This window comes from Antedon mediterranea, chromosome 2 (assembly GCF_964355755.1).
Source record: "Antedon mediterranea chromosome 2, ecAntMedi1.1, whole genome shotgun sequence".
In the NCBI taxonomy this organism is placed as follows: Eukaryota; Metazoa; Echinodermata; class Crinoidea; order Comatulida; family Antedonidae; genus Antedon; species Antedon mediterranea.
Window position 1 is genome coordinate 34740001 of NC_092671.1, and position 1081412 is coordinate 35821412.

General features: G+C 32.9%; 55 protein-coding genes, 2 long non-coding RNA genes, 3 other non-coding genes and 1 pseudogene across 82 annotated transcripts; 39 read left to right on the forward strand and 22 right to left on the reverse strand.

Annotated features, from left to right (window-relative positions):
- Positions 1 to 21493: 21493 nt before the first annotated feature.
- Positions 21494 to 25506, reverse strand: LOC140039856 (uncharacterized). The gene is made up of 2 exons (XM_072085435.1): positions 22813 to 25506; positions 21494 to 22253 (listed from the first exon to the last, which is right to left on the reverse strand). Exon 1 carries the CDS (start codon positions 25051 to 25053, stop codon positions 23671 to 23673), a length of 1383 nt encoding a protein of 460 aa, XP_071941536.1. The 5' UTR covers positions 25054 to 25506; the 3' UTR covers positions 21494 to 22253; positions 22813 to 23670.
- Positions 25507 to 31491: 5985 nt separating this feature from the next.
- On the reverse strand, positions 31492 to 261246 carry LOC140040870 (uncharacterized). Of its 2 annotated transcripts, none has more exons than XM_072087119.1 (3): positions 261236 to 261246; positions 35982 to 36090; positions 31492 to 32952 (listed from the first exon to the last, which is right to left on the reverse strand). In XM_072087119.1, exon 3 carries the CDS (start codon positions 32932 to 32934, stop codon positions 31525 to 31527), a length of 1410 nt encoding a protein of 469 aa, XP_071943220.1. In that variant the 5' UTR covers positions 32935 to 32952; positions 35982 to 36090; positions 261236 to 261246; the 3' UTR covers positions 31492 to 31524. The 2 variants fall into 2 exon arrangements, with proteins under 2 accessions (XP_071943220.1, XP_071943221.1); XM_072087120.1 differs by having other exon boundaries at positions 36056 to 36090; positions 261236 to 261245.
- LOC140039857 (uncharacterized) lies at positions 38453 to 39958 on the reverse strand. The gene is made up of 2 exons (XM_072085436.1): positions 39459 to 39958; positions 38453 to 39281 (listed from the first exon to the last, which is right to left on the reverse strand). Exons 1-2 carry the CDS (start codon positions 39884 to 39886, stop codon positions 39128 to 39130), a joined length of 582 nt encoding a protein of 193 aa, XP_071941537.1. The 5' UTR covers positions 39887 to 39958; the 3' UTR covers positions 38453 to 39127.
- On the reverse strand, positions 45603 to 97068 carry LOC140040868 (trafficking kinesin-binding protein 1-like). 4 transcript variants are annotated; one of them, XM_072087115.1, is made up of 16 exons: positions 96987 to 97068; positions 79551 to 79722; positions 74844 to 75065; positions 61916 to 61992; positions 60711 to 60827; positions 58778 to 58875; positions 57543 to 57718; positions 56877 to 57007; positions 56357 to 56431; positions 55765 to 55911; positions 53885 to 53964; positions 53213 to 53416; positions 52764 to 53068; positions 52390 to 52548; positions 51173 to 51275; positions 45603 to 50697 (listed from the first exon to the last, which is right to left on the reverse strand). In XM_072087115.1, exons 2-16 carry the CDS (start codon positions 79570 to 79572, stop codon positions 50022 to 50024), a joined length of 2592 nt encoding a protein of 863 aa, XP_071943216.1. In that variant the 5' UTR covers positions 79573 to 79722; positions 96987 to 97068; the 3' UTR covers positions 45603 to 50021. The 4 variants fall into 4 exon arrangements, with proteins under 4 accessions (XP_071943216.1, XP_071943215.1, XP_071943217.1 ...); XM_072087114.1 differs by having other exon boundaries at positions 52764 to 53083; XM_072087117.1 differs by lacking the exons at positions 79551 to 79722; positions 96987 to 97068 and adding an exon at positions 75721 to 75768 and having other exon boundaries at positions 45604 to 50697; positions 52764 to 53083.
- LOC140040869 (dnaJ homolog subfamily C member 13-like) lies at positions 97878 to 141592 on the forward strand. Its single transcript, XM_072087118.1, has 53 exons — positions 97878 to 97968; positions 98831 to 98961; positions 100652 to 100727; positions 101168 to 101314; positions 101814 to 101855; positions 102256 to 102402; positions 102859 to 102912; positions 103276 to 103418; positions 103762 to 103921; positions 104310 to 104401; positions 104722 to 104888; positions 105283 to 105362; positions 105823 to 105889; positions 106257 to 106362; positions 106453 to 106552; positions 107036 to 107143; positions 107572 to 107727; positions 108077 to 108133; positions 108309 to 108430; positions 108638 to 108713; positions 109325 to 109420; positions 109935 to 110039; positions 112796 to 112866; positions 113312 to 113357; positions 113768 to 113982; positions 114362 to 114521; positions 119295 to 119459; positions 119987 to 120091; positions 121765 to 121967; positions 122431 to 122515; positions 123179 to 123379; positions 123713 to 123867; positions 124264 to 124465; positions 124865 to 124980; positions 125642 to 125856; positions 126047 to 126231; positions 126686 to 126760; positions 127182 to 127298; positions 128238 to 128417; positions 130785 to 130952; positions 131058 to 131165; positions 131437 to 131553; positions 132517 to 132792; positions 133195 to 133369; positions 133600 to 133800; positions 134048 to 134129; positions 134653 to 134695; positions 134891 to 135064; positions 135492 to 135671; positions 136922 to 137062; positions 138058 to 138198; positions 140603 to 140702; positions 141301 to 141592. Exons 2-53 carry the CDS (start codon positions 98879 to 98881, stop codon positions 141393 to 141395), a joined length of 6681 nt encoding a protein of 2226 aa, XP_071943219.1. The 5' UTR covers positions 97878 to 97968; positions 98831 to 98878; the 3' UTR covers positions 141396 to 141592.
- LOC140039412 (uncharacterized) lies at positions 149214 to 166059 on the reverse strand. The gene is made up of 16 exons (XM_072085012.1): positions 164034 to 166059; positions 163545 to 163633; positions 160232 to 160394; positions 159103 to 159218; positions 158653 to 158760; positions 156797 to 156936; positions 155177 to 155372; positions 154524 to 154601; positions 154342 to 154428; positions 153640 to 153785; positions 153143 to 153257; positions 152785 to 152880; positions 152529 to 152684; positions 151032 to 151163; positions 150674 to 150766; positions 149214 to 150580 (listed from the first exon to the last, which is right to left on the reverse strand). The coding sequence occupies exons 1-16, from the start codon at positions 166057 to 166059 to the stop codon at positions 150452 to 150454; spliced, it is 3870 nt and encodes a 1289-aa protein (XP_071941113.1). The 3' UTR covers positions 149214 to 150451.
- Positions 151479 to 151596, reverse strand: LOC140041616 (5S ribosomal RNA; annotated as a pseudogene).
- LOC140039413 (uncharacterized) lies at positions 208008 to 209348 on the reverse strand. The gene has a single exon (XM_072085014.1). The coding sequence runs from the start codon at positions 209346 to 209348 to the stop codon at positions 208008 to 208010; it is 1341 nt and encodes a 446-aa protein (XP_071941115.1).
- LOC140039858 (uncharacterized) lies at positions 234316 to 235849 on the reverse strand. Its single transcript, XR_011842659.1, has 3 exons — positions 235778 to 235849; positions 235069 to 235143; positions 234316 to 234618 (listed from the first exon to the last, which is right to left on the reverse strand). It is a non-coding gene; the product is annotated as an uncharacterized lncRNA (long non-coding RNA).
- Positions 246738 to 273177, forward strand: LOC140040872 (rab-3A-interacting protein-like). 2 transcript variants are annotated; one of them, XM_072087121.1, is made up of 10 exons: positions 246738 to 246869; positions 262237 to 262446; positions 263003 to 263132; positions 266394 to 266480; positions 266574 to 266651; positions 267106 to 267369; positions 268074 to 268282; positions 269373 to 269472; positions 269964 to 270030; positions 270205 to 273177. In XM_072087121.1, exons 2-10 carry the CDS (start codon positions 262295 to 262297, stop codon positions 270270 to 270272), a joined length of 1155 nt encoding a protein of 384 aa, XP_071943222.1. In that variant the 5' UTR covers positions 246738 to 246869; positions 262237 to 262294; the 3' UTR covers positions 270273 to 273177. The 2 variants fall into 2 exon arrangements, with proteins under 2 accessions (XP_071943222.1, XP_071943223.1); XM_072087122.1 differs by lacking the exon at positions 246738 to 246869 and adding an exon at positions 259608 to 259844.
- A 2845-nt stretch (positions 273178 to 276022) lies between these two features.
- LOC140040873 (uncharacterized) lies at positions 276023 to 329144 on the forward strand. Of its 2 annotated transcripts, none has more exons than XM_072087123.1 (11): positions 276023 to 276238; positions 290364 to 290554; positions 298925 to 299052; positions 300394 to 300512; positions 307533 to 307575; positions 318792 to 318910; positions 321676 to 321742; positions 324160 to 324279; positions 326271 to 326359; positions 327313 to 327946; positions 328823 to 329144. In XM_072087123.1, exons 2-11 carry the CDS (start codon positions 290407 to 290409, stop codon positions 328919 to 328921), a joined length of 1566 nt encoding a protein of 521 aa, XP_071943224.1. In that variant the 5' UTR covers positions 276023 to 276238; positions 290364 to 290406; the 3' UTR covers positions 328922 to 329144. The 2 variants fall into 2 exon arrangements, with proteins under 2 accessions (XP_071943224.1, XP_071943225.1); XM_072087124.1 differs by lacking the exon at positions 276023 to 276238 and adding an exon at positions 279818 to 280138.
- An 11472-nt stretch (positions 329145 to 340616) lies between these two features.
- Positions 340617 to 403769, forward strand: LOC140040875 (apoptosis regulator R1-like). 4 transcript variants are annotated; one of them, XM_072087129.1, is made up of 4 exons: positions 340617 to 340900; positions 393519 to 393657; positions 396119 to 396426; positions 397940 to 403769. In XM_072087129.1, exons 2-4 carry the CDS (start codon positions 393519 to 393521, stop codon positions 398060 to 398062), a joined length of 570 nt encoding a protein of 189 aa, XP_071943230.1. In that variant the 5' UTR covers positions 340617 to 340900; the 3' UTR covers positions 398063 to 403769. The 4 variants fall into 4 exon arrangements, with proteins under 4 accessions (XP_071943230.1, XP_071943227.1, XP_071943228.1 ...); XM_072087126.1 differs by lacking the exon at positions 340617 to 340900 and adding an exon at positions 351718 to 352434; XM_072087127.1 differs by lacking the exon at positions 340617 to 340900 and adding an exon at positions 366787 to 368335.
- A 1122-nt stretch (positions 403770 to 404891) lies between these two features.
- LOC140040876 (USP6 N-terminal-like protein) lies at positions 404892 to 452124 on the forward strand. 3 transcript variants are annotated; one of them, XM_072087131.1, is made up of 14 exons: positions 404892 to 405246; positions 406646 to 406729; positions 411192 to 411262; positions 421894 to 421979; positions 423180 to 423222; positions 423780 to 423860; positions 424696 to 424803; positions 431902 to 432060; positions 436122 to 436242; positions 439421 to 439515; positions 440031 to 440196; positions 440783 to 440899; positions 441524 to 441660; positions 447031 to 452124. In XM_072087131.1, the coding sequence occupies exons 2-14, from the start codon at positions 406699 to 406701 to the stop codon at positions 447877 to 447879; spliced, it is 2064 nt and encodes a 687-aa protein (XP_071943232.1). In that variant the 5' UTR covers positions 404892 to 405246; positions 406646 to 406698; the 3' UTR covers positions 447880 to 452124. The 3 variants fall into 3 exon arrangements, with proteins under 3 accessions (XP_071943232.1, XP_071943231.1, XP_071943233.1); XM_072087130.1 differs by having other exon boundaries at positions 404892 to 405087; XM_072087132.1 differs by having other exon boundaries at positions 404892 to 405087; positions 447034 to 452124.
- A 60-nt stretch (positions 452125 to 452184) lies between these two features.
- LOC140040877 (uncharacterized) lies at positions 452185 to 454932 on the reverse strand. The gene is made up of 4 exons (XM_072087133.1): positions 454782 to 454932; positions 454232 to 454393; positions 453630 to 453728; positions 452185 to 453258 (listed from the first exon to the last, which is right to left on the reverse strand). Exons 1-4 carry the CDS (start codon positions 454846 to 454848, stop codon positions 453248 to 453250), a joined length of 339 nt encoding a protein of 112 aa, XP_071943234.1. The 5' UTR covers positions 454849 to 454932; the 3' UTR covers positions 452185 to 453247.
- A 4524-nt stretch (positions 454933 to 459456) lies between these two features.
- Positions 459457 to 468189, forward strand: LOC140040878 (cytosolic 5'-nucleotidase 3-like). Its single transcript, XM_072087134.1, has 8 exons — positions 459457 to 459665; positions 460160 to 460258; positions 460694 to 460763; positions 461762 to 461894; positions 462371 to 462460; positions 463530 to 463692; positions 464238 to 464438; positions 465175 to 468189. Exons 1-8 carry the CDS (start codon positions 459540 to 459542, stop codon positions 465271 to 465273), a joined length of 981 nt encoding a protein of 326 aa, XP_071943235.1. The 5' UTR covers positions 459457 to 459539; the 3' UTR covers positions 465274 to 468189.
- A 1994-nt stretch (positions 468190 to 470183) lies between these two features.
- LOC140039414 (serum paraoxonase/arylesterase 2-like) lies at positions 470184 to 473721 on the forward strand. The gene is made up of 5 exons (XM_072085015.1): positions 470184 to 470247; positions 470750 to 470805; positions 472113 to 472299; positions 472689 to 472812; positions 473520 to 473721. Exons 1-5 carry the CDS (start codon positions 470184 to 470186, stop codon positions 473719 to 473721), a joined length of 633 nt encoding a protein of 210 aa, XP_071941116.1.
- Positions 473722 to 473853: 132 nt separating this feature from the next.
- On the forward strand, positions 473854 to 475464 carry LOC140039859 (serum paraoxonase/arylesterase 2-like). The gene is made up of 3 exons (XM_072085438.1): positions 473854 to 473920; positions 474300 to 474431; positions 474925 to 475464. Exons 1-3 carry the CDS (start codon positions 473873 to 473875, stop codon positions 475096 to 475098), a joined length of 354 nt encoding a protein of 117 aa, XP_071941539.1. The 5' UTR covers positions 473854 to 473872; the 3' UTR covers positions 475099 to 475464.
- A 3136-nt stretch (positions 475465 to 478600) lies between these two features.
- On the forward strand, positions 478601 to 488942 carry LOC140039860 (serum paraoxonase/arylesterase 2-like). Its single transcript, XM_072085439.1, has 9 exons — positions 478601 to 478713; positions 480237 to 480307; positions 482745 to 482800; positions 483451 to 483637; positions 484691 to 484814; positions 486843 to 487040; positions 487149 to 487233; positions 488066 to 488197; positions 488672 to 488942. The coding sequence occupies exons 1-9, from the start codon at positions 478649 to 478651 to the stop codon at positions 488843 to 488845; spliced, it is 1092 nt and encodes a 363-aa protein (XP_071941540.1). The 5' UTR covers positions 478601 to 478648; the 3' UTR covers positions 488846 to 488942.
- Positions 488943 to 490966: 2024 nt separating this feature from the next.
- On the forward strand, positions 490967 to 503432 carry LOC140039415 (uncharacterized; the record flags this gene model as incomplete). The annotated part of the gene is made up of 17 exons (XM_072085016.1): positions 490967 to 491123; positions 491384 to 491439; positions 493178 to 493364; positions 493749 to 493872; positions 495131 to 495328; positions 495440 to 495521; positions 495886 to 496017; positions 496146 to 496277; positions 497414 to 497499; positions 498115 to 498185; positions 498447 to 498502; positions 499342 to 499525; positions 500036 to 500156; positions 500524 to 500724; positions 501541 to 501622; positions 501906 to 502037; positions 502571 to 503432. Coding segments are annotated over 17 exons (2169 nt in total), but the record flags the coding sequence as incomplete, so codon positions are not given.
- A 365-nt stretch (positions 503433 to 503797) lies between these two features.
- On the reverse strand, positions 503798 to 563107 carry LOC140040879 (protein kinase C-binding protein NELL2a-like). 2 transcript variants are annotated; one of them, XM_072087136.1, is made up of 20 exons: positions 563034 to 563107; positions 561233 to 561301; positions 560416 to 560585; positions 557331 to 557438; positions 550188 to 550310; positions 547489 to 547645; positions 522892 to 523162; positions 521195 to 521350; positions 518401 to 518529; positions 518165 to 518258; positions 514718 to 514803; positions 513926 to 514031; positions 512147 to 512401; positions 511418 to 511537; positions 509244 to 509339; positions 508653 to 508793; positions 508151 to 508338; positions 507472 to 507642; positions 506310 to 506534; positions 503798 to 505739 (listed from the first exon to the last, which is right to left on the reverse strand). In XM_072087136.1, exons 4-20 carry the CDS (start codon positions 557386 to 557388, stop codon positions 505695 to 505697), a joined length of 2421 nt encoding a protein of 806 aa, XP_071943237.1. In that variant the 5' UTR covers positions 557389 to 557438; positions 560416 to 560585; positions 561233 to 561301; positions 563034 to 563107; the 3' UTR covers positions 503798 to 505694. The 2 variants fall into 2 exon arrangements, with proteins under 2 accessions (XP_071943237.1, XP_071943236.1); XM_072087135.1 differs by lacking the exons at positions 560416 to 560585; positions 561233 to 561301; positions 563034 to 563107 and having other exon boundaries at positions 557331 to 557540.
- Positions 560048 to 570477, forward strand: LOC140039416 (uncharacterized). The gene is made up of 5 exons (XM_072085017.1): positions 560048 to 560062; positions 567410 to 567499; positions 568480 to 568594; positions 568697 to 569841; positions 570248 to 570477. The coding sequence occupies exons 1-4, from the start codon at positions 560048 to 560050 to the stop codon at positions 569485 to 569487; spliced, it is 1011 nt and encodes a 336-aa protein (XP_071941118.1). The 3' UTR covers positions 569488 to 569841; positions 570248 to 570477.
- Positions 570478 to 575720: 5243 nt separating this feature from the next.
- LOC140040881 (sialidase-2-like) lies at positions 575721 to 596839 on the reverse strand. 2 transcript variants are annotated; one of them, XM_072087138.1, is made up of 9 exons: positions 596767 to 596839; positions 593940 to 594254; positions 593748 to 593787; positions 585642 to 585812; positions 582045 to 582180; positions 579674 to 579854; positions 578826 to 578971; positions 577685 to 577879; positions 575721 to 576896 (listed from the first exon to the last, which is right to left on the reverse strand). In XM_072087138.1, the coding sequence occupies exons 2-9, from the start codon at positions 594127 to 594129 to the stop codon at positions 576330 to 576332; spliced, it is 1626 nt and encodes a 541-aa protein (XP_071943239.1). In that variant the 5' UTR covers positions 594130 to 594254; positions 596767 to 596839; the 3' UTR covers positions 575721 to 576329. The 2 variants fall into 2 exon arrangements, with proteins under 2 accessions (XP_071943239.1, XP_071943238.1); XM_072087137.1 differs by lacking the exon at positions 596767 to 596839 and adding an exon at positions 595327 to 595420.
- LOC140040882 (uncharacterized) lies at positions 596616 to 598320 on the forward strand. The gene is made up of 2 exons (XM_072087139.1): positions 596616 to 596653; positions 597239 to 598320. The coding sequence occupies exon 2, from the start codon at positions 597263 to 597265 to the stop codon at positions 597869 to 597871; it is 609 nt and encodes a 202-aa protein (XP_071943240.1). The 5' UTR covers positions 596616 to 596653; positions 597239 to 597262; the 3' UTR covers positions 597872 to 598320.
- Positions 598321 to 603554: 5234 nt separating this feature from the next.
- LOC140039862 (normal mucosa of esophagus-specific gene 1 protein-like) lies at positions 603555 to 607053 on the forward strand. Its single transcript, XM_072085440.1, has 4 exons — positions 603555 to 603628; positions 604635 to 604723; positions 605469 to 605529; positions 606466 to 607053. The coding sequence occupies exons 1-4, from the start codon at positions 603569 to 603571 to the stop codon at positions 606541 to 606543; spliced, it is 288 nt and encodes a 95-aa protein (XP_071941541.1). The 5' UTR covers positions 603555 to 603568; the 3' UTR covers positions 606544 to 607053.
- Positions 607054 to 608485: 1432 nt separating this feature from the next.
- Positions 608486 to 618824, reverse strand: LOC140040883 (fumarylacetoacetase-like). Its single transcript, XM_072087141.1, has 13 exons — positions 618628 to 618824; positions 614911 to 615021; positions 614439 to 614560; positions 613927 to 614067; positions 613270 to 613367; positions 612976 to 613025; positions 612578 to 612677; positions 611607 to 611737; positions 611004 to 611079; positions 610785 to 610831; positions 610315 to 610416; positions 609598 to 609715; positions 608486 to 609176 (listed from the first exon to the last, which is right to left on the reverse strand). The coding sequence occupies exons 1-13, from the start codon at positions 618706 to 618708 to the stop codon at positions 609097 to 609099; spliced, it is 1257 nt and encodes a 418-aa protein (XP_071943242.1). The 5' UTR covers positions 618709 to 618824; the 3' UTR covers positions 608486 to 609096.
- A 1102-nt stretch (positions 618825 to 619926) lies between these two features.
- On the reverse strand, positions 619927 to 652858 carry LOC140040885 (phosphatidylethanolamine N-methyltransferase-like). The gene is made up of 7 exons (XM_072087145.1): positions 652842 to 652858; positions 648157 to 648234; positions 647315 to 647422; positions 624221 to 624336; positions 623617 to 623765; positions 623051 to 623162; positions 619927 to 622278 (listed from the first exon to the last, which is right to left on the reverse strand). The coding sequence occupies exons 2-7, from the start codon at positions 648226 to 648228 to the stop codon at positions 622140 to 622142; spliced, it is 696 nt and encodes a 231-aa protein (XP_071943246.1). The 5' UTR covers positions 648229 to 648234; positions 652842 to 652858; the 3' UTR covers positions 619927 to 622139.
- A 121-nt stretch (positions 652859 to 652979) lies between these two features.
- LOC140040884 (MYCBP-associated protein-like) lies at positions 652980 to 673245 on the forward strand. Of its 3 annotated transcripts, XM_072087142.1 has the most exons (21): positions 652980 to 653030; positions 653890 to 653967; positions 658022 to 658182; positions 658266 to 658437; positions 658856 to 658962; positions 659140 to 659308; positions 659725 to 659844; positions 660291 to 660354; positions 660527 to 660609; positions 660717 to 660841; positions 660952 to 661073; positions 661344 to 661563; positions 661856 to 662119; positions 662452 to 662598; positions 663845 to 664080; positions 664176 to 664285; positions 665139 to 665171; positions 665775 to 665786; positions 669419 to 669507; positions 670854 to 671033; positions 672883 to 673245. In XM_072087142.1, the coding sequence occupies exons 2-21, from the start codon at positions 653913 to 653915 to the stop codon at positions 672979 to 672981; spliced, it is 2568 nt and encodes an 855-aa protein (XP_071943243.1). In that variant the 5' UTR covers positions 652980 to 653030; positions 653890 to 653912; the 3' UTR covers positions 672982 to 673245. The 3 variants fall into 3 exon arrangements, with proteins under 3 accessions (XP_071943243.1, XP_071943244.1, XP_071943245.1); XM_072087143.1 differs by lacking the exon at positions 665775 to 665786; XM_072087144.1 differs by lacking the exons at positions 652980 to 653030; positions 653890 to 653967; positions 658022 to 658182; positions 658266 to 658437 and adding exons at positions 658516 to 658530; positions 658648 to 658677.
- A 10197-nt stretch (positions 673246 to 683442) lies between these two features.
- Positions 683443 to 724126, reverse strand: LOC140040886 (uncharacterized). Its single transcript, XM_072087146.1, has 5 exons — positions 723375 to 724126; positions 716040 to 716096; positions 706759 to 707100; positions 689831 to 690124; positions 683443 to 685674 (listed from the first exon to the last, which is right to left on the reverse strand). The coding sequence occupies exons 1-5, from the start codon at positions 723585 to 723587 to the stop codon at positions 683530 to 683532; spliced, it is 3051 nt and encodes a 1016-aa protein (XP_071943247.1). The 5' UTR covers positions 723588 to 724126; the 3' UTR covers positions 683443 to 683529.
- Positions 724127 to 724925: 799 nt separating this feature from the next.
- On the reverse strand, positions 724926 to 757369 carry LOC140040887 (phosphatidylinositol 4-phosphate 5-kinase type-1 alpha-like). 2 transcript variants are annotated; one of them, XR_011842783.1, is made up of 17 exons: positions 757246 to 757369; positions 755859 to 755965; positions 755513 to 755547; positions 750636 to 750725; positions 748415 to 748545; positions 747456 to 747573; positions 743787 to 743939; positions 742329 to 742628; positions 741635 to 741712; positions 741233 to 741465; positions 739669 to 739752; positions 739341 to 739474; positions 736068 to 736247; positions 735358 to 735544; positions 734762 to 734834; positions 730943 to 732462; positions 724926 to 728379 (listed from the first exon to the last, which is right to left on the reverse strand). XR_011842783.1 is itself a non-coding variant. In XM_072087147.1 (16 exons), exons 2-16 carry the CDS (start codon positions 755899 to 755901, stop codon positions 728377 to 728379), a joined length of 1842 nt encoding a protein of 613 aa, XP_071943248.1. In that variant the 5' UTR covers positions 755902 to 755965; positions 757246 to 757369; the 3' UTR covers positions 724926 to 728376. The 2 variants fall into 2 exon arrangements, 1 of the variants encoding a protein (XP_071943248.1); XM_072087147.1 differs by lacking the exon at positions 730943 to 732462.
- A 740-nt stretch (positions 757370 to 758109) lies between these two features.
- On the forward strand, positions 758110 to 760739 carry LOC140039863 (uncharacterized). Its single transcript, XM_072085441.1, has 2 exons — positions 758110 to 758340; positions 759356 to 760739. The coding sequence occupies exons 1-2, from the start codon at positions 758247 to 758249 to the stop codon at positions 759652 to 759654; spliced, it is 393 nt and encodes a 130-aa protein (XP_071941542.1). The 5' UTR covers positions 758110 to 758246; the 3' UTR covers positions 759655 to 760739.
- A 173-nt stretch (positions 760740 to 760912) lies between these two features.
- On the forward strand, positions 760913 to 768795 carry LOC140040900 (uncharacterized). Of its 3 annotated transcripts, none has more exons than XM_072087168.1 (9): positions 760913 to 761283; positions 761817 to 762116; positions 763808 to 764035; positions 764749 to 764946; positions 765088 to 765246; positions 765420 to 766061; positions 766863 to 767117; positions 767475 to 767600; positions 768160 to 768795. In XM_072087168.1, exons 1-8 carry the CDS (start codon positions 761181 to 761183, stop codon positions 767567 to 767569), a joined length of 1980 nt encoding a protein of 659 aa, XP_071943269.1. In that variant the 5' UTR covers positions 760913 to 761180; the 3' UTR covers positions 767570 to 767600; positions 768160 to 768795. The 3 variants fall into 3 exon arrangements, with proteins under 3 accessions (XP_071943269.1, XP_071943271.1, XP_071943270.1); XM_072087170.1 differs by having other exon boundaries at positions 765420 to 765494; XM_072087169.1 differs by lacking the exon at positions 768160 to 768795 and having other exon boundaries at positions 766863 to 767151; positions 767475 to 767558.
- Positions 768796 to 769414: 619 nt separating this feature from the next.
- On the reverse strand, positions 769415 to 784306 carry LOC140040902 (glyoxylate/hydroxypyruvate reductase A-like). 2 transcript variants are annotated; one of them, XM_072087173.1, is made up of 11 exons: positions 784197 to 784306; positions 776362 to 776560; positions 775521 to 775652; positions 774929 to 775100; positions 774256 to 774332; positions 773762 to 773858; positions 772674 to 772794; positions 772242 to 772309; positions 771793 to 771877; positions 771131 to 771175; positions 769415 to 770716 (listed from the first exon to the last, which is right to left on the reverse strand). In XM_072087173.1, the coding sequence occupies exons 2-11, from the start codon at positions 776552 to 776554 to the stop codon at positions 770630 to 770632; spliced, it is 1077 nt and encodes a 358-aa protein (XP_071943274.1). In that variant the 5' UTR covers positions 776555 to 776560; positions 784197 to 784306; the 3' UTR covers positions 769415 to 770629. The 2 variants fall into 2 exon arrangements, with proteins under 2 accessions (XP_071943274.1, XP_071943273.1); XM_072087172.1 differs by lacking the exon at positions 784197 to 784306 and adding an exon at positions 776879 to 776973.
- On the forward strand, positions 777068 to 786516 carry LOC140040901 (sperm-associated antigen 16 protein-like). The gene is made up of 13 exons (XM_072087171.1): positions 777068 to 777128; positions 779432 to 779506; positions 779641 to 779708; positions 779888 to 780012; positions 780984 to 781347; positions 782611 to 782829; positions 783305 to 783438; positions 783858 to 784001; positions 784455 to 784555; positions 784685 to 784769; positions 785042 to 785168; positions 785261 to 785518; positions 785939 to 786516. The coding sequence occupies exons 1-13, from the start codon at positions 777077 to 777079 to the stop codon at positions 786047 to 786049; spliced, it is 1863 nt and encodes a 620-aa protein (XP_071943272.1). The 5' UTR covers positions 777068 to 777076; the 3' UTR covers positions 786050 to 786516.
- Positions 786517 to 787224: 708 nt separating this feature from the next.
- On the forward strand, positions 787225 to 795504 carry LOC140040888 (deoxyribonuclease-1-like). Of its 3 annotated transcripts, XM_072087150.1 has the most exons (11): positions 787248 to 787304; positions 789503 to 789662; positions 790164 to 790252; positions 790645 to 790728; positions 790857 to 790972; positions 791515 to 791627; positions 792062 to 792216; positions 792491 to 792587; positions 792918 to 792973; positions 793179 to 793239; positions 795338 to 795504. In XM_072087150.1, exons 2-10 carry the CDS (start codon positions 789507 to 789509, stop codon positions 793198 to 793200), a joined length of 888 nt encoding a protein of 295 aa, XP_071943251.1. In that variant the 5' UTR covers positions 787248 to 787304; positions 789503 to 789506; the 3' UTR covers positions 793201 to 793239; positions 795338 to 795504. The 3 variants fall into 3 exon arrangements, with proteins under 3 accessions (XP_071943250.1, XP_071943251.1, XP_071943249.1); XM_072087149.1 differs by lacking the exon at positions 795338 to 795504 and having other exon boundaries at positions 787225 to 787304; positions 789506 to 789662; positions 793179 to 794604; XM_072087148.1 differs by lacking the exon at positions 795338 to 795504 and having other exon boundaries at positions 793179 to 794604.
- Positions 795505 to 795523: 19 nt separating this feature from the next.
- On the reverse strand, positions 795524 to 799106 carry LOC140040890 (uncharacterized). Its single transcript, XM_072087151.1, has 4 exons — positions 798990 to 799106; positions 797831 to 798127; positions 797390 to 797679; positions 795524 to 796785 (listed from the first exon to the last, which is right to left on the reverse strand). Exons 2-4 carry the CDS (start codon positions 797919 to 797921, stop codon positions 796351 to 796353), a joined length of 816 nt encoding a protein of 271 aa, XP_071943252.1. The 5' UTR covers positions 797922 to 798127; positions 798990 to 799106; the 3' UTR covers positions 795524 to 796350.
- Positions 799107 to 801914: 2808 nt separating this feature from the next.
- Positions 801915 to 817694, reverse strand: LOC140039417 (uncharacterized). The gene is made up of 10 exons (XM_072085018.1): positions 817225 to 817694; positions 815851 to 815913; positions 809881 to 809992; positions 808194 to 808283; positions 807807 to 807907; positions 806862 to 807630; positions 806380 to 806465; positions 805171 to 805336; positions 804571 to 804668; positions 801915 to 803889 (listed from the first exon to the last, which is right to left on the reverse strand). The coding sequence occupies exons 1-10, from the start codon at positions 817604 to 817606 to the stop codon at positions 803354 to 803356; spliced, it is 2403 nt and encodes an 800-aa protein (XP_071941119.1). The 5' UTR covers positions 817607 to 817694; the 3' UTR covers positions 801915 to 803353.
- LOC140040891 (uncharacterized) lies at positions 816198 to 816985 on the reverse strand. Its single transcript, XR_011842784.1, has 3 exons — positions 816917 to 816985; positions 816623 to 816672; positions 816198 to 816295 (listed from the first exon to the last, which is right to left on the reverse strand). It is a non-coding gene; the product is annotated as an uncharacterized lncRNA (long non-coding RNA).
- Positions 817652 to 819612, reverse strand: LOC140039418 (uncharacterized). The gene is made up of 4 exons (XM_072085019.1): positions 819503 to 819612; positions 818874 to 818978; positions 818665 to 818765; positions 817652 to 817701 (listed from the first exon to the last, which is right to left on the reverse strand). The coding sequence occupies exons 1-4, from the start codon at positions 819607 to 819609 to the stop codon at positions 817652 to 817654; spliced, it is 363 nt and encodes a 120-aa protein (XP_071941120.1). The 5' UTR covers positions 819610 to 819612.
- A 4647-nt stretch (positions 819613 to 824259) lies between these two features.
- Positions 824260 to 829451, forward strand: LOC140039420 (acetylcholinesterase-like). The gene is made up of 8 exons (XM_072085020.1): positions 824260 to 824406; positions 825325 to 825484; positions 826466 to 826543; positions 827064 to 827206; positions 827485 to 827655; positions 827881 to 828506; positions 828609 to 828793; positions 829330 to 829451. The coding sequence occupies exons 1-8, from the start codon at positions 824347 to 824349 to the stop codon at positions 829449 to 829451; spliced, it is 1545 nt and encodes a 514-aa protein (XP_071941121.1). The 5' UTR covers positions 824260 to 824346.
- A 3271-nt stretch (positions 829452 to 832722) lies between these two features.
- On the reverse strand, positions 832723 to 837480 carry LOC140040892 (tubulin beta-4B chain-like). Its single transcript, XM_072087153.1, has 4 exons — positions 837356 to 837480; positions 834701 to 834809; positions 834331 to 834557; positions 832723 to 833921 (listed from the first exon to the last, which is right to left on the reverse strand). The coding sequence occupies exons 1-4, from the start codon at positions 837410 to 837412 to the stop codon at positions 832971 to 832973; spliced, it is 1344 nt and encodes a 447-aa protein (XP_071943254.1). The 5' UTR covers positions 837413 to 837480; the 3' UTR covers positions 832723 to 832970.
- Positions 837481 to 840956: 3476 nt separating this feature from the next.
- Positions 840957 to 843204, forward strand: LOC140039421 (uncharacterized). Its single transcript, XM_072085021.1, has 2 exons — positions 840957 to 841335; positions 842041 to 843204. The coding sequence occupies exons 1-2, from the start codon at positions 840957 to 840959 to the stop codon at positions 842583 to 842585; spliced, it is 924 nt and encodes a 307-aa protein (XP_071941122.1). The 3' UTR covers positions 842586 to 843204.
- Positions 843205 to 844867: 1663 nt separating this feature from the next.
- On the reverse strand, positions 844868 to 848881 carry LOC140039422 (uncharacterized). Its single transcript, XM_072085022.1, has 6 exons — positions 848824 to 848881; positions 847159 to 847255; positions 846472 to 846635; positions 845867 to 845896; positions 845444 to 845569; positions 844868 to 845097 (listed from the first exon to the last, which is right to left on the reverse strand). The coding sequence occupies exons 1-6, from the start codon at positions 848864 to 848866 to the stop codon at positions 844868 to 844870; spliced, it is 690 nt and encodes a 229-aa protein (XP_071941123.1). The 5' UTR covers positions 848867 to 848881.
- A 3006-nt stretch (positions 848882 to 851887) lies between these two features.
- Positions 851888 to 857496, forward strand: LOC140039864 (glycine amidinotransferase, mitochondrial-like). Its single transcript, XM_072085442.1, has 7 exons — positions 851888 to 852241; positions 853188 to 853376; positions 853768 to 853963; positions 854314 to 854504; positions 854925 to 855062; positions 855892 to 856120; positions 856418 to 857496. Exons 1-7 carry the CDS (start codon positions 852101 to 852103, stop codon positions 856642 to 856644), a joined length of 1311 nt encoding a protein of 436 aa, XP_071941543.1. The 5' UTR covers positions 851888 to 852100; the 3' UTR covers positions 856645 to 857496.
- A 46212-nt stretch (positions 857497 to 903708) lies between these two features.
- LOC140039865 (neuromedin-U receptor 2-like) lies at positions 903709 to 906255 on the forward strand. Its single transcript, XM_072085444.1, has one exon. The coding sequence runs from the start codon at positions 903718 to 903720 to the stop codon at positions 904846 to 904848; it is 1131 nt and encodes a 376-aa protein (XP_071941545.1). The 5' UTR covers positions 903709 to 903717; the 3' UTR covers positions 904849 to 906255.
- An 8566-nt stretch (positions 906256 to 914821) lies between these two features.
- Trnak-cuu (transfer RNA lysine (anticodon CUU)) lies at positions 914822 to 914894 on the forward strand. The gene has a single exon. It is a non-coding gene; the product is annotated as a tRNA-Lys (tRNA).
- A 78-nt stretch (positions 914895 to 914972) lies between these two features.
- On the forward strand, positions 914973 to 915045 carry Trnak-cuu (transfer RNA lysine (anticodon CUU)). Its single transcript has one exon. It is a non-coding gene; the product is annotated as a tRNA-Lys (tRNA).
- A 78-nt stretch (positions 915046 to 915123) lies between these two features.
- On the forward strand, positions 915124 to 915196 carry Trnak-cuu (transfer RNA lysine (anticodon CUU)). Its single transcript has one exon. It is a non-coding gene; the product is annotated as a tRNA-Lys (tRNA).
- Positions 915197 to 918706: 3510 nt separating this feature from the next.
- On the forward strand, positions 918707 to 995606 carry LOC140040903 (DNA annealing helicase and endonuclease ZRANB3-like). The gene is made up of 18 exons (XM_072087174.1): positions 918707 to 918718; positions 929607 to 929785; positions 940284 to 940515; positions 942244 to 942362; positions 970054 to 970126; positions 980262 to 980333; positions 982730 to 982864; positions 985353 to 985538; positions 986046 to 986117; positions 986627 to 986806; positions 990351 to 990506; positions 991242 to 992642; positions 993159 to 993289; positions 993381 to 993507; positions 993803 to 994213; positions 994331 to 994437; positions 994627 to 994732; positions 994981 to 995606. Exons 2-18 carry the CDS (start codon positions 929607 to 929609, stop codon positions 995161 to 995163), a joined length of 3870 nt encoding a protein of 1289 aa, XP_071943275.1. The 5' UTR covers positions 918707 to 918718; the 3' UTR covers positions 995164 to 995606.
- Positions 995607 to 999120: 3514 nt separating this feature from the next.
- Positions 999121 to 1002225, forward strand: LOC140039423 (1,25-dihydroxyvitamin D(3) 24-hydroxylase, mitochondrial-like). The gene is made up of 9 exons (XM_072085024.1): positions 999121 to 999428; positions 999555 to 999757; positions 999879 to 1000079; positions 1000396 to 1000562; positions 1000721 to 1000887; positions 1001194 to 1001272; positions 1001430 to 1001586; positions 1001705 to 1001748; positions 1002078 to 1002225. The coding sequence occupies exons 1-9, from the start codon at positions 999262 to 999264 to the stop codon at positions 1002183 to 1002185; spliced, it is 1293 nt and encodes a 430-aa protein (XP_071941125.1). The 5' UTR covers positions 999121 to 999261; the 3' UTR covers positions 1002186 to 1002225.
- Positions 1002226 to 1002854: 629 nt separating this feature from the next.
- Positions 1002855 to 1008552, forward strand: LOC140039866 (1,25-dihydroxyvitamin D(3) 24-hydroxylase, mitochondrial-like). Of its 2 annotated transcripts, XM_072085445.1 has the most exons (11): positions 1002855 to 1002971; positions 1003719 to 1003989; positions 1004686 to 1004885; positions 1005048 to 1005250; positions 1005403 to 1005603; positions 1005860 to 1006026; positions 1006262 to 1006428; positions 1007042 to 1007120; positions 1007302 to 1007458; positions 1007549 to 1007592; positions 1007846 to 1008552. In XM_072085445.1, exons 2-11 carry the CDS (start codon positions 1003723 to 1003725, stop codon positions 1007951 to 1007953), a joined length of 1593 nt encoding a protein of 530 aa, XP_071941546.1. In that variant the 5' UTR covers positions 1002855 to 1002971; positions 1003719 to 1003722; the 3' UTR covers positions 1007954 to 1008552. The 2 variants fall into 2 exon arrangements, with proteins under 2 accessions (XP_071941546.1, XP_071941547.1); XM_072085446.1 differs by lacking the exons at positions 1002855 to 1002971; positions 1003719 to 1003989 and adding an exon at positions 1004345 to 1004401 and having other exon boundaries at positions 1007846 to 1008551.
- A 351-nt stretch (positions 1008553 to 1008903) lies between these two features.
- LOC140039867 (1,25-dihydroxyvitamin D(3) 24-hydroxylase, mitochondrial-like) lies at positions 1008904 to 1013912 on the forward strand. Its single transcript, XM_072085447.1, has 11 exons — positions 1008904 to 1009036; positions 1009462 to 1009732; positions 1010129 to 1010328; positions 1010453 to 1010655; positions 1010799 to 1010999; positions 1011250 to 1011416; positions 1011644 to 1011810; positions 1012778 to 1012856; positions 1013041 to 1013197; positions 1013288 to 1013331; positions 1013588 to 1013912. Exons 2-11 carry the CDS (start codon positions 1009472 to 1009474, stop codon positions 1013693 to 1013695), a joined length of 1587 nt encoding a protein of 528 aa, XP_071941548.1. The 5' UTR covers positions 1008904 to 1009036; positions 1009462 to 1009471; the 3' UTR covers positions 1013696 to 1013912.
- Positions 1013913 to 1016913: 3001 nt separating this feature from the next.
- Positions 1016914 to 1025241, forward strand: LOC140040893 (E3 ubiquitin-protein ligase DCST1-like). The gene is made up of 16 exons (XM_072087154.1): positions 1016914 to 1017026; positions 1018471 to 1018593; positions 1018763 to 1018969; positions 1019127 to 1019266; positions 1019685 to 1019871; positions 1019972 to 1020115; positions 1020598 to 1020725; positions 1021395 to 1021549; positions 1021808 to 1021907; positions 1022105 to 1022200; positions 1022364 to 1022490; positions 1022895 to 1023011; positions 1023116 to 1023258; positions 1023792 to 1023905; positions 1024420 to 1024605; positions 1025062 to 1025241. The coding sequence occupies exons 1-16, from the start codon at positions 1016987 to 1016989 to the stop codon at positions 1025137 to 1025139; spliced, it is 2085 nt and encodes a 694-aa protein (XP_071943255.1). The 5' UTR covers positions 1016914 to 1016986; the 3' UTR covers positions 1025140 to 1025241.
- A 519-nt stretch (positions 1025242 to 1025760) lies between these two features.
- On the forward strand, positions 1025761 to 1026174 carry LOC140039424 (putative inactive carboxylesterase 4). The gene has a single exon (XM_072085025.1). The coding sequence runs from the start codon at positions 1025761 to 1025763 to the stop codon at positions 1026172 to 1026174; it is 414 nt and encodes a 137-aa protein (XP_071941126.1).
- Positions 1026175 to 1026396: 222 nt separating this feature from the next.
- On the forward strand, positions 1026397 to 1030197 carry LOC140040895 (cholinesterase 1-like). Its single transcript, XM_072087156.1, has 7 exons — positions 1026397 to 1026568; positions 1026909 to 1026986; positions 1027292 to 1027410; positions 1027864 to 1028034; positions 1028580 to 1029211; positions 1029368 to 1029531; positions 1029897 to 1030197. The coding sequence occupies exons 1-7, from the start codon at positions 1026427 to 1026429 to the stop codon at positions 1029944 to 1029946; spliced, it is 1356 nt and encodes a 451-aa protein (XP_071943257.1). The 5' UTR covers positions 1026397 to 1026426; the 3' UTR covers positions 1029947 to 1030197.
- Positions 1030198 to 1030747: 550 nt separating this feature from the next.
- On the forward strand, positions 1030748 to 1034941 carry LOC140040894 (acetylcholinesterase-like). Its single transcript, XM_072087155.1, has 8 exons — positions 1030748 to 1031147; positions 1031638 to 1031797; positions 1032121 to 1032198; positions 1032473 to 1032591; positions 1032818 to 1032985; positions 1033170 to 1033801; positions 1033969 to 1034150; positions 1034323 to 1034941. The coding sequence occupies exons 1-8, from the start codon at positions 1030770 to 1030772 to the stop codon at positions 1034409 to 1034411; spliced, it is 1806 nt and encodes a 601-aa protein (XP_071943256.1). The 5' UTR covers positions 1030748 to 1030769; the 3' UTR covers positions 1034412 to 1034941.
- A 464-nt stretch (positions 1034942 to 1035405) lies between these two features.
- Positions 1035406 to 1039615, forward strand: LOC140039868 (acetylcholinesterase-like). Its single transcript, XM_072085448.1, has 8 exons — positions 1035406 to 1035849; positions 1036761 to 1036920; positions 1037092 to 1037169; positions 1037393 to 1037511; positions 1037721 to 1037894; positions 1038036 to 1038673; positions 1038901 to 1039082; positions 1039216 to 1039615. The coding sequence occupies exons 1-8, from the start codon at positions 1035469 to 1035471 to the stop codon at positions 1039296 to 1039298; spliced, it is 1815 nt and encodes a 604-aa protein (XP_071941549.1). The 5' UTR covers positions 1035406 to 1035468; the 3' UTR covers positions 1039299 to 1039615.
- A 61-nt stretch (positions 1039616 to 1039676) lies between these two features.
- On the forward strand, positions 1039677 to 1043532 carry LOC140039869 (acetylcholinesterase-like). Its single transcript, XM_072085449.1, has 8 exons — positions 1039677 to 1040240; positions 1040560 to 1040719; positions 1040975 to 1041052; positions 1041200 to 1041318; positions 1041476 to 1041643; positions 1041944 to 1042581; positions 1042799 to 1042980; positions 1043158 to 1043532. Exons 1-8 carry the CDS (start codon positions 1039860 to 1039862, stop codon positions 1043241 to 1043243), a joined length of 1812 nt encoding a protein of 603 aa, XP_071941550.1. The 5' UTR covers positions 1039677 to 1039859; the 3' UTR covers positions 1043244 to 1043532.
- Positions 1043533 to 1050439: 6907 nt separating this feature from the next.
- Positions 1050440 to 1052599, forward strand: LOC140039870 (acetylcholinesterase-like). Its single transcript, XM_072085450.1, has 5 exons — positions 1050440 to 1050476; positions 1050634 to 1050801; positions 1051098 to 1051735; positions 1051962 to 1052143; positions 1052321 to 1052599. Exons 1-5 carry the CDS (start codon positions 1050441 to 1050443, stop codon positions 1052404 to 1052406), a joined length of 1110 nt encoding a protein of 369 aa, XP_071941551.1. The 5' UTR covers position 1050440; the 3' UTR covers positions 1052407 to 1052599.
- Positions 1052600 to 1059698: 7099 nt separating this feature from the next.
- On the forward strand, positions 1059699 to 1063314 carry LOC140039425 (acetylcholinesterase-like). Its single transcript, XM_072085026.1, has 9 exons — positions 1059699 to 1059732; positions 1059782 to 1060053; positions 1060372 to 1060531; positions 1060787 to 1060864; positions 1061012 to 1061130; positions 1061288 to 1061455; positions 1061752 to 1062389; positions 1062616 to 1062797; positions 1062975 to 1063314. The coding sequence occupies exons 1-9, from the start codon at positions 1059699 to 1059701 to the stop codon at positions 1063058 to 1063060; spliced, it is 1737 nt and encodes a 578-aa protein (XP_071941127.1). The 3' UTR covers positions 1063061 to 1063314.
- A 74-nt stretch (positions 1063315 to 1063388) lies between these two features.
- Positions 1063389 to 1074175, forward strand: LOC140039426 (uncharacterized). The gene is made up of 17 exons (XM_072085027.1): positions 1063389 to 1064012; positions 1064505 to 1064664; positions 1065065 to 1065142; positions 1065275 to 1065393; positions 1065637 to 1065804; positions 1066147 to 1066775; positions 1066992 to 1067173; positions 1067441 to 1067514; positions 1068465 to 1068851; positions 1069526 to 1069685; positions 1069864 to 1069941; positions 1070041 to 1070159; positions 1070460 to 1070627; positions 1070747 to 1071375; positions 1071571 to 1071752; positions 1071943 to 1073902; positions 1074070 to 1074175. The coding sequence occupies exons 1-16, from the start codon at positions 1063629 to 1063631 to the stop codon at positions 1072029 to 1072031; spliced, it is 3606 nt and encodes a 1201-aa protein (XP_071941128.1). The 5' UTR covers positions 1063389 to 1063628; the 3' UTR covers positions 1072032 to 1073902; positions 1074070 to 1074175.
- LOC140040896 (acetylcholinesterase-like) lies at positions 1073920 to 1080602 on the forward strand. Its single transcript, XM_072087157.1, has 8 exons — positions 1073920 to 1074386; positions 1076479 to 1076638; positions 1076842 to 1076919; positions 1077422 to 1077540; positions 1077777 to 1077944; positions 1078143 to 1078771; positions 1078906 to 1079087; positions 1079992 to 1080602. Exons 1-8 carry the CDS (start codon positions 1073952 to 1073954, stop codon positions 1080060 to 1080062), a joined length of 1842 nt encoding a protein of 613 aa, XP_071943258.1. The 5' UTR covers positions 1073920 to 1073951; the 3' UTR covers positions 1080063 to 1080602.
- Positions 1080603 to 1081412: the final 810 nt, after the last annotated feature.

Consider the following 1081412-nt stretch of genomic DNA (forward strand, 5'->3'; position numbering starts at 1 on the left):
AATACACACAAGAGGTGACAATATTTGGACTTTAAACCTTTTATTTTATTTATTTTATTTTATTTTATTCCTTTCGGCAATAAACATAAAATAATAATTACAAAAAAAACATAGATATATATATATATATATATGAAAAACAAGACACGAGGCCGAGGAAAGACAAAAGCATTAAACAAAACGCTGTCACCGGTAAGGTGTGTCTCTCCAACACATAACAAATAACAAGAATATATACTAATATAGTAGACATATCATTTCATTTAAAAATTTAAAAAGTTTCTCTCCGACATTTAAAATATAGCTTTAGAGATAATTTGAAATTAATAAAAGAACCATTAACAAAAATATCGCGAATCTCATTGGGTATGGAATTCCAAGTTCTAGTGACTCTGGTCGGGATGCAAAATTTTGACATATCATTACTGGAGCGAAGATGCTTGAAAGTGAGAGTATCATGACGATTATTAACTATGAGTAAATTATAAATAATAGATCTTTGATGATAAAGTAAAACATTGCAAACAAATAGAACAGTATAACAATCTCTAATAGCGATTGTGGATGGGATATCAAGAGTGTCTAGTCTCCCCTCATATGACTGTTCCTGACGACGTTGATGTAAAATCAACCGGGTGGCCCGTCTCTGGATTTGCTCAATCATTTGAATTTGACATATGCGATAAGGGTACCACACCTCGCAACAGTACTGTATATGAGGGAGGACTAGACACTGGTATAATTTTAAAATAACAGGTGTAGAACAACCACCAGCAATTGCTCTAACAAGACCCAGTGTTCTATTACACTTATTTACAACCTCATGGACTTGTTTAGACCATGACAAATCATCGGATATGTACACACCAAGAATTTTCAGATGTTTAACATGTGCAATAACCTGATTGTTAAGTACATAGTCATTAGAAGATGGAGCTCTTCTTCTATCGATAGACAAGATGTTACATTTAGTAGGGTTTAAAATAAGTTTGTTTAAAATTGACCATTCAGAGATTTTGTTAATGTCTCTCTGTAAGGAAATAAAATCACAATAAGAATAAACTGCTTTACTAATAAATGTATCGTCAGCATATTGGTACGGTTTATTTTTCAAGTGAAGATTTAAGTCATTCACGTAAATGTTGAACAATAATGGCCCCAAGACTGACCCCTGGGGGACACCTGACTTGACTAAACACCAGTCAGATTGGACACCATTAAAAATTACTCTTTGCTTACGACCAGATAAGAAAGAGTTAATCCATTTTAATAATACACCGCCAACACCATACGTTTTTGAAAGCTTATTCACCAGAATGTCATGCGAGATGGAATCAAATGCCCTACTGTAATCAAGAGCCACGACATCAATCCGTGGTGCCCCATTATCTAAAGCCTTAACCCAGGATGTTGTAGCCTCAGCCAAGACTGAGGAACAAGATTTTCCTGGAGTAAAACCATATTGGCCATCAAACATGTGTTTCACGTTTCGTGAATGGTAGAATATAACAATAAAGATACGGACTAAATAACTCGTGTTACTCGGTAGCCATATTTATTCAGATCAAGACATAGCGCCCTCAGTCGGGGCACGATACTGTGACATCCTTCCTTTTTTTAAATAAGTTACGGTGTGCGCTTTTATGAATTTTTTTTTTATATACTTATTTGTTATTTAGTATGATGAATATAATAAAATATAGTATATCAATTAGTATCAGTGTTACTGTTTAGACTTCTTATCTCTTGTGAGTGAATTATTATAAACACAGTATTATCATGAGTAACTTTAACACAACTTTAACTTTAACTTCTTTAACATAACGTTTAACTTTAACTTTTTTAACATAACGTTTAACTGCAACAATTTAAAAAATGGTTTGTAACATAGTTCCAGTCTGCTTTTATTGATTAATTAGTTATAGCAGCTAAGATATGAATTTGTTTTTATTTATGAGTTACATAATCTTTTAGATAGATAGGTTGTTTTTTTATTCTGGTTGATCTGCGTGGTTGAGTTGGTTCCGCCATTGGTCTGTGTGGCACTATGTAATTGCTTGAAGTTACTGTAGTTTACCGTGATCAGTTTCATTTTTTCTGCTGTCTCTCTGCTTAATAGTGGTTGTAAATCTTGTTTGACAATTTGAAAATCAACTGTATATGACTTGTTTGTGGCGTCATTTTTAAGCGTTAGCACACGTTTTCCTAATGGGATGACTTTGCTCTTGTTATACATTGTTAACTTTGTGTGTGATTGTTCAATTTTGGTACTACCTAGTTCAACATATTTTACTGGTATCACGTTTACAGTAGCTCCGCTGTCCACTTGGAATCGTATTTTACTTCCATCATTCATGGTCATTTCCGCATATATTGGTCCTGTTGAAACATTGTAAATTTTGTCTTCAGTTACACTCAATGTACTATCATCTGAATCTTGTGCTTCAACACCATATAGCTTGGGTTTCCGTTTGCATACAATAGCGAAATGGTTCATTAATTTGCATTTTTTGCACCGTTTACCCCAGGCAGGGCACATTTCTTTCTTTCTTGGGTGGCTGTTTCTACAATATTTGCATTTAGGCATGTTGCCAGACGGTGCTCTGTCACTAGTTTTATGTTTTCCTGATGACTGAGGGGTTTCATGTTTCTGCTTATGTCCACCTCTGTTCATCACTTTATGAACTTCTTCTTCCTCCAATGATTTACCAGAAATCACTTTCATTTGGTTGTATGTGTTTTCATAGCTGTGGCAGATGTCAATACATTTCTTTAAATCTATTTTTCTTTCTTGGAATAGTCGTTTTCTTACTCTTTCATCATGTACTCCCAGTACTAAACGATCTCGAATTAGACTATCTTTCATGCAATCACAGAAATTACAGGTTTTTCTGAGTATTTTCAAAGCATTTATATATGTGTCAATTGACTCGCCTTTTTCTTGTTTTCGGGAATTGAATTTATATCGTTCAAAAATGTCATTGGTTTCACCAAGAATAAACGTATCCAATTTTTGTATGATTTCCTCACACGTGTCAGATTCTAGTGGGTCACATCCATTATATATTTGGAGTGCATCAACACCCATGGTAGAGATCAGTAATGATTTCTTAAAATGAGGTGATCGTGATGGATGATCTAGGTTGCTAGCAATGGTATAATGTGTCCAAAGCTGCTTCCATAATTTCCAATTTTCCTGTTTACCATTTGTGTCTAGTTTTACCGGTTCTGGGGGTTTAACATTGAACATCTGGACAGGCATTTGTATCGTCGGCAGTCCGTTGCCGTTAGCTTCATCCTGCAGGCCATGTGCGTCATTTTGCACGCCCTCCTCGCCGTCTGCCATGCTGGCTAGGCTGGTCGTATCTATCTCGTGAGATTTAACAGTAAATATCTTACTTTACTTATCTGTGTTTCAGTGTGCAATTCAGACTAATCTGGCGCGGATCAGGTGCCGTTTTCGGCCACCTCGACTTATATGGACTATACCATTATTATGATAGGGGTGTGGTGTATTATGTTTTATGTAGAGAAGGGTGTCTATTGAATGGGAGGCAATACAATTGTTCTGTTATGTAACCTACAGTACAAACTACAAGTAACAATACAAAACATAAAAAACTAGCAATGCATGTACTTTTTATAAGGAATGTTATTATTAGGTACTGTGTTAGGGAATGGCAAGATTTTGAAACAATATTACTATATTAACTAAAGATATTTTAAATAAAACAAATTTTATAGACAAATTTAATGAAGAACCATCTACTAACTGTATAAAGCCATTTAGGAAAAATAAAAAGTTGATCATAATGAGTGGTTTTCAAAGGACCAATGCAAAACGAAATTCCATGCAAAACAACGTTAACGGAATATACTATGTATAAAGGAACTCCAAACCTTGAACAATATTTGTTAGATAAAACTAATTTTAAGAGTATCAATTTAAAATTTAAAGCAAGATCAAACTCTCTAGATCTTGAGGGTCGTAGACAATCCTGGTCAAATCATAACACAGGATTATGTAAGATGTGTAGTACCATGGAGGAAAAAATGGTAGTACTAACGAAAAAGAAACAGTAAACCATTTTTTATTTAAATGTCCTTCATTAAACTCTGTTAGACAATAATTAAGTATGTACTAACTGGGATAATTTGAATTGTGGATCTCAGGAATTAAAACACCACTTTATGCTAGACAATTTATTCACTGAAAATGAAACATTAGGAAAAATCTTTGATTTTTATTGTAAAAAATATTTAATGAAAGCATGGGTTACTAGATCTACAATGTTATCAGCATTACCTCTCTCAACTAATTGATTAATATAGTAAACAGACACCTCTATGAGGATGTATCTGTATGTTTTATTTATTTATTAGGCCTATCCTGTATTTTTGTTGTTCTGTTTTTATTTTTGTAGTTATATATATTGTACAATTTACATATTATGTATTTTCATACAGATCTAATTAATTAATTAGTTTACATTTTGTTTTAATGGTATGTATTGGTATTTAGAACTTTGTGGCTTATGTTATCTGTAATTTTGTCTGTAAATTGGATGCACCATTAACTGATAAATGTGTGACACCGATATAAAGGTGATTCCTATGAATAAATAAATAAACTAAACTAAACACTACAGTATAATCAAAATTAAAGCATATTAAATACTAGGCCTATGTTATTCCTATCTGGGTTTAAACACTTTAAATTTTAGTACAATCCGATTCGAAATTAGAAAATGTTAAATACTACAATACAATCGGAATTAAAACATCCTAAATACTACATTACAATCGATATTAAAATATCCTAAATCCTACATTACAATCGGTTAAATTACCTAAACTCTATAATGTTGTGAAATATGTAAAAGAATGTTGGCAAATGCATTCTAATTGGCCCAATCGTATAGGTAGATAAATCATATTTTTTATTTTCTTGAACTAAACATTAAAACAAAAGAAATAAGGATTGATTTTCGAAAACATAATTGGTCTGACAGTATACATTAATTAAAGTAAAGGAAGTAGAGATTGTTAACAATTATAAGTATTTGGTAGTAGTGTTTGACTAAAGCTTAAATGGGTGGACATGTTAATCGTAGTTAAATACAAGGCTGTACTGCTTGAGGAAACTCGGTTCTTTGGGGTAAAGCAGGATATTTGTACTATAGAATGTTTATGTTTTACCATGGAGAAATAAGTTAACTTATTTCTCCATGGTTTTACTAATCAGTGATGTTCTATTTGGGCATATTGTATATTGGGCTAGGAATATCAGTAAGGGAATGTAAGGAGGATAAAGACCGAATTGAGAAGGTACTGGGTAGAACGTGGAAAGTAATTGGTTTGTCTATGCAAATGCTTGACTCGTTCTACAGCGAACGGCTTGCCGATGTATTCCATGCTATATTGGAAGACACCAATCATCCTCTTCATGGCGACATTATCAGCTCCGTTTTGCATTCGCTATTATAACGTTTTGATGCAAACGTTGTTCAATTAGAACATGTATTTCTACACAGAAACGTGTTTAAAACGTTTAAAAAAAACCAAACCTAAAAACACGCAATGTCAAACGCTGTGTTTTCTGGGAACAAAATGGTACAGATTCATTGACAAAATTATAATGTTTATTTGTTTTACTGATTACCTAATAATCAGTATGTTATAGATCTTATTAAATGTACTAGTACTACTGTCATCTTTATCAAATGTACTACTGTGTTATCGTTGGGTAAATTATATTTTTTATTTGTAACTGGAATAAAAACTTTCTTTATATACTTTCTGTATCTATAAATCTGTAAAAATTATATAGAAATAAAGAGCCATAATATACTGCATTAACTTGAAAACTGAAATTAATTTTACAGCATGCAGGGCGTAGTTGTTTTCCCTTGGTTGCTGAAACATAATGCACTAACAAAAGAACAAAAGCAGCAGTATTTTGACACATTAACACACTCAATTAATAAATGGGACACCCCTATTTTCCCATCTTTTTATAATGGTATAGTCCATATACGTCGATGTGGCCGAAAACGGCACCTGATCCCGACCACTTACGAAGTAATTTTTTTTAAATAACAATACTTTTCAAAACATCAAAACAATACTGAACTCGCTGTCAACACACTGCGAAATGTTCGCCATCTTATATTTATCACTTAATTGCCAGAATGTATGCTTCATTTTCACCCCAAAAATGTAGAAACTATAGAGGGCAGTGTTATAAAATCCGATTACACATATATAACCTATGCCTATTTAATTTTGAAAGGCAAGAAATGTTTTCAGCTGGCGAAATAGAGGTTAAATTAATATCTCATTATTAGTATTATTATTCATATTATTAATAGTTCCTATCAATGTTTTATGTACGGACTTGTATCGTCGCCGTTTTGATATGTTCAGCTGGTTCTTTATAAAAAAAAACACCACTCTTTGCAGTTTTAAAATAAAAACAGAAAATAAAACATGCATTGATTTCTGGCAATTTTCTGATTCTAAAATGGCCACAGTTCGATCCAAGTATTCGCGGAAAAAGAGCTGTTTTGAAAGGCATTTTTTATTGTGATAAAGGTAATATAACGGTGGCTAAATCATGGGAACATGTTACATAATGGCCCAAAATTGTATGATGTGGGCGTGAGAAAAAAATTAAGCAAGAAATCGAAGAAACAACAGTGTGGTGCGAAACTGCAGTAGCGCCACTAATCTTTTCTTGCAATGAGCACCGCTGCCACCATGTTTCACGTTTCGTGAATGGTAGAATATAACAATAAAGATACGGACTAAATAACTCGTGTTACTCGGTAGCCATATTTATTCAGATCAAGACATAGCGCCTTCAGTCGGGGCACGATACTGTGACAACATGAGTCCAAATTCGTTCAGATGAAGACGGAGTTCATCGGTGACAATACTCTCGAGCACCTTTGAGAACAAAGATGTCAGTTCAATTGGTCTATAGTTGCATAGGTTCGTCTTGCTGAGCTTCTTATGGACTGGTGCGATGTTTGCACATTTCCATGTCGAAGGAAAGAAATGTAATCATAATGGAGATTTGAGAAATCATTTGAGAGTACACACGGGTGAAAGACCATATAAATGAGAACACTAGGAAGAAATTTAAAGAGAGTGGAAGTTTGAATAACTATATTATGTTTTATCCATGTTATCTGTTATATGCTGTATTGTAGGCCTACCGAGGGAGTGTATTATCAAGAAGTATTTTACTGAGAAATAAACCAATGTGATAATGTTTAGTCATCTTATAGAACTATTTTATTACTTTCAAATCCAGTTGTTAAAGATCCAGTTGAAAAAAAAAATGTTTATGTTGAATATGCCAAATGTTCCATAATACAGTTCACCTGAAGTCAAATTGGCTCCCAGAATCAATCTCATCTCCAGCATTTTTCCACACCTCGATCTCTCTTTGTTTTTCATCATAATGTTTACTACAGTGTTAGTACTAGTAGACGATTCTTGAGGGTGTTTTTCATCTGTCACTGGTAAATCTATAGGTACATGTATGTGACATTGTGGTTGTGGAACGCTTGTTGTAGAAGTGCCAGTAAGGTATACCCTTTTTGAACGATCTACTCATGGTAGTTCTTACTCTTACAAAAAGCCGTTTTGATTTAACCATTCTAGAGAAAAACAAGATTATTATTATTAAATGTCGGGAGAAAACCTAGTGGCATGCTGTTTGATTAATAATACTATGATATGATTGGTCATTTTAATACCAGGGCAATACACGTGCACGCAGTAACAACTCTGAAAATCTCGAAAACAAAAACAGGCCTCTCATCGGTGTTTTCCAGAAAATTGTATTCACACTAGGGCCTATAGGCCTATTAGTATATTATTAGTATTAAATATGTATATATGCCTAGGCCTAGTATTAACTTTTGGCAGGGTTTTTTTTTTTGTTGGGTACGAGTCATCTAACATTTGGGTACGAGTCAGCTAAAATAAAATTTGGGTAGCCTAGCCTACCTACGATTTGGCATGGTCGATGATGATGGGCCGGCCCACAGTGGGCCAGAATTGGTTCAAAGTGTGCCAAAAGTCTATACGCATAAATAAACACTAATAATACCTTAATTTTTAAAGGATCTAAGGAATTTTCAGACCCGTAGAATTTAATGGAAGTATTTTTAAATAGGTATGACGTAATACAAATTGTGTTTTCTGATTGGTTGAGGCGAATGTGCTTGTAATTCTTATGTCGATTGATATTACATTCATTATTGAAAGTGTAAGGGTTTCTATTACACCTAATAAATCCAACTGGAACATTTTCTTAATATATTAGACGTCATAAATTAATAATTTTTGATTAGATGACTTTAATTCTCATTGCAATATCATGTGTGATTAAATTGCATCGATGATTAAAACGTACTTAAATTATTTAAAGATCCACAGAGTTCAATGAAACCATCTTTTTAATGTACAGTATGATGTCATTACAAATACTGTTTTCTGATTGTGTGAATAATATTAATATTGAAAATATAGGTTTGTATTGCATGTTACAAATAAGGGTTTAAATGACTGAAATACATCACTTATGTTGTCGTTTGTTTTCATTGTATGTTTTCGTTGATAGACTCTTCGCTCACCATACCTATCAGTAATACAGAACTCGAAATAATTGATGAACCATGAACTAGGAGAACATGTACACTCACTGGCATTTTATACCATGGATAGAGTTGTATATAGGCCTATAACTCTGCTGTTTTTCGGCAGTAGTCCCTAAATTGTAAAGGGTCTAAACACGTACTAGATTTACATCCAACCCGCAAATTTCAGCGAAAGTCTCCTTTTCCTGGAGAGCTAGCTCTGCAAGCTATGTTGCCATTGTTTTCCTGAACCTTGTTTAAGTTCATCTACTTTCATTCCTATATCTTCTTTAAACCGATCGTGTATTTCTTTTCTTCATATAGAAGTGGGTGGCCGAGCGGTTAAGACAGTGGAACCGTAATCACGTAGCCATAACATCGGCAGGGGTTCGAGGCTCACTCACTCCATGGTTCTGGTGGTAGAACGAGTCTTCTCAGATAAGGACTATAAACCGTAGGTCCAGAGTACACAACTTGCTCGTGTGTACTTTATTTAAAGAACCTAGTACATCTTTCGAGATGAGTAGGGGTTTACCCCGGTGTATTAGTACATCACAGCCACTGATCACCAACTGGGTCCTCTTTGACTGAAGAGGTCACCCAGTATAAAGATAAAAAAAAAAAAAGGCAACGATGGCTTTTTCACTATCAGACGAAATACGCCACTTTTTTTACTGGCATTCTGTACCAATATGAATTAGCATTTCGAAGCACCTACTCCATTTTTGTAGTGGCGAGAGCCATAGCTGTAGGCTTCTTCACTTGACGATGGGAATTTATCCAAATCATTAAACTGTTTTGGAGTAGCTCCACATAACATCGCATTGAATACTTGGTTTCAGTCAAAGCATTCACGACCTTTTGGTCAACTATGGTGAATTGTAAATTGTAGTGTATTTAGATGTTGTCTTTTCTGTTTTCATCTCCAGCCAGTTCATAGTTAATTAATATCAAATAATATATTGAATTGCAGGTGTAAAGGTCGGCAAAATCACGAGGAAGTATCTTTATGTTCAACTACTTCTTCTTTAATTTCTTCTTTTTTTAACTGAACAATTCGAAGTGCAGTTTGGTCCAGCAAGCTCTTGCTGAATCTTCTTTAACCGTTATATTATTTGCGTAGCATCTATGCTTAGCTTCCCTCATGTTCCACAAACCTGTTTGGTATGACTGTTTTGTCATATCAGTTTCAACTAGCTAAAAGTGACAAAGCTTTTTCACTTGTAAACTTGATCTGTTCTGTTTTTTATCTCGGATATTAACTTTCTTATTTTAGCTGGTCTTAATGGTGTTAGCATTGCAAACTTCAGCACATATTTTAAATGTGAATTTTGCTTATAGACGCCTTGTGAAGCAGCATAGAGAAGTTCTTCTGGTTCTCTGACTAATAATAGCTGATGAAATGAACCTTGTGACGGCCATACTTGTACCATCTTCTTCGTAAATAATAAAGAAAATAGTTTGATAGTTTTAGTAGTATACTCCAAAAGTTCTTTTGGTATGTTCTCGTCATTCCTTACATTGTAATGTAAACGCAATTCACGTAAACATACATTGCAGGCTAGTTCAATGTTGGTAATTAAACCAGCCGAATGGACAGCTTTAAAGGTTGTATTTTGATATGGAGGCCATGTTACCTGTACCTACATTTATGAATGCTTATTCTCACACTGGTAGCATTCTCTTTTCCAATACAGACGCGTCGTGGAAAGGTTTTTTCTTCGTCAAGTTTGTGCGATGGCGGTACATCAATGTGTCAATGAAAATGCATTATACATTTATTTAAAACGGGACATTTAAACAGCTTCCTATATGCAATGTCGCAAATTTTCGCAGCCAAATTTGGTATTAACGTAAAGCTCAAGCTTTGCTCAAAATATTAATGTCAAAATTAGCGCGCGAATCGACGCGAATTCAAACTATTTTATTGGTTTTACTTTAAAAATATGATTTTTTGGTATTTTTGGGCTATATTTTGTGACTTTTAACCCTAAAATAAAGCAATAATCGAAAATGTTATTTTACTGCCTAATATTATTAATAACAGACAACAATTTCATGCAGTATCAAATCCATTGCTTTTTTCTAAAAAAAATAACAGCGAATTTATCAAAACTGTTGTTTTTGCTCATTTTAAGTGAAATGTTATGGTTTCTTCAAGTTTCCATGGTTACAAGACACTATTAAAATTTACAAAAAATAAAATCATTAGTGGATTTATATAATTTAAAATGTCTTCTTCCTAATCCAATATTAAAATGTTTGGAATGCCACATTTACCATTTTGGACTTTTGGCACACTTTGAATTGATTCTGGCCCACACTGTGCGGCCGGGTACGGGATGATATACATAGATAGCTAGGCAAGTAGGCCTAGTAGTAGGCCTGGCTAGTACTACTAGTACTAGCCTAGGCCTAGACCCTAGGCTACTACTACTAGTAGTAGTAGTACTACTAGCTATATACTACTACTAGGCCTAGATAGGCCCCTATATAGGCTAGCCTTAGGCCTAGATCCTCAGTCTAGCTTGCCCTACTCCCTAACCGGGTGCTGGCAGTAAAACACTTACAGTACTTTGTTGACTGCCTAGCTAAGCCTGTCTTTAGGGGTGTCACGAAACCTAAGACCACGAAAGCTAAGACCCCCTAAGACCTAAGATCACGAAAGCTAAGACCCAAGATATTACAAGTGTGACTCGTCAACACGGTTCTTTTAATTCAACTACTGTTTTTATTACTTCACCGAGCGTAACGTAGTTTGCATAATTTGCAAATAACAAACAAATATAATTAGCATATTAACAGAACATATGTGACATCTTTCCTTTTCTAACAAAATAAATTTCTAAAGTTTAATTTTTATCTTTTTTTTAAAAATTAATATCAAAAGTAAATTAGACACGATATATCACATTCTCATAAATAAATAATATTACTTTTCCTTAAACATAAATTGTTTCTTAGATCACATTCATATGTTTCAAATTGTTTCTTAGATCACATTCATATGTTTCAAATTGTTTCTTAGATCACATTCATATGTTTCATACATTATAGGATGGTTTGAAAATAAACATAAAATGAAGTTAATTATTGATACATTTATTTATAATCCAATCGATCCGGTGGACGACTAACACGATCACTTCTACGTAAGGGTGGTGCTTCCGGTACCTTCTGCAAAGTTGGTACGCCCTTCTGCAAAGTATCCGGTTGTTGAGTGTTTAATAAATGTTGTCGATTCCGTCTGTACGACGTTCCATCTTCGGTCATCACTACATATGAACGGGGTAGCTCATGTTCATTAGCCACAACAGCAGGTTCCCATTGCCGTCCTTTCAATATTCTCACGTTGTCCCCTTTTCTTAGTTTCGTCAATACACGTGTACCACGATCATAATATTTTGTCATAGACTGTTGACGTGACTGAAGAAAATCTCTAGCTCCGACAATAACTTGTGGTTGCAGCAATGTATGTGTGACTGGAAGTGTTGACCTTAACTTTCTGCTCATCAACAACTGAGCAGGAGAACAATTCAACCCTGCAATAGGTGAATCACGATAGTCTAGTAGAGCAAGATGAAAATCGCTTCCCTCATCAACGGACTTCCTCATGAGTTGCTTAATGGTTTGGACGAAACGTTCAACTTGCCCATTACTTCTGGCATATGTCGGACTGGACGTCACTAAATCAAACCCCCACTGGTTAGCAAACCGTTTGAACTCGTAGCTGGCGAACGGCATGTTATCAGTCATTAATATTTCAGGGATGCCATGTCTTGAGAATATAGATTTCAATTTTTTGATGATTTCTCCAGCCGTTTTGCTAGTGAGTGTCACTACTTCCGGGTATTTGGAAAAATAGTCAACTACAATAAGATGATCTCTGCCAGCGAATGTAAATATATCCGCGCCCAGCTTAGCCCATGGTCTCATAGGAACCTTATGTGGAATGATCGGCTCCCGTTGATTTCTACGCATGAACTTTACACAAACAGGGCACCTTGACACTACTGATTCTATATCGTTGGTCATACCTGGCCAATACAAAATAGACCTGGCCCTCGCCTTACACTTCTCCATCCCAAGGTGACTTTCATGAATTTTATTCAGCATATCTGCTCTCATTTGGCTAGGAACAATCAACTTCTCACCTAAAAACACAAGACCATCAATTTCATGTATCTCATCACGAAGATGCCAATACTGCCTAACTTGCTCCGGTGCACCCCATCTATGTTTAGGCCACCCGCTTTTGCATGTTAGAATTAGAGTTTGGAGTATCACATCTGCATGTGTAGCTCGTATTGCTTCTTCAATTTTTGCTTTACTCATGGGCAATATTTCGTCTAGACTATGCACCCTATATTTCAACTGTTCAAGGGGTTGGGCATCACGATCAACCTTATCAGGATATGCTCTGCTGAGAGCATCAGCTATGTACATGTACTTTCCAGGAACATACTTAACATCAAGCTCATACTTTATCAATTTGAGCAGCATTTGTTGTATTCTAGGACTAGCTTTATGGAGTGGTTTACGTGTGATTGTTTCGAGTGGTTTATGGTCAGTGTGAACTTCAACAGCTCGGCCATATACATATTGGTGGTATTTGTGTATAGAAAAGCAGATCGCCAACATCTCCTTCTCAATTTGTGAGTAATTAACTTCAGCTGATGTTAACGACCTAGAGGCAAACGCAACCGGATGACCCTCTTGAAGCAAACAGCTTCCGAGCCCTGTGGATGATGCATCACATTGGATAATGGTTGGCTTCTGTGGATCAAAGAAACTTAAGACTGGTTTGCTACTAATCAACGCCTTTAACTGCCTCAGGGATTCTGCTTGTTCTGGACCCCAAAACCATGCAACATCTTTCTTGAGCAATTCCCGGAGAGGTGCACTCACATTGGACATATTAGGTATGAATTGTGACAGATAATTAAGCATCCCCATTATACGTTGCAAGTCAGATTTACATTGTGGGTCAGGCATTTCTTTGATAACTCTAACCTTTTCTTCGTCTGGTTTCTGTCCATCGGCACTCACCACGTTTCCCATGAACACCAATTCAGACTGTTTATACTTAAGCTTGCTTCCATTGAATTTGGCATTGTTCGCTCTGGCCGTATCCATCACCCTCTGTACTGTTGCATTATGCTCTGCTTCACTACCTGTAGCTATAATCATATCATCAGATATTATGTGTACGTTAGGTATATGACCAAATATTTGCTGGTTTCGTTTCTGTAGCACCTCACTAGCACTGCAGATACCAAATGGCATTCTTAGAAAACTGTATCGTCCAAAAGGAGTATTGAATGTACATATATCTGCGCTAGCGTCAGTAAGAGGAACTTGCCAGTACGCATCTTTCTGGTCAAAGACAGTGAAAAGTGTTTTACCTGACAGCTGACTCACTACGTCCTTACCGGTCGGTATCATATGATGTTCACGTCTAATGGCTTTGTTCAAATCACGTGGATCCAAACACAACCTCAAGGATCCGTCTCGTTTCTCCACTATCACTAGGCTGTTGACCCAATCTGTTGGTTTGTCGGTCCGTTTAATCACGCCCCTCTTCTCCATATCGTCAAGTTTTTCTTTCAGCTTGGTATGCAGACTAAGTGGCACCCTGCGGGGTGGATGGACTACCGGAGAAACACCACTTTTCAACTTGATGTCATAAGGATCTTGATATTTACCTAAACCTGTAAATACATCACGATTCTCTCGAATCAAAGAATCTTTAGTTAGTGCATGTACATATTTATTATTTATCACATTATCACTACACATCATATTGTTACCACGTTTGATCAGACCAAGCTCCCTACAGGCTTTCAATCCAAGTATAGGTGGACCATCAACATTAGTAATAAAGAAGTCATAATCATTTTGGATGTTATCAACTTTTACATTTAGAGTAACTTTACCAATATGTTTTACAATTTCATCACTATAACTATATAGGTTAGTTTTAGAATGATATACTTTAATGTTCTTATGTCCTGGTAACTTTCTAAATGTTTCCAGTGGTATGCAGTTAACACCTGCTCCTGTGTCAAGCTTCATCTTTAACACATTACCTCCCACAAACACATCATAGAACCAAGCGTTCTTGTCATCGTTATCTCTTAGAGTGTCAATATAAAAGTACTCATTTTTATCTTTAACAGTTAAAGTGTCAATGTATAAGTCATTAGGATCACTTACACCTTCGGCAATAATATACTGTTCATCCATTGTATGTACAGCTCTTCCACGTCCACGACCGCGTCCTCGGGAAAAACGTTTGGTGCACACAGACTGAAAATGATTCAAACCCTTACACCCGTAGCATGTTTTACCATAAGCTGGACACTGACGAGGTAGATGTGAAGAACCGCACCTGCTACATTTAATTTTGGCTGCATCCGTAAACTGATGATTCTGTTGACCACTAACCCTTGGCGTCTGTTTATGTGATTTGGTTCTTCTCAATGCATGAACCTTCGGCTTATAATCACTTGCAACACCGGCCATTTCAAGCTCGCGTCTAGAACTCTCAAAAGTTCTCATTCGGTGTATCACAGTATCAAGTGTAGCGTTGCCATCATCGCCCATAACTTTCATTTTCATCACTGGATTTGTTACACTGAAGAAAAGCTTATCACGAATCGTACCGTCTTGATCCACAAATTTACAATTCACCGCCATTGTTCTTAAGTCATTCACAAACTCATCCAAACCCTGACCTTCGGGTCGTTCATATTGCCAATATTGCGCTCGTAACGCCATTATCGGGTCCCGTTTATTACAGTATTCATCATACTTTGACATTACTGTATCAAAATCATTATTGTCCTCTGCTGGGACATAATCTTCCTGACCCGGTTCGCCTACAAGATCAGTGAACGTAAAGTTGTTGTAAATATCTAAGCCACGCCCTTCCAGTGTAGTAATTAAAATTGCTACCTTTATTTCACCACTTTTACGTGCACTGCCAGTCGCTTTCAGAAAGAATGTAAATCTCTGTTTCCACCTTTTCCAAGCAGCAGACACACTAGGACCATCAAAATCGAAGGGTGGAGGCGGCTTAAATTTCAACGATTCCATTTTGAGTGAATTTCCACTATTCTGACACCATATTACAAGTGTGACTCGTCAACACGGTTCTTTTAATTCAACTACTGTTTTTATTACTTCACCGAGCGTAACGTAGTTTGCATAATTTGCAAATAACAAACAAATATAATTAGCATATTAACAGAACATATGTGACACAAGACCTAAGATTACAAATTCTAAGATATACTACAGCTTAAAAACAATACTTGTTTATCCATACATAATTTTAAACACAGTAGGTTTCATTTATTACCATAAATATAATTAAATACTACCGCAAAACATAGATAAACTCACATTATTTTCGCCCGTTGAGTAAATGTATATTTTTTTCTTTGGGTGTCACGAAAGCTCAGACCACGAAAGCTCAGACCCCCTAAGACCTAAGATCACGAAAGCTAAGACCCAACACCTAAGAATAAGATTACAAATATTTATCTTTCGCACCTGCCTTGTATTTTAACTCCTAACATTTATTCTGAATACCACACCTTAGAATTGGCACTTTCATGAAAAAGAATCACATAAAAAGTAACAAATACATTTTTAAATTGATGATTTTACAGACGTTTTTCTCGCACACAAAATGACTAGCCTACAGTACAGTAGGCCTACCACGTGGGCCATGTTCAATGTTTTTGTTTCTATGGAACGTCAAAAGAGCAAAAATTATATAGAGGGCTGAAAACTCTGTGGAGTCCATCTACAGTGTGGATGGAACAATGTAAAATTAAAATTGTAATGATAATAGTATAATCATGCAAGTACGAAGAAATAAATACTGGCAAATAAATTTTAATTTAAAAATCATGATAAGTTTTTTTGTTTCGTTTTCTTTCTGTTTTTATACTTGTACTATTATTGTTTCCATAGAAACAAAAACATTGAGCATGGGGAGCTCGAGGAGTTACATTACAGTATACAAAGAAACACATCTGTAAAATCATCAATTTAAAGGATTTATTTATTTGTTATTACTGTATGTGTTTCTCCTTCTGAAAGTACTTATAAGTCCTAATTTTAAAGTGTGGTGTTCAGGATAAAGTTAGTCAACAAATTTGGAGTCAAAATACAAGAAAGGCAGGTGCGTAAGAAAAACATCCTCTGAACCAACACAATGGAGTAAATATATACCAACAAACAACCCGTCAAGTTTGTTTGTTGTAAAGAAAAAATATACATTTACTCAACGGGCGAAAATAATGTGAGTTTATCTATGTTTTGCGGTAGTATTAAATTATATTTATGGTAATAAATGAAACCTTCTGTGTTTAAAATTATGTATGGATAAACAAGTATTGTTTTTAAGCTGTAGTATATCTTAGTATTTGTAATCTTAGGTGTTGGGTCTTAGCTTTCGTGATCTTAGGTCTTAGGGGGTCTGAGCTTTCGTGGTCTGAGCTTTCGTGACACCCTTTTTTCTTTACAACAAACAAACTTACTCCATTGTGTTGGTTCAGAGGATGTTTTTCTTACGCACCTGCCTTTCTTGTATTTTGACTCCAAATTTGTTAACTAACTTTATCCTGAATACCACACTTTAAATTAGGATTTATAAGTACTTTCAGACGGAGAAACACATAAAAACAAATAATTAAATCCTTTAAATTGATGATTTTACAGACATGTTTCTTTGTATACTGTAACTCCTCGAGCTCCGCCCATGCTCAATGTTTTTGTTTCTATGGAGCGCCAAAAGAGCAACAATAATAGTACAAGTATAAAAACAGAAAGAAAACGAAACAAATCATGATTTTTAAATTAAAATTTATTTGCCAGTATTTATTTCTTCGTACTTGCATGATTATACTATTATCATTACAATTTAAATTTTACATTGTTCCATCCACACTGTAGATGGACTCCACAGAGTTTTCAGCCCTCTATATAATTTTGCTCTTTTGACGTTCCATAAAAACAAAAACATTGAACATGGTAGGCCTACAACTGCTACTGTACTGTAGGCTAGTCATGCGAAATTCGCAAACAGTTTGTGTGCGAGAAAAACGTCTGTAAAATCATCAATTTAAAAATGTATTTGTTACTTTTTATGTGATTCTTTTTCATAAAAGTGCCAATTCTAAGGTGTGGATAAATGTTGGGAGTTAAAATACAAGGCAGGTGCGAAAGATAAATATTTGTAATCTTTGGTCTTGGGTCTTAGCTTTCGTGATCTTAGGTCTTAGGGGGTCTTAGCTTTCGTGGTCTTCGTGACACCCCTGTCTTTAGGGCGTATCCAGGGCCCTAAACGGTGGTGGTGTATGTAGTTGTAGGCTGAGCACGTGGGAAAATTTGGGATCATGCGCATGCTCAAATCACTATAAATATTTGAAAATATTATGACGTTTTGATAAATAAAAAATAATTTATAATGTACTTTAAAGAAATATATTCTATACTTGCTTAAAATTCAATATTTATAAAGTTTTTAAAAAACTATTTTAATAAACTCTTAAATACATTAGCGTAATCACGATGCCAAAACATCGTCTGGTTCAGGACAAGTAAGTACTTGATAACTTTCGTCACTGGTGTGATCAATGACGAATCAGTAATAACTGCGATATACATAGTAACGGTTACAGAATCGGGTGCAGGCAATGGGTTTTGGTTGCATTTAACCGGTTGTTTTTTTATTTTTATAAGTGAAACATTTTTTTTTCTGCATAAGTGATTAACTTTATTAAAACAAAAAACAAAATGGCCTAGGCCTATTCAAAATATGATTTTATTAATCTTTATTGTTCGTGTTTTTGGGACAATACATCTTTAAATTACTAATATAGGTCTATATTACAGATACTATTCATGATCTAATACAGTTACGTAGGTCTACTAATAATAGTTACTCGTTCTGAATTTTGGAGCTGTATCTAATCTTAGTTACGAAATGAGAGAACCGCCGTACTCTGATTATTGTACTAATTGCAATCTCACTTTGGGTTTTGATGTTGAACTTGTTTTTCGCTCCTCTATATCAATATAGCCAGTACCATATATAAAGGAATCTGTAGAGTAAAAGTATCAAAAACAGTTCCCACCAGCCGCGGACAAACGTATACTCACTACTCACTAATCAAACAATTGTTCTTCATTATAAACACCATTTGCCAAAAATATTTACCACCAGAGGAAGAATTGTTCTGACAATGATAAACTGAAAGCCAAAACGAAAACATTGTACAGTATATCGAACATACTGTCTACATACATCTCATAGACTCTTCTCAGACGTGCTGTGGCGTTTGACTCTACAGCTCACTATGTCGGTCGATTAGTCGGTCTGTTGGTCGGTAAACACTAACTTGAGCACGCGACTGCAGCCATTTTCAGCCGTAGTACACTAAGCTTCCGCGTGATAAAGTTTCATAATGCTTCCGTCTTCTTGAATATAACTGAATTGTTTGTTTGTTGTTTGTCTAATAACATACACAGGTTTATGGACTAATATCGGAATAATGCAATGTTTATAGTGTATTGTCATTTCAGTTAGACTTCTGCAACATTAGCACGGATACTCCCTCTCCAAATGCTGTCTAATAATTATTGAAATGCAATATTTGGTTAGCTTAGTTGTGTGATATAAGTCGTCAGCTTATAGTTTTTGAGTAAATGTTTGTTTTCTGATAACGGAATACAAGTGTTTCAAAGCAACTGTGACTTTAGACCAGATATTTGTATTGTCATCAATTAATGCTAAAGTACAAAAACGGTACGGGAATAACTCTTTCCGCATGCCGTTCCTTTGGTTCACTTGCGTAGACACAATTATACTACACCACCTCTCAGTATCTGCATTCTGCATTAATAGGACCTAAAATGGGACCTAAATCAGATCGAAGATTTTCAATAGTAACTTACAATGGAGTAATTCCGCCAACTCGAAAACGAATGTCTCTGATCGTCTGCCGAATTGTTTCAAATGTGCTTATATTGGTTATGTGCATCATTGGTGCTGTAATCCTGCTGGCAGGGTTCTTTTTAGACACTCTTTTCATCTACATCGGAGTTGGTATTTTGTTTGGTACGATTCTTTTCCGCGTTTTATTTGTCAAAAGAATAATATACTGCTCGGCCTACTGGAATATAGGATCTGAACTTGAGGAAACGGAAGACGGAATTGGTCACATTCCAACTCCTTCTCGCTCTAATTCACTACCTACGATTGGTTATGTCGATGGAAGGACATATCTGCCAGTGAATCCGAAAAATGTACATCTGGAGTTTTCTGAATCCGAGAAAAGAAAGTTAGAAGCTTTAAGCAAATATCCTCCAACGTATATTCCTAATGGTAGACCATTGGCCGATGACAAGTAAGTAGGCGCATACAACAATGTTACCAGAGTCATATAAATTATATAATATTTATTTAAATAATATGGCCTACGCATGTAATGGATTGTATCACCTTTTACGTTATACGACACAAATCATATCAGCAATGTGTGCCTCACCTTAACTCAAGTCAACAAGCGACGAACTTAGTAAGCCTAAGGACCCTGACGCCCTTGGTTCGTCGTAGTGGGCCCTCGTAAGTTTCACAGAAAGGTGTCCCACCCAAAGAAGGGGTTCATGGCCTACACTTATACTGCAACATAACATCATCATTCAACACCAGAAACAAACAATAGTAAAAGCAACAGTTTTAGACACTGTTTTTCCTATGGCTTGTCATCTATATAATGTTCATTTTTCAAGATATTTATAGTTAAGGTGTTACGTTTTTATATTGTGTTTTAAACTGTATTGTATCTATGTTTCAAAGCTCAGGAAAACAAATTTCATGTATGTTATATTATGTGACAATAAATTGAATCTTAAAACATTTCTTATACAGACAATAATGCGATTTTGTATAATTTCAGGACTGCAGGCGATGTGCCGAGTGAATGCACGTCGACACCACCACCTATTTACAATTATGTAATGAAGAACAAAACAGAAGACATTGATAAATGTTGATATACACGATGGACGTAATACGAAAACCTACATATGTTGCTAGAGAAGAGACAAGTTATGTCACTAGGGCCAACATTCAGACTGATGTCTCAGTTATTATTGGTGTGTTTAAAAACAGCCCTACGTGGGTGACGACACATACATAGAATAAAACAACGAATATGTTTATTTCAGTAGAACCCCTAAAGAGGACACATTCGGGACCCAACACAGTGTGCAAGGGGACACCAGCAAAAACCCTTGTCCCTTGAATAGGGGAAAAACAAACATATCAAGATAAAAAATAATTGATCTGGACGTATTGACAATTTAGCACCAATTCGTTTCACCAATGAAAACTGTCAAACCAAAGAGAGTATCATGATGGCCGTAATATTCTTGCTTGTGTTTGCAAAACATATATGCTTCATAACTCAAAAATGTATTGTCGAAGGAGAAGTATCCTATATAATATTTGAGTTTAGTCGAGTTTGCGAATTTTCTTTTTTTTTTCTTTTGATATGGATAAAATATTCCGAAATAAAAGAAATTTAATGTATTATCATAATTCTTGTGATATTCCTTTTTGTATTCAAAATGAAATATAAATTGAATATAATAAAAGGCGAATTTTGTTTGTTTTTTTGTTAAAAAAGGATTCTTTCCCCGCTTCAATCTGGTTCTTGATTCCATGAAGATGGCCTACCATGTTTAGTATTAAGTTTAGAGTTCGTACTGATGCTAAAGCAAATACTCAATAGGATCTACTGACCGTAAAAAGAGAAAACACAGGCATATTATCAATATCAATTCAATTTCAATTTCGCTTTTATTTCGGATTCACGTCCATAGTTACAACAACTGTACCGGTATTCCTATTGTTTCGCCTGGCGCGGCGCTGATGATGATTGTGATGGTGGCGGTGTTCATTATGAATATATGTTCCTGATTGGTCAGTGGTTGATTGTTTCTAATTTACGTTATGAATACACACACTCATGTGCACTTTTATTTAATTTATTAAAATCGTTCCACTCGGAACTATATTCTAATACAGTACTATAAAAATATGATATTACATCGATATATTTTGTATTGCAGTACTGTATTAGTAATATAAATATATAGCGTCTAAACTACTATTTATGACTCAAACTATGCCAACCTAGCCTCTTCTTTATATCTAGTCGACCAGTAGGGCCACAAATTTGTATAGGTAATCACCTCCGACATCTACAATAGACGCCACTGTCAAGATATTTTCATGTTAAAACGGTCAGGGTTTGCCTTGACTTACTTCACCAAATTAACTCAACTAGGCCTACTTACTATAGGATGAACATTTTTTAAAAAATCAACTGAATCTACTTATTGCCATTTATTTGCCTAAATCAAATATTAATTTGTTGGCTCTCTATCGAAGCTATGACGTCATTGTAAGATGGCGGAACTATGCATGTCTTCGTCTTCATTGAGGATTTTTCGATTACATCATCATAAGATGGCGGTATATTATTAATGCCTGAGGTAACGGACCTACACTGACGAGAACTGAAAGTTAAAAAAGTTCACATAAATTAAAATATATAAAGGTAGTACTGTACTGTAATTAAATAATACTTCTGTAATATCAAACATTTGACTGATGCATGAACATGAACACTGGACTGGAAAATCATTCTCAGAAACACTGATGTCGGAAAATAACTAAGACTAGCCATAAAGCCATCATTTGATTACGAATTTCCAACTGCAGAAGATATATTGTCCCCAAAAAACTTGAAAAATGACGATTAATAAAAATCAGACTTTGAATATGCCATTTTGTAGTTTCAACAAAGTTTTAAAAAAAAACCTGAAAAAATAATGTTTTCACTTATAATATGACAAAATAAACGGTTAAATTCAACCAAAAACCCATTGGCTGGCAGCCAATTTGACAATTTTTTGCTTTAAATAACATTTTTTTCAGGTATATTTTTTTTTTTCCCATCCAATTTTTGGTCAACGTGAATAACTATTATGTGACATTAAAATGGCATATTGAACAAACAAATTTAAACAAATTATTTTTCCAGGGGACAATACATCTTTAAAAGTGAATACGCACCTTTTGAAATTATATTGTTTATGGTAGAAAGACACAAGCCACAAACGTAATCTTTCACTGAACGATAAAGCTTGAGCATTCCTAGGAAGCTGTGCTATGAAATAGGAAACCTCTGCACCATGAATATAGGGTTTTGCTTCTAAAGGTACAATATGATTTCTTTGGTAGATTCTCAGAGAACCAGTATCTGAAGATATGTACAGTCTCTGCTGGGCTCGGTTTTGACAGTAAACAATCAGAACAAACATCACAAAAGTCATGATAAATAACGGACAGACAGCCCAAAAAGAACAAATGCCGATAAGTGAGGGTATGGTAATCGTAATCAAAACGATGATATAGACAAAGTAAAGCCAATGGAAGTTCCAATAGTCAGCTGTGAGTACCCGATCTGCAGTGTTGTCCTCTCTGCCAGCGAAATTGTCTTCTTCAGGTCTAATTCCAATCGGATTGCACTGGCAATGATGGTCCATTCTGGTTAAAATACTAGCATCCATGACCCAAAGTAACTCAAGCCTCAGTTTTCATGTTCTGTTTAATTCTGTATACACGCGATAAATGCAGGATGCTGTCTAAAAGCTGTTTTAATTGGAATAATACTTCTGACTAATCAATTTCCTGTACATTATCACCAAGTTCCTAATGGTATACATATCCTGTGTGTATTAAAAAGTTTTTATAAATCTTCCACCCTTTTAAATCTTCAACTTTTATTAAATTTCTTCCCACAATGTTCATATTCATATACAGCTTTCTCCTGTGTGTATTCTCAAATGACTTTTTAAATACGCGCTTTGTTTAAAATTTTTTCCACAATGTTCACATTCATACAGTATGATGTCTGACACGAATGAATTCTCAGATGTCTTTTAAATTCCTATAATCATTAAATTTCTTCCCACAATGTTCACATTCATATGGTGTCTCTCCTGTGTGTATTCTCAAATGTCTTTTAAAATTCCCATTACGGTTAAATTTCTTTCCACAATGTTCACATTCATATGGTGCCTCTCCTGTGTGTAGTCTCAAATGTATTTTCAAATTCCCACTTGCTTTAAATTTCTTTCCACAATGTTCACATTCATATGGTGTCTCTCCTGTGTGTATTCTTAAATGCCTTTTCAAATGCTCACTTCGTCGAAATTTCTTTCCACAATGTCCACATTCATATGGTGTCTCTCCTGTGTGTATTCTCAAATGTCTTTTAAAATTCCCATTACGGTTAAATTTCTTTCCACAATGTTCACATTCATATGGTGTCTCTCCTGTGTGTAGTCTCAAATGTATTTTTAATACTCCACTTTCTTTAAATGTCTTTTCACAATGTTTACATTCATATGGCGCCTCTCCTGTGTGTATTCTCAAATGTTTTTTCAAATGCCCACCTTGTTTAAATTTCTTCCCACAATGTTCACATTCATAAGGTGTTTCTCCTGTATGTATTCTCAAATGCATTTTGAAATAACTACTTTCTTTAAATTTCTTCCCACAATGTTCACATTCATATGGTGTTTCTCCTGTGTGTACTTTTAAATGTCTTTTCAAATGCCCACTTTGTTTAAATATCCTCTCACAATGTTCACATTCATATGGTGTCTCTCCTGTGTGTATTCTCAAATGTGTTTTCAAATTCCCACTTTCTTTAAATTTCTTTCCACAATGTTCACATTCATATGGTGTCTCTCCTGAGTGTATTCTCAAATGAGTTTTTAAATTCCAACTTTTTTTTAATGTTTTCCCACAATGTTCACATTCATATGGTGTCTCTCCTGTGTGTATTCTCAAATGAGTTTTTAAATTCCAACTTTTTTTTAATGTTTTCCCACAATGTTCACATTCATATGGTGTCTCTCCTGTGTGTATTCTCAAATGAGTTTTTAAATTCCCACTGTATTTGAATGTCTTCCCGCAATGTTCACATTGATATGACGGAGTCTTTTCTGTGTGTATTCTCAAATGTTTTTCCAAACGAGGATGTTCTTTAAATGTCTTTCCACAATGTTTACATTCATATGGTGTCTCTTCTTTGTGTATTATCAAATTCTTCCCACAATGTTCAGTTTCATTTATTATGTCTTCTTTGCCCACACTCACTAAATGCGTTTCAAAATTGTCTTCAGATAATATTGGCTCTTGGTATTCACATTTCAACTCTTCTGGCCATGTATGATGTATTCCTAAATGCACCTTCAAATCACTAAGCTCAAATTTATCTCCACAATGTTCACATTTATATTTCATGTTGGTTTTCGTTTAACTCTACAAATACAATATTTTGAAAATTTAAACTCTGTATTTACCATGGAGTTTACAGTATGTCTAGATTTAGTTTGTGTAAAAATCATGAAAGAACAAACCATTTTAATACCTCATCTATCCTATTAATATAGGCCTACATCACTTACATTATACCTACAGTTACACTGCTAAATTTCATTTATGAGGAATGTTCTGCACTGTTGTATTTAAATCAGGTAAAACTAACTAGGCCCCTATTTAGTTAATAATTTTCATGTGCTCAAAAATAAAAACACCTGGCTGCAAAACTTTAAATAAATGGTGTTATTCGGGTTTGTAGGCCTACTAGCTACCACTGTACTAACATTTCGGCCACCGGAATTATCTGCCAAGACAAATTTCCTTGTCCAAAAAAAAAAAATTCCGTTTGTGTGATTATTCGAGATACTTCTTGGAGTAACTCTATGAATAGCATAACCCTCACCCACCATCCCCCCACCCCTACACCCGTGTTTTAAGACTGGGTGAAGGAGTCAGCTCCTTCTAATTCTGTACATAAAATTTTAAAAATATACAATTATTCCTGGTTATTGGCGCGCCATATTTGGCAGCCGAAATTAACATAACATATTTTGTCCTTTGTTCAATAACCGGCGGTCGAAATACACTTTGACCAGTTACCTAGGCCTAACTAAAACTAAACTAGGCCTAGGCTATACTAGTAGGTCTAGAGGCCTAGTACTTAGTAAGTAGGGTAGTAGTAGTACTGTGTAGGTGTAAGTTAGTGGCGCTAGGCTAGTTCCCGGGGGACACTTCTGCATTGTATTTTGACTTCAAATTTGTCGTGAGTAGCACACCTTACAATTAGGCCTAATAAGTACTTTTATGAAGGAGTATCACATAAGAAACAAATAAATCCTTTTAATTGTGATTTTACAGACGTGTTTCTCGCACACACCGCGAATTTTAGGGCAAAGCTGTAAAACTGTAACAACACCTGAACAGCAAACAAAGATAGTGTGACAACAGTAATGTTTTCCATGCGGTGGGGCGCCCGCGTACGTCGGGATGTATATTGTTTTTTGTGACGGTCACACTCTAACCATGGCCTCCATGCTCTAACCTAAGCATGCACCACCGGTAGGGGGTTTTCAAGCTATTTGGATATTTATTGTTTGTTTTATGCAATTATTAGCCTGTGGAAATTTGTAATTCAATTTAACAACTTTTTTATTCTTTTCAGAAACCATTGGCATTGAAAAATCAAGAATAGAATACAGAAAACCGATCTTCCCGATAACTTGATAGTATCATAATTAGCTTTTTGGGATATCCTGGAATCTTTTAGAAATGTATTTATAAAATGTCAGTAATTAATGTTATCGCTTTGTATGTTTTTTTTATAATGATTAAGATACACACAAATATGCCTACAATTATTGGTTCAATTAGACCATTTATTATGAGAAAACATTTTTGTATAGTTTTTTTTACGGAAGGGATTAATTTTATTAAAATTACAAAATAACCTATTCATCAAAGTCTGATTTAATTAATCTTCATTTTTCATTTTGTATTTCATATTGTTAATATACTTGCCTGATGTTAATAGGTCGGTTAACAAGCTAAATATGACCCAATTGCTATCTTTCTATGCAACAAAACTATATACTGTATAGACCAAGACGTTTTTGTTTTTTTTCGGGTAGGCCTACGAACAACTTTGGTTGTATAGTATTATTAAAAAGATTAAACAGTAATGGCAATATTATTGAGTTTGGGTGTTAGATGATGTGCTAATAAGTGTGAAAAAGTAAACTTACAGTCAGGAATCTTCCAATGATCATTAAGCAGTAATGGTCATTCTAATAATTAAATTACCCACTATATATCACGTTTAATTTAATTGTTTTAAATTGTATAGACGATTTTTGTGCTACGGAAGCCATCTTGCAGAGATGACAAACAGTCGTGACCAGCCGAGCGTTAAAACCAAAAAATAACATAGCGTTTTCAAGGAATTTCAGGACATCATGTTAATATAATTAAAATTTGCAAAATTGTGAAAACACCACAGTGTATAAGCATTGGCACACTGCCCACGTCTGCACCACCGTTTTCCGCGGTGCAGTCGCGGTTCCAATGCAACCAATGATAAGTTTTTTCGACGGACTTTATTAAATGGTTTCTATTTTCTTTCTCATAACATGATTATACAATTACGACCCTCCATTCAAGAAGTACGATTCTTTAATTAACATGGTGTTCACTGAATGAAAACGCTGTTATTTTTGTTTTTTTTACGCTCTACTCATGGTCACGATTGCTGCTTCCGTAGCACAAAAATCGTCTATACAATTTTAAAAAAGAAAATCGTCTACCAGTATTCTATTATTTAAGGATAAGTCATAATGGACGGTTTAATTTAATTTAAAACATAGATTGTCGTCTCCTACTATATTAATGAAAAGTGGAGGCTTATTTTAATATAGGGAAACTCATACTAGAAAGAAAGTGTTTTTTCTTCTTTTTTTTAAACGTTTTCAATTCATTTTAATTCATATTATAAATGTGTATTGAGTGACGTGTGTGTATGACAATTGTCCCATAAGAAAAATATTAACAACAAAGTATTCTGTCGGCAAAATGTCTTGTCGGTCGATTTCATGTATGTAATATTATGTGACAATAAATTGAATCTTGAATCTTGAAACATTTCTTATACAAACAATAATAATGCGATTTTGTCGGCCAATTGTTTGTCGGTAAAATGTCCTGTCGGTCGATTGTCTGTCGGCTTGTTTTCTGTCGGCGGTTTTGGCAAAATTTCCTGTCGGCAAAATGTCTTATCGGCCAAATGTTATGTCGGCGAAATGTCCGGTCGGCGGTCAAAAAGACGGTCGCCGAATAGTCGGCCAGTCACCTTCATCTTATGAATAAGTATCTTATTATAATTTGAGTAAGGGAAAACAGTTATTGTTGTCGTACTCGTTACTCGGTACTCGTTGGACGGATGACGCCCTAAAAACATCACTGTTATACAAGCAGTTCCATGTAAAGAAGGAGTTCATGGCCTACACTTATACTGCAACATAACATCATCATTCAACACCAGAAACAAACAATAGTAAAAACAACAGTTTTAGACACTGTTTTTCCTATATGCTTGTCACCTATATAATGTACATTTTCAAGATAATCATTAAGGTGTTACGTTTTTATATTGTGTTTTAAACTGTATTGTATCTATGTTTCTAAGCTTAGTAAAACACATTTCATGTATGTAATATTATGCGACAATAAATTGAATCTTGAAACATTTCTTATACAGACAATAATGCGATTTTGTATAATTTCAGGACTGCAGGCGATGTGCCGAGTGAATGCACGTCGACACCACCACCTATTTGCAATTATGTAATGAAGAACAAAACAGAAGACATTGATAAATGTTGATACACGATGGACGTAATATGAAAACCTACATATGTTGCTAGAGAAGAGACAAGTTATGTCACTAGGGCCAACATTCAGACTGATGTCTCAGTTATTATTGGTGTGTTTAAAAACGGCCCTACATGCATAGAATAAAACAACACGTTTAGTTCATGCGAAGAAAAAGATAAACATTTTTCGAACGAATATGTTTATTTCAGTAGAACCCCTATAGAGGACACCGTCGGGGCCCAAATTGTGCAAGGGGAGGATGAACCGCAATAATTGATCTGGACGTATTGACAATTTAGCACCAATTCGTTTCACCAATGAAAACTGTCAAACCAAAGAGAGTATCATGATGGCCGTAATATTCTTGTTGCTTGTGTTTGCAAACATATATGCTTTATAACTCAAAAATGTATTGTCGATGGAGAAGTATCCTATATATATTTGAGTTTAGTCGAGTTTGCGAATTTTCTTTTTTCTGTTTTTAAGTTTTTTTACTGTTGACATGGATAAAATATTCCGAAATAAAAGAAATTAAATTTATATGATTGGAACATCATACTACACATAATAGTTAATAAGCCTATTTTCCACTAGGTAACTTTGTTATACGCATGCGTTTTCTTGTTTCCATCTTCCAAATCCCTCTCTACACATAACAGGCGTATGCTGACGCTTTCGATACGCGAACAATATTCACCGATTTTTAATAAATTAACCTGTGCAAATATAGGTCGAAAAAATGTTTTTGTTTTGATCTGCGACACCAGTAATATTCATTTTACAAGTATGTGACGTATGATATGCTCGGTATCACAGGCGAAGTTTTTTTTTGTTTCTTTCGCCGCTCGAATCTGGGTGGATACGCTTGAGAAGGGTTTTCATGGGCTATTATAGCCCATGAAAACCCTTCTCAAGCCTGGCTCTTGATTTCATGAAGATGGCCTACCATGCTTAGTACAGTAGAGTTCGTACAGATGCTAAAGCAAATACTTAATAGCATCTACTGACCGTAAAAAGAGAATAGATAGGCATATTATCAATATCAATTTAATTTCAATGTTGCTTTTATTTCGGATTCACGTTCATAGTTACAAAAACTGTAGGGGCCTATTCCTATTTTAATTGTTTCGTCCAGCGCTGATGTTCATTGTAATGGTGGCGGTGTTCATTATGAATAGATCTTCTGATTGGTCAGTAGTTAATTGTTTCTAATTTACGTTATAAATACACACACTCATGTGCACTTTTATTTAATTTAGTACAATCGTTCCACTCACAACTATAATCTAACATTATAAAAATATTATATTACTAAATCCACACATGTTTGCAGTACTGTAATAATATAATTATATCACATCTAAACGACTATGTTCTACAACTCAAACAATCAACCCAGCCTCTTCTTCATATCTAGTCGACAATTAGGTACAATAGATGCCCCGTCTAAAGTCAAGATATTTTCATTTTAAAACGGCCAGGGTTTGCCTTGACTTACTTTGCCAAAGACTTTTTAAAATACATAACTCAACTAGGCCTACTTACTATAAGATGAAAAATAAAATATGATCAAGTGCATCTACTCATTTATTTGCCTAAATCAAATATTAATTTGTTGGCTCTCTATCGAAGATATGACGTCATTGTAAGACGGCGGAACTATGCATGTCTTCGTCTTCATTGAGGATTTTTCGATTACATCATCATAAGATGGCGGTATATCATTTACGCCTGAGGTAACAGACCTACACTGACGAGAACTGAAAGTTAAAAAAGTTGACATAAATCAACATAGATAAAGGTACAATAGTACTGTACTGTAATTAATTCATATTAAACAATTTACTGACGTATGAATATGAACACTCCACTGGAAAATCATTCTCAGAAACACCTATGTTGGAAAATCACTGAGACTAGCCATAAAGCCATCATTTGATTACGAATTTCCAACTACAGAACTTAAAGATGTATTGTCCCCAAAAAACTTGAAAAGTAAAATCAGACTTTGAATATGCCATTTTGTAGTTTTAACAAAGGTAATCACTTCCGTAGAAAAAAAACTTGACAAAATATTGTTTTCACTTATATGACAAAATAAACGGTTAAATTAAACCAAAAACCCATTGGCTGGCAGCCAATTTGACTATTTTTGCTTTAAATTACAGTTTTTCTTACTTTTTTTCCCATTCAATTTTTGGTCAACGTGAATAACTATTATGTGACATTAAAATGGCATATTGAACAAACAAATTTAAACAAATTATTTTTTCAGGGGACAATACATCTTTAAAAGTGAATACGCACCTTTTGAAATTATATTGTTTATGGTAGAAAGACACAAGCCACAAACGTAATCTTTCACTGAACGATAAAGCTTGAGCATTCCTAGGAAGCTGTGCTATGAAATAGGATCCCTCTGCACCATGAATATAGGGTTTTGCTTCTAAAGGTACAATATGATTTCTTTGGTAGATTCTCAGAGAACCAGTATCTGAAGATATGTACTGTCTCTGCTGGGCTCGGTTTTGACGGTAAATAATCAGAACAAACATCACAAAAGTCATGATAAATAACGGACAGACAGCCCAAAAAGAACAAATACCGATAAGTGAGGGTATGGTAATCGTAATCAAAATGAGGATATAGAAAAAGTAAAGCCAATGAAAGTTCCAAGAGTCAGCTGTGACTACCCGATTGTCTTCTTTAGCTCCAATTCCAATCGGATTGCACTGGCAATGATGATCCATTCTGGTTAAAATACTAGCATCTGTGACCAAAAGTAACTCAAGCCTCAGTTTTCATGTTCTGTTTAGTTCTGTATACATGCGACAAACCCAGGATGCTGTCTAAAAAGCTGTTTTAATTGGAATAATACTTCTGACAAAATGACTAATCAATTTCCTGTACATTATCACTAAGTTCCTAATGGTATACATATCCTGTGTGTATTAAAATGTTTTTTTAAATCCCCTCCCCCCCCCCCACCCACCACTTTTATTAATGTTCTTTCCACAATGTTCATATTCATATATGGCTCTCTCCTGTGTGTATTCTCAAATGACTTTTTAAATACGCACTTTGTTTAAAATTTTTTCCACAATGTTCACATTCATATGATGTCTGACACAAATGAATTCTCAGATGTCTTTTAAAATTCCCATAATCGTTAAATTTCTTCCCACAATGTTCACATTCATATGGTGTCTCTCCTGTGTGTATTCTCAAATGTCTTTTAAAATTCCCATTATGGTTAAATTTCTTTCCACAATGTTCACATTCATATGGTGTCTCTCCTGTGTGTATTCTTAAATGTATTTTTAATACTCCACTTTCTTTGAATGTCTTTTCACAATGTTTACATTCATATGGTGCCTCTCCTGTGTGTATTCTCAAATGTTTTTTCAAATGCCCACCTTGTTTAAATTTCTTCCCACAATGTTCACATTCATAAGGTGTTTCTCCTGTATGTATTCTCAAATGCATTTTGAAATAACTACTTTCTTTAAATTTCTTTCCACAATGTTCACATTCATATGGTGTTTCTCCTGTGTGTATTCTCAAATGTCTTTTCAATTCCCCACTTTCTTTGAATTTCTTACCACAATGTTCACATTCATATGGTCTCTCTCCTGTGTGTACTTTCAAATGTCTTTTCAAATGCCCACTTTGTTTAAATATCCTCTCACAATGTTCACATTCATAAGGTGTTTCTCCTGTGTGTATTCTCAAATGCGTTTTCAAATTCCCATTTTCTTTAAATTTCTTACCACAATGTTCACATTTATATGGTGTCTCTCCTGTGTGTATTCTCAAATGACTTTTCAAATGCTCACTTTGTTGAAATTTCTTTCCACAATGTTCACATTCATATGGTGTCTCTCCTGTGTGTATTCTTAAATGCCTTTTCAATAACTCACTTCGTTGAAATGTCTTCCTACAATGTTCACATTTATATGGTGTCTCTCCTGTGTGTATTCTCAAATGAGTTTTTAAATTCCAACTTTTTTTAAATGTTTTCCCACAATGTTCACATTCATATGGTGTCTCTCCTGTGTGTATTCTCAAATGAGTTTTTAAATTCCCACTGTATTTGAATGTCTTCCCGCAATGTTCACATTGATATGACGGAGTCTTTTCTGTGTGTATTCTCAAATGTTTTTTCAAACGAGGATGTTCTTTAAATGTCTTTCCACAATGTTTACATTCATATGGTGTCTCTTCTTTGTGTATTATCAAATTCTTCCCACAATGTTCAGTTTCATTTATGTCTTTTTTGCCTACTCTCACTAATTGTGTTTCAAAATCGACTTCAGATAATATTGGCTCTTGGTATTCACATTTCAACTCTTCGGTCCATGTATGATGTATTCCTAAATGCACCTTCAAATCACTAAGCTCAAATTTATCTCCACAATGTTCACATTTATATTTCATGTTGGTTTTCGTTCAACCCTGCAAATACAAATACAATATTTTGAAAATTTAAACTCTGTATTTACCATTTATTAGGAATGTGTGCGCTGTTGTATTTAGGTGAGGTAAAACTAAGTAGGTCCCTATTTAGTTATTATATTTCATGTGCTCAAAAATAAAAACACTTGGCTGCCAAATATTAAATAAATGGTGTGTTAGTTATTCGGGATTTTACTACCACTGTACTAACATTTCGGCCGCCAGAATTATCTACCAAGATGGTTTCCTTGTCCGAAATGAACATGACATATTCTGTTCTTTGTTCCATAACCAGCGGCCGAAATGCACTGTGACCGGTTACCTAGCATAGGCCTAACTAAAACGCCATGGTTAGGATTCCGGCACCGGAATTCAACTGCCCACCATTAGGGAATCCGACACGCTATTGCGCATGCCCAGAGCGAAATAATTATACCTTGCACTAGTGCCACAGACCGCGCACCACACCACACCACGAGAATCGGAGAGTTATAGGGATTTACTGTAGCCTAGTTAGTCGTTGCGCAAGCGTGAGAGTGATGGATGAAACTTGGCATAGGCCATACATGAATTAATAATTAAAATACGCTACGCCACGCGTTAAAATAATTATTATGATAAATTGATAAGAATCACTATCTATCTAAGAATTGTAATGCTGTAATTTTATTAAACAGAGGAAATACAAAGTTCGGAACGGGAGAAAAACACAGGCCTGCCCAGTGTCATAACAGAAATGTACGAAAGTGAGTAGCGTTGCGACCCCGACTTCCCGAACAGTTTTGTTTTTTCACATCCGCGCGGCAGCTGCCGTCACGTCAACAAATCAACTTGTACATGTTATTACAGTATAATGCGTTATATGAAATCTTTTATTTTGTACTTGAAAAATCATAAAACTAGTCATGTAATTATAATTCATAATTACTAGAGGGTGAGCTCGCTTCGCTCGCTCCCCCTCTAGGAAGTGTAGACGATGGTTCTCGGAATGATAATGTTCTCCTTATACATTTTCTGTCGGTTACCATTATTGAAAATGCTTGACATTCGTAAAACTGAACTACTTTGTTTCACAGTGTTTTAGATGATTAATAACATTTTAAAGTATAGTTTTTATTGTTTGGTAGGGCCCTTTGGGGAGGCAGAGGTCATTTGAGGGAGGTGCTTATTCGAGGGATATATGTTAAATTTTTTAGTTCTAATAATATGGTAACATTTATAATCAAATGAAATCCTCTTATAGATATGAAAAGTGGTAAAAAAGAATAACAAATGCTTGGTAAATTGCAGATAACAGTGCGGTGAATTCTACTACAAATAGTATAATTGTGTTATTATAAATATGTGGATGGACGTTTATTAGATAGTTGGGTTGTGGGGGGGGGGGGGGGTTATTATTCAAAGTGATGTTTTATTGGAGAGGCGTTTATACAAATGAATACCATCCTAATAATTATTAATACATTATTCAATTTAATCATCTTTTGAAACTAACTGCCGTGACAGAGTGGGCCCAAGAAAGAAGACATTACGGCTTGCAACATGGGCAGACATCTCGGTCCTAACGGGACACAGGAAGATAGCCTACAGTTATTCCTGCAAGCTTACTCAATAAAACTCAGCTATCGGGATTTCACTCGAAAAATGTCTTATCAAATCTCCCTATGTAATTTTATAATACTATTCCCCACAATATATTCTGATTCTTTATGACGTATATTTAATTTGATCTTTATTAATTTGCAGTATAAATAATTCCTATTATTTAACTACTGTACCTTCACACACGTGTGGTATGTTTTAAAATAAAAAAAAAACTGAAATGGCTATGATTAATGGCCAATTTTTTTTTCGTCTTCCAAAGGGACACTGTATTGATTGATGGAAAGTGCCTGTTTCCAGTCACCTTTAGGGTCAAATCTATTATTTTAACTGCTCCCTTGTGTATAAAAGAGAGAAAATATTTGAAACTAAGGTGAACTTATCTTAAACCCGGAAATTACTTTGACCGGGAAGAATTTAAATTGAGAGGAAAATCCAATGTTGAAATCATAAATGTTGTTAAAAAACTCTTTATAATATCTTCCTAAGATATAAATATGGAACAATAGCGTCGGCGTGCACACTAATGTTATCAAATCTACGTTTCGCGGTACATCTCGGATAGATAAGGTAGGTATCCAAGGCGGAGATTTGTACCGAAGTTTTTGCATTGTGCTCGCCTATGTCAGAATTAACCATAATTTATATATAGATATGAAGTTTATATATGAATGAAACAACCACTTTTTTAATTAGGAAATAAATAGGCCTACTGGTCACATCTAGCTGGTAGGCCTAGTCATCTAGGCTAGGCCTAGTTTGCCGTGGCGCAGCTATTAAAATGATCCATCGCTGTTTAGTCTGTAGAGTAAAATAGAGTCGCCGATTACCTCACTCTGGGCAACATGCGCAATAGCGTGTTGGATTCCCTAACGGTGGGCAGTTGAGTTCCGGTGCCGGAATCCTAACCACGGCGTAACTAAAACCAGCCTAAGGCTAGACGCTAGGCCTAGTACGAGGCTAGTATTTTAGTACTAGGGCCTAGTTAGGCCTAACTAAGGCTAAGCCTAGCCTTGTGAACTAGGGCCTACTAGTACTAGCCTACTAGCTAGGCCTAGGCTAGAGGCCACATGGCGTTGACAACGATAATCAAAGATTCCATACAAATGACGATATTAAACTGGCGGCCGCTTCGACCATACTCCGGCCTAGGGTAGGCTATAGGGCGCCTAATAATAGTAGGCCTATAGCCTAGATTAGTAGTGGGTGGTGGCGCTAATCGTGGTAGCGTAAGTTAGTAGCCCTACTACTAGCTAGGCCTACAGGCTGGCCTACTATACTAGCCTAGGCCTAGTCCTAGCCTACTACTAGAGTAACAAGGCCTAGGCCTAGGCCTAGCTAACTAGGCTAGCTAGCTAGGCCTAGCCTAGTTCCCGGGGACACCTCTGCATTATATTTTTACTCCAAATTTGTCGTGAATACCACACCTTACAATTAGGCCTAATAAGTATCACATAAAAAAAAACAAATAAATCCCTTTAATTATTATGATTTTACAGACGTGTTTTTCGCCCACTGCGAATTTTAGGGCAAAGCTAAGCTGTAACAACCATGTTTCCATGCAGTGGGGCGCCCGCGTACGTCGGAATGTATAAAACTTTTTGTAACAGTCACACGTCTAAACCTAAGCCTTCACCACCGGTAGGGGTTTTTCATACTATTTAGATATTTCATTGTTCGTTATAGCCTGTGGAAATTTGTAATTCAACTTTTTCATTCTTTTCAGAAACCATTGGTATTGAAAAATCAAGAATGGAATACAGAAAACCGATCTTCTCGATAACTTGATAGTATCATAATTAGCTTTTTGTGATATCCCGGAAAATCTTTTGGAAATGTATTTATTAATGTTAGTAATTAATGTTATCCCTTTGTATGATTTTTGTTATATAATGATTAAGATACACAATATACATAGACAATAATAACAATAGGCCTACAATTATTGGTTGAATTTGACCATTTATTTTGTCATTTTATATAAGAAACAAGACATTATTTTTTAAAATTTTATTTACGGAATGGATTAACTTTATTAAAATTACAAAATAATCTATTCAAAGTCTGATTTAATTAATCTCCATTTTTCATGTTTTTTGGGGGACAATATATCTTTAAAATATTTATAATATTGAGCCTACTTGCTTGATGTTAATGGGTCGGTACAAGCTAAATATATTATATGACCCTACCTTTCTTTCTATGCAAAAAAACTATATACTGTATAGACCAAGACGTTTTTCCAGGTAGGCCTACGAACAACTTTGGTTGTATAATATTATTAACAGTAATGGCAATATAATATTTGAGTTTGGGTGTTAGATGATGTCCTAATAAGTGTGATAAAGTAAACTTGCAGTTAAGAATCTTCCAATGACCATTAAACAGCAATGATCATCCTAATAATTAAACTTACCCACTATAATATCTCGTTTAATTTAATCTTGAAGCCGTCTTGCTTCAAGAAATTGAAGGCATCTTGCAGAGATGACAAACAGTCGTGACGACGAGCGTTAAACACACAAATTAGGGAGTTTTCGCAACCTTACGAATACGAACGAAAACGGATAAGTCACACATTTGTGAAACGTTTGAGCTGATCCCCATTTCATATTCGTAAAGCGTATTTCGTGTTGACGAATATCACCAGTCATATTCGTGACTACAAAACGAGTATAATTTTTGATCTATTTATTTGCACATTTTGCATTTGAATCAGGAATGATTCATGATTATAATATAATTATACTTTTATTGAAAGTAATTTACTAAAGTAATTTACTAAAATGCCAGGTCAATTTTGATAAATAGCAGTTTTTAAAGTCCTCACTCGCTTTGATGTTACGCTAGGGCCTAGGCAGCCAAGCACCAAGCAACACGTACCTGCGCTTCGCTCAAATTTACCGCAGTCATATTTGGACGGGTCCCTCAATATTTCGTTGCCATGCGAAACAGATTTTTACTGGCTTACGAAAAACGAATACGTCGTGTGGGTGTGCGTGACGTATCCGTTTTCGTTATTCCTGCATAGCGTTTTCAGGGAATTTCAGGACATCATGTTAATATAATTACAATTTGCAAAATTGTTTTGATTGCCTAAAATTCATCGAAGAAAACACCACAGTGTATAAGCATTGGCACACTGCCCACGTCTGCACCACCGTTTTCCGCGCGGTGCAGTCCCAGTTCTAATGATAAGTTTTTTCGACGGACTTTATTAAACGGTGACAAAAATGTTTTTATTTTCTTTCTCATAACAACATTATCCAATACGACCCTCCGTTCAGGAAGTAGGCCTACGATCATTCTTTAATTAACATGGTGTCCCCTGAATGAAAACGCTATATGTTACTTTTTTTTACGATCTGCTCATGGTCACGATTGCAAGATGACTTCCCTAGCACAAAAACCGTCTATACAATTTAAAAAAAAGAAAATCATCTACCAGTATTCTGGATAAGTCATAATGGACGGTTTAATTTAATTTAAAACAGATTTTCGTCTCCTACTATAAAGTGGAGCCTTATTTTAATATAGGGAAACTCATACTAGAAATAAAGTGTTTCTATCTTTTAAAACGTTTTCAATTCATCTTAATTCATATTATAAATGTGTATTGAGTGACGTGTGTTTATGAAAATTGTCATAAGAAAAATATTAACAACAAAGTATTCTGTCGGCAAAATGTCTTGTCGGTCGATTGTCTGCCGATTATTAGTTTTGTCGGCCAATTGTTTGTCGGTAAAATGTCCTGTCGGTCGATTGTCTGTCGGCTTGTTTTCTGTCGGCGGTTGTTGGCAAAATGTCCTGTCGGCAAAATGGCTTATCGGCCAAATGTTATGTCGGCGAAATGTCCGGTCGGCGGTCAAAAGGACCGGGTCGCCGAATAGTCGGCCAGTCACCGTCATCTTAATATGAATAAGTATCTTATTATAATTTGAGTGAGGGAAAAACCTTATTGTTATTATAAAACTCGTTATTTGAACGGATGACGCCCTAAGAACATCACTGTATACAAGCAGTTCCATGTAAAGATTTTATAATAATATTGTAATGCTATACATAATTTAAAAAACAACAGTGTTTCATTAGTCATTTTCAAATGTTGGTCTGTTCTTGTATTTTTCTCCTTTAATCAAGAAAATGTGAAATTGTAAACGGTGCACACACACAAAATTGTATTTACTTAAAGTGTCACAAAATCGTGTCCCGGTCTGTACCAGATATATTGAGGGAATGATTGTTGGAGGAAAAAGTTGTGTTTTATCATACTTCCTTTCTATTTAAAAGTTATAAAATGTTTTTTAAACGAATTTACAGCACACAATACACAACATACCTTGAATTTTCGACACGTTACACATGTCTTCAGAGAAGAATCCTATATTTATATTTTTACCAGCACGTATGAACTTTCATTGTAAACAATTGATTATAGGCCTATTTTATTCCAATTATTGAAATTCGGTTTGTGTTATTCTAGTCGAGGAGGAGAGTTCAATGAGGGGGTACTCTTCATTGTGTCAAGTACGTCCCCACTCTGGAGGTTCATCAAATTTATTACCTGTCCTCATCAAACTAAAGATTCATTGGTTGGCTCCTCCATCGCAGCCATGACGTCATCGTAAGTCGGCGGAATACTGTCTGTGTCATCGTCATCGCGGATTTTACTAGATGTTACTTCCCCGTAAGAGGGCGGCAGATCGGTAATGCCAGAGGTAACACATCTGAAAGTAAAAATGAAACTTAGTCTAACTTCGTATAAACTTATATTTGTTTAGTATGTAAACCCATTATGCTAATTATAGCTTTTTAATATTGTGTGTTCGGTTAATTATTAATGACTATTATCAAGTAGTGTACATCTACACTACTAACACTCTTGACCATTTTGATCAACATACCTTCTTGAATTTAAGCGATCATAAAAACATTCACGACACGGACTCAATCTTTCACTGGACGAATAACTAGACCTACTAGGACGAGTTGCTACAAAATATGAAAAAGACATTCGTCCAATAGGTTCTTGTGGCCGATTGGGGGGCGGCGGCGCGACAGATACATGGCTGGTTTGTTGATCTCTGAGACTTGGTTCCTGACTGGCTCGCTTTTGACAGTAGGCGACCAGAATGAACATCACAAAAGCAATTATGTATGAAGGATAGACGAATAAAAAAGAACCAATACCGATAAGTGGTAGTATGGTAATCGTAATCAAAACGATGATATAGACAGAGTAAAACCAATGGTAATTCCAAGATTCGGTTGTGGCACCTGCAGCACTGTCTTCTTCACCTCTCATCATTCTGGTCGCAATACCAGTATCCATGACCAAAAGTAACCCTGAGCATCAGGATTTACAATCCATTAGTTGTTTGTATACAGGCCTAGGATGCTGTATGTAAACCTAAGGGCTGTATTAAAAGGAATGATACAATTCATCTGACTGATCAAAATGACTAATCAATTTCCTTTTCACATAATCACTAAGTCCCTGATGCTATACCCGCAATTTAATCTTACAACAGGTCTTAAACCGGGTGTGTTGCGACCGGGGTTTGATATTTTAGACCTGTTCTATGATGAGTAATTAGAAAATAAATTAAGCGCTCAGAAACTAGGCGAAATGCAGATACATTTTATAAGCATTTGTGACGTCACCAATATATCGATTTGTATCAAAATCAATAAGAATTTTCTGTTGGTATAATATTAAAGGGCAATAACTTGTCCCTATATTCAATAAATAGCTTTAATTGATTGACTTTAGTTGATTACGGGTTTGCTAATTGTATAAATTAATGGGTGTCATATTGGCTTATGATCAAAATATTATCTATTAATCAGATTGTTTTGTCAAAATCACCACATACCTCATAAGGAAGTGGAGCTGTAGCTTGGTGGTACGTGCTTGCCTTCCAATACCAATGGTCAGGGTTTAATCAGTGACCTAGTGCCAGTGTTGTAACTCACGACTCCACACTCTAAGCCTCAAATGAGACTACCAATCTGTAGTTTATACATCCTGTAATTTGGCGATTTACTCGCTGATATGTTATGATGCGTATGAAGAAGAAAATAATTAAAGATAAGTGGTCTATGTATTACACCAGTCATACTGGAGGTCCCTGATGATCAGTTTCTTTGGGCTATGTACTACTCCAGTCATATACTGGAGGTCCCTGATGATCAGTTTATTTGGGCTATGTACTACACCAGTCATACTGGAGGTCCCTGATGATCAGTTTATTTGGGCTATGTACTACACCAGTCATACTGGAGGTCCCTGATGATCAGTTTATTTCGGCTGGAAATAAATAAATATAATACATACACCTTTACTTTCAATAGGGAAAACACACAATTATACAATTTTGGAAAATTTAGAAGTGGATCTTCGAGTATCTAATGAAAGATTGCACGCAACACGAAACATAGAATTAGTAGGCCTAGAATATTTTTAAAGACGTAAAATTCTAGGTTTAGTATGCCTATTATACCAGTTCATGTTGGAAAGGACGTAGGTACCAAACAAATAAAAGTATATATGCATGTATACATTATCACCATTTATGATCGTTTACGGGACATTGCAAAATTAATAATTACACTGTAAACAGAAAAGGTGACAAGTCGACCGGAGAGAAAATGTCTTAATTGTCGAGAAATTGACTCTCATAGACACAAAGATGCAACACACAAACAGGATTAATGTTACTACTACAACATTATGAAATTGTACTATGTATAGTACATTTTGGTCTATTAATAACTTATTATTATTAGTATCATCACATTCTATTGAACTTGAAATGACAAACGTGTTTACAAGGACAAATCGTACAAGTGCGTAATAATCCCAACAGTGACTCGGTGACCCAGTGCCCGTTATTACTGATACGAACTTTGATCAAACTTTCTTTTGATGGCTCAATGTGGATCGAAGCGATTGCAGAGAGATAACAATTAGGCCTAGTATCACTTCGAATTTTCATCACGCAGTACACGGGAAGGGGTTTCATCATCTGCTTGTATGTAGTCATAGAAGGTCGGAAAGAAGGTGTTCTTGGGTAGTGGATGTTTTTAACTAAGCCACTGGGTTTCGCCTAACGTGCTTGCGTGTTTTAGTCATCGCATGCAAAGACCCGCTTTAGATGACTTATTATAGGATGCAACAGTCTTTCCTAACAGTAATTTTGAAAATCTATTATAACTAGGCCTCTACTTCTGGGAGAAGGATTGTATACAGAAAACCTGCAGCACACCATCGGGAATTACTAAATAGGTTGAAATGTCAGACGTTGACGACGACGTTCCAGAAAACAATTCTGATAGGACATTATCAAAAACGGAACGTTTCTACTCCGTCGGAATCTTCGTAATTTTTGTTTTATGCATTGTGGGTATTTGGCAACCTTATGTGCTGGTTGCCGGCGTTTCGCTGGGACTTATTTTAGTAGTTGTTCATTTAATCGTTCAAAAGTATTGTCGGAATACTGAAGACAAGAACATTGATTTGGAAGCAGCAGCAGCAGACGTGTGTGAACGGAGCTCTAAGGAAGACGTATGTGACGACCTCTTGTGTACAACTGAAAAAGATGAAGGAACTAGGCTGGCGCAGTCTTCGCGAAGGAAGTCAACTCTACCGTCTGTAACGGAAGTGGAGATTGCCAGTCATTTCTTTCACCAACTCGGTGCTATTACGGAAGAAGTTCCAGTGGAGGATTTAGAAGACGAGGGTCTGGGAAATGATGCATTTGAAGTGTAAGTCATTATTCAAGAAATAGTTTTCATTATAATGTTTTGTTATTCATTCAAGTCGAGTTTCTGCCTCGTATTAGTGCAGACAAAGCTTGAGTCCGGTATCTGTGTACCATCGTGCAGTGGAGCCTCCTCCATACCAGGGACACATCTCAGGGTACACTCTTTTTAAAGGGACACTTTCACATGAAACGAATAAGGCCAACATAATATTATGTTTTAACACTACGGCCAAACCCTATCCATGAGACACACGCCTTTATTTAGTATTAAGGTGAAGATGTCCCTTAATCTATTTTAAATGTGCAGGTGGTCATTGTTGATGAAGTTCCAATACTTTCCAATACATAAATAGGTGTAACTGAACTGATTCAAATGGACCATGTGTCCCTTGTTGAAGAGTTGTTATGTTGTTTATTTTCTTTGGTGTAACACAATAAGCTAACTAAGATAAGTTAATAGAAAGGGTGGAACCAACATAATCATTATTTAATTACGACAAGCCTTACTTAGTTTAACATGAAAGCTAATACTGTACATGATCCGGGTGTGCATGTAACCGTTAACCATTTCCAAAACTTCGTTATAATTGAATGCAAACTATTTTCTGTACGGTGATTCACCATTTACAAATAAAATAACAATTTCACTTAGTGCGGATAGCGCTTCATTATGACGCATGATAGCTGAATTATTAGGCCTAGGGACGAATGGTTAGCGTTCACAACAACATATTTATATAATGCCAATTCAAATTAAATATGATAAGTAGGTCTATCATCTTAGCGTTTATAGACATTCTGATTTTCTTCGTTTAATATTACAGACAACAAAGCACATAATCTGTAGCTTACCGAAATGACAAACGTGACAATATTAGTAAGCGCGTGCCGCGTGAGATAATGCACGTGTTTATGCAAATGTGTACACGGGTGATTTTTCTTCTATCGCCAAACAGTTGTGGAGCTTATTAAAGTGTACCGTGGTGAATGTGGTCGGTCAGAAACTTAAGCTCTGTCTACATTATCAAACTTTATGTGACAAAATATTATGGGACGTCACATCACCACTTATTTTGGCAAATTACTACCATATTTGGGAAAAACTTTTTTTTTGTTTGTACTTAATAAAAGTCAACGTACCTAGGCCTACATGTGGACATTGTATTCACTAGACAAACTTCCTCTCGACAACAAACACAACCGTGGAACCATGGGGAAATCTGCCCGTAGTGTTAAAACTTATTATTGGCTTTCACGACGTTTCATGTAACAAGTACTTCCTTTTAAAAACTCTCATTTTGTTTTGAATTTTAGTGATATAGAAGACGTTACATGTGGGACATCACCTCCGACATACTCAGATTGCCGATTCTTTTACTATCAATAGGAAGAAAGGAGGAGTGACGCCGGTACGGCACGTGGTAGATGGTATCAACAAATCTGGCGCAATACTTCTATGATGGCAATATCCCTGGCTGGGTCCTAGGGAAAATTCCGGTTTATTCAATGACGTCATATTTATGTTATAAATTCAAATTCAAAATTTTATTAACATTCACCTTAACATCAAGGTATGGTTAACAACAACATTTACAAAAATAAACAAAGAAATAAAAGAAAAAGCAATAATAAAAGCATTCAATGAGCATGTATGTTGCATAATGGTCGCTCAGTATCAGTTATAATACTGTAAAAGGTTATACCTGGTGTTTGTCTGGGGTGGGGTAAGGGGATTAATAATTAAGTACGCCAATATAGGCATGGGGAACCTGGAAGTCAAATAGGAATAATTGTACTTTAATAGCAGGGTACTGTACATCTTGTACACACAATATTCCACCTTACTGCATGAGTGTGAGAAACAACTTTTATCAGATTTAAACATGAAAACCAAAGTGGTCAAAAAGCAGGGCGTCTGCATTATGAAACAGAAGACCTGTGGTCGAGTCTCGATCCATTTGTGTTATTCAATCTCACATTGTGTCTTTTTTTTACCGTTTCGTATCTACTTTTTCTCCCTTTACAATTTATTTCATATAGGGTAAATCATGCACTATGGTTTGCATTAATGTTCTATTATGAACAAATGCTTGGCTAGAAAAGGACAAACTGTAAAATATATCAATCATGATAGACTCGCATAAGAATTAGGTATACTGTAGTGAGTAATGGTTAAACTTAAATTAAATTATACAAAAATACTCCAGTTAGAAGTTTTACGGGAATGGTAAAGGATGTGTTAATTGTCCGTCCATCAGCTGCAAATATGGAATATCACATCCGAATGTATATAATGTAATATAAACAATGTAGATATTATTAAATTAAAAATAATTTTCAACTGGTTGAAACCATGTGTCAGTGTGTATTCATTCGTCAGTGACTTTGCGAAGTTAGTTCAGACGTTAATAAATGCAGTATCTTTTGCTTCTTGCACGCAAGAGTCAACTTTTAATGATTCGGGACGCTGCGAAGTGCGATGTTGATGAAAGCGGAAGGCAACAGCTTTTGCACGCAAGTGTCAACTTGTATGCTTGGTTCCTATTAGGACGCAACGCAAGGAAGTAGACGCAACGCAAGTGACAACGCGACTGTTCGAATAATAAATCGCCTGTGATTGATAAAATCACTTACGTTGCCTTGCGTCCTACTAGTGGGAACCAACATTTAAGCTTGGTTCCCACTAGAACGTAACGCAAGGACGTAAACGCAACGCAAGCGTTTTAACCAATGGCAAGCGAAGTTATAGACAGTTAGCAATCACAAGCGAATAAGCCATTGCTTGTGATTCGTCAATTCACTTGCGTTGCGTTACGTCCTTGTGTTGCGTCGCTAGTGGGAACCATGCTTTAGTGTTGCAGGGGGACGCTGCGAATTGCGTTCAGACGTTGATGAAAGCGGTAGGCAACAGCTTTTGCACGCAAGTGTCAACTTTTAGTGTTGCAGGGGACGCTACGAAGCGTTCAGACGTTGAGCGCGCAAGCGTCAACTTTTAGTGTTGCAGGGGGACGCTGCGAAGTGCGTTCAGACATTGATAAAAGCGGTACAGCTTTTGTACGCGCATGTCAGTATTTCGTACACGCGCATCAACCTTTACAGATTTTGCCAGTGACACCGCGAAAAAGAAATACGGTGCACTCAGATGTTGTTCTGTACGCGCACCACTTTTTCGGTCTCGCATCACCGACTATTTGGATGTTGAAGTGTTTATCCTTACCTTTATAAACAGTGATTAATAATTACTAATAGATTATAACCCCTTTATTCCTGCTTCCATATCCTTTCACTTAATCTAATTATTTAGTACAGTAAAAACACGAGGCAACGAAAAAGGAGCGAAATTTAATTTAGGTTTTCCGGCATTTAATGACGTCTATATTAGCAGCGCCCTCTATACATGCATTCTATTTACAACAATTGATTATATTACAGATTTGTTTCGGAAATTATTAAAAATCACATAGTGATCACGAGTAATGTAAACCACATTAAAACCCATGGCTATAGGCCAAGCTTTGAAGAAAAAAAACCCACACAATTCGTAAGCAATTACATATAAATTCAAGCATATTCTCATGTAGGCTATGCATAAATTATTCTCTTACTTAAAATAAGACATGGCCTATTTTAAACAAACTAATAATTTTTCCGACAATACGTAGTGGATTAACTGGCAGTGTGACTTCTGGTGGTGACTGACCAATCAATCAGCATTTAGTAAAGCGCCAAATTCTCAATGACCTTTGCCATAGTGTAAAGTTAGATCGTGTGCAGGAATTAGACTAAACTATCACATTCCTCCATGGTTTTTAGACAGTTAAGCTCCCTTTACACTATCAAACTTTATTTGACAACAAAATGTTAAACACATCACAGCCATATATTTGGGCACATCACACCCCTTTTTTCAAACTAGTTTGATAGTGTAGACAGAGCTTAATAATGTAATAACTTTATTCTAGAAAAACTTACTAAAATATTCGTTTATCACTGAAAACATTTCAGTACGATAAATGCATTATTCTGACAGTTGTTTTTTTTCTTAAATTAAATTAACTAAAAGTTCAATAACACTTAAAAAGTAAACCACACAGGCCAAAGAGCACATCACGTTAAACGCATTCGAAATCTAATCACCAATTTACATAATATAAATAAAATAGGTTGGGAGTTGTAGATTTAGTTTTGCGTACTTTGTGTTATGGTTATATAGATATGAAGATCACTGATAAAGTTGTCATCATTGAATCGAACTTTACAGTCACATACATAATAGTAATAGGCCTATTATAGATGATAACAGTACTGTAGGCATATCTTATCTCATTTACGTTCTATTTCGGTTAGAAGCACCGCCAAATAACGATACATTAAACGCTTCTCAATAAGCGACCATTGTTTAGAGGTACAAAGTTAAACATTAGTTCGTTTCGTAGTTACATGTGTTCTAATGACAGGAACACCTATTAACGGGACGGGACGCCTTCGGGACCCAACAAATCAAAACATGCATTTCCCTTCGTTTGTTTCACGTGAATAAGGGTCTCCAATTAATATGGGTCTCCCATAAAAATAGTGGGCATCCCGTGAATAGGAGTCTCCCATGAATAGGGGTCTCCCATCAGTAGGTGTCTCCAATTAATACGAGTCTCCCATGAATAGGGGTATCCCATTAATACGAGTCTCCCATGAATTGGGGTATCCCGTGAATACGAGTCTCCCATGAATAGGGGTCTCTCATCAATAGGTGTCTCCAATTAATACAAGTCTCCCATGTATAGGGGTATCCAAAGAAGTGGTCTCTTGGAAGTACACAGTTGGTATAGAAAATTAAAAAAACAACCTGTTCGTTAGTTTGAGTAACACCTAATTTCTAAGTAAAACGGTTTTAAAATCTGACATTTAATTAGAGACATGGTGTTTATAAACGCCTTCACAATTAACAGTACTTCTTAACATAAATACAGTATTAAAACAACATGGTCATCTTTCAGATTGCACATGCAACATAAAAACGAGGGGTACGGTAACAGTTGCTGTCACCTGGCGCATAATTACAGCACATTACAGACGCACATATATATATTTTAAAATGGAAATTAAACAAAATATTGACGATAATTTTGGTAAATAATTTTCTTTAGACTAGAACATGTTTAGCACTACCTTAATTTATAATAAAACTTATCAACGATCTTTTAAACACACTGTTTACACGGCAAGTAAATAAAGTAAATACAGTATGGCGAGAAAGCGACATAAATGTAAAGCTCTGTATACACCATCAAACTTTATGTAACCAAAAAAAATATATGGACATGATGTCATATCACTACCATATTTGAGCACATCACTACCATATTTAAGCATATCACTACCATATAATTTGGGCAGATCACACATTTTGTGTCAAACTGGTTTGATAGTGTAGACAGAGCTTAACCGAACTACTTCGGAACAAAAACTTTGGCAGCTAAATGAAACGTTCCTGTGGAAATTGTATAGACATATGTATACTGTTTTTTTTGTCAACATTTTTTCTAGCGATATAATATATAGCTCAAAAATGAAATATAATATACTAATAAGGGTTGGCAGTAGTGTTAAATCAAATACTTTCCCCTCTTATTTGGAGTGTCCCAACGGAAGAGTTCTACTGTGAATTATATCAACATATTTATCAATAAATTATTTTTAGAATTTTGCAACACACAAAAACAAACAAAATATGAATAGAAATATTAAAATATAGTTAGCTTGCACACACACAACTATAGCGTTTACTGATAATTCAGTATAAAATGCAACAATCACTTTTAACCTCAGTACTTGAGTACTGTTAAAACAATGTTAAAATGACTCATATTGCACTTAATAAATGAGATGACTACCAAATATACTTTTATAATTATATCCCATATAAATATTAACTGACTTATGGTTTAAACTATTGCCTATATCACAATATGATTATAACACTTATTTCTTGATTATTGAAACCCTATTCATTTAGGTTTGCTGAACAACTTAGTACTTACAGTATATGCAAATGTAATGTATATTGTAATTTGGAGACGCAACTTTTGGAATTTATCATATCATAAATTATTGACTTTTAAGTAGAAAAACAACAAAATCTTCAAATCATAAAAAACAGCATGTTCTGTAATTAAAAGATTGATGTTTTATTGGTGAAAAAGGCGAGAATGGAAATGAAGGCCTATACAGTAGGTATACTCCTAATCAAGTACAACAGCTTAACCATAAGACAACATAAAGGCAATAGTTCAAACATAAGATATATAATCTCAATATTTGAGAATATTTCACTATTTAGGAATGATATTCGTCTTTTAATTTGAGGTAATCGAATCTCTAAATAAAATCTTTTAATTAAACAATGAAAACTTTTAAAAAGACCTAATCGAACCAAATAATGGTTTCCGATTTCATAGCAGAAAACCAAAACGCTAAAAATTGTTCATTGATGAAATCGGATTTACATTCGTAGGAACGCATTTATATAGCAAGTACTTAGATAGTATGGCACACACTTTTATCATTATTTCTCCAATGAAATGACTTTAAAAAAGTTCGCTATATTCCACACATGTATCTTGTAGCATATTTTACACAGTGATTCCTATGTACATCTAATAATGATGAAATGTATTATTTGTAACTCGTACTTACTTTTTTTAATACCTTATTCATTTGTTTTATTATTGAATGAAAGAAAGAAAATAAATGTTTACGTTGAGTTGAGTTGAGTTGAATCAAATATTCGAGGAAGACCAAAAGAAACAAATTATCTACCATATTAACACTTTCCAGATATAAATGGTAAAGTTATGAGGGCAGTTGGTGATTTTCATGGTTGATTGATCGCCTGTTAAAACGAGAGCCTAGCTATATTATAAGTAAACAAATAGCCCTTTTTACATAAGCACCACACATATGAACTGGTTTCTTTTTCTTCCTACGCATAAACGTATTTATTGATCTAAAACCTGTTGAACTATCTGATAGAAACACACTAGTTAGATAACAAGAGATAGAGAGATAGATAGACAAGGGAACCAAGAAGACAACGCAGCTGTCTTGGATAAATATTGTGAACTGATAAAACATAAGTGCCGTCCAAATATAGAAATGATGTTATGAAATTTATTTCTAACAAAGGACCTAATTAGGTCAATTAGAACAGCGTTTCTGAACCCGGAACTGCCGATCAAAGGGTGTATCATAACTTGATGGGTCTATTAGAAATTTTAGCTACCACAGACAAAACACAATTTTTGAATTGAATGTTTGATGGTGGTTATTGCTTTTGTGAACTCTTTAATTCAACTATTATGTTACTTTAGTTTATAACAATAATTTGGTAGGTTTTTTCCTATTGCTTGATAATGCAATTTCCAAGCAAACATATTCACCCCCTATCCCAAAAAAGGATAGGGCCAAGACTATGGTCTGCCTGATGACCTCTGGGTCAAGCAAATTTACCTGGCATTTTCAAACAAACATTTACTCCTCGAATCACTTTACACTTTGAAACTGGAAAGAATTACACAACACAAACTAAAAAATACACTATTAAATTTGATCTTATCTGCCGAAGAGAGATTAGCACAGGATTTAAATACTAGCATATTAACAGGAAAATTTCTTCAATTGCATAGGATATTGTGATATTCATCGTTATAAAGACGTTCCACTTCTTCTAAAAATTCCGGTTTTAGTATTATTAGTGAGAAGGGACAAACCTGGCTGCATTCCTGGTGAATTATCATATTCCGAGTCTGGATTTCCCGGTTCCGGTGGCTTGCTCTTCTGCGGACTTGCCTGTACACTCGTGGTCATCATCACGGATGACCTTGAACCGTAACTTGACATTGTTAATCCGGACAAATCTGACGGTCGTCCGGCAAACCCGCCAAAATTACGAATCTTCGACATGAACCCGAGTCCTGTAGAATTGTATGAAGGAGTGGTGGTGTAAGTTGACGTGGTTCCAGTTTTCGATGTTGATGACGATGCTCGTTTTGAGTATATTCCACTCTTTACTCGATGCACGCGTGGGCCAGGCCTTCCTGGTATGTGTATAGGTGATGGGTTTGGATTATCCGCCAGGAAATTTAACCCGGTTTCTTTCTTTGGAGTGGAAGGTGGCTTAATTTTCGATGATAGAGAATGCGATTTAATGTTCGGAGGGTTCGGTTTGAGCTCTACATTTGGATCACTGTTCCGATGTTCGACACTCGTACCGCGCTCCTGCAGAACCGATGCCAATCCAAGAGATGTGCTAAATGTGGAACTTGCTTTACTCAAACCTTTTCTTTTTGGTGTACTGATTGTAAAACTTGGTGACGCTTTACTAAAAATATGAAATAAAAAAATATATTATCGAACACTATAAAATATGTGTTAAATTGCTTTAAAAGTTTACCTTAATCAACACTTTTTGAATAAGGCAACATTATATTCCCTATTTCAATTTCAAATACAGGTTTTATTACTCCACTATTTTTTTATAGATGGTACTGTATCGTGGGAAATTAAAGTGATATTAAATTAAATGCGAAGATTTTGATGACATGCTATAACTTTGCACTTCAAATTTTGTTTTGTATCTACAACTCAAAAAAGTAAATAAATCATCGGGCCACTGATTAAGGGTTATGCAAATGATTTAGTGAACGCAATGTTTACCTAGACGAATAACATAATAGATGATGTACTTAGTATCTGCAGTATGACTGTAATTTCGCAAGAAATATTTGTTGAAAGAAATAAAATATCACTCAAATAAAGAGATGAACTTTATCAGAGGTATGATTTTAAAAGCTTACCTTGGAGTAACAGTTGTACTTTCTAGTAGATTAATATTGCTTGTTGTGTAAGTATAAGTGGGCTCAGAAAACGTATAGCATTTACTGGGAACTGTGGGTTTTGCTACAGTGAGAAAAAATGTAATATACTAATATAAACTAATAATGAAACATTTGTTAATACAGTAGAACACATATTAAGTGGATACTTTCAATTGTCGCCTGAATAGGGGTTACATCTAGTCTTAAAAAAACATATATTGCCTTAAATTACCAAGTAGCTGTCCCTTTTATAGGGGCGTGCCAATTGAGGGTTTCTGCTGTTTCTGGGCCTCTTCAGTCTGGATAAGTTGCTCATAATGCACACCAAGTAAAAGCACACCTATGGGCCTGTTCAGGCTGGTTAAGTTGCTCATAATGCACACCAAGTTTGTGATAATTGGGCTATGAAGCCAACGTTTCACTCAGGTAAATAAGTATAGCTTGAATGAGTCCAATGACAAGAAAATGGGGCACACAATTTTTTAAATGTTTGGTTTTGTATAGTCACAAAAAAGCACCTGTAAGGTTAAAGATGTGTTGTCCCTTGAAACACAAAAAAATGAAAAAAAAAAAAATATTCTAAATTTAAATTGGCCATACCAAAGTAATATTAAAGTTATTCACTTTAAGTCAAAAATTTGGGCCAAAAACAACAAGTTTACATAATTAACAGGTAAATTAATTAGATTACATTTCGTCTGGGAAATCGTCACAAGCGAAAGTAAACAAAGATTTCAAACCATGAGTATGCATTATGCATGATGCTAATTAGGATTGTTTACAACTCGTCACGGTTGAGAAGGTGTTTTCACACAGATCGCAAGGAAGTTTTATGATTATGCATACAGAGTAGCCAAACAAGCGCGTTGCATTATGAGATGTGTTTTGATTGAAAACTTTGACTGGAAGTCAAAGTTTTTTTTTGAACAAAAAAACATCTAATTTTTCACAAATTTTTGGTGAAAGTTAATAAATCTTATGATACTTCAAAATGACCCACTTTTTAAAAAAAAATTTTGTTGGGAATTAGTCAAAGGGACAATACATCTTTAATCTAAATTGTGAAAATGCTATCTTACTGAATGCAACTGAATCCAAATAAGGTATTGTTTTTGTAAGAAAGGAGATACATTGTAAAATACATATACTTAATGAAGTTATTGTAATTAATATATTTAATAATTGATTAAACTTACTGACAACTTGTCCATCATCCTCAACATCATCAAGAGCATAAACAAGTTTTTCTTGTTTGATTTCACGGAAACCTTTGACCACAACTCCAGGCCGCTGGTCAAGCATACTGGCCATGTGCGGCGTTGCTAACCGCTGCCACTGATATAGAGTTAACGATCCTAAAAATAAATAAAAGTTGAAAGTTTCAGTTCATAACTGTAAGGAATCTCCCGATACCAGTAATATAGAAAAAAAGAGATATTGTAGTGTATAGTTGATAGTGTTTTTGTATTCCTAAATAAAAAACTGTCAATTTTGGGATTTGAACCCACAATCACCAGATCATAGATGTAGACCATCAAAATTAATAACTAGTAGCATATTAACAACTAACCTTCCATTGGTTTAACGATTTGCAGTTTTTCTGGTCTTCTAAAACCAATACCCGAAAAGCTGGAAATATTTGAGAATCCATCGCCAGAGATGGCACTGTCTGGAGTTTGACAACGTGGAGTCAGCATTCCATCGCTCTCCATTTCGAAGTCAGAGTCACATACTGTTGTCTTGCGACGTTCATAAGCTGCATATTTTCGCTCTGCATCCATGTTCTGACGTCGAAGCGAGAGACGTTTTAAAGCTGTTTCAAGATCATTGGAGCCAGGGATGCCAGGTTTGGATACCTCACGTCGACTCTTCTCTCTAAAAACAGGTTGTCTAAATTTAATATTATAACCAAAAAATGAAAATCACTTATAAAACATAAAAACAACAAAATAGTCAAATATATATGGTATTACAATTAACACAAAATTAATATTAAAATATGTAAAATAATATACCCACCGAATCGGAGTAACTCCAGTAATGGATTCATTGTCACCCATGTAGTTTTCACTGACCTCTGACCCAGCGAGTGAAATAACTGAACTACTCGGAGAAGAGTGTGTACTAATGATCATAGGTGGTGTACCTAGGTCCAAGCCGGTCGTACTACCTGATCTACTCTTGACCGCTTTCACCGTCTTCATTACACTTTCATTATATTCTCTGAAAATACCAATTCATGTTTTACAATTTAAACTTCAAGTTTGGTATGCCTAAATCATATTTACACAAATTCCACAAAACAAAGAGTAACATAGTCACAAACAGGTATGTGCTTTAAATATAAATATGAATTGCATTTTTTTGATAGAACAAAGTTTTTTAAGATAAGGACAATAATAGGCATAAGTTTACGAATACTTGCCACTGTGAGAAAAAAATAAAAAAACAATGTTTTCACTTATTTTATAAAATGAAAAAATAATTGGCTAAATTCAACCAAAAATCCATTGGCTGGCAGCGAACTTGACTATTTTTTTGATTTAAATTACAGTTTTTCAGGTAAATGAATGTGTCAAATTTTTGGTCAAAGTGAATAGCATTAAAATGGCATATTCAACAAAAAATTGTTTAAGAATTATTTCAGGGGGACAATATATATTTAACTTTTAAAAAAATATTTTAACTTACTTCTTGCCACGTCCTATAAGACGAGGGTCCTGTCCTAACTGTTGTTCTACTGTATTGACAAGTTCAGCTGCTAATGAATCCTGTTGGAATAAAAAATTAATAAAAAATGATTAAAATAATAAAATTATTTTATTCACTTGGTAATACAAAATACAATGACGGCCCAGGATTAATTACAAGTGGGTTTGATTGTTCTGCTTTTATTCCGGTTTAAAAAAAAGTGTTTGTTCTTAGTTTCAAGGTTTGTATTTTTCATGGTTTTCACAAGCACCTTGAGCACTTACTTTGTGGATATGTGCGCTTTATAAATCTTATTATTTTATCTTTTATCAACCGAAAGCTGCAGTGAGATTCAATAGTTCCTTTTTCTTTTTATTTTTATACTAATTTAATTCTATTCTTCATCTATGAGACAAGCTCAATACTAATTTTTTACACTAATATTTCAATATTAGAAATCTTGAAATGAATCGAACACAGTGCTACCTTTCTATGGTTCATAAATATATATAAGAGAAAAAGAGGAGGCCTAGCCTCCCACACACTACACTAACATTATAAGAGAGAAATTATAAACACCATTAGAAATTGTAAAGAAGCAATTTTGATGAAGATGGAATCCTATTAATTGAACAAATGTATACATGGTGTGAGCAAAGTAAATGGTTTTTGGTTGTAATAGAATTGACTGTAGATGTAGTATCAAGAATAAAGGATGTGCCTAGAAATGCATCCATCTTTTATCATTGGAGCGATAAAAAAAGTCCATCTATGATCAAACTACCCATGGCCGTAGCCAGCATGATGCAGACAAGGCACTCGCCTCATATGCAATTTTCACTATTAATTATAACTATATTTAAAGCATCTTTGTCTCGTCTGTTTTTAGTGGGCTGCTCTACCTGGGAGTATATTAAGGCCTCTCCGAAGTTAATATAGGAGATCAGATATATTCATATTAATATGCCAAAAATCGATCCTAATATTCTGGTTGATCAATGTCAACATATTAATCACATAAAATTTCCATTATAATGGACGACTACTTAAAATTTACTTAGTAACAGCGAGACTCTGCTTGCTATGTATATTTGAACAACATGATTACTACTTCACTAATAATTTCAATGTGTCCATACATTACAAACTGTCACTCAACCAGCCAATCAGATTTAGCCTAATAACCTCATAGACATCACCCTACAAAAGCATAATCGTATACTGGTACTGTATATTTCTTTTAAAAGGGGGCGCTATAACTCAAAATGATATTACTTGAACATCCCGTAAAGAAAATGGAAGAGTCCAAGTAGAAACAACCTATCATAAGACATTAGCATTACGTTCTATACCAGGTAAGGAGAAACAACATATACATAGGTAATATTTACATATGCAATAAATTGAATGAAGGTCAAAGGATAATTATAATACACATTTAAAAGACCTCGGCAATCAAAGATTTTATGGCTGATTATGTTTTATTTCAGTTTAATTGAATTCAACATTAAACTTCAAACAGCATAGTTATAATAATAATAAGAGTGAGTAGTTTTTAATTATTAATAATTAATTAGTCCATAGTTAGAGATATACCGTTATTTTCTTAAAGCCCTGTCTACACTATCAACTAGTTTGACAAAAAAAGTGTGATGTACCCAAATATGGTAGTGATGTACCCAAATATGGTAGTGATATGACATCATCATGTCCATATATGGGCACATCACATTTTTTTGTCACAAGTTTGACAGTGCAGACAGAGCTTAATATGACCTTTTTAAACTAGACACCAGTAAGTGATGGTAAATTGGTCTAACTAGTAACCTAGTTTATAATGATTTTTAACCCTATAAAAATCTATAGATTATGACACTTACAGAAGGAATTGGAAAATACGGATTCATGATTCCGAAGTTTGGGACAGCACCTTGCGGTAAAGATCGTCGGTGGATTTCTCGCGCCTCTTCCTGCGCTTCCAGTAACATATGATGACATTCATCATATTTTTCCCTTAGCTCTGATAACTGAAATATAATAATACACAATGTCATTCTCTTACTTCTTTTCGCAAATTACTTAAACTCCATTTTATTTCGTCTATTGTATACTAAATAAATTGTCTCACAGCGAAAAAATAACAGATATTCTCGAAAGGGCCAATGCTAGGAAAAAATATGACCAACTATAGTGAGGTACGAAATTTGTACATCAATTAAGTTTGCGTTTGTTTAATATTCCGGAAAATCGTCATGGGTTTTGTTATGTTTATTTATATTGTTTTATCAGGTTTTCAAATTGACGAACTAAATGAAATGAATTGAAAAAAAAAGTTACAGAAAACACAACTGCTTTATATACTGAATATCTATGATTACAGATGTCCTCATAACCTATGACATGACCCTCGCTGACCTTATGCTTCATTTTTCTATGGATATATTTATCTTTATCTTAATAATATATTATTACCTCAATAGTAAGTTCGTTTTGAGCTTCTTTTGCTGCGTCTAAATGTTGGTGGAGTTCCTCATTCTCTGTCTTATACTGAGAAAAGAATAAAAAAAAGTTATCAATAATGATAAAGTATTTAACATATTCCACATTCATGGTTTTAATTAAGAGTTTGTTTGTTATTTTGCAGTACTTATACTTATTTTAAACGAACTAGACACAATTAAAATTGATAGAAGTAAAGAAAATTATACAGAGAGAAAGATTAGAGTCGAGTGGCAGGTCCAGAAAACCATGTACAAGACTCTCCATGGTTCTGGTGGTAGAACAAAGACTTCTCGGATAAGGACTTAAAACTGCACACATCTTTCAGAAGAGTAGGGGGATACCCTTGTGTACTGAACCCTCTCAGCCTCTGTCATAGACAAACCAAAGAGCGTCATTTAATGGCGCCTACATGTGTACACCTGTGCACAATTCAGCGCAGTTAGCCTGCAGACACAGGTTACTCCCACATATATTTACTATTTTATTTTACCTTCCTGTTTGTTTGCTGCAAATTCACAATCTGTGCTAGTAATGATGTGACCTCTTCTTGTTGTTTATAAAACTCTTCTAGTTTCTTACTTAGTTCTTCTTGTAATACTAAATTTCTAGTGTGTTCTTCACCTACAAAATCACAAAAGGAAAATCATGTCAAAATTATTGTACTGCAGTTACTGCAGTAACTATATTTTTTAAACTGCAAAATATATGATTTTAGTTTGTCAGTCAGTCACTGCAATACAGTGTGTGATTACTCAAAACGGTTGCTAAATAAATACATATGCAAATGTAAAAAGCAAACAAAATGTAGTTACTGCATATCTTTGGCATGGTCCCTATATATAATTTGTTTTTAAATAATTTCAGGGACTCAAGTAGGAAGATGGATTGATGCCCACTAAATACAAAAAAAGGTTTGGCATGATAAAGATATTTCATTCTGTATGTGTAGAGAGAGATAGACAAATATTCCTAAAATTAGGCTGTGAACAAATGTTGAAAAACCAGGTTCTGTCAATTGGAATTTAATTTATTATGGGGTTGAAGTCAAAATAGTACAGCAACATTATTTTGGCCAAATTTACTACAGTCTGCAACCACATAGGGCTTCTGCAAAAAAAACAAAAAACATTTAATACAAATAAAAATGAATATTAACCTAATTCATAAAAGCAATCTTGCATCAATTCCTTCTCCTTTTCTTCGATAGTATCTGCATATGATTTTAAATTGGAAGATTCTATCCTCAGTTCTAGATTCTGTTCTTCTAAATTGCGAACTTTTTTCTGCAGCGTATCAACATCTATGAACTGTGAGTGATACGATTTACGATCCCTGACGAAAAAAAAACCAGATTATATTTCAATTTAATTAATTTGCAACCAAGAAAAAACCGCTAATGATTGTTATTGATTACAATACAGATTTTTGAAAATTTAAATTAACATGAAAAGAAAACATTGCATATTTTAATTTTATTTTTCTAAATTTAAATTCATCAAAAAAAATGTTTCATATTAATATTCATTAAAATGATCCAAACTAGTCTAATACAATTTTTTCTTCACTAGTACATTTCCACAAAAAATCTGTATATAAAAATTATTTTATGACCAAGGCAACAACATTTGAAAAAGGGCCTACATTGTATTTTAGTTCATTTATTATTTTTATTTATTCCTTTCAGTGATGATACATAAAAAATTGAACACTAAGGAGGACAAGAGCTGTCAAAGACAACTATCGCCAAAAGCTGTGTCACTCCAACTACAGACAATAAAAAAATACGAGCAAAAAAGAATTATGAATTACAAAATATAAATAAAATGAACAAATAAATGAAAATCCATTGATTGGATAGTGAACGATTGGCCTTCATGTGAGGAAATTCAGATTAGGCCCTCTCCTACAAACCCACAGTAGGCGCAGTACATTCCCTGTCACAAATAGCACACCAGTAAGCCATTACTCTTTTTTAAAAGTTCTTTATCCTGAAATGTGTGTACACTGGACCAATGGCTTCACATCCCATCCAAAGCATCTTGCCAAAGGGTATAAGTACTTAATGTATGTGGGCAAGACACTCTATTCACCCAGGTGTACAAATGGGTACCTGGTAAGGTTATGACACAACTTTATGCTGATTATTAACTGCACCATGGGAGTATGTTTCCATACGTGTTTGATCCAAAAAATGACCGGAGTAATAATAAGTACAGCTCTTTAACTACATTAGGTGCTAAAACAGAATATTATTATTGTGCTAGTTTGATACCCTTGTCACTCTACTGTTTGTGGCTCTATTCTCTGCTACATTAAACTAACCACAAATAAGGGAGTGGGGGGGGGGGGACTATATTCAAGTACTATGGACTGAATAATGATAAGACTTACTCCTGTAATTCATCTTCACTCTCACTGTATGATATGTCATTGGTGTAAATCTGAAGTAACTGCTCTTTCAATTTCATCTCATGTCTAAGTTGTGTATTCTGAAAATCAAATAATATATAATAAACATATTTGATAATGATGATGTTAATAATATATTTTGCAAATTATTAAGTTATTAAATTTTTTAAAAAAAATATTTTAGATTGTTGAAGTTAAATTGCCTGTGTCTACAAATGTGCCCACGCTTGTTAGCTTTCACACTACTATGTTATTTTAATCTCAATTTTGTGCTTGCAAGTTATTAAAACATAAGGCAATATATCCACTGGCTATATCATTCTTTTATTTTTCTTTTATTTTTAGACAGTAGATCATACATTTGTGATGTTTGGTTTTCACACTACTGTAAGATTTTCGGTACACCATATATATAATTATTAATAGTAAAATGTTAGTAATTGTTATATAATAACCATTTTGTAGAATAAGAGGGTTTTAGCATATCATACCAAAACGTCAACATTTTGGAAATACACTGTATACAGCAAACTTGAATTTACCATGTAATTTTAACATAGTTCAATAAATTATTAGATTATTATTTTGAATTATCAAAAAAAAAAACGTTTTATATTTTATCATAAAAAAAAAATTTAATAACATATTTCACCACAAAACACCTAATCGGGGCAGATTCAAATTTACATAGTTCAAACATGGAGGTATATCAAGGTTCAAAAGAAAATACTTCTACTACTCTATATCCACATCAAATATATTGTGCACTTCAATCACCATGAAAATGGAATTGAATTTGCTCATTTAAAGGAATAAACAAAACATATACTATCACCACGGTTACTGCCATAGTAACCAATGGTAATTAGAATAAGCCAACAGCAATAAGAAAACCCAATCTATGTGGTGGTAAGGAAGGATGATGGTGCTGGTGAGAGTGAAGATGTGATAAAATGTGTTGAAGACATTTGTGATGGTGGTTGTAAATATGGGTGGTGGTAATGACAGTGGTATTGGTTTAAAATGGCATTTTTATGGTGATGGTAATGACAGTGGTATTGGTTACTTAAATGGTATTTTTGATGATGGTGATAAAGACGGTGGAATTTATGAAGTATTGGTGTTTGTGATAAATGTGGTGGTGGTATTGGTTAATAAAATGGTGTTGATGGTGATGTGGTAATGATGGTGGTATTGGTTAATAAAATGGTATTTGTGATGATGGTGATGTGGTAATGATGGTGGTATTGGTTAATTAAAATGGTGTTTGTGATGATGTCGTAATGATGGTGGTATTGGTTAATAAAAGGGGGTTTGTGATGATGGTGATGTGGTAATGATGGTGGTATTGGTTAATAAAATGGGGTTTGTGATGATGGTGATGATGGTGATGTGGTAATGATGGTGGTATTGGTTAATAAAATGGGGTTTGTGATGATGGTGATGATGGTAATTTGGTAATGATGGTGGTATTGGTTAATGAAATGGGGTTTGTGATGATGGTGATGTGGTAATGATGGTGGTATTAATTAATAAACTGGTATTTGTGATGATGGTGATGTGGTAATGATGGTGGTATTAATTAATAAACTGGTATTTGTGATGATGGTGATGTGGTAATGATGGTGGTATTGGTTAATAAAATGGGGTTTGTGATGATGTTAATGTGGTAATGATGGTGGTATTGGTTAATAAAATGGGGTTTGTGATGATTGTGGTGAAAAAACTATAGTGTTCATAGAGGTTAACAGAATGATAGGGATAAAGAATAGTGACGATAGTTATGATGATGTTGTATTAAAAAAGGCCATAAAGCAAGAATGAGCAGTTAAGTGGTAATTTCCATGTACTCAGCATAAAACTCAAATTTGTTCAACTATACATTAAGTATAGTTACTACTTATAACTTTCTCACCTGGTCCGTTGCTAGAGTTAGTTGCTCGTCGGTTAAGTTCAACTTATCTTCTAAACTTTTATTTTGAAGCAGTAAATTTTGTCCGATCTTTGCCGCCAATTCCAGATCCTTTTCTTTCTGTAATAAACATTGTAAAAAACGGTTAAACATTGTCTGTAAAGTTTGGTTTTGTAGAATGCATTCTATAAAGTAAGAAAGGATTTTTATTTTGAGAAAGCGGACTCTTAACAAGATTTTGAGACAGCTTAATGGTACTGGTTGGGTCAGGTCAGCTTTCCTACAAACCACCATCATCATTTCTACTTTTCGAATTATATCTCACTCTTCAAGGAGAAAGCGCTATTATCAGTTTATCCAGGTAAGCTACATAGGCACGAAATAGACTAGATAAATTTGAAAGGTCATTAGATTTTATGCACTTAAGCAATTTTATAAAATCTTAAAATAGCCATAGAACATTTTTGTTATGATACCTGCACAGACACACCTACAAAAATCAAATATAAATATTTAACCATTTTGTTTAACTATGTTATTGAACCTTGAATAATCCAAACAAGGCACTTAATGTAAATATATAAAAAAATGAAAAATGCAGATATCAGCAAAAATGGAACTGATAACCGGATGCAATGATAATAAAGTTTTCAATGATAGTTTTATCATCCTAATGCAAACAACATTCCAAAACATAAAACATTAATTTGCATTTTATATTAGATTACAATCTTATAAACACACACATTACATTTCATTGACGTAAATATAAATTATAAAAGAATGTATGTGATGATAAATCCAACAATTTAAATATGTATAATAACTTTTTTTTAAATGTAAGTTTTTTCTTTATCATTTAAGAATGCAACCATTGTTACAGTCCTTTTGTTATTCTTACAATCATTCACTGTATTTAACGTTTAATTTTTTTTTAAACCTGAATATTAGAAGATCTAATGGTATAAATATGTAAACTTATTTCTAGGTAAAATATTATATAGTGAACACACACTTTGTTAGTATTTTATATTTCTAAATCACACAACTAATACTGCCCATTGCAAAAACCAGCTTCAGTAGAGTGCTTGCCCAAGAAGTTGCTTGCCCAGGATGCAGAGCCCAGAACAGGGCTTTAAGCTAAACACAGTTATTTCATATTACAATAACATAAATCAAAAGAACAAAGGGTAACAAATGATTCTGACCTCATCCAGTAACTTGGTAACTGCATCAACATCGTTGTACGTCTTTTTCATCTGAACCATTCTCTCGGAACATAAGGCTGAAAAATAATAATAAAAAGTTCTATTTTACATAATAATTAAAATTGCTGGTTGATTCTCCAGTTTATTTTTATTCCAATTGGCATTAGATTTCCATAACAAGTATTATACGTATGAAACGCTATGTGCCCCAAAATGATATCATATGAGTTACTTTTAAGGTTTGGGTAAGCATGGAGCTATACATTTATAGCTCCATGGTGTAAGGTTTGTATAAAAACAAAATCACATGTGACAATGTATTTAGCCTGACACTACATTCACCAGGAGAATCAGATACTTTTAACTGTACTAAGGTACTTTTATCTATAAGTATAAGTACATGTTTCTTCAATTAAAAATAAGTCTCTTTTAAAAAATAAAACTCTATTTATAATGAAATATTTGTAAATTCATATTTTATGACATGACACGACATTTATAAAAGGTCAAACAATGTATTGTGTATAAAAATAACCAATAATTATTTAACCTAATTTTATTTATCTGTAATAATCTGTATAGAAAGCCCACATAAATATAAAAAGATAAAATAATCTCAAATGTTCAATGTTCAACTGTAAGCACCAAATATTAGCATAATTCAAGTGTAATGTTTTATTATTAAAAATGGCCTGATTTTAGCACTGTACGACCAAGGAAATCTAATAACAGGGCACTTAACTCGCCTTGCCAAAATAGGAACTTTTAACACTTAGCAGTCCTTTGATCTTATTTCTGGCTACAACAAATACCAACAGTACTGTGCTATGCATATTTCCGCGGCGTGCTGTCTGTTAAGGGGTGTGAAACTGATCATGTCGCAACCACATATAAACCCTTTGATCTCCAGAGCTCAGCATCCTGTTGTTAAATTGCCTTGGTATGATCAGTAATCATACGCATAATCGCATTATCACAATTTTTCACTACCAGATTCATTAAACAATAAGATGCATATAGAAAATGTTAAGAATGGAGTTTTGTAATTGCTATTTGGGGATACAGGTGCACAATTACATTAGGCTAGTTATGGCTAATTATAGCCCAGTGGATCCAGGGGGTGCAACTAGGGACATGTACTCCCCGTTTTTGACAGCTACAATTTTGACAGAATATTGATATTTATAAATAGCTGTCTCCCATTAAAAAAAATCATGGATCTGACCATGCATGAGAAAATGAGACATACTGTAGAAGTATTCATACAAATTAAAGAAGCTGCATGTGTCTCTTAACACATATCTATTTAAATGTTTACATGCAAATAATCTATAAAAAATTTCCATACACGTACAAGTCTGTCTAAACAGAAAAAAATTGTAATTTTAATGAAATAAAAATCGAAACAAAATGAGTCTAATTAAAATTATCATACTTTGGATAAGGTAAAATTACCCGCAGCTAAGTAGGCTTTATGGACCAATTATCGCTAACGTAGGTAAACAACTTACTCGGGTAAATTACTGAATGAGCCCTTAAAAGCAGACTATGTATAAATAAAATTACCTGACAATACCGGTAAATGAAAATCAAGCTCAAAGTTTTCGTTAGTTAAGATATTTTCCACATTAGTAAGAGCTTTACTGATTTCCTTCTCGACGTCGGAAATCGCTCGCAAAATATCCGCTGAAGTAAACATGACTCTTGTATCTATAACGCTGCTTATCTCAATCAAAATACAGTAAAAATCTGATGTATAATATGTGAGAATTATCTTAATAGCAAACAATACATTTATTCAATGATAAAATCAATCCAGGCTAGGCACGTATTATTGTTAAAGTTTTTCATGTTGACATGACATGTTCTGTAAAAATCTACGTCATTAAAACTATGGCAACCTCTTTTTTACGATATTGTATGAGATTTCAAATAATGTTCTTTAAAAATCTGTAAAGAAGAGAAATCCAACTGAATGACACATCTACAAACAAGCAATAGTAACGTATGACAAATAAGTGAAGAAATTGTAGAAGATTTTAGAAGCTAAATCTGCCTTTGTACTCCTATGTTCTTTAGAAATGGCAAATTTTTCTCAACATGTACATCTCAATGTCTAAGAGAAAATGCTTGTAGCTTTTATCAAATATGTGTAAGAAAACCAGTTATGTAACACAAAACCATCTGTCAAGATGAAGACAAACAAAAGAAGTTGAATGTTACATAAGACAAAGTCTTACGATGAGCAATGATTAAGAAAATCCAACCAGCTAAATGTATACAATTAACATCATTCCAAAAATAAAACCCTCATTAGAAAACTGAAGTTCAATCAGGACTTTTAAAGAATACTTGTTGATCAGAAGACCGAGTAATATACAACTTTTTCAGAATGTTCTCTTTTGTTAAAATCAGGAAGTGTTGCAATGAGACAAATGATTGTTTCAATCTTTTCCAATGAGTAATGTCATGTCCCAACAGCAAACAGATTAAACAATAATCCAAGTAAATAAGAACTTAATGTATTTGCCTTAAAATATAATTAACATTTCTTATTATTTGTCTACTGTAGACCTGTAAGACATGATATGTAGTCTTGGTTGGTCATGCGAATATATTTCGTTTTTTTAGTCTCTTTCTTCTTGTAAGTCACTCAGTATTGGATGATGTGGTAGAAGATCAAACCCCCTATAACAAACTGACAGTGTCTTCATTATGTCTAGAATTCTTCTGGTAGAAGACATTGCAGTCATTAATGATGTAGTTGATGTTATGAAGCTATCACCAGAAACCGCTTCTGACGTCTCTGCAGTATCTTTCGACTCTCATTGAAATCTGGAAATCTATGTACAGTACTTCACCAATTCAAATGCAACATAACTATTCCAAATAAACACTTTTTAGTCAATGAACAGCAAATACTTTTTTTAGTAATTTTAAAAAGTTAGATTAGTAAAATTAACATTCATCAGCGAGTTGTTTTAAACTCTAACAGAACATTTCCTTGGTGTACATTACAGAGTACACACACCAGGAAACATGTATACCTCAAACATCCGACAGACTATACCATTATATTAGTGAAAGGGATATTGTCTTGCACGTTTCCTGAGATCTCTCATTGAATTAATTAACATTTTCTGTACACTCATGCTATGTAACTTAAAACATACAGGTAATAATTTAAATACTCACTTTAAAAATTATTTCTAAAAAATTACTATTTAAAGACAGAAATAGAAATGTACCATAACAATTATAAATACCGTACATATGAAAACTTGAAATTATTATTAGCTAAATATTATCTATGTAAAAATGCAGTGCATTGTTTTTTATTTTACCTAAAAATTATTGTATCACATATTGTATGTGAAACAGTTTGTACTATGATTAGGAATATTTAAGCTCTACTAAATAAGGACAGTACAGTATCTGGTGGAATACAGTATACCATCAACTTTCCTAACCCGACAATCTTGGGCTTGCCCGAAATGGTTTTTCAGAGAGTCTGGTTTTCAAGCTGATGGCGATATATATTGACATTTACATATTGTGTTTACATTATTATATATACCGTATGTTTCGGTGTATAAGTCGCACTTTTGACACGCAAATTTGACCTCTAAATTAAGGGTGCGTCTTATACACCGAACATAAATGCCTCACCACACAGATTGTACATAATCGTCACCTCGTTGGCGCAGCTAGGCCTGGGTAGGCTAGGCCTAGGCTAGCTACAGTGTAATAATGTAACGGCAACCTGCTTCTGCCTTGTTTTCAAGGCATTTTAGCGTGATGTTATACTAAATATGATGAAAAGATTTGTTCATTATAGAGCTGTTTTAGGCGCTCCAATAAAATTTCATTTGTAAACGTTTACGATTGGAATGTATTTATTTATAGTTATACGCACGATCGCCGAACCCCTAGCGCAAGCCCTTGGCGGCCACATGGTGTACGGTATTCGACTAGGATATTCTCCAGTTGATTATAGCATGGACCTAGCGTATACACTTCTCGGATACATAGATACTAATCGAATATGATTGTCCGTGAAAACGCGCGCCCTCTCGAAATGATCGAGCGAGGCTAGCCCACACACGTGCGTGTTACACACACGGTCATGCACTCAATGTTGCGGGTGCGAAACTCATGAATAACAAGTTTGAAAGAACTTGTTGAGGCTGGGCGCGGCCGAGCCTAGTTAAGAAAAAACCTAAATAAAGGACGCCGTTGTAGATATAACAAAATATATTATTACAATAATATATTGATTACAATTTAATAAAAAATTGTTTTGATGAAATATAAGGTGCGTCTTATACATCGACGATATAAAAAATACCGATATTTTACTCTCAGTTAGGGGGTGCGTCTTATACACAGGTGCGACTTATACACCGAAATATACGGTATATATATACTGTTGACAAAAATATTAAAAAAAGATTTAGAGTTTCTGATCAGTCTCATTTTACAGATCCAAGGTGCTTCCATGTAACTTTGTGCCTTGCTACTTCCCGAATCATTACATTATTATTAGAGTATGGTTTTAAATGTCTTTTTCCTCTAAAAATACTAACTTTTTCAATAACATTAGGTTGCAAAATTATTGTTAATTCCACAACCACCTGCTGGAGCCTACAATAGGAAGTTTTCACAAAAACCTAATTTGCTATTAATCAATTCTGTTTGTCCAGTATAAACCAACATATGTTTAATAGTGAATACAGTTATTTGTAATCTGATATGTACTGATACAGTACATAAATAGTATAGTTCAATATAGCTTCAAATTGTATCAAAAGGCCTGTTGCCATTCACTTAAGAAAATAAATATTTGAAGGATTTTCCTTAAGTGGTATTCACTTAGAAGATGTGGTATTCAGAATAAATGCTGGGAGTTATAATACAAGGCAGGTGCGAAAGATAAATATTTGTAATCTTAGGTCTTGGGTCTTAGCTTTCGTGATCTTAGGTATCAATGGTGGATATGAAAATATATTTGAACACTACGGCCAACCCCTATTTAAGGGACACTTTTTAGGGTCCCACAGGTAAACTATACCTAAGGTACTGTATATCATATTTATTACAGTCAACTCTCCCAATACCGGACCCTCTAAACCAGACTTTCCTTGAGGTCCAAAATTAATTTTTACCATTAGAAACACATTCAAATTTTACCTTCCAGAAAATAAAAAGACATAGGCTATACCCAAAGGTATCGAATATTGAGAGAGTTGACTGTATATTGAAATTGATTAGGCCTAAATATTTCAATATCATGACATTGAACACCAAACTTTAATTATTGACTTTTAGATCACCATCACAACAATGGCATTGTGGGTGGAGATACGTGACCTCAATTACATTATTGATTAGAACAGCTCAAGTTGAAGCTTAGTTCACATGCGAAATAATGGAAAATAATCCTCTTTTTAAACCAATTGTGTGAACATACTTTTTGCATAATTTAACAGGATACAGCCACCACATGTGATACATGCTGTATGTGACACTCTATTATTATATTTCTTCATTGTGTCTTTTTGCCCAAATAATATAAAATTTAATAATAAAATTAGCATTAAAGTTTAAATAAAAACAAAATTTGCTTTTAGTAATGAGATCAGTATTTATAGTAGACAAAAATGAATAATTTATAATACAGTATTAGAAATAAATAAGTTTCCTTTTACAAATAAATTATTTATATAAATGATACTGGACAAATTGTTGAAAATACTAACACAATTTTTTAACAATTTAAATATAATTTTAAATACATACTTAAATGCAGAATATTCTCTTCTTCAGTATCCATAATAAGTGGTTTCATATTCCATCATTAATTATTAAAATACTCTTTTAGAATCAAACAATAGAACATTGAGTGAAAGACCACAAGAATTTCACCCCCTATATCTTTGAAAATAATGACAGACCAAAAGTCACAACTTTCATAATCTACATTGTTGATGTTGCCAAGCAAACAATATGCTTACATCCTGGAGGAATTTATGTGTCAATTTTTGTACCCCACTTGGTTTGGCAAGTGTGCCTGTAATCACGTAAGTAAATAATTATAATATCTCAGCTACAATATTGAACAATTTGGATAGGTCAATATACTTATGTCACAAGTGAAGATAGGATGGGCCACCCCTTTTTTTTTCATTTTCAATACAGTTTGATGTTTTGTATTTTTTAAATTATGTTTTGACTTTTAATTGTTATTCTTTGTAAACTCATAAGAATTTCAACTTATGTTGCATTTTGAGTATATATACCGAATAAAAAAAAATAATCTAAAATTACCCAGAATGATTTATTATTTGGGAATTTTATAGGGGTGGGGTTATGCACTAAAAGTCTATCTGACTGTAGATATTATTTTTTAAAGCTAAAACTTACTATTTATTTTGGCAATTATTATGTTTAATACAAACCGAAAGACCTACAACTTTAAACATATGGCCCTAAAAAATGATTAAATAATCCCAATCCCAATCTACACTTTTAAAGATGTATTGTCCCCCAAAACATGAAAAATGAAGATAAATTTAAATCAGACTTTGAATTTCTACATGTTATTTTGTAGTTTAAATCAAGTTAATTACTTTTGTAGAAAAAAAAATGTTTTTACTTTTATAAAATGACAAAATAAATGTTTACATTCGTTAAAAAATACATTGGCTGGCAGCCAATTTGACTATTTTTTGGCTTTAAATTACAGTTTTTTTCAGGTAAATACATTTTTTTAAATCCAATTTTTGGTCGAAGTGGATAACTTTATTGTGATATTAAATTGGCATTACAAAAAATTTGTAAGAATTATTTTTTCAGGGGGACAATGCATCTTTAAGTCAGAAGCTATTCTAAACTTAAGTACATTTGATTTTATAGAGTAAAACAACATAAGCACTGTAGTATAGTGTTTGCTGATTGGTAGACATACTTATCAATATTCATGTGATAAAATGTCAACAAGCGATAACATTCTAGTTTCTACTACGACATAAAATAAACAAAGACATCGTGTATGTTAATTGGTTCGTCTGGCGCCATCTCAATTCTCATCAGTAGCCAATGTATGTTTACGTGAACTTTTCTCTACCAGAAAATATAGTCCATCCTATGGTTTAGTTTACATACACAGATATATACCCGCTTATCTAACATAAAATTCTGAAACCTGTCCGAGTTAATGACACAGAGGTATAAAGAGAGTTAACAGATAAAATGAGCAATTGCGTCGGATGTAACTCAGATAAGATTCCTGATCATTTACCTCTGTTCTATGCGCGCTTAACTCTATTGCATGTGAACACAGTTTTAGTATTTATTCGTTTATCATGCTTATAAACTAAGTCTCAATTGAGGCTTAGGGAGTGGAGTTGAAAGAGTTACAACCCTGTCACTAGGTCAGGATTGAACCCTGTACCTTGGGATTGGAAGGCAAGCATGTTATTGTTAACCACCAAGCTACAGCTCCACTACAAATATTTTTATACTTAGACACTCAAATACTATAAATGCTTTATGTACGACCATTGTTTAATTGTGCTCAGGCAATTTTTTTGTTACTACGTAACTGTTGACCATGTATTGTTACATTAACTGGTGTTCATTTTGTATTTACTACATAATCACATTAACGGTTGTTACTACATTAGCTGGCGTTTTCTACATTAGTAGTTGCAACAGCATGAAATATGTTGTATGTTGCAAAACGATTAAATAAGTAAATAATTATTACAAATCAAAATCAAAACTTCTTTACTTTCGTTTTACTATTCAAAGTTCAATAATTTTGTACATTTGTTTACTTGGTTGTCTATCAATCCAATACCAAACTAAACTGTACTTACCTACTAGGTGTTCAAATTCCAACGGATCTGGCTCAATTGTAGACGTAGAGGATCCGTCGTCATCCTCATCATTGTCGTCAGTTTCATTTACGTCACAAATCATAAGTGACAGGCATTTTGCCATTTTAAAATGCATTTTCTGAACCATGTAATAATACTTATTTTGTGTTTTTGACACGCACTAGTTCCATGTATACTTTAATAATTTACAGTATTTGAAAAAAGGCTGTATTGGTGTTTGGCAAAAACTTCATTATAACACGCTATGTAGTGATCTACCGAGAAGCATGTTAGCACAACATGTGCATAGAAAATTATTATTAATTTTTGTTATGCAACAATTTATAAATATCAGCGTGGTTGAGTTTTCAAAGCTACATATTAGTCTTACAGTAATTACTCTTCTCGATCCAGGTACGCCAGTTTATAATAAAACATTACAAAAGCTATCATTATTAGTATTGATTTTTGCATTGTGGGTTGTTAAAAAAAAATGCATAAAGTCCGTTCATCAAGAATAGTTATTTTGAAGCTAAGTAATATAATTTGTCCACAGTGGGTAGGCTTATATAAGGGACAGAAACAGCTTGTTTGTGCTTCATCAATGCTGTTTGTAACGATTAAGAATAGTTGTTAAAGAACCACATAAGACTTTAATAATGGCAGTGTTTGTAATCTCTTTTAGTACTTCTACTACTACTCTACACTTTTTCTTCAGATATTGATGTTTTGGCTTCAGTTAATACAAAATCTTACTGTTTAAAACAAAATCTATCTTCTCTTCTGAATTAAAAGTTAAAACTCCTTTCTTTTCTTAGCTTTTAACGCTGGATAATAACTTGAAATCTTTAATAAAACTTGGATTTTTTTTTCCAAAATGATAATGATCATCCAACAAAAAAATCACAATTGGTAATTCTTCAAAAGTTAAAAACGTAAATATGTATCAAGCTTTAAAGTAAAATTTTTCCTAAGGCAAAACAACTTCTTTGTCGCAAAATGTTGATTTCTTCCAAATAAAATTCACTATTACACTGCAAGTTAATAATAATTCCACAATAAAGAGTATCTGATCCAACAGCCAACAAGATCCACAATGAAAGATAAGCAACCTATGTACTGTGTCCAGAAGTCGTCTGCTCAATTAGTGCTAGGCTATTAAACAGACACAAAAAATACCACCAGGGTAAGGTGGAAAGCCCCTTCCCAGTCTGCGACCAAGGCTAGTATGCATTGCTAGGTTGATAGCACAATTCTCTACATCCTTTTCTATTGGTTATTGATTGGTATGATCTATGGTATGTATTTAACAGGTCCATTGAAGCGTAAACAAAAATAACACGATGTTGGACCATTCCATTATTTGTCCAAACAAAAATTATGATGTATTTATCTTTCAGGTGGATTAATTTATAACAAACTCTGATTAAGGCGTTTGGCTATATAAATAAAAATACTTGATGAAAGGAATATCTGACATTATATTTTGTATATAGATCTTTTGAATTACTTATTCATTTATTAAACTATGAAAACAAGCTGGTAGGCAGAGTTATACACATTTGTTGTTAAACATTCCATTGAATTAATTTATATTAATTAATTAATGAACATTAAATAACAATTTAATTTAGCCTAATTAAAACAAAGCTTGATACTATAACTCAGTGCATGGTTTCTAATTAAAAACCTGTTCTATTCCATGGTAAATACTGTCTATGTCCTTTTGAGTATAGTGGGCTGGTAAAATACAGCACCTGTCCTTAGCAACAGGCAGCTTTGATAAACATAAAATTAAAATTTGTAATTGTTTATATCTAGTTATTTAAAGCCAAGATTTACTGTATACTACTTAAGTAACTCAGTGTAGGCCTACAGTATGTACATATCCCGGCCATTTCACGTTAAAATCTAAGTTTAAACATTAGGTCTCAATCCTTTGATTAACATGCTGTTTTTTATTTGTTTTTTTTTTTGACAGCAGGGATTGAGGATGGAATATTCATAGTACCCATAAAATACGGCACAAGTAAATTAAAAAGGTAATTATTATTATTAGTAAAGTATAATCAGACCATCAATGTCGTAGCAATACAAGTATACAGTAAATGAATCAACAGATTAATTACATATTTTTGATTGACATTTTCCTATTTAAAAAGCTTATTGAAATTGACTTTATGCTTTTGTTGGGTGCCCTACAGTAATTATGAAAATTAATTAACTTCATGAGACATTTGATTGGCAATTTAGTATTTTCTAAATTAAACATGGTATAATAGTCTTCAATCCTTTTAGCACATATTAAATTACCAATATACTTAAGTATCGTGACAAAAATGAAGACAGAAAATATAGAGTGAGTACGAAAAATTTCAGTTAAATTCTAAACCTGAATTATACATTAGTATAATTAATTCTTCATTTGACATCATTATTACCCAATCAAAATAGTGCAAAATCACTACTCACAATAACATTATTACTGTACAGTAGGCATAATGACCGTGTAATAGTCCAAGGTGGCTGGGTACAAAATTTGGCCAAAATTATTGGTGGTGGATAACAATGAATTACTAATTTAACTTTGAATCTCATTTATTCATTTAAACCATAATCGGTAAAAATGACTAAAACAGACTTTAAACAAATACTTCCAGAGTTTAATTTAAAACATTTGATTTAGAAAAATATTGATTTTCTGGAACTATGTTTACTACTACTGTATACAGATGATATCTACTTTAAGGATCCATGTAAGAAATGGAAAAATCAATACGATTTAAAATATAATAATAAAGGTGCCTTTTTTGACGTATAATTACATTATTGATCAAGGACAGTTTAATAAATAGCTGTATGCACTATTTATCATATTAATTATTATATTCTCATCTTTTAAATAGGAATTATAGAGGGCAGTATGTATGTGAAATCTAATGTGAGGTTTTATCTATACATATTGATTTTATTTTTTAAAGCTTCATGGTTAAAATAAAATTAGTGAGAAATTGAAAAATACTAGGCAGCAAACCATACCATATAATAATATACAAATAATGAATGTTTATGAGTGCAATGGTACAAATAATGGCACGAGGTGAATGATGAAAGGTTATATCAACGAGGCAAAGCCGAGTTGATATAACCTTTCATCATTCACCAAGTGCCATTATTTGTACCATTACACGAATACAAAACATTCATTATTTGTTTTATATAACATCTAAATAACAAACAAAAATGTTTCAAAAAGTACTATTTAACGATCGTTGAATAGTGCGTACTATTGCACGCCATGTGACCCACATTCGTCCAATCAAATGACAGGAATTTATATAGGTGTTATATAATACTGTATATTCTGTTCCACCTATTCACTTCAGAAACAGTAATGTTCTGAGACTGATGATGAGAATAGTTTGTCAAAACATGTCAAGGCATTTTAAGGCAGTTTGCCTATTTATCAAATGCCTCACAATCATGATTTTAACTCGAAAGTTTGGTGGAATCATACATGATTTATCTAAGAAACAGTTAATAAAAGTTGTTTTAAAAATGGACCAAGGGGAATTAAATAAAATCAAAAATAATAAGGAAGGCAGTAGGACCCAGAAAGATACTGTATCTTGAGACGGGACTGCCTGAGACAAAGGTACGGACGCATTCAACGTTGAAATTGAAAGAGCAACCAAAATCCAAGAAAACACTTATGATCAACGTATTCATAAACATGTGTTTAATTGAGTCATCATTTATATAAGATTAAAATGATATGACTCATATCAAAATAAAAAAAGTGATTAACTTTCAAAAGTAGGTGGATAGTTATTTCGAGGAAGTTATAAAATATGGCGGACTAAATTTGGGATTTGGTATAGTACGTACTGAATGAACCACATAACCTCATCTTCCTTCCTATCCCTTTTAAAGGTCAATATTTGACCTTTGAGCATCACACATTTCTAAACTTTGGAATCTCATTTAAATATGGGTATCTGCTTCAACAAGAAATATTACATTGTTTATATGGAAGTACAGTACTGTACAGTACTATAGAAACAGGCAAAGTTTAAAAAAGAAATATAATCAATTTACTTTCAAGTTTAATAAAAAAATAACACTATACAGTACAACCAAGTATACACTAGTCATATGTATTTAATACAACTACTTAATCTACTGTAGTATAAATTCCAACACAAGATTTTGGTGAATCAGTAGTTAATAAAATGATCTCAAGAAACTGAAATATTGAATTTGTGATATTACTTGATTAATAAGAAAATGTGATGCTTTAATTAGCCCGTACCTAGACATGTTAGAGTTCATCGACCTTGTACTTGACCACTAATTACTGTCAGTACTTCACTGAATAAGAAAATCTCAGAAGTGGTTGCACTTTATTTCATATTTAATTAATGCTTTTTTTTTTCAAATGTGTCTTTAATTTGGGGACAATAAAGGAGCGTAACAGTGCAAGTCTGAATTTTTTTTTTGCTTTGCCAATCTGGCAGTAGGTCTTTCATAAAGGCTGCAGTTCTGTACAATCCATCCAAATACATAGCTTGGATTGTGTACTGTATTGTAGGTTTCTGCTAATTTCTAGTCCCTGTTTGGTCAATGTTGCAGACTGTTCAATGGCACTTTGCCAAATGTGCATGTGGTTATTGTACAGTACAGGTATCTCTCATATGATCATAGGAGACAATACTGTACGTCTCATAGATGGCAATCAAAAAACAATACCTCATATAGGAATGAGTTAAAAATACCATGGAGGATCACAAAACATTTCCTAGATATATCCATGTGTAGTATATTAAGAAGTACACACAGGAACGGAAGACAGTCCTGTCTTTGGAGAAATGCGAATACAATCACTCACCTAACACACTCTAAAATGCCGTGCTTGAGGAGTGCAATTTACAGCACACCCCAAGATACCAACCTACAGCACACCTGAATGTATTGATTGAGAAATGCAATTTGTCACTGTATACAAACATGGCCTGGGAAGGTAAAAAAAAAAGGTACATTTTACTTACAAAAGTATTTTAACGTCTCTTCCATCATCATTGGCGACAATAAGTCATCTTCTAAGACGTCGGCATCTACGTTCATATCCATGTTTCCGCATGTCTGTAGCCAGTCCCCGTGGCCATACGTGTAGCTTGACGTTGTGTCAGCTCGTAAACGATACAATGGTATTTTCTCTTCCAGAAGGCTTATTATCTCTATCTCAGGTATATCGGAAGTATTGTGAAGATCTGAAACAAAAATATAATAGTATCATATTTAGTATTAATTCTGGTAAACTAAATACAGTATTGTTGTTGAATAAAGACATAATCATCTTTACAGCTAATATATTTTTAGGAACTTTTGAATAGATGTTGGTACAACCATAAACAAAGTGAAATACTATTACTGTAACTGTACCTACTGTATGTTCTATTGCCATTGGGGTAGTTTCAGTTAATGCCCCATGGCTTCAAAAACAATTATTTGAGTTTCCTGCTGCGTTACCTGCACCAGTACCATAAATTACCACACCACACTATTATAGCCAACAGCATCACTTCTTTGCGCACGGAAACTCCACACCTGCCCTCCTCCCCAACAACTCAAGACACACACAGAAAACAAATTAAAATAGTGTTGAAACTAGTCAAATTAGCCAATGTTTTGTCGATCCTCTATGGTTTTGCCACTGAGAACATTGACATTTGTAGGGTTTGGTTGGATCCAGGCTGTGACTTGAACTTCAACAAGTTCAGAGTTCATCCACAGTACTGATAGACCTACAGTACCTGCCCAGTTACAGTCATATTAAAGTGATTATGAATGAAACTAATCCTAAATAAATCTCAGAAGATAACGTTTAGAAACGAAACTTCTTACCTATTATAGTACTGTACTTACGATGAATGGGAAACCTGAAAATAGACTAGCTGAGAAAAAGGTGTCAACATCCATCCAAGCGATATTGAGAAAATGTTAAGATATGATGCAAGAGATTGTCTTATTTCATCATACTCGAGCTACATCAGTTCTAAACTGTTATAGCATGATGGTTGATTGATCTGGGTATCAACTATCAACTGACTACACTTCAAGCACTCGTCATTTTTAGCACCTAGCATGGATTTTTCTAAGATTTTGGAAAGGAGTAAAAATGGCAAATTGAAATACTGTACAGTCTCAGGATACTACTTTACTCAACAATCAATTGCTTTGTTATTGAATAAGCGACTTCGATAACTCTATATTTAAAAGGTCAACAACAAGGCTAGGAACGATAATGATGATGTAAAATTACATCATCATGCTAGCTTAGATGGAAACTTTTGTCACGATTGACCGTTTAAATATGGCGCCCTCTGCAGTTATCGAAGTCGCTTATCAGATATCTATTTTTACATTTATGTATTCTAAAAAAATCATTTTATTTAATATAATAATGAATATTTATAATTCTATTATATGAAAAATATTAAAAAATAAATATATTAAAAGGTACTGGTTACGATGCTTTATATTCATACAGTACATTTATTTTGTATGTTAAAATCAACAAACCAAATTTCATTTTAACCATGTTGTTTAAATGACAATAAATATTATCATATCGTATAAAATCATATATTTTCAAAAAGAGGTCATTTTATCCTCCCCGCCTTTGCAACTACAGTACGACTATGTAGTACTGTAAAGTTTATGAATACAGTATGCCAGAATTTATTTAAAAGATATTTGTTTTGCATAATAAAGCAAAGATTTTGTTTTACTATTAGGACACAGATAACGAAAGCCATCGAAATATATAGTTTAGCAACAAACTATAAATTTCCATCATAAATAAAAATATTTGTTCTCTAACATTTGGCGGCACTCCAGAATAAAACAGTTTTGTTATTAATATTATCAATAATTTGTGGACCTTGATTTTGTTTTCGATGTCTCTCTGTCATATAACAAAAGCAGATAACAAAGGCCTTTTTATAGCAAAAAAAAAAAAGATTAATGTCATTATAATTTGTACCATGTATAAAGGTCTCGAACACTCTGTAGTGCATGTATTTGCTTAAAAAAGTAATAGATAATTTTCCGATAAATGAATCAAACAAGACACAATTGTCATACAGATATATAGAACACCTATTAGCTACACCTGAACTTGATAATAATATATAATAAACAATATTGTTGAATTATATAGTACCAAATATTGTACTGTATGTACAGTATACAAACAAATAATGCAGTAGCTACGTCTACGTCTAGTCATAGATGCAATCCATGTGCTACTATATGTCTACGCATATTGAGTAGATCAGGCCAAAGGCCCTCTTTCTGAGCGCTCTTTCTCGGACCTCTGGCCCTCGTAACCTAAAAAAAAACCTTCCTTTAGGAAAATGGCGAGAAAAGACGAAGAAGATGGCAAAAAAAAAAATGATGTTGCGAGACCTAGGCACTACCCATTCATGTGTAAATGCAGCCAGTATGAAAAACGAATATAAAGAAAAACCAGCCAAGAAGTAATGGGGAGATGCCCTCTTCTATACTGTAGATAGAATAGTAGTCATTTCGGGTCCTACCGATGCCATAAAAATACATAAAATCATTGGCTTACAGTTAAAGGCGAAAGTTATGCTCAAATTAATTCATAATGTTATTTTTTTTCAGAATTTGATTTTAACATAATGTTTTTTTCTTAACATTTTTATGAATCTGTGAAAAATAGCCACTTACATAAAAAATCGGGCCTCATGCGCAAAACTCACGCATTAACGCATAAGAGTTGGCAGGTTCAAAGGATCTGTCCCATTTTTTGTGCATACATAAATTTATTGCATGTTAACTGCATTCATCACAGGTTGTGGCTATCAATCTATTTTTACTGTAGTAAGTAGGTACAGTACAAAGTAGCCTTCGCTATGTAGTTTTACATATAAATGGAAATTTATGGTGGCTCGAAACTGAAAATGTCACCTTCAGGAAAGGCCTCCAAAGTACCCTCTCTTTGCTGAATACACCTTTACCAACCAATGAAAACCATATTATGTACTTACATTTAATATTTTGTTTGTCAAAAAGCGCAACAACATTTTATTCAAACGATTCACATGCAGACAATAACAACCTATTAAAACTCAGTACATCCCACGATTCATATGAAATTGTTTTGCATAACAGATTAATATCATTAATTTATACAAAACAAACTGTATTCAAGGACACAGAAAGTTATTTATAAATTCATGTCAAAGGTGAGAATATATTTATGTGTTAATTGAAAGCAGATGTAATATACATAAAACAATTGGTACAAATTGTACTTAGATAGAATATTTCAATGTAAGTTTTCTTCACATAGCCAAGCATCTGTCTGTTCAAATAACCAATATTTTTATCATTCTCATCATGATCACCATGATCACCATGACGATCATCAACAGCTACCATCGTCAGAACCTCATCCTAATGCTGGCACAAAAAAAATCCAAACTATCTATTCTTTCCATCAAATTAGTATGCAAATTATATGCAGACAAGCAGATTTGACGGATCGAGCTAACCCCTTGATGAAGTTTCTATTACTGTAGCAGTGAAAGTGATGGTAAATAGGCCAAACTAGCCTACTTCATTATGATTTGTACTTCTTTTGTGAAAACAAAAAACACCTATAAAAATCCTGGCTACAGGCTTGTGTAGAAAGAAACCTTGCAATGTAAATAAATCTGTTATACACTCTACCTGAGACAATGGTTACTTTAACCGACCACTGCCTGCCCAGTAGAACTTACCATGATCTTGGTAAAAGTAACCACGCTGGCTAAAAGGTCCAATACAAACGCGCGCGTCAGGTAAACAAAATTACACAAACCAGTAGTGGTGTTAGTAGTCTATGAGTGCTAGCTTACCTGTATAAACCGACAATAGCCCGTGCTCTCCAGAGGGAGGGCTTAGATACGAAAGTGAAAAGTTCCTAGAATAGTTTTTAACATCAAGGTTAAATTTTTGAATTTACCTGTAATGGAACCTGTTTCCATAAACTCTATCTCTGGCAGCCATCTTTAAACACCTGTATGCCATTTAAGAAGCTGTGCTGTACTTTGTGACCTCTCAGCCTAGCTAAACATTAATTACCTCATTGAAGGTGTATCATTAATGAGAGAAATCATCTCAATCTCACTCCTTACTGTACCTGTAATGGCACATGCTTCCATAAAATCTTTCTAATCTCTGCTACCATGTACATAAAATGTCAATCACCTTAACTTTTTCATTTCATTTCATTTCACATTTATTCAATTAATGAAAACTTGACCTCATAATGTAGCTACTGTACATCTCTGTAACTTCAATCAATCTTAATCTATCAGTAAATCATTTCCACTCCTTACCTGTAATGGCACATGCTTCCAAACAACCTTTCTAAGCTCTACTGCCATCAATTCCATGTACATACAGTATTAACCACCTTAAGATGAAGCTACTGCAACCTCATAGCTACTGTACATCTCTGTAACTTCAATCAATCTTAATCTATCTAGTAAACCATTTCCACTCCTTACCAGTAATGGCACATGCTTCCAAACAACCTTTCTAAGCTCTACTGCCATCAATTCCATGTACAGTACATAATAACCACATTAAGATGAAGCTAACTGTAGTTTGTGCCCTCATAGCTACTGTACATAATCTGGATTTATCAATGATGAATCAAATTATCTCTGTGTACTCCTTACCTGTAATGGTACCTGCCTCCATCAAGCCATTATACCCTGTCTCTCTTTCCTCCTCTTCCTCATGATCATAGCTGAATACTTCCTCGTAAGCACCAACTGGAGATGGTGGATCACTGTTTGTTGCCAGCTTGTCGGGTTCACAGTGCCACGATACTCAAAGACATTGTACCTTCTGTTGAATTCATTAAAAAAAAAGAGAAAAAAAATATATAAAAATAATATAATATTAATAAAAAAAATTTAAAAACTGTATAATAAACTGAACTGAATGTGAACCTAAATAAAACTAGATTTAATTCGTCACTATGACGAATTATAGGTTATATGCATTGATTTAAATAAAGATAATTGATTTTTAAAAGATATATTGATTGATTGATTTTCTCAGAATCTTTAATTATTTATAATATATGATAGGACCTTGCTAACGCGAACACCATAGCCGGTATCACAATCCGATCAAAGATCCATATGCGTATAATGTCATAAACCACATTTGTTGTTACATAATAATAAAGACATAAGTTAATTTTTATCTAGATTTCATTAAAAATCATGTGTATAATCTATACACTAAGAAATAAATTTGAACAAACAATACGGATAATAAAAAAAAAAATCTTATTTCGTTTCCCAAGGTGAGACTCGATCTCGGTACCTTGAATGCCATAGACACGAGCACAGACCACCGAGCCGTACACAACTGACTAAAAGTTTTAGAAAAATTCCTCCGTGTATTTACTATGCAGTAACCACTTTGATGCAAATAGATTATTACATACCGAAATGAATTATAATTTTTTACTATGATGACATCTTTAAAATGTATACAAATGATGCACTGTCAAACTACATACTTTTAACTTTAATATATGAATTTTTGAAGTAAGAAAGTTAATGTTAAGTTTGTTATTTTGGCCTAAGAAAATGTCATAATTTGTTTGATTGTCGAAATTATGTTTTTTTAATTTAATATGCAATTAATGATGACTTAATCAACTTTTGTCCTCTTAATTTGATAATAAATCATACATATGATACATACACTTCAAGAAAATGAAATAAAAAATAGGTGTTCCCCTGCATTCTGACGATATATATTAATTTTAAAATTTAGCATATTTTCACCATTTTGTTAACTTATACGTGCGTAGCCAGTCACTTTTGACGTGCCCGTATAACGCAATTTCGAGTTGAAACCTGAATCAAATATGATGATATTATTAAAGAAAGATTGTAAAACAGAAATCAGGCAAAAAGAGTGCGCATTAACGTTTAACGCGCAGTGCGCGTGCAAAAATCTGCGCACTCATGGCAATTTTTTAAACGCTTAAAATTGCCTGAAACGTACAGTACTCTAATTTCATCGAAAATAAATTTTGACAATTTTGAACATTTTAAGCACGCGTACGCAAGCGTTATATGCGTTACGCACGTAATTTATTTGCCATATGATGAAATATGACCTGAAATTTATGAGTACCAAATTTTGTTTAATTGTGATTCATGCTTGTGAAGATATGATTACAAACGTGATTTCGTAAAATCGCGCGTAGACCGCGTAACTTTTGATTACGCATCGTGAAAATATAACCACATCGATTCCTGGCCATAAGGTATATACTCTGAAAACTTGACTTAGCTAGATGAAACTGATGCCAAGATAATGCACGGACAAAATAGTGCTAAGGAAAGAATAAATAAATAAATAAATAAATAAATAAAGATTTTGACAGAATCAAGAGGTTATATGCATATCATGCATATAACCTAATAACTGAATAAATAAAACTGAACTGAATGCAGAGAAAAAAAAATGAAAATAAGACCATAAGAAAAATCAAGAAGACTCAAAACCAAGAAACTACTAGTTACTACTTGATTTGCAGATGCTCTACCATTAGACCACTTTATGTTCATAGGTTTGTGGTTTAAATTGGTTTACTGTACAACCCTTCACCATCAATATGGATAATTTATCAGTTACTGATAGTGTTCGGTCACTTTGTACCCACTAAAACATAGATTTGAATATCTAAAAATAAATACAATTAAATTAATACATAGATTTAAATCTATGAAAAAAATAATAATTAGCGTAAATAAAGGTGATACATTTTAATATAGTTTCAAAACAATTTGTGTTTCATTATGTTATTTATCCTTTACTTTCTGATTATAATTACAGGCCTTGTCTTTTCAAAATTATAGGTTTGCTACAAATTGCAATACATTCAGGGGTGCTGTAGGTGTGCTGTTTGTACTTTGGTGTGTAGAAGTTTACCAAATTTAGGCGTGTTGTAAGGTGAGTGATCACTCTCACTCGCCTTAAAAGACAAGGCCTGTAATTATATTTAATATAAGGTTTGAAACAATGATGATTGAAAGAAACTATGATTAATATTCTAAATCCTTGCAAAAAAATGAAAAATCTGAATGATGAATGACTTTGAATCGGGTACAGTATTACTGTATGTCGTAAACATAGTACCTTTTAAAGATGTATTGTCCCCCAAAAACATACAAATTAAGAATAATAAATCCGACTTTTAATAGGCCATTTCCAGTTTAATAAAATTATTCACTTCTGAATGAAGAACATTTAATTTTAACCTAAAACCATTGTCTGACAGACAATTGAAGTATTTTTTAAACTTTAAATTACATTTTTTTTCCAGGTAAATAATGTTTTTTTGGATCCAGTTTTTGGTCAAAGTGAATAACTATTATATGAAATTAAAATGGCATATAAAAAAATATGAAAAAAAGTTTAGGGGGACAATAAATCTTTAAGTAAGAATATGTAAAAAAACATGAATACAATTTTAATGTGCTCTGATTCTCCATTGGTGGTGGATGACCTAATTAAAAATATCAGTATTATACTCTAAAATAAGGTAAACTTTGTTCAATTACGAGATTCTTTATTATTGCTGTATTTTTAATGTCTTTGTCTACAATTATGAAATAATAATATCATCGACAATGTATTGTTAGGAATCAGGAAGGGATAGCCTTCAACTTAACAAAGAATCATTAAAAACAATCGAAACTTTCAAGTACTGTAGTATGATATTCTATAAACAATTAATATAAATTGAATTCTACTTGGGATATCAGAAAGAAAACAATAATATTTTGGTGACTACTGTACATATAGTTTCTATATTATTATAAATGTATTATACAGTAGTTAAGATCATGGAACTGCTGACCCTTGAATTGAAGTGATAGTAATCTTAGTAGCAGTCCCTGATAAATTCAGCTCTGTATATTTTATATTATGGTTTGTTGGTGAAATAAATGAATTACAAAGTTTACTACTGTACATTGTTTTTATTTTGAAAAAAATGTTTAAATATCATTTTATATAGTAAAATCTTTTTATAAGATGACTTAAAACACCATGAATTAAAAGTTATTTTTATAAACTGTTGATATTTAATTTTTTAAATTTTATTTTCTTTCCTCCTCTCATCCAGCCCCAACTTTTTTTTTAACTTAAAGAATGGTTTAAATCTTATTTTGGTGACCTACCACACACTACTCATCTTCATAGATGACGTGCTCAGGATAAGACGTGTATAGCGAGCGCTCCTCATTTGACTACAATTTACACGGCGTGTATGCATCATGGCCACCAAACCCAAGACTCGCTCTCGCCCAGCCGATATTGAAAGTGCTTGTTCCAACCCTGTGGACTTTAACAATTTTGTACATGCTTCCCTAAAATCATTATTAGATGGGCAGGCAAAAATTAAAGAGGATTTGAACCAAGCTATTGGATTTAACTCGGACAGAATCGCAGCACTCGAAGAAAACGATATTATCAAGGCTAACAAGATTGGTCAACTCGAACAAACGGTTGATAAACTATCATCTACGGTTGCGAAGCTCGAACTAGAGGCCAACAAATCCGAACGCTTCAGCCGACGTAACAACGTTCGAATTGTGGGACTTAAAGAAGAATCAGGTGAGGATTGTGTTGTCTTGGCCAGGAACATTCTAATAGATAACTTTGAATTTAGTGAAATACCAACGATAGAGCGTGCACATCGAGTCGGTCCTGTACTGCCGGTGAGGCCCCGACACATCATAATTAAACTACTTAGTTATAACTCTAAAGTTCAAGTCATGAAACAGAAGAATATTGCCTTACAAGATAAACAGTTTTACGTGATAGATGATCTGACCTTAGTGGATTATAAAGAAAAGAAGAAATGGAAATTTCAAGTTAAAGCTTTATATGACAATGGAACTAAACTTAAATTCTCTGCTGGTAAATGGCGAACTTCTACGGGGACTCCCTATATATTCAAGTAACTTTTACGGTGTTTTGAGGAACTGGGATATGAATGGTTTCTTTTTCTCTGCCTTCTTTCATTTTGTAATGTCAGTATATTTAACCTGGCTTTGCTTGTTTAAATTCCAAGCATGTCCGCTACGTACCATTATGCAAATTATACCTTTGCATACCCGGTTGCATACCTAATGAATTATTCTCCGTTTTATACACGGGGAGTGCAACGCTTACGCTACCTATGTATTAGTAATACGGCAGCACTAAACAGAATTGTTTTATGTTTAATTATTGTTATATTTAGTTTTTTATTTTATTATATTATTGTTAACTTTTACCTAATGTTTAAATTATCTATGATACCTATAATTAATGTGCCAATCCAACCCTACAACTGATGTGAAATTTAACCCCTTTGTGGCATACGAGAACATGAATATTAACGAAAATGTTGATCCACATTCTCAAGTTTATGCTAGTTTAAATGAATCTAATTATTTTGATCCAGAAACATTCTCAGAGAATTTCTCTAAGCATAACAATGATAAAAATATTTTGTCTACTATCCATTTTAATACACGTAGTCTCTTGGGCAAGATGGATTCTTTAAAACGTTTTCTTCTTACACTTGAATTTGACTTTGATGTTATTGCTATTACTGAATCTTGGCTACAGTATGACAATAATCCCCTAACAGATATGCCGGGTTATAATATTTTTTCTAGAAATAGGAAATCTAAGGCGGGTGGTGGCGTAGCCCTGTACGTACGAAACAATGTATCAGTTACTGTCCGTAATGATTTAACAACAGATGAATCAATATGTGAATCGATATTTATTGAAATAGAACAGATACATGGGAAAAATATCATCGTGGGAACAATCTATCGTGCTCCGTCTTTGAATATCAATGCATTCAATGATATCCTAGATAACCTACTTCATACTCTTTCAACTGAAAATAAGCTGGTATATCTGTTGGGTGATTTCAATATAGATATTTTGCAATATACTTATGAAACCACAACTAACAATTTTGTAAACACTCTTTTTAGCAACTTTTATTTACCGCTAATACTTAGACCTACTAGGATAACATCAAATAGTGCTACTCTTATTGATAACATATTAACCAACCAGCCTGATTTACACCTCGCTAGTGGTCAGCTCTATTGCGATATTTCCGATCACCTACCTGTTTTTTCTATATCTACCTTAACATACAAAAATAATCAAGCAGTCAGTAGACCTCCAAATAAACCTTTTAGGAAAATTAATGAAAATAACATCGAACAATTTAAACGAGAGCTTAGCGTAATAACATGGAACGATGTGAACTTATTGCAAGAACCTAATCAAGCTTATAATACTTTTGAAACTAAATTAAAACTTTTATATAATAAACATTTTCCAATGACTACGCAAAGTAAAAAAAACACAAAATTAAAACCTTGGATGTCAAATGGTCTGTTGCAATCTACTAAATATAAACACAAGTTATATGCTAAATACCTAAATAATCCTACCAATCATAATAAAATAAAATACACTAAATTCCGTAATACCTTAAATTTACTTATTAAACGTGTTAAAACCGAATACTATCAAAAGAGATTCACTCAATGTCAACATGATATTAAAGGTACTTGGCGCGTAATTAACTCCTTGATTAAAAGGTCTCCGAATTTGAATACGAAAGTTGTTCTAACAGGCAATAATGGTGAATCCATTGAAGACCCGTCTCAAATCGCAAATGAATTCAATAAGTTTTTTGTCGAAATTGGACCAACTCTTTCAAAAAAATTGCCAACCGATCAATCTGATTTTAAAACGTATTTGCCCTTACCTACTTTAAACTCTTTATTTATGTGTCCAGTGTCTGATACAGAAATTATAGATATTGTCAAGTGTTTTAAAACTAATAAAGCGCAAGGACTTGATGAATTCAGTCCAAAAGTTATTAAACAATCAATTTCCCTTTTGGTTAAACCTCTATGTCACATATTTAATCTGTCTTTAACAAAAGGAGTTTTTCCAAATAAATTGAAATTGGCAAGAGTTACTCCCATCTTTAAAGCAGGAAAAAAGGACACTTTATCTAATTACCGACCGATCTCAGTCCTTTCGCTATTTTCTAAAATATTAGAAAGAATTATCTATAATAGAACCTATGCCTTTATGGAAAAAAATAATATTGTATTCAATAAGCAATTTGGATTTCGCAAACATTTTGATACCGCAATGGCCTTAATTGATTTGTCCAATGAAATAATAGATGCATTTGAAAATGATGAGTTTGCAATTGGTGTTTTTGTCGATCTATCGAAAGCATTCGATACCATTAACCATCCCATTCTTCTTTCAAAACTGTATCACTATGGTATTCGCGGTGTTCCTCTCAATTTATTTAAGAGCTATTTATCTAACCGCTACCAATGTACCAAGTTTTGTGATTCCCAATCTGACTATTTGCCTATTACCTGTGGAGTACCACAAGGTTCATTACTAGGTCCTCTTCTGTTTCTTTTATATGTGAATGATATTTACAATTCGTCAGTATCTTTATCTTACTTTTTATATGCAGATGACACAACACTAATCTGTAAAAATCGACACTTAGAGTCGTTATTTAACACTGTAAATACAAGTTTAATTAATGTATCCGAATGGTTTCTGGCAAACAGCCTTTCTGTAAATCTAAAAAAGTGCAGCTATGTTTTGTTTAGAAGTAGTACGATGCCGATTAAATTAGGTCCATTGCAAATTAAACTAAATGGTTCTGTTCTCCCCATGGTCAATCATGCAACATTTTTGGGTGTATCCATTGATAGTCGTCTGACATGGAAACCCCATGTTATTGAGACAGAAAACAAAATCTCAAAAAATATTGGTATAATTTGTAGACTGGCATCTTTTCTTCCACATCATATTCTCCGAACACTCTACTGCTCCCTTGTTTTGCCATATCTTTTATATTGCAATATCGTTTGGTGTAACACATTCCCATCTAATTTAAATAAACTTCAAATACTACAAAAGAAAATCATTCGAATAATTTCGAATGTTTCACCTAGAACTAGTACAGATCCTTTATTTCGTTCTCTCAAATTATTAAAATTAACAGATATTAATATTTTCCAACAATGTTTATTTATTTACAAAAGCCAAAATGCTCTTCTTCCATCTCATTTACGCGATATGTTTTCTCCCAATTATGAATTTCACGGCTATTCCACAAGAATCCTCAATAACCTTCATATTCCTAAACATAAAAAGACTTCTTTTCAACATAATATTAGATTTACTGGACCCAAGATATGGAACTCACTTCCTAACAAAATTACAACTTCTGCAAACAAACATAGCTTCGTCTTTAACACTAAACAATATCTAATACAAAAGGAAATTAATTAACTAGTTATATTCTAGGTATCAGTTTTTTATTGTTTTCATATTCCGTTATGGTAATTACTTTATTCCTATATACCATTTACTATTATTTACTAATTTGATTTTAGTTACTTTTTGTTTTGTTCAGGCACTTTCAACACAAGCTTTTGCTTTTTAGAAATTGTGCCTCCTTCATAATATTGTTTTATTCATGTTAAAGATGAGAAAAAAAAAAATTGTATTGTTTTAACTATCTTTCTTCTCGTCATGAATTTTGTGTATTATATTATTTATTTTGTATATTATGAAGGAAATAAATGTTATTATGAAATGAAAAATGAAATAGTATATTTCATTTCTTGTTCTTACTGTACTACTCATTAGAATGTATACAATGTGTACAGTATGATACACAAATAAAACAAACAACAAACTTTTAAATTAACATTTTCAGAAATGAGTAGGGTATAACCTGTAAAATTAAATGGAAGGTCAAAAGTATGATGTAATTATTGAACCTTGGATATGACAGTAATTACAATCTGACAATGAAGGAAAGAACTGGACACAGCCTAAAAACATAATATCTAAACTAGAAGTACTGTAGTAATACAGGAAATCCTAAATTAGCTGCAAGCAAAATAAACTTGACACATAATTAAAAAACAGAGTTGAATTTATATTTAAAGGTCATTAATTTATACATAGTTTTATAGCATGGAGGAAACATACAGACTTAATGGTTTAAAAGTCTCTACAATAGTTGTCTTTTATCTTAAAAACAAGAAAAAACCTGGACTATTTATTCTTTACTAAGGCTTACAGTACTTTAATATTACTAGATGGCACGCTCGCTTCGCTCGCGTACCATCTAGGTCGTGCCCACAGATGGTTCTCGAATACACAGTATTTCCAGCGAGAAAAAAATGGAGATTTCAAATGTACGTACCGCAAGACTATAATACATTGTCGTTTACAGAAACGAATAAATATACACAATGATTTATGTAGTCAACCAAAATTAGCACCCTGGGAATTACTTCCGAGAGAGAAACAAAATGAGTCAAATTTTTTTATTTGGACTCATTTAAACAAACCCAATTTGTGTTTTGTATGTAACATTAAGGGTTGAGGGATGGGGGAAGAGGATAGGTACAAAGAGGAAACATTTTAAAATATATTCTTATCCACTCAGTAACGAAATATTGTTTTTAACAATATGTTTTTTGTTTTTTAACAATGTTTTTTTTAACAATGTTTTTAATGTTTTATAGGCCTATAAATAATATACCACTAAATACAGTAAAACATTTACGATTTAATACGGTACTTTGTTAAAACTCTCACTGTCATAGTCGATTGAAATAGTAAAGTACATGTAACGATACACCACTACGACGTTTATATATTTTTAAATTATTAATTAATACAAACGTTGAGAAGCAACTGTCAGTAATAACGTTTATTTATTTGTATATTATATGTTTATAATCTAACAGTAGGGCCTACCCACACTCACAGTAATAAAGTTTATTTGTATATATTTTTATATTACATCTAACAGTACCAACACTCACAGTAAGAAATTTGCGATTCAAATTGCGATCAAAAGTGGTTAATACCTTAACAGTATTGTACAGCATTGCAATACTATTTATGTTTATTCTCCAAGGGGGCCCATAAATCTAAATCTATACCTCTATGGTTAAACCAAATAATTTGGAATGTTTATTTGTATATTATATGTTTATAATCTAACAGTAGGGCCTACCCACACTCACAGTAATAAAGTTTATTTGTATATATTTTTATATTACATCTAACAGTACCAACACTCACAGTAAGAAATTTGCGATTCAAATTGCGATCAAAAGTGGTTTTAACCATTAAAATACCTTAACAGTATTGTACAGCCAGGGAACTCCCTGGTACAGCATTGTAATACTATTTATGTTTATTCTCCAAGGGGGCCCATAAATCTAAATCTATACCTGTATGGTTAAACCAAATAATTTGGAATGTTCCATTCATCACAAATCAATACATTTGTATAATCGTATATTAAATCTATCAAAATAGTATTTTTTTAAGAAAATCGGCCTGTCTTCAACATTATGATGCTGTACTCGAACTGTTCAACCGGTTTTCAGCTATTAAAAACAATTATCGTAGGAGGAGATAGGAAAATGCGAAGCCTCCTCGCATTTTTGTGGCGGGTATTTTTCAAGATGGACATCCATTAGACAGTGTATACCACGATCGGAAAACACCCCTATTTGGGGCAAATCGTTGAACCTAAATTCGTTTTAATCGTCAATAACTAATTATCTAACTTAATTTAATTAGTAAACAGGGTTACATCAGGTGGTTAAAATCAGTACCGAAAGTACGAACCAACTTTATATACCATCGAGTAAAAATTCTAGAAGTAAGGCGCGATTTACCGAATTTTGCCCTTACGTAAATTTATATATAGATTATTATTATTCAAACTTGTTTTTCTCCAATTTCGTACACTTCGCAAGTGTGGTCACTTAAAAAAACACTTAATTTATGACAATTGAGAGCCTAAAAAGTAAAATGATCACAAAAACTATTCCATTTTTGGTGTTTTGACTAGATATACTGTAGGCAAGGATTGTTGTAATGTAAAATTGTAATAATAATATATAATTAGGTTATATGCATTATCATGCATATAACCTCTTGATTCTGTCAAAATCTTTATTTATTTATTTATTTATTTATTTATTTATTAGGTTATATGCATGATATGCATATAACCTCTTGATTCTGTCAAAATCTTTATTTATTTATTTATTTATATATTTATTCTTTCCTTAGCACTATTTTGTCCGTGAATTATCTTGGCATCAGTTTCATCTACTGTAGCTAAGTCAAGTTTTCAGAGTATATTCCTTATGGCCAGGAATCGATGTGGTTATATTTTCACGATGCGCAATCAAAAATTACGCGGTCTACGCGCGATTTTACGAAATCACGTTTGTAATCATATCTTCACAAGCATGAATCACAATTAAACAAAATTTGGTACTCATAAATTTCAGGTCATATTTCATCATATGGCAATACAATTTCGTGCGTAGCGCATATAACGCTTGCGTACGCGTGCTTAAAATGTTTAAAATTGTCAAAATTTATTTTCGATGAAATTAGAGTACGTTTCAGGCAATTTTAGGCGTTTAAAAAATTGCCATGAGTGCGCAGATTTTTGCACGCGCACTGCGCGTTAAACGTTAATGCGCACTCTTTTTGCCCGATTTCTGTTTTACAATCTTTCTTTAATAATATCATCATATTTGATTCAGGTTTCAACTCGAAATTGCGTTATACGAGCACGTCAAAAGTGACTGGCTACGCACGTATAAGTTAACAAAATGGTGAAAATATGCTAAATTTTAAAATTAATATATATCGTCAGAATGCAGGGGAACACCTATTTTTTATTTCATTTTCTTGAAGTGTATGTATCATATGTATGATTTATTATCAAATTAAGAGAACAAAAGTTGATTAAGTCATCATTAATTGCATATTAAATTAAAAAAAATTTATTATGACAATCAATCAAATTATAACATTTTCTTAGGCCGAAATAACAAACTTAACATTAACTTTCTTCCTTAAGAAGTTCATATATTAAAGTTAAAAGTATATAGTTTGACAGTGCATCATTTTTTTAAATTTTTAAAGATGTCATCATAGTAAAACATTATAATTCATTGCGGTATGTAATAATCTATCTGCACCAAAGTGGTTACTGCATAGTAAATACACGGAGGAATATTTCCATAACTTTAGTCAGTTGTGTATGGCTCGATGGTCTGTGCTCGTGTCTATGGCATTCAAGGTACCGAGATCGAGTCTCACCTTGGGAAACGAAATAAGATTTTTTTTTTATTATCTGTATTGTTTGTTCAAATTTATTTCTTAGTGTATAGATTATACACATGATTTATAATAAAATCTAGATAAAAAGTAACTTATGTCTTTATTAATATATGTAACAACAAATGTGGTTTATGACATTATACGCAGAGGGATCTTTGATCGGATTGTGATACCGGCTATTGTATTCGCGTTAGCAAGGTCCTATCATATATTATAAATAATTAAAGATTCTGAGAAAAACAATCAATCAATATATCTTTAAAAAATCAATTATCTTTATTTAAATCAATGCATATAACCTATAATTCGTCATAGTGACGAATTAAATCTAGTTTATTTATTCTTTCCTTAGCACTATTTTGTCCGTGAATTATCTTGATATCAGTTTCATCTATCTAAGTCAATTTTTCAGAGTATATTCCTTATGGCCAGGAATCGATGTGGTTATGTTTTCAGGGTGCGCAATCAAACATTACGCGGTCTACGCGCGATTTAACGAAATCACGTTTGTAATCATATCTTCACAAGCATGAATCACTTTTAAACAAAATTTGGTACTCATAAATTTCAGGTCATATTTCATCATATGGCAATACAATTACGTGCGTAGCGCATATAACGCATGCGTACGCGCGCTTAAAATGTTGAAAATTGTCAGAATTTATTTTCGATGAAATTAGAGTACGTTTCAGGCAATTTTAAGCGTTTAAAAAATTGCCACGAGTGCGCAGATTTTTGCACGTGCACTGCGCGTCAAACGTTAATGCGCACTGTTTTTGTCCGATTACTGTTGTATAACCTTTCTTTAATAATATCATCATATTTTATTCACTTTTCAACTCGAAACAGCGTTATACGAGCACGTCAAAAGTGACAGGCTACGCATGTGTAAGTTAACAAAATGGTGAAAATATGCTAAATTTTAAAATTAATATATATCGTTAGAATGCTCGGGAACACCTATTTTTTATTTAATTTTCTTGAAGTGTATGTATCATATGTATGATTTATTATGAAATTAGAAGAACAAAAGTTGATTAAGTCATCATTAATGGCATTTTCAATTTAACAAAATTAATTTCAACAATCAAACAAATTATAACATTTTCTTAGGCCAAAATAACAAACTTAACATTAACTTTCTTCCTTAAGAAGTTCATATATTAAAGTTAAAAGTATATAGTTTGACAGTGCATCATTTTTTTCAATTTTTAAAGATGTCATCATAGTAAAACATTATAATTCATTGCGGTATGTAATAATCTATCTGCACCAAAGTGGTTACTGCATAGTAAATACACGGAGGAATTTTTCTCCAACTTTTAGTCAGTTGTGTACGGCTCGGTGGTCTGTGCTCGTGTCAATGGCATTCAAGGTACCGAGTTCGAGTCTCACCTTGGGAAACGAAATAAGATTTTTTTTTTATTATCCGTATTGTTCAAATTTATTTCTTAGTGTATAGATTATACACATGATTTATAATGAAATCTAGATAATACTCTAGTAGCTAGATCAACTTTCGTATGCACTTTGAGGTCCAGAGAATTTGACTTCAGAAATTGGTTTAGGGTGGTCAAACAATCATTTTTGGCTTGGTTACACATTTTGAAAATGTGGCGAAAGGTCAAAAGGTCAGGGTCAAAGGTTATAAGATCAAACACCATTATGTCCTTAAATCTCAACAACCACTGGTCACAGCGAGGTAATTTTGGTCTCAAATTGATCAGAAGGTATACATTCATATTCAGTATAATGAAACATTTTAGTCGAAAATGACCGGAAATGCCATTTCTGACCTTTGACCAATAAACCAGGGCATATCTGTATCTCCGTAACTATTGGCCGTAGAGACTTGAATTTGGGCTCAAATTGTTCGAAATATACATTTAGTTATTTGTTACACATTTTGAACAATGTTACAAAAGGTCAAAAGGTCAAGGCCAGGGGTTATATGAATAAACACAAATAGGTATTTGTATCTCGGCAACCACAGGTCACAGCGAGTAAATTTTGGTCTCAAAATGTTCAGAAGGTATACATTCATATTCAGTCTAATGAAACATTTTAGTAAAAAATGACCGGAAATGACATTTCTGACCTTTGACATACATACCAGGGCATCTTCTTATCTCTGTAAGTACAGGTCGTATAAACTTAAATTTAGTATCAAATTGTTAGAAATACACATATTTACATTCATTCTAACAGAAAATTTGGATAAAAAATGATCAGAAATACTATTAATTACTAATCTTTTAAATGAAAAACATATCTACCCAACTTATCATTAGACAGTAATGTTATGCAATAATTGATGCTTAATGATTTCATTATACTGTAGGAATTAAAACAAATCCTTTACTGTTTGTAATAATTGTACTTTTGCTTATAATAATGCTAGAAAGTGTTGTTGACCCCCGAACGTTCAAACATTTTTGAGAATGCTAGAAGTAATTTACTGTAGTTACCCGAATAAAAGCCTCGGGCATTTATTTATTCAGGGAAGGCGTTTATTTTGTTGGGTGTAATAATGGTAACATGTATAATCAAATAAATACACCCCAGATATATATATAAATAAAGATATATATAATATAATAAGAATAATAACGGGATTAAACCTCATTCTATCCTGGTGGAAGTACAATCATGTAGGCCTAATAAAAGGTATCGGAGACCACAATAATAGACCAAGTCATTGTCATTATTACGTAACACTGTTGCATAATAGTTTTGAATGTCAACGACAAAACTTATACATATACACGTCTGTTCCCAGTGTAGATAATAAAACAATATATATTTCTGGAGATTTATTATCAATACCACTAGAAACTTTGACATGTTTTAGGTACTGAATGCATTGACAATAAAAGCATCAGAAGTTTATCATGATAAAATCATACTACAACACTGTACTACAGTACACAAGGGTGTTTTCAGGAAAGCTGGACATATTGTACAATAGTAATGAAACTATGTATTGGCATTTAAAACTATGCAAAAGATTGTTGTCGAATTGTAGTTACAAACAAATAGATGATAGAATGAAGATCCATTATGAGTGCAATCGTGTCAGGATAATGATGTGTCATTGTTTTATATCATTATACTGGCACCTGGAGGAGAAGATCCATTTAATGGAATCTATCACTTTTATTTTAAAAGACAGAAAGATTTCGTTAAAAAGCATAAAGAGGAAAACGAATCATGTAAAGTACCTTTTATCAGTTGAGAAACGAAATACAATTATTAAAATTAGAGTATTCCTTCAAATAAACGCCACCATTCCCTCCAATAGAACACCATGTGGAATAAACGCCCCGCCACATGCATTTACACAATAATTGTATCACGTCAACACATTTCATTAACTACCATAAATCTACAATTTACCAAGCATTTTGACATAATTTTATCACTTTTTTATATTAATTGTGCAGTATTTTTTTACATCTAGGTGGTATTTATTTGATTATACATGTTACCATATTATACCCCAAATAAAGATGCCTTCTTTCCCCCTAAAAACCATTTTGAACAATGAATGCCTGGGGCGTTTAATCGGATACATATGGCAAGTTACTTCTAGCATTCTGAAAAGAACTGTTGAGCTTAACGTTTCTATCAAAATGTCCTCGGGGACAGCAATAACTAGTATTTGAAATTAAAACAATTTAAAGTATCAGTTATTGCATAACATTACTGTCTAAGGATAAGTTGTGTAGATATGTTTTTTGTTTGAAACATTGGTAATAGTATTTCTGTTCATCTTTTAACCACATTTTCTATTACAATGAATGTAAATATATATATTTCGAACAATTTGATACCAAATTTAAGTTTCTACGACCTGTACTTACAGAGATATGAAGATGCCCTGGTATGTGGGTCAAAGGTCAGAAATGGCATTTCTGATCATTTTTGACTAAAATGCCCCATTAGATGGAATATAAATGCATGCCTTCTAAACATTTTGAGACCAAAATTGACTTGCTGCGACCAGTGGTTGCCGAGATACAAGTACCTTCTTTTATTTGTTCAAATAACCCATGACCTTGACCCTTTGACCTTTTGTAACATTTTTCAAAATGTGTAACAAATAACAAAACATATATTTCGAACAATTTAAAACCAAATTCAAGTGTCTACGACCAGTAGTTACGGAGATACATACATGCCCTAGGTTGTGGGTCAAAGGTCATAAATGGCATTTCCGGTCATTTTTTAATAAAATGTCCCATTAGACTGAATATAAATGTATACCTTCTGATTAATTTAAGACCAAAATTACCTCGTTGTGACCAGTGGTTGTTGAGATTTAAGGACATATTTATGTTTGGTCTTATGACTTTTCACCTTGACCTTTTGACCTTTCGCCACATTTTCAAAATGTGTAACCAAGCCAAATATGATTGTTTGACCACCCTAAACCAATTTCTGAAGTCAAATTCTCTGGACCTCAAAGTGCATACGAAAGTTGATCTAGCTACTAGAGTATAAAAAGTTACTTTATGTCTTTATTATTATGTAACAACAAATGCGGTTTATGACATTATACGCAGAGGGATCTTTGATCGGATTGTGATACCGGCTATGGTGTTAGCAAGGTCCTATCATATATTATAAATAATTAAAGATTCTGAGAAAATCAATCAATCAATATATCTTTTAAAAATCAATTATCTTTATTTAAATGAATGCATATAACCTATAATTCGTCATAGTGACGAATTAAATCTAGTTAATATTAGATTAATAATAATATTAATAAAGATAAAATTGTATGAAGATTAATGAATGACATATTTATACAGTTGATTCACTTTTCTGAATACAACCCTGTTATTAAATGGACATTTTCTTCGAACAAGGGGAAAGTAATAATATACTTTACAGTTTTAAAACTACAGCCAACCCCTATCCAGAGGATATTAAAGGGAAGTTGTCCCAGTAACTTGATGTATGCATGGAACTGATATTTATTGTACAGCCAATCTGCCATGAATTCAATATAAAAAGGATACATACTGTATTGTAACAACACATTTAGTGTATTTAATTTAACAATTATGTACTGTATTGGAAACAAAGAATAATAATGATAAAATGACTATATGGATCTATGAAGATTATAAACTAAAGTAATGGAAAATCATTAAAGCATAAGAAAGATTCTGAATACTGTAATTAGCCAGGATCAATAAGGCGTGCATCCTACTAGTAACTACGATTTTATCCATTCAATCTATTGTAAAAGAATCATTGTATGTCTAGGTAGACTAGAGTAGTAGACTTTTTAGTTAAAACTACTCATCTTTTAGGGTATCAAATAAATAAATGTATAACTTTGGATTAGCCTAGGCCCTAGCCTAACAGTGAGTTGGAATTTGTTGTCTTTTCTCCACCTAGGCTACACAGTTAGCTAGCCTAGGCTAGCTACCTAGCTAGCTACTGTAGGCCTACTAGGCATAGCCTTCTTTTTTTAGGTCTTGTGTGTTCAATTTGATTGAATATCACCAGAGATGGTATAGGCCGCTATGCCAAACTTATTAATATCAGGCCTAATACAACAACAATGTTTAGGCAATATTCTTCTAGCCTACTACTGAGCCTACATACCCAGGCTATATCTGACGAGAGTACTCACGCCGGGCGGACTACAAACGGGGTTTTACTCGGACACTTCTGCTTGTGAACGCCTTCTTCTCCGGCCTGCTGGCTAGCCTAGCTAGAAGTCTGGTTTGAGATTCTATGTTACTTGACGGCCTCTTCAAAAGGCATTAAATAATAAAGTCTACATAATTAATAAAGGTATCTAAAATTCCACCTACCAAAATAATTTGTTTATAGTATCAATTTACACACGTAATCAATCTCCAAAACTAGTAAATATTATTTGTGATCAAGATGAGACGATTTTCATTTTATATCAAAACGTATGAGGCGCCACTGCCGTATAATGGTTTTATAAAAGAGATATGTCTCATCTTATTGTGTGATACATGTGTAAGAAAAGAAATATACTTAGGCGCGCCTAAGTAAGAGTTTAATTTACTATAAGTATAAATGAATTAGAATTGAGAAATACTGTTTTACTGCACCAAACAAGTTTAACAATTAGGCCTATGTTCTGGGAAGTGATGTACTTTCCCTCGGCAATAATACTTTAATGTGTTTTGACAAATGTAACATATCTAGGCCTAACAAGATAATGGAAAATACGAAGTGATCTTACAAATACAACGCAGTTTTGTGTTGCATTATATAGTATAGTGTATTATAATATATCTTTTCAGTTATTTTTATTTAGGACTGCTGTTGTTATTTATTTTATTATTTTCAGTTTTTCACTATTACTATTTTTAATTATTTTTCAGTTATTTACTACTTAATTTGTGTAATTTGTTGTATTTTTGTTTCTGTGCACTGTATTGATGTTGAATCTGCTTGCTGTTTATATATTTATTTTAATAACGCACCGTTTATTATGAACGTGTGTCATCCATAGAGGTATAAAATCTATTTTAATACCTCCATGTGTCATCTCTGTAAAAAGGTGTAATTTCAATAAATATTATAATATAGCGTGCCATAGTATTCATTCGGCAGTCGAGAATTCACTGTGGCTGCCCACCATGTAGTAGATGTGGAAGCAGCAATACGTAACTACTTCAACTTCCGGGTTTTGTTAGCGCATGCTCTTTAATTTTTAGCCGTGTCCATGAAAAATGGCGACGAGCATAGTCACGAGATCAGGTTAAGATAATTCTACGAAATTTGTCTTTCCCGTTATTGATTAAGTTTAAAAGTTTGGTAAGACGAAGTCGAATAAATTAGTTAATATTTGCAATTATAAAATTTATATTATTTGTAGTGTTATTCTGATAATTGATTATTGTAAACAACTTGGCTAGGCCCTGCTTGAAAATCACCGGTCCATGCGCGAGAGAGGGAGGAAAGGTCATTCGATTAGGGTCGGCCGCCCTTCCTACTAATAATACTGTAAATTGGCCTCAAGTGGTTAGCCAGGCTTAGGTAGTAGGCCAGTAACGTTGTTCCTAAAATGTTATAAACTGGAGATATTATTAACCAAGGTTATTTGTTACTACAATATTCTTTTTAAAATAAACATTCATTAAATGATTTTAAATTTTAATAATTTTGAATTAAAAATATTTTTTCATCCATATAGGCCTAGCCTAGGCTAGGCCTATCTAATTTTTTTGTCTCGCACTTATATACACGATTTTACGTGCTACGTAAGCCACTTTGCAGAGATGGCAAACAGTGATATGACAAACCAAAGTGTTAAAAAACAAAAATAACATACCTAGGCCTAGCATTTACAGGGGGAATTCAGGACACAATGTTAATTTAAAGGGAGGGTCGTATGAGAAAATTTTTACTGTAAATTGTTCTTAAAAGATTGGCCTACATCACTGTATGATTGAATTTTATATCTAATTGTACTATGTAGCCTGTATGAGCCTAACTTCATATAAGTATCTAGTAGTAGTAGGTCGTTTGGTTGAAACAACCTTTGCAAATAAATTTGAGGCTCAGCTGAATGGGCTTGTGAGAAACTGGTAATATAACAATTTAAAAATTAAATTCTTGATATTTATAAATATACTGTACTTTACATTAGAACTTTGATTTAAATTTTATTTTTAAGAATATTAGAATATTTTTTGATGTTTGTGTGAAGAGATATTGGAACAAAATGTCAGAAAGTAAGACGATACCAAAGAAGGGAAATGTGGATGTAGCTAGCTACTTTACAACAAAACACTCCTGGAGGGGCAAGTAAGTACACTACAAATATTTATTATAAAAATAAACGAGTTGTAGTGGAGCTGTAGCTTGAAGTAACATGCTTGCCTTCCAATCCCAAGGTTCAGGGTTCAATCCTTACCAAGTGCCAGGGTTGTAACTCCACTCTCTAAGCCTCAAATGAGATTTAGTTTATAAGCACAATAAAGTATAAAATAGTTTATCCATCCTGTAATTAGTGAGTTTGTGCTCGCTGCTGGATGCGTATAAAATAAAAATAAGTAATCAAAACAAAAGTACTGAAGTAAGGTCATTTTGAATAATTTATTGTAGAGTGCAGCACCATTATCTAAAAATAATATACAAAAAATGAATGTTTATGAGTTAGATGGTGAGAATATTTCATGAGTTAAACAATTGACAGTTATAGCAATATAACAAAGTGTGTTATATAGTATAACTACATCTGAACAATTCCAATTTATTATAATTGATTTGTACCTTATAACGTTATTATTTTGTGTGTCTGTTCCTCCAACTTTGTTGTGTGTATTCCTCCAACTTTGTTGTGTGTATTCTTCCAACTTTATTGTGTGTATTCCTCCAACTTTGTTGTGTGTATTCCTCCAACTTTGTTGTGTGTATTCCTCCAACTTTGTTGTGTGTATTCCTCCAACTTTGTTGTGTGTATTCCTCCAACTTTGTTGTGTGTATTCCTCCAACTTTGTTGCGTGTATTCCTCCAACTTTGTTGCGTGTATTCCTCCAACTTTGTTGCGTGTATTCCTCCAACTTTGTTGTGTATATTCCTCCAACTTTATTGTGTGTATTCCTCCAACTTTATTGTGTGTATTCCTCCAACTTTGTTGTGTATATTCCTCCAACTTTGTTGTGTGTATTCCTCCAACTTTGTTGTGTGTATTCCTCCAACTTTGTTGTGTGTATTCCTCCAACTTTGTTGCGTGTATTCCTCCAACTTTATTGTGTGTATTCCTCCAACTTTGTTGTGTGTATTCCTCCAACTTTGTTGTGTGTATTCCTCCAACTTTGTTGCGTGTATTCCTCCAACTTTGTTGCGTGTATTCCTCCAACTTTGTTGCGTGTATTCCTCCAACTTTGTTGCGTGTATTCCTCCAACTTTGTTGTGTGTATTCCTCCAACTTTGTTGTGTGTATTCCTCCAACTTTGTTGTGTGTATTCCTCCAACTTTATTGTGTGTATTCCTCCAACTTTGTTGCGTGTATTCCTCCAACTTTGTTGTGTGTATTCCTCCAACTTTGTTGTGTGTATTCCTCCAACTTTGTTGTGTGTTTTGAGGATTTTACCTAATGTATGTCGTAAAAGTGAATTTTATATTTTTGAGTTTACAGCACTACTAAGATTATTGTTATTCTGTTATTATTATGTTTTAAGTGATTTCTGCAAATATGTTAAATCAATTATGTTTTTTCTAACTGAGTTCAGTCTTTCTAAATAAGTCTATGTTGGGGTTGAAACTAGCTACAGTATAGCAATCTGCGAAAGCTTGGTGTAGCAGAAGTTTTAAAGGCAGGCTAGTCATCAAGAGGCCATGATTTTTATTCGCATCAGAAAATTACTGAAGTGCTCTTAATGTTCTGAACGTTGAGCAGAATTAAGTCAGAGTTGACCAAAATATCTGACTTATTGTTGAGTATAAACAACTAATTTCTTCATAATAACCTGAGTTTTTGTTAAAAATTCAGATACAAAAGAATTTTTGCTGTTGGTACCAAGGGAGTGACCACATATAACCCTGGAACTTTAGAAAATACAAACCATGTAAGTACTCTAACTACTGCAATTGTGTTTTGTTGTAAAACCCTAATATACGATAGCATATTCTTATTCTTTATTGCAAATAACATAAAAAAAACAACAAACAACCACAAAGTAAGTGGCAGGAAACACCAAAGGGAACTAAACCCCTGTGGCTAAGAGCCAGTGTTACCCTTACCCAGTGTTAACCTGCAGAGGGATGCTTCAGGTGGGCGGAGGGGAAGGGCTGTAGTAAAATTAAGCTTAAAGTAATGCTTAGGCTTAACTTTGTCCTTGCCATTACAATACCCAACATCCCCAAACATCACAATGACATTAAGTTATTATTTATTCAGGCAAAAGATCAATTTTACAAAATATAATACAAGTTAACAAATACGACGCAAGGAGAAAATACATCATTCTTGTGTTTTAAACTATTCAAACAAATACATTTTTTTTAGTGGATGTATGAAGAATTTGTGAGTATTGGCCCGAATGTAAAAGCTCAAACTACCAATGAGTTCAGCATTGTTTTCCGACGTGGCAAGAAGAATGAATCAATGCGCTTTTCAACGGAACACCGAGCTGATCTCGTTACAGAAGCCATGGTACATATATACCGTATATGCTCAGGTTTAATCCCACCCCCTACTTTATGTCTGATTTCACAGGCATATCCATGGGTATAGTCCAAGTATGTATGGATGTAGGCCTCTCTTTAGCCAAATCAAATGACTTTTTACAAGAAATGCTTACCATTTTTTCATGAACCAGGGTTGCCCGGGTATAGTCCCACCCCCCAAAGTTGGCCTAATTTGATTTCTAGATGGGTGAAATTTTACCAGAGGATATACGGTACTTTATTTTTATAAGTTAATTTTTTAGTCCAGGAACTAAGCAAATGTTTGACCTACTAAAATTGACGTAATACGAGAACACGTTTTGACAATTTGCCAATGCTATTTATTATTGATGTTTTACTTCATGGTTCGTATTCCATATTTTTGTAAATCTCAAGCAATTTAGTTTTTAAAATTTTAAAATTTCTTTTCTTGTTTTATATCTCGTTTTCTTAATTACGCTCTCTGAACTTTTATTTACTTTCAGAGATTCAAGGAACAATTTTGTGGATACAAGTCCAAGTCAAAAGTTAGTTACTAACTGTTGTTTTAAGCATTGTTTTTTTTAATTTAATAAAATATCTCAGTAAATTATTAATTTAAGATTATGAATATTTATTATGTTTAAATTATGTTTATATTATGAACATTGTACATGGTGATAAATAAAAATAACAATTTCACCAAAAGCTTTCTTTCTCCAATTTAAAAAAAAAAATTACCAATGCATACTGTAGATCAGTGATGAAACAAATACTAACTCAAGCTTGTCATTGCTTTACTAACACAATACCAGTATGTATCAATATAAAATGTTTAAATTTTAGCCAAATGAGGCAGCCGTTATTGCATTACAATTTTAACTATTATTTCATGCATAATACTTTTAATTTATTAACTTTGTTTCCTTTTTAATTGTCTTTTTACAGCGTTTTAATTGTTACAAACATCACTGGAGTGAAAACCGTGTGCCTGTTATACTTGACATCAACGATTGCGGAATCGATCAAGTGAATGCTGCAACTAATAAAATTCTTACTACCTACTACTATAAAGATATTGAAGGCTTTACCCAAGTTAGTATCGACTCTTTACTTTTAATAGCTCGCTAAACTGTCACTGTAAAATAATTGCCAGTAGAAAATGTATTTGCCTTCCATTCCTAAAGCTCTTTCTATCAAACTTTATGTGACAAAAAAATGAGATATATATAGACATGATGATGTCATATAACTACCATATTTTGGCATACCACTACCATATTTAGGCACAGCACATTTTTTTTGTCAAACTAGTTTGATAGTGCAGACAGAGCTTAAGGTTAATTTCCAAAAACAAATCCTAACCTAGTTCCATGATTGTAGATTCTGACCTAGTGCCAGATGGGTAAAACTATTTATTAGACCCTCTACGCAAACAGCAATGCAGCGCCTACAATAATCGGCAAACTGAATAGTGTGCGAGGTTCAAATTCCACTGTATGTACATAGGACCAACTTGTATAACTGTTTAATTTCTTTCTTATTCTTTAGGTTAGTGGTTATCCTGGTGGATTTGCTATTATCTACGGTGGTTTTAGTCGACTGGTAAGTTTCTTTGAAAATTTCCATTCTATTATAACAAGAACGTTTAAAGATGTACAGATGTCCCGAAAAAACATGAAAAATGAAGATTATTAAAATCAGACTTTTAATAAACCATTTTGCAGCTTTAATACAGTTATTAACTTCTATAGAAAAAAAACCCCAACAAATAAATGAATAATTTTAACCAAAAACTCATTGTCTGACAGACAATTTATGTATTATTTGTTCTTTAAATTACATTTTTTTCTGGTAAATATTTTGTTTCCATTCAATTTTGGTCAAATTTTTATTTATTATTTTTCAGGGGGACAATATATCTTAAATGTATCTAGCTAGCATTTTTTTAACACATTTTCTTTACAGCATTTATTTGCATCAGACCAGAGGGATGACTTACTAAAGTATGCCATTGAATGCGCAGGTTGTTATATTGGCATCACGCTCCGCACACGGAAAGACCCAATCACCTTCGACCAGTTTGTGTTAAATAGATTTGGAAAATACAGGTAAAAGGACTATTTTAAATAAACAAATAGATGTGAGAAAAGGAATAGAAAATGTAATGATAAAATTAATATGACAAAGATATAATACCTGAAAAGGTTAGTCTATTACGTGTCTAGCTTACCTGGATAAACTGACATAGGCCTTATCCCCTTTAAAGGGAGAACATAACCCGAAAAGTAAAACATTTTTCTGAACTCCCCTCCAAGACAGTGGTATCGCTGATAAATCTTCGCTGGGATGCTAGAAACCATTTTCATAAAGTTTAATAGCATTTGCTTAACTTTTGTTTTTATGAAGAACAAATTGAATTTTATGTAATAAATGTTTAATTTTGCTTTTCAGTGATGACAACAGTATGACATCATTAGCAGAATTCAATGTTCAAAAATATTCGCAGCGCCATGTAGACCCTGTGAGGCGTGTTCTATGTCTGACAGAAACGTGCTTAGTAGAGCGAGACCCTGCTACATACAACACAGTATCCGCTAAGCCTTTGTGTGATGTAAGGTTTTTATTCCTTATTATAATAATTTTCTTCATTTAAAGTTTGAAATTAAGAAATGTTTTGAGTAGAATTTGTTCTTTTCTATCATTCATATATTCTTTCTGTATTCTTTCTCTCTGCTGTTGGATTTGACTTGAAATAAAAAAAAAAATTGTTAATAAAGTATCCTATAAAAATGAGCTATACTGTGGCATAGTGTTTTAGCATTTTCTTATCAGCCTGGCGTCCTGGGTTCAAGTCCTGACTCATACTCAGTACTAGGATATTTCTTATGTGCGATTGATAATTTGACACGCTGATGGATTTTTCATATCAAGAATGAGTGAACAAACATATTTCAGTCTGAAAGTTTATTTATATTATTTTTTCATTTTTTTATGTTTAGGTATTTGCATTAGTACGAAGTCAGGAAAGCCCTCAAATATTCTTCATAGAGTTTGTCAAAGGTTATCAGAGGAAATTCTCATCAACAGACAGGTATTATTACATAGATTTTGTTTTTATGACTTGCACTGCTATTTTGATTTAGGTCTAAGTTATCCCTAGGCAAGAGAATTTATTATGTCTTGGCTATGCCTAGACTAGACTAGAGGTTCTCTTTATGTGTTGGATATGCCTTTCTGATGCCTAGCCTTAAGACTTTCTGCTGTAAAGAATTATGTCTTTTCTAGGTTTAAATCGTGAGTACCATGTGGTCTCTCCCTATTTTTTAATAGGTTTTCTTTATCTTGATCCTTATTATTAACTCCTGTCCACAAAGGTAATCTTATTATTTTTATATATTTCTCATGTAACAGGGACAACTTAATAGCTAGTGTGCTAGATGGTGTGAGAGCAAGTGGCAATCGGGATGCTCATGTCAAGATGACGTTCTCAAATCGGGGTCTTCGTCACGCGCCATACTACGTACCAGTAGACGAGGAAGTGGAAGCCCATCATTTGAAGTTTCTCGCATCACCACCAAGTTCGTTTAATACAACTCTTTTTTTACCCTCCAATTAAAGACTCTTTGCCCACTGTTTTGGTATCTTTAGAATTGTTTTAACTTAGATGACCACTGTTGTAGCTAATTATGGACTTCAAAGGAGCAATATTTAAAGTGGAGTCATCATTAATTTTAGTGGTTTTGATTGGAGTTGTCTCATTGGAGTTGTCTCTCATTGGAGTGAGTCTCTCATTGGAGTGAGTCTTTCAAAAGACTGGTCTCTAAAATAAATACAATAACATTTTTTTACACATTTTTTAAAACCCCAATTTGCAATAAATTTACTTAGATATACAGGCTTTTCAAGCCATACTCCTCTGATACATTTTTATTTTTAAAACTTATTTTTTTATATGTATTTTGTTGATTTTAGGTATCAGCTTTGCAGATGCTGTTGTTCGTTTCAACAGCAATGTATCATATAGTGGTCTACTCCATGCTGTCACGCAAGATGTAAGAAATTTCACTTTTCTTTATTTATTTATTTATTTGACAATAAGCAAAGTGGTCTAAGGGTTTGCTTTGACAAAAAGCTGTGTCCGCAACCTCTGTAACATAAAACAGTAGTAGTAAAATCTTACAAAATAATGTTAATGCTACACAGTGTTTCTAATCAACACTGAATTTTAACTATGTTTGGATATTTTTTGATTCAGAAATTATAACTGTTTCTGAAAAATGACTTTCTAATATTTAAGATTTTAATACTAGATTGATGCACAATAAAGTCGATCTGTATTTTTGGGAAGTTTCGAGTTAGATTTGTTATCTGTATTATTTATATTCTAACCATACCACCAAATGTATTCAGTGAACTTTGTTAACCTGAAGCCTCTTTGATTTATTGATTAAGGCACTCGCCATGTTATTGAGAGGTCACAGATAATAAACATAGCACTTTTTTTGCCAATAGGGGTTTTTCACAGACAACAAGGAGAAGATGATTAATGTTGCATTGCTAGCATTGTTGGCAAAGGAAGGTAACAAATAATCTTGTTTATGTTCTGTATTGTTAAAAGAATAGCGTTCTTTTCCAAGCTGGTATCACAGTGCTTAGAAGGTGAATTTTGAAAACAGATTTAAACTGTCTCAAAAGGTGTTCGCTTATGTTACAAAACTTTCTACCAAAAGCCAAACCTTTTAGCGTGCTAAACACAAATATTTTCTTCATTCTAAATGCTAAGACCTCTTAATTATATTAATATTTAACTGTGTTTTATAAAAACAGTATTTTGTATAGAAATTGCATTCAAATGTTTCTGAAATGGAAGTCTTTTATACAAGTGGTGTCCTCACAGGGAAGTTCAACTTGATTTTTATATTATATATATATTGATTTGTTTATAGGTGATCAGAATACTATATCTGCTGTTGAGTTAGAGAGCCAATTTCAAGCTTTACGTCGGCTAGTAGCCTCTAAGGCTGGATTTGGTGCATTTACACAAATTCCAAAGTGAGTCTAAATCAAGTATTGATAGTTTTATTTATCATTCATATTTTAGATATAGTAAAGTTTTTTGAAATACATATAAATTCTTTTCAGATTTCGTGAAAAAGTAGGCATTAAAGTTGTAAAAGCGTTAAAACGGCAGGATGATGGCGTGACGCATGCAGCTATTGATATGTTATCAGCCCTTATGCAGGTACGTGCATGTATTGTATTTTTTGTGATGGTTGTCACTGTGCGGCTAATGCCACAGTACTGATTAGTGGAGTCTGTTAGGGCTGAAATAAGGGTGTTTGGTTCAGTTTCTTTCAAAACCACCAAATTTGGTATACAGGTTGCCCACCATCTACGAATTCAATTTTTGATGGTCGCCAAGAAAAATGATTCCTTGGGATCTCCCTAATTTGCATAATTTAAAATGGCGGACATTTTTGCTTAAACAGTCTATATCTCTGAAACAACTGGTCATAGAGAGTTGATTTTTAGCTCCAAATGTTCAGAACATAAACATTCCTATTTACTATGTAGATAGAAAATACTAATTTACATTCTCAACTTTATTTCTTTTTTTGGAATTCATCGTGTACAGCAAACCTCTACGTTATAATAATCGTATAAAATCATAAAACCTCTACCCTTTGTAGTGTACAACGTTATATTTCTTTATGTATATTTACAGCCTATGCATGATGATTATGATCTTCGCCAAGAGCAGTTAAACAAAACTTCACTTCTTTCATCTAAAAAGTTTCTAGAAAGCCTGCTAGACCTGTTCAGTACTCATGTGGTATGTACCAAACAAAGTATAACATTTTTTTTTAAAGATTTATTGTCCCCCTGACAAAATGATTGCTGAATATTTTTTCGTGAATAATTTATTAAAACTATAAAATTGTTTTCATCTTTGTTTTTCATGTTTTGATGACTATACACTATTGTACAAACTGTCATTAACAATGCTATTAGACTGTATAGTTATGTAATGGTATTTTAGCTTGGAAAATAACATGCTTGATTTCTTACCAATCTCATAAGGTCATGGGTTCAATCCTGACCTAGTACTATCTATCCAACAAGGATGTCTGCTTTAATTTTATTCTATCATGATTTTTTTTGCAATTAAATGTTGCCTATTTGTGTATTATAAATATGATAAAAAATGATATGGTTTTGAATTATTGTTACAAACATATGTGTTATATTATTTGTAAACAGGTTCGTGGCACTGGAGCCTTGGTTATCACGTCATTGCTCGACTTTTTAACCTTTGCTCTTTGTGCGCCATACAGCGAGACAACAGACGGGAACCTTTTTGATTCTCTGTTGGAACAAGTGGCAGGAAAGGGCAGAGTTCTTTACAAGCTGTTTCAGGTTTGTATAGCATTCTACACCCAAATTTGTGACCAAAAAATGTGATTTGCCCACATATGTCATATCACTGCTATATTTGTGCATATCACTACCATATTTAGGCACATCACACTTTTTTTGTCAAATTAGTTTGATAGTGTGAGCTCATTGTACTCGGCCTTGGCATTATGTGGTAGGGTGGCCAATTCCTTTCCTTTTTCTCCCTAGTATTTTCAACCAGGTACCAGGAGTTGTCAGGAAATTGAACCCGGGTCTCTCTGACAGTCAAGTGTCCTAACCACTCGGCTACCCAACTCCTTAATTTACTTGAAATGTGTAATTATGATATTATTTAACATTTCTATTACAGCATCCCTCTATGACAGTTGTGAAAGGAGCTGGGCTGGTAATGAAAGCCATCATCGAGGTAAGTTTCTTCATTTCAATAGAATAAATCTAAACTTAAAACTAATATTTTGGCTTGATTCAACTTGGGTCTAAACTAAACTTTTTGTAATGAAGTTAATTGCGTAATATAGGCCTTTTGAAGGGGAAATTATTAAAAAATTAATTGATTACGTAACAATTATCTTAATTATTAGGAGGGAGATGCTGAGATTGCTGCCAAGATGCAAGACCTTGCGTTAGCAGAGGGCGCACTTCCAAGACACCTTCATACGTCTATGTTCACAACGAGTTCAGATGGAAGAATGTTAACAAATAGGCAAGTACTGGTGCTGTGATTGTAAATTCTGTTATATGTTGTATTACAGAACTATTTTTATTTCTTCAAATTTTAATTCACAATCAACAGCACATTTACAGACTGGAATACATAAAACACAACACACACATCGACCACAAGAACCAAATATCATTATTTTGACTATATTTTTTATTAAAAATTGTTTAATTTGTTGTTATACTTTAGGCAATTAAGCCGGCATTTGGTTGCCCTCTGGGTTACAGGACATCCAACAGCGATGGCGCTTCTTAAACGAATTCTAGTAAGTCGATTCTTTGTTATCATAACCACAAAAATAGACGAAAGAGAAACTAGGCCAAGGCCTAAACCATTCTTTCAAACGGCAGGCTCTAATTTTAGATGTAGAGTAAATTATAACAATTATAGGCGGCACACACTAAAGCTCTCTCTACACTATCAAACTTTATGTGACAACAAATGTGATGTGCTCATATATGCACATGATGATGTCACATGACTATCACATTTGGTCATATCACTACCATATTTGGGCACATCATACTTTTTTTCACAGAGCTTAATGGTTGATTTTCGAACACAATTAGTCAACAGCCTAGCATTGTGTTATCAAACGCTCATTGTAACCAAAATAAACATGCATATAACGAATTGCACTTGCATATAACAAAATTGCACTAGCTTATAACAAAATTGAACTTGCATATAACAAAATTGAACTTGCATATAACAAAATTGCACTCGCTTATAACAAAAATATACTGTGGATATAATTGGTCATTGGAGCAGTTTATATGAATATCATGTGACCCACAATTCTCCAATCAAGCGACAAGGATCTACTCAGGCGTGTTATACTACAAATTAATTTACTTTATTTGGGTTTTTTTCCAGCCTACTGGTCTTCTTAGTTACCTAGACTGCAACGACAAGGTTCCAGATAAAGAGCGTGACCTTATCAATGTTAGAGATAATCTCAAAATGGCACAGGTATACGTATTACTCGGAACTACTATTTAAAATAAAAAAGGGGGAAACTATGTAGAGGAGATATTAAGAGAATTCAGAAGGTTAGGGTCTGATACCATAACTCTTTGGTCTGCAAAAGTAATCCCATTAGGCTTCTTTTCGAGAATATCAAAGGAACAAGGTGTTTTAATGCCACATACCTTGTGATGCAGATACAATATATGATCAAGTTTATATCGTACATTTCTTTTGCAGTTTAATTATTGTAAACTAGGTAATGTCTCAAAAATCCTATTGTAGTAGCAATTCACAAAATTTACATCATTCATTTCGAAAAGAAGCCCCTCTATTTAGTTTTCAAAAGTAATCTTGAAAAGAAGCCCATCTCTAAAAATGGCCCATCTTTAAAAGAAGCCCGCCCAAGAGTACTAAAAAAAGCCCATAAGCTTCATTTCAAGGTTTTACGGTATATAGAGTATTCCTAAGAAATTAATCTTTCAGTCAAATGTTAAAGTTGCAAAATGTTAATTTACAGGACCAGTCAAAGAAGCCAGGTGCTGCACGTCTACAGTGGCAGCAAGTAGAGAACATGTTGCTTCACTGGAAACAACGTGTAGGCCTAGAAAGAAAAAAGATGGACGTACGTATTACATAATTATTGTATAATTACATACTACGTAGTTTGGCTGTTTTGGCTTCATACATTTTACACTCTTAAGCTCTGTCTAAACTATCAAACTTTATGTAACAAAAAAATGTGATGTGCCCATATATGGACATGATGATGTCATATTACTACCATATTTTGGCATATTACCACCATATCAAACTAGCGTGATGGTGTAGACAGAGCTTTACTCTGAATATGAAAATGGCTTTACAATGACATTCGGTTTTTTTTAACGTGAGCCAATACTATTTGAATATAAACATTATTTCGGTGTGAACTAGGAATATCTTGATTCGAAGCAATAAGCATTGCTATTCTGCCATAAATTAATATCAAACTTGAATGCGTTCTTCTTTATGTTTTATTTATGTTAATAAATTGTTAGGGGGTTTTGCACTTTTGCCATGGTTACATAAAAGCATTTATTTTTTTCCTCAAAATAATATCTGGGCTGTTGTGGTATTTTATATTTAATAACAGAGGTGCATTGTGAAATTATAATATTGCATTATGGGAATAATTTGCATTTCAAATTTGTTATATTATACTGCATTGTGGTATTTATATTTATTTTAATATGTTTATATTATATAATTATATTTCGAAAACACCCCGAATGTTTTGCAATTTTTTAAATAATTTTTATCAGCTGTGATTAAACTCCAACAACATTAGCAACATTATTTAGACATCACCATAAACACTTTGGTGTCAATCAACGACTTATGAAAGTTGGAAAAGCTCTCGAAAAAATCTGTAGAAGCAGCAGTTGATATAAATTACTTTAAAAATATTTTTATTCTTTTATATACATGAAGAATATTAGCATTTTACTTCATTTTTTACGTTCATTAATTTTTTACAAATTTTATATCATTGATGTTTATTATTTTCTTAAATCTATTACGTCCACATATTTGTTTCCAACATTTTGCTACATCAACTCAAAATCACAATTCATATGGAAACAATTTCAAACAATTAAACTTCAGAATTGAACAGTAGAATGCATGCCATATTTTATTTACATTGTTTGTCATTGTTTTTCTTTCATTATGCAAATTTACCAGGAAAAGGAAGTAAGTATCTGCATGCAAAGACATTGTTTATTATATGTTGGTATATTAACTTGCACACACGCAATGTTGACCTGCTTTGCTGTCTATTTGTAATCAGTGGATTTGATGGTTACTGCACATGTACAGTCATACAATAAGTAGAAATAGTACAGTTAGTAACTTAATCTCTTGATTCAATTGAGACAGTGTAAATTTCTGCACATTTCGGAGAGTTGACCATTGGAGTAATATTTGGAGGCTTTGGATTTGCAACGACCAATGACCTTGATGATGAGTTTGGTCATTAGTCATCACAAATAAAAAACTCCCTAAATTAAATGCAGCCAGTTCCCATCTTGCTTATTACAAGTGTAGAACACATCTAGAGTCTTGATATAAAGTTTGCGATACACCACATATATCAGTTCTTAAAAGAACTGTTGAGTTTCTCTCGAGCGAGTCAAATGGCAGAGCGGTTTTAAGGCAGGGGCGCCGTTTACCGTACCTAAAGAGTCAACAACATCGGCAAGGGTTTGAAGACTGACTCGCTCCTAGTTCTGGTGGTGGAACAAGTCTTCTCGGATAAGAACTATAAACCGTACACAGTTATAACCTGTGTGCACTTTAAAGAACCCAGTTCATTATTCGAAAAGAGCAGGGGTTGCCCCGGTGAACTGGCTCTTAAAATAGCCCCTGTATCAGGGGGATTACCACCTATCTGATAGGACAGTGATTAATTTACTATTGGTAATGCTTGACCAAATTTAAATATGCTTTGATCGTCCTCAGGAGAATAGTGATCAAAACGTAGAGAAACTCAACAGTTCTTTTCAGAACTACTATATACGTGGTGTACCGCAAACTTTATATCAACATTTGATTTCGCCATGCAAACCTTCAAACAATACATTTAGAGTGTAAACACACTTTTTAAAATCGTGCTATTCTAGTATTATTTTTGTCATCTTTGTTCAGTGTATTGTTTTTTACATTTGTGATTTAAATACTCAACATGAAGCAAAATGTACTAAATGCATACATAAGAATATTCCTGTGAAGTAATTTAGAATAGGACAAAATTATAGTCAAAACCATGATATATACAAATTATATTGTGTTTCAAATAGGGTGCAGACGTAATTTGAAAATCTGCTTGACCACCTAAATTTGATTTTGGGTCATTTCAGGCCTTGTGGAACATTTAACAAATATCAAGTTTTAAACTTATTCAGCAAAAGTCATACACTTTGAATGAACCTTGAATGTCAACCTTTAATTTCCGCTACTTTACCTCTAGTTCAGAATTTCCCTTTTCTGGTTTTTTACTAAGTTAAAGATATAAAACAGCAGTGTATATCTTTTTATAAATAACTTTGTTATGGATTAAATGTTTTAACATATGGTATGCTACTAATATTAATCCATTCTCACTGCTAGGCTTATAATATATACCATGAGCTGTAGAGGCAGTCACATTGAATTTATAGTTACCTTGATCTTTAACATCCACTGCTAGGCTAATCATTTCTACTTCTGATGTACTCACTTGTAGATTGATACATCACCACCTCTCTGATCCACCTGCTGTAAAGCTAATACATACACAACAAGCTGAAGCACCCTACTGCTAGGCTAAATTTTTTATTACATGTTTTTATATATTTTTAGAAACCTATAGTACTAAGAAAGAGAAGGCAAAGAATCAAAAGTGAGGCAAATTGGCTGTACTTCTACTACATGTAAGTTCCTAGGACCCCGTTGGAAATAAGTTGGGTTTTTTTTTCGACTTTATGTGCTATCCTAGGTTTCTTGTGTCCTGTGCAATTACATGTTTCTATTTGTATTTTTAATCTTTGTCTTGTAATTTTATGTTGAAACCTGAATAAAATCAAATAATATAAATAATTGAATGAAACAACAATAAACAAAAACGGGAAAGAAGTACACAAATATTATATTTAAATATTAACATACATAAACAATGATGTACAAATAATAAATATTTATGAGTGGAATGGAGAGAATATTTTCATGAGTTGAAAAATGGACTGGTCTATTCAACTAGACATGAAGATGGATCCAAATAATACACACGGCATATGATCAACCTATCAAATGGCAAGGATACACTTAGTGTGTTTACACTTATAATAATATGAGGATTCTGTATGTTTATTTTTTCAGGTTTAACAAAGATCATGCAAAACCAAATCTTATATGGAATTTTAAAGTAAGTTGAATGTGTTGATGGAAGAAAAAAGAAAACAAAAATCAAGTAACTGAAAAGATGTGTAAAATATACTGTATAATTTAGCTAATAAAGTTAAAACTTCTTCCCCTTTTCGCTCATCCATATTAAGGGAATACCCTAGGGGACACTTTCCTGTGAAAATAACATGGCCCAATATATGTGTTAACACTACAGCTGACCACATTTAAGGGGACACTTGTTGGGTCACTGAATGTGTCCCCTTATGATCAGTTCTATTGAATTAGAATCTGCTCAAAAGAATGTAAATAAAAAAAGAAGTTACTATTTCTTCATTTTAATTAATTTATTTGACAAACAATAGAAATACATGTAAAAGTAAATAAGTAAACATTGTTATTACAATATATTTATACTTTCTCATCAATTAGACACGTGAAGAATTACGTGAGGCGTTAGAAAATGAAATAAGGGCTTTCAATGTGGATCGTGAACTTGGTGCCAGTCACGTCATATCATGGAATCATGTCGAGTTTGAAGTACGCTATGAATGCTTGGCGGAAGAAATCAAAATCGGTGATTATTACCTTCGACTTCTACTCGAGGAAGATGACAGTAATGAAGAGACTAGCGCCATCAAGAAATCGTACGTTAATTCAATTTTATATGATTAAAATATTTAATTTTTCATTTCTAATATCTGTACTATGTTCAGGGAAAAAAGGTAAAAGTTTTTTCTCCCTTTCACAAATCTCAGCAAGAAATTATACTAAAATGTACATGATCTACAAGCTTATCAACACAGATTAAATCGTAATATACCGCAAAACCTTGAAAAGAAGCCCATGGGCTTTTTTTAAAGTACTCATGAGTGGTCTTCTTTTCGAGATAGGCTTCTTTTTGAGGTTTTGTGACTGTGAAGTGATGCAAACGGAACAGATGCTCCTCAAATTGGCCACTGTTCCAATCTGCTTTGAAAAATAATTTGAGGTGAATAAATAATTGTTGAATCTTTTTTTCTACAGGTATGAGTTCTTTAACGACCTTTATCATCGGTTTCTATTAACGAGCAAAGTGAACATGAAGTGCATGTGTCTGCACGCCATGGCGATCGTGTACGGCAAATGTTACGATGAGATTGGCGCTTTCAATGATACCAAATACATATGTGGAATGTTGGAAAGGGTATGACAACAACAGATGTTTGTTTAATTATTTTTTAACTGGGTGGCCTCTTTGCCATTCGTACATAAGTTGGGGACGCTGTATGTGAAAGAAAGTCGAACTACTTCGTAAATAAAGCTAAGCCTAACCCTCTAAATAATCTCTATCTCACTATAAGGTAAAAATAAGTTGCTCATGGGATTCGAATCCCATACATCAAGTTCATAGTCTAATCCACTTGACTACACAGACGGCTCGACAGAACACGTTTCCATTAGTCATGTTTTTTTTCTACTAATTCATGAGGGGTCCCCAACTTATGTACAAAAAGAAATATCACAGGCTCTTTAGTGCAAAGACTCCACATAAGGCCCTGTAAATTGTCATTTAGGCTCTTTAGTGCAAAGACTCCACATAAGGCCCTGTTAATTGTCATTTAGGCTCTTTAGTGCAAAGACTCCACATAAGGCCCTGTTAATTGTCATTTAGGCTCTTTAGTGCAAAGACTCCACATAAGGCCCTGTTAATTGTCATTTAGGCTCTTTAGTGCAAAGACTCCACATAAGGCCCTGTTAATTGTCATTTAGGCTCTTTAGTGCAAAGACTCCACATAAGGCCCTGTTAATTGTCATTTAGGCTCTTTAGTGCAAAGACTCCACATAAGGCCGCAGATGGACGCATACATGTACTAACTAAGAATAATAAGAAGATTATCGTAACAAAATTTTCCGATCTCAACAAACTGCATTCCACCTAATTTACCGTGTGGTAGTACATTAAATGTGAAATTTTGAGATTTCTTGTTTTTGCCCTGAAACCAGAATTTTAACTATTGTATACATTATAGACTGCATTAACTGTTTGGTGTGTGTGCTTTATTGTGATTCTTTTTATTGTAAATTGTGTTTTTTTTTTATTATTGTATTGCTAACCTGCCGGTTTTTAGTCATTTATTTGAACGCCATTTTGCTTAACAGCTTTGGTGAATTGATTATATTTTGTTCTTTTTCCAATACTACTTTATGAGCACGACTCAATATGAAAATAAATCGAGTCCTACACATTCCATAGATTGCTTTGAAAGTGACGAGGCTGGTTTATGCAAATATTTCACTCCAACACAACTTAATGAGCTACAGGCGCAAATTGATAACAATGGTATCTTTACAACGTTACACATGAATGCACGTAGTCTTCCAAAACACTTCGACGAAATTAGCATTATGTTAGATACCATAGGTCGTGCGTTTGATGTACTTGGTTTCTCGGAAACCTGGATAAATAAGAACACGCCAATTGACTTATTAAATATCAATGGATACAATATGTACACTTGTAATAGAGAAGGTAGAGTCGGTGGTGGAGTTTGTCTATATTTAAAAGAACAAATCAACACCGTAACACGTGATGATTTTGTATTTAATGATAACTCCATTGATTCACTTTTTCTAGAAATAATAAACACAAACGGCAAAAATACTATTGTAGGTATGTTGTATCGACCACCAAATTCAAACGTCAACTCATTTAACTCTGATCTGGAAGAAATCTTACATAAACTTAATCGCGAAAACAAAAACTGCTATATCTTAGGAGATTTTAATCAAGACTTATTAAAATATGACATTCAAAAAACAACACAGGAATTCACAAACATTATTTACTCAACATCTTTTAATCCATTAATCAACTTACCCACCAGAATAACATCGTCTTCTGCTACTATTTTAGATAATATTATTACAAATGATGATAACATTTCGCATTGTGGAGTAATAGTCACTGACATTACCGATCATCTACCCATTTTCATGACAACACACTTGTCATTAAATACTAACACACAAGCTCCAATTACAAAACAAAAAGTAATTAATGATACAACATTAAATAACTTGCTTATTGCTATTTCTAATGAGGATTGGGGTGAACTATATTTATGCACAGATACCAATACATCATATAACCTATTTATTAATAAACTATCCAATCTCATAGATAGTAACATACCTACAAAAAGTAATAAGCCAAATGGTAATACAAAGAAAAAACCATGGATCACAACAGGAATTTTGATTTCAATAAAAAAGAAAAATAAACTTTATAAAAAATACCTTAAAAACCCAACACAATCATTAAAAAATATATATAAAAAGTACAAAAATAAATTAACTCATTTAATTAGAATTCGGAAAAACAATATTATTCCAAAAAACTGGATGCAGCTCGACACGATTCAAAGCAAACATGGAAAGTTTTAAATGAAGTTCTAAATAGAAAAAAATCGAGTGTTAAGCCAAATGAGGTAATTAACCATAGTAATAAAACTTTGGTATGTGATCCAAAAGGTATGTCTGACGCTTTTAATGACTTCTTCTCCAACATTGGAAATGAATTAGCAAACAAAATACCAAATGTAAACAATTCTGACTTTAAACAATATATGAAAGAGAGTCAATCCCAATCCATATTTTTCAATCCTACGAATGAAGAAGAGGTCATTGAAATAGTTAGTCAAATCAAAAATTCAAATTCAGAAGGTGTTGATAACTTAAGTAATTGCATTCTAAAACATATTATTGCTGCTGTGGCATCTCCTCTTGTACATATCTTTAACCTCTCTCTTGAGACAGGCATGGTCCCTGATAGTATGAAAGTAGCTAGAGTAGTTCCAATTTTTAAATCTGGCAATAAAAGTGACGTCAGTAATTATAGGCCGATCTCTATTCTGCCTACCGCTTCAAAAATTCTTGAAAAAATTGTTCAAATTAGAGTAAATAATTATATCACAAAGTTTAACATCCTTAATAATGCACAATATGGTTTCAGAAAAAACAGTTCTACTTTTATGGCCGTTATAGATCTGGTTGAACGAATAACCGATGCGCTTGATAAGAAAAAAAATACCATCGGAATATTTATTGATTTGTCAAAAGCGTTTGACACCATCAACCATGATATACTTCTTAAAAAATTGGAACACTATGGCATAAGAGGCACGGCCCTTAAATGGTTTAGAAACTATATTAGTGGAAGGAAACAATTTACGTCTATTGATAACACAAGTTCGTGTTTGATGGATATAAATTGCGGTGTACCACAGGGTTCAATTCTGGGGCCTCTACTTTTTATTTTGTACATTAACGATGTATTTAATTGCTCAAACTCGTTATCTTTTGTTTTATTTGCTGACGACACAAACATATCTGCATCTCACGAAAACTTGGATACGCTCATAGAACTAGTTAATGGTGAACTAAAAAATGTTTCGGATTGGTTCATGTGCAATAAACTATCAATCAACGTTAAAAAAACTAATTACATAATTTTCCGCAATCAGCGAAATCCAAGTAATTTAGAGAATGTAAATATTTATGTCAACAATAAAAGAATAGATAGAGTTAAATCGACTAAATTCCTTGGAGTACATATTGATGAATTTCTCACATATAAGAACCACATCAATGTTACAGCTAGGAAAATATCTCGATATGTAGGCATACTATATAAAGTAAGACATTTTTTACCAACCTATGCTCTCTGGACAATATACAAATCACTCATTGAACCAGTATTAAATTATTGCAACATAATATGGTGTAGCACATTTCCAAGTTATTTAGATGAGTTATTTAAACTCCAGAAAAGGGCATTACGAGCTATAACATGGTCAAAGTTTAATGATTCAATGACTGAATGTTTCTATAAATTTAAACTTCTTAAAATTGCTGATATCAATAAGTACCAAATTGGGCTTTTCATGTATAATGTTACTACTAATCAGGACGTGCGTTTTTCATCGCTCTTTATTAAAAATGGTTCTTACCATAATTATAATACAAGATCTAAAGACAAAATGAGACTCAGAAAACGTAATCGTACTTCTACTAGTTTTACTGTGTCATGTGTGGGACCCAAATTGTGGAATGACTTGAATTACGAACTACAAAGTACCAAATCAATATATATATTTAAATCATTGTTTAAAGAACATTTATTATCATTTTACAAATAATTTTAAAAATTATACTTGTTGCAGGATTTAGCTTTTTTATTATTTATGTTTTAGTTTTTTAGGCTAGTTAGGGACTTAGGGGGACACAACTAATCAAGCTCTTTTGAGTTTTTATGTGTTTCCTTTTCATCTTTTTTATGTTCTCATATATTGTTGTTGTATATTTTCATGATAGAGGATGAATAAAGAATATTTGAATTTGAAAGGCCCTGTTAATTGTCATTTAGGCTCTTTAGTGCAAAGACTCCACATAAGGCCCTGTTAATTGTCATTTAGGCTCTTTAGTGCAAAGACTCCACATAAGGCCCTGTTAATTGTCATTTAGGCTCTTTAGTGTAAAGACTCCACATAAGGCCCTGTAATTTGTCATTTAGGCTCTTTAGTGCAAAGACTCCACATAAGGCCCTGTAAATTGTCATTTAGGCTCTTTAGTGCAAAGACTCCACATAAGGCCCTGTTAATTGTCATTTAGTTGGTCATCATTTGTTTAGATTGATTGATTGATATAGTATATTAAAAATACAAGCACAAAATTTATTATTATTACAATGTAATATAATCCAACAGAGTTTGTTTGTTTGTTTTTATTTGGGTATTCAAATGACGGTAAAAGTTACTAGACTATTTAGTTTTCCTGATTATTGTTTTCCCCCTAAAAATAGTAAACATGCTTTAAATTTCTAGAGTAGCTTATGGTATCATAGACATTAAAGATTGTTCTCTTACAAATTGAAATAAAAAATGTATCCATGAATAATTGATTCATTGTTTTATTGCAGTGTACAGATCGTCAAGAAAGAGATCGTTTAATCTTCTTTTTGAACAAACTTATCTTAAGTCGACGGAACGTGAAAGAGCTCATCAATGCAAATGGCATCAAAGTGTTAGTAGACATCTTAACACTGGCACACCTTCATACATCAAGAGCAACAGTACCTACACAGGTTAGTTGTTCGGCACCCTATGTCTAACTAGTTTGTTACTGCTTTGAACATCAAGATGAAATAGTGGCATTCAATTTCGTTTCGTTTATTAAATATTTTTCACACATATAAAACATTGTTATATTGAACAAGTTCGATAAGAAGGAGAAAACATTTTATCTGTGGAAAAAACCCTAAATAAGGAAAACTTTATGCCTAGGCATTTGGCTTGCAGATGGAGCTTGTTTACCAATCCCACATCCCAGCTCTGTCAAAAATGTGATTTCATGGCTGAAAGAGTGCCACTACTTAAGCCTCATAGAAGATTTATTTTAGAAATCAATTTAGGCTCATTCTATCCACACCAGTCTACTACCCAGTGGTAATAGCTTCAGTTTGTCATTCTGTGTGAAATGAGACACAGGATATACTATACTACAATATGTAATAGTAATATTAGATTTACATGGATTTTTACTGTAATATTCATTATGGGGAATTATTACATTGTGTTATGTTATATTAAAATTATTTCATTGTCTTTGTAGACCAATGTGATCGAGGCCTCCCCAGACATGGAACTAACGCAAGAGAAGGAATGGTACTATGGAAACAAGGAGAGGGAACGACTGGGACCATACAGCTCAAAAGAGGTAAAGTTTGGTGTTAATTATTAAGTGTTATAATTTATTACATTTGGTACGCTCGCTTCGCTCGCGTACCATCTAGGTCATGGCCACAGATGGTTCTCGAATAGTAATTTCACCTTTAAAAAATTGGCGACTTCAAATGTACATGCAAGACAATAACACATGTCGTTTACAGGAACGAATAAATAGACACGGTGATTTATGTACTGAACTAAAATTAGCACCATGGGAATTACTTCCGAAAGAAAAACTTGTCACAAAATAAGACCAATTGTTTTGAAACAAACTGAATTTGTGTTTTGTATGCAACATGAGGGTTGAGGGATAAGGAAGAGGATGGGTGCAAAGACGAACAATTTTTAAATATATTCTTATCCATTTAGTAACGAAATTTATACCTCCATGACTAAACACAGTAAAACATTGCTATTTAATACTTTGTTGAAACTGTCACCATATAGTCGATTGAAATAGTACACTAATACGACGTTTATATTTTTTGTACAGTAATTAGATTATTAATTAATACGTTCAGAAGGAACTGTCAGTAATAAAGTAAACATCTCTATTCGGGGAATATCGTAAATTCGCTTTAATCGTCAATAAATAATTATCTAACTTAACTTAATTAGTAGGTCTAATGGTTTTGAATTGTTTCTAACCACCAAAGTTGTTCTGCGTTTAGGGCATGTGATCCTTCATACCGTACCGTAGGCCTATCCCCTAATGGCTTTACAATGCTACTCATGCCAGTGAGTGGGAGGGTGGTGATGTGGGTGGTGGTTTAACTGCAATAATAAAGATGATTGTACATAATAGACGGCGACTGGAAAGGCTAGCTCATTATCCGTTAAAAAAAATACCTATATCCAACCTCTGGAGCACAGATTGGATGAAATGGATCGAATTTCGTTTATGACTGTACAGTACTTGTCTTTACGACGCCCGAGGGAATAGACACTTGTGGAACAGAGATTGGAATGTTCCATTTATCGCAGATCAAAACAGTTGTATAAATGTATATTAAATCTATCAAAATAGTATTTTTTTAAAGAAAATCGGCCTGTCTTCAACATTATGATGCTATACTCGAGCTGTTCAACCGGTTTTCAGCTATTAAAAACAATTATCGTAGGAGGAGATAGGAAAATGCGAAGCAACCTCGTATTATTGTGTGCAGGTATTTTTTAAGAGGACATCCATTAGACAGTGTATACTACGGTCGGAAAACACCCCTATTTGGGGCAAATCGTTCAACCTAAATTCGTTTTAATTGTCAATAACTAATTATCTAACTCAATTTAATTAGTAAACATGGTTACATCTGGTGGTTTAAATCAGTACCGAGATTCTAACCAACTTTACATACCATCGAGTAAACATTCTAGAAATAACGCGCGATTTACCCAATTTTGCCCTTGCGTAAATTTATATATAGATATACAGTATGAAATATAAATGAAAATCAACAAAACATCCAAAAATCATATTCTAGTTGAATAAAGTCTGGTATATTATGTAAAGCTTATTTACAGAATATGACCGATTATATACCCATGGGGCTTGGCTATAAAATTTGGCAATTATTAGGGGGTGGGATTATTCATGAATTACATTAAGATGTTCTTTTGTCTGAATTTAGCCTAGTATTAGTATGATTTGATAATTCTTTGCAGCTCAAAGAATTGTGGGAACAAGGACAAGTTACACCAAAGACACGTTGTTGGGCACAGGGTCTGGATGGTTGGCGCCCTCTGCATGCCATTCCTCAGTTGAAGTGGACGCTGCTTGCTACTGGTCAGCAAGTGATGAATGAGAGCGACCTCGCTTGTCTGATATTGAATATGTTAATTAGGATTTGTGATTATTATCCCAGCAGGTATGTAGATTTTGACCTAATGAATATTCATGAATGTTTGTGTTTTTCTTATACTTAACAATCCCTTGGTTTAGGTTCAGGTAGTTGGAATTTTTATGACTCTACAATGCTGCTTTCAGAGATTTAGGTACAAATCCTGAGTAACAATATAATATTAGCACTTGAAAGCATGGTTATTGCTCATTCTCAAAATTTGCTTTAAAAAAAGATTCAAATATGTAATCGAAAAAACATGCAAAACAAAGCATGTATTTTCTTTATCCAATCACCAATTATAATAATTTTGGAGGCGTGTTAGGAAATAATTTCCCTTTAAAATCTTTTATTGCTGAATTACTACCAGGAAAATCACACTAATTAAGATATGTTTTCAAAATTATATTTGTATGAAGGATGATTTTAAACTAAACCATTCAATTGAAAGGTGTGCACTATAACACATGTCTTTCTTTTGTATTTATAGAGATGCTGATGATGCTATAATCAGACCTCTACCAAAGCCCAAAAGGTTGTTAACAGAGGCAACCTGTCTTCCTCATTTTGTGCAAGTAAGTACCATGACATACATCATTCATAGCAGAGATTCTAAAGTAAATTCTGAAATTGAAAGCATAGGCCCCTACATATAAGTCAAGTCAAGCTATAATACCTGTCAAGAATGATATTATTGTAGTTATGAATGTGGCTACTAATACTCTATACTAATACTATAATAGCTACCAAGATTTCCTTTTGTCTAATAAAAGCTAGCTAGTCCCAATTGAATCTTACCAAATCAAATTTATTCACCTTCCTTAGGAGAAAATTATGATAAAACTGTACATTTTAGAATATAGACATATTTTAATTCAAGATTTAAAATTAACACCGTCCATACCAAATAAAAATCAAAAGGGTTTTAACAAATTAAATAAAGTATCAAAATCATTGTAAAACAGGGCAGACTTAACACTATCACAGATACCATGATTGACACAACCCACAGATTTACACTCTTTTAAAACATTATGACGGTAAAAAGTTGTTTTGTATGTTATCAATTATATTTGTTCCTGTATACACTTATTTATTTTTCAATTCATTGTTTATTTCATACACTAATTCATTCAGTTGAACATACAACAATTATCCATTATTTTGATGTAAAAAATACAATTTTATAAATTCAATTGATTCAAGTTATATATTCTTGTTGTTTATTGTCATTATAGTTATTACTGACCTTTGACCCAATCCTGGTTGAGAAGGTGTCAGTGCTGTTAGGTGGTATGGTGAAGGATAACCCTCAGATGCCACGTATTTATCTGTGTGGCGTCTTCTTTTTTATCATGATGTACACCGGTTCCAATGTACTTCCACTCGCATGGTTCCTCAAGTACACTCATACGAGTCAGGCTTTCCGTTCAGAAGAGGTATGTCATTATTTTACCTTACTTAACCAGAGTGAGGTGTATTTTTTTCATATTTATTTATTTTATATAACATTAAATTAGTTGGCTTTTGCTTTGGACAACAGTAATGACTAAAGCTCTGTCTTCACTGTCAAGCTGACAAAAAAATGTGATGTGCCCATATATGGATACAATGATGTCATATCACTATCATGACATCAAGTTCACACAAGTGCTTAGCCCATCCAAGAAGTCTAATGTTCTACGACCAGAAGTATGGTCAAGGAGAGCCTTGAACCTGTGCATATTTTGTGGCTATGCATCTAACAATCTATACATTTTTGTCCCATATAGAACAAAGGTTCCGATATTATGCAGCGTAGTATTTTAGGTCACATCCTTCCGGAAGCCATGGTCCATTTTCTGGAAAACCACAGTGCAGAGAAGTTTGCAGAAACGTATCTAGGTGAATTTGATACCCCAGAAGCAATATGGAATAGTGAAATGAGGTACAGTAGAAATTATTACTTGGTACGGTTTTTGACATGTCGCACTGTAAATTTGATTTAAGAGAGCCTAGAGAAAGCCAGAGAATGTTAAAAAACAGATGCTAACTTAAACAGATCAAGGTTTGGACTTGGTCTGGACATGAAACTGAAAAATGTGTACAATTATACTCTCATCAATCAAAAAATCTGCAATTTCTTTTCTCGCTGTTTCACTTTATCATTGCCTGTGATATATCAATTTGAAACGATAACGATGTGGAAATCTGTGAGAATGAGAAAAAGTTACCCCAACTGAGATTCGAACCCGGAACCTTCTGCTTGATATGCAGATGTCCTAACCATTAGACCACTGGGGGCTTTCATTGTATTGTTCAAAATTTGATTTTTCATTTTTAGGAGGTTAATGATTGAAAAGATCGCTTCTCACATCGCAGACTTCACTCCACGTCTTCAAAGCAATACCCGTGCCTTGTATCAGTACTGTCCCATTCCAATCATAAACTATCCGCAACTAGAAAAAGAACTGTTTGTTAATATCTACTACCTGAGGCATCTATGTGATGAACAGAAGTTCCCTGATTGGCCAATCAAAGATCCAGTAAGTAAAATAGTCTTTACAAGGGGTAGAGAGTGTTTTTTCAAATGACAATTGTCTTCTCCTGGTTTAAAATCTGATTCGAAGGCTGCCTCCATGATGATCATGTCGAACCACATATAATACTTCATAGCGTGACCAGAAAGCGCTAGGCCCCCTAAAAATTCCATCGTAGGGAGTGTTTTTTTCAAATGACATTAACTTTTCCCGGTTGAAAATCTGATTTGAAGGCTGCCTTAGGTTATGTAGCATTGAACTGAAATTTAGTTGAAATTTATTTGTAGGAAAAATTCTCTTTTTTTAACTTCATGCTGCTTGCAAATAATACGATAACAACAGTATACATGTAACAAATAAAATAGGCAATGAAAACCAAATACAGTATTTTATTTTCCAATTTAGGTAAAGTTATTGAAAGACATTCTCGAAGAATGGAAGAAAGAAGTCGAGAAGAAACCACCGTCCATGTCCAGAGATGAAGCCTTCGAAACACTGAAAATTCCAAAAGCCAAACAAGGGTATGATGATGTCATTTGTCAGTATTACACCATTATCAGTACCACTACTGCCACCATCAGCAACATCACAACTATCTTTACCATCAGCTATCATCACTTCTACCATCCATACCAGCACCACTATTCACCACCACCATCTTCACAACCATTTCCAGTACCACCATATATATTTCTTTCCTTCATAACAATGATTACAGATAGCCCTATCGTTATCCCATCATCATTACCACTTCACAGCCCTCATCATCATCGTCAGCCGTTATCCATCCACTGCTGGATGAAGACCTCAGCATGCTCACCATCTGTATTTTGTCTTGCTGTACCAGTTGGTACTGCTCCAATACTGTTGGAGTTCATCTCTCCCAACGCGTTCTTTGTCTGCCTCTGCTTCACTTTCCCTCCACATTGTTAAGGCTACATTCCAGCTGTTATCCTCTGACACAAGACCTAATTCCCATGTCCACTTTTTTCTTTTCACAGCCCTAGCCAGTAATAAATATCGTATACCATTATAATTAGAATCATCACTATAACCCATTGTCTTGACTTTTATCATCATTAATAAAATATAGTAATACTATTGTATTACTATTAAATATTAATTATAATTCTATTTTTTCCATTTCTGTTTAAATTAAAAATGGTATTATTTAAATTTTAGAAATGATGAAGGCTTTATTCGCAAAGCATACTTCCGTCTAGCTCAGAAGTACCATCCAGACAAGAATCCTGAGGGAAGGGATATGTTTGAGAAGGTGAACAAAGCCTATGAGTATCTGTGTACAAAGAGTTCAAAGACTGTTGATGGGCCTGACCCAGAGAATGTGGTGCTACTTCTAAAAACACAAAGTATTTTGTTCAATAGATACAAAGAAGGTAAAAAGACATAATAATAATAATAATGGTTGTATAAAGGCCAGCGTCGTACGACGAAGCCTGAAGAGTTGTGTTGTCTGGAGAAAATTGAATTAATTCAATGTTCCCCCAACAACCTAAAAACTACGCCTAAGTGTAATTTCACTCTTCTCTGCTACATACACTGTATCTTATTCACATTGTCTTTCAGTTCTTGAACCTTACAAGTATGCTGGTTACCCCATGCTACTGAAGACCATCATGCTAGAGACAGATGACAAGTCTCTCTTCTCTAAACCAGTACCACTACTCGCTGAAGCTTGTGAACTTGCCTTCCACACAGTCAACTGCTCTGCATTGAATGCTGAAGAACTCAGGAGAGAGAATGGTATAGAGGTATGTTATCCATATTTTAAATCTTATATTACACACCTAAGTTAATCCTTGCCATTTGATTAGTTAATTATGTATCACGTTCATTATTTTGCACTAGTGAATGATGAACGGCGCTAATGAATGTTGAATGGCACTAAAAAACATTGAACAGTATTAATGAACATTGAACGGCACTGATGAACGTTCAACGTGTAAGAATGCTGCCACACCAGGTTGTTTACTGATCCACTTTCGAAAATCAACCTGTAGTCCACACCATCTACAACTGTTCTGTTGGTCTAGCTGCCTTTCAGAATGTCATAGCTTCCCAGCCTAGCCTTGGATGATGATTAACAAATTGAATACAATCTTTTAGTTGATTCTATCAAGGGTGTAAATATTTTTCGTTTATCATTAATTAACAATCATTGCCTGTATGATTTTAAATTGATTTGTTGTTGTTGTTTCTTTTCAGATTCTTCAAAAGGCATTTTCCCGTTGTGTTTCAATTCTTACTCAGTCCAGTAATTCAGATGATGTACAAGTTCAGGTAAGTATTCTGTCTGTTTAAATGTAGCTAAGAATACGAATAATTTCCAGGATTGACCTGGAATGTTTGGTCATGCCAGTTCAAAAGAAAGCAAAGATTCTCTTTCCCTGCCAATTTGCTAAAAAAATATGCAAAATATAAGAACTTTGTTTCTGATTTATGTAAACAAAAGGACAATATAACACGTTGCCGAACAATTTTGATGATCTTTTGACCTTTCTAGATAGGTTTATCTTTCTCTAAGATAACAAGTTTGTATGTGGAACAAGTAAGCCATTATTTAACTGCTACTGATTTTAGCATGCTAAAGTTTTTCGGTCATGTGAACATCATTCTGTGGTAAAAGTTTATAATATATACATCATTTTGACACAGTAATAGGTATGTATTGTACATTATAATGTACTCTTATTTTCTTTAGGTTTGCATCAATGTTATCAAATGTTACACAGTTGCTGCTCAATTTGAAGCATGTCGAGAAAAGATCACAGAGATTCCGACTATTATTAAGGATTTATCAAAGACGTTATACTTCCAGGTATGTACGATTTATTTTACTCTGGAAACATTTCAAACTGAAGAGAAACGTTCCAACGAACATAAACCATATACGACTTGCCGCCGACATTGTACTTTTTTCAACTAGTAATCTATGCTGAACAAACTAAAAAAAAATGCTCCCATTTTAACCGTGAATGAAAGCTCTGAGTCTAAAACCTGTTTTGGACAACTTTTTTTGCACATTTTATTTTTTTAATGTGTACACAGACGTCCCAAGTTGAAATAACAAAATTTGGGGTAAACAATAGAGGGTGTGCTATAATAATTTGTAATTATATAGATGGCGCTATATAAGCTAATATTAAGTATAATATTACAAAAAATCATCCTCATCTGGGATATCCAATACCAAATTGAAGGCCTACGTACCTATGTTCAGTAATAAAATAATGGATAATGCCAGACACCTTCAAGCATGGTATAGACTAGCCATCTAGGCCTACGATTATTTTGTTATAATAGAGTACACTTTTTCTTCACTAAATAAGTGTTTCACTGACGTTTGCATGTAAAAAATCTTTTTAAAGTAAGTCCTTCACTCACCTCGTGAGTGGACACCGCCCTCTACTCTACTGACAAATTGTTGCAGTTGACGCATATCAATACAACAATACACATTTGTACTTGGTTTGGCAGTTGATAGATGGCTGTTAATTTGTGAAACAAAATGCCTAAGAAATGCTTTTTTTTAAATACTGCCCGTCATTATAAACAGTGCCAGGATTGGAAAATGTTGGTTAATTTCAGGCCTTGGCATATATTGTCCAGATTTGCAGGGGAAAATAACCAATTTTCGAGGATCTGGGGATCTGCATTAAAAATCGGAACAAAATTGCAAATTTCAGGGACTGGTGTACAAATTTATTTATTTAAATTGTAATTAGTGTTACATAAATTAATATTCTCTGTTTTTCAGAAACTTTCAGCACTGTGTGCTGTTGCTGCTAACTGTGTTAGTGCCTTTTCTGTCAGCAAGTTCATGCAGGATAGTCTGATGCAAGCTGGTGTAATATGGCATCTCTTGCTCTTCTTGTTCCAGTATGATTTCACGTTAGAAGAATCGGGGGTTGAGAAAAGCGGGCAAACAAACCAACAGGTAATATTTAGATGTGTTTTTTAAGCTCTGTCTAGACTATCAAACTAAATGTGATGTGCCAAAATACGGACATGATGATGTCATATCACTACCATATTTGGGCACATCACACTTTTTTTGTCTAGTTTGATAGTGTAGACAGAGCTTTAATGTTGTGAGCGCAAGATTCAGTTGCATGCCAGCGTTTTTGAAAATGGTTGTTGCACATCAGTAGTTGTGACATCATTGAGTGGTTGTTGTTGTATGTTAACAGTGCCTTCCCTGACACAATATTAACATATTTAAAGAAACCGATGATGTGATCACCTGCTTCCATGGATAGTTGCAATTGTTTTAATCTAGAGTTTACACCGAACCCAGATTCCGGTGGCTGGATAAAAAAATTACAAAAACTGGTTTGGTTAGCTTTTGATTTGTGATGACCGACGACCAAACTACGTCATATTGTGCACAATGGAAATATATGTTTGTGTGTCCTTGCTCCCCGCCTCGACTCATGTTTGATGGTTTCTGGGTCCAGACGATGACCGACCACACATCAAATGACCTGACCTAGGTTGGTCATTGATTTTCGCAAAACGAACGCTCCTTAATAATTTTTTTAAGATGTAAGAGTTTTTTCTGGCCACCAGACCATATTTAGACTCGGTGTGAACATAGCTTATGCTGATTCTTTTCTAAAGCTTGTCTACACTAACAAACTAGTTTAAGAAAAATAAATGTGATTTTCCCAAATATAGTAGTAATATACCCAAATATGGTAGCTATATGAGCTGTCCATATATGGGCACATCACATATTTTTTGTCACATAAATTTGATAGTGTAGACAGAGCTTTAAGCTGCCTTTTTACGATAGTTCTGTTTTAATCAAGTCCCTTTGTTTGTTTTTTTCACATGGTTTATCCTCTGGACAGACAAATCTTCAGGTTTGATAGTCAAATTCATAGATTTTTGTGGTTGGTTACGGCATAAATTAACACAAAACTTTAGACAAATATTTAGTTTTTTCTTCCGCTGTATGTATTTTATTAGATGTAGTCTGGTATTAATTTTAATAATTGTAATAATAGCAATGTCTCAATATAAGGTGATGGTGATAATGCAATTAGTTTATCAGTTTTAATAATAGTTATATGTAGAAGTATAATTATTATAATACAAACTAAATAGTTTAACTTTCGAATGCTTTGTTGTCTTAAACATTTTTTATGTATCTTCTCCATTAACAAGCTAAGCATAATTTTGACCTGGTAGCTTTCGGGCATTTTATAGCAAAATTAGACTCTCAAAATTATTTTCTTATTTTCTTATGTGTTCATTTTTGCAATAGCTCCCTCAACAAATATATAAAAAGTTTAAAATATGAGTCATTGAATACTTGGAAAATCATGGAATTTTACCAATTTTGTAGCTTAAAAGGTCATGGAAAGTTTGACTTTCATTAAAAAGTAAAGGAAAGTACCGTACTGACGCGGGTATAAGCCCATACTCGGGTATAAGCCCACCCCCGACTTTTGACTAATTTTCATGAAAAATGAGGCACTCGGGTATAAGCCCACCCATTAATTCGAAGATCTACAGTGTGTGTCGTAATACATTATTTTGTATTTGGCGACGTCCATACACTGAATACACCTACCTTTGATCATAACCAAGCTAGGCTAACATACGCTAGGCCATATGAGGCCTAGCGGTCCTGTTTTGTTTACACTCCATCGCGGTCGACGATCGCTTCACACACGACGCTACAAGTCGCCAAAACGGAAAACCACTATTTGGTATCGGCTGCCATAAACAAGCTTATTAAATTTCTTTGGTACATTTCTATTTAACGAACATTGTATACTTGCTTTTCTGCTTGATAAATTCTTGTTCAATTGATGTTTAAAATAAGATATTCTACGATAAATTACACGAACTATAAGCTTAATTTTCCAACACTGTACACCTCGTGTATTTAGAGGCAACGTCGTACACGTGAGGGCGCTCGCTCGCATGGTGGACACAGTGTACATGTGCTGTTTTTGACGATCTGCATTTTTGGATCCTTGGGTATAAGCCCATCCCTGCCCCCCCCCCCCCCAAACTTGACGTGATTTCATGTTCAAGGGGGGTGGGCTTATACCCGCGTCAGTACGGTAATGGCAAACAAAATATAATACACTGAAAAATATCTGCTTTTTTATTGGACGCCTGCAGTTTAGGACAATTATTTTGCTTTACTGACTTTCTATTCCACTCTTGTAAATCTGTTTCAAACATCAGGGAATTTTGGCTAAAAAAATAAATGGGAAGTCATGGAAATTAATTAACATTAAAGTGTATGAACATCATGTTGATTTAACAAAATATTTTTATTTTGTAGGAAGTGGCAAATGATCTAGCCAGAAGGAGTCTAGTGTCGTTAGGAAGGCTTGCTGGGTTCACATCAGGGGAGGAAAAGACACCAGAAAATTTACCAATTCAGAAATGTCTGAACATACTTTTAACACCATACCTTGCAAGGCAGCTAGGAACAGAAAATCCAAATGAGGTACGAGTAAAGGTTACTTTAGTCTGGCAGCTGCTTATGTGTTTGTGACGGACTCTATAGTTATAATGGTATAACAACTGATCTTCTATTTTGTTCAATTTATAGGTTCTAAAGGTTTTAAACAGTAACACAGAAAATCCATATTTAATTTGGGACAACTCAACAAGGGCAGAATTATTAGAATATTCTCACAGACACCAGACATCAAAACAAGTAAGATGATATTACTGATATCTTAAAATTGGACAAATTTTTTTTAAATAAAGTTGTAGAAATTCATTTTTATTTAAAAGTTGGACAAATACATTTTTATGTGAAAGTTGGAAAATTCATTTTTTTTTAAGATGGATAAATTAATTTTTATGTAAAACTAAAAGTTGGAGAAATTCATTTTTATGTGAAAGTTGGAGAAATTCGTTTTTATGTGGAAGTTAGAGAAATTCATTTTTATTTGAAAGTTATAACAATTTTTTTTTAATTTTAGGGCATTCCTAAGGATGAAATGGCAGCAGACTTCACATTCAGCGCCCATTCTAAGGAGTTGGTAATTGGTGAAATATTTGTGCGCGTGTTCAATGAACAACCTTCATTCCCATTAGAGGTAAGGCGTTTGTTGTTGTCTTATTAAGACGCGTCCTGCTTAAGGCGGTATTCCAAGACGCTTCTAACAATAAGCTGATCTAATTAGCGAACCATTATGAATATTCATTAGCTTGAGTAGACGAGCCTGATCCCTGCTCACTATTGTTCAGAGTTCACTGCAACTTGAACACCAAACTAGTTTAAAACGCACCTAGCCAAAACTGAAATTCCAGTCGCTTCAAGTCATGATTTCGATTGTCTAAAGTCATCCAACCTTCCGGCGAGTGTAAGATGGAGAGTCACTCTTTCGTAGATACATAGTATATGCCTCAAAGAAGATCGAAGATTACCTAGTAGACACAACCATGTCCGACGAATGATGACAATTGTTTAAATTGTTATTTTAAGAGAAAACGCAAAGTAAAATTAGATAGGTCTAGGTCTTAGTTTGAACTAAGACTTCATTAAAGCTTGGTTCCCACTTAGATGCAAAGACATAAGTGTGCCACAAGTAATTTGACCAATCACGATGCAGTGGATCATCCAATCTGTCACTACTGATTGGTCAGTCACTTGCATTGCGCCTACATTGTTGTGTTGCATTCAAATTAGAACCAAGCTTAAAAGATGTAGTCAAAGTTTGCAGTTCGACTAAATAAAGTCGGACTTTGTTGAGTTTACGATTGCTTGTACAATACATCTATAATGTGACCAATCAGATTACAACTAAACAGGCATGGCGTGGCATGCATCTTACACTTTTTGATGGACATACATACACAGAAGATTATGTCTGATTTAAACATTTGCATTTTAACTAAAATGACATCATTTTTTTTTTTCAGTTTTACTTTCGAGCTATGGCTAAAGTTTGTTTAAGAATATGACCCTTTGTTACTGAAACTAAAATTGTTCATAAACAGATAAATTTCAAGAAAGAAAAAAATGTTTTCATTATATTAATTATGACTTTTTCCACCAGGATCCAAAAGCATTTACAGTCAGCCTTCTGGACTACCTAGGCTCCATGGCCCAGTACTTGCACTCACTCATGGCCCTTACCTCAAAGGATGTTGATACTAGCAAGAACAGTCAGCAAGCATCAAGGCTAACCAACTCAGAGATGGCGCTAGAGGGCCTTCGCAACGTCATCAGGAACAACCCTGGAACAGAAGCTAAATGTATAGGACATTTTAAATTGCTCTTTTCACTTTTAAGGATAACTGGTGCTGCTAAACTTCAACAATTAGCATTAGAGGTATTTTAATATTTTACTATTTATGATTTTAGTATAATAATCAGGTCATTGGAAGTTTCTTGGAATCAAAATAAAAGTTCTTTAAATTGTTTCCTTTTTATCAAATCTCTACATTAATTTTTGAACTCATGTATGATTCTATGCTGATGGCTTTTAACTGAGCATTTTTAATGCAATCTGGCTTAGGTACAAAAAACATAAAACTTAAACTTTGTTTAATGAGGGTGACTCATAACAGCTGAGGCTGACATGCATAAGGCCCTCAAATCAAATAAAAAATGGGACTGATACAAACATGAAAAACAAGAAAAAAAATGGAAAAAATTAAGTATGTATATCATTGAGAAAACCAATCACCTCAAAATTTATTTTACAACATGCGTTATTTTGATCATGTTATAGGTGATATGCAGTGTGACTAGTAGTAAGGATTGTGTGGACAACATCGCCGATTCAAATGTCATGGCATATCTCCTACTGGTTCTTCACTCGTTACCTACGGGGCGACTGACGGCATTAGAAACCATGTATGCCCTTATGTCAAATACGAAAATTGTCAAAGAGTCAATTAGTAAAGGTACGAACGATTTTTTAAATTAATATAAAATAAAAAGGGTCTATGGGAATATTTTTGTTTTGGGACAGTTTTCCTCTTCGAAGAGGAAACTATTGTTCAAACCAAATTAAATTAGGCTTCATAGATTGTGAATACAATAATTTATTTATTATTTATCATTAACTAAATTTGTATTAAATCTATTGTTTATTTTTTTTAATGATTTTGTTATTAAATATTTTTATTTATAGGTATTATCATCTATTTACTGGACATGTTCTGTAATTCAACGAATCCAACAGTTCGTGAGAAGACCGCGGAACTGCTTGCCAAGATTATGACGGACAAGCTGATGGGGCCTCGTATCAGAATACTGTTGTCAAAGTTCTTACCGCCTGTGTTTATGGACGCTATGAGAGACAGTCATGAGGCCAGTATACACATGTTTGAAGGTAATGGTACAGTATTAATAAAACAAGGATGCAAATGAATATAAACATTTCTTTTTCATCAAACCAATGGTAAAATACGAAATTAGATGGTAAAATACAAAATTAAATAGTAAATACCTCATTTCATTTCAAATAAACATTTATTTTCTTCCTTTAAAATCATATAAAATAAACAAAAATAAGTAACATATTAAGAGTACATTTTAAAAAGACTGAGAAATCAATTAAAAACTTTTTATTTTTTTAGGTGTTCATGAAAATCCTGAGTTAATCTGGAATGAAGAAGCACGAGAGAAAGTGTCGTCAGTTGTCAAAAAGATGAAAAATGAGTAAGAAATAAAAAATATCAATGGCCCATGCTCTTGTCATACTGTACTATCAATAATCATCAATGAATAATATAATCCCCATTTAATATAATGATAATTAAAACATTCCTTATTAAACAGCGCAGTGTACTGCTGGGTTTCCCATTGCACACTATTCAGGCCTACAATGTTGCACAACAATAAAAAAAAAACATAGTACCTTCAATCTTTGATGTGGCACTGAAAACGTACCGTGCGATAGGACCTTCAATCTTTGAAGTGAACATGGAACATATAACTGCAATAGGACCTTCAATCTTTAAAGTGGCATGGAAAACGTACCATGCGATAGTACCTTCAACCTTTGAAGTCGCACAGAAAACGTACCATGCAATAGTACTTTTAATCTTTAAAATAGGCACAGAAAACTATCCATGCAATAGTACCTTCAATCTTGCACGGAAATCAACCAAGCAAATGGATTCCATATATTATTTTGATGTGCAGAATTGAAAACCTTATTCTTTATTCTTTTATTTTATAGTCATTTTAATACTCAAAAAGACAACCCAGATGCTACGTGGAAGGTAAGTACTGGAATATATAAGTTATTTGTGTACATTTACACTTTAAGCTAGTTACTGTTGCGTGTGGGATCACGATAAAAGACAAGGTTTGTGATCAAAACACAATAATTCGTAGGTTCGCGATCAAACAATGCCCCATGATGATTGCGTCACCTGCTTTTAATCAGTCGTAATTAAATCATTACTATTTACTAGCTACCAGAAGAATTCGCCGTGGTATACACGGATGTGGAAGGAGAGCTGATGATTGCTGGCGTATTTATCCGTCTGTTCATCTCGCAACCAAGCTGGGTTCTTAGGAAACCACGAGAATTTATGGTAGAACTATTTGAAAAGTTTACAGAATTAATTACAAAGAACAATCCAGATGTGAGTTAATTGATTTTCATTGATATATAGTAGAACCCCTCTTATGGAACATCTCTTTGCAGAGGACATCCCATTAAGGGGACATATATTATACACTATGACGAGTGGCGTAACGCAGGGGCCTGAGGCTCCTAGCTTAGGAACCCCAAGTGGCCCTCAACTCTGGAAGCCTTGGGTGTTTTTAGCCTTTTTCGACATATTTTAATGCCTGGGCACTGCTTAGGGCCCCCATAAGATCCGGGGCCAGTAAGCGCTCATAGCCGTTCCACCACTGACTGACCAACCCTTAGTCATAGGATGCTATATTAAGGGTACACTCCTATTAAGGGAACACATTTGGGAAGTGTAAAAAACAAATGCAAGTTTGATTGTAATGAATTTGTTTTTCTTTTATATTTATTCAAGAAAATGTTTTATTGTTTTAAAGGGCCAAGTATTAGAGGCAGTAACAACAGCCATGGTAAACTTCTTCATTGCACAGCCTACCTACGCTGAGCAAGTACCACAGCTAGGCCACATTCCAACGATCTTTCATGCCATGGGATCACGTAATAGCGCCATTCCAAAGTCAAGTATGCTGGTGGTTCACAGACTAGTTGAAAGCGAGGCAAGTAATAGTTTAATTTTGCTCACATTACCATGAACAGTTTACTCGATATTCAGTATATCAATGGTTCAGATATGGAAAGCAATTGAGGATGATGATTGATTTACGAAAAAACGCTTCCTTGATAATTCTATCAGACTTTTTAGGAATTGTTCATCAGAGTAATTTTGTAGCTCTGTTGTATAATTTAGATATTGGGTTTTTTTTATATGTCTTAATAACATTTTTTTGCACTTGTATATCAAATGAATTTCCTTTTTGACAAAGAAAATGAACTATGTATCATATTACATACACAGATAAAGAAAAAAAATAAATTTCTGTTTACATGTAGCCTACATAATGATGAGGAACAATGTGAATTCATCTAATTGTTGTTTATCATCTGTAGTATGAATGGGCATTAAAAGTGCTAACAAAAAAGAAATTGCACAGTACAGTATTTTGTTATTGCTATGTATTTATTTTAGTTTACAAAAATGCAAATTGCTTTATAAAGCACACAAAATGTTAACAGAAATAGGATACAAATTGTATTATACAAATACACAATCAATATTTTTATAAACAAATTGCAAAATATTGTTTCAAGATTTGAATTTCGAAGAAATGTTAGTAAATTTAAGATTTGCGGTATAGCATGTAATTCCTAATATGGAAGTAAGCTCTCAACTTTGTAATATTTCCTTTTTAGGAGTTAAATCGTAAACCGCACCCTTATTGAAAAATAGTAATAATTGAACTGCCTTATAAATCAGGTCATTACAATTGTATGTCAATACACTCAAACTGAACTGGCTTTTATTCAAAACTGGAAACTTTCCCAAAACTAGAATTTTCTTTTTTGTGGGTCCTACAACTTAATAAAGACAAAAAAATGCTAAAACATTCAGAAACCCCAACTGAATTATGGACCCATAGTGTCTGGTTTTGGGAATGATGACTGTATTAATAATCAGAGACTTTGGCCCTTAATTAATGTATACTCTCAGCCAGTGTTCTTAAATGTTAAAACATAAAGAATCAATACTTAGTTAGTCTTAATTATTTTTAAACAATATAATAGTATCTATTTATTAAATAGCTTTAAAAGTAAACATAAATATACAAGTTACAGTACATAAGAAACAACAAACCATTGGCTAACTCTATATTTTACTCAATAAAATAGAATTGATGTTATTGTCTGTTTCTTAAATCTTGCATTTGTGACCAACAACTGATAAATTTATCACCTGTTATCAATTTAGGCGTGCGTGCGAAGCATGGCACAAAGTGACTGTATCGGTCCATTAATGGTGGGAATGAGAAAGAGGCCAGACCAAACTGGGGTAGCCTGTGAAGCCATGCATAAAATGTTCCAAAGAAATTACCCAGAACTTGTAGTACAAGTAAGTTGTATTATTTTGCTCATATTAGAATAACAATCAGGTAAATATGTATCCTGTGCTGTATCTACCCTGTTTTTAGGTCACCCAAATAAACACATTTATTTTCAAGACAATCATTAAAAAAAAATAAGATATAAGATAATATATTTTATCGTCTTTTTATTGCCATTATGTTACTTATTTTATTTAAATTCCTTTTTTTTTTTTTTAAATGTAAAATAACGAATGCAAATATGGTTTTAAAGACATAAAAATCAATCATTTTATGTACAGTATATACAGCAAATGTTTTTATTACAACTACTTTTAACGTTGTAACATATAAACGAGAGGGAAAAATATGCTTAAAAAATATATAGAGCATGATAATAAAAGTGGGACGAACCCACACAAGACAAAAAAAAATATACATTTGAATGTGAAAAATTGCATTTAAATTTTAAAATGTAGGCATGTTAAAAGTCATCAGTGTAAAATATGTGATAGGAAAAATTCAGATACAAACACTAGAAATTCATGTAGTCACTTAAAGATGTATTTCCCCCTTAAAAAATAATTCTTAAAATAATTTTTGTTGTTGAATTTGCATTTTAATGTCACATAATAGCTATCCATTTTGACCAAACATTGGATCGAAAAATTTTTATTTGCCTGAAAAAAACTGTAATTTAAAGCAAAAAAAATAGTCAAATTGGCTGCCAGCCAATGGAATTTAACAATTAATTTTATCATTTTATAAATGAAAACATTAATTTCTTTCTTTTTTTCTACGGAAGTGATTAACTTTATTAGAACTACAAAATAACCTATTCAAAGTCTGATTTAATTTTCATATTTTTTGGGGGACAATACATCTTTTGTACATGTACAGTATATTATATAAAAACTATTTAGTATACTAAACAGGAGATTCAAGTTTATTTACAGGTAAACATAAAAGGACATTTTTCACCAAATGAAAGATGGGTTTAAAAATGTAATGTTTTTCGGTTTAGGCCCTTGAACGTGACCTGATACCCTTCCTATTAACGTTACTTGAGAGTGGTATGCGAGAGCTACCAAACCCAGCAGGTATCAAAGCGCAGATTGTCAAGTCCATCAAGGCCATGCTGACTTGTTTGGAGAATGGTGAAAAAGTAGGCTTTAAATATACATTTTTACTTTTTGCAACTTTTTGATATAGGTTGTAAAGGCAGGCACAGACGAGCGGTAATGGTAAGCCTTAAATGGCAAGCGAAAATATAGAATCTATGTTATTTCTTATGACCATTTACACAAAACGCAGAGCGAATGGGCGGGTTGAACAGAAACCTGCTCAGGATAGATAAAGACAAGCACATTGTTTTCTGCTTACCGTTACTACTCGTCTGTGTGAATTGGTCTTTATGTTTTAAATCTTTACCTGTTTCTTGTTAAGTTTGATAGCATTAATATAAAAATGTTCATTTTTCTCTGGGTCATCTTTTTTCTTTTGACCATCTTTTTTGTCTCGATCATCTGTTTCCTCATGATCATCTCTTTCGTCTCTATCATCTTCTTTCACATTCATTGCCATGTAATCATACACATTTTGTGTGACCTTGTCTTCGTTGCCTATATTGTCATTAGGTCTCATGGCCATGTAATCATACACATTTTGTGTGACCGTGTCTTCGTTGCCTATAGTGTCATTAGGTCTCATGGCCATGTAATCATACACATTTTGTGTGACCGTGTCTTCGTTGCCTATAGGGTCATTAGGTCTTATGGCCATGTAATCATGCACATTTTGTGCAACCATTTCTTCGTTGCTTTTAGGGTCATCGGGCCCTGTGTTCATATCGATTGGTTGGTTGTTTATATCTGTTACTTCAGTGATTCGTGTCATCCTCATATCGTCTCTGTCAGACATCTGGTTAGAATTTCTCTTGTACAGTAATGAGATTATTAGGAGTAATAGTAAAATAAAAATAACTGTACCTAGAGAGAGGCCAACGACCAACAACCTAGTGGGTTCGCCGAGTGTTTTGGATTGCCCTTCTATTTTTAACCTTGATGGTTCTATTTCACATGTTTTTGTGACATTCTCATTCCAAATTACCCTACATTGAAATGTAGCATTTAAATCCTGTTGTTTAACAGTGAAATCAAAGTACAGCGTGTATTCTTTGAAATTATCCTCACCGCTATAATATACTTCAATCTGAACCTGTTGTTCATTTCTCCACCATTCAATGCTCATTTTTGGATAGCCTATCATAGATGTACAGGAAAATGCAACTTTCTGCCCGATTAAATATTTCTGAAAACTGGTAGCATCACAAATAGGATATTGCGCTGGTGGAGGATAATCAACTAACAGAACAATATTTCCGTAGGTGACTAAGTCACTATATGCACTACTGGTATGATAGGTATTACAAGTATAACAATTTCGATGAAGATATTGTCCAAGTCCTTCTTTAATCCATATTGTCAGTTCTGCTTCAGTGGAGTTGTTAACAGAGTAGGCCTGTGCTTCTTGGCTAAAGTCAGTTAGTTTGCCTTCCATATAAATTTCACCAATACCGTGACATTTATGCCATGAAATAGTGTGTTCTGAGGTTGTAGCTCCTGTACAGTTCAGGTCAATTATATCACCTTCAGGGACACGTACGTATACAGACTTGTACGGATTTTTTGGAGGATTAACTGTTTTTCTCGTTTGAGCTTCAGTCATTTGTAATGCAGTGAGTAAAATCATCAACACAATATTTACAATTTTGCCTCTTGCCATGACTGCAGGTTACCGTATGTTAATCTAAATTGAATTTGAAAAGCTTTTAATTACAGTATTATAAATATTTCTTTAAATGGAATAGTTTTTTTTTAAATATATTCTGCAAATATACTTCTGAAATACACCATTGGTTTGTAGAATTTTGTTGGTCTTTATTTCCTTCCTTACTCTGATGATAAATTGATTATTTTATCATAAGGAACACCTTTTTCTGAGTAATTTTCAACAAGACAAGGCCATATACATGGCTGCAGTCGCGTGCTCAAGTTAGTGTTTACCGACCGAACAACATAGAGAGCTGCGTTGCATGCGACTAAAAATACTGTAAACTTTGTAACAGTTTTTAATCAGTTCAGTTAATTAATATGTTTTCCTCTTAAATATACATATATGAATGTAATCATGTGTTACCCAGCTTTACCCATTGCTGCATACTAATATACGCCCGGTAAATCAAGTAAAATAAGTCTTAGTTTATGTATAGCATCGTGGGTTTGTCTTGTGAATGGAATTGCCACCATTAAGAAGGATAGTGAATGAATTCACTTGTGGTTATCCTTGGTAATTTGCCTGAAATGTGAATAAAAAAAAATAAATAAAAAAAAAATAAATAATGTTTTTATGATATGAATTACTACAAAATACATGTTATTAAGTAGTACATGTAAAGGTGTAAATAAAGAATATTCACTGTAAAGCAATATTAAATTTGGGTATCTTGTTTATTATTAATACTTGCAGTGTGATGAAAAATAAACTAAGTTTTGTGTTTTTTAATATAGATCCAGCAATTACTAGACAAATCAGATGTATGGGCAGCCTACAAGGACCAAAAACATGATCTCTTCATTTCAGAATCAGCTGTATCTGGTTATTTAACAGGTAACAAACTAAACTGATTTGGCATCTCTTGTACACCATACTCACCTAATGTATTCTATATTTTTTCTTTGATAAATTTATATGAGCTTTTTATGACTTTTTCCTTTAATACTTTTTATATTTTGTTGTTTATATTTGTATGGACGCACCATCCTTACACTCAGTAGAGCGGGGCCATTTAAACATTTTTAGTTCATAACTAAATTCATTTTGTTTTATTAAAATAACATTAACAGATTTCATATTTATTTTAGTAGTCTACCACAATTATTAATGTAAAGCATTATTTTTTTTGTATGAATTTATTTTATTTTGGATGTAAATTCCGTTTCTCTTTGGAATGCGTTGCCTATTGACATCCGTCAGGCAACTTCCTCCAGTGTCTTCAAATCTCTCCTCAAAACCCACCTTTTGAATTTTTATTTTCTAAATTGTTCTGTCTTTGTAAAGTGCATTGAGGCTTTCAGCATAATGCGCTATATCAAGTACCAATTATTATTATTATTTTTAATATTTAATTCACTTCTGGTTTGTGCTTGTACATGTTTCCTAAGTTGATAACGTTTTAAATTTCTCAATCTTCTTTTTTCACCACTAGGCCCTGGAGTTGCAGGCTACCTCACCCAAGGTCCGACCCAAGTATCAAGTAAACCACCACCAATGGACACAAGTCAAGATGAAATCCAAAGCTAAGTCCACCTGCAATATGCAAATTAGTATAATTTTTAGTTGTGTTTGAATGGAAACTTTGATAGTTATTTGGAAACTATTTATTGTAAACATAAATAGTAGGGTTTTGCAAATACTAAAATAGAAGAATCACATTTAGGAAAAATCAACTAAGATATTAAACTATTATTTATCTGTTTTTATTTGTGAAACATTTCTTCAGTGCTAAATACTTGTAATAATTAAAAAAAACATATTAGTTATTTCCTTTTCAGAAATCACATTGTGTAACGCAAACCTTGTTTGTTAATTCACCATGTAAACATTTAAAAAATAGTAAATTGTTATTTCTATACAACTTTAAATAGCAATTTTTAAACTAGTTTAAACCTGAACAAAACACAAATGGAATTGATAAAGGTTTCATATACCGTACATTCTTCTTAATTAAATAATGTTATACTTTTCATATAATATGTATTCAAAAGAAGAGATCTGAACGAGTATTGAATATTAATATAAAAAAATATTATAACTTTAGGTGAAAATATTCATCCAGTTTGTAGATTCAGTTATTGAATCTACAAACTATTAAGAAACCGAAGAAACATCTTGACTCGTCGGTGCTGTCTGAGTTTAATATATCTTGAAATAGTGTCCGGCGTAGTTTTTAGGTCATTGGGAGAACTTTAAACATGTTTAATTTTCACCTGATGAGACGAGTCCTCGGGCGGGCCTCATCATACGACGCTGTCTGAGTTGGTCTTTACTGATTTTACTGACATTCTTGACGATGTTGGTGAGTTGAGGCCTATCCGATTAAAGTGGTTGGCTTAACAGTAACTATTGAAATTTTATTCTTAACGATGTGCTTAATTATTTTACTGAAATTCTAATCTTAATTGGACGTTATCATTATAGGAATCGATAAATTGTTGCATCCTTTCAATAGATAGCTTTTCGTTCATGAACAATCTAGGAACTAGTTACTTCATGTTTGTGTACGTGTGCATGCAAGGACATTGGGATGTGGTTCTTCACTTCTTTGAAACAGTGGTTTATAGGTCAAGGAGACAACCAGCCACACATCACTGCATAGGTCGTAGGTCATTGCAATTTAATGCTCCTTATTCTCCAGTTTCCTGGTTTAATATTTGGAATTTCAATAAACGTACTATACACATATTTAATAAAATATTAACATTACTTTAAAATTATAAACTGGAAGAAAATTGAGTATCCAACATTTTGAAACTATGACCTAATAATTTATGTTTGCAAATGAGAAATGTAGTTATTATGTTCTATAGAAGCTAACATTCCATCGTGATTTAGTGGTAAAGTTTTTATTCAAATCTAGCATCAAAACTCATTGCAGATTTACATTAGTTACATTATGTAAATTAGTATGCTGATTTGTATGCAAATGTGTATCATAATTTCTATGCTATATATAGTATCACAACGCCCTTATATCTCGTCTGTATAGATTTTACTGATATAAATCATACTTATGCAAATTAGTATGTTAATGACTATACAAATCAGTTAACTAACCTGTAAATTATACTAATGAGACGATGTTTCAATGTTAAAATTAATAATCATGTGACCTAGTATAAACACAATTTTTTGTGGAAAATTTTAAGATAGATTTTATGTAAACAGTAAATTCTCTAATAAAAACACAACATAATTATGTACATTATTATTTTGTATATTCAAAGCAATTGAAATTATATTTTTGAGCACCTATAAACAATTATATGTTAATAATTATAATGGATGTGTATCTATATCTAGTCTATCATTTGTTAATTTATGTTTTATTGACTAAATAGTATATTGTTGTTATTATAATTATATCTGAGTTTTTTGTTGTTATTGATTCAGTAGCCTTCATTTTAGTGTTTTTATGGATTTATTTGTCAATTTTAAGCATAAGGATAAACTTTAAAATATATCCTATATGACCATAATACTAGTTCTTCAATTTTGCCAGGGAGTTTTAATTATTGGCTATTCAAAGTCAAACAGCAACATGTATTGTTGTGTATGTTTTTTATTTAGCCAATCAAAATTATAATAATAATAATAATTCATTAAAAAGATTCATTCGGTTGGTATTGGAAATAAATTATAATAGTTAATTATATCTCAACCGTAATAGTAGTAGCAAATAACGATTATTATTTGCTACTACTATTACGGTTGAGATATAATTAACTATTATAATTTATTAATAATAATAATAATAATCGGTTACTGCCCTAGATACAAAAATACACATACCAAATTATTTTTCTGTCCACCATATAGATAAAAATAATAGCATGTAACTAATTTTTCTTTCTAGGCAATTGAGCATGTTATGTTCTTTTTAAAAAATACTAAATTAACAGCTTATCATTAATAAAATGAATGTGAATCAAAAGTTTTAAGAAAACAATGTTTGTTTAAAGGTTCTTGTATTTTTGAGTAAAAAATAAATTAATAGACAACAGAAGGAATAATGTTTAACATTGTCAATAGTACCTTTCTATTGACTATGGTTTAGAATCAGTCGTGTGAGATAAGATAGTTGGAGGAAGAGGAGGTTGTACTATGGTTATAGCAATGTTTTCTAACAAAAGTGTTCCTAAAACTGAACAAACTATATCTGTTAAAATTAACTCAATGCCATAATCATCTCCGGTATTAAAAATCATCTGATATTTATTATGAAATCTCAATTTTTATTTCATTATTATATGCTGAATTTATTATTTTTCCTTTTTTGTTTACATATAAGTATATAGCAATTTATATAGTAGTGTAAATTGTAGTTTAAAATATATTGTGTTTATTATTGATATAGATAAATGTCACATAAGAATAACATATTTTATACAGATTCACAAATAATGGTATAGTCCTATTTTTAATGATGTTAAAAATGTTATGTTTGGTTTTTTGTTATATGGTATGACATTACTAAATGTCTTCCAATATTTGCTTGATAAATGGAAGTACTAGATAGATTATAAATTAGATAGATTACTCTTATTAATTGTATTGATAAAGAAGACAATATGACATGCTATATCATGTGTATATAATGTATAATTTTGAAAATTAAAATATAAAGAAAGCCATGTCACCATTAATTCATAATTTTTATGAATAAAACATATTGTATGCCAATTGATTGTATAAATATATGTTTGATTCATTGTTTTGATGATTTTTTTTTGCTCATTTTTTCTTTTATTTGTCCAAAATATTTGCCCTCGGAGCTTTTAACCACTTTTCTATGAATCTCAATACTGCACCTTTTCTATAGATGATCATTAAGCCCTGATCCTGTTCATCATCCCTTAAGCCCTGACCCTCTTTCTCATCCCATTAAGCCCTGAACCTCTTTCTTAATCCCTTTAAGCACTGATACTCTCTTTGTCATCCCCTTAAGCCCTGATCCTTATCCTCTGAAACCCTGATTATCATCCTCTTAAGCCCTGATCCTCTTCCACTGAAGCCCTTATCCTTATTCTCTTAAACCCTGATCATCATCCTCTTAAGCCCTGATCCTCTTCCACTGAAGCCCTGATCCTCTTCCTCCTAAGCCCTCATCCTTATCCTCTTAAACCCTGATCCTCATCCTCTTAAGCCCTAATCCTCTTCCACTGAAGCCCTGATCCTCATCCTCTTAAGCCCTGATCCTCTTCCACTGAAGCCCTGATCCTGATCTTCTTAAGCCCTGATCCCATCCTCTTAAACCCTGATCATCTTCCCTTTAAACCCTTATTATCCTACTCATCACCTGTTTTTTTTTTCTTTTATTTTAAAGACATAGGTTTGTCCAGCTCATACAAGACTATATATGAGATAAACTAATGAAGAGAGACTCGAAGCTGTGCCAATTATATTGGTATATGTTGTGTTGTCTGCCTTTAATAATAAGTACAAGACAATTGGGCTATATGATATTATTTGAAGCACAGGTCCTGCAACCAGAGTATTTTTTCTCCGGAATGAGAAGTTTCTTCGAGAAGTACTGCATAATTTCCATTTCTAATTTTCCATTTTGAATTTAACGATGGTAACAATTTAGTTCTAGTACATGCCTTAATAGTAGATTTAGGTTACTCAATTGGAGTCCTCTAAAAAAGATACCAAAACATTTTCATGTAAGCCTATTTTATTTGCAGATTATTCAAAAGCTATTTTCAGGGGTTTTTTTGCAGAATATTCATGAGGCATTTCCTCAGACTTCCAGGTCCGTGTAAGTAATAATATCTAAGTTTGTATGAAATAAACACACATCTCAATGATTAGCCTCCATTTCTTGTTTTTTACTGCAAAAATCTCCAAATGCAAAGATTCATCAGATTAATTATGGTATGATGCGAAAGAAGTATACAGTTTTTGTCATTGCGATCGAAGAAATGTCCTGACCATTGCATTGATCATAATATTATGTTGTTTAAACATTTGCACGTCGAAGAAATGCTAATAAGGTCATGGTTTGCGGTATAGCATGTAATTCCTAATAAGGAAATAAATTCTTAACTTCACCTTTTTAGGAATTAAATTGTATTTGGTTTTTACTATGACGCAATTCAAGGACGTAAAGTGCAATGCAAGTAATTTGACCAATCATAAGCAATGGATTATACAAACTTTGGTTTGTCATTGGTCAACATGCTTGCTTTGCACGTATGTGTAAGTCTGCATACGTTGTCTCTTAATAAATCATGTTTTTCAGATGATCTGTCAATACATTCAAGTAGTCCAAAACCAAACACGTTAATAGTTTGATTTTTCTGTTGAACTCCATTTTGCTCACTAACATGAAAAATCTGTATATGAGTGATAAAGGAAGATAAAATTTACACACAGTACGTATTTGCTACTTAATTGCTTTATGTTTATTTTGGTTTACGAAATGTCCATAGAAATGTCCATAGAAATAGCAGAACAAAGTATTTACAATATGCAATCAATATTTTTAGTGGTTAAACAAATTTATAACATTTTTTTTTCTTATATTTTTACTTTTTGTATAATATTGTGCTTATAGTTTAAATTAATTTCACCATTCCATAATTTAATTAGTATAAAACTATAATGAGATTGAAGCCATGATTCGTTAATATTCCTGATCACAATAAAATTACACTCTATTTTGTTTAAAAATAAATTTTTAATAAATAAAATAGATCATACAGTATATCATGTAGTTGAACAACCAGCTACTAGCATGCCTAGATAAAGTCTACAATTGCCAGTGGCCATCAGTGGTATCAATCAATAGAAAGAGCATACAAATTGTATTAAACAATAGGCAATCAATAATTTCATAATTACAGTATTTTATATACAAACAGTTTTAAATTTCGAGAGAAATGCTAATAAAAATGATTATGGTTTGCAGTGAAACATGTAATTCCTAATACGTCGTGAGGTGGTTTCCCGAATGATCGTAAAATCAAAACGGTACTGGTTATGACCAATTAGACAATTCTTGTCACCAACTAGTCATCCGTTCATAGAAGTACTGATGTAGTAGCCTACCTGTACGGTGACCATAGAATGTGACCCGAGACATGACTAACTACGACTTTTAGATGATAGAAAGTTGAGAAAAAATTTGTTACGAGTAGTTGTACGATATGAAGATGTTGATTACAATATGTTAAAGATGTAAAACATACTACACTAGGCGTATAAACAGTAATGTTTGTTTGTAAAAACAATTTTATGTTAAAAGATATAAGGAAGAAAAGCAAAGAGATTGTGGAGCGGCTGTACCTGAATATACAATACAAGTATTGTAAGGTTAAAAACTAGAAATTTAGCCGATCTTGTCAAAGGTCAAGCGCCTTCAGCCTGCCACGTTTCGATATTCGATATTGAACTTGACCTGACATGGTTCCACAATAATTTTATGTTAAAAGATATAAGGAAGAAAAGCAAAGAGATTGTGGAGCGGCTGTACCTGAATATACAATACAAGTATTGTAAGGTTAAAAACTAGAAATTTAGCTGATCTTGTCAAAGGTCAAGCGCCTTCAGCCTGCCACGTTTCGATATTCGATATTGAACTTGACCTGACGTGGTTCCACAATATCTTTATATGAAAAATTTGTAGAGTGGATAGAAAATTATTAAAAGGTTATTGTTAAACTGTTTTTAATATACGTTATTCGTTTTAATGTTAAACTATGTTTTTTTCATACCAAGCCTACCACACCCTTAAAAAATAGTGAATAATTCAGGTCTTTTGTCCAAAGACTCAAAAAGGTGTTCAGAACAAAACATTCTTTAAAAACCAGAATTCTTCTAATCCTACTTCTTTCTACAAAATGTCTAGAAAATTAAACTGAATTATGGGATATGTTCAAGATGTCAAATTGTGTCAAAGCTAATCAGAGACTTTTTTTGTCTACCATTCTTTTGTCTATTCTATGTGTGGTAGGGAAAAGAGGAAACAACATAATCATCTTAATTAATTAAAAAAAATATAATATTATTTAATTAAATCTAAGCTTTAAGCAAACATACATATACAAAATACACAAGATGATACACGATTTAGGCACTTTTTAAAGACTAACACACAGATATACCCACCTATAGTCATCATCGGTTAGATGGAGAGCAAAAGAAGAAGATATGTTTTTTCAGTTTCAAAAGGCAAATACATAGCCAAAAAATGTTGTTATTGTTTTTAAGCGTAGGCTAGGCTAGGCTAGGCTAGTCCTACTATAACAAAGTTCAGAATAAAAAAAAAACAATATTAATCACTATAAGCTTGGATGTTGTCAAATGATTCATGTGAAGTTAGGCTTCACTACTAAGTAGTAGTATATCATGCAAGCTTATTGTTTATTGAACACCGTACACATATTCTGTTCACATTATTTTAACAACCTCATACACATCTTCGATCATTTTTTTGTTGCCTTTAGCGGTTGGTTTGTTGTATATGTCTGTTACTTCAGTGATTACTGTCATCTTTTGATCATCTTTGTTTGTCATCTGGTTTGAAGGATTTCTCTTGTACAGTAATGAGATTATTAGGAGTAATAGTAGAATAATAATAACTGCACCTAGGGACAGTCCAATGACCAAGGTCCTTGTCGTTTCAATGCACGGGGTCTCTGATGTTGTAATTGTTGTCTCTGGTGTTGAGGTCATACTCTTCGGTGTTGTGGTCACTGTCTCTAATGTTGCGCTCCATGTCTTTGTTGATGCTGCTGTTGTAAAATATAATTGTTTATTAATATGTTTCAGCACTCTGCATTTTTTCCTATGCAACTTTTCTTTATAATACAACTTACATATGAGGTCAATTTCATCACCTTCACGGTGTTTAGTTGGCAGTTGACATGTTATGGTCCCATCCTTTGCTGCTGTTGTCAACTGTGATTTTTCAGTTTGTTCCTTTATTGTGCCGCATGTGTTGACATCCTCTTTCCAAGAAATATATTCAGATTGGTATGATCTCATTTCGTCATTATCCCAAATACATCTGAGATAAATGGTATGACCTTCATAAGTACATACAATAGGCCTAGTATTACCAGATTTATAATTCCATTCTTTTTCAGATATTGTTTGAGTCATTTTCAGTACATTTGCAATGAGTGAAGTTATCCACAAAATATTTACAACTTTGCCTCTCGCCATGACTGCAGGTTTGATTAATATTGAATGTAAATTTATAAATTCACTTCCTTAAAACGAGGTTGTAAACTAAACAAACAAAATGATACATTTCACAACCAATAGTTGCACTTTTTATTTTATAAACAAATAGTCCTTTCCTTCAATAAATGTATATAAAATGTTGGACATAAATTAAAACAAATGTATAACCAATTTAGTGTTAAGCATTGTCTTGGAATGTTAAAATATCATAAGGACGGATTTATTCTTTTATCACACACACCTTAATACCTATAATTATTAAATTATTGTATATACTGTACATATACAAATGATAATCAACTGGAATTTCCTAAAAAAAAGCATAAATAAAAGTGAATAATTTCATCCAACCATTTCTTCCAACAAGGTCTGTATACATTTTTAAATGTTTAAATTTAGTTTTAGCATGACCAAAGAAAAGTTGATCAATGGCTAGTTGCCATCCCTCAAATATGTTATATGAACATGTCAACCAGTACTATAATGATGTATTTAAAGCATGTGCTACTACTGCCTGTAAATCAGTCAATGGGTTAAAGGTGAAAGGCCAATGTACAACAATGAATACTATAGGCTAATGTGTACATGAATGTTGACCTCTGTCCTTTTTTTAAACTTACATTGAATGTAAATGTTCTGTTGGGTTTTCTTTCTAAAATCTTCAAGATTGAACAACTGAAATTGTTATCATGGAAGAAGTATAAAAAACAAAACGTCGGTCTTATCACTAAAGTTATGAACATATTTCGGAAAGACACATTTAATGGACGAATTTTTCACTTATTGCACAGATTATTTGTTTTAACCTGAAAGTTTAACATGAATGCTTTCTTAAAAAACACATTTAGATATAAATAGGTTTAGATAATCCAAGTCATCAAGGTATGCATATTAAGCTGCTGCTGTATTTATTTACATATTGAATATTTTATTCAAATTGTCAAAGACACACTGCCTCTTTTGGAAATGATGTAATAGGTAAAAGTTAATCAATATATGCTAACAAATGTAAGTAACTGGAAGGGCTATGCTACACCACCTCACACAGAATGGTATGATGAAACACACTGTTTATAGTTTAATACAGTTCTATGAATTATAATGGCTGAAAAAACTAATTCATGTTCTATGTCAATTGTGGGTGGAGCCTATATAATTCCAACCAACCTAATCATTTCCCTCATGCCAGGAAACAGGACAGTAGGATGATAGTCATAGTCAGAGTATGAATGTAAAATACCATTTTTCATTTGTTGTCAATAAATTATTACAACAACTATAATTCCTGTTCAATTAAATTTGTAGCTGGAGCCAAATTCTGACCAACCAATCATGTTCATAAATCCACTATTGCAAGTGTTTAATGCACACTTTTTCCTCCTTTTCTTTTATGACTTTAGTGTATGGTTTATCATGATATTTGCAAGGGCGTTGCGACGGCATCTCCAAAATCCAAGAGGAATGCTGTAATGTTTCACCAGCATCAACCAGCTATCACACTCTTCAGAATTTTCACACTAAAAAGGATTAAAATAAATACAGGTCATATAAAGTACGGGACATTTTCAGTACTCTAAAAACATGATTTAATTTATAGTACATAATTTTACCTTTAAGTCAATGGTGTCGCCCTCCATTTCTGTAATGGTAAATTCATCTGATGTGTCGGAGCTTACAATACATTTTTCTAGTTGAAGTGGATCCTGTAAAAACATGAAATAATATAAATTGTTAGAATCATTTCTTATTAGTTTAATTAGTATGCTTACAAAGAGATGTGAACCATACTTTTAGAACTTTCTAAATGGGTATACTAAGAAAGCCTTTGGGAACTAATTTCATATGTTTACTTCACTTTTGCTTTGTGAAAATATAACCTTCATCTTTCACCTCATGATGAATTATTTGGCCCATTGCATAAAACATTCATTATTTGTATATTATAGTTTGGCTAACTACTGTATTTACCCTAACAACAGCACATTTTCCAGCAGCTTTTTCTTTTATCAGAACCAATGCAGCTTTCTGACCTCCATCGGCGTGAGGAAACAGCATACCATTCTTGGGAAGGTTTGCTTCAATTTCAGACAAACGATCAACCTAAAAGAAAAGATTATATTCTAAAATGACCTTTTCATTTTGGAATAAAGAATGAATAAATAAAGCATGTGTATCTAGAAAAAAACAATTTTTATTTTATTCAATCGAAACCAACAGCGATAATTACCGCCACTAACAGGTTTGATACAAACAAAGCCAGGACTGTTTAAAGCACCTTGATTGGTCCTGACATTGATCAAGGGCTTCTCTCGTCCAGTGCCCACCCTGACCAGAGGTCTGAGGCAGATACTAGATGCAGGGGCTGCCATAAGAGTCAGCAGTACTGATTTCAAATGCCTAACGGGACCCCGGCTCCGTATACAGCACCCGCTATTCCCAGATGGTCTCCCATCCAAGCTCTAACCAGGCCCAACATTGCTTAACTTCGGTGATCTGACGAGAACCGGTGTTTCAACGTGGTAAAGCCGTAGAATTGAAGGAAGAATAAAGAAAGAATGGAGGAGAAGCAGCCTGATGCATATAAGGAAAAAAATACAATTGAGCCTGGTGCATACAAGAAATGGTGATTGAAGATGGATGCTTCCAACATTGACAATACAGGCAATGGACTGTCATATAGATGATGATTATGATGATACTATGTCAGTGACAATGGAAACATTAAGACTATCTTAAAGGTTGGGTTCACACTCGATCACTGATGATTAACTGTGATCTTATTGTCTCGGCAAATACAAGACATCGATAATTACAGTGAAATTATGTTTTTTATACTCTGATGTAATTAGATAGTCCATGAAATTCCGTGAAAAAATTGCAAGATGAGTCTCACCAACTTCTCCAGAGTGGTGAAAAGCATATTATGCCTGATCAATGTTTCTTGTGAATTTTCAATCAATCATAATATTTTTTTAGTCATAATAATGATAACCATAACGTGAAATTTCACTCTTCCCTGGTAAACTATCATAATGATAATTCTTTATTTTAGATGGAAAATGGACACACTTAATAATAATGATCCTCAAGTATACAGCCACTTATCTATCCACAAGAGGGAGTTTGTGATGCAGTACACCAGGATAACCCTCTACTTATCATGAAAGATGTTCTACTGTGCAAACTAAAGCCATTACACCTAGTGAGTACAACAATTCTAACCGCTCGAACATTTAAGTTGCTTCCAATCCAAGTTCTATTGATTCTTTCTTTAATATAATCAATTAAAAAATCAAGGGATACAATACTTCTCAATTGCATAGTTTTAAATTATAATCGATCTCCCAGTTTTTGTTCAACAAAATATTGTAAATGAATGTTTTAGTTTTATTTGAACTTGAAATCATATCTTTAATGCACTGTTGAAAAAATTACCATGTTCCAAAAAACATAAAATTACTATACCTTTCCAGTGCACACCAATACAGCATAGACAGGCACATGTCTTGGGGTACTGATCATTTTTTGCCATATCTGTTCCAGTCCTGGGCCTAGCATGAGCTGTGCCATGTGGACTAGATGTACCGTTTCCAGGTTCCAACATACACTTTCAACAGCCACCTATGAACAACAATTATTAAATATAAAATGTTTGTTTTTATTTTCCTTATATATTAGTCCATTCTTTTTATTCATTAATTCTTCATTTGATTATATTTACTTTTCTAATTTCAGCTTTGAGGTTACTTGGTATTGAGGTAGAGAATGAACCATTGCGTTTCACAGACAACTTTGTACCAGAGGTCCCCTGACTTTGCTGGAAAATAATTATAACATAAACGGTATTTTATTTTGATAGAATTTACAAACAAGTTTCAAAAGAATTTAACAATTTAATGCAACAAAAAAATGAAACATTATTTATCAGCATCTTTGTTTTAGTTATACTCAGATATTGGTTTTACAGAGTGTAAACCAATATACTGTAGTAACCACCAATTATTGCTGTATTACCAGTATCATATGGAAGTTCCATAATACAGTATCATATGTGTATCACATGTGGAGCTTGTACTTACCACATTAACTTCTTCTAAGAAGTCTTCTGTTCTTTTCTGAGCTTCTTGTAACCTCTCTTTATCCTCGTGCCATCCTGGTGTCGATTTGTATATACGGTTAAGAAGCAGTGGATATCTATGTAAACAAAAGTTGATGAATTTAAATGTACCAATTATAATTATCAGCATCATCATGACATCATCATCATAGTATCTTTGTCATTTTCATCACAATAATTGTCACAATTCTCATCGTTCTCATTGTTATAGCACACAGTACCATAAATGTTGCAGACGTGGGTCCAGTTGACAGAACTGACTGAAATAACTCCATTGGTATCATGGTTTCTTACAATGTAATAATGACTCACAAACAGTAAGCTTATTTGTTGCATCATCATTGATAAAATAACAACCAAAACTAATACAGGTGCAATAAATATTTAAAAATATAATCTGATAGAGGGCGCTAGCCAAAAAGTTAATTCATATGATGATGACGATGAGCTTCAGATTACCTCATACTTCTTTGTACAGGCACCATCAGGAATGACTTTAAATGTTGTCGACGAACTGCTCTGTTGTCATTTTGAGATACCTCCAAGAAAACACGCAATAATTGTTTCTCACTTTCAAGTGATTTCAAAAGGGCTGCACCGGTTGGCTTAACATTTTGAAATAAAATACAAATTTATTATGAATTTTATAGTATTATAAATAATATTATAATAAATAATAATATAATGGTATTATAATGTAAGAAAAACATTACTTTTATAATAGAAAGAGAAAAACACCTCATTTGCATATTAATTTATGACACCTGTTTTTCTCAACTACATACAGAACCTCTTATACAGTCATTGTTGTGTGTTGTTCTACCTATATGGTCAGGTCAGTGGTGGTGGTGTTGGTGGTGGTGTTAGATTGTGGAATAACAGACAATTTCTGACTTACGAGGAAGGTAGGATAACACTTTAAATTTACTTTTTCTCTTTAAAACGTAAATAATATATGGTAGTAGTACTGTATAATCATAGAGATATTATAGTTCACTATAATATCTCTATGGTATAATCTACACTAGAAAATAATGAGTAAAGTTGTTCCTAGGCATTCATTCCTCTGCAGGATCACACAGGTAGGTAGTAAGTTTGCCCTGTCTGTTTCATCGTCTTGGTAGGGCTAGGCCTAAGGTTTTGAAATCTAAGTCCACTTACTTGATTCACACAATATGCCTCAAATGCTGGAAACAGTATACGTATATTATCCAGAAATATTTTTCCAATGCTTATGTTTATGTAGTCCTAAAAATGGAAAATTATAACAGAAAATTAAAGATTGTTTTAATATTTAGGATTTTTTCGAAAGATAATGTGCTTAATTGCTTCTAGTTTCTTACATAATCGTCTTGATCAGCAGCATTGTCGGCGGAATCTTGCAAGCAATCTGAAAATGTTTCGCTCACTTCAATAAGCTCCTATAAAGACAATAAAATAGTTCAGTCACAAATGCTTCCAGTGCTTGCTTGAGTGTTCACCCTCTTCCAAAATCAAAAAGTTGATGTATATCATACAATCAAAGAATCAAGGGAGACTAAAATATGGCCATATTTTTTTCAAAATATTGTATAAAAATACTACTACAGCCATTTTCAGTGGTTCCTCTGATTTTTAGGTTGTGTTGGCATTGACTATCTTTTCTAGTTGTAAAATAACAACTCTTCGAACAATTGTAAGTGCCCTATCTTTAAATGCGTTCCCACCCAAACCCCTTCACCCTTTTCATCCTCATAACCATTTTAACTCCTCATAAAATCAAATCTATTCATAATATTTATAGATTTAATTGAAGAATGAATTTTTACTTGCGTGTACACACTGTAAGTTCCAGTATGTTCAAACTGAGCTAAGACTTTGATCAATTGTGAAAAAAAATTACTGTAACATTGGAAAATTGTTGAGGTGCAATTGGAGCATAATGGTTTCAGTAAAGGAAAATTTAAAATTAAAAATGGAAATCATTCATGATGCGTTAAGGTAAACAAAAAATTACCTGTAGATTAATGAAGACTGCCTTGAGTTGTTCTGGTGTAAGAAGACCAGCGTTTTCCATAGCAACGTAGAACTCTTTGTGCATGACCTTTATGTCTTCTAAATAATTTACCTCTGTTTGTATAAATTCCGTAATCGCTTCTTTTCTCGTTATTCGCTTTGTATTGCATTTTTTACATAAATAATCGCTACCATGTCTAAGAATAAATAGTAAGATATTAAATTAATAACACCAATATAGTAATTGGGCAATAAATAGATCCTCTGATAGAAATCTTTCAACTCTGTGTATCTGATTTTTTTAATTTAACATTCACTTAAAACATTTTAAGTTTCGTTCACACTACAGGAACGATCCAGAATGGAATAATAGTCAGTTGGCTAAACTAATCGTAAAGCCTGATCATGTGATTCTGCTTGGCCTACTGGGATTGATTATCAAAAACAGTTAATGTCAATTTGACCTATGATTTCAAATCATGATTTTGGTGGTTCTAGAATTGCTTGGTTTTTCTGTTAGTGAGAAATTCAAATTTATGGTATCCAGGATTGTTTGATTTTATTAAAATATTCAAACTGACCTGAACAGGAACAAAATAATATAAATGCATACTACTTCCTTGGGCCAATGCATAACCAATTTCGTTTGTGAACATAGCTGTATTTTATTATTTTAACATGAGTATTGCAACAAAAGGTTTATTTTCATAGTTTGAATAGATATGGATTTTTACAATACACATTTAATTAAAAATATGAGTTCATACTCGTAAAACTTCATTTTCAAGATGAAATCAATATTTTATACAGTATTTGACAAAATCATTACTTCATTACTATGGTAACATTAAACATAAAAACGACATATTTTTCTAACTTGAATATTAATAAATTGCTTAAAGGTTTATATTTAAGAAAACTATAAACAAATGCACACCATTTGTTAAAAGCTACTGCCGATTTTACTTTTTCCAAAACAAAAAAGCACCATTTTCCATTTCATAAAACATAACAAGTATAAATGTAGCTAAAGAGAGTAACCCAGCAGTAAGGCAGAGGCACTTCAAACCAAAGTCATAGCACTTGCAATCTTTCCATGCGACCATAGTTCTGGTGGTAGAACAAGTGTTCTTGGACATAAAAGAGAGGTCCAGTGTAGATACACTGTATGAATTGTACTGTATGCACTCAAGGAAAGAACCCAAAGTATTTCCATGAATTTACGTAACCCAGTTCCCTGGTTCAATTTCAGCCGCTGGTGATGTTACAGCAGTTATTGAGCCTGCTTTGTATATAAGGCTCACCTGTATCCAATCCCAGTAAGCTTCATTTGAGCTGCAATAGGGATTATTATACACCAAGAACGAAGTGGACATTCTTGACACATCACCACAAATAAAAATATATACATATATCTCATAACTATATTATACTAAACTTATCACACTATGTATAGCTTCATGTAAAGCTCTGTCTACACTATCAAACTAGTTTGATAAGAAAAAGTGATGTGCCCAAATATACGGTAGTGATGTGACATCATCATGTGCATATATATGGGCACATCACATTTATTGTAAAATAAAGTTTGATATTGTAGACAGATCTTAACACAACTTACTGTATTATTTGTTGTTTGTGCTCAAAATAATTACTGCAGTCATAGCAAGTTGTACTGGTTGTTGAATCGCAAGAGACGCGACGGCCATTTGTCTCGGAACCTACCCCACTGTCTACTCTTTCGATATCAGTACTACCAGGCTAGAAAAACATAAATAATTCATTGTTTGCTGATACAGTATAGAAAATATATATTTTTGACTTATTCTTATATTTGATTTGATTTTGATTTGATTTATTAGCATCTCATTAAAAAGACATACACAGTTTAAGAAACAGAGATTTCAAAAATGTTAAAAATACAAAAACAGAGATGCAGGATAGCCCATGAAAGTCTCAATGTGAGACTTATTTCCAATGGGGTCCGTAAAGTAATATTATCTTTTATTTTTGCTACAGTATATTGGAAAAGGATCAGCATTACAATTATTTATTTAGTTAGGTATCGTGTCTCATACACATAAATAGTATTCCTTTGTGATTCTGTTGCTTCATGTACTACAGTACAGTCAACTCTCCCAATACTGTACAGCTAAAAACCGGAAACTCTCCCAAAACCAAACTTTCCTAAGGTCCAAAAGGTTCTTTTTTTTAAAAATCAAATTGGGAACCATGCAGGCTTAGCCCAGCCCAAAGGGCTGTCTATTATTACTGTGAAATTATTGAGATAGTGTAACAACATTTTGATTTTCCTGTTTTGTTTTACTGTTTGAAACAAAAAGGGCATACATGCAATATGGCACACAGGCCGGTCTTTAACTTATATGCTAGTTTAATTTACTTTTCATTATGCCATACCCCTCCCCTACAATGCTATCATTCTATCAGGAAAGGGGTGAAGTAAATTTGGCAAAATTTGTATTGTTTTTTGTATCATTTTTTATTTTTGATAATAAAAAAGATCACTCTCAAGAAAAGGTGAGATAAAGTGTGGCATTATTTTGAGAATTGAATTATTTAATTTTTGATAATTATTTACAATATTTGTTAAGAATAATTGGACTTTCAATATATAAAAACATCTAATAGCAAAAGCAACTGCCTTAATAGTTGCTATAGCAACATAAATGCACAATTAATTATCTCTCAATTTATAGAAGCCAATTATTTTCTGGAACTAATTTTCAAACCTTTCTTTCCACACAAACAAAATTGAGTGACATGAGGATCAATAACATACTACTATGTTAATTGTAATGACATAGAAGGTATTAAAGCACATAATAATTTATTTCCTACTATCCTTCCTACAATTTTAAATTGTGCTGATAATACTAAATCGATTTTATGTAAAGCTACAATACCATATAATTTACATTATAATATTTACTTATTTTTTATTTAACCTTATTAAAGGGTGAACCATGCTGCCAATCATAAGGCCCCAAAATGTGTATACAACTAAATTCTTTTTGCAATGTGAGATAATATTTTTGGTTTTTTTCAGAGGATCTAAAATATATCGAAAATATTAAATTATACTTATTATTATATAATTATATTGTACTAAACAATTTTTAAGTTATCATCCTAAATTGTGTGTTTTCATTTACTGTACAGTAGTACATGTATATAACTAGAATATTCCTATTGATTTTCAGTAAAATCAATATCAAATATTATTGGTGATGTCACAAATCTTCATCTTCAATATGGGCCAAAATAATAAATAACACGTCATTTGGTGTTGATATTTTTATTTTGCCAAGTATTTCTCTCAGTTTCTAAGCACAGAATTTAATTTATTTGAAATGTTACAAAATTTATAAAATATGTTTTTTAGATGTCTATTCGTATGACTGTAAAAATATATTTATAACAAGAAAGTGTGCAAATTTAATTTTTCAGAACACCTACCAGCAATTTATCTGGTTCTTCTATATCATGAGCGCCCCCAACGCCACTGTCTGTACTCAGTGTACTTGCTCGGTGTCGAATCTTTCTACCTCTTCTTTTCACATCACCCTGAAATGAGCAAATCTTTTTTTCAATATTAATTTCAAATCAAATATTCTTCATTCAAAGACACATCAAAATTCAATATAAAAATTAAAATAGGCAATTAATAAGATGCAAGGAAACACATAAAACATAAGCTTTTACTGTAGGTTTCATAACAAGACAATTGTATTGTCTTCCCATTTAATTCAATAGACAAAAATACACCCTTCTCAACATAAAAACCAAACCACATAATAATGATATATTCCATACAAGTCGAGGTGGCCGAAAACGACACCTGATCCTGCCAATTATCTGATTTGCGAACGTTTATTGATATTGTTCCTACAATTATGTTAAACTCACTTGCTGAAATGTAGATTCATTTAAAGCCTCAAAGCTTGATGTAACATGCAAACTCGGGGTGACTCGACCGCTGCTCGGTAAGCTTTCTTCTGATACATCTGAGCGAGGTGATTTTCCTGAATTACAATAATGAAAAAATCATCAGTAGTAGAGGGCTCAACAAATATTTAATTAAATTTATAAAACTAATAGTTCAATCATAATAATGATATACTGTATATTATTTATTTATGTATTATTCAAGCCAATGTGTTTTGGCTTTAAAATAAATTTAGATTTTTATTATAGGCTGTCCGAACAAATACTGTATTCAATTGTTGTAGTCTCATAATAATGAGGCTTAGTTGAGGGACTGTTTTTTTCTTTGGGTGAGAAAAAAATCCTGAAACACTAACAGGATTTGAACCAAAGACCCTGGGATTGGTACGCAAGTCACAGTGCCACTACCAATGACGTAATGACAACAAGTCATTTAGTTTATTTGACCTCAATTAAGCTTAATGACCTTGTTATGATTAAAGTTGATGGCATCAGAGATAATTATCAAAAGCGTTTGAAAAATCAATACAGCCAATGGTGTATGAATATCAATTAAATGGGATGACCACAGAAAGTAATGAGAACAAGTTTATTGATGGGAACAAGTGGGAACAAGCATAAATTTAATATCCAAGGAAAATCCAATATTTTTGAGGGAGGACTAACCTAATTAAAACATTATCAAAAATTAGTTGTAATTTTATTTGGGGGAACGCTCACCCAAATCGCAATCCCCTGGGTTCCCCCTCTGAATATTTATTTTTTTGAATTGTATATTGAATCCAAAACTAAATTCGATTATATAGCCAATCTCTCCCTGTAGTTTATTTATATCCAAATTGCAGACTACCTACTTTCCCTTCCCTTTATTTCTGGCAATTTTTTTTGTATTGCTTTGTGACGCACACTCAATTTGTGAAATTGTTAACATCCTCAAATGCATTCCATGAGCAATTGGCTGCTTTGGTATGTTCATGGGAGTGACTTATACTGTAAAAGGTATGTTGAAATACAAGAAAATTAAGGTAATTGTCATACATCAAATGCAAACAAATTATGGCAAACATATAAAAAAATGTATGTGTCTTACCGTGAGAACTATTTCTTCTAACTTCCCTGTCACTTGCATGTCTTGTTGGCGGCTGAGTTTCCTCTTGCGTACTATCGTCAATGGATCGTCTCTGCCTCTGTTTCTTCTTCTTCACATCAGCTGCTTTGGAGTCGGAGCATGAACGTGCCAAGCCAGCCTCTTGCTACAGTATGAAAGCACAAAGATTATCTTTAACATGCCACATTTAAAAAAGGAATACAGTAACTTAGCTTTAAACTTTATGTGACAACAAAAATGTGATGTGCCCATATATAGAAACTTTTTTTGTTAAACTATAGTTTGCTTGAGTACAGTAGACAGAGCTTAAGGACAAATGTATGGTAGTCGGTTGTTAACCACACAAAATATTATTTCATCACAAATTATTGAAAGAAAAACATATTCCACATTTTGTAATAAAATATTAAATTATAAACTTTTGCATTTATTTTCTGATGATTTCTATTTCTTAAAAAAAAATTATATTTTCTTCATTTTCAGTAAGGTTCATTATATTGTTAGATACAGTAAAACTAGTGGTCACCAGTTTTAACAAAAGTAATATAAATGGATTAACATTATTAATTTAATTTGGTTTCAACCTACAAGCAACATTTTTTTATCGCTATTGTAAATCATTTCTTTCATTTGTACTGTAGCATCTGGCATGTGTATCAAAAAGATTACAAACTACATTTCGGAACACTAACGTTAATTCAATTTAAATGAAAAAATCAATAACTAAGCTAAGGAGAAATTTCCTATTAGTTCTTTTTACAATTCGACTTGTTTCTGGGTTTATTCAAGTAATGTTTTATGTTACCATGACAGTGGTTAACAAGAATTGATATTGCGTTTAATCTTATTAACTTATTACAAGAAAATTTATTTTATTGAACTGTGAAAGTGCAATGTGACTATGCAAGTCAATGTATAATACATAATACCGAAAAGTATATTTGTGTTTATCTCTCGACCAAGACAAAACATTGATCAAAAGTCCGATAAACCATCATTGGATGGAAATGTCATTTATCATAGAATGACAAATACTTTAACATAATAAACGTAGGACATTTCTAATATTAGGAGAAATCTAATTGCAGCAAAAATAATAAATAACATGGATTTAATACTTCCTTTACTTATGTTATCTGAAACCATGAATGAAAATACAGTAGTACAGAAGTTAGAACCCCAAATTTATAATTCTGCAAAGTATCATACATTACCATAGACAAACTACTGTAGGTGTAATCATTGCCTCTCGTAAACGAGACTCTCGTAAGCGACAATTGACAATTTATTTAGCTCAGTGGAATAATACTAATTTAAACTTATTTAGTGCATATTGATAGTATTATATTGTTATATTGTAAAATGCTTATGTCTTAATAATAATAATATAATATACTATTATGCACTAAATAAGTTCAAAATAATTTTCACTTACTAAACTAACATCTGTCACATCTACAAATAGCTCAATTAAAAAAGTAAAAAGCTTTAAATAGTATTTTGACTATCGCTCAATATTTAGATAAAAGGTATCTTTATTCATTATTATATATCGGTGTCAGTCGCCGACGTCGGTGTCATTTCATCGTAAAGGTGATACAAAGTGATGAGTATGGTCGGTGGGTGTTACAAAGTGAGTGCGGTGAAGTGAAACAATTGTACATGTCCTTAGAAACTAAGAAAGAAATAACGATTTTGGTCGCGCATCATTGATAATTAATTGTCCTAAAATACTTGCATCGTTACTTAAATCTATAAGGAATGATTGATCTACTTAGATACTGTAAGGTCCTTGTTATGAAATGTACTTTTTTAAAAACTGTTAAACTTGAACTTTGAATTATTTCCTTTAATCCTGATGAATAAAACATTCTGAAACTTTGTGTTACAGGTAGACTGTAAGTGTTGGGTTGTTTTAGAAATCTATACAAAATTGGCATTTTAAAAGTGAATAAATCTAAATAATTCAAAATGTAAGACAGGGGCGTCGGTTATGTTGGATGACCACACCTCTCCTATAAAAAGCTCGTAAAAATAGGCCTACGGTCTATATCCGTAATAGAAAAACCCAAAACGAACAAGTTCAAACTAGTTTGATAAATCTAGACATACTGTATGCATGAAAGTTGAACATTTTAGACATCCTCACATGTACAGCAGTGTATACGTTTATATAGAGCTTTGCACCAGAGGGTGTGTAAGCACTATTGAACCTAGTATTGTAGACATGACATAGTTTCTATTCCTTTTAAAATTATTTACATTTTGTGCAAGAATACAATTTCAATTCTCCTCTTTCTTGCCATCTACCAACTCTCCCACTTTATGTTTGCTAGAGATACACGTCTTATATAAATAGGACAAAAGCAGTATCATACTATCCATGTCAGCAAACTCTCCACAGTCACGTCTTTATTTCGCATTGCATTTACTGCCTTTATATGTACTTTCGTTATACTCTACAGCAATTAATACAAAAGTGGCAGATCAATATTTTGGGATTTTATATTTCACTATAATCAATATTAATTCTATTCATATAACCTTGAAATTGAAAAACAATTCCATTCTTATTTGATTTGTCAGGATTTCTAATAAGAATTCTAAACATTATAAATACTGTACATTAAAATAAAACTGTTTGTTTAAACAATTACATTAAATCCGTATTATTTCTAAATAAAAGGTATGATTGGTCTTACAGTTGATGAATTCTAAATAAGGACATATCCAAGAATAAGGGGGAAATGAGATTCTTCCACGGAGAGAAATGATACTTGTCAAGTGTGGATCTAATATTTTGTGGAGTGGGGAACTAACATTCAGTATACTATTAATGTTAGTATTATTAGTAGTCTGTCATTTCATTTCATTTCATTATTTATTTGGTCTAAGTATATACAAAACAAAAAAACTGAAATTGGGGAGACCAGGGTCAACCTAAGTGAACTTAATCACTGTAGCTGAGCCGGTTGACCCAACCCCAAAGTCAAAAATAGAAATACAAAAACTTAGTTCAAAATTTAATTTTAGCTGACAAATGGGGTGCACACACTGCTAGCACTATCCCTTGGTTCCGCCCCTACTTTTACACTATCCAACATTTAAAAGTAGTGGTGTATCTCTTTACTATTTATTCATAGCAACTTTGTGAATGGCAGAAATATTTATTTTAAATCAAAAAATGTTTAATTTCAGAAAAAAATGTATTGAAAAAGTACTTTTATTTTCTAATTTTCTGTAAATAAGTTTTAAATAATAGTAAATTGGAAATTATAAAAAAAAATGTACTGACCTCTTTATTTTGTTTTGTTCTTTTGTCACTCCCAGATCTTCGATGATGTCTCTCTGTTTTGGCAACTTCTCTCTCTACTTTGTTTTCGTCTGCAATTCAACCATTAAAATAAAATGTTACTATTAATTATGGAAGGTTTTTTGAAGTAAATGCTCAACAACAGGCATATTTAAACAACTTAATATTTACATTAAAATTATTTTAAGTGGTAAAGAACAAAATTTAATGTATAATATTGAAAGAAGAAGTGTTGGTTGCAATCAAGTTTTAAATTTTCAGTCAATTGTGGTCTGGAAAAAACTCATGGACAATATCAGATATGTGAATTGCTATGTTGAGAAGAAATCTGCAAATATTTGGAAGCTTTTGTAATCCCAAAAACAAAAATGTGTATTGCAACTAATAATGATGATACATACAGGTACGTAAAAATTATAAATAAAATTTAAAAAAGAAGTTTAAAGATTAGTGAATATAAAGGAATCTTACCTTGACTTGTTGCTCTTCTTAACGCTTTATTTTCCTCTGATTTTATCAAGTCATTTTGTTCTTTTTCTGTCGATTTTCTTCTCTCTCTTATTTCTTTTTCACTTCCTTTTGTTATTTTTCGTGTTAAAAATGGAGACTTAAATCGTTCTACTGGTTCACTCCTGCGCAGTCTTGTTCTTGAAGTTGACCGCTTTTCTTTAGGTTGTGAAATATCTCTAGAACTTTCTCTTGAATTTCTTTCATCTGTTTTTTCTTCTGACTTATCTTTATGCTCTTTTTCTGGTTTTGACAACACTCTTGAAGTCTTTAAACCTTCTTTACTTTTCCTTCGAGTTACCTTGGAGTCAACACCAATATTCTCACTGGATTTGCTACCAAATACTTTAGGAACTTCTTCATCCAATTCACTATTAGGTAAGTCTGAGTTAATGTTCTGATTTTTCTTTTTCTGTGTACTCTCTGACTTTCTGGGTGAGACTAGCTTAATTCTTAAGTCACTAAGTTTTTTCATTTGTTTGAACTCTTCAAAGGATGGAATGTGAGTCTTTGGCTTAGATTGCAACCCCAAACTATTACATCTACCTCTAGGAGTTTCTGAAAGATTCATAGATGGACTTTCATTGAATGTTGTCATCTGCTCAATTGGACAATTTTTATATGTATCTAAATTTGAAGGAACACTACCAGACTTTCTAAGTTCTTTACCAGATGATGGCTTGTCTCCACATAGTGGAGTTATTCCACCTTTTTTTTCTTTCCAAGCAACTGTCGGCTCACTACTTGGTTTTTTGTTTTCAATGTTATTGTTATCCGGTGTGGAAGGATAATTATCATTGTAATTGAGTGAATAAATAGGTTGTGAAATATCAGTAACAGATGCCTCTGAATTTTCAAACATACTTTGGAAAGAAAATGCTTTTAAAGGTGTTGGTGACATACTTCGGCTGCGACTTAAATTGGAACTTTCAGCAATAAGAGAGGCAACAGGTGATTTCTGTGTGTCAAAGTCTGTAGGACCTTCCCTAAGATCAAGACTATCATTATTCTTTAGATATTTCCTTAGCTTGGTTGTACTCTTCAGGGCTTCAGACCTGGGAGAGATTGTCTTAAAATTTCTTAAAGTATCCTTCTCAGACTTTGATCTGTATAAGTTTGATTTGCCATCCATTACAGATGAGTTCTTCTTCTCTTCTGTAGTGATGACAATCGCAGGAGAAGCTGCACATCCTGGTAAATTATCCCATTGTTTGTCAATAATTGAACTTGTTAAATCACAGTTGGATGATAAATAACTTGGTGTTGAAGATAAATAAGAAGAAACTGAAAAATCTACAGGATTGGAAAATGACCGTGTAATCAAAGATCGACTCTGGTCATGAACAGGGCTTGGGGTTGCAGATCGTAACCCGGTAAAAGTTTTTTGGGCTGTTGAATGTGTTGTCCATGATGGTGAGTATGGTCTGTTTGTATAACTTGCGCTATCAGACATCCATGCAGTTGTTGGTTTAGAAAAATTCAAGTTTTCAATACTAGATTTTGGTTTCGCACGCATGTTAGAAAATTCCTGGTTTATAGAATCATTACTGGCATTTAAAGGTGATCTGGAATCATCATGTCTTATTAAATCAGAAGAAATCGTGCCTTGTCGTAAATCTGGAGAAACTGTACATTGCCGTAAATCTGTTAAAGAATCTGAGGTTCTAGTCTTGTACAAATCATTGTAACTTACTGAACTTGATGTTAAATTTGATTGTAACGCTGTATCAGAATGCAAATTTACAGAGTATATTGACAATCCTCCAATGCCCGAACTACTTCCATTTTTTCTCCCAACTAATGGAGATTTTGACAGTGAATTTCTACGATATGAGTAACCTCCATGGGAATAATTCAGGAATGAAGGCCCAGGAGTGGATGTTGCTCCATAGCCAAGGCTAGAATAGCTGCCAGATAATGTAGACCCCTTCGAGGAGGCTTTGTCAGTTAAGCCTGATGTATCATGAATTGAGTATGGTAGGCCTGCCATGATTTTGTTCTTCATGAATGAATTTTACTGGCAGAGGTCTGTAGAAAACACAAGCATTTATCACACATCATCCAGATGTTTGTCATACCATCTTCTTCATTGTATTTGTTACATTGATTTCAAGTCTTTAATTGAAATTATATCCTTTAGTTAACTCTTTCATGATATGTTAGAACAATCTGAAAAGATAATTAGAAAAGATGTAATTAATCAAAAGACTTTTATCAGCAATTACATGTAGGCCTACTATAATTTAACTTTTTTTAAATTTTATATCAAAAATATTTGTCTGAGTACATGCTGGGCACACATGTTGTCATGTCACTAATACTGCAATAAAAGTTTGGATTTAGTGGATGTTTCTATACAAATTCATCAAAAAGAAAATTACTAAATAAAATAATGTTGAATTCCAACATAAAATAAATCAAGTCTAAATTGAAATATTTAAGAAATTGAGACAAAATTACTATAAACTAAAAGTCAAAAAATTATTTTATATTGTAAAGTTATAAGATCATATTGTAATCAAGATGTTTAAAAATAAATAATAGTGGATGCTTTGAAAATTAAATTAGTACGAAAATGGTTCCAAAAAGTGTAAATAATAGTAATATCTGAATTCAAAAGGAAGGAACCTTTTTGTAGAAAAAAAAGGTAATTATTTAGATTAATTACTTTGCACAGAAGATCCAGTATCACAAAAGTCTAAGACAAAACCACTAATAATAGAATCATTTACGATATTCCTTACACTGTAATGATTTTAACTTTAAGCAGGCTTTCAGTACAGTAGGTTCTTTCTTTCTAACTTACTGTACAAGCCTCATTATAAGGTAGGCCTACATGGAGTGGTAAAACATTGTTGATTCTGTTGTCTTACACTTTAGTGTTAGATAATCCGGTGAATTGTATGTTACAGTAAACTGTATTGTTCAAGCTTAACGACCTTTGTCATTAGCATCTATAACATGTTTATAGGTGTATATCTATAACATTTTCATTTCTTTTTTATTGCTCAGATATATATAAAAAATGCTTAACCCTATTAACTGTATTATACAGATAATTAACGTTTGATACTAACGGGTTACCAACGGATGGGAAACGATCTAATAAGTGAATCTGCGATTTGATTGTAAAATTGGTCTAAAAATTATTTTGAAAATATTTGATAGCTTCAGTAACTAAAATTGATAATGTAACATATTCACTTCACAACCAATGACTACCTCATTAAACAATAATCAGTGGGGTGTGCCAAAGTGGGTGTGACTAAAATGGCCTCAAATGTTGCTAGAAAACGTGTTGCTTCGTCGGGGAATGTAGCCCCCGCGCCGGAAAGATCCTAGCGCCACCGCTGATGTAGGCATATTCACACATTAATAATGTTACTGTAGAGTACATTGTCAAACAAATAGATTACTATTATTCTTACTATGATCAAAACATCCGTTACTAATGACATTAGTATCGGATGTTATGATCATAGTAAGAATAATATTAATATTGTTATCTTTCTATATCATTCATTATAGTAATAATTTGTTATAGTACACCTGTGTTGCGCATTGATACAGTACAAGGCGAGGTTAAAAACAGATGAGGCAAAGATGCTTTAAATATAATTATTATAAAATATGACAATCTGTGGTGGTGAAAATTGAAAATTTCAGATTTAGCCTCATGCTGACTACGGTCCTGCAGGTCATAGCATTCAGTTCTTGTTATTCAAACGAGATATTCAAAGTATACTTTTTTCTCCCTTTCCATGTGCTGGGATAGAGATACCGGTATTGTATTTGTTGCCTACAATATTTCATGAAAACCCACAATACACTTTACTTACCTTTGAATTTGTGTAAACCACTCAATTACTGTAATAGCCTACTGTAGAATTTTAGTATATGCACAAATTAAAACTTGTACCTACAGTAAATAACTCTCTATATTGTATTCAACTATTGTCTACAGGTACATATGTGTAGGTAGTTTTGTTACAAAATATAGCTTTTCTATTATAGAATTATGGAACAAAATGCCTTTTGTATCCACATTCCAATTAAATAGCAATCTTTTATGTTTTATCAATGACACATTCTTCAATTTTAGTTTATCTAAAAGGTTGTTGAACTAAATAATAAATGCTGTAGTAGTGCAATTGCTTTTGTGAACAAATGGTCACCATAGCAACCATACACAAAAGCAAGATATATCAGCGGATAAAGGGAAGAATCGCATTGTTGTTTCTGGTACATCATAGGGTATGAAACCTGTTCCAAAAGTGTAAAATTATAAATATCCCTACAAACAAGCCAATAAACATTTTGCAAACAAAACAACTTTATTTTTTTTAATATATTTTTCTAGGTTCTAGACCGAAATTAGTAAAAAGATTAATATTTTGGCACATATGGCGTTTCATACATGAGCTCATTTTCAGACACCGACCACTAGTGGACTAACATCAAAAGGACAATAAATACAGACTTAGCAAGTATAGAATAACATGCTCAGACCTCCAAAATGAGGTTCTGTACAGTATGTATTGTACAGTGTACTATACATACAGTAGGAAGATGATTGATTTGTGAATACGGCCACAAGATGCTAAATCAGAGAAAAGCTTTGAATCAAACACCTTTCAAATTAGGTGACAATCCTGTAATAATACTAGGTCATGTCATATTATGGAATTACTTTATAATGTTGATTTTTGCTGTTGGCTATTGGTGCGTTATTAAATCAAACCAGACAAGCACCTGCTCCCCCAGACACAAATTACTTTTAAATTGAAACATAGAAGAAATACAAATCTGTCTATGAATGTGTCAAATAACATTTAATTTAATATTAATAAGAACATTTTATATTTCCATATAAAATTTCATTAAAAATTACTTTTTTTTAAACTTTCTAACATTTATTTATTGTATACAATTTACCAATACTTTCATATTTTTGTATGTACATATACTGTACCTGTGCAGTAATTATCTTTGTACATCATCAAAATGCTGTATATAGGCAGTGGAAATGAATAAAAATCAAATATGTTAAAACTGCCTCAATAGAAATTAATCAAAATGACTGTATGTTTGAGGCATAGCCCATCATCAAGTGAAGAGAAGTGTAACAAAGGATAACATGTACCCGCCACAATTATTATTACATTTATATTTTTATTAAATATATACATAATTATATTATTATTATTATTATATTTTATTTGAATAATAACAAAATTATGTACCTGTTTTATTATTATCACTCTATATATTGTTTGAAGGTTTGCATGGCGAAATCAAATGATGATATAAAGTTTGTAGTACACCACGTAAAATGGCCAAACATATTGATCGAAACGTTGAGAAACTCAACAGTTCTTTTCAGAACTAATATAAATTGTGTACTGCAAACTTTATATCATTTTTATCGCTCTAGCCATGTCCATATCTGATATGAGAAAAGCTCTATTCTGTATTCAGCATACCGTATAGTACACGCCAATAGTTGATATTTAATACCTACGATATGTAACTTTTTAATTAAATTCTAGGCCTAGAAATGTTACAGGTCAGTTAAATGGGTAAAGTAAGATTGTTGAGAAAGTGTCTTGTGTCTAGTTAGTTATTCAGACGATTAATTTCTACCAAAGTGGTATCAGTATTTATGTTATCCCTGTTTCAGCATTGTATGTAGTACTGTACAAAATTAAATTTACAGACACAAAGATTTACCTCAAAATCATTTATTTTTAATAATTAAAAAATGTAATAATTAATTATAGACATTTTCAGTCTTTTTTTTACAGTAGTGCAAGATGTACAGTATTGTCCCCCTGAAAAAAATAATTGAATATGCCACATACTAATAGTTATTTAATTCAATTTTATTTTCATAAGATACATCACTGTGTAATAACATGAGAGTTTTTTAAAAGAATGCACTTATGCTGGAGAAACTTGAAAAGGGGCTTTAAGGCTAGTTCCACCAGAAAAAAATAATTCAAAAAGTATATATAATAAATGTTTCAAAAGTAGTCAATAAATAAATAAAAAATAATTATAATTCACTTTAACCAAAAATTGAATTGAAAAATAAATTATTTACCTGAAAAAAGGGTTGAGTTTTTGGTTGAATTTAAATTTATTTTGTCATTTTAGAAGTGAAAACATTATTTTTTTTTTTTTTTTTCTACTTTATTAAAACTACCAAATGGATTTGATTAAACTTCATTTTTCATGTTTTTGGGGTCAATACATCTTTAATGAGATATTAATCAAAAGACAGTATTCCATTTCTTTTTATTCTTATTTACCAGTCTTATATACCAGATTGTTATTCTACCATATAAATATTCAAAATGTGAAAATGTTGTGAATAGTATAGTACAGGCTCAGTACTTTAATTTCCAGGCTTTTCAAACATATTTTTAATGTTTTGCTGTAGGCAGAAGTTATTCTTGAGCAGACGTTATTCTTGCGCAGACATGTGGTAATAGTTCTAAACTATACAGTACTGTGTTTTATCAATCTACGATCACCAAGTTCCCAACTATTCTCAAATAAAAAGTTGAGAAAAATACACCTGATGGTAGAATGAGTCTTCTCAGATAAAGACTATAAACCGTACAGTAGGTACAGAGTGTAGACAAACTATACAATATGCTTATGTGTGCACTTAAAATAACCTACAGTATTACATCTTTCAAGATGAGTAGGGGTTACCCCGGTAGTACTCTGTACATGTAGTACACTCACAGCCACTGTTGTGGACAGAGGGTGAGAGCATTTGGATTGGCAACACTAAAGTACAGGTAACATGACATGTCACCGTGTAAAAAAAAAAAGTCGCAGCACCATGAGCAATGGCGTTATACAAATAAACATCATTCTAATTCTCAAATCATCTGCCTTTGGCTAAAAATCACCACAATGATAGCTTTTTAATCAAATTATTTTACATCATTTAAGTGAAACAGAAAATTGTACACAAAAATATATTAATCGGGTCATGTTAATAATTACTATATAAATATTATAATAGCTTTGGCTTTAGCTTATTTCCTGATCAGTTCTATATTTATTTTTAGAATGTCACATAAGTGTCATACTGTCTCCTATCACATTCATGTATTTTCTAAAGCATATTATTAAATGACACCTTAAGATCTATATATTCACCTGTTGAAAAACTGAATGACAATTTTTGTGTAAAAGGAAAGAAAAATCTATACAGTTGCCTTTCAGTAAAAACAGGCATTTTAATTTATAGTCTGCTTAAATTCATCTGAAATATTTTTGTTTTTAATCAAAATGAAAAATCTTTATGTTTTTATATACCTGTAGTCCTATGGCTTTAATGTTCAAAATTTTTGAAAAAGTGAAAATTGAGGGAATGTGAACATTCTTATTAAAATAATATGACCATCATCAAATGAATTTCTTTAGTATAGAAATTGGAAAAATCTAAGGCTCTTTAGGCCAAGAAAAAATTCTGGTTCATTTTTATTCTGAATAAACTGGATGTATCTAAAGTATGGCCTACTTTATGAAATACAAATAGGGCCTTTGTTTACAGGTTGCAGAAAAAACAAAAATTATATGTTTTCTTATAATTTTCAAATGTGTTCTTTGCTTTTAATTTTATAGTTATTAAAAATGTATTAATGTTATAAATTTTTCAGAATTTTTTATTATGAGAGATTGTTTACAATTCTAAACAAATGAATAGCAATTGAAACAGATTTGTAGACAAAATGATATCATACTCACCACTTTGTTGGTATAGTACTAAAAATCCATTTTAATATATATTCCAAAAATAAATTCTCCCAAAAAAATCAACAAGGAATTGAGGGAATGTAGTTTTTAGCTCTGTTACTGTGAAAAACAACCTGTATCATCATGCTAACAAGACCTGAATGAGATTCTTCACCACGCAAGGACGTGTACTATACATAACAATAGGTAATTGAATATTGATTCCCCAACCAATAAGGTTCATTCATTATACGCTTCACTGCACCTGGTCTAATGTCCATCTTTGAATACAATGCTAAGTTTCTTTAATACTTACTTTAGGGGATTAGTTAATTATTCATGGGTTTATCCGTTCATTTTCATTATCGTCCACGAATGACGTCAATTTTGATTGATTTTTTTTTTATTTGGAAGCATAAACAAAGGAGTAAATAAAATGAATTGCTTGTAGGAATGTGTTGTTTGTAATGTTTTTTTTTTTCAATTTACCGTGCTTCAAAATCTAATGAATTTTTTATACATAAATTGATTTCCTCCCTTTTGTCAGCAAAAGTTGCCTTGATTATTGGATTTTATAAAATAAAGAAAAGTTTTTTATATTTTTAACTATACATGTAATTTTGTTAGGCCTAAAGTTTACAAATCTACTATAGAGAAATTTTAACATTTCCCTATTATTTTAATAATTATTATTTTAAAATAAATTAGAAGTATATGTCATTATATCAGTATTCCATTGTAGCAATGGCATCTTCACTGAGAAGTATACAGCAATTTAAAAGAAATAATAATTTTACATATTTTGATTTTCAGAAAATGGATTGGATGAATGAAAATAAGAAGAAAAAATCCAAAAATGCAAGGACTGAACAGAAGATACAAAGATTTGTCAAATACAAAGTTTAAAAGGTAGTTTACTGCATTTCATCTAAGTAGAATCTTATATGCATACAAAATGCATTTTTTTTCGAACACGGAGAATGTATAAAACTATATTGCTATCTATGTAATTGTTGGTAAACAAGAAAAGTGTAAAGCTCATAAGCATAAATATAAAACAAGTAGAAACTACAAACATTTTAATGAAAATGAATTTAAAAGGGATATTGAAAAAATAAACTGGCAAGAAATTCAACATTATAATGATATTGATGACGCTACATATTTTTTCGAATCTAATTTTCTTAAAATTGCTAATGATTATGCCCCGCTAAAAAAGAAGAGGGTGCGAAACAAAACTAGTCCTTGGCTAACAGATGATCTAGTTAGGTCTATGCGTGAGCGTGATGTACTAAAAAAGAAAGCATCTAAAACTAATACACCTGAAATGTGGGCTCAATACAAACTAAGTAAAAATAAGGTAAATGCTGAAATAAAGAAATGTAAAAAAGAATATTTTTCTAAACAATTAGATACAAAAGATTCAAAGAAAATATGGGAAACTTTAAGATATATTGTCCCAGCAAAGAGTATAAACACTGAAATATCAAACTTAAAAACAAATGATAACAAACTAACAGCAGACTCTTCTAAAATAGCCAACAATTTAAACAAATATTTTTCTAAAATAGGACCTGACCTTGCAAAAAACATCCCACCAGAAATTCCTAGATTACTTATTGTAAATAATACTAATCAAAGTAGGGACCTACTTAAATTTAGTTTTGTTAATCAGGAATATATTTATAAACAATTAAACGCACTCGATGTTAGTAAAGCGACAGGCTTAGATGAGCTTCCAGCTAAAATGCTGAAGTTGGTTATTGATCAAATCGTTGGACCTCTCACTTATTTGGTAAATCTCTCACTCTCAACCAGTACTTTTCCAAAAAGATGGAAATGTGCCAAAATATGCCCAGTGTTTAAGGGGGGAGATAGGACTGAAGCTAGCAACTACAGACCCATATCAATTTTACCGATTCTTTCTAAAATTATCGAGAGGGTTGTATTTGATCAGGTCTATCAATTTATTAACTCAAAAAATATGATTTATGCTTACCAATCAGGATTTCGTCCTAATTTCTCTACTGTATCTTCATTATTAAACATTACAGAAGATTGGATAAATGATATTGATTGTGGGAAGTATATAGGTTTAGTCATGCTTGATCTGAAAAAAGCTTTCGACACGGTAGACCATACCATACTTATAGACAAGCTTAAATCATTTAACTTAGATGTCTCTATTATAAATTGGTTTAAAGACTATCTTTGTGATCGTACGCACTTAACACAAGTAAATGGTGTCCGATCAGATAAATGCTATAGTAATTGTGGAATCCCCCAAGGATCAATTTTGGGACCACTCTTATTTATACTTTATGTAAATGATCTACCAAAGCATGTAAATAGTGTACAGATTAGTATGTATGCAGATGATACAGCTCTTTACTTTGCATCTTCTGATATAAATGAAGTACTTGCAAAAATTAATGAAGATTTAAAAAAAATCAAATCATGGCTAGCAAGTAACAAGCTTAGTCTAAATGTAAATAAAACTCAGTGTATGTTTATAGGAACACAACAAAGGCTTGCAAAATTAGCAAACATTGATCTAAATTTAAACATAGACAATGTTCGGCTACAAAGAGTAAAAAGCTGTAAACATCTAGGTGTTGTTATTGATGAATATTTACTGTGGGATAAACAAATAGATAATGTTAAAAGTAAAGTATTGCCAGGCTTGTACTACTTAAAAAAATCTTCAAATCTCGTCCCAAAACATGTATCTTGCTTAATGTATAATAGTATTATCTCTCCACAGTTTAACTATTGTAATATTGTGTGGGGCAGATCAAATAAAAAAAATACTAATAAACTACAAATGCTACAAAACAGAGCAGCCAAAATTATTACAAAAACAAGGAAATACGACTCAAGTACACAAGCCCTGCAAAACTTAAACTGGATAAATCTTAATACTCAACTACATAATAATGAAGCCAAAATGTTATATAAAATATTCCATAATCAAGCACCACCATATCTAAACGAACTATTTACACCCAAACTAGACACATACAATACAAGATCAAAGGATGTATTAAAATTGAATAAACCCAAAACAGAATATAAAAAAAAAAGTTTTTCATATCATGGTGCTAGTTTATGGAATACTCTAAAAAAACCAATGCAAAATGCCACAAATTTGAATACTTTCAAAAAATTATTGGTGTGATTTTTTATTTATTTTGTACTCTTATCACAAATGTAATTAAGGTTTCTGTTCATATATTTTTGTTCTCTAATTTGTTATTTTTAAAATTTGTTATTTTTAAAATTTGTTATTTTTAAAAATTTGTTATTTTTAAATGTGTAATGTACTACTGTTAGTTGATCACGGCCTTGTAGAAGAACACCTTTATGGTGACACAAGCTTTTCCGTGTTAAAATAAAGTATTTATTATTATTATTATTATTATTATTATTATTATATTTTATAAACAATGTTTACCTTTTCAGGCGAATCCAAGGGCAATCCCTGCCCCACCCCCTAACAAAATGCAATTCAAAAGATAGAACACTTTAAGTTCAGCACTTTATTTTATTAAGCCTTTCTCCTTTCTATCCCCTCCCCTCACACTTTCCAGGATTTCAAAATCTTGGATCTGCCGCTGACCTTAATAGTGCATTACTAGTAAACACAGTAGCAGAGTTTCCAAAACGGTAGCGATTTAAAGAATTTTCTTATAATGCTGTCTATATGCGCTAAAGTGCCGCGAGTAATAAAGTTACCATATAGGCTACTAACCATGATTATGTATACATTACCTATAGGTCACCTTAAAGGTCAAGTGCTTTTCTCATTGTGTTTTAAACTGTTTCAATATGCTCTTTGAAGTAACCACATAAATGCTTTAAAACGTGTAAGCAATCGACAGTAGCAAAGCATATATAGGCCTACTGAGACTTATTGTTGGTTTGTTGAGCGGAGGTGAGCGGGAGGGGGAGGGTTAGGAATTGGTGATGTATGAAACACCAAAAATTTTTAATTGCCCATTAAAAGGTGCAATTACAATATTTTCATGAATCAAATGTGCACGTATATAAACCCATTTTGAAATATAGAAGTAGATATAAATAAAGTTAGTAGATAATACCTAGTTTGTAATACAAAATCAATCTCCCTGTTTGGTTTTGTACATGAATAAATTATGCTACTGTGTGAAACAGGCTTTAGGGCTTAGTTCTAAGACAAAGTCTAAGACAGTCTTTATATAAATTTGCTTCAGAGTTACTCTAAAGAATTCAGTATCCTATTGATTCACTCTTAAGTCTTGAACAGCATATTTACCATTAATCTGTTTGCCTATCTTTTGTGTAGTTGCACAATAAGGAGACCCTATAGTGACACCATAGATCCCTTTAGAAACCTTTAACAATACTTACACTATTTACACATCTTTCTTATATACCCTTCACATTTTCATTCACTGAGAATTATATATTGATATAAAATCATTTATCTGTACTACTATTACCATAAATAGGATACAATAGGCTAGCCTTTATTAGATTCTTGGCTCTTTAAAATAGATTCGAGTTTTTTTTAACTAACGATTCAAACAATAGCTGGTCTACGCTTTCAGGTCCAGCAGGCTTGGTTATTTGCACGAGTAGATCGTGACATGGCTTGTCCTGATTGAGCTAGAAAAACTTGGTATGTTAAGTAATGCTTTTCATGATCTTGTTGTATAAGCGTCTTACTCCAACCGAATCAAAGTTTGTTTAAGAAATGACTATTGATAATGTTTTAAGTCTATTTCATGCCTAGCTTACCTGGACAAACCAACAATAACCCGTGCTCTCCAGAGGGAGGGCTTAGATACGAAAAGTTAAAGGTTCCTGGAATACTCCTGTACCATAATGGAGATAAGTATGGAATTCCAAGCATTCAAATCCTCCCCTCTCCACCTTAAGGAGACAAATATTAAAGGATATCAACCCAAACCATTGGTCGAGGGTACATATAAACTTTACATTTTTTTGTAATGTATTCCTAGTTACGAATAGTAGTAAACTTATTATAAATATCATGCCCATCACAGGGAATTTCATAAAATATAACTCATCCACTTTAAAAAAAATAGCAACCCCAAACAGACCCTACAACATTTACCTATTCTGGATATTCCATTAACCACCAACACTAATATGTACCAACCTTGCTTTAAAATGATTCTGTCAGTGCCATTCAGATGTATTGTATATTTTCCTTGATGTTTATAACTATAGGAATTTGCGGTGAATTCCAATATAGGTCTACTCTCACATAATCCCAATTTGATCCAACAACTTATCTACAGTATTATATAAAAGCAGTAGCAAAATATACAGTGTAGGCCTACTAATAATAGCATTGTGTAGGTTATTCTATAAACTAGGTTTAATTCTGATTACATTTCGTTTAAACAGTAATCTATGCCGGTTACTTACAATGTACTTGAATATTTGAATAATCTCTCAAGTGGATTTCAGTTGAACTTTGAATGTACATAGAGGGACAATAAATACAAAAATTAGCTCATTCACTTTAGTTTCCCATTGATTTTATTATCATACTGATAGTGGTATAAGCCCACTCAAATTTGGTGAAGTTTACCGAGTGACCCATCAAGTGACCAAAATGTGGGTCTACATTAAATACAAGGCTTCAAAGCAAAATAACTTTGATGAGTTTTGTTACTGAAGCTTGCAATGCAATAAGTAATAGGCATATAAGAATGAAGTAATGATGAATTTATTTATTCTTTCAGTTTTATTCGGTTCACTCAAAAATACAAAGACAAACATAACATAGAAAAGATAACAATATTAATAGAACGAACCGAAGAATAACCCAAGAAAGTTTAAAAGAAAACAGTGATGCTTTGTTCTGTGGCTATATGTTACATGAAGTGAATTTTCTAAGATCCATCTCAGCATACAGTTAAAGGTCAGTGCGGGCAAACAATTTCTATTGATTATACATTCAAATAATTATCGATCTATAGTTTCCTCTATGTTTCATAATTTATTTGTGTTACACGAGCCTGTTGGAAATAAGCACCTTCTTATCAGTGGAGGCGGGGTGGGGGGGGGGGAGAGTTCAAATTACTCAGTAAAATTTCTATTCTTTTGTACACAAATGTTGTGAATAGAATTAATATTTAAAAAACTATGAAAAATAAACAGTGTGGTAAAAAATGTTGTCAGATGACTAAGGTAATAACTGGAATTTTACGTTTCTAGTATTTTTATTCAACTTCAGAGTTTTATTTTCATGCTATAGCAAAAATTATCCACTGTATATCCACCATATTTATTCACCTTCTAGGGAGTCATCGGACATGTTATTACATTGGGTTAAACTACCTAACTACTGAAAAAAAGTCTTCTATTATTCTAGCAGAATTTTTCCAAATTTTGTATTTGACCCTTTTTAAGGGAAATTGATGTTTTTTCGTCTTGATTTCTATTAAAAATATTTGATTTATGTACAATTAACCAGATATTATATTTAAAATTCATGCCAGTACCTAAGCTTTAAGGCCCCAATTTTATTTTATCAAAGTTTGAATAGTATTGTTCTATAGAGGGCTCACTTCATATATCCCCATTTCTAAACGTTTTGTCAGTTCTGTTGTTTAGGTTTGTAATGTAGCATAAGTTATGCTTTGATCTTTGTCTATTATGTCACATGAGGTGGAAGTTCTAAGGTCCAGCTCAGCATAGTTAAGGCCCTCTGCATTTAGCATGTCTTCGATATCTTGTGTAAAAGGTCTGTTCTCATATAGAACTTCATCATTGACCTGTGTATTAATATCACAATTATTGACATCTATTTGATTGGGTATGGATGAATAATAAACATCATCACAGGTGTCTCCACCTTCATCTACGTTAGTTGTCACTATAGTCCTTTGAACAACCTCATACAATTGTGTGTTATTGAAGAGTGTTTCTGAGGTTACAGATTTATTGCTGAATATGGTTCTGTGTAATTTTTGTCGATTAAGAAACACAACTATCAACAATATCACAGATATAGCAATGACGGCCACTCCTAGAATAACTCCGACTATTGGTCCAGATTTGCTATTATCAAGTTCAGTTATAGGCCCATTCATACTACTATTTATGTCCTGATCATTGTTAAGAAGTGTTGTTGGAAGAGTGTATATCTGTTGCCTTATGGTCAAAGTAGCTGATGAATTCCAAATCATTCCATCTTCTCTTACAAAACATGTGATAATAAATAGTTGATTTACAAGCAAAGTATTATTAAGTTGAAGATCAGTGATGTTCAAAATTGATATCATGGAAGTAAACATGTTTCCAGGAATGTATGGTGAGACCTGCCATTCATACGTAAGATTAGTTGTCTTAAGGTTTCTTGCAGAACACTGAAAATGAACATTAGTTGACTCTTGCACTGATAGTAATTTAGGTTTAATTTCCACATCAGGTGATAATACATTAAGTCTGATTGTACAGTTTCTTGTCTCTTCCAAAGCTTCACTGTCAAGATAGCATGTTAATTCAGTGTCATTTCTTTCAATTATAATTTCATTAGATTTTACCCATTTGTAATCGATGACATCACTGACTATACTCTCAGCAACATTGACACCAGATATTGTGATGGTAAGATTTGGAGATGTACTTCCATGATCTTCTGAAATACAGTGAAGTCTGATTGACTCACCAGTATATAATGGTGTATCAGAAATAATCCACTTAGCATTGTTTTTTAAAAAACAATAAGGAGAGGTTTCAGATGGTGGCTTGTGGACTGTTAGTTTAGCAGTAGCAGGGTTTGGCTGGAAAGCGAATGCATAATTTTCACTTCTATAACCAAATCGGCACTCGTATAATCCAGCATCAGAAAGCTGTACGTTTGAAAGTGTTAAATGGTAAGATAAACTGTTAAAAGATACAAAGTATTTGCTTGGAGATACTGATGAATACAACTGGTAAGCTCTGGTAAGATACCGAGTTTCGTTTTTCCAAAACAAAGTATAAACATTTGTATCATAAGTTGCTTTACAGTTAAAGACAACATCTGAGCCAATTCTTACTTGAGTGTCTTCTGGACCAGAAACTAAACTCTGGCTGTTAACATTAGAAATAATTGTAGAAATAATATAAGAATATACAACTATTTCAAATAGTCTGACAAACCTCATTTTTGATGATAGATCAATGATTGTGTTTCAGTTTCTATTCAACTTCACTGTGTGCTATGTTGTTTAGTATTTAAACTTGAATTATTTCCTGCCTCGAACAAAATGGAGGGAGGAGGATTTCCTACACCGTACTATTCAGGATGTGTATGGCCACTTGATACTATCTTTGGTATTGAGTATTATAGGCTGATTATAGAGCATGGAGGTGTAACATTTGAGTATAGTAGTACATGTATAGTGTAAAACAAAAGTACCATTTAAATTATTGGGAAATACTGCATATCTGCTCTTTCATACACATTGTATGCTGCAAATTTTTCCAAATTTAAACAAACGGCCAAAATTGGTTCAAAATCAGACTCGCATTTGAAGGCTTTTAGATAAACAGGCTTCATATATTTAGAATAACTCTGCAATGAAACCATTCTCAGATAATATAGTACAATGCTTTATCATTTTATTGTAACTGATTAATTTATAGTGTACAGAAAAAGTTTAAAGCTGCCAGATGAGTAATGTAAAATATTATACTAAAAATTATATGATAATATAACAACAATAAGCACTGTAAAAGAATGAACCAAATTCTACAAAAGGAAATATTATATAATAAATTGCATTTCAATGCTTTAGTAAAAAATATTTTATAATTTATGTACTTATATTTAATCTATTATTTTTAGTCAAGGTCTGAATGAGTACTGAACCCAGCCTTGTATGCAGTGGTCAGTCAATTCAGATAATATAGCTTGCATATTAATTTTAGATATAATTGTTTATAGATGATGCTATTTATTATTGTATAATTTAAATTAAGATGTTAATTTAAAGATATTCTAAGAAGCAGTGATCAAGCCAGCCTGTAAGCAAAGTTTCTGGTATATTTTGTTATATCATACTTGATTTATTAGAAGCATTTCTTAGGACATAGTAGGCCTATATGGACCTAAATTATATTTTAGGATCTTACTTTGTATGACAAAGGATTTTGTATTATTTTTTTTTTCAATTTTAAATTGAAAGAGTGGAATAATGTAAAATGTTCACATTATTTTTAGTTATTATTAGTTGATTTATTTGAATTTTTTGCAGAAAATCATCCTCTTTGAAAGGCCTAAATAGTAGAATATTAAATGAAAAAAGTTGCCGGTATTTTAAGTATTGTATTTAAAAAAGAAAACACAGAAAAAGTTTTCATAGTATTGTTCTATAGAGGGCTCACTTCAGGTCACCATTTCTAAACCTGAAATTAAGTTTTGTCCCAAAACATGCGTCGTTTTGTCAGTTCTGTTGTTTAGTTGTTCAATGTAGCATAAGTGACGCTTTGCTCTGTGTCTATTATTTCACCTGAAGTGAATTTTCTAAGATCCAACTCAGCATAGTTTAGTCCCTCTGCATTTAGCATGACCTCAGCATCTCGTGTAAAATTTTTGTTCTCATATAGAGCTTCATCATTGCCATGTGTATTGCTAAGAATATCACAATTGTTGACATCATTTTGATTCGGCACTGATACATTATCACATGGGTCTTCACCTTCATCTACGTTTGTTGTCATTCTATTTCTCTTTTTAACAACAACTGCATACAACTGTGTTTCATTAACCTGACGTATTTCCGATTTGTTAGATTTATTGCTAAATAAGATAATGCATACTTTTTTGCGATTAAGAACAACTATCAACAATATCACGACAGCTATAGCAACAGTGACTGTTCCTATAATCACTGCAACTATATATGATTCCGAATCGCTGTTTTCAAGTTTAGTTGTAGGCCCATCACTACTATTAAAGTCCTGATCATTGTAAATAAATGTCGTTGGTAGAATATCGATCTCTCGTGTTATGGTCAAAGTAGTAGATGAATTCCAAACCATTCCATTTTCTCTTACAAAACATGTAATGATAAATAATTGATTTTCAAGTAAAGTATTATTAAGCTTAAGGTCTATGATGTTAAAAATTGATGTCCTGGAAGTAAAGATGTCTCCAGGAACATATGGTGAGACCCGCCATTCATACTGGAGATTAGTTGTCTTAAAGTTTCTTGCAAAACACTGGAAATGAACATCATCCGCTTTTTGCACTAATAGTAATCTAGGTTTAATTTCCACATCAGGTAATAATACATTAAGTCTGATTGTACATGTTTTGATCTCTTCCAAAGCTTCACTATCAAGATAGCATGTTAATTCAGTGTCATTCCTTTCAATTATAATGTTATCAGATCTTACCTCTTTGTAGTCAATTATATCACTTACAATATTCTCAGCAACACTGACGTCAGATACCATGATTTTAAGATTTGGTGATGTACTTCTATGGTCTCTTGAATTACAATGAAATGTTATTGACTCCCCAATGTATAACTTTGTTTTTTCTGAAATCCAATTATAATTTCTCTTTAACCAACACTTAGGAGAGGTTTCAGATGGTTGCTGATATACTGTTAGTGTGGCAGTAGCAGGTTTTGGATAGAAAGAGTATACATTGTCATTATAAAAATACCCGCATTCATAGAGTCCAGCATCAGAAAGTTGTACGTTTGAAATCGTTAAACGGTAAAATGAATTGTCAAACGAAACTGAGTATTTGCTTGGAGTATACACCGTGTTGCCCCATGTAAGTAACCGAGTTCTGTAATACCAAAGCAATGTATATCCAGTTGCTTTACAACTGAAGACAACATCTGAGCCAATTCTTACTTGAGCGTCGTCTGGACCAGAAATTAAAGACAGGCTGTTGACAGTAGAAATTAAAATAATTATAATGTAAGCATATACTCTAAATAGTCTGACAAACTTCATTGTAGGTTTAGCACGAATAAATGGTTGCGTTTCAGTTTCTACTCAGCTTTACACTGAGCTATGTGTTTTATAATTTAAAATAAATTATTTCCTGATATACAACGCTTAGCAGCCAAAATGGAGGAAAGGGGAATTTCCTAAAACATACAATTCATGACAAACATCGTTCTTTCAGGATGGGTATGACTACTCGATACGATCTCTGGTATCGAGTATTTTAGGTTGATTATGAAATAAACAAAGTATCAGTTAAACAATAAGGAAATACAATGCCCTTCTTCCATACAATGTGTTTGTTATGCTGCATTTAATAAATCAAAATAGTTATTGTATATCAAATGTAAGGTGTGTCAGTATTCAATTGGACATAAACCACTTGCATTATTATTATAAGACTTTTCGATGGTTATTATACTTATATTTGAAAAAACTGTGCAACAAAATAATTTTCAGATGTAATATAACACAATGCTTTTAATACCTTTTAATTGCAACTGATTAATTTATGTTTACAGCAAAATTCTATAATATACATTAATTATTATTATAAAATATCTGTAAAATAAAAATCAATGATAATATAATCAATTAAAAGAATCTAGAGAAGAAAATATGGTATAAATTATCTTTCATATTTCCCATGTTTTTGACCTTTTTTAATTATCTGTTAATAACAGTAACTGACAGAGAGGCAATAAATATCCAGTATTATGCAATTCTTGGTAAATTCTGGAAAACATAATTATAGTTTGTATATTAATACGCCATACGATTACATGACCTATACTTTTCTTATAGTCTATATACTTCCTATTTACAATTAATCATAACATGATTTTTTTCAATTTTCTAAATTAGACCATTGTGGTAAATCAAAGCACATATTTCCTGTATTTTTTATTTTTTTTTTTTTTAAATTAATTAATTTTTTACATACAATTCAAGAAACATTTTCGATAGGCTCAGAAAGACTAGGTTTTATAAATACAACGGCTTCACAGTATTCAATATTCACCAATTATTATACTGTTGTAACTGATTAGTTTACTGTGTACAGCAAAAGACTAAAAATAAAAGCTGATTAATAATATAAAATATTGAGGTACATCTGATTAGTTTAATATAAAAACGATTAGCTACGGAAGTATAAACACAAAGAAGTTACATTTCATACTACTAATATTTTGTAAATATTTACAATCTATCTTATTCAATCATTAATTTATTGAATTTAATTATAAAAAAAACTAAACGTGTGGCAAAACCCAGCCTTGGCACAGCAACTTTATGAGACATTCTGATAATTAGTAAAATTCAGATAATGGTAGCTTGTTTATTAATCTTAGATATGATATATGTTTGTATAGGTAACACTATTTAGGCTACTATTGATCACCTAAATTATGCTGGGTTATTTTACTTATACTTTTTTATCATCATCTCTGGTTTTTTGTCGCGTGCAAACGCGACTCTACAGCTCACTATGTCGGTCGGTCGGTCGGTCAGTAAACACTAACTCAAATTTGCAGCCATGTGACGGTGACCATCACGTGAAATATCTTGTTCAGCAAAGTTTTTTTTCAGATCCAATGTTTAGCCATCGTGTGTGATACCTTGTAAACAGGTTCTCAGTTCTCATATTAAACTTCATCATCTTCATTGGATACAGATAAATAATAAATAGCATTATCACAAGAAACTCCACTTTTGTGTACATTAGTTGTCATTCTTATTCTCTTATTAACGAACGAGTCTAATTTATTGTCATTATCCTGGGTTTCTGATTTTATAAATTTATTGCTGAACAGGATTCGGCGTAATGTTTGCCGATTAATAATAACTATTAACAATATTGCAGTTATAGCAATGACGGCCCTTCCTATAACCACTCCCACTATTACTAGTTCAGATTTGTTGCTATCAAGTTTAGATAGTCCATCAATATTACTATTAGAGTCCTGATTATCGTCAAGAACTATCGGTGGTAGATTAATATGGATCTCTCGTGTTATGTTTAAAGTAGTGGATGAATTCCAAACCATTCCATCTTTTCTTACAAAACATGTAATGGTATATAGTTGACTATCGACTAAAGTATTACTAAGCTTAAGATCTATGATGTCAAAGCTTGACGTTGTGGAATTAACAATGTCTCCAGAAATATATGGTGAGACCTGCCATTCATACTGGAGATTGTTTGTCTTAAAGTTTTTTGCAGAACAATGGAAATGAACAGCATCTGTCTCTTGCACTGATAGTAATTTAGGTTTGATTTCCACATCAGGTGACAATACATTAAGTTTGATTGTACAATTTCTTGTCTCATCCAAAGCTTCACTGTCAAGATAGCATGTCAATTCGGTATCTTTCCTTTCAATAATAATTGTATCAGATTTTACCCATTTGAAATCAATGACATCACTTACAATATTATCAGAAACAATGACATCAGATACCGTGATGGTAAGATTTGGAGATGTATTTTTATGATCTACTGAGTCGCAATGAAATATGATTGACTCACCAATGTATAATGGTGTCTCGTAATAAATCCAATTAGCATTGCTTTTTAAAAAACACTGAGGAGAAGTTTGAGATGGTGGCTGGAGGAACGTTAGTTTAGCAGTCGCAGGATTTGGCTGGAAAGGTAGTGCATTTTTCCTATTATAACCAAACCGACACTCGTATAATCCAGCATCAGAAAACTGTACGTTTGAAATCGTTAAACGGTAAAATGAACTGTCAAAAGAAACAGAGTATTTGCTTCGAGACGTAGATCGAAACAACCGGTCACCCCTGGTAAGATACCGAGTTTCGTTTTTCCAATACAACGTGTAATTCATATAAGTCGCTTTACAGTTGAAGACAACGTCTGAGCCGATTCTTACTTGAGCATCTTTAGGGCCAGAAATTAAATTAAAAATAATTATTATGTAAGCATGTAGACAAATTTCAAATTGTCGGACAAACTTCATTGTAAATTAACTAAAGACAAATTATATGTTTCAATTGACTCAGCTTCACTGTAAATGTTATTTCACTGAAAAAACAAACCGATATGATTGAACTGTTCTAACTTAGAGGGATTCTGTATAATACCACCAATTCAATTCATCCTTTCAGAGTGTATATTTCAACTCGATACTATCAATGGTATCGGTTATAAAAGCCTAGTGTCATAAATATATCATTGAAATCAGGAAACAAGCATTATGTCGCCGTAGGTATTCAAGTGGTTATTTTCAGATTTAATGTTTTTTACTAACTATATACAACGCATACTTTTTAGCAGTATGGAAGTTCAGATGGAAAAGATACCGCATAGATATTGTATTAATTTTTTCTAATAATATCAAGAGAATTTGAATGTATAGTCACATTTTAATTTAACTGGAGTCGAGATTGATAACCGGAATGAATTGTCTTATGAAGTAGTCAATTTACGAAGTTTAACAAAAGATTGGAACAGTGAAGTGAAGGTATACCATTTGTTGACATAGATGCATAATTGACACATAACAAGTCCTATTTAGTAGGCCTACACCCTTCAAATCCAAGTTAATTAGTATGCATTTCATCAGGGGATGGGAACCTCTTACCCACTGCAGTTCTCCAGCAATATCCATCTTTGTCATTCCAAAACCTACGATAGAGGGTACTGTACTGTAAGTTTTTAGAAAAATAGTAGATCGTTATAAATGATTGAGGAGGAAGAACATTGTATTGTGGTTGTATTATTTTTCCGATTTGGTACAGTATCTGTATCAACAAACATAATTTAGACTGTTTTACTGATTCATATTCACCATCTTTCTTTGGAAATGATGAAACTAAAAATATACCAACATATGTTGCATTAATAACATCATCACAAATATAGATACTGTACACTACTACTACGGCTGTGTGTGTATATTTTACGTCGATCATCATTGGCTGCAAGTTATATGTATATACAGTTCCGCCAATCAAAACCTTATTCGTATTGATTGTTGCGATTCGTCAATTTTAACCAATAGAATTTCATGACGTTGACAATTGTTTCATCTTTCAACAACAAGTCGCCACCGCGCCAGCGCGCACACTATAATACACATTACATGCGCATCGCAAACGTCACATTCTGTAATTTGTGCGCGTAGTAAAGTAACTAGGCAGATTTAAATCTCTATAGTTACATATCAAAACAATTCCCGAGCCTAGTTTCGTTATAAATCATAATTCCAAATAATTCATTGAAAAAACCCTTATAAAAATACCTTTAATATTTCAATCATTCCTAAATAAGTAATTCAATAAAATGAACAATTTTATATTAAAAAAAAGGTTATAAAATCGGATATTTAAACAAAATATATTACTATGCATAACCATGATAGAGTAGGGTAGGATTTAGTATGTCTATCTTTAATTTACTTATTTTTGTTCTAGAAAATTAAAAAATATTAATAATTAGAATTCTTCCAGGCCTATCCATATTATGACTTCACATGGATGTGCATTGCCTTACTGTTCGATTTGAAATATCATCTTATTCTTACCTTTGTTATTTATTCGTGGAAATTTAGGCAGTCGTATTGTTGCACCACAAAATAAGAGAGGCATAATACGTTATTTTAAATAAATATAGTAAATACAATACTAATAATGTTTGATAAATTCAATCGAAATATTTTGGAAAGGAAAACTAAGTAAGGAGATGATGTCTCTTCACCGTGTTGTCGGAGCTAGCGCTTGTTGTATACTGATGTTTATTGGTTATGTACACAAACTTTATTCAGCGCAACAATTGTGACGTCATACGTGTCATTAGGACAATCAAATATGAATTATATATTTTGCGTCATTCACTCACAGGTCCTCTTTCTATAAGTTTTTTTTACTAAGAACATTTTAAAACTAATTAAATTGATTGCGATTTATTTCCCAATCATTATAATTATATTTGTATAATCCCCGAATAGGCCTATATAGTGTAACAAAAAAGAAATTTTAAAAAAAACTTACATAAAACTGTAAAAATCACAATATAAACAATATTTACAGTGTTTTAAACAAAGACATTGACTTGATTAAATAACGGCCAATTTTGTAATTAAAACGATAATATAAATTACTATAAATTGTTTTATGATTGTGATTTATTTGCGCGATTTAATTGATAATGAATTTCCTAAACATTTAATTTTGTGATTTCGCTGTTTTACGCTTTTCATTAGTAATTGCATTAATATTACATCTATACAGTAGCGGACAATCGCTGTAAAATGAACTACCAGCTACAATTATATAGAAATTGTAATAAAATAAGGACGTCAAAAATTAATTCCGATATTAAAATGCTATCAAAAGGAATAAATATAGATTACATTTATAATATGACCTTTCATAAGTTACAAATTAGTTTTTATTATGCAAAATAAGTTTGTTTCGGGTTTAACCAAATGATTTCGTCTGCTTTGATTTGTCATCTTAACAATAACTTCTGTGATTAGAAAAATCAGTGCAATTTATTTATATTTATTTTCTACTTATGTAATTGGCACATCTGTAGACCTATGATTTATATTGTTCTTATGTTATTTGCACACCTACATACTAAATACATCAAATATTGAAACACAATAACTTTGTTTCCTGGTCACTAGCTGCTTTCAAATTGTAATTGCTTTCCGTCTTGTCAAGTTGTTTAAAATTATTAAAATCTTGTAGTATACCTTATGAATCTGTGTATATCCGTTTAGTTTTAAAGTCGTCAAATCACCATCCTTTTATTTAATACGTTCATTGCGTTTTCAAGAAGTTTGCGTTTATCCTCCAACTTAAACGTCACTGAATTATTTCTGGTAATTTCCTTTTACATTTGACCTAGTGACGTTGAATATTGAAGTCTTTTAAATATTTACTGCATAGACTTTTAAGTCAAGGACCACCACTGTGTAGTATCGAAGTTCATCCCCGATTTGATACGGTTGAATCGACTTTCACAAAAAAAATAAAATCAAAATTGATTTTTTTCTCAATGTATATTTATTTATATAAGAGTACACGTTTTATTATAAGGAAGACCGGTTTTCTAAAGATTATTATTATTATGCATAGGCTTATCATTCTGTATTATAATTATTATCTGTATTATTAAAATATTGAACTTGCAGTAATAAAATCTAATATATCTAGTGGTAAATCGTACATTTTGTTATATGTCAACATGATTGGAGAAGGCTTTTCTGACAATTAATAGAGACTAATCCTCGTAATTATGTAATACGCGTTTCATTCATTACTCCAGCAGTAGATCTTCAAAGCCATTCGGACCACTATTTTGGTTGAGGAGCCCATGACCACAATCTAATCTGTCTAGTTTGTCTAGCTCGGCTGATCGTCATCTCGGCATTCTGTTTACCGTCTTCTTGCACCTTCAACAGATTTGCTGCAGCATCAACTAAAATACAAACAATAATATGTGTATGATGATATAAATACAATTCAAAATAACACTTAATGTAAATGTTTTAGAAATTACAGTGACATCGCTAAGAAGAATGTAAAGAATATTGTAAAGCTCTGTTTACACTATCAAATCATCAAAAAGTGTGAAGTTTCCAAATATGGTAGTGATATGCTTAATATGGGCACATCACATTTTTCACATAAAGTTTGATAGTATAGAGAGAGCTTAAATGATTTTGAATGTTTGCTTGAATAATTTAATTTGAAACTATTCCATGTGTGTGATTTTATTCATTTAGAGACGAATCCAAGTAATTACCGTTTTCGTTGCTGTTTCCTCCAGAGTTGAGTTGAGCCGGACCTGCATCTTCATTAGATGTTGTCTCATCATCCCCTATCAGTATTGTAAATATTGATTAGTTTCACACACAATATTGCTATGCTAACAGGGCATTATTGTAGTGAATTTCTTTCAAAATTGGTCTTGAGCTCTGTCTACACTATCAAACTTTATGTGACAAGAAAATGCGATGTGCCCATATATGGACATGATGATGTCATATCACTACCATATTTAAGTATATCATCACCATATTTGGGCACATCACACTTTTTTGTCAAACTAGTTTGATAGTGTAGATAGAGCTTTAATTATTATAGTTAATTGATGATTTGTACTTTTAGGATTACATCTTTTTTTCTTTGGTTGCTTAATTTAAAGGTTGAAAAAAGAATGATTTTTATAACTGATGTTAAAAATAACTATAACTATAATAATTCTTCTATAAATTGTATATTATATTTTTAAATTTAAATGTTGATAATAAATAGTATTTGTTTGTATAAACTTTTTAAAATTTTTATAATTGTAATATTTTTCTAATGTTTATTATGCAGTTTTTTTCTGTACTCCAAAGATGTAGACAAGTAAAAGTATAGGCTTATTTGAATTTCTATATAATATAAATAAATAATTGCGAAACTTTAATATGAAAAATAATCATAATAATTTAGTATATTTTTATAATCTCCTTTTTTCGTTTTTTTTTATATGCTCCCGTTCATATGTAATTAAGATTGTTTGCTTGCTTTCTTTTATTGTGTTCTTCTCTGTTTTATGTTTGTAAATCACAGGTTTGCCCGCTGGGATTGTTGTGATTTTGTTTTATACCGAATAAATAAAAAATAAAAATAAAAAAAATTTTAAGGTTTTTATAACCCAATTTGAAGTGTATTATAATCTGTTAAATGTGTAACAACGAACTGCAGTGCCATAAATAGGATTACCACTACACTATTACACTAGGGAATTTGTTATTAATTTTTCCCAGTTTTCTATCTCATGACAAAACAAATTGTTTCATAATGGTGTATCAACAATAATTAAAATTCAATTGATATTGTAAATACATTGCATTAAAGTATTACAAAAATGATTAGTACTATACAAAATTAATCTTACTTCCAGGTCTTGCTGCCGTTAACGCAATCAGGACAAGAAACATTGATAAAAAGAAAAACTTATTCATCTTCCACCCTTAAAAATTTAAAATAGAAAATAATTTAAAAAATTATAAATAGAAAGTAACACAAATTGCACTCTTCGTTAATTAGTGTTTTTTCTTTATAAATTAAAATACAATTAAACACAGTAATAATTAGTAAATAATCGTGAGAACTAAAAAAAAAAATTAAAAAAAAAATAATTTAAAAATACGTTATTCAATAAGGGCAAACTTCCTTTTACTATTATATTTAGAAAACTGTTTTTCAAATTAACTGTTGGTTGCAATTATAGAAATGAAAGAACAAACACCTTCGGGGGCCAAAAAGTGTCCCCTTAATGTCAACTAACCAGAAATCGATTGTCCTCCTAAAATAGGGGTTTGCGCAGAAAAAAAAATTGACAATTACAAATACAATAATTGACCTGGACTCAAGAAATTGAGAAGAAATAAAAATTTAGCAGCCAACGTTTCACCAATGAAAACTATGTCGTCCCATAGGACAATCAACAATTTGCTGTAGTGTAAAAATATATATTGCCTCTCGTATTACAATCAGAATGTTCAGATAGCAATTGCATTTTATAACACTTTTGTTAACATTTTATTATTGCATATTTGTCTATGTATTTTTCTAAATGTGTTAATGTTGGTTTTATTGTATCTTCCTAGTTGACAGGGGCTGGTCAAGCACATCACAAGATGACAGTTTTATTACTTTTGCTTTTCCGCTACTCCCCTGTTATACTTTATATTTTGTGTTATGTAGAAAGATTGAAAATAAAATAAATAAATAAATAAGGTGTCCCTTAATAGGGGTGTTCCAAAGAAGGAAAATGAAACTTTTTAAAACGAAGGTCAGACAATAAAAATGTCGTTATTAAAAGAAATAATAAATTAAATCTAAAATTAATTTCAATTAAAAAATTAAAAAAACATTACCTAATTACAACAATAGAAAACACAACCAAACGACTAACTTTAGCCTATAATCATTTTATCTTAATAATAACGTGAGATGAAATAACATAATCTATCGGAAATTTTGATTAAAGGATAAAAGTACAACAGTCAGAAAGACCAAGCTGTCGAAAAACACTCTAAAAACGTGAGATGAAATAACATAATCTATCGGAAATTTTGATTAAAGGATAAAAGTAAAACAGTCAGAAAGACCAAGCTGTCGAAAAACACTATCATATAAATATATAATATAAATGTTACCTTGATTATTGAAGAATATCTGCTTTGAAATAATACTTGCTTTCCGCCTTGTTAAGTTGCTTAGAATTGATAGTATCTTGTAGTATATCTTGTGGATCCCTGACTGATGTTTTCAGGGAAAGTTGCTTTTATAGACTTTAGCCCGTTGTTGTTTTAGCCATTATTTGCACCCTATCACCCAATACCTGCTTTCCGTCTTGTCAAGTTGTTTATAATAAATAATACCATGTCAATATGTGTACTTTATATCAGCTTAGTTTTAAAATCGTTGGGTGGTTGATGTTTTCTTGGAAAGTTACTTTTATACACGTCATCAACTCGCTGTTGTTTTTATCAGATTTAATATTTATAAGAAGCGAAGTCGACGACCTCACTTAATGCTTGCTTTCTGTCGTATATATATACAGTTGTTTTATAATAATGTAATAATAATAATGACGATGTATTCGCTGAAAGTTGCTTTTATACACGGATGCCTAAAATGTTGTTTTTACCGTTATTTGTTGAGATTGAATACTTGTAGTTTATAAAGTCGACGACCTTACCACCGACACTCTGTGCCTAGTCCAATACAAATTTCCAACATTTTTCCAGTTGCAGACTTCATCAAATTACAAACTAAAGTTTGCTAGTGTAGACCTACACTTCTGCAAACTTGTTTTCTGCGTAGCTCACTATTTCGGTCGGTTGGTCGGTCGGTAAACACTAACTCAAAATTAAACGTATCTAAAAAAAATATGCACAGGTCTACATGTTTTTCTAATTTTTTTGTTGTCGATTTGTTTTTCATTTATTGTCTGCCGACTGAGAATTAGCTTGCACGTTCGCCAGATTTGATTCAACTCATTTAATTACTCATTTAATTTTCTCAAAATAATTATCGTTTTCGTTAGAATTTGTGTTTCCTCCGGCGCCGAGTTGAGTGGGACCTGCATCTTCTTTAGAAGCTGTGCCGTCGCGCCCCTATAAATAGAAAAGTTGTTTATTTCAATCAAACAGCGATATTGACAATTGAATGGTTAATTATTTTGACTTCTGAAAGTATCGTTTAAATTTAGTTCGGAAATAATGAGAAAACGTATATAATTTTCTTCTTAATTTTCCTTCTTTTTCATTTTGGCAAACTACCAACGGTAGTATAAGCAAAATCATTTACTGTCCTCCTTAAAGGAGGAAGTCCGGTTCACAGACAAACATTATACACAAGATGCTTTACATAAACAAGTCTTTGCGAGTTAGATAAATACATTTTCATGCATGTCCTTAACATTATCGCATTATTATTATTACGATCTGATTTGATTTATTTCGATATGGTACCATACCGTACCATACATGAACAAAAATAAATAAAAGCAAAACAACGCAATTATTTTGTATGGTATCGTGGATAACCCCAAATGCGATTTACATCCTGAAGGGTCTCCTATATTAAAACACATTAGACAGTAGAATAATAATAACATAACGCCATCCAACAAAGTGTCTCCTTAACATAAGTGTCATATAGAAGCTAGTTGGAATATTACTCTCTATTAGTATAACAGTAAAGTTTCCTTATCATCTGGTCCCCCAAAGAGGTTCTGTTGTATTTATTCACACAATTATGAATCTTACTTTCTCGTCTTGCCGTCGTCACAGCTACAATAAGAACGAGGCATAAGAAAATGAATAACGTATGATGTCCTATAAACTAGAAAAACAATAATATTGCTATCTTTAGATAGTATTTGAAGAAGCTTCCTCCTCGTATAGGCCTATGTACACGCAAGTATTTCCACCCAATCACAAGTAACAATTTAGATGACCTATCGTTTGTGATTGGTAGATTTTCTGTACGTTACTTGATTTGTGTTTTCCATCACTCTCCAGGGGTATGACATTTTTATTTTTAACCTCCATTTATTTTTAACATCGGTTAGTTTCGTGATCATTATTAATGAATAATTAATATTTTCTATAATTAATTGAAGGCTTTCCTGTTTAAGGGTTTTGAAAGCGGCCTAGACACTAGACTAGACATAACTAAATAGAACTAAGCCTATACCCACAGCTTTCGCTATACCTATTTTAATAACGCAAGACCAGTAGGGGGTTCCCTCTGCTGACCATCCCCTTACCCCATGACCTATTATTATCAATGAACGTTCTGTTGGTGTATACTGCCGCATAATAAAATGTATTCGCAATATTGTTATTAAGTTCTGTCTACACATCAAACTTGATGTGACAAAAAATGATATTTAGGCATGTCACTACCATTTGGGCACATCACACTTTTTTTTCCAAACTAGTTTGGTAAACAGAGCTTCAGTAAAATATTTTAAATTATCAAATTAAAGTTCTCAAAACTGATAAAGCTAATAATAGACGAACTTGTGTGTCATCAAACAAAATACAACCTCAGTTAATCATGGCTAGTAAGAATTGGTGTACAGCACACACGACGAGATCAATTGATTTACAATATTAATATATAATATAAATGGTTTCTTTTGTGTCAACCCATTCGACGAATACCTCGTACGTATCTAATTTGTATCTTCAATCGTATCTTCATAAGTTGTGGCACGTTCCGCGCGTCATAAACATAATCGCTTACAATTTGATTAGACATGCAGTATTGGTTCCTTAGCAAGGAACACGTTCTCAAAAACTGGGTTGGCATTTATCAATATTTGCTTATATTTTTGCTTAAGCTATACTAAAACATTTAAGAATGATAATAACTTAGCTTATTTATCAAACCGTCTTAGTAACAAAATTGTCTTTATTTAAATTTTTTTTTTTATTTTACGTTGCGCGTGCGTAATATTAAACTCTAGAGGGCAGCAATTTATGTCTTAAGACGAAAAATCATTGTTTGAGCGTTCGCATTAGCTTTTTAGTCGCGTGGACGCGACTCTATAGTTCACTATGTCGATCGGTCGGTCGGTCTGTTGGTCGGTCTGTCTGTCGGTCCGGTATCACTATGCATTGTAGCACGAGACTTAATGGATGTTGGCCTTGTTTCTCTTAGCGGCGCTATAACAGTTTATCTCCACATTTTTAACAGCTCACTATGTCGGTCGGTTGGTCGGATGGTCGGTCGGTCGGTAAACACTAACTCAAATTTGAGCACGCGACTGCAGCCATGTATATGGCCTTTTTCACCCCAACAAGGTTACCATGCTTTTATTACATGAAATAGAGAAAGAGCACAAATTCGGAAATACTTACGAAAATCATTAGCTCTAAACTTAAATCAAATCAACATTTATTTATTTTCATCAATGACAGCGACCCTTTTGTTGCTAAGCAAGGTTGATAATTCCGACCCCTGGTGTCTTATTTATTATACAGCAAAATACAAAACATATTAATAAATCAGATATATAATAATATAAAAACAATTGGCAGATAAATTAAGAAAGAATTTATTTAAGAAAACATGTTTAAATTACATTTCAATGCTTTGGAAAACATATACAGTATTTTACAATCTGTCGATTTATTCGATCTATTTATATTATTAGTAGCTTGAGAGTGAACACTCTTCCCTGGCGTGACTAAAGGCGTAGTAAAACCCCAGCCTTGTATGCAGCTATAAGTGACGTAGGTGACATTTATAGACGACAAATCATCATTTTATGCAGTTGATAGTACAATCAGATAATACGGCTTGTTTCTTTTTTACTCTATTTACTTTTGTATGTGATCACTTGAATTATTTTAAATATAGTTTGTTTCACGAACTCCTCTTACGTATGTTTCCGAGCGGTTGAAAATACTTTAGGAACTCCCTTGTGACATAAAAGCATACACAAAAATCCACAAAGTTGTAAAATAACTCAAAAACAAAGCTTTAATTCCAATCAACTTCAACTTTCAACAATCCAGTAAGCACTTTTAAACAACAGCTTCACAATAACTTTTACAATATACGGTAATATCCAACCTCTAATATCCAACCTGTAATATCCAACAACCTTACATCCCTTTATATACAAGATGCTCCTATCCTTCTAGATCATTCTTTATACTTCTCATTATTACATGATTACAGTTTCTATTAATAGCACTTTTTAATTATACATGGTTTCTTAAATCAAAACACCTTATTCTAGAATGTTCGTATTAAGGAATGGTAATTTATTACAGTTTGTACCATATCTGTTTACTGTGCCATAGAATGACGGTGACCATATAAGCCTCTATAACCTACGTGAACTAGACATTTGAAGATGTAACTCAACATATTTATTTAGATTTTCCGTTTTGTCATCGTTTGACACCCTGTTAGGTCAGCTCTCATATTAAATTTCATCATTTATAATATCTTCTGCGTTGAAATCATTTTGATTTGGCATTGAAGAATAATAAACAGCATTATCACAAGGTCCTCTATCTTCGTCTACGTTAGTTATCATTCTTATTCTCTTATTAACTACCGAGTCTAATTTGTTGTCATTATCCCGTGTTTCTGATTTTATAGATTTATTTCTGAACACGATTCGGTGTAATGTTTGGCGATTTAGAATAACTATTAACAATACCACAGCGATAACAACGACGGCCCTTCCCTTTCTAAACCATAAGTAATATTTGATTGAATAAATTATAAAGCATAAGTACAACGGGGTACAATATGGCGTAAACTAAACAGAATTCCAGATTTCTTTTTTATCCTATTTTTAATAAAGTATATATGGCTATTCCATGTGATGTGTTTATCTAAACACCTAAAAACTGAATTTCATTGACTTCTTTAGGCCTAATAGTAACATTTTTGTAATAAATATTGTTATATTTATTAATAGTTTTATGTCGGTTACAAAAAATAATATAATTAGTTTTCTCCAAATCTCCAAGTTAATTTATTAGCGTCACATCAGTGATATTTTTTTTAAATGATGATTTACCAAAGACAAATCAATATTACTGCCTGCGAAATTGTGATATATGTTAGTATCATCGGCAAATAAACGAAATTAAACAAAACTGGAAGAATTTGGTAAGTCATTAATATAAATTAGAAAAAGAGTGGGTCCAAGAACCGAGCCTTGCGGAACACCGCATTGAATAGGTAACTGATCGGAGCTTTGACCGTTCAAAAAAACAAATTGGGATCTATTTTTTAAATAATCTGTAAACAAAAGTAACGGTTGCCCTCTAATGCCATAATAATATAATTTGGATAAAAAAAATTGGTGATTAATTGTATCGAAGGCCTATAGAGAAATCAATAAATATACTTAGTGAAGACTTATTATTATCAAATTGGTAAAGAAAATTATTAATTAGATTAATTAAGGATAATTTTGTACTATATTTTTTACGAAAACCGTACTGGTGTTTAAAGAACAAATTATATTTTTCAAAGAAGATAATAAGTCTGTTATTGATTATTCTTCAAACATTTTACTAAATAAAGGCGAGATGGAGATTGGACGATAATTACCGGGTTTATCTGTACTACCTTTCTTAAATAAAGGTATTACTTTTGCTACTTTCAAAGCAGTGGGGAAACGACTATGTGTAAATGATAAATTAATAATGTAGGATAGCGGCATTGCAATAACGTTTGCAGCTATAACAATCAATTTAGCCGGTAAATCATCATATCCAGCTGATTTTCGTCATAACATGTAGGGTTTAAATAAAAAGATTTTCTGAAGCATTTGTCAAAAAAATCAGAATAGATGGATGTGTAGATGCAATTTTCTCTGCAAGGTTGGGACCGATGTTGGTGAAATACTGATTAAAGGTATTTACAATTTGTTCGGGAGTATCATGAACTATTTCATTTCCATTATCGTGTTTAATTATTCATTTTTCAGGTAGGTTATGATTAGATTTGTTTTTCCCAAGAAGATTATTGATAGTTTGCCATGTTTTCGAGGAATTATTCTGGTTGTGTAAAAGTAAAGTAGTATAATTTCTTTTAGCTAGTCTAAGTACTTTTGTTAACGTATTTATATACTTCTTATATATGGTTACTTTACTAATTTCGTGTCCTGATTTAATCACCTTTGAATACAATTTATGGTTTTTATTAATTGATTTTTTAATTGATTTGGTAATCCATGGTTTATTTTTTGTTTTTGTTTTTGTAGATTTCTCTACATGAATATTACAATAATCACTAAATAGTGTATTGAATAACTCGTATGCTTCGTCAACCTCATTATAAGAGTAAATTGCATCTCACGAAATAATGTTAATGTTGTTAATGTCATCCTACGACGACTTAATTCATAGTGGGTGCCATGATAATTTGTCTCCACACATCTCTATCAAGCATGCTCTGCCTCAGTTCACTCAGGTCTAGTTTGGTTTCTTTTAACAGTATGTCGAGCCAAGTCAGTTGAGGTCTTCCCACTTTCCTTTTCTCTTCTGGTTCCCAAAGGAGAACTCTTGAGGCTGGCTCAGAGCTTCTCATAACATGACCGGCCAGACCCATGTGACGTCTTTGAATGATGGTCGTAAGACGGGGAAGGTTGCCATATAGTGTCTTGTTGGTGGCGTGTGAGGACCATGGGATATTTTGGACTTTCCTCAGCATGCGGGTGTATGCTCCATCCAATGATTTTGAGAGCGATGAAGTAAGACTCCATGTCTCACAGCCGTAAAGAAGAATGGCTTCAACTGTTGACTTAAAGAGGCGGATTTTAGTGGACTTGTTGTTGATACGAGATACCCATATTTTTGAAAGACTGTTCAGCGCACCCCATGCTTGACCAAGTCTTGCTTCGACATCATTGTTAGTGGATGAACAGTAGCTTCCGAGGTACTTGAAATCCTCTACATGTTCTATTGCTGATCCATCCAGTGTGAGAATTATAGAAGGTGATGAGGGGTTTAAATGTATGAATTGGGTCTTCTTGATGTTTAAGTATAAACCTATAGCTTGTGTGGCTTGTTGAATTCTGTGCAGTAGATTTTCGGCTGCCTGTATGGAATCTTCAAGAATGGAGATGTCATCGGCAAAGTCCAGGTCTGGTAGTACTTCAGCAGGATGTCTTCTACTACGCTTACGGTGGAGGGTAAGACCATCTGATGATGTAGTTGCTGATCGCATTGCATAGTCAAGGCAGACAATAAACAAGAATGGAGCAAGAGAGTCTCCTTGAAGTACGTCAGAGTCAATGTTGAAGCAATCAGTCTCACCATCTGGAGTCAGGACAACTGCTGATGTATTGATATACATTACTCTGATGGCTTCTACAATTTTATGAGGGATGCCGTATGCTAGGATGATCTTCATCATGATGTTGCGATTGATGGAATCGAAGGCTTTGCGAAAGTCAATAAAGATAATGACTGCCTCTTTGTGATGATTCTTAACCTCTTCAAAAAATTCTCCTCATTGCAAGAATGTGCGTAGTTGTTGATCGTGTCTGACGAAAGCCGTTCTGGTTGGGGCGTAAAACTTCATTAATCACAGGACGTATCCTATTTAAAATCAGGCGATTGTAGATTTTTGCAGCCGATTGTGATAATGAAATACCCCTGTAGTTATCTGGTTTTGAAAGATCACCTTTTTTCAGGATAGGAACGATCCCAGAAATTCCCAATTCTGATGGCCTGTTTCCTTCTAGAGTTTGATTGCAGAAAGAAGTGAGAGCTTTCTGGGTGCCTACTACTCACTGTAGGTGTACGTCATTACTGTGATTTGTGCGCGTAGTAAGTAACTAGGTATTTAAATCTCTATAGTAACAATTTCCTCCTCTAGGACGTTATAATAATTTCAAATAATTAATTGAGAAACTCCTTATAAAAATACCTTCTTTAATATTTCTAAATAAGTAATTAAATGAACAATTTCATTTGTTATAAAATCCGATATTTAAAAATATATGTCAAGGCATGTGGGTAGGGTTGGGCAGGCCTAGGCTATCTTTAATTTAATCATTTTTGTTTTAAAAACTACAAAATATTATTAATTAGAATTACTCCTACTTCTTTAATATAATTTTAAATTTTTTTTAATAATAAAATGTTTTATTATTCAATGCTATGTCCTGGCCTACATCCATAGTATGCCTTACTGTTCGATTTTAAATATCATTTTATTCTTACCTTTATTATTTATTCGTGGAAATTTTGTATTGTTGCACCACAAAATAAGAGAGGCATAATGCGTTATTTTATGATAAATATAGTAAATATAATACAATTTACAAATAATGTTTGATAAATTCAATCGAAATAGTTTGTAAAGAAACAAAGCACAGAAACAAGGAGATGATGTCTCTTCACCGTGTTGTCGGAGCTAGCGCTAGTTGTATACTGGAGTTTCTTAGTTGTGTACACAAACTCTATTCCGCGAAAAAAATTGTGACGTCATACGTGTCATTAGGACAATCAAAGATGAATTATATATTTTGCGTCATTCACTCACAGGTGTCCTCTTTCTAGAAGTTTATTAGAAGATAATTTTAAAACTAATTAAATTTATTGCAATTTATTTCCCGATCATTATACATATATTTGTATTATCCACAAATAGGCATATTATTTTAAATAAAACAAAGATCTTTGATTGAAACAAAAATAAAAGTTGTATTTCTTACAGTTCCCAAGGAAACAAATAATACGTAACATAACTTTGGTTTTTTGTTTTGGTGTGACTAGATGACGCTTTTTAGCAAGGAAGATTGATTACCAAATTTGTTCATCTGATGTGTTACAATGTGTTGCCATTTTACTGTAACCTATTCATTTATTGTGTAAACGAAATTCTGAAATATACCAGATTGATAATTAATGTAAATATTATACCATACCCATAGGATAAATATTATAATCTACAGAAGAAAACTTAAATTATATTTCTTAGTTAACTCATCATTCGCGATTAATTCAAGTTTATATTTCTAGTTTTCATAATAATTCGCCGTGAGAGGTAAGCTTTCTTATACATGTTGTAAACAAATCATCAGAGGTCGTAATTTTTTTTAAATTGTTCAAGATTATCTCTTTTTTAATTATAATTATATTATTTATTATAAATAATCTAATCGAAAGACCAAATATTAAATTTTTTTTTAATTCTTTCAACTACCTTGTGATGTGGTTATGCATGATGTAGAATTTTCTTAGAATCAGAGTATGGGATTTGTTTCAATTTCCTTTAAAATCTACCACACTTCCTCACAGTTTCCTCCTAAGTTTTTGAGTAAAGAAAAATGTCGGTAGTTATCATAACTTGTTAACTTCCTTATATGCATAGGTAACACAAACATTATATTTCAACAATTTTTCCAGTTTTTAATTATAAAGAAAAAGTTCGGCAAAATTATATTAATCAATTATTTAATTAATTCTATATTATCATATGGTATACATTATATGCATAATAACACATACATTTTTATAATATTCTGTCGTTACGCGTGAAATACATTCTAAATATTGTGTACAATTAATCATCTATATATAAATTTACGTAAGGGCAAAAATCGGTAAATCGTGCGTTATTTCTAGAATGTTTACTCGATGGTATATAAAGTTGGTTCGTACTTTCGGTACTAATTTTAACCACTATATTGATACATCAGATATATAATAATATAAAAACAATTAGTAGATAAATTAAGAAAGAATTTACTGAAGAAACCATGTTTAAATTACTTTTTATTTATTTTATAATCTGTCGACTTATTAATATATTATAGTAGCGTGACCAGGGAAGAGTGAACTAAAGGCGTGGTAAATCCCCAGCCGTGTATGCAGCTGTAATTGACGTAGGTAGCATTTATAGACGACAACTCATCTAGATATGCAGTTGATAGTAGGCCTACATTCAGATAATACGGCTTGTTTATCCTTGACTCTATTTACTATTGTACTTAAATTATTTTAATTATAGTTTGTATCATATCTGTTTACTGTGACATAGAATAACTCTCTAGCCTACGTGAACTAATTTGAAGATGTAGTTATTTAGATCCTCCGTTTTGTCATCGTTTAACACCTGTTAGGTCAGCTCTCATATTAAACTTCATCATTTATAATATCTTCTGCGTTGACATCATTTTGATTTGGCACTGAAAAATAATAAACAGCATTATCACAAGGTCCTCTATCTTCGTCTACGTTAGTTCTCTTATTAACTACCGAGTCTAATTTCTTGTCATTATCCTGTGTTTCTGATTTGATAAATTTATTGCTGAACACGATTCGGCCAGCCTTGTCCCAGCAACTTTATGATACAGAGACATTCTGATAATTAGTAAAATTCAGATAATAATAGCTTGTTTATTAATCTTAGATATATGTTTGTATAGGTAACACTATTTAATTGATCACTTAAATTATGATGGTTTACTTTACTTATTGTTTTTATATCATCATCTCTGGATTTTAGTCGCGTGCAAACGCGACTCTGCAGTTCACTATGTCGGTCGGTTGGTCGGTCGGTCGGTAAACACTAACAAATTTGCAGCCATGTGACGGTGACCATCACGTGAAATATCTAGTTCAGTTTTTTTAGATCCAATGTTTAGCCATCGTGTGTGATACCTTGTAAACAGGTTCTCAGTTCTCATATTGAACTTCATCATCTTTATTTGATACTGATAAATAATAAATAGCATTATCACAAGAAACTCCACCTTCGTGTTCGTTAGTTGTCATTCTTATTCTCTTATTATTTATTAACGAACGAGTCTAATTTGTTGTCATTATCCTGGGTTTCTGATTTTATAAATGTATTGCTGAATAGGATTCGGCGTAATGTTTGCCGATTAAGAATAACTATTAACAATATTGCAGTTATAGCAATGACGGCCCTTCCTATAACAACTCCCAGTAATACCAGTTCAGATTTGCTGTTATATTATAGTTTATATATATGCCCGTCAATACTACTATTAAAGTACTGATCATCGTTAAGAAGTGTCGTTGATAGATTAACATGGATCTCTCGTGTTATGTTTAAAGTTGACGATGAATTCCAAACCATTCCATCTTCTATTACAAAACATGTAAGATCTGTGATGTCAAAAATTGACGTTGTGGAATTAACAATGTCTCCAGGAATATATGGTGAGATCTGCCATTCATACTTGAGATTATTTGTCTTAAAGTTTCTTGCAGAACACTGGAACTGAACATCACCTGTCTCTTGCACTGATAGTAATTTAGGTTTAATTTCCACATCAGGTAATAATACATTAAGTCTGATTGTACAATTCTTTGTCTTTCAGCCTTCCATGTGTTTTTCAACTCAATACTAATGGTATCGGTTATAAAAGCCTAGTGTCATAAATATATCATTGAAATCAGGAAATAAGCATTATGTCGCCGTTCAGTAGTTCAAGTGGTTATTTTCAGTTTTACTTTTTTTTTCTAACCATACGACGCATCTTTTGTAGAGTAGAGTACGGAAGTTCAGATGGAAACGTACCGCATAGTATTGTAATAATTTTGTCTAATAATATCAAGAGAATTGGAAGGTATATTCACATTTTAATTTTCATTAGTAGATTTACCTCATCCGACTAAATACAGCAGGCCTACCTGAAGAAGAAAAAATATCCTACTAGCACCACCACCCGTAGACACAATTTAAGAATCTATAAAAAATCGAAGAAGAAGGGATTGAAGTCGAGATTGATAACCGGAATGAATTGCCTTATGAAGTAGTCAATTTACGAAGTTTAACAAAAGATTGGAACAGTGAAGTGAAGGTATTTTTTTACTAAGATGCATAATTGACGGTGGTAAACTAGTCCTATTTAGTAGGCCTACACACTTCAAATACAAGTTAATTAGTATGCATTTCATCAGGGGATGGGAACCTCTTACCCACTGCAGTTCTCCAGCAATATCCATCTTTCTTTCTTTTTTTCTTTAGAGGGTACTGGACTGTAAGTTTGTAGAAATATAGTAGATCGTTAGAAATGATTGATATGAAGAGCATTGTATTGTAGTTTTATTATTTTTTTATTATTAGGTAACAGTAGTAGTAGTAGTAGTTTCTTTTTGTATTTATGACTCCGCTTGAGTAAGACGTGCCAAACGAGAGCTCCGATATTACTTTTTCATAATGGCTACAACACGTTCCAAAAAGCCTGACAACGTAAGTTTTGAAGAATTTGTTAAAGAATCTCTTTCCAATATCATGAAATCGCAAAATAACCTTAAGAGTAAACTAGCTGAATCTATTAAATTCAACGAAGACCGAATTATTGCTCTTGAAAAGGCTCAGTCGCGTTACGAAGCTAGGCAGGCGGAATTCGTCGACGATTTGCATACAGCTCACAACACAATTGCGTCTATGCAGGCTGAGCTAAACAAGGCTGAACGCTTCTCCAGGAGAAATAACATTCGCATTGTGGGAATCGCTAAATCTGATAACGAAAACCCAATCAACATTGTAGAAGATTTCTTAGCCACTCATTTTAAAATTAAACCAACGATTGAGAGAGCCCATTTTGAATTTGAATTTTTTTTTTTTTGAATTTCTTTATTTAGTAATCAATGTTAAAAAACAATAAATACAATGCATAAAAAGTAGAAAAACAATTGCACAGAAACACAGGCCTTGATTACAAGGAATGCCAAGAAAAGTTAAAAACTTATTTCCACTTGGGTCCTAAAAACAAGGAACTGATAAAAAAACATACAAATTACATCAAAAGAAACTTTGAAAAAAATGGTATAAAAATATAAAAGTTTAAAAATAACAATTTATCTAACACTTATCAAAATTTAATCCTAATTTACAGTTTTAAGAAAGATTGATTATAAGAGATATATACAAAAATTTATTTATTACACTAAAGTAAAAAAATTACAATTAATTTTAACACTTATTTATTTATATTTATTCTTAATTTACAGATTACAGAAAATTATTGATTTATTGCATTATACTAAAACCTTTTTATAATTTATTGCACATGAGAATTAAATGTTGAGGAGATGCTTTTTTAGTGCCAATTTAAAATGTTCTAATGAAATATTACTTTTAACATATAATGGTATAGCGTTCCAGGCTTTTATTGAGTTGTAATAAAAAGGTTTTTTTCGCAGCCCTTAATTATTGGAATCCTATAATTTAAATTTGTGGCACTACGTGTCCTTCTAGAGTGGTAATCAACAATACAAACAAAGTTACTATTTAGATACATTGGAGCAGAATTATTAAAAATTGTATATACATTGCATAAACATTTGAACTTAACTCTTTCTGGGACGTTCAGATATCCGATTGATTTCAGCTCAGATTGACCAACATGAGATCTCGAATCTGATTGAGTAATAAATCTGAATATTTTGTTTTGAGTAGTCTGAAGCCTGTGTTTGTGTACCTGAGAAGAGTCATTATACCATGCTGGGGAAGCATAGTCAAAAAGAGGCTGAATTAGAGCTGAAGAGAGAAGTTTCCTACTACCAAAATCAAGATATTTGGATTGTCTGTACATAAATTTTAAACGGCTATTTGCGCTAGTTATTACTGAATTGGCAATCAGATTCCCAGAAGCCTGTTGGTCAATCTGGACACCTAAATACCTTACCGACTCTGTTGATTTTATATCACATTCAAGGGCATTGAGTTGGAATGAGACATTTTTTATCGACGTTTCGTTTCCAACAGAATGCATTCAGTTTTACCTGGATGAATTGTAAGTCGGTTATCAATAAGCCACTCATTACAAAGATTTAACGAAGCACTAAGTACAGCCGAAATAGTATTAGGGTTTCGGTCTGAATACAAGATGGCACCAGCCGCGTAACAAGGGGGTCTTGTCAGGGGGGGCAAAGAGGAGAAAATCCTTCCAGACACCAAGTACTTGAGCCACAGCCCCCCCATGGTGGGGGCTGTGGCGAAGCGAATTTTGGTAAATGACACCCCTAGATCGTCGGAAATGGTACTCTCGCACATAAAATTCATGATAAATGGCGCCTAACTAGTAGTAGTTGGCCTGGAAATAACACTCCCATTTATTGCACAGCAATCAGCAAAATGATCGTACATTTTCCACCGTTAAAAACTCAGGTGACATAACATTTGAACATGTGAAAACCCAATCTAACATTGGATCCGCACCTGGCAAAGGTAGTAATTTTTCCGGTTAGAAGACTGAAACAGGGCCGTAACCAGGTTTGACGGCGGGGTGGATCGTTAAATTGTTTAGTGGAACCATACCCTCGAATTTTTTTTTCTCTATAGGCCTATGTATGGCCGCAAATCGCATTTCCGGCTAAACTCTTTTGTTTATGAACTATATAATTTGGTGAAATTTCCAGCCCACGAATTTCAATTGCCGACCTTAAATTGTCAGAGGAAGGCATTCTCTTGCCGACCGAAACTAGGCTAGATCCCTCCTCCCTTTAAGCCTCCTAACAACAACAACATGGTACATTAAGGGATCGTATCATTGAGACTTTAACAGGCATATTCACCATCATGTGGTGTTTAGGTAACAAACCATGGAATTAAGGTGATCCCTGAATTCACTCAACCATTGCATCTTGCACTTGCGTGAGCTGCATGCTTTCTCTCTATACTATCAAGCAGCTGGCTGGGCACGTCACACGCACGCAGAGACCTGTGATGGGGAATACCCTTTTATGTCAAGCAAACAACTATGCTCTGTGCCACGATGTTCAGCAGTTATCAAATAGAATTTATCTTGTAAATTTAGTGTTAGGTTTTTATATTTTAGTTAAAATATACTTTATATTCTTATGTCGATTTATATTAATTAAATTTATTAAGGCTTGACTAGACCTGTAGTAAACAATCGTAGTGTTGTGTTAGTATGCCTGTGAAAGATTGAGTATTGGAGTGACAGCCAGCCACGAAAGTACGTTCATTTTGCTGATCGCTAGCGCGTTACATACGATTAGTAGGAGTGTATTTTTTTAAGGTGGCCTCACACGCACAGCACAGCGTCACAATTGTGTATGAGATGCCCGCGATGGCGGCTTAGATAAAAGACGCCAAAAACCACAGTCAACTGACCGCATGTTAATGTACTGATAAGCAGTGCGTCTTCCCACGAGTTGTCAGTCAGGATTTTGTGTATTTCATATCATCTTACTTGAATATCATACTGTACTGTGACTCATTTGAAGCCATATCATATATCGTATATTTTATTCTTATCTTATATTTTCTTTCTTCTATCCCTTCTTTGTATTTTATTTTATTTTTTTTACTTGTTACCCAGCCCGATCGAACGCTTCTCAACCCGGTAATATCCGCCAGGGGGGTATTCCGCCCCCCTGCCCCCCCGCCTGTTACGCCACTGGATGGCACAGTCATCTGCATATAGTAGCACTTTACATTTTGATTCAACTGATGAAACAACATCATTTATGTACACTAGGAACAGCAAAGGTCCCAATATGCTCCCTTGGGAGACGCCATGTGCAATAGCCATATTTGTTTGATTTACCTCCCTTAATTTCAACAAATTGTTTCCTATTAGATAAGTAAGAACGGAACCATTTAGTTGAATCGCATCCGATTCTTCTGAGTTTATCACAAAGAATGAAGTGATCGACCGAATCGAAGGCCTTTCGAATGTCCAGCAAAACCATACCTGTAAGAAACCCATTGGCCATTTTTGATTTCACATGATCCAATAAATGAGTAAGACAGGTTTCAGTGGAAAACCCTTCTCTGAAACCAGACTGAAAATCTGTTATCACATCATTATCTTCCAGGTGTCTGGCTAGCTGGACATACACAGCCTTTTCTAGAATCTTAGAGGTACAACTTAATAGGCTAACAGGGCGGTAGTTATTTGTGTCAGTACGATCGCCTTTTTTAAATATCGGCTTTACTTTTGCTATTTTAAATTGGTCTGGTACAATTTCAGTTTTAAGGGAAAGGTTTATTATATGGGTTAGGGGACCTTTTAAGAAAGTTGCTCCATCTTTTCGAAAACGAGCAGGGATGCTGTCTGGTCCTGTGGCTTTATTAGGATTTAGTGAACTTAAATACTTTTCAACAAATTCTTCACTCACAGGATCAAGCTTAAATTTGGTAATATTTTTCTTATCATAATGAGTTTTAAAGTAACTAGAACCGGGTAGATTGATTGCTTTGTTGAGGTAACTTATTTCTGAGATCCTGAGCAACGTGAGTAAAGAATCTGTTGAATTCGGTTGCAATACCTTTTATAGTACTATCTCCATTTTTTAACACTATCTTTGCATCACTTATGTTCTTATTACTATAACTTAGATGTTTTAAAGTTCTCCAGAGTTCCTTAGGTTTAGCTTTATTTTCTAATATTTTGTTTTTTATAAAATCTGCTTTAGTATTTTTAATACTAGTTTGAACTAAATTTCTAATTTTAACATAATCTTCATAAATATCTAAATGAGTTTTGTTGTTAGTGAACCTTTTTAGTAGCCTGTCTGGTTCACGCAGCAAACTAAGAATGTCTCCTGTCATCCATTCTTCAGTTCTTGATTTAATGCGGATACGCTTCATTGGAGCTATTTTATCTATTAGTGTTGTTATAAGGTACTGGTGAAAATTATTAAAAGCACTATTTACTTCGTTTGAGTTATACACGTTAGACCAGTCTATATTTTCAGATAATGTAAAATTAAGTAGTTCGGGTGTATAATTTTTTAAAGACCGAAACTCGGCATATTTATGTTCGTTTAATTTAGCATGAGACTTTTTTCTAATACAAAAGGTGATGAAGTGGTCACTAAGACCGTATTTGAGTATACCACTATGAGTAATTGTGTGCTTGTTGTTACACAATATGTGATCTATCAATGTTGATGATGTTGACGTAATTCTGGATGGTTCTTTAATTATTTGGTCCATGCCATGATTATTCAGCAACTCTTCATACTGTTTTGTCAGGGGATTCTTTCGATCGAGAATGTTGATATTAAAATCACCTAATATAATGGTCTCTTTTTCATTGCCTCCAATTAGGGTGTTGAAATCCTCGATGAAGCAATGCTGATTTGGTGGTCGATAGACACACCCTATTAGAATAGGTTTAGACTTAGGTAAAAGTATGTCAATCCATACCGATTCCAGATTGCTGATTGCTGTTACAGGCACTTCATTAAAAGCAAGGCTATCTTTTATATAAATTAAAGTTCCACCATGAGCATCTGATTTTCTGTCACATCTGACAGAGCTGTAACCATTCATTTTTATTTCGTCGTCTGTGATTGACGTATGCAGCCATGTCTCAGTGACACAAATAACGTCTGCCTTGGTATTGACTGTAATTAGTTTGAGCTCAGAAAGTTTGGGCAGAAGGAATCTAGCATTAAGATGAATCAAATGTAGCCCTTTGTTCTTGAAAACTGCTAGATCAACAATGTCATTGATATTTTCTGGTCTTGGTACGTTAATGTTGCCAGAGTCGACAATCTCCGTATCCATAATAATTATATGGAGAAATTTGAAGGATTAGGCAGCGTGGGCATATCCAATTTAGAGAACACTTTTGCTTTAGATCAATTCGTCCGCATTTCAAATGACAGTCCTTAAGACAATCAGTACATTGAACATAGCGATGATTTCTTGCCACAGGGCGTTCACAAACTGCACAAGGATTCTTGACAGGACCAGGATTTGTCTCGATGTCTCCTGCCGTAATTAATGTTCCATTAAATGTAGCGGTGTGATTGGTATAGTAAATACAGGGAGCTCCATATGATACCTATTTCGTAATTGGCTGGATTGGAAGTTGGCTAGGCCCACTTTGTTTACATCTGTGAGTGAGCCAAACCCCTGATAAGGGGCTTCTCGAAGGCTGCCAAAAGTTAGTAGCCACACCAAACCTAGGCCTAGCAAGATCATGTTTCCTTGGCTTTAAATTTGATATTTTGTACACAACTATGGGAGAGCAGGTACAAGCTGATTGACTTGCTGTGATGGACAGAGCTTTAAGCGTGGTTCCCACTAGCGACGCAACGCAAGGACGTAACGCAACGCAAGTGAATTGACCAATCACAAGCGATGGCTTATTCGCTTGTGATTGCTAACTGTCTATAACTTCGCTTGTCATTGGTTAAAACGCTTGCGTTGCGTTTACGTCCTTGCGTTACGTTCTAGTGGGAACCAAGCTTTAGATAAGAAATATGATTAAATGTTGACTTACAAATCGTGAAGAAGGACTGTCTAGACGGTCTAGGATTCCAAGGAAAGCCGCCCCATATACTCTTTAAAGTGCTATCATATGTTGACAAAGTAGAAATCCTCAAAAACCGACATAAACTCGCTAGTCCAGGTGCCTACATTATAGACGACCTAACCCGCACGGACAGGCAAGAGAAGAACAAGTGGAAGACCCAAGTTAAAGCCCTGTATGATCAAGGAATCAAGCTTAAGTTCAGAGCCGGGAAATGGCGTTCATCAACTGGTATCCCACATGCGTTTAAGTAGTAACCTGTTTGCACAATGATGAACTCTATCCAGCTTCATCTATCCAAGAAGAACTTTTTTTCCCTCGACTTTACATAATTATATTATTTTAAAATATGCAATGATATCGTTTTTCCGTTAGCTGTTCATTATTACTATATTACATCGTATTATTATATTGGGAGCTCCTGTTTTAATTTACTTCTGTAAATGCACTCTTATCATATCTTGTTTTTCTGTTTTGTTAATGTATTATTATTATTGTTATTATTTACTATATTGTTTTCTATTACCATTTACTTTATATTCAGTGATGCTTCTCAAATTGTTAAATCGTTGTCAAAATGATGTATGAGAATTATTTTTGTCATCTCCCATTCCATGATTTTACTATAGATTCTGATACTATTAACTATAGTGATATATCTAACATTATTATAAACCCCCTTGCTCATACTGAATATGATAAATTTGATGAACATTCCGAGCCTCTTGCCAACCAATTAAATTCTAGAAATTCGACACTCGAGGATTGTATATATTATGACACTAATCATTTTAATACCACTTTTAGAAATGTTTCAAATTCCCTAATTTCTCTCTTTCATGTTAACATTAGAAGCGTTACAAATAAAACTGATTCCCTTGAACTATTTTTAAATTCAATTAATTTAAAATTTTCTATTATTGGTCTCTCTGAGACGTGGTTGAATGACACGTCACCTACTCCCTTCTTGCATAATTATTCATTTATATTTAAAAATAGGCAGTCTGGTAAAGGTAGTGGCGTAGCTTTTTTTCGTAAAAAACGATTTTAATGTTAGAGTCCGTCTTGATCTATCGATTTCTCAACCATATGATTCCCTTTTTCTAGAAATAGTACATCAAAATAAAAGAAATACAATCGTTGGTGTAATTTACCGTCCTCCAGATGGTAATATTGATCATTTCTCCAAATCCTTCGATGAACTCTTAAATAAAATAAATTCTGAACATAAACCCTGTCATATCATGGGCGATATAAATATTGATATCATAAAATATCAAAATCATATTCAAACTAATAATTATATTGATATGTTACTTTTTCGCTCATTTTATTCAACAATTTCAAAACATACTCGAATCACACCGAATACCGCCACCTTGATTGACCATTTTTACACCAATATTATTGATACAAAAATACATTCTGGTGTATTTATTTTTTATATATCCGACCACCTTCCTATCTTTCATATAGTAGATGAAAAAGTATACCATACTGACACCGACAATGTACCATCTCGTATATTAGATATTGATGCTTTGTGTGGTGATTTGGTTGAGGAAAATTGGTCTGAGGTTTACGATTGATAAATTTCTTAACACATTCTATAAAATTCATAATAAACATATTAAAAATAAATATAATGTATCAAATAAAATGAAAGCAAAACAGTCTTGGATGACAGCTGGCTTAATTAAAAGTAGCAAAAAGAAACAAAAACTTTATAAAAATAAATTTATTCTCATGATATTCAACATAAAAGTATATACAAAAATTTTAAAAATATGTATACTAAACTCTGTCGAACCGCCAAAAGAATGCATTATATATCAACATTTCAAAATGTAAAATGTAACCTTAAAAAGACCTGGGCTATAATAAATTCTGTATTAAGACCAGAAAATCGAAACAACTTTCCATCCCTCATAAATAACGGTTTTGAAACAATTACATCAACTAAAGAAATATGCGATTCATTTAATAAGTACTTTTCAACAATTGATTCAAATTTAAATAATTCTATGCCTGACCCTCATATTGACCCAATCTCATATTTACCTAATCCAATTTCTCAATCCTTTTTTATAAATCCTGTTACAAAAGAAGAAATAATAATTATTGTCAACAATTTAAATCCTAATAAAGGATCTGGTGACGATAATATCACTTCACGTACGATCAAACGAATACTGCCGTACATAATTGACCACATTACCTTCTCTATAAATTGTTCATTCTCATCTGGTGTATTTCCATGTTTATTAAAAATAGCTAAAGTTTTTCCAATCTTTAAGAAAGGTGACAAGGACAAGTTAAAAATTACAGGCCTATCTCCCTTCTTAGTGCTTTTTCTAAGATCTTAGAAAAACTCATGCACCAGCGACTCTATGATTACCTTACTAAATTCAACATTCTTTATACTCACCAATATGGCTTCCGTCATAACCATTCCACATCCCATGCAATTCTGGATCTTGTTAAAAACATCACCTCATCTCTTGACAATAAACAATTTTTACTCTCCGTTTTTATAGACTTAATTATGGCATTAGAGGAATTGCATTAAACTGGTTTGAAAGTTATTTAGTAAACCGTAAACAGTATGTTGCGTTAGGCTCATTTAAATCATCAGTGGAGGCTGTAAATTGCGGAGTGCCTCAAGGGTCGGTTTTAGGACCACTACTATTTTTAATTTATGTAAATGATCTTTCTATCAAGTGACACTCTGAAAGTCATATCCTTTGCTCTGATGATACTACGATTTTGTATTCTCATTCTGATATCAATGTCTTATATAACACCGTCAACACTGAACTAAATAAAATTACTGACTGGTTCACCTCAAATAAGCTTATTGTTAATGTACAGAAAACTAATTACATTTTATTTCGTACTCATCAAAGACAAATTGATTTCTCTAATCTTAATATTTACATTAACAATAATATTATTGAACGTAACCCGAAGTACTATTCCTCGGAGTTTATTTACATGAATACTTGAGATGGACCAGCCATCAAGCGTATGTATCTAACAAGATATCTAAAGTAATTGGCATCCTTTGTAAATTGAGACACTTTTTTCCACAACATATCTTACTCTTTTTATATAACACCCTTATACAACCTCATCTTCTTTATTGCAACATTATTTGGGCAGCCAACTACCCATCAAATTTATAAAAACTTAATAAACAAATTAAACGTGCTGCCCACATTATTACTTTCTCTCACTATCTCGCCCCTTCCCAACATTTACTTAAAAAACTCAATATTTCTACATGATCTATTTACAACACAAATTGCTTCCTTTATTTTTCAATTCTTTAATACCAAACTCCCTGTGACAATGTCTAATCTATTAAGTCATCATACAAAATCACACAAGTACAATTTACGTATCGACAATAAATTTCAGCATCTTGATGTACCTCCTTTTAGACTGAAAATTTCCGAATATTTTATTTCTGTCTCAGGACCGCGAATATGGAATGATCTTGATGACAAACTAAAGCATTTTAAATCTCTTTATACTTTTCGGAAAAATTTTAAAAAAATATCTTATTTCTTTATACTAATTTTAATATTATTATGATTGTAGTACACTGAAAGTATCTATTTTTATTTCATCGTTTTTGTTTTTATTTATTATTTTATGTAGTAAATTGTATTAGTTTAAATGTATGTGTATTGTTTCTGGGGTCTTTCTCGAGACAAGAAACTTGTTTTCCTCTAGAGAAGACCCCAAATGATGGCTTATTACTAGGTTTCATTTATGTACACACCTATAATTATATCATACTGTATAATGCCATTGTTGAATAAATAAATGTTTTTTGAACTTTGAAGTATCTGTGTTGCAACAAGCATAATTTAGACTGTTGTACTGATTCATATTCACCATCTTTCTTTGGCAATGGTGAAACTAAAAATATACCAACATATGTTACATTAATAACATCATCAGACATATACACACTGTACACTACTATGGCTGTGTGTGTATTTTACGTCGATCATCATTGGCTGCAAGTTATGTGTCCCATATGGGTCCACCAATCAAAACCTTATGCTTATTGATTGTTGGGATTCGTCAATTTTAACCAATAGAATTTCATGACGTTAACAATTGTTTCATCTTTCAACAACAAGTCGTCACCGCCCCAGCGCGCACACTATAATACACATTACATCATGCGCATCGCACACGTCATTCTGTAATTTGTGCGCGTAGTAAAGTAACTAGGCAGATTTAATCTCTATAGTAACATATCAAAACAATTCCCTCCTCTAGTAGGAACCTAGTTACGTTATAATAATTCCAAATAATTCGTTGAAAAACCCCTTTTAAAAATACCTTTAATATTTCAATCACTTCTAAATAAGTAGTAAATCAATGAAATGAATAATTTCATATAAAATAAAGTTACAAAATCGGTTATTTAAACAAAATATTTGATTAGACAGAAAGTAGGGTAGGATTTATGCATATCTTTAGTTTACTTATTTTTGTTCTAAAAATATTATTAATCAGAATTATTCTTACTTTAATATTAAAAATGTTATTTTATTATTCAATGCTATGTCCAGACCATATTATGACTTCACTTGGAATCTACCAAGTGTATTGCCTTACTGTTCGATTTGAAATATCATCATAGTCTTACCTTTGTTATTTATTCGTGTTAACGACGTAGGCAGTCGTATTGTTGCACCACAAGAAGACAGGCATAATGCGTTATTTTATGACAGATATAGTAAATATAATCTATATATAAATTTACGTAAGGGCAAAATTCGGTAAATCGCGCCTTACTTCTAGAATTTTTACTCGATGGTATATAAAGTTGGTGGGTACTTTCGGTACTGATTTTAACCACCTGGATGTAACCCTGTTTACTAATTAAATTGAGTTATATAATTAGTTATTGACGATTAAAACGAATTTTAATTAGGTTCAACGATTTGCCCCAAATAGGGGTGTTTTCCGTTCGTGGTATACACTGTCTAATGGATGTCCAACTTGAAAAATACCCGCACACAATAATACGAGGACGCTTCGCATTTTCCTATCTCCTCCTACGATAATTGTTTTTAATAGCTGAAAACCGGTTGAACTGCTCGAGTACAGCACCATAATGTTGAAGACAGGCCGATTTTCTTAAAAAAATACTATTTTGATAGATTTAATTTACGTTTTTACAAATGTATTGATTTGCGATGAATGAAACATTCCAATCTTTCACTCTGCCAGTTTGGTTTAACACAAGTAGGTAAATTTATGAGCCCTTGGAGAATAAACTTGCAATACTTTGACAATACAGTACTGCAAATACCTATTAACCATTTTTGGTCGTCATTTGAATCGAACATTTCTTACTGTGAATACTGTTAGATGTAAAAAAATATATACAAATAAACTTTATTACTGTGATTATGGGTAGACTCTACTGTTAGATATATACACACGTAATATACAAATAAACTGACAGTTGCTTCTCAACGTTTGCATTAATTAATAATTACAAAAAATATAAACGTCGAAGTGGTGTATCGTTACATGTACTTTAATATTTCAATCGACTATGACAGTGACAGTTTTAACAAAGTATTAAATCGCAAATGTTTTACTATATTTAGTCACCGTTAGTGGTATATTATTTATAGGCCTATCAAAAATGAAAACAATATTTCGTTACTGACGTGGATAAAGAATATATTTAAAAAGGAGATGAGAGTATATTGAAAAGGAGATGAGGGTACCCAGACTTAGGCCTAAGAGGTTGAGAAAAAATCGCGAACGGGAATGACATACGCCGCCAATAGTTTGACTTTTCAATTCAATTCAAACATTTCATTCAAAATATTTCATTCAAAACATTTCGTTCAAAACATTTCGTTCAAAACATTTCATTCAAAACATTTCATTCAAAACAATAAATTCAAAGCATTCAATTCAAAACATTTCATTCATATATCGCGCCATTCAATTCATATCGATGCATTTCATTCACATACCGCGTCATAAAATTCATATCATCGAAATGTTGCGTAAACGGCGTTCCATACCTAATTGGGTTTCTTTAAATGAATAAACAATTTGGACTCATTTTGTGGTAAGTTTCTCTTTCGGAAGTAATTCCCAGGGTGCTAATTTTGTTTGACTACATAAATAATTGTGTCTGTAAACGACAATGTTATAGTCCTGCGGTACGTGCATTTGAAATCGCCAGATTTTTTACCCTGAAATTACTGTGTATTCGAGAACCATCTGTGGGCACGACCTAGATGGTACGCGAGCGAAGGGAGCGTACCATCTAGTACTAATAATGTTTGATAAATAATAATCGAAATATTTTGGAAAGAAACTAAGCACAGGACAACTAAGTAAGGAGATGATGTCTCTTCACCGTGTTGTCGGAGCTAACGCTTGTAGTATACTGATGTTTATTGGTTATGTACACAAACTTTATTCCGCGCAACAATTGTGACGTCATACGTGTCATTAGGACAATAAAAGATGAATTATATATTTTGCTTCATTCACTCACAGGTGTCCTCTTTCTAGAAGTTTTTTTTATTAAGAACATTTTAAAACTAATAAAATTGATTGCGATTTATTCCCGATCATTATAAAAATATTTGTATAATCCCCGAATAGACCTAAATATATATCTATTATAACAAAAAATAAATTAAAAAAAATTAACAATAAAACTGTAAAAATCACAATACAAACAATATTTACAGTGTTTTAAAAAAAGGACATTGACTTGATTAAATAACGGACAATGTTGTAATTAAAATGATAACATTAAATTACAATAAATTGTTTTATGATTGTGATTTATTTTCGCGATTTAATTGATAGGTAATTAATTAAATTCCTAAACATTTAATTTTGTGATTTCTCTGATTTACGCTCTTCATTAATAATTGCATTAATATTACATGTATCCAGTAGCGGACAATCGCTGTAAAAATAGTGACCAGCTACAATTATATAGAAATGTAACTGAAATAAAGACGTCAAAAATGGATTCCAATATTATAATGCTCTCTCTATCAAAAGAAATAAAATTACATTTATAATTATGACCTTTCATTTCAGGTTTAACCAAACGACTTCGTCTGCTTAGTCTTCTTAACAATAACATGTGATTAAGAAAATTGCTTTCCGTCTTATCAAGTTGTTTAGAATTATTAAAGCTCAGGTACAGGCATGAATTTAAATATAATATTTGGTTAATTGTACATAAATAAAATATTTGTAACAGAAATCAAGACGAAAAAATATGAATTTCCCTTAATATGGTCAAATACAAAATTTGGCAAAATTCTTCTATAAAAACCAAGAAGACTTTTTTTCAGTAGTTAGGTAGTTAACCTAATGTAATAACATGTCTGGTGACTCCAACAAGCTTGTGTAACATAAATAAAACTCCAACAATTATGAAACATAGGGGAAACTATAGATCGACAAATATTGGAATGTATGATCAATAGAAATTTTTTGCCCGCACCTGGCCTTTAATATCTTTTAGTATGCCTTATGGATCTGTGTATATCCGTTTAGTTTTAAAATCGTCAAATCGCCATCTTTTATGTAATACGTTCATTGCTTTTTGCGTTTATCCTCCAACTTAAACGTCACTAAATTATTTCTGGTCATTTTTTTTTAAATTTGACGTAGTGATGTTGAATAATACATTCTTTTAAATATTTACTGCATAGACTTTTAAATCGAGGACCACTGTGTAGTATCGAAGTTCAATACCGATTTGATACTGTTGAATCGACTTTCACAAAAACAAAAAGAAAATCAAAATTTATTTTTTCTAAATGTCTATTTATTACCTTTAGAGTACACGTTTTATTAATATAATATTATTATTATGCATAGGCCTATCATTCTAGGAGAATCTGTATTAATATATTAAACTTGAAATTAATCCGTATATTGTTTTGTATCTCATATGTCCAGTATGTAAATCGTCCATTTTTGCGTTTATTGTAAGGAAGCGAATAGTGATTTTTACTCGATGACATGCCGATCAATTTTACAACCCAGTATATTATGTTAATGAACAACATGATTGGAGACGGCGTTTCTAGCTATTTATGAGACTAATCCTCGTAATGGAATGATATAATACGCGTTTCATTACTACAGTGCATCTTAAATGCCTCCTTTTTTAATCGGTGATCTAATTTTTCTAGTCATCTCGGCATTCTGGTTACCGTCTTCTTGTACTTTCAACGGATTTGCTGCAGCAGCAACTAAAATAAAGACAATAATATGTGTATGATAATATTAATTCAAAATAACGCTTAAAGGTGTATTGTCCCCCAAAAACATGAACAATGAAGATTAATTAAATCAGACTTTGAATAAGTTATTTGGTAGTTTTAATAAAGTTAGTCACTTTAGTAGAATAAAAAAACCCAAATGACAAATAAATAAACCAAAAACTCATTACATTCTCTTGCAACCAATTTGACTATTTTTTGCTTTAAAGCTCAGGTACAGGCATGAATTTTAAATATAATATTTGGTTAATTGTACATAAATCAAATATTTGTAACAGAAATCAAGACGAAAAAACATGAATTTCCCTTAATATGGCCAAATACAAAATTTTGCAAAATTCTTCCATAAAAACCAGGAAGACCTTTTTTCAGTAGTTAGGTAGTTAACCTAATGTAATAACATGTCTTGTGACTCCCTAGAAGGTGAAAAAAGATGGTGGATATACGGTGGATAATTTTTGCTATAGCATGAAAATAAAAATTTGAAGTTGAATAAAAATTCCAGAAATGTAATATTCAAGTTATATTACCTATACTTAGTCATCTGAAAATTTTTTTTACCACACTGTTTATTTTTCGTAGCTTTTTAAAATGCCTCTCTATTTACAAAATTTGTGTACAAAAGAATAGAGATTTTACTGTGTAATTTGAACTATCCCCCCACTGATAAGAAAGTGCTTATTTTCAACAAGCTCGTGTAACAAAAATAAAATCCCAAAAATTATGAAACATAGGGGAAACTATAGATCGATAATTATTTGAATGTATGATCAATAGAAATGTTTTGCCCGCACCTGGCCTTTAAATCACATTTTTCCAGGTAACTCATTTTTTCGATCCAATTTTTTGTCAATGTGAATATTATGTGACATTAAAATGACATATTCAACAAAAAATGTTGTAAGAATTTTTTCAGGGCAACAATATATCCTTAATGTAAATGTTTTAGAAATTCCAGTGAGACATCGCTAAGAAGAATGTAAAGACTTTATTCATTTTAGGGACGAATCCAAATAATTACCGTTTTCATTGCTGTTTCCTCCAGAGTTGAGTTGAGCCGGATCTGCATCTTCGTTAGATGTTGTCTCATCATTCCCTATCAGTATTGTAAATATTGATTAGTTTCACACACAATATTGCTATGCTAACAGGGCATTGTTGTAATGAATTTCTTTCAAAATTGGTCTTAGGCTATGTCTATACTATCAAACTGTATGTGACAAGAAAATGCGATGTACCCAAATATGGATATGATGATGTCATATCACTACCATATTTGAGCATATCACTACCATATTTGGGCACATCACACTTTTTTGTCAAACTAGTTTGAAAGTGTAGACAGAGCTTTAATTATTATGGTTAATTGATGATTTGTACTTTTAGGTCTACGTCTACAACTTTTTTTATTTGGTTGCTTAATTTAAAGGTTGAAAAAATAATGATGTTTTATATGTGATGTTAAGGTTTTTATAACCCAACTTGTAGTGTATTATAATCGGTTAAATGTGTAACATCGAACTACAGTGCCATAAATAGGATTACCACTACACTATTACGCTAGGAAATTTGTCATTAATTTTTCCCATTTTGTTTTTATCTCATGACAGAACAACTTGTTTCATAATGGTGTATCAACAATAATTATAAATCAATTGATAATTTACATACATTGCATTAAAATATTACACAAATTATTATAATTAGGCCTATACAAAATTAATCTTACTTCCAGGTCTTGCTGCCGATAACGCAATCAGTACAAGAAGCATTGATAAAAAGAACAACTTATTCATCTTCAACCCTTAATAAACAAAAACAAATTGTAAAATATAAAACAATTACAAAAAATAAATAGAAAATAACTAAATAATATGTAAATAGAAAATAACTAAACAATTTGTTTATAGAAAATAACTCAAATTGCACTCTTCGTTAATTAGTTGTTTTTTTTTCTAAATTTACTTAAATACGATTATTTACTTATTTATCTTCCACCCTTAATAAAGAAAAAATAATTTGTAAAATAGAAAATAACTAAAACATAAATGCATATTTGTCTATTTATCGTCGATCGTTATCGTCCTAGTGTAAATAGGCCTTTAAACATGGTTCATTCATTCATTCATTCATAATGGTATATTTATTAAAATTATCTTCACAGAAAAACTGAATTTTGACAATTTTTTACATTAGTAAAAGGTACTTAAAATATTTAAAATGTTTTAAAAAAATAGCATAAAATAACATCAAAAATTGAGAACCACACAATAATGGTAATACACAGTAAATAAAAGTGAGAACTAAAAAACATAAATTAAATACATCATTCAATAAGGGCAAACTTCATTTTACTATTATATTAAAAAACTGTTTTTAAAATTTAGTGTTAGTTGCAATTATAAAAAAATGAAACCACAAACACATTCGAGGCCCAAAAAGTGTTTCCTTAATGTCCACTAACCAGAAATCTATTGACCTCTTAATATGGGTTTGCGGCAGAAAAAACAAAAACAAATATACCAAAATGAACAAATTGACCTGGACTCAAGAAATTGAGAAGAATGGAAAATTTAGCAGCCAACGTTTTATTAATGAAAACTATGTTGTTCCATTAATACGGGTTGCAGCAACAATTTGTGTTGGCTGTAGTGTAAAGCATAAAGTGCCTCTCGTATTATTTCTGTAAGGTGTCCCTTAATAGGGGTTGCATCAACAATTTGTGTTGGCTGTAGTGTAAAGCATAAAGTGCCTCTCGTATTATTTCTGTAAGGTGTCCCTTAATAGGGGTTGCATCAACAATTTGGTGTTGGCTGTAGTGTAAAGCATAAAGTGCCTCTCGTATTATTTCTGTAAGGTGTCCCTTAATAGGGGTTGCATCAACAATTTGGTGTTGGCTGTAGTGTAAAGCATAAATTGCCTCTCGTATTTCTGTAAGGTGTCCCTTAATAGGGGTTGCATCAACAATTTGGTGTTGGCTGTAGTGTAAAGCATAAATTGCCTCTCGTATTTCTGTAAGGTGTCCCTTAATAGGGGTTGCATCAACAATTTGGTGTTGGCTGTAGTGTAAAGCATAAATTGCCTCTCGTATTTCTGTAAGGTGTCCCATTAATAGGGGTTGCATCAACAATTTGGTGTTGGCTGTAGTGTAAAGCATAAACTGCCTCTCGTATTTCTGTAAGGTGTCCCTTAATAGGGGTGTTCCAAAGAAGTTTCAACGATAGAAAACACAACTAAACGACAATATTTAGCCTATAATCCTTTTATCTTAGTAATAACTTGAGATGAGATATCAAAAATCTATCGGGAAAAGCAATATCAAATGAAAATAACAGTCAGAAAGACCAAGCTGTCGAAAAACACTATCATATAAATATATAATATAAATATTACCTTGAATATTGATGATTTTCTGCTTTGAAATAATACTTGCTTTCCGCCTTGTTAAGATGCTTAGAATTGATAGTATCTTGTATAGTATACCTTGTGGATCTCTGGCTGATGTTTTCAGGGAAAGTTGCTTTTATAGACGAATGACTTTAGCCCGTTGTTGTTTTACCCATTATTTGCACACTGTAACCCAATACATGCTTTCCGTCTTGTCAAGTTGTTTATAATAAATAATACCATGTCAATGTGTATATATATCGGCTTAGTTTTAAAATCGTCAGGTGGTTGATGTTTTCTGGGAAAGTTACTTTGATACATGTCATTAACTCGCTGTTTTTTTTTTATCAGATTGAATATTTATAAGAAATGAAGTCGACGACCTCACCTAATACTTGCTTTCTGTATTATATATCAAAAATTGTTTATAATAATGTAATAATAATAATAATAATGATGTTTTCGCTGAAAGTTCTTTTCTACACGGATACCCGGATGTTCTACCGTTATTTGTTGAGTCGACGACCTCACCACGACCTAGTCCACATTATATAGCAAACTTAAGAAAAAACTAATTTCCAACATTTTTCCAGTTGAAAACTTCTGCAAACTGCAGAAAACTGGCTAGCAGAACTTAAGCCATGTCTGCACTTAGCACACTTTACCTTTCATTCACTTTAAATTCATGTCTGCAAAGTTTGCTAGTGCAGCTCACTTCTGCAAACTTGTTTTCTGCAATTTTTCAACTGATCTGCACTAGTAAAACTTGTTTTGACTAAAGCTCTGTCTACACTGTCAAACTAGTTTGATTAAAAATAAGTGTGATGTGCCCACATAAGGTAGTATACTGATATGCCCAAATATGGTAGTTATATGACATCATCATGCCCATATATGGGCATATCACATTATTTGTCATATAAAGTTTTATAATGTAAATAGGGCCTAAATCGGAGTTTGCTCAAGTTTGCAACAAATGTTTTTTGACAAACTAGTTTGCTGATGTGTGGTGAACACAGCCAATCAAATCACTTTTGTTGTAGGCATGTTAATCTGCAGATGGACAAGTCAGCCTCTAGTAAGAGAAGACAAGTAAAAGACAAGTTTTTCAAAGAAAGGTTTTCCAAAGCCAGTGCAGTCAAAGACAAACTTCGGCAGAAAACAGAAAACAAGTTCTCAGAAATCTACACTAGCACACTTTAGTTTACGGTGTATAAAGACTAGAAGAACTCTACTTATAGGCAGTTTATTCTCGTTTAAACCAAAATGGCTTCGATAGTGTTAACTCAAGTTTCACACAAAATAATAATTCAATTTATTTTACATTTATATTTATTTTACCAAGAATACTTGTTTTTATTACATCCGTTGATAACCTGTATTATTATTACTTTAAAAAATCGTTTTTCTTCTTAATCCCCTTCCCCCACCCCCTACGCATATTGAAATAGGCCTATTAAACTTAGACGCGATAAACCTGCAACAATTACCGGTTGATTGTGTAGATAAATTGCATCTAATATTTCCTAATTGGTAATTAGTCTACGTAGCATAAATATTATAAGATCAGGGAATAGTAAAATTACACTCTTCCTGGTTGGTGCTGCAATAAAATCGCTTGGAAATATTTTATTAAAATATATGAAATAATTAACACATGGTGGCATTGCATGGCAAAGAGTAGCTAGAGACAGAAGTAATGGTCAATTGGTGAAGAGGCCTTCGTCCTGCAGTGGAAAGAAATAGGTTAAGAAGAAGAAGAAAAAGAATAATTAATATCAATGAAACGTATCTAAGAAAAATATGCACAGGGTTGAGCGGGACCTGCATCATCGTCGTAGTCTTGCCTTCGTGTTCCTATCAGTAGAAAGGCTGTGTAATAATTATTTCAATCACATCAAACAGCGATATTGATAATTGAATGGTTAATTATTTTGACTTCTGAAAGTATCGCTTAAATTCAGTTCAGAAATAATAAGAAAAAGTATATACTTTCTTTTAATTTTTCCTCTTTTTTATATTGGCAAACTACCAATATGGTAGTATAAGTGGAATCATTCACTGTCCTCCTTAAAGGAGGAAGCCGGTTCACAACATATACACAAGATGCTTTACATAAACAAGTCTTTGAGGGTGAAATAAATACATTTTCATACATGTCCTTAACATTATCGCATAATTATTAACACGATTTAAATAACGTATGATGTCCTATAACATATTAATATTAAAACAATTATATTGCTATCTTTAGATAGTATTTGAAGATGCTTCCTCCTCGTATAGGCATACACACAAGTATTTCCACCCAATCACAAGTAACAGTTTAAATGACCCATCGATTGTACGTTACTACTTGTATTTGGTTTTTTCCATCACACTCCAGGGGTATGACATTTTGATTTCTAACCTCAATTTTTTTTAAACATCGATTAGTTTTGTAATCATTATTAATGAATAATTCATTGAAATTATATACAATATTTTCAATAAATAATTTAAAGTTTTCCTGGTGGTTTTTAATGCGGCCTAGACACTTTAGGGTACGTGTACCGACACCTTGACATTGGCCTAGACACTTTAGGAGACGTGTACCGACACTGACAATGGCCTAGACACTTAAGAGGTATCGAACCTTTGCCTTGCCTTTAAGGCGTCATCTAAACAATTCGCCCTGGCCTTTGATTACCCTTAGATTACCTAATAAACAAATCCTCAATTCTATGATGACATTAGTTTTTTACTTATTCAGAGTTTGCGAAGTCCCAATTAATCTTATATGTTCCATACCATGTACAGTTTATTGACTTAGTGAATAGAGAGAATACATCTTGCTAAATCTCTGAGCTATGAATCTCTGATAACTAGGTCCACTCCATAGACGTGACGGTGTTAATTTTAAAAATTATTTAAAAATTCCTTTTTTTTTTTTGGTTGATCTCGCCAACAATATACACGACTTGAAGTGCTTGGTAGTTTGTGTGTCATCAAACAAAATCCAACCTCAATTAATCATGGCTAGTAAGAATTGATGTATAGCACACACGACGAGATCAATAATATTTACAAAAGCCTTGCTTACGCGTGCGCATTAGCTTTTTTCTTTTAGCGATGTCGCGCCATGACGGCGCTATAACATTTTATCTCCGCATTTTCATTCCCAACTAGAGAGGGCGCATTCTGATTTCTATGCTTTTGTTACTTGAAATAGAGAAAGAGCACAAAAGTCGGAAATACATACGAAAATCTAATTCTAAAAGTAACTGCTGGTTAGACAAATGGGTCGTACCTATCCCAGAATATTAGTTTTGCTCCTCCAATAGGGCTTCTTACTGAAGATCGATATCAATATTTAGCGTCCTTGATACCGCAGAAACGCACTAGCGCGCTCGCGTTGTCAAAACAGATTTTTTTTTTCTATACTAAAGCAGAAATGAGATAAGACGAACTTGTTCATCTTAAAGCAGGGTGCTGTTCGTCTTAATATTTAATACAAAAATAAGCAAATCTTTTTTCTTAAATATATAATAAATTGGAATTAAGCAAAATTAAGGATTTAAGGCAAAGTTAAGACGATTTTTTCCTAAGCAAAACCGGCCCCTGGTAAGAATTTATATAAGAAAACATGATTAAGATACATAATTGCAATGCTTTGGAAAAAATGTTATTTATTAAATCTGTCGATAGTGGCGTGACCAGGGAAGTGTGAAACCTCTTCCCTGGCGTGACTAAAGGCGTGGTAAAACCCCAGCCTTGTATGCAGCTATAATTGACGTAGGTGACATTTCTAGAAAACTCATCCATCCTGATATGCAGTTGATAGTACATTCAGATAATACGGCTTATTCTTGAGTCTATTTACATTGTATGTGATCACACACATTATTTTAATTATAGATTTATCATATCTCTTTACTGTGACATAGAATGACTCTCTATCCTACGTGAACTAGACATTTGAAAATGTAACTCAACATAGTTTTTGAGATCCTCCGTTTTTTCACCATGTTAGGTCAGCTCTCATATTAAACTTCATCATTTTTAATGTCTTCTGCGTTGACATCATTTTGATTTAGCACTGAAGAATAATAATTAGCATTATCACAAGAAATTCCACCTTCGTCTACGTTAGATGTTATTCTTATTCTCTTATTAACTACCGAGTCTAATTTATTGTCATTATCCTGTGTTTCTGATTTGATAAATTTATTGCTGAACACGATTCGGCGTAATGTTTGCCGATTAATAATAACTATTAACAATATAACAGTTACAGCAACGACGGCCCTTCCTATAACCACTCCCACTATTACTAGTTCAGATGTTTTGTTATCAAGTTTAGATATAGGCCCATCAATACTACTATTAAAGTACTGATCATCGTTAAGAAGTGTCGTTGGTAGATTAACATGGATCTTTCGTGTTATGGTCAAAGTAGTGGATGAATTCCAAACCATTCCATCTTCTCTTACAAAACATGTAATGATAAATAGTTGATTTTCAAGCAAAGTGTTATTAATCTTAATGTTTGTGATATTCAAAATTGACATCGTGACATTAAAGATGTCTCCAGGAACATATGGTGAGATATGCCATTTATACTGGAGATTGTTTGTCTTAAAGTTTCTTGCAGAACACTGGAAATGAACAGCATCTGTCTCTTGCACTGATAGTAATTTAGGTTTAATTTCCACATCAGGTAATAATACATGAAGTCTGATTGTACAGTTTCTTGTCTCTTTCAAAGCTTCACTGTCAAGATAGCATGCTAATTCAGTGTCATTTTTTTCAATCACAATTTCATATGATTTTACCCCTTTGTAATCAATGACATCACGTACAATATTCCCAGCAACACTGACACCATTTTCTGTGATATTAAGATTTGGTGATGTACTTCCATGACCTTCTGAATAGCAATAGAATATGATTGACTCACCAATGTAAAAGTTCTCGGACAAAATCCGTGTATTATTTCTTGTTAATAAACACCGAGGAGAGGTTACAGATGGTGGCTGGTGTACTGTTAGTGTAGCAGTAGCAGGAGTTGGCTGGAAAGAAAATGCACTGTTTTTATTATAACCATACCGGCACTCGTATAATCCAGCATCAGAAGGCTGTACGTTTGTAATTGTTAAACGGTAAAATGAATTGCCAATCGAAACTGAGTATTTGCTTTTAGATACATATTGACACAACCGGTCACCTCGGGTAAGATACCGATTTTCGTTTTTCCAAAGCAATGTATAATAATACGCATTATAAGTTGCTTTACAGTTGAAGACAACATTTGAGCCGATTCGTACTTGAACGTCTTCTGGACCAGAAATTAAAGTCTGTTGGCTGTTGACAGTAGAAATTAAAATAATTATTATGTAAGCATATACTCCAAATAGTCTTACAAACTCCATTGTAGATTGAACAAAAATAAATGATATTGCGTTTCAGTTTCTGCTCAGATTCACACCGTGAACTGTACGTTTTACAATGTAATTTAAATTTGACATTATTTCCTTATCTCTAACACTTCCAACCAAAATGGAGGAAAAGAGGTTTTTTCTAGAACGTACCATTCAACATGATGTGATGTGTATGACTACTCGATACCGCGTATTTTAGGATGATAACGGAGTGATCAGTTAAACAATAAAGAAATACGTTATGTCGGCCCTTTCATACGAGTGTTTTTATTCTGCATTTAACAAATCTAAAATAGTTTTAATTTCATATAAAATTCAAGGTGTGTAAGTATTCAAAGGGGTAATAATCACTTGCATTTAAATACTTTTAGATGACTAAAATATCCTCATATATTTGAGTGACACTGTTCAAATAAGATTTTCTGTTGGAAGATATTACAATGCTCTACTATTTTATTACAACTTATTAATGTATTGTGTACAGCAAAATCCTGAATATACAATAATTGATAATATAAAATACTGATACACCAAAAATATATGATAATAATATAAGCAATTAGCAAAATTTAGAGAAGGAAACATGGTATCAATTATATTTCATATTTCCCATGTTTTTTGTTAAATTATCGACCTTTATTTATTTGTTAATAACAGTAACTGACAGAGAAGAAATAAATATCCAGTATTATGCAATTCCCGGTAAAATCAGGGAAACATATTTCAGTTTGTATGTCAATACGCCATACGGGTACTACATGACCTATCATTTTCTTATAGCGTCTATATGCTAATTTATTATTTTATTCACTATTAACCACAACTTATATTTTTTTGAACTCTATAGTTCACTATGTCGGTCGGTCGGTCTGTCGGTCTGTCGGTCCGGTATCACTATGCATTTTATCACGCGACTTATGGCTGTTGGCCTTGTTAAAGTTCATAATAAATAGGAATGAGACGGTAGTGGTCAATCAAAGCACTTTTTTTTAAATTAAAGAAGAAGATATATAAAATACCGAATATACTATATAAAAGTATATAAAAGAGCATTGTTTAGGTTTCGCTACACTAGGTTTTAATTCTGGTTCTGTTTGTACATAAAAGATTCCATTGCTTACAACATACTTGAATATTTGAATAATATTTTATGTGCGTTTTAGTTGAACTGTAGCCCACATATAAGGACATTACTTGATTCAATTTGTTTCTCAATCTTTGTATGATATCACTGGTTGTGGTATATAAGGCAACATAACGTTGGTCAAATTTACAGGGTGACCCAGTGATCAAAAGGCAGTGGATAACATGAAAATTTATAAATTTAGTTATAGGACCTACATGAACAGATTTATACGACGTTGTATAAGATGTTACTATAGGCTTTATCAGTTTTGCTCTGTGTCTATTATGTCAAACGAAGTGGATTATCTAAGATCCAGCTCAGCATAGTTTAGTCCCTCTGCATTTAGCATGTCCTCAACATCTCGTGTAAATGTTCTGTTTTCATATAGAACTTCATCATTGCTCTGTGTATTGTTAATAATATCACATTTATTGACATCATTTTGATTCGGTACTGATGAATAATAAACAGCATCACAAGGATCTTTAACATCATCTACGTTAGTTGTCATTCTATGTCTCATTTCCACAACAACTGCATATAATTGTTTGTCATTAACTTCTGTTTCTGAGTTTATAGTTTTATTTCCGAGTCTGCGTAATTTTTGACGATTAAGACAAATAATTATTAACAATATCATAGCTATTCCAACAGAGACTGTCCCTGTAATCACTGTAACTATGTATGATTCTGAATCTCTGTTGTTAAGAAGTAGTGTCGGTAGAATAATTTGGATCTCTTGTGTTATGTTCAACGTAGTAGATGAATTCCAAACCATTCCATCTTCTCTTACAAAGCATGTAATGATAAATAGTTGATGTACAAGTAAAGTATTATTTAGCATAAGGTTAGTGATGTTCAAAATTGACGTTGTGGAATTAAAAATGTCACTAGGAACATATGGTGAGACCTGCCATTCATACTGGAGATCGTTTGTCTTAAAATTTGTCACAAAACACTGGAAATGAACAGCATCTGTCTCTTGCACTGATAGTAATTTAGGTTTAATTTCCACATCAGGTAATAATACATTTAGTCTGAATGTACAGTTTCTTGTCTCTTTCAAAGCTTCACTGTCAAGATAGCATGTTAATTCAATGTCGTTTCTTATAATTGTAATTTCATCAGATTTTACCCATTTGTAATTAAATTCATCGTATTCAATATTCTCAGCAACATTGACATCAGATTCCGTGATAGTAAGATTTGGAGATGTACTTCCATGATCTTTTGAATCGCAATAAAATCTGATTGACTCACCAATGTATAATGGTGTATAAGGATTAATCCACTTATTGCTATATAAATAACAATGAGGAGAGGTTTCAGATGGTTGCTGATATACTGTTAGTGTGGCAGTAGCAGGTTTTGGCCAGAAAGAGTATGCATTGCCATTATAAACATACCCGCATTCGTATAATCCAGCATCAGAAAGCTGTACGTTTGAAATCGTTAAACGGTAAGATGTATTGTAAGTGGAAACAGAGTATTTGCTTGCAGATATAGATTGAAACAACCAGGCACATTGGGTAAGAAACCAAGTTTCGTTTTTCCAAAACAAGGTATAATAATTCGCATTAAAAGTTGCTTCGCAGTTGAAGACAACATCTGAGCCGATTCTTACTTGAGCGTCTTCTGGACCAGAAATTAAAGTCTGGATGTTCACAGTAGAAATTAAAATAATTATTATGTAAGCATATACTCTAAATAATCTGACCAACTTCATTGTAGTTCGAACAAATATAAATGACTGCGTTTCAGTTTCTACTCAGCTTGACTGTGACCTACTGTATGAGTTTAAGAATTTAAAATAAAATTATTTCCTGATATCCAACGCTTTTAGCAGCAAAAATAGAGGAAATGGGGAATTTCCTAAAACATACCATTCAATACAAACATCATTCTTTCAGGATGGGTATGACTACTCGATACGGTCACTGGTATCGAGTATTTTATTTTTCAGTTGAACAATAGGCCTAAGGAAATTTGTTTGTTATGCAGCATTTAAGAAATCAAAAATAGTTAATTGTATGATATCAAAATTAAGATGTGTCAGTATTCAATTGGACAAAAACTACTTGCATGATTATAGCCTTATATTTCTAAAAAAAACTTCAGATGTAATATAATCCAATACCTTTTTTATTGCGACTGATTAATTTTACAGTTTACAGCAATTAATTCTGAATATACAAACATAATTATTATTAAAATATCGATACAATACAATTAATTATAACATAAGCAATTAGCAGAAACAGAAGGAAAGATGGTAACAATTATATTTCACATTACCATGTTTTTGTTAAAATATTTGACCTCTTTTATCTGTGAATAACAGTAACTGAAATAAATATCCAGCATTATGCAATTCGTTGTAAATTCAGGTAAACATTATTATTACAGTTTGTATATCAATCCGCCATTTGGTTACATGACCTAATACTTTAATAGTCTATAGGCCTATACTAATTATTATTAATTAACTTAAATTCATAACAAATGATAAGTTTAGTAGTGGTCAATCAAAGCACAAATTTCCTGGTAATTTATAATTTGAATTGTTAGTATACAATTCAAGAAAAATTTGCGATAGACTAGGACTATGTTTTATACATTTATTATACTAAGGCTTCACGTTATTAAATATTTGTTACTTTTTATATTGTTGTAACTGATTAATTTACTGTGTTCAGCAAAACACTAACAATAAATCCTGATTAATAATATAAATATTGAGGTACATCCGATATAATAGTGTAATATAAAAATAATTAGCTATGGAAGTATGAACAAAGAAATTACATTTCATACTACTAATACTTCGGAGTGTGTATTTCAACTTGATACTAACATTAGTATCGGTTATAAAAGCCTAGTGTCATAAATGTATCATTGAAATCAGGAAACAAGCATTATGTCGCCGTTCAGTAGTTCAAGTGGTTATTTTCAGTTTTAATGTTTTTTTTTACAACGCATTCTTTTTAAAGTACAGTATGGATGTTCAGATGGAAAAGCACCGCATAGATATGGTAATAATTTTGTATAATAATATCAAGAGAATGGAAAGGTATATTCACATTTTAATTATCATTAGTAGATTTACCTCCTCCGACTAAATACAGTAGGCCAGAAGTTGTTTTTTTTAAATATCCTACTATCATCATCACCCGTAGCTACAATTTAAGAATCTATAAAAATTCGATGAAAAAGGGATTGGAGTCGAGATTGATTACGGTACCGGAATGAATTGCCTTATGAAGTAGTCAATTTACGAAGTTTAACAACAGATTGGAACAGTGAAGTGAAGGTATACCATTTTTTGACTTGCATAATTGACACATAAACAAGTCCTATTGAGTAGGCCTACACCGTTCAAATTCAAGTTAATTAATATGCATTTCATCAGGGATGAGAACCTCTTACCCACTGCAGTTCTCCAGCAATATCCATCTTTGTCATTCCAAAACCTACGATAGAGGGTACTGTACTGTAAGTTTGTAGAAAAATAGTAGATTGTTAGAAATGATTGAGGAGGAAGAGCATTGTATTGTGGTTGTATTATTTTCCCGATTTGGTACAGTATCTGTATCAACAAACATAATTTAGACTGTTGTACTGATTCATATTCACCATCTTTCTTTGTAAATGGTAAAACTAAAAATATACAAAAGTATGTTGCATTAATAACATCATCATAAATATACATACTGTACACTACTATGGCTGTGTGTATATTTTACGTCGATCATCATTGGCTGCAAGTGATATGTCCCATACGGTTCCGCCAATCAAAACCTTATGCTTATTGATTGTTGCGATTCGTCAATTTTAACCAATAGAATTTCATGACGTTGACAATTGTTTCATCTTTCAACAACAAGTCGTCACCGCGCCAGCGCGCACACTATAATACACATTACATTATGCGCGCATCGCACACGTCATTCTGTAATTTGTGCGCGTAGTAAAGTAACTAGGCAGATTTAAATCTCTATAGTTACATATCAAAACAATTCCCTCCTCTAGGAACCTAGTTACGTTAGAATAATTCCAAATAATTTGTTGAAAACCCCCTTTTAAAAATACCTTTAATATTTCAATCATTCCTAAATAAGTAGTAAATCAATGAAATGAACAATTTCATATAAAATAAAGTTACAAAATCGGTTATTTAAACAAAATATTTGATTAGACAGAAAGTAGGGTAGGATTTATGCATATCTTTAGTTTACTTATTTTTGTTCTAAAAATATTATTAATCAGAATTATTCTTACTTTAATATTAAAAATGTTATTTTATTATTCAATGCTATGTCCAGACCAACATCTATATTATGACTTCACTTGGAATCTACCAAGTGTATTGCCTTACTGTTCGATTTGAAATATCATCATAGTCTTACCTTTGTTATTTATTCGATCGTGTTAACGTAGGCAGTCGTATTGTTGCACCACAAGAAGACAGGCATAATGCGTTATTTTATGATAGATATAGTAAATATAATACTAATAATAATATTTGATAAATAATAATCGAAATATTTTGGAAAGAAACTAAGCACAGGACAACTAAGTAAGGAGATGATGTCTCTTCACCGTGTTGTCGGAGCTAACGCTTGTAGTATACTGATGTTTATTGGTTGTTGTGTACACAAACTTTATTCCGCGCAATAATTGTGACGTCATACGTGTCATTAGGACAATCAAATATGAATTATATATTTTGCGTCATTCACTCACAAGTGTCCTCTTTCTAGAAGTTTTTTTTAAAGAACATTTTAAAACTAATTAAATTGGTTGCGATTTATTTCCTATAAATATATTTGTATAATCCCCGAATAGGCCTAAATATATATCTAATGTAACTAAAAAGACATTTAAAAAAAAATCACAATACAAACAATATTTACAATGTTTTAAAAAAGACATTGACTTGATTAAATAACGGCCAATTTTATAATTAAAATGATAACATTAAATTACAATAAATTATTTTTATGATTGTGATTTATTTGTGCGATTTAATTGATAATGAATTTCCTAAACATATCATTTTGTGATTTCTCTGTTTTACGCTCATTATTAATAATTGCATTAATATTACATATATGCAGTAAAAAATACTGTAAAATTAATTACCAGCTAAAATTATATAGAAATTGTAAAATGAATTCAAATATTAAAAGCTCTCTCTATCAAAAGAAATAAAATTACATTTATAATAATATGACCTTTCAAAAGTTACATTTTTTTTTTTATTATGCAAAATAAGTTTGTTTCGGGTTTAACCAAACGACTCGTCTGCTTTGTCATCTTAACAATAACTTTTGTGATTATGAAAATAATCAATGTAATTTAGATTTTCAATTGGCACATCTTTAGAACTATTATTTATATTGTTCTCGTGTTATTTGCACTCCTACATACTAAATACATCAAATATAGAAACAAATTACATTTATTTACTGATCACTAGCTCATTGTACTTGCTTTCCGTCTTGTCAAGTTGTTTAGAATTATTAATATCTTGTAGTATACCTTGTGAATCTGTGAATCTCTGTTTAGTTTTAAAATCGTCAAATCACCATCCTTTTATGTAATACGCACAGGTGTAATACGTTCATTGAGTTTTCAAGAAGTTTGCGTTTATCCTCCAACTTAAACGTCACTGAATTATTTCTGGTAATTTCCTTTTACATTTGACCTAGTGACGTTGAATATTGAATTCTTTTAAATATTTACAACTGTGTAGTATCGAAGTTCAACCCCGATTTGATACTGTTGAATCGACTTTCACAAAAAAATAAAATCAAAATTCATTTTTTCTAAATGTATATTTATTTCACTAAGAGTACACGTTTTATTAATATAATATTAGTATTATGCATAGGCCTATCATTCTAGGAGAATCTGTATTAATATTTTGAACTTGAAATTAATATTAATTAATATTATTTTGTATCTGATATGTCCAGTATGTAAATCGTCCATTTTTGCGTTTATTGTAAGGAAGCGAATAGTGATTTTTACTCGACGACATGCCGATCAATTTTACAACCCAGTATATTATGTTAATGAACAACATGATTGGAGACGGCTTTTCTAGCTATTTATGAGACTAATCCTCGTAATGGAATGATTTAATACGCGTTTCATTACTACAGTGCATCTTAAATGCCTCCTTTTTTAATCGGTGATCTAATTTTTCTAGTCATCTCGGCATTCTGGTTACCGTCTTCTTGCACTTTCAACGGATTTGCTGCAGCAGCAACTAAAATAAAGACAATAATATGTGTATGATAATATTAATTCAAAATAACGCTTAAAGGTGTATTGTCCCCAAAAACATGAACAATGAAGATTAATTAAATCAGACTTTGAATAGGTTATTTGGTAGTTTTAATAAAGTTAGTCACTTTAGTAGAATAAAAAAACCCTAATGACAAATAAATAAACCAAAAACTCATTACATTCTCTTGCAACCAATTTGAATATTTTTTGCTCTAAATCACAGTTTTCCAGGTAACTCATTTTTTCGATCCAATTTTTTGTCAATGTGAATATTATGTGACATTAAAATGACATATTCAACAAAAAATGTTGTAAGAATTTTTTCAGGGCAACAATATATCCTTAATGTAAATGTTTTATAAATTCCAGTGACATCGCTAAGAAGAATGTAAAGACTTTATTCATTTTAGGGACGAATCCAAATAATTACCGTTTTCATTGCTGTTTCCTCCAGAGTTGAGTTGAGCCGGATCTGCATCTTCGTTAGATGTTGTCTCATCATCCCCTATCAGTATTGTAAATATTGATTAGTTTCACACACAATATTGCTATGCTAACAGGGCATTGTTGAAATGAATTTCCTTCAAAATTGGTCTTAGGCTATGTCTATACTATCAAACTGTATATGTGACAAGAAAATGCGATGTGCCCATATATGGACATGATGCTGTCATATCACTACCATATTTAAGCATATCACTACCATATTTGGGCACATCACACTTTTTTGTCAAACTAGTTTGAAAGTGTAGACAGAGCTTTAATTATTATGGTTAATTGATGATTTGTACTTTTAGGTCTACATCTACAACTTTTTTTATTTGGTTGCTTAATTTAAAGGTTTAAAAAATAATGATGTTTTATATGTGATGTTAAGGTTTTTATAACCCAACTTGTAGTGTATTATAATCGGTTAAATGTGTAACATCGAACTACAGTGCCATAAATAGATTACCACTACACTATTACACTAGGAAATTTGTTATAAATTTTTCTCCAGTTTTTTTTATCTCATGACAGAACAACTTGTTTCATAATGGTGTATCAACAATAATTATAAATCAATTGATAATTTACATACATTGCATTAAAATATTACAAAAATTATTATAATTAGGCCTATACAAAATTAATCTTACTTCCAGATCTTGCTGCCGATAACGCAATCAGTACAAGAAGCATTGATAAAAAGAACAACTTATTCATCTTCTCAACCCTTAATAAACAAAAACAAATTGTAAAATATAAAACAATTACAAAAAATAAATAGAAAATAACTAAATAATGTGTAAATAGAAAATAACTAAACAATTTGTTTATAGAAAATAACTCAAATTGCACTCTTCGTTAATTAGTGTTTTTTTTTTCTAAATTTACTTAAATACGATTATTTACTTATTTATCTTCCACCCTTAATAAAGAAAAAATATTTGTAAAATAGAAAATAACTAAAACATAAATACATATTTGTCTATTTATCGTCGATCGTTATCGTCCTAGTGTAAATAGGCCTTTAAACATGGTTCATTCATTCATTCATTCATTCATAATGGTATATTTATTAAAATTATCTTCACAGAAAAACTGAATTGTGACAATTTTTTACATTAGTAAAAGGTACTTAAAATATTTAAAATGTTTTAAAAAGATTGCATAAAATAACATCAAAAATTGAGAACCACACAATAATGGTAATACACAGTAAATAAAAGTGAGAACTAAAAAACATAAATTAAATACATCATTCAATAAGGGCAAACTTCATTTTACTATTATATTAAAAAACTGTTTTTAAAATTTACTGTTAGTTGCAATTATAAAAAAATGAAACCACAAACACATTCGAGGCCCAAAAAGTGTTTCCTTAATGTCCACTAACCAGAAATCTATTGACCTCTTAATATGGGTTTGCGGCAGAAAAAACAAAAACAAATCTACCAAAAAAATGAACAAATTGACCTGGACTCAAGAAATTGAGAAGAATGGAAAATTTTGCAGCCAACGTTTTATTAATGAAAACTATGTTGTCCCATTAATAGGGGTTGCATCAACAATTTGGTGTTGGCTGTAGTGTAAAGCATAAATTGCCTCTCGTATTTCTTTAAGGTGTCCCTTAATAGGGGTGTTCCAAAGAAGTGTCAACGATAGAAAACACAACTAAACGACAAAATGTGGCCTATAATCATTTTATCTTAAAACTAACTTGAGATGAGATATCAAAAATCTATCGGCAATTTTGATTATTTATCCAAATAATATAAGGGAAAGCTATATCAAATGAAAACAACAGTCAGAAAGACCAAGCTGTCGAAAAACACTATCATATAAATATATAATATAAATGTTACCTTGAATATTGATGATTTTCTGCTTTGAAATAAAACTTGCTTTCCGCCTTGTTAAGATGCTTAGAATTGATAGTATCTTGTAGTATACCTTGTGGATCTCTGACTGATGTTTTCAGGGAAAGTTGCTTTTATAGACGAATGACTTTAGCCCGTTGTTGTTTTACCCATTATTTGCACCCTGTCACCCAATACATGCTTTCCGTCTTGTCAAGTTGTTTATAACAAATAATACCATGTCAATGTGTACTTTATATCGGCTTACTTTTAAAATTGTCAGGTGGTTGATGTTTTCTGGGAAAGTTACTTTGATACATGTCATTAACTCGCTGTTGTTTTTTATCAGATTGAATATTTATAAGAAATGAAGTCGACGACCTCACCTAATACTTGCTTTCTGTATTATATATCAAAAGTTGTTTATAATAATGTAATAATAATAATAATAATAATAATGATGATGTTTTCGCTGAAAGTTCTTTTCTACACGGATACAAGGATGTTCTACCGTTATTTGTTGAGTCGACGACCTCACCACGACCTAGTCCACATTATATAGCAAACTTAAGAAAAAACTAATTTCCAACATTTTTCCAGTTGAAAACTTCTGCAAACTGCAGAAAACTGGCTAGCAGAACTTAAGCCATGTCTGCACTTAGCACACTTTACCTTTCATTCACTTTAAATTCATGTCTGCAAAGTTTGCTAGTGCAGCTCAATTCTGCAAACTTGTTTTCTGCAATTTTTCAACTGATCTGCACTAGTAAAACTTGTTTTGACTAAAGCTCTGTCTACACTGTCAAACTAGTTTGATTAAAAATAAGTGTGATGTGCCCACATATGGTAGTATACTGATATGCCCAAATATGGTAGTTATATGACATCATCATGCCCATATATGGGCATATCACATTAATTGTCATATAAAGTTTTATAATGTAAATAGGGCCTAAATCTGAGTTTGCTCAAGTTTGCAACAAAAGTTTTTTGACAAACTAGTTTGCTGATGTGTGGTGAACACAGCCAATCAAATCACTTTTGTTGTAGGCATGTTAATCTGCAGATGGACAAGTCAGCCTCTAGTAAGAGAAGACAAGTAAAAGACAAGTTTTTCAAAGAAAGGTTTTCAAAAGCCAGTGCAGTCAAAGACAAACTTCGGCAGACAACAGAAAACAAGTTCTCAAAAATCTACACTAGCACACTTTAGTTTACGGTGTATAAAGACTAGAAGAACTCTACTTATAGGCAGTTTATCCTTGTTTAAACCAAAATGGCTTCGATAGTGTTAACTCAAGTTTCACACAAAATAATAATTCCATTTATTTTACATTTATATTTATTTTACCAAGAATACTTGTTTTTATTACATCCGTTGATAACCTGTACTATTATTACTTTTAAAAAAATCGTTTTTCTTCTTAATCCCCTTCCCCCACCCCCTACGCATATTGAAATAGGCCTATTAAACTTAGACGCGATAAACCTACAACAATTACCGGTTGATTGTGTAGATAAATTGCATCTAATATTTCCTAATTGGTAATTAGTCTACGTAGCATAAATATTATAAGATCAGGGAATAGTAAAATTACACTCTTCCTGGTTGGTGCTGCAATAAAATCGCTTGAAAATATTTTATTAAAATATATGAAATAATTAACACATGGTGGCATTGCATGGCAAAGAGTAGCTAGAGATAGAAGTAATGGTCAATTGGTGAAGAGGCCTTCGTCCTGCAGTGGAAAGAAATAGGTTAAGAAGAAGAAGAAGAAGAAGAAGAAGAATAATAATAATAATAATTAATATCAATGAAACGTATCTAAGAAAAATATGCACAGGGTTGAGCGGGACCTGCATCATCGTCGTAGTCTTGCCTTCGTGTTCCTATCAGTAGAAAGGCTGTGTAATAATTATTTCAATCACATCAAACAGCGATATTGATAATTGAATGGTTAATTATTTTGACTTCTGAAAGTATCGCTTAAATTTAGTTCAGAAATAATAAGAAAAAGTATATACTTTTCTTTTACTTTTTCCTCTTTTTTATTTTGGCAAACTACCAATATGGTAGTATAAGTGGAATCATTCACTGTCCTCCTTAAAGGAGGAAGCCGGTTCACAACATATACACAAGATGCTTTACATAAACAAGTCTTTGAGGGTGAAATAAATACATTTTCATACATGTCCTTAACATTATCGCATAATTATTAACACGATTTGATTATATTTATTTCGATACGGTACCATACCGTACCATGAACAAAAAAGATAAACAACGCAATTATTGTGTATGGTACCGTGGATAACCCCAAATGCGATTTACATCCTGAAGGGTCTCCCATATTAAAACACATTAGACAGTAGAATAATAATAACTTAACGCGATCCAAAATAGTGTCTCCTTAACACGAGTTTCATAGGAGTTGTATACTTTATTAGTATAACAGTAACATTTTCTGATTATGCTGTATTTATTCATACATCATTATGAATCTTACTTTCTCGTCTTTCCGTCACAGCTACAATAAGAACGAGGCATAAGAAAAAAGAATAACGTATGATGTCCTATAACAGTGGAGCTGTGGGAGTGGAGCTGTGGCTTGGTGGTTATGATGCTTGGCTACCAATCTAAGGGTCCTGGGTTCAAGTCCTGTCATATGTCAGGGGTTTTTCTCATGACAATTTACAACTCCACTCCCAAAGACTCAATAATAAGTCTTTGTTTATGTAGAGCATCTTGTGTATATGTTTGTCTTGTGAAATTATTGAATAGTTTATCCATCCTGTAACGGGTTACTCGCTGTTGGATGAGTATGAAATAGAATAAAATAAAAAAATAAAAAAATAAAAATAAAATAACATATTAATATTAAAACAATTATATTGCTATCTTTAGATAGTATTTGAAGATGCTTCCTCCTAGTATAGGCCAATGTACACGCAAGTATTTCCACCCAATCACAAGTAACAGTTTAAATGACCCATCGATTGTACGTTACTTGTATTTGGTTTTTTCCATCACTCTCCAGGGGTATGACATTTTGATTTCTAACCTCAATTTTTGTTAAACATCGATTAGTTTTGTAATCATTATTAATGAATAATTCATTGAAATTATATACAATATTTTCAATAAATAATTTAAAGTTTTCCTGAGGGTTTTTAATGCGGCCTAGACACTTTAGGGTACGTGTACTGACACCTTGACATTGGCCTAGACACTTTAGGAGACGTGTACCGACACTGACAATGGCCTAGACAATTAAAAGGTATCGAACCTTTGCCTTGCCTTTAAAGCGTCATCCAAACAATTCGCCCTTTGATTATCCCTTAGATTACCTAATAAACAAATCCTCAATTATATGATGACATTAGTTTTTGACTTATTCAGAGTTTGCGAAGTCCCAATTAATCTTATATGTTCCATACCATGTACAGTTTATTGACTTATTGAATAGAGAGAATACATCTTGCTAAATCTCTGAGCTATGAATCTCTGATAACTAGTTCCACTCCATAGACGTGACGGTGTTAATTTTAAAAATTATTTAAAAATGTTTTGGTTGATCTCGCCAACAATATACACGACTTGAAGTGCTTGGTAGTTTGTGTGTCATCAAACAAAATCCAACCTCAATTAATCATGGCTAGTAAGAATTGATGTATAGCACACACGACAAGATCAATAATATTTACAAAAGCCTTGCTTACGCGTGCGCATTAGCTTTTTTCTTTTAGCGATGTCGCGCCATGACGGCGCTATAACATTTTATCTCCGCATTTTCATTCCCAACATTCTTATTTCTATGCTTTTGTTACTTGAAATAGAGAAAGAGCACAAAAGTCGGAAATACATACGAAAATCTAATTCTAAAAGTAACTGCTGGTTAGACAAATGGGTCGTACCTATCCCAGAATATTAGTTTTGCTCCTCCAATAGGGCTTCTTACTGAAGATCGATATCAATATTTAGCGTCCTTGATACCACAGAAACGCACTAGCGCGCTCGCGTTGTCAAGATTTTTTTTTCTATACTAAAGCAGAAATGAGATAAGACGAACTTGTTCATCTTAAAGCAGGGTGCTGTTCGTCTTAAAATTTAATACAAAAATAAGCAAATCTTTTTTCTTAAATATATAATGAATTGGAATTAAGCAAAATTAAGGATTTAAGGCAAAGTTAAGACGATTTTTTTCCTAAGCAAAACCGGCCCCTGGTAAGAATTTATATAAGAAAACATGATTAAGATACATAATTGCAATGCTTTGGAAAAAATGTTATTTATTAAATCTGTCGATAGTAGCGTGACCAGAGAAGTGTGAACCCTCTTCCCTGGCGTGACTAAAGGCGTGGTAAAACCCCAGCCTTGTATGCAGCTATAATTGACGTAGGTGACATTTCTAGACAACTCATCCATCCTGATATGCAGTTGATAGTACATTCATATAATACGGCTTATTCTTGAGTCTATTTACATTGTATGTGATCACACACATTATTTTAATTATAGATTTATCATATCTCTTTACTGTGACATAGAATGACTCTCTAGCCTACGTGAACTAGACATTTGAAAATGTAACTCAACATAGTTTTTGAGATCCTCCGTTTTTTTCACCATGTTAGGTCAGCTCTCATTAAACTTCGTCATTTTTAATGTCTTCTGCGTTGACATAATTTTGATTTAGCACTGAAGAATAATAAATAGCATTATCACAAGAAACTCCACCTTCGTCTACGTTAGATGTTATTCTTATTCTCTTATTAACTACAAGTCTAATTTATTGTCATTATCTTGTGTTTCTGATTTGATAAATTTATTGCTGAACACGATTCGGCGTAATGTTTGCCGATTAATAATAACTATTAACAATATAACAGTTACAGCAACGACGGCCCTTCCTATAACCACTCCCACTATTACTAGTTCAGATGTTTTGTTATCAAGTTTAGATATAGGCCCATCAATACTACTATTAAAGTACTGATCATCCTACTGCGTTGGAACACCGGTTCTCGTCAGATCACCGAAGTTATAAGCAACGTTGGGCCCGGTTGCGTTCTGGATGGGAGACCGTCTAGAAATCGCGGTGGGTGCTGTATATACTGGCGAGTGATGGTGTAATGGTAATATCGGACTAGCATGTGATAGGCATGGGTTCGAGTTTATCTGTACCATACTAATTGCATCCTTAGGCAAAATGCTTTACTCCCATTACCTCATCCTTCGGATGGGATGTAAAACCGTTGGTCTCGTGTACTTACTCTCCAATATGTGATATCTGTGTCATGTGACCTTTAAAGAACTTACACTATTCGGGCTGAACTTGATTAGTTTTAACTATTTTTTAGCCCTTCCCTTGATATAATTATTATTATTTGTATATTATTACAATGTTTATAATTTATATTTATGGGTAAATAAAGAAAGAAAGAAAGAAAAGAGTCTCCCGGTGGTGTGCTGATCTAGTAGGCGCTGCACTGCTGGCTGCCGTGGGTCCGTGGATGGCCCAATTTCCTTAGTTTCCAGTTAAGCTTGAGGACAAAATTGATATAAATACCTTTACCTCCTCCGACTAAATACAGTAGGTGGCCTGAAGTTTATTTAAAAAAAAATATCCTATTAGCACCACCACCCGTAGCCACAATTTAAGAATCTATAAAATTCGATGAAGAAGGGATTGAAGTCGAGATTGATAACCGGAATAAATTGCCTTATGCAGTAGTCAATTTACAAAGTTTAACAAAAGATTGGAAAAGTGAAGTGAAGGTATATCATTTTTTGACTAAGATGCATAATTGACGGTGGTAAACTAGTCATTTTTTTAGTAGGCTTACAAACTTCAAAATACACACTGCAGCAGTTCTCCAGCAATATCCATCTTTGTCATTCCAAAACCTACGATAGAGGGTACTGTACTGTAAGTTTGTAGAAAAATAGTAGATCGTTAGAAATTATTGAGGAGGAAGAACATTGTATTGTGGTTGTATTATTTTCCCGTTTTGGTACAGTATCTGTGTTGCAACAAACATTATTTAGACTTTTTGTACTGATTCATATTCACCATCTTTCTTTGGCAATGGTGAAACTAAAAATATACCAACATATGTTGCATTAATAACATCATCACAAATATACACACTGTACACTATGGCTGTGTGTGTATATTTTACGTCGATCATCATTGGCTACAAGTTATGTGTCCCATACGGTTCCGCCAATCAAAACCTTATGCTTATTGATTGTTACGATTCGTCAATTTTAACCAATAGAATTTCATGACGTTGACATTTGTTTCATCTTTCAACAACAAGTCGTCACGGCGCCAGCGCGCACACGTCACTATAATACACATTACATGCGCATCGCACACGTCATTCTGTAATTGTGCGCGTAGTAAAGTAACTAGGCAGATTTAAAGGGGGGTTCCGGGTTTAAAATGAATAGTAAAAAATGTAAAATATATTTGTTTGTCTCTTGAACGGTAAAAGTTTCAATTTATATAAGCGCCCAGTGAAGCAGAACGAAGGCTGTGAAATCAGGCCAGATTACAAGTGCAGCTACGGCAAAATCACACTGTGGTTACAAAATAGGAAATTCGTGAAATGGTCCATCTTCCGACGACTCGTTATCATAAACCATATCAATTACTTTTGGAAAATTATACTTATCTGATGTAATTTTAGTCGGTCTTCCCATTTATAAAGTCAATTTTTTATGAAAATTCATCAAAACAGTGAAAAATTAGATATGTTTGCACTTTACGTTTGCCGATTTTCGCACCGACTTAGGGAAAAATCAAAATCAATGAAGCGTAACGTATACTGTACATTCCTGCTGAGGATCGAGGAGACGACGATACACGTGCTCTCTCTGCTGCCCATGCCTGGCATCGTCACGTGATAAGCAGATACAACAATACCAAACTGGTCGGGTCGAGTATACCCCGTCTATAATCACAACATGAACGATGTACAGTATTTGATTGAAGGTCGACTTGACCTACCGGAATGGTATAGATAATATAGCTCGAATGAGAGAGTTGGAATATTTGTGTAGTGCAGCCTATAGTAAAAGGCCTGGTAGTATCAATTCGCATAGGGTCTACTACACTAGCTAGCTCAATTTTTAACTGGGCCGGATCGGCTAGGTCTCCTTCCTACTACCTGGTCTACTTGAGAGTAAACTAAGCCTATTTTATTTTAGGCCTACTTAGACGATCGGGACACCATACGTCGTGTGGACGGCGATCGGACCTTGTTTTGCTTCAATATTTACAGCCGATTTTGTAGAACGTTTTAGGTTTAGATTGTTTAGGAGTTTGGTTGATAGGATGGGTTTTGTTATTTATGGGCCAATCGTTTAGTAGTAGGCTAGCTAGGCCCATGGGCCCCATTGTTTTAACCTAGCCATCGTGGCATGGAATCCCTAGTCAGAATGGCTCTCGCCCATATTATTATTAGGCTAGGCCTAGAGTAGTATTGTACGTGAAGCCGATAATACGATCTGTACTATAGAGGTATAAAAATAGTATAATTTATGACTCCGTATCTGTACTAAATTTTGTATTTCATTAAATGTCAAATAAATATATGCTACTACTGTTATTATTACACTTTAGGCCTAGCTTAGAAAATCTACAAAAAATGTATTTCACAATGATCGGGTGGTCGTCGTTTGACAGGGGAGAGAGATGTAAATTAGTTGACAAACACAACGTACATGACGTCGCGAGTTTGGAATCCACTGGTGACGTGATTTTGTGAATATCTCATGAATATTAATGAGCTTCCCTAAGCTGCTGAAAAACAGACTTTCCATGAATTTACCCTAAAATGTATATGAAATTTAATTTTTTTAATTTCTCGTTATTACTTCTTCATTCTGACATGTCTATATTGTTATAATATTTTTTATTTAATAAATAAACGATATTTAAAAGCAATTTTAAACCCAGAATCCCCCTTTAAATCTCAATAGTAACATATCAAAACAATTCCCTCCTAGGAACCTAGTTACGTTATAATAATTCCAAATAATTTGTTGAAAAACCCCTTTTAAAAATACCTTTAATATTTCAATCATTCCTAAATAAGTAGTAAATCAATGAAATGAACAATTTCATATAAAATAAAGTTATAAAATCGGTTATTTAAACAAAATATTTGATTAGACAGAAAGTAGGGTAGGATTTATGCATATCTTTAGTTTACTTATTTTTGTTCTAAAAATATTATTAATCAGAATTTTTCTTACTTTAATATTAAAAATGTTATTTTATTATGCAATGCTATGTCCAGGCCTACATCTATATTATGACTTCACTTGGAATCTACCAAGTTTATTGCCTTACTGTTCGATTTGAAATATCATCTTATTCTTACCTTTGTTATGTATTCGTGGAAATTTAGGTAGTCGTTTTGTTGCACCACAAAATAAGAAGAGAGACATAATGCGTTATTTTATGATATATATAGTAAATATAGGCCTAATACTAATAATATTTGATAAATTCAATCGAAATATTTTGGAAAGAAACTAAGCACAGGACAACTAAGTAAGGAGATGATGTCTCTTCACCGTGTTGTCGGAGCTAACGCTTGTAGTATACTGATGTTTATTGGTTATGTACACAAACTTTATTCCGCGCAACAATTGTGACGTCATACGTGTCATTAGGACAATCAAATATGAATTACATATTTTGCGTCATTCACTCACAGGTATCCTCTTTCTAGAATATTTTTTTACAAAAAACAATTAAAATTAATTAAATTGATTGCGATTTATTTACCGATCATTTTAAATATATTTGTATAAACTATGATTAAATATCAGATAAACATATTATTTAAATGAAAGTATAAAGCAAAATTACAAATTAAGAAAAAGTATTTGTTTCTTGCAGTTTCCAAGGAAACAAGGAATACACAAATGCTCACATTGGTAACCTAAACAACACATGAAATTTAAAAAGAAAACCCGAAATTGAAAGACATTTTCTCAAAAATGATAACATGTTGTTGTGTATTTAGTTCTCTGTTTAGTATATTTTTTCATAATTGTCACATAACAGCTATTTACTTTTACCAAAAATTAGATCGAATAAAAAAAACCAGTTAGGCCTACCTGATAAAGTTGCATTATGGAAAAATAGTAAGTCAGTCTGGAAGAATTAGTTTCCCAACTTGTATGTTGATCTATGCATTTTTGTTAACAGTTTTGATCAAATTGGAAATAATTAAAACTCTAAGATCGGATTCGAAAAGTATGTGTAGTAAGCTTCTCTGTCTGTAGATGGATTAACAAAGTGGTTTTAAAAGGCAAAAACAAACAACAAACACTAGGCCTACACGAACAAAATAAAGGACAAACAAAATATCAAAAAACTTAAAATGAAATGTGTTTTTTAAGCAATTTATAAATAAATACTAGAACAAAACTGAAAACGGTTGAAGTTTTATTTCCTAAAAATAAAGTTTACCGTAAAAATACCGTATTCTAAAAGTTGTATTGAGTGCCCTCTACGCGATAAACAATGTAAACGTATAGAACTCCAGAATAAGTTAAATGTCCTTAGTACTATATACGGTAAATCAAATAAACAAAACTTTAGTTTAGTTATAACATGGATGATTTTTACCTCCATGGTTAATAATAATTCGTATTCTAAAAGTTGTGTTGTAGCGCCCTCTACACGATAAACATTTTACGGTTGAATCGCTCGCTCGAGCTAACTTGTTTTGTTGTTGTTTGATGTCAAAAGTACGTAAACACGGTTCTCTTGTCTAGTAGTATTTCTTTAATTTGCTTGCTGATAAACATTGTCATCTCATTTATTCGGTATCGTTGGCTAGCTTCCTTCATCGTAATCACGTGCAGGTAAGTTTATACATCTCTATTTTGGAATTATTATGGTTTAAGTTCCTGTACGGTACTTTTTCAGTTTCTTTGCTGGTGGTTGAATGTGACTTTTTGTTTACCTGGTACGATCCATCCAGGTATCACATTGCATCTGCCGTACGCTGATGAGACAGGAGATCCTGTGAGACTAGCTTTCGACGGTTTTACAACTACTATTATTATTAACTGTATTATTACCATAGCCTAGTTGTGGTTGGTTTAGTTCATGCTCCAGTGCTTTATGTACCTAAAGTTGATGAATGATCTGAGTACAATGACCACCCCGCAACCACCCTCCCCCTCTTCCTCTCCCCCTTCCTCTCCCTACTCCCTCTCCCTCCCCTCAACAAAGTCTATATTAGCTTGACTGGAAAGGGAAAACAGTAGTATAGCGATAATTATGTGTCATGACAAGGCCTGCAAAGTTCTCCAATCCTGAAATTTGATCATGCATACGTATGATTCTCGAAATCTATGTGTCAATTATATACTGTATATTATAACATAAATAATTGGTAAGTAAATAAGTTTATCAATACATCCCCTGAATTTAGGTGTCATAATTGGTGTCAAAACCAAACAAATTTGTTGAATGATATATTTATTCTTTACACATGCTACAGTAATATAAGAATTAAACAAAAAAAAGTGGTAAAAGTACTTTAGTATGACCTTAGATTAAACTTAAACCTTTCTTTTAAATTTGAAATAAATAAAATACCAATACAAGGTCAAGCAACTAATGTTTATATTTAATAGTTAGATTTTCTGGTCTGTGATTGAAAATTACATTGAAGTGACCAAGGAGCTTTAATAAGAATAATAATAATAGATAATAAGAGAAAAGAGTGGAAAACAAAAGGAAGAGAACAAAAAGACAAAAACACCAAGCTAGCACCCAAACCGGAGTATGGGGATACACCATCACTGCTGGGGATCAGCGTGCATGGAAGTGCAACCCTTAATCCAGTCTGAGCTTCCGTTTAAACTGGGCTCACAGATACTGTGTTATGTCATAGCTGTCCTGGTTTTGATATACACAATTCAGCATTTGTTGATTGATTTTATTTAATAAGAAATAATATAGTATACTGTACAAGTGCGATGGTACAAATATATTGATGATGTGAAAGATTTACTTTCGCGTCGTTAGGTCTTCTACCGTCAAAAATATAAATACAGTCAACTCTCCCAATACCGGACACCCTTGGGCGGGCATATATTTTCCGGTTTTTCGAAAGTCCGGTTTCCTGAAAACATATTTTTAAAGTCATCACGTTGTCACCGAATGCTGCCCGGTACGGTCTCCTAGCGTAGGGAAGGCCTAGGCTAGGCTATGATTGTGTCAATCTAGTTTTAATTAAATAAATACTGATAGGCCTAGGCCTACTTTATTAATATTAAGCTACAGTAATTCAATTTACCTTTTTTAAAAGTTACATTATTTACTGTACCAATAAAACATGTTACAATAGTAAATTATTGTTTCTCAATGTGTTTTTAACGGCAAAAAGGCCTACGTACGTACGTACGGTGAACATAATTTCGGTCTGTTTATTGTTTTTCGTGAGCTAGCTAGCAGCAGCAGCATGGGTGAAGGGCTTTGATTGATGCGCATGTGCAGAGGTGTCATAATCAAATAAAAACGCCCACACCTAGACCACATGTTTTTTAAGCTCCTTTATTTTGACGTAATTTGATAGCAATGATGAAAATTGATTAGGTAAACGAGCCAAGCAATAATGACACAATAATTAATTGGTAACATTTCAAAGTTTATTAACACTAGTTAAGTCAAGTTCATTCCGTTTACGTTTTGCCATAATGATTTCCAAATTTATAATGATGCACATTTTTAGTCCCGTTTTTAGTGAAACATTCCTTTTTAAAGTCCTATTGCAATTGTGAATTTAACAATAATTTAAACAAAACAAAGACACAGGAATGTAAATTTAACTTTATTAAAAAACAATTCATATGCTAAAAAACAGGGAGTTGTTAACAACTCCCTGCTAAAAACAATAGACATTAAGACATAGCGCTTCGATGTGAAAAAGCCCACCGCAGTTCGATACGCAACAAAGCAATTGCCGCCTCGTGGGTTAACAATGAACTGACCTGTCAATCACAGTGTAGTGCTCCATGGCAACATTATTTGATCGTACCGCGAAACGTCGCGCACTTCATGCATGGTGAGGGTATGGTTAAAAGCTTTTGTACATTGTGAATGTAGTGAATCCGAGTCAGCGACGACGATGTTACGTTGTTTTCGTAAATATTTGGAGTTTTTTAACCGTCAGTCCGGTTTTCAGACGCTAATTTTCGTGTTTTGTACTTCATAATTTGTCCGGATTCCGGAATTGGGTATTCCGGTTTTCATAATAAATTACAGTACATTTAGAATAGGGACAAATTGGGCCCTCCAAAAAAGTCCGGTTTTTCGTGAATTCCGGTTTTGGGAGAGTCCGGTATTGGGAGAGTTGACTGTACAGAAATAAATTGAGAGTGGAAATAGTGCACTTATTTGACCCACAATCATCCAATCAAATGACAGGAATCTATTTAGATGTTATATAATAATAATTAATTAATTAAATTTGTATAAATATGTACTGTAATATTCGATTTATCTATAGTCATCAATAAGAAATATTTTTGTAACAAATTCTAAACATCACAACTTAATTATGTATGCCGTAGTGGTAAGAATCAAAATTAAATTCTGAAGGTGTCACCTACTGTATTGAGGTTATATTTGATTGATTTTAACCTCCTAATCAATATCGAAATTAAATCATTGCTGCGACAACCGCGACGCTATAGATTGCGAAATATCTTATTTTGAAGTTGATAGTTGGTCAATATTGAGATGGGACCTTTGTGCTGCAAATTATGGAGAAATTTACAATGGAATGAAAATAACGGTAAAATTGTCAGAAAATGTACTATAATTGGTTGTGTTGCACACTAAATAGCTGTTACTTAAGGTTTTAGCTAAGTAAGTTAATTAAAAATAATTGATTCATTAGAAAATTAATAACTTTTTATTAATATTTGGTGGGGACTTTATTTCAAATTGTCCACAAAAGTATGGTGTGGAAACTTAACTATTACATTTTCCAATAGAAAGATCTTCTGTACAAGTAATATGTTTACATAATAGCCCAAATATGCTTATTGGCACAAAATTACTGTATATCATCATGACCATAACAAAAATAAAAGCTAACCCTTTTATTATAATTTAATATCAATTTCCTCTAAATATAGCAATATAATTAAGTGGGATTTTTGGTTTATATTCTTTTTTCATTGTATTTAAATTGGCTTTTTGATGACAGGTTGGTTAACAATTTGAAGTAAAGCTTCTGTTTTGATTTTATGCATGAACGATTTAAGAATTGTGGTTCGAGTATGGAGTGACTACTGTCGGTTGAAAGAGCATTGTATCGAATGTTGACTGTTTGTGAAATCCAAATAAAAAGTATTTACAGGGTCGTTAAATGTACTTCCCTTTTGAATTGTGTTCTACTTTTCATGTTTGAACTGTCAGAAGATCATCTGTATGTTCCTTTTCAGGGGAATTTTTTTTTTTTAAGTTCCTGATTTCCTCATGTGCATTTTATGCCTACAAAACTAACTTTGAAACCTCATTTCTTAAGCACTTTTTTTGGTTTTCAAACGATTTGGCCCATAAATAACAATTAATCACTAAAATAATCAACCTAACCACTTAATACTGTTGTGAACTAACCCTAATTAATCTTTTCCACCCAGCAAAATCTGTGCGCCCGGCTGTAATAACGAATAGCATACTATTAGCAGGAAAACCCAATGATTTCTGTTGAAATATGATAACAAACATTCCATTAAAAATAAATTTATAAGATGAGAAATAGATAATAATTTTCATATAAACACATTCTTAACTACCCAGTGACCTACTGAAAAATAATTTAAAAAATGATAAAGATGAGGAAATCTGTGAGAATGAGAAAAAGCCACCCCAACAGAGGTTAAAACATTTTATTTACTGGTTCACCCCACGTACTTGGCTACTCGCTGTACTAAGTATGAGTTTTCTTGCCTTGTGTTTGTTGCGTGAAATCAAACTGATTTGATTTACACGTAGCGATGTTTGCAGCACTGTTGCGTCATCGGTTCCCACTTGTTGATACGTCGCTGCGCTGCGTTCTAGTGGGAACCATGCTTAGTGATAAGACACCATCAACAGGGTTAAAAAACATAAATATAAATAATTTAAAACCAAACCAATGAAATTTAAAGTTAAAATATTGGTAATTTTAACGTGTAAAATTAATGAAAAAAATGGTTGATTAAATAGAGATGGTCTTTATGACAGTTAGCGTAGTATTATACTGGCATATTTCCGCTATCAAAGTGTGTCCTGATCAAATATTGCACCTTATCATACTGTATGGTGTTATCACTTGGTACCAATAGTTCCTGATCTTTTGGGTTCATAATAATAGTTGAGGTCAACAGTACAGTATATTTGATATATAATCTGGTTATACTTTTTATTAAAAACCTATGTGTCATTTGATTGGTTGATTTGTGTCATGTGATATGTATTATTTTCTCCATTTCAATAGTTGGAAGTATATTATTGCATGCTTCAGCTTTTTGTAAACATTGTGCATAATATGCGACCAAACTCCGACCTGTAGTGGGCATCGTTTGTTGGCAAATGCGAATGGGAAAAAAAAATCGTTCTTAAAAGTGTTGATATTTATGATTTTATTTAATCTAATTATTACTGCTTGATAAAGTAGAATAATGTTTGCGGATGAATTATAAAAATTATTAATTAAATTATTAATAATTAAGTCTCCATTAGTTCGGCATTCTTATGTTGTTTATTTAGTTCGGCGTTCTTATGTTGCTTTTTTTGCACTCACATAGAATAGGTTGTTTATTGTCAAACCAGTGAATAGTAAAATTACTCTTCTCTGGTCAAACTGCTTTCCTATGTTAGAATCTATAACAAAATTAAAAGTGTTTGTTATTTTTATCCAATGTTTGCCATTTTTTTATTTCAAGTCATCATTTTACAACCCGATATTTGATTTCAGGTACTGTAAATAGTTTGACAATAAATGACCTATGTCAGTACAGTAGGAGAAAACAACTAGATTTAAATTTTCTGAAAAATGTTCGTTCACAGAATTAAAAATTTGAACTTTTAAAACGATTAACATGATAGTAAAAGTTATTTTTTATTAAACATGTGATAAATGTCAGATGTTTTTTACTCATACAAACAATTCAATATAAAATCCTAGATCCATTGTGCGCTAATACCTTTATTATATGATCTTTGACGCATTTGTTTGTATATGGGTGTTTTTCAATGACCGTATTAGGAGTTTTGATATGATGTCAATCACCTACCTCTTGTCAAAATTTCCACATGAGAAAGTGCCTGTTCATAGGTAATTTCACACAAAAGTCAATCAGGTGTTGAAATGAGTCATGGTTGAATTATACCTAAATGTATTGTTGGTTTAGAAGAGGGATAACCCAATTCTGGTGGAAAAGTTCAACTAATTGTGCTTTGTACAATATAGTACCTAGTCATGTTAAAGTATATATAGAGGTGTATGGTAAAAAATTCATGGAGAAGCATTCAATCAATGAGATGTCTTCCTGAACATGACATTGGGAGAAAGAAGTTTAGTGGCGGACGAGAATTGGAGGACCAAATGGCCTAAAAAAATTACAAAATAAATAAATGACTGGAGTTAAATCCACTTTTTACGTTCCTTTTAATAGAGTAAATGTCTCGAAAAGGGGGTTTCAGACACGCTTGCCTTCTTTGTATAACTAGTATTTAAGTAAATTTTGATATTTTTTTGAATAGTTATTCTTCATTTCAGATTCATTGTGCGCAATGCATTTTGGTATTTATAGCGGGCTGCTATAATTATTAGAATCGACTTGTTTTTCACATTTTTAACCGTTTAAAGACGAAAAAATTTATCGGAATAGGACCATATAGTATTATTTTTACATTAAATATAGTTTGTGATCTTAAATTAGATCTAAAACAGGTAGGGAAGGGGTCTTTAACTTCAGCATATACCTATATATATATGCATAATATGCGAGTCTCACTTATGAGGGCCCTTTTGTTATGCATCGCATGTATGTGGTTTTTAAATATTCATAAAAATATTCCGAAAAAACTTTATTTTGAAATTTAACTTGCCTATTTTTAAGGAAAATAGCCTAGGACTGTACATTATTTAATTCATTTGAGCATAATTTATTAGCCTAGGCCTATGTTTATTTGTATTTTATGAATTTTATCTGTATTTTACAGGAAAGGCAACTCTATTCGTCGAAAAATTAAACATAGAGAGTGTGTTTCGCGATTATTTTGAGTTAAAATAAGATAGAGGGTTGGTTCTACAGTGTACAACTTTAATATAATGTCTCATGCGTTGGACACTGAAAAAGTTGGCAGGCAGAACTAAATTTTAAAATATTCAGACCCTTAGACCCCTATTATAAAATACTGGATCCTCCAATGGAGATCTTCACTGCTTGGACAGTATGTTTACAGGGCTAGCCCAATTCTGGTAGCAAAGTACAGTGTTATATTACCAGTCATATCTTTCAGATCGACATTATGGTCTTGAGGTCATTGGCCCTGTTTATTTACTGGGTACTAAGTTCAAACCTTGTATAACCCTAATAAAAGTTTCCTCTCTAAAATCTTTTTAGTTTTATGTTTAATTTTAACAATAAAAATAATAACCAAGCAATAGATATGTCATAAATCGAGAGAAGGCATGCTATGTAATATCAACCCTTTTAATAGAATTTAATATGTATTGATCTTTCCATTTGTGCTACTTTATTTAATTGAATAATAAAATTAGAAATGTTCCGATACAAGTGCTACTGAACTAAATTCATTGAATTTTAAAAATATACTTACTGACGCGAAGAATTTATTTCATTTTTTGCCACTTTTTTAAACATTTTTACACAGGCACATGTCTCGAACCCATGCCTCTCATACACTAGTCCTTGTCCCATCCCCATAACGCCAAACTAATAAATTGAAATATTGATTTCTTTGTTTAAAATATGAAATCTTTCATTGATCTCCAGTAAAAATTTGTTCTTTTATTACTTGTCTTAAAGTACATGTAGTCTAGGCTCTTGAATGTATTTCAACTTTTTGGCAAAAATATATTTTGACACATTCTTGAGCTTTTCAGACAAAAATCGATGATGGACTACTGTATAACTATTAAGACAATAGAATACAGACTTATTAGGGCAAGTCTACAGTATATGAAGCAGTGCATAAAATAAAACTATAAATATGAATTAGTCAGATGAATTATGTCTTTGAATGAGCATAAAAATTGACCTTCGACTTCTGCATCTGTCTATATAATTCAACACAAAGTTTGCTTTGGTTGCTTGCATGGTATTTGCATAGTACATTAGCTTTAAATAATGTTAAAGTTTTTGCCTCTGCCTATTTGAGATGGCCTAGAAGTTTACCTTCTAGGTTATTATGTTTTCACCCCTGTATATTTGTTTGTTTGTGACCAGCCTAGAGGTCACAGTTTTTATCCAAATCTTGCCAGATATGATCTATGATAATATTACAGTGAAAACATTCTGACCAAAATTACAATATAATTTTTAATAATATTTTTAATTAACAACAATTTTTATATTATTTGTTTCTTATATTATAATATATAGTTTCTGTTGAAAAAAAGGAAACTTTAAAATAGTTTTATAAAAGATTGCAAACAATTGGGAAAAAAAGTTATTTGATGATTATGATGAAGAAGACCTGAACCAATTGCGATTTTTAAAAACTTATTTTTTGGCAAGAAAATAACCGTTCTTCCAAAATACGGTATTTCAATAAAAGTAATTATTTATGAGATGCCTGAGGTCCGAGATAGATCGCACTAGATTGGATCACTGTCTCGAAAAGCGGACCTCTGGAAATAATACTTTCTTAAAATTTGGACCGGTGATGTGGAATGAACTCCTGTCTGTGATCCGGAAACAAACCACAGTTTTAAAATTTTAAAAAGCCCTCAAAACACATCTATTTCCTAAGAAGTAACTCATTGTTGGGTGTGCTGATGTAAAGCGCTTTGATCATTTTACACTAATTTGGAAAAGCGCTATATAAATAAAATAATAATAATAATAATTTAATTTGAAAAATAACAGTTTTATTGTAATAAAATGTATTAAATTATTAAGTTTGTTTGACAAAAACAGTTTTATATTTAGTATTCCATTTCAATAGTTTGAATAAATTAACTGTGTGGCATTTAGAAATGAGAAAGTTGGTTATTGTCGTTCCTATGATAATTTGAAATATAAGGAATGTTATGCTAATGTGTGATATTGTTGCATATTAAATGATCATAGTCCTAGCAGGAATTCCCCCAGGGGTGCCTATTAGTGGAGCGATTGGCAAGTGTATTACGCTACTGGAATGCTAATGGCTGGTAAATAGAAATGACAACATTCTATAGTCTATAGAGTTTTGATAGATTCTGTAACAATAAAAAGTGTACTATAAACATAATGTATGGACAAAATAGAACACTATGCTTTTTGTATTTTTGCCTTTAAAAATATCCTCCTGAAAAATAATTTTTGAATTCATTTCTTGTTTTTGTTTTTTGTTGACTATGCCATTTTAATGTCACATACTGTAGTTGTTCACTTTGACCAAAAAAATTGATTGAAAACAAAAATTTACCCATTCGTTTTTGGTTGCATTTAACCACTTATTTTTTCATTTTATAAGTGAAAATATTATTTTTTTCATTATTTTTTTCAACAGAAGTGATTAACTTTTTTAAAACTACAAAATAACGTATTCAAAGTGTGATTTTATTTTTCATGTTTTTGGAAGACAGTACATCTTTAAAATTAAATAAAAATGCTATATCTCTTGCTTTCATCTTGTGAATATTTTACAATAGTTTAATTCTCTTTTGTCCAAATTACAATTTATTTCCTTAATTTTCTTCTGGGCCTATCATTGACTCCATAAACAGTTTCCTTCCAGTCTCAATGGCCATCTGTAAAATCAAATAATATTGTAACCTCTTTGGAGGCTATCTTGTGAATATTTTATAGGATCAAAATAATTAACACACTTTTACTTTATTTTGTTTTTTTATTCATTTGTGTAATTACTGTATCTACTGTACAGTTTGTCGATTAAAATTGGTGGGAGATAGGGTAGGGGTTGATAGTTTTTTTTCTCATTATACTTTTCTGTATGTAAATTATTTAATTGTTATATTTTATATTGTTATTTGTGAAGGATGCACCTTTGTGCTTAGTGTGCCACCGATCTAAAGGTGTAATGCTAAATAAATAAACAAAAAATATATATATATATATAAAATTGATTTTTTTTGTCGCCTTTTGTCTTAATATCATAATAGACATTGACCAATGAACACATTCTCTCCACTTTAAATCTGTCAGTGGTCATTCTTGTGTAATTTCTATTCTGGAAAAAGGGATAAACATTTCAACTGTCAATGTCATAGACAAAAACATAGTAAATTAATGTCTGCAAATAAAATGAAAGAAAGAAATCAGAATGAAATTGAAACTGATGTACTGATAATGATATTACATTAAAAAAATTAAGATGGTGTTTATTTTTCATTAACTTTCAACTGTATTTGACAATGAGGATGTATCAATCTATGTTGCGCATGCATGCAGTCAATCAGGACTTCACCTATGACAAGATAACCTCAGTGAATTTCAAAACAGTATTAAATTATTATTCTATTACCAATTCTTATTAAGTTGTTCAAATATACTAAATTTATTATTTCAATCAAAATGTCAAAATTTAAATGTTGATTCTTCAACTTTTGCCTTGAAGCTGTAAATTTCTGTAATGAGAAGAAAATTGAAATGATAACAGTTTTGGCCTTGTGGAGAATGCTTGCTTTATTTTCAACAAGGTAATTTTTAATCTTGGATAGTATGAGGAAATTACTGGTAAATTGTCAATATCGAGGGTCTAATTGTTTCTAATGCAAAGAAAATCAAGTATAAGTGTGAATGAAATTGTTTTTTCAGTGGTAGTAGAAATAGGACCAATGCCAAGTAATACCATACAGTTATATAGTGATATACCGCGTATAGTGGTTTAAAAAAGCATTTCGCTAAAAATGCAGTAGAGATATTCACAAAACACATTTAATTTTAGCTTTAATAAGAAATGTTCATTTGGATTTTTTATTACCATGCATATAACGCTTGTGTTTACACTCGATCGCAACACAACGACGAGGTGGGATGTAAGTGAGTTAACCAATCACAAGCAGTGAAATAAAGTGGTTCGATGATCGCACGAAAAGAGAAAAAACTTCAAGCCACAGTCTTGTCAAAGACCTCTATGAAAAAGTGGTCAGGTTGAGACCTTATTAACCATACTGGTAGACACTACAGCCACAACAAGCTATCGTTCGACGGGTCCATGACGTCGTGATTGATTAAATAACCCTAACGTTAATGCATTGTTTTGAGTACATGGTATCATACCTACATTTTTTTTAAATTAGGTAAAATTCACAGCTGAAGTTTCACTCAAGTGATGTTGTTTACATACTGTAGATTGCACAATACCATTGTTTTGCAGATGTTTTACAAATTAAATGCAGTAGAAAAAATTTTAAATAATCCTTAAGTTTATGTTTACATTTTAACTGCAAACGGAAGAGATCTGGATTAAAGCCCTCGCACACAACCACAATTTATTTTTATTTTATTTATTCGACTTCTCACTAACACATTGTTTGTGAAGAATCGGGACCAACAGGTGGTAAACACCTCTAAAACGGTCCAGTCTCAATTGCACAGTGGCTGTGTGTGACAGTGGCTGTGTTTGTGTGGACTAGTACACCCGGCTAACCCCCTACTCGTCTCGAAAGATGTACTAGGTTCTTTAAAGTGCACATGAGCTATGTGTACACTGGACTCGTTCCACCACCAGAACCATGGAGCGAGTAAGCCTCGAACCCTTGCCGATGTTATGTCTATGTAATCTGTTCCACTGTCTTAACCGCTTGGCCACTCGCTTAATAATAATAAGTCTCCAGTCTATGCTGGATCTGCATGTCAGGAGACTTCCGCTGTGGTTTTCAGATGGTAACAGGTCTTTGACTTGTATCAGATCTCACCATGTTTGTCAAATTCCTTTCATTGTACCATATCATCATCATATCTATCAAAGTTAAATAGCCCAATAAAGCTTACCAAATAGACCACTGTGGTACAGTACAAGGCTTTGATAAAGCCTTTAACACTGATAAAACTCCTTGACCAATGAGATGACCATTGAGTTTGACCCCTAGAATGTCCAAGGTTATGAGATTTACATCACAAACTTGCAAGTTGCAGACCACAATTAGTCCAATTTCAACAACACAAGTTCAGTAAATAATGTGCCATGTACTGTAATTAAAGGTAATATAATATTCATATTATAGGTATTGTAAATATTTATTTTAAATGTGTTTGTCATTGTTGTTTATGTATGTAATTTCCTGTGGTTGAGTGAATGTTTATGGTTTTCTAATTTTCAACACCAAGGTTATATAAATCAGTAGTTGGTTTAAACTTGTGGTACTCCACTGTTGGCAATAGGATAGGTTACTTCTGTAAATCAGTATAACTGTACCATTCTGTATTAGCCTAGATTTGATAATGATATTAACAAATTTGTTTTAGAAAGTATTTCAGGTCATCAGCTGATAAGAATTGAAAAAAAAACATAAACACATTTATTTACAATTTTTAAAATGAACACAATTAATTTTTGACTAAATAAATTAGAGAATTTTTCAGACCATTTTAAGTATTTCATAAGTTCCCAAGTATGCTCACAATAAAGGAATGTAGACCCAATGAATGTTTGAAGGATTCTTTATCATGATTCTGGATCCTTTTTCACTTTTTACTCCTGGCAGAGATCGCAACTCCCGAATTCCTTGTTTGTTAATGTTTTGTTGAAAGGAATAAACTAGATAAAATGTATTGAAAAAATAAACAGCTAAATTATTGTGTTTAATTTATTTCTATTGAAATTTTTAAATAACCGTGCGAACAATTTGAATCTTTACAATTACTATTATAATGACCAGATAATAACAAATAATCTTCTTTCTTGTTCGAAAAGTGTTATTCAACATGTACTGTACAATGACACATTATGCTTTACAGGACAATCGTCTATTCTTTTGAACAGTAATATAGTTTATATTTTATAGTGTTTTGCCCTTTTTGCCCTCCATAGAAATGCAAAGATGGCAACTGTACACAGTAAATCTTATTCACAGTATTTAATTGGTTTGTAGTATAACTATGTACTGTAGTTGATAACTAACCTAAATAATCCTTACCATTTGATTGGTTTATTTTGTATCATGTGGTGTTGGTTATTTCGTCCTAAGCACAGGTTAATTGAATATTTAATAGTACTAATAAATGGCCAGCTTTTAAAAAAAAATTCCCCCATATTTTGATTCAGACATTTTAACAATTTTAAATGGATTCGATTTGATATATTTTTTTAATTTTCTTTTTTTTTCTTTTGGATGATTCAACAGGAATAAAACCATAAAATTTACATTTTTTTTATATAAAAAATATGGCTTATATAATTTTGTCAATTTTTTATATAGTAGGCCTACTTTTTACAAAGTTAATATTGCATCATATTTTTAAATTCTGGGAATTAAAAAACTGCTTTTTCTTGTTGCATATACCTTGACATTTGACCTTCGTTGGTATTACAATCTTAGGAAACTTGTTCACTTCCTTTCGTACATTGCAGCTGCGTTAGGAAGCTTGAAAGTCGCTATAGTTGTGGCCATTGATTGGTAGCTGTTGATAACTTCAGTAAGTATTTTAGTAGTTTTGTTTATACATTGATTATGATATACAAGACTCTTTATTAAAGGGACAACTTCTGGACTAAACACAAATGTTCCCCTAAATAGGGTGTCCCTTGATATAGGTATTGGATGTCTATTACGTATTATAATTTTTTTTAAACTGTTTTCAACTTATTGTATTAAATTGGTTTCGATTTTAATTTTTTTTTTTTAAGTTAATAAGAATAATGTAAATATTTTAGGGTATATTTAAGTACAATTGATCTTGGATATCTATGTCATTCCTAAGAAAAAAAGATAATTACTTTTGATTCCACGAATGATAGATTGCCATCTATAATACAAAGTTTTGAGTAAGGGCTGAATCTTATTGCTAAATATTATTATTATTTTTATTTTTACATAAACAAGTTAAAATGCTAACAAAATATAGTTACTTCAGTAACTACAGTATAATACTGTGGTATTAGAAAATGTTATTCAACTTAGTATAGTGTCTAATAACAAAACTAAACTTTTTATATTTATGTCTCAATTGTAAACCTGATTGTACAACAGAAAGTGAATTCTATTTATAGTAATTATATCACCAATGGTGTCTACTATTACTAATCGACAATCATACTTTTTCACTTAAGTCAATTAGACAGTTACTTAAGTTGTATTCACTTTGGAGTTTTTGCATTTTAAAATGGTGAATAATATGGCCATTGGTTGGATACATTTTCTATATTTTCCTGATACAAAACCTTTCACAAAATCACCATAGGATTTGAGATAGAAGTTCATTATCTGTTTTATGGGATGGTATTGGCTAAAATTATACCTAATAAAAAATATAGAACAGATTAACTAATTGAAAAAACTAGACACATTTATTGATATCAACATGTAAGACTATAAAGAGTGTAAAGTCTACCAACTGATAAAGCACCTAATTGTCAGTATAAATACATAACAATGTGTACATAAATCAATATAATCCATGGCATAGGCTTGACATTATAGTGTAGTATTTTCTAGGTTATACAGTATAACTAATTGTGTCAACCATTGTTTACTGTACCAGGATATATGTAGTATATTGGATTCTTCAACAAACCTAAAGTGAAGCTGTAACTGGCACTTACCTAAAACTAATGAAGGATCTAGTTGCAGGGCCGTAGCCACCAGTATAGTTAGTATGGTTTCAACCTGACCACTTTTTCACAGAGGCCTTTGACAACCCAGTGGCTTGAATAGCGATTTTTCCTATTTTGTGCAAAACCCTTTACTACTTTATTCCATGAGATGAGCATGTGAAAATGTGCATTTTTCTTGCGTTTTTAACTAAATTCAATTCAACTTTTATTTAATTTATGTCCACATATAAAAATGAAGAAATACAAAGTATTATGTAACAACCATAACAAAAAAATCATGTTTATGTTATTTACTTCCACTTTGTGTTGTACACACATGTGGTCAATAGCTTTAGCATTATTCTAGGAACTTTGGCATTTGACGTTTATCAATAAAACAGAAGTTAATGTTGTAAGCATTAAATGTAATACCGCATATCCTGAAATTGCACAACTTGCTGTGACAATCGTTGCCTTCAGCTATATATTGGACCAATGGAGACTTAATTGGTGTAATGTCAGGGTTATTTGTATACAAAATAGAAATTTATGTGAAACAATTACTTCAAAATGATTGTAATTTTCCTCTTTTTTTTTTGCCAATATGGAGTTTTCAATCATGTTTACTACATTTCAGAATAAAGATAAATAGCAGTTGCCAGAGTGAGATTAGTTACTGAGCTACTTACCTTGATAAACTGGCATATGACACATCAACAAGGAGCGATTGAAGCGTGTAATTGTAATCATTGCTGTTATTTTTCTTTGAGCAGCATGACATACATACAAACTTGTACTTGTTACTGCTTTGATAGTTTTCTCAGTTTTGAGTGTTAGCTCGTTATCAAAATGCAATTTAATACATTATGTAATGTGTTCTTTTCACTGATAGAATGAAAAGGATTAGCACACTCTATATCCACAATCAAACTGAACTTTTTATACTGAGCAACATAAGTTTCACCAAAAACAATAAAACATAAGGAGTGATGCAATGAAAGAAATTTAAGCACTAAGTTTCCTACATACCATTATTAATAGGAAGCTTTTGATTTGCGATTACCTAGGTCAATTCAATCAATGTGTCATTGCCTGGACCTAGAAACCATCAAACCTGTGTCGAGGTGGGGAGCGAGGACACATGCCCCTATATTCGCTCACAAAATGTACTTAACATCACATAGTTTGATTGTCATTCTTGGCTCCCCAATTGTAAAGTGAAAGCATTATAAATATTTAGCAACATTTTTATTATCTGTTTGTTATATTTTATAGGTGAATGAAGACATAGTTGCAGGTTTCAACCTTGCTGGTTGTCAAAAGTTTTATCACCATGGTGGACACGTCACCAGTTGTGCTTCAACTCCAGGCTTCATTTTCAAATAGTCATAGTGACTCGATTACAACGGTGAAAAACATTACAGATGAGTCATATGTAGATAAAAACTGTAACGACACAACGGAAGAACAAGAGAAGACAGAAAGGTATTATTATTATTAACATGAATAAAAGAAATATTCTTTAAATATGCATTGTACAGTTTCTCTAGCTGCCTAAAGCTTTGTCTACACTACTAAACTAGTTTGACAAAACATGTGTTGTACCCAAGTATGGTAGTGATATACCCAAATATGGTAGTGATATGACATCATCATGTCCATATATGGGCACATCACATTTTTTTGTCACATAAAGTTTGATAGTGTAGACAGGGCTTTGCATTGCTGTGTTTTAAACTGATTTGCTTTTCTGTAGATTGTCGCAATTGTCAACACTTTTATGTTAACACCATTGTGTGCTTCTGTATATTGTCGGTTCACACTTGAGAAACACAAAGTTATTTTTATCTACATCGTTGCGTTGCGTCCAAATGGGAATCGAATGTCTCAACCATAGCGCTTGGTGAAACTATTGTGATTGTATTGATAACCATATACAGTATACCTTTGAGTTGTAAGATAAGAAAAGTTTCATTTTTAATATTATAACAATTGTTTAGTGTTTACAAAATTATTATGAAATTCTACCATATGATTTCAGTGATCAAGATTATGAGAATTATGAAATGGAAAATCGCTTTCGACAAAGATTAGGTAGCGCCGCGTCGGTAATGGACGCCAAGAACCATGCTTTTGAACGTGTAAAAGAGGAACTCCGCAGTGCACAACAGGTAACGTATATGAATTAATGAAATCCGCATAAATTAGTGTATTATCAGACATTTTCTTATTATTGTATTATAATATTTAAATAAATATTTATTTATTTTATTTCTTTATTTCAATTCTTCATACCAACAGCGAGTCATCGCCACTTACAGACAGATTTAAGTTATTACTACTACTATTTTTACTAATTACAAAATATTTTTTAGTGAGAGATCAGTATATCAATTTTTAATGAACATATTCATATTTGGTTAACTGTAGATGGATTGAATGATGTTTTTTTATGATGTTGATATTTTTGTCATACAGTTAAACCATGGAGTTATAACTCCATGGTTAAACAATATATAGATTTTTTTTATGAAGGATATAACAAATATGACATGATGACCTAGCTACAATATGAGCATAAACCTAAAGCACAATTTATTGTTTTTACATTCTATTTTATTGTTCAAGTATTATTAGCTAAGTTTATTGAAGTTTTTTCCACGGGAAATATTTGGGGAATTTATGAAACTAAAACCAAATGATTCAATTGTTTACAAGTACAGTATACATAGACCAATTTATTAGTTTACTTTAGATATTAATAGACATATTAAATGCATAGATTTTAAAAATAAGATACTGACATTGATATTAATTAATTATTAAATCAAATGGAAGAAAACATTTTTTTCTGTTTTTTTACTGCTTTTTAGGTATACAGTAGAACGGCTTCTTTGGGACACCTCTATTCAGAGGACACAATTATTAAAAGGACACTTTCCTATGGACGTACAAACGACAATAACTGTTTGTTTTAACACAAGGCCAACCCCATTAAGGGTCCTAAAAGTGTCCCCTTAATAGGTGTTTTATTGTGATAAACTTTATCTTTAAGAAAAAATCATGACAACATAACATTTATATAATAATGAAATTGTTGCTACACAGATGTTAGTATAACCTTTCTGACCATCTTATCATAGTGTTTTAAATGATTGTGGAAACTATGTATGATACGGCTATTTCCGTTGTCATTTCCTGTATTACCCTTTACGTCCTGGAACGAAATGAATTACGAACATCTATCTGCAAACATGTTATACTTTAATACACCAATCTTTTAAAAGTTTGTTTACTAAAAATGCTTATCGCCCACACAATGGATTGATATAATAAAATAAATAAATACTTTATCCCAATCTCAATTCGGATCTAATCCCACTACCTACTTTATGTCTGATTTCACAAACAGGCATATCCCTGTGCATAGTCCCAGTATTGACTTTTGGTCTGGATGTAGGTTTTTCAGATGATTTTTACAAGAAACGTTTACCAATCATTGTTTTTCTGAAACATGGTTTCCCCAGGTTTAGTCTTGGTTTTGTGTGCTAGGGGGTTGGATTATACCAAAGGATATACGGTACATATCACACATACTGTATGACTTTTCCTTTGAGACACCCCCTTTAAGGGGACATTATCCTGTGAAACAAACAAGGGACAACATGTTCTAACACTAATAGCCAACATACCTTATGAACACTTTGTTGGGTTCTGTCCCCATAGAGGTTTCACTGTACTTAATATATTGCCTTTATTATAATATGCTCAACATAAACTGTTCACTTATTAAAATTGGTTCCTAACCTTGAAGTTTGTCTCCAAACTAGTTTTCAATAGTGTAATTTTATTCTTTTATTGTAAATGGTATGTGTGACATGTGTGCAGAGAAAAACAGCAACCTCCTTCTTTTGTGAATTTACAATAAAAATAACACAGAAATATAGACACAATTCTACTTAATTTAATACTTATATAAATTTGTATTTTTACCATATCTGTCGGGTCTTTTGCGTGATATTTAAAAATGTTTTTTTCTGATAAATATTTAATGTAATGCACACTTCATCTTTCCACTTAAGTAGGAGTTGCTGTAGCAGAAAGAAATAGCCAATGCTAATGGTATATGTATTATTTGTATCCTCCTGAGATCTGCATCATACATATTAATGATAAGACCATATGAACATATTCATATTGCGTTGACTCGGTTTTAAAACGTGGATATAATATTGAGCCTTTTGTGTTTGAGTCTTGATTTTAAATTTTAAATTTCTGTACTAAAAGTAATTTAAAGTGGGGAAATTTGTAATATCTATAACCCATTCATTTATTTATTAAATTTTGTTTAATCAGGGTGATTCAAAACATCCGGGGCTGACATGCATGAGGCCCTCAACACTTAAAAAACGGGAACGATATAAATACTATACTAGTGAACTAGATAAAATATCTTTGTCAACCTTCCAGATTTTGTCTTATTTTTCCATAATAGTGTTTTCTCTATGTGGTTGATTTTCTCTTTTTAAAAAAATATAATAACTTCATAAAGCAGAACACTATTAAAATTAATAATAGTTTGTCAAAAAGTAGTTCTTACAGAGATGTCATTTTTAGCTGTGCACTTTGAGTACTACTACTTCACTATTAAAAGTAAATAAAAGTAGCATTGTTTATTATCAACAAAGAGTGTTAATTTTAATTTTTCAGTCCTTGAATAGTTATCTATTTTAGCGATCAATATCAAAGTTTGATATAACAATCTTTAGAGCGCCATCAGCATTAAATACAACTCGTTGATCAAAATGTATTAATCTCTATAGATGTAATCTTACAACAAAAGGTGGTTGAACCAAAGAGTATAATATATATAGTGTACCTCACTGTTTATATTTATTACTGTTTATTTATCAGAAAAATTTAACGTCCATCGTAATTTTTATTGAAGTGTATACAATAGCATCTTTGTAAGTGTTACCTTAAAGAAGTACCCAATTCTAATATAATTTGATAGAATGAAATATTGAATAAATCAATATAGACTACTGAAATCTAGAGAGAGTGTGTAACCTACTCCCTAGACAACTGAGTACAGCACCTTAATTTCTGAATACCAGGTATTACCTGATATCTATTAAGAAAGTATCTTCACATATTATATTATATTATCAAGTATTTAATTTTCACTGTAAATCTTTATTAAACCCAAAATAAACCATAACCTATTTAACATTAAAAAATACAGCTAATCAAGTTCAGGCCCTAAACAATAGATAACACATACAATTATAATTAAATAAATAAGCTAAAACAACCAACTATAATTGACATTTGTCACAAGATGTATTCACTCACCAGCATTTGGGTTGAGAATCTTGATTTTACAATAATATTACACAACTATTTTTATGACACTATGCATTCTCTTACAGGCACTAGAGTTAAAGGATGAGGAAGTTGCTCTTATACGGGAAAAGATGGACCATGAAATTGAAGAGTTAACCGCCAGTTTGTTTGTGGTAGGGATTTCTTTAAAGTGCTGTAATATCGTATTTAAACTACTTGAGTTTAATCACGAATAGACTTTATTTTCTCGATATTTTATTCTGCAGGAAGCCCATGCTATGGTAAGAGAAGCCAATCTAAAGCAAGCTGAGGCAGAGAAGATTCTAAAGGAAGCCCAGGGAAAGGTAATAATGATGACATTCTAAAAAATCTGGTAGTTTATAAAACAATTCCAGTAAGCACCATTTGGGTGGGTATGGTAAATGGCACCCCTGCCTTAAATGCTCAGCCATTTGACTCGCTCGACAGAACTGGAGACTAAAATAATCATATTACCAGTTTTCTGACATGACAGTACAATAGAGACTTTAATTTTAACAGTATTTTGTATCAGCCTAGACCTGATAGAATCATGTCTTTGACATCTCTAGCCTTAGCTCCTCTGCTAAAATCGCATTACTCAGGCAAGTCATTTCTAACGGCACACTGCATATAGTCTTTCTTTAAAGGAACATTTAATTCAATATGGCATAGTAGCTTCATTTAAACATTTTTTAGAGGTTTAACTATTTTGTTTATATTGAAGGTGCATGCATTTATTTAACATTTTATTATCGATTTTTGGTAATCTCTTTACAGATTGATGTACTGCAAGCAGAGGTCACTGCCCTCAAAGCAATGGTCCTGACATCAACACCCAGTATGCCATTACCTCCGACACAATCACCGAAGAAATCTATAAGCATATTGAAACGACACAAGCCACAGAATCCAATCATCAGTCAACAGATGAGTATGTATAGTCACCATTGGAGGAATCCAGCATTGCTTGATACACCGCTGGAACGAAGTAACAGCAGTCCAGCAGCTATTAACAACTCAACAGTACAGGAGCTAAAAGAGGTGACAGGAATGCTTTGATATGATCATTATAGGTTATATCATGCCTACTTACCTGGATGAACCTGAAGAGAGAACATAACTCGAAAAGAATTGATATGAACACTTCAGACAAGACAGTGATATCATATTGGAACGTGTTAAATGATGGGCAAGGCTGCCCATGTGAGGGCACGGCTCACAGACTATACCACTGTCTTGGAGGGGTGTCACCGTGTTAATTCTTCCGTCTTTCTTCTTGGCTAAAAAAATATCTTTTCAGTGCAATATAAATAATAGTATAAATTAATACACAAAATTTGTACTTTATTTGGAAGATAATCTTCAGTTATCACTCAATATAAATTTTCATGAAACACTAGGAGTGGATCCAGGAGGCAGCACTATGGGGCGGGTTCTAAACTAATTTTTATCTGTATATTTGACAGAATATTAATATTATATGTTCCAGCCCAAATCCTGATATGATTATAATAATGTATTTATTAAATTTATGAACAAAAACTATATTTGTGGTACGAAATGGCAGCTTTTTTGGATGCCATCTTGATTAGATGATTACTGCAGTATATTTGCAAAGACATGTCTTTTAATTATTTTTAGTAGGCTACGTAGGCTAACAAAAAACTTCAAAAATGGAAGAAACAAACGCTAATAGCTAATTAATAATTAATAAATTAATTAATAATTGCTACCATTTTTTAAAGGCGGATCCAGTAACATTACATGAGTTTGAAACGTGGAAGAAATCACCGTCATTGTCCATGGAAAGTGCGTTCATGAAACGTATACAGCTTGAAGATGTGCAACCGTGTTTGACATTCCCGAACAACGCCCTCACTGAAATGGTCCAAAAATGCGTCCTAAACAACTCATTATGTATAGAACCAATTCATGGTTCACCAAACACAAAAAAGTAAGAAATTAAAAATTATTAGGAATAAAGTAAAACTCAGCATTTGGGACAACATTTTTCATGGGACAACTTTATTAAAGGGACACCCCTATAGGGGTACTTTCTTGTGAAATAGATGAGGGTCAATGTATAAACACTTCAGCCAACTCATCATATTCATTTATTCATTAGTGGAAAATTACTTCCATGTATTGTCTTTTGCATATAAAATATACATAGAAATTATGTTTGCTTTGAGATACAAACACAGATAAATCAAAAACTAACAAAACAAACAATTAAAAAGTGTCACAGCACTCTTGTACGGTTTACTGACAAGAATTCAGTGCCCGAATGGCAGCTGGATAAAAGCTGTTTGAAATCTATTTGTACGAGAGATGATGGACCGGTAATTCCTATGACACACTTTGTTATGTCTCTAAATAGGAGGTTTACTGTAGTATGTTGCCATGTCTATATAATGTATTCTTCGTCTTCAAGTTCCGCAATCAAAATATTGATTATTATGGAACTAGAAGGCCTACTTTAAGTAGTGGTTGTGTGTGACAGTGGCTGTGTGAACTATAGTACACCAGGGTAACCCCACTACTCATCTCAAAAGATGTACTGGGTTCTTTAAAGTGTACACCAGCCTGACTTTAAGAGTCGGGCTGTTTAGATCGAAGAGAACGCAAGAAGGATTACTGTGGACTACTTTACCAAATGATGAGTTTGTTCTCAACTTTAAATCCTTCTTGCGTTCTCTTCGATCTAACCTGCCCAACTCTTAACTTTTTTCTTATTTATTTTATTTATAGACTAATTTTATTTTATTGACAAATTTTTATGACATTTTTAAAATTTATATGAGGAGTAGCCGACTCATTTGAGTTACAGCAATGTATTTTGCTTAAGCTGCCCCTGCCCAGTATCTCTTTTTTTTTTATTATATACATATAGATTTATATTATTGATTTTATGCTGGTCAAATAAATAGACAAAGAAGCAAAAAGGAGAAATATTGTGTACACTGAACCTATGATTTATAGTCCTCATCTGTAAAGATCTACCACCATTCATCCATGTTACCCTTTTATTAATTTATTTACAGAATGTGTGCTTTGACCTCTGAGAATCGTGTTTGTAAATATCGTTTAAAGTTGGAAGATCCTGATAAATGGTGCGATGTTTCTACGTCAGCAAGAAATAGAGTGAGTAATTCTAATACACCTTTTTTTTCATTTAAAGTACTAATTTAACTTCAGTTTATGTTCTGTATAAACTATTCACTATACAGTATATACTATTTCATTGTATGTACTATTGCACTTTCATTACATACAGTACGATTTCAATATATGAACTATTTTGCTGTATAAACTATTCACTATACAGTATACTATTTCATTGTATGTACTATTGCACTTTCATTACATACAGTACAATTTCACTATATGAACTATTTTGCTGTATATACTATTCACTATACTGTACTGCACTATACAATTGTACTATTGCACTTTGGTTACATACAGTACTATTTCACTATGTATTATTTCATGTTATGTATTTCCTTATTGTACTATTTAACAATATTGTGTTCAACCAATCAATTACCAATGCTTTAGTTGAAAAATTAATATAAAAAATACAGAAGATACATAAGCTTTTTTTAAATACATATTTACATATTTTTTTTCAGATTACTGCCGTATGCAATTGTTTTACCTATTTACGTTACATACAACAAGGTCTTGTTAAAAGTGAAAGTAAGTTTTTTTAATTTGAAACCACATGGTTTATAATAGTAAGAACATTTTTTGGCATGATGTTGCATGATTTGTGACTTTGACTTTGAATATTTGAACCTAAGAAAACAACAACTTAGACGAATTTCGACTTTCAATAATCAATAATATTTATTATACTCTTATTTTTTACAGCAATTGACATGTACTGGGAAATAGTACGGCTCCGAAAGGAAATTGCGTTGGCGAAGTTGAGTTTATAAATTCAATGTCGGATGATTGAGATACAGAACAACAAGATGACTTAAATCCAGTATAAAGATGTTAAGAATGACTCTTTGATATGTATTTGTTTCTCTTGCCAAGAGGTCAAAGTTCACAGAGGGTGGGTGTTACTTGGTGATGTTATCAGGTCATTCTATCAAGCTACTATAAATGTGTCTTCCTCCATTTACAATCATTTTTAGTGTATGTTAAAAACGTTCATATATGGACATGATGATGTCATATCACTACCATATTAAGCTTATAGCTACCATATTTGGGCACCGTCATAACACTTTTTTTGTCAAACTAGACAGAGCTTTAGTGAATGTTCACTTTTATTATGGTCGTCTTTCAGGTATGTCAATTAGTCCCGAAAATAATTATAACAGATAGTTCATGATATTTAGCATTATTGGCATGAATTAGACTCTTGTCTGATATTATCTCAAATTCCTGGATCTGCTGCTGGTTCCAACATGGTAGCCTGGAGTTGGTTAGAGATCTGCCACTGCCACCCCTGCATTAAAGAAATCTGGTGAATTTCTAGACGTTGTTAAAGAAATTCGGAGAATTAAAAACAAATTTCAAGATTAACCTGATAACAATGCAAGATACAAGAAAAACCCAAGACAAACAATATTTGCTGCCCTCTACCTGTTGGATAGTTGTCTGGTGATTTTTAAATTATCTTTTTGTTTATAATTGTCGTGAAGTTAGCAAAATATGAATGCATTACACAACAATAACAATCAAAATCAATCAAATTTATTCATAAATTGGAGTATTTTGTAGGAAGTTCATAAAACCAGTTGTATTAGGAGAAAATTATGGTAAAATCAGGTGAAAATTACATTGAATTGGGTAAACTGGAGATTTATCTTAAAATCAGGTGACACCAGACAAAATCAAGTGAGTTGGCAGGTCTGTGGTTAGCATGGGTGGGTGTATATATTAATTATATTTCAATAATCAACAATCATATTTATCATGGAGTGAATATTTATTGTTTTAAATTAGATTGACTGGGTTTATACATAATGGCGATTGTATTTTGAAAATCATATTTATCTTGATATGCTTATGATATTTTTAAGCACATGGAATATGCTGCAGGCACCACAGAACTGAAACATTTAGTCAGACATTCATGAAAACCGAAAGCCACCCGATATTTATTTTATTTCACATCCAACAGCTAAAGGCCAATAACAGAATGCCTTATAAGACACAATATAAATATATATTTTTAAAAAAATAGAAGCAACGAGAATACAACAGAAAGAAAGGCAAAAAATGGTAACATTTAAAAACAGATATAATTTTTTTAATTAAGGGTAAATGAACGCTCGGTATTTAGAAAGGTCAACAAGCAAATGACAAATGATGTTTGAAAATTGAGTAAATGTAATCTAAGGCTTAAATAGAAAATATCAATAGAAGGATTATTATTAACTAAATTATTATATAAAAGGGGGGGGGGGGGGGGTAAGGGGAAATCTATGGACAACACCATCCTTAGTATAGTTAACTCTATTAAAGGGAACAACTAAAAAGGTCCTCATAGCGTGGGCCAGGTCTATGTATTTTAATAGGGAAAAGGGAACATAATTTAATAATAATATAAATAATACTAGAGGGTACTCCGAGAGTACAAACCTCCCCCTACTGTAAAATTCCCCTACATAAAATTCCCCCTGAATATTTTTTTTTTACATTTTTTTTTATTAGTTCTAAGTGTAAATATGTTAACTGCACACTACAAAGTTGTGGATGACAGTGTGGTGTAATGGTTATGTATCCAGCCTCTCACAGTTAAGATCTCTGGTTCAAGTTTTTATTATTTTTTTTTTATTTTTTTTTTTGTTGGTTTTTTGTGGACCTTGATCTTTGACCCTGACCCTTCAAAATGTAACCACAATTATATGATGTGTCATTGATCATTGTGGCTAAGTTTGGTGAGAATCGGATAAAAACTGTGGTCTCTAGGCAGTAAAATAGTTTTTTGTTAGTTGTGACCTTGACCTATGACCTTTTCCCCTCAAATTCGAACTCGTCCGAGCTTTTGGGGCATAGATCATTGTTGCCAAATTTGGTGAGAATCGGATAAAAACTGTGGCCTCCAGGCTGTTCACAGACACACACACAAACACACACACAAACATACAGGGGTGAAAACATAACCTCCTTGGCGGAGGTAATAATTTAAATATGTGCACGAAAATTAGTTTGATTTGCATAGAAAAGGTGTTTATGTCCTCATAAAATAAGCATGATTAATAACAAGTTATTTGGAGGCATTCCCGACCTTCAAGTTCCATTTCTGCTGATTGAAGTCTTTCTTTTGTATCTTGTATTTAGCGGTTCAAGCTTTGTCAACGACACTATCAAACTAATTTGACAAAAAAAAATGTGTGATGCCCAAATACGGTAGTGATGTCCATATTTGGCACATCACTTTTTTTTCACACAAAATTTGATAGTGTAGACAGAGCTTTATATATATATTCATTCAATTCCCTCACTTGCACTGATGAAGGGCTAGTGTTGCCCGAAAGCTCTGCTAACTTTTCTGGCTGTTTACTTTATCGTTTTGATTCGCTTTTTATTTTTGTATCTCCATTGAGATCCAGCCACTGATACCCACAGCATTGTCATTTTTTTCAGTAATTTACCTTTGGATTTATATATATTCATATATATATGTGGTATATTTATCTTGTATTTAGTATACCTGAAATGTATGGTAATTATCTTGTTCTAAATTACAAATGTATAGAAATTATCTTGTTTTTAAATTACATTTTACTCAGTACATCTATTAAAATTAGTATGAGAACATTGATTGTTCTTAGCCTGTATTCTACACCTGTCCTCCCATACCTTAATCATGGACCTATAAATTAGATATTTATTTATTTATAGGTCTATACCTTAATCGTCACTAGGCATAGTACTAATCAACATGTGACCCTTTGTTCATTGATGATTCACATTCTTCCATAGAGAGTTGGGGTGGGGTCTGGGGGTGGGGAAGGGTTTGGGAGGGATGGATACTTTTATATAGACCGTTAATGTATGAAATTATGTATGTAAATTTATAAATAAATGTTTACAAGATATATCTATGTTTATAAGAGTAACACTGTCAATTTATTAAAAAACACTGCTAATTATACAAGGCACCAACAACGACAAGAAGATTTTATTTTCTGTTTTTTGTGAAAATATTGTAGTGTGAGCATCCCGGGGTGAGCGTAAACAGAAATATAAAAAAACGGTTGTGAAAGGAATTATAACCATTTCATATTTCTGAAATCTGGATAGTTGTAGATGCTATCAGAACAGTGTGCATAGTATAGTGATCATAACTGTGAATTGTCAATGTTGGTGGCTTCCAATCAATTGTGCAGTGCTTTTGACTCTTTGGATTATCATCAGTATGTTTTATTAATCAAAGTAAAATTAATTTATAAATATTAAATGTTACCTCTATAATTGAATATCTGTGTATTTTATATTGTAAATAAAATACCTAAAGTACAGAATTCTGTTTTATTGTCTATTTTTCCATATGATGTGATAAAGCGTCAATAAAAGATTCACTGTAAATGTACGGTGAACCAGAAATAATGAAAAAATTGAAACTTAATTGATCATTACACCTACTCTTGGCTGTGTGAGATAAGTGCGATAATTTCCCAAATGATTGTAAAATCAAAGCGGTAGTCTACTGGGTGTGATCGACTAGTGGATCCGATCTTAAAACAAAGCTGTAGTCCGACTGGGTGTGATCAACTATTGGATCCGATCATAAAATCAAACCGGTAGTCATACTGGGTTTGATCGACTAGTGGATCCGATCTTAAAACAAAGCTGTAGTCCGACTGGGTGTTATCGACTAATAGATCCGATCATATAATCAAACCGGTAGTCATACTGGGTTTGATCGACTAGTGGATCCGATCATATAATCAAACCGGTAGTCATACTGGGTTTGATCGACTAGTGGATTCGATCTTAAAACAAAGCTGTAGTCATACAGTACTGGGTTTGATTGACTAGTGGACCCGATCATAAAATCAAACCGGTAGTCTACTGGTTTGATCGACTAGTGCATCCGATCATAAAATCAAAGTGCTAGTCATACTGGGTTTGATCGACTAGTGGATCCGATCATAAAATCAAACCGGTAGTCTACTGGCTGTGATCGACTAGTGGATCCGATCTTAAAACAAAGCTGTAGTCATACTGGGTTTGATCGACTAGTGGATCTGCTCATAAAATCAAAGTGGTAGTCATACTGGGTTTGATTGACTAGTGGATCTGATAACAAAATCAAACCAGTAGTCTACTGGGTTTGATCGACTAGTGGATCCGATCATAAAATCAAAGTGGTAGTCATACTGGGTGTGATCGACTAGTGGATCCGATCTTAAAAACAAAGCTGTAGTCCTACTGGGCTTGATCAACCAAAATCCGGAAAAAAAATAAATAAATAAATAAAATAAAATCAAACTGGTGATCGACTAGTGTTCATGGAACAGATTTAAAGTATGATAACATGATTGTAAATGTTCATCTGGTTTGTAATTTTTTTTAACAAACCAATGGTACAAATTACGAGATTATAGATGGTAAGAAAAGAAGGTATTTACCATCTAATCTCGTGATTCTTACCATTGGTTTGATAAAAATCATAACTTGCTTAGCAAAAAAATTAACTTTCTTTTAAGTCAATATATAATATAATAATATAAGTCAGTTTAAAAATAACCCATACAAATATTTGTACATATTTTTTAGTAGCCCAAATCTACATCCTTCTCATGAATTCCCTTTTCAAATTTAACCAATTTTAAGTCAGCAGTCCTGATTATTTTAACAGACTGACTATAATTATTTAGATTAAACAGCTGAACTTTATATTAATATTATATTTGTTATTCTTTTATATTTGTTGTAATGTTCGACTAATAAATCAAATTACAAATTAAGAATTAACAATAACAAAACATTTTGGAATACTATAATGTAGTGTTGCAATAAATCATATAAAGTAAAGAAGTAATGTTGATATTTGTTATATAAAAATTACAATTGTAGGTTGTTGACACATTGAACTTTATTAAAGTCACGTATGCCCACAGGAAACTCTATTATTATATAACTTATGTAACACAACCCAGTAGGAGTTTGAGCCAAATCTGTATAATTAAAGGTTATATTCAGCCATTCTACCAAAAACATTGTCCATATTGAAGGCAAAAAACAATACATAAAAAAAAAACACACAATAATATATTATTAGGATACCTCTAAAAAGTGCTTCCACTTCTTTGCTTAAAATATTTGGAGTGAAAAAAAGTTGTTGACTGTTTGACAAAAGTCAATTTTGTTCAGACCCATCATTCTAAATCGTTTTTAAAACAATGCAATACTGTACATAATTTGTCTATGATTACTTTCCGCTTTGCCCAGGTTGTTTACTTTTTCGTTTTTATTGAGCTGTCTAAAAATTGTTGTATCTCTAATTTTTATTTTTTATATTTGTATAAGGGTGTATTCACAATAAATATTATTTTTAACAATGTTTTCTGCTAAAAACCATAATATTGTATATATCGCCCTCTAATATTCATGCAGTCTGAGCATGCACACAAACAACAAGAGAGCATTACACAGCCAGCTGCATAATAATAACCAAAAAGTTGACAGCGAAAGCGAGGAGTTGTCGTCGTACGCGCGAGTAGTAGTTTTCTTTGGCTGCTGATGAAAAAAAACACTTTGTAGGATTGTCGTAGGCAAATATGGAGGAAATTATTACTGCAAATTGAAAATGAGCTCGATTGACTATCGTCTCTACCGTTTACGGGATATATTCACAGGATACTACCCTACAACGTTTTATTTTTCTTCTATGGTTAGCTAATTAGAAAACGTCAAGCGCATTTTGGAGCAAGCAGTAAGCTAAAGATTTGTTTTCTTTGTTGTTATCGTCGTTTTGTGGGCTGGGCCAAAGGTGTGCAGCAGGCAGCTGAGTGAGCTGAGAGAGAGACACAGCTGATTGTATGAATTGACATTTCGATGTCAAGGCCTAGCCTGGCTCAGTCTATCTAGGCTAGACTATTAGTAATTACTTACAGGCTTAGGCCTATATGCCTATTTACACCGAGTTTCTTTTAAATTAATTTATCGCTAACATTGATGAATTATTGTTGTTTTTTAATAGGTAATAAAAACATTTTTTTTCCTTTTCGTTCCTGTTTTAACTGAAGTTTCATCCAATCCTTCTACACAATCTGTCTATAAGGCCTTTAGATGAGTCTTAGAGCATAGCTAGCTAGGCCTACTCTATTCTAGACAGAGTCAAAGAGAGAGAGATAGGCCTAGGTAGGGGCCTAGTAGGCCTAATATAAGATTATATATAGCCTATAGGCCTAGCCTAGCTAGCTAGGCTTATTATACAAATTTTATAATCTGCCTGCAATACTTAATTGAACGTTCAATGTTCCGGCCTAGCATGCTTGCGTTGTCAACCAAGAATTTTTCTGTTGCAGAAATGAGATAAGACGAAATTTTTTATCTGAAGGCAGGAGAAAAAAAATACAGTTTTCCAGTTTGGAAAAAATAAAAAATACCCACAATGAAGCAAACACAAAATTCCTCTTATTATTATATTTTTTGACTTGCTAGCTTAACATCCTGCTCCCGATTGATTGTCCTAAAGGATACACATTTTATACATGACAATTTATATACGCAACAATATATATTGTACAGTATGTGACAATTAGTACTCATGCACTCATAACATTGGGTTTTTTTTATCCACGAATAAATCCTGTAAATGTGTATTGAAATGTACAGTACTTTGCCCTCTACTGAATACATTATACTATGAATTATTAATAATTTATCGCTCTTTTTACTGTTTTACAGTACAGTTAGTTAACCTTGAAAATTGAATTATCAATTTAAAAGTCCCTGTTCATTAATGTAAATGGTACAAATTAGCTTTTAACTATTAAATTTCTTATTGCTGCTCATATTGACAATACTATTGAGGGACAAAATCTGCTTGAAATAATTATTTTGCATTTTTAAAGGATGAAAAAGGCATAATCTAGATTACTAGGAAATACTATTATTATTAATAATAATTATTATAATAAATGTAATAATCGCTGTACAGAACAGTCTCATGATGATAATGATCAGATAATTTTATTTAAACACACCTAATGTATCGTGGTATTTGATTGGTTGATTTTGTAATTTTGAAATTATTGTTTGATGTGGTGGGCATAAATATTGCGTGGCCAGAGTCTCATCCTGAGTTTTGAATAAAGAATTGGACTACTGTATGTAAAAGCGACATGCAAAGATTCAGAAATACTGTAGATAAAGGCAGTGTTCTCCCCAGGATTCAAATCAAGCGTCACGCTTGGGGCCGCCCGCCCCCCCCCCCCACCCCCGAGGGGGAGGGGCATTCCGACACTAAGTACTTGAGTCACAGCCCCACCATGGTTGGGGCTGTGGCGAAGCGATTTTGGGTAATTTACACCCTAGATGGCCGGAAATGGTACTCTCGCACATAACATTTATGTTGAATGACACCTCTGGTTTGGCCGGAAATAACACTTATAGCGCGCTAGCAAACAACAAAACGGTCGTAGCCAACTTTTTCCGCCGGTAAACATACGCGAAGAAACATTTTTTGCGTTCATTACGAACGTCAGGGGGAAGCCCCAATGAAAAAATAGGCCTAATCTATTAGCCTACTCATCAGTAGGACAACTCTAGTTGGCCGGAAACGAAACTTTATAGCGCACTAGCAAACAGTAAAACCATCGTAGCATACTTTTTCCGCCAGTAAACATACGCGATAAAAAAATGTTTTTGCGTTCAATACGAACGTCAAGGGGAATTCCCCGATGAAATAAAACTAGGCCTACTCATGAGTAGGACAACTCTGTAGTTGGCCGGAAAGACACTTCATAGCGCGCTAGCAAACCGCACGATCGTAGCCTGCTTTTTCCGCCGGTAAACATACGCGATAAGAAACATTTTTTGCGTTCATTACGAACGTCAAGGGGAATTCCCCGATGAAATAAAAAATGCCTACTCATCAGTAGGACAACTCTGTAGTTGGCCGGAAAGGACACTTCATAGCGCGCTAGCAAACAGCCCGATTGAGCCTACTTAAACATACTGTACGCGATATATGAAAAAAAAAAATGCCTACTCATCAGTAGGCAACTGTAGTTAGCCGGAAACGACACCTCATAGCGCGTTAGCAAACATTAAAACGATCGTAGCCTACTTTTTTTTTCCGCCGGCGGGTAAGCATATGCGATAAAAAAACATTTTTTGCGTTCAAATACAAACATCGGCGGCAAGTCCCGATGAAATAAAACTATAGGCCTACTCATTAGTAAGACACCTCTAGTTGCCCGGAAATAAGACTTCATAGCGCACTAGGAAATAGGAAAACATTCGAAAGAGAGACATGGCAGTAACAAAACACGTGCTTACACTCTCGGCGGCGGCCGGTGAAAGCACCATGTGACATACAGTATCGCAGTACTGATATATCACAATACCATGTGACATCCCTTGTCACTCGACTTTCTCACGAAGTAGGGCCTAAAACATTCTACCCCCACCGACGTACAAATGTACCTTAAGTTAAGTGAAATAAGACTTTAGCGCACTAGCAAATAGGAAAACGATCGTAGCCTTCTTGAATGTATTATACGATCAAAGCAGCTAGCATTGAATTGCGCCTAGAAATCATTTGATGACGTGCGTATGTTACCGACGAAAGAGTAAATCCCACCGATAGAGTCGATTAATTCAGTGTGATATTGAAAATAATAATATCATCGATATTTATTTTTAATACACATAACATTTTTACAAGAAAAACAATACAATCAATCATTTACTTTATTTACAATATACAAGTTACTACATTTTAGACAACAGCCAAATACTAGAGATCGAAAGAGAGACATGGCAGTAACAAAACACGTGTTTACATCTCTCGGCGGCGGCCGGTGAAAGCGAGTCTCAGTTGTTTAACACTTTGTTACGCAGTCTTTTGTTTTTCGTCTAGTGGTCATGTCACGTGTCTCGTGTGCATTAGGCTCTTTATGCATGCCGCAGAGAAAGTACCGTACCTCCTGCCTGTTAATCTATTTTTAGATTGTTGTTATTTTTAAGCGTCACGGATAAGGTTTTAAGCGTCACGGTAGAGAACCCAAGCGTCACGGTACCGTGACGCTTCAAAGGCCTGGGGAGAACACTGAAAGGTTTCACTGTTCTGTGTAATATACAGTATTTTGCAATAGAAACTGACTTTTGTCCTTCATTCGAAACAACTTTATTATACGGTAAGCCCGAGGCTTTCTTTACAATGCCATTTAAAATTGTCACAAATTTGTAAACACAAACACATTTTGTTTATATTTTTTGTGTGCACATATTTTGATTTTTTGTTTGTAATCCTCTATTACTGCATTTCAAACTGAATACTATACTTTATGTTTTGCACCTGACTAGATTAAATAAATTGTGACATCAACTGGTAGCTTATACAGTGACATCTAATAAAGTTATAATTGTCAATAATGGCTTGCAATACAATAGTAAATCGTAATGGAATAATTATTGCTTAAGGTCATAGTTGATTCTAAAAATATCCCATTTGTAATGGTGGAAATCCAAATCCAAAACAAGTCTGTAAAACTACTATAAGGACGGTACTATACATTCTTTAGAATACAATTGTACACTGTACATGCATACAGTACAGTTAGCTGATTTTGGTAAACAGGGAATAATTTCAGTTTAAATACAGGTAACAATATTTATTACAGTTTTATTAATTATTATAAAGTTGTGAACATGTCTTGATGATCTTCCAAAGGTTCCAAGACAAAGATTCATTCATAGGCGAAGATAAAGTATACAGTATCAGGTATCTCTAACTAAAACTAACAGTCAATATTGCAGTTAGTAATGTGGACTGTTGAGAATTATATAATTGCCCGTCTTTAAAAAACCCAATAGTTTTGGACATTTTTTTGTCTCCAAACCTAAAATTACTCTACAGTTTGTTTACCTTATTAAATTTTTATTACACTACAGAGCCACTTCCTGGAGCTAAATTCTCTTCCTTTATTTAATAATACTAATAGCAATCATTTTCTAATTTTAAAACCAAGTTAAATTATATTTTGAAGATAAGCAATGATTTTTTGTGAATGTCTGCCTGCCAGTGCCATCTCTGAATTTTGATTTAAATATACTGTAAAGTAGTTAAAACTTTTATAAAAACAATTTAGGATACAGTAATGTAGTAATTTGATGTTCTGATATTAAACTGTCTGTATATTTGTGGGTATTGCTAAACTGCGCAAACTGCGCAAACTGCGCAAACAACAAAAAAAGCTGTGCAAACCTCCTTCAAAACAATTAATATTGATTAGAACACAACTAGAACTATATAGGGAGACAATTTATGAGAAAAAAAATTTGAAATTCCTTTAAGTTTGCCTTTTTTTGGGTGAAAAACTTCAATTTTTGGGAAAATTACTGATTTAACAGCGCAAAGAACAAAAAAAGCTGCGCAAACCTCCTTCAAAACAATTAATAGTGATAGAACACAACTAGAACTATATAGAGAGACAATTTATGGGAAAAAAAAATTTGAAATTCCTTTCAGTTTGCCTTTTTTTGGGTGAAAAACTTCAATTTTTGGGAAAATTACTGATTTCACAGCGCAAAGAACAAAAAAAGCTGCGCAAACCTCCTTCAAAACAATTAATATTGATTAGAACACAACTAGACCTAAATAGGGAGACAATTTATGAGAAAAAAAATTTGAAATTCCTTTAAGTTTGGCTTTTTTTGGGTTAAAAACTTCAATTTTTGGGAAAATTACTGATTTCACAGCGCAAACAACAAAAAAAGCTGCGCAAACCTCCTTCAAAACAATTAATATTGATAGAACACAACTAGAACTATATAGGGAGACAATTTATGGGAAAAAAAATTTGAAATTCCTTTAAGTTTGCCTTTTTTTGGGTGAAAAACTTAAATTTTTGGGAAAATTACTGATTTCACAGCGCAAAGAACAAAAAAAGCACCGCAAACCTCCTTTAAATCTATTAATATTGATTAAAACACAACTAGACCTATATAGGGAGACAATTTATGGGGAAAAAAATTTGAAATTCCTTTAAGTTTGCTCTTTTTTGGGTGAAAAACTTAAATTTTTTTTAGGGAAAATTACTGATTTCACAGCTCAAAAAAAAAAAGCTGCGCAAACCTTCTTTAAATCAATTAATATTGATTAAAACACAACTAGAACTATATAGGGAGACAATTTTATGGGGAAAAAATTTGAAATTTCTTTAAGTTTGCCCTTTTTTGGGTGAAAAACTTAAATTTTTGGGAAAATTACTGATTTCACAGCGCAAACAACAAAAAAAGCTGCGCAAACCTCCTTCAAAACAATTAATATTGATAGAACACAACTAGAACTATATAGGGAGACAATTTATGGGAAAAGAAATTTGAAATTCCTTTAAGTTTGCCTTTTTTTGGGTGAAAAACTTCAATTTTTGGGAAAATTACTGATTTCACAGCGCAAAGAACAAAAAAAGCAGCGCAAACCTCCTTTAAATCTCTTAATATTGATTAAAACACAACTAGACCTATATAGGGAGACAATTTATGGGGAAAAAAATTTGAAATTCCTTTAAGTTTGCTCTTTTTTGGGTGAAAAACTTTAATTTTTGGGAAAATTACTGATTTCACAGCTCAAAAAAAAAAAAGCTGCGCAAACCTCCTTCAAAACAATTAATATTGATAGAACACAACTAGAACTATATAGGGAGACAATTTATGGGAAAAGAAATTTGAAATTCCTTTAAGTTTGCCTTTTTTTGGGTGAAAAACTTCAATTTTTGGGAAAATTACTGATTTCACAGCGCAAAGAACAAAAAAAGCTGCGCAAACCTCCTTTAAATCTATTAATATTGATTAAAACACAACTAGACCTATATAGGGAGACAATTTATGGGGAAAAAAATTTGAAATTCCTTTAAGTTTGCTCTTTTTTGGGTGAAAAACTTTAATTTTTGGGAAAATTAGTGATTTCACAGCTCAAAAAAAAAAAAGCTGCGCAAACCTCCTTCAAAACAATTAATATTGATAGAACACAACTAGAACTATATAGGGAGACAATTTATGGGAAAAAAAATTGAAATTCCTTTAAGTTTGCCTTTTTTTTGGGTGAAAAACTTAAATTTTTGGGAAAATTACTGATTTCACAGCTCAAACAACAAAAAAAGCTGCGCAAACCTCCTTTAAATCAATTAATATTGATTAAAACACAACTAGAACTATATAGGGAGACAATTTATGAGAAAAAAAATTTAAAATTCCTTTAAGTTTGCCTTTTTTTGGGTGAAAAACTTCAATTTTTGGGAAAATTACTGATTTCACAGCGCAAACAACAAAAAAAGCTGCGCAAACCTCCTTTAAATCAATTAATATTTATTAGAACACAACTAGACCTATATAGGGAGACAATTTATGGGGAAAAAAATTTGAAATTCCTTTAAGTTTGCCTTTTTTTGGTTAAAAACTATTAATGTCCATCGTTATTATTCTAAGAAATGTGCCACCAATTACGAACGGAAAATTACTTACATTGATGACACAATAATTGGAAAATATGTAGCTGTTCACGAATACAGAGGAGTGTTAAACGTAACTGCACCACATAGGAACTCTAATACAATCAATCATATGTAAGGACAGACCCTGAAATTCTTAATAAAGTAAGGAATCAATGCCACGCAAACTGTGAAATCTGTGAAATCTGTAATTTAAATTTTTTAATTTAAAAAAAAAGGCAAACTTACAGCAATTTCAAATTGTTTTCCCATAAATTGTCTCCCTATATAGTTTAGTTGTTATCTAATCAATATTAATTGTTTTGAAGGAGGTTTGCGCAGCTTTTTTTTTTTGAGCTGTGAAATCAGTAATTTCCCCAAAAATTGAAGTTTTTCACCCAAAAAAAGGCAAATTTAAAGGAATTTCAAATTTGTTTTCCCATAAATTGTCTCCCTATATAGTTTAGTTGTTATCTAATCAATATTAATTGATTTAAAGGAGGTTTGCCCAGCTTTTTTTGTTGTTTGCGCTGTGAAATCAGTAATTTTCCCAAAAATTGAAGTTTTTCACTCAAAAAAGGCAAACTTAAAGGAATTTCAATTTTTTTCCCCATAAATTGTCTCCCTATATAGTTCTAGTTGTGTTCTATCAATATTAATTGTTTTGAAGGAGGTTTGCGCAACTTTTTTTTGTTGTTTGCGCTGTGAAATCAGTAATTTTCCCAAAAATTGAAGTTTTTCACCCAAAAAAAGGCAAACTTAAAGGAATTTTAAATTTTTTCCCCATAAATTGTCTCCCTATATAGGTCTAGTTGTGTTTTAATCAATATTATTAATTGATTTAAAGGAGGTTTGCGCAGCTTTTTTTGGAGGTTTGCGCTGTGAAATCAGTAATTTTCCCAAAAATTGAAGTTTTTCACCCAATAAAGGGCAAACTTAAAGGAATTTCAAATTTTTTTTCTCATAAATTGTCTCCCTATATAGTTCTAGTTGTGTTCTAATCAATAATAATTGTTTTGAAGGAGGTTTGCGCAGCATTTTTTGTTGTTTGCACTGTGAAATCAGTAATTTTCCCAAAAATTGAAGTTTTTAACCCAAAAAAAGGCAAACTTAAAGGAATTTCAAATTTTTTTTCTCATAAATTGTCTCCCTATATAGTTCTAGTTGGGTTCTAATCAATAATAATTGTTTTGAAGGAGGTTTGCGCAGCTTTTTTTGTTGTTTGCGCAGTGTTTGCGCAGTTTAGCAATACCCTATATTTGTTAGTTATTTGTGTAGAGGACATCTTTAAGTGTGCTCTGTATACTGCAGTAGTACCATACTTGTACCCTCTTGAAATAAAGTTGAATGAATAATTTGTAATTAAATATTAATACCTGTAGATAATTTAACAATGCTGCCATTTTAATTGTTTTTGATAAATAATTTTTTTCAAGTGTATAAAGTAGTAAATTCCTTAAATTATATTTAGTTCCGGGATCAGAAAGAAATTGTGTCAAGTGGCTTAAATAAAGATCTGTCTACACTATCAAACTAGTTTGACGAAAAATTATGTGCCCAAAATGGTAGTAATATAACCAAATATGATAGTTGACATGATATCATCATGTCCATATATGAGCATCACATTTTTTTGTCACAACAAAATTGATAGTGTAGACACAGCTTTAGTTTTTATTCCTTGTTCAACAAGTTGTTTTTATTTTCTCCTTATTGAAATTTTAAATAATCTAGTAATCTCTATCACAGTGCCTTTAAAGACGGTACAATAGTTTACCATTCCAGTTTTGTATAAAACTGTAAATTAAATTAAAATATGGAGCTAGTGTAAAATGTACTGAACAGCACTGTAGGCCAAAAAAAAGTCTCTCTCCCTAATAATCAAACATGGTTTCCACTATGACGCAATGTAACGCAACACAGTGGCGTATCAACGCAAAGTGCTGTATTGTGCATTCACAAGTCGGAAACGAAAATGCAAAAATCGCTATGGAAAATCCATTTGATTTTACGCAATGACGCAAGAACAACAGAAACATGACAGTGCATGGTGAAGAATGCTGGTAATTTGGTCTTGTTCAAGTACTGTACGTACTTAACAATTTGCTGACTCTTTCATTTTTCCTACTCATTCTCTATTCTCAGAGCATGTTTCTATACCAGTATTGTAGATGAAATTATAATGAAAAATACTGATACCATCATGTTTTATACTGTCTGCACTGCAATTACTGTATGCGTGATTATGACATATGTTCTAAAATTAGTATCCAGTTTCTAGGATGTACCTGTTTGTATGATCTTAGGTCGTGTTCGTACGGTGGTTAAAATAAGCGCTTAATTTCACCCATGCCTCGGGTTATAAATTGAGCGTTGTTCGTACTTGAAATATTTAACCGCTTAAATGCTTAATCGACGAATCACAAACCGGAAATTACGTTTTAAGGTCAGTTGTCTTTACAACCTACGACCCCATTTTCGCACGCTAGTTTCGTGTTGTATATTTTTTACTCGCGATCTTTCTTTACAATAACAATTACTTGCTACCTTTTACACTGCTTATCCTTGCGACAAACCTTATGCCTCTTAACGCCGATAATCCTGCCGAAATATGCCTTCTCCTGACGACCATTATTTTACTCATTGACGAAGAATTTGAGCCCAATGTTACACGACGGAAACACCACCGACCAGCGGCTCCCCGACCAGCTAGGCCTACTAAGCGGTCTACACCAACAAGGACAGCACCAGCTGACGATCGCTCTCGAAGCGTGTATGGAAGAGCTTCGTAGGAGAAATGACGGGCCTAGGCAGCGACACATTGCCTCTATCGGAGATTTATTATCCTCGAAGGCCGAGTATAATTGGATTATCGCTGAAATAACCTGCAAATTTGGTGAACATTTTACCTCGAATTTTTTGTAGCCTGAGGCAAAAGTTAATTGGATCACGCGAACGGAAATCGGGAATAAGCTGGTATTTTCAACCCCTACGAACAGGCCCATACAGTAGTTTTTACTACTACCATATTTAAGTAATACCACAAAAAGTAATTAAAAAATTATTTACTTTTATTTGAATTTAAATCCTTTAGTATTTATGAATAAATAATATGAGTAATGTTTAAATAATTTATACATTATTAATTAATAGCTATATTTATGCAAAGATTTATTGCTTATTGGTCCGTTGTATATTGTAATAATAATATACGAAAGTAATTTAAATACTGTAGTAAAATATTTATAATAAAATACAATAGCTACTGTAAACGATGATAAATAAAAGGGTACAGTTTAATAGCTCTGATGCAAATGGAAAAATTTGCTATTATATTGTTGACCTTTGACATTTTAACAAATTTTCCAGGTCAGTCTTTAAATTAGCAAGGTCAGTTACCTGCTGTTAATTTTATGAACTTTGCAAAACCACTCAAACGAAAGAAAGGCTTTCTAAAAAGGAATTGAAGTTACTGTATAGTGTTTAGGATCTTTTGTCTTATGGATAGATATGTAGTACTGATGGAAACTACAGTTATGTACATTTACAAAAAACAGGCCCTACTATAGGCCTACTATACATACAGTATTCACTGCAGCTCTGTCTACACTATCAAACTAGAGGAGAAAAAAAGTGTGCATGTGCCCAAATATGGTAGTGATATGACATCATGTCCATACAATATAGTATATGGGCACATCACATGTTTTTGTTATATAAAGTTTGATAGTGCAGACAGAGCTTAACGTTTTTCTAATGTTTTGATTGTTTTTGTTTTAGCATTGTACAGTACTGTATATTGGCTAACTCCACTCCACTTAACAAGCTTCTCAAATGTATTTACTGTATAAGCCCCAAATGTAAAGTTGCACTCTGTACACAATAACATTCATAACACTCTTTATTTCTCTCCATACTACAATCTTTTATTATAGCTGTCACAAGCACTTTACTATCAGTCTTATTTACTCACACACACAGAGGTGCAGGCTTATTGTACATACAGCCTTTATAGAACCTTGCCATTTGTCACTGATTTGACAAACAATTTTTGTCTTTATGCAATTTTTCGTTTAGTAATAGTACAGTATTTATTCCCCATGGTTACACAATAATGTCCATGGTTACACAGTGTATACAGCTGCTGTTGCTGAATTAATAGAATGAAAAATACCATATTAGGTAATAAAGTACAAAGAAAGATAGCCAAACAGTTAATGTCTGACACCTACAGTACAGTACAACAATAAAGCATTACTTATGGAGTGGAGTTATAGCCTGTCCTGGTGGTTTACTGTACAGTACAGTAGATGCTCAGCTGCTACTGATTTGGTTCAAATCCTGTCAGATGCCAAGGGGTTTTTCTCTTGACAGGACAACTCCACTCCCAATGACTTGTAATACCAATTTTTGTGGATTTTTACTTTATGTTGAACCAAAGAAACAAAAAGAAATAAATTACCTTATTTGGAACCAGATGAATTTATTCAATATTGTAATAATACCAATACTAATAGAATTTGTGTAGATTGTCTAATGCATTAGAAATTTTTTTTTTTGTTATTAAATAATAATAAGGGTTAGGGTTAGGTCAGTACCTATCTCGTTGAAAAGGTCTTCAACCAATGCATCATACCAACCCTTATCTACAGTTCTGAAACATGGACCATTACTATTGCGTCTTGGAAAAGGCTTGACAGAAAGGGCAATGGAAAGAATACTAATAGGTGTTACAAAGAAAGATAAAGTGTCAAATACAAATCTCAGATCTAAATCAGGAGTTCAGGACATAATAAGCATAGACTACCAACACCACTTTTGGTTTGTGTAAATGGAGGTGGGCAGGAAATCTGGCCAGGAGATATGACAACAGATGGACAGTCAGACTAACAAATTGGACTCCAAGAACCTACAGTACAATAGAGGCAGAGGGAGACAAAAGATAAGATGGTGGGATGAACTTACAACACATGGTGGCATTGCATGGCATTTAAGAATAGCTAGAGACATAAGTGAATGGTCAATTGGTAAAGAGTCCTTCGTCCTGCAATGGAAAGAAATAGGTTAAGAAAAAGAAGAAATAATAATAATAATTTATTTGGAAGCTATTTGTAAACCGCTTTATTAGCCACTAGCCTTAACGGCTATGTGGCTATCTGGCCTCTCCAGGAGACTTGCCTCCAAACTGCCATCAAATTTTTTTTAAATAAATAGAAAATAAAATAGCATTTTTATACTACCGAAGTAATTGCATTTAACGTCCAATCTAACATCTTCGTTTATTGTAATGATTGCCTATAGAGTCTTTTAATCACTAATATTTTATTTATTTTTATTTGTTTTTTTAAATTATTATTTATAATAAATATATTTCAGAATAAATATTAATTATTATTATTATTCATCATCATTTTAATTTTTAGAATCAATTATCTCCAAGGATAACAATTTTTATTCCATGCCTTAATTAAAAATAGTATTGTTGGTATCAATTTACAGTATTTGTCAAGACAATTGCACTGTATTCATTTAGACAGAAAATATGTCTGATTATCCAAGTATCTCGGTAAAGAATTGATTAAAATGTTACTGGGCGTTCAAATCAATATGGAAAATGATTTGATATATGCATGACATATTATGTAGTGATGATTTCATAAGAGTCAATTTGCAAATCAGTTTTTATGGTTCAATTATTATGCAAACTTTCGTTGCTCAATGTAGCGTAACGATAGGATTGGATTTTTCTCGACTTGCAGACAGCTACTGTATTCAGATAATTGTTAGCAACGTTTTTGGGGCTATATACCTATACAAGAATAGTTGAAATATGTCCTGATATATTTTTAGTACAGTAGTCATACAGTACATCACAGTACATTATGATCTTAAAAAACTGAATCAATTTTTACAGCTTACTACAGTACATGTCGGTCGGTTGGTCATTCGGACGGTAATCACTAAATTGAGCACGCTACTGCAGTCATGTATATGACCTTGTTAATGTCATCAAATTCTTCCTAAAGCTTGGTTCGCACTAGGAAATAACGCGACGTAGCAATTTAAAGCAATCACAAGCTAGGGATTATCTAAATTTGCACTTGCATTGCGCTTACGTCCTTGCGTCCTATAGTGGAAACCAAGTTTACCTGGGGCCAAATTAACACTTTGTCAACTTCTATTCTAGGTTTGATATTTTCATTCATTTGTATTTATTAGAAACTGTCCAAAAATAAGGAATTTATAATTTAAATTGGATACAAAAACAGGAACTGTTTGAGGGATCGAAATTAGAAATAAAAGAACTCCTGAACTGGAAAAAAAGACTTGTAAACGAAATATTAACAATAAAAAAACTGCTGATATCATACATCCGTCTGACTTGGCATAAAATTACTTCATAGTGCAATAGTTGAAAATATCATTAAAGTGGATAGAATGGTCGTAGTGTAGGGCTACACAATACTAGTACTATGCTATACTGTACAGTAACCAGAGTCTGCTCACATGTAAATAATTCTTGTTTACGCTAATATTAGTGGCTAACCCAATGTCAACAATCTGCTAATGTCAGTGCACGCCTTATTGTTTGAATAATGGTGCATGTACATATTTGATCAAGTCTCGCTGCAAGATTTCAAAATTCCCAATGTGTTGATTTAAAAATATAGTAAAAAATATAAAAAGTAGAATAGTTTGCTTTATTATGGTTCAAACCTACATTCACAATTTTATTAGTATTCAACTATTTCAAAATGTTGACAACATATTTGACCCTCCATAATGTAACACAGACCCCTGCCATATAAAAACCCCAATCAATATTTGTTTTACTGTATACCAACCACTCTATTAAAGATATCCCCTTCTCCTCCCCCTCCCTACTTCACGATGGTTATTATTTCAAATGTAGTTTAAAAGTTAAAACCTTCCATTCCATTTTGATCCTATGTTTATAGTTTTATACCCATGATTTGTGAATTATGTTTAAACCCGGATTTGATACTTGACATGTGATGGACAAGGAAATTATTGCTATTTTAATGTTATGCCATTGATTGGTTTGCTACTGTCTGAATCCAAATAGAGTGATGTAATATACTAAAGCTCAGTCTACCCTATCAAACTAGTTGGACAAAAAAAGTGTGATGTGCCCAAATATGGTAGTGATATGCCTAAATATGTAGTGATATGACATCATCATGTATGGGCACATCACTTTTTTTTGTCACATAAACTTTGATGCCGGTTTTTAAAAAAGGGTTTTGTGGAACAATTTTTAGCGTCAGCACGATCCTGTATTGTAAAACTGTTTCAAAGACGTTTTTAAGAGGATTTTTTAAATAGAAACAGGGCCTTGGTTAGAGATTAATTCTTTTTATTTCTTCTCTTTTGTAGACCTGTGCCTTCCATGTAATGTTTTAGTCATCGTCCGCACATCATGTCAGAAAAGTACCAAGAAGAACAGTTAAATTCTTTAATTCTGGAGTTATCTAAAGACAGCACCGACCAGTGCCTAACTAGTCTTCTTGATCCAAGAGGCAATTTCGCTTTTCTTTTACAAAACTGTCTTGTTCATTGGAAAGATGGTAAGTTTTTTACATTGCTCTGTCTACACTATCAAACTAATTTGACAAAGTGTGATGTGCCCAAATATGGTAGTGATATGACATCATAATTTTTTTGTCACATAAAGTTTGATAGTATTGACAGAGCTTAAGATTTATTGTCAGCAACTTGTTATACTGTAGCAATTCAACTACTGTTAAAATATCCTAAATTATACTGTATATTCTCCGTATCTTATTACTTCCGCAATATCCAATATACTATTAAAATGAAACTATATTTTTGTTTGTTTTTAAAAATAAATTTTTGTAATATAGGTTTATGAACAGTACTGTATCCAATATGCTATTAAAGTGAAAATATATTTTTGTTTGTCTTTAGAGAAACAATTCGGTTTATAATTAAACATTAAAGTGTGAAGGACTTTTTTTGTACAAATTCCATGCTTTAGTGCTTTGTACATTACTGACTGGCACAAAACAAGAAAATGGCTTCTAGTTGTCTCCACCAGCATACACTGATATTGATTTTTGCATTAAGCTTGGTTCCCACTAGGACGCAATGCAAGGACGTACAATAGACGTAATACAAGCGAGTTGACCAATGACAAGCGACAGGTTGTATAATTCATCGCTTGTGATTCGGCCAAATTCCTTATGTTCCCTTGTTGTGTCTCTTGTGGGAACCATGCATTATGTACTGTAAAAAACCATGTCAGAATTTTTCTACTGCAGTTAGTGCAGTAACTACATTTTGTTTACTCTAAATAAACTGTTTAATCCAATTATAATTTGATCCATTCATATTGCAGTGCCTGCATCATAAATGTCTGCATTCAATCAACAAACTAAAATCATATATTTATTGCAGTAAAAAATGTACTAAAAACTGCAGTACAATAATTTGCCATGGAAACATACCCCTGCATGTTGTAATGATCAAAATTAATTCATTAGTTCCATGAATGTCAACTCGTCCAAGTTAATGAACTCTAAATGACACTCTGAAGCACTGTGATATTGAATGGGATTTTCAAAGAATCTTTAAACACATTAAAATAGACTTTCGTTTCCAGCAACTACCCACATTGTGTATTTTACAGTGGTTCCCTCGAGTGTGATAACCTACTGGAGTGTTTAATGAACCCGGAATGTTTTTATGTGATTTTGAAGTTTAATGCTGATTAGTGACGAAAACATAATGCATAAAGGCGTATTCAACTGGCTTACTGAAAGATCTATAGTAACTGCTCAGATAAAAAAAATCCGCAGAGCTAACTGTAGAGATCTCCCCAAAACAGACCAGTCATTTTTTGGTCAAAGTGAACTTTAAGTGACATTAAAATGGTCTGCAGTACTGTACAATAAAACAAAACAAAACATTTTCTTCAGGGGAGCAATATCTTTAAATATAAAGGTTCCATTGTGTATGGCTTCACAGTAGTCAGTATATTTTTACAAATTTGTGTGTGAATCAACAATTGGATCTTTGAAATCAATAGGCTGATTTGTGTACAATGGGGATAGCCTTCAACAATACTTGAATATTTTGAGTTTTCAATACACTTTATACTGTTGCTATTGTTGTACTAATTGTTCTATTGATTATTCCTCTGGTTTTAAACAGGTTTATTCTTTATATTTATCTTTAAAGAAGATGTTTTTCTTCTTTATTATTAAGCTTATGCCTCGTACAATAGTTAAAATCGGTTATATTCAGCAACTACTGTACTGACGACAAATTATGGTCCGTACCATTCCCTACTGTACCTTTTCTAAATGATATTATAAAAATGTCAATTTTTAAGCACCATTCGGCAACGATCTCATGGCACTGTGGACTTGATTCTACTCATAATTACAGTATCTCTGTCATCCTGTTGTTTCTCATGGATCAACCCATCTGATCGTACTGTACAACGTTATTATTGAATAATTTATACAGAGGTGCCAAATTTCTATCATCAAAATTTATTAATTTTTATGGACTTTATCTTAAATCCGCTTTAAACTATATAAGAATATAAGTACTTGCGTAAACCAATAGCGTTGGATAGTTGACGTCACTTTTCTGATTTCTTGAAAATATGCATTAATTTCATCTTTCAATAAAAAGCAAATGGGCTTCTTCCTTTGACGTACATTGGAGTAACTCAGTAATATTCATTTATGATGAATACCGTAGTAGTGTGGGTGGAAATAATAATCTGAAACATATGATTTTTAAAATGGAAACTAAGAAATAAGACAAGAACTTTATGTAATGAATTTTGATTATATAACGTTTTCATTGTGTATCTTTAAACTCTGAGTATGTGTATAAAGTACTGGTATCATATCAATTCAATCCATCACGTTTTAGAGACTTTAATAAAATAAATGTGTTTTTTTCCTAAACTATGGTCCTACAGTATATCACTCGCATCGTATTCTGTAAGATCTTAATGTTATGTGTATAAAGTATAACTTTTCATTTACAGTTTTAGAGCCTTTAAATAATAGTATAAAACAAGCAAGTCACATGTAAAGTCACTCATAGACTGGATCTGAATATGTATGTTGTAAAGTATCATTTTATTCCATCATAATCATATGGTCTTAGAGCCTTTTAGTAATCACACTTTTTTGATTCATCATGCAGTTTTAGAGCATTTAGTTTACCAACAAAGGACCATCCACATGTACAGAAAGTCACTCAAACACAGGATCTGAAATGTATAAACTGTATCATCAGTTTATGCAGTTTGCGAGCCTACAGTATAAAAAAAAACTTGTTGAAATACACTACGTGCATAGTAAAACGTATAGATAGAGTAGTCCATCAATAATCAAGTGTGGATACTGTACGTAGTAGCAGTTCTGAATACAATTAAATGTCATGTTGTGAAAAGTGGAACAGCAGTGTTGATAAAACTGTTTGCTTAAATTCCTCTTATTTAATTCTTGGTTCTCTGTTGGACTTAACATACCATAGCAATTATTCCTTTGCATGGTTTATGTTTCTAAGACTCCTGTCTGTCAAATACAATACCCAAGGTCCTGTTTCTGCTGCATAAAAATAACTGGTTAAAAACGGTGTGAATTTCTTGGAAGCAGAATCAAAACAATTTTTAGTAACTGGTTAAATGGTAGTGCAAAAATAACGGTTAAAAACACCCGTTATTTAACCGGTTGTTGCTAGGCAACTTTTGTAGTAACTGGTTAAATGGTAGTGCAAAAATAACGGTTAAAAACACCCGTTATTTAACCGGTTGTTGCTGCAACACAAAAACGGTTACTTGTTTGACTGATGATCTTTAGTCAACTATACTGCGTTTGAATTAACCGCCAGGACCAATTGCATTTTTCGATGATTCTGACGATTTTTTGTCAACGACCACCCACAGATTTAAACTGTAATTTTGTAGAAAAAATTGAGCAGAAATGCAGTCAATATAAAAATTAACGGTTTATTTGGTGCTATGCATCAAAAACAGACCCCAAGACACAAAGTTCTGACTTCAATCTAGAGTTCAAATGCGAGTACAAAACTAGGTACAGTAACTAACAACATCTAAATTTGGAAGTTGAACAAGTGGTTAATATTATAAAAGCTTGATTGATAATAATTAAAGTAAATTGCTGTCGACGTGTGTGAATTAAACGCACCGTACAAAACATTTCAATGCTTTACACTACAGTAATTGAAATGTGTGAAAGATTGCTACTGATGGATTGGACATGGCAGTACTGTATTGAACAGGGAGAATATGTAGATAAAGTTGAAGGATTAGGTGTTCTATTTAACATGACTGAGGCGGCAAGTTATAAATAGACAAATGAATATTCAAATCAATATTCAATGAACACAAATTCAATACAAAACTTTTATTACATTATTCCGTTGCTTTTCTCTTTATTCAAGGGCTAAGTAGGGGGTGGGAGGAGGGTAAGTAGTGCTCCAATTTTAGCTGCGGCTTTAACTGTCAAACAGTTATACAGTTGGACGGCACACACTACCGGTTGGTTTTCGATCTGTGATATGTGATTTTAACCAATCAAATGAACAGTACGTGTGAACATGAACTGTGTCGTGAAGGAACGTACAGTATTTTTATATTGTAGTACAGTAACTGCAGATACTGTATAGCAACAACTTTAATATACAGTAACACAGACATACTAGCCTACTTTGCCCATTCTTTACTGAAGAAGATGATACTCTAAACATTAGATTTACTTACTTTATGTAATTGAAGTAGATTGGTTAATTTAAACTGATGCTACTCAAAAGTATAGGTGTTGAATTATAATCAGATGACCTTTGACATTATGTGTGGGCCGGCTTTACAACTACGTCAAATCATTTTAAATGTTGTGTTCTGACATTTAACCTGCTCAGAAATAGTATAGAAAACTGAAACCTTTATTGGATATTCTAAGAAATTTACGATAGAAACGGTTTACGATTGTTTTATAAACAAGGTTTTTATACATTTATATGTTGTAGCCATGTTTTTATTTTTCTGCTATACTAAACTAAGAATGGTTATTATTTAAATTGTTAGTAGAGTGTCTTTAATTAAAAAATAATAAATAGTTGATTACAATATAGGCCTAAAGCATGATTGAAATAATAAACAAATTATAGTTGTAGACGGGTATTGGTTGCAACCCTAAAAGCTGTATACAGTAGTAGTGACACATAAATAAAATGTATATCACATATTATTATGGAGGTTGTTTTTAAGGAATACTTGTAATATTTATTAACTGAAACCATAGTATAAGCTCTATCTATACTATCAAATGTTTGACAAAAAATGTGATGTGCCCATATATGGACATGATGATGTCATATCAACTACCATATTTGGGCCCATCACATTTTGCTGTCACATAAAGTTTGATAGTGTAAACAGCTTTTATTTTATACCAAGAAAAATGTGAAGCTCTGAAGGAGTTTTCACTAAAGCCTTTGTAATGTTAAATAAAGTAAATTAATAGCGGAATTTCTATGGTGCATACTATAGGCAGGCTTGTGCTGTGCATAAATTGAGGTAAAACGGGAAAGGGCAAAATTGTTAGGCTTGTTGGAAATGGAACTTCTTTATCTGGGTCTTAAAGGAGTTAGTGGTGCACTGTCAACTTTAAATTGGTAAGGAGTTGCATGTTGGAACTGCCACTGCAAAGGAGCTGCCACAGCAAAAGCTTTCTGGCTATAGGTAGACGTCCCACTGTGTCTTTGGAGTTACAGTATACTGTAAGCTGAAATTGACCACTGGTCCTGACCTATAAAAGATTTAGTTGGCACATGGTCAAATTGAAATTTGTAGGGAATTTCACAACGTTATAGCTGCCACAGCAAAGCTCTCCAGCTACTGTAGGTAGTCTTCGGAGTAATAAGCAGACATTGACTACCTGACCTAGCTGTCAAATTAAAGTTGTATTGGTTCATAATTCTTTGGAGCTGCCATAGCAAAAGCTCTCCAGCTACTTTAGGTAGATGCACTCTTTGCAGTCATAAGTTAACAGTGACCACCTGACCTAAGAGATCTAGCTGTCGAAAATTGACATTCAGAATTCTATAAACTGAGAGAGAGAAGTATAAGGCACTTAAAATGGAACTTAAAGAGAGATTAGATAGTGGAGAAGAAAACCTCGTAATTAGAAACTATAAAATAGTTCAACATAGTTTTCGGACCACTGACAGAGCCGAGTAGAAGAAATTTAAAACTACAGAAAAATTTAAGTTTAAATGTTTCAAGTACCACAAGAATTAGTAACATTACGTTCATGTATACTAACTGCGACTCAATTCTAAACAAGAGAGATGAATTTAAGTTAAGAATAAAAGACTCTGATCCAGATATAATTTTGCTAACTGAAATATAACTTTAGAGCTACCACAGCAAAAGCTCTCGAGCTACTGTAGATACTGTAGATGCATGGGTCTTTTTAGTTTACTAAATAGGGTGCGCTGCTCTACAGCTGGCTCCTAGCAGCCACTAACTAACATCTAGCCAGATGAAGATTTGTTGACAACAATTTAAAATCTATTACTGGTTAAACATAAAGAATTATTATACAGAAAAGCTCTCCAGCTAGGTAGATGCACTAGTCTTTGGAGTCATATGCTGACATTAATGACCTCCAGCACGTCCTGACCTAAGAGATTACAAAATTTAGTAAATGCTGTTAAATATACTCAAGCTTCGATACTGATAGCTAGCCAGTACTAAATATTGACTTTATTGTGTGATGCATGGCAAAACAAAACAAATTCACAGCTACAGTATACCTTCCATTGTTTTTCCTTTCAGTTTCTTTGCCTTTCCTTTTCATCATTTTTTCCCTGATTTGTATAGTTATGCATATTATTTTGTATTCAGTTCAAACATCGGTCAGTAAAGGTTATAATATAGTAGTGACCCTAAAGCCGGTGGTACAATCGCGCATATATTATGTGATAGAAATGTTTTGGATTGGCCATCAGAATTTGACTGATTACCTACCGTTCTAATGTGTGCATAACATGATTGAGCTATAGCAGTTTGTTCACCACTTGAATATCATTTTCATGAGTATGTATTTAAGTACTTGTTTATTTTTATTAGCTTAATAAAACCTAGATATTACTGATAATAGTCTGTTTTTGGTTTTGTTCTTGCCATCCTGGTGCAGATACTGTACATAAATATAGTGCATTACTGTGAGTAATTGACATGGAAAAATGATTGTGTTACAAATAAAAATTGCTCTGATTGAAGACTGATAGAAAAAAGTAAATGACTGGAAATGGAATGGATTGGAGTTTTTTAAACATGGTATTAATCATATTTTCATTTAAATAAAAAACTACAGTACTGTGGAAAAGCGTTCCCAAACACACTATCTATTGCTACTTTGGTCACATTAAGCGGCAAGATGGAATGGAGAAGAGAGTGTTGGAGGCTTATATTCCAGGAAAGAGAAGAAGAGGAAGACCAAGATGCCAATGGGAGAAGATTATAACAGATGTGTTTGCCTCTTAACCAAGCAAGTAGGATGACAGAAGTCAGGAGATGGTTTCAGAATACTGTTAGAGAAGCCACTCTCTGATCAGAGTTTGCTTTGACGACGACGACGTAGAAAACTTTACACTAACATTGTATATATTTATAATTATTAATTTCAATAATAGCAATAAAACTTCATCATATTAATTTATTAATAAAGGTTTATAGTCAAATGAGTACTAGTGCAGTGTTATAATATACTCAAGAAGGTCATTAAAAGTGAAGACCAGCATTAGAAATTATTATATTGTCTTGAGTTCAGAGATGCTGTCTATATTACTTCATTACATTCAAAAAAGTAATTAATATTATTGACAATTTAGATATTGATAGTTGAAAATGCCTTTGAGTTATTGTTTTAGTTTTGATATTGAATTTCATTAGGTTTATGTGTCAGAAGTTATATCAACAAAGCAGATAATATCAATGCTGTTATTAAATTATCCTCTTGAACGTGTTTTTACACTGGTTTAGCAAACAGTATTGTCACTTTGAAATTATTAAATGAAAGATCTGATTAGTCTTAATGGAGGGCGATAGAAAGCAATAGTAAACAATTCCCTGATTGCATTATGGTTGCTTCTTTGAAAATAACCCTTTTCAAGATACTGATATTTTTTTCAAGTAGCCTGATTTGATAAACACTTTAACACCAAAATAGAATTAACATGCTTCTAAAAAACCAATTTATAACTTGGTTTTTAATATTGAAGGAATACTTTAATTTGATTACAGTTATCCTCTTTCGTTGTACTGAGACATGGTGGGGTACATTTTTAGGTTTAAATAACAAAATTAACTTGTGGAGTTCTTTGTCTGTCAGTGTGCATGACACTCAGAGTATAAAATCGTCCAGAACATCGGGGTAACCATCCTAGCTACCGTCTCCTAAAGATTTGCTAGGTTTTTTCAGGGAGTTAAAAAAATAAATATATAAAATATTTTACAACTTACTTTACTGTACAACTCCTAGTTCAACCAAGCTATACAGTGTATGTACACTGGACGTGGACCTCCAGTCTTTAATTTACTACTGACTAGTAGAAGTTAGAACTATCAATCATGGCCAAGGAGTGGCTTGTACCTTCGCCTGAGTATGGTTGTGGTTTGAGGTGCCATGCCACTTTCTACCACTGGACCACTTGACAATTTAATACCAGGTTCAGTTTTAGACTATAAGCTGAGGTGTGTCAGAACCTTTTTCACATTCTATTCTGGGCCACAGTCAATTTTGACCTGTACCTGATTAAACCTGCATTGACAATTTTTCCTCCAGAGGTTTTAACAGATTGAAGATCTATTTTAATTCAAGGAAAACTTGTTATCAATTTGTTATTTTTTGTTTGAATTATAGGTTGGGAAGGTGCTTGCTTAGATAGCTTTTTAAAATACAGTCTATGTGATGCAATAGGAAGGATCAACAATGAATTGGAAGACAAGAAAGAAGAGAAAACACTATCAACAGATTTGACAGAAATAGAGGTAAGAACGAAAACGACAAATTTGAGGGAAAAAATAAGCACATCTCAAATGTCCTTTTACATTGCCTTTGATTGTATTGTGACCATTTGTATTTACCGTAGGCAGATTGAACCCCTCCTAAATTTTGCAAATTATAGTGCAAAGTTAGGACTAATTTCAGTCAATTTGACATTTTTAGGCCCTGCAACACTGCACATGGCATTGATATTTCTAATACTGTAGGGCCATTTCTATGTTTGGACGGATCCATTTTTTCCACACTTAATAAAAGTCACAATCTCTACAACCCCCTTAAAATATTTCATTTTTCCAAGTTGGGATTTTTGAAGATTATTAACTGCTAGAATAATAAATCAGAAATGTACTGTATCACATTTCACCCTCACTCACAGGTGTGAAAGGAATAGCATCGTAGGTTTAATCATATTAACCTCTTGAATTTGTGTAATTTTTTAGAAAACATTTTTGGCATACAGACTAGGTGATAAATTTTACACAAAAAAAACCCCCAATAATAATAGTTATAGAGTTACTTGTAAAACATGACGATAAAAGTGACTTTTAATGTCAAAAGTTATGTACAAAAATTATTTGCTTTGTCTGGTATTGTTTGAAGCCTAAACGTACTGTACTATTATAAGTCTGGAATAAAAGCAACAATAAGACAAAAAGGTGTCCGAACCAAGACTTTTTAGTAACATGGATTACACTCTCCCATTAGACCATATAACTTTCAATAAAAGCTAAAATATGTATTTCATATTGCTGTTTATATTTTTTTTCCAGATGAATCTTTGAACCAGTGGCGTAACATAGGGGGCTAAGGCCTCTGGTTTAGCACTCCTAGGTGGACCTTTTGATTGGTAGTTGCATTGTGCCTGCTCATGCTTGGGGGCTCCTTTGGCTCTGAGGCCCCTTAAGCTCTGGGCCCCTTTATGCGCTGAGTTCCTTAAGCTCTGGGGCCCCTTAAACTCTGGGCCCCTTAAACTCTGGGCCCCTTTAACTCTGGGCCTCTTAAGCTCTTGGTCCCCTTAGCTCTGGTCCCCTTAAGCTCTAGGCTCCTTAAGCTATGGGCTCCTTAAGCTTTGGGCAAGCTCTTGGGCCTCTTAAGCTCTTGGCCCCCTTAGCTCTGGTCCCCTTAAGCTCTAGGCTCCTTAAGGTCTAGGCTCCTTAAGCTATGGGCTCCTTAAGCTTTGGGCAAGCTCTTGGGCCCCTTAAGCTCTGGATTTTATCCAGTGAGCGCCTAGCCTCAGCTGTTAAGCCACTGCTATCAGCAATAGAGATTGTCTGTACAGTATCTACTGTATATTCTATGAGGTGTTTGTTGTTTTTTTTCTTCAGGTGAATCTATTAGCTCGTCTTGAACAAGTCATAGAGCTTGCTGTTTGTTGTCTAAGTAAGCAAGATCTAAATCCACACGTATTATCAGCTCTTAACCTGATCCTGGACCCAAAGACAAGGTAAGTAATATCCAATCAATGCCACTTCTGACCGGTTGCGCAAATAGCCTCAATACTTTAGAATTAATCACTTAACTCCCAAATCCTCAGTGCTACTGTAGTCTTCTAATTGCTCTTTTACCTCAGTTCAAGTCTCTGGGGCACAAGCTCAGTCACTACTCTTCCCTCACATATTTTGCTAGTATGATTGCTAACCATTACGCAAATGCTCTAGCCTATTAAATGGGAATGATTTGTATGCGTATTTGATTAAAGTAATATTCAAATTAGTGTTTCTGTATTATTATACAAAAGAAATAGCATATAATTGCTATACTATTTTATGATTGCTCTATAGGCATAATTGTGCATAAAATATTCAATCCAATTTCTACACAATATATAATATGAATATTATACACAAAAGATAATTTAATATAACATATGAATATTGACAATACACAGTACGTTCATAGGTCACATACAGGATGATAATTGTATAACTATGTACTATGGAGTAGCTTTGCGTCAGAGAATTAAGTAATTGATCAGATGTTTGCCATACACTGACATAATTAATAGTACTTGAATACTAAATATATTGAGAACAAAAATAAGTAATTCTCAAGTTGGACTCAAACTTACAACCTCCAAATAACTAGCCTATAGCATTTAAACCTCTAAAGTGCTTAGATTAAGCTGATGGCTAGGGGTTAGATTTGAGTTCAAAGAGGCAGCGGGATGTATAACTATACTCGGTGGAGTAGCTTTGCGTCCGTAAGCTAAGTAATTGGTCAGAACTGACCAAAAGTACCGTCCGTACCGTGATACAGAAACACGACAAATATTCATAATCATACATCTAACATGGAGAGTCAATGCAAATGTTACACACAAAAATAAATGATATGAATGCTCGATATTAACAGATCAATATTACATAACATCGACATTACATTAAGTTTGATATATTGACCTTGAAGTGACATGACTGTCACACTATACAAATAGTGAATATTAAAAATCCAACTTAATACATTCAAATTAATCAATAAAGATCAAATACATGCTAAAGGGATACTAATTATAAATTTTGACTTTTTTTCAATCTCAGTCTTTAAATCTTTAAAACTGTTGATACTTTATTACTGATAGTATCATCACTAATAATTATGTACAGTATGCGCCAAGTCTTAGATAGAGTGAGGCTATTTGCATGGTCGCCTGGATATGTAAATTAGTATTTTCTATGAGTTCAGTTGACCGTGCCTATAATCTATATTTAGGATGTCTTCTGATGGTGATGATAAGTTAGTTCAATTTAAAATGTGTTGGTTTCAAATGAAATAAATTGTGATAAATAAAATGTGAATATATTGCTTTAATAAAAAAAAAAATGGATATATTTACAGAGTTATCAACTTGCTATAAATAATTTTAATAGTCTTGATAAAAAAAAATTCTTGAGGAAATTTCAGTGTGTTTTTATATTTCAGTTTTTTATGCATGACATCAAATAGTCATTCTGCACATGTTTCTGAGCTTGCGCAGATTGAATGTCTAATTTGACAGTGTTGTTTGATTGGTGTGTCATGAAAACGAAAGGCCCTAACTATGTGTTGACGCGTACCCCGGAACCAGGCCTTTCCTCAGTATGGGTCGAGGATTTTTTTCATATTATTGTCTTTTTCATGGGGTTTTTCATAATAATTAAGGCCAAATCATAATTTTGTGTTTGTATGTGCAGTATCTCCATTTCCATATGTCCCTAATCGGACCGAATTTCCATAGTAATTATGGACGTTTCGTAGAACTATTTGAATGTATAAACTATGATCTTTCTACACATGCTGATATGCTACATGATATGAATGTTTTCAACCTGGCTAGCTGATAAACATTTCAAGTTGGTGAGTGAATAAGGATGGTGAATCACAGTGTAGAGAGAAACATATCCAATTGGTATTGATTAAAGAACAAGAACGAAAGAAAAAAAACGTAGAAGGCTAATGTTCTGGTTTATTAAAAGATCAAATTTAAACTGAGCAATTTCCTTTTGGTTATAAACATGGCAATTACAAATTATGTTGTTTAAATTAATAATTTATAAAACAAGTTCGTCAGACAATGGTTTTTAGTTTAAACAATTTTTTTTTGTCTTTTTAAAGTAAATTATATATTTTTTTTTTAACAGAAGTAAATAAACTTTATTAAAACTGCAAAATGGCCTATTTAAAGTCTTATTTTATTAATCTTATTTATTTTTCATGTTTTTGGGGGACAATACATCTTTAATAGAAATTTCTGTATGATTGCTTTTAATATAGATTATTGTCCTTTAGCCTCGGTCAATTTGTTCTGCCTGCTCTGTAAAACTATTGAATCTAGCTACAGTAAAGTCCAAAGCTGTTGAATAGTAAACTAAAGCTCTGTCTACACTATCATTATCAAACTAGTTTGACAAAAAAACAATGATACTGGCCAAATATGGTAGTGATATGACATCATCATGTCCATGGGCACATAACATTTTGTTGTGGCATGTTTGATAGTATAGAGAGCTTTACCTCATGAATATTAACCCAAGTGTGAACACTGGTGAAAAGTAGGCCTACCGATTGCCTTGGTTGAATTTCTGCTTATCTAGTCTTAATAAGACTTTTTATTATTATAAAATATATTATTTCATCACACACACACAAAATGACATCCGAGCCTAAAGCTCTGTTTACACTATCACAAAAATAAGTGCCCATACATGGACATGATGATGTCATATCAGTACTATGTGTAGGTGGGAACACACTTTTGATAATGTAGGCAGAGCTTTAGTTTAGTAATACTGCATATTGTTGCCTAGTATTATTTTTTGCTTTGAAGTGATTATGAAAGGATAGACTTGCTGATACAAATTGCTTGCTATATTTATAACCTAAAGCTCTGTGTCGAGAATATTTATGCACTGTCGAACATTAATAATAAATGTACAGTGAAAGTACATTGCTAAGCCTGGTTCGTTTAATACTGTACTTTGTTTATAATTCACATTACTGTAATTGTTGTTCTTGTATATGCACTAAATATCCTGTTCCTTATTCTTGCCGTTTGTCGTGATCAATTGTATATTGTTTGCTTGTCTTGTAAATCTACTACTAGTTACTTCATCATAGGTTATTGCTCTTCCTTTATGATTCCTGGCATATAACATAATCTACTACTCGTCTACATTGATTTTCTAAAGTATTCCTAGTATAAATAAATGCATGCGTCTATAAACATCCTCATTAGTGCCACTACTAATGGCTAATTTCAATGATTACTCCTGTGGTTTATTTACTCAAACGGAGCTTCGTCTTACTTACGATATTTGTCCAAATCTATCATTTACTTCTGTTTCTTGGCTGTGTAAATCGTTCATGAAATTTTAAACGATCATGAATTAAGTCCAAATAAAACAGAACTGTTTAGTTTAATATGATGCAGGGATTTGAAATTATTTTTGTTGAGGGTTTTAGTATTAGCTGCGAGAATGATGGTTCAAATATTCAGTTGCTATTTTATTACACGCCTCGGAATGCTTGACGACTGTGACTGAAATTTCGATGAATAAATAGTTTATGTGGGTTCAAAATTTGATGAGGAGGTTTATATTGTCCCCCTATAAAATAAATTTTTTTGTTGAATATGCATTAAAAATGTTTTCCCTGAAGTGAATAAATTTATTAAAACTGCAAAATGGCCTATTCAAAGTCTGATTCTATTAATCTTTATTTTTCATGTTTTTAAGGATAATACATTTTTAAATATGTTTTTATTAGCTTAGCATTCTTTTTCTTTTTTCTTTACATAGACTAGTGGAGCTATTAAACGTTCCTGCCTTCCAATCCCAATGTCTAGGGTTCAATACTTTTTTTCTTTATCTTGTCTGACAATTCCATTCTAAATATAAATAATGGTTCCTTTTCCAACTTCCTTAAACAGCCTTCTCCCATCTCTCCCCCGCCCCCCTCCTTTTTTTATTAAAGTATCTGCATCACCTGTGTTTTTAGAATACATAATAACCATGAAATTGATTTAAGGTAATTCAGTTAATAACATAATACAGTATCATAATCATAGAACATTATGGTGAATTCATTTGTCACTGACTCCTGTTTAACCTATAGTATTTCAAGGTCAATGAAGATTGTCATTTGGAACAAATTTGCCATGATAATCATTGCAGTATATTTGATTGTACAGTAGCAGGTAGTGGTATTTCATCATCATTAGAAAAAATGTAATTAATAACAATAATTACAAAATTGTCAAGTACATATACAGTAAAACCCCTATTCAGGAGATGCCCCTATTAAAGGGAACCCCTCTATCAAGGGGACACCCCTCATTAAAGATGACACACCTATTCAGGAGATGCCCCTATTAAGGGAACCCCTCTATCAAGGGGACACCCCTCATTAAAGATGACACACCTATTCAGGAGATGCCCCTATTAAAGGGAACCCCTCATTAAAGATGACACACCTATTCAGGAGATGCCCCTATTAAGGGAACCCCTCTATCAAGGGGACACCCCTCATTAAAGATGACACACCTATTCAGGAGATGCTTCTATTAAGGGAACCCCTCTATCAAGGGGACACCCCTCATTAAAGATGATACACCTATTCAGGAGATGCCCCTATTAAGGGAACCCCTCTATCAAGGGGACACCCCTCATTAAAGATGATACACCTATTCAGGAGATTCCCCTATTAAGGGAACCCCTCTATCAAGGGAACACCCCTCATCAAAGATGACACACCTATTCAGGAGATGCCCCTATTAAGGGAACCCCTCTATCAAGGGGACACCCCTCATTAAATGGATACCCCTATTGGTGCAATATACTGTATGTTTTAACTAACTACAGCCAACCCCTATTCAGAGCACAGTAGAATTTCTTCCTTGCAATATTCCTTTTCTATATTAGAAGGACACTTTCTTGTGAAGTGAACGAGACGCAATGTTATAACACTACAACCCTTATTCAGAGCACAGTAGAACTTCTACCTTGGGATATTCCTTTTCAGACGATACCTCTATTATTAATATGGAAACACTTTCTTGTGAAGTGAACGAGATGCAATAAATGGTATAAACACTACAAGAACAACCCTTATTCAGAGCACAGTCTAGAACTTCTACCTTGGGATATTCCTATTTACAGGACACCTCCATATAATTAGGGGTACACTTTCTTGTGAAGTGAATGAGGTGCAATGTATATTTTAACACTACAGCCAACCCCTACTCAGGAGACACCCCTCCCCTCCCCCCCCCCCCTTTTAAAAAAAAGGACCAGAATAGGATGTCTTATTTAAATACCCTCAAGTTTGTAGAGTACAAGCAACTAGTTCTTGATTTTTTCTTAATGAGGGTGGATCTATCCAGCAATTGCTGATCATTAGGGACCCTCAGAGGTTCACAAGACAAACATAGTGGGTTTGAGTTGTAATTTTGTCATTAGAAAAAATCCTGACATGTGATGGGACTTCAACCCAGCACCCTTAGAGTGGGTAGCCAAGCATCATAACCACTAAGCCACAACTCCTCTTATTGCGTCTTGATTGTACTATAATGTGCAACAGAATTTGATTGGATTTGATTTATTTCATTTTCAGAACAAATCTGTGAATTACCATTTACTACATATTGTGGATTTAGAAATACCAATGAAAAAATATACATAGAAAAAAATTTAATTTCTTTCTCAAGTAGAGCGTGCTCAGTCGAGCAAGAAATAGATTTATCGGTGTTTGTTCAATTTACTCACGTCATCCGATAGGGGATTGTTGCCACGGCAATTTAACATCCGTTACCAATCTTCTAAATTGTATACTTACCTTATAGACTAAACTGATAAACTTATTGATGCATGTAATTTGACCTCTCACTAGACGTTAATAGGTTTTTGACCTTCGTCTTTCCAAAAATCACAATCCAGCAATTATGATGGTAATGTGTAATACTGCAGTAGCACAACAATGATTCTAGTAATTAATTTTTAAGTTTACAAATTATTAATTTTGTTCATACTTTTATTAGTATTACCACTAGCCAGTGGGCATGCATGAGTTTTAGTACAGTACTTGCCGTGTATTAGTAAGCGAACTTTTGGCTACTTTAGTAAACAAACTACCAAAATGTTCGAATCGAAACAGGCCTTTTAGTAAACCAGAGATACACATTTTTTATTTAACCGTGTTAATTTTGTTCTTTCTAAACATAATCAAAGATTTCAAACTATGATTTTTTAAATGATCGTGGCAAATCGCTAACCTGATGCATTTGATTTACATCATGTCGAAATTCAATGATGCATTGTGTTCACATCGTGTCACGAAATCCATACCATTGAAATGTTGCGCTCTACTATTTTCATAGTGGATTATCTGTGCCGCATATTGCTGTCAAACAACTCTCCAAAGTACTTTATATTTTAGTACATGTAGATTACATCTGACCTATGCTGCAGACAAAACATTCGTAATACTCATTACAGCACATTTATCGTTGATGTAAACACATATTACATGTAATGACATTTCCAATTACTAAGGAAACATGAATTATTTCCCATGAAATGCTTTTACCAATTCATTGTAAACAAATAAATTAACACCACAGTATCATCAGATACTCATACTAAGAGCTAAATCATTTTATTTTGTGTTTTTCCACAAATAAAATGATTGTGTAAATTATTAATTAAATAAAAACATTTTGATATTGAAATTTTCATCATAATCAAACAAAAATTCATCTTTTTTTGTTTTTAAACTTTTGTGTCAAACTTTAAGAGAAATATAAATACTAAAAATAAATACAAAACTTCATAAAAAAAATGTTGTTTTAAAAATGATTATGAATGTTTTAGAAAATGGATTTAAAAAGGTATAACATGAAAATGTGCTATTGTATTAACTTTTGTATACTACAAGTTTTATGTATTGTGATATCAATTTTAAAGTACACTTTATTTTTTTATTTTATTTTCAGCATCCACAGTTTTTCCAAGGCTACCTCTTCTGGGTATAAAAAGGTAAGTACGAATCCTGACGGAGATAATAAATGTTCATCTTTTAATATGCGGTTACGAGATTATTGCGAGCCTTGCAAACGCATGAACCAGCGAGCCAACACAGTTGGCATATATTTTTTCATGAGATTTACAAAATAGTTTAGTTTAATCATGGAGGACTAAATTTAGTTCTAAACTATGGTTTAATTTAATATTTTTTCGGTTGAGAAAGACTTCGGGGAGTTAAAGATAGAGGTAGTACTTATTATTGCCCTCAAGCTTGACTGAAACCTGAGGAAATTCGGATTAGGCTCTCTACAAATTCATGCCAGCCAGCAGTGCAGTATCTACCAGAACACTGTGAGATGATCCTCTACTCTTTTTAGAATACTGTCAGACTAAATTAACATGCATTAACTTCGGTGATCAGACGAGTACCAGTTTTTCAGCTTATCATGGCATTATACTATGAGACTTAGATTATGTCAATGTGTATGTTTATACAAAATTTATCTACCGTGCATCATTTGCCAGTAACTGTAGGATAATGCTTGGTTCCCACTAGAGACGCAACACAACAATGTAACGCACCATAAGGGATTTGACCAATCACAAGCGATGGATTTATTCGACTGTCGCTTGTCATTGGTCAACTCGATTGCATTGCCGTTGCGTCCTAGTGGGAACCAAGCTTAAGTGATTAGTGAACTTTCCGCCATATTCTATACTATTAAGGATATAACAATTTTGAGGTTACTTAATAATAATGGTAAATCTCATTTCATTAATCCCTTTGGAATTAAAAAAAATTGTACATTTTGTAAGCTGATACCATTGAACGGTATTAAATCCGCTTAGGTAGTCAACTAGGGTAATGTATGCTTTTATGATGTGTAATTTTATGAAGTAATAATAATAATAAGCACATTATAATGGTCCCTTAATGGGATATTCTTTGAAAAATTCCCAATTGTGTCGTCTGGTACCAAAATGAAGTACAATGGGTTAGTTCCTTTATACAACAGTGCTAACATATATAGGAGTTTATAGTTATGTATCCTAAACCATTATCACTATTTATTATCGATATGTACTACAGTATGTCTGTGAACTGGCCTAGTTATGGATTTGGGTCGTAATAAATTTATCTGTCTATGATCCTTTGTAATATACTTTAAGTGCAATTCTATTTATCATGGTTACCTGGTGCTATAAAAGCATGTTTTTTTTAGCCATTTGATGCTTCAACTTTATTGATGGTACAAACAGTCTACCATGTATATATGTGATGATCGCAAATGCTGGAGAGCCACATTGATCAACCACTGAGCTGAGCTGTTAAGGCGGTGGAACCATAATTACGTAGCCATAACAACGGCAAGGGTTCGAGACTAGCTTGCTCCATGGTTTTGGTGGTAGAACAATCATTGATCAACCAATGCCTAGCGGTTAAGACAGTGGAACCATAATTATGTAGCCATAACATCGGCAAGGGTTCGAGACTCGCTCGCTCCATGGTTCTGGTGCAAGAACAAGTTTCCTCCTTTATCCTTCTCTGACTAGGAATTAACCTGCTAAACATATTGTTCCTTGTTTGTTTCACAGAAAAATGTCCCCTTTAACAGACTGTCCTTTATACTACAGTAATAGTGTAAATGTATAGTGTCTGTATAATACCATCGAAAGGGCGAGGCACAAAGGACATCATGGATGTGAATTGTGCTGGGCAGAGATGGGCACTATACTACCTTCAAAGTCTCCACCCAGCTAGCCTAAAGATTAGTTTAAAGCCTTCCACCCAGACTATATTTAACATAGCTCAGACTCAAGAAAACTCAGGGTATCTTTATTTCCTCATGTGCAACCCGTATTTTTGTTTAGCTCTATTAGCTGCCAGTGGCTTAACACAGGTTGAAAGGCCCCTGGTTTAGCACTCCTAAGGGGCCTCAAACTCTGGGGCCCCTGGGTTTAACGAGTGAGTGTTTATAGACGTTACGACACTGGTTACTGCCTTGAATGCTGTCGTCTTACAGTGTTTATGATTACATTATTTGATTGTTTACAATGCCCCAGTTAAGACTGGGTTACTAGCTATTGATCACCTCTTATTTATATTTATTTTAGAGTTTTATTGTAGCTTTGTGCTGTAATTCATTGCAAACAGTTTGACTGTTACAACTATCAGCTGAGATGTCAACGACTTGCTGTTTGTATCATGCAGATGTTTTTCCTCCAAAAGCATATGAACTATGAACTTATAATGTGATTAGGTTATTGACATTAAATATGTGTTATGAGAGAGACAAGTATTATGAATGAGTCTACTTTGTAGGCAGTAGCCAGACTATGGTAATCTCCTTATTATTGCCATTCCATCGAATATCGTTAATAATTTTAATCAAATAAAATTAAGTATTTCCAAGAAATTATCTATTTGAAATATGATATTATTAAAGCTTTTGTATTTTAAATTATAATTGTTGTATTAATATTTTGTTTTCTATTATAGCTGTTGATTTCCGTAGAACATTCTGCGCAAAGTGAATGACTATTAGACTCAATAGCTGCACAGAGAACAAAACACAGATAAACACAAATCTAAAATTAAATTTCACACAAATAGAAACCGCAGGTCCCACAGAGGTCTGGTTTTTCATTTCTTCTTGCAAACTTTTTAAGTTTATAAACCTGTTAAAGATCAGTTCTATGTTTTAAAAGGTTTGTTTTTCTTTAATATTGTGAGACTATTGTAAAAATATGGTATTAAATCCGTTCTTTCATTTTAGATAGAAAGTGCCCATAGTAGTAGGATTACATTACAAAAGGCCTCTTTGTTTTAATTTTAAACTTGACTTCTGTGTCGATTATCATACTAGTATTGTTTCCTTTATTTCCTGGTTCAGAATTGATTCTAATCCAAATTCGCATTTTGTGTACATGTCTCTCATCTACGAGGAAATAATTTTTCGTTTTAACTGCTGTATTGAAATTTTTTACTTATAAACCATAATTCTAGGTTCAAATCTACCACAAGTTTTCTTATTTATTGAATATATAGACTGGTCCCAAAACAAGAATCCTTTACATACATACTGTACATGTCATCGTCTTAACTGCTGTATTGACATTTTTTACTTAAATCATAATTATAGGGACGAATCCACCACAGGTTTTTTTATATTTTATTGAATTTGATATCATAGGCTGGTCCCTAAACAAGACTTCTTTACATACTGTACATCATCCACTGCTGTATTGACATTTGTTACTTAAGCCATAATTCTAAGTACGAATCCACCACAAGTTTTTTTACTTTTTTTTTTCTCTTTTGTGGCGTTAACCACTATTTTATTCATTTCATTCTCAAATGATCAATACAATGATTTTACACTTCATCCAAATATATATTCCCTCGTTATTCTGTTCTGTTATTTTCTTGTACTTTCTTTTATCTTTAGTACGATTTGATCGAAACGATTCGGTCAAATATATATATATATACTTTATACTTTTATATGTATTATCCACTTTTTTCATTATTTTCTTTTATTTTAACTATTCCTTTCTACAATAGGTCTATGTCTCTGTGCAAAACACACAAGTGCATATATTCGAGTACATGATTGCACACATGCATACATACATACCCACGACAAAGGTATATAAATAAATAAATATTTACAATATATAAAATGCAATACAATTATTATTCTTAATTCTTTTTTTTTTTTTTTTTTTTTACAATAAGAACATAAATAAAAATATAAAATTCAAATAATTATAGTAAGCTTAAAAAAAAAAATGAATACGATAGGCTGGTCCCTAAACAAGAGTCTATATGTATTACATTTTCTCTTGGTTGATATTTTGATTCTTATATAATTAATAATAGGCGATTGTAGGTAAATTGATGTAATAAATAATAGGTGCCATTCTTCCTGTAATTTAATTAGTTTGTACTCTATTTCTTGTCATCGTTTATTTTCTGATAAACTAATATTAATTATTAAGTGACTTCCATGGTTGTATTTGCCTGATGAATTATTCATGAATCAAGGTATATCACAATATACCTGTAATCTATTTATAAAAGGATATGGCAACTTTGCATTCAGGTAACATATGTCAAGTCTTGTTAAATGTTTTTGTTTATATTTTAATGTTGAGGAGATATTAAGAGGGTTATAGCCTAACCCTTAGAGCCCTAATGGGAAGATGTGCAGTTTTCTGCCTAAAGAGACCAGCAGCGGAAGTAATGGTATATAGGCCTTAAAGCTAGCCTAGCTTTCAGCTTTTTAGTGTATAATGTGTAAAACATTTAAATTTTTAAAAAAAATTAAAAAATGAATATGAAAATTTGGATCTGAAAGGCCACAAAACATCAACTGGAAACTGATTTGATTATTGAGAATGAATATATTATGTTAAACACAATAGCTAATCGGCGTCATTCATTCCCAAAATAAATTATCTTAAATTATGGAATCATTGTCCTAAAAAGTTCTGTATAATCTAGCTTTATTGTTTATCTTTTTGTATAGTTTCTTTGTTTCGATGTTCATTAGAACATGAAGGGTTTGAAATCTGAACAATAAGATCATTATCTATCAAAATAAATCATCTCCAAGAAATGGATGTAAAGCTCTGTCTACACTATCAAACTAGTTTGACAAAAAAAATGGTAGTTTAAATATTCATCAGTAGTGATATGACATCATCATGTAATTTTTGTGTTTGAACACAGAACAAACCGCAGTAAACCATAGGTTATTAAGCCCTGTCTACACTATCAAACTAGTTTGACAAAAAAAGTGTGATGTGCCCAAATATGGTAGTGATATTTCCAAATATGGTAGTGATATGACACCATCATGTCCATATATGGGCACATCACATTTTTTTGTCACATAAAGTTTTATAGTGTAGACAAGGCTTTAGGTTCTTTTAAAATAATATTTTATCATTTTTTCTTCATAAAAACAAATTGCATATTCAGATTTAACATCAGTTCAGTAGACCAAAAACTACAGTATATCGCATAAAAACGATAAATAAAAAAATAGTAATTATAGTTATTACTAATTTTTTCAGAAAGACAGAAATGTTTTACAATTTTTTTAAATAATTCATATTTTCTTCAGTGGATTGGCAGATTTCTTTGTAAATTTGTTTAACCTTGTACACATTTGGACCCACATAACAATACACTCCTGATGTCGTTTGGGTTCATTAGAGTATTTATTGAATATCATGTGACCAACAATCCTCCATCCAAATGACAAAGATAATACTTTAATAGGTGTAATATAACTTCAGAGCATTGGCAGATTTCTTTGTAAGTTTGCAAGAAACATTGTAAATTGTACAAAATGTGCACCCACATAACAAAAAATACACCCCTGATGTCGTTTGGGTTCATTAAAGTATTTATTGAACATCATGTGACCAACAATCCTCCAAGATAATACTTTAGGTGTAATATAACATGATATATTATCTTGTAATTTCAAGTCCATAATTACTTGTTGTAAATTGTCTGGTCTATTAATTACTATACATCTTTTGCAATGACATAAATATCAACCTCAGACAATATCTGCAGACATATCTTGGATGCGATGTAGGGCTCGATGAAATTACGATTCAAGTAACTGATGACCTCTATCTACATTAAGCGCAATGATGACAAATGTTATGACCATAGTGCGTGTGGTGTACAGACACCTCTAAGCTAGTTAACCTTTTACCGAGTTGCAAGATCACTATAGAGCTTAATATTTGATTAATTTTACAGACCAATTTACATGCAATTTTAAACAGACATCCTTTAGTATTATTCCATTGTAGGCAATTTATTGTCAAGAATTGCCAAGAGTGAATTTGATGAGTGTTCCCAATATACAGGAGACAATACTGTACATTAATAGTTACAAACACGCTAGCAACTCTAATAGGTAAATGGAGATGTGTTATTTAAAAAAAATCTGACAGGATTTTAACCTAGTACCCTGGATCAGTAACTTATCAAAATCTTTTCAATTTCTGACATCAGACAAGATTTGAACATTGGTCTCTGGAATCGGTAACCGACCATCAAAACCACATGCAATAGTACTACTTTTAGTAAAAATTAAATGATTAATATTAACTCCTTGCCTATTTGTTATAGGGTAATAATGGTAAGGAATATTGGACTAGAGGGGGAGACAAGATTTGAGACCCATCTATGCCATGTATTTTATATATATTGTACAGTTTTTATCAAATTAACTAATTGAATGCCAATAAAGTGAGTAATTTCTTAATAAAATTTGTACATTTTTGCTATATGAATATCGTAGTAAACACAGTAAAATGCTCATCACTCTGTAAAGCTGTCTACACTATCAAACTAGTTTGACAAAAAAGTGTGATGTGCCCAAATATGGTAGATATGCCCAAATATGGTAGTGATATGACATCATCATGTCCATATGGGCAAATCACATTTTGTTGTCACATAAAGTTTGATAGTGAAGACAGAGCTTAACACAGGCATGGTGGTGTATATGAGCAGGGACGTTAGTTCAGCTGGGTAGGTACATCCAATTGGCCAATTAATGCAGCCATAGTTGATGGTCCCTTTCCATGTTGGATCACTTTTCAGCTGTGTTGGAGTTGCCATTTAACAATCTAGATGTTTAAAAAAAAATTATTTTTAGTTTGATATGAAGGATTTACACAGTATTGCATAGTGACTGTAGCTGCCTTCTATCTACAAAAAAAATTCATTAAAAAAGTCCTAATTCAGCTTAAAGTTCATTCACAGATTAGAGTTCATACTGAATTAGTGCTTTGTGATCGCCATGGAAATAATTTGTTTCTGAATTCTCAAGTGTGTTTTTTCATATGAACAAGAATAATTATGTCAATTAGGCCAAATAAAAAAATATACTTGTTAAGCGTCACACCCTCATAAATTTTCAGGGGCGGGGGGACGGTTTTTTTTTTTTTTTTTTTACTTTTTATAGAGGTATATTTTTGCGCGGTGGACGTTTTGCCCCACTTTTTTAGGACGAAACGTCAAACTTTTAAAATGCGAAACAGAACAAAATTGACTATGTATGAAATATTATTGCTTATGACAAAATTGAGTTTTGTATTGTTTATATCCAGACGTAATTAAAACATTAAATTTAATTGCCACCAAGCGAAATTGTAGGCCCTAGGCTAACTAATCCGTCCAAGGTGCTACCCCAACCTCACTCATCGGCCATCCGCCGTCTCTCGCTCGACTAATCTATCCAGGAAATTCCCTATCGCGAGAAGCATGATTTGGTCTCAATAATACTAAATAGTGGGCTGATTTATAGTTTGAAAACAGCTTACGGCATTTCTTAAGTGAATTTTTATTCAACGTATTCATTCTTCTTTGATGAATCCTTTGCCAATTGCTGTGTAAATCAGTATTTAAAGTTGTGATGCAAAAAGTGTATGTAATTATTCCAGGCAGGTAAACCAGGCATAAGGAAACCCATCGCCCAACAGGACCTCGTGGTGTCAGTCGTGGTGTGCCGATCTCGAGCGCGAGATCATCGTAAACAAAATTGGTAGAGTCCATTATGTATGGGGTGTTTCCTATTTACGAACCTATAAAAAAACGCGCTTCGACCACTGTGTAGGCAAAATATTTATTTCGTTAAATCCCTAAATTGATAATCGCTTATTCTGTAATCACGTGACTGATGATGTAATCCTCAGCGACGTACTAAATGCACATGATTTAATGTGTTGGGGAAAAGGCTTGCTGTTTACTACATTACATGATTCACGGTGTTATTCGCGTTTCCTTTACGTAAATCGGCGGCGTGTAAATGAAACAATTGTTTTCACCAATTTGCCGTTGTCGACATAGAGCGATCGGCGGCTAGCGTTGTCTAAGCTAAAAAGTATGTATTTTTTCAAAAATTACACTAGCCTAACAAACATTTGCTAGTTTTGAAATTTTCAAATAGCAATTATGAAGAATCTACTAGCAAAATGCTAGTTTGCTAGCGTGAATTTCGAGCCCTACTCTGGAGCTGGGTCGGGCCGCTGAACTTTCCGTTGTATATCGGTAAAAAAAAAATAAAAATAAAAAGAGAGGCGGCTGGATAATCAGGAGCGGGCGGTGACGCTTAACAAGTATGTTTTTTTATTTGGCCTTACTATGAAACTGTCTTCGGAAAAATCTGAACCAATTTTTGATTTGTGTACAGATTAAAATTGATGGCTAAATAATTACCATTGCTCATTATGTGGAAGTATTATATATATGTTATGATGTAAGTCTACAGTAATTGAGTACTGCTGTGCTGTTTTAAAATCTTGCATTAATGTATTGCATAGTGAGATGACGCATGTGTATGATTTACTTGAATTTCCATGTCCTTCAGAGTAGACGTTAAGTGGTTCCTACAGTGTGTATAATAAGTCTAAATTACAAATGTGAACAGGAGAAAATGAATTATTGAGAATAAAAAATTAAGAAATTTATATCCCAGTGTAATAATTGTTTTAGTTCTTGGAATTAAAAATACAGACAGCAATGTAAATTTATGATTTGGATTGTTTTTACAATCTAGTTTGTCATGAGCATAGTTTTTGCTCTAATAGCCTACCATAGAAAGCCTCAATCAGAAGCCATGCATAATATTAAAACAAGAGTTGCTAATTAAACTAAAAGGTATCAACTTACCTAATATATTAGTTTCCTATTTAAAGATTATTTAGTTTACAAGTAAAGGTATAATTAGATAGTAGTTGAGCCAATTGACTGACCTGTGTAGAGGCTTCAAACCACAGCCATAATATCGTCACCCGTTTAAAGTTTTCCTTGGCCATGTTGTACTTCTAGTGGTAAAACAAGTTTTAATTGCCATACACAAGTCTTCATGAACCAGTGGACATATGGCACTCAGTGTATACAGTATTTCGTAAAGAGAGGCTTACTCGCTGCTCTAGACCACTCCCTGTCGTTAAGCACTGCACTGGGCAGTGGCATAAAGTAGAGACCTAAGGCCCCTAGTTTAGGAGGCCTTGGGCGTTTTATAGCCTTTTTTGACATATTTTAATGCTGGTTTTTTTAGCACTGCTCAGGAGCTCCCATAAGCTCCGGGGCCCCTGGGTTTAGGCAGTGAGCACTAATAGTCATTACAGTACACCACTGGCACCAGGCTAACATCCCACCATGTCCAATGAGGCAAAGAAGGAATTTATAATAATTAATAAACCTTTCAAACCTGGAAAGAAATTGCCCTTTTAAAAAGTGCTTGACTAATAATAGTTTACCCGTACAATTATGATCTGTCTACTTACTTATTACATCACATTGGCATAATTTAAGTTTTAAGGAGATTGTTGCTAAGCATTCAATTTTTATGTTTGTGAGTTTATTATTAACTGTTTAACGATTAACATAATCCAAGTCTTTGATTATAATATGGTCATTTTTTTCAGATGAGAAGTATGGATTGTATTTAATGTCCCTTTTAATTGAGGATGTTTTCTCTCAGTGTTGTAACTAAAGTAGGCTTAATGTTCTCAAAAACCCATTTCTAAATGTGGTTGTGTAAAGCTGTCAATCTTTTCTTTATAGTGTACAAATTGTTAAATTAAGTTCCCAAATTCAATGCGGGTCTGTTTCTACTACATAACACAAATTAACCGTTTATTTTAAAATGGATTAAAAATAAGAAGACCGCGTTTATGCTCAATTTGTGCTCCGAAATAACCGGTTAAATCAATGGGTGGTCGTTGACAAAAATCGTAACAATTACCCAAAATGCAATTTGTCTTGGCGGTTAATTCAAACGTTACTGCCGTATAGTTGACTCGGGGTCAGCATTTAAGTCAATTAAACAACCGTTATTTTGTGTTGCAGCTAAAAGTTGCCCAGCGATAACCTGTTAAATGGGGTTCTAACACCGAATTGAATGGGTGTTTTTAACCGGTTATTTTGCACTGCCTTTTAACTGGTTACCACAAATTTGTCCTGTTTCTGCTCCCAAGAAAATGGAGTTAATTTATTCACACCGATTTTAACCAGTTATTTATGCAGCAGAAACAGGCCCTACATTTCCATTCTAATTTTGTTTTCTAATAATTGTGAACTGTACTATTTATTAGTAACACTGCACTTTACTGTATGAGATGTTATAGGAAACTTATGCAACCATTGATTTTAATGTCAAACATATTTCTATGTCGTTATAACTTAGAGCCCGTTTGGACGGAACAAATTTACATGTGTAATGGTCGCCAATGGTCGCGTGTTGTGTAAATTTCGAGATAAACTTGCTGTTTAAAAAATCCATCTCATGAGGTGGATTTTTAAATTACACCTTAAACCGCAAGCTGATTAACCGCAAGATAAGGAGCAATTTGACCTTAATAGTGTAAAGAGATGCATGAAATATGACCTTTACACATGTAAATTGTTCATCACATGTAAAGTTACACATGTAACTGATTTTACGTCCGAACACAGCCTTTCATGGTACAAATAATACTATTATTTGTTATTCCTTATGATTATAAGTAATTTGACATTTTTTTGTATATGACAGAACACCATAACCATTAACCCATTTAATCAATAGTGATAATTAGTATGTCAATAATCTCACTCACTCGTTTTTTTACAGCCTTCGTTGAAGAAGCCGATCGTTTCTCGTCACAAAAGACATTTAATTTTCTTGCGATTATGCATTAAATAAAATTAAATAATATTATTGATATTTTTAATATTACAATTTTTGTAATACAGTACAATGTTTCATTTAAGCTTTGTCTACACTATCAAACTTTATGTGACAACAAAATGTGATGTGTCTCTATATGGACATGATGATGTCATCACTATTATCACACTGTTTTTGTCAAGCTAGTTTGATAGTGTAGACAGAGCTTTAGATATCCATATTCAGGGTACATCTCTGTTAAAGAGACATTTTCCAGTAAAATGAACCATATATGTTTTAATACTATAGTTTACTACACCTACTAAGACACTTTATATAAGTAAATGAGTAGGATCGTCTCCCGGTGTGCTGATCTGGTAGGCGCTGCACTGCTGGCTGCCGTGGGTCCGTGGAGGGCCTAATCCGAATTTCCTCAGTTTCCAGTTAAACTTGAGGACCAGTATAATACATTTAACATTTTAACATTTTTTTAAATTATTAATATTATTAATAATAATACATAATTCTGTCTTACAGTCTCCATTGGTGAAACAGCTACTGAGTCATTATTCCAACGCTGGAGGTTTTGTCTCGTTACAGGAGCGTCTGACCCGATGCAATGAGTTAAACCTGATACAGATCGCTTGTCTCCTTAGGTAAAGTATTACTTGTCAGTCACTTAAGCTCTGTCCACACTATCAAACTAGTTTGACAAAAAAGTGTGGATGTGCCCAAGTATGGTAGTGATATACCCAAATATGGTAGTGGTATGACATCATCATGTCCATATATGGGCACATTACATTTTTTTGTCATATAAAAGTTTATAGTGTAGATAGAGACGCAACACAAAACATAGACAAAACGCAAGCAAGTTGGCAAACGACAGTTCTAGTGTTCAAATGCTTGTGAATGGTCAACACTGTATGTTGTGTCTCTTAGTGGGATTCACGCATTAGAGACCATGTGAAATTATCCTACTGCAGATTACTGCAGTAACTAGATTTTGTTTTTTTCGATTACCACAAAATGATGTTTAGATTTTCAAACGCAAGTAATTACTATGCCTTTTAATATGTCCGGTTTGACAAAATTAAATGTATAAAATAAAATAATAATTAAAGATGTATTGTCCCCAAAAACATGAAAAATTAAGATTAACTAAATCAGACTTTGTATAGGTTATTTTGTAGTTTTAATAAAGTTAATCACTTCCGTAGAAAAATATGAAAAAAAATAATGTTTTCACTATAAAATAACATAATAAATGGTTAATTCAACCAAAAATCCATTGGCTGGCATCAAATTTTACCATTTTTTGCTTTAAATTACAGTTTTTGCTTGTAAATAAATTTTGTTTAAATCCAATTTTTGGTCAAAGTAGATAACTATTATGTGACATTAAAATGGCATATTCAACAACAACAATTTTTAAAATTATTTTTCAGGGAGACAATACATCTTTAATATGTCATATTTAATAGTGTATGTATACATGAAGAAAAATCACTATACTGAAAAACATAAACAACATAATTCATCACTCTTCTTCAACAACACACCTGGTCAATAATATTATTTCTGAAAATGATATGCTTCTGACAGAGATAATAACTTGTCATTGATAGAAGACCAATTGACACAGTTCAGTGACCTCTCTGATGGTAATCAGATACATATCAATATCTAAAATTTATATAACCTTTAATCCACATGCATATGTCATACATTTATGTATGGTATTATTAGTTGTATTTGAATTTATAGTTTAAAAAAGAGCCTATTTTTGCTGTGAAAAAATAATGTTAAATAACATGTCAATAGTAGTAATTAAATTCCATGAAATTCAGCACAATAATTATGGAAATGGAGATAAATACTACAGAAATAATACAAAATTATAATTTGGCCTTAAATTACAGGATGGAATATCCTGTCTAAACACAATAAATATGGACAAAGATCCACACCACTAAAGGCCTGTTTTTGTGGGATTTCCTCTGATCGTATGACATGTCAATGGCCGTTCATGCAACTTTCATCTGCAATGCAAAATAATAATGTTAATGATTGACTGCCATTGGTCTTAAAGTCAACTAACACATAAAAAGTTTAAATTTATCTCAGGTATAATGCCACCCCTCTTGTGCACGAAATGGATTTGGTAGGTTGGCCAACAATACCCGGGGATTTCCCTGTGAATGAACCGAACATTCTTATGCCGAAGTGATGTTTATTTCCGTATGATCCAATAGCATAAACTATATCTAAAGCTATATTCCGGTATAGAAATTATATTTTACTTGAGCATTAAAGGAAGGGACCAAGCTCTAGTGCTTACAGGCCTAGGCCATTGCTAATTGGCCTTCATGCTAGGCCTATTTTTATTCTATTATACTACATTAACAGTACCGTACTCCTAAAGTAGTTGACTAATTTAAGAACATACCATCTAATGATGGATTATCAATTAAACATCAAAATCTCATTATCATTCCTAATTACTCATTCAATGTCACTATGGATGATTAGTTTAATATTAGAATTCAATAGATTAGTACTCAACACAACAATGGTTGATTAATTAGCACTGATTATATGATGTGATTAAGATTAATAGAACAAGTCTAGTGTACTATTGAGGTATTGCATAGTACATTGTACACAATGTGTTTATTTTTTCTTTCAAAGTGAATAACTCTGTATATTTCAAAATTATTCTGGATAATTCTCATCCTCAATTATCATTCAATGTATAATTTCAAGGCAGTAGCGAGAGTTTAAAAACAGATGAGACAAAGATGCTTTAAATATAATTATTAATCTAAAATATGATGATCTGTGCTGGAGAATTGGGGTGGGTGGTGAAAATTGAAAATTTCAGACGAGACGAGCGCCTCATGCTGAGGACCCGAATTTTGTACCCTGACCATATAGGAAAATATTACTAAAAGGCCTACAAATTCTGTGCCACTACCCAAAGCAAAACTGGGTTCAAATCCTTTCTTAGTCAATACTCAGATTTTATCCATGTCTGAAAACACTGTAGGCAAACACTCATACTGTAGATTACAGTAGGTATTGGGATTTTACTTCAACAGTTCTACTAACTCAAATAAGACTACTGTATAAAATCTGAATACTGAGCTAAGCCTCACATGAGACAGATGGTAATAGGTTATTCTCATTCTGTAATTTCCGACTCAATTTATTTTGAAATATGTGATATTATACATGTTCGTGACAATTCTAAAATTGTATTTGTACCCAAATTTCACACTGCAAGAGCAGTAACAATACTGGTTAGATATTTTTTCTTTCTCTCTGTCTAGTCAAAATTTCTTTTATCTTTCTACCTCAATAGGTAATATTTATTCAATAGAATATTTATGCATTAATGCTTTTTATTTACTCTTTACAGGCCCTTTGGTAACTGTGCAGAAGCTTTGACCCCCGACATTGTGCAGTCGTATTTTGTTACGGTTCTAGTAAGTATCAGAAGTCGTAATTATTCCAAACGAATGGGAAATTCCGCTTTTGTAGATTTGTCATGGTTTTTATTATGCAAATTTGTGTATTTCCCCATGTCTGTCAACTGCAAACTTGTTCTAAATTAAATTCAACAGTGTACAGTACTCAACAATTCATTAATGGTTAGACATATCCAGCAATATTGCGTGTAATATCCTGGTGAGGATGGCCTATCAAGAGTTTTTTATACAGAAAATATGGAAAGGGGAGGGGGAAATGTTGATTGATAAATTAACTTTATTAAAAAAAAACAAATATAAAAATACGGAAACAAATGCGACATGGAGTGGAGTTGTGGCTTGGTGGTTATGATTCTTGGCTACCACTCCAAGGGTCCTGGTTTGAAGTCCCTTAAATATCAGGACTTTTTCTAAGGACAAAATTACAACTCCACTCCCAAAGACTTGTAATAAGACTTTGTTTATGTAGAGCATCTTGTGTATATGTTTCTCTTGTGAACCTCTGAGGGTCCCTAATGATCAGCAATTGCTGGATGGATCACCCTCATTAAATATGGTTTAAAAAAAACAACAAAAACCCCAAAAATCAGGATAAAATATGAAACGTTTTGTAGTTTCAACCATGCACATACAGTTAACCACAAAAAAAAGCATCTCGTACAAAATATTCAGTTTTAACAGATAAACGAAAGGAGTAGTAGTGCAACAAGTATTGTTAGCAATCACACAATAACAAATAGTAGATTTTATTACAGTACCTAATAAAGGAAACATTGTAAAGACTTAAGTAGGAGACATCCGATGCTGTAAAGTTTGTATTGCTATGAGGAAACTACTGTACACATTTGGCATGAGTCATCTTTTAGTAGTAGGGGCAAAACTAACCCAGTGTTCATAAAGCCCCCCTTGTTAAATGGTTGATAAACAACACTAAAATTCCCCCTAGAACACAATATATATTTCAATCAATTAATCCCTATGGTGACACTAGTGGGTAGGTTTAGGCATTTCCAACAAGTGGCACCCCAGCCTTTTTTGACATATTGTAATGCCCTTTTCCCCTTCCGGGCCTTGCTCAGGGGCTCCTTTAACCCCTGGGTTTAGCCAGTGTGCGTTCATAGTCGTTATGCCCTGCCAATAGTCCATAAAGCCAATATTGAAATGTGTTCTGTTGTTACCAATGCACTATTACAACACACAAGCAGATAACCTTTAGATATTTGTAGACAATTTTAACAGCAGTTTGGTGCTGGTATATAATGACCCTCTGACATTGTATTCTGTAGGTACATAGATAAAAGATAAGGCATGTTTACTGTACTTGAATAGGTCATGTTGACTGTCAATAGTATTGGTAGTAGGTGTTCATAGGTGTGGTTATGTTTATTAAGCTAATGAGGGCGCTGTCATGTTTTTGCAACATTAGATTTTCAAAGTTTACATTCCTATTGTCGCTTTTGTATACAAAGCTGTAGAAAAATTGTTGTAGACAAAATTATTGTCCCAAAAATTTTTTTTTCCTGAGCTTATTATAAAAAATACAATATAAATCCTCAACACAATTACTTCCTCATTTACATACAACCTGTCCTATTGAGATATAAGTAATCCAGGCATTGTTTTCTGTTCTGATGATGAGAATAGTTTCTCGAAACATGTCAAGGTAAGGCAGTTTGCCTATTAATACCAAATGCCTTACAATCTTGGTTTAAACTCAAAAGTTTAGTGGAATCATACATGATTTATTAAACAAAACACAATACAGTAAATATACATTGCACTTGAATTACCAGCCACTAAATTGTACTAAATCATGTTTATTGATTCAGATGTTTATTTTCAGACATTCTATAGCTGATTTTACAATTTATAACAAACATAAAATATAGGATCATTATTAAATGCATTAGATATGAAAAGCATTCGTTTATTTCAAAGCATGGTTTTTACATTGTATGGGAATAATTGCAGAGTAATTTATATTTCCGGTAAGGAGATATTTTTACAATAAGTTGTCTAAATTGTTTGATTGAGCGGTTAATGTTGTCTAGACATAATATTTTATACCTGAGTAATTATTGATTAATAAAATTATGTATTTCTTTACGCTAGAATGTTATACTTAATAAACATATTGTATATATATATCTGTGACAAAATGTTATATTTTCACTTCAATGACCTTTAATGACCTTCAATGACACACTAACTACGTGTTTTCGGTGTTTGACGACACCGGAGAAGGTACACCGAAAAACGTTTAGCTTCATTTTACCTCACATAAAGCACACCGTGCTGGTTGGATTTTCCTATTTACACCAGTCAATAAAAACTGCACAGGGTTACTTCACTGTTGCAGTGATAGTTAAAGAGTGTTTCAGTTTCATGTATGATTTTCGTTCTTTTTCTTTCAGGATGGATTATGTAAATATGTTGAAGAATTAGATAGTGATGTTTTACTACAGGAAGACACACAAATTCCCTGTATTTTACCAGATCTTGCCGGTCAAAAACTTATAGAAACATTACTTGACGTAAGTTACTTCATGGAGTTTTAAGTTAATTCATACAGTATACTACAGGTGGGTTTCCGGTTGCACAAAAAGCTAGCAATGCAATAGAACCATTGATTAGATCGTTACGTGGAATGGAACGATTAAAATTACCTACAGTGTGTTGTGTGATCTCTCAATCAAGAAGTAAATAAGCAGTATATTATATTATTATTGTAAACAGCAAATCAATGACTACCTAATGGTATGTTTTATGATACATGTTTTTATAAAGTTGCGGGGCAAAGGCCCCTGGTTTAGCACTCCTAAGTGGCCCTGCAATGCTAGGTAGTTGCATTGTACTGCTCTAGCGCCCCTTAAGCTGTGAGACCCCTGGGTTTAGCCATAACCGTTAGGGCCCCTTAAGCTGTGAGACCCCTGGGTTTAGCCATAACCGTTAGGGCCCCTTAAGCTGTGAGACCCCTGGGTTTAGCCATAACCGTTAGGGCCCCTTAAGCTGTGAGACCCCTGGGTTTAGCCATAACCGTTAGGGCCCCTTAAGCTGTGAGACCCCTGGGTTTAGCCATAGCCGTTAGGGCCCCTTAAGCTGTGAGACCCCTGGGTTTAGCCATAGCCGTTAGGGCCCCTTAAGCTGTGAGACCCCTGGGTTTAGCCATAGCCGTTAGGGCCCCTTAAGCTGTGAGACCCCTGGGTTTAGCCATAGCCGTTAGGGCCCCTTAAGCTGTGAGACCCCTGGGTTTAGCCATAGCCGTTAGGACCCCTTAAGCTGTGAGACCCCTGGGTTTAGCCATAGCCGTTAGGGCCCCTTAAGCTGTGAGACCCCTGGGTTTAGCCATAGCCGTTGGCCACTGAAAGTTGCTATGAATCATGGAGTTGGTGTATAGTCTGCTCCTAGCTTTCATCTAGAAAATGGCAAAAGTGTTAAATTGCCTTTTAGACTTCAACTACAAATTATACCCAAGTCATGACATTTCCTTTTCATAAATATTTCATATTTAAATGACGAGATAATTTTTGTTTAAATACAAAAGCAAGCTTGTAATGATGAATCTAATAAGCATAGTGGCCTCACAAACAAACAAAAAACCACCAGGAAATAGTAATTTTTCGTTTAGATTTCAATTTAGTTTATTTTTATTTATAAAAACTTTTAAAAATAACAGTAGAAGCCCAGTCATCCCTATTAAGAGGACACGCCTATTCAAAGTACACGCACCTATTCAGGGTACACACACCTACTCAGGGTACACACACCTACTCAGGGTACATGCACCTATTCAGGGTACACACACCTACTCAGGGTACACGCACCTACTCGGGGTACGCGCACCTACTCGGGGTACGCGCACCTACTCGGGGTACGCGCACCTACTCGGGGTACGCGCACATATTCAGGGTACACGCACCTATTCAGGGTACACGCACCTATTCAGGGTACACGCACCTATTCAGGGTACACGCACCTATTCAGGATACATGCACCTAATCAGGATACGTACACCTATTCAGAGGACACACACCTATTCAGGGTACACACACCTATTCACGGGAAATCCTGACACTTTCCTGTGAAATTATGGGGCAAGGGGTATGTTTTAACATTGAAGTAGACACTTTGTTTAGCCCATACGGTGTCCCCTTAATAGACGTATTATGTTTAATTTATATTTCTGGTGACATTGTATCTAGAAGTAGCTTAGCCGAACTGCTGATTGATTGATATAAAACATGGTGCTGTTGTACATATAATTATTTCTACTAATATATAACTCCGGAAACCAGTCGACACACCATTAATTAATTTATTAAAATATTTATGTTGCAAGTAAGTGTAGACATCATTGATATGTCACTCATTTTATGTTATAGTAATTGTGTCAAACACGATAATTGTCAATTGTAGTGACAACCAGAACTAGAGTGATAGATGACGGGGACATTAACGATGGCTTGTATATTAAACGAAGATGACTCAATTGCATTATATTAAAACTACTTTTATCTTGTCTTAGTCACTGAGTGCCATCATCGTTCAAGTAAAGTCGGAAGATGTGGATGCGTATATAAACGTACAGTGCTGGCAACATCGTATACGAACAAGGTATTATAATGAGGCGCAGAAAAAAAAACCCATACATAATTGTTGATCATGCTGCAATATATACCAACTCACTGATAAAATATGTGTTCCGTGAATCCTTACAATATTAATATCTGCATACAATTTTTAATCTATATTCATTATGAAATCGGATCATCATTATGTATTTATTACAAATATTATAAATATGAAACATTCATATGCCTCAAAAAGAATTAGGAAAAATACAGAAAAATAGTCTACAAATAATGGATGTTTGTGAGTGATATAATTTCAGTCAGGCTTTCGAAGAAAGTAAATATTCTCCCATTCAACAAATAAAAAACATTAATTTTTTTTTTATAACACACCTGACTAGATTTTTGATTGGAGGATTATGATCATATGATATATAATAAAATACTCCAATGAACATTATGTTTAACATATCAAGGATGCACTTTTGTTATATGCGAGTGAAATTTTGTTATATGCGAGTGAAATTTTGTTATATGCGAGTGAAATTTGTTACAATGGTACACCACAAGCCTATAGTGTGTGCATTCTATAATTATCCCTTTTAAAATGGTTTAGGTCTTGGCCGATAGCCTCTCTTTAAAAGGTATGTTATAAAACAAATAATGAATGTTTTATATTCGTGCAATGGAACAAATAATTTCATGAGGTGAAAGATTTGTATAGTAACACACTACTGTTGAATCAAAATCTAGGCAGGAGGCTAAGGGAATTAATCTACTGTATATGCGATTGTAATACTATTTTGTAAAGACCAAATAAAGTGCTCAAAAAAGAAATTTGTTAGCAATCCTATCCATTAATTTTCACAAAAATGATGTAGATGGGAAAAATATGTTAACCATTTATTGTTGTTTGTCATTGTGCATAGTATAGATGGGCCTAAACAGCTGGCACTCAATATGGAATTTACAACAATTTGATTTTTGTTTTTTTAGGCTAATGATGCTAGTTGATGGTTGCCAGGGTGCTTCTTCTTCCAAACCTCCAGGAATTGCTTTGGCTACAGGAGGAGGAGAATTAAATACAATGGACTTGAAACAACAACGGGAGCAGGCCTCCCTCAAATCTAGAAACGTGAACGTTCTGATAAACGTACAGAATGCAGGCATGGAATGTATAGAAGGACCGACCACCGGAAATGATAGTTGCAGTAGTGGAGAGAACTCGCCGGGTCTCGGGCCTAGTATTAGCGGTTATCAGTCTCAGAGTCAAACGACAACTGACATTCCCATTCCAATTGAAACACAAGCTAGGGCTACCAAAGTGAGAGGTGAAATGAGTGAAACGTCATCTCTCGTATCCACTGTACCGTCGGTACATGTCTCACAGTCTGGAAGTGAAAATGGGAATTATTGTCGGGTGTGTTTCGAAGCAGAAACATCACCGAAAAATCCACTGATTAACCCGTGCCGATGCACGGGTTCTGCTGGTAGTATCCATCGCCAGTGTCTCGTAAAATGGATTCATATCTCTGGGCATCGCCAATGCGAGGTCTGTAACGCACGATTTAACTACGTTCCAGTCGGGGAAAGGTTGAGAGGAGTTGTCGAGAACTTTCGGAGGAATAAGGTGAGGATGGAATTTGCGAAAGCTACCAGCATCATCGTCATTTCCGCCACCATCATCATTATTGTCCTCACCACATACTCATAGTCATCATCGGTATTGTCACCAACCAACATCATTATCATCACCATCATTATCACTGTCATCATAATCATCATCATAAAGCAGGTTGCATCAGTTTTTATTATTACAAAATTGTACTATATGCGACGTACATACTGAGAACACTTAATATTATTATTACACTTAAGTAATACTCAGGTGGGACTCGAACCCATGACCTCCAGATCACTAGCCTGGCATTCATACCTCTATACCACCGTACTTGCGCTAGAGGCCAGGGTTAGATTCTATTCATTTGTTTTATTATTGAATGAAAGAAAGAAAATAAATGTTTACGTTGAGTTGAGTTGAGTTGAACCCAATGAAGCAGCATTTACTACACCAACATGATGCATAAAGTACAATTACATTAGAGTTTGACAAACATCTGCTCATTAGCAAATCAGTGATCTCCATCTCTGCTACACACAACTTGAGAATTGTTCATAGACCCACAGTAGCAATGTATTTATATAGACAGATGATCATAACTTTATTTTGTTATTTTATTTGCTGCGTCACAAAAGTCACTTCTTGAATTATGTATGTAGTGGGATTTAATAAGTTAAACATCTGATTACATTTTAAGGATTACTTAAAGTCAACACTGTAGTTCGAGGAAACGGATTAGTACAGAGATTGTAAATTTATGATAACCTCTTTGTGAACTTCAGTAATAGCAAAAACATCATTAATTTTTCAAGTTCATTTATAATGTACAATCCGACCAAATGCTGTAATAGTGAATTAACTAGCTTTATGTTTTCATTTCTACAGCGATGGCGAAATGCTGCGTTTGCTGTACTCGTGGGACTCGTCATTCTTCTGTACCTTATCATTTTCGCCGTCTTTCCTGGTGGTATCATGAACGAATGACCAATAGCGATCAACCTGCACTATTTATTAGTAAAACTTTATCTTCTTCCAGACTTGTTATTACTCCTGTTTAAAATGCATTTACTTGCCGAATGTAAAAGAAAAAGTAACGGGTATTAGACAATGATTTTGAATGTATGAATTTAACTTCTGTTCACACTATGAAACTTCATTAAAGGGTTGTTCAAACGCATAATGTTCAGATACCCAAAAGACACACAAAAGCACTTTTACAGTAATAGTATAGTTTGATTAAGCCTGTGTTCACATTATGAAATTGTATTCAGGATTGTTCACACATAACAAAGGTCTTTACTTTTAAGATCGTTGATTTATTACTTATGTCTGTGTAAATGAATATGAGTTTATGAGTATTATTAGTACTGTACATGGTCTTTGTGAAACTGTCTTATGTTAATCTAATCCTATAGTGTTTGTACTAGTCTTATTTAATTCATACACATTTAAAATCAAGTAGCTTAGTTTAATGCCATCACAGTAATGTGTGAATATCCAAATAGAGATCATTTAATTTCAAGTGATGACCTATGACCTATGCGTTGATGGTAATCGTCTACCAACCACCAAATCTGTTTCAAGGAAAGGAATAGAGTGAGCATGCTATGCACGATGAATTAACAATTAAGTGGTCTCTAATTGTAAATCGAAAAAGCTCTCTAATAACAACCACTAATCAACAATATAACGTGACCATAATGATCACCATGTCACGTGAATCCGTTGTTTAGATTATTTTTTTTTTCTGTTCATAGTGTGAACAAAGTTTACATATGATTTTCACTTAGCGGCGATTCCTTGGTACGGATGCTATTGATGGATACAGTAGAAATAATACTGATAATGGCCGATGATGTACCGATTTGTTATTCGTCCTCTGCTGGCTAAATCTGGGTTCCCACTTAGACGTAAGACAACGATATAAACACAACGTATGTGAGTTGACCAATCACAAGCAACAGTCCATCCATTCACGATTGGTTACTTATGTTGTTGCGCTGCGTTCAAGTTGGAACCTAGCTTTAAATATATAGGGTTTAAGATTATATATCTGTTTATTGCAATGACAACAGTTAAGAATGAACCTTTCTACTTAATTATTTTATCATATTTTAGTAAAATATAATATATACTGCTATTAATAGCAAAAATAATGCACAAAGCAACAAACACATATATATATATATATATATATATAATTACACATTTTTGCTTCGCATGTATATATTTTTTCGAGCATAATATTTCCTACAACTCCCTCTCATTTATCGTTTTCACTTTGAATTTTTAACTGTATAGTAGTTAGCTTTTCACATATTTGTTTAATGGTAGCAGAAAGTAAAGTCCATTGATAGAACTTGGTGCTCAGTAAACACTAAGGTTATGTTGACCCAATGTCAATACTTGCTATTTACTAGTGCTCTGGATTTATGATTGAAGGAACCACTAAAATGCATATCTAGTAATTGTCCAAATTCTAAATTTAAGACCTTATTTGCTTACAATGATATCACTAGTCTATTAAGTGACTATAGACATTGTGGCCGATTAGTTCTAGTAGTTCTGCATACACCTGAAAGTCGAGTTAATTAATAATGTAAAATCTGTCTCATGTATATAGAATCATAGGCAAATTCTTTGATAGAGTGTCACATATTATATATTACATGTGATGCTTGTATAAGGCCATAGATACAATATATTATAGATGTCACATGTGTTAATATGTGACACAGTGTTTCAGAATTTGCCTACGGTACTGGACATACGGCAATATCAGGAGATTCATACTGCCATATCTGGAGATTTGTAATGTCTTGTAGATATGTAGAGAAGATAATCAGGTGGACAACATAGTTATTAAGGGCATGTGGCGCAGTGTGTTGACCTTGGACTACTGACTGTGAGGTCATGGGTTCGAATCTAAAACTCGTCACATTGCTTGTATTCTTAGGCAAGACACTTTACTTACATTTGCCTCTCTCCAGTCCAGGAAATTATTATTATCAGTAATACCATAAATGATTTACAACTGAAGCTCTTATGACAGACTGTTTTTTAGGCTGTGGCATTAGGATTACTATGTTTTTAAAGGGATTTAGATAGGCAATAAGACTTGACAAAGTAGTGTTTTCAACCATTAGTTATAGGATCAAGGAGTTGTTGTCATCTATCAGTACCTGTCACTGCTCAGTCACCAGATCCTATTTACATAGGTACTTTTTGATGGATAGTAAAAAAAGTATTTGTTCATTGACCCTTGATGTTCACTTTAAGGCTTTAGGGTTTATTATTCATTGTTTGTGAACATTTTATTATTAACCGCAAAATCAAATCGTAAATTTAAGATCCAATACAGTCGTTCATCTTTTTTATTTTACCAAAATCAAACTAAAGCTCTGTCTAAACTATCAAACTAGTTTGACAAGAAAGTGTGATGTGTGCAAATATGGTAGTGATATGCTTAAATATGGTAGTGATATGCTTAAATATGGTAATGATATGCTTAAATATGTTAATGATATGACATCATCATGTCCATATAAGCACATCACATTTTTTTGTCACAATGTTTGATAGTATAGACAGAGATTTACGATCTTCAAGATCCTATGACTTTAGTTTTTAGAAATCGCCAATAATGCACTAATCTTATCTTATGGTGACTCGGCTTAATATTCTTAAAATGCAACAATTTTTGTCACACATGGTATTTCATACATTATATACATACAAAACACATGCTGGTGGTACTTACAAAGAACTAGAGACAACAAGCAATATTGTGTTAGAACTAAGTTTTTGACAAGTTTTTAGTTACGAACAAAAATCAAAACAGCTGCTTTTGGAATATATTGAAAACATTACAGTAGATTGTAAAAGTTCTTCTGCTTTGTAATACTAAAGGTGTTTTGAATTTCCTTCTAACAAAATAATCCGTAACATGATTGGTTTGTTAAAAAGAAATCCTAAAAAAATTACAGTAGGTACAGGTTTTCTCCAAATATTTTAGAATTAAACAATTTCACAAAACTCTAAGAATTGATATTTCTGGTTGGCAAAAAAAAGTTAACGCTGGAAAGATAATTGTTTCTAATTTTCCCCACGGAAGGGTAGTAGAGTCATTACAACAATTTAGCCACTGTATTTTTGTTATTCAGATGGTTTTGCACAATACATGTATAAATATCATAATTAGTTTTGTGTATTTTCCCTCTTTAATTTACTCTTAATAACTTCTATATATCTGTATTGTAGATAACCATTAATTGTATTTATAAAAGATATTTTCATATAATAATAATATTCATTTAACATTATGTAATGTAGTAATATCCAGAATATGAAACTTTCAAATAGTATGTACAGACATTTAAACAAAAACAAAATAACCAATTACATTAAAAAATTGTTGTCGTTGCTAGTAAAACTGACTCACACCAGTATTAATGGCCAATGGCTGCGAACTACTTTTTGAATATTTTGGTATTGCATTAAATAATATTCCTAATACTAATTGTTCAAAAACAAATCACAAATACATCTGCATATTATTTGTTATTTTCCAATCTTTATGTTTTTTCTTTTTATTTGATATTTAAATTTTCCTTTCGTAGATGATCGTGTACACCATGTCAAATCCTTATATATTATGAATAAATGTATTTTATTCATTTAGTCTGTATAATCTCATCAGTCAATCTATGTACCATTTAAAATATACAGTAGTATGGAATACGGTATTAATTTGTTGGTTTTATAAAAATGATATATCGCCCTCTCTAGTGTATTAAACCAGATTTACTACTACTTTTACAGTTTGTGGTGCTCAGGATTTCCCCCTTCACAAGTTGGTACATAAGCAATGAAATAAAATACATTAGGTTAATAGTTGGTAAAGGCGGGGAGGTTACAGAAATAAGGTGGTTTGGTTTTTTGTTTGTCTTTTTATTTCAATGAAGGGACATTATCTTTTCTTTGGAAGGCAATTTTAGAAAAATGTTTTTAAAATCTTCCTGGTTCCGTTCAATATTATTAAATAATACTACTCAAGTAAAGAAATGCAGTAGAACACCTATTTTGCAATACCCTTATTGAGGGGACGCATCTATTAAAATATGAAAAAAAAAACAAAGGTAATATATATATGTTCTAACACTACGTCAGACACCACTATTAAGGAGACATTTTGGGCGAACGGTGTCCCTTTAATACTGTTCTACTTATATTTTGGTTAATGCACTGACCGATTCATTTTAAAATAGGACTGCTGTGTTTTAAGTAAACGTGATGTTTAAAGGTTGAGTCTATAAGATTATACATGAAATGGTTGTTGTAATACTCCTACCAACTAGACATTCTAGTAAATCGGTACATACATATTTTTTATTTCACCCTAAAATGAGTGCATACATAATAAAATCTTTATTTAATAATTACGGTAATTTTTAACTTACTAAAGAAAGTGTATTTTGTACTGATGTTGGTACTGTAGGCCTATATATGTCTGACCTGAGGTATAAACCCCCACCCTCTAATTTCAAGGAAATAGTTGTTGTATTTTGACCCATTCACGTATCTATATGTTCAGTCTCATAGGAAACTTCTTTGATACAGTGTCACATATGTATCACATAATGCGACATCTGTATCATAAAACATAACATAGGATCCACATGCGATACATACATGACACTGTATTAAACAATGTTCCTATGATACTGGACTACTGTATAATGCCATATGGGAAGATACAGCACAGAGAATCTGTATTTTACATCTTTGTTATGTGAAATAAGAAGACACGATACAGCTTGAAGATACCATAGTGCTTGAATATTTAAAATGTTAATTAAATTCTTAAACACTTAATACCATTTACTTTAAACATTGTATATAACCATTAAATGCATTTCAATGCCTATATTTACATTCAATTTAAACTGCTGTTTTTTACACATACCTTTTTGTAGTGTTTCTGTTTATAAATTATTTTGTATAGATAAATGTATATTGCCTGTTACCACTCTCTATCTAACCTTGTATAAATAACAGCAGAGGCTTAATAAATCATAATAGATATGCTATTGTATATAATTGTTTAAAAAAGGAAGAATTTTTATTCTTTCTTGTGTGATTTTCAAAATAGAGCAAAGTACAGCCACTCATTATTCAAAGATATTTTTTTCAAATAATATGTTGAAGAAAGTTTGTTTTGTTTTATTTCTCTTCAATGTATTCTACATGATGCAGGTATTATTTTTAATTTGGTATAATATGCAAAAAAGGGCAAATGTTTTGTATTTTGTTAATTAGTTTAAGTTACCTAATATAATATTTGCTTGATATTAATAGTTTATAATAATAACAATAGTTATGAAGATAGTAAATCCATAATTCCTCCTGTACTCTACCACTACTGCTTTCAATATCACTATTATTACTTTCTTTCTGCCAGTAAAGTTTCTGCCAGTAATGTTTCTGCCACTAACTAATGTTTCTAACACTAATGTTTCTGACAATACAGTTGCTTCTATTATTGTTGCAGTTATAACGTCTGCCGCTGTGGCTACTCTACTCCCTTTGCTACTTTGGGTATTGTCGCTTTTGTTGCTGATGCTACATGTGTCTTTTAACACTGAAGCTTTATTGCTACACTTTTGCTGATACAATATTGTCATCAGTATTATAATTGTTGCTGATACTATTGTCAACTGTGCTATATACTGTATGTATATGTATTTTGTCATTTTTAACTTTCAACTTTGTTGTTGCAACTTTTGCTGATGATACATTTGTTGTTTAACTTTGACCTCTGTTGATACTGTTATTATCACCTTTGTTATAACTGCTGCTAAATTGTCATTTAACTTTGACCTTTTGTTGCTACAACTGTTGATACTGTTATTGTCACCTTTGTTATAACTGCTGCTAAATTGTCATTTAACTTTGACCTTTTGTTGCTACAACTTTTGACACTGTTATTGTCACCTTTGTTATAACTGCTGCTAAATTGTCATTTAACGTTGACCTTTTGTTGCTACAACTCTTGACACTGTTATTGTCACCTTTGTTATAACTGCTGCTAAATTGTCATTTAACGTTGACCTTTTGTTGCTACAACTGTTGATACTGTTATTGTCACCTTTGTTATAACTGCTGCTAAATTGTCATTTAACTTTTCTTGCTTTTAACTATTACTGTCACCTTTACAAATGTCCTGCTGTTGTCACCTTTTGTACAACTGTTGCTGCTGTCTTTTTCACTTGAAACTTTGTTGCTACAACTGCTGCTGCTGTAACAATTTTTACTATTTTTTAAATATTTCTCTTGGCAAAAACTCTACCTTAGTTACAATTGTTGCTACTGTGACTATTTTCATTTCTGCTTCTATAATTCCTCTGGTACTAATATTGTCATTTCTATTTTTTGCAACACCTGTTTCTTCTACTATAATGTATAACCACTGATAACTAATTTGCATATACTGTACTTGTTTCATATTGCTTTGTGTTCTCTTCTTTGTATCTCCCCCTGTTTAAGTTTAATTGAATGCATATAGATACTGTATGTTTCAAACAAATTTATGAACAGAATGAGTAGTGGTGGTTTAATTTTGCAATGGTTTTGTAAATAAATAAAATGTGTGTATAATAGTCTTGTTCCAATACTAGTAAAGAGATAAACTTTAAAAAAAATATGAAAAAAATATTTGTATTATAACATACTGAAAAGCATAGTACAAAATGTATAACTGGGTAATTTGTTATTTTTCTGGTTGCATATGTGTTGTTTTACAATTACCTTTGTTATTCTTTATTATCGTTCTTTTTTCTATCAATTATTATGAAGTGCTACAATATTAGAATATTCTCCTGTTGTGATAGAACTAATAAAATGGAATATAATTCCATGCATAATTGTACAAAATCTAGTGTTTTGTTTTTGTTTAGGCCAAAGGTAAAAGTTTTTCAGGTGGCAGTGGTGAGCATCTTGCTTTGAGTATGGAACATGGATAATAACTGCTGTAATCAAAGCCATGGATTGCTGCTATTATGCATGTGAAGAAAAGTAGATGTCAGTTGGAAGGCACAACTATCAATGACTAAATGACTTAAAAAGTTTAATTGAGTTTCTACCAGAAATTACATCAATAATTAGAATAAGTTTACTGAGCAATGTAGAGGAAGTTTACTGAGCAATGTAGAGGAAGTTTACTGAGCAATGTAGAGGAAGTTTACTGAGCAATGTAGAGGAAGTTTACTGAGCAATGTAGAGGAAGTTTACTGAGCAAGTAGAAGAAGTTTACTGGGCAATGTAGAGGAAGTTTACTGAGCAATGTAGAGGAAGTTTACCGAGCAATGTAGATGAAGTTTACCGAGCAATGTATAGGAAGTTTACTGAGCAATGTAGAGGAAGTTTACTGAGCAATGTAGAGGAAGTTTACTGAGCAATGTAGAGGAAGTTTACTGAGCAAAGTAGAGGAAGTTTACTGAGCAATGTAGAGGAAGTTTACTGAAGTTTACTGAGCAATGTAGAGGAAGTTTACTGAGCAATGTAGAGGAAGTTTACTGGGCAATGTAGAGGAAGTTTACTGAGCAATGTACAGTAAGTTTACTGAGCAACGTAGAGGAAGTTTACTGGGCAATGTAGAGGAAGTTTACTGAGCAATGTAGAGGAAGTTTACTGAGCAATGTAGAGGAAGTTTACTGGGCAATATAGAGGAAGTTTACCGAGCAATGTAGATGAAGTTTACCGAGCAATGTATAGGAAGTTTACTGAGCAATGTAGAGGAAGTTTACTGAGCAATGTAGAGGAAGTTTACTGAGCAATGTAGAGGAAGTTTACTGAGCAATGTAGAGGAAGTTTACTGAGCAATGTAGAGGAAGTTTACTGAGCAAAGTAGAGGAGGTTTACTGAGCAGTGTAGAGGAAGTTTACTGGGCAATGTAGAGGAAGTTTACTGAGCAATGTAGAGGAAGTTTACTGAGCAATGTAGAGGAAGTTTACTGAGCAATGTAGAGGAAGTTTACTGGGCAATGTAGAGGAAGTTTACTGAGCAATGTATAGTAAGTTTACTGAGCAATGTAGAGGAAGTTTACTAGGCAATGTTGAGGGTTTACTAGGCAATGTAGATGAAGTTTACTGAGCAATGTAGAGGAAGTTTACTGAGCAACGTAGAGGAAGTTTACAGAGCAATGTAGAGGAAGTTTACTAAGCAATGTAGAGGAGGTTTACTGAGCAATGTAGAGGAAGTTTACTGAGCAATGTAGAGGAAGTTTACTGAGCAATGTAGAGGAAGTTTACTGAGCAACGTAGAGGAAGTTTACAGAGCAATGTAGAGGAAGTTTACTAAGCAATGTAGAGGAGGTTTACTGAGCAATGTAGAGGAAGTTTACTGAGCAATGTAGAGGAGGTTTACTGGGCAATGTAGAGGAAGTTTACTGAGCAATGTAGAGGAAGTTTACTGAGCAATGTAGAGGAAGTTTACTGGGCAATGTAGAGGAAGTTTACTGAACGATGTAGAGGAAGTTTACTGAGCAATGTAGAGGAAGTTTACTAAGCAATTTAGAGGTTTACTGAGCAATGTAGAGGAAGTTTACTAGGCAATGTTGAGGAAGTTTACTGGGCAATGTAGAGGAAGTGAGTTATAGTACTGTCCATTGGTGGTGACATGGAGATCAATTGGATATCCAACGATGACATCTGCTGAAGAAATATGCAGACATGTGCAGTACAAGAAGGTATGATTAGTTAATTAACAGAAATTCATTGCTATTGGAAACACCACCTATTGGTACCTTTCCCCAGATTTAGAAAACAATTTATCTTTTTTTGTGTAAGGCTAATAGACGTTTTTAGTCGCGTGGACGCGACTCTATAGTTCACTATGTCGGTCGGTCGGTCGGTCGGTCTGTCTGTCGGTCTGTCTGTCGGTCCGGTATCACTATGCATGTTATCGCTTTCTGACCTTATCTTGATATCAGTTTAATCTAGCTAAGTCAATTTTTCACAGTATATTCCTTATGGCCAGGAATCGATGTGGTTATGTTTTCACGGTGTGCACAATACAAAATTACGCGGTCTACGCACGATTTTACGAATTCACGTTTGTAATCATATCTTCACAACCATGAATCACAATTAAATAAAATTTGGTACTCATAAATTTCAGGGCATAAATCATCATATGGCAATACAATTACATGCGTACGCGCGCTTGAAATTTTCAAAATTTATTTTCGATGAAATAAGAGTACGTTTCAGGCAATTTTAAGCGTTTACAAAATTGCCATGAGTGCGAAGATTTTTGCGCGCGCACTGCGCGTTAAATGTTATTGCGCACTCTTTTTGCACGATTTCTGTTTTCTTGACTTACTTTTCAACTAGAAATTACGTTATACGAGCACGTCAAAAGTGACAGGCTACGCACGTGTAAATTAAAAAAATATAAATGTTTTTAAACATTTCAACATTTTTAAACATGTTCAGTAATTTCGATCAGTATAGTTCACTATGTCGGTCGGTCTGTCGGTCGGTCGGTCTGTCGGTCCGGTATCACTATGCATTGTAGCACGCGACTTAATGGCTGTTGGCCTTGTTTCGTTCTCTTCTACTTTGTTTCGTTACTTTCTTTCCTAACTCATTTCTGTTTGCAAACTAAAGACTGCTAGTTTTGACTAGAGGAACGAATTTTCGACAAGTTTATGAAAACTTTTCTTGCAATTCAAGAGTTCGCTTGACTTTGCAAACAAACCTTTGCTGTTTTAAAAAAAAAGTTTACTAGTCCGTGTATCGTCTGATGCAAGTTATTCAGCACTATGAGATTAACTAATACCAAACTTTATTTTAAACTCTCCCAGTTTGTGATACCTTTCGGCAATACTGTAGTTTAATTGGTCACATGACTACAAAGACGCATTGATTTGCTGAGTTCACAAACCTTCTGCAAACCTGTTTTTTGCAGTTTATCGACGTTTGTTCAACTGATCTATACTAGCGAACGTTTGCAACCAAAGTTAAGTTTTATTTACAAATAGATAGTGTGGATAGTCTAGTAGAACTGCTAGCAAACTTTACCAAACTTTTGTTTACAAACTCTTAGTTTGTCATTGTTTGGAGAAGTTTGTGATTCCATGTCTAGACTTAAACCTTGTGTACAAACTCTGAGTTTATTAAGAATGGTTTCCAAAGTTTGACAAACTGTATAGAAAACAAGTTTGCAGAAGTCTACACTTTAGCTAACAAACTCTAGAAAATTCTGTGTTTGTAAACTGAATGAATTTTTAAAATTACACTTAGGCCGAATAATATATGTAGGCCACTGACGTCATTCAGAATTTTTCAGAAACTCAGTGTGTTTCAGAATTCTTGAAAGAGATTTTATGTCCTTTTAATATCATATATCAACATATTTGTTTAATATTCTTCACCATACAAACCCTCTAACAATAATTATGCGCCTTTCTGAAAAAAAAAATTGGAAGAGTTTCATAGAAATCACGTTATGATTCATTTATTCGGGGGCACAACAACCAACTTTGTACAGATCAGGGATTCTTCTCTAAATGAATTGATAATTGTTTTATTATCAAACATCGCCGGAGTAACTGTTGTCTGAATAAGATTCACATTTTGACAAAACTACACATGACAGTTTTAGAACAATCGAGAGATTGACAGTGTTTCTATTTCTTTAAAAAAATGACATTCATTTATCTATAAATCAAGTAAATATGCTGCAGGCGTGATGATGGCCTACAAGATTATATAGCAATTCTGTAAAAAAATAGGAATTGTGTTTGATCATTATTTTGGAACGTATCCAAGCAATTTTATTAAGGGATTGGAAAAGAAATAAACGTACTCTTAGATCCTATGTCTGAGTTCTTTCTTTAAATGGTGAAGTTGAGTGTTTGATTGGCATCTTTTATTAGGCCTTTCTTTGTTTTATTCCTCACTCATTCTGCTATCTATCGTAGGCGCAGCCTACTAACCATATTTTGTATTGGTTTCTTCTTCTAAAAATTCTAAAATGGCTGCCTCTTCTTTCTCAGTTTGTACGTTTATATTATCATGTTCAGTATGTTGTTGTGTCTTCTTTAATTGTCCGTTTTATTTAAACCAAACTAAAGTTATTTTATTTTTTTAGACTGATACCGGCAAATCGTAATAATATATGATGTGATTCTGATTCTGTTCTATTATAAGTAGCCTGCCGCTTGTTTCAATCTTTCTTCTTCTGGCCGTCCCGCTGGTTCGGGCGCTTTTTTCAATCTTTCTTCTGTCAGACCGCCAGTGCATCCGGGCCTCTAACTATCCATTATTACTATTCAACTAGTTTTTTAAATATTTTTTCAGGTCACCTTCATCTTATTTTGGGTTTTGTCTCCTTTCTTTTTCCCTATTTCATATCTGGTTGCCAAATCGAGTCCTGCAAGTTTCAATAGTGTATTTTTAAAAGTTGACTGGGTATTGAGAAATTGGCTTCATAATAGGGTATATTTTTGTAATTTATAATGAAAGTTTGATTTTTAAAATATCTCAATCTAAAAAAAAAGTTGTGTTTTAACCGATTGAAATACAATTGTTTCCATTTTCAGTTTTAAATAAAGCGCTTTCATCAATAAAGTTACTATTGTTGTTGTTGCCCTCTATCGCTGGTTTCTTCGTGTGGATAGACTTCTTAATCCCAACGCTTGTATCAACAAGTTCGAAGGTGAAACTTATCGGCCGCGGCGGGGGAGAGAGAGTCTAGAGGATCGAAACGAGTGTGTGGCACCGGACCGGGGGAGAAGAAAAGACCACCGTGTAACGTACCTGGACGATCTGTGTGTGTAATGGGACGAAAGTCTTTAGCTAGAACACGTTTCAACCCGTTACTCTTCTAAAATGTAAAGGATATATAGGATATATAAATAGGATGATCCATACACAGAATTACAAATGAACGAATTCAAAGGTAAGTTTTCACATTTTCTTTTATAGCCTAGCCTACCTAGGCTAGGCCTAGGCCCTAGTAGGCCTAATAATATAATAATATATTAGACTAGGCCTAGGCCTAGGGGGAATCCGGCCTAGGCTAGGCCTAGGCCTATACCTATATTCAATCAATTATGATGGGAGGGAGGCCTAACTAAAACTAGCCTGGCATCTAGCTAGCCTACCTCAAATCTAGTCTCCTCTCTCTCTACTACTACTATACGTTATTAGCAGCTAGGCCTAGGCTTTATATGGGGCCTACACTCAGTAGGTATCTAAACTCTAGGTGCTATTAGCTATTTACCACCCTAGTAGTATAGGCCTAGCCTAGAATGAATGTGTTTAAAATTGTGTGCAGGCAGCAGTGTGCACCTATATAAAATACAGGGTGGTGGATGTGTTTACAACAATTTTCACAAGAATATTCTTGCAAAATTTCAAATTGCGTTGCGGAATTGGTTAAAACAAAATATAATAAAACAAAACGAGGCATATTCTATACAAGGAGAAACTACGTATTCACTTATCGGCACTCTTCGGCAACGTCAGCTAGCCTAGCTCAACATCCATGCGCGGCGGCGAAAGGATCGATGTATCTTATTTAAAGTTTTTGCGGTCTAATTTATCGTCTCTCTTAAAAACATAGGCCTAGCTAAATTGTGTTATTTTATATTTTACACTACATTTTAATATATATTTATTACTTGCATAGTTATCAATCCTAGTATACTTTATAAATTGTAATACAGTCGACTCCGCCAAAGTCGAATTCGCATAAGTCGAAAAATCGTGAAAGTCGAATTCTCAATCTCAATTCTTTCCTACAGTACATTACTGTGTCATTTTTATTTGTAAGTCGAATTTTTCTAAGTCAAAATTTGAAGGCTTTTTGCGGTCCGAATACACACATTCTTTAGTGATTTATATCGTATAAATCGAAGTAAAAAATCACACGGCAGCAACGCACTAAAAAAGCCGATACGTAATACGATAAACAAACGACAGAGGTGATAATGTGGGACCATATCGGTTCTCTCAAGCAGGTTGTATAGTATAGGCGGCGTCCTACAACTCGCGCTAGTATAAATACTGTATGAGTTGAGAACTTGAGCGGCGTTTTGTGGGTACCCATTTTGTGCTAGACAGATGGCCATAAACAATGGATACCGATTTCGAATAAGAACCGGAATGTATTTAATTATATGTTTTCGTATTGTTACGACTTAAACCATAAAGAAAATTCAGTTTATCATTGCCGATAAAAGAGGCTTAGGATTTATTATAGGCCTAGCTAAGCAAACTCAATTCAAGAAGCCTCATCGTGTGGGCCACGATCGCGAAAGGGCAGGGTCTACTAGGCCTAGCCATAGCGCGTGGCTAGTGATTAAGCCTACAGTAGGCCTAGCAGTTTTTTTTACAAATCTGTAAGTCAAAGTTCACATAACTCAAATTTTTATACCGGTCCTATTAGATTCGACTTAGGCGGAGTTGACTGTATCAAGCTTTGGTTTTATCAAATATAATACAGTACTAAAATACCTTGCACAGTTTAAAATTTGAGTATCCTTAATTCAAAATTGCGCAAGAAAATCATTGCGCAATTCCAAATTGAGCATAACAAATGTAATTTAAATAAAAGTTTTTGATTGTTCACTTCTTCATTTCATTATTCATGACATGACAATGTGTAGGCGGCGCTGTACTGTCTGTAGGTTGTTATTAATAATTAATTTAAATTAAAATTTAGAATCTTTAAATTAGTTGAAGTGAGTGGTGTACATACATTATTTGTCGTGAATGGGCAGTCGCATACATTCTTGGCACTGAATATTTAAGACAGGGCTTTAATACCAAAATGCATTTTAGACCAGGGCCTGTTCAGACTACATAGTTGTGGTTTTGCATTGCACTGAGTGTAAGGTCTGAACTAGGAAATGATTAATTAAAAAGATAAAAGATTAATCAAAGCTAATTAAAATGTGACCTTGGTCTGCCCTGACTCCTGCAGGTCTTGTCTTTTAAAAATTATAGGTGTTCTACAAATTGCACTCCTCAATACATTCAGGGATGCTGTACTGTAGGTGTGCTGTTTGTATTTTAGTGTGTAGAAGTTTACCAAATTTAAGCGTGTTGTAAATCGCACTCCTCAAAGGCAGTTTGGGAATGTGTTAGGTGAGTGATCGCACTCGCTCGCTCATCTTAAAAGACAATGCCTGCCTGCTAGGATACAAAATCATAGGTCTGGATAAAACAAAAATTGACTTTGAATAATATTTTAAAACATTTCCACAAAATAAGATTTATCATTTCCTTTTAAAATAATATCCCAATTTATTTGACACTATTCACTGGGTGGTCCCCTAGTTTAAAAGTGAAAGTTTAGAAATGGAATGTTAACTCTGAATACCTATGTTTAGCATTACAGTTCGTTAGACTTTCTGTCGTCATTTATATTATTAAAAAGTCCATCATCAATTATGTACAGTACTGTAATAATTCTGAATGCATTAATTTTATTAAAAGAAAACAGAAACCAAACTCAATATTTGCCATACATGCTGGAAAGGGGTGGGTGGAAAAATTTTGTTTTTCCCTGTATGTTACTGAAATTGTATTGTAAATAAAATTTAGGCATGTAAAATACAGTATGAAAATGAATACATCACAAAAATGTATTTGTTTTATGTTATCCAGTAAAAATCTATTTGGCATAGGAACAAAACATGAGGGCAATATACATATTATGACATTGATTTGGAAGAAGTACATGGCTTCTACAGGCTGGTGAAAACTATGTGTTTAAATCATATTGACCTCAATTTTTGAATTTAAATTTAATATCATATAGTCTTTATTCAATGCAAAAGGTGATAAAATAGATCAAACACTATATTCGTACTACGAATATGAATGCTGATTTTCGTCGATATTTGAATACGCTTTACAAATATGAAGTTGTTTTTTTTCTTCAAATATTGAATTTGATGAGACTTTTCTAAGAATGATTTCTTAATCCTAAGGAGATGATAGATGTATGGATAATGTAGCCATCTTCTTAAGATCTGGTGACTCACGAAGCGTTAAGTTCTTTAGGGTATCATGTGTGCCTCGGGGTTACCGATGGATTGCGTTCCCAGCTATATGATAATGTTGATGGAGTATGATGAATTGCTTTATTAAACTTTTTTTCGATGACGTATTTTGCTCAAAATTTTATTTTAACTGTATACTGGGAATATGTTATTGAATCCAATTTCAACAAGAAAGGTTTTATTTTTTACTTTAATTTGAAACAAAGAGACTTGCTATGACTCGTAACTTAAAAATTAAACGACCTGTACATTAAATGAGTCCGTGCTGCATGCACGATAAGGCTAATTTATTATGGATCATCAACATTAATTGTTGCCGAAGTGACTTAGAAATAACATTAGTGGAAAAAAATTACTGTTTAATTAGGAAAATAAGAGTTTTTTGTTGCTAAATTGCATGAATTTATTTCAAACTACTAGTACTAGTATCAAAAATTATAATTAAAAGTTATTAATTTTACGCTAGATTTACAGAGCAGGCTGTTGAAGTTTTGTCACAGTGTTGCATAATTTACTGTATTCAAATTTCCAGTCTTTCGTTACATAGTGTATCCTTTTTTTCTGATCCATCCATAATAATGCTAAACTTATGCCTTGTCTACACTTAGCAAAACACCGAGTTTGGCAAGAAAAGTTTGCAAAGTAGAGTGACTAGTCAATTAATTAGTTTATCTTGACTGTGGAGAGAATTGTAGCCAGTGTACAGTACTACAGTAGGTAATGCACTTTGCTATCAATAAAATAGCCGGCAACCAAATTAAGTCCAATGCGATCAAGGCTTTAGTTTGACAATTTGTACAAACCATTGTTGATATAGTATTACCGAATCCCATAAAGGCAACCTACACACTTCCCCATGATGATTGCATAATTGATGTAAAAATAAAGAGTTGTACAACAGGATGGCATGTATTTCAGTATCCTAACTCTTCCACTAGGAAAAGAATACTTCCTTTTAGAGCGATCACTTCAGATTACGAATATTATCGTTAGTTCCTTGGAGGATATTTCTAAATGTGGTTTTCGAAACGGGATAGTTGGAAGATTAGAAAATGCGGGAAAGTTTGCGATTACTACATTATACTGTGTAAGTGTATTAAATGACATCTCTACAGCAGTTCTTGTGGTCTAAATAATATCTATAATTAGACCCTCTGGCGAGCATCTTTGACAAGATTGATAAAGTGTTTATAGTGTAAAATAGAAGGTGAGAAAATATGGAGTTCTGTAATATCACAGTTGATTGATGTAGCCTACTGTACAGTACTGTACAACTGCCATGTCCTAATCTGTTCCCAAATTATTACCGTACAGCTTTTTCTTCCCACTGTATGTATTGGAACGAATCCAAGATTTTTAACACACTAGTGGGTGGGAACTACACATTATCAACCTTCAGGCGCTACAGATGAATTCTAAATTTAAGAGAAGTCCATGACAGTTACAAAATCCCGACGGGACTAGTTTAATTTGAAAGTGGAACATTTTCATGTGTAAACAGTTTTAATAATAATTAGTTATTTAAGGTGACTAATAATAATTATTTTCAAACAAACAATGAAAATAATCAACAGAAAGTTGTTTCTGTCTCTAGACATCTAGACAAACATAAAATTCTTGAACAATTTCATCTGGTTTCAAAATAATATTGTATTGTGACTATATTAGGTTACTCAAAATAGCTGAAACGTACAGTAGCAAGTGTAGTGAGTACTTGATAATTGGTATCAAACATTACATTTTGTATACAAAACATAAAATTGTTATTACTATGACGAAGGAATGAAGGTTTGTAATTCAATTTTATTAAAATGATTAATAATTATCATTCGCTATCTCTTTCTACAGTACTTCTCCAAAAGAAAGAGAATGGGCTTGCAGATGGCACCCTTGTCTTAAAAGAGTGTTCACTCACTGAGCAGTTTTTATTTAGAAAAAATATGATTTCCTAAAACATTTTTCTCTGATGGGAAAATGCAAATATTGGCTTAATAAATAAAGAGATGGCTCTTGAAAAACAACACAAATTCTTGTTTATGTATTATATTTTCAAAACAAGAATTAGCCAAAAATATTATGGTATAGATTTATAGAAACAAACTGGAAAGTAGAAAGGAGGGAATGATATTGACACTGCCTGTGTTGTTGTTTTGTTTGTATCCTCATGCACACTGCTTCTTTTGTGTACAATTTTAGAGTAAATAAAATTATACTGTAAATGTACTGTACTTGGAGGTGTACAGTATTAAAGGTGACAGTAAACATTCAGATTACAATGACAACTACATTCAATTCAAACTATCTTTAAAATGGTTTATTGCAATTGTCCTATGATTGGAGAACTGTGAACCAGGGAGTGGGTGCTAATACATGTAAAACCAGAAAGATAAAGAGGTGAAGCAATTGTCAAAAAAGAAAGTAAACAAACTTTTGCAATATTTGTTTTGTTGTGATAAGATAACTGACATTCTTTGAATATTTACCTCCTTACACAGGAAATGGACAATCAAATGTCAGAAAATAACATTAGATTACCTATAATTTATAGTCTACTTTAGATAATGATGAGAAAGATAAGTGTAGTAATGATTGCATGTGACCTATATTAAACATACCTGTTCCAGTTTGATACAACTGACTATATTTACAAGTGGACCAATGAAATGTCTTGAATCTTGAAGCACCTGTAACATTCTGCTGACATCTGACACTTCTTCTAAGTATGCAGTTCAATTTTTGCTGGAATATTGCTGAATGATTTACTAAGAATTGTCATAAAATCGTGAATTTATCTGAAATGTTAAAAAAAGACTGGTGTGTTTACCATGCGAATTTGCTAAGTAAACTTCTGTCTCCAAAGCCTGCTAAAATTAAATAGACCCATTAAAATCTTAAAAAATGATTTGTGACAGTGTTATCTATCTATTATTAATATCAAATTTGTACTGTATAGGGGGGATGTTTCCAAAACTTCAAGTCTATTATTAGTAAATGGATTCAATAAGACAATCTTTTAATAATGCTAATTGTATTGGTCAAGTTTTTGCTCATCTCTATGAAATTTGCTAAAAGTTCAATACAATTTGACAGTGAGCAAGTACTTGCACTACAGGTACAGTAGTACAGTACTTATTGCAGAATTCTAAATTCTCATGATAAAATACAATGATGTTGCAACTTTTTCACAAAGTGGTGTGTATTCACATTACATTTTTAAACAAATTTGTTTTGACAAAGTTTATTTGTACAAGTAATGACTAATCTTATACCCAATTGTCTTGTCAAGTCTTGTTCAAGAGAGGTCTGTGAACTTTTGTCACTGATATCTTCAAATAGTGGAAAATTGACAGGCGTAACTGATTAAACTGCCTCTTTTTGTATGTTAACTTGTCCTTGCTTGTTTCAGTATTAACCTGATGTGATAGGATTTCATTCAGGTTGAAAGTCAATTTGACAGAATTGTCTGGTTTGTGTAAAGAGTTTAATTGTTCTTTTCATATTCTTCGGAAACTATTGTTTTACTTTCATTCCACTTTTTTCTTTCTTCTACACTTTTTATCCATATTATTCTTCAATTTGTATTATTATTTCTTCTCCATTCCAACTTTTTTCTTTATTCTCAGTCAATTCTTCTCATTACAATAATGTGACCAACATTGTCCTATTCTGGAAACTGAGTTCAACTACATCTTCTTTTCTGTTTGTACTTGAAGACAAGCTTCAAAGGCAATATTTATTAACTTTAAATAAATCTTTGTTCTTTGTGTATTTAGTAGCTGTACCTCTGGAGAGTAAGGCTATCCTTCCTATTGTGTATGTGTTGAAATGAAATAAAAAAAAAAATTAAAAAAAATATCCTTCCTATCTTCAGTATATCCTGGTAGTAATAGAATACCAACACCACTGTTTGTTTGTGTACCTTTAAAATGTTGAGGATTTATCAAATAATGTAAAGAAAATCAATTTTAATATAGACTGGATGATAAACAACAACATGGAGTATGTTGCCTTCACATTTATAGTAAATGTTATATAAAACAAATGTGTTCTTGATTGTTTCAGATAAATTTGGTGCATTTTCCTGATTGCAAAGCCAATAATCAGCACTCACTGTACATCACAATAAATGAATTTAGTTTGATTTTTCTCTCTTACAATTCAAACATAAATAAAACTAATGATTACTGACAAGGAAAAAGTTCAACTCTCAAAATATGAAACCCAGATCTGGAAACTCTCATAAAAGCAGACAGCCAGACAAGTGGAACTCTATGTAATTGTGAATGTGGAAACCCAGATAACTGGAAACTCTCCTAAAATCAGACAGCCAGACAAGTGGAACTCTCTTAGTGAAAGTGGAAACCCAGATAACTAGAAACTCTCCTAAAAGCAGACAGTCAGACAAGTGGAACTCTCTTTAGTGAAAGTGGAAACCCAGATAACTGGAAACTCTCCTAAAATCAGACAGCCAGACAAGTGGAACTCTCTTAGTGAAAGTGGAAACCCAGATAACTAGAAACTCTCCTAAAAGCAGAGAAGTGGAAACCCATATAACTGTAAACTCTCATAAAAGCAGACAGCCAGACAAGTGGAACTCTCTTTTTAGTGAAAGTGGAAACCCAGATAACTAGAAACTCTCCTAAAAGCAGACAGCCAGACAAGTGGAACTCTCCTAATGAAAGTGGAAACCCAGATAACTAGAAACTCTCCTAAAAGCAGACAGCCAGACAAGTGAAACTCTCTTAATGAAAGTGGAAACCCAGATAACTAGAAACTCTCCTAAAAGCAGAGAGCCAGACAAGTGAAACTCTCTTAATGAAAGTGGAAACCCAGATAACTAGAAACTCTCCTAAAAGCAGAGAGCCAGACAAGTGAAACTCTCTTAATGAAAGTGGAAACCCAGATAACTAGAAACTCTCCTAAAAGCAGACAGCCAGACAAGTGAAACTCTCTTAATGAAAGTGGAAACCCAGATAACTAGAAACTCTCCTAAAAGCAGAGAGCCAGACAAGTGGAACTCTCTTAATGAAAGTGGAAACCCAGATAACTAGAAACTCTCCTAAAAGCAGAGAGCCAGACAAGTGAAACTCTCTTAATGAAAGTGGAAACCCAGATAACTGGAAACTCTCCCAAACTGGACATCAGAAAATTAACTCTAATACAATTTTGTAAAAATCCAGAAAATTGGAAACTTTCATAAAATGGTCAAATCCAGATAACTGTAACTTCTTATAAACTTCAACCAATTCAATAAACATTTTTAAAAGTTGATACCCTGAAAACTGGAAGCTTTCCCAAAGGTTGATATCCAGTTAACTGGAATCTCTCCAAATTTGATACCCAGAAAACTTGAAAATCTCCCAAAGATTAATATCCAGTAATTAACTAGAACCTCTCAAAAGTTGATATCCCAGTAACTGGAAACTCTTCCAAAGGTTGATGTCCAGTTTAACTGGAAACTCTTCCAAAGGTTGATGTCCAGTTTAACTGGAAACTTTCCCAAAAGTTGATATCAAGTGAACTGGAAAATCTCCCAAACAATACACCCAGAAAATTAAAAACTCTACCCGATGTGGATACCCAGAGAACAAAAACTCTCAAAAGTTGGTATCTAGTTAACTGGAAACTCTTCCAAAAGTTGATGTCCAGTTTAACTACTGGAAACTTTTTCAAAAGTTGATATCCAGTGAAGTGGAAACTCTCCCAAAAGTTAATATCCAGTGAACAGGGAAATCTCCCAAACAATACACCCAGACATTTTGGAAACTTGGTAAAACTTTGAACAAATCCAGAAAACAGAAAACTTTCCCCAATGTGGATACCCAGAGATCTGGGACACTCTCCCAAACTGGATTATCCACAAAATTGAAAACGTTCCTAAAACTTTGGAAACTCCCTCCCCTAAAAAACCTAATATATTCCAAAAGTGAAATTTCAATGCACATTCTTTGGGTGTTTTTTTAATTTTTTTACTAATGCTAGGGAAAACAAACATTTATTAACTAAAATATAAGATTGATATGTTTATAAAATATCAAGAAATTATTATGTGTTTCTAGATTGAAGTGTTTTGATTACATCATTGATTGAAGTTATATTTATAATGTTTGTTTTCTGGTGGACACAAGCTGAAAACTAATTGGCAAAATCTGGCATTCATGAAGTAAAGCCTGCAGAATTTGCGTAGGAACGAAGACTGCTTGCGTAGCTCAAGGCAATTAGACCCATTCACAGTAGGAGGATGTTTTCAATTAACGGTAATATTGATTGCTACTTTACAATGACAACTTGATTGTGGATAGTATCGTGCAGTATTCTTGCTTATTAATTATGGTTAACGAATGTGTTTATGCTTGATTAGTTTTCCTTAGATGTGGTTAAACTGCATTTCATACTGTGTGTATACTGTACACCCACCATTTGGATCAATTTCATAGATTGGTGTTCATTCAGATCATTTAAACTTGCATGAATCCAAAATTAGGAAGGTTTTTATACTCTATTGATTAGAAGTTGACTCTTAATATGAACTACAGTATACTGTACTTGTGTCAACTTAATAGACAAGATAAATTTTAAGAAAAACAATAGTTGATGATACAATAGCAAGCATATAACCTACTGTTAAAAGCATCACAGAAATTGCTTACTGCTGTTAAACTGGTTTGTGTATTTTGCCCAAAAAAAAATCTGGGCGGATTATCCAAAGCTTTTTCTTTTAGTTGGTTATAAATAATGTGTATGTCCTATCTGACATCCACATAATTGTTCATGATTTATATTTCTTAAGGTTTTTATTGTAAGTATAAATAGTATACATTAAACATGTTATCTGGTCATGTGATGTACTTTTCCATCATCCAGTGACAGTCTTCATCAGGTGCAAGATTGTCTGATATTCTCAACTATCTGTAAGATTTAATTTTAGTAACTCAATCTCTTTTTTTTTCTTGCGAAATATAGGCGCTACTAGTTCCGTTTTGTCACAGATTTATTATCTGTCAAAAACTGTTGCCAAATCTGCCATTTTTGAAAGCTAAATTCAGTATTTTCTAGAGTGCTGTAATTTCCAAACCTTCAAAAGGTTATACCCACTAGACGACTTTTAATGACGGACAAAGCTAAGATTGTCTGAACTGTGTATATTTCTAGGCCAACAGTTTTTAAGGTTTATAAAGCAAAATTAGATCTAAAAAGGTTATTTCTTTGGTGCTAATTTGTACAACCAATTAGTTGGTTAATTCTATAGCATAAACTGACATTAGCCCTCTCTCTCTCTCTCTCTCTCTCTCTCTCTCCAAAGAGAGGACACATACTAGAAGAAGACATTTGTCATTTATCTATTATTAAAACTTGTTTGGTTTTCTGCTGCAGTACTTAAAGTTTTTGTTCAATTGACGAGTGATCTAAAAATATTTTTATTCGTCAGACAAATGCCTTTAAAATTACTTTAAAATATGTTTCTTTTGTTCAGAGCTTAATTTTGGAATTTTCTTATTTCAAGTGTTTTGTGGCATTTTTTTGTTGAGACCAAAATCCATCTTTTTTTTTCATGGAATTGTAATCATTTATTAATAATGTAGTCTATTTTGTGCAAAGCTCTATAACTTCCCAATAACTATTCTTTTGAAAGGCATGTTTTGCAAAAACCTCAGAAGAACAGTTTTCCTCAAAAGCCTGTTTTAGTGGTTTGTTGGTAAACAAAGATCACGTTGCAACTTACTGTAATTCATTTTTTTTTAAATCATGGATTTCCCAGTTTCGTGGTCACTCACAAAGAATTTCCTGTTCACAGGTGCCTTCTATTAAACGATGCAAATGTTGGTCTTATAACGGTTTAGGAGGAGGACAGGGAATAATTTCGCCAGTGTAGCATAGCAAAAAGCTATACAAAACAACCTTTTTTCTACACATTTCTACAATTGTGTAGCAAAAACTACAATACAAAACTATGTTTCTTGACTAAAAAATCAGTTTGCTAAACAAAATTTTCAAATAAAATTTTTCCCTGGAGGAGATCATAAAGTAACATATTTTGGGTTAGTAATATTATTGAAATACGTATGTTCATAGCCTAAAAATCTCTATCCAAGGAGAATTTGACTTAACACAGTCACATGAGTGTGAAAGTTTTTCTTGTCCAGACTCTATCACCTGAATATTTGTTCTTGGATTTTGCATGATACAAATGGAGCTTCCTGAAATTCTTTCAAAACCACAAAGGTCAATGCAATTGGCCTTCACAAAGGAGGTGTGTCATCATACAGTAAAATGTACATTTTTGCTAAAGGCGAGTTTAGTCAGCTGTGAACTGTAGCTAGGTAGTGAAGTGTATTATAAACATGGAATTATTCAAACTAATATATTGGGTCTGACTTGGATTCTACATTACGTAATGACTGCGATTAAGTTTTGGAATTGGGTAAGATACAAATATACTATATTCTTTATATAGTTAGTAGACCTTTTTTATTGGTGCTGGTTAATTATATTAACTTAATATTATCATTGATTGCTTATTTTCAGAAAGATTTGATTGACAATTTTATCTAACGTGGGTGTACAGTATATTAGCCCACACTATGGTATAGATGTTGTGTATTTTGTGCCGAACTTATATCCACCCTTCACTAATTAGTATTATCAGTAGGGCTAGGTGGCCTACCTGATTTTATCATCCTTATTTAATTGGTTAAAAAAATCTAAAGATAGACTTGCGACTATGTCAGTTGGTTCGGCAAAATGTTTAACATTTAAAAAAAATGAGAAAACAAACATTACAGTACAGTACAACACAACATCTTTATTATAACTTTATTTTGTTAACTCATTAGTATTATTACAAACATTACATGATAATGACAGTGATTTGTTGGTTTTTGTGAAAAATGTTAAATGCTACTGTATACAGTATTTTCTTTCATCAATAATCTTAAATGTTTCTGGTGAACTTTATATAACCTACACTAATGTTTATACTACCTTAGTAACAAATTGCTCGGTATTTGACATTAAAAATAGTGCAAATTAATTGAGGGCGCTATTTTACATTAACAAGCTCTTAACTATTTCAAATGAGTTTATTTTGTTAATGTACAATCATTTGGTACTGTAGTCAAACTTGCTGAACTTGAACTTTAAAATCAATACTAAGCCACTTTTACACTGACAAAACATTTTTTTTAAAGTTTTTGGTGGAAACATTAAAGAAAACTTGTGTCGTAGGATATTATTATTAAATTATTAACTTTAATAACGGTTTAAGATGCTTGAATCAATTATTATTAGTAAGTACTATTTATTTAAAAAAAAAATGAAATGAGAATAATTTGTAAACCACATTCCAATTGAAATAGGTCTTTAGACTTTTTATATTACAATTAGAAGATGTGTTGTATTTTGGTGTGACATTGCCTATTACAATAACCTTTTAAAATTGGTTAAAATGGATGATGACGGTCTAAGACAGTATATAACTATATCAATTTAGAAATTATGATTGCTTTTTGGTTCTGAATATTCATAAGATTACATCATGAATAAAAGAGATACTTTCTTTTGGAATTTTCTTCATTGGCCTTGGACTCCATCCATATAAAACAAATGTGAATTTTGAAATAAAATTGTCTTTGTTTTCAAAATAGTTTAATATTTTGAGTATTTAAAAAATGTGGATGTTAGCATTCTTTTGGTGAACTGTCCTTAAAAATATGTTACAGTATATTTTTAGAAATTATTCAAAAATACCAGTTTTTATATTTTATACTGTATACTGTACCTTTTAAATACATTACTGTATAGGTTTGATGGCCAGTTCATTGAAATTTAAACTATAATAAGTGCTTTGGTAAGGATACTATGGTAAGGATACTTTTTTTTCTTCTAGGATTTTGTTCACAATTAATGTTAAATCTACAGAAAATGGATGAATGATTGGGTTTGTTTTATTTATCTACAATACAAAGATCAAAAGTTTTAATTAATGAGGTTTTAAAATTATGAGGTGGATTGTCTTTTTTTATTGAAATAATCCTTAACAAGAAACTTTAACAAGTACGGGATGAATAAATATAATTTCTGATGCATAAATGAGTGGCTTAGGGAGTGAGAGAAAAACATTTGCGAGTTACCCTGGCACTACCTTAAGTCAGGATTGAACCCTGAATTGGAAGTTGTGAATGTACAGGTGGATTACGTATGGCATCCGTGCCTTAGCGTTCGGCCATCGACTCGCTTTAACATGAAATTACATAAAGTTGTACACACAAAGTGGTTTTTCTTAGTGGTAACACAAAAACATTTGTTAATTCATGATAAAAATTACTACGTGCAAATTATAGTGTATTACAATTCATCGGGTGAATGCCCTAGCATTTGAAGGACATCACCTATTGTTAACACTTTTTATTATAATAATATGCACTCCATTGATTTTTTTTTCATCTGTCAAAATTTTGATTCATGACGATTCATTTAATTTCCATTGTTGGTATTATGACATCAGATTCAGCTCTATCAGCTGGCATGTTTTTAGAGCAATCCCAATAATATTCAAGTTCAAATCTTCAATTGGCACTTAAGTTTTTTTGCTTTGTCATTTTTAAAGAGAGTTTTCCAAACACAACATTTAAACATTAAATTTTTTTTTTCTCCGGTGAACTTTACATATTAATTGAGAGGGCGCTATTTTACATTAATTAAGCTTTTTTTTGCTTTGTCATTTAAAGGGAGTTTTCCAAACACAACATAACCTTAGGTTTGCCCATTCAGCATTTTTAATTAACAAACATAAACTGCTCCAAAAATAGCCCAACAACCCAACATAATACGTTTAGTATTAATTGGTCCAGGTAGTCACCCTAACTTCCTACAATACAAGCCCAGATGTAGGTTGTTTGCCTTGAAATTTGGACAAAATGACCATGGAAAATAATGCTTACAGTACCAAATACCAGTTTTTAATTAAATTGAGAATTTAAATGCACATTTTCTGTTCCTGGGTACAATTGTAAACTAAACATAATATTAAAATAATTATTATTATTTCAATTGTATGTTTCTGTATACAATATATTATAATTTATGTCGCTCACAGTAGATGCTTTCAACATGAAATTTACAGAGATTTCTCCTTGTTGTACAATCCTTAAATATCAAAGGTGTGTTTGTTAGGTTTGCAGGCAAGACAATTCTTATATTTATGGGCCATTTATCATCTTGTAGGCGATGGGATTTATGCGTTCTTCTCTCGTTAACGAGCTGTGGTCAACCACGTCGAAGGAAGTAAAGGATTACGGTTTCCAACAGGAGATCACTTTCTGGTCCACTAAAAGATGGACATTGTGCAATTAATAACTCAACACTTGTTCCGAAAGATTATTATCATCAGGCGCTAATTGTTATTATGAATTTTTTTTACGTAGATTGTTGATTTATGCCTTGAATTTTATGAAAACTAATTTGTTCTTGTGACTAAAAAAAAGATGTTTATATTTTTTAAATTATGACTTAAATTTTCTGAAAACCTATTTGTTCTTGTTGCTAAAAAAAGATGTTTACAGTATATTTATTAAATTATGACTTAAATTTTATGAAAACCTATTTCTTCCTGTGGCTAAAAAAGATGTTTAATATTTCTTAAATTATGGCTTAAATTTTATGAAAACCTATTTGTTCTTGTGGCTAAAAAAAGATGTTTATATTTATTTAAAATTATGACTTAAAGTTTAGGAAAACCTATTTGTCCTTGTGGCTAAAAAAAGATGTTCATATTTATTAAAAATTATGAATAACATAAGCATATCGAATAAACACTGCAATAATAATATAAATATCACAAAATAATATTATTACTTATTACTGTACTATTTTACCATTAATTTTGCTTTATGCTATAACCTCGTCCTCGGCTTGTTATATTATTGATGTGTTTGTGTTTGCGTTCAATGCTATGCTTCAGCGAGCAACACCATCATTGGAAAATCCAATTTAGCTTGAGTGTACACTTCCGATTCAAAACACTAGGGATTGGTATTCTTACTGTACATCCTAACCTTTGCAATCAATAGATTCGTCAATACCGTATGTAACCATAATAATAACATAAACATACCGTAAATAAAATAACATTAAATGACAATAAATTGTGTTTTGATGTTATATTTTCAAATGTTATTCTCATTATCTAACTTTATGTATCTTAATGTACTTGAAAAAAAAATGTTTGAATACAATTTAATTGAAAATTAAATTTGTTGTTGAAATTGTATGCATGAGTGGATTTCTATAGCACTCTCTATTTTTTGTTTTAGATTTTTTTCCCGTTGTACAGAGGGTCATTCCATCTCAGATCACCCAATGAGTTAAACCCTACCTCTTCCAATTTTGATGAAATTTGGTATATGGGTGATTCATAGCAATTAAAGTCAAAATTTCAAATTTTAACTTTATCGGACCAACGGTTTTCGAGATATCGCAATTTCAATTTTCGGTTTTTACGCAAAAAAGGGCGCGTCCGCCACGTTTCAAAGAGCTGTATCTCGGGAACTATAGGTTCAATTTTAAAAGCAAAGGTATTTTTGTAAAGGGGAGACCATAAGGAATCTAAATATACTAATTGTGTGTGTTTTATGTTAATTTTAAGTTTAATAAAACTTTGAAATATATTTTGACCTTGAAATTGACACCGTGGAACACGCCCGATTTGTTGGTGACTATCACGAAAAATGTAGCCCTACGTGTCAACTACAACATATAAAAAAATTGGAGGGGTTTTTTTCTTTGTTTCCATGAAATTACAATTTGAAGTTGACATACCTCTTCCTTTTAGTGTATTTTTTGGTGTTGTTATATACTTATACACAGTGTGAACACTAACTGTTAAGGTGTCTTATTGTTACGCTTTCTCATCAGGCCCACTTAAACACTACAGTAGATATATTTTGATATGAGAAATACTGGGTAACTCACATACTTTTCAAATCAATTTTGACACATAGTTTAGTGTCCTTACTATGTTATTTTAGTGTATTTTGGTGTCTGTCCATGCATTACTTCAATGTCAATTTGATGTATTCCAAAAATAATTTTATTTACAAACTAAATATTATTATAATGTTACAATTGTCTATGTCTGGCCTTTACTCCTTGTCATCTGGCCAATTCAAACAGTATTTAGAAATGTTGTGGCGTTCATTTTGGGAAATTACTGTAATTCCTAGTCGAAGAGGATTTTATAAACGGAGAGGCTATAATACAATGTACATTTGATTCAGGAATCCAACAACAGTCTTCTTTGGACGGCCAATAAAAGATTTTCGCTGGCCCATGAGGATGCATAAATTTAATTTGATAATCCCCAAACTCTTCTGAGACATCCACAACCAAATGGGACACCATCATAACTACAGCACACAAATTCTGAAGTCTAATAATGGTGGGTTGTGTATCAGCAACAATTTCATTTTCATCACTGAAAGATTCTTGAATCACTACCACATCCGGAGGGTTTATCTGGGTACTAAGTTTGTAGACCTGCATCTGTGCCAGATAAACGTGAACAAAGCGATGATATTGTAATGTACCCTTGATGGTCTGGGCGAGGTTGAATCTCGGCTTTATTTCTTTTTCCACAGTAGATACCTCATCTATTCCCACATGAAAAAAGTTGATGCCTGGAATGTCCATATGAGCGAGTCATATGGCCGAGCGGTTAAGGCAGGGGCGTCGTTTACCGTACCTAAAGAGCCAACAACAACATCGGCAAGGGTTCGAGGCCGACTCGCTCCTAGTTCTGGTGGTGGAACAAGTCTTCTCAGATAAGGACTATAAACCGTAGGTCCAGTGTACACAGTTATAACCTGTGTGTACTTTAAAGAACCCAGTTCATTATTCGAAAAAGAGTAGGGGGTTATCCCGGTGAACTGGTTCACACAATAGCCCCTGTATCAGGGGGATTACCACCTATCTGATAGGACAGTGATTAATTCACTATTGGTAATCCTTGGCCACATTGCCTAAAGACATAAATAAAAATAAAAAATTACACAGTAGTCGAACATACTGAGAGATGTGAGAATATGACATTCAGTCAAACGCTGTAAGCTTCTCTTAGTGACAAGCCTCTTAACTGTTCCACCTATGCCATCACATGCACTCTTGCCATGTGATGTAGCGAAAAAATTCCCCTCGGCGTCTAAACCAAAATCTTCCTGGTGGTGGCAAAGGTTAATAAAGTTATATTGTTTTTGTATTGGCCGCCACATCCATCTGTGAAATAATGAACTTTTTTCATGGTTGGTAGTTTTGATTTTAAATAGGGGATGACAACCTTTAAAAAGGCATCAGTAACTGATGTATGTTCTCTGCAATCACTTATTATGCATTAATATGCATAATAACATAGTAAGGACACTAAACTATGTGTCAAAATTGATTTGAAAAGTATGTGAGTTACCCAGTATTTCTCATATCAAAGTATATCTACTGTTTAAGTGGGCCTGATGAGAAAGCGTAACAATAAGACACCTTAACAGTTAGTGTTCACACTGTGTATAAGTATATAACAACACCAAAAATACACTAAAAGGAAGAGGTATGTCAACTTCAAATTGTAATTTCATGGAAACAAACAAAAAAACCCCTCCAATTTTTTTATATGTTGTAGTTGACAAGTAGGGCTACATTTTTCGTGATAGTCACCAACAAATCGGGCGTGTTCCACGGGGTCAATTTCAAGGTCAAAATATATGTCAAAGTTTTATTAAACTTAAAATTAACATAAAACACACACAATTAGTATATTTAGGTTCCTTATGGTCTCCCCTTTACAAAAATACCTTTGTTTTTAAAATCGAACCTATAGTTCCCGAGATACAGCTCTTTGAAACGTGGCGGCCGCTCCCTTTTTTGCGTAAAAACCGAAAATTGAAATTGCGATATCTCGAAAACCGTTGGTCCGATAAAGTTAAAATTTGAAATTTTGGCTTTAATTGCTATGAATCACCCATATACCAAATTTCATCAAAATTGGAAGAGGTAGGGTTTAAAATTCCATTTTTTTTGGGTGAACTGAGATGGAATGACCCCAGACCAAATTATTCAAGTGATTCTGTGTTTGAGCAACAACAACTAATTCTAAACGTTTTCTAAAAGTTTTTGTTTCTTGTGATTTTTGTTTATGAAATAATTATTAATTTAGTATGAATTATTCGTATGTAAGTATGTATGTAAAACTAATGAATAATATAGAGCCCTCTATAATTACCGTACTGACGCGGGTATAAGCCCACCCCCCTCAAACATGAAATCACGTCAAGTTTGGGGGGTGGGCTTCTACCCGAGAATTAAAAAATGCAGATCGTCAAAAACAGCACATGTACACTGTGTATTCCACCATGCGAGCGAGCGCCCTCACGTGTACGACGTTGCCTCTAAATACACGAGGTGTAGAGTGTCGGAAAATTAAGCTTATAGTTTGTGTAATTTATCGTAGAATATCTTATTTTAAACATCAATTGAACAAGAATTTATCAAGCAGAAAAGCAAGTATACAATGTTCGTTAAATAGAAATGTACCAAAGAAATTTAATAAGTTTGTTTATGGCGGCCGATACCAAATAGTGGTTTTTAGTTTTGGCAACTTGTAGCGTCGTGTGTGAAGCGATCTTCGACCGCGATGTAGTGTAAACAAAACAGGACCGCTAGGCCTCATATGGCCTAGCGTATATTAGCCTAGCTTGGTTATGATCAAAGGTAAGTGTATTCGGTGTATGGACATCGCCAAATACAAAATAATGTATTACGACACACACTGTAGATCTTCGAATTAATGGGTGGGCTTATACCCGAGTGCCTCATTTTTCAGGAAAATTAGTCAAAAGTCGGGGGTGGGCTTATACCCGAGTATGGGCTTATACCCACGTCAGTACGGTAGTAGAAATGTGGGTATGTGCTATGAGTCTTTAAATAAATTGACAATTTACATTATTCAACTTTATGATCCTCTACGGCAGGATGATTGCTTTAAAAGAACGACACATCAGAATAAATTTGTAAACAAAATATGAACACCGGTAAATGAAATTTTGCAATCTGAATCAATATAATAAATTAGTTATTCTTTCCATGGCGTGGGATGTTTAAACAGAGGCATTATTTTTTTAATAAATTTGAGTACATGCGACGGAACATGCGGTTTTATACATCAATTGTTTCATTTTTTGCGTAGGATGTATTGTTTAAAATTAATGAATTGAAGTTCCATAAAAAATATTTGTTTCATACTGCCTTTGTTGACACGAGTAAGTAGTCCGGGTTAAAGGTCGGTTGCAATTTGCATTTTATCAAATTTAAACATTTTTAATTAAGAGATCTTAAAAGAAAAATCACAACACCCTTTTAAGCTCTTGTTAAACACGTTTAGTGGTAGCCGTTGAAGATTATGAGATCTATGTTGTATTTTTATTTTTATTTTACCAGGGATGTGGGCACAACATTTAGTGAAAATTAGGGGGGTGGGTTTAATACTCAAATAGCTTTAAATCAGAGTGATGGCCATTATTCTATGGTAATTCCAATTTTTCACATTTTGAATTCCAACCTTTCAATCTTTCGTCTTAGGGGTTGTATCTGCTGCCACATAAATATCATAATATGGTATTTTTTAAATACCGTATATTTAATATATGGTATATTTTTGGCAGAAGAAATGGTGCTCATAAAAATATACTGTAGACAATACACTGTAGAACATATACTGGGATATTTTGCCCCACCAAATTTGTGGATAAAATATGGTATTAAAAATTTATACTGTAATGTATAACATACACCTACTGTACTGTAAATATACTTTATTTGTCAAAAATGTAATATACATTTTCGAAAATTGTTTTCCTTTAAATTAAATTTAAAATACATTTAAAATACGTACAAAATATTGCAAAAACATTTAAATTAACGAATTAAAATTGTGAATATCTTGAAAATTTCAGTTCACTTTCATTTTTAACACTACATTCCAACAGCAAGAAAAGCATTAAAATATTAAAGCACATATGAATGTCATTAGAGAGATCCAAAAAGACATGATGGTATTTTTTTTAAAGCATGCATAATGAAAGTGGATTAATTCTAACAGCATTCTGCACACTTAGACTTGCTTTGACGGAACGTTGATGCGCTTGACCTGTCTGCTTTATCTGCGCCCTCGTTCGCTCGAAGATAACATGCTTTGGGGAACGCATTAGAAATTCTCAAAGAATGGAATTGCATTTCGCATAAATCAAAGAATATCGTATTGTTTGTTTCTATTCCATTTACGATGACTTTATTGTCGTTTATAAATCTTTGATTGTTTTGATGGCTGTCATTTCATTTGTTTGTGAATATTATGTGAACATTTATTGATTTTCTTATAATTGGTTTAAGCCTTCAATTAGTTGAGAGAAGAAAAACTTCTCATTATAATAAATTGATAGGAATTTAATAAGTAAAAAAGTGTGTTCTAGTAGCACAAGTCTAAACTTTATTTTATTCCAAATCTCAACTACAGTACTACTGTAGCTCCCACACCAAGAGGCTACTTTACACAAGTATAATATCATGGATTTATTTTGGATGAGACCTTGCTACACATTATATGGTGCGGAATTACAACCTGGCCTAGGTCAAGTTCAATATTGAATATCGAAACGTGGCAGGCTATAGGCGCTTGACCTTTGACAAGATCGCCTAAAATTTATAATTTAAATCTACGATACTTAGTATTGTATATTCAGGAATAGCCGCTCCATAGTCTCTTTGCTTTTCTTCCTTATATCTTATTCTGATTAACTCAAAATTATTTTTACTAACAAACATTACTATTTGTATGCCTAGTGTGTAAACATTATTGACATAATTTCATAAACATCTTCATGTCGTACAACTACTCGTAACATTTTTTCTCAACTTTCTATCATCTAAAGTCGTAGTTAGTCATGCCTCGGGTCACATTCTATGGTCTCCGTACAGGTAGGCTACTACATCAGTACTTCTATGAATGGATGACTAGCCGGTGACAATAACGCTAGTTGGTCATACACAGTACCGTTTTTTATTTTACGATCATTCGGGAAACCACCTCACGACGATTACAACCTGACCTACACAATGAGATCCAGTTTATTTGTATTTTTATAATGGGTAACCTCTTCAATACATAAAAAAAAAATTCTCCCTGCCACGTGGCTCAGTACACAATTCACAATAAAATATAAAATGTACAAACAAAATACCAGCCCATTTCCCTCCAAACTAAAACAACTTTAGCATAAATCTTGAATGTCCTTATAGCCAATAATTTTCTTTAATCTTTACTAGCTAAGATTTAGTTGTTTGTATTCTTTACTGTAGACCCCATTTATGTGGCAGGAGTTGTGGATGGGTGGTTACATGATGCTTGGCTACCATTCAAAGATTCCTGGGTTCAAGTCCTATAATATGTCAGGATTTTTTCTAATAACAATTTACAACTCCACTCCCAAAGAATTGTATTAAGACTTTCTTTATGTAAAGCATCTTGTTGTATGTTTGTCTTGTGAACAGCATTGCCACCTTTTAAGAAGGATAGTGAATGAATGTGGGTGAGTGGCCGAGCGGTTAAGACAGTGGAACCGTAATCACGTAGCCATAACATCGGCAGAGGTTCGAGGCTCACTCATTCCATGGTTCTGGTGGTAGAACGAGTCTTCTCGGATAAGGACTATAAACCGTAGGTCCAGTGTACACAACTTGCTCGTGTGCACTTTAAAGAACCTAGTACATCTTTCAAGACGAGTAGGGGGTTACCCCGGTGTATTAGTACATCACAGCCACTGATCACCAACTGGGCCCTCTGGGAGACCAGTCTTTGACTGAAGAGGTTACCCAGTATAAATATATATTTCAATCAATCAATCAATCAATCAATTCACTTGGTTATCCTTGGCAATTTGCCTAAATATATAAAAACAAAAACATTTACACATGATTACCGAGGCAATCGATAAGTGTAAATACTCAGAACACAGAATTAGGCTCACTCTGGGATGGATACATATCTGAATGGTGCCAAGCATCTTATTCGGAGTTGACCTTTGATCTTCCCATTTCCCACATTATAATTATAGATATCCTTGTGTTGTAGTAAGGTCACGATCAATCTTTAATTGCTTTTCTCATATCATCATTGAACACTTCCTATTTCAAATTGTTTAGTTTAACAGATTAATATCAATTTGATAACATTCATTCCATAAGATGAATTACTGCTGACTGTCCTTGGAAAACACACTTCATATCAAACACGTGTTTGAAAAATAACTAACTATTAAATACACTAGAATCCTAATTAAGAGCGTCATCTTAATTAAGGCTACGTCCACTAAGAGGAGATCATGATCGTCTTCGAAAGTCATTTGTTCCAAATTCTTGCCATTTATATAACGCAACTATTAAAAGATAGATTGAATATGTAATTTGTATGTAATCTGTATATAAAATACTGGTAATATATATATATATATTTTTTTTATATATCTTATAATGTTACGATATATATTTTTTATATTCTTGTCTTTTTGATGTTTATTCGTATTTTTATAAGGTCTTGTATTTTTGTATTCTTGACTTTTTATATATTTTTAATTAATTGTTTGAGAGCTTGTTAACGAAACGAATTTCCTTTTTGTATTCTGTATCTTTGGGACGAAAAAGTGTCCCCTCAATAGCTGATGCCCCCTAAAGCATTTAGTGTTAACGATTGCATATTTCTCTTTGTTCATTTCACAGGAAGGTTTCCCATTAATAGGGGTGTCCCCTGGATAGGTTGTCCCAAAAAAGGAGTTCTATTTTGTTTGCACCTGTACCTATTCCACATCCCTGTGGTGTTATTACTGTGTAAACAGACAATATCCTATACAGTACACCCTATTTATAAATGGTACAGTCCAAACCCGTTCTACTGGATAGTATAAAAGTGTTGGATTGATACTTCAGTGTATTATTATTAGAATTTTATAATGGTTTCCTAAAAATGTTATTCTTAAAAATAGGTCCATTACTAAATTAAAGTCACATGAACGGGATATGAAACATGAAGTAGGTTTGTTTTTGTGACATAAACAGATAACGAATGAGCTTATTACATTAACGATGTTGATTTTATTACTCAAAGTGTAATAATAGGGGAATTCCCCAGTCAGTGTTAGTGAAATTTATTTTTTCTCGAGGTTGTGATTTCTAAAAATGATTATTTTTAAAAATGAAGGTGCAAGTTAACAGTTTTCCCCAATAACATAAATTATAAAACTTAAAATAATTGTTAAATGAATTTAGTTGTAACTAAAGCATTTGACGAATACATTTGTTTTACTGGAGATAATAAAAAAAAAACCAACTACAATAACGAAAGGTATGCTTTTTAAACAAATTAGTAGGCCTATATAATTGCTGTATGAGCTTAATTACCCGTTCTTAGGAAAGATTTTTTGGACAAACAGTATTTCAAAGGTGTAGATCTGTTGTTTTATCTTACTTAGGGTAAATTTTCAGGTGACTACCATTTGTAAAAAATAGGCAATTCTGAAGAAGAGTTTATAAAATTTTGGGAAACTCCAAAGCAAGCAAAGGAAATTAAGCATGCGGCACGTAGGCTTAGGAACTTTTCGGTTTAATATTTCTTAGGCTATAATCAACACCACTGTTTTGTGTATAGTGCAGTTTTCTTCTGAAGCAGGTTTTGCCAGCAAAGATTTTCTAGACTAAATCGGCTTAAACCGGATTAGAAATGAAAGAAAAATAAAAAAAACACTTTAATATCTACTGTACAGACGTAGTAGTGAGTGGTAGGTTAGGCCCAGGGAGTTGTAAAATATATTATTTATTTTACAACTCTCTGGCTAGACCTTACTCCATTAAAAACATAGACCAACAGCAATCGAAGGCTATACAGTATTTTGTAAATTTGATGGAAAATTTTCCGTTCTTGATTTCTATATTAGTAAAGCACTGTAGTAACCCTTAATTTCCATGACATACCACTTGACTATGCACCTTTTGAGTGCAAAAGTCATTCTGCGCATACTCTAGTGTTTCTACAGTATATGCATTATGAATATTTAGTTGAGAGCTGAGTAGTTAAATGGTGCGTTATGATGAGGAACATTGCCAGAGGTCCCAAGTTGAAAAAACGAAATTTTGGGTAAACAATAGAGTGCGTACTATATAATAATTAAAAATTATATAGAGGGTGCTATATAAGCTAATATTAAGTTATACAACAAATCATCATCTGGGATATCCAATACCAAATTTACTAGGCCTAGATTTACTAGGCCTGGATGGCTGTTAATTCGTGAAACAAAGCCCTAATAATGCCTTTGTTTTAACTGGGCGTCATTATAAACAGTGCCAGCAGTGTTTAATTGTGAAATAACATGTTTGTGTTTGTGAAAATATTGTCTAATTTCAGTTATTTTAGATTAAAATTCTCTAGACTAGGCCTAGCTACGCCTAAATCGTCCAGATTTTCGGTGGGAAATATCCAATTTTCGGGTAGGCGGGGATCTGCATGAAAAATCATGGAAAATCAGAAAAACCCACATATTTTGGGGAACTTGGGACCTCTGCATTGCAGGCCTAGAAATACATAATTATAACCGCTAAGTGTACAGTAGACAAGATACTACTACTGTTCCACAGTGGTACAGTAGTACCGCATCTATACAACTGCATCGTCTCAGCATTTATTAATCTTGAACTGCTTTGCTATTTTTTCTTAAAAACTTTGCTCAATTATCGTCTTGCATCATCCCTGGATCTGCAGTAACTATGAACGATGATTACAAAACGCTAAGTCATAATTATGCTGGTACGGTGTGCATGACAAACCGAACGAGGTCAAAATGAATGTCATTAAAACGTCAGTGTCATGCTCACAATATCAACAGTTTAAAGTGATTGTTTACAAAAATACTAATGACTAACAATAATAATAATATCCAGGGTAGTCTAGATGGAACAACACAATCCATTGTTTTCAATATTTAGCATTTCTCATTGGACATTGTGCTGGACAGTGAGCTGGACAGAAAATTTGTATTTTCTTATTTTATGTATTTAGGCACATGGATTACCAATAGTCAATTAATCACTGTCCTATTAAATAGGCAATTGGTAATCCCCCTGAAAATAGGCTATTTTGTGAGCCATTTCACCGGGGTAACCCCTCCTCGTCTCACGAATGAACTGGGTTCTGTAAAGTGCACACGTACAAACTGTGTACACTGGACCTAGGGTTTATATAGTCGCTATCCGAAAAGACTTGTTTAACCACCGGAACCAGGAGCCATTCGGCCTCCAACCCAAGCCGATATAAATGGAGCCTTTATGAATTAGGCCAGACTTAGGGTGTATCCAGTAGTAAAAGAGTTGACTGTGTATATTGTTTTAGATGAGAAACAGAATAAATTTGTAATGACATGGTTGTTGTCATTGAATAATAATTATAATAATAATATAATATTGAACAAGGTCTCTTTATTAAATGACTGAATCGTATTAATTATCCTAAAGAATAGAGTAACACACAATATGGTGTTTTGTTAATTTTTGTTGTTTTAATGAATAATTGTTAATCATGCTACTAATACTATAGTAAACATATTAGTAATCTACACTATAAAAACAATCCTTGATTAAATATTGTTGAATATTATAATTATTATTATTACTACTCAGTTGAACGACATTTTTACCTCGTTTTTTTCAGTTTCACTTCTTCCCCGTTCCCATTTTTCTAACAAACTTTTTTACCTTTTCGGCGTTCTGCTACCATTATCCAGTCAAAATGTTTGTCATAAAATTTCCATTAAAATAATATAAATTAATGGAGCTATCGTAGCTGTATTGCAGATTCCTTCCACCCCACCCAACTATCCCACCTTACTTCCAAACCCCCATCTTACTCCCCACCCCCCACTCTACTTCAACACTCCACCCTACTCCCAACATCCCACTCTACTTTTTTCCATAAAACCCTTCCTTTCACCTTGTACTGTAACTAGCCCACTGGCTGATGATTTTGTTTTAATGAATTTGTTTTAATTGTGATGACATTGATAATGAAATGAACCTATAGTACTTGGATTTTCTCCAAAATATACCATGACTCATTATCATAAGAAAAATCATCAACTTAGAAAGGACAATGTAATTATTGTTTACAAATTTAAATTATTATAATATACATAAAGATATTGATTTACTAATTTATTGACTTGTTACACCCAAGACTAGTCATGCAAGATTTTGTTCTGAAGAAATAGGTCCAGCAACCCAGCCAAAATTTGAGTTCGCTTTCCACTTTATCGATGATATAATTTGACTTAATATGAATTGAAACGGCATTTGTATTAAAACCTGAACATTGTGGGTATGTGTGCGAGAAAAAAGTTTTAAGTGCATATTGAAATACTGTTATATTCCAGTGCTGAGAAATCATCATTCCTGTGTCACCATCGTCAGTGTGATAGAAGAGGTGTTTGTTTTATGTTTCCAAATAAAATTCAATAATTAAATTTAAGTTCATTTAAGTATCTGTTTGACTTCTTGCATTCCAACTACTGTACATTAATCCTCCCTGGTTCTCAGCTGCTACTGAAATCACTTACCGTACATACCCCTTCCCCTATTGTAGTTATCCCTCACCCTCTAATTAATTATCCCCCCTCACCCTTTAATTAATTATCTCCCCCTCCTATAGTTATCCTATAGTCACCCCTCCTAATATAATTATCTTTTCCCATTTTAACACATTTTTGAGTAATATAATATTTAGTACAATTCAATTCAAATAGTTTTGAACTATAGACTCGCCATAATAACCAATATAAAATTAAACAAACCATCATTTATAAACCTTGGTTATGCTAATTAACCTAATGTACATATATTAAAACAATCAACACAACAAAAACAAACAAATGTATTACCTCATGATAGATGTACACCATGTGACTTATATTTGTAAACGTGTTAGAAATAATATTATTATTCAACATCCTATAAAATTTAACGAGAGTTTTGACAAACAGCAAAAGGCCTAAGTTTTCTCAGTTTATTTGGCCTCTTTTTCGTTTTTCTGATGGTAGTATAATAGTAGACTGTTAGTTATGATGGCCATTCAATACTCTATTTTCAAGAGTTGATATTGTCTAAGACCGAGCAACACGTCGCACAAGTCCTGGCAAAGTCTCTGATGTTAGCTTATTAATCCAAGTCGTCTTTACTACTTTCCGACAGTAAGTACCAGTGTAATCTTATTCGCTTTATTATGTTCCGAGTGAGATGGAACAGTTGATGGAGCTTGTCTAGTTTGATAAAATATTATGAAGTGATAGGCCTTTACTGTTATAAATAGCACAACAAGTTTTGGTACTGTTTTGTCTCCTTTACAAAGTTAAGGTATTAGTATATTTAATTTAACAATGAATAATTTAAAATTTTAATTGATATTTTAGAGCTTCATTACAACGTTTTCATTTTGTTTTTCTTCGTAAAAAAAAAAAAAATCGGGACCTCTTGAGAGATCACTATTATTATAATGTTCTGTTTTTAGTATTAATTTTTTGTAGTCTTGCATGCAACAAAATTTAAAACCTGTGTTCTGTTTTCTTCCTAATAATTAAACATCAAAATTGGTTTATAGTTGATAACTTCAATAGTTAATTATTTATTTGATAATTAATTAGTTTATAGATTTGGTTATACCTAGTGTACATTGTGTACTGTTCAATTCTACAAGCCATGATTTTTTATTCTATTTGAATTACCTATTGCCTTTGGAAATGATTGATCCTGGTAACATTTTCATTAACACATAAATTAGCCCAACCGCTGATTAATCTGAATTTGGAATATAGAAACCACAGTTTTGTATTGCGTTTTTTCTTACTATGCGGATAGACATATCAATGAGGTGGCGTTGTGTAGCATTTTGCTATGCTACACTGACGAAAAATTGTTGCCAGTGTTAAAAATATTAGTGTTAAATAATATGCTTCTTTTGCCTATTTGCCAAATAGATCATAAGAAAATTAAATTGTATACGCATTTCTTCAGAATTTGTGTTCCGCAAAAACTCTTTAAATCTGTAAATGGTTATTGAATAAAATGTCAAAATTATCGCAAATATGATGCACACAGGTGGTTAAAAAGTCACTAAAGTCGGTGACCTGAGGTCAAAGGGTGATTGTGATAAAGTACTACCAACCGTTATTTTGTGTTGCAGCTATTAAAGTTGCACACCGATAAACCGTTGAAGATAATACCGTAATAAAATAATCATTATTTTATGTTCCACATCAATAACTGGTACGTACTGGCATTGTAACATGAAATAGACATACTGTACGGTAGAAATGGAGAAAATGTATTCTGTTGTATTTAACAAGTTATTTGTTCGCATTCATAAACCGACACTTATCTGGTTATTTAGGTCAACAATGTCACTATAATATCAAATTGTTAATTAACATAGATAATTAGCAGTTTATTAAAAGCATCCGCTTTCTTGTTGAGTGACGAGTTGTTGATTTGTATGCTGCTGAACATAGCATAACATGGAGTATAGATTGTACCACCCACTCCTTACTACCCTCCAGGTTTTTAAGCAGTTGTCAACATGTTTAGTGGATTTATTATCATCTGTTCGTGAATACTGTTGGCTATTCTCCTTGCTCTTGAGTAATTTTTTATCAGCGATACAAATCATTCGCACGTGGGCGGATTATGTTGATGAGCACACGTATGTATTTTAAACATGTGCATACAGCTACATTGTTTATGGGTAATTGCTCACAAAGTTGTACTGTAGCAATACTAAAAAGCCTTTTTGTAAAATTTACTATTATGGTATATAGTGTGTAAAATGAACATTGATTGAATCAGAATTATTTTTTAAAACAATGTCTGAATTGTTTTCTTTTATAAATATAACGATTCGTCATTACTGTACATGGTTTTTCCACTATTTTTGTACTTTCGTCATTTGATGGCAGTGAGCCATGATCTGCTGCCAAGAGACACGACTTAAGTACGACGGTAATATCAAGTATGGGGGTCAAGTCTAGGTAGGGAGGGGTATGCAAGGTAGTGGAAATTGAGCTTAGAATCATTTTTATCGTATTATTCAATTTGATTATTTCAAGATTTCATTAAAATTGGATTATTATTTAATGAATTAATTTTATTTATAGTTTGTGGATACTGGAATCAATAAAAAAATACATAAAATATGTATATTATTCTTAATATGAGAGTATTATTAGGAATGAGTATGTTCTGTCTCCAGTTCTCAATATAGTACCGTAAATCTTCTAACCGTAACCCATACTCTAATACTAGTAACCCCCTTCTAATAGTAAGCTACCCTATAAGTCAACCTATAATAATAACCCACTACTCTAATAGTAATCCATATTAGACTCACAAAAACTATTGAAAAAATGACATCATGAAGACTGGCCCTATTTTTAAAATAAGGAGATGATGCATGTTGGTCTTTGCTGATTGAGTGTTTTAAAGTTTATAAAACAAATTTGTTTATTCGTACTGTTTATTATTTTGCTATGAGTTGCTGACCGGCAAAGTTGGGGTGGGTTACTATTTTCAGGTGCCTAATTAAAGATTAGTAATAGTAACCCCTTCTAATAGTGCTGTAACCCACCATAAAAAATCATTAAATAATAATAACCAGTCTTACAATTAGAAGATTTACGGTATTCTCGGTTTACTCAGTTGCCACAGAAAGTAACGCTAGTTGGATTTTCCACTTTTAATTCAATCAAATTATACGATCGGATCGTATATTTATTGGTTGATTAAATGTTTATAATGTCTGGGATTTTCCCTTTTTTTAAAAAAATATTACTAAAATTGTCAGAACTAAACTGAAAAACAGATTGTTGGAAAAGAATAGAAATATTTTTCTTGTGGTTTTAGTTGGCGTACATTATTACCATCTGATTGGATGAGCATAAATGAAAGTATAGAGTTTGGACATCAGCGAACGGGATATGATTCACATAAATGTTTTAGATTAAGGTAATTTCCAAAGTATGTGCAGGTTGTTGATATTGCAATCATTTTAAAAGAAAACTTCATCCGCCGTGTACAGTCTTTGATCCAATTAAGAAAGAGCTGTATTGCATATATAAACAAAGTAGACTAAAAATAAAAAGTTTTTTTCTGTTACTCATCATCAAGAATCATCTGCGATTATGGATGTTCACTTTAGTTTATTCCTTGTGGAAACGTCGTTTGTACGTATGTTTTTTGTATACATTAATTTAGGCAAACTACAGTTCCAAGGATAGGCATTTACTCTCAGTCTTGAGCTCTGTCCACACTATCAAACTAGTATGACAAAAGAAATATGGTACTTATTCCCAAACGTGGTAGTGATATTCCCAAACATGGTAGTGATATGACATCATTGTTTCCATATATGGACACATCACATTTTGTTGTCGCATAAAGTTTGATAGTGTAGGCTTTAAAGATGCCAATTATTATGCTCTAAATAAACAGTCTTAAACAATTAGTCTTTGGGTGTTGCTTGTTATCACGAGAAAACAATCCTGACATCTGACAGGATTTGAACCCACTATCCTGTTTATATTGATACCATAGTTGTGCCTATGTTTCTCTGTGTTTCTTATCTTTTATGTAGTTAACTACTCATTTGGGAAATTTTGAATTTGAAAAGCTTTAGGGCACAACGTTTTGCTTGCATTATAGTATGGAGTTGAGTAGTCGAGTGGTTAGTGCGCTTGACAGTCGCATACAGAGAGACTCCGGTTCAATTCCCAACAGTCCAGTCAGCTGTATTATGAGTACCGGGTTGAAAATACTAGGGAGTATTAGGTGGCGTGGAAAGGAACTGACCACCCTACCACATAATGCCGAAGATGTACAATGAGCTCCTAACGACAGCTCATTCTCCTACGTTCAAAATGAATACTTTACTTTTACCTATAGTATGATAAACATATTTTTTAGTACTTTACTAAATGTATATTTTTTGTTAATATAAGACAGACAACTAAAAGATAAGAGATGATAAATTAAAAATGCATAATACTGCAGATTTAATTGCAATTAACTAACTGTATGGATAGCACTTTGCTATTACTGAAAATGGGTATTTTAGTAGTCTAGTGTTGTAGATGAAGTTACGGCGCCAGATATGTCATAACTGGTGTTTTTTTAGAGAAGATACAGTACTTTATTTAGTTCAGTAAACGTCAAACGATTGCGTTCTATTAAACCTCAACCTCGGATTATGAAACTGGTGTAGGTCGCTCTTCCTAATATCCCACTCTTCCTAACATCCCACTCTTCCTAACATCCCACTCTTTCTAACATCCCACTCTTTCTAATATCCCAGTCTCCCTAATAGTAATATCCCAACAGAATTAATTTCCCACTCTTCTGAATTATACCACTTTCTCTAATAATATCTTAACCGAATATCCCACTCTTCCTAATATCCCACTCTTCCTAATATCCCACTCTTCCTAATATCCCACTCTTCCTATTATCCCACTCTTCCTAATATCCCACTCTTCCTAATATCCCACTCTCCCTAATATCCCACTCTCCCTAATATTCCACTCTCCCTAATATCCCACACTTCCTAATATCCCACACTCTTCCTAATATCCCCCACACTCTTCCTAATGTCCCACACTTCCTAATGTCCCACTCTTCCTAATGTCCCACTCTTCCTAATATCCCACTCTTCCTAATATCCCACTCTTCCTAATATCCCACTCTCCCTAATATTCCACTCTTCCTAATATCACACTCTTCCTAATATCACACTCTTCCTAATATCCCACTCTTCCTAATATCCCACTCTTCCTAATATCCCACTCTTCCTAATATTCCACTCTTCCTAATATTCCACTCTCCCTAATATCCCACTCTTCCTAATATCCCACTCTCCCTAATATCCCACTCTTCCTAATATCCCACTCTTCCTAATATCCCACACTCCCTAATATCCCACACTCTTCCTAATGTCCCACACTTCCTAATCACACTCTTCCTAATGTCCCACTCTTCTTAATATCCCAGTCTTCCTAATACCCCACTCTTCCTAATATCCCACTCTCCCTAATATCCCACACTTCCTAATATCCCACACTCTTCCTAATGTCCTACACTTCCTAATCACACTCTTCCTAATGTCCCACTCTTCTTAATATCCCAGTCTTCCTAATGTCCCACTCTTCTTAATATTCCAGTCTTCCTAATATCCCACTCTTCCTAATATCCCACTTCCTCTAATAATAATATCCTATTACAAAATATCTTATAAATCCCAACTCTTTTTTAATTAAACTGATTCTACATTATACAGCAATGAGTCTTTGAGCACGTAAACAAGATTAGAAGGATTATAGTGGATTGCGCAAGGATTTCAACAATATCCTTCAACATCCTTAATGCCGGCCGGTATTGCAGATTTTTGCAGTATGGCGTAATACAACTTTCACAATAAATTGATGTTGCCCTTCAGTGCAGAATCAGTTGAAAAACATATTTTTTTAAATTTTAGCTGATTTTGTGCTAATGACATAAATATCGACTCTTTAAAAAAACAAGTACAGTACTACAACTAAAAATGAAAGGCATGCCTTCTATTCTACAGTACTGTACATAAATGTTATTAGTTATCCGCACTAGGCGGATAACTCCTTGTAATTGTATGAAATCATCTTTTTTTTTTTGGTTATCCGCAACGAAGTTGCAGGATAACCTCTTGTGATTGTACGAAATCATCATCATCATCATCATCAACTTTTTATTCTTCTTCTTTCTTTCTGTATGATTTTTGTGTAACGCTTTTCTCTAAAATTCGCAAACATAACATTTCGGTAACTATGTTAACATTTTGACATTTATGTAACGTCGTCAAGCGAAGCTTTTCATGATGTTTACAATTGCGCAACGTGACGTACGCGCGATTTAACGATTTTCTCGTATCTAACATATGTCGAAAACCAAATAACATTTTAAAGTGAAACTTTGCAAAAGTTTAATTTATATCATGCGCTAACTTTCTGTTGAAAAAAAATTGCGTGTTTTACACAAAGTTACGCGCGCACGCGTATTTAAAATTTCAAAATGCGCAAAATTAATTTATAATCAACTTTCTACGCGTTTTATGTCGTTTTAAGCATGTCAAAAATTCCCACGCGTGCGCACATTTTTACGTGTGCGGTGCGCACGTAGCATTGAAAACGTATTTTTTTCGCGTGATTTATGTTTTTCCAGCCTTTTCTAGCAATTTTACCAAATTTTAAACAATTTCGACTTAAAGATACGTCATACGAGCACGTCGAATTGGGCAATTTGCGCGCGTTTTTTATGAAAAGGTTAAAAAATTCGTTTAAAATATGCCTTTTTTTAAACAGTCGTAATTTCTAAACTAGACGGTCAACTTTTTGTGGATGACATATTCTGGAAGTAGATGAGTTGTAGATATCGGATCAGGTATTAATATGGCTAACCGGACATTGTGACGTCATCGTATGGCCACGCGAATATAAAATTTAGGATTTTTGTATCTTTCGTCATAACTCATCACATTGAATAGAGCGCATCTCCACCTATTCGTTTTCTATTTTCACCCTGATTTTGATATTGTCTAGGTCAATCAACTATCTTTCGCATGAGTTAAAAATATTTTAATTTTTTTGACGTCATCATGCCTAAAAATTTAAATCACGTGTGGCATCAATTTCATCTTTACAGTAAATTTTAATCTGTTATAGCTCGTAAGAATAAAATGTGATAATCACGATTAAAACTTTTTCTGGAAGCTATTGGATTGTAGATACGAAATTATGTAAAAATGTTGCCAATCGGATGTTGTGACGTCATCATATGGCCAGTTAAATGAAAAAGGTCGTATTTTCATCTTTTGCGTCATAATTCATTACATTTAAAAGAGCGCGCATCAATATTTCACGTATTCAAATTTCTTCTACACGCTAATACGTTGTTGCTGAGATAATTTCCTTTCGGAATTGCTACCTTCGCGTTTTATTTTAAAACCGTCAACATGTTAAAAATTGCAATAAATAGCAGGTCCCGTAATTTCACCTATTCTACACTGTATGTCACTGTATGTGATATGGATACAGAATATACTGTGTATACTATATATGAATTTAAATAATAAAATTCAGCAATAACAACATATCATATTCTTCAGTTCAGATCATAATGCCAACGTGAACACTTCCTTTTGTCCTCAACCTATCCCCTTAATGTTAATGTTGCACCACTTGCGCGGCGGATAACCAAACTCGTCAAAGTGACGAGTTACATGTCTAGTCTTTATTTTTCTTTCTTTGTGTCAATTTTGTGTCTCACGTATCTCTAAAACGTGCTAACATAACATTTTATAATTTTGTCAACATGTGGGCATTTACGTGAAATTGTGCACCTCCTATTGTGAATGACGTTAGATTTGCGCAACGTGATTTACACGCGATTTAACGATTTTCTCGTATTTAACATAGGTCAAAAACCAAATAACATTTTAAATTGAAACTTTGCAAAAGTTTAATTTATATCATGCGCTAACTTTCTGTTGAAAAAAAATTGCGTGTTTTACACAAAGTTACGCGCGCACGCGCATTTAAAATTTTAAAATGCGCAAAATTAATTTTTAATCAACTTTCTACGCGTTTCTTGTCATTTTGAGCATGTCAAAAATTCCCACGCGTGCGCAAATTTGTACGCGCGCGGTGCGCATGTAGCGTTAAAAACATACTTTTTTCCCATGATTTATGTTTTTCCAGCCTTTTCTAGTAATGTTACTAACTTTTAAAAAAATTCGACTTAAAATTACGTCATACGAGCACGTCGAATTAGATAATTTGTGCGCGTTTTTGATCAAAAAGTTTAAAAAATCGTCAAAATTATGCCTTTTTTTAACCAGTCGTAATTTCTAAACTGCACGGTCAACTTTTTGTGGATGATATATTCTGGAAATTGATGAGTTATAGATATCGGATCAAACATTAATGTGGCTAACCAGACATTGTGACGTCATCGTATGGCCACGCGATTATAAAATTTAGGATTTTTGTGTCTTTCGTCATAGCTAATCACATTTAATAGAGCGCGTTTCCACTTATGCGTTTTCCATTTTCACCCCGATTTTGATGTTGTATAGGTCTATCAACTATCTTTCGCATGAGTTAAAAATATTTTAATTTTTATGACGTCATCATGCCTAAAAATTTAAATTACGTGTGGCGTTAATTTCATATTTACAGTAAATTTTAATCTGTTATAGCTCGTAAGAATAAAATGTGATAATCACGATTAAAACGTTTTCTGGAAGCTATTGGATTGTAGATACGAAATCATGTGAAAATTTTGCCAATCGGAGATTGTGACGTCATCATATGGCCAGTTGAATAAAAAAAGTCGTATTTTCATATTTTGCGTAATAGTTCATCACATTTAAAAGGGTGCGCATCTATATTTTACGTATTCAAATTTCTTCTACACGTTAACATGTTGTTCCTGAGATAATTTCATTCTGACATTGCTATCTAAGTGTTTCATTTTGATACCGTCGCCATGTTAAAAATTGGAATAAATGGCGGGTCCCGTAATTTCACCTATTCTACACTGTATGTAATATGTATACAGATTATACTGTTTGCATGTATTACTATATGACACAAAATTGACAGAATTCAGCACTAACAGCATATCATATTCTTCAGTTCTTGTCATAATGCCATAATCTTTATCTGTGTGCAATATTCCAACGTATGACGTGCACGTGGCGTTTGTCGTGGTGCGGATAACTAACTCGTCAAAGTGACGAGTTTCATGTCTAGTTTATTTCTTCACTTTGTATGGATTAAAAAAAATTATGAACCTTTGAATTAAATAGTTCAATTAATTCACATCCGTTATATAATAACATTCTCATTATGTGTAAATTACAATTTTTTTTATGGTGGGGATTTAAGGGCCTAATGTCATAAAATGACTAGTAGTAATCGTATTACTATTAACTATTATAATGCTACAGTACGTTGAAACCAGATGAAGTTGTGTTCACGATTAGTGTAAGTCGTTTTTGATTTAATAAAATACAGGATTTGTAAATATTTTGTGTTTTTGAGTAGAAACTTGGTTTCTCAAACACATCATTATTTTTCCTTCAACATTGTCTGTATTCTAAATTAATCATTAAAAATAAAATGTAATGTAACATTTACTTTATTTATAAATGTAATTGTTCTTTGATTACAGACAGTATAATTGTATTTTGTTTGTAATCTATTTTGAAGAGATCATGTCAACATTAGTCTACTGCAGTATTAATACAGTTACTACATTAGTCTACTGCAGTATTAATACAGTTACTACATTAGTCTACTGCAGTATTAATACAGTTACTACATTAGTCTACTGCAGTATTAATACAGTTACTACATTAGTCTACTGCAGTATTAATACAGTTACTACATTAGTCTACTGCAGTATTAATACAGTTACTACATTAGTCTACTGCAGTATTAATACAGTTACTACATTAGTCTACTGCAGTATTAATACAGTTACTACATTAGTCTACTGCAGTATTACTACAAGTTTGTTTCAATGTAGAAGTTTATGAGTGATTCACTGAAATAAACGGGTATTGCTAAACACCGCAAACCCCGCAAACCCCCGCAAACCTCCAAAAAAACATAGCAAATCCCATCGAACCAACATAAAAGTGATTGAATCATGTAGTGTACAACCCACTGGGTATATCCATGTAAAAAAAATATTACATTTTTACTGTAACTACTTATTTTTAGGGTCGTACACTACATTATTCAATCACTTTTATGTTGGTTCGGTGGGGTTTGCTATGGTTTTTTGGAGGTTTGCGGGGTTTAGCAATCATTTTTGACCCCAAAAATAAGTTGTTAACAGTCGAAATTTAAATTTTTTTTACATGGATATACCCAGTGGGTTGTACACTACATAATTCAATCACTTTTATGTTGGTTCGGTGGGGTTTGCTATGTTTTTTTGGAGGTTTGCGGGGGTTTGCGGTGTTTAGCAATACCCGAAATAAACAGTGTGTAGTTTACCCAAAAAATGTAAATAAAAAATTTAGTTACTGCAGTAACTGAGCTGTAGATTTATTTTAACATGGTCCTTAAATTAGATCAATTTAGAGACCATGTCATTTTAATGCTTTTTACTTTTTTTCATTTTTCCAATATGTAAATTACCTTTTCTTGATTATCTCGTTTGTTTCTCATCAACGTGTACAAATTTTCATTCATCTGATTCCCGTGACCATATTTGGTAAAAATAAGCCATCGTAGAATAATAAAAATGTACTTAATGTGATAATAGGAACATTAGTGAACAGCTAAGGTGAGGGGTCAGTCTTGAATCTATTATATGAATAGGAAAATCACCTTTCTGTATCTGTGGGCAATAGTGTGATCTTTGAATTACTGTACAGTGTTTAAGATTAGATATCCTGTGGAAGCCACACACATATGGTTGTCCCCTGAATAGTGACTGGTCTTTTAGTGATTTTTAAAAATATCCATATTCATCGTGCTTCTAAACTAAGTCTCATTTTAGGATTTTGGAATAGATTTGGCACTAGGTCAGGATTGAACCTTGGGATGAGAAGGCAAGCACATTAACCACCAAGCTATAGCTTCACACTATGTTATATTCCCCTTGTTCATAAACATAATTTATGGTTAAAAAAATTTACAAAATTATGTGCACATATGTGGCAAATGATAATTCCAGGCCAAAGACAGAACACATTTAAAAAAAAATCGTTTAGAAAAATGTTTTATGAGTAACTCATTATAAAATAAAATTATTAAAAATGTTTTGGTCTATTGGATGAAAGAGTCCATTATAAACTTAATTTCATATTACGACAGTTGGTTGTCTTTGTAGTCACACTCTAGTTATCACCATTTTTTCCATCATTTTTGCCAATCAAATCGTCCTGCCTTGAATTACCACTTAATAATGATATATAACTATTGTCTATTATGGTTTTTTGTTATTTTCTTTTATGATACCGAACAGAATGTTTTTAATAGAACAGTTTGACGGTTTACATATCCTATTTCTTCGAGCAATATTTTATCATTTTATATTAACCTGACCGAGATACGTTATATGAATATTTTTGATTTTTCTATTCATTTATTGCACGTAGAAAATTGTATCTTTTCTATGCATACAATCTTGTTAATAATTATGTTAATTTTTGTTTAAATTGATCTATTTTGTTTTTTGTTTTGTTTTTTTTTGTTTTGTTGTATTTTATTTGCTAAAAATATAAATTGCTATAAATGTCTATACGGCCATACAGCGTTGAAGTTGTTGGGTCGGTTGCATTCTGGAAGGAAGATCGTATAGAATCGAGGCGGGTGCTACATGTACCGGAGAGTAATGGTGTAATGATAAAATCTGACTAGGAAGTGATAGGCATTGGTTTGAACCTATCCTTACCATACTTACTGTACTGTATCCTTGAGTAAGATTCTTTACTCTCATTGCCTTGTTCTTCGGATGGGACGTAAAGCCGTTTGTCCCGTGTACATACTGTAGTGCACATTAAAGAACTCTCCTGGTGTGCTTATCTGGTAGGAGTGCCTAATTCAAATTTCCTCAGTCTCCAGTTAAAAGCTTGAAGACAAATATAAATACCTTATACAGTAAAACCTTTGTTTTACGTACCCTGATTTTTTGTTCCCTTAATATTACGTACGCTTAAATGACTGATGACGTCATCATTTTCTTACATTGAGGGCGCAATTTAACAACAACAAAGCACAAAGCCATGGCTGTATGAAGAACTCATGTGCATTCCCCCTATGTAGCAGCGACTGTTTTTATTGATAGAAAATACAAGAACATTGATATTTTATTTATAACACTTTATTTAAACATTGTTCAGCCTGAATATACTATACAGTAGTTAGGCCTCACATCTTGCTAGGCCTGCTAGCCTGGCCTAGATTAGTCTAGGAAAGGCCTACTGTAGCTAAGCTAGTGACCACCTGCATACTGTACAAAGTAGGCAAACACGGCAGCCTTTTTAGCTACATACGATCTATGTATTTGGGGGTCAATTTAAGGTCAACCTGGATTTACGAATCCCATGTTTTACGCACGCCTTTCGGTCCCGTACCGTACGTAAAAGGAAGGGTCTACTGTACCTTTATGTCACAAGAAAGTGTCCCTTAAATAGAGGTGTCCTAGAAGACAATTTCTACAGTACCATTCACATACCAACTGCTGCTATTCTTTCCTTTTTAATCCAACCTCAAGCTCTGTGATCTGAGGTGTAAATTACAGTTATCTGGAGGGTTCAAATCCTCTCTGAGATCAACCTGCAACTTTCTTGCAAATATTTGAAATCTACTACAGTAATTTAGTTTATAAACCAAAACCGACTCTATTATTTGAGTTGGTCAAAAGAACTTCTCGTTAAATATTATTTCGTAATCAATTATCATAGCTACAGTACTACAATACATTATTTTATTATATGTTTAGAAATAGTGTATTTCTTCACTGTTGTGTTTAATAAAGCGGTTATTTAAAATGAATTGGAATACATCTTTATTATGGGTCTATGGAGTACTGTATCCCAAAGCTTTCCATAGAATCAATATGACTCGATTAGTCCATGTAGTAATTTATTAAATGATAATGACATGTATTGTGTGTGCTATGCATTATATACTGTAATATACAATCATAAATTGTATTGTGTTCTTTTATTATCATTATTGTATTTTTGATGTTTGCAACAGCCTCATTTCCAACGTATTGTAAAGTTTACCAATGAGCTATAATTAGCAATATGCTTATTAGATGGAGTATTAATAGAACATACAATTAAGATACCATATTGTAATTATGATTATATTATAATAATGTTTGTTATGAATATTATAATTGGCCATCTGGCAAGTAGTCTAGTCTTGGTAATTCATAAATCAAAAATGAGGCATAATATGGATTACATGCTTTCTTTAAAATCTCATTCAATTTATGTAAGGGTCTGTTACTGCTGCATAAACCGTTTATTTCAAAAATATAATTTTTAGACCGATCGCATTTCTGCCCAATTGGCGTGACCCTTAGGGAGTTTGCATTAGTTGAATAGTGTAACATCTAAGCCGTGATGTAGCCATGAGAAATAAAGTGGTCCGGTTTTCGCAAGAAAATGAAACAAGACACTGGTTTGTCAAAGGCCAGTTTGAAACCTTACCAACCGTACTGGGAGCTACAGCCCTGTTAAGTCTGTGCAAGACTACGAGCAATGATTATTGGAATGTTCGGCACTACACATACTGTAATGCACTTTATCATTAAATATCAATTAGAAAAGACATTTTGGCAACCTTTTCTGTTTGGCACCCACCCTATTAGTGTTTATTATTATTAATATTATACATCATTTGCTTATTTTCCGCCTAGTATACCAACCTTGTCATTGTAAACCTTTTAACACCTAGCCTAAGCTGTAGCTTCACTTCTTTATTTTAATAGCACATTTGCAATTCATTTATCTTCATATTAAGTCGGTTATATATGTCCTATCGTTTCCGGTTTTGTTTGGTTATTACTCTAAATGTAGCATTGCATATATTTTGACAGATTAACTCTGAGGGCTCTTTACGTAAAGCGTGGGTTGAAACGATACTCTGCTAATGCACTATGTACAATTAATGCATTCATTTGGGTCAAACGATATTTCCTCTACGGTTTAATTTCATACAGAATATATCGCAAGACCGATATGGAAAATGTTGACATGTAATTTTCTCTGGTATTGATTGCTTAAGGTTGTTATACCTTCTTGTAGATGTTGTTGTTTATCGAGTAACACGTATTATCTAATAATAATTGTATCATAAATTTGAATATGATCTAATATTTTTTTTAATATCATTTTTTGCAAATAAAAATTGTCAGTACATATAAAAGGTTTTTCTGTTTTTAGTTTCATTGAACTACTATACAGTAAATACAATCATTATTTCTTTCCTCTTTTATTATTTTCGTATGTTAAAATTTGTTTGAAAATGTCTATAATTTTCAAGAATCTTTTTTAAACTATACCATCCTTTTTTTTTCAATAAAATTATATAAATCTTAACAGAAGGTCTCTTTACATTTTGCCAAGTATTTTGTTTAGTTATGAGCACAATTTATTAAAATATTGAGAATTTTCGACAAAACACTAGTTGTATCATTTCAGAAACTCGCAGAGTATTCTAGTATTAAAAATCTTTAATCATGCTGGTTGTTACTAAATGATAATTCTTAATCGAAGAATATTAAATATGAATATTATTATTAGATAAGATGATGATGAAGAGGAAATTGAGAAGTAATAGATGATAAAGAGGTTGGTACCAGCAAAGAGATTTCCTATTAAAGATTAAAGGATGTTGTATAAGGGCACTTGAGATTGGAAGAGACGATTTTACCTCTAAGTACAAAAGTAGAAGAAAGACGAGATAAGGAGGAGTATGTAGAATTTAATAAAGAATAAGAGAGATGGAATTATTACAAAAGAAACTGAATGTAGGAGGAAATTAAGATTCATACCAATGATATTAATATTCTAAAATGATACTTTAATTTTCTGATTGATAAAAAAAGATGTTTTTCAAATTGAAGAGCATGGTAGTTTTGGAGTGGAAATGTTCAATAAGGAGATGAAAAGAAAGGAGTATGTGCTGTAGTTTGATGAGATTGACTGGGCAGGGGGCATACTGTAGGTATGTGAATAGTGTAATACAATACAATATAGAACCCCTATTAAGGGGACACATTAGGACCTAAAAAAAGAGATATCACTTGAATATGTGTTGGCCATGATGTAAAACATTGGCCCTGTCTCATTTCACTAGCTAGGTCCTCTGAATAGGGGTGTCCCAAGGAGGGGTTCTACTAGTGTATGATGGATAACATGGCGGGAGGTGTGCTGTAGGTAAAAAGTGAAAAATAATTAACATTAAATAATATAAATTAATATAGTGTACAATGTATACATTTATTTCAAAATTGGATCAACATTTTGTAAAGTTGATTTCTATGGTAATTATGATGAACATACATTATACACATGTGCTTCATCGTGTGAAAACTTGTGATGGTTAACAAGAAGCAAAAATAATCTTCTCTGATAACTGAAATAAAATAAAAATACTCAAACAAATGTGATGGATGGACTATATACTGTAACAGGAAAGCCACTCCGAGAGTGCATACTTGTAGATCTTGTAATTACCTTTTCTTCAGTAATCATGCTAACAAACAAACAGACAAACTGATCGACTACATATACCTCATTGGCGGAGGTAAATAAACACGTCAGAGAACCAAAGGATATTACTGAAAAATATTTATAAAGTAAGAAAAAATAGAGATGATTATTATGTCGAGAAGGAAATCGCGTAGGAGGAGAAACAAGTATGAGGTTACCATAAATAAACCCCCAAATAATCAAGAAACAAAAGACGTGGGATGAACAGCGTGGGACAAACAAATTAAATCTCAGCAGAAATAATTTATTTAATGATACCACCTAAGATATTACGAATTGATATTACTTTAAATGATTATTTTGTACAGATACATCTCCAGGCGCTTGTTATTTAAATTAAAGAACAACAAGCTATAGACAAACATCAATAATATTGATGTACTAAAGCAATTTGATTCATTGTGTAATTTAAAACTGAAAATACTTCCTATTTCAGATTACAATGTGCTTTTGTCTGATTACATCCCAGTGGTTTATGAGAGGTATCTTTTTAACAATAATGTACACAAATGAATTAAGATTTTATATCCAAGAATCACAATAGATCATTGTTGTGATCCCCCCTGGATGTATTATTTTTTTTCTTCTATGAAATTATGATATTATAGGGGTCGTTATATATTAGCATGAACAGAGATCAAATACCTTGTGTCAACAAGTTTTGCCATGCCAAACAGTTGGTTGAGTGGTATAGGCTAGGCCCTGGGTTCGATGCTCATCAACATCATCTGTGTTTGTGGGAGAGGTGGAAGTCGGCCCCTGGGTACCCCTAAATTTAGTAAATTGTAATGCAAAAGATAGGACATCAAATTGAACTCAGCCCTTCATTTCACCATTTTTAGGCACTGGGCCCTCCTCCCCCACCTATTTCAAAACCCTGGATTTGCAGCTGTTTTTTAATAGTTGAGATAGATTATTTACAGGGTTAGATTTAAAGTTATATTTAGCTATGACTTCTGCCTCAACGTAATAGGAAAAAAAATAATGATGTGCGTTCTACGACGGCTATGTCGGAGTAAGTTTTAAGGTAACTTTAATATTTCTATTTTTAAATTCCTATTAAAATTAAATTTCTATTTCTATCTTTAGTTTCTAATTCATACCATGGAGATATACCTCCATGTTTATACTGATAAAATACTAATGTATGACCGATTATAATCTCATGGTATATAATCTCACCAATTTAGGTTAAATTTGGTCACAAGAATTCCATTGTTAATGCAATTTAAGTGTATATCTATTAATACCACCACATAGTTTTTGTCCGAATTTCACACCCATAGAATTGCTACAGCAGAAAACTGGTTCTGAATTTTATGACAACAACAAAGAGGAATATATTTCTTGTACTTTGAACTTTATTATGAGTGTTTTTACCAAAAGCAGATGTTGCAGAATAAACTACATTTCTTTTTTTTATTCCACCCTTCCCCTTTGAGACCTATTGCGTTTGTAAAACATGCGAGGATTTGTAACAGTCTTTACTGAAAATCTCTATTTAATCCAAGTACGCAAAATTAAAACATAAAAGATTATTGTCGGTAAACAACATCCGCTACAATTCGGTTGACATACATAATATGGAATATAATCATTCATCTTACAGGGCAGGTGATACGTTTCAGGCATTTTTACTACTTTAAACTTAAAAACTTAATCAAAATGTGCTTTAAAAACTATGTCAAAGGTCGGGCAATACCCAGCTGCTTTGGGAACTAGGTGTGCTTTGTTTATAAAAGTAGGTCTAAATTTTTAAACACTCTTGTTCATGATCGAGTATTATTATATAAATTCAAGGCTATTTTACTGTATACAGAGAAATAAAGTTTCTTTTTGTGGGATAACTTAACAATTTTCTAGGTCTAACCAATTATTATTATAAATTCAAGGATATTTTACTGTGTACTGAGAAATAAAGTTTCTTTTTGTTGTATAACTTAAAGTTTTTCTAGGCCGAACAAATTGTTGTCCTTGGCCTTCTTGTTGTAGTGGATAAATACAATAATGTATACCAACAACTTTGTAGATGTTAATGTACTTAGGTAACCTATCCTTGATATTACACTGTAGGTCTGGTTAATGAACTAGTGTAGTTTAAAATAGACATATTTTCCTTAAATGTGTAGTTCACATTTTAAAATAGCTTAAAATACTGTTGTACATGTCCTTCATGACAATAGGGTTTAATGAACTTGAATTTAGTTAAAACAGATACTGTATTGTATTTGTGCTCATTTTATAATAACAAAGTTTAATACTATAATAGTTTTGTGGTAAACAATTTTTACACACTAACATAAAATAGGATCGTTTAATGAACTTGAAATAAATGTTTTTTTATAGGTTTTTTTTTAGATTATCAATTGGGACATATGGTATTTTTGCTAATTATAAACTGATGAAAGTTCAATACTTTCAGTAACTATAAAAAAAAAGAATTTTAAATAGAACACACAAAAAAATTGATTGAAATTAATGTACACAAGAATACGATGTTTTTTCCTAATGCAGTCATAACTTGGATCACTGAATATGCATGGCCGCACATATTTTGGTTTTGAAAATGGTCAGAGTATAATTACTAATTATTATATGATACTATAGAAAAAAAAAAATAATAATAATAATACGAATTTGTAAAGCGCCAATTCCAGCAGTAAGTATGAGAGAGCTCAATTTGAAAGAAAAAGATGAGTTTTCAAGGCAGATTTAAAGGCGAGTAGAAGAACATGATCTGATAGAGGCGGGTAGGTCATTCCATAAGCGAGAGGCAGCAGAAGTAAAGGTGATTAGGCCATACGTTTTAGTGTTAAAAGTCGGAGATTTTTTGAAAACAATTTGGGACCTTTTCACACTATAATGCCTATTTTCAGCATGATGCAACAAATGTTGTGTCTGAACACTAAAGTGACAGCATGTTTTTTGACAGTTTTCAGGAAATCTTGTTGATTTCATGAATTTGTCGAATTATTTGGAAACCAGTTTTCACAAGTTCACTGCCGTAAAATAAAACAGGAATGTTGTCATAATCAATACGACAGCTTTAGGTGTCGCATGTCACATACATCCATTGTTTACCTTTTGTTTGTTGTGTTGTTTTCATTTTATGCTTGAATGATTTTACAAAACACTGGGTTGTAGTTACCTGGGAAGTGGTTGCTCATTGGTGATAAGAACCATAGCAGTTCTCAATCTACTGTTACCTAATACGTGCCTGTGTAAAAATTAAAAATAACAGGAATGTTTTCTTCAGTTTAGAAAAAAGGCAGACCCTGAAAGTACAAATTGTCACTAGCATAAGATACCACAAAACCACAGACCATAGCCCTAACAACCACAGACCATGACCTTCAAAACCACAAACCATAGCCCTCAAAACCACACATAACTAACCAACATACCACAGTTGTCAAAATTACATGTAAATTATATTAAACAGACAGATATCAAACCATACATAACCAGTGGCATTGAATTGGGTGTACATCAAAATGTCATTTACGTTTTGATTTTTGTGACTATTGAATTGCTATTCTTTTGAATGGAGCTTAAAATGGTAGTCTGTAGAAACTCTTCATAATGCCTGTTTCTATGTCCTCTTAAACCATAAATGAAATACTGAATATAATTATTATATATTACAAAAAAAACGAAGGAAATGCAGTGTATTTTCCGGTTGGCAAAAACAGCGTCTTTAAAATTTCAATGATATTCCATTGCCAAATACTGTATTAAGTTTATTAAACACAAGCACCATTTCTGGAGCCAAAAATATACCGTTTAAGAATACTGAATGTATATCTTTTTGGCATCAGAAACAGGTCCATATACTATATTGTGCTCTTTTTCGGAAGGTCTATGTATCTTGATCCTGAAGCTGTTTTGTGTGAGATAAGAATACATGAAGCACCTCCTTTCATTAGCCGTTCATTATCATATTTGCAACATGGCCCCCTGGTTTACTGCCCATTTCATCAACAGAAATATCTAGCTCGGAAAAAAATGGGAAAACCAAAATTCAAATCTTTGTAAAAATGTATTGTTCATATTGAACATACAGTAAATACTGTGGGAATCCAGTTACTTTTTTCTGAAACACAAACCTGTATCTTTTGTAGTAATAATAATGAACATTTATAGTTAACCTAAAAGTGATTCTATTAATACATCATAGCCAATTAACCCTTTACAAAAGTTATATCGTGTACATGTTTTCTGCAATTAAAACTGAAAAAAAAACTGGTACCACCATTAACAATTTTCTACATGAAAAAATTATTAGAACACAGATGTAATTAACGTTACCATAAACTGTAATTTTTGTCGATGAAATTTCATATTTTTTGGTTGAATTATTTTGCAGTTGTAGGCATCTGTCATACAGTGCTTTATATTTTTATTAACTCATGCATTCCACCGTAACAAGCAACGCCATTGTAAATTTCAACACTATTGATGCTTGCTGAACCTTTCAAACAATACTCTGCTTATAGTTCAATACAAGCTTCTATTATTTACAAACAGAAATTTGATGTGTTCTCAGTATATATTAATAATATAACTAGGTATCGAAAAACAATAGTTTCATGCATATTATTATAGCACAGTGTTTTAATTGTTGTGCCGTGACATAAGAAAGGCAACGTTGGTTGTTTTTTTTTTCACTCTGGGTACTGTACATGTTTAATGTTGGAACGGAGAGACAGTTTTAAAGGCTTCAAATTGAAACCCTCTCTAAAGGCCAATTTAGGGGTATTTTAATTGTTGTGCCGTGACATAAGAAAGTCGTTTGTTCACTCTGGGTATATGTTTAATGTCGGGAAGGAGAGACATATCCTACTAGACAGTTTAAAGGCTTCAAATTGAGACCCTCTCAAAAGGTCAATTTAGCAGTAACAGTAACGAAAAAGGGTGTAGCTTGTTCCAGAATCTGTATCTATCGGGTTTCTGCGCAACAGCCCATCCGCTCCGCGCTGTAAATGGTCATAAAAAATTAACATAGAATTCTATAATTTTGTTTTCCCCTTATTATTTAATGCTTACCGTTAAAGCTCTTCTGTCTAAATTGGTTTCGTTTCTTTTGTGTATAAGCCAGCACCAATATGGCAATGTTTCCATATTTATCCATTCATGTAGTATAGTTTATAGTTTCTATTTCCACTGTATATCATTTTTTTCTTTTCAGTCTTTGTAACGCTTTGTCTACTCTATCAAACAAATTTGATGTGCCCATATATGGACACGATGATGTCATATCACTGCAATATTTAGGCACATCACTGCCGTATTTGGGCATATCACACGTTTTTGTCAAACTAGTTTGATAGTATAGACAGAGCTTTACATCCTGCTTTTAAGGTTAATTAAATGTACCATACAAAGATTGATTGAATACAAAGTGAAACTTTAACCAGGTCATATTTATTTACATTTAAGCCTACAGTACTATTGGCAACTTAACAAGTCATGATAAATTAGGGTATTAGAAATTAGGTCACCTTAATGTGACCTTTAGCTATTGATTTCTGATACATTCATTCATACAGGTTTCTATATAGTATATTTCAATATAAAAAGATGGGTTGAAAAAATATATTAGAAAAATCAGCTGAACAGAAGAAATTTACTATGAACACTTGCGTACTATGTACATCACAGCCACTGATCATAACTGGGCCTTATGGGAGACCAGTCTTTGACTGAAGAGGTCACCCAATATAAATAAAATATTTCCATTCAATTATTGTTGTTCTTAACAAAACCTTTTTTTTGTATTTATATTAAATTGTTTAATGCTAAAATATGTTAAATGGTTGACAGTGACAGACTAAATCTGCAAAAAATGTGAAAGAACTCCTAAAGAGAATCCAATTCAATAGGTCAGGTGCTTAACCTTTTGCATTCTTCAAATTTTTTGTTTATTACCCTGTAGTCACATGTGTATGACAAGGACTTAGGATGTAGAATCTCTTATAATCTGTTCTATATTCATTGTCCCCTCTGGATAAAAGTTCACTTTAAAACTATTGTCTCACAAGTTACAGTTCATTAAAGATCATGAGAAAAAATCTTTGGGAAAGAAATGTGTTTATAATTTGCATATAAAACATCAACAGAATAATGATTTTAAAGTATAACATTTCTGTTTTGATTAGAGAATTGGATCTCTCAAGTCTTTTTAGCATATCTCCTCGATCGTTAGCTGCTTTCGGTCAAAGGGTCATTAGCGAAATTGTGTGAAGATAAGAAATTACTAATTAAGCAAAATGACTGTTAAAAGCAATACAGAAATTACTAAATACTTACACAGTGCAGGCGTTGATTTTATACACAATATACAGTAAAGGCGTGTGGCGCAGTGTGTTGGACTTTGAACTACTGATCGTGAGATTGAGGTTCGAATCCAACTCTCGCCGCATTGCTTGTATCCTAGGCAAGATACATTACTGACTTTACTTCTCTCCGCCCAGGTGTATAAATGGGAACCGGGGAATTTTGTATATATATGTTTTATATAATATTTTCGAAAATGCAATAAAAAAGATCATCAACTCAAACAGTGCTATGAAATATTGTAGGAGCTATCATATACAGTAAAGAGGGCGCTCTTTCACTTTTTTTTTCTGTTTGATTTTTTTTTAGACATTTGCTACACGAGCAATATGAACAAATTTTACAGTATTTCTTCTATCACTTCAATAGGTCATCAACCTTAACCTCCCTCCTTCCTAGAAATAGAACATTCAGAAAACACAATCTTCAATCATATTTTAAGAAATTAGCATTTTAAAAATTTATACCTATGATACTTGCATAATGTTTTGTCCAGTCTTCGGTTGCATTTTTCATGCATGCATTTTAAAATAATAAATGCCACATTTGTACCAAATTGTTTTCGGTCAACAACGCCCTCTATCTACAGTATTATTGAGAGTTACAGAGTGCAGTGTGTGACGTCACAAGCTGTATCGCATGGTGGCTATGTGACAGGAATCCCCTTTCTGTTGAGAACAAAATCTTAAAATTATGACCGCAGATGGTCGTACAATGGCTTAAATATCATAATTTTGATTGTGTGTAAGTAAGCCTTTTATTATATTTTAATGCAGAAAACCACACATATATACAGTATCAAAATTTAGTTATCGTTGTAATCTGAAAGAAAATGTGGAAAAACAGGAGCACAATATTAGGCCAGGAGAAGAGTCTAAATACGGGAGTCTCCCGGGTCAATAACAGGAGTGTTGGCATTTGTAGGATATCTATATTTCATTCCTCATTCCCTCATCCTCCTCGCAAAAACCTTCACCTTTGTTTCTCATTGCAAGATAGATGGCGATAAAATATTCACCCGCATTATCTAAAGTAGAATGAATCGCATCAGCTGTCGTGTATCTTTACTGACCTATATATATTATATTACTACACAATTTTGTATTCTTTTCCGAACAAAAAAAACTATATCAACGAACAGATTTATATCACTAATGTGACACCACTGATACAGTGTTGTTGTACAGGTTACTTCTTAGGGATTTTGTTCAAGTACCACACATTATTGAAAATTCTAATTTTGTAATATCAAAATATATATCAATAGAAATGATAGGAAAAAAATAACTATTTTGAAATTAGACACATTGCTTATCCCTTAATTCAATTCAAAATTCTTTTAATCATCCCACACGGGGCAATTTAAATAAAAAGGTCTGGATTAAAATGATCTAACAAAATATACAAAATATCACAATACACAGTTCTTCAATAATTGTTTTTAAATTAAAAATAATTAACATTTTCCGAAACACTACCTACTCTTTGATTTTTTGTGTTTCCCATAATATTTATTGTTTAAAACGTTGTTTTTGTTACGTGAATACCGTATTGATTATCAGCGATACGACATTAGACTTATGTACAGGTAGCGTGTATGGGAAGATATTTAATTACACATATTGGAAAGCCTTTACGACGTCAACCTGGGGGTAACAAAAATCTGCGCTTCATTTATTATTTGATATTGTTTTCATTATTCATATTTTTGTACGTAGAACTTGGAAGTATTGCTTTTGTACTTCTTGTTGAATACTGTAGGATTTTTTTTTGTAAAAGAACATTTCAATAATATTTATATGTGAATTCATAGGTATGTCAATTACTACCATTTCACAATATTTTTTGGCCTGAAAAAATTTATCCTTTAAACCTTTAATTCTACTAGCAGTTTTAGCAGAATACTACTCTTGGTTGATTCTTGGTTGATTCTAGGAATTAGCCAAAAATAGAGTATTATGTAATTTCTTTCTTTTCGTCCAACCACACAAATACTTTTTCTATCATTGTCATCGTCATCATAAAGTAAGTTATCATGTTGATGTTGCTAAATTATTATAGCTAAAGAGGTATGTTCATACTATATTTTTTTCTATCGGAGTTAAATACAGTCAATCAATTGGTTTAACTTGGGTTGAAACGTATGATATAATGTTTAAATTGGATGTACCTCTGAAACCTATCAGAGATACATCAAAGTTTTTTTTTAGAACAAGGATTATAATAGAGTTATTATTATGCTGTAAGTAACTCTGATATGATTCAGATTGGCTTAAAACTGTCCTATGCATGCTTAACTCTAGGTGTGTGAACATAGCCATATGCAAAAACTGTGTCAAGTTAAACTTGTCATCCAAATTTAGTTATCTGAGAACCATCATGGCATTTGTGAAGTAGTTTACCTTCTTGAATATGCAACGATCTGTCAATGTAACTTAAGAGACAAATCTATTTTGAATGCTCTGGAAATTCCACCAAAAAATCCATACATTAAAAATGCAATGTGCACATTGATCGATCATATTTTTTTAGTAAAATCAATAGTGATTTAATTCACAAGTGTAAATGTTTTATCATAAATTTGCTTTCTGTGTACATGAGACAACAAATTTGTATACTGTATTATTAATACTAAATAAATTTCCATAATACTACACATAATTAAGAAATGTAATATTTACGTAATAATAATACAAAATTAACTACTTTAATAATTTGCATTGTATATTTTATAGTATTGTATTTAAAATTTAAAATTGTCAATGTTATATACAAAAATAAGCCAAAGCTGAAAATATATTCATTCATAATACTAATAGATGATAATTCATAAATTTATACTATTCCGCAAAGTGCAGTGGAACCAATTTTTCATCAGGGAGTTAAGTTCATGTTGGTGCCAACCTCTGACATCACTGTATGATGAGTACTCAGTATTTTGATGAGAATACCTGTGAAAAAAAAGCAATGATGATGTACAATGATGATAATACAGTCAGTTCTCCAGAAACTGAATCCCCTTGGGCTGAGTGTCTGAGTTTTCTGAAAAAGTTTGATTTTTGGAACCTGGTTTCGGATAGGTGACTGCAGAAATAGTTCAGTACCATTAGATAGTCCTGTACCTTTTTATTCCAATATTGTTTAGGATTTCCATGGCGAATTAAAGGCCTCAACTTTACAGTACTTGCCTAGAGCATTCTCAAGAAGACTGTAAATGTTGAGGCCAGGAGGCATTCTCAACTTGACATCATTTTTTGAAATTTTTTTCGCAGCCCTTTTCAAACTAACATACTTTATTTCAATACATGAATGCATCCTTCATAGCTTGATTAAGAGCCAATCCTCACTCCCTTCTTTTTACAAATAAATTGTAATATAACAACTGTTTAGTTGTACTCACACGCATCAGATTTAAGAGGGCATAGAATGGAGTTAATCTAAAGTTTTAATACTACATGTATTAAAGTTAGCTCTGATAAAAATCTGATGGTTTTAAAGTAAATCTGATAGAACTTAATATTCTCTGATAGCTTTCAAAATGTAATGTTAGACAAGCAATAGAAATACCATCTCACGGAATTATTATCAGGGATATATTGCATTCCCTTTGAACACAGAACAAGATAAACCGCAAATGTCCACAATTCAAATTCAATAGAGAAAATTAGCTATAATTTAATTTTCTCAACTTATCGTTATTGTTTTTGTTGTTGCAGATGAACGATAGTCCAACCAATAGGTACGTAAGAGATTATGTTGCTCATCGGATACGTCAAGATGGTATTAGCCTTGCTCAGTTTGAAGATGTCAGCATAGAGGCGCCATGTGAAGTGACTGCATCTATTAGAAGAATTTGTAAGTAGGGGAGGTATCATATAAAAAAATAAAAGGGTTGGGGAGGGAAGTTAAATTCAATAGTTAGATCTTCAGCCAATACCAGGACTATAAACAAATTTTATTATATTATTTTATTTTCAGTCGTCTCAAATCTTCCTATTGGTTGTTATACTTATATTAATTATAATAAAGTGTCATAAAAATGACTAGTAGTTACCTTCCAAAAATTGTCATGACCTACGGTACCTAGGCCTACTAACTACTAGCCATTTTGTTGCTAGTCAGGTTTGTTCGAACCCTACAATCTCCCTCGGCTACAGACTTTGAGGGCACTCTGTATCGCCACTTTATCATGATATCTTTTTATAAAAGAGCCATTAGTCTGTAAATTTAACCAATATCCATGGATAAGTTTAAATAAATAATAATAAATTGAGTTGAAAATGTAGCTTACCGTATATTTCGGTGTATAAGTCGCACTTTTGACACGCAAATTTGACCTCTAAATTAAGGGTGCGTCTTATACACCGAACATAAATGCCTCACCACACAGATTGTACGTAACATAGGCTTAGGAGGCCTCTAGGCTATCGTCACCTCGTTTGCTAGGCCTAACGTAACGGCAATCTGCTTCTGCCTAGTTTTCAATGCATTTTAGCATGATGTTATACTAAATATGATGAAAAGATTTGTTCATTATGGCGCTCCGATAAAATTTCATTTGTAAACGTTTACGTACGATTGGATCGGAATAGTATTTATTTATACAGTAGTTATACGCACGATCACCGTACCCCCAGCGCAAGCCCTTACATGGTGTATTTATAGTTATACGCACGACCGCCGTACACATGGTGTACGGTATTCGACTAGTATTTTCTCCAGTTGATTATAGCATGGACCAGCGTATACACTTCTCGGATACATAGATACTATATCGAATACGATTGTTCGTGAAAACGTGCGCCCTCTCGAAATGATCGAGCGAGGCTAGCCCACACACGTACGTGTTACACACACGGTCATGCACTCGATGTTGCGGCGAAACTCATGAATAAAAAGTTAGAAAGAACTTGTTGAGGCTGGGCGCGGCCGAGCCTAGGTAAGAAAAAACCTAAATAAAGGACGCCGTTGTAGATATAACAAAATATATTATTACAATAATATTGATTACAATTTAAAAAAACATTGTTTTGATGAAAAATAAGGTGCGTCTTATACATCGACGATATAAAAAATACCGATATTTTACTCTCAGTTAGGGGGTGCGTCTTATACACAGGTGCGACTTATACACCGAAATATACGGTAATACTAATAGTATAGTTTTGCTCAACCATTCCAATGTCATTACCCAAGTAGGGCTTTTTCCACTATAACAGTATATATATTTATAGCAAGAGACTGTATCATGAGACAAATTGTGTTCAAGCAACTGCTCTTCCTCGTTTAATTTATTTCTTCAAGTTCCTAGACAATGTAAAAATGACATCAAAACAAAATGAATGTCATCTTCTTTGGTATCAAGTTTACAGAGTACACATGCTTTGATGGTTGGGAATTTCCATGTAGTCAGATGTTCATCTTGTGACATGTGACACAATATACTCTTTTAAGCTTTATTACAAGTATTATAAAATATTAATGTTTAGTAGCTGTCTGGGCGTTGAAATGAAATATCGAATCATAGTTTGTATCTATCCCACATGTCAACAAAAATCAGATGATGTTTAATTGCCTCTCCATATGTTTATTAAAATCAGCTGATGAATTGTGTAATACATTTATCTCTTTTTACATAAAAAATACAATGATTATATATAATTTATATTCCAGCTGTAAAATGTGTTCAATATGCTTTTACAGTATAATACAGTAGCTTGCACAGTTTACATACTATTGAGAAATTTGTATTAAATTATTAGCAATAACTACTAACTAGAAATTTTACTCTCATTGCCTCATCCTTCAAATAGGATGTAATGCCATGGTCACGTGTAGTCCTGTCCGTGTACATACAGTCCATAATAAAGAATTCGGTACATTTTTCGCAAAGAGAAGTGGTTCGTCTTCCTATGTGTAGGTTATGGTCCTGGAACTCTGGGAGAACAATATTGTACACTATGACCCCATGCAAGTGACCCCTTGATACTAGGGTGCTCTGTAGTGTTTAGCCTAGTTGTTTGTTGTGTCCCCTTAATAGAGGAGTCCCCTGAAGAGAGAGGTGTCCAAAAGGAGGGGCTACTGTACTAACTGTATAAATGAAAAATATAAATGCATAGGAGTATATTATAATGTATCTTATAATGCATCTTGGGTTTTAAAGATTTTAAACAGCAATTTATCATTAAACCTTTCGCAATTCAGTATATAACGATCCACTTTACACCTGCCGCACTGATGAAAAACAATTTGATTGAACTCGCAGATATTTTAAGGATTTCCGAATATTAATCTAGTTCATAATTATTTTCCACAGGTCATGAAATTGAAGAAAGCCAGAAGGAATTTTTCGGTGAATGTTGTCACCATTTGAACATAAGTCCAACAACCTTATATGCACAGTTTATGGACCTAGCTAGTGAACTATTTAAAAATCCAACAAATGGATTGAACGGCTTGGATATTTCGTGGGGTAGAATAGCCACGTTTTTAACTTTTTGCGGGACACTAGGGGCACATTGCGCCTCAAAAGAGCTTGAAAATCTTGTACCTAGCGTAATAGGCTGGACTGTGAGATATATAGAACAGCATTTAAGTGATTGGATGTCACAAAATAACGGATGGGTAAGTTCAAAGTTGAAACACATGATAAATATGTTAGGCTTGAAGTATGGCAAGCTGTTCGTAATTAAAGTTTTTACATTTAAATTTAATATCTTTTAACGATGCAATCAAATTATACATTAGTCAAACTCTACATTTCATCTTATATTTTTACATATATCTGTATTAATTTATAGTGACTTTCAATGTCAAATGCCAAAGTTATTAATGACATAAATATTTATTGAACATCAACAAATTGATAATTTATTTTTACACATTTTTAAAATAAAAATTTAAAATTAAATTCATAATAAAACATGATTTATATGATTGTTTGACATTTTGCACCAAATCAACACAATTTTAATTCAAATTTCACCCTTTCTTTCAACTTCAGTAGAATTTAATATTTATTCATTTATAAAATATTAAATAAAAAACACAATTGATGGTTGACTTTTACACAGTTCACACCTTTTGTGATAAAAATACTTGAGTAATGAATAATTAATAATTCATGTTACAATTGTTTTATTAATTAATAATAAAATTATAAATTGCTATTTATTTGAATTTATGTTACAATCGTTTAAAATATTTATGATAAAATTCAAAATGATTTAAAAGTACTATAAAATATATTTTATTTTACAGATGAAGGTTTTTGTTCTATAAATAAAATAGTAGTTTAGTATTCTTCTGCTCATTGACAAACAAGCACGAAAGCAAACTATTAACATACCCATCTCGTATTATACTCATAATTTCACAATGACATTCATAAAATAGATAGATAAATGTCCAGAGAGTAATAGTATCCCATTAACATAATGATTATTAAGAGAGGAATATTTAATTATTACCAAATACGGTAAATGAGTAGCATTCGACGTCAGAATCGAGATGCATGTTTTCCGAGCAATCTTATAAAATCTGAATGAAACTAAAAACACAACTAATTGTATGCCAGTAAAATTAAACTGCTTTTGTTTAATTCTTTGTTTAACAATTTCCTTATAGTAAATCATAAAATTATCACTTATTGTAAAAATAGACAGATTATAAAATTTCATTTATGGAAAGTTATATTGGAAGGTAGCCAAATCTCGATTGAGAATGTAGATCACAATTGAAATCACATTTAATGGATTTTGAAATTGTGGAGTGCAGTGTTACTCTTACTATGAGTCTATAATGATGGTAGACAACCCAACCCCCTCCCTCCTACACACACATACATAGTAGAGGAGCTGTAGCTTGGTGGTAAATGTGTTTGTCTGCAAATCCTAAGGTCCAGGGTTCAGTCCTGACCTAGTGCCAGGAACTCAAAACTCCACTCCCTAAACCTCAAATGAGACTATAAAATGATATTTTTTTATAGTATATCCATCCTGTAATTGGCTAGTTGGATGTGTATAACATGAACAACACATTTCACTACTCAATTTAATAATTTAAAAAAGGTGTAAATATTATTCCTAGACAAGGTATATTGTATTTGTTTTAATGTTGATTATTTCGTTTTTTCTAGGCTGGATTTGTAGAGTTTTTCCGTCCAAGGCAAGGCGGATCATCAGACCCAATCGTTGCACCAGGCACAGTAGCTATGGTCGCTGCAGGGCTAATGGGCCTAATTTACGTATTCAACAGATGAACATGAATATTCATGAAGATAGAATAGGTTAATTTATGGTCATTAGAATGAAATAGACGACTTACTGTGTGTCTGTCTGTCTGTCCCTCCTCCCCCCCCCCTCTCTCGTTCCTCACCGCCAAATGTTAACTATGTATTTACCAACACCACATGTCAAATATTTACTGTTAATAATTAATAGTTTTTAATTAAAATAAATTATTATATACAAATAGATTAAACTTGGTTGTCTTCCTTTTTCATTACTGCTCTAAACTGCCAGATGGAATGGGAGCTTTAAGAAATAAGAAATGCAGGAATATGATAAAGGTAATTTTTGTAACAAACATTTTTTGAGGAGATTAAAATGAAAGTATTGTAAGGATGTAATGTGAGTAAGAAAAATATATTATACTTATGTAAAGAATACCAGTTTTTACCGATCTAGTAGCGTGTAATTTATGATGTAGCGATATTTTGAATAACTACTGTACATTATTGTAAGACTTATATTACTGATAAACGGATTCATTATGTAAATTTATGCATATTATTAATCTTAATTATTCATAAATATGTACCATATCTACAGTATTTCCAATGTACAAACAAATTATTGCCTTTTCCTCTCTCTGTCTCAAAAATAAGTAATTTTCGTACATTTTAATAATATCAATGCAACTAATGCAATTATTTATGTATTACCGTAAGATAAGATTGAGTGTTTGATACAAAACACCTAAGGAGACTAACATTATAAAATGTTATAATTTATTAAATATATTCAATAAAAAAAATATTTCATTTACTGTACATCTTATAAATAATGATATTTTTCATCATCGATCATCATTTAAATTTCTTTGATAACATTTTACTCAACAGTTTTATATTCATTTTAATAAGTTTTATTGTTTGGGTTACTTGGGCTTACTTTAAACAAGTCATTACCGTATAATCTCAATGCTTTGAATTTATTAGACATGATTTAATGCTAGTTTTATTTTAGTTCCTCCACTGGGTCAAGAGAGGGCACCCTTATCATTTTTGTATTTCACACATTTGTTTTACTTGCATTATAACAATAATTTCAACATGGACATTTTCTTTACTAATACAACCTTTAATTTCCACAACTTTTATCTGTGGTTATACTATACATAAAATGACTCATTTCAACTGTATTAATAATCAATTATAATGCTGTAATAAATTCCTATCTTATCAGTAAACACGGTAATGATGCTGCTGTATATTGTAAATTTCCATTTATAGTTTTATAATTCAATATTACATCTAGTATCTATATAATCAATGGTTACTGTTTTATTGGGCAATAAACCCAGTTGCATGTTTTATTTAGGTGAATTAGCTGTAAATCTTGTCCATTGTAGCTGTAAGGTACAGAAGTGTGTCCAGCTATAGTTTGGCTATATTTAGCATGTGGACGATGTGATAAGAAGGTTGAACGAAGCTCTGATTATAATACTAATTCTAATAGCATACTCCCAAATAGAATGCATGCAACCTGGTCGCCCGACTCAAGTATTGAGTAAATGTATATTTAGCCAGGAAAAACCATTAACAGTACAAAAAGGCTTCCTGTATAGCAACTTTTACCATATTAAATCCTGTGTGAACAGCCCCTTAACTTTTCCAGGCTGGAAGTAGTTTCAAAGAATCCTGTATGGCCAGTAAAACCTTGCCAAAACATCCAGTGCGAACACTATCAACTTAATGAGTCACATATGCATGCTTTAAGCTTAAATTCTTACCGTGAGCAGGGTAAAACTTAACAAGAAAATCCATGTAAAATTTCCCTTCCTCGGGTCTTGGTTAGACTATTGAATAATTCCAGTGTGAATGTGAATTTAGACATTGTGGTAGAGGAATTTTTAGCTGGATTGGACCTTAGAAAAAAAAAGTTTATTAAGCATCCACTAAATGTTTCCAGCGTATATTTAAATTGCAATTTAACGTGAAGAGTTCGTCTACTACTTGGAATTGATTCGGTAGGATTTTGTCGTTGAAAAGTGTGTGATACCACAGTTGAATTTCATACCCACAAGTCCACAGGAAAATGCCTTTATTACGATTTCTTCAATATAAATTCGTACTACATATATTGTGTACTACTTTAGGTAGCCTTTATTTCTGTTTTTAATGGATAATATTAAAGTATTATTAATATTCAAATATTAAAATTCTGTTACATACTATAATTTTCTGCAGAATCGCTTTGTACTAAACTGTGTATAAGCATGATAAACGCAAAAAGATATCTAATTTAATTGTACTAATTTGATTTCGAAAAATTAGTAGATTTTAATGCTTACAGGTCACAGTTCACAAAATCGGCCGTATTATAATTAATTAAATATTACCAAAAAATCTAGTAGTACCTATTTCCGTTTTATATAAGCATTCATATGTTAAAATATTTTGAATATATTTGTACACTAAGCAAAAAAATAACACTAAAAATTCCTTGAAATTCTAAACAAATATATAGTGATTTCATTCATATTATTTTAAGTTTTAGGCGTAGGTAAATACAGTCATTGGCTGAAGGAGGTAGTCGACAACCAAATGTGTAAATCATTTTGTAATATCTTGTTTTTAAAATGTAATTTTTACCTGAAAACGGATATGAGAGAGAAACTCACCAAACATAATTAGACGGAGGGGTACAATACAAATAGGGGAGGAAAGGGACCAGGTAGTGTCCATCTCAATTCGCCAGTTATAATTTGTGTAAAATTCCTGTGGTTAAAAATTTAAAAATTATGTCCGGAAAACGGATTTATGAGAAACAAGCCAAACATAATTAAACGAGAGGCACAGTACAAATAGTGGAGGAAAAGGACCAGGGAGATTTTAATCCCAATTAGCAAGTTATAATTTGTGTCAAATTCCTTGAGGTTAAAATTAAATATATATTTTGTAACTTATTATTGCTCGCATGTTTCCATTAATATTCTTTTAAATTATTTGTTGTTTACCGATTTAAAGTAATTGTTATACTTATTATCTAAATATTACCTGTAAGATAATAGGTGGATTGAAAAATTGTTTATTAAATAAATATGTGTTGTTGTCTACTGTTATATAACAAACGGTATATATATTTTTGATTGAACATGTGTTAATAACAGACAACAGAATAGTTGTATGAAGTGTGATAAGAAATAAGAAGCAGAACAGAGCAACGTGGATGTTTATTTTAGATTTAAGTTTTGCTTATTGAAGTTTGATAAATAGTAATTAAATTCTATTGATAGTAAACAAAACTTTACATTGTATATTCTTATAGATTGTTATGATTTTATCATAAACTAGCAAAAATTGTTGAAGAAGTGTACAGTGCTTATTCAGTAGCTGTAAAGGCCTAAGAAAATTAGGCACATTTCAGGTTATACAGTAGAACTCCTATTAAGGGGACATTTTTCCATGAAACGAACAAATGGCAGTACTGTATATGTTTTAACACTATGGCCAACCCCTATTCAGGGGACACCCCTATTAAGGGAATACTTTTCTGTGAAATACACAAGGTGAATACATAGCCAACCCCTATTCAGGGGACACCCCTATTAAGGGAATACTTTTCTGTGAAATGAACAAGGTGAATATATAGCCAACCCCTATTCAGGGGACACCCCTATTAAGGGAATACTTTTCTGTGAAATGAACAAGGTGAATACATAGCCAACCTCTGTTCTGGGGACACCCCTATTAAGGGAATACTTTTCTGTGAAATACACAAGGTGAATACATAGCCAACCCCTATTCAGGGGACACCCCTATTAAGGGAATACTTTTCTGTGAAATGAACAAGGTGAATATATAGCCAACCCCTATTCAGGGGACACCCCTATTAAGGGAATACTTTTCTGTGAAATGAACAAGGTGAATATATAGCCAACCCCTATTCAGGGGACATCCCTATCAAGCAAGGTGACACTTTTTGTGTCCCTAGGTGTCCCCTTAATGGAGATTCTACTGTATGACCATAAAAGCACAACAAATATATCTTTATTATTATACTGATGTAGTGCTCAAATTGAGGTGGTCGTTTGGTACATTTAAAGTGTGACTTTACATTTAAGAACATTCTAACTGTAATAATATTTTATATCACATTGTTAATATTGTGGCTGCATATTGAAATTTATCATGATTTGTTCAGATACATATTTAATTTTTTAATAATTAATGTAGTACAAGTTTTCTTCAATTTGTTCAATATTTGAAATACTTTATTTATTTCTGAAAACAAATTAAATAGGCCTACAGTATAACCCCTCCTTTGGGACACCCTATTGTGAGAAATGCCTCTAATAAGGGGACACGCCTCTAATAAGGGACACGCCTCTAATAAGGAGACACATGCATATGAAATTAACAAGGATTAAAGTTTTAAAACTACGGCAAACCTCTATTAAGAGAACATCTATTAAGGAGGAACTTTCTCTTAAACTCTATGGCAAACCCTTTTACGACCCCACAAAGTGTCCCCCCTTAATGGGGTTCTACTGTATAGGATAAGTATGTTGAAGGTGTGGTTGATATAATTAAATGTACAGCGTGTTTAACAAAAGAGGGGGTGTGTTATATTTTTAGTAGACTATAGTTTTTAAATTGTTCACTATGTTTTTCATAGAAAGTGTTGTGTTTTGTTCAGTACAGTTGTTTATTTTTCTGCTTTGAGTTATAACAATTTTATTTGTAAATAGAAAACTGTATAGTATGTTAAGCCTGTATTGTATTTTTTTAAATGCAAATGTTAAAAACCATATGTGGAAAAAGATCAATATTGTAGTTATAGATTTGGAAAAATAAGATATTGGTAGTTGATGGTTGTACACTAACTATCAAATGTGGTTATAGCATTCAAAATATGTTATATATATATATATATATATGTATAATATCAATAGGAGGGATATGTTGTAATCAAATAAGAAAATTTGTTTAATTTATGTATGTACCCATTGTAAATTTTTCTTGGTTTTACAAAAATGCTAACAGCACCAACTGAATTGTTACTGGTATCCTATATTTACATTTGGCACCTAAACCTCACTTTTTTCGATAATTAATTTCGTTTGTCGTAGCTGTAGTTTTCACAAAATATTATATTTTTCAGATGGTTATACAAAATTATATTAAATAATTTTCATGGTAGTCAAAAGTATAAAAAATATATTAAATTCGACCTAATGTACCTAATTATTATAATATGATATCTGTTGTATATACATACTGTAGTGGAAATAGTAGGCATATGTATATGTATGTACACTGTATAAATTTTAATGTATATATTACAAGAACAATTAAAATAGAGCCACGTAAAATATGACTGGATGTTGCCATTGAGGGCAGTATTACAACGAAATAAAACATGTTGATTGAGACTTTAATGATTTTAACGGTCGATGTAAAGACCTTTGATTTAGTAATGTAATGATCACATCTCTACTCGATTATTGTTTAAAGTCTCAATCGGTTTGCGATGCTTCAAAGTAGCACAAAGTTGACGCGCACGTATAAAAGCTGTTCGTTTATTGTCGAGATGTGCGTCAAATATGTGTTGCTTTGGCGTTGGTGACGATCGTAGTTTATGTGTCCGAATTGCTAGTTGATAAATAGGATGTATTCTTTCAATTCGCTTGTGATTGTATGTGAATACAAAATGCTATTAAAACAAACAAGAAATTAAGAACATGGTTGTCGATGTTTCTATAACTTATGATAAAAGATGCACCATATACTCTTAAGGTCTGTCTACATTATATCAAACTTTATGTGACACAAAAAATCTGATGTGCCCATATATGGACATGATGATGTCATATCACTACCATATTTGGGTACATCACACTGTTTTTGTCAAACTAGTTTGATAGTGTAGACAGAACTATATACCTGCCAGCTGACTCATAATGTGTGAGTCTCGCGCATGAGGGCCGATTTGTTTAGGTCTCTCGCATACATGGCTATTTCTCACGTGTTACACTCTTCATGGAATAACCTAGTCTAGGTTATTTGTAAAATAAAAACATTTTGGCTCACATGGCATTTCATATGAATGATACGCAGAGAGAAAAATTGAAATGGAATACTAAAAACATAAAAAAGACTTGGTGCAAGTTTATGACTAAACTAGCCTAGGTTCTAGATGGAGATTGTTCTTAAAAAGAAAAAGAAACATTTTTGACGTACATGGCGTGTCATAACTAACTAAATGCTGCTGCTGGTGGTGCTAGAGACTTGTAGAAAAAGTCTAGGAATAACCCACAAAAACCATAGTGAAAACCTTGTTTGGGGCAAAATATGTGTAGATTTCTACATGGAAAAGATGATTTTATTTTTTCAAATAATATATATAACACATCCCATGTTACAAACAGATTTACTTCAGTAAAACAAAGGGATTTTGTCTACAAAGAAATCCTAGGCCTAATAATAGTTTTTCATAAATGTCCTCAGCAGTTTTTACTGGACATTCAGATGCCAGGTAAGTCTCCCATTCTTTGTATTTCTTCTTTTCAATTATGCAAGTTTTTCTAATTTGAATAGGGTAGCCAATTACTTTTGATAATTTATTAGCCACCTGTCTGTAATATAATATACCATTTAAATTGTTTTTACCTTTCCTTTATTTATTTTCATTTTTTAATTATCTGTCGCATAGTTGTTCTTGACTTAAAATAAAGTTACATGCCTTAAATTTGGTCTCCATGATTTTTGCACTTATATTTAATTGAGACCTTTATTTAAAACTTTTATTTGATAGAGCGCCACCACTGAAATTGTCACGTGACATGAAAACCAGGAAGATTTTGATTCCAAGATGGCAGCTTAGTACGTAGGCACAAGAAATGCTGCGAACTAAATTGGTTGTTTTCTACATTTTCTGAGGACTTTTGATAATACAAATCCTATTGATATACTACCTGTTTTTATACTGGATTTACAATGATGTGGGAGAAAGGTTGATTTTTGTTTGACTTGGAAATTAAAACAAAACATCCTCGATCGTACGTGCACTCTGGTTGTTTCTCTGTGTGCGGTCTGTTTATGTTTGTTGGAATAGGCCTTCTGCCCTGTCTGGTCTCTACCCTTTACAGGAAGTGATTATAGCCGATAGGCCTAGTTGGGGTAACACTAATTAATTGGAGGAAATATATTATTAAGAGGTAACATTTTGATAAACACATCGCTGAAATATATTGGAAGTTGTTATTGCTATTTTTATTTTTGTCAATGAAATTGGAAATTATGAATTGTTATCAAATGAAGAAATGTTATTTTTGTCCGCCAGAAAAATGGGCATGATACTTTTTAAATAAAAATGGCTAGCCTAGGCCTTATTTTACTTTCTGGTTTTGGTTAGTTAGACGAGCAGGCCCTATAATATTCATTCAAGAAGGGCTATTGTAGTCCTATATATCATGTGCTAGCCTAGCAAAAGACTAGCCTACTTGTTAATGTTTGTTTAATGCACTTGTCAATTGTATGACCCACTATACGACCCCCGGGAGAGGTGCGTCATTTACAAATAATTACTGACGCAGGGGTGCGTCAAAAAACCTAGATGGTACGTCACATCAATGAACAAGGTGTGTCAATGTCCGTCACTTTACCACCCACCATATCATAAACAACATGGTCACAGTGCGTCAAAATGGGTGCGTCATGGTCACCTAAAGGTAAGTCACCTTTTTGACGCACGGGTGCGTCATGGTATTCAAAAGTATGACGCACATCGGACAAATGACGCACCTCTCCCGGGGGTCGTATAGTGGGTCATACAATTGACAAGTGCATAACTGACTCAGACTGGAGTGAGGTTGTACCCACACAATCCCACAATACAACCCCTGGGAGAGGTGCGTCATTTATCCAATGTGCTAGCGTCGAACCTTATGTATACTATCTATATGATGCACCCCAGGCCCTGCATCAAAAAAATGACTGAATGAGATGAAAATGACGCACCAAATTTTTAATTAGTGACGGAACTTTTAGACAATGACAAAACATGACTGTCCTTTTGTGGTAAAGCGACCGACATTGACACACCACTGTTCGTTGAGTTGAGGTACCATGTAGGTTTTTTTAAAGAATCCTTGTGTCATTAATTTGTAAATGACGCACCTCTCCTGGTGGTTGTATTGTGTCTTAATAATATTAAATCAATCAACATTAAATACTAGGGATAATTCCTTGATAATAATAATTTGTCATACTGTACAGTACATTATTTTTCTTTGTTTTTCCCTTGCTGTCCTTCCTACCTTCATAGGTAATACTGTAGTGATACCAACACACAGTCTACATCCAAATTGCAGACGTTCCAACTTTCCCTCCTCCTGGAGCGTCCCGAATTTTCATACAATACAATCTTCTGATATTAACAAAATCTCCCAAAATTTTAGTTTTAGAAAAATTCATTAACAATTTGTAAACTAAAATTACACTGTACTTATATAGGCTAGTCAGTTGCTGCGCCCTCATACATACTGTAGGAAAATGGTATTTTTAATCATTTTATGCCGAAATTAAAATTTTAAATTCTTTTTTTTTTTAATACAGGTATTCTGACTGCTCCCAACAAGTGCTCTAATAGATGTCATTAAATACTATCAATGAGGAATCAAATATTATCAAACATGGATGGTGAGATATTGACTTGTACTATAATAGCTGTAGGCGGGTATAGAGGGCATGGCCTTGGCCTCTCCCCCCCCCCTCCCCCCCCCCCCCGTAGGAGGAGGGAAGTATGTAAATTTAGAAATTTACAATGCACAAAAAATCAGCACGCCATTATTTCAAAATCCTGAATCCGCCACTGAAAAAGAACATTCTGCTTCGGCATTAAATTAAATCAGCTTATAAAACAAGAAAGTACATGAAATAATCCTCTGAACAAAATCTGATTTTTTTCATAACACTCAAAAAACATTCTATCACTACGGGTAATACACAGTATTCACAGTAATGTAGACTGGGACATTTTCCATACTATTTTCTGTTTTTTTTTTCCCTGTTTTAGCCCTACTAAATAAGCTCTAAGTCATTCTAGGCCTACTCTACAGCAAGTCATTCTAGGCCTACTCTAAGTCATTCTAGGCATACTCTACAGTAAGTCATTCTAGGCCTACTCTAAGTCATTTTATGCCTACTCTACAGTAAGTCATTTCAGGCCTACTCTACAGTAAGTCATTTTAGGCCTACTCTAAGTCATTCTAGGCCTACTCTAAGTCATTCTAGGCCTACTCTAACTAAGTCATTCTATGCCTACTCTACAGTAAGTCATTCTAGGCCTACTCTACAGTTAGTCATTCTAGGCCTACTCTAAGTCTAAGTCATTCTATGCCTACAACAGTATACAGTACAAGCCTTGCTTCTGTAGGCATACTGTAATCATTCATTCTAGGCCTATTTTGTCTATACGTCTTGCTTCTATAAACATTCATGTTGGGCCTATTGTAATTACGGTATAATAGCATACTGGATTAGGCAGTTAATTAAGAATAGATTTTGTGTGGTATTATCAACTTCTAATTTAATTACAGTAAGTAAGTGCTCTCTACTTAATGTAGGAAATTACTTATCAGCTAGAACATGTTTATTTTAGAATCATTTCATGTGCATGTCTGTTGTGAGCATGGTTGACCTGTCTGTCGTCAGCAGGGTTGACCTGTCTGTTGTGAGCATGGTTGACCTGTCTGTCGTCAGCAGGGTTGACCTGTCTGTTGTAAGCATGGTTGACCTGTCTGTCATCAGCAGGGTTGACCTGCCTGTCGTCAGCAGGGTTAACATGTCTGTTGTGAGCATGGTTGACCTGTCTGTTGTCAGCAGGGTTGACCTGCCTGTCGTCAGCAGGGTTGACATGTTGTGAGCAGGGTTGACCTACCGGTCTTCAGCAGGGTTGACATGTTAGTTGTGAGCAGAGTTAACATGCCTGTCGTGAGCAGGGTTGGCATGTCTGTTGTGAGCAGGGTTAACATGTCTGTTGTGAGCAGGGTTGACATGTCTGTTGTGAGCAGAGTTTACCTGCCTGTTGTCAGCAGGGTTGAGCACAATCAGATTATTATCAAATCTAGAAATGAAAGTGTACTATAGTATAGTGTCAATATTAGATTCAAATTATTCACATAGTATAACAAATACTATATTATCATCACAGTAAAGTGTAGCAATATCAACAAGCCATGCAAATATTGTATTGTGTAGTGAGTACAGTATTATTATGGGTGTTGCTGCAGTGCTAGTGATGACACAGGCCTTGGCTATCTGTTTAACATACCAAACTATATTTGGAACATCTAAAGGTTAATATCATAGAGGTAAAATAAACTATGATAACAGTTTTACTCGCTGTGTACCTGTTATTGGTGAAGTTGAGTCAAAAAATGTAATATAGTTTATGCAATAAATAAATGCACAGTTATGTTTAACTTTATGTTTAAATTCAGTCAAAATGTTAACATAACAATCTGGGTAAAAACAACTTAATTTAAATCATTGGTTTAAAAAAAATTATTACTGTAAGTATTATTTAAAACACGTTGTGAGCGATTTGTACAGTAAAACCATTTTGCATGTTGCATTTTTTATTTTTTGGGCAGCTCATTGTGGTTCTGAAGGTAAAAATCACTGATGCAATACAGATTAGGATTGGTAAATCTGCCAGAATGAGAAGCGTAACAATTGTCTATTGCTTATCCATGGTATATTTCAGACACAAAAAACGATACTCTGTGAGTCTGAGCATACACTAACATCAACAATAGATGTTCATTGTAAACATTCATTAAAATGAATGCTGTTTATCATTTTGTTACCAAAACTCTATTATTGATTGACCATTGGGTCTGCTATTATAGCCTCGGAATGAAATTCCCAAGTCTTGTTAATTATAAATCACATTGATTTAAGAATCTATTCAACATGCAGTTTAATTATAAACATTATTTATGCTTTATTTCGCTTTATTCAACCATGGAGAAACCTAAGATTCAACCCATAGACATTTAGAACCGTGAAAGCCCTAAGGAGTATAGAAGAAGTCCATGAACCATTATTACTTCACACATGAAGAAGTCATGACCTAGAAATTGATCAAATTAGGGTTTAGTTTCACTACTAATGAAAATGAGATTGTAGTATTTGCCAGATGCTGTGCTTGTATGTTTTGATTTATTAGGTGATGCAGTACAGTAGTTTGGTATTGTTTCTGTTTAAAGTTTCTCTTCATCAATCTTTATCACTTTTTCACAGTTATTTATGGTCAGGGTTGTACAATAACACTTTCATGTACGGTATATTGAATGTTACTTCGCCTCATTGAAATATAACCTTTCATCATTCACCTCATGCCATTATTTGTACAATTCATAAACATTCATTATTTGTATGTACCGTAATATCTAGTAAATGTGATCTGTTTATCATTTTTTTCATAAATCATGTGTTTATTAGTATTTCACATTTACTAAACCTCAGCCCTGCTATAAGTTAGGTCATTTTATCAAAATTTATTCATTTGAGTTTTTCAATTTCAATCAATGAAATATATTTGTTTACAGGTTAGTTTTTCCTCAGTATATGTAAAATCGCTATCCAACATTTTTTATTTATACCGTATTTATTTGAAATGTGAAATTGTGTATTATATGCATGTGGCGGGCTTTAATTTATTTGAGGAAGGTGTTTATACAAACCGGGGCGTTTATTCAAATGAATACAGTATATCATGATGAGCAACCATCCACAGCTTACTGTACACTGTACAGTAGGTTTGTAATGGTCAGACAGGTCACAAATTTGTAAACTCCATCTGGTTCTGTTTGTGTACTTATGTTTATTACATGTGCATTGGTCCTTATTACGCAGCTGTTCTAATTAGTGCAAGTTGTAATTTATAATGAGGAAGTGTATCATCACATCCGAGCATGTTCTGTTTTTATGAATATGAATATCAAACTTATTTAAATATTTCACACAGAACTAAATGTTATAAAATTTTAAAAATATGAACAGTATATTTTATGTACTTTACCTAATAACTGATACAGTAAATAAGGTAAATTTTGAATTGGTTTTAAAATGGAATTCTGTAAGGCTAGAAGTAGAATTGAGTAAAAGGGGAATTTTAACTGTCCCAAGGAGCGAGTAATAAATCTGTTTTTTGTTTACTGTCCAGCAATACATCTATCAGTATCATACTGCAGATATTTTCTGATCAATTTTACGTTCCTATCACGGGTTTTACTAGCCACTCGTCCAGTGAGAAAGATGAAATAGAAGGAATATTCAACATCTTCTCTTTCATGCCTCCTACGTCCGCCATGCCTCCTACGTCCGCCATGCCTCCTACGTCCGCCATGCCTCCTTACGTCCGCCATGCCTCCTTACGTCCGCCATGCCTCCTTACGTCCGCCATGCCTCCTTACGTCCGCCATGCCTCCTTACGTCCGCCATGCCTCCTTACGTCCGCCCTTCCCCCTACGTCCGCCCTGCCCCCTACGTCCGCCCTGCCCCCTACGTCCGCCCTGCCCCCTACGTCTGCCCTGCTTTCTAGTCGTCTTGAAAAACAAGATTACAATAGAAATTCACAACTGTATGATACTAGAATAGACTGATTAAATAGAAAGATTTAAATTCAGAGAAATTTGAAAGTCACACAATCATCAAGCCTCTGCTAATTGGGTACTTCAAGGTATCAAGTTATTTTTGGATGTTAATTTTACTTCAGAAGGAGATTCATTTATAGTTAAACATTATTTGAAAATTGCTGATTTATTCTTATTATTATTGAGAGTATTCAAGTTTGATAGTCTTTTCAAGTCGAGAATATAGGTTTGCTTTCTTGAATTTTTTCCTAAAGCTTGGTTCCCATTTAGACATAATGCAATAACGTACTGTAAGCCCACCATAAAGTAATCTGACCAATCATGAGACTATGGATCACCCAAACTGTCACTTGTGTGCTGCATCTATGTTAAGAACACTATAAGAAGGAAAAATTAGGCAGTTTTCTTTTTATTATTTAAAGTTAATTTTGTTTTCATTTTCAAAATTAATGATATACAGTATATATAATAATGTTGTTCATGATATTTTATATTTTTAGATACTATGGACCAAGAATTAATTGAAAGGGCCAATAAGGAAAGAGAAGAGATTGTATCAAAATATGCAAAGGTGAGTAAAGTAAAGAAATACTGTATTTGATGACATTATCATCAGCAGTCATTGTCCCACAGTACAGTAGCCACAGAGTGTGGGTGTCAAAAGGTGTGATTAGGAGTGATGGTACAGTATAATGATAATATTGAACTAGCTTGTGATAGGCATGGGTTCAAGCCTATCTGACCATAATGATTAAATTCTTAGGCAAGATGCTTACTCTCACTGCCTCGTCCTTCAGATGGGACATAAAGCCGTTTGTGGTTAGTTTGGTAATCTACACTACAGAGAATGAATGTTCGTGTGTACGTAGCTTACTTTAGAAACATAAATATTGCGAAAGTAAGCTACTGTTACAATCCCAGTTTAGGTCATAAAGTACCTTTATTTTTTCATGTGCAACCCAGTATTAATTAAGTAATTAATACACTACAGTGTGTTGCATAATTCATGGAATTAAAACTATAGTAAGTGGTTGATTCTCATGTTATGTTGTGTTCACATGCACTAAAGTATAGCATAGAACGCAGTCAAGGTGATCCAAATCTTATTAGTTTTGTATCATTCCCTAATGTATTGTAACTCAGATCATGGAGAAGTTACTCCAAGCTCAGATAAACTGTGTTTTCAGAGACTGTACATCCAATTTAACTTTACAGTTAACTCTTGTTAGGTTTCAGAATGTAACGTCAGACAAGGTGTACAGTTATAGTAAATACATTCCCATTGCATAACACAGGTACCTACTTTATAATCGTGTAATGTTTGTGTTTGAACACAGAACAAACCACAGTAAAACTTAGGTTATAAAGCTCAGTCTACACTATCAAACTAGTTTGACAAAGATGTGCCCAAATACCAAATATGATAGTAATTAATATGCCCAATTATGGTAGGTAGTGATATGACATCATCATGTGCATACTGTATATGAGCACATCATATTTTCAGGCCTCGAATTTGGGGATTTTAGGGGCAAGGCCATTTGGCCTCCGGTTTTCGTTGATTTGAGGGGCACCAAGGCCAAATGGGAGGGCACCAAGGCCATTTGTTTTAAATCGAAGGGGCACCAAGGCCAAAATTAAAAAATATTTTAATAACTAGGCCAAAATTAAAAAATAGCTTGTTTCCGGTTGAGCGCCCGGGTGGAATTTTTTTCAAAAAAAAAAAAATTCTACCCGCAAACATTTTTGGGGGAATTTCCCCTATTCATCAGATTGCGTAGTAGTAGTAGGAGAGGACTGTCTACATCTTTTTGTATTTCATTATATATAAATATTACGTGTATTTACGATCCATATAAATAATAATTATTAAGGTACGATGTTTAGCGTTCACAGTTGTTTCGTTTAGTTTCAAACAATGCGATAAAAAAAAGGCATGTGAAGCCAGGCCCAACAGGTAAAGACCCTACACTAAGGCGCAGCGGACGGAGAACACAGGTTACAATTTAAACAATTTGTTTGTAGGCCTACAACTATTCATACACAGAGTGTTAACCACGGTAAAAATCAAGCCAATGACATTATGTTGTAGAATATAAATTATTGTTATTTTCCGAGTTTTGATTTCTGAAGCTTTTTTGTTAGTATAATCCATATTCATAAGAATTCAAAACACGGACGGACGCCGACCCCTCTCTCTCTGTTTAGGCTTCTGCACGTGTATTGTGGACTATACCATTTCCTTGAGTTCGGTAAAAACGCGTTTGTTAATTTAGTGTACGACGTCGTTAAACAAGATTTTTCGATGATCTGTCGGCTGGATTATTGAGGTGGGTGCGATAAAATATAAATATAATATACTTCCAACGATCTTCGGGTTGAGGTACCGGTTTAACTTTAGTACTAAAAGTTGACACCCCTAATTTTACACGTATAATGGAATGGACTACACCATGCAGGAACGCACATGGTATTTTCATATCAGAGGGTGCGTGTACGTCAAAAGGAATTGTTTTTCCAACGACCGATCCTCTTCGTGTGAAATTTCTTATCAGAGGGTGCGTGTGCGTCAAATGGAATTGTTTTCCCAATGTATTGAATCGCGTGTGCTTGATCGGTTCGGCGGCGGGAGGATAGGCTAGGCTAGGAGTGCGTGTAATTTTTTTTTCAACGAAGGCGGCTAGCTCGATTATTGAGGCGGGGGTGGTGCGACTTTAATACTTCCAGTGACCTCCGATCGAGGAACGTTTTTAGCTTTATTATTAAAAGTGTACACCACTGTATTTTAATGTACTATCTATACCATTATTTACCACGCACGGCGGCCGGGACGATATTGTTTTGGTTATATAAATATGTTCGATGTTTTCTCTAAGTAAATGCGTTTTTTAGGGAAATCCCCTTTACAACGAAGACAGGCGATAGTTTTGCGTCTCGTCCGATATTCTTGACATTATTTTCTATCTACTTCAGTGGTTTTTATTGTGGTAAAACTCGGGAAGGGCACTCACGGCCAACGCAAAAAAAAGGGCAGGCCAGTAGTGGCCGTGGGTGCTATTAATTTTCGAGGGCAGTGAGGCCAACTGGGAGGGCACCGACGGCACTGGCCGCGGTGGCCGCGGTAAAATTCGAGGCCTGTATTTTGTTACTAGTCGCATAAAGTTTGATAGTGTAGACTTTTCCAGTTACAAAATGACTTGTATAAAAATTAGCCATCAAAACTATGTGATTGATCTGGTAGATAGTCAAAATATAATCAGCTTTATTGTATAGACCTGCAGTTTCAACAATAGAGATCATCCAACCCAATGTATGGTTGAAGCAGCCTTTTGTTGTACCCTGTGGGTGATAACACACTCGGATGCATCTAGTAGAAACACACCCTAAGACAGGTACAATAAAGGTAAATTAGTAAAATAATTTGTTCACAAATTAAGTCCCATTCCCTACATTTTTTAGATCTAATTTCAGGTCACAAACTGCATTGTACAATTAATAAGCCTCCTAACGAAAAACTCGTTTTAATTTATTCAAGTGACGCGAAAAAAACATCATTGATAGCAAGTAACGCTACATCGCTGTCACTTATTATAGGCTGGCGGCGGCAAAGTCGTTGTGGTTTACATAAAACTTTAATATTTGAAGCCTAACTAAGCGGATGAAATTTGAGGTTTTAAGGAAAAATTATTTTTGCAAGTTTTGCGAATGATATAATTATTTTTTTCACAAATTGACAACCCCAATCGTAATTTGCAGAAATGCGAATGGGTAGCGTGAGCATCGCCTGTATGATGAGTTTAAAAATACCCATCAATTGTCATAATTTTACATTGGACCTACATTGGCTAGTCTTTATATTATAGTTTAATAATTGGAAAAATATACAGTAAAGCTAAATCATATTCATTAAATAGGGTGTGTACAGTATGGTATGTATATTGTTAAAACATAATATTAATTTTTTATATTAATAATGTGTTGGCACACTAATTAATATAAAAATAGATACTGTTGTTTATGACTGATTATTATACCTTTGAACTCATTATACTATAAAGTAAATAAATGCCATCCATAAACTATGTGGAAACACACTTGGCCTTACTTTACTTTATAATTTGTATACCGTATATTTCGGTGTATAAGTCGCACCTGTGTATAAGACGCACCCCCTAACTGAGAGTAAAATATCGGTATTTTTTATATCGTTGATGTATAAGACGCACCTTATATTTCATCAAAACAATTTTTTATTAAATTGTAATCAATATATTGTAATAATATATTTTGTTACATCTACAACGGCGTCCTTTATTTAGGTTTTTTTCTTACCTAGGCTCGGCCGCGCCCAGCCTCAACAAGTTCTTTCTAACTTGTTATTCATGAGTTTCGCACCCGTAACATCGAGTGCATGACCGTGTGTGTAACACGCACGTGTATGGGCTAGCCTCGCTCGATCATTTCGAGAGGGCGCACGTTTTCACGGACAATCGTATTCGATTAGTATCTATGTATCCGAGAAGTGTGTACGCTAGGTCCATGCTATAATCAACTGGAGAATATACTAGTCGAATACCGCACACCATGTGGCCGCCAAGAAGGGCTTGCGCTAGGGGTACGGCGGTCGGCGATCGTGCGTATAACTATTAATAAATACATTCCAATCGTATACGTTTACAAATGAAATTTTATCGGAGCGCCTAAAACAGCTCTATAATGAACAAATCTTTTCATCATATTTAGTATAACATCATGCTAAAATGCCTTGAAAACTAGGAAGAAACAGGTTGCCGTTACGTTATTACACTGTAGCTAGCCTAGGCCTAGCCGCGCCAACGAGGTGACGATTATGTACAATCATTCTGTGTGGTGAGGCATTTATGTTCGGTGTATAAGACGCACCCTTAATTTAGAGGTCAAATTTGCGTGTCAAAAGTGCGACTTATACACCAAAATATACGGTAATAAGTAGTACAATTTCACTAGCAGTCTTGCTACACTACAGACCTATAGGCTACTGTAAATAGGCTACTGTAGGCATATGAAAATTTATTGAGGAGAAGTATGCCAGAATCGTGTTTGATCACCTTAATCAAACATAAGAATATTTCAGTTAAGCTGCTTTCACATCACGCCCAGATTCAGTCCGGTGCCCCAAGAAACATATCAAAATGCCTGCTGCAATACTGACTGTGACATTTGTGGATATTGTTAATTTAAAATGAATGGAACTAAATGTTTAACTTTCGATAGATTAACAACGCAACTGATTTTAATTTTCAAATAGAAATACTAATGACCGAGCAATTCATTGTTTATTTGAATACTTTGACCACAAACGAACTTTTGTAATTTCTTTTTTTTTTTTTAATAACAATAAAGAGACAGAGATCTTCACTGTGGATAAAGATCATTAGTTTAGATTTAAAAAACTACAGAAATATTACACAAATATAGGACACTATTGTTTATTATGTCCCTACACAATTATGTATTATAGCCAAGCTTTCTATTCGGATATTACTAAACCGCATCATTTAATTTATGATATAATAAATGTTATGGTACAGTCATATCAAGGTCGTGACGTTTGACCTACTGTTGTATGTTTTCAGACTGTTCTTAATACTTTTTCTAAGGAAGGCTCTGATTGGCTACTTGCCCTAAAAATGCTTATGCATATTAATGACTGATATACAGTAAAGTTGGTGACTATTTTATTTAGAATGAATTGCTACAATAACAAGTATCGAAGTAAATTTGAAAATTGCGCATTACCATTACAATAGTTGTTGATTCTTTTACCAAGGTTAATATTAAGCTCTGTCTACACTATAAAAAAAAAGTGTGATGTGCCAAATATGGTAGTGATAGGCTCAAATATGGTAGTGATATGACATCATCATGTCCATATTATGGGCACATCACATTTTTTTGTCACATACTGTAAAGTTTGATCGTGTAGACAGAGCTTTTCTCACCATTGCCATCTGACCAAATAAATATTATATTCTAACTATCCAAGGAAAAAAATATATAATTTTAAATAAAACTTATCGAATGTTTTTCCAGTTTAAACCGAAAAAGCAATATTGTGTTCATGAGATTTTATTTAAAAGATAAACACGACACGCTGTGTGATATTTCACTTGTATCTAATGGCTTACGATAACAGATGAGTTTAAGCTATCTAAACGCAACAGCTTTACTACCATAATTCATGATACGATATATATATTGGTGTATGTGTTATTTACTGTAATTGGTTTAAAACATTGATATGAGAGGAAGTAAATTCAGTTAACCAAAACTTTGTTTTAATGACTTTCTACAGTATAGGATTGATATGCCTAATAATTAAGGGAATCAGACTAGAATGTGAGAGGCAATGGCTCGTCATTTGATTGAAAATTGAAATTAAATATTTTTTAAAAATCTGGGAAATTATTCTTAGTTGTGTGTACCGTAGTCAAAAATTTAGTTTTTCTTGATTTGTGAATCAATCAATTGCAATCAGTTGAAAATATTAACAATTATTTTATCCTGGCATTGGGTATTCCCTAACAATGCGCATCCCCTGTTAATTAATGGTCTACAGTATTCGTCTATTTATTTATTTATTTATTAATATTAATTAATTTATTTATTCAGTTATTCTTATTACGGTAGCTTATTTAATGTAGCTAGTTTTTAGTGGGCCTCCTATCACAAGCCCCTTGGGGTTTCTTGGAGGTCCCTTTCATCGTTAAAAATATGTTTTACTCCTTGCTTGTTTTTGTTTGTTTTATGAGATGAATAAAGAGATTTATATTATATTATATTATATTATTATATTATATTGAATATCTGTTGTACTGTTTTTCAATTGTTAAATAAAATTCTGATTATATCAATACAATACAATGCTTCCTGTAATTAGATTGAATATTTCCAATATCTGTGGTTAAATTTGCCTGTGGTTTATGACGTATGGCAATCCATCATTATCATCATTAATATAAATAGTGAATCTTTTTATTATTATACTGTGGTCTCTGTTATTGTTACGGTTTAACTAGGTATCCCAATGAAAAAATTCAGATTAATTTTTTTACATTTTCTTTCAGTTAACCATAAAGAACTTAATGTAATTAGCATTTTGCGATTTAAATGATTGAAATCCGATTACCCGTTCTAAAGTTATGGTTATTTAAAGTGGTAAAAAAATATACGATTTTTTGCCTAAAAATGGTGTTTTTTGCAGTTGAAATTGGAAGCATTTTTAAAAGGTTATAACTTTTACAATAATTAGTTAAAAGTTTTGAATTTTGTTAAACCTATAGATATCACAGAGTTGTACAACTCTATTTTTTTTGGAGCCTCAACGAAACCTATTTTTAAAATTATTGGTCCGCAAAGTGGTAGGAAAGCATTTAACGCCCATTTTTGCTGGAATTCCCTAAAAAATGAAAAAACTGCTATTTTTCAATGATCTGTAACTTTTGAACTACTGTACTAATTCATTTAATTTTTTTTGTACTTGTTAGAATGTAGTGTATATTTCATTAATAAATATATTTTAGATGTGTATATGAAAAAAAATAATTTTTTTAATGGTGAAATTTAAAATTATAAAAAGAAAAAATGAAAAAGTATGTTAAAAACGGTGTGTACTGTTTCCTTTCTTTTACACTAATTTTCGGTAAGTATAATTATTAGAATATTTTAATATACTTTATATTTATAATTTCAATCATAAATACTATTATATATAACTTTTGAATACGTAAAACAAGATTTTAGGCCCATATGATTATGACACCAAATCTAAGCCGGGCTGCTAAGTAAGATATGCTCTTTTAAGGCAAACGCACAATATGGGTCAAAATAAACTCATTTAAAATAATCAATGTTAATTAAAACAATTAATTGTTTACCTGAATAGTATATATAACATTATATAAATTGTTTTCTTTTCGTATTATTACGTTATTAAATTGAAATACGGAGCTAAAGTTTAGGCCAAGTCACGGCTTACTCGCGATCAGTAGTCGCTCCGTTAAAGTATTTCGGTCGCAGTTAATGACTTTCGGCCGCCGTATACAGAGTCAAATGTAACGTTGGTAAATTAGCTTAATAAATTTCCTCGGTACATTTTAACCTAACGCATTTGCATTGTATACTTGCATAATAAATCTTCCGCACATTACATCAATTTTAAGTTGTTAAATTAATGTGTAAAACCAGATATTCTACGACGGAAAAGGACATGTCAATCTCCGACATCGCTGCTGTCACAAATCTCGCGTCGAGCCGGTCGAACTCGAGCGAGGAAAACTAAACAACGTGTTCAAAATATGGAACGTACCATTCGCTGATAGGGTGCATTAATGTATTTAACGGAAAACGCCACAACAAACACGCGCGTATTTTAGAGTACAATATTTTACTCACTACAATATTCACCGGATTATAATGGTTGGATCTTTAAAATTTTGAACGGGATTTACGCCTCATGCACCATTTTAAAATGTAGTTCGCTCAATTACCATGCACAATACGTTTGTAAGCTATGTTTTATCGATTTCAATGTAGATTTAGCTATAATTTAATACCAAAATCCATAATATTTTTCCATAAACGGTGAATCAAAATTGGATTTTTGTCACAAAAATTGACTTTTCGTTACGAAAAACCTATTTATAGAAGACGATTTTCGTATCAAATTAAAGCTTATTTAAAGCCTGATAACATACAACAAAAATTAATCCGCTAGCTCCAATGGTAATCGTGCGATCATGTTTTGAAAACTGATGGGGATTTTCCGATGAGGTTTTCAACGCGCGGAAATCGGCTCGACGGGATTTAAGAACCGTTTTAAAATCGCATTTTCTCGGCAACTAATTCATTAATTTTAATTATAAACACACTTATACATAGATTAAAACAAGTACTTTCAAACAATATAAATTTTGTAAGTATTAATTAAGATTGAATACGATTTATTTAACATCAAAGTCATACTACTTTTTCGAATTTCGTCAATATTTCAAAAGTGATACCCCTCTGTGCGCTTTCATTGGGATACCTAGTTTAACAGTTGTCAATTTATAATTGATTGATCATGATTAAAGATAAAGATAATAATGAGATTCAGCCAAAAACTTGGGTAGGTACAGTAGTTTTTTGTTTTGTAAAAAGTTCTACAGTTTATTTGTGAATATGTCTGCGTTAAACACTACGTATACAAAGGATACACAATTATTTCATTCAAAAATAAGTTCAAAATGACAAAAAGTTTACAAACAATTTTGATATTTAAGACTGTTTTAACAAACACTTTATTTCATGTTATGTATACCGTAGTTTCATTTGTATTACAAGTGTTTAATTTTTTTGTATAAGGTTTTATTTTAACTGTTTGTATTGTATGGAGGGAGGGCAGAATTTTAACTATTTGTTATTTTTCATTGGTGACCGAATAGATATTATTTTTACAGTAGTACATACAGATAATATTATATACTACCATTGTCACTTTGGTTGGTTTAAACCTGACCTGTAAACCAGCGACATACAGTATAGTCACTTCATTGATTAATTGATAGATTTAATTAATTGATAGATAGTTTAATCTTTTTATCTATATCTATTTCTATATTATGAGATTGCCCATCAACAATATCATTTTATCTAAAAATGCAAGAAAATTATATTTTTGTTAGAGGTTTAACAATTTCCGCCATGAGCCCTTGCCGGCCACGTGATCGCCTCCCTTTTGGTTTGTTTCCTCACTACTTAAGTCATGTGGATGCATTTTTTTCGTGCAAGTATTTATAGTGTCACTGATACTGATAGAAATGCTACAAGCCTGAGCTATAATTATAATTCGACACCAAGTATGTACTGAAGAAGACTTTAGAAATAACCGATAAAAGTCAAGGAATTCCGAATTTGCCCAAGTGTATCCGACGCGCTCAAGAAAACGAGAAAGTAATAGTAATCTTGGGATCGTTAAACAAGTAATAAGAACGAAAGCTTTTTATTTCTAAAATCTTCTTCAATTTCTTCATGACATTATATGATCGTGAGATTTAAAACTAGGTTATGTGTAGCCCTAAGCGTGGGCAACTAAATCACACATTAATATCAGCCATTCAACCAACCGCACTACATCTGTTCATCTGTGTCTATTTCGATTTCCTTTTACGAAAATATTGTTAGTAAAAATGGTTAGTTAAGTTTTTAGTAGAAAACATATTTCAAAGTAAAGATCATATGGAATGTATTTTTCAGACTTGCGCTATGAATAATTTTTATGTTTATTATAATGTAGGCATTGATAGATTCCATTGTTCAAAACATTCTTAATTTCTATTCTACTACAGAATTCTACTATCTTCCTGGTTCATGGAGAGTGTGATACTTTTGAAATGCTTATTCCGCATTATCTTTATCGGTAGTTTCAACTCTAACTTTCTATGCTTATTTGCGTTGGATTATTGTTGAAAATTTTCGCAAAATTTATTAGATATAAACATAAATTTATAATACAACAACGCTAAAGCTACTTTAGGCTCTTGAGGAGCATTCTTTGATTCACCTCGGTTTTAACTTTTCCAATTTGTTTGCGATTAATCAGAACTTCTGGCCAATCACATGCCAAGTTACCGAGATATCTACAATGACTTCAAACTGTGTTACCGGTTCCAGGAAATTTTAAAGCATTTTCATAGAATCACTGATAGTATCGTAAAATTCAATGCCTCGATTATAATGGAAACTAGAAATAAATAGTTTAATGACAAAAAAGTTCACTTCACCCATCCTCTCAATTCTCTAATTGTCTCTAGCTTTATTGAATAGAGCAGTAGACTCCGGTTATCGTCAACACATACGAACCCTATAGAAGGGTTGTTTATCCCTCCTAGGATACTGTACAATCTTAATTTTTAGAGACTAATCTGTTTGATATATTTACTTAAATTGTTAAGTGTTCAAAATCATCATTATTGTATAACTGCAACTTTGTTCACATGGATGAAATAAAGTTTATCTGTATCTGTAAAATAAAAATTTGTTTGGTTTTGTTTATTTGGTTTCTCCACACATTGAATACAGAATAATTAATGATGAAATGCAAAGAAGCTATAAGCCTTAAGATTTGACCATCGATGAAAATAAACCTCCAAATAATTAGACATTAAACTTTTATCTTTGTAGGGCTACGATGAAGGTGCCGAAGATGATCAATGGGAGGATGCAGGCTTCATTATCTATAAAGTGACCGACAGATTTGGATTCCTTCAGTAAGTGGTGACTGTGTGACCATTAAAACCATGGGAAATAATGGTTCTATTCTAGTCGGCCGTCCGTGTGCGATTGAAATATGGTGTTAAAGATGATGTTTACCAAAATCATGCATGCTGAAGAAAACCATGGCCTTATTCATAAAAAAAATTTATCCTGAAAGATACAGTATTGTCCCCAAAAACATGAAAAATGAAGATAAATAAAAGCATTGGGAAATAATGGTTCTAGTGAGCCGTCCGTGTGCGTGCGTTTACCAAAATCACCCATCAAATTAATGCTAAAGAAAACTATATGGCCTTATTCATTCATAAAAAACAATTAATCCTTAAATTTAATTTTGATTGATGATGGTCAAATGGAAGAATCAAACTTTTTAGAAAAAATACTCGGTTTTCCCCAATTTGTATTAAGGATTCAGCCAAAAACAGACAATTAATGCAGCGTACGATGTTTGTACGTTACCGCTGTTTACCAGCTAGGCCTACAAATCTAAGCCTAGCTAGGCTAGGCCTAAAGACCATCCACGAGAGGACATTTGACGCGAGCTACTTCGGTAGTGCATTGTTTCTCTCGTTTTATCACAATTTAAACGTAAAAACTTATGACAAGAAATGACCTGGTTTAAAGTAACATGCATTATTTGTAATCAAAAATTGTAGGGATATTTGATTGTTTACTATCTATTAACATCCTAGTTCACAGCAGATACACATTAAAGTACAAACCACAGCTCAAGATGTGATTACACGCACTTTAATTTAATGAAGTACTTAGTCCTAGTAATTGCCTTGTGTGCCCTAGGCAATTACTTCCCAATATTAAATGAACATAAAGATTTGAAATGACCTAACGTAATACGGTTTTTTTTACCTTTTTAATTTTTCTTTTATATCTAAATCAATTGATAGCCAAAAAATAAAAATAATGTAAAAAACACAAGCAAATTTATTCGGCATGTCATCAAGTACAATCTTGCCAGGAGCAAGCAATAGGCATAGGCCTGAACAGTAGGCTAACGTTAACACAACAATAATTTTTTATAAACAAAGTTAGCAAATTAGTTTAGAACAATTTATGAATGTGTTTAGAATTTGGAGATTTCAAAAACGTGACATGTAATTTTGGATGTGTTGAAGATGTCCGTTGCTGCAAAAGAAATTTAAAATAAATGATGTTTTCTTTTCTTTCAACTACAGTAAAGATGTTATACCTCAAACTCTTTCAGAAGAAGAGAAAAAGGTGAGTTTGGAATATTTGCTATTTGAAAATCGAAACACAATTTGATTTTTTAAATACAGAAAACACGGATGTACAGTAGTTAATACATAAATGTTTAAGCTGTCAGGATCAGTTAAAATCTGCTTTTTAAAGCAATAAATAGAAGGAATTTTGAATGTTTACAATAATGGTATTGTCATTGTGTACAAAATTATTAGGAATTAAGATTTCTGAACAATATAGAATAGTAAACAATAATTATAATAATATGGATTTATATAGTGCACATACGTGTGGAGCTGTAGCTTGGTGGTTAACGTGCTTGCCTTCCAATCCCGAGGTCCCGGGTTCAATCCTGACCAAGTGCAGGGTTGTAACTCATGACTCTTTCAACTCCACTCCCTAAGCCTCAAATGAGACTTAGTTTATAAGCACGATAAATTATTAAATAGTTTATCTATCCTGTAATTGGCGAGTTACTCGCTGTTGGATGAGTATGAACAAAAAAATACCGCTCAAGAGTACTCGAGGCGCGTAGAATCAGCGTTTTTAATTGTTTATACTAAATTACTTTACAGGCGAAGTTAACGGAGATAGAAAGGAGAGATAAATGGATGAAAATGTTGAAGCAATGGAAGAAATATGCTCCAAGTGAAAAGGTAGATATCCATCCATCATACAATATATGACCTACAAACAATTGTATTGTATCTATGGTTACAGACATCCAATACCATTTGTTGCCATGGTAATGACCAAGTTTTAGTTTTTAATCATCTTTTATTGGCCATTAGGCCCTTTTTACATATTATCTAGTCTAATTTTGATATTGAAATAATTTTTTACACTGGCTAAAACAAACTGATATAATTTTTACTATGTGTATTTATTGCTACTGTTTATTGTTCAGAGGGGTTTTTAAGAGGGATCGGGGCGTTTTTATTTATTTATTTATTACCATCTTTACTGAGGGTAGCCTATCCCGTTCCTAATGGAACTGATCATTTAGGGCCCTCGATAAAACATACTATACAGTAAAACACATAAAATATTGAATATTCAAATGACATAATATAGGCCTAAAAATTTACAATGGTTATAAAATTCATATAGAAGTTAAAATCGTTGACAGATAAAATATATATATATACAATACGAACAATATTAGCTGGAAATTCGAGGTACATAGTAAAAATAATAAATACCTCCTAGATTTGAAAAAATACAACACAATTAATATCGAGAAGTGATAAAAATACAGTAAAAATTGTATAAAAATGCTTAAACTTTTATATTATAGTTTAACCTCCCTGAGTGGCCACCTCCCTCCGCACTTTCAAAAGCCTGTTTGGTCTTCCTATGTAATAAGTGTATTTGGTACCGCCCGTAAGCGGCCATTTTTCCCGGTCCCGAGGGTGGCCGCTTACGGGAGGTTTAACTGTATAGTTTTCCATTTTGGGGAAGCAATTACTATCAATGAAATTATATTTACAGTTGACAAGACGAGTATATAAGGGCATTCCAGATTCATTACGAGGAATTATTTGGATGAAGTTACTAGATATAAATAAAATCAAACAAGAACAGCCAAACATTTACGAGGTATGTTGACCATTGTAACATTTTTCATGTCTTAAGCCAGCTACGTAGGTAAATAAACTAGATTCTCTTAATTTAACGAACTTTAATGATATTAAATGTTGCCAACATTAGAAGAAAAAATAATGAAGTCTTCCAAAAAGTCGTGAGCCCTTCCTTCTTCCTATTGTTATAGACTTCTAATACTACTATTGGTTTGTGTAGTATTAGGAAAGTTTAGTGATACAACATGAAAATGTTCCATCATAGGAATTATTTAAGATTGGATAGTGTAGGATGTATAGATGTGTACTACACAATGTAGTCTAGATATACTAGGAGAATTTGTTTACAATATCCTTATGATTGACCTGAAGTTAATTAATCTAGGAGTAACAGTTGTTTGATTGTTAATTGTCAATGCTGATTGCTGACTACAAATCTTTAGGCTACAGTAAAAAGAGCTTTCTATTTGTACAGTATTAGTATTAAACGGTTTACATGTTGTCAACGAAGATTTATTCATAGAAGAGGAAATTCGAAATACTTTCAGTTTCCATGGATCGTGTCATAATATGATGTCACTTGCCTTTTCCAGTAGACAAATAGGCTATATTTTATTGCAAAAATAAAAACTATATTTCACCTTGATACATGTGTGCATCTCTGCCGTGAACGTCGTGGAAATTTAATCACTTTTTAATTTGTACTGAAGTTACTTGCCATTTCTAGTAGACAACAAGAGTCTATTAATATGTAGTCCAGTCACAGAAAGGAACGGAATAATAATGTGTTCGTTCTTATATAGCGTTTATTGCACAATGCTTCTAAATGCTTCACATTATTACCCCAGTCATTTTTTTAGATCATTTTCTATGACCAAACAATAACTGATAAGTTATAAGTGAGAGTGGAAATTTAGTATTCAAGGTTGTCCATGTTTTTTAGGATGACGAAATGTTAGAGATAGAATCTATAATTTCAGCAGTTGTGTTTTGACCTATACCAGGTATTGGATAGAGTTAAACGAAAGTAAACTGTCTTGCCTATTAGGATACATGCAATGCGACAAACTTTGGTTTCGAACCCATGATCTTACGATCAGTAGTCCAACGTCCAAACCCACTGCGCCACACGCCTAACACATAATAGGATTTTAATCAATACATTAAAAGTTATAAAACATTAGAGAAATTTAGTCTAGGATGGCGAGCCTTCTTTGTTTGTTATTTGGATATTAAGTTTTGCATTAATACAGTTAAGTATTCAAAATATAGGTTTAGATAATAATACTTACAACACCATTGCAGTTAATGAGAAGGTAAATCAATGTGAAATACCATTCACTTTCATAATACATTATTGATCATATTGATTAATGGTTGTTATTTTTTAGCGGTACTGTTTGATTCTGACTGACTGCTTTAAATAAACATGGATGTTCATTTCTCATTTTATCAACATTTTTGCTTTGATGTTTTTGAGTTTTGCGGCTAAACTTTGATGTGGTGTTCTTGCATACCTTATTATTTATTTGAAGTGAAATTAATAACAATTATTTTCTGGTTGTTAGTATATCATTTATTGACAAGAATTCATGAAATTCATCAATTTTCACTCAAATTAGTCTATATAACTTCAGTAATTACTGTATATTGTTGTTGTTCATCAGCTGAAAATGCCACATCAACATTCAATTCAATTTGCATGCTTTTAGGTGAACTGTCTGGTTTTGTACAGTTTGCCGGATTAGTCAAAACAACGCTAAACTAAAAAGTAGACTTATGGTTTTAGGAAAATAGGTATGTAATTGTAAATGCCACTGTTGGCTTTATAGACCTTACTTGCCAGAAAACCACAATACAATTATTATGTTCAATTTTATATTCGTTTTGACATAAAAACTGTCCAAGGACACAGTAATGACAACTTCTTCTAACTAAACATCCCGCAATGTTGGGTTTTCGTCGGAGTTTGTATTTACACACCTAAACGTGCTCTAAATCCACAATAATACCGAGTTGGGCTTAATAACTCTAGTAATTTATTTGTTTTCTATAGTGCTTTAAATGCCAAGGTTTCATAGACTATGATTTGATCAACCATACAGTAGCTTTTATTATTCAAATGCTTAGGTGTTTACTCTCAAGGTATTACCTTTCACTGTTATTACCTTTCACTGTTATTTAAAGGTAATATGTTTTTCATGCAGACGATTTCCTGTAAAAGAATTTGTTTTTATGTTGTGTAGATACATTACCTGAATAAATCCAGTAACTACAGTACTTAGAATATATTCAACATTTTGTCAAACTAGTTTGATAGTGTAAACAGAGCTTTAGGAACCATACCAAAACTAAATGGATTTAATTTTGGTATGGTTCCTAAAGCTCTGTCTACACTATCAAACTAGTTTGACAAAAAAAGTGTTATGTTCCCAAATATGGTAATGATATGCTCAAATATAGTAGTGATATGACATCATCGTCCATATTGAGGTATTGTACAAAACCGTTTCCTATTTTCAGACATCTGATCGATTATCAATTATTGCTAATCAAACGGTTCCCGGTTTAAAACATTTTTTCAACTTTTTAACTTCCCCAAAATATTTTAGCAACTGAAACCTCTATCAATAGTATCAAGGTTAGAAACAAGCGAAAACAATGTTTTGTCATTTGTTATTGGTGGTTTGGTTATAAATAAAACTATAGTCATTATGTATTATAGATAAGTGATTTGCGGCTTCATCGATTCAATGTAACAAACAAGATTTTTCGATTAATATTTTTTTGGTGAATCTACTGTAAATCGTCTTGTTTTGATGTTTGAAACCAACAGTTTGTTGTTTTGAGTTTTATCGAACCAGAAGTGTGTTTCCATTTCTATCGTTATGTCAACAAGGAAATGAAATTATATTCCTCCCTGGTTGTTGTCACAGTTTCTTTAGAATTTTTTTTATACAAAATAATTGTTAATGTTAATAAAAGTATTTGCTGATTCTGATATCCTATGGTTGGTATGTTAATTTATAGTGGCAAAGATTAAGGGAAGAATGTTGTATATGAATACAGTACTGTTGTGAATACAGTACTGTTGTGAATACAGTACTGTTGTGAATACAGTACTGTTGTGAATACAGTACTGTTGTGAATACAGTACTGTTGTGAATACAGTACTGTTGTGAATACAGTAGTTGATGACTCCGCCCAAAGTTTATGAATAGCATACATGCCAACATCTGAAGTTTAAAAAATGGAATATGGTGTTTTTTAAGGTCAACAGCACCCTCTATCTATTATCAAGAGGTAATGAGTGCAGTTTGTGACGTCACAAGCGATTTCACGTGGTGGCTATGTGAGGGCAATCCCCTTTTCGTTGAGGGAAAAATCAGAAATTGATGGCCGCAGATGGTCGTACATGACAAATTATCGTAATTTACTTGTGTGCAAGCTTTTTTGTTATATTTTAATGCAGAAAAACATACAGATACATCATTATTCAGTTATCTTCGTAATACGGGAGAAAATGTGGAAAAACGGGAGCACAACAATGGACCAGGAGACGAGTCTAAATATGGGAGTCTACCCTACACCAACCATTAACATATTGTGAACAATTGTTGAAACTAGGGAGAGGGAGGAGAGTAGTAGATGTGAACATTATTTTTGCTGAACTTCAAAACATTAAGACACATGCAGGAACATTCACCTCATACTGTACATTGCGTGTATAAGCAATTATTTCCGCTACGATGCCCTTGGCTGTCGAGGCTGTTCAAACTATTTTCAAAGTCTATATGCAAATAGTTTGCGATGACATAATTAAAATGACTTCCTATTACCTCTTATGATCGTATAAAAAAATCCCTTGTTTTTATGTTAAATCCGTCGGAATCTTTGTCAATAATCATCCAGCGTAATAATTCCGGAAAATTATTCTTAGAACATTTGTGATTTAAAGATGTTGTTGTAGACAATCTTCATTAGTAATGTGCAGATGTGTTTTGGCTTGAATGTTGTTAATACATTCTACTTAAATCCTATGCTTATGTATGGGTCAATGCTCTGCAGTGTAGAAAAGCTGATTCCTACTGAGCTACAGTAGTAATGTTGTGTACAATCTTTAGTAGATGTGTTTTGGTTTTAAAGCTCAGGTACAGGCATGAATTTTTAATATCTGGTTAATTGTACAAAAATAAAATATGTTTAACAGAAATCATGAAAAAAAAAACATGAATTTCTCCTAAAATGGGCAAATACAAAATTTGGCAAAATTCTGCTATAAAACCCAGAAACACTTTTCAGTAGCTAGGTAGTTTGACCTAATGTATTGTACTGTAATAACATGTCTTTTGACTCCCTAGAAAGTGAAAAAAGATGGTGGGATATATTTTTGCTATAGCATGAAAACTGTGTTGTTAAATAGTAAAATTCAAGTTATATTACGTATATTTAGTCATCTAATAACATTTTTTACCAATTTTTACCACATTTATATTATATAAATTATGAAACATAGAGGAAACTATAGATCGCTAATTATTGGAATGTATGATCAATAGAAATGTTTTGCCCGCACCTGGCCTTTAATGTGTTGGTAATAAATACGCTGCCAAGATCCTACTGTATGCTTATGCATGGGTCAATGTTCTGCAGTGTTAAAGCTATGCAATCATGTCCTACTGAGCCAGTCATGTATTAAAGTGCCAATGTTTGAAACATAGGGAAAAGCTATTAACAAATCTCATCGTTAGTTAGAGGGGATTTGTTTACAGCTCTATCAAACTTTATGTGACAAGAAAAATGTGATGTGCCCAAATTTGGACATGATGATGTCATACAACTACCGTATTTGTACATACAACTACCATATTATTTGTGTACATCACACTTTTTTTTTTCAAAAAACTTTTGGCAACAAAAATGACTGTTTGCAAAATGTATTTAAAGAGTTGACCTTAATTGGTATGCAAATTAGGGATATTTTATTTTTATAGGTGTTTGATGACACTGAATTAGTAATTTGCCAGAATATATTATATTATAACACTTTTTTAAACAAACATCCACAATATATTAGCAAGACAGCTAGACAACTGGCTATATACTGTATTTGTCTACAAACTGAAAAATATTCAAATTATCTAATTAACTGAACATCCCATATAAAGTAATTTCAGCGCAGTACACAGAATGTTAAAGTTGTTTGTATTTCCGTCCATACTTTCGGTTTCACACAATATAAAAATAAAGCACAAAGCAAACTGGAAACATTTTAAACTCTTTCAAAAATCCCATTCAGGAATACGTGCCCAATTAAATTTTTGCCCTCGGTATATATTTGTACACTTGGCTATTTGTGAAGATAAGATTGTTCAATGTTTGAGTAAGATTCAATACTTCAGTTGACATTTACTTTGACCTTTCACCTATATGTGAGAAAGATTATTTAGCTTTCATATTGATTTATTAACATTTAATATCATTGATCATTGAATATTAAATGAAATAAATTAATCATATTTACAATGTTAACACTTGCATAATAATAAATTGTAGACATCTTTATGGGAAATATGTTTCACAGTAAAATTTACTGTACAGCAATTTGATCTTGTTCTCACTTCATTTAATACATTATTTGTGTTTAAATTTAATACTGTTCGCACTGGACTTGAAAAGTGGTAAATTTATTACCATGGTAGCTTTACCTAATGTCATCAGATTTTCATGCTATTAGTTTTAACGTAATTTTACAAAAATTGAACTGTGATGTTAAGCTCTGTCTACACTATCAAACAAGTTTGACAAAAAAGTGTGATGTGCCCAAATATGGCAGTGATATGCCCAAATATGGTAGTGATATGACATCATCATATCTACTGTATATGGGCACATCACATTGTTTTGTCACATAAAATGTTATAGTGTATTAGTAGTGTGCTTTTTCATAAAAATGATTGACTCGCATGTGTTACATGATTTGGACATTCATTTTTTTAGTTGCATGGTTGTATGCGGTAAAAGTAACTATTTTACTTGTATTATTTAATCCTGTGGCAATTGTAGCCAGTGTTCGAATTGGACTTGGTCACTTTAGCCGCCGACTCGTTTAAATTTGACCAAATTAAGTCCAGTGTGATCGAGTTTGATAGTTGGAGTATGTATTTAATTTATGTATTGTAGTTTAATGGTGCGTAATAATAAATATGGATATTGTTTAAATAATTAAGATTTTAATTTATTATACTTAGTAGAGAATGATTCGTTTTTAGTGTTAAAGTTCACACATTATTTTCCTATAATGTCAACAACAGCATCTCCGTCATAGATTTTGTCAATTATTAAATTCAGGAAAAACAAATCGCATTATCATACATTATTCAAACTTTTTTCATAATTATTATAAAGTGATTACCGTGTCTACTGCGGATTCAAGGAATCATGTTGGTTGCCGATGTAATGAATTTTCAAGCCGATACCTCGGGGCGATATCTCAATCGCATTTAAATTCTCCTCAGATATCAATGCAAAATCCTATAGGAGCTGGCTATAGTCTACAAGAAACAATGGTAGAGAATAGAGAGGACTTAATAATCCTGGCTATTAAAGCTAGTGTAATTCTGTACATAGATGAATATTTATTTATGAACGAATGCTTTAATTATGTTATCGGATAAGATGAAGAACTTGCTTGACAGCCGACTAGGTTGATAATAAGATATTTTGATATTTACTGCTGAATGTGTTTTATCTTAATTATGCGTTTAGTCCGATACATTATATGACTGTGAATTGAAATATTAAATATTGGATTGCCTTGTATTCAGAAACTTTGAAGACGCATACAATAATAAAGGTTTATTCAAATTTCTGGTAAATAAAAAACAAATATTAAAAAGACCTTTTTTACATTGTGTTATGACCTCACATGAGCTTTGAACTTTGACATTAATAAAATAATGTGAACATACTGTAATTACTAATAGAAACTAATATTTCAAAATCAACAGTATTGTAATAATAGGATTTTCTTACATTTTATAGTTTTACAAAGAAAATATTAATTTCCATTGGACTAAATCTAAAATTATGTTTAATCCTTTTTTTTTTTTTTCAGAAAATGAAAACGTTTGCGTTGAGCTCATCAACAGATATACGACAAATTGATTTGGACGTCAATCGGACATTTCGCAATCATATTATGTTTAGGGAAAGATATGGTATAAAGCAACAAGCCTTGTTTAACATTTTATCAGCTTATTCTGTTTACAATTCCGTAAGTATTTTCCTCTATAAGTCCTTACTCTATTGACTTTAGGCCATAACAAAAACATTAACATAGGATACAGGCACTTTTTTTCAAAGTTATTATATGTAAGATGCCAAATAAAATATGCTACCTGGTGTACACCATTGGATGATAGTTTAAATAAAAATTTAATATACTACTACACAAAACGTCGTAATTGTAGAAAAACACAGAAGAATTGAATTGAATTGAATCCATTAAGAAAAATTCAATATTTTCTTGTGTACAGAATGACCGAAATCGTAATCGAAACTTCAATTGCGCAGGTACTGCACCTATGCCTACTACCACCTATGCTACACATCTTGTGTCCATTGAATGAGATAAATTCATATTTTTTATATTGATATTTCAAACCAAAAAAAACAACACTTGTTTGACCCACATGCAGGTGACCCAGTTAATTATAAACGAAAAAAATGCAGTCTAACTCTATTTTAGGATTTGTTTGAGAAATTACACTATGCCGTATCTGTCCGCCTTAAACGATCTTTGTCATCACGTACTGTATGTAGGTTGTTTTGATTCGTTTTGATACAACATTATCAATCAAAATTTACTATGTTTCCATTCATTTAAAATCATACATTAATTCATTATAAAAAGATTAATGTTAATTATGAATGGAACAAACTTAATACAATACATCATTTTTCTAATTTAAAGAGGTTAACGATTTCCCTTTAATAATTCCATTACAATTACATTGAACTAGATCACAAAACTGGTGGTGTTCTGAAATTTGATCTATATCGATTCACGTATGGAACGGATAATTGCATTGATTGGTCGATGCATTTGAATTAATTAGCCTTTACATTAATAGACTGTATGGATAGCTCCTTAATTTATAGTGTAGATTAGCATTCCAAATAGAAAATAATAATGTTTTATGACGTTGCGATATATCGTTGCGGATAATAGTATGCAAATAATGAATGTTTATCATTCCTTCATTCATTCATTCATCTTTTTTATTTCGGGAATATCATGGTGACATAATATTATATCCATAGCAAAAGAGAGAAAAAAAAAAATCTTAATCTAACAGCTCATAGAACAAAAACAAAGATATGTAAATATATAAAGTCAATGCAACAAAGCATGAGTGTAAAGGTACAAATAATGCAATGGAAAAAAAATCCTAGGCCTAGCACGATTTTTTTTCCATACATGAAAAAAAGTACTATTGAATGACCGTTCAATAGTGCGTACTATTGTAGCCATGTTACCCACAATCATCCAATCAAATGATAGGAATTTATTTAGGTGTTATATATTCATTGCCTTATAGTAACATTTGCTTGATCTTTGGGGTCACATATTATGAGGGAGGGTGTAGGGGTGTGCAGGACAAAGGTTTGAATGGGAGAGATTGGAAACCTAGGTTGTATTAATAGTATTTTTATTGTTTGTTATCTTTATCTTATTTGTTAATGATGGTTGTGGTAAGTCTGATAATTGAGTCGGTAACAATATTTTTGAAATATTTATATAAAGAAACAATGTTGTGATTATGACATTTAACTTCAATGTTAAGCCTGGTAATTAATTCAGTGCAAACATAGAGAAGAATACATTTTATTTTATATAAAATGATAACTTTAAAGGCTTGCCAAGGGAATAGATTTCAATTTAAATCTACTGGCATTAGCAGTGTTACTTTTTATTTATTGCACTGAATCCGTATAGCAAATTCCTCTAGCTTATGATGATAAATTGTTAATCTAATTCTCATGTAAAATAAAATTGACAGTAAATGGATTCAAATGTATGAGGTGTCGTTAAGAGGAAAAGCTAATGTTTAAATTTAAATTAAACATGATTTATTGATGTTGCGCCTTCCAAGTATTGCATGTTAAAAAATGGAGAAAAAAATGACATAAAATTAATACACAATACAGGTTTAATGCATTGTCCTCCCAAAATATTAAGAAATTGAAATTAATAAAATTAGTTCTTGAATCATTTTGCAGTTTTGATCAAATTATTCCACAATAAAAAATAATAATTTCACATTAGTTAAAAAAAAAATTTAACCAAAAACCTGACTGAAACACTTACAGAGAATATGCTCATATTGGCCCATATTGATGGTAACTCAACATTTTAATAAGCTTTTGTGAAGTCACCAATAGTGTATACTGATGGCAATAATAAACAAAATACTATAATGCACTGTCTCAAAAAACACATGTGCACAAAAGGTTTTTAAACTGTATGTTCATTCACATTGTATTCAGTCAATGACAGAATGGCATTCATATTGTGGTGTTAGGTCACTTTTCTTTTAAAAACAGATTATATTATGATGTTTACAACTGCATTAAACCATTTTTTAAAAACTACTGTATAAATAATGTTCTTGTAACCAATTTTTTTAATAGCGACACATTAATCAAATCTTTCCTCAACCTTTTTCCAAAGTAAATAAAATCTCTTAATTTAGCATACTGTATATATACACTGTCTCTCATAGTACATTATTACATAAGTTGGAACAGCATAAATCTCGTTAATAACATGATTAATTAATAGCTGGCTAGGAAACCATGGCATGATTGATAGAACATACAATTTAAGACTAATTCCGATTGAGCCAAATATATTCATGTCTCGTTTCGTTCCGTTCCGAACTATCAAAGCCTTAGGTAGTTTTCGCCGGATGTGTAATTTTTACATGTTATAAAAACGCTGTTTGTTTATTCAATGCTATGTGAACACGCATATTGTATTCCTTGTTGAACGGCTGTAGATTCCTTGAGAAAGTTTAATGCCCTTTAAGAGAGAGAATGCTCTGGAAAGATGTCATCTAAGGCGCATCATTAGGGGCTTAGACAGAAGAATTCAGGGCCTAAGGTTGGCTATTAAAGTTGTATTGAAATGATTGATATTTAGTCTGAAGGGTGTAATTAAATGTCTGCTTTTTGCATAACAATCTATTCTAATGTAACAAGTCCCTTAATGGATCATCATCATCAGTGACAATTCTATCTCTTTTAGATACAAAGTTATGCAGAATAGTTGATGTATAAGGGGTAGCTTGCTCGTTTGACAGCAATGTACTTTGTTTAAGCTGCCCCTTGCACAACATTCTGCATTTTTATGTTATGTTATTTGTTAATATGTTTGTGGAATAAAGAAACAAAACGAGAACTGAGAATGGCAATAAACTTTTAATGTTTTCTAATATTCAAGCAAAAATCAATTAATTTTGTTTGCACAAAGGTAAACATTATGATCTGCCAAAGTCTCCATAGTATATTACTTCCTTTGGATATTCTTGGTTGAAGAAAGTCTTTAGTTTGAAGAAGGGAAAGGTCTTTATTGAAGGGAGTTGTTAATTAGAGAGGTCTCTTTTATTGGGTTTATCTTAAGTTGGAAAATGGCTTTAATTCGATAGGATTTTTATTTAACTTTTCTATTATCAAAATGAAGTTTTAATGATTTTTTTTACATTTCTTACTCTATATCTGTAGAGAATTATTTTCGTTAAACCATTCATGAATACGTACGTGTGCGATGTTTCGACTTGTTTCTTACTTTGTAGTTTTTTTAATTGATATATATTGAAATTATGATAAGTTAATATGTCACTAATCTTCTACTAACAGACATAGTATCATTCTAAGCTGCTTTTAATACTCTGCTCAACGTTTCCTTTATTAGCCAGTATGTTCTGCTAATGTTTCCTTAATGTATATTTTATTAAGTTTATTAGGTTTGTCAATTATAGGAAGTTCGCACCAGAAACTACTTTTTTAGAGAGTCCATTTTGTAGATTATAGCTTACCTGGATAAAACAAAAATATCCCTATTCTTGCAGAGAGATTTAACTCTAAAATAAACCCTATCTATAAATGGTACAGTCCATATGAACCATGTTGTCAATGCATCTCACCGAATATATTATTAGTATTACTAGTGTAGTGCCGATCTAAACTACTTTTAATAACTTCTTACTGTACTACTTAACTGATAAATGTTTATAATTATATTTTATTATATTGTTTTGTTTTTCTTGATAGGAGGTTGGTTACTGCCAAGGTATGAGTCAAATAGCAGCACTACTACTTATGTACATGAACGAGGATGATGCATTCTGGGCCTTACATGTTTTACTTACAGATACAAAACATGCAATGCATGGTAAGATCATGGTTATGACATTCAAATGAATCATCAAGTCACATGGTACACACCAGCCATTTTGTGTCACTTTTTCAACATTAAACTATGTTAAATATGTGCAGTGTCCAGTGCATAATAATTTAAACATCATACTTTTTAATACTTGAATACTACATGTCCCAAAGGAGGGTTTCTGGTGTGGAGAAGAAACCCTCCTTTTTGTCACCCCTATTCTGAAGATGCCTCTACTAAGGCGACACTTGGGTTCTACATTGAAATAAATTAAATTTATACTCAATATCTTTTTTTTATGCAGTTGCTGCAGTAACTGCAGTAGAATCATTTTGACATGGTCCTCTTTTCAGTTGATGAACACTGTTCACTGTCTATCTATATTTAAATATTAGTTCCTAATAGGAAATCCTACATGACATCATTGTTATTTCTCAAACTTATTGGTTGGTTGATTAAATCACGCTTCAATTCAACTTTCGTAAACATTTTAACTTGACTTGATGAATGATGTACAATGAATGATGTACAAAGATTGATTGTCTTTACATAAACTTGTTGGCTTAAGTTTGAAATGAATGTTTATACAGTCAACTCTCCCAATACCGGACACCCTTGGGCGGGCATATATTTTCCGGTTTTTCGAAAGTCCGGTTTCCTGAAAACATATTTTTAAAGTCATCACGTTGTCACCGAATGCTGCCCGGTACGGTCTCCTAGCGTAGGCAAGGCCTAGGCTAGGCTATGATTGTGTCAATCTAGTTTTAATTAAATAATTACTGATAGGCCTAGGCCTACTTTATTAATATTAAGCTACAGTAATTCAATTTACCTTTTTTAAAAGTTACATTATTTACTGTACCAATAAAACATGTTACAATAGTAAATTATTGTTTCTCAATGTGTTTTTAACAGCAAAAAGGCCTACGTACGTACGTACGTACGGTGAACATAATTTCGGTCTGTTTATTGTTTTTCGTGAGCTAGCTAGCAGCAGCAGCATGGGTGAAGGGCTTTGATTGATGCGCATGTGCAGAGGTGTCATAATCAAATAAAAACGCCCACACCTAGACCACATGTTTTTTAAGCTCCTTTATTTTGACGTAATTTGATAGCAATGATGAAAATTGATTAGGTAAACGAGCCAAGCAATAATGACACAATAATTAATTGGTAACATTTCAAAGTTTATTAACACTAGTTGAGTCAAGTTCATTCCGTTTACGTTTTGCCATAATGATTTCCAAATTTATAATGATGCACATTTTTAGTCCCGTTTAGTGAAACATTTAAAGTCCTATTGCAATTGTGAATTTAACAATAATTTAAACAAAACAAAGACACAGGAATGTAAATTTAACTTTATTAAAAAACAATTCATATGCTAAAAAACAGGGAGTTGTTAACAACTCCCTGCTAAAAACAATAGAGACATAGCGCTTCGATGTGAAAAAGCCCACCGCAGTTCGATACGCAACAAAGCAATTGCCGCCTCGTGGGTTAACAATGAACTGACCTGTCAATCACAGTGTAGTGCTCCATGGCAACATTATTTGATCGTACCGCGAAACGTCGCGCACTTCATGCATGGTGAGGGTATGGTTAAAAGCTTTTGTACATTGTGAATGTAGTGAATCCGAGTCAGCGACGACGATGTTACGTTGTTTTCGTAAATATTTGGAGTTTTTTAACCGTCAGTCCGGTTTTCAGACGCTAATTTTCGTGTTTTGTACTTCATAATTTGTCCGGATTCCGGAATTGGGTATTCCGGTGTTCATAATAAATTACAGTACATTTAGAATAGGGACAAATTGGGCCTTCCAAAAAAGTCCGGTTTTTCATGAATTCCGGTTTTGGGAGAGTCCGGTATTGGGAGAGTTGACTGTATATAAAACACCTCATCATCTATTCTTGAATGTTATATTATAGTGCATGTTTGATATGGCATAGTGTAATTAGGTTTTATTGGCCCTTAAAGGAGGAAGGCCTGATTTGATTTTCCCGGTATGGATGTTATATCTTGGGGTGGGTCAAACTTGTGGGTCTTTATTATCCTGTATGTATGTTATAATATTGTGGAAATAAATTAAATTAAAATTATAAAAGAAAAATAAATGAGTAAGAAGAAATTAAATACATATTTTTTATTAAGTGAGGTGTAGGCCTGTAAAATGTATAGATGCCTCTAATGACCACTGCATCAGAATAAAATAGATGTGGGTCGTTAATTGGAAGAAACCATTCAATTGTGTTGTCCAAATTGTGGAAATAGACATACAAAATTATAACATGCATAATTTATTATTTTTTATGATCATATATATTGTCCCCTAAAGAATTTGTTTTTGTCAAATTTTTTGTTTGTTGAATATGCCATTTTAATGTCACATAATAGATATTCACTCTTACCAAAAACTGGATCTACCAGAAAAAAATGTAATTATTAAAATCAAAACAAAAAAACTTTTGTTTTTTACACAGCAGTGAATAACTTAATTAACTCAAAATGGCCTATTTAAAGTCTGATTTTATTAATCTTCATTTACCTCCGCCAAGGAGGTATATGTAATCGATCGCGTGTGTTTGTTTGTCTGTTTGTTTGTTTGTTAGCAGATACTTTTCAGACCTGCTAGTGTTAAAAAGATACAGAATTTTTCAAAAGCCGGCGAGCAGTCTTAAAGTAACAAGTAAACTCAAATAAAATTTTCTCGAACTACTTGTCCAAAAAATTTTTGTACAAGAGTCAAGAGTTATAATTTGTGATTTGTAATTTTAAAACATAATTTGATTTAATGTGCACGTTTTTTGATGCGAGTAGTTTACAAAACCTATTTCTTTTCAAATTCACTCGTTTGATTTTCGCGTTGCTGTTCTATTGTTCGTCAACTGAAGCTATTGTTAATTGAAAGGCTTGTTACATAACCATTACACCAAACTCGCATACACATGCTTGTAGTGAAATTAGTGTAAATCACAAACAGCATTACAGTAAGACACACACAAATATATATATTTTTTTTTTTTTACCGGAGAAATCTTATGTAGGAGAATTTTACAGTAGGCGGAGGTATGCACTCTGGGAGTGGCTTTCTAGTTTTTCATGTTTTTGGAGGACAATAGATCTTTAACATTTCATTTCATTTATTCATACTATATCTCAATGAAAATATTTTTTTATTTTCAGGATTTTTTGTACCTGGGTTTCCAAAGTTGGTACGCTTTCAAAGTCATCATGATCACATTCTAAAAAAATTAATGCCAAAAGTTAAAAAGAATTTGGTATGTATGTGTTATATTAATGTTTATGTATTAATTTAATTCAAATTATAAATTAAACGGCTCTATCCCCGACAACGTTGCCAGGCTAATGTCGGTATTGCCGTTGATTTGGAGATTTTAAATCGTCATATACTCAACGAATAACCGTTTCTACAGTAATAATTTTATCTAAAAAAAATTCTAAATATGTTTCTGCAAAAGCACAAGCATTTTTTAGAAAATACTCCATAGATTTTTAAAGTTCTAGCCAAAAAACTGCAAATTTTTGTGATTTTCAAATGGAGCTTACTCAAAAGGGCGAATTTATATTTTGTAACAATATAACTTCTAGTAACACCTAATAGCACCTAAAACATCATTCTAAAATAAAATGAAAATCCATTTCAGGTCCATTTTAAACAATATTTAGTTTAATATTAAGTTTAATCTGAGTTTATTTAGTTTTATAAGGTATTTATCGATGTACAGTATCAAGTGTTACACCTGTTGATCTTATTCCTTTTCTTTTCCCGCAGGATAAATTAGATATTTCACCGACATTATACAGTATGAAGTGGTTCTTCCAGTGTTTCCTGGATAGAGTACCATTCCCATTGACATTACGTCTATGGGATTGCTTCATGTTAGATGGAGACCGCGTACTAACTGCCATGTCATTCAACCTAATGAAGATGCATAAAAGTTTGTACTATTTCAGTATTGTACAAATAATGAATGTTTATAAGTTGGATAGTGAGAATATTTCATGAGTTGAAAGATTGACTGCTCTATTTAACAAGACTATAGCCAAGTTAGAGCAGTCAATTTTTCAACGAAAGTTTGTACTGTATATTCTGAAACTTAATCATTTTATTTATTAATATCGCATGTGTTATTATTTATTGGCCAAAACTTATACATATTTCCCTTTCTATAAACTCTTTCCAAATTTAAAAATAATTAAAAATATATTGTCCCCTTAAAATTTGTTTTTGAATATGCCATTTTAATGTAACAATAGTTATTCACTTTGACCAAAAACTGGATCTTAACAAAAAATTATTTACCTGAAAAAAAAAAGTAATATAACGCAAAACATACTTAAATTGTCTGTCAGAAAATTTCATTTGTGAAATATTATTTTTTATTTATTTATTTTTTAACTTATTAATTAAAACTGCAAAATGGCCTATTTAAAGTCTGATTTTATTAATCTTTATTTTTCATGTTTTTTGGGGACAATACATCTTTAATGATACTAAATATTTTTGTTAATATATTTTAATAGAGATGATGATGCGAAGAGAAATGGAAGATGTAGTGGGATATTTACAAGAAGATCTTTCTAGGAATTTTGGGTATCCAGATGATGATGTACTAGATGCTTTACAAGAAACAATAGCAGGTTTGCAATACTTTACAATAATGTTTTTTAGTAAAAAAATAGATTATATAATCACTATACAGTAGAACCTACTACTATGTAAAACATGGATTCGTAAACTCCAGGTTGACCTTAAGTTGACCTGTCGTCCGTGTTTGCCTACTAGCTGGGCCTAGACTACTATAATTTTTAGGCCAAGCTAGTCCTCGCCTCCAGTAAGCACAACTTCAGGCCTTGTCTTTTGAAAATGATAGGTGTGCTACAAATTGCATTCCTCAATACATTCAGGGGTGCTGTAGGTGTGCTGTTTGTATTTTGGTGTGTAGAAGTTTACCAAATTTAAGCGTGTTATAAATCGCACTCCTCAAGGGCATTTTAGGAGTGTGTTAGGCGAGTGATCGCACTCGCTTGCCTTAAAAGACAAGGCCTGCAACTTTCTCCAACCAGTATAGTGGCAACTCTAAGTGAGCAAACAATAGTTGTGTAGTGTAGCCAAACTCAAGAAAACAAACTATTTGCAGAAGCTTCACGTGCACCTTCTTGACAATCTAGTTTCCTGAGGTTTTGAACTCTGTGCAGATAAACAAGATGGTACTGTAGCTTCTAGTAACCGAAAATAATAATTTATTCTCTGCTTTCTTAAAGAGCTAAAACGAACAAAACTAATCAAGCCACCAGCTCCAAAGACAGCCGAAGGACCTAAGCTACCATTTGGCTTGGTACGAAAACCAACGTTCGAGCAAGTTACAGGGCGGCGGAGAGTGGAAGGGGACAGGAGGCAGGTAGCGTACCCGATTCCAGTTGTAAGCATGCTGTGTGGTGAAAGCATAGTAGATGATCGATTTATCATCCTTCCTTTTTTGCAAGACATTCCTTGAATTTTAACATTTTTCCTGCAATATAATCCTCCTAAGCATAATCATTCTCACATTTTGACACTCTTTTGCAGTAATTTGCACATTTGTTTTCAACTTTTATTCATTATATTTTTGTTGAAATTGTACTTTTAAAGTTGTTGTGTTATATTCTTTTTCCATCAATTTTCTCTTACTTTTTCTTATTATTTAATATTCTTTTCCATTAATTTTAACTCTAATTTGTAATCACTCTATTTTATCATTTATAACTTTCTGTTCTTTTATTCCTCTTTCTACAGTACCTCTCTCTATTTTTACAACGATATTTCCTTTCCTGTACATCTATATTTGTTTTTTTGTCAATTAATTTTACATCTTTCATTCTCAACATGGTTTGCATAATATATCACAATACTGTATTCTTTCATCTCTTCTCATCCATTCCCTCCTTTCATTCCATTATTTCCTCTCCATTCCTTCCTTCCCTCTCCATTCCTTCCTTCCTTGCCATTCCTTCCTTTCCATTCCCTATCATTCAATTCCTTTCTCATTCCATTCCTTATCTCTCATTCTATTCTTTCCTCTCATTCCATTCCTTCCTCTCATTCCATTCCTTCCTCTCAATCCATTCCTTCCTCTCATTCCATTCCTTCCTCTAATTCTATTCCTTCCTCTCATTCCATTCCTTCCTCTCATTCCATTACTTCCATTCCATTCCTTCCTCTCAATCCATTCCTTCCTCTCATTCCATTCCTTCCTCTAATTCTATTCTTTCCTCTCAATCCATTCCTTTCTCTCATTCCATTCCTTCCTCTCATTCCATTCCTTTCTCTCATTCCATTCCTTCCTCTCATTCCATTACTTCCATTCCATTCCTTCCTCTCAATCCATTCCTTCCTCTCATTCCATTACTTCCATTCCATTCCTTCCTCTCAGTCTATTCCTTCCTCTCAGTCTATTCCTTCCTCTCATTCCATTCCTTCCTCTCATTCCATTTCTTCCTCTCATTCCACTACTTCCATTCCATTCCTTCCTCTCATTCCATTCCTTCCTCTAATTCTATTCCTTCCTCTCAATCCATTCCTTTCTCTCATTCCATTCCTTCCTCTCATTCCATTCCTTCCTCTCATTCCATTCCTTTCTCTCATTCCATTCCTTCCTCTCATTCCATTACTTCCATTCCATTCCTTCCTCTCAATCCATTCCTTCCTCTCATTCCATTACTTCCATTCCTTCCTCTCAGTCTATTCCTTCCTCTCATTCCATTCCTTCCTCTCATTCCATTTCTTCCTCTCATTCCACTACTTCCATTCCATTCCTTCCTCTAATTCTATTCCTTCCTCTCAATCCATTCCTTCCTCTCATTCCATTCCTTCCTCTCATTCCATTCCTTCCTCTAATTCTATTCCTTCCTCTCAATCCATTCCTTCCTCTCATTCCATTCCTTCCTCTAATTCTATTCCTTTCTCTCAATCCATTCCTTCCTCTCATTCCATTCCTTCCTCTCAATCTATTCCTTCCTCTCATTCCATTACTTCCATTCCATTCCTTCCTCTCAATCTATTCCTTCCTCTCATTCTATTCCTTCCTCTCAGTCCATTCCTTCCTCTCATTCCATTCCTTCCTCTCATTCCATTACTTCCATTCTATTCCTTCCTCTCAATCCATTCCTTCCTCTCAATCCATTCCTTCCTCTCAATCCATTCCTTCCTCTCATTCCATTACTTCCATTCTATTCCTTCCTCTCAATCCATTCCTTCCTCTCATTCCATTCCTTCCTCTCATTCCATTACTTCCATTCCATTCCTTCCTCTCATTCCATTACTTCCATTCCATTCCTTCCTCTCATTCTATTCCTTCATCTCATTCCATTCCTTCCTCTCAATCCATTCCTTCCTCTCATTCCATTACTTCCTTTTCATTCCATTACTTCCATTCTATTCCTTCCTCTCAATCCATTCCTTCCTCTCATTCCATTCCTTCCTCTCATTCCATTCCTTCCTCTCATTCCATTACTTCCATTCCATTCCTTCCTCTCATTCCATTACTTCCATTCCATTCCTTCCTCTCATTCCATTCCTTCCTCTAATTCTATTCCTTCCTCTCATTCCATTCCTTCCTCTCATTCCATTCCTTCCTCTCATTCCATTCCTTCCTCTCAATCCATTCCTTCCTCTCATTCCATTCCTTCCTCTCATTCCATTCCTTCCTCTCATTCCATTACTTCCATTCCATTCCTTCCTCTCATTCCATTACTTCCATTCCATTCCTTCCTCTCATTCCATTCCTTCCTCTCATTCCATTCCTTCCTCTCATTCCATTCCTTCCTCTCATTCCATTCCTTCCTCTCATTCCATTCCTTCCTCTCATTCCATTCCTTCCTCTCATTCCATTCCTTCCTCTAATTCTATTCCTTCCTCTCAATCCATTCCTTCCTCTCATTCCATTCCTTCCTCTCATTCCATTCCTTCCTCTCAATCCATTCCTTCCTCTCAATCCATTCCTTCCTCTCAATCCATTCCTTCCTCTCATTCCATTCCTTCCTCTCAATCCATTCCTTCCTCTCATTCCATTCCTTCCTCTCATTCCATTCCTTCCTCTCATTCCATTCCTTCCTCTCAATCCATTCCTTCCTCTCATTCCATTCCTTCCTCTCAATCCATTCCTTTCTCTCATTCCATTCCTTCCTCTCATTCCATTCCTTCCTCTCATTCCATTCCTTCCTCTCATTCCATTACTTCCATTCCATTCCTTCCTCTCAATCCATTCCTTCCTCTCATTCCATTCCTTCCTCTCAATCCATTCCTTCCTCTCATTCCATTCCTTCCTCTCAATCCATTCCTTCCTCTCATTCCATTCCTTCCTCTCAATCCATTACTTCCATTCCATTCCTTCCTCTCAATCCATTCCTTCCTCTCATTCCATTCCTTCCTCTCATTCCATTCCTTCCTCTCATTCCATTACTTCCATTCCATTCCTTCCTCTCATTCCATTCCTTCCTCTCATTCCATTCCTTCCTCTCATTCCATTACTTCCATTCCATTCCTTCCTCTCATTCTATTCCTTCCTCTCATTCCATTCCTTCCTCTCAATCCATTCCTTTCTCTCATTCCATTCCTTCCTCTCATTCCATTCCTTCCTCTCATTCCATTCCTTCCTCTCATTCCATTCCTTCCTCTCAATCCATTCCTTCCTCTCATTCCATTCCTTCCTCTCATTCCATTCCTTCCTCTCATTCCATTCCTCTCTCTGGTCCATTCCTTCCTCTATTCATGGTATTTTGACTTAGTTGGTTCTATGTGTTTTTGGCTATAATGGAATTTGAATGCACTCTATAGAGTATAGTAGCTTCTTCCTCAATTGCACATATTTTAGAAATATTAGTTTTAATGGAATTTTTCTACTTGGGTACTATCACTATTTAACACTATTTTAATGAATTTCTACAACTAAAGTTTTTAATAAATGTAATCTTGGGTTTAACAATAGTTTTGCTTGTTTTAGTTTAGTGTGTGTATGTATTCTAGTAATAAAACTATCGTACATGTTAATGGTTTTGTTTACTAAACAACTTCTCCCAGCCAATTCAACCTATGCGAACATAAAATGGACAACAAACATAATATTCCTAGAATAAAAGTTAGAAAATAAATAAATTCTTTACTGATACTTTTTCATATTGTATTTCAAGATTGCATTCAAGATAACCACCACACTAAAAATTTAATTTATTTGTGTCAAACCCTATATTGGTCAATGGTCAAGCCATTCATTTGAGTCCAATTAGAGTGTGACCAATAATAATAAATCAAAATAATAATACAAAAATGTCTAATTATTTTCTTAATCACTTTAGAATCCTAATGTTTTGTTTAAACCTAGTTTTTCAGGGAGAATTTTATTAATTTACACCACTTATAAGGATAAATACAACAACATCCAAAAGGACCAAATCAAATAGCTCTGTCTCTGTCAAACTTTATGTGACAACAAAATTTGATGCCCGTATATGGACATGATGATGTCATATCACTAAGATGTTTGCGCACATCACATTTTTTGTCACATAAAGTTTGATAGTGTAGACAGAGCTTTACATTTCAGTCCCATGAACTTTTATCTCAAACTTTTTAAGGATGAAAAATATGAAAAATTTCTATTTAAATGAATGAATATATAAATTACAAAGCACTCAGGAAAGAAAAGGGGTGTGACTGAAGACAGGGGTGGGGTAATGGTTCAGAAGATACCTTTGCCACACCTTTATAATTCATTGTTGATGTGTGGTTCTTCTATATATTATTCTTGGTAGTTTGTACATCATCTTAGTTTTGGTATCTTTATCCCAACTACAACTTGGATCCCACGGATATTTCTCTCCCCATTTATTTACATCTTCTTAATTCTCACAACTTTCATCATAATAATATTTTAAAACATCAAAGTGTTTCCACAATCATCCGCTGCACTTTTAACCAGTAACTTGTAATTATAAAATGCTTGTAAAATGAGCTGTTAAACGGACTTCTTTTAAAAACTCCAAAATGAAAACAAACACAGCATGTTATTTATAACTGGCATTTTGGGTAGTTTTATGTGATTTTGTGTTTTATGAATTTACATTGCTTCTCATGTCCACAACTTTTATAAATCCTCAAATCATTCAAATATAATCCAAATTATCTGCTTTTGCATTGCAAATTAAAAAATTAGTCATTTTGATTTAGATGTTAAAAAAAAATATGTTTATTAATTATAGATTTGAGGAATAGATTAATGAAGGTTGTGGACATTGTATAATTAATTTCAACTTCATTTCATCTTTCACTAAAATATACTGTACTACCAAATTTGTTTTGAAACTTATGCACGAATTAGCTTTGCAACATTTGCTGCAGTAACTAATACGTTACTGCAGTATGTTATCTATTAAAATTTTACCTAAAAGAATTACTGATCAAGTAACAAACCTGTAATTACTGCAACAGGTATTATGATGCAGTAATAGAAACTGTGGTAGGAATTACTGCAATAATAACACATGTTGTAGATTTACTGCAGCAAAATTCTTTTGACACTTTGGAGAATTCATTCATTTCATAAATTTGAAGCAGCTATTTGCGCACACATTTTTAATTTTAGTAAATTACTGTATCCGTAATCATATACACTGAAAGTCAGTTCATTCACAGAGTCAAATGTATGTTGTCAATAACTTTTTATCAAACTCTTTTTTAACTTAGATATTTAAGAAATAATTTTAACGATTGTGTTCATTCATTATTTTCCCCTCAGAAGGTAGCTGGACGATCGTCAAACTCAAGTCAGGGTGAAGCTCAAGCTGCTGGCAGTGTTGCTTCAAATAGCAAACAACGTCCTACAAACCTACCATCAAACCCAAATAGAACTTATGTGATTGACGTAAATGCTCAATCAGAAGCTAAGTCACCAGGTCATAGGTCGCTGAGATCTGACCTTCACTCACCAGTAAGCGACCGACCTCTTAGTATGCCTCCGGTAAACGAGGTTGAATTTAAACGAACAATTGAAGAGCGACGAAGCTCTTTCTACGACAATGTAAACATGGATGATCCATTCGCAACCTCGATGGAAGAATCACTTGAAGCGTTACACGATACTAAATACCGCGGACGTGATAGAGCGAGTTTTGATACTTCCAGAGAAACGTCACTAAATGTATCGCGTGATGCTTCACCGAGTCGATTCAGTGATCAAGGGTATGAACCAGTGATGATAGCTGCGCCGGAATCTATTCCCGAGAGTCAGGAGATTTACATGATGTCGGAGCATGGCACGCGATTGAACGGATTTATGCAGAATCAAAACGGAGAAAGTCAGGAATCGTTTTCATCAATGGGAACTGTTGTTGAAGTTTCGAGTCCAAAACGAAAAACACCGCCACCTGTTAAGCCTAAACCAAAGACACCATCTCCGGTTATGAGCAAATTGCATGGGCCTGGAAAGGGCAGTGTCAGAGTAAGAACTCCGCCTCCTGTGAGTCCAAAACCAGCCCGAGCTAGAGGTAGCCCGCATGGTTTTCACTCATCTGTGAGTTCAATGAACTCTTCAACGAGTCCGGTACACAGTCCAGTTAACGGAGGCCCGATTACGACTTACGTTTAATTATACGGTGCGTTATGTGGACTGTGAGTGTACCTACCTATGAGTGTACAGTGTACAGTTTATAAACAATTATTATACATTTCTAAACAGCACAACTTGATATTTTGACAGTGATCACCTTTTTGTTAACATGAACCTCAGTCCCCGTAGGTATCTGGTTGTTTTGTTCTACTGTTCTGTGATGTTAATTTTTTTTTTATCTTTTCCCTGATCTTGTGATTATCGATGCATCAAAATGACTAACATCTACTTTATGGTATGAACAATTTCATTCTTGGAAAGTTACAGTTAATGATCGACTATCAATGCGTAGAAGATGTTAGGTGTTTGGACAGCAATAAGCAAATAGTTTATAGTATATTTTTTAGAAGGATTTAAAAATCATCAAAATGTCATCTCGGAAACACTGAAGTTTGTCGCAAACTTTTGATCATGGTAAAATTCTCCTGCGATCGTTTCACATCTTTTGTATTTGATTATTCAATTTTGTGTGTGTGGTTTCACATTTCGTACTTATGATGTTAAAGTATGGAAGGTATAATACATATTCCATTCAATGAAAACAAGATTGGAATTGAATTTAATATAAACAAAAACAACCAGTTGTTGAAGGACTTTATTTAGTAGAGACAAGTAGAGAACGTGCTGCAGATGGAATACCTTGAAAAATTGTGACATAAATAAAATACAAACGAACTAAATTGTAGTAGTCTGCGGTGTACTGCTGCCATTGTATTAGCTAAATACAAAGCATTGTAGTGGTAAACATTGTATCATTACAACAAGCTAAAAATAAAGTATGGTATTGGTAACAACGGTACCACCACAACAAGGTAAAAACAATGTATGGTATTGGTACACACATTGCAACCATGCTGCAATAAACTAAAAGTCAAGTATGGTATTGGTAACAACGGTACCACCACAACAAGGTAAAAACAATGTATGGTATTGGTACACACATTGCAACCATGCCGTAATAAACTAAAAGTCAAGTATGGTATTGGTAACAACGGTACCACCACAACAAGGTAAAAACAATGTATGGTATTGGTACACACATTGCAACCATGCTGCAATAAACTAAAAGTCAAGTATGGTATTGGTAACAACGGTACCACCACAACAAGGTAAAAACAATGTATGGTATTGGTACACACATTGCAACCATGCTGCAATAAACTAAAAGTCAAGTATGGTATTGCTAACAATGGTACCACCACAGCACGCTAAAAACCAATGTATGGTATTGGAACACATTCTACCACCCTTTACTGTAGGAAGCTGAAAACCATGGTATTGTTAACACACTGTACCATCACCACTGGTTAAAAACAATACATGGTATTGGTACACACTGTAACGCCACCACCACAACACGCTAAAAACAATGTATGGTATTGGTACACAATCTACCACTATTTACTGTATGAAGCTGAAAAGCATGGTATCTGTAACAAACTGTACCATCACCACTGGTGAAAAACAATACATGGTATTGGTACACACTGTACCACCACACACAGCATTATAGTATTGGTACATATTTGTACCATCACCACTAAAAACATGACACTACCTCTATTACAAGCTAAAACAAAGCATAGTATTTAGTACCATCACCACTGGTAAAAAACATGGCATGGTATTGGTACAGTACATATCTGTACCATCACATGAAACTTTGGTATTGTTTTAGTCAATTGAATCAAGATGACAGTTTTTAGAAATATATGAATTTTTAAATCATAAAATTGAAGGAAATGGGTTTTTTTTGTAAAGCCTTTTCATAATATTGAAATAAGCAAGTTTTATCATTTTGTACATTTGTATTTAAGATTGGTTTATTTACACTGTTTACTTCTTCACATCCATACTGTATATTTAATCTTCTTCTTCATATCCGTATTGCGGATGTTAAGAGATGACAATTTCAAAGCAATAGTATAGCTTTTATATGACTATAAATAAAATGTAAACGTTAATAATATGTTAATTATTGTTGACATTCTTAGTATAATTAATTAATTTTAATTGATTAAAATATATGGTACTTTAAAATTAAATCCTACCTTAATTATAATGATGTTTATAAATATTGTACTTTTTTTTATTCTGTTTTAAATGTAATATTTCTATGTGTTTATAATGTTTAAAATATACTAGTTATATGAATCCTGTATAGTGTATTATCCCACCATCTTTGAAACTGCTAATATATAATTTTGTTGTATTATGTTATTATATTGTTTTATTGATTATTTGATATATGTTATTGTATTGTTTCATTATTATCTGGTGATATATTAATTTATTGTAGTATTTTAACACTATTGTCATTGTTTCGAAAAAGATCAAATTTTACATTATAAATTTATTCAAACATATATTGTAATATTTTGGTTTCATTTTAAATTGTTTCTATGCAACTAAAATGGTTAATCACCCAACAAAACAACAATAATGTTCAATGTTCAAACAAAAAAAAAGATTTAAATGTTACTAAATGCAAAGTCGTGCATGGGTTCTGAAAATAGGGGAGGAATACAGAAAGCTGTTAGAGTAACTTCTACTTAGTAAAATAAATGCAGTATACTCTTGTGTAGCTTGGGATCATGTCAAACTTATGCAGTTACTGCAGTAGGTAGAATAATGTTGACATGCTCCCTTAGGCCCTTCCTTCCACCCATCATACATTCTAAAACTTGCAAGAATTCTATAACTGTATCAAAAGTAATATTCCCCTTATTTAACCCTGAAAAAAAAAATCTTGTCTTAAACCCAGTAGGCTAATGACAATTATTTTTGTTAAATTTTCTTTCTTGTACTGCTTAACGATCCTTAAGCATCAAAACAATTCTACATTGTATGAGTATATTATATTTTACACTTTTAAGAAAACGGTTTATTTACAAATAATTTAAAATAAATGTAGTACCAGTAGTAGGAAATTTGAAAATGGAGAATAAAATGACAAGACAGTTTTTTTGTATTATAAACGACTCTATATTTTAATTTTACGAAGGTTTTTTTTTTTGGCATGACTTATACCTAAACACTTTAGTATAGCAAACTGCTTATGCACCAGAATGTACTGCAATTTGACCAGAACAAAAGTAGTAGTTTTTAGATATATATGATTTATGGTTTTAAATTATAGTAAGTTATTAATTAAAATATGTCCATCTGTACTTCAATTTATTTAGGCAACAATTATATTTCTTTATTATTATGAAGTATTAATTGAAGTTTGGTATAAAGTTCATTATTTTATTAACTAACTGTAAGAACCTCAGTCCCCTCAGAGGTCTGGTTTAGTAATCCCACTGATATGTATGTTTTTGTTTATGAAATTATTTTTGTTAAATCCAATATAAAGGTTTTATGTGTATGACGACAGTTGTGAGAGAAGACATCTGTATTGTTAAAAATAAAAAACTGATAAATAAAATAAAACTGAATCAGCATTTATAGCACTTGCTACTATTCCAAAGTTTTGGTATGACTGATTAGTAAGGTTTTAATCTGTCAGGTTTTGGAGCTGCAGCTCATGAGTTGTAGAAGTTTGCATCAAATAATTATTAGGAAACTCTTTGGAACTATTATTAGCGATCTACCGCAGGCATCGGTTGAAATTGAGTTGTAATAACGACATTGTTCTCAGTTTACTGTGGCTTTCTGTTTTTGGCTTTATAATTTTTTGTGTGTGTATAATAATGTGTGGTCATAAAAAAATCGCTAATATTTTATATTTAAATATCTAAAGCCTTGGTTTCACTGGCTATCTGACTAACTCAAGTAATTTGACTTATCACATTGGCTTTTATAAATTGCTCTTTCAGTGGAAGAGTCGTCGCTTGTGATTGGTCAAATCACTTGCACTAGCCAATACATTGTGATAACCAACTTTTAATTGTCTGTTTTATGTAAATGTTATTTTTCATTTGTAGCATATAATTCTCATGGGATTCTTTTTTTTTTTAAAGTTATTATAATAATCCTGTCCATATAAATAAATTGTTTAAAAATATGTACAGTTACTACTATGTTGTAAATGTTTATTACGAAAAGCGGGGTAAAGGAAATATAAAGAAATAATATAAATATGTGTAGAATATAATAGTATGCAACTTGGTATAGGACTTATGGGATGAAATAGTATAATTTGACATAATTATTTACAATATTTGTTAAAGAATGTATGTTTTATTTAGACTGCAATTATTAAAACAAGAATGAATTTTACACTGAAATGTACGGTATGTTTTATTTATAATGTACATAAATGCTTTTTTTTTCTCATTGTCACAGATTTCCTCATCTTTATTGTTTCTATTCCGTCATGGCGGTATGAAAGTATACTGAAAAAAAATTATTTGTTTAAAAAAATATAATTTAAAGGAAAAAATAGTGAAATTGACCGCCAGTCAATGGATTTTTGGTTGAATTTAACAATTTATTTTGTCATTTTTTTTCTACAGAAGTTTATTAAAACTACAAATAACCTATTCAAAATCTGATTTAATTATTATTCATTTTTCATGTTTTTGGGGGCAATACATCTTTAATGGTTTTATGGGTGATGAATAATTGAATTATGATTTTTGGGGTAATCCTGATGTTTTTGAAGGAACCATCTTGCAGTTTCCAGCATCACAGATTGTAGGCCAGAAGGCAAACTAACAAGATGCGTACATTCTTTGTATTCAGTCATAAATAAGAAAGCTGCAATAATATTGTATCAGGTAATTTTATTTAGCAACTAAAAAATAATAAAGCTAAAACTAATTGTTCTTACATTATATACAGTACCTGTACCTAAACAAATATTGCATACTAATAAGCGGTATTTTTGGTATAAAAAATCTCATTAAAAAAATGCTTTATAATATACAAAATTATACCTTAAAATACTTTTGTATTGGTGGTTTAGCCCAAGCATATATGCTAATTATTTACATAGCTGGTTGTATAATATCAATCGTGCCTATAACTAAATATATATAAAAATATAACTAATTTGTAGGCATGCAATTTATCAAACATAAACAAAAATAGAAAAGAGATCCAACAATTGGTGGTAAAACTTGTGCCACGTTACTATGAAATAAATATAAAGGATCAAGTTAAAACCTTATATTGAATACGAAGTACTGTACTGATAAACATATATTAATATTGATTACTGTATTTATATTGCTATAGCTTTTATGTTGCCATTATTACGTTTCCAATTTTAAGTGATTTGACACTAAAACAAGCCAGTATCTGTCCGTTGGTCAAGTTAGGTCATCAGTGGGTGGGAAGCATAGTATCTTATATCCACAGACAATATGTTGCATGCATCAGCTCCAAGGGTCCTGGTTATCTATGGCTTGTCTGCAGAAAAAAAATTGGTTTTATGTTTTTAAACGGCATCGTATATTTTAATGCATATATATGATTTGATATATTTTCTGTTCATTTAAAAACTTAGTTGTGCAGATCAATATTTTTTTGTTTATTTAAAGGAAGGAAATGAATAATTGTTACGTTTGTCCTGTTGTGGTATTTAAGGTTATAATGAATAAGGATGAGGGTATCAGAGGTCATGAGGTCAACTACAGTATGCCTGTAATTTAAAATTTTCTATAGGTCTGGTGAACATCTTTGTGTTTTATCGGCAACTTTGTTATACTAGGCCGACTGTGCCAATAGAAAATAATCAACTACCATGTTAATAGCTACTTCCGATGAATAATATAACTTACTTCCGGGCATACAGTCACACGTTTCACATCCGTTGGTTTTCACTTTGCGGCCATACGGACAGAATTCACCGCACATTGGCAGAGGGCAAGCATAGTTTACTAGTATAAAGAACAATGGAATAATTAGTTGCTTAAACATCACTGATCACAAAGTAGAAGATTTTTTGGGTAACACAATGAATTGTCCTCCAAATTGATTCCTGGTAGTGATACTATGCCCAAATATATTAGTGATATGACATCATCATGTCCATACATAGGCACATCGCATTTTTTTGTCACAAGTTTGATAGTGTAGACAGAGCTTTAGCGCAGCATAACCCTCTTTTTATAGAAAGTACAGTACTATTTGCGATAAACCTTAATTCCAATGATTTTGTTATAGATTCAGATATTCTTTTTTAAACTATTTTCATACACATTTAAAAAGTGTATTCATATGTGCCTATATGGACATGATGATGTCATATCACTACCATATTTGGGCACATCACACTTTTCTTCAAACTAGTTTAAACAAATGTTAAAAATAATTGGATATAATAATTATGAAAAGGATCATAAAATAAAATGGAAAAGAATGTTAGGTCTTAAATTGTTACCTCTATATGTTGATGGCAAATCATTGCAATTACATGTAGGACAACCATTCTTGTCCAGAATCGCACCATAAGGACACACAAGATTAGAGCTGCACTTCACTTTATTGCATCCAAGTTTCCCTCCGAATTCAACATTGTCAATAACATCATTTTTAGATTTTCCTGTAAATAATTGTTAATTAGCAGATATAATATAATTCAATCAACACTAAAAAAGAAACAAATTGCACAACAATAAATATTATTATAAAAAAACGTTATTAAAATAATAATCTATAGGGCCTAGCCTAGGCTCATCATGATTGAGTACAGTAGGACTAGCTAGGTCGGCCATCTAGGCTAGAGCCTGTTTATTAGTAGCCTAACTAGTCTAGGCCTCTCCTACTAAAGAAGGCGCTAGCTAGGGTGGCCGACTGCGCCGGTACGCCTAGCTAGACTCTATAAATAGCCTAGATCTAAAGGCCTAGGGCCTAGGCCTAGCTAGTTTTCTGAACATACATGGTTTTTATGGAGTTTTTATCACAACAATTTGTAACAAATGTCATAATACCTTCAACTACACTACACATTAGTATACCAGCTACAATCAAGAGTAATTTAAGGTCAATAACTGCCATGATGAGAATAGAATAGCCTAAATGTTTTAATTAATTTTCAACAACAACGTTTGTGTTTTTGTAATAGCCGAATCTTAGCTCCTTGTGTACAGTATTTGGTTTTTTTCTTGTCTTCCTTCCGGTAAACAGTGCCACCTGTCGGTGGGTACAGAAAAATAACGTAAATGATATGACTGCTGCTGCAGTATTTCCTTTCACAGTTTTGATTTGAATATTGTAATATAGTGTTATGAGGTTTCTGACTTGTAATGAAGACTCTTGTTGATTTGTGTCTTCATTACAAGTCAGAAACCTCATAACACTATATTACATGGTGGAAGACCCGTTATAAGAAGAGACACTTTATAAGAAGACAACACGTTATATTACAAAGAAGACAACACAGGAAAAGAGTGAACAAATCAACAAGAAGAAAATAAACAGACTATAAAAACTTTTTAAAAAAATTTTTTTAATAGACAACCCAAGCAGATTTTTTTTTTCAAGTAAGCATTTTAACTGGAACGAGACAAGCAGAATTTTTTTCAAGTAAGCATTTAACTGGATCGAGACAAGCAGAATTCTTTAATTTCGTATAACCGTTTGATGAAGACAAAGAAGATAATCAAGGAAAACACAAGAAGACTCAAAACGCAAAACAGAAGCAAGCGGACAAGAACGGTTTCATTTGGACACTTTCAACTTCACGCCAGTTTTTTTTTTTCGAACGTTTTTTGAACATTTACTTTTTTATTTTGACCATTTGAACACTGATAAACACTTTTAGCAATTTTTTAATTCGTTGTTTGAACATTTGGACATTGTTGAACACTTTTAATTAGCATTTCTTTAATTCGTTTTTAATTGGATCCGAAGCATTTGGGGTAAGTCAGAACCGTTTTGATTTTTGAATTGTAACCCGGTGTGAAAGTTCATGGTATACACTAAAATTGTTTTTTAAATTGTTAAAATAATTGTTGAATAAACCCACCGATAATAATGAGAAAATTCACAACACCGTTAACGTACGGTAGTAAATGACGAAAACAATGTTTAATTTGTCGACGAACATGATAGGAAACTAGGCCAATCGCAACCTTTACACATCCAACTAAAGTAGAACCCCTTAACTTGCAACCAGCTTATATTGACTGTGTAGAGAATAACATGGGATTAGCAGCCCCATTCCAAATGAAAGAACAAATTAAGGAACAAACTAATTTAATCATGACAGCACCTAATGATTCAAATATGACATTAAACCGAGGTAGATTTAAAGCAGAACATTTCCAAGTTTTAGTTTCGTATTCTAAACCGACTTCAGCCAAAAAAACTGATAAAACAAAACACGAATCTAATGATCGCAAATTTTGGTGGAATATCGACAGATATAACGATACAGATAAATTGATTAAAGAGATTATTAATGATAAACAGATACCGATAAGTGGATCGCCAAAACGATTCATAAAACGTTTGTATATAATGCAACGAGTTACTGATTTAATTTTTTGCAAGAATCCTTTTTAAATTACGACATTTGCTAAATTAATGATAGCATAGTCTACGTATTTGATGAGATTTCTTTAGTAATGATGTGATTTCAGTTAAAAGAGAATTGAATTTATGATTAAGTATTGATTTTGTAACGAGTTTTTTTTTATAAAGATTAATTTTGAATTTTGATGATCGATATATTGAGATATTGAAAAGAACGACAATCATTTTGTAACACATATTTTCTTTAACCTTTGAGTCGTTAATCTCAAGCATTAATTAATTATATACAAGAACAGGAGATTTTCTTAGTACTTTTAATTGTATTTCTTACATTAAGTACAAAAGTCGAATTTTTCGACCGAATGAAATCGTAATTACCTGTGAATATAAATGCTTAAATCGATAAAGTTGTGACGATAACGATATATTGTGGATAAGTTTGTGTCAACGGGACACACACATCTGTTTCTTTAAAAGTTTTAAGTGATTAAGTTTGATATTTTGAAGGCGATGAGTCGTCGCACGATTTGATGTATGTTCAATGTAACATACTATTTTTAAGTTTTGTATTTTTATTTTTAACCGATTTATGTTTGATTTACGCGAATTTTATACCAAATTCATTTTTTATTTCAATTTTTTAAGAGAGAGAAGAGAGAGAGAGTGAAAGTGATAAGGTTACACTTAAGAGTCAATGGTTTTGGCTAACTCAATTTTTGCTTATATGTATAATAATGTTTTTTCTTTTATATAACTTTAATTTTGCATGCCACTATTATAACCATTTTATATTTTAAATAGATTAGAAAAAAAGGGAAACAGAGGGATGTAATATAATGATATACTTTTATAATTAAGAAATCAACCTTTGTATGAGTTTTCAACCAAGTTCACAAACTTGGCCCAGAAAGTCCAGAGGAGAGTTTGTCCAGATGTTTCAAAAGTACATTTAGTCCATTTAGTTCATAATTAAATCCCAAAAGTAAACAGTTTATTTGACTTCTCTAACCGTTCCCATCGTAAAACAATTAGATATTGACAGTTTTAAGCAGAGATTCGACAGGGCCAATTCATCATCGTAACCTCCCCAGATAAGATCAATCACTCCCACTTAAACATCCCTGGATCAACTTAGGACCAATCAGTAACCTCTAAAATTACGTAATTGACATATGCTAATGAACTGAGCCAATATACCCCCAAGTTTCAGAAGAGCCCAGACACACCTTACAGCCACTTTGCGGAACACACACCTCACAGCTACTTCTTCAGTAGAACATCCACACCTCACAGCCACTTCTCCAGAAGCAGACCTATACACCTCACATCTCACCGACAACATCACTGATCCTCTGTTCCTTAGTTATAGTATATTGTACTGAAGTATTATTGCATCAAGTATTATTGAATAAACAATATATGTGTTACGACAGTCAAGCGAGTAAGAGTCTTCATTACAAGTCAGAAACCTCATAACACTATATTAAAATATCACTGTCAAGTAATAATAGATTTCAGATTTTTTACTAAACCTAGGCCTAGCCTACCTAGGCTAAAGTATTTTTATTTAGAAATCCTATCAAAATGTGTCATTTTTTGTGCCACTTCTCCAGAAGCAGACCTACACACCTCACATCTCACCGACAGCATCACTGATCCTCTGTTCCTTAGTTATAGTATATTGTACTGAAGTATTATTGCATCAAGTATTATTGAATAAACAATATATGTGTTACGACAGTCAAGCGAGTAAGAGTCTTCATTACAAGTCAGAAACCTCATAACACTATATTAAAATATCACTGTCAAGTAATAATAGATTTCAGATTTTTTACTAAACCTAGGCCTAGCCTACCTAGGCTAAAGTATTTTTATTTAGAAATCCTATCAAAATGTGTAAATTATCTGTTAATTGTGTAACCCAGGTTTGTTTCCGCAACTTTATAATTATCTTAACGAATAAATATAGCGCAAACGTAACTCAAATACAAAAACATCAGAACATAAATTTAAATGGAACAAAACACGGTTTATTCGACCAAACTAGAATAAAATAAAAATAAAACAGAAGAGAACGGAAAGTAGGCCTATGACTTATCTAAAACGCCGATAATGTTATTAAAGATAAGGTAGCTACCGCTTCCAACGGCGACCTTGACGTCCGTCTTGCGTTTTTTCGCCTTAGGTAGATGAATACAGTTGATTTATATAGCAGTCTAAACAGATAATTTCGGTGTCCGAGAGAACCAGTGGTTCTTCGGTAGCCTATACAAAGAGCCTATACAAAGAGCCAATATTCAAAATAAAACGAACAGTCTTCAATATGTACAATACAGTCGATCAAATATAGTTTTTTTAGTGCAATATGCCAAACTAGCACAAACTTCCAATCAACGTAAACTTTAAAACTTAGTTCGGTAATGTAAACTTCCAATCAACGCGAACTCAAAACTTAGTTCGGTAATGTAATTATACTGTAGTACAGTAAAACGTAAGTTAGCTTTAAATAAAGTCATATATTTTAATATGTAACACTTGGAAATGACCAGCACTTCAGATGGCATAATCAGGAAAAAGAGAATGGAACATTGGAACATACCCTAATATTGGCCCAGTCACCTGACCAAGGCTAATCCCATTGGTCAATCCATGTTGCTGGGGAAAAAGCAAAGGGTAAACTGGCCCTTATTGGTCAGTGTCTATAGAAAAAACAGAAAGCTCTCATGCATTACCACATAGTTTATGACATAATGACATAAACAGCAAAGGAAGTTCTAACAAAAAGATAAAACAACTAATTAAAACTTGGGCTTAACAACAAAGAAAGGATTAAAAGATTATTCTACCACACTACAAAGTATAGCAAAAACTAATAAGGAAAACATGGTAAACCATGGCAGGGTTACAATTGTTTAGTTAAACCATGGATTAAAATTAATCCATGGTTAAACTGAACCTGAAATGGATTTTTGATTTTCAAGTATTTCACTCACAGGATTATTGAAACAATAAAAATACTCAGGACTTCAAACATTTCGTTTCAGAGAAAGTTCTAACATAACCAGTGGTCACTTATGAGCCACCGTAGTTATTTTCAAAGATAGTGTAGTAGGGCGCCGCCACGCTATCTTTTTTCATTAACTCCTTTGAGCCTTGGCTCCTCATCGATGTGGGATATTCGCACAAAACTGTACCATTTAACATAAAATATAATGATAATGCAGTCTTCCACATTTAAAATAGCCATAGGGGCGGGTGTAGTATTATCTGGTGCTGTTTTAGTAACGTATTACTTCCGTGGTAATCGCAAAACAAAACGTACAAGATTGATTGAAATGGTGAGTACTATCTAGGCACGTCATCGTACCGCGACCAGCAGGAATAGGATAGGAAATACCCGACCCGACGGGGCTGGGATAGGGTATCATTGCTAGGTAGACAGTAGGCCTAGGCCAACTACCGTTTGAAAATTAATTTAATACAGTTTTGTTTATAGTTATACACTGCAGATAAATTGGTGTGTGTTAGGCCTATTCCCCCAACCCCTTTTTTAAAAATGGTTTGTGCTGTGTTGTTAATGTTATATATATATATACTGCTGCTGTACAGTAATTTGTTTTGAGTGGATAGATAGGCTAGTTTAAAACAAACTTTTTTCAGCCACACTTTCAATTAAACATGTATTCACCATCTTTAATTTGTTAAGATTTGAACCTAAAAATGAGTTGAGTGAAATATTGAATTGAAATAAATATAACTTATAATATAGCCTAGGCCTACCTAACAATAAGTAAGATAAAAGTCTGCTAACAACACCGTCTTAATTCTATAGATTCCTGAAATTCAAAAAGCTCACATTCACATTAAAGACCCAGATAGGGTAGAGGAAATTGTGACGGCTCTCATCAAGGGTGGGCGTAACAAACTTCAGGTTGGTAAAAAACAGTTTTTTTTAAATTAAATTTTAAATCAAGTTGCATTTTGTGTAGATTTCTTTTTTTATTTGCAACTTGTTTAAGTTGATATCTTTCATATTTTAGTTTATTCTATTTATTTGTTTTTTGAAATTACAAGTACTAACTGTCTCTTTTATACGTATACTTTATTTGTCCCCGGAAGTACGAAATGTGATGGTGGGACAATATTCGTGTTACCAAAGTATTGTGTCGTGAGGTGGAATTACTAGATTATTCTCTGTCATTCATGTGGCAAAAAGAATTTTAACATTTGTTTTTTAAAATTCCATCATTCTCTTGAACCAACAATTTTTATTCATTAGAAAATGTATTTGTACTTTCAAACACTATTTTTGTTTTGCAGAATTTTAAATTCAACTGTTTATTTGTTAATACTGTATTTTTTGTAGGTCATATCCGACTTTGATAGAACAATAACCCGATATAAGTGCAATGGAATAATATTACCTACAACACATGGTGAGTCATTATCATCTTTAATTTAAAAACCTATCATGAAATTTAAAAACATTGGTAGACAAGGTTTTTGAGAAACGCATGCCTCAAAAATGTGAAAATTATAAGTATCATTTCAATCCATCGTGTGGGTTCAGAGCCTGATTGGAAACCATGCAGATATTGTTATGCACAGACAGGATCTAGATAAAAGTATAATTTTAATTGATCATTATGGTTTAAGAGCCGTCTTTATAATGTAAATGTAAAATGTTGAAAACCAAGTACATAGGGCATGTGTTCCAAATTAAAGGTACCATTTTTTTTTTGCCTACAGTAGGTATAATAGAACGTGTTTGCAGATTAATACCAAATTAAGGCAGTACTTAAAGAAACATTGACTTTTATCTTAAAATCCTTCTATTGTAAAAACCAATTGTTTTTTGTCTGCATTCAACTCTCACTATCACATTATGCCTATACAATACATTATTCCTTGTTCCGCTACAGTGAGCTATTCCTACCCTCACCTTATTGTAATGACAGCCTTAAGAATTTGACAATAGGCTTATCAAGTGGAGTTTGAAATATACAGGTTGTTTGTATATCTCTACTCTGTTGTATTTAAAAAAAAGTATCGGACTGATAATATTTAAATATAAATTAAATACAAATTAATTTTGAATTCAATATGGTATATTTGAATATTTAACAAATTTGTCTAAAAGACATATTTATCAAATACACAGTATGTTTATCTTTCTTGATACAGTACTGTAGTTAGACTTATATTTTATCATACTACTATATTTGTTTTTATACCTGCACACCAAACTCACAAATACTATCTTTTATTTTGACTAAACAATAGTACAATGATTGCGCACCATATTTACATAGTAACACAATTTACATACACCAACATGATAATCTTCCTATACATTTTAATGACAATTAGTGCATTATACCACTTATTAATGTCCTAAATATAATGACGTAATCCTCTTGTTTATGATTTGTAGCAATACTTGAAGGAAGTACAGTTTTATCAGATGAGACCAAGAAAAGGGCGCAAGATTTGCGAGACCATTACTACCCCTTAGAAATGTCATCAAAGTTATCAGATGATGAAAAATACTCCTTAATGACAGAGTGGTAAGGAAAAAAATGTTTTCGAATATTAAAATAAATTGTTTCGAAAAAAAATGTTTTAAAAAGGCCTTATGGTATCAGCTGGTATATACTGTACAGTACCACCATCTGTATGTAAAAAAAAACTAGATGTTATCATTGAGTGTGAACATAGAAAGCTGTTTATGTTCACAGCTCACTGAATTGAGGTCTAAAGCTTTGTCTACACTATCAAACTTTATGTGACAAAAAAAATGTGATGTGCCCATATATGGCATGATGATATCATATCCCTACCATATTTAAGCATATCACTACCATATTTGGCCACATCACACTTTTTTTCTCAAACTAGTTTGATAGTGTAGACATAGCGTTATACCACTTTCACATCGCCCAACAAAGCCCTTCCTTCCATACAGGTATGTCTGAACACTCACCCTCTTCCTTCCGTAATGCTTTTTTATTTTTAAAATAATGTGCATGGTTTTTATACCAAGGTGGTCACAGGCACATGAAATACTTATTGGCAGTGGAATAAACAAGAAAGATGTCACAGATATGGTTGTACAGTCAAATGTTATGTTAAGGTATGCAAATAAATATAATATACAATATTACTTTATTGGGTACACAATATTATAATTTGATTGTTTCAAGTCTGATTTGGATTGCTTCAAGTCCGATTTCTGATTTGGATTGTTTTGAGTCTGATTTGGATTGCTTCAAGTCTGATTTGGATTGCTTCAAGTCCGATTTGGATTGCTTCAAGTCTGATTTGGATTGCTTCAAGTCTGATTTGGATTGCTTCAAGTCTGATTTGGATTGCTTCAAGTCTGATTTGGATTGCTTCAAGTCTGATTTGGATTGCTTCAAGTCTGTTTTGGATTGCTTCAAGTCTGATTTGGATTGCTTCAAGTCTGATTTGATTTGGATTGCTTCAAGTCTGATTTGGATATTTTCAAGTCTGATTTGGATTGTTTCAAGTCTGATTTGGATTGTTTCAAGTCTGATTTGGATTGTTTCAAGTCTGATTTGGATTGCTTCAAGTCTGATTTGGATTGCTTCAAGTCTGATTTGGATTGCTTCAAGTCTGATTTGGATTGCTTCAAGTCTGTTTTTGATTGCTTCAAGTCTGATTTGGATTGCTTCAAGTCTGATTTGGATTGCTTCAAGTCTGATTAGGATTGCTTCAAGTCTGATTAGGATTGCTTCAAGTCTGATTTGGATTGCTTCAAGTCTGATTTGGATTGCTTCAAGTCTGATTTGATTTGGATTGCTTCAAGTCTGATTTGGATATTTTCAAGTCTGATTTGGATTGTTTCAAGTCTGATTTGGATTGTTTCAAGTCTGATTTGGATTGTTTCAAGTCTGATTTGGATTGCTTCAAGTCTGATTTGGATTGCTTCAAGTCTGATTTGGATTGCTTCAAGTCTGATTTGGATTGCTTTAAGTCTAATTTTCAATGCATCAAGTCTGATTTTCAATGCATCAAGTCTGATTTGGGTTGCCTCAAGTCTATTTTTCAATATATCAAGTCTAATTTTTATGGCATAGGGTTTTGCATACTTTACAATAAATTATGTTTTATCTTGTTTCACATCACAGCTCCAATTGTTTTTGTGTTTTTTTTTAATTTCAATTTTTTTAATTTATTAGGGAGGGTTGTGACCAGTTATTTGATCTGCTAGCAAGCAATAGTGTACCTTTACTGGTGTTTTCAGCTGGTATAGCAGACATTTTGCATGAAGTCATTAAAGAACGAGCTACAATGCATGACAACATGTCAATTATGTCTAACCAAATGGAATTCAATGCTGACGTAAGTAACATTTTTTTTATTTATATCCAGTATTTCATTTCATAAATTACATTGCTCGGTTACATTACAAATTAATAAAATAAAGTAGTAATAATAATAAGTACATTTCATTGCCAGCTTGCTTGTTTCTTGTTCCAATCCATGTGTCTTTAATTCCATTCAATGATCTTTCCTATAATATTTTCAACCACCACTATAGTACACCTCAGAACAAGCCTCTAGTTCAATTCAAATAAACGTTACTCTAAGCCCAGGGAGAGTTTAAGCTGTCTGTGGTAATGGTGAAATATCTCTACAGTAGTGGATAGTGATTGTAGCAAGCCTGTAATCAGGATTGTTACAACATAGGAAAAGTCTGAGTGTGGACTAGATGTGGTGTCTGCTGGCTAGGTATTAAGAATGGCCAGAAAATTACCATGGCCTATTATTCTACTGTAGCACTTTTGCAGGTCTCCAGGTCAATTCAGGAAAAGGGCTAGGTTTCTTCGAGGATATTAATTATTTAATTAACTTTATTTAATCTGTATTTTAATTTTTGTCGACAGGGAAGGTTAGTAGGTTTCAAGGGAAAATTGATACACACGTACAATAAAAGAGAGATGGCCAAAATTAATCAAGATTACTTTGATCGTAATAAAAACCGAACAAATGTTTTGTTGATGGGCGACACAATCGGTGACCTCCAGATGGCAGAGGGCCTCAATCCAGCTGATAATGTCCTTAAAATTGGCTTCCTGAATAGTCATGTAAGTTGATTTTCACTGATTTTCATAATAGTTAGTTTCATTTTATGAATATTAAGGGAACTCCATTCATAGTTTTAAAAACAGAATTAATGATAGTTGTAATAATAATAAATGAAAGCTTATATAGTGCTGGTACCCATGTGAAGCTCATGGCGCTTTATGCATTAACAAGGTGCGAGTACATCGGCGAATAGCGCCATCTTAAAAATTGGTCTTGAAACTGTTGAGACTAGTGGAGCTTTTAACTGGCTTAAATAAAACTACATTCAGGAATATACTTCCACAATCCAACATTCTTTATTATTGGTGCAAAGTAATATTTTTGGTTGTGATTGTTGAAGATTTTCTGGTTAAAGTTGTTTTCTTTGTATTTTACTGTTGATGCATGATGCACTGAAATGAAAGATATTAATGAATAGTTGTATACATTATAATGAATGGAGAGAATATTTTCATAAGTTGAATAATTAGCTGTTCTAAAAATTGGCTATTCATATAGATAGATCAGTCAGGCTTTGAATTTAAAAAAATGCAATGAATACAAATAAATATTTTCCATATTCAATGAATACAAAACATTGTATTAATATAAACACTCCTACTTTTTTACAAAGAAACTTTTATTCAATTAATCCGTCACTTTCAATCGAAACAGATCATGTCAAAGGCTAGGCAATTTAAAAAAAGGAAAAACAAAATTTTTTTATACTAAAAAAAAAACTGTTTTTTTTTTCAGTTTGAAAACCTTGAGGTGTACAAGAGTAAATATGACATTGTTATCATGGATGATAGTAGTATGGACGTAGCTAATGCAATTCTCAACAAAGTCATGTGATCAAAGTCATGTGACCAATAAATCATGAACAGTATTATAATACAGTCAACTCTCCCAATACCGGACACCTTTGAGCTGGCCAAATATGTCTGGTTTTCTGGAAAGTTTGGTAATGGGAATGTTTTTAATGGTCAAAATGAATTTGGGACTGTGTGGACTTCAAGAAAAGTGTGGCATTGGGAGAGTTTCTGGTTTTCAGAGAGTCTGGTATTGGGAGAGTTGACTGTATAATATGAATCCATCTACTTCCAAATATATTTCACCAAACCTAATCTATTATATCAATCATTTTATCAATTAAGTTTAATTAACCATATTTTTGGACCGTGGTATATCTTACTCCAAGTAATCAGTAGGTTTTTTTTTAAATAACGCACTTTTTAAAATTTATTTGCTACAATTTCATACCAGATTGCATGTGTTTTAATGTTATGATTTTTTATCAGTTTTTCTCATAATTTCATAGCATTATTAATAAATAAGTTTTTAAATTGATGTGTCAGTTATTCCACACCAGATTGCATGAGTTTATGAACATTTTTTTTAAAGCAATTTTTCTCAATTTTATAACATTAAAGAGTAGCTCCGGGCTTGAAATAAAATAATACAAAAGGTCCTTTTTTTCACAATGCTATCTTTGCAGAATAAAGATAGGTAGGGTTGTTATATATATAAATTATAATAATATCAATGGTGTTGGAAATTTTATAATAAACAGAAAAATAGAAATTATTATTATTATTATTATTTATTCAGGCAAAAGATACATTTTACAAATTATAATACAAATCAACAAATTAAACAAACACAACGCAAAAGAAAATATAAAATCATAGTCACTAGCTGCGAGGAAAGCACAAAAGCAGCCTAAGCCACTGTCACCAATTTGGTGTGTACCTCCAACCTCCAATTTTACTACTACAGATAATAAACAATAGAAATGTTATCCCCGGAGCTACCCTTTAAGGACAAACATTTATGTTATGTTTAATCATATGTTTTGCTATTTATAGCAGCTGGATATAGATAGGAGTGTTTGTGAAAGCAAGTTTAATGAGGAATTAAAAGCTTTATTACATTTAGTATGCAACGTTATATTGGCAAAAGTGGGCAATTGTATAAGGTTCATTTTTTTATGTACTATTAGATTAGTTATATTAATTGTACTGTACTGCGTAACATGCCCTTTTTGGTAGACAATTCAAAGTTAAAGCTGCTATAACCAGATTTGTGTTGCCTTCGGTACTGTAACTATTAAAAAGTTGTAAAAAATTATAATCTTTTTTTATAAATGGAGTTATGCTTGTAAACCTAAAGGCATATGCCATGTGGATGCTACTGCACTTTTGCACTATACGATTATCTTTTACAGTTAGGTTACGAGAATTGTACTTTACTCCATGGTTCAAGCAGCATTAATGCTGATCAGTTAGAGATATTCTCAGTAGGTGCGAAAATGCAGTAGCACGTTTTGGATTTCTGTATTTGTTACTATTTCATAGGCTAGGCAGTACCGAAATCAAGAGAAATCATCGACTGCAATTTGGGTTACAATCTGAGGCATGTCACGCAGTACCGTGATGCCAGAGTATACAGTAGTATTCTATCTAGATTTGTGTTGAAACCAAATTTTAATTTTCAATGTCAATAACAAATTATCTTGTTTTTTATCTTACTGTTTAAAGATGTATTGTCCCCCAAAAACATGAAAAATGAAGATTAATTAAATCAGACTTTGAATAGGTTATTTTGTAGTTTTAATAAAGTTAATCACTTCCATAGAAAAAAAAATTAAAAAAAATAAAGTTTTCACTTATAAAATGACATAATAAATGGTAAAATTCAACCAAAAATCCATTGGCTTGCTATAAAATTCCAGTTTTTCAGGTAAACAATTTTTGGTCAAAGTGGATAATTAATATGTGAAATTAAAATGGCCTATTCAACAAAAAAATTTTAAATAATTATTTTTTCAGGGGGACAATACATCTTTAATATTCAATGGCAATAACAATATCTTTGACAAATAATACATTAAATCTTTAACAAAATTGTGTTTCTGTGATACACACAGATAACAGCAAGTTATAGCTTTGATTGAAATTCTCTCAGTAATGTGTAAAGAAATTTGATTCCTAATTAAAATATGTATTTAAAAAATATTTTTTTATAAATGGTAAATATTGTTCATTTTGGGGGTGTGTTTTATTTATATATTTTGTTTGTAGTATGTATGATGTATTTAGTTTAACCACACAGCATTTACTGACATCTCTCAATTTAATAACTCTAACATTTAAATATTCCTTCAATTTCTTTTTTTTTTTAAGAACATCCATAACAAACACAGTAAAACCCCCTATTATAGGGGTCACCTATATGATCTTAGGACGTTTCCCCTTAATAGGGATGTCCCCTGAATAGAAGCTGGCTATGTTAAAAACATATAATTCCTCTTGTACACAAAAAGTTTCCCTTTAATAGGGGGGTCGCAAAGAAGAGGTTCTAATGTACCAATGATTTAATTTATTAAATTCTAAATCTGGAGGTGTTCTTTAAAATAACTTTGTATTATATTTTATTTCATATATTTTTGTGAGACATCAACATAATCTTATTATGTTTTACTGTTCTGGTCATACATTTATCATAAAGTATTTTGTTTAATACAAATAATGTATGATTTGCATTAATTGAATTTGTGATGCCAATATTTGGCTGTCGTTTATGACATGTCCATTAAATAAGCATGTGTCATTGTTTGTACATGAAACAAATATATGAATTGTATAGTTTAAATAAATAGAATATTGATGAGGGAAAACAAACAAATAATTATGTTTTGGAGGCTGTGTGTTGTAGTCCCGGTAGCTAGACGTTGAGGAATAACAATTTCGCGTCTGTGTAGCTTTATTTTCTCTCCTACCAGAGTTGGACAAAACATATAACACAGGCCATATACATGGCTGCAGTCGCTTGCGCAAATTTAAGTTAGTATTTACCGACCAACATAGTGAGCTGTAGAGTCGCGTGCAAATAATAATAAGCAACCACCATATTATATGTTATACCAGGTTAAGGCAGAAATCATAAATGTAGCATTTTTTCAGCTGTAGATATCGTGTATAATGCAATCAATTCTACATATATACCTTCCAAAATCTAACTGAAAGCAGCCCTCTAATTGTTTCAACTGCTCAACAAAAAACGAGAGAAAGATTTGTTAGTGGTTACAGTCAAGCACAGGGACTAAATCATGTTTTTATTAAATGTTTATTTTAAACATTTCTAATGTATAGTCCTTCCGTTTGTTTAAGCTCTCTATTTTCAAATTGATCATTGAATATGGATACCATGGTACAGTATTAGGATGATATAGGCATGGTAAAGTAATTGGAAAACCAGATGATATTAAAGCTGTTATGTCACACTCTACAGCAAAATCAGTTCCATGGCACTTAACATTTAACAAAGTACAATTACTGTTGGTATTTGTCGCAGCATATACGATAAAAGGAGTAGCTTGGAAAGGCGAGCACAGTGTGCCCTGTTAGAGTGCAAGCAAAAGAGGTGTGTGATTGACCAATGGTGTGTCGGCAGAAAGTGTACGAAAAGGAGAAGAAAAAACTGAAATTATTGGCTACTTTCATTAAATTTTGAATCATAATATGATTCAAACGTGCATACATATACAATATTGTATTACACACATTTCTATTTGTAGTAGAATTCATTGACATGATCTACAATATTAGTAACCATTTTGATTTTTACTGTTTTATCACTTCTTGATATAGATTGTGTTGTATTTTTTTTATATATCTAGTGGGTATTTATTTGATAATACATGTTACCATATTTTTTTCTAAAAAATAAACGCCTCCCCCAAATAAACGCCTCGATATTAAATACGGTTAGGTAAGTATTCAGTAGTGCAGTCTAGAAATCCATTGGACACCCAAAATTTAAATATTCATATTAGAAAATTAATATTTATATCCAGGGTTGTTTCAGCGTTACTGAAGCGTATCATCTTGGTTTGAAGCATGGATTAAAGAATATTCTTTAATCCATGGTTGAAGTTTGGTTGAGAAATTTTTTGCACGACGTGGCCGGCCTCCTGTGTCTTGAAAGAACTTTACTAAGAAACTGCAATTATGTGGAAGAAGTTACTTTTCATTGTTTTTTTAGCCATATTTGCACGACACATCTTTTTAATAGCGTAAGAACTCACTTTCTGTTACTCGTAAATGTTAAAACTACCTAGACTTTTAGACTAGCCTAGGCCTAGGCATCCAACTAGGGCTAGCCTAGGCCACCACTGCACTGTCTGCTTAGAGTGTATAGGCCCACCCAGCCATAACTGAACTGGTGGAAGGTAGCGCTTCTGCTCAAAGTCCATATCATCCGTCAGGCAGTATGGCCATATATCATTCAGTCAAAGACCAATGAAAACGGATGCTTTCCGTGGTAAATCAGAATTTAAAGATTTGTCCCCCTTAAAAAAAAAAATGTTTTAATATTTTGTGGAATATGCCATTTTAATGTCACATAGTGGTTTTTTACTTTGGCCAAATATTGGATCGAAAAAAAATTATTTACCTAAATAAATAAAAAAAAAGACAAAATAGCCAAATTGGCTGCCAGCCAATGGTTTTTTGGTTGCATTTAACCGTTTAATTATTTTGTCTTTTTATAAGTGAAATAACAATTCTTTTTTTTCTACAGAAGTGAATAACTTTATTAAAACTGAAAAATGGCCTATTCAAAATCTGATTTTGTTATTTATTAATCTTTATATTTCATGTTTGTGGGGGACAATACATCTTTAATGATTTTTACCAAAATACCAAATCACATTCTTAATAAAAATCTGACTTTTGCTTTTGAAATTCTTTTTTAGACAAATCATGGGTATATTTAAAACTATCCACAATCATAAACCAGGTCCTTGCAGAGTAGTACCAGGTATAGGTAAGTTCAATACTGCATCTCTCTTACAGGGTGTATCATAGAGACCTGGTTTAGGAATCCTAAATGGTCCTCCAACGCTGGAGGTCTCGGGCTTTTTCGACATATTATTCTATTGGCTGTTTTTTCCTTTGGGCACCTACTCAGAGACCCCATAAGCTCTGGGGCCCCTGGGTTTAGCCAGTGAGCGCTCATAGCTACTGCTCTCTTAAAAATTCTTCAGTTAATAATACCATGGAGGTTGGCTAGTTGAATCTCCTTCTTTTTTATACCTCCATGATAATACAGAACTATCAGGATACATTGTACCTACAGGGCGTAATCTAGTTGCCATCTGGGTGATGAGAAATTTGTAAATGCGAAACTACAGTATTGCATTACAAGGCTTATAATATTCTTTTGAAAAAAATGACACGTACGATGTCTGGAAATTGCATTATTGTTAACCATACAGCAAAACATCATTTACAATTATAAATTTTTGGTTTTTATTTTTACATTCTAGTTAATGGTTCTGAAGACATCTATGTGCTGCCAAATGGACTGGCATTCATCAGTTCGGTAATAACATTTTCTCAAATAAATCAAAATTATATTTTTAATATTATAATATAGATTAGAATGGCAAAATGATTGCATTATTACGCTTGAGGGCTATATACTTTCATGCCAGCAATCAAAACAATATGTACGCACTCATCTAACAGTGTCCCTTTGAATGATGCAGGCACGCGCGCATATCTGGGCTGTATCATGTTACATCCAGGGACCTTAATGCGTAGTTATTTTTCAGACGGTAGTATTAGAACTTTTACCAAGTGTACACATGCTTTTACTGTTGTGATTGTTGGAAATGTATTGTTTACAGTAATACCCGCTGTTAAACATTGTTTAAGCATACACGCATGTTTGCTCCGTTGGTTACATTTTGAGGGCTATACACTTCACTGGCATTACAGCTAACCATCTAAACAAAGGTACTGTACACACTAAGCAAAAAGATGTGAATTATGTTGATGATCTAGTTTACGAATTTTTCAGTTTTACGAATAACCCTTAATACCGTAGAGTACGTTAAATAGACGTTTCACTTTCAGGGGCGGACCACCCCCCTTTTGTAATATATATATATATATATTATGCACCCATTTACATACGATTTTATCAACGATTTTACAGGAAAAGGGGGCACAAATCAACATTAAAAATCGTTAAAATCTACAAATTTTTTTTAAGTTGAACCAAGTTCAACTTCAACGTTATGATCGGTTAAACTGACTGACCAATCAAATAGTTCATAAATTACGTCATCATTGTTTGTGAAAAAATATGTACGCGCTGACAATTCTTGATTGACCGGCCTTGGCTTTGCAAAATCTCGCGTCCATGTGTCCCAGCAACGTCGAAAGAACCAAGAAACCATTAACGATCGTAAAAAATGTGTAAAAATTCGCAATGGGAAAACAGGCTTTAGGCGCAAAAACAAAAACAGTTCCGTATAGGCTATTAAATATGGTCTATAAAACCCACTATATTCAGATAATTATATGACAAGAATCGACTGGCCAAAACGCCTCAGATGCTATCTCTGTACGTCTCCCTCTCCCTCTTGATCAAAATCCTAAATCCGCCCCTGCTTTATCAATATTGTTATGGTTATAATTGGAGTGTGTGCACTTCCACTTGACAGCTAAAATAAAATTATGAACTACTATTTGCTGTCTATTTTTGACAGACCTTTTAATATATATTGTTAGCCCTCCACCGTTAAATAATCCAACATCCGCCTCTTGTATCACAATGCAATAAATGCATAGGACTCTGCAATCACAAATTATTTCAATTTCAAGTAATAGTTTTTGTTATAGGGTATTTCACTGGACCATTATACAAAAGGGAATGATCCTAGAATACGCCAGTTTGAAGGAGGCATTTACCGATTTGATTTTAACAAACCAGACGAAGAAGCAAAGCTTATACCAATAGAGGGCGATGTTCTTAAAAATAATGGCTTAAGACCGCATGGCCTTGATGTATGGCAAGACGGAAAAACAGGTTTTTTGATGTTTGTTTTTCAATTTCACCACAAATATTTGCTATATGACTTCTCTAAGCCTGTTGGAGGAATTTATAAGGTTCAACCGCCTATTACAATTTATATACCAGCAACCACCCTCACACGAGCAGATGTATAAAGACTAAAGAAGACTTGATAGATGTTATACATTAAAATAAAATTTCATAGAAAATATTTATTAAAAAACTATCACACCTAGAAAAATTTAGTTTACCACCATGCTAAATTAGTTCACAAACATTACCAGCGTTATATGAATACCCCGTTATATACATCCCGACTTATGCACTGTGCCCTACCACATTACTTTTACAGGGAAAACTTATTCTTGTGATATATATTCTTTGGTTTTATTCATCTTTTTCAGGGAAGGTACGTCTGTTTGTTGTGAATCATTATCCACCTGTGGATGTAATAGAAGTGTTTGATTTTGATCAAGAAAGGATGGTTTTGAAACATTATAAAACCATTCAAGACAAGCTGTTTTACAGGTAAATTGTTGGCCCATCAGGGTGGCATTAAAAAGGGGCAATTGGTATACTATTGACTGCTTTAGCCATTTTGGTGGAGACCTAAAACCATAAAAATAGATCATCAAAAATACTTTGTTAACATTTTACCCATTTTGGCAAAAAAAATCTGGGAAAAAATTCCCATTTCCTCATGTTTTTTTTGTTAAATGCATTGTTTAATTAAAGATAAGCTGCAATTTTCGGCAACTAGTCTTTTTCCACCAGGACTGTACCTACATTTATATCTGTATGGATGGTAGACACTGTACAAAATGACTGGATGATGGAGACTAAAGAATCCTTAACTGAATTATGTAACAACAATAGCTGATGTATGTTTTTACTATTTTGAGTTAGTTATAGACCGATCCATTTGGCTAAAATAAAATTGGAATTGAGTCATTTTATTATGATGGACATAATGGACAAAAAAATCTTTTGAGCTTATCAAATTGTTTGAACGTTAGCATGGCGAAATCAAATGTTGAAATAAAGTTTGTGGTATATTAGTTCTGAAAAGAACAGTTGAGTTTCTCAATTTTTGATCAATGCTTTGATTGTCCTCATGATTGTCGCATAATAAACAAAATGTTGTCGAATCACATAAAAATAATATTTAATAATATCAATTTTAATATTTCATATTATATAGTGAAATGCAGCTTTACTTTGTTTTTTTTTAACAGCGTTAATGATGTAGCAGCTACCGGGCCTGATAGCTTTTATTTCACCAATGACGGGTACCACCATGGTATAAAGCGTGTATTTGAAGGCCTGTTGATGAGAGCATGGTCTAACATTGGATACTATGATGGTAAAGAAGCAAAGATCATTATGGACCGTGGCCATGAATTTAATGGAATCAACATGTCACCAGATAAAAAGTAATTTATTCAAAAATATAGTTGTCCCTACTATAATGCAAATGCAAAATTTTCCAAAATTGTTTTACTCAAAAGACGCTATGCTATTTATTTCGCATTTTCTTTTATTATATTATAGAATAGTGTATGTGAATGAAGTTTTTGCCGGTGGGGCAATGCATATATTGCAACGAGAGTCAGATAATTCTCTGTCTTTGATTGAAGTAAGCACATTGGTCATATGACCCTGCAGTGTAACTGGACTTAATTGCACATATGTGTGAACTGCACATATGTGTTGATGACAATATGTACTACTTTCATCTCCCCTAAGGATCTCTTTGTGTCAAGCAGCTAACAAACAATGATAATTCGTCTGTCCAAAAAAACAGCGGCTGACATAGGCCAGTACACTGTGGTAACCTCTACTACTACAAGGTGCGTTTTCCAGTGCACACAACCTACTTATTTGTTTTATGGTCAGATGTGCAGATTTTATGACCACGATTTACCCATGCCTTAATGCTCGGCCAAACATTTTATTTCAATATCTTTTGAATTTGGTCATATGTTTTATTTAAATTTGTAATATTTTTTTTTCAGAGTATGAAGTTTGACAGTCTTTGTGACAATGTGTTTGTTGATGACGGTGGTGACATTTGGCAAGGTTGTCAGCCAATTGGTCACATGTTTACTTCACATGCACAGAACTTGTCATTACCATCTCCGTCTGAGGTAAGTGACTTCCGACAACATTTGCAAACTCCTATCGAAAACTTATTTGGTTAGTTTAACAAGTGAAATTTGCTGGTGAATTATTTTTATATTTATTATTTATTTATACTGGGTATCTTCTCCCAGAGGCCCCCTGATAAGTGACGGTGTGCAACAGTGGCTGAGTTTACTAGTACACCGGGGTAACCCCCTACTCGTCTCGAAAAATGTACTAGGTTCTTTAAAGTGTACATGAGCTAGATGTGTACACTGGACCTACGGTTTATAGTCCTTATCCGAAAAGACTTGTTCTACCACCAGAACCATGGCTACGTAATTACGGTTCCACTGTCATAACCGCTCAGCCATTCACCCGATGTAGGTCCAATGTGAAAGTTCTAGTTGAGCACTACTATGAGTATGTATGCACTAGGCTAGGCCCTAAAAACTTGTAAAATAAACACTACGCTAGGCTTAACAACTTGTAAAATAATTACATTTGTTAATTTTTCAGGTAATAAATGTAAAGTTTTTAGACAAGAGCAGAAAACGTTACGAGATCAGTGAAGTGCTTAGCAACGATGGAAGCCTGGTGTCAGGATCGTCGGTGGCAGCATACTATAAAGGCGCTATGTTGATAGGCACAGTTTTAGACAAAATGGCGTATTGCAAAATTGTGGCATTTTAATCTTATCTTAACAAAAACACTTAGGCTTTCACAATACTACAGTACTATAGAATGGTTTTTCCTCACATTTAATCATATTTAAATTGTCAACAAATAATAATGTACTTAAAACAGATGCTTAAATGTCTTTACATTAAAAATTATTTGTACTGATATTAATTCTAAAAGACTTAAAAGTCTGTTAGCAGGATTACTCAAAAGTAATTACAAGATCTTTACCAAAATGAATGTACAGATAGATATGTGGTCAAGGACCATTCCATTAAATTTTGGGACCATTTCGTACCACGGTCCCAATTCTGGACCACTTTTTAGTATACTTTTTCAGACCTGCTAGTGTTAAAAGATAGGACAGAATTTTTCAAAAGCCGGCAAGCAGTCTTACAGTAACAAGTAAACTGAAATTGCATTTTCTCGAAAACTACTTGTCCAAAAAACTTCATTTTTGTACAAGAGGCAAGAGTTATAATTTGTGATTTGTAATTTTGAAACATAATTTGATTTAATTTGCACCTTTTTTGATGCGAGTAGTTTTAAAAACCTTTTTCTTTTCAAATTCACTCGTTTGATTTTCGCGTTTCTGTTCTATTGTTAGTCAACTGAAGCTATTGTTAATTGAAAGGATTGTTACATTACCATTACAACAAACTTGCATACACATGCTTGTAGTGAAATTAGCCTAAATCACAAACAGCATTAAGACACGCACACATATTATATATATAATTTTTTTTTACCGGAGAAATCTTATGTAGGAGAATTTTACAGTAGGCGGAGGTATCCAATCTCGGAGTGGCTTTCTAGTTGTAAATGTAAAACATAGTGTAAATTTTCTTTATTCAAATGATTATTGCAAAATTTGCTACTGTTAAACTGTTGTCTAGTAGCATATAAATTTATCTTAAATTTACATATTCAATGATATTTAAATTTGTAGACAAATTTACATATTCAACTTATAGTAGGTACAGTATTTCATGATGGTAATTTTGCTTTACCGCTGATGAAAATAAGTGGGGTTATTGTTGTTGAAAAGGTTCATTATTATAAACATTAAAAAGTTATGCCCAGAGCTACCCTTTACCGCCAATAATGTTTTCTTTTCGTTAACAAAACCTTATATTACATAGCCTATGTAAATACGTGAACGTGATTGGTTGAAACTACATCACAAGACTACCGCTGCGAGGATCGTAAATCGTATATATCCTCGAGTACGATGATATTGACTGACGAATTATTATTTATTCGACCTATACCTGATAATATTATTAACATTATTAATGTAGGCTTATTGATGAAAAATCTTCTGTTATTATTTAAACGACCTAGGCTAGTGATTATTTTATTGCCAAGGAATCTTTAATTAATAATTATCTGTATATTATTCTTCGCATTAGTAAGGTGTTTAGGCAGCTTGTTTACATACTAAACAAAAAGGAGGCCTAGCCTAGCTACCCGACTCAGCATATATTCTACTTGTTGTTGGCTATGTAATATATCGGTAAAATATAAGATTTGACAACCCCTTGGGAATGATCTTTTGTTCGAGGGAATATATTTCCCTTCGCGCTTTGGGAAATATATTCCATCGAACAAAATATCATTCCCTCTGGGATTTCAAATCTTATATTTAACCTCTAAGCAGTCAATATCTGTATAATAGTTACTAGTCGTTTTCACTCTATATGATAACATTTTATGGCTGGAGCTACCCTTTAACGTCCACGTTTTAGTTTCCTTTAATAATACAGTACTTTAGTTAATAATCGTTTCCACTCTATATGATGGTATTGAAGGTATATGGACTTAAATATAAATATGATTTAATTTTGAAAAATTAAAAGGTGAAGGACATTGTCAGGTTATATTATAATTTGTTTTCTACTCTGATCTGATAATGTTTTCATTAACAATTATTAAAAGTTGGAATAGGCGATACATTTATTATTCTGAAATACAGGAGACATGCCCTTTGGTGATAGTTGTCTTTGACAGATCTGGTCTCTCTTCAGTGCTCCTCTTTTATGTTTCCGCACTGAAATGAATAAATAAAATAGGTAGCATAAGTAACCTAGTTAGCAACAACTGCATTCATAGTTTTAATTTGAAAAAAAATTCTCTTAGTAATGTGTAAAGAAATTTGTTTCCTAATTAAAATACGTATATTAAAAATTTTTTTTATAAATGGTAAATATTGTTCATTTTGGGGGTGTGTTTTATTTATATATTTTGTTTTTAATATGTATGTTGTATTTAATTTTACTACACAGCATTTACTGACCTCTCATAACTCACAACTTTGATTAACATTTAAATATTCAGCATTTTTTAAGAACATCCATAACAAACACAGTAAAACCCCCTATTATAGGGGTCACCTATATGATCTTAGGACGTTTCCCCTTAATAGGGATGTCCCCTGAATAGAAGCTGGCCGCATATGTTAAAAACATATTATTCCTCTTGTACACAAAAAGTTTCCCTTTAATAGGGGGGTCGCAAAGAAGGGGTTCTAGTGTTACAATTGTACAAGTGATTTAATTTATTAAATTCTAAATCTGGAGGTGTGTGGGTAAAAAATTTCTATTGATCATACATTCCAATAATTATCGATCTATAGTTTCTCCTATCTTTCATAATTTTTGGGATTTTATTTGTGTTACAGGAGCTTGTTGAAAATAAGCACTTTCTTATCAGTGGGGGGAAAGTTCAACTTACACAGTAAAATCTCTATTCTTTTGTACACACATTTTTGTAAATAGAGAGGCATTTTAAAAAATAAACAGTGTGGTAAAAAATGTATCAGATGATTAAATATAGGCAATATAACTTGAATTTTATATTTCTGGTATTTTTTTTCAAATTCAGCAAAAATTATCCACCGTATATCCACCATCTTTTTTTAACTTCTAAGGAGTCACCAGACACGTGAAACTACCTAACCTAGTATCTTGGCAAGGGGAGCATAGTGCGTCCAGTTAGAGTGCAAGCAAACGGGGTGTGTGATTGACCGATGGTGTGTCGCCAGAAAGTGTACGAAAAGGAGAAGAAAAAACTGAAATTATTGGCTACTTTGATTAAATTTATTCGAATATTCGGCCCGCCATGTGCATTATATACAATATTGTATTACAACACATTTCTATTTGTAGTAGAATTCATTGACATGATCTACAATAAGTAACCTTTTGATTTTTACTGTGTTTTATCACTTCTTGATATCGATATTGTGTTGTATTTTTATTTTTTTATATCTATGGGGTATTTATTTGATAATACATGTTTACATCCAAAAAAATAAACGCCTCCCCCAAATAAACGCCTCCCTTAAATAAACCCCTCCTGAACAATACGAATAAAATAAATAAGTACGGAGTCTAAAAATCCATTGGACAGTTAAAACACCCTGAATATAAATATTCATATTATAAAATGAATATTTATATCCAGGGTTGTCTCAGCGTTAATGAAGCGTATCATCTTGCAGTTGCTTGTTGCACGACGTGTGTCTTGAAGTTGAGAGAACTACTAAGAAACAGCAATTATTATGTGGAAGAAGTTACTTTTCATTGGTTTTTTGGCCATATTTGCGCGACACATCTTCTTAATAGCGTAAGAAAACACATTCTGGTACTTTAGTAAACGTTAAAACTACCTAGACTTTAGACTAGGCATATATACTACTAGGCCATCACTATCTGGTTAGATTGTAAAGGCCCACCCAGCCATAGGCCTAGTAACTGAATTGGTGGAAGGTAGCGCTTCCGCTCAATCGAAGTCCATATCCGTCAGTGTGACCATATCATTCAGTCAAAGACATAACAGATGCTTAGCGTGGTAAATTAGAATTTGTAAACTTTATGCCAAGAGAGCTTGGAAAAAAAGATCAAAAATTAAACATGTTCAATCTTTATATTAGATTAAGATCTGTATACTATTACTGAACATCAGTTAATTTAAGTTTTAAATTGTTATTTTGTTGTAGACTTTAGTTAATGTTTATGCATTTTTGTTTTCACGCTGCTGCTCTAGCCCACTACGTCACACGAGATGACTCATTCATTAGATGAAATCAAGCAGCAGTATAGTACTACACTTTGACATTTTTGTTAAAATGGAAACTCGACTATAATTTATAGGTACCAAATCCAAAAAACGGCTGGGAAAAGAGTCTAATGACAAATCCCAAAGCATTTCTGGTATTTATGAGTCCCATGATATTACTATAATTCACTGTCAGATAATCATTGAATTATTATCAAAACAGTCCATTGAAGTTTTTTTTTTTTTTAACCATATTTAATGCTAATGCTGATCATTAGGGACCCTCAGAGGTTCACAAGACAAATAAATACACAAGATGCTCTACATAAACAAAGTCTTATTACAAGTCTTAGGGAGTGGAGTTGTAATTTGGTCCTGAAAATCCTGACATGTGACGGGACTTGAACCCAGGACCCTTGGAATGGTAGCCAAGCATCATAACCACCAAGCCACAACTCCACTCCTCCTCCACTTTTTGTTTGTAATAGGATACTTGAAGTATCTAGGCGTGATGAAGTGACCCCCAGACTTGACCTTAGCAATAACAATAAGCGAGCAGCGTTTTTTGTAAGAAATATTCTTGTTTACATAGTTGTTTAGTTAAGTTTGTGAATTTGTAATTTCTACTTACGAACGCACCAATTGTCATTGATTGAGTGCCACCGATTTAAAGGTGTAAGTTCAAATAAATATACTATACTATGACTTTTAAGTTTTACCAACTACCAAATCGCATCTTAAAGATATATTGTCCCCCTGAAATTTTTTTTTTTTAATACCTTGTTTTGAATACGCCATTTTTATCCACTTTGGCCAAAAACTGGATCGAAAAAAAAATGTATTTACCCAGCCAAAGTTTTTTGGGGTTTTTTTTGGATTCTTTTGTCTTTTTATAAGTTAAATAATTATTTTGTGAATTTTTTTTTACAGAAGTGAATTTATTAAAACTGAAAAATGGCCTATTCAAAATCTGATTTTATTAATCTTTATTTTGCATGTTTGTGGGGACAATACATCTTTAATGATTTTTACCAAATACCAAATCATATCTTAATAAAAATTTGACTTTTGCTTTTGAAATTCTTTTTTAGACAAATCATGGGTATATTTAAAACTATCCACAATCATAAACCAGGTCCATGCAGAGTAGTACCTGGTATAGGTAAGTTCAATACTGCATCTCTCTTACAGGGTGTATCATAAGCCCCGTCGAGGCTTTGACACCTTGCGCGGTAAAGTGTATCACTTTGGCGCCAATTCAATTAACAATAATAATGTCGAACTGGAGGGATAATGAGATAAGAGAGCTGCTTAAAATAAGGGGACAAGAAGAAATTTGTAGCATAATCTATAGGCCTAGGCCATAGCTCTTTGTTGGTGCCTGACCCTTCGTCATCTTGTAAATTGTACAGTTTTACAGATTGCCGATGAGGGCTAATTATTTGCTGTACCTGTATAATATATGCACAATATACTGTACATAGCATGTATTGCATAAATATGCTATAAAGGAAGATAATAATCTGTAACTTAAAATTCGCCGCCATATATCGCTAGACAAAAATAATAACAATAAAGGACGCCCTCAATAATTATTTTGTCACGAGACTTTTTATTGGCCAAATATGCCCGACTCCTTTCTCACAGAAAGCCGGTATATACCGTTTATATTTCGGGCACGATAGTCCGATGAGAATGGGTATATGCCGGTAACGATACCGGCACGACGCCAGCATAATACCGGTATATTGCAGGCACATCTGTGAGAAAGGGGCTATAGAGACCTGATTTAGGAACCCTAAGTGGCCCTCTCCAACGCTGGAGGTCTTGGACTTTCTCGAAATATTTTACTGTCTGTTTTTTATCCTCTGGGCACTGCTCAGGGACCCCCATAAGCTTTGGGGCCCCCATAAGCTCCAGGGCCCCTGTGTTTAGCCAGTGAGTGCTCATAGCCGTTACGCTACTGCTCGCTTATAAATTGTTCTGTTAGAATCAGTGGCGTATCCAGTAGGGGGGCCGAGGGGGCCCGGGCCCCCCCTGATTTCGTTTCCGTCGGCACATCATCGCGGCCGTCGGCAAACAAAGGTGCCGGGGAAAAAAATAAACTATTTATTCTGACAATAATTGAACTGTAAACATAATTTTTTTGAGTGTTTGTTTATTTACATATCATATCATCATTGATCCCTTCAGATCAACTATTTTTTATTTTCATTACATCTAACGAAACACGTTAAAAATGTGTAGCACGTACGTACGGCCGTACGCGGTAGATTGTTTACTCAAAAGTCTTTGACCTTACCCTAAAACCTTGTTTTTGCATGCAGTTGAGCCTCTCATGACCTGAGATTTGTATGTCTTTCCTACGCTAAGAGATTATATAGTTCCACATGCCATGTGCTTTTTTGTCTAAGATATATTTATTATAAGTGCCAAAAACCCGTTTTTTTTTCTCGATATGAGGCCTTTATTATTCAAAATTTTTAAAGAAAAAGCACATATACCATAAAAAATATCCATGTATTTCATTTTTGGAACAGAATATTCCGTGAGGCTCAACTACAAAATCACCATTTTGTGATATGATGTCATCGTAAGCCAATCAAAGCTGAGCTTTCTCGCGATTGGCATTGCTCACGGTTGAATGATTTAGGATTCTAGCTGATTTGATTGGTGGATGCGAATCACCCGCAGCGGAATGTTTTCTCTCGCGCGTGTACCATGAATCTCTCTGATCGTTACTACACAAAGTTAGAGCAATGAATTTGTCCGAATTCCGTTAAGTAAACAACTTTATATATTTTATAAGCATTTAATAACATGTTTTATTGATATTTCCAATGGTGATATATAAAATAAATTACTAAAAAACGTAATTATATGTAATTATTTTAACCAAAAATGGCGTAGTTAATAGAATTGTCGACTGAGGCCGCAAATTTTTTTACTTCTTTCGTGGCTAAAAACGATCATTTTTGGCGATGTTTTAGACCCTATATTTCGAAAACTACAAGTCAGATTTTCCTAATTCTTTCTTCATTGTAATATGAATACAACATACTAACAGATAATGTTGGTTTGGTTTTAATTTTGCATCGTTATCCCATATAAGACAAAGACAATATGACTATGTAATCCTAGAACATATATTGATCAGAGACGTCGTGTATGTACAGATAATGACACCAATTTTGTCGGCAAATTGGCAATTCCCGGCCCCCCCAACTTCAAAATCCTGGATACGCCACTGGTTAGAATACAAAGCTATCAGGATACAGTGTACCTACGGTACAGGTTGTAATCTAGTAGCCATCTGGGTGATGAGAAATTGTAAATGCGGAACTACAGTATTGCATTATAAGGCTTATAATATTCTTTTGAAAAAAAATGACACGTACGATGTCTGGAAATTGCATTATTGTTATTACATACAGCAAAACATAATTGAGGTTTTGCATGGAAAGCCTAGGTGGGTCTAGGCCTAAACCAGCACATCATATTGCATTTTTTGGGGTGTGGCTGTAATATTATGTACTATTGCATTTGAATTCAATAGACCCAATTTACAATTATTTTTGGTTTTTATTTTTACATTTTAGTTAATGGTTCCGAGGACATCTATGTGCTGCCAAATGGACTGGCGTTCATCAGTTCGGTAATAACATTTTCTCAAATCAATACAAATTATATGTTTAATAGAATGGTTTAATATTATAATATAGATTAGAATCCCAAAATCATTGCATTATTAAGCTCTGTCTACACTAACAAACAAACAAAATGTGACACGATGATGTCATATTATCACTACCATATTATTTAGGAACATCACACTTTATTTGTCAAACTAGTTTGATAATGTACCGTACTGGATCATTTTGCATTATCAACATTTTTACAGTAATGATTAGAGTGTGCGCGCTTTCCGTTTTGACATCTAATTTAAAATTATGAATTACTATTTGCTGTCTATTTTATGCCAGACTATTATTATTAATTGTTAGCCCTCCACCATTTAAAAAATCTAAGAATTGGCTCTAGTATCGCAATGCATAATTAGGCCAATTTACATAGAAAATCGGTAACGGTAAGCGGAAAACCGCGTACTGTAGCTTGTCCCACATAGAATCTGTATCTATCCTGAGCGGAAACCGCCCATCCGCTCCGCACTTTGTGTAAAACATCAAAAAGAATAACATAGATTCTATATTTTCATTACCGTTACCGCTTGGCTGGGTAATTTGGCCTTTAGACTGTAATCACAAATTGTCACAATTTCAGTATAGTTTTTGTCTATAATTATAGGGTATTTCAATGGAACATTATACAGAAGGGAATGATCCTAGAATACGCCAGTTTGAAGGAGGCATTTACCGATTTGATTTTAACAAACCAGACGAAGAAGCAAAGCTTATACCGATAGAGGGCGATGTTCTTAAAAATAATGGCTTAAGACCGCATGGCCTTGATGTATGGCAAGACGGAAAAACAGGTTTTTTTATGTTTGTTTTTCAATTTCACGGCAAGTATTTGCTATATGACTTCTTCAAGCCCATTGGAGGAATTTATAAGGTTCAATTTCACATTAAAAATAGAATTATGATAATATATTTTGCAATTATATCAAATTTCATAGAAAATATTAATTAACAAACTTACTTACTTTAGTTTACCGACATGTTATTAATAAGCATGTCAGATTTGAATCAATATTTATTTTTTCTACCAGAAACAATTAATAAACATACCTCCTTGACGGAGGTAAATAATAAGAAAATATTAATAAACTATCTTTAGTGAAAACACGGCGGTGCCTGGTAGTTGACCGTTTATTCGGCAATTTTTTACTAAATTAATTGTATAATAATAATAATAATAATAAACAATATTTATATAGCGCCTAATGGATCACTGACCCCTCTAGGTGCTTTACATTAGACCTTAACTAATGGTAATAGTTAAGTTAAGTGGCCGAGCGGTTAAGACAGTGGAACCGTAATCACGTAGCCATAACATCGGCAGGGGTTCGAGGCTCACTCACTCCATGGTTCTGGTGGTAGAACGAGTCTTCTCGGATAAGGACTATAAACCGTAGGTCCAGTGTACACAACTTGCTCGTATGCACTTTAAAGAACCTAGTACATCTTTCGAGACGAGTAGGGGGTTACCCCGGTGTATTAGTATATCACAGCCACTGATCACCAACTGGGCCCTCTGGGAGACCAGTCTTTGACTGAAGAGGTTACCCAGTATAAATATATATTTCAATCAATCAATCAATCCCCCGCCGGACACCATTCCGGTATTTCTTAGAAAAAATAAAACGAACAATTAAATATCCACATAGAATTTAACATGATGTTGGCATGTAGTTGATAATATTTTTTATTCTGAAAACACTACTAGTGATCCAGGCTTAGATTAGTGTGACCATCATAAAAAGTTATATACATCGCGGCGCGCCCTACCGCATTACTTTTACAGGGAAAACTGTGGAATACTCATTTTTGTGATATATATTCTTTGGTTTTATTCATCTTTTCAGAGAAGGTACGTCTGTTTGTTGTGAATCACTATGCACCTGTGGACGTAATAGAAGTCTTTGATTTCGATCAAGAAAGGATAGTTTTGAAGCATCATAAAACCATCAAAGACAAACTGTTTTACAGGTAAATTGTTGGCCCATGATGGTGGCAGGGATGTAGCCATAAAGTGGTCCGGTTTTTTGCAAGAAAAGGGAAAAATCGCTATTCAAGCCACTGGGTTGTCAAAGGCCTCTATGGAAAAGTGGTCAGGTTGAAGCCTTACAAACCATAGTGGCTACAGCCCTGGTTGGCATTCAGAAAAGAGCAATTGTGACACTATTGACTGGATTCACTAACCAATCAATTCAAGTCGCCATGGACTAGAACGTTTTTAGAATTCAAACAACTGCTGTAGGTGTAGACCTTAAACCAGAATTAGATCATCAAAAATACTTTGTTAAAGTTTTACCCATTAATTGCCAACACTTAGGGAAAATGGCCATTTGCTCATGGTTAATGCATTATATTTTTTGGTAGTGTATTGCATTGTTTAATTAAAGATAAGCTCTATTTTCCAACTAGTCTCTTCCAACCAGAACTGCATTTGTTATTTCTGTATGGATAGTAGACACTGTACAGAGGGAAGCCTCTGGATGACAGGATGATGAAGACTAACCAAGCCCTAACTGAATTAAAACAATAGTTGATTTATGTTACCATTTGATTTGAAATGATTTGAGTTTTGCTATAGACCAAAGACCAATCCATTTGGAAAAATTAGAATGTACTCAATTGTCGAAAAAAATGTTGGACTTTAGGCCAAATAAAAAAAAATACTTGTTAAGCGTCACACCCTCATAAATTTTCAGGGGCGGGGGGACGGTTTTTTTTTTTTTTCCTTTTTATGGAGGTATATTTTTGCGCGATGGACGTTTTGGCCCACTTTTTTTTAGGACGAAACGTCAAACTTTTAAAATGCGAAACAGAACAAAATTGACTATGTATGAAAATTGAGTTTTGTATTGTTTTATCCAGACGTAATTAAAACATTAAATTTAATTGCCACCGAGCGAAATTGTAGGCCCTAGGCTAATCTGTCCAAGCTGCCACCCCCGCCTCACTCATCGGCCATGGTCCGCCGTCTCTCGCTCGACTCATCTATCCAGGAAATTCCCTATCGCGAGAAGCATGATGTTGGTCTCAATAATACTAAATAGTGGGCTGATTTTGAAAACAGCTTACGGCATTTCTTAAGTGAATTTTTATTCAACGTATTCATTCTTCTTTGATGAATCCTTTGCCAATTGCTGTGTAAATCCGTATTTAAAGTTGTAATGCGAAAAGTGTGTGTAATTATTCCACAGGTAAACCAGGCATAAGAAAACCCATCGCCCAACAGGACCTCGTGGTGTGCCGATCTCGAGCGCGAGAACATCGTAAAAAAAATTGGTAGAGTCCATTATGTATGGGGTGTTTCCTATTTACGAACCTATAAAAAACGCGCTTCGACCACTGTGTAGGCAAAATATTTATTTCGTTAAATCCCTAAATTGATAATCGTGTATTCTGTAATCACGTGACTGATGATGTAATCCTCAGCGACGTACTAAATGCACGTGATTTAATGTGTTGGGGGAAAAAGCTTGCTGTTTACCACATTACATGATTCGCGGTGCTATTCGCGTTTCCTTGACGTAAATCGGCGGCGTGTAAATGAAACAATTGTTTTCACCAAATTGCCGTTGTCAACATAGAGCGATCGGTGGCTAGCTAGCGTGGCTAAGCTAAGAAGTACGTATTTTTCAAAAATTACACCAGCCTAGCAAACATTTGCTAGTTTTGAAATTTTCAACTAGCAATTATGAAGAATCTACTAGCAAAATGCTAGTTTGCTAGCGTGAATTCTGAGCCCTGCTCTGGAGCTGGGCCGGGCCGCTGAACTTTCCGTTGTATATGGGTTAAAAAAAATAAAAAATAAAAAGAGAGGCGGCTGGATAATCAGGAGCGGGCGCTGACGCTTAACAAGTATGTTTTTTTATTTGGCCTTATTGTAAAAAAAAAATTAAATGTTATCTAATGACATATGTAGTAATATTTATGAACAAAAATTTTAAGACTTGATATTATCATGATATTATGTAGTGAAAAATGGTTTTCTGTCTTTTTTAACAGTGTTAACGATGTAGCAGCTACTGGGCCCGATAGCTTTTACTTCACCAATGACGGGTACCACCATGGTATAAAGCGTGTATTTGAAGGCCTGTTGATGAGAGCATGGTCTAACATTGGATACTATGATGGTAAAGAAGCAAAGATTATTATGGACGGTGGCCATGGATTTAATGGAATCAACATGTCACCAGATAAAAAGTAATTTACTCAAAAATATAGTTGTCCCTACTATAACGCACTGTTTTCGCAATTGTACCCAAAAGATACTATGCTATTTATTTCGCATTTTCTTTTATTATATTATAGAATAGTGTATGTGAATGAAGTTTTGGCCGGTGGGGCAATGCATATATGGCAACGAGAATCGGATAATTCGCTGTCGTTGATTGAAGTAAGCACATTGGTCACATGACTTTGCAGTGTAACTTGAGTGAACTGCACATATGTGTGGCTGCACATATGTGTTGAAGACAAACTAGAGTTACTCTACTACTTTCATCTCCCCTAAGGGTCTCTTCGTGCCAAGCAGTTAATAAATAACGATAATTTGTCTGTCCACATGGGCTGCCAGAGCCAGTACACCGTGGTAACCCCTACTACTACAAGATGCATTTTCCAGTGCACACAACCTACAGTACTTAGACTTGTTTATGGTTAAAGAGAGCCGTGAACCACGGTTTACCCATGTCTTAATGCTCGGCCAAACATTTTATTTCAATCTGTTTTGTTGATCAAAGTTGTTTAGGTTTACCATAGTGCTTACAGTATTTTACAATATCTTGAGGGCCTAGCATTGTTCTTATTTTACATAAGTACAAAATTTGATAAATAATTGTATATAAGTACACAACTTAATTGTATATAAGTTCACAACTTATTTGTATATAAGTACACAACTTAATGGTACATAAGTACACAACTTAATTGTATATAAGTACACAACTTAATTGTATATAAGTACACAACTTAATGGTACATAAGTACACAACTTGATTGTATATAAGTACACAACTTGATTGTATATAAGTACACAACTTATTTGTATATAAGTACACAACTTAATGGTACATAAGTACACAACTTAATTGTATATAAGTACACAACTTAATTGTATATAAGTACACAACTTAATGGTACATAAGTACACAACTTAATGGTACATAAGTACACAACTTAATTGTATATAAGTACACAACTTTATTGTAAATTTTTTTTTTTTCCAGAGTATGAAGTTTGACAGTCTTTGTGACAATGTGTTTGTTGATGAGGCTGGTGATATCTGGCAAGGTTGTCATCCAATTGGTCACATGTTTCAGTCACATGCACAGAACTTGTCATTACCATCTCCGTCTCAGGTAAGTGACTTCCGACAACATTTGCAAATTCCTATTGGTTAGTATAACAAGTAAAATTTGCTGGAGTTGTTTTTATATTTATTATTATAAGAGTAGCCTCTTCAGTCAAAGACTGTTCTCCCAGAGGCCCCAGTTATGATAAGTGACTGTGTGCGACAGTGACCGAGTCACTGGGGTAACCCTCTACTCGTCTCGAAAGATGTACTAGGTTCTTTAAAAATGTGTACACTTGACCTATGGTTTATAGTCCTTATCCGAGAAGATTTTTTCTACCACCAGAACCATGGCTACGTAATTACGGTCCCACTGTCTTAACCGCTCAGCCATTTACTCGATGTAGGTTCAATGCGAAAGTTCGGGTTGCGCACTACTATGACTACTTATGCACTACGCTAGGCCCTAACAACTTGTAAAATAAACAATATGCTAGGCTTAACAACCTTTAAAATAATTATATTTTAATTCATTTTTCAGGTAATAAATGTAAAGTTTTTAGACAAGAGCAGAAAACGTTACGAGATCAGTGAAGTGCTTAGCAACGATGGAAGCCTAGTTTCAGGATCGTCGGTGGCAGCATACTATAAAGGCACTATGCTGATAGGCACAGTTTTAGACAAAATGGCGTATTGCAAAATTGTGGCATTTTAATCTTATCTTAACAAAAACACTTAGGCTTTCACAATACTACAGTACTATAGAATGGTTTTTCCTCACATTTAATCATATTTAAATTGTCAACAAATAATAATGTACTTAAAACAGATGCTTAAAGGTCTTTAAATTAAAAATTATTTGTACTGATTTAAGTCTTTTAGAATTAAGTATGTGTTTTTCTGACATTAAACGTCTTAAATGTTAAAGGACAACTTGACAGAGGACCATGTTTTAACAATGTATTATGGATGTAGATATGATTTCAGAACGATCGCAAGATTAAGGATATCGCTGCACGCGATTGCCGTACAGCCGTCGCCGTAAATTGCTGTGACGTCACATGAGTTTTCTGGCAAAGTCTTGCAAATCGACACAATTTCTAGTAAACACACTTTGTAAATAAATCGTGACAAATATAAATGTTGATTTTTTTATTGTTTCTTTTGCTTATCTGGACTCAGTAAGTAGATTTTGCGATGCACCTGTGACCTGTTCTTTAAAATAACTTTGTGTTATATTTTAGTCGTTATTTAAAATATTTTTTTGAGACATCAATGTAATCTTATGTTTTACTATTGGTCATACATTTATCATAAAGTATTTTTTTTAATACAAATTGTGTGTGATTGGAATTAATTGAATTTGTGATGCCAATATTTGGCTGTCGTTTATGACATATGTCCATAAAAAGCATGTGTCATTTGTTTGGGTAGTTAGTACATGAAACAAATATATGAATTGTATAGTTTAAATAAATAGATTATTGATGAGGGAAAACATATAAAAGATAATTATGTTTTGGAGGCTGTGTGTTGTAGTCGGGTAGCGAGACGTCGAGGAATAACAATTTCACGTCTGGGTAGTATTATTTTATCTCTTGCCAGTATGTCGAAGTCGGACAAAATGTAAAATAAGCAATTAACCACCATATTATATGTTATACCAGGTTAAGGCAGAAATCGTGAATGTAGCATTTTTTCAGCTGTAGATATTGTGCATAATGCAATTAATTATGACATGCATATAAACCTTCCAAGATATAACTGAACGTAGCCCTCTATATTTTTTCAAATAATCGCCCCGCCATGTTTCATATATACACAATATATTGTATTACAACACATTTCTATTTGTAGTAGAATTCATTGATTGACGTGATATGCAATCCATTTTGATTTTTACTGTTTTATCACTTCTTAATCTTGATATCGATATTGTGTTGTAATTTTATTTTTTTATATCTATGGGGTATTTTATTTGATAATACATGTTTATCCCTTAAATAAACCTCTCACGAACAATACGAATAAATTTAGGTCTAAAAATCCATTGGACAGTTAAACACCCTAAATCTAAATATTCATATTAAATAAATGAATATTTATAGATCCAGGGTTGTCTCAGCGTTACTGAAGCGTATCATCTTGGTTGAAGTTGCTTGAGAAGTTTGTTGCACGACGTGTGTCTTGAGAGAGAACTTTACTAAGAAACTGCAATGTGGAAGAAGTTACTTTTCATTGTTTTTTTAGCCATATTTGCGCGACACATCTTCTTAATAGCGTAAGAAAACACTTTATGTTACTTTAGTAAATGTTAAAACTACCTAAACTTAGACTAGGCCTATTTATACTACTAGGCCACACCACTGTCTGGTTAACGTGTAAATAAAGGCCCACCTAGCCTAGTAACTGAACTACTGGTGGAAGGTAGCTCAAAGTCCATATCCATCAGTGTGGCCATATATCATTCAGTCAAAGACCAATGAAAACAGATGCTTTACGTTGTAAATCCGAATTTAAGGATTTTTATTTTAATATAAATTTTCCTGCTGAAAAAATGTTTGTTGGACATACCATTTTAATTTCACATTTTAATGATCCAAAAACTGGATCGAAAAAAAATTATTTACCTGAACAAATTTAAAGACAAAATAGTCAAATTGGCTGCCAGCCAATGGGCAATGGTTTTTTAGTTGGATTTAACCGTTTCTTTTGTCTTTTTATAAGTGAAATAATTATTTTTGTTGATTTTTTTTTCTACAGAAGTGAATAACTTTATTAAAACTGAAAAATGGCTTATTCAAAATCTGATTTTATTAATCTTTATTTTTCATGTTTTGGGGGTGTTGGGGGACAAAACATCTTTGTGACCAAATCACATCTTAATAAAAATCTGAGTTTTGCTTTTGAAATTCTTTTTAGACAAATCTTGGGTGTATTTAAAACTATCCACAACCATAAACCTGGTCCTTGCAGAGTAGTACCTGGTATAGGTAAGTTCAATACTGCATCTTTCTTACAGGGTGTATCATAGAGACCTCATGGTTTAGGAACCGTAAGTGGCCCTCCAATGCTGAAGGTCTTGAGCTTTTCGGCATATTTTATTGTCTGTTTAGGTTTTGCATGGAAAGTCTAGGTGGGTCTAGCCCTAAACCAGCAGATTTGGGGGTGTGGCTGTTGACTGTTGTGTTAATATACTGTTGCATTTGACTTCAATTTACAATTATATTTGGGTTTTATTTTAACATTCCAGCTAATGGTTCTGAAGACATCTTTGTGCTGCCAAATGGACTGGCGTTCATCAGTTCGGTAATAACATTTTTCTCAAATCAATCAAAATTATATTTGTAATATTATAATATAGATTAGAATGCCAAAATGACTGCATTATTAAGCTCTGCTCACACTAACAAACTATGTGCAAAAAAATGTGATGTGCCCATATATGGACAAGATGATATTATACTACTACCATATTTGGCACACAACACTATTTTGTCAACTAGTTTGATAATGTACTGTAGAAAGAGTTTTATATTGCATGACCTCCGGATCATTTTGCATTACTGTAAAAAGTGTATTTTACGAACGTTCAGTTTATGAATCATCGATTTTACGAATGGGTTGTGGAATCAGTGACATCATTAACAAACAAATCAAATGTTTAAATATTTGATTTCTGACTGAGTTCAAATTGTTCCGTATCGGCGTACGGCCTAGAAAGAAAATAATCGGTTATGTTAACTACAGTAAATACGCTATATACCTCATAGCCAGACATATAAATACAGTACTGTAGGAACTACGGCATTTTTGACATACGCTTGAGGGCAATAGGTACGCACTCATCTAACGGTGTCCCTTTGAACGATTGTACAATGCGGGTACGCGCGCATATCTGGGCTGTATCATGTTACATCCAGGGACCTAAATGCGTAGTTATTTTTCAGACGGTAGTATAAGAATTGGAATTAGAACTTTTACCAAGTGCACACATGCTTCTACTGTTGTGATTGTTGGAAATTTATTGTTTACAGTAATATTTGCTGTTAAACATTGTTTAAGCATACACGATCTATACGATTAAAATAATTCACGTTTACTCCGTTGGTTCCATTTTGACCAAGACGTACGTCAGAGGGCTAATACACTTCACTGAATGCATTACAGCCAGCGATCTGAACAAAGGTACTGTTACCTGTACACACTAAGCAAAAAGATGTGAATATGTTGATGATCTAGTTTACGAATTTTTCAGTTTAAGAATAACCATTGATACCGTACGGTACGTTAAATAGACGTTTCACTGTATCAATATTGTTATGGATATGATTGGAGTGTGTTCGCTTCCACTTGACAGCTAAAATAAGATTATGAACTTTACTATTTGCTGTCAAATTGTGACAGACGTCCTTTTAATATTAATTGTTAGCCCTCCACCGTTTAAATAATCAAAGATCTGCATCTGGCATCGCAATGCAATAAATGCATAGGACTGTAATCACAAATTATTTAAAGATGTATTGTCCCTTGAAACACAAAAAATGAAGGTCAAAATATTCTAAATTTAAATTGGCCATATCAAAGAAATATTAAAGTTATTCACTTTAAGTCGAAAATTTGAGCCAAAAACAACAAGTTGACGTAATTAACAGGTAAATTAATTTGATTACATTTTGTCTAGAAAATCGTCGCGAGCAAAAGTAAACAAAGATTTCAAACCACGAGTATGCATTATGCATGATGCTAATTAGGATTTTTTACAACTTGTCACGGTTGAGAAGGTGTTTTCACACAGATCGCGAGGAAGTTTTATGATTATGCATACATAGTAGCCAAACAAGCGCGTTACATTATGAAATATGTTTTGATCGAAAACTTTGACTAATTTTTGGTGAAAAGATGATACTTCAAAATGACCCACTTTTTTCTAAATATTCATTTTTTTATTTTTTTGGAATTATAGTTAAAGGACAATACATCTTTAAATTTCAAGTAATAGTTTTTGTCTATAATTTCTGTCTATAATTTTTTTCTACAATTATAGGGTATTTCACTGGACCATTATACAGAATGGCATGATCCTAGAATACACCAGTTTGAAGGAGGCATTTACCGATTTGATTTTAACAAACCAGATGAAGAAGCAAAGCTTATACCGATAGAGGGCGATGTTCTTAAAAATAATGGCTTAAGACCGCATGGCCTTGATGTATGGCAAGATGGAAAAACAGGTTTGTTTCTGTTTGTTTTTCAATTTCACCACAAATATTTTCTATATGACTTCTTCAAGCCTGTTGGACTGCCTATTACAATTTATAGACCAACTCCCCTCACACGAGTAGATGTATAAGGACTAAAGAAGACTTGATTGATATTTTACATTAAATAAAATTTCATAGCAAATATTTAATAACAAACAATTACATCACACATAGAAAAAATTAGTTTACCTCCAAATTAGTTCACAAAGAAAGTTTAAAACAACAAAAATTAACCAAGCGTTACCAGCGTTTTATACATCCCGACTTTGTCCTACCAAATTACTGTTACAGTGAAAGCGTGCAATACTACTCATTCTTGTGATATATATTCTTTGGTTTTATTCATCCTTTCAGGGAAGGTACGTCTGTTCGTTGTGAATCACTATGCACCTGTGGACGTAATAGAAGTGTTTGATTTCAATCAAGAAAAAATGGTTTTGAAACATCATAAAACCATCAAAGACAAACTGTTTTACAGGTAAATTGTTGGCCCATCAGGGTGGCATTAAAAAAGGACAATTGATATACTATTGACTGGTTCACTTTAACTGATCAATTGAAGTTGCCGTGGACCATGGTTTTTTTTTTATTATTATTAAAACAACTACTTTAGCCATTTTGGTGAAGTATTAAAATTAGAACTTTGTTAAAATTTTACCCATTTTGGAAAAAAATCAGGGAAAAAATGTCCATTTGGTCATGTTTTTTTGTTAAATGCATTGTTTATTGCATTGTTTATGCTCCAATCTAGTCTCTTTTCACCAGAACAGTATCTACATTTATTTCTCTGTATGGAACAATATTTATTATTTTATATAGCCGAATGCTAGATCACAAAGAACAATGTTATAGCAGTTCAAAAAGTGATTCTCCATGGAGAGGGAACCAACAAGATGGCGGCTGCAAACGACCAATCATATATGCCCTACGCTGTACGCACTGCTACGCCTGTGTTGAGCCTATCTGCGTGAGAACGATGCGCAACGCAGCGTGTTAAGCGTATAAACACGAACGCATTCTATATGATCCTCATATACAAAAAATGCTAGATTACCAAGATATTATTCATTCCATTGCGATTAACACTATAATTAATTTTATAAAAACTTCACTGTGCTTTGACAAGAATATGTGTTGAATTTTATGTGTTCTTAATGTATTATATTAGATTATTATTTTTATATTAAATAATGTTTTTGAACACACTTACGGCCGCCATCTTGTTGGTTCCCCCTCCTGATTGAATCACTTTTCAGTCTGGAGTACACCCTCTAGCCTTCGGCTTTACCTCACTGGTATGGAAGGTAGATAGTGTACAAAATGACTGGATGATGAAGACTAAAGAAGCCTTAACTGAATTATGTGATTTATGATTTCACTATTTTGAGTTAGGTTATAGACCGATCCATTTGGTTAAAACAAAATTGGAATTGAGTCATTTTATTATGATGGACATAATGGACTAAAAAATGACTTTATCAAATTGTTTGAAGGGTTGCATGGCGAAATCAAATGTTGATATAAAGTTTGCCGTACAAATAGTATAATAATAGTATAATAGTTCTAAAAAGAACTGTTGAGTTTCTCAATTTCGATCAATATGCTTTGATTGTCCTCAGGTTTGTCGCATAATAAACAAAATGTTATCGAATGACATAGTAATATTTAATAACATCAATTTTAATATTTCATATTATATAGTGAAATGCAGCTTTTCTGTGTTTTTTTTTTAACAGCGTTAACGATGTAGCAGCCACCGGGCCCAATAGCTTTTATTTCACCAATGACGGGTATCACCATGGTATAAAGCGTGTATTTGAAGGCCTGTTGATGAGAGCCTGGTCTAACATTGGATACTATGATGGTAAAGAAGCAAAGATTATTATGGACGGTGGCAATAGATTTAATGGAATCAACATGTCGCCAGATAAAAAGTAATTTATTCAAAAATAGAGTTGTACCTACTATAATGAACTGTTTTCGTAAATGTTGTACCCAAAAGATGCTATGCTATTAATTTCGCATTTTCTTTTATTATTTTATAGAATAGTGTATGTGAATGAAGTTTTAGCCGGGACAATGAATATAATGCAACGAGAGTCAGATAATTCTTTGTCTTTGATTGAAGTAAGCACATTGGTCACGTGACTTTGCAGTGTAGCTGGACTGAATTGCACATATGTATTGACTGCTTTGATCTCCCCTAAGGATCTCTTCGTGCCAAACAGCTAATAAACAACGATAATTCGTCTGTCCACAGGGGCTGCCAGGGCCAGTACACCGTGGTAACCCCTACTACTACAAGATGCATTTTTCAGTGCACACAACCTACATTACTTAGACTTGTTTTATGGTTAAAGAGAGCCTTGAGCCTGTGCTGATTTTATGGCCATGGCTTACCCATGCTTTACTGGTTGGCCAAATATTTTATTTCAATATCTTTTGAATTTGGTCATATGTTTTATTTAAATTTGTAATATCTTTTTTTCAGAGTATGAAGTTTGACAGTCTTTGTGACAATGTGTTTGTTGATGAGGCTGGTGACATTTGGCAAGGTTGTCATCCAATTGGTCACATGTTTCCTTCACATACACAGAACTTGTCATTACCATCTCCGTCTCAGGTAAGTGACATCCGACAGCATTTGCAAATTCCTATCGAAAACCTATTTGAGTATAAAACGTAATAACTTGTAAAATATGCTAGGCCCTAACAACCTTTAAAATAACTATATATTTATTCATTTTTCAGGTAATAAATGTGAAGTTTTTAGACACGAGCAGAAAAGGTTACGAGATCAGTGAAGTGCTTAGCAACGATGGAAGCCTAGTTTCAGGATCGTCGGTGGCAGCATACTATAAAGGTGCTATGTTGATTGGCACAGTTTTAGACAAAATGGCGTATTGCAAAATTGTGGCATTTTAATCTTATCTTAACAAAAACACTTAGGCTTTCACAATACTACAGTACTATAAAATGGTTTTTCCTCACATTTAATCATATTTACATTGTCAACAAATAATAATGTACTTAACAGATGCTTAAATGTCTTTAAATTAAAAATTATTTGTACTAATCTAAGTCTTTTATAATAAAGTATGTGTTTTTCTGATATATAATGTCTTAAATGTTAATTGTAAATGTAAAACATAGTGTCGTTTTTCTTTTATTCAAATGATTATTGCAAAATTTGCTACTGTTAAAATGTTGTCTAGTAGCATATCAATTTCTCTTAAATTTACATATTCAATGGTATATATTGGGCTTATATGTATTTCATGATGATTTTACTGCTACACTTTAAACCTCCAATAATGGGTTTTTTTTCCCTTTAACAATATAGTAGTTTTAGTTACTAGTCGTTTCCACTCTATATGATAGAAGGTATATGGACTTAAATATAAGTATGATATAGAATAACAATTTTAAAACAATTATAAAGTGATCAGTACTAGTTTACTAAGGACAATTGTCAATTTATATTTGAATAAATAACTGATTTAATCTAAAAAAATAAAAGGCTGCAAAGGACATTGTCAGGTTATATTTTAATTTGTTTTCTTATCTGAGGATGTTTTGATTAACAATTAATAAAAAGGCGATAGATTTATTATTCTGAAATATACGAGAGACACGCCCTTTGGCGATAGTTGTCTTTGACAGCTCTTGTCTCTTAGTGCTCCCCTTTTTGTTTTTAATAATAATAATAAACAAATTAACCTTAAACCTAAATACTACTGAGTATTCTGCAATGAAAGAAAATAAATAAAATATACAGTAGTTTCATTTGGATCGATCTAATAAATTCCGACCCAAAAAACCAAAAGACACCCAACATCTCACATTGATTCCATTTTTCCACCTCTTTCCTTTTATTTGGACCACATTCATTATTGACATCGATAGCGTTTCATGCATGACGCGGTCGAAACGCATGAACAAACACTGTTTCTGTACTTTGTCCTTCACCACTAGCTACCTGGGAAGAGTCTACAGACAGATATATTTTTATAACCTAGGCCTATTTCAAAAGTACAATCATGCTAAAAGCAATTGTAGTTGTTGGTGGGATAGCTATCATTTTCCACCATATTATCACACTAGGGTAAGCGTTTGTGGATCGCCTTGTTTTGTTATGTAAAATGTGTTAAGCTAGCTAGCTTCACCTGTCCCATATCTTCCACTCACTCACAAGCAGTTCAGTCTTTTCGTAGGCCTAGATTTACTTAACTTCCGCCAACCATGGAGGTATTTATTTTATACCTCCATGCGCCAACTGTGCTCTGGGGTGCATATATGGTCCTCTAGGTTTGCTAATGAAATTAATAAAATGCAAAGAAATTAAGCTATTGAAATTTATAAATGTTTTATTATGGTTTTAATGTACATTTTCTGTCGCGTTGTACAAGCGGGGACTTCCCTTTGTTTGGGCTTTATAAAGCGGGAAATTCCCATTGTCTTTACATCAACAAGACGAAGGGAATTCCCCTTTTCGTGCGAGCTTATGCTTTTTCTTTAGTAGTAGGCCTAGACCATAACAACGTGTTGCAGTTAAACAATTGATAACAATCTTGGACTGCAGCCTACTATATTTTAATTAAGTTATATACTGTACTACTGTACAGAGTACTAACCTTTGGGAAAAAATTTACAACCTTACGAACTTTGGGTAGTACGTATTTAGTATTAGGCCTTAAATTTGTAACAATTTTTTTTTTAGTTTCATCATGGGCTATCACAAAAGCATTTACAACCACAGACCAGGATCATGTAGGGTGGTTCCTGGTATCGGTAAGTTTCATTCAATAATGGAAAAAGGAAGTACTAAATGTAGGCCTAGGCCATATAAAGGTCAGTTGCTACCCTATAGTAAATATTTTATAGCATTACTAATGTTGATTAGTCATAGTAAATAGTGTATGCCTACATTACATTCCTGCTGGTGGTAACATATATAATAAATAACAGACTTTGGGCCCATCGTCTAGGCCTAACTATTATTAATTAGTATTATACGGTACTAAATTACTTTTTATCATTTTTCCTTAACAGTAAATGGTTCAGAAGATATTTTTGTTTTACCAAATGGACTTGCACTTATTTCATCAGTGAGTTTTAATGATTTATTTTTCGTCTTGTACCATTTAATGAAAAAAAGTTACTTCTATATGATCCAGCAAGGCATAATCATAAGTGAATACGTTCTGGTGACGTAGCGGTGACGTTACGGTGACACGGTTAAAAGGAGCCATTGTGAAGTTTACCGCTTGGTGTTATCCAAGCGGGATGTGCGAGGGTCGGTTTTTTTACGTTTTAGAATGTTATCGTAAATGTGCGATAGTTCATATGCTCCTTCATCTCTATTCATGTAGCTTATCATCATTACCAGATTTAAAAAAAATTACATTTTTGTACATTAAATTTTTTGTTTTGGAGGGAAAGATATTTCTGTTGTTTTTTTTTTTATTTTTAAGCGCTTTGACTTGATCTTATCTCTCCAGCAATTTCTTTATGTTGAAATAAAAAATTTAACTAAAAAAAAAATGCATTTCATACAACAATTTATATAATATTATGTTAATGGCAAATCCTCTCAAACTTTAAATTGGGATGCTGATAAAGAGGGATACAATATACTCTCAGTACTAGCATAACACAAAGGCCTGAGGCGGCTGGTTTAGAAACCCTACATGGCCCTACAACGCTGGAGGCCTCAGGCATTTTTACCCTTTTTCGACATATTTTAATTCTTTTTTTTTCTCTTGTCACTGCTCAGGGACCCCCATAAGCTCCATGGCCCATGGGTTTAGCCAGTGAGCAGTGATAGCCGTTACACCACTGAACATAGCATTTCAGAACAAATGTAGTTAATTTATTTACAGATATTCTTATTTTGTTGCTTTTATATTTTTAAAGAAAATTTAATTAACTTTTTTTTTTTTCAAAGGGAATGGACCATTTCCATATTAACCCAAATACAGATTTAATCATGCATGGTTTCAAAGGTCAAATATACTCGTTTGATTTTAACCAACCAGACAACCCTGCCAAGGTCGTTCCTATCGAGGGAGGCATTGATAAAACCAAGTTTAGACCTCATGGTATAGATGTCTGGCATGATGAAAAAACTGGTAATTTGTTTATTTTAAAAGAAATGAATAACTCAATATATTTGTTTCTTTGTAACTCTTTGAAACTGTGACATTCTAGCTCAGGTATATGTATGAAATGCCATATATGCCAAAATGTGAAAGTGCTTTTTCAGCATAGCTGCTAAAATTATGCATTTAGCAGTAGTAAAAATATTCTATTAAATATTATTTGAAGTAGGGAAATAATATAATAATAACAGAAATTTATATAGCGCCAATTCAAAAATTTATCAAAGGCACTGTGTGAGAATGAAGCTAGCAAGGTTAATAAATATTCTAAACAGGTGTGTCAAGTGGAGTAGATTTGGTGAGTTTTGAATAAGAGGGGCTTGAAAGGAAAAAACACATTGACTTTTTTTTTTGGTTTTGTGTTGAATGATAACTGAAGTTTTGATGAAGTTAAGCATTGTAATTCTCAAACCACGGCCCCCCCTTGTCAACTCCACCCATGTAAATGCCTGAAATGTTTCATTTTTTTTATTTTTCAAGGCCTTGTGCAATTGTTTGCAGTAAACCATGGCATAGAGGACACTATAGAAGTCTTTGATTTGGACCAAGATAGACTTGTACTCAAACACAAACAAACATACAGGCATAAGTTAATGATAAGGTATGACCTTTGACCTTTTGAAGATATTTTTCAAAGATCAAAACAGCCTAAAGCTCTGTCTACACTATAAAACACATCACATTTTTTTTTTTTTAATTTGATGTGGCCATATATGAATGTGTTGATGTTTGGGCACATCACACTTTTTTTGCCAAACTAGTTTTATAGTGTAGACAGAGGTTTAAAAAACATGCCCATAAAAACTGCCAACAACTTTGATTGTTACAAAAGTGTTTACATCACATGGTCTGTTTTATTAGAGACTTAGACATTTTGGTTCGGAGGACAATTTTTATCAAAATGCTCATAGCATAATTGTATTGTATACTTACTTATAATTAAGTGTTATTTTGAATTTTATATATAGTATTAATGACATTGTGGCAACAAGCAAAAGTTCATTTTACTTTACGAATGATGCTCTAAATCGGGAAGGAATTAAAAGGAAAATAGAATCATTGTTGCTTTGTGCTTGGAGTACTGTGGTCTACTTTGATGGCAAAGATGCAAAGATAGTGCTTGATAAAGGCCTCATGTATAATGGCATCAATACCTCACCAGATAAAAAGTAAGATTTGTAGTTATTACCTAAATGCAGCACTCTATACAACAGTTTTTACTATATACATGCACCTTGTATTGTAATTGACGGCATGTGATTGCTGGTCTATAGTTATTGCCATGCCCTCGAACTATAGACTGGCTAAACTGTGCATGTCTGTTTCCTATATCTTCTTCAATACAATTGCATCCACATGCGCATCCAAGCCTGCCTTACTGTTAAGCTGGCTAAAGCTCTGTTTACACTATCAAATTTTATGTGAAAAAAACGATGATGTTGCTGACATATAAGGCCATCAACGGATGTGCTCCAGCCTACATATGTGACATCATTACTCCGTCAACAAACTCTACGCTTCGTTCATCCAGCAGACTTCTTCTTTAACCTGGACCCCGTTCCAGAACTCGGTTTTACGGTGATCGTGCTTTTGCTGTCGCAGCCCCAAAACTCTGGAACACTCTACCCCTCGAAATACGCTCATCAAAATCTGTAATCACATTTAAAACTAAACTCAAAACTCATCTCTTCAGAGAAGCATAATCACACGCTACTACTTGCACAGATCTTGGAAAACACAGCGCTTTGAAACCTTTGTCTCTTGCGCTTTATAAATGTTATTTATTATTATTTATTATGTCATCACTACCACATTTAGGAACTAGTTTGATAGTGTAGACAGAGCTTAAGACTAATTAAAAATTATTATTTTTATTTAAATAAATAAATTTAATCATTTTCTTGTATCTAATCAAATGTTATAATTTAATATAACTTTTTATAATTGATGATCTATTAAATTACATTTTTTTTTGGATTTTTTAGATTAATTTATGTAAATCAATTAATTTCAAATACAATGTTAGTATACAAAAGAGAAGCAAGTAACACACTGAGTTTTGTAAAGGTAAGTTTAAGCTGATACATGGGCAAATGTGGTGGGGACGGGGTTGAAGAAGTTTTGGTTTAATTTATAATGTTTATGTTCATAATTATTTTATTTATTCAGGCAAAAGAAACATTTACAAAATATGATACAAATTAACAAATTAAACAAGGAGAAAATATAAAATCCTAGTCACTATCTGCCAGGAAAGCACAAAAACAACCTAAGCTACTGTCACCAATTAGGTGTTATTGGTAACGTTTTTTTAGTTTCAAAGGTACATTAATATACTTTATATTTTCAGTCAATACATATGAAGAGCATGTGTGATAATATATTTGTAGATGAATCTGGTGATATTTGGCACGGTTGCCACCCCATAGGTCACAAATTCCATTCACATGCACAAGATTTTAGCCTTCCTACTCCTTCACAGGTAAGCTGAACATTTCCAAATTAAAAAATTAGGACATTATTTTACGATTGTTTACCATTTTTCTGTTTAGAAGAAATTTGCTTGAGTTTGTTGGCTTGTGTAGACTTCTGCAAACTTGTTTTTTGCAGTTTACCAACATTTTTCAACTGGTCCTCTGGTAAACTGGGCTATTCCTTCCTTCTCCCCTCCCCCTCTGAAAACAGAAGCTACATTTTGCATACTAAAATAATCATAATGCACTTGTCAATTGTATGACCCACTATAAGACCACTGGGAGAGGTGTGTTATTTGTCCGATGTGTGTCATACCTTATGAATACCATGAGGCACCTGTGCATCAATAATATGACTTACCTGTAGGTGACCACCCATTTTGACACACTGTGACCATGTTTATGATATGGTGGGTGGTAAGGGGACGACACACCATTGTCAATAATTATTTGTAAATGACGCACCTCTTGTGTGGTCATATAGTAGGTCATACAATTGACAAGTGCATAATTTACATATATATTTTTTTTTTTCCCTTAGGTGATTCATGTATCCACAAAATCAGGGCAAAAATATGCAATACGTGAGGTACTCAGTGATGACGGCGGTTTAGTGAAAGGATCATCTGTAGCGGCATATTACAAAGGAGCTATGTTGGTTGGCACGGTGATGGACAAAATGGCATACTGCCAAGTGCAAGCTTTTTGATTGGTTAATCTATTTTGGAATTGTTTTTAATACGTTAATGTACTTTGAAATTGTGTTTGTGGGGGCGGATCCAAAATATTTTAAATTCAGTATTTAAAGTCATGTATTCATTCTGAATGTAATTGAATGAGATATTAGGTCTAACGCTCTTTCTACACTTTTATTTATTTGACAAAATGTGATGTGCCCATGATGATGATGTCATATCACTATCATGTTTTGGCATATCACTACCACTAAAAAAAAGTAGTTTATAGTTTTATTTAGCTGTCAAAAGGAGGAAGTACGCACCCCTAGCGATATTGTTTGATCTGTTTTACTGATTGCATTAAGACTGTTGATGCTGTTATATTTTTATACTCTCTAATTTTGATTGAATTCATATTCTGTGCAATTTTTTTTCTGTACTGTATAAGGCAGACTTGCCTGCATGCCCCAAGTCTGTAGGTATTTCGAGGCTTTTCGATGTTTGTCTGAAATACAAGCATACATATGAAATGCCATATGTGCCAAAATATTTATCTTTTTTCTAATATAAGTCAAAACGCCATCTGGAACCCAGACTATGTTTACGGTTGTTTAAAGCATTTTATCATAGAAAAAGTTCACTACAAAATATTTATCAGAATGCCTCGCAAAATAATTCTGATTACTAAAAAATGAACAAGTAACGTATTAAAAAGATAATTATTAATTTTTTTTTAAATAGACTATTTTAATATCACATAAAAACTGGAGTTTTTTCCAAAAATGACCAAATTTCGACCCTTTTATTTTTCGACAAAACTGGTTACTCTATAAGATGATGGTAACGCAATATATAGCAATATTATCGTATAATAACTCGATATTTTGACCATTTAAAAAAAAATCAAAAACACTTTAAAAGGTGATGGTAACGTTATATATGTGCATATATAGCAATATTATCGCATGATAACTGATGTTTAAAAAGTCGATGTTTTGGTCATTTTGAAAAATTTTTTCCAAAAATGGCCAAATTTTGATCCTTATATATATATATATATATATATAGCAATATTGAATAGTACAGGAATTTTTTTTTAATTTTCAATTTCAAATTTCAACCCTTTTCTTTTTCAACAAAACTGGTTACAAACACTCTAAAAGATGATGGTATGCGCATATACAGGCCAAAAATCCCTGCACTATAGTACAGGGATTTTTTACAAAATAACCAAATTTCGAACCTTTTATTTTTCGCATAACTGGTTTCTATGGCACTACAAGATGATAATGCAGTATATAACCATATATAGCAATATTATTGCATAATAATTGAATTTCAAAAAATCCCTGGATTTTTTTCAAAAATGGCAAAATCATAGTAACCAGCAGTAATTAAAATAATTATTTCCACCTCTAGCCTGGACGTAGGTCAGCGATATAAACAATTGCCAGGCTAATTCTGTTGTTTAAACCAACGATTCCACTTTTTTTTTTAAAGATGAAATAGTATTTTTAATCAAATGCCACAAGATCCACATTTGACTAATCAAATGACAAGAATATATTTAGGTGTGTTATAATATTGTTTATTAAACCTTTCTACACAAAATTTTTTTCCACAAGTTTTTTTTCACGCCAGTTTTAGCAGCACATTCCTTTGTCTAATTCGGGTCTTAGAGTAAACAATACTTAATTTGTTAAACTTTTCTAAGACTTTTCTCACGAGTTCAAACATATGACTTATGGTATTTTCATATAAATACACTTAACATGACAAACGCACGAAAATTGTCACTCAGTGTATTATTCTATTTATATATATCTGTACATTTGATCTACGTAAATATTTAATTATTATTTAATATAGAAAAAATGTTTAAAAGCTCTGATTATGACTACATGGACTTAAAAAGAACTGGTAGAAAATAATAAATGCTCTTAAAACAGGAACGAAAGTATTTCCAATGATAAAGAAAACCTTTCATTCTTTTGATAGTCCTACCGGAATATTTTTATTCCAATACGGAGACAAAAAATATTAAGCAAAAAGGTTACAAGCCAAACCAATCCACCTGATTGTCAGTAAATAATCCACTGTACAATATGACAATATTCTATGATACATCTTACTATGGCACTTGTGAATACTGTCCATGCAGACCTTAAATTGCAGGGGAACAGTGCGGTGGTGTTTGAATAATCTTCGTTGTTTTTTATTTTATTGTCATTAACTGGTTGTCTTTGGTTAGCCTATTTCCTGTTCAGATTCAAGATAATTTTTAATAATTAACCAACACTCAAACTGCTCTAATCTTTACGAAATAGTGCTATATAAATGTCGCATATATATATATATATATATCCTGATGTGTTTATATTAAGTTAAATGTGGACAAAATGTGAGTTACATGTTGTTACACATATTTCTATTAATTTAAATGGAAAGTTAGGTTTAGTAAACGTTTCATAGAATTTGTATGCAATACCGAATTAATTGTAGAAAAGCAATTGGTCTTTTTATCACTTTCGTAACTATCAATTTTGGAATTTGGCACTGTCGTATAATGTTTACTATCATTTGTAGATGATTTTAATGCTCTAATGCTTCTTATCAATGCATCATTTATTATCTTTTATTATCAAAACTGGACTACATGGTTCTCTGCTAGAATTACATAATTACAAAATACTTATTTTAACATTTAACATACATGGTAAAGAAACATGAGATACAATAATAATCATATTACCTTAAAACAAATCTTTTAAAATTCACACCAAATATCATTTTGAAAGAACAAAACTGGTATTATAAATGTACATATTTATCTATTTGATTTACATTAGGGAAAAATACATTTCATTAGTAATTTCTTTTCCTGAGGATACTAAAAAATATAGGATCCTTCGATCTGAATGACGTATACAGCCGGCTGCAACTTCTCCATCATTGTTGACCCTTGCCTCATCATTCTCTGTATTTTTCTTATGGAGCACATGCACTACTGTACATACAGCACACGTTTCCATCCTAAAAAAAAAAATTAAACTTGTTAATTTAAATTCAAAGTTTGATGTTTCATGTTTTATATAGCATTTAAATCGCAAAACGTGTCCATCTATGGAGAGCTTCTCTCCAATGTGGCTGAAATAAACCAGAGACCTCAAACACGCCAATATCACTAAGATGCACATTAATTCTTTGGGGCACCGGGGAGCTGAGAGGCGAGAGAGTGTGATCATTGCGCACATATTCTAAAACGATAATTGTATACAAATTTTAAGAATTTGTTCATATAAAGTATTGTTTCTTTTGCCATTCTCGATATAGTTCTAATCTAAAAAATATATATAAATTTAAACTAAATATTTGTCTTGTATTTTTTTATATGTTTCTTCACAAAATAGTATCAATAATTATTAATCTGTTTAAAAATTGTAGATCAAGCCCGGCGGCCATCTTGTAGAGAACTTATCCATAAGATCCACCTTCATTGGCACACAGTGCACCCTCTAGCCTCGGCTTAATATCACCACTCTGGGGTCAATGGGGTCAATACATCTTTAAAAAACACAAAAATAAAAGAAGACACACACTAACCAGGCAGACACACTCTGAGCAGCGATCATTATCCATAAACCAGCGTTCTTTGTGTTCAAAAGTCTCAACTCCTTGTTGGCAGCTGGCCGTGCCATCGGTCTTGCTACTCAAAGACGAACACTCATCATGTTCTTGACATTGAGGGCAGCATTGTCCGAACGGTGTGTATGTATTCTCGCAGTTTATACGTGGGCAACTCTTAGCAGAGCATGTTATTGTGCTGTTCTGTAAATTAGAAATTTAAACTTTATGAAACACAGACAAGCGGTAATGGCAAAAAAATATAGAATCTATGTTATTTCTTAAGACCATTTACACAAAATACGGATGTGGATGGGCAGTTTTTCCGCTCAGGATAGATACAGATTCTAAGTGGGACAAGATAGGCCGTTTTCCACTTACCATTAGCGCTTGATCTGTATAAATTGGACCTAACAAGAAGAACCACTGTTTCAGATAAACTAAAACAGTAGTAGGGCATTAGGTAACTAAAAATAAAGAAATGAAACACATATCGAGAATTTAAAAAGGATAAAATTGATCGAAATGTGTATTTTATCTCTTTCATATTACGTAAAACACTAAACATTGAAAAAAATATTCCCCCATAAACTCATAAATACTTTGTAGATATGGACGTAAAATAAAAGTAGTTTTTTAATATTAAAAAAAAAATTGCACCATGCATGTTAATGTCATACTTGTCAAGGGAAATGAAAAGATGTTTTTAAGATGAATTTAATTAAAGAAATATTTGCCTCAGAGAAGATGAAAAGGTTAATTATATCTGATATTCAACAATAAAGTATAAATACTGAATGTCATACCCACACAAGCAAATTAATTTTTACACATTTTATAATTCTATTATTATTATGTATGACTATTTCTAAATTGTATTTATTTATTTTCAGTTACATTTGACAACGGGAAACTGTCATGACACTAATAGAATGGATGAAAAATAATTATGTTATATCTAAGAGAAATTTCCCATACTGAAGCTAGCTGATTATAGGTACTGCATCTATAATTTGTACAGTATCATAGGCAAATTCTGTGATACAGCATCACATATGTATCACATGTGATAGATATGTGAGTTTGCCTATGTGGACATAATGGTATAGAGATATATTAGATACTCTGTGAGTACACTTACCGAACATCTGCACTTCTGGCAGGCATACTGCCAGGTATCGTCATGTTCATAGATTATTCCAAGCTCCTGGTGGAGACATCTGCCGTTGGCGGCACACTCTGGACAGCAATTGAGGTCCACTTTATTGCTACTACAATCACATATGATCTTGGAACAACTGGTTACACCGTTCTAAAGAAAGAGACAATTAAAAATGTATTACAGTGAAAATACTGAAAAATATAATATATATATATATATATATATATATAACCGAGTAATGTAATTTATATTGTTGAAATGAAATACAGGAAATAAATAAAATTTGAAGAAAAAAAAATAAATAATTGTAGCAAAAAATTAAAAATAATTGTTTTTCTTTCATCATACTTTCTAAAAATATGAATATTTGTATACTTTATCAATTTATCTTTAAAGAAGAATTATTCCTTGTTAAATGTTCAATAATTTCTATAAACAAGTTACAGTGTATTATATTGCATGTGTAATGATAGCTTAAACAAGTTGGAAATTGTAGGTATTTAAAGCGCTGTCTACACATATGGTAGTGACATCATCATGTCCATATATGGGCACAGCCCATTTTTTTGTCACATAAAGTTTGATAGTGTAGACAGAACTTAGACATCACTGACGTCACTAATTTTATGGTGATGGACTGTATAAACAAATTACTTACATCGCAAAGACAGGAGTGACATGCGTCTGGAGTCCAACTGGCTTGATCTTTGAACTGTTGACCTCCGTAGTGACATTTGCGGCTGCACGAATCTGAGGTGGCGCACTGGCATGAATAGCTCCCTTGTTCATTGTCACAGGTCGTGTCAGATGGGCATGAGTGTACGTTATCCTTGCATTCGTTAATATCTTTAAATGGAGAGATCAAAGTTCATATTTGCGGTTTATTTTAATAAAAATATCCTGTAGTATAAATGGACAAACTCATTTTCAATGGATTCCTTTTGGTGACAAATAACACTGAATTGAATGGGTTTTTAACTGGTTATTTTGAGCTGCCTTTTAACCGGTTACCATAAATTTGTCTTGTTTCCGCTCCAAAAAAATTTAATCACACCGTTTTTATGCAGCAGAAACAGGACCTTACTTGATACTGGATGTGATTGGAAAAAAATGAAAACAATATTTTAAAAAAACCCCAAAAAACAGTTTTGACCCCTGACCTTCACATTGTTTCCCCTTGTTGTTGTCTGTCGATGGACTGGTGTAGCCCTGTTTGCAATGACAATAGTAGCTTCCAGGCAGGTTGACACAAAAAGACTTGCTAGTTCTACAGCCATGGTTTCCTTGGCATTCATCAATGTCTGAAGAAAATAACATACGTTTGATTAAATTAGCAATTCATATAGGCTTTTCCAACAACTATTTAGAGTTAATGAGAGTGGACATATAATTATAATAACAAAAGATGATAAATAAGAAGAGTTAGGTTTGGATATATTGATTAAATAATATAAATTATATTTTCCCCCTAAAAATACATTTTTTTAATATGGCATTTTAATGTCATAATAGTTATTCACCAAAATTTAAACCAAAAATACTGTTTCTCAGACATGGTTTTTGGTTAAAATTAAACATTTCTTTTGTATTTTTATAAGTGAAATAATTATTTGTTTTGTTTTTTTTTTTACAAAAGTTAAAAATGTTATTCAAACTGCAAAATATACTGAATTTAATAATATTTCAGAGTAAATGAATGTTATTTTCTTATTCTACTGCTATTGTTTTTCTAATAATAGCTGAACACATACCTGTCTGGCATTGATCGCCAGTGTAGCCATCAGGACAAGTACATACACCAGGTGAATTACATCTACCGCCGTTTAAACAACTTGGAGAGCACACAGCTGAAATGAGATCATCCTTTATTAGAGTGACTGACTACAGTAATTGGATGATCTAAAGCTCTGTGTACACTATCAAACTTTATGTGACAACAAATGTAATGTGCCCATATATGGACATGATGAGGTCATATCACTACCATATCACACTTGTTTTGTCAAACTAGTTTACTATAGACAGATGTTATTGTACTGACACCTCCATTTTTTTTAATTATTTAAATCATAAAATGTCAAGATTAAAATAATATTTATAGGAACAAAATGTGATGGTGAAAATATTAAAATATTGAATACTGAATACTGAAATGCTTTATTTGTCCATCAACATCATAAAATAACAACAGAAATTCTTCTTGAAGATTGACAATTATAGTACAAAAATAAATAGATATACAATATAATATATTATGTACACACACATAATTGCACAAAAAATATAAGTTATGATACACGGTGTAAAAATGACTAGGTATTAAAATTGAATAGGATTCAGGAGATTAAAATAGTTTAAAACAGCTTTAAAAGGATTAAAAACAGCTTTAAAAGGATTAAAAACAGCTTTAAAAGGATTAAAAACAGCTTTAAAAGGATTAAAAACAGCTTAAAAAGAATTAAAAACAGCTTTAAAAGGATCGAACCATTAGAATGTTCATAAAACCTTTACAATTTATAAATTGCTAAAATTTCAAATAGGCTAAAAATGTTAAAAACGTTTACAAATATTAAAAATATAAAAACATTTATAAATTGAAAAAATTTACGTTTTAAAAGTTTCATTGTTAACATAGTCTTGTATTACATAACATTTTATCGATGGTGGAATAGCATTTGCAACAAAGGCATATCTTGATCTGTTTGTCTTAGTTATTGGAACATGTATTCTACCATTGCGTTTGATAATAAAGTATTTGCTAAGGGGATGATCAACATCCTTAATTATTTTATGAGCTGCCTTCACTATCCAATCTATGAATATCATTATGGTGGTGTGCATATTGTTTGGAGTATATTATGATTTGTTTATGTATTTAAATATTTGATTCATAATTTATTTCCCATTGTGGGTATGTTACCTTCACTCCATGTATCTCATGAATAGGGGTGTCCCATGGGAGAGGTTCTACTAGTGTTAGCCTAGTAGTATGCAATCCTTTTCAAACCACATATTAATTGCTATGATCCTTATTTGTAATAATACTGTTCCTAAAGCGTATTTAAATCCATACATCACACTTAAGTGGCAAATCAAGATATCGGTAATCTTAGGCAAGCTTCTGATCTGTGTTATTCCATCTGCTCCTAACAGGGATTACACAACTGTTGGAATCCTGAAGTCGCGATTCAGACATGCACGACCTACATTTAGAATTATGTACTATTGTGTCTGCTGCCACCAATACTAGTACAATGATGACCAATATTACACACAATTTGTTTTCAGAGTAGAAATCACATTTTGGCAATGGTATATGTTTTCAAAAGGACCAACTTCTTTACTTTCTAACTTTAAATTAAAGTTGAAAATTTGTTGTGAAAACATAACTTATACTACATTCCATATAAACATGGAAAATACAATATCAATAATATTTGTTTACACAGTAGAACCCCTTTTAGGGGGACACTTTCAGGACTGAAAAACACGTGTTGCCTCAATAGAGGTGTTTCCTGAAAAAAGGTTGACTGAATTTTTAAAACATATATTTTCCCTCATTTGATTCACAGTAAAGTGTTCTCTTAAAAAAGTGGGTGTCTCCAAGGAGGGGTGACTCCAATGAGGGGTGTCTCCCAGGAGCGGTGACTCCAATGAGGGGTGTCTCCAAGGAGGGGTGTCTCCAAGGAAGGGTGTCTCCAAGGAGGGGTGTCTCCTAGGAGGGGTGTCTCCCAGGAGAGGTGTCTCCAAGGAGGGGTGTCTCCAAGGAGGCGTGTCTCAAAGAAGGGGATGTCTCCAAGAAGGGGATGTCTCCAAGGAGGGATGTCTCCAAGAAGGGGTGTCTCCAAGGAAGGAGGGGTGTCTCCAAGGAAACAGGGGTGTCTCCAAGGAAGGAGGGATGTCTCCAAGAAGGAGTGTTACTTACGTAAGCAGATGATGCCATCTCCTTCGTATCCGTTTTTGCATTCACATGTGTAGCTACCTACGGTGTTAGTGCACTTGCTGTTTCTACCACATGTGGTATCTATCTTACATTCATTTATCTCTGAAATACAAACATTGACAAATTAATGTTTGTTGGGAGAGAGACACAGGTCACAGAAGATACTGATAGCGATAGAAGATAGTTGACAAAATGGAAGCTCTAAAATTACGAACTCCCAGAAGACCTTAATGATGATCAAAACTGGAAATTTGAATCATTTAGTAATCTTTATACAATACACAGATATGTTATTAGGAAAAAGGCATATATATTAATTAATTTTTGCTGTTGAATAGGCCATTTTAATGTTCCATAATAGTTTTTCACTTTGACCAAAAATTGGATTTTAAAAAAAAACTGTTAATTAAAGCAAAACATAGTCAAATTGGCTGCCAGACAATGAGTTAAATTTAAAAGTGAAAAGTGATTTAATAAAACTGCAAAATGGCCTATTCAAAATCTGATTTAATAATCCTTGTTTTTCATGTTTTTGGGGACAATACATCTCTAATTGTATCAAGTCCATAACAAATTCTTATTTTATTTTATTATTTATTGAAAAAAAAAAACTGTCACATTATCTTTTAATTATTTTTGTCAAATTAAATGTAATGTGAGATTTTTTATGATTACAATCTTAACACCTGTATGCAAACTAACAACACCTACCTGAGCAACTAAACAAATCTTCTCTTTCAAATCCTGGTAAGCACTGGCAAACGTACGAGCCTACGGTATTGGCACAAGTGGTACCATCATGGCAATGGTTGCCGTATTCTCCTCCTACTGTCTTGCATTCATCAATCTCCATACATTCACCATCTTTTTCTTTAAATCCATCTTGACAGATGCATTCATGTCCAAAGTCCATGTTGTGACAAACCTTATCATTTGAACATGTAGCTGTTGCGCAATAATCATGACCTACACAACAAATTTACATATATGATTATGTACACCTGTATGCACATTCGTTCAAATAATATTCAAATTAGTCACAAATCTTATCATTTGAGCATGTAGCTGTTGCGTAGTAATCATGACCTACAACAAATTTACATATTTGATTATTTACACCTGTATGGACATATTTATTCAAATAATATTCAAATTAGCAAATCTTATCATTTGAGCATATAGCTGTTGCTCAGTAATATTTATTCATATTTGATTGTTTTACACCTATATGGACATATTTAAAAAATTAGCAAATCTCTCATATAAATCAGCATGTCTAAAATGCCAAACTGATGACATAAAACTAACCAGTTGATTAAAAATAAAAAATATACTAAATTTTGACCTGTACTGTTACAGAGTAGGACTAAGTAGATGTTTCATAAATTGTTAGCAACAGTGTCTAGCATGGACGGAAATGAGGGAAAAATTTATTTATATGAGAATTAAACAAAAAATAAGTAGATGGTGAATAAATTCACTACTTGTATTACTTTAGGTCCACATGGTCTTTGATGTTGACAGATATAAAGGCCTATAGTATAGTATAATACAATACAATGTTGATTGAATTTATATTTTGTGTTGTTTTTCAGCTTTTTTATTCAGAAATCGGAAGTCACTCAACACTTTACTTAGACTAAGCAGTTAAACAAACCTTTGGTTTTGTTTGAATGACTAGCCTGTAATTTATAAAGTTTTATAATTGAGGTGAGTTTATCGTTTTTATCTGGTTTTTATTCCATATAACATGGTTTTTATTAAAACTTATGAATTTCTACAAAGTAATAATCGTTATTTTTTGGGATTTAATGTGAGTCAGTGCATCTTTGAATTACAATCTTCAAATTTGTGCAAACTCCTAATGAATAATCAAGCATGCATTCAACTAAACAATCCATCAATCAATCTATCTGTACATTATACAGATAAACCTTATGTACACATATACTCCCTAGGGGCCCAACACCTCATATGCCCCCTTACGTATTATGCATATTGTATGTGGGAACATCACACCCATTTCTCATATTTGCATAGCCATTACAAACATAAAATCTAAGTCACCAAGGGATGATATTATTACAATTTAAACCCAACCAATTTATTTGAATTTTTATCTTACTTAATATATGTACCGGATCTCTTTCTACTTTTATGCTTTAATATTGTTATTTCTCATATTTATTTAGATGTTATCTTTGTCATTCAATTTTATATTTATCTAATGTACTTTTATGTTCATCTTATACTATGTAAAATTCAATCTCTGTTTGATCAGATTGCAATAAAGATTATTTGAATTTGAAATACAGACATCCATACTTTAAAAAATAAAATATATATTTCACTATAAAAGCTATAGAAGGCGGTATAAAATTATACATAAATAAAAAAATACATCAAAATGTAAAGGGAACTCTTGAAATATAATGATTATTTAGAAGTAACTAAAAGTTGTACATAAAAATGGTTAGAAAATAACAATACCTCGACAATATGTACAACAGTCGGAGTCTCTGTAGATAACATCCCCTTCATCACACGACACTTGCGGACAGGGTGTTTTGGTTGCAGCTGTCACCATGCTACCATCCTATAGAGTGAATGTCAGATTTGTTTATGTGTGTTACCGAGAAATAAAATAATTAGTTTCCATGCTACCAAGCATGCTCCAAAAGAAGAATTATATCCAGGTACCATGCTACTAGAGAAATATTATATCTAGGTACCATGCTACTAGAAGTATTATACCCAGGTACCATGCAACTAGAGAAGTATTATACCCAGGTACCATGCAACTAGAAGGATTATACCCAGGTACCATGCTACTAGTGAAGTATTATCAAAAGGTACCATGCTACTAAAGAGGTATTATCAAAAGGTACCATGCTACTATAGAAGGATTATACGCAGGTATCATGCTACTAGAAGGATTATACCCAGGTATCATGCTACTAGAAGGATTATACCCAGGTACCATGCTACTAAAGAAGTATTATATCCAGGTACCATGCTACCAGAGAGGTATTTTCAAAAGGTACCATGCTACTATAGAAGAATTATACCCAGGTACCATGCTACTAGAAGGATTATATCCACGTACCACCCATGCTACTACAGAAGAATTATTTCCAGGTACCATGCTACTAGAAGGATTATACCCACGTACCACCCATGCTACTACAGAAGAATTATGTCCAGGTACCACTCTACCAGTAAATGATTATATTCATGTACCACGCTACAAGTAAATTAAAAGTGAAAACAAAAATGCCTTACCAAACATTCCATTTCTATGCATCGTGATCCTTTACGAGCCATTCTTTCCAAGTGATCATACTGACTTCCACCATATATACAATAGTCTGCATTTGAAAAAAACATTAAAGACCATGTCAGTAATAATTTAATAGTAATTTATTTTATTGTTTACACTACAAAACTAGTTTGAAAAACAAGTGTGCCCAAATATGGTAGTGATATGCCCAAATATGGTAGGGACGTCATCATGTCCATATATGAGCACATCACATTTTTGTCACATAAAGTTTGATAGTGTAGACAGTGCTTTAAAGACTAAACAAAATGTAGTTAGTGTGTACTGTATTTTGACATTGTCCTAATTTTTTCCCCTTATATTAACAGACTTTACTAAGCTATTGCGCATCAGACGGCATGATGACCAGGGTTTATAATAGACATTACTACGTCAACCTCAGTCATGTACTGTTTGATAAATAAAATAATTATCAGGTTGATGGTAATTATTTGCATCAGTGATGCGTTCCCATAGGTTACTGCATGTTAATCCCGTAGCGTGAACTATTCTTAGAACTGGAGCAGTGAAAGAAAAATTGTTTTCACCTCAGGTTTTATAATTATAACTGACAATTATATAGTAATGTGTTAAGGGTATTGGGACTTGACTGGACAGTATTTCTTTGGATGTACGATTGTTGGGAACAAGAATGCTTGTTTAGCAAACCTATGTTTACAATTGGTCAGAAAATGTCCTCATGCAGATGGATTTCTTCATTAATTCAGTACATCTATGAATGGAAAACTTTAGGTGGCTGTAGGAACGCAGCAAACAAAATACAATACTGTGACAATCATTTGTGGAATATCCTTGTAAATTCTATACCGTTATTACTTTTAATACAGCACATTTCTGAATGGAAAACTTTAGGTGGCTGTAGCAATGCAGTAACCAAATACAATACTATGATGTCTACAGTATACAGTACCATTATTACTTTTATTGCTATTTTATGATATTGTTAGCTTCTTATTAACATAGATATTTATTAATATTTATTACTATAACTATTCGAATCTTTTATTATGTTTGAAAAAAACATTTTAAAATGTTTTAGGACAATGTCTTTGATAAGGCTGCCTGTTTTTACATATACAGTAAACCTATAAATCTATATGATTATTATTGTTATTGCAATTTTATGATATTGTTAGATTTTTTAGTAACATAAATATTTAGTAATATTTACTACAATAACTATTTGGATTCATTTATTATGTTTAAAAAAAACATTTTAAAATGTTTTTGATATGGCCGTCTGTTTTCACATCTAAAATGTTTTCCCAACATACGTGGTATATAATGTTTTCACATTAGTCTTTACTCTATGACTATTAAAGAAACAGTATGCTTCTTTATAGTAGTCAATAAAAACCAAAGTATTTATCATGTTTTTATTAGGATAGTTGGATATTGATACAACAAGCATTAATACATGTTTAATGACATGCCGCTGCGGCCTCTCATTACTATCTCCGAATGATACTGATAAATGAAACTGACAAAAAGCTCTTTTCAGATTTCTTTCCCTTTGATAGGATATTCTATTGTTCTATATTACACAAGTTGATTTGTTTGTGTAATTGAAAATGTAACTTGACAGTGATTTATGATTAAAGACACCTTCCCTACAATTTGTGACGTTTTGTATAATAATACATATATATTACTTTAAAAACATTAAACCAGGTCATTCCTTGTCTTAAATGTACGTTTTATGTACTTATTTTTCACATTTTTAACCGTTTAAAGACGAAAAAAGTTATTGCAATAGGACGATATATTTATATGATTAAAAATTATATATTCATTTTTTTAAAATTATGTTCCATTATTCTTTAATACTGCTAAAGCTGGGTTCCCATTTGGATGTAACACAATGTAGGCGCAAAGCAAGTTAGTTGACCAATCATAAGTGAGAATTCGGATTGTCCATTGCTTTATGATTGGTCAGTCCTTCTTGCATTGTATTCAAGTAGGAACGTTACTGTATGAGTGAAAATTCATAAAATAGAATTTGGAATGAAGTTGGAAGTTACATTGTTGTATTTTATTAGAAAATTAACATTGGGCTAGAAAATATAGCATTAAAAATGATATACATATTTATATAAATATGAGATGTTATTATAAGAGTATATCTAACATTACTTGGAAAATCTAACATTACTTGGAAATCAGCTGTAATCTTCTCATACTCTCAATTTTGTCTGTTGCCTATACTGACAATTAGAACTCACATCAAATGCATTATGCAGCTACTAAATAGGGTATGTGATTCCCCTGCATCATAACTCATGCTTTGTGACGGCCTTGAGAATAATGTCTCTACATCAAAACAAATGTTTTTAGGCCATCATTCATATCAGAAATGAAGTTGACTGATTGATACTATTTCAACATTTATGTTCCATGAAGAGTCCCATAAAGTGTGTTCACAATGTGTGCATAAAGTTGATCAAAATTAATTATACATTATTTGGTTGGGAAGGTGTCTTCTAGTGAGGGAAGGGGAGGTGTCTTCTAGTGAGGGAAGGGGAGGTGTCTTCTAGTGAGGGAAGGGGAGGTGTCTTCTAGTGAGGGAAGGGGAGGTGTCTTCTAGTGAGGGAAGGGGAGGTGTGTTCTAGTGAGGAAAGGGGAGGTGTCTTCTAGTGAAAGAAGGGGAGGTGTCTTCTAGTGAGGAAAGGGGAGGTGTCTTCTAGTGAAAGAAGGGGAGGTGTCTTCTAGTGAAAGAAGGGGAGGTTTCTTCTAGTGAGGGAAGTAGGGGGGGGGGGGGATGTGGAAAATGACCCCCATATTCTAATTATGCAACAATAGTATGATACCCTTGATAATATTATGAACATAGTAAGTATAGTATAAGTAGTATAAAGCCACTACTAAATATTATAATGATGATCAAATAACTATCGACCGAAACATCGAATCATATGGATTTCTTCTCGTTATTTGGAGTAAGTAATATACTATGTTATTTAAACATAATCAGTGCATTTCTTGGTTTTTACTCAAGGTGCACTTTCTTTTTTCCCCATTCATTTCATAAGCATCCAACAGCAAGTAACTCACCAATTACATGATGGATAAACTACTATATAATTTATTGTGCTTATAAATCTCATTTGATGCTTAGGGAGTGGAGTTGAAAACAGTTGTAGAAATATGTCAGGATTAAACCCTGGAACTACGTCAGGATTGAACCCTGACACTAGGTCAGGATTGAACCCTGGACCTTGGGATTGGAAGGCAAGCATGTTAATGATGAACCCTTCCATCTAAATCCACCATGACACCTACAGTATGGTACCTATGATACATCAACACAACCTACTCCAGGTATGTCTTCTACATTTACTATTGCAGAGAGAATCTAATTTTTGTATTAAAAAAAAACGGTTTACAAATACCTTTACATACGGGACAGCATTCACCTTCCTCTTTTACTGGGTTTTTACAGTTTGGAGCTGGACAAGTCATCGGACCACAGGATACTTTTCCTTCCTAAAATGGTAATGGTTATTATTTATAAATTCAATAAAAACAAATAAAACAATTGGTAGCTATAGAAATTAATTTAGAAGTAAACTCATCTAACAACCTCATCCCACTCTGCCCTGCCTGAGAGAGCAGATTGATAACTTACCGAACAAGTACAATTATCGCAGCGATCAATCCAAGTTTCACCGTGCTGGTATGTGATATCATTTACCGTACAGCTCTGCACACAGCCGCAGGTCTCAAGGGCAGAGATTCGTCGCTCAGCAACAGACAACTGTAAAAAAACAAACAAAAAATATACAATAAATAAAAAAAAGAAATATTAAAGTATTATTACCAAATAAACGTTTTGGCTATTTCAAAATTGTTAGCAACAAAAGACAAATTTTGTTGTGACGACAGAATGTGCTTTTGGGCCATATTCTTATAAAATTTGGGTCACACAGAGAGATCATCATAATGTTATTGATTAGATTGTGCCTGCCACTGTACTGGGTTTAAAATCATGAAAATAAACCAAATGTATATGAATATAATATTAAGTCAAATATTTAGAATACTTTTAATTTAAGAACAAAACTATCTCTTTTCCTTAAGCTCTGTCTACACTATCAAACTAGTTTGACAAAAAAAGTGTGATGTGCCCAAATATGTTCGTGATATTCCGAAATATGACAGTGTTTTGACATCATTATGTCCATATATAGGAACATCACATTTTTTTGTCACATGCAATTTGATAGTGTAGACAGAGCTTACTATTGTAGTAATACCATAAAATAATTTATTATTAAATGAATACATTATTTTATGAGGCGTTTTATTCTTTTGGAAGAGAGTTGAATTAGGCTATGTAATGCTATGTTAATTCATTTTTTTAGTGGCTTTTGGCTAAAGCAATATATTTTATAATCTATGACATGGTTTTTTAAATAGTTTAAAGGAATTATATAAAAAAAAAGTATGTTCACATCTTAAATTTTAGTAAAGCATAAAAAACGGAGGCCATGTTATATTGCTCTTTAAAAAAACTCATAAACTGGAGTAACATATGTTAAGCTGTTGTACATGTTGAATGCAATTCGCTTTCATATTTTCAAACTAGTACTGTACTCCCAAACTTGATGTGCGTCTTAAATTGCTTCTACAACCACTGAAACATTTGCCCGTTTCACTCTCTGGAGGTTTTATGCGATCTCGAGAACACGCAAATTCGTTTGAAAGCTATCAGCTATTGATGATGATAATTGATGATAGGAGAATTGTATCTGTATTGAAGATGGAAATAATTCCAGGGAGTAATTTGTAATGACTTTGAGTGCACTAGCTTGTTAGTATTATACAGGATACTATATTATAATGCTCAATATTTTGCAGTTATCAAACAAAGAAAGACAAAACAATTCAAAATAAATGATAATTCTGTGATAATATGAACTATCAAGACTTATACTTAATATAAAAGATAACAAATTAACAAATAAAGCTCTGTCTACACTATCAAACTTGATGTGACAAAAAAATATAATGATCTCATATCACTACCATATTTAAGCATATCAATACCATATTTGGGCACATGACTTTTTTGTTGGTCACATAAAGTTTGATAGTGTAGACAGAGCTTTAGCAATAAATAACAATAACAAAATTCTCAATACCATATTGTACAAGTCATTGTCAGTAAAAGTTAATTGAACAATTCCATCATTAAAAGACCTGGATTATACAGAACGCCTAAAACGACTAAATCTACCAACATTGGCCTTTAGAAGATTACGAGGAGATATGATTCAAGTTTTTAAAATGGTGACAGGCCTAAGTGGTAGTGGAATGCGTAACTTCTTCCCTATGAAAACATACGAGAGAAACCTAAGAAGACATGGATACACCATATATAAGCGACGACCTAAACTGGATATCCGCAAGTACAATTTTTCTTACAGAATTGTTAACCTATGGAATAGTCTACCAGAGGAAGCCGTTAACACCACCACAGTAAACGCCTTTAAAAATAAACTTGATAAATTCATTGAAAGAAAATACAACAAATTTACTTTTATGGGATAAAGTGTATTGCAGAAGAATTTAAATCAAGGAAACGAATGAAAAAAACAAAAACAAAAAAAAAACCATGCAGTGATGACTTGATGAAATTGGGAGGGCATGACATGTACCATACAGAAATGTATGGTCTACTTACGAGCCCGACAAGACAGGTGATTACAGGTGAACAATACCAGGAAGAAGGCTATTTGCATGAATAAACAGGTAAACAAGAAAAGGATGCAATTACATTATAATATTAATCTGACTCCTAATTCCCCCATCCCTATTTAAGAAAAATGTGGACACAATTCCATTGTTATTTCAAAGAGTACAATCCTACAACCAAATTTTGAAAAATCAAATGCTCTATCTACACTATCAAACTTTATGTGATAAAAAAGTGATGTGGCCCATATATGGACATGATGATGTCATATCACTAATATATTTGGGCACATCACTACCATATTTGGGCACATCATACTTTTTTGTCAAACTAGTTTGATAGTATAGACAGAGCTTTACATAGCCTCCTGGAATTATACTTGGTCATATACTGTACATAATAATAGTTAGCCCCAAGAAATGGAGAAATTATTTTATATAAGCACTGATTAGATTTAGACAAAAAGAAAAAGATAACAAAAACAAAACAATCAACGGAAGTTCCATATTTTGGTTTTATGTCTGTCATGAGATTCGAACCATCGACCTTACCTACCTACGGCAAGTTTCATACAGTTAAACCACATAAGGTTTTTTTATCTACATAGCTACATATCAAATCTTAATATATGTTTTAATAAATCTGCATCCAGCTGACATTATCCATAATTGTCTAAGCATAAGTAAAAAAAAATCAATGTGAACATCTTAATTAAGACGCCTACCTGATGCTGTAACTTCTGCACGACTTCTTCCAATTCAGTTACCATGCCAACCATCGACAGGTATTCGCCGCAGGTCGGGCAATTACGGTCAAGCTCTGGACATTGATGGAGAAATCCATGATTTGCAACAACAAGTTTCACTTCTTGCACAATTCCCTAAAATCATACATTAAAAAACGGATAGACTTAATAAAGATAGTGAATTTGATTAAAATGTTATATATTTATTCGTTCGTTCAGGAATCCAATCTTTAATTCATTTAATAATTCATTTATTTAATCTCCTATTCGATCAACTATTATCTTTAAAAATGTATACAGATTACAGCATTTATTTATTTGGAACAAATGGCCTTGGGCTAAGCGCAAGCAACAGGTACGTCTGGTCAAACTAATGTCTACAAGTAGCCTTGAAAAGTAATGTAAAGCTCTGTCTACACTATCAAACTAGTTTGACAAAAAAAGTGTGATGTGCCCAAATATGGTAGTGATATGCTTAAATATGGTAGAGATTTGACATCATCATGCCCATATATGGGCACATCACATTTTTTTGTCACATGTTTGATAGTGTAGACAGAGCTTTATATGTAGAAATATACAGAATATCTTTTAACTTGCGCATTCTGTATAGTTATATTTTTGCAGTGTTTTTATTTTTAAATTGTATAAATGTTAATAATATAAAATTTGATGTATAGGCCTATAGTATTGTAACTTTGAAAATCAGTGTATTTCTAATGAAATTGTATTTCATTTAAAATTAAAATAAAAATGGGGGCAGATGCAGGATTTTTTAAATACTGATGGATCACTAACTTATATAGTATTATTATTCTGTGAAATATAGAAATATATTAAAAATTAGTTCATAATTTCATTTTAGCTGTCAAAAAAAGGGGGAAATGAATGCCTCCCAAGCCCTCTAGATCCGCCCTTGTTTTATTCTTTATTATTATATCTGCATTCAACAAATTCTGTAGAACATTTCCTATTCAGGAAAACGTCTATTAAGGCGACGCTTTCATATGAAACACTGTGGCCAAACCTCTATTCACACAACATCACTATTAAGGCGACGCTTTGTTTTGGTCCCAATGGTGTCTTATTTCAATAAGGGTCCTTCTAACTAAAATATATTCAATCTTTCATTTTTATAATTTTTTTTTGGAAGAATTAACATCAAGTTTGTTCTGTGTTTTGTGGAAATATTCTTGCTTTTTGCATTGCAATTAATGACCATAAAGAATAAATAATATTTTATCATCTAAAACTAAAATATATTCGTTCTTTCATTTTTATAATTTTCTCTGGAAAAATTGACATCAAGTTTGTTCTGTGTTTTATATTTTGTGGAAAATTATGCAATACAAATTTGAGTAAAGCAATAGTCTTGCTTTTCACAATGCAATTAATCAGCATATAGAATAAATAATATTTTATCATTAAAATGCATTTCTTCCAATATGTGTCTTTTGTACATTATCAAACAATTAATTAACATATGATTGTTCTAGTTAAAGTATTTGTTTCAATATAAATTGCAAGTTTCAATTTTAATCTTGTATACATTTACATCATAAAGCTATACAGACAAGACAAAAAGAATTGAGAGAAAGAATTCTCATGCAACTACGAATAATCAGTAATAATCAAGGGATTTACTATCTAATAAACAAACACATCTATCAACTTACGGTAAATCGTAGTTTAGACGGTCCCCTTTGACCCAGCCAGATGTTCAGGTTTTTATTACGTATATCTGTATCTGGAATGAGAATGCGTCTTTCCGCGACCTTTACACAGTTTACGTACAGAGTGACGTGAGAACCGCTGACGCTAACTGCAACCTTGTGCCATTGGTTGATTGCGAACTCTTGGTCGAAGCCTTCGTTGTAAATCTTGTTCTGATGTGTGTAGAAAAACGTTACTTCATTTGTTTTTGTGCTTATCATGACCTCCAAGAATCTAAACAAATTAAAGTTTAAATTTACAACATTATAAATAATATATAACAATTAAATGTGTATATTTATAGTAAAACAAATGCATGTATAACAACAAACACATTGTATAAAGTTTAACACTTTTGTACAAGTACCGAAAATCATCACTTGCTCCACCCTTGATCCCATTCTTTGCTCCACCCCTGGTTCCATTTCTTGCTCCACCCCTGGTCCCATTCCTTGCACCATCCCAGGTCCCATCACTTGCTCCACCCCTGGCCCCATTCCTTGCACCACCCCAGGTCCCATCACTTGCTCCACCCCTGGTCCCATTCCTTGCACCACCCCAGGTCCCATCACTTGCTCCACCCCTGGTCCCATCACTTGCTTCACCCCTGGTCCTATCCATTGCTCCATCCCTCATTCCATGCAATATCTATCCATTTGCATACAGATTTTTAAATATTTCATCCATTTTATTAGGTATTTCTTGGCCCTACATACAACTCACACAATAGAAGAATCAACTCATCGCATCACAACAATCCTATAACCTCATCTTCTAAGACTAGTTGCTCAGGGCAACCTAATTATCTATTATTAAAATAAACATTTCAACCACCTCAATATCGATAAAAGTTTCAACTTGGAGCTTATAATCAGAGATAAATATTTATATTGCATAGAAATTCTAATTCTCGTACAAACATAAAGCGAAAAAGACATAAACATTCATAGCGGCTGAAAACGACATGACTTTCGGCTAGGAAGACACTCAACGAATCAATAGTTAAGTTGCACCTGTCAGATGGTATCTTTATAAGTATAATCACTTATCTTGTCAAGTGTTTGAGCTTGACACATGCTCATAATAAAGGGTATTTAGCTATAATACTGATGCAATAGATGAGCCTCCAATAAAAAAATATATATAATTGATGCTATTTTATTTATTTTTTCAAGATCCAACAGTGTATCACCAATATGGGATTGCCACATAATATAACATTTGATTTACATAAAAATATATTAGGAAAAAAAAGATTTATATATTATTTATGACATAAAAATGTCAATGTCGTAAGGATAACATATGAACAAATTCATTACATGATTGGGCAACCCGACATACGCTGGAGTAAACTCCAAACTTTTTACAACTTTTTGCATTTCTTTTGTTTTCCTCCACTAGTGTAGGTCGTTTAGTGTCAAACAAAAAACAAATTTGACAATTTAAAATTAAAAATGGCAGGCACCCGATACTCTAAAAATAAAAAACATATAAATTAAAAAATATTAAATAAAAATGTTTTTTTTAACAAGCAAAACCATTATTTTTTCTCCGATTTTCTTAGTCTTTTTTTCCATGACAAGATTAAATTTAAAAAAAAACAACAAAAAAACATCTGTTAATAACATGTATGTACTATAATATAGTCTTAGTGAATAACATTATCATTACAAAATGTCTTATGGTACTCAAAGATTATTTTCATCTTTATTTTAAATTATTTTTTGAGGGACAATACATTTTTCTAGTCTCAAAGGACCTATTAAGATGTAGAAATATGAAAAATAAAAATGAATAATTTAATAATATTAATTTTGATGTTTTAATATGAATTTTGAGACTACCTTTTTATATAACAAGTAATTAAAAATCAAATTATATCAGGTTTTGTAACACCTTGATATCCTTAGAGGCTTTAAACGTTGTAAGGTTGAAGGCGATGATAGCAAAACGCATACAGGCAATAAAGCCTGAATAAAGCCGCGAATCTGTACTGTATGGTTGAACAGAAACGACAAGTACATTGATTAGGTACTGTTCATTCTAACGACTCCGCAGAGAGTTGGTTAAATTGTCTAGATGCCCTTCTGACTAACTCAATTAATTTATAGATGACAAAAATGATGTTGCTTTAGCACTAGGGAAATTAAGACTGTAAAATAATGCTAAATGGCCTTTTCACTTGGTATAAAAATAATGTTTATTTTAGTATAAAATATGAATGGATTCAAAATTAGTATCGTCATTAAATAGGTTTACTGTTTATTATATAAATATGTCATATTTCAATTTAACTAAAGTCTTAATTATTTTTTGAGAATTAAGTGTTTAAAGTTCTTTATAACAATTCCATCCGAAGGACAACAACACAATGAGAGAAAATCTAAGAATAAGTAGTCAGGTCTCAAGCCCAAAGCCTCAAATGCGAGTCATATTCGCATGCTTTTACGATATATCACTGTCATCTCCATTAGATCAACGAAGGTAAATAACATAAATACCAATATTATAATAAGAAAACAAAAACAATCGTTCTTACAATAGTAAATAATTCAACTAATTTAAATTACTGTAATTATAGATAGAAAAGCAAAACAAAAGTTGAAGTGAAAGCAAAAACAATTTTGAAATCTAAAACTCTGTCTACACTATCAAACTTTATGTGAAAACAATATGATGTTCCAATATATGGACATAATGATATCATATCAATACCATATTTAGTCACATCACACTTTTTTGTCAAACTAGTTTGATAGTGTAGACAGAGCTTAACGTTTAAAAAATGTGTTAAAATACCAAGGTAGAAAACTGTAGAACTGTATAACATACAGTCAAACATTCAGTACAATATATTATATTAAAATATACTCAGAATTATGAATATATTACTTATCCCACTCAATTATTCACAATTATACTAGTTAATCTCAATTGCATTTAATGTGCTTATTCTGTTCATTAATAAACCATGAATGATTTATTTGATATTTAAACAAAGAGAGACAAGGCAATTGTCTTCAACATTAACAAAGAAAATTGGACATGTTCTTAAGCTTTCTTGCTTTTAAGCTTGGTTCCCACTAGAACGTAACGCAAGGACGTAAACGCAACGCAAGCGTTTTAACCAATGACAAGCGAAGTTATAGACAGTTAGCAATCATAAGCGAATAAGTGACCGCTTGTGATTGGTCAATTCACTTGCGTTGTGTTACGTCCTTGCGTTGCGTCGCTAGTGGGAACCACGCTTTAGAGAGACGATGTTCACATTTATATCTTTTTATAGGCCTTGTTGAGACAGGACATCGAAACAGAGTTTAAAATCATTTAAATTGTCAAAATGATAGATGAGGCATTATCTCCGATGAATGTCTTGCTCCAACTATGACTCAGCTCTTGCTCCAACTATGACTCGACCCTTGCTCTAACTAATACTCAGCCTTTCCTCCAACGAAGACTCAGCCCTTTCTCTAACTAAGACTCAATCTTTGCTCCAACTAAGACTCAGTCCTTGCTCCAACTAAGATTCAGTCCTTGTTCCAACTAATTCTCAGTCCTTGTTCCAACTAATTCTCAGTCCTTGCTCCAACTAAGACTCAGTCCTTGCTACAACTAAGACTAAGCACTTGCTCCAACTAAGACTCAGCACTTGCTCCAACCAAGACTCAGTCCTTGCTCCAACTAATACTCAGCCTTTGCTCTAACTAATACTCCTCAGCCTTGCTCCAACCAAGACTAGCCCTTGCTCCAACCAAGACTCAGTCCTTGCTCTAAGACTCAGTCCTTGCTATAAGACTAGCCCTTGATCCAACTAAGAATCAACCCTTGCTCTAACTAAGAATCAGCCCTTGCTCCAACTAAGACTCAGTCCTTGCTCTACCTAAGACCATGCCCTTGCTCCAACTAAGACTCAGCCCTTGCTCTAACTAAGACTAGCCCTTGATCAAACTAAGAATCAACCCTTGCTCCAACTAAGAATCAGCCCTTGCTCTAACTAAGACTCATTCCTTGCTCTAACTAAGACTCAGCCCTTGATCTAACTAAGACTCAGTCCTTGCCCCAACTAAGACTCAACTCTGAGGGCCTGTTGATGTGGATACCTACTATACTACAGAAGGCCTAGTTCTAACACATAGGCCTACAGAACAGTATAGAAATAAAGATGCGCAGTTATAACACGAATGCACTCCAGCTGTTCCATAAAGCCTTGTCTACATTATGAAACTTTATGTGACATCAACAAAATGTGATGTGCCCATATATGGACATGATGATGTCATATCACTATCATATTTAAGCATATCACTACCAAATTAAAACCTCAATCCTCAGGTGCTTGGCTCTGAATGTTGAGATACAGTATAATGTTTTAATAATTCGTTTTAATTTACATAGAGAAACGCAAACTCATCAATGATACTGAAATGAATATCATAATAAAATAAACATGAGAAACATAGTTATGATCATTATACTCATCTTTATTTTTAATTAGTAAACACGCTTTCTTAATTTACAATTATTATTACCATATCCATGGCAACATGATGCACTAAGTACGATACTGTATCCATTAAAGCTGACAAGTCTACAAATGACTTGATGAATCAATGAATAAAGGTTGAAAGGGTCATTTGAATTGAGAAGAACCTTTATAATGACTTTATGTTTGTGTTTTAACTAGTGTACTTAAAATGTTTCTACTAAGTGCGAATAATAATTTCCGATGCAATATCGAGTCATAGAAATTAGTACTTTGGGACACTCCTATTTAGGGACACTTTCCTGTGAAATTTACAAGGGGAAAAATATATGTTTATTTACAATATTTTTTTATTCTTTTCAGTGGAAAAAAAAACACTGGCGAGAGACAAGAGCCATCAACACTATGGCCAACCCCTGATCAGAGGACACCCCTAATGAAAGGACACTTTTTGGGTCCCGAAGGTTTAGTCTTAAAGATATATTGTCCCGCAGAAAAATATTGTTTAATGTTTTTTTTATGTTGAATACGAAAAACAAAACACAACATAACTATAGGCATGCCCTAACATGGAATCCCCAAGGAAAACGAAAAAGAGGACGCCCAAGGAACACATGGAAGAGGAACTGGATAAGGAGGTGAAGGATGCTGGATATAACTGGACAGAGGTGAAAGGAATTGTCCAGAACCGTGTAAGATGAAGACGTGTAGTTGATGGCCTATGCACTGCTAGGTGTAACAAGGCTTAAGTAAGTAAGTAATGAAATTTGAATGTCGCATAATAGTTATCCACTTTGACCAAAAATTGGATACAAACTAAATTTATTTACCTGAAAAAATGTAATTTAAAGCAAAAAAGGGTCAAATTGGCTGCCAGCCAATGGATTTTTGGTTGAATTTAACCATTTATTATGTTATTTTATAAGTGACAAATTTTTTTTTTCATAATGAATTAAATATAACTCTAAAAATGTATATTTTTCAAATCTTAAACAGCAAATAACAATTGCCAACAGGATAGATATCTATACATGCTTATAAACTATGTCTAATTTGTGGCTTAGGAAGTGGAGTACAAAGAATGATTAAAACCCTGGACTGTGCAAGACCAGCATGTTAAGTAATAAAATTCAATACAGATACAAATTGTTCCAGTTTTTTTTATCAATTTGAGCTCATCAACGTCGGCATATTTGTAAACAACTTGTTCATTAAACACTGATGACTTGAGTGTTGACCCAACACTAATGATGCAACTACTTAAAGACGTCTGGCGCTTCATTATGCCTTAAGTATCTTTAAGCCAAATATCTAGGTTTAGGTCATGTTTTAATGAAGACTAAAGTCAGTGATGATACACAACAAAATTGATACCGAATGATATTCTTGGAATACAAATTATTTTTATGATGAATAAATTCCTCAATAATTAAAAAAATGATTGTGAAGAATCTTGAAGTAAGGTCCATGATACATAATAATGATGTTGATAATATGATAATGGATATAAATGATATGCTATTCTGATATTGATTTTTGATCTGAATTGATTGACAAAAATGTTAAAGTAACCATAGTTATACATAATGATGATGTTGATAACTTGATGATAACATTGATAACAGATAATGATGTTCGTCTGATATTGATTTTTGATCTGAAATTGATTGTGAAGAATGTTGAAGTATGATGATAACATTGATAATGGATAATGATATGTTATTATTCTGATATTGATTTTTTATCTGAAATTGATTGAGAAAAATATTGAAGTAACCATAGTTATATATACATAATGATGATGTTGATAACTTGATGATAACATTGATAACAGATAATGATGTTATTCTGATATTGATTTTTGATCTGAAATAGATTGTGAAGAATGTTGAAATAAGCATAGTGATACATAATGATACTGTTGATAATTTTATGATAACATTAATAACGGATAATGATTATTCTGATATTGATTTTTTGTAATGATAACTTTATCATAGTAGTGGTAATGACATAATTGATGATGATGACATTTGTAATTATATAAATTGATGATAAAAGATGATATTGATAGCATAGATAATGATGATGATTGTTGAAGTAACGTCCATGATGATGATTTTGATAATGGATAATGACGTTATTCTAATATTGATTTTTGATCTGAAATTGATTGTGAAGAATGTTGAAGTAACCAGTAATACATAATGATGTTGATAATTTGATAACATTGATAATTGATTTTTTGTAATGATAATTTTATCATAGTAGTGGTAATGACATAATTGATGATGATGACAATTGTAATTATATAAATTGATGATAAAAGATGATATTGATAACATAGATAATGATGATGATTGTATTTATACTACAAAGTGATAATGATGATGATAATATTAATGGTAAGCCTATGTACTGTAATATTACAAAGCTTTTATCATGGACCTACAGTACAAATTAGGTCCATGCTTTTATCTTAAACAAATACTTGAGTTTCCAACATTTTCCACTATTTATTTAAAATCAGCATCTATATTGATTGATGAATATCCTTTCAGCAATAGACACACAGCAGTAGTGCCAAACATTTTAACTGTATACATCAAAATGATATTTCATTCAAACACATTGTTTTGTGCTTTGGTGAGTAAACAAGCCTGTGAATGAAATAAAATTAATATATATATATAGATATGATTAAATAAAATTCCCTCTCATTTTAAGCGTGTGAATGATAAAAAAACAATTACCAAAAAGGTACAGCAAAATCAGAATTTTTTTTCCAATCAAAATAAAAATAATAAAAATGAAATTATTTACTTAATACCATACATTTCAAGCATAATTGAAACAATGATGAAAAAAATACAAAAGAACGATTTTGGCTAGTGTAAAGATGATAACAGCGAGACGATAGTTACGAAAAGACAATTTTGTGTGCGATAAAATGCCTTGTCTTTAATAGCTGAATACATTTTTAATGAGCGTCAGCAGGTTCATCTTGATTACTATACCTGTCGTCAGAAGTTACCGTGCCGTCATTACTAAGTACATCATTGCAGCTAAAAAAACATACATAGTTAAATATATATTTGTTTAACACCACTATAAGAAATTCTTTAAGGTCACATTATTACATTGTTCACTTTGAGCAAAAACTGGAACGAAAAAAAAGTTTCCGTGAAAAAAATGTAATTTAAAACAAAATATACCTAAATTGTCAGTCAGACAATGGTTTTTGGTTAAAATAACTGTTTCTTTTGTTTTTTTATAAGTGAAATAATTTTTGTTAGTGATTATTTTTTTCTTCAGAAGTGAATAACTTAATACTAAAACTGCAAAATGGCTTATTCAAAATACGATTTTATTAATCTTTATTTTTCATGTTTTTGGGGGACAATACATATTTAACATATTGTAGGCCTACTGTACATACATATATTAGAAATAGTTTCTCTCATGTTTGTTAGGAGTTTGCTGTATTTTAGGGTGGGTTTGTCTAATCCCTAAAAACACCTCTGGCTATGGGAATTTACAGATTCTTGTCAGCACAACAGTTTCAATTTTTAAAATCAAAATGTTTGTTTGTGTTTTGTTTTTATATATAAAAAAATGTCCAAGGATAACTATAAGTGAATTCAGTCTTTAAAGGGTGGCAATAATTGCGGCAGGTTTTATATTTTTACACTAGTTTCTTCCATCTTAAACCACTGGATCTTTTCAATATTCAAAATGGTTAACATTGAGTTGAGCTCAATCTCTTTCCTATCGATATTTTATTTTTAAAGAATTTTGTTTTTGAATTACAGTTTTTCAAAAAAACATTAAAAATATATTTTCATATGATTTATAGCTTGAGGACAACGACAAGATGTTGGAGCCAAGAAAGTGCGGCCTGAAATCTACGTTAAATTAAATGCAATTTCTTAGGTTTCCATCCGATATTGATCGTTACTGTAAGCATACCCTGGATGACCTTAAATGACCTTTCCGTCTGTAGTGGTTCAGGTATATTATTGACTTTTTAGTTGTCATAAGATAATGAAAGACAAACAAAGATTTCTTCTCCTCTGGGATATTTTTATAATTAGAAAATATTTAGACAAATAATATTTGAAAGAGTATGTTGTGGTTTTCAACTATAGAAGTAAGAATATACAAGAAATATTTCTTGCAAAAAACGCTGCTCAACATTTTAAAATTAATAATTGTTCTTTCTTCAGATATATTAATTATTAAAAAGATGTCCTTTAATCGCAAAAATACATACAAATCAAAGATTTTTTAATTATGAATCACATGCCCATTTAAAAATGGTCAATTTTGAACATTAATGTGCTGTGTGTGTATGTGACCTCAACTCATGCAACTGAATACCCTCTAGAGACAACGTGACTTCACAGTGGTACAAGTGACAAAATTCTTCCCCAATCTGTTGATTCGCGTCAACCAATCAAAGGGCGAGAATCCAAAATCGTTCAACCGTGACCCCTCATAGACTCTCTTTTCCCAGACGTTTTTTGGGTCCAGCAGCTGGGATCTATAAATTATAGTCGAGTTTACAAATTCGCAAAACTGTCGGCCTTAGATACTATAACTGCTGCTTGTTTTAGCTTCTGAATGAGTAGTCCTCATGGGACGTAGCTGGCTAGATCAGCGGCGTGAAAAAATAAGTATATTTATAGCAGTACAGTGTAAATGCAAAGAATGAAATCATATATTCTTCCTCTCCTGAAATACACTTTCAATACAATGTACTAATTTCCAGAGTTTCAGTGGCATAGAATAATAACACAACTTATATAATAAATATTAAATAAAAAGAAACACAAAGAAATATAAAGTAAAATAAATAAAGTTAAATGATGATCAATTAAAAAAAAAAAAATTGAACTTTTACACTAAAAAAAGTGTTATTCAATAATCAAAATATATAGAAATCTACAAAATATTATTTTCCACACTATGCCGATTTTGTGATACCATGCCTCATATCATCAAACTCAACCGAGAATATTTTTTTTTTTCATAATATCATTCTTTTCACTATAATACATCAGATTAGGGCAAACAATCAAACAACTGATTTAGCTCTGTGACGCAAAACTACTCCATAGTAATTACAAATGATCAAATTAAAACCTTGGTCCCCAAGAAATTTATAAAAATGAGGACTCTTCAAACTATTTAGGTAATTAATTTCACCGCAGACTTATAGGATCCTGATTGGCATGCAGTAAACGGAAGGAAGTTAGTTCTCCTTGAAAATAAACTAGGCCGCAAATATCTTGTATCAAAATATTCAATCAATTAACCCAATTCCAATTGTAATGTACAACTATACCGAGTTAGATACAGGTATATTGTACATGCGGTTACTTTTATACCTAGTCTAATAATAAAACCTCAAAAAGAAGCCACTCTGCCCTACAGTATTTGGTTTGCAAACGTTATCTCGATTTCAAGATATCATAGGCTTCTTTTTAAGATGAGCTAATTCATTTTAAGATGGGCTCTTTTTGAGATGAACTATTTGAATATCAAAGGAACAAGGTGATTTAAAGAAAGCCCAGATAAATGTATTATATATATTATGATCATACATTCATTTTATAGTTTTGAAAATCCCACCCAAGAGTACTAAAAAATGAAGCCCATGGGCTTCTTTTCGAGATTTTACAGTATGTTTTGATCTGTTGCATGTTGTTAATTAAAGTGCCCTAAATAAATAAGATAAATTCTGAAATAATTGTGAAATTTAGATAAATCATAAAATCAGCAATACCATTGTGTATGTTGTCAAACAGAAAGAAATTTGATATTTAATAATCTGAGAGAATTTTTTTTTAAATTATTCAGTTCATTGTCACAGTGAATCCTTTCCTTCCTGTGTTTACTGTCATAGCTGTCTCTTCTGAAGGTCTAACTCGTTAAGGATACATAAAACGAACCGCTAAATACAATTAACACCAAGAATATAGTACACTGTCAATGTGAACTGAAATACTGTATGAATGAACTTACTAGGAGCAACAGCAGTTAAGTACATACTCACACTTACAAACATATGTCCTGTCAGTGAGAGGTTATGGGCTCAAATCTTAAAGTGTACCAAAGTTTTTTTTATAACAAAACTGTATAAATGTTATAATAATAAGAAAGTAAAATACTGTATGGCCAATTTACTCAGAAGATTGGAAATGGTAAAAAAAATATAGAATCTATGTTATTCCTTATGACCATTTACATACAACGTAAAGCGGACGGGCGGTTTCCGGTCAAGACACACACAGATTCTATGTAGGACAAGCTTCTTGGTTTTCCCGCTTACCATTACCGCTAGTCTTTGAGTTGTATAATACAGATGTACTCTTCAAATTTGTTTGAATTCTATAGTGTGACCTCATTTCCCTATAGTAGAATTCAACAAAATAAATTGTTTCCATGTCTGTCTTAAAAAATAATTCCAAGCTGTACGATATTTGCATAGTACGAATCCGTAGCTTGAATTTAATGAAGTGTATATAAGTAATCATAATGCTTCGCAAATAGATATGAACTTACAAGATAATGTGAATGCATTATTGTACAGAGACTTAATTGTATACAGTAGTTTTAACACCAAAATGCATAAGTTATAGATAATTTATCCACTATACTTGCGATATCATCCTCATATTTCTTCATCAAGTATTATATTATTAAATTTCAACCTAGTTTACAGTATGTGATAACACCTTCATTAGTAATTTTATTTCCTTAATGTGATGGCATTATCAGTGTCGCAAGCACAGGTGTCACAAGTGGATCACACGTAAAAAAACAAATAAATTTACTTAATAAAAGATAGAAAACTAAATTAATATTAATAAATATTTATTCTTAATTTAGGCATATTGTCCAGCCTAGCCATAAGTCACTTCAATCAAAAACAAAATCTTATTACACTTTAAGCCCTGTCTACACTATCAAACTTTATGTGACAAAAAAATGTGATGTGCCCATATATGGAAATGATGATGTCATATCACTATCATATTTAAGCATATCACTACCATATTTTGGCACATCACACTTTTTTTATCATACTAGTTTGAAAGTGTAGACAGAGCTTAAGTCTATGAATGAGTGGTAGTTTCTTTTTATCATGAGAAAACAATTATGGCATCTGATAGGATTTGAACCCAGGACCCTGTTATCGACCACCTTAACCGCTAAACTGTACAACTATACTTGCATAGTTCAGGAATTTTATATGATGAAAAACAGAGCATCGAGCTAAGCTCTCATAAACAAGCGTTCGTTAAAAAGAATGCATTTTAGTAGTCGCAATATAAATGCCATAATGCAGTTGAATGTGTGCTGCAAAAAAAAACAATCATTTTGGACAATCATCGTTAAATTTACATTTTAAAACGTCCAAGAAGGAATGTTAAATTTATTAACTATTTCACATAGAAATGTCAAGCAGAGCAGCTGCAACAAAACAGTCGTAAAAGATAAAAATATTTTTACTAGGAGAAAATACATTCCAAGTTTTAGAAACAAGTATTTTTTTTCTGTATTTATGGATTTAACTTTAAGCAATAATCTAAAAATATTAAAGAATATTATTTTATGATTTCTGTTTCAGCGATTGTTTAGTTAACGATTAATTGAGAATTATAAGTAGAAATTTGACCCCAGGATTGGAGCCAAGTCAATTTGTTTAAGATCATCCATTACTTCAAACAAATAGCGGAAGCATAACAAATTAATTCCCTTTCATTACCCTCGGATTTGCGAAGAAAATAATAAAAGCGGATCTTGGGATTGAAGAAATTTGACAGAATGGTTGGATGACAAGAAAATTGTCTCCACCCAATAAAAAATGCTGAAAACATGGATTTAAGATGAGATAACAGTTTATAGAAAAGATTACATAATGTAGTTAATTTTATTATGATAAATGATAATAATTTTTATGTTATGATATAATAATTCCTTTCATATTAAAAACAAAAATCTACATTTTTTAATAGTTTTAGTGATAACAATTTCATCCCCAACAAAAGGTTGTTTTACCAAAACAATATTTTCTTCTACACTGTGCTTATATATACACATTTTTATGCTTTCATTTTTGGTTAATTGTTTCCGTTCGAATATATAAATCATGTATTTATCTACTGAATTTATGTTTTTTTAAACAAAAAAAAATTATATATATTGTAGTATATGTGGTTGATAAAATTCTTCCATAAAAATAAAATATACTGGACTAAAAAATGTATTAAGCATTTTAATCTTACAAGGAATAAAATGTACAGCTTTCATATTGGGTTAATTACAGTAGGATCAGCCCAAATAAAAATGATGTAGGGCCAGTTAAATTTTGTTTTCTCTAATTTAAAAAAAGAAACCAAGTTTATATAAGATGTTGTTCTTGAATTTATAAATGTCAACGATCAAATTATGCTTGTATTTTATTTATCTTGGAAAAAAACAATATGAAAATTGCTAAAGATATATCAGATGAACAAATCTGAGATACAGTATTTAAGAAGAAAGAAGATACAGAAATCTAGTACATTTAGATAATAGTCAAAGTCAAATTGCCAACATTATCCGTAGCTTAAACTACAGCTTAGATGTTAATGTGCGCTTTAGCTGTATTGAGTATTGCTGAATATCATGACACAATTTCTTAGCATGAAAGATATAGGTTGAAAGACAATCTATTGTTCCATCATCTCATCTTGTTTTACAATTACAAAATACAATCACAAATACAATCGTTTTAGTGAATACTATGAAATTACGACTTTAAAGCAGGATTGTGTCCTGTTTTAGGAGAATAGGCCTACTTCTCATTGTAAACGTAGAAACATAAGTTAATATAAATATTGATATTGGGTTTATGTTTACATTGTTGTAAAAGAAGAAAGAGAGTTCAACAAAATAATACATTAAGTCACTAGATTAGAAACTAGGATATATAATATTTAAAAAAAAAGTAAAAATATGATTTTATTAAGTTAATATTATAAAAGTGTAAAACCATATTTTTTAAAAAGTTGCATTTTTTCTGCTGCTGTATATACTGTATGTTTGATAAATCCTGGTATTATAATATCATAATTTTTGTTATGTGATCCGACATGAATTTTCGAAAAGACTAAATAAATCTGAATCATATTATTAAGCTCTGTCTACACTATCAAAGTTTATGTGACAAAAAAATGTGATGTGTCCATATATGGACTCATATCACTACCATATTTGGGCATATCACTACCATATTTTGGCATATCAATACCATATTTTGGTATATCACATTTTTTTTGTCAAACTAGTCTGACAGCGTAGACAGTGCTTTAAATACAGATATTCTTATTCATAAAAAGATTATTTTTAGTAACAAGTACAGGTTTTGTACAGTGCACTAGTTCACATTTTTTTATATAAAAAGAAATTATGAATCAATCTATATTCTCAGGGTAACCGTACTGAAATATTACCATTAGCTGAATCGTTGATTAAAGTCATCCTTGCAGAATGTAATAGGCTTCTCAATGCTGTAGGCGTTATGTATTATATGAAAGATTTCTCGGAATTTAAATTTATTGGTTTGTCAAGTCTGCAATTTTAACTGTATAATATTGCTTCCTAATTAGTAGTACGATACTTTATGAATATTATGCTCCGTCTACATTATCAAACTAGATTGACAAAAAAAGTGTGATGTCCCCAAATATGGTAGTGATATGCTTAAATAGAATAGTGATATGACATCATCATGTCAATGGCCAAATCACATTTTTTTGTCACATAAAGTTTGATATATAGATAGAGCTTCAGGCCTTGTCAAACCAGGGAGTTGTAACAACTCCCTGGTCAAACTAGTTATGACAAAAAAATGTGACCAAATATGGTAGTGATGCCCAAATAGGATAGTGATATGAAACCATCATGTCCATATATGGGCACATCACATTTTTTTGTCACATAATGTTTGATAGTGTACACAGAGCTTTGCTGTACTAAGATAAAAGATGAAGAAAGCTTGGAATTTATATCAGTACTTTCTTTCAGTTGAGTACTAGTTATTTTCCAGAAATTCAAATTGCAGAATCCCTACAGTATGAAAAGATTCCTACAAGACCCAAAACATGTCCACTTAATAGGGGTGTCCTATCAATTAGTTGTGCTGTAGTGATATATTTCTCCTGTTGATTTCAGGAGTTTCCCCTCACCAGCTGGGATGTTCTTAATGATAAAATTATGAGAAAACGAGCAGAGACGACATGAATACGGGATGATCAAGGATAGATTGGTCAAATTGATGTGCAAGATAGGAGAAAATGGAGAAGATGATACATAGAATGAAAAAATGACAGTTGGTTAAACCTTTGAAGAGATATAGCACTTAATGCTGTGGGGTTAAATACCAGTGAAGTCGAATTGAGTGCTCCTCCACTAGCTGAACTGGCTGGCTGAAAATATTTGATAAACTATTTCTGTGTACTGTCTTATTAATGTTTGCATATCATAATGTGCTGACAATGTAAAGGGAATTCGTGGCCTGGCTATATAGTATAATTTGGACTTGTAGCTGTTTTTGTTTTATCTTGGCATCTAACATCCAAATTTCACCAATGAATGGAAGATGGACAACACTGTACATGCAAGGCAAGTCTTGTAAAACTGTAGGTTTTCAGTAGTGACACTTCTTGGCCATGAGATAAATCCTGGTACTGATAGGTCAGTTCATGATGTTATCGAAGAAATTGTCACGTACAACAACAGTGAATTAGTTCTCTAATGACATGATTGGCAACAAGCCAAAGAAATCTGTAAAAATCTAACGATTTCGTTTCGGAACAGTATACGAAGGGACGAATTTTAAATTGACCAACAGCAGCCCCAATAATGAATGGAACAGCATATTCTGGGTTTACAATACAATATGCAATCTTTTATTAAAAGTCTGTCTACACTATCTTTATGTGACAAAAATGTGATATGGAAATGATGATGTCATATTACTACCATATTTGGGCATATCACTAGCATATTTGGGCACATCACACTTTCATCATAAACTAGTTTGATAGTGTAGACAGAGCTTAAGTCTACTGTCCCAAGCAAAATGTGAAAGCTTGATATTGTAGTGTCAGAACTGTAAACTTTCCGTTTACCTATTTGGGCAATACAAAGCAGAAAATTGGTCTAAATCCATTTTGATTTTTAGCAAATTTAATGAATTATATACTTTTTAAAAATAATATATTCAATAAAATGTTCATAAATCATAGAATGACGATGGGAATAAACCAATTACTCTAGATACTAGAATGCCCAAAGAAAACATTGCCAGAAATATATCAATTCAAAATCTCCATGATTTTTATGAGTTTGAAATGTTCGGAAAAGATGCTCTAGCCGATAGTCATCTAAGTGAAATACAGGAAACCAGATCTATTAAAGTCAAAATTAACTAAATAGCAGACAAGCGTAAAGAATGATTTACTTAAGTAACTATATTAGAAATATTTATTAAACTTAGGTTAGATGTTTTCATGAGTACTAGAAAAACTCCTTCTGGACACCTCTATTTAGGGACGACTTCCCATGGAAATGATCAATATATAACATTAGCCAACCCATAATCTGTACAGTATTAAGGGACACTTTGTGTGGAAATGATCAATATATAACATTAGCCAACCCATAATCTGTACAGTATTAAAGGGACACTTTGTGTGGAAATGATCAATATATAACATTAGCCAACCCATAATCTGTACAGTATTAAAAAGGGACACTTTGTGTGGAAATGATCAATATATGACATTAGCCAACCCATAATCTGTACAGTATTAAATGGACACTTCCCATGGAAATGATCAATATATAACATTAGCCAACCAATAATCTGTACAGTATTAAAGGGACACTTTGTGTGGAAATGATCAATATATAACATTAGCCAACCCATAATCTGTACAGTATTAAATGGACACTTTGTGTGGAAATGATCAATATATAACATTAGCCAACCCATAATCTGTACAGTATTAAATGGACACTTCCCATGGAAATGATCAATATATAACATTAGCCAACCCATAATCTGTACAGTATTAAATGGACACTTTGTGTGGAAATGATCAATATATAACATTAGCCAACCCATAATCTGTACAGTATTAAGGGACACTTCCCATGGAAATGATCAATATATAACATTAGCCAAACCATAATCTGTAAAGTATTAAAAAGGGACACTTTGTGTGGAAATGATCAATATATAACATTAGCCAACCCATAATCTGTACAGTATTAAATGGACACTTTGTGTGGAAATGATCAATATATAACATTAGCCAACCCATAATCTGTACAGTATTAAAGGGACACTTCCCATGGAAATGATCAATATATAACATTAGCCAACCAATAATCTGTACAGTATTAAAGGGACACTTTGTGTGGAAATGATCAATATATAACATTAGCCAACCCATAATAGCTGTACAGTATTAAAGGGACACTTCCCATGGAAAAGATCAATATATAACATTAGCCAACCCATAATCTGTACAGTATTAAAGGGACACTTTGTGTGGAAATGATCAATATATAACATTAGCCAACCCATAATCTGTACAGTATTAAGGGACACTTTGTGTGGAAATGATCAATATATAACATTAGCCAACCCATAATCTGTACAGTATTAAGGGACACTTCCCATGGAAATGATCAATATATAACATTAGCCAACCCATAATCTGTACAGTATTAAGGGACACTTCCCATGGAAATGATCAATATATAACATTAGCCAACCCATAATCTGTACAGTATTAAAGGGACACTTTGTGTGGAAATGATCAATATATAACATTAGCCAACCCATAATCTGTACAGTATTAAAGGGACACTTTGTGTGGAAATGATCAATATATAACATTAGCCAACCCATAATCTGTACAGTATTAAGGGACACTTTGTGTGGAAATGATCAATATATAACATTAGCCAACCCATAATCTGTACAGTATTAAGGGAGACTTTGTGTGGAAATGATCAATATATAACATTAGCCAACCCATAATCTGTACAGTATTAAAGGGACACTTCCCATGGAAATGATCAATATATAACATTAGCCAACCCATAATCTGTACAGTATTAAAGGGACACTTTGTGTGGAAATGATCAATATATAACATTAGCCAACCCATAATCTGTACAGTATTAAGGGACACTTTGTGTGGAAATGATCAATATATAACATTAGCCAACCCATAATCTGTACAGTATTAAGGGACACTTCCCATGGAAATGATCAATATATAACATTAGCCAACCCATAATCTGTACAGTATTAAGGGACACTTCCCATGGAAATGATCAATATATAACATTAGCCAACCCATAATCTGTACAGTATTAAAGGGACACTTTGTGTGGAAATGATCAATATATAACATTAGCCAACCCATAATCTGTACAGTATTAAAGGGACACTTTGTGTGGAAATGATCAATATATAACATTAGCCAACCCATAATCTGTACAGTATTAAGGGACACTTTGTGTGGAAATGATCAATATATAACATTAGCCAACCCATAATCTGTACAGTATTAAGGGAGACTTTGTGTGGAAATGATCAATATATAACATTAGCCAACCCATAATCTGTACAGTATTAAGGGACACTTTGTGTGGAAATGATCAATATATAACATTAGCCAACCCATAATCTGTACAGTATTAAGGGACACTTTGTGTGGAAATGATCAATATATAACATTAGCCAACCCATAATCTGTACAGTATTAAGGGACACTTTGTGTGGAAATGATCAATATATAACATTAGCCAACCCATAATCTGTACAGTATTAAGGGACACTTTGTGTGGAAATGATCAATATATAACATTAGCCAACCCATAATCTGTACAGTATTAAGGGAGACTTTGTGTGGTCCTGAAGGTGTCCCTAAATAGGGGTTCTAATGTATTATACTGGGCACTACTGAAACAATAGAGAGGTTTCGCAACCTTACGAATACGATAACGAAAACAGATAAGTCACGCATTTGTGAAACTTTTGAGCTGATCCCCATTTCATATTCGTAAAGCGTATTCGTGTTGACGAATATCACCAGTCATATTCGTAACTACAAAGCGAGTATAGTTTTTGATCTATTTTGCACATTTTGCATTTGAATCAGGAATGATTCATGATTATAATATAATTATATACTTTTATTGAAAGTAATTTATAAATAATTTACTATTTGTCAGGTTAATTTTGATAAATAGCAGTTTTTAAAGTTCTCACTCGCTTTGATGTTACGCTAGGCCTAGGCAGCCAAGCACCAAGCAACACGTACCTGCGCTTCACTCAAATTTACCACGGTCATATTTTGGACGGCGCCCTCAACATTTTGTTGCCATGCGAAACCGATTTTTACAGACTTACGAAAAACGAATATGTGTGCGTGACGTATCCGTTTTCGTTATCGTATTCGTAAGATTGCGAAACCTCCCTAATAGTGGCTTTTATACTGTGATCCAAATACTGAAATGTTAAAGATATAATTTATTATATTAAAATGTGTTGTTGAATATGTCATCATGTCACATAATAGTTATTCACTTTGACCAAAAACTGGATATAAAAAATTATTTACCTGAAAAAAAAGTTATGTAAAGCAAAAGGTACTTAAGTTGCCATTTAGACAATGAGTTTTTGGTTAAAATTAACAGTTTATTTTATCTTTTTGTAAGTGAAATCATTACATTTCTTTCCTACACAAATAATACTTTATTAAAATTGCAAAATAGCCTATATAAAGTATGATTTTATTAATCTTCATTTTTCATGTTTTTGGGGACAATATATCTTTAAGTATAAAGGCTAGCCAGAGTACTATAGAGAAAATTATGCACTATTTCAAATACTGTAGTAGGGCCAAAATAAAAACACAGTTTATTTCCTATATTAGTTTCTGAGACGATACAGAATATTCTCAATTCCTTCCAAGCTCATTATCTTCTAGCGTTACAAAATTGGTAACCGAATCTACATGTAAATCAGTCAGAACATTACAGTGTGAATTCTGTAAATTCTTAACTACAGCAATTAGAATTTAAATGATTGATTTTTCAGCTATTTACTTACATACTCAAGATTTTTAAGTGATGGTGCAATTAGTTTCGTAAGTGCATCAATTAAACACTTGCTGAAACGAAAAGTACAACAAATAACACTATAGGCCTATATTTAATCAAATAAAATAAATTTGAATTCACTTTAAACTGGTAATTTGCGGTAACCTATGATTTCAATCAATTATTTCTATTATAATCCATATCAATTGGTGGGAGAATTAAATGAAGGAGATATGACTTTCTCTCTTCTAAACATACTTTTGAGATTTTCATTTTATACATCCGACAATTAATCACCATTTATGTTTCTGGACGGACTCATAGATCATCTGATGAATTTTTACTCTCTGTTCCACACATAGCTACTAACATTTTTGGTCATAGATTGTTTTCTTTTGCAGCACCCACACTCTGGAATTCACTCCCGCTCAAATTAAACACTGCTCTTCTCTTGCCTTATTTAAAAAATTCCTCAAAACTTTTTTTTTCAACCACTAACATGCATAGCGCCATTGATTTTGATATAATAATAATAATAATATTAAACAATGAAGATATAGCCCTAAAACATTTAATATTTTTAGCAAAATTATGTATACTAGATGGTACGCTCGCTTCGCTCGCGTACCATCTAGGTCGTGCCCACAGATGGTTCTCGAATACACAGTAATTTCAGCGTAACAAAACTGGCGATTTCAAATGTACGTACCGCAGGACTATAGGCGGGACTATAGGCCTATACATTGTCGTTTACAGAAACGAATAAATAGACACGATGATTTATGTAGTCAACTAAAATTAGCACCCTGGGAATTACTTCCGAAGGAGAAACTTATCACAAAATGAGTCCAAGTTTTTGATTTGGACTCATTTAAAGAAACCCAATTTGTGTTTTGTATAGTAACATTAGGGTTGAGGGATGGGAAAGCGGATAGGTACAAAGAGTAACAATTTTTAAATATATTCTTTATCCACTCAGTAACGAAATATTTTTTTCATGTTTTATAGGCCTATAAATAATATACCTCTAAATACAGTAAAACATTTGCGATTTAATACTTTTTTTATTTTATTTATTTATTTATTTCTTTTAAATATTCATTGTACACTAATTTTCCCCGTGTATGGCAAGAGATTCCTAATTATATTAGAGAACATTCTTTATTTAGTTTAGTTAAAACTGTCACTGTCATAATCGATTGAAATATTAAAGTACCATGTCACGATACACCACTACGATGTTTATATTTGGTAATTATTAATTAATACAAACGTTGAGAAAGAACAGTCAGTATAAAGTTTATTTGTATATAATAATGTGTTTATATATCTAACAGTAGAGCCTATCCACAATCTCGCAAGTTTATTCTCAAAGGGCCCATATATTTACCTACCGTATGTGTTAAACCAAGGGCTCATAAATTTACCTACAGTACTTGTGTTAAACCAAGCTCTGGCAGACTGAGAGATTGGGATGTTCCATTCATCGCAAATCAATAGATTTGTATAATCGTATATTAAATCTATCAAAATAGTATTTTTTAAAGAAAATCGGCCTGTCTTCAACATTATGATGGTGTACTCTAGCTGTTCAACCGGTTTTCAGCTATTAAAAACAATTATCGTAGGAGGAGATAGGAAAATGCGAAGCCTCCTCGCATTTTTGTGGCGGGTATTTTTCAAGATGGACATCCATTATACAGTGTATACCACGGTCGGAAAACACCCCTATTTGGGGCAAATCTTGGAACCTAAATTCGTTTTAACCGTCAATAACTTATTATCTAACTTAATTTAATTAGTAAACAGGGTTACATCAGGTGGTTAAAATCAGTACCGAATGTACGAACCAACTTTATATACCATCGAGTAAAAATTATAGAAGTAAGGCGCGATTTACCGAATTTTGCCCTTACGTAAATTTATATATAGATTTATGTCATTTATATTAAAACAAAAACAGCAACAGCAAAAAAACACCCCTAAAATGTATATACGTCATATATATATTTTTCGGACTGATTTAATTAATTTTTTCCAGGATAATAATGTTCTCTACAGTATATTATTCTGATGAACTAAAGTATAGCCTCCAATATTATTTTCTTGTTTTGCTTCCAAATTTCTTTAATTCATATACTGTACTGTACCTTGACATTTCTATGTAAATGCTCTTTTTTGTCTGGATATCTTTGAATTACGTCAACTTTACTTTTGTACAAAATGTTAATATGTTGATCCGTCTCATAAAAAATATTGAAAAGCATTTAGTAATCTTTGATTCATTCATTTCATATCGCGAAATATCTTTCTGGATTCATTTGAGGAAGATAAATGACTCATGAGATTTAATGTCTTTTATCGTTAGAGGAAAAGTAAATTATGAAAAATGAATTTCAAAGAAAACATGAAAGCATTTTATAAATTGATCGCTATTTTGTTATCTCCATATAAAGCTCATTATGTTGCTGTTAAAAAAGGAAAATTTACATGTTAAAAATTTGCATCATACATCCAGCCTAGAAGCACTTTAAACAAAATTTATCAAAATGTTTACAAAAAGCAACGCATACGCTTCGTTAAAATGTGAGAAGACAATGCAAGCATGGCGTACGTGACACAAATCAACCAATCAAATGGCAAGGATACAGTATGTGTGTGTTATCATACTGTCGACTAAAAGAATCATAAATATTTTTAGCTTTACAATGCTACCAAGAACGTTTTTCAATTCACAATATACAGTGGCAGATCCAGGGGAGGGGGGGGGCGTCTGCACGCCGCCCCCCCCCCCCTATAAATCTGGAGACAAAAAAATTATCCTACTATAAGGGAAAAAAAGTGAAAAAAGAGAAAAAAAGTGAAAAAAGGGAAAAAAAGAGTAAAGTACTCTTACTTTTGATTAAAACACACTTTTTATTAGAGGTTACCATTGTCTGTAAATTTCTAACATTTTGGTGCCTGGATGTAACATGATATTGGCGGGCACCAACGATTCATACAAAGGACACCGCCATACAACCGCGTAGGCACCTATTGTTTAGATCGCTGGCAGTCAGCAAGCATAAATAAAAGTGTATATACGTCAAAAATGTAACGCCGTGGTTACCTACACATCATCATCATAGAGGATAACAATCGATTTTTTTTTCCTAGGCCACCAACCCAACTATATCAATACCTATTTGCTTCTCGGCAACAAACTGTTATATCGTCCTGTAATTAGTGTGTTTATTGGAGGGAAAAAGTATGATCGTTTTGTTCATTGGTAGCATGCTACATATGAGACTATCTTTTCCTGAAAATTAGAGTTTTATCATGAATTTTATGTGCAAGAGTACCATTTCTGCCGGCCATCTGGGGCTTTATTTAACAAACTTCGCTTCGCCATAGGTCCTGTCGAAATAGGCCTATAGGGAAAATGTTACCCTTTAATAGGCTAGTACCTCAGTTTTCATATTTAAAATATCAATTTTTTAATACATTTATTTAACGTGAGAGTGCCATTTCCGACCATCTAAAGGTGTTACATTTTCAAAATCGCCTCAGCTCAGCCCCAATTCTGAGTTGGTGCAGACTCTCTATAGTTGCATGCCCCCTTTCACAAAATCCTCAATCCGCCCCTCATATACAAATGTTAACAGTAAAATAAAAATAAACCGCATACTATTTGAACGACGCTCGATACGATTATGCGATTATGTACTACAGAATATGAAGAATGAGCACCGATTCATAATCTGATATTAAACTGTTCTAAATATGAATTTTGTATTGAAACTGTACATGAGAAGGAATTACGATATTATATACTACAAGACTTAACAACTACTTTAGGTAAATCTCTACTTTCACAAACGGTCCAATATAACCAGAAATATCAACTTTTTTTTTCTATTATTCCACGCAATAATCTTTGATTTTGAAAGGTAATGTATAAAAGTAATACTTAATGTATATTCATGTATAGATTTACAATGAACAATCTCAAAAACCATAAGAAAATAAATCAGTATTTACTTCTATAATTTACCACTGTCGGCAATATGTCTTGTACTGTCTTCGAAGTTTGTCTTTACGACGACTTAAAAATTAAGCTTTTTAAAATGTCATAGATGCTACTGCTCTTACTTAAATGCCTAAATTTTCTTAGTATTGAAATATTGAGGCCATTTTAAATACTTCTTACAAACTTCAAAGAAAGTGAGGTAAGTTTACTGTATGTTGTGATTCTTTATTTCAAACTTTATACTATGACATTATTCTGATGTGTGTGTATTTGATTTCTAATAATTTTGATTGGTTCATTGTTCTTTTATATTTATTCCTTCTGATTGGTCAATTGATTGTAGACCTTATTAAAACTTGTTATAGTAATATTATCATTATTTTGATATCGTGAATTAAATTGATACTTGATACTAACAATTACATTTTTATTCCTCAAGATGAAATAAAATTAGCTTGGAACTACAATATTTTTTTCCTTTGAGCACGGCCTTACTGAAAAACAACTTTCAGTTGAGTTAAGTATCCGTGATTAAATAAAGCTTATTAAATATTATTATTAGGCCTATTATTATTATCATAATACATGTTCATACAAACTTTTCAGCTGGGAGAAAAAATGTGTTTTTCTAATATTTTATTTTTATTTTTATTTTATTCAATCAAAACCAACAGCGATAAATACCGCCACTAACAGGTTTGAAACATAAAACAATACAACATCAAAAACGGTTAATAATAACTATCTTTCCTTTTGTTTTTTCATTCTTGATTATATTTTATAACCGAGTATCTTTTTAATCTCACTTCTGTATATCATTAATCAATAAACAAAATAAAAAAAGAGGCTTCTGGCGGTACAGTAATATATGTCAATATTTTTACTTACTTCTTATTTCCAGCAGTGATGGAAAAGAGAGTTCCTTTACTCCTTGCTGTCTGTATGAAGCTGCCCATTATTGTATATTCCTTGGCTTCCATTAGAAGCTGCTGAGCTTTCTCAAAATCTGCAGTGCTAACATTTAACTCTCTCTTTCTGTCACCTTCTGCAAAATGATTCAAACATTTATTAAAGCGCGAAAAAGAACTTTCCCCATCACATTTTCGGAAAGAAAAAAATTACAAAATAATTTTAAAAACTCTTTTTTACCTTCTGCAAAATGATAGGAACGATTCAATCTTTAATTTAAGTGCAAAAAAGAACTTTCTCAATAACATTTTCGGAAAGAAAAAAAATGTTACAAAACGTCAAAATTCTTGAAAATGAGCAATCCAACTTGCAAGAAAGTACATTTTGCCCAATTTTTTTTCTAAAAATACCAAAATTAAGTTTGAAAAGTTTGTAGATCAAAGTTTACCATATCTTCATATTGTTAAATCTAAAACTAATCTTTAAAAAATTACCGTTCGTAGGAGAAAACACACCTAGATATGAAATTGTCAACAAGAAACACTGAAAAATCTACAAGTAAATTTAGTTTTCTAGGGTGAATTTTGAACCCTAAAATATATTGGCAAGACATTTATATTATTTATTTGTTATTTTCACCATAATTTCAAGAGAGTGACCCAACCAGTCTGAGCTGTTATAAATAGCTAGCATTTATGATGGGAGATTTGAGGAATGCGAGGACAGGTGTTTTTTAAAAGAAATTACTTTACTAATAAACATGTTTATTTAGTAAAATTTAAAATATAAAATAGATAGCATATAGTAAATACATAGATTATGAAAGAAGTGTATCCAATCATGCAACTCTTTCTAGATTATTTATTTAAGATTATAATAGGATCCCATCAGAAATAACCTGGAAAATCGTTTATAAATGTATTTGTAATATCAATTTTAATGTTATCTGTATTTTTAAAAATGATTTTCCTATTAAATTAAAATCAAATCAAACAAATATAATTATGCATTATAAAAATGTTTTTTTTATGTTTAAAGTGTTCACTGTCAATCATTTTAGAGTTATTTCTTACAGTACAACATTAATTATAAGATTACAATAAAATTACTTGCAAATAGACCATCCCCATGCTTCAGTTTGGTTTTTCATTTTGGACCTTTTTTTTGGTACTTTTTTAATTTTCTATTCTGTTCTTACAGGTTTCGCATTTAATAAAATGCTAAATTCAAGGTATCATTCATTATTATAAGTCATATAATAGATTTTTAGATGATACTAAGTTTTATAATCTATAATATTACAATATCAAATCTTCAAATATTCATAGTTATTTTATTAAGTTCTATAGCTGAGGAGTGACATATTCAAAGAATGTAATTATTTTTGAAAGGAAAAAAATAATTTTCTGCAATATCATCACGTCATTTTATGCAAACATTGATTCTTGTTTGAAACATATTTTTCTGAAAAATACTAGTCATTTTAACATTTCTAATTTCTTAGACTACCAATCAGTTGGCGAGTCGTTCAAAACATCTGCCAGAAAGTATGAGTAAAAAAACCAATGATAAATCACCTTACCTTAAACTTTTGGCTAAAACGACTATAAATTATTATTATTTAAGGATATATTTCAAAATAAATAGTTTGCTTTTGGCAAAATAACAGAGAACTTTAGATCATAAATAACATTTACGTAAAGAGGAATCATATTCCAATATATATTCAGCTAACTTGGATTAAAATTTCATCAAACTTAAAAGAAGTAATTTCATTTTTTCCTATTGATGCATTTTGTATGCAACTTTCAGAAGTCTGAATATTTCGAAATATGTCTCAGATCAAACCGCGACTGAAGAAATTGGTTCACAATAAAGGTAGATGATTTTAAGGAATAAGGTCAAGATTATTCTAATGCAATTACTGCAATAACTACACTTATATTATATATTATTTTATTTTGTTTCAAGGCAATCACTTCAATAAAACAATGTGTTAGTTGCCACAAAAATCTAAATAATTACATAATCATTCCATTAATGTAAATTACTTTATATTATTAGTTGTCAATATTTTTATTATATTGAATGTTCTCTACTGAACCACTTTGGAAATCAATGTTTTAGCACTGAAAGTGTCATTCAGTATAAAGACAGAATAAATAAATAGTAGTTTCGGTCACAATAAAGCCATTACCTATACAGTTTAGTATGGTTCACATTGAAATGCTTTTTAAAAGTAAAAAAATGTTGATGCAAAATTCAATGAAATTACCTTCATTTTCAAAAGGAGAGGTATGCTATGTAGTTTCACCAATGACATTTGTTTAAAAATTATTTATTAAGCTCTGTCTACACTATCAATTTTATCAAAATGTGATGTGCCCATATATTGACATGATGATGTCATATCACTACCATATTTGGGCACATCACACTTTGTTGTCAAACTAGTTTGATAGTGTAGAGAGAGCTTTAGGGTATCATTAGCTTGATAAGCAATCAAGTGAAAATGTTCCCTGCTTAGGATAATTAAAAACATTTTAGATATACCTGTAGTTCAAATCTTGTCTTATTTCTTATTTAATCACATTTTTAATGAGTAATAGTGCAATGAACACAGTACAGAGCATGCTTGAGCAAATAGCTTCTTATAATATTGGCTATTGATTACTTGCCTTCAAACAACAGTGCAGGTTCTTTGCTGTTTGTCCCAGGCACCTGAAGTGTATCTCTTAGATTCAATAGTACAGATTCAATCAAATCAACCTCAAGCCTTGAGTCAATACCAAAACCATATCCTGAAAATAGAGCAAAGAATTATTATAATAATCTCATTCATTCATAATTATGATTTGTTTATCCTTGCAATTACGTATCACATGTCATTTGGAATTAGCCCTATCTAACGAAAAAGTGATAGGCCCTATCCAATGGATAATCAATGCGCACAAATACACATTCAGCTTTCTGTAAACATTTTGAGAATACGCGTTTAAAGATGGAGCGCGTTTAAAGATGGAGCACGTTGCTTAGTTTCCCGGGCTATCATTCGTTACTGATTTACAATGGATAACTTTAATCAAATTATGTGTGTTATAAAACATGCAACGTTGTTTTCTGATCACGTTCGATAATAACTAAAACTATAACTGTTCTACTACGCGTTCAAAGTTTGAGCACTGCCTGTTTTAAAGGCCTAGCTTCCCGGCCTAGCATTTGTCAATGATTTACAATGATAACTTAAATTAAAGTATGTGTGTTACAAAACAAATAATGAATGTTTTGCATTCGTTGAATGGAGAATATTTCATTCATTCTAATGAAATATTCTCACCATCCAACTCATAAACTTCATTATTTAAATAATATTTAACAATAATTCATCGTTGAACACAGTCAAAGTCATTAACTTCTTATCGGCTTTAATACGGAAGATTGTAATGATATATCTACTGTATATGTATGCAATATACAGTACAAACTTCTTCTCATTAATTTAACAATATTCTGCAATCATAGCAACGATCCAGGTCTTTAATAATAAATACTTAGAAACCATCCAGGGACCACAAAACAAATTTTACAGCTATGAATTTGCAATTAACTTTGAGCAGAGTTAAAACATTTCCATAGCAACAGATGTGGGGATTATTAAGAAAAATGATATTACAAATGTAATTACGATTCCGAACAATTCACAATAGATACATTTAATTGCCAGAGAATCTCTAACATTTATTGTTCACATACATGAATAGTCTCTGTCTCTCTCTTTTATCACCAATTAAATATTAATTATGGCATTGTACATTATAATTATGTACAGTACTGTAGTTTTATTAGGATCATTACAGAATATTTTATCGTCCAACTATGCATTTTTTAAATGTCAAACAATCATTTTCATAAGCATATCAAATATAGTTTTCATTTTTTATAATTATTGATGATAATAGTTAAGACAGTTATTTGTTCTTATTTATGCCTATTAATATCATCATTATTATTAAAGTATTTCTTTATTGTTACCTAAATACTATTTTTTTAACTTGACAAGAAGATAATGCTCTAATGCGGATATAAGGAATCAGATAATGAGATACAGTAGTGTTATATACCATTTATTTAATTTTATTAATTTTTCAGCTGCTACAGTAAAATGCGGATATAAGGAATCAGACAAAAACAAAGATATACTGTAGTGGTATATCCCACTTTCATTTTCTATTTATTAAATTTTCTTATTTTCTGCAAACACACACAAACAGCAACACATAGTTTGATTGGGCCAAGGAGTAGCAAAAGAGACCTACAGCCTACTGTATGTTGCTGCCGATTAGGCATGCCAAGACTCAAAATGCAATCATATATAAATGATAATACAGTTCAACTCTACGCAAAAACTATAATAGGTTTAATATAATTTCCAAGCTGATTCTAAATTGGCATTCTTTTGAATCAACTTAGTTAGGAGCAGAAGACAAGCATTGCAATTATATTTCACAGACTGAGATCTAATTTGATTTGTCTCACTGCAAAATTTAAATTGGCAAATCTTTACAAATGAACCAACACGAAAAAAAAAACAATAGTATTTAAGTTAGAAATGGAAGAAGCATTCAAATTACACTAGACTATAGGTCTGATTCAATTTCCAAGCTGACATTCTTAAAGAAATTGGCAAATTACACAAATGAACAAGAACTACAGTACTAGTTCTAATTAAATTTCCAAGTTGAGTATTGCGAGTATTGTATACAATACAATGCAATTCGCTTTCACACAAATTAGGGAAATTGGGCGACTATCATTTTAAAGAACCTAGTACATCTTTTGAGACGAGTAGGGGGTTACCCCGGTGTATTAGTACATCACAGCCACTGATAACCAACTGGGCCCTCTGGGAGACCAGTCTTTGACTGAAGAGGTTACTCAGTATAAATATATATTTCAATCAATTTCAAAATACAGGTACTCGATTGAAAGCAGCAATAACGTAGAAGTAGTCACTGTTTTATGTGCTAAACAAAACAGGGGGATTACCACCTATCTGATAGGACAGTAATTAATTTACTATTGGAAATCTTTGGCCACAAGTGCCTAAAGACATAAAAATAAAAAAATAAATAATAAAATAAACCGTGAAAGACCATAGGTTTCCAATCCCCATTGTTGTTTTCTGCGTGTTCCAATTGGCAGAAATACATGTAGATAGCGTACCATCTTTTAGATGAGATGTTGAGTCGTCTGCAACATGGCTCATGTTCACCGCAGTACACTCTTCGAAAAGAGTAGAGGATTGTCTCCCAGTGTACTGTCCAATTCACATCTAAGGACTTTATAGTGGGTTATTTAAAAAAACAGCAAAAATGAATACACACAATATTGTAATACACTGTATGTATTGTAAAAGAAATTGCACTTTATTTCTCAAAAGTAGCACAGTACTATGTTTATGTAATCTTACAACTATAAATAGCATGTACTAGGCCTACTGTACTTTCCCTATGTCATTTGCACTTGTAAATTGAGCACAGACGAAAACATCGTTATTACTAACTCACTGAAAACTACACATAAATGACAGAGTAGATTAAAAGAATAAATTATTTCTAATTTGAATACCATAAATTTTTATGCATAAATTCTTGATAGAATTGCATAAAGATCTGTGCATATATACACCTCTTATAATTTTCCTCCTCCATTGGTAATTTTTTGTGCGGAAAAAATCCTACCTAGCTATTAAGATCAAATTAAAATAAAATTTTATAGCTGCCCTATGTACCGGTTAGCCAAATGTTTGTATGAGACGAGGGCCTCATTCTAGTCTATTTGACAGCAAAGTGAGCCTATGCAATTAATTATTTAATCTTACCCATACATTGGGTTAACAAACTATAGGGCAACATAAAATAAATGGAAAAAATAATTCTATGTTATCATAGGTGTATTTAATAAATATGATTACAAACTATCTATTTTAAAATAGATATAATACAGTGATGTACAGTAGCCACAAGAAATAAAGTGGTGCGGTTTTTCGTAAGAAAAGGGTTGAACAGTCTCTGTTCAAGCCACAGAGTTGTCAAAGGCCTCTGTGAAAAAGTGGACAGGTTGAAACCTTACTGGTGGCTACAGCCCTTTTAGACTTTATTGTACATTCACACGTTTCTCCATTTTGTTTGAAAAAAGAACAACCTGACAACAATCCTCTAGCATTTGGAATGCTGATAAATTCATACTGAATTTTACAACCAAGGAGTGACAATTAAATACCTAGGTACACAACACATCCGTTTAGAAAATTACTTTACAACGCCATTTTACAGTATACATTTGACAAATGTCGTGGGTACATACCCGTTAGTTAAATTACTTCACAACACTGTAAACCACTAATAATCAAATTATACATAATTATTTGAGTTGTCAATAGCAACCACAGGTTTTGCGTTATTCTGACCTTGGCGTGATCTTCAGGGGAAAGAAACTTAATCCAGTAACTGCTAAATGAGGATTGATTTTGGCGGGGTTACTTAGGGCAAGCTTTTTAACTGCGTCTTTCAATTAATGCATGTCAGTTTTAGTAGAGCGAGATGTGTGTGTTACTTTAGTATAATGTAAACACGAGATATTTTAATCTAATATCGGGTAGTAAAGTTAGGCTCACTGTACATTCAGAGATTTTAGCTGCTGATACTAGACTTTTTAATTGCGTATTTCAATTAATGTTTCTTAGTTTTAGTAGTATGAAATGTAAGGTATACTTGGGTTAAAAGTAAACTTTATCTAACATTAAATGTATTTCTTCAATTAGTAAATTATGAAATTAATTATTAAAGTGGTATTAAAATTTTCTTTTCTTATTTTCTGTTCTGCTCTATGTTTTGACAATACTACAACTACACTTTACTTTATATCATTTGATTTATGATAAAAGTTAAGGGATCCTTGATAATGACTATGTGTATTTATTTTTATTTTTTTATTCAACATTATTTATAGAGGGTGACCCTAAACAGAGTATGTCGACAACCAAAGGGCCCTCTTGATGAGTTATGATATAAGTGTCTGTGTGACAGTGGCTGTGTGTATACTAGTACACCGGGCGACCCCCTATTCGTCTCAAAAGATGTACTAGGTTCTTTAAAGTGCACATGACCTATGGTTTATAATCCTTATCCAAGAACTTAGAAGACTCGTTCTACCGCCAGAACCTTGGAGCGAGTGAGGCTTGAACCCTTACCGATGTTATGGCTAGGTATTATGGTTTCAATGTCTTAACCACTTGGCCACTCGCTGTTAAGATAAACACAAGAAACATATACTATACCGGCATTGTAGAATTTAGAATCTACTATTCAATTCTTTTATATTTTCTGTCTAGTCTGACAGGTACACTATGTACTATAAACTAGTATATTGTTTTATGATAATGGAAAAGGGATTTAGATCCTTGATAAATGACTAGTCTGTACATTCATCAATACCTACTAATAAAAGCCAACACTGAAGTCAATTAGAAGACTTTTATGATGAAATATGAGGAACATGCTTACGCTTTTAATTTTTAACACCCCCGTTGCTATATATCAGGTGGGAAGCTCTGTCTACACTATCAAAATAGTTTGATAAAACAAGTACAGTATGATGAGCCCAAGTATGGTGGTGATACTGTATGCCCAAATATAGTAGTGATATGACATCATTATGTTCATATAATGGGTGCATCACTGTTGACGAGGAGTGGAAAGATTGTATTAAAAAAAAAATTATATTCAAATACAATTTGGAAAGTACCCTAAAACAATCTTAATTTATTTATTGTGCGGTAAATGTCAAGTAATAAATCTATTTCAAATTTTGCGAAAAATACAGGCAGTGGTTTACCGCAAACAAACTTCTGTAAATATACTTTAGCTGTACTGTAGGTACTAAGCCTGAGTATCTTAACCCCGCATTGATAAGATGGGAAATATGAATAATCATTTATTGCTCATCATTGTCTGTGAATGTGCGATAAACAACAAAGAACATAGCTCATAACTAATCGGATGTTAAATATTTTCCTGTTGTTTGATAACCTTAAATGGATCATGTAGGTATATGGCTTACTTTACACACAGACATAGCGTACAAGGAAATGTACTTTTTAGTGTTACATAGTTAAAGGCCAAGTAGGCCTAGACAAGTATTCTTTCCTATACAACATCAAACAAAGATATTTTCCCACGATCACAAAAAGCCGGTCACCTCTTCTACAAGTTTTTGACCGTGCATTTAATGTCTCTATGAACAATCATAGTATAAAATATATAACAAATCACACACTCAACCTAGCTCTGTCTACACTATCAAACTCTATGTAACCAAAAAATGTTATGTGCCATTATGGACATGATGACGTCATGTCACTACTACCATGTTTGGGCACACTTTTTTGTCGAACTAGTTTGATAGTGTGGACCTAAGCTTTATATAAAAGAATTATTTATTTCATTTTACCACTTGTCTCATGGTATAAATTGATAAATTTATTCTTGTGCTTATGTGGTGCTTTCAATCCTACCGTACAAATCGAACAACACACCATTTCAATCGGATACGTCTAGGAACAATAAAAACAACTAATTTGGAAAGCACTCAGCAGATGAGACCATGAAAACAGAGCCTCAACCTCCACCAGGGTGAGACCAAGTCTCTCTTGATCAACATCAACCTTTTCCATGACATAATGACTTCAAATGTAGAGTTTAAAAATGTACAAACATGGAAAAGTATAAAATATACTGTTTACTAGGTGAATGTTTAAAACACAAAATGTCCACTCGTTCTTAACAAAACCATCGGTTCTGCATATATCTACTTTTTTTTATTTTACATTAAAATTTGTTTACTGTTCTGTATATACAGTACCTTCCAAATTATGCCTATGTATGCTTTTATTTCATTTTTCTGTATATGTTACAATTGTTCTTTTAAACCTTGTAACTGGACCATTTTGAGAAGCAGCAATCCAGTCAAAAGAAAGAATAAATAAATAAAATTGGTATGACAATGTAAATATTAATACGTTAAATTTGTTAATGTGTGACCTTCAAATCAATTTGTAAATTCTCAACAGTTAGTAAAAATCAAAATTCTGTCATTGTTTTCAGTATTAAAATTGTTTAATGAACTTGGATTAAATTCTACAATTTGATTGGTGCGAACATCTTTAAGTTCGTCATTTATGTAACCCTGTTTACAAATCTTTAAAGAATATGATTTCCTGTCGTTTGGACAACATAATGACTCAAAATATACTTATAAACTCAACAAAACGGAGTTAGTACAGCATAGGATCTGCCGACATACTTTAATTACTAGCTTGTATTCATCATCTTAAATAGTTTGAGCACCATCAACATTTGTTTTTTCTCAGTAATTGTTATTAATTTCAACAAGAATACAGTACATATTTTTGTATGAGCTATAATTTTTTTTTTTTTTTAATGCCTTTCTTTGTTTGCGAGTCGCAGCGTTTTGAAATACTGGGAAGAGTGGAGGATGGGGAGGCCTAAAATTGTAAAATGACTGAACTTTTTTTTATTTTTTACATTTTATTTTATAAAATATTCAGTCTGTATATGATTGAGGATGTTCTTGAACATAATTTTTTTTTAGACCGAACGTTCAGCCCTTTGTTACTTGATGTATCATAGAAAAATTTAAGAAAAAAAAAATCTGGTCACACTAATATTAGAAATTAATATAACTACTGTTAATTAAAAATTGAAAACATATTTTAAGAAATTAAATAATATTTAACTTACCTTCTTTGGTAAATAAAACCAACGGCAATATCGTCACAATCCACATTAAATCCATCATGCAAGATGCAAACAAAACACTCCCGTCTTAAATCTCTCCAATTATGTGATCTTATAAAAAAACAAAAGATAAAGGTATCGCTGAGGAAATGTTCTTACTGATACAAGATCTGTGGGAATATTAAGAATCCTATAGTGACCGGTTTAATTGCTTGTTCTTCACTTTGTACCACAGGATGTAAGGTTTCATAGGCTTTATGTAAAGAAGTAAAGTAACGCCCACAACATGGGCTATTCTCATTATAGTGAGAGGGGTGTTATATCTGCAAAATACTTTATTAATGTTAAATTAAATCAATTTTAAAGTATAAGCTCACAACATACAATTGACAAAATAGATAAACATATACAGTATTAAGAGCAATGGTTTTTTTAAGTGTTATATTAATTAATGATTATTTACTGTATAAAACATGTACAAAGTTATAACAAATAATTTATATTGTTACCATAATTTTATTTATTATTAAGTGTCAATTGTATGATTCTTTTATTCAATCTGCAAATGAAATAACACAAAAAAGTCAATCAATATAATTATGAATTAAATTATTGGTAGGCTTACATAATACAATGTCACATGATTTAAAACAAAACCAGTAAAAGATAAAATATTTCCATATACTAGTAATGTATCTACTGTATATATTGCATGTTGTATTTGGTCCCTAATTAGAGGAATCTTTGCTAAGGTTTTTATTTGTAAGGAGAAACCTGTAAGATTCAATACACAACACGTATGAATAAATTATTTTAAAAACAATTGGTGGCAGTCTGCATGTTTACCACACAGTGACATTACAACCGTCAAATATAAATTTAATGTACATATCTCGGTATCTTTATTCATTAAAAACAATGACATTTTAAAAATATAAAGGAAGGAACAGGTGCTGAATTGACGTATTCTTTACAAAAAAAAAGAATCACAAATTACACAAATAAAATATATCAAAAGTAAAATGTATATATAAATTAAACCGGGCGGTTTGGAATTTATTTCTATGCCTGTTGTGTTTATATATATATAAAAGTATCTCTCGAGATCCCGCTCAGTGAATAAATATACTGAATTATAGATGAGGGCGTATCAATTTGATCTCTGGTGCGCGTGCGTACAACTGAGGACTAGTTGTGTTCCAACCGTACCACGCCGAGAATGTTAAAGGGTCGTTGTCCGATCGAGTTAAAGAACAATACCATGAAAGCCTCAGTGGTCTAATGGTTAGGGCAACTGCATATCAAGCAGACGGTCCGAGTTCGAGTCTCGGTTGGGGCGACTTTTTCTCATTCTCACAGATTTCCTCATCTTTATCGTTTCAAAAATTAATTAAATAATTTTCAGTGTATCACCGGGCGGTTTGGAATTTATTTCTATGCCTGTTGTGTTTATATATCAATAAAAAAATAGAACACCAATTATATAGTTTGTAAACTATTATTTTCTAATAATTTCATTAAGTAGAGGACAGGACTATTTTTAAATCTTTCAGCTTTTATCACAGGGATTTCGTATTTACTTTTATTCCTTAAAGTTGCATTGATGAAACATTTTTTGATTTTGGTAGCCAGTGATTAAAACATTCATTTTTGTGCTTACTTTTTTTGCAAAACGTATGCACAGGTTGGTCCTGCGTTGAGACTGGCTCTCTAAATGTTTTTGGCAAGAATAACGCCCGTATTCTTAAACCGGACTTTAGTCATAGTTCGAAGTTCGACTTGGAAAAGTCGTAGTTCGAGCTATTACTTCAAATTCGATTCAAAAACGAAGTAGTCAAAGTTTGCAGTTCGACTTAATGAAGTCGAGCTTTTAGTCGAGTTGCACACGTCTGGGTAACAAAGGCTATACATTGGCCAATGACAAGAGAGTATTGCGGAAGCAGACGAAATTTTGCGCATTGATATCACTTTCCATTTCTTACAACACTTTTTACGCATCAGGACTATATACATGAAAAATAATTTTAATCGTTAATTATTAGAACAATATCAGTATTAATTTAACAGTGAAGTATATTTGATTAACAACAAATAAAATCTTAAAAATATATTTAGGAACCATGGCGGTACGGTAACTTTTATATTTTCTAGGCCCCCAACAAACTATGATCGCCACGAACCACGCACTTCATAGCGTGACAAGAAAGCGCTAGGCCCCCTAAACATTCCATCGCGTGGTGAATTGCCGCATCTCCCATTGTCGCTATGGCGTGACGTAGCTCAAGTCGGACTTGCGCGAAGAAAATAATGTAATTTGTATACAGTTGTAAATAAAGATGATTTTCATTATTATAATTTATACCAATGTATATTTAATTAAGCTAATATAAATATAGATATTTCATTCTTCAATATCTGGCCAATATAACAACTCAATGACTGTTACGTTTTTTATAAACATCGTTTAAAAACCATTTAGTCGACCATTTAGTCTGCCCTCTCCAGGACTAAAAAAATCGATCAAAATCCGTCTCGATTTAGTCGAGGTTGGCCTGATTTAGTCGGTGATTTAGTTGAAGTTCGGTTTATGAATTAAAATGACGTCATTTTTTTAGTTTTAGCTCGAACTACGACTAAAGTCCGGTTTAAGAATACGGGCGTAAATCTACAAATATGTTTTTGCTCCATTTCAAGTGAAACATCAATTTTTACTGAAAGATATGATACCATACAGGGTAAGTAGATTCTAAAGTAAGGCGAATATACTGTAGCCCAAGTCAACACTTAATAATTCTTTTTTGTTAAAACAAAATTCTTTTAATTTTCTTAGCATAAACATTGTTTTATTTGCTTTTTTTTTATCATTTGGTCAACGTGGTTATCTCATTTAATTTTGCACACTAGTACTCTACATTTGATAATGTATTTTTATTTGTCGATGGCGAAATGTGAACATTGTGGTACATATAATTATTTTGTTTCATTTTATGGATTGCGATAGGTAAACAAATATGGTAAAATATAAACAATTATTATACATTAACAAAACGTGTAGCTGAATAAACAAATAATAATGTTATTTATTTACCTCTAAAGGAAGTTGTCACAGGTCTAGAATATCACACTTTCCTTTACAGTCTTTCTAATTGTTCCTTAACTACTTCAGGATATGATAGAGTATTTGTAGGTACTGTACATCATCTCTTTTTATCCACAACCGAAGTGTTGGTTGAACCACAAATATAAAATCTAGTAGGCCTGAAAAAACCCTCCAAAATTAGTCATTGTCATGGTTGTGTCATACTTGTTCTGTCCTGAAAAGCGCACCATGTGGTTATATTTATATTTTATTTGTAAAATATAATCTATTCAAATTATCATATCAATTATCATTTTTTTTTTTTTTAAGAATAAAGAAATTTAGACTGTAGTTTTATAAATGTTTTCTTGGTATAATGGAGTTACATAATTCAAAACCAAAAGTTAAAAAGTGTAAAAACTTTGTTGGTGTGTGAATATAAAGAAGAGGAAAAAGGAATGGATAGGGGAACACATCATCTGAGCTTATGATGCTTGGCTACCAATCCAAGGATCCTGGGTTCTAAGACCTGTTATATGTCATGATTTTTTCTAATGAAAAATTACAACTCCACTCTCAAAGACTTGTAATAAGATTTTGTTTTTGTAGAGCATCTTGTGTATATTTTATGTATATGTATCTTGTGACTGGAATTGCCACCTTTAAGATGGATGTAAATGAATTCGCTTATGGATCCTTGGCGAACTTGCCTAAATATATCAGAACAAAAACAATCGGGGTTGCAATGCAGTAATTGATATCCATTCTTTTATAATGAAATTGAAATTATGAAACTAATAATAGTTCAACAAGTAGGCCTACTTACTAGTACTCGTCTTGAATAAAAGGCACAGTTCAAGAAAATATTTCTAGGCTAGACCGAGGCTTACACATCCTGTAAAATGTAATAAAGATATATAAAATCATAAATATAGTTAATAGGCTCACTACATAAACCACAGAGTTGAATGACCAAAACTCATTACGAAATGATGTTTTAATTTGATAATTCAAAGAAATAGGCCTACCTTTTACCATTTAAAAAAAAATTGAAATATAGTCTAGGCCTAGGCCTAGCGGATTAGGCCAACTTCGGCCACAGACAATTTCGGCCACAGACAATATTACTACCATATCTATGGAACGCCCATAGTGCCATTGATAGGGGAACAATGAGACACGACAATGTAATACAGGATTATCGATTTCATTGCGTTTTACTTTTGTTTTTACACAGGAAAACACGGACACAGACAAACTTGGCAATTAATTAAATAATTAATAATGAAAATAAAATACTAACACGTATTTTATAGCTAGGTGGCATGAGATAAGAAACGAAGAATTACGTAGATACCGATATTTCAGAGTACAAAAAATACAATACGGTTGAAATTAAAATGTATAGTTTTTACAAATAAAAGAAATGAATTGAATGAGGCCTAAGTGATACTAATTGTATGTACATTTTTCTATAAATATAAAACGAATTGAAGTACGTATTACTCATTTTGTTTGTACTGTATTTTGACATGTTAAAATATGTTAAATGCATATCGCCGCAAATTACTCGATTATTATTTTTATGTTGGGTCTGATATGTTCGTTTTATTTATGCACCTGTGTTCTTAAGACATGACCTGAGCTCCATGATAAAACATTTAATTACTCCTGTGTTGTATTAAAAACCAATCAAATGAAGACGACAAAGTTTTATTAAATTTATTTTTTTTTATCACTAATTTTCTTCTTGATTCTGCTTGTATTGATGTGTGAGTTCCTGATATTCCTCTTTGTTCCTTAGGTCACCTAAGCAATGGAAGGAAAAACGTTTTAATTAAATTTCTTTTTTTTTCTTAGCATTTCTATTTCTTTTTTCATAGCCAAACTATTAATACGTCTGTACTAAGAGAGTATTTAACTGTGTCACTGACAGTTGAATTTGTTTTTCACCAAGACTCCATGATATAACTAAACTGGAATGGAAACAACAAATCTAATAAATGCAAATTGTAGTGGAATAACGTTAAGAATGATAACACTGTAATGGTAGTAATCGTCATAAAAAATACTATCCAACAAAGCATGAGATGCGATAACTAATAGCAAAAACAATAGCACGGTCTAATATATGCGTGAATGGCGCGCCATAGAAATCTGTTGTGGCCGAAACTGTCTGTGGCCGAAACGGTCATATGCTGGCCTAGCTAGGCATAGAGATTAGAATGAAGGAAATGATTTTGCTTGAATTTGTTTTGTGTCAAATGGGATGGTTGCAAAAAAGAAGCCTTCTTGCCAAAAATAAGTATAGGCTATTTACAACCAAAAGTTGAAGATGTTTAGTTTTTTTTATTAATAAGGACCATGACTCTAGCTAGGCCTAGGCCTAGAGTATTGCCAAAATAAGTAAACAGACGATCGGGACTGGTCAACGCCTAAAGACTATGGACCTATAAATTAGTCCATGCTAGCTATTGCTGAGACAAGCGAAGCGCGAAATTCAAGTTGTCGTGGAATACACGCTTATTAATATTAGTAAGATATATGAGAGTACATTTTTCATTATATTGGAGAATAAGTTGTGGATTATTGTTTAAAAAAATAACTCAAAAATCCAGCTTACGTACGTGCTACCAAGTACTATGGCTAAGTAGATTTCCTTCCTTTCACCACCAACCAGCAGACGTGTGGGAGAGAGCTGAGAGAACTGTGTGAGCCACTCGTCGGCATGTGGTTCGTTATGACGTCATACGCGAGTAAAAAGGTTAAAGACCGAATTCAAAAACAAGATAGGGGAAATCCCCTAAATGGAAGATTCCATAGTGAGTTTCTTAATTTTCGCGCTCTTCGATAAAAATTGTTCCCCTCGTGACCTGCCGTCATAATTTAAACGCCTGTGATTGGTCAATACCCAACAAACGAGTCGTCCCGTCGGGTGAAAATTAAACATGTTTAATATGCTCACGACGACCTAAAACAACCCCCGACGCTATCTCACGATAGATTCAACTCAGACAGCACGGACGAGTCAAGTCCAGACAAGACACAATAGTAGGGGCCCGAGGCCGGCTTTATGGGTAAGTGTAAACACATTGCGGGCTAAAAAGAAAGCCGGCGTCGGGGCGACTTCGGGCCGGCTAAGAAATCGTCGATGAAGTGTAAATGGGGTCAAAGTAGAACTAGGAAGCCTCTATTGTTGTAAATCATCGCAATCATTATGTATAATTCAAATATTTAATGATAACTCTATACTGTAATTCAGTGGCGTAACAGGCGGGGGAAGAGGGCGGAATACCCCCTGGCAGATTTTACCGGGTTGAGAAGCGTTCGATCGGGCTGGGTAACAAGTCAAAAAAATAAAATAAAATACAAAGAAGGGATAGAAGAAAGAAAAAGAAAGAAAATATAAGATAAGAATAAAATATACGATATATGATATGGCTTCAAATGAGTCACAGTGCAGTACTGTATGATATTCAAGTAAGATGATATGAAATACACAAAATCCTGACTGACAACTCGTGGGAAGACGCACTGCTTATCAGTACATTAAAATGCGGTCAGTTGACTGTGGTTTTTGGCGTCTTTTATCTAAGCCGCCATCGCGGGCATCTCATACACAATTGTGACGCTGTGCTGTGCGTGTGAGGCCACCTTAAAAAAATACACTCCTACTAATCGTATGTAACGCGCTAGCGATCAGCAAAACGAACGTACTTTCGTGGCTGGCTGTCGCTCCAATACTCAATCTTTCACAGGCCCGTAACCAGGTGGGATCGGGGGATCGTACCCCCCGCTGAACAGCGAGTTCCGCTTGTCCTCCCACTTTTTTTTTGCTGGGCACTACAGGCCTAGTCAAGCCTTAATCTATATATAAATTTACGTAAGGGCAAAATTAGATAAATCGCGGTTTATTTCTGGAATTTTTACTCGATGGTATATAAAGTTGGTTCGTACTTTCGGTACTGATTTTAACCATCTGATGTAACCATGTTTACTAATTAAATTGAGTTAGATAATTAGTTATTGACAATTAAAACGAATTTAGGTTCAACGATTTGCCCCAAATAGGGGTGTTTCGTGGTCGTGGTATGCACTGTCTAATGGATGTCCAACTTGAAAAATACCCGCAGACAATAATGCGAGGATGCTTCGCATTTTCCTATCTCCTCCTACGATAATTGTTTTTAATAGCTGAAAACCGGTTGAACAGCTCGAGTACAGCATCATAATGTTGAAGACAGGCCGATTTTCTTTAAAAAATACTATTTTGATAGATTAAATATACGATTATACAAATGTATTGATTTGCGATGAATGGAACATCCCAATCTCTCAGTCTGCCAGAGACAAGTAGGTAAATTTATGAGCCCTTGGTTTAACACATAATAAATGGTAGGTAAATATATGGGTCCTTTGAGAATAAACTTGCAATACTTTGACAATACTGTAAATACCTATTAACTATTTTTGGTCCACATTTGAATCGAGCATTTCTTACTGTGAATGTTCGTACTGTTAGATGTAATATAAAATATATACAAATAAACTTTATTACTGAGATTGTGGATAGGCTCTACTGTTAGATATACAAATAAACTTTATACTGACAGTTCCTTCTCAACGTTTGTATTAATTAATAATTACCAAAAATATAAACGTCGTAGTGATGTATCGTGACATGTACTTTAATATTTCAATCGATTGTGACAGTTTTAACAAAGTATTAAATCGCAAATGTTTTACTGTATTTAGAGGTATATTATTTATAGGCCTATAAAACATGAAAAAAAATATATTTAAAAATTGTTCCTCTTTGTACCTATCCGCTTTCCCATCCCTCAACCCTAATGTTACATACAAAACACAAATTCAAAAATTTGGACTCATTTTGTGGTAAGTTTCTCCTTCGGAAGTAATTCCCAGGGTGCTAATTTTAGTTGACTACATCAATCATCGTGTCTATTTATTCGTTTCTGTAAACGACAATGTATTATAGTCCTGCGGTACGTACATTTGAAATCGCCAGTTTTGTTACGCTGAAATTATTGTGTATACGAGAACCATCTGTGGGCACGACCTAGATGGTACGCTCGCTTCGCTCGCGTACCATCTAGTAAATTTAATTAATATAAATCGACATAAGAATATAAAGTATATTTTAACTAAAATATAAAAACCTAACACTAAATTTACAAGATAAATTCTATTTGATAATTGCTGAACATCGTGGTCATCGTGGTTCTGGAGCTCGCCGTACACAGAGCATAGTTGTTTGCTGGACATAAAAGGGTATTCCCCTACACAGGTCGTGGCGTGCGTGTGACGTGCCCAGCCAGCTGCTTGATAGTATAGAGAGAAAGCATGCAGCTCACGCAAGTGCAAGATGCAATGGGTGAGTGAATTCAGGGATCATCTTAATTCCATGGTTTGTTACCTAAACACCGCATGATGGTGAATATGCCTGTTAAAGTCTCAATGATACGATCCCTTAATGTACCATGTTGTTGCTAGGAGGCTTAAAGCTCAGGTACAGGCATGAATTTTAAATATAATATTTGGTTAATTGTACATAAATCAAATATTTGTAACAGAAATCAAGACGAAAAAACATAAATTTTCCTTAATATGGTCAAATACAAAATTTTGCAAAATTCTTCCATAAAAACCAGGAAGACTTTTTTTCAGTAGTTAGGTAGTAAACCTAATGTAATAACATGTCTGGTGACTCCCTAGAAGGTGAAAAAAGATGGTGGATATACAGTGGATAATTTTTGCTATAGCATGAAAATAAAAATCTGAAGTTGAATAAAAATACCAGAAATGTAATATTCAAGTTATATTACCTATATTTAGTCATCTGACAACATTTTTTACCACACTGTTTATTTTTCATAGCTTTTTAAAATTCCTCTCTATTTACAAAATTTGTGTACAAAAGAATAGAGATTTTACTGTGTAATTTAAACTATCCCCCCACTGATAAGAAAGTGCTTATTTTCAACAAGCTTGTGTAACACAAATTAAATGCCAAAAATTATGAAACATATGGGAAACTATAGATCGATAATTATTGGAATGTATGATCAATAGAAATTTTTTTCCCGCACCTGGCCTTTAAAGGGAGGAGGGATCTAGCTAGTTTCGGTCGGCAAGAGAATGCCGTCCTCTGACAATTTAAGGTCGGCAATAAGGTCGGCAATTGAAATTCGTTGGCTGGAAATTACACCAAATTATATAGTTCATAAACAAAAGAGATTAGCCGGAAATGCGATTTGCGGCCATACATAGGCCTATAGAGAGAAAAAAAAAATTGAGGGTATGGTTCCACTAAACAACTTAACGATCCACCCCGCCGTCAAACCTGGTTACGGCCGGCCCTGTTTCAGTCTTCTAACCGGAAAAATTACTACCTTTGCCAGGTGCGGATCCAATGTTAGATTGGGTTTTCACGTGTTCAAATGTTATGTCACCTGTGTTTTTAACGGTGGAAAATGTACGATCATTTTGCTGATTGCTGTGCAATAAATGGGAGTGTTATTTCCAGGCCAACTACTACTAGTTGGAGGCGCCATTTATCATGAATTTTATGTGTGAGAGTACCATTTCCGACGATCTAGGGGTGTCATTTACCAAAATTCCCCGGGGGGGGGGGGTGCTGTGGCTCAAGTACTTGGTGTCTGGAAGGATCAGCCCCTCTTTCCCCCCCCCCCCTTCCCCCCTGACAAGACCCCTTGTTACGCGGCTGCTGTAATTTGGGGTTTGATTTTTAATCGTTTTAACAGTATTTTAACATTGGCCTATTAACCATATTTTAACATTGGCCTATTAACCATATTTTATCATTGGCCTATTAACCGTATTTTATCATAGGCCTATAGCTGTTTTGTAATTTGTAGTTGTATTGTTTTTAATGATGTCTTAATTATGCCAAGCAAAAACAAACTTCCATTTTAAGTGGACCAATAACCTTTCTTGAAATTATAAATTCTTTTATTTGCAGAAATCAAAACCAAAGTTATTGTATGGTGCTGAGGAAAGTTTGCAACATAAATATTGTTACAACTGTGGTAAAGAAGGCCACTTGGGTTATGTATGTTTTATATTTATCTACTTGTTTAATTTTTTTAAAGGCACTTTTATCTACTGGAAAACTACTGTATGTTTTTGAAACAGTGACATGCTTCTAGAGAGATATCTAGAGTAATTAACATAAAGTAAAGGAAAAATGATTTAACAAATGAAAATTACAAGAAAATTTCACTAAATTATGTACAAAGTATAAGTAACAAACGTCATTTAAGGATTTAATAACAAAGAACTAGTGAAGCGTAGCAATTGCAGTAATTATTTGGAAGAAGATACAAGTATGGTTGAACCAAGAAAATACATTAATTTTTTATCTATTGTCCCATTAATAAATTGTTTCCAAACATCAACACAAGGCACTATCTACTTTTTTATTTTTTCACTATCCTACTTGTTCTATGGACACTTGGGTTATGTTCCATAAATTAAAAAATAATACAATGCACTACTTGTCAAATGTTCTCTCGTAGACAGTCTTAAACCTAACCTAACTTAGCTAGGCATAGATTTGTAGGCCTAGCTGGTAATTTAGCTGGAGGCCTAGCCTGATGCATTCTGGTATTTATAGCGGGCCACTTAAATTAGATTCAACTGATTTTTCACATTTTTTACCACTTAAAGATGAACAAAATTATCGCAATAGGTCTATGGAGTATTTATTTTTATATAGAAGAATGTAGTTTGTGACCTTAAATTAGATCGAAAAATGTAGGTAAAATAGCATTAAATGAGAGTACATTTAAGACATATAAAGTTTGATGAAATGTTGTGTTTTGCTGCAAGATGATATCGTCAAAACAAATAACAAATCATTTAATTATGAATATTCTGATATCTTCAAAACAAATAACAAATCATTTAATTATGAATATTCTCTTATGTCTTTATAAATTAGTTATATTTCTATATTTTACATTGATTTGAAAATCTATTTCAACCCACCTCTTTTTTCAATACAGTAACAGAAATTTGAATTTCTTACAGGAATGTGAAGATGATAGAATAGACCGTTATGTAAAGGTGTACTATCCATTTGTTTGTAACTATAGCCACAGACGATTTTCATACATGAACTTCACAGAAGAGGACAGTGAGTCTAGTAAGCCAGGTTTAGTTTAAGCCGTTCACATTATTTAATTAAAAATTGTTAATTATATAATCTAGCTTACATGACTGACTGACTGGTTTTTTTTTTCAAAAGTGTCCTCAACCCCACAAATTGAATCTCTCTCGCCAGAAGGTGTTGATGTCGACAGAAAAAAGAAGACGAAAACAAAATTACTTAAAACTGTTAAAGAAACAAATGTACCTTTTAAAAATTCTGCAAAGAAAAAAAAGATAGATGACAAAATTCTGAAGATCATTGATGAAAACGAAAATGATTTAGTGACAACGACCAATTTACACATTACATCTTTGCGTGCTGGGAAGAAAAGAAAAATAGAATGTGAAAATGAGAAAGAATTTCATAAGAAAGACAATAAAAAGAAGAAAACAGAAATTGGTTTACAAGTAACCATTTCAAAATCAAAAAAGAAAAGAAATGTTCAATGTCAAGATAATGAGAAAATAAACGAAACAACGAATATCGAAACAAAACATGATAAAAAGAAGAAAAAGAAACGCAAAAAATTGAAGAACTCACAGGACGTTTCTAAAGATCTAGAAATTCAAGAAAGTAGTAGTAGTATAAAAGGAAATAGTAAAACACAAATAGTTGCTGACAATACACAAACAAAAACCAAACAGAAGGAAAAAAAGGATGATTCGAATATTATTGATGATGCCTCTGAAAATAAAAATGCCATGACTACAAATGTGGCATCTTGTGAAGATGAAGAAGTCATTATTCTTAAAACGGTAAAAAAAAAGAATAAAATCCTAAATGAAGATGATGTGATTGTTCTAAGTAGTGACCCAGAAGTGACCAAAGATGAAGTAATTGTCATCAGTAGTGAGGATGACACAAGACAGAAAAGCTGTTCAGTCTAGTAAAAAAAAAAAAAATCGTAATGTTATTTTATTATATGATCATGAAAACGGCACTGACAACAGATTTTAAGAAAATGACACAACAAGAACTCCTTTTGCTTTAGTTTGGGGGCTTCCTGAAACGGTTAAAAATACTGTTAAACCCCTCACGAATAAAATGAAACGGATGTTTGGAAGAAATATGAAAAAAAAATGACATTATGTTACAGGAGGGGAAAAGGAAGAAGAAAAGAAAAAATAGGCCAAAATCAGCTTACGATGGCAATCAATTTATATGTAATGAACCTGGGTCGGCTCCTGCAGCGCCTAGAAGAAGGCGAAAGAGGAAAATTGCATCAACATTCAGAAAGTTTGGTATGTTTTGTATGTGTTTTTGTCATTTTAGTTTGCTGTTAGGAAGATGATGTTGAAATGATACTGATACCAACCACAGGTATTAATTAATTCTCGTCCTGACAAACTGTAATTAAAAATTCATCTGCGCCAGAATAAATTGAGAGCTTTCGATTTGCAGTGACCTTATTTCATGTTCAGTTTTTGAGTTGTCGCTTGACCCAATTTTGTTGACTCTAAGTCCATGTGGATTCTGATAATTGCATGTTTATGCATTTGTACAGTCGTTTGTAAAAATCAAGTGACAAAATAATGTGTTGAAATGCATAATTCACAAATTAAGATCTCCCTAATATTTCAACAACAACTTATCCACAGTAATCATTTGAATCTATAACTTATTTGATTTAATTTTTCTTCTATGTAGGAAAGAGGCTTGGTGCGAAGTCTGAAACAGCTAGTGTGTCTTATAAAATGGAATGAATGTGACATGCAGTAAACTGAACTGAAAATTGATAACCCTCCCCCCAAACCCAGAATATCCTATTATTTCTATTTCTATTTTTTTTTATGATCCTAGGTTTCCAACCAATTGTACCTGTATTGAATGAACACATGCAATATAAAATTACCTAGTAAAAAAACAATACTATTATTTACAACAAACAAAAACATTAAATGTTCCATAACAAGCAAAGTTTATAATTTATAGTCAATGATGAGTTGAACAGCTTTGCTTGATTATTTTGTTTACTATAAATTGATTTATTAATAATACTTAAATGTTTGACTACACTAATAATTTGATAATAACTTACTATTACTGTATTGTTATGTCGATTTAAAAATAATCATACTTAATGTTTGACATACGTTTTTTTCCTAATGTCTGTACAACATTTGGTAATAAATATTTATAGCATACATTTAGACAACCAAACAATCCTTATCTATACTGATTATTATAGATAATCTATACAGATTATCGTTTTTGGAAAGCTCATCCCATTCCATTATTTTCATTTTTCAGTATTTATGTCTGAAAGCTGGAATGAAATATATTTCTGTTAAAGGTTGGTTCCCACTTGAATACCATGATTAGACTCAGTGGGTTTACCAACAAGCAACAGTTAGATGATTTGTCAGGTCCAAGTTGTGAGAACCAAGCTTAATACACATTATTGTTATTATTTCAGATTATGTCAATAAAACCAATTATATAACACAACAATGGTACAGAAAGGTGTACTACTCTTATTAGCCTAGTACTTGTTCACAAATTATTATTTATTAATCATGTTATCTATTGTTAAGAAATGAAATTAAACATATGTCAAAAGTACTGCTTGAGAAATGTGTTATAAAAAAAGGTAAAATGATAAATAAATAAATAATTAATGATGCATTATGTCTAAAATGAAGTAGGCCTACGTCCTTTATAATTTTTATTTTGGTAAAAATTAGTTTCATTTATCAATATGCAATTATGGAAGGTAGTAACTTTAGTTTAAAAACTTGATTTTGGCTAGTTTAGACCAATTGTCGAACCTTAGAAAACTAAATGTAAAAATCATGGAAAAAAAATGTTTTTCTTTAAATTGTTGTTGAATATGCCATTTTTATGTTCCATAAAATCTTCCAAAAATTGGATGGAAAAAAAAAATATTTACCTGAAAATAAGTCAAGGGATTGTTGGTTGAATTTAACAGTTTATTTTGTCTTTTAAAAGTTTTTTCTTTTTCTGCGGAAGTGATTAACTTATTAAAACTACAAAATAGCATATTCAAAATCTGATTTCATTAATCTTCAGTTTTTATATTGGGGAATCTTTAACTTTGTAATCTCTGTGAATCAAATAAAGTTTCCTACTGGGGATTTTTTTCGAACTTGTTTTCCGAAGTTTGTGAACTGTGTTTTTTGCGACCAGTGTAGACTAGACAACTTCTCTAAACGTTTGGTAGTGGACGTAGGCCTACTCTGGGCCGGGTTGAGTTTGGCAAGAAAAGTTTACTAGCGTGTATTTCCGAGGACTACCACTCTTTGTAAGGACGATAACGTAAATGTCATACTATTATTGGTGATATGTAGGATACATGTTTGCTTTGGTAAAGGATTATCTTTTTTGTAAGGGTACATTCTGTGGACAAGTGCATTATTGCGATTTTATGTTTTAAGCATAGCTGAGTGACGTCTAGCATTTCGGTTACCATTTCAAGGGACAAATCGGAAATTACTTTAAAATATAATACAATATGTATGAAATTAAATAATACTAAACTTAAACAATATTATTTTAATTTAAACTATATATTATACCAGGGAAGAGTGAAATTACAATGTAATTTACCACTTCCCTCATTCTCCGAAATCTTTATGAAATATTTATGTAGCTCGTAATTGGCTCTACTCCACCCTCAAGCGTTAATCCTAAATTGGTTCAAAATTTAAAAAAGAATACCACAAAGATTAAGGAATATTATGTGCATTGACAACGTAGTATGCGACAACTTATCGCATTCTATTGGCCTTCAAGCCATCATAAATCATAAATAAATTAAAATTAAAATACTGTACAAAACTTGGAAAATAATGTGAACTCGGCGAATCTTTGTAGTTTTGCTAGTGTATACGTCTTCACCCGTTTTCTGCAGTTAGCCGAATTTTGTAAACTGTTCTGCATCAGAAAACATTTCTTGACAAACTTATTATAATTTTTGTTCGAGTTTGCCAACAAACGTTTGCCAATTTAGACTGAGCAACTTCTTCAAACAGTGGCAAACAAACGTTTGGTAATTTGTGGAGAAATAAGTTTTCCATGGTAAAAAAGTAACTCGGACCAGTGATTTTGTTGAAGTAATGAGATATATGCATAGGCCTAAAAGTAAAATATAATATTCCTCCATTCATCTTCTTTCATACCCAAATGAATTTAAGATCAATGTCACTACTTTCCTGAATTTGGATATTTAAAGTTAGTCTATAATAATAATAATAGAAACGATGATTTTTAAACGAGCAAAAATAACAGCACTTTGACTTCAAACTAGGCCTAATTATAGCCTAATCTACACTACAATTTCTGTAGATCATAATGGCAGCACAATTTGCTTACCCATTTGCGGTCGTTATAAACGGACAAATTATTTTGTGGCTATACGTTTTGTCCGTATAATTCAATCAGGGAATGTTCTGATATTTAATTTGAATAACTGCCCCCAACCAATCATAAATTGTTTTCTCAGAGAGAAAAGATAGAAGATAGGAAGCAATGAAATGAGGAAGAGATGGTTCTTGAGCAAAAGTTTGAAGGAAGAGTAAAGCTCTGTCTACACTATCAAACTTCATGTGACAAAAAATGTGTTGTGCTAAAAGATGGTAGTGATCATAATTATATCTCCATCATGTCCATATATGGGCAAATCATATTTTGATTGTTTTTACATCAATATAATAATCATCCAACAATCTAACATTCGCATCGCATTTTCAATCTCCGACAAAAACAAATAAAAACTACATAAATAGATTTTATCAATTTATTCTTCTGATTTGTAAAAATATTAAATTTACATGGATAAAAAAAAATAAAGAGTACAAATGTAATATTTATTCCACATCATTGGAATATTTTCCCCAACCTATTACATCAACAACCTTTTCCTAAATTTATTAAATTAACTCGGCAACAATTTCAGTTTTTCTAAATCAGTTAATATCCTACATATAAAGAATGCTTATGAGTAAAATTGGGGGTTTATGAGACTGTTTTATTCATTGAGGCAAAGCTGAGTTGAATCATGGAGTAAAGGTTGAATAGTACAGTAATATTCCACTTACTAACAAATATAAAACATTCAGTATTTGTTTATAACAAATATGATAAGCAATATTTTATCCAATTAATCTAATGTCAAAGGTCATGCGATTAATAAAGCCACTGCAGAGTAGAGCAATTATCGACGACGCATATTACAGGTTGGTTTTGCAATTCACCAGCCCATCAAATTGCACATTCTCAAAAGCTGACCATACAATATTACATGAAATGGGTCAAAATAATGCATGACATGTGACACAAAATCAACCAATCAAATGACAAGAACACACATAATTGTGTTATACAAATATTGCAAGAAAAATGTTGACAATTATTGAAGTACTTTCTCGAGAAATAATTATATAATTATATATTCTAAATACATATATTTAAATCAATAAACTGTGTAGTATTTATTAATCTAGTATATTAATATACACATTATAACTATAGAGGCGGGATTATTTTAAGTAAATTTTCTTTTGGATGATCCAAAGTCGAATAAAATTCGTAAACTTACGTTTTTTTTACTCTAGCTTTCGCTGGTCAACGACGCAGCTTAATCATGAGTGAGTCTCTGTGACTTGGACTTGTTACCATTAGATCTCGTATATTACTTAAAATACTATACAGTGATCCAGATGAACCTTTTTACTAAAGAGGCGGGATTAGTGTGTACTTCAGTATACAAATTTTGCACAAATTAGGGGACAGGAAAGCACAGTATTGTGTGTCCTTATTTAAACCAGGGAGTTGACAACTCCCTGTTTAAACTATAGAGGCGGGATTAGTGTGTACTTGAGTGTGATTACTTTATACTCAGCCATTAAAGGTAATAGTGAGGATTGACAGAGTTCAAAATGGTGCTGTAGGTACAACAAACATATGTTCGTCATAATTGTGATAACAAAAATGACATGATAATTCTTATGAATTGATTAAAATAAAAATGTCAATGTCATTGTCACAGGAAATAATGATATCTATATAATGATTGATTAAATACAAATAGCCAAAAATACTGTAATACTGTAGTAATTCACTACATAAAAACGGCTAAAACAAATGATAAAAATAGCATGTACAATATTGAATAGAATATGCCACTCTTCCCGATGCCACCAAAGGAAGTGAGATTAGGAAAGCCTTAACCTCAGGAAATATTAATCCAAGGTTTAACACCAATACTTTAATATTAATCTACATTAATCTCCACTAATCTATCTTAATCTCCATTAATCTAATTACAGTAGGTTATGTACAAATTTAAAATTAAATGTCCTATATAAAAAGTCAAGTATATCCACATAGTACCATTATGAATAATTTTGCACAACTTAATTTCAAATATTGATATTACAATTATGTTAATATATGACATTAACAATCTACAGTAAACAAATAAAACAATAATAATTAAACAAATATTACTAAATTAGCTACTAAGTCTAAAATAAATTGTTCTGTTGCCGAAATTGAAAAACAGGGTCAATCGGTTTTGATATTTTTTTAGTCTTCTTAAACACTAATACCATTGGGCCAAAAAAATTAAGGGAAAATTCACTCTTGCAATGCATGCAAAAAAAATCAAATTTTTATCCTTTTTTACTTTATAACTTATATTTTAATTAGAAAATAATCATATAAAATATACTATGAATTACATTACTAATGAGATAATAATTATAGTTTATACATATAAACACTTATAAAAAATTAAATATTACTGTATATGTGTTATTACTCGTACATAGAAGTTTTTATTATCAAATCAATAAAAATATTATTATACCATTACCATAAATTAGTGTATATTAAATTGAATTAATGTATTTTTGCATTTTTAGTAAATATCGTAATACCATTTAATACATTTCATCAGAGCCAGAGAATTAAAAATGTGGTATTTAATTGGAGTTTTATATTTGTGCAATGAAACAATATTTTTTATTAAAATTTAAGATCCACCAATAAAAAAAAAATTCTTTAAATACGTTGAATCAAATTATACATTATGTAGCAATAACAATTAGTATTTTTAAATACTATTAAATATTGAAGTATTCAAATATTCAATGTCAAGGTGAAATAAATATATAATATAGTTCTATTAATTATAATTACTGAATTTATGATCTTTATAATTTCTTATATTATTATCAACAGAAGTTCCACTGAAAAATACCAGAAAATTTGTAAGTAAGTGTAACACATTTTGAGAATTCTAATATTTGAAAATTCTAAATTGAATTTTGTCTTTTTATTTGGAGTCACTCTCGTGATCTTATAATCTTCATCAGTGGTAACCTTCTTTTATATTTAATAAACAAAATCGAGTACAATTTTTTCATGCTGACTGTACAGTACACCCAGAAAAGATATAATGTGAATGCTTGTGACAAGAACAAAATTGACAAAAATTGGGTCCGACGACTTTGCAAAAAATGTTAAATCACCATATATGCGAATAGTGCCTCCAGTATTCGCCGAAAGTATTTTTTAACGGTTTATTTTCGTATTATTCTATTTCTGTAGAACCATTTTGCTACGAGGCCGCCTTTAAAAAATCACGATTTTATAAAATAAACCAAATACATTAATATAAAGATATCTTTACAACTTTAAGAAAGCAAAATGGAAAATAAAGATAGTTTAGAAATATTGAAAGACAAAACAGTACACTGGAAAAGGGTTATAGAGTGAGTGCATCTTCCTTTTCTAGATTGTTAAGGTTATCTACCTTTAACTGTTCAAAATCTCCCGGCTTATTTGCTAGTATTGCTTCAAAATCGTCCGGCCCCTTTGCTCCTATTGGTTCAAAATTGTTTGCTCCCTTCACTCTTATTGGTTCAAAATCTTCAGGCCGCTTTACTCTGATAAGTTCATAATCTTCCAGGCTGTCTGATTTTCTTATTGGTTCAAATTTTTGCGAAAATTCTTGACCTCGATAAAATGCATCCAAATTAAATGTTTTAAACAGAATACTTTCGTGAGGTTGCTCCAAACCGCCCTCAAACAGAATCGCAAAGTTTTGTGTCATTTTTCCAGTAAATGGATCGGTATCTTCAAAATATGTCAGATCTGAGTACGAACTCTTCAAATTGTATACCATCCATCCTGGACTCCACGTTTCACCGCCGTCGAGGCTTAATTTCACGGTCATGTAATCACGGAACTTTCTTGATGCCGGATTCGAGAATAATAACCAACGCTTCCTTGGATGGTTCGGATCCGGGCTCGGGAATGCTATAACACTTCCCTGGAATGCAAGGAAAAACGATGATTTTAATATCAATTTCTTTTTCATTTTTTTTATATTTATTAGGAGTAGATTCTTGTCATTTGATTGGAGGATTTTTAGGTAACATTGTGGGTCACTACTCCATTGAACTCTTACATTCAAAACTGAAATTGTGTTAATATATACGAGTGCAATGCAAATTTTGTACTGACCAAAAAATCTTACCTAACTACAGTAGAACATATGTTTTATGTACACTGACTTTTACGTTCCCTGGGTTTTATGTAAGTATGCATAAAATGACCGATGACGTCATCATTTTTAGTAATTTATTACTTAAATAGTGTTATTTTCTTACATTGAAGGCGCAATTTAACAAAAAAAAACCACAAAGCCAAGGCTGTGTGAGACAAGCCACACATGCATTCCCCTATAATTAAAATTACTGAAGTATGGGCATAAAATGTATCTCCAGCTAGGCCTCACATCTAGCTACGCCTAGCCTAGATTAGTCTAGGCTAAGCTAGCGACCACTGTGTGAGTAAAGTAGGTAAACACGACAGCCTTTTTAACTACGATGTACATATTTGGGGGTTAATTTAAGGTCCACCTGGATTTTACAAATCCTATGTTTTACATATGTCTTTTGGTCCCGTACCATATGTAAAACGAAGGTTCTACTGTAATTGTGAATGTGACAAAAAGGTATATATTTACAGTACTACCATTGTCCAAAATGGTCCTGGGATGTAGTATATAATACTTAGTTTTCTCATGTTTACTCCCTAAATTTGAGGCTCCTTTACCTGGCAACCTGCTGCCTTTGATGGTATTGTATAAAAATCATCAACAATTTTAAAGCCAGGTTCAATCAATTCTTGTTTAATCTTCGGGTAAGAAAATGTCAAGCCACCATCAACGCTGTAAGACTGTATTCGAGGCAATAATGCATTTAATGTTCTTGTATTTAACATGACTGTTCCATTATCTAGTTCAACAACCTGAAAAAAAACCAGAGTTTTATGAGCATAATAATATTCTATCTACAAATTGAATATAGCCTGTTAAAACATTAATATTTTCCGGTCATACCTGCCAGTTTCTATAGCTTTACTAGCGAGTGGCCAAGCGGTTAAGACAGAGGGACCGTAATTATGGAACCATAATATCGGCAATGGTTTGAGGCTCACTCGCTCCATGGTTCTGGTGAAGTCTTTCATTAAACTCAATGAACATTTAGGTATTTCCCTGAATTGTATTCACTTAGGAGATTTTTTTTCAGGGCAATCCCTATTTGTCTCAAAAAATGTTCTTTAAAGTGCATGCGAGCATTCTGTGTACACTGGATCTAAGGTTTTAAACTGGTTCTGGTGGTAGAACAAGTCTTTTGGCAAAGGATTATAAACCGTTTATAGTCCTTATCCGAGAAGACTCGTTCTACCACCAGAACTATGGAGCGAGTGACCCTAGAACCTTTGCTGATGTTATGGCTATGTATGGTTTCAATGTTTTATCCGCTCGGCCACTCACTCAGTCAATCAAAAATTATCCTTTTAAACCTTCTTATAAGTCTATTCCAATACCCTTTCACATCTGCAAAATGTAAAAACTTGTAACAAGTTGTAACCAGGTTTGATAAGTGTGAATAATTTTGCAGAAAGGTCACCTGTGAAATCTCGGGAGATTGATGAGAGGCCTGTTTTTTGTTTCAAGAAGTTTCTGAGTTCTTACTGTGTACGCGTGTATTGGCCTGGTATTAAACTGACCTAACATAGTTATAAAATAGCGCGCAACTATATTTTTCTTCCACTATTTCTCAGGCTTCATGTATGCGTGTATGAAAACGTGTAATAAATCGGGAGATCAAACTTAGTTAAAATTGGTTATAAGTTGTAAAAAATTATGCAGATGTGAAAAGGGTACTAGAGTCCAAAACATGGTACTTACTGTAGCTTCATTAGTGTGGATGGGATACCCAGACTTTGGTTCCTGTGAAAAGGGTATTTTACCCCCCGTCTGCCAATTATCTCCAAAGTCATCACTGTAGATAACATTTGCATAATTTGTGGTGTTTGAGAAATTGTCTAAATCAACTGAAATAAAAGCAACATTTAGTTATAGTACAGTCAAGTGTAAAACTTTTCCAATACCAGACTTTTCCTGATGTCCAAAATGTTCCAAATTCATTTTTACCATTAAAAACACATTCCCAATACCAGACTTTCAAGAAAACCAGAGACTTAGCCATCCCAAACGTGTCCGATATTGAGAGAGTTGACTGTATCAAATTTAGATGATAAAAAAAGAACTATAAATATGTAGTTCTGTAGTCCGAGGTTTATTAGGGAGTTTGATGTGTGGTGACCAAATTATGACCTAACTAGGTCACTGTCTGGATCTAGAAACCATTTAGGGTATGTTCAGATTCACAGAGTTATGCTTTTGTATCGCAAGCAATGTCATATTATAATTAGCATCGTAACACCAAAGTGTTCAGATTTGGCCGAACATCTGGTATGCAGTAAATTTGATTGATTAGAGGTCAAAATCGTTGATGTTGGAGGTGGTTCAGTTTCATTACACCGCGTACGATACAAAAGCATAACTCCGTAGGTCTGAACAAGTCCTTAAACTGTGTTGAGGTGGGGAGCTAGGAAGCACTTCCAACTTCCCCACATGCACACAATAAATTGACATGACCAAAATCAGCCTAAATTCAATTCAATGTGATCATTTAAATTTGTCTTGGGACAGCCAGCGTTAATGTATCCTATTTATGGACATCCTAAACCTACCTAAATGCATGCCAATGTGATCTTTCACAAAGTAGTTTCCTGGAACCATTAAACGGCCAGATTTAAGTTTAATGCCGTGGCCTGGTCCGGGAGCATACAGCGCAGGTAGAGGGCGTATTGCTGCTAACGTTGAATCTGTGATATCTTGCGGTGCTGTCCATGTCTCACCATTGTCAAAACTCTATAATCAAAATAATGTTAACTCAATTATTAGAAAATCAAATATTTTTATCTGCTCCTGTGTTTGTAGATGAAGATGAAGTTACTGTTTCTAATAAATTATACAATTCATCTGCATGAGAGAAACGGTCCCAATGATTATTTATTTTTATTTAACCATATTTAATGAGGGTGATCCATTCAGCTATTGCTGATCATTAGGGACCCTCAGAGGTTCACAAGACAAACATACAAACAAAACATATACAAGATGCTCTACTTAAACAAAGTCTTATTACAAGTCTTTGGGAGTGGAGTTGTAATTTGGTCCTTAGAAAAAATCCTGACATGTGACGGGACTCGAACCCAGGACCCTTGAAGTGGTAGCCAAGCATCATAACCACCAGGCCACAACTCGACTTCAAAAAAAGATCTATTTCAGGCCCGTAGCCAGGGGGGGTTTTATGGTTCGGGCGAACCCCCCCTTTACAGCAAACCCCCTTAACCAACTGCGAACCCCCATCCCCGACATGCCCAATACCTCACCCTCATCTCCAAAAATCCTCCAAATACGTGCCCCACAGTACAAAAAGTTGTTTGTAAATTGAAAAATTCGTAAACTTGTTCGTGAACCTTCTTCTCTGTATGAGCGTCAACTAGTGATACGTGTCTGTAAATTTCTAAAAGCTGCAAATGAATTGCCGATTTTAACCTGAAAAATAAATGTTTGGTCCCTGCATGTAACATGATATTGACGCGTCTCATAGCGAGCTCAGCTGGCGCACGAACGATTCGTACAAAGGACACCGCCAGACAACTGCGTACCTATAATTGTTTAGTAATAATCACTGGCAGTCAGGCAGCATGCATAAAGTATATAGCCTTCCGACGTACATCAGTATTTATGTGTGACTATGAAGTATAATGTATCATAGAGGATTATAGTGAATATTAATATTTTACACTATAATATCTATGGTATCAAGTACTGTAGTTCACATTATGGCATCCGATTATTTTTTTCTAGACCACCAGCCGATACGTACTAAAATGTATCAATATCACCTATTTACATATTTATATTCCTCAACAAATTGCTGTAAATAAATATTATAGATAGAGCTAGCAAATAGCATTTGCCTTCACCCAGTGTGATTTTTTCTGGGCTGCTCCTAGATATACGTTCGCATTGAACTTGAACGCAAAACAAAATACGGAGTAAATGATCAAACAATCGGCGGTTCCGCACAGAGCACGCGCATCTAACATACGGCAACAAATAGTTATCGTCATTTAATTTATCGACGTGTTTGAGGAGGAGGAAAAAAGTATGATCTTTTTGCTCATTGGTTATATAGCACGAGAGTGTCTTTTCCGGCCATCTAGGGGTGTCATTTAACAAAATTCGCTTCGCATCAGGGTGGGGGAGTGGGGGGGGGGGGGGGGGGGGGGGGGGTGGGTTTGACCCAAATATTTAGTGTCCGAACCCCCCCTTGACAGATCCTGGCTACGGCCCTGTATTTATAGCATTGTATTGTTGCTTGTAAATAGCTTTTAGTTTAGTTATTCATGTTCTGTGTTGCTTCTTGATCTCACCGCATATTGTGAGTGCCACTGAAAGGTGCATGGTTAACAAATAAATAAATAAATAAGCCAACATATTATAAATATAAAATATACATGTTCGTTCTGATACTATCAGATCTTCATCAGAGAATGACTGGTTATTTGTATAGCAACAGCGAGCTAGAGAAATGATAGCGAGATTTTGTTTTGGAATTTTAGGCTGTACATTAATTTTAATTGAAGGCAGATAAAGGAAAGCATACATGCCAACACTCCTGTTTTGGCCGGGAGACTCCTGTATTTTAGACTTATCTCTTGGCTTAATATTGTGCTCCCGTTGTTTTCTACCAGATTACAAAGATAACTGAATTTTGATACATATTTACGATTTTTAAGGGATTGTACGACCATCTGCAGTCATAATTTTCTCAATGGATGGGATTCCCCTCACATAGCCACTTATGCAATACCGCTTTCGATGTCACACACTGCACTCGTTACCCCATGATAATAGATAGAGTGAACTGTTCACCTAAAAAAACTCCAGTTTTGTTAACTTTAGATGTTGGGATGTATGGGAAAGCTTGGTGTAGGCATTCAAGAAACAATTATAACAGATTACAATATTCATATACATATAACTTACTCTAGTAACTAGTACTGCTTGTTGATATAGGCCATCTCTCATTAATTTCCATTGTGATATATGGGACGGGATTGCTATAAATACCATGAGCAACATATCTAGTTCTTTGTCTACAATCGGTACTGGGTTCATAGTTCTGTAAATATTTAAAAAAAATAAGGATATATCAATGATCAATATTTGTTTACACAACACACAATCAATATACTAGTAAGTAATATGATCAGTAATTGTTAACATATGATCAGTAATTATTAAAATATGATCAGTAATTGTTAACATATGATAAGTAATTCTTATTCTTATTCTTTTATGGCCAAATATAAAATACATGAAGAACACGACATACAAAAAAACTAGAACTAACTGAGTGAGCTGGCATGGGACACAAAAGCGAACCTAATCACTATGACTTAAAGCCTGTGTTCCCCACTCACCCAGTTTCACAAGCAATGAATATTGTTACCAAATGATTATTAATTGTTAATATATTATGATCATTAATTGTTAATAATAATATATGATCAGTAATTGTTAACATATGATAAGTAATTGTTAACATATGATAAGTAATTGTTAATATATGATCAGTAATTGTTAACATATAATCAGTAGTGTTAATATATGATCAGTATTGTTAACATTATGATCAGTAATTATTAACATATCATCAGTAATTGTTAACAAATGATCAGTTTGTCAACATATAATCAGTATTGTTAGTATATGATCAGTAATTGTTAGTATATGATCAGTAATTGTTAACAAATGATGAGTAATTGTTAACAACATATGATCAGTAATTGTTAACAACATATGATCAGTAATTGTTTATAAGCAAACAATTAATATTTGTTAATAATATAATAATGATCGATAATTCTTAATTAATAACAGTAACACACTGACAATTAATAATTGTTCAATAATATACTTAAGTTTCAAAAACATTTCAGTAAATTATGATTTATCATTACTGTAGTGTGTTTGATAAATGATATAAATGATATAAAGATCAGAATTGTATATGTATTATAAATACATCTGTTCAATGTTCATTCATACTTCAGACATAACATTGTTTGATCAGTCTACAATACTATGCAAATGCAGTATCAACTAAAGACAATTTGTATACAAACTAGATGTTTTGTTGATAAGGGCGTGTGGCGTAAGGGCGTGTGGCGCAGTGTGTTGGACGTTGGACTACCGATCGTCAGACCTAGGTTCGAATCCAACTCTCGCCGCATTGCTTGTATCCGTAGGCAAGATACTTTACTTACGTTCCCTCTCTCCACCCAGGTGTATAAATGGGTACCCAGTTAGATCTAGACACAACTTTGCGCTGGTTACCGGCTGCATTATGGGAGTATGTTTCCATACGTGTTTGATCCCAAAAAATACTGGGGTAATAATGCTTGTAAAGCGCCTTTGAGCAGGGCGCTATATAAATGTGGTATTATTATTATTATATTATTGATATATATTTATCTGAATTTGTTCTCATAAAACATTGAGTAGTAGTTTTAGTTTATTTAATGTAAATTAGAAATGTTTCTAAATTGTCTTCTTCAAAACTCATTTTTACAATCCTTTAAAGATACAGAATGTTGTCCCCATTTTTTTTTTCCACATTTTTTTTTTATTATGCCATTTTACGGTCATAGTTATTCACTTTGACCAAAAACTGGACCGAAAAAAAAAAATGATTTACCTAATAAAAAAGTAATTTAAAGATGTACTGTTTTTTTGACTAATTCCAACAAATTTTTTTTTTTATATTTAAAAAAAAAAGTGCGTCATTTTGAAGTATCATAATAGTTATTAACCTTCACCAAAAATAATTTAACCAAAATACAGACGTTTTTTTTTTTCAAAAAATTACTTTGACTTCCAGTCAAAGTTTTCGATAAAAACATATCTCATAATGCAACATGCTTATTTGGCTTCTCTGTATGCATAATCATAAAACCTCCTCGCGATCTGTGTGAAAACACCTTCTCAACCGAGACAAGTTGTAAACAATCCTAATTAGCATCATGCATAATGCATACTCATGATTTGAAATCTTTGTTTACTTTCGCTCATGACGATTTACCAGACGAAATTTAATCAAATTAATTTACCTGTTAATTACGTAAACTTGTTTTTGCCTCGAATTTTCGACCTAAAGTGAGTAACTTTAATATTACTTTGATATGGCCAATTTAAATTTAGAATACCTTTTTTTTCATTTTTTGTGTTTCAAGGGACAGAAGTGAATAACTTTAAAAAAACTGCAAAATGGCCTATTCAAAATCTGATTTTATTAATCTTTATTTTTCATGTTTTTGGTAGACAATACATCTTTAAGATTAAAGTTGCCAGTGTATTCACGTAGCTAGGTTACCGTAAACAGACTTAACAACAAACTTTAACTAAACCATGCTACTTATTCAAGCCTGTTTATTGACTTTGAAAATCTTATAACAATGTTTGAAAAAATCCACTTTAGAAATTGAGATATCAAATCATAAAATATACTGACCAAAGGTCTGTACGTGCTTAAGTATTGGATTTTGAGAGGCTGTGAGAGAGAGCATATGCTAAAAGCCATGGTGAGAGAATGCATGGTTTAATTGACTTTTAGAATTCAGATGTTGCATACCCAGAAGCTATGTTTGCTTTTTGGAGACGGACAATGTGGTCCGTCATGTGATATATTTACTCAATCATAAGTAGCAGTTTGCTTTGAAATAAAAAGTCAATATTAACTATAAAAAAATTACAGACTACTAGGCCTATATCATTGCGATGTAACCAGTACTGTGTAAAAGTACATTAGACACTGTATAGGACAGCACTAAATGTAAATGTGATAGTGATAATATAGGTATACGGCCATACTAAATGTAAATGTGATAGTGATAATATAGGTATACGGCCATACTGCGTTGAAACACCGGTTCTCATCAGATCACCGAAGTTGGGCCCGGTTGCGTTCTGGATGGGAGACCGTCTAGAAATAGCAGCGGGTGCTGTATACACAACAGAGAGTGATGGTGTAAATTATAATATCGAACCAGCTGCCATGGTTCTGTGGAGGGCCTAATCCAAATGTCCTCAGTTTCCAGTTAAGCTCAAGAACCAGAATAATACATTTAACATTTAGACACTATAGTAAAGTAATAAATGTATGAATTTTTACGGCTATCGTTTGCATGCTTTATAACTAATTTCACTTGCATACCTTTTTGGGTGCATATACCTAGGCCTAGCCTAGAAAGAAGCTGGGCCTACCATGGCAAGCACCACTGCTCGGCGACCAAATTCCCGCCTAGCCGAGCTAACCGAAAACAATCGTGTAGCAGAATTGACAATATATAGGCCTACAAATGGTGTGTGTTTTTTTGTTTTTTTTAAATGGGGCCGCAGTGCAGACAACCTAGTTCGTACTCGTAAATCGTGCAACGAGCTTTACCTAGTATAGAGCGATCAGTATTCTGCAATACGATTTATAAATAAAGAGCGCACACGTTACTTATTTCAGCGTGTCTGATTGGCTACATCCTTGAACCCATGTTATAATATACTGTAATATTGATAGATAAATGTTACCTCATGCCTGGCATTGACACCACAGTCTTTGCGTCGCTCCATTCCACTTTCCATCCTTTTCGTTTACCTCTGCGTAATATAATATCCATATTGCCAATGTCACGGTGGGTGTCTTTTCTTGCTTCACAAAATGCCAGAAAATAGTCATTATGATACACTAATGCAGGAATTCTGAAAACAAAACAAGTTTCAAATGTGATGAATAACAAATAAATATTTCTAATATTGTTAATACCATAAAATAATTTTATGGGGCATTTTCTTCTTTTGGAAGAGAGTTGAATTAGGCCATGTTAAGCTCTGTCTACACTATCAAACTAGTTTTACATAAAAAAGTGTGATGTGCCCAAATATGGTAGTGATATACCGTATATTTCGGTGTATAAGTCGCACTTTTGACACGCAAATTTGACCTCTAAATTAAGGGTGCGTCTTATACACCGAACATAAATGCCTCACCACACAGATTGTACATCCTAGCTAGGCCTAGTAGGCTATCGTCACCTCGTTTGCTAGGCCTGAGTAGGCTAGGCCTAGCTACAGTAACTAACGTAACCGCAACCTGCTTCTGCCTAGTTTTCAAGGCATTTTAGCATGATGTTATACTAAATATGATGAAAAGATTTGTTCATTATGGCGATAAAATTTCATTTGTAAACGTTTAGGTACGATTGGAATAGTATTTATTTATACAGTAGTTATACGCACGATCGCCGTACCCCCAGCGCAAGCCCTTCTCTTGGCGGCCACATGGTGTACGGTATTCGACTAGTATATTCTCCAGGTGATTATAGAATGGACCTAGCGTACACACTTCTCGGATACATAGATACTAATCGAATACGATTGTCCGTGAAAACGTGTGCCCTCTCGAAATGATCGAGCGAGGCTAGCCCACACTCGCAGCCCACACGTACGTGTTACACACACGGTCATGCACTCGATGTTGCGGCTGTTGAGGCTGGGCGCAGCCGAGCCTAGGACTAGGTAAGAAAAAACCTAAATAAAGGACGCCGTTGCAGATATAACAAAATATATTATTACAATAATATTGATTACACTTTAAAAAAACATTGTTTTGATGAAATATAAGGTGCGTCTTATACACCGACGATATAAAAAATACCGATATTTTACTCTCAGTTAGGGGTGCGTCTTATACACAACAGGTGCGACTTATACACCGAAATATACGGTAGTCAAAATATGGTAGTGATATGACATCAATATGTCCATATATGGGCACATCACATTTTTTTGTCGCATAACGTTTGATAGTGTAGACAGAGCTTAATACTATAGTAATACCATAAAATAATTTATTTTTAATAAATACATTATTTTACGGGGTGTTTTAATTCTTTTAGAAGTGAGTTGAATTAGGCTATGTAATGTTATGATAATTCATTTTTTTCATAGCAAAGATGAGCGAGACCTTAAATTCTAAGATCAAGTTAAAAAAAAAGGCAGTGATGCTCTGCCTCGAGTGAATGAATGAGTGGCCGAGTGGTTAAGAAAGGGGAACCGTAATTACATAGCTATAACATCAGCAAGGGTTCGAGGCTCACTCGCTCCATGGTTCTGGTGGTATAACAAGTCTTCTTGGATGAGGAATATAAACCGTAGGTCCAATGTACACATCTAGCTCATGTGCACTTTAAAGAACCTACAGTAGTACCTGTACATCTTTCGAGACGAGTAGAGGGTTACCCCGGTGTATTTAGAGTACACACAGCCACTGTCACTTACAGCCACTGATCATAACTGGGCCCTCTGGGAGAACAGTCTTTGACTGAAGAGGCTACCCACTATAAAGAAATAATTAATAATAAACAATAATTAAAATCTATAGGGGGAAATGCAAATACTCTTTTGATTTAAGATGGAAATAGTGAATAAAACTTAACTTAGAACAGTAGGTATGTTATAAAACAAATAATGTTTTGTATTAGTTATTACCTCCGCCAAGGAGGTTATGTTTTCACCCCTGTATGTTTGTGTGTGTGTTTGTGTGTGTGTCTGTGAACAGCCTGGAGGCCACAGTTTTTATCCGATTCTCACCAAATTTGGCCACAATGATCTATGCCTCAAAAGCTCGGACGAGTTCGAATTTGAGGGGAAAAGGTCATAGGTCAAGGTCACAACTAACAAAAAACTATTTTACTGCCTAGAAACCACAGTTTTTATCCGATTCTCACCAAACTTAGCCACAATGATCAATGACTCATCATATAATTGTGGTTACATTTTGAAGGGTCAGGGTCAAAGATCAAGGTCCACAAAAAACAAAAACAAAAAAGAAATAAAAAAATAATATTTTAAAAAAAACTTCAGTGGGACTTGAACCAGCGATCTCAACTGTGAGAGGCTGGATACATAACCATTACACCAAACCCTCATCCACAACTTTGTAGTGTGCAGTTAGCCTATTTACACTTAGACCTAATAAAAAAACAATTAAAAAAAATAAATATATTTTCCAGTGACATTTTATGTAGGGGAATTTTACAATAGTCGGAGGTTTGTACTCTCGGAGTACCCTCTAGTTTGTAATTGTGTATGGTCTGGGTTCCAGACGGAGTTTTTGCCTAATATTAGAAAAAAGATCAATATTTTGGCACATATGGTGTTTCATATGTATCCTACTTGAGCTTGTATTTCAGACAAACGTCGAAAAGCCTTGAAATAACTACGGACTTGGAACAAGTCTAGCTACAGTAGTATATAGACTAGATTCATTATTCACACAGACTTGTACAAATATTATATCATATTTGTAGACCATATATTCAAAGTTGCTTTATGGCTATAAAGCAATTCAGAATAAACTAATCATTTAATTTATTTAATCAATATTTTAAAGCACAACCATTATGTTGCCATATTGATAAGATGTATAATTCGTGCGGTTTCAACAACAGATGCAGACAACAAAAATAACAATTTGAAAGTATAATACAATAAAAAAAACATAAATTACATTGGATCACAATATTATAATGTTTAATATTTGTTTTAGGGACCATGTCAAAATTATTTTACTGCTGAGTTTACTGCAGTAACTACAATTTGTTTACAGCACTTTTTAACTGGTTTAGGTACTTATTCAAATAAACATCCCCCTTGAATATACACCCCCCCCCCCCTCCCTCCCAATAGAGCCTTTATTTATTTCTCTGCCACATGCACATATACAGTACACAATATTGTATTACAACTAATATAACACATTTCTATTTGTAGTAGAATTCATTGATTGACATGATCTAAAATTTACCAAGCATTTTGATACAATTTTCACTGTATTTTATCACTTCTCGATATTACTTGTGTTGTATTTTTTCATATCTAGGGGTATTTATTTGATTATGCATGTTGTTACCATATTATACCCCATCCCAAAAAAAGCCACCCCAAAATAAACATCTCCTTAATAACGCTCCTGAAAAATAAATGCCCCAGGAAATACGATAATAAATTATTTAGCAAGCCTATTCTGTATATTCATATTTTGTTGGGCGTGGCACAGCTAATCAGGAAGAAGATGTTGGCCTATTTTCCTAATCCTTGGCGCAATGAAGCTAATTGCTGTTTTCTGTACGTTGGTATAATGTGGTGTTATGATAAAATTCCCCTACATAAGATTTCTCCCGATTATACAGTGTGTGATTAGGCTAATTTCACTACAACTTGATGAATGTAAGTTTGGTGTAATGGTTTGGACCTATACATTTATAGGTCCATGGTTATATATCCAACCTTACACAGTTGAGGTCCCTGATTCATCATCTTTAGTATTTTTATTATTATTTTTTATTATTAATAATGTTACATATTTTAATTTTTCTACTATGAACCCAATTTTACGTTAGGATGTTACTCAGCATTGGTTCGCATGCTTTTGAAAATTGTATATCTTTTAACACTAGCAGGTCTGAAAATAATTATCAAAGATTGTCTGGATTGCCTCCAAAATTTAATGGAATGGTCCACGACCACATATCTATCTGTAATTTCAATTTAGTAAAGATCTGGCAATAAATTTTTGGGTAATCCTGCAAACAAACACCCACCCACACACGCGACATAACCTCTTGTCAGAGGTAATAAAATACACATTGTTTACTGTTGTTAATGATTCTACCACATTAAAATAAAACTTGAATTAAAACTATGTACTGTTATAGAGATGTTGATACGGTCCCTTATGTATAGACAATGAAAACTGCAACGGTTGAAATAATTTTAAAAAAAGGCTGTATTGTATTTTTAATGTAATCTTTTTCTCCCTGTTCTTTGTCATTTATTTTGTTGTCTAATGTTTTGTCATTGGCTAACAATAGGTTGTTGTAGTACTATACAAAAAAATGTTTATGAGTGCAGTGAATAGGATATTTCCATAAAGAATGAAACGAAGGATGGATTGGTCTATGCATTAGATATTAATATCTCTATGGTCGATTTTACAAAATATTCATCATTTGTTGTTATTGAGAATTCTCATTGTAATAATATGTTATGTAATTGTAATTAAAAAAATGTTGGATTATTTGATTAGTATTTTATTATTGAATTTTAAAATTAAATAAAATACTGATAATTGTGATAAACAAACATAGTTATAATACTGTAAGGCATTATGAATTATAAAATACTAAAAGAATGAAGTACCCACCCCTAGTTATTTTCTGATTGTTTATTATCTTTTTTTCTCTTCTCAACCCCACTCTAGAAACCTTCCCAGTACAAATTCTGGTCATTTTTATACATCATTATTCCACTGAACCTCAATTGAGGTGTATGATTGTGTGCAGTCTTTCATTTTTTAAATTGTATGTTTATGCAAGGCAATCTACCAACAGGAGGCTGAGCTCCGCAGATCAAAGTGTTTATCTGTGGCTGCAACAAGATCAGTTCCACTCCCATTTCAGACACCATGCACTGCAGAGAGTACATACAGTAGTACAGTACTGTGGGTATTTGTTGCAGCCAGACATAAGATAAAAAGACTGTTACAAGTTCCTATCTTGGCAAGTCAAGCTCAGTGTGCTGTTGTTAGATTGCCTTGGTTTATGTAAATCATGCGAATCATAAAAGTAAAAAAAAAAAATATTAAGCGTGGTTCCCACTAGCGACGCAACACAAGGACGTAACGCAACGCAAGTGAATTGACCAATCACAAGCGATGGCTTATTCGCTTGTGATTGCTAACTGTCTATAACTTCGCTTGTCATTGGTTAAAACGCTTGCTTTGCGTTTACGTCCTTGCGTTACCTTCTAGTGGGAACCAAGCTTTAAAGTCTATTATTTTTATTGACAAGATGGTCTAGATTTGATTACTAATCATAATTCTAATTTGTATGTAGGCCTACTGAAAGTAAACAAGATAAACGTCAGAGAACAAACTTGGTTTAGCCGTGGGTGGTAGGTATAGTTAAAAATCTTGTCTTATTGCACAATATTTACAGCCCAACAGCATCAAATTGACTTTTTAACAGGATCTACTGTACATATGGTGGGCGGAGGGGGCTGAATCCCATAGGCTAAATTTCCTGCACCCCAGTACAAGGTTCAATTTAAATGGTTTTATATTTCACCGATTAGTAGTACAGTACACAGTAGTGTAGTATAATTTGACCTCTTTGTGAACTATGACATGTTGACATTCAGGATGGCCGCCCTTACAGAGCACTGGTGTTAATGTGAGGCAATAAAAAGATATTTAATGGATTAACATTAAGGGAATATAATTTAATTAAAACCATTTTCTAATAATAATTTAAAATATAATATAAAAACTTAAGATAAAAATATTAAAGTTAGGCGTAGCAAATGAAGCCTTTTTATTTGGAGACTTTATGAAAATGAGCACAGTTGTAAATTAAAATGCATTCTTGTTGTAGCCAGAAAGACATCAATGGCGATATTTGTGAAAAATCTAATTCTGATCTAGATAATATTATGCAAGTCTGAATACAGATCAATGACATATGTGGCTTAAATCAAACACACAATGAAGTACAGTATTTCTAAATTGGCAAATTGCGCCAGCTGCATGTGAAGTTTAAAGGGGGATTCTGGGTTTAAAATTGCTTTTAAATATCGTTTATTTATTAAATAAAAAATATTATAACAATATAGACATGTCAGAATGAAGAAGTAATAACGAGAAATTAAAAAAATTAAATTTCATATACATTTTAGGGTAAATTCATGGAAAGTCTGTTTTTCAGCAGCTTAGGGAAGCTCATTAATATTCATGAGATATTCACAAAATCACGTCACCAGTGGATTCCAAACTCGCGACGTCATGTACGTTGTCTTTGTCAACTAATTTACATCTCTCTCCCCTGTCAAACGACGACCACCCGATCATTGTGAAATACATTTTTTGAGATTTTCTAAGCTAGGCCTAAAGTGTAATAATAACAATAGTAGCATATATTTATTTGACATTTAATGAAATACAAAATTTAGTACAGATTACGGAGTCATAAATTATACTATTTTTATACCTCTATAGTACAGATCGTATTATCGGCTTCACGTACAATACTACTCGAGGCCTAGCCTAATGGGCGAGAGCCATTTTGACTAGGGATTCCATGCCACGATGGCTACGTTAAAACAGTGGGGCCCATAGCCCTAGCTAGCCTACTACTAGACGATTGGCCCATAAATAACAAAACCCATCCTATCAACCAAACTCATAAACAATCTAAACCTAAAACGTTCTACAAAATCGGCTGTAAATATTGAAGCAAAACAAGGTCCAATCGCCGTCCACACGTATGGTGTCCCGATCGTCTAAAATAAAATAGGCTTAGTTTACTCTCCAAAAAAGCGGATACTCATGCATCAAGCAAGTAGACCAGGTAGTAGGAAGGAGACCTAGCCGATCCGGCCCAGTTAAAAATTGAGCTAGCTAGTGTAGTAGACCCTATGCGAATTGATACTACCAGGCCTTTTACTATAGGCTGCACTACACAAATATTCCAACTCTCTCATTCGAGCTATATTATCTATACCATTCCGGTAGGTCGAGTCGACCTTCAATCAAATACTGTATATCGTTCATGTTGTGATTATAGACGGGGTATACTCGACCCGACCAGTTTGGTATTGTTGTATCTGCTTATCACGTGACGATGCCAGGCATGGGCAGTAGAGAGAGCACGTGTATCGTCGTCTCGCTCGATCCGATCCTCAGCAGGAATGTACAGTATACGTTACGCTTCATTGATTTTGATTTTTCCCTAAGTCGGTGCGAAAATCGGCAAACGTAAAGTGCAAACATATCTAATTTTTCACTATTTTGATGAATTTTCATAAAAAATTGACTTTATAAATGGGAAGACCGACTACAATTACATCAGATAAGTATAATTTTACAAAAGTAATTGATATGGTTAATGATAACGAGTCGTCGGAAGACGGACCATTTCACGAATTTCCTATTTTGTAACCACAGTGTGATTTTGCCGTAGCTGCACTTGTAATCTGGCCTGATTTCACAGCCTTCGTTCTGCTTCACTGGGCGCTTATATAAATTGAAACTTTTACCGTTCAAGAGACAAACAAATATATTTTACATTTTTTACTATTCATTTTAAACCCGGAACTCCCCTTTAAAATAGACACAAGGAGCATGCAAATCAAACTAACAGTAATGGTACTGATATGAATCCTGGATATACATTAAGAACCCTGGATATACATTAAGAACCCTGGATATACATTAAGAGCCCTGGGTGTACATTATGGACCCTGGGTGTACATTATGGACCCTGGGTATACATTATGGACCCTGGATATACACTATGGACCCTGGATGTACACTATGGACCCTGGATGTACACTATGGACCCTGGATGTACACTATGGACCCTGGATATACACTATGGACCCTGGATATACACTATGGACCCTGGATATACACTATGGACCATGGATGTACACTATGGACCCTAGTTGACACTATGGACCCTGGAAATGGACACCATAGATCTTAGACTACTAGGAAGTACACTATAGACGCTGGATGTACATTACAGATAGTGGATCATTATGGACACTGGAAACTAAAAGTTTTTAATTTATATTTACCTTGATGTATTGTAGCCGTGTTGACCTCTACTAAATATTACTGAAAAATAAGAAGAAAGAGAAATAGCTTAATTTACGATGTCAAAGAATACCTAATTTTAACTGCATCCTGATTAATACATACATTCTTTCAATCTACTGTACAATCAAATTGTAATAATACTTTTATGCAGAAAAAAATTCATAGTTTACCTGTTGTTTCTGATTCGATAGGTCCAAATGAAGCATACTCTATCGTTTTTCTTCTTGTTATGTATTTTAATGATTTTTCATTGTTCAGCAACACTATAGAATTCCAATCCCATATTACCCACAATGTTAGACAGCACCCCATTACAAATAGCATTCCTGAATTGTATTTTCTTATAAACGGCATTATCATTGTTGTAATTAAAAAATAATACTATTAAAAATATTTTTCTTTGCAGATACTCTCATAGATGGTATGTGTCACAGGCATCCATTGCCATACAGTATAACATAACTGATGTTTACATTGCTTTAAAGCTGAAATATACAAACATTTTATTCTGTAAGAAGAGAGTGTGAATTTGGTTAGCAACTTTTTTAGTAAGGAAGAAAAATATTATATTTTGTTATTAAGTCAGACTTTAGTTATTTTCAGATATTCTTGACATATTCTTTCAGATTGAAAGTTGCTTTATGTTTGGTGTCAATACAAACAGTAATGAAATACCTACTGGCCTTGACCAACACTATACACTGTGAGAATAGCTCACATATTTTCAGCGTTTCGCCATTATATTTTAAACTCTTTATTTACCATACCTAGATGTTTGTTCTATTCAAGTTTAAAGGGCAGGAGGCCTGATTTTCTTAGTGTATAGCGAATATAGTGTTGCTTCGCTGGCGGAACTGTAACTAGGTAGTAGGCCTACAGCAAAGATTGTGCAAAAAAAAACCAGCTAGGCCTAATTGCAAAAAAAGCCAGTAGTATCTACTTCTACTAGCCCTACACTATAACTACTAATCTACTACTGTTACGTCGTCTATTGAATACTACACTTCTAATAATAATAGTAGCTAGGACCGCGCCTCCTAACTAAGCGTGGTGGTAACGACTAACTAGCTAGGCCTGGCCTAGCAGGCCCTCACCTACTACTAGTACTAGCTTGGCTAGTACTAAGTAGTATTAGCTAGGGCCAGGCCTAGGCTAGTACTAAGCAGAAGTACCACTGCCAGCCTACCTACACTGTACTACTAGCTAGGCCTACTCTAGACCTCGACATTCACATAAACAAAAGGAGAGGAGGCAACTATTACGAGCATTAAGCTCACAGCCTCTTTTAATCACTAAAGGTAAGACCAGCCTAGAACTTCTTTTTACAGAGGCCTACCCTAGGCCTAGTTCTAACTAACTAAGCAAGCCCAAGGCCTTGCCCTTGTTGCTACTGCGCGGTACCATCCACTACCGTACCATCATACTATTAGTAGGCCTAGGCCTATATAGCCATCATTTTAATTATAAGCAAGAAGGCCTATCTACAACATACTTACGTTTATGGGCTACCTATATAACATTAAAGAAGCCTATGACTGTACAATTCATTTTACTTACACCAATATCTTTACTCTGCTGTTATAGGCCTAGGAAGCCTAGGCTAGCTATGTTCTTTACTTTGCTTTAATAAAACATTTATTACACGTTTTGATTTTTCAGTTTGTTTGACGTGTGTAAAAAATTAATGAAGTATGACGCCCTCTATAATTTTATTTATTTATTTATTTTATTTTATTCAATTTTCAGGCACAAAAATACATGACAAAAAGACAGCGGTGCATAATAATACATTACACAAAAAAAAGATGAAGGAGAGAGGACCAAAACTTTTATCTATTGGTATATAATGCCTCTCTCCATTTGTAGTACATTTGAATCAATCAACAAATATTTATATATACAAATTAACATTCCGTTTTCGCTTTTCATGATTCTTGTAAGAAATCGGTAAGTCGAAATCCTTAAATATTCATAAAATGATGGAATATTGCTTTCCACAAACAAATTCCTCGCACAAATCTGGGTTGTCCCAACAACCTCCGGAAAGCATCATTATAACAAACTTTAAGTCGGTTGATATCTTTTTTTTAAATGATTAGACCATAAATGAGAACAGTACATGTTAATACAATATGATCTAAACAAAAAACATTTGATTGATTTGGAGCAGTATGAAAATTTCCGATAGAGATCTATATTGGCGTTTTATATCTGCCTCTTTTAAAAGAGTTAAAATATGGCCTAAGTAGGGCCTACGTAAAATTATTAACATACTCCAGCGCCTTATCACCCAATAGGCCTACTGTTTTAGGAGCCCCATAGATTACGAATAGTGGGACAAAAACAGCATAGGCCTACAGTTAGACTTTTTATTACATAATACTACCCCCGCCTCTCTCAATTGGAAAGGGGAGTTTTACTTTATGTATAAATCTATAAATAAAACGCAAAAATCATTATTGATATATTATATAATTATTTTGGCGTTTTCTGTTTTTGAAAGTTTTAATTATTGACTGGACCTCTACTGGGATACTGTACTAGCCTAGCCTTATTAGGAAGCTACAGTAGGCTACAAGAAAACTCTCCCATTTTAGTCCATTATATAAATTTAAATTAAGTCACCATTAGGCCTATATATAATGATGTGTTGGTGTTTTGGTATTATTTTTAAAATAACAAAAATAATTCATAAAGTTATTGATATGCTGATGATTTAGCGTTTTGGTTTTGACTTTCATTAGGCAAGCGTACTCATTGTTGACGATTTATCCAACGCTTTTTCATAAAAGGTAACGCGTTATAAAATCTTCTGTATGGTCACGTGTTTTTCGTCGAGAGGAGAGATTGTAAGCGGATACCACGCGGTTCGTACATTAGTACGGTATGTACTCCAAATTAAGACTATTGCCTTTTCATGTTCATTTAATTAATTAACTGATATTTGCGCACTTTGTAGATATTGAAACGCCGCTTTCTACGGGTAGGCATACCTACCGTGTCGTCGTCTGGCTGGTGGGCTGGGTCACGAACTCAAGGAAGAAGTAAATAAAAAGGACTCGTAAATCGTATCAGCAGTTCAATTTATGTGTATTTAAAGGCTAGGTGCGGGCAAAAAAAAGTTCAAGTATAATTTTTTACACGATTAAAAAAAGCACTGTCGGTGAGGCTGGGGGTTAAATTCACATCAATATCCTTTTTAACGTTGTGAAGACAGAGCGCTGGATTAAAAAAAAAAGATGTAAAAAAGCATATATGCCTGTAAAATGTGTAATGTACAGTAGTAGTAGGCCTACAGTAACTAACTAAAAAAAGTTTGATTTTATATTAGAATTGCCAATCCTGCATTTGACAATTGTAAGAGAGCACATGTTTTTTCGTAAACAACAACTCAATAGCTGCTTCAAAATAAATAATTAGAAAAATGTTTTGGTAGCCTATTTTATAGCATCACAAATCTCTTTTATAGTTACAGACAGGTTTCTATCTGAAGATGATTTCCATGTCAGTGTTTCTAAGTCGTGGTCGTTACAAGTGGAAAACGTTGCATACTACACTGATAAGAATGTCTTCTTCATCTCAGAAACAATCTTTATTGGAGAGATCAAATTTTAAGTATTTTCTACCAATACAAAGTCGTTGGGCGGACAATGATCAATATGGCCATGTTAACAATATCAAATACTATTCTTACTTTGATACAGTAATTAATCACTATCTTATCAAACACTGCAAACTTAATACAAATCTGAAGACAACAGATTTGATTGGTTTAATGGTTGAGACAGAATGTTCATTCCACCGTCCTCTCAGCTTTCCTGAAGTGGTCTTATCAGGACTGAGCGTCACTAAAATTGGCAACTCTAGTGTGCACTACAAGATTGGATTGTTCGCAGAAACAGACGATTCTCAAAGAATGCTTTCAGGGGGCAGTTTCAACGAGGAAGATTTTTCTAGTCATAAACGAGAGGCATGCGCAGTTGGAAAGTGTATCCACGTGTTTGTAAACCCAAAGAAAAACAATGAATCTGTGCCTATACCAAATGAAATGAGAATTCCATTAGAAAAATTGTTAATTGACAATTATGTTAGTAAATTATAGGATGGCCTAGATATTCGATAATTAAATAATGAATTTAGACTTTAAGCGCATAATGCATAAAGCCTCTATGCGCTTCACATAAAAATAAAAGTAGGCCTAATCCATGAAATAAATAACATAAACAAATTGTGTTCATTCTTTAAATGTTATTACTAGTGTTTTTTTTGTGTGTTTCGATATTTAGCTGCTATTATATTATTATAAACACTTACTTCAAAATGGATTACATTTACATAAAATAAACACACAACATGTGTAGGCCTATACACATTCTGCTTTTTTGGCGGCGGTCCATCTAAATTGGCCGCTACGATCCGTTCGTGAACTACAAATACAATACAAAAATCACAATGCAATAATAGCATAGGCGTTTAAATTTTTTATATATTCTGTATATTTTATATTCATTTTTAAATTGTATTTTACAGGGGTTGCGGACACAAATGTGTTATGGCGCTCTGTTGCTGTCGCAACCCCTGGACCGCTTGTTGTCGAATAAAGAAATGAAATGAAATGAAAAAGTCGATTCAGGAAAATGTGGTATCAGCAAATCAGGAGGTTTGTATTATAGAGACTCCATTTGTCTATTCCATTCTATTCAGGTTTTATATGGCGCCCTACAAAGAACAGAGCGCCTAACAATACTTAGTAATTATTTAAAAAGAAAAGTTTTAAGTTGACGTTTAAATAGAAGTGCCGAATTTGCTCCTCTCAAATCGACAAGTAGCGCGTTCCAAATCCGCGGAGCGGCGACAGAAAAAGCATTGTCACCATGCTTTCCGATTAGATCGTGGAACGAAAAGTCGAGTGGAATCATTAGAGGGAGCGAAGTCGACACTGTAATTAAATGAAAGCTGGTCACGGTTAAACTTAATTAAACAAAAACAATAACTTTTTTTTTTATATGAAGCCAATGGAGATAATAAACAAGCCAAAGTCTATTCATGTTTTTGACACTGGTGTCCCTAGAATGTACAGTACTGTAATTAACGATTTTAACCTGTGTGACCTTTTAAAGATAATTGTTAATGTTACTCACTTTTTGTCAATTTTTAGTCAGTTTATGTATTTGAATGTAGCTTTTAATCGGATTTACTGACAACCGACATTTCTTTGTTTTTTACGAAGACAAATAAAGTTTCTTGTATCTTGTAATTAAAAAAAAAATATTGGTTTACAAAATAATAGTTCAATCTTTTCAAGAAAAAAAGAATCAAGTGATTGACATGGGATCATCCCAAAAAAGGTATAGGCTGATTATCATGATAACAGAATAAAAACAATAATACAGTATATTTAAATTATTGTGTCAAGCTGATAATCCTTAGGCCTAATAACTCGGAATCTACACATACTTTTCATACAGTCTTTTATAAAACTAGCATAGGCCCAATACCGTCTTCGACGGATGGGAGCCCCGCTGATTAACAAATTAAACCGAGAAAACTTGTCAAACGCATGTAAAATACAAAAATGTCTGTAATTGGAATTGTTTTTAATCAATTGATACACAAAGGAAGAAATACAGTTAAACATAACATACGTCTGGAGGCTCTTATTATCAGTATGCAATGTACGCCGTCAGTAAAATGCATTTTAACAATACATTTTATATTATTCTATCTTACACAGTTTTCGCACGTACTTCGTAATCTGAAGTTCGAAGAACAAGTCCATGTGTTATTTACGAATTCGAAAGTTCAAACTTTCATATGCTGCAAACATGTAAAACGTTTTTGTTCATGTCATTTCAATAACTTACACCAATAATAATTAAATATGATAGAAATAGTTTTGCTTTATTTATGCAACACGGACATGCAGAGACACCACAGCGGAACGCAGTGAGTAGTTCAACGCGTCACATGGACATTTGACGCAATTGTTACTAAAAAATGTACACATCGCCTGCTCCCACTTCGGCTTATTATCTCTCTGACGTATCCGGTTAGTTCGTTTTGTGGTTAAGTTAAATATGAATTGCGCCCTCTATTTTTGTAATGTTTGGCAATGCAAAACAATAAATGCAGTAAGCATATGAGTAGCCTACTGTTATTATAACTGTGTGTCTGTCAGTCGATTGATTTTCTTGATTGCAACATAATTAATTCAATTGAAACCACAAGAACATGATTTAAAATGGACCTAAGTAAGACTTCTAAGAGTTGAAATAACGGCTCCCTAATCGACATTTTAAGTTTACCAGAGAAATGAAAAACATTACGGTATCACACGTTGAAGTTTTCTTGAATGTGATTGTGGAAAATTAAACTCCTTCAAGAGTGAACACACAGATTGACTTAAGAATTTCAAAATCATCAATGTACGAGGGATAGCCCAAAGAACGATCATGTATTGAATGTAATTTTTTCGTACCCGAATTTTCGTACAATTCGACCACTCGACGGAAGTCGTTAACTATGCAATTTCCGTACCGTAATTTTCGTACAATTCGACCACTCGACGGAAGCCGTTTACGACCCGGCGTTGCTTCCGTGACTCTATGTACAAAATAACCATCTCATATGCATACTTTACTAGATTAATAGGTCTAGGCGAATAGATGAAAATATGCGTATCTAGACAACAAATATTTCATGTTATTTATAATCGACGAACAACAGAGATATTGTATAAAACTTATTGATTGAGACCGGTGAATAAAACAATGTTTATAAACGTTAAATATGTTATTATAATCGATAAACCAACACGTTAAAAGTCCCAATCTAAAAAAAAAAATAAATCGGTAGGTGATCATAACTCACAATTGGGTTTAAACAGATCTGTAAACAACATACATAAATAATCTCCAACAACCAACTATGAGCGCTCATTGGCTAACCCAGGGCCCCGGAGCTTATGGAGACCCCTGTTCGGTGCCCAGAGTAAAAACAGGCACTAATGTTAAAAAAGGCTAAAAACACCCGAGGCCACTCGGCCACTTAGGGTTCCTAAACCAGGGTCCTCATGCCTCTGCGTAACTCCACTCTCCAACCACCCACAAACACAACTTCCATGATATTACATTGAGATAAACTAAGGAACAGTAGAAATACAATCAGTATCAGTATAAAATCAAAGTCCGCAATCATATTCACATCCAGGTAATGTTAAATTATCCAAACAATAAACAATGTCTGGTCAATAAGGTGTCGTACGTGAGGTTTTGCACGTAAGCCATTTCTAATCCAGCCTAATAACCAACTATTTAATATTTACCTGTTATAAATTAACATTAAGTTAGTACTGTTCTTTACAAAGAAACGCCTGTACAATACGTCTAATTTATAGGCGTTTGCATGTTCGATTAACATTTGAATTGATAACAACCGTTACATTATCGGTAAGTACAGTTTTTATATTATTTTATTTTATATAGAAATAGATTTTTTAAATTGAAATGTAAAATTGCCGGTAGGCCTACGACGAATGCCATTGTTGTTTAATGCCGTTTGTTATTGGCGATAATATTGATTATTTCCGTGTTGCCGTCAACAAGAAGGATAAGAAATATACAATCTAAACAAAATTGTCTGTTAAGATTTACTTATATGTGCTGTCTTTGGCGTTAAAAGTTGACTAAATATTTTCAACATTTTAATAATTGTATCATTATTTTTAAGCGGATTCAAAGGACCGGATCCATTACGTAATACTGTGTTTGATTATGTTTGAATAAGTGTCACGTTACTAATTGCTTTTTGCAATTAAAGTATCTTAATTATGTATATTCACTATATAGCTTATAGAGGTATAAAATGCTGATTGAGTACCGTATGCTAATAATCAAGACTAAATAGCACCTTTTTTTTTTATCTTTTGTGGTTCACCACAACCTTTATATATATATATATATATATATATATATATATATATATATATATATATATACAACTGAGGACTAGTGCTGTTCCGCCGTACCACGCCGAGAATATGTTAAAGAGTCGTTATCCATTCGAGTTCGAACAATACCATGAAAGCCCCAGTGGTCTAATGGTTAGGACATCTGCATATCAAGCAGGCGGTCCGAGTTCGAGTCTCGGTTGGGGCGACTTTTTCTCATTCTCACAGATTTCCTCATCTTTATCGTTTCAAATTAATTAATTAAATTTCAGTATATCACCGGGCGGTTTAGAATTAATGTTCTTTGCCTGTTGTGTTTATATATATATATATATATATATATATATATATATATTATTATTAATGTTTCATTACATAATGTTTAAAAAATTTTCTACCTTTTTTTTCATATTTTCTGTTTTTTCCTCATTGATATCATAATTTTAACCTTTAGTATCATAGCTTTAGTTAGTAAACATTAGCATTCATTTAGAATTTATGTTTTCTGAATTACTAAACATTAATACAAAGTATTTACTTCTTAACATTCTTTTTTTGTGTTAAATCCTCTATTTACAATAACCAATTGTAGGCCTATATTAATTAAAATACTTAACTAAATAAATCACATCTTAACGATATAAAGCCTGCAATCGAACATAGTGGAAAAAAAATGTAACCCCACTTTCGTATTGGTCTCCCAATAAACTGATCAACACCGATTTGGCAACATTATATAGGTGTTGATACAATCTACGGATAAAATATTTTAAATGAAGAATCAGAAAGTTAAAATGATCTCTTATTAATGCTATTCCTGTTTGATTAATATAAATTTTAAATTGAAATTGTTTATGGCATGCTGATCTATGTTATATATATATTTTTTTTGTCTGTATTTTATTGTTAACCGTTTTTGATGTTGTATTGTTTTATGTTTCAAATCTGTTAGTGGCGGTATTTATCGCTGTTGGTTTTGACTGAATAAAATAAATAAAAATAAATAAAATATTCTTATTAATCTTCTTAATCACTGTAAAGGAAATTGGTGCTCGACTTTTAAATATAATATACTGGGAGAAAGGGCATTTCGAATACCTTTAAACAATAACCCAGTAGGCCTATAGTTATAGTTAGAATATCTACACAAACTACACACAATGTATAATAAGTGATGTATTGTGTAGGTGTTTATAACCAGAACATTGTTGAGATACTTACCATACCGACGCAATGCAATGGAATACCAAGTTGGATTAGGCCTAATTAATCTATGGAAGAAATACACACCATCATGTCACAATCCAATATTTCGACAATATGTCATCATTAGGAATCATAGAATTTAAAGCCTATGTTAGAAAGAAATGTTGAACCCTGATTGCAAAATGGTGTGTGTTTCCAGTACCTGGAGAAAATGTATACATACTGTCTATACGTTCACACCTGTAGTTAACTAGGGTGATATTTTTACAGCTCTACAATTGATTTATCTTTGTTGTAAACTGTGTATCATCATATAGTGCACGTACGCGAGTTTTTGGCTCTTAAACATTAATGACTGAATTATGCTCGCAACACCCTAGTGACGTAACGGCTATGAGCGCTCAATGGCTAAACCCAGGCCCCGGAGCTTATGGGGGCCACTGAGCAGTGCCCAGAGGAGAAGGCATTACAATACCATAATTATGTCGAAAAGGCTAAAAACGCTAGAGGCCTCCAGCGTTGGAGGGCCACTTATTCCTAAACCAGGGGCCTACTTCATTTATTTGTGTTTATCTTATTTATTTTCTTAGACTAACTGTAGCCTATAAATAATACAACTGTACGCATACACTTAACTTATTGAAGATGGCACGAGGAATCGGCGGACGTGGCATATTTGCCAGGTTTAGCAGGGCTAATTATGAAGTACGTACGGGATTATGTTGTGAATATAAATAATACTAGAATGTGTAAAATGATTCGTTTTTAATGTAATGCAATAAGAAAAGTTACGTGTTTTGTTTACATGTTGTTTTGAGTACTATTGTCCATGGACAAACGAAAGAGCAGTTGGGTATGAATAAGACTGAGATCAAACGTTCCAAGTCTCTTGCCGACATGACATAGTGCGCGGACCGCCCAACACAATGTTATAAAAATCAGTAAAATACGAACAAAATGTAGACGATCGACGATGTTGACCGATGACGATTACGATGACGAAATGATGCCTAAGGATTATTAACTTACACATTGTAACGATGATACTTTTGATATTGATGATGTTGAAGACGGAGATGATTCCAATGACTAAAGCTCTCTCTACAATATCAAACTAGTTTGAAAAAAAAGGTGTGATGTGCCCAAATATGGTAGTGATATACACATGCACTGTGAAAATAGTGGTTAGATCTCAAACATATATATTTTTCCACACATTTAGCTTTTAAACACGTAGTTACGTGTTTAGCTACATGTTGTTTTCCTACACTCGTTTAGCAGTCAACATGTCACTATTATGTTCAGTCAACATGTTTAGGTACGTGTTTAGCGTTGCGTGCATACGATTTTACTGTGGCGGAAAAAAGCTCCACACATGACATTATTAAACACGTTTAAAACCTAAACGTGTCTTTATATTGCTCCATATGTTTAACAATCAACACGCCACCGATGTGTTGAATTGGATACTGAATGTTTAGAATGTATTTAGAACCTATACATGTTTATAAGATCTAAACACTATTTTTACAGTATGGTAGTGATATGACATCATCATGTCCATATATGGGCACATCACATTTGTTCGTCAAACTAGTTTGATGGTGTAGACAGAGCTTACGATGGTGAAAACGCCAAAGATTATATTATATCCGGTATTGGCGATCGACAATGAGTGGTAATAATAATAACAGTTCAATATTACTTATAGTTAATGCCGCTTGGTGTTATACTTGGATTTGCGTGCTCCATGGCAACAGCATTCGTCGGCTATGCTGCACTACAGAAGAAAGATGTGTCGTATGTATAAAACATTTTGTTATTTGTTATTTCTGCTCTTGTGGATGGAGATGGGTGGGTATACGGATTGAGGGTAAATTTCACTCTTTCCCGGTAAAAGCATGGAGGAAATTCCTCTAGGGTAAAAGCAACTCCATTCACAATAATTATTATTTATCAACTATAAATCCATTGATTACATCCTACTTAGTTTAAATACTCAAGTTCAGTAATACCGTAAGGCAATCCAACAGGATGATGAGCTCCGGATATCAAAGGGTTTTATCTGTGGCTGCGGCATGATCAGTTTTACGCCCCTTAAAGCTTGGTTCCCAATAGAACTTAACGTAAAAGCGTGGTTCCCACTAGCGACGCAACGCAAGGACGTAACGCAACGCAAGTGAATTGACCAATCACAAGCGATGGCTTATTTGCTTGTGATTGCTAACTGTCTATAACTTCGCTTGTAATTGGTTAAAACGCTTGCGTTGCGTTTACGTCCTTGCGTTACGTTCTAGTGGGAACCAAGCTTTACAGAGACACAGTAGGCCTACGTTACTGTTGGTATTTGTCGCAGCAGCCAAACATGAGTTCAAAAGACCTTAAGAGTTCCTCTCTTGGGAAGGCGAGCTCAGTGTCCTGTTGTTAGATTGCATTGGTAATATCAAGCAATATAAAAGTAAATCGTTGTATTACTTGCATATAAATGGAGATTCTATAATATATGAATTTCTCCACGTTTAACGTCTCCATTTTGATACTACAGATTTATAAAATGGAAGAACCCACATCCGTGGATAAAAGTGAATCCAGAGGAAACACAAAAGGTAAGACATTAAATGTCAATTTACACAGACGAGCGGTAATGGTAATACAAATATAGAGCATATGTCATTGAATGACCATTTACACACAACACGGAATCAAGTGGACGGACGGATACGGATTCTACGTGGGACAAGCTACACGATTTTCGCTACCGTTGCCGCTCGTAAATTGACATAAAGCTCTGTCTACACAATCAAACAAGTTTGACAAAAAAGTGTGATGTTCAAATATGATAGTGATACGCCCAAATATTAGTGATATGACATCATCATTTCCATATATGGGCACATCACATTTTTGTCACATAAAGTTTGATAGTGTAGACAAGGCTAACGTTTATTTATTACAAATCATTAAATAATCTTCGTCCACATAAAAATTTAAAATAAATCTTTAAAATTAGAATGGCGGTCACTTTAATTATTGTAGGGCTATACATTAAAATTAAAAATAATGACGCTTCAGTGTGGTATAATTTTAGACTGCTTTTGTGCTTTCCTGGAGGATATTACTCCATGAGGAAAGTGACTATATGATCGTGTTTAATTTGTTGATTTGTAATTATATTTTGTAAAAAAAAATCTTTTTCCTGAATAAATAATAACACGTATCCATATTTATTATTTTTTATAGCCTACTTATTTCTATATCATCGATTTATGTATTGTGCAACTGACAAAATGTATAAATAAAAAATTGCAATAAATTATAGTATTATGGTTGTCATACGTTAGATTAAACTTTCATATAAAATTAAAAATAGGTTTGACGTAACAATCTCGAACGCAGTAGTAAAGATCAATTTGTGCCGGCCGGTAAAATGTATAAAACCTGGTCACGCGTGATTCTCCTCTCTGATTAAACTAGAGATTCGTCATTTCTATAAAGAACTTCTTTTAATTAAAATGTTTTCTGTTGGAAATTTATCATTTCAGCTATTTAAAGGAGGACAGAAGTACGAGATGAATGCCGCTGTAGAACAACTAAAACGAGAAATCGGCAGTAGAAGATAAAGACGTGACGACAATCGGGCCATTTTGTTTCGCGTTTTACTCGATCTTCTTGCTAAAAGCCAATTAGAAAAAATAGCTTTTTAATGCGTTTTTGCTGTTTTCCTTAGGCCACCTCAGACAGCATCGTACGACAATGCCCGCCCAACGAGTCGTCTCGTCGGGAGAAAATTAAACATGTTTAAAGTTCTCCGACGACGTAAAACCATGGAGCTTTAAAATTAATTGTATAGCTGCATGGTAAAGGTATATCTCAAGATATTGGTATATCTCGTCGGGATTTAACTCCGACAGCTCCGACGAGTCAACACGTTTCGTCGGGCCTCGTCGTATGATGCTGTCTTAGTTTTATTCTCAGGTTGGCTCTGTATATAGACATTCCTCATACTTGAATTTTAAGATACCAACATTTGCTGTTTTGTTTGTAGAAATGATAAAATATATTATGATAAATTAAATATTGTATGATAGAAATTGTATGTATATAGAAATAGTCAATTATTATAGAGATAAGTCAATTATTATAGAGATATGTCAATATATATTTTGTGGTTAAAATAAATACGCTAAAATAACGAGGCAATATTGTGCGGTTTGAAATAAATGAATTAAAATGTTAAGCACAGTTTTGTCATACTTGAGGATTATTAATGAAGCTTATAAGGGTTAAGCGACTTGAGCACTTTGTGGATATGTGTGCTTTACATCTTATTACCTTATCTTAAAGATGTATTTCCCCACAAAAACATGAAAAATGAAGAATAATTAAATTAGACTTTGTTTAGGTTATGTTATAGTTTTAATCAAGTTAATCAAAAAATCATACCAAAAAAACGTTTTCTTATATAGAATGAAAAAATAAATGGGTCAAATTTAACCAAAAACATTGGCTGCCAGCCAATTTGACTATTTTTTACTTTAAATTACAGTTTTTTCAGGTAAATAATTCTTTTTTAATTATTATAACTATTATGTGATATTAAAATATATTTTTAAAAAAAAATTTTTTTTCAGGGGACAATACATCTTTAAGTGAGTACATCTCAATTCTTTACCTGACCATATTTGGAAACGCACGATAGATTTAAATACATACTCTCCGCGTTCGTCACACCAACAATCACACTCAAATATTATCAGATGTCACAATAACAAAACAAATGATTGTTAAACCAAATTATAACGGACACTAAACACAAACCCATTTTTTTCTTTGTAATAATTTATTCAGGAACATTTTAATCAACTTAGCTGATTGAGGTGAATAAAAACGAAATAAAATCTTTTTAAAGAGATAAATAAATAAACTTGATAGAACTTTTAGTTCAGAGATATTTAAATATTAAATATCATTTTGTGCAAAAGTAAATCATCACATTCTCATAATTAACACCATTAAATGATGAAGAAGTATTTAATAAATTTCAGAATATTATAAATGTAATGTCCAATACGGTACATAATTACAGAGGTCAATGCCGTGTTCTGCATTGCAGAAATGTCCAGCACACGTCAAAATGAGGCAGTGGGAGGGGCAAGAGGCAGGGGAGGGGACAGGGAAGAGCTTAGGAAGGATGTCAAATTAAATATTGCAATTGCATGCCATAGTACTAGTTTAAAATATACGACAAAGATTAGTTCTACAAACTAATCATACATATTAATTGACCACTATCTATTCATGTGTAACGAAGCGAAATGACAGCTATCATATTTTAGTAGCTTACCATTTCTGTGGAAAAGACCAAATAATACATTTATCATTCTCAAACATTACTGAATGGTTGAAATTGCTAGAGATTTCTGTGGTGATCACACTGTGTGGTTCTGTTATGTTAAAGATAGTTATTGTAATGTCTCTTCAATCTAATTCAGTCCGATATCTAAGTTTCAGTGGGAGTGATTTGTAACAATGACCACATTGTGTGTTTTTGCTGTTTGAGGGGAGTTATTGTAATGTCTATTCAATCTTGATTCAGTTCACTCTCAAGAGTTTCAGTGGGAGTGATTTGTAACAATGACCACATTGTGTGTTTTTGTTATGTTGAGAGGAGTTATTGTGTAATGTCTATTCAATCTTGATTCAGTTCACTCTCAAGAGTTTCAGTGGGAGTGATTTGTAACAATGACCACATTGTGTGTTTTTGCTGTTTGAGGGGAGTTATTGTAATGTCTATTCAATCTTGATTCAGTTCACTCTCAAGAGTTTCAGTGGGAGTGATTTGTAACAATGACCACATTGTGTGTTTTTGTTATGTTGAGAGGAGTTATTGTGTAATGTCTATTCAATCTTGATTCAGTTCACTCTCAAGAGTTTCAGTGGGAGTGATTTGTAACAATGACCACATTGTGTGTTTTTGCTGTTTGAGGGGAGTTATTGTAATGTCTTTTCATCCGATCTCCAAGTTTCAGTCCGATTTCCAAGTTTCAGTCTGATCTCTATGTTTCAGTGGGAGTGATCTGTAAAAACATCACTGTGTTTCTATGATGTTGAAATGAGTTGGTCTCGAGTTTTTCTATGAGAGTGAGTTGTATAATCATAAATAAATGTCCCCTCTATGGCAGTGGGTTAGCTGGCAAGATCTTTCCGGAGCATTCACCAAACCCTACTTTAAAACCGTCTCCTTGACAATACCCTATAGACAAAAAACAAACGTATACCAGCACTCAATTAGGGTAAAACACTTTTCATAGCACAGACAAGACAAGTTGACAACTTACTTCCCCAACTGGCATCAGCAGTGGCGTAACGCAGAGGCCCGATGCTCTTGCTTTAAGGAACCCTAAGTGGCCCTCCAATGCTAGAGGACTCTGCGGTTTTAGCATTTTTTGACATATTTTAATGCCTTTTCCCCTCTGGGCACTGCTCAGGGACCCCCATAAGCACCGGGGCCCTTGGGTTTAGCCAGTGAGCGCTCATAGCCGTTGCGCCACTGGGCATCAGATACAAATTTGTTACAGTAAAATAACTGAAGCCTGTTGCTAGTTTTAGTTTCCCTGTATTGTTTGAGTGTTGAAATTATGTTGTAAGGTTGTAAGAAAAATGACAATTTTAACCTGATAAAATGACTTCATCGTTATCCTTAAGGAATTTCCTTGTTACTCCATTTCCAAGATCCACTTCTCGTGTTCCTTTCCAAGACAGCTCCAGCATGCATCCAAGGGAAGTTGGATCCTACAGAAGTTGACATTTGAAAATAATGAAGATTGTCACTATAGAAAGTATTAACTATTTGTTCTTGCAACTTGAACAGCAGACAAAGTTTGTCAAGTATTTAAAAGTAAATCATCTGATCCCAGTTAACTCTGTATTTTGCTTCCTAATGGAAACTATACCACTTTTTTTGTAATACTGTATATTGACCAAAAGTTAGTCTAAAGGTCCATTTACACTAGAATGATAAATAGATAAGCAGGTATTATTTTACATAAAACAAAGGAAATTAGAAAGGTTTTCTTTCTAGAAGTCTAGGATAATTAATTATGCTGTCCTTGATAAAAATAATGTTTTCAAAATCCAATCAAATGACGTCATGATCAATAAAACAATAAAATCATATTGTAACAATAATATTCTTACTAATCACGACGTCATTTGATTAGACGTTTGAAAATATTGTTTTCATCAAAGGAAGCATAGATGGTTATAATATGTTTCTGGGATGAAAACTTTTTAAGATTTTATTTATTTTATGCAGGAAAAATGCATGCTTATCTATTTATAATTGATCGTTATCGCCATAGTGTAAATGGGCCATAAATCTTTGCTCTTACGGGTCCACTGATTGTTCCTGAGCCTAGTAGGTCACCAGGTTGAATGTTGCAGCCTGTGACGGAGTGATGGGCCAACTGCTGCTTCATAGTCCAGTACAGGTACTATCAAATGATGATATAGAAATGTTACAAAACAATAATATGAAAGGATATAATATAAATGTAATATAAGTGTTTTATGTTGACAAACATATGTAATGTTACAAACAAATCAGTCTTACGAGAGTCTTCTGGGATAAGGACTATAATCCATAGGTTCAGTGTACACATCTAGCTCATAGTACACCTAGTACATCTTTTGAGATGAGTAGGGGGTTACTCCGGTGTACTAGTACATCACGGCCACTGATCATAACTGGGCACTCTGGGAGACCAGTCTTTGACTGAAGAGGTCGCCAAGAATAAATAAATAATAATAAAAAAAAGATCTAGTTTCTGGGGCTGCAGTCAATTATTGAATAAATGATTACCTTAGCATTTGAATTTGAGACCACCTTGCCTTCGCTCATGCCATCACCTGAAAAACAAAATGTAGATATACTATTAGACAAGGGTTATTTATATAAAGATTAACTTGAGATGCCCCAAAACAGACATAGAACACCACATAAATTATAATTCTATCTGGCTAGATTCTTAGATTTACAGCCACATTGTTGTGGTATGGATAGAATAGAAAAAAGAATTACCTTTGAGTTTAACTGAAAGATTTATATCAAAATTGTAGTCATCTTCATGGTATAGATATGGAAGAGGTTTAGGATCCTGAAAAACAACATAAAAACGGTATAACAAGCACTGTAGTTTATAAACTAGAGTGTAATCTGTAAATCTAGACCTATAAGATCTGTCTACACTATAAAATTAGTTTTACAAAAAAGTGTGATGTACCCAATTATGGTAAGTGCTATTCCTAAATATGGTAGTGATATGACATCATCAGGGACACACAAACATTGCTTTAGATGTCCAAGATCAAGGTAAATCAAGATTAAATTAGCAAGAAGTCTTGAGGCCCCAAAATATGTTGTGAAAATGTGACCAGGGTAACTATGTCCATATTTGGGCACATCAAATTTGTTTGTCACATAAAGTTTGATAGTGTGGACAGAGCAAAAGTAGCAGATGATGGTGTTCTACTTAAGCTCTGTCTACAAATCAAACTTGTTTGACTAAAAAAGTGTGATGTGTCCAAATATCGTAGTGATATGGCCAAATATGGTAGTGATATGACATCATTAAATATGGCCACACCACATTCTCACATATCACTACCATATTTAAGCACTTACCTGTGTTTCATTAGCAACCGTGTATGGGGCAAGTGCTTCCATTGTTACGATCCATGGCGAGATGCTTGTGCCAAAGTTCTTTGCTAAGAAAGGTCCAAGGGGTACATACTCCCACTTCTGAATATCTCGGGCTGTAAAAAAATATCATGACAAACTACATTACAATTAATTAGTTGGGCAACACACTTACGCACATGCAAGTCATACACCATGTACATTTGTCTAGTGCAACTATGGTAGTTACCCAGATTCATATCATCTACTGAAGCTACAGTAGTCAACTTGCACTTTTTTTGGCCTGTAGTTTGGGTTATAGATCTTACACCTGCCCTTACAGATCAGTCAATCAAATAAAAGAATATTAATCCATTACTAAACACGCCATTTGAGCACTTATTATCTTACTCCTAGCCTTACAGATCAGTCAATCAAATAAAAGAATATTAATCCATTACTAAACACGCCATTTGAGCACTTATGATCTTACTCCTGCCCTTACAGATCAGTCAATCAAATAAAAGAATATTAATCCATTACTAAACACTCCATTTGAGCACTTATGATCTTACTCCTGCCCTTACAGATCAGTCAATCAAATAAAAGAATATTAATCTGTTACTAAAAACGCCATTTGAGCACTTATTATCTTACTCCTGCCCTTACAGATCAGTCAATCAAATAAAAGAATATTAATCTGTTACTAAAAACGCCATTTGAGCACTTATGATCTTACTCCTGCCCTTACAGATCAGTCAATCAAATAAAAGAATATTAATCTGTTACTAAAAACGCCATTTGAGCACTTATGATCTTACTCCTGCCCTTACAGATCAGTCAATCAAATAAAAGAATATTAATCCATTACTAAACACCCCATTTGAGCACTTATAATTTTACTCCTAGGCTTACAGATCAGTCAATTGGATAAAAGAATATTAAACTGTTACTCAACACTCCATTTGAGCACTTACCGCTCCAATCATTCATGACAACACAACCAAATATATGATCCTGTGCTTTATCAATGGCGATTGGCTCTCCTAACTTGTTTCCTGGTCCAGTGAAAAATGCCTACAAAAAAGGTATAGAAACCAAATGGACCAATGACAAATAAATACATCATGAAAACAACATCAACACTGCAGCACTTGGATACTACCTCTGCAATAAAGCTCTGTCTACACTCTCAAACTAGTTTGACAAAAAAAGTGTGATGTGCCCAAATATGGTAGTGATATGCTCAAATAAGTTACTGAAATGACATCATTGTGTCCATAGGCACATCACATTTTGTTGTCACATAAAGCTTGATAATGTAGACAGAGCTTAAGCAATATTCTGTGCAACTTAAACAATTATATCACTGTACCATTTCTAGCTCAAAATCCATCAACTTGCAGGCTCCCAAAACAGGAGGTTCTATTGGAAAAGGAATATAAAAACATATAATAAATGTTTGTTTGCATATTTTACAGGACAAGCAAGAACTATTACAGGAAGAGAACAAGAACATGCTTTCAAACTCTTGTTAGCAGTGCTGTTTTAGTCCTGTCATAGTCCGGTATTTGGCTTAGTACCCTTTTTAACCAAGCTCATCACTACTAACTTTACTGAAATATTGTTATTGACATTTTACTAAGCTAGCTAAAATCAATTTACTTACTGTCCTCTGGTTTCTGCTGTCCACAAGGCCTCTTTAATGGAGTGCCAGAAATGACAACAGATGATGCACGGCCATGGTAACCAACTGGAAGATGTCGCCTAATAAACAAATTTATACTTTGATTAAGCTCTGTCTACACTATCAAAAATATAAATATGGACATGACGATGTCATATCACTGCCATATTTGGGCATATCACTGCCATATTTGAGCATATCACTACCATATTTGGGCGTATCACTACCATATTTGGGCGTATCACTACCATATTTGGGCGTATCACTACCATATTTGGGCATATCACTACCATATTTGGGCATATCACCTAGTACCACTTGATTCAATATTAAATGTTTATTGTTATTATATCATCTTAACCAGTTGAGACAGAAAGATGGTCTTACATCGAAGGTTTAGATTTTCTATTTGACTTTTTTTATTTGACTATTTAGTTTTGATATTTGTTATGGACCTTCTTGTGGTCATTAAGCTATGTTTGTCTGCTAGATACAGTTCAATCTTTTTTCTTTCTATATACAACAATGTCTACATTGTTTCTATCAAAACTAGTGCAGTGTTAGATATTAACAAAATGCCGATTGTATCCTAGATTCTCCATGGACACTTCATATTGCCACAAATATGTTATATCTTACCAGTTAGGTTGGAGGGCGTTGTCCTTCCCTCTGAACATCGTCCCAACATTTGTAGCATGATATCGAGACGAATAGAAGTCGGTGTAGTCTCCAATTCTAGCTGGTAAATGCATTGTTGCTTTGTCCTGGTCGACAAAAGCTCTAAAAAAAAAGATTATTATTTTTACTACATCACTAAAAACATCTTTTAACCACCTCTGGTGATAAGATCCTTTTAAAAAATATGGACCCTCTGGAATGACCTACCAAGTAATATTTGTCAATCATCAATCATCTATTCTGTAAAAAAAAAATAAATTACATCCCTGAATCTAATTTCCTGAATAGCCTGGTAGTTGATTTGTGGAGGACCATGAATTATTTTTTGGGGTATTTAATTTATTATCTATATTTGGTACAACTTAACCGGGTTATACGAACTAAGCCTGTATCGGCCCACAGATTTATTTGTACTGTCTCGGAAGATATAAGTAAGATAAATAAAATACAAGCAATGAATGTAGTTTACTTACTGGGATCTTAGTGTGCTGTTGTCTCGCAGGGTTGGTTCATCAGCTGACAGCAGTTTGGTTAGCGTCACTCTTGCTTCTTGCCAGGCTGGCTTTCCCAATGCCATGAATGAATTCAATGTGGTCTATCAACACAAAATGAAACATCTTTAAAATGTATTAATTTACTCATCAGATCAAGACATAACTTTGCGCTGATTACTACTAGCTGCATTATTATTGTTTCCGTACCTGTTTGATCCAAAAAATGACCGGGGTAATAATGTGGAGCGCATTGAGAGCTTGCTAATATATGCTATATAAAAATGAACTATTATTAATATTATTAATATTATTATTACTATGTTACGATTATTTTAATTTGAATATTCTGCATTGCACAAGGTTTTAATGATTTAGGAACATTTAATGTACTAATACACATTTGAATATGAAATCTTAAAAAAAAACCAGTAAATTCCACATGAACACTTACCTCCGAGAAAACATGGTTGCACTCTGACATAATTGGTCCATTGAAAAGATCCTTGACGACACTCAGGTCAAGAATCTTGTTGCCGATAGCAACTCCAATACGATGTTGAGCCTAAGATAAGATACCAGAATTGGGAATAAGTAGAGTTAAGAATAGTAAGATGTAAATGAATGTAACAAGGTGAAGAACCTATACCACTTGTGACGTCACACACTGCACACCTTACCTCTTGATAATAGATAGAGGGTGCTGTTGACCTAATAAAACACCACCCTTCATTTGTTTAACTTCCGATGTTGGCATGTATATATGTATATGCCTAATAACGTACGGTGATCGTTCCTTTAGTGTCTGCGCTCCATCTATATGTGAAACACTCTTCCGATTCACATCACGAAATCAAAATCTACAAACTTGTTTAAAAGGCATCTGAAATCATATTTATTCCAACAAATTTACGAGTGCTAGCGGTTCTGGCGTTGCGCCTTACAACTTATCTTTTTTGGAAAGAATTTGGAGCGTTATAAATACGAATTGAATGTATGACCGCCATTACATGAATGTATGGTCGCCATGTGTTAGTTGGTTCTAGTAGTAGGCCTAGTGTCGATTGATATTACTTTCGTTTATTTATTAAAAGTGTTCATATCTTTGTGAAGTTGAATAGTTTTTATTACCGTGGTGGCAGCGCATTACCCACTACCGCGAAATCGCTTCAATAAACAGAAGACAGAGACTTTTCATACCTTTACAAATCACTGAACATTTTTTCTAGGCTACCGGACTCGATCCTGAAGTCTAGCTCGCATAGATAAATCGAACGCCCTCTCAGCCGACACGCGAGTAAAGCCTAGCCTTGTTACGTTACCGTCAGCGTCTACCGCTCACAACATGGCTACTGCGAGAGCCTCAAAACAATGGCAACTTACCAAAAATGAAACAGTTAACTCCTTTGAAAACTGGCGACAGAATTTATTATATATTTTTTCTCTTGATGCCAATCTTTCACCATTCCTTGCGGACGCATTCACTTGGAAAAAGAAAACTGCAGGAAACCCCACAAGGGGAATACTTGACGATAAGGACACTGTCTCAGCCACATCGAGAAAAACATAGCACCAAAAAAATGCTCAACTTGAATATATGTTAAGCCAAATCGCCAACTTTTGCCCAGTTTTATCCAGGAATTCTATTATAAAGCAATCGACATCTCTCTCTGATATTTGGCAAACAATTCGCCAGCATTTTGGTTTCCAGTCTTTAGGAGCGCACAACTTGGATCTCCCAACAAACATCACAACGCTACCAGCTAAAAAACCTCAGGCCGACTCCAAAGCATGTCTCGCAGCTATTTTCAACAAAGCACACTGGCCACAGTATAACAATTTTTCCAAACAAATGGCTCCTAACCAAGCTTTTAGTAAATCTTGCATTTTGTGCCAATCTTCTCAACGACCACACACTTCACACTCAGTAAGTCAGTGCAGATTTCTTCCAGCAGCTGATAGAAATAGTCTCGGCAATTCACATTTCCAGAGAAAAATTTCATTTAAAAATTTTGTTATTATTGCTATTATAACAAAACTGATTTTTGAGTCAAGAAACATAGTTTTCTATTGTATTTTTTGCTAAGCAATTTTAGAAATGTATATAGCAATAAGGTTGTTTTGTATAGCTTTTTGCTATGCTACACTGGCGAAAATATTCACTGCATTTCATACTCGCAGAGAACGACTATACTACACTCCCTGACGAAGAACTCTGTATCATAGAGTGACCTCACTCAAGGTCCACAACATGATCTGCCCACCGGCCTTATCGACAAACCAGCTTCAGCCGAGTCAATGTTATTCAAGCACCATCTCTACACTATTCCTATCATCATTTCCATGTGAAGGCGACACTTGACATTGATGCCACTACCAATTTCATTCAAGCATCACTTGATTGCCCAATTCTGTTTACCATTGGACTTTTATTTCTGTATTCCTGTTACCTGTCCACATTCTTTTATTTTGCTTTCATTGTGTTTTTTATTTTTTAACTTTTTGAAAGAAAGGTGGAAGGAAGAGGCGGTTGCGCCATCACACTCGCACGTCCTATCGATCGACATTGTGGTCGCCATGTGTTAGTTGGTTCTAGTAGTAGGCCTAGTGTCGATTTATTTTATTAAAAGTTTATTTATTAAAAGTGTTCATATATTTGTGAAGTTGATTAGTCTTTATTGCCGGACTATCTAATATTTAATTTTTTATTATAATTTATGCCCTACTTTTCCAGGTTCTCTGTACTACAAGTATACTAAATATTCAATCAATCTTGTTTGAACATAAGGACTGAACGCCTGTAGTTCATTAGCAATTTCATTGGACAATTAAACTGCCAGCATATTTCTTTTGTTTTCACAGTGAAACTATAATTTGGACGAAGATCCGATGATGGTAGAGAATGCAACATAGTTACTGTAATATAATACCAGCAAAAATTGTTGTAGATGTATCATATGTACGAATAGGTATAAATCAATGAAACATGCTGGGGCACATTGCTTATTGGGAAGGGTAGTCAGGCCATGGAGGAATCTTATTTTTACCTCCATGGTCAGACAGGATGATGGTATTGGTACAGTCAACCACTTCTGATCAAATCAGAGTCAAACATAATTTGCATATACCAAATAGTTAAAAACAATAGGATATTTTTCCAAACTACAGGACAGCAGTTTAATTTTACGTTATGTCTATAAAGATACGGTACCGTATCCATACTTTTAAAAACTAAAGGTACGGTAATTATAGAGGGCGCTATGTAATGTGGATGTTAATCAAATAGGTTATTGCATGGGTTTTCTGCAAGCCAGCTGTGTAGCCTAGTGGGCATGTGATGAGGCTTTGGCTTAAGGGGTTGGGGGTTCGATACTCTTCCTGACGTCTTTTTATTTTTTTTTTTAGTTTTTAATTTAAGAGAGATTATTTAGAGGATTAGGTTTTTAATATTTAGGAAGGAGTTTAATATTTAGGAAGGAGTTTTATATTTAGGAACGAGTTTTATATTTAGGAACGAGTTTTATATTTAGGTACGAGTTTTAGGAATGCAATTTTACCGTACTTTTAGCAAACGGAAGCGCCCTCTATAATTACCGTATCTTTAGTTTTTAAAAGCATTGATACGGTACCGTATCTTTAGCAACGGAGTTAATTTTATATTCTAATTAAAATATTACCGATTCTTATAATATCAGGGAACATTTTCGCCAGTGTAGCATAGCAAAAAGCTATACAAAACAATCTTATTGCTAAATTGTGTAGCAAAAAATACAATACAAAACTATGTTTCTCGACTTAATTAAAAATCAGTTTGATTAGCAATATTGGTAAACAAAATTGTTAAATGAAATTTTTCCCTGAATATGGTAGTAGGCCTATGACTTAAATTATAATTTGTTGGTATAGGCCTAGGCTAGGCCTACACTGAATGAATGAAATTGATATATTTATATTCCTAATTCTTTTTGTTCATAAAAACCAAATAAAAACAGGCACACCGGCACACCTCCAATATCGACCAATCAACGTGCTCCAAACGCCGCCTCCCACACCGTTTTAAACCGTACACACTCTCTCTTATTATAGTACTAGTAGTAGTAATGGTGTAGGCCCATCAGCAGGCCTAGCTATTACTGGCCTACACATCCAGACAAAGCATGATGATACTTACATTTTCTGCAGTAGAAAATACGCCGTATGGAAGATTTTGAATCGGGAAGTGGCAATCCTTGTCGTATACAATATATGACATATTTGGATGTCGATAAACTAAATTATTATTTTAAAATGATAGCAAATGGGTAGGCTAGAAATCTCTCAAACCCAGCTAAAAACCAACAAGATTCAAGAAACACGTTTTGTTGGAAAGAGCTGCTGCATGCTGAGGGAGTCTTTTTTTTTTTATTCCAGCGCCCTCTAGAGTTCATAAAGGATTTTGTTATTTTTCATTACCACCAAAAAGGAAAATTAATATACCAAGTGATCAAATGAAAAAAAACCCATTATGTTTTTAATCGTTTGTACTTATTTATTTGTTCTACAGTTCTATTAAAATTATATACAATCATATAATTCTTATCCCTACTATTCAAAAAGATTTTTATAAAATGGAATAAAATAATAGGACTGTATTCCATGCACCAATGGTACAAATTGTTATTTCTATACAATCATTGTAAATATAGTATTATTAAACTGTATTAAAAAAAAAATAGAAAATAACAAATCAAAAAGAAAAAAAATCAATTTGATATTTTAGAACCCTCACTCTGCTGGAAACATTTCCACCCAACCCCACATATTTCCTTAACCACACCCATGTAAAATTTAAATATAAATTATATATTTTATTAATAATTATTATGAAAGCACATGTAATTTGTAAAAATACACAATTCATAATTACTTTTTTACTCATTATCCTAAATATATCACTTATTGATCAATCAATCAATCAGTATGACATCATTATTAACTAACAACCTCAACATTTACAGTGAAATATCAGTAATGATAGAGATATAATAAATCATTATCAAATTAATACCAAAAAAATCACAGAAAGTAGTTATGCCTACTGTATAACCTTCAGAATTGTAGTTAAGTAATAAAAAAAAACAGAATTGAGTGTGTTAAAATTATGATTGTAAATCAAATAAAATAGGCATGTATACAAATCTAAAATGTTTTTTTTTAAATAAAATTAAAAGTGAAGAGTTCTAAACACCCACACATACAAGTTTTAAAAATAACAAACTAAAATTGCATAAAGTAAATTCAATACATCCAAAAACACAAGAAACAACTCTCTCTTTAAGCAAGAAATTGGAGGATACTTATATATCCGTATTTATTCGAATAAACGCACCGCCCTGAAAAATGCCTCCCTCGAATATATGCCACCCCCGCCCCATAGAACAAAATTTTGAATAAACGCCCCCCCCCCCACCCCCACCTCGAATAAACTCCTATTTATTTATGTCCTCAAATAAACGCCCTGCCATATGCATTATATACACAATATTATATACACATTTCTATTTGTAGTAGAATTCATTGATTGACATGATCTACAATTTACCAAGCATTTTCATACAATTTTTACTGTATTTTATCACTTCTCGATATTAATTGTGTTGTATTTTTTCATATCTAGGGGTATTTATTAGATAATACATGTTACCATTACACCAAAAAAACACCTCCCTGAATAAACGCTCCTCTAAAAACTCTCCTGAACAATAAACGCCTCGGGGTGTTTAATCGAATAAATACGGTTTATACTGCTCTAAATATAAATGGGTCAGCCTGTACCCACGTTTTACAATCATCAATATGGCAAATAGTACATCAAGAATGTGTGAAATAATATAGAGAACATTTCTCCTTCGCTACATGCTATCATATGCCTAAGCCCAATACCATACTAAAGCTCTGTCTACACTACCAAACTAGTTGACAAAAAAGTGGTAGTGATATGCTTAAATATTGTGATCATCATGTCTATATGGGCACATCATATTTTTTTGCCACATAAAGTTTGATAGTGTAGACATAGCTTTACATTGTCAATTCCATATTAAGTTTTCCTTTTCCCTAATATATTATAATAAAGTGTACAAATAAATTGCATCATCCCAAGAAGTATACACAAGGATGGTAAAATATTTTAAATAGCTTTTTAGCAACAAATATTTAATAAATTAACTTATTTTACAAGTTTTCCAAGACATCTACACAACTTGCTCAAAAGCATAGCCAGAGACCCTATTTGTTTGCAATTTTTTGTTATACCAATTTTTTAACTGTGGAGAAATGCATAGCATAGAGTTACACAATTACTTTTTATTTATTTCAATTATTCAAGTTAAGCTTGGTTCTCAATTGGGAAGATACAACGACATAACGCAAGTACGTAACGCTACATTAAGTGACCAATCACAAGTCGCTTGTCATTGGTCAACTCGCTTGCTTTGGGTCTACATCCTTGCGTTGCGTACTAGTGGGAACCAAGCTTAAGAACTCTAATCTCCACTAATGATATTATACTGTACTGTATATGTAAACAAAAATCATTGGACTAAACCCTGAGCTGAGCATATGAAATCTGGCTATTGGTCTCCTGAGCTAATTGTAGTCTGCTGCCCCCACATAGTAAATAAAAAAATAATTTAAATAGACGTATTATTAACAATGGTATTGGTCTCCAACTACAAACTTTGTTTGCACACAGAGAAATTAAGTCTAAACTAATTTCTTCATGGTTTAAACTGACAATTTGTCAAAATACTGTGCGTTTTTTTAAAAATAAATAGTCACTCATGCAAATATGGTGTATAGTACAAAAATTAATTATCTTGTTTTTTTTTTCTATATTAGCAAAGGTAGAAAAATTGACAATTGGACGATAAAGCACCAACAATGGCTGGGGAAACAACTATGATATCATTGGAATGATAAAAGCAACCCTATAGCAGTATAGGTTTGAAAAGAATTTTATGCAATTATTTCAAGAGAAGACGATGACAATATAAAGGCTGGTGCACACTGAATAATCACATGTGAAGCGGCACGTATCAAGCGCCAAAGCAAAGCGAGTCACGTGCAGCTTTGAAAAAGTTAGACCATCGCGAACAAAGTGTTGCGATCTGAATATGTTCCCATTCATTGGAAGCTCAGGGTCACGCATCATTTTCGCCAGACAGTTCCGGTTCGATCTGGTGATAGAGAGAGAAGCTAATAGCTATAGGCTAGTAGGCCTAGAGAAGCTGGGCCTAGGTATTTACAAATGTATCTCCAATACACTTTTTTTTAAATACACGCATCCACTGAAAAGTTGAAAATCAAACGATGCCTACAAGTTTGATTTGATACACTGAAATCGTCCGTCGCTGCAAAATCACGGTCCGCCGATTTTATGTTTGCCGCTTCGCATGTGAATTGTTCAATGAGCACCAGCCTTAACATAGCTGTGGTGTGATAAAGTATATTGATAACAATGAATTTGACAATGATGATGATCATTGTTGGTGCTAATCACAATGATGATAGCAGGGTTATAAGTAGCACGGATTGTGGTGAATGGTATTATATTAAATCTTATTAAATACTGTCAATGTTAAGTATTAAAATACTGTACTTTTATTTTAAGCATTAAAATTCAATTTAAACTTGTCTTTCTTTTCAAGAGTCCTTCTTTCTGCCATTTTGTAATCTTTTTTTCCGGTAAACTTCATCTGTAAATGGTCTTTCATATGTCAGTGCTATCTGGTAAGACGTCCACACTAATACAGTGAATACAAACCCTATGGGACTTGCATGCCTGTTGAGTTCAAGAAATCAAATTAGATATTTATTTCAGAGCTCAATTTAGTGCTATTTACTACTACTACTATAGCCAATTCATCCACTTTTGTTCTATTTTATTTCAACTTATTTATAGGGTGACTCTAAATAGCATATCCTGACAATCAAGGGGCCCTCTTGATGAGTGACAGTGTGTATACTAGCACACTGTCACCCCCTACTCGTCTCGATGTACTAGGTTCTTTAAAGTGCACATGAGCCAGATGTGTACACTGCACCTACAATTTATAGTCCTTATCCGAGAAGACTCGTTCTACCACCATGGAGCGAATGAGGCTCAAACCCTTGCCGATGTTAATATGGCAAGTTATTATGGTTCCAGTGTCTTAACTGCTTGGCCACTCACCGCTATTTGGGCTAGAGTTCCACAATCATTATCTGGATCTAGACAATATATATGTACTTTTGAAATATAACGCACTGTACATGCTAGTATGTATTGACTATAAGTTTAATTAAATGACAGGGGCTGGTCAAGCACATCACAAGATGACAGTTTTATACTTTTGCTTTTCCGCTACTACCCTGTTATACTTATATGTTTGTTTTTTTGCTATGTAGAAAGATTGAAAATAAATAATAATAAATAAATAAATGGAAAAGGTACGATTCAAAGTAAGATAAATTCATCCTTAAATTTCATTGTTGTGGTTGGGCTTTTAACTATGAGTCTCAGGAGCTTATCCCTGCACCCACACAAGTTCTCTATTTTGGACGATACTACTTACCAAATGGCTAGTCCAAGCCAGTTTAACGTTGATCCCAAATACATCGGATCATGTGGAATGTTAAATGGAAATTTTGTAACTTTTTTATCCAAAAGAATTCCAAAATAATCACCTGTAAGAAAATAACCATTTATGTCATTTATGATCAATTTAATTTATATGAAAGATGTGTTAATTCCAAGCCATATTCTATAATGAAAGATGAATCATACACCCAGTTTTGTAAAAGTCTCGCCGGTTTCTGATTGACTGTACCTACCATAGAAACCATATATGTAGATAAAGGAACTCCTTGGTCTTGGGAGCCTATTTCCTGTTTAAGTCAATAATGTTGATCGATAACACGCATAAAGCTCTGTTTACACTATCAAACTAGTTTAACAAAAAAAGTGTGATGCGTCCAAATATGGTAGTGATATGACATCATCATGTCTATATATGGGCACATCACATTTTTGTTACATAAAGTTTGATAGTGTAGACAGAGCTTTAGACTGCCTTTTATAACAACTTTTGTATTATTCAAGCTCTGCTTATAAAAAATGTGATCAACTATCGGTACCTACCAAAGAATGTCCCTGTAAATCCTAAAGTCCAAAAGCTCCAAATGACTAAAGTCATTCCAACAGCTAAGAGCACCGAGGCAGCCGTCTTTGACATGGGCATGGCTTCCAAAGTCTCCCATTTAGGCTGTGATTGTAGAGTCGTTTCATACCTGTGATGATAAACAAATGACCATGAGCCTATTGTACATGGATGTTATCAAACAAGAGATAGGTCGGTTTTAGAATTTTCATTTTGAATGCCAGTGCCTGTCTACACTATCAAACTAGTTGATTTGATGTGGTCAAATATGGTAGTGATATGCTCAAATATGGTAGTGATATGACATCATCATGTCCATATATGGGTACATCACATTTTGTTTGTCACATCATGGAGGTATAACCTCCATGGTCACATGAAGTTTGATATTGTAGACAAGGCTTAAGCTGTGTTGTCTGTGACATATTTACATAGGCGTACACAAATATACTATTATATACAGTGTTCAGCAATGGGTCTTCTGATAATAAAGCAAATAGTGCAATAATTCAGCATTGACAATGTTTGTGCATCTTTTTTTAACACTGAGAACACATTGACAATGTAAAAACTTTAAAAACTTACTGGATATCTCTAAGACATACTAAAAGCAGGATAGGGAGTGCTAGTGCTACACAACCTTTGAAGGGACTACCAAACAGAGTGCTTAACTTCTTGGTATAAAACTCCCATCGTGCAATCTGAAAGACAATAAAGTCAATGTAAATTTGACATGAGGCTCATTGAAGGTGACAGACATAGTTGCATCATTAGAAAAGCCAGAGGTTGAAATCTTGTCAAACATTTTTTTAAATTTTTATTTTTTAAAATTTTATTTTATTCAACCAACAGCGATGAAACCGCCACTAACCGGTTGAATCTAAACATAATAAATGTAAAATGTATTCAAATAAACAGCACAAACATAAACAAAGATCACAGCATTAAAGAAATTTAACAATTTTACCCTTAAATACAATCATAAAATAAATCAATATCCAAACAAGTAACAAGTAACCTATTAAATGTGTTAGGTAACCGCTGAAAAATACCAAATTGAACTCGGTTTTTATACTGCACGGTACATCCCGCGTTATCATCAGTATTATTCAGGAGACAGTCTACTGTAAAACAAACAAAAATCTCTATTTTCCCGCAAAATGTTTAACACTACAGACAATGCCTATGCAGAGGAGGACACTCCTATACAGAGGAGGACACCCACATTCAGAGGAGGACACCCACATTCAGAGGAGGACACCCACATTCAGAGGAGGACACTCCTATCCAGAAGAGGACACCCCATTCAGAGGACACACCTCATTAAGGCAACATTTTGTTGGGTACTAAAATGGTGTCCTATTAATAGGGGTTCTACTGTACTTAAAGACCACTAGTAAAACCAATGTTGTCAGAATAATATCAGGTATTAGTATTAGTAGAAAAACAATGCAATGCAAATTCAATAGTTAAAGTCATAGACTGACATTGGACATATTCTATGACTGTCAAACATTATAATAACTTTTCTATGTATCTTCAGACGGATTTTACTTTCGTTCTTGAAACATTTGCTTGAGCGTGGCCCGACAGATATTGCTCTAGATACTTAATATAAATCTATGTAAATTTAATTATATAAAATGTCTGAGAAGAAATACACATTTGTAATTTGAAATTAATTTTGGATTAGAGAGACGATACATTTGGGAAGTGTATATGGGGAGTTTTTAATTGAGGATAACATCTATTCAAGGTTAGTTTAACTTTAGTCGGACATAACTTCTCATGCCATTCAAAACAGAGATCAAGGAAATTCTTGCAAAAATTGTTCATTTGTTGGGTAATTGTCAGATACCGGAGGGCAAATGCAAGAACGTGTGCACATCATTTATTTTGTCTTTTAAGCATATTTTTTTTTATGCAAAACCGTATAAATAAATTGTATAAAATAATTTTGAATATTGCAGATTTCGAAACAAAGGGAATATAAAAGGCTGTAGCTTAAAGGTACGGTAAAGGTCCTATGTTCAATTCTGAACATAGGGTATTAGAAGCTCATTTTACTTAAGTTTTGGCATTATGTGGTAGGGTGTGGCCTGTTCCTTTCCACGCCGCTTTATTCTCCCTAGTATTTTCAACCAGGTACTCATTTACTGGAAGTGCTTGGAATTGAACCCAGGTCTCTCTGTATGACCGTCAAGTGTTCTAACTAATCGACTACACAACGCCAAATACAAATATTCCAAAAATGTCTTCTCAATGGCTATGTACATCATCATAGAGATTTTTATAACTGCTAATGCTCGATTCTGACTTCGCAAAGTAACAACGTAAGGCACGATAACAGATGGTAATTGGATGATCCATCATGTCATGATTGGTCATACTTGTGGTGTATCAACATCCTTGCGTTGCATCCAAGTGGGAACCTTAATATAGTGCACTCTCTAATGTGTGTAGTTGACTACTTGCATTCACTGTTAACATAGTCTGTCTTGTATGTATATAGACAAATCAAATGTTTGATTCAACATTGCTAAATCATGTACATATATTTGCACTGTTTAATAGCCCCCTAATACTAGGTCTAGTTTACCTATCCGATGGGACATGCTGACAAACACACTATTAATGTTAACATTGCCTGTCTATTGCAATTGCAGACGAATCAGATACTTAATCCAACATTGCTACATACAGTACTAGCAATGTTTATCAGTGCCCTTGTCTAGTTTATCTATCCGATGGGATTCTAACATGCAGTTTCAACTCACAGTAATAAGTATGAATGTTAACATCACTTGTCTTGTCACTGGCTGGTTAAAAAGACATCGTATGAAATATTTATTTATAAAGCATGAATTTGTACCGTTCCTAGACGAATCCTGTCTAGATACGTATCTCCAGGGAACTTAACAGTCAGAATACTAGCATTTGCCATGTAGCTGACAATTTTTTATGGGTTGTTAATAAAATGTTTACACACAGTATAATCCAATGATGATATTGAGGAAAATGCGACTTGTACTAATTTTAATAATAACGCTCATGGTGTAAAGCTTTGTCTACACTATAAAACTACAGTAGGATGTGGTAGTGATATGACATCATCATGTCCATATATGGGCATATCACATTGATAGTGTAACAGCCTCCATTATCCTGAGCTCTGATTCTGTAATGCTTGACATTAACACCTCCACCCAACCACACATTAGATAGCAAAATCATATGCCTTAGGAAATTACCTTGGGAAATCCAAAACTTTCTGAACCTAGGTCAACCCATGTCTACACCAGTGAGTTTGACATATAACTATTTGTCTATGTACTTGTATTCAGGAAGAGAGCCATTATTTTTTTACCACGGACAAATGATAGCATAATATTTATAGTATGTCAACTATGATATAAAAAAGTAGTTCATAATTTAATTTTAGCTGTCAAAGTGAGGAGCATGCACCCACCCTAGCGCTACCCCTGGATGCACCCTAGCGCTACCCCTGGATGCACCCTAGCGCTACCCCTTGATGCACCCTAGCTTGATGCACCCTAGCGCTACCCCTGGATGCACCCTAGCGCTACCCCTGGATTCACCCTAGCGCTATCCCTGGATGCACCCTAGCGCTACCCCTGGATGCACCCTAGCGCTATCCCTGGATGCACCCTAGCGCTACCCCTGGATGCACCCTAGCGCTACCCCTGGATTCACCCTAGCGCTACCCCTGGATGCACCCTAGCGCTACCCCTGGATGCACCCTAGCGCTATCCCTGGATGCACCCTAGCGCTACCCCTGGGATGCACCCTAGCGCTACCCCTGGATGCACCCTAGCGCTACCCCTGGATGCACCCTAGCGCTATCCCTGGATGCACCCTAGCGCCATCCCTGGATCCACCCTAGCGCTATCCCTGGATGCACCCTAGCGCTACCCTTGGATTCACCCTAGCGCTACCCCTGGATGCACCCTAGCGCTATCCCTGGATGCACCCTAGCGCCATCCCTGGATCCACCCTAGCGCTATCCCTGGATGCACCCTAGCGCTACCCTTGGATTCACCCTAGCGCTATCCCTGGATCCACCCTAGCGCTACCCCTGGATGCACCCTAGCGCTACCCCTGGATGCACCCTAGCGCTATCCCTGGATGCACCCTAGCGCCATCCCTGGATCCACCCTAGCGCTATCCCTGGATGCACCCTAGCGCTACCCTTGGATTCACCCTAGCGCTACCCCTGGATGCACCATAGCGCTACCCCTGGATGCACCCTAGCGCTACCCCTGTATGCACCCTAGCGCTATCCCTGGATGCACCCTAGCGCCATCCCTGGATCCACCCTAGCGCTATCCCTGGATGCACCCTAGCGCTACCTTTGGATTCACCCTAGCGCTACCTCTGGATCCACCCTAGCGCTACCCCTGGATGCACCCTAGCGCTACCCCTGGATGCACCCTAGCGCTATCCATGGATGCACCCTAGCGCCATCCCTGGATCCACCCTAGCGCTATCCCTGGATGCACCCTAGCGCTACCCTTGGATTCACCCTAGCGCTACCCCTGGATGCACCCTAGCGCTATCCCTGGATGCACCCTAGCGCCATCCCTGGATCCACCCTAGCGCTATCCCTGGATGCACCCTAGCGCTACCCTTGGATTAACCCTAGCGCTATCCCTGGATCCACCCCTGGTATGTGTTTCAGAGCAAACATAATTTCTATGTATCACACTAAAGTTGAATGATGGAAAGACAGAGTTTATTATCGTCGGGTCTAAATGTAACATCTCCAAAATCAACATCACACATATCAGAATCGGAAACTCTAACATCGCTCCATCATCGGTGGTCCGGAATCTGGGAATCATGCTGGATAGTAATCTCACTATGGAAGCACAAATAACAACTGTATCCAAAGCAGCATGCATATCGATTAGGAACCTTGGTCGTATTCGCGGTAATCTTAACAAGAAAACAGCTGAATTGATTGTACACTCATTTGTCACTTCTAAAATTGACATTGGTAATGCCTTGTTGTTTGGCATACCAAAATCTCAAATACAACGTTTGCAGCGCTTGCAAAATATGGCAGCTAGAATTGTAACTTATACAAAATCAAACGCTCACATAACTCCTGTCCTGATGGATTTGCATTGGTTGCCTGTTCAACAACGTATTAAGTACAAACTTGCGTTGTTTGTATTCAAGATCCTAAATGACAGTGCTCCTGCTTATTTATCTGACCTTGTGGATCGTTACGAATCATCCTGCAGAGGCCTACGATCATTGTCACAAAACCTTCTTCAAGAGCGTAGAGCGAAAAATCAGTGGGGTCAGAGATCTTTTTACGTTGCGGCCGCAAGTGTATGGAACAGCTTACCAGCAACAGTTAAATGCTCAACTAGTCTAAACAGTTTCAAGACCAACCTAAAGACGTCGCTATTCGCTGATGTTCTCGCACGTTGTTAATGCACAAAGCGCCATGAGCGCCACATGGGTGGAGGATACCGGCGCTATATAAGTTTTCATTTATTATTATATTATTCAATGATACTTTGAAGTTTGAATTGAAAAGAGTCATTTGCTCCACCTTGTGTAAATAATGGAAGTAACATCTTATGACACAATTATAAATAGTCAGACACTCGGGAAAGTCCAGACACTTGCGTGACAAAATCATGTGAACTTCAGATGATGATTCTGGCTTTGTTTTATTTATCACAAAACGGAACAATGTGAACTGAAAGATAAAGCTGAACGACTAAGTGCTAAGTGCACATTGTAATCCCAATTTCACAAGCAAATCTTTAAATTAAAATAATTCAATTTTTGTAAAATGGTTAAATTAATGATTTAAATTTTAAAGATGAAAACATAATTTTTTTGTTGAATATGCCATTTTAATGTCACATAATAGTTATTTACTTTAAAAAAATTTTTTTATCGAAAACAAATTTATTTACCTGAAAAACTGTAATTTAAAGCAAAACATAGTCAAATTGGCTGCCAGGTTGGTTGAACTTTATTTTGTCATTTATTTTGTCATTTATTAAGAGAAAACATTATTTTTTTTTACTGATGGAGACTTTATTAAAACTACAAAATAACCTATTCAAAGCCTGATTTAATTAATCTTCATTTTTCATGATTTTGGAGGATCGGGCATGAAATTATCATACCATCTACATTCACATTTGTTCAGCAATATATAGTATAATTACATTGAATGTTACATACAATATTGCAAGCAGGGATCTACAGAGCAAAAGTTCATGTAACCCTGAATGTTCATTGGTCATTCCAGATCACATGAACATTTAATAGCCTTAAGAGGGTTTTAAACATTAATCTATTGGCTAAAAGGAGTAACTGTAAAGCTATGTCTACACTATCAAACTAGTTTGACAAAAAAAGTGTTAAGTGCCAAAATATGGTAGTAATATGCCCAAATATGGTAGTGATATGCCCAAATATGGTAGTGATATGACACCAATATGTCCATATATGGGCAAATCACATGTTTTTGTCACATAAAGTTTTATAGTGTAAACTGAGCTTAAGTTGTTTTTAGTTATCACAGAGTCATTAATATTAATTGGACAAGCTTAATCAATAGAACTATTCAATTAACTGTCCATTGTTATACGAGTGGACTGTTTGACCATTCGGACATTACAGTTTGGCTAACTTACCACTGGGTTTTTAAACTATCACACTGTTTAAAGTAGAAAGTTTCTGTCACTTCCCAAACATGAAATCTTCTATCATTCGGAAAAAGAAAAGTTCTTAATCTTATACTAGTTGCTACTTAAAGACGACCACAACAAATTGTAAAATCACATTTTCATTCTTTTGTTGGTTGTTAATATACAAGTTTATTTAATTTAGTCCTTATATGACAAATATGATGGCATTACCTCCATTAGAGATTTTCTACTGTTTCAGTAGGGCAGTGTTTGGACGTTGGATTACTGATCGTGATTCGAATCCAACTCTCGCCGCATTGCTTGTATTCTTAGGCAAGATACTTTACTTACTTACTCTCTCCACCCAGGTGTATAAATGGGTACCTAGTTAGATCAAGACACAACTTTGTGCTGATTACTGGCTGCATTATGGGAGTATGTTTCCTTACATGTTGCAAAAAAAAATTATCGGGGTAATAATATGCAGCGCATTGAGAGCTTTCTAGTATACGCTATATAAGAATGAACTATTATTTTTAGTAGCCTTAATGGAAGTGGATTTTATAGAATGCAAAGTTGATTTTATGGATATTTAAAAAAAAAGAAAGCAAGTTTTCAATTAATGTGGAAACACATAATTCTATAAGGATTTGTACAAAAGACATCATTTCCTTTCAGTGTATTAAGACAATATTTAAGATTGTAATGCTCTCAATTAATTCATTACGTCTTCGGACGTCATAAAAATAATTCTTGAAAATTCTTTTTTTTCAAATATAAAGATATTATAATTTTATTAAACTATGAAATACTTCTTGAAAACCAAATTCCAGAATTATTTCTTTTTTTTTCAAATATAAAAATCTTATATTTATATTAAACTATGCTACACTATCCAAAATATAATCAAACTTTTTCTTTTAGTTTTATGAATTATGAAGCATACATTACTACTGTATTGAATGGAATGTATAGTTTTGGGGTTTTAATTGGACCAACATAGCAGATGGGACTACCTTGGTTCAGGAAAAAAAATGATTGGTAAGCATTTCTTGTAAAATCTCATCTAATCTGGTTAGAGAGGCCTACTGTACATCCAGACCAAAAGTCAATACTGGGACTATACCCGGGGACATGCCTGTTTGTGAAATCTGACATAAAGTAGGGGAGTGGGATTAGACCTGAAGTGGGATTAGACCTGAAGTGGGATTAGATCAGTAGAATAAAAATAGTATTGAAAATAAAGTACAGTACATGTTTAAGTGTTTAAATATTAAAAACCATAAAATTCATCATTGTCAATGCCATAGGTAAACTTCAGACTCTTAACTTTAAACCACATGACCAGACGTATTTGACATTTAAAATGTTGGCAATAGTCAACTGATTGGCAATTAAAATAATTTGTGACATCAAATGATTAGTGCATTTTCCTATGGATGGTCTGGTCAGATCATACTTTAATACACCCTCCCAATTCTTACTTAATTTTGTTTTCTTTTTCTTTCTTTTCTTACGATTAATTATAGCTCTTCATAAAAATTCACTTGAATGCAAAATTATTGGTGCTGATATTCATTCATCCATCAATCATAAACATAGTGTTAATAAACTATTATTTTAAAAATATTTAATGATTGTTACAGATGCATTTGTGTATGTGCACATCCAAAGAGAAGAACACGCATAAGTTGATCTGGGCCTCCATGGTTAAATGTGATTTATTTTTTGTGATTCTGATATTTTTTTTTACTCTTTAATTATTTTTAGGTCTAAAATTGTGAACAAGTTTTAAATAACTTGTAATTTTTGTATATATTGTTACTGTTTCATGTTTATCAACTTTTTAGGTTTTCATCTCTGTCAGTTGATTTAAAATAAAATAGAATAACAATAAAAGTGAGTTGTATTCTTTTGCTGGACAAATTTGGTGAATGCATGGGTAATTCAAAATGTCAAAAGGGCAGGATATTAAACAAGTCTTGTGGCCATAACTGGAACCGCCCAATATTGTCCAATAGAAACTTGATGCAGTGATCAGGGATTACCATTACAAAAGATTAAGCAATCTTCATTTTATAAGAGGTCCTCAAACGTATTGTCCAAGCCTTCCACCAAAAACAATGGGATTTTAGGTAAGGTCAACTCAAACCCTTTTCTCACAACATGCTTAACAGAGTGCCTATAACTAATTATAGGGATACGAGAAACAAGTCAAATTTGAGTACAAGAATTAGCTTTTAGCTAAATTTAAGTAGGAAAGATCATAGACTCTTGTATTTAGCTGTTTTCTTCAAAGAAGATAAAGTTGTATTGGCTGTACATAGGATTAAAATGATACAGACTATACTAAACATCATGTAAACATGATAATCTGTATTTAAATTTAATTTAAAATAAAGGATTAAAAAGAAGCCCCTAAAACCAAAATAAATAAAGATTCTTCCAACAAAACAGTACATAATACATAACAGTGTCTTAACATGTTACAAATGGAATAATCCTGTCATTAACCAAGGGGTTCGAATAAACCTCCTTTTTATGAAGCGCCTTTTTCAAACTAGACGCAGCAGATATTTTTCATTTTGTCTTGAGGCACATGTGGCCAAGGATTACCAATAGTAAATTAATCACTGTCCTATCAGATAGGTAATCACCCTGATACAGTAACCCCCTACTCGTCTTGAATGATGAACTGTGTTCTTTAAAGTGCACACAGGTTATAACTGTGTACACTGGACCTACGGTTTATAGTCCTTATCTGAGAAGACTTGTTCCACCACCAGAACTAGGAGCGAGTCAGCCTCGAACCCTTGCCGTTATAGTTGGCTCTTTAGGTACGGTAAATGGCTCCTGGACCATTTTGGAAAGCAGTACTGCGTTACTGAAAATGCAATCCAGTCAAAAGTAAGAATAAATAAATAAATAACGGCTCGGCCATTTGACTCACTCAGATTACTGTAGAATACTGTATACTGTATTGTATAGTGGCCTAACTAGTATAGATATGAGGATTTTTGTCAATACAGAAAAGTATCCTTTTTGTAGGGAAAAAAACTTGAACAATAAGATCCTACACAAAAATGTTGATATCATAGTATATTTTTGACATCTTTATTTCAACGTGACAATTAAATAGTGTGTCACAAACAAATTTACTCTTTCCAAAAAAATGTAGACTAGATCTGACAGACCCAGACATCTAAGAGCTAGACAAGTGATTACCAAGAAGTTGGCCAACACAAGTTGACGGCATGGATCAAATACAAATAGAACACAAGCAGAATCTAAATATAGACATGATGTAAACAATATAAACAAAGACACATGTTGAAGATAAAATTAGCCTGTTCACAATTTTAATCTCCAGAGAGATTTAATCATGTCTATACATGCAGTACAAAATTTACACTGAAAATTGAAAAATAGCAATGTAGTTGAGGGCGCATTTCATCTGTACTGTATTTTGCTGCCAAATTTTAAATCCAAAAAAAGGATTGGTCCATTAGACATCTGGGGTAATAAGCACAAAATAAATCAGTATGTAGTGTAATAGGAAGTACAGTATGTAAATAATAATAATAATAATAATAATGCCTGAGTGTCCTTGAATAAATCATGGAATTTCATGAGCTATCCCAATGAATGAATGAATACTATTATATATGAGACGAGATTCCCGACGGAATAACACTATTTAAGTAAATATTATGAGTAACCTTCTGTACAGAAGAGGAAGATGTATTATTATTCTTGGCCTAACAACCTTGTATGACAGAAGAATTCGAGGTGACCTGATTGAAGCATATAAAATTGTTAAAGGTTTCGAGGGTGTAGCCAAGGATGACTTTTTCCAAATGAGAAGTAACATTAGCAGAATTACTCGAGGGCATCACCTGAGATTTTTCAAGCCTACTTTCCATAAAGGATTGAACTGTAGAAGACATACCTTCTCGCAACGAGTAATAAACCATTGGAACAGTTTACCAGCCGACGTTGTCATTTCTGAGACCGCTAATACCTTCAAGAATCGCATCGACACAATGTAGTTGATATGGGGTTTAAAAAGGCACATCGCCTAAACTTTCCCATTATAACTAAACTAAACTAAACTAAACTATGAAAATTGTGCTTTGTTCTTTAATTCAACATTTTTGTTTAGATTTTAACCTTTTGGCTTATTTTATTTGTACCTTCATTAGGTCCAGCCAGCGATTTTTTTTTCGTACATAAGTTGGGGACCCCTTATTGGACAGATAGCCGAACTACTTTCTAAATATAACTAAACCTAACCATCTAAATAATCTCTCTCACTCCAAAGTAAAAAGAAGTTGCTCATGGGATTTGAACCTCATACATCGACATTCCATAGTCAACTTGACCAAACAGACGGCTCAATTCTTACCTCATGGATATGACTAATTAATTTTTTTTTTTGACGTTTCATGAGGGGTCCCCAACTTATGTATGAAAAGAAATATCGCGTTCAGCCACTGATACCCAAAACATTGTAATTTTTTAGCAAAATGGCCATAGTTTGTTAAGGCTGACATGGCTATTTGTTAAAAATGTATAAAAATCTCTTTAGACAGAAGGTGACAAGACACTAATTGAATATGACGTATTGAAAGTATATATCATATTTTCCGCTTTGCATGCTAAAAAACGGAAACACTCGAGAAAAGGTTAAACGACTGACCTCATTATCATAAACTTTTTCTCCGGACAAAATTATTTTTGAAATTTCCGGGAGTAAAAATAGTCTGGTAATTGATAGAAAGTGAAATTAAAGGAACTAAAATAAAGTTATATAATGATGGAAGTGTTTTTGTTATGTGACTTTATTCTAATTTGTAAAGAGGTCAAAATCATCTTTAAATTTTAAGCTGTTTTGGAAAGATGATTAATAAAAAGTAAATTAGTCAGGTCACCAGTAATTAATACTATCACTATTAATTAATAAACAAAGTTTAATAATAAATTAAATTTTGGCAAGAAAAAATTTTATTTTAAAATTTTGTTTAGCAATAATGCTAATCAAACTGATTTTGTTTAGCAATAAGGTTGTTTTTGTATAGCTTTTTGCTATGCTACACTGGTGAAATTATTCCCTGTTTTTGTACAAATGTTTTTTGCTCTTAAATACAGTACATTTTATATTTTTAGGCAAGTTAAAGTTTACATTATATTTTATAACCTTATCAATTTTTTTATATTTTTTTTTTTATTTTATTTTTAAAACCAGAAACAGCAGCAGAAACAAATCCGCCACTTACAGCTTGGTTTAACAGATACAATACAATTACAACAACTCAGAAACACTTAAATTACGACGAAACAGATAAAGGTTGGAATTAAAAATGTCAATATGGGGATGGGCCTGCACTAAACTATTATAATATAAACTTAATCTGCTGATGTAACCATTTTTGAGAACATTGACTCTACAAAAGGGAACACAAAGGATATTGTTGTTTCTTAAATTACGGGCGGGAACACGAATACCGAAATTTGTCCTTTAATTAGACTTTGAGGGAAAATAATTAATTATTCATAGTGAGAAATAACAAAATTACCTTGGGTCCAACTTTATTAGTACAATACATTTCTAGCTTTAATTTAACACAAAATTGATTTTCAGTATAATGATAGCAAAGGATTAGTATACAAGGACATGTAGATGAAGATGGGCTAAAGACACAAATCAATATTCAAGGTTGACAATAATATTAATAGTAAATGCTATCTTATCATGTTTAATGTTTGCATGAAGCTCTGTCTACACTATCAAACTTTATTTGAAAAAAAAAAATGTGATGTGCCCATATATGGAAATGATGATGTCATATCACTACCATATTTGGCACATCACACTTTTTTGTCAAACGATTTTGATAGTGTAGACAGAAACTTTGAAAACAACAAGTATACACTGACATATATCTGCCACTGTCTCTTGAAATCGGTATCAGTGTTACAGTGCAATGTTCTCGACAATGTTCTAATATGAAAAATACAATCAATCAGTCTTTTGGAATAAAGCAGTATTTTTTTGTAGTATTGTCAATGCAACATTAACAAATAATATATACAGTGATATAGCATCAATGGTAGTTAGCCTTTTGGAATAAAGCAGTATTTTTTTGTAGTATTGTTTATGAAACATATTTGACAATGTGCTAATTAAGGATGAAACATAATTATTATCAATGGCTGTTATTTTTACCATATTATTTTCTATTCTACATAGGTTCAGTTATAATATCAGTAGGCCTACCAAAATGTTGAGAAACTCAACAGTTCTTTCAGAACTAAATATATGTGGTATACCACAAATTTTACATTAACATATCAAGCAAAACAGCAAACTTTTAAAACTAGAAATCATTGTAAAATGCTCTACTAACAAGACGGACTAAAAAGTAAAGATTACTTTAAACCTTTCCCAGATATAAAGCTCTGTTCACACTTATCAAACTTTATATGAAAAAAAAAAATGATGTGCCTATGGATGTGATGTTATATCACTAGCGTATTTGGGTATATCACTACCATAATTGGGCACATTACAATTTTTTTTTCAAACTAGTTTGATAGTGTAGACAGATCTTAAGGCGAGTAGAGTAAAGCAGATTAACACAGTTAATGATGGACGTTACATTGGGTCAGTTAAATCAATACTTAAACATTACAAGTAAAACCAAGTAATCCTACTGTTTTTCGGATTGTTGGATCAAAATATTATTAGAGAACTGTCCATTGAACAAGCAGATTACAACGGATAATGATAAATGCTAGATAGTTAAACCTAATCAATATGTTACAGTTAGAGTTAGGTTGAGCGGGATATAGCATTGTAAAGTAGAGGTACAACAACAACAATAGGATTACCTCTCAAGAATTAGTAGGTTGAAGTTAATGAGAAGTAATCCATGTTTTGTACAGTGTCTTAAGTGGTCGCCATAATATGGTATTACCTTGGTTGTGAATTAAAGCTTTGTCCTTTTCCCTCCAAAACAAACGGAAGAGTAAGATAAAAAGTTGTTCTAGTTCTAGATGTTTTGTGGTTGTCTGGGTTTCATTTCTTAGTTTTACAATGTTACAAATAATTTAACTGTATTGTATCATGCTTGAAGTGAAACAAAATAAATATCAATATAAATTCTTCTTAAATTAAATAAGAGTAATTCTACATTTTTTTCCAAATTATCTGGATCATGATTTCATGTATTGAGTAATGCTTGTTATCAGAACAAAATGTCTGTGGCATAATTTGACACAAGACCCCTCACTGATCATCATACATTGATATATTTTGTTAATGTTTTTATAAAAATTGTTTGTTACTTATAGTAAAATATAAATACAGATTTTGATAGATGATCTGTTGGTAAATCTAAATCTATAAAAATCAAACAAAATATAAAAAAAGAGCGAGCAATGTGCTGTTGGAATGATAATGTTATTAATGTTATTATTAATCACCTAAGGGTGGTTCCATAGACATTCTCATTTACATTTTATCATCTTTAAGTGGTATGTTCACAATTTCTAAAGGAACACAGATGGGTGTTGTTCTTTTTATCAAGTATATTTTTTAGTATTTTAGTATCTTTTAAACTATGGTATTTAATTTCTTCACACCTCTTTTAAAAATAACCTTGTTTCTTTTCAATTCATTTTGTTCACACCTTATTGTCTTTCCTTTTGTCATATTCTAGGATGCATAATTTTACTAGAATATTGGTACTTTTAGTAAATTAGAACTATATATTAGTTTTATGCATACTTTTTAACATTGGCCATAATATGATTTTTAAATGTATCCATTATATATTTTTTGTATTCTATTTGAAATGTAAAATATTGAAATACTGTAGATATAAAAAGATCCTAAGATATTAAATTTAAACTGAAATGTGTGCTTTAATTTATTATTTAATAATAATAATAATAATAATAATAATAGTAATAATGCTAGCATAGTATTAAAAAGCTAATAAAATTGAATATATATAAATAAAAAAAAAAAAATGAAATTTTATTTTAAAGGTAATATGAATATGTAAAAAATGAAACTAATTTGGTAAGTTGCATTTTGTGGAAATATTTTTGTTCAATATATTTCATAAGATGAATGAAATTATTTCATAAAATGAATGAAATGCATGAAATATAATAATAAAATATAATATAATATAATATAATATAATAAAAAAAAATAAAAGTAATGATTTATCACAGTAGTACATACAATTTCTAACAGTGTCCTTAATTTTAAGAAATAACATGTAAAAATATTAAAATAAAATCCATTTAAAGCCCCCTTCCCTACGTTTTTTAGATCTAATTTAAGATCACAAACTATATTTAATGTAAAAATAATACTGTATGGTCCTATTGCGATACCTTTTTTCGTCTTTAAACGGTTAAAAATGTGAAAAATAAGTCGATTCTAATAATTATAGCGGCCCGCTATAATTCCCAAAATGCATTGTGCGCGGATTGATATTTTTGTTTTTCACCTGTAATTCACCCACTTTTCGCTCGATCGTGAGGCCAAAACAAATGGAAGACTCCTAACTTTTCAGCGAAAATACCGGGTTTTCCCCAATTTGTATCAACGGAGTCTGGCAAAAATAGAAAGACAATTAATGCAGCAACTACTGTATACAACGTCAGGCTAGGTATATAGCTAGCGTATGATGTTCGTACGTTACCGATGTTTACCAGCTAGGCCTACAAAACTAAGCCTAGCTAGGCTAGGCCTAAGACCGTCCACGAGAGGTCGATCGCCGCGAGCTACTTAGGTAGTGCATTGTTTCTCACTTTTTATCATAATTTACCATAAAACGTACATTTAAGACAAGGAATGACATGGTTTAATGTTTTTAAAGTGATATATATGTATTATTTTCCAAAAAACGTCCAAAATTGCAGGGAAGGGGTCTTTAAGTATTATATAAAGTACCTTGAGTGAATTTAAACATATCATATTACATATAATATTGCATTATTTAATATAATTTTATCATAAATGCCTATTATGCCAACATGAAAATAAAATATATTATATATATATTCTTTAAAAATCCATCAATTCAAATATATTGACCAAAAATAAGATGGAGCCATATTTAAAATGATTTAAAAGCATGGGAGGACCTAAGGTAAATATTACTTAGAGAAGTTGTGAATGGGTAAAAAGTTCACAAAAGGCATTCCATTGTACAGTGTAAAGAAAAGCCCCATGTCGGTTCACACTCAATTGTTTTCACAAATCCATTGTCATCAATTGTCAGCAGGGGAAACGAAAAGCTACCACCAGTAAAGACACAAGCCAATTTACAATAAGGTCCTTTTGTGTCACCTAGCCTTGTATCATTAAACACACCCCTAAATTATTCATAGGGGTGTAAATATAAAGGCTGTGGGACACTTGTAGAGTCATTCAGTTCCTGTCCTGGTGGCAAGAAGGTTCTAACTCCACAGTTGAGTTTTTTTGGTAGGAATTCTGAGAGGTGAATATCAGAGCTGAAGTTTTAACAGTGCATAGAGTAAGTACTTAGTGTTGTCTCAATTTACTTAGACTGTGTTTTTATGCTTGTACATCTTGTCAGATGTACTGTACCTTAAGTATGTATGTTGTATGTAATCTATATTGTAGTTGTTTGTACCACTCTCCAGTATTTCTTAAGGACACTAACTAATGTATACATTGATGAATGTTTGATTACAAAACTTTAGAACATTAATTGCATGTTGTTTTAGGGTCTTTCACAGACCATATTTAAAGGGTTCAGTACCTCTATATAAAATTAATAGTAATTCTAAAATAGGACATCTTAATACACACTAAGCATTAAATATACTAAATTAATTCAGATTCGGCTAGACTTGATTAAAGGTACAACTATCTAATTTTTCTTAAAAATTACTAAGTAGTTATACATTGATTGAAGTTTAAATACAAAACTTTAGAACAGTATATTGTCTGTTGTCTTTAGGGTCTTCCTCACACCATCTTTAAAAGGTACGGTACCTCCATATAAAATTGTTTTCTTAAAGTAGGATAGTTATATATTTCATTTTATTACATGCTAAGCATTGAATATATTAAATTAATTCAGATTCGGCTAGACTTGATTAAAAGTACAAATTAAATTTGTCTACCATTTCATTACATATAGCGAAAACACACTTAGACAAATTCAAACACATAAAACATCTATTTTAATTCTCAAATCATTTCTGTGTTGTCAAACATTAGGGAATAGATGATATTGATAAAACCATTCTACATAATTAATATTAATTCTCTGCTTGGCTTATATTACTCTATCTAAAAGGTAAATTTAGCACGGCTGAACTTGATCCAGCCAGACAGAGCAGGAAAGAACTCTCAAAAGTCCACTAGACGAAAAAAAAAACAAAACTCGCAATTTAGAAATAGCCCAAGATTTCATCCTAACAAGTCATTTCCGAGTACATTTTTATTTAAGTCTAGGTGACACGTTACTTTTTTTTTAACCAGACTAAAAAAATTGCAATATAAGTCTAGCTTTTTTCTTTAAAAAAATAATAATCTTACTCATATTTTGATTCAAGTTTGAGTCATTCTTTTGCAAAGTTTTTGGTAGTTATGAAAAAGTGATATGAATTGTAATGATTGGTTAGACATCTGGAACGCAAAGGTAGTCTCAGTTGATTTAAATTGACTAAGGAACATCCTCTTTGCCCAACCCATCCACTATTATAGGAATCATCTAATTATAACACATCTCAGACTTAACAATTATTTTATCACCTGATGACTGACAGTGACATGTACTTAATAGTTGGTTAAAACATTTATTAAATTCGTTAGGAAGTCTCAGTTCGCAAACACCGTTTCAAAGAATTGCCAACCTGCTCCTATTCTCTAGAGGTCTCAACTTCCCGAATCATCACTGGTCATTTTGCGTATGTAGCATGTAATCCCGGGGGAACAACACTTAATAATGTATGAATAAAAAAAACAAAAAGGACAAGATTGTCTAAGATAGTAGAGTGAATCACTGCACAGTAAGGACAGACAGATTTTAACCGCATTTAATTTGTCTTTTTTCCCTTTGACTCGCCCTCTAAACCCCGGGAGGAAACTTTGGATATTGCGCTTAATATCTGTTTTCTTATAGTTAAAGTGTTGAATTAAGCACTTGTGGCTATAAGAGCGGGTGACTTTAGACCACGGGACAAGACAATATAAATAGGCTACTACCGGGTGTCAAATGACAGAGGGGACGAACTTTGATAGCAAAGACACGACTGAGCGTATACTGCTTGTAATATCTGGAGGATTAGAGACAATATGAATTTTCTACTAAGTATATTTGGGTAAGTTAGTTGTATACACTGGCTGGCTTTGTGTTGGGTCTGTGTACGTATGTGGGATACTTGGTATATGGTGTGTACACTTTAGTTTTTAGTACTGTTTGTTCTATTGTATTGCATTAGAGGCACACAAGCAATGGTGGATGTGGCTAAGATATAGGCTATACAGTAGGTAAGTTGTACACTTTTGTAGCTTCCTAAGGTGTATGAGCTACAAATATTAAGATATAAGTACTTAATTAATTATTTATTGTACCTTTAACCTATGCCCTTATAACACATTATGTGTATATATGATGTATCATGTATTATGTGTGTTAGACTTAGCCCCTCTAACATCTATCTATACAAAACCATATAGATAGTAGTAGTTAATTAATTATATGTATATTTATTTATTGTACCTTTAACTTATGTCCACTATGTGTATATATGATGTATTATATGTGTTTAACCTTTAACCCCTATAATATCCATCTATAACAAACCATATGTAAGATTATATGTGATGACTTAATCAATAAACTTGATTTTATACAGGATATAGATTAAACACTAACTAGTGACTGTGGATTTAAAGAACTACGAAATGTAATTTTTCCGGTGATTCTTGGTTTTTGTAGAACAGCTCATGTAAAATCTATACCATGAGTTGTCCCACAAAGAACAAAAATCATTTAACAACAAATACTTGAGCAGTGGACAATACCTAAGGTGGAAATAACTTTTTCAGTTAGTGACTATATGGATTTAAAGAAATACTTATGTAATTTTTCCGGTGATTATTGGTTTTTGTAGAACAGCTCATGTAAAACACATAACGATGAGTTGTCCCACAAAGAACAAAAATCATTCCTTCGGAATAAAACGGATTTAACAACAAACCGGATACTCGAGCAATGGACAATAACTGAGATGGCTTCAACTTTTTAATATTAATAATGATTTTTGGTTTTTGTAGAACAGCTCATGTAAAATCCATAACCATGAGTTGTCCCACAAAGAACAAAAATCATTCCTTCAGAAATTGGATCAAGAACAACAAGACTATGCTTGCATTTAAACAGTGGATACTTAACCAAGATGACCTCAACATTTTAACAATGATTTTTGGTTTTTGTAGAACAGCTCATGTAAAATCCATGTCATGAGTTGTCCCACAAAGAACAAAAATCAATTGTTCAAGACAACATGATTCTGCTTTTCAAGACACAATTGATATCAAGATTTATTCAAACAAGATGGCATTAATATTTTAACAATGATTTTTGGTTTTTGTAGAACAGCTCATGTAAAATCCATGTCATGAGTTGTCCCACAAAGAACAAAAATCATTTCTGCAGAAAATGGATCAAGAACAAACAACAAGACTATGCTTGCATTTAAAATGGATTTAAAAACCAACAAGCTACTCGAGCAATGGACAATACTACCAATATACTGTAACACCAACTTGTTAACAATGATTTCTGGTTTTTGTAGAACAGCTCATGTAAAAAAAATAACGATGAGTTGTCCCACAAAGAACAAAAATCATTCATTTGGTATAAAAATGGATTTAAAAACCAACAAGCTACTCGAGCAATGGATAATAACCAACATAGCATTAACTTTTTAAAAATGATTTCTGGTTTTTGTAGAACAGCTCATGTAAAATCCATACCATGAGTTGTCCCACACAGAACAAAAATCATTCCTTCAGAGAAGAAGATGGAACTATTTTCAAAGACACTGGCAGTTAAATATTTACCAAGATTTATTCAACAAAGGTGGAATTAACTTTTTAACAATGCTTTCTGGTTTTTGTAGAACAGCTTATGTAAAATCCATGTCATGAGTTGTCCGACAAAGAACAAAAATCATTGTGAATTCATCAAGATTTTTGAAGAAGAAATGTAAAAGAATTATTGGTAAAGTGATATTCTCTCAAATGCAAAAACTAAAAGATTAAAATAATAACACTTGGTACAGTACTAATGAAAGCATATTATTCAATACTACTATTTAAAGATGTATTTGTCCTCCAAAAACATGAAAAATAAAGAATTAAAAAAATCAGATTTTAAATAGGCCAATTTGCAGTTTTAATAATGTTATTCACTTCTGTAGACCAAAAATATAACAAAAATAATTATCTCACTTATAAAAAGAAAAAAGAAAACCAATGTCTGACAGACAATTTAGGTATTTTTTGCTTTAAATTAGTTATTTTCAGGAAAATATTTTTTGAATAACTATTATGTGTCATTAAAATAATGTTTGTAGGGGAACAAAATATCTTATATATCTATAAATCATAAAAGCAATAAATAAAATGTTTTGTGTAATCTCTTTTATACATTAATGAGAAAACAATTCTTAAATATCCTTTAGTTAAACAAGTTTTAGTTCAACGAACAATTTCTATGACAACTCACAACAATAACCTTTCTTCTTGGTATGCATAACAAGACATGTGTATTTCAATGCTAAATTCTTAAAACCCCGCCAAGTTTTACCATCCAATGGTGACCTCAACACACAGGCATTGAGCACTGTGAATCATCACACCCTATTGTTGAAAGGTTACACAATGGGAACATGTTTGCCTCCTAGGTTTTAGTCTGCACAATAGACTTATAAAATAAAACCATTATAAAGGAATTGTTTGGATTAAGATATTGAATGCAAAAAAACTTGTTGCACAATCCAGCTATAATGAGCATCATTTATCATCACCTAGGTAACTGTACATTATTATGATTACATCATAGGGTTTGTTTCTGCTGCATTGCGCCGAATAAACCGTTTTTGTTTCTAAATAGATTTAAAATGTAATTTTTATAGTGACTGCATTTCGACTAAATTTTTACTCCAAAATAACCATTTAAATGAGTGGGTGGTCGTTGACAGAAATCGTTAGCATTACCCGAAATGCAATTGGTCCTGGCGGTTAATTCAAACGTTACTGCAGTGTAGGTGACTCGAGGTCAATCAAATAACAGTTATTTTGTGTTGTAGCTAAAAATTGCCCAGTAATAACTGATTAAATGGTTGTTCTAACTTCTAACAACAAACTGAATGTTATTTTTGCGCTGCCATTGAGTACCAGTTACCGGTACTCAAAAATTGTCCTGTTTCTGCTCCTAAGAAATTGGGGTTAATTTATTCAAACCGTTTTTTTTTATCCAGCAGAAACAGGACAATAGATAAAGTTCCAGCTGAGCTCTTACAAAACGAAGGTTAAAAACTCATTATTCCCAAAGACAAATGTTTAGGTTGTTTACTTGGACACTACTCAAAGGTTGACCAAGCTAGCTAACTGTGCGTTTATTAACTTAAGTTCAACTATTGAGGGCAGCAAACAGAAATTTATATAATTATGTACAGTCAACTATATTTTGGAATAGATAGGATGAGTGTACAGTAAAAGAATGAAATATTGTACTAAAATATATCAGCTGTCAATTGAATGTTCTTTAGCTACTTTTTGATGTTAAATACTTTTACTTTAAAACATTGCAGAACTCACGGTGGTCAATTAGACAATCACTGGCAGCCAATGTTCATGTATACACTGAGCAAATTATTTCACAATCTTTAAATCTTTGTCTACACTATCAACTTTATGTGACCAAAAAATGTGATGTGCCCATATATGGGCATGATTATGTCATATCAGTACCATATTTGGGCATATCACTACCATATTTGGGCACATCACACTTTTTTTTGTTAAACTAGTCTGATAGTGTGGCTTAGTGTGTGACGCTGGATTAAAGATTGTGATGTCGTGGTTCGAATCAAACTCTCCCGCACATGCTTGTATTCTTATTAGGCAAGACACTTTACTTACATTTGCCTCTCTCCACCCAGGTGTATTAAATGGGTATCCAGTTAGATCAAGACACAACTTTGCACTGATTACTAGCTGTCTTATGGGAGTATGTTTCCGTAAGTGTTTGATCCAAAAAATGATCGGGGTAATAATGCTTTTAAATAAATGTGGTATTATTATGTGGTATTATTAGTTATCCGCTTAGTAGCGGATAACTCCTTGTAACTGTATGAAATCATCTTTTTTTTTTTTTTCTGTATTATTCTTTCTTTCTGTCAATTTTGTGTCTCGCGTATCTCAAAAACTTAAACAAAACATTTTATAACTTTGTCAACATGTGGGCATTCACGTGAAATTGTGCACCTCCTATTGTGAATGACGTCAGAATTGCGCAACGTGATTTACGCGCGTTTTAACGAATTTCGCGTATTTAACATAGATCGAAAACCATATAGCAATTTAAATTGAAACTTAACAAAAGTTTAATTTATATCTTGCGCTAACTGACTGTGGAAAAAAATGGCATGTTTCACACGAAGTTACGCGCGCACGGGCGTTTAAAATTTCAAAATGCGAAAAATCAATTTCTAATCAACTTTCTACGCGTTTCATGTCATTTTGAGCATGTCAAAAATTCCTACGCGCGCGCATATTTTTACTCGCACGGTGCGCACGTGGCATTGAAAATAAATTTTTTTCGCGTGATTCATGTTTTTCCAGCCTTTTCTAGTAATTTTACCAACTTTTGAACAATTTTGACCTAAAATTACGTCGTACGGGCACATCCAATTGGATAATTTACGTGCGTTTTTGATGAAAAAGTTCAAAAATTTAATTCGTCAAAATTATGCCTTTTTTTAAACATTCATAGATTTTAAACTACGAGGTGAACTTTTTTTAAATTATATATTTTGGAAGTTGATGAGTTGTAGATATGGAATCATGCATTAATATGGGTAATCGGACATTATAACGTCATCGTATGGCCACGCGAATATAAAATATAGGATTTTTATATCTTTCGTCATAGCGCATCACATTTAATAGAGCGCATCTCCACTTATCCGTTTTTTATTTTCACCCCGATTTTGATATTGTCTAGGTGAATGAACTATCTTTCGCATGAGTTAAAAATATTTTAATTTTTATGACGTCATCATGTCTAAAAATGTAAATAACGTGGGTCAACTATTTTCATCTTTACAGTAACTTTCAATCTGTTATAGCTCGTCAGAATAAAATGTGATAATCATGATTAAAACGTTTTCTGGAAGCTATTGAATTGTAGATACGAATTCATGTAAACATTTTGCCAATCGGATGTTGTGACGTCATCATATGGCCAGTTGAATAAAAAAAAGGCGTATTTTCATATTTTGCGTAATAGTTCATCACATTTAAAAGGGCGCGCATCTATATTTTACGTATTCAAATTTCTTCTACACGTTAATATGTGGTTGCTGAGATAATTTCCTTCCAAAATTACTACTGTACCTTCGCGTTTCCTTTTGAAAATTAAAATAAAATACGGGTCCCGTAATTTCACCTATTTTACACTGTTTGTGACATGTATACAGATTATACTGTGTATACTATATGACAGAAAATATACAGCATTCAGCACTAACAACATATCATATTCTTCAGTTCAGGTCATAATGACATAATCTTTTTCGGTGTGCAATATTCCAACGTATGACGTGCACGTGGCGTTTGTCGTGCGGATAACTAACTCGTCAAAGTGACGAGTTTCATGTCTAGTTATTATAGTGTGTTTACTGAGCTTTAGAAACAAATCAATTGACTTACCACGTTCCAGAAGACAGGAGTTAAAAAGATACATATGATAGTAACGTAAATATTGACATCTTTAAGGTCAATGAACTGTGATGTTCCCATCAGGAATGAAACATCAACCTAATAATATATAAAAATGTACACAAAATATGAAAAACAATACAAATTTGACAAAAATATCATATTTTTCGTGGCTAATAGTAGTACCAGACCAATTGTAATCATGTTAAAGGGCCAACTGAGACAAGTTAATATTAGGTTGGTCCTCATTTTGTTGTTGAATTTAAACGTAAAACCTCCTTGCCTGTAGGGCACCTTTATTGAATGAGGTGTAAAATGAACATGGGGCAATAAATGTTGCAGTTCAGTTTCATTTCACACAACATTACATTATATATACATTTATACTTATAAATAAATAATAAAACATTGTGTATGGAGATTACAATAAGCCATAATGGCTTTCTGAACTTCCAGATAAAACAAACAACAAATATGGTGATATATAGGTATTTATTCATAAAAAGTACAAACAGGTGCATTGCAAAATCTACTTAATGAGTCCAGATAACCAAAAGAAACAATAAAAAAAATCAACATTTATATCTTTTACGATTTATTTACAAAGTGTGTTTACTAGAAATGTTTGCAATTTGCCAGACTTTGCCAGAAAACTCAATACGTAAATTTTGAGATGCACCTGTGACGTCACAGTAATTTACGGCAACGACGAGAGTGTGCGGCAATATCCTTAATTTCGCAGAGGTTCTGAAATCATATGTACATCAATAATACGTTGTTAAAATATGGTCCTCGGTCAAGTTGTCCTTTAAACGTGGAGGCCTGTATACTACCTTATCTAAATCCAGATTGCCAAATCCGTCACAGCAAGACAGAATTTTCTTCCTGTAATCAGTCTGTTGCATTGATAACTGAAATAAAATGAGAATTTAAAATTCTGCCAACCAGCTGGTCAAACAAATCGGTATTTAACTTTGTATATGAATACTGTGAGAAAATGTATTATTCATACTATTCTAGGTCATTTTAATTTCTTTGGTTACTAAAAATAGTTGATAAAATGTGCATATTTTGATTATTTTTATACAAAAAATGAATATTTTGTAGCGTAATTGTTATGTTTATTTATATAATATTAAATAATTTAAGTGTTTGGAAAAACTATTTGGTATCAAATGAAAGCCCACAAAATATTCTATCCATTACTAAATACTACCCAACTTGTATTAAAAATCTGTAATTATGATGCTAATTTTGTTAAAAATGTGCATATTTTATATTTTTTTTTACTAAAATGAGTATATTAAATACCGTACTGACGCGGGTATAAGCCCATCCCCCTTGAACATGAAATCACGTCAAGTTTGGGGGGTGGGCTTACACCCGAGGATCCAAAAATGCAGATCGTCAAAAACAGCACATTTACACTGTGTATTCCACCATGCGAGCGAGCGCCCTCACGTGTACGACGTTGCCTCTAAATACACGAGGTGTAGAGTGTCGGAAATCAATCTTATAGTTTGTGTAATTTATTGTAGAATATCTTATTTTAAACATCAATTGAACAAGAATTTATCAAGCAGAAAAGCAAGTATACAATGTTCGTTAAATAGAAATGTACCAAAGAAATTTAATAAGCTTGTTTATGGCAGCCGATACCAAATAGTGGTTTTCTGTTTTGGCGACTTGTAGCGTCGTGTGTGAAGCGATCTTCGACCGCGATGGAGTGTAAACAAAACAGGACCGCTAGGCCTCATATGGCCTAGAGTATATTAGCCTAGCTTGGTTATGATCAAAGATAGGTGTATTCGGTGCATGGACGTCGCCAAATACTGTACAAAATAATGTATTACGACACACACTGTAGATCTTCGAATTAATGGGTGGGCTTTTACCCGAGTGCCTCATTTTTCATGAAAATTAGTCAAAAGTCGGGGGTGGGCTTATACCCGAGTATGTGCTTATACCCGCGTCAGTACGGTAGTGTAAATTTATTCTGGTTTATTTATAATATTAACTAATTCAAGTGTTCTTTTGGTATCAAATTGTTCAAAATATACATATTTATATTCGGTCTAACACAACTTTTAGCGAAAAAAATGACCAGAAATGCTTTTACTGACTTTTTACCCAAAAATGACAAAAAATAATACACAATATGCTACCTATTTTCCATACAATTAACTTCATAATTAAAAATTCTCAATACAAGTTGGGTAGCATATTGTGTAACTGTATGCTTTCCTTTGATACCATACAGTTTGTTCATTTGGAATTTTAAAGAATAATTCAAAGGTCACTTGAATTATTTAATATTATAAATAAACCAAAATAAATTTACACTATTTAATATACTCATTTTAGTAAAAAAATAATAAAATTTTAAACAAAATTAGCATCATAATTACAGATTTTTAAAACGAGTTGGGTAGCAATGGATAGAATATTTTATGGGCTTTCATTTGATACCAAATAGTTTTTCCAAACACTTATATTATATAATAAACATAACAATTACGCTACAAAATATTCATTTTTTGTATAAAAATAATCGAAATATGCACATTTTCCATACAATTAGATTCATAATTAAAAATTCTCAACACAAGTTGGGTAGCATATTGTGTATGCTTTCATTTAATACCATACAGTTTGTCCATTGGCATTTTAAAGAATAATTTAACCTGAAAATGTGTTTTTGGGTCATTTTTGGGTCAAAGGTCTGTAAAAGCATTTCCGGTCATTTTTTCGCTAAAAGTTGTGTTAGACCGAATATAAATATGTATATTCTGAACAATTTGACACCAAAGGTAAATCTGTACGACAAGTGGTTGTCGAGATTAAGAACATTTTTAACCTTTGACCGCGATTTTGGGCATGTTCGTCCCGGATAGCAAATTTAGCACACATTTCATGTTGTTCGTTGGGGCCAAATTAACAGTTGAGATATTCTCTCCTAAAATAAATGCATACAAATCTGACCCAGGTCCTAGACTATAAATAACTAACGGTTTAGCTTTAGATTTTTGGCCCGCCCTTGTTTTTTTTAAAACAAATATTTTATGAAGAAATGCGCCTGACAATGACAAAGAAAAAAATCACTTCAAATCATGCACGGTTATCGTTACTGGTGTTTTCAAAGATCATTTGCTTGTAATAATAAGGTATTATTGTTAAAATGCATCATGTTATATTTTGTCCTTTTTGGAGTTTTATGAATTTGGTCGTTCCGTAACCGGCGGCCGAAATGCACTGTGACCAGGCCCTCTCCCCTGCTTTACCTTTATCTTACTAGCCTAGGCCAACCTAGAGCTCTATTTAGGCTAGCCTAGGCCTAACCAGCAGGTGGGAGGGGTAGGCTAGCCGATTTCGATCCAAGTCGGCCCTAAACCGTCTTGGCCAAAGTCAAGTCGGCCCCAAGTCAAGTCGGCCCCAAGTCAACTCGGCCTCAAGTCAACTCGGTCTCAAGTCAACTCGGCCAAAAAATAATCAGTCAACTCGGCCCCGTTAAAGTATGGAATGCAAAAGTTGCAAAGGAAGGGGATTGATAAAATAATTTATCTTCACATTTTTTTACCTATGAATAATTCTGACTTTTAATGAATATTAATATTTAGACAATAATACATTAGCAAAAAAAATAAGAAGGATTTCACCAACTTTCCTTTATTTACGTTTAATAAAATTTCAAATTGCACAAATTGTTCTGAAATTGCGCATACAAACAATTGATTAATAAGCTAGCATTCATACTATTGTTAATGATTACGATATAAACACATTGTAGGCCCAATAATGATGATGCACGTACGTAGGCACGTATGTTCGTTCGTGCGTCAAAATTCAATAAACATTTCCGATATGCGAGGACATTTATTAGGTGTAATAAGATTGTTTGGTTGGATTGTTTGGTTGAATCATTGAGGTATTAAATAATGTTAACTCCATGGTTGAATCACGCGTAGATTTCTTCAGTGTATGCATTTGATTAGGCGACAACATCTGTAACCAATTCGTAACTGCGCCTCCCTGCGCCTTTGGCAGCTATTTCGATATTACAACTGCTACGTGTTTTCGCTGACCGGGGATTCCCCTTTTTTTAAAACGCAAATCATGGACAAAAACGGTGTGTACGATCATTTTTCTATGGCCAAATAGTGGAACCATGGAGCTATAACAGCTTCATGGTGGAACGTAGGCCTACGTCTTCGATTTACTAAAATGTGGTACGGTACCTGCACGTGTTTTTGTAACACGCGAGTACTTCTATTCATATCGGCAATGTGCGTTCCATACTTAATTATGGCCGAGTTGACCGATTAGTTTTTGGCCGAGTTGACATGAGGACGAGTTGACGTGAGGCCGAGTTGACGTGGGGCCGACTTGACGTGAGGCCGAGACGGTTTGGGGCCGACTTGACCTGCACCCGGCTAGCCGGTTTACGATGAAATCGGTCGCGATAAAATCAACTTCCGGTATTTTGTATGGCGCGCCGCTAGAGCTATACGTTTGAAATCGGTCGCGCTATTTTGTATGGAGCGAGATGCATGCTAGCGGGATTTACATTTTCTTCGTTTATATAGTCTAGATTTAATTGATATTTTTTAGGAACCAGATTATTTATGTGGATATTTTTTATTTTGGTTAATAAATATTTATTATCAATCATTTTTTTTTTATTTCACAGGTCTCGGAGAAGGACTGTATCTTTTCAAAATGGCCATTTCTAAACACGTTTAAATATTTTATTAGGCATATAATAATTTACCTCTATTTTATTATGTACTGTAATTAATATATTATACTGTATAGGAAATATACGTCTGTGTCTTTTAATAATATTATGCAAACAATTACGTAAAAGAGAACAATTTACGTATATACGTCGGCGATACTATAGTTTTTAATTTGAATATCTTTTATTTGTTCATTTATAATAATCACTTAATGTGTCTCACATCCGTACGCCGTTCGTAAATCTAAATGTTTAAATATCAAGGTGCAAGATTACCTCTTTGAGAATCGTGCCCACCTTTTAATATCCATCCATTATTATTCTCACATCTAGGCCTATCATTGTACAGCATACTGCATAGTCCTACTGTATAGGCCCGGTGATTTATAACGGCATATTATTTTATTAGTATTCACTATTATCCTAAAACCATGCTCACGTAAGAGTGGCGGATACCCATGCAAAATAGCGCTACCGATATCATTAAACGTATAGCTCTAGCGGCGCGCCATACAAAATACCGGAAGTTGATTTCAAACGCGACCGATTTCAGACGCGACCGATTTCATCTGACACCGGCTAGCCTAGCCTAGGCCTAGCCTAACCAGCAGGGGAGGGGGGAATAGCCTAGCTAGAGTCTAGCTACTAATAATTAGTAATTATAGGTTATGTACCTAAATAATTAAATGCTATGTTTAATACATATTATACGTACAACTTCAACAAATACAATTCACTCTATTTTTATTAAAAAAACAATTGTTTTTGTTTTACAAAACATACCCTACATACACTTTCTTCTTTTCTGTCAGTGATGAAGCCCGCCCTCTCTTACTCTTGTTCTTCTCTTTCGTATACAGAATTGCCCACAGAACTGTTATTGATCCTGCGAAGAAGTGTATATATGCGCCGGTCAAAGGTTGAAAGTTGTTGCTACGCGAATGGAAACTTTAGATTTTTGTAAATAGAGAGGTAAACAAAGTTGGAAATGATAGTGTTTTGTCTAAATTATGTTCAGGTTGATTAACAAAAGCCATAGCTTACTTGTTCGTGTGTACAGTCATATGGTTTATTTATTAATCAGAATGTTATTAACGAATTTCTAGGCCTAAAAAGGGCCTCTCTAGGCCTAGGCCTACTACTAGCCTAGGCCCTAGGCCTACTAGCCTACTAGTACTAGCTAGGCCTAGGCTAGTAGGCCTAGTCCTAGTCAGGCCTCTAAAGTTTACAGTAAGAAGGAAGGGCCTACCTACCTAAGAGTCCAACCTAGCCTCTAGAGCCTCTAAGCCGGATTGCCCCTACCTATCCTCAGTCAGGTCTACCTAGCTAGGGCTAGGCTAGGCCTAGACTAGGCCTACTAGATAGAGTAGGCTACTACTAACTAGGCCTAGCTAGCTAGAGAGAGGCCTAACTAGGCTATTCGCTATGATGGCTAGGCCTATAGCCTAGTAGGGCCCCCTAGCCTAGTCTGAAGATAGGAGGAGGCTAGGCTGATCCTCACTTATCATGTTGTAAATTATTATTTTTTATGCCAACAATTTGTAGTCAGCTTAACGTTATTTTTGTGATCCTAAGACTTGGCGAATGGGTATCAACTATCCCTAATTCCCAATTGGTTGGTTAAAAAAACACATTTCGGAGTATCCATACCAAAATTAAATTTGATACGTCGCTGCGTTGCGTTGCGTTCTACTAAGAACCACGCTTTAGTACAACAATTGCTAGGCTGTCTTATTAATTACTCACAATTTCTTTCTTAATCTTAGTAATATCACAGAAATATTGTGTGTACTTAATTACACTCTCAGTTGTTTTGTATTTTTTTTTAAAGATTTGTAAGTAAATAGAAGAAAAATGACAAGCAAACTATCTTTCAAAGCATCAAAGAAGGATCGGCCACGTTCCACAGGTAAGGAATTGCAGGGAGGAACCAGAGAGGTATAGTAACATACATGCCAACAATACCAATTTGGCTTGGAGACTCCCGTATTTCAGACTCATCTTCCGGCCTAGGCTAATATTGTGCTCACGGTTTTCCACAATTTCTCCCACATTATAAAGATAAATGAATTTTTATGTATCTGTGTGGTTTTCTGCATTAAAATATAACAAAAAGGCTAACAGTTACACACAACCAAATTTATGATATTTAAGCCATTAAATTGTTACAACCATTTGCGGCCATAATTTTCTGATTTTGTTCTGAACAGAAAAGGGATTACCCTCAAATAACCACAATGCGATAATGCTTGTGACGTCACACACTGCGCTCCTTACTTCACAATAATAGATAGAGGGCACTGTTGACCTAAAAAAAACACCACCTCCCTTTTATTTTTAATTTCATGTTGGCATGTATGCAGTAATAGGTGCAGCCAGGTGCATTTAATAGGTTAAACAATTTGATCAAGTTTAGTAAAATTCAGAACCTAAATATCATGCCAACCTGTCATTGCAGTCATTCTTTTACAAACAGTTTTGCTTTTGATGTTATCACTGAAAAGATTCAAGGTTAAAGGTTAGACTGATTTCCATTATTACACTTAAAAAACATAAAGAAGGGCTTTGTAATACTGTCACTGTCAATTGACAAAAACTACTTTTGACAAATCAAAGAACTACAATATTTTATTTCAACATTGTTTTTATCACTATAATAACATATAACTTGCTAAATTCATAGACATTTTAATAAGCTTTTTTCACAACATCAAAACACTTTTAATTTGATGAGAATATGTATACAAAGGGCTAACAAAAAACGTGACCTTCTTGTTGCCCTATTTACACAATCCTTTACAATTTTACTTTTCAAATCATCTTCAACTGAAGTTTGTTTAGATGAGGTCAGCGCACCTAAAATAAAGAGACAATCAAACTTCCTAACAAAAGCATTCTGCTACAGGTGTTTGTTTGCAAAGCATCGCTAAATGTTTAGAAATGTCCTTATATTTTAAAAATTGTGGTAGTTGGTCAGTATTTTGTACAATATCTAACAATATGGATTCTACTGAAAGCAGTCTCTTAAGTTTTAGGACTAACAAAACCCGTCGCAGAAGTTCTTCAGTTAAGGGCCTTGGTAAGAAATTATTCTAATAGTTTGGAAGTATTTTTCTGTGGAATGTCTTTATTTCTAAAAAAAATGTAAAAATTGCTATTTTGTGTATTGAATTAAACTTGTTTCTTTTTTGTGTAATTTTCAGGAGACCCGGGCCACATTTTTTGACAAAGCCTAATATTCAATTAGGAATAAGTAACTTAAGATATTAGATGTATTTCAATGTCTTGGAAGAGGCTGTATGAGGCACGTTACTTAGTTTAAACTAAATACTGTTTTTATTGTTATGGTCTATTGACGTTAAACTTGTAATACACAGCTAAGCTAATACGGTAATTATTAGAGGGTTATCCATCATTTCTTAATGTAAAATCTGTCTTGAGTCCTATATAAAGGTCTCAGCCAAAGTCAATGTTAAAAGATCCTAATATCTAGTACTTTATTTAAAATATTTTCCTCAATGTTCTATATACAAATCTGCTTACAACTTATTCATAAATTCATAATATTAAGGTCGCACCCTCTTTTCACAGCAGAAGAATTCACCAAAGATACCATTAAAAATCTATTGTCCCCCTGAAAAAATTAATTTGTACAATCATTGTTTTTGTTGAATATCCCATTTTAATGTCACATAACATTTATCCATTTGAAGAAAATGTGAATCTAAAAAATATTATTTACCTGAAAAAACACTGTATTTTAAGGCAAATTATCCAAATTGGCTGCCAGCCAAGTTTTTGTTTGAATTTGACCATTTATTTGTCATTATATATGAGAAAACATTTTTTTTATGGAAGGGATTAACTTTATTAAAACTACAAAATAACCTATTCAAATTCTGATTTAATTAATAATTTTTCATGTTTTTTGGGAGACAATATACAGAAGGCAAACAATAAATACATTTTTAAATAATTTAGGTTAATTTTTATTAAAAATGTAGTTATAAATCAATTATTTAAATTAATTATACTTGTTATTAAAATGTTAAAAATGATATTTTATGTAAAGCCGCCCTCAATTTTTTATCACCATAACAAGTGGCTAAATCCAAATTTACATTGCAATAGAGTGGAACAGGTTGAATAAATACTTTCAGTATATTAATGTTGCTGTTTCTTAGTTACCACATTATCAGAAAACAGACTCGTACACAGTTTAGTTTAAAGGTAAACACAAATCAATGAATAACAACCGACATTAAATTGCGCTACTGTTGGCGTTGTTCAAACGTACGTTAAGTAGTTTGATACAGATAAAAACATGTTTTCATCTTCGTTAAAAGATATTACAGTACTTGCAACGTTACAAAATTGTCTGGTGCATAATTACCTTTCGTGATGATATTTATATATTGGTGATTTACAGCAGTTCTTTTGTTGCAAATTTTGAGAATTTGTTTTATGTACGACATGGACTTAAAGTATACAATAATAGATAGAACTCAGTCGAGATTGTCGACAACTCGCAGTAATAATAGTAGCAGTGCGTCAAGTGTAAAAACTAGAGTCCGATCAGGATCTACTAATACGTCAAAACATTCCAATCGTAAGTCAAGCCTATGAAAAGTTGTTTTATTTTATATTTTAGATTAAACTTTACCTAGTTCAACCGTCTTGTGTTTCTTTTTCAGAGTATTTATCTTAAATTTTTAGTATGTAAATTAGTTTTTCTGGTTACAATACAATATTTGTTAAAGTTTTAAATTGAAGTTTTGGGTATATAGTGTGATGCTTAACTACCTGTACCAGTCCTTGGTTCATTTTTAAGTCCTGCTCAAAGGCTTTCTCTAAAAAAAGAAATATAGAGAGTTTACTTTTTTGTTTGTTTTGTGAAGAAAAAAAACCATATAGTGATATAAATGATTAGTGATTACACTTGTTTGTAATAATTAAATTTTAAAAAGACATTCAGTACAGTATGTAAAACATTTCTTCTTTTAGTCATATGCTAAAACAATTTCCTTTTCAGATTCAATAAAATAAATGTCTACTTAATTCATTGTTGATGCAGTAATTGAAACCTATTTACTTCGAAGATTATTATTCTTTTAATAATTGAATTTTAACTAGAATAACAGTCTGTGAGCTCGATATGCAGCCGTAACCTCTTGAATACAATTTGATAAATGGCTTTACTCTAATCAGTCAATTATTTGTAGTTGAAGATCAAACAACACACACTCTTGAACGCTGATCGATCAATAGTCTCAGATTAAATTGAAAATAAGACGTAGATAAACATTTGGAAAAAAAGTAGTATCTCTGCCCTTTAACTCTCATCTTGTTTAAATATTAACATAAGTAGAATACAGTCTGTTCTTTTGAATTTCAAGTGGTCTAATGTTAGATAAATACAGTATATTAAAAATATAGTAGACTGTTGAATACTTCATTTAAACTATGGCATCAGTTATCAGCATTGAACAAAAAGTTTGTTTGGTGTGAACAGTGTTTAACTGGCTATAACTGGATATTGAATTTCTTCACGTTTTATGATTGGTGATTTTTTTAGTATTGTATGTATGCAGTCAGTTAATTCCGAATAAGACTTTTACAAAAGGTTGTAAATATTCGTCCCTACCAATGTTAAGGATGGTATTGGGACCATTGACTGTAAAGCAGTGTCTACACTATCAAAGTTCATGTGATGTGCCCATATATGGACACGATGATGTCATATCACTACCATATTTGGGTACATCATATATTTTTGATAGTCTCGACAGAGCTTTAGAGAGAAACAATGAAAGGTTTTCTTTTTATTTAGAGACTCATTTTTATACTCACTAAAACATGTATTTCTGCAGAAGCTGTGTTGATTTCACAGATTTCCTAAGTTTATCAAAACACTTGTTTAGGTTATTTGGTAATAAACTTATATATTCTTTAAATTGACACAGATAAGATGAGGCGGGGCAAACGAGATGGCACACCAGACAAGATGGTGAGTCCCAACAACTCTCAATCACAGACGGAAGAGGATCAATCTCTGCAAAGCAAGCAAGTCATCAATGGTGAAGACATCCAAGCTCTTGCCATTGACCTTTCACACTTACAAAAGGTAGTTGAACCGTCAATGTTTTCTGTCATCACGATCAAAGAAAAGAGAATTGAACTAAAACTAAAAGTGTTTTCTTTTTAAAGGTACGAGCACCTCGACCACCATCAGGTGATAAAGCCAAAACTGAGGTCACACGAAAGGTTATTGTGAAAAAGATAAAATCCAAGATGGAATTAGATGCTCTGAAAACAAAAACAATAACTGTAGCAAAGCCTGCACCGCCAGGTGTACCTCTAATGGTAGATGACTACTCAGGTAACCCTCTAACTTACTTTAAAAAAAAAACAAAAAAACCCTTTAACTTGCTGAAAACAAAAACAATAACTGTAGCAAAGCCTGCACCGCCAGGTGTACCTCTAATGGTAGAGGACTACTCAGGTAACCCTCTAACTTACTTTAAAAAAACAAACCTCTAACTTATTGAAAACAAAAACAATAACTGTACAGCAAAGCCTGCACCGCCAGGTGTACCTCTAATGGTAGATGACTACTCAGGTAACCCTCTAACTTACTTTAAAAAACAAACCTCTAATTTACTGAAAACAAAAACAATAACTGTAGCAAAGCCTGCACCACCAGGTGTACCTCTAAAGTTAAAAGAAAGATAAAAACACCACGTCAGTTTTTAAACGATGCCGATATTTGTGAATACTTATACTTATTATAATTCTAGGTTGCAGTGGGCTTCGATTTGATGTCAATGGTCAGATCATACCGCACAGCATTCTTGGAACTATAGACGACTTCAAATATGAAGCAATGATTCGAGGGCATATGACGGTAAAAGAGAATTATTTTGTTTTTTGTCACACCTAAAATAATGGGTTATATATGATTTGAACCCAAGAAATAGCGATAGAACTGGAAAGCATATGTATACATTAAGTGGCAATCTTTGTATCATTTGTTTTTTTTTTCAAAAAGTACCGGTGAATGGTAATATTGTTTTAATTTCAGTCGCCACATAATTTAGAACCACCAGACCGCCCTCAAACTCCTAAAGTTAAATTTGAAAAACCTGAGAAGGAGGTGACGCCAAGAGACGCTTTTCTGAACGAGAACAACGCCCTCAGAAATTGGCAGATGAAAATGTTGGAACGGAAAAAGACACAGGGATACATATCTAGTATGTTACATTTTTATATTTTAAGCCTTATAGATAATTATTAACTAATAATTATCTATAAGGCTTAAAATATAAAAATGTTGGATATCTATGCATAATTATATAAAACTTCAGTAGAGTATGGTATGGTTTATGTGACAAAAAATTATCTATAAGGCTTAAAATATAAAAATGTTGGATATCTATGCATAATTATATAAAACTTCAGTAGAGTATGGTATGGTTTATGTGACAAAAAAAAATGTGATGTGCCCATATATGGATATGATGTTGTCATATCACTACCATATTTGGGCACATCACACTTTTTTTGACAAATTTGATACTGTAGACAGAGCTTTTTAAATTTATATTTATCTATTTGATGAATACCGACAGAACAAACATGAATCTAACTATATTTCAACTTTTTCCAGAACTGCTTTTGAAGCCAGCAGACACATTAGTGATGAACCAAGCCAAGGATTACCGTGAAACACAAGAGGAACGATACCGACTTGATAGAGCTATTCCTGCAGTACAATATGGCAAAGGATGTAAGTGAACATCTATCTCTATTACATTCTAAGAAGGATTATTTCATTCTGGAAATTACCTCACATACATACATTGATTAAACTACTGTATAACATGAGTTGAATTGAAATATATATTTATACTGGGTAACCTCTTCAGTCAAAGACTGGTCTCCCAGAGGGTGATCAGTGGCTGTGATGTACTAGTACACCGGGGTAACCCCCTACTCGTCTCGAAAGATGTACTAGGTTCTTTAAAGTGCACACGAGCTAGATGTGTACACTGAACCTACGGTTTATAGTCCTTATCCGAGAAGACTCGTTCTACCACCAGAACCATGGAGTGAGTGAGCCTCGAACCCCTGCCGATGTTATGGCTACGTAATTACGGTTCCACTGTCTTAACCGCTCGGCCACTCACTCACTCTAAAACATGTTTTGTAATAGCCATTATATTAACTTTGCAGATCGAGTTGGAAGTGAATTCTGGAAACAACAGGAAAGAGTAGGAGATGAGCTCTCAGGAATACAGTAAGTAGAAATACATTAAATAAACAGTTAGTTAAACAACATGAAAACACCCCTGGTTTAATGGTAGAGCATCATGTCTCAGTTGTGGCAAAATCTTGTTAAATTTGAAGAAAAATACAAATATTTTTGTTTTACCTTTTTACCTAACTTTATAATTGTGCTTGATTTGCAGTATGACCTTAACTCAGACAGAGCGTGGGTATCCACCACCAGTAGAGCATATTGGACATCCGGATGTTATCAAACAAGAGATAGGTCAGTTTCAGAATTTTCATTTTAAATGCCAGTGCCTCCAAAAGATCCATTTGAATTTGAGATTTTTTAAAGTTCTAATCAAATTTTTATTTATTTTTCACACCAAGGTGTTCAACTTGAAGGCGTTCGCTCATCTACACCCGTTAACTACCCATGGAAGAAATCAAGTTACTTTAAAGATTGGAAGAATACACTAAGGGATGTTGATATTGATCTTGATGAGTTCAAACCGGTAGGTCACAGGTCAAAATAATTGTAGTGCTATAACATCTGATAAACAGTGACGGTGACAGAATTGGTGGTGATACATTGAATTAAAAGTTACTTACATTTATTTGATAGGATTTGGCAAATTTACAAGTAATTGGTCGGAATAACTCTATGTTGATGGCAGAAAACGAATATCGAGAATCACTTCAAGAGAGCTCCCTTCCAGAATATATACCTGAAAATGAGGAAAATATGTGAGTGTGTTGATTTTAAAACTCTGTCTAAACTATTAAACTTTATGTGGCAAAAAAATGTGATGTGCCCATATATGGTGATGTATACATGATGATGTCATATCACTACCATATTTAAGCATATCACTACCATATTTAAGCATATCACTACCATATTTGGGCACATCATACTTTTTTTTGTCAAACTAGTTCAATAGTGTAGACAGAGTTTTAGGATTTATATACATACATTTGACCACTAATCGTATGAAAAATTCTTTTTCTTACTAGTGACCCATTGGCCGGACAACCAGATATTGAACAACCATTTATCGGACCATCTCTACAGTTCAACGATTTCACAGCACGCTGGGGTGGTGACAGCCATAGCATGAAGGGAAAGCTTGCTAACTCAGCGAGGGTGACGTTTGAAGCATTTGCAGGTGTTCGCAATACCTCACACCTGTATCTTGTAAATGATGGTACTACCACGATCTATTATAATTGGAAGGTATTGTTTTTGTTTATTTTATGCTTAGAATATTTGCATTTAATAAGTAACAAATTCCGAGATTTAGGTCAAACATTATTTTACAACCTCTGTACCAAGTTCAGGCCTAGTTATTTACCCAGGTAAGTTGGTTTCATAGGCCAATTATCACTAACTTGGGTGGGTAGGATAAACAAAGTATGAACAGGCCCATAAGTTAAAGGTACTTATATCTCCCACAATTCCCTTTTACCATGATCATGTGATAGCATAGTACTAAAGAACAAGTAGACAAGTATTGTTTTCTTTCCAGAAAATTCCAAAAATAAATCCATTTGAGGGTTGTGCAACGCCAAAAACACAGCGGTTCTACTTCAACACAAGTAGTGGCGTGCTTCTGCCCGGAGACAGCCTCAAGTTTCCATTTGTCTTCAAGTCACCAAACTCTGGCATCTTTACTGAGAAATGGCATCTGGAGACCAAACCTGTAGTCTGCAATGGTGCTGATCTGGAAGTGGTACTCCGAGGAGTTGCTCTAAAGGAGGATAAAAACAAGAAAGCTAGAAATGAACTTGAGGTAAGTCTTTATAAGGTTTATATAAAGCTCTGTCTACACTATCAAACTTTATGTGACAAAAAGGTGTGATGTGCCTAAATATGGTAGTGATATGCTTATGGTAGTGATATGACATCATCATGTCAATATATGGGAACATCACATTTTTTTGTCAGATAAAGTTTAATAGTATAGACAGAGAAGAAGTTTTATAAGGCAGGGAAATTTTGAATGACATGGGGACCTGTATAAAATACTAGGGAATAGATAAACTTTGGCCCATAGCATTTCATTTCTAAATCGAATTACTTAATCTTGAAATCTACTTTTTAAATGTATTATTATTTAAACAGATGGAGCTACTACACAAGCAAGCCGTGGCAAATATTCGCATGATTGTTGACGAAATTATAGCAGGTGTTCGCACCCCTGACAGAGCACGGTCTCCGGTGGATGCTTACATTACTGATGAAGAAGTGTTTGAAAGACAAAACCCAGGGGTATGCACATGTGAATACACTTTATGTATTATGTTTAGTTTTGTATTTGTTTTGAATAGGCTAATATGAAAGGCATTCAACCATAGAAAGGAGACCAAAATAGGGAAATGAAATATGTGGAGACAGATGGTTAGAAAAACACTTCAGTTTTGGCCGGGAGACTCCAATACTTTAGACTTGTCTCCCACCAAATTCCAAATTTTCTCAAAGATAACTGAATTTTGATGTATATGTTTGGTTTTCTGCATTAAAATACAACAAAAAGGCTTACAAGACGCAAGCAAATTTACGATCTTTAAAGCTCAGGTACAGGCATAAATTTTTAATAACATTTTTGGTTAATTGTACATAAATCAAATATTTGTAACAGAAATCAAGACTAAAAAACATGAATTTCCCTTAATATGGTCAAATACAAAATTTGGCAAAATTCTTCCATAAAAACCAGGAAGACTTTATTTCAGTAGTTAGGTAGTTAACCTAATGTAATAACATATCTGGTGACTCCCTAGAAGGTGAAAAAAGATGGTGGATATACGGTGGATAATTTTTGCTGTAGCATGAAAATAAAAATCTGAAGTTTAATAAAAATACCAGAAATGTAATATTCAAGTTATATTACCTATATTTATTTTTTACCACACTGTTTAGTTTTCATAGCTTTTTAAAATGCCTCTCTATTTACAAAATTTGTGTACAAAAGAATAGAGATTTTACTGTGTAATTTAAACTATCCCCCCACTGATAAGAAAGTGCTTATTTTCAACAAGCTCGTGTAACACAAATTAAATCCCAAAAATTATGAAACATAGGGGAAACTATAGATCGATAATTATTGGAATGTATGATCAATAGAAATGTTGTGCCCGCACCTGGCCTAAAGCCATCTGCAGCCATAATTTGTTTGTTTGTTTTTCTCAATGGAAAGGGGATTTCCCCATTACTCTCAATAATAGATAAAGGCCGCTGTTGATCTGGAAAACACCACCTCTCAGTTTTTTAACTTCAGATGTTGCCATTAGAAAAGTAAATAACCAGACCTGGATTTTCATTGTACAAAGATAGTTCTGTTGTTAATTGTTATATTGACCTATATTCATTTTGTTAAGCTCTGCACAGTTTAATAAAAATATATTTACTTTGAACAACATATATATGATTACTCTTCCGATAAACCTTCCCATCATTTTATTTCCTTATAACCACTTGTATAAATGTTCAAATGAAAAAAATCTGTTTTTTGTAGATGCATTTCTCAAATGATGTCATCAACCAGTTAAAAGAAGTATACCTGGAGCAGTTTCCTGAGGAAGAAAAAGAGGGAGTGAGTTGGGATCTTTCAGTGTCCAATATGAAGAAGGAATTAATGGCTTTAGAAGATGAAGATCTCAGAGAAGAACTACTAAATAAGATGAACATGGCTGTTTCTTCTTTGTACTTTCCTCCCTTTACTCCAGCACAATCAAAGATGTACACAGTAGGGTGAGTGCTAATTATAGACTGTTGGTATAATTTGATAATAATACTAATTAGTTATTTATATTTAATGCATAACTATTATATAATCTTTTTTGCAGATATAATGTGCTCAGTGAGGTAATGGATAAAATGGTGACACATGCAATGATCCTTAGGAATATGTTAGGCATGCCAGAGAAAGAAGAAACCATGCCAGAGACAGACCAGAGTAAGTATTAATAATACTCCTTTGACAACACCTAGCAAAAATCTGGAATTTTACACACATCAGGGTGTCAACACAGCGTTTTGTTTGGTGTATGTAAACTCTGGTGTCTAACTATGCGATGTGAAAGGGTATAAAAGAAGTGCCAGAAATATCAATACTGTCAATTATAAAGTGAAAAATTATTATTAAACATTGAAGTGGAGTTGTGGCTTGGTGGTTATGATGCTTGGCTACCAAACCAAGGATCCGATTCAAGTACGGTCATAATCATAATGTCAGGATTTTTTCTAATGACAAATTACAGCTACGCACACCAAAAGACTTGTAATAAGACTTTGTTTATGTAAAGCATCTTGTGTATATATGTTTGTCTTGTGAATGGGATTTGCCACCTTTAAGAAGGATAGTGAATAAATTCGCTTATGGTTATCCTTGGCAATTTGCCTAAATATATAAAAACAAAACATTTACAGTAAAACCCCTTTTTTTGGATACCAAAAGTGTTCCCTTATCAGGTTCTACTGTAAAAGTGAGGAAGTGAGGTGTAATATACATATCTCTTTATTGTCAAAATGTAATATAATAATAAATAATATTAATTAAATTGCTCAACTTTTTGACAAAAAGACCAAATAAAAAGCTTTCGCTTGTCTGGTTTTTGCCTTGTAAGTGAAATATAAAGAAATGATTTAACAGACGATAGTTATTGAATGAACCACTTGTGAAAACCCTAGTTCCACCTCACTTTCCTTCTAACGTTTCATTGATACATTTTGATTATAATCCAATAATATCATTACAAGATAATTATGTGTGCCAAAACATACTAATTGATTATTCTCTCATGTTTCAGTTCTTGCAGCAAACGAGAATCTACGTGGCTTAGGTAAGTAAGATGAACCAACGTTATGTTATCATGTTCCTATCGTTACAAATACATTTGACACTTGATATCTAGCATGTCGGAACTATCGGTCGACAAATAGTCTAGCGCATTAAAGTGAGTGTTCAAAAAAGTCTCTAAAAACATTAATAATTTTAATTCATTTTGATAAATGGTATTGTATTCATTAAACATGTGTACGTTAATTTAGGGAATGCGTTCATTTGCATAAATTAAAATTAAAGAAAGTGGAAAGTCAGTGTTTAATAAATTATTGAATAATTGTTAGTTTGTTAGGGTGAATTTCGAGCCGCGACTTCTACAAGCAGATCAATAAAATGTATATACATTACATGCTATGGTGCTTCACTGCGCAAACTGACACGAGGTGTTACTTTCATTTTGATTATGTAGAAATAGCAAAAATGTTCGCATATGTTACTTTATATAGATTAAAGCACATGAACAATGTATGCAGTGCTGTGTGCTGTTTGCCAAGTCTCAAATAATGTTATGATGTTTATTTCATTTGCACATTTTATTTTCACAATTTTAAAAATCACCACTAAATCTACCAACAATGGCGCTACACATTGCTACTGACAGTGAAGGATAAGAGTAAGTTACTGATGAGGATACAAATGATTATTTTCTAGTTCATGCCTTGCAAACATGTACCTATCATTCTAACTACCTCATGAATCTTGCCATCATTAGTATAAATATACCAGTCGCTCTAATTAAAAACTTACATTTAGCATTTTTCAAGTCCAGTGCGAACAAGGCTTTAGTGACTTGTTCTAACTTAAGCTCTGTCTACACTATCAAACTAGTTTGACAAAAAAAGTGTGATGTGTCAAAATATGGAAATGATATGACATCATCATGTCCATATATGGACATGTAATAGCATTTTTTTGTCACAAAAAGTTTGATAGTGTAGACAAGGCTTTAGAGAAGCATTGTCGAAGAATCCAGTAGTAGTCAATTTTTTGCAAGCACAAATTACGATACTGTTCTTAAAAATGCATAATGATTAGCGCCAAAAGTGAGCTGGTTTTGGTTGGTATTTTCTTTTCTTTTTTTCAAATTTATTTCCACTTTTTCTCTCTTTATCATTCATAGTCATCTTCATAGATAAACAATTTATTTTGTTTGATGTGTTTTTTTACTTCCCAATTGAATCTTTAATTTCAAAATTACTAATTATAGAATATTGACATTCATATAGAAATTCCTAAATTAATTAAATCTTATTTTTAATATCTCGATTGCTGTGAAATTCATTTATTAATACCTTTTTCAATTAATTTTTATTCATGATTTTTTTTATTGCCATAGTGTGGAAATTTCAGTTTAATTTTGCAATGAGAGTTTTTCATTCCCTTATTTGCCAAATTTATCTTTTTTATTATAATGTACCTTATTTCATATGTCCTTTTATTTTGTCAAATTTGTGCTTTATTTTATCAAATTCCAAAACATTAATAATTTTATTTAACTTTTAAAAATTATATACAGTACCATATTTTCATATTATGTGACCTTATTTGCATATGTACCCTTATTTGCATATGTTACCTTATTTGCATATACTTTACCCTTATTTTACCATATTTATTAACATAATCATGTACCTTATTTGCATGTGTTTTACACAGTTTGCACTATACAGTTTATAATATCAGTTTGGGATTGTAAATTTATCACTATGATATCATTTCATTGCAAGCTACAAAATTCAGTTAGAACGTGATGTTAAAGTCATTTTATTTAATATTGATTTTTAGTTCCTGACCTATAATGGATTATCATTATTATTATTGCTATTTTCTAAGCATGATAACAATATAATTATTAACTCTGCATTGGAGTTTATTGTAAATTATATCAAGAAAGTACAATGACAGTACAGCATGGCAATTTTGTTTGATGATGACTTGCATGGCAATTTTGTTTGATGATGACTTGCATGGCAATTTTGTTTGATGATGACTTGTATGGCAATTTTGTTTGATGATGACTTGTATGGCAATTTTGTGGTCGAAATATGATGTGCCCATATATGAACATGAGGATGTCATATCACTGTCATTGGGCATATCACTACCATATTTTGGCACATCACACTTTTTTTGTCAAACTAGATAGATAGTGTAGACAGAGCTTTAGTTCATGTTCCTCCTTTTATAAATAACAATGAATCATGTATTAAATAATATTTAATAAAAATGGTAGTCTTATAGCGCCTAATACAAAGGTTAAAGTGCTTTACACAAAAAAAATGATCCATAAATATCATAAGATACCGGTAACCAAACAAAAAGAACTAAAGCAGAGAAACCATTTACACCGCTCCGTTCTCCAGCACTTTGAAGCTCCCATATGAGAGCTCGCCGGAACAGTATTCACAGGAGCTTGAGTGAAAAAGGCATCTGTCTATCCTATCCTACCAAAATAAGATGAAAAAAGATCAGCATTAATTATCAATAAACAGAAGATTACAAACAAATATACTCTTACATAAATATAACAAAATATATTTAATATATTGTTTAAGCTAAAAGTATAATGATTTATAATGCTCTGTTGATTGATTGCTTTTTGCTAGTAATATTGTTTCCTTTTTATTATTCATCAATTCTTATTTCTGTGAACGCTAAATTTAGTATCATAAATTGAACGACTGGAAAACATTTACATGCGAGTGCAGTAGAGAAAGTGTGAATCGCACGCTTTCAATTTGTTTACAGAGACAACTAAAAATTGCCTAATGACTTTCAGAAAGTGCATTCTTCTTATATTTCCATATAATGTGTTTTTTTATTGCTGAACAATAATCTTAATCAGATACACGACCCAAGAGGCTGATACAGATATTGAATTAAACAGCATTGTTGAAAATGACTAGGAGCTTGCTTGTGTTTTTTATATTACCAATTATTATGAATTGTTTGACAGACAATGTGGCTACTTATTTTTCATATAGGTTATGTCTTCTAAATTTTATTAAAACATGTAATGTCAATTGTTAAAGATGTATTGTCCCCCTGAAAAAATAATTATTGACAATTTATTGTTGAATATGCCATTTTAATGTCACATAATAGTTATCCACTTTGACCAAAAATTAAATCGAAAACAAATTTATTTACCTGAAAAAACTTTAATTCAAAGCAAGAAATAGTCAAATTGGCTGCCATTTTGGTCTTTATTTTGTCATTTTATAAGTGAAAACGTAATTTTTTTCGTTTTTTCTCCTCTGGAAGTGATTAAATTGATTAAAACTACAAAATAACCTATTCAAAGTCTGATTTAATTAATCTTTTTTTTGTTTTTGGGGGACAATACATCTTGAAATTACATGCAAAATAATTCTACAGTAATACACAACAATCTAAATGATGTAGAAGTGTGTTGTAATATATTCATTTTGTTAAATATTTAAATTAGTGACGTCCAAAATGTTGTTAGGTTTGCACTCAATTTGATATATTTAATTGAAGTATTGTTATTCTTATCTATATATATTTTTGCCGTAAGCTATATTTGCGTTAAAAAAATCATTAAAAAGATATCGGATACATAGTGAAAGCATGTTAGAAATCCCTCGTAGTAGATCATCTTCTTACGAATGTCGTTTCCACTTTAATTTACAGTCGTCTCTGCTTTGCCACATTAATGTTTAATTCCCAAATTGACTAAAACTCTTTCCATCGTGATTTCAAACATGAAAACAGGAAACCTTGTTTTGCATACTTGCTACAACTTGAGGAAAAAAAAACTGAATAAAATTCATTATTTATTTTAGAAAGTAATAACTTTTAATATTTCTTATAATTTCTATAAGTCTTCCATTAAAAGAAATAACATTGTACTTTTGATTATATTAAGTAGAATTAATATCATTTATAGTGTCCCCCTGAAATATATATTTTTTAAAAAATGGGTGTTCAATATGTCATTATAATGTCACATAATAGTTATTCACTTTGGATTAAACACAAATTATTACCTGTAAAATGTAAGTTAAAGCAAAAAATACCAACATTTTCTGTCAATCAGTTTTTGGTTAAAATTAACCATTCTATTTTTTAGGTGAAATTTTTTTTTCTAAAGTGAATAATACCCAAAATTATGTTCTAAAAGTCTAATTTTATTAGTCTTCATTTTTCATGTTTTTGGGGGACAATACATCTAAAGGTTTAACCATCACTTTTTTTTATGAAATTATAATTTATTTACTTTAGGAGAAAAGAAGAAAAAGAAAGACAACAAAGAGGAGGACAAAAAAGATGGAAAGAAAGACAATAAAAAGGGAAAAGGGAAAGAAAAAGAGGTAAAAAATATCATCAATTTACTTGTTAATCTGTCATTTTTACAGAATCCATTTCATAAAATAATACATTTCATAACCTTTAATAATATTAGTAATTTTGTTTTAATAACACTTTCATGGGCATTTAATTTTTGTGATTAACATTTTATTTGAAGATAGTACGGTTACCCCATTCAATGCTTAAGGCTAATTCAACTAGCACGAAATAGCCAATTATTACTAACCAATAAATCATTCAATCCAATTCCAAAACACTGGAAGTTTTTTTTCTATAAAAAACGAAATACAGATTATTGATCTCGTTGAGTTCCGACTGACTGCATTATGGGTAATGACATGCAGTCATCGCCCACAGAATACCCAATTATGTATAATGATTTTAATAGTCGCGACACAGACACGTTTTTGTGTTTAAGTGTAATTTTACTTGTCAACAGTTACCGGATCTTTGCACTGACTGCGCATTGTGAATTAATTTTAAAGTGTCTATTCCTAAAAGCCTATTATAACCTAATGACAAACATAGTAGAATGATAGAATGACCTCTGCTTTCCAATAAACCGCCGTCACATGAAGTTGGCATCTTCAGTTTAATAACATTAGCTCATACAGTACAAGTTGTGGTCTGTCCGACAAATCGTAACAAATTTCCACGTAAACATCAGGAATTTATTACAAGGGATAACTATGAATTAACGTACGAAAAACAAAGACAGAAAACACATCAGAAATCATAAAAATAACACATTTGTCAGCAAAAACTGTGCTAAAGTTGAAACACACCCTTATGCTTATTCTAAACCTAAACTAAGACTCAACCACCAAGACTTACAATAAATAAACCACTTGAGTAAATACACTATATTATCCACAGCCTCTGGAGCTAATTACTTTATTTTATATCTACACTTGCATTAGTTTTATTTGCAATATGTATTGGATAATGGTAATATTCTATTCTGAATTGTATAATGAATTAGAAAACCTCTTTGTTATATTGTAAATACGTTTTATAGTAAATGATTCTTCACACAATGCTTCAAATATTATTCAATATCACCATTTTCAATAAGAGCAATTTTTTTTTTTGTAGTAATTGTACTTAAACTCAACATGAATTTGAACCATAATATAGTACATTAGTAAATGATATGTCATGCAGCTGTTTATTTGTCTTTTTTTCTGTTTAGGGGTTGGTATAAGACAAGTTATTGTACTTCTCTTTCTGATCCCTGAAACAGCTCCTATTTATTGTTATTTATTGTAAATGTATGCTTGTTATTTTTTTTCTTGGACGGTTTTAAATAAATGTGAATGAAAATTAGTTATAATACTGCATTTCACAGGATAAAGAGCGACCCAAAAGTAAGAACAAAGCGAAATCAAGAATGGCCGCAAGCCCCACTCCAACAAGAGAGAAGAAAACAACAGTCATAAAAGCACCACCGTTACCAAAAGACATGAACCCAGTCAGCTGTGGAGACCCAGTACTAGATACAAAGTTTAGGTCTAAGCTTTATATACAGGTATGGACAGCTCAACCCGTTATACCCTGGCTCCTCAATTTAGTTATTTAATTTAATACATTTAATTTTGATTGAAACTTATAATGTACGTTTGAAAACAGAAATTGGAAACCGCTACATTTCATTTAAGAAGACCAAATTATTGATATTTCATATAAACAATTGCAATTCGATTCGGTCATAATATGGTTTATTATTAAAATCAAATTATGCATTGCCTCCAAGGCATTATTTTGATTTGATTTCCTATATGAATATTTTATCAACTGCAGTAAAAGCAAAATGCAAATAACAGATCCACAGAATAGTCTAGTGTATAATTAAGTACTGTATGTCAAGTTGACTAGATTTGGTAGATACACCAGAAAAACTCTCTGAAAATCTTCTTCTTTTCTTCTCCTTCTTCCTCTGAACGTATCTAACTAATATCACATAAACTTTCTTAATAACAAGCATTCAGTTATGGAATTCACTCCCCTATTTTGTTCAAAGCTCCTCTTCATTACAATTATTTAAACAGAGATCAAAAGGTTATTTTTGTGAAATTCTTAGATTAAGAGAAATTTAATTTGCTATTTGTTTGTGTATTATGTTTAAGTAATTGTGGTTTTCCTTGTTTATTCTGTTATATTTGTTTAGGACCACAATGGAAATAAGTTTGCCGTCTCGGTACTTTTTTGTGTATTTATCCTATTGATTTTATATCAGAATAAAGAAATAAAAGATTCTTGCCTTTCAAGCTCAAATGTAGTACAGGGAAACCCCTCCTTTGGGACACCCCTATTGAGGGGGGGGGGGGGCAGTTTCCTGTGAAATAAATGGGTGAAATACAATATTAAATACTATATATAAATCCAAAGGAAAATTACGGAAAAAATGACAATGCTATGGGTATCAGTGGCTGGATCTGAATGGAGATACAAAATAAAATAAGCACTGAAAAAATGACAATGCTATGGGTACCAGTGGCTGGATCTCAATGGAGATAACAAATAAAATACCTGAAAATATGACGATGCTGTGGGTATCAGTGGCTTGATCTCAATGGAGATACAAAATAAAATAATCACTGAAAGAAATTACAATGCTGTGGGTATCAGTGGCTGGATCTCAATGGAGATAACAAATAAAACAAGCAAAAAGCTGAATCAAAACGATAAAGTAAAACAGCCAGAAAATTAGCAAAGCTTTCAGGCCACTAGCCCTTCATCAGTACTATAATGTATATAAAGAAAAGGGTGTTCTTCTATGGCCGTGGTTAACATAATACAGTATTAAATTAAAACTATGGCAAACACCTATAGCTATTCAGGGGCTAATTAAGGTGTACACTTTCTTGTGTACACTGTGTTCTCCCATAATAGTGTTCTATTGTAGTTAGTTAAAGTTGTGATAGCCAGGAAGAATTGAAGATGATTTGGATGAGGATAATCCAGCTCCTTGTTCACACACAAGAATGTGTATTTTGAAATAATTGTCCCCAAAAACATGAAAATGAAGATTAATAAAATCAGACTTTAAATAGGCCATTTTGCAGTTTTAATAAAGTTATTCACATTTGTATAAGATTATTTCACATACAAAAAGACAAAAGAAACGTTTAATTTTAACAAAAAAAAAACCCCCATTTTCTGACATTTACTGTAAGTACTTTTTGCTTTAAATTACATTTTTTCCAGGTAAATAATTTTCGATACAGTTTTTGGTCAAAGTGCATAACTACTATGTGACATTAAAATGGCGTATTCATAAGAAAAAAAAATGTTTAGGGGCCAATATATCTTTATAAAGAACTCAATCCATTCATATACAGACATTAATTATGCATGTATTGTCATAATATATTCAGGTGTATGGTCTTCTTGGTGACATGATGGAGAATATGGTGGGGATGTTTGAGGACATCAAAATGGAGGAAGATCAGATTATTATGAATGCATTGTCATAGCAACCAGTTCAAGATGGATAAGTCACAGAGATTCTTCATGCAGAAATGACAGTGAGGCTAGAAAATGAAGAATGTCAGGGAAGAAATGATGGAGAATGTGGAACACAAATTTAGTTTAGGATTTAAAATTCCGTCCATTGTATATAATAAAAATAGTAAACAAAAGGTGTTTATGAGCCAAAAAAAGAAAAAAAAAGAGTGAATGCTGTTTGATGTAAGATAAACAAAAATATGAATTATTTATGGCCTTATTTTAAATTCAATAAATGTATTTACAATAAAAGCAATGTGTCTTTGTTATTAATAATAATATTAATTCTTATATAGCGCATATAAGCAAAATACCTCAATGCGCTGCACATTATTACCCCTGTCATTTTTTGGATCAAACACATGGAAACATACTCCCATAATGCAGCTAGTAATCAGCGCAAATTTGTGTCTTGTTTATAACTGGGTACCAATTTTATATACCTGGTTGGGGAGAGGCAAATGTAAGTAAAGTGCCTTGCTTAAGGATATAAGCAATGCGACGAGAGTTGGATTTGAACCTCATGATCAGAAATCCCATGTCCAACACACTGTACCACGGCCTCAATGATGTTATCTTTATTGCCCCAAAAATAGGCAAACATTTAAACTCTGCCAAATACTGACAATAAACAGTTTTATTTTCATGAAAAATTTACTAATAGTGTAGTAGGGAATTGTATAGCTATAACCTTTTCCTATCTGATGTCTTTTTAATGTCATCAAAGACATAAACTGATCGGCAATATTATCTTCTTAGATAATGAAATAAGCTCATTGATTATCTAAACAAATTCTTAGAAAAATCAATCAAAATTGTTCATCGAAACATGTTTTCTGTTTACAAAACATAAAATGAAACCTTTCCAATATTCTTTTTAATCAATGGCTATTAATGGCTATTCCTTGAAAATATTCAAACTTGTGTAATGGTAATAATTTTGACATTAAAATTTACAAAATGACGTTGAGTAATTTTACTTGGAAGCAAATATATCCGTAATGTAATCTCACACCAGCAATTGTCAGTATTTTGAATTTTAAATTTTGAATATTTCCACGAATTACTGTATGTTGGCATATTCTCTAATTTTATTAATAATCCTTTTCGTTTTATTTAGAAATATAATTACCGACAAACCATTAAGCATCATATCCGTGATATGAATACAAACGTGTTTATTCCTTAAAATGCAATTTTCTCAATTTTGTGTTTTTCAATTAATTTAAAGAACAAACACCCAAATGTATCATTGCAGCCTAACGTGAATTCGCAATTAAATTTCGAAGAAGCTTCATCAAATCTCTCATGACCTATAATATGCTAATTACAAATGCAAAGTATACGTACAGGCCTCGCAGCGATTAAAGTTTGCTAGTCCTTCATCATTAGATAGCAAATATGCGTAGTAGCTAGAATATATATAATAATTATTAGGTTGTAGAAATGACAACACACCCAGCAGCTGATTCTTGTACGGTACCACATCTAGCAATGTTAAACAACATAGGCCCATATCGTAGTATCTACCTCCTAATATTACCTTAACCACAACTCCCTGCCTTAACCTCTAATAAGCTCTGTCTACATTATCAAAGTGTGATGTGTCCAAAATTCCTTATTCATCTTTTGAAAGTTAGTCTCTAACATATGGTAGACTAGTCAAGTTATAAACCAAAATAAGTCTGAAATGGCGGCCATTTTGTTTTTCACATTTTAAGGGTGAAGATCTAAAAATTGAGCCGGGTAAACAGCAGATTTGAATTCAGCACCCCAAAATTACCCTAAAACACGTGTTTTTTTCGCTTTTAACACGAAATGCCTACAGCATCTTATTAAAGTGGAAATATGACTATCTGGACTAGTCTATGGCTGAAACTTCTGGTAGTGATTTTCCAGTGTTCTTGCAGGTTTGACTTATACCCCTTTCACACCAAAAGCAAAACTCTGGAGATCAATCCAAAGTTTTAGTGTGAAACTAAGGGCTATTAAATTGGTTCACTGACTTTGACATATGCTAGTGTATGCTTAAATATGGTAATGATGTGACATCATCATGTCCATATATGGACACATCACATTTTTTTGTCACATAAAGTTTGATAGTGTAGACCGAATTTAACAAGTGAAACCTATATGTTTTCTCATTGGGAGCTTGGCAATTAAGCTCTGTCTACACTATCAAACTTTATGTGACAAAAAAATGTGATTTGCCCATATATGGACATGATGATGTTATATACTCTCACTATGCTACAGCATCCCAAATGGGATAAAGATTGCTGTTGAAGATATTTGCATCTCACTCATTGCATTAAGTGCTACAAGAGTTTACAAATTCAACAAGAAGCTCTCTCTGAAACTAAATATAAATGTCAAGTCAAAAAGTAAAACTTACCATTCTAATGATGAACCTACTAATCTATCTCAACCAGCACTGTACACTTCTACTGTGGAACACTGAACAATACGTCTTGCTGTTCCATGACTATGGCTTCACTGACTTGTACAAACACACAGGGATGTTAAACAAAGGAAGCTACACCTGTATGAATATGCAAATGAGCTAAAGTTACAATCAGTAAAGAAAAAAAGTAAATAATTGAAAATACTGATAGTCAGTACTAAATAAATTAAATAATAAATTTATTTCCTTCTTTTAGGAAAAACAAAAAAATGTATGTGAAAATTAAAATATAATTTGACAGGCATCCCAGAAATTCCAAACCAATTAATTTATGAATGGCAATGAGAGATTAAGAAGATTAAAGAGATTAAAACATAAACATTTTCGCTTGATAAGCAGACATTGTGTATTTTACAGAAGATAATAACCTTATTAGTCAAAATTAGATGGTTTTAAATGTAAATTTGTTGAAACACATACAAAAATCAAATCTGCTAACCTGTGTGGGTGGAGCCATCACCACACATGCAAACAGTTCCCATGGCGATACACACTTTCAAAGACACCGATTGGCTGTGACCTGTAACCACATCAAAAATACATTGTGAATCAGCCCAACTGAATCACCCACAACTTATTAAATGTCGATTTTGAAGACATTTCCTTAATATGAGCTTTTTTTTTCGAAGGTGCCATTGAATCTTAAAAGAAAAATATAGTCTTGAAAAAATTGTTGACACGCACAACATTGCTAATATATTAAAGCATAATAACATATAACCAAGAGATTCACATTAATGTGTATTCAAATGTGCTCAAACGAGCCGCCAATAATGGCATGATTAGTTCCATCTTCTTACAATAATAACTTCCCCTAGTACACTCTTACAAATCAGAGATGATCCTGTTTGTGCATTTTCATTTTTCACGGGATCGTTTCAAGTTGCTATAACCAATTCATAATCTTCGCCATTCATTTGATGTTTCCCTAGTGGCAGAGATGCAATATTAGGAAACAACCATTCTTAAATGGGTGTACATAATTGGGTGTTTTAATAGTTATTTTGAGAACATTATTTTACCAGTTAAATTTACATTACTACATCTAGCAATGTTAAACATCCTAAACATATCTAACTTCAAATTATAACTTAACCTCAAGCATTATCAAACTAGTTTGTGAGTGTGATGTTTCACAAATATGGTAGTGATATGCTTAAATATGGTAGTGATATGACATCATGTCCATATATGAGCACATCACATTTTGTTGATGTCACATAAAGCTTGATAAAGCTTAAGCCTCATAATCTTTCACTATACTACAGTCCCACATTTGTTTCAACACACAATTGAGTGTTTGTAATAGTTAATTTAAGAACATAATTTTTTTAATCCATCTTGTTTCTGCAGCCAAGAAAATAGTGATACATTAATTGATTCAATCATGCATACATACCCAGTGTTCGACACAAAAAAAACAAGTCCTATTTGTGAAAATCCAGTCAGAGAAAATCGCTCAATTGAATCCACCTGTATCTCAGGTCTGCCAGACATTCTGACTAATGCAATACCTTTTTTTTGTATATATTTTGAGTTTATCACAAGTTTATTGTTACTAACAAGTTTTCATAATATCGTATCGTATCATATTCATTATCACTATGCGCGAGTACAACCAACGTTGCTATGCTGACAGTGTTAAACTTCTCACTGATTTTTTTTCGTATTATATTCATTATCACGGTGCACAAGTACAACCAAAATGGGTATAGTACCGCACAGTGGTAAACTTCTCACTGATTTTTTTTGTATCCTATTTATTATCACGGTGCACAAGTACAACCAAAATGGGTATAGTACCGCACAGTGGTAAACTTCTCACTGATTTTTTTCATATCCTATTCATTATCACGGTGCACAAGTACAACCAAAATGGGTATAGTACCGCACAGTGGTAAAATTCTCACTGATTTTTTTTCGTATCCTTATTAAAGACCCCTTCCCTGCAATTTTGGACGTTTTTTGGAAAATAATACATATATATCACAAAACATTAAACCATGTCATTCCTTGTCTTTAATGTATGTTTTATGGTAAATTATGATAAAAAGTGAGAAACAATGCACTACCTAAGTAGCTCGCGGCGATCGACCTCTCGTGGACGGTCTTAGGCCTAGCCTAGCTAGGCTTAGTTTTGTAGGCCTAGCTGGTAAACATCGGTAACGTACGAACATCGTAAGCGAGCTATATACCTAGCCTGACGTTGTATAGTTGCTGCATTAATTGTCTTTCTATTTTTGCCAGACTCCGTTGATACAAATTGGGGAACACCCGGTATTTTCGCTGAAAAGTTAGGAGTCTTCCATTTGTTTTGGCCTCACGATCGATCGAAAAGTGGGCGAATTACAGGTGAAAAACAAAAATATCAATCCGCGCGCAATGCATTTTGGGATTTATAGCGGGCCGCTATAATGATTATAATCGACTTATTTTTCACATTTTTAACCGTTTAAAGACGAAAAAAGTTATCGCAATAGGACCATATAGTATTATTTTTACATTAAATATAGTTTTTGATCTTAAATTAGATCTAAAAAACGTAGGGAATGGGGCTTTAATATCACTGTACGCAAAGTACAACCAAAATGGGTATAGTAGCGCCCAGTGGTAAACTTTTAATCATATCCTATTCATATATATTGTTCTATCCTTAATTGCACTTGGAAGATTTTGAAATAAAAAACATAAATACAGTAATGTGTATCAAAGGCACACGATCATTTATTATTCTTATTAATTACTGTTTTGTTACAATATAATTGTAGAAAAAGGCCAAGACCACTGTACTCAGCCTATATAATATTACAAGCTATACACAGAAGCATAATTACTAACAATAATGCTACAGTATTGATATTTTTTACAGCAGAAATAACATGGCAAATTGAATATGCTAAATACTATATTGCTATTTATATAGAAGTCACAGGATATGAATATCATCCAATAGTCACATTGATTCTTAATCATAGTTAATCATATCACTCCATGCCCGGAAAAATAAGAATACACAAATAAGGTCAATTTTAGGTCACCGGGTCAAACTAAGGTCATGATATACTTATTAATACACATTGCTTAACAATTTATACATTTTGTATTCTTTAATACAGAGTTGTGATTTTAATGCACCATTTAATCTATTGTAAAGCTTGGTTCCCACTAGAACGTAACGCAAGGACGTAAACGCAACGCAAGCGTTTTAACCAATGACAAGCAAAGTTATAGACAGTTAGCAATCACAAGCGAATAAGCCATTGCTTGTGATTGGTCAATTCACTTGCGTTGCGTTAAGTCCTTGCGTTGCGTCGCTAGTGGTAACCACGCTTAAAGTAACAGTAAACCATAATTATATAACCAATAATATACCTAAGCTTTCCGCATCCACTCAAAGTGTTTTTGAAAAACATAATAAACAAATTTGATGATTTACTCCTTAGCTACTCATACTATAATAAAACCCACCCTTTAACACCAAACATTCCCCACCCCCCCAACCCCAACCACCATGACATGGTACTACCATACTCGAGAAAATTATCTCTGCAATGAATTTGTGTAAACTTTTTCAAAATGGGGCTCTTAAACTTACTTTGGAATATTGTCTAACTTTTGGCAAGAATTATTTATATCTTAAAACCGATCTTCCACACATTATGCCATAACTATATAATTTTAATGCTCTTAATATACATATAAACGGACTAAATACTCACAGAAATACATTAGTCGTCCTCAAAGTTACAATAGGCAATGTACTTTATTTGAGAGACTTGCTCATATAATTGGGTTTAATTTTTTTAAACTAGATGCCACTGTACTAAAATACCAGCCACATTTCTTCAATGATACTTCAATGAAACCAGTTTAAATATGCACTCCCTCCAGATATATATAAATAATTTGAAAATATCCCTAAAATATAAAGAATTGACTCTGGTACAATATAAGTCTATCTTAACATGAAGTTGGGTCGAATTGTGGAGATGGGACTATATTTGAGGATTGAAAAATAGTGGGTTATGGGTTAAGCTTGGTTCCCACTAGGATGTAAGAACGCAACACAACATAAGTGAGTTGACCAATCACAAGCGGATTGGATTATTCATTTTGTCATTGGTCAACTCCCTTGCGTTGCGTTTACGTCATTGCGTTGCATCTTTTCCATGATCTTATAAATATTCCAAGATGGGCAGTATAGTTAAATACTTGTATTTTAAAAAAAGAGTGAGTGAAAAATACATGAGAATATACACAAATCTTCATTTTTTATGCTGTGCAACTTATATTACAGTATATATTATTCCAACATCATCATGTTTTAATAATACTATAATAACAATTATAATAATATATTATACAAATTGTAAAAAAATAACATGAACTGTGTACAGACAATAATTCAAGAAAACATAAAGCCACTTTATACAGAATTTTTAAAAAAGCATATTCCTTTACTAAACTAATTTTTCACAAATAAAAAAAATAAAAATGTTTAATTATTCATATAATTGTATGTATTCATAGCATGGTTATACCAATCACACCAGTAAATGACCACAGTGGCACAATACAATATTCTAACGAATTATGAGTGAATATGTAATTTATTCTTAATAATATTTATCATAAGTAAGTATATCATATAACATCTTTGTGAGCACCATACTGGAAGAGTCCATTGTAATTATAAAGCCTTGTCTACACTATCAAACTTTATGTGATGTGTCCATTTATGGACATGATGATGTCATATCACTACCATTTTTGGGCACTTCACACTTTTTTTGTCAAACTAGTTTGATGGTGTGGACAGAGCTTAAGAAGATTTATAAGAACTTTGGCAGACAGGACTGCCACAAAGCATGTCATCCTCCTTCAGGTGTCAAAGGTCAATGTTGCAACTAAATAAAAAACTCTAAAATGTTATTTAAAGCTCAATTACAAACAGAAAAATATATATACATTAACCTATTAGCCAAGTTAATTAAAATGGTCTAACTATTTTTCTTTATATTAATTATTATTGCTATTTTACTAAAAATAAAATGGTACAATAAAATAAAATAATAATATCAACATTAAGAAAATAAATTTAATATTTTCTATTTATTGAGTTAGTTGAGTATAGCATTTAAATTAAAGATACTATGGATATCTTGTGTGTAAACAGATACTATGGATATCTTGTGTGTAAACAGATACTATGGATATCTTGTGTGTAAACAGATACTATGGATATCTTGTGTGTAAACAGATACTATGGATATCTTGTGTGTAAACAGATACTATGGATATCTTGTGTGTAAACAGATACTATGGATATCTTGTGTGTAAACAGATACTATGGATATCTTGTGTGTAAACAGATACTATGGATATCTTGTGTGTAAACAGATACTATGGATATCTTGTGTGTAAACAGATACTATGGATATCTTGTGTGTAAACAGATACTATGGATATCTTGTGTGTAAACAGATACTATGGATATCTTGTGTGTAAACAGATACTATGGATATCTTGTGTGTAAACAGATACTATGGATATCTTGTGTGTAAACAGATACTATGGATATCTTGTGTGTAAACAGATACTATGGATATCTTGTGTGTAAACAGATACTATGGATATCTTGTGTGTAAACAGATACTATGGATATCTTGTGTGTAAACAGATACTATGGATATCTTGTGTGTAAACAGATACTATGGATATCTTGTGTGTAAACAGATACTATGGATATCTTGTGTGTAAACAGATACTATGGATATCTTGTGTGTAAACAGATACTATGGATATCTTGTGTGTAAACACTGAAATACTAATTCATTATGGTTTAGTGGACATTGTTATTTATTGTAATAATATATTTGATTATTGTATACTACCTCAAAAACCATTATAACCTTTGATTAGCCCAGTGCCTAGTACTAGCCCAGTGCCTAGGATTATCCCAGTGCCTAGTACTAGCCCAGTGCCTAGTACTAGCCCAGTGCCTAGTACTAGCCCAGTGCCTAGGATTAGCCCAGTGCCTAGTACTAGCCCAGTGCCTATGATTAGCCCAGTGCCTAGGATTAGCCCAGTGCTTAGCACTACCTAACCCAGTGCTTGGCACTACTAGCCCAGTACCTAGCACTACCTAACCAAGTGCTTAGCACTACTAGCCCAGTGCCTAGGATTAGCCCAGTGCCTAGTACTAGCCCAGTGCCTAGTACTAGCCCAGTGCCTAGTACTAACCCAGTGCTTAGCACTACTAGCCCAGTACCTAGCACTACCTAACCAAGTGCTTAGCACTACTAGCCCAGTGCCTAGGATCAGCCCAGTGCCTAGGATCAGCCCAGTGCCTAGGATCAGCCCAGTGCCTAGGATCAGCCCAGTGCCTAGGATCAGCCCAGTGCCTAGGATCAGCCCAGTGCCTAGGATCAGTCCAGTGCCTAGCACTACCTAACCCAGTGCTTAGCACTACCTAGCCCAGTGCTTAGCACTACTAGCCCAGTGCCTAGGATCAGCCCAGTGCCTAGGATCAACCCAGTGCCTAGCACTACCTAACCCTGCACATGCACTACCTAACCCAGTACCTAGCACTACTAGCCCAGTGCCTAGGATTAACCCAGTGTCTAGCACTAGCCCAGTGTCTAGCACTAGCCCAGTGCCGGCTAGTACTACCTAACCCAGTGCTTAGCCCAGAGTTGTACGCTGAACTAGCATTAAATCGAGTCATACAAACATAATCTAGGTTGTGACATGTATTGTATGAATTGTTTTAAATTGTTATTTATTGTACAGTAGTAATATAATTTATATTGTTATACTACTTCAAAAACCATTAAAACTTTTGACAAACCCAGTGCCTAGCCCGAAGTTGTACATTGGACTAGCATCAAATCGAGTCATACTTGAGCATAATCTAGGTTGTGACATGTATTATGTGAATTGTTTTAAAGAGCAAACTAAAAATACCATCAAATGATACAATGAATCATATGTACAGTATGCCATGAATCGTGCAAGCCGAATGTAAGCTTGACTAAACTTTTGATTCCTTGAAATATTCTAATTCTGATACTAACATACTTGCATTACGGCTTGGATAATTGCATATCCATTAGAGATTATCAAACAAAGCTTGGATAGAGCCGAAAACCAGGTCTACTCAACATGTCGTTGTATTACATTTTGATCGTACTTCACAAATCAAAAAGAGAGGAGATTGAATTTCATTTAAACTGTTAAAGATGTATTGTCCCCCTGAAAAAAATTATTAACATTTTTTGTTGTTGAATATGCACATTTTATGTTGCTAATAGTTACCAACTTTTGGATAACAAAATATTTATTTACCTGAAAAAACTGTAATTTAATGCAAAAAATAGTCAAATTGACTGCCAACCAATGAGTTTTTGGTTGAATTTAATGGTTTATTTTTTTAAACATTATTTTGTGGGTGTTTTTTTTCTATGGAAGTGATTAACTTAAATATTTAAAGTCTGATTTGTCATTTTTTTTGGGGCAATACATCTTTAAACTCGTGAAAATTTTAAAATGAACACAAAATAATGATAAATATTCTCTACACTAATTTTGTATAAAAATGAAAACATGATATGTATCAGTACAACACTTAAAGTGTCTTCTTAATAGGGTTGGTTGTAGTGTTAATATATTGCTGCTCCTCATTCATTTCACAGGAAAGTGTCCCCTTAATATGTGTATATACATAGCATATTTTCTTATATATTATCTTATCCATTGTATAGTATTGTATGTTTTTAACTGTTGTTATTTTTATTGTAATTTGAACCTTGGAAGGCAAATTTCATTTACTGTGTATTTGACAATAAATTTTAACTTGAACTTGTGTTCCAAAGGAGATGTCTTACTGTACTTCAATTGCTCAGATAATAATCCTAACATTTTCCAAAACAGTTCAAAATGGAAGAAAGAAGAAATTGGTCTTTTTATAGATGCATCACAACATACAATGTTTCAACCAAAACAAGAACATTACTGTAAAGTAGTTAGTTATCTATGATTAACTGTGTCCTTATAAAATAGTCTCACGCGCAACGTTTAAGCTTCTTGCAATGTCGTGATGGTTTGGTTCCTTTGAAATCAAGGGCGATTGTATACTGCATTGACTTGTTAATTTGTCTGGCGATTGTGATTCTACAATTGTATCATTATTATCCGTACGCAGACACAAATCTTTTTCTGCAGGTTTATGCCTACTTGGTGACTTGTTGCTAAATTCATTTGGCACACGTTTCCCTGACCCAGACACGCTATTATCCCCGATTATTTTATCCATGACCTTTGCGCTATGGAGCACTTCCGCCATATAGCGGTCATCGCGTCTCAGCATGCACTGTATATCTTGAAGTGCGGTTTTAACTGCGGGAGAGATTTCGCATCCAGATTGATACAGAAATCTACTTAGTAGCTTTTTCGCATCTTTATTCACGTCAACCAGCGATTTTGGATGATCTGCATCGCAAGGTTTCAAAACGGTTAAACGATCGCTTGTTTTGTTCGTCTCAACGTTAATTTCAACTTGTTGAACTAAACCGCTTTCTTTTATATTCCTTCCGTGTGTATTGTTATGATTTGTGTTCAGATTAGAAACACTCTGTCCAACATCAGATCTAAGTATCCATGGATTATAATCATTTGCCGTATAGTTTGGTTGCGAGAATCTACGACTCCTCGCTTGAAGAGGAACTTTCTTAATTTGATGGCGCATACCTTTATAATCCAGAGATTCTGAACGACGCCTTCTACGCATAGCTTTGCGGTCATTAGGACGTAAACGTACAGGATTCTCAACATTGCTTTCTACGTTCATTTCTTGAATTCCTATACTTTTAACACTACGTTTTCTTAAATACTGCAACTTATCTGAAGACTTTCGCTGACGTAGCTTAATTCGAACTGGAGATTGTACATTTTGTTCATTATTTTGTTCATGTGAGTTATTATCTGCTTCTTGTGAATGCACCTCGCTTTTAATTACGCCATTTGCTAATTTAGCTACTAAATATCTAGGATACACACGATCAGATTCCATATAATCATCATCGCTAGAGGTAGAACAAACTGCACGCGGTCGTAACCTGTGTAAACGCTTTGTACGTTGACTGTTAGTGCTAAGTTTACGATTTGTATGCGGTACAGAATTGCCAATTTTCTTTGGAGAGTTTCCTTTACCGGCAGATTCAACAGAAGCTCTTTTTGAAGATGCAGTAGCTACCTGAAGGTGTTCTTTGGCAGTAATGACTCCTGCACCAGATATTGCTGGTTTGGCATAGTTCAAAAGCTCTGGTTGACCAATAGACAAGTTGGTAGACTTTCTATGTGGAAATGATGGCGACGATTCAACTCCACTTGGTGGGCTTGAACCCAAACCTGGATCTATATCAGAAGATGTCAAATTAGATCCACGATTTCTTGATGATTGTCTCATTTTTGTCCTATCATCAAAATAACCACGTATATTTGGTGGAGAAACTTCTTGGCTTCTCCTTCGTGGTGGACTCCCACTTAAATTTTCTATAACAAATGATTCGAGTGATGTTTGAGTTGCGCTAGATCGTTTTAGAACTGGTGGCGTTCCTTGCGAAGTAATAGGTGATTGGGAATGATCGTTTGAAGACATAACAATTGCACTGAAAAATCCACGATCTACTATAGAATCGTCCAAAAGATTGTCTCTACCTTCAACGAGCTGAGGTGTTCTTACGTTATTTTCCAGCGTGGTAATTTGTAAATCATCATTTAATAAGTCATCGTCAAGATCATTGATATATTCATGAGTCTCACCAAGTTCAGGAGAAGCGCTAGAACTACTGTTGATGCGAACCCCGCTTCTAACGCGTCTGCGGTCCTCTCTCCGTCGCCTTCTTCGTGACCGAAAGTCATCCGGAGACGACCGGTCTAAAGAAGTGTATCTCTGTTCTATACGTCGTAACCGATCGTCAAGACTACTCATTGACATATTGCTAAACTGTTCATTTAGTGATGATGAGAACGATCCCATGATGTGGTGGCTGTCCCATCGTTGCGGTGGAAGTGGTGCATTTTCTTCACTGTCTTCTTGGCAATATGCCAAATAGGCTTCTTCCGCTGGTGATGGCGAGTGACTGGAGCTTGTGTCTGTGCTTCCCATTATGTCAATACTTTCTTGAATTATTGGCTGAAAATAAAAATTTTTATAGAATTACAAAAACAAATTTAAGGTTGTCAGTAGTAATAAGCAATAATATTTGTTGTAATTATTTTCAATGCTTCAACAAGATAGTAATATCCATTGAAAAAATGAAATGAAATAATATAGAGGAAATTTGTTCATCATAAATAAAAATAAGATAAACTCAAAATAAATTCTTTAAGTGTATACAGTAGAAATCCTATAGAAAGGTAAAATATAGTATAAAACAGTGTTTATCAGATCCTAATTATAGTGTATACATACAGAAAGTTGATAAACCCATATCACTATAATATCACTAGGTTTGGCAATCATCAAAACATTAGCATTTACCAAATGATCTTAGCTTCTAGCAATATCCTATTACTGTGTCTATAGGTTGCTAATGCATTCTGGGTAATATGCACTAGTAGACCATCCTTTCAGCAATATATTGTCAACAGTTTTTTTAATAGTTTGTTTAAAGGAAAAATAGGAATAAACCTGCTTTTTATTATTATAAAAAAGCGTCCTATATTTTCCAACAAATAAAATTAATGACATTTCTTTTTGAGTGAATTTAGAAATAAAAACTGCCAACTGGACAACATGGGCTTTTTCCTTTTCTTGTGCTTTTAAAAATGCTACTATACATTCTCTATAATTCTATGAAGGTACTTTAACCTGTATGATTTATTATTATTATTATTATTATTATTATTTATTGCCAAAAACCAGTTACAAACAAACAAAACACAGAAACTAAGGGAGTAGGCAGGAACCTAAAAGTGAACCTAATCACTATAACAAGAGTTCAGGTTCCGTACTCCCAAAGTAACAACAATGATATAAAATAAACTATATAAAAATATTTAAAAAACAAATAGACGAATCAACAGTGTCAATATAAAATAAACGGAAAAATTTAGAAGACAAACAAACACAAATGTGTTCAGTTTTACAAGGTTTTCTCCAATTAATGATGATTATGAAGAAAAAAAATATATACTAGATATCAACAGATATTGAGGGTAAACAAACGACATTCGGAAATAAAACTGGAAGAAAGTTGATGAGTCAATTCCCGCTGGATTGGGACTCGTAAACTGATCAACTGTTTCTGTCATCGTGCTACATATTAAGAAAGGTTAAGCTTAATTTCATAACAAACACATGAATGCCTGCTGAACAATTAGCGGGGAGGCCTTTGAGAAAATTGCTAGGCCAAGATGTGATAAATTACAAGGTATTTGTGCTTTATTTTACGGTTTCATTAGGGAATAATCCCATCTGACAGTCATAATTGAACAATTCCAGAGAGATGGACACAGTTTAAGTATTGTTCCTAGGGCCTAGAGGATCATGTTGAAAACATACCAAAACACAAGCGGCTTGTTAAACAGTTATGTCATTGTTTTTAAAACCTCCAGTAAGAAACATGTTGAAGTGATTCAAGGTTTCACCTTTTGTACTCTGGTGAAACATCTCTTACCCTCCATAAACATATTGGATTACATCAAGAACATTTATTTTTACATCATTTCTAAAGCTCTGTTCGATCCAAGTAGACCACTCTAAATTTTGAGTAACAGATTGACCAATTACACTTTTGTATAACCACTCTTTAAACTGTTTAATTAGCCTATCTACCAAAATATATTTGAAATAAAAAAAAAAATGAACATTAAACTAAAAGATGTATTGTCCCCCAAAACATGAAAAATAAAGATTAATAAAATCAGACTTTGTATAGGCCATTTTGAAGTTTTAATAAAGTTATTCAATTCTGTAAACAAAAAATAACAACATTATTTCATTTATAAAAAGACATTAAAAATGGTTAATTTTAACCAGAAACCATTGTAGTATAGTTTTTGCTATAATTAAATTACATTTTTGTCAGGTAAATATTTCTTTTCCACCCAGAATCTGATCAAAGTGAATAACTATTACTGTACGTGACATTAAAATGGCATCCAACAACAAATTTGAAAAAAAAAAAAAAAATGGAGGACAATATACATACCTCTTAGTGAAAGAAATTAATGTATAAATCATTAAAAAAATATTTACAGTAAAATGTACTTACATACACTGTTTAGTATTAATAGAATCCCTCTACTAAAAGTATTCACAGTAATTTTATTAGTAAGTACTTTGCTCGATAGTCTCGCACTGGACAATATTCAATAACAGTAGTATTTTATAGCAACTATTTTATATCCATAATGTATAAATCTACTGTGTATATAGACTTCTCACTATCCTAGATCCAAATAGAATTTGATTTTAAACTCTAACAAAAATCTTGGCTGCATATATTAATGTTAATAACATAGACTTGACATTCTCCTCCTTATGAATATTCTTATCATCCAACCTGTCGTTAAAGACACCAGAATTACTTGTAAAATGTTTAATGTTAACTCTTCAATTATATTGATTTATTGAATAGGACTTTTCATTGAAGTCAGTGACTTTTATAAAATACGAATTAAAAGAAGTTTGTGTATAAATTCAATACAAAATGTAATGAGAAAAACAGAGATCAACGAATTGGTACCATCATTGAACCATTTTCAAGATCAAGTAAAAACAAAATAATGATATTACACACCCAAGTGGGTGGACAGAAATGCAACTGAGGGCAAAAAAATTTTTAAAAGATGGAATTTATTTTTAGGAAACTACAATTTTTCACAATTCTTTTTTTATTAAACTGTAAAATTATTTTAAACGCATTGAATTTGTGCCAATAAATCAAACAATTAAAACAAATAGATTTTGTCGCATAGAAATGTACGTACTGTTATGATTATGAATTGAGCAAGCGTGACAAACATTACCTCGTAAAGTACGCCCTCAATTTGTTACTGTACGCGGTCTTAGCTAAGACTGTTTTATAGCAATGGACTAAAAGGGGTGGCGTTAGTAAGACCGTCTATCTGATAAAGCCAGCTTTAATCGGGAAGTTAAGATCATCAGTTAATTAAGACTGTGTTATAGCAATCCGCCCCTAAAGTGATCATACTCCTATCCTGCTATTTTTTTCAAATTTTACATTAGACTTATTAATTACTATAGACAAAATTATGATTCTGTTCAATTTATTAAAGTAAGTCTACCATACTATTGTGTGTCATGTCTACTATACAATACCAAAAATGACTCACACTAATGGAATACAACTTTAAGGAAGTTTTGAGCTAAAAACAACAGAAAAAGGTATAATAAAAATACCAACCTACCTTATTAAAATACCAAACTAAAATAGTTGAAACTAAAAAACCTATAGTTTTATTCTACCGAAACCCTACCTGTCTGCTTTTGGCAACCTCAGTTTTTGATTGGTGTGTTTCTAGTGGAATGTGTAGTTTTAATAGCCGACTTTTAAAGGCCTATGTTGACCCAATCAGAAAAGTCTCTTACCACCAGAGTGTAGGGTAGCCACAAATGTTGAAGTTCATACATAAACCTAGCCAAAGTATGGTATTTACTTACTATTCATATGGGTCTCCTTATCATCAATCTAATTAACCAATGGAAGGCTCACATAAAAGAAAATAAATATCTAGCTTTTAACAGAAACAAAGCCTATTATTTCAAATGTTTGTCTTTCCAAAAGAAACAATGTTTTCTGTAAACAAATTAAAACCGCAGACACTGTGTATTTATAACACCATACAGCTTTTGTGAACTTCCTCAGTTCACTAAACAATTGAGACTAGCTGGATAAAAGATTAATATAGGGATATCAACCTACCCCTTATGGAATAATGTGGGGTTATTAATTTGACAGTACAAATACTGTAATGAGTATCAATCTTATCCCTAAAGCTCTGTCTACACTATCAAACTTTTATGTGACAAAAAAATGTCATGTGTCCATATATGGACATGATGATGTCATATCACTACCATATTTGGGCATATCACTACCATATTTGGGCATATCACTACCATATTTGGGCATATCACTACCATATTTGGGCACATCACACTTTTTTTGTCGTTAAACTAGTTTGATAGTGTAGACAGAAGACAGAGCTTTACAGATAAATGTGGGAGAAATCAATGTTAATCTTATCCTCTAAGTAATTATACCATTTAGATCTTAAATTTAAAACCCATCAATCAAGTAAAAATTAAAATAAAAGTATACCTCTTCACTTGCATTGGAAGGCAAATCATGAGTTTCTCGTTGTCGTCCACGTGGCCAGTCTAGTGTTGAATACGGTGGCGGCATCACATTAGTTCCGACTGGGGCTGAGTTTATTGTCAAACCTTCTATGAATTCATTGCGTTCCATCACAACCGGGTCATTAGCGATGGCAGTGTACTCAGGCGGGGAATACGGCGGAGGAGGCACAGACGGTGGGGTGAAGATTGGATCCACGAAATCGTTGTAGTATGTATCCTGAGTAGTGTTGTTAGCTTGCGATCTCTGTAGAACCAACTGAAGAAAGAAAGGAAACACATGTTAGTATTATTATCTTTTTTTTTTCTTCTTGATACAACCTGTATTTTGTTAAGTTATATGAGCAAGTTAAAACATTAATGCCAACAGTAAATTCAAAATACATTATTAATGATCTATCAAATGTGAAGATAATACCACAGGACTTATTAATTCGCAATATTTAATCTTTTGTTAAAATAAGCATTGTGGTCTCTCTGTTGAAATAAGCATTTTGTCAATCCAGCTTAATAGACAATTCAAGTTCATAAACAAGCCATTGGTTTAACTTATACAACAATTCTATTCCACATGCTGTACATACTGCAATACACTATGATCTATACCACCTTCCTCCTACCATGTCAGTATACTATTAAATCTACTGGTATTTTTCCATACGTACTGTATGCTTCTGTACATGAATGATAGTCTGAACACATAATCAGATTCTAAATTTAACCATTTATAACAACAGTTTAATAATCAAATAGAAAAGCAGAGACCTTTTCTAGCTTTTCTCAATCCAGTGTAGACATAAACAAAGAAATGGCTACTTCATACAATTCTATTCCCTTCCATATATTTTACATCTATATTCCTGCCTTCCTCCTATACCTTGTCTGTATACTACTACTAATTATCTGCTGGAATTTTTACAGTACTAATTATCTGCTGGCATTTTCCATAAAGTATGCTTCATAATGGCATTAGATTCTAGATTTAACCATTTCAACAACAGTTAATTACATAGAAACCTTTAAACTTAAAACCACGGATATTCCACATACATACTCCAATTTCCTCCTACATTGTGTGTATACTACTAATTATCTGCTGGCATTGTCCATAAGTATGCTACATAATGGTCTGAACACACAATAATCAGATTCTAAATTTAACCATTTACACAATCAGTTAATCACATAGAACAAGCAGAGACCTTTAAACTTAAAACTATGGATAATTTAATACCCAACCCTGTTGGATTTACATGAAACGAAACTGAAATTGAAATCTCGAAAAATATATGGCTAGCATTTTTATTTCTTTAAGCAGGTCACAAAGAACTGGTTGTCTTTCAACTGACAAATTATAAATCTTTACATTCCTTTATCAATTACTCAAAACTGGATTATATTACCTGGAGAAATAACCTACAAAACGTTACCTTTTCACTGACTGACATTTATTGTGTATTGTGAAAATGGAAGAAAATGTAAAACCTGTAAAACTATTATCATTATTCGTTAATTCTTAAAATAATTTGAAAGGAAGCAACCTAATATAATAAATAACATATGAATACATTCATTATTAATAAAACAAACAAATTATAAAAAAAAATGAATACAGATAATTTTTATTATGATAATGTACGCCTACTGTTCTGTACTTGTATAAACGCAAGATTCACAGCACTTGTTTTATATTGTTAAATAACATTTTATCATACTTTATTATATTTTAATGTCATTTTTACATGTTGTAATGTCAACTTGTATTTTTAAATATTTATTAATTGTTATTTTTATGTTGTAAATTCAACAATGTATGTAAACATTATTATATGCATTGTGATTTTTTATTTACTATTAAAGGCCAGGTGCGGGCAAAACATTTCTATTGATCATACATTCCAATAATTATTGATCTATAGTTTCCCCTATGTTTCATAATTTTTGGGATTTTATTTGTGTTATTACACAAGCTTGTTGAAAATACATTTAGAATAGTTAAAATTACACAGTAAAATCTCTATTCTTTTGTACACACATTTTGTAAATAGAGAGGCATTTTAAAAAGCTATGAAAAATAAACTCTGTGGTAAAAAATGTTATCAGATGACTAAATATAGGTAATATAACTTGAATTTTACATTTCTGGTATTTTTATTCAACTTCAGATTTTTATTTTCATATGCTATAGCAAAAATTATCCACCGTATATCCACCATCTTTTTTCACCTTCTAGGGAGTCACCAGACATGTTATTAAATTAGGTTAAACTACCTAACTACTGAAAAAGTGTTCCTGGTTTTTATGGCAGAATTTTGCCAAATTTTCTATTTGACCATATTAAGGGAAATTCATGTTTTTTCGTCTTGATTTCTGTTGCAAATATTTGATTTATGTACAATTAATCAGATATTATATTTAAAATTCATGCCTGTACCTGAGCTTTAAACTTTGAGATCCTAAATTCAAGAAAATAATGGAAAAAAAGTGAGTAATATGTTAATATGTATTTGTAATAATTATTATGAACGAATAAATGTGGTAGATTATATAATTTTCATGTCATAACATCATTATTAAAAATGTTCAACTGGTTTTTGATATTCATGAACTGGTAATTATTATTTTTTTTTTAAACAGTAGGTTAGTTTTGCTAGTTGTTCTTCGAAAAAAAAAAACACCAAATTTATGTATTATCATATTGCAAGAAAATTAAATAATTTTTAAATGAACAGTAGGTTGTCTTTAATACATAAGATTATTTAATTCTTAAATTTCTCGCTTTGATCACTTTTATTTTTGTACCGTAAACTGGGTCTTAAGAATTTCACATGATGTTTACTTCATAAATTTTACAATCATTTTTCAAAATATTTTAATTGCTTAGTTCGGTTATTACTGCAGAGAAATTACATTTTTAAATGCGGTAGAGAAACAATTTTTTTTAAATTGAAGTCTATGAAACATCACACACAACATAATCGCCAATAGATAAAAAGTATAAAAACGTTTTGCTTGAAAAACCCATCAAAGGTGTTGAAAAAAGATGCGACTTATTTCTTGTTCACACTAAAATATTCAACGTTTTCAATTCTGTTTAACCTGATGAATGCTAATTATTTTTAACATTCTCAAAGTAAGAAAATGTTCAAATATTCTTCTACTATTGATGACAACAATTTTCATGTTTTACATGTGTGCACACTCGTTAAATGTGAAGCGTGTACAGTAAACTAAAAACGGTTAGTACATGTGTACAAAAGAGTTCAATATATTAAGCCTTGTCTACACTATCAAACCTTATTTGGCAAAATGTCCATATTATATGAACATGATGATGTCATATGCCATCACACACGTTGTCGCGGGTAATTGTTGTTTCGCAAGGCGCCACCTTGCGCACTGCAAGGTGTATTGTTTTGCTTTTGTTGATTCATGTTTAGACTTTATTGATATTCGTTTATCTATTAAAGTTAAATTGTTCACATCTACAGCACATAAAGCTGTTGTGTCTATATTGCTGGAGTGGTAGCGTATTAATACCCACGACCGCAAAATCTCTTCAATAAACAGAAGACAGAGACACTTCATACCTTTACCATATTTGTGCATATCATTACCATATTTGAGCATATCACTCCAATATTTTGTCAAACTAGTTTGACAGAGTGTAGACAGAGCTTTAAAAACTGTAATCAAATATCAACTGATGATGTGATGTGTGGCCGTCGGCGTGATGTGCGGCCGTCGGCGTGATGTGCGGCCGTCGGCGTGATGTGTGGCCGTCGGCGTCACTTTACTTGGCTTTTTTTCAGTCAGGTTTGCTGTTTCAATTTCTTATAATTAATATAACCGATACACTTGCCTCTGTTAATTCATTTTTGTTACCAATATCCTAAATTGTATTTTGAGTTCCTGATGTAATTAGGTCAGTGATATATACTGTATATAATTATAGTTGTCAAATAATTGATGTGACATGCTTCCTACGCACAGGCTTTTTAAAAATGAACTTCGAAATACAGTCATGATACGTGTTAAGTAATAAATTAATGCATTTCAGCTATACGTAGGTGTGAAAAAATCTACCTGATCCAAGCACGCGAGCCCAGACGCCATGTGTTAACCGACAGTTAATCAAGGAGGATGTTTGGTTTCGAGCACTTACATGGTTCAAGTGTTTAACGGCAAGCTACCTAAGATCCATTTTCATATTTGAGAATCTAGTTTAATTTGTTTAATGTGGTGTAATAAACCCTTGCAGGCTTAGAGTTCTATTTGAGAACCCAAACAACAGCTTGTCTGTAAACCTACTAAAAAATTGATCTCATTTGTACTTTGTTCACATCATACTATAATGCACAGTTTTAAAAACGTTGTGCTCTAAAGGATTTTACATGGAGTCATGATAGTACTGTATGCACAGTTCTCAAAAACTTTGTGTTCGATAGTGTTTAACTTAAAGCCTGGTTTCCATTAAAATCACTACAGCGTTTCCATTAAAATCACTACACGCGCAGATGTCGCCGACGCAATCGGGAAGGCTCCCCGATTCATCGCAGTCAAATCGGCAAAGTTCAACCATGTTCAACTTTGCCGATTTTGTCGGCGATGAATCGTATACGCGTACCAAAGAATATTTACCGCTCACGTACTAGATCCCCGATAAATTCTAGCGTTTCCATAGAATCGCTACGCTCTGTCGTGTAGCGATTTTATGGAAACCAGGCTTTACATAGACAAACGACGATTACACTCGGTGCTCTACTTTATGTAGCTTTGTAGGTAACATTTATTCCTTGCATCTCGGGAAATACTACACTAGTGTACTTTACAACCAGAAAGGTGAAACTACTGGACATACCTAGCTGGAAATTATGGATATGGTCAAAGTATTAAAACTGTTGTGAAATTTAACAGTACTTTTGTGAAATTACCACCGGCTGTTCTAGGCATGTAATCTACAGTACTTTTAACTGAGAGAAAAGAACAATTAATAATTAAAAGATGTTTTTATACGAAACAAGATTTTTTTAAACTTTTGTTAATAACTTTTTATCTTTAAAGTAACAATTGTACTGTAATTTTGCTTCAATTTAAATTAAACATTATTTATAACACTTCAACTTCATTATCAAATACAGTAATCAAACATTTATCAGAAGTAAGTCAGGTAAAAAGTCTCGTAAATCAGTACATTTGGAACAAATTTATTTCCTTTATAATTAACATAAAGAAAATTAAATACATGATTTGTAGTACAGATATATAGAAATTATACTCACAAACTAAACTATCCATTCATTCAAATTCGGAATAATGTACACAAATATGTATAGCTAAGCAATAAAAGCTTTGGTCCACTCCTTGCTGAGCCCAAATTAAAAATGTTCTGAATTTTATGTCTACCAAATTACTTAATATCACCCTAATCTGGAGCTAATAAATTACATGATATACTGACAGTCTTTAGTATTTGGTTGCTGGTCATAAAATTCAGACAATATGTATGTTATTATGTTATTAATTAGTTAGTGACCTTACATGTACATTACTGAGTTTAGACCTGTCAAATAGCTAGGCCCGCAGATGGTAGGCATGTGTGGGAATTTGGACCTCCACTGTACCTGTGACGAAGCCTTTACATGGAACCATGATGGTAAAGGTCTGGATCCTGGTGGGTCTAACAAATACCAAGCTACTAAACAGGAAGAATTCATGTACTGTATTCAATCAATTATAATTGACCGAGTGATGTGGTTTATTTTAAGATGTATTGATGCATTTTAATTTGCAATATTAAAATAGCTACTGGAATCTTGTTCAGAATGTGGTATAAATTTCCTTACTGAATAACTGTTAGTTGACAGAATTGTAGCGTAGTGCGTATTATGGTTAATGTTTTTATCTAATAATTAATACTGATCTCTGGGTTCAAATTTGTTCAGGATTTCTTATCATCCACTTTCGTTCACCTGCGTTAAGTTCTGTCTACACTATCAAACTTTCTATGACAACAAAATGTGATGTGCCCATATATGGACATGATGATGTCATATCACTACTATATTTGGGCATATCACTACCATATTTGGGCAAACTTTTTTTGTCAAACTAGTTTGATAATGTAGACAGGGCTTAAGACTTTTTGTTTTTGTTGTTTTTATCTTTATAAAATCTTCCCCCTGAACAAGGCATGGTAGAACAGTTCTTGATTGTATTGTATGGTACACGCAAAAGAAATCAAATTGATATATCCTCCTCTACTGAAAGTGTAAGCATACTGTAAATTCAGAAGAGGCACTAACTCTATGTTTACTATACACAAATTTTAACATAAAGACTATTTTCCAACAAAATAATCCTTTAAACCTAAAACCAAACGGAACACTCAAAATATAAACTCAACTCAACTGTGTCTACGGTTTTGAAATATGATAGAGTATTCAATTTCGCTGTATTGTTATGCTCTCAGTATGACATCACTTTCTCGCTCTGTTCTGTTTAGCTGTATCCCAACATAAGTAACCAATGATTGTAAAGTCAGGATACAGTATGTACTGTATCTTAGATATGTTCTATAATACAGTTCCTAGTGTAATACATTTATTTACCTAGAGGATGAGCTTGCTTCGCTCCTATCGCGGTACTGTACACATGGAACAGCTAGGGTGAGTAACTGACACTGAGTTGGTTACACGCATTTTACATTGTGTCTACTCTACCTATTCCAGAAGTAAGCATAACTTGTATAGATTACATGGATAGATATTATGTCAAAATCTAATTATGAATACACTTGCCCATCCAAGTGAACACAATTTAAGGAAAATACTTAAATAAATATGTGCAATTGGTGCTTACAATAAATGTCTGAAACAATTATTATTAATTTTTCAAACATTCTGTAAAATGGATTAAGGAAAATGAATTAAGGAAAATTGAATGACATTGTTGTTTTTTAACATGACTTTACAAATTAAATACATTACTGTATTTTTTATTTATTATATAAACACCAATAAAAAACAAATCGAATATAAAAAATATTAATTAGATACCGGTATGAAATTTCAAGGATAAAGAGGATGAAATTCAATAGATATTAAAAAACGTGATGAGAAAGTATTAAACCACATTTTCCATTGCTTCAATTATTTCCTTTATGTCATTTTAATTAGTTCATTAAGTATCTACTAATTGCTTTCTAAAACCAAACTCTGTAGTATATTTAACACTGCCCTCTATTGACAGGGGGCTTGATTTTAAATTATACCAAAACAACATTTCCATTCAAATGGTCCCGAACATACTAAAGTATTTCTGAGATGTTTTTGTCAAAATTGTTTGGTTTTAAAATTGTCTACAGTATGACACACATACAGTACAGTAGGCTCACATACAGTACAGTAGGCTCACATACAGTACAGTAGGCTCACATACAGTACAGTAGGCTCACATACAGTACAGTAGGCTCACATACAGTACAGTAGGCTCACATACAGTACACAAACATCTTATCCAAGGAACGTAGTGATACTATTATGAGGGAAAAAAAAGTGGTGGTCTATGAGTGCGGCTTACCTGGATAAACCAACATTAGCCTCTCTATTCGAAGAGAGGAATACATTACAAAAAGAACCTTACATTAAAATATCACCCCCCTGTCGGATAATGGCTTAGACAGAAACGGGAGTACAGTACCTCCACTCACACTTCTTAAAACCGATTGTAAGTTTGTATGACGGACACAGGGCTGTTGAGCCACTTATAGTGCTAAGGCTTAGAGATACGAGATGCCAGTGTATGGTTCATGGTCCCTTCCTCCCCCTAAAAATAATTGACATAATTAGCATTGCTTAGATGCATTTTAATGATGTTTTTATTGGGGAACCAAATACTGTAAATAATTAATTGGTGTAATAGGAAGATTAATGTAGTCTTCTGTCAAAAAGTGGTCAGGTTGAAACCTGATCAACCATACAGTACTATCTAATGGTCAAGGCCCTGGAGTAGGTCCACAGCTAAAAGGAAATGTACATAAGAAAGCTTTTAATTTTTGTGCCCTTTCTTAATAAGGTTAATGAGGTGAAAATATCTAGATCAGAATAAAATTAATGCATAGTTGTACGGGCCAAGGATGGATCAAACTTGTTCAAAAAAGAAGTTATGAGAATATATCCTCAAAAATAACTTTTCAGACAGACAAGGGCTGAAAACAAAAATGATATTACAAAACACCACTGTTGTACACGATTATGAAAATAGCATACATATACTATTGTGTGTATTTATTGATGGTTATCTACCTACTGTACTCCATAACAATGTGAAAAAAAATACAAGTTCATTAACTCTTATCATGGAGTCTGTTATAAATTAATCTACCAGGTAAGTTGAAGCTCCATTATCCGAGGAATAATTTCGCCAGTGTAGCATAGAAAAAAGCTATATATAACCACCTAATTGCTACACATTTTGAAAATTGTGTAGCAAAAAATACAATACAAAACTACAGTATGTTTCTCGACTCAAAAATCAGTTTGGTTAAGCTTTGGTTCCCACTAGAACGTAAAGCAAGGACGTGAACGCAACGGAAGCGTTTTAACCAATGACAAGCGAAGTTATAGACAGTTAGCAATCACAAGCGAATAAGCCATCGCTTGTGATTGGTCAATTCACTTGCGTTGCGTTACGTTATTGTGTTGCGTCGCTAGTGGGAACCACGCTTTAGCAATATTGCTAAACCAAATTTTAAAAAGAAATGAAATTTAGATCCTCCTTTTCTGGTTTCGGTGCTTAAATCATTATTGTATTTGTACAGTATCATACTACTGTTCTAATGAATTATTTCAACTTTAATATTTTGTACTGTACTGTAATTTCAAAGCACACTTTTGCATCATAATCACTCATGCAAACAAAACATCTAATTGAAATTCATGGACTGACCTGGATGCATTGCAAATGTCATGGACTGACCTGGATGCAAATGTCATGGGTTGACAATGACAATTCATCTCAGAATTTATAACTTCCACAATGTACCCTCAATTTTCATTCATGACCTCATTACAGTTTACATGGGTCATTAAAGCTTGTCATTTAAAAATTTGAAACTGCTTTTAAAAAATTATTATTTATTATTAAAGTACAAACTACCATTATTTTTATGAGGAAATTACATTAAATTTGCTTGTACAATACAAGAATATATGTTAATGTACACATTTTTAAAAAGAAATGAGAAAAAATACAAATAGGGACTTTTAGCTGTATTGCCTATAGCATGCCATACACAGTGGTATAGCCACAAGAAATAAAGTGTTGCTGTTTTCACAAGAAAAGGGTTAAACAATCTCTGTTCAAGCCACATGGGTTGTCAAAGGCCTCTCTGTGAAAAAGGTGGTCAGGTTGAAACCATGGACCTACAGTATAAATTAGGTCCATGCTGAAACCTTATCAACTGTACTGGTGGCTACGGCCCTGCTACAGTAGAGGTGAGATAATATTTGTTTTAATTTTTTTTACCTTTAGTAGATTTTGCAAAATGCAGCTTTTTTAAAGGGAATATTATATAAAAATATTTTTTAGGACTCCAAATACTTGTTCATAGCAAAAATTATCCCATTTTTTTACTAAAACTAAAAAAAAAAAAAAAATGTTTTAAATGAATATTAAATAAATAAAATTATTCAAATTCAATGCACAAATTTTATCCTTTTGCATAACAACATGGCAGTTCTATAAAAGACGTTCATAAATTATTTTTAAATCACATCACTCTTAAATGGATATCAGAGGTCACAACGTAATGTGTTTCTATCACCTTATCGTTATTATATGATATCTTCAACTTTTATGCTAAAATAAATGGCAAGAAGGGCATTACTGACAGTATTTCCTGGCAATTGTTTGAGAATCTATTGCCACTTTGTTTATAATATTTCATATCAAGGACATAATACAGATATTTCTTGATATTAATATCTTCATATTATCTTTTTATGGGCTTCAGATTTCTTTCATCAAATAAAAAAAAATTTGCAGCTGGAAAAATTTTATATACAATCAATTTTTCCAAAACCATCAATATTCTCAAATTTTCTTTCACTATACTACATACTTAGTATTAAAGATATATTGTCCCTGTTTTAAAGTTAATTTTTAAATTGTTTTGGATTTAAATATGCCATTTTAATTCCACATAATAGTTATTCACTTTGACCAAAAACTTGACCGAAAAAAAAAAAAAAATTTTAAGCAAAATACTGTATACCTATAAAAATTGTCTGTTAGACAATGGTTTTTGGTTAAAATTAACCGTTTCTTTTGTTTTTTTATATTGTGGAATAACTATTTTATTTTTTCTACATCTTTTGTTAACTAATACTAGCCTCGTTTTCGATGTTACTATCATTTCCGATCTTACTTTAGTTTTACATACAAACTGTCCATCTTTTAAATTTAAAAGATTCAATATAATGCAAATAGATAAACAAGTGTCTACTGAGATACGAGTAAAAATCCCGTAAAAATATAACACAATACACTTACCAAGGTCAATTTCAATGCTAAAAACACAACAACAATACTAAAGTTTGCGTTCATAGGCCACTTGACGATACATCTTGGAACATGGATACGTATACTCAATAGATCCGTACACACATCGCTCCTGCGGTATGGTCTCTATTACAGCTGGTTAGAAGACTGAACACATAGGCCCCTAGACTGATCCCATTATCTAAAGTCCACATTTTACCGTCCATTCAGAAAAACCAGCTAATCATGCACTTCAGGCTAGCTTTTAAAACGAGTCACTTTTGATGAGTCTTTGTTCTTAGTTGCAGGTATTGACTGGGGATAAAGACAATAGCCAGATCCAGGGAACAATAGCTAGATCCAGGGAACAATAACTACATAAACAGTGATGTCAGCTTTTGTTCCGTCAGCAGGCATATTAATCATCAATATGAATTAATAAACAATTTTATAATGATCCCTTTAATATTTAATGGATCAACCTGATTATTACCGCGGTTCAAATGAATTAAACTATAATAATGAGTTTGTAGTTAGTACTTCTATGAAATATAATTATAATATCATAAACATAATAACTCATAAGGTAAAAACATTTTACTATCAATCATAAACCTATTCACTAAATTCCCTTTTTTCATTCATTATTTCATTTTTAGTAATAATAGTTATTTAATAATGTATTCATACTGGCTAAATAATGCAAGCTCTGTGGCTAACTCAACTTCTAATAAATAATTTAAACAATAATTACGATATTATTATTAATATTATTATTAGGTTAATTAAAATGATTTATTTTTATTTATACTTAATCTGTGTTAATCTTCTCATAGAGCTCTAATGATCCTCTTCAACGTCCAATTAGAATTTAAAGTATTGTACTACAGTAGTAGTAACAGCTTAAATTTTAATTTGAAAGGAAGCTGAAAAAAGGTAAGCAAAGGAAAGGCATTTCATCCCTTGACCGATATCAATGCTGAAGGCCCATTTACACTAGGACGATGACGGTCGACAATAAAAAGATAAATATGCATTTTTCATATAAAACAAAAGAAATCTAACAAGTTTGATGAAAATCACACATCCAATCAAAATGACGTCATGATAAGTAATACTTTTAATAGCAATAATTTTATGACAATACAATAATGATTTCATTTGATCCGGTTTTAAAAAATATTATTTTTATCAACGACAGCATAAATGATTATCCTATAGTTCTAGAATGAAAACCTTTCAAATTTGTTTTGTTTTATGTAAAACAAATGCATGCTTATCTATTTATTGTCGATTGTTATCGTCCTAGTGTAAATGGGCCTTTAGGCTTTCTACCTCTCATTTTTAGTTGTGTGCAAACGCGACTCTACAGCTCACTATGTCGGTCGGTTGGTCGGTAAACACTAACTCAAATTTAAGCCTGTGACTGCAGCCATGTATGGACTTGTTGTAGTCATAAGATGTTTACTATTTTAATTATTGATAGCTGCAACAAGTGATGAAAATTGTGTTTTCATGTCTCATTGTGTAATGAATTATGTTTATAATTGAATTCAGGTGCAAATGATATGCACATGTTTTAAGTCTTTTTCTTGCATTAATAAATTATAGTAGATGTTTGTTTAGTAATTTAGGTAATATTGACTTCCTCATTTATTCAATTGAAATGCACTAGTTAGTAGTAAAATATGAATAGAAAAATTGTATGTGTCCTCAACTTGCTAATTCTAGATTGATCCCTCAAGTTACTAAAAAATCTATATAATCATTCACATCAAGTTGGTAATAATCCTTCTCAATAATATCTTGTCAAATAAATCATCTACGGGAAAGGCTGCAAATCCTAACATTACTAAACATAGCCTACAACCACTGTGATGATGTATTCAAAGGCAGCTGTAGCAAAGAGGATATAAATTCAGAAACACTGAGGATATTATAATACATCATGCTGACTCAGTGTTAGTATTTATCACCTTACAGTTATTATACATTAGCCCGCGAATACAAACATTTTGATTAAATTGCAATCGTATAATAACAGCAAAAAATATGGAATATTTTATATTACAAATCAGAGACAATATTACTGAGATACTACGGCAACTGTAGTTATTTACAATCTCATGACACAAGTAATTTCTTAAAAAATTATGAAAATAATAACCCTGCCATGAAAGCTGAAAAACATGGATTTTGATGAAATTGCAATCGTATAATAACAGCGAAAAATATGGAATATTTTATATTACAAATCAGAGACAATATTACTGAGATACTACGGCAACTGTAGTTATTTACAATCTACAACTTACAAAATACAAGTCATTTCTTAAAAAATTATGAAAATAATAACCCTGCCATGAAAGCTGAAAAACATGGATTTTGATGAAATTGCAATCGTATAATAACAGTGACAAATATGGAATATTTTATATTACAAATCAGAGAAAATATTACTGAAATACTACGGCAACTGTAGTTTATTTACAATCTACAACTTACAAGTCATTTCTTGAAAAATTATGAAAATAATAACCCTGCCATGAAAGCTTAAATCAGTATTCAAGTCATTGCTATTTAAACATACTTTAGATACATAGTATTATAAAGCTTGACAATTCATTGGCTTTTGTATGTGGATGCAATTATGTTAATTTTAAAGTTACTGTAATAATTACCACATTAGATGTAAACAAATTAATTAGCTAATTTAATTTATACATTGTGATACGTTTGTTCCATGGCATGGCACACAAAATGATATACTGTATAAATATAATACAATTCCTTCTAAAACTAAATTTTCTACATTTCTTAGTTTTTAATCTTTCTCAGTTTACTTTAATATTTTGTTTTTCACAAGGTTTTATATTTTAAGATCTCAACTTTTTAAGTGGTTTGTCATGACAGAGCATAATACTGTACTGTAAAAATGTTTTTAATTTGTTTTTATGTCTAATTTGTTTTAATATATTTTTATTCAATGTAAACTTGTTGCACATCTCATAGAGATGTCTTTGATTTAAAAGAGATACAATAAAGTGAAGTTCAGTTCACTATGGCACGGAAACTATGCATTTAAATAGAATCTGTTTTTTTCTACATTAATAATAAACAACACAAAGGCATGAAACTGCCCCAGGTGGACAAGGTACATTAATAACATCATATTTAAGAATTAGCCAATAACTCCATCCTACATATAACGCACATTTCATAACACCTCCTTCAACCCCTCTTGAGTATCCAATAATCGGAAAGCACACAGGTGTTGTACCTAGCACACCTGTGGCCTATATATGGGACGTTCCACAACCTCCTTAATCAACAAAGATCCCGCAATTTAAGCAGCAATTTAAGCAGCGTGAATCCAGACTTTAGATCGGTGGATTAAGGTGAAATTCACCAACAAATAAATTAACCAACCAGATCGTTGGTTATATTTTTGATGGATTTCAAAGAATTATAGAGAATTACCTACAGTACATGTGATATCCTTCCTACAGTATGATTGACAAGAGTGGTTACAGTATATTAATGGTTTGCAAATCAGGGAAAGTAAACATGAAAAATATATGCAAACATTTTTAAAACTTAGAAGAACCAAAAAATATTGAAATGTATAGAAATTACAGTAGAATATTCATCATATTAATCATTTGTTCTGTTGATGAAAAGGGATAGATTGAACATACTGTAGTCGTAATATCATAAAATATATTATTATTTTTTTCTCCTTGATAAAAATTAAAAATAAAAATCATTTGAATGTAGATGAATTTTTCGAGAATAAAATATACCATAAACAAATATGTACGGTACTGTATTTAGTCAAATCTAAATTTTTTAACCACTCTATTTTTGAAAAATTGTAAACTTGGAAAGCATACAAATTAAAAAAAAAATATTATCTAAAGCTCTGTCTACACTATCAAAGTGGTTGGACAAAAAAATGTGTGATGTACCCAAATATGGTAGTAATACCAACATATATGATAGTGATATGACATCATCATGTCCATATATGGGCACATCACATTTTTTTGTCACATAAAGTTTCATAGTATTACAGAGCTTAATATTATGAACTATTTTGTTACAGAAGATTTTGTGATCCTGTGACATTTGATGAGTCAAGCAGCTTGCCTGCTGGTATGGGGTTGTTGGATCTGTGGACACTGCATAAATCACCACAAAGCATACACAGGTAAGATTAGAAGGATCTATTACAATTTGCCTACACCTCTTCATCTCAATTACACAAGTCCATACAAACGCAATCATCTTTCGTCATCACTGACAGATATTGCTATGCATCACTGGTTTCATCAGTAATGACATTTACGATGGTTTTCTTTTTATCGCTGTGTGTTTTTTTTTCATCCACCCTTCTACGAATACGTGAGTGGATGAATAATTAGTAATAAGTGTGTTTAAAAAATAGTTATTAATCCTATTATTAGCAATATCATTAATCATCTTTGTATGCTACAGTACTACTGTACACAAAATGTACAAATATTGCAATACGGCAACTGATAATTATCATAAAGTAAAACAGATCTGACTAAAATATGAGTAAAATATTATTAAGTATTACAAGAAATTATAAATCTGAAAACTCATTAAAACTAATTAAATATAAATTAAATGCATGCTTGTTTGTTTATAGATTAGTAGAATGAGAACATCAAATACAAAGTCCAGTCCAGTGTGTTGTTGAACAAAACACAAATATGAATTAAATCATGTTTGTTTAATAATAATATTTAATTTGTTGCTACTAATTATACAGTAGTGAGATTATTGAAGACATATTTAACAAATAATAATTTGTGTACAGATACACTACAGTATTTGTACATACGGAATTACTGTATATTGAAAAGACAAGACAACCATTTTGTGATAACAGAAAGTGTACAGTAGCTGATAAATATTATGTACTGTCAACATTATTGTCAAACAAAGCAAACAGCAGAAACCCTCTTAAACACTATTTTGCTGATAACACTGTTGGTATATTTGTCAAAGGCTTAGTGTTACTGTGCGAAGCTTTACTCTAGGCATCCTCCCAGCCAGCTTTCACTTTTTACAGTTTAGCTGTACTTTACTTTATCCACTCTTATTACAGTATGATTCTTCAAGTTTACATAGTTTTCAACTACAAACCAAGCCTGAAATCATATTTTCTCCAATTCAACAGTCAATTAAATTTGTTGCTATTATGCTAAGTATCAATTCCAAAAAAACTAACCTGCTAGCTACTATTCCTCATGGACTCAGCAATTCAACCGACCAAATAACTAAATAGCAGTACAATCTGTATAATAAATCTGCACGAGTATCGCATAGCACAGCGTGCTAAATGAACAGCAACCGCTCAATAATGACGTGACCAAGACAAATCCTGATCAATAATCGGCTAGTAGATGCGGTTCCGAACTGACCTTAAAAATATCCAACAGACATCTACCGCGTAATAACTAACACAGACCGATGTAAATGCGCATGTGGGGCTATGAGGTGTTTGTGGAATAACCATTCATACTGTATATTCCTAAATTTACATATTCCATATTTTGTGAAGTGATCCTGAATGTACAGATAGTTAATTAACGAGATGATAGCATAAGTCCTCTGGAGTGTTACTAATGTGTGAAAAGGAGAAGGAAAATGAACGTATAGATTGGTATAACTACAGCGATTCCGTGGGCACGTATTCAGGCTTTAATTCCCAGAGGTAATTCGTTTAGGTATCGCATTTCTGCTGCGGTTAAACATGCCAGTGGCTGGATGTCAGAGGTCAATAATTCACAAGTTAGTTGCATCATTATGATGCAGCATTATAATATAATATGCCTGAATCAATATCCAACCAAAGGTTTTAAACCATGTGGTAAGTCTGTTAATTGAAATTACACAAACACAGTTTGTTAATGTTAGGGTATGTTCAGATTCAGGTATCGCAAGCTATGTCATATTATAATTAGCAATAGCATCGTAACAGAAAAGTGTTTAGATTTGGTTAACTAATGCTTTTGTTGAAAACTGAAGTGCCACCATTGTGGGTAAACATCTGGTACGCAGGAGTAAATTTAATTGGTTAGTCAAAATCGTATCGTAACTGTCATTCACTAATCTTGTACCTCGAGCTGTCGTAACGAACGAAAGATCAGTGTCGTAAGAGGTAGCTTCCACTAATCTTTTGCTGGTTCAGATCTATGGAGTTGTATGCAGCGTACGATACAAAAGCATAACTCTGTAAGTCTGAACAGGCCCTAATTGTATTTCTCTAAATGTCACGCATATTTGTTTATCTTCACCCAATAATTTAAGCTTACTTACCCTTCGTGAGGTATGTTTCCGAACAAAATATATACAGCCAATCACAGTGGCAATGAACGACACAATACACGCCGTGATGTTTGCGCCACACATCATATACATAAGATATTTAAGCAGTTGCCGTATTGCCGAACAGTCACTTATCCCCTCGAATACGACGGAATTATTTTCGTCCCCGCAAGAATGACTATCCTGGCAACAAAGGCACGAATTGCTAATGAGTTCATTTTCCTGCGCACATCTCTTGAATGTGTTAAGAAGAGCACCGCTATCGCCAGACAAGACTGCACCAACTAGATGAAGAATCACGCAGATTGCAGAAAGGAATGTGAAAAATGTTACCTGTGAAAGAGAAATGGGAGAAATTTAAATTAGAGATTAAAGTATCATGTATTGCACTTGAAATACCAATCAAGATGATTCAGGAAGTACGAATGATAACAGAAATAAAATCTACTATTTGTCAATTGCCATTTAAAAAATTGTTTACTTTAGCCTTTCTTAATGGCAATTCACTTCACAACTTTTTTTGCCATACAGTATGGTATCAGTCCTTCCTCCAAGCTTCTTAACCTTCAAGGCGAGAGACTAATTACGCTTCTCAAGTGGTCACATGGAAAATATTTTTTAAACCTCCAGAATTAATAAAGCCTTGTCTACACTATCAAACTTTATGTGACAAAAATATGGACATGGTGATGTCATATCATTATCATATTTGGGCATATCACTACCATATTTTGGCATCACACTTGTTTTTTCACAAAAGTTTGATAGTGTAGACAGAGCTCAAAGCTTGGTTTCCACTAGGACGCAATGCAAGGACGTAACGCAATGCAAATTGATTTGATCTTAAACGATGGATTATTCAAACATTTGCGTGTGATTGGTCAACTCCCTTGTGTTGCATCTACATCCTTGCTTTATGTCCTAATGGGAACCAAGCTTAAGGTGCTAATTTGACAGAATAATAAGACAGAAATCCTCTACCGCTTGTTCCTTACGTATCAATATTAAAAATTAACACTTGAGCTAGGGGAAACATACAAATTTGATTTTAAAAATCTTTAATATGGCCACGGGAATTTACTGACATTTTTGCCAATTTTTCATACTGGAGTCACATTGGGTAACTTCAAAATTAGATTTCTATGTAAAATCTGACAATCAACTCAGAGATAATGGAATAAAACCGGATGTGAAATACCTGGAACATAGTTACTTTGGAAGTATTGATGCAAGACTTGCAGTAATCAGGCAGGGTTAGATGACTTTTTACTGAGTCAGCATGTTAAACCATCCATTTTATTTGATAACTACACACTCATACCACATGACTCATTCACCTTTATTTTTTCATCATTTATCACTCATCAGTCGCATCTTCAATCGCAGACAACTGACTGTCTTTGGTTGATGTTCTCATTTTTAAAATACAAGTTACACTAGCAACTTAAGGTAAATTGTAAACAGTTTGAGAAGATTTGTAGTGACAGAGGTCAAATGTCAATATCCACTACTCAATGCTGAAGAAAGTCTTTTGACTTTAGTACAGTAAAGATAGAACATTTTATTATTGGTAATTTACTAGCTCATAGAATAGAAGTGCTGTTATAGAGTATCAACATTCAACTTAAAAAATGATTCTTAAATCAAACAACAGTGAGTCATACAGTACCGGACAGAATTATTGCAGATTTTGAACGCATTCAACGCATTGTTAAAGTGTTGACAACGCGTTGAAACTGCGTTGTCCGTTGGCGTTGAAAGTGTTGAGTTCGTTGAACTGTTTATTCAACCAACACAATGTGTTGCGTTGAGTTTGCGTTGAAATAACGAACAATTGGATTCGTATGGTATTTACAGATTGCCAGAGTGTATTAGTAGTAGTAGTATAAAATACAGTATTACAAATATTTAAGAAAACAAAAATAATGTGTATTTTTCCGCGGAAACCTAGCTTAATATATTACACTAGGCTAGGCCTACTACTAACGAGTAGGCCCCGTGTGTATATGAGCCGCGTCTGCCATCGCAGTTAAAAGTAGTGGTCATGTCCTCAATTACTGTGTGCCTATATTAACTGGAGTATTAAATACCAAAGTTAAGGCGGCGGTGAATCTTGGAGGCTAGGTCACATCGTAATTAATTATTTCCAAACTAAAAACTTCGCAGTACTGTACTACATTTTTCTCGATTATTTATAAAAACAACGTAGCCTACACCCGCCGCCATGGAAGGCAACAATACACCACCAACATAACGATCCAGCATGGTCGTCGGACGTCGTCCTTTTCACGCATGCTTTTCGTGACGTGAGGGACGAACTGATCGAAAGGTGAAGAGTTCATTCATTATGAAATATTACGCGTAATAATTAAAAGGGAAAAAATCGTTTAGTTTTATTATTATCCATAAATATATCATTATCATGTATTATATTATAAATTAATTATTGTGATGCCTAACGTAACCCATGCAGAGAAAAGCGTTAAATATAATAACCAAGAAATAGGAATGACCAATTTGATGACAATAGGCAATGTTAGGCGTTTTCTTTAAAATCAAAACCTGTGCCATACCATATTATTCACGCCAAGGTGTAACCCACAAATATTTGAATAACCAAACAATTCAGAATAAAGAACCACTTTATTCTGATGCAAGACAATATATTATTACAGGCGAGGTTTAGGCGTTTTCTCTTTAACATACTATTACTATTGTTTCTTAATATAATTATATTGGCCTCCTCCTGAAACTGTATGAATGGGATGGGAGTTGCGAGAATATGCAAGAGAACAGCCAACATTTTAATCATTTTACAGTGTGATGCTTTTCAAAACGCGCAACGTTTTCAACGCGTTCAACGCTATGGGATTCAATTGTTTAACGTCGTCAATGAACGGTCAACGGGTTCAACACATTCAACACGCTCTATTGTTAACGTATTCAAAACGCTTGTTGTACGATTTATAAAGATTTAAATTGGTTCATGGATGGGTGTCGGACACGTCAAATTTTTTAGTTCTTTCAAATTACATTACAACAAACAATGGGACAATTATAAAATAAAAACCAAAATAGAGAAACAATATTTTAACTTTATCTCTTGAATCTCGAACAGCTAAAAAATGTAGGCCTAAATAAAATTAATTACTTCGTCGTCATTAACGATCGTTAAATACGTCATAACACACGTGGTGTTTTTCTTGAGGAAACCAGGGTGGCGGCCTCGTGTGTTGATGTCAGTAATTTCCACGTTGTTTGATTTTACGACGTGAGATCGTGTTTTCCCCCGGAAGGCCTACAGTACAGTGTTAACTGTTAGACTTGGCATCGACCTTATTATTCGATGTTTTCCTTCACTAAACACTGGGAAATATCACTGTGTGTTTTATTTGGTAACTGTCCGTTCAATACTTAAAAATATATCTAAGCTTCAAATATATTTTATTTATATTAAAATATCTGGTAGTGACTGCCGATGGGTATTTTGCCTGTTGTTGTTACTGATCGTTCAGGCGTGCAATCGGCCAGTCTAGTGCTGCAGCAGCTAGCGTTGAAATAACTAATTGTTTACTTGACATGCTGATAACGTTGACGTTGAATAAACAACTAAACGTTGAAAGCCGTTCAACGCAACGCAAACACAACGCAACGACAACGTGTTGAATGCGTTGGGATTTTTGCAATAATTCTGTCCTGTACTGTACTACTACTTAAAAACAACTGCTGAACCTTTTAAAATACAGTATAGCTACAGTACATGGCGTAATAGTACAGGCATTAGGCTACAGTAGCATGTTAGGCTCTGTCTACATTATTAAACTAGAAAGCCACTCCGAGAGTGCATACCTCCGCCTACTGTAAAATTCTCGTACATAAGATTTCTCCGGTGAAAAAAAAAATATATATTTGTCTGTGTCTTAATGCTGTTTGTGATTTAGGCTAATTTCACTACAAGCATGTGTATGCGAGTTGGTGTAATGGTTATGTAACAAGCCTTTCAATTAACAATAGCTTCAGTTGACTAACATTGGAACAGCAACGCGAAAATCAAACGAGTGAATTTGAAAAGAAAAAGGTTTTTTAAACTACTCGCATCAAAAAACGTGGATTGGTAAAGATCGTGTAATTACTTTTTGAGTAATCCTGCTAACAAACAAACAAACAAACAAACAAACAGACAGACGCGATCGATTACATATATCTCCTTGGCGGAGGTAAACTAGTTTGACAAAAAAAGTATGCCAAGCCTAAATATGGTAGTGATATGTCCAAATATGGTAGTGACATGACATCATCATGTCCATGGGCACATCACTTTTTTTGTCACATAAAGTTTGATAGTGTAGACAGAACTTTAGATTCATTGGTTTGAGAGCTGTATGTGCCATATTGATTGTACCCTAATCTCTGTCTACACTATCAAACTAGTTTGATAAAAAAAGTGTGATGTCCAAATATGGTAGTTATATGATATCATGTCCATTATGGGCACATCACATTTTGCTGTCACATAAAGTTTTATAATAATAAATAACTTTATTGAACATACGCCTTTAATAGTGTCGACAGAGGTTAGGCAAAATAAAACTTTTATTGCATCCTTTGAATGGGACATAAAGTCGTTGTTCCCATATACAATGCACTATGGGTACCGAGGGACTGTAAAGGGCCTAATATGAATTTTCTCAACTGAGGACAGACAATATTGTAGATTTACATTTGAAGAAGAAGGTTGCCTAAAAATGAAATCCGAACATTGAAATCACGAAAAACTATGTTCACACTACAGTACAAATGACCTGAAATACTTATTAAATTTGATCGCATCAAATGAACCCCCAATAATTAATGACACTGTGTAATTTTAAACAATAATATATAAATCAGTCAAAAGAAACTGGCAGGTTTTGTACAGTATTTTCAATATCACCCTGTATTGATCACTGGTAATAAACTAAATTCAATCATGGACATTATGTTTCTGTGTTATTAAGTTAAATATGGCCTAGAATTGATTTCACTCCGATTCAATGGTATAGTAAATTGAATTTAATATATTATGTTTGAACATCAACAGACATCAATATTTGCCTCTCAAATTGGATACGTCAGATTTAGCATCTAGCTTTAGCCTCAAGCTAAAACATTTAGTTTGTAGAATTGAAAGAAAGAGTAACATTAACATAGCAACATTTACAGTGGGATGTACTACTGTACAGTCTATAAGAAGCTAGGGTGGATTAAAACGTACATGAGAACTTAATGAGTATTACTGTAGTTACCTCCACTACAGAGAAGTTAAACATTTAGTTTAAACAGGTAGAAAGAATCAAAAGAAAGAGTAACATAGCAACATGTACAGTGGGACTAACTGTACTGTAGGGTGGATTAAAAACGTACATGAGAACACAATGAGTATTAACTGTTAGTTACCGCTACTACAGAGAAGTTATACAGCACCTCTGCCTAGGATAATACGTTTTCATCCCTGTCTGTTTATTGGTTTATCAATTTGGGCTGAACATTAATTTAAAACAATCTTCTATACATTGAAATAAAATATTATAATACATTTTAAATATTTGTTTAGAAATATACATTTTTAGTACAAATGTTAAAACATTTTAAGTCTAGTATTACTGTAAAGTCACCTCCCCTAATTATTAATTTAAAATACACCTCTGTAAAATAATAATAAATTTGGACTTTTAAGCGCATAATGCATATTAAGCCTCTATGCTCTTCACATAAAAATAATACATGAAATAAATAAAATAAAAAGAGCTGTATGCAAGTAAATATTTCTTGAAAAATTTTATCATGAAATGCCAATAAACATATTTAAATCCAGAAATAACAAATAAAATGTTTACAGTTTTTTGTAGCAACATTTTAATACAAATAACTCCATGTACAACAATTTACCTCTGTAATGTGTAAAGTTATTATTGTCAGAAAGGAAGATACTAGTTTCATTTTCAAATTCATATACAAAATTAATTTCCCTTGCAATTTACAAAAGAAGGAAAATCTTTAATAACATTCAACAGTCGCTGCGTATTGATTTGTAAAAATCAAATGAAAGTCTTCATAAGATTTCAAACTGAACGAACAACGAACAATAAAAATTGATTATACTAGGCTCAGAGAATTAGTTAATAGCGATGAACTAAAATTTCTATGAAGGTACAACGCACGGATTGCCAGTGGCGTTCATTTCATAGATTAAGCATCTAGTAGCAAATTTAAGCATTTCATTGGCAATATAACCTTTGATATTTTAACTTTCTTCTGAAAAACAAAAATCAACTAAAGTTATTACTATCATGCCTGAATTACTTTACAAGATTCTTGAAAGAAAACATTTGAAATTCAATTATTCATTTAAAGCTTTGTCCACATTATAGTATATCAAACTAGTTTTATAAAAAAAAGTGTGATATGCCTATTGGTAGTGATATGCCTAAATATGGTAGTGATATGCCTAAATATGGTAGTGATATGCCTAAATATGGTAGTGATTGCTTAAACATGGTAGTGATATGCCTAAATATGGTAGTGATATGACATCATTATGTCCATATACTGTATGGGCACATCACATTTTTTGTAACAAAATTTGATAGTGTACACAGGGCTTTACAGCAATTGTGGCTATTTCGCAATATTATTATAAGGTGAGTACATGTATTTTTCCATATTTCATGAGCTATTTAAACCAATCTTGTACTAACTACTATAGTGAGGAAAACACAAGTCTCATCATATTGTACTGGTATTCAATAACATTAGCATCAACAGTATGTGATCATGTACTGTAGGTGAATTTAGAGTGATTTCTAAGACCCCATTTAAATGCATTCCAGGAAGTTTTATAAACACTTTGGAACATTATGTGTACACCCGGAGTCCTAAGCATCTATATTTTGGAGAAGACGGGAAGGGTCATATAAGCTATATTTAGCTTTCTAACCGACCCATAACATCAAGCAAGCAAGTATCAAGCAAGTAAAACACATTATCGTCTACTTTACACTGAATTGTAAACGTTATGTCAAATTATTATCAATTTTTATATTTAATACTAGTCATAGGAATACATGGTAAAGAAGTTACAGATCCAATCATGGCTTTTCTCTCAATATTATCATTTATCAAATCTATTTACGATAATTGCCAATTTGGATGTTTCAACCTTCCCAATTATATACTGTGAAGATGGCAATCTGTTGACAAGAAAACAGTACAGTACAGTACAGTACACACACAAAACAAAAACCTTCAGAAAAGTCTTCAGAACAAGTGTCTTGTTTCACTGTGTGAAAGTGTCTCGTCAGGATTTGGACCAAGAAACATGGGATTGGTATAACCATGGAACTATATTATTTAGTACCATGGGTAAACTGATAGCGGGCTATAATACCATACAGCAATATGTTGTTTGAAGGTTTGCATGGCGAAATCAAATGTTGATATAAAGTTTGCGGTACAACACGTATAATAGTTCTGAAAAGAACTGTTGAGTTCCTCAATGTTTGATTTTTCCCAGGAGTGATAATTTTTTATCAAATATCAACTGTGCCATAGTGAGCAAGGCTTTATATATTTATTTAGAATTAATTAAGTATTGAAAGAAAAAAAGTATCTGAATAAACTGAAAACCACAAGCCTTTAATCTTGTTCTAACTGAATTTCAATACAGGATAATTTATAGAAATATTCCCTCTTAGCCTTAGAGGATATGTACTGTAGGTTATTTAAGGTCAACCTCCAAATTATGGGGAGTTAAATATGAATAAGAAAGTAGTAATTTTATTGAATCTCATACTGTAACTTATTTCCAATTCCTTCTAAATTTAGAATTCCAATTTAGTATCACCACTGGGCCTAGATCAATAATCTTAGCTTTACAAGGCCAAGATATTTTATGTATAAGTAATTTAATTCATTCATTCATGTTAACATGAATTTATTAAAAAGGCTTGGACGAAGCGTTCAGAATTTAAAGTTTAAGCCAAAAGATAATTCATACTCATCTGCTGAAAATAATTAGAGCAATGAACACCTGAATACAAATTACACAAACCAACCATTTGTGGAGAGGGATGTTCAATGAACATTTCTACTTGAGTTATATCTCGCTCTTCGAGGTGAAAGGGCTAGTGTCAGTTTATCCAGGTAGGCTAGGTTTGAAAAAGACTACAGTATTCAAATTTAAACTCTGTCTACACTATCAAACTTTATGTGATAAAAAATGTGATGTGTTCATATATGAACAATAACATGATGATGTCATATCACTGCCATATTTGAGCATCACTACCATATTTGAGCATCACTACCATATTTGGACATATCACACTATTTTTGTCAAACTATAGTAGTTTGATAAGTGTAGACAGAGCTTTAGTATTTCTATTCAGATGAAGCAGAATGTGGTTAATAGAAAGAGGAAATTGTAATCGAATAGTTTAAGCTTTTAAATGCTTAAACAAGGAAATTAAGATCAAGTACAAAGATACGGCACTTTAGAATTTCTAAAATTATTGAGGTTGTACACCTTCCAGTATTATACCGAATTATCAATCAATTTGCAGTGTTCTGTACTTCTAGATTCACTGAAGTGTTTTAAGCTCTTTAGGTAAAATGGGATACAACTGATACCAATTGATAAATTACAGTCATAAGACTAATTAACGAGAAGGCTAATAAGATTAATTAACGAAGGAAGTTTGAAACGAAAGCATCGTAAACTGATCAGTGATAATACAAAAGCATGTACAGGAATTTTTTAGTATTTTACTTTCTCGGTGATAGTTGAAAACTCTTAGATGAAAAAGAAAAGAAATTAACATATTAATTAAGCTTAACACAAAATTTTAATTTGCACTTTGGATGAGTTAGGTTGTCCTCACAAACATACAGTAATGAGCACATACAGTATGTTAAAATATGAACGCAAATTCATGCCATCTTAAAGGGTCTTTCACACATGTTCCGGTCCAGCGTTGGCAAATCAAATCAAATGTCAATGTTTCGTTTTCACAACACTCTACGTGGCTATGCAGGCTCAATCTATATGCATGTAGCTGCGTAAAAACGTAACATTGACGTTCAATTTGCTTTTTCACGCCAGAAAATGTGTGAATGAAAGACCATTAGGAACTGAAGTACTGTACATGTTTACAGTAATGAGTACATTTACTATCATACAGTATACAATATGTACAGAATACACTATTACACAGTGTACTGACCCTGATACTTACAGCTAAAGAAGACGGCTGTTTCCATGCTATAAGGCCTACACCACCAGTCAGTAAAACCTGAAAGAAAATATTCCAGTTTGTTATAAATTTCTGTTACAAAAAAAAGTAGTTCCACATTTGAGGCTGTGAGCCTAAAAAAAAGAAATAGCAATCTTTACTAAAGCCTGGTTTCCATAAAATCGCTACACCGTTTCCATTGAAATCGCTACACGCGCAGATGTCGCCGACGCGCATCGGGGAGGTCTCCCCGATTCATCGCAGACAAATCGGCAAAGTTAAATTCAACTTTGCCGGCGATGAGTCGTATACGCGTGTACCAAAGAATATGTAGCGCTCGCGTACTAGATCCCCGATAAATTCTAGCGTTTCCATAGAATCGCTACGCTCTGTCGGCGACACGGTGTAGCGATTTTATGGAAACCAGGCTTAAGACATCAGGAATGGAAATTTCAATGCTGCACACATGGACTTTCTGAGTTGAGTTAATCACAGTAATGGTGAAGCTCTGTGTACACTATCAAACTAGTTTGACAACAAAACTGTGATGTGCTCAAATATGGTAGTGATATGCCCAAATATGGTAGTGATATGACATCATCATGTCCATATAGGGGCACATTACAGTTTGTTGTCACATATAGTTTGATAGTGTAGGCAGAGCTTAAGAAAAGCATAAAACATTCCCATGTATGTGACTCTGTAGGCTTCACAGAGTACATTCACACTGGCTTGGTACTGTGCAAGTTTTACCAATAAAACTTATTGTGTAGCTTGGTATAGGCCTCCATCCAGTTACATTACTGGGATGTTCGCACAGGAGTTAAACTACAGTATACTGTACTACCAGCAACTCCCCGGTACTACTGTGATATTCTGTTTGTAAAGTCTTACAAGATACTTTACAGTACCAAAAACAGTTCAATGCAATTTCTGGGACATTTCTGTACATGTTTTAATCCTTACAATGTTAAATAAAAATGTATAATTCTAATTGAAATTGTTATTATTGACCAATACAGCACTTTCAATTGGTTTGTAAATTCAAATGATTATGAAAACCATTTACTAGAACCTCTTTAAATAGTTTCAATTCACAGGTGTGAATATCCATCCATATCTTGCATGATTTATATGAAATCATAGATATTGATATTATAATGAGCATGAAATTAAAAATAGAAATATTAATATCATACTGGATGTTTGGTGTACAGCACAGTACATGATAATTGGAAGAAATTAACGCCATTTTAATAATACTGTATATTTCTCTGTACAAAGCAAAGGTTCTTCATCATGTGATAATGATATTCACTATCTATTCTTATGAAGGATAAATTTAATTCAATCAATCATAACTATAATGCACTGTTATTTAAAAATGTTCCCTAAAGCATGGCTTAAAAAAAAACTGTAGGCTGGATTAATCAACAGTTAAATTTATAGTAAAATACATTAATTATTAAATTATCTGAAAATCTTTTTTTTTTATCAATGAATACTGTAAGGAGGCAATGGTGACCACTGTTGAAACCCATTATGATCTACAGAAGTTACTTTACAACAAAATAGTTGGTCTCAGATGGTCTCAGCATGGAAAAATATATTTTTTTACATTTTTTAAATTTATTTATTTTTTATTTAACCTTATTTATAGACAGTGACCATAAACAACATATGCTGTCAATCATGATGGTTATGATAAGTTTCTGTGTGTGACAGTGGATGTGTGTATACTACTACTACTACTACTACAGTACTACTACTGTAGTATGCTGAGGTATTCCCAGTACTCATTTTGAAAGATGTACTTTACTAAAGTGCACATGACCCAGATGTGTATACAGTTGTCCTTATCCGAGAAGACTTGTTCTATTTATTTACTTCAATAATTTGTAATAATCTGCAATATGCCTAGTCTTTCCTCAACACAATACATTAAGTTTTAGTTTAAGTCATGTGTGCTCTGTTATATTTTTGTTGTGATGATGTTCAGTATAACTCTATATTATTTTATAATTGTTACATGTATGTAGTGTATCAAAACGACACATTTCCAATTGAATGTTTTGTGTGTATGTAATTAGACAATAAAAGTTTTTTGAATTTTGAATAACCATGGAGCGAGTGAGGCTCGAACCATTACCGATGTTATGGCTAGGTATTACGGTTCCACTGTCTTAACCGCTTGGCCACTAACTTGCTACATGGTCTAGCAATGTACTGTTGTTACTGACCATTTTTCTTCGCTGGTGTACTGTGACTAGCCCTTTTCTTTTGAGGTGAGCAAGTGCGAACACACTCCTAAACTGCCTTTGAGGAGTGTGATTTACCTGTACAACACAATTAAATTTGGTAAAATTCTAGTCTACTGTACACACAAAAATACAAACAGCACACCTACAGTACAGCACTTCTGAATGTATTGAAGTGTGCAATTTTAAAAAGACAACGCCTGTGTAACTAGTCTTTGTGCTCTAGTATACTATAATTGTCACAAAAAACTCAACTAATCAATGTTAATTAATATGATTACCTGAAAACCAGAAAAGTGTAAATAGACCCCAGGGAATAATTAGACCATACATCCTTCAGGTTAAGAGCAAGGCTAAGCCTAGAAAAGTAATTTGGTTCAATAATAGATATAATATGTTATAATCTGCAAACTGCCTAATTTGATTCAGCTTCCTTTTATGTTAGCTTAATCAGGCTTGCCTTTTGTAATTAGATACAGTATACAGTAATGATAGGATGTGAAACATTGGTATGGTTTGAAAATTAGATACCTGAGTTCAAGTATAAAGTGTCTTTATTACTGTCTACAGTCTTAATTATCTACGGCATTTGCCATCTTTATGAGACGTTTTATTGCTGGAACATGGTTTAATTGCTGGTATGATAAATAGAACTTAACAACTAGCCATTAAAATATATTGGCGGCCATTTTTATGAGCTTGTTAAAAAATGTCAAATTATTTTTGATATAATTGATACTGTATACGTCTATCTACCTTTACTGTATACACATTTTGACTTTACTTTTTTACTTAAAAAATACTAAATTTAACCTTATTTATAAAGGGTGACCCTAAACAGCATATGCTGACAATCAAGGGGCCCCTCATGATGAGTTATGATAAGTGTCTGTAGAGTGACAGTGGCTGTGGTTAACCCCTACTCGTCTTGGTCTTGAACGATGTACAGTACTACTGTAGGTTCTGGAGAGTGATGGTGTAATGGTAATATCGGACTAGCATGTGATAGGCATGGGTTCGAGGTTATCTGTACCATACTAATTGCATCCTTAGGCAAGATACTGTACTTTACTCTCATTGCCTAATCTGGTAGGCGCTGCACTGCTGGCTGCCGTGGGTCCGTGGAGGGCCTAATCCTAATTTCCTCACTGAGGACAAATATTAATACAAATACAAATACAAAGTGCACATGAGCCAGATGTGTACACTGGACCTATGGTTTATAGTCCTTATCCGAAAAGACTTGTTCTACCACCAGAACCATAGCGAGTGAGCTTCGAACACATTGCTGATGTTATGGCTACGTATTACGGTTCCGCTGTTGATTAAACTCAACAATACACAATATTGTTTTGACTATATTAATGTCTGTTCACATGCTTTGCTGAAAATTGGTTACAGTAGACCATGGAAATGTTCATGTTTACTATATAAATGTCTGTTCACATGCTTTGCTGAAAATTGTTTAGACCAAGAAATGTTCATGTTGTGAATATTAATGTCTATTCACATGCTTTACTGAAAGTTGTTTAGACCAAGAAATGTTCATGTGAATATTAATGTCTATTCACATGCTTTACTGAAAGTTGTTAATGTTAGACCACCAAGAAATAATGTTCATGTTTTGGTCTATATATAAAGCAACATACTTTTATCAGATACAGTAAACCAAAGTTCATTGTGTATGTGCAAAAAGGATTAATGTATACAACACACATATCCGGGTACTTAACATAAAAGCTACTTTTAAAAGATTTTAAAGTAATTTCATTGTCATGTTGTCAATGATAAAGATTTACAAACAATACACTGTATTTAGATAAGTCATATATATTATTGAAAACAAATCCCTTTTACTAGATAAATTCACCTCAAGATTCATTCAAGAAGGTGCAATATGTTTTGAACTAAATATACAGCCAACCATACGTGTAGTACAGTCAACACCCGAATACCGAAAACCTTTGGGCTGACCAAACATGTTTGGTTTTCCTGAATGTCTGATATTCAGAATGAGTTTTTAATGTTAAAAATGAAATTGGGACCAGACAAGAAAAGTCTGGTTTTTGGGGAGTTTCTAGTTTTTAGAGAGTCTGGTTGGGAGAGTTGACTGTCATACTAACAGTATCAATACTATAGGTGACAGTTGGGTCACAAATGTTGAAGTAATTTAACAATTAATGTTTTTGGAGCCTGTTAATTAGATAGTAGTACTGTACTTTATTTAAAAATTATGTGGCACAAAAACAGTACCGGTATTTTAACATGCTTTCTTCTTCGTTAAAAGAAACAGACTTTTCATAATAATATTGATGGTCTGACATTATTATATTGGACCAGTATCTACTGTAAATATTCAATTTTGTTGCTTATTTAACCTCGCTACGGCTGTAACAGAAAACCTGATCATGAACCTATTGATTCATGCTGTGTTATTCTACTACCAGTACCAATACTTAATTATATAATTGCATTTATTTTACAATGAAGTTACTTAGTACAGTAAACATGTTAATCAAATGTTATGTCAAAACTGTATTGCTTACAAAATAATTTAAATATTTCCTTCAAAACACTTTGTAAAATATTGATAGTATTCTTATTTTTTTTAATCAATTTTAAACAGAAAAGATTATTTAGTATTTTTACTGTTATTTTTTATTTTCTATGAAAGACAAGAGAAATAAATGTTACTTTGATTGATTGATTGATTGATTGAGTGAGTATGAGGCTTACAGTACTGTTGTGTTAGGTAGTGGTACTGTTATATGTCAGAAAAACATGATTTTTTATATGATTTGAACCAATGACCCTAGGATTGGCAAGGGAACACCAAGCTGCAATGTCATTGAAGCCAATATCCTGTTTATTTGTAATAGCCCACAGTATTCTCCCAAAAATAGAACACCAAAAATGTTAGAAATAGTAATACTGTACAAGTTCTGCGACCTAGATAAACCAATATTGGTCTAACTATCTTAAATAAGAGGGCTACAAATAAGGCATACAGTAGTACTGTACAGTATTGGTATTAATCATACTTTACTTAGCAAACTCAATCAGGAAGATGGCAACCAGGGTTAACCCAATTCCCCAGTGAAGGCCCAACAGCAACTATCTGTCCAGAGGGTGGCCTCTAGAAATAATTATGCATTTTGAGATAACATTTTGAATTATTAAAGCATAAGATAAATACTTTCTCAAAAAGGAAGGAGGCAATTTTGTAGGAAATCGGAAATGTCCTTATTACTTATATGAAAGACTTCCATTGTTGAGCTTATCATTATCCCCACCTGTTATGCAGATCAGGAAGTTCTTGTTCAACTGCTAATAATAATTCACATGTTTTACCATTGTGATACAGACTTTAATCATTGCTTTATTACGGTAATGTACTATTTTGAGTCCAATGCAAAAATCTTACAAATTAGTACAAAGAACAATGGTGAAATTATTTCATTTTTGTTGGCCGATAACAAACAAAAGTTTAATGAACGCATTTTGTGAGCAATTTCCATCAAATTTGTAGACATTTTAGTTTTTACTAACACTATCATTTTTTCATACAATTTTTTTTTCTTTTTGAAAATTGATGTTAATCCTAGAGAAGATTTGTTATTTACAATGTTAGGTAGCTAAAACAAGCATTTTCTATAAAATTTGTAGACATTTAAATATCAATACGACAATTTATTCATACAATATGATTTTTTCTTTTTGTAAATCTGATGTTAATCCTAGAATTAAGAGGATTTGTAATTTACAATGTTCTGATTATAAATCAAGTGAAAGTCCCATAAATAATTCAAAACAAATGCTTTAGGATTTGAAAGGTAGGCCTAGAATTAAATCAAATGTAAGCCTCTCCACAGGTGTACCATGCCTCACAACATGAATAAAACTGTTTTACAATGAATGATGGATGATTCATAGTTTTTTAGTACAGAAATAAAAATAAATCAAAAATATTGATAGTATTCTTATTTTTTTTTATCAATTTTAAACAGAAAAGATTATTTAGTATTTTTGTACATCAGTCGACTACAGTAGAGTATGCAATATAGTTACAAACTTTACTAATTTAAAATTGTATTATTTTTAATAAAATGGTAAGTAAGAGGATGGGGATTACAGCCTGTTTACACTACAGTAAACCTTTTACTCATCAAGATGATTGGAGTGTCTAGTACAAGGGATCGACAGCTAAAACCAAAAGTGAAATCGAAAGCAAGACATGTTCTCTATAAAGAACTACGAATAGTTGGAAGTCTTTGCCAAAAATATGATTGAAGCTCAAATTTTAAAACAATTTAAAAACTGTACTAAAAAGCACTGGTCTAACCACCCGTTAAAATACAGCCAATATTAATCAAATCAACGATGTTCTGGTCAAGAGGGAAAGAGAAGCATTAATGCTTTAAGTCTTAAAATCCAGAGAGATCCTGGTAGATAGAAAGATGATAGTGAATAAAAACAATCAATATGATAAAGCATCTTACATCGTCGCGCCATATAAAATAATGTGTTTGATTTTTGGTAACAGATTTCTTGTTCGACGGGTTAATAATAATAATGCACTTGTCAATTGTATGACCTACTATACGACCCCCGGGAGAGGTGCGTCATGGGTGCGTCATTTACAAATAATTACTGACGCAGGGGTGCGTCAAAAAACCTAGATGGTACTGTACGTCATATCAATGAACAAGGTGTGTCAATGTCCGTCACTTTACCACCCACCATATCCATAAACAACATGGTCACAGTGCGTCAAAATGGGTGCGTCATGGTCACCTAAAGGTAAGTCACCTTTTTGACGCACGGGTGCGTCATGGTATTCAAAAGTATGACGCACATCGGACAAATGACGCACCTCTCCCGGGGGTCGTAGTATAGTGGGTCATACAATTGACAAGTGCATAAGTATAGTATGAATATTTAGGCTAAACAGTAAATAGCAATAATTATAATCATGATTATCAACACAATGTAATAAATAATTATATAAAAATGTAATATAGCTAATATAAATAATATTAATAATTTAATATTTATTTATTTATTTATTTTTTAAACTTACCGAAAATCCTGCCCAATATGGGCAAGCATTTCTAATTCGGTTAGAAGTTGACATTGCAAAAGCTGTGAAGCTTATTGCAATGATTATTAACCCGAGTAAAATCTGACTAATTCCAAATCCAAGTGTAGCCCGTCTTGGGCTAGGACGTGATATCACCCTACGAAGCACTACACGGTCCGCTTCTGAAATTATTCCTGTCCGCTCGTTATCCATGTTCAACAGTGGTACACTCGTTCGTCTTAGGCCTACACACTTCTGATTTCTCTGGCTTTTAAATCAATTCATTTTGTTGACTTCTTTACACAGACACACTACAACAGTCAACCATAATAGCATGGTATACATCATAAATGTACCATGATGCTGTAATTCTCTATTTAGTTCAAGTTATATTAGCAAATGTAAGACGCCAAAGTTTTCTAGAGTTAATCCGGTAACGACTTGAATGTAGTGCCCGACCCACAGTAACTGACACTCAACCGCAGCATTGGTGGCCGGCGGAGGAGGAGGAAGAAAGGATAGCAGCCATCATAATGTAATGGGCTTGGAAAATTGAATTTAGAATAAATGCAAACCGTTTGAATTTCAGTGCCAAATTCTACATGAATTCCTCAAAATATGCTGATAATATTGCTGAGATACTTATATCATGATCCATTACATTCCAAGAATACTTTCATGACTTTTTCTTCTAAACACAGACCAAACAAACGTCGAAGAATAAACATTTAAGTTCAATCACAGTTCGTGCTTGAAAACTTTGGCAGACTCCTCGATCTCCTATATTTCCAGTTTATAGAGAGGGCGACAAATATACAATTCTGATAATCAGGTGATAGCGACAGGGTTTTCTTATCAATGCAAAATCAATTTTAAACCATTGTACGATTTAAAAGCCTTTAAGACACAGATTTGTTTATAATAAAAATTAGTTTGGTCGAGCTAGTTTTTTTCAGTTGCTTTATTTACCTCTGAGTTTTTCATTTTCATAGTACAGTATGTTACACTCAGTCATCAGAACTATGTTATTCACATGAACTCATTTCATTACCATAAAAAAAGGGATTTACACCAATTTCCTTAATTGATTATCCCCATTCAACCACACCCAAATGGATTTAAAATGCCACTGTCTGTTTTAAAAACACTGGTTCTTCAGTAGGCGACCAATCGGATTGTACCTTAATGTTACAAAATCTCTGCATTTTGTTTTTTAGTTTAAATTATTGCGATAAATGTACATATCACTGGAGGTATCCATAACAGAGACTACTCTTTCAAGTCACCCCTTCTCATAATACCAAAATTGTGAGAACAATTTAATAAAATACAGTAGAGCCCCTAATAAGGGGACAAATTTGATACTCAAGTGTCACTGGTTTTAATAGGGTTTAGGTGCAGTGCTATTTCCTCTCAGTTTATTTCTTAGGAAAGTGTTCCCTGAATAGGGATGTCCCAAAAGAGGTCTACTGTATTTTTTAAAACCATACAACCATTGTAGATACAAGCGGGTGGGTTTCTCTACCATACATAATTTAACAGTATTAATTAAAAAAGACTTATTATATTATTGTTTAAACGGAAAAATCAGGGTTTAACACAAAGAGAACTCTAATTAAAGGAAGACTGGTTTGTTACAATTCTAATATCCATTTCAAGTGTTCATTTTCCTTAATCAGATTGAATTATTTATTTATTTATTTTATCCAAATCTTGTAATATTTGGCCTATTTTGACCTCATAGGCCTTCCATACATCCTTGCAGGAATACCCTGTCTCACTCGCTACAATTTTTATTTAAATAAACAGATGAATTTATACATAATGCTTAGGACATCACAATTGAAATTATTAAACACAAATATGATTACAGTAATACATAGGTGAACATTAAATCTAAAAGCACCAAAGTATCTAAATATTAATTTTTTAAATACAATATTCAAAGTAAATATGCGCGAATATTATATGGATTGTATTCGTGATTGTCAACTTGAAGTGACAACCTCTAGTGGTGGTCATCCTTACTATGGCTACATCTAGACAATGACCACCTCTAGAGTTGGTCAACTTTTGCAAGTGGTCTTATTATAATGACCACACATAGTAAATAACCTTTAGTCACTATTATACCCCTATTTAACGGTCAAAATGTCCACTCACATTCAGTGACCCCTCAAATTTCTAATAACTACTTTACTGACAACCCCTATTTAATGGTCATTTTATTAAGTGTCCACTCACATTCAGTGACCACCCCTGAATTTCTAATACCTACTTTACCATGAGTGACCATCTAATGTCCATAAGAATATTCAGAATTTGTTTGCTTAAAAATTGTATGTTTGTATAGCTAACTACAAAACCATGACCAATTAATCATGCGGTTAAAGTACTGTATATTAATAGTTCTAATATCTACTATTCAGCCAATGGTATCACATCAGGCAGATTGACATCAGGCCGGATCCAAGGGTGGGGCGCAGCAGCCCCCCCCCCCCCCTAAATTTCGCAAATTGTAATGCAAAAGGTAGGACATCAAATTAATCTCAGCCCTTCATTTCACCATTTTTAGGCCCTGGGTCCTCCCTCCCTACTTTAGAATCCTGGATCCACCACTGTCACATCTTGATCCCAGTTCCACACATTTCTATCTTCAAACACAATACGCTATTTATGCCTTGCTGTTGACAAAATCTAGTACTTCTGAGCAATGTGTATAACTTATTAATTTTGGCTTTACATTTACTGAGAGGTTAGCTACTGGATACCTCTGTAGATTACATCAGGGAAAAGAAAATTTCACTACATTTTACTTTTTTAAACCTTCTAGTTGGGTGCTTTACCAAAGAACTTATAACACAAGAATCTCCTGCTCGTCCAAAGCGCGTAACAATTTTGAAAGGCATTGTGGAATAGAATAGAACTAATGGGTGGCGCCATTGTGAGCCATGGAGTATCAAATTAGAAAGTCAAAATCATAGAGGGGATCTGCTAATACTCTAAGGGGGTAGAGTAATTGACTGAGGAGTAGGGCGCCCACATCAAATTAGAAAGTCAAAATGAATAGAGGGGATCTGCTAATACTCTAGGGGGATAGAGTAATTGACTTCCTAGTTTGGAGGGGGCGCTGCTCCATGCTGTGAAATGGCGTCACCCAGTTTGACCTTTTAACCCTGTACTTCCGATACTGTGTTTTGAATGTGAACAGGAGATTCTTGCGTTATAAGTTCTTTGGCTTTACCTACATTGTAGGGTCAACTAATTGTAACTTTTCAATAAACTGCTATGATACTGCAATTAAAATGCCCATGTTTCTATCTGTATACACTGTTACCCTTTTCAATGGTGTATGGATGAATATAATTTACATAGTGTAGAATATAGCAAAATATAAATGTTAGATTGTCAAATTTGCATTCCGTCATCTTGTTCAGTACACAGAATCAAGAAACAAAACATAAAAAAAATAAAAATCTGTAAATTAATATCTGTTTTTATTGCACCTCATCATGCAGTAAGTATTGTAAAATGTACATTATTAACAGCACTTATTAGACAAAATGTTTTCAAAAAAACTGTCTCCTAGTACAATCAAACACGACCATCATTCTACACTGTGTGTACCCACATTCAGCTAATAAATTAACATATTAAATTGTAATAGTTATGGAGTATAATTACTATTCTTCAACTAAAAAATAGATAACTTATATATTATGCAAAGATATTAAACATTTTTTACACCAATATTTATATATATATACTGTATATAACAAAAATTAATGGTAATGACGTATATCTTACTTGGCTCAAAATCCGATATCAGGTTTGGGAAATCTGACGAGACAGTAATGGATGTAATATGGGACATTTTAGAAAATTTGAAGAAGAAAATCGGGAACATTGTTTCTTAAAAAAAAATGGTCTCCAATTACCAGATTGGAATTTGGAACAGAAGCCGGGAAAAGTTTTTAAAAGGCCTTCACAAATTCTAATCAACCATTTCATATTATATTATACAACACATAAATAAATTCCTGTCATTTGATTGGACAATTTGGTGAATGATGAAAGGTTATATTTCCTTTAACCTTTCATTCTTCACCTCATGGAATTATTTGTACCATTCCACTCATAAACATTCATTATTTGTACCATTCCACTCATAAACATTCATTATTTGTACCATTCCACTCATAAACATTCATTATTTGTATAATATAAGATGCTAATAGATAGGCATATCATTATAAATGTGTTTTTTTACTTTTACTATACCCCCCTACCCCAACAGAATTTAAATAATTTAGTAGAAAACTAAATGCCTGATAAGAAATGTAATTCTTTATCTTGCTTGTTTGAATATCCCCATTTAGGTTTGCTCAACAGACTCCTGTGGCTAAGGTCACCTATCACACTAAAGTGAGATCCTTTAGTATTTCACTTAAGTCAATAAATATATAAGAATTACATTTAAGTGGCATTCATTTGGATATGACAATTGTTAGTATGTTTCCCTTCTACGTAATTGGTGAATATGGTCACTGAGATTTTCTAAGTCCAAATTTGTCCATTTACATGTGGCCTAAACAATCTGAACTGTATTGAATCAGTATCATCATTGGTACAATGAAACCCTAAAGCTCTGTCTACACTATGAAACTTTATGTGCTGTGCTCATAGTAGTGGCCAAATATGGTAGTGATTTGACATCATCATGTCCATATATGGGCACATCAAAATTTTATCACATAAAGTTTGATAGTGTAGACAGAGCTTTAGGCTCTAATCCACTAGTAAACTAGTACCTCTATTGATTTACTGTAAATCATTAAAACTATAATTCACAGGACACCTGTGAATTAGCATATGCATAATATATAGACACCTGCCAATATCATGTTTCTTGATTAAAAGTTGTTCTGTAACTTCTCATGTTTAACAACAATACGGCACACAAGTAAGAAAGTGATATGAAATAACAGAGGTGAAAGGATTATCACTGCAAAATATAAAACAGAAAATGATTTAGTGTGCAATAAAGAGAGTGAAATGCTACAAACAACTACAAAAACAAATTGCAAGAGAAATGATTGTGTGCTTAAAGGCCAATTTACACAGACTAGCGGTAACGGTAAGCGGGTAACTATGTAGAATCTGTATCTATCCTGAGCGGAAACGGGTATTGCTAAACACCGCAAACCTCCAAAAAACATAGCAAACCCCACGGAACCAACAAAAGTGATTGAATCATGTAGTGTACAACCCACTGGGTATATTCATGTAAAAAAAATATTAAATTTTTACTGTTAACTACTTATTTTTGGGGTAAAACATCATTTTTTGGTCCAAAATGATTGCTAATTTTTAACCAAAAAATGATGTTTTATCCCCAAAATAAGTAGTTAACAGTAAAAATTTAATATATTATATATTTTATATTTTATGTACACTACATGATTCAATCACTTTTATGTTGGTTCGGTGGGGTTTGCTATGGTTTTTTGGAGGTTTGTGGGGTTTAGCAATCATTTTTGACCAAAAAATGATGTTTTACCCCAAAAATAAGTAGTTAACAGTAAAAATGTAATATTTTTTTTACATTGATATACCGAGTGGGTCGTACACTACATAATTCAATCACTTTTATGTTGGTTCGGTGGGGTTTGCTATGTTTTTTGGAGGTTTGCAGGGGTTTGCAGGATTTAATAATACCCAGCGGAAACTGCCTGTATGCTCTATGTTGTGTGTAAATGGTCATAAAGCTTGGTTTCCACTACGACGCAACGCAAGAACGTAGACGCAACGCAAGCGAGTTGACCAATCACACGCGACTGTTCAAATAATCCATCGCTTGAGATTGGTCAAATCACCTTGCGTTGCATCTTAATGGGAACCAAGCTTTAGGAATAACATAGATTTATTTTTATTATCATTACCGCTCATCTGTGTAAATTGGCCTTAATGCTCTACATAAATCTGAAAGATAAGCATTTTATACTACACAATAGATACCATGCTACAGTACATAGAATCTAACACACAAACTTCTAACACAAGCTGTGATACTGAAAACATGGGCCTGATGTATTATATCATAGGCCTACATTAATAAACAAATTGCAGATATACAGTGAATAGTGCTATGCAGTACTTCCAAGCTGTCCAGTTATATTTTCATATTAGAATATTTTGAGTGGCGCATAATGCCTCCTAAAAATATCACCATCGGGCTAAATGATGCAATAATATGTTTGATAGATTTGAAAATTAATTTGACGAAGAATGTACTATTAAGTTGGATGAATGACAAGGTTTAACTATTATATGCAATATGGGTTATTGCCACCAGCATACCTATAAATATTATTTGCATAATTATGAATTTGAATATGGTTAAGTGTTTATCGTCTTCATAATTCTGACCACATGTTGTTATAAAAGGCATAGAAACACAAAATATAAAAAACAAAATAAACTTAAAACACAAAACAAAAAATATTTTCTTTGAAACATAAATAACTATGGGACGTTGGTATATTCTCCACTTTAATTAAAACTACACACAACAGAGTGAAGAGATACAGTATACACTTGATAGAGTGGGACTATCAAACAGAAATGTGATAGAGTGGGACTATCAAACAGAAAAGTGATAGAGTGGTTCTATCAAACAGAAAACTAGTTACAATTAAACAAAAAGAAACAAATGACAGGAAAACACAAATGTAAATGATAATTAAAAATATAGGTCTGCTTTCAATGAAATCAAAAAATAAAACAAACAATTAATGATGAATTATCAAGAGTCGTTAATTGCAAGTATGATTTTTAGTTTCAATATTCCTGGCTGAAAATAAAAGCAAAAAGAAGTAAAAAAAATATTAAAAGCTCGGATTACCAGCAATGTTGTTAGCTGTGCCTTGCAATTAGCAAAAATCTATATTATTGTATAAACACATAGTGATGGAATGTGACTATCTATCAAATGAAGGCACGGATTTAGGCAGCCCCTCCCACTCCAACCCCCGGCCTAAAATTTAACCGCCATGTCTTTTTGAAATAAAAAAAAACAAACAAGGGTCAAATTGGCTGCCACCCAATGGATTTTTGGTTGAATTTAACGATTTATAATGTTATTTTATAAGGGAAAACTTTTTTTTTTTTCATTTTTCTTTCTACAGAAGTGATTAACTTGATTAAAACTACAAAATAACCTACTGAAAGTGTTCATGTTTTTGGGGGACAATACATCTTAAAATATAAACAATTTTATAAAAATTAGCTCATTCATGTAACATACATCGTACAATCATATATATTACAATCTTTTACAATAATAATGTTAGTAAAAATTATATTAACTAGAAATTAGAAGTGAAGTGTTGCGAGCAGATCTTTATTTGGACATACCAGGTTGTTACAAGTCTCTGGACATACATATGCCTCATCTCACCTGGTTGTGTAACACCAACCACGGTATGATTATGTTAGTAGCACATCCAGTTAATAATTACATAAAATAAATGATATGTTATCACAGTGCAAAATGAAAGAAATCTTACCTTCAAATAAGGTTTCAATGTTAGTGTAATTAAACAGAAAAAAATAACAAAACAATTAGACAGTATAACAGTGACATAATGCATAGATAAAATACACATTGTTTACATTGTATAAAGCTCTGTTCACACTATCAAAAAAGTGTGATATGACCAAATATGGTAGTGATATGCACAAATATGGTAGTGATATGCACAAATATGGTAGTGATATGACATCATGATGTCCATATGGGCATATCAAATGTTGTTGTCGCATAAAGTTTGATAGTGTAGACAGAGCTTAAGACATGCATTCAGAACAAAGATGTTTAGACAAAGAAACAAAGCACAATTTATATTTTTAAGGGCTATCATATTTTATTTATATCATGGAGGTATAAAATAAATTATTTTATACCTCCATGTTTATATCAACCTAAAATATTGCAAATTTTAGTGCAGTATTAAAGTGTTTAAACATTCTATGATACAGTGTCACATATGTATCACATGTGATGCCTGTATCATAATGTAGGCCTTAAGCCTTACCTAAAAGTAAAAGGTGTCACATGTGATAGGGTGTGTCACTGTATTACAGAATTTTCCTATGACACTGGACACATACTGTAATACCATATGTAGCGATACAGTACAGAGAATTGGGTGCAGTATATAAATAGTATTATTGTAAAATAATATTGATAATTTATTGCTAAGTCTAACAAAAAGAGTAGTGTGTGTGAATTTTAAAATAATTAACATAGTTTCTTTCAATTTTTAATTATTCATAAATACGACATTTATATTGGTGGTCCGTTAATATCAAGGTGTTAAGTTAGTAACATCATTCATTAAAACCACATGTTGAATTCATTTTGCACATTTACAATAAACTTCGAAATTTGGTGGAAGAAAATATATAATTGGATTGAATAAATTAATAAAATTGCTTTTATTGTTATTTACTGATGATATTAACAGTATTTTAGGTATAAAATTACTAAAACATAATTTGATATTTTTTTGTATTGTTTAATAAATGAAAAAATAATCGTTGGGTAATTCTGGTTGCGCGATACTACAGTAGTCGTAAAAAAAGTATTCTGTTTCGGTCCCATTAAACACCACACAACACTATATATAATAGTATCCAACATGTCCCCTAGGGCACTAAAGGGAAATATCTAGAGGGTGGGGTATTAAGGAGTATGTTTTGATTGTGATTATTTAGGGGTTGTGTACTAAACTTGATTAGCATCTAGGGTTAGACGCGTGTGCTACTATTATATATAGCGTTGTGTGGCATGTGTTGGACCTTCTGTTTATCTCCAACAGAATATAAATATAAAATATTTGAACATAACTTAAACAATATAGAAGGATATATATAAACTATTTATGATTAATGTATTTATTAACTATGGATGTTTTATGTATAGATAGATTTATAATTTAGTATCGTAAGTTTGTTGATTAAGTTGCAAACTGATTGAATATGATCCTGAGTTTTGGTCTAAGTCCGCACGGTGGTGTACTTCATTCTAGAGAGGGTAAAGCAAAGAAAAAGGGTACATGGTAACTATGACAACATGCAAACAAAAACAATACATTAGATGATTATTCAAACAAACAAAAAATTAAGAAAAAAACTTCGAAAACACACGTTATAAAAATACAAGCTAGAAAAAATGTTAAGCAAAGTTGCACAACTGCAAGCATAAAAACATAATGAAAATTGGATGAAATAAAACAGTGATAACTATCGATATATAAAATTAAAACACTCTGTAATGGAATATTTTGGCCACCATGATATTTGGACACAACACTGTAAACAAATGTTATTCTGTTAACAAATTCAATGCAGAAAATCAAAACGATAGGTGCAATATAGGTAGAGTGTAAAAAATATCACATGTGACAAAACATGTGAATTTGGGAAATTACAACATGCAACAGCAAACCATTCAACAAATTAATATTGCTTAATTATAGTTTGGGAAAAAAATTATGAATAAAAATATGAATTGTTTCAGCGATGGTATAATATAATTAAAAAGTCATAGCAGGGACATCATTTTCATAGTAGTGCCGTAGTAGAGTGAACTGTATTGTAATTCAGTATGCTTGGTAAGGAAGGGAGAGGGAGGAGGGGTTGGGAGTGAAGGGGTTGGGAGTGGAGGGGTAGGTAGTGGAGGGGTGGGGAGAAGAGGGGTGGGGAGAGATTTATTAGGAAGGTTTATGGACGTTTACGGAATTCTACAAATCTCAGAGTTTAAATTGTTGTCACACTTCATGTTAGTTACAGTATGTCTGTAATACCAAATAATAACTAGATATGATAAATACATTAACTAATTACTTACAATATCTAAATAATTAGTAAAAAACATTTACATCTAAATATTAATATATCAGTTTTTATATAATACAATTTATAAACAATTATATTGCTAACAATAACAACAATAACGTCTTAATTATATGGATTTTAAAGGTATTATGATGCAGTCTGCAAACTAAATTAGTTGGTAATATTGTGGTATTGAAGAGAATGTCTATGTATATATACTGTCTACAGCCTATGCACATGTTGATATAAATTAATAAAATGTATCTGTAACTAGGATATAGTGGACAGACAACTCTATCGAAACCAGAAAGTTGTCCAAACCTGCTTCCCCTCAATAGTTCCTTACTATCCAAAATTACTTCTAAAAACTAAACTTTTCTGGAATCTGATTTACTAAGGCGTCGTGTTTCCACAGCCAAATAATTAACCAATAATTAACCGATAAAATTAACCGATAAACTGCCTGTGGAAACTGGACACTTGATGAAAAAATTACCGATAATTATCTCATTCAAATCGGATAATTATCAGATAATTGACATCAATTTTAACCTTTGACCTGAAGGACAAATCGTTGAGTTGTGATTGGGCACCTGGTTGTTAGGTAATGACTGATCATGCACACTTTATTGTTAACAAAAATTAACTGATAATTTTATTTTGGCTGCGGAAACACGGCCTAAGTTCATTGTATCATTAATTAGTAAGTGTCTAGGTAAATAAATTAATGAATATATTATGTAATATAATTAATGAATACATGTTGCAATGTAATTAGGCAATGTCTATCTGATGGCGTAACTTTTAATTTAGGTGGAAAACACGAAATATGAATATTACAAAATACAGCATGGACCTTCAATTTATAGGTCCATGAATAAAGTATTGCACAGAAGAGGTAAGCAACTCTGAAAAGCTGAACTATTGCTAAAAGCATGATTGCTTGAAAACTGGTGGGAACTTAATCATTAAACATGGGGTTAGTAAACCCATTATTATTACAAATACTCCTTCATCTAAAGGTCAACTCAGACAGCGTCGTACGGCAAGGCTTTACAAAATATATGCGTTGAATCACGACGAGACGAGTCATTTTAAGTTAACGTTGGGCGTAGTTTTTAGGTCGTCGCGAGAACTGTAAACATGTTTAATTTTCTCGTGACGAGACGACTCGTCAGGCAGTCCTCATCGTACAACGCTGTCTGAGTTGGCCATTATGCAACATTGTAACACTTTTCTCACATACCCAACGAAAATTGAATTGCATTTATGATTTACAAAAACAAATTAGCAATTTTCATCAATTTGAAATGCTTCGTTCCATCAAAACTCATTAAAATTGTTTTCATTCACGAATTAAACATAAAACCAAACTTTGTCACTTGTCTTTTATGTTCTCACACTTTTAAAGATTGGATACATTGGTCTTGTTTCTACACCTCACTGATTTTGTATTTTGTTCTATCTATGAGGACCTTTTTACCTACCGATGTGGTTGCTGCAATGGTGTTGGAACTCTGAGATTGTGATTGCTCAACCTCTTCTTGAGAAAGTTGTTTACTAAAAAAAAGTGAAAAACAACAAAAATAAGGGTTTGTCTACTTCATGTATATGTAAATTTCATCACAGTCATAACTGTACAACTCTGTTTTACACTGTTGAAAAAAAAAGTGTGATGGTAAATATGGTAGTGATATGTCCAAATATGGTAGTGATATGATATCATCATATCCATATATGGGCAGGCACATATTTTTTGTCACATAATGTTGATAGCGTAGACATGAAAAATGAAGATTACTAAAATCAGACTTTAAGTAGGCCATTTTGCAGTTTTAATAAAGTTATGTAGAAAAAAAAACCACAAAAATACTTATTCACTTATAAAAAGGCCAAAGAAACGATTAAATTTAACCAAAAACAATTGAAGTATTTTTGCTTTAAATTACTTTTTTTGCAGGTAAAAAAAAAATCTGTTTTTGGTCAAAGTGAATAATTGACTTTATTGACAATTGACATTAAAATTTCTTATTCAAAAAATAAAAATTTTTTTTTTTCTGGAAACAGTACGTGTTATACTTACTTAGACGTATCAGCTGTGGTCTCATTACTGGTTTGTTCAGGCTCTACTTCTTTAAACCGAATCTCTTCACTGTCCACTATTTCTTTACTCTCTTGCTTTACTTCTACAGTGGAGTCATCGTCTATTACGTCTTCAAACATTGGAGGTCTGTTTGGTACTAGGTCTGGTTGAGTTTTCGGTCGTGCTCCTATTAAAAAAAAAAAAAAATGAGAATCAATTTTTGTTTATTCATTAATTATCAAAAATATACTGGAATTGTCAATTTATAGATTTACAATAATGTAAATGGGGAATAACCTGCGACTTGCAGCCTACTGGGCTGAATTGCGCACAGGTGTGGACGACAGATAGCACAATTTTGTACTCTCTTAAGAGTCCCTTGATGTCAAATGCTGCCACAAATGGCGGCCATTCCCTGTAACGTATAATAATTTGACAGAGCCAGGTGGTCGAAACAGGTAATAATTTAATAATAATAATTGTATTTTGCATCTAGCGCCTAACCAAAATAAAAGCACTACAATCACAATGCTCAAACTAGGTAGAAAATATGTCATTTCATATGCTATGCAAAAGAGATGGGTTTTCAGCAATTGTTTGATTGATTGATTGATTGTGTGAAGAGCATTCCATAAGAATACAGGTAAAACAAAGGTAGGTTGTTTATGTATATTGGGCTACTATTACCTAACCATGAAGAATATGCTTACCTGTCGGAATTGTGGGGTCTGAAAGACCTACAGCTGATTTGTACGACAGTGGCCTTTCTTGATTGGTTGTCTGCGGGTCCATTATTTCTGAGGGCGCTGTTTTTGAGCGAGGTCGATTTATTGAAGATGAACTGTGAAAGCTAGTCTGTCCTTTCCTCTTCGATGGTGAATGTTTTAATGCTGTAGAAAATATATTTATAAAATCATTCAATAAATGAAATATAAAAGCTAAAAGATATGAATTCTTAGAATTAAAATATTAAAACAGAAAATTTGCAATGTGAAGGATAAATTGTAAAGTGAGTAAAGCTCGGTCTACACTATCAAACTAGTTTGACAAAAAAAGTGTGATGTGCCCAAATATGGTAGTGATATGCCCAAACAATATAGTAGTGATATGACATCATTATGTCCATATATAGACATCACATTTTTTTGTCACATAAAGTTTGATAGTGTTAGACATAGCTTTATGGAATAAATAGGAGAGACCCAGATTTAAAAAGGCTTAGCTACAGGATTTATAATTCCAATGCAAACACTATTTAAAACAATTGAATTGCAGATTAAAAAACACTTTTCAAGGTTATAATAATAATAATTTAAAGTAAAATTAAATGAATGAATTAAAAATCTACTGTGTCTATGGAGAGTGGTACACACCACTTGATAAGTGCAAAGGCATAAATATTTACAATAAGAAATCCATTTTGTGTCTGGCATGCATTTAATAGCAATACACTTCTCAGTGGTTTTTATGCATGCAAGTATTTAAAATTAACTAAATTTCTTTGTAAAACTTGGACATGCATACGTATATCAAGTGCCAGGCAGTAGTTTGACTAGTGTTCAGTACCTGGATAGGAACAAATAGACAATTAAAATTAAAAAGGTGCAGGAGGATTTATCTATTTAAACAGTTGATCATAAGTTTCTATTTAAACAGTTGACTATAATAAGAAGGTCTCTAAATTGCAAAATAGTGATCAATTTAATGTGAATTTGGCCAAACACAACAATAACAGAAATAAAATTACCATCCATCACAACTGATACAATAGCTTCAGCTGTGAGGGCAGCACAGCATGATCAAACAAACATACACACAAAGCATGATGCATGTTTACGAAAAATAAAGTGATTTTGCACAAAAAAGAGAAACAAAAACAATCCACAGATTATTTCCAAAATAACAAAAATAAGCCATTCAATATACAGTACAGCACTTATTACGTATAGGCATAGGTCCATGGTATAGGTAAGTTGGTCATCTCATTCTTCCCCTTAAAGGCCAATTTATACAGACGAGCGGTGAGCTGAAAAGCGCGTAGCTTGTCCAACGTAGGGTCTGTATCTATCCTCAGCGGAAAATTTCACTCCACTCCGCGTTGTATGTATGTGAATCTTATGAATTTGGGCAAAGTTTATTACTTTCGTGTGAACCCTTTGACGCCATGATTCGCGAGAGAATATAACATTATTAGCATTAGTTCGAATAAACTTATGATTGAATTATTTTTATGTAGACTGTTTGTATAGTACAGCTCTTGTAAGTAAGATCATTATTTCCATAATTATACCGTACTCCGGGTTGTTGACATTTATAAATTATGTTGTGATTAGCTAGCCCATAAACATACATAGTACGTCGCAGCCTGTGTTCAGGCGCGTGTAAGGGTGATTCGAGGGCTAGGTGTTCTTGCCCGTATTGCGACGTTGTCCTAGGCGTATGTCATTTCGCTAGCCCGTTGGCTAGGCTTTGTTTTATGGATGAATCTATGTTATTCCTTATGACCATTTACATACAATGCAGAGTGAACAGGCGGTTTCCGCTTAGGATAATACAGAATCTATATGGAATGAGCCACCTAGTTTTCCGCTTGCTGTTACCGCTTGTCTGTGTTAATTGGTCCTTATGCTCATAAATCAGTAACAACCAGAATTTTACAAAAAATGCAAAATAATAAATTAACCACAAACACACGTCATCTATGTCATTTCCTACTACTGTACATACAATTTAACCTCTGTTTAATTGAGTAAAATTAATACTGAGTTTTATATTGCTAAATCTAAACAGTGACAACATTTAGTCTTCAACTACAAAATCTTTTTTAATCTGCTATTAAAGATGTGTAAAGAAAAAAAAAAAAAAATAATCATCATTTTTTTCCCTTGAATATGTCATTTTAATGTCACATAATAGTTATTCACTTTGAAAAAAAATTGAATCGAAAAAAAAAAATGAATTTACCTGAAAAAACTGTAATTTAAAGCACAAAATAGTCATATGGGTTTTTGGTTGAATTTGACAATCTATTGCGTCATTTTATATGAAAAGACATCAATTTTTTTTAGTTTTTTTTCTGCGCAAGTGATTAACTTTATTAAAACTACAAAATAAGCTATTCAAAGTCTGATTTAATTAATCTTAATTTTTCATGTTTTTGGAGGACAATACATCTTTAATATAACTTGGGTTATTATTTATATATCATACTGGACAGTAGAAACAGGCCCATACATACACTCTCTATCTTGCCTACAGATTAAAGGATACAATGACTATAGAAAAAACAAGCCTATTTCCTGTCTGTCATTTCTAATCTGCATATTCATTGATCAAACGCTTAAATAATCGACGATACATTGTTTTACCATAAATAATGAAAGCTGATCAATAAGTTTGGCATTTCCAATCCTAAAATCTATTCGGCAAAGCTTATTGAAGTCTGAAGCCAAATACTTTGCATACAACACATGACTACATTAAACTTTATTCATTCTTGTTCTCCCTTCATCCATCATTGAATTGTACCACCATTTATTAGGCCAAACAATTTTTTTAAAATTGTTTTGGCCATGTTTTGGGTAAATCGGTAGGTTGGTAGGAAAAGTTCCCCCCCCCCCCCACCAGACCAAAAATGTGTTTCCGGCAAAAAAATAAACAATGTACACAAATGATGCAAAAAGACCATATTCAAAAACATTTTTAATGTTTTCTTTTCCTAGCACCCTAGGCTCACACTAGCTATAAATATTGTTTCGGCAAAAGTTTAAAAAAAGTTTATTAAAGAGACATAGGCCTGGGCTGCTAGCCTAGGCCTAGCTAAACCATTTTTATAGCCAAGATAGAAATAAAAACTATTTCTGTGTTATGCTATATTACACGAGTTTACATATTATTTTAGATGAAAAATACTGAGTTTTATATGTTTTATCATAGTCATTTTTATTTCTCTAATGGTATTTAAACAAAAAATTGACACAAACCTGGCATTTTCTTAAAAACTCTATCAAACAAAAATTCTTGAAATCGTTTTGCATAAAAACTTGGTCGATGTACCGACACGGTGTCACCGTCATGCACCATTGCTTTCCACGTATGCTCTAACTTCTTCTTTAATCTATGAAATAATTTTTTTTTTAATACAAATTTCATTAAATTTACGATAAGGAAAAAACTAATACAGATGTAAAGTCAAGGCACTACAAAATATACTGAATTTTAATACTAAAATAAAGTTCAACATTGAACTCTTTGGTTAAATATAATTGAACTTTGAACTCTAACCCTTTACATATGACCTTTCACACTTACTTGTAACATTGCAGAATGTCTATAATTCCTAAAAATATTAATAATCGGTCACCCTTCATATTCTTTGCTGGAATTCCACCCAAGCTACAAAATTTGAAGTATAAAAATAAACTTGTTATAGATTATACAATTACCAGTAACATTTTACGAATAATTACATATTTATTTTTATTTTTTATTTTTTATTTTTTATTTATTCGACTTCTCACTAACTCAGTTAGTGAAGGATCTGGACCAATAGGTGGTAAACACCTCTAAAACGGTCCAGTCCCAATTTGCACAGTGGCTGTGTGTGACAGTGGCTGTGTTTGTGTGGACTAGTACACCGGGGTAACCCCCTACTCGTCTCGAAAGATGTACTAGGTTCTTTAAAGTGCGCATGAGCTATGTGTACACTGGACCTACGGTTTATAGTCCTTATCCGAGAAGACTCGTTCTACCACCAGAACCATGGAGCGAGTGAGCCTCGAACCCTTGCCGATGTTGTGGCTACGTACATTAATTCAAAATGTCTTTTTATTACTGAGCCACTTCCTTTATTAATTCTCTCCCCGTTAAATGCAATGTATCTTATTCTTATTCTAAAACCAAGTTTAATAAAGTTATATCTCAAAGATAAACAATAAAATAAGCAACATTTGGTACCAATGTCCTTTTATATGAACTTTAAAGTTTTATATTTTAATGAAATTTAATGAGTTTTAACATTTTTCTAATTTATTGTACATGTATAAATTTTAACTTTTTACAAATTTGTTTGAGAATTTTAACTTTTATGAATCCTCTTGTTTCTTTATATTTAAATGTTGTATTTTTTTGTATTGCTTTTAAGAGGGCCCCTTCCAAGTTGAATAAATAATTAAATACAATTCATGATCAGTGACACTACAAAGTGATACTAATGTGACTGCACACACATGTGAAATACTGTAGATTGTTGGTGATGTCACAAAGGTTTAGTCCTAATGCACTAGTTAAATTCAAGACTCTAGATTTACACTACAGGCATGAAGGTACAAAATATCTTAATGGCAAAAGTATTTGTTTTATGAAACTCTTAATTATGTTCACAAAACACTGTTTTTATCTAACACCGTTAGAGTCACTTGGTGTCACCACCAACAATTTGAAAAAACAATTGAAAATGTGTTTAAATGCAATATATATGTTATTATTTATTTATACTGGGTGTCCTCTTCAGTCAAAGACTGGTCTCCTAGAGGGCCTAGTTATGATCAATGGTTGTGAGTGACAGTGACTGTGTTTGTACTAGTACACCAGGGTAACCTCCTACTCATCTCGAAAGATGTACTAGGTTCTTTAAAGTGCACATGAGCTAGATGTGTACATTGGACCTACGATTTATGGTCCTTATCTAAGAAGACTTGTTCTACCACATGAACCATGGAGTGAGCCTCAAACCCTTGCCGATGTTATGGCTATGTAAATACGGTTCCACTGTGTAAACCGCTTGCCCACTCACTCACCATGTATATAAAAAAGGAAGGTTAAGAAAAAGAATTTATCCTCATAAAGTATTCAGAATTTTTAAATCTCAACTTACGATTCTTCCTCTTCCGCTTGATGACCGACTGGTCCCTCTGCTTGGATAGCTTCCCTCGTTGTTGAGAACGCAGCTACCCTTGGTTTGTTATTCATCGACCGTGTCCTTTGCAAACCTGACGTGTTCTTAGGTTCCGGCGGTAGGTCGTTCACTGCTGTTAATTCAGAGTTTCTTCTTGTAGACTGAGGCGATTTCTTGCTGGCCGATGTAGTACTAGTTTCTGATGCTTCAACCTTCAAAAACAAGTAAATATATAATTGTAATATTATAGATCCAAAGGCAAATTACATGGATGTGGCTGGATCTCAATGGAGATACAAAATAAAATAAGCTAAATCAAACAATAAAGTAAAACAGCCATAAAAATTAGCAGAGCTTTCGGGCAACATGTTATAAACCTACCTTTTCTTTTTCTGCTTGATCTAAATTATGTATTGCTAACAACAAACTATAGTCCATAATTTTGAAACTTTCCAGTACCTAAAGAGAAAAAAATTATTTAATTGAAAAACATGGTAAAGAAAAATATTTGTACTTTTAACAAGGACGGAATATCTGAATGTGTGAAAAACTAGGAGCTATGCTGGGCCATGTTAAGATTTTAAATAGTGCACAATTGATATTTGTTGTCTTTCTATGCAGTCTGTGGGAACTGTCTCATAACCTTTGACCTCTGGGGCCAAGCAACCAATAGACGCAAGTCCAAAGGATTAGAATAATCCATGACACATGACTGTTAATACACATTTCTTTAAAACAGTTGTTCTAGTATTATTATAAAAAAAATATACATTCAAAACAATTCTGAGGCAAAAAACCCAGTGGATTATTCGTAAGCATACAACATTTTGTTACTGCATTACAGTATGTTCTAATGCCACCAGACAACAGTATACATTATACATGTGTGTGTACTGGTATATGAATCTTAAATTCATTAATGCATATGTTTATAATCCATAGTGACTGAAATGCATAATGTTTATAATTTTCTGAATTTCAGATGCATTAATACTGTACTAAAAATAAGTTTTAAAACACTTAAGTGAAAATGTTTGTAAGACCTGTTTATCGCTAACCCAAATTGAACACGTACCCGACAATCTCGAACCATTGTTTTATGCAATGCATTGTACGTAGAACTGTCTAGTAATAAACCATCAGGGTTCTCAACAACAAAATCCAAGTCCTTTAGTGTTGGTCTCTTTTTCGCCCTCTCCTGTTTCGAGGCTTTCCTCTTGTACGTTGACCCTTTAAGGTCATATGTCTCGTGCATTTTCAATTGAGATGGTAATAAGTTATTCATGACGACCAAGCGGATATTCTTTCCTCCGCACTGGTAACAGTAAAGTCCATAAAATTTCGGCAATAACGTTCGAGGGTTTTGATAAATATTCTGTGAGAACAAGAAATAACATGTTTTGTTTGTTATGTTTTTATAATAATATTATAACAAAATACATTAATATTTACATAGTGTAATCAACCAAATTTCAGCAATTGTGTGGGCAGTCAAAAACCATGACACAACAAATTATGTTATTGTTATAGCACCAGTGTTTAAAATATACATGACATATTCTAAAGATCTGTCTACACTATCAGACTTTCTGTGAAAATGTGATGTGCCCATACAGTATATGAATATGATGATGTCATATCACTACCAAATTTACCGAATTTGGGCACATCATATTTGTTTTTGTAAAACTGGTTTGATAGTGTAAACTGAGCTTAAGTTTGAAATATATCATGATGCCTTTAATAAAGTTTTCAATATTTTTGTTTACTTCCTAGACTATGGGATCAAATATCAATAGAAATACACAGTTCACCAATAATTTCAATTTATTTTATCATTTATTATTATTATTGAAAAGAAAATCTAGATCAGCCACTGGAACTCACACAGACTCACTGGAAAACGGATGAAATTCTCTCCAATGTCGTTTCCATAGTCAATCTTGACTGAAGGATGCCTGATGATGATTAATACTCAGGCAAAAGATACGTATTAAGGTCTGACAAAATACTTCACAATATGTATACAGTGGTTACATTGTATTATACTGTGTCTAATGTATTCTTGTATTGTATTGTATCGTTTCTTTAAAATGCAAAATTTATTAAGAATTCACTTCCTACTGGTTATTATACACTGGTGGCGTGACCAAATTAATAATAAATATTATTATTATTTTAATATTTCATTTACTGTACAGTTTTTCGATCGTAAACAAACTATATGGAGAGGAGTTGTGGCTTGGTGGTTATGACTGTTGGTGGTGATTATGATGCTTGGCCACCAATCCAAGGGTCTTAGGTTCAAGTCCTGTCATATGTTAGATTTTTTCTAATTGACATTTACAACTCCACTCCCAAAGACTTGTAATAAGACTTTGTTTATGTAGAGCATCTTGTGTATATATATGTTTGTCTTGTGAACAGGATTGCCACCTTTAAAAAGGATAGTGAATGAATTCGCTTATGGTTATCCTTGGCAATTTGCCTAAATATATAAAAACATACATACAATTAAAAAAATAACACGTACCATGTAATAGCCTGGAAGCAATTTCTGTAAGAATTCAACTTCTTTATGTTGAATAGTCTTAATAATGAACTCGTCATCATTTGATAGATAAAATAGACTACCACTCGCACCTGGATTGCTTAACTCCCTTAAACCTTGGTTGCACATTGAAAGCTAGAGAATCAAAAGTAAGGTTAGTTACATAACATACAATGTAAACTGCTTAATTCCCCAAAGCTCTGTCAACACTTTATCAAACTAGTTTGACAATAAAAGTGTAATGTACTGTACCCAAATATGGTAGTGATATGACATCATCATGTCCATATATGGACACATCACATTTTGTTTAATAGTGTGGACAGAGCTTTAAATTGTTGTGGTAAATAAAAAAGCCTACCACATGAAAAATATTAATATTGATCAAAAACACACAAAATCTGCAACTGTTTGTTGGTTGGTGTATAAAATACAAAAATTCTTTGCTTGAGAGTGTACGTGTATGGTTAAAAATATGGGTAGCCAAAGGTGTCTGAAATAGTAGAGCTACCGAGGAATGACGTCATTTATTGGCAAAAAGTAAATACTCCCAAGTCTAAATTTCACAATAATCTCAATTTAGTTTCATACATAAAATGTACCAAAAGTTGTTATTTATTTAACCTAAAGAGGACAAGTATCAAGCCTGATAATATCTAATATCTTGAGTCTAGTCATTCATAGAGAAAAGCACTAATATCCTATAAAGACAATATCTACTGTACTGTGGCTTTGTTGATAATGAGATTAGTGTTCCCTTTGGCTTGATATCAAAATGACCATGGAAAAAGTATTGCTATTATGGTCATATTATTAAGATATTAAATCAAAAATTCTTTTTTTCTAAAGGTAAGAATATATTAATATTTGAAGCACATTGAAGCTAGGAGATTAGATTATTATTAATAGCTCCCCTGGAACAAATCCTAGCGTAAAAATTCATTGGTTCTTCTGAAAAAAGTTTATTCCTGAGACAATATATCACATAAAACAAAATGGCACTGTAGCTTAAAAAAAACAAAAAAAACATGTTTATTATCATGTTTGACATGAGTAAAGATTTATTTTTATGATTGATGTCACATGATAAAGCTTACAAGTACAACAACAGAATGTTAAAGGATTGTATTTGTCTTATAAATCACGATAAAATGGTATATTAAAATCCTGCAAAGGTAAATCTGAAAAACAAACAATGTGGGCATTCTAAAACTGATTAAAATTTAAACAAAAGCATAACATTAACAGCCACATGGAAATGCCAACCATTAGTAAACTTTGTTTCTTTTTAATGAGAATGAAGGAATAAATTAATGAAATGGCGGTTTTCTTTGTAACATTAAAAATGTGTTTAAATCAAATCTGAGAAAAACAATAATTATTCAACTGTACAGTACAACAACCCTTCTTTTGGGACACACCTATTAAAGGGAAACAACTATTATGGGGACAGACCTATTAAGGAGACACACCTATTTTAAGGGAACACACCTATTAAGGAGACACTCCTATTAGGGGGACAAACTTATTAAGGGGACAGACCTACTAAGGGAACATACTGTACATATTAAGGAGACACACCTATTAAGGGGACACACCTATTAAGGAGACACCCCTATGAAGACATCTCTATTAAGGGAACATACCTATTAAGGAGACACCCCCATTAGGGGGAAAAACTTATTAAGGGGACATACCTATTATGGGGACAGACCTATTAAAGGAACACACTGTACCTATTAAGGAGAAACACATAGGGGACACACCTATTAAGGGGACAGACCTATTAAGGAGACATCCCTATTAAGGGAACATACCTATTAAGGGAACATACCTATTAAGGAGACACCCCCATTAGGGGGACAAACGTATTAAGGGGACATACCTATTAAGGGGACAGACCTACAGTATTATGGGGACCTATTAAGGGAACATACCTATTAAAGGGACAAACCTTTAAAGAGGACACACCTATTAAGGAGACACTCTTAAGGGGACACACCTATTAAGGGAACACACCTATTAAGGAGACACACCTATTAAGGAGACACACCTATTAAGGAGACATCCCTATTAAGGGAACATACCGATTAAGGGAACATACCTATTAAGGAGACACCCCCATTAGGGGGACAAACGTATTAAGGAGACACACCTATTAAGGAGACACACCTATTAAGGAGACATCCCTATTAAGGGAACATACCGATTAAGGGAACATACCTATTAAGGAGACACCCCCATTAGGGGGACACACCTATTAAGGAGACACACCTATTAAGGAGACATCCCTATTAAGGGAACATACCGATTAAGGGAACATACCTATTAAGGAGACACCCCCATTAGGGGGACAAACGTATTAAGGGGACATACCTATTAAGGGGACAGACCTACAGTATTATGGGGACCTATTAAGGGAACATACCTATTAAAGGGACAAACCTTTAAAGAGGACACACCTATTAAGGAGACACTCTTAAGGGGACACACCTATTAAGGGTACACACCTATTAAGGGTACACACCAATTAAGGAGACACAACCATTAAGGAGACACAACCATTAAGGGGACACGCCTACTAAGGGAAACATCTATTAAGAGGACACACCTATATAGAATACACACCTACAGGGAAATATTGTCACTACACTACAGTCAACCTCTATTAAAGCATTTCCTCCATGATTAAAGGGACTCTTTGTTGGGTCCAGAAGGCATCCCCTTTAATATAGGTGTCTACTGTGTTTGTCTGGCATGACTACTTCTAGAACTTCTGTTCTAATTTGTATTACTTCAGTTGAATGTTCTTTTTATCATGTTCTTATACAAAAAAATAAAGTGTAGTAGTATGATTAGAAAGAAGAAGACTAGACTGATTGTAATGTATCAACATGCACTGTGACAAGGTCACAACTAATGCATTCGAACTGATTGAATTATCATTCACTTCATCTTAAAGTCACTTGAAATGCATTTACAGTAAATTCATTAATACATGGATGTTTTATTAAACATAATAGTGTACGCTTAAATGTTCATGGAATATTAAAGATGCACTGCTTATGATAAATTAATTTCGTTTTTTTCTGTTAATTAGCAACAATATTCTTTTTCAATTTTTAATATGATAACTTAAAGATATATTGTCCCCCTAAAAATATTTTTTTTTTCAATTTTTGTGAATATGCCATTTTAATGTCATGTAATAGTTGTTAACTTTGACAAAAACCTGGATCAAAAAAAAAATGATTTACCTGAAAAAATGTAATTTAAAGCAAAAATACTTTAATTGTCTGTCAGACAATGGTTTTTGCTTAAAATTAACCGTTTCGATTGTCTTTTTACAGAAGTGAATAACTTTATTAAAACTGCAAAATAGACAATTTAAAGTCTGATTAAAATTGTTCATGTTTTTTTGCGGAAAATACATCTTTAATGTTATAATCAAAATAAAATTAATTTAAATTTTGTTTTGTCATGTTTTACAGATGATAGCGACTGTATAAAATTAATCAATTCTTGTCCACTAGACAGTACGTTTTATATTAGATTATATTTTAGATTAAGTGAAAAAAACTAAGTGCTTTTGCAAATTAAAATAAATTTCCAAAAAATGATGGAATTGAATAAAAATTAAAAAATACTCACTAGAAAGTCGTCTGGTTGAATACCAAATAATTCTCTGAAATGGCGAAATGCGATTGGTGCATACGCCTTAAAACGAAAGTCATTATAACGATGTGCTGCCGTCATGTTACTTCCTTCTCTGTTAACAAAAAAAATGTTTTGTTAATGTTATTAAAAAAACCAGAAAAACTGAAACAGTGACACAATATAAACCACAGATTAGAGAGATGGCTATGAAGATGATGGTAATAAATAATAATAATAATAATGTTCCAATTTAATATCAAGAAAAATGCAGGGTGCCTCAAAGCGCTAAACAATAAACAACCAAAAATCAAACAGAACAAAATTAATGATGAAAGTGCAAATTAAAAAGGTGGGATTTGAGGAGTTGTTTGAATATGTGAAGAGTAAAGATGTGATGGTTTAATAATAATGATGATGTTTTAGTTATTTTAATATAAAGATGTGATGGTTTAATAATAATAATGATGTTTCAAAGTAATAATAATGATGATGTTTTAGTTATTTTAATATAAAGATGTGATGGTTTAATAATAATGATGATGTTTTAGTTATTACATTAGAATTCCATTCTTTTTGTTCTTCTTTCTTCAGCTTATTTTGTGTTCTGATGACATTTATTTATTAACATTAACAATTTAAATAGCAAATAGCTCAAGAGGAAACCATGGGGCAATGGCCCATCACAGAAGTGGGTACTTCTTGAAGACATAGTTATGTTTTGTTAAAAAACTAACTGGACTAAAATCTAAAATAAAAAATAGAGGGCGCTATAGAAAATTAACTCATGCATGTAATTTCTATTAAGAATTGTAATGCGCAATAAAAAAAAAAACCAACCCTAGATTTGATCACAATTTGGATAGATGTGACTTGGGCAACAACATTTTTTAAGCCTGATTATAATGCTGATTGAAAACAATTAATAATGATGATGCTAATTAATTAAAACTCACCGTGGGAAAAATACGCTTTCTACAACCGTGAAATCCTGAAGGAGTACATCCCGTTCAGGTTTTGCAGACAGACCGCCTACAGAATGCCCTAATCCAAGTTGAATTGCAGACATCAGAGCCGAAGATGTTGTCTTGAATTAAAACCAAAAACATAACACATTATCCAATGCATACTGACAATTTGATATTATAATCCTTTATTGCCTTTTAATACAATCATTTTAAAATAGTCGTCAAGAGTAGATGATTTCAATAAATAATGTGAGATTTAGACACACTATGACAACATCTGCATTCTTATACTGTATTCAGAAATATTTGCATAAGTTAACGGCATTTCACTTGTAATTTCTTTTGACGAGAATCAAAGCAATTGTTTTGCATTGACACAAATAAAAATGAGGACATGGGAGTTTTCTTAGAGTCTGTGAAGATTATGCAGATTCTATAATCTACATAGTATTCACACATAATCAATTGAATAACATTATTTCTTTCCTACATACAATTTGCAGGCACTGAAATAAAGTTATACTGTTATACATGTTATTTTATTATAATATTCTCACTTGCACTGATGAAGGGCTAGTATTGCCCGAAAGCTCCGCTATTTTTTCTCTGCCTGTTTTACTTTATTGTTTTGACTAGCTTTTTGCTTATTTTATTTTGTATCCATTAAGGAGATCCAGCCATTGATACCCACAGCATTGTCATTTTTTCAGTAATTTGCCTTTGGATTTATATAATATTCTAGAAATTAACATTACAAATATGAAACTAATAATAATAAAACATTGTTAGAGTATAAATGACTTATTTATAAATATTTAATTTTGTAAATTCAAAGGAAATTATACTGCTATTATAAATGCTAAATGAGGATTTAAGCTAAAACAGAAGAATATTCAAGTTTTGTGAATTTGGAGTAATTTCCATGCAACATTATTCATGTTAAAAATAAAAGCTGAAGCACTGCTCATTTTCTGAAACGGAATGACCGGTCTGAGAGTCAAAGTTTATCTTTAAACTGTGGTCATTCCTAATTGGCTTCTCAGACTATTTATTGTTGTAATTTATTTTATTGTTAAAATAGAAATGTTACAAGAATAATTCTGTTTTCTTTGAAATTGTCTTTTCTTATTTACAGTATATACGTCAGTCAATCTTACTGACATAAATTGTAAATGTTTGGGGTTGTTTTAAAAACTCAAATTTTAACCTGTATTTCATATATTCTAGGATTTTTTTTATTATATATGCATTTTCAGCCCAAATTATTCCTTAAAGTTTAAAAGGAGAGTCATTTTTAAAATTGACAATACTTCACTGGAGGACTCGCAAATGGAATCGTCAAACTATTAATGTACCATAAAATATATTTATTAATTTATTCCCAACAGATGTTCAGTCAGTTCAACAGGTTGAAAAAGTGCCAACAATATATAGAATGCTAATTCAACAAATCGCAAATTAAATTAAAAATTCACAGCATTGAATTACTCCATATGATACTATATGTACTATAATTCCATACATGCTCAATTACCACATGTCTTAGGGCTATGTACATACTGTTCATGTCATTAAATACGCAAAAATGTATAAACAAGCCAGAGAAAGAATTAGGACTTCAGTTTATTGAATTCACTGGACGTTTTTATATGGTATTTTACAGGCCCTACCACATATAGTAAAACCCCTATTGAGGGGACAAACTAGTTGCATAATATCTATGAGTGCTTACTGGCTAAACCCCCAGGGGCCCCAGAGCATGAGCAGTCTAGGCCAATTAGGAATGCTAAACCAAGGGCCTTTTCCCTGTCCGTTACACTGGGCCCAGGCAACAAACTTTTATAGGGATGTCTCATAAATAGGCGTTGGCATACAGTAGTACTAGTGTCAAAACATACAGTAATTACCTTTATTCATTTCACAGGAAAAAGCCTGTTTAATAGGGATGTCCCCTGAATGGAGATGTCCCTACCCTACTGTACATTATAATTACATAACATCTAATACTACATATTTGATTCAAATACTTGAATATAGTCACATTAATCGATTTTTGATATTATGGACATTAATAATATACGAACAAATACTCGAATATAGTCCCACCAATAGGTTTTAGATACCATGGACCTTAATAAAATACAAACAAATGATTGAATATAGTCCCACCAATCGATTTTTAATACCAAGGACCATAAACTTAACATACCTTTTTGTATGTAACTTCTCCCATCTCGTCCACCCGTCTGTGACCAATCTTCTTCTCCTTTTGAGTGCCATCTCTGGTTATGCCAGCACTCTACATAAAAAAACACAATTATAGATCATTAATAATCTAAATATTGCTAATACTATTAGTACTTGCAAGTGAAACCCACTAAAAATGTAAATATTGTATGAAGACTATTAAAGCCTTGTCTACACTATCAAACTTCATGCAACAAAAACATATGGACATGATGATGTCAGATCACTACCATATTTGACCATATCACAACCATATTTGGGCACTTTTTTTGTCAAACTAGTTTGATAGTGTAGACAGAGTTTTATTCCACCAAGGTATGCATCTAAAGGTATAACGGATAGTTATTGTTTATTGGCTGTACTGTACGTATAAATAATCACTATTCTACATCTATTATTATTATCATTATTAAATAACCACTGTAAATAATCATTGTACATATTTTATAATTAATAATTGTTTTTTTGTAAATGATGGTTAGTCCTGTACGGTACACGTTATTATGGTTATCATTATTATGACTAAAACATTCTTATGATTTATGACCACTTTCCTTCTAATCTTAACCACACATAACTCACCCGAACTATAATGCAGGAATATATTTCTAAATACAATTCTACTATTGTGTATGTTTTTCTGTCCCAGAGACTTTTAAAGTTTCCAAGCATAGGAGTTGGCCGCTTTCAGATTTGAACTGTATTATGAAAGCCTCAGTGGTCTAATGGTAAGTCTACATACCAAGCAGAAGATACCTGGTTCCATTTCCAAGAAAGCATATCAGAATTTGTAAAATTCCAGGGTAATTCAGGGAAAAACCCATTTCAAATAAAAAAAAAATCTTTCAGGTTTCACAAATTTTCTTTCGCTTTTAAGTATGGCTAGTACACAGTACAAATTAATCATTCGACCAATACAGGAAATATACTGACTAAATAAACATAACATCCTATTGCGCCAACCAACATTTTTTGATTCGTCATATGCTCACTTTGTATGTTTAAAACAATAATAATATCCTGGATTTATATAGCGCCTAATGTTGTGAAACCTTTAAGCACTGAATATTATTACCCGAGTAATTTGTGTTTGTTTTTGGGATCAAACACGTACAGTATGGAAACATACTCCCATAATAATGCAGCTAGTAATCAGCGCAAAGTTGTGTCTTGATCTAACCGGTACCCATTTATACACCTGGGTGGAGAGAGGCAAACATAAGTAAAGTATCTTGCCTAAGGATACAAGCAATGCAGCGAGACTTGGGTTCGAACCTTGATTTCACGATCAGTAGTCGGACGTCCCACACACTGCGCCACACGCCCTCACAATGACGTATAGTTACTATACTTTTCTATGCCACAAGTTTTTCATATTATTTATATCTAATATTAACTAAGTAATAGGCTCTGATCTTTTAACAAATATTCTTTGTAATGTAAAGTACTTTTCTGTGAACATTATTCATTATTTCTTTTTATTTGTTTATTAAAAAAATGTTTGTTTGTTTATAGGGTCTTGTAACATATTTGTGTATATTGATCTGTGAAATTTTTATTGTGTTATGTAAATCCCAAGCAATTCAGTTTCTTTTCTGTGATTTGTGGATATATTAAAATAAATAATAATAAACTATTTTAAATTATTTATATCTTATTAACTGATAGGCTCTGATCTTTTTTGCACATTTTCTCTGTAATTGTACTGTACTTCTTACTGTGTTATCTGTATTATTTTTAGTTATTTATAAAAAAATGTTTGTTTGTTTATAGGGTCATCTTCTGAAAAACTATTGTACTTCTTGACATGACCCTGACTATATATATAAACTGTACTGTAAACATACTTAATCAGTCAAAATATATGTTGATTTAAACAATAAACATATCAACAAATTTAGTGTCATTAGTGTACTGTCAGTTCAGTGTGTGCATATTGTATATTTTTATTTATTTATTTTTATTTTATATATTTAGGCAAATTGCCAAGGATAACCATAAGCAAATTCAATCACTATCCTTCTTAAAGGTGGCAATCCGTTCACGAGACAAACATATACACACAATGCTCTACATAAACAAAGTCTTTATTACAAGTCTTTGGGAGTGGAGTTGTAAATTGTCATTAGAAAAAATCCTGACATATGACAGGACTTGAACCCAGGACCCTTGGATTGGCAGCCAAGCATCATAACCACCAGGCCACAACTCCACTCCATATGTTGGAAAGATAAACCCTGATAGGCCTTGGTTTTCCTAAAATATGTGTGTATAAAACTCTGTCTACACTATCAAACTAGTTCATTCTTTCATGAGTGGAAAATTTCTATTTTATTGACAAAAAATATGTGATGTGTCCAAATATGGTAGTGATATGCCCAAATACAGTAGTAATATGACATCATCATGTCCATATATGGCCTCATCATTTTTTTTGTGCCCAACATATAGTTTGATATACAGAGCGTTACATTTTTGTCCTTTGCTTCACCACAAAACACTGCAAGCCTCAACAAAATGTTATCAAATTAATATTTTGTCAATGTTTTATTTACATTACAGTATATAATATTATAAAGTACCATAGAGCAGTATTTATCATTTTTTATGTAATTCTCATTATGTGAAACAAATTATGAGAGCTTATGAGGCAATTATAATCAAAATGTAATAAAAGTTGATGCAAGAGTATGTGTGTGTGCCAATTATGTAATGTTTCATACTACACACTGTATAAAAACAACATGGTATACTTTACTATTATTGATGTAATGATAAGGAACTATTCACATTTTAATTTCATAAGTTTCAGGACAATTTTGTTTATACAATACAACATAAAACATATCCTTAAAATTCAATCTAAAGCTCTGTCTACATTATCCAACTAGGTAAAAAAAAAGTGTGATGTGCCCAAATATGGTAGTGATGTGCCCAAAATTGGTAGCGATATGACATCATTGTGTCCATATTTTTTTGTAACATAAAGTTTGATAGTGTAGACAGAGCTTAAAACTAAATACCGGAATGTCCTTATCGTCCAAATCATGATAGAATATCATTCATTGTATTCTGTGTTTTAATTTTGCTTTTCTTTTATTATTTCTATATAACTAAAAAATATTCTTATAACCAGTGTTACTAATAATAGTAGTATTATATTATTAAGTGATTTATTTTCAAATAATCCCCATCAAAATGACTACAATCAATTTAAAATCAAACTTAAATTTAAAACTAGACTGTTCTTAGGGACATTCTCAAATAAAAAAAAAACATTTAAGAGGGGAAAATGGAGATTTTTTTTACAGAGGCCTCTTCTTGGCGTTTGACTTGAATCATGTGCTAAGGTGCGGATTTAGGCGAGGGCTCAACAGGCTTTAGGCCCCCCCCCCCCCTAAAATGTAACAACCATGTCTCTTTAAAATAAAATAATGACTGTATAATGAATAATGATTTTTTCAGCAACCCAACGGGTCGTTTTTATCATTTATGAAATATTTGGCCCTCCACCCCCTAATCTATAATGCTGGATTCCCCCTTGGTACTAACCGGCCAGTTATGACAAATCAAAATAAATAAATTTCTGTGGGAAACATGTGACTTTTTGAAAGGTAGTTCAGTTATTCCATATGCTACATTTAACATTTTAACGTCTATGTTTTTGTTTCAATTTCAATGGAATAGGTCATCATTAACAAAGCAGCCAGCAAATAATGGATTACATTCTTAAGTGTTGCCATGAAATGACACTATCATCAGTTGAATTAACCATCAGTAGTTACATTCTACCCTTAAACATTATTGAAAACCTGGTATTATAAACAACGTATCCATCAACATGTCATCATACGTTGTTTCTCACACAGCATTGTCAAACAATGTTCATCATTGCACATTGTTTAAAGTAGCTCTGTCCATACTATCAAATTAGTTTGACAAAAAAGTGTGATGTGCCCAAATATGGTAGTGATAAGACATCATCATGTCTATATATAGGCACATCACATTTTTTTGTCGCATAAAGTTTGATAGTGTAGAATAATGAATAAGGAATCCTTTGTTGCAAATAGCATTAATATGTACAATTCTAACATTCGTCGATAAATATTTGTTGTAATTTATTATTTTAAATTTTAATCGTTTAACAATATTTTACAGAGCCTATGGCGCTTTTAATAGTTTAAATAGTATTTTAACTTTTTAATAGTATTTTAACATTGGCATTTGCAATTTGATGTATTTTTGTTTTGTTGTTTCATTGTCTTAATTATTCCAAGCAAAAAAATTGAATCTTGAATGATTCAACTTTCAAAATTGTCAAACTATCTAGTCTTTTAAATGTATATGAGTGGTACATGAGTGAATACAAACATGAGGAGGGTTGATGTATGAATAACTGTTTATGTTTTTACAGTCAATTAAAATTTATATAATCTAATCAATATTTCAATGTTTTTAAATACTTGCATATTTTTCAATGTTATTTTTGTCTGTACTTTATTGTTTTTACAAATAATATACCGTAAAACCTCGAAAAGAAGCCCATGGGCTTAAACCTCGAAAAGAAGCCCATCTCGAAAAGAAGCCCCCTCTACAGTTTGCAAAAGTACTCTCAAAAAGAAGTCCATCTCGAAATGAAGCCCCCTGGCACTAAAAAAAGAACCTTTTCGAGGTTTTACGGTATTAACTCTTATATTGTACTCATTTTATTTGTATTTTGTTTTATTATACTGTACAGTATCTTTTACACTCCCTCCCTCAACAGAAGCTTTTGAAAAAACACACAGTAGTGAACGTTACAAAACATTGTACTTTACATAAATACAAAATACTTACCTCAGACGACAATGATTTACTCTTCAATTTTGCAACTGATCATAAAAAGAAAAAGTTAGACACAATAAACCCAAACAAATCATCATATAAATATTAATACAGAATGGGAATGAAAATTGGCTATAGAACATATTATATAATTTCTTATAATTTCATACATTTAGTCTCAAAATGTGCTTTCTACAGTAGCTATGCTAGTTAACAACACAACCATGAACTGGTAAAGATTTGATTGATAACAATTGGTTCCCATATTTTATTTTAGGCCCTACATCCAAATTTTATTTTAGGCCCTACGTCCCAATTTTATTTTAGGCTCTACCTCCCAATTTTATTTTAGGCCTACCTCCTGCTGCTGATGATTGATTTCCAGTGGTTGCCGTGGCCATCGTGAACTATATTAATATCGTGGTCTACTCTGCAGTCAGCTGGCACAAAATATACCTGTCTAGACTAAAGAAAACGCGAAAATAATAGACCTAGACAAACAGTTATTTTAATATATACAGTGATTATTTACAGTAATGCTATAAACTAATAAATATAGAATAGTGACTATTAATACTATAACTAGTAGGATTAGGCCAAGTTGAGCCGCCGCCAGAAAAACGTTATTTTCTATGAAACGCCAAATGCTAACTTTCGCCGGTGCTCGTTTTTTATTTAATAGAAGTTCTATTTTTATTAGGGATAACAAAGTTTATATATCACACTTTTTAGTATAGTATTAAATATTACAATTTAAAGAAATAACAATAGGTGATCATTTTATTCTAAATGATCACCTAATAATATGAAAATCTGACTTGTACTTGTAGATTCCAAAATATAAGACCTAAAACATCACCGAAAATGATCGTTTTTAGCCAAAAATGACGTAAACATGTTGCCCCCTCAGGTTAAATAATTACATAAAATCACCGTTTTTTAGTTTTAGGAAAATATTTTGTGTATTAAAATTGTAAAATTCAATAAAATATGATATTAAAAGATAGTAAATAAAAGATATTAATTATTTAACATCATTTTAAGAATATCAATACTCTATTAGTCTTTGTGTAGGCCTACGCGTCCACACGAGAAAAAATATAGAGTGCATGGCATTTTTACCTTGAAAGATTAAAAACAATTAAATTATTAAATATGACTACTTTCCTTTGCTGTGTTGTTGTTGTTATTGTTATGGTGGTTCAAACCAACATTGTAGTATGTAAATTACTGTATATATATTCTTTATATTCATGAAAAAATAAGACCATGAACTTATGTACAAGTACTACTACTAGGACACCACTCTATCACTACGCGAAATGTCGTAAAAGACGCACTGGGCGTTTCATAGAAATTACCGGCGGCTCAACCGGTCAATGCCCTCTAGTTAGGTTAGGCCCTACCTACTATACAGGGTTAGTAAAAAAATAACACTGTAATAATTATTGAACAAAAAATTGAAGTTGAAAAATAAAATGATTCATTAGAGGTCTACAATAAATCAACTTAAAAGATAAATACATATACTAGTGTAAGTATCAAAAGTAGTATACTAGCCTCTAGTAGGCCTAGCTAGGGTCGCGGCTAAGGACAATGCACCGGCACTGCGGCCGACAATGTTGAGAAGACGCTGTCAGCACCCGGCTTAAAAACACAATCAGCCTTCTTGGCGGCTAGGCCTACGAATTATCCACAAATTTGTAACACAGTGTTTACAATCAATTAACTAAACCCATTCTTACCAGTTAAACGCAATGAAGTTGTCAAATGTAAGTTTACAAACAAGTAAATATCAAAGTAATATCATAAAAATGACATTTTTATTATAAAATAATGGGTGTTTCTCTTCTTTTTCGTCAATCACTTTTGATCCGGAACTTATTCTTATGGAAAAAATAATCATAAACATGTATATGTTGCGCCCTCTATAGTTTATAGACAGCAACATTAAACAAGATCCATGCGAAAGCCGCGGTTCATACTAATCTACGCCCGGTTGGTTTTTAGGATATAAAATATATCAAGTATATTCTAAAATTATATCTTATAATGTTATTGCTATAATTAATTGTTTTAATTGTTACATTTTGAATGTCAAAATACTGATTAGATTTATCCGAAACTGAAGACCGCCCTCTGTGATAAGTGATTTTTTACTCTGGTGTAAAAGTATACGAAAACGCCAGCAGACACACGAGAAAGATTTCTTTTTCGTTTCAAATGTCAGTATAATGCAAAATAGTGCATCAGGTTGATTAACGTTCAACAAGGAAAATGTTTAGAAGTAAATGTCTTTGATAAACGTACCGACAGGTATCATTATTCAGGGCCAATTGTGCCAAAACTTCCAACTCTTTGCCGAAATGTTAATTTGAGTGAAAGGTGTATTAATTGAAATGATTAATCAAATAATATGTCATACCCTCTCAATTAATAACACTAATAATACCTATATTCATATTTGAGTAGTACTTATCTTTATTTGATGATAGGTTTACACAATAATGTTTCTCGTTAAATTTGAATTCCGTGGTTTCGCTTTCCAACAAAAAAAAAAACACAACTTTCAATTTTGTTTGTTAAAGTCTATTTCCTGTTAACAGACTAAATGTTTTTGAAAGTAAAATTTCAACCATAAAAATCAATAAACGTAATTATCGACAATGTTGCTAAAATTATTTAGTAATCACTGAAAGATTATTATAATAGGCTACTAACATCCTTCTAAAACAATCATCTTGAAATGTATAAACCGTGGTGTTGCTGTTTTGGAAAAGAAAGCAAGAACACATCCTCCTCCCGCCGTCAGAACGAAGACAACACGGGTGCCGCAGATGGTGAGTTTGTGCTATAGAAAATGGCCTCATTAGCAAGAAAGTTTAGACTAGGCCTAAGCATTTTCCGGCAATAATTAACGCTTACAGTATCTATATAAACATAGGCCTAGGATATATTATCAACAGGTTGTTTATCGTTTCTAACAGTGAACTTGAAGTCCATGAAAGGCCTATATAAAGCCGTTCGATGTGAGAGTGTTTAAAAACAAAAAACTCTGAATCAGAACAAATGTATATATTTAGGTATGCTGAATAATGAAACCGTAATAACAAAGTTTAAACAAACTGTTAGGCTATAGCCTACTCGAGTTTTTCGTCATTAGGATACACAGTTTTTTCAATTTTTGATAGGATACCAGTGCCAATTTGGTAAATATCATTGTTAATATCAATAAAATGATTAATTGTATTCATATGAGCAGGGAAGAGTGAAATTAATGTAGTTTCACTCTTCCCTGGTATAAGGTAGTTCAGCCTTCTCGCCGTGATCGTCTTGAGGAAAACTCTGACCTTTGCCCTTCAGACTAAATAATGCAGAGAGATGGACCAGAGACATTGTTTGAGGATTACATTACTGTGAAACAGGGATTAGTTTTTTAAAACATGATTAAGGTTATTCATACAAAAAATATGGTGACGTTCATCTTCTTGACGTAATCGTCTTGGGGAAAACTTTGACCTTTGCCCTTCAGACTATATAATGCAGAGAGATGGACCAGATACTATGTTGAGGAGTTACATTACTGTGACACAGGGATTAGTTTTTTAATACATGATTAAGGTTATTCATATAAATATGATGGCGGTATGAAGTTCAGCTTCCTCTCCGTGATCGTCTTGGGGAAAACTTTGACCTTTGCCCTTTAGACTAAATAATGCAGAGAGATGTACCAGACCATGGAGTTATAATTTGTAACTCCATGACCAGACGGATTTCATTACTGTGACACAGGGATGGTAGTTTGTTTAAAACGACACATTTATCAAGTTATTTTCCTTATTTTTGACTCTATAGATGCAACTGACCAGAGTGATTATGCTTCAACGATTTACGAGAATCCTAATCAACGCCGATCTCAGCATCGTCGAGTGGTAAGCGAGCACGACTACGAAGTGCCAAAACATGTGTTAAGTAACCAGGAAAGCAAAGGAAAGAAAACCGAGAATGTGTATGATACGCCCAAACCATTTCTTAGAAGGCTTACATCAAGTATGAGAAAAAAACGTGGAAACAAACAAGTAAATACATACGAGTTCATCGATTGTCAGAATAACGTAGAAAACGAATATCAGACAGTCGATGAATTAATGTGAGAATTACTAATAACATTTCTCACTTTATTATCAAACATAGAAAACAGTATGATGGCATTAATTTTAGTCAGTCAAGTCTGTACTTAATTTTAATTTTTAAAATGTAGTATTTAATAGAAAATTATGATTTATTCATGAAACGAAGAATCGTTATTCAACATTGTAAAATAATTATATTTTCTAAAGCTCTGTCTACACTATCAAACTTTATGTGACAACAAATGTGCCCAATGGACATGATGACATATCACATTTTTTGTCATATAAAGTTTGATAATGTAGACAGAGCTTTAGAGTTGCAAATATGTGTTAGGCCCTTTTGCCCGTGTTTGCAAACACATGCTCCATAACGCCAAAATGTATTGTAGCCGGAGAAGCATTCTTTATGCTTAAGTTTATAGTTTTTTCTTTTTCTGTTTATAAGTTTATAAATATGGATGATATTTCCGAAATAAAAAGAAATTGAATTGAATTATTCAAGGAATTCAAACAACATATTATGCTTTAATATTCTGCCATTTGGGACGCAGTTGACACCCTGACGATAAAATAAAGGTATTTTAGAATTGTCATTTATTCTTTATTGGTTATTTTTCACTATATATTAAGTCAAAAAATGTGAGAGACCAGGGCCAAGCAAAGTTAGCTGAGGGCATTGCTAACTAATATATGATCTAAGCTGTCACGTGGATGTTTTTTGTAGAAGCTGTGATTATGAATGTGTGTGGAGTTACAGCACTGGGAATCGGGTGTATGAACCGATTCTCAATACTGTATCTATTTCCGAAGGATCAAAAGAAAGAAAAGAAAGACAAAAGAAACGTTTTTATTTTAACCAAAAACCATTGTCTGAAAGAAAATTTAAATATGTTTTGCTTTAAATTACATTTTTTCAGGTAAATGATTTTTCTTTGCTCCAGTTTTTGGTCAAAGTTAATAACTAGTATGTGACATTAAAATAGCATATTAAAAAAATAGTTTTGGGGACGGGAAAATATATCTTTGAGGCGTTTAAAACATGTTGTTTGAGATGATTTTTTATTGACTATTTATAATATGTTCTGTGTTGGTTAAATAGCCTATAAAATGAATGATAATAAATAAAAAAACTGTTTACACGAAAAGGAAATGTTTACCACTCAGATTAATTAAATCAACTGAAAGTGCAACCATATACACAACTCTATAGATTTCTGTCCCGATTGGCACTCTACAGACAGGCAGCCATTCAATACATTGATGGACCTATGATTCTCATAGTTTTACTTTCTGTGTGAAACACAGTTAGTTAGCAATATATAAGACTAAATAACTTCCTTATTAGAATATTTAATGTAACGTATTACTAAAAACAATTGATAACAAAATAAAGATATTTATAACTGGATTACCACAAGACTAGAATGTATTCCGACCTATACTAGAAGAATCGTTGCCATATTTATCATATAGGGGCCTAGGCCTATTATGAAGAAACTCACTAACAGGAGTAGCCATCAAACAACCAACTAGCCGGCCTAAGTACGATGGGTAAGAATAAGCAAGGCTGTTATTGTGTCTGTCTTTGGGGAGGTAAAGAAGACCAAGCTCATAATACTAACTACATGAATTCTGAAGTTTCCATGATTGGTAAGTTATTGTTAACCGAAAGATATCTTTAGGGTAGGCCTACATACTTAATATTTTAAATCCAGGAGTATGTATTGAGGAGTACGACGTGCTAATTGCACGCCTAGTCCTATTAGTATTATGAGGGAACAAGATGTACAATCAGAAGTAGACAGGCCCATCAAAATAGCTTGACAAAAATGTGCTGTGCCCAAATATGGTATTGGTATGTCCAAATATGGTAGTGATACGACATCATCATGTCAATATATGGGCACATCACATATTTTGTCACAAAAAGTTTGTAGACAGAGCTTTAGAATAAAACTCCGTTGTCATCGTTTTTGAAGAAGAGGATATTTTATAGTGTGCCGTGAGGAGCTTTTTCAATGAAATTAAGTTTTTTAAGTAAACGCGATACTGCGTGATGTTTAATGTCACTAGATATGATACCGCTAGTATACAGATGATGTTCTAAGTTGCCCTGTCGTTACGAGCAGAATTATTAGGTTAGTAGTTAGTTTTGTAAAATCACTATCAACTTTTTTTTAAAGATCCCAGTACCTTACTAACTGGTAATGACAAGCCATACTCTACGCGAATTTACACAGCAGTCGACGACAATCGGAAACCAACCCGTTCCGATCATCACTGGTACGAACCGTCCCACTTTCAGCCGAGTCCGAGTCGAGTCATAGATGACGAGCAGGAAGGCGATAAGTATGACAAGCTGAATAGAAGGCCGACGAAACACGATGAGAAAAAGAAGGCAAAACATTCAACACAAGACATTGATGATAAAAATATATACGACATTCCTGCACCTCTATTTAAAAAGAAAAACCAAAGCAAAGGTATATATTTTTGCATTATATGTCCAACAAGTTATAATACAGTAGTAACTTTTATACATTATTCGGACATATGAACAATAGTAGCCGAGGAAGAGGAACTTTTTCTTATAAGGGTTCGAACAAAACATCTTTTTTCCTAAAGTGGTCTTTTCAAATTTGACTAGCAGTGAAATTGTTAGTAAATAGGCCCAACTATAGTCTGGCTCATGACGATATTTTACCCTTTTAAAAGACTAAATAGAATAGAGAAACCCTTTCTAAAGCTAAAGCTATGTCCACACTATCAAACTAGTTTGACAACAAAGTGTAAAGCGCCCAAATATGGTAGTTATATGCCCAAATATGGTAGTGATATGACATCATCATGTCCATATATGGGCACGTCACATTTTTTGTCACATAAAGTTTGATAGTGTAGACCATGTGTAGACAGAGCATTAGATGGGGGATTGACACACCCTGCACGTTACGTTAGGACAAACTGAATTAATCACTTCACTAATTATTAGACTAGATGAATAAACATAAAAACTTATATTACTATTGTGCATAGCTCTAAACAAACGCAATGGCATTACAAATCCAATTTTCAAAACTGTCACGCGATGATCTCAGTTGAACATTTTTGTTTCTATTGAAGTTTCAATTAATCAAAATTCCCATTCGTATCAAGTTATCATAAATCTCGACCATATATTGTGATAAAACATGAACATTATTTATGTAGGCCTATCGTATTCATTTTCTTTACTTTATTTCATTTATTTAAGGCCTGTTTATACTACGACGATAAATTTATAAACTTAAATTTTTCTTACATGCAACAGAAGAAATTCTAAAAGTTTGTATTCTTAAACATAGAATAACCATTTATTCTTTCTTTGATAACAATAACATATTTGTAATCCAATCAAATCACGTCATGATCATTAATAAGAATAAAATCGTTGTATCGTTACGATATTATTTAACTTACTAATCATGACGTCATTTGATTGGACGTGTGAAAATATTATTTTCATCAAATGCAGCATAGATGGTTATCTTATAGTTATGGTGAAAACTTTTTATTTTGTTTTATGTAGAAAAATTGCATATTTACCAATTTATCGTCGATCGTTATCGTTCTAGTGTAAATGGGCCTTCACTGACGTCACGTCCTCTCACTCAATAGTTAAAGCTTATATAGATATTTCATTGCAAATAAAAATGTGAAAAATACATCAATCACAGAAAAAACAATTGAAAATGATTATAAATAGATATTTGTTTTCAGCTGTGAAACAAAGATCAATGAGCTATTATTTATAACTCAAGATAAAAAGATGCAAATAAAAGTAAATATAATTAAATTTTAAACCTTGGAATTTTAGCAGGAAATATACAAAATAAAGTTTACCCTAATTCTCATTTTTGTTTTGACAAAATATAACTTTTTTTTAAATGAGAGTAAAGATGGAAATGTTAATGCCATTTAAATATATAAACATTTTTTTAATCGAAATATTATTTTTAAAAGTGATTAATAACATATTCAAAGTCTCATTTAATTAATCTTCATTTTTCATGTTTTTGGGGAACAATAAATCTTTAAACTATGTTTAAAAAAAATCCATTTTTAAGCGCATAGGCCTATAGTTTTCATGGGCCTTTACAATAAACTTGTTACTGTTGTTTTCTAATGTTATCAGCTATGAAAAGGAACCAATATAGCCGTGATCCACTAACACGGACTGTAGAAAATAATTCCGACCAAAATGACGAAACTAACAGTTCAAACGCCAAAGAAGAAAGAATAGAACCATCACCAATACAGAGTGCCTCACCGAAACGATACATAGATGATGATAATATATACGACGTACCAAAATCTATATTTAAGAAGTTAACATTAAGAAGAAATAAGCCTGATCGAAAAGGTAAACTGAGATAACGAAATAAAATTCTCCCAATCAATTTCGGACAATCAAATTTTGGACAATTAAGCGAATGTACCAAATCATAAATGAATTAAATTTGTTATGGTAAAGTGTATTTTTCTCTACAATATCAATTGCGTAATCCAGCTTTATTTCTATATCAAGGAGAAGGGTAAATATTACTAAAAATGGTTTTGTTAATCGTCTTCCAAAGTTATACCACTCGCTGTGTAAAGTTGATGGTTCTGTTGATATTTTTTTTATTTGCTTGCTTGTTTCCGTCATAATGTTTTGTCTAATGTCACTAATATCTAAATGTTGTTTTGTTATCTGTAAATTTGTGCATGTACAGTTATTCAATGGTGACGTACCGTATGGTCACTGTGGGTTGATGATGAAATAGAATAAATAAATTTAAAAAAATAAGTTATTGGGACGTGAAAAATATATTGTACTTCCGATCCAATTGACAAAATATAGCCTCCTATTGCTCTTAGCAAAGTTTTTGAAGTCTGAGCATGGCCTACCACCACTAAAAAAGTGTTTTTTCATGTATAATTTTCGTACACCATTTTAAATGCCAGTTGAAGCCAGTTTAAACTGGCACATCTTGCTGGCAAAAGCTGTTTCAGAGAAACTCTGTAGGCCTACATATCTAAATGCAGACTTACTTAATGTAGTATCTGTGAACTTTTTTCTTTGTTTTTTTGTAGACGATAATTCAACGAACTCACGTGTCATTGAACGAAAACGAAAAGGAGAACATACAAAAAACAAGTGCACAAAAACCGATGACGTCAAAACTAATGACACTGTAGTTTCGGGAAGAAGACAGGTGGAATATGAAACCATGTATGACGGTTCATTTTTTAAGAGACTTACTCTTGGTAGGAAAAAAACTAACCAAAAAGGTAATATTTATAGAATTTAAAAAAATTTAAAAAGGTATATTAAAATTGAAATCAGTTTTCTATTGACCTAGAACAGGTTCAAATATATACAGTATTATCGATAACTTCGTCCCTCCGTAAATTTGTTGTTTCTTAATATAGATAGAATGTCAAAGGTCACGTCTGATGATGATACCAGAGAAAATTCACAAAATACTAAGACGGGCGTGTCTAACAAACACCAACGAGAAATTGATGACGAAAATATTTATGATGTACCAACTTCTATCTTTAAAAAGCTAACGTTGAGAAGACAAAAACGTGAGGAAAAATGTATTTAACTTTATAATGTGTCGTGATTTACTTTCTCATAATATCAAGCCTTAAAAAATGATGAAGAAAATACAAAATATTGTTTGAATTATAACAAAAACCATAAATAAGTTATTAATTTTACATCTATATGTAGCTTACCATATTATTTCTCAATGTAGATAAAAAAGATGAACGGGAAAAGTCGCACAATTCTAAGACGGACATTTCTAACGAACAACAACGACAAAACGATGGTAGGAAAGAGTCACACAATTCTAAGACGGGAATGTCTAATGAACATCAACGACAGAACGACGACGGAGAAGAGTCACACAATTATACGACGGGAATGTCTAATGAACATCAACGACAGAACGACGACAGCGAAGAGTCACACAATTCTAGGACGGGAATTTCTAATGAACATCAGCGGCAGAACGACGACAGCGAAGAGTCACACAATTCTAAGACGGGAATGTCTAATGAACATCAACGACAGAACGACGACAGCGAAGAGTCACACAATTCGAAGACGGGAATGTCTAATGAACATCAACGACAGAACGACGACAAAAAAGAGTCACACAATTCTACGACGGGAATATCTAATGAACATCAACGACAGAACGACGACAGCGAAGAGTCACGCAATTCTAAGACGGGAATGTCTAATGAACATCAACGACAGAACGACGACAGCGAAGAGTCACACAATTCTAGGACGGGCGTGTCTAACAAATACCAACGAAAGAAATATTACGAAAATATATATGATGTTCAAAGTTCTATATTTAAAAAGTTGACACTGAGAAGACAAAAACGTGAGGAAAGTGTAAAACTTATAAAACCATTATTCATAAGATCATCTCTAATATCTATAGTAAAGTATAACTGGGAAATGGGTTTAAAGATCCTAATAGCAGAAGATTTGTTTTAATTGAGTTTTCATTTCAAAATGTAATTGTCCATTCTTCTTCAAGATATTTCTTTCGTGGTATTTTAGTGTATCCGTTACTATGTTATAGTCTCAGTGGCAGGATTTCACACAGTCACAGAATGTACCAACAGTAAATATGGTTTTGTCCAGATACAGTTTTATTTAAATATTCAATATATTACAGTCTGTCCTGGCTATATTACATACCTTTTCTTCTCTCTATTATAAACGTGTTATTATCTACCAAGCTCTCTTTTTCTTCTCACCAGTACATCCATATTTAAGGAACGGTCCTAATTAATATTCATGTAGGCCTACTGGGAGGGGACTATTTAGTAAAGGAAACATTTCTTGATGATGAGGAAACAGTAATTGATTAAGGATGTGGGGTATAGGAGAGGGAACAAAGAGTACCTAGGGATAGGAAGAAACCATTAGGAATGTTAATAGATGGAGTAGGGAGAAATAGTGTAAAAGGGTTGTTGACCTGATGGTCAGAGTGTTACATAATTGATTTTCATTTTAAAATGTAATTGTCCAATCTTCTTCAAGATATTTCTTCTCTCTAAAACAATATATAACTCCAAAATGGAACCCTTAGTATGACTATTGTAATTGATTTTCATTTAAAAATGTCCAATCATTTTCAACATATTTCTTCACTCTCTGTCTACTCACCCCATAGGTGAATCCAAGATTACTACTGACGCTGCGGACGTGACAAAGACAGGTCAAGATTTGAAACACAGCACTGAATCTATCAACGTACATATCGAGTCGTGTGAACACAACGTTGAACAAGAAAGATATAATAAAAATGAAGATAAACAGAATGTAAAGAGAAAGAGTTGGTTCAAAAAACAAAAACAGATTGAAGCCGAAAGTTTATATGATGTTCCAAGTTCTATATTTAAAAAGTTGACGCTGAGAAGACAAAAACGTGAGGAAAAGTGCAAAATAAAACTTCATAGATGGTTAGATTAGAGTTTTTAAAAAATAAAATGTATTTTTCATTTCGAAATGAAATGGTCAAACTGACTTCCGAGTGTTATGGTTAAGAGCATACGTTAATTGATGTTATTGGAATAAGACAACTAACATAATTAAACATATTATTCTTTTTTCTTTTTAAATAAAGTTTTCATTTTGAAATGGAATAGTCAAATCTACTTCCGAGTGTTAGCGTAAAAAAAGTAGAGTAAAAATAATCACATGTAATTTAGATAAGATGGTTAAGTGCATACTTTAATTGAAGTGATTGGACCAAAACAATTCTTTCTCTCTCTTTCTACCCTAGGTAAATCAAAGATTCCGATTGACGATGTGGAGGATGTGACACAGAAAGATTTGAAACAAAGTAGTAAATCTATCAACGTGCATATCGAACCATAATGATCAACAAGAAAGAAGACACATGAAAAGGGTAGACTTCTAGGCCTATATTATTATTAGTATTAAGCTCTGTCTACACTATCAAACTTTCTTTATGTGAACAAAATGTGATGTGCCCATATAATGGACATGATGATCCTATATTTCGGCATTTAATCGTAAAAAAATCGTATACTCGATCTCTAACAAAACATTTCAATCTTCTATCAACTAAAGCCGAAGTATAGTCATGTCCCGGAAGACTTTCTTCATCAGTGCTTCTATGAACATGTCTTTTGGGAGCAGGAACGCTAGTAGACCAAACCCAGTACCGTTTTGATTCTGATCATTCGGGAAATTTCCTCATGACGTCCGAGACGATCACGAATATATTCCTCATTTTTGCTATTTTTATTTCACATATACAATTGTTGTAGTATAGTTATTTTATTTTGGTGAAACCAGGCTTAACGCTCTCTTGAGCTTATCTGGTCTTTTACAGGCTTTGGATCTTTTAATTAAAACTTTATAATTAATCTTTAATAACTGAATGAATGAAAACAGTCTTTTAAAGTATATTGACACATAATTTGTTGTTTTTCTTATTACAGGTGACGGAAAGGATCAACCATGTTGACTGCAAAGTAGAGAAGAGGTGAAAGTAGATTATAGAAAAACTTAAATAAATAATGCCAACGAAAACAACCGAAAAAATACCAGTCTTTACGAAGAATCCGTTTTCGTAGAGGCGGAATAAAACAAAAACAAAAAGGGGGTAGGAAAAGCGTTAATATTGTCACCAGACCACGGACATAAAGACAGCTACGACTAACTTACAATTATAATTATTGCGAGAATATGACAATGGAGATGCCACTGTTCACTTCTTTATATTTCTGAGAAAAATAGAACTTAACTTGCTTGATTAAATGGATAAAATGAAGGACAATTTTAAAGTGAAAATAGTAGATCTATAATAACATTATCTTTGCATTGTTTGAAGGTTGCCAAAGCGAAATTAATATGTTGATATAAAGTTTGTGGTACAGTACACCACGTGTGTATGCACGTGGTGTACCGCAAACTTGATATCAAAATATATATTACCTTTCTGTCTACACTATCAAACTTTATGTGACAAAACATAAGTGATGGACCCAAATATGGTAGTGATATGACGCCATCGTGTCTAATTTATGGGCACATCACTTTTTTGGTCGAATAAATAAGATAGTATAGACAGAGATTTAGGTAAAAAAAGTTACAGGTAAAGGTTAGAACAAGTATTGTAGTAATATAGTTTTAAGCATCCATACCGGGACGTAAGTCAAATAAGCCCCAGCGATTTAAGTTCAGAGCGTCATTTACATAATCATTATTGATCATTATGATGTAATGTATATACAATTTTGCTACCATATTTTTAATATTTTTATAAAATTGTTTATAAACAAACTTGATGGTGTTTATTTTCTGCATATGTTTAAATTATTAAAAAATACTCATGGAGAAATTCATGTTCTGCCAATAAAGAATGCCTTTTTTTCTTTCGAAGTCTACATAGTTATCCTGAACAAGAGTAGTTGATTACACATACATACATACTGACGGACTTATATAATACAGATGAAAAACAACGGACTCGGCCGACATGCTTCATTTTAGGTGTTGTGCTCAACAACAATTAATCTCTGTCTACACTATCAAACTAGTTTGACAAACAAAGTGATGTGCCCAAATATGGAACTGATATGCTCAAATATGGAAGTAATATGACATCATCATGTTCATATATGGGCACATCACATTTTTGATAGTGTAGACAGAGCTTTACTTAAGGCGCCAATGTTATCTCGTTTTTTCAGTAAAAACAATTTGGCAATGATGTAAAGAATTAAACACCTTTTATTGAATTCCGAAGTTTTTAATATATAGATTTACATGCTAATATAGCAATCCAAACCAACTTTAAATTAATAAATAAATAAGAAACACCAAGATCATACTCAGAAAATGGTGGAATATATAATTATATAAAAGTTTAAGTAGCCCAATACCATAAAAATCCCAACTCTTTACAGAGATTAAATTAGCTTTCAATCTAGTATTTGATTGAAGTCAATATAATAACCATGATTCTGTTTAATGATATGAATGCATTTCCAATAAAAAAATAATTTATACAATATAGTCTTGAAATAATTTCATTTGGATACTAATATTACAGAAGATAAATTTTTTGTTGTTGATCCAATAGATTGAAAGTACTACAAAGTACAACAACGTTTCTCAAACAATCAGTTTTCTTGATCTTGGTTACAGTCTGGTCAATATATGTCAATGTAGCAGAAGAAAAACACAGCGCCCTCAAAGACACTGAGGTGATGCATTGACCAGACTGTGAACCAAGATCAACAGTCTACTTTAGAAAGTAAACATAATGTTTGAGAAACGTTGTTGTTAGTACCGTTTTAAGTACTTTTAATCTATTGGATCAACAAAAAAGAAAACCGTCTCTTCTTTTATACAATAGGAACTTTACGAAACACGACAGGAAGCCAGAAGACGGTGCTCATGAATAATTTATGCATAAGAGCTTTAACAAACTGCCCGGAGCTTAGTGTGAAATTCCGTCGTCTTAACTTTTTGAGGACGCCCGTTTACGGAGAACAACTAGAAATAATGTACATACAGTATAACCTTAAATACACAGTTCAAATTACACTTAAACGTGGAAATTTCAAAACTCTAAGTAATATTTGTTTAACGAAATAATATTTTTATTCATTTAAAATGGCTGTGTTAAAAGCAATACATTCTGCGCGGTGTTTGAATGTGAGGCTCCTAGCTAGAAAGGCTAGGCCTATGCTGTATCACCAGAGCCAAGCGATTCAAAAGGGCCACGCGGCATGAGAGGGATCGGAGAGAGATACTGGCGCCGGTCGTCGTCTTTGCGCAAGGGTTCGTAACTAATAAAACGACTATGTTGACTGTATATGATTTTACGCTCTAGCGAACACAGGATATTCCTCGTCCTCCCCTAACCGTCGTGTTTCGTAAAGTCTCTTATATAGGCCCACACTAGTATCCTGCTTCAATGTTCACGATATACTTCAGATCCTCCCCATTGACATAGCGCCAGTAACTCTCAATAAAACATGCGGCAACCTAAAATAATAAAACATTTTATATTTAATTTTTTTTATTTCTTTAGTATACTACTCCTTGTATATGGTTTCATTATTATTTCACAATTTAATATGTGCGATATTTTGTTCATAATTTATCACTATCCTAAGTCAGGTTTGGTAAAACTTCATGATTTCAGTGTTCAGCAAAAATTGGATCGAAAAAACAATTATTTACATGAAAAAACTGTAATTTACGCATAAAAAAAGTCAAATTGATTAAATTAGTCTTTGGTTGAATTTAACCGTTTGTTTTTTGAAAAAACTATTTTGTTAAACTTGTAAAAGTGATACTCTGTAAAAGCATTCACGGCAAAATATGCCACAATGCAATACATGATTAAATTTATGAAAATAAAGTTAAAGTAAGAAAGTTTAAAAGAGTTATACTTACATCCTTGCCAAATGACAAACCAGCTTCGTGCGGTGATATTGTTATCTAAAACAACGTTCAACCGAAAGATAATATTATTACATTTTAAAACAGGTTAAAGATGTATTGTCTCCCTAAATCATGAAAAATAAAGATCTATAAAATCAGACTTTTAATATGTCATTTTTCAGTTTCAATAAAGTTATTCACTTCAATAGAAAAAAAAATGAAAAAAATAATGATTTCACTCATAAAAAGACAAAATAAACAGTTAAATTTAACCAATTACAAACGTTCAATTTGACTATTTATTTGCTTTAAATGACAGTTTTTGGTCGAAATGAATAACTATTATTTAACATTAAGATGACATATTAAAACAAAATATTGTAAGCAATTATTTTTTCAGGGGGACAATATACCTTTAAAATTCTATTTCAATTTACTAATAAATTCCATTTTTCTATTTAATTTTGACCATTGTTTCACTGTGTCCAAAGACGGCATTTAACAGCAAATGTCTAAAAAACTGTTATATAATAGGGATGTGTTTAAAATTCTTTTAAATTGAATTTACAGTCATTTTCCATTCCATAACCTTTCCATCGCAACCAACATTATAATTAGAAATACATTTAATATAATAGTAAATTTCAAAATTGATGTTCAAAATAATAACGTACCTCTTTCATGTTCCACAGTAGGCTTTCTTTAGGTAAAGGTTCAACAGGAAACACATCCAAAATAGCGTGTGAAATCCACTTTTCTCTTTAAAAAAAATGGAGCAAAGCAGTTTTTATTTTTGAAAGATGCTAGTACTGTATATGTGGAATCATGAATACAATAATTTTAATCACTAATATGATAACAATTATCAAAAATGTAATGTAAAATTAATGCACAAGGAGTCACAATGCAATAAAATGTATTATACAGATTACAGAGATATAATACGAAACAAAAGAACACTTTAGGATTGGGGAAACAGTCAAAAGAATTACAAATTCAGCGTTAAGGACAAAATTATATGACAAGAAAAAATGTTTTAAAAAATTCATTGAAGAAAGGGAAAACAGTCACAATCATTGAGCAACAATTCTAAATTTAAAATAAATTTGAAAAAAATTAATACTTTATGGCTTTGATGATACTATCTTCTGTCATTACGTCACCTCTTCCAATGTTGATAAAAATTGGTTTCTACAAATGCAAAATAAATTGACTGAATATAGTATAAAAATAAAAAACTTATATTAATTAATTAATATTAATCTACTATGACATATTATATTATTATTTTCTTATATTTGTATATTACATTTTTTATAGTTTTATTCGGTTTCAACAAAAGATTACAAGACAATATGAATACAAAAAATTTACAAGCAAATACATAAATAAAAAAACCAAGGATAGCCCATAAAGTCAGAAGAAAAATCAACTTAATTCCAATGGGGACTTTACAAACTGCACAATACATTTTTTACACTATATTTTTATATCTGTTTTTGTTATGCGAGACATTTCCAGTTTATTTGGACAATAAAAGCTTTTTTAAAAGTACCTTTTCTTTTGCACCTGCCAAGACATCACCTGATAAAAAGCCTATAGTTTCAGAAGTACTTGGTAAAACATTGCATATTACGTCACAATTTGATAAAAGAACAGGCAAATCAGAAGCTAAACTGAAAAACACCCAAATATCAGGTAGTTAATTTTTATCACCTAATTTATGTTAACTGGTTGGCACGTTTGTGGTTCAGATTTTGAAATAGGTCAGGAGAATGTAGAGGATCAACTTAGTGTGTCAGGAATTGGATTAAGGCAAGCATATACCATGGAGGTAAAAAAATTTGATCTCTATGCACATGCAAGTCTATTATACTATTATAAAAAGGAGTATCTGGACTAACTACAATATGATACGATATCATTTATTGTCACAAATGAAATTAGGTTGGTTGGTTCGCATTTTGATTTACAAAAAGTACAATTATACAATACAAAAAAAAAAGAAAGCATGTAACCAATGAATCTAAAGAGACCTTACAAACTTGCTATTAAATACATGAATTGAATTATAAACAAATGATTGTCGGCAGCGTTTAGTGTTTTGATTCAAAGTGATCAGTCTACCAATTTGACTGAGCTTAAAGAATTTATTTAGAGGGTGATCGGGATGCTGACAAATTTTATTTCAGACTGCTACTGTATATGAAAAATACAAATATACATAAACAAGTCTATGAAAAGCAGCCAGTATTTTGTTTAAACCCTGCCTGCTAGAAACAATTTCCACTTATCTACTCACAATAATCTACACAATAGTAAGTAATACCATGTTAATACAGTAATAATAAAACTATAAATACATATTTAAATTTTATGGGAACTTACAAAAGCACAAGTACTGAACAATAAAACATATGAAATTATACAGTACAATCCTTATGAAGGGAATACTTTCTGGACTCAACAAAGTATCTCCTTAATAGTGTTAACAAATACATTGCCCCTCAAAGAAGGAAAGTGTGAATAGGGGTGTCCCAAAGGACTGTATTCTATAAAACCCTAGAAATTGGAAGGCATAAAAAATCTTGTTATTCTACTACATGTTGTTAATTAATAAATATTAATATCATAAACACATACCAATAATGGTCAACATGATTTGACCTCTGTTCTACTGCTAAATTTCGTCTAACCAGTCCCCACACAGTCATTCCAAATGCTTTGCACTTTTTTGCAACTAAAAAAGAAACAGTATAAAAGTATAATTTTTCTACCGTCCTCAGTGTAAAGACAATTAGGCTTGTTCTACTTGGATGTTTTTGAGCAGATAATCAGCATATTAAGCTCCTTAAACTCCTTGCTGTTTATATATTTATTCAACTTCATTTTACAAGGGTAGCTCTAACAGCTGTACCACAGTAGTGCAGCTGACTTGAAGATGCCCTCTTTATATGCGATCAGTGGAAGTATCTCATTGCAAGGTGTTTGCGAGTGGACAGTTGAATGAGCCATTTCTTTAACTCTACTCTACAATTTGAAAAAGACATTGAGAAATTGAACATTTTAAATTCTCAATATTGATTCAAATGGCAACAGCAGTTTAATTAATTTAAACAAACAAGACAAGTACTAACTTTCACAACCAATGTCTCCGACTCCAAGGATTCCAATAGTAAGCTCCGACAAAAGACGATATGTGCCCTTAGTACGCCTGAAATGGATTTAGCAATTCGTAAGCAACAAGTTTTTAGTTCATCAAAACATTTATTTCTTTTATCACCCAATTCTCTGTACTCTACATATGGTATTTCCTTATATCCTCTAGTATTAGTCCATACCCGGGGAAACCTTGGTTCAGTAAAAAATTATTGGTAAGCATTTCTTGTAAAAACTCATCTGAATTGGCTAGAGAGTGGCTTACATCCAGACCAAATAAATACTAGGACTATACCCCAGGTTTTGCCTGTTTGTGTAATAAGAAATGAAAGAGTGGGTTGGATTAGACCCGAAGTGGGATTATACTTGAGGATATGGTATATGTCCTTTATAAGCACATTCTGTATACAGTGTCACATATGTATCATGTTAATGCTCAAGGTAAAGAATATGGTCTATGATACAGGCATCACATGTGACAAATGTTACACTGGCTATGATACTGCACAAATTAGAGAATGTATAGAATCAGCTATTTTTTATTCTACGTCTGGTTTTGATTTTGAAAGTCCTTTTAGTCACACTGGTATGATTATTACACTCATATCTATCTTTACCATAAAATGGGTGTGTCCCCGAAAAATTATTTACCATATTCCGGCCACTTGAGCTTCATAACGATCATACATTTGTCGTTCGTGTGCCAATAATCTTCCAATGACAAATTCGGCAAGTGGGGCTTCTAATGCTCGTCCAAATTTGACAAGGGTAAACGACGGAAGTGGGTCTGAGGGATTAATTTTTTTTAAGAAACTGTCTTGACCTACAAAAGAAATATTACTGAATTACTTCAAAGTGAACACAGTTTTTTTGTGTAAAATTTTGTTAAAGGGAGGTGTAAACCAGTACAAAACATTAAAATCCAGAAATACATCATCCACATTTTTGACAGCTGCTTTCTTCTGAAGATGAGATGTCACGGAACGGAATGAAAGGAACTAGTTGCATGAGAGCGTGCTTATATCGACTTTCGAGCAACTGAACGGAACTTAAAGCAACTGAAAGTAACTAAGCTTATGTCGACATTTTGTTGTTGCAGCATTTCAGTTGCGTTCAGTTGCTTAGAGCGCTTATGTCAACAAAGTTGAGTTAAGTTCCATGTTCCAAAACAAGCACACCTTAAGGAACCCTACGAAAGTATTGTGACATAATAAGACAAACACATTTTCGTATGCCGACATACCTGCCCAAGTCGATTGAACAAGTTTAGTATTTTTTGTCAGATTCTTATAATAATGTGGTAGAAGATTTGGATCTGTAATCACAATTTCACTTTCTTTTAACCGTTGCATAGCAGCATCTGAAATTTCAGGATCTAGCAATAAAAAAAGGAAATATTTCAATTTAATTTTAAAACACAAGTATAACAAAATTTAGCATATTATCATAAATCTCTGTCTACACTATCAAACTAGTTTGACAAAAAAAGTGTGATGTGCCAAAATATGGTAATGATATGACATCATCATGTCCATATTTGTGCACATCACATTTTTTGTCACTTCTCACAGGGGATTTTTTTTCTTTGAACCTTTTTTTTTGGTATACGTCATTCTTCAACATTTAGACAGTTTAATCTGTTCTGTACTCTTTATTATCTAATCTCTGTGAGACCTTAAAGATGTATTGTCCCCCAAAACATGAAAACTGAAGATTAGTTCAATCAGACTTTGAATAGGTTATTTTGTAGTTGAAGTTACTAAAGTTAATCACTTCTGTTGAAAAAAGAAGCGAAAAAATAATGTTTTCACTTATAAAATAACATAATAAACGGTTAAATTCAACCAAAAATCCATTGACTTGCAGCCAATTTGACCATTTTTAAAATTTAAATTATTATTATTAGATTTTTGAAGTAAATAATTTTTTTAAGATCCAATTTTTGGTCAAAGTGGATAACTATTTAGTGACATCAAAATGGCATATTTAAAAAAAAATTGTTAAAATTAATTTTTCAAGGGGTCAATACAGCCTTAATAATATTCAGATTTTATTATTACCTGTATATACAATACTGTACTAACCATATTTATCTGTAACCGTAATTGAGTGAAGTGGTATTGTTGCATCTAGTTTGTGAATGTGATCATGAATACCTGGGTATTCGCTGAAGATGGTTACTTTAGGCAACTGCTTCTTCGCAGACATTTTTCTAAAAATTATGTGACGTTTTATCAAACTAATCGAAGGCCTCGCTGATTTTAGCACTGAATACATAAAATCCTAAAAAAAGAAATCAACATTAATTATTTTATTGAAGTTGTTTTTTGGATAGAATCTGTGGGGATAGGTCCGAACTTAACTAATAATTCTTGTAATCCTGTATACTTCTGGCCTGCTAGGCCTAGGTTAAGTTAATATTGGTATTACAAGAAACTAGGCTAGAGTAATACTAGGCTAGATACTTAATAATAATAGGCCTTGCTAGCTAGCCGGTCAGCCCAGCTACTACAATTTAAAAGGTTACATCATGGTTCTAGGCCACCTACTAGCTACTGACTGACTGAGGCTTTGCATATTTATAGTCTAGTAATAACCAACCTTCTATCCACTACGTATACATATATTATTTATTAATAATTAATCGTAAAAAGTAAGCAAACAACAACACATGGATGAACTTAATTCTGAATTTGCTGAAGCGTGAAGTCGGAAATCGTGAATATTTATATAGTTCATGGGTCAATTCTGCGTACCGTAGCAACGTCGTGTATCCAAGCAAGACATCACACTAAAAATATGGCGGTCGCCATTGAACGAGTTGGAGAAGAGGGTGCCTATTATTTAGAACGTATCCTTTACCATTTTTAACAAATATGTATTTAAATGTTTATTAAAATGTGCTTTTTATGCAACCTATAAAAGAAAGCTTATTTTCATTTAAGGAAAGATAGGCCAAGCCCTAGCCTAGCTACTAGCTAGGCCTCCAGTCAGCAGCGAGAAGTCCATCCCAGCAGAATGATGTCCTCTCACTCAGCTCAGCAGCAGTCAGTCAGCCAGACAGACAGAGCGGGATCCAGTCAAGTCGCCCCATCGCAAAGTCGCCCCATACAAAGTCGCCCCTTACACAGTCGCCCCATCGCAAAGTCGCCCCAAAACAAAGTCGCCCCGGCACAGTCGCCCCATCGCAAAGTCGCCCCATTACAAAGTCGCCCCATCGCAAAGTCGCCCCATCGCAAAGTCGCCCCAACGCAAAGTCGCCCCATTGCAAAGTCGCCCCAAAACGTTAAAAAATAGTTTACAAGTGCGTAAAATGTTGCAATGATACACAAAATAACACAGAACGTGTAGGCATAGGGGAAGCCCCGCCATGTAGTCTCAGGTCACACGATCGGCACGCACCCCCATCAGAGAGGAAGCCCCCGACTAATCACTCCGCGGTCGCACTCCGCGGTCGCACTAACGTGCTAGCTCACCATGAGAGGGAAGCCCCCGTAATTACTCCGCCGTTGCCGTTGTCGCGCTCTACAACGCACCATCTGAAGATGGGGAAACCCCGCCGGAGTTTTTATCGGTTTTAATCATATTGGGTGCGTTTGATATCATTTTGCATTTATTGACAAGTTATGTGTCTTAATTTTATAATGACTTTTCAAAATGAAGAAAAAAAAGGGGATTTCATCGCCGATGTGATTGTTTTACATGCAGGTATTAGTAAAATTAAAACGCGACATTTTGACCATGGAAAAACCATCGTACAGTATCGTGTGCGTGTTTTTTAAAAAGGGGAATCCCCGACGGTCAGCAGAAAGACGTAGCAGCTGTGAGGAAACAGATACCAGAAGGCGCAGCTCCGATTGGATTCAGAGAATGTTTCAGATGGCGAGTCGCCTTTTATTCAACAGCACAATGATCATTTTACTGAAGAAATTCTTTTCAATCCTTTTGGTTATAGAACATTCTAATTATAATGCCTAATAAATATCCTCTCATATCGGGTGTTTATTTAATTTTAAATTAAACAAGACAGTGAAGAGGCACGGAATAATACGTACACGGACGTACGACAAATACACACACGCACGTTATCATTTACGACATATAGTGGTGATATGATGCAATTTTATAATGGATATAATGATGGGATTGCCTTTCCAGGAGTCTTACAATCAATGTTCACTGTAATACTATGTATATAATAGTAAACTGAATGTTTATAAATAAATTGTTTTACGTAATTTGTTGCATATAAAATAAAAGACACAGACGTAGCCTACGTTTCCTATAAAATATTTCACATTTAAATAAGTACGTATGTACTGTTAAATGACATTATGCTGGATAATACTATATCTTAAACTATGTTTACAAATTGTCATTTTTTAAGCCACACATCTTTCTCATAATACTGACCTGTAAAATAAAATAAAAAATCAATTATTAATATAGGCCTAATAATAATAATAAATATTCATCGACCAAAGTAAAAATAATCTAGATCGTATAACATCATTTTATCGCGACCGATTTCGAACGCGACTGATATCATCGTAAAACTCCGGCGGGGTTTCCCCATCTTCAGATGGTGCGTTGTAGAGTGCGACAAAGGCAACGGCGGAGTAATTACGGGGGTTTCCCTCTCATGGTAAGCTAGCACGTTAGTGCGACCGCGGAGTGCGACCGCGGAGTGATTAGTCGGGGCTTCCTCTCTGATATGGGGGTGCGTGCCGATCGTGTGACCACCTTGAGACTACATGGCGGGGCTTCCCCTTTTATGCCTACACGTTCTGTGTTATTTTGTGTATCATTGCAACATTTTACGCACTTGTAAACTATTTTTTAACGTTTTGGGGCGACTTTGCGATAGGGCGACTTTGTGATGGGGCGACTTTGCGATGGAGCGACTTTGCGTTGGGGCGACTTTGCGATGGGGCGACTTTGCGATAGGGCGACTATGTCGGGGCGACTTTGTTTTGGGGCGACTTTGCGATGGGGCGACTGTGTAAGGGGCGACTTTGTATGGGGCGACTTTGCGATGGGGCGACTTGACTAGCATCCCTAGACAATACTTTAGCTTATAGGCTACTACCTTTCTAGGCCTTGGCCTAGTCTATTTATTTTTCAATCTTTATTTTAAACCTTAATTAACTGTAGGTGTTAACATTACTGAAGATTCTGAGAATGACTTTAATTATGAAGACGTTCCGATTGAGGATGAATATGAATCTGGTAAGAAAAACTGTATTCAATCAGGTTTTTTAAATAAATGATCGTACACATTACCATACATAAAAATAGGTCTAGGAGGCCAGGCCTAGATTGCATAAATTAATTTAAATCATTCATTGAAAACATTTTTTCAGAGCCAGATGAAGATCTGAATGCAGCAGTTAGAACAATCCAAGAAGCAGAAGAGGATGACCTGGCTGCAGTATGTTAAAAATGAAAAAGTATTAGGCCTAGGGCCTACATCTAAATCAAATATTTCTGTATCATCAATGCTTTTTTCAAACTTGGCAGCAATAGATTAAACTCTCAAGCTCACTGCTTTAATGATTTGAATACTGTACTTACAGTAGTTTAACCTACTTCTATGTTTTTACATTGAAGGTAAAATCACAGGGAATCACAGGTCCTCCTGTTACTAGACGACCTGAAGTGGTTGATGACTTTATCAGGAACTTCCTGGTAACAATGGGGATGAATCGGACGTTGGACTGTTTCCAAACAGAGTGGTATATTATTTTAAAATAAAAATCTAAATGTTCGGTTGAAATTTCATACGTACTGGTATAAAAATAAGTGTTTTAAACAAGCTTACAACACAAATTCAACATACCTTTAATTTTAACATGTATCACATGTTTTCATCAGAAGAATTATATGATGTTAAAAGGATTGGTGATGTTCTTTGACGTCATCAGGGGATACATACATGTCGAAAATTTAAGGTATGTTGAATTTGTGCTGTAAGCTTGTTTAAAACACTTACTATAATCTAAATGTTGGTAGTAAAAATGATCATCACTGGCAAGTAGTAGAGTGAGTGAGTGGCCGAGCGGTTAAGACAGTGGAACACGTAGCCATAACATTGGCAAGGGTTCGAGGCTCACTCGCTCCATGTTTCTGGTGGTAGAACGAGTGTTCTCGGATAAGGACTATAAACCGTAGGTCCAGTGTACACATAGCTCATGCGCACTTTAAAGAACCTAGTACATCTTTCGAGACGAGTAGGGGTTACCCCGGTGTACTAGTCCACACAAACACAGCCACTGTCACACACAGCCACTGTGCAAATTGGGACTGGACCGTTTTAGAGGTGTTTACCACCTGTTGGTCCAGATCCTTCACTAACTGAGTTAGTGAGAAGTTGAATAAATAAATAAAATAGATAGTGTATAACATACTTTAATACACAATTTGTGATGTAGATCAAGGTAATGATTGTCTGTAACTCTACATTTACATATTTTTTCCTATTAAAAGATCCTCCAATATAAAGTGACTTAGGCATACGGGAGTCACGACTTAAAGTTCAGTGAACTTACTGTGACTTCCATCCACCCACATTTAATATATGTTATGTTATGTAAATGTAAATGATATATATATATATATATAAGTGAGTGGAAAAAATAAATAAACGAAACGAAATAAACGAAGCTGTTTTTAAAAAGTTTGTCACCTTATTGTTATTCAACTGTAGGTATGAACTACAGCAGCGTGGACTCTTGAAAGCTGAAGATATCCAGACAGTTCCAGATGTTTACACCCAAAACCGAAATCTTGATGATCGTGTAAACCTTCTCTGCAGAGATGTCGACAAGTTCAAGAATGCAGCGAACAAGGCCAAAGAATCTTTTGTCAAGCTGAAAAAAGAGCGCGATTTTCATCGAATGCACCACAAACGTGTCGTACAAGAAAAAAACAAGTTGATTTCGGATATCAAGAAGTTAAAAAAACATTACAGTTCATATGAGCCTACCTTGCGGCAGTTAAAGGAGAAATACGAGGCTGCTATGAAAGAGAAGATGCTTAGTAAATTAGAGCGGGACCGTGCCGTCGGAGAGGTTTGTAATCAATGTTTATTTCTGCCTTTTTGATTGCAAACACCTGCATGGAGTGGAGTTGTGGCTTGGTGGTTATGATGCTTGACTACCACTTCAAGGGTCCTAGGTTCAAGTCCCCTCACATGTCAGGATTTTTACAAATTTTGATTACAACTCCACTGCCAAAGACTTGTACAGTAATAAGACTTTGTTTATGTAGAGCATCTTGTGTATATGTTTGTCTTGTGAACCTCTGAGGGTCCCTAATGATCAGCAATTGCTGGATGGATCACCCTCATTAAACATGGTCCAAAAAACAAAAAATCAAGCAACAAAATGTATCACCTGCTTATGTCAACAAACTGATTGGTTGGGATTGTGATCCCGTATCCCATAATATGCTTGATCATCTCCTTTGAATTGAATTGAAATATATATTTATACTGGGTAACCTCTTCAGTCAAAGACTGGTCTCCCAGAGGGCCCAGTTGGTGATCAGTGGCTGTGATGTACTAATACACCGGGGTAACCCCCTACTCGTCTCGAAAGATGTACTAGGTTCTTTAAAGTGCACACGAGCTAGATGTGTACACTGGACCTACGGTTTATAGTCCTTATCCGAGAAGACTCGTTCTACCACCAGAACCATGGAGTGAGTGAGCCTCGAACCCATGCCGATGTTATGGCTACGTAATGACGGTTCCACCGTCATTACGTTCCACCACTACTAAACAACCTCAAAAACCTAAAATAACATGTTTTTACTTTTATAGTTGAATAAATTTAATTATTGTTCAGTTAGATGTTGCAAATCAACTTAAAGATGTATTGTCCATTGAAACACAAAAAAATGAAGGTCAAAATATTCTAATTTTAAATTGGCCATATCAAAGTAATATTAAAGTTATTCACTTTAAGTCGAAAATTCGAGCCAAAAACAACAAGTTTACGTAATTAACATGTAAATTAGTTTGATTACATTTCGTCTGGACAAAGATTTCAAACTACGAGTATGCATTATGCATATGCTAATTAGGATTGTTTACAACTTGTCATGGTTGAGAAGGTGTTTTCACACAGATCACAAGAAAGTTTTATGGTTATGCATACAAGGGACAATACATCTTTTAATCTATAAAAATGTCTGTCTTACAGTATATGACCATGTGTACAGTATATAGTAATTTCTCATAGGCATATTTATCAGTTGTTATTGTATATGCACATAAACACTCAAAAATCAATATCAGTAATTAGTTGTTTAACATAATTGTTATTACACAGGTGGTTGGTCTACAATCAACACTTCGTAATTTCCAGGGCGATGAATCTGACATGGCACTACATGAGTCAACGATGAAGGAACAGCGACGATTGATGTTTGCATCTGGCGTTGGACCTACGCAATCCAAAGTGAAGGAGGCTAATGATATGTTTAGGAACTCTGCAGCAATGACAAAGAGTATGGACGTTGTAAACCAAGAATTACCGCGGTATCCAAACGTACGTCGTGTTTACATCTATGATATTACTTTATACTATAATGCACAGTTTAAAAATACTTTGTGCCCTAACGACTTTCAAACTCCATGTTATATTGATTCATTAAGGCCATGTTTCTGCAGCAAATACATAATTATCAGTTTTTAACCAAACAACCAACTGCCCAATCACAATGCAACAACTTGTCCTTCAGGTCAAAGGTTAAAAATTATCGCATTTATCCGATAATTATCTAATTTGAATGAGATAATTTTTGGTTAATTTTTCTCGAGTGGCATTAGATAAACCCTGTTTCGATAAGCAGTTTATCTGTTAATTATGGGGTAATTTTTATCAGTTAATTATCGATTTTTAGTGTGGAAACACAGCCTAAGCAACCTATTTACAATGGTTTACCAAACGTATTTAGTACCTTTTCATGGTTTGTAGTAATTGCATCTTCACATTTTTGTCATTGTTTATCTGTATTTTTCAGGATTCGGAGTTTCCTCTTGATACACGCACAAACCCAGCATTATCAAATGTCAAAGGCCCATCACCACACTTGACAAGATCAGGTGGCTTTAGGCTAACACACACAATACAAGCACACTCATTGGCTGTTAGTGGGTAAGCTAATTTACATATTACAGGAAACCAAGTCTAATGGTTCTGGTCTTAAAGATATATTGTCCCCCTAAACAATTTTATTTTTTCAAATTTTTTGTTGAATGTGCCATTTTAATCTCACATAATAGTTATTCACTTTAACGAAAAACTGGGTTGAAAAAATTATTTACTGGAAAAAAATGTAATTTAAAGTAAAAAAATACTTAAATTGTCTGTCAGGTTTTTGGTTAAACTTAAACGTTTCTTTTGTCTTTTTATAAGTGAAATAATATATATATATTTTTTTTAAGGGAATTATTTAAATTCATTGAAACTGCAAAATGACATATTTCAAGTTTGATTTTATTAATCTATATTTTTCATGTTTTTGGGGTACAATACATCTTTAAGTATATTAAACTTTATATTATTTGTTGTAGAATTGCATTACACAGTCGGAAGAAGATTCTAGCAACGGTTAGTGATGACCACTCTTGGAAAATGTGGTCCATACCAAGTGGTGACATTGTGATGACTGGTGAGGGACATAAAGACTGGATAGCAGACTGTGATTTTCACCCTAAGTAAGTCAGTGTGTTAAGTAATCATAGTTAATTCTTACCTGCGTTTCATACTGCTATTAAGTTTCTGTAGTTGGCATTTACACATAATGTTTGATGGAATAAGTTCTGTTGTAGTGCCAACTAGCTTGCATATCTAGTCTTAAATAGATGGATTATAAAAATATAGATCAACATTAAAGATTAAACATGGATTACCAACAAATTTGATTGATCCCATCTTCAGCTTGGTGGTTAACATGCAATCCCAAGTTCCAGTGTTCAATCCTGACCTAGTTCCAGGGTTGTAACTCATTTCAAATGAGACTTAGTTTATAAGCACGATCAATTATAAAATAGTTTATCCATCCTGTAATTGGTGAGTAACTCGCTGTTGGATGCATAAAAAAAAAACAACAAAAAAACTATTTTTATATACATAATATGTTACATGATAATGTTACATTCTATTTCCAGTGGTCATCAGTTAGCCACAGCAAGTGGTGATGTTACGGTCAAGATTTGGGATTTCTCTAAAGCCGAGTGCGTTCAAACATTTACACAGCACCAACATGCAGGTAATTACAATATAAAGTATAAATGTGGTTACAAATACAGTAGGTTGTTCAGAAACAATTGTTAAATTGAGAAATATGAAAGATGGCTAAAATGTATCATAAAATTCAATGATTTTGTTTTTCTTTCAGTGTGGGGTGTTTCATGGCATACATGTGGAGACTTTCTTGCTAGCTGCTCAATGGATGGAACGTCTAAAATCTGGGACCTAAACAGGTTTGATTGTTTTCTACTGTTATTGCATAGAAAGAGACAATTACAAATCTTTCAATATACACTATACAGCTAGTAAATGTATTAAAGTTAAGCTTTATGTGACAAAAAAAATGTGATGTGCCTATATATGGACATGATGATGTCATATCACTACCATATTTGGGCATATCACTACCATATTTGGGCACATCACACTTTTGTTGTCAAACTAGTTTGATAGTGTAAACAGAGCTTTAGACTTTAAACTTTAAATAAACTTGTAATTTATTTAGCTTAAGATGTCGAAATACATTACGTGGACATGCAGATTCAGTAAATAGTATAGAGTTCCTACCATACTCAAACACACTTGTGACATCATCTGCAGACAAGACACTATCATTATGGGATGCAAGGACAGTAAGTAAAAATAAAACACTACAGTTTATCAAACACACATTACTACACTTCCAATAATAATTTCTAACATTAATTTCTGTGTTATTTTTTAGGGACTTTGTGGTCAAACATTCTACGGTCATGTTCATTCCGTGAACCATGTGACCTTTAACCTTAGAGGTGACACCCTTGCATCATGCGATTCATACGGTTGGATTAAGCTGTGGGATGTGCGGACCTGTTCCCCAATGGCGAGTATTGACGTAGGGCCTCATCCAGCTAACAAAGTGGCGTTTGATCCTTCTGGAACTGTTTTAGCTATCGCTAGCAGTGAAGGTGCGGTTAAGATGTTTGAAATTGCATCCGGTCAGGTAAGAATAAGATTGTTAGTATTGTTGTATTATTTATGACAGATACAAATTTTATTTCTTAACTATACAACTTGATAACGTAAAATTTTAAATTTAATTATACATACAGTAAAACCTCCATTAAGGGGACAACTCTAACAAAGTGTTTCTTTAATAGGAGTTGGCCTTAATGTCTGTCTACACTATCAAACTTTATGTGACAACAAAATGTGATGTGCCCATATATGGACATGATGATGTCATATCACTACCATATTTGGGTACTTCACAATTTTTTTTTCAAACTAGTTTGACAGTGTTATAGACAGAGCTTTACTGGTAAAATATATGTCCCTTGAATCCCCTTAAGGGAGGGTTCTGCTGTGTTTGCCTCAAGCAATTACAATTACAAATTGTTAAAATGCAAATCCTTTCTTTTAGGTGTCTAACCTCACTGGACATGAAGATGCAGTCCAAGCTGTGATGTTTGATCGCAATGGAGAGTTCTTAGTGTCTGGAGGCAGTGACTCAACCATCAGAATCTGGTCCTAAACAAGCTCTTTCAATAAATAAATTATTAAAATATTAATCTAAATATAAATAATAATAATAATAATTCCTTCCAGACGTTTTGTTGTTTTAAATAATGAACCTAGCTAGTTGTACATAAAATGTTTAATGTATATTTAATGATTAATTTACTATGATTTTGTAAATGACATTAACTTGTTTACAATTATCAATAATTACATGTTTTGCTTTTAAATATTCTCAATGACATTTATTTACTATGTGCCTTTAAAAGTGAAATATTTATTTGCTAGTGAGCGAAAAACACAAACTATGGACCTATTAAGATCTTCTTTAATGATATAAATTGTATATAAATGATAATAATAATATTGATCGCATTATACATTGCATTCTTTATATCCAATACAACTGGAGCACTGAAGTAAATAGGTCCTGTATTATGTACCACCTTATCAATATATGTTTTCCTTTTGCTTTAAATAAAAATGGACATAAGCACATTGTATCTGTAGTGTTTTTTTTCATACAACATAGCTGTATCTTTAATAAAACTTTAGAACCTACATTTAAATAAATTTCAATGGTCTTTCTGGCAGGTTAAATGAAGCATATGACGGTGCTACTTCTATGTGTAAATACATATTACGTGAATTTTGCACGTGTCTTGCACAGTGGCGTAACGCAGAGGCCTGACGCCTCTGGTTTAGGAACTGAGGAGACCCTTCCAACGCTGGAGGCCTCTGGCGTTTTATACTTTTCGGCATATTTTAATTCCTGTTTTTTCCTCTGGGCACTGCTCATCCCCCATAAGCTCCGGGGCCCCTGGGTTTAGCCAGCAGTGAGCGCTCATAGCCGTTACGCCACTGGTCTTGTACACCCGCGGCGCACAAGCATTTGGTGCGACACTTATTCAACTGCAGAGCTCAATTAACTTATCTGTTAGGCCTATATACTCTATGAGTTCTTCTCAGGCGCGTTAACGGTCTTAAATTGACCATCTTTATAATTTAAAGTATGGACGATTGAAGATATAACTCATTGACATTTACTTGTTAGACACGCCTACCCGTCTTCGACCATCAACTTATAAGTCGGCTTGGCAGGCATGGAATGTCATATCACAAATCCCATTGGATGGAGATATTACGTAGCATTTATGATTGACAGGTCGAGTACATTCCGTAGACGCTATACTGTATAAACTCACATTAATAGTAGTCTGCTGTCCAACAACATTCGATTCCAGGTAATAGACGACTCAATCGACACAAACGTAAGTAAGCCCAAAGATAGTGTAGTAGACATAAGTACAACATGAAATTGATAGGCGTATACGTATGTATTTTGCTTAGCACGGTATCAATTATCTATTTATGTATCATGTAATCTATCATGCCCTGTCAATATATTGGTTGTTTAAGACCAATAACACAGTAGAATCATAATCGTAATTTTAAGTAGTTATGGAGTCATACAAATTATTTTTGTATACAGGTAAAAACATTTTTTCCCCCCACAAACTATCACGTATGATTCAACACTCTTTGCGATGAAAGGGAGAGAGCATTTTTAATTATATTCAATATATATTCTGTATACCAATAAACACAATTAGAATTGTAATTTTTAGCAGACAATTATGGTAAAATACACCAATTATTTTTGTATACAGGTCAAAATAAAAAAAAAAACTTCACAAACTATTACAAATGATTCAAAATTCTTTGCGATGGAAGGAAGGCAGAAATTCTCTAATTACCTTCTTAATTTGGTTTTAGTTGTTTTATTGTCTAATATAGTTTTACAAATAATAACTATTCATTTGATTCTAGGATGTAGAGCCCTTATAATCATCAATAAAAAGTATATTTAATTTTACAATAGAAGTGTTACGCAAAGAGTTAAACGTAGTATTTGTGAATTGCCCTTGTTATAATATTTGGTATTAAGCTATATTATAATGTAATTGTATAGTATGTGTAGTTCAAATTACCAATATAATAATGGTCCGAAAATGATTTGTATTAAATTAATAATGCATACAGAACTACGAGGGAGGTAAAACAACCGTTGCAGATAATAACAACTGATCTCTTAGTTGAATTGATAATTGAGGCATATCATACACGTCTTTGATGACAATGATTGTCAAAGCAGATGGTTAAAGATGATGTTTAAAGAAGCAATATTTTTTTAATAATTGGGGTGGTATTAAGTTCATGCTTTGGTTGTCTTTAATGTCAAACAGTCATAATAAATAGAACCAGTCAAAACAAGCAGGTGGAACCTGACATTATTGATATCATAATACTGCGCATGCGTAGGTAGATTATGTGAAATATTTTTAGGCATTAGCTTGTTACAAAAACATACAAAAACGAAAGCGATGCCTTTTGATTCAGGATTCCAATTATTACCCAAACGCATCAATTGTAATCAAAGCTAATTTAAATGCGACCATTTCTGATACAAATACGGATATTTGTCAAATTCATTTCAATGTTTTTCAGCCCCTTTTCTTTACACACGTATATGCATAATATCAAACTTTCAACCAATCAGCATCAAGGGTTGATCCTCCGGAAGGTTCGAGTGACTGAAATGGAAAGTTAATTTATTATTTCAAACAAAAAAAGAGTGTTTTGTAGTTAGAACGTCTATTTCTTCTCTTTATTGTAAACTACTATTATTATAGGCCTAATAGGAGGAAGATTCTATAATGTAATCTCTTCGTAGGGCCCTCGTAGGGGTACTGCGCAAATGGCATGTGAATATTAAACGACATCACTTGAAGAAATATTGTCAAGCGGGGAGCGCCTTATCGTTCGTACAATAAATGAACGTTATTGAAAAAGAGCTGTTTACAAATTAATCAAACATTTAAATTACTCTGTAACAGATATCAAATAACAATAATTATTATATGAAGAAATCACACTGACAATGTGATGGTGTACAGCAGGATCGACAGATGTGATGACACCCGTAGATAGCTAACGTTTAAGTTGTGATTTTAGTTTACCTGTAATGGAAATAAGTGTCCATCCACTCAGCTGACAGTCAACACTAGAAATAGACATGGTATAAATAACAATGAGTGGAAGGCAGAAAGTTCGGTGAATAGGCATACCTATTAAGACAATCAACATATGGACCAAATATCGCAAGGTGATCATCAGGAGTCGCCATGCTATTTTTAGCCAATAAGATTGTTTAATCCATTGATAACCATTCATCGTATTGGTATAAAGTTTGAGTTTCTCGACGTTTCGATCGGAATAGGACTTTCTGCATTCTCATTCCTGAGGACGATCAAAGCATATTGATCGAAACGTCGAGAAACTCAACAGTTCTTTTCAGAACTAATAGGCCTATACGTGGTGTACCGCATAGGTCTACGTTATATCAACATTTGATTTCACCATGCAAACCTTCAAACAATACATTCATCGTATGTTTACATTCTTATAGAAGTATGACGTCATTAAAGTTGGTTATGGTTGTCTTGTGTTTGGCGGGAGTTTTGAATGCTGGGTTTGCGTTAGACGGTCTTGACATTGCTGCCTTCAACGTTCAAACATTCGGAAAAGGTACAATGAGGAAGCCAGATGTAGTAGATGTACTGGTAAAGGTAAGTTAGATTTATTTACTTATGTGAGATATAAATAACGACTATCTATTCGCTAATTGCGGGATGCGAAACGAAGTTTTGACCAATTACAAGTTCAGATTATCCATGGCTTGGTGACAGGTCGAATTACTTGGCGTTGCGTCCTAAGTGGGAACCAAGCTAATTCGTGGTGGGAGTTTTCATTACAATTTTTGAGATTTGTCCTTTTTTTTAGGTAATGATAGCAATTATAGTACCATCTGTTTCATTTGCTTTGAGCTGTTTTCTTCGTATCGCTATATGCACATGTGGAAACCACCGCCCGACCTTTTTTTAAAGCTTGGTTCCCACTTGGATACAACGCAATGACGTAGACGCAACGCAAGCGAGTTTACCAATGACAAGCGACAGTTCAAATAGTCTATCGTTTGTGATTGGTCAAATATATTATGCGTCCCACACTGAACTACAATTAGTGTACTAAACTTGCTAAAAGTAACTGCACTATTATTCCTTTTTTAGATCATCAACCGGTATGACGTCATTTTGTTACAAGAAATCAGAGACCTATCAGGACAAGCAATTGAACAATTACTTGAGGAAGTTAATGAGTAAGAATCGATTAATAGATACACACACACAGGGACGAACTAATTGTATTACCGCTAAATATATAATATAACCCACATAATATGTGCACTGGCTTATTATTATAGTTTGCCAATAAAATAGGCCTACTTGCTTTGTTTGTTTTTTTAGAATGATAGCGCCTAAATTTTTCAAATTATTATTTTGAATTTTTCGGCGTAAATTGGTATATACTTACAAACCATGCCTATTAAAATTCAATAAAATCGGTTTATTAATAACTTCACAAATAAAAGAAAGAAAAATTTGTATTTTTTTAACATTGGCCGAAATATCAACTTGCGCCCTCTGTGGCAATATTTTGCCAAGTACTTCACTCAGTTTCTGAGCCCTTTCATTACTATGTTTTTCATAGAGATGCTGACGATCCATATGACTACATTATTAGCTCACGAGTTGGTCACACAACATCAAAGGAGCAGTATGCGTTTCTGTACAGGTAACTTATTCTTTAATTATTCAAATGTATTCAATAAAGCTTCAAGAAATTAAGAGAAAAGAAAGAAAAATAATACACTCAATATATATATATATATAAAAATACTACCTCCTATTTTGTTTTTGCAGGTCAGATGAGGTTGAAGTAATAGACAGTTACGAGTATGACGATGGAGATGAATCGATTGGAGTTGACTTATTCGAAAGGGAACCATTTATTGTTCGTTTCCACTGCGATGAGACACGTAAGTAAATCAATTAAAGATGTCCCAAAAACATGAAAAATGAAGATTAATAAAATCAGATTTTGACTAGGCTATTCTGTAGGTTTAAAAAAAACAGTAATCAATTCTTATAAAAAGACAAACAAATGGTTAAATTCAATCAAAAACACATTGGCTGGCAGCCAATTTGACTATTTTTTTTTAAAACTACAGTTTCTTTCAAGCAAAATAAACCAATTTTTGGTCAAAGTGGATAAAATGGCATATTAAAAAAATAAAATTGGAACAATTATTTTTTCAGGGGGACAATATATCTTTAAAAGTAAATTTTCAATTATTTACTTGTAAGCATTGTTAATAAAATATTAATTAGTCCTATTTTTTAAAATTAGTATTTCTCCATAAAAATATATTTGACTTTAATGTCATCTATTTTGGAAGTGTTCAAGATACATTTATATATTATGAAATGATATTATGATCTACGCACACCCAAAAATCAGAATATTAAAGAAATTTTAGATTTCTCCAAACAATAAGTGGTAATGTTTATTTTCCAATAGTTGTAAAGGATTTCGTCATTGTCGGTATTCATACGAAACCAGCCAACGCTGTCAATGAAATCGATCGTCTTGTCGATGTTTACGACGATATCGTAGACCGATGGGAAATTGACGTGAGTAGTACCAATACTTTACAATTTATTATTATTTAATTGTTAGCTAATTTGTTCAAGAGATTAAATTTATTTTCCAAATTGCAAAAATTATTTGATGAAATAAATTGTTAAAATAAAGCAAAAATGGAGGGAAAACCCCAAAAGAGCAAAGCTCGTTTTTATGGCTACCGTTTACATATAAAACGGACAATGACATTAAAAACATGACAACGACAGGACTATGCATAAACAAATCAGACAATTTCTTACACAAGGCAAATATAGGCTAACTTATTGGTAAAATAAGAAGGTAACGCACATTATAGATGTTTGTATAGGCCTATATATGATAAAACACAGAATTGTAACTTAAGTTCGAAACATTTAGCTAATGACCAATAATTATATTTTAATACATTAATTATATTACTGCATTTATTATATGAATATAGGAGGTTTTGTTTGCTGGCGACATGAACGCCGATTGTAATTACGTACCAGCAAGTAGCTGGCCTACAATTCGTCTTCGTAGTGACGACAGGTTTGAATGGCTGATAGACGACGGCGTAGATACGACAACGGGTAGCACAGATTGTGCGTATGACAGGTATGGTGAATATACTAGGCCTAAAGCTCTGTCCACACTATCACTATGTGACAACAAAATGTGCCCATATATGGACATGATAATGTCATATCACTACATATTTGGTCATATCACTACCATATTTTGGCACATCACACTTTTTTTGTCAAACTAGTTTTATAGTGTGGACAGAGCTTAATGTAGGGCGTTGATAGAGGCACTATGAATATCGTTCCATGATTATTGGAGTGAGTATGTATGTATATGTATGAGTAATTGTTTATACCTTCTTCAGATTTGTAACGGCCGGTGACGAACTCGACAATGGCATTCGAGAAGGTAGCGTTAAAGTGTTTGATTATGACGAGGCCTATAATCTGAGCGATGATCTGGTATGTATACCACAACATAGGCCCTATTCTCAATTATAGGCTACTCCGTTGTTAGTAGCCTACTAATGTCACGGAGTCGGCAAAGCGTCCCCCAGGTTTAAGATTGATTCACAGAATGCAACGCAAGCGAATTGACCAATCACAAGGAACGGTTCAAATAATCCATCGCTTGGATTGGTTAATTCGCTTACGTTACGGCTTACGTCTTTCCGTTGCGTTCTATTGGGCGAGAACCAAGCTTTACGCGAAAATTAGTCCAATTTCAAATGTCTACCGTACTTCAACATAACGCCTTCATAATATTTTGTTTAAATGTTTTGTTTTAAATAGATGGATGATGTCAGCGACCATTTTCCAATTGAGTTGGAGCTTCTTCCTGATCCAAAGTAGGAATACTATATATAACTCACTCTCACAACAATAACAACATTTATTTATGGAACATTTTGTCTAATTAAGTATTATTTCAATTCCCATCTAATGCATGCATGCACAATATTGGTATATGAATCAAATACCAATATAACCTTTCTACCCAATCTCACTCCTTTTCTCTGTCTTTAAGCTTTTTTCTTTCTTTCCTTTGTTTAGATATCCTAATGACGAGTTATAAAACAGAAGCAAAGCAATTCCCAGAGAGTCCAGATCCACAGTAGGTTTTTATTTCATACCAGCCATAGTGTAAACGACACACCATCTTTCATCATTTAAGTGTGTACATCTGTATTTATCTACAGTATTTATATTTTCTTAAGCTCTGTGTACACTATCAAACTAGTTTGATGTGCCCAAATATGGTAGTGATATTCCCAAATATGGTAATGATATGACATCATCATGTTCATATATGGGCACATGGGTCTCAAGACAAACTGTACTTTGCATCACTACTACAGGTATAAAGAATTAATTAAATCAAAGGCTACTATAAAAAGGCTATTTCCCTGTTCTGTATTCCCTTTATTAGGCCTATAGAATATGTAGATAGGCCTACCTATTGGGGAGGATACAATGTGTTGATTTATACAGCTTTAATTCCACGAATTAAACATGCAACCCTAACAAAATTGAAAAAACATAGTTTTAAAACTTACGAATTAGTTAGCCATTGTATAGCCTAAGTTCAGGACATACCTTTTGGGTACTGGGTAACGTACAGCTTCTGATCTTCACATGGTGTTTGTGTATCTTCTACATCTATTTACGACGCTTGTACAAAACAAATTCGATTAAGAATAAAGGTACTACGATTTTAATACACGCCATTTGTCATAGTTCCAACAAAATTACAACGCTTTTTGAGATAATCGTACAGACCTACTCAGTGTAACCTCACACCATTATTCAATAGTGCGCATCCCCCGCGCACTAAGAGAGTTTATTCAAATATAATTATTTTTTTTATACTGCTTATTTTTCATTTCGTTGTAGTATTAAATTATAAATAAAAAATAACCGCTCTAGGCTAAAATAAATATTTGTTTATATTTTCCATACATATCGTTTCTTTATTGTTTTAGTAAAATATCTTTTAAAAAGAAAAATGTTAATTAGGCTACGTTATTATGTAAAGTACTTCAACATTTCTGAAATAAATTAGTTAGGACGAGGACATAACAATTCCAACACGGTTGTCTCATTAACGTTAAATATGTAGCTAAAGCGTGGTTCCCACTAGCGACGCAACGCAAGGACGTAAAGCAACGCAAGTGAATTGACCAATCACAAGCGATGGCTTATTCGCTTGTGATTGCAAACTGTCTATAACTTCGCTTGTCATTGGTTAAAACGCTTGCGTTGCGTTTACGTCCTTGCGTTACGTTCTAGTGGGAACCAAGCTTTATACTGCAGCTTAAACTGCGATTATTTTGGGAGAGATTTTGAATTTTCCATTTTTAAAAAAATTTATAATTAGAGGTTTGCAATATTATTATACCTTCACTTGAAGGTGAGTTTGAGATATGTTTGCACATTGTTTTTTTTATAATGCATTACAACAAATAAACTTTTATTTAGATTTACGTCTATGTTGTGTGTTTCTTCAGGAGTTGCCGTAAGTAATGTACGAAGAAAACTCTAAAACCTTATCTACACTATCAAACTTCATGTGACAAAAAATGTGATGTGCTCATATATTGACATGATGATGTCATATCACTACCGTATTTTTTAAATGTGATGTGCCCATATATGGACATGATGATGTCATATCACTACCGTATTTTTACTCAGGGTACCCGAGTCTAGGACTCTCTCATCTTCTCCTCTTCCATCCGACACTATTACGGTAAAAAGTGCGATTTATAAAGTACTACTCCTCCCTTAGTCGTTGTAGTATTGAGCTGGGATTTGGCATGAAAATACTACAGGGCCGGGACATGTCCTCGGATTTTTTATTTTCAAACAGGATGCAGCCATATGACGTCTCGAAGATGGTACCGTATAAACTATTTGGTAGCGAGGTTATTGATGTGCATGTGACGTCACATCCCGTCTTATGACGTCATTACAGCTTCTTTCTGTACCCCGAGTATCGCACATTCGTGCTTGTTTTGGGAATAACACTACCATATTTGGGCACATCACACTTTTTTGTCAAACTAGTTTGATAGTGTAGACTTGTTTGGTTGTTGTCAACTCCCGCCCTAATTTCACCCAAACTGTTTTATTGCAATACTTATAAAATGATGTCAATAATTGCAACATGCAATAACACTGAATATACTGTATGCATTTCGTTTACAATTTAGGTTGATTTGTTCACGTTATTAATACAATGACCATTTGACGTTTGCTACGTATGGCGCCTCATACAAGTATACGTTTTGCAGCGTATGGCGCCCCATACATTAAGGCTTTTTAATACCTCTTTTCATGAGTCAGTGTTATGCTGGTAAGTAAAATAACGCTATATAGTATAAAAAACAAGTGACAACTTTAATTACAGTCTATGTACATTTATTTTTTCTCTTTATATTCATAAGACAAATCTGTACACAATTACCAGACAATGGGATACTTCATCTAATCTAAATATAATATAAGGGGGGGGGGGGGGGGTGTACTATTAAAAAATACATTGATATGTATATACGAAAATTACCTTTGTATGACCAGCAGGTAATATGTTTTTGTTTATATATTTTACATTAAATGTGATTTAGATGGCTATTTACAAGCAGCATAGGAACAGTATAAATATAAAAATGCAATGACAGTTAATATAGATTTTTTCTAATTTTTACTTTAAATGTTGGTTTACTAAACAAAAAAACCCGTATATAAATAGTATACAAATACGGTACATCACCATTAACCAAAAACGTTTCCATCAAATTGGCATAATTGAGTCACATGTACAGTATTCAAACAAATATTAACTATCATTTTTATTTACATTAGATATTTATAAAGTTGAACTTTGAAACCAAATTGATTTGATAATTTGATTATATTGAGTATTTTTAAAACTAGTAACAATAAAAAAGGTAAAATATATACCAAGATTTCATTTAAAAAACTACATATAGGTTTGTTGATAAAAAACAACACCAATTGTATCACGATGTAATATAGATTTTGAACATATTAGTGTTACAAGTACTTGAATCTACACTTATTACCAAATGGCTTATGCATATTGTTAATACATTACCATAATATCAGATATCCACGAACATAAACTTTTATAAGCGTCTATATACAGCTTAAGATTAAGAAACCTTTACAAGGTTGGTTTAAATAATAAAATAAAAAAAAACATTTACTTTTTAGCAAAACTTTCAACGAGCCTGGCACGCATGTCCGCCGCAAGCTGGCTCATCTCTTCAATTTTCTTTCGTAGTCTCTCATTCTCGGTCACCAAAAATTCAGCTTTCTTTTCCATGTCTTTCTCTTTGTGCTTGCGATTCTGCCGGCTTCGTTTAGACGCTACGTTGTTTTTGTCGCGTCTCTTGCGGTATTTAAAGTAGTTGCTATCGTCCTCATCCTCTTCATCTGAATTTGATGATGTCGATGAAAGAGGCCGTTTACGGCTAACTTTCTGTTGTTGCGTAGTCGAGGGGATGCTGATATCTGGTACAATAGAGGAGCTGGCCTCGGTACCAGAATCAATATTCGTTGTTATTGGTAAATCGTTTTCTATCTCTTCTGCGGTTTCGTTTGATACAGTCTGTGCAAAAGTTGGACTAACCTCCTCCTGTGAAGTATAATAAATTAAACAATTAGTTTTTAAAGTGGATTAAAACAAATAATTAATAAAACATCTTATAAAAAAACAAAAAAAAACATATATATATATAAAAAAAGATATACCATTCATGTTAATTTCATCTTTAGAAAGTAAGTTCCTTCTAAAGAACTTCTATTTATATCCATTAATAATTCATTTATTCCCATTACATACTATTGTGCAATATTACTTGACCTTTGACCAGGGTTGCATCACCCACACCTTTTGTTTGTATACAGAACTATCAGTGTATTCAATTTACATAGTACTGTATTTGCAATGATTGTGCAATAATTCTATGCCAGAATAAGCAACCAATTGGAAAGCACTATAACAATTACATCATTTCCTAAGCCACTTATTGGTTAAATAGGTTGATATAAATGCATGAACATGAATACAGTGGAATATTAATATCCTTATATGGAAATATAGATCCTTATATGGAAATACAAACTTCTAATCCAGGGTAACAGACAGAAAATCCAGGTAAATTACTATATTTCTTTTTTTGATTAATAGGAAAATTGTTAAAACTCTTAGATAGGTCATTATTTAAAAAAAAACTTACATTAGTGAGTGAATTGAGCAGGTTTGATAGGTCCATATAGGAGTCAAAGAAATGTTCCACACCATTGATAGGCTCTGCTGGGCTAAGCTCAACCTCGCTGACATACGCGGACGAGTTCTCAAGGTTTTCGTCCACTTTGTTTGGGAGATCAAAGGCAAAATCTGCTGGGTTTAGCTCAAGCAGGCCCTCAAGTTCTGGAAACAGTTCATTGATGTCCTCACTAGTTGCAGGAGGGTAGTCCGACTCTGCCAGACTGTCAGCTAGGCCGCAGGTAGACAGGTCGGGATCATCTGTTAATGGTTATAACAAACACTGATTTAGACATACATATTAAAGAACAAGTATTCATGTACCAGTTACAAATTTGTGTTTTTAAAGTGTATTATAAACATGACAGTTAAATTTATAATGTAGAATCTTGGAAATGAGTAGGAATCTTACCTGGGTTAAATACTACACTGTGTGGCAGAACAGATCGTTCCGCACAATCCGTTGCCTTCACCCAATCCGCGACGTCTATTGAGGAGATCATTTCCTCCAGGCGCCGGGAGAGGGCTAGGCTTTCGATCTGTGATTGCCCCACAGCATTGTTCGATAATAGCTTCTGACATTGCTTTACTGAAATACATTTTGACGTAATAGAAATAGTTTCAGTACTCTCAACCTCCGTGGTAAATGTAAGTTGCTGTTGTTGGCGAGAAACAACCGACACTTTGTTGTTCTCTGCGGGCTATAGGCCTGTAAAATAAAAAAGGTTAAGAATATTAAGTCTCATCCTCTGACAATGGTTTTATTAACTGTTATACCTACACTCAGTAGCCTACAGTACCTAACATACTACAGTAGGAACGGGATATGACCGGTTGGGCCGCCGACAAGTTGATTCGCCGGTGATTTCTATGAAACGCCCAATAGTGCATGCGTCTTTTACGACATTTCGCGTAGTGATTAGGATGGTGTCCTAGGCCTATAGTTCATACATACAACTGCCGACTGAGGGGCAACATGTTTACGTAATTTTTTGCTAAAAACGATCACTTTCGGTGATGTTTTATATTTTGGAATCTACAAGCCAGATTTTCATAATTATTTCTTTAATTATAATATTTAATAATATATATACTAAAAACCATGATATATAAACTTTTGAATGTACATCGTTAGCCCTAATATAAATAGAACGAGCACCGGCGAAAGTTAACATTTGGCGTTCCATAGAAAATAACGTTTTTCTGGCGGCGGCTCAACTTGTCGGCGGCTCAACTTGGCCTAATCCAATACGAACACCCTTCATAATATCTGAATTTATATTAAAATTGAAGCTCAACCTACTAAACTCTCAGATCAGACGCGAACTAAAATTTCGGCGAGTTCATATACATTATTTAAGCTCATTGAGTGGTAAAATTGGCTCTTCCCTAAATGCTAGGCCACCGCCTACTTTACCGGTACCAATTGGAACAGTCGCCGGCCGCGCGGGTGGTAAGACTGTACTTATTAATATTAGCAAGTTCAGCATCGAGATCGGGCGGGATGAAGAATCACAAAATAATTGATGGAAAATACGCCAACCTAATAGTGCATTAAAATGGTAACTTACTTTTCAAACACAGCCGACTATTGTCTGCCGTGTTTTTCGCAAATGTAGCGGTATCCACCTTTCGATCCAGTTCGATCTTACTCCGTTCCCGTTGCTGTTCGTGTTTGCAATGGCGAACGACTGCAAATCTTGCACTATATTGTGCAATTTGAGCTATTTTTAGCTCGACGTAATGCATAGCAACCAATCATATCTCGTTTGAAAAAGTGATGTAATATTGCACCAATCAGGTTCAGACTTGAGGGTTTAGAAAGCGTAAAAATTGTTTACTCCAGTGAGCATGGATAACAAGTTATACGGTAATTGTAGTGTTTATATATTTAAAATTAACAATTGACTGGTTTAGAAAATTGATTATGTCAGCAATTGATTTGACCCTCTAAATATTACAGAAACTGAGGCCTATCAAATTTCTATTTTTAAGTAGGCCTACTTCAGTAATGTTCAGAAAAGATTACTTAGGGATTTCTACTATTTAGACCTACACTTGTTTATAGGCCTACTAACCGTGATTATCTTTTGCTTGTATATGGCCTACATTAATTTGTTATGTTCAATTTATACTATCTATTAGTTAATATATATCTGACAGTAGAGTGTGGAAAGACAGCCAATTGTACACATTAAACAAAATTACAAATATCAAACGGTTGTAGGCTATTATAAGCAAATTCAGAGATTACAGGTAATAGGTATAGCCATTGTATTTATTATAGGCTAATCTATTTGTTTAATGTCGCATAATATGCAGTGAAGATGAACTGTCACCGAAAGGCCATAACTATATTAAATGATATGGACGTATTATCAGGGAAAAGTGCCTTGGTATTATCAAGCCCATAGCCTGTGCCATTTAAATAGCTTACTGTTATTAGGCCCTATGGGCTCGATTATGCCCCATTTCTTACGGCGTCTCTGAATGCCAAAACTCTGTTCATTTCGGTGGCTTACTGCCTGTATATTATACGTCACGTTTACGCGGTGCATTAGCTTCCTATTATATTAATCAGATGAATCACCAATTTCCTTTTATACATGCCTTGACAAGCTATAAAGTTAGTATGTCACTAAACTGTCGTGGTAAAATATTACTGCATGGAATAGTTGAGCGACTTTTTCAGATCAAATAATAGGCCTATTGCAGTACCGACTGCTCCCCAGTTTTAAGTTAAAAAGCTATATCAGTCAAATAATAAGACTGTATCATTATTGTAACATTATACTATATATTTTGGCACCTTTGGCCTTGCATAGCACTCACTTGAATGGATGTGAAGCTTTGTGAAATTCATCCAGTTTGCCAGTTTTGACTTAATTATACACATATAACACGTAGTCCTATTGGTATATAAGTACTCTAGGCGTTGTTTTCTGTTCTTCTTCTGATGAGAATAGTTTCTCGAATCATGCCTCGCTATAGTTATTTTAACACGTAGTACATGGTAGAACCAATGTAATAATAATATATTTCATTGGACCGTGGTAGAACAACACAAAACAAAACTTAGAATTCGGGTAATATAGTATTATTTAATTTCATTTTCATATCAGACAAGGAATATTATTCTTCCCCAAGATTATACCTTATGACCGGTAGTGGTTCTTTGAAGATGACCAATTGAGTTTACCGGTGACAATGACATGCGGTCTGCTGTTGTTGATGATGAGAGAATTTCCACTATGGGCTCAACGAAACCGAAATATATGCTTAATACATAATATGGGGTTGAAATGCAATCGCTCATAAACTGTTCATCCCTACCACTAAAATAGGCCTATTTGACGTTTGAAATATTAATATAAAAAAACACAAATTGCAGTACATACTGAAAAGGAATTTGATTATTGGGGTAATTTATGTTTAAAAAAACAATATAATCCACATTTAGAGACCCACCCAAGTTGTATTTACATATGCTCTAAAGCCCTGTCTACACTGTCAAACTAGTTGGACAAAAAGTGTGATGTGCCCAAAAATGGCAGTGATATGCTCAAATATGGTAGTGATATGACATCATCATGTCCATATATGGGCACATCACATTGTTTTGTCGCATAAAGTTTGATAGTGTAGACAGAGCTTTAGGTTATTTAAACGTGTCCTTGAAGCCATGCACCATTGACATTAACGGTTGTCAACCGTACCATTACAGGTAAGTACAGATAGGTGGTATTAAATGAATAAGTTCCGGTTATTCTATATACTTTGCCTTAAGCTCTGTCTACACTATTAAACTTTATGTGACAAAAAATGTGATGTGCCCATATGGACATGATGATGTCATGCCACTACCATATTTGGGAATATCACTACCATATTTGGGCAATCACAGTGAATCTGAATCATGACGTCCAAGATTTCTTCGTGCATAAATGACTTTTAGATTTTCACGTCGACTGCTACCCTATTACGTCATTTTTATGATATGCGCATGAGTTTGAGTTATCTGACATGAGTACCAGTGGACATATGACGTCATAACACTGCAACAGTTTACCCAAAATCATGACCGAGAATCTCGCGATGATTTTTCTAAGAATTCAGTGAATTTCAGTCAAATTATATTTCCAAACTGTGAATTATTGGTTTTTATTGGTTATTTTTAAATAAAGCCTTTAATGATACATGTTATGGCCTGGCTCGTCACTAGGACGCCAGCCTTTCTTCAGAAAATTACGGATCTAGGCTAGGCCTATATTCACCAGCACGTCAAAACGTAATTGTCCAGTCGACTACGACCCATGTGGACGTGACCGTCGTGTGCACATTCACCAATTTAAATATCCCTATTATCAGCATGACACAGTCCTAGGTAGGCCTACTCGTCGTCGACAGAATCATCGCATCCGATTATCGGTACCAATATCTCCATATATGGCATTATTTTAAACAAACAACTCTAATTAACTATTAACAAAAAAGTGTAAAATAAGTGCAAAGCTTTATTTAAACAGTGAAAAGTGTTTGTATAGAACTTTCTATTCGTATGTTAACAGACAGAAGTCCAGCTTACTGTTAATGTTATTACATATTGTAATCCCAAACATTTCGTTTGTGTCTTTCTTACGTAAGTTTTAAAAGTGAAAGTTAATTTTCTTTTAAAACGCTGGCCTGTATCACTTTGAGTTTTATATTAATAGTCATAATGTAATTTACATAAACGTTAAATGAGTTTTGTTTGATTCAAATATACACATTTTCAATTAGTTGCCATCTGTTTTAAGCGTATGTCTTTATAACTGTTAAATGTTAAATGACAGGTTAATTCTAGTGCTACAAATCTATAGTCACGTTTTATTTTCTTAAGTACAATATTCCTTTACGAGCGCCACCAGCCGCGGACGTTCTGACTTCGTTAGTAATCCACACACACGTATATATAGATGTGGCACGTCATGTGTGACAAATATCCATTTTAACGAATATTTGAACGAATTATTGTCTAGAACATGGACTAATTCAACTTAAATTAAAGCATTCACTGGAAGCATCTATGAATGCAGTTTTTTTTCTTTACACCAAAACTGTCTATTAGGGGATAAACATAATACGGTATTCTATAAATATGATAGCTTAGCATTAGAGCATTAAAAAATGACAATGTAGGCCTAACAGTATTATTATGCAATAGGGATAATACAGTTAAACTACACTGCATCAATACACTACTATAGCAGTACATAGAAAAAGAATCAATGAAATAACTGTTTACGTACTATGCTACCAACTAACTATACGCAAGTACACAGCATGTTATTATGGTTAGAAGCTGGCCAAAAAGAACATTTCTACAAATAGCATTATTTATAGGCCTATTATTGATTTAGATAGCGTAATACCAGATACCGTATAAATTATCTGATGAAATTGTATTTTAAGCAGTCTAATAAAAAACGAGGCTCAGCATAGTCGTTTACAATATATTACATTATATAGCTTAGACCCATGTATTGTTAACAACCTGTAAACACAAAGGCTACTGGCCACATTTTCAAAAATTGCACTAACAATAACATCGATTATACAATCTATCTATGATACGCAATCGGAATAATATCTTCTTTTACTAATGCAAGTATAAAGAGAACAATGAGAGAAAGGATAATTTTTATTTGATTGTACTATTTGTTTATATTTTAATTGTTAATTGTGTAGATTTTCATTTTATATTCAGATGGAAAAATTGGTAAAATGGAAGATTCACGTTTACAAAATATGCGATGGTCAACACGAAAAAAAAAAACCCCGGAAATAAAATATGTTGGTCAAAATAATCTTATTGTTTTCCGAGTAGGACTAACTACCGGTAATGAAAAAACAAAATGCTTTTATAAGGTTATTATATAGGTAAGTGAATTTCACTTCACTTAAATATTCCATCGAAGTTTCTAGTTGGACGACAAAGTGACGCAGAACGCGATGTTCTGGTCATGTCTTCATAGAAGCTATCTGTTGTGGAGACGACGCTAGCCGAGCGGGAGAACGGTCTGATACTGCCTTCGTAAGTTGAGGCACGGCTGTTCTGTCGTTGTAGAAACCCAACATCTGTTGGACAAGATGGATTGACTCCTGACCTTAGCGAACCTTCTCTCGACAGGCCGTTCACTTCGAAAGGAGGACTGACGTCTGCAGAAGGGGAATAAGGTGGTAGCGAACCTTCTCTCGACAGGCCGTTCACTTCGAACGGAGGACTGACGTCTGCAGAAGGGGAATAAGGTGGTCCTTGTTCGTTCTCAACAACATTCGGAAGACGACCGCATGCTCTACTGAAGGCATCGCCGACAGTACTGTAGGTAACTTCTTCTTGTACAGGTTGTTGATTGGTTGGTCGAATGTTGTCCTCATACGCATCGACACGATCACTTGTTTTGAACCGAGTATGGAGTAAATACGGGTTAGCTGAAAAAAGACGTATTTTGAAAATGATGACAAAAATGAATTGATTACCGGAATATAAAAAGGACACAAGTCCATTATTTAGCCAAATTGAGTTAAACATAGAAAATGTTCACTTATTCATTCATTCATTGATTCATTCATTTTCTGATACAAAAAAACAAAAAGAGAAATAATCCAGAAAATTAACAATAAAGCATAGGGCTACCTTGTGTATGAATCATGGACCCAAGTCCACTCACTAAGTACTATTAACACGTGATAGAATACTGGTATTATACTAGAAGGGCCCCAATACCATGCCAGGGACTACGGGCTTTCTTACACACAATAGATAACGCCCTCTGTTGACGAATATGTAGGTTTCACTGTACAACACAATACATGAATTTGTCTATTGTCTTAAACGCGTTCCCATAATGCAACAGAAGCGCGTATAATCATGTACTATATCATTTTACATTTAGATATGAATACATAAGTTGTTATATAATCAAGAATACCAACAATAAATAATTCAATAAATCATGATGTTTTTAAATATTTTCACAAAACACTATTGTGTGAGCTTGGGCCCATTGTTCTGGATAACTAAGTTGAAATACACCCAGAAAAATGGTCAAACATTGCTATCATGAGGCTTTTTTCTCTCTTAAAATGTTACGTCGTTATAACGTATTTTACCTTGTGTCTTGGGGGAGGGTGGAAGAGGAAGAGGAAGAGTTACGGACGACATTCGATGAACTCTTTTCTTGTTAACCTTATTTTCATTGGAAAATGTCCTGAAAGACCAGATAATGCTTAGTTAGATAGATTAGATAGAAATTGACTTATCAAGCAATATTACTAATATTAGTACTTAGGCCTAAGCTATTATGGGCTGTTTAGATATAAGGGAATGGCAACCATCGATTTGTTGATTTTCCAGAAGAAAATAATTGAAATGATCTTGAAATAACTGCTAAATAAAGTTGAAAACAATGTTTAAGTAATCGTAGACGAACTAAAGCTAAACATACAATGTGTGGTCATTTATTAGGTAGGTGGGTATTAGGTTTTATGTAGTAGGCCTACAACAAATTTTGTTATTGTGGCTAGAAGCTGGCCAAATAGAACACCTCTAGAAACTATTAGTGTAGGCCTATTATTGATTTTGATAACTCAAGAAACGTAATAGAAGATAGGCCCTACCGTATATAGACGAACTACAACTAAGCCTACAACTATGTTTGTTATATATACATCATCATTGTCGGTAGGCCTATAGAACCGAATAGATCTTACCATCGTCTTAGTTCACGTGCTTGGTTCTTTAAGCTGCAAATGAGAGCAATCACGACAAAAACAGACAGAGTGCCACAAACTACGATTAAAGCAATCGACACCGTTGTCAATTCCTCTCCTTCTGTAGTTGGTGAGTGTGATTTACCCGATCTTGGAGTTTCAGGGCCTTTGTACAAACAACAAACACAATCAATGGAAGTAAGGCCAACAATTATGCCTAACATAAGCATAGGGTCTAAGTAGAAATAAATAAGGTCTAATAAGCTAATTGTTATTTTTTTAAAAATAAAATAAATTATAAATAAACACCGGCGCAATGTATAATTTAAACTTCTATTACAAATAAACTAAAAAAACATAAAATAGAAAGGGTTATATCAATCACTTTGCATAATAGTCTTTCTTTCTACCTATTATTTTCTACGCAAATCATTTTTTTTTCAATAATATCACGTCGTTATGGTTTATTAAAGTAACCTCATCAACAGCCTATTTTAAGCAAATGATAAACAGAAAATAAAGAATAATAAAACTAACAGAAGCTATCGTGTAAAACATAAATTAAAGCAGATTTTAAAAAGAAAATACGAAAGCGATTATAAATGGCTGGCTTTGTCAGTCGAATTTGAAATTGCTTATTTATTTTAAAAACTGAATTAAGCAAAAGCATTGATTTATATAAAATTAATTTTAACCTAACCGAATTTATTTATTGGCAATTTTATGAGCACGTTACATCCAATGAGCGTTTTTTAAGTTAGCAGTGTTTTTTCCAATTCCTGATTAAACAAGCTAATTCAATCTTTGTGCGGCGAGAGTTGGTTCGAATCCAACTCTCACCGCATTGCTTGTATCCTTAGGAAAGACACTTTACTTACATTTGCCTGTCTCCACTCAGGTGTATAAAATGGGTACCCAGTTAGATCAAGACACAACTTTGCGCTGATTAATTATGTTTCCATACTTGTTTGATCAAAAAATGACCGAGGTAATACTGAACAGCACATTGAGAGCTTGCTTATAATATGCGCAAGTATGAACTATTATTATTATTATTATTTTTATTATTTTACGATTTTTATGCTTTATATATGCATCTACTCATTCTTTCTTTCATTTTCTTTTTTTTTCTAGCAGTGACTAGTTAAATAAATAAAAACTAGTAAGTTTTTTTTAAATGCACATTTTCGGAAAAAAAGTCTTAATTACCGTCCGGTACTTCTTTGCTGACCACCAGTGTGGTCTTTATACTCTGTGTAACAGATTGAACCTGAGTATTTCCGAGTTTCAATTTACTAAAAGAATTCAGAACACATCAGTTAGGCCTATTTATGAACATTACCTTTTCCATTTATTTGGCCATCTCCTCGAATATGAAATTATATACTTCAGATTAATTCTGAAATGATCGAGTCTGAGTCTTTGTTGGTGATCATCTTAACTTTGCCGGACAAACACGCAGGGCCGTAGCCAGCATGAGGCAGATAAGGCGCTCGTCTGAGGCAGTTCAATTTTCACCATCAACCCCAATTTCCCAGAACCGATCGTCATATTTTATATTAATAATTATATTTAAAGCATCTTTGCCTCGTCTGTTTTTAACCTCTTGCTACGGCCTTGACACGGCAAATAATTATTGTTCAGCATTATAGCATGGCATTTTAAGACTACAAAATAAAACCTATAATTACCAAATTGAGGCATCTTCGTCCCATACATGTCTTGACGAACACTTGCAAGTTCCATCTTCATTGCAACCGTATGCTTGGCATTTCTCTGCACACCCTGGTGGTTGATCATCCGCTTCAGATTCCTCACAGTGTTTACCACCCCAACCAGCATTACAGTAACACTCACCAGTCTCTGGATGACATGTACCACCATTAATGCATAGACACGTGTGTACGCAGTCTGGCCCCCAATTTATACACCGTTTTTCACAGTACTTTCCTTCGTATCCAGGCTGGCAAGCACATCGACTATATTCAACAGTGGCTTCACACGTCGCATTGTTTCGGCAACAATTTGGAAACCAGCCGCATTGTACGTCTACACCATCAGCACATGTCTCAGAACAGTCAATGTCACCATAGCCAACATCACACTGACATTCACCTGTAAGAGGATGGCAACTATCCACGCAATCACTGCAATGAAGATCACAGTCTTTACCGTACGTTCTACGAGTACACTCCTCACCACATGTTACTCCTTTCCAGCCTGGAGCGCAGTCACATTCGCCAGTGACCGGGTCACATGTACCACCATTACTACAACTCGGACATTTGTGTTGGCAATCTTGACCGTATACGCCTACTGGACATGGTTCACTACAGTACTCACCAGTCCAACCGCTAGAGCAAATGCATTTTATGTTACCATTAATGCTACGGCAGCTACCTCCATTCTGACAGCATTTGTGATCGCATACTTGTAAAAGGCTTGTCTCTTTTTCACAATCTGTGTAAAGGTAAAGTTCTAAGTAAGAAATGCATGTTAACGAAATGCAACGAAGGATGTGTGTGTGTCTTTTATTAGGCCTACAATCGAATACAAGATTGTTTACTGATAACTGCAAACATCGTGTTAAGTAAAAGTTTTCAACACTCGAATAAATTAAAGATAAATATGCTTACCGTTTTCACAACTATTTCCAGTTTCATGAAATCCGGGACGACAATACAACTCAGTTTCTATGTATTGGTTGCAAACCTTCTCAGATTGTGTAGTTGTTCCACTGAATTAAATGACAAAATACTATTACAAGAATCGTAAAATTACGTGTGCAAACATGGAATTGATTTCACACAGTAGGTTGACTAACAATGTTAAGTTTAAAAAAAAATACGAATAGAATATCTTTGCTATGTTTGGTACATTATTACGTAACAACCACTAAATAGGCCGAATTGATGTTATTTTGTCTTTAACTGGGTCAAGTAAAGATGATCTTCGTTCGATTTAAAAAAAAAATCTCTTTCGTTTTTTAATAGTACATCTTATCAAATGGTCAATACTCTTACGTTAATATTCTGCATTGGATATCTTCACAGTATTCAAGTTCGTATTCTTTAACTTCAACAATTATAGTAGAAATTCCCCACTTTGTAACACTAAACGAAAGAGTTGTATTTTGAATATAAATTGTGAATAACACATTATAAGATTAGTATATAGGCTAATAATAATAATATTTATTTGGAACAACACTTATCAGTCGTAGATGGTGCGTCCATACCAATTACAAAATTTAATACAAAAACAATGGAAAATAAAAACTGAAATTAAAATAAAACATATTTGAGATAATGACATAACATTTGACTCGACGCTATTACAAAACTTATTTTAATGTAAATAAAGTGAAATATAGTGTTTGTATAGACGCCTCAAGAAACTAAATAAAGGTTCTTTCGAATTAAAATTACTGTATGTCCTTATCATTATTTGTTTTCCATAATTGAAAGAGTTTAGATTTCACACTTTCTTATTCTCGTAGGCTACTACCGTACAGTAACGAAGAAGCCATATTGAAATATCGAATCTCAGCACCGTCACGTGATTGTATTTCATCCATTTACAAAGCATAACAGTTTCCTTGAAATTCAGTTTATTTTTCGTTTGAATGATTGATATGTTACTTTCGATTAAAGTTGTTTTTGTTTTCCTTCTCGAATATTTTCAGACAGTTTATATTTTAAAAATGCAAATGCTTCAAAGGACAAAATGATTTTCAATTTCAATTAATTGGCTTCACTAATTTGTTTTAAGTTTTCTTTTTTGTACTTTAAAGGTGGGAGCCAATAATCACATTTCTAACATTGTATCACCTTGTCAACTAATGTAAATGAAGGGAAGATAAATGCACAAAGTAAAATTTACCAATATAACCTGATTTAACAAAAATTGAATACTTTGTCCTGTTTAGGGTTAAAACACGTGTTTATAGCTACATGTTGTTTTCCTCCACTCGTTTAGCAGTCAACATGTCACTATTATGTTCAATTTCTCCACATGTTTAGCAGTCAACATATTTAGGTACGTGTTTAGCGTTGCGTGCATACGATTTTACTGTGGCGGATAAAAAGCTCCACACATGGCAAATTAAACACGTTTAGAATCTAAACGTGTCTTTATATTGCTCCACAACAATCATCACGTCACTGATGTGTTGAGTTGACTACAGACTACATGTTTAGAATGTGTTTAGAACCTATGTTTCATATATAAACATGTTTAAGGCTAAATGTGTCGAAAAGTGGGTACAAATACATGTTTTTTAAGATCTAAGCACTATTACAGTGTAAAGATGTAGCTAAACCTTACTAACGAAGAGTAAGAGTTAACTTTCTTTCTGGATTGTTTGATTTAACCATAAACTAGTTTGGTTAATTATTCTGATCCCGGCAACATGCTATATTTCGAGGAAATGGATGGATACCATAATTCTACAAAAGTGTAGTATTATGCATTTGTTTAAGTGATATTTTAAATAGATTTTTCAGAGCCCCAATAGAAACTTTCCTAGGCTATTCCTTGCTTTCAGAGTTTCCAATTTTCCTTCTTAAAGAGTTTTTGTTTATTATCTTAATAATATAAATTAAACACAAAAAGGCAATAATTTTATGGGTAATGGGTAAATAATTTATAATCCAATCAATCTAATTTTCGAAAAAAAACCCCATTTATGATTAGTATATTACAACTTACTTTCTAGACAACACGTTCTTGGCTCCCAGCTCAAGACTACTACTGGAATTCACCAGAAAAAGACACAATAAGCCTAGCACAAAGTGAGACGCGAAATGCAACATTTCGAATTCTTATTTCGACCAGGTCGCATCCGACATTTCCGACATCGCAACGCTTTCTAATAAACTCACACAATTACAATTTTCATTGAGTAAGTGTTTCTGTTTCGAATTTACTTCCTTCTTTCGATGGCAAATAAATAACCTATCACCTCAAAGGTGATTAAAGTTATATTGTCTTGTGTCCAAGTTTCATAAAGTATGAAAATTCGTCTTATTTTAGAGCATTATAAAAATACATCTGGAGCTGCAACATTTTGAAAAATAATATTAATAGTACATTTTTGTAAAATATTCTTACATATATATTCGTCATTCATGTTGTTGAACAATATCGATCGACGATAAATATATAAGCATGCATATTTTTTTTCAATAAAATAAAAGAAATTAGAAAGGTTTTCGTTCTAGAACTATAGGATAATCATTTATGCTGTCTTTGAAAAAAATAATATTTTAAAAATTCCAATCATATGACGTCATGATGAATAAAAACAATAAAATCGTTGTACTGTCACGATATTATAATCATGACGTCATTTGATTGGACGTGTGAAAATATCATTTTCATCAAAGGAAGGGTAGATGGTTATTCTATAGTTCTAGAATGAAAGTTTTTTGTTTTGTTTTATGTATGAAAAATTCCTTTGTCTATTTATCGTCGATCGTTATCGTTATCCTCCTAGTGTAAATGGACCTTTATACCATGGGTAACTACATTCTCATTCTAACCGCCAATATCAATTCAGCCAATGAAAGTAGGCCTATACCTAACTGTTATACTTTCCCCCTCACAGATATTTGACGATGAAATAAAAATGCGTTAAACAATAAGTAGTTCTCTGAAATCCTCTCTATAATAATTATAAACATTAGTCAACAGTTGTCTTAAAATACTACAGAAACCAAAAGTATCTGTCATTCAAGTTAATTTCAGTTTTTTTTAACTATCGAACTAATTACGATCGAATCCAACGCTTATTGTTTCGCAAAATAAACTATGCCTAAATTAAAAATATAATGCAAATACAAGTATTTTACACGTTCAAATTTAGCTATAAATGATAATTCACATTTTAACTGTAAATCAATATATTCTCAAAGTACTTTGTTCTACTAAAAAAGTAATACAACCTCGTTAATAACGGAAAGATAATTGTACAAACTTAGATGGTTCTCGAATACATAGTAATTTCAGCGTAAAAAAACTGGCGATTTCAAATGTACGTACGGCAGGACTATAAAACATTGTCGCTTACAGAAACAAATAAATAGACACAATGAAATATGTAATCAACCAAAATTAGCACCTAGAAACTTGTCACAAAATGAGTCGAAATTTGTTATTTGGACTCATTTAAACAAACCCAATTTTGTTAAATTATTCTTTATATATCTTTATTATCCAATCAGTAACGAAATATTTTTTTTATAGGCCTATAAATAATATAGGCCTACTACTAAATAGAGTAAAACATTTCCGATTTAATACTTTATTAAAACTGTCACTGTCTCATGGTCGATTGAAATAGTAAAGTACATTTAAAGACCACTAATACGTTTATATTTTTGTAATTATTAATTAATACAAACGTTGAGAAACAACTGACAGTAATAAAGTATTATATTATTATGTGTTTATAATCTAAAAGTAGGGGCTACCCACACTCACAGTGATAACGTTTATTAGTATATTTGTTTATATTATATCTAACAGTACCAACACACTTTTGATTCAAATGGCGATCAAAAGTGGTTAATACCTATTTGCAGTATTGTATAGCATTACAATACAATTTTTGTTTATTCTCCAAGGGTCTATAAATTTACCTACTTGTGTTAAACCATGGAGGTATGCAATACTGTACTCGAGCTGTTCAACCGGTTTTCAGCCATTAAAAACAGTTATCGTAGGAGGAGATAGGAAAATGCGAAGCATCATCGTATTATTGTATGCGGGTATTTTTCACGATGGACATGTATTAGACAGTGTATACCACGATCGGAAAACACCCCTATTTGGGGCAAATCGTTGAACCTGAATTCATTTTAATTGTCAATAACTAATTATCTGACTCAATTTAATTAGTAAACAGGGTTACATCAGGTGGTTAAAATCAGTACCGAAAGTACGAACCAACTTTATATACCATCGAGTAAACATTCTAGAAGTAACGCGCGATTTACCGAATTTTGCCCTTACGTAAATTTATATATAGACTAGATGGTACTCTCGCTTCGCTCGCGTACCATCTAGGTCGTGCCCACATATGGTTCTCGAATACATAGTAATTTCAGCGTAAAAAAACTGGCGATTTCAAAATGTAGGCCTACGTACCGCATGACTATAAAACATTTATTTATGTATTTATGTAGTCAACCAAAATTAGCACCGTGCGAATTACTTCCAAAAGAGAAACTTCTCACAAAATGAGTCCAAATGTTTGATTTGGACTCATTTAAACAAACCCAATTTGTGTTTTGTATCTAACATTATTGAGGGTTGGGTTTTTTTTAATAGGCCTATAAATAATATAACACTAAATAGAGTAAAACATTTCCGATTTAATAACTGTTAAAATTGTCACTGTCATAGTCGATTGAAGTAGTAAAAGTACATGTAACGATACACCACCACGACGTTTATATTTTTTTGTAATTATTAATTAATACAAACGTTGAGAAGCAACTGTCAGTAATAAAGTATTATATTATTATGTGTTTATAATCTAAAAGTAGGGGCTACCCACACTCACAGTAATAAAGTTTATTTGTATATTTGTTTATATTATAATAAACAGTAGGCCTACCAACACACACAATAAGAAATTTGCGATTCAAATGGCTATCAAAAGTGGTTAATACCTATTTAGAGTATTGTATAGCTTTACAATACTATTTACTTCCAAAAGAGAAACTTCTCACAAAATTAGTCCAAATGTTTGATTTTGACTCATTTAAACAAACCCAATTTGTGTTTTGTATCTAACATTATTGAGGGTTGGTTTTTTTTTTAATAGGCCTATAAATAATATAACACTAAATAGAGTAAAACATTTCCGATTTAATAACTGTTAAAATTGTCACTGTCATAGTCGATTGAAGTAGTAAAAGTACATGTAACGATACACCACCACGACGTTTATATTTTTTTGTAATTATTAATTAATACAAACATTGAGAAGCAACTGTCAGTAATAAAGTATTATATTATTATGTGTTTATAATCTAAAAGTAGGGGCTACCCACATTCACAGTAATAAAGTTTATTTGTATATTTGTTTATATTATAATAAACAGTAGGCCTACCAACACACACAATAAGAAATTTGCGATTCAAATGGCTATCAAAAGTGGTTAATACCTATTTACAGTATTGTATAGCTTTACAATACTATTTATGTTTATTCTCAAAGGGCCCATAAATTGACCTACTTGTGTTAAATCATGGAGGTATGCAAGCATGGTTAAACCAAATAATTTGGAATGTTCCATTCATCGCAAATCAATACATTTGTATAAAATTATATTAAATCTATCAAAATAGTATTTTTTTAAGAAAATCGGCCTGTCTTCAACATTATGATACTGTACTCGAGCTGTTCAACCGGTTTTCAGCTATTAAAAACAATTATCGTAGGAGGAGATAGGAAAATGCGAAGTATCCTCGTATTATTGTGTACAGGTATATTTCATGAGGACATCCATTAGACAGTGTATACCACGATCGGGAAACACCCTATTTGGGGCAAATGGTTGAACCTAAATTCGTTTTAATTGTCATTAACTAATTATCTAACTAAATTTAATTAGTAAACAAGGTTACATCAGGTGGTTAAAATCAGTACCGAGATTCTAACCAACTTATTATACCATCGAGTAAACATTCTAGAAATAACGCGCGATTTACCGAATTTTGCCCTTACGTAAATTTATATATACATGCAATGCGTTTGGTTATCATTCGATCATCTGTGAAATCGAGCGCCAGCTTGTCCGATGAAGATTACTCTTCGTACCCCACAAAAGGAACAATCCTTTCTACAGACTTAGCTGGTACAGTTCGTTCATGTTTTCGAAGATTGGCCGATGGTCATCAGAAGCTATAAAGATAGCAATTATATTTTTATTAAATCCATTTTACAAGATAATATTAGGGAAGAGTGAATTCCCCGATAACATGTATCATTTTTTAAGTTTGTTTCTTTATTTCCATTTACACCAAAAAACATAAACAAAAATAAATATTCATAAATAAATAAATAAATATTCATTACAAAAATGAAAGAATGAAAATATATAATAATCAGAAACACCTCATGTAACTGAATTTATTTATTTATTCAAATTGCTTCGAAGAACTGAATTTATTTATTTATTCAAATTGCTTTGAAGAACTGAATTTATTTATTTATTCAAATTGCTTCGAAGAATGGAGAATAGGATAATAAATCCGTATCTAGTCATTGTCATCTGGGGGTCATGATTAATAGTGAACTTACTTGGGATGATCATGTAAACTTAATTATTTCTCGTTCAAATCGAATGTTGGGTTTTATTACTAGTATTGCAGGAGGATCATCCCCTTCAGCTATTTTCTCACTCTATAAAGCTCTCATTGTCCCCATCCTTGAATATGGTGTCCCAGCGTGGTTGCCTCGAACCAAAAAACTTACAGAACGTATCGAGGCAGTCCAGCGAAGGGCTACTAGGCTTGTCCTTAAACAAACAAGAGGTGAAATGGAATACGAGGAACGTCTCACTAAGCTAAATTGGCCTACACTATCTAATCGAAGAAATTATCTTCTGTTATCCTTTGTTTGTAAATCACTTATTGGAACGGTTGATTGTAGTAGTGTTCGTCAATCTTTAGTTGTTAATGGCCGTCACCTTGATACACTTAAGTTCATTCATCACTATGCTCGAACCAATTGTCTTCATCATTCCGCTATTAATATATTCCCTAGGTTGTGGGAAGAATTACCGGAAATGATTAAAAATTCTTTAATTTTAGACAGTTTTCAAATATTTTTAAATTCACTTAAATCACATGTTTTATATTGACTTTGTTGAATCGACTATTATGTATTTTATCCGTTTATTTTATATTGACACTGTTGATTCGTCTATATGTTTTTTAAATATTTTTATATAGTTTATTTTATATCATTGTTGTTACTTTGGGAGTACGGAACCTGAACTCTTGTTATAGTGATTAGGTTCACTTTTAGGTTCCTGCCTACTCCCTTAGTTTCTGTGTTTTGTTTGTTTGTAACTGGTTTTTTTGGCAATAAATAATAATAATAATAATAATAAACACAATGAAATATATAGCCCTACAATGGCACAATGGCAAAACATATGGAAAAATATATACAATGGCAAAATAAATGTAATATATATTACACTTTTATAAGTACATACCTCTACTATTTTTACTTTTTTACTTATATATTTTATATGAAAGGAAAGCAATGGCCATGATAATGATTAAAGCAGCAGACGACACACACACAGTAGCAACTGAATTCGATGAAAGTAGCGGCTGTGTTGATGAGTTTGTTGTTGTTGGTGCCTTTATAACCGGGGGTGTAGTGACAGTTGTTAGCGGTCGTTGGTATAACTCAGGCTTCAGATCTACATAGAATGAGAACATCCACATTTGGTGTAAAGTCAGATCTCAAGGATATCAACATGAAATCTCTCTTCAATCATAATTCATTGACGGAAATGTATTAATATACTATTCAAGTTCGGATATAATAAGGACAACAAATTATTCATAAATTTCATTTAGGATATAATAATTAATAATAGGCCTATCAAGTGTTCCATAATTATAATTTGAAATTGTTATTTTGGAAGTTACCTGTTGTATTTACTGTTGTGGTGATCAGATCATGTATAGTACTTTCTTTTGTTGTTGTCGGTACTGAAAGAATACAGATATTAACATTATTGTTAATTTAAATAAATAAACCTTGATTACAAAAAGTGATGTGCCCATATATGGACATGATGATGTCATATTACTACCATATTTGGGCATATCACTACCATATTTGGGCACATCACACTTTTTTTGTCAAACTAGTTTGATAGTGTAAACGGCATGGTATAAAGACCATAAATAAATAATTATTCACAATAGTATATGGTATTGATTAGTTATCAATGATAAATTAATTATTTAAATCGTTTATTAATCAATACAAATGTGTTTACAAAAAATTATATTTTCTTACCGAAATCATATGTTTTATCTAATATTGTGGTGATTAGATCATATACTGTAGTTTCTTTTGTTGTTGGTACTGTGGATATAAGTATATGTATTTGTCAGATGATTTTACTATAAAAACGACTTCTTCGAAACCAAAAGATACCATCGAAGTCTGGACCCCAATGGAATTAAGTATTTTACTTTTGGGATATTCATCTAACTCTAGTCTTACTGCTTTTATAATTTTTAAAATATTTATAGCCTATTGTAGGTTTTTGTCTTAATAAATAAAATCAATCAATCACAGTATTGTATTGACTCATCATGCTTTATAAATCATTTTAAATCATATAAGTTTGATAATTTGATTTTACTTTAACAACTAAAATGTTATGAATTATTATTAAACATGCCTTACATTCTTTAATGCTTACGGTTGAAAACTGAATAATTTCAGGTTCCAGCATACTACATATAAAAAAACAAAATACACGATACGATTAATTTGAAATTGATAATTTTCCTAATATGGTTTGTTAAATATGCGCTCGTTTGGTTAATAAAACAGGAAGATATCAAATATATAATTGCCATCATGACAACAGTGATCAAATGAACGCCTGGCTAGAGTTGTAGAGGTAGTGGGGTTGAGAATACAATTACGTAACAATTGGGCAACATCAGAATAATCAGATTAATTCATTTTAATTACCAAAATGAGGCAATGTCGTCCCATACATGTCTTGACGAACACTTGCAAGTTCCATCTTCATTGCAACCGTATGCTTGGCATTTCTCTGCACAGCCTGGCGGTTGATCATTCCGTACAGATTCCTCACAGTGTTTACCACCCCAACCAGCAACACAGTAACACTCACCAGTCTCTGGATGACATGTACCACCATTAATGCATAGACACGTGTGTACGCAGTCTGGCCCCCAATTTACACACCGTTTTTCACAGTACTTTCCTTCGTATCCAGGCTGGCAAGCACATCGACTATAATCAACAGTGTTTTCATTCTCTTTTCATTTTCATGTTTCGGCAACAATTTGGAAACCAGCCGCACTGTACGTCTGTACCATCAGCACATATCTCAGAACAGTCACGGTCACCGTAGCCAACATCACACTGACATTCACCTGTAAGAGGATGGCAACTATCCGCGCAATCACTGCAATGAAGATCACAGTCTTTACCGTACGTTCTACGAGTACACTCCTCAGCACATGTTACTCCTTTCCAGCCTGGAGCGCAGTCACATTCGCCAGTGACCGGGTCACATGTACCACCATTACTACAACTCGGACATTTGTGTTGGCAATCTTGACCGTAGACGCCTACTGGACATGGTTCACTACAGTACTCACCAGTCCAACCGTCAGAGCAAATGCATTCCATGTCACCATTGTTACGACAGCTACCTCCATTCTGACAACAAAGAGTTCAAAGTTCACGACTGCATGTTTCGATAAGTCCTTTCTCTTTTTCACAATCTGTAAACAGTTTAAATAGTTTAAAGAAATAATAACACGCAAGGAGCAAATATTGAATGTGATGTGAAAATGATTTTCAACAAATGTTTGTTTAGAACAGCAGTAAGTTTTTTGTTTTTGTTTTATTTTTTGTGGTTAATTAATAATTAATGATTTCAAATAATATCTAATTTTTTCAATTCAATTCAACTTTTACTTTAGACAATTGTCCATATGGTATAATGCATTACAAAAAAAAAAAGATGAAGGAGAGAGGACCAACACTTTTATTTATTGGTATATAATGCCTCTCTCCATTTGTAGTACATGTTTGAATCCATCAACACATATTTATATATACAAATTAAAATTCTGTTTTCGCTTTTCATTATTCTTGTAAGAAATGTTGGTGTTGTAAAATCACTATAATATACAATGTACAAATAGTGTTTAGATCTTTTGTATTTGTACCAACTTTTCCACACATTTAGTCTTAAACATATTTAGATATGAACATGTTTAAATACATTCTAAAAATGTAGTGTGTATCTATTTTGTGCCCCTTTTCTCATACATTTAGCTTTTAAACACGTAGTTACATGTTTAGCGTGTTTAAAACCTAAACGTGTTTATAGCTACATGTTGTTTTCCTCCACTCGTTTATCAGTCAACATGTCACTATTATGTTCAGTCAACATGTTTAGGTACGTGTTTACCGTTGCATGTGCAGGCTAAATGTGTGGAAAAAGTGAGTACAAAATACATGTTTAAGATCTAAACAATATTTAACACGTTATTATGATTATGATTATTATGATTGATTAAAGTTCACAGAAACAAAACCAAATAATAATTATTATTCTCTATATTTTAGACCTGGTTCAAATTTGCAACTTACCATGCATATAAAATACTATACAGTATCGCCATTTATAGCATTACATTAATATTCATATACATTACTATTATTATTAAGGTACTTACCGTTTTCACAACTTTCTTCAGATTCATAAAATCCAGGGTGGCAATACAACTCAGTTTCTATGTATTGATTGCAAACATCCCGAGTTTGTGTAGTTATTCCACTGAATTTATATAATATAGTATGTTAGTACGTGACTTGAATTATTGTTTACGATTTGTCGATAACAACATGCTAATGGTTAGTAGTATAGACAACACATTATATTTACGTTATTATTCTGCATTGGATAATACCACTTCTGTAACCACCACAGTACTCAAGGTGGTATTCTTCAACCTCAACCAGTATAGTGGAAATCCTCCACTTTGTAACACTAAGAAAAACGAGAAAAAGTTACATTATATAAGTGTAAAGGTAATAAGATAAGAGGATAAATTAATGCACATAAGTCTGGACAATAGCTGTAGAAATTGTTTGAGAATCACAACCCGACCACTTTAAGGCAATTATTTTAGTGTGTTAATTGTAGGTGGATATGTTTTAATCTATTTACACAGATAAGCAGTAATAATAACGGTAATAATAATTAAGAATCTATTATTACTACTTATTATTTAGTACTTATAACAGTTTACACAAAACCTGAAGAGGACAGGCGGTTTACGCTCAGGTTAGATGCAGATTCTACGTGGGACAAGCTACGCTTACCGTACTGTAAATTGGCCTTAACTCTCGTCTCTTAATATTCAACTACATTCAGTAAAATAAGGCTAACTTGGAATAATCAATGGATATTACTGACATTTAACGACAATTAGATTCTCCTTGATTCTTTTACCTAGTATATACTATTTTATTTACTAAAATAGTAATTAAAAATATTATTACACAACTTACTTTCTGGACAACACGTTCTTGGCTCCTAACTTAAGGCTACTGCCTACATTCACCAGTAATAAACAGATGAAGCTTAGCAGCACCAAGGATGACATAAAATGTGGCATCTCGGTCTCTTATTTCGGCAGGAGGCAATGTCAGAATGCTTTAGGCTTATATTTACATTACTTTTCAATGATACTTACTTCCGTATTTTCTACCGGAACTACAGGAACACGTATCGATAGTCGATGGTAAAATAAAAATAACAAATAGACCTAATGTATGCATGTGTGATAAATTAAAAAAGAAGACAGGCAAAATAAAAAACATTACTGATTTGGGTTGAAAGATCGTGCCGCTATTTTCATTAAGATATAATAAGAAGTATAATATACAGTTTAAAGCTATACGGGTTGTGATATATTATATTATTTGTAGTATGTAGGTGCGTCTTTTCATTGTGTGACGTAACTAGTAATTGACGAAATAACCGCTCTTAGAGAAACTACACTTCGACAGAAATAAAGATAAATTATCAGTAAACTTGACAGTTTGTTTATCAAGTTCTATTTATCCGTAAAAATGTAATAAGGTGCTACACTACTGTTTTTTAACTGTAACTGCGAGTAAACTTTTTAGAATAAGAGATACAGGAAATTCGTTGCTCACGTGTTGAATCGGATGTACCGGAAGGAGATACAATGTAATGAAAACAAATTAACAGATTCAGCATGAACTTTTGAAGTTGCTACAATTTCCACCTATAATAAGCCCATACATCATATACAACTAGACAACACATAGTAGGCCTACACTCAAACTAAAATATGATGAAAATAAATGTATAAGGGCAAAACATAGACTGAAAAAACAATGTCAAACATATAGATAGTAAATGGCCAACATAGTAAGAATAGTATTTTAAAAATGTTAAGGTTTAGAAATAGTGGAATTAAACAAATGTAATACAAGGCCAAAACATACAATTTAGCATATAATATGGAAACTATGTTAAACTTAAAATGAATCGTGAAGGTAAATAAGTTTATATATGTGTGCATGTTTGTGCCTTTTAACTACTTTATTGAATTGTACAATTTTATATTTTTACAGAAATGTATATATAGTATATATGTATTAGTGTAATGTACATAATATATAATGAATAAATGTTGGTGACCCCACGAAAAAGAATAAATACCCAATACAGTTTTGATGAAGTTGTTTGTTTTGTGTCACGCGCACGTTTGAAATGAAGTTATGTCCAAAACCACCCAACAAACATTGGAACTGACCATTTTTGCTCTAACACTGTCATTCTTTACCATGGGCATTGGGAATTTTAGTTTGTTTATACAATTTTCGGGAGCTCATTTTACTTTAGCTGAAAATCTTGGAACCAGGAAAACTAAAAATGTTGTTTTTTGAAAATGGATATTATTATTTTTTAGTAAAATTAATGCCAGAGGCCTTTTCTCATTGAAAAATTAAATAAAATGAAATGATGTCCCCTCGCTGACATTTTTATCTTTGTGCACAAGGGGCAGACAAGGGCTATCACGTGAGGCCTCTCAGATAACCTACCACTTAAGTGCGACACTTAAGTGCATTGTAATTAATTACACAACACCTTGCTAACGCCAATCATAAATATAGAAATAGAACTAAAAATATAAAAACAGATTAGATTAAAAACCAACATTCATAATTTTATCTTATTTGAAGTGTCTGACTGATAAATAATTAGGCGTCAACTAATAACCTATAGGAACCACTCAAGATGTTCACCCATTTTATTCACGCTGAATGGGTCACTACTCTCTATAAACAGTACACATTATGCCCCTGTTGAGTAAGCATACATCGTTATCTTTGTTGATTGTAGGCACTATCACAATAGTATAATTTAGGCGTCAAGCCATCATTTTCTTATCTCTCAACGATTACCCATTTCAATATTTCAGTTAAATTTTATTTCCACAATATAAAAACATACATACAGGATAATAAATACAATGAAGTAATCATGTGGGGGGAGAGTCATATAAGTCAGAAAGACACAAGTTTAACCCACCCTAAGATATAACAATACATACAAATACAAAAAATAAAATATATATACATAAAGTAATAACAAATAAAAGAAAACAAAGCTACAATTTCTAACTAAACCATATTATCCGATCTTTCATCTTGAATGATTGAAAATTGGACTAAATTGAACAAAATAATGCCATGATTAAATCCTGATACTCTTGTAATAACTTCATTATGTCTAAAGATGTACTTTACATTCTCAACCCCAGATGTTGCAGTTGGTTAAAAATACTTATAGTTTTACCGCGTTTTCCTGTCTGTTTAATAAAAAGATAACTATTTTTGGCACATATGGCATTCCATACGTATACTACTTGGGTACGTGTGAGCTGGTAAACTTTTCAGAGAAACATCGAGAAGCAAACTGGTGGACTAACAATAAAAGAAACAATAACAACAGACTTGGAGGGAGGGGGCAGGTCTAGTTTAATACGTATATATATTTAGACTTGCCCCAAGTCTGTATTTATTGTCTTTTTTTTTTATTTATTTGTTTTTATTTCGACCGCGATTTTTGTCTGAAAATACAGACTTGTGAAACACGTATAGAAATCGATTTGCAGACCGCAAACCTCCGATAAGAATGACGTAGGTTATCATACCGTATTTGGCTATATGGGGCGGGCGGTATGTAAATATGTATTTTGAATCAACCAATGATCATTTTGTTTCAAAATGAAAAAGATCGAGTACGTACAGTGCTGAATGTACTATCGAGACTGAACAACTGTTGATGAAATATAAAATCGTGTTGCCAAGTTGTTTTGTTTATTAATTGTTTAGTCCTCCTGCGTAGGGCTACTCAACTCGTACGTATGACCTGCCAAATAAAACGCCAATAAATAAGGTACATACCACCACCGACCGGCACACAACAGGGCTACACCACCACAAACACAGAACAGGACAGGGTCTGGGTGGGAATTATAAAATCAAATTATCTCCGCATAATATGATCCATTCAATGTTTGATTTGGCGGAGAAGCTAGCCTATCATATCAAGACGAGTTTTCATGTTCTTGGGAAAAATCCCATCAAATGTTTACCAGACTACTAGGCATATAAAATCATTTATAGCCTTCAGAAACTTTCATCAATGTATACCCAAGTACACATTGTCTAAACGTAGCATAGCGCATGCGTATCATCTTAGATGTTGAGTCTTTGAAATTCTGAAATATGAATATTAAAACTGCCTGCGAGTGAGTAGCCAATGGCATGCGGCTGAAACTAGTCAACTGGATAATTTATGCACCAAGAATTCTTGGTGTCAAACCACGTGACTTATGCGTGTTTCCCCAGACGGAGTATCCAAAGTCAAGTAATAAATGTATGAAACGCCATGTGTGCAAAAATATTTATATTTTACTAATATTAAGACAAAACTCCGTCTGGAGCCCAGACTAATATATATTATGCGCTGTGTCATAAATGAGAATTATAATATTTCTCATTTATGATACAGCGCAACGGCGTAGCCCTACAGTACGCTCAACACATGCACTTTGAAATGTATTTTGACGACAGAAATAATCATCTTAGTATCTGTATCAAATATACATAATGCAGTACCTATCAGTGCAATTGTTAAACTTGACTCTCATTATTTTACATACATCGTACGTTTTGCTTAGTATCAATTTGTGCATGGCTGTATCACTTAATTTATTTGAACACATTTCAAGTACTATTATCAAGTTGATAACAACTGAATCTACAAAGTTGTTATCTTATTCTGGGAGCTATTTTGAGTTCTGCTAAATTAACTGTCGTTTAATATCATTGCAAACGTAGTTTTTGGTTATAATATTAAAATAACATCAAATCTAGAAATTTAATCAATAAAAAACGTGAATCATACAAAAAAACATGCTAAAATGAAATAAAAACAACCAACAAACTAATTTTGATCGTTTTATTTTGAATATGCTACACACAATATTGTAAATCATGGAAGAGGTCTTATTAATACACACTATTTTAAACAACTAATTTTCCACGCATACAAAAATATAGTGGTGGATTCAAATTGTACCATGCTATAAATTTACCGTTCTCCCACGGCATTCAAATTATAATCTTAACAAAAATATATATAATTAATTAATTGTGAGCATTGCTTTTTATAATAGATAGAAATTACGCTTACAATGTAAATTGACAATAGTTTATTTTGTAATATAAAAAGAGAGGATAAAGTAGAGGTAAAAATGATGCCAATGAAAGTATTGCTTCTACTTTTGCGCACTATACCGGTATATTATTTAACTGTATCGTTTTTTGGGGCTTCTTGTATCTAGTATCAATATGTACACAACAGAGGCGGAGTATACTAAGTGGTAACGTGACATTATCACTGCACAGTAAGTGGTTAAATCGATATTGTATTAAACAAAAAGTCACTGCTTCATCAGATGGGATCTCTAACCGAACTATCAACTGGTAAAGAAGACTGAATCTTATACACCAACATGAATACTGTATTAGGAGTCACGCTGCTACTCACCTATGTACAACTAACTGCATCTCAAAGACCAATAGTTAAAGTTAAATTTGGCGATATACATGGCGTAACAGAAGATTATGAAGATGCAGACCTCGGGGTCAAGACAAAGTTGGACATTTTTAGAGGTATTCCATTTGCTCAACCACCGGTTGGAGAGAATCGATTCAAGAAACCTGTACCTTTGACTGAGAAATGGAAAACGCCGATAGATGCGAGTGTATTTAATAATGCCTGTCCACAAACATCAACAGATTTTGATATGCCGAGTAACAGAAGTGAAGACTGTTTATATCTTAACATTTGGGCACCATCCAACAGGGTTAGTATAAAGATAACTTAATTAAACCAGTCATCGTCATACCTTGGGGAAATAAGTTGGGATTCCTAACCTATTTATCAATGTTTTTTGAGTTTGATGGGTGTCTTTCGAAAGGTTAATTAAGAGACAAAAGAATCGATAGATAGATAAGCCTCAGTTTGCCTATAAAGAAAATAGAAGTATTGATAATGCGGTACCTAACTCGTACTCAAAGAGTTAGTAAACATTTGGAGCATCTTTTTATCTTATATTCGGGCTAATTTAGTGTTTAAAAGATAATATCAATCTTCTTCGTCCATTTAGGAGAAAACTTCATAATTGAAGGCTACGGTACTGCTCCACTGGCTTTAGCTGTTGCATAAAAAGTTTAATAATAGTTTTAAAATTCCCAATCAAATAATTCCCCCAGCACAATAATTAGTCTAACATGTATATGTACAATCCCTTTCGCCTAGTCTCCGAGAGATACCATCAGCATCTATCGCTTATTCTTATACTTTTCAAACAGTCTTTTAGCTTCAATGCTCCAACTTTTTTTAATTCTCTTCCTTTAGATACCCGACTTGTTTCATTTTACTCTTCCTTAAAATTTCTGCTCAAGAACCATCTTCTTGTTTAGTTGCTTCCTTTTCCCTATCGTTTCTTCTGAGAGGACCAATTTAATTTAATTTATCTAATTTTTGATTCTAAATTGTTTGTGCTTTATTTTATCTTTATCATTATATTTATTTTATTATATATATATTTTATTTATTTACCCTCGTAAAATACTGTTAAAATAAATAAATAAATAAATTCTTCTCCATTATGCTGTCCTATTTGTATTTGGTACTAACACAAATGCCCCTGGATGGGTGTCTTGTTTGGAAGCTGGAAATGTATATTTACATGTCAGGCTATTTTAATACTTTCTTTCAGACAGAGCTACTTCCTGTAATGCTGTGGATTCATGGAGGTGGGTTCATATCGGGGTATGGGTCAAATTATCACTACAATGGCAGACCACTTGTCAGTTACAACAACATTATTATGGTTTCAACTAATTATCGACTCGGTGCATTCGGCTTCTTAGCAACGGGTGAGTGTTTTATATAATTCATTCTAACATTACAAATTATGTTTGTTTAACACTAAAAGGGTTTATGGCCTTGGTCTACAATCTATGTATACAGATTAATTGAACGATTATCATCACTAAACAGCGGTAATTGTTAGGTTTTATCATTATGATATAAAGGTAAATAAATTATCAATGTTTGCTTTGAACAATAAGGCACCAGCGAATCAGAGATAATGTGGAACAAAATAAGAACAACATTCTGTATGGGATAAATGGGGTAAATCGAATTAATCTAAGATTTTCTTAATCCAAACGTTCAAACAGAAGAAAATGGAGGAAAACAAAACCTGTATATTATAGTAATAATAAACACGCACTTCTTCCGTAGAAAAAAAACCCGAAAAAATAATGTTTTCACTTTATAAAATGACAAAATAATAGTAATAAAATTCAACAAAAAACCCATTGGCTGGCAGTCAATTTGACTATTTTTTGCTTTTAAATTACAGTTTTTTAGGTAAATAGATCCAATTTTTTGGTCAAAGTGGATAACCATTAGGTGACATTAAAATGGCACATTCAACAAAACAATTTATCAGAATTATTTGTTCAGGTGGACATTACATCTTTAAGCGGCAGCTAAGATTGTTAACAATACATGCGTTCCATGCAAATGAATCAGCAAACACAGTAAAATCATTTCCAAGAACAATTTTATTTAAATGGTCAGATGTTTTTCCCTCTACTCTGACGTACTTTACTAAATGTTCATGCCAACTTTCAAAGCTCTGTCTACACTATCAAACTAGTTTGACAAAAAAAATGTGAGGTGCCCAAATAAGGAAGTGATATCCAAATATGGTAGTGATATGGCATCATCATGTTTATATATGGGCACATCACATTTTTTTGTCACATAAAGTTTGATAGTGTAGACAGAGCTTAACGCAAAGGTATTAAATAAAAATTAAACATGTTTTAATTTGTTTCTACATAAAGGCGATCCAGAGTTGCCGGGGAATTATGGGCTCTTCGATCAAGCCGAAGCTATGAAGTTCGTTTATGAAAACATTGCAGGTAAAAAACTGAATTTTACTGTTTTGTTTATCCTTAGATATCTACGCCATACACTAAGCACATACGATATATCACTGTTTTTCTTATCTGAAGTCTACATAATGTTTGTCTATATTAAGTGAAAATATTCCAAAGAAAACGAAAACACGTTCTCTGAAGTAACTTTGAAGCTTTATACCATATTACCCGGCCCTCAAATAACCACAACGCGTTTGTGGATCTTGAACATGTTACACTAAAATACGAGTTTAAAAGTTTCTTAAACAGAAAATACAGATTCTTCTCAACACTTATTGTAGATCTTTAACATTTAACATTGTTTCTATAAAGTTTGCGGTACACCACGTATATTAGATTTGAAAAGAACTGCTGAGTTTCTCGACGTTTCGATCAATATGCTTTAGACGATCAAAGCATATTGATCGAAACGTCCAAAAACTCGACAGTTCTCTTCATAACTAATATACGTGGTGTACCGCAAACTTTATATCAACATTTTGATTTCGCCACGCAATCTTTCTAACAACATTGTTTCTGTTTGCAGAATTTGGTGGCAATCCTCAAAACATCACACTATTTGGTGAAAGTGCCGGAGGTGCAAGTGTTGGCCATCATCTCATTTCACCATTTAGTCAAGATTATTACACACAAGCAATTCTACAGGTTTGTTTTTGATTATTACTCTCGTTAAGCACAATGTAGTGAATAAAATGTAATTGATTCAAGTGAAAACATTTTGCCAATGTTTTACCTATAATTGTTTGTTTTTGTTATAGCTATTAGTTAGCTATAGTTTCATATTGATACAGACGATAGGCCTATACAAGTTAGCACGAATACAATACAAACACGAACAAAGTAATTAGTATTTCCAGACGAAATTGTAATTTTCAATACCGATGTTGAAATAAAATAATGTATGCTTTTTTTTACGTCTATAGAGTGGAAATTCTATGTGTCCATGGGGCCTGGAAAAAGACATTGAAAAGGCGAAGCGAGACGCGTACCAGGTGGCGTTTTTTACCGGTTGCAGAGAAGCAGACAACAGTGCTGAGCTAGCGGACTGTCTACGAAATGTCGATCAAAAGAACCTTACACTTGCTCAGAATACGGTAAGCTTATGGATTTAGATATACTCGCGCATTTGTCCCAACAAGTGGTTAGAGTGGTGGAAGGTGATTCAATGAAACTGGAAAAGTTTATCTGCATTGAGCGCAGCATACATGGGCTAAGGTTCTGGTAAGTCTTATAGTTCCTCATTTACGCAGTCTCCCAGGAAACAACTAGCCTACGACTCTGTCATCAGTACTTATCACATTCGTTTCTTACTTGTTTAGGTGATTGGTCTTACCACAAACGTCATACCATTTGTTCCAATATTAGACTATTCATTTATACCTGATGATCCAAGAAAACTTCTAAAAAACGGCAATTTCAAACAGTGTAATGTTATGCTTGGTACTTGCAAAGACGAAGGAACTTTATTAACTGTACGAGCATTTCCGCTTGAAGTACCACGTGATAATCCTGTTGTTCGAAAGCAGCGCTTTCACAATGCATTAGTAGATGGATACATCTATGCATCAGATGATCCTGCTGTCATCGAAGCTGTTGAGCAACAGTACACAGACTGGTCGGAGGCAGACGATCCTAATGCTAACTACTTTTATCATTTTATTGATATGGACACAGACGAAGCTTTCTTATGCCCGACAGATTACACGGCACGAGCGCATGCGCGATACGGCCACGATGTTTGGATGTACCAACTAAGATACCTGCCATCCAATAGTGTGTGGTGGGATTTACCGACATGGAAAGGTGTTGCGCATGCGGAAGAACTACAATACGTGTTTGGATACCCGTTCATTCCAGAGGTGAACCATACATACGGCAACGGGCAAGAAGAAATTGACCTTTCAAAAGCCATGATGAAAAGTTGGGGAAACTTTGCTAAGACGGGGTAAGTCATTTTGAACTTTCCTATGCTATCTAGCTGTTGATGCACTCTACAATAATTTATCTTACATTGAAAGGTGGAAATATCATATAACTCATATTTCAGCAATCCAAATAAAGAAAACATGAACGATATCACGACCACGTCCGATAATGAGCCATGGATGCCATACACCGTTCCAGGGCTAAGCTTCAGAATATTCAACTCTACTTTGACGAATGACAATGCGCTGAGGGCGGAGTACTGTTCGTTTTGGAATAACTACATTCCTAGGTTAATGACATATACATGTATGTATACAAATTTATATAAAATGTCTGCAATTACAGTGTTGGTGAGGCTGCCGTAGTTGCTATACTATATTAAGTATAATATTATACTAGGGTATAGTTCAAATAAAGAGACAGAACACAAATTCGCATTATATGTGCAATATTATTCAGTGGTCTTCATATTTATGATAATTTTATTGCTGTGGAATATCAGGCAGTGTAGAGGGCGCCAGTGGCCCTAACATGTTTTGTACATACTCGAGCCCCTAACTTTGTACTAAGTTGCTTGTAACGGTTTAAGAAATATTTTGTTAATCATTTCTTTATTTAAATGTACACTTTTTAAATCATCGTGTCGATGATTAATATACACAACCTACAATACAACCTAAAATGTACAAAATGCATTATTTAAGACATACAACTACTCATAAAAGACAAACAAAATCTTTACAACAAGTAACCATGTTGTTTTCTTATGAAAACGGCAACTGTACTTGTATTAGTACTGTGTACTCAACTTGCTATATTTATGAATACCTTTTCTCTTTAAGCCGATATTGACGACCTACAGAAGCAATGGAGAGACGATTATGAAGAATGGAGGGATACGTCTATGCCCGACTGGTCATCAGCCTTTCAGGATTACAAGCAAAATGCAGATACGTGCAACTAATAATACTAATGCAATAACATATTATTATATTATAACAAACTTTGCAATATGAATTACACAATAAATTGTTTGTATAATAATGCATAAAAGTGCATGGTAGGTTTGTCATTTCATTTCATTTATTCCACATTTATTTAGTAATCAATTACAGTACATCATAATTACAGTACAACTGAAAACAGGGATCCTGCATAAAAAAGCTGTAGCTTCGTTTTTTTGTAGGACCCTTTTACATAAGAACAAGTATATATAACTTAAATAAAACAAAGGTGTTGTTAATCAGCATATAGTGATAACAAGTTTTTGACCTGTTTTTTTATACATTTATTTTGTTTCTTTAAAATAACCGGTTTATTACTACCATTACAAGTGAATTCTTTCCACAATTTTGGTCCATATAATGTGTATAAACTGTTGACTGCAAGTTAGTCTTGTGAAGGGAATTTCGAATTCAGTTTCTGTTCTGAGGTTATGAGTAGACCTAATACTGTCACAGTAATTTCATAGGTCGATGCCTATCATGGGCCTATACTTCATAGGTCCATGTATATCTTAGGCATATAATTGATAGGTCCATGCTTTTAGACGTACGAATTCTCTAATAGACTTCAATTTTTACCGAAACTCCAACTGTATATATACCTTATTGTAACATAATGCATATTCAAATGAGTAGTTTTGTTTCAGTAGGCCTAAGTCATCTTTTTTTTAAATGATTTAAAAGTAAAAATTGTAATTGTTTGTACATGGTTAATAAATATTAAATATTTTGAACAGAAATCCATCATTTCTTCTTTTTTGTTTTTTTCTTTTTGGCCGATTTCGCCGGTCTTCCTGACTTTCTTGACGCCTTTGTTGATTTTGTTGATTTCCCGGATTTTGATCGACTTTTGATGGATGATGAGTTTCCCTTCTTTACTGCTGGTTGTTTAGGTTTTTCGATGTATTCTACTCTTTCGCCAACACATTTTAACTGAAAAAGCACAGCCATTACAGGTTAACCTTCTGTTGAATTTCCCCCAATTACCGTATTGGATTTTAGTTTTAATGCATGTAATGCATGTCGCATGATAGATTTTTTTATGTTAGTTCATCAGTCGGCGTTTCATTATACATATGAAACGCCATATATGCCAAAATATTTATCTTTTTACTAAATATTATGTAAAAAACTCCGTTTGGAACCCAGACTAGACGCATGGGTTCAATGGAGTATTTATTGAATATCATGTGACCCCCAATTATACAGTACTTTATCAACTTTAAAATCATCGTTTTGTTGATACTAACCTGATTACAGACCCTACATCGATTGACTTCCCACATACAACCACTGAAGTCGCCTCTGAAACATGCTCGGCAAAACCTGGTACCACACCACTTACACTTGTACGTCTGTTAATACAAAATATCCTTTAATTTTCTGTATGGTTATGATTCTAGAATGTGTAAGATTAATTTTAATCTATTAAATTTATTGTCGTAATTTTCTATATGATACTTAGTTTATATCGATAAACTTTCTAAAGGTATACCAATTACAACAATGTTCGTTTTGGTCTATATTAAGTGACGCCTTTCCGAGTATTTTAAATTTGTGTTATAATAAATTAATTAATTCACTCAATCAACACGTTTATCGGTAATGATTCTATGGTATATTCTTGTGTGCCCACGATTGTTTATGAAACACAACGATACTGGTAATCTACAGCCAATTATAAAAGGAATAACAAAGAAACGATTGTCAGGTAAATAGTTAATTGGGGTTATCTTCCAATCGATACAAAACATTTAGAAATGACAAGGTAATGTACCGCAATATGCATGACGTACTCATCCCTGGACGCACTGTCACCCATGCAAATGCAAAAATCAAAGTATATTTATTATTCAATTTTAGTTATCGCAATATGACCGATAACTGAGCTCTGTCTACACTATCAAATTGTATGTGACAAAAATGTGATGTACACATTATATGGACATGATGATATCATATTACTACCGTATTTAAGCACATCACACTGTTTTTGTCAAATATAGTTTGATAGTGTAGACAGATCTTTACAGTGTCTATTATTCAATCTTCTTAGGAGTTAATCTTATATGTTTAAGGCGAACTAGTATGTCATTTCTTTAAAATACAATACTATACTAATACTACTATATGACTATACTATACGACAGTTGTAGTATAAAGGTATGTTACTAAGCCTAATATATACATAAACATTACACAAGACAAGTACGCCTACCTAATTACGTCTTGGTTGTAATTCTGCAGTTTCTATCGGACCTATACTCTCTCAATGACTATAACTCCTACATAGGGTCTACAATTTTTGCCGTAACGTAAAATAGCAACGATACGCAAAAAGTTATACATATTAGGCCTAATACTCACCGTATCCACCGTGGGACATCCCCAGCGGCACATTTCTTGTATTGTTGATATTCTCTCCAGAAAACATCGCAGGGCCTAAGCCCCCACTTCGTATACCAAAGCCTTGTTGCTATGTGTGTCGATGGACGCTCGCGAGTTATACTATTTGAACAATCAATCAATTCTATTGAAGGGCATAATATACCCACCTGAACCAAGGAGAATAACTAAACAATTGTATTGTTATATTGTTGTGTTTACTTTACTAACGTGCGGTAGGTACTTGCTTGTTGTATCAATTATTTGTTCGTATTCTTAGGTTTAGGCCACTGAAGAATCAATTGCGATTGAGAAATCTTTCGAAGATGCATATGAATTTAAATTAATTCAGCATTAATGACTAAGATGATTAAAGCAACTTGCCTACTTAAATTAAAACAAAACTATCATACTCATCTAACAGCGGGCAACTCGTCAATTACAGTATAGTTAAACTATTTAATAGTTTATCGTGCTTAACGATGTCTCATTTGACACTGATTATAGGTAGGGTCAGGATTTGAACCTGGACCCTGGGATTGAATGATCCATATAGCCCCACTACACCCAGCTAGAACTCCATTACTTACACCGAGAACGCTCGAGTGTACTGTTCACGTCCTATGAAAGTCCTCTGTATTTATGACAGTTAGTTTGTGCTTTTCCTTTATTATATCTAGAGTACCAACACACTAATAGAAACACTCCTGTCCAAATGTCTTCTTGAACCGGCACCATTTTGTGATGTCTTCATTATCGTCATTAAAATATTCAAAATAATTAACTGTAACGCTTGGTTAATTATTCATAATAATAACAAAGCAAGACATGAATATTTATGTGGCGACTTTATTTTTTCTTGTATACAGTACATATTCAGTTGTTTTGGATTTGTACAGATAGTTTTGTTATCAAACTAAATTAGTTTTCGTTCTTAATTTTGTAATAAAGTTAAAATACCAAATGTGTGTGGAACTTTTATTTGTTTCATTGTCCTCGAATTTATCTATAGCTTCTTGTAGGTTAGTGTTTGAATGAAATGAAATGTAGATTTGTTGCAGACGATAAAAAGCAGTTTAAATAGCTGTATTTGTCTATGCTTCTTCTTCCTCTTCTTCTTCTTCATCATCAAACTCTCCCTCATCATCAGCAGTGGCATCTTGGTATTGTTGGTATTCAGACACAAGATCGTTCATGTTGCTTTCTGCTTCTGTGAATTCCATCTCATCCATGCCTTCACCAGTGTACCAATGCAAGAAAGCCTTTCGCCTGAACATAGCAGTGAACTGCTCGGAGATTCTCTTGAACAACTCTTGAATCGATGTGCTGTTACCGATGAAAGTAGAAGACATTTTGAGGCCTCTTGGTGGGATGTCACAGACGGCGGTCTTTACATTGTTGGGGATCCATTCGACGAAGTAGCTGCTGTTTTTGTTTTGTACGTTCAACATTTGCTCGTCAACTTCCTTCATGGACATGCGTCCTCGGAAAATGGCAGCTACTGTGAGGTATCGACCATGTCGTGGATCACATGCAGCCATCATGTTCTTGGCATCAAACATCTGTTGAGTAAGCTCTGGTACGGTTAGTGCACGGTATTGTTTGCTTCCACGGCTAGTCAATGGAGCAAAGCCAGGCATGAAGAAATGCAGACGTGGGAATGGAACCATATTAACTGCCAACTTTCGAAGATCAGCGTTGAGTTGACCAGGGAATCGAAGACATGTGGTGACACCACTCATTGTCACAGACACCAAGTGGTTAAGATCACCGTAGGTAGGTGTTGTCAATTTCAGTGTTCTGAAGCAGATGTCATACAGAGCCTCGTTGTCAATGCAGTATGTTTCATCTGTGTTCTCAACAAGTTGATGGACGGATAGAGTGGCGTTGTACGGTTCTACGACGGTATCTGATACCTTTGGTGATGGAACAACGCTGAATGTGTTCATGATTCTGTCAGGGTACTCCTCGCGGATCTTGCTTATCAAGAGGGTACCCATGCCAGAGCCGGTTCCTCCTCCAAGGGAATGTGTCAATTGGAATCCCTAAAAATGTATAAAGCAAATTAAAATGAATCCTTTGTTTTTTTTTTTGTCTTGTGTGAGTTCTTCTCACGTTTATTTAAATTCTCATTGATGAATATATTCAGTATTAACCATATATTTTCTCATTTAAAATTTTAGATACGATGTTAATTAAAATGTAGAAATGAAAAATGGCGGTAAAATACATGATTAAAATTTTCTTGTTAAACTATCTTATTTGTGTTCTTATTTGTGTTCGAGTAGAGAGGCTATAAACTCAGGGGAGGAAAATGTAGTATCCTCCCTTTTCACCAAGATAAAAAAGAATGAATCCTTTGTTAATATAACCTGTTACATTATTATAATTGGCAGATTGGCAGAGTACAAACTATGTCGTGTACGTTATTACAAAATATAGTTAATTTATTACCTGTAAACAGTCGCATCCTTCAGCCTCCTTGCGCACAACGTCAAGTACTGCATCTACTAATTCTGCGCCTTCAGTGTAATGACCTTTGGCCCAGTTGTTTCCAGCTCCACTCTGTCCGAAGACAAAGTTATCTGGTCTGAAGATTTGACCAAACGGTCCGGACCTTACAGAATCCATTGTACCTGGCTCAAGGTCGACAAGAACACCCCTGGGTACATATTTTCCTCCTACCAAAATCAAAATAATTGTAGTTATTAATTAACTCATGAGTATAATTAATATCTATATATAATTATCTATCTTTCACATAAGGAGTCCCCAACCCATGTACCAAAAAAAAAAAAAAAAATTCGCCACACGGCTTACTTACCAGCAGCTTCGTTGTAATATACATTGATGCGTTCCAGTTGGAGATCGGAATCGCCATGGTAGGTACCCGTTGGATCAACACCATGCTCCTCGGAAATTACTTCCCAAAACTAAAGGACAAAATACAAACAATATTATTAGTTTGCCTGCAAGCAGCAGACCTATAAAGCGTCTTTCACACGGTCCGTAAATGTTCTGTTTTTTCGCGCGGCTACAGGTGTGAAGGACCCTTAACACCGGTACCGAAACAGATATCTTTATAGCTTAAGAGACAAACGTATAAACGTGAGGCAGATATAAAACGCCTATATATATCTAAATGTATTAGAAGTAATGTTTTATGTAGGAAATTTTCATACTGCTCCAAATCAATCAAATGTTTTTAGTTCAGATCATATTATATTAACATGTACTGTTCTCCTTGATGGTCTAATCATTTTTAAAAAGATATCAATCGACAGTTTGTTATAATGATGCTTTCCGGAGGTTGTTGGGACAACCAAGATTTGTTAGTGCGAAGAATTTGTTTGTGGAAAACAATATTCCATCATTTTATGAATATTTGAGGATTTCGACTTACCGATTTCTTAAAAAAATAAGAATGTTAATTTGTATATATAAATATTTGTTGATGGATTCAAAACATGTACTACAAATGGAGAGAGGCATTATATACCAATAGATAAAAGTTTTGGTCCTCTCTCCTTCATCTTTTTTTGTGTAATGTATTATGCCATATGGACAGTTGTCTGAAATAAAAGTTGAATTGAATTGAATTGAATTGTATACTATGTCATTTTTGTAAGGGAGATAAATACTAGTTTAAGTAAGTGTTGTAGTACACCATGTGATTCCATAAAATGAAATAAAGTTAAAAATAACATATAGCATAACACAACGCTGATACATTTTCTTTTTTAGAAACACACAGGATATCTAATAGCTATTACGAGACAAAAGTAGGCTTATAATAATTATGCCATATTTTTTAAGGGAGATAAATACTAGTTCAAGTAAGTTTTGCAGTACACCATGTGTTTCCAATAAGTGAAAGTTAAGAATAACTAACCTAAGAACCTAAATGCCAAGATTTTCCCCTTGTTGAGAAACACAATGTATGGTGCACCACAAACTTTTCTTACTAAATATCCATGTATATAAAACCTCAATTTTTCATTTTGACAAGTTTATTAGACATAAAACTATTATATCGTGATACATGAGCCACATGATTTTTGTATTTGATTTTCCCCACACTTAGACCTTGGTTTTGCAACTGTTTGCCAATGAACCACTATGAGGAAACGACAGCTTCCTTCTCTAAATTATTTAATCTTTTACGCTTATTTGTAGACTTTGGGACATTTGAAATCTCACATAAAACAAAGACAACCGATACGTCTAACGACATTTTTGTTTTTACATTACTGTATAAGCAGAGAAGAGTTAATTAATTTTACTCTTCCCTGATAGAGTAATAACAGTTTTGTTGAACAAGCTTAAACAATCTAATATAGTATTAACATTTTTTTTTCAATTATTGGAAAATAGTAATAAATTATACGGACTTTTGTTGTTGAGAGTAGCCTACACAGAGTACATTTTGTTGGTATGCTAACAACATTTGGATGATAGTCATTGAATAGTTTCAATTTAATTATTAACAATTTTTTTGTTTAGAATGCTGGTAGTATATGATCACTACCCGTGGAGCTATAAAAATAGTCATTATCTACAGCTCCAACTGTGCACTTTTCTAGAAGAAGACACAGGCATTAATACTTGCATTTCAACCCAACGATAATAATATATATATAATATATTTTGTATTCAGGCATTTTTATGTGTTGAAAAATAAAGTTTTATAATGTATAATTCCCACAGCAGGCTGTATGAATTATATAATATTATAATCTCAATTTTTTACGATGGTACGGGTTAGTAAATTATCTATCAAAAGAATATGATTTAGGATATGAAATGTATTCTACTTAATACATTTTAAGTAGCTAATGCATTTCTTGCTAACCTCACTGTAGGACCAAATCCCATATTGATCCACAAACGACATGTCTGGCTCATTTACCAGTTGGCTTTGCTTTCGCTCAGCAGTGTCATAAGTTGCTCCCTTTAATCGTTTTCCAGCTTGAGCGATCGATTATGATTTAACCAGATTATCAGACATGTGAAATATACGATTTATTGATTTTCGGGAGAACTAACAATTTGACCCGTCAATAGAGCGTGCAAACGGCAATGATAGCACAGTGTTCTATGTATCAATTGATGCTTTAGGCCTACTTATCCGCATTTGCTTACGTGTAAAATAATTGTAAAAGAAAATCAGATTATATGTTAGAAACATTTTGTAATTTAATTTAACACTCATGTTATTCTTTAGTTTTAGGTTAAATTTGTTAAAACCTTAAACGACATAGGTAAATAATAAAACTTATTATTGATTGACTGATTATCTATCTTTGATTATTATGTTATAGGCCTATCGTATTGTGAATATATCTGTTTGTTAAATATAATAGACTACCTAATTTTTTAATGTAAGATTCAAACTATTAGGTTTAAACGCCTACCAGTAAATTAATACGACTTAATCCTCATTCCATTACTTAAGATATCATTTATAAATTAGACCTACCTTGGATCCAATTTGGTTTCCACATTGTCCAGCTTGAAGATGTACAATTTCTCTCATGTTGTTTGTTTGAATTGAAGAGACTTACAGGATGATTGAGGTTTTACCGTCCGGTCTGGTGTTTCGCAGTAATGAAGCGCTACTTTGCATTCGGTTTTTATATACCGCCCAATTTCTAAATATGTAAATGTGATTTATATGACGCGCCGACTATGTCAAAATATGATTTTTTTTTATTGAAATCAATTAGTATGGGGTTATTAATCTATAACAATTATTCCGACTGATTAACAGGTCCTAAGTAAATTAAGTAAAATTTTAGAAGATAAGAAACATCCATTACATTATGAGATTTTATAAGAACAAGTCAGGCCGGTTACGGGCTCCTAGAGCTGATACGGCAAGAAACCGACTGTCTTTTGTACCAACTTCAACTCATATTTTTAACTCAAAGATTTTTAGATCATAATAGCGCACATGCAATATATATTTTAAAGTTTTTACTGTTGATGGATGTTTTAATTAATGTTTTTAAATTGTAAATTTGTTCTATGTATGATGTAACTATGAATGTTTTACCATATTTTTCTGTCGAGGAAAACAATTTTTCCATGTACAATTTAGTATATGGAACGAATAAAAATTTGATTTGATTTGATTTGATATGATATAGAACGAAAATTACTAAATAAAAAATCACACAAAGCAAAATATATAGAACGAAACTCTCTAAAAAAACCCAGTAGGCCTACAAGATAGTTTCGACTCGCTGCAGAGACGGTTAATTGAAGTAAACACTAGAAAACCATTTAAAAAGTGATTGCGTAGGCCTACTTTTAATAATAAATCAGTACATTTGCAGGGACATTACAGCACAGACGTACTAGGAAAGTTAAACAAATGACGTGTGTCAATAGGTAAAACTTTATTATTAAACTTGTTCGTTCGCTAAATTATCAGCTGTGATTTTGACAGAACGTACAATTCTGCGTACCATACCCAAATTGTTAATTGAATGATTTCTACAAATTGATCGTACGAACCTCACATTTAATCAGCCGTGATACCATACAATCTGACGTAGGTCAAATCTAGGTTGATACTATCATTTTCGATGTAACAGCTTGGGATACATACCTAAAAAATACAACAAAATGAAAAGCAGGGGTAATTATCCATAAAGAGAAAGACAAGTGGAACTAACTATAGCAAGGTGGAATATGGCGGTTAGCATCTGTTAGGAAAGAGAGGAGTCTGATTGGTTCTCATCAGGCTAGATAAGATAATAAGATGTTTACGTGACCAAATAATATATACAACAATAATTAGGAACAGAGAGATATAATTATGTTATAATAATAATAATAATAGTACGAATTTATAATGCGCCAATTCCAGCAGTAATTAGTGATCAAAGGCGCGGTGTATGAGAGAACTCAATCTGATGAAAAAGATGAGTTTTCAAGGCAGATTTAAAGGCGATAGTAGACGAACATGATCTAATAGAGGCGGGTAGGTCATTCCATAAGCGAGAGGCAACAGAAGTGAAGGTGCTTAAGCCATATGTTTTAGATTTTCTGTTGTGTGAAATAATAAAAACAAAAGTTCAACTCATAGCGTGTATACAATTGTTAGGCCTATATGAATGAAATGACATAGGCCTAACTTAATTCTTTCCATAGAAATACAATATAAAAGACAAAGAACAAGAAAAAAAACAAGGCACAAAACCAGGCAGAGACAGGATACATTAAAAACAAACTTAATGACTATCTGGTAGGTGTCCGATTGCACTGATTGGATAAAAACATTTAGAATACAATTTGTATAAACATTAAAAATGCATAAATGCAAAATAAAATTAAAATATATTGCAATACCATTAAAAATCATCAATAAATAGCACTCAATACATTGCTCTCAAACTCAATAACAGACTCAATATGGGGCATTACCACCTATCTGATAGGACAGTGATTAATTTACTATTGGTAATCCTTGACCACTAAAGGCCTAAATACATAAAATAAAAAATATCATCAAAATATGTAAAAATTCCAAGGCTGTGTTGATAATAATAATAATACCAGAAATTTAGATTATTATCAATTGCTTGCCGACATTTTTTTTTAGCTCATTTTCAATTTTTAGGCCTATGTATGGATCTTATACCCATCCACAAACCCCTAATGAAGTCCTGAGATTTCCTCATTTCGGCTTGGATACTACACCATACGACCGTTATAATATTAAAACGATATTAATATTAATCATTTACTACTTTATGTAGGTGCTTATTTGGCAATGAATCCACACATACACATAGTAGGATTTTAAACCCGAACGATTCTTTTGTCTTTTCTTTGTTCTCAATTTAGCAATTTCATACTTATAATCTTCCTAACAAAAGTTTATTGGACAACACTCTGACGGAACAAATGCAGCATTGTAACGATAAAGTTGTAACAAAATATAATGTGCGTGCATAGTTCCCAGTATATAGGCTTAACAGGAGATTCACTATTATGATGTAGTTATCATCGTCATGATGTTTTTCAACCATTTTTAAAGAACCATAATTAAATTGATAAAAAATTAAACCAGTAGAGTTATACATAAACACAGTTTTATAATTTACAGAGGTCGCTTTTAAATTGAATTTCCTTTCTTTTTTCACCATAACATCCAAGTTCAAGAATATTGCATCCGAATACATTTAGGAATCTAGACGAATCAAAAACATTATAAATTTAGCCATGACGTAATCCGGAAATGACGTACTGCTATTCAAGTTTACAATAATTATTGTAAACAAGAGCAAAGAACAAACTGCGACAGATCACGAGTATTTTAAAGTACCGATAATCGTTTTATATCCTTGCTAAATAAATATAATCTACCGTCACACGATTTATTTATTTTGCATTATAAAAAAAGAAATTGTTAATGCGCGCCGCTAAACTTTTACCTTATGTTCAATGAAATAAAAAAAAGGTTACTTTAAATAAGAACGTAAAAGACATAATATTGTAATGTTGTTCATGTAAAATTGATTCACTATACTTACCTGTTTTAATATCCAACAGGATAAAAAAGAGTGTTATAACTAAATCACGAGTTATTTAATGCAAACAGTAAAGTAAAAAATTATGCTTTAATTCTATTTAATTGTTTGTAACTACTGTGGAGTAGCTTTGCGTCAGGGTGCCTGGATGTGTCGAGTAATTGGTCAGATGTTTGCCCTACTAGTAACGTAATTTTTACTTTATACTAAGTACAGAGAGGTATGAACTAGGCTAGTGATCTGTAGGTCATGGGTTCGAGTCCCACCCAATTCTTAATTCTCAATGTACTTATATTAGTGTTTTTATCTGTAATATAAACGATACTGTACACAATGTGTAGGATCCGGCTCACCCTCTTTTTTATTTGAAAAATAGCCTATTTTGCGAGGGCGGACCTATACCTCTGTTTCCTTCTCCCATTTCTCCACATTACTAGTTAGCATGTGACTGGAGTGTATTTACTTTCATTCCGGTACTATACAAACAAAACAAAGGTTGATATGTAGTAAGTACATGTAAATGTGTCATATGCAGTCGCAATGTCGGCAGAGAAACAAATCGAAGCTAATGCATCGGCACATAATGGTTTTCAAACCAGCTCTGACTACAATCCATCGATAACTGTTACAGTAGAGAGATCACCATACAGGACCAAGTCATTACTCGACGCCTATATTTTACTTATACCACTAGGCTTCTTTGGTGCCCACCATTTCTACCTGAGACGACCGGGATGGGGTGTGCTGTATCTGTTTACGTTTGGCCTACTTGGTCTAGGATGGTTGCTAGATATTTTCCGAATGCCAAATCTGGTACAAAACGCAAACAATAAAGACATCTACGGTGAAACATCGACTCAGAAGTTTGACTTGTTAGACACTTGGGTCATTGGATTTTGTCCGATAACCGGTTTACTTGGTAAGTTAAACTATAGAAAATATACAGTACTTATAACTGTATTTTTGTTTATTGAACCACTAAAGCTGTCAAAGTAACAAAAAAAAGTGATATGCCCATATAATAATATTATATGAAAATGTTGATGTCATATCACTATCGTATTTGGGCATATCACTACCATAGTTGAGCATATTACACTTTTTTTTTGTCAAATTAGTTTGATAGTATAGACAGAGCTTAATAAGAGAACATGACAATTATTCGTTCCCACTAAGATTAGTATTGGTAGCTTTATTCATACACACGGTCATAATATTACGTTCATGTATATTCGTTAAAAAAATGTTCGTACATCCACTTTACCATCCACATATCTATTCTTCCATAAATTCCAAACAATCCGATCTTCATGCATACGTCTATCATTCCATTCGTTTTAAGCACTATTCCTAAAGTCCATTTCTATTCATCCACATAATCTATTCACGCAAGTGGCGTAACGGATAAACCCAGGGGCCCCGAGCAGTGTCCAGATGTGTCGGAAAGGGTTAAAAACGCTCGATGCCTCTAATATTGGAGGGCCACTTAGGGACCTCAGGTCTCTACATTACGCCACTGATTCACGCATACATCATCACATCCCTCCAACCACGAATCTTTCGCATCTACAAATGAATATAAACCAAGTTTTTATGTTTACAAACACATTTTTCTATTTAACAGGTTTCCATCATTACCGTCTTGGACGGATTGGATGGGGTCTTCTGTACACATTTACACTAGGACTGTTTGGTCTCGGCTGGTTATTCGACAATTTCCGAATGCCGCTACTTGTAAAACGGGCAAACATAGAAGCGTTGGAAAACAATCCAAGTGAGGGTAAATATAAGGATCAGTGTGAAAGACAAGAGCCATTCAAAGGCTATTACCTAGATGATGTGTACGTTCTTGCGTTTAATCCGTTAGGTATCCTAGGCCTTCATCATTTCTACTTGAAACGATGTGGATGGGGAACGCTGTACCTGCTTACCGTCGGTGTATTTGGCATCGGGTGGCTAGTAGATCTGGTAAGAATGAAAAGGTTGGTTGAGCGGAAGAATTCCGAAATCTGTCATCACAATCAAGGAGCTTACTATCATCATTCCAGTACACCACATTATGGAGCAACAAATCTGCCGCAATCTCAATACCATTCAGAGAACACTGGTTTCCAACCTGAATACCAACCAGGACCACATGACTACCAGCCTGGCGTACCTAATCATTAACAGTGTCCACCACCTAACTACCAGTATGGAATACCAAACCAACAACAACATGGTCCGCCAGGGATGCCTCACTACCAGCCTGGTATACCAAACCAACAACATGTTCCGCCAGGTATGCCTAACTGCCAGCCTGGCGTACCAAGTCACCAGTCACCAGTAAACCATCCACCACCATCAAGTAAAGATGACATCCAACTACCCCTAAGTGTAGGCGAGTATCCTGACCCTACAAATACAGGTTTTCCTAGAGCGAATCCTCCTCCGTATACTCAGTAATACTGTACATTGAGTGTAGGCCTATGTTTATGTCGTGCTGGCGTACAGAAAGAAGTATGTTTTTGTATTCCTTGTTGCATACCCACAATCATGAAATAAGACGAATTAAAAATAGTGGATATATTTTTGTTTTCAAATGGCCTGAGCTATAATTTACAATATAATTGGTACCAAAGAACAATGAGAATGTCACTCTTGCCCGACGGTACTATGTCGGAGACTATAGATTATCTTAATCGACACCTACATCTTATAGTATACTGTAGTCTGTCATTTTTAGTCGCGTGGAAGCGACTCTATAGTTCACTATGTCGGTCGGTTGGTCGGTCTGTCTGTCTGTCTGTCGGTCTGTCTGTCGGTCTGTCTGTCTGTCGGTCTGTCGGTCCGGTATCACTATGCGTTTTATCGCTTTCTGACCTTATCTTGATATCAGTTTAATCTAGCTAAGTCAATTTTTCACAGAATATTCCTTATGGCCAGGAATCGATGTGGTTATGTTTTCACGGTGCGCAATAAAAAATTACGCGGTCTGCGCACGATTTAACGAAATCACGTTTGTAATCATATCTTCACAACCATGAATCACAATTAAATAAAATTGGTACTCATAAATTTCAGGGCATAAATCATCATATGGCAATACAATTACGTGCGTAGCGCATGTAACGCATGCGTACGCGCGCTTAAAATTTTCAAAATTTATTTTCGATGAAGAGAGTACGTTTCAGGCAATTTTAGCGTTTACAAAATTGCTATGAGTGCGCATATTTTTGCGTGCGCACTGCGCGTTAAATGTTATTGCGAACTCTTTTTGCCCGATTTCTGTTTTCTTGACTTACTTTTCAACTCGAAATTACGTTATACGAGCACGTCAAAAGTGACAGGCTACGCACGTGTAAATTTAAAAAATATAAATGTTTTTAAACATTTCAACATTTTTAAACATGTTCAGTAATTTCGGTCAGTATAGTTCACTATGTCGGTCGGTCGGTCTGTCTGTCGGTCTGTCGGTCTGTCTGTTGGTCCGGTATCACTATGCATTGTAGCACGCGACTTAATGGCTGTTGGCCTTGTTATTGTATATCTGGAATTATGGGTGTTTAGTTCTAGACTAATATTGTCCCCCTCCCCCCTGATTTTTATGTAAGAAAAATAAATACGGTATACAAAATGACACAACAAATGTTTGATTATTCAAAATTGCTCATTGAATTAGCAGGCCAGTTTATTGTAATTTACTGTTTTCAAAAACGAAAAATAATAAATGTGTATTTACAGAAATAACGTATTTTTCTAATAAGCATACATAATTTATATATAAATATGTGTTTAATAATATGCCAATAATTTGGTTTATAACCATAATAAAAACTTGATATCAACTTTGTCCAAGTACTCTCACTTGCACTGATGGAGGGCTAGTATTGCCCGAAAGGTCTGCAATCTTCATTGAGATCCTGCCACTGATACACACGCCATTGTCATTATTTTCAATAACTTGCCTTTGGATTCATAACAAAAACTTAATATTATTGTAATTACTTGGCTTGCGTTTTATTAGACTAAATAGAATAATTTACAAAACAAGGTATAATCAATGAGTGTTTGATACAAGATGATTATTAAATTTTAACTCTATAAGAGTTCTAAATTGTGGTATGAATTGATTTGTTGTATAAAATTTAAACATATATAATGTCAAGTAAAATAGTTTAAATAATTCAATTTCGAAAGGTTGCATTCTATCAGTCCACATTTCAGTCCCATACCCAGTGGCGTAACGGCTATGAGCTCACTGGCTAAACCCAGGGGCCCCGGAGCTTATGGGAGCCCGATGTCGAAAAAGGCTAAACACGCCTCGCTGAGGCCTCCAGCGTTGAAGGGCCACTTAGGTTCCTAAACCAAAGGGTTTTAGGCCTCTACGTTACGCCACTGCCCATACCAAGATGAAGTGTAAATTATCTTATGATGGTGGTTTATCCAGTTAATTTCCCATCATTCATGTTTCACGATGTTTTACAACATGGCGAGCTTTTAGTAGGCTCTTCTTCATCTTGTTCCATTATGGCTTCTTTCGCGCGCTTTTCCAACGCCATACGAAGATTGGCGGGAATTGCGGGAATATCTGCAGAACGTCGTCGTTCATCGTACGGTTTTGTGGTAAGACCACAATGTGGTGATGTCTGACTGAGGGAGATTAATGTCATTGCCATCCTTAAGAATGCTTCTTGTATTCCTAAAAAGCAAAAAATGTCAAATATAAATAATAATATAATGATTAATGTGGTCCGTTGGCCAATATTAAATGTAGTCTTGTAATTAAAGAAGTTACGATTGGGCGTATTGGACCTACATATTGTTTCCGCCTCTGTGTTCCTTACTGAAAACATTATGCGAATGAATTACTCTAATTGGGAACTACTATTATTAATTCCCGTTGTATGCTCATTATTATTAATTATTAATAATTTAAAATGGCTTTTAAAACCTGGAGAAAAGGGACATTAAGATTTAGTTTTGCTATCTATTTTCTGCTAAAATAAACACTTGTATGTATGGAATATACAATATTATAAACCTACCTTCAGTTGTCATTGCCGATGTTTCAAAGAACAGCGCCCCTATCGACGCTGCATAATTCAACGCTTCCTGTTTTGGAACTTTTCGAGCATCTTTTAGATCAGATTTGTTACCAAGAACACACATAACTAAAGTTAAAAAAAAACAAAGTTTAGTAATGACAATGTTGATATCTTAGTCAGGTTCTTTCGATCGCGATTTGGTAATTATTCTAAAAACAAAGAAAACTTCTTCAGCTAGTTCTGACCCAAACTGGTGGCGCTCGTAAAGGAATACACACAAAACAAAATACAATAAGTTTTACTAAGAGACTTGCAGTAGACTCATCCTACAGTCGTCACGTGTTTGATTTAATAATCTAACTATTCTACACAGGATTAATCTAAACCAAAATGACAACTTTATAGATGAAACGTCTTATTTACCTATGTCACTGTCAACATTCATTTTCAGTTCTGAAAAAAAAAGTATCAATAATTAGTTTGTTTGTTTGTTTCTTTATATCCATTCACAAAAAAAAACAAAAAAACATTAACATACATAAATATTCATTACAAAAATGAAAGATATTCAAAACCTTATTTTAATATCTAATATATTAAGTACAATCCATCGTAGGATTAGTAAACTTTTATTAATATATACACGAGATAAACTGTTTTACCCGATATTGTTAATATTATGACGGGTTGCGCCACATGACTACTACACGCTCTCAATATTGAATATTGGACCAACACTTTTAGACTAGAGTCAAAGTCCAATTAGCTATCGTTAGAGACTACAGTACAAAGATCACACAATTTTTAAGTGTTGTCTGTGTTTTTAGCCACTGGTTTCATAACTAGGGACGGAAAAGGGGTGTTAACAGAATATATAATATACAGTCACAACACCGTGACAGTTTGAACTGTGTTCATTTATGCATGAGATAGTCTAAAAATGACCTCTCACTAGAGGGGGTTGTCTATTCATATTTCAAGTTCAAATCTCGTATAACTAGAAGTATTTAGTAACTTATATTTCTTACCTTCTACCCATGATTTAACGTTTTCAAACGAAGGGTATGACGTCACGTCATAGACAAGAAAAGCTGCATTTGTCTTTCTATAATACATAGGTGCCATAGAGCGAAACCTCTCTTGGCCCGCCGTGTCCCAAAGTTGTAGTCTTACACGATGGTTGTCAACAGTCCTACAAATGTAAACAATATATGGTGCTTCATAAATATCATACATTCAACTATTCAAATTGATCAACGATTAGGTTAACCCAAACGATTACTTTAATTTAATTTAGAGCACAAAGCCATAAATTCTTTTAACAGCAACATACTAATGAAAAATGATATTTCTATTTCATTGTCGAGACATTTACAGCCCGTTGCAGTAAATTCTAAATAAATAATGAGTTTAAAACACAAGAGTATGATGTTTTACTCATCGGTGATGTTATTTATTTGAGGATATTGTATGTTGGGTTAAGAATATTAGTAAGGGTTTGCCGATGTGTTCCATGTTATATCGGAAGACACCGATCATCCTCTCCATGGCAACATTATCGGATCCGTTATCGTTAGTGGTAGGATGAGGACGGTAAATGCGCAGACGCCCACCGTTACAAGTACTGTACAATTAAAACAATTAAATGACGAGGATTTGATGGTCTCAAAATAGCTGATGATATCAACAAATAACATTAATGATAGTTTACTTACATTTTAAAAGTGAAATACGAAGCACCGATAGTTGGGGCGACGGCTTTGCTGAATAACTTCCCAACATATCGAACAATAATACTAGTTTTGCCAACTCCTGAAAATTTCAAGAAATATGTACTTTTAATCCTTTGTCTTGCGTGGGTTCGTCCCTCCCACTTTTATTATGATACTCTGTTTTAAATATATGTAGGCCTATATATAATGTGTACATTTATATATTTTTTTAAATTATATTTTTTTCTCTCATTTATATGTTACAGTAGTTACAGTAAATTAACATTTGCTTATACCAAAGAACTTATAACACAAGAATCTCCTGTTCTTCAATTTACATTCAAAACACAGTATCGGAAGTACAGGGTTAAAAGGTCAAACTGGGCGACGCATTTCACAGCATGGAGCAGCGCCCCCTCCAAACTAGGAAGTCAATTACTCTATCCCCCTAGAGTATTAGCAGATCCCCTCTATGATTTTGACTTTCTAATTTTATGCGGGCGCCCTACTCCTCAGTCAATTACTCTATCCCCCCTAGAGCATTAGCAGATCCCCTCTATGATTTTGACTTTCTAATTTGATGCGGGCGCCCTACTCCATGGCTCACAATGGCGCCACCCATAGCTCTATTCTATCCCACAATGCCTTTCGAAATTGTTACGCGCTTCGGACGAACAGGAGATTCTTGTGTTATAAGTTCTTTGTTGTATATACATAAAATGATTGATTGTAAGCACTTTTATGTTTACAAGAATAGAATATTAATGCTATTCATAGATGACGTCATTTTTACTAGATGACGTTATTTTTACATTAATTTATTCAAATATACTGAAAACAATATTGTTATAAGAATAGAAATGTTATAGCTAATGGTTTATTTCAACCATCAATAGTGCAATGTCTAACGTAAGGTCAATGATGGTGATAATGATGCCAGTTAACGATTATTCGAATTGTGCACAAGTTATCATTATTATTGATAATAAGCTCTATAAATAGTACTTTATATTTGGTTACGTTCTATTCTTAGTCTTAGTCAATATAACCTGTGATACCGACTAGATATTCTTATACAAGCTATTTATCAAATATAAATATAATCCTTAGAGAATATATTATATTATTCTTAAAAAAAACTCTTCAATGGGCCTACCATTAAAACCATATTGGCATTCATTTTAATCAGATACTGACTACAATCAAGAATTCGCCGACTGGCTCAGGCTCTGACGATGAGAGAAATGACTTACCGACTGATTTATTAACAACTGACAGACCAGCCGATATGAAAAATAGACAATGTAAATTATAGTGGAAGAAAGGCTATAGTACCACAGTTTACATTTGTCTCTGGTAGTTTACCAACGAGAATCGATTGAACTGTACTAAGAACTGACTGTCATAAAGCTCTGTCTACACTATCAAACTAGTTTAACAAAAAAAGTATGATGTGTCCAAATATGGTAGTGATATGCCTAAATATGGTAGTGATAATATGACATCATCATGTCCATATTCACAGTTTTTATCACATAAAGTGTGATAGTGTAGACAGAGCTTAAGAGATACTGTATCTAGGAAGTTGTAAGTGCACATATTCTTATTTAACATAAGACCCTACTATAGCATGGACAAAAAAAATTAAACAAATTAAAATACTCTTACCTTGTTGGCCTAGAATAACAACTTTGGCTTCCAATAACTTCATTATAGTTTTTTATCCAGAAATATGTGCGTCCAGGATCTACTTGAGAACTTCAACAAAACCGCCTGGTACGGTGGCGTGATACCGTTGTCTCCATTAGCTGGCGCCTAATTATAAAAGTAGACTGGACAGGGCTACAAACGTACTATCATATAACACGAATGATGATCAAAAACATTAATTACAAAAATTCAATTAACACATTCAAAATTTATGTGCGTCCTACGCTGAACATTCGTCGGTGATTGTTAGGCCTACTCAAATGGTATAGTTGTATAAGTTTATGATACTGCACCAGTAATGGCAAGATATTGATAAGAGTTAGGATTTGCTATGAGGTAACGGAACTGATAAAGTTTTATTTATTTAGACCGATTACAATAAACACTATAAGTATCCCTGATTATTTCAGTAGGTCTACGTTTTATGCTCACTGGGTGACGGTTCATAGGTCACTAATTGGTGGTAGTGAACTCTCATAATCATCAATACAATAATATTGTATTGAAGATTATGATAGTTATCACGTGATCGATTCATGGTTGGTTGTAAGGAAGCTTCTTTTTTAGACCTCCAGCGGATGTGAAATATATTCCATCAATTTGGCGAATAAGACAACATTTTTGTCACCATTTGGTTTCACAATCCCGTTTGGCAAAAAAAAAAAAAAAAAAATGCCGACCTCGATTTTTCTGGCGTGGCCAACACAATAAATATTGGTTTGACCTAAATGTGGAAATATGATATATTTATTGACAAATTGAGAACCAAATTAAATTAGATGCCGACCCTAATTTCATCAGTTTAGAGTCGGGCGTGGCCAACACAATACATTTTGTTTTGACCTAAATGTGGAAATATGATATATTTATTGACCAAATTAAATTCGATTTTAATGAAGTTATTTGTTTTATGCATCACATGCAGGGTTAATATTAATGTCAAGAGGTTCGTTCGTTCCCACTGCCTATGGTTTCCTCAAATTTTTAATAAATGAATAAATATCTGTATGTATTAATATTATCATTAGTTACATTCCGCTGTCTGGTTGAATGTGCATTAGTAGTCTGGGTTCCAGACGGAGTTTTGACTTAATATTAGTAAAAAGATAAATATTTTGGCACAGATGGCGTTTCATAATGTATACTACTTTTCAGACAAAAATCGAAAAAAAGAAAGAAAAGAAAGACAATAAATACAGACTTTGGGCAAGTCTAATGCATTAGGTATGATCTGACCACAATTCACAGAGCTTTGATAGATAGACATGCAATCTGAAAGAGTCATGGAAGGGGAGAGTCTTAGCACTGGAAAAGTGATGAGGAGAGAGATGTGTGGTGGGAGATAGATTGATTAGTAGACGGATAGCTTTATTCTGGTCTTTTTTAAGTTTAGCGGTAGAAGAAGGTTTAGAACCCCAGACAGAGCAGCAGTAGTCAAGTCTAGAAAGGAAAGAATTACCTATAATAGGCCTACTTATTGATCATGTGATACTATTAGGAGATAGATGGATAACAACAACAACCTTTTATGATAGTTTCAGTGTGAAGGGATTTCAACATTCATCAGTTTCTAAATATACATATATGAAAACGTTCTAATGTAAAATTCTAATAATAAAGTACTTTAAATTTCTGTTTTTAAATATTGTACGCGGTCCTCAAAGGGTATTTCATGTGAAATAACAGTTGATAACAGTTTTAATTGTTAATGGGCCTAATTTTGTATTCAATGAATAATAAGACATATGTAGGTCAGGCTCTCTATCGTTATCGCACACTGACTAAATATTAATTAAAACAATAGTATAATTATTTTTAAATTTATGATATAACAACTAGGACACGTGATATTATGATTACCGGATGGTTTATTATTGAGGACGCTTAGCATATTAGCATATCGAAATAAAGTGGAGTTGGCAGTGTCATACAATCTTGTGCGGCACCAAGAAACAGAAAGGCTAACGAATTGGAAAATCAGGTGAGTGTTTAGACGGTGGTTTTAGAAAATGTATCGGTGGCATCGCAGTTGTAAAATGGGTGAGATAAGCATCGTTTGTACAAATGAATTAAGGCCCATTATACTAGGACGATAACGATCGACGGTAAATAGAAACATGCATTTTCTTAAGCTCTGTCTACACTATCAAACTTTATGTGTCAAAAAAGTTTGATGTACCCATATATGGTAGTGCTATGCTTAAATATGGTAGTGATATGACATCATCATGTCCATATATGGGCACATCACATTTTTTTGACACATAAAGTTTGATAGTGTAGACAGAGCTTTACATAAAGCAAAGGAAATTAGCGAAATGTTTGTTCTAGAACTATAGGATAACCATTTATGCTGTCTTTGATAAAAAAAAATTAATAATTTTCATCAAAGGCAGCATAAAGGCAGCATAGATCATAGTTCTAGAATGAAAACTTGTTAAAATTATTTTGCTTTAGATATGAAAAATACATATTTACCTTTTAATCGTCGATTGTTATCGCGCTAGTGTAAACGGGCCTTAATGCACAGATGCGTGTAATAGGAAACATTTGTATAACGAACAAACGTACAAACTCTCTTTCTCTCTATAGATTAAATAATTCACAAATTATTCATTTTCGTTATATTTTATGCTAATAGAATACGGTGTCAATTTGTGAAATTATTTGTTCTGGTTTATAAACAATAGAATATTTGAAAAATAATTAGCATTGGAATAAACAAATATTATGCAAATTTAAGGATTAAAAAAAAAGAGTCATTTAATAATATTTCATAATAAAAATATTTTAAATTTTCAGTCAAAATGATGAGAAGGAATATTAAGGCGTTTTTGAGCACATTTACCAAGGTAAAAGGAGACGTGATATGAGCCTTGTTTTAAGTTTCTTTATTATCATCATTCTAACTTTCAACCAATCAGCAGAAAGTCGGTTTCTGTGGTAATGTAATACGAAGTGTGTGTTTACGCGCGCGACGTACTATAACTAAACTGCAGTTGATGCGTGCGCATCATGGCACGCGCCTAAAAATTATACACACATTGTGTGATTTTAATGTAGCCAGCCCTCTTGTCTAGGCTAGGCTAAATAATATTAATTAGTAGGCCTGAAATTCTACACAATATATACCAGCCTAGGCTAGCCGAATTAAAGCAGCCTAGAATTAGACGTTATAGGCTCATTTGACACATGTTTATAGTATAGTGTTAGTGTTAGCCAATAAATTAAAGCAATGCAAGCTATCAGAGCTTTTCGTGGTGGATGCAGAGGTCGAGAACCCGCCAGAGTACTCATGAAAAGTGCCACCCTCAGTAAGCCTAGGGCTAGGCCTAGGCATAATTGTTCCAGGCCTGGATACGTTTTACTTCACAGGGTTAGTTATTTTATATGTGACCTATCTATAGAGTGAACATTGATAAAGTTACATGAATATCTGTGAATTAGGCCTATTATAATATTATGGTCTTTGATCATCATTTTTTTGGGATTATCATTGACAAGATTGTTCCACACCCATCTACTAGCCTACCTATATAGTAATTATCTAGGCCTAGGCATATCTTTTTTTAAACCTTCTTAAATCTTAAAGATGTATTTTCCCCTGAAAAAATAATTCTTAAAAACATTTTTGTTGAATGTTCCATATTTTCCCCTGAAAAAATAATTCTTTAAAACATTTTTGTTGAATTTTCCATTTTAATGCAACATAGTTATCCACTTTGACCAAAAACTTGATCGAAAAAAAAATGTAATTACCTGAAAAAATGTAATTTAAAGCAAAAAATAGTCAAATTGGCTGCCAGCCAATGGATTTTTGGTTGAATTTAACCATTTATTTTGTATTTTTATAAGTAAAAACATTATTTTGTTTTCGCTTTTTTAACTATGGAAGTGATTAACTTTATTAAACTACAAAATAACATATTCAAAGTCTGATTTATTAATCTTCATTTTTCATGTTTTTGGGGGACAATACATCAATACATATATTACGTTACATTGTTGTTTTTTTGCTTTCGAAGGAAATACATTTTTATTTTGATTTGATTTGATCTAGTTAGTAGACTACTGAACTGTACTTCTAGGTAGCTACAAACCAGTCTTTTAGTACTAGGCCTAGCTAGTAGGCCTAGCTAGTAGACCTAGCTAGTAGGCCTACATTAGCTAGTAGGCCTAGCTAGTAGGCCTACTATAGAGTATGTCTACCAAGTAGTAAATTACACGTGTTATTATGTATTGTATTCGTGTATAGCCTAATGTACGCCAAGGCTTTACTTCTTTACCTGTTCGATTAAAAAAAAACATGTACACTTTTTTAGAATCTAAGTTCTAGATATAATCATGACGTTAAAGTTCCTATGGAAGGTAACACCAATCATGAGACACAAGAATTGCACCAATCCACCAGAAGCCCAGTCAGATCTTTCAACGAATGGGACACATTGGAAGAAGTGATTGTAGGCCGAGTTGACAACGCTACTATTCCTCAGTTTTCGATTGAAGTAAAGGTACGATATAAATAGATATAAAAAGAGGAACGTCACTAATATTAAAGATGTATTGTCCCCTGAAAATAATAATTCTTAAACATTTTTGGTTGAATATGCCGCTTTAATGTCCTATTGAATAGTTATCCACTTTGACCAAAAATTGGATTGGAAAGCCAAAAAAAATAGTCAAATTGGATGCCAGCCAATGGGCTTTTACTTAGTTGAATTTAACAACATTTTTGTTTGGTTTTTTTTTTCTACGGAAGTTAATCTGATTAAATAAATCTTAATTTTTCAGGTTTTTGGGGGACAATACATCTTTAATTAGAAAGAGTTACAGTTTTACTCTTTTTTTTTACTTTTTGCAAACGAATAATAACCACAGTGAAAACGATGTATTTAATTACAGGCAAACACAGCTGATAAACAATGGCCGTTTTTCAAAGCAAAAGGTGGGCAACAATTTCCGTCTGCGCATTTACAGAAGGCATATGACGAAGTAGAGGAGTTCTGTCGTGTTCTGCAGCACGAGGGTGTAGTTGTACGTCGTCCTGAAGTCATCGACTTCAGCAAAGAGTACGAAACCCCAGACTTCAAGTCCAAAGGTTCCTTTGTCATTATTTATTTTTATTTAATATTTCACCCAGAGGCTCCTTAGTCTCAAGAAGCCTCTGCAACATATAACTATGTTATACATTTGAGCTTAGCAACAGAAGGTGGAAATATATAACAACAAAAATCTAAATAGCAAATCTTATTAACAACAATTAAATAAAATGATAATTTGTTTATTTGAATTAATCCAAAAATAAAAATATTACATAAAGTTGATTGTTTAAGAGTAGAGTCTTGATCAAGTAGGCCTAAATATTTAAACTTGATTGTAACATTATTTTTCATCGTATGTTTTTAAAGACAATTGTAAAGCTAGGGCAATGCTTTCTTAATTATTCAGGTCTGTACGCAGCCATGCCAAGAGATATCCTATTGGTAGTCGGTGATGAGATAATCGAGAGTCCAATGGCTTGGAGATCTCGATTCTTTGAATACCGTGCGTATCGTCCTCTAATAAAAGAGTACTTCAGGAACGGTGCGAAATGGACCACTGCTCCTAAACCGTTGATGAGCGACCAACTCTATGATCAAGTAAAGCTCTGTCTACACTGTCGAACTAGTTTGACAAAAAAAGTGTGATGTCCCTAAATATGGTAGTGATATGCCCAGATATGATAGTGATATAACATCATCATGTCCATATATGGGCACATAAAATTTTTTGTCACAGTTTGATAGAGTAGACATACTTTAATCATTTGTTTTATTAATACGTAGAACTGCTAGATTGAAATTAGCACATTCATTATATAATTAAGAAAATAACATTAAGTTAAGTTAATCTCCCTTCGATATATAGGCCTACTATCTGATTACTTTTTGCAACTACTATACCAGCGTTAGAGGGCCACTTAGGAGTGCTAAACCAGTACCTTTGCCCTGTGCGTTACGCCACTGTCCCGAAGGCTCGCCCTCCCATGTTCTACTTATATGTGTGACTATATTTTGCAGGACTACCCAGTAGAATCGACCGAGCACAGGCACCAGTTAGCAGCAATGGGAAGATTTGTTACGACAGAGTTTGAACCGTGCTTTGACGCAGCGGATTTCATGAGAGCTGGAAAAGACATCTTCGCTCAGAGAAGTCAGGTAAACAGAATACAGTAGCGTAACGCAGGGGCAAAACCTAAGTGGCCTCCAAGATCCAACGCTGGAAACCTCGGGCGTTTTTAGCCTTTTCGGTATAATTATCCTCTGGGCACTGCTCTGGGTGTCCCATAATATCTGGGGCCCATGGGTTTAGCCAGTGAGCGCTCATAGCCGTTACGTCACTGACAGAATACATATGTCTTATGTTTTCAATTTAAATTAATTTCAAATTGTATATAATTAATTACCATATTTGATTCATTAATTGCATACAGTATGTTATCTTATGTTTCTGGAATTTTGTTAACCTACATATTAATCTGAAATAAACAACAATTTTTTTTGGATTGAAATAAATTGCGGAAGTCCACGTAGAAAAATGATGGTAGTTAAACGAATTGTAGTGTTTTATTACTAGACCTAATTATAGTAGGCCTATAGGGACTTTTTTTTCTCAAAAGATATGTTAAAGTAACGTGCCAAATTATGAAATAGTACAAAGTTGTTATTTTGGCTATTTTCTGTAAAAATCCCTATACTTTTATACAGGTAGTTATTATGTAACCTGCAGAATTAATTTTCCATGCGCAGCACTTGTTATTATTGTTCTTTTTTATGTTTAGTATTTCAGTAGCCGTTTCGAATTTTGTCTGTATTTTCAGCTCATGTATTATACGTATGAAACGCTATGTGTTCCAAAATAGTAAGTCAAAATGCCGTTTCTAACCTATGTGTGCTCACTGGTGTGTAAACATACCATTATATCACGCTCAAACAAAAAATCGCTTCAATTGTTTAAACAAAAATATTCATTAAGATTTTCTCATAGGTAACAAACTTGATGGGAATCGAATGGTTACAGCGCCATCTGGGAGACGAGTACAAAATCCATACATTGTCTTTTGATGATCCTAATCCAATGCATATTGACGCAACGTTCAATATGATTGGACCAGGTTTAGTGCTTTCTAACCCGGATCGTCCATGTCACCAGATTGAATCCTTCAAAAAAGCTGGCTGGACTATCGTTAAGCCTCCGAAACCCGTTATACCTGACCGTAAGTTTTGTAATTCTTGTTATATAATCCTATCAATACGGCTTTAAACTATGTATATTATGAAAAAATAATGCCTACTTTCATTTTAAAATCCACACATTCGAAACCAAATCAACTTAAAGATGTATTGTTTTGTGAAGTGAAGTGAATATTTATTATGTGACATTAAAATGGCATATTCAACAAACAAATAATTTTTTCAGTGGACAATACATCTTTAATGGTTCCCATTCAACAACCAATCACACAAAATATCGAAATATTATATATCAATAAATTAGATATTTATTATTTCAGATCATCCTCTTTGGATGTCATCGAAGTGGTTGTCTATGAACGTGTTGATGTTAGATCCTAAACGCGTGGTAGTAGACCAAAACGAAGTACCGACGCAAAAAATGTTTGAACGTCTGGGAATTGAGTGTATCAAAGTTAACTTGCGCTTCGCCAACTCGCTAGGGGGCGGTTTCCATTGTTGGACAACAGACGTTCGGCGTGCGGGTGATTTGCAGTCATACTTTTAAAATTGCTAATGAAATAAATAAATTCTTGCAATAACTTGATTTTATGAATTTAAATTAATATGGTTTTTAATTAAGTATCTCAATGATACATTTTGAAATAGACTTACAATGTTAATTAAACGTTTTCTTTTCTTACTAGTATTTGATAAGTGATTTTAACACTTGTAAAACAGACATTTTTTTCATTAAAACTGAGAGTACCGTATAAGAAGACATACATTACTGTATGGTATTGATTGAGAGATAGGCCTATTCCTTTATTGCATTTCTGGACTTATTAGTGGCGTGGTTGGCGTGATTAGCAGTATGTGTATTCCACAGGTATAATTTGACATTTTACTCAAACTTTGAAGGAATAGTTTATTAATGTCAGATGAGCTGGTTATGTACCACCAATCAAATACACATAGGCCTAATGAAGGCGCACAAATATCCCCGGTGTATGATATGCAAAATTTACATTTCTTGCAATGACATTCTTGATTCTGTTGATTTCATCATCCGACTAGAGAACGTAACTAATGGATGTAATTCATAATATTGAGCATTGGTGACAATTATGATGACTAGACTGATATGTTGGTAAAAGGTAATTTATAATTTAGGCATACTTAAGAGCAGTGGCATAACGCAGAGACCTCCCGTGGCAAGTTGCCTAACGCTACAGGCCTGCAGTGCAGGTTTTCAACCTTTTCGACATATATAGGCCTAGATTCAGTGCCCCTGGTTCAGCCAGTGAGCGCTCATAGCCGTTACGCCACTGCTTCAGAGCAGTCCAGGGAGGCACAATTTCCTCTTAAACCCACTGACGTATCATAAAACCCACATCTTTTCTTATTTACCCCAAAAGTTATTCACTAATTAAATACTAAAGAAAGAAGATTAGTTTGTTTTGGTTTTATTTTTAAGGACACGCACAATGATTTTATAACCCATAAAACTTTGCACAAGACGATTTCTTAACATAGATAAGAAGCAAATCATATCGCTCATTCAATAGGTGAATCAATTAATATTTAATAAACCTAAAACTGATGTAATTTTTGCGTACAGCTAGGAATACAATAATTGCTACTGAGTCTAACGATTGCCGAGATCAAATTCTAATTCTAAATGCAATCACTCATTGTTTTCCTAGCAATCACTTTATTAATCAAAGTCCACTTTTGTTTATTGGGGCTGTGGTATTATTTCCATTCTCCAAATGTACATATGTGTGTACATGGTGGCACGTATAGTTTGTACAATCTTGTAATCAATACTTGTATTAGGATGTAGTGAGTCAATTGCAATTGATTTGAAACACTTATAATGCATCTGAAATCGATTCTATCAGGTTAATTAGCAAGATATTTCTACTGAACGTTGCAGAAATGTATTTTATTTATTTTTTAAAATTTTTATTCAACTTCTCACTAACATTGTTAGTAAAGGATCGAGACCAACAGATCTAAAAACATTGCAGTCCCAATTGCACAGTGTGTTTGTGTGGACAAGTACACCGGGGTAAAACCTCTTACTCGTTTTGAAAGATTTACATAGGTTTTTTAAAGTGCACATGAGCTATGTGTACACTGGACCTACGGTTTATAGTCCTTCTAGACTCGTTCTACCACCAGAACCATGAAGCGAGTGAGCCTCGAACCCTTGCCGATGGCTACGTAATTACGGTTCCACTGTCTTAACCGCTTGGCCACTCACACACTCGTTTGATTATATTATTTTTACTAAATTTATGTTTCATAAATTTATTAGTTTAATAACTTGACCTTTGTGTTAGATGATACATATAAGCCCAAGAGTTCACGTTTATTTAATAAAGCTTTAGCCATAGTATTAATTTCATTGAAAACATCTACATATCATCAAGGGGTCACGTACCATTTGGGTAATCTGGTAATACAATACTTGTATTACGCTAATACGAGTCTGTTACAATTTACTATAATCACGTGTCTTGATTAACAGTTGTGGATCTAAAAGAAGTATGAGCCATCTTGAAACGCGTTTTGATATGGGAACGTGCACATCTAGAATGGGATTGGGGGATAGTTGTGTAGACACGCGTCCAAACAATGTTTTTTCTATATATATTTAGGAAAATTGATAACCACAAGCGAATTCATTCACTATCCTTCTTGAAGGTGCCAATCCTGTTCACAAGACAAACGTATACACAACAAAGTCTTTGGGAGTGGAGTTATAACTTGTCATTAGAAAAAATCCTGACAGGACTTGAACCAAGGGCCCTTGGGTGCCTTGGGTTGGTAGCCAAGCATCATAACCACCAAGCAAGAACTTCTTTTGTTGTTGTGAAAAAAACAAACAAATTCCCATGATAATTAATGTATGCACCATATTCAGCCAATCACAAAGCGGATATTACTTTCTATCTGCATAGTGATGAGCAGAAGGCGAAGTGAATATTGACTTGGCAATTCCATGTGAAATCATAACACGTATAATAACAACTAGCCAAAGGTCATTATACCGAGGCTTTGAAGCTTTGAAAATTGAATTATCTTGTTGTAACTCAACCCACTGGCTATTCAACGAGTAACTGACTTCAACCCAGGGGTTTAATTTACTTTATCGATTCAATTTATTATCGTGTTTATGAAGATTGACAAAGATAATTACGGCTGGTGTAACATACGGGAACTGCATTAGCAATTATTATCCAGTAATGTTATCGAACGAAAGCACATTAATGAAAATACACATACCTTTGTGTAGGCCTTGTCCAGTATGACAATTACAAGAATGTTTTACCTGATAATTAACAAGAGATGTTTTTGAAGAAACAAAATTACCCACGTTCTAAATTTATTCATCCCTTAATCTGCAGTCATTTTAATTTATTATGGCGTGCTTTAATAACATTTTAATCGATACCGTATTAATATTAGCTCCACGTATTACTCTTCTTTTTGAAAGGCTTAATGATCCGTCATATACCTATATGTTTGTTTATTTTTGTATTTATTTTATTTAACAACAACAATTCTTTATACAAGATTACATTACACAATCAGCAGTAACAAGAAAACCTGTTATATTGCACCGGTGTATATTGTTGATATGTGCTTTAGTGGAATCTCAATTTACACACGATATGCCAGCCAATGGTGATTATCAAGTATGGCCTTTAAGGTATGACTATTATAGAAACCCTTATATGTTAAATTCAATGTTACATCAATACCACTACCGTACAATTGATAGAGTGCATTGACACACCACCTCCACTATCAAATTTGTTCAGTTTGCATCTACTAATCTTTTTAACATTTTTTCCTTAAATGTAATTGTTTGGAGATTAAGCTCACTTAGCTTTTCATTTTATGCTTTATAGGCTAATTGTATTTTATCCATATTTTCTTTTTCTTTAATAAATTAAATTATAAGCTTATAATACTTTGACAATATAGTATTATTTAGGAAGTCCATGAAAGGGGACATGTGGTTTCTATTCCATAAAATTAATTGAATTATAAGCTTGATACTACTTTAAACAAATATTATTATATATAGGAAGTCCATAAAAGGGGAATGTGGTTTCTATTCCATAATATAAGGTTTCTATTTCATGTAGGCCTACATGAAATATGTTAAGTTACTGGTATTGCCAAACCCATTCACTAACACTGCTACTGGAAAAAAGTAAAAAGAGAAAGAAGAGGGCCAATATATGGTTTATCGCAAATAGCGATACATTATGGGAAGGAATTGGGAGCAATAAGCGCCACCGCCAGTATATATTTTTTATTATACTTACTTATACATATTCATCATTTTTCTCAAACGGAAAGTACTGTTCTTTAATAGCGATTAATGGCGATAATGCCCTCTCATGAGATTTGAACAGCATTTTGGTTACCCAATTTGACAATTAAGGATCACCTATCAATTTAATTTGTCATCATACACCTGCAAAATATCCAATGGCAAATCCGGTGCTTTGTAAATCTTTTAACTGTTTAGTTGATCAGTTCCAAGCTATACTTCCCCTGTAAAAATATAACCGCGCTCTACTTGTGATCTTACTCAATAAGGATGATATAAGTTGAGGAAATTACTTTCAATTTATAGCATTTTACACTTAGCGACCTAATTACATTCATTAGTGGCCGTACGCACAATTGTACGATGAAACGGCCCCCAGTGAGCTGCCTATACATTATGGAAGAGACGAAACAGTTAAAGATATATTTTCCCCCTGAAAAAATAATTCCTAAAACATTTTTTTGTTGAATATGCCATTTTAATTAAATTTTTCTTGTTATTTATCTATTCATATTTTATTTATTTATTGACTACTTTTGAAACATTTATTATATATACTTTTTGAATTATTTTTTCTGGTGGAACTAGCCTTTAAGCTCTCTGGGCTTATTTATGTTTCTCCAGCATAAGTGTATTCTAATTAAAACTGTCATGTTATTTTACAATGATGTATCTTATGAAAATAAAATTGAATTGAATTGACTGTCACATAATAGTTAGGCCTATCCACTTTGACAAAAATTGGATAGAAAAAAAAATGATGTACCTGAAAAAACTTTATTTTAAAGCAAAAAATAGTAAAATTAACTGCCAGCAAATATGTTTTTGGTTGAATTTAACCATTTATTTTGTCATTTTATAAGTGAAAACATAATTATTTTTTCGTTTTTTCCTCTGAAAGTGATTAACTTTATTAAAACTACTAAATAACTATTTCAAAGTCTGATTTATTTAATCTTTATTTTTCATGTCTTTAAATTGATACAATTGTCCTTTTATTTAATTAATGTTTATCTCACTGTACTGTACCTACTACAGTGTATGTATGACGGGGAATTAAAAACAGTAACAATTGCTTTTTTGTTAATAATAGCAGTATTTACACAGTCCCATCTTATTTTATTTGATCGCCAAATATCCATAAATAAAGCAGCAAAAACAATTATGATTTGATGACTTTAAAGTGTATCGACCTTTACATAAGTACTGTTTCTAAACACGATATTAAATTTAGCTAATTTAATTCAATAACAACGCCGTCTTCGAGAATCGAGATGTTCCGTAATATCCGCCCAAAACAACAACATTATTTAGTAAATCAATAAACAGTGAGCTGTTTTAAATAGGTTATGATATCGAGCACGCTAATATAATACAATCTGTCAATTAAGTCATGTTGACGTGCGCGAATACTTTATTAAGTCCAGATCCACTGAACGTGAAATGCTGCCATCTCACTATTAAAATTACTGCAGTACTCGGTGGTGGTATCTGACGTCACGGAGTATCTCTCTTGCTACTAAAATGCTGCAGTGGAGAACAGATCAGGTCATGTTGAGTACAGGATGGAGAAAGAACATTCTTCATCCTAATAAAAACATCCCAAAACACACCATATTTAACTGCTGGTGTCAACTGTTCACCACCCAATTTTTGCAGCTGTCACTAGGCAGAGCCTAACAGACTATTGCAAGTCTACTAGATACATGTCTGACTGTGAGCACGTACATTTATTTAAGGCAAGCCAAGAGTGGTGGTTTCCATTATATTGGATAATAAAAAGGAATCTGTATCTGTATTAAATGGAGGCTTTTGTTTTGATGTTACATTTTTATTCAAATGAAATTTATTTATTTGTTTTATTATTTGCTGGCCTATATATACTGGTGAATAAATGTGATAATAATAATAATAATAAATACTTTATTTTAACACGGAAAAGCTTGTGTCACCATAAAGGTGTTCTTCTACAAGGCCGTGATCAACTAACAGTAATACATTACAAATTTAACAATAACAAATTTTAAAAATAACAAATTAGAGAAAAAAAATATATGAACAGAAACCTTAATTACATTTATGCTAAAAATACAAAATAAATAATAAATTACACCAATAAAATCGTGGAAATAATGTCACTTAATAATAATACAAACAATACTGTAATTGTGAGAGTTTTATCTTTAAAATATTATAATGATACTGCAGTTTGTCGACACTGCTTGCTGCCGAGTATAACTTAAATGGCCTAATTAAAAATACGATCATGGTTCCGGGGTGTTCACCGCAATTTGCTGATTAATTGACACTTCTCTGGTTGTCATTAAGCTCTTCTGTGACAATGATGTCAATTATTATCTGTGTTTATGATAGATAGACTCATCATAAAACATTCGTGCCATTCGTAGCAACCGATCTATCTATATAAAATTCAGGTAGTTGTCTCCAGAAATTGACAACACAGAAATTTGTAACTAATTGGTGACATCAATTTGAAAAAGTCAGCTCTGCTTGGCAACATGGATGTGAAACTGTGCCAGTTAATTGGAGTCAATATTGACTAATGGTTCATTAATAGCTTATTAGTGTTTAATTATTAATCCTGTTGGTAAATACCTGAGCTTATTGCTTGAAGATAGATAGATAGATCCTTGTTCATTTCCGCAGTGTAAATACTGCTTGCATAAAGTAGGCTTAAAAGGCTCAGGATAGTAAACACTTTAACACTTTGTCTGCTAAACAGAGGTTTAAAATGTTAATAGAAAACTTTAAAAGGATAGTGCTCAATTAAATTATATTTATTTAGTAGTTGATTTTGGATAATGATAATATTCATGGCAGAAATGGTCAAAATTCAAAATATTATCAAGTTTTTTGTACCATGGGGCTTCTTAAAAAAAGTTCCATTTATTTATAGTGTACCAAACAAACTTGAATCATGGAGGAAATAAACTAAACTAAACTAAACTAAACAGAAACACCTTACGTTTGCACAAAAAAAAGTCCATTGCATTTGTTGTTTTGTAACTATTCAAATAACAAAAAAAAAATCGTTGAAATAATGAATTATTTGAAATAATAATGTTCGGTATTCCTAGGGGCCCTTTAGCCGTTCGCATTGTTTGCATGTCATGTCGTGCTAAAATATTTACTGTCGTACGCATCAGGCCTATGCATTACTCGCTCTATATGTTATTAATATTATTGAATATTGAAATGTCAATGTTACTGAATATCTTTGCTTACATGAACACCTGTTCTACAGACGACTAATGATTTATGAGTGGATTTATTTCCCGCCAATTAATTTATTATTATAATCCCATGGGATTAAAAGTAATTTTCACCCAACTTCATTTCGCTAATTATAAAGTTTATTGTAAACTATAAAACAAACCTATTAGCATTTAGTTATGAAAACAACAATTCTGTTATGTTTCTATTTGTGACACTAAGTAGGCTGCAGTAGTAGTTGTTATACATCAAGAGTGAAAATATCTTATAAACTTCAAGAAAGAGGGATGCAGACGAGTAGTTTCAATAAGCAAATCTGGTGATGGATCGTCAAAATTAAAGTTAAAATTTAGAATGATAGTCGCCGACGTATAACAGCCGGTAGTCTAGGTTCCGGAGTTTTGACTTAATATTAGTTAAAAGATAAATATTTTGGCACATATAGCGTTTAATAAGTGTATTACTTGAGCCTTGAAATAACTACAGATATGGGAAAACCAATACCAACCGGTTGATAAGCGATTTTTGTTTAGTCAGTCTTCAGAGCCGACCACAGCTCACCAAATGAATCATAAGCCTCCCCACTCCATTACCGTATGTGTGCCGTCTGAACTCCAAAAGAATGTTCGTACGTACACATATGCGAGAGTAAAGCTCTGTCTACACATCAAACTAGTTTGACAAAAAAGTGTGATTTTTTGTCACATAAAGTTTGATAGTGTAGACAGAGCTTTTAAACAGACACAGCGTTTCCTCTCAGTACAAGTCATACGAATACAGTAGTTTGGGGATTCAAGATCCAAACTAGCTGCTTCCATTTTAATCTGCCCCTTTTTATTTAAAGTTGTCTACAATCTATTCTACCGTGACGTATACACTTTATATCTCATTATAGTTGTTATATAGTTTACATTGTAATCGATACGCTTGAATATAAGAATATTGTAATGTTATTTCTGGTTATTGTCTATGATGATTTTTTTCAATACAACAGCTGCCTGTTAAACTATTAATTGCATCATAGAACTATCAATTTAAATATACTTATAGAACCTAACCATCAATATTAAACTCGATGTGTGATGCAGCCTATACTTGCTTCTTCTAATCTTCTTAGCTATTTCACCATGATGTAGAGTATCAAGTAGGTGCACGATTTATATAGTAAAATATTTGTTATAGGTTAAATAACTTAGGAGGAATAGACATAAACCCATTTACGAACATGTGTGCAAACATCTGGACAAACACGTGGTTTTTAATGGTCTTTTGTAATGCTAATTCAGTTATAAATATTTTGATGTATCAATCAGAAATGACATTATTCTGCAAAATGTGCATAAATCAGGCATTCATATTTTTTCTAAGCTCAACGTGACCTACATTTTGATTAGTTATTTTTAACTACCTGGTAATTTTAGAAAAGATACATAAAAAATAAAAATAAATGTGTATAGCATTGTAAAAACGTAGATCTCGATCACACCAGCAGTGAAGTCAACTGATACTAACTATCCATCAATGAAGGCCATCTGTCTTTGGAAAAAGACGGCTACAAGAACAGTAACAATAGCATCTTCTAACTTCAAACCTAATAATTACACAACAACATTTGCTAGGAAACCTATATATTTTAACAAAAGGTTGCACATCACTATAGGTATTGAAAGTCATAAAAACAAAGAGATATAATATTAGCTGAATAATTGAAGCATGTTGTTTTTTTAATGTCTATGTATATTTTACGTTTAATTATTTGTTATATAATCTTGTTGTTTTCTTTCAAATTGTTTAAACTCTAAATCTTGAGGTATATGAGTGTCCTTTCCAAAAAATTCTAATAAAATGTAAGTACTTCACTCTCTTGCAATTTAAAAACACTTTTACATGAAATTTAATCTTTAATACACACTGTATACATTGTCATTAAAAGTACTATAGTGTGATTGATTAAATGCTATTTTTTTGTGCCATAGATTAAACAAAAAAATGTTCAACTTCGTCGCTGATAGAAAACTATGCAACGACATGGATGATTGAACACAGTGAACGTACTGATATCAAGACGCCGATTCCCACTGAGATATTCGACTTGCACCTGAATGCTTCTAAAAACAAACGTTGCAAAGATCCTGTGTACACATTTTCATAACAATATGTTTATTTTCTATTCGCGTGGTAAAGTTAGTGTTACAGTATTTCATAAGTGTAACGCTCTGACCTGAATATTTCTGTTGGCAACAGTTCTACCATGATTCAATTCAATTTAATCTTTTATTTTGGAATCTCTGGTCCAAAAAAAATAAACCAGGGAAGAGTTAATTAACTCAGGAAGAGTTAATTAACTCTTCCCCGAATAAACATACTGGGAGAAGGAACGCTAGTAGACCAAACCGAGTACCGTTTTGATTTCGATCATTCGGGAAATTTCCCCTCATGGAACAAACTTAAACAAACGAAAAAACATATGAGTGATTGAGTTATACAATATAACGTGCTATCATCTCGATACTATTCCATCTGACTTAACTCCATTATAATATTTGTGATAATTCAATAAAATTGTCAATGTCATATTTCTGGTATCACTCCATTAAGGTCAATTTACATGGATAAGACGTACGCAGTTCTGACGGCCGGTTTGGCGGAAGTAGTTACAGGTTGTACGTGGACAAGCTCGGCGATTTTTTCCGCTTAACTTTACCGCCGTCTATGTAAAGTGGCCTTTATATTAGTTTTTCGTAAAACATGAACTCTATAGCTTCATATTCATCTAATCTAATGCACCATGTGATATAATATAACATTTCAGAAAACAAAACACACATTACAAATTGCCTCTTTTTCATGAAATGCCAAAAACGTCCTCTCCAACACCTGCTTGATGCCCGGATGTACTTTTTCTTAACGGTAAAACTCAACCGTCAACGAACATAAATTGAAACAGTTAACTCGTTAGTGGCGGTGTTTCTAAAGGTACAAAATTAAATAATATACACTTTACAATTTAAAATTACCAAAGGTTCAACTGAGTGTATGGCACCGCGGGTGTACTTTTGCTATGATTGCTTTACGTTTATATATTAAAATGGAATGTTGTGAACTCAATTATTTAATAACATTCATGATATCATGTAAATAGGCACTAAAGAGTATTTTGTGTAGGCGACAAACACTTAATATGCATTCCATAAAAATAAAATTTTTATTACAAGCCGTTTACAAAGACGATATGTCGTCTATTTAAATCGTAACTTGCATGTGACCTATACTTTGTCATGACCTGTTGTTACTGTTATACTGAGTTACTCATATTATAAGACGTGGAAATGAGAATCTATGTAAACAACTTGCGTTTCACAGCATTAAGAATACAAACCTGGGAAAGAAAGTAAAGTTAATTCTTGATCAAGTAGTCAACGAAAGTCTTGTATCTAGATCTCAACTGATCAGAAACAAATATATGATTGTTTAATATAGAATCTAATCACCTGCACAGTGGGGCGTAACGTAGATACCTTAGACCCCTGGTTTAGGAACCCTAAGTGGCCATTTTGGGCTATTTTTAGCCTTTATCCCCCCATAAGCTCCGGGGCCTCTGGGTTTAACTAGCACCTGCAACCGTAGTGAAACTATTTTCCGACAGTAACAACGGTTTGTGCTGCTACATATTTGATTGTAAACAAACCGAAAACCCATTTAAGTAATCAGCGAGTTGTTGGCAGCCAGGACAAGACAGTGAATCTTTCTTGTATCAAAATGCATGTTTTTCATTTCGTCAGCATTAACAGTTTTGTTCAAGTGAGTTTTCCATCATTATTTCATCAGGTGTGATCGCCTAAATATTTGTAATCCATAAGAAAGTAGTATTCAAGAAAACAACACCAAACAATATAGGCTACCATTGCGTCCATGTTGATAAGGTGAGCATGGCGGTTAGTTTAAACCCATTCGTGCAGAGCGTGCAATCAGTGCTCCAACAAAACTCTATGCAGGTCTATGATCTAAACGTAGTGTAAAATGCTCAAACATTAGGCATGTGTCCTTGAAATTAAATATTCTGTCTAAAGCCCTGTCTACACTATCAAACTTTATGTGACAAAAAATGTGATGTGCCCATACATGATGATGTCATATCACTAAATCATATATTGGGCATATCACTACTATATTTGGGCATATCACTACCATATTTGGACACATCACACTTTTTTTTATCACATAACGTTTGATAGTGTAGGCATGAGCTTTAAGTATATGCTTTCACGTTTTTTTCTTCTTACGTATGAGTTTTGGGATCCCTTTGACCCGGAGGGAGAGTACCCGTCAGGGTCCCTACCAAGGGTTACAAGTCTCAGGTTTTTAGTTTTTTAAAATTAATTAGTATTCCATGACCTTCTCATCAAAATTAATGCCTCTCATTGTTGTGCTATGTCAAAATAATGTCAATGCAAACAAGTAACAAATAAATACTTTTAAACCAAAAAACACTGTTTTATGTGTATAGAATTTCCAAAAAGAAAACAATTGAATTTTATAAAGACTCTTACCGGTATATCATATTGTATGATTGTATTATGATTTGCGAAACAAGAGTAATATAATTATAATAATCAACAATAAAAAGTGCAACAGTCGAGAGATTGATCGCTTTATTCGTCTTAATTAAATGTTATTCATTAGAACAACAAATGATACATCTTTCTATAATCTACTTCAAATGAAATTGACGAACTACGGTAAATGATGAATTTCCGATCTGCGGAGTCGAATAGTCTTCCAATACGTCGCCGATGGCGGTAGTCGCGAGGTATATAGCAACTGTTCTTCTAATGTAGGTCATCTTAAGCGAACAATAATAATGCTATTGTTTAATCATACAGGTGAGAATGTTAATAACTGTTTCTTACATGTGGATATGTAGGCTACGCATCAAAGGTCTTTAGAACATTCAGCGTTCATTGTACTGTTACTATCAATTCATGATAATGTATTTATCCAGCAGCCGATATCTTGTTCTACTATGTGTTCTAAGAACATGCACTTTTAATTGTTTTATGGGTCACGATCTTTTCATTTGTTTAATTGTTCAATTGTTTATTTTTCACAATAAATCAACATTTCGAAAAGGCGATGATGATGACGATGGTTTAATTTGTTTTTTCGTGGAAGCTTTTATCGGTTTCCATGAAAAACATTTCATTTTCTATTATTATATTTTAATGATTATTATATATATACATGACATTCTAGTTTGTTTTCCGTTGAAGCTTTTACCGGTTTTCAAAATATCTTTTCTTTTATTAAATAATTTAATGATATACATGACACAAATTTTAAAGACGTCTTAAAAGACGTCATTAAATAACAACTTACAAAATACAAATACGAAGAAAATAATAATTAAAATTCCACTTTCTTCTTTGCTAATGCTACAAAATATAATAAATATAAAGGTTGGTTCCCACTAGGATGAAACGCAAGAATGTAAGCGAGTAAGTGACCAATCACGACGCAGTGGATCGTCAGAACTGTCGCTTGTGATTGGTCAACTTAGTTGCGTTGCGCGTACGCCCACGGTAATTATGGGATTTCGGTAATTAATAATAAGATTTATATAGCGCACATATCCACCAAAGTGCTCAAGGCGCTTGTGAAAACCATGAAACATATTAACCTTAAATCTAAATAATTAATTGTTTGTTTTTTTCGGGCCGAAACATCCAAGCTTAAGCTTTACTAAACTGGGACTGAGATGTTTTAATTTTATCCAGAACAAGAAGTATAGCATTATTTTGCTATACTGCCCTCTCCTTTCCTGTTTTTGATAGTTTTTCATAGTTACACAATGTTGGTCAGTGCGTTGGTTGTAAAGGCAATGACCAAACTCAATCCAAAACCCGTAATCAAGTTAATGTAGGCCTAACACGAGAAATGATTAAATAATCAAATTCAATTAGTAATAGTGCACCTATACATAATATGATATGTGTACTAATTAACCAGCTGGGCGCCAAGAGTTCACAAAGTTCACCTAGAAACTATACTTAGATCACCATCATTATATTAATCATTGGTACCATTATTTCATCATCATCATTATCACTTCTGCAATCATCATTATCACTTCTGTAATCATTATCACTTCCGTTATCACTATTTTCACAACACCATTTCCATTTCATCATCGTCATAACTTTCATCATATCACTATTTACACAATCGCCATTTCCATTATAACTTTCATCATCATCATCATTATCGTCGTCGTCGTCGTCGTCATCATCATCACCATCATCATCATCATCATCGTCATGATCACTTTCATCATCCAATATATTTAATAGGGTGCTTGTTACTTGTTTGGATATTGATTAATTTTTACGATGGCTTAAATGTATTTAAGAGTACATTTGTTAATTCTCTCTAACATTGGTTTATGTTTGTATTTCAAATGTGAATATATAGTATATATTATGCTATTTGATTATAGATTCAATTCAGTTCAAATTTATTTCCTTTGTTTTGTTCTGATAAAATTATACCAATAACAATATTAATGGCGTTAACATAGGAATATATAACGAGTACAGCCCCTATAACATAATAATAATTACAATGTTGATTCAACTTGTTATTGAAGGTTTTCATCGTTGTCAACTGAATAAAATAAATAAATCAATTATTTTCGTTCTCATCATCATCATCGTCGTCGTCGTCATGATCATCGTCATGATCGTCGTCGTCATCGTCGTCGTCATCATTACCATCATCATTATCATCATCATTATCGTTATCATCGCTATCATCGTCGTCATCGTCATCATCGTCATCATCATCAACGTCATCATCCTCGTCAGCGTCTTCATCATTCATCATCTTGTAAGAAGCAATAAATACTAAATGCAGCTATTTCGGGCATTCGATGAATCTTGTTGATGCTAAGTTTTACTTAATTCTAAGTCGATTTGACAGTATCACTGTACTTTATCAACCAATTTATAGCGGCATTACCATTAAGTGATTTATAAATGATCGATTTAGGCTATTCCTCGCTTATCCGAATAGCTCATCTTTGTTATAATGTTTATGCTAAGCTGTGCCATAAATTGTTTTTGAATTTTCAACGTACACAAGTGTTTATGAATCAGAAAATAGAATCTACAAAACCTTTTAGTTTCAAAAGCAAATTAACTAAAGCAATTGTTTAAGCTCGTTTGTTTGTGTTCCCGCACATTTTAAGATTACAGACTACAATTTTTGGAATCGTAAAACATCTTACGAGAAAGTAGCATTTGATTGACGTTCGGTTTGTAGAAGACAGCTGAAAAGACAGCTAATGTAATAATCAAGCGAATGTCAGACGATTGTTGAAAATGCGTTGTTTCCTTTCTTAATCCAGAAATATGTCGCCCGAAAAGAACGGGTGTTTGGCCATCGATCGATGGAGTTTTGCCGGGATATTTGCTTGAAAAGATCACATAACAGATCGTTTGTTTATTCTATAGCAAAAATCGCTGCGTCCGCAACAAATCAATATGGCAGAAATAGTATTAGTTTAAACAATTTCTATTTGCATCATAGTCTGTTGACCGATGAACTTATGTGTGGAAGTTTACAGGCATTATTTATTATTTCTGGAAAAAAATAATATTACGACACAGCGCATGTTCAAACTGAGATGGATTTCAATCCACCGCGCGTATTTGGATATTTTTAATTCAAATAAAAATGAAATGATTTTATGGAGTTTTCATTTTCGGGTGAGTGTTTTATTATATAGGATAATTACGTCATATTAATTCATTGTGGAAATGAGTGGACATTTGAAGGTATATTAAATAAATTGTGCTTTCGGACAACGAATCAAAACCAAAAATTGTGTCACTCACTCCTGCTCCTTTCTCCGACTTTGTATGGCACGCCAAGCTGTCGTTTATTCGGATATAAATATATCTTAGTTTAAAACTAAGATATCTCTATTTAAATAGATATCTCTATTATCAAGGCCAACAGCCATAAGTCGCGTGCTAAAACGCATAGTGATACCGGACCGACAGACAGACCGACAGACCGACAGACTGACCGACCGACATAGTGAACTATAGAGTCGCGTCCACGCGACTAAAAACTAAGATATCTCTATTTAAAACTATCTCTATTGCTTGAATAGTGACGATATCCTGATCCTAGTGACGCAAATCGAAAACTCCTTATTGAAAACCTGATACTTATTCAATAAAGAATATTTAAACATATACTATACTAATACCAACTTAACTTAATTCTGACACAATGAGCACACAAACGTCATATGACTGAGAATGTTGGAGAACAATTTATAATTAGTTTTGTTAGGCAGGCGTCGGGTAGGCTACGTATCAAAATTCAATTGAACATTAGACGAAAACTGAATAATAGAATAATTCGATACATTCATAAAGTTCATATTTTAACTTGATTCCACATGGCATAGCCACAGATGAATCGATTTCTTTTTATTTTGACGTTGTGACCGAAAAATAATTAGTAATTTGCGTCGGTGTAATCAAAGCTAATTACGTAATTATAAGGAGAATTCGATCATACCGCCAATAAAACTCATCGTACTAGAGAAATCACTAACAAAATGAACACAGTAATCAGACCGATATGCAATTTTTACCATGGTTTATATCAACCTTTGAACTATTTTGATTTGAAATATATAGTTAGTATCTTAAGTAATTTGGTGTGTGTTTTGTAAAAGGTGGAACATATGTAATGGTTCTGCATCATTCATTTCATTTCATTTCATTTCTTTATTCGACAACATCGTCGTCATCATCGTCATCATTATCATCATAATAATCATCATCGTCATCATCATTATTATCATCATCATCGTCGTCGCCATCGTCATCGTCGTCGCCATCGTCATCGTCGTCATCATCATCGCCCTCATCATCATCATCATCAGCATCATCGTCGTCGTCATCATCGTCGTCATCGTTGTCGTCATCGTTGTCGTCATCGTTGTCATCATCGTCATCGTCGTCATCATCGTCATCGTCGTCATCATCGTCATCATCATCATCATCATCACTATCTTGTCACAGTCTTTGGTTTCATCTTCATCATTTTCAACCTCACTATAGTCTTATTTATCACCATTGTTTTATTTTTGTTTTTGCGTCCTCGTCGTTCCTCTTCATCATGACAATCCGGATCACCGTGACCATAAAGAAAGGCCTAAATATTGTTGTCATTTCCACCGTCTTATATTAATTCTACGTATACAAGAACTTCATTTTAATCCAATCCAAAATCACAATTAAAAAAGGATCGACAGTTGTTCAAAATAAAGTATAAATCTTGTGACCTTTACTCTTTGCATTACACGTCATTAGTTGACCTTTACCATTTTGTGTACACGTTTTTGTTCAGAAATTGCTGTTTTAGTGTTGCTTGAGGTTCTGACGTAATCGAATTTCGTAATTGTTTAACGGCTTTCAGAAGTTCTAACTACAGTTCCGCCCTCAACACAATAGAACTGTTAATAGGATTACATCTAGATATTTTTGAAACACATTGGCTCTAACTGTAGCAAGAATTCGACCATTTTCGGAGATAATGAAATTTGTTTGATAAGCATTAAGTTCATTTTAGGCTATTCTGTGTTTGAAGGCGAGCTTCAAGCGGTCAATAATAAATGATAAAATGGATAAATGCACGTTTCGTCGTGTGTCGTGTTGATTTATACATACGTCACCGTTAAGATGCTCAAATTAAGAGTACAATTTATGTGTATAAAACCATGTTAATGCTGTACTGTGTAAACAATTTGGTCCAAGTTATTAATATATATATATTTATGCTATATAAATTTATAATGTATGTAGGCCTATTACCGATTATATTCATCAAAACATTATTGTTAATAGCTTTATTGTTTTAAATTTATAATATGCTTTTTTCCTTCCGCAACATATTTTTCTTAATTTATACAATTCTTTTATTCTTCCTCATTTGCAATATTGTAAAATTATCTAGGCCGCCGACTTTACCACTAATATAGAAATTCGTAAGTTTCTTTTGATTCTGTTTCTGATCCCTGAAAAAGTGAAACTTGTTGTAAATATGTGCTTGTTTTTTTTTCTTTTTTTCTTAAACTTTTTCAAATAAATGTTAATGAAATCTGAAATCTTATAATTGGAAATGGAGGATGTAGGCCTATTGTATTGTTATTGTTGTTGTTGTTATTGTTGTTGTCGTCATTGTTGTTGTCGTCATTGTTGTTGTCGTCATTGTTGTTGTCGTCATTGTTGTTGTCGTCATTGTTGTTGTCGTCATTGTTGTTGTCGTCATTGTTGTTGTCGTCATTGTTGTTGTCGTCATTGTTGTTGTCGTCATTGTTGTTGTCGTCATTGTTGTTGTCGTCATTGTTGTTGTCGTCATTGTTGTTGTCGTCATTGTTGTTGTCGTCATTGTTGTTGTCGTCATTGTTGTTGTCGTCATTGTTGTTGTCGTCATTGTTGTTGTCGTCATTGTTGTTGTCGTCATTGTTGTTGTCGTCATTGTTGTTGTCGTCATTGTTGTTGTCGTCATTGTTGTTGTCGTCATTGTTGTTGTCGTCATTGTTGTTGTCGTCATTGTTGTTGTCGTCATCGTTGCTGTTGTTATTGTTATTATGTGTATCACTACATACGTCACGTGTGCATCTTGTATGTTTATCAACACGTCACTGGTGTGTTGAGTCGAGTACAGACTACATGTTGTACACATGGCAAATTAAACACGTTTAAAACCTAAACGTGTCTCTACATTGCTCAACATGTTTAACATTCAACACGTCACTGATGTGTTGAGTTGAGTACAGACTACATGTTCTACACATTGCAAATTAAACACGTTTAAAACCTAAACGTGTCTCTACATTGCTCCACATGTTTAACATTCAACACGTCACTGATGTGTTGAGTAGGATACAGACTAGGCCTACATGTTCCACACATGGCAAATTAAACACGTTTAAACCTAAACGTGTCTTTATATTGCTCCACATGTTTAACATTACATGTTTAACATATCACTATACATACTACATACAGCACGTGTGCATCTTCTATGTTTAGATATCACTCTTCTCATGTTACGTCTAATTGCCAATATACCCTCCCTTGGTACATCTTACATAGTTGACTTGGAGCGATAATGATCGTACGAAATATAGGCCACGGGATTGAAATAGACAAGAACCGGCGTTAACAAACGCCGCTAGTGCCAGGCGACGAAAGTAATAAGCATTCCCTTCACACCATTGATATGTTTTAAAAAAAGGAACTGTCGCCTGATGAAATGTAAATGAACGAAACATTCTATCAGTAACACTTGCACTTATCCATGGTTTAAAACGGACTAAAAGCTATCTCAGTTTACAGTGAGAAATGGTGGGTGGAGAGGTATCACTGTAAAAATAGTGTTTAGATCTTAAACATGTATTTTGTACCCATTTTTTCCATACATTTATCCGTAAAAATGTTAGGATATGAATATGTTTAGGTTCTAAATACATTATAAACATGTAGTCTGTATCAACACATCAGTGACGTGTTGATGGTTAAAAAGCATATGTACGCAACGCTAAACACGTACCTAAACATGTTTACTGAACATAATAGTGACATGTTGACTGCTAAACGAGTGGAGGAAAACAACATGTAGCTATAAACACGTTTAGGTTTTAAACATGCTAAACATGTAAGGAAAGAGATGAATGCGGAGAGAATGACTGAATATAGGCCTACTTCTGGAGGCGACCTGCAAAATTGGCGGTCAAGAGCCAAATCCCCAAGCAACTCTCTTTTTTTACAGATATTAATTTATACTTCAATGTAGAACTACCGCATACGATTGGTTTATTGCATTACTTTAAATTATATTTTTTATTATATTATGATGACTGCTTATACGTTTTTGTATTTCATATGGAAAGTCTGGAAATAATAATGTTTCACAAGATTATTGATCTGAAAAAAAATCAGTCATTCCGTGTCCATCAATAAAGCATAATACTGTAATACATGCTTTGATTAGCGATGTGGTATTTAATTTATAGTTAAATCGAAAATATCAATCAATCTTCTTCCCATTAATCACAACATTAATGAAACCAGGGAAGAGTGATAGTAATTTCACTCTTTTCTGATAAAACCACGTTTTGATTTTTGCGTCGATACGACTGAGTATAGCGTGCAGGGGATACGGATTTGAGTTCTTTAAATTAGTTAAAATATTTACAGAAGAATATAGCTATCTTTTATATACCATCAATGCTTGCTAATGGTTAAACGCCCTGTAAAAACAGCGTGGGGCTCCACACAATGGCAAATTAAACACGTTTAAAACCTATATGTGTCTTTATATTGCTCCACATGTTTAACAATCACCACGTCACTGATGTGTTGAGTTGGATACAGACTACATGTTTAGAATGTGTCTAGACACGTGTGTGGAAAAAGTGGGTACAAAATAGGCCTACATTTAAGATCTACACACTATGTTTACAGTGTAATTAAATAAACAATGATGAACGAATATGAAATTGTTATAAAATAATTTATTAAATGTTGACTGTGCCGTTGATATAGCGCCACTATCGAAAGTATCGCTGCAAATTGCTTGAAACAGTGACATTATAGTTTCACAATTACAGACCGTACAATTTAGCAGGGGTCCAATCTTGTACGCTGTTATTGTCACTTGGTTAGGCATAGACCAATGACAGCCCGTCTATAGATGACGTCAATATTAATGTAACGTTAACAAAATGCGGTACGAGGTTTGCGAATGCAATAAGCAAAAAGCATTCGTTACTATCCGTTGGGAGACAGCGGATGCACTCGCGAAAAGCAGATTCTTCGCCACAGAGAATATTAGATCATTTTTTGCAATCATATCGTGTTTACTTCCAGGGTAGCAACACTTTTTATATACTTCTTCTTTTAGGATCGTGATATATTTGCCATCTGTACCTGTTTCATCCAAGTATCAAGTAACAGGTGGGTTACCGTTTAATTTTATAATATTTTAACTTTTTTATAAACGATACGATAATCTGTAGTATATTTTTAGTTGTTATTTCTGTTAGGTTACAATAAGTCTACAGAAAACATACATGATGATAATATAATATCTTAAGTTCAATGAGGTCGGATTTAATATAAACTATAATAAACTACATATTAATTTTACTTTGTTATTGTCACGATAATTTTATTTATCAAAGTATCCTCTTTCGGGATTTGCATCATAACATGTGATTTTTCTAGCGATACATGTATCTATGTTGCAATGGATATGATTATGTACACGGCCGTAATTTTGTGATATAATACAATTTTAGTGTTCTTCGTTTATCACATAAGGGCATTTATTCTCTCGGGGATTTCTGAATTAGAAGCTGTTACATTTTATTTTCGTGAAACGTAAAGTTTTCCGATAATAAAGTATAAACTTTCTTGATTTTTCTTCGTTTAATCGAAAGAAACCAGCAGGATTTTTAGTTAAGAACACGCAAAGACACGACGGCCGCACTGGAGATATAATGGCACGTTCGTTGTATTCGCGCGCTGGTGGAAACACTGATGAAAACTGCTAGGTTTTTTTTCGCGCGCGCTGAAATACTGATAAAAATGTCACGGCTTTATTACACGTGCGCTGAAAACTGCATGGTTTTTTATACGCGTGCTCTGAAATACTGATAAATGACACTGATTTTTAAATCATTTTCAAAAAGATACAAAATAAGTTTATCAAATCAATATAGTATCAACATTTATTTATTTTTAATTTATGTATATATATTTTTTTCTTTTTCGTATTCGTATTTAATGTTATATCTTGGGCTGGGTCAAACTTAAAGTCTGACTTAAATGACACCCCCCTCCCCACATGATTACTTCATTGTATGTATTATCCTGTATGTTAATATATTGTGGAAATGAATTAAATTGAAAACACACAGTACCAACACTATTTGTTCCATAACTAGACCTATATTATATACTGCATTCTTAGCGGCCTAATTGCCCATGAACCACATTTGACAGTATCGGAATTTATATATTACCACACTCATTAAAAATAGAAAATGTATTAGGAATATCATATAATTTGATCATCTAATATCATTATGCTTTTTATTAGATATTAATGCATTTATCCAGGTGTTATGTTCCCCTGTTTGTAATAAATAATTATGATAGTAGAGCAGAGCCGTCGCACATATCGGCATGTCTGGATATGTATATAGGAGAAAATCGGATAGCGCAGCTTATATAGTCTGGCCATCTTGCGCTTATAATGGAGCAATTATTAGCAGTACGAGAATTCGCTTACTCTACGGTACTGTTTTATAGCTTGCAATATTAAACTATATTACATTAATTCACATCTTCTTGTAACGAAATTGATGCGTGAGTTTTATTTGAACGTGTCCTTTGTCGGTACTCGAGTCTTGGTAATTCAAAAAGTAGTAAACAAACGTAGAATCTAATATAATACGTCTCAGATAACAGAAACTGCTTCATTTTTAACCAATCTATGTAATCTGTGATTCATCTATCTACTTTAATTTGATCGTCGCAATTAGTGGTTAGTGGTTCACTAGATTTAATACTAAGATTTAAATTGCCTTAAAATTAAACTAAACTATTAAAGACACGTTTATGTACGGTCGCTACAATAAATTGAACCACCAGTACAGGTTTGGAATTTGAAATTTATTTTATTAGGCCAGAATTACGTGATTACTTTGTATTTGCTTGGTTCCCACTAAAACGCAACGCAATGACGTAACGCAAAGCAAAGTGATTTGACCAATCTCAAGCGATGGATTATTCGAACAGTCGCGTGTCGTTGGTCAACTCGCTTGCGTTGCGTCTACGTCCCTTGCGTTGCGTTCTAGTGAAAACCAAGCTTTATACATTTCTCTAGATTTCTAGCTAGGAAGGTTAAAGGTTACATTCTCTTGTTACAACTCCAAACTCTGGAGATTTACCACTACAGCATTATTTATTATTATTATGGAAACATAATATACACATTATTTCATATAAAATGAAAACTGCGTATGTTTTTCAAAATTATACCATATTAATATTTATCACATTATGTTACATACCAGTTATGATACCAGCATATTTTACTCATAAACTATTTTATCCCATTGTGACTGTACTTGTACCAAATGTGACAGTTTAAACCAAGGAGGAAATAAAATGAAGCCAAAGTGCAGTTAATTCTCATAAAAAGAAGAAAACAACTTTTAAAAAACGTTCAAATGAATTTTGTTTTTAACGTAAAAAACCCGTAAAATAATAACGTTGCATATGTTCATTGTTTTTTTTTTAATTACCACACAAGGAACGAACACAACAATGTATACAGTCAATTCTGGATTGTGATTGGATAATAGTTTGTGATTTATGGTTGATGAAGGGAGTTGATTGGTCAATTATGTGTGGTTGACAACTACGAAGCAAGTGATTGGTCAACTTAATTTCGTTGTTGTTTTAATACTGATTCAGCTGGCACACAATAATATAATGAGCGATATCATAATCATACTCTGAACATTTTCAGCGTAAACAAATATCCAGGTTAAAAAAATGTTTTTATCGTTTTCCCCAACGTTCCATTTCCGCGTATTATGTAATGCAGAGATAACATGTGCTTTAAATTTAGTATAGCTCTATTTTTTGTACTGATGTATTTATTTTTTAACTACTTTGAACTGTGTTACTTTAAAGAATAATGTAAATAAGTGAGTGGCAAAATGTGGAAAGTCATCTGATATTTCTCAGTAATAAAACGTTAATAGCATAAGATTCTATCTTTAGTATCTTTTGATGGCTTAATAGAATTAAATAGTTTGATATCTTCACATTGTATGTGCTTTTTGATTGGTTGTTATGCAACAACACGGTTACTTCGTATTTGTTACGGGGCGCCGTTTGGAACATTTCTCATGTTGTCAAGATAATGGCATTCTGTAGTGACAAATGACATGACAAAATAACACTCTGTCGACAACATCTTTAAATCAATCAGAAATCAATCAATCAGAAAAACAATATTCACTTTTGCACCAAACTACAGACTATTATTATTTATTATTGTTGTTGTGGTGTAATTAGTTTTTGTCTTCTACTGGGTGACCTTTTCAGTAAAAAAAAATGTCCCAGAGTGTCCATAACTGTTTAATGGGCAATAATATTAAGTTATCCTTTGGAAAATATCTTTACAAGATACAAGAAAAACTGAATTATTTTTCTTCGTAAAAAACAAAGAAATGTCGGTTGTTAGCAAATCCGATTAAAAAGATACATATACATAAACGGGCTAAAAATATGACAAAAAATGTAAAATTATATACAGTAACCCTAGGTTACGGTGTAATTGTATATTTTTACTTATCCCAATGAAATGTTAACAAAACGTACATGCAATCGAATGTGATGTGTTACGAAACAACTCCATTGTAATATATATGTACACCGAGTATAAAATTGGAATTAATTTGTTAAACATCCGCTACAATACCTTCTAAAACGTTGCAATGAAATGTAACGCATTACCAATCAGTATAAATTAATAGATTATTTTAGAGACATTTTACAACGCCAAGAAACCTGCTGTAAATACTGTTCCGACAGTGCTGTAAATCACGTAAGATTATGAACTACACACGACGCAAAACATAAAAGTAAATGAATGGCACGCAACAGTATTTAAGCACTCGTGTCAAACCGAATGTTCATGCGAATAGTCGTTAAAACATACTATAATGCCTCGTTTTCTGCTCCAAAGGCGTAAATTCGTAAAACTGGTTTTCTAGGACGATAAATAATATACTGTTTTTTTCTACAGAAAACAACATGAAGTAAATCAATTTTCATTCTAAAGCTGTAAATTAATTGGATTATTTGATTGATAAATAATATTTGCCTAAGTCCAATAAAATTATGTCATGGTCGATAAGAACATTAACATAATTAGTTGTTTTCTGTATAAAATGTATACTTTCCGTTCATTATCGTTCGTTAAATATGCCTACATCACAGATCCAGAAACCAAAATACTTTCCATTAAAAATACATATCAATATTTATTGTTATAGTCATTAGTAATAACATAACATAATGCACTTATCAATTTATCGTACATTCTACATAGGCCTAAGTGACTACTGAAAGTACGTACATAGAGCTCTGTCTACACTATCAAACTAGTTTGACAACAAACAAAAGTGTGATGTTTCCAAATATAGTAGTGATATGCTCAAATATGGTAGTGATATGACATCATGTCCATAAGTGGGCACATCACATTTTTGTTAACATGTGATAGTGTAGACAGAGCTTTAGGCCTACTACCATGGCAAAGCTTTTTCAAATTTACTAAAACCACACTGCATTTATTTGTCAGTCATATTCTTCCCACTGTATGCTTTGTTCCACACTTTAAATACGTTTAACCAAGCCTGACGACCACACAGCTGCTGAATATTTACAACAACAATTTCATTACTATCAATATTCATTAGAGAACTGATTACTAATTCCATTATCGATTAGTTTCCATCTACCTGAACACTGTGAATACCTGTTGTCTAAAAAACATCAAGACATTAGCGATTGTTATTGTTATTTTAAAGCATCGTGCATCCCGATTAAAATCGACGTTATCGGTGTACCTTTGGAGTCCTCTGTTTTCACTCTGAACACCAGAGGCTTTAAAAAGAACATTTTGAAAACAATACAATCTGCACATGTACTAATTCGATTTCCAAACAATAGTTCAAAACAATACAATAATTACATAACGTGTCAATCTGCTTTTTGCTTGATAACTGAATATATATGAACAAAATTAAAAGTATCTTTATGTCACCGATCCTTTATATTTTATCTTAATTTTGTTGCGTCATAGTTCTGCACTGAGCTATGAAGAAATGAAATGTCATGTGACACTGTATACATTCAGCAATATTCTTATGCTACTATAAATCTCTGTCTACACTTTCAAACTTTATGTGACAAAAAAATGTGATATGCCCATATATGGACATGATGATGTCATATCACTACCATATATAGCCATATCACTACCATATTTGGGCATATCACACTTTTTTGGTCAAACTAGTTTGATAGTGTAGATAGAGTTTAAAGCTCTGTATACACTATCAAACTAGTTTGACCAAAAAAAGTGTGATGCGCCCAAACATGGTAGTGATCTGTCAAACTAGTTTGATAGTGTTTGACAAAGCTTTATGATAACATTTTCCTAATATACACTAGGATCCGCTTATTTCACCGATTGGAATCCCGATTTAATACTTGCACCAACAGGATTGTAATTGTAGTTTTGCGTCAGGGAGTTGACGCAAAAGTAGGGCAAAACATGTAATTACTCAACTCCCTGACGCAAAACTACAATTACAATCCTGTTGGTGCAGTACCCGCTGCTTACTTGGGCTCGAATCTAACCACTAGCCATCAGCGCAAGCTCGGTGGTCTAGAGGTATGAACGCCAGGCTAGTGATCTGGAGGTCGTGGGTTTGAGTCCCACCCGAGAACTACTTGCGAAGTATTCTCCGCAAGTATTCTCAAATGTACTTATTATAAAGTACAAATTACGTCAGAGTAGGGCAAAACATCTAATTAATATAATGGTTATCATTCTTATAACCGTGGAAAAGTGAAATTGCACATTAATTTCATTCTCAATTATGATTGATTGAATAAAGTTCACAAAACGGAAACGCTATAAGACATAGTTTTGAAAGTACGAACTCACGGTACATTCATGTTTGCCGTTTATTGAAGACGGAGAAGTTAAATTTTCAATTAACAAATCGGCGCCGTCGTAGGTGAATGCACTGTATACCTTTAGAGATAACATAGCCTATAACATATGACATGATTAAAACTAATTAATATCTGCCACACAATATACGGCTGGAATGGCACTTTTACAAGTATACTTTTAACATATTACACTAATCACATTCATTAACGTAACGGCTGCTGCTATGAACATTGTCAATTTTAAAATTTATATCATAATTATTCCATCTTTTAGAAGTTATTGAACAACGTCATGACGCTTTTAAACGAGAAATCTGGGAATTGAAAAGTAATATCACAAAATGATAGGTGATGGATGTCAAGGATTTTGTCATAATAATCTTTGATTTTTAAAAATGCCATGATTACAATTTCTAAAAATATATATAACCCTCCATGGCGGTCATTTTACTATCCAACATTTTCACGGGTTTAATGTACAGCTTCTAATTCATACAAACTGTTATAGTAATATCCAGTGATATTTTAATGTGTTAATTCAGGTTATATACAATTCGCACATAAAATACAGCTTTGATGTTGATGTACAGTGATGAACAATACGTCCCCCGAAGAGAACGTGTTCAACGTAGCACTTAAATTAATTAATATCAGCACCCTATGTTTTTTAAGTATGTTGATATTGGAAATCAAAGTGTACATATTTCCACATGGCCGTAATTAATGAGTGCATCTTGCATTTGAAAATCAATAATTTCTAAGCGAGGTTGATGGTTAAAAGGTAAAACAAATGTCACGGGTAGTATGTAAAACGTGGAACTATATCATTTTTTGACGTACTTTGCAAAATTCATACCGTTCCGATTCATGATTTATTGTGATTTTCCTGAAATTAGAAATGTAAACATAACTGAGTTAGGGACGACCTTAATATTAACAGTATTGATTTGCTCCAAGTATTATGTTGCCAATATATAATTGCTGCCTTTTAAACCCACTGCAGGGTTACTCCGTAACTGGCTATTTTGTGCCGTTCTCATCCAGCATACCAATTGCTTGGGGCAACTTCATCATGCCATCTCACACCGTTTCTTTTATCCATACAATGATATCTTGTTCTTCTGTAATCCGTCAGCCGTGCCCAATATCATTTCTTTAATGTTAACACTTTTATTGTATCAGCAAAATTCTTCTTGCTTTCAGAAAGTCCTTGGGACCCCACGACATTTCGAAAGGATAGGACATAAGCACTATATTTTACAATTTTTAGTCCCTCACGCTCCTGGATCGGCCACTTCCAAACATACAGTACGTTATGTTCCTTTATCTGCACTAATTACCATGGCCAATTAAGTAGGGGGTGTCCGATGGAAAGGATTCTGCTGTAATTTTCTTTTCAAATTTGTCTTTCTTTTTCATATTTATATGGTGTTTTATTGATTGTGTAATATCACAATCATTGATTGAACGAGTTGTGCTGTACCGTACTCGTGGATAAATACAGATTTTATATATGTTTCCCCTTGTCACCACACAATAGAATTTCACTTTTCCTTATGCAATTTGCTTAACCAAAACCATCACTTTGAACATTATAGTGATTATATTTGTTATACTTTACACCATAAGTAGGCCTCTTTATTTTACCCGTTGTGTTCGAAGGATAAATTGATATAATAATGAACTTTCGACACGGTTTAAAATAAGTAATGACTTTAAGCGGTTATTGAGTAATGTTCATATTTCATTACCGTTTAATATCAATGGTCTGTTGTTTGTATTGATTATAATGGTTTAAGCTTTCAGCGTGAAGTCAGTTACACCTGCTACTCATCATCACTGTGCCCAGAAATAAAAATTCGTTCATTTTTATTCCGTTATTGTATATATACGATGTAAACTGGATGTATTTCGGTAATGAATAATTTGTGTTAATTGACATTATTAATGATGTATACCTTTTAAGGGTTTAAATAAAAATATGTTAATAGGATCTGTGCCCAGAAAATAAAAATTCGTTCATTTTTATTCCTTTATTGTATACGATGTCACCTGGATGTATTTCGGTAATGAATAATTTGTGTTAATTGACATTATTAATGATGTATACCTTTTAAGGGTTTAAATAAAAATATGTTAATAGGATCTGTGCCCAGAAATAAAAATTCGTTCATTTTTATTCCTTTATTGTATTGATGTCACCTGGATGTATTTCGGTAATGAATAATTTGTGTTAATTGGCATAATTAATCATGTATACCTTTTTAAAAGTGTTTAAATGAAAATATGTTAATATGATTGTGTTGTTAATTATTCAGTGTATTGCACATACATATCGATTTTTCCCTGACATTCAGTGTCATCTGTGGAACAGTATATTAAGTTGCAGTGTATTTCATTATTGAATTATGTGCGCATAAAAGAGAGCTATTTCTATTTATGTGACAGAAAGATATAGACATGATGTTGTCATATCACTACCATATTTGGACATAAACTACCATATTTCGGCACATAGCACATTTTTTTGTCAAACTAGTTTGATAGTGTAGACAGAGCTTTATAGTGTGCATCGTAACCGGTTAAATATTACATTATACATTACAGTATGGACATACCTATTCAGAGGACAACTATTTTAGGAGATACTTTCCCGTGAAGCGAACGAGGGAAAGTATAGCCTACATGTTTTATATTATCGGTCAATCTCTATAGGAAACATCGCTATTGCATAATGTACACTTTGTTGGGTCACGAAACTGCCCCTTTATGTAGATTATAGGTCAATTTACACCGACAGTGATAAAAATATGGAATCTTGGTTATTATATTATTCTTTATGACGATTTACGGTTTCCGGGCCTTTCACACCTGCTCCGGCACGGTTCCGGTCCGGCGACGGCAAATCCAATCGAACGTCAATGTTTCGTTTTTACGCGGCTACGCGCATATCGATTGGTGCTTGGCCGCGTGATGGAGCGTCGTGAAAACGAAACATTGGCGTTCGATTCGCCGGACCGGAAGCGTGCCGGAACAGGTGTGAAAGACCCTTAATACGTGAGATAAGCTACGCCGCTTACCGTTACCGCTCGTCTGTATAAATTAGCCTTAAGATTCACAGAAAAAAGACAATGTGTAATTATCTCATTGGACAAAAACAATATTATATTATCCGTTAAAGGGTTTTAGTTTTTCCTGTAAAGACCAGAGCTTTTAGAAGATAATGTGTGTTATTTTTTTTACTAAATCATTTAATGACGCTCCATCAATAAGTAGGCCTAATTCCGAAGCGTGTCTGTATGCCATGTATAGTTTATTATAATAGTCAATCGATCTCTTTCGAGTGGACATTTGTTTGAAATTCTGTTTATTCACTGCTTATATTTCAAACGCAAAATATCACGAGACCTATATTATGTGATGTCCTTTTGTAAAAAGTGTTAGTAAAATTAATGCCTCTCGGATATTGTGTACGATAAAACGCACACTTGTTCGTTTTACCGCATCAAAAAGTCGTGCGTGTGACGTACAGTAAAGTTTCAAACGAATTTACAAATGGATGATGTGCGGTATTGGTATTGTCAATCGAAAACAAATGAGCACAAAACGTTCCACTGACCATTCAATTACATAATGTATGTGTTAGCACAACTTAATATAGTTATCATTCTTATCAAAATGTTTAACAAATTGCTAATGATTAAAAATACCAATTTGCAAAGATACAATTCGTCATCATTAATGTTTGCTCTTGGCATATTTCCATTACATTTTCAAGGGTAATCATTTGCACGTGAACTGTGTCAATAATGTTGACCTGTTTTTAGTCGCGTGGAAGCGACTCTATAGTTCACTATGTCGGTCGGTCGGTCTGTCGGTCTGTCGGTCCGGTATCACTATGCGTTTTATCGCTTTCTGACCTTATCTTGATATCAGTTTAATCTAGCTAAGTCAATTTTTCACAGTATATTCCTTATGGCCAGGAATCGATGTGGTTATGTTTTCACGGTGCGCATTAAAAAATTACGCGGTCTACGCACGATTTAACGAAATCACGTTTGTAATCATATCTTCACAACCGTGAATCACAATGAAATAAAATTTGATACTCATAAATTTCAGGGCATAAATCATCATATGGCAATACAATTACGTGCGTAGCGCATGTAACGCATGCGTACGCGCGCTTAAAATTTTCAAAATTTATTTTCGACGAAGTAAGAGTACGTTTCAGGCAATTTTAAGCGTTTACAAAATTGCCATGAGTGCGCAGATTTTTGCGCGCGCACTGCGCGTTAAATGTTGTTGCGCACTCTTTTTGCCCGATTTCTGTTTTCTTGACTTACTTTTCAACTCGAAATTACGTTATACGAGCACGTCAAAAGTGACAGGCTACGCACGTGTAAATTAAAAAAATATAACTGTTTTTAAACATTTCAACATTTTTAAACATTTTCAGTAATTTCGGTCAGTTGGTAGGTTGGTCGGTCGGTCGGTAAACACTAAGCACGCGACTGCAGCCATCTATATGGCCTTGTTCTTTCTGTTTGTGATCCACGTTACGCCCTCTATGTCGTAAACATTTACGCGCTACTACGGCAAGCAGTCGATTGTTTTGCGCTCAATTTAAATGTATGTTTAAACACGTGTTACGTCTGCTTAAACTTCAAGTGTAGGGAAAGTAGTATGTTTCTAAACGTTAAAAAAAACCAGTAATTATTCTGCTGTAATATTCTTTCTTCGCCTTAACCTTGAGTGTTATTATCTATTTCAATTGAATTGATCATTATTTCTTCCTCTCTTGATCTTCTGACTCTGACACGTGACATACATAATATTGTGTTTGTAGATGTTATCATAGAGGGACTATTGCTTTTTTTTCATAAACATAACTCGTGCTGTAAAAAAACTCAACTAATTTGAAAAAAAAACCAAATAAGGCTTAGGTTTTTTAAGGTTTAGGCTAATGTTTTCCAGTCCCTTACTTTTTTTGTCGTTTACATACGTGCGTATTCATCAAACTCGTGTGAATACTAATTTTTGTAAGTGGCTCTTACCGGTACAGTATGTACGTTATGCTCTAGGCACTGCCACTATGTACATGTTTTGTAGTTGTGAGTAGTTTCATTATTTGTCTTCATCAAATTTGTTTCGGCATCAATCTTTTCTTATTTTTTTTGACGTAGTAAGTTATTTATTCTTATTGAAAATGTATTATCAAGGAAAGAATTGTGTGGGCCTAAGTATAGAATAATCACGTAACCGTTATTATACTTTGTTTTACAGTACGTCTAAAGGATTTGTTTTTTAATTTAAAAAAATGTATATAATATACCATGATACACCAGCCCATGTTTAACTAATCCCAGCTTTACAAGGAGGAGCCAATTCACTACAAGCTATGCTTTCATTTAGGCTCATCCTAATTTAAATTACAGGAATTAGCAAAAATTAAATAAAATGAAATTTATGAACTATTTATTTATTTTATTTTATTTTATTTATTTCCTTTATTGCATCAAGTAAACAGTGATGAAGTTGACATAAATATAATAGTAAATATATAAAGAAAAACATAGTATAACACAGACCAAACAAGTTACTAAAAATATCACAAATCAGCCATCATAGTACATCCAGTAACACAAACCAAAAGGGGTTCACAATTTGCTTATCATAACTCAGTTACTGATCATTCACCAATCATTGAAAACTCCGTGGAAAGTAATGAAGTTTTTTGTGCGTTGTGTCCTGACTTTGGGGAGGGTGAACGATCTAACTATGTTGCGGTTCTCATATAGGCTCTGTCTTCGAATATTATTGTTTATATGTTGACTAATGAATACATTATTAATGTTATTATTAGAAAATTAAAATAACTTATAATTCTATTTTTGTTAATTGTGTTTATTTGAGAAGATAATGAGTGGAGCCTAGTTACCAAATCGACGTATTTGGAATTCGATATGATTTTTCTAGCCAGTAATCTGGAAAAGAGCATTTGCGTCTGAAGAAATCAAATAAAAAGCAATTACTAACCTAGTAATCTTGTTCTTAATCCAGAAAGGTCAGTTCTTGTTAACATCACTAAGAGGAGACCGAAATACAAACAAATCTCTAATCCGATTTCAGAAGATATAATCATATCAGTGAACACACACATATATTGACACACTAACCTGCTTTATTGTTACATAGAAATTATTTAAAATATATATTTGTTTTTCGTTTCGTTTTTAGTTTACATGCAATATCCGGACATTTAATGACGTCACAATCAAAACTATAAATATCTTTCCTGACGAAGTCTCCCTGACAGGTAGATGGATATTTTGAATACAAACACAAGTAAGGGATTTATAATTAGTTATCATTACATAAATGTTAAAAAAAGTCGTGCGTAACAACTCATTTTGATGGGCTTGATATAAAGGTATCGTATCGTGTGTGTTAACTTTTAAATAATTTGTTTTAAAGAAAATCACTGATATTGTCAATAAACTGTGATTTCTTAAAAATATTTTGTACCCACTTTTCCACACATTTAGCCTTAAACATGTTTAGACATGAACATGTTTTTAAATACATTTTAAACATGTAGTCTGTATCCAACTCAACACATCAGTGACGTGTTGATTGTTGACATGTGGAGCAATATAAAGAAACGTTTAGGTTTTAAACGTGTTTAATTTGTCATGTGCGGAGCTCATGTGTGGAGCTTTTTTCCACCATAGTAAAAGCGTATGCACGCAACGCTAAACACGTACCAAAACATGTTGACTGAACATAACAGTAACATGTTGACTGCTAAGGAAAACAACATGTAGCCATGAACACGTTTAGGGTTGAAACACGCTAAACATGTAACTACGTGTTTAAAAGCTTAATGTGTGGAAAAAGTGGGTACAAAATGTTTGTTTAAGATCTAATACTATATTTACAATGAGTGTACGGGACTGTTGAAAAAAAACTACCGTAAATAACTATACTTAACACAGTAGGTCTAAATCATGATCTTTCTAATTGATGTAAAGTATTCATAATGTAATTATCACGTAACAATTTAAAACATTAATTAAAATCACTAACTGTGACAAATGTCTTGCCTCCAGATGATCATGAACTTGTCAAAATGCGTTGAAAATTGCTATTAATGTCAATAATTATTAATGCTAAAAAGAATGCATTTCGTCTCGAGGGAGACATTTTAAACTTTGTGTATAATTGTTGGCGAAATTAACTCGTTAGGGTGAATATCACAAGTCCTCGTAATGCGTAAAAGAAATCATTATTGAGCAATTTTTCTCCTTTTAATTTCATTTCAATTAACCATTTACGGTTTCAGTGTAAATCACTGTTTGTGCGTTTGAATAGCATTCATTTGCAATTTCAATCTTACGGCAATTACGTGAATTTAGCATAATCTAATCGGTTCAAGATATTTTATTTACAGTTTGGGAATCACATGTATTCGACTTGACCCTTGACTTGACCCTTGACTTGACCCTTCCTTTAAAGATGTATTGTCGCCCTAAACAGAAAAGATGAAGGTTAATTAAAGCAGAGTAGTTTTAATAAAGTTGATCACTTCTGTATAAAAAAAACGATAAAATAATGTTTTTATTTATAAAATGACAAAATAAATCAAAAAAACAAAAATCCATTGGCTGGCAGCCAATTTGACTACTTTTTTGCTTTAAATTTTTTCAGGTACATAATTTGTTTTCGATCTAATTTTGGGTCAAAGTGGATAACCATTATGTGACATTAAAATGGTATATAAAAAAAATAATTAAATAATTAGTTTTTCAGTGTGCATACATCTATAATGTGAATTGTAACATAATATATTTAGAATTCAGTTTTTTAATCCAGTGCAAACAGTTTGCTATTTATACTAAATCCACATTAATTACGCGGAGCTTAAACACACTTGGATACCGTATACCTGTTCAGTTATAAGTTCGGTTTAAAGTTCACCAGCTTGCCGGATCAATCAACGCCCTATCAAATTATATTGTGTCAATTATTATGTTTCAATGTGTTTTAACATTTTACGCGGACTTATCTCTCTTAGCACATTTGTTATAAATCTACTTGGACTGACTGAGAGAGAATAAATATAATTAAGTCTCATTCAATCATCGATACACTTATAGGCAATTCATTAATCTTTATTCTTTCGTCAGTTTGCAATTTAGAAGATGATTATCAATGGATTGTCAATTTTTAACCGACAGTAATAACTCTCGGCCGTCCAGATTCTGATAAAGAAAAATCGGTGTATTAAATCTTGTTGATACCAATTTCAATTCCTAGATAAAGTGCAATAAAGCAAATAAGTTAAAAAAACATTGTGATTGTGAATCGTTCTAAATTAAATCAATTCACACATGCTCCACAACTTCCTTTTACAAGAATCAGTACTATAGTTTCTTCTTCCACCAAGCTGAGGCTAACATGTTCTGATTTCTGTTCAACAGGACTGACTTAAAGAGCATTTACTTGATAGAACTCGATAGCTAGGCCTACTAATTGAGACTCGATAGCTAGGCCTACTAATTGAGACTCGATAGCTAGGCCTACTAATTGAGACTCTACGCTAAGTTTTCCTAGAATTATGCTCTGATTATATTATTTAGTCTATGTTGCACTCAAAATAAAAAAAACCACTTTTAAATATTGACTATTAGTATTTTCAAGTACTACTTACTGAAGCACGAGCAGTCTGACCCTGGTTCTCCATTTTATTATTATTAAATTGTGGAGTGTTTTCAAGAACTTTAATTAAATTACCTGAATCTGTAAATAAATTAAACTTACAAGAACACAATCTTTATGATTAGCTAAAATAACTATTCCATATTCCACAATTTTTTCATTTTTTTGTATAATTATAATGTTTTAGCACCGAGATCAGGAGGCCTGGAAGTGAACACGACTATATAGAAACTATAAGAAATGTCTGTGTATAAACTCAGCTAATTTTTTATTTAAGATACTGTAATGTTTTTTTGGTCAGAATTTTTCAAACCGTTCACACCGCATTATATTTTATTTTCTCCAGTATTGTAACTAAGTTCAATGTTGGTGGCGCTATTGCCAAACTCTTCCGTTCTTATACAGTTATTGTTTCTGGTAAATTATATTTTACGAATGAATGTATTTTTTGTTTTATATTATGTGCACTTTGATAATAATAATAATAATAATAATATAGGTAGGCCCATAGTTTGTTTTTACTGCGTGACGTACGTGGATTTAATATAATTATTATAATAGAATAATCCAATATCTACCGGGGCAGAACTCCACTAACGAATATTCTCAGCACAGACAGAGCGTTTAATCCCAAAAGTGATATATCAACTTATATGACAAAACGTTGTTTTGCTAGTATTGGGAATCTAAATCGATAGCCTTAACATTAATGTAAGTGGAGTAAATCATTATTCTGTCGTAGCTAAATCATCAGTAACATTTCTATGGCAACTAATCTACGCTGGCTTACACCTAGAATCAAATTATTAATCATTTAATGTTAGGTGTTAATGCTATGTTTTCCATAATTCTATTCTCATCATGAGATTGTATAGGATGATGGTGTATAATTATAGCAATATGGTACCAATCGTCCAACATAAGGAAGAGTGTGGTTACCCTGGTTAAAACACGTTTTCTTTTTAATTTCAGGGCTCAATAAGTACTTTTTTGTTTTATAACCACATCATAATTTTTACTTTTTAGTTGGTCATAATATACGTCTAATTCCTTGCTTTTTAGTTGGTCATACGTCTAATTGCTTGCTTTTTTAGTTGGTCATACGTCTAATTCCTTGCTTTTTTAGTTGGTCATACGTCTAATTCCTTGCTTTTTAGTTGGTCATACATCTAATTGCTTGCTTTTTTAGTTGGTCATACATCTAATTGCTTGCTTTTTTAGTTGGTCATACATCTAATTGCTTGCTTTTTTAGTTGGTCATACGTCTAATTGCTTGCTTTTTTAGTTGGTCATACATCTAATTGCTTGCTTTTTTAGTTGGTCATACATCTAATTGCTTGCTTTTTTAGTTGGTCATACGTCTAATTGCTTGCTTTTTTAGTTGGTCATACGTCTAATTCCTTGCTTTTTTAGTTGGTCATACGTCTAATTCCTTGCTTTTTAGTTGGTCATACATCTAATTGCTTGCTTTTTTAGTTGGTCATACATCTAATTGCTTGCTTTTTTAGTTGGTCATACATCTAATTGCTTGCTTTTTTAGTTGGTCATACATCTAATTGCTTGCTTTTTTAGTTGGTCATACATATAATTGCTTGCTTTTTTAGTTGGTCATACATCTAATTGCTTGCTTTTTTAGTTGGTCATACGTCTAATTGCTTGCTTTTTTAGTTGGTCATACATCTAATTGCTTGCTTTTTTAGTTGGTCATACATCTAATTGCTTGCTTTCTTAGTTGGTCATACATCTAATTGCTTGCTTTTTTAGTTGGTCATACGTCTAATTGCTTGCTTTTTTAGTTGGTCATACGTCTAATTGCTTGCTTTTTTAGTTGGTCATACATCTAATTGCTTGCTTTTTTAGTTGGTCATACGTCTAATTGCTTGCTTTTTTAGTTGGTCATACGTCTAATTGCTTGCTTTTTTAGTTGGTCATACATCTAATTGCTTGCTTTTTAGTTTGCCATAAGTCTACTTAATTCCCTGCATAATTTTCTTTTTCGAAATCTTGACATCCTGACAAAATGTCCCACAAACATTAGTTGTGTAATATAATAGGTACAGTACGCTGTAATATTCTTAAGGTTAGAAACTGCTATTAGTGTCAGTACAATTTAGATTTTACAGAAATGGTTTAAACTATAATAATCAAAAGCCTAATTGTTTGAGCACCTATTGTTATTAGTACTATATTAGTATGATTCAGTTAATTACATTTACTCAACCGATATGGAAATGTCTCATTTCTCTAATATCGATTCGAATTCTCCTCTTGAATAAACGCCAGCATCAACGACGCAAGGGGTATGGTAGTTAGTCTTGCATTATTACCCCTATATACAGTTGATACCTGGTACACTTCTTATATCGTAATACTCTACGGAAATTAGGCTATATTATTATTATTCATGACCTAGCTGTTATAACTTTCTAGAACCGAAGGCCATACGGGTTCCACATTCTGTATGTTAAATCGTACGTGTTTAGAATATTTATTTTTATCATGAGCAATTCTTTCTACGGTTTTCAAAATTCTTGTTCCTCCCCTGAGCGTGGAATACTTATGCCAAATGTGTCGGATTGCTTTATTGTGAGTGGGCTATGATAATCTCTGAATGTCTTATGGCTGTTGATGGTATGGTGCAGTACAGACGTCCGTCATATTTGGGATGTCGAAGTTTTAAGCTCTGTCTAGGCCTACACTATCAAAGTAGTTTGCCAAAAAAAGTGTGATCACATTTTTTTTGTCACATAAAGTTTGATAGTGTAGACAAAGCTTAAGTTTAGACGATCCTTCCAATTATGAGACGCTTAGTTTGATAAGCTTCTTATCAAGTTTTTAGAAGATATACTTGAATAACATTGACAAGACAAAACAAAAGAGAAAATCAGGATAAACCTTTAAAGAAGATCAAATAACATTTATTCAATAAGCTTGTTTTCATTATCATCATCTTCGTCTAAAATTAGCATAGACGTATCTAAATTCTGCATACGCAAATCGAAACCTTAAAAATACTTTTTACATCAGCAATAATTAAAGTGTTTTGGTAGTCAACGTCAGTGAATCAGAAATAGCTCGTAATTTTCACGCGTATCTTAATCACGTGATCACTAATTGTCGCATGGAGTTTAAATATAAGCGTATAATGCACATTACCAGTCTTAATAATATAAAACTCCCAGTACATTAAACAATTGTGCAGTCTGAGGTAAGCCTAATAGTGTCTTTCGACTCGCAATTAGTTTTTTCCAGGCAGAAAATATTTTATATACGTAACAACAGCAATACATGGAATTGGATGGATTAAAGGACCATGCGCATTATATAAATGGAACTTAACGGAGAACTTACTGTCCGTTTAATGAGGTGAACTGTCTTTGAATTCACGTTTGATAAACATTGAATCCACTGACATACAAAAAGAAATAATAGATTTATGTTGATGAAGCAAATTTATCAGCAGCCTATGTAAAGAAGGCTAAATTGTTTTCAAAATATTATTATGTTTAGAAGATTTAGTGGAGGTTATTTGACAATCACCTTTCTTGCCTAATGGTTGTTTTCTTACTAGGCTAGGAGGCACCAGATCCCTGAAAAGATCAAGACTTAACCGATTCTAACTGGGGTACTTACACACTGTTCCTCAGTTAGCGGTGATGGTGTATCCCCATACTCCGGGGTTGGGTGGGTGCTAGCTTAATGTTTTTTTGTCTTTTTGTTCTCTTACTTTTTTTTCCACTCGTTCTCTTTATTGTCGAGCGCATAGAGACATCGTTTATTTGCGCTAAATAAATCTATCTATTATTATAACAATAATTAACAATTTAGAAACCTGAACATATAATTATTATTTTTAAATTAGTAAATACAGCCATTGATAACTAGGTTTCTTAATTTAGCATAGTGCACAGGTATCTCATAACGATTTCTTCTTACCAGTTTTTTTTGCATGGCTGGCGTTTCATAGATATTCTAGTCAGCCGCTTCTGTGCTAAGGTTTGAACTTCACTAATTTATCCCACGTCTTATTATAGCATCTCACATTACACCACCCACCCCCATTTTTCATTTCTTTACATTCCATCCTGTCACTTGATCAAGATAAAGTTGTTTTCACTTTTCTTGTATTTTTCCGCGGGACGTGTTTGCAGGACTTTCTAAAATTAAAAGCATCACCATTTTCGTTTTGATGTTGTTGAGTTACTGTAGGCCTAGCTAGCAAACATGGAATTACATTATAACGATGTCTATTTATAAACAAAACCCAGAGAGATTAGACACAATCATTGCGATGTACCACACTGATGATCTTCTAACTAGCCGCCAAAACGAGGTGACGATGATTGGCCAGAAGTTCGATGAACCAGGTCAACCGTGACGATTCTTGATTGGTGGAACGCTGCTTCACTCTTGCCTGACGATATACAGCGGTTATAATAATAATAAGCTCTGTGGCTACATATGAAATTATGGGAACTATTAGCATTATGAATTTAATATATCTTTGGGATTATTGTGGTATTTCGTTTTATTCACGTCTTTATGTCTGTCTGTTCTAAATCGTTCAAATATTTGTACGCTCTTCTTTTATCTGATATCTCAATATAATTTCCAATTTCTTTGAACTTAATTAGCGATTTTACTGTTTTTATTTATGTATTTACTATATTTATGAAAATGGCCCAGCAGAGAAGTGGGAACATTTTAATAATAAATAAATAAAGTGTAAACAATTCTTTTTATTAAACCAATTACAAGAGATTAGATTGGTAAATACCTTCTTTTCTTGACGGTTTCGTTGTTCCTTTCACGTACAACTTCTTCAGAAGAATGACTACCTGTAACTTTGTGGTATTATAATATAATAATTATAATATAATATTTAAAACAAAATATCACCATGGTATCATATTACACGTTGAAAGTGCAAGCAAACCACTTGTTTAAATTTTCTTTTGCGGAATTTTTGTTGCCTTTTTACTAAAGTGTAACCGTGACATTTATGTTGTTATAGAGATATTCATATAATAATGCCATTAAATATTCCATTAAATATTGATTTGATTTTTATCTATAACGTCTATACGCATTTAGATTATCAACATGCATATTTTTATTGGAATGCATTGTAGCGGTTCCCCATTTATTACCTAATATCCCCCAACAATAATATCATACGTACCCTGATGATAATCATAAAGCATTAATAAGTTAATTCGGTGAAATCGGTGGGACAGCGTCCTTGCTATAAAAATACGTTTCATTGCCTACGGTATCGGAAATTCTGAACATACCTGGGAAATTGGATATATAAGCACTGAGGCAATATTCCCCGTTCTGTCTCATTAATCTCAGGTAGATCATCGCATTATGTTTACTTTTACATAATTGAGTAAAAAGCAGACAAGAAAGCATATTAGTCATTAGTTATATTATCAAGTCTTTGAAGATTGAGAGATATGTATTTTTAGATCTGATATTGACTGCCAATTTTTATTGTGGTTTTATGGGCAAAGATTCAGTAATATAATTTTAAAATAATGTGTGTTTTTAGAATATATAGATATAGTGTCAGCCGTAGTGACTCATTTTTAGTTCACTATGTCGGTTGGTCGGTCTGTCGGTCTGTCTGTCGGTCCGGTATCACTATGCGTTTTAACACGCGACTTATGGCTGTTGGCCTTGCTATCGTGTTATTCTCGCTTTAGTTCCTAAGAAAATATTAGTACAGTACTTAGTTTTCTGATTTACTGCAAATAAAATTGATTCGACATTTACATATTATTTACTTTTACTCAATTTAAAATGATGTTATTCTTTATCTAGAATAACATTTATCTCGTCTTATGTAAATATTTTGTATGAAAATATTAAGCTTTTCTAGTTTTTGAAGAAGCAAGGGAATAATAATGTATCTTGGTACAAGGGTAATCTCCTTTGGATTTCTGAAGGAAACATTACGCAGTTTGTTTTGCTGCGTGATGCTCCAATCTGCGGCTCTTAAGTATTTCAACCTCTTGAGTCAATGTCTCTCGAAATATATGCTAGGATGCTTAAATGTAATCTGTTAAATCATGTACCATCCTCAGAACATACTTAAATATTTGATTATAAGATAATTTCTTGTCAATTAAATGTAATTCAAAAAACAAATCTTGAAAGCTCTTTCGTAATTTTGAACCTTGCAATAAGGTTTATTGCAAATAGCTTGATTTCGCGAGGAACTTCATTACACAATGCATGATGGGAAGGGTTTGGCAGCAAACGTAACGACGCGTAAGTACAAACAACAAATCACGTACGTGCGCGTCGTGACATTTGCTCCCAAACCCTTCCTATCATGCGTCGCGCACGCTATTTGCAATAAACCTTATAAAGCACTGTTGAGTTTATTTGAATATTTGAAAGTTTTCCTGTGTTTATATTATATATGCCTAAAGTAATCGAATAACATGCAGTAATACTGAATGAGGTAAAGTATATCTAAACAATATTCGTAAAATGTTATATGTTAAATGTATTTCGTGTACGTTGTAACATCCGTAGTAGGCCTACTAAAGCGTGGTTCCCACTAGCGACGCAACGCAAGGACGTAACGCAACGCAAGTGAATTGACCAATCACAAGCGATGGCTTATTCGCTTGTGATTGCTAACTGTCTATAACTTCGCTTATCATTGGTTAAAACGCTTGCGTTGCGTTTACGTCCTTGCGTTATACGTTCTAGTGGGAACCAAGCTTAATGTGTTACCGAACACACCACCATCCATTGCAATTGTAAATGTTTCTAATTTAGTTTACAAAATTGTAAGATTTGAATTGAATTGATGCGCGTTACCATTTGATATTCTAATTAAGATATCTTTTAAAATACTTTATATAAACATGTTCTATCGGGTTTATTTTCAATCATGGATGTACAACTTACATAATAAATAATAATTTAGATAGATTAGATAGATAAACTAAATGAAACGAGAGTGCAATTTCAGATATTGTACTTTATTATGTATTTATATATTATAAGTCTCATTCAAATGCAATGAATTGATCCGCAACATGGTACCCTGAGAATAAATAAAATTAAATTATACAGATCCTTACGTGTAACCATACATTTGACAAGAAAATAGTGTATTGCTCTTTATGCGTCTAAACTCGCAAGCAATTTAAGTAACGTCGTGTGTTCTATTAAAAATTTAATAGCATGCGTACGCCATAAAAATACGCAATTTAGTTGAAATAGTCCTACTTTATTTTATATGTTTTCATCGATTTGTCACTGCGATTAGCTATAATTAACAATATAAGGTCATGTTATATACCATGATAAACTACTCATTATCCTCTGCTCTCAACCTTTTTTTTACAAGGATGCAATATATAAGGAAGAAGATCATGCGCTGAAGCAGATGTAATTGGAAATATAAAGTAGGCTTTTACATATCTTAACAATCTTGTAGGATGATTTTAATAACGTCTTCATAAATTGAAACATTTATGTTAACCTTGATACCTAGCCTATACTTATATTAAATAATTGCAGCCTTTTAAATGATTAAGGTATGCATTACATTACGTTTTGTATGATATTATCGATATAAATGCGTTGTTATCGTAAGAAATCCTTGTTCTTTAAGTCGCGGGATAGTTCCGTTAGGCCTATATTAGTTGTCTGATATTTTAGATTATCGCCGCCAAAAAATCGAGCAATTATCGAAATGTTGGTAAAAGAAGAATCCCTGGAAATGTTCAAAGCCTAGCAACTAGAGCAGAAAGCATTATGTCTTTCAACACAGTACTTGGAATTTTTAACAATACCATGAAAGTCCCAGTGCTCTAATGGTTAAGACATCTGCATTTTAAGCAGTTCATATTTTTTATTTTATTGTATTTAGCTAGGCTACCCATGGTTGAGCACTTTCTCTAGTTGAGCTGGCTTTCTACTTAGTACAATATAAAGATTCAAATAAATAATACCACGAATATTATAAGAAGTTTAATAACTTTTGATGATGAATAAGAAAGTAATAAACTGCTGATATCTGTCTTGGCTGATAGAAAAAATATATAATGTCTGTAGCTCCATGGTCTGAATTATGTGATCGTTCTTATATATAAAACAAGGCCATTTAGATGGCTGCAGTCGCGTGCTCATTAGTGTTTACCGACCGACCGACCAACCTACCAACTGACCGAAATTACTGAACATGTTTAAAAATGTTGAAATGTTTAAAAACATTTATATTTTTTTAATTTACACGTGCGTAGCCTGTCACTTTTGACGTGCTCATATAACGTAATTTCGAGTTGAAAAGTAAGTCAAGAAAACATAAATCGGGCAAAGAGAGTGCGCAATAACATTTAACGCGCAGTGCGCGCACAAAAATCTGCGCACTCATGGCAATTTTGTAAACGCTTAAATTGCCTGAAACGTACTCTTATTTCATCGAAAATAAATTTTGAAAATTTTAAGCGCGCGTACGCATGCGTTACATGCGCTACGCACGTAATTGTATTGCCATATGATGATTTATGCCCTGAAATTTATGAGTACCAAATTTTATTTAATTGTGATTCATGGTTGTGAAGATATGATTACAAACGTGATTTCGTTAAATCGTGCGTAGACCGCATAATTTGTTATTGCGCACCGTGAAAACATAACCACATCGATTCCTGGCCATAAGGAATATACTGTGAAAAATAGACTTAGCTAGATTAAACTTATATCAAGATAAGGTCAGAAAGCGATAAACGCATAGTGATACCGGACCGACAGACAGACCGACAGACCGACAGACCGACCGACATAGTGAACTATAGAGTCGCGTCCACGCGACTAAAAATACAAGTGTTTATTGTCATCACTTTCGTGATATTTTTATAAACAGCTGATGACATAAACATCATTCATCAAATGAAATGTAAATTGTCGTGCTCATATAGTTTAATCGATATATTTTGATTATCAAAGTCATAAAACAGTATAATTCCAAAGCTGATAGATATCAAGATTGTGCAACACAGATTTGCATACTACTGCAGTTGTTGCTCTTTCTCGGAACGAAAGATACCGATCGACAAAGGAGAACTAATAACTGTACGCATCATCATATACTGACTGCAGCTGTTAATAATGATAACGTACTGGATGAACTTTTTGACACATCCACGAACTCAAAATACCAATCTTAGGCCTAAAAAAAAATATATTATATAGACTGTAAAAATGTTGCATTTAAAATGATAATTCTCAATATGAATGTGGCGAGGGCTAAATTCCAAGTTCAACAACGGTTTTTCGATAAGTTGTTATCTTATCATGTGCCATTGTGGAAACGTTGAAATCTGATTTTTCTAAAGAGAATAAATGGCGTTATTAGCAAAAAAGTAAATTTTTATTTTTTCTTTAGGAACATGTGGCCAAGGATCACCAATGGTAAATTAATCACTATCTTATCAGATAGTGGTATCAATCATCAAATTATACACCCACATAAAGCACCAATATGTATAATTAAAATAAATGAATCTACTGGTACTTACGGTACTTATTTCTATAACCAACTCGTCTTGGTGACGATTTCAAGTCTAGTGTACTTTCTATGTAAAATGAATATTAATTGTATGTTATTAATCGTTATATCACAGTGCACACACTGTTCATTATGGTAGTGATGCATATGATGTACACTGTAAAAATAATGTTTAGATCTAAAACATCTATTTTGTGCACACTTTTTCCACAAATTTAGCTTTTAAACACGTACTTACATGTTTAGTCTGTTTAAAACCTAAACGTGTTTATAGCTATATGTTGTTTTCCTCCACTCGTTTAGCAGCATGGCACTATTATGTCCAGTCAACATGTTTAGGTACGTGTTTAGCGTTGCGTGCACATGGCTTTACTGTGGCGGAAAAAAGCTCCACACATGAGCTTCACACATGACAAATTAAACACGTTTAAAAGCTAACCGTGTATTTATATTGATCCACATGTTAAACAATCAAAACATTTGTTTAGCTTGTTGAACCTGATGTGTTGATTGCTAAACATGTGGAGCAATATAAAGACACGTTTAGGTTTTAAACGTGTTTAATTTGCCATGTGTGGAGCTCATATGTGGATCTTTTTTTCGCCACAGTAAAAACGTATGCACACAACGCTAAACACGTACCTAAACATGTTGACTGCTAAACATGTAGAATTGAACATAATAGTGACACGTTGACTGCTAAACCACTGGAGGAAAGTAACGCGATAGCTATAAACACGTTTAGGTTTTAAACACGCTAAACATGTAACTACGTATTTAAAAGCTAAATTTGTGGAAAAAGTGGGCACAAAATATTTGAGATATTTAAAAGCTCCACACTGTTTTACAGTGAAGTTTACCTTGTTGAAGCGGGAAACGAAGAATTGCCAGTTGTTGACGATTACCTACACGACTCAACATAACAACAGCTTTTATTTGATATATGATATCTTAATTCCAATTTTTAAAACCGATTTGACGGCATCGAACAATTTGTGAATACTTTCAAACGGACAATAGACAATTTGACGTATTAAAGTAAGCGGATATTGTAACAAAAACACTTGGGTTGTTTTGTTGTTGCCTAGAAATATAATAGCGTAGCTTAAGATAATGCTTTCATGGGCTAGGTATAATATAATCTCACATTATTACTTTAAACAATTAAATTATACTAAAAGCAAGTCATCTGATATTTTCATTAATTCACACAAAGGCAACGAAAACGATTTTTTTAACGTCATTTGTCTTCCTTAATGAATAACAAAATCATGAAATGACGACACAATCATTTTGGCCAGTTTCATAGGAAAATTCGGTAATACAACTTCTCCTGTGTATTTCACTGATTGGGTTCCAGACGGAGTTTTTGCTTAATATTAGTTAAAAGAGAAATATTTTGGCACATATGGCGTTGCATAGGTGAGCAAGTCTATGATAAATGCTACCAAATTGTCCTATGATAATTGAGAAATCTAGTTACAGTACCAAACGGGAGAACTAGTGGTAACATATTACTATAGTCAGATCATGCTGATCAAAATGACCTAATGCTCATGCTCAGGTTTCCGAGGCCTAACTGAATAAGGAGGTATACAATAATCGCCTCCAAACTCTCTTGTAACGCTCTGCGCCAACACGGTAGTACCATGGGCTCATAAAGGGTCCATGGTACAGTAGTACCTAGTCTTGGTTCAGATTTTATTAATAATAAATATTTTTTTTTCATATGTATACTAAAAAACTTCGACTCAGGTGGACTAACATAAAAAAGACAATAAATACAGACTTGGGGCAAGTCTAAGTAGTACCAAGACTATAATGATAGCACTGGTAGTAGTACTATTAAATGTTTTGAATCAATCAATGCTTACAAATAACTATTTAAATTAGTATTATAACACGGATGCTGTTGTGTATCGGGATGAATTGCACCGGTCTTAAAAAACTGAAATATTTATAAACAATTGCCGCATTGATATGTGATACGACATTAATGACGTCATGATAGGTTATTGTTTATCAAAAATGTTTATTATTTCAATCCTATTGACATTTGATAATACTTGCTTCTATAATATCAATTAGGACGGTGTACGATGATGTCATACCCTGCACTGATTACATTTATAATTATATTTTAAGTGGAAAGGGCAATGATCATAAGAAAATAAACAATTTCAATTCAACATCATTTGCAGGGAAAACATTTCTTCATAAATCAACAAATATTATGTAAACCATAAGAAAATGTTCTTTTTAACTTCGGATATTTTCAAATTTCTGTTCTCGGAAAACAAAATGTCCAAATGTTTCAAATATAAGTAAGAATCTGTTTAGAGAAAGAAAAACGTATGTGACCTTCAAAACTGAGTGTTGCCTTAAAGATTACGTTTATTTAAAAGAAATCAGCAAATAGGATGATTGATTATGGCAATTCGGATAACTATTTCAATAATAATTCCTTATGTTTTGTAATTTTGTTTGTAATATTCTTCAATATTAGGCCTACTTGTACTTCTTCTTGAAACTAGTGAGGAAAAGTATTGAGTATTGAGTACAAAGCCCTGTCTGCACTATCAAAAAGTGTGATGTGCACAAATATGATAGTTATGCGACATCATCATGTCCATATATGGGCACATATTTTTGTCACATAATTTTTGATAGTGTAGACAGAGCTTTAAATGTGTTTATTATGAAAGGATCTTAATTAATAGACACAGTTTGCTTTAAAAAAAAAACTGTTTCACTATTTTAATCTCTTCTAAATTTGTCTTACGGATGATATTTTGAAAACAATTTTCCGATAAGTGAGTTATAAAACAGAAACAATGGACTACCTTAAATTCATTATATTGTTCTCTTATTTTTTCAGGATGATAAGGGTTTTGGAGCAGAACTAATTTTTCTTCGGAAACAGAACGAAAATTTACGAAGATGGGTACAGATCAAGAAATCAAAGAAGGAGGCGTACCCTTCTACGTCTACGGTACGACTGACACGGTTATCATCACAGTGTTTATGCCGCTGGTTTTTGCAATCGGTGTTGTCGGTAATTTTGCTGTCTGCACCGTTTTCATCCGTATAAAGAGCATGCGCACTGTCACCAATCACTACCTTGTAAATCTGGCTCTTGCTGATCTATTTTTCCTTCTGTTTGCTGCTCCCCAAATATGGGTTTCATATGCTTCAGGCATAATACGTCATGATTTCTCAAACGTAGGGGAGTCGTTTTGTAAGGTTTCGATATTTTTTTCCGATGCAAGTATTTTAGTATCGGCGTGTACAATTGTCCTCGTCACGATTGAGAGATACTTTGCTATCTGCATGCCACATAGGTTCAAGACGATCAGCACGCGGCCACGTGCCGTCGCTACATGTATCTGTATCTGGATCATTGTTGGAATTTACAAAACGCCGGCGCTTTACTTTTCAACGCTTATTCACCAAGATTTGATATGGCCTAATAATACACAATATACAGAATATCCAAAACAACGGGAAACGTGTTCTTATTGCCATTCTAATAAGCCCAATTCCACTACGTGTGAACGATACTTTAAATCTCTCGCAGTAGACAATTTATTGGTGCTTTCTGTTATACCAATTATAAGTGTCCTTTACATTTTAATAAATGTTCAGTTACACAAGTTAGCCAATACCAAAATGGGATCGTCATCCCACCGAATGAAGACACAGGTTGTGCGGATGCTTATTGTTACTATCTCCGTATTTTTCATCTGCATTTCTCCATTTCGAATCATGAATCTGTTTGAAACGTTCAACCAGGATCTCATTTACAATAAGTTAGAAGTGGCCTCTTTCATGCTTTGGGCCAACATTGGAAGAGTTCTTCAATATTTAAACTCTGCCATTAATCCTGTTATATACAATTTAATGTCGGCTCGTTACCGTCAAGCTTTTAAGGACTGTTTTTTATGTCGAGTTAATGGGCAAGGCATGCTATCGGAAGTCTCCGGTAGAAACAGAAATAAATACAAAGTGGTCAATACAAACGCAAGCATTTTGACGAAAAATGAGAACGGAGCCAGCACTATCGGAGAATAAAGATTGACCTGCAAAAAAGGCCTATTACCACCACTTATCGAGTCATTGTTGATATCATAAAGAACGTGGAGTAAGTACGCTTCCGCATCAATTTCACGATATAGACATGAAAATACTGTATATCATCTTGTCGTCGAGTGAAAATGCTTAAAAGCCATGTAAACGATTATACTTTATTTACAGGCAACTTAATCATATCAACAATTCGCCGACAACAAATGATCGTATCTTCCGTTTATTGTCATACAATGTTTGAAACTGTTTAATTGTCGGATTAAGTGGTAACCTCATTCACCTACTTTCTATGAAACAAACACCAATTATGTCATACAGACACGTGATCTATGTGAAACAACCGATATTATTTAAACATTGAACTTTACATCTACGTTTCCTTGAACATATTACGAGACATTAACTAAAGCAAACAAAATCTATTCAGCAAGAAGCGATGTAATATTATAGAGGGCGGTATTTAAATGATTAACATCAGCATGTTTTAGTGTATATCTCGAGCGTAATTGTACACTCGTCAGATTTGCAATTAGAATAACATTCTCGTAAACAAAATGTATGACTGCAACTGTCGTAGCAACATAATTAAAGAGGAATCCTACTAATTTACAGATATGCTTTACACGGTATAGTTTTAGTGATCTGTGGTCTATTGGGCCAAACTTCAAGGTAAACACGGTTTCTTTTAAAGAAGACTTCGAATAAAATGTACATATGTTTAATTTAAATGATTAAAACAGATGTTAGTAACATTGCTTCTTCTACCCTGAAGAATATAAATGTAATAACTAAAATTTCACACGTCAACTACTAGGAGGATTCGCATTCACGTGGGAATAACCACCTATATGTAAATTACCAAGACCTTGGAATAACGGCTAAGTCGGTAAAATGCCGCGAAACCGATCCAGGTTTGTACAAATTGTAAATGGTGTACAAATTCTGTCAATTAAAGCTTTTAGGCCTATTATTAGTTTAGCTTCTTACATGTATTGCATTAATCGTCTGTTTGTTGACGCGCGCGTGCTGCGTCAAAATCACATTTTTCATATCATGGAAATAAAGGCCAGTAGCATAATAAATTAGAAAATGTTTCACGTCGTTGAGAGGTAGATGTTTTTTTAAATGGCTATTGATGGATATTAGTAAAGATAACAAAGATTTACAAACATGGAGTCTATTGTAAATCATCTAATTATTATCGACTGTCTAAATTTGATACATTGGCGTTTACTGTATAGGCATATGGATTAATAATAATGTTATTAACGAAAAATATCAGATAAATAATTCAACCATACCATTTTCCACCTGATCTTAATCATAATACGTTTACCTGGTATCAGTATCACCCGGCCGACATTCCACTTGGAATTCAACCTCACTCATACAAAAAGGATTATCTTAGTGTTAATTTTAATTATAATTTAATAATTAGTACCATTAATCATCGTCATTATTACTAGTTGTTCTTCTAAATACTAATATTAGCAATTAAGATATTGATATAAAAATCCATTACAATAACATCAATATAATGCTTCCCATGACCACGTCGTCACTATTATAAAGTGATGACCATCATCATCATCATCATCATTATCATCATCATCATCATCATTATCAACATCATCATTTAATAGACAGTTCTTCAAACAATATTTTACCACAAACAACATCATCGTCATCATAAGGTTTATCGCAAATAGCGTGCGCGACGCATGGTGGGAAGGATTTGGGAGCAAACGTCACGACGCGTAGGCCTACGTACAAACAACAAATCATGTACGTACACGTTGTGACGTTTGCTCCCAAACCCTTCCCATCATGCATTGTAAAAAACCATCACTATCAATCAAAAAGTATCACTAAATAATTACCATCCCACATTAAAATCAATAACCAACTTATCAACATTAGTATTCACATAAAATCATCACACAGTTGGGTAAATATCCTAATCACACTCTGCATATAGACAGTATTCAGTCTTCGTCATTATTAACCTAATCACTCAATTTACCAATAACCATTCATCATACAAATATCAATAATAGCAACATTACCTCAGATTAACATCACCAATCGATGCAATATTAATTAAATATAGCATTCATAATTAACATTCAATATTAATATTCACTCGCATGATCAGTATCATCATCATTATTAGCTCTTTATCAACAATAGTAATTTCACTTACAATAATAATTTAACATAAAACAATCACAATCTTCAATATCATCATCATCATCACCATCAGCAACATCATCATCATCATCATCATCATAATCATCATCATTATCGTCATTATCATCCTTATCATCCTCAGAATCATCATTATCATCATCATCTTCAGAATCATCATTATAGTCATTATCGTCATTATCATTATCATCATTATCGTCATTATCGTCATTATCATCCTTATCATCCTCATCATCATCATTATCATCATCATCATCATCATCATCATCATCATCATCCTCAGCATCACCATTATCATCATCATCGTTATCGTAATCATCATCATCATCATCATCATCATTATCGTCATTATCATCATCATTGTGATCATAATTATTATCATCATCATTGATATAAACCATCAGCAATCAATAAAAGCAGTTTTTTAATGTTTACAATTTAATGATAATAATATTCACCACCATGAACAGTTTAACGTCGTTATAATCATCATCATCTTCATCATAATCATCATCATCATCATCAATAAGAGAAACTTATCATTATCATTGTCGTCACTATCATCATTAATCACAATGGTAACAATATCCACCCTCATCATATCGTCATCTAAAACCAACCTTATCAATTACAACCACATAGCCATGGCCATTATTACAATAATCACAATCTGCATAATTAGTTTTCACCAGTACTACATACATAATCATTGTAAAGAACTTATACCAATGGTACTAATACAGGATTAACATCATCAAAACTATCATTAATACAAAGTCATTAATGATCGATCATAATTTGTATTTTCATCATCATTTTCATAACTATTTACAGTCGTTATAGTAATATTACTATCATAATCACCATAATCGTCAAAATCATAAATATTTATCGTTATAACTATTGCCAATAACCATATCATCATAATTATGATAACAATAAATAAACAATGCATAATTATCATCATTACCATTATCATCACAAAATGAAATTATACAAAAAATATTCTTATTTTAAAAGCGATTTATCAACATACACCATTAGGATCTATTCATCGTGACGTAATCATATCCACCATCATTATGTAATTACAATAATTATAATCAAATGCTTATTCAATAATAATCATAATAATATTCATCATTATCTTGCCAATAACTATTACAATATCAAAAATACCAATATTAAATTATCATCATTATTGCCGAAGTAATCGGCGTCATCACAACCATTATCATCTTCGTCATCATCATCACCATCCTCATAACCGTCATCATCATTATTATCATCATCATCATCATCATTACCGATGCCATTGTCTTCATCTTGTAACATCATTTTCGTCATCATTAGCAGCCAATATCTTTCTTTTATTTCGGTAAAGTTTACACAAAGACAACAAAGAAGAAGTATATGCCAACTGCTTCCATCGAGATCAAATAGATATCTGGCAGACACAAATTAACAATTTTTTTAGGATGTTCAATTCAATTCAATTCAATAAACTTTATTGTCAAACTCATGAATGGCTTGAAACTTTGGCTGAAAGTACACACATTAAAATTGTTGAGAACAGATAGCCACATTAAATGATTAAATATTAATTCGCAATTACAAATACTATCAATGTCATAATCATAACAAATATTATTGTCGTTATCATTATAGCCAATATCAATTTCAAAACCAACATCATTTTAGCTAATGTCATTGTTGTAATCATCTTATAGCCAGCAATGTCATCACCACCATCAGCATCATCAAAAATTTATTTTCATCACCAATATCGACATCGTCACAATCATAATCAATATTATTTTATTCGTCATTAATATCATAATCATCATTTTCAAACACCATTCGTCACTCTGAAGTAAGTGCTCGTGAAATGAGAACTGAAACAGTCAGTAACTAATTTTGGTTTGTCAAAATAGAATTTTAAAATAATAAAACGACATTGTATATCATTTAATTATACCAGGGAAGAGTGACATTACATTGATTACACTAACAACAACAATGGGTCACAAATAGATCTTCTAACATCAATATAATCAATCATTGATAATGCCAATGTCATACCCATCACATTCCTCATTGATCAACGCCATTGTAATTATCAGTATTTCTTGTACATGTTATTGTAGTATTAAAAATCATCATTATTATAATCTTATTATCATCAATCATAATATTTAAGGAGAAATAAACAATATCAGAAGCGACATTATATTGAGTTATTGCTTTTAGGAATCGTTTAAACTCGCAGTCGTATCATCAAAGCTTTCTGTTGTTTTTGTCGATTCTGTTTAAATAGTTCATATATGAAAATGAACTTGTTTAATCTTCTCTTGCGTGTCGTGTCGCGATATCATTCAGTGGTCAGTCAACCGAGGGATTACTATTTAATACTGTAACGATTATGATTGTTTTTATGTTTCAGTGCTCGGTTGATTTTAGCGTACTCTAGAGTGAACGTCACACGCCTAAAGTATGCTAAATCCAGAGAAGTTCACTCTTCCCTGGCTAAACCCACGCTTAAAGACGACGCAACGTAACGCAACGCTACGACGTATTGACGCAAAGTGGAACCAATAAGGCAACAGTGCTGCAAACATCGCACGTTTGATATCACGCAGGCGGGAGCAAACACACTTATTGGAAGGGTATTTTCTTACGTTGCGTAAGTTGCGTTACGTTGCGTCGCTAGTGGGGACAAAGCTTAACACAAAATAGTATACACTCAGTGATACCAGGGAAGAATGTAATTTCTCTTCCTTAGTAAAACTATATCAAACAAAAACAAATCTTAATACAATTGTATAGCTTATACTATATTATGTGTTTAACATTTTAGTCTGTACATATAAGCCACTATTGATTAAGCATATAGAAATATTAATATAGGCCTACTTTAATTCAATCTAATGCTGATTAAATGTAATCTATGAAGGACAGTTCGAAAGGTTAATTATTCGGTATAGATTGACATTTTAGTTTTCAATTACAGATAATAGCTTAAGTATTATAGTTAAGATATATTTTGCATACCAAAATTGTAATATAATATAATATCGATATGTAAATATTATTTAAAAAACAGACTTTTAGCAAGGCATTCATGTTCATACTAATATGATACTTTTGTTGACAATAGTTGATTGATGTTTTGTAATTTATTGTACATAAAGTATTACCAACATTTAAACATCCAATGCTTTAATGTATTAAATATGTTAGAGATATTATTAGACGAAACTGTTTATTTTTTATCTTGAATATTGTTTATTGGCGAAATGAGTATAAACCGTGAAAAACGGCTGGCATGGTTAGATTATTCTTATATACATAATCATATGTGACAGAGCCTGGTATTATTATTATCTAGGCCTACTCTCGGAGACATCGATACACCATCCCCATAACGGTTAGACTTGCTCCAAGTCTAGGCCCCATAGTTAGATTATTATTGTCTTTTTTATGATAGTTGACGGGAAGAGTAAAGGTCCACCATTCGGCCTTTTGATTTTTGTCTCGAACCCAAAATATTATCCGTATGAAACGCCATATGTGCCAAAATATTTATCTTTTTACCATTGAATTAAGTCGAAATGCAGACTGGAACCTAGGCTACCTGAAGGTATACGTCTTGCTCAATATTGTTCGCTCATTGGTTTGTTTATCCGTTTAAGTCTGATTTCCTGTCGACGTTATTTGACGCTATCGTCGTTGATCGTTAAAAGTTCAACGACGATCGTTTGAAAACGATCAAGTTGAAATGATAACGATAGCGAGTACCTTTTCCTGTAAATCGTTATCATTTCAATGTTTACGTAGAAGATCGCCGATTATTGTTAACGATAGCGTCGACTAACGTCGACAGGAAAACAGGCTTTAGTTACTTCGTCATATTCCGTTCGTTCCTTTGTTCATTCATTTTTACTCATTCATGAAATCATAATTATTAATTCTTTTCAATCAAAATTTATTATTTGATTCATTAGTTAGCTAATTTATCATTCATAGATTGATTCTTGACTGTTGTCTTACATTTATAAGTGATTACTGCGTTGGTAGCGCACACACACGTTCGTTTAAATCAATCATATTGTCGTCACACAGCGTGACATTATGGTGGTAGTAGGGCTATTAAAAAAAGAAAGATTGGCAATGTGATACAATATTTGCGACACAATGTATCCGCTCTGTTAACTACAGATTCCGCCGCTTGATTACCTTCAGGTAGGTTATGATCAGTCAATGTATGACATTTACACACTTGGAATGTAATGCATCTTTAAGCGCTACTGCGGGTACTTTTCACTTTGACCACTGCCAAACGCTACCCGACCAGGTTAAACAATTAACGTATTAGCAACGTGCGCTATTCTAACAATTTAAATTGGCATTCTTTACTTCATATCATGAAGCATTTTGAATTGACAAACATATCAAATGGTGAGTTAAATTGTAACCTCTCCTATAAAACTAGGTTATAAATAAATTAACGTGTAAAAATGCATTTTAAATCACAATTATTATTAGTTTATTGTTTTGTGTATGCATCATTAATTCCAAAAATAACTGTGCCATGTGCACTTTAACGTATAATAAGATGTTTAAAGATATATTGTCCCCCTAAAAATATATTTTTTCAATTTTGTTAATATGCCATTTTAATGTCATAATAGTTATTCACTTTGACCAAAAACTGGATCGAAAAAAATTTACCTGTTAAAAATGTAATTGAAAGCAAAAACATACTTAAATTGTCTGTCAGACAGTGGTTATTGGTTAAAATTAAAGGTTGCTTTTCTCTTTTTAAAAGTGAAAAAAAATTTTTTTTTTACAGAAGTGAATTACTTGATAAAAACTGCAAAATGGCCTATTATAGTCTTATTGTATTAATCATTTCATGTTTTTGGGGAGGAACAATACATCTTTAATTGAAAAATATCTGAAAAATGTTGAAAAAGTTATTGGTGGATATAGGCCTATTTAAAAAAACATATTTATACAAACTGACTGATTATTTTAAAAATATGACGTCATAAAATATTTTTTCATTGAGTTTTAACATCATTAATTTCTGAGATTGATATATGTTCTTAATTTGTTTGTAAACATATGGAATAACAATGAAGGATTGAGCCGATGTGATTTTCAGGTTAAACATGTGTATTGTATTGTAATAGTTTTGTAGGCTTTATAAGTATTAATTTTAAATAAAGGCACCCATAAGCGACCTTGTTGGCTGGACCCAATGGTGGTCATTTATATACTGACTGACCTATTAGTATTATCATAATACTGTATTTTGTTACAGGTTAAGAACGAGTCTATCGTTAGGTACAATATAATTGGTCTTTGGGTAAAACCGAAGGTGTAAATACATCATATAGAAGTGTTGTACAAACAATTAAAACAAAAAAGCTGTAAAGAAAAAACACGTCACATTGTCTTATTTTTCTTTTCTGGATCTAGCAGTTCGAAAAAAAAAACCAGTCCAAACCTGTCCCATTCTGCAAACCGGACATTCAAATATTCAAACAAATTTGAAAAGGAATGAAGTAGGCCTATTTTGAAAAAAAAACTAACAATTAGCAGAGCATGGCAACACTAACAACCAATCCAAATCTCAACCTAAGTTTTCCTTTCTCTGTGTCGGGTATGTCACATTCTTCATTTACAGTACTGGTATTGGTACTGGTTCAAATAACCGTCTCAAAGAGACATCTGGTAGCCATTGACTTGAAGTTGGCATTTGGATGTGTTACTTTTAAATGTAGGCCTACAGTATGAGAGTGACTACTACCAAATTACACAGTCACAAAACAACTTATAAAACAGTTCATATATACAGTTAAAACATTGCTGGGAATTATAAATTTCTGTTGAAACAGTCTCTAATGAAGTTGCATCTAGTAAGTTGACTTTGTTGTACAACTCTATCAAGTACTGATGGTATCTTCCGACCTCTTCGTTTACTTTGTGTTGTGTGAAAAGTAAGAATTTTTGTAGGATCTTCATTTTCTTTTTAGTAGCCTACTCAGCAAAAATTTTCCATTTACATTTTCATTTTACTCATATTAGTCCACAGACTATTTTATTTTACTTTACAATTGGAATTAATGGATGTATAAACTGTAATAGCCTTTAATTTTGTGTCATTATTGTTGTGTCTTTCACACCGGTGGTGGCTTTTTATTATCCTATTAATGTTTTATTATACTGTATAATATCTTACAGTAAACAATGTACGGTGGCCTCTAAGTGTCACGGTAACTTTTGCAATTTTCTAAAAAAAGCCACGGCAATTTACAAAAAAAGCCACGGTAATTTGAAAAAACCCACTTGGCTTTAAAAAAAAATGCCGTGACACTTACATGGAGGCCACCGTATAAATGTGATTTTTGTTGTCATTCTTTTCTTATTTATTTTTCTTTATTTTTAATTATTCAATTTTCTGCCATATACAATACAAAGAAGACAAAACAATTATAAAAGGGGGCAAGGAAAGACCAAACATGTGCTAAACACCTATGCTAGTTGGTCAACCCAGAACATACAGAGCACAGAGAGAAAGAGATAAATAATATTACGTTCTACAATTAAAGCATCTACAAGAAAGCGACCAACTACACACATTTTCAATATCAAAATTATTTAAAAAGTAAATATTGAGATAATTTAATAATTTGGTTTTAATAGAACTAACAGAAATATCATAAGTTCATACCAGAAATTGTTGTATCTGATACTCACGTCCTCCAAGATTTTACGGAGTCCGCTCACGGCAAAACAATTTCTCGTATACGTACATTGAAGAATTACAGTCGTATGAACATAAAATGCGGGAAACTTGTTGGATACTTGATAAACGAACGATATTAAATCAAACCTTTTACGGTGACATTTGAAAATGTCAGCAGTTGATTACCTAAGCTCTTAAGATCGTTAAAGTTAAAGCACATGTAATCACTAAAATGTATTTAACAGACCGTTAAAACTTTCACTGCTGTAATGTTCCTATTTCCTACGTCGATGCATTTTTGTTTGTTTGATTCACTGTTTAACCATGGAGGTATAAAAATAGATCGTCTGGTTTGTATTGTATGACGCTATTATAGTATAGGCCTAACAGGTATAAAAAGACTTTGGTCTTTGAATTGAATACCTGAGTTCTTCTGTCTACACTAGTTTGACAAATGTGTGATGTGACTAAATATGGTAGATGTAATATGTTTTTTGGTTGTATATTTCTTATGGATACACCTTCCATTTGGTCGAGTGCCACTGTTGTAAAAGTGTAATCTCCAAATAAATTATTATTATTATGCTCAAATATAGTAGTGATATGACATCATGTCTGTATATGGGCACATCACATTCACATAAAGTTTGGTAGTGTAGACAGAGCTTTACAGTTATTAATCAAATAAACAAACTTTATATCGAATTATTACGGAACCGGTGCATGGAGACAGCAAGCGCCATGGCTCAGTTCCTCGTTAGAGCCTTTTTTTGAAGGGCGTGGGTTCAGGAGAACAATAAAAAAAAAACGCCAGCTCGGAGAGAAGATAGCACCACCAGTAGAGATATGGCTTATGCCTGTGTATGGTATCATGATGAATACTACTATATCTCATCTGCTACGCCCATACGATCCTCTAGAACAACTAGGACTAGATTTCGGATAATGATATAAGAGCGACAAAAATAGGAGTATATTCATTATAATATATGTAAAGCCCGGTTAGCTCAGTCGGTAGAGCATGAGACTCTTAATCTCAGGGTCGTGGGTTCGAGCCCCACATTAGGCGCATTTTCTTTTATAAATTTAGTCTATAATTTCTTTATATTCGACAAAATTTACGCCGAACCCAGGAGCCTTTAACAAAGCCCGGTTAGCTCAGTCGGTAGAGCATGAGACTCTTAATCTCAGGGTCGTGGGTTCGAGCCCCACATTGGGCGAACTTTTTTTTATAAATTTAGTCTATAATTTCTTTATATTCGACAAAATTTACGCCGAACCCAGCAGCCTTCAACAAAGCCCGGTTAGCTCAGTCGGTAGAGCATGAGACTCTTAATCTCAGGGTCGTGGGTTCGAGCCCCACCTTGGGCGAACTTTTTTAAACAATAAATTTAGTCTATAATTTCTTTATATTCGACACAAGTTACGCCGAACATAGGATCGTTCACAAATCTTTTTGGACACGTTGATGATGTATGTCTTTATTTCTATTTCATGTAGACCTGCTGCATATAAATTCAACAGAATCTACGTAAGAAATTGTGACAAATATGTAGCCCGTATAATCACACATTGAAGGAAAAACTTTTTTTTAATGTTCATAATTCTCTAAGGCCGTGTTTCCGAAGCCAAAAATTAAACGATAAAACTTCCTGGGGAAACGGGGTTTTACCGTTTTCGCTCGAGAAAAATTAAACATTCAAATCAGATAATTATCGGTAATTTTTTGGCTGCGGAAACACAGCCTATTTTAAGTCAATACCACACATATCTCATTTAAATGTAATGGTTAATACAGCCACGTGAGCATAGACGATTTTGTTGTCAGTGGTGTAGTTTTGCACAACTTAATTTTATTGTTAATAATACACAAAAGTGTGTCAATTTGTAGCTTGATTAAATGGTACGCACACATTTTGAAAGTCACTGGGACCTGACTTGTTTGCCAAGGGTCTTAATATAGGTTATCTGAGTAAACAAACACATATCGAATAACCGTCAATGAAAGACAAAATATATGTACGACGGTACCATATTACATTCGAGTTTTCTCAATGTTCAATGGTCTCGTTTGAAAGTGGCTGTGTCCCTTGGGACTGGGGGAAACTAAAAATAAATTGTACGAAAACAGAAAACTGTCAAAAAATGTATTTACATGAAGCTCTGTCTACACTGTCAAATTAGTTTGACAAAAAAAGTGTGATGTGCCCAAATATGTTAGTGACATGCTTAAATATGGTAGTGATATGACATCATGTCCTGGACACACCAAGTTTTTTTGTCCCATAAAATGTGATAGTGTAGACAGGGCTTTACTCTTTAAATTATTAATCGACGACTGAATATAGACCGTGAAACACTGTTGAATAATAATTCGTCCGGTCCTGCCCGTTAAATTTAGATATTTATTGCCTTTAATTATAAAATGTATAATTCATGTTTAGCGTATTGCATAATAAAGGAATTAGTTTCTATGGCGCAAGCTATATACTTCGTTTTACGGGCAAATGGAAGCATATCATGTGTTTTGACGAATTACATTGAACGTCGACTCGTTGGATGGATATGAACAATATTTTGGTTGAATTACGACATAAAGTAAAAGTAAATCTCTTCAGATTTAATAAAAGAAGCTTAGTAAGAAGCAGAGTATTTTTATTCAACGTGTTGATGTTTTCACTATTAAATTAAATGTCGTTTTTGACGTCTTGGCCTATATATCACAGATTATTATAATTAAATGTATTGTTTACATAAGCTTTCATTGTCTCCTTAATTATCTCTTGTAAATCCATATTACAATACTTTACTTACTATAGACGTACATTTACGTTATGTTTTCGACCAGTACGTAAGTTAGCTATCCCCTTTGACTTATACATTACATAATTAGGTCATTCAAACGTTATTAGAAATAGAAATTTCATGTTGGAAAACGGTATATCATTTAGCATATAAAATTCCAGTATTAAAAAGAATTTGAATTTGTTTAATCCAGATTTTTTCTTTTTTGCATTCGTATTTAATGTTATATTTTGGGCTGGGTCAAACTTAAAGTCTTTCTGACTTATATGACTCTCCCCCACATGATTACTTCATTGAATTTATTATCCCATAGGTTGTTATTATATTGAGGAAATAAATTAAATTAAATTTGAAATTTACACACCATTAGGCCTAGACTATTTAATATATTTTGTTTTATATCCGTCTGAATCTTTTTATGAGAATATTAACATTTGTTTTGGAAGTTAATCAAAATATGGAGTTATACAACAAGGACAATGTACAACATGGCAACAGAAAGAAAGATATTGACAAGATCGATTCAATTTCTGTTTCATATTATATGATACGGACTTCTAAAATGTGAAATGGCGAATTAGAAGGAAACTGTAGACTTTCCCCAAGTCTGTAGTTATTCCGAGGCTTTTTACGAGCTCAAGTAGTTTAAGTATGAAACGCCATATGTGCCAAAATATTTGTCTTTTTACTAATAATTATTGTCAAAACTCCGTCTAAAACTTAAAGAAATTGTAATGTTTAAATGCCATAAGCACCAGAATGCACATGTTCATCGCTATTATCAAAATAGTGGGACAATGTTACAATTTAGATATAATTATATAGGCCAAATTTACAATTTTATTACCGTGCTGATCCGTGATTTCGAAAACACCGTAATTCACAAATAATCAAGGGTTTAGGTTTTCACTCTCAGGAAATTGAATGTTACAATATTGGTAATAAGGTTTTCATACTTCTAAGTCAATATAAATAAATGTCTTATACATTTCCAGAAATTGTAGACCTATTTAAAGACGTGTATAAGTTTCATTGGAATTCTGCCTGCGAGGTTTTGTCGTTTGATGAAAATAGTTTGAAATTCAAGAACTTGTGTCACCGCCTAAGAGAAACTGTATACAAGCGTACACTCTGACTTTGTTGTATGTTGTATGTATTTGGCATTGAATAACTACCGGTGACGTTTGCTTAAAGGCATATTGTGTGGATTTTTAAACGCTATAAATAATTATATTTAAGACGAGACGGCTAAGGTTTTATGCATAGTATTCTAAGCCTAATAGCAGCATAAAATAGATGAGACAAAAATCTTAACATAATTTTCAACTTTGTTGCAACGCATCTAGTTTTTTATGCTATACAGTACTTTACAATTTGATGATTTGTTTGTAAATATCTTAGGCTAAGCAAACGAACAGTTTCGTTGGGCTTCGTTTGATTTAATATACACAGTAAATATTAAAAAATTATTGAAAATTGGTATTCATCATCTAATAATGACGTCATGGTTTTCAAGATAGAGGGTGTAGTTTAGTTCACAATGGTGGCGGCAACATCGAGTGGCCTAGAACAACTACCAAAGCAATTATATGATAAATTATTCGATTTTCAAAAAGAAGGTGTATTATTCGCCTTAAAAAATAATGGACGGTAGGTATAGATTGATGATATATATTTTAGAATATATTTTACGATATGTTTTTTCAAGGAACATTTGTTTTCACTGATGTAAGCTAGGCCTAGATATGTAGGCTATTCTCTTGAATTTGACAACAAACGTAGCCTGGAGGGAGACGTCATTCCGCTGTTGATAATGTAATATAATGGGTACCTTGGAATACTAATTTTCTTCATATCCTATTCGCGGAGAGAACAATTGATATGAGTTGATTATATAGTTTGAAGTGCAAGTCATGAGTCATTTTTTATTATTTAGCATCATTCAAGTAATAAAATTAAATAAAGGGAATTTAATTAATTAAATTGTCTTAAATGGAAAATGGTTGACAGCAATTTGACAGTTTGTTTATACACTGTGTTGTTCCTTTTCTGTATGTTGTATCTTTCAGGTGTCTTATTGGAGATGAGGTAAATATACAGCTTATGTTCATACAATAATTAAGCAATTAAACATTTCAAAAGCATTTACTCCATGTTCAAACCAACACTAAATCAAACACTTAAAAATGTTGTCACTTCCGAACTGTGCTAAGTGAATAATATACATGCACATTTTATAACTCATTAAAATATATTTACATAAATAGCATACCTTAACTAACCTTAGTTACTATCTTTGAGTGAGTGAGTGGCCGAGCGTAGCCATAACATCGGCAGGGGTTCGAGGCTCACTCACTCCATGGTTCTGGTGGTAGAACGAGTCTTCTCGGATAAGGACTATAAACCGTAGGTCCAGTGTACACATCTAGCTCGTGTGCACTTTAAAGAACCTAGTACATCTTTCGAGACGAGTAGGGGGTTACCCCGGTGTATTAGTGCATCACAGCCACTGATCACCAACTGGGCCCTCTGGGAGACCAGTCTTTGACTGAAGAGGTTACCCAGTATAAATATAAATTTCAATCAATCAATCAATCTAGGCTCCGTTGTCAACATCAGAGATGAGCGTTCACTTGAAAGTACAGTAGTAAGACTCTGCAACCTCATATGTTGACATAAATTTTAATCCATTCTAATCAGACTAGGCCTAGATATGATTGCATACTACAATATTCTAATAAAAATGATTTTATCAAACATGTATAAAACCAGTAATAGTTTGCTTGATAGGTTTTTTTTCCATAAATTTGTCAGGCCTAATAATATATTTTTTTGAGGTGAGCGTGTAAGCTTATTAGATTATGTTGCAGTTGTGATAAAATTTGGCCTATACATTTCAGTTGCTTGCAAGAAGGATTGTTGTAATTATGTATGTGGTTTAAATGTGTTTGTTATTCGATATCCAGTCTTGATAATACATGATTGTTTGGTGTCCTAGCAAAGAATTTAGACTTGAAAAAACATCTTTAATTATCTAAACATTAAATCTCATGGACAGGTACTGTAATTTGAGTATGCAGTAAGTACAATGTTAAGTCAGTATATTAACCAGTACGACAGTGGATTGAATACAATACTTTATATGGATCAGTGTTTCCCTTATATGGGGATCGGTTTTTCCTTTATATGGATCAATATTTCCCTTATATGGATCTATATTTCCCTTATATGATAATTGTTTTTCTTATATGGATCGGTAATTACTATGGATCAGTGTTTTTCTTATATGGATCAGTGTTTCCTTTATATGGATCGGTGTTTCCCTTATATGGATCCGTGTTCCCTTATATGGATCCGTGTTCCCTTATATGGATCCGTGTTTCCTTATATGGATCAGTATTTCCCTTATATGGATCAGTATTTCCTTTATATGGATCGGTGTTTCACTTATATGGATCCGTGTTCCCTTATATGGATTGGTGTTTCCCTTTATGTTTTTTATATGGATCAGTGTTTCCTTTATTTGGACCAGTTTTTTCTTTATATGTATCAGTGTTTTCCTTATATGGATCAGTGTTTCCCTTATATGGATTGGTGATTACCTTATGGATTAGTGTTTTCCTTATATGGATCAGTGTTTCCTTTATTTGGATCAGTTTTTTCTTTATATGTATCAGTGTTTTCCTTATATGGATCAGTGTTTCCCTTATATGGATTGGTGATTACCTTATGGATTAGTGTTTTCCTTATATGGATCAGTGTTTCCTTTGTATGGATCAGTGTTTCCCTTGTATGGGTCAGTGTTTCCTTTGTATGGATCAGTGTTTCCTTTGTATGGATCAGTGTTTCCTTTGTATGGATCAGTGTTTCCTTTGTATGGATCAGTGTTTCCTTTGTATGGATCAGTGTTTCCTTTGTATGGATCAGTGTTTCCTTTGTATGGATCAGTTTTTCCTTTGTATGGATCAGTATTTCCTTTATATGGATCAGTTATTGGGTTTACTCATTGTTACCTGTAAAACAAAAATATGATATTAAATGACTTTGAATTGAACAGGTATCAATTTCAAAATAAATGGAATAAATGGATATTTGAAAACTGCCAGTGAAAAAAATGTTCATTTTCTAGTTCAATCTTGTAATGCGAGAACTTTATTCTTTTTGTTATAAATAAATGTATCATTTTCACAGTATTTGGTTTCATTTATTCTATCTTTAATACTATCTTATTATTTGTAAAGTGCATTTAAATTTTGAGATATTTTATTAATATTTAAGTGACACTTTTACACTAAAAATGAAGATTTGTAATATTTGTGGATATTAAAAAAAAAACTGTATTAACAAAATATGCAGTAGATAAATAAATATTAATGCTAGAATAAAAATCGTTTTAAAATATCAAATTTCATAACCAAGAAGATAAGTGTATACATTTCAGAGAAATAATCAGTTGCTACTGTAATTCATAAATATTAAGAATAAATATTGTAAAAAGGAGCAAAATTATCATTACATACGTACTGTACAGTAAAATTTAGCACCCATATAACTAAAATTAACTATAAAGCAGTTTTTTAAAAATTGTTTATTATATGCTGTTTTTTAATCTGGTTTACTTGTATTGTACGTGATTGGATGTTAGTATTTCCGTAAGACTATTATGCATTGGTATTAATGTTTAGATGCTGTTTTACCAATCTTGTTGAAGGCATGGTTCTGAATTGATTTATTAAAAGGCATGGACAAAAAAAAATTTATCACTTATCGCATAAAGGTGCTCAGAATTTGTTAATAGGATGATAAAAATACAATTCCGCACACGATCAAGCAGCTTTAGAGAAAAAGTCTTTTAAAGTATCCATTTAGACAAGTGCTGGAATTTAGCGATAAAGACGAGAATGATAGTGTCATTGGCAATTAAATTTGACATTTCTTGACATGCTTGTTAAAAGAAACACTTCATGATTTAGTTGCTTATTCATCACTGACATATCATTCGTTTGATTAATTTGATTTCTGCAATTTTTTGACTGAAATATGTTACTCTATCAGCCAACTGTGAAACACGAAGATGGTGTGAAAGATGTTGATAATTGGTAAAAATGGAGAGTAATTGTTGAAGGCGTAAGTGGCTGTAAAACTACTATTAAGACCAAATAGTGACTGAATGTTGTGGTATAATGATAATTTCAAGTGTTAGTTGTGTCATTGTTTTTCAGATATACAATAAGTCACGTCATACGTATGTGCTATATATCGTTAGTGAAACCATGAAACAAATAAAGTGAAATAAGATATCCCTCAAAATGTACGCTGGTTTAAAATGGAAAAGCGGTAAGTTTGAAAACCGCAAGGGAGCATTGCATTAATACAATTTTGTGTTAAAATTATTATAGAAATATAAAATTTATTGTCATGAACTAAATAATGCATGACATAAATGTTATTGTCATTTATTTTATTGATAAATTTGCAAATGATGCTAGCCCAGGTGTGGCATGTGAAGTCAATTGATTGCGTGGCGAAAATGTTACGGTAATTCATTGGCGGAATAAGATAAAAATAGAGCTGGTCTAGGATCGTATTACATTTTTAGCAAAATGTAATTTTCATACTCATATGTTTTCTGTTTTTTGCTCAGATGGTGGAAAATGATAAAATAGAAATATCTGGCCTATATGATTGAATCAGTTTTAGCAAAATTACTGTAGTTACTGTATGATAGTATAAAGTTTACAGTATACATATTTTTATATGTTAAAATACGTTTTCTACAGTATCTACAGTATCTTTTTTTTCAAAATATGATAAACAAATGTTACCTCTTGGCTCTTGATCAGTTTGTTTTTACAAATATTTTTGGCATTTTTTTAGTCTTTGGAAGATTAATTTTGTAGTTTGAATTGTTTTTTTTTATCTTTTTGTTCCGAAACGTCGATCTTCTTGTTTTTTGTCATTAAATTTTATTGTAAAGTTATATAGTAAGCGTCTATTAATTCGTTTTTTGTTGTTTTGCATTTAACATCTTCGAAATTTGTATGCTGTTGTTGTGAGTTGTGATATCTTCAGTGTGAACATACCGTTGTATATTACTGTAAGTTGCCTCGGGCACGCAATCTTTAAAGTATAATTATTTTCAAAGCTTTAAAAGCATTACCAATAGATAGCCCTAATGTGTGACTTGAAATTTGATGCTGTCAAAAAAACGAACGAGCCAACTCATTCATCTTTCCATGCCAACTTTAGATATAAACTGAATAATGAATTTATGACAATTATTGTATTATAAAATGTTGCATTCATTTTGTAAAGCTTTTTTACTTTCCAATCTGATAGATAAAAATGATGCGTTGGTGTTTATGAGAGAATTGTACAATGACAAGCAAAAATAACATTTACATGAGGGGGTGTTGAAAAGAATTTTATGTTAGATATTTATGTTTTTTCAAAGCATCTTATTGGACATCTACTGAACGATTATATTTGATGGCCCCCTAGAGTCTTGTTTTTTTTTGGATGCAGCTTTTAGACAGTATGGCTAATGGTCAGTGAACTTGGCTGAATACTGCTTCGTCGCCAAAAGTCCACTTAAAAATATCAATTGGTCAATACCAATTTCTAAAGCTTAGAAGTTCATGGCTAGGTATAAAATTAGTTTATTAGCAGGAAAAATGTGTACTTGCCTTTCAAAACACCTATTTTCAATCAGTCACAGTCTATTTTATGCTTATAGCTTACCTGGATAAACCGGCAATAGCCCTTTCTACTTGAAGAGTGAGATTATTATTATTTTTATATCAAAATTATTATATCAAAATTATTATATCAAAATTTATAAAGTGTCAATTCAAAGACCGAGGTACAAAATCAATGCATGTTAGTGGTCGAACAAATAAGTTTTGAGCAATTTTTTAAATAAGGCAACAGAAGAGCAGTGTTTAATTCGTGCGGGGAGGGAATTCCAGAGTGTGGGTGCTGCAAAAGAAAACGATCTACGACCAAAGCTTTTAGTAGCTATGTGTGGAACAGATATTAAAAAATCATCAGATGATCCAAGAGTCCGTCCAGGAACATAAATGGTGATAACTCGAAAAGTAATGATGATGGTGGTTTGTGGAGAGGCTCCCACCTGTGGCATAGTTCATGGACTATACCATTTTGTGAAGAAGGGTGTTCAATAAAAATTTCTACTTTTCGAGTTATATCTCTGTCATCGAGGAGAAAGGGCTGTTGTCGGTTTATCCAGGTAAGCTAGCACTCATAAACTACCAACACCAATGTTGGTTTGTGTAGTTTAGTGCTTTCCACTTGCATCCTTTTTGTTTTCATACACATCACATGACTACGCAGCTATTCAGTCTAATTCTGCACATGTTATGTCTTTCTGAGTATGTGTAGAATGAGCTTTTTACTTAAAAGCTATTTAATCAAGAACGGGCATCATGAAATCATGAAAACAAAGGTCATTAATAATATGGCTTCTTATTAATACCTCTGAAATGATCTAGTAAAATATCTCAAAATGCAATTTTAAACTTGCATTGAATCATTTGAATTGTGAAACTTAACTGTAACTCTATAATTGATATGCATACCGTTGTTTCACAAACATCAATTGTGAAACATAGCTTCATGAATATCAATTATTTATTTAATAGACAATATTACAATTGAAAATGACTCATTTTGTTCATCAATGCTGCTGTAAGATGATAGCCAAGTTGAGCAAACATTTAAAATTCCAATGATTACAAAGCTTTCATTGTTTTTTTAATACCTTAGGCACATTTTCTTTTAGCCATTTTATTTATTTAAAGCACATAAAAATACATAGTTCATTGGTTGAAATTTATAAATAAAACAAAGTTTTGAACATTCTCTCATAAAATAGTAACTGTATTAAGGTTGATAATGAAAGTTATGCATGTTTTTCAGCCTGGTCCAAACTAAATTGTTTTTTATTGATTTTTAAAAATATATTTCATTTCATTTTTATTTCACTAAAAACTTAAATAAAGTGGAGGAGCCTAAATGAAAGCCTAGCTTTTGTAGTGAACAGGCTCCTCAAGTCAAAAATACAAAATATTATAAATAACAATTAGGAACTCCAAAACAACAAAAGACTTCATAATATTGGTCAAGCTATGCTTCAATTAAGCATATAGACCATTTTAAAGCATAAGCATTTATGTTACAATTATTACTTAAGCTTTGTCTACACTATCAAACTAGTTTGACAAAAAAAGTTTGAGGTGCCCAAATATGGTAGTGATATGGCCAAATATAGTGGTGATATGAGTGAGTGGCCGAGCGGTTAAGACAGTGGAACCGTAATTACGTAGCCATAAAATCGGCAAGGGTTCGAGGCTCACTCACTCCATCGTGGTAGAACGAGTCTTCTCGGATAAGGACTATAAACCGTAGGTCCAGTGTACACAACTAGCTTGTGTGCACTTTAAAGAACCTAGTACATCTTTCGAGACGAGTAGTGGGTTACCGCGGTGTATTAGTACATCACAGCCACTGATCACCAACTGGGCCCTCTGGGAGATCAGTCTTTGACTGAAGAGGTCACCCAGTATAAAAATGAACAAACAAACAAACAAACATATGACATCATCATGTCCATATATGAGCACATCACATTTTTTTGTCACATAAAGTTTGATAGTGTAGACAGATTGAGTACTATAACTATCACAAAGAATGGTACATTAATATGTTGAAATCTACTACAGTTTGTGTACTGTGATCATTTCTTTCAAATCAAATCAAATAATCTTTATTCATCAAACATAAAACATTGTGAAATACAAAAATATAAGAATACATTATAAAAAGATGAAAAAGAAACACATAAAAACTCAAAAGAGCTTGATAAGTTGTGTCCCCCTACGTCCCTAACTAGCTTGATAAGTTGTGTCCCCCTACGTCCCTAACTAGCTTGATAAGTTGTGTCCCCCTACGTCCCTAACAAGCTTGATAAGTTGTGTCCCCCTACGTCCCTAACTAGCTTGATAAGTTGTGTCCCCCTACGTCCCTAACTAGCCTAAAAACTAATACTTAAATAATAACAAAAGCTATTAAAATCCTGCAACAAGTATCTATATAAATTTACGTAAGGGCAAAATTCGGTAAATCGCGCCTTACTTCTAGAATGTTTACTCGATGGTATATAAAGTTGGTTCGTACTTTCGATACTGATTTTAACCACCTGATGTAACCCTGTTTACTAATTAAATGGAGTTCGATAATTAGTTATTGACGATTAAAACGAATTTAGGTTCAACGATTTGCCCCAAATAGGGGTGTTTTCCGATCGTGGTATACACTGTCCAATGCATGTCTATCTTGAAAAATATCCGCATACAATAAAACGAGGATGCTTCGCATTTTCCTATCTCCTCCTACGATAATTGTTTTTAATGGATGAAAACCGGTTGAACAGCTCGAGTACAGCATCATAATGTTGAAGACAGACCTATTTTCTTAAAAACATACTATTTTGATATATTTAATATACATTTATACAAATGTATTGATTTCCGATGAATGGAACATTCCAATAATAACTCTTTGCTTTAACACAAGTACCACCAGCTGTAGGTAATTTATTGGCCCTTGGGGAATTAACCTAAAACCTATATATAGATAAATATTGCAATACTTGGACATTACTGTAAATACGTATTAACATTTGTGGTCGCCATTGAATTTACTGTGAGTGTGGGTACTGTTAGATGTATAACACAATCATGTACAAATAAACGTATTACTGTGAGTGTAGGCCCTACTGTTATATAGAACGTACAATATACAAATAAACTGTAGTACTGACAGTTGCTTCTCAACGTTTGTATTAATTAATAATTACAAAGAATATAAACGTTGTAGTGGTACGTGTATCGTTACATGTACATGCTATTTCAATGGACTATAACAGTGACAGTTTTAACAAAGTATTAAATCGCAAATGTGTTACTGTATCAAGTGGTATATTATTTATAGGCCTATCAAAGTGAAAAACATATTTCGTTACTGAGTAGATAAAGAATATATTAAAACATTGTTCTTCTTTGTACCCATATCCTCTTCCCCATCCCTCAAAACTAATGTTACACACAAAACACAAATTGGGTTTGTTTAAATGAGTCCAAATAACAAATTTGGACTCATTTTGTGACAAGTTTCTCTTTCGGAAGTAATTCCCAGTGTGCTAATTTCAGTTTAATACATAAATCATTGTGTCTATTTATTCGTTTCTGTAAACAATAATAACTATTATCGTCCTGCAGTACGTACATTAAAAAAAGCATTTTTTTACGCTGAAATTACTGTGTATTCGAGAACCATCTGTGGTACTTTGTAGTTCGTAATTCAAGTCATATAATTAAGAAAGAAAAAACTGTATGACATAAGTAAATTGCGTTTCTCTGCATTAATTGTTAATGTTTAAAGCGATTATTAATAATCTTCTTCATTCTAGTTAATGATCCTTGAATAATATCTATAATATTACCGATATTAAACCACTGATTTAATGTCAATACTTAGTACATTGCTGTACCAAATGGCGGCATCGGATTTACTTGCGGCAACATCGCTAAGCGTGCTTGAAATTTCGTTATTAAGTCGACTAATATTTTCTGATGATATACACAATTTTACTAGATTAATATCTGTATTAAATTCAAATATTTAATATGCGAAGGCTAATTTGTATGTACAGTCACAAATGAGTATTATTTTGGAATGCTAATAATGTTATATCTTTCCTCATTCGTAATTATTTCACCTTTGAGGTAGTAGTCATGTTGTCCGAATGTAGTTTCATGACCATGGCCTCGTTTTTATTCATCTAGCGTTTTGAAATAAATGAACATGCCGCGACAATCATCATGTTAGTGAGCCCGTAAAGGGCTATACTAATTTATCTTCTAAACCGAAATTAGGCTGCTTGGTAATAACTAAATGTTGCTATATATTGCAAAGATGTCTTGAAGTATAACATTCAGTGCTGCTGTATGAAAATAAATCATGTTCTGATGATAGTAGTTTCAGAGTCAAAATTTTTCAAAATGAGAATTTCTTTTTTCTTTCCAAAAGGCCCCACACATACATACTATGGAAATTTGTATTTAGAAAACAAAATATTTCACAAAACCATTTACGAGAAATCGTTTTCAAAATGCAAATTTCAATAGTATTTTTAAATTAAAAAATTTGAGGCCTTTTGGAAAGAAAAATCTTGTTTTGGGAGTGTTCTAGTTATTCTGTAGAGAATTCCATTCCCTACAATTTGTGACGTTTAAAAAAAATATGCATATTACTTTAAAAACCTTAAACCGTTTTATGGTAAATTAAGATAAAAAGAGAGAAACAATGCACTACCTACAGTAAGTAGCTCATGGTGAATGTCCTCTCGTGGACGGTCTTTTGGTCTATTGTAGGCTAGCTGGTAAAAATTTGTAACATACGAACATTGTATTAGCTATAGGCCCAGCCTGTCGTAGAGTTGCTGCATTAATTGTGTTTTTGCTGGACTTCATTAATACAAATTGGGGGAAGCCTGTTATTTTCCCTGAAGTCTTCCATTTGTTTTGGCCTCACAATCGATCAAAAAAACAAAATATCAATCCCTTCCCAATGCATGTTGGCATTTATAGCACGCCACTTAAATTATTAGAATCAACTTATTTTCCACATTTTTAAATATGGATAGGATCATATACAGTAGTATTTGTTATTACATTAAATGTAGTTTGTTACCTTAAATTAAATCTAAAAAACGTAGGGAATGGGTCTTTATAAACGATTTGTTTTAATTATTTTATATTCTAAACCTACTTCTTGAGATGTACTGTGGATGTATTGTCTTTAAAATTTAGTAAATCTTCAAAAACTAAATTTATTTCCATTATATAATTAGTTTAAGACATCTGATACTTAATACTACACATAAAAGGTTTTGCATGTCTAATGGAACTTCTTGCTGATGGCCTAGCATTTGATAACAGTATCGAGTTTGAAAGATTTGCGAAATGAATTTGTTTTCCAAAAGCAATTTAATTTGAAAAACTCCCATGGCGTTTGGTTCACAAAAGAGATAACATCAAAATCTTGAGCAGATTCACAAACTATGTGACAAATCTTTTAGCACATCTAAATGTCACAAGTACAGTATAAAGTTTACAAACAAAAATACTGTAAAGTTTGTCACTATCAAACTTTATGTGACAAAAAAAAATGTTATGTGCCCATATATAGACATGATGATATACAAATATGGTAGTTCTATGCCCAAATATGGTAGTTATATGACATCATCATGTCCATATTTGGGCATATCACACTTTTTTTTATCAAACTAGTTTGATAGTATAGACAAAGCTTTAGAAAGGTCAGTATCTTAACAAGATCCAATAATTCTGACGTAAAAAGGGTAGATGTCTGAACAGAGACTAAACAATAGAGGCTGAAGGTAGTGTTAAAACATTTCCCCTTCGTGATTTCCCAAAACAGTGTCCTTTTAATTCAGGTGTGAATAGGGGTCAGTGTCCTTCACAGGTTTTCTACTGTATGTTTTAGGCTTCTGTTTATCTCAAAATCCAAAGATGTATTGTTCCCCAAAAACATAACAAATGAAGATTAATTAAATCAGACTTTGAATAGGTTATTTTGTAGTTTTAATATAGATAATTACTTCCATGGAAAAAAAAAGAAAATAAATAAAGTTTTCACATTTTACTTAAATTACAAAATAAATGGTTAAATTCAACAAAAACAATTTGACATATTTTTCTTTAAATTACAGATTTTTCAGGTAAATATATTTTTTTTCGATCCAATTTTTGGTCAAAGTGAATAACTACTGTATTATGTGAAATTAAAATAACATATTCAACAACAAACAATTTAAGCAAACATTTTCAGGGGGACAATATATATTTAATTTTTTTATTTTATTTTGCAGATGGGGCTTGGTAAAACATTACAAGCTTTGTCAGTTGCATACTGCTACAAGGAAGAATGGCCACTTCTGATAATTGTACCATCGTCACTGCGTTATCCATGGATTGAGGAACTTGAAAAATGGTTTCCAAACATACAACCTGGAGATGTACATCTGGTTAACAGTGGCACAGATGTTGGGTATGTAAATGACAGCCTTGGTTTGTTCTTGATGTTATGTTTGATTGTATATTATTATTTTTGTATAAATCCAAAGGCAAACTAGAAAGCCACTCCGAGAGTGCATACCTCCGCCTACTGTACAATTCTCCTACATAAGATTTCTCCGGTTAAAAAAAAAAAATAAATTTGTGTGTGTCTTAATGCTGTTTGTGATTGAGGCTAATTTCACTACAAGCATGTGTATGCGATTTTGGTGTAATGGTTTGTAACAAGCCTTTCAAATAGCTTCAGTTGACTAACAATAGAACAGCAACGCGAAAATCAAACGAGTGAATTTGAAAAGAAATAGGTTTTTTAAACTACTAGCATAAAAAAACGTGCACATTAAATCAAATTATGTTTTAAAATTACAAATCACAAATTATAACTCTTGCCTCTTGTACAAAGAGTGGAGTAGTAGTTCTCGAGAAAATGCAATTTCAGTTTACTTGTTACTTTAAGACTGCTCGCCGGCTTTTGAAAAATTCTGTCCTATCTTTTAACACTGGCAGGTCTGAAACGTATACTAAAAAGTGGTCCAGAATTGGGACCATGGTCACAAATGGTCCCAAAATTTAATGGAATGGTCCTTGACCACATATCTATCTGTATATTCATTTTGGTAAAGATCTTGTAATTACTTTTTGAGTAATCCTGCTAACAAACAAACAAACAAACACACGCTACCGATTACATACCTCCTTGGCGGAGGTAAATTACTGAAAAAATGACAATGCTGTGGGTATCAGTGGCTGGATCTCAATGGAGATACAAAAAAAAGCGAAAAGCTAAATCAAAACGATAAAGTAAAACAGCCAGAAAAATTAGCAGAGCTTTCGGGCAACACTAGCCCTTCATGCAAGTGAAGGAATTATTATAATAATAATAATACATGTTTAATATGAAAATGATTTTCCACATCCTAAATTTAATTTCGAATAGATGACACTTCATGATATTTTAGGTATTGATAACCTAAGGGCAGAATCCAATTTGTTACAAATAGGAACTGGATGTCAAAATTCTATATTTTTTCTAATAAAAAAATTGTGTTTTTATTTTATTGCAGTTGAAATAGAATCAGAATTATCATGAATAGATTCTGTAGGAATACTATATGTAAAGTAAAATGCACAGTAGTATAGGTCAATAACTCTTCTAATGTCTCTAACCCCCGTTGTACAATGACTCAAGGCTGGATACATTAATTGTTATACCTCTGCCATTTTAAATGCGTGTGTTATATGATATTAGACAATTTTGTCTGTTTAAATTTCTCAAATCACCACCGGAATTAAGCCTACAAATGTCAAATGTTCTAGGGGTGTACTTTTGCATGTATCGATGTAGACATATATTGCCACTAAGGGAAAACAAAATGGCTTTAAATTCTAACAATATCTTAATATCTCATGGTCTGCCAAATGTGATCAATGTGAATAAATTGGAAATGGATATTTTTATATTGTAGAAATGCATTTTGCTAAATGGATGTATAGTGACATTTAAGGTTTTTCACAAAATTGCAATTTTGTTAAATTTGAAACACTTATGGAACAGTTAGCATTATAATTATCATCATTCATCATTGCTGTATATGGAATTACTGACAGTGTTTTGACATTGATATGTGGTAATAGAACATCATTCAAAATTATCTTGTTGCCATGGTCTACATTTTAGGGGTTTAAAACAAAATCTATTTAAATTGTTTCTTTATTTCATTTATTCATATTACCATAAAACTTTATTTTATTTTTCCTTATATTCATAATTAAAAGAAGTATAATATTTAATTCCTTATTCACCTTTATATTAAAATATCCAAAAAGTTTTTCCAAACCAATTTTTGTACAGTAGTTTCTATCTGTATATAATTCTTTATCTTTCTTCGTTAAACCATTCATGAATACAGTATGTACGTGTGCGACGTTTCGACTTGGTAGTTTGTTAAGTCAGGTTAACTTTTGCTAAAAATAAAACCAGTTTCTCATTTGATTGGTGTAATGTTGTCCTTCACCTGAGTGTAGTCAAATTTTCACACCAATCATCTACCTTCTGAGGTGAGGTAAAATTATTTTGCAAGATCCTATGTTCTGTTGGGTAGCCGAGTATTTAATCAATTAATTTGGAAGTGTACAACTTAAAAAGGAGTTGGGTAACCGAGTGGTTAGGACACTTGGTTGTCATACAGAGAGACCTGGGTTCAACTTCCAGTCTACTCAGCTGTATATGAGTACTTGGTTGAAAATACTAGGGAGAAAAGGGTGGCGTGGAAAGGAACTGACCACCCTAACACATAATGTGGAGGCTTAGTACAGTGATCTCCTAATAGCTCATTTCCCTACGTTCAAAATGAACACAGGAATCAATTTTACCTTTTACCTATGTTTAGACGACAAACGACAATAGGTCTTTTTGTAGAAAATCAAGAGATTCCATGATTTCCTGAATTTGAATTTGAGGAATTAAATTGTAATTGATTCTTATACAAAATGCTTGAAAATCAATAATATTGACATAATTGACAGTAATAAATATCTTGAATGAATTGTGAATGTTTGCATTATATTATCTTAATTGTGTGTGCATTATGTTGTTTCAGTCATAATTTAGTTAAGAGCAGAAATTATATCCATTGTACACAAATAATAATATTGACATTTGACAGTAATAAATATCCTGAATGAATTGTGAAAGTAATTTCATTTATATATTAAATATTATCTTTATTGTGTGTGCATTATGTTGTTGCAGTCATAATTTAGTTAAGAGCAGAAATTACATTCATTGTACACAAGATTCATACAAACTGCAGAGCCTCAATGACATATAACCTTTTATCATTCACCTAATACTCTTCACACCATGTAATTGAACAATACTTTAGTGGAAAGAGGGAATTGGTATTCCGCTATAGATGGAAAAATAAATAAAAAAAATGTTTTATTATTATTAGTATTTATATTGCTTTCAATAGCATGGCACATACTTAATTACTTTACAAGGTCATAACTGTATGGATTTATCCGCAATTTTAAATAATTTCCTTTTATTAAGTACTTTGACTTTAATTAAATTGACTTTGACTGATGACATGAGTTAAAAACATAGACTACTGAAATTACTAAAAATATACTTGATATTGAACTTTGAATGTTTCATTTTATTATTTATATACAGTAAACTTGTATGTAAAATGTAGGAATATGTGTTCACTCGTCCTTCAGATGGGATGTAAAGTCGTTGTTCCTATGTACATATTGCTGATTTGGTAGGCGTTGCACTGCTTGCTGCCGTGGGTCCGTGGAGGGCCTAATCCGAATTTCCTCAGTTTCCAGTTAAGCTTAAGGACCAGTATAAAAACATTTAACATACTGTATTCACAGTTATTCAAGTGCGATTGGTGAATATGACTTCTAAATTCTTGACAACACCCCTCTAACTAACATACAGAACTCGGGGCATCAACTCAGTAATCATGGATGATTGTAAATGGGGTTAAACAACTGATTAGTGTCACTGAATGGAAGAATTCTTCCCTCTGTACTGATCAACTTTAGGAATAAGAAAAAGGACAAATAAGCTTGCAATCATTGTAGGACATATTGATAAAAAATACCACCCCAACACACTAGTGCAGTTCAATTTTAGAATGCAACATTGTCAGTGTACAGCAAGTGTAAAAGTTTATTTACACTATCACACTAACAAAAAGTTTGATATGTCCAAATAATGTGTGATGCCCAAATATGTGTACAGCCACATCAAAACCAGGCGCTTGTCGCTAGATAGGGATTTGTGTAAAATGCATTTGAATGTGTGAAACTCATATTTTGACCATTTTGTTTTTTTACCATTATCTGATAGGAAATTTACCGTAGATTTCAAAAATATATATCTTATTAACTAATTCAAATGGAAAGGTGGTAAAAATTACATAAATCTGAGCCTCTATCCTCGTGTTTCGATTGAAAGAACGTGGTAATTCGTTATAAAAAAGCAGTTATTTTCGTCATTCCTACTCCGTAATTTTGTAGATAACCCCTGAAAGCTTGGTATCATTCGATAGGTATTTTGTTCATGAATCTAAAAATAAATGAGTGATGTCACAGATTGTACGATATAGACCAATAAAAACCGATTTTATAGAACCCTTTAGTGTAAACAAAAACGGCCTTGTTGCTACGAACACGCTGAAAGAAGCGATGTGATTGGTTTAATTTTGTCACATGACCCATCCAGCATGGAAAATTCCAGGTCAACAAAATCTTATCGCTAGTACACGCTTGTCGAGAAAAATATATTTTTTATAGTTCATCTAAGTACTGTACACATTAATACTAAAGTGACGTGTACTGACTCAGACTTGATAACAATAAGTTATAACATACTAAAGTAAAGGGCCTAGCTAAGTTATTTATCGTAAGAGTTGATATTAGCAATGTAACTCTCAATCCACTGGCACTAGGCCTAGCTAGGTACAGTAGGCTAGACCTGGCTCTACTAGGCCTAGTACTATAAGCCTAGACTAGGCGGAGATCCGCCTAGGCCTACTACTACGCTGGGCTACTAGCCTAGATAGGCTGCATGGCATAGTAGGCCTAGCTAGCTAGTAATAATAATAGTAATAACAACAACAAGGGGTGTCACGAAACCTCAGACCACGAAAGCTCAGACCCCCTAAGACCTAAGATCACGAAAGCTAAGACCCAACACCTAAGATTACAAATACTAAGATATACTACAGCTTAAAAACAATACTTGTTTATCCATACATAATTTTAAACACAGTAGGTTTCATTTATTACCATAAATATAATTTAATACTACCGCAAAACATAGATAAACTCACATTATTTTCGCCCGTTGAGTAAATGTATATTTTTTCTTTACAACAAACAAACTTGACGGGTTGTTTGTTGGTATATATTTACTCCATTGTGTTGGTTCAGAGGATGTTTTTCTTACGCACCTGCCTTTCTTGTATTTTGACTCCAAATTTGTTGACTAACTTTATCCTGAACACCACACTTTAAAATTAGGACTTATAAGTACTTTCAGAAGGAGAAACACATAATAACAAATAAATAAAACCTTTAAATTGATGATTTTACAGATGTGTTTCTTTGTACTGTATACTGTAATGACAATGTAACTCCTCGAGCTCCCCATGCTCAATGTTTTTGTTTCTATGGAGCGCCAAAAGAGCAACAATAATAGTACAAGTATAAAAACAGAAAGAAAACGAAACAAAAAAACTTATCATGATTTTTGAATTAAAATTTATTTGCCAGTATTTATTTCTTCGTACTTGCATGATTATACTATTATCATTACAATTTTAATTTTACATTGTTCCATCCACACTGTAGATGGACTCCACAGAGTTTTCAGCCCTCTATATAATTTTCGCTCTTTTGACGTTCCATAGAAACAAAAACATTGAACATGGCCCATGGGGTATGGGGTAGGCCTACTGTACTGTAGGCTAGTCATTTTGTGTGCGAGAAAAACGTCTGTAAAATCATCAATTTAAAAATGTATTTGTTACTTTTTATGTGATTCTTTTTCATGAAAGTGCCAATTCTAAGGTGTGGTATTCAGAATAAATGTTGGGAGTTAAAATACAAGGCAGGTGCGAAAGATAAATATTTGTAATCTTAGGTGTTGGGTCTTAGCTTTCGTGATCTTAGGTCTTAGGGGGTCTGAGCTTTCGTGGTCTGAGCTTTCGTGACACCCCAACAACAAGGCCTAGCCCAATTAAAATAAGATAGAGTTTTCTCTCTATAGTATAATAAGCCTCCTGGAAGGCTTTACTTACTAGGCCTAGGCCTACTGCTGGGCTATTTTATTTATTTCAATTTGGTTAAATTTCATTTGCTTAAAAATTGCCAATGATGGGTTGGGTGTGTGGGGAGTGTGTGCAAAACATAAACCGTAAAAACCAGAAAACCAGTACAACTACAATACAAATCCCTCACAAATAAAATACTGGTACCTTGGCTAAATTTCATGTTATTCATCATGCTTAAAAACATTGTTCAAGCTAACAGGTGTGTCTATCTGTCATGATCAGGCCAGGTGCTGGTTCAACAATAGACGTATTACATAACTTTAACAACATTAAAATCCAGTACAATACAAATCCCTCACAAATAAAATACTGGTACCTTGGCTAAATTTCACGTTATTCATCATGCTTAAAAACATTGTTCAAGCTAACGGGTGTGGCTATCTGTTATGGTGCTGGTTCAACAATAGAATACATAACATTGTTTGAAGGTTTGCATGGCGAAATCAAATGTTGATATAAAGTTTGCGGTACACCACGTATATTAAGTCTGAAAAGAACTGTTGAGTTTCTCTTACATACATAACATTAACACTAAAAACCAGTACAATACAAATCACTCACAAATAAAATACTGGTAATTGAATTTTGCCGACCAGAAACGAGGGACATTGTGTGCCCTGCGCCATTTTGAACAAAAAGCAGATAAAATAAAGTAAAAAGAGAAATAAAATTGAATAAAGTTCATTAATAAAATGTTTGCTGTTTTTTTAAAATTTGTTTAGAACTAATAATAAGCTAAGGCAATCTTCCTGAATACCTACTAGTAGGCCTACTGTATTATTCTTACACTACACTATTATAAATGAATTTGACAGATTTTACGTAAATTAGTGGTACTTTGTAATCGTCATAATTAACTATGATAACCACCTCGGATTTTGATGAAATTTTCATGAATATCAGAAAACACTATATTGAATAAGTGTGCCAAATTTCAGAATGATTGTTTATCTAGAAGGTAGTGTTGCTAAGGTGTTAATTGTTCAATCTGTAACAGCATGGGGCAACTTCCTGTCTGATTTGTCATTAAACTTTGACTGTTAATTACTCAGTAATTACAAATAAATTGTAGTATAAATGCTATATACATTTATTGCCATAACTCTGGGAATATTTGCTTGATTTAAATGATCCAAACACCATTTTGAAGGATATATTGTGAGGAATACCATTATAGTATCAACTAAAAAAATATATATTTCACCAAGTGCCTGGTTTTGATGTGGCTGTACACATATGGTAGTAAATATGCTCAATTATGGTAGTGTCCATATATGGGCACATCACATTTTTTTGTAACATAAAGTTTTAATTCATCGTCTCACAACTTGTAAATAGAACTATAGCCTAGTTCAACTTGGTGTTTCTATAATGAATAAATCGCGTAAAATGTTATATTCCATAGCAATCTACTGTATGAGCTGCATCTCCCGATTAATTTTAGCTTTTTAGTTATAGATGAATTAGTTTTTTTCGTGATATGCAATATGTACATTACTATGAAATTGAGGAAAAGGAAGGTTAATAGGAATACCCATATTTCCATGATTGAAATTTCAAGTCATGTGCATTAATTTGATTTCAATTGCTAATTAAATTTACATAAGTAATTTTGAATAAGAAATAAATGAATTTAATAAATAAATTAATCAATACGGTGAAAAAACGCTTTGATTAATGTTTTATATGTAAATTGAAAATTGTTTTAATGAGAAATCAAAATGGTAGGAATCATGTCTACACTATCAAAATGAAAATGTGCCCATATATGGATATGATGATGTCATATCACTACCATATTTGGGTATATCACTACAATATTTGGACACATCACACTTTTTTTGTAAAAACAGTTTGATAGTTTAGACAGAGCTTTTAAACAGCAAAGTGATAGTCTTTCTACATGGTGGCTCGCTTTTTGAGCTATGATTGTATCTTGCCTTGCCTTCTGTAATATTATTAAACTATAGAGGGCAGTACTATGAATTTTAAAATGTTAGATGCATTTTTCCTTTAAACAAAATTTCTGTTTTATTTTTTTGACTTATCTCGAATAGTTAGGCCTTTTCACTTGCAACCTGATGTTTTCCAAAATGTCATTTTTTTCATGCCATCAACAATAAGACATTCCATTGAGCATCCCTATTGGATAATGGTATCTTCTGCAAACTGTGCTAGCCATTCCACTTTCCAGCATCATCATTTCTTTGTAACTCCATTGCAGCAGTCATAGACTACCAACGTCATAGACTTCCAGTGCGGGTGTTAGTGTCATAGGCAGGATGCAGAAGACAAAACAAATTAATATACATTTTTAAGAAAAATTTATTGCTGAGATGACATGCAACTGGTTTATTGTTATTTGCTTGTTTTACTTGCACAAAAGTGTACTAGAGATTACCAATGTAAGATTCAAGGTTCAAGAAATTTTATTGGTCCACTTCAAAATTGAAATTCGTTTTGCTTGGCATAATTAAGACAATAAAACAACAGAGAAAAATACTTCAAATTGCAAAAGGCAATGTTAAAATAATGTTAAAAATACTGTTAAAATGATTAAAATTTAATTTCTAGACATCGTTATGATACTACTAGAGACAATACAATTATCATGCTTCAGTTAATTACTAACCATATAATTATAGAGGGCACTATTGTACACAATTTTAGTTTAGACAACTTGGCAGCATGCCATATTGTACCGGTCATTAGAATGGCAGTTAAAAAGTAAAAGTGAGTGGCCGAGCGGTTAAGACAGTGGAACCGTAATTATGTAGCCATAACATCGGCAGGGGTTCGAGGCTCACTCACTCTATGGTTCTGGTGGTAGAACGAGTCTTCTCGGATAAGGACTATAAACTAACCGTAGGTCCAGTGTACACATCTAGCTTGTGTGCACTTTAAATAATCTAGTACATCTTTCGAGACGAGTAGGGGGTTATAACTGGGCCCTCTGGGAGACCAGTCTTTGACTGAAGAGGTTACCCAGTATAAATATATATTTCAATTCAATCAATCAATTATTATGTTTCTAGTGAATACAAATTCAACAATGTATTGTGCTCCAAAAACTTGGAAAATAAATAAAATTAATCGCTTATAAAAAGAAAAAATAACCAGTTAAATTCAACCAAAAACCTATTGACTTCAAGTCAATTTGACTATTTTTTGCTTAAATTACATTTTTTTCAGGTAAATAATTTTTTTTCCAATCCAATTTTTGGTCACTATTATGTGAAATTAAAATGGCATGTATTCAACAAAAATATAAAAAAACATAAATTTTTCAGGGTGACAATATTTCTTTAACAATTTAAATAAATACTTTGTTGGTTTTTTTGTGTCTACTATAGACCTATGTATACTTATAGTTTTGTTACTTTTTTAATATGAAGTTTTTTTACAGTTTTGTGTATATCAAAATATATAAATGTTTTCATTAACACTTCTATCTATTTAAACAAACCAAAAAAAAAAAAAACCAATTGCTGCAACCCAACCTAAAAATAAAGAGAAAACAAATTATCAACAATACTGTGTTATTTGAAATAATAATCATTTGCGTTTATATATATTTACAATAGAAATTAAACCTACCCTACTTTTAGTAATTGCACAAATATTAAACAAATTGATGGACTCCAAATCAATCATCGTCCCCTTAAGCTACGATTATCCGCTATGAGAGCCAGCTTTATACAAAACCGTTGACAATATGAGTTAGACCCAAAAGATTTGAGTAAATTGTTCAGGGAAATCCATGTATAGTAATTAAACTTTGCCATTATATGATAAAACCTTTCAATTTTTAGAAATTTTAAAAATAATTTTTTTCTTTATTGTCCTATTTTTATACAGTACCGTACATTCTTTAAAGCATAATGGATTAACATAAGGCAACTTTGGGAAATCCATGTATAGTAATTAAACTTTGCCATTATATGATAAAACCTTTCAATTTTTAGAAATTTTAAAAATAATTTTTTTCTTTATTGTCCTATTTTTATACAGTACCGTACATTCTTTAAAGCATAATGGATTAACATAAGGCAACTTATTTCAAAAGAACAATTTCCTCCTCTCATCGTCCACTTTCATTTAAATCCCAATAATCCACACCTTTTTCCAAAATGTCTGATCCATATGAACTTACTGGATTTCTAAAAAGTTTAATCTCAGAGCAATTTCAGTAAAACCTGAGGAATAATTGTAATTGTTCTTACAGACGTAAGACAATCCTCCTAATTTCAGGGAGATCAGAGAAATTAATGCTTGGGTAAAATCTTGGTGGTACCTTGTTTGACTAGATTCCTCCATAACTTCTTATCTGCCATTGTGACAGCCAGTTCATCTTTCTGCATACCAGTATCCGTCTCTAGTACATCAATGTATGTGAGTGCTGGTCTTCCTTGTTTTGCAAGCCCATGTTTTGACTGCCACATCAGAACATCTGCAATCATCTTTATTGCGAAGACAGTGTCCAGCAAGTCTCCTTCTTGTTATTTTTGGTGTGGCCAAAGAGCCATATGTAATACTTCATTATACTGATTTTAAAGTTATGTTATACTTTAAAATAAGAAACACATTTATAAAGTTTATTTTATTCTTTATAAAATATAGAGCAATATCGACTTGTAAAGTTTGTTTGATTGGTTATGGCTTGATGCGAAATGACAGTAAAACCCTTCTGGAGACGCTTCACAAACAACAATTCCAGGTGATCGTGGTTGATGAGTCACACTATTTGAAAAACCTGAAAGCAGCTCGAACCAAAGTTCTTCTGCCATTGCTGAAGAAAGCCAAAAGGCTGTTGCTTTTAACAGGTACTCCAGCATTGGCAAGACCAGCCGAGGTGTGTGTATTCTCAATCCTTTAAAAGTCAATTGGCAACTTTTCCAATACCAGACAGGTTATCAAAATGTCTGGTTTTCAGAAAGAATGTCTGCGATTTCAATTAATCTTTTTGTCATTATTCTGGTTTTGGGAAAGTTTTCATTTTTTAGTGAAGTTTATAGTTTTTAGTAAAGTTTGTTTTTTAGACATCAGTATTCTTATTAGACAAAGGCATGCTGCTAAAAATTAAAGTTAACTTTTTGGAAAAAGTGAATCAATTTATTTAGCAGAAAAACTTCAAAATACTTGAATTTCAATAATTTATGATTATGGACAAAAAATTGATACCGTAGTCAAAAGTTCTTGAAAAAATTGTATGATACACAGATGAGCGGTAACAGTAAGCGAAATATCATGTAGCTTGTCCAACGTAGAGTCTGTATCTATCCTCAGCGGAAACCGCTCATCCGCTCACCATTTTGTGTAAATGGTCATAAGGAGTAAACATAGATTCTATATTACTGTTGTTACTGCTCGTCTGTGTAAATTGGCCTTACGTCTTAGTGAAAAAACAAATTTCAAAAATAGAATAAAAAAGTAGTTACTGTTCATTGGTATTTATAAGGCAATGACACTTACTGTACTCAGATTAATTTAAACCTAGAACTGAATTTAATTTATTTCCTTTTTAAATTAAAAAGTGTATTCCATCAAAACGAATGTTCAAATTGTGTTATGAAATTGATGGAAATGAATTTATATATTTATACTAGTTTTTATAAAAGGAAATTACAGAATATTTCTTTTAAAATTGATATGAAATGAAAAAGAATTGCTTTTTTGAATTCCATCTCTTGTGGACAGATTAAAAGATGATATAATGTAAATTTGATCTCAAAGAAAATAAGATTCGTTCTCTGTTTTGTAGATTATCATCTTCAAATTGTCTTTGTATATTATAAAAGGAACTTATGTGATTAACATTCATGAATATAGTTTAATTAATTTGAAATATTTAACCCACAAGTCATTTGATTACTCTCTTGATTCTCATCATTGCTCTATGTAACTCTCCCCTGTTTCTTTCTTTAGAATTTCCAATTATTTTATCTCCTTTTTTGTCTAGAGGGAAGGGAGTAATGTTAGGTTGCGATTTATAAAGTTGATTAAAATACTATACACTGCTGCCTATAACGACATTTACTGATTCTGTTGCACAAAATAGGCTAGCATTTATTATGGAAAAAAAATTCAATTATTTGAAAAAATATCAAATATCTTAATATAGCTTGAGTTAAAATTTATAATATTTGATAATAAAAAACAGAAACAAAATGTTAATTTTCATAAAAAAAGTAATTATTTTTATGTGAAAGTTGGACACATTTAAAAAAACATTTAATCAATAATTTAAAACATTACAGTAACCAAATTTAAATGTCTTTTTTGTTGGAACGTCTAATTGGTAATATAAGGTTTTGTCTCTTTTGTCACCCTTGGAACAAAAGCTATTTGCTATTATTGTTTTTTGCTAAAATTACTAAAAAAGAATAGGCCTATATTATAAACAAAAATAAAAAGTTCACTTTTACGTAATATACAGTATGTATTGAGTACGTGAGTTTTAATCTTACTGAATTGTAGATTTACATAAAAATTAAGAAATTCTTTAGACAGGTAGAAAATTGAGTTCTTACTGTTAAAAAATAAAACTATATCTAATTATAATTTTTTTTGTATTTAATAGTTGTTTCCACAGTTGGATTGCTTACAACCTGGTTTGTTTGGCACCTGGACAACCTTTACCAAGCGATTTTGCGGCGCAGGCTGGCGATATTTTGGACGTAACAAAACTTGGGATACAAGGTAATAAAGTTTTTAGTAAGTTATCTTACAAAATAAAATATAAAATTGTTATTCAAGGTATATTTACTCAATCAAAGAAATCATACAACAGGGAATAATTTCGCCAGTGTAGCATAGCAAAAAGCTATACAAAACAACCTTATTGCTACACATTTCTACAATTGTGTACAGTGTAGCAAAAAATACAATACAAAACTATGTTTCTCGAATAAAAAATTTTAAAATGAAATTTTTCCCTGTACAGGCAGCCAAAGGCTGAAATGAGTATAATTTTACAGATATAAAAACTTTAAAATTAATGTACATTTAGTAATCAAATATTAAAAACATCTTGAAAAAACATAACAAACAAGAAAAGGACAACTAGAAAATTTGTGTAAAATTCACATTCAATGCCTGATAATTAAAGATTTATCATGTATAATGTATTATTAGCATTCATCACCTTTTTATAACCATATATGGTAAGATTGTATGTAAGCAAACCTATTGGTACACGCTTGACAGAGTCCATTTTGCCGTTTGCTACTATCAATGTACAAGAAATGATAGTCAACAAAGCCATATACATGATTGCAGTCACATGCTCAAATTTGAGTTAGTGTTCCGACCGACCAACCAGCTGACCAACCGTCCGACCGTCCGACATAGTGAGCTGTAGAGTCGCGTTGCATGATGAGTAAATATTATAGCATTCAAGAACTTGTTCCATATGCTAGCAAAGAATTTAAAATGTAACTTTATAATAATTATGCAGCTAATTAAAATTTTGCTCGCTATAATTATTGTTTATGCCTTGTGTGTTTGCAATAAGTTTACTCCTGATGATGTAATTTATTGTAAACTCTTTTTCATCTTAGCCAAAGGACTATGTTGTTAATATCTATATTTCCTTTTTCTTGGAATATTTAGTTTGATTTACCAGCACCTAGCATTTTGTGAATCTGTTTTCTGGTCATTATTAAATGTAATTCACACGGATAATGATGATGAACAAATTTGCCCTGTGTTTATTAGTGAGAAATAACAGTCAAATACGTACGAATCTCTCATCTATCTTCTTTTAGCACCTTCCTACCTTGAGGTGTAGTGTGCCTAGATATTTCTTTTTTAATTTCCTTTCAAAAGTAGTACAGTACTTGAATAGGGTGGTTCACCTTACTTGCAAGCTGCAATTGAATGTGAAAGTTCAATAATGTACAACAAAAAGGATTGTGAAATTGCAACTGTTTTTTTACCATTTAGGCTGTGACAAGAGTGATAATGATTGATGAAAGAAAAACAATTTCTTTATTGATTTTTTTTGTAATGAAGATATTAAAATTGATTAGAAAGTTTAGGTCTTTTCACAAGAAAAACTTCTGTTACATGCATTCATTCATTCATCTTTTATTTCGAAAAAAAAAAAAAAAAAATTTGCATTATAATGAGTAATATATATTGATATTCCTTAAGCCAAAATACCCTTTAAATATTTCCATATTTTGCTGTTCAGCTATGCTTTTGGGTAAAATTTGTGCATACAGCTGTAATTGATTGATAATATTTGTCAAAATGCATTGTATTTTGAATCGATATGTAAGTAAACTTACTTTTAATGAGTCAAATGTCATGCATTACATTCATCATATAAATGTTTTCTGACATACCACATTATTATAAAGTAAAACGAATGAAGCTTTGTTTTCTTAATTTGCAACTATATTACTTTACAGCACATGTTGAATGAAAAAACATTTCTTAAAGATGTATTGTCCCTTGAAACACAAAAAAATGAAAGTCAGAATATTCTAAATCTAAATTGACCATATTATCAAAGTGATAATAAAGTTATTCACTTTAAGTCGAAAATTCGAGCCAAAAACAAGTTTACGTAATTAACAGGTAAATTAATTTGATTACATTTTGTTAGGAAAATCGTCGCGAGCGAAAATAAACAAAAGATTTCAAACCAGGAGTATGCATTGTGCATTATGCTAATTACGATTGTTTACAACTCGTCACGGTTGAGAAGGTGTTTTCACACAGATCACAAGGAAGTTTTATGATTATGCATACAGAGTAGCCAAACAAGCCCGTTGTATTATGAGATAAGTTTTGATTGAAAACTGGAAGTCAAAGTTATTTTTTGAACAAAAAAACGTCTGTATTTCAGTTAAATAATTTTTTTTTTGACTAATTTTTGTTGAAAGTTAGTAACTATTATGATACTTCAAAATGACCCAATTTTTTTTGAAATATTTTATTTTTTATTTTTTTGGAATTGATCAAAGGGAGAATACATCTTTAACATTATACTCATCAAAATCATGTTCTCCCGTTTTGCCGCAGAAATTGATGCTGTTTTTTTTTCAAGAGAAATAAATGTTTTAATGTAGTCACATTGCAATAAATATTGGCATTAGTTTATACAACTAAACCACTCAACGAAGACAAAACATTTAATATAGTACAGTATTTGTTTTACTGAAAGTTAGACTTAGGCCTAGACAAACTATAAAGTTGGGTGCGTTTTTAGTATTAATATTGACCGTACCTACAAAATGTATTATAATATATATCAGGTGTTTTTCTGAATTTTAAATAGGCAGCACATTTTCACAGAACACTCTATAGATCAATTACTATTACTATTGTATTACTACTTTATTTTACTACTATTTTTTTCCCTCAAACTTCTTTACAAAACGCTGAATTGATTAGTGTAACTATTAGATATCATTTTTCCGTTCATTAGAACTAATACCAAATGGAATGTGATATGTAATTAACCAATCAAATGGCAAGGATACACACAGGTGTGTAATTATATCAGTGAATTTCAATTCTCTTTTTAAAACTATTTTTATATATGGGAAAAGGTATACATTGAATACAAAGTGAATTACCGAAGACATTTATGCATTTATTTGGAGGTGGGAAATCCCCCATTTAATAGCTGAATTTGTATGACATTTTGTATGAGAGCCTTCACAATCAAGAGATCTTTCATTTTTTTATTGCTAATGCTAAAACTATAATCTTTTTATCTCAAGTACAGCAGCGTGTGATACTACAGTACCGGTAGTATCAATGATTTATTCAGCATTGTCTAAGCATTATGTCCCAAAATATTGATACAAGTATATTAATGTTGTCTTCTTCTGCTTCATTATTTAAAATACAAACAATGTTTGTATATAAAATATTCAATAGATATTTTTTTGTTATCCTTTTTCTTTTATTAATACAAAAAAATATAACATTATTTTGATATATGACATTGACAGTATTTTATGAAATATTAACTTTATAGTTTGTTATCTCAAAACAAAGACTGTTGTTAGAGATAATACCTATGTTTAGAATATTTTTGTTGTTATTCTTCAATAATTAGTCAATTCACGTTCACCGTGTATGATATTGAGTAATTGTTTTAATGATGTACTATATGAGGTTCCCCCAAAAGGCATTTGTTACGAAAAAAGTGTCGATACTTGAAAGTAGCAACAATTCCAAATATTACAACAGAAAAACACGTTGTACAAGCTCTCTTGAAGAGTTTACTCTCTCATGTCTTGAAAAGAAATGATGGTGGTTTGTGGGGGAGGCTCCTACCTGAGGGCATAGTTCATGGACTATACTATTGGTGAAGAGGGGTGTTCAATGAAAATTTCTATATTTCTAGTTATATCTCGCTCTTTAAACAGACAGGGCTGTTGGTTTATCCAGGTAAGCTAGAGCTCACAGACTACCAACATCACTGTTGGTTTGTGTAATATTATATAATCTTTAGTTACACTACAGTATATAAATCTAAATTTCCAGCTAACTTTTAAAAGAGAATATGAACGAAAGAGATTTTACATTTAAGAATATTATAGAAAATTGAAGATAGTTTTCACATCTTTTTTGAATGGAATTTCCAACATGATATATGTTATAAAAAGTCAAAAATATAATCTGCAACAGATTTGTCTGACCTTACCATTACCTCGCATGGCAAATGTGACATTTTAATAACATTTTTAGAAAATGTTATTATAAGCTATCATTTTATGATCATCTGTTGTAATATTTTAAAATTATTTCAAACATTTTTTTTTAGTCTTGCCTCAAATTATTGCATAGAATGTATATTGGGATTTGACCATTATGTATCTATAATGCCGATCATTCATACGGTACATATTGCTGAAGAAAGGAAATGTTTCAGAGATGATGATATGTCTGTCCGCCACTGTGATGAGTAGAATAGTAGTATACTATCTATAATTTAAGATCTAAAACAAGAATAATGAAGATTAATGAAATCAGATTTGAATAAGCCATTTTTTAGTTTTAAGTTAATCATTTTAACAGAAAAAAAGCGAAAAAAATGTTTTCACTTATAAAAAGACAACCAATTTTGACTTTTTTGTTTTAAATTAAAATTAGGATTTGACTGTTACTGTATGTGTCCATAATGCTGATCATACATACTGTACATATTGCTGAAAGGAAATGTTTCAAAAATACTATATTATGATACTGTATTATAGGTCTGCCACTGTGATGAGTAGGATATTATGATTAATGAAATCAGATTGTAAATAGGCCATTTTTTAGTTTTAAGTTAATCACTTCCACGGAAAAAAAAAACACTTATAAAAAGACAACCAATTTTGACCCTTTTGCTTTAAATTACTGTCTTTTCATGTAAATACCGAAAAATTTCATCAAAAAATATTCTTAGTGCTATAAATCAAATTAATTTTTTTAAATTGAGAAAAATAGTTAGCAATCATTTTCCCCTTATTTTGTAATCGATCCAATTATTAGTCAAAAGTGAATAACTATTTAATGGAACATAAAAATGCCATATTCAACAAAAATACATATTTGAAAAAAATAATTTTTTAGGCAGACAATATATTTTTAAAGTGATTTATATCCAGTTATAAGGATGATTTGTATGTTGAATATTCTTGTTTTTGTGTTTTAAAAGTTCATTTGAAGTTTGTTAAAATTTTTCACAGCTTTTTTTGTTTCTGTGAAGGTTACTGTACATACAAACATTGATTTTTATGATTCATGTAGTCAGTTTATAGTGTGAAGAACCTCATATCATTTTGTTTAAATTTTCCCTTAAGATATACGGTACAAAAAAAAAAGCATTACAGGCTTATATAGATTTATTTGATATGATGTTTTCATAGTAAACAACATGCATTCAATAATGTCTTTTAGCTACACGTGATAGTAGCTCTGACCAGGTGTAATTTTATTGATGTAAAAGTTTAATCATTTTGACACAAAAGTTGTGCCATAGGCCAACTTGGCTTGGTAGAAATAATAATGGTAAACTAATGAAGCTAGTATATTGGTTGGATTATTCGTATTATGAGAAATACATTATAATCAATACTTGAATACAACATCTGATAAAGTTCTAATTCTTTTTACAGTATTCCGATTTTTTTCCTGTTTTTTTACCGATTACCAATTAATTAACCTATCCTATGTTTTTGTTTATATATTCAATCTCACTTCTTCCTACGTTATAATTAAACATTATTAATTAAATGTAATTCATGAACGTTATTTATTCTCTATTTTAGATAAATATCCATAGAGAGAGAGAGCACATACTATAGCACATACTACAAATAAATGTATTCTGAGAAGTATCAGACTAAATATATAATATAAAGTGTTTTTTTTTTTATATAATTTGCAGTACACCACGTATGTTAATTCTGAAAGTCTTGATAGTTGTGGATATACTGCAAACTTATAAACATTTGATTTCACCATGCAAACCTTCAAACAATTATATTTAAAGTGTGTTTTTGTTTCTATACAGCCTATAACTATATATTTACTAATATAATTGGGATAACATTAATAATATCATGGAGGCATTGAAGGCCTTACTTTTACATGAACTACAATGTGATTTTAGTGATTCAACTGAATCGTGAACTACAATTTATTTGTTTTAGCCTAGATATTCAACTAATCAATAAAGGCCTTTACTTTACGTGAAATAAAATTTGTTTCACTAATTGAACTAATTATTTATGCTATTTATTAATCATTTTATCAAATTTAGGTGCGATTCAATGTTACTGTAGGAGGCTAATTGAACTAATTATTTATTCTATTTATTAATCTTTTAATCAAATTTAGGTGCAAAACATCACAAAATAAACATGCATTACTCATCAGTCATATGCATACTGTAGGTGTCACCCGGGCTTCAATTTCCAGAGGCGTTGGTCACGTTTTCGATAACCATTTGGGTACACCCACTAGAGGGTGCGCGAGCGAAGCGAGTGAACCCTCTAGTAATCTATAATTGATAGATTAATAATTTTAGATTTAATGTTATACAATCATTGCAGGTATAGATTAGTGTAGGTCACCAATTCATATCAGATCTTGCTTTTAATGCATTAATTTATATTTACAGTAATCAATTATCTATAATTGATAGATTAAAAATTTTAAATTCAATGTTATACAATAATTGCAGGTGTATAAGATTAGTGTAGGTCACCAACTAATATAGATTTCATATCAAATCTTGCTTTAAATACATTAAATTATATTCAAAGGAATCAATAATACATAATTGATAGATTAATAATTTTAGATTTAATGTTATATAATAATTGCAGGTGTATAGATTAGTGTAGGTCACCAAAATATAGATTTCATATCTGTCATCACATTATGGTAATTAATAGCTTATTAATCATCATTGATCTTCAAAATTCAATTACTCAAAGTATTACTGGGTATCCTTGAATTCTTCAACTCCATATTCATAATAATGCTATATTTCCGTTAGGATCATACACAGTAAGAGGATTTCCCCAATTCTACCCAGAAGCACTGAGACGTTAACAGCAGCCATCCATCTACCGTATCTTTTTCTTCCATGCGGCGTGAGATTTAGGTCGGTCAATAAACCAAGGCAAACAAGAAATCCATTCACTATTTTAAAGTCCATTCTTTTGTATTTGTGATTATGAAAAATCATTTATGTAGAATTACTGTATAGTGGAAGGTATTTAATCTGTGGATATAAAAGTTACCTTGACTAACTCTAGGTTAAAAATTGAATTTGATGGATAGCGTAGAAACGTAAATATGGTGGCATGGTGCATTATTGATGCTACAGTATTTATATGATTAAAACTTTGTTGTTGCTGGTATGAATAGTTAGGCAAAATATTAGATGCCTGTGTACTGAACTTTTCCTGTAGTTTTGTAGTTTTAATACACTGAGGAAAAGGACTAGTGTTATCTGAAAGCTTAGTAATTTTGTTTTCTAGTTCTTTTATCGTTTTTGTTTGAGCTTTTTGTTCATATTTTTGGTTTTTATTTCCATTGAGATCTACCCATAGTATTATTATTTTTTCAATAGTTTTCCTTTGGATTTATATATATATATATATATATATATATAAACACAACAGGCATAGAAATAAATTCCAAACCGCCCGGTGATACACTGAAAATTATTTAATTAATTTTTGAAACGATAAAGATGAGGAAATCTGTGAGAATGAGAAAAAGTCGCCCCAACCGAGACTCAAACTCGGACCGTCTGCTTGATATGCAGTTGCCCAACCATTAGACCACTGGGGCTTTCATGGTATTGTTCTTTAACTCGATCGGATAACGACCTTTTAACATTCTCGGCGTGGTACGGTTGGAACACAACTAGTCCTCAGTTGTACGCACGCGCACCAGAGATCAAATTGATACGTCCTCATCTATAATTCAGTATATTTATTCACTAAGCGGGATCTCGAGAGATACTTTTATATATATATAAACACAACAGGCATAGAAATAAATTCCAAACCGCCTGTTGATACACTGAAAATTATTTAATTAATTTTTGAAACGATAAAGATGAGGAAATCTGTGAGAATGAGAAAAAGTCGCCCCAACCGAGACTCAAACTCGAACCGTCTGCTTGATATGCAGTTGCCCTAACCATTAGACCACTGGGGCTTTCATGGTATTGTTCTTTAACTCGATCGGATAACGACCCTTTAACATTCTCGGCGTGGTACGGTTGGAACACAACTAGTCCTCAGTTGTACGCACGCGCACCAGAGATCAAATTGATACGCCTTCATCTATAATTCAGTATATTTATTCACTAAGCGGGATCTCGAGAGATACTTTTATATATATATAAACACAACAGGCATAGAAGTAAATTCCAAACCACCCGGTGATACACTGAAAATTATTTATTATATATATATATATATAAATATATTATGAATTGAATAAAAAAATATCATTAGTTTAATTATGATATTTTTGTTATAAAACTCATTTTTCACAGTACTGTAAACCATAGTTTAAACTCAAAATGAGATGCATTGTTCCATTTATATATTCATTATATTATTATAGATTTAATGCATTAATTTACAATTCTTTAAATTGAAGCAAAAAAAATTACCATAGATTTAAATTACAATTTTGTATCCTGCAGTGTTTTTTTTTACAATTTTGAATTTTCAGTTTTCTTTTTATATAGGAGAAATATTGTTGGTTTATCTAAATATGTTTAAATTAGTATACAGTTACTTTTCACTAATTGTTTGAACTTTAAGAACAGTTTGTGTAATGTAAACTAAAAGACTGAATGTAATGGCATCTTATGCAGAAAACTAGAGTTCCCAATCAACGGCTTAGCCAGTGTGCTGTCCAGCCATCTTTTGGACGGCCAAACATGAGTTAGGACGGTCGATTTTAGAAAGGTGACTTGGAAGGCCTAGGCCTAGGAGAGCCTAAGTTATCATCTAAGCTTGTTTAATTAGGATAAAAACTCACTTCAATAACTCATTGCCAATAAATGTTTTAAACCATTATATTGTAAAATCCCAATCTTTGTTGACTGCTTCTTTCACTCTCCTATTTATGTCATAAACTATTCTACATATTTATGTAAATTTGAATTAAACGTTTGCCATTTCTTTTTAACAGTTTCTCTCTTTCAATTTCAATATTACGCTGTATAATAAGTTTCTCGTCAATAAATCTTTGAACTAGTTATTTGGTCATTATTGACGGTGTGCTATGATGTATACAGTAATGTACGCTTTCTATGTTTGCTTTTAAAAGCTATGTTAATTCTTAGGAGATTTGCAGTAAAGCCCATTCCCAACACTAATGTTTCTGCTCATAATAAAAGAAACTACAATTAGAATTTCTTTTTTATTAAAACTCGGTCATTCACTAGTAGTAACTGTGAAGTTTGAAGTTAGTATTTTGAACTAGATTTAAATCTGGTAAAGATTCTAAATATCTTGTGTGTGTGTATGTGATATATTTCATGCGTTTTATATACTTAACTTTCATATTAATAATTCGCAGTAAACTGTACATTTGATGAATATTGTCATTGCGTTTTATGCAAATTATCGCATATGATGATTATTATTCTTCTGTTTCTTTTTGTGATACCCTCAAGCACTTTTATAAAAAAAATTAATTTGGATTTTAAAAAGCAGTACTGTACGTGCATGTGATTCTGTCATTTCCAAAATATTCATATACGCTAGAAATTAATTATGCCATTATAAGGATAAAACTATAGTCATTTTTTAATATATATATTTTTATTAAACAAAATATAAATCTACATTATCAGTTAGATATAGTTTTACATTTGAGTATAGTATCTAAAATATGCTTACTTAATATATTTTATTATATTTATTTTAATATGATTTTTTTCATATTATATGATATTTACTAACAAACAAAATGCCAGTAATATTTGTCAATTTGTTCAATACAGTATTACCAAATTTTATTTTAAAAATAAATAAATAAAAGTGTAACTGACCATATTCATAATTTACTTAAACTTGGTTTCCAATGCAACCCACTGTGCCTACCGTAAATAATGTGACAAGTTTCATTGGGTCAGCACTATGGCTTTGTGGTTGATGTAGTTCCTTAAATCTCTGGATCCCTGAATCAAATTCTGACAGCCAATTCATATTCATTACCACTACATACCATTACCTAACCCTCATAAAAGGCTTAGGATGCCCATCCTGTAATTGGCAAGTCATGTAATTTGTTGTATGTTAGATAGTGTGGCAATAAAAACAAGACTTTACTTTCTAATCGTAAATTTCACAAATTAGCTCGGCACGCTGGTGTAGCTAATTACTTCACGCATATCAAGGCCCTTCTCAAAGTACGCAAGAATCCTTGTACACCAAATGTAATAAACCTAGTATAAATGACCGAAATCTAATTTTACTGCTCCAAGTGCCCTTTTACATCTCAGTTGCCATGACAATGATCTTCGATTACGCTACTGTTATTTATTATCAATTACATCCAAGTACTTTGGTATCTGGCATTGCCAGTATCTCTGAGTAAACTTGAGCCTTTTAAAGATCGTTTGATTTCTTCCACGAATGCGCAATTTACAACCGTGCCAAGTGTGTCATTTTAGGACCTAGAACTTGTTTTATTAAAAAATGCAATTCCATTGATTATCTTTAACAGGATAATGTCAAGCAAGTATAGCTTGCACATTCAGTGAACCGCATTTATGATGTTTTAAAGCTTGTTTTAAGTTTCTAAATAAAGTACATTCAACCAGGTGCAGTTCATGTATACTTTTTATGACCCTGATCATACTGGTACTATAATTATAGTATTCTGTTGTACTTGTAATAATAATGTAGAAACAGTAACCTACAATGTTTCACACAAGGAGTGGAGTGGTCAAAAGCCCATTTGGAACATATTGACATCAACATTAAATCATATCAACCCATTTTTAGTATTAATTATGAACATATTCTAATGTGTCAATGATTATTAAGAAACTTGACAAGTATGGCTTTAAGCAAAGGTACTGTATATTACTAGGAATTAAATGATTTGTGTTGATCTAAAAACTAGTTATGTCATGTTATTCATTGTATGAATGCAGACAAATTTAAACATCCCATGTCTGAACCTTTTTCCTGATTTACAGTTTTGCCAGATTCATGGTTCAAGGTGCTTTTGGTTTGTGATGACCAATCTAGAATGAAAAGCTCTCTATTTATGTGATACACCTTTCAAAGTAGTATAAACTGGTTAACTACAAATAGGTAAATACAAAGAAAAAGTATTGAAAATTGAATTTTTTTATACTTTCTCTTCAGAATATGCAAAATATGAGCTTCATTGTTCCAACAAAAAAGATATATATACTTGGCACAAGCCATGAACATCATTTTTTTTAAAGCTTTCTTTCACAGAAGTAATGTTGGATAGTAAATTGACTTTTCTATTAAATATACTCCTAAGGCTTTTTCTATGAAATTGCAAGTTCATTTTGCCTGCTGTAGTAATGTTTTTAAATGCCACAGAGTATTGTAATATGTTATACTTGTTTTAAGAAGGTTCAGTGTTCATTTTTCAAATGGATTTATTCAATTCTTAGAGTATGTAAATGTTTATTATTGATATTCTGTGACTCCTTGTTTTTGAGACCCAGACTCCTTGTTTTTGAGATCCAGACTCCTTGTTTGTGAGATCCAGAGTCCATGTTTGTGAGATCCAGACTCATTGTTTCTGAGATCCAGACTCATTGTATGTGACATCCAGACTCATTGTTTGTGAGATCATGACTCCTTGTTTGTGATATCCTGACTCCTTATTTGTGAAATCCAGACTCCTTATTTGTGAGATCCAGACTCCTTATTTGGGAGATCCAGACTCCTTGTTTGGGAGATCCAGACACATCAAATGGCACCACTTTACATAAAATACTATTATAATCATTTCTGTATGTTTATCACATTGCAAATCACATGTATTTATAAAATGAGAATATATTATACAAGTCAAAGCCTTTATACTTTGAACTACTCCAAGGCTAGATTAAAAATCTTACAATTTAAAGCTTATTTTGTTTAGCTCGATGCATTTTTCTTGACAAGTGTCCATTTTGCATGTTTTTCAGAATGTCATTCCTTCAGCTAATCCCTGCCTTATTATCTTGATGTTAAAAAAGCAATTTGTTTATATACTTACAGTATATATGGAGAAACATTTTCATAGTTCATGACTTATAGGTCAAATTGTAATGGTCATCTAAAGGAAGGGTTATGTCAACATGAAACCCAACTCAACTGGTCAACTTGGAAGTTCCAAGCAATCTGAACACAACTCAAAGTAACCCACTGCAAGTGAAAGATATGAGTTCAGTTGAGTTGCTTTCAATTGAACATAACTTTAAATCACAATGCTAATGTGGTATGAGTAACCTCAACTAGGCTTGAACAGTTTTATGTTGACCAAAGCACTTGCTAACACTATTTCTTCTATCTAGGTACAATCAGTTTAATGTTGACATGACCGCTTGCACAATTGATCTTTTCAGTTCTCTTTAGTTCTGTTCAGTTGGTCAAATAGTTGACATGAATGCTCTTACTTTCAAATAAGTTGAGTTCCATTTTGACCTTAAGCATACCTTAATATTCAAGTTGGAAAATATGGTTCTGGTTACTTCTTTGAAAAGGCACATAGCAAATCCAGAAGGTGCTTGCTTTCTGCGCTCAAATAAAAATCACAACTACTGATGTGCAATCCTTAGAAAAGTGTACTAACATGGAACAAATTCTTTTCTGTAGTTTAAAAACATGTATAGTACTAAAAAGTTATTGAGAAAGTTTGTGAAGCACGTGTTTGGCGCAAGTTATTAGAGTAGGGATTTTATGGTATGCACTAGACGTAAACATTTTGACTGTCAAGATATCCACATCACTTGCATGTTTCTATATAAATTGTAACTAGGTCTATGTCGTGAACTTTCATTAAAATTTGTACGTTTTTACATCTGAATATCGTCCATATTTTCTCAAATGAAAATTATTTGCCACTAGCAGGATTTTTATGTGGATTACTATTTCTGTCATTTTGGCTACTATAGATTTTCCACAAACATAAAATTTAATTTTTCTTGGTAAAACAGAATGTATCAGAGTTATCTGAAAATTATTGTTTTTCTATGTTGACTTCAGTAGCACAACACTACATTTTAAAGTTTAACTTTATATTTTCAACAACAAAAAACAGATTAGTTTTTATGATTAGGTTTAAAATCGAAACTCTTCAGTTGGATGCTACTGTAGCAATTTTAAAGGTGCAATCCAATACATTTTGCAAAATCATTATAAACATTGTTAATCCTTTCAGTATTACAGCAATATTAATTTAACTATAAGTTCTGTCTACACTATCAAACTAGTTTGACAAAAAAAGTGTGGTAGTGATATGGCCAAATATGGTAGTGTGATGAAATCATCATGTCCATGGGCACATTTTTTGTAACATAAAGTTTGATAGTGTGGACAGAGCTTTAAATAAGAAAATTAGATTTGTCTTGCACAGAAAAAAAGTAAGAACCATGTTTTTTTCGTTCTCATAGAATAGCACTTTTTCCAATATGTGTTTTTCTCTATTAAAATGTTTATGTCATTTGAAATTTATCATGGTTTATCATTTTAAGTTCATGTATCTAAAACGGTTTTTAATGGTTTGCGTGGCTTTACATATAATCTCTGACATTTGCCAAATGTGGCAATTATATCCAACCCTAACATATGATGATCTGTAAAGGTATGAAATGCTTAAATCTCTTATACAGCTCCTGTCTTTTATTGAACTTTTTATTAACTTTCATCTGAACAAAGGCTATTAATTCTGTATCATATAAAAGGACACAAAATCAGGATGAAGAAATAAGGATTTTAAATAATCTTTCATAATCTTTCTATATATCTCCTTTATCTTCTTTATAATTTTGGCAATACTAATGTAGAATCTTCAACAATCCATGGCTTACTAACTGTATGACAAAGAACAAAGAACATTAATGAATTTCATATGGCATAATAGCGATGAAATTATTATAAAGAAATGGAGATTTTACTAAGTATCATCTGTAATATCTTTTTCTCTTTATAATAAAGCCATACCTGTAGATCTATAATAATTTAAGACATTTAAAAAATCTTTTAATTGACATTAAAAAAGAAACAGAAACCTTTTAGAACGTGAGCAGTAGATTATGTCGTAGCTAACAAGTCTTACACTAATCTGTGGTGTAACGCCCAAAGCGCGCACATGCTGGAGTAACGCTACTACTGTAGCTTATAATCAGAATTGAAGAATGTAGACTTGCATATAAAAAATAAAAATGATATTCGTCATGTCATGCATTATTATACATCCCATTGTTTGATCACATTTGTAGTACAGATACTCTATGTTTAGTGAACTATAAATATATTTGCTATTTCCATAACCAACAGGTATTGAAGCCCTTGGCCCAAATGCTTCCCTCTTGCATAGCTTTTAATAAATGAATAATTTAATAAACCAACGTATATATTAGAACAAAAACCATTGTGTTTTGTTGAAATATTTTCACTTCTGTGTATTGTGGAAAAGGATCGAAACGTCACAAGTACGTATTTTATCCTTTTTTGTTTTTTTTGTTCTGACAATAAACTTCCACTAATTGTGATGACGTGATATTTCAAACCCCATAATGTTTTATTTAGTAACAAGAATTGAATTGTAAGTTGGGGGAATAAACTTTATGAAATGATATTGTCAGATGCAGATATTTATTGTTACCTTAGCTTGAATTAATTACAATATGAGTCAAATAATGTCATATAAATGATAACGAGAGACATGTGCATCTTTAAATCAAAATGGAATAATTGAATAATGTATTGAATATAGTTACAGAATACAATTTATCATAGAATATTATTTTAATACCACACATTTACTGTATGAATTGGTGATTTATGCAATTATAAGGAATCTGCTATACTTATCTCAATGTGAGCAATGATGGTAATTAAAGAAAGTTCTTGAATAGATTGTTATTATAAGTTCAACTCATCTTCTGTGCTCTGTAACATATCCCATCTAATCAAAATATGTATCAAATGTTTCCCTTCTAAATCGTTTTTCATTTCAATGCTATGTCGTTTCTTTTCTACAATATCTTGTAATCAACTGTAGGTATATTCAAAACAGCATTTATGAAACATTATGGTTAAGGTTTATGTTTTTGCCATTTAGGAGTTGGATGAATCAACTTATTTTATTAGTCATGTATTATATTAATAATTGAAAACAGAATCAAATGATATGTTTGAAAATTAAAGGTGTATTTTAAAAATATTTGATATGCTTGAGTTTAGATAAAATAAACCTAAGAAGCTAAGCATGATGTTCACATCTATATTGTGTTTGTGATCATATTCAAGGCGTGAACTTCATTTGAACTGCAACAAACTGCTGTCGATTATCTGTCTTAGCAATGGTATGGGGGAAAAGGATACGAGAATATATATGAAGAAAAAATAGTTAAAGGAAGCATTTATAATGGTAATTAATCATGGAAGATTATATAGAAGCTTCGTAGAGTGAGTTTTGGGTGGAGCTATTAGCTCACATCCATGTATCAATTCTTTTGAAACATCAGAAATAATGAACATCTCATCTTTTATTTCTATATTAGGCCATCGGTATACAATTATACAAGATGCCTTTCAAACTCCCTTCAATTCACATGAAAGATATTCCATCATTTTATATCACTATAATATAAATGTATTCAATTATTAATGTTATCAAATGCAGCATATCAAATGTGTTAACAAAAAGCCAAGCAATTAAGTTAATGAAAGAGAGGATTACGAAGAAATCTGCAAAAGCAATTTGTATAATAGATAGTTTTGCTTCTGTAATATAACGTTTTGTTGTAACTTCAAATTTCAGAATCTTTTCTTTTGTCAACGATTTTGTTTAATTCTGAATGAAAATAAATTGTGAAAAATAACTTTACAGTCAACCCTCTTCTAAATTATTTCGCACTTTAGCACATCCAAAAGATTTTGGTCAGCAAATCTGTGTTACAGCTGTGTAATAATTTATCATTCCTTTTTATACAGTAACATAGTATCTATATGAACATTCTGGAATATAAGGGTATTGTTAGAATTAAGAAAATGTCAATGTATAATATTATAATTGTAAAGAGGGAGAAGCATTTTTGATTGAAGCATATATTTTGAAGAAGTTTGTTTGATTTTGGATTGTAAAAGTTATTGTGAAGCTGTTGTTTAAGATGTATACTGGACTGTTGCAAGTTATTGTGAAGCTGTTGTTTAAGGTGTATACTGGACTGTTGAAAGTTATTGTGAAGCTGTGGTTTAAGGTGTATACTGGACTGTTGCAAGTTATTGTGAAGCTGTTGTTTAAGGTGTATACTGGACTGTTGAAAGTTATTGTGAAGCTGTTGTTTAAGGTGTATACTGGACTGTTGAAAGTTATTGTGAAGCTGTTGTTTAAGGTGTATACTGGACTGTTGAAAGTTATTGTGAAGCTGTTGTTTAAGGTGTATACTGGATTGTTGAAAGTTATTGTGAAGCTGTTGTTTAAGGTGTATACTGGACTGTTGAAAGTTATTGTGAAGCTGTTGTTTAAGGTGTATACTGGACTGTTGAAAGTTATTGTGAAGCTGTTGTTTAAGGTGTATACTGGACTGTTGAAAGTTATTGTGAAGCTGTTGTTTAAGGTGTATACTGGACTGTTGAAAGTTATTGTGAAGCTGTGGTTTAAGGTGTATACTGGACTGTTGAAAGTTATTGTGAAGCTGTTGTTTAAGGTGTATACTGGACTGTTGAAAGTTGAAGTTAAAGCATTGTTTTTGAGTTATTTTACAACTTTGTGGATCTTGCCGTGGCGTTATGTTGTGCAGTGGGGTATTGTTGTACAGTTTTTCAGCATTTTTAGGCCAAACTATATGAGGCCTATTCAAATGTAAGTGTAAATGGGGTCATTGTATCATTTTTATAGTAATTCATTTATTTAAACATTTTTATTAGAATATATTTTACTATTGATTGATTTATTGTATAAGTTCTCAACTGTACTGTAGTAAAAAATAGTATTAAATACTATTATGGAAACACACATTTAAAAGGTAACATAAAATAATCAAATCGGAAATATATCGTAAAATATGATTTAAACAATAAATATGTGTAATACTTTAATGTAAAAAAAAAATATAATACTATATTTTTTTTAAATATATAAAATTGCAATAAACCTAAACTGCAAAATGTAAGAATAAAAAAATACATTAGTTTTAGTGATTTTAAAAATAGTAGACCAAAAAAGGATTAAAAATAGTATTAAATGGAAATACAAATTTAATGGTAAAATAAAACATGAAATCGGAAAATTATCGTAAAATATAACTTAAACAATAAATATGTGCAATCATTTAATATATATAAAAAACATATAAAACTAATGCTATATTTTAAAAAAATATATAAAACTTCAATAAACTGTAAAATGCAAGAATAATAAAATTCATTAGTATTAGTGATTTTAAAAATAGGAATATAGTCAAAGCATTATCTGTCCTCATTTTATATCTGACAAGATTTTTGGCTTACCATGAAGAAGAAAAACATTTGAAGGGGTGAATATAAAATGGCCATGTAAGTGTAACCAGCGAATGTAAATACAACTAGAAAGCCACTCCGAGAGTGCATACCTCCGCCTACTGTAAAATTCTCCTACATAAGATTTCTCCGGTAAAAAATAATATATATATATATTTGTGTGTGTCTTAATGCTGTTTGCGATTTACGCTAATTTCACTACAAGCATGTATGCGAGTTTGGTGTAATGGTTATGTAACAAGCCTTTCAATTAACAATGTTCTTAAATAACAATAGAACAGCAACGCGAAAATCAAACGAGTGAATTTTAAAAGAAATAGGTTTTTTAAACTACTCGCATCAAAAAACGTGCACATTAAATCAAATTATGTTTTAAAATTACAAATCACAAATTATAACTCTTGCCTAATGAAGTTTTTTGGACAAGTAGTTCTTGAGAAAATGCAATTTCAGACTGCTCGCCAGCTTTTGAAAAATTCTGTCCTATCTTTTAATACTAGGTCTGAAAAGTATATTCAAAAAGTTGTCCAGAATTGGGACCATGGAATGGAATGGTCCTTGACCACATATCTATCTGTATATTCATTTTGATAAAGATCTTGTAATTACTTTTTGAGTAATCCTGCTAACAAACAAACAAACAAACACACGCTACCGATTACATATACCTCCTTGGCGGAGGTAAATAACTGTCCCCACCATTTTTCCCACAAAAAAGAGATTACTGTTATAATAATAATAATAATAATAATAAGCTTTATTTAATCACGGATACTTAACTCAACTAAAAGTTGTTTTTCAGTAAGACCGTGCTCAAAGGAAAACACCAACAATAATAAATGTAAAAAGCAGATATCAAATCAAATAATTAAACAATTACAGAAGCAAAAAACAAAAGCAGATAATAAAACAATTATAATGAAATAAAATGAAACAAGGATACACTTACTAACTATAAAATTAAATAATACACTACATTTAAATAAAGCTACATGAAATTAGCAGTTAACAGTTTCTTAAAAAGAGAGACAGCGTTCACATTTTTAATATCTTCATGTAGCTCATTCCAAACCTTGGCACCTCTATATGATAAGCTACGTTTTTTGTAGTTTGTTTTTGGTTTTGGTACTATTAAATTTGGCTTAGTTCTAATATTATAGTAATTGTTTTTGATATTGAACTTATTTAATAAATATGGAGGTGCAAGGTTGTTCATAATCTTAAACATAACAATAGCTTCATTTATATATAATCTTTCATCTAAGTTCATCCAATTTAGACTTTGTAGAGCTTGAGTACTAGAGTCGGTTTGAGATTTGTTTGTAATAACTTTTGCTGCGCGATTTTGAAGAACTTGTAGTGTTTTACTTTGAGTTATATTTGAACGTCCCCAAACAACATGGCAATACTCAAGATGAGGAGCCATAAGTGATTTGTATAGTTTGCAGTGAATTTCTTTTGGGAATATATTATTAGTCTTTTTTAAGTAGTACAAACTCTGCAAAGCCTTAGATTTTACATTATCGATTTGTGAGCACCAACAAAGATTATTATCTAATATCACACCAAGGTGTTTACATTTATTTACACGAGAGATTGGTTCTCCATCTATGTTAATGTTGACTTGTAAGTCAGATAGTTTACTTAACCTCTGTCTCGTTCCAATTAACATAAATTCAGTTTTTTTAACATTTAGGCTAAGTTTGTTGCATATGAGCCATCTTTTAAGACAAAATAAGTCAGAATTTATTGTTTCAGTAAGGTTATTAATATTATTGGAAGTGTAGTATATGGCAGTGTCATCAGCATACATAGAAACAGAGCATTTATTTACAGCATTAGGCAAGTCATTAACATAAAGGAGAAACATTAATGGTCCTAGGATGGACCCCTGAGGAATTCCACATACTGTGACTTTCATCAGAAAAATCACCATTTACATTGGTTATATGTACACGATTATGCAGGTAGTTTTCAAACCACTGAATAACATTTGAATGAAAATTGAAAGATCTTAGTTTATTGATAAGAATACTGTGATTTACTGTATCAAAAGCCCTTTTCAAGTCTATCATTACTAACCCAATATAATTTCCAGTGTCAATATATGGCTTCTAGCCAGGTCTCTGTGATATTAAGCAATGCAGTCGTAGTTGAGTAGCCTGGTCTAAACCCAGACTGATTTTCATATAGCATTTTGTTTAGATTTAGGAAATCATAAACTTGTTCAAATACAACTTTTTCAAGAACTTTAGATAATATTGGGAGAATTGAAATTGGCCTATAGTTATTACATTCATTTTTATTTCCACCTTTATGAAGAGGGCAGATCTTGGCCCTTTTCCATTGTTTTGGAAAAGTTACATTTTTTAAAGATAAATTAATTATATATGTTATTGGGTAAACAATTTCATCGATAGCGATTTTTAGAAGATTAGCTGGTATTTCATCAGTTCCAGTTGCTTTTTTTGATGAAAGTGAGTTAAGAAGTTTATGTATGTCTTGTTTATTAACATATTTAAAAGTTAATTTGTCGTTAGTATTATTTACATCATTAGTAAAGTTAGAGAGTTGATTAGTAGATTGAATACTTTGAGCTAATGTTTGACCCCCATTGGCAAAATACTTATTTAATACATTTGCAATATCTTTAGAATTAGTTACTTCATCATTTTCTTCATCATTTGTGGTTTTAATACTTGTTATATTCATGCTTTTAGTTTTGCCAGGAATAATTAATTTAATATTTTCCCATATCTTTTTCTGATCTTTAGTATTGAGTTGTTCAGAAAAATAGTTCTTCTTACTTTTTCGAAGTTCATAATTTACTTGATTTCTTAATTTTCTAAATTCGAGCCAAAGCTGAGGCCTATTTTTCTTATTTATTCGTCTTTTTAATGCATCTCGTTTTCTGATGAGAAGTATTACATTTTTAGTTAGCCACGGACTGTTTTTTTGGCGAACTCTTTTACATTTAATGGGTGCATTTTTATTTGCAATATTAAGAAAGGTTTTTTGAAAGAAATCAACAGCATCATCAACATCAGTATAATTCTTAATTTCAGCCCAATTTGTATTAAGTAAGTCAGTTTTAAATTTATTTTCATCAAAATGTTTATGTTCCTATTTGTTAACTAAGAGTTTTCCTGTAAAATCTTAAAAACTGTGTATAAATTATACAAAATACCAATATGAATAAATTAACCAGTTCATAATGATATTGTAATGCGTAGGTATAATAATATATATGGTAATTAGTGATAAAAGTGTTCTTGAACACTAGTCATCGTTTTGTGCATCTTAGACGTGGCCTGTGTTTAATAAGATTGATTTCTCTCTAAATGTTTGCCATCCATTGATAAGTGATAAATGTGTTTTAAATATTGTGTTATTTTCTTCTTAACAGTAATAATGAAAATGATAAAAAAGCTTCTTCAAACTATGAATGTGATTTATATATATAAATATATATACAAAAGCTTTTTAGATTGGTTAGTGCTTATTTTTCTAATTAACTGCTACCCTAATACTGTGTATTTGAACTTTACCTCTACATAAACAAAGATGTAAATCAACGATTCCTCCTGTAGTATAATCATGTTGATGTTTACAGGTACTGGTTACACTTTAAATTATGTTTCTGTTGATTTGTAGTTTGGTATTCCCTTTGAAATAGGCTTTTAACATGCATACTGTATAAATTATTCTTAGAGTTGATGTAAAGTTTACAGTTTGGAATTCCTGCCGATTATTATTATTATTTTTTTTTTTTTTTAATTAACCATATTTAATGAAGGTGATCCATCCAGCTATTGCTGATCATTAGGGACCCTCAGAGGTTCACAAGACAAACATATACACAAGATGCTCTACATAAACAAAGTCTTATTACAAGTCTTTGGGAGTGGAGAATTTGGTCCTTAGAAAAAATCCTGACATGTGACAGGACTTTAACCCAGGACCCTTGGGTACAAAAAATATTAGCAATGCATGATAAATTTTTATACATTTATTACCAATTTTAGAAACCAAATGATTGATTTTTAAAAAAAATTCATTTATTGGTCCAAAAGGAAATTCGTTTCGTTGACAAATAATTAATTATAAATATATAAAAAGTCATGAATACAAAAATACAAGATTTTATCAAAATACGAATAAACATTACATTTATAAACGTTTTAGTTTTCTTAAGAAATATAGCCTTTGATTTGCTTTTTTGAACACAGTATTTATTTGAGTATTAAATTTGAGACCTTTTGTCAATAGTAGTTCCTAAGTATTTTTGTTTGTCTACTTGATCTATTTCTACACCGTTAATAATTCAAGAAAAATTTGTGTTTAATACGCAGGGGGTTATTAAGGACAGTTTGGAATTTATTCAATCATAGGTTTTAATAATTAATTACAGTATAACTTTGTGATGGCTTTGTCTTACAGTATATATTGATCATGTTTGATTTTTTTGTTAATGACATTTTACTAACAAATGTACTCTGTTCTTAGTTTCTATTTTTATTATTTATATTTTTTTTACTTTGTAGTTTAAAAAAAAACCTATTATCAATTGGGTGATCTCTACAATAACTGAAAATAACAGTTTTATTAAGTACCTCTGTTGAATATAGAATTTAAGATATTTACCGGTATTCTTTGTTATGGATCTTTGTATTACAATCAGGAAATATCCAGACCATTCTCAATCAACTTGTTACAAAACACCTGATATTGAACTGATGGTTAATGATTTTACAATTCTTGGTTATAGACTGAATGTTTGTTAGAGGGCTCTGTTTGTTAGAGGGCTCTGTTTGTAAATGCAATGTGACACTGATTTAATATTTTAAAATTCAACCGATATGGAATATACAATATACAAAAATTGAATCATCTTTAGGTCACAATTATGTTTCATATGCAGCAGGTTTTAAAGTTACGCTTCAATTCAAATCTAATGTAATGGTTACTGGGAAACGTGTCAATCGTGATAAAAAATGGAAAATTGGAGATGAATTAATAACTGAGGTAAACAATTATAAATATCTAGGTGTAATAATTTGTGCAAATCAAAAAGAGCAAGTCACTACCAACATGTTATACAAAAAGGAAATCGTTTAATCGCATATATTAAAAGTATAATAGGAAATCTTGATGATTTCAATAGGGTCTATTTCGGGAATATCCTATGGAAAACAATTGCACTTCCCTCAATTAACTATGCATGTGGTGTATGGCACTGTAATTCAAAAAGCGATATTTACAATTTAGAAAAATTACAGCTACAAATGGCCAGATTCCTGCTAAAAACCCTTAAGGAACGAAGAACCGAATTATGTATTAAGTTTGGTACTTCTTTACTTAATTCTGAATTTAAAGAATGGTTACCACCTCTAAGAAAGAGAAGAAACCCATAAGTACAATTTAAGGAATAGGAAACACCATACGATCCCGATTGACTATTTCATATGAGGTGAAATATGTATTGTTCTAAAGTATACTGTTATCCAATTAATCCACTGCTTCCACAATGTCACTATTTCTAAAAAAAGGTTTGTTTTCAAGTTTTAATTTTTGAATGGAAACATAAAAGCTAGAAACATTTTGGAAAATAAGCAATTTTTAGTGTTGACGCTACCTATGTATTAGTAATACGGCAGCACTAAACAGAATTGTTTTATGTTTAATTATTGTTATATTTAGTTTTTTATTTTATTATATTATTGTTAACTTTTACCTAATGTTTAAATTATCTATGATACCTATAATTAATGTGCCAATCCAACCCTACAACTGATGTGAAATTTAACCCTTTTGTGGCATACGAGAACATGAATATTAACAAAAATGTTGATCCACACTCTCAATTTTATGTTAGTTTAAATGAATCTAATTATTTTGATCCAAAAACATTCTCAGAGAATTTCTCTAAGCATAACAATAATAACAATATTTTGTCTACTATCCATTTTAATACACGTAGTCTCTTGGGCAAGATGGATTCTTTAAAACGTTTTCTTCTTACTCTTGAATTTTACTTTGATGTTATTGCTATTACTGAATCTTGGCTACGTATGACAATAATCCCCTAACAGATATGCCGGGTTATAATATTTTTTCTAGAAATAGGAAATCTAAGGCGGGTGGTGGCGTAGCCCTGTACGTACGAAACAATGTATCAGTTACTGTCCGTAATGATTTAACAACAGATGAATCAATATTTATTGAAATAGAACAGATACATGGGAAAAATATCATCGTGGGAACAATCTATCGTGCTCCGTCTTTGAATATCAATGCATTCAATGATATCCTAGATAACCTACTTCATACTCTTTCAACTGAAAATAAGCTGGTATATCTGTTGGGTGATTTCAATATAGATATTTTGCAATATACTTATGAAACCACAACTAACAATTTTGTAAACACTCTTTTTAGCAACTTTTATTTACCGCTAATACTTAGACCTACTAGGATAACATCAAATAGTGCTACTCTTATTGATAACATATTAACCAACCAGCCTGATTTACACCTCGCTAGTGGTCAGCTCTATTGCGATATTTCCGATCACCTACCTGTTTTTTCTATATCTACCTTAACATACAAAAATACTCAAGCAGTCAGTAGACCTCCAAATAAACCTTTTAGGAAAATTAATGAAAATAACATCGAACAATTTAAACGAGAGCTTAGCGTAATAACATGGAACGATGTGAACTTATTGCAAGAACCTAATCAAGCTTATAATACTTTTGAAACTAAATTAAAACTTTTATATAATAAACATTTTCCAATGACTACGCAAAGTAATAAAAACACAAAATTAAAACCTTGGATGTCAAATGGTTTGTTGCAATCTACTAAATATAAACACAAGTTATATGCTAAATACCTAAATAATCCTACCAATCATAATAAAATAAAATACACTAAATTCCGTAATACCTTAAATTCACTTATTAGACGTGTTAAAACCGAATACTATCAAAACAGATTTACTCAATGTCAACATGATATTAAAGGTACATGGCGCGTAATTAACTCCTTGATTAAAAGGTCTCCGAATTTGAATACGAAAGTTGTTCTAACAGGCAATAATGGTGAATCCATTGAAGACCCGTCTCAAATCGCAAATGAATTCAATAAGTTTTTTGTCGAAATTGGACCAACTCTTTCAAAAAAATTGCCAACCGATCAATCTGATTTTAAAACGTATTTGCCCTTACCTACTTTAAACTCTTTATTTATGTGTCCAGTGTCTGATACAGAAATTATAGATATTGTCAAGTGTTTTAAAACTAATAAAGCGCAAGGACTTGATGAATTCAGTCCAAAAGTTATTAAACAATCAATTTCCCTTTTGGTTAAACCTCTATGTCACATATTTAATCTGTCTTTAACAAAAGGAGTTTTTCCAAATAAATTGAAATTGGCAAGAGTTACTCCCATCTTTAAAGCAGGAAAAAAGGACACTTTATCTAATTACCGACCGATCTCAGTCCTTTCACTATTTTCTAAAATATTAGAAAGAATTATCTATAATAGAACCTATGCCTTTATGAAAAAAAATAATATTCTATTCAATAAGCAATTTGGATTTCGCAAACATTTTGATACCGCAATGGCCTTAATTGATTTGTCCAATGAAATAATAGATGCATTTGAAAATGATGAGTTTGCAATTGGTGTTTTTGTCGATCTATCGAAAGCATTCGATACCATTAACCATCCCATTCTTCTTTCAAAACTGTATCACTATGGTATTCGCGGTGTTCCTCTCAATTTATTTAAGAGCTATTTATCCAACCGCTACCAATGTACCAAGTTTTGTGATTCCCAATCTGACTATTTGCCTATTACCTGTGGAGTACCACAAGGTTCATTACTAGGTCCTCTTCTGTTTCTTTTATATGTGAATGATATTTACAATTCGTCAGTATCTTTATCTTACTTTTTATATGCAGATGACACAACACTAATCTGTAAAAATCGACACTTAGAGTCGTTATTTAACACTGTAAATTCAAGTTTAATTAATGTATCCGAATGGTTTCTGGCAAACAGCCTTTCTGTAAATCTAAAAAAGTGCAGCTATGTTTTGTTTAGAAGTAGTACGATGCCGATTAAATTAGGTCCATTGCAAATTAAACTAAATGGTTCTGTTCTCCCCATGGTCAATCATGCTAAATTTTTGGGTGTATCCATTGATAGTCGTCTGACATGGAAACCCCATGTTATTGAGACAGAAAACAAAATCTCAAAAAATATTGGTATAATTTGTAGACTGGCATCTTTTCTTCCACATCATATTCTCCGAACACTCTACTGCTCCCTTGTTTTGCCATATCTTTTATATTGCAATATCGTTTGGTGTAACACATTCCCATCTAATTTAAATAAACTTCAAATACTACAAAAGAAAATTATTTGAATAATTTCGAATGTTTCACCTAGAACTAGTACAGATCCTTTATTTCGTTCTCTCAAATTATTAAAATTAACAGATATTAATATTTTCCAACAATGTTTATTTATTTACAAAAGCCAAAATGCTCTTCTTCCATCTCATTTACGCGATATGTTTTCTCCCAATTATGAATTTCACGGCTATTCCACAAGAATCCTCAATAACCTTCATATTCCTAAACACAAAAAGACTTCTTTTCAACATAATATTAGATTTACTGGACCCAAGATATGGAACTCACTTCCTAACAAAATTACAACTTCTGCAAACAAACATAGCTTCGTCTTTAACACTAAACAATATCTAATACAAAAGTAAATTAATTAACTAGTTATATTCTAGGTATCAGTTTTTATTGTTTTCATATTCCGTTATGGTAATTACTTTATTCCTATATACCATTTACTATTATTTACTAATTTGATTTTAGTTACTTTTTGTTTTGTTCAGGCACTTTCAACACAAGCTTTTGCTTTTTAGAAATTGTGCCTCCTTCATAATATTGTTTTATTCATTTTAAAGATGAGAAAAAAAAAAAAAAAAAAAATTGTATTGTTTTAACTATCTTTCTTCTCGTCATGAATTTTGTATTATATTATTCATTTTGTATATTATGAAGAAAATAAATGTTACTATGAAATGAAATGAAATGAAATATAATCCTACATTTACTTAATGTCACTATTTATAAAAAAAAAATTTGTCAAGCTCGAAATTTTGAATCGAAGCAGTAGGTAGAAAACATTTTTAAAATAAGAATTTTTTTTAGTGCTGTGGACCAATACAATTACAAAATGTAAAGTTGTAGATATTGTATTCAAATACAGAGATGTCCTATCAAATATGGTGACATAAAGTGCTTTCAATGAATAATGTTAAAATGTTCTACCAATCAAGTTTTATGTGCATTTTTTTTTGGAAATAAATGTTTACAAAAGTAGTTGTACTAAAGAGGGCGACATTCATTTGAAAAATAACCTTTTCCAGATTATCATTATTGAATTCATAACAACATGTTTTCAAACATACTTTGTTTTCAACCAGTTTTATGTTGGATTTCAAACATTGTAACTTAATTTAAGTAAGTTACATTCCAGGATCAGTTTTAAGTTTAATTTGAAATGTTGAGCCAATTCTAGAAACATGAACTAATTGTGTAAAATAAAATATTTAACTGGTTCACAATTTTTATTTTTATGTTAGGCCTTACTAATAAAAACCGTCCGTTTATAATAGCTTGCTGATAGACTTTGAAGTTTACAACATTTAACTACTAGTTTTATAGCTTTTACAAAATAGAATCTGTCATCTATAAATAAAGCAGTTTCAGAAAGTTATGTAGCCTACAGCTTTCCAACGACAAGAACTCATGCTTTACAGAGTTCTCAACTTGCTAAAATTAATTTCACCAGTAGTCTTGTTAAAACATTTCCGTAGTAAATAACAGAACTTTTTACGCATCACGTCACATGATGCTGAGAATGTGCAGAATAATTTTCTAACTTGACAGTGTATTGGAGGAGGATGAATGAAGCAGAAGATGGGATAATTATTTTCAAAAAATTAACTACAATACAATTATTAGGTACCATATCCAGCTACGAAAAGTTAAATATTTTAAAAAAGCAAAAATTAAATGATAATATTCATTTCATTTATAATCTTAGTAAATCTATAATTTAAATTTTTTTTTTTTTTTTTTTAGTGGAGCATCCAACCTAGAAGAACTTCATAACAAACTCAAGTCAACCGTTTTGATCCGAAGAGAGAAAAAAAATGTAAGTTTTTCCTTGTGTGTATGTTTTGATGTTCTCAATAGAGTATCTTCTCAGAAGTCTCAATAAATGTCACAATATGGAACCTGATTTTGTTACCATGTTGTGCATAAAACTGATTGAATTCAGATATTTTGTTGGTCAGCATTATTAACATAGTTTTAAGTAATAATTTTCATTCTGTCTTGAAGGTATTATATAAAGATATATGATACGCTGTCAACAAAAAATCAATAAATCTATCATGACAAATTATTATGTCATAGCCATTCACCAGTCAATATGTATTATAGTTTATTAAATACATTTGTTTTTCATATTACCAATATCAAACAATTTTAAAGATTGAAATCTGCTACCCAATACTATACTAGGATGACTATTAAAACTGAAAATTTATCTCTTCAATATTCTTTGACGATACGATGTAGCACGATGTGTCATATTATATTTGCTAACACGTGTCGCTATCACGTGTCTATATAATAAGGCCACCGCTAAGTCATTCAGATTCTCGATATCTTGACAAGAGCTAATAAATGATTTAGTATCAAGTCCAGTCTCAATCACTATGACACATTAACATGTCACAAAGGTGTTAATCTCAGCTTCTTCTAAGCAAATTCTTTAATTAAGCAAACACATATTCATGCTACCAGGGTGTATAAGTGTATTAGGATATAATTTACTACATGTAGAGTATTAACACTTTGTTCTCCAGTGACATAAATCGAAAGATGATGTGTGCTTGGCATTACAAAATTAATTGATACGTTGACACCATTTTTGTGTCGCACAAAATCTTGGGTAGAGTTTATAGCTTGGCATAAAGATACAAGTTCCAGTAATGCGGTTTCATGTGTGAAAAGAGGTGTGATGTGTTTTAATGATAATACACACCAAAAAATAGTCTCTCTCTTTAATTAAAAATTTTTCTTCCAATTTTTACAGACCAGTTTTATGTTACACTTTATTCAAAACAATTCTCCTACCGTTGAATTTCCGTCGCACAAAGCGATTGAAATGTGAATATCAATTAACGTGAATAAATCTGCCTGGTTGAAAACTGACTTAAATGGGTTATGCGTTTATAAACCCTGCGATGGAAGATTGCACAAATGAACATTATTTTGTTGTCGTTTCTTTGTGTATCATTTCCCAGTTTCTAAGTGAATTTGCTAGTTTATGTAAAACTATGTTCTATAAATACATTGTCCGTAGGGAAATATAGAAGTACCTATTGTAATACCTATCCATTAAGTATTCCTATATATAGAAATTACCGTCATAATAACAAATCTGAAGATAGCTTGCAACCAATCAATCCCTTTTGTAAACTAGAAATATTGTGCCTTTTAAGACTGATTTCAGATTTTCAAAATTAGATTAATGTACTATTCAACATTCATGTACTATGTAGATGTAGGGCAACCCTTTTAATATAAAAGTCAATGCATGCATTTTCTCCCCAGTAAAGTGGATATCAAGAGCAATTTTTTATTAATATTTTGTGATAATCTAGGCCATTTTTGCATTTAACACTAAAGTCAATGAGGTTAAGTATGTAGGATAGTATTAATATACAGTGTATTAAATATATTTTGCAAATGTTAGACTTTTCTATACTGTAGCTGCAGGCTTGATATTATAGAAACATTAAAACACAAATGTATTAAATTACCGGTTGCACAGTAATTTCATATGTATCGCATTGACTTCTAATGTCTAGTTTATTGTACAGTTACATTTTCTGAATGTTATTTGGAACAAGGTAGCATATTCCATATTTGCAATACTGTATGTAAACATTCATTCATATTTTCAGTTCTTCTCTGTTTTTATGAAAAGGAAGAATCAATCTCCTGAAAAAAAAAAATCAAATTTTATTTCTACTTGTGTATTTGTGTCTATGATGATTTGTTGGTAGTTGGCTATAACAAAAAGTGGCAAAGTTAGATAACAGGCTATTTCTGTTGTCAAATGACTTTAGCGAACTAATTGCCTGATGGATATTTAACATTAGGTTAGACATTTAAAATTGCCTGATGGATATTTAACATTAGGTTAGACATTCCAAAGGTTAATTATAAGCAAGTTGTACAATGTGCCATCGGCCTACTAAGTAAATGTTGTTAATGCCGTACTTGATTGTCTATTTACTGTTTTTTAAAGTACCTATTACATCATTTACTTACATTATACTACATGTTATAGCATGACTACATGTTTACACATACCCTTGTTCTGTAGGTCAATATTTCTATACTCTACTGTGTCATAGGTCATAGGTCATATGCACTCATCCTTTTCTTTTTTTTTTCAAATGCATGCCCTTTCTGCATGAGATTTCTGATGAATTCATGATCTTAAGATCTGTCTACACTATTTGACAAAAACATGTGATATGCCCAAATATGGACATTATGTCATACCACTACCATATTTGGGCATATCACTACCATATTTGGGCACATCACTACCATATTTGGGCATATAACTACCATTTTGGGCACATCACACTTTTTTTGTCAAACTAGTTTCATCGTGTAGACAGAGCTTTAAGCAAGATCTTCCAACCCTGTAATATCCAGTTGTTTCTTTTTAGCATTTCTAGTGCGAATTCCTAGTAGGGCAGATTGGATCGGCAGTTCTAGTAATTATTATTAAAATGTCTTTAGTTTTACAATAACCAAATAAACCTTTGTTTGAACTTCAACTATAAATTTCTGATTTATGAGTTTTATAATTAAATCATATATTTGCCATTGCAACATGCCCTGTTAAAATTAATATTTCTGATGATAGTTATGCCTAATACTAATAGTATATATTACTATATATCATACAAAAACAAGCATGTATTACAGAAATGCTACTGGCGACTATGGCAATGGTACATTAAATACAAAATACTCCACACGTGACTAGATCGTAAATTGATGCTATGTATCAATATCTGTCGTTAAAATAGCCTTTCACCTACTATGTAGTACAATGTATGCACCATCAGGTTTTATATCATGCTACACTCGTTAAAGTTTGCACACCATTACCTTTACTATTTTTCTTTTTGACACGATGAAGTAGAAGACCTCGAAATGTTTGAATGTGATGCTTTTAAATGTAAAACTATGTCAAACAAAAATATGTTAATTAATACCTTTTTTTTTCTTTTTTTTCATAATTTGAACAAACAAAATGAATAGTGTTTTCTTTTTGCTGATTTGTTTTATTCTATTCAGTCAAACCACACCATTGGTTTTTGTTGCATGCAACGCGACTCTACAGCTCACTATGTCGGTCGGTCGTTGGTCTAACTTGAGCACACGACTGCAGCCATGTATATATGGTGTACATCAAAATCTTTAGTACAGATAGGCCTATAGATAAAATCATGAGAGTGGTTTTTATTTGTCTAGTAAATCTTGCATAGTATGTGAGTTCATTCTAATATTGCACATGATCTCTTTAACCTTATCTATAAAAAATGTAACCTTTATTTATACAAAAATGTAACCTTAATTTATGCTTGAAAACAAATACCTTACCCCCTTACATATTTAAATGTACCTTCTGAATAATATAATGTTATGAATATGTTACTGATACTTTGGAGGCATATTGATGCTGTAGTGATTTTGATTGTTTTATGTAATTGGTACCAGCTTTCATTTTGTTTATCTGTTTAATAGAACACGTCTCTTTTGGATTGTGAAATAATAAGAAATATAAATTTTGTTTCAGTACAACTTTTCAGAATTTTAAATTATCATCTGCACCAGAATGATCTACAAACATTTAAAACATTTTTAAATGTCCTAGATATTCTTGACATAAAACACATAAACATCACATTCAAGTCAAGAGCACATTCTTCTTTTAAATTCGTGAAAAATGAGTGCGCAACATTTAGATATGTTTTGATCAATTCCTTATAATTTTTTCTCACGTTTAGTGTGATGCGTTTTATGGCTTTAATAGTGTGTAACGAGCTTAATGACATTTTGATAGAAACGTCCATGGTCATAAGTTCAACATTTTATTTCTTTTACGATTACTCAGCTATGGTTTCAATATTTCAATTAAATTTATACAAATTAATCTTTTCATTGATTTTATTTTCCAATTAATAATTAGAAGATGGAATAAATATTTTCATTTTAAAATGTAAAAATAAAAAAATACTATTTATATTGATCATTAATTTGTTTGGTTTTGCTAAAAGGATTGATGATGTAATGATTTAATACATTATACAGTACATGATAAAACTTGTCAGGCGTTGAATGCAAATTTTACAAACATTGTAGTTTTTATAATGGTTTTTCTAGATGTTACATGTATTTTTAAGTTTTTATATCTGTAAAATTATACTCATTTCAGCATTTGGCTGCCTGTATGATTTATTTGATTAAATAAATATACCTTGAATAAAAAACAATGAACAGTACCACCAAAAATAAGAAGATTATGTAAAGGCAAAATAAAAAGAACAAGTTTTGCCAATTCAATTGATGTTCAGTTCTTACCCAATGTGGACTGACATAGTACTACTTAAAGGAGATGAGCTTTATTGGACTCATCTAGTCCAAACATAACTTTAAATATGAAATATCATATCTGAAAAAAACTATTGATACATTTTAAAAAAATGTTTCCTTTTTTAGCATTCTAAAGTTTCTAAATTGGTCTTCTTGTTAAAAGTAGACAAATTTAACTATTACAAATGAGATTCTTTTCAAAAGACGTAATTGAGATGGAGCGTATGGTCCCCTGAAGTGTCATTGTTAGAAATCTGTTTTCTACGACCACTTTACGATTAGCCGGCTGTAAACACTTGTAAGCCAGTGAAAATTTATAGCTTTTACGTTTTGCCTTTATTCCGATGCTAAAATGTTTACACTATTTGCGAAAGAGCATGCATTTGTTAAGAATTCTCTTTGAAAACAAATTAAGATAAAAAGAAACCTGTACTGAAATTAGTTGTGGCTTAACTTCACAACTGATTTTCTCATTTTAGCTTTCTGGTATTTAACCTTTCATCTGATAAGCAAAATATAAATACTTCTTACAAATTACACAGTATTCAATTAATCCAGAAATTGGATTTTGTTTTTTCTGATTCTGTACTTTAGTTTTTTAGTAATACTTGTATTGTTCATTTCTAAATGAACAATTAAAATTGTCCAATATCTATTTTTATTTTTAAAACGTACCAACTTTTGGAATGTATTAATTCCTTGTCAGGCTGCCACCAAACACTTGTCTGTCTGCCACCAAACACTTGTCTGCGTGCCACCAAACACTTTTCTGTCTGCCACCAAACACTGTCTGTCTGCCACCAAACACTCATTCATCTGTCTATAAAAGGGACTGATCAGTAAACCTCCTACTCTTCCGAAAGATGCACTGGGTTCATGAGCTTATTTTTATTTATGACTCTTTTTGTTGTTTCATTTCCATGGATACACAAAGCTCACTACATCAAGGCATTTGTAGTTCATACAAACTGCATTGTTTACTGTGGAAGGCTAGACATAGTGTAAATTACGTTTTAGTACACTTCACACTACTATAGTAGTATGTGCGAGATTGGTCAAATGTTTGCAGTATTTCATTACTTATAAATTGTATACAAACCTGTATTTAGCACACCCACAATGATATTTTTAAATGTTTAATGTTCATTAATACATAAAATGATACCCAAAGGAAATACGAAAATATTCACCGTAAAACTGTGAATCCCGAGATAGTTGTTAGTGATTTCTCCTAAATATAGATTTTAAACTTAATAGCATTCTGAGGCGCTAAAAAGATATCGAGAGTTTTTATAGCGATGTAACATGACCTTATTTTTTTGCATAATAATAAGTGAATTATGGTAAATCCGCTGAGATCACCTCTTAAAAAATGAAATTGCGAATACACTTTTGTATTGATATATAGATTTACATTTTCTGATGATATGCTTTCATCTTAACGCAGTGTAAATAAGATAACATTTAGAGTGTCTTGTTGTGCTATCAGGAGAATTGTTTAAGATGATACATTAATTAGCACTCTCATAACTTTACCTTCATCATAGATGTTTTATGAGGTTATTTATTTATTACTTTGTCTTGTGGATGATTTACCTATACAGGTATCACTTAGGTATGATTTAATATGTCCTGAGGGAAAATTGTCACAAATTTGATTTATGATCGACATGAAACATTTGAAATGCCGGCCGCGTTTACTGTTTTTCTTTTAATTAACAATTGTCGGTAAATTTAAGCAACCATTGTGTTGTTTTTTTATTCATTGCAAGTATAGCATGTTTTTTCAAACACAAACCTACTTTTTAACAGGGACATAGTTCATTCAAGTTTTTTTAGTAATATATTATTATTATTATTTTGTCTTGAAAAAAATACTTTTTTAATCATTAAAATAATTCTAATAATTAGATAGTAAAATGACAACTAACAATGTGAATATATGGCATTTAATCAATCGCCACTCTCTAATGTCACACATATTGATACATCAATTATTCTTTAAACTGTTAAACTCGGATTCTTTGCGAAATATAAAATACCAAGAAATACCTTATATAATGAACAAGATCTTTTCACTATTGGTCTTACAAAAATAGTAAAACAAATGTTGTAGAAAAAATCATTCAAATATAAGAAAACCATGAATACAGGAGGATGATATTGGAAACAAAATGTGAAAAACTAATTTACAAAGATTACTGATATATTTTTTTTTGTTTTTGGGCAGAATGAAAAAAGGGGGAAAGCAATATGATTAAAGAAATGACATATGAAGATGTTTAGCTAAAAGACAATATTACTGATTATTTGTAATGTATTTAATTATGGTATGAAATAATAATAGTGGTGGTTCATGCCACAAAAGAGAAACAAAAAAGAGTATTTCAAGAAGTAACCATTGTTAATTTAGACCTGCTTCTGCTGGCTAGAGAATATAACTATTTTATTTTCACAAATTAACGGGTTCATGTCTCTGCAGCAGAAACTCATTAATTATAAATAATTGAGCTACTACTTAATGACCAGTAAATTTATGTTTGGTCATTACAAGTTTAGATGGACTTGCCACTATTTGTAAACTTTGTTACTATCTGTTTATGACTTGTTTAATTTCAGTGTCAGTCTCAGTATTCATTTCTTAATCAGTGATGTACAACACTTAAAGGGTTTACTTTCGGGTTGAGACTTTTATTCTTAGTTACATTATATAATCAATTGTGACTTGGTGCCACAAGACATAATAGTAATGGTAAATAATAGGAAAAAGTAACATAACTTTTGTTTAATTCAAAACTATTTCTCTTTACAAGCGGTACCATGATGACTTATAATTGTTAAGCCGGCAAAATGTGTAATATATCCAATACCCAAATAGTATGCATTCGATTAACTTTTTAATTTAAATTATTTTTAGATAAAGACAATTAATAGTAAATACAGTTTGCCAAAATTTAAGTATACATTTATGAAATTTCTTCAATTTTGGTGAAATTTCCATTAATTAATTCTATACCACTTTAATGGATTATTTTATTTACTACTTGAGTGTGGTATCATCATATCAATATACTGTATGGTTGCAAATTCTTATTTTATATTTTGTTACACTATCTTATATTCTAAACAATAGAAATAATTCAAGCACTACCTGAATTTCCCTTTAAACATTCAATCATGTTCTAGTCACTCAGCTCTTGTCAAATGACCAGCCAGCGTGGTCATTAACCTATAGCTATATTCCTTTCAGCGTACGAATAAAACACACCATAAGAAGCTCATAAATGTATTTACATTCTAATACAACTCATTTATTCAGTTGTGCCATTATTTAACAGAACTTATACATAATTAACAGAACTTAATGATATAGCTAGGGAAGCTTTCTTGTTGTGGAAATTTAATGGGAAACCTAGACATGGTCCTTTATTTGATACCATGAAAGTTGCTAGATCTCGTTTTAAACTGGCTCTTCGGAACTGCAGACAGAATGAAGAGCAACTTCGAGCTGATAAGATTGCGAACTCTTATATTAATAACGATTTTAACAGTTTTTGGAATAACGTAAAGCGTATGAACAACTCATCTTCTGGTTCATCTAACATTATTAATGATGTTAGAGGGGATAATAATATATGTAAAACATGGGCTGATCATTATGAGAAGCTTTTCAATTGTGTTAACAATGATACTCATAGAATTTATGTTGAAAGACATCTTAATGAAATTAATGTATCTGCTTTTGATGATAAAATTTGTACTGATAGTAATATATTGTATAGTATAAATAAGCTCAATAGTGGTAAATCCCCTGGGTTTGACGGGCTTAGTGCAGAGCATTTGAAGTATGCTTCAAAACATGTTATTACTTTACTTAGTTTATGTTTTAATGCTATGTGTATCCACGGCCATGTCACTGATGAAATGGTACGAGTTGTACTGGTGCCTATAATTAAGAGTAAATCTGGTGACATTACGAGTATGGATAATTATAGGCCTACTGTATAGCTCTTGCTTCTGTTGTATCTAAGATATTTGAAACATTGTTAATCAATTATTGTGGAGATACCCTTAAGTCAGGGGATCACCAGTTTGCTTTTAAAAGTCAACACTCCACGGATACTTGTATCTTTGTTTTTAAGCAGATAGTGGATTACTATAATAGGAATTGGAGCCCCGTATTTACTTGTTTTCTTGACGCGAGTAAAGCGTTCGACCGAGTCAATCACTGGTCACTGTACAGGCAATTAATTATGAGAGAAACAAACATTATTGCTATTAGACTTCTAAAATCTTGGTATGAGAATCAACGATTTTTTGTTAGATGGGGTAACTCTATGTCTTCAGGTTTTAAAGTTACCAATGGCGTTAGACAGGGTGGTGTTATGTCTCCTCTGTTATATAATGTTTACATTGACAATTTAAACAGTATGCTTAGTGATTGTAATTTTGGTTGTGAGCTCAATAATACAAAGTTCAACAACTTAAGTTATGCAGATGACATGGTGTTACTTGCGCCCTCTTTAGATGCCCTCCAAAAGATGGTTAACATATGTGAGGATTTTGCTAATGACTTTGATGTATTATATAATTCAAAAAAATCATGTGTTTTTGCCCTAGGAAAAGAAAACTGAATGGTAATTATGTTACTGTTCTATGTGGTAAAGAACTAAATTACGTTCAATCCACTACCTACCTTGGTTGTGTTATCAGCAATGATACTAGGGACGAACTGGATATTAAAAGGCAATATCGATCAGTATGTATTAGAGGTAACTCTCTTTGTAGAAAATTTAGTAAATGCTCAACAGATGTTAAGATTACTTTGTTTAAGTCATACTGTATTAGTATGTATTGTGCGGCCTTATGGTGCGATTTTAATATAAAAACTATAAAGTCATTACAGGTCTGTTATAATAACGCACTTAGAAAGATTTTAAGACGCTCAAGGAGCTGTAGTGCTAGTGCTATGTTTGTTGATAACCATGTTCCCTCCTTCTATGAGTACATTCGGAAATCAATTTTTTGTTTCAAAACAAAAATTGAAAAAAGCTGTAATACTTTAATTACATGTGTTTTTTCTCGTATTCTAAAAGATTCAAAGTTGCATAGAAAATGGACAGAACTTTTGTATATTTAATCTCATGTATACTTTTACGTGTGTTAACTAGTATCAGTATAGCCATATAATGTGTTGTTTTTGTAAACTTTATGTGTTTCATATGGACAGTTTGTCTGAAATAAAGTTGAATTGAATTGAATTGAGTACATATAGTGTCCCCTATCAAGCAATACTTAGTGAAAATTTAGTGTTCAAATTATGATTAATTTGGTGTTTTTGATCCACCACAAATTCATACACATGACCAATACCTTTTCACTACCAAATTTGAGGTCCAATTTAAAAAAAAGAAGAACATTTAATAATTGTAAGTTTAAATATACTGTATAATTGGGAGCCACTTGACCTTGTAATTCTACATATTCTACCATTTTTTTGTTTCACCAACAGGTGATAATGTTACATTTAGTTACAAATTGTATACAATTTTTTAAATAATTAGTATAATTTTTAAAACATTTTCTCTCTCTCTTAGGTTCTGCATCAACTACCACCGAAGCAAAGACAAAAAGTTCCATTTGATCTTGCAGACTCTGATCAGAGACAGGTACATGGATAACTTATATCAATGACATTTTAATTAACATTTCATAATCTTACTTATACTATAAATCATCATCGAGCAGACGCATACAAGATGGAGTCCACAATTCAACACCACAAGTTTTTTTCTCAATAGCAGACACCTGCAAATCCACGCTATGATATTGGTTGGATTTTCAGCCTTTGTTTTATTGTGAATAATTGTTCAGTTAAAGCTATTAATCATGTATTGGTACTAAAATCCCAATGCATTATAAATCTTATATGAATGTGGTCTATTATTTATATGCATATATCCTCTATGCTTTATGAAAATACTATATATAATATATAATATATAATAATAAGGAATTTGGTAATTAAAAAAAAGGAATAGAAAAAAATGCAGCTCTAGCTTGTGAGTAGGAAAGCAAGGAATACAAATAATGAATGAAATGTTTTTATGAGTTGAAAGTGAACAACGAAACAGTCAGGATTTCCAGATTTTATTCAATGAATCCACTGCTTCCATCTTGCATAAAACTGTTGAAAAAGTGGTTTTTGAATTTTAGCCACTGATGATCAGAGCAATTATAAATCAATCTACAATTTGGTATTCGAATGTGCATCATTCACTAGCCAAGAGCGATAACAATTTTACTGCAAGTTTACTGCAGTAGTAAGTGGGTGAGTGGCCGAGCAGCCATAACCATAATTATGTAGCTATAATATCGGCAGGGGTTCGAAGCTCACTCACTCCATGGTTCTGGTGGTAGAACGAGTCTTCTCGGATAAGGACTATAAAGTGTACAGTAGGTCCAGTGTTAAAGAACCTAGTAAATCTTTTGAGACGAGTAGGGGGTTACCCTGGTGTATTAGTACATCACAGCCACTGATCACTAACTGGGCTCTCTGGGAGACCAGTCTTTGACTGAAGAGGTCACCCAGTATAAAAAAAAATAAACTAAACTAATGCCAACAAAATGGGAGAAAAACAATGCACAGCAGCACATGGTGAGCACAAAGACAAAAAGTTCCATTTGATCTTGGCAGAAAAAAATAATGCACAGCACATGATACAAAATCAACCAATCAAATGACAAGAATACACTTACAGTAGGTGCGAATAAAACAATATATGTTTCTGTTTGTCCTCATCTGTGGTCGCTTGGTTGAATACCGCAAGTATGTCGACACAAATTAGTGTGAACTGAAGAGGGCAGTATAATATATAATAAATTACCAGTATCAACAACAACACCAACATCAAAGACTATGTTTAATAAAGTGGGTCACATCGATACAAGATACCACACCGACAAACATTTTCCAAGATTATTTGGGTCGAGATTTCAATAAAGAATTGTCTGATCCAGTCTTAACAAATAATTGCTGTTCTCCGTACTGGTTTCAAATTATCATATCTTAAGATTTAAATAGCTGCCTTCTGATATTTAATGTAACATGTAATTTAAACATGTAATTCAAAATAATGTTATTTTAATTTAAGATAGAAAATAATTTATATGTTGACCCTTCCCACTTATATTCCAACTTTCCTGGACTTTCTGCATTTTCACTCGACCTGAGGACGATCAAAGCATATTGAACGAAACGTCGAGAAACTCAACAGTTCTTTTCAGAACTAATATACGTGGTGTACCGCAAACTTTATATCAACAACTTATATTCTATTATATATATTTTCATTATTATTTAACTTTATTATTTTTGGATAATTCTATGTTTATATAAGGAATATTTGTTAAGCCTGGTTTCCATAAAATTGCTACACGGTGTCGCCGACAGAGCGTAGTGATTCTATGGAAACGCTAGAATTTATCGGGGATCTAGTACGCGAACGCTAAATATTCTTTGGTACATGCATATACGATTCATCGCTGACAAAATCGGCAAAGTTGAACATGGTTGAACTTTGCCGATTTGTCTGCGATGAATCGGGGAGACCTCCCCGATGCGCGTCGCAACATCTGCGCGTGTAGCGATTTCAATGGAAACGGTGTAGCGATTTTATGGAAACCAGGCTTTAGAAACACACATAAATGCTCACAGGACTAAAAGCATTCATAAGTCATCTAAACTTCTATCGTGTCCTACCCTAACATAGCATTTATGTTCACTTTATTTTTCATCATATCCCCCCAGAAGTCCGTCAGTATTTTCTCTCTTTTTGTGTCTCTGACTATAAACACATAGTGTATACCACAAACATGTTGTTCCACATCGTTCAAACAACATTGTGTCATTATTTTTACTTATTTTCTCATAAATTTGACTAAAGGTTATTTTCAAAGTTTAATTCCAAATATTACTTTAAGTCTCCAGCACTCTAAACCACAATGCTTTTCAGATATGAATTGTCAAGACAACGATGTACTAAATCTCCAACTCATTTTGTAGGATTTGGAAAAGCATTGGAAGGATCTGCATTCGTTGATTAACGATGACGTCGCAGATGATCGCACACGGTCAAACACCACTTTCGAGATCAGAAAGTTGATTTCTCAGCTGTACATACAAACAGGACGGACTAAGGTAATGGGGATATGGTTTACTTCTATATTAACAGCTTTATCTAATGCACAATGTCATAAATTAAATTAATCAAGAAATGTAATTGCAACTATGTCAATGCCTCGTTAGCGATACACACTGTATTAACTCTGACGAAATTCCAATAAGAATTGATGGTTGTCTCATCAACTTTTTCAAACACAGTTTGAAGTTTGTTAATTTCTATGAATTAATACATATATATTGTCTGTCTTTGTATTGTGGTGTTCATTGTAAGTTTTTTTAATGTATTTTATGAATGTTTTTAATCTATTGCTCAAAAAACAGGATCATATGTAAAACAGGTGCAATATACCTGATATTTTTATTCTGTATATAATATGTTCTAAATAAAAAATAAAAATAAAATAAAATAAAATTAAAATAAAACAAAAATAAAAGAATAGACGTTGTAGCTAGAATGTGTAACATTTAAGAAATTTTTTATGAAATTGAAAACAATTTAAAAATACTACAAAAATGAATGAGAAATTATGATTAATGTTATTATTTTTGGCTATTGAAATTTTGGAAGAATTAATTTTTGAAAAAGGTTGCAAATTACCTGAGTGTAAGACAATTTAATGGTGCTTATTACCATTTAGTTTTAGTTTATGAACGTAAGAGGAACAAAGGTTAAAAACATGACGTGAGATATGAAGGTGTTAGAATCATAAAAACATTATAGATGTACTTTAAAAAATAACAAGGATTTATAGTGGATTATACACTATGCATAGTGTCCATGTATAATGTGTGATTGAGAGAGTACACAAACACCAGGATTTGAAATGCATTTAAAAAGACTAACGCCTTTACAAAATGTGACAAGTTGATCGTTAAATCGCTCTAGGTGCAGGCTTTTTTAAATGATTTACTAGTTTTTGGAATTAGCCAAAGTGAATAGTTCCTTTTTAATGTACTTAAATGTGTATCAGGAAAGCAGATAATGCTATCAAGGGGACCTTTTAAACTTGTATAATAGTGTAAATTTTGTATATATGTATATAATAAGTCCTGATAACATTAAACTCTGGCAGATCCATGACTTTCCTTGAAAAATACCCTAATCTATCAATCAAAGAGAATTATATATTTGAGAAAAAAAAAATGTTTATGTGTTAAGTTTAGAAAAGTCTTTTAACTTATTGATTTAACTTTTTATTTTTCAAGCGGCTGAACTTGACTAGTTGTGACTATTTGTTTAGCCCTTCCTATGATTTAATATGTTTTTATTTATGTTTACAATATTTATACTTTATTTTTGGGTAAATAAAAGCAAAAAAAGAAAGAATAATATATCAATTTAAAACTGATTTTTTCTTCTTTTTTTTTTCATTTAAAATGTTTTACATTATATATTACACTTAATATAGTTATTTATATTTATTTGTTGTATTCATGGAAGCTGATGGCACATTTGGGTTTGGTAACTGGAAAATTGAAACACATTTTGTTGCTTTAGTACTTTTATATCAGAGAGAGTGGTTTTTAGCTGTTTTGATCCACGATTGTATTGTTTTTACAATGGCGTCTGAAGTATTGGTTCATGAATGAGTGTCTAGTTGTTGTAAGCGAGTAGTACTGTATCTTCTACTAGATCCCTGTTTCTATAAATAAAACAACAATCATGCTTCTCAACCAAACTACTGCTTCGAGATATTTGAATATTATATTCCTTTTTAATTTTCCCAGAAAGATATATCTGTTATCTGGTTTCCTAGAGCAGAGATTAAACTTGTCTGATTCAGACATTCTATCAATGTCTTTACTAATCTTAATTAATCAAATGTACTATACAAAAAAATCCCAATAGTTTTTCATATGAATTTGTATTTTCTCATTAATTTATTTGTTTGCCATTCAACACCCTAGCAAATGAATGACACTTTATCATAATAAACTGTAGATATATTTTAGAAAAGAAACATAACAATGTGATACATATGATACTAAATTTTAAACTAATATTTTGAGAGTTAAACCAAATATGTTTTACATATTTCTATATACCCAACTATATTGTAAGCTGTATGTGGTAATTCTACTGTGTGTATATTATTTATTCTACAATGACATTTTTTTCTGTGAGAAATTCAAGAAGATTAAGTCTGGGGCTTTTATGGATAAATTCGACTCTCTCTTGTTTTGTTAGACCAGCATAATATAGTTGGCCAAGGTGTAAATATAAAAACATGAATTCAACAGAACTCAAATACATTAATATTAAAGATGAGTGTTTCAATGATTAATGTAACACTGAAAAGTCTGTATATATTTTTTTTATATTAAATTGTTATTTGGAAATAAAAATTTAATTCAAAATATTATTTTGAATTTTATTTTTATTCCCAGATTATGTAATGTCTTAATGTAGTAATATATTTAGATTCTATATTATTGAAGCTGGGCTTAATTAATATTTAAAATTCAGTTTCTTAAAAAAGAAATTACTGATTGAATTTTCCAGATTGGAGCTGTGTGTGATTACATTTCGATGATGCTTGATAATCCAGGTCTAAAGTTTCTTGTCTTTGCTCACCACAAAGATGTCCTCACAGCTATCTGTCAGACAATAATGAAACATAATCGAGAGAAAAAGGAAGATGTTCAGTATATCCGCATCGATGGAGATGTCCCCAGTTTAGACAGAATGGTAAAGTTAAATCAGATGAAAGGTTGGGTTTTGTACGACGATAATGAAAATGCAGAAATAAATGAACCGAGTAATGCGTTGTCATAGATAAACTTCACTCATGACCTCAATTAGATAACCCCAAAAAAATGAGTTCTCAGTTATGATTCAAATAAACATTTTGAATCTTAATATTAATAATAATAATATTCGTTCTTATATGGTATTGCACAATTGCTTCTAAGAGCTTCGGATTATTACCCCGGTTATTATTTAATACTCCCATAGTGCAGCTAGTAATCAGCACAAAGTTGTGTCTTGATCTAACCGGGTACCTATTTATACGCCTGGGTGGAGAGAGGCAAACATAAGTAAAGTATCTTGCTTAAGAATGTAAGAAATGCAGCAAGAGTTGGATTCGGACTCAACATTCACAGCCACACGCCCTAATAAATAAATTAATAATGTTAATAATTTTATATATAAATGTAATTTGATTTTTTAAATTGAAGTTCCTTTTTTTCTCAGCACCTGGTAAAGAAATTCCAACAAGAAGAACAAACACGGGTTGCTGTACTAAGCATACAGGCAGCAGGAGTGGTAGGATGCTACACTTTATTAACTATTAAAAGTGGTTTTTCTATTTTTAATTTGTGAGTGTAGTATGATATAAACTAGTAAGAGTCCAAGCAGTAAAGTGATCTTTATTTTTAAATCTTAACTTAATCATAGTCCAATTTTTAACATTATTTAACCTTATTTAACCTTTTACTGTTTTTACATATCTTTAAAATTGTATTTTTTTAATTTTTTATTTTTTTGTATTTATTTTTATGGTGTTTTTTATTCTTGGAATAAAAATTTCTATTACTATGTATTTGACAATAAATTTGAACTTGAACTGCCATCGTAACGGCAAGTATTCGAGGCTTACTTGCTCCATGATTCTGGCGGTAGAACCAATCTGTGTAGGTACTGTAGGTCCAGTGTTCAAACAAAATGATCATAATAATGCACTTTAAAGAACCTGTACATCTTTCGAATCGTTAAATAGGTGGTTTACCTTGTTTTGGAGTCATTCATTTACATGTACAATTTTTTTTTACCAGGGCCTAACATTCACTGCAGCTACTGACGTAGTGTTTGCTGAACTCCACTGGACGCCTGGTGTACTTGAGCAGTGTGAGGACCGAGCTCATCGTATTGGTCAGGTCAATTCAATTCATGTTCACTATCTTATTGCTAAAGGTTCTATTGACGAGTGGATGTGGGCTGCATTGTCCAGAAAGGTATACATACAATAGTCTGTAGTTGCTAAAATTTCACAAAATGTATGGAATTTGTATAGCTTTGATTGTACATTTATTTTCTTATTTATTCCACTTCTTACTAAAATGTACATTAGTGAAGGATGGGACCAACAGATGGTATACACCTCTTAAACAGCAAGTCCCAATTGCACAGTGGCTGTATGTGGGGACTAGTACACCGGGGGAACCCCCTTCTTTTCTCAAAAGATGTACAAGGTTCTTTAAAGGGCACATGAGCTAGATGTGTACACTGGACCTACGGTTTATAGTCCTTATCCAAGAAGACTCGTTCTACCACCAGAATTATGGACCAAATGATCCTCGAACCCTTACAGATGTTATGGCTACGTAATTACGGTTCTACTGTCTTAACTGCTCGGCCACTTACTCGCTCACGAGTTTAAATAAATTTTGCGTTTGAATGAATTTATGGTAGCTTCCTGTTCCTTCTACAACTACAGTACATTCAATTCTCAAATGAAAGTAGTAAGGGATTGATAAAAATACTGATTAAATTTTGCATGTTGGGATCATTTAGATTTGTCAGTGTGGCAGGAGGTAGCCTAATATAATGTGAAGACACTCTATATCCGTACAAATACATAATCTTATGTAATCTCTTAAAGGTAGTTAGAAAATATAATGTAGGACAACACAAATGTATATACTCTCCTGAATAAAATTGAAAGGAGGACTATATCATCAATTTGTTCTATATTTGCATCTGATAAATTGTCGTCGTTTCTTCTCATTTCGGTTGTCAGTTTCATGAAGAACGCCAATTGAGATGACTGGAAAAAGATTTACAATTACCTTTAACCTCTTCCCCCTTCGGCTATTCCATGAAAACACTTTGCCAATGAAAATGATTGTTCATTAATCATTTCCAATTGCTTGATAATCAATCACTTTTTTTTTGTATTCTATTACTGACTTTTCATTACATAGTATGCATTGATAGTGGCACAGTAACCTAGTGATTTATGCTTTCCTTATTATTCGGTGTCTTTGGTTCAATCCAGAGCAGGATAATTTCTTATTCTCATCAATTTCATTAATAATATCAATAAACATTTATTATATTTATTTCATAATACACAGGCATTTTAAATTCATCAATAAAAAAGATAAAAGAAGATAAAAAGAAAATGCTTCTAGTTTAAAAGCAAATAAATAATAACAATTAATATTATAAATTTTTTAATTTGTTGTAAATCAAGTTTAAAAATACCATAACTAATATAATAATAATGTCAGATTAGGAATATTAATCTTTATGCAAAACTGGTGACTAAAAATGAAGCATGGAACATTTTCATCATTTTTAAGGTTTTTAAATGATCGAAGATTAAAACATTATTATCAATTGTCTTTGTGATCTTGTTGTCTTTTCTGTTCGTGGTGTGCGGTAATTCAAATTCAGGTTTTTACCTGTCGTAAACGTGTTCCATATACCTGTTCCATATTTCAATTGATAACTTCTGTAGTAATGATTCAAAGGTTTCAAATGTTGCAGAATTACCTTCTCAGGGTAGTATGGGGCCAATTCCATTACAGTTTCTCGAATTGGAAATCCAATATATCTCTTTAAACATTTTCCAACACATAACATAGAATTTACTGAAAGTTGTTTTTGTACACACTGTTCCTAATGAAGTTTCATGTTACATGTGTCACATCTTAAAATGAATACATTATATAAATGTGATCAATATTTAAATAATATTATTTGACAGCATTTTTACAGATTATCAAAATATTTAAAGTTGTATAAATATTTAAAACCATTTGTGTATTTTACTATGAGGTTAATTTCCAGTCACATATAGTACTGCAGACACATATCTTAGACATTAACTGAATGTATAGACTTTATTGTTATAGTGGGTAATTACGTTCTAGAGCTTAATTTCATATTTTGTTTTAATAGATAGATTGCCTGAGTCGACAACTAAACTTTCAAATGGTTCAGATATGCTTTATGTTATGTTGATTTTACTTTTGTGATGGTGCTGTATATTTTTCCATTGTACAATGGGCTAATAATGCCAAATCTAAAATGATAATAAAATCAATATTGAATATCGAAACATGGCAGGCTATCGGCGCTTGACCTTTGACAAGATCGCCTAAAATTAATAAATTAAACTTAATACGATACTTATTATTATATATTCAGGAATAGCCGCTCCATAATCTCCTTGCTTTTCTTCTTTATATCTATATTTTATACTTTTAAATTTTTAATTTATACTAACAAATATATTTTTATAATCATAACAATAAATATTTTATAAAATATATATAAAATATTATTTATCGCATAATATACAGTCTAGGATAATTATTTGATATACAAAATCATTACATCCAACTACTATCTTCATTTCCTATATGTGGAACATCATTTGGATAATAGAACAAATCACATATCTACACATAATCAAACATCGTATACTCTATCTCTAACAATATTTCAATCTTCTATCGACTAAAGCTGAAGTATAGTCGTTATCTCGGGACCGTTCTATGGTCACCACCAGGTAGGCTTACTTCATCAAGGCTTCTATGAATGGATGTACTGGTTGGGAGCAGAAAAGCTAGTAGACCATACCCGGTACCGTTTTGATTACGATCAATCGGGAAATTACCTCTTGACTTTAACAAGGGCATATATAAAGAAATAAAATACAAGATTGACAAAATTACCACAACTTTTAATAATTTGTTATACATAATCATGGTAGATAATAACTTAACTATTTTCCCCAAACACCTCTGTGTGTAGAAATCCATCTTGGTCTGTAATGGCTGTATGTAATTTCTATCCCTAGAATGATAGGAATATTAAAAGATTAATTGTGTATCTATGTTTTTGCTATTCTTTTGGTCAATTATTGATTCTCGTTCTACAAATGTGCAGTACCATCATTTTAGGGTTAAACTTATATTATTTAATCTTATTTGATTAGGTATTTGATTATTTAGTAATTTTTACACTTTTCATAATAATTTGTTGTAGAATTAAACAGATGGGAATATTCTCGCTTCTCAGTTATTCCTAAAATTCCCAATAAATCATATGGGACAATGACTCATCTTTTATACCATTGTGTTAGTCTAGGTTATTAAAAAATCAATTATTGCGCCGTCGTATCCTTAATCCTTACTTCTGTTCTGTGAATCTTTGTATAATGGATGCCGCTTTGATTCTGATTCCCACAATAAAGGTCATTGTCTGCTATGATCTATTTTATTAATTATTATCAAAAGTCAACTTTGCTGTTTTTATTTAATTTGTCTACTAATCAATCATTGGTTTGTACTGACTTTTCATTGCATAGATAGTGGCACTCTAACCTAGTAATTTATTCATTCCTTTTAAAGTCATGGGTTCAATCCAGAGCAGCACAATCCCTTATTTCTCAATCTCATTTATTTTGTGATTTATTTTTAGTAATTATATTTAATTTGTCCACTCTATAGAATCAGTAACTTTTTTTATTATACATTATTATTATAGGTAAATGTAGTTTCAAGTGCTCTGAATGGAAAGCTTCAACATCTTAAAGCAAGTGTTTGCGACAAAGACGAGATTGAATTTTTGAATTTTGCTACAGTGTGGGTTCCAAGCAAGGATGAGGAAGATAATGACGATGATGAGTGCTACTTTTCTAAAGTAACTATTAAATTTCAAATACTACATTGGTTGTGTTTTTGCTCTTTTGCCATTTGTCTATATATTTGGTAGTAGCTGCAAACACCATGTTCTGTGTGGTCTGTGCTTTAATTGGTTCCACACAATTTGAAGTTTCACTTTTAGAAGTAGCTAGTTAAATTAATTCCACTATGGTTATATCTAAATTAATCACTGCTAACATGTTACTTTAATTAAATCAATATCCCTGCTTTAATCCATTCTTACTAATAACATTTTCTGACAACATTAAAGATTAAGTAACATTACTTAATAAATACTTACAAACATCTTTGATTATACTTTCTATCTGATCACAAAGTCGAATTAGCAAGATTAACCTGATCTTTGCCAAAAAATCTGTTTTGTGTCACTAATTAACTTTCCCACACATTTACCAGAACTTCGACAAAATGTGATAAGGACAAAGAAAATGTTAATTTATGGATTTCAATTATGTGTTTGGGATTATGATGGATTCACACTAACACATTAACTTATCTGCTAGATTATTTTATATTACTATTTACAACAGCTTTGATAAGCCAGAGATATTTCCAATTAGAATAGATTATAAATATATGTTGAAGTTGTTGTGACGTTCCACTTTATGCACAAAAACAAATTCATACAATACTATGATAGACTTGTTGTTGCTTAAACATTCGTAAAGTTATTTATGTTTTTTAAAATCATTGACAAATACTATTTTTTTAGGAAGAAAAAAAAACTCAAGATATTAGATCATTTTTTACTCCAGGAGAAACAAAAAAGAAAAATATAGGAGTCAAGTCTGTGTCGGATATAGCGACAACCAAACCTGATCCGAAATTTGCCAAACAACCATTAGTAAATGCTGAATTGATGGAAATTGGTAAAACCTTAGAAAATTCTGATTCCGAGGATACATTCATTGCTAGTTCATCAAAATCAGTTTCTTCAAGCCAATATGAACCTGTTAATAAACGAAAGTGTACAAACAATTTACAGGAATCTGATAGTGTTACACAGCTAGACAAATTTAATAATACTTCTAAAAAAACCTCTGTTGACAAATGCCAAACATCTGGTACAGTGTCATCATGGAGCTGCTCTCTGTGTACATTTCGTAATCATAAAGATCTTCCTTTTTGTGAGATGTGTAACACTGCTAAACCAGTTCCAAAGAAACAAACTCCGAAAATGCGAATTAAAAAACTTTCAAAAAGACTCAGCTTTGGCAATATCGACTTTGGTGATGATGATCTTGAAGATTTTTATGTACCACCAAAAATAAAAAATTCTCTTTCAACAACAAAGAGATCACGTGGGATAAAAAGAAAAGTGAAGAGTTTTGCTAATTCAATGGAAGTGGTAGATAATTCAGTTGTTACCCCGTATGCAAATCATGTAACAACTTTTGAAGGTGAACAATTGCCTCAAAATAAAGATCTTGTATGTATTGATCGTAATAGCACCACCACTTCCACACTGAAGTGCTTTTCTGGTGAGAGTAATCATCAGACTGGTGATCATCTCAATACAGATTCACCTGATAGTGAACCAACTGAAACAGACACAAGTATCCTAGAAGATATTGCAGCTGCTGAGTCTTGGATTACATCACAGACTTCAACCAAATTATCGCAGGAATTGTGGACATGTGATTGCGGCTTCGCCTCTCAATCTGATGAATGTGATTCTTGTTGGAATCCAAAACCATCAAAGAAAATTTCAGAAAATAATTTTGATTCCAAGACAGAGAACAATGAGAAGCAATTATTTGAGAGTTCAACATTTTTAAGTTCTGTTAAATCTTATATTTCTTCACAGTCTACAAGTAAATTATTGCAGGAATCGTGGAACCCTAAACCATTAAAAACAATTCCAGGGAATTATCCTGATTCAAAGACGAATAACCATGAGAAACAACAATCTTCAAACACCGACTATAAAATTAAAAATGTACCAAATTCTATAAACAGTGAAAGGTCATTTATCGCTCCATCTAAGAAAGAAACTTGTGAGATTAAGTCATTGCCTGAGGTAAAAGATGAACTAGATGAGTCCAATACAGCTCATCGCCTCTTTAAGTACCGTGTCAGTCCACATACTAACAGAATTTATTTATATAATGAGGTTTGTATAGGTTTCTTATACATTGCTGTCTCAAATACTATGTGAGATTATAGTTGCTGATGATTTGAATACCTAAAACTTACTACAATTGGTGTTTTCTGTACAAAAATATTTGATTTTCACTTTACATCAAATTGTACTCCTTCAAATAAATACAATCCATAACAAATATATTAATATTATTCCATGCTGATTATATTTTATTTATGTTTACCTTGAGATTCACTTTAATCAAACATAAGTAAGTTCTTTGCAGTTGCCTAATATATTATTTTTTTGTTTGCCCCGAAAAGAATTCATTTACAAATTGAAATTGAAAGCATAAGTTGAATCTTCAATAAAGGTTGAATACATTTTGATAATGAATTAAAACTGTATTTGCTAACACATTAGCAACTGAACACACATGAAAATGAAATTAAAAAAGTCCCCACCAATATGATTTAGCTATGGATAATTTTCCTTTGTGTAATCAAATAATTTCCAGAAATAAAGAAAGAAATATTTCTTCTGTAGGATGGTGAGTTTTTGCAAACTAGTTTCTTCTCAATTGATGTTCATATCAAGAACTTAGAATTATTGCCCGAAGTTCTTCAACATCCATCCAGTTTCAAAATAGTGCAAAGATTTGTCAGGCAATGGAACAGGTACATACAATATCGTTTCATGTCTTTGTTTTGTCAAGCAAACCAGATTATGAAATGTCCATGTGTTAATCTTAAATCTTTTTTTTATCAGGTTGACATTACCTCAAAAGAAACAAGTCTCCAAACTTGGTCAAATATTTATCAATCCTGAACAGATATTCCTTGATATAAAAAAGAAAAGAAAACAAAATCCTAGTACAAAACGTTTTATTACCAAAGTAAGTATGAGTCATTGATTGAATAGGTAATTTTACAACCCTTCCACATTCTTTCAACAGATTCATACCTACCCCACCTCTTTGGCCTTGTGGCACATAAGGCTGCAGTGACAATTTCCAGTTGGGTCTGTTGACAGTGATTTGTTTTGCTTTGTTCCGTCACTACCAGGATTCATTAGTAGTGCCATACATCTGGAGTTTACTGTTATAAAACCCCATTGATTTTGAAATAATGCTTCTTTTAGAAATGTTATTGTAAAAAAAAAAGCAATTCTCAATAATTATTTCTTGACAGGATGACCTAGCAAATTCTGCACTCACAAAGGCTAATGAAATCGGAGGTAGCCTAAGAATCATATCGAAGCCTTTCAACTTATCTAAAAGAAAAAATATAGCAACAACAATATCAGTAGATTCTTCCATAGCTAGTACATCATTACAAGAATCATCTTCTAGCTTAAGATCGCCAACTGAAGATTGCATGAAATCGCCACCAAAAAGTTTCATATCACCAGCAAAAAGTTCCAAGTCACCAGTTACTTCAGGAAGCAGTCCTAACAGAGGATTGTACCTTCAAGCTGTTGATTCGAAAGGCTGTGCTCTTTGTATATTTTGCAATCAACTATGTCAGGTGACCAAAGAAAGTAGCCATTCAGCAGCCTGGGATAGACGATATTGCTCAGAGAAGTGCAAGGATGAGCATAAGGTAATTTGAAAAAGATGTTTGCTGCGTTATTATTAGACCCCAAATTACATGACCACCCCAGATGGCATTATACTTGTCAAGTCATGAGGTACATTTGTCTTTCTTTTCTTGTTTTAGATGCAAGGGAAGAGTAGTTCATACATTCGACAACAATTGTTTCAGTTGGAACATGGAATTTGCCAGATTTGTGGACTAGATACCCATCAGTTGTTCGTACAAATAAGGTTATTATAAACTTTGTTGAGTATTGTGTGAAATATTTTGTAAAGAAAAACCATAATTTCTTAATTTCTCCATTCAAGAAAATCTTTTTTTCATTGTGCTCCCTCACTGACTCCACTCACTGACTCCACTAGTTAAATTAAAATAAAATATTACACATTATCATTGGTAGAAATAATAATTTTTTCCAGAAATTTACCAAAAAGTAAACGTAAGGAATTTTTAGAAGTTAGTAAGTATTCCAGTTTATCAGTTGCTGAATTAAATAAGATAATCAAGTCTCCTTCTGAAGGACAGGTAAGTGATTTTAATAATATATTTTATTTTGTACTATACATTTATAGATAAATAAATGTTCATTTATATGCTCTACCTTATATATCGAGCACTTCTGTTTGGATTTGGATCAAGTTTCTTCTGCATTCAAAGTTCATTTTAAAATCAGACTTTTAGCAGGAATGACATTTTGTTCAAACCAAGAGATGTCTAGTTTTGGTACAGCTGACATTTAATACAACACTACACATGCGTTTCTTTACTTTTAGTTTTGGCATGCTGATCACATTATTGCGGTTGCCGATGGTGGCGGTCTTTGCTCATTGGACAACTTTAGAACTTTGTGTGTCATGTGTCACCTGTCTGTGACAGCCAATCAGATCCGAGATCGTTCAACAGCTAGAAAAACTTCAGGAATGAGAGATATATCAAGCTTTTTTAAACCAATATAAATAATGTAGTAGTAATGCTATGATAAATAATCAACCTGCATATCAATATTTACAGTATATTAATATTAAATAATTAATCGATATTTTATAATAAAAACAGTACACATCAAGGCTATTTATTAACAGCCTTGTTCACACAAGAGTAAACTCTTCCCTGTTCACACTGTGTTTTTAGGTGGCCATGGCCATAAAACATCATTCGTGAGGTTCAAACGCGAGTGTAACGACACCCAAAACAGCATTCACTACCGTTATTATCAGCTGGTTGTTTTATAGTGATTGTTTAAATTAGGAGATCTTGTAGGCCTACTGTGACAATATAAGAAAATATTGTAAAGCATGATTTTAAACAAGTTTGTAGTTTGAATGTAAAAACTGTAAAGCTTGTAAAATTGCTGTCACCAGCAATTTTAAATATTTCTTTCATTTTCTAACATTTTTATACGAACATACTGTACATAAGTACTGAATTATATATAAATTTCAATGCGATGTTTTACATTTCATTTATTAGAAGATATGTATGTTGTTTTGTCATGTTCCAGTTGTGTTTTTAATAAAAGTAAAGGCCTATGCCTACTGACGTTATTGTGAGTAATCCTGAGCATATTGTGTATGCAATAAATATAATTTTTAGCTCAGTTCTTTTTAAATGAAAACCTGCACGGGTGATCCTCTCTAAAGATGGTCAATCAAATAAAAATCAACTTCTCTACGTGATGTAGTCGTAAAAGGAAAAAATACAGATACATAGGTACTGTATTTATAAATTGTAATTTTGTAAAGATTTGAAATAGGCTACAAACGCCGATTTCCAAGTATGGAAAAATTCGATGCTTGAAAACATACACTCACAACTTTAACCTTTGTGCTGACGGATTTTTTGTGTACTGTGAACATGATCAGAAAACGTATTATGAATCTGCAGGCCTGTATCGTTCCGTAAATCAGTTTTTAGACGAGGTATACAAATAGGCCTAATTAATGTTCCTGCATACTATGGGCATGGTATAGTAGGCAGTTGCTTGATCAGACCAAATTGTTTCTCGATCCTCTCCAATTTGCCTATCAGAGTAATAGAAGTGTTGAAGATGCTGTGCTCTTCCACTTACATAATATTTACCAACATTTAGATGTGCCTAAATCATATGTAAGATGTTTGTATATAGATTTTTCTAGTGCTTTTAATACCGTTGAACCTGGTTCATTAGTACGCAAACTTAAAGAAATGAACGTAAACGACACATTGACTTCATGGATATATAATTTCTTAACAAAAAGGTTCCAGTATGTTAAACTAAACGGTATTTTATCTGATAAAAGAACTGTTAGCATTGGCACGCCACAAGGGTCTGTTATCTCCCCAATGTTGTTTTCACTGTTCACCAGCAGTTTCAGAGCCAATTCAAATGAATGTTGTATAGTAAAATATGCAGATGACACAGTCATCACTGGATACATTACTGGCAATGATGAAACAAGCTATAGACAACTAGGATGTGATTTTTATCACTGGTGCTGCAATAACAACCTGAAACTAAACATAAAGAAAACAAAAGAAATGCAAATTGATTTTAGGAAAATTAAAGAACCCTTAGAACCTCTTATTATAAATGAAAATGAGATTGAAGTAGTAAATGAGTACAAATATCTGGGTTATATAATTGACAATAAGCTAAATTGGATAAATAATGTAAATAAAGCCACATGCAAAGCCAACCAAAGGATGTTTATTTTAAGAAAAATGAAGTACCTACAAATTGACAAAACTATACTTAAATTGTTTTATAACTCTGTAATTCTCAGTGTAATACTTTTTTGTAATGTTTGTTTTTATGGTAATACAATGCAAAAAGATAAAATTAAACTTAATCGAATAGGAAATAGAGCAATTAGACTAGTAGGAGAGCACTTACCTGATGTTGAATCCTTGTATAAAGAAAATGTGTTAAAAAAAGTAAAAAGTATCATTGATGATGAAACACATCCTCTTCACAAACAATTTGCTCTCATGAATTCTGGCATAAGACTACGTGCACTTAATACCAAAACAAAACGGTTTAGGTGCTCGTTTGTACCTAATGCTATACACTTATATAACTTCAGAGTACAAAGGTAAAATGTAACCGATAATTTTTATCTAATTTTAACAATTTTTAGCCTCTTAACTTTTTGTGTGTGTTTTTGTAAATTGTATTTTATATTTTTGTATTTTGCCAGTTTTCAAATCACATTTCTGTTTTTTAAATGGACAATAAAGTATATATGACTATGACTAGTAAATATATTTAGTTACAATAGTGAGGCCTACAAAACAGATTTTTCGTTTGATATCTCAACTCTTTTAAAGCTCAATATAGAAACATTCATTATATTTTGTCTTCCAACGTTTTACCTGGTAACTTGTCTACTTGTTACACTAAAATGGCATATAGGCCTACTGTAGTTGGTTTAATTACACCTACAATATATGCCTAATCTAGAAAATGTATTTCATAATTTCCCATAAAAGATGATATTTTTTTTGTAACTTCGTGTGACCAAATATAGGCCTACATATGTATGTATATATTTTTATATTAATTACCATAATAATAAAACAACAGATCAATCAAATAGTGTATTAAATTTACGTTTATGAATATTTATAGATGTTGTAGGTCAGTCAATATTGTCGTGTTTGATTAATCTAGATAATTGTCTGAACGAAGCTAAGGACGCTAAAATAAATTGTAAGTTATCAGACCTATTTTTATTTTAACATTAACATGTTTATAGTAGCCTAGTGGCTAGCTCTGTAGTCTAATATGTACGGTTCATAGCCAGGTAGAAGGGTTGAAAATTGGTTAAATCCAAAACATTATTCTGATTTGCATTCATTTACCTAATCGAGAATCGCGTCTATTTTGTATGTGTCCTTTGTTATGGTTTTCCCACGATATTCCATTTTCTTTTTCAGAACGATGTCGACACTACGATATACCATTCTCACACGGTGCAATATAACCAGAACTAACAACACTAGTGCAATATTAATCAGACGGGCTATCAACTTAGGAAATGGGCCATACTACGCACCCGCGATCGCAAATAGGACGACAGCAAAACAAGAAGAAAACGTCAAGCCATTTGATGCAATTCCAACAAGAAATTCCAATACTTGGCAACTGATAGTTGATTTGATTAAGCTTAAACGAAAAGGATGGTTTACAAGACCAGATCTAATTGTAATTGATATTTTTTAATTAATGTCTATTATTTTTAATAGACTTGAGATATATTGCCCCTGACAAGAATATTGTTTACATTTTTTTGTTGAATATGCCATTTTAATGTCACATAATATTTATTCACTTTGACCACAAATTTGATTACAAAAAAATAATTTACCCGAAAAACTGTAATTTAAAGGAAAACATTAGTCAACAACATGTTTTTGTCATTTTGTAAGTGAAAAAATTATTTTTCCAGGGGTTTTTTCCTATTTTTTCCTAGTGATTAACTTTGTTAATACTAAAATATGGCCTAATCAAAGTCTGATTTTATTAATCTTAAATTTAAAATTGTTTTGGGACAATACATCGTTAATAAGAACTTACATAAGCCACAAAACACGATAACGATAATCCAGTCGCAAAAACTTGGGAATTTATTGGAACCACTGTTTAGTTAGTCAATTTATTATTTTTCTTATTCATCACCAGTGTTTGCTCTAAATGTAAACATCTGAATTTAGTAAAGATTAAATGGTTTACCACAATCAAGTATTGGCCCATGGTAGCGCACTCTATGCTATTCAGTATGATTTGATTTTAATATGCCACTTTTCAATATGTTTTACTCCTCCTTTCTCCAACCCTCTTGCTGAGTGCGGTTCGGGGTGCGGTTCGAACTTTCAGTCGGCAGCGTTGGGACTGTCCTACAACAGTAATATGTAATCAAGGACTATGACTATGAGTGTAATTGATTCTCTTTAGCTATAATTACTCTTGAAATTGACTGTGGATGGGTATCTTTGTGAAAACATTATCTTAATACTTAGGCCTATTTCATTTTGCTTTATAGAGTCAAGACAATGCCAAGAGATACGGGCCAATTATGCGCAATTATCTTGGTGTGGGAAATAATTACAGTGTACAGATATCAGATCCGAATTTAGTAGAGAAGGTGCTCAGGACGGAAGGTAAATACCCAGAACGAATAATAATTCTGCCATGGAAAGACTATCGAGTGACAAGAAATATTCCATTAGGACTGTTTCTCCAGTAAGTTTTAACCATAACATAGCTCTTCTTATCTTCTTCTTATCATTCTTTATGCTATATATTATATTATTTTTTTTTTAGATAATAATGATGAAAATGAAAAATTAATTATCCCTTTTTTAATAGAGATGGAAAAGAATGGCATAAGAGTCGTCAAGCAATCGGTAAGCATATTCTTAAACCTGCAGAAATGTCTCAATACATCCCAGCCATGGTGGAGATTACTAAGGATACGATTTCTCGCCTAAGGAGAAACAAGATAGCAGAAGGAGATCAGAAAGATATTGTCCCTGACTTGGAAGAGGATCTTTTTAAATGGTCTCTGGAAGGTAAGCAATTTGGACTGATATGATTACATTTGTACTGATATGATTACATTTGTACACATTATATTGACCATCTAACATCTTATTCAATAATTTACGATATATTTATACTCTATTTGTCTAGGAGCCGTGAAGGTTTTATTAGATAAACGTCTAGGTCTACTGTCCGAGAAGGTAGACAAGCAGTCACAGAAGTTTATAGACGCCATTCAAGACGTGTTTATAACCACACTCGATCTGTTCATCTTTACCAATTTGCATAAACGTTTAAACACAAAGTCATGGAAGCGACATGTTGATGGCTGGAATACAACTATCTCAGTTAGTAAGTAGGCCCATGTTTACTGGAGTAAACACACCATTTCTGTGCCACCATAACAAATACCTGTGCACAAAAATGAGATTCCTGGCAGTGCTATTCCAACGACCAGGACATGGCATGTTCAATACTGAGTATGTTATGCTCTCAACTGTAGCCTTTGATTCCTCCCTTCACAGTATGTACAGTACCTCTTTTCAGATATCTTTTGAGATAATACTGGTTTAATATCATCTTGTGGAAATATGTTTTTAGGGTCAGTTTCTACACAGAGTTTTAATCTTTTGAAATAATCATAACAGTTTTGTTTTACACATTCCAGCCAAAAACATGATCGAAGATCGTGTAAATGAAATGATGTCAGCAAAAGAGAAAGGAGAACAATTAGAAACGAATACGTTCTTGGGGGCTTTGATCTCTGGTAGCGATTTAACACGTGCTGAAATTTTCGGTAATCTTTCGGAGCTGATAGGAGCGGCAATTGACACGGTAAAGAATTCCTTACTATTGAATAAATGAAATGAATTCGGAGCTTCCAATATTTCGCAATGACCAAGTCCAACCTATGGGAGTTGTACAACACTTACGTTACAGAAAATATTTAGTTAACTTCCACATGACGTCCATTAGACATGTTCTCTTTATAGACGTCGTACACTCTTGTGTGGGTATTATATTTCTTAGCTCATAATCCTGAAAGTCAACAAAAACTACGAGATGAGATACTTGAAGTATTGCCAGAAAGTAAGAAGATTACTAAAGAAGACTTGGCGAAGTTAGTTTATATGAAAATGGTTATAAAGGAATCTATGAGGTATAAGTAATTCCCAAAGTCACCGTCATAGAAAACTGGTTATAGAAAATAGATTTAAATAGTAATACTAACTAATGTAATACTAACGTAATTTATAGTATATTGGCTCTATATATACTGATGGTTCTGTTTGTTGCTTATGGTCAATTTTTTTCCTTTGTGGGCCAATTCCTCTTTACGTTTTGTACATGTATTTCCAAGCATAGCTATGTTATTCTATTTGTTAGTTTGACAAGATCGTATGATAATTTTAGTATAATATAATAATACATATTATGTATTGATCATTTTTGTCGTGTTCAACAGAATGGTACCAGTTATCAGTGGTATAACCAGAAAACTTGATAGTGACATTGTACTCGGTGGCTATCTTGTTCCAGCAAAGGTAGATTCCTTTCAACATTTTACTAATTATGTTTGTAAACCTTCTATTTTCTGCCAGTTTAATGAACTATTATGTAGGCCTACTAATTCAATTATGCTACGAATCAATATTTTCTTAAGATATAATGAATTGGTTTTGTGCTCCATCTTTCTTCTAGACTACAATTGTAATTCAATTTTTTCCAATGGTAAAAGATCCGAAGACGTTTGAAGAACCGTTAAAGTTTCGCCCAGAACGGTGGGATCGATCAGCGGGAAATAAATCCCATCCATTTGCCTCGATTCCTTTTGGATTCGGCACAAGAATGTGCGTAGGTAAGTAACCCAACGTATTCCAAGAAGCATACATATAATAAAAGTAAAATACACGAAGGAGGAAGAGTAGGTCTATTTATTAATTAAACCAAAGTTTTTAAGATGGTTATTATTTCAGGAAGAAGATTCGCAGAACAAGAAATGCATTTATTGCTTTCGGAGGTAAGTAACATGTACACAAGGTCATGTTAAAATACCTTTAGAACAAAGATGACCATGATGTCCATTTTGATTTATTTTAATAATTGATAACAGTACATTCTGGTGTAACTACTTTTTTTAAACTTTTCTTTATTCCTGAATTTGATCACATCAAGGTACTTATCTTCAACATGAATCTATATAGCCTAATATTGTCATTAATGCCTATTATTTGATCTTTACAAGTTTCTGTGTAATAACATACTTTTATATATTACTATATTATTTAAACTGTCGTTTCTAAATAAAAGTCTTACTTCAATTTGACAAATTATTTTCCAAAAATGCAGATCATTCGACAGTTTGATGTTGTACCGACCAAAAAGGTTGAAATGAAAAGCAAACTCATGATTGTTCCAGCTGAACCAATCGATCTGAAGTTTGTAGACAGGACATAAAGAAGAAATCTACTTGATCAAAAAGAAATAGAAAATTGTCAATGTTGTTTTCAGCTTTAACAGTTTGTTTCGTGTGTAAACATAATGTTCACGAAACCACCTACTTTCAATAACAGTAACTAGCACATATTATATATTTGATTTTGTTGGAATTTCAGTCTTAGTTGATTTTTAAAATGATGATTTTTCGTCATCTCATATTTTGCTTTGGAAGGTTAAAATTATTTGTTTTCTAAGTTTTTTGACAAAACTGATATCCATTATCATTATACATTTACATACTTATATGTATTAACTAAGTAAGTATTTCCAACGTGGTACTAAATACTTTGTATACAGATACATAAAAACCCAACAAAATAAATACTTTACTACAGATAGGATTCTAAGATGATTTTAAAGCCATATTCTACGTTCCATTTAGTTTTTTTTAATGAATTAATGGAAACTGAAAATGAAAGGTATAATTAACAATAATTAATTCAGAGTAATCTAATATGATTCAGTTGACTTTTGTTGATAATCTTTACGTTGAATTGAAAAAATAGATTGAACATAACATCCAGGCCAATTACAAAGCATGGAATACAAACTTTTTACTAGAACTTTAACCTTTATACAGGTCGCTAGTTCTATTGTCTATTAGTTACTTATTAAACAGGCAGTATGGCGGATTTGTTTACTGAACTTATATATAAAATCGGCCTTAGTATATATAATAAAACCTTAATAAGCGTAGGCTTAGTACGTTGTTCCTGTCTGTAAATCAGTTCAACTTAAGTCGAGGTTAGTATCGATGCTAGTCATTCAAATATTCAATACATTAATTGTGATTTTTATATTACAAACCTTTTGTAGGCTCAGTAAGGTAAGAATGTTTTTCTTATTCGTTTTCCAACGTTCTAGCAGCGCAGTTGTGGTGTAGGCCTACTATTTGGTATAGAACTATAGCCGTTGTGTACTGTTTGGTAGGCCTATTTATGTGCTTCTCAGGCAGCTTCCAACATTCGTACAAGAATCTATACTATATAATATGTTTAGTTTCCTAAAAATAAAAAAAAAAAAAACAAAGATCTGCCTAGACTATATCAAACTTTATATAATGTGCCCATATATGGACACGATGATGTCATGTCACTACCATATTTGGGTATATATCACACATTTGTTGTCAAGCTAGTTTGATAAGTATAGACAGAGTTGGCCAACCTTGCCCCATCCAACCTATTTAAAATCAAAACATTTAGTAGGCCTACTTGTTCGGTATTCTCTATCGATTTTGTTTTGTTTTGGAAACCCATACTTTACTGACTAAGTGACCGATTTCAAAATTAATGACCGTACGAAGTATTAGGCATATGCCTTATGTTAGTCTCTGTTAACTACCCCTCCAGTCTGAAGGGTTGTCTTAATTGACAATTTGCATAGACAGAATGTAAATCCCGCCTCTCTCCTCTCCCCTTCCTCTCCCCATTTACCATTTACTGTCTGACATACGCTTCGTTTATTATTCTATTCCGTTCTTTTCCAAAGAAAAATGTCAATGTTTCGATTCACCAATATTCTGACACGATGCAATACAACACGAACTAGCAACACGAGTGCAATATTGATCCGACGATCTATAAACTTAGGAAATGAGCCATACAACGCACCCGCGATCGCAACTAAGGCGACAGCAGAACAAGAAGAAACAGTAAAGCCATTTGATGCAATTCCAACAAGAAATTCAAATATTTGGCAACTGATAGTTGATTTGATTAAACTCAGACGAAAAGGTTGGTTTACAAGACCAGACCTGATGGTAAATATTTTAATTAATTTCTAACGTTACAGTTGACAATAACTTAAGAATATGCATAAGCCATGGAACAGGATAAGTAGGCCTATAATCTAGTCGAAGAAACGGTTGCAGGAACTTACGGACTTGGATGAACCGCTGATTTCGTTTTTTCATCATCATTCTCTAAACATCCATGACAACTGATTTGACGGCATGTTGTCGTGGGAAACAATTGGTTTTTCTTCAACCAATGATAGACAGAGAAGCCTAATAATGCCTCATTATCCTTACAGTTGGATGTGATTCTAGACCATTTTCAAGCCTTACTCCACCTTTTGCTGGATGTAGTTCGTCACCTCAGCAAAGTTAGAGTGTATGAGGAATCACAGCATATGTGTTTTAGATTCACTTTAAATAGAATAATACATTGACGGTATAACTATTTCTTGAGAACATTTCATTTCATTTCATTTCTTTATTCGACAACAAGCGGTCCAGGGATTGCGACAGCAACAGAGCACCATAACACATTTGTGTCCGCAATCCCTGTAACATACAACTTAATACAAGTTAAAAATGAATATAAAGTATACAGAATATATAAAAAAATTAATTAATTTGTATTACTGTGTTACACCATTTAAAATACTCCTATACAATTAAAATAAATTTAGCGTTGATCAACATATTTTCATACTAGTATTTCAATTTGTTTAGAGTCAGGAAAACGCCGATAAATATGGACCAATTTTGCGGAATTATCTTGGTGCAGGAAATAACTACATTGTAGAAATATCAGATCCGAATTTAGTAGAAAAGGTGCTCCGGGCGGAAGGTAAATACCCAGAGCGAATGGCAATTATACCATGGAAAGACTACCGAGTGACAAGAAATATTCCATTAGGACTGTTCCTCCAGTAAGTAATAAAATAGATATAATGATATTTCTTTTTTTCTTTAAAGTTTTCTTTATATTTGTTATAAACGTTTTCTTTACCTTTTAGAAAATGAAGTATATTCTAACATTGACGTAAACCTATCAAACAATAGTGATGACAATTAATACACTTTTTTTATAGCGATGGAAAAGAATGGCATAGAAATCGTCAAGCAATCGGCAAACATATTCTTAAACCTGCAGGAATGTCTCAATACATCCCAGCCATGGTGGATATTACTAACGACACGATTTCCCGCCTAAGGAGAAACAAGAAAGCAGAAGGAGACCGGAATGATATTGTTCCAGACCTGGAAGAGGATCTATTTAAATGGTCACTGGAAGGTAAGCAATTTGGACTGATGTTATGACGTATTACCATTTGTACACTTCTTTTTGGAGAATGAAGAGTGTAAAAGACCACGTAAAATTATATATTTACAAGTAGGTTATCGATGTTCAATAACTCATGATTTATTTTTACTGTATTTGTCTAGGTGCCGTGAAGGTTTTATTAGATAAACGTCTAGGTCTACTGTCCGAGAAGGTTGACAAGCAGTCTCAGAGGTTTATAGACGCCATCCAAGACGTGTTTATAACTACACTAGATCTGTTCATCTTTACTAATGTGCATAAGCGTTTAAATACAAAGCCATGGAAGCGACATGTTGAAGGATGGGATACAAGTATCGCAGTTAGTAAGTAGGCCTACTAGATAGGAGCAAACACCTTTAATTTCGGTGACACTAAAACAACTACCTTTACGTACACACAAACATGATGTTGGTTCCTCGTTCTACATTTGGCAAATCCATAACTAATTTCATTAATAGGCATGCTGTCACGTCTCCGAGGATATCTTCTTGTGGAATAAGTCCGTCTGGTTTTTTTTTACTGGCAGTTTCTTTGTAACTAGAATTTTAATATTGTGAAATCATTTTTGGCACCTTTTAGCCAAGAACTTGATCGAAGATCATGTGAATGAGATGATGTCGGCGAAAGAGAAAGGAGAACAGTTAGAAACGAATACGTTCTTGGGGGCTTTGATTTCTGGTAGTGATTTAACACGTGCTGAAATTTTCGGTAATCTTTCGGAGCTGATAGGAGCGGCAATTGACACGGTGATAATTATTTCTTTAATATTAATTAGTTAACGAATGAATTATTTAAATTATTCCACAGTGACCAAGTTCACTTATAGGACGTATATGCAAATTATAATTAAAGCCATATGGTTGGTTAAATTGTAAAAAAAAAGCAGATCCGAAAACATTATTGGCAATTAGTCTCTTTATTTATTTACCAATACGTTTATATTTTAGATATTTTTTTAATGTTAATGTTCTCTCTTTATAGACGTCGTACACCCTTGTGTGGGTATTATATTTCTTAGCTCATAATCCTGAATGTCAACAAAAACTACGAGATGAGATACTTGAAGTATTGCCAGAAAGTAAGAAGATTACTAAAGAAGACTTGGCGAAGTTGGTTTATACGAAAATGGTTATAAAGGAATCTATGAGGTGCGTGTAGCCTACGTAACTTTGACAGAATCGTGAAATTGGAATATTTAGACATCAACCAAAAAAAAAACAAACAGTTTATTCTATCGAGAAAATGTGTGTTTTTATGTATCCATTCGAAGACGAAGTTGTAAAAAAAATAAATTGAAAATTGTATCTTTGGAATATTTTTCCAAGTAAAGTTGATGGGAATGTTGTTGGCTATGATATATAAAAGTTATCTTACAAACCAATGGATTATAAGATAGTACAACGTTTTCCGTTGCAAAGTCACTTAACAATCTCTGACTGGTTTCGAAGTGATGATGCTTTTACTTTATTTTGTAAAGATGTCTTATACAGACGGGTCTGTCACAAGTTTAATTTGTTTTACCGTTTTGCCTTTAGAGCTATTGACCAACTCAGACAACATCATACGACGAGGCCCGACAAACGTTTTGACTCGTCGGTGGTGCTGTCTGAGGTGAATCCCGAAGAAGAGACGAGGCGTCTCGAGCGTAGTTTTTAGGTCGTCGAGACGCTGTCTGAGTTAGCCTTAACTAAACACGATTACTTTTTTTGAAGCGAAGGTTTGTTTGTATGACAATATTTACATTTTTGTCGTGTTCAACAGAATGGTACCAGTTATCAGTGGTATAACCAGAAAGCTTGATAGTGATATTGTACTCGATGGCTATCTTGTTCCAGCGAAGGTAAAACATTACTGCCAATTTAACGGTTATAAACCTTACTGTTTTCCTTCAGTCGATAAATAGTTTGATGAACTCTTATAGTACTGTAATTTATAGTATATAGTCATTTTGGCGAGAAAATAGTACTGCAGGTCTTGTCATCAAGACGTTAAATTGATTTTATTCTCTTCCTTTCTTTTAGACTACAATTGCAATTCAATTTTTTCCCATGGTAAAAAATGCAAAGACGTTTGAAGAACCGTTGAAGTTTCGGCCAGAACGTTGGGATCGAACAGAGGGAAATACATCCCACCCATTTGCCTCGATTCCATTTGGATTCGGTACAAGAATGTGCGTTGGTAAGTACCGTATTCCAGAAAACATACTCCCAGAAAGGAAAGACACGTAAAAGAAAGAGTTTTATAATTAAGTTATTTTTAATTATTTAGGAAGAAGATTTGCAGAGCAAGAAATGCATTTATTGCTTTCAGAGGTAGGTAATTTTGTTCTTTTTTCACGATATTAATTAACAATGCGATTTATTTTTTTAAAAACCTTTCTCGCTATAGGCCTATCTATTTTCATTTATTTTAATTTCCTTTTTATAAACGTGATAAGATTTAGTTTTTTTATCAACATTCAAATAATAATTGTACATTCTTAAAAAGAGGCATTGTCGTTTCTGAAATTGATATACTATAAAATGAAAATTACTGTTAGATATACATTATTTCTTTAAAATGCAGATCATTCGACAGTTTGATGTTGTACCGACCAAAACGGTTGAAATGAAAAGCAAGCTTATGATTGTTCCAGCTGAACCAATCGATCTAAAGTTTGTTGACAGGACATAAAGAAGAAATCTACTTGATCAAAAAGAAATAGAAAATTGTCAATGTTCAGCTTTAAAAGTTTGTTTCGTGTTTAGAGATTAAACATAATGTTCACGAAACTATCTACTTAACAGTAACTATAAGCACATATTTTATATTTGATTTTTTGGAATTTCAGTTTTAGTTGATTAGTTTAATGATTATTTGAAGTAATAGATGTCGTCATCTCAGACTTTGCTTTGGAAGGTTAAAATGATTTGTTTTCAAAGTTTGACAAAACTGATATCCACCATTATCATATACATTTACACACTGATATGTATTAAATAAGTAAGTAAGTATTTTCAACGTGTGTGTGTTTATTTCCGTAGCTTCCGTATACATAAAAATCCCAAAAAGTAAATACCTACTACAGAACTACGATGATTTTAAAATGATATTCTACGTTTGATTTAGTATAAAAAGATGTTTCCGTCTTTGATTTTTTTTTTTATGAATGGAAACTGAAATGAAAGGTATAATGAATAGTAATTAATTCAGAGTCATCTATAATTCAGTTCACTTTTGATGATACTCTTCTTCACGTTGTATTGATAAAATAGATTTAATAAAAATAACATTCAGGCCAATTACAAAGCTTGGAATACAAACCTTTTACTAGAACTTTAACCTTTATACAGGTCGCTAGTTCTATTGTCTGTTAGCGACGCTTTAAACAGGCAGTATGGCGGATTTCTTTACCTGATACTTATACTGTAATATAAAATCGGCCTTAGTATAATAAAGGCTTAATACGCGTAGACTTATTCCTGTGTTGTTCCTGTGCCTGTAAATCAGTTCTAGGTTAGTATCGAAGCTAGCAATTGAAATATTCAATACATTAATTGTAATGTTTATATTACAAATCTTTTGTAGGCTCAGTAAGGTAAGAATGTTTTTTGTTTTTTTCGTTTTCTAACGTTTTGACAGTGGTGGCGGTGGTGTAGGCCTGTTTGATATAGAAGACTACCGTTGTGTAGGCAAGGTATATTTGCTGATCCTGCAGCTTCCAACAACATCCGTACAAGAATCTTTACTATGCTTAGATACAACAACAAAAAACGAGTAAAGCTCTGCCTAGTCTATCAAACTTTATATGATGTGCCCATATATGGACACGATGATGTCATGTCACTACCATATTTGGGCACATCACAGTTTGTTTCCAAGCTATTTTGTAGTTTTAGACAGATAAAGAGTATGCCAACTTTGCCCCATCCAACCTATTTAAAATCAAAACATTTAGTAGGCCTACTTGTTATGTAGTGTATATCGCTACATTAGGCCTAGATAGGCCCTATAATTGTTGGAAACCCATATAATTTACTGTCTAAGTGACTGATTAAAAAATTATAACCGTTTAAAAGTATCAGGCATATATGCCCTACGTTATAAAGTCTTCCCTCTAGCCTGAATGGGAATCCCTCTGCTCCTCTCCCAATTTACTGTTATACGCTTCGTTTATTATTCTACTCCGTTCTTTTCCACAGAAGAATATCAATGTTTCGATTCACCAATATTCTCACACGGTGCAATATAACAAGAACTAGCAACACGAATTCAATATTGATCCGACGATCTATCAACTTAGAAAATGGGCCATACTACGCACCCGCTATCGCAACTAAGACGACGGCAGAACAAGAAGAAACAGTAAAGCCATTTGATGCAATTCCAACAAGAAATTCAAATATTTGGCAACTAATAGTTGATTTGATAAAACTCAGACGAAAAGATTGGTTTACAAGACCAGACCTGATGGTAATATTTTAATTAATTTCTAATGTTACAGTTGACAATAACTTAAGAATATGCATAAGCCATGGAACAAGATAAGTAGGCCTATAATCTAGTGAACCACAATCATTATTCTCTAAACATCCATGCTAACTGATTTGACGGCATGGGAAACAACTGGTTTTTCTACAGCCAAAGATAGATAGAGAGGCCTAATATGCCTTATTATCCTTATCCAGTTGGATGGCCTTACTCCCCCTTTTGCTAGGTGAAGTTCGAAATTACAGTCCTCAGCAAAGTTATAGTGTATGAGGGAATCACAGCATATGTGTTCTAGATTCACTTTAAATAGAATAATACATTGACTGTATAACTATTTATTGAGAACATATTTTCATACAAGTATTTCAATTTGTTTAGAGTCAGGAAAACGCCGATAAATATGGACCAATTTTGCGGAATTATCTTGGTGCAGGAAATAGCTACATTGTAGAAATATCGGATCCGAATTTAGTAGAAAAGGTGCTCCGGGCGGAAGGTAAATACCCAGAGCGAATGACACTTATACCATGGAAAGACTACCGAGTGACAAGAAATATTCCATTAGGACTGTTTCTCCAGTAAGTTGTAATAAAATAGATATAATGATATCTCTTCTTTTATTTTTGTTAAATGTTTTCTTTACTTTTACCATTTAGAAAATGAAGTATATTCTAACATTAACGTAACACTTTTTTTTTATAGCGATGGGAAAGAATGGCATAGAAATCGCCAAGCAATTGGTAAGCATATTCTTAAACCTGCAGAAATGTCTCAATACATCCCAGCCATGGTGGAGATTACTAACGATACGATTTCCCGCCTAAGGAGAAACAAGATAGGAGAAGGAGACCGGAATGATATTGTCCCAGACCTGGAAGAGGATCTATTTAAATGGTCCATGGAAGGTAAGAAATTTGGATAGATGTTATAACGTATTACACGTCTTTTTGGATCATGAAGAGTGTAAAAGACCACGTAAAATTATATGGGTTTACAAGTAGGTTATCGATTCAATAACTCACGATTTATTTTTACTGTATTTGTCTAGGAGCCGTGAAAGTTTTATTAGATAAACGTCTAGGTCTACTGTCCGAGAAGTTAGACAAGCAGTCACAGAAGTTTATAGACGCCATTCAAGACGTGTTTATAACTACACTAGATTTGTTCATCTTTACTAATGTGCATAAACGTTTAAATACAAAGCCATGGAAACGACATGTTGAAGGCTGGGATACAACTATCGCAGTTAGTAAGTAGGCCTAGATAGGAGCAAACACCTTTAATTTCGGTGACATTGAAACAACTACCTTTACGTACACGCATGATGGTGGTTCCTCGTTCTACATTTCGCCAATCCATAACTAATTTTATTAATAGGCATGCTGTCACGTCTCCGAGGATATCTTCTTGTGAAATAAGTCCGTCTATTGTTTTTTTTACCGGCAGTTTCTTTGTAACTAGAGTTTTAATATTGTGAAATCATTTTTGACACCTTTTAGCTAAGGACTTGATCGAACATCATGTGAATGAGATGATGTCGGCAAAAGAGAAAGGAGAACATTTAGAAACGAATACGTTCTTGGGTGCTTTGATCTCTGGTAGTGATTTAACACGTGCTGAAATTTTCGGTAATCTTTCGGAGCTAATAGGAGCGGCAATTGACACGGTGATAATTATATCTTTAATATTTAATTAGTTAACGAATTAATTAAATACATTATTCCACAGTGACGTATATGCATATTATAATTATAGCCATTATTTTGGTTGGTTAAATTGAAAATAACTACGCAGATCCGAAAACATGTATTGGCAATCAGTCTCTTTATTGTTAAGTTACCAATACGTTTATATATTAGATATTTTTTTTAAATGTTAATGTTCTCCTTATAGACGTCGTACACCCTTGTGTGGGTTTTATATTTCTTAGCTCATAATCCTGAATGTCAACAAAAACTACGAGATGAGATACTTGAAGTATTGCCTGTAAGTAAAAAGATTACTAAAGAAGACTTGGCGAAGTTGGTTTATACGAAAATGGTTATAAAGGAATCTATGAGGTACGTGTAGCCTATATGATAGAATCGTGAAATTGGAATATTTATACATCAACCAAAAAAAAACCGAGTATATTCTATCGAGAAAATGTGTGTTTTTATGTATCCATTTGTAACATGATGGGACCAATCCCTATTAGTCACACAGGCTATTCACCCCTTACTCTCCCCGATGCCTACTTAACTTGAAACACTACATTCCTAAGGTGGGTCTTCGAAGGAAAGTCAATCAGGATGTGGTACCATTTAATTAGTCATAATTCCTGTCTCCTTAATAATAAATATATGTTTTGTATTAATGACGGGTATTGATTCTTGAGACTATAACATCAGTCAGAATCACTACATTTTTACATTGTTTTATAATCATACTTTTGATTGAATAAATATAATATTTTATACATTGAATAATTTTGTGCCATCGTTACTGTCTTGGTCCTCGACACGACTACCGTTACACCATTCGAGGACGAAGTTGTAAAGAAATACATTGAAAATTGTATCTTTGGAATATTTTTTCCAAGTAAAGTTGATGGAAATGTTGTTGGCTATGATATAATATAAAAGTTATCTTACAAACCAATGGATTATAAGAACGTTTCCCGTTGCAAAGTCACTTAACAATCTCTGACTGGTTTCGAAGTGATGATGATTTTATTTTATTTTGTTAAGATGTCTTATACAGACGGATCTGTCACAAGTTTAATTTGTTTTACTGTTTTTGCCTTTAGAGCTATTGACCAACTCGGGCAGCATCTTACGACGAGGCCTGACAAAATCTTGACTCGTCGGTGGTGCTGTCGGAGGTTAGTCCCGACAAGACGAGGCGTCTCGAGCGTAGTTTTTAGGTCGTCGGGAGAACTTTAAACATGTTTTATTTTCTCCCAACGCTGTCTGTCTTAACTAAACACGATTACCCTCTTTTAAACGTTTGTATGACAATATTTAATATTTTTTTTGTATTAAACAGATTGGTACCAGTTGCTAGTTCTATAACCAGAAAGCTTGATAGTGATATTGTACTCGGTGGCTATCTTGTTCCAGCAAAGGTAAAACATTACTGCCAATGTAACGTTTGTAAAAACCTTACTGTTTTCCGTCATTCAATGAATAGTTTGATGAGTTTTGTAGTACTGTAATGTATAGTACGTAGTGCAATTTTGGCGCGAAAATAGTACTGCATGTCTTGTCATCAAGACGTTAAATTGATTTTATTCTCTTTCTTTCTTTTAGACTACAATTGTAATTCAATTTTTTCCCATGGTAAAAAATCCAAAGACGTTTGAAGAACCGTTGAAGTTTCGGCCAGAACGTTGGGATCGAACAGAGGGAAATACATCACACCCATTTGCCTCGATTCCATTTGGATTCGGTACAAGAATGTGCGTTGGTAAGTACCGTATTCCAGAAAACATACTCCCAGAAAGGAAAGACACGTAAAAGAAAGAGTTTTATAATTAAGTTATTTTTAATTATTTAGGAAGAAGATTTGCAGAGCAAGAAATGCATTTATTGCTTTCAGAGGTAGGTCACTTTTTTCTTTTTCACGGTATTTATTAAAAGGTTTCTCGTTATTTAGGCCTATCTATTTTCTTTTTTGGGAGCAACCACTTTATTTTTAATTTTCTCTTTATAAACGTGATAAGATTTAAGTTTTTTCATCAACATTTAAATAACAATATTACGTTCTTAAACAGAGGTATTGTCGTTTCTGAAATTAATTCATAGGCCTATAAAATCGAAATCTACTAAAGTTATACTTTATTTTCCAAAAATGCAGATCATTCGACAGTTTGATGTTGTACCGACCAAAAAGGTTGAAATGAAAAGCAAACTCATAATTGTTCCAGCAGAACCTGTCGATCTGAAGTTTGTAGACAGGACATAAAAAAAAATTACTTGACCAACTTGTGAGATTTCTAAAAAAAACTATAACAGTGACGTAGCAGATGATAATAACATTTGTAACAAATTGTTTATTATCATTCATTTTTCATGTAATATTTAAATTTTAAAAATGATTATGTACCAAATTATTCTTTAAATTACAGACTAGACCAAGTCTAGTAATTGCTTACGTAAAACGTAAATGTGATAATATGATGTGATGTTTGTCTAATAAATTAAAACATTAATTAATTACTTGGGTAATACTTGGTTTATTGAAGCAAATTCTACATTATAGAACACATTTTATACCAAAGATTCTATATAGAATATAGGTCTTTACTTTTTTAATGCCGCCGCACAGTGGGCCAGAATTGGTTCAAAGTGTGCCAAAAGTCTATACGCATGAATAAATACTGATACTGATTACGTTAATTTTTAAAGGATCTAAGGGGTTTTCAGACCCGTTTAATGGAAGTATTATTACCTTAAATAGGTATGACGTAATACAAATGGTGTTTTCTGATTGGTTAAGGCGATTGTGCTTGTAATTCTTAAGTCAATTAATATTACATTCACTATTGAAAGTGTAAGGGTTTCTATTACCCGGGGAAGGGTGAAAGTAAAATTTCCCTCTTCCTTGCTACCCCCAATAAATCTTCTAAATTTTCTTAATAATTATCAGACGTCATAAAATACTAATTTTTGATTTTATGACTTTAATTCTCATTGCAATATCATGTGTGATTAATTTGCATCCATGATTGAAACGTACTCAAATTATTTAAAGATCCACAAAGTTCAATGAAACCATCTTTTTAATGTTCAGTATTATGTCATTTTGAAATACTATTAATAATAATAATATTGAAAATAGGTTTTTATTGCATGTTACAAATAAGGGTTTAATTGACTGAAATATATCACTTATGTTGTCGACTCGTGATATTTTCCTTGCATTTTTTCGTCGACGGACTCTATTGTCTTTGTTCCTTGCTTCTTGAGCCTCTTTGCGCATCATAGACCTACCTATCGGTAATACAGAACTCGAAATGATTGATGAACTAGAAGAACATTTTATAGTTATACCATGGATAAAGTTGTATATAATAATAACTCTGCTGTTTTTCGGCAGTAGTCTCAAATTGTAAATCTCAGCGAACGTCTCCTTTTCCTGGAAAGCTCTGCAAACTGTGTTGCCATCGTTTTCCTAAACCTTGTTTAGGTTAATCTACTTTCAGTCTTATTTCTTCTTTAAACCGTTCGTGTATTTTTTTCTTCATATCGGCAACGATAGCTTTTTCACTATCAGACGAAATACGCCATTTTTTTACTGGCATTCTGTACCCAATATGAATATTCAATTCAAAGCACCTACTCCTTTTGTGTAGTGGCGAGAGCCCATAGCTGTAGGCTTCTTCGCTTGACGATAGGAGTTTATCCAAATCATTAAACTGTTTTTGGAGTAGCTCCACATATATAACATCGCATTGATGACTTGGTTTCAGTCAAAGCATTCACGACCTTTTTGTCAATCATGGTGAATTGTAAAATTGTAGTGTATTTAGATGTTGTCTTTTTTGTTTTCATCTGCAGCCAGTTCATAGTTAATATCAAATCATATTTTCGTTGGTTGCAGCTTCTTTATCTCATCTTGAACATATTCATTCTCTACCTGTAAGAGTTGAGTCGTTTCTTTCTTGAATTGCAGGTGTATAGGTCGGCAAAATCGCGAGGAAGTATCTTTCTAAATTTTCAACTACTTCTGTAATTTCTTCTTTTCTTTCCTGAACAATTCGAAGTGCAGTTTGGTCCAGCAAGCTTTGAAGGGGTACTCTTGCCGAATCTTCTTTAACCGTTATATTGTTTGGGTAGCATTTATGCTTAGCTTCACTCACGTTGTTATATGGTGGGTAAATATCTGCATGTTTGCCTTTTGCAGCCAACCTGTTTGGTATGACTGTTTTGTCATATCAGTTTCAACTAAAAGTGACAAAGCTTCTTAAACTTGATCGGTTCTGGTTTTTTTTGGATACTAACTTTCTTATTTTAGCTGGTCTTGATTGTGTAAGCAATGCAAACTTCAGCACATATTTTAAATGTGAATTTTGGTTATAGACTTGTGATGCAGCATAGGGAAGTTCTTCTGGTTCTCCGACTACTAATAGCTGATGAAATGAACTTTGTGATGGCCATACTTGTACCATCTTCTTCGTAAACAATAAAGAAATGCTTTGATAGTTTTAGTAGACTTAAGTTCTTTTGGTATGTTCTCGTCATTCCTTACATTTTAATGTAAACGCAATTCACGTAAACATACATCGCAGGCTAGTTGAGGGTTGGTAAATAACCAGCCGAATGGAGAGCTTCAAAGTTGTATTTTGATATGGAGGCCATGTTACCTGTACCTACACTTGCTTTTCCAATACAGACGCGTCGTGGAAAGGTTTTCTCTTCGTCAAGTTCGTGCGATTGCGGTACATCAATGTGTCAATGAATGCATTATACATTTATTTTAAAACGGCACGCATAGGGACATTTAAATCGCTTTCTATATGCAATGTCGCAAATTGTCGCAGCCAAATTTGGTATTAACGTAAAGCTCAAGCATCACTCGAAATATTAATGTCAAAATTAGCGTGGGAATCGACGCGAATCCAAACTATTTTAGTGGTTTTACTTTTAAAATACGATTTTTCGGTATTTTTTGGCTATATTTGGTGAATTTTAACCCCAAAATAAAGCAATAATGAAAATTTTATTTTTACTTCCTAATATGATTAATAACAGACAACAATTTCATGCAGTATCAAATTCTTTGCTGTTTTCTAGAAAAAATAAATGTGAATTTAACTGTTCTTTTTGCTCATTTTAAATGAAATGTCATGGTTTCTTCCAGTTTCCATGGTTACAAGACACTATTAAAATTTACAAAATATAAAATTATTAGTGGATTTATATATTTTAAGATGTCTTCTTCCTAACCCAATATTAAAAAAATTGGATTGCCACATTTACCAATTTGGACTTTTGGCACACTTTGAATTGATTCTGGCCCACTGTCTGTGCGCCGGTGACCCGCGCCGTGTGTTTATTTTATTGCGCGTTAGATGAAGTTTGACGCGTGTGTTGAAAGATTCGAATCGCGCTCTTTCTAAAGAACGTTACGATTTTTGTGTCATTAATAATTAATGTGTACTGTATTTAATTATAATTATTAATAGGCCTAAACCTATTATGGCCTCAACATGTTAAATTTGACTTAGCTAAGTCGTAGAAATTCTATTTTAAAATGAAATGTTTGACAAAATTTTGCGATTTGTACAAAGCAGGTAAGTTGAACAAAAACAACTTTTTACCTTTTAAGTTAAGAGGATGTCGTGGAGACAGCCTAGGCTAGGCTAGAAGCCTAGGCCTAGGGCCTAACTAATAAGGTTTATCGCAAATAGCGTGTGCGATGTATGGTGGGATGGATTTGGTTGTACGTACGCGTCGTGACGTTTGCTTCCAAACCCTTCCCATCATGCATTGTGCAAGCTATTTGCGATAAGCCTTATTAGCCCTGGCTAGAAAATGATGAAATAAAATAAAATTAATAAATAAAGGCCTAGGATGTAGCAGGCCCGTAGCCAGGGGGGGTTTTTATGGTTCGGGCGAACCCCCCCCCCCCCCTTTACAGCGAACCCCCCTTAACCGACTGCGAACCCCCATCCCCGACATGCCCAATACCTCACCCTCATCTCCGAAAATCGTCCAAATACGTGCCCCACAGTACAAAAAGTTGTTCGTAAATTGAAAAATTCGTAAACTCGTTCGAAATAACTCATACAGTACCTTCTTCCCTGTATGAGCGTACTTCGAGCGATACGTGTCTGTAAATTTCTAAGATTTGCAAATGAATTGCCGATTTTAACCTGAAAAATAAATGTTTGGTCCCTGCATGTAACATGATATTGACGCGTCTCACAGCGAGCTGGGGCACGAACGATTCGTACAAAGGACACCGCCAGACAACTGCGTACCAATTGTTTAGATCACTGGCAGTCAGACAGCATGCATAAAGTATATAGCCTTCCGACATACATCAGTATTTATGTGTGGCTATGAAGTGTAATGTATCATAGAGGATTATAGTGAATATTAATATTTTACACTATAATATCTATGGTATCATGTACTGTAGTTCACATTATGGCATCCGATTATTTTTTTTCTAGACCACCAGCCGATACGTACTCAAATGTATCAATATCACCTATTTACATTGGCATAATTAATTTCCTCAACAAATTGCTGTAAATAAATATTCAGATAGAGCTATAATAAGAATTGCATTTGCCTTCACCCAGTGTGCTTTTTTCGGGGCTTCTCCTAGACGTACGTTCGCATTGAACTTGAACGCAAAACAAAATATCGAGTAAATGATCAAACAATCGGCGGCTCCGCACAGAGCACGCGCATCTAACATACGGCAATAAATGTTATCGTTTAAATAGTCCACGAGTCCAAGTACGATCGTTTTGCTCATTGGTAGCATGCTGCATGAGAGTGTCTTTTCCGGCCATCTAGGGGTGTCATTTAACAAAATTCGCTTCGCCTCAGGCCCCACCCCAGGGGGGGGGGGGGGGGGGCGGGGGGTTGACCCAAATACTTAGTGTCCGAACCCCCCCTTGACAAATCCTGGCTACGGCCCTGTGTAGGCTAGGCTAGTTATATACTAGGCCTATAGGACCGTTTGGATTTTTAAAAATATATTTTTCATTTCTTTATTTTTAGCGGTCAAACGTTGTATGCAAGGTTGGTGTCCGTGCATTTATCGATTTTTTCGGAGCAAAGATAATGAATACCAAATTATTAAGGGCTTATTTGGCCTCATCCTTGGTGCTGGTGTTGGAGCAGGTTCGTTTAAATTATTATTTTTTTTATTATTATCATTCTAGCTTAGGCCTAATGAATAAATAAAAATAAAATGCAGCAAAGTGACATTAGGCCTACATAATAAATTCATAGGAAATAATAATTATATAAAATTATTTATAATCTAAATAATGCTTTCCTATTTCTAAAGCTCTTCACTTCGTAGTTCTGGTTAAGATCGAACATATACCGAAGGCTTACCAGTACCACGTAGCCGGAGCGGTGATGGCAGTGTTTGGCCTTGCATGTTCCTTGTCTGTTTCAGCAAGATGTATACTTGTTTTAATTTTCCCGAACTTTTTCGGGAAGAACGGTAGAAATACTGTGACTACATTTGCGATTATGTATCTCATGACAGGTGTGTTACTGTTAGAATTTTTTTTATTAATCTTTCTGTTATGCAGAATGTTTGTAATGCATCTATGTATGCCTACTGTATGAGTCTCAAACTACAACAGTTTTTCCATTCACTCGTAAACATTTCTCTCTAAATTATGGAATCGCCTATACCCTAGGTCCAGCATCAAACATCATAGCCAATGCAGAAGAGTCTGCTCGCGCCATATCGTGTACGGCTGCTTTAAGTTTTAACCACAGTAAAACTGCATTTGAATTGATGCACAAGCCGCTTGTTGCTGCATTTAGAGATATGCAGGTGAGAATAAGGCGTGTGATTCCCACTAGAACGCAACGCAACGTGTCGACGCAAAGTGCTATTTTGCATAATCACAAGTGGGAACCGATGACGCAACAATGCTGCAAACATAGCAGGTTTGATTTCACGCAGGCGGGGGCATACACAACTGTGGAAAGGGCACTTTCTTACGTTACGTAGGTTGCGTTATGTTGCGTTGCTAGTGGGAACAAAGAATTATGAAATATAAAATATGAATTCTTCCGTTTTTCATAAACACACAGTTCAATGCACAAACGGTCGTTGATAATCTAAAATATATGATGATATATTGTTGTTATGTAATTATAATTAAAAAGCGCCAAACTGGACACCTAGGAACTACTTACAAGTTGTGTCCGCCCAATAACAGATATTTGACTTGAATTTTCATTTACAGAAAAATACAAAAGAAGTAAAGCAGGTTACCTCTGGTCTGAGAGCAAATTTTAAAGTAATGAGTAAAGATTTAAAACCCCCAAATTTGCCACCTCCTCCCCCTCCGGACGAACCAGTCAAATCATCCTCACCAAGAGCTAGTAAAATTCAAATTGATTTTTCGAAGCGAATGAGTAGCAAATGTGATGGTAAGTGTGATTGAACTTGATTAGACATTTTAAACACCATCACTCGTAATTGAAGGTAGACCTACTTGTTTACCCTATCAACTCTTTACCTTTATTTCAGAGGTTTTTGAGGGCGCTGTTGAACGCTGCAAAGATATGTTCAGAAACACGGAAAGAAAATGCTATGACAAACTAAAATTTCCAGGCGTTAAACACGTGCTATGTCTTCCATTAAAATTGAATTTTGTTTGTAGCATAATCAGAGGTAAGCAGAGGAGTTGAAACCCAACACGGTGTCCTCTTAAAGGTCTGTCTACACTATCAAACTGTATGTGACACAAATATGTGATGTGCCCATATATATATATGGACATGATGATGTCATATCGCTACCATATTTGGATATATCACTACCATATTTGGGCACGTATCAACCCTTTTTTTGTCAAACTAGATTGATAGTGTAGACAGAGCTATACAAAGCGTCCCTTAAATAAGAATTGGCCGTGTGTTGAAAAATACTCGTTCTTTTTACGGGAAAGCGTCTCCTTAATAGAGAGGTGTACCTTGAATAGGGGGTATACCAGAGGAGAGGTTCTGAATTTTCTTCTTTTTTTCTGTTTTTACGTTTGTTGATATGGATGAAATTAAAGAAATTGAAATTGAATGTAATAATTATATGTGTATCAATTACCACTACCTTTCCATAGTGGTGTGAAAGTTGTTCACAAATATTTTCTTTCTAAGCGTACAAGTCAAGTACATGTAGAAGTTTCAATCCGAACATAGATCCGCAGTTAGGAAACACGTATGTTAAGATGGAGAGATTAGTTGATTCTTTTGACAGTAAATATCACATCGAAACTCAGTGGCAGGTAATAGTTTGTTTTGATTTTTTACGTTTTTCCAATAATAATGATTGTAAGCAAAATGATAATGTTGATATTTGGTCTGATCATGGAGGTATAATGGTCTTATAAAAAGAACGTAGAGAAAAGACATAGAACATTCGGTAAAATGCAATACTGTATTGAAGGATGAGACGGAGATACTGCAGAAAAAATAGAGAAGAGTGAATATTTCAAGAACTAGTAGAAGAGTTACAAAAACTACGGTGAAGCAAATTGATGTGGAGAGTTTTTTGCTCGAGTGAGTGGCCGAGCGGTTTAGACAATGGGACCGTATTTACGTAGGGTTCGAGGCTCACTCGTTTTATGGTTCTGGTGGTAGAACAAATCTTCTCGGATAAGGACTATAAACCGTTAGGTCCAGTGTACACATCTAGTTCATGTGCACTTTAAAGGACCTAGTACATCTTTCGAGACGAGTAGGGGGTTACCCGGCGTATTTAGTACACATCCACTGATAATATCTGGGCCCTCTTGGAGACCAGTATAAATAAAATATTTCGGCTTCTTGATATCGACCAGGATTATCTTAAAAGTTCGGTACGATGAGAGGTAGATGGATCATTTTTTACTATCTATTTGATATAGTGAATTACAACATCCAAATGTACTAACTCAAACAGATCCTCTTTTCAGATGATTACATTTCCGTTAGACATGGATAAAAATTCGGCAAAAAATATCCAGAAAGCTGTGCTCGAGGAATTCAACAGGAAAAAAATGATTTTCATCACTTTCTTTTTCATCGCACAGGTCATGTTATCATTTACTTTCGTATTAGTTTTTGTGTCGTAAGTAATAACTAAATTTATTTTTGTATAACGATGTTGCTATCAATGTAGGCCCTTCTGCACATATGTATTATTACGTATTGTATTAATTTTTACTAGAAGCACAACTAGACATAACTATAGACTGATTAACATAATGTTTTAAGCGAATATAGCTAATCTCTATTGATGACTGACGTTACCTTATTCCAGTATATGTTACTGTTGTGTTTTCTATTTTCTAATATATTTTTACTGTTCCTGGTAACGGTACCACAGAGCATTTAAGTACAATAAACTGTTCTTGTCAGACTTCACATTTGACAACAACTACCTTACTTCATACTTTAGACGGATAGATGAAAGGCGAAGAAAAAAGGTACACAAAAACAATATATACATAATACGCACTTTCTTCACATAATTAATAATTGGAGACTATATTTCATTCCATTCCATAATTTTATGACGTTTAACCTGGTTCTTTTTGGACAATTTCCCTGCATTTAAATTCTTGTCGATTAGGCCTATTTAGTAAATAAAAAATGGTTTACGCTGCACACCTTTTTTTTAAAGAAAAAGAGAACACTATTACCGCTCATGAAAGCAGAGAAGAAAGAATACATAGAACCGTTCCACTTCAAAATGAGGAAAGAAGAAAAATCTAAATGTGTGAGTGTAAATACTAAATATGTGTGAGTGTAAAGTCATGGATGATGACTTCAGTGACAATGATAATACTAATAATGACTTAAGCGGTAATTGTGATTTATTATTAGCCATCATAATTTTATATATCGAGATTTATAAAGGACTTCTTTTTTTAAATTAAAAGATAAAAACTGTACTTCGACTTGGTGCTCAAGTTCTGGCAACCATTGCCATCGTTTGCTTCGACAGTCTTCTTTATGAAATGCTGGATATTATTCGAAGACATAGTAGACTTGAAGTCAAATTGAAAGGTAATACGCATGTCATAAATATGTTTTGTAATAATGTTTCTCTAAGACAACTGCCTCATTTCGGTTTTATCCATAATGACATTTGAGGCTGCCCAGCATAAAATGCACACTTTTCTATCTCTGATAGTAGCGAATGAAATCGTATGTACTGATGGAAATTGAAGAGTATGCCTCACACTTGCTTCAATTGTGGGTTTGCATGCAAAGAATATATAGTTTAAAAAAATGACCAGGGTAATAATGTGCTATGTAAAACGCATTTGAGCATTACTCATGAAAAGGGCGCTTGGTAATATTATATTATTATTAATATCGTATGTCAACCTATCAAATATTAATGTATGTAAAGGTGCTTTATGATGTCAGTTTAGACAATTAATATGCTTACAATTTTTGATTTTCAGGTCATCATCAAGTTAGTTTGAAAGTTCTTGGCAATGGTTTAGTGGCAAATTTATTTAAAAATCTGATTGGAAGCTTTGATCAGTCTCAAAGTGTAGACACTATTTCCAGCAATAGTAGTAAGTTTCGTTTATTATGCATCTGTATTTTTTTCTTAAATGTTTACAAACTCGTTAGCCAATCATACTGCACAAAATATATCACTTGATACTTTTTTTTACAGATTGTTTGCCAATTCCTACAAAGACACCAAAAAACATTATTCATAATATATTCCTGATTTGGCTGTGTGTGTTTTTGTTGGTTTACTTCGAGGCGTTTAGTCTGAGGTTGAGACGTACAATATGTGCATTTTTTCATCGGAAGGTAAACCGTAATATTAGTTTATTTGTGTTTGTTCCATCCCTCTGTGGTGTGGTAATATCAAGTCTTGATATTGTATCCACTAGAAATTTTAATCAAACTAATTGCAAGAAAAGGTTTTTTTGATATGCAATGTTCTTTGGGCCCTACTGAACACATTTATCAACGTTAGGACTTATTTTCACTTTGATAAAAAAACTGTGTCCAAACATGAATGGAAATGCTATTTCTAACATTATTGACTTTGATTTATGATATCTCAGCAACCACTAATCGGAGAGATACAAGTTAAGGCTCAAATTGTTCAGAAACTACATATTTATATCCAGTCTAATGGCATGTTTTACAAAAAATGGCGGATTTAAAGGTCTAAAGATGACATTTCATCAACAAATTTTCTTGCAATTTGTGTCCAAAAAATATTCAGTTTTATCAGTACGTACAGTATGCATATAAATTCATCTGTTGCTAGCGTAGTTTTGATGCTGTGTTGTCAATGCCTAACATGTAATGTTTTGCTTTGTCTTTTTGACTAGCGAGAGAAAAAACGTGTTTTGTTTATGTACAACGATTTATTAAAGAAAAGAAAGGGGTTTTTAAAGTTCATGCGTAAACGAGTTAAGAGACAAGCAAAAGAAGATAAATTATCGGTATGTTGCTCATATTCGTTGTGAAATGAATTCAACTGTCTCTATTTGATTGTATATTTAAAAAATATAAATTTTGTAACTACATAGTTTCATTGTTTGTTGTTTGAACTGGCTAAAATAATTATGATAAACAATTAATGTGTGACCTACTGACCTAATGTACACATAAAACCTTAAGTAAGGGTGTGTGGCGCAGTGTGTTGGACGCTGGATTACCGATCGTGAGGTCGTGATTCGAATCCAGCTTTCGTCGCATTGGTTGTATCCTTAGGCAAGGCAATTTACTTACATTTGCCTATCCCCACCCACGTGTATAAAATGGGTACCCGGTTTGATCATTATGGGAGTAGGCCTATGTTTCCATGTGTTTGATCCAAAACATGACCATGGTAATAATGTGCTATGTAAAATGCCTTTGAGCATTACTCATGAAAAGGGCGCTTGGTATTATTATATTATTATTAATATCGTATGTCAACCTATCAAATATTAATATACCGTAATGTATATACAGAGGGAAACTGGTATTCTAACAATCCTTCGTCGGCGTTTCAAGTGGATCGGAGTTTGTTTAAAGAAGTTAAACCTTGGCCGTCAATCATGCCTGATATGTGGTGAACTGGAGAGAAAGGGATTCTACCACTGCACTGGCAAAGATTGCTATTTCTCTTATTGCAAAGACTGCTGGAGAGACGTCAATGTAATCATTTTGTTATTTCTTTATTCACTTATGATTTAAATTGTAAACAAATCATAAACACGTGTCTGTAGGCCTACTTCTATGTAATTAAATTGTTCGTACAAGTTTGTATCTTTACCCGCTTGGACATTGTAAGACCACACCAGGGAGTTGTTACACATTGGACTAAAAGTATTCGGTATTAGGCTCGGTTCGTTTCTGTTCCGAAAGTTTTAATGAAGGAAATCTTACATTAAAGTTGTTATTCTCATTCAGTTATTAACTACATTATTTTAAAATGTATTTGATTGATTGATTAAAATACATAATTTTTATTACACCAGTTTTATTACATCACTCAATTTGGTTAAGGACGACTTCTTTTTAAATTATGCATTAAGGAATAAAAATTGGATCCATACTCTTCGACTTCTCCCATTAATAATTATATTACTTTTAATAATTTTTCCTTCACAGAAACGTTGTTATGCATGCTATACTGGAAAAGAATCTGACAGTGAGAGCTCTTTGACGGATATGGACGACTTCTTTTGAAATTATGCATTAAGGAATAACTGAGCCCATACTCTCTTCAATTTAACTTGTACAGAGGCTTCTCTTGAAAAGAACGCGGGTTATGTAGATCTCAAGAATACAGTGGGAGGGGGGGGGGTGGGGCTAGGTAGGGGAAGGGATTTTGGGTTGCTGATAATGTGGTCATTGGGCGATCATCTACGTCCATACCAAACCGATTCCATTATGGGTTTCTGGCTATATTACGTTATTTATTAAATGTTATATTTAAATTAATTGTCTTCACATTCTTCAAATATAAATTCATTTATTCAGGGCCAGGCCTATTGCCTGACTTTATTAACTTTAAGGAAATAGAGTCATTGAAAGACATTTTAGGTACTGGTAAAATGAACTTTACTAGTGTTCATTAGCCATGCAAACCGTTCTACAAATAAGTTAAGATAAACTGTGTATGACAATTTTTTGTTGAAAGAGAAGTTATTGCGACACTAATCGCAACAATTGGTTATGTGCCTACAACGCTCATCTGGGGCAGATCAACGAACACGATACTCTATCATTATGTCAACTTTCCGATGAATTAGGCCTGGACTTACTATTTACATGACTGAATTTTACATTTGAACAGCGTTGTCGACTATGGCGGCCGTGCTTGTAATCTTAGCTCTTTTACTACAGCCCGTATGCGGGTATTCCGAAGCTTCAGGACCATATCCAACAATCCAATCTAAATTCGGTACGGTCATAGGAAAATCTTTTATATTCGATGGGGGTGAGCATTTGCCAATTATAAAGACTGTGAATGGTTATTTAAGTATACCGTATGCTGAACCCCCAGTAGGACCGCTGCGGTTTATGTCCCCTGTCGCGAAGTCATGGACGGTAAAAGATGGCGGTAATTATAATGCAACCGTCAACAGGGCTGCTTGTCCACAACTGAAAACTCAACATTTTAATTTTCCTGAAGAGATAACTGAAGATTGTCTTCATCTAGATGTGTACACACCTAATCCTACGGTATTGCAATTTATTCTTTTAATTATAGTTAAATAACTCAGTTATTTATACAGTTTATATATTTATATTGACATTACTGTATTATAGTTAGGCATGTTCAGTTACGTGTATATGGACACAGCTACGCCGACAATTAATGATCATCATCTGTTATGCAAGTGTTGCATGCTCTATTTTTGGGGGGAGCAGGTGGCCTATGATAATTCAAGGAAATCTTCTTTCATAATCGTTTACCTATACATTAATAAAGTGTTGCCTTTGAATTTGCAGCCGAAGGCAGCTCCTGTTATGGTGTACATACATGGTGGAGGTTTTGTAATGGGTACTGGCACCACACAGCTCTCATCGCCAGTTCCAATTGTTGCGCTTGGTGACGTCATAGTTGTGATTATCAATTACCGCACAAATGTGTTTGGATTCTTTTCAACTGGTAAGTAAACATCACTGCATACAATATTCTTCAATTTGTCTATGTGGGCTTAAATCTTATCTGAATGTATTAGCAGTACCAGAACCAACACCGCCAGCAGTGGCACCAGTAGTAGCTGATCAATATTAGGCCTAGGCCTCTTAGCTGCACCGTCACCCCAGCAGCACCAGTGGTAGCAGTAGTAGTACCTTCTACAGCACCACAAGCAGTAGCAGAACCGATAGAAGCAGCACCAGTGTCAGAAGCAACAGAACAACCAGCAAAAATATACTTTTTAGTAAATTGTAATGATGTCTACTGTCTGTCTGTATAACCGCATTCGTTTTATTTAAAAATTTAGGAGATGATGTCGTCAAAGGAAATGCAGGTTTAAAAGATCAAGTAATGGCTTTAAAGTGGGTTCAAGAAAACATAGAAAGTATGTACGCCATTAAATGATTCTGCATTATTTACCTGTATTAATGTATGAGAATACTATATGATTTAGTTACGTAAAGCTCTTTCTACACTAACAAACTTTAGGTGACAACAAATGTGATGTGCCTATAGGGACATGATGATGTCATATCACTACCATATTTGGGCATATAACTACCATAAATAATCAAACTTTGTTGTCACATAGACAGAGCTTTAGATGCGATGGTGTTGCTGATTGGTTAATGTATTCTGTTTAAGCCATTCAAGACAAAGACACAGTTTCTTCATTTCATGCCCTTTTAGGTTTTGGAGGTGACCCAAACAGAGTAACACTATTCGGTGAGAGTGCTGGAGGAATTTCAACGACGTACCACTTGGTATCCCCAATGAGCCGAGGCCTTATCCGTAATGTGATTCTGCAGGTACAGTTTAAACTGGCAGCAGAGATATTGACATTGTGCAATTACAAATCTCATGACTGAGCATACGTTTGAATTAATGCACTTCTCCAGAAAAGAATAGTAAAAAAAAAAGGAGAAGAAAGAAAAATGAGACGGAAAAACTTATTCGTTCCCTTTTCGAGTTACGCAATAATGCGTCAACACAGCAGCAGAGATATTTACATTGTGCATTTACAAATCTCATGACTGACCATAAGTTTGAATAATAATACTTCTTTTTGGTACTTTTTTTTAATATTGAAGAAACACTTTTTCAATCTTTCTACGAGTATCGGAAAAAATAAGATTTTTTTACCAAATGAAGTTGTAATTTAACTGTTTCAATCAGCTCTTGTACTGCACAACTATGTAAAACGAAGCCAAATGAAATTATTTGAACATATATAAAATGTATTGTTTATATATTTAATTAAGAGTGGTAGTCTTCTTGGTGGTATGCAACGTGGGCCAGAGACTCAAGATTCACAAATGAAGAGAGCGTTTGCTTTAGGAAGAATTGTTGGATGTGAACAGACGAAAACAAATGAACTTGTTGAATGTCTCCAAGCAGTTGACTTTGAAATATTATTAGCGAACTATACCCAAGTACGTATAATAATCATGACTTTGTTTTGTTCCACTTTTAGAATTGTATGTATCGTCCTCTCTCTCTTCTAATTTAAGTTTTCTGACAGCCGTCTACAGAACAATTAATTTGTCACGCTTTTAAAACATTAGTATGAGGAGCTTTTGATTTACGACGACCTATGACCTGCAAAAATTGATTTAATGACTCGAGTTAACATGACGTAATCAGTTCCAAATTGAACGCTTTTTATTATTAAAAAAAGGCAATTTGACAAGACGATCGTCAATAAGAACATTTATGGGTTTCTTCCTTGTGTTAATATTCCATACATTGCTATTCGGTTCCAAAAGATTTTCCATTAGTTGGAGGAACTTAAGTACTACTGCACGCGCTCCTAGAGTGATGTGCTGTTTTTTTTAAATAGACAATCGCCGAAACAGGAGAGCATCCAATGACAAATCTATTTTTGCCAAATAGTGATGGAGAATTTCTTACATATTTATTTTTATCTCATTTAATGTTTATTTATGTTCTTATGCTGTTCTGGTTCTTTTTTGAATAGACAATCGCCGAAACAGGAGAGCACCCAATGACAAATCCATTTTCGCCAAATAGTGATGGAGAATTTCTTACAGATAGTGCCGAGAGACTATTTGAAAACCCTTCCAACATCGCACAGGTTAGTGCAATGATTGGAGAACTTGCAGACGAAGGAAACGTTGTGTTTTCCATGGTATATCCTACATACATCGAAGAAGAACCTATTGTAAACCAAACGGATTACGATATGATACTGGATATGATGATGATAAACCAGGTACCAACAGAATTAGCAAGGCAGACGCTAAAGCTAATCTATTTGACGGATCAGCAGATTTCGGATCCCACTTTAGATCGCAAGGATGGTATTAATCACTTACTTGGTGATCTGTGGTTCGTATGCCCAGATATTAAGACATCAAAGTACATGGTTTCTGAAGGGAACGACGTCTATGCTTATCACTGGACGCATGTTCCTTCAACGTCTTTGTGGGGTGCAACGTGGTTTGGGGCAACACACGCAGAAGATCTTACGTTCGTTTTTGGCTCACACTTCAATGAGCACATGTCACAGTTGTATAATCGATTTACAAAAGATGAAATAAAATTAACCAAGGATGTAATAACGTATTGGACTAACTTCGCTAAATACGGGTTTGTATCTTTTTTCACAGATAATTACTAACTGTCCTGTTCCGTATTGTATATGTTTCATTAACACGTGCTTTACTCAATCGTTGTCATTTTGTAAAACAACCATAATTCACCACCATTTTTAAAGGGTAAGTGTATTGGTCACTTTTATTTCAGAAATCCAAACTCTGCCAATGACTGTTTACCAGATTGGCCCAAATTCACTGTATCTGAACAAGCCTACAAGGAAATAAAAATAGGCTTTGCTAACGGTAGATTGTTGAATCCTCTAGCCTGTGAATATATCAATGGAATTGTACCCAGAATAGTTGCTATGGAACGTAAGTTTTTTTCAATGTTTTAAACAAATTGTATTTATTTATTTATTTATTTATTTTATGTCTTTAGGCAATGTGGCCAAGGATTACCAATAATGAATTAATCACCGTCCTATCAGATAGGTGGTAATCCCCCTGATACAGGGGCTATTGTGTGAACCAGTTCCCCGGGGTAACCCCCTACTCTTTTTCGAATAATGAACTGTGTTCTTTAAAGTGCACACAGGTTATAACTGTGTACACTGGACCTACGGTTTATAGTCCTTATCCGAGAAGACTTGTTCCACCACCAGAACTAGGAGCGAGTCATGTTGTACAACATAATTTCAGTTTATTACCAGTAATTCTCATAATATTCTTGTTTGCAGAAAGACAAGATGCGCAATGTGATAATACGAATTCGTGTGATGGCATATAGGCAAATCCTATTAAAGTAATTAATGCAGAACAAATACAATTATCAATTATGGTAGGAATTAAGGTAAAATAAATTTGAAAACTGAAATATATAGATTTGTTGTTTGTATATCCTTTTTCTTAAAAGAAATATTTATTTTACACCATTGTGTATACATTTTGTTTTTAAAATCAGTTTAATTTAAAAAAATAAAATAATAATACAGTAATATAATTTTATAAATGCAATGATGTTTATGTATCGTTAGTGTATAAGGCCTTAGTAAATGCTGTAGTACAACATATTTGTTTCAGTAATATAAATAAATCAACATACACTTCAATGTTTGATTAATTTCTATTTGACCTTTGTAAAGTTAACCGATGTTTGATTGTTGTTTATCTGATATAAATCAGTACAGTAATAGTAGTAATATACACACAAGAGACACGAGTTAGTTATTCATTAAAAACATTCAAAAGGAACATTTTAGGTTACTTCGGTTTTTATTTGGGATAATCTTAGATATATCCATGCCTATCGTTTACTTTTTTTCCCACGGGTGTGCCGAGTTCAACAATTTAACACAGAAAGGGGGTAAACATGACCAATGAAATTGTAATTATAAGTTAATGGCACACGACGGGAAACAGATGGCTTAGCATATCCGCTAGCCTTGAGCGCATTTGTAAAAAACTTGCTGTCTTTATACAATATTATATACTGCAGTATGTCAAAGTAATAAGGATTAACAAGCGGAATTCGGTATGCATTTGGTTTTGTTCCCAGAAACCAGGTGCGCAATATTGGTGCATGTTTACATAATCACTAGTACGTCACTGTTATGGCGGATAGAGGCATGTTTGTATTATATTGTCTCATTATTGTCTGTGTGTCCCGGTGTATAGCAGACACGCCTCAGCCAGTAGTTGAATCTAAATTTGGTAAAGTGTTTGGTAAATATGTTACTCTCGACGTGAACGACGAATATTTCCCGGAATCGAAAACTGTAGATGTATACCAAAGTATCCCTTACGCCGAAGCACCGGTTGGTTCACTTCGCTTCAAGCCTCCGGTTGCAAAAAAATGGGATAAGGATGCCTTATTCTATGCTACTGGTCCACAGACGGCTTGTGTTCAAGAGAAAGATCAATTCTTACCAGTTTTGGAAGAACAGAGCGAAGATTGTCTTCATCTAGATGTGTATACACCAAACCCCAAGGTAAGACATAACACATATACAGTAAATAGATGAGTTGATTATGTTTTACCTGAATTAGTCCTATATATAGGGGAAACAATGTTGCAGGTTGTTTGGAATCATATTGATACATGATTAATTGAATTCATTCATATACCAGATGTTGAATTGCGGTACCTGGACGTGTATATCTACAGCTAACACGAATGTGTAACTTCAATATCAAAAGACGATTATTTAAATTATGAGTAAAGATTCAGCTGGCCTACAGATGGAACTGTAATTACAGTAGAACCGCTTCTTTGGGTCATAAGAAATTATGTGGACAATTTTTGTTTGGTTCCGGAAGGTGTCCCCTAATAAAGGTTCTACTCTAATGGAACTACAATTTGTTGTTTGTTTTCTCATCTGCAAAGCCGAGAGCAAACATTATTAGTCCTATATAATATGATAATTATTATCTTGTATTAATGTGAAATATTATTTATTTTATCACATTAACATAATGAAGCCGGAAAATGCTCCTGTGATGGTCTTCATACATGGTGGTGGATTTGCATTTGGCATCGGGACTTCAAGAAACATGTCACAAGTACCGATGGTAGCTCTCGGGAACGTCGTCGCCGTCAACATCAATTACCGCCTAAACGTCTTTGGCTTTTTATCCACAGGTTTGTGTTATTTATTACTTAGCAAGTCATTGCAAACTAATAAACATAATTATTAGAAAACAACAGTAAACATAATAACTAGTGTTGCTTCCCGCGTGTCTGGTGTGCGCGCGCGTGTCCGGTGTGCACGCACGTGTCCGGTGTGCGCGCGCGTGTGTTTTTTTTTCTATTTTGAGGAGTAACTTTTATCTCTGTAATTACAACATTACAGCAGTGTACTCTTTCTCTTCACACATTTTAAGATATTAAAATTACATTACACGAAAAAAAAAAATAGCGTAGTTGTAAATTGGTAAATATTTTTCTTTTGTTTTCTTTGATAGGCGACGATGTGGTGCCCGGAAACATGGGATTGAAGGATCAAACACTAGCCCTCAAATGGGTTCGTGATAATATAGCAGGTGGGGAGGAGATTTAGAAAGCCTTTAGGTTGTAAAACAACAACAGTAACACCAAATATAAAGACTGTAATCGGTTTTTTACTTTTTACAATATTGAAATATTTTGTTTCAGCAACTCGGCTAATCAGTTCCCTGGCTAATCCACTCTGCTAATCCACTATCCACTCTGCTAATTCACTCTGCTAATTCACAACATTTTTTTGATCATGAGTGTCATGACGTTAGTGTTTTATTTTGTTTTGAAGTACTAACTGTATTTCGTAATTTATTTTAGAATTCGGAGGTGACCCAGATATGGTTACGATATATGGTGAAAGTGCTGGTTCAATTTCAGTAGCAAACCATGTTGTATCGCCTATGAGTAAAGGCTTATTTCATCGTGCCATAATGCAGGTACGAAATTAAATGTTGCTTTTTGGAAAATAAGAATTCAATTTGTTTATTAGCTTGAAAAAACGTACTACTCAAAATGCATGTAATTTGACCAATCACAGGCATTGATAGTCTGGGTTGCGTCCTAGTATGAAACAAGCTTTAGTATTTAGTTTTAGTATAATTATTATTATTAGTTTTCATTGGAATGCAGTTTTCACTAATATATATATATCGGTTATACTAGAGTGGAACGGTTATGGAAAGTTTAAAATCAGAATCGAAGACAGTACAGAGATCAAGAGCTTTTGCGCTTGGCAGAACGTTAGGATGTGACCAGTCGGATACTAATGAACTCGTGCAGTGTCTTCAGGCCGTTGATAGTCAAACACTTGTAGCAAATTGTTCACTAAATGTAAGTTTTGGCTACGTAAGCTACATAAGTTGTGAGGGTGTTTACCCCTACTGTACCAATTAACACTATAAGATTATTAGTATACATTATCTGTTGTTGGGAAGCAATTCTTTACATGTGATGCTAGATCCAGAATTCAGTCAACTGAGTATATAACCATGTTTTTATCTTTTCTTTTTAATAGACGGCAATTGAAAATGGAGAGAATCCTTATACACTTAAATTTGTCCCTAATACTGATGGAGAATTTCTGTCAGATTATCCAAATAAGCTTTATGATGACCGAAACGCAATAAATGACGTTGACATCATGTTGGGAACTCTTTCCGATGAAGGATCCATTTTCGTAAAACTATCTATTGTAGGAGAAGTAGTAATCAATCGCACTTTTTATGACAATTCTTTCGGTAGACTGCAGTCGACGGAATGTATGACAGAGTTAGAAAGATATCTTTTGAAATTTGTGTATCTTTCCGATGAACAGATAGCTAATCCAGATTCAGACCATTACTATAGTCTTAGTCAACTGGTAGGTGACGTAATGTTTGTCTGCCCAACGGAAAAGACCGCGCGACAATTGGTCACAGTGGGAAAGGAGAATGTCTATCTTTACAAAATGACCCATTTACCTTCACGTTCCTTCTGGTCGATGTCAGGAATGGAAGATCTAGGTACTGCACATTGTGAAGATTTACCGTTTGTATTCGGTATGCATTACAATGAAGAAAACTATTTGTTTTATAAAAAATTACCTGCTGAAGAAGTCCGCCTTACTAATGCAATGATGACGTATTGGTCGAATTTTGCCAAAACAGGGTACGTTAATATTACCTGGTTATATAACTGTTAGGCAATAAGGAAAATGTGTAATGATGTCACTATCTGCCATTACTTAGGCCTAGTTTCATTACATTTTTTACAAAACAGACGCATTTTTTTTTATTATTGCCTTGCCGTAATATTTACAATTTATTTTTAAATAGTGATCCTAATAACTCTGGTGGTGACAGTAACTTAGTTTTGGCTTATCCAAAGTGGCCAAAATTTACACTTGCTGAGCATAGTTACAAGGATATTTCAACAACCATGCAAAACAGTAATGTATTGAACTTCAAACAGTGTACATTTATTAATGATATTTTGCCAGAGATGAGAAAAATACAAGGTAAAATTGATTATTGTATTTTCATTAAAGTTGATCGAAATATGCACTATATAAATCTGCTTAAAGGGTCTTTAACACATGTTCCGCTCCGTCAGATCAAAGTGCTATCCACAATATTTTCTTCAGTAATCGGCCTTTTGATTAATATAGGCCTATATATCTTGTTTTCTAGAAAAACCGGAGATGTTTGAGAAAGAAGAAAGGCACGAGAAGTCTAAATATACTTGCGAATCGGGCTCTTGTGATGAAGAAAAGCCATGAATAAGTAAAGATTATGGATTTTCACCGCGTACATGGTGTGTGTGTGTGTGTGTGAAACATGATCTAAATTCAAAGTTAAATTAGTTGAATAATGCTTTTTCAGTAATAATACCTTTTTCAAATCAAATTCTGCAGTTATTCCCATTGTTGTTTTAACAATAAACGTTAAAAGTTACTGTTGTCTCGTCTCTAACAAGTAAACGTTTTAAACTCTTAGTTTGTTTGGAAAAGTTCGTTTTACATACCACACGAGTCTATACTGAATTTACAAACAGTATAAAACTGATTTTACAGAGATATTTCTTTTCTAATTTCCTTTTTTCCATTTCTTATTTTCCTTTTTTTCAATGTATTCTTTTCTCCATTTTTATTTTGTCTTTTCTTTTGTTTTTTTTTTTTCCTTTTTAAAATGAATTTTTGTCTTATTTCCTCTTTTCTTTCTTTTTTCTACTCTTTTACCTTCCTTTTTTCTATATTAAATAAGTCAATAATTAATGTATTTCCAGTGATTGGAAAATAAAGACATTTTATATTATACTGTATTGTGTACAATTATCTATTTCGTTGCAACTGCGTTGTCGGATACAATGCTGTTCTCAACCAGTTGGTCTGAAATTGTACCAAAACGCGATTTGAAGGAACACGAACTTAAAGTTAAAGTCGTTCAGATAGGACATAAAAAAAATATATGTCAATATATAAAATATATAACAATAAGAAAAGCTACTAATGTGCAATGCGGTTTAACTAAATTGCCGTTTTAAATGCGCCATCAAAGAATCAAATTTAAAGACCAAAATAATATTGTTATGATTACATTAAAAAATGTATTTACTATTTTATGCGGTTATTTAATACAGTTGCTATAGCCAGAATTTGGCAAGTTTGTAAAAATATAACTCGGTGACTTACTACCTACATATAAGTTGGTATGCGCAAGTCATGTCTGATAATAATTATTAAGCGGACTTGTGCATGAGGGTTATACGGTCGGTATTGTTGCACGGTCGGTATTGTTGCTTAGATAAACACTTATAGTCATAGATTAGTTTGAGTAATGGCGGATAGAAGTAAACGTGTGTTGTATTGTCTGCTTCTTGTCTGCGTGTCCCGATGTATAGCAGACAATAAGCCCCAGCCGGTAGTTGAAGCTAAATTTGGTAAAGTGTTTGGTAAATCAGTTACCCTCGATGTCAACGACGATTATTTCCCGGAAGCGAAAACTGTAGATGTATACCAAAGTATCCCTTACGCCGAAGCACCGGTTGGTTCACTTCGCTTCAAGCCTCCGGTAGCAAAAACGTGGGATAAGGATGCATTGTTTAATGCTACTGGTCCACAGACGGCTTGTGTTCAAGACTTCACTCCACTTCTACCAATTCTGGAAGAACAGAGCGAAGATTGCCTTCATTTAGATGTGTATACACCAAACCCCAAGGTAGGCCTAAGACAAGTTGATGATTCATTCGATATCGATACCAGGGTTATAAGATTATAGTTCATAGGCAAAGAACACATTATGGTGTCACTAAATGAAGCAATGCAACATGACGAAAAGGTGGATATACCGACGAATCCATACACTGACGTACATAATTCCTTCATTCACATTTCGGTCGTGCTTTGTTTCGGTACCTGGACGTATCTATATACACATGGATAAGCTTATCAACCATGACGTCACGATTATTTACTTTACAATATTGACAGTGGTTACTGTGGTTGATGAATGCCTTTATATAGTTGATCGAATTGGTTATCATAAACTCAGAGATAACACTATTATGCTCATAAGATTATTAATATACGGTAATGTAAATGGTAGTTTCCACATTGAAAAAAAAGACATGGATTTATGTAACCATGTTAACTCAATCCAAACCCTATTTCAAGTAACATTGTATATCTTGCATTTCACATTATATTCAAATTTATTGAGCAATATATATTTACATTGTTATATACAATATTGCAGAGATATTTTTATTTTCTGTAGTTTTAAGACCTTTTTAAAAAAAATATCACAGAAAATCATAAACTAAAAATCAATATTTCATTACATTGATATATTATTATGCTTGACAAGTTATTTAATGATCTTGCCTCGTGGACCTTTTTTTTAATTTTATATTTGTATGGGCTACCTCTCACAAGCTTTGCTCTCTTGTTTTGGATGTTGCCCATCTTCGTTAATGTAATTTATTATTATGAACTTAGAAGAGAAATCTCAATTTACATTTTACTTTTATATCAGAATTGTTTATAACAAACATGGTAGGTATATTTACTTAATAACATTCTGTAGGCCTACTATAATTAGTCGACAGTTTTATATATTACTTATTTTAGCCGGAAAATGTTCCTGTGATGGTGTTCATACACGGTGGAGGGTTCGTAATGGGCATCAGAACAACCAGCAACATGTCTCAAGTACCGATGGTAGCTCTCGGGAACGTCGTCGCTGTCAACATCAATTACCGCCTAAACGTCTTTGGCTTTTTCTTCACAGGCATGTATAGTTGAGGCCTATTAGCTCTCTATCAACGATCATGGTAACCATAAGTCTAAACGATCAATATTACTGCATAAAAAAATAGCTTTCTTTCAAAGTGGTAAACAAAATGCTAGCCATAAGTAACAGTGAGTTTGATATCTAAGCTATTTTTTAAATCTAAAACAGGTGACGATGTTGTGTCCGGAAACATGGGGTTGAAAGACCAAACATTAGCCCTCCAATGGATTCATGACAATATAGCTGGTGAGACAAATGTATTGTATTTTTGTTCTGTTACAAATTTGTATTATGAATTTCACTTGATTAGAGTAGTTTACCGTCAAAGTTTTTATCACAGGCGTGTGTCAATTTACTCCGTTATAAAACAAAGAAAAATCGTTTTTGTCAATGACGGCCACGTGTCTCTAGTAAGAGACGGCTTATTGTTTTAAATACATGTTATAAATATTGGTTGATTTAATTTCAGAATTCGGAGGTAACCCAGATATGGTTACGATCTATGGTGAAAGTGCTGGTTCAATTTCAGTAACAAACCATGTCGTATCGCCTATGAGTAAAGGATTATTTCATCGTGCTATTATGCAGGTTTGTGTGCAAGACAAACATTGTACTTGGTGAATTGATCCTATTGCAGCTCAAAACAAAGCTATACTGGGATAATTGAATTAATACAAAGTAGCATACACTTTCATAAGCAAATCTGTAAAACTGTAATTGGTCTTTAGATTGACCACAAACAACCTTTGTTGAACATTCATCAAATTAAAATTGTTGAATATATTTGATATTCTTAGAGTGGAACGGTTGTGCAAAGTTTACAAATGGGACCAGATTCAAAGCCGATAGAAAGATCAAGAGCTTTTGCATTTGGTCGAACTTTGGGATGTGACCAGACAAACACCAACGAACTCGTGGAATGTCTTCAAGCCATAGATAGTCAAACTCTTTTAGCGAATTATTCTGTAAATGTGAGTACAGCGTTAACATAATAATGCAATCGATTTGATTGATCATGACATCTTCAACTAAGGTGAACATTGTTTTCAATCTTATATATTCGTAGTATAAATAATAATATGTCAAAATCTTGTTATATTATATATTACCAGACAGCTGTAGAGAATGAAGAGGATCCTTTAACGCTTACATTTGTTCCGAACTCTGATGGAGAATTTCTGCCAGATGATCCGAATAAGCTTTATGATGACCCGAACGCAATAAATGACGTTGACATCATGTTGGGAACTCTTTCCGATGAGGGAACATTTATGGTAAAAATGGTAATGGTTGGAGAAGTAGTAACCAATCGTACATTTTATGACGACTATGTAACTGGAATGAGTGCCATGATATTTCAGGCTGAGTCAGAGTTGGAAAAAGATCTTTTAAAGTATGTGTATCTTTCTGATGAACTACTAGCTAATCGAGATTCAGATCATTACTATAGTCTTAGTCAAATGGTAGGTGACTTCATATTTGTCTGTCCAACAGAAAAGACCGCGAACCAGTTGGTTAGAGCGGGAAAAGAGAATGTCTATCTTTACAAAATGACACATGTGCCTTCTCGATCAATCTGGGGATTGTCTGGTATAAACGATGTTGGAGCTGCACATGGCGAGGACATGTCGTTTGTATTTGGTATGCATTACAATGAAGGAAACGGTTGGTTATACGGAAAATTACCTGCTGAAGAAGTCCGCCTTACTAATGCAATGATGACTTACTGGTCAAATTTTGCCAAGACAGGGTACGTTATTATTGTCCGGTTATTCATGCTTTAATATTAAATGAAAAGGGTTTTCATTTTTTGCCAATTTTTTAAAATTACAAATTAAGATAGGCCTACAAGTCTTTAAGTTTCGTCTCTGCTTAAATGTATTATTTATAGTGTATTAACTTATACTTATAACTCTTGTATATATCTTTGGCTGTCTTTATGTTACAGTGTTTTTAACTATTCTCATTTTTTATCAGAGACCCTAATAACTCTGGTGGTGGGAGTAACTTAGTTTTGGCTTATCCAAAGTGGCCAAAATTTACACTTGCTGAGCATAATTACAAAGATATTTCAACAACCATGCAAAACAGTAATGTATTGAACTTCAAGCGGTGTACATTTATTAATGATATTATACCAAAGGCGAGGGAAGTGCAAGGTTAGAATTTAAATTAATTTCATAATTTCTATTTAAGGGTTCTTTTTGTTTTGTTATGCATGGTATGAAATGCTATATCAACATACTGTACTATTCATTTTGATTCTGAGAATATTTTTATCTCAAACTTTAGATACATTGAAGAGGTTTGAGAAAGAAGAACATGAGAAAATATACTCTTGTCAATCTGGCTCTTGTGAAGAGAAAAAGCCATAAATAAAGTCAAATGTTATAGAGTTTATATTACTCCTGCAGCGATGTTCTTTGTGTAGAATGAATAGTTCATAATTATTTCAAAGTATTTTTCAAATATATATATATTTATATATATATTAAGTGGAATAAAAAAAAACCTGAAAATCGGTGTAGGGCAGTAATAATAGGTCCAGTATGTGTAAGCTATAGATTTTGGCCTTGTTCCCACCACCACAGTGTTACTTGTGCTAACTAAATTAGGCGTATTGGGTACGTAAACAATTGAGTGTAATGAAAATATTAAAAATGTAAACAAAATATGTTTAATTGTTAATGAATTAATTGCGTCTTTGTGTTATGTTTTTGTGCATACTTTTAAAAATCTACCACATACAATACCTAACGCGTACATGTTTAGTATGTCAGCTTTTCACTCTATAGGTACTAATTTTGTTCAGCATTCGGACTGTGATTGTCCGATGATTGGAATGTGCAAGTCATTTATTCATATATGTCCAGTGTCTTATCTGATACTTTAGATATGTAGACCTACACAATGTTAATAACGCCATTCAGTTTGAAATGGCGGGTAGAAGCACAACACTACTATGTCTACTTATCGTCTGCACGTCGGGGTGTGTAGCAAACAAGGAAAACCTCCAGCCTGTAATTGAAGCTAAATTTGGTAAAGTGTTTGGTAAATCCGTTACTCTCGACGTGAACGACGATTATTTCCCAGAAGTGAAAACTGTAGATGTATACCAAAGTATCCCTTACGCCGAATCACCGGTTGGTTCACTTCGCTTCAAGCCTCCGGTAGCAAAAACGTGGGATAAGGATGCCTTGTTTAATGCTACTGGTCCACAGAATTCATGTGTTCAAGAAATATTTCCAGCTTTACCAATTTTGGAAGAACAGAGCGAAGACTGTCTTCATCTTGATATATATACACCACACCCCAAGGTAGCCCATGTTTTATTAGTGAATTAGGCCTACATCAATATTTACATTATATGAGTGTTAGTTAAAGTTCAAGTTAGTTAGTTTAATCTTTAACAATATACTTAAATAGAATCCAAGAGTTTTTACACTGAACAGTTTGCGGAAGCAGTACTTCAACCTGGTAAATAATAAATACCGTACATAACATGTCGCTTTACCTGACCGTCTTCACAGGAAAATCACAGTTGTATTTGTCCATTTTACTTTGTGAAAATGTAAATTGATATTATGTTTACTTATATAATATATAAACATATATTTATTTATTCATTATATTTAGCCGGTAAAGGCTGCTGTGATGGTCTTCATTCATGGTGGTGGGTTTTCATTCGGCATCGGAACAACCAGCAACATGTCACAAGTACCGATGGTTGCTCTCGGGAACGTCGTCGCCGTCAACATCAACTATCGTCTGAGTGTCTTTGGCTTTTTATCCACAGGTTTTGTAATCTATCTAAAAATATTAAACTTTTTTACTAATTTTTAACAAGTTGATAAAACTATGATTGATAAATAACCGTAACACTTCAAAGTGTTTTTACATCTTCAACCATTTTTATTCAATATTCATTCATGCGGCAATATCGTATTGTCATAGACAGACATAATATATAAATATTTTGTAATAAAATAAACATATTTACTAAATCTTTGGAAGACAAATGAATAAATAGTATTGTTTATTCATTTGATAGGTGACGATGTAGTGTCGGGGAACATGGGGTTGAAGGATCAAACACTAGCCCTCCAATGGATTCGTAACAATATAGCCGGTGAGACGAAGTTCAATCTTAGATAACAGTTTACTAGCTTTTTCTTTTGCTGTTTCACATTTGGATTTTGTGTCTCAATTGAACTGACTCTCTGTTCACCCAACACCAAATAACAGTATAATATTATATTTCGTGATTTATTTTCAGAATTCGGAGGTGACCCAGATAGAGTTACGATCTATGGTGAAAGTGCTGGTTCAATTTCAGTAGCAGACCATGTAGTATCGCCTATGAGTAAAGGATTATTTCATCGTGCCATTATGCAGGTACGAAATTAAATTTGTTTATGTTTTAGGTATAGTTTGGAACTCAACGCAGTGACTTGCACTGCGCGTCCACGTCCTAGTGCGCATTAAGCTTTTATTATCAAATTTTAATTAAAATAATAGTTTAAATCATGAATGTATCGGTTATATATACTAGAGTGGAACGGTTGTGGAAAGTTTAAAATCAGAATCGAAGAGAGTACAGAGATCAAGAGCGTTTGCGTTTGGCAGAACGTTAGGATGTGACCAGTCAGATACTAATGAACTCGTACAATGTCTTCAGGCTATTGATAGTCAAACACTTGTAGCAAATTGTTCAGTAAATGTGAGTTGTTAAGACATTATTATATTAGATGTATTATTCTTTATTATTAAAACGTAGCAACTGTTTTTAAAACAGACTGAAGTTTAATAGAGTATAATTATAGTTATTAACACTATAAAAACTCTTTTACTGCACCATTATTTCAATACTCTTTGTTCATGATGTAAGTCTTATAAGCTAAGGCTTACATTATTATTGCTTGGTGGGAGTCATTTTTTTACCTCATCATTAGCGAACATCTTAAATGCATTCGACCAATGGAATATAGTTGATTGTTATTAATCCTATTCTTTTTAATAGACGGCGGTAGAAAATGGAGAGAATCCTTATTCGTTTATGTTTCTTCCTAACGCTGATGGAGAATTTCTGCCAGATGATCCGAATAAACTTTATGATGACCCGAACGCAATAAATGACGTTGACATCATGTTGGGAACTCTTTCTGATGAAGGATCTGTTTTCGTAAAACAGAGTATGGTAGGAGAGGTAGTAACCAATCGTACATTCTATGACGAGTATGTAACTGGAATGAGTGCCATGATATTTCAGGCTGAGTTTGAGTTGGAAAAAGATCTTTTGAAGTTTGTGTATCTTTCTGATGAACAACTAGCTAATCCAGATTCAGATCATTACTATAGTCTTAGTCAAATGGCGGGTGACGTAATGTTCGTCTGTCCAACAGAAAAGACCGTGAGACTATTGGTCACAGCTGGAAAAGAGAATGTATATCTTTACAAAATGACACACGAACCTTCTCGATCATTCTGGGGAATGTCTGGTATAAATGATGCTGGAGCTACACATGGTGAGGACTTGGTGTTTGTGTTCGGTATGCATTACAATGAAGGAAACGGTTGGTTTTACGGAAATTTACTTGCTGAAGAAATTCGCCTTACTAATGCAATGATGACTTACTGGTCAAATTTTGCCAAGACAGGGTACGATATTATTGTCTGGTTATTCATGCTTTAATATTAAATGAGAAGGGTTTTCATTTTTTGCTTATATTTTTTAATTACAAATTAAGATAAGTCTTTAAGTTTCGTCTCTGCTTAAATGTCTTATTTATAGTGTATTAACTTATAACTCTTGTATATATCTTTGGCTGTCTTTATGTTACAGTGTTTTAATAACTTTTCCTATTTTTTTTATCAGAGACCCTAATAACTCTGATGATGATAGTAACTTGGTTTTGGCTTATCCAAAATGGCCAAAATTTACACTTGCTGAGCATAGTTACAAGGATATTTCAACAAACATGCAAAACAGTAATGTATTGAATCTCAAGATGTGTACATTTATTAATGATATTCTACCAAAGGCAAGGAAAGTGCAAGGTTAGAATTTAATTTAATTTATTGAATAATTTTTATTAAAATTTTCGGAATCGTACTTTTAAAATTAAGTATGTTATGTATCGTATTTAAATTTTATACCAACAATAACATACTGTAAGTTAACATACCGGTAGTACATAATATGGTTTATTTTGATTCTGCTATATCATATTTTAGATAAACTGAAGACATTTGAGAAAGAAGAACACGAGAAGACAAAATATTCGTGTACATCTGGCTCCTGTGAAGAGAAAAGGCCATAAATGAATTCTATCATCTAAAGTCTACAGATATTTTACTCCTGCAACAAAGCTCTTTGTTCGAAATTCAGTTAATTTTTCAAATTCACTTACGATTTTGCACATTATATTTTTGAGAGGAGTAGAGAAAATAGGTATAGTGTGTGCCAGATATCAGATTTTGGCCACACCACGGTATTACTACTAGCTAGACTAGGCGTCTAAGATGAGTTTGAATTGAAATTTTTGGATATTAAAAAAAAAAGAAATGGGTTTACGCAACTAAATCCTGGATTATATAATGTTTTCTTACTTCTACAGTACTTTGTATGATTTTGACGCGTTTGTACATACTCAAATTCTATCATATACAAAACGCACCTAACGAGTAAATGTTTAGTAGGTCAACCTTTCACTGCACTCTTTTAACTAATTTCGTTCAGCATTTCATCCGGATCCAGGTGACACTGTGACTATGATTATATCCGCTGTCGGGATGTGCAAGTCATAAGTACTTCTTCATATCTATTATTATATACAGTGTCTTATCTGATATTTTTACTTAGATATGTACACAATAACTCCACTAAGTTCGAAATGGCGGGTAAAGGCACTGCATTACTATGTCTACTTATCATCTGCACGTTACGGTGCGTTGCAGACACAGAAAACTCCCAGCCGGTAGTTGACGCTAAATTTGGTAAAGTGTTTGGTAAATCAGTTACTCTCGACGTCAATGACGATTGCTGTAGATGTATACCAAAGTATCCTTTACGCCGAATCACCGGTTGGTTCACTTCGCTTCAAGCCTCCGGTAGCAAAAACGTGGGATAAGGATGCCTTGTTTAATGCTACTGGTCATCAGACTGCATGTGTTCAAGAACTATTTCCAGCTTTACCAATTTTGGAAGAACAGAGCGAAGACTGTCTTCATCTTGACATGTATACACCACACCCCAAGGTAAGAGAACGCATGTTTTATACGTAAATTAGGCGTATAGTGACGACCCACAAACCTCGTCATTTTTATTTTCAATAATACTGTTTGATTTGGGCCAGAATGAAAACAATAGAGGTCGTATTTACTTTAATCGGCTCACAACAACTCACCCCTAAAATATCAGCACGAGTTTTAATATTTTGAGCCCTTAAAATGTCTATTCTACTGCCAACATGAGACGTGTCATTTGCTATTTTTCCAGGTGCCATTGTTATTTACTCTTTTTGAATCATAGTGTTATCCTGTAAGCCTACATTATAACAAATGCAGTATAGCTACACAGTTTGTATTGACACTGAACAGTTTGACCTGACCTTTGCCGCTTTGCCTGACCGTCTTCTTACTTGTACAAGAAAATCACAGTTATTTTTCTCCATTTTACTTTGTGACAATGTAAATAGATATTATGTTTACTTATATAATATATATTCTTTATTTATTCATTGTATTTAGCCAGAAAAAGCCCCTGTGATGGTCTTCATACATGGTGGTGGGTTTGCATTTGGCATCGGGACATCCAGCAACATGTCACAAGTACCGATGGTAGCTCTCGGGAACGTCGTCGCCATCAACATGAACTATCGTCTAAACGTCTTTGGCTTTATATCCACAGGTTTTGTAATATAATAAAACATTATATAAAATATGTTTTACTTAGCAATTTATAATAAGCTGATGACAATATTATAAGAAGATAAGCGTAATGCTTTATAGTGTATTTATATCTTCTACCTCAAAGTTCACAACATATACATACACCTCTCCTCCACCCCCACCCCCAATCATCCCTTCTCCCCCACCCCCTCTCTTTCTCTAAGTTGTGATAACATCCACCACTTTTATTCAGTATTCATATCATATTTCTCTTCTTTTTCTTTTTTTAAATTGTTTATAGTAAAAACAAGGCCAACAGCCATTAAGTCGCGTGCTACAATGCATAATGATACCGGACCAACAGACAGACCGACAGACAGACCGACAGACAGACCGACCGACATAGTGAACTATAGTCGCGTCCACGCGACTAAAAAGGCATAATTTTGACGAATTTTTAAACTTTTTCATCAAAAACGTGCGCAAATTATCCAATTCGACGTGCTCGTATGACGTAATTTTAAGTCGAAATTGTTTAAAAGATGGTAAAATTATTAGAAAAGGCTGCAAAAACATAAATCACGCGAAAAAAGTATGTATTTAACGATACGTGCGCACCACGCGCGTAAAAATTTGCGCGCGTATGGGAATTTTTGACATGCTCAAAATGACAAGAAACGCGTAGAAAGTTGATTAAAAATGAATTTTGCGCATTTTAAAATTTTAAATGCGCGTGCGCGCGTAACTTTGTGGCTTTGTGACTCATGGCAATTTTGTAAACGCTTAAAATTGCCTGAAACGTACTCTTATTTCATCGAAAATAAATTTTGAAAATTTTAAGCGCGCGTACGCATGCGTTACATGCGCTACGCACGTAATTGTATTGCCATATGATGATTTATGCCCTGAAATTTATGAGTACCAAATTTTATTTAATTGTGATTCATGGTTGTGAAGATATGATTACAAACGTGATTTCGTTAAATCGTACGTAGACCGCGTAATTGTTTATTGCGCACCGTGAAAACATAACCACATCGATTCCTGGCCATAAGGAATATACTGTGAAAAATTGACTTAGCTAGATTAAACTGATATCAAGATAAGGTCAGAAAGCGATAAAACGCATAGTGATACCGGACCGACAGACCGACATAGTGAACTATAGAGTCGCTTCCACGCGACTAAAAATAACGTACTCGTAAATTTGCTGTTATAAATTCTTTTGAAAGGCATACATAAATAATATTATTGTTTATTCATTTGATAGAGACCGGGCGCCCGGAAGATTTATTCATGTGAAAAGATACAAAAGGTTTGATGATGTAGTTAGGTGCGTATTAGGGTGAGATGCAATATTCGACATTGGTGCCGGGTCACAGCCTGTACATAGGGCCTGTGGGGATCATAACATAGGGGGGTAGAAATGCATTTATTCATGTGAAGCGATACAAGGATAAACTTTTTTGGATATCATTCGCAGTGGGCTACTAATGATAACATCACCAATGACAGCAACTTTATCCTGTACGGGGCGCCAAACAGCAACATTTTAGGGCCACGCCCAAATGGGTTTATTCATGTGAAGCGATACAAGGTTGAATCTTTTTGTAATGGCAGCAGTACATATTGAGGATGACAAAAACACCAATGACAGCAACTTTATCCTGTACATAAGCTCAGACAGCAGCCCTAAAGGTCCGCAGTTTCCCCCTATTAGTATTCGGCTATATACTCGGCGCGTATGTCGTCTTATGGCGTTCAGCTGAGTTAGAAATACGTGATACGGACTCGGACTGACAATAAATACACAGTAGAATGATAAAAATATAAATAAAGAGAGCAGTTGTTTGCTGTACCAAATCATCAAACATCAAACTCTTAGGAACTCGCCCAAAATGGGTTTATCCATGAAGTATGAATCGGTTTTTTTTTAAATGTTGTTTTTTTCACGTTATCCGGTACACAGCAGCTCAAATGCCCGAGGCTCCATTCGTGATCAACAATGTCGATAATACAAACACATTCACGATAACGAGTGACTTTTATTTTATAATTGAAATATATCTTTATTTTTGAATAATAAATAACACCAACAAAAACACTTTAATTCCTAAAATAATATTGTAATTATTGTTACATTACCGGCCGTATTATATAATAATAAATAGAGTATTCAAATTAATAACTTACCTTACATCTTGTTGCACTATAGTTTACTTTTGAAGACATAATTATGCTGTTGAGTCAATTTCATTTGACAGAACGCTGTAATGAATACTATGTGGTATAGTGTACTGTATTAAAAAGGTACAGTATTAAAAGTTTAAACTGATTTCAGGTTTGAGGTGTTTCAAATGTGGGAGAACTCGACATTGAGGTCAGTTTATGTTCCATTGGCCAATGGCAATGGTCATTTTACTATGGTCATCATATTGGAATGTGCCTTAACAGTTAATGCTCGGCTAGGGAATACTGTACTTGCCTTTGAAAGTTGACCTCGGATTGTTTCATTGTCAAAGATTCCCAATGATTATTATAGTACATGCCTACTATATAAAACATTATGAATGCATTGATTTTAGTACTTAGTTGGTTTTAATTCATATTGGTCGATAGGTATTGTATTGTTTAATACTGTTTCGTGCCACCCAATCTTCAATACTTTTCATTCCCATACTTTAGTAATTTTATCTGTCTGTAATATTGAAATGTATATCTTAAATCTTTTCAGTACTGTTACACCGTCTTTATGGAAATGTTTACATATAGTAGGTTCATGTACGTTTTATACGTTTTTACGTTTTGTGGGTAACAAATAATTTATCAGGGCGATTCTTATCCCATATGTGGCAACTGCATGCCCATATATTTTACAGATGAACCCCATGTATGTTGTGGGTGTACCAAAATGCATTTGTAATGGGAATACCCATATGTATTTGCCCATGCTTTTCGCTTACGAATCCCATATGGATCACAAATGGGCAACCCATATGTATTTGCCCATATATTGTACAGATGGGCCCCATGTAAGTTGTATATGGGCATACCCATATGTATCAGCCCAGGTTTATGGCATATGGGCCCCGTGTATTTTTTGTGTGGGCAAACCCATATGTATTTGCCCATGCTTTTAGCTTATGAATCCCATATGGGTCACAAATGGGCAACCCATATGTACCTGCCCATCTATTGTATAGGTGGGCCCCATGTACGTTGTATATGGGCATACCCATATGCATCAGCCCATGTTTATGGCATGTGGGCCCCATGTATTGTGTGTGTGGGAAAACCCATATGTATTTGTCCATGCTTTTAGCTTACGATACCCATATGGGTAAAAAATGGGAAACCCATATTTACCAGCCCATAAATTGTATATATGGGCCCCATGTACATTGTAAATGGGCATACCCATATGTATCAGCCCATGTTTATGGCATGTGGGCCCCATGTATTTTTTGTATGGGAAAACTCATATGTATTTGCCCATGCTTTTAACTTACAAATCCCATATGGGTCACAAATGGGAAACCCATATGTATCTGCCCATATATTATACAGATGGGCCCCATGTACATTGTATATGAGCATACCCATATGTAACAACCCAGGTTTATGTCATATGGGCCCCATGTATATTGGGTGTGGGCAAACCCATATGCATTTTCCCAGCTGTTTGGTTTATGAATCCCATATGGGTTAAAAATGGGCAAGCCCATGTATCTGCCCATATATTTTACAGATGGGCCCCATGTGGGTAAAATGTGGGCAGGTTATATGTGTGTTTTCCCACCTGGGCCCCATATGGGTTGAATATTCCATAGCCCACATAAACTTGCCCAGGTAATTTATATATGGGCCCATATGGGCTTGCTACCTGGGTTGGGTACGTAAACAATTGAGTGTAATGAAAATATTAAAAATGTAAACAAAATATGTTTAATTGTTAATGAATTAATTGCGTCTTTGTGTTATGTTTTTGTGCATACTTTTAAAAATCTACCACATACAATACCTAACGCGTACATGTTTAGTATGTCATCTTTTCACTCTATAGGTACTAATTTTGTTCAGCATTCGGACTGTGATTGTCCGATGATTGGAATGTGCAAGTCATTTATTCATATATGTCCAGTGTCTTATCTGATACTTTAGATATGTAGACCTACACAATGTTAATAACGCCATTCAGTTTGAAATGGCGGATAGAAGCACAACACTACTATGTCTACTTATCGTCTGCACGTCGGGGTGTGTAGCAAACAAGGAAAACCTCCAGCCTGTAATTGAAGCTAAATTTGGTAAAGTGTTTGGTAAATCCGTTACTCTCGACGTGAACGACGATTATTTCCCAGAAGTGAAAACTGTAGATGTATACCAAAGTATCCCTTACGCCGAATCACCGGTTGGTTCACTTCGCTTCAAGCCTCCGGTAGCAAAAACGTGGGATAAGGATACATTGTTTAATGCTACTGGTCCTCAGACTGCATGTGTTCAAGAAATATTTCCAGCTTTACCAATTTTGGAAGAACAGAGCGAAGACTGTCTTCATCTTGATATATATACACCACACCCCAAGGTAGCCCATGTTTTATTAGTGAATTAGGCCTACATCAATATTTACATTATATGAGTGTTAGTTAAAGTTCAAGTTAGTTAGTTTAATCTTTAACAATATACTTAAATAGAATCCAAGAGTTTTTACACTGAACAGTTTGCGGAAGCAGTACTTCAACCTGGTAAATAATAAATACCGTACATAACATGTCGCTTTACCTGACCGTCTTCACAGGAAAATCACAGTTGTATTTGTCCATTTTACTTTGTGAAAATGTAAATTGATATTATTTTTACTTATATAATATATAAAAAAATATTTATTTATTCATTATATTTAGCCGGTAAAGGCTGCTGTGATGGTCTTCATTCATGGTGGTGGGTTTTCATTCGGCATCGGAACAACCAGCAACATGTCACAAGTACCGATGGTTGCTCTCGGGAACGTCGTCGCCGTCAACATCAACTATCGTCTGAGTGTCTTTGGCTTTTTATCCACAGGTTTTGTAATCTATCTAAAAATATCAAACTTTTTTACTAATTTTTAACAAGTTGATAAAACTATGATTGATAAATAACCGTAACACTTCAAAGTGTTTTTACATCTTCAACCATTTTTATTCAATATTCATTCATGCGGCAATATCGTATTGTCATAGACAGACATAATATATAAATATTTTGTAATAAAATAAACATATTTATTAAATCTTTGGAAGACAAATGAATAAATAGTATTGTTTATTCATTTGATAGGTGACGATGTAGTGTCGGGGAACATGGGGTTGAAGGATCAAACACTAGCCCTCCAATGGATTCGTAACAATATAGCCGGTGAGAAGAAGTTCAATCTTAGATAACAGTTTACTAGCTTTTTCTTTTGCTGTTTCACATTTGGATTTTGTGTCTCAATTGAACTGACTCTCTGTTCACCCAACACCAAATAACAGTATAATATTATATTTCGTGATTTATTTTCAGAATTCGGAGGTGACCCAGATAGAGTTACGATCTATGGTGAAAGTGCTGGTTCAATTTCAGTAGCAGACCATGTTGTATCGCCTATGAGTAAAGGATTATTTCATCGTGCCATTATGCAGGTACGAAATTAAATTTGTTTATGTTTTAGGTATAGTTTGGAACTCAACGCAGTGACTTGCACTGCGCGTCCACGTCCTAGTGCGCATTAAGCTTTTATTATCAAATTTTAATAAAAATAATAGTTTAAATCATGAATGTATCGGTTATATATACTAGAGTGGAACGGTTGTGGAAAGTTTAAAATCAGAATCGAAGAGAGTACAGAGATCAAGAGCGTTTGCGTTTGGCAGAACGTTAGGATGTGACCAGTCAGATACTAATGAACTCGTACAATGTCTTCAGGCTATTGATAGTCAAACACTTGTAGCAAATTGTTCAGTAAATGTGAGTTGTTAAGACATTATTATATTAGATGTATTATTCTTTATTATTAAAACGTAGCAACTGTTTTTAAAACAGACTGAAGTTTAATAGAGTATATAGTTATTAACACTATAAAAACTCTTTTACTGCACCATTATTTCAATACTCTTTGTTCATGATGTAAGCCTTATAAGCTAAGGCTTACATTATTATTGCTTGGTGGGAGTCATTTTTTTACCTCATCATTAGCGAACATCTTAAATGCATTCGACCAATGGAATATAGTTGATTGTTATTAATCCTATTCTTTTTAATAGACGGCGGTAGAAAATGGAGAGAATCCTTATTCGTTTATGTTTCTTCCTAACACTGATGGAGAATTTCTGCCAGATGATCCGAATAAACTTTATGATGACCCGAACGCAATAAATGACGTTGACATCATGTTGGGAACTCTTTCTGATGAAGGATCTGTTTTCGTAAAACAGAGTATGGTAGGAGAGGTAGTAACCAATCGTACATTCTATGACGAGTATGTAACTGGAATGGGTGCCATGATATTTCAGGCTGAGTTTGAGTTGGAAAAAGATCTTTTGAAGTTTGTGTATCTTTCTGATGAACAACTAGCTAATCCAGATTCAGATCATTACTATAGTCTTAGTCAAATGGCGGGTGACGTAATGTTCGTCTGTCCAACAGAAAAGACCGTGAGACTATTGGTCACAGCTGGAAAAGAGAATGTATATCTTTACAAAATGACACACGAACCTTCTCGATCAATCTGGGGAATGTCTGGTATAAATGATGCTGGAGCTACACATGGTGAGGACTTGGTGTTTGTGTTCGGTATGCATTACAATGAAGGAAACGGTTGGTTTTACGGAAATTTACTTGCTGAAGAAATTCGCCTTACTATTGCAATGATGACTTACTGGTCAAATTTTGCCAAGACAGGGTACGATATTATTGTCTGGTTATTCATGCTTTAATATTAAATGAGAAGGGTTTTCATTTTTTGCTTATATTTTTTAATTACAAATTAAGATAGGCCTACAAGTCTTTAAGTTTCGTCTCTGCTTAAATGTCTTATTTATAGTGTATTAACTTATAACTCTTGTATATATCTTTGGCTGTCTTTATGTTACAGTGTTTTTATAACTTTTCCTATTTTTTTTTATCAGAGACCCTAATAACTCTGATGGTGATAGTAACTTGGTTTTGGCTTATCCAAAATGGCCAAAATTTACACTTGCTGAGCATAGTTACAAGGATATTTCAACAAACATGCAAAACAGTAATGTATTGAATCTCAAGATGTGTACATTTATTAATGATATTCTACCAAAGGCAAGGAAAGTGCAAGGTTAGAATTTAATTTAATTTATTGAATAATTTTTATTAAAATTTTCGGAATCGTACTTTTAAAATTAAGTATGTTATGTATCGTATTTAAATTTTATACCAACAATAACATACTGTAAGTTAACATACCGGTAGTACATAATATGGTTTATTTTGATTCTGCTATATCATATTTTAGATAAACTGAAGACATTTGAGAAAGAAGAACACGAGAAGACAAAATATTCGTGTACATCTGGCTCCTGTGAAGAGAAAAGGCCATAAATGAATTCTATCATCCAAAGTCTACAGATATTTTACTCCTGCAACAAAGCTCTTTGTTCGAAATTCAGTTAATTTTTCAAATTCACTTACGATTTTGCACATTATATTTTTGAGAGGAGTAGAGAAAATAGGTATAGTCTGTGCCAGATATCAGATTTTGGCCACACCACGGTATTACTAATAGCTAGACTAGGCGTCTAAGATGAGTTTGAATTGAAATTTTTGGATATTAAAATAAAAAGAAATGGGTTTACGCAACTAAATCAGGATTATATAATGTTTTCTTACTTCTACAGTACTTTGTATGCTTTTGACGCGTTTGTACATACTCAAATTCTATCATATACAAAACGCACCTAACGAGTAAATGTTTAGTAGGTCAACCTTTCACTGCACTCTTTTAACTAATTTCGTTCAGCATTTCATCCGGATCCAGGTGACACTGTGACTATGATTATATCCGCTGTCGAGATGTGCAAGTCATAAGTACTTCTTCATATCTATTATTATATACAGTGTCTTATCTGATATTTTTACTTAGATATGTACACAATAACTCCACTAAGTTCGAAATGGCGGGTAAAGGCACTGCATTACTATGTCTACTTATCATCTGCACGTTACGGTGCGTTGCAGACACAGAAAACTCCCAGCCGGTAGTTGACGCTAAATTTGGTAAAGTGTTTGGTAAATCAGTTACTCTCGACGTCAATGACGATTGCTGTAGATGTATACCAAAGTATCCCTTACGCCGAATCACCGGTTGGTTCACTTCGCTTCAAGCCTCCGGTAGCAAAAACGTGGGATAAGGATGCCTTGTTTTATGCTACTGGTCATCAGACTGCATGTGTTCAAGAACTATTTCCAGCTTTACCAATTTTGGAAGAACAGAGCGAAGACTGTCTTCATCTTGACATGTATACACCACACCCCAAGGTAAGAGAACGCATGTTTTATACGTAAATTAGGCGTATAGTGACGACCCACAAACCTCGTCATTTTTATTTTCAATAATACTGTTTGATTTGGGCCAGAATGAAAACAATAGAGGTCGTATTTACTTTAATCGGCTCACAACAACTCACCCCTAAAATATCAGCACGAGTTTTAATATTTTGAGCCCTTAAAATGTCTATTCTACTGCCAACATGAGACGTGTCATTTGCTATTTTTCCAGGTGCCATTGTTATTTACTCTTTTTGAATCATAGTGTTATCCTGTAAGCCTACATTATAACAAATGCAGTATAGCTACACAGTTTGTATTGACACTGAACAGTTTGACCTGACCTTTGCCGCTTTGCCTGACCGTCTTCTTACTTGTACAAGAAAATCACAGTTATTTTTCTCCATTTTACTTTGTGACAATGTAAATAGATATTATGTTTACTTATATAATATATATTTTTTATTTATTCATTGTATTTAGCCAGAAAAAGCCCCTGTGATGGTCTTCATACATGGTGGTGGGTTTCAAATTCAAATATTCTTTATTCATCCTCTATCATGAAAATATACAACAACAATATATGAGAACATAAAAAAGATGAAAAGGAAACACATAAAAACTCAAAAGAGCTTGATTAGTTGTGTCCCCCTATGTCCCTAACTAGCCTAAAAAACTAAAACCTAAATAATAAAAAAGCTAAATCCTGCAACAAGTATAATTTTTAAAATTATTTGTAAAATGATAATAAATGTTCTTTAAACAATGATTTAAATATATATATTGATTTGGTACTTTGTAGTTCGTAATTCAAGTCATTCCACAATTTGGGTCCCACACATGACACAGTAAAACTAGTAGAAGTACGATTACGTTTTCTGAGTCTCATTTTGTCTTTAGATCTTGTATTATAATTATGGTAAGAACCATTTTTAATAAAGAGCGATGAAAAACGCACGTCCTGATTAGTAGTAACATTATACATGAAAAGCCCAATTTGGTACTTATTGATATCCGCAATTTTAAGAAGTTTAAATTTATAGAAACATTCAGTCATTGAATCATTAAACTTTGACCATGTTATAGCTCGTAATGCCCTTTTCTGGAGTTTAAATAACTCATCTAAATAACTTGGAAATGTGCTACACCATATTATGTTGCAATAATTTAATACTGGTTCAATGAGTGATTTGTATATTGTCCAGAGAGCATAGGTTGGTAAAAAATGTCTTACTTTATATAGTATGCCTACATATCGAGATATTTTCCTAGCTGTAACATTGATGTGGTTCTTATATGTGAGAAATTCATCAATATGTACTCCAAGGAATTTAGTCGATTTAACTCTATCTATTCTTTTATTGTTGACATAAATATTTACATTCTCTAAATTACTTGGATTTCGCTGATTGCGGAAAATTATGTAATTAGTTTTTTTAACGTTGATTGATAGTTTATTGCACATGAACCAATCCGAAACATTTTTTAGTTCACCATTAACTAGTTCTATGAGCGTATCCAAGTTTTCGTGAGATGCAGATATGTTTGTGTCGTCAGCAAATAAAACAAAAGATAACGAGTTTGAGCAATTAAATACATCGTTAATGTACAAAATAAAAAGTAGAGGCCCCAGAATTGAACCCTGTGGTACACCGCAATTTATATCCATCAAACACGAACTTGTGTTATCAATAGACGTAAATTGTTTCCTTCCACTAATATAGTTTCTAAACCATTTAAGGGCCGTGCCTCTTATGCCATAGTGTTCCAATTTTTTAAGAAGTATATCATGGTTGATGGTGTCAAACGCTTTTGACAAATCAATAAATATTCCGATGGTATTTTTTTTCTTATCAAGCGCATCGGTTATTCGTTCAACCAGATCTATAACGGCCATAAAAGTAGAACTGTTTTTTCTGAAACCATATTGTGCATTATTAAGGATGTTAAACTTTGTGATATAATTATTTACTCTAATTTGAACAATTTTTTCAAGAATTTTTGAAGCGGTTTGCATTTGGCATCGGGACATCCAGCAACATGTCACAAGTACCGATGGTAGCTCTCGGGAACGTCGTCGCCATCAACATGAACTATCGTCTAAACGTCTTTGGCTTTATATCCACAGGTTTTGTAATATAATAAAACATTATATAAAATATGTTTTACTTAGCAATTTATAATAAGCTGATGACAATATTATAAGAAGATAAGCGTAATGCTTTATAGTGTATTTATATCTTCTACCTCAAAGTTCACAACATATACATACACCTCTCCTCCACCCCCACCCCCAATCATCCCTTCTCCCCCACCCCCTCTCTTTCTCTAAGTTGTGATAACATCCACCACTTTTATTCAGTATTCATATCATATTTCTCTTCTTTTTCTTTTTTTAAATTGTTTATAGTAAAAACAAGGCCAACAGCCATTAAGTCGCGTGCTACAATGCATAATGATACCGGACCAACAGACAGACCGACAGACAGACCGACAGACAGACCGACCGACATAGTGAACTATAGTCGCGTCCACGCGACTAAAAAGGCATAATTTTGACGAATTTTTTAACTTTTTCATCATAAACGTGCGCAAATTATCCAATTCGACGTGCTCGTATGACGTAATTTTAAGTCGAAATTGTTTAAAAGATGGTAAAATTATTAGAAAAGGCTGCAAAAACATAAATCACGCGAAAAAAGTATGTATTTAACGATACGTGCGCACCACGCGCGTAAAAATTTGCGCGCGTATGGGAATTTTTGACATGCTCAAAATGACAAGAAACGCGTAGAAAGTTGATTAAAAATGAATTTTGCGCATTTTAAAATTTTAAATGCGCGTGCGCGCGTAACTTTGTGGCTTTGTGACTCATGGCAATTTTGTAAACGCTTAAAATTGCCTGAAACGTACTCTTATTTCATCGAAAATAAATTTTGAAAATTTTAAGCGCGCGTACGCATGCGTTACATGCGCTACGCACGTAATTGTATTGCCATATGATGATTTATGCCCTGAAATTTATGAGTACCAAATTTTATTTAATTGTGATTCATGGTTGTGAAGATATGATTACAAACGTGATTTCGTTAAATCGTACGTAGACCGCGTAATTGTTTATTGCGCACCGTGAAAACATCACCACATCGATTCCTGGCCATAAGGAATATACTGTGAAAAATTGACTTAGCTAGATTAAACTGATATCAAGATAAGGTCAGAAAGCGATAAAACGCATAGTGATACCGGACCGACAGACAGACCGACAGACCGACATAGTGAACTATAGAGTCGCTTCCACGCGACTAAAAATAACGTACTCGTAAATTTGCTGTTATAAATTCTTTTGAAAGGCATACATAAATAATATTATTGTTTATTCATTTGATAGAGACCGGGCGCCCGGAAGATTTATTCATGTGAAAAGGTTTGATGATGTAGTTAGGTGCGTATTAGGGTGAGATGCAATATTCGACATTGCTGCCGGGTCACAGCCTGTACATAGGGCCTGTGGGGATCATAACATAGGGGGGTAAAAATGCATTTATTCATGTGAAGCGATACAAGGATAAACTTTTTTGGATATCATTCGCAGTGGGCTACTAATGATAACATCACCAATGACAGCAACTTTATCCTGTACGGGGCGCCAAACAGCAACATTTTAGGGCCACGCCCAAATGGGTTTATTCATGTGAAGCGATACAAGGTTGAATCTTTTTGTAATGGCAGCAGTACATATTGAGGATGACAAAAACACCAATGACAGCAACTTTATCCTGTACATAAGCTCAGACAGCAGCCCTAAAGGTCCGCAGTTTCCCCCTATTAGTATTCGGCTATATACTCGGCGCGTATGTCGTCTTATGGCGTTCAGCTGAGTTAGAAATACGTGATACGGACTCGGACTGACAATAAATACACAGTAGAATGATAAAAATATAAATAAAGAGAGCAGTTGTTTGCTGTACCAAATCATCAAACATCAAACTCTTAGGAACTCGCCCAAAATGGGTTTATCCATGAAGTATGAATCGGGTTTTTTTTTAATGTTGTTTTTTTCACGTTATCCGGTACACAGCAGCTCAAATGCCCGAGGCTCCATTCGTGATCAACAATGTCGATAATACAAACACATTCACGATAACGAGTGACTTTTATTTTATAATTGAAATATATCTTTATTTTTGAATAATAAATAACACCAACAAAAACACTTTAATTCCTAAAATAATATTGTAATTATTGTTACATTACCGGCCGTATTATATAATAATAAATAGAGTATTCAAATTAATAACTTACCTTACATCTTGTTGCACTATAGTTTACTTTTGAAGACATAATTATGCTGTTGAGTCAATTTCATTTGACAGAACGCTGTAATGAATACTATGTGGTATAGTGTACTGTATTAAAAAGGTACAGTATTAAAAGTTTAAACTGATTTCAGGTTTGAGGTGTTTCAAATGTGGGAGAACTCGACATTGAGGTCAGTTTATGTTCCATTGGCCAATGGCAATGGTCATTTTACTATGGTCATCATATTGGAATGTGCCTTAACAGTTAATGCTCGGCTAGGGAATACTGTACTTGCCTTTGAAAGTTGACCTCGCATTGTTTCATTGTCAAAGATTCCCAATGATTATTATAGTACATGCCTACTATATAAAACATTATGAATGCATTGATTTTAGTACTTAGTTTGTTTTAATTCATATTGGTCGATAGGTATTGTATTGTTTAATACTGTTTCGTGCCACCCAATCTTCAATACTTTTCATTCCCATACTTTAGTAATTTTATCTGTCTGTAATATTGAAATGTATATCTTAAATCTTTTCAGTACTGTTACACCGTCTTTATGGAAATGTTTACATATAGTAGGTTCATGTACGTTTTATACGTTTTTACGTTTTGTGGGTAACAAATAATTTATCAGGGCGATTCTTATCCCATATGTGGCAACTGCATGCCCATATATTTTACAGATGAACCCCATGTATGTTGTGGGTGTACCAAAATGCATTTGTAATGGGAATACCCATATGTATTTGCCCATGCTTTTCGCTTACGAATCCCATATGGATCACAAATGGGCAACCCATATGTATTTGCCCATATATTGTACAGATGGGCCCCATGTAAGTTGTATATGGGCATACCCATATGTATCAGCCCAGGTTTATGGCATATGGGCCCCGTGTATTTTTTGTGTGGGCAAACCCATATGTATTTGCCCATGCTTTTAGCTTATGAATCCCATATGGGTCACAAATGGGCAACCCATATGTACCTGCCCATCTATTGTATAGGTGGGCCCCATGTACGTTGTATATGGGCATACCAATATGCATCAGCCCATGTTTATGGCATGTGGGCCCCATGTATTGTGGGTGTGGGAAAACCCATATGTATTTGTCCATGCTTTTAGCTTACGATACCCATATGGGTAAAAAATGGGAAACCCATATTTACCAGCCCATAAATTGTATATATGGGCCCCATGTACATTGTAAATGGGCATACCCATATGTATCAGCCCATGTTTATGGCATGTGGGCCCCATGTATTTTTTGTATGGGAAAACTCATAAGTATTTTCCCATGCTTTTAACTTACAAATCCCATATGGGTCACAAATGGGAAACCCATATGTATCTGCCCATATATTATACAGATGGGCCCCATGTACATTGTATATGAGCATACCTACCCATATGTAACAACCCAGGTTTATGTCATATGAGCCCCATGTATATTGGGTGTGGGCAAACCCATATGCATTTTCCCAGCTGTTTGGTTTATGAATCCCATATGGGTTAAAAATGGGCAAGCCCATGTATCTGCCCATATATTTTACAGATGGGCCCCATGTGGGTAAAATGTGGGCAGGTTATATGTGTGTTTTCCCACCTGGGCCCCATATGGGTTGAATATTCCATAGCCCACATAAACTTGCCCAGGTAATTTATATATGGGCCCCATATGGGCTTGCTACCTGGGTTGGGTACGTAAACAATTGAGTGTAATGAAAATATTAAAAATGTAAACAAAATATGTTTAATTGTTAATGAATTAATTGCGTCTTTGTGTTATGTTTTTGTGCATACTTTTAAAAATCTACCACATACAATACCTAACGCGTACATGTTTAGTATGTCAGCTTTTCACTCTATAGGTACTAATTTTGTTCAGCATTCGGACTGTGATTGTCCGATGATTGGAATGTGCAAGTCATTTATTCATATATGTCCAGTGTCTTATCTGATACTTTAGATATGTAGACCTACACAATGTTAATAACGCCATTCAGTTTGAAATGGCGGGTAGAAGCACAACACTACTATGTCTACTTATCGTCTGCACGTCGGGGTGTGTGGCAAACAAGGAAAACCTCCAGCCTGTAATTGAAGCTAAATTTGGTAAAGTGTTTGGTAAATCCGTTACTCTCGACGTGAACGACGATTATTTCCCAGAAGTGAAAACTGTAGATGTATACCAAAGTATCCCTTACGCCGAATCACCGGTTGGTGCACTTCGCTTCAAGCCTCCGGTAGCAAAAACGTGGGATAAGGATGCCTTGTTTAATGCTACTGGTCCACAGAATTCATGTGTTCAAGAAATATTTCCAGCTTTACCAATTTTGGAAGAACAGAGCGAAGACTGTCTTCATCTTGATATATATACACCACACCCCAAGGTAGCCCATGTTTTATTAGTGAATTAGGCCTACATCAATATTTACATTATATGAGTGTTAGTTAAAGTTCAATTTGTTAGTTTAATCTTTAACAATATACTTAAATAGAATCCAAGAATTTTTACACTGAACAGTTTGCGGAAGCAGTACTTCAACCTGGTAAATAATAAATACCGTACATAACATGTCGCTTTACCTGACCGTCTTCACAGGAAAATCACAGTTGTATTTGTCCATTTTACTTTGTGAAAATGTAAATTGATATTATGTTTACTTATATAATATATAAAAAAATATTTATTTATTCATTATATTTAGCCGGTAAAGGCTGCTGTGATGGTCTTCATTCATGGTGGTGGGTTTTCATTCGGCATCGGAACAACCAGCAACATGTCACAAGTACCGATGGTTGCTCTCGGGAACGTCGTCGCCGTCAACATCAACTATCGTCTGAGTGTCTTTGGCTTTTTATCCACAGGTTTTGTAATCTATCTAAAAATATTAAACTTTTTTACTAATTTTTAACAAGTTGATAAAACTATGATTGATAAAAAACCGTAACACTTCAAAGTGTTTTTACATCTTCAACCATTTTTATTCAATATTCATTCATGCGGCAATATCGTATTGTCATAGACAGACATAATATATAAATATTTTGTAATAAAATAAACATATTTATTAAATCTTTGGAAGACAAATGAATAAATAGTATTGTTTATTCATTTGATAGGTGACGATGTAGTGTCGGGAAACATGGGGTTGAAGGATCAAACACTAGCCCTCCAATGGATTCGTAACAATATAGCCGGTGAGAAGAAGTTCAATCTTAGATAACAGTTTACTAGCTTTTTCTTTTGCTGTTTCACATTTGGATTTTGTTTCTCAATTGAACTGACTCTCTGTTCACCCAACACCAAATAACAGTATAATATTATATTTCGTGATTTATTTTCAGAATTCGGAGGTGACCCAGATAGAGTTACGATCTATGGTGAAAGTGCTGGTTCAATTTCAGTAGCAGACCATGTAGTATCGCCTATGAGTAAAGGATTATTTCATCGTGCCATTATGCAGGTACGAAATTAAATTTGTTTATGTTTTAGGTATAGTTTGGAACTCAACGCAGTGACTTGCACTGCGCGTCCACGTCCTAGTGCGCATTAAGCTTTTATTATCAAATTTTAATAAAAATAATAGTTTAAATCATGAATGTATCGGTTATATATACTAGAGTGGAACGGTTGTGGAAAGTTTAAAATCAGAATCGAAGAGAGTACAGAGATCAAGAGCGTTTGCGTTTGGCAGAACGTTAGGATGTGACCAGTCAGATACTAATGAACTCGTACAATGTCTTCAGGCTATTGATAGTCAAACACTTGTAGCAAATTGTTCAGTAAATGTGAGTTGTTAAGACATTATTATATTAGATGTATTATTCTTTATTATTAAAACGTAGCAACTGTTTTTAAAACAGACTGAAGTTTAATAGAGTATATAGTTATTAACACTATAAAAACTCTTTTACTGCACCATTATTTCAATACTCTTTGTTCATGATGTAAGCCTTATAAGCTAAGGCTTACATTATTATTGCTTGGTGGGAGTCATTTTTTTACCTCATCATTAGCGAACATCTTAAATGCATTCGACCAATGGAATATAGTTGATTGTTATTAATCCTATTCTTTTTAATAGACGGCGGTAGAAAATGGAGAGAATCCTTATTCGTTTATGTTTCTTCCTAACGCTGATGGAGAATTTCTGCCAGATGATCCGAATAAACTTTATGATGACCCGAACGCAATAAATGACGTTGACATCATTTTGGGAACTCTTTCTGATGAAGGATCTGTTTTTGTAAAACAGAGTATGGTAGGAGAGGTAGTAACCAATCGTACATTCTATGACGAGTATGTAACTGGAATGAGTGCCATGATATTTCAGGCTGAGTTTGAGTTGGAAAAAGATCTTTTGAAGTTTGTGTATCTTTCTGATGAACAACTAGCTAATCCAGATTCAGATCATTACTATAGTCTTAGTCAAATGGCGGGTGACGTAATGTTCGTCTGTCCAACAGAAAAGACCGTGAGACTATTGGTCACAGCTGGAAAAGAGAATGTATATCTTTACAAAATGACACACGAACCTTCTCGATCATTCTGGGGAATGTCTGGTATAAATGATGCTGGAGCTACACATGGTGAGGACTTGGTGTTTGTGTTCGGTATGCATTACAATGAAGGAAACGGTTGGTTTTACGGAAATTTACTTGCTGAAGAAATTCGCCTTACTAATGCAATGATGACTTACTGGTCAAATTTTGCCAAGACAGGGTACGATATTATTGTCTGGTTATTCATGCTTTAATATTAAATGAGAAGGGTTTTCATTTTTTGCTTATATTTTGTAATTACAAATTAAGATAGGCCTACAAGTCTTTAAGTTTCGTCTCTGCTTAAATGTCTTATTTATAGTGTATTAACTTATAACTCTTGTATATATCTTTGGCTGTCTTTATGTTACAGTGTTTTTATAACTTTTCCTATTTTTTTTTATCAGAGACCCTAATAACTCTGATGGTGATAGTAACTTGGTTTTGGCTTATCCAAAATGGCCAAAATTTACACTTGCTGAGCATAGTTACAAGGATATTTCAACAAACATGCAAAACAGTAATGTATTGAATCTCAAGATGTGTACATTTATTAATGATATTCTACCAAAGGCAAGGAAAGTGCAAGGTTAGAATTTAATTTAATTTATTGAATAATTTTTATTAAAATTTTCGGAATCGTACTTTTAAAATTAAGTATGTTATGTATCGTATTTAAATTTTATACCAACAATAACATACTGTAAGTTAACATACCGGTAGTACATAATATGGTTTATTTTGATTCTGCTATATCATATTTTAGATAAACTGAAGACATTTGAGAAAGAAGAACACGAGAAGACAAAATATTCGTGTACATCTGGCTCCTGTGAAGAGAAAAGGCCATAAATGAATTCTATCATCCAAAGTCTACAGATATTTTACTCCTGCAACAAAGCTTTTTGTTCGAAATTCAGTTAATTTTTCAAATTCACTTACGATTTTGCACATTATATTTTTGAGAGGAGTAGAGAAAATAGGTATAGTGTGTGCCAGATATCAGATTTTGGCCACACCACGGTATTACTACTAGCTAGACTAGGCGTCTAAGATGAGTTTGAATTGAAATTTTTGGATATTAAAATAAAAAGAAATGGGTTTACGCAACTAAATCAGGATTATATAATGTTTTCTTACTTCTACAGTACTTTGTATGCTTTTGACGCGTTTGTACATACTCAAATTCTATCATATACAAAACGCACCTAACGAGTAAATGTTTAGTAGGTCAACCTTTCACTGCACTCTTTTAACTAATTTCGTTCAGCATTTCATCCGGATCCAGGTGACACTGTGACTATGATTATATCCGCTGTCGGGATGTGCAAGTCATAAGTACTTCTTCATATCTAAATATACAGTGTCTTATCTGATATTTTTACTTAGATATGTATACAATAACTCCACTCAGTTCGAAATGGCGGGTAAAGGCACTGCATTACTACTATGTCTACTTATCATCTGCACGTTGCGGTGTGTTGCAGACACAGAAAACTCCCAGCCGGTAGTTGACGCTAAATTTGGTAAAGTGTTTGGTAAATCAGTTACTCTCGACGTCAATGACGATTTTTTCACGAAAGCGAAAACTGTAGATGTATACCAAAGTATCCCTTACGCCGAAGCACCGGTTGGTGCACTTCGCTTCAAGCCTCCAGTAGCAAAAACGTGGGATAAGGATGCCTTGTTTAATGCTACTGGTCCTCAGACTGCATGTGTTCAAGAACTATTTCCAGCTTTACCAATTTTGGAAGAACAGAGCGAAGACTGTCTTCATCTTGACATATATACACCACACCCCAAGGTAAGAGAACGCATGTTTTATACGTAAATTAGGCCTATAGTGGCGACCCACATACCTCGTCATTTTTATTTGCAATAATACTGTTTGTTTGGGCCAGAATGAAAACAATAGATGTCGTATTTACTTTAATCGGCTCACAACAACTCACCTCTAAATATCAGCACGAGTTTTAATATTTTGAGACCTTAAAATGTCTATTCTACTGCCAATATGAGACGTGTCATTTGCTATTTTTCCAGGTGCCATTGTTATTTAAACTTTTTGAATCATAGTGTTATCCTGTAAGCCTACATTATAACAAATGCAGTATAGCTACAGTTACAGTTTGTATTGACAATGAACAGTTTGACCTGACCTTTGCCGCTTTGCCTGACCGTCTTCTTACTTGTACAAGAAAATTACAGTTATTTTTCTCCATTTTACTTTGTGACAATGTAAATAGATATTATGTTTACTTATATAATATATATTTTATTTATTCATTGTATTTAGCCAGAAAAAGCCCCTGTGATGGTCTTCATACATGGTGGTGGGTTTGCATTTGGCATCGGGACATCCAGCAACATGTCACAAGTACCGATGGTAGCTCTCGGGAACGTCGTCGCCATCAACATCAACTATCGTCTAAACGTGTTTGGCTTTATATCCACAGGTTTTGTAATATAATAAAACATTATATAAAATATGTTTTACTTAGCAATTTATAATAAGCTGATGAAAATATTATAAGAAGATAAGCGTAATGCTTTATAGTGTATTTATATCTTCTACCTCAAAGTTCACAACATATACATACACCTCTCCCCCCCCCAATCATCCCCCCCCCCAATCATCCCTTCTCCCCCCCCCAATCATCCCTTCTCCCCCACCCCCTCTCTTTCTCTAACTTGTGATAACATCCACCACTTTTATTCAGTATTCATATCATATTTCTCTTCTTTTTCTTGTTTTAAATTGTTTATAGTAAAAAAAATAACGTACTCGTAAATTTGCTGTTATAAATTCTTTCGAAAGGCATACATAAATAATATTATTGTTTATTCATTTGATAGGTGATGATGCAGTGTCGGGGAACATGGGATTGAAGGATCAAACACTAGCGCTCCAGTGGATTCATAACAATATAGCTGGTGAGAAGAAATTAAATCTTAGATTATGACTTTAATATGATCTAATAGCGACCAAGCTTTCTATTAATAGTGTTTTGCGCTTCTTACTCACAAATAACAGTAAAATATTTTATTTCGTGATTTTATTTTCAGAATTCGGAGGTGACCCAGGTGTGGTTACAATCTATGGTGAAAGTGCTGGTTCAATTTCAGGAGCAAACCATGTCGTATCGCCTATGAGTAAAGGATTATTTCACCGTGCTATTATGCAGGTTTTAAATGTTTTTGTTTTAGCTATAGCTAGGGTCTCACTGGAACTCAACAAACGGCAAACGCAGCAATCTTCTCAACAATCCACAAGCGACAGTTGGGATTTAGGTCCAAAAACAACTTGCACTGCGCGCGCGTACGTCCTAGTTCGAATCATTTCACTCTTCCCGGTTGAAATTCAGTTTTTATTAAATATTTCATTTTAAAATACAATTTTTAAATCATGAATATATCGGTTACACTAGAGTGGAACGGTTATGGAAAGTTTAAAATCAGAATCGAAGACAGTACAAAGATCAAGAGCTTTTGCGTTTGGCAGAACGTTAGGATGTGACCAGTTGGATACTAATGAACTCGTACAATGTCTTCAGGCTATTGATAGTCAAACACTTGTAGCAAATTGTTCAATCAATGTGAGTATTCCGTAAAGTTAACCCTACATTATATTTATTAGGTTATATGCATTATTATTATTTATTATTAAAACGCGGTAAAAAAAAACAGACTAAAGTTCAATAGAGTAACATTACAAAAAATCTTTTACTGTACCTTTAACTTAATAATTAACGGAATTTATAATATTGTTATTATTCTTTGTACTTTGTTATATCATTAATGTAAAGAGAGTTATATCTCCCTATTTACATAGTAGCACATAATAATACTCATTTTTAATTAAATGCTTTACTTCAGTAATAAAGACTTTGTAAGTGTAATAAATGAAATACAAAATTATTATAATTTGCTTTTAATAGACGGCGGTTGAAAATGGAGAGAATCCTTATACGCTTATGTTTGTTCCTAATACTGATGGAGAATTTCTGCCAGATGATCCGAATAAGCTTTATGATGACCCGAACGCAATAAATGACGTTGACATCATGTTGGGAACTCTTTCTGATGAAGGATCTGGTTTCGTAAAACAGCAAATGTTAGGAGAGGTCGTAGCCAATCGTACATTTTATGACAATTTTTTAGTTGGATTGGAGTGGATGGGATCGACAGAGTTAGAAAAAGATCTTTTAAAGTATGTGTATCTTTCCGATGAACTATTAGCTAATCCAGATTCAGACCATTACTACATTCTAAGTCAAATGTTAGGTGACATAATGTTTGTCTGTCCAACGGAAAAGACCGCGCGACAATTGGTTACCACGGGAAATGAGAATGTATATCTATACCAAATGACACATGTACCTTCACGATCCTTCTGGTCGATGTCTGGATTGGAAGATCTAGGTGCTGCACATTGTGAAGATTTACCGTTTGTATTCGGTATGCATTACAACGAAGAAAACACTTGGTATTTCGGAAAATTACCTCCTGATGAAGTCCGCCTTACTAATGCAATGATGACTTACTGGTCAAATTTTGCCAAAACAGGGTACGTATTGCCTGGTCATTCATTGTTATAATGTTAAATGGACAACTGTAAATGGGTATTTGATTTAAGGTGAAGTATTATAACGTATACTTCAATGTTATCACTGACGAATGAGGTTTCAAATTCTTTTAAAATTATTTTAGCTGCTCTTTAAAGTTAGTTAAATTAGTTATATATGTCTACTGTGTAATAACTCTTCTTATTTTTTAACATCAGTGATCCTAATAACTCTGGTGGTGACAGTAACTTAGTTTTGGCTTATCCAAAGTGGCCAAAATTTACACTTGCTGAGCATAGTTACAAGAATATTTCAACAACTATGCAAAACAGTAATGTACTGAATTTCAAGCGGTGTACATTTATTAATGATATTCTACCAAAGGCGAGGGAAGTGCAAGGTTAGAATTGACATTATTTTAGATATTTTTAATCGCATTGTATCTATCGTATGAAAATTCTATATAAACGTAGGCTAACACAAGAATCATTCACCAATAGGTTACAGTAGTATTAATTTTAATATTTTTATTAATTGTTAATAATATGTAGGCCTATATTTTTATCTTCTATTTTAGATAAGCTGAAGAAATGTGAGAAGGAAGAACACGAGAAGACGATACAATCGAACTCTTATGATGAAAGAAAGCCATAAAAATCGTTTATAGAGTGTATGTTCTTACTTACAAATTCGATAATAACTAAAATTATAATTATTAAAATACCTCTTGGTCTTTATAAGGTAAACTTGACTTGATAATCCTTTAGTTTATCTTTCGCGTTCGTTTTGTTTGTTTGAAGAGATCTGAAGAAAATGCCTACAGAAAAGTTCTTTAAACAGGTCTTTTTTAGTTGAGAAAAAAAAGAAAAGGAGACATTGTAAAACGGTCCACTTCCCCGGATGAAGCAGTGGTATTATATCGCATGAGCCGAGATATTAGTTAAGATAAGTAAATGCACATTTACAAGTAACTATGAGAACGAGTCTTAATAGCAAGAAATACTAACCATTATTTAACAAATCTTACCATCAGTCAGAACTATCAAAATAAATCCTAGATACCGACCAAATTTCTCTTCATATCTAAAAGTTTCTACGACTTTTCTCCACTATTTCTTTTCAACATCAGTTGATTTTATTTTTTTTCGCCGTTTCGTCTGGATTCGGTTAATACAAAAAAAACTATTTAGGCCAGAATTTAAAAATATTTCTTTCAGAAATTGGAGATTGAAAAATCTATAATTATATCGAATTGTTAATCCCGATGTTATTTCAAATTATTCATCCTTGGGCCTATTTCGAAGTTAAAATTCGAAAATATTCGAATTATTAATTTGAAATGTGACTAATAATGTAATTTTTTAAACATAAACCGGCAAACATTAATATTGTTTTTCTCATGTAATCATTCAATAACATAATACTTGATGGAAACAGCTTTTATTATGCATACAAAATTGTACTTACAACGACTCGAGGTGACCTGACATGCCAGTTCAGATCAACTTTAAATAAAGCGTTTTCCAGATGACCCGTAGAGTTGTTAAGGTCAAAACACTTTCTTAGGTATATGGCAATCCCAATATAATATGATAATAATCAGTTTGCAAAGTCATATTTGATATGCATGGGCGCTGCTATGTACACAGTGTCTCTATTGACGTGGTTGTGTACAAACTTCATTCAGCTAGTTCGAAATGGCGGGTAGAGGCACTGCACTACTATATCTACTTCTCGTCTGCACGTCGGGGTGTGTAGCAGACAAGGAAAACTCCCAGCCGGTAGTTGACGCTAAATTTGGTAAAGTGTTTGGTAAATCAGTTACCCTCGATGTCAACGACGATTATTTCCCGGAAGCGAAAACTGTAGATGTATACCAAAGTATCCCTTACGCCGAAGCACCGGTTGGTTCACTTCGCTTCAAGCCTCCGGTAGCAAAAACGTGGGATAAGGATGCCTTGTTTAATGCTACTGGTCCACAGATGGCCTGTGTTCAAGAGCTCACGCCATTTCTACCAATTCTGGAAGAACAAAGCGAAGACTGCCTTCATCTTGATGTATATACGCCAAACCCCAAGGTAAGTGATTATATACTTTAAGGTAGACCTATTATGTTTTGTTTAAATTTAAATTTTGATTTTAAATAATTTGTGGCTTTGTCAATATGTTGACGTAACGCCTAATTGCCATTTTCATTTTAAATTAATATACTGCTGGATGTTAATTGAATACTTATTTAAGAAGGATTATTTTCAATTATGGAGGTTGTTGTAGGCCTACTTACTGGCATTTCCGTATAAGAGATATAGAGAAACACTCCAAACTGTTTACTGTTGTATTTATTTCCTGATCAAAGTTTGCAGGTAGATGCCATTGTTAGTTAAATCTTTTTTATTTAATATACGCATGGGTTATCATGTATCTACATTAAGTCATCATATATCTACATTGAGTCACGTAACCAATATAACAAAAAAAATTGTGTTTGACCCGAAACGATTTCTGAAAGGCTGCTTTTGTCAAACACGAAATACTTCCTTTAAAAAAATAGCTACGTCACAGTTCCTCATGAAAATTACACACGAAGTTATTCTTATTTCAAAATGATAATACGGGCATCTTAGTAGGCCTACGAGGGGCAGACCCAACCCAAGTACATTGAAAAGGGGTTCGTTAATAATAAACTTAGTGGTTTTATATAGGTTGACTTATTTATTTATTCTTTACTTTTCTTCCTTCTTTACATATTTAGCCGGAAAAGGCTCCTGTGATGGTTTTCATTCATGGTGGTGGATTTATATTGGGCGTCGGAACAACCAGCAACATGTCACAAGTACCGATGGTAGCTCTCGGGAACGTCGTCGCCGTCAACATCAACTACCGCCTAAACGTCTTTGGCTTTTTCTTCACAGGTTTTGTACAATCGATTTTTAAAAATGAATCAATTTTTATTTAGAAATATTTCACAATATACTTACATTCAATATGCTAAGTTTACGCTTTAAAAAAATAACGTACACGTAAATTTGCTATTAATTTTTTTTGGAAGGCATAAATAAATAATATTGGTGTTTATTCCTATTTTAATAGGTGATGATGTTGTGCCAGGGAACATGGGGCTAAAAGATCAAACACTAGCCCTCCAATGGGTTCGTGATAATATTGCCGGTGAGGAGATGACTATAATATTCTTATCATTTAAGCTACGAAACAACAGTAGCAAAATAAGAATGGTTATTTCCAACTTATTATTTTGTTTAATTTTAGAATTTGGAGGTGACCCAGATATGGTTACGATTTATGGTGAAAGTGCTGGTTCAATTTCAGTAGCAAACCATGTCGTATCGCCTATGAGTAAAGGATTATTTCATCGTGCTGTTATGCAGGTTTGAAATGAAATAATGTGATCTTTTTTTTATCGGAAATTCACTGTTGTATTTGCATCCAACTTTTATAATTAGAACTTGCTTACTGTATCAAAACTTTGTTCTCACTAGGACAAAGTGCAACGACTTACGTACATGTAATTTGACCAATCACAGGCGACAGTTCGAAGTATCCGTAGTTTGTGATTGGTCTAATTACTGTGCGTGCGTACTCGCGTTACGTCCAAGCTAGTAATATCATTATTGTTAGTTTTTAATTATGAATGCAATTCAGAATAATAAATGTGTCGATTATACTAGAGTGGAACGGTTATGGCAAGTTTAAAATCAGAATTGAAGACAGTACAGAGATCAAGAGCTTTTGCGTTTGGCAGAACGTTAGGATGTGATCAGTCGGATACTAATGAACTCGTACAATGTCTTCAGGCCGTTGATAGTCAAGCACTTGTAGCAAATTGTTCACTAAATGTAAGTTTATATGATATTTCATTTACTAACTCCAATAATTTAAAATCATCATCACAGTTCTTTTCTGTTTGACATGAATAATAAATGCAATACAAATTCTTATAATTTTCTTTTAATAGACGGCAATTGAAAATGGAGAGGATCCTTATACGCTTATGTTTGTTCCTAACGCTGATGGAGAATTTCTGCCAGATGATCCGAATAAGCTTTATGATGACCCGAACGCAATAAATGACGTTGACATCATGTTGGGAACTCTTTCCGATGAAGGATCTGTTTTCGTAAATCCTTTAGTTGTAGGAAACGTAGCCAATCGCACATTTTACGACAACTATTTTGTTGAAATGGCGTGGATGGGATTGAAGTATGACTTGGAAAAAGATCTTTTGAAGTATGTGTACCTTTCCGATGAACTACTAGCTAATCCAGATTCAGATCATTACTATAGTCTTTATCAAATGGTAGGTGACTTCATATTTGTCTGCCCGACAGAAAAGACCGTGAGACAATTGGCTACCGCGGGAAAGAAGAATGTATATCTATACAAAATGACCCATGTGCCTTCGAGATCCTTCTGGTCGATGTTAGGAATGGAAGATATTGGAGCTGCACATGGTGAAGATATACCGTTTGTATTCGGTATGCATTACAATAAAGAAAACGGTTGGTTTTACGGAAAATTACCTGCTGATGAAGTCCGCCTTACGAATGCAATGATGACGTATTGGTCGAATTTTGCCAAAACAGGGTACGTTAATATTACCTTTACTCGCTATAAAACGAGAAAATAAGGAAAATCCGTAATTATTTCGTTTTCTGCCATTATTTTTCCTACATGTTTACAAGCATTATATTATTATATTGCCGTTTTCTTATTGTTCTTTTTATCTTTCGTGTTTTCTTATTGTTCTAAACCGTACTGTAATTTTTTATTTTCAAACAGTGATCCTAATAACTCTGGTGGTGACAGTAACTTAGTTTTGGCTTATCCAAAGTGGCCAAAATTTACACTTGCTGAGCATAGTTACAAGGATATTTCAACAAACATGCAAAATAGTAATGTGTTGAATTTCAAGCGGTGTACATTTATTAATGATATTCTACCAAAGACGAGAGAAGTGCAAGGTAAATGTTTTTATTGATAATTTAGGCTATGTAATTAGTTTGTGTAAAGCTTGCACTTAATTATTTCTGACTGTTTTACTGTTTTCTCTATCTCTATCTCTATTGAGGTTCAGCTACTGAATACCCACATTGTCATCTTTTTAGTCATCTCCCTCGTGATTAATATAGGCCTATATATCTTTGTTTCTAGATAAACTGGAGATGTTTGAGAAAGAAGAAAAGCACGAGAAGTCTAAATATTCGTGCGCATCAGGCTCTTGTGATGAAGAAAAGCCATGAATGAAAGTATTGTGCAAGTGTAATTGATGAATAATTTGTGTGTGTCAACATAATTATAATGAGAATTTGAAATTTACATCAAGTGTAAAACATATGACGTACATTTCACGTTCGCTTTGCTGATTAATAAGTTTGTTCAATGATGAAATAACAAGCTTACCATATCAGAAAAAAATTATCACTCTTCCCTGAACAGGAAACAAGTTCACTTTGGTCTGTGTGTAAGCCAGTGGCCTTAAAACATAAACATTTCATAGTGTGCCAAACAAAATGTTCGTTTCTTGACAGCATATACAATAACATTTGCTATTAACTTAATCGTATTTGGGTTTCTAGACTTAAATAATAAAACAAAGTAGAACATATTTTAAATATAATTTATTTCTTGATTATGTAATGGACAGTTAAAAACAAAAGAATATTAACACTTGATTAATTATAAATTAAATATTAACGAGTTATTGTAGTTAAGACAAATAAACACAGATTCAAGTAACTATAAAACGAGTCTTAAAATAATGTTTAACACGTTAGTTTGATAGTTAGCACTATCAACAACTTAAATCAATGAATTTTAATCATTTAATAAATCCTATACCGACTCCAACACTTTTTCCAATAACTAGGCCTATAGGTTTTAGTATTTGTTCACATGATCAATATTGATTGTATTTTCGTTTCGTCCCGGACGCGATTTTTTTTTCGTACATAAGTTGGGGACCCCCCTCATGAAACGTCACAAAATAAACATGAATAATTCATCAGTTAAATTTTCTTGTTCCGTGTGCACCCAAGCGTATAGCAACAAGAAGTGATTACACAAGTGCGGTACGATTCTAGGCCTATCCTCCGCTGTTGTTGCGGCGTGCGATTTCATAGAAGAATAGCGGCGTTTTGTGTGGATTGTCGAAATAATCAGCCTTTAGTTTATGGTGTTTTTAATATAATTTTTTACTAAAGAATTACGTGTTAAAACTATAGTTTCTATTAATACTATTAGGCCTAATTATTAGTCTCTAAACCCATGTCTATTCTAGTAGTAGCTGTGTGGGTGTGCATGACGTGTGTGTGTTAGGTATGACCAAAGATAGTTACACTATCTTTGGTATGACACAATCCGAGTAATAAGTCAGCAAAATTAAACAATAAACATTACACAAAAATACATTTTTTATTCTCGTGGGTCAAATCTTCCCATCTCATGTGTTCATATACGCGCATTTTTAAAGTTCCTTTGAGTACATGCATATTGTTTGATAATAAAATAGCAGAATTAAAAAAATACAGTACACAAATTATACACATTCTTTATTCTTGTGGGTCTAAGCTTTCTTTGGGCTATGTCCAATGAATTACTACTTAGTTTAATGTCTTGCCGTACTTGCCTAGCTGTCGATTAGCCTCGACTCGACACATTTTGTGTGAAGAAGAGTGCGCGAAGGCAATCACGTGAATTGACTTCGAATCCTAGGCCTACTGTAGAAAGTATCGTATCGCAGTTGTGTAATCACTTCTTGTTGCTATACGCTTGGGTGCACACGGAACAACAAATTTAACTGATGAATTATTCATGTTTATTTTGTGACGTTTCATGAAGGGGTCCCCAACTTATGTACGAAAAAAAAAATCGCGTCCCGGACCAGAAGAAAAATAGTAAAAATAGTGATCGAATTGTCAACTCGAAACGTTGACTTAGTAATGCTTAGTTTCTTTATTAAACCGGCAAGCTTTGTTATAATTTTTCTCATGTAATCATTCAATAACAATGGAAACAGCCTTTGTTGCGTGTGAATTTGACCTGAACAGACTGACGTGTTCCGGGTGAACCTGTTCCTGGTGAACAATCAACAGTTCAGCTTTGAGACGCTCACGTAAGTATGATTAGATATATTAATTCAATTTGCAAAAGTCATATTTGATATGTACACAGTGTCTTTTATCGGCGTGACTGTATACATAATAATTCAGTTCAAAATGGCGGGTAGAAGCACAGCACTACTATGTCTACTTATCGTCTGTATATCTGGGTGTGTAACAGGCACAGAAAATTCTCAGCCGGTAGTTGACGCTAAATTTGGTAAAGTGTATGGTAAATCAGTTACCCTCGATGTCAACGACGATTATTTCCCGGAAGCGAAAACTGTAGATGTATACCAAAGTATACCTTACGCCGAATCACCGGTTGGTTCACTTCGCTTCAAGCCTCCGGTAGCAAAAACATGGGATAATGATGCCTTGTTTAATGCTACTGGTCCACGGGTGGCCTGTGTTCAAGAGCTCACGCCATTTTTTCCAGTTTTGGAAGAACAAAACGAAGACTGCCTTCATCTAGATGTATATACGCCAAACCCCAAGGTAAGAGATTATATACTTTAAAGGCTGGTTTCCTGTCGACGTAAGAACATCACTTTTGTTGCGACTACGTCGATTTGTCGTAAGAAATGCGGATTTTACAGGAAACCGATTACGATCGAAAATTTATAAAATCGACGTAACGTAAGAAAAATGGTAACGACAAACGATTTTACAGGAAACCGATGACCTAACAATTGTTGCGTTACGACGTTTTCTTCCGATTTTACAGGAAACCGGGATTTTTTATCTTACGCTTGAATGAACGCCCTTGCGTCACGTTTCTTACGTCTCTTACGAAAGTTGACTTGAAGTCAACTTTCGCAAGAGACGTAAGCGCAATCGTAACAAGCAACCAATGAGCGACAAGAGTTATGACGTAATGTGTATGACCTTACAGTGAAATATAGCCGGACAATAACATTTGTATGTATTTATCGTACTACTACAATTTTAGCCCACTTTACGATGTTGTACAATGTACATACTTTACAAATGCACAGTAGTTTCAATATAATATTGTTCTAATCAGGGAGTTTACAACTCATATCAAAATATAATACTCTTATTTATGGACGTGCAATAAACAATCCGCATTGAAACCGACATTCTTATGTTCTATTTGTCGGTAGAAACGTCGCGATAATGAACATTTGCAACAAGATAAGATATAGAAAGCCCTTGTAAGCAATATAATATTATTATGTAACTTTAAAAAAAAATGTTTGCTTGATTTTGTATAATTTATATTGTTTTGTCAAATTTATTCTTATTATAGGTAAATAATGGGTATCTTACTGCGTTAGTACTATCTCATGCTCGATTAGAGTACGGTATGCCTGGGCCCATAGGTAGGTCTAATAATAATAGGAATCCCGAAATGATTTGCCATTTTTTAATTTTGAAAACTATTTAAGGCTAGGCCTACTAAGGCCAGAATAATTAATTCATATTTTGGTTCATACAATAGTGCATAGGCCTAGCCTACTAGCCTGGCTCCTAGGCTAGTTTGATTATATTTTGGTCAAATCCATTCCTATTAGTACAGTATTAATTAAGTATTATTACTAATACTAGGGCCTAGCCTATCTACTAAAAATAATATGTTGGTGTGCTGCACTGACACTGAGTAGCTACAGGTACAATAACAACATTCAACATTTCGCGCGAAAAATGATCAAACCCGCTCTAAAAAGAAACACCAATCATAGATGTTGTTTCAAATACGTCATAAATCTGACCGACGAAAGAAAAAAATTTCAACTTTCGTAACAACACTAAAATCGACGTAAGCATACGACGTGTGTTTCACAGCCAAAATTTCAACTTTCGGGAGCAGCATAACTACAGATGTTTCTCTGCGGCCTGACACGATCTTGACTAACGTCAACGACGTCAATTTTTTCTCAACTTTCGTAAGAGACGTAAGAAACGTATGAAACGCAAGAGTCGTTGCAAAATTCGACTTCTTACGTCGACAGGAAACCAGCCTTAAGGTAGACCTATTATGTTTTGTTTAAATTTAAATTTTGATTTTAAATAATGTGTGTGTTTGTCAACTGTTGACGTAACACCTGGGTGGGTGACCTATATTTGTATTTATAATGTCAGGTTATAATGTCTGGGTATGTCAATCTACTGTACACAAATTATCATTTTATTTCTAATTAATATACTGGTGGATTTTGATTGACTATGAATTTCAACATGATTATTTTCAATCATGCAGGTTGTCGTACGTACGTTACCGGTAGGCCTGCATTCCACATTTCAGAACCTATAAAATAGGCCTACACATTATTTGGGTCACATTTCCAAATCTGAGAGATACAAAAATACTCTATTTCTACTGTTGCATTTCTTCTGTATGTCTGCGAATCAAAGTTTTCAGACATAGGCCTACCATTAAATCTGTTTTAATAACTATAGGGTTATCATGTCGTCTACATTGATTCACACAACAATTAATATAACTAAAAAGTTCATATAGACCCGAAACGATTTGTGAACGCTGCTTTTTCAAATACGTTAACTGAAATATTAAACTTGGTAAATGAATATTGGTATAGACTAATTTATTACTTTACATATTTAGCCGGAAAAGGCTCCTGTGATGGTGTTCATACATGGTGGCGGGCTCGCAATAGGCATCGGGACATCTAGCAACATGTCACAAGTACCAATGGTAGCTCTCGGGAACGTCGTCGCCATCAACATCAATTACCGCCTAAACGTCTTTGGCTTTTTCTTCACAGGTTTTGTACAATAGATTTTTAAAAGTGTTTTTTTCATCCACAATATTATTCAGTAATAATTTACAATGTACTTACTACATTCATTATTTCTCTCGTTTTTTAATTTAAAACAATTTTTAGACTTAAAAAACAAAACGATGGACTCGTAAATTTGCTATTAATTTTTGTTGTTATATTATTGGTGTTTGTTCTCATTTTGATAGGTGACGATGTTGTGCCAGGGAACATGGGGTTAAAGGATCAAACACTAGCCCTCCAATGGGTTCGTGATAATATTGCCGGTGAGGAGATGACTATAATCTTCTTATCATTTAAGCTACAAAGCAACTACAAAACAGTAGCAAAACAAGAATGGTTATTTCCAACTTATATAACATTTTTTTTAATTAACCTATGAAACAACTACATAAAATTTAAATGTAGAAAAAAAACAGCAGCAAAAGAAGAATCGATGGTTGTTTACAATATAATAATTCAAATAATAAAATTATCACATTTTAAAATTTACTTTATTCTTCACACATGTAAACATTGTCTATGCATCTTTTGGTTTACCGAATCTGGCACTTTCTTTTAGCTGGATGGTTTGTACGTTTATTTTGTGCCGGCCTCAATTAAAATTCAGTTACTCAAACCCACAATGTTTTTGTTTTATCATAACTTACTCCCTACGCAAATGCATTTTAAGCAAATCGTTGGCATTTAATATTTAGTGGAAAAAAATATGGTATTTTTCGCTAAACTAATACAAGCATTCCAATTTATTTCTTGATTTTATTTTAGAATTCGGAGGTGACCCAGATATGGTTACGATATATGGTGAAAGTGCTGGTTCATTTTCAGTAGCAACCCATATTGTATCGCCTATGAGTAAAGGCTTATTTCATCGTGGTATTATGCAGGTTTGGAATGGAATATGTTTTAGTTTTGTTTTAGTCATAGCTTACGGTCTTACTGGAACTTAACGAAATGACGGAAAACGCAGCAATCTTTGAAAAATCAAAAGCGACAGTTGGGATTCGCTTGTGATTGGTCCAATCTTGCACTGCGCGTACGTCTTAGTGCGAATTAAGCTTTTATTATCAATTTTTAATTAAAATATAATTTTAATCATGAATGTATCGGTTATATATACTAGAGTGGAACGGTTATGGAAAGTTTAAAATCAGAATCAAAGGCAGTACAGAGATCAAGAGCGTTTGCGTTTGGCAGATCGTTAGGATGTGACCAGTCGAATACTGATAAACTCGTGCAATGTCTTCAGGCCGTTGATAGTCAAACACTTGTAGCAAATTGTTCAATCAATGTGAGTTATTATGACAGTTAAGTTAATGAATTTAATAACGTAGATAGGTTATGTTGTAAAGGTGGTAATTTTCTAACTATATAACTATAACTATACGTAATTAGAAACACTGGAATCTTTACCGTATTTTAACAAACTCAAACAATTTTAAGATGATTAGTAAATGAAATACAAATTATTATAATTTGCTTTTAATAGACGGCAGTTGAAAATGGAGAGAATCCTTCTACGCTTATGTTTGTTCCTAACGCTGATGGAGAATTTCTGCCAGATGATCCGAATAAGCTTTATGATGACCGGAATGCAATAAATGACGTTGACATCATGTTGGGAACTCTTTCTGATGAGGGATCCATTTTCGTAAAACATTCAATTGTAGGAGGCGTAGCCAATCGCACATTTTACGACAATTATTTTGTTGAAATGGCGTGGATGGGATTGAAGTACGACTTGGAGAAAAATCTTTTGAAGTATGTGTACGTTTCCGATGAACTACTAGCTAATCCAGATTCAGACTATTACTATAGTATTTATCAAATGGTAGGTGACTTGATATTTGTCTGCCCGACAGAAAAGACTGCGAGACAATTGGTTACCGCGGGAAAAGAGAATGTATATCTATACAAAATGACCCATGTGCCTTCGCGATCCTTCTGGTCGTTGTTGGGAATGGAAGATGTGGGAGCTGCACATGGTGATGACTTACCCTTTGTATTTGGTATGCATTACAATGAAGAAAACAGTTGGTTTTACGGAAAATTACCTGCTGAAGAAGTCCGCCTTACTAATGCAATGATGACGTATTGGTCGAATTTTGCCAAAACAGGGTATACGTTAATTTTACTTTGTTATAATAACTTTAAATTAAGGAACATCTCTAATGATGTCGCTATTTGCCATTATTTCCCCAACATGTTTACAAAACAATATATTATATTATTATATTTCCATTTTTAAATAGAGATCCTAATAACTCTGGTGGTGACAGTAACTTAGTTTTGGCTTATCCAAAGTGGCCAAAATTTACACTTGCTGAGCATAGTTACAAGGATATTTCAACGACCATGCAAAACAGTAATGCGTTGAATTTCAAGCGGTGTGCATTTATTAATGATATTCTACCAAAGGCGAGGAAATTGGAAGGTAAATGTATCTATATATAAATTTACGTAAGGGCAAAAATCGGTAAATCGCGCGTTATTTCTAGAATGTTTACTCGATGGTATATAAAGTTGGTTCGTACTTTCGGGGCAAAAATCGGTAAATCGTGCGTTATTTCTAGAATGTTTACTCGATGGTATATAAAGTTGGTTCGTACTTTCGGTACTCATTTTAACCACCTGATGTAACCCTGTTTACTAATTAAATTGAGTTCGATAATTAGTTATTGACGATTAAAACGAATTTAGGTTCAACGATTTTCCCCAAATAGGGGTGTTTTCCGATCGTGGTATACACTGTCTAATGGATGTCAATTTGAAAAATACCCGCACACAATAATACGAGGACACTTCGCATTTTCCTATCTCCTCCTACGATAATTGTTTTTAATAGCTGAAAACCGGTTGAACAGTTCGAGTACAGCATCATAATGTTGAAGACAGGCCGATTTTCTTTAAAAAATGCTATTTTGATACATGTAATATACGTTTTTACAAATGTATTGATTTGTGATGAATGGAACATTCCAAATTATTTGGTTTAACCATATATAGGTATAGATTTAGATTTATGGGCCCCCTTGGTGAATAAACATAAATAGTATTGCAATGCTGTACAATACTGTTACGTACATTTGAAATCTCCATTTTTTTCTCGCTGGAAAATACTGTGTATTCGAGAACCATCTGTGGGCACGACCTAGATGGTACGCGAGCGAAGCGAGCGTGCCATCTAGTATTACTAATTGTACTTAGTTTTTTTTTTTTTTTTTTTAGCTCGGCACTTTTCTTAATGTATTGATTTCCAGGTTGTGCTACCCACATTTTTATATTTTTTTTCAGTAGTCTGCTTTTTGATTAATATAGGCCTATATATTGTTTTCTAGAAAAACTTGAGATGTTTGAGAAATCAAAATATTCGTGCGAATCAGTCTCCTGTGATGAAGAAAACCCATGAATGAAAAGTATTGTGCAAGTTTTGATTCAACCTGTTACTGGCGGTTTCATCGCTGTTGGTTGTAAAATGAATGAAATAAAAAACTAAAAAGTGAATAATTTGTGTGTGAAACATAATTATGATGAGAACTTGAAATTTAGGCCTACATCGTGTGTGTGAAACACATGACGTACATTTCACGTTCGCTTTGTTTGTTTGTTGATTAATTAATGTATTCTCAATATAAATTGTTTTGGCAAAAAAAGAGAGATCGACGTTTCAGTACCATCATATAACCATTTTCAAGATCAAGTGAATACAAAGCAATAATAATTATGTGCACTAAGCACCAAAGTTGGTGAAAGGAAATGCTACTGAGGGCTAATTAAGTAATTACCTCCTCTTAATGAGTTAGATAAACAATTTAGCTTTAATGGAATCCGATTGTTTATTGAGTGTAGGTTTTAATGTATTCAATGAATGAAAGACAAACATCAATTTTTACAGTGTAATTTTTGACTAATTTGTGTGTGAAACCAGGGAAGAGTTAAATTTAACTCTTTCCTGGTGAAACATAATGATGTGAACTTGAAATTTACATCTTATGAAACATAAGACCGGTACATTTCAAGTTCGCTTCGTTCGTAATAACAATAAGTATACCACTTTTTTCACTCTTCCCATAGATCATAAACTGATAAGATACAAGCGAATATTAAAACTGTTGTTTAATTAATTAAATATTAAACAAAAACGTTGTTGTATGGAAATTCCATGAAGGATCACCAACGAAATACCGCAATATCGCGGAATTTTAATTATCCGAACAATTGACTCCGGTACCGGACCTTGCTATCTTGGTCACACAACACCCACATCCTCCATCTCACATCCGATCCTCGTCTCCTCTGCCATCTGTCGTCTCTCACCGGTTGTCTCCAAACTAGTGTCTCCCATACAGCAGTCCCGCATTATCCGCTTTCCACCCTCCATCTCCCATACTCCATCCCACCCAATGTTTTCGTGATATACATTAATTTGTATCGGGGTGATTGAATTAAAAATTGAATTATAGTTATTGATTACATTAGAAGGGATACTTTTGAATTTACCGTTTGCAATTAACAAAGATTCATAATTGCCAATATAATCGATGATATTAATGACGAAATAATTGCCCACAGAGAATACATTACCTGAGGTAAAAATACTAGGACGCAACGTGCCGTAAGAACACAACTTAGCTTGCGTGTTGGGGGAACCGATGACGTAAGCACGGTGCCAATAGAGACTATTCAAAACTGCATGATTTCAACTTCTCCAAAAGAGGGGTAATGCGAAACTGATAGAAGAGTATTGCGTCGGTTACGT

Bases quoted from the DNA above. Each gene is read 5' to 3' on its own strand.
- LOC140039856 (XM_072085435.1), bottom strand. From the start codon at position 25,053: ATGAAATATAAATGTGAACATTGTGGAGATAAATTTGAGCTTAGTGAT.
- LOC140040870 (XM_072087119.1), bottom strand. From the start codon at position 32,934: ATGAAATATAAATGTGAACATTGTGGAGATAAATTTGAGCTTAGTGAT.
- LOC140039857 (XM_072085436.1), bottom strand. From the start codon at position 39,886: ATGGATACTGGTATTGCGACCAGAATGATGAGAGGTGAAGAAGACAGT. The intron at 39,282-39,458 runs GTATGTTGATCA...TTTTACTTTCAG, and splicing joins GATCGCTTAAATTCAAGAAG to ATGTGTTACCTCTGGCATTA.
- LOC140040868 (XM_072087114.1), bottom strand. From the start codon at position 79,572: ATGGAGGCAGGTACCATTACAG. The intron at 57,008-57,542 runs GTTAATATTCAT...GTGATTTTGTAG, and splicing joins AGATTGCTTTTATGAATTAG to GTGAAGAACACACTAGAAAT. The intron at 52,549-52,763 runs GTTAGTTGTTAA...ATTTATTTTTAG, and splicing joins AATCGTTAAACCAATGGAAG to GATCGTTAACTCTATATCAG.
- LOC140040869 (XM_072087118.1), top strand. From the start codon at position 98,879: ATGTCAGAAAGTAAGACGATACCAAAGAAGGGAAATGTGGATGTAGCT. The intron at 98,962-100,651 runs GTAAGTACACTA...TTAAAAATTCAG, and splicing joins AAACACTCCTGGAGGGGCAA to ATACAAAAGAATTTTTGCTG. The intron at 110,040-112,795 runs GTACGTATTACA...ATATATTTTTAG, and splicing joins TAGAAAGAAAAAAGATGGAC to AAACCTATAGTACTAAGAAA.
- LOC140039412 (XM_072085012.1), bottom strand. From the start codon at position 166,059: ATGGCAGGCCTACCATACTCAATTCATGATACATCAGGCTTAACTGAC. The intron at 153,786-154,341 runs GTAAGTGGACTT...CAAAATGTTAAG, and splicing joins AGGCATATTGTGTGAATCAA to CCAACCGGTGCAGCCCTTTT. The intron at 153,258-153,639 runs GTAATCTGAAGC...TTGTTTACATAG, and splicing joins CCTGTACAAAGAAGTATGAG to ATATCCACTGCTTCTTAACC.
- LOC140039413 (XM_072085014.1), bottom strand. From the start codon at position 209,348: ATGGATACGGAGATTGTCGACTCTGGCAACATTAACGTACCAAGACCA.
- LOC140040872 (XM_072087121.1), top strand. From the start codon at position 262,295: ATGGTGGACACGTCACCAGTTGTGCTTCAACTCCAGGCTTCATTTTCA. The intron at 266,652-267,105 runs GTAATAATGATG...ATCTCTTTACAG, and splicing joins TAAAGGAAGCCCAGGGAAAG to ATTGATGTACTGCAAGCAGA. The intron at 269,473-269,963 runs GTGAGTAATTCT...ATTTTTTTTCAG, and splicing joins CTACGTCAGCAAGAAATAGA to ATTACTGCCGTATGCAATTG.
- LOC140040873 (XM_072087123.1), top strand. From the start codon at position 290,407: ATGTCAGAAAAGTACCAAGAAGAACAGTTAAATTCTTTAATTCTGGAG. The intron at 307,576-318,791 runs GTAAGTACGAAT...TCTGTCTTACAG, and splicing joins CCTCTTCTGGGTATAAAAAG to TCTCCATTGGTGAAACAGCT. The intron at 321,743-324,159 runs GTAAGTATCAGA...TTTTTCTTTCAG, and splicing joins CGTATTTTGTTACGGTTCTA to GATGGATTATGTAAATATGT.
- LOC140040875 (XM_072087125.1), top strand. From the start codon at position 371,315: ATGGATGTTCACTTTAGTTTATTCCTTGTGGAAACGTCGTTT. The intron at 371,357-393,518 runs GTACGTATGTTT...TTGTTGTTGCAG, and splicing joins TCCTTGTGGAAACGTCGTTT to ATGAACGATAGTCCAACCAA. The intron at 396,427-397,939 runs GTAAGTTCAAAG...CGTTTTTTCTAG, and splicing joins TGTCACAAAATAACGGATGG to GCTGGATTTGTAGAGTTTTT.
- LOC140040876 (XM_072087131.1), top strand. From the start codon at position 406,699: ATGAGGAATCAAATATTATCAAACATGGATG. The intron at 406,730-411,191 runs GTGAGATATTGA...TTATATTTTTAG, and splicing joins AATATTATCAAACATGGATG to ATACTATGGACCAAGAATTA. The intron at 424,804-431,901 runs GTATGTTGACCA...TTTTTTTTTCAG, and splicing joins AACAGCCAAACATTTACGAG to AAAATGAAAACGTTTGCGTT.
- LOC140040877 (XM_072087133.1), bottom strand. From the start codon at position 454,848: ATGGCAGTTATTGACCTTAAATTACTCTTGATTGTAGCTGGTATACTA. The intron at 454,394-454,781 runs GTATTATGACAT...AATTATTTACAG, and splicing joins AATGTGTAGTGTAGTTGAAG to GAAAATCTAAAAATGATGTT. The intron at 453,729-454,231 runs GTAACAATTTAA...TCTTTATACTAG, and splicing joins TTTGCCATCAACATATAGAG to TAAACTATGCTTGCCCTCTG.
- LOC140040878 (XM_072087134.1), top strand. From the start codon at position 459,540: ATGATAATGCAGTCTTCCACATTTAAAATAGCCATAGGGGCGGGTGTA. The intron at 461,895-462,370 runs GTAAGGAAAAAA...TTTTATACCAAG, and splicing joins TACTCCTTAATGACAGAGTG to GTGGTCACAGGCACATGAAA. The intron at 462,461-463,529 runs GTATGCAAATAA...TTAATTTATTAG, and splicing joins CAGTCAAATGTTATGTTAAG to GGAGGGTTGTGACCAGTTAT.
- LOC140039414 (XM_072085015.1), top strand. From the start codon at position 470,184: ATGGGTATATTTAAAACTATCCACAATCATAAACCAGGTCCTTGCAGA. The intron at 470,248-470,749 runs GTAAGTTCAATA...TTTACATTCTAG, and splicing joins CAGAGTAGTACCAGGTATAG to TTAATGGTTCTGAAGACATC. The intron at 472,813-473,519 runs GTAAATTGTTGG...TTTTTTTAACAG, and splicing joins CAAGACAAGCTGTTTTACAG to CGTTAATGATGTAGCAGCTA.
- LOC140039859 (XM_072085438.1), top strand. From the start codon at position 473,873: ATGCATATATTGCAACGAGAGTCAGATAATTCTCTGTCTTTGATTGAA. The intron at 473,921-474,299 runs GTAAGCACATTG...TTTTTTTTTCAG, and splicing joins ATTCTCTGTCTTTGATTGAA to AGTATGAAGTTTGACAGTCT. The intron at 474,432-474,924 runs GTAAGTGACTTC...TTAATTTTTCAG, and splicing joins CATTACCATCTCCGTCTGAG to GTAATAAATGTAAAGTTTTT.
- LOC140039860 (XM_072085439.1), top strand. From the start codon at position 478,649: ATGTGGAAGAAGTTACTTTTCATTGGTTTTTTGGCCATATTTGCGCGA. The intron at 478,714-480,236 runs GTAAGAAAACAC...ATTCTTTTTTAG, and splicing joins CGACACATCTTCTTAATAGC to ACAAATCATGGGTATATTTA. The intron at 487,041-487,148 runs GTAATTTACTCA...ATTATATTATAG, and splicing joins AACATGTCACCAGATAAAAA to AATAGTGTATGTGAATGAAG.
- LOC140040879 (XM_072087136.1), bottom strand. From the start codon at position 557,388: ATGATGGATTTAATGTGGATTGTGACGATATTGCCGTTGGTTTTATTT. The intron at 512,402-513,925 runs GTATTGTTATTT...TTTGTTGTGTAG, and splicing joins CTGTTGTACATATTGTCGAG to GTCATGATTATTGCGCAACA. The intron at 511,538-512,146 runs GTAGGTGTTGTT...TTTGTATTTCAG, and splicing joins AGATTTGTTTAGTTGCTCAG to AGATAAATGAATGTAAGATA.
- LOC140039416 (XM_072085017.1), top strand. The intron at 567,500-568,479 runs GTATGTTTTATA...AATTTCTTACAG, and splicing joins AAGAAGGCCACTTGGGTTAT to GAATGTGAAGATGATAGAAT. The intron at 568,595-568,696 runs GTAAGCCAGGTT...TTTTTTCAAAAG, and splicing joins AGAAGAGGACAGTGAGTCTA to TGTCCTCAACCCCACAAATT.
- LOC140040881 (XM_072087138.1), bottom strand. From the start codon at position 594,129: ATGATAATGCCGTTTATAAGAAAATACAATTCAGGAATGCTATTTGTA. The intron at 593,788-593,939 runs GTAAACTATGAA...CTTATTTTTCAG, and splicing joins TATCGAATCAGAAACAACAG to TAATATTTAGTAGAGGTCAA. The intron at 576,897-577,684 runs GTAAAGGAGCCT...CTTGCATTCCAG, and splicing joins CAAAGGCAGCAGGTTGCCAG to GGAAGTGTTATAGCATTCCC.
- LOC140040882 (XM_072087139.1), top strand. From the start codon at position 597,263: ATGATTTCCATGTCAGTGTTTCTAAGTCGTGGTCGTTACAAGTGGAAA.
- LOC140039862 (XM_072085440.1), top strand. From the start codon at position 603,569: ATGGCACGAGGAATCGGCGGACGTGGCATATTTGCCAGGTTTAGCAGG. The intron at 603,629-604,634 runs GTACGTACGGGA...TATTACTTATAG, and splicing joins TTAGCAGGGCTAATTATGAA to TTAATGCCGCTTGGTGTTAT. The intron at 605,530-606,465 runs GTAAGACATTAA...TTATCATTTCAG, and splicing joins ATCCAGAGGAAACACAAAAG to CTATTTAAAGGAGGACAGAA.
- LOC140040883 (XM_072087141.1), bottom strand. From the start codon at position 618,708: ATGTCATATATTGTATACGACAAGGATTGCCACTTCCCGATTCAAAAT. The intron at 614,068-614,438 runs GTAAGTAAACTA...CTTTTTTTTTAG, and splicing joins AACAGCACACTAAGATCCCA to AGCTTTTGTCGACCAGGACA. The intron at 611,738-612,577 runs GTAAGTGCTCAA...ATTTTTTTACAG, and splicing joins TGTCATGAATGATTGGAGCG to CCCGAGATATTCAGAAGTGG.
- LOC140040885 (XM_072087145.1), bottom strand. From the start codon at position 648,228: ATGCAACAGACTGATTACAGGAAGAAAATTCTGTCTTGCTGTGACGGA. The intron at 624,337-647,314 runs GTAAGTCAATTG...ATTGTCTTTCAG, and splicing joins CTCCTGTCTTCTGGAACGTG to ATTGCACGATGGGAGTTTTA. The intron at 623,163-623,616 runs GTAGGTACCGAT...ATTTTCTTACAG, and splicing joins ATTTACAGGGACATTCTTTG to GTGATTATTTTGGAATTCTT.
- LOC140040884 (XM_072087142.1), top strand. From the start codon at position 653,913: ATGACAAGCAAACTATCTTTCAAAGCATCAAAGAAGGATCGGCCACGT. The intron at 658,438-658,855 runs GTAACCCTCTAA...TTATAATTCTAG, and splicing joins AATGGTAGATGACTACTCAG to GTTGCAGTGGGCTTCGATTT. The intron at 671,034-672,882 runs GTATGGACAGCT...TAATATATTCAG, and splicing joins GGTCTAAGCTTTATATACAG to GTGTATGGTCTTCTTGGTGA.
- LOC140040886 (XM_072087146.1), bottom strand. From the start codon at position 723,587: ATGGATAACGAGCGGACAGGAATAATTTCAGAAGCGGACCGTGTAGTG. The intron at 707,101-716,039 runs GTAAGTATCAGG...TCTCTTTCACAG, and splicing joins AACAGCCGTCTTCTTTAGCT to GTAACATTTTTCACATTCCT. The intron at 690,125-706,758 runs GTAAGTAAGCTT...TTCTTTCTTCAG, and splicing joins GGAAACATACCTCACGAAGG to TTGGTTCTACAGAGATCGCA.
- LOC140040887 (XM_072087147.1), bottom strand. From the start codon at position 755,901: ATGGCCACGGCAACCACTGGAAATCAATCATCAGCAGCAGGAG. The intron at 755,548-755,858 runs GTAGGCCTAAAA...TTTTATGATCAG, and splicing joins TCAATCATCAGCAGCAGGAG to TTGCAAAATTGAAGAGTAAA. The intron at 750,726-755,512 runs GTAAGTATTTTG...TTTTTTATGTAG, and splicing joins GTAAATCATTGTCGTCTGAG to AGTGCTGGCATAACCAGAGA.
- LOC140039863 (XM_072085441.1), top strand. From the start codon at position 758,247: ATGTATAAACCGTGGTGTTGCTGTTTTGGAAAAGAAAGCAAGAACACA. The intron at 758,341-759,355 runs GTGAGTTTGTGC...TTGACTCTATAG, and splicing joins CAACACGGGTGCCGCAGATG to ATGCAACTGACCAGAGTGAT.
- LOC140040900 (XM_072087168.1), top strand. From the start codon at position 761,181: ATGGGTAAGAATAAGCAAGGCTGTTATTGTGTCTGTCTTTGGGGAGGT. The intron at 761,284-761,816 runs GTAAGTTATTGT...TTTTTTTTAAAG, and splicing joins TTCTGAAGTTTCCATGATTG to ATCCCAGTACCTTACTAACT. The intron at 765,247-765,419 runs GTGAGGAAAAAT...TTCTCAATGTAG, and splicing joins AACGTTGAGAAGACAAAAAC to ATAAAAAAGATGAACGGGAA.
- LOC140040902 (XM_072087173.1), bottom strand. From the start codon at position 776,554: ATGTATTCAGTGCTAAAATCAGCGAGGCCTTCGATTAGTTTGATAAAA. The intron at 775,101-775,520 runs GTATGTCGGCAT...TTTCTTTTGTAG, and splicing joins TGTTCAATCGACTTGGGCAG to GTCAAGACAGTTTCTTAAAA. The intron at 773,859-774,255 runs GTTAGTACTTGT...TTTCTTTTTTAG, and splicing joins CGGAGACATTGGTTGTGAAA to TTGCAAAAAAGTGCAAAGCA.
- LOC140040901 (XM_072087171.1), top strand. From the start codon at position 777,077: ATGGCGGTCGCCATTGAACGAGTTGGAGAAGAGGGTGCCTATTATTTA. The intron at 777,129-779,431 runs GTATCCTTTACC...AATTAACTGTAG, and splicing joins GGGTGCCTATTATTTAGAAC to GTGTTAACATTACTGAAGAT. The intron at 779,507-779,640 runs GTAAGAAAAACT...ACATTTTTTCAG, and splicing joins TGAGGATGAATATGAATCTG to AGCCAGATGAAGATCTGAAT.
- LOC140040888 (XM_072087149.1), top strand. From the start codon at position 789,507: ATGACGTCATTAAAGTTGGTTATGGTTGTCTTGTGTTTGGCGGGAGTT. The intron at 789,663-790,163 runs GTAAGTTAGATT...TTCCTTTTTTAG, and splicing joins TAGTAGATGTACTGGTAAAG to ATCATCAACCGGTATGACGT. The intron at 792,974-793,178 runs GTAGGAATACTA...TCCTTTGTTTAG, and splicing joins GAGCTTCTTCCTGATCCAAA to ATATCCTAATGACGAGTTAT.
- LOC140040890 (XM_072087151.1), bottom strand. From the start codon at position 797,921: ATGATCTCCTCAATAGACGTCGCGGATTGGGTGAAGGCAACGGATTGT. The intron at 797,680-797,830 runs GTAAGATTCCTA...AACCATTAACAG, and splicing joins CAGTGTAGTATTTAACCCAG to ATGATCCCGACCTGTCTACC. The intron at 796,786-797,389 runs GTAAGTTTTTTT...TATACTTCACAG, and splicing joins TGCTCAATTCACTCACTAAT to GAGGAGGTTAGTCCAACTTT.
- LOC140039417 (XM_072085018.1), bottom strand. From the start codon at position 817,606: ATGGAATGCATTTGCTCTGACGGTTGGACTGGTGAGTACTGTAGTGAA. The intron at 815,914-817,224 runs GAAAACACTGTT...GTATTCTTTCAG, and splicing joins CATGAAAATGAAAAGAGAAT to TACCGACAACAACAAAAGAA. The intron at 805,337-806,379 runs GTAATTAAGACT...GTTTGTACAAAG, and splicing joins CAGCAAAGAAGTACCGGACG to GCCCTGAAACTCCAAGATCG.
- LOC140039418 (XM_072085019.1), bottom strand. From the start codon at position 819,609: ATGCCACATTTTATGTCATCCTTGGTGCTGCTAAGCTTCATCTGTTTA. The intron at 818,979-819,502 runs GTAAGTTGTGTA...CGTTTTTCTTAG, and splicing joins AAGAACGTGTTGTCCAGAAA to TGTTACAAAGTGGAGGATTT. The intron at 818,766-818,873 runs GTAAATATAATG...ATATAAATTCAG, and splicing joins ATCCAATGCAGAATAATAAC to TGGAATAACTACACAAACTC.
- LOC140039420 (XM_072085020.1), top strand. From the start codon at position 824,347: ATGCCGAGTAACAGAAGTGAAGACTGTTTATATCTTAACATTTGGGCA. The intron at 824,407-825,324 runs GTTAGTATAAAG...ACTTTCTTTCAG, and splicing joins TTTGGGCACCATCCAACAGG to ACAGAGCTACTTCCTGTAAT. The intron at 825,485-826,465 runs GTGAGTGTTTTA...TTCTACATAAAG, and splicing joins ATTCGGCTTCTTAGCAACGG to GCGATCCAGAGTTGCCGGGG.
- LOC140040892 (XM_072087153.1), bottom strand. From the start codon at position 837,412: ATGAGAGAAATTGTACATCTTCAAGCTGGACAATGTGGAAACCAAATT. The intron at 834,810-837,355 runs GTAGGTCTAATT...TTTGTCCTTTAG, and splicing joins GAAACCAAATTGGATCCAAG to TTTTGGGAAGTAATTTCCGA. The intron at 834,558-834,700 runs GTAAGTAAGCCG...TGATTTTGGTAG, and splicing joins ATATTACAACGAAGCTGCTG to GAGGAAAATATGTACCCAGG.
- LOC140039421 (XM_072085021.1), top strand. From the start codon at position 840,957: ATGTCGGCAGAGAAACAAATCGAAGCTAATGCATCGGCACATAATGGT. The intron at 841,336-842,040 runs GTAAGTTAAACT...TCTATTTAACAG, and splicing joins TCCGATAACCGGTTTACTTG to GTTTCCATCATTACCGTCTT.
- LOC140039422 (XM_072085022.1), bottom strand. From the start codon at position 848,866: ATGAAGTTATTGGAAGCCAAAGTTGTTATTCTAGGCCAACAAG. The intron at 845,897-846,471 runs GTAAGAAATATA...TTTTTTTTTCAG, and splicing joins CGTTAAATCATGGGTAGAAG to AACTGAAAATGAATGTTGAC. The intron at 845,570-845,866 runs GTAAATAAGACG...TTTTAACTTTAG, and splicing joins GAATGTTGACAGTGACATAG to TTATGTGTGTTCTTGGTAAC.
- LOC140039864 (XM_072085442.1), top strand. From the start codon at position 852,101: ATGCAAGCTATCAGAGCTTTTCGTGGTGGATGCAGAGGTCGAGAACCC. The intron at 853,964-854,313 runs GTTCCTTTGTCA...TTAATTATTCAG, and splicing joins CCCAGACTTCAAGTCCAAAG to GTCTGTACGCAGCCATGCCA. The intron at 854,505-854,924 runs GTAAAGCTCTGT...TATATTTTGCAG, and splicing joins GCGACCAACTCTATGATCAA to GACTACCCAGTAGAATCGAC.
- LOC140039865 (XM_072085444.1), top strand. From the start codon at position 903,718: ATGGGTACAGATCAAGAAATCAAAGAAGGAGGCGTACCCTTCTACGTC.
- LOC140040903 (XM_072087174.1), top strand. From the start codon at position 929,607: ATGGGGCTTGGTAAAACATTACAAGCTTTGTCAGTTGCATACTGCTAC. The intron at 970,127-980,261 runs GTAAGTTTTTCC...TCTCTCTCTTAG, and splicing joins TCCGAAGAGAGAAAAAAAAT to GTTCTGCATCAACTACCACC. The intron at 982,865-985,352 runs GTAATGGGGATA...TGAATTTTCCAG, and splicing joins TACAAACAGGACGGACTAAG to ATTGGAGCTGTGTGTGATTA.
- LOC140039423 (XM_072085024.1), top strand. From the start codon at position 999,262: ATGCGCAATTATCTTGGTGTGGGAAATAATTACAGTGTACAGATATCA. The intron at 1,001,273-1,001,429 runs GTAGATTCCTTT...TCTTTCTTCTAG, and splicing joins GCTATCTTGTTCCAGCAAAG to ACTACAATTGTAATTCAATT. The intron at 1,001,749-1,002,077 runs GTAAGTAACATG...CCAAAAATGCAG, and splicing joins TGCATTTATTGCTTTCGGAG to ATCATTCGACAGTTTGATGT.
- LOC140039866 (XM_072085445.1), top strand. From the start codon at position 1,003,723: ATGTCAATGTTTCGATTCACCAATATTCTGACACGATGCAATACAACA. The intron at 1,005,251-1,005,402 runs GTAAGCAATTTG...GTATTTGTCTAG, and splicing joins ATTTAAATGGTCACTGGAAG to GTGCCGTGAAGGTTTTATTA. The intron at 1,006,429-1,007,041 runs GTGCGTGTAGCC...CGTGTTCAACAG, and splicing joins GTTATAAAGGAATCTATGAG to AATGGTACCAGTTATCAGTG.
- LOC140039867 (XM_072085447.1), top strand. From the start codon at position 1,009,472: ATGTTTCGATTCACCAATATTCTCACACGGTGCAATATAACAAGAACT. The intron at 1,011,811-1,012,777 runs GTACGTGTAGCC...TGTATTAAACAG, and splicing joins GTTATAAAGGAATCTATGAG to ATTGGTACCAGTTGCTAGTT. The intron at 1,012,857-1,013,040 runs GTAAAACATTAC...TCTTTCTTTTAG, and splicing joins GCTATCTTGTTCCAGCAAAG to ACTACAATTGTAATTCAATT.
- LOC140040893 (XM_072087154.1), top strand. From the start codon at position 1,016,987: ATGAAATGTTTGACAAAATTTTGCGATTTGTACAAAGCAG. The intron at 1,018,594-1,018,762 runs GTTCGTTTAAAT...CTATTTCTAAAG, and splicing joins TGGTGCTGGTGTTGGAGCAG to CTCTTCACTTCGTAGTTCTG. The intron at 1,022,201-1,022,363 runs GTGAGTGTAAAT...TTAAATTAAAAG, and splicing joins AAGAAGAAAAATCTAAATGT to ATAAAAACTGTACTTCGACT.
- LOC140039424 (XM_072085025.1), top strand. From the start codon at position 1,025,761: ATGGCGGCCGTGCTTGTAATCTTAGCTCTTTTACTACAGCCCGTATGC.
- LOC140040895 (XM_072087156.1), top strand. From the start codon at position 1,026,427: ATGGTGTACATACATGGTGGAGGTTTTGTAATGGGTACTGGCACCACA. The intron at 1,027,411-1,027,863 runs GTACAGTTTAAA...TATTTAATTAAG, and splicing joins TCCGTAATGTGATTCTGCAG to AGTGGTAGTCTTCTTGGTGG. The intron at 1,029,212-1,029,367 runs GTTTGTATCTTT...CTTTTATTTCAG, and splicing joins ACTAACTTCGCTAAATACGG to AAATCCAAACTCTGCCAATG.
- LOC140040894 (XM_072087155.1), top strand. From the start codon at position 1,030,770: ATGGCGGATAGAGGCATGTTTGTATTATATTGTCTCATTATTGTCTGT. The intron at 1,031,148-1,031,637 runs GTAAGACATAAC...AACATAATGAAG, and splicing joins TGTATACACCAAACCCCAAG to CCGGAAAATGCTCCTGTGAT. The intron at 1,032,986-1,033,169 runs GTAAGTTTTGGC...TCTTTTTAATAG, and splicing joins TAGCAAATTGTTCACTAAAT to ACGGCAATTGAAAATGGAGA.
- LOC140039868 (XM_072085448.1), top strand. From the start codon at position 1,035,469: ATGGCGGATAGAAGTAAACGTGTGTTGTATTGTCTGCTTCTTGTCTGC. The intron at 1,037,170-1,037,392 runs GTGAGACAAATG...ATTTAATTTCAG, and splicing joins GATTCATGACAATATAGCTG to AATTCGGAGGTAACCCAGAT. The intron at 1,037,512-1,037,720 runs GTTTGTGTGCAA...TGATATTCTTAG, and splicing joins TTCATCGTGCTATTATGCAG to AGTGGAACGGTTGTGCAAAG.
- LOC140039869 (XM_072085449.1), top strand. From the start codon at position 1,039,860: ATGGCGGGTAGAAGCACAACACTACTATGTCTACTTATCGTCTGCACG. The intron at 1,041,319-1,041,475 runs GTACGAAATTAA...TATATATACTAG, and splicing joins TTCATCGTGCCATTATGCAG to AGTGGAACGGTTGTGGAAAG. The intron at 1,042,981-1,043,157 runs GTTAGAATTTAA...ATCATATTTTAG, and splicing joins AAAGGCAAGGAAAGTGCAAG to ATAAACTGAAGACATTTGAG.
- LOC140039870 (XM_072085450.1), top strand. From the start codon at position 1,050,441: ATGAGTAAAGGATTATTTCATCGTGCCATTATGCAG. The intron at 1,050,477-1,050,633 runs GTACGAAATTAA...TATATATACTAG, and splicing joins TTCATCGTGCCATTATGCAG to AGTGGAACGGTTGTGGAAAG. The intron at 1,050,802-1,051,097 runs GTGAGTTGTTAA...TCTTTTTAATAG, and splicing joins TAGCAAATTGTTCAGTAAAT to ACGGCGGTAGAAAATGGAGA.
- LOC140039425 (XM_072085026.1), top strand. From the start codon at position 1,059,699: ATGTCTACTTATCGTCTGCACGTCGGGGTGTGTG. The intron at 1,062,390-1,062,615 runs GTACGATATTAT...TTTTTTTATCAG, and splicing joins TCAAATTTTGCCAAGACAGG to AGACCCTAATAACTCTGATG. The intron at 1,062,798-1,062,974 runs GTTAGAATTTAA...ATCATATTTTAG, and splicing joins AAAGGCAAGGAAAGTGCAAG to ATAAACTGAAGACATTTGAG.
- LOC140039426 (XM_072085027.1), top strand. From the start codon at position 1,063,629: ATGGCGGGTAAAGGCACTGCATTACTACTATGTCTACTTATCATCTGC. The intron at 1,070,160-1,070,459 runs GTTTGAAATGAA...CGATTATACTAG, and splicing joins TTCATCGTGCTGTTATGCAG to AGTGGAACGGTTATGGCAAG. The intron at 1,071,753-1,071,942 runs GTAAATGTTTTT...CTTTGTTTCTAG, and splicing joins AAAGACGAGAGAAGTGCAAG to ATAAACTGGAGATGTTTGAG.
- LOC140040896 (XM_072087157.1), top strand. From the start codon at position 1,073,952: ATGTACACAGTGTCTTTTATCGGCGTGACTGTATACATAATAATTCAG. The intron at 1,076,920-1,077,421 runs GTGAGGAGATGA...ATTTTATTTTAG, and splicing joins GGTTCGTGATAATATTGCCG to AATTCGGAGGTGACCCAGAT. The intron at 1,079,088-1,079,991 runs GTAAATGTATCT...ATTGTTTTCTAG, and splicing joins AAAGGCGAGGAAATTGGAAG to AAAAACTTGAGATGTTTGAG.